The sequence below is a fragment of the Mauremys mutica genome, chromosome 6 (assembly GCF_020497125.1).
Source record: "Mauremys mutica isolate MM-2020 ecotype Southern chromosome 6, ASM2049712v1, whole genome shotgun sequence".
Classification (NCBI taxonomy): domain Eukaryota; kingdom Metazoa; phylum Chordata; order Testudines; family Geoemydidae; genus Mauremys; species Mauremys mutica.
The window spans coordinates 84,525,315-85,678,747 of NC_059077.1; the positions used below are offsets into that span (position 1 = coordinate 84,525,315).

General features: G+C 41.3%; 7 protein-coding genes across 17 annotated transcripts; 4 read left to right on the plus strand and 3 right to left on the minus strand.

The window, feature by feature from the left end:
* Positions 1–25,461: 25,461 nt before the first annotated feature.
* Positions 25,462–160,913, plus strand: FANCC (FA complementation group C). 2 transcript variants are annotated; one of them, XM_045022462.1, is made up of 16 exons: positions 25,462–25,554; positions 37,211–37,392; positions 51,265–51,438; positions 53,087–53,171; positions 60,185–60,279; positions 99,116–99,235; positions 100,095–100,159; positions 102,691–102,855; positions 115,054–115,210; positions 125,403–125,455; positions 141,425–141,524; positions 142,153–142,228; positions 143,136–143,217; positions 145,848–146,022; positions 151,498–151,698; positions 160,274–160,913. In XM_045022462.1, exons 3-16 carry the CDS (start codon positions 51,274–51,276, stop codon positions 160,415–160,417), a joined length of 1,683 nt encoding a protein of 560 aa, XP_044878397.1. In that variant the 5' UTR covers positions 25,462–25,554; positions 37,211–37,392; positions 51,265–51,273; the 3' UTR covers positions 160,418–160,913. The 2 variants fall into 2 exon arrangements, with proteins under 2 accessions (XP_044878397.1, XP_044878398.1); XM_045022463.1 differs by lacking the exons at positions 145,848–146,022; positions 160,274–160,913 and having other exon boundaries at positions 151,498–151,618.
* Positions 160,914–175,635: 14,722 nt separating this feature from the next.
* Positions 175,636–564,289, minus strand: LOC123372719 (aminopeptidase O (putative)). 9 transcript variants are annotated; one of them, XM_045021080.1, is made up of 22 exons: positions 497,057–497,129; positions 495,341–495,405; positions 477,088–477,474; positions 474,942–474,993; positions 463,759–463,927; positions 462,485–462,599; positions 444,035–444,188; positions 442,458–443,412; positions 432,120–432,286; positions 424,324–424,480; positions 419,621–419,869; positions 339,070–339,259; positions 337,528–337,637; positions 319,354–319,456; positions 319,127–319,234; positions 310,587–310,630; positions 296,741–296,801; positions 278,379–278,441; positions 277,605–277,688; positions 207,280–207,396; positions 184,534–184,620; positions 175,636–181,078 (listed from the first exon to the last, which is right to left on the minus strand). In XM_045021080.1, the coding sequence occupies exons 8-22, from the start codon at positions 443,300–443,302 to the stop codon at positions 180,938–180,940; spliced, it is 2,526 nt and encodes an 841-aa protein (XP_044877015.1). In that variant the 5' UTR covers positions 443,303–443,412; positions 444,035–444,188; positions 462,485–462,599; positions 463,759–463,927; positions 474,942–474,993; positions 477,088–477,474; positions 495,341–495,405; positions 497,057–497,129; the 3' UTR covers positions 175,636–180,937. The 9 variants fall into 9 exon arrangements, with proteins under 9 accessions (XP_044877015.1, XP_044877016.1, XP_044877010.1 ...); XM_045021081.1 differs by lacking the exons at positions 444,035–444,188; positions 495,341–495,405; positions 497,057–497,129 and adding exons at positions 458,390–458,471; positions 564,227–564,289; XM_045021075.1 differs by lacking the exons at positions 444,035–444,188; positions 474,942–474,993 and adding an exon at positions 458,390–458,471.
* On the plus strand, positions 496,628–515,686 carry FBP1 (fructose-bisphosphatase 1). The gene is made up of 7 exons (XM_045021086.1): positions 496,628–496,930; positions 503,201–503,363; positions 505,476–505,568; positions 507,639–507,779; positions 509,092–509,229; positions 513,200–513,319; positions 515,303–515,686. Exons 1-7 carry the CDS (start codon positions 496,761–496,763, stop codon positions 515,492–515,494), a joined length of 1,017 nt encoding a protein of 338 aa, XP_044877021.1. The 5' UTR covers positions 496,628–496,760; the 3' UTR covers positions 515,495–515,686.
* LOC123372720 (fructose-1,6-bisphosphatase isozyme 2-like) lies at positions 521,928–553,448 on the plus strand. Its single transcript, XM_045021085.1, has 8 exons — positions 521,928–522,062; positions 523,097–523,269; positions 528,891–529,053; positions 529,985–530,077; positions 538,755–538,895; positions 540,220–540,357; positions 547,199–547,318; positions 552,817–553,448. Exons 1-8 carry the CDS (start codon positions 522,027–522,029, stop codon positions 553,009–553,011), a joined length of 1,059 nt encoding a protein of 352 aa, XP_044877020.1. The 5' UTR covers positions 521,928–522,026; the 3' UTR covers positions 553,012–553,448.
* Positions 564,290–573,404: 9,115 nt separating the features above from the next.
* Positions 573,405–581,463, minus strand: CTSL (cathepsin L). The gene is made up of 8 exons (XM_045021777.1): positions 581,307–581,463; positions 579,330–579,465; positions 577,906–578,028; positions 577,665–577,820; positions 577,224–577,448; positions 575,150–575,318; positions 574,677–574,794; positions 573,405–573,801 (listed from the first exon to the last, which is right to left on the minus strand). Exons 1-8 carry the CDS (start codon positions 581,348–581,350, stop codon positions 573,702–573,704), a joined length of 1,071 nt encoding a protein of 356 aa, XP_044877712.1. The 5' UTR covers positions 581,351–581,463; the 3' UTR covers positions 573,405–573,701.
* A 33,637-nt stretch (positions 581,464–615,100) lies between these two features.
* On the minus strand, positions 615,101–744,844 carry DAPK1 (death associated protein kinase 1). 2 transcript variants are annotated; one of them, XM_045021935.1, is made up of 26 exons: positions 744,772–744,844; positions 743,832–744,002; positions 683,704–683,925; positions 670,268–670,406; positions 668,627–668,756; positions 668,277–668,325; positions 668,147–668,173; positions 667,517–667,669; positions 667,337–667,382; positions 663,645–663,734; positions 662,042–662,134; positions 658,045–658,164; positions 652,980–653,078; positions 651,955–652,053; positions 649,530–649,628; positions 647,716–647,913; positions 646,464–646,661; positions 642,965–643,063; positions 637,645–637,722; positions 633,313–633,535; positions 627,840–628,028; positions 626,354–626,551; positions 623,655–623,793; positions 622,348–622,468; positions 619,296–619,484; positions 615,101–617,507 (listed from the first exon to the last, which is right to left on the minus strand). In XM_045021935.1, exons 2-26 carry the CDS (start codon positions 743,891–743,893, stop codon positions 616,275–616,277), a joined length of 4,293 nt encoding a protein of 1,430 aa, XP_044877870.1. In that variant the 5' UTR covers positions 743,894–744,002; positions 744,772–744,844; the 3' UTR covers positions 615,101–616,274. The 2 variants fall into 2 exon arrangements, with proteins under 2 accessions (XP_044877870.1, XP_044877869.1); XM_045021934.1 differs by lacking the exon at positions 744,772–744,844 and adding an exon at positions 744,582–744,596.
* A 291,386-nt stretch (positions 744,845–1,036,230) lies between these two features.
* On the plus strand, positions 1,036,231–1,039,363 carry GAS1 (growth arrest specific 1). Its single transcript, XM_045021626.1, has one exon. It carries the CDS (start codon positions 1,037,072–1,037,074, stop codon positions 1,037,993–1,037,995), a length of 924 nt encoding a protein of 307 aa, XP_044877561.1. The 5' UTR covers positions 1,036,231–1,037,071; the 3' UTR covers positions 1,037,996–1,039,363.
* The last annotated feature ends 114,070 nt before the right edge of the window (positions 1,039,364–1,153,433 follow it).

Sequence of the window (1,153,433 nt, forward strand, 5' to 3'; positions counted from 1 at the left end):
AAGCTAGCTTTATCACTGCAGTTTTGGACAGTGATTTTATTAATTGTCTTGTTGAGAGACTTGAACCATTTGTTGCTCGGAAAAATTGGAATCATTTCGAGTAAATAGTTTAGTCTTGGCATCCTTTCACTCTAACTGCTGCAACTTGTCCTATTAATGTTCTACGGGTGGATGTTTCACCTTGAAAGATCTTTGAGAAGAATATAATTTGGTCCCGTATACTTGGCCTTTTACACTAAAAGCACTGAATTTCCAAACATTTGTATGAAAGCCATAGCTCAGTGGTTTGAGCATTGGTCTGCTAAACCTAGGGTTGTTCAATCCTTGAGGGGGCCACCTAGGGATCTGGGGCAAAAATCAGTACTTGGTCCTGCTAGTGAAGGCAAGGGGCTGGACTTAATGATCTTTGAGGGTCCCTTCTAGGAGATAGGAATAACTCCCAGGAAGCACTTGGAACCAATGGAGCCTAAAAATAGACAGTACCCTTATTTGTCAAGGGGACTTAAATTTGTTACAGTCCTCAATTTAACCTGGGAGTATGGATTCACTGCTCAGCATTCTCTGGCTCTGCTTCGATGATTAGAGCCTGGCAGAGGGAGTTGGAGTAGGGGATGGACAAAAGGAGAGACGGAAGGGAAAGGAAACACTAAAATGGTGGGGACCTACCACCACTAAGCTCACTGGGAGCCCAAAAGAAATTTAATTTTCACAAACACACACAACTTTGGGTATTGGAACCTACTGTTTGTTGTTAGTTTTATTTTATTTATGGATTTAGCCTTGAAAAAAAGATACAAAAACAAGCAATGCAACTAGGAGTAAAGAGACAAAATGTAGCACATAGATCCTAAACAGATAATTTACAGTTACAAGCTTGAAAGAACTTAATGGGAAAAAAATACATGCACAATAATCAATTATAATCTATTCCTTTTTCAAGATTTAAGCCCTGATCCTGAAAACATTATGCAAGTGCTTAGTTCTCTGAAGTGTACAAATTTAAGCACATGTATAAATGGTTTCAGGATCAGTGCCTTAGGACCTGAATCAATTCCCATTGAGATCAATGGGAGTTGATTTGGAGTCTAAGGAAGCCCATATGGTAAACAGATAGAAGGACTGTTGAAGTATTTTAAAAATAATATTATAGATTTAATCATGGAAATGTAGACCACATTTCCCTAGTTTGCTTATTAGAATGTCATATGGGACTGTATCAAAAGCCTTACTGAAATCAAGATAAATCAATAAATCATGTCTACTGCTTCCCCCTCCCTCCATCAAGCACAGAATCATAGAAGATCAGGGTTGGAAGAGACCTCAGGAGGTCATCTAGTCCAACCCCTTGCTCTAAGCAGGATCAGGCCCAACTAAATCATCCCATCCAAGGCTTTGTCAAGCCGGGCCTTAAAAACCTCTAAGGATGGAGATTCCAACCCATTCCAGTGCTTTACCACCCTCCTAATGAAATAGCAGTGTAGCAGTGCCTGGGATTCTTCCGTGCACTGCTGCAGGCTGGGGACTGACTGGCTAAATGGCAGTTCTGCAGAAAAGGACCTGGGGATTACAGTGGATGAGAAGCTGGATATGAGTCAACAGTGTGCCCTTGTTGCCAAGAAGGCTAACGGCATACTGAGCTGTATTAGTCAGTAACCATGTCAAAAAAAGGAAATTAGGTTGATTTGTTCTTGACATGATTTGTTCTTATCCATGCTGGCTATTACTTATAACCCTATTATCCTGTAGGTGCTTACAAGTTGATTGTTTAATAATTTGATCCAGTATCCTTCCACATATTGAAGTTAGGATGACTATCTATAATTCACTGGGTCCTATCTTTTTTTATAGATAGATATTATATTTGCCTTTCTTCAGTCCTCTGGGATGGAGAAACAAAAATTATACAGGTGCCAATGGAAATAATCTTGAAACAGGATGAAAACTGTCAGAATATACAGAGGTAAGGCAAGCAGAATAGTTATGTGAAAATGTTCTGGAGAAGGATAAGAAGAAAAGTATAAGGATTTTTCCTTCAGCATAGCGAAGATTAGTCAGGATGAGTTCTGAAGATTCTATCATCAGGTGATCACCTGAGCTGTGAAATTCAATAGTGGAAAAAAAGTATTGACTAAATAAAATCTGAATTTTTTTAAGTAGTGTTACTTTGGAAGCTGTGTTCTTACCATTATAGCTGACCATCATCAAAAGTTTCAGGTGAGCAGTCTACATTTTGGTCTGGAAATCAGCTTGGAGTTTTGCAGGATAATTATTATTATTATTTAATACAATACTGCTGCAGTGTTTGGAGACCTTATCCAAGTCAGGGCTCCATTCTGCTAGGCACTATACAAACATATTGTATATGACAGTCAAAGATAAAGCTTTCTTGTGGGTTTTCCAGAACTTCCTTGATTTCAGCAGTGGCAGAAATATGACAAGGACAATCCTTTTTGCAATATGTTGGTGCCATCCTAATTTTGGCTAGAACCAAAATATTGCAAAAATGCCAAGGTATGTGTTGATTGATGTTTTGAAAGTTTTTGTAAACCTCAATTTTATATTTGTTTGGGGTGAACATTTGTATCAGTTTATCTGAACCAGTTCCCATCCCTACTTATGATACTGACTGAGATTATCACGAGAAGAAACTAAAAGTAGCTTAACCTCTTCAGTTCCACCAAAATCCATTCCAAATGGATTTTCTTGAGTTCTGCTTCCACTGCCCAGTTGTAGCCCTAAAAGACATTTTTAAATTTAATTATTTACTGTTTTTATAAGCTTTTCTAACTTGTTATAACCTATATAAATCTTGCCCAAGTTAAATTTCCATTTGGCCAACTGACTAGCTAGTGTACTGTGAAAGATCAGGCATTTCTGTATACATAATAAATAATGAATAGGATTTGAAGTACTTTCTGATGCGCATATATACAGGGCTAAATTCTCAGTTGCATTCTCAATCTGCTGAACAAAGCTCAAAGGAGAGCACAGCTGGTTGCAACTCCTTAATTCTGGGGCCATTTTTAACCTTTGCCATGAAGGGAGCTGGATCTTCATGAGAGAACCTGGTCCATAAACTTTTTTCTTCTTTCAGGGAAATTTCTCTGCAGCATTGTTTTGTTTGGTGGAAGGCAAAAGACATCCCATATCTGTCAAGAAGTCTGAAATTATGATCAGGTATGTTGGTTAGAAAAACATAAGAGTGATTTGCTTCCATTTTTCACAATATATTTAACTAAAACTCTATGAGGAATGGAATGTTGAGAGGTGACTCCAGCAATTGAACTGGCTAATAATAAAAGAGTGTACATTCTCCTGTGCATACCAAATGAAAATACACCCTCAAGAAAAAAAATCCATGTGCCTACATTTGTTATAAGGGTAATAATGACCTTGGCACAAGGCATTTCCTAAGGATTTTTAATGACAAGCTGGAGTTAATGGCCTTTGGCTGGAGTTTGGCCCTTAAACTCCTCCCAGACAGTCATTAATCCCCAGGAAATGCTCTGCTCCTTGATTCTTATTGCTTAACTGAAAGATAAAAGTAGAGTGTAAATAGCCCTTTGCATAGTAAATATGATTATTGTTAATTTTGTAAAGTGCCTTTCCTCCCAAAGAGATTTACACACTATGGGTCCTATTCTGAAAGAGCAAGAAAAACTGTTTTGCTCAGATGAATATAACACAGCAGGCTGGGCTCAAGAAAGGAGTCCTCATGCCCAACATCTATCCCAGGACTGGGACCCCATTAGCTGTCCCACTACCAGCTTCTGGTTGTTGCTGGTTATAAGAAGGAGTAGTACACATAGCCCACCATCCTCTTCTGACACTGGGTTTTACCCATGAGGATCCAAATTTGTGGAGACTGTTTGTGGGAGACCTGTCGAGTCTCTGCAGACAGGCAGCTGAGTGCAACAGCAGAGAATATGTGCAACTTTGTCTCCACTGTATAGCTGAAGTAGATCCATATAAGCAGAAGTATATGTCCATATAAGTGGCCTCAGAATATAGTCCTACATAGATATAACACCACTGCAATTAACTACCTTTGGAATGAGACTTATGCACAGCACACTGCAGAATACTGAGGGAAGGAGCAAGTGTTTGTCACATTATAAGAGAACAGAGCAAAGTCTTACCTTTTAAGGTCTCATCTGAAACATCCCCCAGAACCATTAAACTCAGTTTACCAACACCAGAAGGATGAAGATCTGAACTGACCCTGCCAGTGTTAAACCAGTGTTTTCAGGGAGCCTCTGGCCTTCTCCACTCCCTTTGTCCTGCTCATGTGGCACAAAGGAAGTCCAAACCTGCCATAATTTGCGGCTCAATCCTGCAAGGTGTTGAATAGTCTAGCAACGCACCTAAACGTGCTTATCTTCATGATGTGAATAATCCCATTGAAGTCAATTGGATTACTAAAATGCTTAAAGTGAACCACGTTACATTTGTTGCTGGATCAGGGCTTCACTGTTCAGCACCTTGCAGGATTGAACTCCTTCAGTCTGATTCTGCACCAGTTGATGTCAGTTTTAAAAATCCCAATGATTTAAATTGTGCAGGATCATGCACTTTATGCTCAGACCACTAAACCATCCTTTGAAGCTATACCATGATCTTCAGCATATTTTGGTTAAGGAGTTATTTTTACAGTGACTGAATGAGAAACTACGTGAAAGAGCATAGTAATGATTTATAAAATTTCAGTGTACAGTATACATAATTCCTACAATATGACCATTTTCTAGCTTTAAATATATTTAATAAGTATAGTGATACTAACAATTAAATTTTAGATCACATGTTAAATACACCAGACGGCCTACAAACATTTCCTACAAAAAAGAGATAATAAACATTTTAAAATCTTGCATAGCTGAGGTTGTATCACAGACACACACAAAAATAGCTTGGTCTTTGTAGAAATCACATAAAATTTTCATAGCTGTTTCTTTTTAAGAAATTTCTGTAACTAAAGATAGCAAAGCTTACTAGACAATTGAATTACAAGTTCTCTGAACAAGAAATAATAGGTTTTACTATGATTTTAAATGGTGTGCTGTGAAAGCTAGCTAAATGACATTTTAAAATCTCTTTTCAGTGGTAGCAGATTTTGTTAAAAGAACAGGCCTCTTGTATTTTCCCCCTGCAGTTTCTTAATTAGGTTTTCTTTATTACATCACAAACACTAATCATAACATTACCCGGTTACAGATCAGACTTAACATGTCTTTCAGATCTACATTAATGTACTGGCAGAGCTAAGAGCACCGTTTATTAGAGTTCCATTTATAATTTCTTTCTATGGCACAGAACGTCCATTATCAAACAACATGTCTTGCAAACCATGAATCCTGGAGATGTCAATGTTATTGCAATTCCAGCTCTGACAATGAAGACCCCCAAACCTTTCAGAATATTTACTTTACCCTTACAATAGCATGAGAAAAATTCCAGATGGGGTCAAGTTCTTAGTTCTTCCAGCCATCTGTTCTTAGCCACAGCTTGCTCTTGTTCATGTGCCATGCAATGGATTTTCTGATTAAAAGTAATGTTGCATCCTATACTTGGCCTACATTTGTGTTGAATACTGAGTTATGAATAAACATTAAAGAACTTACTTAATGACATGTATTATATAGTAATTGGCAACATTTTGCACACTACTGTACGTAACACCAAAAATCACATTTAAAGCGTTTCACCACTATATCTTATGTGTTTTCAGTAAATGTACTTAATGTCTGGAAAAATCATTCAAAAGCACTTCTTCCCAAGATGACACTAGGCAAGTGCCTTTCTCATCATAATATTTTGCACCTATCTATAGTGGCTTTAATATGAGGTTCTCAAAGTTAAATACAAAAGTAGGTAAGTATTATGATTATTTCAGTTTTACACATGAGGGAACCAAGGAACAGGAAAGCTAAGTAATTTGCTCAAGGTTAAGTTAATGACAGAATCAGGAATAGAAATTAGGTCTCAACTCCAAGTCCCCTGTTTATTCACTCACTAGGGCCCCAATCCACAAAGATATTTAGGTGCCTATTTTAGGCTCCAGTATGATCCACAAAATTCCCCCTGAATGGTATAAGAACCTGAACTCATTCAGTACCTAAGTTTTCAGGGTAAAAGTTTCCTAGGTGCCTACGTTCCTGCTCTGAGCAGGTGCACTGCTGCCTCTATCTAGGCATCCAGATGCCTCTCTCCTGCCTAAGCCCCAAGGTGATACACAAACCAGGGGAGACAGGTGGATGAACACCTATTTTTTGTGAAGAGCCTAATCCAGTAGGGTTACTTACGCTGCCTATCAGATCAGGTCCCATTCAACACCCATCTGTCAGAGAAGAAAGTGCCCACCATTTAACTTTTAGTCCTGTGGTTAGAGCACTTGCCTGAGATGTAGGAGACAAGGTTCATTTTCCCCTGCTCTGCCTGAAGGGGAGAAAAGGATTTGAGCAGGGCTCCCCCACCTCTTAGGAGACTGCTCTAACCACTGAGTTATGAGATTTTCTGATAAATCTTGGAGTCTCCCAGATGGGTGCCTTAATCACCAGGCTACAGAGTTGTTCTCACTCTCTCTCTGGCCTAATGACTATTTAAGTATTTATCCACAGTGGAACAGTCATTGGACCAGAAAGCACATGAACAAGAATGACTATAGCCTGGTAGTTAGGGTGCTCACCTGTGAGGTGGAAGACCCAGGGTTCAGTTCTTTTGCTCCACTCACTCTTTAATGATTTAATCCAGTGTGGAATAGCTTCAACAGGAGAGATGGATGGAATCCAACATCGGAATATCCTATAGCCCAATGATCAGAGCACCTGCCTGAGAGCAGGAGAGCCCTGTTCAAATCCTTTCTCCCATCTGGCAGAGGGGGGAATTGCACCTGGGTCTCCTACATCCCAGGTGTGTGCTTTAATGACTGGGCTAAAAGTTATAAAGTGGGCACCTACCCTCCAGGCCACTTTGTGTGGAGAAAGCAGGTGCCTAACTTATTTCCCCCAGAGACTACTTATGCACCTAAGCTGCCTGACTCTAGAAGCCAGGTTACTGTTTGTGGATTGCTAAGCAGAGACAAGCACCTATCTTTGTGAGAAGGGCGAGGCTCAGTCTATAACCCTCTCATCAGCATCTCCTATTGGCTATCTTAGGTGGCTTCCCACCTACTGTGCTGGCTTTTGTGGATCACATTCTAAGACATCTATCTCTCCCCATTTATTGTATAGGGAGCCAATTCAGACTATGTGGAATGAAGTGCTCTTCCTTATTTTTCTAGGCACTTACAAGTTAGGCACTATGGCTCAGTGTTGCAGTGCCTAAGCTCCTTTGAGAATCTGGGCCTAGATCACCTTGCCTCTAATACAAGACCCTACCATCTCAAATGTTGTTTAGCTCTGTAGGTGTGGCTGCATATAATGCATTGTGATTAATTTATTTCATTTTCAAGAACAATAAAATCTATATAGGACTAAAACTGCTGCTAAGCCTTAGCAGCATGCTAACTTTTACTTGCTGATTGGATCAGACTGGATGCTTTTCATATTCAGTTACCCACAATTTTGCTCACCCGTTTAACAAATTTGTAACATTTGATCATTTGAGGTGAGAACCTGTTCATAGCAGAGTTTTGATATACAGTCAACCAGAGAATAAACAACCTGTTCATAGCAGAGTTTTGATATACAGTCAACCAGAGAATAAACAATTTTCTAAATGATCCAATTCAGGTTTGAAAATAGTAGCAAAGTTTGTTTATTCTGACTTGCATGAGCTACATTTTAGCAAGAAAAAAAAAGACATGACCATTAGTCCATGATCAAGTCAGTTCATCTGTCTGCGGCAGCCATTAATAACAGACGCTTCAGAGGAAGTTAAGGAGCATAATATAACTATCTTATTGTGCATTCTTGTTCATGGCTGGAGAATCACTTAGCCCACTATCAGTGCTTTCTGTAGGTCCTGGGGCTGCACACTAGCTTTTTGCACTCTTGCCTTGCCTGCACTATGCACTGAGGCAACGCTATCAGAGGAACTGAAACAGGAGCATAGGGAAAGCCCATAAAGTGTAGAAGCATAAGGATGCATGAAGACGGCCTTCCCACACACTTCCTTTTACAGAGCACCAGTCTTCCTAAAATAACCCTTCAAACCAATAAATCAGCTACAAATTAAGGGCCAGATTCACCAGAACATTTCAGCTGTTTTGTGCTGTTCTGGTGATAAAAAAGCAGCTATAGCCCCAGTTTAACTGACTAGTGTGCTTTGGCTGCTTTGCATTGCTGTGGTGTACTGGTGTCAAGGTTCCTTCCCCACTCTGAACTCTAGGGGACAGATGTGGGGACCCGCATGAAAGCCCCCTAAGCTTATTTCTACCAGCTTAGGTTAAAACCTGGTACTCCGCCACCACCAAGTGCTTTAACAAAAAACAAGGAAAGGACCACTTGGAGTTCCTCTTCCCCCGGAATATCTCCCCAAGCCCTTACACCCTTTTTCCTGGGTAGGCTTGAGAAATATCCCCCCCCCCCCAAACTCCTACACCCCTTTCCCTGGGAAGGCTTAGTAATCCCCTCACCAATTAGTTCTGGTGAACACAGATCCAAACCCTTGGACCTAAAAACAATAAAAAATCAATCAGGTTCTTAAAAGAATTTTATTAAAAGAAAAAATAAACTTTATTTTTGTAAAATCAGGATGAAAAATAACTTTACAAGGTAATCAAATTCAAAAAGCCCAGAGCAACCCCCTCTAGCCTTAGGTGCAAAGTTACAGCAAACAAAGGTAAAGTCTTTAGCAAAAGGAGCATTTACAAGTTAAAAAAACAAAGATAAAACTAACACACTGTGCCTGGCTGTTACTTACAAGTTTAAAATATGAAAGACTTGTGCAAAAAGGTTAGGAAAACATAAATTTATGTCCAGTCCCTCTTAGTCCCAAAAGCAAACACACCCAAAAACAATGTGCACACAAACAAAAGCCTCCCCCACCCCAAGATTTAAAAGTATCTTGTCCCTTTATTGGTCCTTTGGGTCAGGTGTCAGCCTGGTTACCTGAGCTTCTTAACCCTTTATAGGTAAAAGGATTTTGGTGCCTCTGGCCAGGAGGAATTTTATAGTATTGTCTACAGGAGGGTTGTTACCCTTCCCTTTCTAGTTATGACAACTGGTGAATCCAGGGGCGGCTCTACCTTTTTGGCCGCCCCAAGCAGTCATGCGCGGGAGGCGCCCCGGAGCCGCGGGAGCAGCGGACCTCCCGCGGGCATGACTGCGGAGGGTCCGCTGGTCGCGCGGCTCGGCTGGACCTCCCGCAGCTGCGGACGGTTCGCAGGTCCGGCGGCTCCGCTTGAGCTGCCGCAGTCATGCCTGCGGGAGGTCCAGCCGAGCCGCGGGACCAGCGAACCCTCCGCAGTCATGCCTGCAGCAGGTCCACTGGAGCCACGGGACAAGCGCCCCCTCCGCAGTCATGCCTGCGGCAAGTCCGGTCATCCCGGGGCTCCGGTGGACCTCACGCAGGCATGACTGCGGCAGGTCCGCCGGCCCAGCCTGCCGCCCTCCCGGGAAAGGGCCACCCCACGCGCGTGCTTGCCGCGCTGGGGTCTGGAGCCGGCCCTGGGTGAATCTGAACTTGAAAGTTGTTTTTTAAAGGTTTTTATGGTTGATAGCTCACATTTCCAAATCGTTATAAGTATCCCAAGGTAGCATTCTCTTTGGTTTCTTGTTTAGTATTCATGTATAAAATTTTAAATTAAAAAAAAAAGAAAATTCCAAGACAAAAAAGCAAACTAAACTACACCACGGTGAAGTTAAGACTGAAGATACCTTTCAGCAACTTAAGGGTAAAAAAAATTACAGTGATGTAATTATCTCCAAACCAAGCATTACAAACCCATGATCTTCAGAGTTAAGACTACATTTAAAAGAAAACCCATGAAATGAAAAGAAAAGGGGAAAAAACATGATAAAGAAAAGAAACGCACAGTTAAGGCACCCGACCAACCTTAAGTCTGCCCTGTGGTGACACTTGGGGCGGGGGGTGAAATAAAGGAGGGGGTGAAATAAACTGTTGTTTTTAAAACTAATTTAAACTAACCTGGAATCACAAACTGTAAAATGACTTCATCAACATTGTATGATTATTGCATGGCATTATTACAGGGCAGAGTTAAGGGTCTTTTGGTGATTTAATTGTACAGTTGCATATATAAATATTTGGATTTATTTTATATATAATCTTAACTCTGAATATCCTGGGTTTATAATTTGTGGATTTGGGATAATTACAACATCCCTGTGATATTTCTTTATCCTTTTATGTTACTTATACGTACTCAACCTTAACGCTATCTTAATATAATTTTTGGTTTTGGAATATATTTGTATATAATATTACATTTATATGTAAATGTAGTAAAACCTTCAATATATAGTGCATCTATGTCTAATAATAGCTTGCACTTAAATCATGCCATTTATCCCAACAGGCTTTATAAACTACGTAAAGTCTAGTTTATAAAGCCCTTTGGAATAAAAGGTACTATATAGCTGTAAGTGGTTATTAGTTGTGAATCAAATACACTATAAATATGGATTTTAAGGTGATCCAATGTAAATATTCAGTAGAGGCGGCAAGAATTTTAGAAAACTAGAGAACACTATTTTAACAAGAGAAAGATAGGAAAACAAATTGATATTTTGTCTGGGATGTCATAAGGAAGGGACTAAATCTGAAGATAGACAAGGTTAAAGAAAGGTTAATACCAATAAAGGAAGAAGGATTGCTAAAACAACTGAGAAGAGATTTATGAAAGAGTGCATTCCAGAAATTTGCAATTATGGATATTGCAGGCAAAAGAGTGTGGATGACAAACTGTTTCTTTAAACAGTGAAGGCACTGGAATATTGGGGTAGTATTTCCTTTTGGAGGTCAAAGAAACACTATATTGCACTGTTCAATAAACTAAGTGAAGGAATGGGAAATAAAAAGGAGACATAAAACAAATGGAGATAGGTTTATGGCTAATGTAGAAAAGTGGTGGTGGTGAGTGGGGAAGTGGTTACTCAATAACGGCACCTCTTGTTCTCTACAAGCATTGCCCCAAAATGCTACATTCCAGGGGCTGCATGCTACGTAATCGCAGAACCTTTTTGAGTAATAGTTGGCAGTTAGATGGCACATGCAAGGAGTGATAAAACTGGGAAATGCTTTTGTTTAGGTTCTTAAATCATGCCCTGCATCATAGTAACTGAGTTCCTTGCCTGGGCACTCCATACTGAATACTACTTTAGATATTTTTGGTAACAGTTTTTCTCCCCACTATCTCTGAACAGAGCAATATATCTGGGGCTAAGAGGGACGGTCTAATCGATCAGTGCTTTTGCGGATCTTGTGGACCAAAGCCCTCCCTCCACTCATGTATGGAGTATGTTAGAGGAATACCCTCTATTTGAGATTGGAATAGTAGCTGGAGGGGGACTGGGGTGCAGTTTACAGCCTGCCCACAGATTGTGGGGTGAATTTTATGTCCTTTCTTCCCTGAAGGATTTACTGTAAAGCCCATTGACTCAGGCTTTGTGCAGGAAGGGGTAAATTCCACCCATAGTAGATTAAGACCCAATTACATGAAGGATGCCCTAAAAAACCCAATTCCTTTTTATGTCTGGACAACAATGTACTTTGTGTGCACGTGTACTCTAATAACAATTATGCATATCATATATGTTAGAACGCTTTAGCTGGAAACCTAGAAAGTATTAGAACTAAATATTTGCCCTCAATAGTATTGAGTGGTTAAATATTTAAAGATTAAGTTAGATTGATCACATAGAACAAACTGCTGTATGTGGATGATGTGATGGTTGGTTCTACACTCTAACACACAGAAGTTGATACCTAAATGATTAGAACTCATCAAAAGGTTTGAACGCTTGTCTGGATATAAGATTAAATGGAAGAAGTCTGACACATTCCAAATAACTTAATACACATTAGTAGGTCTTGCCAAGTCACAAGTGCCATAAAAATCAGTGTGCTGAGAGTATGGTGCTTAGTATATGGGAATCCAAGCATTGTGTAAATATCATGGTCTGTTCTTTTTTCTGATGTACAGTAACTCCTCACTTAAAGTCATCCTGGTTAACGTTGTTTTGTTGTTACATTGCTGATCAATTAGAGAACATGTTCATTTAAAGTTGTGCAATGCTCCCTTATAACGTTGTTTGGCAGCCGCCTGCTTTGTCCACTGCTTGCAGGAAGAGCAGCCTGTTGGAGCTAGCTGGTGGGGGCTTGGAACCAGGGTGGACCGGCAGCCCCCCTATCAGCTCCCCACTCCCCTAAGTTCCCTGTGCGGCAGCTGCACCACAGGCTATCAATTGCTTGGCAGTTCAGCTGTCCCTCCCCCCCACTGCCATGTGCTGCTCCTACCCTCAACCTTGGAGCTGCTCCCGGGGAGCCTCATGCTTGCTGTATAGGGGTCGGGAAGAGGGGTGCCGTTAGTGAGTAACCACTTCCCCACTCACCACCACCACTTTTCTACATTAGCCATAAACCTATCTCCATTTGTTTTATGTCTCCTTTTTATTTCCCATTCCTTCACTTAGTCAAGGTGTCTCTCTCCCCCTGCTCCTGCCCCCCGCTTACCTAGGGTGACCAGACAGCAAGTGTGAAAAATCAGGACGGGGGTGGGGGTAATAGGTGCCTATGTAAGGAAAAGCTCCAATAAACGGGACTGTCCCTATAAAATCGGGACATCTGGTCACCCTACACTTACCCCATCTCCATAGAGCAGGGGGAGGAGGAAAGACAAGACAGGGCTCAGGACAGAGGGAGCTTGCTAGCAGCAGCTGTTGTTTCAACTTGCTGATCTACTTAAAAAGGCAATATACTTGGGTCACTGTACTTAAAGGGGCAGTGCTCATCTCTTTCACACACACACACACTCTCTCTCTCTTGCTGTCTCCCCTCCCTCCATTTGTGCTGCCTTGTAGACGGTGAGGCTACATTAACAACAGTGTGTTAACCCTTGAGGGCTCAGCTGTTCTAGTTCATCATTTAGCAGTAGGGCATCCCTGGGAAATATCCCACCCTCTTCCACCCTCTAACTTCACCACCTCAACCACGTTTCACGATCATCATTGGTGTGTACAGTATTAAATTGTTTGTTTAAAACTTATACTGTGTGTGTATGTATATAAATATAAAATATAGTATTTTGTCTGGTGAAAAAAATTTCCCTGGAACCTAATCCCCCCACTATTTACATTAATTCTTATGGGGAAATTGGATGTACTTAACATCGTTTTGCTTAAAGTCACATTTTTCAGGAACATAATTACAATATAAGCGAGGAGTTACTGTATATAAATGGTTGGAACACACCTCTGCATGTAACAGGGTTTTTGTCAGGAGTTTCTGGACGCACATAAGCAAAGGGGGAAAACACCCAACCCAGAGAGGAATACATGCAGGCATGCTACTTTAGAACATCCCCTCAGTTGTACTGGACTCAGATACTGGTAGGAGGGGGCATTGGCACAATACACCTCTACCCTGATATAACGCTGTCTTCTGGAGCCAAAAAAATCTTACCGCATTATAGATGAAACCATGTTATATCGAACTTGCTTTGATCCACCGGAGTGCTGCTTTACTGCGTTATATCCAAATTCATGTTATATCCGGTCGTGTTATATTGGGGGTAGAAGTGTATAATAAGTTCCCAGGATTGTCCTTCTGTGTGACACTCTGAAGCCTAAATGTCTGTTGAGTCAGTGTGAAGCAATGGAAACTGCTACAAGCATGGCTGAGAGCTCTCTTTATTCAGAATATCACCAGGTTCAATCATCATTGGGATTCACAGCTTCTTACTGTCCAATTTTTAAGTTCTCAGCCATACAGACTCCTCACAGTCATGCAGCAGCAAGGCATGTATTCATGCCATGTCAAGAGTCCTAGACCACTGTGATATCAGAGGTAACTCAACCTGCCCTTCATTCCCCACTCTTACTCTATAGTTAATTGCATGCAACAATTTCATTGGTTATGAACCTGCAACGATTTACTTTTTTCTAAACAAAATTATTACACTTTGGCAATTATGTACACTTTCAATACAATTATTTCAATATGGCAGATTACGTATATAAGAGAAACTCATCTACTTTATATCTCTTATCATTCCACCCGTCCCCACAGTTCTCCATGTTGTCCTCCATTGGACAACCATTATACTTTGCTGAATGTCTAGTGCTCTGGGAAGCAATATGGAAGGATTTTGCTTTCTCATCTGTCTGTTCTGCAGCATCACTCTGGGATATTTGTCAGTTAGCTGATTTAAATCAGTATAAAGAGATAATAAAATTTGATTTTTTTTTATTATTTCATAACATAAAAAGGATAGCTTTGGTAACTTTTTCAAAATGTCTTGGTGTGATGGAGTAAGGGATTACAAGGAAAGGATGTTGCAAATGGTAAAAATTTGTATGCACTATAGGTCACATTTTAGTTCCAAACAATCAGTAATGCCCCAATAAAAAAATAAACTTAGTTATCCTAAGATGTATTGAAGGATCCTAAGAAATGTATTAAAATTTCAATTCAGACCAACAATATTTGCACTTAACAATCAAGATTTCACAGGAAAAATGGGTATTTGCTTTAGGACTTTCAGTGCCAACTGTAGTAGCTAACATAGTAGAATGATGTCATTTGTCTTTAAGCACAATATTATTTTATTTTAATTATGTTAATCATTTCATTTTTGTAATAATAAAGGCATTCTAAGTTATTTTTTTTTCAGTTTTAAATGCACTATCACTTCATATCTGGAGACCAAAGATCAAATCATGATTTAGGTCATGAATGAATAAGAGTTTTGTAATTACATTCTAGTTCCTAGCAGACAGTTGTCTACATCACAAAACCACTGAAAATTGGTTCAGACATGATTTTACCCCTTTTTATATGCAGATTTACTACTTTTATTCCTGCTTCCAACAATTTAAATCAGTTTCCTTTTTTATTGTTTTGAATGATGTTAAGGACTTTCAGGTTCTTAAATGTATAAATATACATTGTATTTTTTATGTGTGCAACAATGAAGAATATATTAATATATATGAAACTGATATTATGATTCAGTGAGAGAGCATGTGAGGCAAAGAGATTAGCTTTCCGTATTTTATGCCCTTTTATACAATTCATAGAATCTTTTCACAGAGAAGCAAAAGGGAATGTCATACAGAGTCAGCTTTCTGCATCTGTGTGCTGCACTCAGTTCCTGTGCATCAGGCTACAAAAATGCTGACATTGATCAAGTATTCTACTGTTACCTGGGATTCTTTCAACCCAAAGCTCTTGGTAACTTTTACTCTGTGCGAGGTAGTGTCAGGACATAAATCTGGGGAGACATGGCCATCTGACCGATAGCTGGCTGGCACAAACAGGACAACACAAGAGTGCTTTCACTTAAAGCTACACTTTACTTAGTCTCAAGCACTTACACACGTCCACAACGGATTAGTAAAAAAAACCCCAACCCTTGATAATTACCAAAGCTGAGTGTGGCTCTTGAGTGAAACAGCGGCAGGCTTCTGGTGGCCAAATCTTCTGTCTGCCGGTAGGGACCGCAAGATGTATCCAGAGGGAGAGTCCAAAAGAGTCCCCAAACGAGTCCAACTATCTCAAGCTTTACCCCCTTATTTATACATTAGTAATAGAATGACATGTCCCTTAAAGAAAATTTGCTAAGCAAGCAGTTTCAATGGGCAAGCAAGAGGTTCCTTCTGATTATTGATTAACCAGGTGTGGGTTTTTCCAGAGTTTGCAGCCTTGAGACCTCAATAGACATTCCCGGGGTACATTGTGCTCTTTTAAAATGCATGTATCAGCAACTTCAACACAATTCTTATCAGGAAGGATGCGGGGTCAAGCTGCCCTTTCTGTGGCACCCCAAAACTTGCCCCCCCTCCCCGCCTTGGTCAAGCTGAGACTGCTGAATGGCCAATTTACAGTTTGCTGACTAGGCTGCCTTTAACAATAAGCCATAGTGGTTTCAGGCACTTTACTGGTTTGCCAAAGTCTACCCGTACACTACCATCCCACAACAGCAGCAGGGAGTTAAGGAACGTTTTTATGTCTTTTTGCTTTCCTCAGTATCTTGGGAGTGATTAACTTCACTCATGTTTTCTCTGTGGCACCTGCTGAGAATGGTGAGAGGTACAGGAACAGGAAGTATTTTCACAGTATGATTACACAAGGGAGTTTGTGACAGTGGAAATATAATCAGTATTTGAACTGAATATTTCAGCTCATCTCACAATCCATATACAGTAAATTGAAAAGATAGGCAAGCAGCCAAATAATGAGGACTGAACACACATTTGGCTAGTTGGTAAGGATGTGATATAAAAGTAAATCACTAGTTTAATAAAGGTAAACATATGTGTTATAAAGGACTGCAAAACATTTGGGACACAGTTTGAATAAAGGACAAGAGAACTATGAAATCTGTTGTAATGAACACCAAATACCCCTGGAATACTGCAGGCCAAATTCTTCAGAATCCCACAGAAGCTCCTCTGTCAGAGACTTGCACTTACTGAGCTCAGTGGGAGGAGGAATGACCACTGTCCCTTGAACCACAAAAAATAACTGCACAAAACTTACCTTACAGAATGTGTCTCCCTCCCCCCTCCAATATACAATTAGCCATACCCCTGAAAGGGGGTGTTCAGTAGTAGAGAGGGGAGGCATTGGCTTCATGTTTTCTTTTGGTCTTCTTTTAGTTCCATAGTAGGGATGGAAGGGTACCAAATCATGCCCTCTCAGTGAGGACCTCAAGGAAACTGAGAGTTAAAACTCACTGAAAGCCAGATCCATATTTGGTGTAAATCAAGCCTGGTCTACACTACGCGTTTAAACCGGTTTTAGGAGCGTAAAACCGATTTAACGCCACACCCGTCCACACTAAGAGGCCCTTTATATCGGTATAAAGGGCTCTTTAAACCGGTTTCTGTACTCCTCCCTAACGAGAGGAGTAGCGCTAATATCGGTATTACCATATCGGATTGGGGTTAGTGTGGCCGCAGATCGACGGTATTGGCCTCCGGGCAGTATCCCACAGTGCACCACTGACCGCTCTGGACAGCAATCTGAACTCGGATGCAGTGGCCAGGTAGACAGGAAAAGCCCCGCGAACTTTTGAATATTTCCTGTTTGCCCAGCGTGGAGCTCCGATCAGCACGGGTGGTGATGCAGTTAAAAATCAAAATAAAGAAAGAGCTCCCACATGGACGATGCGGACGTGATCGCTGTAAGGGCAGGCAAATCTGTTCTATCAGCACTCCGTTACAGAAGACGAAATTCAAAATCATTTTTTAAATATCTCCAGACAGATGCCATAGCAGGGACTCAGCGCACTGCTGTGTGACAAGCGTAACGGAAAGCCAAAGAATCAAATGGACGCTCATGGACTGGAGGACTCAAGCTATCCCACAGTTCCTGCAGTCTCTGAAAAGCATTTGCATTCTTGGCTGAGCTCCAAATGCTTCTAGGGTCAAAAACAGTGTCCGCGGTGGGTCAGGGCATAGCTAGGCAATTTACGCACCCCCTCCCCACCCCAGAAGTGACAGGGAAAACAATCCTCTCTTGATTCTTTTACATGTCACCCTATCTTTACTGAATGCTGCAGATAGACGCGATGGTGCAGCACTCAACACCAACATCCTTGCTCCCCCCACGCAATGGATGGCTGATGGTACAAAATGACTGGTACCCGTCCTCATCATCAGCCTATTGGCACATGGGGCAGTGCAAAAGGACTGGTAACCATGCTGACTAGCATCTGTTAGGTCGATCAAGGGCGCCTGGTCCTAATTTTTCCTGGTAGATGGTACAGTATGGCTGATAACCATCATCATCATAGCAACAGGGGGCTGAGCTCCATCAGCCCCCACCCTTCATGTGTAAAGAAAAGATTCAATTGCCCCTGAACTAGCAGAGGGATGCTGGGCTCCTCTCCTACACACTCCTTACTGTCCTGTCTGGACTATCATAGCAGCTGGAGGCTGCCTTCCACTCATATCTCACTAACAAGTCACTGTGTCTTATTCCTGCATTCTTTATTACTTCATCACACAAGTGGGGGGACAATGCTACGGTAGCCCAGGAAGGCTGAGGGAAGAACGGAATCAACAGGTGGGGTTGTTGCAGGAGCACCCCCTGTGAATAGAATACAGCTCATAATTTCTGCAGGATCTGACACAGAGCAGCTGTGCTCTCTGGTTCTCTGATACAGTGGTTCTCTAGTACACTTGCCCATATTCTAGGCAGGACTGATTCTATTTTTAGATACCAAAAAGGAGGGATTGACTCAGGGAGTCATTCCCAATTTTGGCTTTTGCGCCCCTGGCTAAGAGCAGCCAGGGGCACTTATGACAGCAGCAAATGGAACAGTGCAAAAGGACTGGTAGCCATGATCATCTTATTACCAATTTATGGTATGGTAGATGGTACAATATGGCTGATAACCATCTCTGCTATCATGCAAAAGCAAAAGCATGCTGCTGTGTAGCGCTGCTGAATCGCCTCTGTGAGCGGCATCTAGTACACATACGGTGACAGTCACAAAAGGCGAAACAGGCTCCATGATTGCCATGCTATGGCATCTTCCAGGGCAATCCAGGGAAAAAAGGCATGAAATGCTTGTCTGCCGTTGCTTTCCCAGCGGAAGGAGTGACTGACGACATTTACCCAGAACCACCCGCGACAATGATTTTTGCCGCATCAGGCACTGGGATCTCAACCCGGAAATTCAAAGGGGCGGGGGAGGCTGCGGGAACTATGGGATAGCTACGGAATAGCTACCCACAGTGCAATGCTCCAGAAATCGACGCTAGCCTCGGACCGTGGACGCACACCACCGATTTAATGTGTTTAGTGTGGCCGCGCACACTCGATTTTATACAATCTGTTTTGTTAAACCGGTTTATGTAAATTCGGAATAATCCCGTAGTGTAGACGTACCCACAGTAAATCAGTACTATCAGTATAGTATGCTGATTTCAATGTAGCTAAACCAATTTACATCAGTTGAAAATCTGGCCATGAGTTTCCAGTCCCCTGAGGTTTTCCCACACAGAGGATGACTTTGCCATATATACTTTTACTCCAAAAATAAAATACACAAATATTCATAGACCTAGTAAAAGTGTTCAGGTGAATCTTAAAAACTGATGTCCAAATGTCTGAATAACACAGGAGATGGCCTATAGCTCAAATACTGGAATGTCTACAAGTTGTTTGCAGTAATAGTCACACAGCATAAGATGACTATCAAAATATATACTTCTGTTACAAGAAAAATTTCAAGTGGGTAGACAATAAGAAATAGGGGGAAAAGGGAAGCAGGAAATAGAAATCACTAGAGAAGATATTGGAAAAATATAGTCCTAAACTAATTCCTCAAGATATCTTGTTTAAATTACCATAACACATTATTTTTACAACTTAATAAACAATTGTGCAAAGGGACATTGTCAATTTAAAAATAAGGCCCCTGCTCTGGCCCCTTTGTGCGAGTGGCATAAAGGGGCCCTAAAAGCCTCTTATCCAGCCAGGAGAGGATTCCTCTCATGCAGGCATTGTGGAATACAATTGCAAGTCTGCCCCCACAGAGCCCCTGGCAAAGCCTGGCATAGGAGGCATGCCAAGGGTGGAAGACACACGAGAGCACTACAGAGATTCCAGGCAGTGCTGCAACCCAGAGGGCAGTGTGGGGAAGCTGCCATAACTAATCCCCCCGCCCCCTTGGATGTGAGTTTTCTGCTGCACCGATTAGCCATGAAACAGAAAATGTCTTCCCATATGGTGTAAACAAATTCCTTTTACCTACCTTGCTAACACCAGCTTAGATTATTAAAAGTGAAAGAATGTTAAAAATCTAATTTACTTGTCTCCATGCTTTTTATTTTTGCATATCTCTCGGCATAGGTAATGAAAAGCTATACATTTAATTTCACTTGTGCTCATAGTATTTTTCATTTTCTGGCTCTTACAGCTGAATTGTTTGGGTTCTAAATACTGCAGAGCAATGTTTATTTGTTGAAAAACAACCATTGGTGTGGCTTCATTGAAGTCAATGGAGCTACGCTGATTTACACCAGCTGAGGATCTAGTGTCCAATGTCTAGCTGTATAAAAATGACATTCCAGTCTATGGTATAATGAGAGCAATACCCAACACACCCCCAACAAGTTCAGTCCTGCACAGGCAGTAATAGCTGTGTTATTTTTCTATGTTTGGTTTGAGTCACTGCTATAACTTTGTCAGACAAAGTGCTTTCTCCTACCTGCAGTGATAAAAAATGTGCGTGCACGCGCACACACACACGTACACACACTAATCTTCATAGTCAAGCAGCTCTGTTGTTTAGACAAAAAGTTTAGTTTTTTCCTCTTGGCTATAGAGTACACTGTAGTGTCCCTAGTTTCCCTGGATGATTAGGCAGGACTATCACAGCATGTAGAAAAGCCTGAAACTTGAAAATAAACTAAAACTGCAGAAATATGATTCTCAGAAGCAGCATCAAGATTTTGGGAATCAGATTGCTTGTGAACTTTCCCATTTCAGAGACACTCAGACAAATTAACATAACCTTGTGCAGAGAGAGAAAAATCACCCCTCTCTGCTGAGAGGGATTGTTGGTTTATTTTATAGGAAATACAGAAATAAAGTATAGGTGATTCAGAAATAACACACAAACCACAGAAAAATAGTGAACGCTTCACAAGAGTCAGGGGTTTGGATATTAAACAGCTGTGATGCTTGGAAGGAAAGGAGTTGTAGAATGGACCCCATTTGAAGGTATTAATGCAAGATAGAAGAAATACATTATATAAAGTGGAAGATTTTCAAAGGCATAAATGGCAGTTAGAAATGGCATATTTATGCCATTTTAAATCTTCACCAAATGATGTATAAACGTCAGTCAACTAATGTACTTGTCAATATATATGCATCATTGTCCTCTCTGGATGGAATCAGACCTTCTCACATGATTATATTGCCTTGTAGCAACTGTCCTAACAAACCACAGATCTATATCACATGATCTCTCTTGGAGAGACTCCATTAGTTAATGTGACAGAGGTCTGTTGTGTTTTTTGTTTTGTTTTTTAAGCCCAAGGTCCTGGCTCTTTAACGCTGCATGTTTTATTTAGCTGGTGATTGTAACGTGTATGAATTATACCATATATGCATTGATAAATTGTATTTGCCATGCACCTGTGAGTGCCTCACCTGCACTTTGGCCCATTAATCTAACTCCTGCTGTATTTCTTCTAACATTCCAAACCTCTGAGCAGCTTCAAACAGCTGTGATTTTTTTTTCAAAACCTGCCAAAGAGATGTTTCCTCCCCCCCCCCGGTGAATTTTCCCCGCCAAATTATGCTGGACCAAGGACCAAGATGGGAGCATTTAGTCCTGCACCAAAGAAAATTGTAAGGTCTGGTATAGCTCATAAACTTTCAGGGCTAAACATGGGAGCTTTTAAACCACTGGAAAGGGAAGATATTCCCAGGTTTCCGGTACTTGCATCTAGATCTGGAAAATCCTATTCTGAGATAGCAGACCTTACAGTCATGGCATTCTTATGTATAGGAATGTTATTTTAGATAATTTTTAGAAGATTCTAAGATTTATTGTCAAGCATCAGAGGGGTAGCCCCGTTAGTCTGGATCTGTAAAAGCAGCAAAGAGTCCTGTGGCACCTTATAGACTAACAGACGTATTGGAGCATGAGCTTTTGTGGGTCAATACCCACTTCGTCACATCACATGCAATACGTCTGTTAGTCTATAAGGTGCCACAAGACTCTTTGGTAAGATTTATTGGTTATATTTTCTCTTTGAGACCTGGACAGCTGGACTACATGTGATGTTATAAGCACAGGGATATGAAAAACAATACCAATAATATTTTTAAAACACATTTTTCCCCTGTAAAATAGTGGTATAGAAGTTCTGTTGGCATTCACTTGAGATGGCATACATAATTCATTCATAACATTATCATTTGTAATGTGGCCACCCCAAATGAGTGTTAATAAAACAAAATCATACTATCAGGTAACCTCTCTCTATATTTCTCCATCCAGTAGAATGGCACATTTTATATACACAGACACACTCTAGTGATTCTATTTCACATTTGCCATTATTATTTTTTTCCTGATCATTTTCCCTTCAATACTTTCTTATTTTTTACCTATTTCATATATAATCATTCCCATGACTGTTCTCATATGGGATTTTCTTCTCCCTATACTCTCTTGTGTATTTAACAACTTCTGACATGTTGTAATGATCTTTAGTTACATGGCTGTGTGGGGATTAGAGCCAAAATAAAAAAACTGGCATACATGAAGAAGAATGATTATATTGATAATGTAATTGATAGGTTGATTAATAAAGGCAGCTTTTTGCTACATACTACAGAAACATAGGATATAACTTCAGATCAGACCAATCAAGGTCAAAATGGAAAAATGTTATGGTATCCTACTCAAACTCCCTCCATTGTACCAGAATAGCTGGATGCATCTGCTAAATTGATCATCAGTAAAAGAGTTAATTTTTACTTGGATGTCAAAATTTATTAACACAATTGATAGAAAATAAATATAAATTCTCCTATGTTTTTATTTGACAAGAAAGGGAAAGAGTGAAATAGTTAAAGACACAAGTTATGAATTGAAGTCACAGTGTGAATGTGGGCATTACACCCAAAGCTCAGTTTTGTGTTTTCCAGATGTGCTGGATGTGTGGGAAACATCCCAGACAGTTTGGATTAGTGAGTTAAGAAAGTAATCTTGTTTGAAAAGCAATTTGCCACTACCCAGAAAAGCACCTAAAAATTAAAAAATCCAACACTTTTAAATTCATCTGGCAATAGTTATTTGACAAAAAATATAAAAACAGTGTAAGAAACATTAACAGGTGGAGATATTAGTATTAGCAATAGCTAAACTCTGAGGGGAGAAAGAGGTAAGTAACATTTTTACTATTAATCTACAAGTGGTATTCTTACAATTACAGACTGTAATGTAAAGCCATCTTAAACACCTGACACAAATAAGTGTTAAAAAATTCAGGGCCTAAGACAATGCCCATTGAAGTCATTTGGAGTTTTTCCACTGACTTCAAGGGACTTTTGGATCAGACATATTTAATGCCACTGCTCTGTTAAGGAGGAAAGAGGGAGAGAGTGATATAGTCAGTGATTTTTTCACAACGGGAGATGGGGGAAGGAACATTTTAGAGAGAGAGGGAAATACAGGTGCAAAATTGCTCAAAAATTCTTGACTGAGGTTGGGCTAGGAACAAGGATGTGAGTGGATAGCTAGATGAGTCTGAGCAGGTGTGTGTAAGTGGATGAATGTGCGAAGCGGTTTAGAGCAGATGGGTGAGACAGAATAGGATGTGAATAAGAGATAAAGGGAGATGAGTTAAGAGGAAGGCAGTGGGGAGAAAGATGGGATGAAGAAGAGCTTGAATTGAATGATTGTAAGGGAGACTGAATGAGAGGAAAACGAGGAAGAATTAAGAGGAAACAGTGAATGAGGATAACTAGACTGAAATTAGGAGAGTGAATGAAACAGTGAAAAAAGTGTGAGTATATGAATGGCATAGAAAAGGATGAAGGGGCTGAACTCCTAAGTACTAAACTGGTGTACAGAGGCAGAGATTTCAGTGGGATTACTTGAGGATCAAAATAACACTCAGAGCAACAATAAGAATGGCAGAATCTGGCCCTTTCATAATTTATGTATTCAACAGGAAGTTTCACCTGATACATGTACAAAATTAGCAGGGGCAGCGGACAGTCCTAGTGCATATTTTCTCATTGGTGTACCAATACAACATTCCAGTCTCCAGAGGAAAAATGTACCTCTTATTTTACATAAATAGAAACTCAGAAAATTAAAATAAGAACCCATAATTTTTGCATTTCTAAGTAGCTTAGGTGGGAAGGTAAAAGGTCTATTGGCATTTAAAGTTAGATTGACCCAATCTGCATTGAAAAAGCAAGAAAGGAGGAGGAAAAATTAAGCTGAGGATTTCCTTGATGAATCAGAAACTAGAAAAACTGCGGTGGTATGATAGGGTCACCTGTTTAGGAAGTGGACTAAAACTACCAAGATTTGTCCAGTGGCTAAGGCACTAACCTCGAAGTCTGCTATGCTACAGATTTCCTATGTGACCTTAGGTAAGTTACTTAGCTGCTTTATGCCTCAGTTCCTGATCTGTAAAATGGGGATAACATTTCTCTACCTCACAGCAGTATTGTGAGGAAAAATGGATTAAAGATTGCGAATCTCTTTGAGATCTACTGATGAAAAGTGCAATAGAAGAGCTAGATATTATCTTACACAGGCTACTGAATAACCATCAGCACATCAATCACAACCTTTACTAACAATCTAGGCCAATTAAAGATGAGTTTCCTTATCCCACTGACAGTCATATGAACTAGCCTGTTTCCTCAGGTTTGTATTTAGAGTCAAATCTTGCTTTACCCATCTGTGTAATTCCATTTAAAATAAAGGGAACTATTTCACTGAGTATGATCTGGCTCTTTACGGCAACACTTTCATAAGTGTGTGCATGTACACAGCAGTTCAATGTTTTTTAAATGTATAAATAACATAACCACAGCTTTGACTGCTTGATTTTTATGGAGTAGAAATGATTGAGTGTGACCTGTTCAGGGCCGACTCTAGGCACCAGCTCAGCAAGCAGGTGCTTGGGGTGGCCAAGGGGAAGGCGCAACACATCAGTCTCTTCGGTGGCAAGTCCCTTGGTCCCACTCAGAGGGAAGGACCCGCTGCCAAACTGCTGCCGAACAAGAAAGTGGCGCGGTGGAGCTGCCGCCGATTGCGGGTTTTTTCCTACTGCTTGGGGCAGCAAAAACCCTGGAGCCGGTCCTGGACCTGTTGGAAACCCACCCGGTTCGGGCTGAAGTTGCAGTACCTGTTTCTGGAATGCCTCGTTCCTAGGAGCCCAACTGTTAAGGAGATGGTAAACGAGTGTCACAGCCATGACCCGAAACGTACCGACCTGACGCGCGCTAGGGGGCTGCACACAGACAGACCAGAGAGCTGACAAACTCCGATCAAGTATTGCCTGGAGCTCACCGGGGGGTGGGGGTCAGTCGGGGGATCATTCTCAAATAACGGCGATGTTTTGCCTAACTATGGCACGTTCCGTCCCATCCAGCTGGTCCTGCCCGGCTCCTTCCCGCCCGCGCGCCCCACGCGCCCTATTCCCCTCCAGGCCCCATCTCCGTCCCTCTTCCACGCCGCCCCGCCCTTACAGGGAGTCAGCTCCCAGCGCAGTGCAGCCCCCCCCTTAGCTCCGCCCCCTGCGGCTCGCGCGCACGCGCGTTAGGCGCGGCTGACTGGGGCGGGGGAAAGGCGTCGTGGCGTCACCCCAGCGCAGGCGTCCCAGGACGCGCGAAATTTCCAAACCGGCGGCGCGGCGCGAGCCCAGCGGCCAGGGGGTAAGAGGAAGGGGCGGGGCCGAGGGGGAGCGTGTCCCCCCGTCGCCGCGGGGGGCGAGGTCAGAGGCTGCTCCGCGGCTGCCAGGTGGGCGGCGCGGAGCCCGTGTCCTGCGCTCCGTGCGGGCCCGTTCCGCGGTGGCTCCGGTGCGGGGCGCTGCGAGGCCCTGCTGCTGCCGGCCCCCCAGGCCTGCCGCGAGCGCCGCGCTGGGGACGGGACCCCGCGCTCGTACCCGCACCTGGCTGCGGGCAGCGCCCAGGCCTGAGGCTGTTGTTCAGCTGCTCCGGCTTGGTCCCTGCGCGCTGGGGAGAAGCGTTTGGTGCCGCCCGGTTTCCCCTGCGGGTGTGGCAGCCCCGAGCCGGGGCAGGGTCTCTCACACATCTCGCGCCGAGTGCGGCAAGCCTGGCACCTGGGCCTGCTTCTCCCTAGCTTGAAACGCACTAGGTTAACGAGCGGATGATGCCCGTTTAAATTGTTACACAGCAGCTTGCTGACGACCTAACAGTCAATGCGAATCACATCTCTAAACCCCTTGCAGCGCTTGAAAAACCTGGGGCGGAGGGGAGGGGGCTGACTTTTCCAGGATCCGACAAAGTGGGTCTTCACCCACAAAAGCTCATGCTCCAAAACGTCTGTTAGTCTATAAGGTGCCACAGGACTATTTGCTGCTTTTGCAGATCCAGACTAACACGGCTACCCCTCTGATACTCAGTTCCTATTAAAAATTGCGTTTCTTGGGCTTCTCCCACTTGACCATAGCAAAGCTCTTTATAAACGTCATAGGGAAGACATTATAGACCAAATTCATTCCTGTTACTATTATAGCAATATCAGGGTTGTGTTTGGTTCTGTATTTGTTGCGTTTTGCATAAGTTGTATGGAAAGAGTTTACACTGTGACTCTTGTCATGGTCTTCACCATAAATTCATATTCATTAATGTACATTGCTTGCCATAAGCATTGCTAGCCTCTCCTTGCTACACTGCTGTTGTGTTTTGTCCTTGTTTTGCAGTTGATAGAAGATCGTTAAGTCAGTTTGCCCTGGTTATTTTTGAGCTTTTTTGAGAGAGCCAACAAGATTGTCAATTACTGTCAAACATGGTGGTGACTTGTGATTCTGACATGTATATACTAGGAACTGCATGGAGACAATGTATGTAAATATTCATTTCACATAGGTCACAACCATCAGAAAACAACTGGTCTGTTTCGGTCAGTTACTAACAAAGACTGGATTTGAATTCACAATACAATGGTGAAAGTGTCTGTATCTGTTACCAATGGCCTTAACCATCCAGCCTCAGGTTAGGGTGTCAAGTGGAAATCATAAAGTCACTTTACAATTTATAGCAAATGGCTTTAGGCCTCATGCCAACAGCATACAATTTTAGCATCCAAATACCCATCCAAAAGATTTAATGAGAGGAGAACAAATAACTTGCAACTTTGTTATGCCTTGTCTAGCACAATCGAACCTAACTTTTGCACTGTGTAAGCTGACATTTTGAGACATCTGTGCTCTAGAGCAGAAACTGTCAATATGCATATTTTGCCACAGTGTAGCTAATCTTTTTTCAAATTGAAATTATTTATATTACTGTTGCGCCTAGTCATGGACCACGGTATACCACTGTATTAGGCAGTGTACAACCAGAACATCCACAAATGGTTCCTGCCCCAAGGAGTTTACAATCTGAAGTATAAGACAAAAAACAGACAGACAGGAGTATAAGGTAGTGGTCATAACAAACCAGCAGCCTAACTGTTATCAAATATATTGCAGGCATCATGACAAAGAGTTTTGAGGAGGGATTTGAAAGTGGATAACGAGGTAACTTTGCAGATGTTTTTGCGGAAGGCCTCCCAAGCATGAGGGATAGCGTGGGAGAAAGCACAAATAAAACTAAACAAGTGGGCTAGCATCATGAGCTGAGGGGAGGCGAGTGCTGGAAGCTCGATAGCAAATGAGAGCTGATCAGTAGGGTGGGGCTTGACTGTGAAGGGCATTGAAAGTGAATGCAAGCAGATTATTGCATCAAACATAGAGAAGTGGGAGCTAATGCAGGGATACAAATGGAGGCAAAAGAAGTTTCAGGAGAAGCAGCCAAGTTTGTCTGAGGTTTTTATTCACAATTGTACATGGCATTTCAAAAATCCACCTTCCAGAAAACTTGAAAAATAGGTAGCAAGCAAATATAATGCCATTTCCCCTCTCCTTTACTGATGATGATTCAGACCTTCTCTATTGTTCCAGCCACTTAAAAAATGCCTGAATTATTTTTTTGAAGGTAAAGCTTTCCTACCTGTGACTATTAAGACGTTTTATAGGGGATCAATTTTTTATGTACCTTTTAACTCACATTTTGCTTTTCTTATGTTGGTGTTACCATCTTCTGATCTTTGTGGGATGACACTGTTTGTGCCACAACATTATGGTGACAGGTCATATTTCAGATAAATTTAAAACTTTAAAATTAGTGACAGGCCTATGAAAATCATTGTCTTGTAAATTTTGGGATAGACAAGAAGCTCTCTTCTCTGCTCCTCCCTTTCATCTTATTGGTTATTTTTTCCCTCCTTTTCTATCTCTCCCCATCCATCTTTACGTAATATATGGGCTGATATTTGTTCATAGAATATCAGGGTTGGCAGGGACCTCAAGAGATCATCTAGTCCAACCCCCCTGCTCAAAGCAGGGCCAATCCCTAATTAAATCATCTAACTGATTTTTGCCCCATATTCCCAAATGGCCCCCTCAAGGATTGAACTCACAACCCAGGGTTTAGCAGGCCAATGCTCAAACCACTGAGCTATTCCTCCCCACCATTGTTGTCTTTTGGATAGAAATAGATCTCTTAAATTCTTGCCCTCTAGTGGTTCGTTTGTAAAGTGGATATAAACCCTAATACTGTCTACCCCCAATGGAGATTTTCCTAGTGACAAAATCTTGTGATTTTGGAACAGAAAATCAAGATTTCTATTTCCCATGCTGCACATATGTTTTATGTCTGTATGTACATGGGCACTGATTATTACACACTGTTTTTCTTTGTGTTTCATCTCTGTTCCGTCTGTTCTTTTTCATCATTCTCATGTTGTCTCTGTTTTCTCTTATTCTGTAATATCTTTCCTTTTCCCTGAGTGTGTTTTTAGTATTTCCATACAATTGTAGAGCTGTTATGTTTATGGCTGAGTACTCATCTTAGGGCTAGTCTACACTTACCAGCCGGGTCGACGCGGTGAGTTCGACTTCTCGGAGTTCGAACTATCGCGTCTAATCTGGACGCGATAGTTCGAACTCCGGAAGCGCCGCGGTCGACTCCGGTACTCCACCACTGCAAAAGGCGGTGGCGGAGTCGACCTTGGAGCCGCGGACTTCGATTCCGCGGCATCTGGACGGGTGAGTAGTTCGAACTAGGGTACTTTGAATTCAGCTACGCTATTCACGTAGCTGAACTTGCGTACCCTAGTTCGACCCCCGCCCTTAGTGTAGACCTGCCCTTAGAAGATGGCATGTCTGATTTGTAGCTGTAGCAATAGTTTTTCTTACACTGAATCATCCATTAAATTTGTTTTGTGGTCCCAGTCTCTTGAAGATGATTACACATACATCAAAATCCCCTTTAGATACATTTGTTGTATGATACTAGTCCAAAACCAATGTCTTTAATCTTAGAAAACATGTAGTCGTGTAGATATCAAACAAATTTCTGTTGATCAGTACAACCTGTTTTAAAAGTGTAAAAGAATCCCAGACTGTAAAGACCTTGTTACATTTTATAAACAATAGAACAGCTGTAATAAATTGAGTAAAATCTCAGATTAAACTGTTTACATTTTCCTGAAGAGGGTATTCCCAGACCTGTTTTTCACAATAAAACCTTTCCAGTACCTGTGTTAGCATAAGTGACTCTTGTTAATATTAATGTTGGTACAATAAAGACTGATAATGTGTCATTAAAATGCATATTTTCATTCACTTATAGTTTTGGAATAAAAATGCCTGAAAACTGGCATGTTTGGTCTTAACTTGGTAGAAAATTGTCCCCGTTTACCCCCCTCCCCCTTCTTTCTCCCCCAAAATTGGTTAATCTGCTTTTGATTTATAGGAATGCAAAACATTTTTTGACTGTTTGGTTCTCATTAAAGACAGATTCGTTGCCAAATTTTATTCCTGCAATCACATTTGTGTACATTACAAAATTTTAAAATATTAATAAGATGTTCTTTTATAGGAAATTTTAACTTAATTTTAAGTTATTAATGAAGAGAATGTTGACTTTAGAATATCTATGAGCAACAATCTGTATATGATCTCTACTTTGAGTTGAACAGTCTGTCCCTAATACTGAAATAATTATATAGTGCTTTTCATCTTCAGAGTGTTTTATAAGCAACTCTGCAGAGGACTGTTTAATATAGAAGGTGGGAATATCATTTGCATTTTATATTTGTGATGAGGTAGTACTGCAGGTGAATGGAGAAGAAAGAGAGGTTTTTCATTATTGGGCTTCAATGATCCCCAGGAATACAATAGATATTATATAAATATACTGAGGAATAGCTGTGGAAAAGAGATACCTCTATATTAATTCAACATTGCTTAAGATTTAAACCTTCTGATGTCAGGGATTTCTGAGTTAAGGCTCCTCTGATAAACTTAAAGCATAGTTCTACTTTGAAAAGTGGCACTGTAAAAATGTATATTGCTGAGATTCCAACCCTCCCTAATTTTCCATAATCCTCCAGTTTTAAAAAGGTAATTATGAAATTACTAAATGAGTCATAAATTTTCAAATTTTGCAGTTACTAAAAACTGGGAGGATTAGCTACGTGGGTCTGACCAACACAGCACTGTGGCTGAGGGGTTCTTTTCTGCTGCTGGCCTCTCTGTGCAGAAGCGCCCACAGCCTGTCCACGTTGGACACAGTGTGTACCATTTTATTGGCCTGGCAGGGGGATGTTTGCAGGGGTTGGTTGTGTTGGTGAGATCCCTTGAGGGAGGAGCCTTTCCCAGGCCTACATGGGGTATGAACACGTGACTGGCTGCTGCACCACTGCTACAGGGAGTAGAGGGCTGGGTTGAGAGTACCAGCAGCATGTGGTGAGGATGATGCGCTGGTTCCCTGTGCCTTCTCCCCCAACATAGCTGAGTACTGGGTGCCTCCAGATCTGAGACACATCAAGGCACCACGTCTACCACCACCGACCCCCACTCCAGTGCCACCTGCAACTATTGGTGCCTCATCTTTCTGAACCCTGCCAAGGGCCAGGAGGACTGAGTATGACACTCCTGTCCCACTTCCCCCCAGGGGTGAGGCTAAGAAGAAATAGACATCCCTTCTGAAACCAAGAAGGACCTGGTATGAATTCCCATTCTTCCCCTGGGGCTGTGGCTTGAAGGACCTGGTGTGACCTACTTCCCAGAGGGGCAGGATGATCCACCCCCAACATACCCTAAGAGAAACTTCTGGGGGGGCTTCTGCAGCACATGTGCATAAATTGTGCAGTGGGCGTCACTGATGGGCAAGGTGCAGCAATTTTGAATGTGTTGGGGTGCTGGATCACTGCCCAAGCCACAGGCTGTAAATTTCCCCATGTGGACCTGCTGGTGTGCTCTAGCTGCCTAGAGCGCATTAATGTAGTCTAGCACAGCCCAGAGGCCAGTTAAAATGCAACATGCAGCCTGTGGTTTGGGTGCTTGCCTTCTACCAGATCCTCACTGAGCAGTCTGTGGAGGATGAGAAGCTGGAGGGGCAGGAGGAGGTGGCAGCAGCAGAAGAGGAGAGATGGAATGTGACAGGAGCGAGGAGAGGAGGAGGATTAGCCTGGGAAGGAGGTCCAGGCCCGAGACTGGCCAAGGTAATTTAGGGCCCTTGGCAATATAGGATGGCACCTTTCCCAGGGCCAATCCTCTCCTTCTGCTTGTTTGCCCCCCTGACACTCACCTCCAGTGAGGGAGAGCCCAAGGTTCCTGGCTCCGCCTGCCCTCCTCTATTAGCCATAGATGGGGAGGGGAAGCAGGAGAGGTCCTAGTTTCAGAGGGGAGAAGGGAAGAGAAGTCCTGGTTTCTCTGGGGAGAGTAGATGGGGCAGGAAGCAGAGAGAGGTCGTGGTTATGTGAAGAGGGCAATCCCACATACATGTGCGTGCCTCTGGCTGGTAGTACGGGCTCTGGGATGGGACCAGAAATGAGGAGTTCAGGGTGCAGGAGGGGGCTCCGGGCTGGGGCAGGGGGTTGGGGTGCGAAGGGTGGGGGGAAAGGGGAGGGCTCCGGCTGGAGGTGCGGGCTCTGAGGTGGGCCTGTGGATGAGGGATTTGGGGTGTATGAGGGTGCTCCAGGCTGGGACCAAGGCGTTCGGAGGGCAGGAGGGGGATCAGGGCTGGGTAGGGGATTGGGGCACAGGTGGGGTGGGGTGAGGGCTCTGTTCCCAGCCAATGGGAGCTGAGGGGGTGACGCTTGCGGATGGGGCAGTGCGCAGAGCCGCCTGGCCTCCCCTCCGCATAGGAGCTGGAGGGGGGACATGCTGCTGCTTCTGGTAGCCTTGGCATGCATGTATGGAGTGGATTCTGACCCCGCTCTCTGGCTGGAGCACGGGAGCAGGACAAACCCCGGACCCCACTCCCTAGTGGATGTGGCCCTTGGGCCATAGTTTTCCCACCCCTGCAGTAATCCAAGCAACCTCCCTAATTTCTTCCCTAATTTTTTTCATAAATATCCCTAAAAGTCTCAGAGCAAGGTTTGTATCTCTGATAATGGACTTCCATATTCAGTATGTCTGATTGGTTTTCATATCAAATTTGTTCCATTTTCAAGAAACAAGATATTTTTCCAACTGTCAGCCTCACAAACTCTTCCTGGGCTTTAGCAGTTAAATTGTGTTCTTTCCATCTTGTGAATCAGCACCAGTAATATGTTTTCTGTAGGTAAAATTATGCCCTCAGCTACACCTGTACAACCACATTAGTCCTAAGTAGATTGTACAGTTGCATGGATGTAGCTGAATTTATAGATAGGGTGAAAGTCAGGCACAGGAAGATTACATGATTTGTCCAGCATCACACAGGAGGTCTGTGTCTGTGCTGGGAATCAGACTCAAGTCTTCTGACTCCCTGAACTGTACTTTAACTGCAAAACTATCCTCCTTCCCTACTTCAAGAGCTACTAGACAGGTTTATTTTCCAAATCTAGATTAACTACGTGACTGTATTGAAATATTCAAAACACTGTGATAAATGTATCATATTATACAGCTAAATTGGCATATGAGAGGCTCCAAGAAAACTGGGTAAGAGACATACCACTAGCAAATACTTCACAGACAATATATCCAAAGTTCTCATCTGTCATCAAGTGACCTAAATTCATGAGGAATTCCCTTCCATTAGAATATGAAAGCTACGGTAACTCCTCGCTTAATGTTGAAAATTCTACTTTTAAGCAAATTGATGTTAAGCGAATCCAATTTCCCCATAAGAATTAATGTAAATGGGGGGGGGGGTTAGGTTCCAGGGAATTTTTTTTTGCCAGACAATAGACATTATAAACGTATGCTGTATAAGTTTTAAATAATTTTAAACAAACAATGTAATAGTGTACTCACCAATGATTAAGAAGCTTGGTTGAGGCAGGGGCATAGTGAGTTGGGGGCATGGGGGCTTGCCCCCTCTACCTGCCCGGCGCTCCTGCCGGAGAGCGGGGTCGGGGAGTGAGGGCTTGCCCTGTTCCGCCTGCCCAGCTTTCCAGCCGGGGGTCGGAGCGTGGGGGCATGCTCCATTCCAGCTGCTCGGCGCTCCTGCCAGGGAGTGGGTTCGGGGGCTTGCCCGCTCCCTGGATGGAATGCCGGGTGGGCGGAATGGGGCAAGCCATTTTACCCCGCTCCCTGGAGCACTGGACGGGCAGAGCGGAGCGAACCAAACAACCTTATAAAGGAACATTGCGCGACTTTAAACGAGTATGTTCTCTAATAGATCAGATACCTAATAACAAAATAATGTTAGCCAGGACGACTTTCTGAGGAGTTACTGTACATGGTTTTAGAATGTGGAAAGGTCCAATGAATACAAATTTTCTTTTGTATATGATGATGCCAAAAAGTATAAGCAACTTTTGTGACAGGAAAATTATATTAAATTAAAAGTGATGAAATAATTCGGTATTTGTAATTTTAGGTGGATCTTTCATTAATATGAAAATATTCTTGATGTAGATGGCCAGTAATGTCTATTTCAAACATTATGAACAGGTTTACAGTGGTAGACTTCCTTTTTTTTACTGTCATGGTGTCATCTACATTACAAACAATTAAAAATTGAGGATCCACTTAAGTTTGACTATCTTTGCAAAATGATGGAATCACTATGTCAATGAGCACAGATGTAAAAGTTTAGTACCTAAAGTCCAAACTCTGTGATCACTTAAAATTGTTTTAGCTCTTCAAAAATGTGGTGGAATGAAAGGACATTAACATATGAAATAATTATTATTCACTGGAAACATTTACAGATCTCTGAATACTGTACATTTTAGTAACAATAGTATTCTTGCAATAAATGTTGTTCTTTAGTTTGTCTGTTTTACAAGATGTTCTTTTGTGTAAAATATTTAAATATTAATAGGAAGGAACAAACAATAGGAATGGAAAATGGTATGAAATAGGGAGGACAACTGAGACAAAAATTTTAAATGCTTTAGGGAAGAATATGAGGAAAAGTTAAGTTCTTTTCAGCTTTATTTCCTTAAGTTTTTCACCAGTTCCTTATGATCAGAAGAGGGTCAAAAAATCTTACTAATTACAAACATCACTTATTGTAGTACATTTAAAAATATGGAAATATAAAGAGTATACATGGAAGTAATTAACTAATTTAAAGCTCCTAAAATCACTAACAAATTAATTTGAATGTTACCATGAAGACCCCAGTCTTACTGAGTAAAAAAATCTTATCTAAATTTAATTGTAATAGTCTGCGTAAATTCTAATAGTATAGTAAATTTAATTGTATAATTTGTGTAACTGGCTGGAATCTTTCTCTGTAAAGGTATTCTTTTAAGAAACCCCCAAAAAAAACACATCTTGTCTTAATTCAAAAGAATTAATGGACAGTTACAAATTCCTAGGGAATGGTATTAAATTTTGTAAATAAACACATGGCATTCTAAACTTAAAACAAAAAGTTGCTCTGGGTGCCATATAATGTTCTTTTTATGCTGCAGCAGAAATAACCTTTGCTGCTGGTGGATTTAGTGTTCTAAATGAACCTTTACTAAGAAGATCTTATTCTGTGTATATGTGTAGAATAGGGAGGACTGAGACTTCTTTGCAAGATTCTCTTACAGCAGTGTGCTGCTAGTGGATCATGATTTCATTTGACAATATGCTCACATTGTATGTTGATTACATTAATCCATCCCAGTTTTTCACCATAGTTCGATAGCCAGTAGAGACATTGCTACAAACATATCCCTTTCACCTAGATTGATTGTGACTGACTTTCTGGGCTCCTTCCTAAATTTCTGTAAAAGGTTTTATCTCTTCCCCGGTCTACTGTATTATCAGTTTCTATATTGCGGAAAGTCTAGAATTCAGCATGTAGTCTCAGGTAACTCAGGCTTGATACAGAAGTTAAGTGATATATTCTTCCCTGAGCAAGTCCTTGGGAGGTTTTGTGAATAGACTGGGACTCGGGAGACTGGGGTTCTATTGCCAGCTCTGCCACTGGTCTCCTGGATGACCTTGGGCAAGTCACTTCACCTCTCTATGCCTCAGCTTCCTCAAATGCATGGTGATGATACCTACCTCCTTTGTAAAGCACTTTGAGATGTACTAAAGAAAAGCATGATATAAAAGCCAGGTATTGTTAAAAATATCTGAATTCACCAAAAAAAACCCCCATACATTTTGATTCCATATATTTTTCAGAGTGGAGCTTATCTCCAGAGAGAAGGAAATGACTTAATATAAGCTGGAAGGCCATAGGTGCTGTACTGGGATGAGTATACATTTCATTATCAAAAGACAGCTTCTTATCTCAATTTCATATACTTGTGCTGAAAAGTTTGGGCCATGATTTTCCTCTTTCTTACATTAATTTAAATCAGGATTAATCCATCTGAGGTCAGTGGCGTTACATGGGTATAAAAATAGCACAAATGAGAGGAAAAGGCCAAGTGTTTCTAACTTGTTAGAAGAGAGGGACTATATCCTTTCACTTTTAGATTAAATTCACAGTGTGTAACAGAGCATTGTTTTGACTATGAAACCAATGCTCAAGTTGATGCATGCTGTTGAACTTGCTGGGTGGAGGTCAAAATCATAGCTGGAGAACCTATCCTTATCCAAGTTATGGGAGAGGATGTTCTTTTACTCATTTAAAGTGATCCTTTGCCGCCAATTTTAATGTATACAGGTATAAATGGAACTTGTTGACTTGGTATGAATGCAAAGGAAGGCATGTCCTTTTCATTTTTCTTGCCTGCACTGCAGGTCATGTATTATTGTTCTGATCTCAGGGACAATATTGTCATACTACTGGTTGTGCATATTTTTCACCAGCTTTTCCACCACCAGCCTTTCCTTTTTGGTGGGAGGAGTTGGGGGAAGTTTTAATTCTACAGGACAGAAGAAACAACCTCAGATGGCTTTGGCCCCTTCGTGAGTTGAAGAATATATGTTTTTGTGGAGCTTACCTTCCAGGGTGGATAGAAACAAATGAATTAAAAATATATATATAATTGGATTCTTTTAACTTAAATAGGTTTTTTTTTTATTTTGTTGTTTGTTATAAATATGTTTTAAAAATAAACATGTTTAAAATGACATTTGAATTAATACAAAATATGTTAAGGCCTAATTTTATTATAATCTCTTAAAACATTTAAATAAAAAAAAGCTGAATCCGTGAGCCTCTATCAAAAATCTTGAGTCAAAGGCAGCTTTTCTATATAGAGAGAGATTATTTTTTTCCAGATTCTAACTTCTAAGGTCAAGCTTTATAAATGTGGCAAAATAGGTCCTGTACTGTATTAAGGTCTTGTTTTGTTTAATAAATATAAATTTTATATACTGTTTTGTGTGTTTAATTAAATTCCAGTTACCATCCTAATGTAGCTTGACACAAATCATGCACAAAAAATTAATTATCTAGTAAATAAGTAATGTATTATTCACCATTTTCTAACATACTAAAAATGTACAATTAATACAAGTATTAAAATATTAAGCTATATAATTGCTTACATAAATGTATTTAGTTATAGTGTACTCTAAGATGTACCTATTCTAATGTAAAGGCTCTATTTAGTTGTAAATCAACATGTTTTAATGTTTATATCAACCAGTGAAAATGCACTTTTTTTAAAGAAAATTACTGCGTACAAATGGAAGAGTTAATTTAAGAGTTGATTTTAATCGAGCCTTTCCACATGGGACTTTAAATAACCTTATTTAAATCAGTCCACCCGGATTTAATACCCAAGGTAGAAATTCAGTCAATATATCTTTTAGAGAAAGAAAAATTATTTATCTGTTACTCTGGTTCTCTGCAGAATCTAGTTTCATACTAGCTTTTCAGAATAAGGCTAAGCTTTATTTGTCATTTATATTTCAGTATAATTTATGCTTATAAATTAAGGAGTTTCGTGCTTTCTGTTAATCAGAGACCTGGATGGGAACATTCTGGAAGGCACTGACGAGCCAGTGGTTAATTGGTGCACAAAACACCCCTACTTGTGGTTTAAAGGGTTGAAACTCAGGCAGGATCTCTCTTTTTCCAATCTCGTGGTGGAAACCTGAGGCCTAGTCCAGTCAAATTATACTTCCAGAGAAACCAAATTTACAGGTAAGTAATTTCCCCTTACTGTAATCAATTGGTTTGCTCCCCCCCCCAAAAAAACTCTAAAAAAACACCCCCTTTCTCCAAAATCCCCCTCAAACTCTGACACTTATCTAAGTTCAAATTGTTCCTTCTGAAGAACTGTCTGTCCCATGAGAGGGAATGAGGAGAAAAAAGACTTTATCTGTTTTCTGCTCCTTGGTTTAGGGTAAAAACAAACAAAAACCAGTCTGTACAGTCTTATTATGTCTGGGGTCAAAGTACTCATCAAACTCTTTTATTAGATGTTTTAGTGTTTTGGGCAATATTCCTGGCAACAGAGTCTCACTTACTACTTGTGCTTTTTCCTCAGTGAGATAGTAAGAAAGCTTTACCTTTGTTTTATCATGTGTTATTCCCCATGGTCAGCTCTGTATACAGACTCAATTCTTGCTTCCATTCTTTTGCAAGGCTTTTTGTCTGGAAATCCAGTATTTCCAATAGTCTGAGTCCTCTATGCTGCCTGTTTGCTCTGGTTCTAGGTGTTGCTTTGTTTGCCTGTTAATCACACTCTCTTCCTTGCTGTAGGTCTCACTAGACCAGTGGTTCTCAACCTATTTACTATTGTGGACTGCATTCAATACTACCTGTATGGCCCTGAGGATGTCACAGCTGTGTGCTGATTGGGCCGCAAGCGGTCCACCGGTCGCAGGTTGACAACCACTGCACTAGACTAACTGCTGCCAGTGTATACCAGGTGCTGGATAATAATATAAAAGTACTCCATGCTTGTAAATCTAAACTAGCTCCTTATTAAGTGAACTATTTACAGAGTATCTGCAACTGCATTCCAGTCATGTGCAGACTGACTGACTTTCCTGATGCCTCCTCTAAACTCTTGCCTCCTGCAAATTGTGCTCATTCCTCCAAGTTCCATGCAGGTTGCCACATGGCCTAAGTGATTCTCCCTGGAAAGAAAACAAAGTGGGCTTGATATCTTTCATGCAGGCATATTGGACTATGGTCCTTGGGATCAGACACTCTGACAGTTCATGTCCCATTTATCTTAGTGATACAATGGGAATATTTATGGAAATCTGAGATTATTCAGAATAATCAGAAAAGTTGATTTATAATCCTGACTGCTGCCAGACACTATAGAAATGAATGTAGATTATATGGCAAGTTGAAGAAGACCATGAAGTACGGCAGAAGAAAATACCTCTTTGCTAGTGGTAGCTAATGCGAGTTCTGAGTCAGTAGTTGCCTTTTGTTGCCTCAGAACTAACTGCAGGTCTCTAAACCAGCGGTGTCTAGAGTGAAAACTCTGAACTGGAGCCAAGCTCTCTCAGATTGGGAGCAAAAGGGCTACCAATAACTTTTTGTTCAACTGGGTTACTGGACATTGACCAGAGGGGAGTACCCTGTGGTGATAAGCAAGAATTTCAGGAACAGCTGAACAGATAGCAACCTATTTAATGGCACAACATAAATGAGATCATCCATCATCTACATCAGGTGGAACAGGTAGTGGGGTGCAGTGCAGGAATTTCTAGTCTCAGAATCGGGGACAAATGGAGCAGGGCCCTGCCTGAAACATCTAAATAAGTTCCTAGTGGAGGCTTGTCTTCAAAACATTCCCATTTTACCATCCTCAGACAGTTCTTAGGTTTTGCAGATGGGTGGCAGCCTTTCCCCCCGCCCCCCACAACTTTGATCATTACCATTTGTTCCCAGATTCTTTGTTCCCAGATTCTCTCTAGGATCATGGTAACAATAATATTGGTTTTAGGGCATGTTTCCGTGATTCAGAATTCTTATGATATGAAACCACTAATTCTTGGTATCCCCTTCCCATCTTGTCCTGTCTCATCCATTGGCAGATAGCTGGACCCAATTGTATAATAGCCGAATTCCCATATTGATGAATGAAGAGAAACAGGTTTTTTTAAAGGATTTGCCTGATTCAGTTCAGGGAATGGGTACCAGAAAGAGAACACAGTAGCTACCAGATGGAACACAATGATACAGTGAGGTCTCCGAGTACTGCTCCTTCCATGGTAACAGACCTATTCTGCTGGTGACAATCAGTGTCTGTTTGTGTTTTTTTGTAGTTATTATGAAAACCCTATCAGCACTATCCCAGAGAGAAATTCTCTTGTCCCGGGCCTAACAAAGTTTCTGATCTCTATGTGCACTGCCTGCCAAGGGAGAGATGAACATTAAGCCTTACATCGCAGAAGATGCATTTAGAGGAGTGGCTCCTATACCCAGGAATATCTCACTAAACATAAAGCAATTTGTTGGTCTGGTGAACAACTTCTTTGTATTTGGAAACAGTAAATAAAGTTCCTCTGTATCAGGGCCTGGGATGTGAGGTGGTGAACGACATTGTTCAAAACTGGGCAGGGTCCCTATTATAAGTCTTCCCATCATTTCCACTGCTCCCCAGGGAAATACAAAAGATGGGAATGAAAGAGTTGCAGTAATACTGTTTATGCTGCTATGGCTCTCAAACTTGATTAACTTATCATTGGAAATTTAGATGTCTCTGTCTCATAGAGGAGGTCTGCTATTGCAAAACAAGTCCTCCACTGGGACCAGACAAGTTTAAAACGAATATTTGGAAGAAGTAATTATATTCGTGTACCCCAAAAATAAATCAGCAAATAGAACTTATTCTACTGGGTGATAAAAAGTCCACAGTTTAACTACCATGTTTGATCAGTGAAACATAGCCTTGAATGGCCATAGCACAGGAGAGCTTTATTGTATCCAAGCAAAAAATGTCAATTCTCTGTAGTATGTTCTCAGCACATTCAAGAAAAGGAAGTCTTTGTACAGATCCCAACATTAAATGTTTCCTTGCAACTCCACAAGGTCATAGAGCATATCCGTGGAACTTCAGTGTGCTCCTTACAGCACTACCAAGATTAAATCCTGGCAGGAGATGTCCATATACTTCCTGTCCATTAAAGTAGGCCTCCCAATAGCTACTAACCCTGATTAGATGAGTTTGTTGTAGGGCTTTCTCTCAAAACACCCAGTACTGTGCTTCTAATTCAGACAGGTAGTTCTCACAACTTTCATAGCATTCATTCCCTAAATAAACTTAAGAAATACTCTTCCTTTGGTTAAGCATCAAAGGGTAGGCCTACACTTATGGTGGTGTGTAGAGTACAGACACTGTACTCTTAGCATGATATAAATAACAGTGTAAAGACAGTGAGGCACTGCATAGGTGGGAAGAGTACAGACACACCAGAACCCTAGGGTATATACTGTACACATCTCTCTACACCCCCAAGCAGTGCCTTCCATGCCTACACTGCTATTTTTAGCAGTGTAGTGTCCCACTGCCAGAGCTTTTCCCTGCTGCCGTGGAAGATTCCAGCAGCAGGAAAAGGCTCTGGCAGGAGGGAGACAGTGGTGAAAGGCTCCAGCTGCTGGAACCTTTCCCTGTGGCCTCCCTTCTGCCAGAGCCTTTCACTGCCATGTGTAGCTACACACTGCAGTGTGGACACAGCCTACCTTTTTCTGAAGCATTTAGCTACATGTACCCTAAATGTCACCGCAAGTGTAGACAAGACCAAAGTCCAGTCTTTAGGAGCACTGTCAATCTCATGGCAGAGTAGTCATGTCTCCCATATTCAGATTTGCTAGATAGCCATTAGTTCACCAAGTTCCATATATTGGTCATCCAGTCTCAGCCGATGCCATTTCCTTTATTTAGGCAGAAGTCTTCTAAGCGCCTTAGTGCCCAGGGGAAGATGGAGGAGATATTTATATAAGATCTGCCTCAGTTTGGATGTCCATAATTAAAGAATGATCCTGTTTCTCACCCTAGAGGCACATTGCTATGAACAGTTTATTGTAATGGATCTGTAGAGCTTAGCACAAAGAAGAATAGGAAAATTTACTCATGCTTACCTGAAAATTTCCTTTCTATAAGTAATAATATCCACAGATCTGGCCCACCTGGAGACAAATGGATCCAGAATAGTGATGGAAACTGACATCCAAGGATGTGGGTTTTGTTGTCATTACCATTCTCTGCAGTAGAAGAAATTGTGTTTTTCCTCAAAGTATATTTAAAACAATCTGTACTTTTCAGAAAGTAAATCTGAATTATCCTGGCTTTGGAAGTTATCTCATCTGGAGGGAATTCAGGAATTGGGGCATTCCCTTGCTGCCAGTGACTTAAGGGTCTAATTTTGTCTTTACGCTGCATGCAGGCTGACATTGTAATAGATCTGAGAACTTATTACTTGAAGAAAGGAAATTTTCAGATAAACAGGAATACATTTTCCTATTCTTTTGCTTAAATCCAGACTTCATTTCCCTTGTATATACTTGTGGTCTGTTTCCATATACAGATTTTCTTTCAGAGACTCCTGCTTTTTGTCTCTAATCGCTTTCGTAAGCCCCATCATACCACTTAAACTTAATTCTCATTTTGTGAGGTTTACTAAAATTACTCATTTTCTTTCCCTAAACTAGATTTTTTCTGAAACTATTTCTCAGAAGAACTTTATATACTGTGCTATTGCTTTGTTACTCTTTTCTTTCTTCCATTGACATGATTGTTGACTCTCTCCATCCATCACTCTCTTCCACCCTTCAATCTTTTGCCCCTCTCTCCCATTTCAAAATCCATCCTCCTGATCCCCAGCTCTGGCTTATCCCCAACATCTGCTTCCTTTGTTCCTGCTCTCACACTGTGGAGTGATTTTGGTGGAAATCCTGTGATCAGGCTGACTTCACTACATATTTGTTCTCTATTTCAGTTCTGCCATTTTCCTAGCTAATTGTATCTCACGCCCACAATCCCATATGCTTTTTTGCTACCTTTGACCCTATCCTCAAACCCTCTTCTCCTCTGCCTCCACTTCTCTCTCTCTCTGATTTCTTTTAAGAGAAAATTTACAAAATATGACGTAACCTTCACCGTCCCCTCAACTTGCCTTCTCCTTTCCTCCTACAAATCTTGCATCCATCACAGATGCAGAAATTTCTTGTTTGCTTTCCTCCTCTAACTCCTCCACTTGTCACAATGACCTCATCCCATCTCCTGATCTCCCTTTTGCCCACTCTCAACCCCTCCCTTATTCTTCTTAACTGCTCTATTTCTTCTGGCTCTTTCTCCCTCACAATATAAGCATTCTCTAGTCTTTCCGATCTTGGGGGAAAAACCCACCCAATTACCACCCTATCTTTCTTCTCCCTTTCATCTCTAAACTCATTGAATGCACTGTCTACCCTTTCATCTCTAAACTCATTGAATGCACTGTCTACAAGTGCTATCTGGAGTTCCTCTCCTCCAGTGCCATCCTAAATCCTCTCCAATCCAGCTTCCTTCTCTTGCATTTCAGTGAAACCGTTCTTGCCAAAATGTCTAATTACCTCTTCCTAGCTAAAGCTTAGGACTAGTACTGCATTCTCATCCTTCTTGACCTGTCAGCCGCCTTCAACACATTTAACCATGTTCTTCTTGAAATCTTGTCTTCTGTGACTGTCTTCTCTTGGTTTTCCTCTTACCTCTCTAATCACACATTCAGTGTCCTTTGGAGGATGTTCTTCTTCCACCAACTTTCTGTGGGGGTCCCGCAGGGTTCTGTCCTGGGTTCCCTGTTTTTCCCCCCACTACACCTTATATCTTGGCGACCTCATCTGCAAACAAATTCAACTATCCTCTACATACGATGACTCACAGATCTACTTCTCTATTCCAGCACCTATCCCCTTTTGTTCAACTAAAATCTGGGCCTGTCTCTCTGACATCTCCTTATGGATGTCTAGCTTGCGGCTCAAGATAAACAGGGCTAAAACAGAGGTATTAATCTTTTCCCTCAAACCCTTCCCTCTAATCCTTTCTCCATTATTGTGGACAACACGTCAACTTGCCTGTAACCTGGGTATCATCTCTGACTCAGACCTCTGTCCATGTCCTCACATCCAGGCTATGTCTAAGTCTCTAAAAATGGCCTTTTTTATCCATCCACACAGTTAAAACTCTTCTCTGAGCTACTTGGTATACTAAGCACAAGGTGGGATATTAGTTTACATATATGTTTGATGAGATTACAAGTTTGATAAAGGTAATAGTGTTGATGTAATATACTTAGACTTCTAGAAGGCATTTGACTTGGTACCACATACAGTTTTGATTAAAAAACTAGAATGATATAAAATTAATATGGCATACATTAAATGGGTTAAAAACTGGCTAATGGATCTCAAAATATAGTTGTAAATGGGGAATCATCATTGAATGGGTAGGGGTGTTTCTAGTGGAGCTCTGCAGTGGTCGGTTCTTGGCCCTATGGTATTTAACATTTTTGTCAATGACCTGGAAGGAAACATAAAATCATCACTGATAAAGTTTGCAGATGACACAAAAATTGGGGTAGTGGTAATTAATGAAGAGGACTAGTCACTTATACAGAGCACTCTGAATTGCTTGGTAAATTGGGTGCAAGGAAACAATATGTGTTTTAATATGGGTAAATGTAGGAACAAAGAATGCAGGTCATACTTACGGGTTGGGGGATCCTATCCTAGGAAGTAGTGACTTTGGAAAGGATTTGGGAGTCATGTAATGATGGATAATTAGCTGAACATGTGCTCCCAGAGCAATACAGTGGTCAAAAGGGCTAATGCACTCCTCAGTTACATAAGCAGGGGAATCTCAAGTAAGAATAGAGAGTTTATTTTACCTCTGTATTTGGCACGGATGCAACTGCTGATGGAATACTGACGATATCCAGTTCTGGTGCCCACAATTCAAGAAGAATGTCGATAAATTGGAGAGGGTTCAGAGAAGAGCCATGAAAATGAGTAAAGGATATAGTCAAAAAGCTCAATCTGCTTAGCTAACAAAGAGAAAGCTAAGGGGTAACTTTATTACAGTCTATAAGTGCCTAGATGGGGAGCAATATTTGAAAATATGCTCTTCAATCTGGGAAAGAAAAGTATTACATGATCCAATGGCTGGAAGTTGGAGCTTGACAAATTCAGACTGGATAAAGGCATATATTTTTAACGGTGAGGGTAATTAATCATTGGAACAATTTACAGTGGGTCATGGGGAATTCACAATCACTGCCAATTTTTAAATCAAGATTGCTCTAGGAATTATTTTGCGGAAGTTTTATGACCTGTGTTATACAGAAGTTTAGATGATCACAATGATCCCTTCTGGCCTTGAAATCTATGATTCTAGGTTCTTCCATAATATAAATAGTAAGTATTTTAAGCAGTGGAATTAAGAATGCCTGAAATACTACTCTTAACTCATGATATATTATCCTACCCTAAAAACCTGAGAGAAAAATGGTCATAATGAAAGGAAAAATCTATTTGCAGGAAAAATATAAAGCAATCAAGGAGATATGGGATATTTGGTATAGAGAAACAATATAATGAGTAGACAGTGTATTTTGTGCGAATCATTTTTTTATTTTGGTGTTAGCTAAAAACATTTGTCATCTGTAAGACATTAAATTTGTGGCCTGATCTTCTTATTAAAATTCACTGTCTCTGTGATTTTCAGGGTCATATAGTCTCTTGCTGTTTTAAATTAATGTGATTATTATGGCTGTTAAATCATCCTCAGCTGGACTGTGGTACAAGGGGCCAATAATGTTATATTGTGCAATTATGAAATGTCTTTATAATATGAAACCTCATACTGTGGTGCTTAGCTATCCTTTAATACCCATCAGAGTGGTAACAAAACATAGATAAAAATTACCATTTTCCAGATTTTGAAGATATGCTGTTCTTTGGAACAGGGGCTGTCTTTTTTTATGTTCAGCTAACACAATGAGGACTTGATCCTATTTGAGGTCTCTGGACACTTCTGTAATATAATTGGCTTTCCTTCCCCCAATAAGAGAGTGTTGTTTGAGAAAGACTGGGGTAATGGAAAGTGAATAAAGTGTTCTTTTGGAGTTTAGAGCTAATTGTCACCACTGTAGGAGAAGCAGGAGAGGTTACCTTAAAGTTTTTGTTGGATTTTAGACAATGTAGTTTCACCTAATTTATTTGTAAACCCCTGATGCTACAATATGAAATAATGTTGTACTTAAATAGTATCTGAGATTTTCCTATTTATATATAAAGAAAGCCTCAACTTTTTAAAGGAAACTGCTCTTTAAAAAATAACAATTTGAATTTGCTGCTGTATGGTACCTTGGCTCATTTTCAGTAATGTTTTGGTGAATAGTGACCACTTTATCAGCAGCTGGTGAAAGACAGATCTGAAGATAGTCAGAGCTATAAAAGACCCTTCATAGAACTAACTACGATAGAAATCCTGGTTAGATGCTGCACACCTATTTTAGCTGATAGATCAAGTAAACAGGTTATGTCATCCTTCAGTAGTCTGCATTTCAGTCATTTGGAACTGCTGGGAGGCATTTGTAGGCTCAACAGTCCCTGTTACCCAGATAGTTCCATGTCAATATATATGCTTCCCAAGGATATGGATCTATACCCACTGCAGGTAATAATCTTTATACAGTGTGTTTTAAGGTTTTTTTTGTTTAGGCTTGGGGAAAAGAGATGGTTACAGCAAACAGAATCCATTCCAGTTTTAAGAAAACTAATTTGATATCTTCTTTGAGATTTTGATATTCTTCAGTTCCCAGGACAAGTTAATTTTGTGTTTATGTACTTTTCCAGTCATGGATTCAGACTTTCATATTATAGTCTGTACATGTATGTTTTGGATATGGTATGTGACAGCTGTATTCTAACAGTAAGTCTGTTAGCACTTAAAGTGGAACATTCTGGTATACATGTGGAGCTGTGCCTGAGAATCTGGTAACAAAAGTTACTGACTAAATATGTTACATTTCAGACACTAATCCAGATAACTCACTCAACAGAATAAAGCTAATCCATTCCTTGTTAGAAATGCTGCCTGCAGTCTCTGAAGGATGTAACAAATACCCCATGCCTAAGCTCTGCAGGGCTCCTCACTGCCTCAAAGTGAAGAACAACGGGAGTTCGACTGGGAGGGTCTGAGGCAGGAGGAGCAAGGATTTATTTTCCCTTCCAGAAGGCAGAGGGAGTAACTTGAGGTGAATCATACTAAATGTGAACTACTCGGTTTTCTAAATTCTGGATCTGCGTCAAATGTAATGGAAAGATAGGATCGGGTTTCGAGTGTGGCAGTTAGAGCAGAAGTGGAGTGCTGGCCTATAACAGCAAATCTTTTAATTGAAGAAATACCATTGGCTCTGAAGATAAACTGGGGAACAAACCTGTTTTGGGGGGATAGACCAAATTACCCAAGAGGAGTTTCCTTTCTGTAATTTTGTTAGCAATCTTTTTCATTTCAACAGAGTCATTATATTTGGTTTTGTTTTATTTTATTTTATTTATAATTACAAGACCAGTGGTTACTCAAGTGTATTTTTGTTAATCAGTTTGGGCACCCCATGGAAGACTGAGTTTAAAGTGATATATCAGGTCAGTATTCTATGTGTGTACTTTGTATTTTTGCATTTGTTATTTTTTTCAGTTCTATGGCATATCTCCTCATGTGGCTAAATCAAGGAGAAGCTCAGGATAATTCAGGAAAACTTCCCTTTGCAGGGCTAGATTCCATAGTTTAAAAGGTACACAAAAGTGTTGCTGTTAGACTGGGAAAGTTTTAGGCCTCTGAAGAAAGCAAACATTGAGATATATCCTAGAAGGCAGGATGCACAGGACAGAATAGGTACAAATGAGAATTTGCCGCTCACATGTATTCTTTGGTGACAATCTGGAAGAGTCAAGATCATGATTCAGCAAAACATGCAAGTACATGCTTGAAGGTTAAGCATCTTTTTGGACAGGAATGGATTTAAGCACTTGTTTAGGTGCTTTGCTAAAAACGATATCCAGGTGCCCATGCCTACAATGAGTACAGTAAGTAAACCCCTCTGAAATAGGTCATCTAGACACATTAGAGGATTGGGCCAAAAGAAATATGATGAGGTTCAACAAGGACAAGTGCAGAGTCCTGCACTTAGGACGGAAGAATCCCATGCACTGCTACAGACTAGGGACCGAATGGCTGGGCAGCAGTTCTGCAGAAAAGGACCTAGGGGTTACAGTGGACGAAAAGCTGAATATGAGTCAACAGTGTGCCCTTGTTGCCAAGAAGGCTAATGGCATTTTGGGTTGTATAAGTAGGGGCATTTCCAGCAGATCGAGGGATGTGATCATTCCCCTCTATTCAGCACTGGTGAGGCCTCATTTGGAGTACTGTGTCCAGTTTTGGGCCCCACACTACAAGAAGGATGTGGATAAATTGGAGAGAGTCCAGCGGAGGGCAACAAAAATGATTAGGGGGCTGGAGCACATGACTTACGAGGAGAGGCTGAGGGAACTGGGATTGTTTAGCCTGCAAAAGAGAAGAATGAGGGGGGATTTGATAGCTGCTTTCAACTACCTGAAAGGGGGTTCCAAAGAGGATGGATCTAGACTGTTCTCAGTGGTAGAAGATGACAGAACAAGGAGTAATGGTCTCAAGTTGCAGAGGGGAGGTTTAGGTTGGACATTAGGAAAAACTTTTTCACTAGTAGGGTGGTGAGGAACTGGAATGGGTTACCTAGGGAGGTGGTGGAATCTCCTTCCTTAGAGGTTTTTAAGGTCAGGCTTGACAAAGCCCTGGCTGGGATGATTTAGTTGGGTTTGGTCCTGCTTTGAGCAGGGGGTTGGACTAGATGACCTCCTGAGGTCCCTTCCAACCCTGAGATTCTATGATTCTATGATCTGACTATGATCTGTATAGCAATTTACTGGAGGGGCTTTTCCTAGGCCAACAATACAATTTATTCAGATTTGGTGAAGAGCATATGAGAAGGGAAGAGAAAATTCACTTCCTGTTTTGGGGCTAGGGTAGAAGTTTGCTACACAGCCCCAGCCCCTCTCCTGTGGCTCCCAGTCCAATCTATGTACTGGATTTGAGTCCTGCATTTCTGCCTTCATCATCGCTCTGTGTAAGCCTATATGCTGTTGACACAAAGATCCTTTTTGCAATATTCAGGCAGTGCAGAGGATTCTCCTGAACAGCCACTCTGGTAGCAAGTCTCATTTTAAGCAGTGTGGAGGGCTTTTTGTAGGCCTTCTTCACCAGGATGCATTTCACCCATTGAAATACTATAAAGGCTTAATTTACCCCCTGAAAATCATACATCCAGATGTAACTGTTATAGTGCTTATTCATTATCTATTTTTTTATACTTATTGGCTAATAAGACAGGCCATTGGTGGATTAATAGCTGTTTGATACACAGTTCCATAAGTGTTCAAATGACAGCAACAACAAAAAATGTAAGTGCGGGTTTAGTAACTAATGAAAAAAATGTGGGCTTTGTTTACATTTTCTTTGATCACTTTTTAAAACAAACATGCTCTAAATACTAGCCATCCAACTGGTGTACCTTACTTATTAAAATGTTTTCTTATTGGGTGGGATCCAAAGTCCTGTAATAGTCTGAACAATACGGTGGTTCATTGTTTATTTATCTATTTATTTGTTACTGTTTAAAAGTGGTGGTGAAATTTTTTTAAAAATCTGGCCTAGGTTAGTATTGTGCCAAATTAGTAAGCATCTCATGGGTGTTATTTAGCCTGTGTGAAAAGAGATCATGGTGGTCTGTGTCAGGCAGTTGTGACTTGTAGGAGTACTGCAACTGACTGAACTTTGTCTTGGCCCACATGACATGGCGCATAGGTCAAGGTTACAAAAGGTTGTACCCTGTCACATACTAGGGGTCAGTATCCATTGACTCCAGTTGCTTCTGTTATTGTCTGAGTTCAGCTCCCAGTGAACAAGAGTCCGTATCATGAAATTGCCACCACATTTGGCACTAATTGACAGCTGCCTTAGCAGTCTTGACAGAAAGGACAGTGATTGGATGGACACTGCTGTAGAACTGAATAGCACTGAATAGTCTCAGCCCTAGTCGTCTTCCCTTCAGGGCATCTTTCCACATTGTGGAAAGTCTTCTGTTCCACTGTCCATACTGTTGTATGTATCTTGTGGCTAAATGGAGGAACTCATTCTCCACTGGTCACCCTCTAGGATTTTTTATGAGAATTAGATTCACTGAGATCTTTGTTTAAAGTTTTCATTTTAACTAGAGAATATTATTTTCAAATGAAAAACATGATGAACAAGAATTTATTGAAATCTTTTCCTTCTGGTTTTCTAAGTGCTTTTTTTATTGGGGTGGAAGATTAGGACATTTGGTAGAATTTTAGATAGGAGGGCTTTTTATATTCTTGAAGTGTTTCCAACTCTCACAATATTTTTTTAAAGGTTCTCTTGAATTTCTCATTTCTGCCTCCCAACTTTTGAAGTTTTGCCCTTATCTAGTATGTTCACCACCTCCCATTACTCATGGTCAATGGAACTAAACCATAGACTGCTCTCAGAAAGATGGCCACCATGTCTCCATAACCTTTGTAGATAAAAGTGGGGCTTCCGCTAACAAAGATGGATAATCTCTCCTATCGTTTCCAACGGGGTTGCAGCCAGACTGCTGTATGATGACCAAATGGAGGCAGGAGAATGTGGCGGTGCAGTGAATGGCACTGGTGGTGGTCGGGGAAGAGAACACGAAAAATGAGTGAGTTAGGTAACTGAAGAACTGAAGGAATGTTGGAAGGTCCAGGGACAGACTGAGGGGGAGGCAGCAGAGAGGGAGAATAAGATAGGTAGCAGACTGATGAGAATATGAAGGGGAAAGTAAATGAGGGGAGACAGGCGGCTGGATGGGAGACAGGCGGCTGGAGGAGCAGGTAGGGAGTACATGAGTAAGACAGCTGCCTATCCTGTCTAGACAGGGAGAAGGTTAGAGATGGGTAGGACAGCAACTCCCCACAACTCAAGGGTTAGGAGAGGGTAAGACGAGTGTCATCTGAGTAGTGACTAGAGAGGGTGTGTGTGTGTGGGTGTTCAATTCTGACCCTGTGATGTTCACAGGTGACTTCCTCAAAAGGTGAAGAAAAATCAGAAAGGTAAAAAATGTGATTAAAAATCATGATTTTAAGCCAATTTAATTTTTGAAGTATTTTACTTTGGTTTTAGTTCATGATTTTTGAATGCTTGACGTTCGTCATACTGATCTGGCCCTAGGCATGCTGCTTCTTGGAAATACTGAATTCCAAGTATATAGTGGGTCGTACAGTTTTAATTAAAACAGGTTTATAAATAAGATTGTAATAATATTTTCTTTTTTCTGTATTTAATAAGAAATGAAGGGGAAAAGACCGAAAATAGGGGATTAAATTCATTAGACAACTTTTAAGGAAATAACTTTTCTTGCCCAAAAAGCTAAAGGATACTAACAGATGTAAAATTTTAAAACATTTCCTCACTTTTGATAACAAACTGTTTTAAAACTTTCATACTAATTTGAAAACTGGATATACTTTAGATTTCTCATGGTATGAAATAAATCCTAAATAAGCGTCATTTTGAGAATATATGTTATCTTCTTGTAAAAATAAGATACTACAGGTGATGGGTAGTGAAGTTTCACAAACAATACATTGCACACAGCACAGCTGCATTTGTGTATACATACCCCCACACGTTATTTTACTACTCTTCTAATGAAATATTGGTGATGACAAATTCAGATAGTAAAAATCTGAGCCCCAGCTGGGTGATATATTTTAAAGTACTGATTACTATTCCATCACTGCTATTTTGACATAAAGGGGTCATTATTTTACCCTCTTATAACTATAGAAACCACTTTACTGCTTTATGGAGTATCTACAGACTGAAAAAAGATTCTCTTAATTTCCTCCCACTTCACAGATGAGATATTAGCAAACTTTTTTCCCATTGTATGTTTAGATATGTCTGATTATAGTTCTAATCTTTTTTAGGGGAAGGGGATGGCCCAACATGCTGATGTCCCTAAATTGAGCTTTCAGTATTGGCTGGATAAGGCTGTTGAGTGGGGTCAAACCACCACTTTGGAATCCCAGCAAGATGTCTGCCTTCAGTTGCCTAAGTTACAGGAATTTCTACAGCAGATTTATGAATCCTTGAAACATATGGTAAGTAATTTAGCAGGAAGAATGAACTGTTTTGAAGACTGCCTCAAACAACCTGAACCCCATGTTTTGACAAAACCAAAAAGTGAATGGTAGCAGAAAGGCTTGTGGTATTGACCTAATGTATTGCTGGATAAAAGAGGCAAATTGGGGAAACAGCCACAGGTAATGCAAACAGGAATGTGTTTCCTGTGTCCCTGATTTACTGTGAAAGGAGCTTTTTTTTTTTTGATTGGTTATGTTGTCACATGAGATTTCCTAGCCAATCGAGTAGAGACTTTTAAAAACTCTTTAAAATAAACACAAATTTGATTCTTGTTGTCAGGTCATAAATTGGATTATTTAAAGGCCTTTACATGCAAAATTGTAACTGATCCCTTAAATCCTAAAGAGTCTGTTGACATGCTAAACCCAGTGCTGTGGCACATATAGTGATTTCCAGCACTGTGGTCGGATCACTGGCAAATGTTACTAACTATTCTGGTTAGTAATTTGAGTATTTTCTTTCTTTCTTTCTTTCTTTCTTTCTTTCTTTCTTTCTTTCTTTCTTTCTTTCTTTCAAGTCAGGTAAACTTTAGGTGGTGTTTTTTGTTGTTGTAACTTTTGTGTGCATTGATTCAGCAAAGCAGTTTTCAATAATACAGTATCGAGTTGTGAGGTTAAAATGCTCTTCACCTCATGAAAAGATTAACAAAAGAAAAGTATTATTTTTTTTCTGAAGTTAAAGTGCAGTTTTCAAATTGATTTTTGAGTGTTGAGAATTTTTTGTGTGTATGTATACTTTAAGAATAGAGATTTTTATATGAGAATAAAAATGAAATCTGTTTTTTTTTAATGTTGCTACTTCGGTGAGTACTTTCTGAGATTTGGCCTCAAATGGACCTTCTGTATATGGCCCCAGAAAGTCTAGGACCAGCCCCAATCTGAGACAAATCTGAGGAATTTATTGCAGCAGCAGGAGATGGTTATTGTTTCTGCTACTTGCACATTATCTCAGCACACTACCATTTTTAAAGCCTTCATTTATTAGACAGTAAAGCTGCAAATACTGAAAAATGGGCTGATTGCATAAGGGTCTATGTAAACCCCACTATCTACTACTTTTTATAGTGAAGCTGCTTTCTATTTGGTTAAATGTTCCTTGTTTTTTTGGTAGGTTCAGAGTCTGTTAAATTTTATGTTGTGACTGACTCGTTATGATGTCATTTGCCATGCAGTAAGCAGGAGTAGTAATATGTAGATACTTATCTTTATGCCATAGCTTCTATTAGTTTCTTCACAAACTCCATGGCATAATGTAAGAAAACTGTAGGGATCAACAGACTACTTTAATTGTATTTTACTATCTGGAAATTTGTGTTATTTATAAATATTATAGCCTTTCCTGACTACTCCACATAAGGAAAATGAAGTTAATTTTCCAACATAATTAAACATTACCCTAAGGGAAATGTAGTTGAGGTTTAGCTGACCTGGATGAAGTATTAAGTTACAGCTGTGGCCTGAAAGCTTTGCTTTTATTAAATATCTGAAGGTCTTCTGCTCCCCGATGTGTACCTTTAGCAAAATAATAATGTAATTTACAGTTATCTAGGTAATTAATGATAATCAAGTATTTTTGGTGTTCAGTACATTATGTTTTTGTTTACAGAATTCCACTACTGCAGTTCAGAGGTTCCCTTTAATTGGTCAATTACTAGGAAGACTTTGTTGGAATCCCTTTGTTGTTGGATATGGTAAGAACTTGAAACTAGCTTTCTGCAAGAGTTTCTAGAATTTTCCTTTCAAACTGTATTTTTTAAATTTCTGGGCACATACTTTGATAGTTCATAAAAACATGAGAATGCAGATAGTTTGTTTTGAATTATGTTATTGATCAGAAACTATAGTACTTGTTCCATAATCTCAACTTTGTTCTAAAATCCATCCACTCCCTCTTCCCTTGAATAAGTAAGAGGTTCTTCAAGACATCTGCAAGGTAAGGGGTCTCAGTGATTACCTGCCTCTTTTTTCTCAGAACCTTCCCCAAAGTGCTTGAATGAATCCTTCCTGGCTGTAAAATTTTATCAGGAGGCTCTCACCTCTCCTCGCATCAGTTATTTAAAAATCCTTTGTAGGGTTTCTGGAAGCCTAACTCTCAAACTCCTTCCACTGTTCCCAGAGACTTGTTCAAGGAAAATGCAAAATCTCTTCTTAGTAAAAGAATCTCTATGTTGTTGGCACTGCCCTTCCCCTCTTCAGAAGGATGAAAGCTGACAGTTGTGGAGGAGCTTGTGGTTTGGACAGAGACATCCGTTATGGGAGGATCTATTAATGGAGATTCTCTATATCCTCGTAAGGAGAAGAGGATGGAAGATGACAAAATACGGGTAGGATCAGATGAGAAACAGTCAAATGAAAAAGAGTCCCATTCAATTACATCCGATAATGGCAGACAGCTAAAAGGTGACAATTTTTTAAGTGCTTATATATATAAATGCTAAAGGTCTAAATACTAAGATGGGTGAACTTCAGTACCTCATATTAAATTAGGATATTGATATAATAGGCATCACAGAAACTTGATGGAATGAGGATAATCAATGGGCCACAGTAATATCAGGGTGCAGAATATATCGGAAGGATAGAATAGGTTGTACGTGGGGGAGTGGCACTATATGTGAAAGAAAGCATAGAGTCACATGAAGTAAAAATCTTAGATGAACTAAACTTGTACCATAGAACCTCTATGGATAGTAATTCCATGCTTGAATAACAGGAATATAGCAGTAGGGATGTACTACCGACCACCTGACCAGGATGTTGATAGTGACTGTGAAATGCTTAGGGAGATTAGACAGGTTATAAAAATAAAAAACTCAATAATAACGGGTAGGGCTCCGTGTCTGTCATGCTGGTCGCAGAAGTCACGGAGTCCATGACTTTCCGCAACTTCCGTGACTTCTGCAGCGGCCTGTGTGGCTGATCCAAGGGCTGCTCAAGCCCTGAGCAGCGGTTTCTGGGGTGGCCGGAGCAACCGCTGCTCAGTGGACTGCGGCAGCCTATGCTGCTGGGCCCTCTCCCCCAGCAGCAGCCCCCCCTCACCCCCCAAGATTGAGTCAGGGGTATTTATAGTATAAGTCATAGACAGGTCATGGGCTGTTAATTTTTGTTTATTGCCCATGACCAGTCTGTGACTTTTACTAAAAATACCCATGACTAAATTGTAGTCTTAATAATGGGGGATTTCAACTATCTCCATATTGACTGGGTACATGTCACCTTAGGACAGGATGCAGAGATAAAGTTTCTTGACACCTTAAATGACTGCTTGTTGGAGCAGCTAGTCCTGAAACCCACAAGAGGAAAGGCAGTGCTTATTTTGTCCTTAATGGAGCACAGGATCTGGTCCAAGAGGTGAATATAGTTGAACCACTTGGTAATAGTGACCATAACATAATAAAATTTAACATCTCTGTAGGGGGGAAAACACCAAAGCAGCCCACAATTGTAGCATTTAATTTCAGAAAAGGGAACTACACAAACACGAAGAAGTTAGTTAAACAAAAATGAAAAGGTACAGTTGCCAAAACTGAAATCCCTTCAAGCTGCATGGAAACTTTTTAAAGACACCGTAACAGAGGTGCTCAATTTAAATGGATATCCCAAATTAAAAAACATAGTAGGAGGACCAAAAAAGTGCCACCATGGCTAAACAACAAAGTAAAAGAAGCAGTTAGAGGCAAAAAGGCATCCTTTAAAAAATGGAAGTTAAATTCTATTGAGGAAAATAGAGAGGAGCATAAACTCTGGCAAGTGAAATGTAAAAATATAATTAGGAAGGCCAAAAAAGAATGTGAAGAACAGCTAGCCAAAGACTCAAAAAGTAATAGCAAACAATTTTTTAAGTACATCAGAAGCAGGAAGCCTGCTAAACAACCAGTGGGGCCATTGCAGAGAAACTAAATTAATTCTTTGCATCAGTTTCCATTGTTGAGTATGTGAGGGAGATTCCCAAACCTGAGCCTTTCTTTTTAGGTGACAAATCTCAGGAACTGTCCCAGATTGAGGTGTCATTAGAGGAGGTTTTGGAACAAATTGGTAAATGAAACAGTAATAAGTCACCAGTACCAAGTAGTATTCACCCAAGAGTTCTGAAGGAACTCAAATATGAAATTGCAGAACTACGAACTGGTATGTAACCTATCATTTAAATCAGCTTCTGTTCCAGATGACTTGAGGATAGCTAATGTGACACCAATTTTTTAAAAAGGCTCCAGAGGTGATCCCACCAATTACAGGCTGGTAAGCCTAACTTCAGTACCAGGCAAATTGATTGAAACTATAATAAAGAACAGAATTATCAGAATGGAGAGAGGTTAATCCCTCAGGGGTCTGTACTGGGACCAGTACTGTTCAACATATTCATAAATGATCTGGAAAAAGGGGTAAACAGTGAGGTGACAAAATTTGCAGATAATACAAAACTACTAAAGGTAGTTAAGTCCAAAGCAGGCTGCGAAGAGTTACAAAGGGATCTCACAAAACTGGGTGACTGGGCAACAAAATGGCAGATGACATTTAGTGTTGATAAATGCAAAGTAATGTACATGGGAAAGCATAATCCCAACTATACATATAAAATTATGGAGTATAAATTAGTTGTTACCACTCATGTGACAAATGAAGGTGAGAGTAGTTCCCTTTTATGGACACCATCCAGCCAGCCAGTTAGCTATAAAATTCCTCTTAGTAGCTGTTTTCTACTTGCTTTACCTGTAAAGTTTTAAAAAGTTCATAGGTAAAAGGAAGGGAGTGGGCACCTGACCAAAAGAGCCAATGGGAAGGCTTGATCTTTTAAAAATTGGGAAAAATCTTCCCCTTTGTCGGTCTATGTTGCTCTCCCGGAGAGCAAAGACAGTACTGGCACTATGCTGTAAAAGCTTGGGCCAGGTATGAATCATACCTAGAAACTACCCATTTGGAACCCCAGATATGTAAGTAGATCAGGAAATGTCTATGAAGACATGATTAGGTTTATCTCTTTTATTTCTTTATGGCTTGTGAACTCCTCTGTGCTAACCCCAGGTGCTTTTGTTTTGCTTGTAACCTTTAAGCTGAAACTCTAGAAAGCTATTCTTGCTTAATTTTTGTATTTGCTCTTTTTAAATCTAGCAATAGCCTGAGTTTTTAGATGTATTTTTTTTCTTTTTTTTTTTTTAAATAAAGTTTACCTTTTTCAAGAACAGGATTGGAGTTTTGTGTCTTAAGAGGTTTGTGCACGTTGTGTAATTAGCTAGTGGCAGCAGCTGATTTCCTTTGTTTTCTTTCTCAGCTTTCCCTCCCGGGAGTGTGAGTGTGTGTGAAAGGGTTTGAGGGAACCCCATAGGAAGGAATTCCCACGTGCGCCTTCCTGAGTTCTCAAAGGGGTTTTTGCACTTGGATGCTGGCATTTAACCTTGGTATTTAACCTTGGTAGTTAAATACAAGCCTGGAGTGGCCCGTATTCATTTTTAGAATTCTTGTGAGCCCCCACCTTCTGCACTCGAAGTGCCAGAGTGGGGAATCAGCCTTAACAATTATGACAGGCCCACCGTACATGTCCTTCTAGAGGAACAGGTTGGTGAATGAGACCTTTTCCTAAGTTCATCCCCAAAGTGGTATAAGAATTCCAGCTGAATCATCTGTCACCTTACCACTCTTCTTCCTGAAGCATCTCTCTTTGCTGAGAGAAAAGATGCCTCGTATTTGGATGTTTCCAGGACTTGCTTTACTACCTCAACAGGACTATGCCATTCAAGTTCTCTCCCCCTGCCTCTCTGTAGCCATATCAGCTTGTCAGAAGGTCAAGCCATCTTGTTTGAGAGACTTTCATGGTGGGTCATAAAGTGTATTTCCACCGGCTGTTAGTTGGTTGGTGAGCCTCTCCCACTGAGAGGGTACAGAAAGCATCTTCTGCCTGCTTCAGAAATGTGCCAGTCTTTGAGATCTGCAAGAAAGTCATGAGAAGCAACCCACTCACTTTTGTTAAACATTATGCCTTTGATATGGTAGTCTGGTTGGATGCCAGATTCAGGAGAACAGTATTGCAATCACTGTTTGACTGACGCTGCTGAAAATCCTCATTCCTGCTGATCACAGAGGACGCTACTTGCCAGTCACCTAGAGCGGGATCCACACTGACACATGCTCAAAGAAAGAATAGTTACCTACCCTACAGTAATTGTGGTTCTTTGAGATGATGTAGTCAGTGTGAATTCCACAACCTGTCCTCTGTTCCTGCTTATGGAGTCTTCAGCAACACAGGTTTTGAATTGCAAGGGAACTGAGGGAGGGTTGCAGCCATCCCCCCCTTCATGTCCTCATATTGGAGCACAAGGAGGGCATGGAGCACATGCTTGGCCCCAATGGACACTACTAGTCAAGAAAGTCCAGTCTTGTATGCATGAGACATATGTCCACCTACAATTGATCCACGCTGACTATAACATCTTGAAGAACTACAGTTACTGTAGGGTAAGTAACTGTTCTTTATAGTCTGTGAGTCCCTGATTAAACAGTTATAATACAATGTAATCTTTTGCCCCTATCACGTCTGCTTTTTCTTCTTCCTCTACCTAAATAAAGTTTTGATTGTGTGAATTATGTAATTCCATATTTTTTATTAAGAACTTCTGTATGGCATACTGTAAATGTAAATGTGTGTGCATAAGCAGGGGAAAGACAGACAGGTTTGAAAATTGTTGAACTAGATTCTGTTTTTTGTAGGATGTATGGACTTGTGTTCTTTTGTTTGTATAAAGCATCTTTACTGCTTATTACTTAAATATTTTTGGTTGTGCATTAGCAATGTAGTAATTTTGAGATAATTTTAATCACATGTATCGTAACAGTGGTGTTTTTAATAAAATTTTAAAATTTTGACTCCTAAAAGTATAGGACTGTAATAGGGTTGATTGGAACAAGAAATAGTTATTTGTTTAATTTCTCTCCTAAATAATTTCATACTGGGAATTTTTTAATTGAAATGGTGCTTTTGAAGATGATAAAATTGTTAAAATGCAAAGTGTGCAAACAGCTGAATTCTAATTGTGCGTATTGAGTGAACATTGAAAGCACAAACCAGAACTGGGACATTTAGAATTTCTAGTGAATGATACACAAGATGCCTCTTTTACATTGATCTTAAACAAACTAGGAAATTGTGTAGGCTCATAAAAATGTATATTAAAAAGATCCCAATGCACATAACAACAAAACTGTAGTTATTTAAATATGTGTGTTTGATAACCATTTCTTTGCTGAGATGTTAGTCAGTGGGAGGCCAGTGATGGCCTGCAGGCTTGTTGGACATTTATTGAAGAATACTGGTTTAAATCAATAGTAACATCTTTGATCACCTGATGAAAATACAGAAGTTACTTAATGAAGCTTGTATTTCTTGTCTGCAGGCTTTGCCAACAAAGTACTTCTAAATGATACTGTTTATTACATCCTGGATGACAAGTATATTGAGAACAGCAAAAGTCATTGTAGGGGATCATTTTAATGCTATGATTTCTTCTCCTACCATTCATAAAACCCTTTGAGTAATAGTGTTTTATATTATTATTAAGAATAATAGCACTTAGTAAGCTAATGTTGTATCAGAGCTTCTCTACTATTAAACCCAGTTTTTGTAGGTTTACAGTATAACCATAAAATTTTACTCTGGGCTGGAATTTGAGATATAAACTTAGCCTCTGCTAAAGAGCAATATTTAAAACATTTTAAAAAATATATAATTGTACTCCTATTCAGAACTAAATTTTGGGAAAGAGTCCACAAGCCTGAGTAAACTGGCTATGCAGGCACACAGACTTGCTCAAAAGACATTAGAATCAGAATCCTCAGCTCCAACTTTCTAATTGTCTGTGTTTACATGGACAGGGGCTCTTTTGTAGTGTATGGCGGAGTACCGGACATGGCCTGTTGTTTCTCACATACATGGGTTATGGGCTAGTAGAACTATGTAGTGCATGGACCTACTGGCTATATCCATTCATTTCCTTTGACCCATTCACTAATCTACCCTTCTGTGGTCCTGAAGAGAAAGCCACAATGGAGCTTGGTTGTGCAGTGTTTAGGTGTTCGCGGAGTCTTTTTATGCGCCATGCGGCTTGGCTCCACTATGCAGCAGAACTGTCACATTGCCATAGCATGTGGTGTCTAATACATCCATCTACAGGGCCCCAAGATTTTCACCCATGTTATGAATTACTTTTACAATCCATAATTGAAATTTGCAGGGATAAAGTTCATTTACTTGTGTGTATATATAGGTATGGTTATGATAAAATAGTAATAAATCTTGTCTAACAATGGCTTATAATTATGGCTAATGATGTTAAAGAAAAATACAAAGAGATTTAAACTGCACATTAACTGTAATTACTAATTTAAAAGAGTCACTGCTATGCATGATTTTAAATATGATCTGAATACTGTATAGGCTTCAATATTTTTAATATAATCTGTGCAGTTCATTGTGTTCTATGCTTTTACATGTTTTTTTAAATTACTATTGAAGGAAATGAACATACAAGAACTACATGTGAATAATATTAAGGTTGTGATGTGAATCTGATCGAATAGATGCCTTTAAAGTTAAGATTGACATTTGGGCCTTGGGTTGGATATTTTAACAAGGATAGAAGATTGCTGTATATACGTTTAGTCTATATTTTTACTTTTTTTTTAAATGTATCCTTATTTGCTTTTGTTTCTTCAGATGAGAGCCAGAAAACTCTCATGTGGTGCTTATGTTGTCTGTACAGCAATGAACCACAGAACCCTGTGGAATTGAAGGCTAACAGCTGGATACTGGTAAGCGAATGAATCCTCCCCTTGACTGCTTTGAATTAAATTGATTATTTAAAGGTGCTACATCTATAGCATAGAGACAGTGTGTAATTTCAGAAACCGCTCCAAAGACAACCTACATACATGTTGTGTTGAAATATGTTCCACTCTAATTATAACATAATCTGTGCTAGCCTGTCATTTTGAATGTTAAAAAGATACGGTGCTCAAATTAGGGTAGTTTTAATGGCCTTTATACAGTGGAGCCCTAAATCTAGTAACTGCAAGTCAGGAACAAAGACCAGAAATCAGAAAGGAAGAAAGTGCTATAAAAGAGAACCTTTCAATTAGGGTAGAATAAAATAATCTGGAGACATGCCATTGTTTTGAAAACAATTTATATTTGCTCTGTAATTTAGGTCTTTTCTGTTGCTTTGTTTTTGTTTAATCTCTCTTGCCTATGGAGAAGCTAATTGTATCCAAACTTTCTTTAGAGACAGTTAGTGAAAGAAAATACTTGTGTGCAGATTTATATTTAATGAGCTGTAAGAAATAATGAATACTTAAACCACTTTAATGCCCCATTCAGGGTTAATGTAGGCCCATCTGTTGTTCACATTTTATGCACTTACTCCCTGAGCCAAAAAAGCACAACTTACGAGTGCTTAAAGTTAGGCATGTGCTTAAGTGATTTGCTAAATTGAGGACTTAAAGCACATCTAGTTAGATTAGTGTAATTTCATTGGATTGACTTTCACCTAAAACAAGTTATGTAGGCCTTCAGGATAATAAGTAATTGAGCTGATATAATCTATTACAGAGGCGGCCCCTTAGCTCCTGGCAGGGAGGCTAGCCCCCGGCCCCTGCTCCGCAGCCACACCGCCGTGCGCTCCTGCAGGGCAGCACGGCAGCATGTCTGGCTCCAGCCGGGCAGTGCGACTGCCAGACATGCCGCTCTGAGCAGCATGGTAAATGGGCCGGGCGGATTGGATAAGGGGCAGGGAGTCCCAGGAGGCAGTCAGGGGATGGGGCGGAGGTTCTGGGCGGGGCGACGGTCAGGGGACGGGGAACAAGGGGGGTTTGATAGGTGTGGGAGTCCCGGGGGGCCAGTCAGGGGGCGAGGGTGTGGATAGGGGTTGGGGCAGTCAGGGGACAGGGAGCAGGGGGGGTTGGATAGGGAGTGGGGTTCTGGGGGGATGGTTAGGGTCAGGGGGGTCTTGGGAGGGGGTGGTCAGGGGACAAGGCGGGGAGGTTGGATGGGTTGGGAATTCTGAGGGGGGCAGTCAGGGGGCGGGAAGTGGGAGGGGGTCGGATAGGGGGTAGGGGCCAGGTTGTTTGGGGAGGCACAGCCTTCCCTACCCAGCCCTCCATACAGTTTTGCAACCCCGATGTGGCCCTTGGGCCAAAAAGTTTGCCCACCCCTGATCTATTAGCTGAAATCTTTGCTAATGTTGCAGCATTTTTGAGGTTTATCAAAGCAATTCATTTGTTGATTATATATTTCAATTCATATGTATCCACCTCTAGATTCTATAGTAAAAAATTACTAATCTTAAAAAAATAAGGGCCTGATAGTGCAAATATGTATGCAGGTGAATAACTTCCTACATCAGTAAGGTCACTCACATGCATAAACATTTGCTGGAATGGAGCTGAAATCATGAACTCCTTAGGGTACGTCTACACTACCCGCCGGATCAGCAGGTAGTGATCGATCTATTGGGGATCGATTTATCACGTCTAGTGTAGGCAGAAGTGGAGTCCACGGGGGAGCGGCAGCAGTCGACTCGCTGCCTTCCTCACAGCCAGGTAAATTGACCTACGATACGCCGACTTCAGCTACGCTATTCGCGTAGCTAAAGTTGGGTATCTTAGGTCAACCCCCCTGCTCCAAGTGTAGACCTAGCCTTCATAATTCAGGGTTAACCAAAGTCACCCTTCTTGGTTTCTCTAACACCTTTCTTATCCCACTCCTTTCTTTGGAGTCTGAAAAAACTGATAGGCCTCAGAACTTGTCCTGAAGGTCAATATGCTTGCTATTCACTGTGCTGTTGAGTTACTATGGTTTTAGTTAAAGATGCACTGCAAAGGACTTATTTTTTTAAATGTGCTTGTGTCCTTCTTTGTGTCTTTATGATATGTAAAGAATGTAATTTTTTTAAAATATGTGGAGTGAGGTGAAAAGCTGGCTTTATTCGTACATTTTACCTTAAATATATCAGATTATTAAGTCTCGTCTTTCCTGATTTTGCTGGAGGAACTCTTGGTGAGTGTGTTGAATCTTTAACAAAGAGATCCTTTTTCCCAAATGCTAATTAGATATTCAAGTTCAAGAGCTGTTGACAAAAGACACAAAAAACTGCCCAAAGTATTTGAAAACAGTCTGAGTAAAAATCCTTTCTCTTCTTATTTTACCTTTCACTCTCTTGACTCTTGGGATGTCGTCATTTCACAAGTTCACCAGTCTTTACAGAGTCTTCCTGGTTACATGAGACCTGAGTTTCTAATGTAAAAAACAAGCAGAAATTATTTTTTTCAGGCCTTCTTTGTACACCTTAAAACCCCAAAAGGTCACAAGTCTATTCTGCAGGCCATCTTTAATAAATATTCACTGTTGCCTGAAGTTAATAGACAATCTGCGAAATAGACGGAGGAATAAAACAACTTATTTTGATTTAGCTACCTGTGGGACAGTAGTGTAGACTGATTCCTCAAATGGAAATCAGAAGCAGTTTCCTTACTAAGCAATTGTATTAGTACAGAGCAGCTTCTCTTTTAAAACAATGAAAAGAGGAAAAAATAGTGGCTAAATAAAGAAAGAAAATGTATTTTAACTACACAAACTGAATGTACATAGAAATGATAATGTATCAATGCCAGTGTGCATTTTTTTCTGCTGTTTTGTGCCTGTGCAAAAGATATTAGTTTATTTTTTGTGACAAAAAGAAACAAGTATGTTCTCTGTGTGTAAATGGATTGTGATGGGAAAAAAAATCAGTGTGTATTCATTCTGTATCCTCTTTACTCTCACAGTTTCTAAGGGCTAAATCTTTACCTAGGCACCACAACAAAATGATGCAGAGATTCTGTCTTTGTAGAAGTCCTCCTGTTGGTTTGGGCAAGATTCTCCATAATGAGCTATGGAGGCATGCTGTGGCATGCGCTTAACTGCTGATCTGACCAGGAGCAAAATTCATGCTGCTTCATAACACTTGTTGCAGATTGCAACATACCTATTAGCCTGCTAAGGGAAGGCTAGAGATAGACTTTTATCTACCATATCCACTTGCATATGTTGTTTTTAGATAAGTGTACATACCTGACAGCATCCTAACTATTCTTTGAGTACTTTCTTGAGGCCTGATTCAAAGCCCATTGAAGTTTGGATCAGATCCATAGTGCTATTGTAAGATCCTGTGCTGTTACTTCCACCTGCCGTTAACCTTACTGCAGCACAGAGGAGAATTTGCTTTATGTGTAGCTCAAGTCATTAATTTTATTTTCAACCCTAGCAAGTTGTCAGGAATCAAGTAAAATCAGCCAAAAGGTCACTTTATAGCTAGGAGATAAGTTGTGATCTATTATTTGGTCTTATTTCTTTATTTGCACAGTGCTGTTTGTGTTCATAGTTTTTTAAAGACAATTAAAAATGAACATTCTCTGCTCTGAGAGGTTTGCAGTCTATGCTCCTGATCCGAGGCCCACTGTAACACATGGGACTTTTCCATTGACTTTAACGGGCTTTGGATCAGACCCGAAATTAGATGTAACATCAAGGGTTGATCACAAAAGGGTAATGAAGTGGGTGTGGGAAGATGGAAGGCATGAATTTGACTAGTGGTGAGATATTCTAATTGTTACACGTTCATCTTGTAAGTTAATTAAAATTTATAAAGATTTAAAATTTAGTATCTTAGAATTTGGGGATGGTGAGAAGAAGATAAATGGAAATAAATGATTTTTGGGGATGGGATTAGTGAGTAAGGTTGCATGGTGCACAAACTCAGACAAAAATTTGAGATTAAAAGATACTTTACAAGTCTTACTCTGACCATATCCTTTCAAGCATCAGTAGTATTTCCCCGAATGATTAAATTCTCTTTCTCTCACTGTTTCTTTACTGTGCACCTTACTTTCATCTTAAAATGTTCTAAACTATTTTTCCTAAAGGTACCTAGTTAAGGTAAATTGTTTTATTCCACCATTGTCCTTTGTAGATGGTATCATAATTTCAATCAATGTGATGTAATTAGGACCATATAACTCCCCATTTGGAAACTTGAACCAGAAGTTAGTTAGTTTGCCATTTTCACACTCAATTGCATGTGAAAACCAATTTGTCACTGTAGGTTTGCTTGTGACAGCTGGCATATTTTTATTTTTTAAATTGCTTTTTATTAAAACATTTTTTAAATAAAGAATTCTGAAGCAGTTGGGTTTTTTGGACACATGAACCCACATATAGTACATTAGAAGTTGTTTCCAGCAGCAATGGTAACTTGGCCACATTGAGACTATATACTAATAGGATACAGAACTATATAAACATACATACAGTATGTAAAAAAAGACTGAAATATATTTGCTATGGGAACTGTAATTTTGAACTTTGTCTCATGTGTTTTTGAATTCTATAAAATAATATGGCCTGAATGTTGTTTTTTCTACTTTTTTTTTTTTTTTTTTTTTTTTTTTTTGCGCTGAGTAGCAAAAAGTGTAAATTGTTTCTTGGAAAACATATAATATCAGTAAAATGTCAAAACCAAATTGTATCTACGCTGAAATTCTTAGTGACTCAAATAAGAAGCTGGAAACCACTACCCTTTTAATTTTAGGTTTCAGAGTAGCAGCCGTGTTAGTCTGTATCCGCAAAAAGAACAGGAGTACTTAAATTTGTTAGTCTCTAAGGTGCCACAAGTACTCCTGTTCTTTTAATTTTAGGCACTCACCAGCACAGACTGACTTCTTTGAAAGTGTATCAAAGCACGCTGATAAAGATGAGGGAATGAATAATTTTACCTATATATATCTTGTTCACTGTTTGCTGTATGATACACTATGAGTGGGGGAGCTGAGAGCCTTGGTGACTGCCCAGCTGGGAGAGGGGAGCAAGGAACTGGGGCACAGCCCGTTTGGAGCGGGGAATCTGGTGGGTGCAACCCGGGTGGGTGCTTGGGGGCAGCTGGCTTCTAGCTGGAGCTTCCCATTCACCCAGCTTTCTTGTCAATTTCATGGCTCTAGCATGGAGCTATTAAATTGACAAAAATGACAATCAACAGCCAATGTAAGTAACCCGTAATGTCCAGATGGACACTGCGCCACCCTAATTATACTGACATAAGCCCTACGCCTCTTGTGGAGGTGGAGTTGGAGTTATTATGTCAGTGTTGTAGGGCACTTACATCAGTGGGAGCAAGGCTGTAGTGTGTACGCTGACGTAATTAGGTTGACATAAGCTGCCTTATGTTGACCTAATGCTGTAGTGTAGAGAAAGCCATAGATATAGAATATTAAATTGCTGAATTTTTGTTAAGCTTAATTGCAGGTCACTTTTACATATGATCTGGAGGATGGCGTGGACTGTACCCTCAGCAAGTTTGCAGATGACACTAAACTGGGAGGAGTGGTAGATACGCTGGAGGGTAGGGATAGGATACAGAGAGACCTAGACAAATTAGAGGATTGGGCCAAAAGAAATCTGATGAGGTTCAACAAAGACAAGTGCAGAGTCCTGCATTTAGGACGGAAGAATCCCATGCACTGCTGCAGACTAGGGACCGAGTGGCTAGGCAGTAGTTCTGCAGAAAAGAACCTAGGGGTTACAGTGGACAAGAAGCTGGATATGAGTCAACAGTGTGCCCTTGTTGCCAAGAAGGCTAACAGCATTTTGGGCTGTATAAGTAGGGGCATTGCCAGCAGATTGAGGGATGTGATCATTCCCCTCTATTCGACATTGGTGAGGCCTCATCTGGAGTACTGTGTCTAGTTTTGGACCCCACACTATAAGAAGGATGTGGAAAAATTGGAAAGAGTCCAGCGGAGGGCAACAAAAATGATTAGGGGGCTGGAGCACTTGACTTATGAGGAGAGGCTGAGGGAACTGGAATTGTTTAGTCTGCAGAAGAGAAGAATGAGGAGGGATTTGATAGCTGCTTTCAACTACCTTAATGGAGGTTCCAAAGAGGATGGATCTAGACTGTTCTCAGTGGTAGAAGATGACAGAACAAGGAGTAATGGTCTCAAGTTGCAGTGGGGGAGGTTTAGGTTGGATATTAGGAAAAATGTTTTCACTAGGAGGGTGGTGAAGCACTGGAATGGGTTACCTAAGGAGATGGTGGAATCTCCTTCCTTAGAGGTTTTTAAGGTCAGGCTTGACAAAGCCCTGGCTGGGATGATTTAGTTGGGGATTGGTCCTGTTTTGAGCAGGGGGTTGGACTAGAAGACCTCCTGAGGTCCCTTTCAACCCTGAAATTCTATGACTAATATCTGCTTAGTCATCTAAAATAATAGTTGAGGGTATTCAGTGATCTGCAAACTATTATTGGTGGTCATATGATGTTAATTATCTTCTTTATTTCCAGCTGCTAGATTTCATTAAATAAATCCTAAAAATACATCAAATACTTTCTCAATGTTACCTTTCTATAAACACATTTGCTATAGGGATGTTGTGTTATTCTGACAGGGAGGCGAGGAGATGTGTACATCACAACTAAGAGGGGAGGTGTTTATAGGACAGTCTCTAAAGTAAGCTGCACTATGAATAAGTTTGAGAACCCTGATCTTACAGACTTTTGCTTAATTTTATCTCTTTGTAAGTCATCTTACAAAATGACTTGGTGAAACCCCTCTCTAAGAATGAAAACGATTTAGTTTTCACATTAGCTGACATCTGGCCTGCTCTGGAGAGAGTTTTCTGAGCCAGGCAGTGTGTGGTTATGTTGTAATATGGGCTGCTGCCCAGTATGACTGAAGCAGAATCACCAGGCTTCTTTCAGTCATGCTGCAGGTTAGTTTTGAACTGGTGTTCCAGAAACAAAAGACCAGTTTTGTAATACTCTTACATATTGTTAATCTCTTCACTCCTCCAGGCAGGCTTTTATTTCCCATTGAGGTTCATAAATTAGATTTATAAATGTAAAACCAGATTTTTTATTATATTCATAAGGATTAGTAGTCTGTTATCAATTTTTGTTGTATTATTTAGTAAAGCTGTGCGCACTTATTAAGAATTCATTGTGTTGGAAAAAGCAGTGGGAGAAAAATAGGTAATGTAGCTCCCAAATCATATCAATCTTTCCTGTTTTTTTCTTTGTGCAAGGTACCTTCTCTTGATGCTTTGCTTCCTTATAATGATTAGCATGGATACAGTGGGATACAGTAAACATAAGTATAGGGATGCCTATCAACAGTAAGATTTAATTTTGATGACCTTGTATATGGCTGGGCTTCCTATTATGGAAACGTGCAGTTCTTTTGGATACCTACACACACAGGCCACATTCTGTTAACTGCCTAGTAAGTGTAGTATCTTGCATAACAATATTTATTTAAAGGTGTTACATTGATAAAAGGATTTAAATAATATTTCTGTAGCAATTTACTAATACAGTGATTTTCAACATTTTTTCACTTGCGGACCCCTAAAATATTTCAAATGGAGGTGCAAACCCATTTGGAAATTGTAGGCATAGTCTGTGGACCCCCAGGGGTCCGCAGACCACAGGTTGAAAACCACTGGACTAATACATTCTGACCTGTGTGAGATTCCAATATATTTGTTGTCCCAAAGAGCCCAGAAACATTTTTCTGTTACCTTTGTTAACCCACGTCAGTTTTTATCTGAGGTTATGTGAGTTGCCAATTTTGAGACTCATATTTCAATGTTAAAATTGTGATTCAGGTAATTTTGTTTGTGTCCAAGGAATTTTAGAGTTCCTAAACAGATCTATGGAACATCTAAAATCCCATAAAAAATGAATTTGGGCAGTATATCTGCTATCTAACTCAAACATGTACAATTCTGTCAGTTTTGGGGCTTGATACTGCAATGGGTATCCTTTACCTGTGCATAAGTTTGGCTTCCATGTGTTGAAGTCATTAAGGCTCTTTTTTGAGTGCAAGCATCTGCTGATTGCAAGATTAAGGGTTTAGAATGTACTCTCTGTTGGAAAGGGACTCTCTCTTTCCCTTGTACAGCAGAGAACACCATCAGCTCTCAAAATATGTTTCTGAGTGCCAGTTTGGACTGTAAACATGATAACTTCACACAATGGGAACAGCACCACTATTTTGTCAGATAGTACCATGTTTGCAGGAAAATAGCAGTTTCTGCCTATGGGGACTTCCTTAATTTTTTAAGAAACTAGCAAAAAAAATTGAGGTGATTTTGCAAAATGTTTTGAGAGTTCAATAAACAAAATAAGCATGTTTTACCACTAATTTTGATGGCAGTGAGAATTTTTTTGCACAGCCCTACTTTTCATTAGAAAATGTTTGAGAACCACATTTGTCTAAGCCTTTTTAATCCTAAATGTTTAAAACCTAAGCTTGAAGATTTTCTGCTGTCCTGTATTTCTCTCCTAACCCCAGTAATAGCCCACTTTGACTCACTAGAGTGAGTATAAAGAACATTTTAAATCACCAGAATGAAAGATACCAGGGTTCTATACACCAGCCTGTTTGTAGTAACCTCAAAGTTATGTTTGTTTATTTAGCTTACTTTGATGGAGTTCTGTCTATTGTATCTATGAATTGCATGAGAGTGTTTTGGAGCAGGTTGCCACTATTCAAATAGGCCAAATCAAGAAATTTACTGCCAATTAAGCACAGGATGTTTGAGATTTTTAGTGATGTTCTCCGGATGACCTGGGTTTTTAATGATCATCTTGACTTTTTCATTAAACTACAATTGTAATTGCATTGACTCAGTTAATGAAACACTGACCTTTCACCTTGGATAGCACACCCAAGCCAAAGTCTTATGTTAAATGAGTTTTAAGGCCTTTGCTTTTATGCAGTGGACAAATAGCATTCTATATAATGCTGAAGAACTTGCTTACTGTAATTCAATTTGAATGCTATTCTTATCGCAATAAGGATGTCTTTGGCTAAACCACTCTGAAGATGCATTAACTCACACATTGGAAAAGATAGTTTCTGAATGATGGACAAAAAAAAGAGAGCCTCAGCTATGTATTTCTGCATAGCAACTGCACCTGCACTGAGAGGTTCAATTGCCTCCAACAATTGGAACATTGAATTTTGTGGGGGTCCTTTTTCCTCTTTGGTTCCTACATTGTTTGTGAATTGGCATTTTGAACTGTCCAGCTCTGCCTTACCAGTCTTCCGTATATTTGTCATTCTCAAGATGTATTTGTTCCAGTCAAACCTGTTTTGATTAGACATAGACAGTAGTATTCAGAGATAAGAAGATATACAAAAAATTCTGCAATCCAAGAGGATGTGGTTCCTAAAATTTTCCAGTTTGTTCAGATGAGACTTTACAAATGAGTATGTACCATGCACATTAATATACCGTGAAAATAGTAGAAGAGAAAAATTAGAGGATAAGACAGAGAATGATAATGGTAGGAACCCCAGCAGGTAGATTAGTAGAAAAAAGCAGCTGAGAAAGAAAATAGGAAAGAAGAGGTATAAAGAAAATGATGTAATGGATGAAACAAAATGTTGTGTCCACCTATTTCAGATTATGCTTGGATTATGCACTCTTTGGTGCAAGGATAATTTTTTTTATTGTTTTTGTACAGCGACAGCACAAAGGGGCTGAGACTGTTAGGCTTCTACTGTAATACAAATAAATAATAAAAGAAAGAGTACAGAGCACCACTTGGAAGAAATATAGGGCACTTCCCCTTTGTATGTATTGTCCAAAATAGCTGCTGAGAAATGAAAATAGAAAGAATAAGCTGCTCAGTATTTATTATATTTCCCCATTTGTTTTTCAGTTTCTATGTGGAAAAAGTTTATTTTGAGAGGAGAGGGATTAATATTCTGTTTTTCTCATAACACAATATGTTAAGTACATATGAAAAAGAGAAAATTGTAAAGAGATGGAATCAGGAAGTCACAGCAGCTATATTGCTGACTAGTGAGCAATGATTGATATCTACTAATTTATCAACAATGTTGTATATTCTTATACGTAAGTAGATGGCATTCTTTATATTATCTACATGTATACAGATATACCTCTTTTATATAGCATTCTGGTAACATCTCTCATCCCAATAATGGAAATGGAATAATTTCCATTAATTATATAGTCTGAAATTATGAGACACCTTTACTATTCCTCCTATTTGCGTGCATGGGCGGCAGGTTATATATTTGTGTGGGGCCCGGGCCCCAGCAATATTCAGGGCTGGGCGCCCTGCTCCAGCAATAGTTGGAGCTGGGTCTCTTCCCGCCCCCCCAGCCCCCCGGTCCTGCCTGGATCGGGCCCCGGCCACCGCAGGTCTCCCCCTGCCGCCGCGACCCTGCCTGGAGCAGGTCCCAGCCCCCGCCTACCACCCCCCCTCCGCGTTGTGTTGCGTCCCTGCCTGACAGAACGCAGCGCGCCTCTCCCCTGCCTGCTGCCCGGAGGGCTCCCAGCAGATTTGCTGTCTGCTGCCGCAGGGTCCTAGTGCCTGCCCTCCGCCAGTACTGGCAAGGCAGGCTGCCCTTACCCTGAGCCTCTCCAACCCCAAACCCTCAGCCCCAGCCAGAGCCCTCATTCCCCCCGCACCCTAATCCTCAGCCCCAGCCCTGAGCACCCCCACATCATGAACCCCTCATCCCCCTGCACCCTAATCCTCAGCCCCAGCCAGAGCCCTCATCCCCCTGCACCCTAATCCTCAGCCCCAGCCAGAGCCCTCATCCCCCCGCACCCTAATCCTCTGCCCCAGCCCTGAGCGCCCCCACATCATGAACCCCTCATCCCCCCGCACCCTAATCCTCTGCCCCAGCCCTGAGCGCCCCCACATCATGAACCCCTCATCCCCCTGCACTCTAATCCTCAGCCCCAGCCAGAGCCCTCATCCCCCACACCCTAATCCTCTGCCCCAGCCCTGAGCGCCCCCACATCATGAACCCCTCATCCACAGCCCTCACCCCACACTCCAAACCTCTGCCCTAGCCCTGAGCCCCCTCCTGCATCATGAACCCCTCATCCACAGCCCTCACCCACAGCCCAGCCCTCTTCCCTAGCCCTGAGCCCCCTCGCATCATGAACCCCTCATCCACAGCCCTCACCCCGCAGCCCAACCCTCTTCCCTAGCCCTGAGCCCCCTCGCATCATGAACCCCTCATTCACAGCCCTCACCCCACAGCCCAACCCTCTTCCCTAGCCCTGAGCGCCCTCCTGCATCATGTACCCCTCATCCTCAGCCCCACAGTCCTCACCCTGCGCTCCCTCCTATCCCCAAACTCCCTCCCCCTTCCCACACACCCCTTCCCAACCCCAAACTCCATCCCAAAGCCTGCACCCTTCACCTCCTCCTGCACACCCACCCCCTGCCCCAGCCCAGAGCCTGCACCCAGCACCCTTCCTGCACCCTAATCCCCAGCCCAGGATCTGCACCCCAGTCCTCCCCCGCCGAGCCCCCTCCCAGAGCCTTAGGCAGGAGGGGGCGGAGTTGGGGGGGGCGGAGTTGGGGGCGGGTTCTGGGCCCCACCAAAATTTTTACAAACTTGCCACCCATGTTTGCGTGGTATTATTTTGAGTGCCTACATTCTGTTGATATTTGCTCTCAGGAGTTTCTGTGCTGGCAGATTTTTCTGGCATCATCTGTGGCAATTCAGGAGGGTCACTAGTAGGAGAACTAATTTCACAATTATTGCTAGTTTTCCCTTTGTCTGAATCCATGTGGTGGGACTCATTTGTTTCTTTCCGTGATGATAATTGTTCCTTGGTTGTTCTTAGGAAATTATTGTAGCAGTAAAGCTATAGTTAGGCTTCTACTTGTTATATTGATGATTAATTCTTCTTTTTATTTTCCGGAAGAGCCTAAAGGTTCTACCTAGCTCCTGGTTCCATCATATTAGGCATTGTACATGCACAGAATAGAGGACCATCACTGCTTACCAGAGCTTACAATCACAAGGACAGGTCAAGTAAACAGATCTAGACCACTACCACCAACAACCACAAAAACTTGCCAGAAATACAGATTTTGTAAATTACAGTGCAGTTGCTTCCAGTTTCCCCTGCACATAACAGCCAACTTCCCCCTTCTCCAGTTGTAATACAAATCATAATTGTATGATGTATGACCTTATATGCAATGAACAGCTCCCTACCCTACATCTCTTGTCTCTATCAATACTGCTCCTTGTACTTTTTTACTGGTTGTCCTATCTGTACTTAAGAGAATTTTTGGTGCATATGTCATAGGACTATTTGGCTTGTTGTTCCCACTGCTTAATTTGTTCCGTCACCTTTTCTGCTATTGCTGGGTTCAAAAGTTTATTTGCTGTAGGCAGTTGAATCCATGTGCAGTATCAGACACAACTAAACCATCATGCTTTTAGTTCTGACACCTTGTCAGGTGAGGAAGCCATATGCAGTGCATTACCACAGCAACTTTATCGACCTAACTTATGAATGATGCTATATATTAAGTGCCAGTAGGTGGCTCTCTTTTTTAACTAATTACATGTACATGCGCATGCATGCATGTGCACACACACACTCAGACATAACTTTTATATATCATTCTTGTAGCAAGAATAATTTGGTTACTGCCAGGGATCAGATTGGTGGTAATAAAGTAGCAAGCTGTCACCCAAGTTCCACCCACTGTCCCAGAGTAGTTTGGTGTTTTTGTTAGTAAGATGATTAGCAGAGTGTGTCAGGTTGCCTTTAATCTGTCAAAAGTTCTTGTTTGATATAGAATTCAGAGAGAATAACAAGGAAAAAAATAAGCATTGTCTCTTTTAAAGAAAGACCAAGTTGGATCAGCCTGACTCCTCCAGGCCAGACCATCAACATACAATAGCACGATTAAGCAGAAAAAAAGGCAGACAGCCCCTGGATGCCTAATTAGACAACAAGAATTGAACAAGAATTTAGGGATGCCTAATTAGACAACAAGAAGTGAAAGTGGACTGAAAAACAGCTATTGTGGCTAGACCTTGGAAAGACATGTTTAAGTTATGAAAGATGTGCAGAAAAACTGAAACCTACACATTTTGTACAGTGCAGCAATTACAGTGAGAGCAACTTTTGTACAGTGAGAGCAACTTTGCTGAAAAACAAAGGAACATGTGGGATCAGAACCAGTGGTCCATCTAGTTCAATATCCTGTTTCTGACAGTGGCTAGTACCAGATGCTTCAGAAGAAGATGCAAGAAACCATAGAGTGGAGAATTTCAGAATAACTGGTCCCTGGGGGCAGTTTCTTCCTTATTCCTGTCATTTTGTGGTTTGCTAAAGCCTTGAAGCATGAGGATTTATCACTGCTTAAAATGTTTTTTAGCCATGTAATGTATCTCAATGTTCTCAACATCCATATACATATGTAATCCAATTATGAATTCTGCCTCAGCTCTAGGCTCCAATGATATTTTGCAGAGACATTTGGGGGTGGGGGAAATCTGTTCTTGAGTCATGTCTAATATGATAATAAGCTAGTTACCTTAAAGAAACCTGAAAAGTGTAACTCTGCTGTGACTTAAGAAGAAATAAGGAAGGATGTAATCAGTGTTGAAGGGGAAAAGAGTTAGAGGGGGGAAAAGGACAAGTTGATCAGTGAGGATGTGTTTTTCATAAATGTGGAATATTGTTTCCTTACTGTAGTGACACATTGTATCCACCTAGGTTAACTTTTCCAAGCATAATAATAATAACTAGTGGTGACTTGTGGTTTGCCATTTAAGTTTATGGTTTTGTGGTAAGTATGAGTGAGGGTGGGTGAATGTCTGTGTTGTGCTGTGACATTGAGTTGTAGGGGTTGAATAAGGAGTGTGTGCTGTGGTGAGGAGCTGTGTTAGTTTGGGGTTATTGGGTGGGTGGTTGGTTGTGTTGATTTGTGTGTAGGTTTGTGTTATGCCAGGAGATATGTGTTGAGTTGTATCTGGGAGGGTTGAGCTGGAGGTCAGTATTGATTTGTGCAGGTGGCGAATGAGGGGTGCATGCTGCTGTGAGGAGCTGTGTGTGTTTTGGGGTTGTGTGCATGCAGGTTGTGGAGTTGTGTGGGTGTCTATGTTGATTTGTTTAGATGTAGGTGTTGTGTTGAATTGTACAGGTGGCAAATCAGCCTTTGAAGATCTGTGGCAGTTGGACCAAATCCACCATCTGTAAAGTCTCCCTCACATTACTGACTCATTAGAGCCAATAAGTAGTTGATTGCAAATTAGCTGTAAAGTTGAGTTGCTTCTGTTATCACATTGGTCTAGTACTCTTGGCTTAGATACTAGTCTTATTATTTTGTTATATATCGATAATAATACTCAGCTCTTTACAGCACTTTTCATAAGTAGATCTCAAAGCATTTTTACAAAGTTTAAGATTACGTATATTATGCAGATATTTTGTTTTGTTTTAACCTAAGCTTCTCTCTCTACTTAATAAGGAAATTGACCAAGAGTGGCTGGAATAGGTGTCTGTAGGACAGTGAAAGCGTCAGCGGTGTTGACATGTAATTGACTGACTTGGATTTCAGAGTTAACACCTAGAGCAGAACCTTCAAAAGGCTCAGCCTGAAGAGGACCAGAGAAGGCCTAAGAAAGTGTTGAGAGTTCTCCATCTTCTTTGGCTGTGCCTTCCAGAGGGGGCAAATGGACAGCACTGCATTGAGGAGAGGAGGGCTGTCTACAGAGTCTGGCACTCTGAAGCAGATAAAACTAAGTCTGGAAGGGTAAAATTGATAGAATTATTGTGAAACTCAGCAGCCCAGGGAAGAAACTGTGTGCTCTGGAGGGCTAAAGGATCAGTTTGTTGATGATAATACATCTCTACCCCGATAGAACACGAATTTGGATATAACATGGTAAAGCAGCACTCTGGGAGGCGGGGCTGCGTGCTCTGGTGGATCAGCATGTCAGCATGTCTGGCTCCGACATGCTGCTCTGAGCGGTGTGTTAGGTTGCCGGGCCGGGGCCAAGGGATTGGATAAGGGGCAGAGAGTCTTGGGGGGCAGTCAGGAGACAGGGAGCGGGGGGGTTGGATGGTTTGGAGATGCTGGGGACAGGGCGGTCAGGGGATGGGGAACAGGGGTTTTGGATAGGGCGTGGGAGTCTTGGGGGTGATTAGGGATACGGGGGTCTCTGGAGGGGGCGGTCAGGGGACAAGGAGCAGGGGGGCTTAAATAGGGAGTGGGGTCTTGGGAGGGATCATTCGGGTGGAGGGTCTCTGGAGGAGGTAGTCAGGGGATAGGGTTCTGAGGGATCAGTCGGGGTGGGAAGTAGGTGGGGGTCAGATAGGGGGTGGGCCAGGCTGTTTGGGGAGGCACAGCCTTCCCTACCCAGCCCTTTGTACAATTTTGAACCCCGATGCGGCCCTCAGGCCAAAAAATTTGCCCACCCCTGCATTAGACGTTCTCATCTCTCCCGCCTATTTTAATCTTGTTTCTAAATTGTGTGCAGTATAGACTAAGCTTAAGTTGTCTCACTAGTTGTATTTTGGAAACATTTTCTAAATAATTTAAAAAAATTGTTAGCATTAATACAGTATTAAAATACCATTGACGTGATGGCAAGTAGTTCACAGCCATGGAAACGGAAGGCATGGACAGTCAAAGACAAATTGGAAGCTTTGGACAGTCTGAAATCAGGAATGAGCCAAGCGAAGGTCTCAAAAGAACTAGGAGTGGGGGAATCAACATTAAGAGGGTGGATTAAAGATGAGGAAGAATTACGATCAATGCTAGTTGAACTGGATGAAAGTGAAGGCTTGGAAAGGAACCGCCTAAAAACTGCCCAGGATAACCAACTAGAAAGAGCAGTATTTACGTGGTTTACCCAAGAACGCTCTGATGGCACGCCAATTTCTGGTGACATTATAAAGAAACAAGCGGAGAAATTGAAGAAGGATCTCGATTTTAGACGCTCGGGCGAGGATGCTTCTGCACATCAAGGTAACGAATTTAAAGCTAGCAGTGGATGGCTTAATTGTTCTAAAAAATGTCATGGCATTCGGCAAGTCGCAATTTCAGGAGAGACGCGCTCTACAGATATAAAAGCTTGCGACGAATACCCGCTAAAGTTACAAGAGATCATAATCGAGGGTGGCTATGCTCCGGAGCAAATCTATAATGCTGATTAAACCGGCTTATGTTACCGTATGCTGCTGAATAGAACACTTGCTTCTAGGACTGAAGAACAAAAGGCCGAAGGTTTTAAGGTGATTAAAAGAGAGAGTAACAATACTTTTCCGCATGAATAAAACCAGTTCACATAAACTTAAACCTCTGTGCATAGGCAAATCTAGGTCACCTGGGGTTTTCCACCATAAGAACATGGATTCGCTTTCATTCATTTATCGCTATTCAAAAAATGCCTGGTTTAAGAAATATTTTGTACCAGCTGTCCGGAGCCACCTACGCAGACAAAACCTGGAGCCCAAGGCATTGCTCCTTCTTGACAACTGTCCTGCCCACCCCCCAGTTGAGACCTTAACCAGCAAAGACGGGAAGATAAAGGTAAGCTACCTTCCTTAGAACACAATGTCCAAAATACAGCCCCTCGATCAAGGCATTATAGCCACATTTAAAATGAACTATCATAAAGCCTTAGTAAAGAAAATTGTTGAGGACAACAGTAACATAACGGATGTAATTGAATTTGCTGGATGTACTTAACTTAGGCGAGACAGCCTGGCTAGGAATCACTCTGTCAATGATAGAGGAATGTTGGCATTGTGGTCTCAAAAATGCTTTTGTCACTGAAAGCGATGACAACCAAGATGAGGAAGAAGACGAAGATGAGAACAACTTTGAAGGTTTTACGGAAGAAGAGGCCATGGAGACAGAACGAGTCTACAGGCTCAAAGTGGGATAGCTGATGTTCAAGAGTGGATGGAGGTGGATGCTATGTGTCCAACCCTTTGGACGACTTACAGGTGTAGATATAATTCATAATGTTGCCCCTCAAACATCTGGTGCCTCAGAAGATGTGTCTAACCCTGAGGATAGTGACGAAGAACCTCGGACCCACTGCCCAAAGTTGCTGATGTGGTTGTAGGGTTAGAGATTGGTCTTAAGTGGCTAGAAAGCCAGGATGTGGATAGACTGCAAATACTGCAGTTAAAATCCATAATTGACCTGGCTCACAGTAGCATGAAACAACAAAGTATAACAAGTTTTTTTAAAAAATAAAAAATATTAAGGGGTGCATCTTAAATAAGAAAGCATCTTGTAGCCCCCAAAAAGGCATTTACCATTTTATCAATGTCTCTAAAACTTGATTACTTTACCTTTTTAAGCTTCATTTTAACCTTTTCTATAAGTAAAAACTCCCATCTCCAAAATGTTTTCAAGCTATTTAATAGTTGACAGTTCATATTACTTAACAATCTACGTATAACATACAGTTGTTAGCTAAGTGACAAAGTGGCCCATGCTCCTATTTGCTAAAATACCCAAATTCTTTTTTACAGAAGTTTGTAAGGATGTATAATTAAAAGCGTTTTCTGATATTTTATGTGAATTTTGCATTTTCCTAAGCATTACACGCAGACCAAACAATTGATGTATGATGAAACCTAGCCCACATGGTTGCATTTAACAGTGTTTAGTACCTGTGTTGTTAATACACTGTATCTTTTAAGTAAGCTTATAAAATAATTGTTGTAATTAAAGAAAGGAGATACAATTTAACCATTGTAGAACAGATTTATTTAGTGCATACACCACCTTAGTTCTAACAAAAATGATTTGCTGACTATTAATAACGGAAATGCTTAAGGCCAAAGCAAATTCGATATAACATGGTTTCACCTATAACACGGTAAGATTTTTTGGCTCCCAAGGACTGCATTATATCGGGGTAGAGGTGTACTATTAATAGTAATTTATAAAGCACCCATTCACCCCCACAAAAATGGGAGTGTTGAACAGTAATAAAAACCATTTTCATTAACTAATAAAAGGAACACCTCAGCCTCAACAAAATTACAAACAAGATGAGTAAAGAAAAAACAATAAGAATAGAGCGATAAAACAAGCAACAGTGGTAGTAATTGAAAAACACCTTAAAATAATTTTTTAGGTGTTTTTAAAAATGGGGAGAGATGAAATGAGCCAGATTTCAGGAGGGAGCGAATTTCATGCCATCAGGTCTGCCACAGGAAATGCTTGATTGCCAGGTGGCTTCAGGCATGATGCTGGAACCTTTAAATACGGGTCAGTTTGTGAGTGCATAAACCCGTCAAGTGGAGGCTCAAGGATGAGGCCTGAAATAAAATCAGGGTCAGTCCCAAGCAGAGCTTTATAAACCAGTAGGGCTAATTTAAACTAAATCTGCCACTTCATAGGCAGCTAATGCAAAGAATACACAGCAGACTGATTATGATCAGGATAGCTCAAACCTATTAGCAATCATGGTGCTGCATTCTGTAAATGGTGGATCAGCCTCCCTGATAACCTGTCGGTAGACAGAATTACAATAATCGATCCTGGAGGTCACGAGGGCATGCGTTGCTGTGGTCACAAGATAAATATGGGTACAGCCTATCAAAATTGTCTAGCTAAAAACCCATTTCCAAATCATGTCCAGATATAGCTCTCCTTGAATAAGGCATGGTCAAAAGTGATGCCAAGATTTTTAACCTGGCTCATATTTTCAGAACTAATCCTCTCAGTTAGAGGAGGCATGATGGTTATCTGTTATGTTTTTATAAACAGACCATGAGAAGGGGAATGTTATTTGAAGCAGAAGGAGTGTGTGTATTCATTGGAGAGTCAGAGGGTAAACTGTGGTCTGGATAACCGAAAGCCAGTATGAGGTCACTGATCCTCTTTGCAGACTCCCTTTGCAGTCTTAATTCAATTCCTTAGTCATCTGCAGATGTTGCTGTTGTTTGATTCCACCCATGAGCTGGCTGTTTTGGCCCCACAGCCTTATCAGCCCTGGGGAAGAGAAACCAGGAAGAAGACAAAGCATATTTACATTAGAGAGACAAGTTGAGTGAGGTAATATCTTTTATTGGACCAACTTCTGTTGGTGAAAGAGACACTGTTGTTGCAATAAAAGATATTACCTCACTTAGCTTGTCTCTCTAATATCCTGGGACCAACATGACTACAACTACACTGCAAAAGTTCTGTTTTATAGGTTTTGGAGGACATGTTCTTAGAAGGGATTTATTTTTCTGTTTATCATATATGAAACCTTTGGGTATGTGTATATGTCTGTGTCTATAATTGGTGGTGATGATGATAGTGGGTGGTTGGTGTTAATAGTTGAGAGATGATCTGTCTAGATAATGTGGGTCAATGGGAAGTTTAATAGACAGAGTATTAGAATCACCTTGTCTGACATTTAAAAACCCTATGTTTTAGCATGTTATTAATTCAGGGCCAAATCCTGCATTCCTTATGTAGATATAACTACTGTGGATATCAGCAAGAGTGTTATCTGAATAGTTATTGCAGGAGTAGGCTCTCAGAATTTTATTTTTATGTAATTACTAGAGTATGTAGGTGTTACTGTAGTGATCATCCAAAATGTGTTTTATGTTGGGTTAAGTATTCATATCTTTGGATTAAGTATTCATATCTTTGGCACAAATTTTAGAGTAATGTGAAAGAAGATATTTAGTGCATAAAATACACCGAGTTATAAGGGTTATTCGTCAAGCTGTTTTATTAATCTAGTAACTAAACCATATGGGGACACATGGGGCCCATGGACATAGGGTCCAGAAAAAAAGATTAAAACTGTGTTGAATTTACCGTAAATGATGTATAGATAAGATAACATTAATATATTAATGACATATATGGATAACATGTGTTTGTTAAAAGGCTTATGAATTGCTAGAGGTCATACTAAGAAATTAGTTGTTTTCCCCCTCTTATCTAGACAGTTTTTAAAAGAGGGAGATTACGAGCTAAACTGAAATATTTGAGTCTAAATCATAAACACACTTTACCTGTTATGTTATTTGAGTAGTTAAAAAGAGAAACTGTCACAAAATATAGGATTTGTATTTTAATGCACATAAATAAATTATTTGAAACAATTATTACTTTTGTTTCCTCCTTTTAAGGGGGTAAAATTCATTAAGTAAAATTTTGACTACAAAGTAAACTGATTCATAATAATTGTGGATTTAATTTATACCTAGAATATGCTCTGTATCATATTTTATCTTCGTAGCATTTTGCCGCAGGTAAAATACAACATAATAAGAAGGGGATGTGCATTGGGGGTGTGTGTAGGGGAGATACAGGGGAGAATCATTCCCCCTTTTTTTCCCCCTCAGCAACAGTTGAAGAGGGAGGCATGTGTTCTAGGGGTCATGCTTCCAGGAGAGAAATGGAAAATGTTAAGTCTCCTGGAGGCCAATGTAGTTCAAAGTTTGTTAATCACTTTCTGAGACTCAGTTTTGTGGTTTTAGGGATTTTATGGCTTTTTGGTATGGATGGAAAAGAGGAGTCATCATTTCTCCTCTAACCTATGCAAATAATCTTCAGGCACTATGATCACTGTGAAACAGTGCAGTATATGATGGTATTTCTCTGCCAGATTAAAGACTGGTGGCAATTGAAATATGTGTGTCTGTCTTTGTTGTTTTGTTTATATTTTTGCTATTCATTTTTGTGTAGTTTTTCTTCCACTTCAGTTTCTTTTTGGCGACAGGAGGTTGGAGCAACCATGTATGGGGTTTCTCTGGACTCCAACCCACGTGTATAATAAAGAAAGTCAAAGACATTTCCTCAGGAAGTGGGCTGGTGCGGGTGGAGGTAAGTGGGCTTTCACCGATTTCTTGATTTTTAGCCTGCACTTCATCTCATCTTCTCTTTCTTCAGGCAGTTTCACACACTCCGTGGGGTATACCACATCATCTTTGCAGCTAGCAGAGATAATATGCCTTTTTTAAAAGCATCATCATTTATGCAGCCAGCTTTTGGCAAAATTGCAGAAGAGGCACTGATTGCCTAATTATTGCACAGATTAAGAGTGCCATCTCTTTAGTCACTCTCACATCTGATCTATGTATGTAGTTGTGTGTTGTGCTACTAACTGGCATTGTACTGCCTAGTGGATTGTGTTGAAGCACCAGACTATGTCATTGTATTGACTGGCTTTATTGCTTCAGGCAAAGATCTAGGTCTGAAGTTAAGTTTTTAGTAAAAAAAACTTATATTTTATTTTTGTGCTCAGAGTAAATATATTTATTTTTTTAAAGTTATTATTACTGTTACAATATTTAAAATTCTTAAGGAAAAAGGGAAGACTTATGTTCAGATCTTTGAGATCATCTAATGTTCAGTGTGTGTTATCACTTAACAAAGTGACAGATGTAGTCTTTTAGTGCTCTCTAGGTAAATGTTTAATTCACAATTCATGTAGTTTCAGCAATTTAAAGACCTAAGGTAATGACTGAACTCATTATATAAAAGGGAGGGAGTAAAGAGTGTTAAACTAGGCTGTTACTTATGATAAGAGGGTTAAAGAAAATGTTTGGATGGTAGATCTATTTTCATTTTGGTGTTGGCTATTCTGTATTTCAAAAACATTTTCTTGAGTTTAAAAGAGCAATATTTAAAATATCCACTTTTCTAGCCATTTGTGCACATTAAAAATAACTTGCTATTCATGTTCAGTGGTTTTTCTTGTTGGACGATGTAGGTGAACTTGCCACAACACATGCAACAGATTATAAGAGGACTGCAAATATAATAATTACAGCATGACCAGACTGCACTGGCAGATACTAGAATACAGAAATTTCTTTAATCATAGTGCTTCCCATAATGTGGGTGGTCACAGTCTGCAGACGTTTCAGTCAATGCATTCCCCATGCAACAGTGATTGTAAAACAGAACTGAAGTAAACAGCATTCCACAGGCTTTTCAGGGTTTTATTTTGAGAAAGTAAAGCTTTTCTGCTGGGTTGCTTTTTTCCCCTTTCTTTATTTGGGCTGCTTGCTTTTGTCAATCATAACCACACAAGACATGCTTTTGTGCTCTCTTTTACAAAACTGGTTCTCTGTAGTAAAGAAAGCATATAGTTTTCAGAGCAGCAGCCATGTTAGTCTGTATCCGCAAAAAGAAAAGGAGTACTTGTGGCACCTTAGAGACTAACACATTTATTTGAGCATAAGCTTTCGTGGGCTACAGTCCACTTCATCGGACGCATAATATACTTTACAGATTTTTCAAAATATGTGCTCTTTCCTTTAAAAAGATGCATATGGTTTAAAAACTGTTAATATGTTGTTGGGTTGTTTTTTGTCAGTAGGAACCAGCATCTGGTAGTAAATTGTAGTAAGTGTAATTTAATCTTTAATCTTTTTTTTTTTCAATTCATTATCTTTTTTTCCTTATTTTTTCCCAATTTGTTTTCTTTGATTTGCATATTTCTACTGTTTCTCTAAAAAGTTTTACTACCATTCTTAATCATTAGCAAAGTGTGACCATGGTTGCTGAAGGGACCGCACTGAGAATGTTCAGGGCAAACTGCAAAGAATAGCGCAGACGATAATAGGGCAGATAGAATAATTGGTTTATTCTAATAATTACATTCACTAAGCGAGTAACAAAATAGCTTCTCTAATACCTTACTGGTTATCAAGAAGCTAAAATACAATTCCTCTTAAGCAATCCATCCAGAAGATAATAAGGTGACAAGTAACAGGCAGCATGTATTTGTCAAGAACAAATTATGTCAAACCAACCTGATAGCTTTCTTTGAGTAACAAGCCTTGTGGATGGGGGGAAGCGATAGACATGATATATCTTGACTGTAGTAGAGCTTTTGATACTGTCTCGCATGACCTCGTAAACAAACTAGGGAGATGCAACCTAGATCGAGCTACTATAAGGTGGGTGCAAAACTGGTTGGAAAACCGTTCCCAGAGAGTAGTTATCAGTGGTTCACAGTCATGCTGGAAGGACATAATGAGTGGGTCCGGTTCTATTCAATATCTTCATCAGTGATTTAGATAGTGGCCTAGAGAGTACACTTATAAAGTTTGTGGATGATACCAAGCTGGGAGGGGTTGCAAGTGCTTTGGAGGATAGGATTAAAATTCAAAATGATCTGGACAAACTGGAGAAATGGTCTGAAGTAAATAGGATGAAATTCAATAAGAACAAATGCAAAGTACTCCATTTAGGAAGGAACAATCAGTTGCACACATACAAAATGGGAAATGATGGACTGGGAAGGAGTACTGCGGAAAGGGATCTGGGGTTCATAGTGGACCACAAGCTCAATATGAGTCAACAGTGTAATGCTGTTGCAAAAAAAGCAAACATCATTCTGAGATGTATTAGCAGGAGTGTTGTAAGCAAGACACAAGAAGTAATTCTTTCATTCCACTCTGCGCTGATTAGGCCTCAACTGGAGTATTTTGTCCAGTTCTGGGCACCACATTTCAGGAAAGATGTGGACACATTGGAGAGAGTCCAGAAAAGAGCAACAAAAATGATTAAGTTCTAGAAAACATGATCTATGAGGGAAGATGAAACAAATTGGGTTTGTTTAGTCTGGAAAAGAGAAAACTGAGAGGGGACATGATAACAGTTTTCAAGTACATGAAAGGTTGTTAAAAGGAGGAAGGAGAAAAATTATTTTTCTTAACCTCTGAGGATAGGACAAAAAGCAATGGACTTAAATTGAAGCAATGGAAGTGTAGGTTGGACATTAGGAAAAACTTCCTAACTTGTTGGGTGGTTAAGCATTGGAATAAATTGCCTAATGAGGTTGTGGAATCTCCATCATTGGAGATTTTAAAGAGCGCGTTAGACAAACCCCTGTCAGGAATGGTCTAGATAATACTTAGTCCTGCCATGAGTGGACTAGGTGACATCTCAAGGTCCCTTCCAGTCCTATGATTCTATGATGACAGGAGAAAAGGTAATATAGTATATATATCAGTTGTCTTGAAAAAAATGTCTTTACTTTTTGATTGGATATTTGATGGCTAAAAGTGAGACACTATCTTCAAATCTTGATCAAAACAGAAAACAAAAGACTTAAGAGATATGCACACATATTTAATATCAGACATCACTAATGGTGACTCGATGGCTTAGTCGATTCTTAGTGTGATACAGAGCCCTTCAACTTTCAAATCGCTGGTTAAAATCCAGCCTAAAGGTCAGATTTTTTAAGGTGGTAAAGTAATCCTGAGAGAGTAATGGCTATAAAGCTGTCTCTTACTCCCTTGTGCCATTGGCTCACATCACAGGTAGCAACATAGTAGGGGGAGACTGGCCCTATACAGTTGCTATGTCCCTCCTAGATAGGTGAGTGAGAGGGTGTTGAGCTTTGACTCCATACCCTCCAACTTGCCCAGTGCGGTAGCATCACCAGTACGTTCAGGGTTGTATACTGCAGTAAGTATAGACCTGATGCAGTTTACTCCCTCCCCAGACAAGGGGAGACAGGGAAGGAACCCTCCCTTGCTGCTTCAGAGGCAGTGACATGTACTTTATTCTTTGGAGACTGAGGCTATGTCTACACTAGCTCTTTTGTCAATAAAACTTTGTTTTGATCAGGGATGTGAAAAAACACACCCCTGACTGACATAAGTTTCACCTACAGAAGCACCGGTGTGTACAGCACAGCAACATAGCTAACACAGCTCATTGGGAATAGTTTAATTGTGCTGATCAGAGAGCTCTCTCCTGTTGGCACAGAGCAACTAGAAAGGAGACCTTACAGTGGCACAGCTGCAGCGGTACAGCTGTGCCACTGTATGGTCTCTAGTGTAGATATAACATGATTTAGTACTAAATTGATAGTATGTTTAAGTTATTAACATATGGAGACTCTTTAGTGGTATATGTGAAACAAGTTGGTGGTCTCAGTAACCAATTCCTGGTGGATGAGCATCCACGTCATTAAACATTTGTCACAATTGATACTAATTGGAAACATGGTTGGGAGTCTCTGTAAAGAGGCCAAAAAAAAATTAAATAGGCAGGAGATTGACCTATACTCTAATCCCTAGAGGTGGTCCCTCAGGCTGGAAGCATTTATACAAGGCAGTATAAGGAACATGCTGCTATCTGTGATGTGCCCGTTCCATGCATAAAAGACTTTGTTATCTAGGGCTGTCAATATTGTTCATTTTAGGAGCATTAAATCCATTAAAAAGGAAAACTAAGAAACAAGAGCTGACATTTTTCTGATCATATTTGAACTTTGCAAACATGAAATTTATTAATATAGACATTTTAGCCTGACTGAGGTATGTATTTCAACAGAGACACTGTATATTATACTATGAAGAGTTTTTTCCACTACAATTTAATTTTCTACCTGCCTCATATTGCTACACTTAAATCTTTGGGAAAACTGTTATTAAATAGTATATGGTTTAAGTTTTAGGTTTGTATATGATTTGTATTAATACTGGAATTCACAGTGGGAGCTGGGATTATTTTCCTCTATAATTTTCTTTTGAAATGTAAATATTTGTATATGTAATTGTGATCACAAGACTGTATTTAGCCCATATCTAGCGCACATCAGCAGAAAAATCCATCAGAGCTAGAGTGTGTCACCAAAATGTATTGGTAAAATAGAACAGATAAGAACAAGTAAGAGCATATGAAACGAGGGGTTTTCAAACTGCATTGCACTGCGACCACCTTCCGACAACAAAGATTACTACACAACGCCAGGAGTGGGGACTGAAGCCTGAGCCTGCCCAAGTCCCACCACTGCCCTGGGTGTGTGAGGGCGGCAAAGCTGAACCCCGAGCCCCACTGCCCCAGGCAGGGGGGATAAAGCCGAAGCCTAAGGGCTTCAGCCCTGGGTGAGGGGCTTGTAACCTGAGCCCTGTCACCTAGGGCTGGGGCTGAAGCCGAAGCCTGAGCCCCACTGCCCAGGGTGGTGGGGCTTGGGCTTGGACTTTGGCCCTGGGCCCCAGCCAGTCTAACACCAGCTCTGGTGACCCCATTAAAATGGGGTCATGACCCACAGTTTGAGAACCGCTGTGTGAAACCATCTGTATAATTAGTAGTTATACCAAGGACACTAATACTGTTGAAGGAAAGGTTGAATAAATATAAACCTTAAATTTTTGGAGTTTACTAATTCAACCCTTTAAAATTGCAAGTGGCTGAAATGTGGGCTGCCTGTTTGTGTGCATGGGTGGTAGTTGGTTAAGTAGTAAAATATCTCTTAATTTACTTTTTTGTTATAGAAATGCATAATTTGGTCCTTTTTTGAGATGCTGTTTGCCAAGCTCCGAATCAAAATAATGTAATGTTAAAAAAACAATCAACCCCGCTCTCAGCCCCATACCCTCCAATCCTCTTTGGTATTTTGAACTGTTTTGTGCACTCTTTGGTGTACAGTGTATTACAGTATACTTATAAAGAACTATACAGGATGTTTAATGTGGAATGCTGTGTTAGAGGACTTTCTGTGCTATGGTGCACAGGCAGGCATGGTTGGGCCGTGTTAGGTAATCGAAGACATATGGGGTTTTTTCACCTTTTTTCTGTGTTTGGGTGTCATTTTTAGTTTGTAGATTTGTTGTTGTTAAATAAGAGCTGTATATTAGGATCAAAGTAAAGAAGTTTGAATTAGCTCATAATTGGCTCATATTTTGTATGGTCTACTTTACCTATACTATAAAGTTCTATAGGCGTCAGCATCTTGTAGATTAAAAAGTGGGGTCTATATGTTTTCATAGATATAGTCTCTCTGCTGTTGACTGGGGACAGATTGAAATAATGAAAGAAGAAATACTGGAACAGATTGATAAATTAAAGAGCAACAATGCACCTGGACAGAGATGTTGTCAAGAGTTTTGATGGAATTTAAGAGTGAAGTGGCAGAGCTGCTAACCAAAATATGTAGTCTTTAAAAATGGCTAAGAAAATCATTGAAGGCATTAGGAGGCTTGCATATGAGGCAAGATTGAAAAGATTGTGACTGGTTTAGTTTGGCAAGGAAACTGAACTTATAACAGGGGATATGAGGTTATTTTACAGAACATGTAATTAACTTTTGGAGCTCATTGCCACAAAATATCACTCAGACCATAAGTTTACTAGATTTTTTTTAAAAGGATTACTCTGGGTAAAGCATCCTTATTATGAGATGGGTTCCCCAATTCTAACAGAGGAAGTCTCAGTCCCATCAAGTTGTTGCCTGGCCCTCTCTATTGCTGTTATGAATCAGGTTCTCAGGCTGCTCCCTAGCCCTCTCCATACAGCTGAGAATTAGCATGTTACTAGGAGATCTTATTATTTACAATAGGAATGTGTTCTAAATTTGTATTCTGTAACTTTAAAAATATGTATTGTAAATGGATTTTATTAGATATAATTATGAACTTATTTGAAAAAGACATGGAGCTCTGTGTTCTTTTTCAGACAGGTAACCATGCTAAAATAATACTTAATATAAATGCTTCCTTGTATTATGGATCAAAATAAACAGTGGGTAAGTATCTTCAGGGTCAAATCTAAAACTAAGGATTCTACTTTCCTGGGAGACCACTTGAGCTTGAACAGCAAGTGTCACAATTTGCTAGCAGCTGATATTTCTCAAAGCAGTTTAGTTGTGCCAGGTGGCTCTAACAAAGAATAATGATTTGTTACTGACAAACAGGGAAAAAGCAGTCTGCATGTAAAGAAATACTGTTGGTTTTAGGTATTTTTGTTTAACTGAATACATTTTGTGAGCCTGTAGTCACTGAGCCATTGCTTCATATGAGTTTTGTGCTTTTTACTAAATAGTTCCATGAATATTTTTCCCCTTTTCAACTTTCCTAGCAATTTGATACTCATGCACTCCAAAGACAAATGAATCAGTTCTGTGTTGTATCTTATAACCATCACTTTTAAAACACTGAACTGTAAATCTGAATAAGGCAAATGAAACATAGTTCTGAAGAAAAAATGTTTTGACTAAATGCCTTGTGCAGTGTTATGTCTTGGCTTTGGACACAGTACTCTCTTGCACTGTGTGCATTTAGTATTGATGTAATTAGAATGTTCCTGTTTAAAAGGGAAACAACAGAGAAAGTGCAATTAAAAATACTTCAGCTAAATGCCAAACGGATCATTTGATGCTCTGTAAGGATTGTAACTGTTTAGGAACAGTCTGCCTGTCAGCAGCACAAAGGGATGGTCCTGTGCTAAATGTCATTTGAAAGAGCCATTATTTGTCATTTTCAAGAAATAATTGAATTCATAGCTCTGAAGTTAGAAATCTAGTGATCCCTGATTTGTTTGGTCTGTCTAAATTTGGAAGTTTCCATCCTGGTTTTTCCTATCATTTTTAATGAATTAAAAGATTTCTTCTGTAGGGAGTGGTCAGCTTGTATCTTTGTTTTTAAAACTTGGGGAAAAAAGGATATTCTAAATCTTCAGGTTATTTAAGTGAAAAACTAAAGAGTTTTATTGTTGATTCTGATAAAGCTATTACATTTCCTTTTGTAAGTTAGTGTAAACGTGCATTTTATTTCACTATCAGAAGTCTCACCTTTTTAACACAAAGAGTTACACAAGATTTTCTTGGTGGGTGTTTTTTAAAGATGGAGTGGAAGAAAAGACTTGAAACTGCTTTTCCTGTTTGAGGCCAAGTGTAGACTTCAAGGCTTGCCAGCCCTACAATTCTATAGTTTATTTCTTACCATTTCCAAGGGTTTTGTTAGTGACTTGCAGATGGAACTTCAGGCTTTGGAACTTATCCATTGAAAAGTTGTGTGGTCTTAGCCACAGTAGTAATACAGCATGTTTTTCCTATACTAGTTTCACAGAAGTTAACTGAGCTGGAATTGGTCAAAGAATAACAATGAGCTTTTCCCCTCATTTTTTCCCTTTTTACTGTATATCATTTGAAAGTTGGGATCAGGTTAATTTTGGATTTAAAAAATTATATTAAATATTTTGCTTCCATTTAAGAAAGAGAGGCAAAATGCAAATCTCATCTTTTTTTAATAAGTTGTACATATCAGGAGTATAAATTTAGTTCATAATTGTGCATTAATTTCTAAAGTAACCATTATCACTGTTTTTAAACAATGTATTATGATTGCCTGAAGCAAAACTAAGGTCTGTGGGGTTTAATATGCAGTTTGGGCCCAGTTTAGCAAAGCACTTAAGCACATACTTAATTTTAAGCATGTGAGTACTTCCACAGTAAACATTGGCTAAGGATAAGCCCATTTATATGCTTAAAATTAAGCATGTGATGAAGTGCCAAAGTGTTCAGCACTTTGCAGGACCAAGCTCTTTGTGCTTGGTGGAAATACATAAAAACAACCAATTGAGTCAGTTTTTCAGTTAGTGAGTAGCTGAGGTTTGTATACAACTTTCCACATATTATTAGGAAAACAAATGCCACAGGTTGATATATCTAAATTAATTTAGTGAAAGAATTAATATAGATCCTGGAATTACTCTGATCACAAAATTATCCTAATCCATTTTAGCAAATCTGTATTTATCCATATTCTGTATTTTAGACAATGGACCTTCTTGAAAGCCAAGTGTCTGATTTGTGTAGGACTCTTTAGCAGAATAATTTATTTACAATCAACTTGCCTTACATGCCTATCAATGGAAATTTTGACATGGGCAGGTTTCAGGTTGCCATTCCAAGTAAATGAGAAGAAAAGCAGGAAACTTTAATAAATCTGCAGTGCATATTTGGGGCCAGCAATTTTATTTGATGCACCGGATATAGAATTTTAGATAATACAAGCCATCCTGTTAATGTGAAGAATGTGCATACAGAAAAGGGGATGAAACAAAAACATTTCTTGTGAAACCATTTCTAGGAAGAACACTACCCACTAATGCCAGGGCCCTATTACACTGATCAAGCAAATCACTGAATCATGTGCTGCTGACCTTGCTTTACTAGGACTACTCACATGCTTAAATTTAAGCACATGCATCAATGATTTGTTGGACCAGGATCTATGGTAGGGGTTTTCAAACTGGGGGTCGGGACCCCTTGGGGGGGGGTTGCGAAGTTATTACATGGGGGGTCGTGATTTGTCAGCCTCCACTCCAAACCCCGCTTTGCCTCTAGCATTTATAATGGTGTTAAATGTATTAAAAAGTGTTTTTAATTTATATGGGGGGGGGGGTCGCACTCGGAGGCTTTCTATGTGAAAGAGGTCACCAATACAAAATTTTGAGAACCACTGATGTATGGGTTGACACTGCAAAGGACTTGAGTCAAGGTGAAACTGGAGTTGAGTTTGAAACGTTAAGATTTACATTTATACAGGAGGTCAGACTAGATGCCTTCAGGGCATCGAATCTGTGTATTGAGAACTCAACTCTCAACATGGGTATATACTGATACAATTCTACAAAGGTAATTTAAACACTGGGATCTGATCAAATGCTAGAAAAACAAAATTGTACAGAGCAAAAACGTATTCTGAAAAACTCCATTATGTTTAAATGTGTACATTGTTATCCAGTTCAACCTTATTTTCTTCTCCCTTTCAGTTTTGGTTTGTGGAAAACCAGTTTTATATTTTTTCCTGGAACTTATTAGTGAGCAAGCAAGAGGCCTCGTAAACAAAATTAAAAATTGGAGATTTTGTTATGATTGGATCAGAGTGTGGAAATTCTGTGAATTGTGTTATGTCAGCATCCTACTAACAGAATAGGCTACATAAACTGTGTGTGTTGAGACATTCCATGAATGAGCAGGCTTCTGTCTCATTTACACATTTAACCACTGCAGTTCTTGAGACTTCTGAATGTTTATTTCATGGTTTAAAAAAACCAAAAATTCTAAGAATACCAGACCAGTTTGCATTTTGTTGTTGATCATTTCATTTAGATGGCATGGGACATATAAAACTTTTTTAAACCTGCAAGATTTTTTTTAAAGGAAAAACAGCAGCAAAGTATCTGTAGTAATTTCTTTTGGATTAACATGTTGAAAGGGAAAAAGAATGGGAGTAAATTAATTTAAATACATCAGAAAATTGTGCATTTAATTTCCATTCTAAGTAAATCTGTACAATTAATTAGGAAATGGCCTGGGATCCAGTTCTTCTTCTGACACTGCCTTGCTGAATGTAACATGATGGCATGCCTCTTAAGGGCTAGATACCTGGGGCCAGCCAACCCTGATTACTTAGGAGACACACCTCAACGGGGATCACCTCATTCCTCCATAAAGCGTAGAAGGAAGTTGTGCGGCAGGTTGGTTGGGGGAATGCTCAGGAAAAGAAAGAGAGAAGAAGCTGCAGGAAGGGAGAGTCTCCTGCAGTGGCCCTGAGAATGGGAGACTCCAGCTGAAAAGCCTGGGAGCTGTGGCTGGGGAGAAAGCCTTGAAGTCTTTCTGGGGAGAAGGCCAGGCCTTGTGTCTTCTATTGGTGCTCAGCAAGAAAAGAGACAGCTCTCAGGGAGAAGGGGCTATTCTCAGCTTAAGGCTGATGTGGAAGACTTTTGTGTTTTTTTGGGAACTTCATTTGAATAAAATCAGATCTGAAGGAGGGCTGTTGACATTGGAGTCATGAAAGCTTAATTTATTTAAGAAGCCCCTTGAAAGGAGAAACTGAGGCAAAAAAGGCCACCTGCAGAGCAACCTGAGGCCAGCAGGGACTGTCAGGAAAGCAGCCACTCTTTGCTACTGATAAAATTTGGGCATATCACTTAAACTGAGTCTGTCTCCCTTTTTATAAAATGTGGGGTAGGTAATGTATTGACCTTCACTAAATAATATTTGCAATTATTATATAATTGAAAATTATTATTAAGGTAAGGGTAAGAATAGAATTTTAGATCTCCTATCTTTCAGCCTTACTCTTAAACAACTAGACCACCTGTCCTTTGGGGGGGACTATAATTATTTCCTCTGCCTTTCTCTCTTTTTTCAAAATTCAGAAATGTGAATTTTTGTCTGAAAATGGCAAGATTTTGCGAGATTTTATGGGGGAGTGTGTTTGTTTGTTTTTTAGTTTTCCAGTGCTTCCCTCTGTGTACAGTTCAGCTAACACAAAATTTTGTGGTTGCCAAAATTTCAGGAGCGGGAAATCATGCATAACAAATTAATACATTTTTTTACATAGACATCCATAAAAAATTGTCAGCTATTCCGCCTGGTTTTACTTAATGCAATTGAAGAGGTCTGATTCAATCCAGAGGATGCAAATGGTATATATATACACTACTCAGTACTTCCCCAAATATGATGATGCTGGCCTTTGAGTGTCTGGGGTTACACAAGTGTAAATCCGACAATGATATGCCACTCGTAACACATGTGCTCCTTAATTATCAGCTAACCTCCATGAATGATATTTTTTAAACTTCATCTCCAAAAACAAAGGCACCTACTTAGAGCTGGCCAAAAGTTGGGTTTTCCAGTTTGTGAGTATTTTTTTAAAAATTGGTATTGTTCTAACGTGGAACTGAGTCCATGTGGCAGGATTGTCCCAGAGGCATGGACCCTGGAAACCTGGAGATCCCAGCCCCACAGCAATCTGCCACAGACTCTAAAAGCTTTTTGTGAGAAATGTTGGGTTTGATGAAACATCGTTTTCTGACTAAATTGTTTCATATGAATGTTTCTTCTGACCAGCTCTAAACCTACTGTCACTGTGACATTCATGGTTGCTACAATAAGCAGAATAGTGACAACCATAAAATCCTAGTTGGCTACACATTTGTTAAACTAATCCCAAAGGCTCTCTCCCACCTGCTTTCCAAAATGTGCTATCCCAATTAAGTTTAAAGGTTGCTTTTAGAGACTTTAGGGACCATAAGCATTTTTTAAAGTCATTGTGCTGAGGATTTTACAGAAAGAAATCAGTGTTTATTCTGGTTTCTTAATTTTCCCCCCAAAGTTACCTTTGATGCTATTTTATACGACCCAGTGCAGGTTCTACATAAGTACAGAGTTACTGGTTTCAAATGCTTACTGGAGCTTACTACCTGGCCATATAATGAAAAAATAAGTGTTGTTTTTTTTTATGGTCATATTTGGCTTAGGAGGAATTACACCTTGAATTCAACTCATTTTACTGGACTTAAGCAGGATAATATTTACTGTAACAAAGGGGGGAAAAAAGCAGCGTAAAAACTGGATGGATACATGGGTATTGAAGTATGGTATATTTGCATGTAATGCTAAAAGATTGAATGAACACTTCTCCTTCATTGCTGAAACCTGTAGAAGCTAATAGATGAATTGTTGTCTGCACAATAATGAACAGCCTGTCTGAATTAAGGGCCAAATTGTGCCCTGGCATGTGGGTTCCAGGCTTCCATGGAAGCATGCATCCTAGGGAGGAATTTGGTTTTTAGGAAATATGGTGTAACCCATGAATTCCTGTGTCAAGGCTGATTCCCTACTCTGTCACTCCGAGTGCAGAGAGTGGGGGCCCGCAAAGATTTTAAAAATTAATACTGGCCACTCCAGGCTTGTATTAAACTCCCCAGGTTACAGCTTTTCTCTGACCTTGACTTGGTAAACGCTGCCACCACCCAAATGCAAACCCTTTTTTTGGATCCCAGGAAGGCACACTTGGGAATTCCTTCCTGTGGGGTACTCTCAAGCCCTTTCACACACACCCCACTCCAGGGAAGAGCTGAGAAAGAAAACAAAGGATATTAGCTGTTGCCACCAGCTAATTTAACAACATGCACAAACCTCTTAGGACACCAAAAATCCAACCCTGTTCTTAAAAAAGGTAAATTTTATTAAAAACAAAAAGAAAGAAAATATATCTGGAACTAGGCTTTTGCTAGATTTTAAAAGAGCAATTCCAAAAATTAAACATCCAAAATAGCTTTCTTGGGGGATTCAGATTAAAGGTTACAAGCAAACAAAAGCATCTGGGGTTAGCGCAGAGGAGTCCACAAGCCTTACAGAAAATAAAAGAAATAACCCTAATTGCATCTTTCTAGACCTTTCCTAATCTACTTACATATTTGGGTAGTTCCAGGTATAATCTGATGATTTCCATACCTGATAAAAAGCTTTTTACAGCACACTCATAGCCCTGACTTTGCTCTGTTCCCCTCTCTCCTGAGAACAACACAGAACACAAAGGGAAAGCTCTTTTCCCAGTTTTAAAAAATTCTAGTCTTCCCATTGGTTCTTTCGGTCAGGTGCCCACTCCCTTTTCTTTACCCAGGGGACTTTTTAAACCCTTTACAAGTAAAGCAAGCAGCCACCAAGAGGGACTTTATAGCTAACTGGCTGGCTGTGTGTCCCTAAAAGGCAGCTACCCCTCCCCCCTCTTCATTTATCACAGGCCCCTCTTCTCCCCCCCCCCCGCATCACAGACGTGCTGGCCAGCCTGGTTCAGGTTGGGTCCACACCAGCTGGGATTTCTTCCTGGAGGTTTAGGAAACAGAGTTAATAAGATACATGCACCTCTAATGTTACTAATAATTACATGAAGAACTAAACAGTACTTTTTACATTTCAAGGACTACAATGACTTAGAATGCAGGGACAGTTTTACCTGGCTGATTTTGGGAAACCTTCCCGGGAGAGTGCATCAGCCACTTTGTTAGAGGCTCTTGAAATGTAGTGTATTTCAAAATCAAAGTCCTGAATTGCTAAACTCCACCAAAGAAGTTTTTTGTTAGTTTCTTTGACTGAGTGAAGCCACTTCAGTGCAGTAATGGTCAGTCTGCAGGTGAAAATACCATCCCCAAATGTATGGGCATAGCTTCTCCAGAGCATACACAATGGTGTAACATTCTTTTTCTGAGACTGACCAGTGGCTTTCCCTCTCAGAATGTATTTTTGCTGAGAAACACAACAGGATGGAATTGTTGATCTGGTCCTTCCTGCATTAAAACTGCTCCTACACCATGCTTGGACACATCTGTGGTTACTATGAACGGTTGGTCGAAGTCCGGGGCCCTTAGTACAGGGTCAGACGTAAGGGCCGCCTTAAACTGGTTAAAGGCTTTCTGACACTTCTCAGTCCACTGAACTGCATTTTTTCCTGGTTAGGTCTGTCAGTGGGATGGCAATTTGGCTGTAGTGTGGTACAAATCATCGGTAATAGCCGCCCAAGCCCAAGAAAGATTGGACCTGCTTCTTAGACTTAGGGACAGGCCAATTTTGGATAGCATTTACCTTAGACTGTAGGGAGTTGATAGTTCCTTGACCCATCTGATGTCCAAGGTACGTTACCCTGTTTAGGCCTATTTGACACTTTTTGGCCTTAACGGTTAATCCTGCCTCCTTTATGCGCTAGAAGACAGCTTGGAGGTGTTCCAGGTGTTCTGCCCATGAATCTGAGAATATAGCCACATCGTCAAGATAGGTGACTGCAAATTCCCCAAATCCAGCCAGAAGGTTATCTACCAGTCTCTGGAAGGTGGCAGGTGCATTTCGCAGTCCGAAAGGGAGCACATTAAATTCATACAACCCTACATGGGTGATGAAGGCTGACCTTTCCTTGGCTGGGTCATCTACCAGCACTTGCCAGTACCCCTTAGCTACCCCCCCTTCATTTATCAGAGCCTGTATAGCAGATTGAGACATGTCTTAATGACTTTTCAAAGGAACAACAAAAAATAGATGATTTAATGTAATGCTTCCCCCTCCCCCCAAAGATGGAGTAGAACTGCACTCAATAATCTGGTGATATTTTGGCGTAGTCTTTAAGAAAGGGATGATGATATTGATCTCCTTGGTAAAGCTCTTTGAGATGTACTAATGAAAAGGTCTATACAAGTGTTAAGTCCCTCCAGTGGAAAGAACCAGGGACATCTCTGTTCTGAGCCCAGTAGGAAAAAGCATACTCGCTTAGGATCTTCTTTTTCCAGAGCCAACTACAATGTTCCCCAGACTCCCTGCTTTTTCTCTTCATTGTATGCTTTAACCTGATACTAAGGCCATCATTCATTATTTGAGGAACTTCACAGGGACCTACCAAAGCCAGCCAATTACAGAACAGGGATGGCAAATGCAATGTAATGCATGTTAGATGGAACAATATGAACTAGTAATACATGTTGATCGAACTTAACTATAAACTCTGAGGAAAAAGACCTGAGTGTCACTGTGGACGGTTCATGGTGCGTGACAAGCGCAAAGCAAATAATGTTAGATTATATTAAGAAAGGGGTAAAGAACAATACTCGAATACTTTACTGCTATATAAACCAATTTTATGCTCTCACTTTGAATACTCTGTTCACTTTTGTTCACCCCATCTTGAAAAATGTATAATAGAAATAGTTCTAGAGAGGGAAACAAAAGTTAGAAGAAACGTAGAAAAAATTCTGTCCAAGAAGAGATTTTTGTAGATTCAAGGCCTTATTGTAGTGCTTGACTCTCTGCTAAACAATCCCAGAAAAGTTAAGAAGGCTTCAGCTCATCTACAAGGCCTCCTAGTTTGTATGTAATGATGGCAGAAATTCTGTGACAGTAATGGTACACAGCACCCATCGTGTGTAATGACACATTGGTTCCTCGGCTCCATGCTTGGACAGGGAGTCTTCAGTTTTGCCGTCTCCCTGAATCTTTCAACTTGCATTCAGACCAGCAATCAATCCCTTTGTCTCCTTGCAGCTGATGAATCCTCCCAGTTTCCAGGTGCCGTCCATCTGAAAATCTGATAGTATTCTAAGAGTTAATTTAAACACAAATAGCAATTACCAGAGTAATTAGTAATTTAATTATGGGGAAAATTAGAGGGAAAATGTGAAGGTGAATAGATTAAAGTTTCTATTTTGATTAGATTTGGAAGCTTGCGCACCATTAAAGTTCCCTTTTTAATGCTGACTTTTCCTGCTTTCAAATTTAAAAAAAGTATATTAATTGCTTTTGTCAAACTGCTGTATAAAAACAATTGTGACAATATTTTCCTTTCGTTTTCAGTTTTTAGAACAGTTGCCACTAGATGGCGGTAGAACAGCTTTTTTTTTTTTGCTGAAAGTTATAAATCTTTTTTAAAAATACTAGAATTCAGGCATAACCATAAATCTTCAGCAGTGTAAAATAATCCCATAGAAAAGAATACAAAATTATACAAGAGTTTGGGATGCACATCTCTTGATATTTCATAATTGTCTTTAGACTTTATTGCATTTCTATTACTTGTTTATTATCTCTTGTATACAGTGCATTGAATGGGGCATATTTTAATTCCAGGACCAGTGAACCAGTTAATTAAAGACATCCAACAAAGCATATATAAATATTTGGACTGGAGTTCTGAAAGCAGTAATTAACAATCTGCTTCATTCTTTTTAGCTGAGAATTTTAGATGAGGTTCTCCGTTCAAAAAATAAAGTAGATCAAAGACTCCCAGTACCACTGAGGTTATAGAACTTGGGTCTCAATTTGCCTTCCAAATACATATTTTGAAGAAGTGTCTTCTTCAAGTGCCTTCTTATTCAGTGTCTGCTAATCCTGATTTGCTCAGTCACAATAACCTAGCTTTCATACACATTTTCATATGATTAATCATGTTGAATTTGTATGTTGTTTAGGTAGTTATAACATGTAAGGTCCTGATTCAACATGCACCTGAAATGAACCATTGAGGTGGAATATGGCAGCTGTCTAGTAGTACACCTCTACCTCGATAAAACACGACCCGATATAACACAAATTCGGATATAACGCGGTAAAGCAGTGCTGGGGTGGGAGGGGCTGCGCACTCCAGTGGATCAAAGCAAGTTCAATATAACGCGATTTCACCTATAACGTGGTAAGATTTTTTTGGCTCCCGAGGACAGCGTTACATCGAGGTAGAGGTGTATATTCCATTAGAATATAACAGTTGACAACTGGAAATTCAGAAAACTATATTCAACTGAAATGATGTAATTTTTTGGATAAGCAGAATATTAATGTAGTTGTGATAGGATGAACAGCCCTGCTCTTATGAAAAGTGCTGAGGGATGTTCAAGTGGATGATACCTTGGTTTGTCAAAAAGCCAGCATATCTCGCAGCACAGTACCTTACTAACATGCTGGGGTGTTGGTTTGGTACTAAAGCAGAAGGAAGAGTGCCACCTACAGAATCATCAATGTCACTTCCTGCAGTCATTGTTCTGTGCTTTTGTAAAAATTCATTTGATTTCAACTTACAGCAAATATAATACCAACTATTTGTATTTTTTTATATAATGTTTTCTAATGGTTTTAAAATTTGGTGTAAAGCATTTAGTAGTGAAAGTATTAACAAGAAGTAAATGTCAATATTAAACCATAAATGCTGCCATTAACTCCCTAGTGAGGTAGCTAAAATAAAATAGGGCCAGATCCTCAAGTACATCCAAAATACTTTAAGCATAATTGAGGGAGTGGTGTGAAACTCTAGTGTAAAATTCCCTTTGCCACCATACTGACTCTGATGTTGCTCTGTGCAATTCTTTCCTTGTGCACAGTGTTAGAGCTGTCTGAGGGATACTTGAAGTTACACCAGCCTGGAATGGCATCCAGGGGCCTAAAAGCTAGCTCAGAATCCGTGTAGTATGGGGCCATCCTGGCCAGGCCCTTTTCTTGCTAAACTAGCACTAACAAGAGCATGTGACATCTGAATCCTTGTTTTCACTGTCAGCCACTGCAGCATCACCCCCACTCTAGAATGCTCTTCACCCCAGCAACTCTCACTTGACTTTTGTGACCAAAGTATACTGGTGGTCTGGTTCAAAGTAGCCACAATCAATCTGAGGATCTGGCCCACAATCTGGTATAACATCAATGATATCAGACACTAAAACGTGTTTTATTCTGTTGTTTCTTCCTCGCTATTGATTTCGTCAAGAGTTTGCTGTGCCATCTCCTTTCTTCGTCTGAATGGGGAGCTAACAAAGTTGGTACTGGTACCTTTATTTCTGCTCTTGGCTACACGTCTGCAGATTACTATTCTAAACTGGTTAAAAATGTGAGTAATTTGTGTAACTGAGGTTTTATTAATAATAAATCACCAGTCTGTAGGAATGTATATGAAAATGTCATTGCTATAAGAAACATGAACTGAATGACTGTTATCTTTTTGTACCTTGGTTACTCTTACAGCCTTTTAAGGAAGAAAGATAAAATAGGAGACGACAATAGACAAAAAAGGGAGGTTTATACCAAAGTGTATGGGTTTTTTTTTTTAAATCCTTGTTGTTCATGTATCACTGAAATGAATATTAGCTAAGATATATTTTGTAACATGAAATTTAATAAATAAGGAAAATATTTTATGTGGCATTTGTTTGCCAGAAAGTAACTTTTTGAATTATGTTTTCTTTTGGACTGTGCACACTGTATTTACAATGCTAGTTGAACCTTATATTTTGGGGAAATGAGTGATTTTTCATTTACCCTGTAAAATCATGGGAATGATATTTCATAAAATGAAGATTTACTACTTATTTTGGCATTTTTACCTATTGTAATGCTTTTTTAAAAGTTAGTTTTCTCTTAACTCTTGGGATGCAGATCTCTAATATTTCACTTATTTCTTTGCTAATTGTGTAATGGGAATGATATATCATGGGCATTTAACAATTTTAGTACCAGTAATTGTCTTGAACACTTTGATTTTGCACTGGAAGGGAGGGGGGGAATGGGAGGAGGGGGAGAGTCTACAGAGAAGGCTACTTACCACAATTGAAATGTCTCTCACACAGAAAAATACAACTGATGTCATCCTATTTGCAGTGCATGTGTGTATCTCTCTCTCTCTCTCTCTCTCTCTCTCTATATATATATATAATGTATGTGTTTTTAATGTCATTCATTTTGTTTAACAGATAGTCTTATCATTAGTGACAGAACTCAAAGGAAATCAGTTTAATGGATTTAACGTTCAAGGGAGGTAGGTGTTATCTAAACTTCATTTTAATATGTCTTAGTGTGGATCATTGAAGTTCAGTGAGGTCCTTTTTCAAAAAATTTTAAACAAGTATTTAGACTTCAAAATATATTTAGAATCATGGTAATATTTAGAATTACCGTATAGCTTCGGTAATGAACAAGCCAGTTAAGTTGAATGTCACAGAAAACCTTTTACTTACCAGATAATCACAGCCTTGGGGTATAGGGCAGCATGTCTGCAGTGCTGTTACATGCCCCTCTTAACCAATTATGTATTTCCATTCCTTATTCATCATATCAGTGAACAGTGCAGGTATTATTGTATGCTTATTATGTAATGTCAGAAGGGCAGATGTCACCACTAGTGCACGGTTAGCAAGAGTCCAAATGTGTAGTGCTTACTCATGCTGAGGAGTCCTGACCCTCACAGTACTCCCATTGAGATTATTACCCATGAGAGTAACTACTACTCAACACAAGTAGACCCACTGTTTAAATACATGGGATAGGGTGATAGAGGTGCTTTTTGAGGTGACTAAGCAGCAGTCTTTCTTTGGTAAAAAGAACAATTATATTTGCTTAGTTTTTGCTTTCACCACTTTGAATGTGTCCGTCCCTCCTTAGAATACCTGGTACTGTGGGCTTTTTGAAATGAAGACCATAACCTTTTTATAACATTTAAAAAAACTATTTTCAGAATACACCAACAGAGCCTTTGATTACGTCTGAATCAAAGTATATGTCAGCAAAAATAAAACAGAGGGATACATACCAGGTGTATTCAATTAATGTGTGGTTGGTACTTGAAAAGGCTGTGTGAAAATGGCTCCATGGTGTATATTCTATGATAGGTGCTCACTTCAGTAACAAAATAGATTTTTACTACTTGTGCTAATACTACAGGGCTTATATAGCGGTGGGAGAAAGAGCAGGATTATATTCCTTCTTGTGCATTGTCAGCAGAATAGTTAAGGATCTGATTGTCCAGTCCTAGAGGAACCTGCAATAGGAGACCAGGAGACAGGAGGAGAGTTGGTCATCTACACAGAAACCCTGAGTCTTTGCATTAGTTCTGGGGCAACCTACCCCCAACCCTTGGCTTTCCTGCAAAGAGCTAGACTACCATGGACCCCTTATCTGATTCTGACCCATGTATCTCTCTCACTCTCAAACACACACACTTCTCTCTCACACACACACACCTCTCTCTTACTCACATGCATACACACACACACTAAGGTTTGGGGAGGGATGTCCAAGGATATGTCTACACTGCAGTTAGACTCATGTGGTTGGCCTGTGCCAGCTGATTCAGGCTCGTGGGGCTCTGGTTTAGGTGTTGTTTAATTGAGGTGTAGATGTTCAGGATCAGGCTGCAGCTCTGGGACCCTTCCGCCTCACAGGATCCTAGAGCCCAGGCTTCAGCCTGAGCCTGAATGTCTACACTTATTTCCATATCCATTTTTAAACTGGAGATATTAAATCAGAAATTTCAGAAACTTTGAAAATATATCGCGTAGCATTTCTCCACTGTAATCAGAAGGACTCTTCATGTCAACAAATCACAATACGTTCAGTTCTTATTGCTGAGTAGGAGCACTGTGAATAACTGTAGTTTTCATGAATCTCCTCCTCAGTTAGACTGTTAGAAATTATATTGATTTTTTCCATCAGTACCCCTTTTCCAGGAGTCTTCTGAAGGATGTCTCTCATCAAAAAAAAAGGGCCACATTTGCAAAATATAACTTGTTAAATTTTACCTCTCAAGTTCATATGCATGGGTACCAAAAAGGAATTTTGTACATAAACTGGGAAATACCTACTTTTGCATATGTAATTCCTTATTTTGGCTGCACAGTTAGCACCTTCATGCATATGCGAATAAGTCAATCTTTTTAAAATTTGGCTTTAAATATTAAATTATCCTCCACCTTAGTACTATTTAAATTGCACCATCATTAATCTTTTCCAAAAGTGCAATCTTTTTAGGCCGGGTCAATTGCTATGCTATGCTACGCTACACTATACTATGCATCCCTTCAGTTGTAGATCTTTAAGACAAATACTCATTTTTATGCCTGAGCACTTGAAGGTAGCAGGATTTATACTATGATGTGCACTGGAGTAATTCCTGCTGGAATGAGAAAAGCCAAGGAAACCATAGGGATCAAAGCCAGCTTGGTTGTCTCCTGTGAGAACCTAAAATACCGATGTGGGAGCTATGAAACTGTAATCTTCCTCCGAGGGACTGCTTTGCTCTTTATCAAACCAGAAAAGGCAAACTATTCATTGCTAGCAGGGCATACGTAGTTATTGAACACTGCCAGCACTTTAGAACTGTTTGAGATCCCTACTGCAGTTTGTTTGCCATAGTCCTCAGTGCCAACATACAGAAATTCTGATTGTTTTAAGAATCTCCATTTGAGAATACTTCAGCATTTGCTACAATAAATAAATGTTTTCTTAACTTTAGAAGTAAGACTTTTGAGTGTTTTCTTTCCCTAAAATAAGAAACTTTTTTTATTTCTCCAGAGTTTCAGATGATCATGTAAATGTAGTGTCCCTTTTTTGTGTCCCTCTTATCACTTTGCCTGATGTAACTCCTCTACTGGAAGCGCTCCTTACCTATCATGGAGGTGGATCGCAAGAGGTTCTCAGCTCAGAGTTTTTAGAAGCTGTGAATGAGACATTTTTAAAGTAAGTAACATATTCCTCCTCACCAAAGAGAATATTAACTGTGTTCAGTTGGAATTACTATATGGTGAACTTGCATGCTGGATGCATTGAATGTCTATTGTATTGTAACAAAATGCTTTCTTTTTACCTAAATAGCAGACCTGAAGTTGAAGGAAAACAAGGATTCTAGATTTCTGATGTGCTATTTCAGTTTTACTTTCCCTATGATATATGTTAGACAGCATCACTGTAATTGTTTTTTGGATTTTGCCTTTCATTGAGATTTTGTATGTCTTTGCCATAAATATACTAGATCTTTCCTAACTTCTGCTATTAGAGATCCGGATTTAACATTGTGTCCTTGCATACCAAAATGTGTTGCCTGACAGTTCTCATATTTCTGTTGAGAACTTGGTTCTCCACGTTTTCAAGTCTTGTATCTCCCAGCAGATTATTTTTAACTAGGCACTTGAATACAATTAACGATATGTAGATTTGCTTATACCTCTGCCATCAAGGTGGTCCAGTGTTTGGATGAGATTAGCTCATAGATGAAGAAGAACAGGTGATTGAAGCTGAATCTGAGCAAGACAGAGGTGATGGTGAGCAGAGAAAAAGCACTATGGGAAGTTTGTAGCCACAATGCTTCCTTTGGTTGAAGGTACATGCCCATAATTGGTCAATTCAATCCATAGTCTAGGAATGCTTTTGGATTTAATGAAGAGGCTAAGCTCTCACATAGCAGTGTCCATGAGTAGCTTTCTGTCATCTCTGGTTAGCAAGGAAACTCCATCCCATCTTGGCAGATAATGGCTTGGTTTCAAGTATACAGGCATTTGTCACCCTCCAGCTGGGCTATAGCAATGATGAATACACCTGGGCACGAAGCCATCAGCCCTTATGAAACTCCAACTAATACAGAATGCAGCAGCGAATTTCCTAAGCACTGTGGGCTACTGCAAGCATATCAGACCTGTCCTCTGCTCTTTATGCTAGCTTCACATATAATATCAAGTCAAGTTCAAAGTCTCAAACCTGATCTGCAAGGTACTCAGTGGCCTGGGTTTGGGACATCTAAAAGATCATTTAAAAGTCCAGGTTGACAACTCTGCTCCTCAGGCACAATGGAGCTGTACATCACAAGGGTAAAACTTATCTGTACAGGAAACAGAGTTTTCTTAGAGTCATTCATAGACTGTGGAATGAACTCCTAGAAGAACTAAAGACCAGCACAAACCTCACCACCTTACACTTGCGCCCTTCTTCAATCTCACCTTCTCTAATACAAACATATAGTAATGAGTACGTATTTTAAATAATCTACCAAAGTAAGCAAGCATGCAAAGAAATAAAAAAAAACACCCTAACAAAAGTTTCCCACTTCTCTCCCTGGAAAGAAATGAAGCATATGTGACAGCAGGAGTGACGGATACTTCCTAAAAGTGTGTTGGGGGGGGGCACAAGGCCCAGCCTCTGCCCTCCTCTCCCTCCCCCAAGGCCCTGCATTCTGGCCAAGGCAGAAGCCAGAGCCAGGCCGAGGAACCTGGGCCCCTCCACCTTCCCAGGGTGGGGGGACCCAAGAGCAGCCCCTGGCCCATGTCTCTGCCCTCCGGGCTCCCTGTCCATGTTCAAAAGTGGGAGGGCCCCCCAGGACCCCTGTTGGGCATGCCTGTGTGACCAATATTAGTCACATCACTCAGTGCAGTCCTTGAAGGCACTGAGATACTTTGGTGATGAGGATGATAGAACCTGTATAGAATGTAATAGAATCTCTGAGACATAGTGATTTAACTTTTGAGTTTGGGCTTTCACAGTGACCACATATGGCCTTGAATACTTCACCCACTTCGTTAAACCACATAGTTGGGATGAAATCCCTGGCCCTTATTTCTAAAGATTTTAATGTAACTTGTATTTGATCACCTTTTGCATAGACCACTGAAGAAGAGTATACTCATACCTAAAACACTTGAATCTTCACACCCTGAACATTCCTCTGATTATCACAATGTCTTGCAGGGGAAACTGCTGCTACTCACAATCCTGCCTCATAGCTCTTTCTCCTTTCAGCATCTCAAGAGACCAGATATCTTGGATCATTCCTCTGATAAATTTTTTGAGTGGAGAAAGAGCTCTCTTTGTGACCCCAAATAAGAGTTCTCATAATTTATATGTAGAAACAACATATGTGTGATATATGTTCATATGGTAGGTGGATTCTCTAAGAGCAGGGGTCAGCAACCTTTCAGAAGTGGTGTGCCGAGTCTTCATTTATTCACTCTAATTTAAGGTTTCGCGTGCCAGTAATACATTTTAAGGTTTTTAGAAGGTCTCTTTCTCTAAGGCCTGGTCTACACTACGCGTTTAAACCGAATTTAGCAGCGTTAAACCAATTTAACCTTGCACCCGTCCATACAATGAGGCCCTTTATATCGATATAAAGGGCTCTTTAACCGGTTTCTGTACTCCTCCCCAACGAGAGGAGTAGCGCTGAAATCAGTATTGCCATATCGGATTAGGGTTAGTGTGGCCGCAAATCGACGGTATTAGCCTCCAGGAGCTATCCCACAGTGCACCATTGTGACCGCTCTGGAAAGCCATCTGAACTCGGATGCACTGGCCAGGTAGACAGGAAAAGCCCCGCGAACTTTTGAATTTCATTTCCTGTTTGGCCAGCGTGGAGAGCTCATCAGCACAGGTGACCACACAGAGCTCATCAGCACAGGTAACAATGCAGTCTCCTGAGAATCGAAAAAGAGCTCCAGCATGGACTGCACGGGAGGTACTGGATCTGATCGCTGTATGGGGAGAGGATTCCGTTCTAACAGAACTCCGTTCCAAAAGACGAAATGAAAAAACATTTGAAAAAATTTCCAGGGCCATGATGCAGAGAGGCCACACCAGGGACTCAGTACAGTGCTGTGTGAAAGTTAAAGAGCTCAGACAAGCCTACCAGAAAACCAAAGAAGCAAACGGAAGGTCCAGGGCAGGGCCGAAAACATGCCACTTCTACGCTGAGCTGCATGCAATTCTAGGGGGGGTCCGCCACCACTACCCCACCCCTGTCCGTGGATTCCGAGGTGGTAATCGCAGCCATGGCTGAGGATTCTGCAGACGGAGAAGATGAAGAGGAGGAAGAGGAGGACGAGCTTGCAGAGAGCACACAGCACTCCGTTCTCCCCAACAGCCAGGAGCTTTTTCTCACCCTGACGGAATTACCCGCCCAGCCCTCCCAAGCAACTATCCCAGACAATGAAGCCATGGAAGGGACCTCTGGTGAGTGTACCTTGTAAATATAAGACATGGTTTAAAAGCAAGGGTTTTTTAATGATTAATTTGCCCTGAGGACTTGGGATGCATTTGCGGCCAGTAGAGTTATTGGAAAAGTCTGTTAACATGTCTGGGGATGGAGCGGAAATCCTCCAGGGACATCTCCATGAAGCTCTCCTGGAGGTACTCCAAAAGCCTTTGCAGAAGGTTTCTGGGCAGGGCAGCCTTATTCCGTCTTCCATGGTAGGACACTTGACCACGCTATGCATGTAGCAAGTAATCTGGTATCATTGCATGACAAAGCCTAGCTGCGTATGGTCCCGGTGTTTGCTGGCATTCAAGCAACATCCGCTCTTTATCTCGCTGTGTTATCCTCAGGAGAGTGATATCGTTCATGGTAACCTGGTTGAAATTCAGGAATTTAATTAAGGGGACAGAGATGGGCATTCCTACTGGGCTGTTTGCCTGTTGCTTAAAAGAAATCCTTCCTTGCAGGTAGCCAAGCAGGGGGATGGTGGGGGCGGGGTGATTGGTGCTGAGCTTTTTCGCATTTGGCTAGCAGGGATCTTCCCTGCTACCAGCCACGCGGTGGGAGGGGAGGGGGGTGTTTAGCAGTGATCTTCCATGATACCAGCCACGCAGTGGGGGGAGAGGTAAAGCGATCATCCCAGAGAATTGGATGGGGGGGGTGGTTTCTGCTGCTGCATGTTAACAGGAAAGAAGCTTGTAAAATGCGACCTTGTACTGAAATGCGACCTTGTAGTGAAATCACATGTGCTATGTAAGGTGAATCGTGTTGTTCACCGTGAAAGAGTGTAAGCATTGTTCTGTAAAATGTATCTTTTTAAATACTTCTCTCCCTTTTTTCCCTCCCTCATGCAGCTGCAAATTTTTCAAGCCTTCCTACTCCATTCTGAAGGCTATCTCAGATAAGGCGGCGGAAAAAAAAGACACGAGATGAAATGTTCTCGGAAATCATGGAAGTGACCCGCAATGAAAGAGCTCATCTGAATGAGTGGAAGGACGTGGTATTAAATTACAGGAAAGATGCCAGTGAACGTGAGGACAGGAGGGACGCTCGAGATGAGAGGTGGCGGCAGGAAGATCAGAGGTGTAGGCAGGAAGATCAGCTGTGGCGGGATGCAACTCTGGGGCTGCTGCGTGATCAAACTGACATGCTCCGGCGTCTGGTGGAGCTTCAGGAACGGCAGCAGGATCACAGAGTGCCGCTGCAGCCCCTGTATAATCACCCTCACCCTTCACCATGTTCCACATCCTCCTCACCCAGACGTGTAAGAACGCGTGGGGGGAGGCTCCGTGCACCCGCCCACTCCACCCCCGTGGACAGCCCAACCAAAAGGCTGTCATTATTGTGAAATTTTTTTAGTGGCCTTTTCCTTCCCTCCTATCCTCCTCCCAAACCACACCCGGGCTACCTTGTCAGTTCTCTCCCTCTTTTTATAATGAATTAATAAAGAATACATGATTTTTAAACTATAGTGACTTTATTTCCTTAAGCAAGCTGTAATCGAAGGGGGAGGGTGGGTTGCTTACAGGGAATGAGTCAATCAAGGGGGTGGGGTTCATCAAGGGGAAACAAATACAGCAGTCACACCCTACCCTGGCCAGTGATGAAACTCGTTTTCAAAGCTTCTCTGATGCGCACCGCTTCCTGGTGTGCTCTTCTAATCGCCCTGATGTCTGGCTGCACGTAATCAGCGGCCAGGTGATTTGCCTCAGCCTCCCACCCCGCCATAAAGGTCTCCCCCTTACTCTCACAGAGATTGTGGCGCACACAGCAAGCAGCAATAACAATGGGGACATTGGTTTGGCTGAGGTCTGAGCAAGTCAGTAATGTGCGCCAGCGCGCCTTTAAACGGCCAAATGCACATTCTACCACCATTCTGCACTTGCTCAGCCTGTAGTTGAACAGCTCCTGACTACTGTCCAGGCTGCCTGTGTATGGCTTCATGAGCCATGGCATCAAGGGGGAGGCTGGGTCCCCCAGGATAATGACAGGCATTTCAAAATCCCCAACTGTTATTTTCTGGTCTGGGAAGTAATTCCCTTGCTGCAGCCGTTTAAACAGAGTAGTGTTCCTGAAGACGCGAGCGTCATGAACCCTTCCCGGCCATCCCACGTGGATGTTGGTGAAACGTCCCTTGTGATCCACCAGTGCTTGCAGCACCATTGAAAAGTACCCCTTGCGGTTTACGTACCGGGTGGCCTGGTGCTCCAGTGCCAAGATAGGGATATGGGTTCCATCTATCGCCCCACCACAGTTAGGGAATCCCATTGCAGCAAAGCCATCCACTATGACCTGCACATTTCCCAGAGTCACAACCTTTCGTAGCAGCAGCTTAATGATTGCTTTGGCTACTTGCATCACAGCAGCCCCCACAGTAGATTTGCCCACTCCAAATTGATTCCTGACTGACCGGTAGCTGTCTAGCGTTGCAAGCTTTCAGAGGGCTATTGCCACTCGCTTCTCAGCTGTGAGGGCTGCTCTCATCTTGGTATTCTGGTGTTTCAGGGCAGGGGAAAGCAAGTCACAAAGTTCCATGAAAGTGCCCGTACGAATGCGAAAGTTTCGCAGCCATTGGGAATCGTCCCATACCTGCAAAACTATGCGGTCCCACCAGTCTGTGCTTGTTTCCTGGGCCCAAAATCGGTGTTCAATGGCTAGAACCTGCCCCATTACCATCAGGATCTCCAAAGCGCAGAGGCCCGCGGTTTGAGAGAATTCTGTGTCCATGTCCTCATCACTCTCGTCGCCGTGCTGCCGTAGCCGCCTCCTCCTCGCCTGGTTTTGCAGGTCCTGGTTCAGCATAGACTGCACGAGAATGCGCGAGGTGTTTACAATGTCCATGATTGCTGTCTTGAGCTGAGCAGGGTCCATGCTTGGTGTGCTATGGCGTTTGCACAGTTCACCCAGGAAAAAAGGCGTGAAACGGTTGTCTGCTGCTTTCACGGAGGGAGGGGTGAGGCTGTACCCAGAACCACCCGCGACGATGTTTTTTGCCCCATCAGGCACTGGGATCTCAACCCAGAATTCCAAGGGGCGGGGGAGACTGCGGGAACTATGGGATAGCTATGGGATAGCTACCCACAGTGCAACGCTCCGGAAATCGACACTAGCCTCGGTACATGGACGCACACTGCCGAATTAATGTGCTTAGTGTGGCCGCGTGCACTCGACTTTATACAATCTGTATTACAAAACTGGTTTATGTAAAATCGGAATAATCCTGTAGTGTAGACATACCCTAAGTCTATAATATATAACTAAATTATTGTTGTATGTAAAGTAAATAAGGTTTTTAAAATGTTTAAGAATCTTTATTTAAAATTAAATTAAAATGCAGAGCCCCCAGACCGGTGGCCAGGACCCGGGCAGTCTGAGCGCCACTGAAAATCAGCTCACGTGCCGCTTTTGGCATGCATGCCATAGGTTGCCTACCCCAGCTCTAAGAGTGTGGTCTGTCAACTAAAATATGAAGTTCTAGACATAAGAATGTTTACATTAGCTTTCACCTAGGTTTTCTGGAGTGAAAAGGGTGTTTCCTTCAGAATGCACTGAAGTCTTTGCAGGAGTCCATCTCATAAGCTTTTTGTCACCTGTCCTTATACTGTATGTCTGTATTAAACTGGTAAAAATTCTGTAAGCTTTCCCAGGACAACTGCCCTTGGCTAGGCTGTCCAAACTGAGTCAATATCACTTGAGTCAACAGGCAATAAATCATTACAAATATTTTTGTCACTCCTTAATGTTAGTCTGAACATTTTCTGTGGTGATAGAAGGTTTGTCTATGGTCATAGAGGATTTTTCTGAACCAAATACTCTGACCTGTATTTAACCTTTTCCAGTGCTTGTTTATCACAAGAAGCTAAAGGAATTCAGTTTGTATTGTTGTTGGCCACTTTATTCATTGAGGGTCTCTGAAAGTGCTTGTGAGGGTATTCCTTTGCAGGGGGCGGCCCTAGACTAGCTACCAGCAACTGGCGCCCTAGGCGAACCATGCAGTTGACACTCCCAAGCCCCAAGGGCAGATCTAGGCTGAGGTTTTTGGTAAACTGGGAAACATTTTGCCCCTTTTTTCCTTTTAATATTTTTTAGGTGTGGTGGGTTTTTTTTTTTACAGTGGCTTAATTATTCAGTTTGTCCATCCGTCCATCCAATGTTTCTGAGATCAAATAAAATAGAGACATGAAATTTTCAGAATAGATTTGTACACGACAGCTAGATGATATTTCAGTCCGATCTCAAATAAAAAATACATAAAAAATGTTAATTATAATTTTTATTATTACAAATCCAAAATCATCCATTATGCTATCCTGCTTTAACTGCCATTACCACCACATCCAATATAGAAAGAAATAAGAAAACTCTTCAGTGAACTTTAACCTATATTTACAAAACACTCCAAATAAAAAACACTCTGTGGTCTTAAAACATGACTTTTAACATAAGAAAGGCTGTACCGGGCCAGACCAAAGGTCCATCTAGCCCAGTATCTGTCTACCGACAGTGGCCAATGCCAGGTGCCCTAGAGGGAGTGAACCTAACAGGCAATGATCAAGTGATCTCTCTCCTGCCATCCATCTCCATCCTCTGCCGAACAAAGGCTAGGGACACCATTCTTTACCCATCCTGGCTAATAGCCATTTATGGACTTAGCCATCATGAATTTATCCAGTTCCCTTTTAAACATTGTTATAGTCCTAGCCTTCACAACCTCCTCAGGTAAGGAGTTCCACAACTTGACTGTGCGCTGCGGGAAGAAGAACTTTCTTTTATTTGTTTTAAACCTGCTGCCTATTAATTTCATTTGGTGACCCCTAGTTCTTGTATTATGGGAATAAGTAAATAACTTTTCCTTATCCACTTTCTCAACATCACTCATGACTTTATATACCTCTATCATATCCCCCCATAGTCTTCTCTTTTCCAAGCTGAAGAGTCCTAGCCTCTTTAATCTTTCCTCATATGGGACCCTCTCCAAACCCCTAATCATTTTAGTTGCCCTTTTCTGAACCTTTTCTAGTGCTAGAATATCTTTTTTGAGGTGAGGAGACTACATCTGTGCACAGTATTCGAGATGTGGGTGTACCATGGATTTATATAAGGGCAATAATATATTCTCAGTCTTATTCTCTATCCCCTTTTTAATGATTCCTAACATCCTGTTTGCTTTTTTGACCGCCTCTGCACACTGCGTGGACATCTTCAGAGAACTATCCACGATGACTCCAAGATCTTTTTCCTTACTCGTTGTAGCTAAATTAGCCCCTTTTCTTTTCTTTTCTTTTCTTTTCTTTTCTTTTCTTTTCTTTTCTTTTCTTTTCTTGCTTTAAGTTTTGAAAATTCAGTCACTGGTTCTCATAGGTCCAGTTTTCCAGCTATTTTATGCTCTATTGACATTGTGGCAAGTCCAACAAGTCTCTCTTGCACCATTGTTGATGTCTTTTTATCAGTTTTAACTTTGAGAAGCTATGTTCTCCACTAGCTACGGAAACTGGCAAAGTTAAAAGAATGCGTAGAGCTATACAAATGTTTGGAAACTGTGAGTTTATTTTCACAAACAAACTTCAGTACTTCTTCAGGAGTGGAATGTTTCTTAAGTCATCTTGAAAAAGCCTGACGCTCACTACACGAATCTGTTGCATCAATGTCTTTTGAATTTTCATGAGTCAATGCCAACTCCAGTTTTATACAAAATTCTTTATACAGAATTTTGCTGTTTTCTTTTGCAAGCTGTGGATATCATATAGAAAGCCAAATACTGACTCTAGCTCCTGCATCAATTGAAATCTTTCATCAACCGAGTGAATAGCAGCAAGGACTGGGAAGCAGAAATTCACTTTGAACCTTTGTTTTGGGTTCTGAATGTGTGTGTCTCATCCTTCATACGAAAACTGCTGTTTCTTTTGCCAAATGTGAACTGGCTCTGGTTCAAATTCTGTCGGAAAGTCTATTTCTTCAGCAAGCTCAAAAGAATCTACCAGTGTTCTTTCGAACCCTTCATCGCTTCTGAATTCTTCCAGAATATTTTTAGTTTGCTGCAGTTTTTGAATAGCAGAATGTATGTTCAAGTTCTTTTCCTGAAGCTGCTTACTAGTGAGGTTAATCTAAAAAAGGATATTATACCACAAATTGAGTGAAGTCACAAATTTGAACTTGGAAAGACCATTTGCAAGAGCTTCTGCATCTGAATGTGCCGTATTGCCACATGATCCAGTAAAGGTAGTATCGTCAGAAATTTCAGTTAGGGCATCATAAATATTTCCAAGTTCATAGCGAAGAGGCTTCAAAGCATCAGTGCGACTCTCCCATCTTGTCTGACTAAGTGGTTTCATAGTTAGAGAATTCACATGGCAAGTCAGAATCTGTCAATGGCGTGTTGAGCCTGAGAAAAACATAAACACATTGCACCAGGTCAAAGAAACTGCTTGCCTCCAAACAGCATCTAGTAGCATCATTGACAACCAAATTCAGAGAATGCGCACTGCAAGGAATGAAAAAGGCCCTAGGATTGATTTCCATCATTCTCCTTTGAACACCATGGTCTTTACCCTTCATATTACTCCCATTATCATAGCCTTGGCCATGTAAGTTTTCAACAGGTAATGACATTGTTTTAAGCTCTTGTAGAATAGTTTTAGTCATAAATGCTCCAGTCGTCTCTTTCAGTGGTACGAAACCCAAAATATGTTCCTTTATGAGCACTTCAACATTATCTTCATTTGCAGACTTTTCCATATCCACAAAACGAATGATCATCATCATTTGTTCAACATGATTCACATCTGGTGTACAGTCCAGTATTACTGAAAAGTATTTTGCAGAATGGGCAGCTTCTACAATTTTCTTTTTAATGGCATTTGCTAGGATTTGAATCGATATTTTTTCCTAAGTAATGAACCTGTGTTTCATGGTCCATTATTTTACATAGATGCTCCTTCATGACTGGATCAAACAAAGGTAGATATTCAACAAATTTTAAAAAGTTTCCATTACCTGGAGTGTATAATTTTTCATTTCTACCACGGAATGCTAAATTTTGCTCACTGATAACTCTCATTAAAGCAATCAGACGCTCTAATATTTGTTGCCAATATTCTTCTTTTTCCTTGATCACACATAAATTTTCTTCATCAATAGTGTTTCCTTTTTTCAATTGTAGTTCAAGTTCTTTCCAATTTTGAAAACATTCCAAATGTTCTGTTCTTCTTTCATGTGAGGAGAGAATTGAAGAGATATTTTTCCAGTCCTTTCAACCATTTTCAGTAAGTGATGTACCAATTACTTGATTTCTAAACAACTTGCAGCAAAAGCAAAACACAGAGTCCTTCGACACTGAATATTATAACCAGTTTCAATGAATTTCTTCCCCATTAATGAGTTTCCTCTTGTAATGCTAAGTAGAGCATTTTCTTTTATTTCTATCCTTAAGGAAGGGAAATTCATGAATTTGTTCGGGTCCATGTTCCATGAGAATTTGCCGCACACTGTCATCACATCTGGGCCATGAAGCTGGGTCCCCATACTGTAACTTGTTTGTAACTTCCTCATCCCTTCTTCCTTCTACTTCATTTACTTCAATTTCTGCATGTCTCTGAATGTGAATAAATTTTCTCCACTTCCATATCAGTCTGATGCTGTGAGCTGCCTTCATCTAGAAGTAAGTTTCCATCATCTTGAGTTTCCAAACTGCTTCCATGCGGATGTGAGCTAACCTCCTCTCCAAGTAAAATTCCTTCATCTGGATGCTGTGAACTGCTTCCATCTTTATTTGGATTAAAGAGAAGATATTTCAGGAAGGATCCCTGCTGTTTTGTTTGGTCCTTTTCCTTCTCAGCCTTTCGTTTATGATACTCGGCTCCCGAAGGTTTTCTTTTTCCTCTTTCTGCTATGGGGCATTTGAATATTGTTATGTACTGTGCTCCTGACTGTAAGCATTATAGCGTTAAGGATGGCTGACACACCACATGGTTGGCAATTTAAACCATATTGCAACCATCCCAACATGTCTTTTCACTGCTTAAAGATTCAATGATTAGTAACATACACTCACTTACCTATTAAAACAGTTAGTTACAGCATTTACACGGAAACAAAATGACCTTTTTCGACGTTATAACCCAACACCGGTTGTTTGGAAAGTAATCCCCTTCCTCACAGTTACCCACTTGGAGTGTGATGTCATAACTTTCGTAGTCTAAGTGTTAACGCTGTTACTTTTATGGACCTTATTTATTACATGTGAACCAGTTATAACAAAGAAAAGTTCATAATTATACAGCCCGATAATAATGCTAAGGTTTAGTAATGCTTAAAGATACTCACATTTTGGATTTATAATGCTGAAGACATTATTTTTTATTCTTTAGGACCAAGAAACACAATTTTCCACAATATTTGCTCAATTCTTAACCAGCTACCTGCGATGTGTGTTAAAATGACCGTTTGACATGTATCAACTTGCGATATATCTGCTCTACATGAATTTCCAGCTATGCGACCAATGAGGTTCACTTAACTGAACTTCTATAAATCTGTTGATAGGCAATTACCATTACACAGTATACATTATCAACTTTTCTATTAAGGTTGTAGTCACATTTTAAGAAGCAGCATTTTAAGAAGCAGCATGAATAGAGGATTAAAGAGCCAGTGGCTTCTTAGTTCTAATTCCTGCACTCCCACTTACTTGCTGTTTGGCTTTGGGAGAAATCACTTAATCTCTTAGTGTCTCAATTTTCCCATCTGTAAAAGGTAGGTAATAATTAGGAATGCACTTTCTTCTAAAATTTTATAATCCATAATGTGTATAATCCATATATGTGTATATGGATTGATAATTTTGTATTGATATGCAATTCTTGTAAATATTTATTCACTTCATGGCTCAGTTTGTGGAAAACAATATTTTCCCATTAACTCAGGAAGAAGATTGCCCTCTCTGAATCAGCTATCCTAAGCTTGTGGCTTCGTCATCTGCCTAGCCTTGAAAAAGCAACACTGCATCTTTTTGGAAGGTTGATTTCCACTCAAACAAGTTCACTGGAAGAGGTAGCATGTATCATAAAAGAGTCATTACTGGTATGTACCACAATTAATATATTACATCTTTTATGCTGAAGGATCACCAAATACTTCTCTCATATACAGCATCACTGAAATCCAGCAACCTCTATGGGGGGGAGTAGCTGTCAGCTGGCGTGTAGCTTAATAACAGTAGTGGAAAGAGAAGAAATTTTTGTGTAGAACACCATGGCAAATTCCTACTCTAATAAAATATGTTAAAATTAAAAACCTCACAGAACATGACATCAAAAGCTTCATCCATAGACCATCACAAGATAAACAGAAATGGGGCCTGATTGTCAAAGGTGCTGAGCACTATACAGGTCTGTCTCATTTTACGCTGGGGTTACGTTCCGCAGTCAGCGCGTAAAGCGAAAATCGCGTATAGTCAAAATTACATTGAGTGTAATGGTGGGCGGAATTGCCCGCACTACAGGTACAGTATTTAAATTGTTATTTTTCTCCTTTTTTTGTTTTTGTTCTTGTTTTTGCTGACCACGTAAAGCTGAAATCGCACATGTTAAAAGCGCCTAAGATGCGACAGACCTGTAATCGTTTTAGATTTTTTTTAGAAATATTGTGTTATATAGTGCACCAATTCCATCCAATGTATTTAGAAATTTGTAATGATTTGGGACCTGGTTACTTGACATATTAAAGGCTTCCACTAACAAAGAAATAGTAACAGAACCCCTTTATGAAAGCAATACATTTCAGGATGTATAGGTATGTCATGTGCACATATCTTGCATTGTGAAAGTGAACCTCAAACTGCCCTAGTGTGGGTACTGCTGAGGGGAAAAAGATCTTTGACAACTCTGTATGGGGCGCCCACACACACCTACAGGGAAATGGACATGTGCAACACATCTCAAAGAACAGTTACAGAAAGGTAGGTAACTGTTTCTTATTCATTGCCTCTGCAGATCCTCACTGTAGGTGTTGTGTACTATGCTGACAAGCTACATAACTGCTAACACTGATCCTGCTTATGCATCAATCAGGGAGCTGAACATTTCAGAATTCAAGATTGCAAAAGGTTCTGTGCCTGTATACATTCTCAGCTCTTTCTTTTCTACCTGTAAAGTGGTCACAGGATTATATCTCTCCCATAATCTATATAATACAACTGTTTTATCCATCTGTCCATCCCTCTACATTTGTAAAGCCAGCATTCACCATAATATATAGGTGCTATACATAGCTTACAGAAAACATTGGATCAGTATAGAAAGAAAGTAAAATCTCTGTCTTAATCTTGGGTATATTATTTATTTATTTATTTAATATTTATATTACATTCACACCCACAGCCCCACAGCAGGATTGGGACCATATTATGCTGGGCACATTCCTGTTGCACATACTTGAAAATTCAGCTGCTGCCCCCAGAAATTTGCACTCTAAGAAGACAAATGACACTCAGAGACACAAGAGAAGATGATGAGGGCATTCTGTGTAAAGGGGTAGTGTGGATGAAGGCACAAAGATGAGAATTTGACAAATAGGCAGATAAGCCTTGCTTTGTTGGTAGGAGGCAATGCATTAAGAAACAAGAGTATGGAAGAGGGATATGAGGGTACAGTTGAGAGGGTGATGACCGAAAGCTTGATCTTCTTGCAGTGAAGCATGGTAGCAGGAGCTGATAGTGTGGATGATGTGGTCAGAGCAATGTCAGTCAATCTAATAATTCCCTTATAACATGCTATTTTAAAAGCTATTTAGATTACAGCAAGTAGAAACTTTGGATTTACCAGTGTGATGAATATATCCTGTCTAAAATATATTTAGAACATTTATTTAGAGGTACATGAATATGTGTTTTGTTTGTTTGACTGATTATGACATTTCCAGGATGTGACCTCTATGTGCCTTATGGTTTACGATAATTACAATACAAAATGGTGAGCCAAAAATTACTGATTGATTTAGACTCTTTTTCCTATTTGCAATAAAAACAATACAGTATGAAAATAGCAACAAGAAAAAAATTGGTTATGTGAATAAGCTGCATCATCTGTGTAATTTATCACAATGAATTATCTCAGCACTGTCATAAGTGTAGGTAAATATCTTAGGGCAGGTCTACACTACAGCGCTACATCAGCGCAGCTGCACACTGATGCAGCTGCACTGCTGTAGTGGATATGGTGAAGATGCACTATGCTGATGGGAGAGCACTCTCCCATCGGCATAATTACTCCATCTCGGCGAAAAGCGAAAGCTATGTCAGCAGGAGATCATTTCCTGTTGATGTAGTGCTGGTGTGGACTGTGTGAAACTTGCATTGCTCATGGCGGGTTTTTTTTTTTTCACACCCCTGAGCAATGAAAGTTAAATCATCTTAAGCGGTAGTATAGACCTGCCCTTAGAGAGCTGTAGGTCCTGGATAGAAGACTGCTGTGCTTTAGTATCAAATAAACTTGATATCCAATACTGTTATATTTGGATTCCAACTGTAATTAGAGTGTGATAGTCTAGTAACTTGTATTTTATATGGTGTGTGGTTAATTATGTTTACATCTCTTGGAAGAAACTAGAATTAGTATTGAAAATTCTGTAGTTACTAGGAAGTAATAAAAACAAAAGATCAGCATTATACACATTGCATATAGTGAAATAATCTACATGAATATTCTTTGGCATCTCAGGAATTGGGAGATCTTGCATTTTTGAGGGTTGAAGTGTACATAAGTGTATAATATATATGTGTGTCTGTATATATGTGTTTGTAATATCTATGTGGTGGTGTATTAAACTAAATTCTTAACTTGCAAATTAGAAATTTTTTTTAGATACCTTCCTTTACAGATATAGTTCAGGCTTTTTGTACAGTCCTTACTACATGCACATATAGGCAAATCAGGGCCAATAGTAATGTCTGTGCAGATTTTAGTTAGTACTTTGGAAGCAGATGTAGTTGTGATCCTTTGAAAGGTAGGTCACAAGAAAACCTTAATCCTTGGCTTTAGTTTCTGACCCTTAAAACGTATGTCATTCTTGACACTGTAAGCCATTTTGTAAGTATGCAGTTCTTCTGGCATCATCAACTTTCCTAAGTCTGGCCCAGAATCAAAACTATGTTATGCTTTCCAGCTGAAATTCAGGTTGTGGACCCTCAAATGCTATTGTTTTTGATTCGGCACTGCAGAGTGAAAAGTGCCACTTATTAGGTGAGGTGGTGACACACTGTTATGCTGCAATACAGGATACTAAGGTTTGGGGTTGTACCCTGGTTTCTGTGCCCCTACATTGCCCTCCTGCTTTGACTGATCCACACAGTTATCTTCTAGCTGGATCCAGAGTCATCTTTCAAAGCTGGACATGTCAGTGAAAGAGGCAGAGAACAGGGAGAAAGATGGGGGAGGTGTAAGGGAGAAATTGGGAGAGGCAAGACAATTTTTGTTTTAAATTGAATTTCCTTGCAAGGTATCCTAGCTAAGTAAAGATACTATTCAACAGATACTATTAATTTCCTTAACAGTATATTTTATAAAAGAATCCACCCTCAAAAGGATATATCCTTGAGTTGAAACACTGGGAATTGTGTGGATTAATTTTATTTGTGCTCTTGGTGAATTCCTCATGCTCTTCACTACAATAATTCTATAAAAGAAATTAAATGGTATTCCCTTTTTAATAGCTATTGAAAAGAAAATCACAGTTTGCTGTCTCCTAGTTAGGAGTCCTTTAAGCATGTGAGTAGATCCTACCTTTTTAAACTCACCAAGTACTTGTGACTAAAAGTCAGCTAAACTTAAAGCTCTTAAAATAGGTTTGTATACATAGAATAAAGATGCATTTGGTACTCATTAAAGTTAAACCAAAAATTCAGGAGTGACATGTTTATCACTAATTAAGCAATATTTTTGTATAGTGCTAGTAAAAAAAATAAAACTTGGAAATACAAACAATCTGGTAAAGTACAGAAGTGTAATAGTTTCTTAGAGTTATTTAGCCATAGAGCTGCTGGATCCAGTGAATAGGACATGAGACTGGGAGTCAAGAGGACTCTAGTTCTGTTCCCATTTCTTCCATTCACGTGCTATGTGATTTTGGGCAAGTCACTTAACTTCTGTACTTCAGTTTCTTCATCTGTATATACCTTTTGAGGATAATAGTTGTTTATGTAAAGCACATTAAGCTGTATTGGTTAATAAAACACATAACAGAAGTTTGTTACTTATACATACATTAACACATGTATATGAATAAGCACATATGCATGTTCTCCTTTATTTCTCTATGTATTTGTTTGTGTTTATTGTTAAAATCAGTTTTTTCTTATTCCTATTATCAATCGTGAATCAGAAAAAATCATAATAGAAAAAGTAGCTGAATTTTACATGATTTGTGTGTGTATGCATGTAGCATCTCCACCATAATGTTGCAATGCAATTTTTTGCATTTAATTTCCTTTTAAAAAGGAAACAAAATAAAGGTGCCAATGTCTTTGATTGTATGAGAAATATACATCTGAATATGTAATCATTAGTTCAGACCTGCAATTCCAATATCCTTAGTCTGGCTGTGCATTCTATGTTGAATTATGCTCTACAGATCATGCAGATTTTGAAATTGTTGGGGAGAGGGTCCAATGGATATGATGCCAGTTCTGCAAAGCTTTTTCTGATGCTGTTTCCCATGTATGAGAGATGGTTTGCCAAGGTAAATTCAAGGGCAACTTGGGATGTGAGATCCCATGGTATCTTTTGAAAAGATTAGGTGATAACCTTGGCATCCTGAAAATCCCATCATCTTTGAGTTCTGGTCCCTGTGTGTATTTCACTGTGGGTACACATACTCTCCATGTGCCCAGAGCTGGAGAGTTTTGAAAGCAGTGTCAGTTGGTCTGCATATGTGTCCTGTCTCACCTTGTGTCTCTGACCAAGGAGATAAAGGGCAGGGTGAGCTGACTGCCTCTCTAGTTCCTTCTTACTGCTGTTTGGTCTGTATTGGAAGCCCCAACATCCCGAAGCTTCAACTTTCATATTTTTTGCAAGACTCCATCTCCGTTGCCTGCAAGCACAGTTTCAAGTTGTGTACTTGCCAAACTAGCAGTGCGAGAGCTCTTCTTTCTGGGCGTCTGCGTAAATGCTGAAAAAATCTGTTCCCTCTATTACCACTCCTGCTGCAAGTTTTGTACGAGATTCAGTAGATAGGGCATGAGTTATTCTCATTGCTCCCAAATGGCCCAGACAGTTTTGGTTCCCTAACCACCTACACGTGTCCCAGTCTCCTGGCTCAAGGGAACAGCAATATGAGGCATCCCAACCAATGGTTGCTTCATCTTGGAGCCTGGTTTTTGGATGGGCGTCATCCTTACAGCAATTGTGTAAAGCTGTACAGAACATTCTTTCTAATAGTAGTAAGGATTGCAGTAGGAAATATTACCTAGCTAAGTGGAAGCATTTCTCTGATGGGACACATCAAAGACATATTTCTCCAGAAGACACAGATATTCCTTTCATTCTGGACTATATTCTTTCCTTGAAGACAGCAGGTTTGTCCAACAGTTCCTAACAGGCCTACTTAACAGCAATCAATGCATATTATTTGTCTTCACAGGGCTACTCAATCTTTGCCTACCCTCTGACTAGCAGATCCTGGAAAGGCCTAATCAGAACCTTTCTACCTACTCCTCAATGAGACTTGAACCTTGTTCTCTCAGTACTCACTAAGGCCTGAGGTTCACTGAGGTACACTAAGAAGGGGGTTCGAATTAGGGTATGCAAATTCAGCTACGTGAATAGCGTAGCTGAATTCGAAGTACCCTAATTCGAACAACTCACCCGTCCACACGCGGCGGGGTCGAACTCCGCGGCTCCCCCGTCGACTCCGCCAACTCCTTCTGCCGAGGTGGAGTACCGGAGTCGACCGCGGCGCTTCCGGAGTTTGAACTATCGCGTCTAGATCAGACGCGATAGTTCGAACTCCAAAAAGTCGAACTCTCCGCGTTGAACCGGCAGGTAAGTGTAGACATACCCTAGGACTCCTTTTGAACCATTAGCTTCTTGGTCCATGTCTCTCCTATCCATGAAGGTTGCATTCCTGGTAGCCATCGCCTCAGCCAACAGGATTGGTGAGCTTGGGGCGTTGATGGCAGATTCTCCTTGCACTATATTCCTTAAGAACAAGGTTTCGTTATGTTTACACCCTATATTCACCTCCAGAATAGACTCTGAGTTTCACCAGAACCAGTCTGTCTGCTAAGAAGTACGGTGTTCTTCCCAAAGCCTCACGCATCCTCAGAAGAAAGGAGGCCTGTGGCGGGGCATTGACTCATTGGCACAGCTCCTCCTGCTGGTTGTCTCGGGAATTAGCTCTTCTAGCCCAGAGCACCCTCTGAAGGCTGGTCTCTCACCTGCCACTGGCCCCCGTGTCCCTCCTGGACCCCAGTGCCCCTCTATGTCAGGGTTCTGCCCCCGCAGTAATCCACAGTCTGGGTCTCCCCTCTCAGGGGAACCCCCAACCCGCTATCCCACCTTGCCTCAGTGGCTACTGCCAGTCATCATCTAGCTCCCGCTCACTGGGGCAAACTGCAGTCTGTAAACCACTCATCATTGGCAAGGGTGGGGGGTTAGGACCTGCTGCCTTTGCTTATCTCTGGGCTGCCCCTCTGCAGCCCCAGTACCTTTTTAGGCCCTTTTAGCAAGGCCTGCAGCCTGGGGTTTTACCAGGTTGGAGCTCCCCATCTCCCTCTGCCCTAACTCAGCACTGCTCCACCTCAGGTCCCTTCTCAGCTCCCAGGCAGCCAGATCCTTCTCCCTCAGTAAGCTAGAGAGAGAGTGTCTGTCTTAGTCTCTGGCCCTCAGCCCTCCCATAGGGCCAGCTGTGGCCTGATTGGGGCGTGGCCCCAGCTGTGGCTGCTTTCTGCAATCAGCCTAGCTTTTCCCCTGCCAAAGCCCTCTCCTGGGGCTGTTTTAAGCCCTGCAGGGCAGGAGCGGGGTAACCACCCCACTACAAGGCCCTATTCCCTTGATGTTCGGCGAGCCATAGTCTTTTACCTGCAGAGAATGAAAATATTGAGGAAATCTCCTAAACTAGTGTTTCTCAATGACTGGTCCATGGACTGGTGCCAGTCCCTGAGATTTCTCTGACACACTTTAGGAAGGCACCAAGCTGGTCCCTGGTATCAAAAAGTGAGAAACACTGCCCTAGACTATTTGTCATCATAGCAGAGAGGCTCATGGGTTACGCTATATCCTCCCAAAGAATCTTGAAATGGATCTTGAGCTGTATCTTGCTCTGCTGGCAGCTGTCTAATCTTCCCCCTCCTCTTGGGGTAAGAGCTCAAGCAACACCTATGGCATCACTTCAAGATGTGCCTCTGCTTGATATTTGTAAGGCAGCTATGTGGAGCTCAATCCACATGATCTGTGATCATGCATTGTACTCCCTATATGAGTACTGTTCATCAATCAACCACATATACGTAAGGACCACAACTCAAAGAAGAAGAGAAAGCTACTTATCTTATAGTAAGTGGAGGTTCTTTGAGATGTGTGGTCCCTATCTGTATTCCACTATCTTCTCTCCTTTCCCTCTTCTTCGGGTCTTCTCTGATTCACGATGGAGAAGGAACTGGAGAATGATCAGTTTGTCCCGCCCTTTATCTCCTTAGTTGGAGGGACGAGGTGAGCCAGGGTGCATGTGCGGACCAATGGACACTGCTTTCCAAATTCTCCAGCTCCAGGCAGATGGAGCACATGTGCGTCCACAGTGGAATACAGATAGGTTCTTTGAGATGTGTGGTCCCTCCAGTCAGGGAAGGTAAGTAACTTTCTTTGCCAGTCACCAATATTGGCTCATTGTTTCCTTATACTCCCCCATCTGTCTATATCCATCTACTGTCTCATGTCTTATTCTTAGATTGGAAAGCTCCTTGAGGTAGGGACCATCTTTTTGTTCTGTGTTTGTATAGTGCCTAGCACAATGAGGTCTTGGTCCATTACTACGGTTCCTAGGGACCACGATAATACAAATAATAAATAACAATAAGCCATAGGCTCTGGTAATGACTGTGCTATTTCACTGCACCCTGCCAATGAGTTGGATGGAAACATTTCTGTTCCTTGCACAAAGCACATGTAGTTGAGCTTTGCTCCAAGAATAGGATTTGGTCCTCTTTAAAACAACCTCCAGTATCCAGTGGCAATGTAACCACTGTTGACGCCACAAGCAAGTAAATGGCTTATTTGCTTATACAGTCACTTTATTACTATAGGCAAAGCACTAGCGACAGCTATAGTCAAGGCCCTGTGAGCTCTGTATCAAATCTGACCTAAATTCTGCAGCAAGGGACCCAAGGCCTATGGAACTCAAGTAGAGAAGGCTGGAAATTGTCAATTTCAAATAAATTAAAATATCGATGTTTGTATTGAATTAAATATGAAAACTAATAATACAACCAGTACACTAATCCTTGGGTTACTTAATTAAAAAATTATGTTAAAAAATTGTAATTAACTCTAATTATACCGATGGGATAGAACGTGAAAGTATCATAAAGTGAAAATTTCATAAAAATGTTGTGGTGCTTGTCCTGAAACTTACGTAAAAGTTGGTCTTTTTATAAGCAAGTGTACAAATAATGTTATTTTAAAAGATATACATGCTGTAGCTGAAAAAAAAATAAAACAAAGATGGTTCAATTTGATTGATTCCCCTAAAAAACTAAAAGGTATCAATATATTTTGTAAAGTACCTTAAAATAACAATATTTTCCTGTAAAAAAAATCACATCCACCTAAGTCGTCTACCTAGTTTTCTTCCAAGCACTAGATGTTTGGAGACTTCAGCCTTGCAATAAGCTGCATGCTGTTTTTCACACATGCCTAAAGAGCCGGCTGTGAATACTCTTGAACACTAGGTGGCATACGTTCAATATGACAACATAACTATAGCTGTCTGACAGAAAAAATGAGTGTTAAAACATGAAAATGAGGTGCCACCTAATATTTCCAGTATGGTAAAGACAGCTGTGAGAAACAAGGAGCTGGCCTTTTCAGAGTTTTCCTTGACAGTTTATACTAATGGCTATTTTATTTTATTTTTAAGGTTTATATGTCTGGTAAACGCTCCATATAAACTGTTTAAAAATATATATATATTTTTTTAAGATGCTAGGTGCTTTGCAGCTTGAACTAGATGTACAGAATTTTAATTTAGACCTTTGCTTCAGGCACTTTGGGTAAGGGCCATGACAGTAAATACCCCATGGAAACAGATTATTCCATCCCTGGATCCTGAAGTCTAAAAAATGCATTTTTTTTAGACACTTTTTTTAAAAAATTGAATTATTCTTCAGGACTTGCTTTCTTACCAAATCTTTAGATGTTTTCCTTAGCAAAAAGTTATGCCTGTCACTCTTTTTTGTTTTATAAAAATTAAAATCTGGGTTTATGCAAGTGTTTATCTTGTTGCCACTGTGATGAGTGCTGTAGAAGAGCCTAAATCTTATAGGTGAAAAATATGGGTTTATTTTGGGGCTTACATTTACTAATATACCATCTCATATAGTAACTGCCATAAAATGTGATGGTCTTATGTGTGCTGTTATATCATGGCACAGAGAGGATGAAAAAACTTAACTAATTTAAAAACATATTTTTGGGCTCTAAGATGCAGTAAATGTTTTAGGTCACATTAGAAATGCCAAGATACATAGAAGGGTTTGGGATTATGAAAAAATGTGTCAGACCAAAGTGTGTACCATAGTTGCTGAACCATGGTAGAGAAAAGAAGGCAAATTAATTTCTTGTCATTAGTTTTGTTGATGTAACCAGAACATCAATTTGCATCCAAAAGGGATAGTATACAGAGGAAACTAAAAAAAAGTTTGCTCATCTGCTCCTTTCTCTTGGCTGCAGGAGTTACATGCATAGCAACCCTTTTTCATCTGTCTGCCACCCTTAATATTTTTTAGTTAAACTTGTCATACACAGTTCTAGATCACAGATGTATACATTTATGAACTGTCTAGTCTGCCTAGTGTAATTGTTAGTCTCACACCTTCCTTGTTGTTTTTTAGGAGTCTAATCCTGGGATGCTGAGCCCTTTACAGGATTTGGTCCAAGATCGCTAGTTTAGTAACTGCAGCATAGTAGTGTCCACTGGCAATGCTGTACATTGTACAATGAAAGCTAATTGTGTGAGAGTTGCATCTTAGTTAGTGTCTAATTTTCTTCCATTTCTCTTTTGATAGCCACAAGCAGCATGCCACCCTCCCATCTTCAGAATTGTTGATGAAATTTTCAAGTAAGTTTTGGTAACTTTTACAGTGAGGATTTTAAATTTTCTACTTTTAGACTGAATGTTGATATAAAAAGAGTTTATTGGTTATAAACATAGAGGACTGAGAGTTCGGAATTCTGGGGCCTGTGACACTGTTTAAATATGTGATCTCTGATAAACTCTGAACCTTAGTTTACTGTTTTGTAAAATGAGTATAATACCTGTGTCGTGTAGTATTGTGAAACCTAATGAATGTGGAGCACCTTGAGAGCCTCATATAAAAGGCATTATGGCCTAGATCCACACAGGTGACTCAGGCATTGCAGTTCCTAATGTTTAGGTACCTAGAATATCACTGGAACAACAATGGGATCCACAAGCCAGGGCACTAGGCAGAGAACTGCCTAACTAGCCAATGGGAGATGCTGATGGAGAGGGGTGTATCCTACGCCCTGCCCCTCTCACAGAGTCAGGACCCTAAACCCAGGCTTCTATCTTCACTTGCACTCCACAGCCGGGAACCCCTCTCCTAGAATCAGGTGGCTTAGGTGGCTAATCTGTGTTTTGCAAGAATGAGTTAGGTGCCAGCCTCACTCCACTCAAAATGATGCAGAGAAGAGAAGAAGATGGTGGTGGTGCAGTTCAGTCGGCAGTTATAGCACTCATCCAGGATGTGGGAGACTTGGGTTCGATTTCCCCCTCTGCCTGATTCTGAGAGTGGATTTGAACAGCCATCTCTCATAGAATCATAGAATATCAGGGTTGGAAGGGACCTCAGGATGTCATCTAGTCCAACCCCCGCTCAAAGCAGGACCAATTCCCAACTAAATCATCCCAGCCAGGGCTTTGTCAAGCCTGACCTTAAAAACCTCTGAGGAAGGAGATTCCACCACCTCCCTAGGTAACTCATTCCAGTGCTTCACCACCCTCCTAGTGAAAAAGTTTTTCCTGAGAGTGCCCAAACTACTGGGCTAAGGGATATTCTGACGTGGGTCTCCCTCAGTTGCCTGCTGAAGCTGTTCCACTGTGTATAAACAGAGGCATTTTGTCAAAGAGAGAAAGTGAGAGAATGACTCTCTAGCCTGGTGGTTGGAGCACCCACCTGGGAGGTAGGAGACCCAGGGTCCAGTCTCCCTGCTCCAGTGACTCTTCTCTCCTCAGAGTTGGGAGACTCCTGTTCAGATCCTTCCTCAGAACCAGGCAGAAGGGGGAATTGAACCAGGGTCTCCCACATCCAGGGGTGAAAGTAACTTAAAGGACTTACCGGTACTCTGGAGTCCTGAACAGGAGGAATGGTCTCAACCAGAAGAGGCAGGGCCTTTGTATTCCCCAGGCACTTTAAATCAAGATTTAAAGGCCCCAGGGCTCTGGCTGTGGCTGGGAGCCCCGAGGCCTTTAAATCACTCCTGGAGCTCCCAGCTGCAGAGGCGGCTGGGAGCTCAGGGGCGATTTAAAGGGCCCTGGGCTCCCGTCACTACCACAGGGTTGCCCCGGGCCTTTTAAATCCCTGCCCAAGCCCTGGCGCCACTACCCCGGGGCTCCAGCGGGGCTTGGGTGGTGCTTTAAAGGGCCCGGGGTTTCGCTGCTGCGGGGAGCCCCCGGCCCTTTAAAGCGCTGCCCGAGTCCCTCTGCTGGAGCCCTGGGGAAGCAGTGGCAGGGCTCGGGTAGGGATTTAAAGGGCCCAGGGCTCCCTGCAGCGGCCCGGGCCCTTTAAAGCACCACCGGAGCCTTGCCGCCGCTGCCCCAGGGCTCTGACAGCGGGGCTCAGGAGGTGATTTAAAGGGCCCAGAGCTCCGGCTGCTGCTGGGAGCCCCGGGCCCTTTAAATCACCAGCCAGTCTGGTCTGGTATGGCGTACTGGCTCTTGCCGGTTCGCCGTACCAGCTTACTTTCACCTCTGCCCAGATCCTTGGTGAGTGCTCTAACAACTGGATTAAAAATTATAAGGTGGGCAGTGGCGGCACCCCGACCACTACCTGCTGCCGCCACTTTTTGAATGGGGCACGATCTGGTTAGGCATGCTCTGAGTACAGCTAGAGGAGAGGGTTCTGGAAGTGAGACAGGCATTTTTCCATCTGTCTTTCCCTGATTGGTGGTTCTCACTGGGGCACAGAAGGTAAATAGGTGTCCAGATGTCTAGAATAAGGCAGCAGTGCACTTGTCCAGAAACACAAATTTAGGAGCCTAGGGGATGTTTATAATGGAAATTTAGGTGCTGAGTGAGCTTAGGCTCTGTAGACGTGTGGACTCACCCCTGTGGCGCCTCCTGCTGGTTGTCCTTGGGAATTAGCTCTTTTTCCAGCCAGGAGTGCCCTCTGCAGGCCGGTGATCCGCCTGTTCTCTTGGCCTCCATGTCCCTCCCTGGACCCCAATGCCCTTTTAACTGGGGTGCTGCCCCCTGGCAGTACCCCACCAATCTGGGTCTCCCCTCCATGGGGAACCCCCAACCCACTATCCCCACTTTGCCTCAGTTTTGGCTACTGCCCAGTCCCCATCTAGCCCCTGTTCACTGAGGCAGACTGCAGTATCAGCCACTCATCATAGGCAAAGGGGTTTGGTTTTGGACCTGCTGCCTTTGCCTACCCCTGGGCTGCCCTCTGCAACCCCCAGTACCTGTTGTCTTATGCTAGGCCACAGCCTGGGGCTTTCCAGGCTGGAGCTCCCCAGCTCCTCTGCCCTTCCCCAGCCCTGCTCCACTCAGGTACCCTGCCTTTAGCTCCCTGCAGCCAGGCCCTTCGCCCTCTACAGACAGAGAGAAACTGTGTGCTCCTGGCTTCCTTGGCCTTTTTATACAGGCCAGATGTGGCCTGATTAGGGTGTGGCCCAGCTGCGGCCGCTTCCCCAATCAACCCAGCTTTTAGAGCTGCAGCTTTCAAGCCCTCCCAGGCCGCTTTTTAAACCCCTCAGGGCAGGAGCGGGTAACCACCCCGCTACAGGCTCCTACGTCCGATCCTCTGTCCGTTCACGTATCCGGGCAGAGTTCCTCTGGGCGGCGTCCACTGGCTCCCTTGACGCCTTCAAGGAGCAGTGGGCGCTCTCCGGGGTTCTCTGCTCGGTGTCCCCATCAGGCTCCCTTCTTATGACCCTTTGACCGCACTCCTGTCCCTGTTCTGTTATTAGTTGTCCCCCGAAATTAGTGGGTTTCTAAGGTCCTGTAGATCCTCCCCTTAGGCTGCGGGGGGATCCTTTAGCATTGGGCAGGCTTCCGCCCGCCCAGTTTCCCGGAAACCCAATAGATACAGGCTCCTACGTCTGATCCTCTGTCCGTTCACGTGTCCGGGCAGAGTTCCTCTGGGCGGCGTCCACTGGCTCCCTTGACGCCTTCGAGGAGCAGTGGGCGCTGTCCAGGGTTCTCTGCTCGGTGTCCCCATCAGGCTCCCTTCTTATGACCCTCTGACCGCACTCCTGTCCCTGTTCTTTTATTAGTTGTCCCCCGAAATCAGTTGGGTTTTGAGGTCCTGTAGATCCTCCCCTTAGGCTGGGGGGGATCCTTTAGCAGTGGGCGGGCTTCTGCCCGCCCACTTCCCGGAACCCAATAGGTACAGGCTCCTACAGCCCACTTCCCGGAACCCAATAGGTACAGGCTCCTACAGTGTTGGGTGGCAGCCATGTGGGCTTTTTGTGGATCGCAATGATGCCTTAAATTGGGATTTAGGTGCATAAATCTGTGCTTTAGGCATCTAAGTCCCTTTGTGGATCTGGGCCCAAGAACTATTGTTGAACAACTGACCAGATTATGCTTTGGCCCTCAAAACTGAATTTGTTTTATATTTCAATAAAAACTTGTGGTTGAAATACAGTATATTAAAAACGTAAATACTCAATAATTATTGTACTGTTGGCAGTGTAAAGACTTGAGGATTAACTAAAATATTTGCGCCTGTTGATAAGACATCACACAAGTCTGCTGGCTATCTTCAACTATGACACTGAATCTGATCTTTATATTAGTAAGGTATTGAACAACCAGTAGATAAGGAATGTGAGTTTTTCAGTGCATTAAAAATAACCTGAAGCATTATACACAATTCGCCACATGGGGGCTTCCAATTCTTTGTAGTGGGTTTTCAGTTTTTCCTTTTTTCCTTTACTCGACTATCACTTGCACTCATTTATTTATATCATTCTTTAAAAAAGGCAAATAGCCTGTTTCACACTGATGATGTAGCAGGTTTAATAACATGATGGTATATTTAGTGTAGACCAGACATTTATGAGCCTCCGCTCATCAAATGTTCTCCTTCACAAAGAAAAGCAGCTTTTAGGGATATATCTGTTTCCTGGGAATTGCATTAGATTGGATTTACAGCTCAGATGTGAGGTGTTTGCTGGCATAGGATTTGCTTTTTTCAATTACAGAATCTTAAAGTTGACCTGTCCTCGGGAAGAGTGAAAATTTCTTTCACAATTATTTAAATATTGAGGGATCTCCTTGGTGGTAGTTATAGAACATCTTTGATTGATGAGTTCCCTGATTGAGATGCTATTTCATATACATTTGGGAATCGCTTAGTTTTCAGAGGTTTGATGTCTCAGAATGATAGTAAATTATAATCAGGGACCTGTGGGTTCTGTGGTGTATATATTGGACCTAAATTCTGCAACAAGGGTCCCAGTTTCTGTGGCATAAAACTTTGCAGCAAATTTAAATTCCTTTTTACAGCATGCAATAGATGGGGGTGGGGAATAGGAAACCCTTAAAGAAAGTTTAAATATACATTCCCTTCTGATTTTGATTGTGAAAACCAGTGGGATTGTCTAGAATTTATTTTGAACTGTGGAACTCCTTGCCAGAAGATGTTGTGAAGGCCAAGACTATAACAGAGTTCAAAAAAGAACTAGATAAATTCATGGAGGATAGGTCCATCATTAGCCAGGATGGGCAAGGATGGTGTCCCTAGTCTCTGTTTGCCAGAAGCTAGGAATGCACAACAGGGGATGGATCACTTAATAATTACCTGTTCTGTTCATTCCCTCTGGGGCACATGGCATCAACCACTGTCAGAAGACAGGATACTGGGCTAGATGGACCTTTAGTCTCACCCAGTATGGTCATTCTTCTGTTCTTTTGTTCCTTCTTGTGCTGTTGTATACAATTAGGCAAATCCTGGACCATTTGTCAAGGCCAAGCATACAAGGTTGGTACAGGGACCTTTGTAGGAAATGAGGGAAGGAATTGTCTGTCCTAGACCACACTGGATATGTCTACACTGCAATTAAAAATCTGCGGCTGGCCTGTGCCAGCTGACTCAGGATTGGGCTTGCGGGGCTGCTTAATTGCAGTGTAGATGTTCAGGCTTGGGCTGCGAGGTGGGAGGGTCCCAGAGCCTGGGCTGCAGCCCAAGCCTGAATGTTTACATCGCAATTAAACGGCCCCGTGAGCTCAGTCAGCTGACCCATGCCAGCTAGTTGCTGTGTAGTCATATCTATAGTGGCAATGGAGCTATGCTCCATCTACTAGCACAGCCAGAGAGTTGCAGTAGCCCTTGCTGTTACTGTAGCCCAGTTTGTGGCTGAGGCAGGAAAAACCACTGGATCCCTGAACTTACAGATCTACCAGTCCCTCTCCCCAAATCATTTTGTATACATGAAAAAAGTGCAGATCTGCATAAATTCCATAGTGTACCATATGGGATCCTCTGTGACCATGCTATGGGGAGTCAGAATGTATGACATTTATTGGTTTGCTGTGATGTATAAAGCAGTATTTAAAACAATCGGGTTGTAAGAGTGAAGGAATATCCCTGTCATGCAGATTTTCTTTGGCAGAGTGGAAAGCACAGACATTAGAAATGGAAATTTAGTCACTCTCCCTAACGAAGCAGGACTGTGCCCTACAGTATATTTTCTCAAATGTTGCTCCATCTGATTTTAGAAGTCCACCACTTCACTTGGAATGCTATTAGACAGCCTGATAGGCCCTATTGTAAGGAAGTTTTTCTTGTTGTTTGGCATCAGCGTCCCTTTTTTTTTTTAGTTTCATTTGATTATGTCTAATTAATAATCCCTGTGCATCACACTAAATAGTTCCTATCTGTTTTTGGCATCAGGCCTTCCAGTTCTTCTTAGAGTTCTTGCATATGTTCATCATGCTGTAGGTGTGTGTCCGTCTCATGCACTGGTGCCAGAGTGTTTTCCCTAATGGTACCTGGGGGGTGGCCCTGTCCATTCCTGGCTCCTCATGCTCTTCATGGAGGTATAAAGAGGGAAGCCCTGCCCCTCCTTCAGTTCCTTTTTACCATCAGTTGGAACATTTTGTGTTCACAGTCTTGTTCCTTGGGAATAAAGTTGTGCATACTTAGTTTAGTTATTTGCCTATAGGACTGTTTTTCATCCTTGGGATGTTTTTTCTGTCTTATTTTCATTTTATCTGAGTTTTTTCCCTTTTCTTTGTTTTGGAACTGGCAGGCCGCCAGGCCTTGCCAGTACCATGGGAACCTACGCTAAGGTCTCCAGAGTTTAAGCCTTCCTCAGCGATGACAACAGACCACTTGTAGCTGATTATGACGAGGCAACCAGCTCTTTCGGTTTCAACATAGCTCTAGGCCTATGTGGATGTGAGAGACCTTTTATGCCTGTTGGTACTGCCATTGCTGTTGATTTATGCCTGTTCGTACTGCTATCAGCATTGTTACAGGTACTGTGCTCATCGGCTCCAGTACAGTCTGCTGCGGCCCCGTTGGCTTTAGATCTAGTCCCACACACTTAATTGACCTCTGTGTCTACCTCCAGACATCTGGTACCAGCTCCACCTTGTTGTTAAGTAGTGATAGCTTGAAAGCCTTCTGTGCTGCCTCTGGTACTGCATTCCCAGCATATTTAACAGTCCTGGTCTCCAAGAACCTTTACCATACCGTACTGCCTGGCTACTCTGATTAGTCCTCAGACTCTAAAGTGGGTTCCTGAGTTTCACACTTAAGGGCTTCCTCTAGGTCTCATTCTTGTTCCCACAGAAGGCATTATGAGAAAAGCAGAGCTAAGGATTAGGAGGCCTGGCTGACCAGCCTCCTCAGTGGCCTTATTGGATGCTGTTGTGGCACTGAGGTAATCATCTCCACAATTGCTTTCTATCCTCCCTTTCACTTCCTCCCCTGTCCCTCTTCAGGGACCCTTCTCATGAGTCTGTACTAAGACAAGAAGTGCAGACTCTATGTTCTTTGGGTGTTATAGAAAAAGTTTCTCCACTTCATTAAGGCAGGAGGTTTTATTCCCTATACTTTTTTTCCTCCTCAGAGGAATGCAGGCTTGCCTGAGGGCAGCCTGTTGCCCTCAGATTCACCATCTGGACAAAGTGGTAGGTGTTGTCATCTCTGAGCTGGTGGATGAGCCAAGACAGTGTGTGTCAGGGAGTTCCATTGTCTCCACCTCTCCCTTCCATTACTTTGGTAATTTATGCTTCAATTTATGGTGGAGAGTGCCTTTGGGTGATCTTCAGACTCAAGGATTGTGGTCTACCCATGAGGCCCAGTTACACATAAACATTCTAGAGATGCGTGGCGTATTCCGTGCGTGTTAACAGTTCCTGTTTCACTTTTAAAGCAAGACTGTCCAGGTGACAACACCACAGCATTTTTTTTATCTGAACAAACAATATGGTGCCAGATCATACAGCATGTGCCAAGAGGCAATCAAGCTGTGGAATTTATGTATACAGAGCTTGGTCATCCTTAGGGCGTCTCACCTGTTGGGTGTTCAAAATGGCCTGGTAGATTGCTTGAACAGATCCGTCAATGTGGACGACGAATGGTCTCTCAATGTAACCACCCGAGCTGTGGTATATCGCATGCGGTTTCCAAAGGTGGATCTGTTTCTGACTTGACAAAACAGGAAGTATCTTCATTTCTGTTACAGGGCAAGTCACGGCCCCGGGTCAGTTTTGGGCACTTTTCTGTTCCTGTGGTACCCACAATACCTCTGATTCCCAATGTCATTTTCTCAGGCTGAAATGAGATTGAAGCAGAATAATCCTTATAGCTACAGCCTGGCTGAGGCAGCCACAGTATTCTGATTTATACAGTCTATCTACTTGGGGACCCTTATTCATGCCACTAACCACAAATCTCCTAATTCAGAATCATGGGTGAGTGCTGCACCCGAATCCTCAGGTGCTGCATATGAGAGCATGGTTCATCAGTGATTAAATACACAGGAGGTTCACTGTTCAATAGCAGTCCAGAATGTTCTCCTTAATAGTAGAAAATCTTCCACAAGAGTGACTTACCTTAGTAACTGGAAATGCTTCTTCATATGGGCCTCACATGATGTGTCACTGACACAAACTTTGATTCAAACAATTCTGGACTAGTTCTTACATCTTAAGGAGTCAGGTCAAGCCCTCAGCTCCATTAGAGTACATCTGGCTGCTATCTCAGTGTATCACTCGCGAATCAATGGTAGAACTGTTTTTACTAATCCTGTCATGACTAGATAGTTTGTTCCCACTGATTTGGGGTCCATTGCCAACTTGGGATTTAAATTTAGTGTTGTCTACTCTTATGGGACCTCCATTTCACCCTTTAGCTTCCTGCTCACTTCTGCACCTCTCAATCTAGGTGGCTTTCATAGTGCCTGTCACCTCCTTTAGGAAAGTGGGAGAGTTATGTGCACCATTTTATACAAAGACAGGGTCCAACGTAGTCCTCACTCTAAGTTTCTGTGTGAGACTGATTTTCACCTGAATTATTCAATATACTTACCTGTTTCCTTCCAAACGTCACATGCTCATAAAGATGAATGAAGGCTGCACACTCTGGATGAACATAAGGCTTTAACTTTTTACCTGCTCAAGAAAATGCCTTTCAGAGTTCTTCTCAGCTATTTGTTTCCTATGTGGAACAAATGAGAGGTCAACCTGTTACAGCACAGCAACTGTCAAAATGGATTGCCAGCTGTAACACTATGTGGTGTTCTTCGAGTAGTGTCCCTGTGGGTGCTCCACTTTAGGTGTCTTTGCGCCTTGCACTTCTAATCAGAGATTTATAGTAGCAGTGCCCCTGTTGGCCGCACACGTGCGGCAGCCATCTCGCATTGCTCCAAGTAGTTACCCCACGTGCACAGCCAACCATCCCCCAGTTCCTTCTCTACCGCCTTTGGCTTCGGTCAGAACGACAGCAGCGCCCTCACGGCTTTAGCTATTTTTGTTATTTCAGTTCTTTCCCAGCTAGTATCTCTCTCCCTTAATTTCTCCTTTAATTTTCTTTTACCATATTAAAAAAAACCTTTGTTTTCCTACTCCTCCCCTTTCCCCTGCCTCAGGCAGGTAACTCCCAATGACAGAAGAGGCATAAGAACGGGATTATTCCCACTCTTCCTTTCCACATAGGCTCTCAGAAATGCCTGGTTCTCCAGGCTTCAAACACTGCCTCACTTGCAGACTGTCTGTACTGGTCTCCGATGGCTATGCACAGTGTCCCCATTTCCTGGGGGAGACACATATATTTCAAAAGTGTCCCCACTGCAAAAAACTGACAGCTAGGACACAGAAGGCTAGGGATCTCCAGTTGAAACTCCTGGTGATGGAGAAATCCCTCAGACCAGCCTCCAACCGGAGTCCAGGATACCTCCTGGCCAACGGTCGCCAACAGCAGCCTCAGACATGGGATCCTCCTCTAAAATGACTACTAAGGACTCTGTCTCTAAAAAAGCCACAAAAAAGAGGTCTCTTCACCGTAACGAGATTTGCCTCAGAACAAGAGATCTCTGACCGCAAAATCTGCCCCAGTATCAATGGCACTGAGAGCACTGGGCTGTGAGGAGCTAAAGACCCGATGCGGTCTAGCTCTCATGGAGGTGCACGTAGCTCCTAGCTCGGCACCAGTGGAGCCGAAGAAAACACAGACAATGGTGCCACCTGCTGCACTGATACAATGCAGCAAGCCTGCAGCACCAGCAGCCCTCCCTCTCAGTTCCAGCCAGAGGCCACCTCTGTCCTTGGTACTGTGCCTCCCTATACCACAACAATTTATCAGACAGGCAGACCTCCTGATTACTTCAACTCCGGGGATTCCGCTTTTTGGCACCAACGGCACCCCAGCCAGACTGGGACCAAGCTTGGCTACTACCACTGCAGGCTCAATCCCTCCTTTTTCCAGTGATGAGGAGGAGGAAGTGGAGACAGGGATGTACACCCTCACCATTCCTCACCCAAACCTGGACCCTCATGGCACCAAACATCTCTGGATGGAAGAGGCTGGCAGGCTTCACAATGGGTGCCACCCTCCATGGCTCTCCCATCGAACTGGACATACCTGGACCCATGGGCATTATACATCAGGCCCTCCAACCTACCCTGGTCTAGAACAAAGCAATCACCTTCACCACATGCCCAAGCTCCCTCAGAAACGCTTGAGGAGGAAGTAGAAGAACCTGAGGACTGTACCCTCCCACCTACCCATATCTCTTCTTCGTCACCAGACGAAACAATAATGCCACCATTCCCCACATCTAGAGATGACTTTAAATCCTTTCAAGATCTATTTAAACAGGTAGCTGACTTTCTTGACATATCACTGGCAGAGCTACGAGAGACACAGCATAAACTGACAGATATACTCCAGGCTTCTCCATCAGCCAAGGTTGTACTACCCATTAATGCAGCCATTATGGACTGGAAAAAAATTGTCTGGCAGATACCAGCCACAGCTCCACCTTCTTGTAAGAGATCCGACAAGAAGTACTATGTACTGGCTAAAGGGGCTGAGCTTTTGTTCATCCACCCTACCCCAAACTCATTGGTGGTAGAATCAGTTAATCAAAGGGGGAAGCAACCTCAGTCAAGAACCACGCCTTACGATAAAGACTAGAAAAGGCTAGATCTTTTCGGAAGGAAAGCCTACTCATCAGCTACCCTCCAATTCTGCACAGCCAACTACTCGGCCTTATTAGCCAAATATACGCACAACATGTTTTTCAGATGGAAACCTTTATTGAACATCTTCCAGAAGACAAAAAGGAATAATACAAGGTCAACATTGCAGAAGGTTCCCTCATTGCCAGAACGGCCCTGCAGGCTTCTCTTGATTCTGCTGACATGGTAGCACAATCCATTGCTATGTCCGTAATCATGCATAGGGCTTCCTGCCTCCATCTTTCCGGGTTTCCCAGGGAATTTCAAGCAACCATAAAGGACCTTACCTTTTGAATGCCAAATTTTTTTTCCAGCAAGCACAGACATCTCCCTGCATACCTTGAAGGACTCCTGGGCAACATTAAAGACACTTGGAATCTAAGTCCCTGAAAAGAAAAAGAAACAAGGCAGATCCTATAATCAACGATTTCGGACGGCCCCATACACCCAGCCTCAAAGACACTACAACCAATTCCACAAACAGAGGCAGACGAGACGCTGACAACCACAAGATCAGTCGTCTACGTCTCAACCATCACTTCGAGGCAAATGTTTTGAAGTGTTGGTCGAGGACACGAGAACTCCACATTCTCCAATCCTAGAGTTACATCCAATCTCCAGCCCATTTGGAGACCGCCTGTCACCATTCTATCCAGTATGGAAAACCATCACCAAGGACAAATGGGTTCTGGAAATTATTCAGAAGGGCTACTCCATCCCTTTTATCTCTATTCCACCTACCCAGCTCCCTTCCCCATCCCTCTTTGGGGACCCCTCTCACATGCACATGCTAGAGCAGGAAGTAAATCATCTCCTACAATTAGGTGCCATGGAACCCGTGCCAGTTCAACACAGGGGCAGAGGGTTTTATTCACATTACTTTCACACTCAGAAGAAAACAGGTGGATGGAGGCCCATTCTCGACTTGTGAAAACTAAACAAGTTTGTGAGAAGACAACTTTTCAAGATGGTGACTCTAGCAACTATAATTCCAGCATTGGAGAAAGGAGATTGGCTCTCGACCCTCGACCTACAGGATGCTTACTTTCATGTTACCATTCACCCAGCACACAGCGGTTCCTGTGATTCACTCTAGGGAACCTGCATTACCAGTACAGAGTGCTGTCCACTGCCCCAGGAGTGTTTGCCAAGGTTCTTGCTGTTGCAGCAGCACACCTTCACAGACAAGGTTTGATCATATTTCCCTACCTAGACAACTGCCTTCTAAAAGCACCCATGCACCAGGCAGCAATCGACACCACTCACACCACTATATCCTATTTATGAACCTAAGGTTACAAATCAGCCTCCAAAAATCCACTCTGACAGCCATCCAACAGTTGGACTTTATAGGGACACACCTCAACTGCCTCACAGCAACAGCATGACTACCCCAACAACAATTTCTTACTTTAACAAAGTGAATTACAATGGTAATAGACAGCCCACAAAAGTATGCCAGAACGTGCCTACAACTCCTAGGACACATGCCAGGCTCCACATGAGATGCCTGCAGGCCTGCCTCTACAATGTCTATATTCTACCCAGGCACTCACTCAACAGATGTCTTACAGTGCCCAGCAGGGTAAAAGACTCGCTCACGTGGTGGACACAACTTACGAACGTTTGCTCAGGTGTCCCCTTCCAACAAAAACCTCCAGCTGTAACAATCACCACAGATGCCTCTCTGATGGGATGGGGGGGGCACACTTGGATGAAAATACCATCCAAGGTCGCTGGTCCCCAGCAGAGTCCAATCTTCACATAAATCTATTGGAGGTAAGCCTGCCAGCACTTTCTCCCTCTGATCCGCAACAGGACTGTCCAGATTCTTACGGACAACTTGGCGACAATGTTTTATGTAAATCACCAAGATGGGGCCCGATCTCATTCCCTCTGTGCAGAAGCAGGCTGCTTCTTCCTGTGGTACATTTCCAACAACATACACATCATAGTATCCTACTTGCCCGGACTCCAGAATGCAACAGCAGACCACCTAAGCAGGAACTTTTCACAAACCCATGAATGGGAGATAGATCCTGGAATATAGATAGATCCAGGAATACTAAAAACTATATTCAGACAATGGGGATTCCCCTCGATAGATCTCTTCACAATGGCACACAATGCCAAGTGCCTGCAGTACTGCTCTCAGGCCAGACTGGGGCACGACTCTCTGGGAGACGCCTTCCTTATGAAATGGGAAGCCCCACTACTGTATGCCTTCCCCCCAATCTGTCTATTGAGCCATTCCTCCACAAGATCAAGCAAGACAAATCAAGGGTCGACATCATTGCACCAACATGGCAAACATGGTTTCCATACCTGAAACAGATGGCGGTGACACCATCACGAACCCTTCCCCTTGTGCTTCATCTGCTGACACAGGACGCCTCCGGCACCCCAACATTTCAGTACTCCATCTCGAGGCCTGGCCAATCCATGGATGATGGGACTTGAGACACACTGTTCTAAGAAAGTACAAGATATACTACTGAACCGTCAGCAGCTGACCCCATGAAAGACAGACGCACAAATGGAAATGATTCTGTACTTGGTGCCAGGAGAAGCAGATTATTCCACAGTCAGCCGCACTACTCCTAATCCTTGATGACATATTGTCACTAAAATAATTGGGCCTATCTACTAGGTCACTCAGAGTGCATCTAGCAGCCATCACCTCCTTCCACTCTAAGGTGCTCTTTGCTCACCTGCTCTTTGTCCACCTGCTGACTAAACGCTTCATCAAGGGCATAGAGAATACTTATCCCACACTACAGGACTCCACCCCCATGTGGGAGCTCAGTCTTGAGACACTTACACCCCTACAGTCTAAGGAAAATGTGCAGCACATCTTGCAGAACAATAATTATGAGAAGGTGAGTAACTGTTTTGTTTTTTAATTTGAAAAAGTATGTTCCCTGCTCTCTTAGTCATTACCAAACTAAGCTACACATATTAGCTATCTCTAATCTTTTCTGATAAGTCAGTCCCTACAGCCTCATGTTTGTTTTTGTTGTACTTGTCATGAGTCGCTCCAGTTTATTACTATCCTTTCGGTAAAGTTGTACCCGGAAATGAACACAATAGCTCAGGTTCAGTCACACCAGAGTGCTTAGAGAGATATTGTTAGAGAAGGATTATTATTTCCTTGCTTCATGTTTATACTGTCCAAAATTGCATTAGCTTTTTTGAAGACATTTTCTATTAGAAACTCATGTCTGAGTTGCTGTCCACCCCTTTGTCTCTTTCAGCATTACTGCTTCCCATGTCTCACATCCTCCCCATTGAGTTTGTGTTTTGGATTATTTTATCCCAGACATATTAGCTTTTCTTTTTCCAAGTTGAATCTTACTTGTTTTCGGCCCATGTATCTAACCTCTGGAGGTTCCTTTATGGTGTTTCTCTGTTTTTGCTGGTGATCACATCAACTTCCATTTCTGAATTTTAGCAATATAATATGTACTCCTCTTCAGGATCATTAAGGAAAATGTTAAATAAGACACTAACACTGATTCTCGTGGTATCCCACTAGACCTCTTACCCTGAACTTACTACACTGTTTCCAGGAGAAATGGAGAATCTGCTTTTTCTATCATTACATGCCTTTCAAAGAGGGGAATGGAAGGCAGCTTTCCCTGCCCTTAGCTTTAGCTGCCTTTACACTGCCTGCCCCGCTTGCTCAGGTTTATTGATTATCTCCGGTGGAGCAACAATTAGAGCGTTTCACCTGCCTGACATATGAGACTGCCTGGATTGATTTTGTGATTTCACAACTGAAATCATTACGGAATGCACGAGGCTCTGATTATGGTACTGCTGTACCAACTGCAGCTGTACAATATGATTTTGGTACAACATTCATCTCTCTTCATGTTGCTGTTTACTTTTCTAAATCACTAACCAGTCACATCTCATGACTTAGCTGTAACTGTATTACTAAATGATAAAGTTCCATCTCCTTGTATGGTCTTTTCAAATTTTTAAATCTTTTCATTGCCTAATCTGAATATGAATTGGGTTGAACTTTCTTCTTGGAACCTACAGTAAGAGAGCAACTGTGAACAACAAACAATTTTAGGCAATGTGAATGCTATTCTTGCACCTTGCAACATGGCCAAGTGGATTCTGCTTGTTGAATTTTAGGTCATGTCTACATGGGGACACTCAGGAAAGTTAAGGCAAATTGACTAAAGGTATGAAGTCAATACTAATAAATTAGAGCATGTTAAAGTACCTTTCTCCTCACCCATGTGGATGATCTAATTTAGGAGTAAAGTGCATTTATTTAGCTGTAATTTGAGGGATTAAGTCACAGCAGATGGAAACCGCTTACTCCTGAATGAGAGCATCCATGTGGGGGTTTAATATGCTTTAACTTGGCCCAGGTCTACACCAGCCAGGGGGTCAACCTAAGATACACAACTTCAGCTATGCGAATAGCGTAGCTGAAGTCGGTGTATCTTAGGTCCACTTACCTGGCCATGAGGATGGCGACGAGTCGACACTGCCGCTCCCCTGTCGACTCCGCTTCCGCCTTTCGTGAGCTGGAGTTCTGGAGTCGACGGGGAGCGCAATCAGGGATCGATTTTATCGCATCTACACTAGATGCAATAAATCGACCCCTGATAGATCAATCATTACCCACCGATCCGGCAGGTAGTGAAGACCTGCCCTTAGGCATGTTGACGTCACACCTTTAGTTCGTTCGATTTAACTTTTCTGACTTTCCCCTTATAGGCCAGCCCTGGAACTGCTTATGGGCTCTGATCCAGCTAAGCATTTAAGCAGGTGCTAAATTTTAAGTATGTGAGTAGTTTAATTGAAGCTTAAAGTTAAGTTTGTGCTTAAGTGCTTTGCAGGATTGGAGTCTTAAAAAGCCATTTTTTTTTATGCCAGCCTGCTTTTTAATTTTGCCCTTTTTTTCCTTCCCTACAATTTGGTGTGTGTGTGTTCTTTAAAAAATGTCAAAGTGAAGTTAGTTTCTTCAGTTTTCATGCTGGCACTATAGCCTGATGAGTTCAGACACAGCTCAAGGCTACAATACAGAAGGAATGCTCACTTTCTCTTTACCTTCTTCCAGTTAAAAGATGTGTGATTAACAGACTAATAATCTGACCTGTCATAATTTAACTTTTCAATGCTCAGGAATGCACTAATGGAAACCGGTGGAACGCCAGAAGTAATGACCATAATACAGGTGTTTACACAGTGTTTTGTTCAAGCTCACCAGAAGGATAACAAGCAGGTTAGTCAAGCTCTATTTTTTTAATAACTTTTTAATGAGAGGATATCAGATTTATCATGAAAAGAACAATTTTAAATTTGAGAATGCTGATAGAATAAAATGAGCCAAATAATGGTCTCCCATTGCTGCTATAGATGGATGCCAAGACATAGTTGAGGCACTTTAACTGGCATCAAACATAGAGGTGCAAAACCAATATGCCTTTTGCAAAACAGGAGTAATTTATTTGTTGTTATGCTGTAGGATTTCACCAACATAAGTTATCACCCCATATATTCAGCACTTAATTTATAATGAAAGAGGTGCCAGGACTGAAGGAATTAGGTGCATGGGAACATTTAGATTTAAACTCCCACCATCCTCAAAAGCCTGTTTTCACTGAAGTTAAATAATTCCAGTAACATAAATAACTAAGTTTTGTAAGCCTCCTTCCCTCTCTTTTCTATTCCCTTCTTCTTCATAGAAAATCTTACATGTTAGGTCTAAAACTAATTAAATGTTCCTTTATGCCAGACAGCATTGTTATTGTATGTGGCTATTACATTAGGTGAACCTATAATATCTTTAGGTTTTATGTTCTCGGAAGCTGACCACAAAGTTCTTTTAAAATATTGACTTTTTGTTTTAGCATAAATTTCCTCTGAAGGCCTACTTTCCTCATCATCATCAGCATCTTGTAATAGCCTTACTCAAACATCCTTTTGGTAAGTTCTGCCTTGAATTGTTTGGAGCATTAATGGAATCTGCATTTTCATTTATTTTTCTGCACAATATATAACCTCAAAAATAATGCACAAGGGTTACCTTAATTCTGAGTGCTTGACTTTGCCACTTTTGTAATCTTCTTTTAATGTAGGTTTTTGTGTAACTATTATATACAATGGCATAGATTTAAATAAAATTAAAACCAAAACCAAATAAGAGTAATAGAAGAAAGGCAAATTATTTTCAATATAATAAAGCCGATTCTAGGAATTAAAACACAGTTATCAAGGACTGGAAAGGTATTCAATGTTCATGTTTTGTAAGCCCAATAATGATCATTGTGAAAACTCCCATATTCAAACATAAGACGTGTTAATGCATTGTGTTGCCTTTCTCCTCTCTGAAATCTGGAAATCTGATTTCAGTTAAGTCAAAATGAAAATAAGTTTGATCTCCCTTGTCTCTATTTATGCATATCAGAAAACTAATGTTTCATGTGATGCAGTTCTGCATGATTGGCAATTTCTGCTAAGGATGGGGTACTTAACTGAGATAACAGAGAGATACTAGATTAATATTGATGAGAAACTATATATATATGTGTGTGTGTGTGTGTGTCTGTGTGTGGGTCCATGTGTATGTATGTGCGCGCACACACTTATGCCTAATTTGATGAATAGCCTGAACTTTAGTCCTGTATTTTGCAAATGAATTTTTGTCCTAAGAATATAAAGTAATTTATTATAGATGTGGTTGAAACTATGGGAAAGTTTAAAAATGAGAAGCAATTATTGAAGACTGAATCATGTGTCTAGCAAGTTTTAGTTCTAGCTTGATACCATACCAAATATTGTTCTGTTTTAACCTGTTTCATTAGGTTCAACTTTTCTTCTTATTGTTTTCCAGATTTGCCAGCTACACTCTGGTCTCAGCACCTGAAATACATTACTGACATGCTTAAAGCAATAATAGAAGATAAAAGCATTAGGTAAATAAAAATAGTTAGACTATCCCTCATTATTTCTTCTTCTTCTATTACTTTGTGAAAAGTCATGTGGTTCATAATCTTGGTTGATTAATTTTTAGTTATCTTTAGATGCCATTTTCTTCTTAGTTCCCAAATACAACCTCTGTTTAAGGATAGGAAAATAAGATATTCTAGGATATAAGGAGGCCTTCTAAACTATGAACCTGATTTTCAGAGGTCTCAAGCACCCACAGCTCAAGTCAATGAGCACTTCAGAAATCAGACCTTATAGTTGCAACCTGTGACAGGGTCCACTCACTGCTAAGGGCACCTCCTCCTAGCCACTCTGGCGATTAGCTCCTTCCAGATCTGAGGCCCCCTTCTGCTGCATGCTGCACACTCTGTTGCTGCTCTCTCTCTCCCTCTCTGAAACTCAGGATGCTCCCTCTTCCTGACTTGGCCCTCCATCCAGGTCCCTGTGTGTGTTTCTTTAGGTTAGTGGCAGGTCCCAACTACTACTAATAGGGGTTCTTCCATTAGGCTTATTAGCAGCACCCAGGCTATTTACGAAGAAGTTTGCAATAGTAGCAGCAGAGGCCTATTGCAATGGCTCCATTGCCATCCATATCTAGATGACTGGCTCCTGACATGAAGGTCCTGTCTAGAAGTTTTGACATGGAGCAGCAATGATGTCAATCTCCTAATGGCCCTGGGAATTGGTATAAACAAGTTTACCCTAAATCTGACACAAACCATAGAATTCATAGGAGCGACTCTGGACTCAGTCAGGGCAAGAGCTGTGTGGTGTATGTGCCAAGAAGACAGTATGTACACAATAGTGATTATTCTCCCTTGATGTGGTGGAAAGACCCCAAGTGCCCATACCTGAGAAAAAGCTATTACAGATGCCTCCCAACTGGACTGGAGAGCCCACATGGATGACTCACAGCATAAGGCACCTGGATGCCTCGAGAGACCAGAATGCAAATACATCTCCTGGAGCTGAGAGCTGTCTGGGAAGCCTGCAAGGCGTTCATACCACTCATGATTCTGACGTATCCTAGTAATGTCCAACAACATAACAACCATGCTCTATCAGGGGTTCTCAAACTGGGGATCGTGACCCCTCAGGGGGTCACAAGGTTCTTACATGGGGGGTCGCGAGCTGTCAGCCTCCACCCCAAGCCCCGCTTTGCCTCCAGCATTTATAATGCTGTTAAATATGTAAACAAGTGTTTTTAATTTATAAGGCGGGGTCACACTCAGAGGCTTTCTATGTGAAAGGGGTCACCGGTACAAAAGTTTGAGAACCACTGCTCTATATTAACAAACAGAGAGGGCTAAATCCATCCTTCTATACATGGAAATATTTAACTTATGGAACTCATGCATCCAACACCACTGTGATCCTAAGACACCCTCAGTGCCAACTGGCAAAGGGTTCACTGTTCTGTAACAGCAACTTCTATTAAGCCTGAAAAACCTACTACACCTAATATGCTGTTTTCATGGTTTTATCCATAAATAGTATCTTGTAAGGTATCAAATGGAAACTGGTGACACATAAGAATTGTGAGACGTATGTATGGATGATATTTAAGAATTTGTATAGGAAGTTGTATGTATGTATGTATTGCAAAATATATGTCAGAATCTGTATCCCAGGCAGGGTAGACTATCAAGTTTTTCCTAGAAAAAGGAATGTCTACCTAGGTTCATTTGTAAATGAAACATTGTAAGTCAATACAATGGAAACTGCCTTTACAGAGGAGAGTAATTCTGACTCTGGGAATAAAGACAATGAACTCTGGGAAATATAAGAAAAAGCAAAAGGATATTCTGTTATCCATTTCACTGAGAAACCTGGGCAGGGAGTGTGGGGAGAATGATTCATGAGTGTTGTGGATCCTGGTTTGACTGAAAACCAGCAAGCTTTGCAGAAAAAGCTCAGCTGAGAGACTGTTTTAGGCAAAGGTTTGTAGCCTGTTAAAAGTAAGTCTTGGTCTAGTAGAAGCCTGTTATACTTTTGTTTTATTTATAACCTGTTGTTGTTATTCTTGTTCACTAGCTCTTAAATCTCTACATTTGTTAATAAACTTTTGTTATAAATAGATTACAGTGCTGTGTTATATTGGAGCTGATATTCAATTGACTCAAACAAGTTGGTGTATATGTACTATGCCCTTGGGAGTAGTGAACCTGGTAATTACTATGTGTGTCCAGTGACAGAGGCTGGAGGCTACAGGAGGGATGCTTCTGAGGAGTTCTGAGGTACACCTAGTGTTTTACCTGAAAAGCAAAGTAGCGTCTGAGTGCTGAAGGGTTGGTGGTGTCAGGGAGCTGTCACCCACCTACCACAACAAAGACACTCTCTCACTGAGGCAGGTGGGTAACACAGTGATTTACAGTCCTGGCACCTCACGAAAGTGTCACAGCTACATTACTGTGTCAGCAGTATCGCTCTCAGCTGCTCACAGTTCATGGGTGGACAACCTGAGCAAGCACTTTAGCACTGATCACAAGTGGGAACTGCACAATTCCTTATTAAACAGCATCTTCACCCAATGGGGAACCCCTGCTTGGAACCTTTTTGCATCCCACAAGAACATGAATAGCCAGCAAAACTGAAATGTATTTTGATTCTTTTGCAGATCTTACACTGACCTCTTTGAGAGCTGGTTTTTGTTTGTTCATTTTGGAGAATGGGTTGATATCGCTGTAGAGCAGTTGCTGAAGTCTGAAGATGAATCCTCAGATACTTTTCTGTGGCTGCTGGCATTTTACTACAATCCACACAGTGATAAAGAGCAGAGGACACAAATTCTGGTGGGTTGTGTAGCCATGGCTGAGAGTATTTAGCCAATTGTATACCTGAAAATTAAGGCATTTATGTGGGAAAGCGGCTGGAGTTTGCAGGATCCTCCTGGAATTGTAAAATTCTGCAGTAGAGGGGATCCAAGATAATTTTTGTGGCGCTTTCAACTGTGAACATTTAGAAACTGGGTTTGTCAAGTGTACTGTAGGCCAGAATGCCTTTATTTACTTTTCTTCTGAAAAATATGACTGTATCAAATCAGTTTGATTGGTACACCTATAACTCCTCCTTTTGAATCTGTGTGGCAGGATTTCAGAGCTCCTATGACGTAGAGTCCTGTAGGACAGCCATGCTTTAAAAGTGAGAGCACTAATAATAATAACAGTGCAGCATTCTTCATTCACATTCAGCAGCAGTGAATCTGATCTAACATTATCTATCTAATTTGATTTCTGTTGCACCTGTCATAGAATCTAGGCAGTGATCTGATGATGTAATTCAGTCTTCCTTATATTAACTTGTGTCATGGCTACTTAGTTTTGTTTTAAACACTAAGGGTATGTCTACACTACCCGCCGGATCGGCGGGTAGTGATTGATCTATTGGGGATCGATGTATTGCATCTCGTCTAGACACAATACATCGATCCCCAAACGTGCTCCCCGTTGACTCCGGAACTCCACCAGGGCGAGAAGTGGAAGTGGAGTCGACAGGGGAGCGGCGGCCGTCGATCCCACACCCTGAGGACACGAAGTAAGTCAATCTAAGTCAGTCTAAGATATGTCGACTTCAGCTATGCTATTCTCGTAGCTGAAGTTGCGTATCTTAGATCGATCCCCCCAGTATAGACCAGGCCTAAAGGTCTGATTCTCTAGTCCACTCAGCATAGGAACAGAGGGGAGAAGGACAAAGGTGGGCCTTATGCTAGCTTTGCACTTTCCTATTCTGGAGCCAGCATGGGACCTATTGGATGCCCTGAGTAAGTTAAAGCAGCCTAAGAACTGCACTAATTTACCCTTAGCTACCTATGACTGTAGGGACTATTGCAGCAGGCAGGAATAGTTGGAGTACACAGCTGTTATCCCAGTTCTACCCAACCCAGGGAATCCTCCTTTGTCACAGATATTCCCCAGTGTTTAAATTTTGCATCATATGGGCCCTTTGCCAAACCCATGTGAAGAGGAAGTAGCACAATGCACAATCAGGTCTTGAGCAGATAGTCTTTTCTTGGTGTTAGTTAAAACCTCAAGTTATCACACAGAATTAAAGTTCTTTGTGTTTCTGAAAAGGATCTTGGACATTTTGTTTGGATATCAGAAGACACTATTTAACTAATAACTCTGGTTATTATACTTGTGTTTATTTTACTTTAAATAATATAAGAAGGTGTGCTCAAGTGTCATAGTTAGGATAATTGATACTTCCATTATAAATGTTTGTTTTTAAAGACTTATACTTCAGCATAAAAAAATCCCTTATAAATGGGAGGAAGGTGCTAACTTTTTTAATAATCAAACTTCGCACACTTCTGTAGAAAAAGATAATGGCTTCTCTGTAAATCACAATGAAAGCAATACTGAATTAGGATGCAAGTCCTTTGGATATGGATATTGCATCTGATCTCAATGGAAGACCTTGTCTCTTTGCAAAGTTTTTCATGTATTTCCCTTGAGAATACCAGACTGATGATAGAAAAAAATCACTTTCTGTTTGAGACAAATTGGTTTAACTCATTTGTTGGTTTGGTTTTGTGGCAGGGAGTGGTGAGGAAAGGACAGTACTCCATATGCATGGAGGGATCCCGGTGTCTATTGTTCCCTTCCCCCTTTCTTAGTGCTTCTTACTGTTATTCCTGTTTCATTAAAGTCCTGATTGCTCCCCAAAAGTGCACTTTAGAGTTGTAGTTTCTTCACCACCTTGTTCCTAACTTGTCACTGCTCAGTCAAAATATCTGCCCCCTCACACTCACCCCTCCTCCGCCCCCCTCTTTTCTCTAGTCCTAGCACAGGGGAATGAGAACATAGAGAGAAAAGATTGTGAAGACTGATAGGTATGGGAGCCTGTAGGACTTTGTAGCACCTGGTAGGAGAGACTGAAGCCTGGTCTACACTAGGCGTTTAAACCGGTTTTAGGAGCGTAAAACCGATTTAACGCCACACCCGTCCACACTGAGAGGCCCTTTATATCGATATAAAGGGCTCTTTAAACCGGTTTCTGTACTCCTCCCTAACGAGAGGAGTAGCGCTAGTATCGGTATTACCATATCAGATTAGGTTTAATGTGGCCGCAAATCGACAGTATTGGCCTCCGGGTGGTATCCCACAGTGCACCACTGACCGCTCTGGACAGCAATCTGAACTCGGATGCAGTGGCCAGGTAGACAGGAAAAGCCCCGCGAACTTTTGAATATTTCCTGTTTGCCCAGCGTGGAGCTCCGATCAGCACGGGTGGCGATGCAGTCCGAAATCAAAATAAAAAAAAGAGCTCCAGCATGGACCATGCGGATGTGATCGCAGTAAGGGCAGGCAAATCTGTTCTATCAGCGCTCCGTTACAGAAGACGAAATTCAAAATCATTTTTAAAAAATCTCCAGACAGACGCCATAGCAGGGACTCAGCGCACTGCTGCGTGACAAGCGTAACGGAAAGCCAAAGAATCAAATGGACGCTCATGGACTGGAGGACTCAAGCTATCCCACAGTTCCTGCAGTATCCGAAAAGCATTTGCATTCTTGGCTGAGCTCCAAATGCTTCTAGGGTCAAAAACAGTGTCCGCGGTGGGTCAGGGCATAGCTCGGCAATTTACGCACCCCACCCCACCCCCAGAAGTGAAAGGGAAAACAATCCTCTCTTGACTCTTTTACATGTCACCCTATCTTTACTGAATGCTGCAGATAGATGCGATGCTGCAGCACTCAAGACCAACATCCTTGCTCCCCCCCCCCGCCATGGGTGGCTGATGGTGCAGTAAGACTGATACCCATCGTCATCATCAGCCTATTGGCACATGGGGCAGTGCAAAAAGACTGGTAACCATGCTGACTAGCATCAGTTAGGTTGATCAAGGGTGCCTGCCCCTAATTTTTCCTGGTAGATGGTGCAGTATGGCTGGTAACCGTCCTCATCATAGCAACAGGGGGCTGAGCTCCATCAGCCCCCACCCTTCATGTGTAAAGAAAAGATTCAATTGCCCCTGGACTAGCAGCGGGATGCTGGGCTCCTCTCCTCCACACTTCTTAATGTCCTGTCTGGACTATCATAGCAGCTGGAGGCTGCCTTCCACTCATTTCTCACTAACAAGTCACTGTGTCTTATTCCTGCATTCTTTATTACTTCATCACACAAGTGGGAGGACAATGCTACGGTAGCCCAGGAAGGCTGGGGGAAGAATGGAATCAACAGGTGGGGTTGTTGCAGGAGCAACCCCCTGTGAATAGCATACAGCTCATAATTTCTGCTGGATCTGACACAGAGCAGCTGTGCTCTCTGGTTCTATGATACAGTGGTTCTCTAGTACACTTGCCCAAATTCTAGACAGGACTGATTCTATTTTTAGATACCAAAAAGGAGGGATTGACTCAGGGACTTTTGCGCCCCTGGCTAAGAGCAGCCAGGGGCACTTATGACAGCAACAGATGGTGCAAAAGTCAAAATTTTGACTTTTGCGCCCCTGGCTAAGAGCAGCCAGGGGCACTTATGACAGCAACAGATGGTGCAGTGCAAAAGGACTGGTAACCATGATCATCTTTTTACCAATTTATGGATTGGTAGATGGTACAGTATGGCTGGTAACCATCTCTGCTGTCATGCAAAAGCAAAAGCATGCTGCTGTGTAGCGCTGCTGAATCGCCTCTGTCAGCGGCATCTAGTACACATACGGTGACAGTCACAAAAGGCAAAACAGGCTCCATGATTGCCATGCTATGGCATCTGCCAAGGCAATCCAGGGAAAAAAGCCGCGAAATGCTTGTCTGCCGTTGCTTTCCCAGAGGAAGGAGTGACTGACGACATTTACCCAGAACCACCCGCGACAATGATTTTTGCCCCATCAGGCACTGGGATCTCAACCCGGAAATTCCAAGGGGTGGGGGAGGCTGCGGGAACTATGGGATAGCTACGGAATAGCTACCCACAGTGCAACGCTCCAGAAGTCGATGCTAGCCTTGGACCGTGGACGCACACCACCGATTTAATGTGTTTAGTGTGGCCGCGCGCACTCGATTTTATACAATCTGTTTTACAAAACCGGTTTATGCAAATTCGGAATAGTCCCATAGTGTAGACGTACCCTGAAACACTGCAACCAGACATACATTAACATATGCAGCACTAGACGGAAGCTGAAAGCATAACATCTGCTTTGAATATCATGGAGTAGTGAGGCACGATTTAAAATCCAAAATATTTTTAGCATTAAAGAGGTCTAGATATATTGTAGCCACTCCTCCTTATTGATTCAGCTCAGGAATGGTTGAATGGGGGAATCAGTGCAGGTGTAGTGAAATGGGAAGATTCAGGTGCGCTTGTTTGGAGGCAATCCAATCTCAATGGAACAATAACATTTCATTATGTCTCATAAACTTTTATTGTGATCTCATTAGTGCCATGTAGCATCCCTAGTGCAACCTGGAACAGACTTCAATGAGAAATTACCTTTCCAGTAAAGCAAACTCTTTCAAGCTAGCATATATAGAAATGTTAATGTGAAAAAATCAGTAAGTGCAAGGAAACAAATAGCTAAAACTAAAATGAACTCACGAACACTGGTGGGGCTGGTGTCCTACTCCTCTTAGTCCTAGGTGGTATGTTTTGCTTTTGTCCTTATGTTTCCTGTCTTTTATGTAATGAACACTATAATTACAATGAAATTTGTTTTTTAATAGCTGCTTATGATGAACTAACAACTTTTATTATGCAGACACCAAAATCTTCATTCTCTGTTTTGATGGTACATTTATATTGGCTGCTCCAAGAGGCAGAGGAAATAAACATGTTGCAAGTAATACAGGAAGAAACCAAAATACGTCATTCTTATCAGAATGTTTTATCAGTTGAGGTCAGATTACCTGGGGGTTTAATTGATTTGTAGCTGCAATATTGAAGTGTGCCTTCAAGGAGCCTTCTGTTCTTTTTCCCACAATGTAAAAATCTGACTACATTCTACTGAGGGATTTTCTCCATTTCCTTTCATTACAAAAAAGGTCAAAACTTGGCTCGATGCCTTGGCTGCTTAGTTTGCAAGACCAAAGAAAGGAAAGAATTTTCCATTTTGTCCATTTGTTTGTGTGAACCAGCGTAAGCAAAATGTGCACTGCCCTTCCTTCCCTGTTCTCTGCAGTGCCTCTGAAACTCAAGCTCTTGATGTATTTTTGGGTTTTCTTCCAAGGATTCTGATGTCTATTAGTGAACAAATCTAATTAAAAAAACACCATAAACACAACCTTTACTCTTCTTTGATCCTTTATCTTTTGAAATTGTTCCCTACAGGTAGAAGCTCGAGCAGTGTATGATCGTCTGATGATGCTCTTCAGCTGTACAACCCTCTCCATCACAGATCTGCAGGCTGCAGCTGGCACTAAAACAGATAAAAGGCAACCTTGCACCAAACACCTTGTTAGGCATCTTCTGATTAGTTTTTTGCTCTTTTCTTCTGGTGGACACAAGATTGCCCAAGAGTTTATTTCTCATGTAAGTGTTTCCATGTTTTTCAACAAGGTTTTTTTTGTATTATTCACATGTTGAAAATTTCTCCTTCTTACAAAAAAGCTGATCACAGAGAATTAAAGAAAATTATGCTAACCTAAATAAGAATTACAGCCAAAATATTCTCCTCCTTGATGATGCTTCCACAGGGTCCCATTGGAGAAGCTATGGAGCCACAGAAATGTTTTCAGTAGTAGCTGACAGTACAGGAGTGTATGTAGTTCTCTCGCACCTTACATTCTATAGATTTAGACCATGTCTACACTACCACTTACGTCGGCAAAATTTATGTTGCTCAGGGGTGTGAAAAAACACACCGGGTGACATAATTTTCGCTAGCATAAGTGGTAGGTGTGCATAGCACTATGTTGGCGGGAGAGCTTCTCCCACCAACATAGCTGCCACCACTCGTTGTGGGTGGTTTTATTATGTCAACAGGAGAGCTCTCACCTTTCAGCATAGAGCAGCTACATGAAAGATCTTACAGTGGCGCAGCTGCATCGGCTCAGCTGTGCTGCTGTAACTCTAGTGCAGGCATAGCCTAGGTGTGTATACACTTTGGCCTCCCAGACATCAATCACTTCCAATGATAGATAATGTGGAAAAAGCTAAAGTACTCAATGCTTTTTTTGCCTCGGTCTTCACAGATAAGGTCAGCTCCCAGACTGCTGCACTGGGTAACACAGTATGGGGAGGAGGTGAGCAGCCCTCAGTGGTGAAAGAACAGGTTAAGGACTATTTAGAAAAGCTGGACATGCACAAGTCCATGGGTCCAGATCTACTGCATCCAAGGGTGCTGAGGGAGTTGGCTGATGTGATTGCAGAGCCATTGGCCGTTATCTTTGAAAGATCGTGGCGATCAGGGGAGGTCCTGGACGATTGGAAAAAGGCAAATATAGTGCCCATATTAAAGGGAAGAAAGAACCTGGAGAACTATAGTCCGGTCAGCTCACTTCAGTCCCCAGCAAAATCATGGAGCAGGTCCTCAACGAATCCATTTTGAAGCACTTGGAGGAGAGGCAGGTGATTAGGAACAGTCAATATGGATTCACCAAGGGCAAGTCATGCCTGACCAACCTGATTGCCTTCTATGATGAGATAACTGGCTCTGTGGATATGGGGAAAGCGGTGGTTGTGATATATCTTGACTTTAGCAAAGCTTTTGATACGGTCTCCCACAGTATTCTTGCCAGCAAGTTAAAGTAGTATGGATGAATGGGACTATAAGGTGGATAGAAAGCTGTTCAGATTGTCGGGTTGAACGGGTAGTGATCAATGGCTCAATGTCTACTTGGCAGCAGATATCAAACGGCGTGCCCCAGGGGTTGGTCCTGGGGCCGGTTTTGTTCAACATCTTTATTAATGATCTGGATGATGGGATGAATTGCACCCTCAGCAAGTTCACAGATGACACTAAGATGGGGGGAGAGGTAGATATGCTGGCGGGTAGTGATAGGGTCCAGAGTGACCTAGACAAATTAGAAGATTGGGCCAAAAGAAATCTGATGAGGTTCAACAAGGACAACTGCAAAGTCCTGCACTTAGGAAGGAAGAATCCCATACACTCTGGGGACTGACTGGCTAAGCAGCAGTCCTGCAGAAAAGGACCTGGGGATTACAGTGGATGAGAAACTGGATATGAGTCAGCAGGGTGCCCTTGTTGCCAAGAAGGCCAACGGCATATTGGGCTGTATTAGTGGGAGCATTGCCAGCAGGTCAAGGGAAGTGATTATTCCCCTCTATTCGGTACTGGTTAGGCCACATCTGGAGTATTGTGTCCAGTTTTGGTCCCCCCACTACAGAAGGGATGTGGACAAATTGGAGAGAGTCCAGCGGAGGACAACGAAAATGATCAGGGAACTGGAGCACATGACTTACAAGGTGAGGCTGAGGGAACTGGGGTTATTTAGTCTGCAGAAGAAAAGAGTGAGGGGGGATTTGATAGCAGCCTTCAACTACCTGAAAGGGGGTTCCAAAGAGAATGGAGCTAGACTGTTCTCAGTGGTAGCAGATGACAGAACAAGGAGCAATGGTCTCAAGTTGCAGTGGGGAGGTCTAGGTTGGATATTAGGAAACACTATTTCACTAGGAGGTTGGTGAAGCACTGAAATGGTTTACCTAGGGAGCTGGTGGAATCTCCATCCTTAGAGGTTTTTAAGACCCGGCTTGACAAAGCCCTGGCTGGGATGATTTAGTTGGTGTTGGTCCTGCTTTGAGCAGGGGGTTGGACTAGATGACCTCCTGAGGTCTCTTCCAACCCTAAGATTCTATGATTCTATTTAGCAGCTGGAGTGGTTATGGAACCATCCACTGCCCATTTTCCTTTAAAACAGGTAGCATTAATTAGTGTTAGCACTGAATAGGTGGAGGGAATTGGGGTTTTAGGGAGACTGGAGAGGAGGATGTTTTAGTAGCTGAAATAAGATATAATGAGACCTTGAATGAAAGAGTTAGCTATGGGGATGGAAAGAAAAGAATGTGTGCTGAAAATGTTGAGGAGGGAAAAGTGACAGAATCTGGCTGTGACCTGCATGTGAGGGGCAGAAGACAGGGAGGAATCAAAAATATTCCTTCAATTGCAGGCATAGTGATGGAGTGGGGTAATAGAGGTGTCAATAGCCATAGAGAATGGGGGAAGGAGAGAAGATAATATGGCTAAGACTCAACTCCTTTGGTGAAATCCTGGCTCCACTGAAGTGAATTGGAGCTTTACTCTTTGAGTAATTGCCCATGTGGGTGCCAGTTCTGGTGTACATGTGTCCCAATGCATGTGAGATCAAATTCTTTTGGTCAGCCGTGTCCCTTGAGTCTGTGTCCTGGATGCCCTTCGGCTCCCCAACCCTCTCCCCAGGCATAAAGGGCAGAGTGGGCCCAACTGTCCTTCAGTTTCTCTTAACCACCTGTGGCTGCGAGATGGAACATTTGGCAGTGTATCTTGCCCACTGTGTGATTTAAATCCCTTCATATAAACAGTCAGTATATTAGTCTAGGTAGGATAGGAAGAGGCAATGCAGAGCCATGATACCAAGCTGAGACAACTCCTAAACAAGTGCCAGGAGTGGAATATCAAGCTGAATGCAGGCAAGCTGAAGCTGAGGAGAACGGAGTTCCCCTACATCACACATCTGTTGACTTTTGAGGAAATCTGGCCAGACCCTGGAGAACAGTGAGCCATTGAGGAAATGCCAAGACCAACGGATTTGAAGGGAATCTAGCAATTTATAGGAATGGCCAACTGACTTTACGGATTCTGCACACACCTATCAGAAGTCTATGAGAGCCTTTGAGACAGTTAAAACCCAGTGATGCAGCATGAGGATAGTTAGAGGTTCAAGAGACCTATTTTTAAAAATGTAAAGAAATTATAAGTGATGCATCAGTCCTATACTGTGGAGAATCTAGAGCTACAGTATGATGCCTCAGAAGGAGGTCTAGGAGCAACACTAATGCGATGCCCATAGCTTTTGCTACTTAGAGCCCTGGCAGACACAAAAAGGGGCTATGTTCAGATAAAAAAGGAACTACATGCTGTGCTCTATGGAATGGAATGATTCCTTCAGGTTACTTTTTGGCACAAGGTAGACATGCAGTCTGATTATCAGTTATTAGAAAGCATCATGAAGAAGCCACAGCTGAGTGCACACCCAAGCAGCTACAGTGCATGTTACAGGATCTCCAGCTCTATGACATGAAGTCTGCCCAGGAAAATCACTACTGGTGGCAGGTACACTGAGCAGTGGGCATACCGTCCAGAGTACAACACACAGAGAGTGTATCAACATGCCACAGTACCTTCCCATCTCTGATGGGAGGTTCCAGGCAATCCAACAAAGCACTGACCAGTATGGGGTGCCACAGGCAGTAACACAGTTCATAGTTCAGGGATGGCTAGATTGAAGAGAGCAAGTGCCATAGGAGGTGACCCCCCTGTTGCTATGTGAGGGATGAGTTGTGTATGCAAGATGAGGCCAAGACCAAGACAAGGACTTAGAAAGAGCCCTAGATACCGGATGGCCTAATGTAGAAGAAACAAGGTTTATGAGCAACACAGAGGACCAATAAGACACCACCCAACAGAAAGGAGACAGAAACAGGGTGTGGAACCAAGTCCCCTACCAACAGGCATAGTAGTTAGAAAACCAGCACACTTGAAGGAATATTATGTCTAAAACGCTGCAACAGACTGGTAAAGACCATCTTCCTAAGGTGGGCTATGTGTTAGCAAGTCAGCAAATGCATGCACAAATGATATAACAACAACAAATGTTTAAAAGGAAAAATGTAGCAACCTACCTAGAACTGAGAGGGAGGAGCACAGTTTGCAGGTGGGAAGAATTTGATGACACACCAGAAAACCAATCTGTGTGCCTATGGCTGGAATGCTAGCTGGAGTTGCAGAACCTCTGTAAATAGTTCTGTTGATAAAGACCCAGTTTCATTTTAGAAACTTGGAGTTTTCTTATGAAACAAAGACCTTTCAGGAACACCCTAAGGGCGAGGCTATCACTTTTCAAAGATTATAGTATTTAACTAGATAAGTCCTGCTAACTTGTAGCCAGGTTAGCTCCACCTGTGCGCATTACAGGTCACTCCAGCTGGGCTCAGGCAGCCTCTTCCTTAGGAGGCATCCCTGTTACATCCCTTTTGTAAAAGGAAATCATGCCTCACCAGTATATTAGAATTCTTTGAGGGAGTCAGCAAAAGTGATCCAGTTGATACAGTGTACTTGGACTTTCACAAACCCTTTGACTAGGTCCCACACCAAAGGCTCTTAAGCAAAGTAAACAGTTATGGGATGAGAGGGAAGGGTCCTCTCATGGTTCAGTAAGTTCTTAAAAGATAGGAAACAAAGCCTAGGAATAAATGGGCAGTTTTCACAGCAGAGAGAGATAAATATTAGGGTCCCCCGAAGGCCTATATTGGGACTTGTGTTGTTCATCATATTCATAAATGACCCAGAAAAGGGAGTGAACAGTGAGGTGCCAAAATTTCCGTATGATCAAAATTACTCAATATAGTTAAGTCCAAAACTGACTGTGAAGAGTTACAAAGGGATCTCATAAACCCGGGTAAGTGGGCAACAAAATGGCAGATGAAATTCAATGTGGATAAATACAAAGTAATGCACATTGGAAAACACAATCCCAACTATACATACAAAATGATGCGGGTCTAAATAAGCTGTTGTCACTCAAGAAAGAGATTTTGGAGTCATTGTGGATAGTTCTTTGAAAAATATCTACTCAATTTTCAGTGGCAGTCAAAAAACTTACAGGATGTTAGGAGCCGTTAGGAAAAAGATAGCTAATAAGACAGAAAATATCGTAATGTCACCATATAAATCCACGGTACACCCAGACCTTGAATACTGCATGTAGTTCTGGTTGCCCCATCTCAAAAAAGATATATTAGAGTTGGCAAAAGTACAGAGAAAGGCAACAAAAATGATTAAGGGTCTGGAACAGCTTCCATATGAGGAGAGATTATAAAGACTAAACTGTTCATCTTAGAAAAGAGATGACTTAAGTAGGGATATGATAGAGGTCTATAACATCATGACTGATTTTGGCGAAAGCGAATAAGGAAGTGTTAAGGAGCCATGTGTCACATGACACGAGAACCAGAGGTCACCCAATGAAATTAATAGACAGCAGGTTTAAAACAAACATAAGTACTTCTTCGCACAACACACAGTCAACCCATGGAACTCATTGTGGAACTTATGTTGTGAAGCCCTAAAGTATAACTGTGTTCAAAAAAGAATTAGATAAATTCAAGGAGGATAGGTCTATCAATGGCAATTAGAAAAGATGGTTAGGGACACAACCCCATGTTCTGGGTGTCCCTAACCCTCTGACTGCCAGAAGCTGGGACTAGATGGCAGAAGATGGATTACTTGAAAATTGCCTGTTCTGTTCATTCCCTCTGAAATATCTGGCTCTCTGAGCTAGGTGCACCATTGGTCTGACCTAGTAATGACCCTTCTTATGTTCTTAGAAATGTGCAGGACACTACGTGGTGATCTGTCCACATGTTCTCCCAAAAATATTTCTTAGTTGAGACTTGCATATTGGATGCTTGCTTTGGTAGAGCTCTCCTGCAATCCTCATTAAAATAGGACTCCTACCATCCACCTCCAAGACAGGGGGTACTAGTCACAGTAGTGGGATCCATGTGGACAAATAATTGAAGAAGAAAGAACAGTTACTTATTCCACTTCAAAATGGTGCTACAGTGTCTGTCTTATCTTACAGAGGTAAGGCAGACACTGTAGCATCATTGTGAATTGGAATATTTCACTTTTGGGCATTCATTTTTTGACAAAAATATCAATATGTTCTGCGGAAAACAAGTTACTTATCTTAAATTAACTGTGGTTCATTGAGATGTATTGTCCACATGACTCCCACAACCCACTCTTCTTCCCCGTTTGTATCGAGTCCTATAGCTCTGGAATTCTCTATTGGCAAAGGAACTGAGATACAATTGGACCCACTCTGGCCTTTATGCCCTTGGATGGAGAAGGCATATGAGAATATCCAGGGCATGAGCATGGCCTCAGTGGATACAGTGGTCAAAATAATCTGATAGCTGCGCACATGGGGAACGTGTGCCCCAGCACTAGGATCCATTCTGAGATCTGCGTTTATATAATCCTACACTTGCAGAAGAATGGACAAGATGATCTCATTCAATAAATCCTTCCCATTATTAACTAATCTCTTTCTAAGGGTACGTCTTCACTACCCGCTGGATCGGCCGGTAGCAATCGATTTCTCGGAGTTCGATATATCGCGTCTCATCTAGACGCGATATATCGAACCCCGAACGCGCTCCCGTCGACTCCAGAACTCCACCAGAGTGAGTGGCGGTAGCGGAGTCGACGGGGGAGCCGCGGACGTCGATCCCGCGCCGTGAGGACGGGTAAGTAATTCAAGCTAAGGTACTTCGACTTCAGCTACGCTATTCACGTAGCTGAAGTTGCATACCTTAGATCGACCCCCCCCCCCAGAGTAGACCAGATTTTAGTTAGTTTGGAACACAGCTATAATATTCCATATTTAAATACTCCAACTCTTAAGTCCTGTGATTAAATAATACTCATTTCAGCAAGGAGTGCTGGACACAGTTCTCTATGGAGCCCTGGGGTAGGCTAAAAGTTTTGCTAGATAGTAATATCCGGTTATCTTTGTACTGGGGACTGAATACACCTTAACAGCATCTTGAGTCCATGTTAACCCAGCAACAAGGGACTTATTTTGATTCTCATATTGTACAGCCGATAGACTACCAAGAAAACCCAGTATTCTTTAATTTTTTTATTCTGTTACGTACTGTTGTTTGCTGGGAACTGTTAAATAATTGTCATGTTCCACCCCAGAAGTGACTGCATTTCATTGATGGATGAACCAAGTTGCAGACATATTATATACTGTGAAGTGCTTTGGGATCCCTTTACAATTAATTTGCTACATAAATGTTAGATTATTATTATTATATTGTTATTTAGCTACTACATATGTTACATATATTTATAGGTCATGTTTTACAGTAAGAAGCCAAACCCTCTGATGAAAGCAGGCCGGAACTTCACATAATTGTTTTGCTTTAGCACTTTGTCTGGAAATTCTTCCTCTTGGTGTCCAAGTACTGTACTCCTTTTTATCTTTTATAAGGCCTGTAACACATGAGAAGAATCATTTTGCAGTGAGTGGAACTGGAACATTATTGTTGATTATTCCCTCTAGCTGTTGTTAGTTGGAATAAACAAATATAACATTACTTTCTTTAAGGACTGCTAGGATATGTTAGAAAACTTGGGTGTTTTATAGAAAATGCCTGTTGATTATTAACATACAACATTTTATTTTAAAGTTGTTTGGAAGCATACATAACTTTTCATTTGGGTCTATTTATTTTCCAAGTCCTATGTGCTGTCTGCCCTTTATAGATCAGTGAAACCCTTTAACAGTTAGGCTGCAGCACCTTATTCTGCTATAACAACCCTTTATTGAAAGATGGAAAACAAGATCCTTGGTCCTGTTAAACTTAGGAGCACAATGAGAATTTAAAATTGCTTTAAGGCAACAGCTTGGAATTCCCCTAGTGCAAGGGAGTCCTGAGCTAGTGTAGGGGAGGCTGTGCCAGCCCTTCCTACATTTCCCCGCCTCCTGGCAAAGGGGGCTTTCCAGGGTAGGCTGAGGACATATGAGAGGCAGGAGTTGGAACCAGAGTGGGATGCAGAGTGCGGAGCAGCCCTCAAGGATCAGCAGGCTGGAGAGGTGGAATAAAACTCCTCCCTGGTACACTAAGTGCTCTTCTGTTACACTTTGAGATCTAGTCCTGAGATTTCTTTCTTTCTTTCTTTCTTTCTTTCTTTCTTTCTTTCTTTCTTTCTTTCTGGAATTTAGTTGCTTTTCAGATGACACCTACGACTAAAGGGGTTGGGGGGGGGAGCGGCTAGAAGACAACATGTAGCATATAGTACAGTTATTGCACTTGGAGTAATAGATCTAAATTAGATTATTTCCTCTCTTCCTCCATTCTGTTTTTCCTTCAGGTGATACTGGCAAGCAATACAACCAATGAAGTTTTTGGCCTTCTTATACGTACTGCCTACAGGTTTAACCAACTTGGATTAAAAAACCAAAGGGTTGTGAAGCTGGTGAATGAACTTCTTCAAGAACTAAGATTTATGGATTAATTTTGTATTGTTGTCCAGATCAACCCAGTAACTAGACTGGCTGATCAGATCTTTTCTACGGTAAAGTATTAAAGGGAACTCAGGTTTTTTTAATTTATATTCTCCCTTCCCCATGTATGAAAATGTCATTCTTTTAGAATATAGCAGTTATCTTTTAAATTGGTTGAAAATGTTGTTCGTAATGTTTTATTTTACAAGGGACATGTGTCATCTAAACGCTGTTTATTCACAGCCTCATTGTTGCCGACATTATGTCCTAGTTGTGGTCTAGATTTTCTGTAAATTCTTAGTCCAGGAAGTGCAGCTGTTAGAGGTGGAAACAAAAGCTATAATAATAGGAAGAGGCCTTTCCTTCTGTAAAATAATTACTGATAAATGAAAACTACTGTTTGAATGTTACAAGGGAGAGATAAAGTTCAGAAAAATTGTTATTTACTAGTCGATTATTTCCAGCTTTTGGGGAGTAATTTAACAATTTGATCCTGAAATTCTGCTTCGGTGAGTCTAAGCTTGATCACAGACAAGTGATCCTTAATGGTTCCTTCTGAATATGTGCTTCCATAAAATACAGTTTCATGAAATTGAAAGACCAATCAACTCCTTAAGTTCTTATAAGTGATTTTACAAAATGAAACTCATCTCAGATTTACTATATGGCATTCATCAGAAAGTGTGTTCTTCCAAGGTAATGTTCTCTGTAGTTTGTACCACAGAACTTTTAGCAATGTCAAGAATATCACAGAGAGGATTTGGTGCAGATTGTAAATGGATCTCGCTTTAATGCTGGAGAGTCTATATATCAGAAAGAAATTCTTTACCCCATATTAGTTAAAGGAGGACAAGCACAAGATAGGGTTATGGGAAGTTGTTTCAAATTTAAAGGGAAAATTTTCAGAGGACCACATAATGGGTGCACCAGCAAATTCCCATATTTCTGTATACAGACAGGTACACAATGACAGGTGCACAGGTTCAATCTGGATTATATATATAAACTTTAAAAACAAATCTAAAAGAGGTGTGTTACTTCACTTTCTAGATTCAGAATTACTTGGTCCATACTAAGAGTATTATATTCATCGGTATTCTACGGTTGCTGGAGGTGAACTGCTAGCAGGTGAAACACCAACTTTCACAGTTCTGTCACTGCAATATATAAAAATCTAAAATAATTCCACATTGCTTTTTAAAGGAACCTATAATATCCTGTCAAATAATAGTAGGTTGACTCAGGTAGGTAGGTAATCTGCAGTAAAGGCTCAGGGAAAGAATAGAAAGCAGTGCGAAATCATTCCCATTCTCAAATATTGGTTTCTTAAAAAGGGTTACATGGTTAAATATTACAAAAAAGGTTTACTGTTTTTTAAGATGCTTTTAACCCTCGTATTGGACTGAGTACCACCCAACTATTTCCATATTGGGGTCTTGGAGACTCTTACTACGTCAAAATTGGAAAAAAAACGCATGAATCCTTTAAATCTGGCTTTATTGTAACCAGTGAACTATAAAACAATGAACAAGTTAAAACTTTTCTAGATTCAGAAGTACACTGCCCTGAATTGTGTTGGGGGTCTAACTGACCTCATGTTTAGAAAATGAAAATAGTTAGAGACAGAAACAATATAAAAGGCACAAAAGGTGGGAAATGTCCTACTACTTTGAATGAAGTAGGTGACATAGTTCGGAACATAAAAGTTTTTAGACGTTGCACATTTTTTATGTATTTTTCCAGAACAGATGTAACATCTTCCCCATTTCTCAGGCTTTGGATCAGTACCCAGCACACTAGACACTGCTTCCCTAGCACTGTGAGGCAAGACTGCACCAGTAGTTTCACTATTTCTGTACGCAGGTCCCTGAGAAGCATCCGTCTCTTACGCAAAGATTTATTATACCATTTGTGATTCAACAAAATCCAAACAATATATGCATTCAGACATGCAATGTGCGTGTTCAATACCAGTCTTTGTCCCAGTAACAGCGAGGCTTTGCCACAGCTACAGCATCTGTCAAGTGTGGGCTGCCAGAAAATGTATCTGACAATTGTGGCTTCCCCAGAAACTCTTCCTAAGAAGAGTAAGCGTTCCAGAAAATCAGTTTGACAGTGTTATCTTAAAAAAACCCTGACTTTGCTGGACAATTGTGATGATACATAAGGCAAATGTTATCTGGGGTCTCACAGACCCCCAAGATTATGTTGGTGCATTTTATTCGAAAAGCGAAAACTGCTGAAACTATGATGCTACGAATAAGGCTGCATGTCTGTCATGGAGATCACGGTTTCCATGACTTTCTGTGACCTCTGTGGTGACTTCTGCAGTGGCTGGTGCTGGCTAAGGGGCTGCCCGAGCTGGGCAGTAGCAGCAGTTTGGGTGTGTGGGAGGGGGCTCAGGGCTGGGGCATGGGGTTGGGGTGCCCTTACCGGGGTGGGGGGTGTTTCCCTGCCTCCCCCCCCGCCCCCAGCACCAGTAGTGCCCCCGGCCGGCCTCCCCAGAGCTCTTGCGGTCTCCCGGCCCAGGTTTTAGTTAGGGGTGTATAGTAAAAGTCATGGACAGGTCACGGGCTGTGAATTTTTGTTTACTGTCCATGACCTGTCCATGACTTTTTAAAAAAAAAATACTGTGACTAAACCATAGCCTTAGTTACGAACAATGCTGAAAGAGTCATATAATCATATCATAACTGCTTCCTCCGAATAAAAACAGTCCACCTGCATAATAGATTTGGGGTCTAACTGGCCCCAATAATTTTTGAGTAACCTATTTTGCTATACTAAAACCACAAGAGGTATGCACACAAAATCAGTAATAACAGGTTGTTATCACCATAGATTGAGAATACTTAAAGAAAGAAGAGGCAGTGGTTTGCCTATCATGTTTTGTTTAATTTTTTTGAATGTGTTTGGGGTACAAGAGACCCCCGAAGACCTGGCAAGTGTAGTACTTTCATATTTCCCATTGACTTACATTGAGGGGGTCTAACTGATCCCATTACCTTTTTAGTGACTTCTTTTGCTACATAAAAACCATAACAGGAAGGATGATAAAACCAGTGCAGAAAGATTTACCTCATCCTACTTTGAGAATACTTAATGTATGAAGAAGCACAGGTTTGCACGAAAACTGTTATTTATAGTGTAGTGCACGCTGGGGTCAGATAGACCTGGAAAACATTAAGCGAGGGGAAAAAAAAAACCCTGAGTGCCATCTGTGACTTTAAAAGGAGACCTCTGCACTTGCATTCCTTGTGCTTTAGTCAGCATGGCTGTTACGGTATTTTTTCTGCCCATTCACACTGTTTGCTTATGTAGCTGTTGCAGGGTATGTCTACACTGCAGACTTGCCACGTTTGTTGCCCAATCCACCCACCAATCCCCACACACTTAAAACCCTTAAAAAATAGGTTTAAATGTGCATCGAGCCCATGCTAGTGTACTCAGCTGGAGGTATCAAACAATGCTAGAGTGCATCTCAAAGTGCAACACAATCTGCCCACTTTGCATTGTGGAGTCCTTCTCTGAATCACTGATTTCCAAGACTGTTTCCAATCCAGTAGGTATAGCTTGCATTCTTTGTTCCCAGGTGTATTACCTTGCATTTGGCTCTATTAAAACATATTTTGTTGGATTGTGACCATTTAAACAGATAACTCAGGTCACACTGTAACTTGTTATCCCACCAATCATCTGCAAACTTTAGCAGCAAAAATTTTATATCATGTGTAGATCACTGATAAAAAAATTAATAGCTTTGGACCAAAAACCAATCCCTAAACAATTCCACTAGAAATGGCCCCACTCATGGATGTCTCCCTGTGAACAACTAATTTTGAGACCTATCAGTGAGCTAGTTTTTATTCCATCTAATGTGTGTCCCGTTAGTTCTATACCTAGTTTGTTATATAAGGAATTGTTCTGACCTTATTAGCTGGGCAGACAGTAGAGCATTTGAGTTATAGTTCCCAGAACATATAGAGAAAGCATCTTTTTTCAAGACAAGCCAGGGAACTACCATATAGGAACAAATGTGTGTCCATTAGAGCTTAAAGCTGCATAGTATGAGTGTGCAGTGAATGAACGTTACATCAGGACAGATGTTTTATTTAGCTATAAGCCAAAAGAATTTTGCAGAATTTTACAAGTTTAGGAGCAGCAGAAGTGACCAGGCAACTTTACCACAAAAGCTGTGAAAATCAGCCCAATTTTTACGCTATTTCACAAGCATATTTTCAAACGAGCAGGCAAAATGCTGATGACCTATGGATCACTAAATAATGCTACATAAGGAACCAAGCATTTATTGATTCATGTGGCTCAAATAAAATGCAGCAAGATGAGAAACCCTAATTCTTAGTCCTCTTCTGCTCCCCAGGTTTGTAAAAGGCTGTGAGCACTGCAGTGCTTTGTAGCGACTCTAGAGATAAGGTACAAATACAGTATTCTCACTCCACAGCGCCTAATGCTAGCTGTGTTCTTGAATTTAGAGGCATACTGTACATTTTTACCTCTTCCATGCAGTCTGTAATTGCTAGTTGGGTTACAAAAACAGCATTTTTTCTTTGTGGGGGAAGAAATCATAGCATCTGTAGCTATGCTGCCAGGTGCATGAGGCTTCATCTTGCCCATGATTCATAACAACATTCATATGTGGGCCTGTTTAAGTCCACCTACCTATCTGGCTAGCATTTGTACACTGTGATGTATTTTTTCCTTCAACTGCTGGTCTGAACTTTCAGAAGATAAGCTCATTGTTGTAGTTTCAATTATTGCCATAGCAGGGAGTATCTTATTCTGGGAATTTGCTGTGGGGTGGTCTGTTCAACAGCAAATGCCAGAAAGGAGTTTCCCTTGCTTGCATTGGCCATCTTCCTTTAACCGTCTCTCTGACCATAGGAAAGGAATAAACCTCATGAACCCCTTTTGAAGGGCTTAAGTGTACTCATAGTGACTGGTCCTTTTAATGGCCAAGGTCCCAGAGCCAAGTAGGCATAGGCACTGGATCACTATCAACCTCTGAAACAAAAATTGGAAGTTTCAGTAATATAGTTAGTCCTACCAGGAAAGTTTTTGCCTTGAATAATATATTTACTGGGAGAGAGTAAAAAAAAAAACTTGGTAACTTCATTATTGCCTGAGATTTGGCTGGTTGCCTATATACTGTAATCGCAGCACTGATATCTGACTGGAAAGTAACTTCTTATTGACAATTAACTGCAGCAGCCTCAACGAGTGGGAAAAATCCTATATTATTACGTCCTTGAATAGTCCAGTGCCTTTCTAATTAATCTGGATATCTCTTCCTTGCAAATGCCCACCACAACACTCACATATTAAGTCAGATAGGACAATAAGTTCATGCACCAAAATGCTTGGCAGCTTTTGCAGACACATTTCCAGCTTGATGTAAACTGAGCCCTCCTTGTGCTCTTGAGCCTAATGACTTCCCCCATTTAGTTGTCCTCCTGCTTCTCAAATCACCATGCTTACAGTTTCACTGAACTTCTCATTTGTACCTAATGGGTCAACCTGTGATACATTCAAAACTTGTTCACTGTATGTTGTTTTCCCTTTATCTTCTGAGCCTGTAGGTTCACTATGAACCAAGAAAACAGGTTCATTTACACTTGTCTTTTGCCTCTTCTGTGCAGTTTCTGTAAAAAGTTCTTTAAAATGAATTTTGAGTCATGTATGAGCAATGGGTTTCTCTTTTTTGCAGTGGCTCAGGGCTCTCTAGCTAATGAGTCTGTAACTCTCTACTCTTATAAACTGGCCAAAAATCTGACTGCTGCCTCCTATTCCAATCTAACTTATAACTAAAGAGAAGGATCTGAGCCTCCTGACTGTATTACAAAAAGAATAGGAGTACTTGTGGCACCTTAGAGACTAACACATTTTATTACAGTTTATTACAGGTTTCTGAAGAGATTACTAGTGTTTTGCATTCTTAATCCTGTTATTGTGTATCACTTCTATACTAGCATGAGTTGTCTGATAACAGAGAACGGAAAAGCTACTATCAAATTCCATTAGAGGAAGAGCTGAAAGGGGTACTTGGATACACTCTGGCATTACTGCTGAAGATGAAAACTACTGCTGGACACAGGCAAACCCAAGCATTAATTGCAAGTTTCTGGCTAGTCATAAAATTATCATCTCTTCTGAAGATAGGGAAAAGTATAGGCTCTGTCTTCAGAGAGACAATTAAGTCTCTCGTTCAAATATGATGCAAAGAAAATAACAGTTAGACACCATCAAGCTTCAGCTTTCCTTGCCTGTGATTCCTTTGTCCTTTAAAGTACTATTTCTGTGAGATATCAGTGCTCGCTGATATTTAGTATATCATAGATTTTAAGGCCAAAATGTAGACCTTAGAACCTCACTCAGTAATTTCTGCATGAAGCCCATGGCTTCTGATTGAGTTATATATCTTTTAGAAAGACATCCAGTCTTGTTTTAAAGACTTCAAGTGATGGAGAATCACCACAACCCTGGGTAAATTGTTCTAGCAGTTAATTACGCTCACAGTTAAAAGTCTGTCACAAACATTTCTTGATCAGGGTCTCTCCTCAACATCCTCACCTCCACTCACCATGTTAACACAGGGAGGCCCCAGATATTTACTTAACTACAAGCTCTTTGGGTCAAGGACTGCTTGGTTATGTGTTTGTTCGGTGCCTAGTGCAGTGGGGTCCGGGTCCAGGTTCATGATGGGGGCCCGCTAGGCCCTACTCTGACAAATAACACTCCCAATACAAATATATTGCACCCACAAGCTCGATTCCCCATCCAGGTATTTTTTAGGTCCTTGAGAACCTAGGGCAGGGGTTATTACTACAACTGGTTCTGTCTGCCTCCCTGGCTGATGGGATAGAAACAGGATTTCCTTTGATAACCCTTCTCTGTGGATTGGCCTGTTTGCACCAACAATAAAACCAGTCACATTAAATATGACCATTTATTTTACAGATAAAATACAACCAAGTTATACAAACACTGCAGCAAAAAATCAAAGAGCTTATATGCAAAAATATACATGGGTTGAGACTCAGGCCTAACTTTTTATTACGATCCTTCACATAACAGATTTTCCTCTCATAAAAATCCAACCACACAGCCTGTTCTTAACTCAACTTCACTTCAAGCCTCAGCTAGCAGGATTTTCTCAGATGCCTGAAAAACTGAACTCTCTTGTAAAAATCTCTATGAAATCGCTGACACTGTTTTAGGGAAATAATTTGAGTAGTTATTCCTAAACTGCTTTCCCTCTGTTTAAAGGTTAAATGTTAGGGCAGCCCAGTAATGGTAAATCACTCAGGTATGAGCTATACTTGTGGGAGATTTGCCAGCTCCCCAAAAACTGTTTCAAAATACAGTAATGGACATGGGGTGGGGGAAGAAATGACGAAAGGGGCTTTCTCATGATATCCTTTCTGTAGTGCTATTCTTTTTCACACTTCTCATCAATCAACCATATTTTCTACCACTAGACTTAAGGACAAATCTCTGATATTTCAGAGGTGCTGCACACTAAGCATTAACTCCTGTTGGAGTAATGGGAGTTCTCGGCACCTCTGAAAACTATGCCCAAAGCCTTTCATTGATTAATTATTGTGCTGACAGTGTTTCAGGATAATAAGTGGCAGCAGGGGGTGGGGGGAATGCCTGATTAAGCTGGTGATTTTACCAGCTAGGATACTGTGGTCCTGGTATTGGATGCTATTGCCTTCATAATGTCAGTTGCATTCAAGATTGCAGGACTGAACCCCACTGCTCACTGGAGAGCAATTGCTTTTCAAGGCATCACTTTCTTTGTAGAGCTATTACCGGCACTAGTTGGTGTGGTGCACTCTGGGCAAAAGAGCCAACTAGGTTAATAACATTTGTTCTTATAGTTTTCCAAGAATGGTGGTTTCCTAATATCTTATCCTACTTCCTTCCTACGTTTTATAGCGCTTGAAAATTAGAAAGACCACAAAAAGGGGGCCTCATAATAATCAAGCTGAGGAGGCAAAGGTAGTGATGAGATGATGGTTTTAGCACAGGTGGAGTTGATAGACTCTTACATGGGCAATATTGTAGAAATGCAACTAGGTTGATTTACAAAAATAGGAGCTGTAGAACAAGAAGAGAGTTCAGAGTTAAGGCTAACGCCAAGGTTGTAGCCAGAGACAAATGGAAGGTCTGAGTTGAAAAGAGGAGAGAAAATAAAGAATTGGGTTTTAGGATTACCTTTGTTGCCTCAGATACTTTTTAAGAAGTAGTTGAAAGAAATTGAGATTACAGTTTAATTGGTGAAATCAGGAAGAGAAAAGGTTAAAAGGGCTGGGTATTAAAAATTCCAAAATATACAGAACTGAGTATAGAAAAATGATAGCTAAAGGAAGATGATATAATATAATCAAGCATAAGAAATTGTGTAGAAACCTTTTAAGATGCCTTAGAGGAGAGGGCCTTGTGCAGAGGCAGAGCTACTACCAAGGGGATGGAGGAATTTGATATGTGGAATCAGAAACATCCAAGAAGAGAAAAAAATCATGGCTGCAGAACTAAGGAGTTCATAAATACTCCATTGCAATGATGTCCAAGAGAATGAGTGTGAGGGAGAAAAAGCCATTTTGAGTATGAACAGTATTTGCTCTTTTAGCTATTTAGTGGTGTTGTGACTGATATTTTTATTCTGAAATCTCAACCAATATAAACCTAATGGCATGTTGAAATTGAAATCCTGCTTTCTGGTCAGTTAACTGTTAGGAAAAGAAGTAGCCAAGATTATAGCAGTAGCAACCACCAGCTCAAATTAACACGCAAAGAGTTAATTTTTAAACATTTTTATATTCTCATAATAATAAATAGGGCGCACATTTTCTGGCAGCTGATGAGAGGCTGGGATAATGGCCATTATTTTGCCTAGAAAATATGCAATCAAGCTTTATTCACATTAATTTGACATTCTAATAAATATAGCTAACCTCCAAACTGCTGTGAAAACGTCCCATATCTTTTTGAGAGACAAAATGGGAGAGGTAATATCATTTATTGGACCAACTCGTGTTGGTGAGAGAGACAAGACGACAACAGAAGGTCCAATAAATGATATTACCTCAGCCACCTTGTCTCTAATATCCTGGGACCGATATGGCTCAAACTACGTTGTTTTTCTTAGACATCTTAACCTTTTCCTTTGGCAAAAAATGTGTATTACACAAGCAAGATGGCATTATTATTTATTACTATTATTTTTACAACACTCTCAATGTATTTACTTTACAGAAACAAAAGCCTTGTCTGTATTAAAAACTGCTCCAGTTTTAATAAATCGGCTTAGTTAAATCAGTGCAAACCTGTGCTGGTTTAAATAAATCCATTTAGACGCATCTCTTTAGTTAAACCTATGCAACTTTTAATACAGACAATCTCTAATAAAAAGATACGGTCCTTGATCCAGAAAATTATCATTTAAGACCCCAATCTTGTAAAGTCTTATGCATGTGCATTAGTTCACTCACTCAGGTAGTCCCATAGATTTCAATAGGGACTAGTCACATGAGTAAATTTATGCACATGCTTAAGTCTTTGCTGGGCTGGGGCGTAAATTTCGACAAGACTCAGCTTAGGCATGTCAACATTTTGATGATTCAATAATTATTTTTGGTAGCCTGTTCTGTTTTTATTATATTCAACACCAAGTTTAAAACTCTGGGCCTAATTCTCTTTCTTATACCAGCATTGGTGCTGCTGAGTGGAGGGCAGTAGTTAAAGGTCTCCAGAAACGAACAATTTCTCAATCAATATATAAAATTTTGCCTGTTGGTAGGCAACTCCATCAATGTCCATCATGAATGCTAGAGATTGCAGGACTCATAAAATAATGCTTGAACATTAAAAGTATATTAATTGAATGTGATTTTTAAATGTCAAGGACCGTATTTATAGAGGAAAGTATGTGAGTAAAATAGAGTCCATATCTTCCATGTTAGTGTTTGTTTGGGTAGAATGATAGTCCTAGCCTTTAAAATCTCTGAAACGGTATTTTGTCCAAGGGAGGGATACAGTTAAATTAGAGACCATGTAAAGCTCTTACATGTTGAGGTAATTTTAAAATTTTGTAAATAATACAGAACTTCAGCAGACATATTTTCTGTAGTCTAGCGTCTCTCACAATTCTGAGACATCTGGGCTGCTCCACGCTGCAGCTCACAGAGGTGGGCCAAAGTTGCAGAGCTATGTGCACTGACCACGTCTCCTGCGCCTGCTTGCCACCAGATTCTCTGCCTCCGTGGCAGCAGTCAGTTGGCGGGTTTAGCTGCTATTGTTTCTTTTGTTCCCCGGGCTGTTTTTCTTGCCTGTTTTCAGCAGTGGTGATCACATCTTTTTCTTAACCCTTTCGCCTCCTCCCTGGGTCAAATTTCATTGGCTTAATGGGTAAGCTGTCTGGAGCTGCTGGCCACAGGCCAGTTATACATAGTTGTGTTCCCACTGAAGTTACTAATATCATTCTGTGCAGCATTGGAATGACTCATCTGGCACCAAGCTGGGGGGAGAGGGGTGGCCAGCACATGCAGCACTGCAACTTTGGACCCCCTCTGAGAGCTGCAGTGTGGAGAGGAGCAGCCCAGATGTCTTGTGGGAGATGCTAGCAGAAAGGAGATTATTGGTAAGAATTTTTCCATTTGATATTTATATATTTAATGTACATCAAAATATACATGTTTCAGGTACATGATCGAGTTCATGTACATCTGTTCCTGTCTTTTAAACCATACATACCAAAAACCCCATTGAAAGTATGGAAATTCCTTTTTATTTTAGCACTAGCAGCTTTGGTGGATTCACAGCCAGTAATATTATGCCCCAGGAAAATACATCTCTCGACACAAAAGGATTAGCTTGCTCCCATTGCACAATAGTATTTGAGCACATATGGGATGTACCAACACCCACTGTTCAAATATCCCCCTGCAATAGCCAGGCACACTAGCGCTAGTTAAGGATGGTGTTTCAGACCCCAATCCTGAATTTTCTTACATCTCTGAGAACCTTAATGTTACTTGAAGTTTCTACGTTAATTTCCTTTGTTGCAAGGAAGAACACAAGTGCTGTCCAATGGACCAGTGTATGCATCCGAAAAGTGGCATCCCCTTGGCTCTTTTAGGCAACAGAATGTCCATCTGTATAGAAAGTGGGAAGAATTAGTGGTAATCAGTGCCTAATCTTGATTTTGCAGTCTATTTAATCATGTGCATGTAGTTAGGAATGTAATCCGATTTATATATACAAACATATTGTCAGTGCTCAAATAATCACCTGTTCCTTCTTTCCCACCTTTGAATTTTGGTAAAATAGCTCCTACGCTCAGCTCTAGATTCTCAGCCTGGATCTCTCTCTGAGGATAAAAGACCAAATGTATATTTAATTCCTAAGAAACTATCAAGGAAAGACAGGTCTGACTGGGACGGTCAAGCCAAAATTTGGGGATGGCATTGAGTTGGGGAGGAAATGAACATAGAGCCAACAATGTGTTTATGTGGTGGTGTTGGGTAGTGGTAAGGACAGAGTGGACAATACTAGACTGTTAGTGCCAACCCACTGACAATGGTTGGGCTACAGGCACTGTCTATTAGTTGCGAGGCTTGTGAAGTGGGAAAACTATTGTTGAGGGAGAAAAAAGCAGGGGAGAGCTTGCTCAGGCTAGGGTGAGGAAGAGAGGGGCTGGAGATTATTTTAATCTGCTGAAGTCCCTCCGTAAAGAGAACTAAGGGTGAGAGTGTGTCTCCTAAATGTTAATCTATTTTATTAAGATTTCCAATAGATTGGCACCTTGTTACTGCTCAGTTCAAAGAGATTCCACAATTCTCTTTCCTTTTTATGTACTTATATATTCAGTAAAACATAAAGATCCAGATCCACAAAAGCATTTAGGACTCTAGACCTTGGGTTTATGTACATAAATCCCAGTTTTGGCTCCATTGTGATCCTCAGAATTCCCATCAAATCCCACATACACCTAAACTCACTTGGCACCTATATTTTCAAAGTAGACTATCCACTGGTTATAGAATCATTCTCTCTCTCTCTCTGGCCCAATGTCTGTTCCACACTGTGGATAAATACTTAAATAGTCTTTGGGCAGAGTAAGAGAGAATGATTTTGTGGACCAGTGGTTAGGGTACACAACTGGGAGGGCACAGACCCCAAGTCCAGTCTCCCTGCTCCAATGACACTTTCATTATTTAGCTACAGTGGAACAGTTTCAGCAGGAGAGAGTGAGGGGGCCCCACATCAGAATATCTCCTAGAGCTCTGTGGCTAGAGCAGGAATTGAACTGGGTCTCCCACATTCCAAGTAAGTGCTCTAACCTCTGGGCTAAAAGTTATAAGTGGGGCATTACCACCCTGTTCTCCTCTGGCCATTTTATGTGGAGTAAAGCAGGCACCTAACTCATTCCCTCCAGAAGTGGTTTAGGCACCCAACCTGCCTGACACCAGCTGGGGGAGGGAGGGTCCCATCTGGATCTCTTAAGTAGAGATAAGGTTCTCCCTGCAGCCCAGACTGAGGCGCCTATCTCTGAAAGAGGGGTGGGGCTCTGTCTAGCATGTTGGCTTTTATGGAGCATATTATTAGGCCCCTGTCTCTCCCCATTTGTTGTATAGGAGCCTAGGTGCCTAACAGGCCTTGTAGATCACAGTGGTGTTCCTATGATTTTCTAGTGCCATGCTGCTCAGCGTTGCAACACCGAAGTTCCTTTGTGGATCCTACCCTAACTCTTGAACTTTTCATTATAATTAAGACCTTCCATACTTGTGTTCAAGTACCATAATTCTCTGGCTCTTGATGATTTGCACATCCTGATTGAGGTGCAGGATCTAAAACTGATAAGGTACTCCAGAAGGTGTCTCACCATGATCTTAGTACAAAGGCAGAATGTCTTGTCTTCCTTGTAATCTTTTTGATGGTGCCTAAAAATCTCATCAGTCTTTTTGCTGCAACTGAGCAGTGGGTTTCCGTCTTCAGACCCCCAGGGCCTTGTGTACTGCCTGTGCTGCACATTGGGACTATTTATTGTATCTCCATGGCTTACTCTTCTTTGCCATTTGAATCATGCCACATCTTAACACATGTGCATGCATAACTTTGGCTCATAGCTGAAAACACTTAGTGATGTACAATTCATGAATGATTTTTGATACTTGAATATTTCACTGTGTTCTCCTTGCTTCAGCAGTTGCATTGTTGTCTGGGAAGGCCAGCTCAGAGAAAGTGGGAGCTTGTAGTCAACTTCATTCATTCATTGTCTCAGTTTCCTTGGACTTAACTACGGCTCTGTTGCCTAACCCCCATCTTTGTCCCCACTTGCTCCCTATCTGCGAACTGGACTCTAGCTCCCTCCCCCACTCTTCTTCTTGATTATATAGAACCATGAAAAGAACATACACTGTCATGCAATTAATTCTACCTTGAGGGGAAAGATGTAGAGCAAGAAGGAGCTGCAGGCACATCCCACAAGGGCAGTGAGATAGAAAATAAAATGTCAGGAATCTGGTTGCAGCAAAATAAACTGCAGCAAAAAATTATTAATTTTGTGGTAGCATTGAAACATGCCAAATTCCAGAGCTACACAATTGCAGAGTCCATGGGGCCCCACGTATTGACTAGGGCTGTTCATTCCCCTTTCATTGTTTCATGCTCTTTGCTGATTTGGATGATCACTGGTTACTCTTGGGTTATGTGCAACTAAAAGGGCTTAATGCTTTTTTTTTTTAATAATGCAAGCTGACTCTCTGGAGCACACATCTATAAGAAGGGTAAATTCTGGGACAAATTGTCTGACTCTAGTATACCCATGCCACTGCTAACCTGAATCTAATTTTTTCATTCACTGCATTCTGTTTTTCATCTAGCAACATATGGATCAGTGTATGCTAGTTAGAGTCAAAATGCATTTTACACTTTCTCACATTAAAATCACTAGCCATATCAATCCTCTGTTTAAAAAAAAAAATGAAAAGATGTTAATCAGCTGTTCCACTCAAGTATTAATTGTATTTCCAGTTTGAAGTCAGCAATAAATGCTATCACGCTGTATATGTCACACTCAAGAAAATTAACATACCAGTGGAAAAGCTATGGCGCCTGTACCTGAATCACGCTACAACGTATGTGACCCAAAGCTGTGATCTTTGCTTCCGCTGTAGCCAACATATGTAGCACTGTTCCCTACTATGTTGCCCAGGCTAAGAAGTAAGTGCTTATTTGGTACTTCAACAGAAATCATCATGTGTTTCCATTTTTGGTCTAGGTCTGGCACAGGTGGCAGTAGACCTATCCTCACAAGCTAGTCGACTCAGTCAGGGATGATGAACATCTTGTAGGCCCATGTTAACACTAGGTATGAGTTTGCCATTCTAGATTAGACTGAACCACATTATGATCATGTTGTTGAATTGTGCTGTAGTCCTGTAAATACTCTGTTACACAATTTGGTTAGGTCTACAATCAGATCTATCGAGAGAGAGAGAGAGAGTGTGTGTGTGTGTGTGTTCGGGGAAAATATGTTTTATTTGCAAGGCCATGGTTGTGGGCATTTTTTTGTTACGCTTACTGATAGTGTAACTTGGCCTCAGTCACTCCAGCATTGTTGTGAATATCAGTTTCTTACTAGATGGGCTAAAATGTGACCCTTCCCCCTTGTTCCAAATCTTCTGCTGTTTATCTCATGTCAGTGATAGTTTGCCCATTAACTAGCTTGCCAGCTCCACTCTCGAATCAATCCTCGAACTGTAAAGGAAAAAAATGTTTTGTCCTTGTCCTGTTGTATACTCTAATTTGTTTTCCCAAAACACTATCTATTGAGGATTGCTTTTGAAACAACAGGTTGTCACCTCCTGCTTGGTTCTGGGCGAGATGTTTGGAGGACATGAAGTGTAATGTCAGAGGAAGCTATAAAATGGGCTGCAGTTCTTTCACCCCCAACTAATTCTTATGTTGTCCCCTCTTTTCCTCAGCTGGTGGCAGGGAAAGCTGCAGGTCATATGACATCACAGTCACGTCCTCTTAAGACCTGGGTAAGACCCTCCAGCAAAGAGAGAAGTAAAGTTGCTATTTCCAGTATCAAATGCAAGCAGGAAAAAACAGGTTGTTTGAGAGGGAAAACTTGAGACAACTCTTATATATCAAGAACCAAGCAAGGGTCAAAACACTTTTAGTTTACAATTTACTTTTATTATTATTGGATACAAACTTTCCAGGACGCCGAGTGCCTTATTCAACTCTGCGTTATTTCCCCTTACACAATGAAAGCACTAAGAATGAGTATTTGTACTTGTTCTGAGAAAACCTGTGAAATGGGGCATAGCTCTTTTAAGAACAGGATCCCTTAGTCACTACCTCTGTGGGGGAAACTATATTAGAAGCCATTGCAGTAACTCAGCAGGCTATTAGACAGCTTCCTAATTCTTATTGCATTTAAAAGACAGACTCTGAATTGCTGACTGAATATAACCCAGGTAATTAAAAATGTGTTTCTGAATTTTGGTGTGGTACAGAGAATGTAGGGGAAAGAGGAGCTATGCTCTATTGTGTTTGAGCACACTACTGGATCGGTTACCAGCAGAGCACTGTTTATAGGCTTTGTGCAAGAGGGTTTTTTTTAATCCCCCCACTGTGTTGAATTTATTTCCATCAGTACTCATTAACTAACTCATTTTTAAGTTAGTTTCTATTTCTCCTTTACAGTAAAAAACAGATTATTTTAGCACTATAAATATACTAATGTGCCTAACCGCTAAGCAATGGAAATAATTAAACCACACACAATTTATTTTATTTAATTATTAAAAACAAATTGTGAGTAAATATTTGCCCAACTCCTCCTTCCCCACCACCCCTCATTTTTAAGGGTCCAGTTCCATGAAAAGATCGATTTTTGGGAGCGTCCACTCTAGTAGTCTTTGCATAGAGAGGAGTTACATTTGGTGCCTCTACGATACAAATGAAGCATCACATGGGGAGAAAAAAGTTTTCAGTAAATCTAGTTGTAAAGAAAACCAATCCTGCTTCTAGTGGCCATTGTGTTCAGTCCAGTCCACTCCATGACCAAAATAACTGACTTTCTTCTAGTCTTTTAGATTAGGCTCTTTATACCAAATAATACATTCAAAACAACGCTCACCCTTGATCTAAACCTCCCTTGGGATGGTAGAGTAGACCAGCAAAGAAGTCTCTCCAAGAAATCCACTTAATTGCCCTGGCATGGCAGAGACTTTCATGCAGTTTGCTATTGGTTGCTGTGCTTAGTGTGAAACGCTTAATTTCAGCGATGCCCCTTTGCTGAAGTGTTTCTTCAAATCAACAGGTCTCTTCTCAACACCTTTTTTGTTTGTGGACATAAGTTGTTCTGGTATTTGCAATACAGAATTGTCATAACACCATACAATAAATCTTAACAATAAGGGTCAGCAAGTGGCTTGTGCTAGGTAACTCGTTAGAACCACAATAATGTCTTCTGGTTTTTTTTTTTAAGGAGTGGGGAGCAGTTGGTGCTTTTTTTCTTACATGCTTGGTAGCAAAAAGCTTCTTGAAAAGATAAATACTAAAAGGTAAATGTTTTTCAGCTGATTGTTTTAGCAGGCACATAATCCTTCCTTTGATGTCTACCAGGTTCAATGAAATCCTAGTACTACCAGGATTTAGTAGTAGATATATTAAGATTTTTTTCTGTGCAGTAGTAAAAATTATAATTGTGTCACCATAAAGGAATGTTTGTAAAAGCTCTCTGTATAGTCTTAACCGTCCCATTTTTTTCAAAGGGGGGAGGGTTCCCTCTTTAGGTTACTAACAGTAAGTTTTTAAATATAATTAAGGGCCAGATGCTTAAATGGAGCTGAATTACACCATCTGACCTGGTATTTATTAAGTAATTCCAATTCATAACTGTATTACTATAGTCATGTGACTGTCATGTGTTCTGTCACAGGTTTCCCAATGTAATTTAGAAGTGTTAGGTTAACTAGTCTTCCCACAATGCAAGAGCAAAGTTACTCCTATTATTACCACCATAAGGCAGAGTCACATTGTAGATGCCTACAGTTTCACCCTACTTTGGTGCTATGGCCATTAGAGGATCGGTCTGAGGGGAAAGATAATTTGTTGGGGGGAACTTGTTTTCACTTCAGCTCTTCCCAATTTAAAATGTTAGTATCACTATTTTCAGAAGCCTTGCTAACTACATACCTTTTGTGTGTTCTACTAAAAGAAAAGAAAAAACCCAGGAGTTCTCTCCACAATAGTGAGGAAGCTTTTCTTCCTTAGAACACCTCGTGTGTTCAAAAGCACAGTATCACAATCTGTACTAGATTTGGTTTCAGACAGAAAAAGTTACACTTTTCATAGGCACATCTTTTTGCTTTAGGGCTCGACTCCTGTTCCTGCTGAACTGAGCCAGTATGTAAAATCAGAACTGATATCAGCTCAGTAGGCACCGGAGGACGGGTCCATCAACAATCTGGAACAGCAGCCGTAAAAAAACATTTCCTGCAAACAATACACATTGCTAAGCAAGAAGCATAGAGAAATCACTGGCTAAAACTTTATAAAGCATAGCTTTATAGACTTAAGTTGGTTTAGAACAAACAACATATTTGTCTCCAACTTTTAGAAAAGCATTGAGATTACATTACAATATGTATAAATTTTTCAGACTTATTGACTGCTTCTTTGCTTGTAGCCAAACCTGACCGTTTACAGTGCATTTCTTACATTCTTGACAGGAAAAGTCTGTTCTTTTCCAAGTCTCTACCATCATTTATGCTCTGCAAGATAGATTTCACACACATTATACCCCAACCCACCGTGTACCTCAGCCAGCAAACTACTTCGCCCCTGGGTAGGTTTACTTTTAAGAAGTTTCCCATCTCACCTTCTCTTCAGGTGCAGAACTTAGCCACTGTGAACAAAGAGGAAATCAATCACTGTTCACCAATCAGCTAAGCTCTGCACCTTGTTAGAGAGGTCTTTGTCTCAGCATAACGAAAGATCAGATGAAGGTCTTCAATGGTGCATTTTCTCTCCTTTTGTTTGATCCTTTTTTGTAGAGGATTCCAATGCATATATAAGATAGGATTCTCATAATAGGAGGCACAGTCATGGTTATGTGGTAATCCCTGGCAATGTGATTTTAATCTTAAATCACAAATCAGCATGCCAGGAACCCAAACAGCCACAACATTAAGGGACACTTGTGTAGTCTCTCTCCTATCACACGATGAGGTTTAAAACAACAGTGATTGTAAATCTGATATTTTAAGCACTTTCTGTGACAATATCTTTAAGATCTCATCTCCTTCAGGTAGCTGATTAAAAATTTTTATTTAGATCACCTGTTTCACATGTCAGAACCAAGCTGCTTATAGGACACATGCACTAACTAGCATAGGGAAGTTACACAAAGGCAATCACCAACGGAGTTATAATAATTTTAACCTTTTTAACCTTACTAAAACTCCCCTAGGTATCTAAGAGCCTCTTGGTAGAGAACACCATATAGTGCAGCAGAGCAAACCATTCTAACTCCATATTTCTGGTCCTTGGTGCTGTTAAAAACATTTGAAACCATTACAAATAGGCTCAGATGTTAATAGTGTTTTTTTGTTTGGGGTTCGGTAGGTGGTTCTCAGCCTAGATGATCTGAACATGACACTGCATGCAAACATTCTGTAGTTGGTCTCCTACCTGTTTTAGAAAGCAAGACCCCCACTGTAACTGCTATGCTGGAATAGGCACTCTAAGCCTATTCCAAACCCACCACAGTTTTCCTGGCCGGCATAAGCATGTAGTTACTGTCTATGTACCAGAAGAACGGAGCTATTCATAAATAGCTTGTTTTTATAGCATGTTGAAGGGAACCTCAGCAAGAAAAAGGTTGAGAACCTGTGGACTAGGACATATACAGTGTATATATACCAGGGCCCAGCAGGAGTGGTGGTGGGGGAAACTCAGGGCTCCCCATAGACATAGTTTTACTTCTATTTAGGGGGGCAAAGGCTGGCGGGGCTCAAGCCAGCTCCGCATAGCAGGGTCCAGGGAGGGTGCACCATCTCCACCCCCTGACTCATTCAGGAGACCACCCTGCCTGTCTGGGCTGTGGGGGAACACAAGCAAAAAAATAACTCAAAAGGGGGGGGGAACTCAATTCAAAGTTTGAAAACTGCTCAGGGTGCAGGGACGGGGATAGCTCAGGGCTGTGTGCAGGCAGCGGGGAGCTAGGGGCACCAGCAGGCACATTGGGATGGGAGACACCAGCTTCAGCCCTGCACCACTCCCAGCTTTGGGACGGGGGCTGCTGCCTTCAGCCCCCTGCCAGTCCTGGCTGAGGTGGAGGGGTCGCCGGCTTCAGCGCTGAGGCTCAGGGCACCAGGTTTGAGCCATGGGGCACTGCAGCCCCCCCTGAAAGGGCTCACAGACCCCCAATTGAAAACCACTCTCCTAGTCCATATAAATAAAATAAATGCCACAAACTCAAATGGAGCCTAATTTCAAGCATTGCCTACCTGTATAGGTTTGAAGGGAAGACGAATCAAGGGGTCCTGTTCAATACCAAATACTGAGCAATGTTTTTGCTAACTCGTTGTCTGAATTGTGTTACCACAAATCAACTGTAAAGTTATGTGAACAACCGAGGAAAACAGGCTGTCAGATGGCTTGTATCATTACACAAAAATCTGAGGTATGCTGTACTGGAAAGGATCTTCATACCAAACCTAACTGACTATGGGGTAAACATGCATGTACAACCACCATGAAGTAACCTCAGGGTATTCAAATAGGATGAAAGAAGGGAATATGTCACTATCTATATAGTATTTGGTGTAAAAGGCCAGTTTATATAATGTCTTTACTTGCAATTTTGCTTTTTTTTCACCCAAGTTTAGTGAGATGACTTCTACTTTTGTCCCTTAGCCACTAATTTCAAGTAGAACCAGAAGCAAATCAAAATAAAGCTATAAAATATTTATCTTTATGTGACAGTCATTAGCGTGTCTTTATAAACAGGTACTTCCTAGCATAACCAACACTAATTTTAACTTCCTCACACAAAATACTCAAAAGCATGTAAGCCACACTAATTTGAATCATGCCAGAACCACTGTGGACAACTAGTTTGTAAGTGTATGAGTTCAATGCCTCATGTGGACACAGATTTTGTTAAACAACTCCAGTAATTGCCATCCCCTAGCAAGTTCATATCACGTTTTCTATTTGCAGGTGTGAGTGCAGCCATGTTTAAGAAGTGTTGTAAATGTAGATGTGTCTTAGTACAAAAACCTCTCTCTTCTCCATGCTCCTCAACTAGATTGCTCCAGTAATGGTTTGGGGGGGGGGAAAAAACATGCAAGAAATTTAATGAGTGATTCTTCGAGCTGAATATCAGCAAATTTTACATTGTGCCAGAGTTTATTTACAGCGCTGTGCATATTCTCTCACAGCAGGTTGAGGATTAAATACTTTAATCAAGAAAAATCACCTCTTCAGAATAACATCTCTGCCACCACTTTGGCTGAGGACACATCCATTTGTTTTTGTGTTGCAGCAAAGCATTTATAGGCAAGTTCCTGTTGTTTTGCATCTTCATTCACCATTAATTCTCCATACAGGTAGACACCCATAGCCTGCAAGAAGAAGAAAACACCCATTCATTCCGTAACCAAATACAGCTAGCTGGCTACTTTTTAAAGACAAACTTGTTTCACATAGCTCCCAACACACCGCATACAGTACCCAATCTCATTTCATGTACAAAGCTATTTTTCCTTTAACAGGTACATATTTTTTTCTCCAAAATACAGTTCTCTGTCTGTCCGTCTCTCTTAGAGACTATTGAATCGGAGGAGGATTGTTGGTGTTTAATTAAATATGTTACCAAAAGAACATTTACACTAGAGATTGATAATCAGCTAGAGTCAGCATCTTATGTCGGGAAAATGCTTTTCTGCTGTTTCTTCCCCTGCTTTTCAGGTTGAAGTCCATGTTCTCGCTCTCTCAGCCACCAACTGAGCTGTTTCCAAATGTCTCATGAGAGGGCAATTTGCCTTTCCTCTAAGATGACAGAAATTTGAATGGTCTTTAGTTGATTTTCTTTCTCAGATGGGACCTTTCCACATGCAGGGATGGAGAATGGTCACTGGTATGTATCAATTGAAACAATCCATTCTGAGATGCCTACTTAATTTTGTTAACTGAAATCAATTGAAAATGATGGGTTTCTGTTTCAGGCTGGTCCCTTCAAGTGGATACACATACAGCAGTTACAACTCTGGACTAGTAGGAAAAGGCAAAGCTCTCCCTAATGCTGATTTTGAGAGTCTCAATCAGGAAGGAAAATTATGGGATGCAATCTTGGCCTTACTGAAGTCAATGGAACCAAGATTTCACCCTTGGTTACCATATCCTTTTCTGAAGATGCAAATCACTTGAGCTAGATTGACGCTGGTCCTGATATTGCAACCTAACCTGATCACAATGTGTCTACTGACATAAACATGGGCTGCAAATACAAGTGTGGGTTTGAAAACTCACGCCCCGTATGCTGACCAGAGTTTTTACCAATGTCGAGTTAACTCTTGCGGTCATGCCCAAGCGAACAATCCTGATTAGTAAGTGGTGGGTGTATGTTTTCATGCAACGTAACATACCATCTAGTGCCAGAAAGAAGACTAAAGTTACCACTAAAAAATATACATTTTAATTTAATATTTCTTGAAACTTTTTTTTCCAAACCAGCTCTAGAAATTATCCTCAGGATTTTACCATCAGAACTGGTCAATTTGGCTAAATTAAAAAGTGTTTGTGGACAGTGTAGTTTGCCGTGGAACTGAAGACCCTAGAGCTTCTCTGTGTTCAGCTCCTTAGCAGGCAGAGTATCCTCGGGGCAGAGTTCCATTCCTTTTCACAGAGAATTGCTAAATATTTGGGTTTTGTTCCAAATCAGAATGAAACCAAATTTTGAAATATCTCTTTTTTGCACAGTTGTAATAATTTCACCCAAATCTCAAACATTAAAATGCAGTAAACACTGGTTTTCTGTTATCCCAAATTGGATTAGTCACATTTGCATTTTTTGCAGACTTTTAAAGTAACGACGTTCTTTCGTGATCAGTAAGGCCAAGAAAGTGCTTTGATTTCACATGTAATCATTCCAGAACTTAGTTGTGCCACAAACTGTACACCCTGCTGGATTAAATTAAAAGAAGGTTCTCAAAGATAACAGCTTAAAAACTCTGAAGTTATGATTTCAAAAATTTTTCCTTACAAAGCAGAAAAACATTGATCCTTATCTGGCATAATCACCATTCTAAATATATTGCTGTTCAACTTGGCTTTTAATAGAGAGCTGAAGGATACAGTTGCTTTTTGTTTGCCTACCAGGGGCTGATATGACAGCTTCCATGTATCTGAAATTGCATTTTATATAAGAATTAAAATGTGCATAATACACAAACATATATTTTAAAAAAAATCTATGTAAACAGGTTTATCAGAACACATTGTTTGCTGTGGATTTTTGACTAGTTCTCTGGCTTCTCATGCATATTAAGAGTGTGATCTAGATCTAGAAGATAGTGTTCAGGAGACTAATAAGAGCTGCACTGCTGTAGCAAGACGGAAAGTTGCAATCTATTGTCATGAAAAATACAGCATGTTGTCTGATCAGCCATTAAAAAAAATCTCATATGTTGCAAGTAAAGTTTGAATTGTTATAATTTAGTATATTGAACATAGCAGCACCAATAAGGTCAGAGAGTGAGTGAGTGTGAAGCCTGGTCTACACTAGGGTGGGGGGTCAAACTAAGGTACGCGACTTCAGCTACGCAAATAGCGTAGCTGAAGTCGAACTACCTTAGTTCAAACTTCTTACCTGTCCAGACGCCGCGGGATTGAAGTCCGCGGCTCCCCCATTGACTCCGCCACTGCCGTTCGCGGTGGTGGAGTTCCGGAGTCGACGGGAGCGCGTTCGGAGTTCGAACTATCGCGTCTAGATTAGACGCGATAGTTCAAACTCCGAGAAGTCGAACGCTACCCGTCGACCCGGCCGTAAGTATGGACGTACCCTGAGTGAGAGAGTGTGTGTGTGTGTGTGTGTGTGTGTGTGTGTGTGAGATACATGTACATATTTAAGTTAAAAATTGTGAGTAAAATAAATGTGAGTGATCTTGTCAGAACAGCGTGATTTAGGCCCTACGGCATATATGTAATATATACAAGAGTTAGGATTCTTTGACCTCATCAACAACTGAGCAAGAGTTTCACAACTATGGTTAAGCATGTAGTTGAGGCTTAACCTAGTTATAAAACTATGTTCTAGCCTAAATCGCTACCTGAGCTATAACCTGGACTGTTAACTTGATTATAACAAGGTTTTGCTCCATCCACATTCATTGGTCAACCTGTTAACTTGGTTTGGCTGAAACAGAGTTTAAATTGCTTAGCCAGCATTGTTAAACCAGCATCTTTTGCCTAGAAAGACAGGACCTTGGAAACTACTTTTGAATATTATAAAAGCCTGATAGTGTAGGTCTCAGATGCAGATATCTGACACATCACAGCTAGAGAGAACCATATATACTTGTTCATTAGCCCGTTTGTTTATAAGCCGACCCCCCCAAGATGGTTAGGTAAAAATAGAAAAAACTGTATGACCCTTTCATAAGCTGACCGTATATTTCAGGGGTTGGCAAACTTTGGCTCCTGGCCTGTTAGGGTAAGCTTCTAGCGGGCCTGAATGTTTTGTTTACCTGGAGCATTCACAAGCACGGAGCCCCTCAGCTCCCAGTGGCCGTGGTTTGCCGTTCCCAGCCAATGGGAGCTGAGGGGCTCAATGCCCGTGAATGCTCCAGGTAAACAAAATGACAATGTATTAGATATTCAATTCAATGATTCCATAGAGTTTAAAATCATCAAATTTTGGTGTAGACCCATTTATAAGCCGACCCCCATTCTTTGATGCGTCATCTTTTTACCAAAAATAATCGGCTTATGAACGAGTATATACAGTAAGTTAAAATCAGTTTATACTCTGACACAACACAGGGTGATTATTTCGAAAATGTTAATAAATTAAACTGACCTGATCTTCCTGGAGGAATTTCTCAATGTCAGCATATCTTGTTGTATATTTGTGTTTAACAACAAGCTCACACCACCGATGTCGAACCTTTGGAAAAGGAAAATACATATTAAACATGCATACTGTGTTGGTGTAAATACGCACTTGATACAATGTCACTCAACTTTTTTTAAGTTTTTAAAAGTTTTAAAAAATTTTGAAAGTGTTTTAGAGGAATGGCAGTTTGTGAAACATTTTCAAGTACTTCAGTAGGACTTGCTAATCTTGCTTAAAAATCTATGTGCCCCTAAATATTGACACAAATGAAGTTCCTATTTTTAAGGGCAGATGCTGTTTAGAGCATTGAGTCATGTGCCTCTATAAACCATTAGATCATTAATACTCATCTGACACACTAAAAATAAAATGTGCTTCTATAGTAGGATTTTTGGACTCCACCATATCTGGATAAACAAGCATCTGTAACTGTCAAACCAATCCCAATCATAACTTAAACCTGTTGAATCAGTGAGTCTGTCATTTTCAAAATAACAATTATTCTACAAAACTACTTTTAAAAAGTTACACTTAGCATTAGAATAAATAAATACTTTTTTCCTTTTCTCGTCTAGTTTTACAAAAGAGGAAGTTATTGCTTCAAAGCTCTGGAAGCTGATGTAAGATACAACTGCATTATTTCCTTTAGGCAAGTGTCTAACCTAGGGGGCATGAGGCTAAAACACATTTTTGTACAAATTGTATCTGGGGGACAAGTGCTGCATCTATCCTGGGATGAAAGGGATAAAAGGTAAATGAGAAAACATGAAATAAAGAATTTACATTTCAGCAAACCAAAGTTTTGCCAATACAGCTTGTCAGAATTTGGCTAACATCTATTCATACTCAAGTTGCTGATTTGCTGTACTGAATGTACTTCAGTTATTGGCTTATGCAAACTGTAGAGAATAATATTGCTACTAAAATGGGCAATATGGCCAGTACAGCTTTCGAATGCAGGTTCTTTACAAAGCATTGGCATGCTTTACATTTCCTTGCATTTTGATGTCTTTTTGATTTGTTTTTAACCATTCACTTCTGTGGTTTTAAGTGTCATTTTACACTGCATCACGGCTTCTTCAGTTATACTCAATGAGCAGTCAAACATTTTATATTCTATTATTGGCACAGCATTCGCTCAAAAAGAAAGCAGTTAAGTGCATTAAAAACTACTTGTATTACAGCTTGCTTTTACAGCCTTTCAAGGGAGAGGCACTTTATAACAATCCGTTTTTGCAGTAATAATAAAATGTAAGTAGTTTCAATATTTTTGGCAGGTTGAGTCTAAATTATATAATTATCTACTAATCTAGCACAAATCACGTCTTAAAGATAGATTTACCGATAAAAAACCCAGGGAAAATGAAAGCTGGAAACAGGTCGTTTTTGTGAACAATTTGGATAGAAGAGGATGCTTTAGTCAATTTCAAGTTGATGCAGGCTATTCCTTAAAGCCCTACAATCCCCCCAACTCTTTGTTCACCCTTTACCATTACTACAACAAGGGATACAATTTTGAACTTCTAAGGATTCGGCAGTCAGCCATCATCAGCTTTACATCACAGGGAGGAATTTCAGAGGCTTATATAACTGAATTGACAGTCTCATTAAAATCATTAAGTGCTGAATGGTCACAGGCTTTGGAAAAATTCTCCTGTGTCCTTAATTTCTTCACTGTGTGGCCTCTTCCATAAAATTGCTGGAATGCAACTTCTGACTACAACAAGGGACTTAGGAAACTCAGGGTTGGAGGGTAAGTGTTTGGGCTCATTTATTAAACTAGTAATAATAAATATATAAAACAATAAAAAGACTAATTGTGTGCTGGGGATGTAGTCTGTTTCTTAAAAGTTACTGCTGACAAGCTAAAAGTATTAGAATCCGACATGTAGCACAAACTCTCTGGCTATATGAAAGAAAAGAGGTTCTTATTGTGATAGGTATTTTTTATGTTTGACATACTATATTAACCATGTGGTATATTAGATGCATCTCTTGCTAGTATATACCATATATACTCGTTCATAAGCCGAAGTTTTTTAGTAAAAAAGGGAAGCACCAGAGAAGGGGGTCGGCTTATGAACAGGTATAGAGAGGGAGAGGTGGGACACAGCCCCTCCCCCCAACAGCGGGAGCAAGGAGAGGCAGCACAGCCAGAAGGGAAGAGGTGGGGCCAGAGTGTCTCTGCTTCTGGCCATGCTGCTCTCCCCTCAGCCTCTGAAGCAGCTGCAGCTCCCGGGCTGGCAGGCGGTAGCCGTGCTGCTCGGCCCCGCCCCCCAGGTGCTGGAGCACGCTGCGGCTGTGCTGCCCTGCCCTGCCCTGCCCAGCCCAGCCCGCTGGAACATGCTGCGGCCGCGCCGCCCTGTTTGGCCCACCGGAGTAGGCTGCGGCCACACTGCCCAGCTTGCCGGAGCAGCTCCTGCCAGGCCAGAGACGTCCTCCCCTGGCCCTCCCCAGATAAGGTAGGAAGGGATGGGATGGGGAGAGTGTGGGAGTCCCAGGCTACACTTGGGGTCATGTGGGGTGTGGTTACAGGGGTCACTCCCCTGACCCCCAGCTTCTCCCCCCCCTCCCCCAAAAAAATTTCCCCACCAATTGCTGTCCCGGCCCGTCAGGGTAAGCAGCTGGTGCGCCGGGACACTTTGTTTACTTAGGTTTACCTCTGTGCCTGCAGACGATCGAGGTAAACAAACCATCTCGGCCCACCAGCGGCTGATCCTGATGGCCCGGGAGCCAAAGTTTGCTGACCCCTGAATTATAGGGTCAGCTTATGAATGGGTCATAAACATTTTCCATTTTTATTTATCCATCGGGGGGTCGGTTTATAAATGAATCGGCTTATGATCGAGTATATACGATAGTGATCATCAGCCACATCTGAAAAAAAACCTGGAACAATTAAATTGTGTCTGTTTCCTTAGACTATTGCTTCCTACATAGGGTTCTTGCTCTTGGCACTAAGCCTCAGTTAATATATTTAGTGGGAAAAAAAAGAGATTAGCTGAATGAGAATTGGGACAGCACACATTTTTTTTCTTTCTTTCTCAGGATCTGTAGAAATTATGGCAGTTTTCCAAAACTGAGGTGCAAAGAATCACCAATTGGGGTGGAAGCAGCATGTCTGATATCCTCAGATTGCATGTTCACTTCCTATTTTAACAAAGCTGAAAAAGGCACTTTCAGTGCAACAAACTGCAGGAGAACCAGTCATTATTAGCGCTTTTTCAAATACAATATTTCAATCATTCCCATCTGCTTTCTAATCCATCATATGTAGTGGATGCTGGTAAACAGTGGGTGAAGATGATTTAGCTGCTAGATCAAGTCTTTTTGTGACATGGCACCAAATGTAGTTTGTCCTAAACCACAATTGTAGCTAAACCATATTCATAAACCAGTTCAGATACACATGCTATCAACACAGCAACAGGTAATTTTTCTAGTAGATATCATGCACTAATCTCTCTCACATTATGATTTTTACGGACACATGAAGGAGAGAAAAAAACCTCCTTCAGTTCCTTGCTTTTCATCCAACACTTAAAGCAGGCACCACGGCTTTCCTGTGTAATTAATGTGTCATATTTCTGGGCACTTTAATGAACATATATAAAAGGAAATATTGAAAACTAAGTGGTTTGTGGTGGGACAGAAGTAACCATACTCTATCCTGTGTAGACTCTTCTGTATCCATCCCTCCGTGGTGCAAAGAAAGAGAGAAAGGGGAAGCAAAGACTCATGGGTGAAAATAAGAATTCACTACTCTTTTTCTCACAGTGAGAGCCAAGTCAGACTCTCCCTTCTTGCTCTACACATTTCTCCGTGCTCTTCTGCATAGCTCAGAGAGATGCACCGTAGTTATATCATATTCAGCACAAACTGAACCTGAAAAGTAATTTATAGCAACTCTTCCTGTTGCTGCTGGCAGAGTTGATTGTGCTTTACTTTGTCTGGCTCTTATGTACTCCAGCTCTGAAATAACACCTGTAACTACACACAAACACTGGGTCTGGGTTTGGCAGCTGCAGGACCTACAAGCCAAACTCTGGAATGTAATTTATTTTTTCAGCCTCAGAATCTAAGTTTATGGTTGTCCTTTTGACTGTCTCAACCTCTGCCTTGATGCTCAGGAGGAGGGAGGAAAAGTGATTTGGGGGATGTAGAACTGTCTGCAGGTCTTGTGGGAGGTCAGGTTCCTGATGGATCATCTTGTGCTACTAAAAATGTTCTTCCCTTCCAATTGATATTATGGATTATGCTGAAGTGACTACCAATTTTCCATTCAATAGCTGAAAATTTCCTGTAAATATATATGAACTTTGCAACACATTCCACAATTTTGTCAGCACAATTTGGGTTCATGGACTGTTGCAGATATATAATTTGAAAACATGCCATTTCAATTTAGTAATCAAAGGAAGTTATCAGAGTGGAGGATTATTTTGTTTTGTTTTGCTATCCTTAAGACCAAGAGTCTTAAATGGATGCTGCTTTCAGGTTGCATTTAGCCCCAAATTTAAAGCTTTGTTTAAAAAAAAAGAGAGAGCTAGAGAGAGAGAGAGAGAGCTTACAAAAACAAAGACCAATAAAAATGTTCATTTAAAAAAAAAATTCTAAGATTTAGACAAATGGATAATGCCCTGCAGTGCTGTTCACAACCCAAACACTGTAGCATTTTGCTAGTACAAATGAACTTGAAAATAAAACTGAGTAGAAATCAGTGACACTGATTAGTTTATTTTCAAACCCATAAAAAAGTAAAATTCAAAATAAAAAGTAAAAAATAGCTTATTAATATAAAAATAAATTCTTAAAACTGTTATTACTTATATAAATATAGTAAGAATATTAGTTTTTACAAACATGAGCCAACTTTTAAATGGATGCTTAAAGCTGGGATAGTAAATCCATATTTAAGTGCCCTGATTTTCAAGAATGCTGATTGCCCAGCAGCTTCCCAATGACATCTTTAGTTTGAAGACAACATTTTTAGACCATCTCAAACAGTCCTTTTAGTATTTGAAACCCACCTACCCTCCAAATGATTACAAAAATCAAACAATGGCCAGACAGGCATAGTTAAAATACACATACAGCTTATACAATATATTGTAATGATTGAGGTCACTGAAAGCCTCCATCATACACATGCAAACAAGGAAACATACATGCAGAAAATATTTTACCTCTGAGGCTTGCAAATAAGATTTAGAAAGCAAGTAATTTAGACCATGCATTTTATTAAAAACAACAAAAATCTAAAAAGTTTGTACTAAGCCTTTGGTCTGCAGAATGGAGACTAGCTTCGGGGGAAAAGAGTAAATATTGCTAATAGCTGGATCCAATTAAAAAAGCTCCAGGAGACAACAAATCTAAATCTCAGAACAAAAACATGTTTTGAGACCCTAGAATATAGAGGTTTTTTTAAACCTGAGTACACTTAGTAAGTATTATAGTCCAACTGAAGTTCCAAACAGAACATATCTTTAAGTCTTTTTGGTCCAAGTTATTTACCAACCATGTGTTCAACTACACTATTGAAACTAAATGCATGTAATATGAAAAGTTAATCAAAATTATAAATACTACAGTAACTAACCACAGATAAGTCCATTGTAAATATAATGGACAACAGGAGCTAGAGATTCCTTGCAGACTTCAGTCTTCTTGCAGAAGGAGAAATACAAAGAAACTTTTGCAACTAATCAAACAATGGATTATTTTTAATTAATGAGGAGGAAGCTGAATATCTCTGGAGCCCTGGAATGCTGGCCTGTTGATTAGATCATCACAGATTTCTTCCATCTGAAATTATTTATTTCCTTTCAGCATAATTCTCTCTTCCTAGCTCCTCATAAATTGGATTCAGCTCTACTATCTATAATTAGGGAACACTGCTGAGTGCCGCAGACTAACATTTTGGATTTAAAAGTAGTTTTTACCATTGGTTAGGGCAGAAAACGTCTGGCTTAGAAAACTGCCCACACTTTGCCCCATTATTGTAACAAAATATTTTTAACGATTTAATGATTTTTTCTATATTCTTTGTACTCACTTAAATTTTAAAATATCTGAGATGGCTGCTATTTTAAATTAAAATTAAGTAGTTGCACCCACTCACTAGGTTTCATGCTGTAAGGTTTGGGTTTTTCAAATGAACATTAGTATTTGGTATTCAGACTCAGGGGTTTTAGCATGCAAATCCCATTTCAGTAGAAATGTACTCCTCAGTAAGGTTTTCAGCGATGCTGAATCAGCTCTGAACGAGGTGGTGTTGATAATAATGTACGGATCATGTGTGCGCTAAAATTGCATTGACAGCGTATCAGCTCAGCAATGTGCTAAAATATTCTTACTAGACAAAATCCTATTAAATGCAAACAGAATGTATTCATCATTCTTTTGTCAGTGATTCTGCAGTTGGAGAATACTACATGTGCCAGAGTTTGTCATTAAGAAGTACAAGCAGGAAACTACCTAGCAGTTTCAGTCATTGTGTATTTTGCCTTCCTTATGGTGTCAAAGCTTTCACTGCAAGTAAGTGACGAAGTTAAAACATGTAATTCTGTAATCCCCATATGTCCTTTCAGTCTGCCTATTCTCTCTGCATTTCATTAAATTCTGACATACAACAGGACATGACTGCAATGCTTTTGTTCATCTTTCATTAGACGCAGATAAAGTGATGATAGGCTAGTGATATATAGCAAGCTCAGAGAAGAACGGGGCAAAAAACCCGTACAAACACTGATTAGTGCAGCAGCTTCAACAACTGTGGGAAGAGAGTCCCCCTCTATGCATGAAGGCTTTTCCCATTGTGTTTCCATTTATGGTGCCATAATCTCCCTCACATGGAGCAAGGCTTCTATACCACAATGCCTGTGATATAACACAGCATGCAAACTGAAAAACGTTTTTTAAAAATAAACTTTAGTTAAAAACAAATACTTGAACCAACATGTACTTGAACCAAATGCTTTCCTCCCTCTCTCATTTTCAGTCTTGCTCATTCAGGATGTTTGTGTGTAAGTGGCAACAGGCTGGAGATGGCTGAAAAGATGTAATCAGCTCCACCTTTTACAGCTGTTTTGGAAATATTTGTTTAATCTTGTTTTGCTGCGGTGCCACTGGCTTTTGGAGTCACTTCTACATAGTGGTTACCTTCGTGCACCACTGCAGACCAAAGACTTCCTCTGCTCCCACACATCACATTGCAAAGTAGGGGCAAGAACCATGCCCCACTTAGCCAATGGAGAATGACAAAATCTCCATCTCCCGCTCTGATTTTACTACTATGGCTGAAACTGCCCAGGGCTCAATTTCTCAGCCATAGTAAGTCTGACCATGAACCTATAACTCATCACCTGTAACTCATCAGCTATGATGTGATGTCTCCAACATCTGAATCAAGTATATGCATGCTGTAGTGGGACAGATTATATCTGAAGCAGGTACACACTGTCTAATTCTCTAGCATATGGAGTAATGCCCATAACTCTTAAACTGCCAAAAAAAAAAATTAAAAGTGTTGCTGTAGCCATGGTGGTCCCAGGCTATTACAGAGACAAGGTGGGTGAGGTAATATATTTTATTTGACCAACCCCTGTTGGCAAAAGAGAGAAGCTTTCAAGCTACACAGAGATCTTCTCCAGGTCTAGGAAAGGTACTCAGAGCATTACAGCTAAATACAAAGTGGAATCGGCAACTGACACCACCTACTATAAAGAAATCAAAGACGACCCCACACTGCGGTTCACTCAAGAATTTAAGGATATTATCAAATCTTTGCCCAAACAAATCGAAATACAAGCTCACGCCCCAAGAAGCCACCCCAGCAATCTTCTACACATTTCCCAAGATACATAAACAAGGAGAGCCAGGCAGGCCCATCATATCAGGCCACAACTATCTTACTTAAAGAATATCAGAACTCATAGAAACCATCCTCGAACCACTCACCACACAAAGGGCCATCTTCCTCCAGGCCATAACTGACCTCCTCCAGAAACTCTGCAACATTAACAACCTCCCTCAGAACACCATCCTTGTCTCCCTATACAACAACATCCCTCACAGTGATGAATAGCTGCCTGTCTCAAATACCTACAAGACAATGGACAACATTCAGATATCCCCCGCAAACACATCCATTTCATCCTCACCCATAACAATTTTACATTCAACAACAAACACTTTCTCCAAATTATGGGACCAGCCATGGGTAGTAGGATGGCTCCCTAATACATCAACTTCTTCGTGGGCCACCTTGAGGAAGAATTTCTGAAATCAGTGATATACCTGAGATACAGCGATAATATTTTCATCCTCTCGACAGATTACCTCAAATTCCACTACAACTTTGATGACCATTACCCATCCACCAAACTCTCTCTAGGACAGTCCTGCGCCAGCATCAACTTCCTGGACACCACAATGAGCTTCAACAATGGAACCCTACAGACAACTATATACAAGAAACCCCTGGATCACCACACTTATATTCACAGATCCAGTAACAAGAAGTATGTTATCTACAGCTAGGCCCTTAGATACCACAGAATATGCTCCTGAACACACTCAAAATCGCCTTCACCAAAATAGGACACTCTACCAGAGAAGTAGATCACATCATGGAATGGGTGACCCAAATACCCCGAGAGAATATGCTTCAATGCAGGGGGGAAAACCTTCAACTGCACACCTCTAGTTGTCACCTACCACCCCACACTAGAACCTACAGAGTATAATTAAACAATTACAACCCATACTAGATGGGCACCACATCCTGAAAGAAAAATCTTTCTCCGTTTCTGGCTTCAAACAACTCACCAACCTCATCATCAGAAGCAAGCTCCTCATACACCAAGACCCACCAACTCAAAGCAGCATCAGACCCTACCAATACAACAGGTGCAAAACCTGTTGACATATTTCCACTGCTACAATGATCAGTACCCCCACAACACACTTTTGAAGATCTATGGGTCCTACACATGCCTATCACATTCGGTGTACATTGTTTAGTGCACTAGATACCCCAATGACAACTACATTGGCAAACCCAGACACTCACTATGCTCTCAAATGAACTCACACAGAAAAATGATAAGACAAAAACACCATATCACCAGTGGGCGAACACTTTTCATAAAATGATCACTCCATACCTGACCTCTCAGTCCTCATCCTCAAAGTAAACCTGCACACCACCTTCATAAGATGAGCCTGAGAGCTTAAATTCATAATTTTGCTAGACACTAAAAATAATGGTCTTAATAAAGAGACTGGATTTATGGCTTCTGTAAGCCACTGGCCCCCCTTTTTTGTCCTATGACTACAGGGGTGTTAACTGGCTACTTCACCTTGAATGGTTCCTTAGAATATGTGTTAACTATTTTATGCTAAACATTCTGTTTCACCTTGTATTTAGCTGTGACACAACTACCTTTCCCTGACCTGAAGAACATGTGTAGCTTGAAAGCCTGTCTCTTTCACCAACAGAAGTTGGCCCAATGAAGATATTATATTACCCACCATGTTCTCTCTAATTATTATTCAAGTTTTTAAAAACTGCAAATAGAAGAAGTTTTATGTTCCATTCAATAAAGAGAAAACAACTTTAAGTACCAACTGGCCAGCACGTCATCCCTTTGGTTACACCAATGTATAGGTTTGATGACTAGGTAGTATCAGTATCTAAAAATACCTTCTTTCACCTCCACTTTGCTAGGAAACTTTGTCCCTTCCTCCCAGACAAGCAACTTGGTCCATGTGTCACCTCTGGCTTCATTACTATAATTCACTGAATTGGCAGTGAAACATGAAGAGGATGCACAAGCTGTAGCCAATAAAGAATGTGGCTGCCTATTTCATGTCCCTCCACTGGCTCCTAGTTTAAGACTTGAGTCCTAATTTTCAAAACAGGGAATGCATCAAGCCCCAACTATATTAAAAATCAAATTCTGATCTATGAACCAACGCGACAACTGTGCTCCTCTGGTACAATGTAAATCACAAAGTCCAGGACAAAGCATCAGAGAGACCAAGGTGACCAAGCCTTTTCAATCATGGGGATCTGGCTATGGAACAATCTCTAGAAGAGATCAGGTGAATCCAGAGTCTAACCACCCTTAGGAAATGCTACAAAACTTTCCTCTTCCACAAGAATTTCCACTGCAAGAATGACACTCTCAACATGGTCACCCCCTTCCATCTCATAACCCTACCAAACAAAATCAAATAAAATAATAAAAATCAAATACTCTACTCCACTTCAAAAAAGGAAAGCCAGAAACTAGCCTGGAGCAGCAAACCGCGGCCAGTGGGAGCTGCGATTGGCCGGACCTGTGGACACGGAAGTAAACAAACCGGCCCGGCCGCCACTTCCAGCAGCTCCCATTGGCCTGGAGCAGCGAACTGTGGCCAGTGGGAGCCACGATCAGCCGGACCTGCAGATGCAGCAGGTACACAAACTGGCCTGGCTCACCAGGGGCTTTCCCTATACAAGCGGCATCCCAAGTTTGGGAAACTGTCCTAAAGGATCAAACAGGAAAGTGTTCCAGATGAATAAACTGCTGATCATGGGAGGAAAAGTTTTGTTTCTCACAGTAGTATGAAAATAATGCATTATACAGGGATTTTCTCCTCAGAAAGGTAAGTACCCCTCTACCTCGATATAACGCTGTCCTCAGGAGCCAAAAAATCTTACCGCATTATAGGTGAAACCACGTTATATTGAACTTGATTTGATCCGCAGGAGCGCGCAGCCCCGCCCCCCCGGAGCGCTGCTTTACCGCGTTATATCCGAATTTGTGTTATATCGGGTGGCGTTATAATGGGGTAGAGGTGTACCATATATTCCATCGAAGATAAACATGTTTCAATTCCACTTAAAAGAAAAATCTACACACAACCCACTCTCCTGACTGTAACTGTTCAGACACTCTGCAGGCTGCTTGGTCATGCCCATCAACAAGGGATCCATATGCCTTAGTCATTGCTTTTTCAGAACCCCTTTTGGGAGCAGGAGTGGACTTTACCAGTTTTGGCATCCTGAAGGTTTGCTAGTCTCTAAAATCCAGAAGAAACTGGATCTGAATCGGACCAAGTTGTACTGACATTACCACAGCTGGATAGTGTTTGCCAACAGTGGTGCCTTTTTAATATGCACTTTCCTACTAGGAATTGGACAACCTCAACTGAGCTGAGTGGCCAGAGTGAATGGCCTATGGAGGCTGAACTAAGCTAGGGATGGTTCCTCTGACATAAGGCGGAGGCATATCAGTAGGACTGTACAGAGAAGCTTGCTCTCTCACTGTCCAGGTTTGTGTCTGGTTGACAGAGGACTTCAGTGTCCAAGCATGTCAATGTGACACCTCTGACATACACACACCTTAAGGAAATCAACCTTAAGGGAAATATGACTTATGCTGTAAACTCAGTAGACGCATACACCCTGTACTGAAGTAAGAACAACAGGGTTTTATTCAGAGGTTTCCAGTTTTGCATCGCTCACTCACTCACACTTGATATTTCCAAAGACTCTTACCCCAGGTAGAATACAGCATCACAACCCTACCATTTTATCTCTTGGACAGAGAAAGAAATGTAGCAAACCCGTAGTGGGGACAAAACTGTACCCACATATTAGGAAGCTAGTCAGTTACTAAGCAATAGAGAGTAGGGTTTGATCTGACTCATTCTATCTAGATCTTATGTTCTTTGAGTGTGACAGAGTTTCCTGCTCTGTGGTATTGTCCAGAGATAACCAGGATCTACAGTCAACATTTAAAGAAATGAAAAAGCACAAAGCAAGCCATCGAGCATTAAAAATAGTTACTGTGAATAAAATTTATCTTTAGAAATTGCTCCAAGTAAAGAGTTGTGTCAATTACTGCATTAAGAGGGTGTTCCATTAAAAGCACAAATACAGCTACAGTCTTAAGCTGCAACAATCAGGAAACACAAATCCAGACTGTTGAAGGCACTTGTTTGTTTGTGTTTTTAACCACTATATCCTCCTTAACATCCTGGCAAATGTGTAAGGGCCATCACATATATACAAATAGTATAACCTTTCAGATTTATGACAAGGCCAGGCAGTTTGTATTACAGCACTACTTCTTCCTTGACTGCCCCACAGCATTGTATAAACAGTCAAATATAGCAAAAGCACCTAATTACAAAACAAAACAAAACAAAAAAACAGTCATCTCATATGGCAGGTTTTAGAAAAATGGAACTGAGCACCAACCTTCTCTTTCTTTGCTGCTTTAGATAAAGAACAAATAGAAAACAATTCCATATTTAGATCTCTTTCAATCTGCTCCCCACTTTCCAAATTTCACTGTGCTGTTGGGCTGCCAGAGGAGCAAATTAAGAGTGCAAAACAATTAGAAAAATAGTGGATGATAAGTGGATGACATAGTATAATGCGCCAATAAGGCGCCTGGAACATTTCACTAATGCCACCCAGCAGCAAATGAAATCACTTGGAACAAACATGCACAGCTGTTGGCTCTTTGAGCTGTTAGGGAATGAGGGAGGGCTGCTGATTGGGGAAATGCTATTTTGAGCACCCAATAAATCTTGCACTCTAAAAATGTTCCTAGGACAGGTAATGCTGATTCCAGGATTTTGTGTACTTCTCAACTGGCAGGAAAAGCCCCCATATTTTTCATGCGGCAACAAAACAAGCCCGAATAATAGCTACTGGTGTTGAGTTAGATTATCCTTTGGGCAAGCTTACAAATTCATCCCAGCACATCAATTCCGCTGTGGCAGATACGAGAGCCAGTCAACGCAAGGGACATTCCCATTGTCATTATTGGAAGCCTTTTTCTTCATCCTGTTCCAATTCTCTTGCCTCACACCCAGCTCTGCAATGTCCTGAGCCTCATCTTTGGAAAGTGAAGGGTGTATTATCAGAAACCACCCTTCCAATTTTCTTTTCCCACTCACTGCAGCCTCCAGAAGATCATAAACTCCACTGATTTCAATTGGAATTACATCAGGGATTAATTTGGTCCTGTATGTTTAAATACAGACTAAAACAGAAAACTGCTTTAATCTAACGGATCTAAATTTAAACACCAGATTTTATTTTGCCTTCCGTTTTAAGAAGAGAAAGAAAATGTAGGCAATATGGGCATTAGTACAAACTGCATATTCCCCTCCTCTGCCTCAATTCAATGTGTGGATCTCATCTCTAGAAGACACTGGCTCAGTACAAGTGTTGTATAGATATTTCCCCAGTTATATGCAATGGCTGGTCCGAAGGTAGTGGGTTATCTCAATTGATTGTTCACAGTCAGTTACAGATTGATCTAACAAACTGCATATTCCCCTCCTCTGCCTCAATTCAATGTGTGGATCTCATCTCTAGAAGACACTGGCTCAGTACAAGTGTTGTATAGATATTTCCCCAGTTATATGCAATGATACAATACGAAACATTCCAGTGTTTTGCTCTGCAGTCCAATATGACCTTAGATCAGTTAAGACAGGTAGGAACTGGGACTTCTTGTCCTTAAAGCAGGCTGTGCGGAGGTATTTGCAACCTGATGACAGAAACCTGCAAGTTTTATATATAGTATTAAAAAGTACATATGTATGGTGCAGAGGGTTACTGAACCATTTTCGCCAAAGCCCCAAGCATGCTCAGAGACTGAGAGTTAGTCGGTGAACTATTCTGAAAAGAAAGCATGCTAATTCCCTCTTTCGTTAGTATAGCAACATGGTCTGACCCTTCCTGACCAATTCCCATTCTCCAAGAAGTTTTACAATATACTGTACAGAGCTTTATTCCATAAGAGTGCTTTCTAACAATGCTCAATGACAACCTTCAAGACAGCTGGATAATAGAGCACAAGAATGGGCTTAACTTAATCATCGGGAGGAAGCAGAGAGAGAGATATTGTGTTGTAGTTCATCTGTACTTTTACATCTGCCAGTATTTTATGATTTAGGAAGGATCAATGGGCTGAAATTATTTTGTTCTAAACATAATTCTCACTATTTTTAGGGCACCAAACACCTTGTATGGTTTATATTAGCGTGACTGGATCTCTGTCAGTGAAATAGGATGCCACCAATTTATGGCCGTGGTTTCATAGGCAGACTTCATGTACAATGAAGCAGTTGTATAAAAATGGCAATATGCCACCCACATGACGTATGATATTATGATCTTAACTCATTACACTCACATTTTCTGCAAAAACAATTACAGTCTCGCCCCTCTCTCTTCTCCCCAAAATCTACCACCTTATGATCTCGAAATAAAGGGGAAGAGTTATGAGCTGAATAGCATTTCAACCAATTTGCTGAAGCAAGAAAAACTAACAAAACAATTTCCATCTGCCACGCAGGCAGCATACATTACAAAAAAGTAAGCCAGTTCTGTAGGCAGGAAGGAAAGAAAAACAAACTCTCCAGTGAAGGTAGTGGGGAAATGTAGCATAAAACTGTTAGTTTCATATAAATTCCACTTTTTGTATCACCAAGTCTATCATAATTAACCAGGACATAAAATACAGTTCTAGACGGATCAGTTCAGCATCAAATAGAACTGACAGACTCCCACCTATCCACTCCCCCTGTTCTGTAGCATACCTAAATGGTTTTGTAGACAGATCTCTCTGTCTCATCACCTTTGTTATTGCTCTGTAGACTTGTTTCCACGGCCTCTGGTCTTTTGGTTTTATAGACCATCCCTGTCCCTATCTAGAATAAGGAACCAAGAAAGCTAATTGTGGAAATAGCTTAATAAGAAGACTGCTTATTACTGATTATCAGCGTTTGTGACACACAGCTGTGAGCTTTTTCTACTGTCTCAATTAGGGTTGCCAACTTTCTAATTCCAGAAAACCAAACACTTTTGCTCCGCCGCTTCCCCGAGGACACGCCCCTGCCCATAGGCGCCGACTCTGTGGGTGCTCTGGGGCTGGAGCACCCACAGGGAATATTTGGTGGGTGCTCTGCACCCACCGGCAGCTAAGCTCCACGCCTCGCCCACCTCATCTCCGCCTCCTCCCCGGAGTGCGCCGTGTCCCTGCTTCTCCCCCCAGCACTTGCTGCCACAAAACAGCTGTTTCGCGGCGTAACAAGCTGTGGGAGTGAGGGGGGAGAGAAGCGGGAACGTGGCGCACTCAGGGGAAGAGAAGAGGCAAGGCCATGGCACGGATTTGGGGAAGGAGTCCAACAGAGGCAGGGACTTTGGGGAAGGGGTTGGAATAGGGTGGGGCAGGGGGGGTCGAGCACCCACCGGCGCCAGGAGAAGTTGGTGCCTATGCCCCTGCCCCTTCCCAAGGCCCCACCCCCCCACTCACTCTGTCGCTTGCTCTCCCCCACCCTCTCTCACATGCTCATTTTAACTACAAGGCCCAAACAGGCATATTTATTGTTTTGACAGATATATTATGCTAATTTCAGGTTTTATTCGTTATAGGACACTAGAGCTGGCAGCAAAATAGTCAAAAAAGGGTAATTTTTAAAAAAATGAAATTTCGCAAAGGTTTTCATGATTCTTTCCCTTCCCTCTTCCCATTTTTTGTAACCAGCTCCATGTTGTTTATTCATTAAAGTTATTGTAATTTTATGTGTGGAATTAGGACCATACATTATCACAGCTGATAATTAAAGTCCCACTCCTGAAGCCCAAATACAAATCCATAGAGCACAACCACAGAAATGCACACCTGTCCAGATACCTGTATAAATAAATCTGTAGAAACTGACTCCCATGGAGGTGCGGGGGGCTGTGATTGACGGGGAGGGATGCAGTGAGGGGGATAGGGGTGCAGCCCCATTCCCAGCACTCGGAGACGGGGATAAACATACCTCGAACTCCTGGGTGCCGGCGATGGGGCAACAGACAGACGGCGTTCGCCGCAGGGCATGCACCGCAGCTCGAGCCCAGCCATGCGAGGAGAAGAGGGCCGGGCAGCAGCGGGAGAGGCGTGCTACACAACCCCTCAACAGCTGCCCACTGAGTGCTCATGCACCACACTCACACTAGTTCCTCCCCTGCCCTGACCCAGCCAATGGGAGCTGTGCTTCTGGGTGAGGGATGGGGCAGCACGCAGACCCCGCCTGGCAGCCCCTAAGGCTAGGACCAGACATGCTGACTGCTTCTGACCTGAGAGCTGCGTGGTGTGGTGGCTAGCAGGGAGCCTGCCAGACCCACTGCGTCTCGCAGTGGCGCTGCCAACCGAACAGTCAATGGCCTGGTCGGGTGCTGACTCGAGCTACTAGAATCCCTTTTTGACCAGGTGTTCTGGTCCAAAACTAGACACCTGGTCACCCTAGTGTCAATATGTCTGTAACTAAATTATTCAAATTCTTGTAGTGAAACTTCTAAACTAGGTTTTCTCAGCCTACATAAGCATATCAATAGAGACACTGTCAAGGTTATTAGGATTTAAAAAATGTTAACTGACCTTGGGCAGTGGGTGCACCTGGAAAGTCCCAGCTTCTGCACAACAAAAGTAGGTTTGTTGTTTTTCCCTCTCCTTTCAAGCCAATCTATCCTCTCTTCCCAAATTTTAAACACAATGGCTGATACATAAACATAATACTCTCTAAGGACAAGCAAGCCCATGCATGCATACAGACTAGATGATATTTATTATTAGACTAACAGTCTCAAAGAATTGTGAGACTTCAGCCATTTGTAAAGCAGAAACAGAGCAATAAAGCGATGGCCCATTGTTCTGTGACTACAAATAAAAGGCAATTGTATGCAGGAAACAATTAACCAATGAAGAAAAAAATGCTTTTTCTGTGGTTTGGTTACTACCAACACAGACTAGATTTCTTTATAGCAACTTCCTCAAAAACAGGAGAAGGGAAACCCCACATAACCAAATCTAACAATGCTATGAGAGAAAAGAAAGGGAATACGATTGGGTTAGGGGAGCTAATAAGGAACAAACAGTCCCCAAAATATCCCTTTAGCCTGAAGCACGGTTAGGAGACTGCAGCTTTATGTGCCCTACAACTAAATTTTGCAATGCTCATCTGCAAAGTCACCAATGCTTAGAATATATGTCTAGGGAGCACAGGTAGCTCTCTCTATAATTCTGTCAGCCGAAGCTTCAGCCCAGAAGGAGAATACAACATAAGTAGAACTAAAGGGAATGAAGGATTTTGGCCATACTGGAAGCCTCTTGGATACTGTATTCAATCCACCTACACAGCCCACACTGAGCTGCTTCATTTCCTTGTTTGGGGGCTTATAACAAAACAGCTTCTGACCCCCAGTTCAGGGGTCTGTAAAATCATGTCTATCGTATGTGCCAGGATATCCATTTGTGTATGCAAACTAGAGCATGCAACCACAAGTACTGTAGAATTAAGAAGACCTACTAAAAACTTTGGCCATAAACTTCTAAGGATCTAACCTAAGCCTTTAAAAAACCTAGAAAAATTGTTTTTCTATGTAAAATTGAGCTTTTCATTATGCTAATTTTTTTCAGTGTCTACTTCTGGTAGAAAATGTTGATATTTTTGTCAAAAACTGAATCCCCTGTTGGGTTGCCTCATGGGAGTTATAGTTTCATGCCCTTATGTCCCCATGGTCCTCTATGGGCTGGACTCCCCTGCTGGACTTCATCTCCCCTGATACATCACAGGCAGTCATTAGACATGTACTCTGACCAAGGACTACCTTATCACCTTGCAGGAAGCAACATGGCAAGAAGAGAGGGAAGGAGAGACGGCAGAATAATTCTTCTATGTAATTGGCTCTCACCTAAGTAACTGCAAGGAGGCACTACATTGGGGCAGCTGAATCACTAAAAGATGATGATGAAAAAAAGCTTAGAATGTAGAAGATACTACAAGTCTCTGAAATTGTTTTTAAAGATGTATTTTACATGTTCATTTCATACATTTCATATTACTGCACTTAATACCTGGAAAACAAACGTACAGGTTTGTGATTACTGTATCTTCTCCAAATGTCCCTATGTTTAAACTGTACATGGGAAATATTATTGCAATGAAATCATTATTCACTGTAAATGTGCACTACACAAATAGGAGGGATATACTGTTAGTACAGTTAAGCAAGCATCCTAGACCATGCGAGGTCTTAGACAGGGTAACGTGACATGTGAGTACTGATAGTCCCACTAGACCAGCAGTGTCCCACATCTGGCCCTGGAGACAGTGTCCAACAATGGCAGCTAAGGGCAATTGTGTTATGCATATCTGATTATTAAATGACAACATATTCCCTAACTGGTGTTTAAATCAGCCCATTCCTGTGGAGCAGGTAAGGGGCGCTGCCTCCCACTGTTGTCCCTGCAGCCTCTGGAACAGCTCCTTGTGAGCTGGGAGTACTCTGGGCAGCTGCTTTCTCTTTCCTGTTGCAGCTGCTCAGCACCCTCCTGCTCCAGCAGGGAGGAGTGTAGCTCTGGTAGCTCCCTTGCTTGCTTACCAACTGGGCTGTGGCAGCCCAGTGAGAGCAAGGCAGGAGCTTGGCTGGTCATGCGGGGGGCGAGGGGGGGGAGAGGGAGGTGGGAAGAGAAGCTGAGAACTATCAATTACTTACAGCTTCCTCGATACTCTGCCCCAGCACAGTTTAGTGCAGCTTACGTCTTGCTCTAGCTGTTGCCGAACAGCTACAGTCCCTTAGGGACTATAAACGAGCTGGAGATGACTGAAGTACAGTTCACTCCAGCACAGACATTTCCTACCCCCAATGTGCCCCCTGAGAAGCTGTAAGGAGGGAGACATAGGAGCCAGTTATGTTAGCTCCGTGTCACATGCGGACTTTCCCTGCTGGGGATTCCTGGCGTATGGGACTTGTGGGTGGCACCTGCTCCTTTTGAGTTGCCCAAGTGGCATAAAAGGGAACAGAACAAGGCAGATAATCTGTCCCCAAGTACTGATTCTGGCCCCTTGGTCCTTGTGAAATCATGTTTGACCCTAAGGCTGAAAACCCTGGACACCCAAGTGCTGCACAGTGGGGAGGTGAGAACAATACTGCACAAGGGAATGACCCATTTCATAGCAGTTTGTATCTCACAGGAACATACCTAGACATAATACTGGAGGTTTTTAACAATAGGTTAGAGAAACACCTCTCAGGCGTGGTCAAGTTATTACTTAGTCCCGCCTTGAGTGCAGGGGACTGGACTGCATTGAGGTCCCTTCCAGTCCCACACTTCTCTGATTCCATACAGTGCAGTGTGCAAGTGCAGGTATGTTTAGAAGAGAAACACTGGCTGGAACAGAAAGCATGTTCAACTGGAAGGAGAAAGGTTAATGCTTCACAAATGTGTATAAAGGCTTCAAGAAACAGAAGCTGGAAGGAATGATCTGCACTGTACTCATATATGGTGAAAGGCCGAGCAATAATCAGTTCACCTGCAATGTTTCTGAAATTCAGAAAAGAGATTTACATCTCCAATGAGATATATGACAGGGAAGTTTGTATCATACATGTGAGTGAGCTACAGAGTAGTTCAGGGCCAAAACAGGCTTAATACATGCTCACCCAATCTCCATACATACTAGACTCGAGACCTTATTGTACAATATATTCCCTTTCTGCTTCTGTACTGGTCTCAGTGTTATGTTGATGCTGCTGTGCTGAAGTATCAAAGCAGCAATCTTTCTAAAGAGCACCAAAGTAAGAGAGAGAGACTGAGAAAAATGTGTCTTATCTCAATCTGCCCGGAGTGATGAAAGCTGCCAGAGGCATTTTGTCTTCTCTGTTCTCCGCCTTACCCATCTCTCCACACAGCTGACTGGGGTGAGATTATTTAGACTCCTTGCCTCCCCCAAAATTAGCAATACAAAATCTGAAACGGATACAAACATACACACTAAAAACACACGCCCGAGTGATATAAATTTCGCTGGCATAAGCGCTTTGTGTATACAGTGCTGTGTTGGTGGGAGATGCTCTCCTGCCGAAATAGCTACCAGTGCTCATTGAGCTGGTTTTATTATGTCAGGAGGAGAGCTCTCTCCCATAAGCATAACGTGGCTACATGAGCGCTCTTACAGCGGCTGTGCCGCTGTAAACTTGTAAGTGTAGATATGGCTTTAGTTTACTAGCAGGAGAAATTAATATATGTTTATATTCCTTCTGTTGCTAGAGTGAGGTCACTTTGCTACCTACAGTACTAAGAAAAGTGTACTGGATATTCCATTGACAATTTCTGCTAATAGTAGGATCCATGTGCCATGCCTGTTTTAAAGAATTATACCAGTTTAGCACACTGTTGGTCTGATCATGGCTAATCTCCAGCACAAGAATTAATGTAACTGGAAATAATTACTTCTTAAAAATGAAGAAGTTAGTGTACTTTACTGAACTGTCTGCTGCTAGCCAGGAAATGACAATGTTCTATATACAAAAAAGATCCTTAATAAAAACTGTGACACTAACAGCTTTCATTTTACTTCTATGCCTTCAATTTTGAATGCTTACATTTCTAATACTCACATTTTGAAGTTTTGTTAATAAAAGTAATGGAGATCCTGTAACTATGTAGGTTTATCTATAACAGATTAATGTCCCAGCTAATCAAACTTAGACACTAACAGCTCAGCTAAAAGCTTGGATTGGAATCCTGCAATTCTATGTCCCAGTGTCTTTATAAAGAAACTCTGCTCTGCACTTACTGTAGTTTGAAACATGAAAGGTCCCGTCCTTAGGTATGTGACAGTGTGTTAACTAACATTCCCTTTAAAGGACTGTACGTGTCTCTGATCTGATGACTGGTAAAACTCTAATGGTAATGTTATCTTAGTTGTACTTCTTAAAGGTCTCTTAAGCCCTTGGTTTCACCTTGTATAATAAAACAGAGATTATGCTTCTTTTGTTGAGGTCATAATTTTGTTGCAAAGAGAGAAAAATATGAAAGATCACTGGTGTGCAGTTAAGTAAAGCTACAAAAAATCCTTGAATTTATGTAGTTTAAGGAGGAAAAACAAACAAACAAACAAAACAACCCTAAACCCAAGGTCTAGTAGCTCACAATTCACTGGCATGAAATAGAAACACTAGAGCTCCCGCTTTGATCCTACCTCCCTAGTTATTCCTCTTCCCATTATAGAACTCCTGACATTTCATTGGCATTCATTTGTGATTAAAATATATCCTAATTCCTATAAATAGAAAAGTCTGTTTGAATACTAATTAAAAATAAGTCTGGCACTTGGAAACTCTGATAAACAAAAAATAAAAAGCTGAAATAAACAGCGACAGTTGAAATGTCACCAGGCAAAGTTTTTTTGAAAAAGGCTAGATTGGAGTTTTTAAATTAATGTTTGGATTTATACAGGGTTCTAAAACATACTACAATGTCTGCCTAGCCATTTTATTGTAACAAACATGAGCCAGATTTCACTCTTTCCTTCCATTTTAATTACTAACATAAAATTTCAATTATAAATGATAAAGCATGCACAGTGACTATCTGTGGTATTCACAGTAGTTTTAAATTAAATAGGACTCAAATTTCTTAAGTTTAACAGTGCTCCTTCATTATACTAGTATGAATATATTCTTCTCAATAACTAACCATTTTCTGTTTATGAACATCTAACCAGCATCTATACAATGCATATTTCTTGGGTTGGTTTCATTTCCTCCATCTTCTCCCAAACATCCTTTCTCTGAACACTTGTCTACTTGGGGTCCAGAGCCTGCAAACATTTACTACTGTGAATACTGCTTACTACCATGAGCAGTCCCATTGACTTAAATTCTCTCAGCCTGATTAGTCACTGGGACTATTGCACAGTAGTAGTAAGTGTTATTAAGTTTTAGATCAAAAGGGAAGACATGGTATGGGAATTGTGCTTTAATGGCTGTGGTTCCCAGACAGAGTGTCTGGGCGAGGCACTGTGAACATCTTATTATGCAGAGCCAGTTGAAACTGGACACAGAATAAAGCACAGCTCTTGCAAAAAGCTTAAGCACTAAGTGATCGCTGACCCCACAGTTAACACTATGTCCGGTAGTAAGTGTTTGCAGGATCAGGCCCCTAAGTTTGCAAGCCCTTGAAGCACATCTATATCATCACGTAAATAATAATTTCTCCCATCACTGTTAAACACATACTGCAATTAATGGATGCAGCTGTAAAGATCTAGTTGCTCCTTGGAACTCATATACCATGAACACAGAAATAATTTTACTCTCTCATAAAAGCACAATTTTATATTATATAAGTCAGGCCTGAGTGCTAGCTAAAGGCAAACAATGAGCTGATCAAGTGGAACAAGAAATTTAGACCAAAACAAACATGCATGGTCTCATTCTGAGGTCTGACACTTTATCAAAACCATACAAGTTCCAGTATACAATATGTATATATGAAGTAAGCAGTTTTAACATGTGTGCGCGCATATCTCTTAAAGGCGCGTGTACTGTTCACATATACACACATAATGGAGGCTATGCAAACTGGCTGTACTAATTATTTTAGATAGTCTAACTATAGTATGCAAACATATTAGCATATACACAGTATATGCTAATATCACACACATTCACACAGGGAAATACAGAGTAAGGCAGGCATACTGTACCTGTTGCTTCTTCGGCAGTACATATACACACAATTTTAGAATTCTCTAATGGAAAAAGGAGCTTGAATAGCCCTGGATCCTAATGGAATGTCAATATTCCTAGTCAATAGCACAATGACTCTGTTTAAGATTGCAGTGGGATGGTTAATGAATTACCTCTGCATCCTGCTCATCAAGGTGGTATGTTTTCTCTAAGCACTGCAGAGTTCTGAGACATAACGTCTTCTCCTCCAACAGAGATTCCAGAAGTAAGACCAGCTGGTCCGGGAGAAGCTAAGAGTAAAATACATGTATTGTCAGAATAAAACTTTGCTTACTAAGCAATAAAACTGACATAGACCAAAGACGACAAAAACAACAACGAGTCTGGTGGCACCTTAAAGACTAACAGATTTATTTGGGCATAATCTTTTGTGGGTAGAAGTGGTCTTTTACCCACAAAAGCTTATGCCCAAATAAATCTGTTAGTGTTTAAGGTGCCACCGAACTCCTTGTTGTTTTTGTGGATACAGACTAACACGGCTACCCCCTGATACTTGTGTAATTTTAGCATGTGTTTGAAATGTTGACCTACTTGATGAAGAGCTAGTTGATTTCGGAAAAACCTCAGAGTTCATGTTGTCTGTATTTTGAAAGACTCTGTTCTGGGGCCTAGTTAAGACTCATTTTCCATGGTTTTTCATTTCTATATTTAGATCAGATCAAAATCATGTTTTCTTATTCAAACATTATCTTGGAATAATAGGGTCTGTTCTTTATGGAATACATATGCTAAGTAATTTCATTTTGTTGAATTTGGTGGGGGTAGAAACAAAAGGATAATTTATACTGCATCACTTCAGGAGGCCACCAGACATATGAATGTTTAACTACATCAGGGGTCTGTTGATTTATTATATAAACAATTTCAGTATATTCCTCCATTAAAGCACAAAGAAACATGATATAAATAAGTGGCATGCAGCAAAATTAAGACTGTGACAACACATTTCTAGTGCAAAGAGTCATAAGCTATCCATTCTCATACCAAAAAGAAGGGAAAGATATAATGTCTATGCACCTATTGTGTATATCTATTTAGCAGTTGTTCCTGATTCCAAAACCTAACATTTTTTAGATGAACCACTGGTAGCCTGAAGAGAAAAGCACAAGATGCCTGATGTAGTGAGTGCTTAAGTGCTTCATTTAATAGGTTTATCGGATGAACAAATAAATAATTCACGGAAAGCACAAAGTAAGAATACACACTAGCTGCCAGGAAACACACTGGAAATTCAGGGTTTTGAAAGTCCTATCATAGGTTCCTTATTCACTCAAATGCTTCCCCCCACCCTCCCCACACACACCCATTTTCTCCATTCTGGGACACCAAAAGGAAAAAAAACAAAAAAACCCAACCACATTATCAACTTAAATTCTTGCATACACAATTCAAACCCAGCATTACTCGGTTCTACCATTTTGCAAATTAGTAAAGAACAAAATCATACTGCTTCCACCCTAATTCTACTTTTGTCCCAATTTAAGGTCACATTCTGTGAGGGTCTCCCTTTTGATCTAAGGCCTTCTCCTCCTGCTGCGCTGCCCACCACTCCACCCTGTCTTCTTAAGCTTACCAGGTGCCAGCCAAAGGCAGACATAAAGAACATTACTTTCATCTTCTTCTTCTCATGAAAGACACCGCAGCCAAGGTTGATTGCTTGGACTACACAAGCCCTTACCTTACAATTAGCCTGAGATGAAAAAAGGTTCCCTCTCACTTTGCTTTGGACCCCCTGGAAGGATATCAGAGAGTTCCTAAATGTTTCTTTATTTTAATGACAGCCCCTTGCATACCAAAAAGCAGCACTCTGGCAACAAGACCATGAAGCAATCGAGAATTTTCTGCTCAAAGACCATGAAGCAATCGAGAATTTTCTGCTCAAATCTTAACCTGTAAAGCTTTGGCAGATATCACCAGCTAAACAAGCAATGAGACATTATCTTCACTCTCCGACTGACATCGCTTGGCATTAGCACATAAATCAGATGCTAATAAGAAGGGACATAAATCACTAGCATTTTAACAATTTGTTTTCCTTACAATGCATTCTTTTATTATTAAAGCTGTATTCTTGGGGTTTGAAAAAAGCCACAACCTACTCACTTGTTCTAATTAGAACATTTTCAAAGTAACATTCAAACCTGCCAACTGCAAGGAAAACTGAAAAGTTAAAAATAGTAATAAATGAAAATAAATATTATTAATATTTCAATTTAAAGTCACACACTAAAATGCCAACTCAAATGTTTATTGTTTGGTCCAAGAGCAGCTGCTTCAAGTGGCGGGGGGAGGTCTAAGGGTGGGGGGAACATGATAGACGGGAAAGACGTCTGGGAATTGGCTCTGCTTGGAAACTGAATTTATTGTGAATGCTAATAAAATTTGAAATGCTGCAGAACACCAAGTGCTTATTTAGAAAGCTTTCTCTGCTAAACAGAAGGATAATACAGCTACCCTTAGCTTTTAGAAACTGCAGGTAGTTGTGGTTTTGTTTTATTTTTCAAGGTTCTTCACCATATCCGTAATATTAATTCACACACAAAGTGCTATTATTTAAAATAACGTTGGGGAACCTGATTTAGGCCAACAGAAGCAATGAAATTCAGAGGTAAGGCAATAATCATGTCCTTAATTTTCTTCACTGTATCTGGTGCTGTGCTGCATTTTGAGAATTACAGTTTAAAATGTATATTACATTTGAGCACACAGAAAAAAACCCAACAAACTTGTAACGTCTTCATTTCCCAACGTTCTAAGTCCTTGGGATGGAACCCTGTATGCCAGGTTACAGCTCACAGCATAATTTAAGGCCACATTATGAGCTACTGAACAGAGAGTGTTTGGCGCAGCAGGTAGAAGCATTAACGGAGGAAATGCTGACAGACCCAACTAAAGTGGCACTAAGTGGGCACAGCTATAACATTTTGTCCTTTCTTATTCATTTTAACTAAATGCTGGGAGCACAAAACTATTCCCTCAGGTTTCCCCACTCCCCTTAATAAAAGGACTCTCCCTAACATGACATGTAGCTTGCATCAAGATGAGGAAAGCTCCACAAAGCTTCATTGCAAAGACTATAACAAAAATCCCCATTTGTGTATAGATTCCTTGTTTTTCCCAGATGGAATGGTATGAATTACATTATTTTGTAAACCAAATATTTTCTCTCTTTTTTGTTGTAAAGACTTTTTTATAATTTAAGAAAACCTCAAACTTGGTAAATAAATATATAGATGTGTAATCAACTGCAAACATCCTATTATTATTTGTTACCTGGTCTCCCCAATCTCCAACCCGGACACAAATGTTTGTCTCTTCCACCTGTTGTGTCGTGTGTTTTAGCCTGTGAGCTTTTTGGGACAAAGACTGTCATTTTCCATATGTTTGTACAGCACCTGTAACAATGGGACCCTGGCCTGGCTAGCTTCTTGGTGCTAACACAATATAAATGTTAAATAACAATAGCAACAAATTGCACTTTAAGTACCAGAAAAGCATTTTAACTTTTGAGAAATCGAATTCTCTGACTGCATGTTGAGTACATAATGTTTAGTAGAAATATATGATATAGCAAGAACAAGGTATGGGAAGGCAAATTTTACAGTGCCACTGTCCATTTCTACCTGGAAAAAATAAAAACAGTTTTCTGTATTAAAAAGCAAAAATTCTCTGACAAATAAGGGAATATATGTCACACAAAAATGCTCAGTTTGATGTGATTGTTAAAGGAGAAATCTTACACCAGAAAATGTGGTCAGAATTAAAACACTAATTACAATGTGAATCTAATGCTACCAGTTGGTGTAGTGGTAGTATGGCGATGACAGATACAACGTCATGTACAAATATTTTAAAGCAGATAGTTCTAGTCCCAACCCCCCACCCCCAAACCGCTTAGAAATCAAGTTACTTTCCCAGGGCTTTTTGGCTGATTGTACTTCACTGTACAAATACTACAAAAAGGGAATGAATTAATATGTTGTGATCAAGAACACTGGAGCTTTTTTGTAATGTTCCACACAATTAAACAATATCCCAGCTAGAAGGTCATTTTCCCAATACTGTTAATCTTATTTTGCTTGTCTTGCTTTTGAAGTTGCTGTCTGTACTACCTCTACCAAGATACTGAATACTTTTGCTTTTCTTTTCTTTTCAGATAGAGCGTATTAGAAATTGCTTCTTGTTCGTAGACTGGTGCAGTGGCTTTTAAGTTTGTACAATTAGACCTTTAACTTTGAAACACAATTTTGAAAAGATGTGGTACACCAAAACTGATTTTGTATTTGAAAGAGACCAAAGAGGGAAAAAAGGGACAATATTCGTCCACAAAACAACAACTGTAGGTTGCCACTGAAGTAACTTCCAAATGCACTCCTGCTTTAAATACTGAGATTCAATGTTTACTAAACATCTGGGGACAAGGGAAAACAGCTCTCTTATGTTATCCACAGCACACTATAATTCAGTAATGCTCCAAATAGGGTATGGTGTTACAAGTAAATCTCAGAACTTTTAATAGTTTTTAGAAAGTTTCCACAAAGCATCTTGGAATAAAATATGAATTTTCTGAACACCACCCATAGCCCATAAAAACGACAACGAATCTTACCTCTTCAAAGCTCTCTCAGTGTAGCTCTAAGGTCATGGGCCCCACGTCCCAGAAGACCACCCACACTAAAAAGACTATTTGTCAATTCTCCCATTAGAATAATGCAATAAATGCCAGATTCACCATTTATACTAGAAAAATGTAATTGAAACATTTGACTACTGACCTTTCACAGCCATGAAATGTGACACAGATATATGCATTTGAGCATCCACAGCACCACTGCTTGCGCTGCACCCCTAAGCCAGGATACAAATCACTAAAGTAGTACAGCTGGTATGCTGAATATCCCGTTTGCTTCAGCCTACACTTGAATGAAGTCATTGAAAGCCTCCTTGGAGGGGAAATGCGCCTCGGACTAATGCAGCAACCGATTGACAGTGGCGTGATTTCTATTATTACTCCATTATCACACTGGGATCTGAGCCTAAATGAGCATACTTCCTCCCTGATGCCATTTCCTTTTATCCTGGCTGTAGTCTAAAAGCGGATCAATGGAAGTAATACATATGATGTCAATTCAATTTACAGCTACTGCCTCCCTCTCTCTCATACACAGATAGATCAATTCTTCCCAAAAATGGTTAAGAAATGCATGGGGAGACACTTCTCCCAGAAAAGAGTCCTCTGCTATATTTGTCTATGTTACAACAGCAAGGAACTGTTTATACTGAGTGAAAACAAGAGGGAAAGGAAAAAAGTCACTACTGTACACTGGAGAATGCTGGCTGAAATTCAACACAAACATGGCCAAAACAGAATTAAAGCTATTTGACCTTTGAAAATTATATGGAGAAGGTTTTTCGTTTCAGAAACGCAATAGAATCCAGCAGCATTTCCTTGGTTGAAGGCAGTCCCAGAAAATCTTTAAAAAAAAATTTTTTTTTAAAGATTTCCCAAAGTCAAACAGAATTCCTCCCCATCCTTTGCATAAGAAAAAAAACCAATCCACAGCTTTGTTAGTGAATGGAGTTTCCTCATTAAACGCAGATAAGAAAGCACTGCTACTGGTCCAACAGAAAAGATTTATAGGCCCTCTCTCAGCCTCTACTCTGAACCAGCCAACCAAACCAAAAAAAAAAAAAAAGAGCAAGACTCTTGAGTAGTAAACTCTCTGTATGGACAATTTGCCTTCAGGGTTGTTTTCTGCTGGCTGCAATTAAACAAAAACTTTCTTAAAACAAATCTCTCCCTCCTCACAATGTCCCGAAGAAATAAGACTGAGAATTCAAGATACTACTACTTATTTAACAAACAAATTTAGACAGACTTGGTCACGGTTTACCTTAAACAATATTCTTAAATGCTGTTTGTCTGTGCAGTCACTTCTTTTAAATGAAAACAGGCGATTTTCCTTCAGGGACAAAAATATGCTCAATATCAAATAGCATGCAAATTCAATAAAAACCTCCACACACACAAACAGCTGTTAAACTATATGTTGTGGTACAACGTAACTTAAGAAATTCTAATTCTGAGCGAGCTAGTCTGCAGTTGGATTAATGCACAGAAACATATATGAAATCTACAGCTGACCAAAAAAATGCTTTGAACTGAATCACAAAACAAAAAAAGGCCTATTTCAGAGACTAACAAAACTGAAGCAGCACACAGTTTAGGTCACTGTCTACAAAATGCCTGATGTAGAAAAATCAGTTTGGTTTATAATTCAGAACATCTTAAAATAGAACTGGACAATCCTTCCCACCTCTAAAAAGTAATTTTAATACTCTATATTGTTAATGTTTTAACTACCATTAAGAAATATGACAAATGTTTGTCTCTATAGCACAGCCTCATCTAGCTGTAAACTAGCTCTGACAGAATATGTCCCCCCAACGTGGGTGGCTCTCTCAAGACTCCTCAGACTATCTTGACCTTTGTCTAACAAACAGCTTTTTTGTGTTCCCCCAAATTTTTCTAAATGGGGAATGTACTGAAAATGATCTTCTTGTTCCCATAAAATATTAATATCCAAAATTACTGTCAAACTCCTTGAAGAAAATAATGAAATATACACCATGAAAAGTCAATATATGACACATTTAGAAATATCAATTTTGTTACAACAAAAAGATCTTCTATCACTAGCTACAAGTAAATATGACAAATTTGGCATCGAGGTAATTTATTTGACTAAGAATACATTTGCATGAGTTTTCCAATTACTTTCAGATCTGTAACATCAAAGTTTTCATTTTTTGAAGGAGACAGTCTTACATAATTTATTGTTCTAAAGGTATTATCTGCCAAAATAATTCAATATAATTTATTCTGTCTTCTTTATCCATATGAACATATTTGCTGGGTGAAGGGCTTGCAACCAGAAGAATAGTACAAAATTATGTATGCAACACAAACATAATTATCTTGATCTCAAAGACTTTCAATGTTCCCTTTCAAATGAAGAGGATAAAGTATGCTGGATGTTAAACATAGTGCAATTGTCAATATACAAGCAACCAAAAACCTTACATACAGTTGCATTTTATGGTGGCCACTGGAAAGGTTTTTTCAATTACAATTTTCTCTCAAGTGTGCAACACTATTAGCAATAAGAACAGGAGTACTTGTGGCACCTTAAAGACTAACAAATTTATTTTAGCATGAGCTTTCGTGAGCTGCAGCTCACTTCTTCGGATGCAATGTAACCCCAGAAACCATATTAAAGGAAATTATTTGACATTTTAAAAAGACCAACCTGTAAGGGCCAGATTTTCAAAAGAGATCAGTACTCACCGCTCCTACTAAGTCATTGGGGAGCTGCTGGGTACTGAGCCCTTTTCAAATTGCGCCCATTTCACGGAGGATCCTAAATGGGAACTGTGCTCTTTTGAAAATCTGGCCCTAAATTCTATATTGATTAACCAGTTTGCACTTCCATAACCAATGCTGTACATCTTTTAAATGTCTTAGGCCCCAGTCCAACAAACTACTGGGACTACTCATATGCTTAAAGGTAAGCACAAGCAGATGTGCGCTACAGAATCAGGGTCTTGACATTTTTTTTTGTAATATAATTCACATTAATTCATTGTAAAGATCCATTCCACACCCCCAAAAACAAATTCAACCGATATTCACATCAGAAAAATTAAAGTTATTTTTCTTAAACATTGCAAAAAAGTATTTTTAAGAGTAGCATTAAAGCAACAGAGGGGAAAAAGGAGAACATAGTGGGATGTTGTAGTCTCCAGAAAGATGAGAACACAAGGATTTCATCTTACCAGTACTTTGAACTGATTAGAATTAGCAATGTAAATACATTTCTAGAGTCCCTAGTTTGGTACATCTTGTTGATATCGTCGCTAGGCATGACCCATAATGTTTTTAAAAGGCCAGCAGTTGCTACCAGCTTGCAAGCTGAAATATCTTCTTCTTAAGCCTGGTACAAAATATTTGTCAATAATTTACTTAATGGAGGGAAGATCCATTTAAGAAGAAATTCAACATCTGCAATCTAATCTAAGTGCATTGAAATGTCATAAATGATTAAACCTATATGATCTAACAAAGTGCTGAGCCAGCAAAATGGAAACCAGGTGGCTTCTAATGCAGGTTCAGTCAGGTTATATGGCGTTTTTTCCCCAGCCCTGCTTTTCACAAAGAAACATTTCATCATAACTTTACCCTTGAGCATAGTAATTCCATTTCAAAGACAATAGGCTAAACTTTTAATGTCTATTCTATACATATAAATTTCACACTGATTATTCTGTATATCACATACTGTATGTGTAGGCATATCCATTACTTTTTATTCATGATTAAAAACATATGGGAAATGGAAGAGATTTGATTTAAACCCATTATGGGAGATAAACATATTTGGTACTTACCCATTGTGGTGGCTCAAAGGACATTGGGATAGTTCAGTGGTTTGAGCATTGGCCTGTTAAACCCAGGGTTGTGAGTTCAATCCTTGAGGAGGCCACTTAGGGATCTGGGGCAAAAATTGGTCCTGCTAGTGAAGGCAGGGAGCTGGACTTGATGACCTTTCAAGGTCCCTTCCAGCTCTAGGAGATTGGTATATCTCCAATTATTACCTTATTACATTTAGGCAAGTGTTGTGTAATATTCTTATCGGGCCCAGTGCTATTAAATACAGTGGGAGTGGCTAATGTTAACATTGTTACTGCAAAGGTATATCTGCCAGAATCTCTGCTACACACTCCTATTTTTAAAGTTTAATAATTCAGCCATAAACATTTAATCCAGGCTGAAATTTGCTAGACCAAATTGTGATTTGATCTGGCTATTTTTAAATTACCGTAGTGCAAGGAGAAGTTTAACAGTTTGAGTTGGGTTTTGTACATTGTTAGTCTATGGGGAGGGCGAGAATTTTTTAAATACTAAAGCTAAGACATTTGGAACACGGAGGTTTTAAAAATAGCCGTTACTGGGTATCAAGTAACAGAATATAAATGGGACACTGGGCCCAGTTCTGCTCACCTGACTCAGATGAAAATTTTTCCAATATTAAAGATGGGCAGGAGTTGGCCTTTTATGGGTTAGACTATGGGTTTCCATAGCAGTTTCTCCACAGAGATATGCCTTTAACCATTACTTTTAGCTCCTGATAATGGACACGATTCTTTGCCTGCTAATGCAGTTTTACACTGGTGCTACTCCATTAACATCAATGGAATTACACTACAGAATCAGCTTCTGAATTGTTTTTAGTGAAAAATAGTTTAAAATCAATAATTTTTTGTGACTCTGGAAACATACACTTGACAGGTAGTTTTAGTGATAGTAGCAATGAAAGTGAGGAAACACAGAAAAGGACTTGAGAGCAAGGGGAAGAGAAGGTATAGCAGCAGGAAATGCACTTTAAAGTGTGTTATATTATATTAAAAAATGATCACTTTGATCATGAAGATTCCACACAACATATGCCATTTGAGATGTCAAAATCTACTCTATTTTCACTCTCAGGGTTGGGATATCAACAGAGCTCTGTAGTCTATTAAAGTACAGTCGAACCCATTTATGTCGACCTCGGTTAACTTGCCAATCCTGTTAAGTCGACGGTTTACAAGTGGAACCGCCAGACTCCCTCTTTGGCTTATGAGTTTCTCATCCCTTATGTCGATTTGCCGAACCCTAATATCTCGAGCCCGTCCCCGACCCACCGTGTCCCCAGCCGCCGGCTCCCCGGCTCTCCAGCCGCGCGGTTCCCCAGCCGCCCGCTTCCCGCGTCCCCAGCCGCCGGCTCCCCGGCTCTCCAGCCGCGCGGTTCCCCAGCCGCCCGCTTCCCGCGTCCCCAGCCGCCCGGCTCCCCGCGTCCCCGACCCACCGTGTCCCCAGCCGCCCGCTCCCCGGCTCCCCAGCCCCGCGGTTCCCCGCTTCGCCGTCCGCCCGGCTCCGCTTCCCCGCCCGCCCCCGCATACCCGGTCCCTGCCTGTCCCCGCCCGCCCGCCCGCCTGGCCCCGCATACCTGGTCCCTGCCCGTCCCCGCCCCACATACCTGGTCCCGGCTTCTCCTGCCGCCCGCCCGCCGGCTCCGCTTCCCCGCCCGCCCGGTCCCCGCTTCCCCGCCCCCGCATACCCGGTCCCTGCCTGTCCCCGCCCGCCCGCCCGCCCGGCCCGCATACCTGGTCCCTGCCCGTCCCCGCCCGTCCCCGCCCCACATACCTGGTCCCGGCTTCTCCTGCCGCCCGCCCGCCCGGCTCCGCTTCCCCGCCCGCCGGTCCCTGCTTCCCCGCCCCCGCATACCCGGTCCCTGCCTGTCCCCGCCCGCCCGGCCTGCATACCTGGTCCCCGCCCGTCCCCGCCCGTCCCCGCCCCACATACCTGGTCCCGGCTTCTCCTGCCGCCCGCCCGCCGGCTCCGCTTCCCCGCCCGCCGGTCCCCGCTTCCCCGCCCCGCATACCCGGTCCCTGCCTGTCCCCGCCCGCCCGCCCGCCCGGCCCGCATACCTGGTCCCTGCCCGTCCCCGCCCCACATACCTGGTCCCGGCTTCGCCTGCCGCCCGCCCGCCGGCTCCGCTTCCCCGCCCGCCCGTCCGTCCGTCCGTCCGTCCGCCCGGCTCCACTTTGCCGGATCCAGCCACGTGCAGGCAGCGCGGTAAGGGGGCAGGGAGGGGGTGGGGGGGTGGATAGGGGTTTATCTCGATCATTGGTTATCTCGATGGCTTTTGGCAAACCCCTAGGCCGTCGAGATAACAGGGTTTAACTGTACTTACAAAACAGAGGTCATTATTTATTCCCCATATTTAGTATATGGGCATATGAACATACAAAAACACGAGTTTAATTTTTCATATTTCAAAAATATATCCAATAAATTCCTGCAAGTCTCTCTATTACATATGCGCACACAAACACTTTTGACAAAAGTCAATATGCTTTCATTTTAAAGCACTACCTGATTTATCTATCGGGTGAATCTTTTTCCGGAATTGTTTTTCTTTCCCTTTATTTAGAAATATACCTTACATTCATTTACACCTCTGTCACTTATCCTTGAGTATATTTACATCAAGTACAAACCCTTAAAATTGCATTTCCAGATCTAGGCAAACAACATTTTCCAGCTGAAATGCACTAAGGTTCTAGTTCATTCTGTTTCAAGTACACCCTCTCAATAGTTTTCTCACCAAGCCTTCTAAGTCAAACGCCAGAACATCTGTTACGTCCTTCCTTTGTTAGAGAATTTTTAGTATTTGGGCTGATTGCCCAAAATATCATAAATGACCACAAACTGAATACAGAAGTGCAGGATGGGACTCTGGCTGAGAACAACAACATACAACCCCCCACCTTAATATTAAAGTTTCTTATTCTGCAAAATGCATACAAAAATAATTAAATTCACTGCCTGCCCTTCACGCCCTCACACTATTTTCCATTCAGTAGAATGATGTAATATGTGTAAAGTTTACAGTGTTCTGTATTCCATTCCTACTCTGTGTACCTTTGGATCCCATTCCAGACATTTTATACCCGGCTTAACTCAGAAAAGTTTTATGTGGAACAGGATGAGGCATTAAATTGCTATGGGCCCCCCTCTAAACTCATGGTAAGTAAGCAAGTACTAGCAAATCATATTAAAAAAACACAGGAGATTCTATCAACCTGAATGAAGATTTTATTTATTTTTAAGATCACTTGCTATGACCGAAACTTCTCCAAATAATGTTTTTTTCCTGACCGTAATGAAAGAATGTGTGTGTGTGGGGGGAGAAATTGCTGATTTATAGCCCACATCCATGCGCCTTATACAAAAAAACTCCCATTAACTTCAAAGGGAAACTCTTACTTGTATAAGGAGTAATGTGATCAGGCCCTAAGTGCTCAACTTACACACAAATGTAAAAACAAAACATTCAAAGATGAGCAGACAACACAGAGAACAGCAGGCTGATTGCACAGTAGTTGAGCATTATTTGTGTACTACTGGCTAACTAGCCCCTGAATGAAGTACTGTATTTCACTGGTAATTCAGAAGCTTAACTACTAATGGGAAAAGTTGATTGTACAGTAGGTTTTAGAAGGAATTAAAAACATTGTGCACAGTGACAAAGCATGGAATTCAGTCACACAAAGGTTTAAACAATGTAATCCAATCAATCACTTATTAACGTGTTCATCTTAAACTCGTCCTATCGTTGATAATGCCTAAAGCCAAACATCTGAAATAAAGCCTTATTTTCTGTACAAGCACGTTCTCTATATCCAAAGTCTGAGTGCTCAAAAGCATTCAACAGATTTATGTCTCAAAAAGAAAATAAGAGAGCGCGTCTCTAAACTGGCTCCAGCCCGAGTGGGAATGTCTACATTGCTATTTTTAGCAGCGTAGCCTGAGCCTGAGTCTGTAGACCGTGGCTCTGAGACATGTTGTCGCAGGGTTGTTTTTTATTTATTTGCTTGTTTGTTTTCGTGGTGTTGACATATCTTTAGTGACTAGTGATAGTAGTGAAGGAAGGCCTCTGAAGTTCCTTTTTGGATGCATTTATAGACTTTAGACTTTAAGGTCAGAAGGGACCATTATGATCATCTAGTCTGACCTCCTGCACAACGCAGCTATGGTTAAAACAGAGTTGAAGTTTCCATTACAAACCTCAATTCTCAGGTGTTAATAACTCAACTATGAAAGTTCCATCCAGGAAGAAACTTGCCACAAAAGTTCTCAGCCTCAGAGTGATTATTTTTTAAAACATTATTGAAAAGAAAACATCCATGAAAGCTTACTGGTTTAAGATGGATTTTCTGAGCATGTACAATCAAAAATCTAATTTACAAAGAATCAAATTTAGAAAATTATTACTATGTGATTCGTCTAATTATTTTTAGTATATTGAAAAATAAAGACTTTGAAAATGATCCTGGTAAGACACATGCACTCTACTTCACAAAGCATTGTTTCCCAGTGCATTTTTAATATGCATAGTGATATTGTAAATACATTTAAACAAACATTTTAAAAAATCATAAATATATGTACTTAGCACATACGTTTTTATGTGTTTTTTTAAAAACTGGGAAATACATGGTAAGTTAGGAAGCTAAAATGGATACATTTTCTTGGTAACATTCAATTAATTAGCTGCTTTTACTTTTTTTGTGTAATAAAACCAAGCAAAGAAACAAAAATAATAAAAAGATCCAAACCAAAGACACTGCAAAATATGGGCACAATCCTGAAAATGCTTATACATGGTTAACTTTATGTGCACAAGTAGTTCAACTGAAGGCAATGTAACTATACACGAGTATAAAAGTTTGCAGGATTGGCCACTGCAGTGCCCATTTTGGAAAGGAATTACAGGATTTAATAATGAAATTATTAATTCCTGCTGTAGAATGTAACAGTATGGATATAATTATCTCTACAAACTGGCTTAAAATGTTATAGAAAGGCTATTATTTCCTATTCAATTAGATTTTTAGAGTAATTTCTATAGAGCTGTGCTTAATTTCTGTAGAACCTTACTGGATTTATTAATTTATACAAGTTAACAACAGTGTCTCTTCTGTACATTGATACAAAATATTATAAAATGCCAGTAACTGCAAAGTCTATTATAACTCCCTATTCTTAACTTCCACTTCTATACATATAACAGTATATTAGAGCTTGAAGCCATTTTGTGCACTGCTCTCAACTTCAATATCAAATCCCTGCGAAGCACTGTATTATACACACAGGGCCTGGTTGTCAAATGTGCTGAGCTCTTACAAATCTTGCAGAAGTAAATGGGTACTGCAGATTCTCCATACCTCTGAAAGACAGGTCCACAATAATCACAAACATCTGTACCATAATGGTATGGGGGAAGCACTGTTCTCTGAGTTCTCTAACTTTTCCTCAGTTCACTTGGCAATCTCATTCTTTGACCATAGATTTTTATGCTTTATACGTTTTCAAAACATCTTTGAACATTTCTGGGTTGGTATCAGACCAATTTTCTGCCTTTGGCAGGCATATTAATAGCAAATTAACTTCTCTTTCAGATTGGCTATCTAAATCAATTGTCAAATGCTATTTCTGGTTTTGATCACTGACTGTGAATATTTGTTATAGATTGGAATACCGGTCAAATACACCTCTACATAAGACAAGATATTCACTTTAATGAAGAACAAAATGGAAACTATGTCTTAGATTATGCCAAGAAGACCTAACCAGCCCTTGAAAGAGATCCGTTTAGATATGTAGGGATATTTACATATGTATTTAGCTATCTTATCCATTAAAAAGTTAACCAGAGATGAATTTCTGCAAAGTCTTCTTAAGAAAGTTGCATATAAATGTATCCCCAAAGTAATTTGCAAAATGAATCTTAACTGTGATATGGATACCCAAGATGGTACCAGGAACTTCAATGCTGTTTTGAAGCTGTTTATAAATATCTTTCAAAGGCTTTACAACCAAGCTGCTCATATTAAAAATTATTGGGAATGGGGAAAAAGGGTGAGAGAGAAGAGCATATATCCAAGTTTAAATCTTATTACTTTAATATTACTCAGACTCCACAAAATTGATGGTGTTTTCTTTCACAAAGAAAACGCCATTGAAACAAACAACAGACAGTCAAACTAATTTTTTCTTCTAATAATTGCTTTGGGGAAGTGGGAGAGAAGAAAGAGGATGTGAATGGAAGTTTACTGATATTCAAAACAGGTTCTGTAATAAGGAACAGTAGGTATCGGTAAAGTATGTGATACAGTAGACATGCGGGTTTAAAAAATACCACCACCAAAAGCCTATGGGGGGGGGAAGTCTTACTTACTAATGCTCAGCATTCCAGTCAGCTGGCTGGCTTAGAATCCTTTCACCTGACGACACCTTGTGTGCCTGATAATATTCTACTCATACTAAATGTATGAGCTTTTCTTCTCAATCCAAAACCAATTCCAAAACAGTCCTGTAGTTGCTCCACCCTTGAAATTACAGATTGCTGCTGGTGATCAAATTCCACCTCTCCCTTTCCCTCCTTCCCCTCCACACCCTCCATATTCAGTTCTCTCTTACGACAGTCATCTCTCACCCAGTAATTACGTTAATTAGAAGGTTTAATTTCAGCGTTTAAACAGTGTACAAACTAGTTTCAACACATTCTTCAATTCTAATGGCAATAACAACAAAGGGTAAAGACTTTGTCCACTGCTCAACACACTAAAGGAGGCACAAACACATATGAATCTTTAATTAAAACATTACGATTCACAGGGGAAACAATACCATCATGCCCACTGTGACAAAAAGATATTGTTCATTCATGGAGATTATGAGCTAAATTCATCCCAGGTGCAATTCTACTGCCTTCAAGGAAACACACACAGGATAAATTTAACCCTTCATTTTAAAATTTGACATGTTTTGTAAAGTCTCTGAAGTTTACCAGCGGTGAGCTGGTAGTTGTAGCACATATTCTTTATAATTTTGAATTGTTGTGCCAAGAATTTATGTTCCATTTTGAATTTGAATAAAAACAAAAACATGGCATGCCAGTGAAATGCATTTTGTAATTTAGTGCTGACAGAGTACCAGCAGCGTACCAACTCCCATATGTTTACACTAAAACCAGAAGCATTGGTCTGCATGATTTCTCAACAGACTGATGCACAGTATCAATCTCTGCTCAGAGGGAGTCAGCATGGAAGAGTGAATAAAACAACAGGCTTTAACCAAATCAAGACTGCATCATTAACATAGCACATGTGACTAACCAGCCCTTCCATTTCCAGTGTTACAGTTCTAAATAAATCTTCATAGAGAAAAATAATTGGCCCAAATAAAATAAAAACAAAAATAGAGTGACTGCTCTTCTCGCTGCCCTGGAATTTTCCTATATGAACTAAAATAACAGGGATCCAGAGCTCCTAGATACCTGCCTCTAGAAAAAGAACTGGGGTGGAGTGGGGTGTGTGGGGGGGATATGCAGTGTTACAGAATCATTCATTTTGAGTTTCATAAAGCTCCTTGAGTTCAATGTAGTGGCAGAGATTGGTTCTTTCTGGAAAGATGTATTTTCCCTTTTATCCATTCCACAGTATACCCCTTTCAGTCAATCCCTCACTATTTTCTTAATTCTCCATGAGTGGAGGGGTTGGGAGAGTAAAGAAGCTAATGCAGATGTGTATTTTTAAATAAATAAATCAAAAAGGGCAAGAGTGACCTTTACTGTATTTAAATGGCTTACTTTATATACCAAGGCTACCATAGTCTATAGTTCTGGATCCCTACAGTAACCTGTACGTGCTTAAAAAACAATCTAGTAACTACTATTTTCTACTGTATGCACTAGATAGAATGGGGAATTCAGATTGAGTGTGTTTTAAAGCTTACATTTTCCTCCCTTCTTTTACAAGTCCTGATGTCCAAACTCACCAGCATCTGCTCAGCATGACACTCAGTATGTATCATAATAGTATTGGCATACAGATCACAGAAGCATATGAGAATGAACATGGAGCGGGTCAGTAGGGGACATGCAGTAAGAAGAATTAGCTTTAGCTCCATTACACAGATTTGAAAAACTTTTTTCATGTTCACATAGACCAAGAGCTGGTGAGTCTCGATGATGGGTCCTGAAAATCATGGGGAAATATACTGTTGGCTTTTAGCAAATTATTTCCTGAATGCCCCATCTCCCCTTTTGTCATACTTGCTACTGTTAAGGGCAATCAAAAGTTGATTTTATGAGATTATTTTATGTTTTGAAGTTGACTAGATTTCACATTGACCCTTTTTTAAAAAAAGAGTAAAGAAACAAGCATGAAACATTTATTTTGAAATAAAGTTTTCTTGAAAAAGTGGACTTTGACAAGGGATTGAGTGGAACGAAGAAGTTTTCTTGTGCTGTATGAAATTCAATAAAAGGTAAAAAAAAATGCTACAGGGGGAAAAAAACTCATTGATAAAATGACATTTTCTGCCCACAAAGTCTTTTACACATTCTACCCTTTTACCAGATTTCAAAGCTGTAGTATTTTTTCCCCAACATTTCAGTGTAGCTAAAGCTGAAACTTGCTTCTAGTTTTTTCCTTTTCCTTGCATTTTCTGGATTTGCTATTTCATTAATAAGAATTTTACTGAATACTTCCTTGAGAAAGTTACATTTGGAAGTTAGTTTAAGAGATGGAGAGCTGAACTGAATACTGGCAACTAAATTACAGTAACAAAGTGTATATTTGAGAATGTACATAACTATATATGCAAATTAGACTCACGCACCCATTGTATGAGACATTATCACTTAGCACTTAGATATCAACAAATTAAATTTCTATTTCAATTCTGGAGTCAAATTCTCTGTGCCACTTGCACTGGAATCCATTCTATGCTCTGTGAAGTGAATGAGTACAGGATAAACTGACATAAATAGAAACAGGAGAAAGAAACCCCCCAAAACTGATTTGTGCTATTTGCAGTTGAAACAAACAAGTTTAGTAACTAAGAATTCAAATTACAATCATCATGCATTCTATAAAGATTTTTAATAGCTATATTGAGATTTTGATGCACAAATGAGTCTTTGCTGTTGTTCAGATAATTGTAACACAAGAAGAAAAATACATTTTAAACAGAGTATCAAAGGGGTAGCCATGTTAGTCTGGATCTGTAAAAAGCGACAAAGAGTCCTGGCACCTTATAGACTAACAGATGTATTGGAGCATAAGCTTTTGTGGGTGAATACCCCTGCACCTGACGAAGTGGGTATTCACCCACGAAAGCTCATGCTCCAAAACGTCTGTTAGTCTATAAGGTGCCACAGGACTCTCTGTCACATTTTAAACAGAGCTATCCTGCAGTATTCAAAATCAAGAAAAGACCTTGCTGTCCATTCTGAGTCACTGTCTTAATCACAAGTCAGAGCACCGCATTTTAGAATCTTTAGAAATTAATAAGCTTTCTCAAGTTTCAAATTCACAGCAGATATTAAACTAATTAAATAGCAATAGATACAAATAAAAACAGTAGTACTTCACCCCATCACTATGAAAAATCCATTTGCTCCTACTTTCCTTATGAAACAATATATCAAATATTTTACAATGAGGAACTATTTCACAAACCTTCTCAGATATTACTGGGACAAGTGGCATATAAATACCTAGATACTGTAGAGAGATAAAATTAGACTAGATAGACAGATGTAGAATTACCTTACCACGGATCAAGAAAAAACATTAGCAGGAAGGTCAAGCATGAAAAAAACATATCCAAATCAATGACAGAATACTATTACTCATGGTAACCATGGTTTAATTTTACAACTATATTAATTCATCATGTGTGTTTTTCACAATTCAATTCTTTATATAGCATAACATAATAATATTAGAAAAACTAATGAACAACTTTATTTTAGCATACGAAAGGCTGGCTACATTTATGTTCTTATTTGCACATTCCACAGGGTGCTGCTACTGATGAGCAAGGCAACATTCCTATTGCTAAAGAGAATGAGATTTTACAGCTCTGCAAATCTAGGGGTAAATTAACTGGCAGTCCATTTTTACAGTTATATATTTGAATTATCATAATCGAAATAGTGCAACAAAGGAAATGACTGTTTAGGTCAATCTACTCTGTACAATTTCTGCTTAGTACTTGGCATTTCCCCTTCACAAGTCTCAGAAAGAAGTATTTTGTAAGGAGGAAAATAGTGAAGACCAATGCAAAAAACAGAAATATAGATTTGCATTACTTATGTAACTGGTGTAAACACGATACGCCATTATTGAGAAAAAGAAAACCTTTACATTTAAACCCTAAAAGAACAAGGAAGACAACTTTTTCCAAGTAATCCCTTAAATAGATTATTATGAGACTACAAACACTGTAATCTCCTGAATAGAACTGATTTAAGGCTAAAATCTTTAAGAGAAAACTTCAGAGAACCCGCCTTCTGACAATAATATATAATAGAAACCAATGATACAAAAAAGGAGGACAAACCCAAGTTCTTTGTTACTAAAAGATTTGGAGTAAGTAAGCTAATTAGTAGACATGCTGTTATAATTTTTCATTACATTAAATGGAATATCTAGTAATTTAGTTACTGGCTGGAAAAAATAAAGTCTAAATAATACATACCACTATTTTAAACTAGATTGTAACTACTTTACATCAGATTTATACATTAAATATATAAGATATAATAAACCTGATTCTGCAGTCTGCACTCAGGCAAAATTCCTTAAATGAGATTGTTGTATGCATAAGGACTACAGGGTTGGGCACACAGTACCTGATAATGAATAAATATTTTAACATGTACACTTTATGATCATTTCAATTTGTTTTGACGTTTTATATTCTTCCTTTGGTTTTAAAGTTTCAGAGCAAAGCCCAAGCATGTAAACATTACAGAGCATAAACATAAAACAAAGTGCCATGAACAACTGTCTTGTTCAAATCTATTTAAGTTAACATGGAATATACCCAAACCATCTTTATCATGACTTTTATTACTGCGGACAGCTGAAACCATTTGGTCCGTTCCTGCTTAGGGAATTTGTATTTACCTAGAAAGGCTACAAGTCTCTATTAAATACAGAAAATGATCTTCAATGCACAGCATATGTGAAGATCAGTACAAAATGATGCTGAATCACATTTACAAATACATACATAAAGAAAGACATTTTGTAACGCACACACAGGTTTATTTTCTAAGCCTAAATAGAACTGCCAAGATTTTTTGAAAGTAGCAAGGGGTAACTATATAGTCAACATGAAGAACCAATGTTCTATGGGAATTTATTTTAAAAACATTTTTGATGTAAAATTTGACATGGAAAGAGCTATATTATAAGAATGTTTCTAGTAACTTGAAACCAGGCTATCAGTTCTAGCTATTTTGTAAAAACAATTTGTAGCAGGATTGGCAAATATGTGCTCTATGTTTCAGCTTTTGTGATTTAAAACAGCCAGATGTGAATGGGTGAGCCTTGAAAACAGAGCTTTAGAGCAGGAATGCCAATAGGCCCTTGATTAACAGTACAGAACATTTGCAAGTTACATTTTTTCAAAACGTTAAAACAAAATATGTTTTTACAATAATTTAGTGCCACTGACAAATGAAATGAGTTGTCCAGTTACATATAAATTTTGGACAAAATTCTGAAGTTTCTATTCCATCAAATCTCCATTGACTTCAATATTTCTCCTGTAGCAATGGCAGGATGGGGTCCTTAATTGCCTTGTTTTCCACCATTCTTCACTGGAATTAGCTAAGCGAGATTTAGAAGTGCACAGTATACTTGTACGTTGTGGAAATCTTTGCTTCTGATTTACAGGAAGTGCATCCATTGTGTCAATGTATTTCCAACTTTATAAAAAGCATGAGTATACTTTTGGCATATACTTCTGTATACAAAAAAGATTTACCAAATGGAAAGGAGAGGTTTAAACATTTACAATGGAGCTTAAGAGCCCTTCTCTACATATCCTTCCATGATTCAGGAATGGAACATTAAAAACCCTAGCTATGTGAAATGAGTTGGTTGTCTCAGTCCAGTTCCTAGGAAAAGGTGTCCATATCACAAAAGCTGCCATCACAATTGGAATCTTTGAGGTCATCAGGATTGAATGGGCATGGAAATTGAATTCCACCATCTCTCCCTATAGGTGGTCCTTATAGATCAGTCTAAGGGGGAGTGTGCTGGAAGCTTTCACTGACGCTGTCCTTGATCTATCCATTCTGTGGATAGAGCCCTTCAGACTCCAGCTCTTTGAATACGACACTATTCAAGAGCGCTAAATACATTTTAAAAAAAAATCTCTTTTTGAAAACAGTAATTTAAAATAAATGTCTAGAACATTTGCAATAAGAACTCTCATTGCAGGCTTCTCCTAATCTGATTTAAGCATGATTTTGTTTCCACTCAGGAAGCTTAAATTAACTTAGCTGTTCCTGAACAGTGTACAGAAAGATGAAGTATCTGGTTGCTCACGACTACAGGCCTTAAGGTTCAACAACCAGGTTTGCAACATAGTCTGGTTATGTTGAAAATTTGTTTACTTAAGCTACCATTACACAAGGAATTTATACTATGATATTATCCATTTCATTAAATTTTCAAATTTGTTCATATTGCCTAGAAACTAAAGCACCGAAAGAATTCAGATCCTCATGCACGCTAAATTACCAGCTGCTGGAAAATCCTTGGCATGTTCCCCACACTGCAGTCTGATTAGAGCTTGCTGTTGATGGACCCCAACGTTAAAATTTTAATTGATATCTGGTTTTCAAGTGAGTTTTGTTACTGTCAGCTCTCTTCGTATGACTGGGTGAAAACCAGAAAACTTTTTCAGTTTAGGAGTGCTTGGCTTTGCTTTTTACTTCAGAGTGCTACCTACTCCTCTAAATAGAGGAGGATCTTTTGATCAAGAACATACAGAGATAACAGACGGCAGAGAACAAAAACACACCTAAACATTCACCAAAAAAAAAGAGGTAGCTGAATACTGTTCTCTCTCATTACTAAACATGAACTAAGAATATGAAAATATGTCATGAAACTGCCCCACTATTACACATGGACAAAGGCAACTGTTTCATTTAGAAGGGGACACTGCCAAGTTATCTAGAACTAAAAAACTAAATTATACAGAGCTGAGTCCTTAACTTCAGGATTCTCCCCAATATTGTCCTTTTCAAAACCAAAGATAAATAAATAAAAGAACTAAAACACAGCAGGCCAAATTCATTGCAAGGGGGAATGCCAATAAAGTTAGATCTGTAAGGAATTCCATTCAGTGGCTAAGTTCCGCCCTTGGATGTGTGCTACTCCCTCCGGATACTATATACTATACTATATACTACATATAAACAAACTGCTACCATGACATGGGTACACAGTTGTCTTTATGCAAGAAGGCACAAGGTAGCTAGTAAGGAATGGCATCCATTTTTTAAAAAAGTGTAATTATCTGCACTGCCTTCACTTTAAAACTAATCATCATTACGGGAATCCCAAAATATCCCAAGAACACTGAACTTTCAAGTTTTGTTGCTTTTTACTCAGTGATTTGACAGTGTCATTTCCGTGGTTATTCATACAAACTTGCTGCTGTCCACGGATGATAAAATTACAGAATCTTTTTACAGTTTTCCTATTAAAACAAACGAACACAAGTTCAGGAAATATTCTAAGGTGAAGCTAGATGCACTCCTAGAAACAAAAACAAAACAAAAAAATCTAGTCTCCCTGTAAATTACATATTAAAACACAGGAAAGGGTTCTATTACCTAATGCCTGAAAAGTCATAGAACAAATTAATTCATGGAAAACGCTACAAGTGAGATGAACCAAAACTGCTTTCTATGGTGATAATGTAGTATACAGAATAGCTATGTAATATTTTTCACACATACCTTTCTGATAGTTGCTTTTTTCCCCCCCCAAATAAAGTGAATATTATTTTTCATGTGGGCCATCTAATTAGCAGAAAATATGCTTAACAAGACAGAACTATGCTCCCTGTTTACACAGAAGACATGCTACAGCAACTTCTAGCATGATCCCCTAACATTTTATGATCTCTGATTAAGACAGCTATGCATATTCATTCACTTGAAGTAACATCACGCCCTTCATACTTCCAAGCATATTTTGAAAGAACTACTTTTGTCTGTGAGAGAAGCATTCAGAATTCATAAACTGCTAATCGCAGTGTGTGATTTAATCCCATGACAATCACATCGTTTTGAGGATAATTCGTGTAGCTATGACTGTAAATGCAATGTTTGTGGTGAGTCCAAGAGACAAACAAGATCAAAGGAACTATAAAAAGGCATAGTCCCACCCGGGTGACATTACACACAGTGCCTATGAAACTGGACTATTGCTTTCATGGCTACGGCTTTCCCTCAACATATAAGCTATGCCACCCTTGGTAACACTTGAAGTAAACAACAGTTTTCCTCTCAGGAATGCAAGCCAGGATAATTTAGAATGGTTGTCAGAGTAAAGCAGTGTCAAGCTGCTTCATGTCATAAAAGAACTATTTTAGTTCAAAGAAGAGCTACACAAGCCTTAAGCAATAGTGAAACATATTACTGAGCCTCTTTCTCGAAGTATACGGTTCTTGCAGGATTTAAAGATCATCGCCCTCAGGAACACTTTTCCACAGCAGTAGGAAGCACAAAGCAGCCGTACATACCTGAGCCGCTAGTCAGAGGACCATTCTCAATTCTCAGTCTAATATTTGTGCCAGCAGGTCATGGCAGAGACAGACGCCTCTAACTGCTCCCTCTTCAGTTTCTCTCCCCAGCTTTCCCAATCCATGGAAGGGGGTTACCATTGGCCACAGAGCCACACAAACAGGTAACAGAAGTTTGCTAAACCTGCTGAGGGGCAGGCTGGCATGAAATTGATGGACTCAGGCATAAGTAGTGAGAGGAACTCTCACTTCACATGAGCTATACATGAAAATTATTTGGCACTGAATTTATAACTCAGGTATCCATACTATAAACCATAGAATAAAAGCAAGCAGGCCAACAGGAACAAATAATCCTTTCTGTTTGATTGTTCAAAAGAACTATTGTATTTTTTACATTTCTAAGTGCCCAGATCCTCACAGGTCCTCCTGGAACACAATAAATAAATAAATAAAAGTAAAGGAAATGATTCATGGTCCCCCCCCCCCCCCAAAAAAAAGAAATGGGGCATTTAAGTACTTACCGCTTGCACAGTTGATATTAGAGACATATTATATCTCCTAGAAACCTCATTTATTACTTCCTGCTAGATTGCTTTCATTATTCTATCTTACTATTCAATGGAAATGGAAAACAAAATCTGTGGGTAAAGTCATATTTACCAACAGAAAAGGACTCAAGAATATTTAAGGTAAACATTAAAAGTTATATACCCAATATGAACCAAATTCAGCAGTGACGAAAATGGAGGTATAATTTAGCAACAAAAAAGCAAATAAAGCATAACATAAAGCATCTCTCTCCCTCCTTATCTTACTCCCAGATGTTAGTTGCTTTTCCTGCAACTCCCTCCCCAGGGTGTATAAGTTAAGTTATTTATTGTTATTTTTATCATCGTAGCACCGAGGAGCACCAGTCACCACTTACACCTATTCTTCTGACCAATGTACACCAATGAACCTAAAACCACCATAGATATCACTGCTACATTTTGGCGTACATATTTATCCAAAGACAACTGACAACCATAACAAAAAAATAGCTACAAATATAAAATGTGCTTTGCGATTCCGATTACAAAGTATAGATTCTATTAGACAAATACACAGAACTCAAATGTTTAAACCCTTTACGTAGCGAAAATGTGCAGCCAAAGTCCTTAAATCTAATTATTCACTGAACCCATAGGCCCATACATATGATATCAAAGCATTGTAACAATAACTGTACTTCAACAGTCTATATTCCCCCACCAAATACAGACATGGTATTTTCAATAGGTAAAGCCAGAAATTACTGAATGAGAAGTTAAGTGTCTGGAACCTTTTTAATCTAAAAAGAATGTCAACTTTGTTTGGTTCTCTCCCATTTTTCAACAAATAAAAAATATATTAAATAATATACTGTGGGATGTTACCTGCTTTTTATAAAGTACAAACAATACTGAAACTGATGACACTTGTATCTCACTTCACATTATAGTGAGTTCTGCAGTAGTGTGTGATGGGCGTATATAGCAGACAGCCACTGGAACAAAGTTTCATTGTTTCAGGCCCTTCCACACCTCAAAGCAGCCATTTCTAGTTCTGTGATTTCTGGACTGAAATGGCTTCAACTTTTCATATTTTATTAGCAGTAAACACTCTGGGGTTAAAAATTAACTTCAAGTTTAAAAACAGAACAGAACACAAAACACCAACTAATTAGGAGAAGAATTTGTAAATGTCCAGAATCTCCTTCTACACAACAGCAGACTTTATCCATTTCCAATTTTGCCAACTGCTTTAACACGAAATTCAAAAGAACTGTGAGAAACCCCCAAAAGAGGCCTAGGCATTCTACAATAGCCTAACAGCAACATTCCCCTCCTCCAAATAACCCCCAGTTTCAGACAATTACCATAATTTTATACCTCCTTTAACTAGGTTCTGAAACAGTCTTTCCTTGTGTGTGTTAGGGGCAAGAGGCAGACAGGCAGTCTTATAGAAGATTTTTTTAGCAGACAAATTCTGCCCATAAAACTCTGCAGTGCCACAAGCCTGCTAGCTGTTGCTAAGCTCTATTTTTGTTGTCCCTTCACTAATGACAAATGCTATTTGCTGGAGTGGCTCAACACCCAATAAAAAGCCAGACTTCTGGCTCTTCGCAGCTGAAGCCAGGATAAGATGCAGACAATGTATATTTACTTTTATATGTAATTAGATTGGTCAGCAAGGACAGGCACGTTCAAGAGGCAGATATTAGAGAGCTCAGAGAGCATCACCTGGTTCTCAGCTGAGGTACCACTGGCCAACTGGCCCAATCTGTATCCTCATGAACTCAGATTCCACTCTGCAATACTACCCTGGAATTCAATGTACATGCGTATATTTCGCCTACCTGTCACTATGCAGTAGTGATTTTTCTGAGTCAGCAGCACTCAAAACCATTCTTTTCTTTCCAGTCATCTCTCAGAGGGAGAGCTGACCTTGCAAAGAGTTTGACCCAAGTGCATGCAGAATTTAAATCCTCACTTAGGCCCCAATCCTACACAGAGGACCATGCGGCCAGACCCCTGCAGCCACACAGAGCCCCCTGGAACTCAATGAAGCTCTGTCTTGGCACAGAGTACTCCCACACAGAAACAGCTGCAGTACTAGTGAGCAAACCACTTTTTTTCTATTCTCAAAACAGCAGTAGCAAAAGGAGTCACCTTGTTTTTTTTTACCATAATGTCTCAACCCTCTTTGCAAGAGCTAGATAAAGGGCAGTTCTTACCTAACCTAATGTGGAGGTCAACTCAGATGATTATTTTCTTAATAAGGAAAAAAGAATAGTACTGGTCTACTTATTAATATTAAAATACTGATTTGACTTTTCTTTTAAATGCAACAGTTTAAATGCACATCAGGAATTTCATTTCAATGCATAATTTACTACAGACCTAAATGGAGCATCAGACAAGTAAAATGATGGATTTACTTTAAAACAAATATTTAAATGTATGCAGTTCAGACCTTGCAATAGGAGGAAACAAATATTCCTTAAAGCCAAACAAACAAACAAACAAACAAAAACAAATGACCTCAGTCCTCCTCCTTCAAAAAAACAGGACAATGTTGTGAAATTCAACTATCCAGGAAATACTGAAGGCTACTTCTGACATTTGAAAGTGATTTGATTCCAGCATTACAGCTGGAGAATACTCAATGGTGATTAACAAAACAGTGTTGGGCTGGAGCTTGGACTCTGAAGCTCCCCCCCATCCTGTTTTTAGCACTGTTGTGCAAGTCCACAAGACCGAGTCTGTAGACCTGGGGATCTGAGACTGTCTGTTGTGGGTTTTAACCCACAGTGTAGACCAGGGGTAGGCAACCTAAGGCACGGGTGCCAAAGGCGGCACGCGAGCTGATTTTCAGTGGCACTCACACTGCCTGGGTCCTGGGCACTGGTCTGGGGGGCTCTGCATTTTATTTCATTTTAAATGTAGCTTCTTAAACATTTTAAAAACCTTATTTACTTTACATACGACAATAGTTTAGTTATGTATTATAGACTTATAGAAAGAGACCTTCTAAGAACGTTAAACTGTATTACTGGCACGCGAAACCTTAAATTAGAGTGAATGAATGAAGACTCGGCACACCACTTCTGAAAGGTTGCCGACCCCTGCTGTAGACATATTGTAAGAGGCTTTTGAAAAACCCAGGCTTAATTTAAATAGGTAACTGGCGGGGGCACCCAGCAGCCAATCATCTGGGCCCATCTCCCTTTGCCCAGCAGAGAACAGAAGCGGCAGGGAGAGGCAACACCCTTCCTTGCCATATATACATTTTTGACTTCTCTCCTTCCCTACTGTCCAATCAAAGGCTCCCTCACTAAAAGCAGTAATAGGTTAAACCTGCTGCTGGTGAACGGAGTCACTTGCAAATAGCGATCTCCACCATAAAACCAGAACAGAAAGTTTGTTTTTTTTAAAGCTAGTCTAAAATACTATCAACATCGGCTTATAAATATAGGTGCCAGACTGACAGCCTTGAAGACTGCTTATCCTCAGCAAAAGTGAAGCAGGGGCAACCATAGCGTAAGAAGCCCTCACACCACGTCATCCAACTGCTTTACTTCTTGGCTTCTCCACAGACTGCCACCGAGGGCGCCAGTTATGGTGGCGATTTGTGAGATGTGGATGCCTGTCCACAAAGCTCATTTCACGCAAGACACCAAATAGCAATAAGATGATGATAACTTTTGGTCCATATTCTCTTCCAACTAACAACCTAGAGATGGAAGGCTCCACATTATCCTTTAACCAGTCATCTAGATCCATTCATCTCTTTCATTCAGACGGGATTTTAAAATAAACCCAAAGAATACAGCAGAGCTTCACTTTGCACAAGTTTCATTGTATCATTTTACCTACTTCCAAAATGCAGCCACCTCTGTAAAACAATTCAGAACAGAAAGAGTAGAGAAGTTACAGAATAATTTCAAGTTGTTATTCTAGTGGCTTGCCCCGTTTTCTAGGGGTGCTCAGGTTTAAGCTCCAAAGTTAGCCTCTCTTCCCTAAGGAAGAAGAGTGTAACAAGCCAGGAAATCTTCCAATAAGTAGAAACTCCCATTTGCCCATGTAAAACACCACACTGAAAGGCTCAGAAGACAGATCATGTCGCAAAGGATCATGGAGGCAAGCTAAAGGGAGAAACTGATGGGGATCCTAGCACTGTGTTTGGAGTATGGAGAAGGAATAATCAGGAACTGTTTCTCAAAGCCATCGCTGATACTAGGGCTACTGACATAAAATGTTACTGTACATCAACACTACAAAACAGAACAAAGAAATGATTCAAAGGGAAATTTGAAATAATACACACTAGCCAAACCAAAGCATTTAAATAGGGGGAGGGGAACAGCCCCAGGGGTTTTCAACATACAGGGCAACTGAACTTGATATATCTTCATTTGTTTCAGGATAGGTATTCTCACAAGGACTGCTACAGCGTATTCCTGGAGATTCATACTGTTTAGCCATGACAAAAATCTCACAGAAACACCCTGCAAATTCAATCAGTATTAAGATTACAGATTAGTTCACACCCTGCACTTTTAAAGGGGAAAAATAACTTCTTTACGACAAATGGCCCTCAACCTGAGCTGGTCAGAAAATGCCAATTAATTGAGTCTGAAATGTCCCACAAAGGGTAGTCTGGTCCTATGAACTTTTGCAAAATCAAAGGCAGGGGATCCCATCAGAACCCTGTCTGGTTCCCTTTCAGCTCCACTGGTGGCTGCGAGAGACCCCAGACTTCCAGGGTCCCTGGCTCTGGGGCAGCCCCACCAAGTGGACTGTCCTGGTCTGTGGTTTCTGGGAGCCCTGCCATGCAGCTTGCCCCAAGACTGGGGATCTCAGGCTTTCAGACTCCAGGACAGCTCTACCATGCCATGGATTCCAGGCTCCCTGCCTTGGAGCCTAAAGCCTGGTATCTCTGGCTCGAGCCGGGGCTCTCCGAGTCTGGGCTCCCAGCTCCGCTGCAGGGAATCTGGAAGCCCTGAGAACTCCAACTTGAGTTGGACTCTCCAGTCTTCCAGGCTACCAGCCAGAGAGCCAGGACATTGTGACATGAACTCCCAGGGTCTTAGGCTTTGGGGCAGCTCCACTATGTAGACTCTCCCAGGCTGTGAACTCCAGGGCTTCCAGAGCAGCTGAGCTCTCCACCTCCTGAGCAGGCATCTTGGGAGTCAGGTGGCCACAGAATCTGGGATCCCTGACAGATACCGACTGAAATCAATATTGTCAGTTTCACCATTGTCAATTTCAGTCAGCATCTGCCAGTCCTGGGAAGCATATTTCATCTTGGAAACGCCATGTGTCATTATTTCATTTTATATATATATACACCGGTATATATATATATATATATATATATATATATACACACACACACACACCGGTACATATATATACACAGAGAGAGAGAGAGAGAGAGAGAGAGAGAGAGGGGCTTTGGGGCAGCTATATATATAATGAAATAATGACACACACACACATATATATATATATATATATATTTCCAGTCCATGAGGAATTAAAAAAAATTGGTCCAATCAAAATGAACCCCAAATCCAAAATATCAACATTTCTTGAGAATCAGAAACTCTTGAGTTTTAGCCAGCTGAAACTCTTATTTAATAAATCAAAAGAAAACTATGTTCTCCCTGCTCTCTTGCTTTCTCTAAGAAATCATCACTCCATGACAGGAAATCTTAGGCAACATTAAGTAATTGTTGAGTCCAGTTCAGCATGGTACTGAGAGTTTTTCACTTCTAGTGAAGTCAGTAAGAGTCAAGAACTCTCAGCCTCTTTTGGAAGGTGCTCAGCATCCTGGAGAATAAGATCCTCTGAGAACAAAAGGAAAGGGTTTATGCTTTTGCTGTTGCTACTGGGCTGAATGCTACTCTCTGATGCATGCTTCTGACATGATTGGCTAAATGAGGCTTCTGTCCAAACATGCCATGCCATGATTTGTGGAGCTGGTTGTAAAATGGTCTTTACCGTGAGCAATTCTGAAAGAAAGCCAAACATTTCCTCTCCCCCCGCCCCGTGGAAATTTTATTTTATTTTCTTAAACCAACAACAAAAGCATGAACATTTTTTATTTGAAGGGTTTTCATTGAGAAACTGGACATTTTCAAGCAAAATGGAAATTTTCCATGACATTTTCCATTTTAAAACAAAGCCATTTTTTGTCAAAAATAAGTTTTGATGAAAAAGTTTTGACTAGCTATAGTGAGTAATGATTAGTAACCAAGCAAAATGAAAACGATAGGAGTTGAGGGTGCTCAAACTGAGCAAACCACTCCTGCCTCTTCTGGGTTCTGAAATATATACCCATTTCGCAGAAGCATAAGAACATAAGAACATACCCACTGAGGCCAGGTCAGTACTGCTGTCCAAAAGATTTTACCATTTGTTGGCATCATTACAGCTGTGACAGGGATGATACAAATCTGACTGAAAGTATTCATACTCAATGCCATTTATACAGAAACTTCCAATGTTAATCTAGCCAGATCCCTAGATCTGCTATCTCATCAGTGTTTTATAACCTATTATTAGCTGATATCTCTTGTTCTACTAGTATTTTCACATTGTATGTATTAAAGTCTCAGTTACTCTGAGACAAAATCTCTACTTTTTGATTCAGGCTCTTCTTTGTTTTCCAAGAAGATAATGAGAGGAAATTAAGAAGAAGAAAGACAATTCATATACATCTATTAACAATAAAGCAATAGCTATCATTTTACAATTTTCCTTGAAATTAGGATACTTTTATTGTTTTGTAAGTATTCTACAAATATTTGATTTAGAATTGAAGTTTATAATGCATGTATTTCAGGGTTCTAAAGATAGGTATTTAGTACTAGGAACATAAGAATGGCCATACTGGGTCAGACTAAAGGTCCATCCAGCCCAGTATCTGGTCTTCCAACAGTGACACCAACACTGACACCAATGCCAGGTTCACTCCCTCTGGGACACCTAACAGGTAACGATCAAGTGATCTCTCTCCTGCCATCCATCTCCACCCTCTGACAAACAAGAGGATAGGGACACCATTCTTACCCATCCTGGCTAAGAGCCATTAATGGACTTAACCTCCATGAATTTATCCAGTTCTCTTTTAAACCCTGTTATAGTCCTAGCCTTCACAACCTTCTCAGGCAAGGAGTTCCACAAGTTGACTGTGCGCTGCGTGAAGAACTTCTTCCTTTTATTTGTTTTAAACTTGCTGCCCATTAATTTCATTTGGTGGCTCCTAGTTCTTATATTATGGGAACAAGTAAATAACTTTTCCTTATTTACTTTCTCCAAACCACTCATGATTTTATATACCTCTATCATATCCCCACTTAGTCTCCTCTTTTCCAAGCTGAAAAGTCCTAGCCTCTTTAATCTTTCCTCATATGGGACCCATTCCAAACCCTTAATCATTTTAGTTGCCCTTCTCTGAACATTTTCTAATGCCAGTATCTTTTCTGAGATGAGGAGACCACATCTGTACGCAGTATTCAAGATGTGGGTGTACCATGGATTTATATAAGGGCAATAAGATATTCTCTGTCTTATTTTCTATTCCTCCCTCCCCCTTTTTTTTTTTTGGTAAGTCACTATAATAAAAAGATAAATAAATAAAAGAATAAAAAAAAATCCTTTGAGCCATCGAAGCTTCTAAGCTCTGGTATAATTTCTAAAAAATTGTAAACACTGAAATTCATTGATGGCAGATCCTCAGCTGGTATAAACTGTTATAGCTGCAACACCAGCTGAAGATCTGCCCCCAAAGTATGTGAAATCAAAACAAAAATGTTTGGGTACAGATTTTAATTAATTTGATGAACACATTAGATAGATAACTGGATGGATGGACGGATGGATAGTAGAAAGATTATATTTTCTCTTCTACTATGATGTCAGGGATGGCAGAATATTGGTAGATTAAACAAATCCTAAAATTTAATTTATTAATGTAAGTGAGTTAAGACAATGCAGATTCCTCTGTCCTTGAATGGTGCATGCTGGCTGAGCTAAACTTGTTATCAATGGAGCAGAAGAGACATTGCATATATACGTAGGCCTGAAAATGATCCTCTGGTAGACACAGACATTTAGGTCCTTGCAGTGATGAGCTGCCATCAAAAAATGTCTAGTTTGTTCATAGTCTCTAAAGATATCATACTGTGTCCCTCTCCATATATTAGAGCACACAGTGGAACAGATAACTGCTAAAATACAGTAAAAAAATGTATTAAAAGCCCTGCCTCATAAGCTTTTCCCAAACAGAAAACTAGCTATAGGTTGGCCTGATTTAATTAAGTAAATCATGCTACACTTATCACTGCATTATAACCATAACAGCTGCAGATTAGATGAAGCAAAAATAAATTAAAAATAAAATTTTCTGTTATGTTTACCTAAAGTTAAATGAATAGGTTCCTTTTCATTACTAAGAATAATCAATCTTAACTAATGATGCGCACACAGCACATTTAACTGAGACTGCAAATTACCAGACTATGAGACAAGTATTGTACCCAAACCAACTGGTTGCCATTTCCACCTGTGTTTTAAATAGAAGTACAAGACAGTCTGAAAAGCAATCCTGGCTCTATATTACACCCAAACAAATATCATACTTCTAAATTCTTTCAGAATCCCACTTTGTAGACTATTTTCAGTTTAAAAAACAGACAACATGGGGCAGAGTGAATCTTACTCTTTTCAAAGAGGTCCAGAGTATCTGATTCAATATATCCTAAATTTAAAGAACTGAATCGACTAACCTATTAATTATGGAATACCATGCTTGATAGACAAATCAAGACAGGGCACCGATCTTACTCCTGCTATAACTTTATTCGTAAACAGCAGCTCAATGCTAACTGCTGGGAAGAACTGAGTGTCCTTTCCCTTCTGCACTCTCATGCTATATGTACTGTAACACTGTGTCACAGAGCTCCCCTTCAGCTAAAGCCCTGATCAGAATCTGATCACCATTTGTGAAACTTTCACAAACACATTAGCATCTGCTGCTCTTACTTTCTCGTATTACCTTCTTCTAAGTAAAGGTGTGAAAAAACAAGTCTGTCATCAGGGGATTGTCTTGCTCATCAGTTTTTGAAACATCATACAGTGATGGTAGGAGTACAAAGTTACTAACCCTTCAATAAGCAAAGTTTTCTCCATCTGGGATCAATGGATCGCCTCTCCTCAATTACAGACAAACACTTTGGGTATGTCTGAATTGCACACTAACCTCAGGCTCTGACTCAGGTTTGAGTCCAAGCCCGTCTTCCCTCCACACACAAATCCATCTGACTTAGATCAGCATGCACTGGTCCTAGGTCTCAAGTAGGGGTCAGAGCTGAGATCTGAGTCCAAACCCTGTCACTTTGCAATGTGGATGCAGGTGAAGTGGCAGACCTGAGTCAAAAGGTGCGCATAATGCAGTATGGATGCGTTAGCAAGGCTGAGTGGCCTGGGTTCAGCAACTGTAAACCCCGGTTTAGAGGGAAGTGTGAACACTCAAGTGTGGACTTGGAAACACTGAGTCTACAAGCCCAGGTCCCACAGACTTGGGCTTAGTGTGCAGCACAGACATGCCCTCTATGGCTATGTCTGCACTGCAATAAAAAAAAAAACCCTGCAGCAACGAGTCTCAGGGTATGTCTACACTGCAATGTAAGCCCAGGAAGCAACCTGCACTACAGTGACTTCTCAGATCCATGTAAGAGTGTCACTGATGTAGGCAGGAAAGTTCCATGTGTAGAAGTGTCCTAAGGTAAGGGCATCAAGTCTATAGAAAGAAGGTCAGCATGACACAAAGCTTGAGAGTGGTAAGCCCATTACAAAGATACATCTGCAGTTCACAGGACTCTAGTAGTATACAAAGAACACGCTGCTCTCTGGAAAAAAAATATGGAACCTGGAAAATAAATAGGCAAGGAGTATTCAACAGCTTGTGAGAAGAAAAAAAAAATCACAGAAAACAGGAAAGTCCGTTAACGAACCTGAGGTTTCAAATGACAGCACTATTTAGCTAATGAAAATCTTGGCAATGGCAGGTAAAGGATTAATTAGTTGATGTTTGTACATCCTTTTGAAGCTGAAAAGTGTTTCATAATAGTAATTATAATAGTATGTGCAAAGTATTTCCATTGTAATCATCATTATGCCAATCCATAGCAGAAGTAGGGATACTAACCCCTCATTTATTCCCCAGGTTTAGTATTCTTTTCCCTCAAGGGATGAAAAGGGATGCTGTTGTACACAACAGTAAAAGCCAGAGAAAGAGGCTAATAACTTCAGAGTAAATGAAAGGCAAACACAAGTCTATAAACTAACAAAGACAGAAACAGAATCCAAATGGTTTTAATTCCCTTTGAAAGTAAAAGAATCACCACAGGATATCTACTACCCATAGGCTGATTTTAGACAATTCATACCAGTGGCATAACATTTATGCCATTTAGTTAGTATGGTTTGATTTTTAAGAGCAGTGAAGTTTGGAATGTTAGCACTAATGCACCATTGTCCTGTAAATAAAACAACAAAAATATTTTTCCAACTGTGAATCTTCATAAAATCTTTATTTTTTATCTACGAAACATTCAGTGTCCTGTCCACAGAGAAATTACATCGGAGGCAACAAAAGAAAGAGTGAGAGCGAGCGCGTGAGAGAGAGAGCACGCACACAATTTCACAATGTCATAAATGTTAGAGACAGGTCCTAAGGAAAAAAAAAATCTGCTCCCAACAGGCAACTCATTTCTTCCCAAGCATCTCATGTGTAAGAGGGAAACCTGATCTTTCAGCAGAGATGGCCCAGAGCTCTCAGCTAAGACCCCACCCCTCAACTGAGACACCAAGCAATGTAAAGGAGAATCTAAACTTTCACTGGAAAAGAAAAGTTTCTAGTTCTTTTCTTTGTAAAGAAAACCTTGAGACCATAAAATGATGTGAATCATTAGGGTTGAAAGCTTTCCACTGCTTTTTTCTAAAGATCACAAGTTATTTCCAGCTCCCTAACAGTGATGCAGGCCTGATCTCTGGGGACCAGAAATCCTATAGCCATAGGTCCCTTACTTTCTGTAAAGAAACCAATTTAGTTTATAGCTGTAGAGGGCAGTGCCACCTAAACTACTGCTGATGGCAACATAGTGAACTCCTACCAGCCAACTCCTCTAGTGAGTAGCCAGCATAGCATAAGAGGCAGCAGTACCTAACAGGTTAAGAGTAAGAAACTAATCCTAGCTCTCTCTCAGATTTTTTTCTGTAATCTTACTCAAATTGCACAAGTGAAGACAGTTTTCTAGTCACGTTAATCCAGAGATGCTGAGCACCCACTGTGCCTGTTAGCTTCAATGAAAGGTGTGGAGTGCTGAGCACCTTTGGAAATTTTATATAAGTGGCTAGATATGGATTTTGGTGCCTAATTTTAGACATCCAAATTTAAAAACTTTGTCATTCACCTCTCTGAACTTCAGTTTTCACATCAGTACTGGGAGGATAAAAGAAGAGCTGGTTGGAATTTTCTAACAAAAAACAATTTCATTGGAAAATGCCAATTCATGAAAATTGAAACTGTTCACAGGTTAGTTTCAACAAATCTCCTGATTTGGAAAAAAAAATTGAGCCCCCTTCCCTCCCAACTGGACAATTTTGAAACATCCCACTTTGACATGTTAGAAAGGAAAAGGTTAGGGTTTTTTATTTGAAATAACTTATTTCAGAAATTTTAGTTAACATATACTAAAAAGGGGGGGAAATGTTTAAAAGGTCGAAATTGAAATAAAACATTTCAAAATTGCTGAAACAAAACACTGATGAACCTGATCTGAAAATTTTTCCAGCTTATTGGCTCATTTAAGTTTTGAGATTTTGGCTTTTCATCCCAATTCAGAATGGGAAAACTTTTCAATATCTCAAAAATTCTCACAGGACAGGAAAGCCATTTTCCGCTCAGCTCTAGATAATAGTAGCTCCCGCACAGAGGGAATGACATCATCAAGTAGTGAATGTTTGGTTAAGTCCTCACCATAATGTAGACAAGTCACCAGCAAACTCGCAAACACCTTATTTGGACACTGCCAACTTCTGAACATTAACAATTATTCACAGGCCCCAATGCAAGCACTGGGCTTCACTTCTCCTGCATCTAATCAGGGCCATTCCTAGCTATTCTGGGGCCCTAGGCAGCCCCCCCCGGCGCGGGGGGGGGGGGCGAGGCAGGTCTCCGCGGGGGCCGGGGGCTGGCTTGGGAGGCAGGGGAGAACCGCCCACCAGCAGCCACCAGCGGCACAGCTGGGGCCGGGTCGCTGCACTTCCCGCTGCCGGTGAGTGCAGGCCCAGCCCTGCTGCAGTCCTCAGGGGCGAGAAGAGGTGGGGTGGGGGTGGAGCACGGTGGGGGCTTTGGGGAAGGGGTGGAGTGGGGCTCCGGCGGAGCAGGTGAGGGGGCCCTGGGGAAGAGGCGGAGCAGGGGCTGGAGCAGCACACAGCTGCGCAGGGCACCAGGAAATGTGGTGCCCCAAATTTCCTGGTGCCCTACACAGCTGCGTACTTTGAATATGGGTAAGGACGGCCCTGCATTTAATGATATCAACCCCTCCTCGCACATACACATTTTTATATAAATTATTATTTATGTATTGTTGGAATCATGGAAGCACTCACAATATGCTAGGCACTGTCCATGCACAAAGAAATAAATCCCTGCCCCTAAAAAGATAATCCACAAATTAAGAGTCCTAATTGGGAATGGGGAAGAGGGATTTAACATACAGTCAACTCCCCTCCCCTTTATAAATACACACTATCCCTAACTGGCCCTTGGCCTAGCTATTTTTACTGTAGTTTCACAATAGGCTAATTTCCTGTGGGGCTGATGATAAAAATGAATATTTGAGAAAGAATTTGAAGGAGGCAGTAGTAGGGACTTATGGATGAGTTCAGGACGGCTGCTTGTGAAGACTGATGTAAGAGAAGCAAACAAATGGGGGGCAACTGGTATTATTGGGTGATTGGGAAGGGACATGGGTGGAATAATTAAGTAAAAGGCAAAAACTGGTAAGTAGAGAGAGGTCAGTTACATTTGGGGTGTATACTAAGGAATCATTTTACTAACTAAGGAATTTCAAGGTAAAAACTGTTGACACTTATCCTGAGGCAAGGGGGTTCGTAGGGCATGGTTTTAGTGAAGCTCACTGAGATTTAGAATTCCATGGGGACTGGAGATTCCGAAGAAATTTTAAACTCCATCTCTCTGCCTTCCACAACCTCTCACATACTTGCTCAAGACCCAGGGAGCAGCCATTGCTCATTCAGACACAGGAGAGGAGGGCTGCTAGAGAAAAAGGGCCATGGAGGGAACTGCCTGCTTTGCTGAGGCTCAGGAGTCACCCTGGGGCTTAGCTCTGCAGAGACAGGAACACAGCTTGGAAGCTCCACAGTTGCCCCTGCAGAGCTTATAAACATTGCAGTTTACAGTGAAGACTGTAAACACCAGGGGAGCCTCGGCAAGACTATTGGGAAAGCTATTTAATTGTGAAGATGTGCTGTCTGCCAGGACAGCCCAGTGATCTAATTAAACAAACTCTAGGGCATAGAGTTCAGAACCACACCATAGTGAATAATGAGTAAGGGAAAGCCCCTAGAAGAAAGGAAGTGGAAAAAAGAGCACCGTGAAAAAAGAAAAATATTGAGCCTGAAATTTAATATTGACTCTGCCTCCAATAGATCCCCTACTAAATCTGCCTTAAATAAAGAAAATAGCATCTTGTGCAGACAACTCAGCAGTGGTGCACACAGAATCTTGTATATCTGGCACACAGATGTTTGATCTTGTATTTGTTAGCCAGCCAGATACCAGAATTCATTTTACTTTGGAGTGTGTTTTACGGGGTGACTTGGCCTTTTATCTTTTTCCCTCTTCTACTGGTGGTCTGACCTGCACAGTATTGCCTTTATGAAAGTGAGGAACTGAAAATGCCTGTAAGAACCGCAAAAAGTGCGCATAATCAAACAGCTCTGCCAAAGCACTTCTGGGTCTGCCATGTTAACATCACCCTCATGCTGTTCCAGCCTTTCCTGAACAGATACTGCCAAACTAAGCGATAGTTCTGTGATGTGGATGAACACCCACTATCCTTGAGGCAAAGTTATTTTACTCTTCTCCAAGCCCAATTTGAACCCAGATCGCCCACTATGCTTTGACTGTCAGTATCTCTTTCCATAAAGGCATCCGCAATCAGTTCAGATAAGGTCACGTCACACACACTACTTCCGTTTGCATTAGTAACTGTCCCTTTCCTTTGACTTTTCAGTGTGATGTAATGACATTAAATCCATAATTCATCTATATAATATTCAGCCATTATACTATGCAGGGCACAAATGAACCAGCGGTGACTGACTTTCAGTCACATTCCTGTTCTATGCTATTCACTTGCTGAACGAATTTCCCTAAGAAAAAAAATAGCATATTACTTTTTTTTAAAATGTACACTTAGTTTACTGTTGTGTAGGACAGTTATATGGCCTTGTAATTTAGAAAATTATTTGTCTTGCCTGTGCCAAGATACAACACTATGGGCACCATAAATTGATATAATAAGCAAAATGATCACAAAATGACAAGTGTTCCTTATCAGTACATGTAGACGGCCAAGTTCTACATTCAAACTCTGTGCAACCTCACAGAAGTGTATGAGGTGCATTATTTTAAGTCAGCCTAGAGTTTGTTATGAAGCATGTAGTTAAGTAATATTTTTAAAATTGAAAATGATTATTCTGAAAATTTTTACTTTGAGTTAAATAAATTTAATGCTACCATATTGCCATGATATCCTGACAGCACAGGCAGCTATTTGTTGCATGAAGTAGTATATGCTGGCTTATACAAAGCAGTACCTTTCAATGGTTTATAGAGCACTGAATCATTGCAGCAAAACGTGAATCACAGATGAAACAAAAAGTCCCTGGCTCAGTGCTCAAACAATACAGATGGCACAACATTACTGCATTTTACAGACCTAGCCCACTGAAGTCCTCACATTTAACTCCAAAGCAAGCAAACATAAGCCACAAAAATTTTTTAAAATATGCGAACATAAGTTCTGTGGCTGCATCTCCAGACAAATGAACATGGACCCACTTGCTTGCAAAAACTTGCATTTACATGAGCTAATAGCTATATGTGATATATGTGACACAAATTCTGTTAACCACTGTGCATTTCCCACTAACTTCACTGGGAGCTGATGGCACTCAGCAAACTTGTAGACTGATTACACAGTTAGGACCTGATCTTGCAGTAAGCGCCATGTGAACAGACCCAACTGAAGTCTGTGGGGTTTGCCGTGCGCACAAAGGTGAGTCCATGATGAGCTCATTGCAGGATTGGGATCTTAGTGTCCATAAATCCAACTTTATGGAGACATCTATAGTGCCTATGTTCTAAAATGTGGCCCTTAAAATGTACATGTCTGACAAGAGTAAGGAGCATCAGTTAGGGCTGAAACTCTGTCCTTACCCTAACTGCACTGTTTTTATGGATTGCAACACACAAAGCATGTGACAGCCTCCGCCACATGCACTATATTATATGGAGACTCCTGCAATAACAAACAGTAAAAGCAAAGGACTGAGTTTCCAACCTGAACTCTGAATTTCTTAGCTTTGAAGGTCGTGAGTGAGTCCACTATTATTATTTTAAATCAAGTTTTATGATTTAAATTTCCCTCTCTCTTTTCTCAAGGTAATTTTTTTCCATAAAAAAAAGAAAAAAAATGTATTGACATTTAGTATTAAGGAGTTCAAATCAGATCAACAGACCCATCAAAATGTAACTACATTACTATTAATCCTCAATGTAACAGTGCCTGGTAATGGCCTATTCTCTGAACACTTATTGTTGATCCATAATCCATATAATTGCTAATATGGTATGCATTAGTCATTTTACTCTGAATACAACCATAGAGCGTAGGAAAGGTTCTGTTTTGTAAGGGCATGTCTACACTTACTGGGACGCTGCTGCGATCGATGCACTGGGGGTCGATTTAGCAGGTCTAGTGAAGACCCACTAAAATCGACCGCAGATCGCTCTCCCGTCAACTCCGGTACTCCACCAGAACGAACAGCATAAGGTAAGTCGATGGGAGAGCTCCATCGATGCACCGCAGCATAGACACTGCAGTAAGTCAATCTAAGCTATGTCAACTCCAACTACATTAGTCACGTAGCTGTAGTTGTGTAACTTAGGTCGATGTACCCCCGTAGTGTAGACAAGGCCAAAGTTACAGGAAAGGGAGAGGAGGGAATTGAAACCAGCAATATATTTGGTCCAGATCCTCAGTAAAGGATAAAAATCTGAGTAAAGACTTCAGGATCTGGCCATTTCCTCTGTGCTACACCCTCCTGGCCCCCTGCCCTCTGGTGATCCGGGGTTGTAGGAATGGTCTCTTGGGGACTACCACCACCAGCACAAGGTAGAGAAGCCCTGATCCAGTGGGCCCGACTGGTTTGACACCAAATGACTTCAGGATCAACAGGATGGAAAGATAGCAGAAAGGAACCTATGCCCTGCTCATAGGAGGGCTAAGTGCTGTTCCAGTGTATCTGATGATTCGGCCCTCAAAGCTTGAGTGTGGGGTGATGCTTGTCTCTTCAAAGAACGGCTCATTTTGCTATGGCAATAGCCCCTAGCATTCTTTCTGAGAAACAAAGATCAAGCTCCAAAGAAAGCTCTGTCTACACTATGTCCTCAGTGTCATATGAAGTTCGTGTGTGACCGCCTGTGAGTAGTGTGGCAAGAAGGCTGGAAAGGAAATCATCTCATTATGGGCAAGTCCTCTGATGGAACATGCAAGTAAATTTATTATGGGCAAAATTGTTCCTCTTGGAAGTTTAGGATTGAAGGCATGCTTCGCTGCCCCAAACACAAGATGTGTGTGTTCTTACCCTGGGTTAGTTACTCTGGAGGAAAATGGGCTGGAGAGACAGCAGACAAGGACTCAAGCAGGGTAGACAATACCAGCCAATAATAAAGGAACACAAACCCTATCCATTTCTCTCTTTATGCCACATTTTAGCAGCCATCAAAATATAATCCTCTGAAAACATTTTTAAATGGTAACACTTGACTGAATTTAAAAAAACAGCACCAAAGCTGTTCCTTTTTATTATTATTTTTTTATTTAAACAAGTTAAAAGAATTGTTACAATTTCAATGTTTAGATCACAAATATGCTTTTTCTTAAAATACTGGCCTTAAAATGTAGCATTTTCATTTGGGATTTTTATTGCATAAAAATGCAATCTATATAAATTTTCATTCCATAATTAAGAAGCTCATCAGCAATTTCAAAAATAAGAGAGCTTCTCTTAAGTTTGAGGGCTATACTAGACAGTACAGTCTATGGGTAAGGGACTCCTCTCTATTACTCCTCTGTATAGCACCTGGCACAATGGAGGCATGATTCTTGACTGGGGCTCTTAGGAGCTCCCATAATTCAAATAATTAATAATAATAATAATAATGCTATTTCTTTTAAGAAGCTCATACTTTTCCTTACCTTGCAGGTTTTCCATAGATCCTTTAGGATTCTGTTTTAGAATAAACATTCTGACTTCTCAAACAATAAAGCCTCAGACTTGTATTTATTTCCTCTATAAACTGACTTCAACCCCCAAATCTTCCTCCCCTAAATACTGAAAGGGATGTAGACACAAAAAATATTGTCCTCTTAAATAGATTGGGTGTGGTAGTTTGGATGGTGTACATTCCTTCAGTTAATTGAAAATTACGTCAATGACTTTCAAAGGCTCAACATACAAGTGGCCAGGAAAAAAATAAAAGAAAAAATATGCAAAGGATTTCAAAAACATTTCAAACATGTAATTAATACACTCTGATATATTAGAGAATTTATGATGCTGGCAAGCCAACTGTGGTTTTAACAGGGAAAAAAAAAAAGTAAAAAGCTTGTGGCACTACCAGCAGCTGGAAACCCTGAAGTTTGTATAGTGTTGGCTAAAAAGGTTTGTAGCTGAGTCTAATATGAAGGCCCACTTAAGCAGTCTCTCTGACATCAATGTCACATGAGTACGGATTTTAGGATTGGGCCCCTTCTCAATACAAAGTAACAATTCCATTTAAAAAAATTCGGACCTCTTTATAGGAGCCAGATTAATTCTTCAAAACACATTTACTTTAACGCTGATATACAACTGTTGTTCTACAGTGTTTTTTTCTGAGATTTTGCACCAATATCAACACATTTCCTTCTATTCATTTACCTATATGCATTAATATGGAAAATGAGTTTATAAAATATTGATCCATGTGACTGCATAAGCATTCTGATATACTTACAGCATATTGGGGAGTTTTTAATAATGCATAATGGATTACTCAGAGAAAAGTCAGCTAAACATTAACGGTAAATGTTTATTTACTGAAACACGACAACTTTGTAACAGCTTCTCTTCACCAAAAGAGGATAGTCATTTTTTCAATGGTCAAAATCAATCTTTTTTAAAAGTCCTGGAACTCTAATCTTCTTTACATGCAACCACACTATAACTAGTTTAAATAAGCTTCAAAATTTGAAATATAATATTTATGTCTCAAATATTGTTTAAATTCTGTTTTATTTGTGCCATTAGCAGTCAACTAGCTCACTAAAACCTGAGAAAAATGATACTACATTCATCTGAAGAGGTGGAAATTGTAGAATCAAAAAGCACATAGTAGAGTAGGTTGATTTCAACTAAATCCCTTTGGCACAGCAAGCTGAATTTCACAACAATATGAATACAAAAATGTACTTGCACGTGGCACCAAGAGAGGCTCTGCAATCTCCAGCTTCTTGGAGTCAATCTGACTGTCATTGGCATTCATACAATAGACAAGGATTGTGAACACAAACTGTTCTCTAGGCTGAAATGTCAGTGCTGTCTGGTCCAGACTTAAGGAGGCAGGCATGTCTGCTTCTCTACAGATTCCAAGAAGGAATTTTCTTAATAGTTCTACTTTAAATGGTCAATGAAGAACACAACTCCTATGATTTACTGAACACTTAACAGTTCATTTTGGCCCTGAAGCACCTCTTTAGTTCCCCAATACTATTGGTTTGTTAATTCATTTACGGCATAAGACAAGTTCAGTAACTTGGAACACATTCCACTGTGCTAATTTAGCAGACTACTTCCAAATTTAATGTCTGATGAAAGAAAAGATTTTTAAAACTACTGGTGACAATATAATGGGAGGTCCCAATCATCTCCATATAAAATAAAGTCCTTTTGAAATCTATCACATCAGAAAGGAAGTATCATGTTGCATTATTTCACAGTTACTTCATTTCTTTGCTTCATTCTTAAATGGTAACCAACTCCTTCTAGAAGCTTCCATAGTGCTATGATCACACTAAAAAGCACTGTTGTTTACAGTCATGAGTCTTCTAACTGTTCAGTGATCTCAGAACTGAATGTCAGTTACATAAACGCAGGGCAACTGAAACTGTCTAGTCACAATCAGGCTGTGCAGTTTGTTTTTAATGTCTTTCCCATTTAATTATATTAATAATGAGAATTCCCAGTTTATCAAGTCTGCTTTTTGCTGTATGTTATGTTGTAAGTTAGTTAGTCCTGGAGCAACTCAGGCAAACAATTAAAAAAAAGTTTTTTTAATGGATTTTTTTTTATTTAAATCAGATTTTTTTTGATAAAATGCTTTATATGGGAAAAACCTATCTAAAGATAGTTTTAATTAAGATACATTATAGCTCAAAGATATCTCATCATGGAACAGGAACTATAAATTCTAATGATATAGTATGAGACAATATATTCATGTAATGTTTAAGAAAAGCTTTGTAAATGAGTTCCAATAGTTCATGGATTAGGGACTCAATCTTACGGGGTTCCAGGGGCTTCTATATATAATTTAGGTTAAGCTTTCTATCTACCCAATGGGACTCAGTGCTCAGTCTAGAAGATACCATCAGAGATGCTTAGTTTTGCAGTTCTCAAACTGTGGATTCATGTCTCCAGAGATAGCATGCTTGTTAACAGCAAAAACATTTTAAAATAAATAATATATAGAGGTGAGAAATAACAGACCTCAACCCTATTGTTCCTCTGCACATTTGTGTACACAGAATTAATCCCTTACCTCTCTCTAAAAGTGAAAAGTTTCTAAAAGTTCAATGAATAGAAGACTGTTGGGGGCGGAATAGATCTGGACAAGGAGTAGAAGTCTGGAGATAAATGTGAGAAGGGAGGGACAGGCAGTAGAAACAAAAGTGAAACTGTCTGAGCAGCATATTCCAGAAGTCGAGGTCTTTCTGAGTGTAGCCTTCATTGATTTGAGATCTACCATACCATTCTCTCACTAGAAGGGAAAACCTGTAAAAGAGACCCAGTTTGGGAATATTTTAATGAAGTTCCTCTACCTGTGGGTAAGACAGGCATGCGTGCGAAATGCAAACAGTGCAACAAAGAAATGCAAGGCCTGGTTGCCTGCATGAAACAACATCACGAGAAGTGTTCCTTTTCAGAAGGAAGCTGAATTGAAGATGATGAAAGGAACATGTCTGAACATGCGGGATCTTCAGGTTGGTAAACTTTTTTATTTCATACTTCTTTCTTAAGAACTGCCTGTCTTCCTTATGGACTATTCTTGAATTCTCATGTTTGAGCAAAAAATATAGTTGTTACTCTATGGCAGTGGTTCTGCCACATCCGCAGGTTCGGCTGATCGCGACTCTCACTGGCTGCGGTTTGCCACTCCAGGAAGCGGCGCAGGCCGAGGGATGTGCTCGCTACCCTTCCCACAGCCCCCATTGGCCTGGAGCGGCGAACCACAGCCAGTGGGAGCCGCGATCAGCCGAACCTGCGGACACGGCATATAAACAAACCGGCCCGGCCTGCCAGGGGCTTTCCCTGGACAAGCGGTGGACCGGCTTTGAGAACCACTGCTCTATGGTACTATCCTTCAAATATTAATGATTAACCTGTTGAATTGGAGCTATTTATGAAGTCATTGGGAGGTAAACTATCTGCTTCAATTACCTTTGGTAAATTAAATAACTAAACAATTATTCATTTTCTGATATAGCTGTAAAACTAATCTGAAAAGTTTTCAAAACAAATCACTTTAAAAATGTATAGTGTGTACCTTCTAAAAATGAAATCTACATCTATCTCTGAGTTGTGAAGAATATGTATTGAGGTTATAACAACTAAAAAGAATGTACTTTTATATAGGAATCCATGATTAAATCGAGTCTTCCTGACTAGTGATTTAAATCAATTTGATTTAAATCAAATCCACTGTTAAATGGAGCATGATTTTTGACTTAATTACACTAATTCCTTCAAAATGTGCACTTGTTAATTGGATTTTGACACTGTCATAGCGCTCTTTCCCCAAGGCACCCAAATCCCATACCGGATGCCTTATAATGCAGCCAGAAAACTTTAATGGTGGTGCCACTGGTGAAAAATCCTGGGCTTGCTGCGACTTAAAAGGTTTTGTATTTTCAGTGGCTGCTCAGTTAGAGATTCAAATGCTCTCCTGCTTCTTCTATCTGAGGGGCAAATAGATTGACTATAAGGAACATGGCTGGGTAATGTGTCTACAAAAGGAGCCCTGAGTGAACCACCTTCAAACAGTGCAGTAAAAGAGGATTACAGATACAGTATTTATGAACAAGACCAAACGTGATAGATGGAACATGCAAACAAAAGGGCATTATACAGAAATCTTATTATGGAAAACTAGCTAATAGGTTTTAGTAATGCAAGTAGGAAATGGTGCTCTTCCCTGTAAATGCTGAGTGTTCCTCAAAAGTGCTGAACTCTTCCAACTCCAAGTGAAGTCAGTGGGAGAGGACAGTACTCAGGACTCTGAAGGATTGAGACCTTTGTTACAAAGGATAGGCACTTTACTTCTTAAAACTTACAACTCAATTCTCATCTAAACCCCTGTATCTCCTGGATGCTACGGGGGAGGGAAGAGTGAGAGAGCGAGAGAACAATTTAAACTCTTCTGGCCTGTCCTCCATCTTTTCTGAAGTAATGGTTGGCTGCTCTCACCAGCTCTTAGCTACCTCTCAGGTTGATTGTAAACCTTCATTATCAGTTAGGTTCCCTCTCTTTCTTGTGTACATTTTAATTAGATTAAAAAATCATTATTTCAACACTTGCTCCAAGTGAAACAACCCCTTCTGTCTGTCAGCTGCAATGTTAATGGCTCTTCATTGGATTCACTTTTGAGATAACAACTCTCCTGTTCACCACTCAAACTGAAGTGGTTTCTGTGCTTTGTGCTCAGCCATCATACCTTTTGTCAGTTAAAGTGTATGACACTTTGAAATGCAGAAGGAGAGTTTGAAATTCCAGTTTGAAATGCAGAAGGAGAGTAAAAACTAAATTTAAAAAAGCAGAGAAATTATTATAACTTTTTTCTTTTCAATGGGAGTGAATGTAATGCTCACAAAAAGACCTAGATCTTTTATCTACAGAACAACAATATCTACATACCAGGTACCAACACACAACCTGACCCTGAAACAGGAGGTCACATTTAGGTATCTTCATATCTATCCCATTGTTGGTCTTTGCTGAAACAGCCAACAAGGATTCCAATTAATACCATCTATGATTGTGACTTTTTGTAACACAGTCTCCTGTCTACTAAGAACTGGATGAAGACAAGAGACTTATTTCACACAGAGGAACAGCTATCAGATGCAATTACTTTTGGCCATTACCAGTCTTGGCTGTTTTCAAACCAAGAGATGAAAGGCTTTTGTAATATCATTCCTTTCAGCCATTCAGTCCTGTTATCAGAACTGCTAGCATACTCTGAAAATATTTAGAAAGGAGACAGATTACATTCAGAGAGCGGCTCTTTCTCCAGTGGGGTCCTCTGCACTACACAAGCCATTCTGAAAGATCCATCACAGTTTATGCCTTGCCCCATCTTTTATTTCACTTAGAAGAGGTCCAATTTTAAGGCCACCTATCCTCAGCAAAAGATAATTTGACAGAACCTTTGGCATCTGACGTGACTAACTAGTGACTAGGGTTGCTACTGATGGATGGAAACTTTCTAGATCTGACATTACATGACAATTATGGGTCAAAACCAGACAGGAATAAGGTCAGAGGGTGGGAAAAGAAGGACGACGACACGGGTTACACCAATAACAGCACATAGTTATTCAGCCGAGAAAGACATATCTACACCCTGATAGTCCTATACAACAAATAAACAAACCAACCAACCTCTTTACTCCTCCGTCTCTTCTCAGATACAAGACAGTAGAATTGCATGCTTGGAAGAGAGATGAATCAGGCAAGGGACATAGCTTAACTGTATGTTAATTACATGGCCTTCAGCACTGTAGTCGGAAAGTAACTGAAATACTTCCCTGATGGATTGTATTTTCTAACGGACAACCTATCCTAAATTCTCAATTATTGAGGGACAGTCTTCACTCATTGATATATATGTGCTTTCCACATCCAATTTTCTGCATAACTTTTCGTGAGTGATGTACCTGAATACTTGGATGCTAATATCTAAATAGTATTGTTAAATTTATTCACCTAAATTTGAATTATTGCAAATTATGTAGTATATGTATCTTTTTACTTTTAAACCAAACTTTGTATTTGTGGATAATCTAAGCACTTTACCCAGATGTATAGACACTCTTTCCTTAACCTGTGTATTATATACTTTTAGTATTAGCTTTAATAAAATTTTTAAATCTGAGCACCTCCCAATCAATACTGGATTTTTTCCACCCTCCCATGACCCCTTTCTGAGAGAAGGACACACACAGGGTATTGAGACAGGGCAGAGAAGGTGAGGGAAGGAGGGAGCGAAATATGGAAGGAGACCAAGTCAGAAATGCCGGCAGGGGATGTGTGATGTACAGGCTTGAATGCAAGGACAAGACAACTGAACTTGATGAGCAGTGCTGTGCAATGGATAGGCTTAAAGGTTAGGTCTCATTCCCCAGAATTACCCACTACTGCTAACACTGGTGCAGCACAGTGAGTAGGCTGAGAGTAAATGGGTTGTGTACATATTAGCTTTCAATCCCCAAAGTTACTGACTCTGGCTAACACTGGTGGAGCCCCTCTGGTGGCCGTAGCACTAATGTAAATTCTGTGCTAGTGGCTGCCGGCATTTTTACCACTGTATTTTCTAACAACCTTGTGTTATCTAATGTCGACCACTGTCTCATCTAACCACCTCTAATGGGTAGCATATTTTTGGTGCTAAATAAAATAAACAAAAATAAATAAATGAATGAATAATAAAAAAGAGCAGTAGTAAGATAATGGATCATTTCCAAATTTAATCTAATGTTGTGCCCAATGTACAGCAGAAGTACCATTTCGCCCCAGCGTTTCATTAACACAGTGATGCAGAAAACCCCGTGGAACCTACCATGTTGGAAGGAAAGACTCCACAACACAGTAACACAATTTTCATGATATACAAAGTGAACAGACCAAGACAACAAAAATGCCAACTCCATTTTTGCTCATATAATATGAGAGGGCCACCCGCAATGCCACAAAGGAAGAAATTGGCCATAGCATTTTAAAATTCAGTAGCCAGCGAGTCCACACAAAAAATGACCCAGGTATATAGCACATCAGCGGTAGGTAGGTAGGTGTGTGTCTGTGAGAGTGTGTGTGTGAGAGAGAGCTGCAAATAATTATGAAGAAAATAAGAGGCTGCCTTTAAAAAAAAAAGTGGAACAATATCATCTTGGCAGAGCCCCTTCAACTCATTCCACAAATAAAACTTTCTGTAGCCTGGCTACATTTTGGACCCAACAAAGAAAACATACATGAGAATGTTTTGAATCCCAGCTGCTTGTTCTGTCAGTCACATGCTTCATAAAAACTTCAAATAATTCTTGTCTTGTAACCGTGCCTAATTTAATATGAAAGTCAGAATTTCAGCTCAAACCCTTGGGGGCACTCAGCTGGATGGCTGTTAAATCTTTGCCAATAGTTTGGAAAGAGTCAGGGCTGCAACAAGTCCACTCCCATAGTCTTAACTAAGCCAAGATGGTAATAAATTCAATAATCTGGAAAAAAGCCATTTGCACTGTACTAGTTTATAAGATACCAAGGCTATCCTTGTAAGGGCATCTTCAGCTTTACATATTTTCTCTTTACCCTCTCCCCACACCCAATCGCTTAGCATTAACAACAAACATAACTTAATTAAGCTGCCAAATTCTTCTTACCTGTAACTTAAAGCTAGTTTACTTTTATGCCCTACTTTGGAGCATTCAGCAGGCCAACAGGGCCAGTTGTAATACTCCCAGACGAGAACAGAAGCCTTCCCAGTGGAATAGGCAGGCATCTGACCAAAAACAAACAAAAAAACCCCTTCGACTTTCCTTTTTTTGCAATTCCTTTCCCCCACTCACCTCCTCTTCTCTCTTTCTTAGCCAAGACACTGATTGGATTAGCAAGTGTTGTTAAATAAGTTATTTGTGCTGGTGATGGTTTAATTGTTTACGCCAGTCGTTTTCAACCTTTTTTCATGTGTGGAACCCTAAAAAAATTTCAAATGGAGGTGCAGATTCCTTTGGAAATCTTAGACATAGTCTGTGGGACCCTTCAGGGTCCGTGAACTACAGGTTGAAAACCATTGGGTTAGGCACTCTCCATTTTGTCACTTACTTGTATTTTCCCAACAAACTAGTGTATGTGTAAATATAATAATCAATGCTACAATACCTTTGTCCAATCTCTCTTAGTTTTCCAGTTCTTTCTTTATTCCATGAATGCTGAACTACTTTATTTTTTAACCTGCAGATGAACAACCCAGAGTTCACATTGCTATGTCCATAATCAGGTTTTCATAAACATTTCACAGATGCACTCAAAGTGTTATGGGAAATTAAAACTCAGTACACAAAATACTCTCCAAAAGCAACGCTTTTCATGGCAGACTCTGTGGACTAGTGCTCACTTTTTGTCACTCAATCAAATATGGTATAACCCCAGTTTATTCAAGAATATTAAAAAAATCTTCAGATAAATAGGCTTTCAGATGATTTGGGAGAAGGGGAGTTGACACACTGTAGCGTGCAATGCTGCTAGGAGATGCAATCAAACATTGGTTAATTCATGATTTGGAAATAACTGATTGCACTGCAGAACAATTTGAATGAACTATTAAAATAATGGAGTTTGGGACTACAATCAAGTAATGTTTTCCTGTACCCCCTAACCACTTGTCATCTTTTTGAGCAAAAAGCAACGCTCTGGACTCATACAGCTCTTTCAATCCATCAATTTTGCCATGCATTTAGCTTCACAGGTAGTTAACTATTATTCTCATTTTAAAAAGGCAGAAACTGAAGCATAAAAAGCAAACTCTGCTCCTCCCTCTGAGAGCCTGGTGTGGTTCTGCTACATGGGATAGAGAAGAAAGAAGAACCTAATCCAGTTAGTCTACAGCAGGGGTCGGCAACCTTTCAGAAGTGGTGTGCCGAGTCTTCATTTATTCACTCTAATTTAAGGTTTCGTGTGCTAGTAATACATTTTAATGTTTTTAGAAGGTCTCTTTCTATAAGTCTATAACATATAACTAAACTATTGTTGTATGTAAAATAAATAAGGTTTTAAAATGTTTAAGAAACTTCATTTAAAATTAAATTAAAATGCAGACCCCCCTGGACTGGTGGCCAGGATCCAGGCAGTGTGAGTGCTGCTGAAAATCAGCTCGCCTGCCGCCTTTGGCACATGTGCCATAGGTTGCCTACCTCTGGTCTACACTCTGTGAACATCAGAGTACATGTCTGTGAAGGCTCACAGTGCTACAATGCAAGAGATGGATTTGGGGGAAGAAGGCTACAGAGCACAAAAGATCCATCAAGGGGTTGAAGGGGTGGGACACATCAGCTAAAGCAGCTCCAGCTGTACTGCCTCTGTATAAAATGCAGTTCAGTCCCCACAGTACACCTTCACATGGTTCACTGACTCAGGCGGCTTTCTGGGATCACATTTGCCCAATGTTACAAAGGAAATTAAGTGGCAAAAGCCAAGAATAGAATTTGGAACTCCCCGTCCTGTGCTTCAACCTTCTAGGCCAGAGGTGGGCAAACTACAGCCCACCAGAGGCCACATCCAGCCCGCGGGATCCTCCTGCCTGGCCCCTGAGTTCCTGGCCCAGGAGGCTAGCCCCCGGCCCCTCCCCGGCTGTTCCCCCTGCCCCGTAGCTTCAGCTCACTGAGCCACTGGCGCAACGCTCTGGGCGGATGGGCTGCGAGCTCCTGGGGCAGCACAGCTGCAGAGTCGCGGCCTGACCCGGTGCTCTATGCTGTGTGGTGGCGTGGCTGGCTCCAGCATGGCCACCAGCCACCGGTGCTCCAGGCAGCACCATAAGAGGGCAGGGAGAGGGGGGGTTGGATAGAGGGCTGGGGATTTCGGGGTGGTGGTCAGGGGGCGGTGGTGTGAATAGGGGTCGGGGTGGTCAGAGAGCGGGGAACAGGGGGGTTGAATGGGGGCAGGGCTCCTGGGGGAGCAGTCAGGAAGGAGAGGAGGGGTTGGATGGGGCAATGGGGGGCAGTCAGGGGCAGGGGTTCCGGGGTCAGTCAGGGAACAGGGAGGGGGACAGTGAATGGGGCAGGGGTCCTGGGGGGCCGTCAGTGAACAGGGGGGTTGGATGGGGCAGGAGTCCCCGGGAGGGGCGTCAGGGGGCAAGAAGTGGGGTCGGATAGGAGGTGGGGGCTGGGCCATGCCTGGCTGTTTGTGGAGGCACAGCCTCCCCTAACTGGCCCTCCGAAACCCGATGCGGCCCTCAGGCCAAAAAGTTTGCCCACCCCTGTTCTAGGCCATCCTTTCTCCACAATAAAAGTGAAGTAACAAATACAGAGAAGTATTCTGAATCTGAATCCTTTCTGCACCGTCACACATCAATTAGGGAACAAAGAAGTCTCCCCCATTCCTGGCTATCATGCTGTTTGCAGGAATGGCTACCTTGTAAGGTATCTATACAAATTTTTTTATTATTATTTTTTATGAGAATAGGTAATTTACCTATCGCTCAACCCCAACCTGGAAGACCAGTGGACTGCTTTTTGTCTGATCCCTACCTTTTACCTCTCTGGCCCTAGCAGCAATTAAAACTCAAACTGGCATAACTCTTGTGGTCATTGGAACACACATTTCTTCACACAGTGTCAAGGTGCAGTTTCCAGGGACGATGATATTTGATTACAGGGCAAGCAAATGATGTGGGGCTTTAACAATAATCACTCCACTGGATTACAATAGTCCAAACCATATATTGTGTTTGATTTAGACCCAGGACGAGAAAGATGATTGATACCATACCAGCTGAAATGTGACAGGACAGAAATAAAGTAATACAATAACTACTCAAACGACAAACCGCCTCCTTTCCCCATACAGCTAAAAATATACGCATAGTACACCATACAAAGAGCAATCCAAGTAAATACTATTTCTTTTAGGGCTGACCAAAGGATTACTGTTACCGTGAGGAAATCAAGGCTGACTTTTTAAAAATCTAAAAATAATTCTAAGAATGCTTCCTGTCTCAATACTTTGGACAAGAGAAAACAAACGAAAAGACTTACAGCCTACATGCCATCTAGGTCAGTGATATTATACAACCTCCCTTTTAAAAAACATACTTCAAACAAATTCCTATACAGGATGCTCACAGGCTTTAACTGATTGAAAACAAGTGAAAGATATGAAAAAGACACCCTGGAAGGAAAAAAAAAAAAAAAACGCTTGTTTTCAGCCCTCTCTATGTCCCTAACAAACTGTAGAGGAAACTAAATGAAAGTCTAATAGCCTGACCAACTACTTATGATGATTTTTAACCCTCTGATGATTTAAAAAAGGAATAATATGTGCCTCTAACTTACTGTAGGCTGCAAGATCAACTGAGGAAGGAGTTACATAAAATCACAAGACATTCACATGACCAAAATCCTAACATGTATATTTCTATTTTATGTATTTGTAAGACACAAGCCATTACTTGGGAGAAGTATATGATTTTTATACAGTACAGGATTATTAAAATATATCTATCCTTCCCTCCATCTATCTATCCACTTAGCTTCCCCTTATTTGGTATGTCATGACTCTTCCTCTTAAATCTCCCTTCTATACCCAGCCCCAATCCATTCATATGCACTTAGATATTTCTGGTTCTTTTCAGACTCATTCCCATCCCCAACACCAAACTCCACTACACCTGGCAATTTTAATCTTAAAACTATTTAATACATTTGATCATGTATTATTTATTTCAATTTCTACTACAAGTAATATAAGTGCCCATCCAGTCCTTTAGATACTTTGGACAAAAATAAATTATAATCCCTAAAAATACAACAGCCTATCTTCAACCCTTATAGCCAAAATTACCAAACAATGAATAAAAGGCAAATATGTTTTATTATATTATCACTGTAGCATAAGTACTGACCATTTCCCTCCCCCCAAGACAGGTTTGTCAACTACTATGCTATACCGTGTGCATTTTATTGCATAGTACATTCTACTGAAGGGAAAGGATGATCACAGGACTGGTGGCCAAGGCATCTGGCTTCTATTCCTAGATTTGCAACAGACTCACTGTGTGACTTTGGGCAAATCATTCTATCACTCTGTGCCTCAGTGGCTCCAGCTGTAAAGCTGAATTCATAATCATTACCTACCTCACAGGGGCATTCTGTAGCTTAATTCATTAATGTGTGAAACAAAATAGGAGAGAAAGCATGATCCTGCCGTTAGGTCACTTGCCTCAGACTTGAGAGACCTGGATTCAATTCCTTGCTCTACAACAGGCTTCCTATGTGACTATGGGTAAGTCACGTAGGGTATGTCTACACCAGTATAAGCCCAGGGTTCGAACTCAGGCTCAAACCTAACTCTTCTTCCATCTACACAGGAATTGCATTTACCCAGGGCTTGGACCCAGGGTATCAGAACCCCATGGGGTGAAGGGCTTGAGCCTGAGTCAAGCCGGGACCTAGGATTCAAGACCTTTTGCTTTGCAGTGCAGATGCAGCCTGTGACGAAGTGGGGATTTTCCCTTGTTATGTTTTACGTGAGCCTATGTGAGTCTTACTGTTTTGCATGAATACTCTGTGTGCCTCAGTTTCCCTGTGTGCTGCGCCAATACCTCGGTGGTGGGAATAGGGGTGTGTGACTTTGGCTGAAACCTCTGGGGCAGATGAGGCTGCTCCAGCTGCCTGCACATATGCTATGGATGGTGCCCTTCATAACCTGAGACCCAGGAGGGGGATGCAACCAGGTGACGACCAGGTGACTCTTTGCCCGGGAAGCAAGACAAAGACAACAAGGAGGAGGAGCAACAGGGGTGTCTGTGGTCAGGTCACTGGAAGCTGGGCATCTGCTTGGAGGGACTGGAAGAGGAGGAGTCCAGGGCATGTGGCCCAGGACTCCCAAAGATGCACTTGGCTGAAAGTCACTGATTTCTGTGCTAACAAGTTCTGTGTTCTTGTTGACTAATAAACCTACTGCTTTACTGGCTCACTGAGCGTCACTGCTGACTGCGGAGCTGGGGTGCAGGGTCCTCTGGCTTCCCCACAAGCCCCACCTGGGCGGACTTGCTGTGGGAAGTGCACGGTGTGGAAGGGGATGCTGAATGCTCCAAGGTCAGACCCAAGAAGGTCGAAGCTGTGTAAGCTTCTTGCCCTGGTGACAGTACGCTCAGAGAGAGGAGGCTCCCCCAGAGTCCTTCCTGGCTTTGTATGGAGTAGTTCCAGAGCATCACCCCGGTGACTCCATGACACAGTCACACTGGATTTATGTTCTGGAAGTCTGTCAAAAGTATCCCACAATACCATGGGCTGACTTTCTTTGTCATGTGGACAGGCAAGTTAGGTGGACAGTCAAATGTTACTACACTGTACCACAAACAAAAGGCTAGAGCAGCCACATTTTGGGAGGGTGCTAGGATGTCTGGAATATGGCTGACTGGACTCAGGCTCACATAATGCAGTGTAGGTGCTAGACTCCCAGGCTGGGACTCAGGATTCAACAATTCCTAACCCGAAGTTACAAATGAGTGTAGATGCTGAAGCCAAGGTCTGCTAACCTGAGTTCTACTAACCCTGGGCTGACATTCCAGTGTAGTCTACCCTTAATCTCTCTGTGCCTCAGTTCCCCTTCTGTAAAACTAGGATAATAGTAATTCCCTATTTTCAAGGGTGTTGTGAAGAAAAGTATGTTAAATGATTGTAAGACACTCAGATACTAATGTAGGCCATGTAAGTACCTTATATAGATACATATACACACACACACATACTGAAAAGTCAGGAAGATTCTTGATTTATTTTAAATAATTTGATGATGGTCACTGTTGACATAAAACCAGAAGCAGCACACTTGATATGGAAATGCATTTTGTCATGATCCATTGGTTCTTCCCCATCATTGATCAATGGGTGAGGAATAAATTTTGCTTTAGAAGCAGATTAAACGTTATAATTCCCTGAGCAACTTTATAATAGATACCATCAAGTAAGAGAACATTCTGTATTACAACAAGAGTATGGTATAATAAACACTTGAGTTGAACAATTACAGCAAAATACACTTTCTGTATTTGTTCACATTTAAAGACAAATTCACTTCAGCCAAACTCACTGCTCTTTGCTGTCTGTGAACATTCAAGTTTTATATACATGAATTCTTGCAGAAAATGAATGTTAAGCTCATGAATTTCAGTATTTGTACTGGAAGTGGTATATTTTATATGGAACTCTGTACCTAGAAGCCTAATTTTCCTAGGAATTATGCCCTGTGCAAAATTTCTCTGGTCCAGAAAGGAAGAGAATTCAAACATTCTAAAATTCACATTTGACTCACTGAGAGTCAAAGCCCAAGTGGCTTCCTGATGTCTTCCTTTTAATTATATAAGGCAGTTATACTCATCCAATCAGGAAACAGAAACAATGGCATGTGACTTACGTAACCAAGTACAACTAACCAACAAAGCTTGATTTTTCAATAGCTGAGTATCAAACACTGTTCGTAATCAGTCCGTAAAGTTTAATAAAAATGGAACAACATTGTCAAGTTAGTTAGAATAACTAACATGTTCAAGGAAAATGTGATTTCACAGACATTCCATGAGCAAAAAAGGCTAAATCTGTTAATAATTATTAGCTGCAAATTATTTACAGTAGAACCTCAGAGTTACAAACAGCTTGGGAATGGAGGTTGTTCACAACTCTGAAATGATTGTAACTCTGAACAAAATGTTATGGTTGTTCTTTCAAAAGTTTACAACTGAACATTGACTTAATACAGCTTTGAAACTTTACTATGCAGAAGAAAAATGCTTCTTTCCCTTTATTTTTATTTTTTTATTAGTTTATATTTAACACTCTGCTGTGCTGTATTCCCCCCCCCCCTTTTTTTTTTTTTTTTGGTCTCTGCTACTGCTTTATTTTGTATCTCCAGTTCCAAATGAGGTGTGTGGTTGACTGGTCAGTTCGTAACTCTGAGGTTCTACTGTACACTAAGCTGTACTGAAAATTGTTCATATTAAGCTTTCTGGGAGGTCCAGGAGTGGAAATACATGAGTCCAGCAACTATGATAAGGGAGACATCAACAAGATAGAAGAAAAAGATATGCCCCTCCTCGTCCTACCCAATGGTTTTATCTGTGCTATGGGATAAAAGAACATTTCACATCTCTCAGTAGAGACATCTCCAGGTAATTAGGGGAAGCCAAATCTCATCTTTAATCAGAAAAATGGTGGCTTATAAAGAGGGCCTTGAGGATAGATAATGAAGGTCCTGATTCAGCAAAACACTTAAACCTATACCTAACTTTAAGCAGGTTAGTAGCTCCACTGGCTTCCTCAGAAGTCCAGGCAAAATGTAGAGAAATCTCTTGAATTTTAACAAAAACAAAAAGACATATATTGCAAACGAGTTAGTCACCATTTCTTTGAAAACAAACAGGATCTCAAACATGGAAATGTTTAAAACTCTGTAGCTTGACTTCATTTCCTTTTGCAATATGGATGAGAAAGCATGAGCAACAAGATCAGTGGCCTTCTGGGCTCAGTGCAAAGCCCCTCTCTTTTCCCAGATGTTTGTCTAAGAAGAGTGGGAGGAACTGATTGTAATGAAAGGTTTTTTTATGTCCACAACTGAAAGGCATGGCACTGTATGAGTTTGTGTGTTTACCATATTTTGCATATGTGCTCTGAGCCATATGGAAGGACAATTCATAAATTAAAAAAATATATAATTTAAAACACTTTCTATGAAAATTCCAAGTGTTGTAAACTGGAACACCAAGAGTATATTATGTCATACCCAGAAGTACAGTGAGCACAAGTAAAAACAAATTCTTGTACCTTTTTATCAGGAGGTACAATATTACCATTTCCAGGGGCTTTCTCCATCAAAAGCAGAGAACGAAAATATATTTTAGGTCCTGATCTTGTAAAGGAGTTCTGTAAGGACATCAAGTCTATCTGGGAGGAGCTCTTTGCAGGATCAAGACTTTGCTTAACTTTGCTTAACAGTAAAATGTAAAAGAAAACCCACATAAGGCAGCTGTGTTGTACTCTGGTGACATCACATAATTTTAGTTAAAAAAAAAAATCATTGATATCAAGATAAAACCTCCCCCCGACAGATTTGCAACTTTCTATGCACAATTTTGAGATACCTGGTGTTCAATTTTAAAATGCAGAAACCTTTACTAGGCACACAAAATTTGTGAGCAGCTCATATACATGTAGAGTCTGGATAATTGTGGGTGCAACTAGTGACTATCTGAGCAATCCTACAATCTGCATCAACAAAAGCAAGGTATCTGGAGGAAAGTATATGCACAAATTACAAAATTGGGTACCCACATTTGAGAATTTGACCCAGTGTGTTTAATACACAGCATACACTAACAAAGAGCACTATTTTAAACTGTTTTACAATTAATTCCTCTTCTTCTCCTCTAGTATTTTTTTTTTTTACAGTTTGTATTTGGCCATGATATTTTGTCATGTTGTGTTTGGTATAATGGTCTATTCCTAAGACTATAACCATCAAAAGGCAGATTTAAGAACTTCCAAAATCTTTTGAGTGTCTTTATTAAAAGCTTTGTACTCTGCCTTCTGTGCTCATACATTTAAAATAATATCCATCCTTCCAAACTATTATACATGTATTTTTACAATATGTGAACAGAATATAAACAGATGAGAAACAGAGAATGAGTGCAACAGCTAAAAACAATCATAAAAAGGTTAAGCCTATTTCTGACGTATTAAATATAATACTGAAATAAAGCATATTTTTTGAGCCAGCAGACCACTAAGACTCCTTTGGAGTCATTACAGTCAATCACATGAATAAGAACCCAGGGACATATAAATCATGTGGATTATTCAACTGCCACGCATGAGTCTGCATTCTAAAACTTCTTATGAAGTTTTGGGGGAAGAAAAATTTGGAGTGTGAGAATGCAGCTCACCAAATGCTTCCTAAACGTAATAAGTATGTCATTCTAGTTTCTAAAATGCACCAAAAGTAACAGTTTTCCTTCTAGAGCCCAGGCTCACTAAATTTCTGCTCAGAATTAATTATATAAATACTAGAGGGAAAGGAGACACTTAAAGCAGGGTGGATAAAAATCAATTATTTAAAAAAAACTGATGTTTTTGATAAAATGCTTTTTGAAGGAAAAAACCTATCTAAAGATAGTTTTAATTAAGCTATATTATAGCTCAAAGATATCTCATCATGGAATAGGGACTATATATTCTAATTCTACACTATGAGACAATATATACATGTAATGTTTAAGAAAAGTTTTATAAATGAGTTCCAATAGTTCATGGATTAGGGACCCAATCTTATAGGATTCCAGGGGCTTCTGTATAGATTATTTAGATTCATTTTTCTCTCTACCCAATGAGACTCAGTGCTCAGTCTGGAAGATACCATCAGAGATGCTTAGTTTTGCAGTTCTCAAAGTGTGGAGCTGTCTCCCCAGAGATAACATGCTTGTTAACAGCAAAAATGGTTTTAAATAAATAAATAAATGTGAGAAATAACAGACCTCAACCCTATTGTCCCTCTGCACATTTGTGTACACAGAGTCAATCCCTTACCTCTCTGTAAAAGATAAATGTGAGACGGAGGGACAGGCAGCAAAACAAAAATGAAACTGTTTGAGTAGCATATTCCAGAAGTCTTGAGGTCTTTCTGAGTGTAGCCTTCATTGATTTGAGATATACCTACCATACCATTCTCCGACTAGAAGGGAAAACCTATAATGGTAGCAGGCCATAAAAGAGACCTAGTTTGGGAATATTTTAATGAAATTTCCCTACCTGTTGGTAAGACAAGCATTTGTGCAAAATGCAAATAGTGCAACAAAGAAATGCAAGGCCTGGTTGCCCGAATGAAACAACAACATGAGAAGGGTTCCTTCTCAGGAGGAAGCTGCACTGAAGATGATGAAAGAAACATGTCTGAACATGCAAGATCTTCAGATTGGTAAACTTTTTTATTTCAACTTCTTTCTTAAGGACTGCCTGTCTTCCTTCTGGCCTATTCTTGAATTCTCATGTTTGAGCAAAAAATATAGTTGTTACTCTATGGTACTATCATTTTGGATGCAGTTGTGATAAAAAATAAATAGCTGAAATAGACAGATCTTCCTTTTACAATTTCACCTTTAAAGTAGTACTGAGTGTCAATGAATGCAATGAGTAATACTAAATGACCAGTATGGTAATAATAATTAAATAATTGCATTGACTTATTTTGTTTAGGAGAATCCATCCTCAACATACAGGATTCTGAAGACTATCCACCTTCAAGATCACCATCATTTTCTATAGTTTTGGAGTTATCTGCCAATGATAGTGTTTCAGTCACATCATGTGTGTCACATAGTCACAGTACATGACCTGTAGCAAAAAGAAAAAAAAATCTCCATCATCCAGAAACAACTATAGATAAGTTTGTGATAAGAACCAGCAGATCACAAATAGAGGTAATTGATGAAAAAATTGCCCAGTTTCTTTATGCAACAACTCTCCTTTCCATATGAGTGAGAACCCAAACTTCATTAATATGGTTCCGTCATTAAGACCAGAATACAGTCCACCCAGCAGAGCAATTTGTCGTAGGCAAATTGCTGGATAAAGTGTATGAAAGAGAAATTGAGCAGTGTGCAAAAGGTCTAGAGGGTGAAATTGTTAACCTGAGTCTTGATGGGTGGAGCAATGTCCACAATGATCCTGTTGTATGTGCTTGTGTGACAACAGAAGAAGGGAATGTCTTCGTTACAGAAACAATTCATACATCAGGAAATGCATACACAGCAGAATACTTAAAGAAGTAACAGTAAAAGCTGTAACAAACTGTGAAAAAAAATATAAATGTCTAGTACACAGCTTGGTCACAGACCATGCTGCAAATGTATCCAAGATGAGAACAAATTTGGAAGAGTCTCTAATGCTAATAACATATGGTTGCAGTGCTCTTTTGATCCACCTCCTAGCCAAAGACTTCAGTGTTCCAGAAATAAAGGCTAATGTTGTTGAAATTGCAAAATACTTCCGTAACAACCACTTTGCAGCAGCTGCTCTGAAAAAGGTGGGAGGAACCAAGCATAAGACATGCAATGGAACTCACAAGACATGCGATGGAACTCAGTAATGGACTGTTTTGAGCACTATATCAGGAACTGGCCTAATCTGATGACGGTTTGTGAACAAAGTCATGAAAAAAATAGATGGCACTGTCACAGTCAAAGTTCCCAACATTAGGCATAAGAGAAATGTTGAACACATGCTGAGTACCCTGAAGCCTATTTCTGTAGCCTTGAACAAAATGCAGAGAAATAGTTGTTGAAATTTGGAAGGAACTGAGTGAGATCTTAAAAAGAGAAATATGCAATGACAGAGGTAAATTACAGGCATTCAAAAAATGAACGGGACAAGCACTATCTCCAGCTCATGTTCTTGCAAATATTCTCGATACTCGGTACCAGGGTCAAACCTTAACTGCTGAAGAAGAGGAGTTGGCAATAACATGGACATCCAGCAATTATCCTTCCATAATGCCAGCTATAATAAACTTCAGAGCTAAGGGTGAACCTTTCAAGAAATATAGGTTTGCTGATGATGTTTTAAAGAAAGTCAAACCAGTGAACTGGTGGAAGTCACTTAAGCACTTGGATTCAGAAACTGTTGAAGTGATAATCTCACTTTTAACAGCAATAGCTTCTTCTTCCAGTGCAGAAAGAATATTTTCTTCCTTTGGACTAATTCATTCCAAATTGAGAAACTGTTTGGGACCTGAAAAAGCAGGAAAGCTTGTTTTTCTTTTCCAGATTATGAACAAACAGGAAAATGAAAGTGAAGACAACCAAGTTAGTTGCAGAAGCCAATATTTTAAGTTTCTCATGTTGACCTGGCTGACAGTCGATTTAATTTTTGTTTGTTTTTTAAATATTTTATTCAACTATTTTAGTTAAAAACAATTTTAATAACTTGAATATTAAACTAAATTCAAAAATGCATATGCTTGTTTTGTTAAAATATTATATGTTTGCTGTTGAAGACAAAAAAACAGAATACACATGTTACTGTTTTAGTTAAATAAAACAATTTAAATGTCTGTCTGGTGATGTTCTCCTCCTAATACAGCATGGCAAGAAAATCCTCCAAATATTAATGATTAACCTGCTGAATTGGAGACAGTTCACCTCCCAGTGACTTCATAAATATCTGTTTCAATTACCTTTGGTAAATGAAATAACTAAACAATCATTCATTTTCTGATATAGCTATAAAACTAATCTGAAAAGTTTTCAAAATAAATCACTTTAAAAATGTATAGTGTGTATCTTCTAAAAATGAAACTTACATCTATCTCTGAGTTATGAAGAATATGTATTAAGGTTATAACAACCAACAAGAATGTACTTTTAATGTAGAAATCCATGATTAAATCGAGTCTTCCTGACTAGTGATTTAAATCATGATTTAAATCAATTTGATTTAAATTAAATGCACCCTGCTTGAAAGGCACTGGAAGCAGTCAAATGCTTTTTCTTCTTCTACATTTTGGAAAGAACAAATGTTTTTTCCACATTTTCTCCTTCCACATTTCATAAAAAATAAAGGCTGGGCTAATATGTAGATTGCCAAGTATCAGTCACCTAAAACAAGGATTTATAAACAGAAATAATGACAGATCTCAAGCTACAGTGGCATTAGTGGGTGCTACTAAAATAATCCATCCTATTAGTATCATATGATAATGTACATAAATATTAGCTCATTAAAATGCCTCCAATGAGAATTATTGCCAAATAAAGTGTTCTGCCACAAAAGTGCAACTAATTTCTTCTATAAATGAAAAATAACCTCTAAAACAGCTTTTTTCTTTTCTTTTTTAACTTAATAAACCTTGTGTTTTACATTATAGTGACCTTAATCTTTCACTGCACAGGAAGGATGACTGCTGGCAATGAATCGCTGTAATTACCAGGAATGTAATTATCTGTAAACTATTTCAACACATGGCCATGCTGGCCTGTGTTCTCCTAATTTAGTAATGGTCATCTCAGACTGGGAAGGGGAACTACTGCATCATGCGCACAGTGAAGAGTTGTTTTCCATGCTCCAAAAATGGGGCTAGTGGGAATTATTCACGCTCTGACATCATCAATAATAATTAAGATGTCTATGAAAATTAATGTGACACCTGGTTTATCCTATGTGATCATGCTTAGACATTAACAAGGTCCACTATTAAAAAAGAAACTAATACCTTCTGATATCAACACTATTCCGCGTGAGGGCAACTGAGGTCAGAATCAGGCTCACTTTTTGTTATGGCTTCATCAATAGTTTTATTCAAATTAAAAAATATGTATATAACCACATGGTATCTTCTTGCCCATTTTGATGCTATTAGAGTCACTGTAAAGAAGCAGAAGGCTATTTTGATATTCTCTTTATTATAATTCCAAAAAAGTGTTATTTTTTAAAATTAAATTTTGCAAACAAGTCCATTAAAATTAGTACTTTTTAGCAAGCTGGGAAGTGAAATGCCAAAATATTCAATTTTAATGTGCAGTAATTACATCCATGCATGTGTAGTACAGACAAATATAGAGTTATACATTAGGTTACGACTATGCTGGAAAACTGATACGTAAAAGCATCTTCACAGCATTCACTGTAACACAATTAATGAGTATGAGATATTGCAGAAATCTCACAACTGAGTTATCTCTCTCTGTTTGGCTAGGGAATGAAATATTGTACGTAATCAATGAAAGCCTGCTAGTCTTTGCAGATCCTGTAGGGTTCTATAATAATGGCATAATTTGGTATGATGTCATTTCTTCTGAACTGATACACTGAGAATTCTGTGGAGTCCACTGTGTAAGTTCTTTACAAGCTTTTTCATGGGGATGCGGGAAGGGGGTTAACAGGACAGTATGGGTATCCAAGTTCAGAGCAGAATTTCAGCCTTAATTCTGAACTTAGTTTTGTGGATTCAATTAAGATCCTTAACATTAAACACTTTACGAATATAGATATACACATACACTATTTAATAATGAGGATTTTATATATATTTGTGTGTGTGTTGAGAGAGACTATGAGAGACATATATAAATGTCATCCTTAGTAAATGCTTTAGTGATATGTGCCTCTTTCAACACATTTTTGTTTTATTTGTGAGGTTTTGTAACCCTTTTGCACTTAAAAACTTAAAACCACAACTCATATATTAAAACAGTTAAGGGACTCATTTTTTCTCTTTCAGCCATTAACAATAAATGCAAAATTGAGTAAAGGATGAGAAAGCTACAACAGTTATCACCATCAGCACATATTCAGGTTTTGCTTTTATTAGAAACATAACCAACTGTTTCAACATAGTCAGTTTTGCTCAGATTATTATCAGGGTTTGAAATGTTGCTGATCATTATTAAAGCAAAAAGAGAATGAAAGATCAATAAAATAAAAATAACAAAAAAAATAAAAGATCGTAACGTATTTAGTAACCAGAAGGAATTGCTTTACACAGATGAAAACAAGGATTTATCAGAAAACAGCTGAAATTATTTTGCAAAAGTTGACTTATCCCTCAGACTCAACAGAAGAAAAACTAAAAACACTATGAAAAAACAAGGGAAACTCAACTTAGACAATTGGGATAATTAAGCCTCCTTTATATATTGTAAATGTATATATTTTTATTTCAGTGCCTTTCAAAAATCACTGCTTATTTACTCCATTTTAATGCACTGATTCTACTATTCATAAGCTATTCACTTTCCAAAAGGAGTTTACATACTTCATTTTCAATATTGAACTCCAGCTATCAGTGGCACCACTGATGCTGAAATTTAGGGGCAATGTACATGCAGAATTTAACTAGCCTACTAATAAAGAGGTTTTTTCACCTCCCCTGTAGATGCAGATCACCTGCATATGATGACACTACAAGTCTGACTTCAGTGCTGTTTTCTTCTGTGTAGTACTTGGAATTGGCAAGAGTAGTGGACTTCTTCTCCAAATAGGCACAGCCCAAAATAATAATATTTATCATTTCCATCAGACTTTTCACATTCAAAGTACATTACAATATTAACTAATTATGAACTTTTTTTTTTGAGTCCTGTCTCACCCTCCTTATTTCATCCCACCACTTTCCCATGAAAATATTGCTCTGCTGTGCGCATGCCTGTACTAATCTGCTGGATCTGCTCCACTGCCCATTGATTAAAATAAGAGACAGCAAAATAGTAAGATCTAATGAGAGAATTGGGGAAGAGTGTCAGAACAGGTAGGAGGAGGAAACTGAAGGGGAAGGAGGAGGAGGACATCACAGGACCAAGGGGAAGTGGCAAAGGACTAGCATTGATAGGGGGAAAAAAGGGAGGAAAGGCAAAGAACTCAAGACAAGACATAAAAAGGCAAAAAAGGGGACCAAAAGTAAATGGGAAAATATAAAAAGTGGCACAGGACACTGAAAATGAAGACGAGAAAAGAGATGAGAGGAAAGATATAAAGAGGATAAAAAAAGAACTAGAGGAGGTGAAAATATTGCACAAATGGTAAAACATTAGACAAAAGGGTCTCTGAGCTAAGAGAAGAGCAAGAACAAGAGCGAAACAAAAAGGATGCAAGAAGTGCGTGAGGAAAACCAATGAAATGTACCATTAAGGGCTTGTCTACGCTTACATTTTATAGCGCTCTAACTTGCTGGGTCAGGGGTGTGAAAAATCACCCCCCGAGCGAAGCAAGTCTGAGCGCTTTAAAGTGCTAGTCAGGGCCGGTGCAAGGATGTTTCATGCCTTAGGCGAAACTTCCACCTTGTGCCCCCTCCGCGCCCCCGCCCTGAGGCGCCGCCCCCCCCTTGCGGCAGCTCCCCCGCTCCGCCCTGAGGCGCCCCCCTTGCGGCAGCTCCCCACCCCCCACCCTGAGGCACGCCCCCCGCCCCAGCTCACCCCTGTTCCACGCACGAGCACCCCGAGCACGCCATCGTTGCTTCACTTCTCCCGCCTCCCAGGCTTGCAGCGCCTAAGCTGATTGGCGCCGCAAGCCTGGGAGGCAGAAGAAGTAAAGCAGCTCACCCCTGCCCTGCCTCCTCACCGAGCACGCCGTGGCTGCTTCACTTCTCCCGCCTCCCAGGCTTGCAGCGCCAATCAGCTTAGGCGCCGCAAGCCTGGGAGGCGAGAGAAGTGAAGCGGCCACAGCGTGCTCGGGGAGGAGGCAGGGCAGGGGTGAGCGGGGGTAGGGAGCTCCCCTGCGTGCCGCCCCCGCCTTACTTGCTGCAGGCGGCCCTCCCCGCGCTCCCTTACCCCGGCTCCCTCCACCTAAATGCCAGCAGCGACCGAAGATCTGGCCGCCGCGGTCGCTGCCAAAGAAAATGGCGCCCCCCAAATCCTAGCACCCTAGGTGACCGTCTAGGTCGCCTAAAAGGTTGCACCGGCCCTGGTGCTAGTATAGACAGGCTCTGAGCGCTCTGAGCCATGCTCCCAGCGCTCGGAGCTAATCCCCTCATGGAGGTGGATTACTAGGAGCACAGGTCTCCCAGCGCTTGCGCGCAAACAGACTCGCACTTCAAAGCGCTGCTGTGGGAGCATTCCCACGGCAGCACTTTGAAGTTTCCAGTGTAGACATACCTAAGATAGTACAAGAAGGCGGATGGGAAGGGGGAAAGAGAAAACTTTCAATTATTACTCGGGGAGCTGGCTCTCACCTAGGGTAACTCATTATGTTTCCTTGATCCATTGTGAGCTGCTCCACTGTGGAGAGAAGCACCACAGTTCTAGACGAGCTTCCCCACTGTTTTGCAGTCCACTTAATTGCAGTAGTTTCTACAGCCCATATCCAGCATTTGTTATCTTCAAACATTCATTTAAAAAATATTTATAGCCAGTGCCTGAAAACTTAGCTCTTTAAAATGCAGTTTGGTGCTTAATTACTGCAACTCACTGCCAGTTTTCAACAACTCCATAGCTTTTCTTTTTCCCTTATTCTACAAAGACTGTAAGAACAAGCAGCTGTTTTGATTTTGTGATGTCATATATGAGTTGGTAATGATAAAGCTACTCATCCAGTAGAGGAAATGTGATTATCCTATTACAATTATAAGAAATGAAAGTGACAGGGGACAGTCCGACAGCACAGAATTAAAAGTTTAGAAGTTACATTAAAAAGTTTAGTTGTATGCTCTGACAGATATGCAAGATCAATATGTACTTCATTTTCAAACTCTGGTGAAATACATTCAGTAACTGTTTTAACTACACTTGTGATACATACATAACCAGCCAGTAGTCAGAGCCCTTCTCCTCATTTCCCTCCTCCATTCCAGGCTCATTACACCCCCCTCTCTTTCTTCAAGGCTCCCACCCTCCAGGGCCAGCTCTAGGCACCAGTGCTCCAAGCATGTGCTTGGGGTGGCACTTTCCAAGGGGTGGCACTCCGCCACCCCCAACCCCACCGCTTTTTTTTTTTTTTTGATTGGGGCAGCAAAAAGTCAGGAGCCGGCGCTGGTCAGAGCCCTGCCGCTGGAGAGCCAGAGCATTGTCCGTTGGAGCCGAGCCCAGGCTGCGGCAGCGAGAGGGGCTCCCGGACTGTGTGAGGAGCTGGGGAGGGAGGGAAGCGGGGCCTGGACTGCAGGGAGGGAGGAGTCCTACTGCCACCACCGCTGCTGCTCTGGGTCTCCCCAGGGCAGCGCAGCGTTTCCCTGCCCAAGTGGGCTGTGCAGGGCACCTCCAGGCTGTGCAGGGGGCGCAGATCCAGGCTTGTGCGCTGATGGAGCGAGTGGCTGGGCAGCCTGAGCTGCCAGGGAGTTGCCGCCGCCCCCACCTGCCCCCGGACCCAGCCCACCACTCACCTCCCCCGCCTCAGCCCCATGCTGCTTGCCCCGGGCCCCCACTGTGCCGGAGCAGGGAGAGGCAGAGCCCGGCTCTGAGTGGGGCAGCTGGGGATACTGCCCCGCCAGGGGACCCCCGCGGCTCGGGCACCTGGGGGTCAGTGTCCGTCCTCTCGGCTCTGCCTGCATGGGGCTGGGGAAGCAGCTGGCAGCGCCTGCCCCTCTCAGCCCTTGCACCCGCCCCATCCCACTCTCAGTCTCTTCACTTGTACCTCCCCCGATCGCTCCTTCGCTGCACCCCTTCCCCTTGTACTCTCCCTTCACCCGCACCTCTCCTCTTGTACCCTTCCCCAGCCCTCTCCTCCCGCACCTCCCCTTCACCCGCACCTCTTCTCCCGCAACCCTCCTGATACCCCCTCTCCTCCTCGAGTACATCACAGCCCGCTTCTCTGCCAGTGTAGAGCCCCCAAGCACCCCCACACCCGCTCCTCTGCCTGAACCCTCTTTACTAGATTCCCATCCCTTTCCGGGTACAAGGTTTGAGGGTTAGTCCCTATGCCTTCCATGTGCATTTGGAGCACTGAAGATGGGGTTGCAGGGGATGTTGGGGGGTGAGATTTATACTAAAGTGAAATAAAAATAGGAGAAACGGTTTGATCCCCACTGCAAGTGTAAACGGAGATTGCTGTGGTGAACAAGGAGGTCACGTTTGGCGGCGGGGGGGAGCCCAGGGCTGGGGTGACAGGGGGCATGGGGGGGGGAAAGAGAGCCCAGGGCTGGGGCAGCAGGGGGACAGTCAAACATTTTTTTGCTTGGGGTAGCAAAAAACCTAGACCCGGCCCTGCCACCCTCTACACTGAGCTTTTTCCCATGGTAGGAAATATTACTTAAACTCATTTGAAACTGTTTCTAATATAGTTTGGCCTGCCAGCATGGACACAGCCAAAAGTCTAGAACACGGTTTTAATATAGTTTGGCCAAATTTTGTGGGAAACTATTTTAGCTTGAACTAAGTTTAAACTCAGTTCCTTAACATAGTATAGCTGGGACCAGAGTCTCAAAGAATCCCTTTTTGTCCTCTTTAAGGTCCCAGCCTCATCTCAATGTTCAACCTTGCAGCCACTACCATTCTGGCTGAAAAGTAGATGGGACTCCACCCTCCAGGCCTTGTGGAGGCTGTTCTTGCATCAAACAGAGGGTCACTGAAAAGCACTTCTTTCCTTCTCTTGGGGCTGAGTATGCTAACTCTACAGCACTTTGAATTTCTGCTGGCCATGGGAGGGATGGACCAGGAATCACTAATATTTATGTACATAGGAAGAGAGTAGTACATTTCCAGTTACTTTTGTTTCAAATGTCAATTCTCTTTTACTTACAATGACTATTCAAAAACAAAACAAAACTAGCAATTCTTTGGATTATTTTTACATCTACTATTTTTAGAATGGTGCTTGATTTTTATACAGCACTTCTCGCATTCCTAAGGACTTGTTTACACACAAATGTTGTACTGCTTAACTACATGAGTATTGTTAAAGCAGGACAAGCTCTCTTGTGTTAATGGAACTATAGCGATATAAATGATTTATACTGATAAAGCTTATTCCTGTACAGTTTCAATTATACAGATACATCTGTATCCTGCTAGGATTTGTATCAGTTTTACTATTTTGGTTTAAAAAAAACAACACCCCACATCCCTCATCAAAATTGTTATAGCAGTGTAAAATCTGTGCATAGACCAGGCCTAATTCTACCTGGAAAACATGGTTTTGTTCAAGTTATTACTTTCACATCATGTTATATCTTTTTATAACTTTTTACTCTCATAAAAAGTCACTAGCATAGTGTAAACCTGGATCATACCTGGAACACACAAAACCACTCTAAATATGCACATTTTTTCATCACACACACACACACACACCTCTCATGTAAATGTGCAGTATGATAGGAAATTAAATATTTGGTAGAACAACTTATTGATATTTCCTTTTAGATCAGAAGCTTGTAAATTATAGGTTCACAGACTAATCCATACATTATTCCTTTACTATATAGTGAATCCCCAGTTACAAAATACATTAATTTATTCATTTTTCTCCAATTCATTTTGAAATGACCAAATTGCATCCTTTAGTTCACCATGAAGCTGGTATATCACCCACACACAATAATGTACTTTGCAGACATTTGTCAAATACTGCAATGCCCATACTAAGGCAACACATCCCAGTAGTTGGCAGTCATGCTATCAACAAGAATTTGGCTACAGAATCAGAAATGATTCATCATACATTCTAGAAGCACTGTAGAAGAAGCAAAATAACGTACTGCTATTTTAATCCTTTAAAGCTAACAAGGATTTTAAAATAATATTAAAACAAAAAACCAGACAATAAATCCAAAGTAAGAAAAAAAACATTTTTCTTGGTTCTGGTTACTCATTTCTAAATTAATTTTTATGCATTGTTGCTTTGTGTTCTAGATAGCAATTAAAAAAAACAGCAAAGAAGAGCTATTGAATAGAAAAGTCAGCTTGTTACTTAACTCCACTGTAAATTAAATGTTTAAAATTATAGTAGCCTTACAGCAAAATTCTTTACCCAAAATCACAGGGTTAAGAATCTTTGGAATTAATTTAGACTATACTAAGTTAAGAAAACAAAACAAAACAAAAACACCCTTTTGTAAAGAATTTTTAGGAGCCAAGCCTGTGCAATCATATTTTCAGGAATCCCTCTCCACTACAACTGGAAGACGCTTTCAAACCACACATTAAAAAAAATGTGTCAGCAATGTAGTCATAACATTTATTTCTGTACATCTTGTATTTGTCTAATTGCCACTGACACCCACTACGTTTTCTATTAATCTGCTCTCAAGAGAGAAAAACAATGTTTTTCAGTTAATTGTAGTTTAACGTGTCTTTTCATTGGCAAACAAACGTTATAGTAACTGTCGATAACCTTTCAAGTGTTCTTATCTTTCTTCCTCAAAATGCCTTTCACTCTCTTTATTAAATATGAATGTAGTTTCTCTGCATAGCAAACACACAGACACTCAAACTTTATCAATTCATGGTGTTCTTTTCTGTTTAGTCAGCATAGTAGAAGAATATGGTTCTTTGAATGTTTTAAAGCGTGTCCCTTGAAAATGTTTAGGATGTACTTCCGTTTATTCCATCACATAAATGCACATCAGGAACTCATACCTTTTGGAAAGCCACTTCATCCTGCCTTCGTTTCCTTTTGCTCCTTTTTCTGGCTCTCTGGTTTACTTGAATCCATTTTGTGACCTGCAGTTCAAAACCATAGTGCGTTTTAAAGAGGAAGATGCGACCTGAGTGCAGCTACCCAGAATGAGTAAGAAACTATAAACAGATTGAAGACATATTTTTCCATTGCTTCATTGGAAAGAAATTTAAAAAACAAAACAAAACAAAAACCCACACCACTTTTCCAGTCTAGAATGACATGCTCTTAAGTAATCCAGTTAGACACTTGTGCATATTCAAAATGGGTTTTTTTCCCTTCATCTTATGCAGCATATTTTCCTTTTTGCTCTCTGTTTAAACAAGCTTTGTTCAGTTTAAGTTTTTTAGCATAAAGAAAGCATGGTTGATGCCAAGTGGAAAGTTATCATTGGTGTGCAAAAATCCTAGGGAAAGTCTCTACTCTCTATTTCTTACAACCTGGCTTCAAATAACAGATTTGTTTTCAGCCACCCACTCAACTGTTGTTCCTGAACAGCAATGCATGTTTTAAATGACCAGGTAGTTATTATTTAATAAATAATAATACACCTTAGATATTTATAAACACGTTTATATTCATCTTTTATAAACATTAATTATTTTAAAAGTAACACAGGAAGAGGTGATCAAGTGGGAAACCTGGCAGGAGGCAGCTTTGCAAGGACGGAGGTGAGAAGAGAAAACAATAAACACGAATAATTAAGAGCTGCAAAATGAAAGCGTTCTCCTCACCTCATCATTCACTTGCTGGACTAATCGACACTGGTCCCAAGTCTGACACTCTTCCAGCAAAGGCTAAAAGGGAAACAAAGTGCATGTTTATCCAGGTTTTCGAGATTGCCGCTTGTAAATAGGCTTCACTTTTTCCTGCTCCCTCCCCTCCAAATACAGCCTCCCTGATCTGATGCAAAACTTTAATCTCTCTGATTTCCCCTTGCACAGAAAAACACAGGCTTTTTCCTCCCAGACACTTACAAAAGTCTTAACCCCTTTTCAATTTTTTGGGGGGCGGTGGGGCTAAGAGTGTGGGTTTACCTTGATATGAGATCCGCACTGAGATCCCACTTCTCTTCAGCAGCACCCCCGCTTGCTGCTTCCCACGGCACACGCGGCCGGCATTTGTTATTTTGCTGTGGCTGCTGTCGGTCTGGTGAGTAGCACTGGCCAGTCTGTTTTGCATGGATTTTGTATTGTCCCTCTCTTCTTTGCGATGCTCCCCAGGCTGAGGGTGTGAGCCCTGCCTGCCTCTTTCAACAGAGCAGCACTAGAGACCTCCTTAGGAAATGAAACACCTAAGGGGGTGCCCCTGCCCCTCTTCCCCGTGTTCCAGCCTCCGAGAGCTGAGACGGAGAGGAGGAGCCTGCCTTAAAGGTATAGAGACCGGAGTACGCCGTTAACCCATCACATAAAGGTGTGGAGAGATGCACAGCTCTTAATTTGTCCAGCACTATGGCACCACAATTTGATTGTTCCCTATGGAAACCTTCCCCTCCATAGAATATTTAAATGGTTAAATTCACTGTAGTGTCCTAAGCATCTCCAGGACCTTTTGGATTCAAACTCCAGGATAAAGGATCATATATCTTAGAGATGGATCTGGGTATATGCATATGAGTGCAGATTCAAACTTCCTTAACGTTATATGAGGTGTTGATATTGGGTGATCTGGTTTAGCTCATTATAAAGACAAGCTCTGAGTCACGATTTCTGGATCCAGATCCAAACTATCGCAGCATTCTGCTGGCATTCAGAATGGGAGTTGTAGTTCAACCCATTAGAGAGACAGAACCAATTTTCCCAAACATTTGGAGCCAGATCTGAACTACCTCAACATTTTTTGGGGTGGAAGAATCTCAGATGCAGTGCTTCAGTTTGGACTGCTTCCTATCCTATTCCGGAGGAAGGTTTTCAGGTATTTTCTCCTCTGACCACCGTATGCCACAATTTCAACATTTAGAAATATAATTTCTTTGTCAAACATTAAAGTCCCCAAATATTGTTCTTATAGATAAAGAAACTCTCTAAGGCCTTATCTCGAGGAACAGATTAGGACTCTATTAAATATTTAAGATAATTTTTCAATTGTTTTCTTTGACCGCAAAGGAATCCAAAATTATGTCAGGTGACTCCCTTGGAGACTGAAGTGTATTTTTAAAGCAAGATCTGAGTTCCCTTTTTGCTTACAATCCTTCCAGAGTATTAGTCATATCACAGCACAGCAAACTCCTCATTTAGGTCCCAATTCAGCAAATCATCTCTACCTCAGCAAAGATCTCAAGCAGATAGTTAAATTATGCATGGAATTTAACCACATATTTAGGTGCTTTGCTAAATAGGAATGGACTTAAGCACATGCTTAAATGCTTTGCTGAACTGGTATCTTTAAGTCCAATGTGAATTCTGAGGAAAGGCAAAATCAAGCAACTTGGGCCAGAGAAAATACTGAAAATTCACAAGTTGGGATTTTGTTTATGCTTTCATAATTTTCAGTGTTAAATACAACATGCACAAAAGGGCGAATTGGTAAATTAATCACATCTGGTTCAATCAAAAAGATCTTGGAAAGGTATTTTCAATCTTCTAAAAATAGTTTTTTACTTAGTGATATGTATAACAATTCCTTGAAAGCTTGAAATAGAAATCTGTGCTTTCTGAAAAGAAAAAGGAGCATCAAAGCATTTGTTTTAGCAAACCCTCCCACATATAGAATTAGATGGACTCTGCAAACAGATGTAAGTAAAGTAAGGCAGGTCAAATTAGTGCCTACTAAATCTTGACAGTATCCCTTTAACTTTATCACTTTCCTTTAAAAAAAAAAAAGTCTGTCCTACCCTTTTTGCTTTATTGCCACAACATCCTTCTTTCAAGATCAAAAGCTTCAGATCAAAGCCAAGATCAAACTCCATACTTTAAATAGAAGCAACTTTGCCATGAAGTATTACACAAAGAAGAACTTCTTAGAAGAGATATCACAGTGGAAAATCTTATTTCAGCCCTTTTTTTCACACTCACAACAGGGCTCCTTAAAAAGTGAATTGACGTAGCATTTCTGTTTTGTAAAAATACAACAGATCTGCCACTCTGAAAGCTGCCATAAAGTAACTCTTTAGCTTCCTGTGCATTCAAATGGAGAAAGAATATTACATTGTGATTCAAAAAGAAAATGATCAAAAACATAAACGTAAACAAAGGAAAATATGTTCCTGGCATAAGTGCAACCACTTAAAAATATTCAACAACCTTAGATCAGTTTCTGAGTTAGATCATCCCCTCCCACAGAGAAAGTTCTGGGAAGACAAGTGTCACAGGCATCAAGAAACTGAAGTTGTTCAAACAATCACACCGTCTTCCCCACCATATGAGAGAGATTCTAAAGAAGTGGATTTGCAGAGGAGACAAATCTCCCAAACGTGTAGATCCTGGAGATCCACCAGGAGGAATAACCCTAGACATGCAAAGTCATGCAGGATGGTTCCTCTCTGCCCCCTAATGGCTGCACAGCCATTTAGGGGAATTCAACAGGAATTGTTGTTATTATTTGTATTGCACTAGCACCTGGAGGGCCGAATAAGAAGTTGGGGTCCCATTGTGCTAGGTGCTGTACATAGCATAACTCAAGTAGCCCCTACCCCAACAAGCTTGCAATCTAAGCATAAGATAAGAGACAACACATCAATATAACAAACAGAAAGACAAGCACAAGGTAACTCTAAGAAGATTATGATGAGAGTAATAAGCAATGGTCACAGCACACCAGCTGTCTAGTCAACCATTAACTAGACTTAATGGTGCTTCAGACAGATTTAACTCCTTATCGGACTTGGAAATGTATAGATATAGTGAAAGATAGTGCAGTGGAGAACAGCTTGCCACCTGCTCTACTCCTTCATACCCCCACAATCCCATGTAGCTCCAGTGGAGGAGCTTCCACAAGATCCTAAAGAAAGAGAATTATTATTATTATTGTGGTAGCACATAGGAGCCCCAGTCATGGACCTGGATCCCACTAGGTTCTGTTACATACACAGTACAAAAAGGAAGAGGTACCAGGGCTCCAGCAATTAGATGCCGGGGCTCAAGCAATTTTTTTACTTTCATAACTGATGCTGCAAGCCCCATGGTGCCATGACCATGAACTGCCAAGCTTAGAGGTGCCCTGGCTCAGCCCTGGCAAACCCTGGCACAAATTAAACACTGTCCCTGCTCCAAAGACAGACCGATACTGCAGACTTCCACCTACCCCTTTGCTGTGCCTCACGAACCTGACCTGCAAGTTCTGAACCCCCTCCACCACCAGAAATGAAGGGGATAATCCAGTCCTATGTTTCATTTTTCAATTAGAAGGAAATACTCTCAGATCCCAAGCAGAGCTGTCCTACATAATGACAAGATTTGACACAATTACCCACCCATTTAAAAGCATGCTAGAATCCTTTGCACTTTCAGCAGTATGATGAAAGCATAATTGGATTTTGATATACATGGGTAGAGATGCAGCATTAAACCAACTGGGTGCAAAATGTCCCTAATATTCTGAAGCCTCCTGACAGCTGGTGGCTTAGCTTAAAAACCAGTGCTTAAAACCAGGCCTGAACCTATGCATAAAATGTACATTCAGGATGGTTTAGAACACTATAGGATACATCTGTATTGCAGAGGTTTGCTTAACTTTAAATGGAGATGGAGGAACTTGCTTTGAACTGTTCAAGCTGTGATTGCTACTAATGACATTTTCTGGATCAATAGAAGACTTTCATTGGCATGTACTTCCCTTTACATATTGTAACCACACTGTCTCCAGCTTCCACTTGTCTAGGATCTCTGATGCAGAAACGTTCAATATTGATAAACTACGAAGGTCATCCTATCTAAGGTGAACTCCATTTAAATGCTCTCTGACTTGTCAATACTCTTCAGAGACTAGAAGATGTGGGGAGGAAAAGAACTGAAGAGGGAAGTGTAAAACTGTTTCCTGTAAATGAATTTCAGAAGATCTTCTGCAAAGTGGAAGAAAGGGACAGGTGGACCACTGAGTCCGACCTTCCAGCCTTATCTCTGGAGACATGAGGTCTGATTTTCCTTTCAATTACCCCAATTCTTTACCAGCATTACAAATGCTCACAAGTACATTATACATACAGTTATAAGAAGGTAAATAGATAAAGCTATAGCACATATACAGAAGAGACAGAAAGAGCTGTAAAGGTTTTAGCGTCATAATTCTGCAATGGCATCTATACTTTCAAGAGGATCTTGGTGAGATGCCCTGTAAGCTTGGAAGATATTTGGCTTCATCCTCCTAAAACACAAGATTTTGCATCTCTCGGTAGGATTCACAATATAATATCAAGACATCATTGAACTTCCAGTTTAGCTCAAGTTCTGTGGAAGTAGAACTTTACTGTCCTGACTGCATTTAAAGGGTGAAATCCTGGTTTCAATGAAGTCATAGATGTTTTTTCATTGATGTCAGTGGAGTCAAGATTTCACCCCAAGTCTGTAATTGTTTTTCCAAGGCGTGAATGGATTTGAGACCAAAAAAAAAAGACAAAGACATTTTGACTAATTTAAAGTGGAAGATTAATTTCTCTTAAGAACAAAGGCAAGCTGTGGCCTCAGCACCAGCTGGTGTGGACTTCAGGCTCCTTGATGGAAAAAAGGCCTAACATTCACTAACTCTCTACTCTAACTCTCATGATAGCCAAAACAAAAGCAAACTTTAGATTCAGAAAAAATAAGGGATCCCTTATCCAATGGCTCACAAGGTGATTTAATAATAGTTTCAAATACTAAATTGAGGCTCCAGTGTTCCACTGGGCATTGGATTTAGGGGCTTTGAAACCATGTTGCTTTCAGAATTTGGGAGATGTGACTGAAGCAGCAGGCTAGAACTGGAAAGGACGGGATGAATGATACTCTTGGGCTGAGATTTCCAATGAACTACAGCTCAGACCATTATAAAAATCAAAACGAAGGAAATCCAGAATATTTTATGTGGACTGTCTCGGGGAGTTCAGCTTTGACCTTATGCACCAAACATACCATGTCCTCCAAGTGTCCCTGTAAGCTTTGGTGGTGGAAGGTTTTCTGTATTTGAGATCAAGCAGCTCTTGAGCGTATCCATATTCTGGGCGATATGATTGTCCAGATTCCATGCAGGGAGCTCAGATATTCTAAGTCCCTATGAACACCTGTGCCCTTCAAGAGACTCTTTCTCGTTGCTCTCTCCCACTGCTAGCATGATGTGACCAGTATCCTCCCTTGTGCACATTCCTATGTACATGTACCACTTTCAGGCCAGACTTGCTCTTCCTGAAAATCCTCCTTCCTGTGCACTCATCTGAGAAGAAAGACAGAAGCCTGACAAAGCAGACAATGTTGTGGATGTATTTTCAAAACCCCTTCTAGAACACTCAGATCACCACCTTTGAAAATTCCCCTCCATATCTGTGTTACAAGCCACTTTATTAGTAGCCAGGCCATCTGAGAGAGGGTTCCCAGGTAGGGATGAATCATAGAATATCAGGGTTGGAAGGGACCTCAGGAGGTCATCTAGTCCAACCCCCTGCTCAAAGCAGGACCAATCCCCAGATAGATTTTTGCCCCAAATCCCTAAATGGCCCCCTCAAGGATTAAACTCACAACCCTGCTCAAACCACTGAGCTATCCCTCCCCCATGGATTGACATGTCTGCCTATTGAGCAATTATCCAAGACCAGATTCATAGCCTGATGGGGAAAAAAATTCTTGGCCATCTATGAGACAGATGAGAACTGTACTTGATGTGGCCTGTAACAGTAGTTTATAAAATGCTTGCATACCCTTCTCTCCTGAGCTTCATCAAGTCCCCTTACTACCAGAAGGGTAGGTGTATAGACGTATTGGAGTTTCTCTGGAGTGGATGGGAAAGGCATTCCTTGTTAACGTATCATGAGTGGCAAGAGTATCAGCTTCCTAATCAGGTGCAAGGAAAAGATACCTAACTCTAATTTACCCTCTCAGAAGAAAATATGATCAATTGCTCACTAGTGAAAATATTCTTCATAAAGGTCTGACACAGGTTGTTTTGGTTTGTCTGGGATCGCGCTCCCTCCCAATAGGCAAGTAGAAGCAGGAATATCAAGTCCTGGTTGACTATATGAATCAGTATCTCCCTTTAGGATACCAGGACTCTGAGAATCCTTAGTATATTCAGGACTGTTCAAGGTGCCAGTACACATGATCTGTAACTGGAGAGAATGAGTTATCTGAGTATGAAGTTGTGCTGCAGTGACTTTCGTAAGAGGCATGGGCTCAGTTGTTGGAATCCCTTGCTAACTAGGTGTTAATCTTGGACTGAATCCAGGCCAGATGAGTCTAGGTGCTGTCTATCCACTGGATGTGGTGTGACAGACCTGTACCCTTGCTTTCACTGGGCTTTCAAGAAGCCTTTTGTGAAAGCATACCATCAAAGCTACAATTGCAATTGCAGGTATGAGAACCAACATTAAAAGCATGGTCCAACTGAACACCTGCTGGCTCTCACATATCATTTGTGTCAGCCTCCACATCCAGAGGGAGAGGGCTTGCTGAGGGCTTCTAGAGGGGACAAACTGGGACTTGGAATACTTCATCATGTACCTTAGGGACTGCCAATTCCCTGGTGTCGATGCAGATTGTTCTCTGGATATCCAGAGTGATGTCACAGATATATCAAATGACCAATTTAGGGAACAAATTCCCTTTTTGCTTGTGGTGGTAAACTAGGACAAATGGTTGAGTTTTTCAAAACTCAATGAGATCAGTCAAAACAGCAAGAAACAAAACTGGAAATATGGTTCTTCTGCCATGATTTGGGGTTCTGGTGTTTGGGAAGTCTTCCAATGTGCCAGTAGCCTTCAGCAGAGCCCAGAGAGTAGAGCGCCGAGTAGAGCTCATTGCCTTCCTCTAGAAGAGAAAGATGATTCCCAGGCTGACCATTGTGATTTTTAATGTGACCATCTGTGGAAATTAGGTCCACAATTTCAGGATGGTCATGCAGTCTTCTGAAATCCTACTATCCAGAAGTAACTTGAATCCTGATATTGAGCAGCCCAGAGAACAAAGACTAGGGCTCATGTGTCTGAAGTGACTTGGGTACTAATTAAAAATCTCTGTGGTTCCATCCAACAGTGAGATCCTGGTAGGCAACAGACAGTGGCTGCTTGGCCAACATTTTCTAGGACTTTCAAATCTGTCTGTTTCTTGGAACCTGCTGCAAAAGCTAAGGACCACTCAACTTACACTGAGTAGCACTGAGCACCTGAACAGCAGATACTGGACAGTCCTGAAGCCATCAATGCTTTGAAAGCTCGTCTAGAAAAAGTAACATCTTTCCTCTTCCTCTACAGTGAAGGGATGGGACACAAACGGGAAAAATATGAAGTGGTCTCCATCTCTTTCACTATCTGTAAAGACGCCTACACATGCGACACTAAAGAGATTCTTTTTGGTGTAGGATGGGACTTGAAGCCTTAATGCTCTCTTGAAGGAGTTCAGAAACCTGGCAATGGTCACCATAAAGAAACTTGGTCCAGACAGAAGCCTCCTTCCACAACTCATCTAGCCCTGTGGCCACAAAGACCTGTTAGCCCAGATGTTACCAGGAGCTGGTAAAGCCATGCATTCAAAATGAAATCTAGCAAACAAAGTTCAGGGTAATATAACACAGCACTGTGCAAAACATCTGTTTTCTCTCTAGGCACCACAAAATGAGGGAGATGGGAGAGAACTGCTAGCAGCCTCTTGGGGAGACTATCCCTTCATACAGGGAGTCACTGTCTCCTGTGGAGATGTATTTATCATTAAAATAATCCCATGTTTTCTCTATGAATAGAAGTTGTCATCCCCTGAATCACTAGCCAGACTACAGAGCACTATACAAAGTAGTGCCTAAGGAGAAGCCTGGAAAGATCTTGACACTGACTGCATCAAAACTGTTGGCATCAGGGACACTGAGAAGACTAGTATCAAGGCCAGTGCATTATACACAGAAGGAGTTCACTCTCAAGAAGCAGACACCACCCTCAGCACAACAGCACTCCAACTTCATCATGATTCTGAGGTATCTTGGCACAGAGTGTGAACCGAGCATCAAAACTGACACTGAGAACTCCAAGGCAGCTCCTCCAGTGGCCAGAGCATTAAAAGGGACTCTCTCTGTTAAAAAAGCTAATGTGGTCGTGGGATGCATCAGGCGAGGTATTTCCAGTAAAGATAAGGAGGTGTTAGTACCGTTATACAAGGCACTGGTAAGACCTCATCTGGAATATTGTGTGCAGTTCTGATCTCCCATGTTTAAGAAGGATGAATTCAAACTGGAACAGGTACAGAGAAGGACTACTAGGATGATCCGAGGAATGGAAAACCTGTCTTTTGAAAAGAGACTCAAAGAGCTTGGCTTGTTTAGCCTAACCAAAAGAAGGCTGAGGGGAGATATGATTGCTCTTTATAAATATATCAGAGGGATAAATATCAGGGAGGGAGAGGACTTATTTAAGCTTAGTACCAATGTGGACACAAGAACAAATGGATATAAACTGGACACTAGGAAGTTTAGACTTGAAATTAGATGAAGGTTTCTAACCATTAGAGGAGTGAAGTTCTGGAACAGCCTTCCAAGGGGAGCAGTGGGGGCAAAAGACATATCTGGCTTCAAGCCTAAGCTTGATAACTTTATGGAGGGGATGGTATGATGGGATAGCCTAACTTTGGCAATTAATTCATCTTTGATTATTAGCAAGTTAATATGCCCAGTGGTCTGTGATGGGATGTTAGATGGGGTGGGATCTGAGTTACTGCAGAGAATTCTTTCCTGGGTGCTGGCTGGCGAGTCTTGCCTAAAAGCTCAGGGTTTAACTGATCGCCATATTTGGGGTCGGGAAGGAATTTTCCTCCAGGGTAGATTGGCAGAGGCCCTGAAGGTTTTTCGCCTTCCTCTGCAGCGTGGGGCACGGGTCACTTGCTGGGGGATTCTCTGCACCTTGAGGTCTTTAAACCACGATTTGAGGATTTCAATAACTCAGACATAGGTTAGGGGTTTGTTACAGGAGTGGGTAGTGTAGATTCTGTGGCCTGCATTGTGCAGGAGGTCAGACTAGATGATCATAATGGTCCCTTCTGACCTTAAGTCTATGAATACAGTGGCAGGTTAATTGATCTCAATGCCAGGATTGTCAGTTTCCGTTGGAAACTCTGAATGAGTCAGCAAGAAGAAGATCAATTGCTGGCTCTCCCATTCATATTAAGTACAGGAAGCCCAACTGCAGTAGCAGGTAGAACTCAACAATTGGTCTCTCAGGCCTGATCTACACTGGTGGGGGAGGGAGGGGGAGAACCGATCTAAGTTACGCAACTTCAGCTACGTGAAGTTCACTCCGCCTGCCTCTCGTGGCGGTGGAGTACAGGAGTTGACGGGAGAGTGCTCGGGGATTGATTTATCGCGTCTACACTAGACATGATAAATCTATCCCCGCTGGATCGATCGCTGCCCACCGATCCGGCGGGTAGTGTAGACATACCCTGAGTGGTGCACTCCACTGAGATGGACAAGTCAGTTAGCAGCTGGCATGGACATCACCACAAGAGACATGGTATAAGTATATGTGTGTGTTTGCACTAGGTATCCTTCCCCTATGTCTTAATTTCTTCCACTTACAGGTATTCCTTGTTAAAAACCTGGAATATTGGGACATTTCCCTCAGGGTTAAACCCTGAAAAATAGACACAAACACACACCTTTTAAATATCCTGGATCACTGGGGATGGATGCCCAGAGCTTTGGGAAGGTAGTGGTTTTTTTTCCATACTTACCACTTCTACACCTCTACACTAAAAATAGCTGGCACATTATTTTTTAAAGCAGCTCTTGATTTTTATTATATGCTGAAACAAATGCCAAAAAAGATGGAAACACTTGAGTTATTCTAAACTTGAAAGATTTGGGCTATGTTTGGAGGGCTAGTGCTATAATTATCCTAAAAGAAAAGCTGTTTGTTTTCAAGGTAACTCACACACTATTTAAGTCCTCTGTGAATTGTTTCAGTTGGCCAAGGAAAACAGTGGGCAAAGAAAGAATTAATTGGCTGCTAATCTCTGTGTTTTTCTTAGGATGCTTTTGCAAGCAATGGATTAAAATCAATGTTTAATGTTACACAGTCCCAGCTGCATCCATATTAGGAGAGCCTCAGCTCAAAATCTCTGCAAAAAAGGACCTGTCTTCCCTCTCTTTGCTATGTTTCCACCCCCTGCATATGTAGGTGGGAGAGTGGGAACTTGGGAATGTGAATTTGATCCAGTACTGATCAGCCAGGCAGCAAACTCTTATTGTTCTTTAGATACCAAACATAACTAGGGATAAGCCCAGTCATTCTGCACATAACACAGCTTTTGTGCTCAGCAGTGCAATTAATAGAAAAAGGAACCACAAAATGCTGCTAGAGCTTTATTAAACTTGTCATAAATAACGTATTCTAATGCACGAACCTTAGGAATTCAGTTCACATTTATATTAGGAATGAGAAAAATATTTAATAAACTTCCTCTTCAGGCCTTTTGCAATTGCTGATTCCGGTTTGTGTACCTTTTTGTTCTCTATTCTCTTAGGGCTGGTCCACACTAAGAAGGGGGGTCGAACTAGGGTACGCAAATTCAGCTACATGAATAATGTAGCTGAATTCGAAGTACCCTAGTTCGACCTACTCACCCGTCCAGACGCGGTGGGGTCGAACTCCGCGGCTCCCCCGTCGACTCCACCACCGCCGTTTGCAGTGGTGGAGTACTGGAGTCGACTGCGGCACTTCCGGAGTTCGAACTATCGCGTCTAGATCAGACGCGATAGTTCGAACTCCGTGAAGTCGAACTCACCGCGTCGATGGGGAAGGTAAGTGTAAACCTACCCATAGACTCATAGACTTTAAGGTCAGAAGGGATCATTATGATCATCTAGTCTGACCTCCTGCACAATGCAGGCCACAGAATCTAAACCACCCACTCCTGTAACAAACCCCTAACCTATGTCTGAGTTACTGAAGTCCTCAAATTGTGGTTTAAAGACCTCAAGGTGCCAAGAATCCTCCAGCAAGTGACCCATGCCCCATGCTGCAGAGGAAGGCGAAAAACCTCCAGGGCCTCTCCCAATCTGCCCTGGAGGAAAATTCCTTCCCGACCCCAAATATAGCGATCAGTTAAACCCGGAGTATGTGGGCAAGACTCACCAGCCAGCACCTAGGAAAGAATTCTCTGTAGTAACTCAGATCCCACCCCATCTAACATCCCATTACAGACCACTGGGCATATTTACCTGCTAATAATCAAAGATATATACACCTCTACCCCAATATAACGTGACCTAAATGAGAATATAACAAGAATTCGGATATAACGTGGTAAAGCAACGCTCCAGGGGGGTGGGGCTGCGCACTCTGGTGGATCAAAGCAAGTTCGATATAACACGGTTTCACCTATAACGCGGTAAGATTTTTTGGCTCCGGAGGACAGTGTTATATCGGGGTAGTTATACTGTAAGAAAACCTAAAGGGAGAGACAAGAATCTTGCTGCTTCTGATTTATGTTAGAGGGATTAAATTATACTTAAAGTTTTTAGCTAGTCACTAAACTGAAGCCAGTGATTTATACTAAGGAGTCTCATTTAGTATTCATGGATGTAATTTTTTTGGCATAATAACTAATACTACTTCTTACTTCTCTAGCACTTTATAATCAAGGATATGGAAACTGAGGCACAAAGAAGTTAAGGCCAACATTTTCAAACATGGCGCCTAAGGTTGAACACCTAAATCTATATTAGGCATTTGATTTTTAGAGGTGAGGTGAACTTATTGATTAATCTAAATGAGTTTACGTGCCTAACCTCAGCCACAATATTTGAACATTTTAGCCTAAGTGATTGCTCACGTCACATAGGGAGCCTGTGTTATAACCTTAATTAGATTCTGTGCATTAACCAAAAGACCCTCTTTGATGTTATGCCCCGTATTATTTATAGAAATATGCTTATGATATGAATATGGTATAACTATGATGTATTTGATGCAAGATGGGCCTTGTGAGATATCATTGGAAAGGATATGATTTACTGAATGTGATTATCCAATTTGTATGCATGTATCATTTCTGTATCTGGAGTTAGGGATATTGACTATGTAACAATTACAAGTGTGATTATACCTGGGGAACACCCACCAGAGAGTAAACTATCAGCCTGGATGGGCCATTAGGAAAGACAATGAGTCTTTGAAGATGCTGATTGCCCATCTTCCTGTAGTTCTTTCCTGTGGACATTACAAATAAGTCTTGTCTCATGGTTGCTTTAACACTGCAAGGTCATGTGATGATGTCACTTGGTACAAAACACCACCTTAGACACTGCTGGTACTTTTCCACCGAAGAAGGGGAGTGGGGATCAAACAGGGAAACAAAAGTTTCCTGCCTTATGTAAAGTCTATTTAAGGCTGGAGAGTGAGTTAATCAAGGTCACTGGTTCTTCACTGAATCCCCACCCAGGATGACTGCTGTAAACACCCAAGACTGATCTGGGAAGAAAGGACTAGGACCCAGGGGTCTAGCCTGTGAAGAGAAATTTCTGGAACTCTAAGCTGCAGAAACTTTGCAACCTGCCTAAAACAACAACATTTAGGGTGAGAAATTGCTATATTTGTAACTAGTTTCTTTAGTGAATTAAGCCTAGGGTGTATGTTTGTTTATTTTGCTCTGTAATCTGTTTTGTTCTGTTTGCTATCCCTTATAATCACTTAAAATTTACCTTTTGTAGTTAATAAACTTGTTTCTTGTTTATTCCAAAACCCAGTTTGTGCAATTCATAACAGTGGATGGGGGCAAAAGGCTGTGCATATCTTCCTCCAAGAGATAGGGCAAATTTCATGAATGTATGCTATATAGATCTCTATACAGCGCAAGACAATATAATTTTTGATTTATACTCCAGAGGGGGTATGCACCAGAGCGCTGGGCAATTCCCCGAGCTGAGCCCTCCCACACAGAGCTGATTGCAGACTCTGTGTGATTATACAGCTTGGCGTGTCCCTGCCTGTGTGTGTGCTGGAAAGGGGGGCTTGAGAGCCTGACCCAGCAGCACAGAGTGTGTGTGTGGTGGTGATGGGGGGTGATGAGTGGGGGGAGGACACCCAGGCTGGCGGGACAGGTGGACTCAGTGGGACCCCAGCACATCAGGTGGCACTCCCGAAAGGGGGTCCAACCCATCACACCCTCCTCCATACATAATTTTCTATTATAAAATCATATGCAATAATGATCAGTATACAGCAGAGAATCAAAATGGCATACTATTTTAAATTTCTCCAAAACCACACCAGAGTTTTTTAAACTGTGTGTGATATAACATACATCTTAACACTCTAAAATTCAAGTATGGGGCATTTTTTATATTTAATCATTTATAATTATGTCTAAACCACTCAATAAACAAACTGTGTCAATTTCCGGACCCTAGCCTATTAGTACCTTAAGTAGAATCGGTAGAAACATGTAAGTGAAATTCATAACATTGATGTGTGAGGAACCATCTTTAATTCAGATCAATGTAAGGCTTTCCTACAAAATTAACATTGACCTACAGTACACTTTATAGAATGATAACTTGCCAAATATAAAATAATATTGCCTGCATCAAATTCTTCATACAGTTAATTGATTTGGTTATTGTCTTCATATCCCTTTAAAGGGCATGATCAAAAGTAACAGTGTATAGAAACATTCTGTTTGCACAATCTATCTTGGTCTGTTTCTGTTCATGATTCATCTGGATCTATGCACCTTACAATATGCTACAATTTGTTTCAGAGCACTTCTATACATCACAAAATCTCATCTTCCTGAGTATTATCTAGACTGCTGAAAATGAGATGGAGTGTTGACAGAACTACTAATTTTTGAAATGACAGACCACCAATGAATTTTATTTCTAAAGGTTTGTCTCATCTTTGTTATTATTAGAGATTCAACTAGCTCAATTATTGTATTGACCTATGCTAATTTAAATACATTAAGAGCATTTTAAGGATCATTTTTAATTTTTCCACTCTGCAGATAGGTTAATAACCCAAGGTGACCATTATTCTTGAGGGCAACTATCTATTTTTCAAACGATATCTATCACCAAGCATAAGTATTTTTCACATATAAATTAGCAATTAAGCTTTCTCCAGATAATGTCTCAAATATCAATTATATACTCTGCAGTGATTTCAAAATGCATGGACATGTCTCTGTGTTTGTTAGGCCAAAAAATAGTTTGAGGTGAGTTATGCAGCAAGTTTGAGCATTAAAGCAACAGCATGTTATTCTTGTGACCAGCACTCACCACAAGATTTGAAATTAATCTAACAGAATCACTATTCATCTTCATGGAGTGAAAAAAAAATCTAAAAACCCCATGCCAAATTATGGGGTTGAATAAACTTTGTCTCCTAAGCAGTAGTCCATCTTGCCAATGCCTACTCATGTACCTAACCTGCACAAATGGAGAGGATTTCAGTTGTTTGTTGCTTTCCCCCATCAACTACTTACAAATATCACATTCAGACAGACATCTTAGCGATAAGACATGACAAGAAATACCAAGGATTAAGTTACATAGTTCAGTGGAAACACTGACCCTGAAGGAGTTACTTCTTTGCTGAATGCCTGTCTATATACACTGTAAAACTTAGATAAACAAATGATAACTATCTTCTAGAGGTGTAAGAGGAGCACTCCTTTCTAATGATATTTGGATTTGGTCAGTTTGTTAGTAATTGACTGTTAGCTACTAATTTATGATGCATCATCTATGCAATCTATCCTAAGAGCCCCTTTGTCATCATTCTCTCTTAGTAATAGGAAACAGGAAATCTATAAAGTTTGTAAGTGGGACAACAGCCAGGAACTCTCCTTAGTAATAACCTATCATTCATAGTAAATAAAGGTGTTGCTGTAACATCCCCCAAAAGTTTATAAAACCAATAAAAGACATTTCTTACATTGATTTTTGGAATTTCACAAATTATATTTTTCCTGGATTGTTTAACTGGCTCATGAAGTTTGGCCCTAAGATCTCCAATAACCCTAATCATCCAATTCACTTTCTACATCAAACTGGACAGTCTAAGAGCCAGCCAGATACAAAACCAGACACTTGCTGAAATAATCTAAAACATGTAGAAAATAGCAAGAACAGGTAGAAAATAAACAAGAACCTTAACAACCATGAATAAATGAATATCAACTAGTGGAAGAATTTTCTTGACATTACATCTTTGGAGAGCAGTGTGCACATGGTATATTCATTTACAAATTGCACTAGAAGATGGGGCTTAAATGACAGATTATGCATAGAATCCCATATAATTGTGAATGCTACTGAAAAGCATTTTCAGCCAAGAAACAAAAGCAGCAGAGGAAAAAGGAAATAAAGGTTTAAAAAGACTAAAACAAACATGGCACAACTCTTAATAAACTCCTCCTAGAGACTATGTCCAGTTGTTCATTCAGAATTAGTGGCCCTACTCTGCCACTCATGCTCATGTGGAGTAGTGCATACTGTAATTAAGTAGAGCAAATGTGGAATCAAGTCCTATGCAGGAACAGAAAGAGACAAGCTGGGCAAGAGGGCAGGGGAACAGGAAGAAGGATGCTGTCAACTCATGCAATCTGATTGTGGTATTTGCTGTTTTGGACACTGTTTTGTTAGCAACGAGTGAAGCTGAATGCAGGATAAGCTGAACAAGTAGAATTTTATTAGATTCCGTGCATGCTCTGTCTACAAAGCTGTTTCTTCTAGCCTAACTCCATTAGTTTCTCAGTTCCCCTGCTGTCTTACCCATAACAGTTCCAGGGAACATGGGCCCTCTAGCTCTGGCCCAGGCCTACACTTAAAATTTAGATCAAGCTAACTATGTTGTTCAGGCGTATGTAAACATTCACACTCTCACCGCCGCAGTTAAACTGACCCACCCACTGCTTGGGGAGGTGGATTACCAACAATGACAGAAAAGCTCCTTCTGTCACTGTAGGAAGTGTCTACACTACGGCGCTACAGTGGCATGGCTATAGTGCTGCAGCTGTGCCACTGTAGTGCTTGTAGTGTAGACATAGCCTCTAGTTCTACTGATCATTATTCAGCCACAGGTCACGTAGTCTTGTGATTACATAAAAATTTCAAATTTCATTTAAGGAAAACATATCACCACTTTAATATATCCAGTTCAAGTACTAATGGAAAACGTGTCATGAAAGAGCATATTGGCTACATATTTTGACTGAGAAAGAGATATTTTAATTTAATGTGACACTGAGGACGATCACTTCATCGTGAAAGAGCAATTTAGAAGTGCACTCATAGTATCTTGCCAATAAATAATGGTATTTTTCCTATACTAAGAAAGAATTCAATTTCAACATGGACAGAAGAAAATATAGACAAATTGGAGGGCATTCAGAGTAGTGCACAAAGCAAAGGGGTTTAGGGATCATCTTATATATTAGTTGGCTAAACAACAGCTAAGGAGAGTTGAGGCTGGGTAAAGATAACTGTTTATATATATTTTTAAAAGCATTCCTTATTTAGGGAGGAATAAGAAGTTCTAAGTAGAGGAATCAGATTACAAAGAAAAAAATGTGACAACTATAGGAAAATCTTCATTGACAACAAACTCTATTACAGGGGTCATCAACCTCTGATACGTGGCTCACCAGGGTAAGTACCCTGGTGGGCTGGGCCAGTTTGTTTATCTGCCGCGTCGGCAGGTTCAGCCGATCGTGGCTCCCACTGGCCATGGTTCGCCGCTCCAGGCCAATGGGGGCGGCAGGAAGCTGCGGCCAGCACATCCCTCACCCATGCCGCTTTAAAACTAGACAAGATAAAAACACAAGAAAATATGCTTTAGAGAGCAATCCAGTAGTGTCAGAGGTGGTGGGGGGTGTTGAGTGGACTTATAGGTGCTTTCCAGCTCTAAGAGCTGCTGAGTGCTTCTCATTCCACTACATGTCAGCTTAACTCATTGACCAAAGTTATGGGTGTTAAGTCATTATTAGCCTAGCACAGGATGAAAAGCTGCTACAATCCTGTGGTGAGTCACTTCTGAAACTTCAGTACATCCTGAAGGCTGCTGATTCTTGATCTGATAAGTGGCAAATTCAACAACGCAATACATTGACCTTATTTAACACAGCCATGGTATGTTTCTGGAAAAAAATTATTCAGAAAATGAGTGGGTAGTGCAGAAATATGTACATTCATCACATGTACTCTATTATGTTGTTTTGTAGCCAGAAGATAGTCATGCTGTTCTGTGTAATTCTTCCACATCAGAAAGGATAGGCCAGTCATTACAACACATCCTCAGTTATAAGACTCTTGATTTACACAAGTGCATGTGAGATCAGAAAGTAGTGGTTACAAATTGGAGGATGCACAGAATTACTTTATTATAGGTGAGACAAAGTCATTGAGGTAATATCTTTTATTGGATCAACTTCTGTTAGTGAGAGCGACAAGCTTTTGAGCTTACACAGAGCTCTTCTTCAGGTTTTATTATGGGTGTAATACTAATGGAGATTTACTAGTATTCAAGTTCTGCTAGTTATAGTTCTCTATAACACACAATTCATGTAACAGATTGGGAGATCTGTGATCAATACTCAACATTCATGAAATATCAAAGTACAGCAAATTTAATATGTATTGACGTTACTGCTGTCCGTGTGGCTGTCACAGTAATTCACAAACTGACATCGTCAAACAGTGCTCCTTACATGTAGTGAACCTCATTACAATACCTTACAGCACACTTTCCAATGATCAGAATATTTAATAATAAAATAAAGTTTCAAAGATTTTCCTTTGGCTGCTTATTTGCAACTGATAAAACTGTAACTGATAAGAAGGTGAGTCCCATTCTATACAGTATAAAGGCATGCAGAGCAGATGTCATCAAAAACAGAGATTTATTTTGTGCCATACCTGCGATAATAGAGGCAGGGATTTGAACATAAAGTCATTGTCTGAAATTTATTGAGAAAAGATACTTTGCATTTACCTTTGGTATTCCAGAAGTGTCAAGCCAGGCCTGGATGATATTTTCAACAGATAGCCCGTACCTTTAAAATAAAATTAAACTTGTTTCATGGAACATACCTACACAAATATGTACATTTTCTAGAGAAAAACATGTTGTGTAAAAACAAAACAAAAGCCGTGTAGACTAAGCAGTAGTTTAATATCCAGTTCTTGTTCTTTTTAATTAATAACATTACCAGAGATGACACTTGCATATTAAGACAGATCTGATTTTATGTTTTTCAAACTAAAATGATTAATTCAGTGATTATGAAAGCTGACAGAAAAAGTACAAGAAGCTAAGCTGCACTTATGAAACACATAAGCATGAGCAGGTGCTCTATGGTTCTGTTTGTGTGGCTTTTCTGTTTTTCTTTTCTAAGAAAAAAACAAAGGGAGCAAAATTAACTGGAGATTGTCAAAAATCAGTATTTTATTGAGGGAGCAACCAAAATGAAAGGAAAAAATGCCAGAGTTAAAACTGACATGAAGTCTGAACTGCCTTAGATTTATGGACTTTAAAATGCACTGCTGGACTTAAATCCTCCTTAAAGTTGGTAAGTATCCAATATATTTGGATGTCAACTTTTCTCCCTGATAACATTTATGGTAAAATCACAATGCACTCTGAAACCATAACTGCTAAGAAAGGAAACAATCTGTCACATTTGAACTCAGTAGGACTGAGTTACTCATGTACATAAGTGCTTGCATGAAGAGGACCTAAATTTGCATCCTAAGTTACATGTACACTTGCCTGCTTCTCTGGATACTTGTCCATGTATTGCTAGCAGACGTACCCCGGTACCCATACTGAGCGTCCATATATGCTGTGCAAGGCACAGTTGTACACTGTGCACAGGCATATACTCATGTCCACACTGCCCATTTTCAATATTTGATGGTAGTGCTACCATTTCAGGGACAATATCCCACAGTCCTTTCTGTCACAGGAGCAGCGGCGGCTCCAGGCATCAGCGCTCCAAGCCTGGGGTGGCAAGCCGCGGGGGGCACCCTGCCGGTCCCTGCGAGGGCGGCAGGCAGGCTGCCTTCGGCAGCGTTCCTGTGGGAGGTCCATTGGTCCCACGGATTCAACGGCAATTCGGCAGCGGGTACGCCAAAGGCAGTCTGCCTGCTGTGCTTGGGGTGGCAAAAAAGCTAGAGCTGCCCCTGCACAGGAGACACTCTGGGAACTGCCTTGCTACATGTAGCTGGTACTGTACGCCACCTTCACACATTTGTCAACGGCAACTTCCGGTCATCTCTCCCTTCTGCCAAACTTCATTGAAGACATGGAGTAAATCCCTGATGGTATGATTCTGCTTCAGCTTGTAGGACAAATATTCATGCAACCCAGTACCAGATATTGGACAGAATGGGCCCAGAAAAATTTGAGATGCCTAAGACAGCTGACCAAAAGGGTAAATAGAAATCCACTGGGAACATATGTTGAACATATGTTGAATGCTGGGATGCATGGAACATATGTTGAATGCTGGGATTGCAACAGTATGCGCTTTGGGGAGTGCTGCTTCTATTCCTACAGAACTAGCATGGCGTGGTGGGACCACATAATCTTGGAAACCTGAGATGATGACCATTTGCTACAGAACATCTGAATGAGGAAGCAGACCTTCACAGAATTGTGCGAGCATCTTGCACCAATCCTCCAGCTCCACACCACTCATTTTCAGAAACCCATACCAGTGCAAAAGTGGGTGGCTATTGCCCTTTGGAAACTGGCAACACCTGGCAACCTGGTTGTCAGTTGCAAACCAGTTCTTGGATGGGAAGTCAACTGTTGGGGTGATGGTTGTACAGGTTTGACATACTTTCAATACTGTGATCTACCCACAGGTAGTTGCCATAACCAAAGTCTCTGAAATTATAGTGGGATCTCAGGGGATGGGGTTTCCGAACTGTGTCAGGACCATCAATGAAACACACATCCCAATACTTTGTCCACCAAAAGGGACCAGTGAATATGTGATCCACAAAGGTTAGTATGTACTCGTTCTTCAAGGCTTAGTAGACCACAGGGATAGATTAATGAACACCAACATTGAACATACAGAAAAAGTTCATGATGTCAGGATACTAAGGAGGTCAGGATTGTACCACAGTGGGGAAGAAAGGGCTTTATTCCCCAGAAGAGATGTGGTTACATACAGTTTTGCATACCTGCCACTAACGTGGCTCATGAAGCCATATCCTGACATCACTGTCCCAAGAAAAAGTGAATTCAACTACAGATGAATAGCTGCAGAATGAGAGTGGAGTGCACTTTTGTGCATTTTCAGGCTAAATACAAGGTCAACAGATAGTGTAGGATAAGTAGTTAGCAAATATTCACTTTGAATGGTCCCTTAGAATATGTCCTAACTACTTATACTATCTGTTGACCTTGTATTTAGTTGTGACACTCTTGAGTGCCTTTGCTAAACTTGAGGAAGAGCTCTATGTAGCTCGAAGGCTTTCTCTCACCAACAGAAGTTGGTCCAATAAAATATATTACCTCACCCACCTTGTCTAAGGCTTTGTCTACCCTGTATTTTTGTCAGTCAAACTTTTCTTGTTCAGTGGTGTGAAAAAAAACTACACAAATGAACTACAGAAGTTTTACCGATCAAAACCACCGGTGTGAACCGCACTTTGTCTACTTGAGGAATAAAGTACTGTTCACTGTGACTAAAGGTGGCAGATTCTGTCCCAAAGGGGAAGTCAATGGACTACTCTTATATGTAACTGTTCAACAATATGAATAAGAGGTTCACAAGTTGATCCTGACAAACGTCCTCACCATCACACAGGACGTCTATGGCAGAGCCAGGAATTGAATCCAGATCTCCTAATGCCTTACCCATAAGATAATCCTTCCTCAGATTTTTCACTTTGTGTCTTTCAGTAGCTAGGGCATTCCCAAATACCTGGGATATCACAACATGCTAATCATATGTAGAAATGAATGGGAAGGAAGGAACTAGGGGAAAAGGGAGCAAGAAGGATGGAATTAAAAAGTATAGATGTATTTCTGTTTCATGCCATGCTATTTGAAAGCTTGTCTGCAATGCTCTAGTTATTTGCACAGAATGGTGAACGGGGATGAAGCCTTTTGTGGTGGGAGTCCAGGTCCATCCACTCCTGAGAAAATGTTTTGATAATACATGGTACTGAGAGCAATCTGGTACCTTCCACAGGCAAAAAAACCTTTTCTTCAAAAGTTCAGGGATAAATTCATCCCAAGTCAGAATGGTTTAGCAGTATTAAGGAGAGGGATGAACTCAGGCACAGGCAAAGAAATCCCTCCAAATCAATAAGAGTATTGCTTGCCTGTACTAAAATTTTCTTTTAATTTATAAGACAACAGACTATGCTATGAACAGATATTTTTTCTCAGATCATGTGGTTCAAATAATCGCAGCAGTCAAACAGAAGCATTTCCACTTAGCCGGGATCCTGAACTTTCAGGAAATTACAATTCGGCATGTCTGATCATTATGGAAATTGATTTTTTTTTTTACAGATAACCAACAGTACATTGAACATAGGCATTGCATTTGTACAAGGTAGCATTCTACATTTAGGTTAATTATTTAAAACCAGATTTGACCAGCTTTTAAAGGTCCCTGGCTATTTGTTCACATCTTTTGGGTTTAGAGCATTTAATTGTTAGGTCCCTTAGGCCTGGTCTACATTGGGGGGGGGGAGAGGAGGGCAAGGAAACGATCTAAGTTACACAACTTCAGCTACGTGAAAAACGTAGTTGAAGTTGACATACTTAGACCTACTCACCGTGGTGTCTTCACTGCAGTGAGTCGACTGCTGCCGCTCCCCCGTCGACTCTGCCTGCGCCTCTTGTGGCGGTGGAGTACAGGAGTCGACGGGAGAGCGCTCGGGGATCGATTTATCGCCTCTAGAATAGATGTGATAAATTGACCTCCGCTGGATCGATCACTGCCTGCCAATCCGGCGGGTAGTGTAGACATACCCTTAGACTCAGCATGCCCTTTCTGTCTGTCACTGATGCTAATGTGATTCCAGCATTCAGACCTCACCTTCAACTCCTGTGGTTTGGATAATCCACAATAATCAGAGCTATTGTTTGCAATTATGTACACCCACATGATGCTATATTGTTGCATTATGTAGAAATTTAGGATGCAATATAGTACAAAGGGTTATATTATGAAAAATTAAATAATAAATACTATTCTGAGACAGAGAAATTCAGAACATTGAAGTAAGTGGGAAGAAAAGACGGTTACTCACCGTAGTAACTGTTGTTCTTCGAGATGTGTTGCTCCTATCTATTCCAGTTAGGTGTGCGCGCCGCGCGTGCACGGCTCTTCGGAAGATTTTTACCCTAGCAACTCCGGCGGGCCGGCTGGGCGCCCCCTGGAGTGGCGCCGCTATAGCGCAGGATGTATACCCCAGCCGGCCCGTCCGCTCCTCAGTTCCTTCTTGCCGGCTACTCCGACAGTGGGGAAGGAGGGCGGGTCTGGAATAGATAGGAGCAACACATCTCGAAGAACAACAGTTACTACGGTGAGTAACCGTCTTTTCTTCTTCGAGTGATTGCTCCTATGCATTCCAGTTAGGTGATTCCCAAGCCTTACGTAGGCGGTGGGGTCGGAGTTAGATGTTGCAGAACGCAACCGCTAAGCCAAAGGCTGCATCAGCTCTGGACTCCTGGACCAATGAGGCAAAGGTGTGGACCGAGGACCAGGTAAGTGCACAACACATCCCCCTAAAGGGTATGCGAGCCAGGAAGGCAGCTGAGAAGCGCGAGCCCTGGCGGAATGTGCAGCAAGGTGGCTCTATGGAACATGGGCCAAAACAGAGGAGGTGCGGATGCACAACGTCATTGAAGATGAAATCCTATAGGAGGAGACAGATATGCCCTTCGTCCGGTATGCCAGTACGATGAAGGTTTTGGGGGCGTTACGAGAGGGCTCTGTCCGCTAGATATAGATTGCGGACGCCCTACGGATGTCGAAGGAGGGCAACCGTTGCTCTCCTTGCAAAGAGAGTGGCTTCGGAAAGAAGACCGGAAGGAAGATATCCTGGTAGATATAAAAGGCCGACACCTCCTTAGGGAGGCAGGTCGGACGTGGTAATAACTGCCCTTGTCCTTGAGGAACATAGTGTACCTTGGGCCTATAGTGAGAGTCTGAAGCTCGGAGACTCGTCTGGCCGCAGGAAAGGCTACAGGAAAACTGTCTTGCAGGACAGGTATATCAATCAGCATGTTGACATTGGCTCGAATAGGGCAGTCATAAAACTGGTTAGAACCGGATTGAAGAGCCAGGTTCATGGCGGGGCCCCACTGGGGGGTGGCGGGGTATAAACGCTCCAAGCCCTGAGGAACCAGATGGAATGGAGCGGGACCTCGGCGGGAGAAACATTGCGCGTTTCGGAGCAGCAGGAGAAACGCTTCCACTTGGCCAGATACTTTAACCGAATGGAAGATTTTCTACCACCCCGGAGAATCCTGTAGAACTGAGGCAGAACAACGTAACTCGGATCGGTTTAGCCACGCAGGAGTCCTGCTGTGAGGTGCAGGGATTACAAGACCGGGTGGTGAAGGTTGCCGTGATCCCGCGTCATGGGGTCTGTGCCAAGAGGGTTGCTACCGACAGGTGCAGCAACATGGTGTGCCAGTGCTGCCCAGGTTACGCTGGAGCGATCACGATCAGGGGCGCTCTGTCCCTGCAGAGTTTTAGCAGGACCCTGTGAACCAGCGGGAACAGTGGAAAGCGTACAGCAGATGGCTGATCCACGGCCTCAGGAAAATCCTCCAAGACCGAGCCTGGGGAGAGGCCTTGGAACGAGGAGAATTTCTCTCTCTTTCCGATCTCGCAAGAGCGAGAAGGGCTATGCGGGGAAAGACCCAGTTCTGGAAAACGGAATAGATAAAGACCGGAGGAAACTACCACTTGTGAGACAGGAAGGATCTGCTGAGACGAACCGCCAGCTGAATCGCCTGGTACACAAGGCAGACTGCTCTCAGCTCTCGGACATTGATGTGTAAGGCCAGCTCTTGCGCTGACCGAAGGCCGTGAGTGCGAAACTACGCCAGGTGCGCACCCAGCCGAGAGATGGGCTGTCTGTCATGAGGGACCCCAAGGGGTGAATGAAACAGCATCCCTGGATACACCAGGGAGGACGCTAACTCCTGGTCGAGGGAGCCTAGGCTGCTCGGGGGGAGCGAGACGACCACGAGTATGCCATCTCTGCCCGGGTGGCACACCCAGGTGAGCCACGATTGAAGTGAACGGAGGCGAAGCCTGGCGCGTTTGGTTGCAAACGTGCAGACAGCCATGTGACTCAGGAAACCTAGGCAAGTGCGAGCCCAAGTTGGCGGGAAGGTCCGTAGACCTTGTACAATTGTTACCCTCGCCTGAAACCAAGGCTGAGGTAAGCAGGCTCTGGCGAGTCTGGAGTCCAGGACGGCCCCAATGAATTCCCTTCCCTGTGTGGGAATCAGAGTGGATTTTACTATTAATCATCAGGCCTAGACACAGGAATAGGTTCGTGTCGATGCCCACATGACTGGTAACTTGGGCCCGGTGGTTCTTCGAATGAGCCACTCGTCTAGATACGGAGAACGTGTATCCGACGGTGGCGAAGAAAGGCGGCGACTACAGCCATGCACTTTGAATACCCCTGGGCTGTATAGAGGCCAACCGGGAGGGCCGTATACTGGGAATAACGATGGTAGGCCCCAACCGAGGGTACCTTCTGTGTGGAAGAGAAATGGTGACATGAAAACACGCGCCCTTCATATCGAGGGCGGCGTACCAGTCTCCGGGATCCCAGGATGGGATGACGGTCGCCCTGGGTACCATGCGGAACTCATCTGCATCGTGACTTGTTGAGTTCCCACAGGCCTAGGATAGGTCTGAGACCTCCCTTCGCCTAGGGGATTAGGTTTCGCCCTTAGGTACCTCCTGTATAGCTCCGATGAAGAGGAGCGTCCGCACCTCTTGCCAGAGGAATCGCTCGTGAGAGGGGTCCCTAGGAGGGTCGAGGATGGGTAGGCTTTTGCCCCATTGGTGGTTAGAAGGACCCTAATTTCGGCTCCTTTGGGGTGCAGATTGATGGCCACGACCGTGTAAGCCACGCCCGCTGGCCAAGTCCTGACTTTGTCAAGGCGCAGGGTAGGAGCGGAGGCTGGGGACAGAAACGTCGGCACTGAATCACCGGCGTCTGCATGCCGAGAGAGAGAGAGCAAAGTGACCCTGCTGCCCTTTAGGTTCTGCAGCCTAGGGCCAGTGTTTTCAGAGAACAGGCCTGTGCCATTGAAGGGCAAGTCCTGTATAGCGTGGCGGAGCTGCGAGGGAAGGCTCGACAACTGGAGCCATGAAACACGCCGCGTGGCAACACCCGAGGCCAGAGTCATGGCAGCGGAGTCAGCTGCGTCCAACGAGGCCTGGAGGGAAGCTCTCTCCGGCTCCGTCCTTTGCTGCAGGAGGGCATCGAACTCTTGACGTGAGTTCCGAAGAACCGACTCTGTAAATTTGCCCACTGCTACCCACAGTAGCGGTTAAGCAGGGCTTGCTGGTTCGCTACACGAAGTTGCAGGGCCCCCTCCGGGTACATCTTACGGCCCAGTAAGACCACACGGCCAGCCTCTTTGGATTTAGGGGCTGGTCGTCTTTCGATTAGAGGAGGGCCGGAGGGGTATGTTCCTGCCCCCGCCTCATCTGGGGAGGAGGAAGAAGAAAGGCCAGGGACAAGCGGGCCCTGTGTGGGCTCAAGCTCCTGGACGACCTCCTGATCCGGTGGGATCTGGGAGCCCGGTGCCGAACCGGGGGTTGCACTGTACCGGTCGGACGGGGACGACTAATTGTCACCTCTGGCACCCAGAGCTTCGAGGGAACGGAGCGAGATGGGATCACCGGTATGCCTCTGGCGTGGTAGTACACCCAAAGCGTCCAGAATGACCACTGATAGGTCTCCTGGAAGACTCTGGAGGGCACATCGGAAAACAGAGTGCTACGCATATGAAGTGTCCGCACGGGACGACACTGATGCGTGGCTGGATGGCCCTGGAGGAGCTGAAAAGCTCTTGGTAGAATCTCTGTCTTTAACTGAAGTCGCTCGATGCGGCACCGGGGATCGGTACCGGTAGACAGACCGGTACCGAGAATGGGATCTGCCACCGAAGCTGTGCCAGGCGGTCGACCGAGGGTGCGAGGCTCGATGATCAGGAGTGGCTAAGGGCGTCCCGGTGCCTGGGGCGGTGCCGGGAGCTGGATCGGTGCTGAGTGTCCCGGACCGGCGAACGGGATGCTGACCGGTGCCGCGAGTACTACTGGTACCAACATGGAGAACGGTGCCGAGACTGTGAGCGGCGTCGAGACCTAGATCGGTGGCGGGACCAAGAAAATCTGCGGGACCGCGATCCTGAACGGTGCCGCTCTGCGGTGCCGACGTAGGGTGGTCTGATCAAGGCAGGCTTGCCCATTGACTATGTAACCCGCACCGGCGGTGCCGGGGGTTGAGGTAGTGCAGATGCTGTCGTTGCAATCAGCTCCCTCGCCGTGGACACTGTCTCCGGCGTGGAGGGAATAGTGAGCTCGACCATAGCTCGCACCACGGATGCAGCTTCATAGCGAGCTCGACCACGGTCCGTACCGGGGAGTGTTCCAGCACCGGACTCGACGGCTCTTGCCTGGCCGGAGTTAATGGTGCGGGCATTGTCGGTGCCGCGGCAGACATCGGTGCCGGGCGATCCAACGGAGCATAGCGCTCGGCTGCGGAGCAGGCGGCTCGGACGCAGCTTCAGAGCGAGCTCGACCACGGTCGGTACCGGGGAGCTTTCCGGCACCGGACTCGACGGCTCTTGCCTGGCCGGAGTTAATGGTGCGGTTCTTGTCGGTGCCGCGGCAGACATCGGTGCCGGGCTATCCCACCGAACCTAAAGCTCGGCTGCGGAGCAGGCGTCTCGGACGCAGCTTCCTGGCGAGCTCGACCACGGTCCGTACCGGGGAGCTTTCCAGCACCGGACTCGACGGCTCTTGCCTGGCCGGAGTAAATGGTGCGGGTATTGTCGGTGCCGCGGCAGACACCGGTGCCGGACGATCCGACTGAGCATGGCGCTCAGCTGCAGAGGCGGCGGCTCGCAAGGATATTGTGCCTCTTCATCCTCCAGGAGAGGGATCCATACCGAGGGTACGTCGGAGCCAGCGACGGTCGTGCCAGGAGGCCTTGGCGGTACCGGCGATCCGGTGCCGAGGGAGCGTGCCTTGAAAACTAACTAGCGCTCGGCGCTGAGAGCGGAGGAGCAAGAGCTGCCTCCCTCAGGAGCTGTTTAAAACGAAAGCTCCGCTCCCCTTTGTCCACGGATTAAAGGCCTCACAAATGCGGCACTTATCTGTGAGGTAAGATCCCTCGAAGCACTTAGGAGAAGATCTCTTGTCAGCAGCGGCTTGTGGCCGGCCGAGCATTAGAAAACCCTGTGGACCGGGCATCGGACCCGGCACCGGGTGAGGGGAAGGGGATAAACCCCAACCCCTGTAAAATAAATACACTGTACTATTCTACAAACAAACAGAGTTAACTACAACTATAAACAGAATGAGAGAAAACTACGAGTAGCTAGGGAAGTGGAGGTCAGCTAAGCTGCGCTCCACTGTTCCAACGGCCGTCACGGGCGGAAAGAAGGAACTGAGGAGCGGACGGGCCGGCTGGGGTATATATCCTGTGCTATAGCGGCGCCACTCCAGGGGGCGCCCAGCCGGCCCGCCGGAGTTGCTAGGGTAAAAATCTTCCGAAGAGCCGTGCATGCGCGGCGCGCACACCTAACTGGAATGCATAGGAGCAATCACTCGAAGAAGAAATACAGTTTATTAAAGAAATTACACTGTATAAAAGTATCAGAGGGGTAGCCGTGTTAGTCTGGTTCTGTAGAAGCAGCAAAGAATCCTGTGGACACTGCTTGCATCCGAAGACGTGAGTATTCACCCACGAAAGCTCATGCTGCAAAACGTCTGTTAGTCTATAAGGTGCCACAGGATTCTTTGCTGCCTGTATAAAAGTATTTACTTGAATTTCAGGCTGGTTAATTGGGAAGGTTGAAGATTCCCTATTATGTTATTTCTAATTTTACATATTGATTTGATTTCATTTCATGCCCAACATTTACCTTTTTTCTTTTTCTAAAAAGATGAGCCAAGTACAGTTGTGATCAGAAAAATGACTGTAAAATTGGTATCTTCTAACTCAACAGATTTGCCTTCCATATATATATTATGGGTCAAATCTATTGTCTTTTTTATTTTATTTTTTTTACTTTTTTCTCAATCTTGTTAACACTGCAGAAATAACACAGCATTCAAAGAAAGTGAGCTGGATACTGTTACGTCTCACGCATCATCATCAGAATTACTGACAACATTCCAACTGCAGAATCTTTATTACCGCTGTTGCAAAAGTCAGAAAGAGTACAAATTGACTTTTAGATTCTAAACTGAATTTGTAAATCTAGCAGCTAGCAGAAAAAAACCTCTTACTTGTAAATAGAGTAAATTTGATCTGGTTTTCATTAACAGACAATAAACACAGAACCTCATGATGACAATTTTACAGCAGCTTTTAGAGAACAGTCATACAATAAGGGTAAGATTTTTCTAGTAAAAATCAATGCAAAATAATGACATTTCATTTGCAGCAGCTTTACAATGCCTAAGTCTTAGTTTAGCTTTCTCTGAGTTCAGAGCCAGCAGCAGGACATTTCAAAACACTGTCTTTGAAAGGAGTTTATGACACTATTCAGCCACCATACTAATCTAGGAAAAATATGAAGCTAAGAAGTTGCTCAGATTGTATTGAAACTCTAATGCTCCCTATTTTTAAAGGTTACTACAGTGGCTGATCCTTTTGATTTGGGCTTCACCCACGTTTCAACTAATCCAGCTAGCACATGTTAAAGTAGAACATGCCTTGTCTCCAATAGTTTTAGAACATATTAGCTGGGACATTCCAGCTAACGTTCTTAAAAAACAACATATTTTATCCTAGACTAGACATAACCAAGTTGTCTTCGAGTGTTACCCCCTGTCCAGAGCATGTGGCAAAGATCCATTCTGAGGTTGACAAAGAGTCTAACCAAAAAGCCCTGTGAAGTCAATGGAAAGACTCCTACTGGCTTCACGGGCTTTGAATCAAGCCAGAAAAACAGATTACACATAGATTACTGCAGCAAGATCCATGTCTTAGAGGAAGCTAGGGTGACCAGACGTCCTGATAAAATCGAGACCATCCCGATATTTGGGTGGTTGTCCCGCGTCCCAACTGATCTTTGGTCGGGACGCAATTTGCCCCGATATTTCGCACTCGGCCGGCAGCACTCGGCTTTTTTTTTTTTTTTGCTCCGCCAGCAGACACCTCCCTCCCTGCCCCCCGTGTCCTGATATTTTCTTCATCTCATCTGGTCACCCTACAGGAAGCACATACACCATGATATTTATAGAACCCTCAATTCAGAAAAGCATCCCTATTCAGAGAGGGCACATACGACATGTTTAAAACCCATTGATACCAAGACATTTAAGTTTCGTGCTTAAGTGATTTGCTGAACTGGGACAAAAGAAAAGACGATGGGTGGTCTTGTGGTTAAGGTACTAGACTGGGACTTGGGTTCACTTCTCAGCTCTGTCACAGAATTCCTGTGTGACCTTGGGAAAGTCACAATCTCCATATACTAGGTTCCCCTTCTGTAAAAAGGGGGTAATACTTCCTTTTAACTACCCTTTTTCTATCAATTTAGACTGTAAGAGCCTCAAACTAGGGATGATCTATTAATGTGTACTTGTCCCAACACAATGAGGCCCTGATCTCAGATGAGGCCCCTAGATGCTATTGTAATACAATTATTAATCAGAATTAGTATGATCATATAAAGGCTTTAAGTAGCGGACTTTCATCCCAAAGCACTTTACAAACTTTACATATAGGAAACACTTCATTAACAAGGAAATGCAGCCACCTCTGTGGTGGAATATTGCAGCTGATAAAAAGTGCACATTAAAAATATGTAACAGTTTAGTAAAGGAGGGTAAGAAGACTGCCATATCCAATTGAAAATACTTTTACATGTATGTCTTTATTTCTTCATCTGGATGTACAAATTCTTTGACATGACCATTTTCAAGATAAATTATTCTGGTAACATGGCTAGGCATATATCCAAAAAGGAGTAAATCCAAGATCCAAGTAGTGATTTTTACTACTACCCGTTAAGTTGTCCCAATGGATTATTTTTTGCAACTAGCATACGTACAGTAATTTACAGAAAAATTGGAGGAAATAAGACACCCAAGCACATCCCTCACTCTATTATCTCCAATGATCCTGGGCCATGAAAATATGGTAGGGATGGAACAGACTGGAGAAAGTCAGATGTCTCATCCAGCATGCAAAGTGTACTGGCCCTTTATTTCCAATACACAGCAGAACTGTGATCAGTAAAATGATTCAAACACATTTTATTTTGACCACTTTGCAAAAAACAAAGCAGTTTATTGTCAAACCAGCTCCCAAATATTTTACAGGACCTTATGTAATAATTAACCCTTTTACAAAAATACATCATTCTCTCTCCTCCATATTTATGACTGTGGAAAATAAAATTCAATGACACCAAAAAGGAAAAAAAAGGTGCTTGGTAATATAATTTTTCTTGGTTGAAATGTAAACTTTTTTTTAGAAAACACTTCAAACTTGATAAAACTTGGCAATATTTCTAATATGTGTTCTCAGCAATGGTCGAGAGTTGGCAGTTGGAAAGACACATTAGTTATTAAATTATTACTCCCCCTATCATGAGGTATAAAAGGTATAAAAGTCCTGTGAGACTTTGTAATTTTGATGCTGGATCTAGCATACTGCTCATCATGAAGCAGGATTAATCTGAAGTTTCTCAGATACTTTTAGCAGCTGAATATACAAGAACAAGAGTGCAAGAAATTAGAATGAAGACTTCTAAAACTTCTGATTAAAACAGTGAACCAAGCAGTTATGACAGTTTATAAATGGAAAAATTAATTGACCATATGAACGGACACTGATGTTCAGAAACACGTATGCAACTTACACTGAGAACAGTGGGATTTGTGCAAATATCTCAGAGAGCTACCTTGGCCAATAGGCTTTATCAGCTATAGGCAACAATATTTCTTCCATTTCTGTTTTTCCTTTTGCTGTCTAAAATACCAAGCAACATCTTCTGTTTATTTTTCACAAGATCCATTTTTTGTTTCTTGTAGGCTGAACTGCTGTTATCCATTATATAACAATGAGCCAGATTCTGATCCCCTTACACACACCTTATTCCTCAAGACGTCCCACTGGAGACAATGGGATGATTCATGGAGGAGACAATGGGGATTACTTGTGGAATAAACTGTACTTGTACTTCAATAAGGATAGAAAAATTTGACCCAGTATTTGTACACTGGCAGTTGTATGGTTTTAGAAATGGGTGATTTTGTAGCTAAAGTACAGAACAGGGGTTATTCAAAGCTCTACTACAGACTTCCTTGTGTAACCTTGGGCAAGTCACTTGGGGAAAAATGTTCAGGGGTGCCTAAGACAGTCAGGCACCTAATTATTTAATGTTTAGGTGCTACATAAGTGTGATGTATCCTCAGTATTAACAGTACTATTAAAATATCTTTATGCTTACCTTTCCTGTCAGAGGTAGGAGTGTGTGTGTGTGTAATATTAGAACCCCCCCTACGGACAGCTCTCGTTGGCATAACTCATATTTAGAGCTGATTTCTACTCCCTTCTTTATCTTTTCTAACCTGATTCTCACATACCCTTTTTGTTCTGGGATGTCCTCCAGCAGCATGTAAAGAAAATCCTGGAAAAGGAACAAAAGCACCACAATTAATATCTCTATCAAAAGATTCACTGTGTCTATGTCACTAGCAAAAGAATTTAAACAGCTTCAGATAGGAGACTGATAAGAAAGAAATTTATGTCTCATCTATATTATTACTTTGTTCAATTGTATAGATAACATATATTTTGTCTGTCAGTTTTCCAACCCAGTCAAGCTGAAAGGTGTTACAAGTTAAAAGAAAAAGAACCTGAAAACACTGCTCACTGTTTTAACACAATTCTACATTCTGTCTTTACTGAATCTATTACACACAACAATAAAACTACATTAAAAGAACTTTAAATAAGGTTGCAAATTCTAGCACCCAAAACTTAGGAAAAGTTAAGAAATGCTGAAATTAAGGCTGCCTTTGCAACCTTACTTTGGCCTCCTGATGTGTCTGCATAAGGATACAGGCTTTAATTACACAATCACATACTTTTCCCCCCCAAAAGGCACATTCTCAAAGTGTCAGGCAACCTTAATAATAAGTGGCGCAACCAGCCCAGCCTAGAATAATACAGTTCATTCTCTTTATAAAGTTACCCCTGGCATACCAGAAGTATTCTGGCACTCATCACTTTAAACATAATCTCATTCTTTATAACAATCACTTTGATAGAACACACTAACTACTCAGGCTCCCACAAGCAGTTTTCAGGAGAGAAGCATTATTAAAAATAACTCTCCATTTTTACCATCTATTTTTAACTAGCAGTAAATCAAGTTTGTTAATATTAAAAGTATCTTACTCGGGACAGGTCTTTTAGCCTAGTGATGCTGTGCACTGCAGCACAGATTGCTTAGTATGATTCCTGAAAGTGAGCTCTTGCTCCCTTGGCAAAGAGTGTTGTATTGAAGGCAGCAAGTTTGATTCCTAGGGAATGGGTGTACCCTGTTTTGCTGAATACGTGGTTTGAGCACTGTCCTGCTAAACCCAGGATTCTGAGTTCAGTCCTTGAGGGGGCCACTCAGGGATCTGGGGCAAAATCAGTAATTGGTCCTGTTAGTGAAGGCAGGGGGCTGAACTCAATGACCTTTCAGGGTCCCTTCCAGTTCTATGAGATAGGTATATCTCCATATATTATTCGGGAGGAGCAATAGCTCAGTGGTTTGAGCATTGGCCTGCTAAATCCAGGGGTCTGAGCTCAATCCTTGAGGGAGCCATTTAGGGAACTGGGGTAAAAAACTGTCTGGGGATTGGTCCTGCTTTGAGCAGGGGGTTGGACTAGAGATGACCTCCTGATATTCTATAATACATTGTTAAAGGAGAGGGAGTACCTAGTTCAAAGTGTCAGTAATGGAATAAACCTTTCCACTTTAAATCAGGTCAAATTCAGGCCAGGTCAGTACTGTTGTCCAAAAGATTTTACCATTTGTTGGCATCATTACAGCTGTGACAGGGATGATATAAATCTGACTGAAAGTATTCATACTCAATGCCATTTATACAGAAACGTCAAATGTTAATCTAGCCAGATCCCTTGATCTGCTATCTATTATTAGCAGATATCCCTTGTCCTACTAGTATTTTCACATTGTATGTATTATAGTCTCAGTTACTGTGAGACAAAATCTCTACTTTTTGATTCAGGCTCTTCTTTGTTTTCCAAGAAGATAATTAGAGGAAATTAAGAAGAAAGACAATTCATATACATCTATTAACAATAGCTATCATTTTACAATTTTCCTTGAAATTAGGATGCTCCTATTGTTTATCGAAGTTTATAATGAATGTATTTCAGGGTTCTAAAGATAGGTATTTAGTACTAGGAACATAAGAATGGCCATACTGGGTCAGACCAAAGGTCCATCCAGCCCAGTATTCTGTCTACCGACATTGACCAATGCCAGCTGTCCCAGAGGGAGTGAACCTAACAGGTAATGATCAAGTGATCTCTCTCCTGCCATCCATCTCCACCCTCTGACAAACAGAGGATAGGGACACCATTCCTTACCCATCCTGGCTAATAGCCATTAATAGACTTAACCTCCATGAATTTATCTAGTTCTCTTTTAAACCCTGTTATAGTCCTAGCCTTCACAACCTCCTCAGGCAAGGAGTTCCACAGGTTGACTGTGCGCTGTGTGAAGAACTTCTTCCTTTTATTTGTTTTAAACCTGCTGCCCATTAATTTCATTTGGTGGCCCCTAGTTCTTATATTATGGGAACAAGTAAATAACTTTTCTTTATTCACTTTCTCCAAACCACTCATGATTTTGTATACCTCTGTCATATCCCCCCTTAGTCTCCTCTTTTCCAAGCTGAAAAGTCCTAGCCTCTTTAATCTCTCCTCATATGGGACCCGTTCCAAACCCCTAATCATTTTAGTTGCCCTTCTCTGAACTGTTTCTAATGCCAGTATATCTTTTTTAAGATGAGGCGACCACATCTGTATGCAGTATTCAAGATGTGGGCGTACCATGGATTTATATAAGGGCAATAAAATATTCTCCATCTTAGTCTCTATCCCTTTTTTAATGATTCCTAACATCCTGTTTGCTTTACTGACTGCCGCTGCTCCCTGCGTGGATGTCTTCAGAGAACTATCCACAATGACTCCAAGATCTCTTTCCTGATTAGTTGTGGCTAAATTAGCCCCCAACATATTGTATGTATAGTTGGGGTTATTTTTTCCAATGTGCATTACTTTACATTTATCCACATTAAATTTCATTTGCCATGTTGTTGTTCAATCACTTAGTTTTGTGAGATCTTTTTGAAGTTCTTCACAGTCTGCTTTGGTCTTAACTATCTTGAGCAGTTTAGTATCATCTGCAAATTTTGCCACCTCACTGTTTACCCCTTTCTCCAGATCATTTATGAATAAGTTGAATAGGATTGGTCCTAGGACTGACCCTTGGGGAACACCACTAGTTACCCCTCTCCATTCTGAAAATTTACCATTTAACCCTACCCTTTGTTCCCTGTCTTTTAACCAGTTCTCAATCTATGAAAGGATCTTCCCTCTTATCCCATTACAACTTAATTTATGTAAGAGCCTTCGGTGAAGGACCTTGTCAAAGGCTTTCTGGAAACCTAAAGTACACTATGTCAACCGGATCCCCCTTGACCACATATTTATTGACCCCTTCAAAGAACTCTAATAGATTAGTAAGACATGCCCTTTACAGAAACCATGTTGACTTTTGCCCAACAATTTAGGTTCTTCTATGTGTCTGACAATTTTATTCTTTACTATTGTTTCAACTAATTTGCCCGGTACTGACGTTAGACTTACCTGTCTGTAATTGCCAGGATCACCTCCAGAGCTTTTTTAAAATATTGGCATTACATTACTCCAAAGAAGGGTAACCACAAATTAGCATCTACACCATATTCTACAGTAGGTAGTGATAGAGGCACCACCCATTTCTTAAGGGGTGTGGTAAACTGGTACTAGGAGCCAGAGAGGGAATCAGGTGGAGGGGGGAGTGCGAGCCAGTAAGTGAGGGAAGACTAAGATTGGATGAGGAGCCAAGAGGAAGGATAGAACTGGCTGGGCAAGGAGATTGGGTACCAGTGGAGCTGGGTGAAGGTGGTAGTGTATAAAGAAGACGGATCTGCTGAGGAGCCAGGGTTCTGGTGGATAACTGGGACTGATGTTTAAGGAGTCAGACTGAGATAAGAAGTAAGGACAGGTAAAGAGAATAGGACTGGAATGAGGTGCCAGAGGTGGAGAAGAGACAGGACAGGGAAAGGGACAAGTTGGAAGTAGAGGACAGAAGAGTCTGTAATCACTAGAGCACCTGGAATGGCACCCAAGATTCATGCACCATTCCTCTGCAGTCTGCAAATATCTGTGAAACTCACTAGCAAAGTGTATCTCATCCTCCCCTAGTTCCAGTCCACACAGAGAATTGCAGTCTATTACTGCTATTAGTTACTCTATTAACTCAAGTAGCAGCGATCTGGCTGATGAGTCCAAAGGTTCCTACCATGCTGATTACTCATGTGGATGTCAAGATGATGCCATACAATTGAATTTATGTTTTTTCAGCTTGTTTTTTAAAATGTAGAAAATTAGACACAAAAACATTAAGTTAAAACAACATTATTAGGGTTGCAAAGTCAAGCACTCAATAGTTAGGAAATGATACAGACAAGCTTAATTCTTGCTTTTCCTAACTTTTGAGTGCTTGACTTTGCAATCTTAATAATGTTTTTTAACATAGTTTTTGTGTGTATGCTTATAAATATAGTGAATGTTCACAGAGTTTATAGCAAGCATATATGCAGAGAAAGAAGTCTTTAAAAAGCAATGCACCTGTAGATAATCAAAGAGTCTACAAGCATAGCATAACTTGATTAATTAGATTTAAAATGGCGCTCACATATTTTAAAACTAAAATGTAGGTTTTGCTTTAGAAAGGACTTTGATAAAACTTGATTTTAATAGACTTTTTTCGTTAATTTAATTAAGTTTTAATTTCAATAGATTGTGCTTTAATATAAACATTCCCTTCACAGTATTAGCAATCAAAAATGGCAACAATGTGTTAGTGCAGGGATCAGCAACCTTTGGCACGTGGCCCACCAGGGTAAACACCCTGGCGGGCCGGGCCGGTTTGTTTACCTGCCATGTCCACAGGTTCGGCCGATGGTGGCTCCCACTGGCCACGGTTCATCATTCCAAGCCAATGGGGGCTGCGGGAAGCGGCACGGGCTGAGGGATGTGCTGGCTGCGGCTTCCTGCAGCCCCCATTGGCCTGGAGCGGCAAACCACAGCCAATGGGAGCCACCGTTGGCTGAACCTGTGGACGCGGCAGGTAAACAAACCAGTCCGGCCCACCAGAGTGCTTAACCTGGCGGGCCACAGGCCAAAGGTTGCTGATCCCAGTGTTAGTGAATGAGAGAATCAGAATGTGAAACTAACTGGACTGAAGTGAAACTGAAATCTATTTTTGTGTTCCAACCTCAGTTAAGTGCAAAAGCAAACAAAAGCTCCAATCCTGTAATCTGCTCTGGACAGGGAGTCTTCTGAGCCTACGTTGAGCCCCATTGACATCAATGGGTATTCACTCAAGCTCAGGGTCTTCAAACACGGAAAAGCTTCCAGGACTGGGGCCAAAGGGTATACATATATTTCAGACTCTGGTTTCTTTAAAAAGCAATCCAGAAGTGTCTATGCACAAAAATGCTCAGACACCGGCATGTCTACATTTCCACCTCCAACTGCCATATTTGTATGAGCAAATGAGCAAGACAAACACATAACTATTAATTTGCAGGTGTAGATACCCATTTATCATACAAAATTATGGTAATAGCTTGAGTATACGTAAGTGTGCATGTGTGTGTATATATGTATATACGTACACCTCGGCCTCTATTCACTGAAAGTTTGCCTTTTAAAACTTTGTCATAACAAAATCTGGGATTTAAAAAGTGTTGTTTGTTTGTTTTTAAGCAAGACTGTTTCTGTGCCACACCAGATTAGAACCTAATCAGAATGCAGGAGCAGTTCAGGTCCCGGGTATTATTATAGCAGATGGAAGTCTATGAAAATGAAACTTTGACAACAACTTGATTCCTAGTGTGTTCTTTTTCCACCATCAAATTAAACAGTAGAATTAACTGCAGTAGTGAAATCAGGAACTTGTACTCATTTATTTCTATATCACTACATTCATTATAAAATTTTAATTCAAAGCAGTTGCTAAATGAATTCTCTCATAGAAAGTAAAACAGAAGATTTATTTTTAAATCCTGCTAAAAGATTCCAGACTTGCTTTACTCATCTGTTGCTACTTCAAGTAAAATAAACAAAAACTACGATTAGAAACATACTAAGCACTGGCAATCAAAATGAAGGAAAAAAGCAAACTGATTAATGTTTCACATCTGAAGTCATTTCCTTGCACCTGCAGCTCTCATCTAGGAAAAATACTACAAATATCACTGAAAACAAGACTTGTATTCAGAAAGTAGATAATTATTTGCACTGTGAGTTTTTACTTTCTCTCTTCCTCAGAACTCTTAATGCTGGAAACGCTTACAATTGTTTTGGACAAAGCAAAAGTATAAAACCGTATTTAAATTTACCACTTGTGCCTTTATTTTAAACCTCTTATTGCTTCAGTGGTGACAGAATACTGTACTTTTCAAGAAAGAATCTGAATAAGAAAAGTTGGTAGAAAGTTTTAAATACAGTAATTACTTCTGATATTATGTATGCCTAGCTACAATTAAATGCCAAATACCTAAACAAATGCAACATTAAAGTTGAGATTTTCAATACACAGAGACAAGAAATTCAGAATTAACCATAACTCTGCCTCCTTGCATTTTTATTACATAGTTATAACAAAGATGGACCAATAGAAAATGCTACTTATGTGTGTCTAGAAATGTACACCGATTGCTACCTAACAGTAAGATCAAACTCCTATTCAGTCTTTCCAGTAACTTTGGATTTGGCCTCCAATGAACTGCTGAAAAAGTACCAGAAGTGTTGCAATGGCATTGTGACTCATTCCAGCCACCTCTGATTCCCATAAGTCCATAGACACTTATGACTGTTCAAAGCATCAAACTTTAGTGTGGCTTTCTGGTGTAAGAAAATACACTATGACTGATGCATTTTTAAGAAAACATCCATAACTTTACTATTTCAAAATCAAATATCTTCAAACAAAGGAAAGCACATGTTTCTCAATCTTGACTAATCGCACGGCCAGGTTTGAAGTTTTAAAACAAAGTCTTCTTTGAGTTAATTATATTCAAAAAATGAGTCTTGAGAAATCTTAGATGAAAAATGCCATATATTCACTCTCAACTCAAAAATGGCTCAACAAATTTTTATCAAACTACTACGAATACTTGCTTCTGGGATGAGAACAAGCATGAAATGTTTCAGCTTGTGAAAGAACAGCTGGATACACTACAAATTCACACTTTACAGCAGAGCATTGGAGTGAGAGGGAAGATTACTAGTAGATTAGTAGTACCACTGCAATATGATCTGGCTACGATGACCTAATAGCTTAATGTGTTGGGACCTTCCAACATTTTGCAATATTTATGTAATCCACTAACTTAATTGATTTCCTGTCAGGCCAGTAGATCTAACTGCAACAAGCTGACTTTTTCTACCTCAATCTAATACTTTTCCTGCAGTCAAATTAAGGGCATTTGCCAGTTTCTTGCTTTCTTGCAATAATTTTCAAAAAAGTTTCCAGCTGGTGTTAAACACTAAAGCACTGGTGTTCACAACTTGGGAGCCTTAGTGTAGACAAGTCTTCGACAGTGATTGGGTTTTTTTACTCTGTGACAATTAAAACTCCAAGGAAGTCTAACTGACCTGATATTCAAAACAGCTGCAAGCAGTGGGAACCTTCTCTACCTTAGGGTGCCCAATGTTCCCTCAAGTGGTAGAGCTGCACCTTGTGTACACAAGACTAAACTTTAAGAATGGGTATAAGTACTACTAGCTTCTTTTACTGGAGCAGATAGAGTCATGGAATAGCTTTTCCCAGCTTTCTTCTTTGGTTGCAGCAAGGTACAATATGAGACTAGGTAACTCTGCACAGAAATAGTTAGCAGTTAGGCAGCAAGTCTCTTCCCTGAATGTCTTCAGCCTGGCTTTAAAAAGAATCATCTCCTTTCAGAATGGATCTTAAAGCCACCTTTAGCAGTCACTATTTTTCCTGCACTTGCTGATTACCCAGTTTAATTCGGCACATAACTGCTTCCAATGTTCCAAATACACATACAAGTCCAGAATCTTGAAAGTCCAATGCAACAAATATAAATGCAGGTTCTGTTTCCATGCCACCTTCAATGTATTTAGATGAAATTATCTTTATCCGATCAAAGTCTGATACAGGTACTCGTACCTGAATAAATGGGTGCACATGAGTCAGTCTGACAGCAATGCAACTTCAAGACACTCAGACAACACCACAGTGATGACTGCACAATAGAGTATATACTATTATAAGATCAGATACAGTATCTCATATCAATTACACTAAGAACCGATTTCTGTTTCCATTGATTTCAATGGAATATTTGCCACTGACCTCAAGGGAGTAGGATTGCATCCTTCCACTATATACATATTATTTAGTTTTTACTGCTAACAGCTAATAGGAATTTATATTTAGTTCAAGTGACAGAGGTCTGTACTTCTGGAGCAGGATGATCTCAATTTATACCCCTTGTTGCCATGAAGTGTTGAATAATAATACATACATACATATCACTTGTAGAGCACTTTTTATGCAAGGTTCCAAGTGCTTTATAAAGGACAATAAATATCATCTCCATTTTACAGATAGGGAAAATAAGGCACAGAAGTGAAGTGTGACTTGCTTTAGGAAAAACGGAGTTCATGTTGGAGCTTAAAACAGAATCCAAGTTTCCTGACTCAGTGTCCTATGCCCTATCCACATTTTAAATTTCCAACACCAGTGATTAAAATAAAAGTCACTTATTTTCAACAAACTGGGAAACAAGCACCAGCAGAGTACCTGAGAAAGGATCAGTTGTCCATGAAACTTCTGCACAAACTTTCTTAAAAATTCAAAATATGTAGCCTCTCCAATTCTCTTGGCTAGAGATTGCAGAAGGAAATAGCCCTGGAAGAAATCAGTGCCAAAGACAAAGATGATGCTATTAATTAAAGGATACACAAAAATAAGTGTTTATAAATGTGTTGGTAACATCAGCTTCAGTTACGTCAGTTTCGCATTCTTACCTTCAAGTAATGAACCTGCATGAAGACTTTTTCTGCATTAAGACCGTGTTTGATTATGCATGTTCCAGACTCACTCACTTCTCCTGTGTTCTCTTTGTTTGGCCTAAAATGATTGCAAATCAATTAAATTGTTGACAAGTGAGTAAAGAACTAATGAATTACAAACTTTCATTGCCCAAAATGATTATAATAGGTTGGTATCTTCAGACACTACTCACTAGTACATTAGTCTCTGTTCTACTTTGGATCTGAATTTGTGCTAAATAGCTTAGCAGTTCTCAGCTGGGGGTCCACAGCCCGCTGGGGGACTGCAAGCCATTTCAGGGGGTCCACCAAGCAGGGCCACTTGGAGCCCTGGGCCTGAAGCTTGGAGTTCTGGTGCTCTGCAGGGTGAAAGCCGTGAGCCCACATGCCCCATGGGGTCAAGCCCTGAGCCCAGGCACCCCACAGGACTGAAGCCCTGAGCTCTGGTGCCCTGAGCCTTGACAGAAGCTGCCCCACGGGACTGAAGCCCTAAGCCGTCCCCACAGAGCTAAAGCCCCAAGGTGCTAAAGCTCTGAGACCCCACCCTGTGGGGCAAAACCCTCAAGCCTTCCATCCCACAGGGCTCCTGAGCCCCACTCCCTGCAGGACAGAAGCACCCCCCTGAGGCTGAAGCCTGGAGCCCCCAAGCTCTGGAGTTTTTATTGCATGTTGGGGGAGGGGGGCTTTGAAAGAAAAAGGTTGAGAATCCCTGAAATAGCTTAGCTAATATGAAAAGAAGTAGAAATAACAAGAAATGTATCCTTCTAATGTAATTTTGTGTGTGGCTGCACAAACAGCTGAGGTTAAACTGAAAGCCAACACTAAGCTGGTATATAGTACTTGCTCTTCCCTCCCAGACATGACATCATATTGCATGGCATTTCATTAAGAGATACTACGTAGACAGTAGTGTTACATTATGAACAAAGGCAGACAAAAAAAGGCAGAGATATATGAGATGGAGGTATATGGGAAGGAAGGATATTGAACTCATTACATCCGGCTACATATTTCACTTTTCATACCTGAACAGAGCTTAACAGCTCACAAGACTACACCTGCAAGAATGAATAGCCTCTTTCATCTACATTTAATACACTACAGAAAAGTATAAGCCTTCCATTCTTTTTCTTCTTTGGTTTGTCATTTTGTGTGCATGTCAGCAAAAAACAACCAAAGCTTTGAAAGAGAGAGCCTGCCACACAGAGCCTTGGGGATTCTCAGTCAGACAGACAGTTAAATCCAGAACAAATTCAAACTATGTTAACTCTTTAGTATTGGGTCTTCAGATTGCCAAGCCTCAATAGGCATGATGGAAGCACATACTAGTTATTAGTGCCTAGCAGTCCTATAAGTTTAATCACAGAGAAGAAAAACTAAAGACAAATTATGCAAAATTTCCCCCCTCGTCTGTAAATGGGGTCTTCCATACCACAGCCACAATACTGAAGTACTAATTCTTTCTTGTCTTTAAACTTCTTTCCAAGAGGTCCCACACTGAGGCCACTGGGTGGCCAAGGAGGACTTGACAGCACTTCTTTAGGAGTCTATCAACATGACTGAAAACAATTCTGGAGACTTTAAATATAGTTTTAGTATGAGTGAAAGGTGGCAAACTAGCAGTTCTGGAAACTTAAGCCCTATTTTTCCCCTCCACAAAATAGGGACAGCACAGGTAGCAGCAGTCCAGGCTTCCTTTTAAACACTATTAATATGTCTCTGAGGGACCAACTCTAAGAGTTAAGTCTCGATACCCATTTAAACCTTGGTCTCTGCTTTGATTGCTAACAAAGACTGATACAAGCAGCTAATTTTACTTAATCCAATGAAGAGACAACAAATATTTTTGGTTACTAATAACCAGTCATTATTCACCTAAAGATGAAAGGGACATATCTCGTTACTAGTCCTCTGAGCCATCCCTTCTGTAAAGTGTGTGCATCTGTATTAAAGAACAATTAAACAAACAGAACTTAATCCACATTCCATAATTCACTTAGTACAACCTATCTCAGTGATTCCCAAACTGTGGTACATGAGAATGTTGTAAATGGTATGTCAGACGCTCTTAAAAATAAATTGTTCAGTTTCAAATCAACAGTGGTTGCATGAGCTGCAGCTTGCCAGAAAGTGGTTTTGAAACAAAATGCATGTGCGTGGACGATTTTAGCCATAATGGTGAACACATTCACCAACAATGCCAGCACAATAGTTTTATTAGTGGTGTGCTGTGCACTGTGGCTGTGCAGATGGGCACTGTGCTCTCATCTGATGAGCTGGATTTCTACTGAGCTTAGCCTTCAGCTTGTGCCACATTGCACAACTCAAGCCATGAGGAAAACTTGCAAAGCCCTATGCCACATCACCGGAGCTCCTTTTTTCTGAAAAAGAACATGCATATAGTGCTAGTTCACAGTGTAGGCAAAACTTGCAGCTGCAAGGACACCCAAGACTTAAAGGGCAAACTACAGGACGCTGCTGCAGAGCATGCTGCGTCTGTAACCTGGGCCTAACAGAGGCTGCAGCCTGGCCCCTGCTAGGCTGCAAGGCAGGGGGCACATAGGGAATTCTCTCCTGTCCCTGCAGGGAAGTTGGAGATGGGGGTGATTGGTTGGTCTGGTGAATAAAAGCCTAGATACAGGGCTGGCTCTTCAGCAGCAAAGCAGCTGGTCTGCTGAAGCTGGAGTCTTCACCAAGGAGGATGAAACTCTGTGCAATTTCCCCAACACTGCAAGCATCTAGGCAGGGCCGGCTCCAGATCCCAGCGCGCCAAGCGCGTGCTTGGGGCGGCATGCTGGGGGGGGCGCTCTGCCTGTCGCTGGGAGGGCGGCAGGCGGCTCCGGTGGACCTCCCACAGGCGTGCCTGCGGAGGGTCTGCTGGTCCCGCGTCTCCGGTGGACCTCCCGCAGGCGTGCCTGCGGATGCTCTACCGGAGCCGCGGGACCAGCGGACCCTCCGCAGGCACGTCTGCAGGAGGTCCACCAGAGACGCGGGACCGGCTACCGCCAGAGCGCCCCCCGCAGCATGCCGCCGTGCTTGGGGTGGCGAAATTGCTAGAGCCGCCCCTGCATCTAGGAGGCAGGGCCCTGCTTCATTGGGAGTCCGATGGGCAGAGAAGCAAAAAGGCTTCATGGAGCTGAAAGTGCCTTATACTCTCACAGCCAAGATGCACCCAACTCTCTATCTCAAGGGTCGGCAACCTTTCAGAAGTGCTGTGCCGAGTCTTCATTTATTCACTATCATTTAACGTTTCGCATGCCAGTAATACATTTTAACGTTTTTAGAAGGTCTCATTCTATAAGTCTACAATATATAACTAAACTATTGTTGTGTGTAAAGTAAATAAGGTTTTTAAAATGTTTAAGAAGCTTCATTTAAAATTAAATTAAAATGCAGAGCCCCCCGGACCAGTGGCCAGGACCCGGGCAACGAGAATGCCACTGAAAATCAGCTCGCGTGCCGCCTTCGGTACCGGTGCCATAGGTTGCCTACCCCTGCTCTACCTCTTCCCCTCTCTGAGCTGCCTTCCATTTTACACACACACACCCTTCTCACTAATGGCACTTTTTTTGTTTTCTCCGAGAACTACTCAAAATGCTTTGTATTTTTCTTGATTTAACTTTTGTAAAAAGAGAACCAGACTGAAATTTGGCTCAAATTCAACAGTAATCAAGATAAGAATTAGCAAGAACTTCAAACTTAAATTAGACAAGTAAAAAAAAAAAAAAAAAAAAAAGATCAACCGATTGAACGTACTTCAGTGACATACCAAAAAATTTCAGTGGGAGGCTCAGAGCTTTAGCCTCTTGGGGCGAGGGGTGGCTTGGAGCTTTAGCTCCATGGGGTTGCAGGGCTTGGGGCTTCAGCCGCATGGAGCGGCTTCTGCCAGGACTCAGAGCCCTGAGCCTCAGAGCTTCAGTCCCATGGGGCACCTAGGCTTTGGGCTTCCTGCTTGGCAGGCCCCCTGAAATGGTTTGCAGCAGATCCCTGCTTGAGAATCACTGGGTTAGGACACTCACCTGGGATGTGGGAGTCTGAGGCTGAAGTCCTTGCTCTACCTGATCCTGAGCAGGACTTCAACCTGGGTCTCTTACATCCAAGGTGATCGTGGGCTATTTTGGGGAGGTCTCTATCTTGCTTTCTATTTTATTTTATATTTGGTTTCACTCCACATCAGAAAGAAAACAAATATCAAAGCCTCACAATTTTTCACTGAACTGTATTCTTGTTTTTTGGATAGCCCTAGTTATAATCAAACATTTTAAGCTTCTTTAGGTATATATTTTACTAGGGAGTCCATAAGTACTTAAGGTAAGCCTATTAATGCCTAAAATAAAAATGCACAAAAAGGAGAAATAAACATGTGGTACTTCAAACATCAATTTTTCAAGCAGGTAGTACATGATCCATTTTCAAGCAGGTAGTACATGATCCAGTAAAGTTTGGGAACCAGTGGTCCATCTAATCCAAAATCATTTTTAATATGCAAGTATTCAGAGCATTACATTTCATACAGAACTAGAAAAGACAGTCCCCATTTTCTAACAGAAACATGCCTGTGGTTCAGCAGAAGTTCATCAAACCCAATATGTTTTTGTGACACATTTCAGGTTTGATTAATTGGCATTTTCTAATGAAACCCCATTTCATCCGAAAATTCATGGGTCTCACAAGGATCAATTTTCAGTCTGGTCCTATTCAACATCTACATACAGCCACTAGGTGAACTGGTCAGATGACCTGGACTCAAGGACCAGAAATATGTAGATGACGCACAACTCTACCCATTCTTCCCCACATACAATCATACCACTACCACCGAGATAGCCAAGTGCTTGGATCAGATCAGGTCATGGATGAAGAAGAGCTGGTTGAAGCTAAACCTGGGCAAGACAGAGGTGATAGTGGTGGACAGAGGAAAGCATTCTGAATTGTTTACAGTCATGGTGCGGTCTCCTTTGGTTGAAGGTACACCCACAATTGGTCAATTCAGTCTGTAGCTTAAGGAATGCTCCAGGACTTTTCACTGATGCTAAGCTTTCACATAGCTGTATCTTGAGTAAGGATCCGATTCTTTCACAGAGATCACAGATTCTGTGACTTTCCAAGACTTCTGTGACTTCTTCTGGGGAAGGGCTGGCGCAGTTGGGTCAACACCCCTGGGGCTGGAACAGCTGATAGCTAAGTTCCCTCTAAGCTGCGTGGCTGTGCAGCAGGCTATCAATAGCCATGCAGGCTCGTAGCCACAGGGGCCTGGACTGGATAGGAAGAGATAGGGGGTGTGCAGGACCGCGGCGGGGAGAGGCGCCTCTTCCCCAGCCCCAGAGCTGCTGCAGCTGGGGAGAGGCACCTTTCCCCCCAGCCCAGGAACTGCTGCGGCTGGGGAGAGGCGCTCTCCACCAGCCCTGGGCTACTGTGGCGGGAGAGGGCTGGGGTGAGTCCTCTCTCCCCATCACAGCCCTGGGGCAGCCTGCACCTCAAACCTCTCATCCCTGGCCCCACCCCAGAGCACCCCCAGCTGGAGCCCTCACCCCCCTGCACCCCAACCCTCTGCCCCAGGCCTGAGCCCCCTCCTACACTCCGAACCCCTTGGCCCCATCCCTGCCATTCGTCATCTCCATATTGGTGCACATAAAATTCATTCCGCACATGGAGATAAAAAATTAGAGGGAACATTAGTTGACAGGTAGTCAGCCCCAGACCCGCTGGAACAGCAGACCAGTAGCTGGCCCCAGGCCCAATGGAACAGCGGCCCTGGGCCTGCTGGAGCAGTGACTGGGGTTGGATCAGCCCCCCTGGGGCTGGAGCAGCGGCAGTCAGCCCCTGCCACAGGAGCAGCGAGACTGGAGCAGCTGCAAGTCCCCAGAAGTGCTCTATTTGTCATCCCTCCCCTCCTGCCCTGGGATTATCAGTAACAGTCTGGGACAGGTTGCGGGCTTCCGTGAATGTTTGTTTATTGCCCACGACCTGTGCCTGACTTTTACTAAAAATATCCATGACAGAATCTTTACCATAATCATGAGTAACACTTTATCATCTCCGCTTGGCTAGGACAGTGATTCTCAATCCAGGGCTTGTGTACCCCTGGGGTACACAGAGGTCTTCCAGGGGGTACATCAACTCATCTAGATTTTGCCTAGTTTTACAACAGGCTACATAAAGAGTACAAACTAAACTAAACTAAACTAAAAGTCAGTACAAACTAAAATTTCATACAGACTGACTTATTTATACTGCTCTATATGCTATACACTGAAATACAAATACAATATTTATATTCCTATTGATCTATTTTATAATTATATGGTAAAATGAAAAAGTAAGCATTTTTTCTGTAATAATGTGCTGTGACACGTTTGCATTTTTATGTCTGATTGTGTAAGCAAGTAGTTTTTAAGTGAAGTGAAATTTGGGGATTCATCAGACAGTAATCTGGAAAGGTTGAGAGCCACTGGGCTAGAAGACACCATCCCATCTTGGAAAATGATGACCTAGTGTTAGTTATTCAAGCCTTCATCACTTCTCAGCTTGACTACAGCACTGCTACATACCAGACGCCTTCAACACTTAGGAAAGTCCAGCTGGTCCCAGGGGTGGCTCCAGGCACCAGTGCAGCAAGCCTGGGGCAGCCTGCCGGTCGCTGTGAGGGCGGCAGTCAGGCAGCCTTCGGCAGCATGCCTGCAAGAGGTCCACCGGTTCTGCGGCTTTGGCACGGGACCGGCAGATCACCCGCAGAAATGCCGCCGAAGGCCGTCTGACTGCCGTGCTTGGGGCGGCAAAAAACAGAGCCGCCCCTGAGTGGTAAAGAAGGTTGCAGCACATTGTCTGAGCAATGCAGACTACCATGAACACATCAAAGCAGTCCTGCCCCCTGACTCTGACTTCCCACAGAATATTGAAACAAGGTTTCAGTCCTCAATGGCCTGGGCCAAGGGTATTAAAAGGCCATCTAAAGCTCCAGGATGAAGACTCTAGTTGACAGTTTTGCTCTTCTAGCACAATGGAACTCTCTACAATAAGGATAAAAGTCATCTATTGAAGAGACAGTGTTTTTTCACGGGCCAACCTAAAACTGTGGAATGAATTCCTACAGAAACGAAGACCATCACAAAACCATAACATGTTCCACTCCAAATGCAAGGCACATTTTTGGACCTTGCATTCTCTAACAAACATACAGCTGTGTGTGTGTGTGTGTGTGTGTGTATATATATATAATTTTTAAAAAAATCCAAAACTAAACTCTTCATTGTACACACTTCTTTCCCTAAGGAGAGGATACGAGAACAAGCATATGGCAGATGTTAGCCATGTTTCTTAATGTATTACTGGAATGCATAGGTGCTAACTTCCTCTCTACCTGTGGTTACACGACCCCCCCCACTCCGCCCTAGGCCCATCCCAACTCCACCCCTTCCTCTAAGCCCCCACTCTGCCCCTGGTCCCACCGCACTCCACCCCTTCCCCCAAGCTCACATCCCCATTCCGGTTCTTCCCACCCCCTGCCTGGAGGACGCCTGGTCCCCTCTCTCCCAGAGCCTCCTGCATGCTGCTGAACAGCTGATCGTGGCATGCAGAAAGTGCTGGGAGGGAGGGGGAGGAGTTGATTGGCAGGGGCTGCTGATGGGCGGGAGGCACTGGGGAGAGGGGGGAGCTTGGCTGCCAGTGGGTGCTAAGCACATGCTAATTTTTTTTCCATGAGCACCCGTGGAATCAGCGCCTATGCTGGGGAGGGATAGCTCAGTGGTTTGAGCATTGGCCTGCTAAACCCAGGGTTGTGAGTTCAATCCTTGAGGAGGCCACCTAGGGATCTGGGGCAAAAATCAGTACTTGGTCCTGCTAGTGAAGGCAGCGGGCTGGACTCGATGACCTTTCAAGGTCCCTTCCAGTTCTAGGAGATAGGTATATCTCCAATTATTATTATAAGACACTCATTTACTAGAGTGATACATGTGGTCAAATGACTGTGACTGACGACACCATCGACTCCATCCACAACACCCCATCTAGGAAACTCTTGCCAACCCACAAACACCTGAGGAGGTCCGCAAAGCAATTAAACAAATGAAGAACAATAAAGTACCAGGTCCTAATGGCATACCAGCTGAAGTACTGAAAGTAGGGGGAGAAACACTGACTAACAAGCTTCATTTGCTGCTCCTCAAAATCTGGCACCCCGAAGAAATCCCCGCTGACTTATGTAATGCAAACATCATCACCATTTTCAAAAAGGGACACAGGGCCGACTGTGGCAACTATCGAGGCATTGCCCTCCTCTCCATTGCTGGGAAGATTCTTGCTAGATTCTTACTGAATCACCTGCTCCCTCTTGCAGAGGAAGTACTTCCGGAGTCCCAGTATGGCTTCAGACCATCACGAGGCACCATCGGATCAGTCGGGCAGATCCAGGAAAAATGTCAAGAACAACACCAGGAGCTGTATATGGCCTTTATTAATCTGGCCAAAGCCTTTGACTCTGTCAACCATGAGGCTTTGTGGAAAATCATGTTGAAGTTCGGCTGTCCAAGCAAATTTATCACCACTGTAAGATTCCACCATTATCAGATGACTGCCTCCATTCTGTGCAATGGCTCTACCTCAGAGCCCTTTGTCGTCCAAACTGGGTAAAACTGGTACCCACCCTTTTCTCCATTTTCTTAGCAGATATGAAAATGTTAACCCAAGACTATTTGCCACATGGCATTGGCATCCAATATCACACTAATAGCAACCTCTTCAACCTTTCCCGTCTCCGTGCCAGAACTAAAGTAATATCGACAACAATAACCAAACTCCAATATGCAGATGATTGAGCTGTAGTTGCACACTCAAAAGAGGATCTACAAACAGCCCTTAATTGCTTCTCTGAAGTTTACAAAAGCCTAGGGCTAACTCTGAACATCAGCAAAACAGAAGTTCTCCACCAGCCAGCTCCCAGTTAAGCATCAGCTCCAGCAAGAAAGATCTACATTGACAGAGAAGAAATAGAAAACAGAATACTTTGCCTATCTTGGCAGCCATCTCTCACAGAGGGCAGACATAGATGTCAAGATTCAGCACAGAATCCGCTGCGCCAGCTTTGCCTTTGGCAGACTGTCTCAACGGGTGTTCAACATCACAACATCAAAACACACACTTGATTTTTAGTTTATAAAGCCGTGGTAATCCCAACTCTCTTCTACAGCTGTGAGACTCGGGTGACCTACACAAAACACCTGAAAAACCTCGAACATCAGCACCAGCACTTTCTTTGGAGGAAACTCAACATAAAGTTCGCCGCACTAATGCCAGTGTCCTCACAGAGGCAATTATCTTCAGTGTTGAGGCCCCGATTATCCAGTACCAGCTGAAGTGGAGCAGGCACGGTGTGCACACGCCTGATGTATGCTTACCAAAATAACTGCTGTAAGCCCAATTCACCAAAGGAGAAAGGAAACAGGGAGACTAAAAGAAACGCTTTAAAGACATCCTCAAGATAAACATCAAGAGATGTGGCATTGACACCACACACTGGGAGACAGTAGCCCAGGACAGGGATGACTGGCAAAGACTTGTCAGAGAGGGAACATTCGTTTTTGAGGAAAATCGCCTTGCCCTGGTTGCAGAAAAACGCCAGAAAAGACAGATAACTGTCACGCAGCAATTGCGGCCCAACCCTGACTTCCAACACCACCTGCAATGTCTGACAATGAGTCTGTGGCTCAAGGATCAGACTCCTCAGTCATTGAAGGACCCATAAAAAATAAACACCTGTGAAAGAGATCATCCTTGACCTCGTGGGATCACCGACACAGACATGTGTGTGGTAAAATAACTTAAATAGATTAGACTAGCCAATGGCTACTACTAGATAGGTGGTCAAAATTAACTCAGTTTATTACTGCCCAGGGATCCCTGCAATAACCACCCCATCATGTTGCCATGAGTGGCAAACTTCCGCAACCATCTACTGTGGGTTTAAAGTGTGGGTTTTCATATTATTCATATTCATAGCCTTGAAAAGTGGACATGTATACTAAAAACCACAGACTATAAATGAAATTTTCAGCAGCCTCCTTGCTACATTTGTAGGTACTGTAATCATACTTGAATAAGAGTTCTCTTTCACACACACAACTCGGGATTTCATTCTGATTGATTCTTCAAACACACATAAAACCCCCACATAATGCCATTTTGGTCTGCAGTCATGGAAATGGTTGCAATATCACAATTCTGTAGACTACTGATGAATCAAGTAAGAGGAGATGAAATACAATTGAGAAAGGACTTGTGTGAATATAAAGGTCTCATCACTTTTAGCATTTTGAAAATATTAATAAAAACAGACAAAAGTGACAATTGGATGGAACTTAATTAGATTTTCAAAGCAATTTTCACTAACATCCCCCTCTATGCAGGTGATGCACAGATCTGCCTCTCTGACCCTGAATTCTCCCCCTTTGGTCAGACTTGCATCTTTGACTGCCTTTGAATGACATCTCTTCTTTGATGTCTTACTGCCAACTTAAACTCAACATGATGAAAAACATAACTTCTGATCTCCCTTTCCTCTTCTGCCCATTCAACACTGACAGCTCCACCATAATCTCTGTTATCATGGATAAGTCAATGAAAATGCTTGCCTGGTACACATCTGCAGCCAAAAAGGCAAATAGGGTGCTTAGATTATCTCAGTCTATACCTAATGGGTCTAAGTTTGGTCATCACAATTTAAGAAATATGTAGTGAAGACTGAAAAGATCTGAAGATAAAAAGCTATAGGCATTGTAGGACTTACATATAATGAGCTATAATTGCAAAAGCTAGAATTATTAATACAAAAATAAGTCAGTGGGGACTTCACTAAGGTATCCAATTTATGCTGGTAGGTTGGCAATATGAAATCTGATTAGTTCCTCCTTTTACCCTGTTTTATACATCAAGATTAAGAAGAAACCTGAACCTGAAAAGCAGCACTTATAGAACCAATGAAATTAAATACTTCTCACACACTGTGTAGCTTACCAGGGGAATTTGCTGATGCAGGAGGTTATCCAGACTAATTCTATGTCTGGATATAATAAAGGACAGGATAATTGCATGACTACTAATATTATTTTGTAGCTATACAAGTTAGAGGTAAGCGTACTAAGATCTTATGCTTGAAGGTGCAAGAGAACAGTAATCTATATTTGGCTAATGATTAAATTCCAGTTTTAGGAGTACTGCCAAGGGTGGCATGCCACAATGGCCAAGCTACTGCACATTAAGATTCTGCAACAACCACAAATGGGACCACAGCTGTTTTAAGGGATCTAAAGACCATGTTGCAAAGTTCTCAATCAATTTTTTAATTTTTAATTCCCTTCTCCAAATTAATTGGCAGGTAATCAGACTGAGGATTTTGTTTTGGCCAATTATAGAGATAGTGACAACCTGTAAAATTTAGATCCTGATTCCAGTTTTATCTCTGAAATGTCCACTGATGTTCTATGTTTTAGAAGTTTTTCAGTGTGAAAGTTCCACTTTAACAACGAGAGGAAAAGAAAAGGGAAAGAATGGTTACTTATTTTATAACTGTGGTTCTTCAAAATGTTGCAGTCAGTGTGGATTCATGGTTAATGATTGATTGTCTGTAAGAAATCCACCAGGTTGTTGCTGACTCCTGGAAGGTGAAGAGCCATTGGGTTATTCCATGCTAGTGACACCACATCCATAGCTTGATAGCTTCTTGGCACATGGGGTAATGATCAGGTTTCTCCTTGCTTGTTAATATAGTACATTTTAGATGTATTTTCTGTCAAGATCTGCATTGTGAAATTTCATAGAACAAAGATAAATGTCATGCATGGAAGCCTGAGAGCTCTGAGTTCCAAGATGGTTGTGTCAAATTTCATGTCATTCTGTAACTAAGTCCCTTGCATCTGGAGATGGTGCAGATGGGTTCCCCAACTGGTTACTAATGCATCCATGATTAATGTCATTGTGGGAGGAGGGGCAGAGAATGGTATTCCTCTTCATACATTCTTGGGGTCTAGCTACCAGTTCAGTTCCAAGATGACATATGGTGGGACTATGACTTTATTATTCATCTCATGTCTTGATGTGGAATAGACTGAACTCAGCCAGTGTTACAGAGGCCATGAATGAAGTCTGACAAGTGATGTCACGTTTGTGCATGTTGACATGTGACCTAGGATTCCGAGGCAAGTCCATACTGCCATGGTTGGATCTGGTATTATTTAGTTCAGTATTGATTGCAGGGACAGGGATCTGTCCTCAAGCAGCTATACTTCTACTGACCAGGAGTTGATCATGGCTCTTATTAATTCTATTCTCTCTCATGGAGTGAAAGATGACTTCTTATAGCTCACCAAGAGGGCCAGCTGGGCAAACATGGAGAGGATGTATTTCAGGGGTGTAGTGGTCTCCTGCCTCTGATCAGCCAGTTGCCTAGATACAAAAGTTGTGGATGCCTCTCCTCCTTAGGTATGCCATTTTATCTCACCATTCTGTGGAGAATCTGAATGACAGTACATTGTACTGGTAATGGTTGGGCCCTACTGTGAACCTCTGGTATTTCCTGTGGGTTGAGTGAATGAAAATACACATCCTATTAGGCAAGAGCTATGAATCAGTCCTGAGCCTGAAGGGATGGAATAATGGAGGCAAGGATTACCATCCTGAATCTGAGACAGCATATACATTTGTTCAGTCTTCCTAGGTCTATGATAGGATGAAGACCCTCTTTCTTCTTCAGAATATGGAAATATCAGGACCAGAAGCCTCTTCCCCTCTAATTTTGCAGTACCTCATCTGTGGCTTCTAGTTGAAGCAACAAGGCAAATTCGGTTTGTAGAAAAGTATTCCTGAAAAGGGATGGTTGGGGGGCAAGGATTGGAATTGGACGGGATAGCTATGAACGATGATCTCTAGCATCCATCTGTCAGATGTGATGGAAGACCAAGCCTGGTGGAAGTGGACAAGGTGATTTCCAAAGAATATATTCTGTCCTAGACTGACTTGGGTATGGCTCCCAACAATCCCATCAAATCTGCTGTCTTGCAGCAGGTGGGGAGTGTGATACTGAGAAGGAGGAAGACCAGGATACTTTATAAAGCTGATACTTGTAAGACTTACAATATGGGTCTGGTATGCAAATCCCCAAGGAGCACAGGGTGGCCCTCAAATCTTTAATGGAATGTAGAGTATTTGCTAAATATTCAATTATTTTGAAGGGCAGGTATTGCAGCTTGTATTGCAGCTTGCATCTCCTTGGGGATGCCTGACCCTGCTAGCCATGAGGCTCTTTGCATCGTTATAGCTCTAGCAATGCATCTGACTAGTATCTGAGGTGTCCATGGCCACTTGCAGAGCAGTTTTAGCTACTAAATGGTCCTCACTGATTATGTCCTGCCCCATGTTAAAAAATTGTACTTATACAGAGTTCCAGGGACGTGGAGGAGTAAGCTTTCCTTCCAGAAAGGTCAATTTTATTTTTTTTCTTTCTCCCTTGGGTTGCTCTTGTTGGAGCTAGATTTCTCCTGCACTGCAGAGTCAACTCACAAGCCCAGGCTGGGTTGAACATAAAAATGTTCAAATCCTTTCTGTGGGACTTGGTACCATTTTACAAAACCTTTTCGATGTGGCAGGAATGGTGGTAGGTGTCTGCCAAGAAGGCTTTAGCAGGGTTGAGTATCCCCTTTTTATTGGGAGAGCAATTCCATCAGGATCCAATGCAGTCAGGATATCAAATAATTTATGGGACTTCTCCTGTATCACTGAAGACTGAATGTTCAAATGTCTGCTATCCTCATTAACAGCTCTTGGAAAGCTAATTACTGCTTCATCTGGCAACAGTGAAGTGAAGTTCTTGGGAGGCTAAGGGGTTGGTGTTGCTGTCCCAATACTATGTCTGATGATGCCCACATTCCTCCTTGCCCAATGTCAGTGGTCTGTCTAGGGATGCTGCTGGAGAACGTGAGAATGTGTGGAGTGAGAAGGGGATCAACTTCCTGGAAGCCTGAGATGACAGTTTTCAATATGCCTTCAATAGGGCCATGGTGACAAGCTGTAAAGGTATGGTTGGCTTGCATGGTGGTGGCCAGTCCATTGCCAGTCAAAGTAAAGCTGTGACAGAGCCCTGAAAGAAGAGATTCCAGGTCTTTCCACTGGGTCTCTGATGACCTTGAGGGAGATGGATTTCTGCTTGATGATGGTCAGAAAATGTGACCTGGTGACAGGAAAGAGGAATACACGTTCTCCCAAGTCAGTACCAAGGCACATGGTGTTCTCAGTATTGGGTTCTGTTCCAGTGCTGGCAGTGGTCTCAGTGCCAGGTTCATCATTTGGGTATATGTGGTTCCTCCAATAGGGTGTCTGCCAGTACCATGAATGACTCTAATGGAGTTCAATCAGTTTCTGCATGGTCATCATTGCTCATGGAGTCGGTTCCTGAAGCATGTTTCGCCAAATCCTGCAAGTATAACCAATTCCACTTCACTAGCTCTTATTTTTATATTGCGCATAGTGGGCTTATTCTTGAAGGTTTGCTTTAGCCTCTCTTTGAGGGATGACACCATGCTGTGCCTAGAGTCTCAGCTCCTATCCTCAGAATATCCCCTATCAGCACTGAACTTCATTGCCATGGGTGTCAGTGTTCCCAGTATGTATGCTGCAGTAGCTGCCAAGTCACCTGCACTCTGACTAACTGGAAGATCAGGCATCTCCTCACCACTCACATCCTCACTGGGGCTGGAAGGCTCACTGTGAACATTTGTGTCTATGTATCTCAGGAGAGCTCCTTTCTGCTTAGATAGAAAAGCTTCCTTTGCTTCCTTTCTTTTTCTGAATGCTGCCCCAGAGGGATGTTTTCTTCTTTCACTCATGACTGCTGTTCTGTGCCAGCTATAGTGACTCTCAACACTCAATTGAAGGGGACAAATAAGCAGTTTGGTAGCAGGGCCTGAGTGAGGGAAGATATCAGCATCTTAAGGGCCTAACTGGCTCCTACTACTTCAGTTGACTGCCTGTTCTCCTCAAGTGGGTTCAGGGAAGCAGCAGGAAACAGGAAGCTCCCTGAGAAGCTGGTGTTAATCAGTCCAGGCTCCTGGGGATGCTAGAGAGGTACATAAGAGGCTCCTCCTCCTCTCTCTCCCTGCAGCTCCTGCTGCTTTCTGTTATTCCCTCTCACCTTTTCTCCTGCCTGCCTGGTATGTCTCTTGTGCCCTCCTTCCTCCAGCACAGCACTCCACCATCTCTTTTCATCTAAAGCAGAGAGAATACATATGCACCAGCAGAAGACACAATTTTCTACACTCTAAGTCCTAGTGGCGCCCCGACCATAGTCTGGCACCTGAGGTGGCCGCCTCAGTTCGCCTCATGGTAAGGCCAGCTAACGCAAAAGAGCAGCAGGTTGGATACTGCTGGATTTCATCTCAATATCATGGGCAGCAAGAGAGAACTGGGGGGTTGCGGTGACTCCCTGTTATGTCCTCACACAGGAGCAAGAGGAAGCACAGGGCACATGCAAGTATCAAAAGACTCTGATCTTGCATGCATAAGTCACATGCACACTTACAGTGGGATCTACACAGACATACTTAAAGAAAGGGACAATACGGAATAAACAATAAAAAAAACAATGGAGGCCTTCTGCAGGCTATACAGTAAGCAGCAGCAAACATTTAAATCCTGCTGTGTCCACTAAAATGAAGTGGGTTCTAGCCCACAAAAGCTTATGCCCAAATAAATTTGTGCCACAAGGACTCCTCGTTTTTGTTTTTTTTTAAATGTCCTTGACAGCAGTTAAAATGAGCCACAGAAATCAAAGAGACAGGAATGATCACCAGACAATGAGTTGCCTTTATGGCACCTACTCTGTAACATGTAATAGTGACAGAGTCTGTGAGGAGAAATGATTAATGATTGTTTCACAATTATATGGGAATACCACTGTGCGAAAGGCAAGCAGAATGGAAGATATAGAGAGATCGGGATATCCGGAGGGGGGAAGGGGAGCAGAGGGCAAAATTAGAAGACAAATAAACTCTTCTCAGTGTCAAATGGGAGACAGAATTTTGGCCCTACAAAAAAAAATTGGTTGGTTACACTACACATGTACGCCCACACACACACGTTTTTAAAAAGCAACAATTGTATAATTAATGTCAAACAAGGCAAACATGATTCCTCAACACTGAAACAAAGGAAAGCAAATGTCCAGATAAGCCACCTATCACCAGAAGCCAGGTTCCTAGTCTAAAAATATAAACTGGTAATCAGCAGTTGTGTTGGTAGCAGTTGTATGGTAGCTAGTGATAAGGCTTGCTTTTGTGTTTGTACCTATCATCAAACTGCATACTTGTAACTTGTCTGACCCTGCTTACAAGTCCAATGTACAATTCATCAATAAGCAGCAAAGCAGCTACTAAAAAGAGTAGAGTTATGCAGAGCTGGAGCATAACACTGACTGGGACAACATGAGTTCATAAGGTAGAACTTTATCTGCTTCTTGTGAACTGCAGGAGTCCAAGAGGGAAAACCTTTCAGGCCCTAGTGAAAAGGTGTGTTGTTTACAATATTCTGAATCATATCCTACAAGCTTATATGTGGGGCAGAATAGGGCTAATTGGAGGTGGAACTGGCAAGCCTTATTTTCTTGGGTACAGGATGTGGTGAGAAAAGCTGCGCACTGTGGAAAAGTTAGACACCTCCTCCAGTTCTCCCAAGGGAAAAGAACATCGCAAACCCCCAAGAAACCCATTGCAACAACCCCACCGTTTTTGTGCCATTATTAGTGAGGCAAGAGCCCCTTTCTTTGACATGTCTGTTGTTGGCTTCAATGCCTGGGACAAACCCCCCCCAAAATCTCAGTTATTACTATGCAAAGGATGGATAGATAGATAGATAGATAGATAGATAGATAGATAGATAGATAGATAGATAGATAGATAGCCTTGTCCTTTGTTTTTTAAGACTTTATTCAGCCTGTGAGTTAGATCAGTGGTTTTCAAACCGTGGGTCGCAACCCAGACACTGGGTTGCGACGGCTCTGGTCAGCACCGCCGAACAGGATGTCAAAAGTCCCATCAGTGGTGCTGCCTGGCTAAGACAGGCTAGTCCCAACCTGTTCCGACACCACGCTGTGCCAAGCGACCAGCAGCAGGTCCAGCTCCTAAATGGGGGGGGGGCGCACGGCGCTCCATGCACTGCAAAAGCTCGAGGCACCAGCTCCGCACACACAGTTCCCAGCCAACGGGAGCTGTGGGGGGCGGTGCCTGCAGGCGAGAGCTGCATAGAGCCGCTTGCACGCTTCCACCTAGGAGCCGGACGTGCTGCTTGCCACTTCCAGGGCGCAGCGGAGTCCGCAGGGCCAGGACAGGCAGGAAACCTGCCTCTGCACCCCCGCTGCGCAGCTGACCAGGAGACGCCTGAGGTAAGCCGTGCCCCAATCCCCTGCCCCAGCCCTGAGCCCCTTCCTGCACCCCAAACTCCTCATCCCTGGCCCCAGCCCAGAGCCTGCACCCCCAGTCCAGAGCCCTGACCCCCTCCCGCAGCCAACCCTCTGCCCCAGCCCAGAGCCCCCTCCCACACTCTGAACCCCTCATTCCCAGCTCCACCCTGCAGCCCTCACCCCCACACCCCAACCCTCTGCCTCAGACCTGTGCCCCTCCCACACTCAAACCCCTAATCCCCAGCTCCGTTGGGTCGCAGGCATCAATAATTTTCTTCAACTGGGTCACAAGAAAAAAAGTTTGAAAACCACTGAGTTAGATACCGTACCTCGTCTTTGTGGTTGTCTTCAACCAAAATATAAAGCAACTATTATGGCTTCAAACAAGGAACTTTGTTCAGGAAATGGCCTCTTGCTATTTTCCTGAACAGAAGCACTTATAAAATGTTTAGAAACATTTTATATCAAACACAAACCCACATTTTTGAAGCCTTTAAAAAAAATTCACATAATGCAGAAGATGAGTAACCTAGTTCAATTTAATTAGGGTATCTTTTTTCTTCAGAAGAAAATAAGGAAATGCAGTAGATGTAATCAGATGATTTGGATGTATTTCCTTTGGAGGTAAATGGATGGATTCAGGGGGGAAAATGGGCAGGAGGGAGAGAGAGAACATGCGTGCAAAGGAAAAGAATATGCCATTGTATTTTTACCTTAATACTTGCAGCTCTTCTTCAGAGTTCTGCACCTCGTCTCTGAGCCGTCGCCAGCGCAGCAAAGCTTTCAACTCCTGCTGCTCTCTTGCTTCATCATGTGGCAGCTGCTTAGTATACAAATACGTAGTTCATTGTTTGTTGTTTTCCCCAATGGTCAATAATTTTCTGATGGAAAGACTTGTTTTGTTTCTCTTTAACATGTAGGAGGAGCAGAGGATGGCACAAACATCTGCACCCTTGTTGAAAAATGCAAGCTTTACAAAGAGTTAAGACCAGCACAGGGAAAACAGAAGCCTCGCTGGGAGCATCAAATCAATAGTCAGTTAAATATTTCTGCCTGAGGAGGGAGATAGGCAGGTTGTTTTTCCCTCAGAGATTGGCAATAAGTGAACTGGACATACAGTACAGATACCTGGCATATCAGTTCTGGCTGCATCTTTATTCTTCCCAGCCTTGAAAGTAGAAAGCTGTTTTGCGTCCTGATTTCACTCATCTTTCCTACTATTTCTGCTATGCTGGTGTAAGCTCCCTGTTGTATTTCCCCCCTACCAAAAGCATATTTACAGTGATGGTTGCTAATGAAATATATGCCAATTTGTTGGGTATAAATGAACTAACTTCTGATTTCTCCTTATGGAAATAAAATTTGGCATTCCCTTGAACTACACTACTATTTCAGTCTGAGCTGCAGTTACTATGATATAATACAGAGTATATTTATAACCCGATTAATATATGGCAACAAAATTACCCAATGATTAAAAAATAAATACTTTTTATAGCCTTGTAAATTAATAGGAATAAAATCATCCAGTTGTGATTTTTGTTGGCTATTCCTTTCCAGTTCTGCAAGATTTGCTACAGAGCAAATGCTTTCAGCTGGCTCAAAATAGAGTAGAGGCAATGAATAGAAGCAGCTTGTAACAGAGGTGTGATAGTAAAGATGGGGATCAGAGAAGAGTTTGAGGATGGGAAGGGAAGGCAGTTAGGCAAGGGCTGCATCTTTTTCTCTCTCTCCAGAAATCTGGATGTGGTGGTGGTAATGATTTTATATAGTGCCATATATGTGCCTGGTACTTTACAAAACAAACAAAAATAGAGTCCCAGCCCAGAAGAGTTCTTGGACACAGATGGACTCCTGTGCCCACATGGTGCTGTTGACTTCAGTGGTGCTCAGATATGGGAAAGATGATTAGATGGGTGGAAAGGACAAAAAAGAGCAATGGATTGGGAGAAATGGGGCAATTTTGAGTAGTGGGTCTTTGGGTGGATGATCATTGAGACAATATATTTGAGTTCTTATATGCAATGACCTATACCTTTGAAAAGGTTCATGTTCAGTGTGGATAGGTGTGGAAGTAAGGATTTTAAACCAATTTATAATGCTACTGGAATCTGCATTCTAACAGATGTAGCCTCAGAATGTACTACATTTAAATATAGATTTATAGTAATTTCTTTCAATTTAATATTAAGGCATTCAGTTAGAGAGCATTTTAATTTCTAAATATAAAACAGAATGGTGATCTGTCTTCATACCTGTTGTGCTACTGCCCAAAATACATCTTCCAAGTAAGTAGCAAACCCTTCACTTATCCATTCTTCAGTCCAGTCACGAGCACCAATGGCCAATCCAAACCAAGCATGAGCAATTTCATGGCACAGACGTGTTCCACAGAGATGGCTCCCTCCAGTTAATACGCTCTGTGACAGGAAGATGATGTGTGGGCTGCATAATATGAAGGACAAAACACATTATAGTCCTGTTACAGCATGCATTGCTTGGTTATAGTAATATGTAGACTTTATTAGCCTTGTCAGCCTGTTATTACTATATGCATGTTAGGTCATGACAAGTAGTTTATAGCTTGGGCGTTTTTAGGAATTAGGTTGTACTTTATTGTTGTCTGGCAGAGATTCAAGCTAAAATTCTGTCAAGTAGTTTTTTCATATTCAACCATCAAACATATATTACCTTCAATAAGTAACTTAAACCAAAGTTTTACATTTTTCAAATTACAAGGCTGATTTATTTCAGTGGAACCATTTATATTTAAGCTAGGATAATAAAAGAAGAGCAGGTGTGAATACAGGCAGGAGGTATTTATCAGTAAAATGATCAAAGTAGGAAATAAATACAGCAAAAATGGTTTCAAAAGAAAACAAGTTGCTATCCAAAGGCAACAAAAAAGCACATAGGATAAAGCACACACACACACAAGCCATATTTGATTTGTTACAATCCAGACAAGTTAACAAACATGATACAGTCTAAGAGCCATATGCTTCAATCACTATGAGGTGCACAGGGAAGCAGAAAGCCCTTTACCACATTGATATAGTTGGGAGAAGGCAGAGGGGAAATGTGGATACATGGTGTGTTCTTCCCCACTCTGCATAGTCACCACCACATCTCAGTGAATATAACAGAACCCTGTACTAAGGGAAGGTCTGGTCTGATGGGGGAGGAGTTGGGGAAAATGCTATATGTGGTATAATTCACTAAGGAAAATGCTTAAATTGCATTGCAAATTATGGCTGCCGTGCTCTGCTTTCTGAGACAGCTTTGTCTACACTTAGTAAAGTGGAAATTCAATGCTCCAGTAAAGTTACTTAACTACTCTTGTAATAAGGTGCTTCTTGGTGCGAGTAAGGGTGGCAGAATTTCTAGGTAGTTACTATCCAAGGGATTAAAGGAGCATTACCAGCCCAGTGCTGCCAGTGCCACAAATGGGACTGGAAAAGGGACAGAGCTAGGGTCCTTTCATACATATGTAGGGTTGCCAACAGTAATCACACAAACCCAAACATCCTTGCCCGGCCCCTGCCCTGCCCCTTTTCTGTGGCCCCACCCCCCCTCCATCACTTGCTCTCACCCACCCTCAATCACTTTCACCAGGCTGGGGCAGGGGTTTGGAGGGTGAGAGGGGGCTCCAGGCTGAGCCTGGGGCAGGGAGTTGGGATGCAGGAGGAGGTGTGGGGTGCAAGCTCTGGGAGGGAGTTTGGGTGCTGGAGGGGCTCAGGGCTGGGGGAGGGGGTTGGGGTGCAAGTATAGGCTCAGCAAGGGGGCTCAGGACTGGGACAGGGGATTCGGGTGCGGGAGGGGTGCGGGCTCTGGAAGGCTCACTGGGTGCAGGAGGGGGCTAGGGCAGGGGCGTAGGAGGGGGTGAGGGCTCTGACCTGGTGGCTGTTACCTCAGGTGGCTCCTGGTTGGCGGTGCAGTGGAGCTAAGGTAGGCTCCCTGCCTGCCCTGGCCCCACACCACTCCTGGAAGTGGTCAGCATGTCCCTGCGGCCCCTGGTGGGGGGGCAGGGTTCTCTGCATGCTGCCCATGCCCCGAGCACTGACTCCACAGCAATGGGAACTGCGGCCAATGGAAGCTCTGGGGGCAGTACCTGTGGGCAGGGGCAGCGCACGGAGCTCCTTGACCCTGCCCCCCCAGGGGCCGCAGGGTTGTGCCGGCCGCTTTCGGGAACGGCGTGGGACCAGGTCAGGTAGGGAGCCTGCCTTAGCCCTGCTGCGCAGCCAGACTTTTAGCAGCGTAAAATCTCCCAGTTTGGCTTCAGTGGCCTCCGGGAGATAGAGCCCAATTCCGAGAGACTCCTGGCAAAACCGGGAGGGTTGGCAACCCTATGTATATGGATTAACATCCAGTATTTCCTTTCTAATCTCAGGTATCTTCTGCCTCCACTTAATCCATATCCCAAATGTTTTCCAAGATCCACACAGTCCGAGGTGATGCAGCAGAATGGTAAAGAACAGCAAGTTTTAGAGGCAAGTCTCACCTCCTGAACATGGGCCACATGGCCTTATGATATTTCCAAGACGCAGATTCTATTAATCTGACATCTTAACTTAAAACACCGTGGCTTGTGGTTAAACAAACAACAATAACAAAAAACCTGTACAATAACCATCTTCTTATAAAATAATAATAGTTCAGAAAAGCAGGTTAAATGAACTCAAATCAGCTATATCACAGCACACATCGCAAAAAGCTGAAGCACTAGTAAAGGAATCAAGTTACAGAGAACAAAGAGCAAGAATAAATAGCACTTCTCCAAATCTCTACAAAAATCAACTCAGATTATCAAGAACAACAACAAAAAAGGGAGAGGAAAAAAGCACAGAAGCTGCTGAACATGATGAGACATTCCATTTGATTACCAACCCCCTGTTGAGACGAATAACTGCAACTTGGGGGTATTACTTTGGTCATTTTTAAGTAAATGACCCCTAGCTGTGGCATGTGCAGTCCTACAAAGAAAAAAACACAGAAATATATCAAATAAATAACATTCCAGACATACTGTTGGCAGCGTTTTGACCATTTGGCTAAACAAAACAAGGGTAACTTCATGCCTTATAAACAGGCTCAGATTAGGGTATGCATTTTAAGTATCTACTAAACATATATAGGGAAATAAAGGTAGAGCTTGTATTCCCAGTGTCACAGTTTCTATTCTAAGTTATTTAAATAACAGGAAGGTCACACTTTGGCAATATGCATCTTTTGTGGAAAAAATAATTTATTTATTTTTTTACGTGGAAATATATTCAAGGCACATTCAGTCCAAAATGAAAATGTGAAGCTTTCGAAATGAATGGAAAATAAAGGTGTGTAGGAGCAAAATTTCATTTTAGAGAATTTGTGCTCACGTTGCCCCCCTTGCTCTGAGAATACCTCAAGTGATCCCCTTTATTTTGCTCGCTGTCATCATGCAGGATGTTCCTCCAGTTTAGGGCATCACATAATTCCCCTCTACAATTTATCAACTCCACTCCTGAGACTGCCAGAGGTGCCACCAAAGAGCAATGTAGGGTGCTTGTTTATCCTAACCTCACCTTTTCTAAAGGCTGAACATGTGGCCTCCACAGAACGTCCATTTCCTACTGATCCAGGAAGAAGTTTGAGTCTTCAACTATAGTCCCATGTATTTACTTTACAGAAATTCTAACTTTCCAGCATATATTTGAAGACCATATATTTAGGCCCCCTTATTCTCACAAGACACTACGTTTTGTCAGATTATGTGGGATGTCAGCTATACTCGTCAACATTATCTACATTTTTTACTACCTGTATCATTCCCGAAGGGCTTGATAAATACAACAATGCTCCACGTGAAGCCTAGGATAACAGGGATGATGACATAGTTGTAACATCTAGTAGTCCAACAGAATTTTCCATCAAGGATATGAATGTTGTGCCCTTGTCATCAACATGATTTACTGATACTAAGCTCAAGGTTTAGTACCTGTTGTCAGGAACTCTTGATGTCTACATTTTAGGATACAATCCAGCATTTTAACCCATGAGGTGCAAATGTGTCTGAACACTACATTCCCAAATGAGTGCGATCTTCACATTTGCCACCAATTCCTAAGGTTTGTACTAATATGCTGGACTACTTCACCTGACATCTTCCAGCACCAACATCGTGTCATCTTAACTACTATCATGCTGTAAGTAAGGGCAGTCAGCCTTCAGACAATTAACTATCTCCAACTCAGTTGTTTTTCTTTCAGGAAATGTGTTGAATAAAGGAGATATATATTATTCCTGACCTGTGCTGTTACTTAGAACAATGGACTTTCTCTATCAATGATATTTTCAAAATGAAAATATTTAAACTCTGATTGGCCCAAATTCTGCAGTTTCTTTTCAGGCATTCAGGCAAAGCTCTAAACTAACACAATAGGGACTACCATAGGGTTTGGTGCATACAGCTAAAACATGAAATAGAATAACCAGTAAGATAAAGAGAAAATAAATATTTAAAAAAATGTCTTAGAATAGCCATACTGGGTGAGACCAGTGGTCCATCTAGCCCAGGATCCTGTCTTCCAGCAGTGACCCGTGCCAGAGGGAATGAACAGAACAGGGCAATTTTCAAGTGATCCATGCCCTCTCATCAAGTCCCAGCTTCTGGCAGTCAGACGTTTAGGGACACCCAGAGCATGGGGTTATGTTCCTGACCATTTACAATAATACCCATTGATGGTCCTATCCTCCATGAATTTATCCAATTTTTTTAACACAGTTATATTCTTGGCCTTCACAACATCCCTTGGCAATGAGTTCCAAAGATTGACTGTGCGTTGTATGAAGAAGTAGTAGTACTTCTTTATGTTTCCTTTAAACCTTCTGCCTATTAATTTCATTGAGTGATCCCTGGTTCTTGTGTTATATGAAGGAGTAAATAACATTTCCCTATTCACTTTCTCCACATCATTCATGAGTTTATAGATCTCTATCACATTCCCCCTTAGTCATTTCTTTTCTCAGCTGAACAGTCCCAGTCTTTTTAATCCCTCCTTGTATGGAAGCTGTTCCATATTCCTAATCATTTTGGTTGCCTTTCTTGGTACCTTTTCCAATTCCAGTATGTCTTTTTTGAGATGGGGAAACCAAAACTGCATGCAGTATTCTAGGTGTGGGCGTACCAGGGATTAATACAGTGAAATTATGATATTTTCTGTTTTTTATTTACCCTGTCCCAATGATTCCTAACATTCTGCTGTACAATGAGCAGATGTTTTCAAAGAATTATCTACGATGACTCCAAGATCTCTTTCTTGAGTAATAACAGGTAACTTAGACCTCATCATTTTGTATGTATAGTTGGCATTATGTTTTCCAAGTGCACTACTTTGCATTTATCAACATTGAATTTCATCTGCCATTTTGTTGCCCAGTCATCAAGTTCAGGGAAATCTCTTTGTAACTCTTCACAGTCTGCTTTGAACTAAACTATCTTGAGTAACTTTGTGTCATCTGAAAACTTTGCCATCTCACTGTTCACCCCCTTTTCCAGGTCATTTACTGGTCACACTATAGATCCTTGGGGAATCCTGCTATTAACCTCTCTCCACTGTTAAAACTGACCATTTATTCCTACCCTTTGTTTCCTATCTTTTAAGCAGTTAGTGATCCCTGAGAGGACCTTCCCTCTTATCCCATGACTGCTTACTTGGCATAGGAGTCTTTGGAGTGGGACCTTGTCAAAGGCTCTCTGAAAGTCCAAATACACTATCAACTGGATCACCCTTGTCTACATGCTTGTGGACACCCTCAAAGAATTCTAATCAATTGGTAAGACATGATTTGCCTTTATAAAGCTGTCTTGACTCTTCCCCAACATACTGTGTTCATCTATGTATCTGCTAATTCTGTTCTTTTCATTTCAACCAGTTTCTCTGGGCCTGAAGTTAGGCTTACTGACCTGTCATTGTCCGGATCACCTCTGGAGCATTTAAAAAAAAAAGCGTTACATTAGCTATTCTCCAGTTATCTGGTACAGAGGCTGATTTAAGTGATAGATTACATACTACGGATAGTAGTTCTACAATTTCATATCTGAGCTCCTTCAGATCTCTTGGGTGAATACCATCTAGTCCTGGTGACTAATTACTGTTTAATGTATTGATTTGTTCCAGAACCTCCTCTATTGACAACTCAATCAGGGACAGTTCCTCAGATTTGTCACCTGAAAAGAATGGCTCAGGTATGGAAATCTCCCTCACATCCTCTGCAGTGAAGATCTATGCAAAGAAGTACATTTAGCTTCTCCGCAATGGCCTTTTCTACCTCGAAAGTTCCTTTACCATCTTGATCATCCAGTGGCCCCTCATGACTAATTGGCAGGCTTCCTGCTTCTGATGTATTTACAATTTTTTTTGCTCTTAGTTTTTGTGTCTTTTGCTTCTTGCTCTTCAAAATCTTTTTCGGTCTGCCTAATTATACTTTTACACATGACTTGCCAGAGTTTTTGCTCCTTTCTATTTTCCTCAGTAGAATTTGACTTCCAATTTTTAAAAGGGTGTCTTTTTGCCTCTAACTATCTCTTTTACTCTGTTGTTTATCCGTGGTGGCATTTTTTGATCCTCTGTTTTATTTTGTCTTTTGGAACATACATTTAGTTTGAGACTCTATTATGGTGTTTTAAAAAAATTTCCATGCAGCTTGCAGACATTTTACTATTGTGACTGTTCCTGTTTGGTTCTGTTTAACTAGCTTCCTCATTTTTTGCATAATTCCCCTTTGTGAAGTTAAATGCTACTGTGGTGGGTTTCTTTGGTATTTTCCCCTGTACAAGGAGGTTAAATGTTATTATATTATGGTCACTACTACCGTGCGGTTCAGTTATATTCATGTCTTGGACCAGATCTTGTGCTCAGTTTAGGACTAAATCAAGAATTGCCTCTCCCTATGTGGGTTCCAGGACTAGTTGCTCCAAGAAGCCATCATCAATGGTGTCTAGAAATTTTATCTCTGCATCCTGCCCTAAGGTAACATGTACCCAGTCAATGTGAGGATAGTTGAATTCCCCCATTATCATTGGGTTTTCTGGTTTTGTAGCCTCTCTACAATCTCCCTGAGCATTTCACAATCACTGTCACCATCCTGGTCAGGTTGGTCAGTAGTATATTCTACTGCTATACTCTCATTATTCAAGCATAGAATTTTTATCTGCAGAGATTCTATGGCACAGTTGGATTTATTTAATTTAGATTTTTCCTATATTTGACTATGCTTTCTTTCACATATAGTGCCACTCCCTTACCAGCTCTACATACTCTGTTGTTTCTATATATTTTGTACCCTCGTATTACCATGTCCCCTTGATTATCGTCATTCCACCATGTTTTTGGGATGCCTATGATATCAATATCCCCATTTAATACCAAGCACTCAAGTTCACCCTTATTATACTTTTAGCAATTGTATATAAACACTTACAAAATTTGTCAATATGTAGTTGCCTGCCTTCAGCTGTTGTCATATTTTAAAGATGTTACATTGGTTTAACACAGTGGAACAGCTAACACATGTAAGATTTTTTTTCTCCAAACCAGAGTCCCAAAATCATTCAAATAGGTGGCTGCACTTTCTCAGCCTTCTGATCCCTGTGCTGTCAGCTTTTCTCATTTTCTCTCAAAGGATGGAGGACATGGTTTCATGTTAGAGAGACAAGGAGGGTGAGGTAATATCTTTTATTGGACTGACTTTTGTTGGTGAGAGAGACAAGCTTTTGAGCCACACAGAGCTCCTCACCCTCTTTGTCTCTCTAATATTATGAGATCGACACAGCTAGACCTACACTACATACATATTCTTGTGTTGTCAGTAAGAATGAAAATAAAGCTTCTTATTTATAACCAGACTACAAGACATGTTGAACTGCAGTGTGTCTGGACAATCTCTTTCCTCAAGGTCAATGTAATGGGGTGCTAGCCATTTAAGACCAGAGGAGGCTGCTTAAGAGGAAAGCTATCCTGTTCCAGGTGTCCAGAGAAGGCCCAACGCAGTAATTAAAATTAAAGTAAAATTAAAATGGACACTAAGTGAGAGGAAGATAGTCCCGGGCAATAGTTAGTGTCTGGGGGGTGGGGGTGGGGTGAGGTGAGAGTATGAAAGCCCAGGTTGCTGTTCCTTTAGGGCCTGGGACCAGGATCCTTTCTGAGTGAGTGGGACAAGGCTTCCCTTTCTTCCAGCCAGCCCCGACTAGAGTTTGGGGTAATTAGAGCCACTGGGAACATCAAGGGAGAGGTCAGATGACAGGGTGGGTGACTTAGGAAGAAGGCACCAACCCCAGTCAGAGAGAGTACACAGGTCAGAGTGGTCAGGCCTGAAACCACACAGTCCCAGGAAAGAGGACTTTGGGGTCCTCAGCCTAGGGGTTGGCAAAAAGATTCTCTTTTGGGAGCTGGATTATGTTTAATAAATTAGACTCCAAAAGAGGGGGAACAGCAGTGGCACTCCACGCAGCAAGGGGGCATGCTTAGAAACTGCCCCACTCCTACCACAGGTTCCAACTCCATGGGTGCGCCAAGACTGGAGTACCCACAGGGAAAAAACGGTGGGTCCTGAGCACTCACCGGCAGCCCTTCTATCAGCTCTCCTCTACCCAACCAATGCCTCCTACCGCTGGCAGGCCCTACATGTCAGCGCCTCCCTCTCCCTCCTGCCCACCTCAACTAGCTGTTTTGCGGTGTGCAGGAGGCTGAGGAGAGAAGGGGGAGGAACAGGGATGTGGCGTGCTTGGGGGAGGGGGTGGAACTGGGCAGGAAGAGGCTGGGTGGGGGTGTGGTCTGGGGGGAAGGGGTGGAGTGGGCCTGGGGCAGAGCCGGGTTCGAGCACCCCCTGGCACTTTGGAAAGTCAGCACCTTTGCCTCCTACAATTAGCATTGGGCAGAGAACCACCCGGAGCCTCTGCAGTTCCTTCTGTGCCCTGCTTTGCAGTCACCTTTTCGTCCATCCCTAAGTTGAAGGTCCAAAGCCCTCCTTCATGGGACTGTGAGGTTCCAGTCCTGCCCTCCCTAGCCTCTCCCCTTTAGTCCAAGGTTAAATTTCCACAGCCTTCCTTCTGGGGCTGTCTCCCTTTAAGTCTTGGCCTTCCTGGCCTGTGAACTCTCTCTCTCATTGGGCTTGAAGTCTCCTCTTTGAGTCACCCAGTCATCTGATCATTCTCTTCTTGAAATTTCCCACATGATTCTAACTACCCCAAACACCAGTCTGGCCTGGCTGGGAAAGAGGAGAGCCCCACCCACTGTACAAGGCTCTTGGTCTTGGGCCCCTAAAGGAATATAGGCCAGGCCTTTTCTACTCCTCCCCCTCCTAGACACTAACTATTGCCTAGGCCCATCTTCCTCTTATCCACTATCTGTTTTGGTTATTTCTTCCACTTTCCCCAGACACCTGGTGTAGGATAATGAATCCTCTCAAACTATTACTTTCTCTGGTCTTTAGGGGCCAGAATCCTGATACCATCAGACACAAGCCCTGGTCTAAGAATGGGTTTTCTAACTGGCTCCTGAGCTGGAGTCTGCAACATACATCGTTGTACTGTCATATGTCAATGTAAAATATGTATTTAACAGAGAAGAAAAAGTCATGGCCATTCCTCGCCATCCACAGTTACAGGAATTTAACCTTCTCTTCCCTTATGTGGAAAAGTAGAACGTGATCTGAGTTTGGGATGTGAACAGTTAATTCACTTCTGCAATTACATTAAGGCCTGACCCACTCTGTGCAACCTATATAGAGCCTGAAGGTGCTGTCTTTTCAAGTTTCACTTGAAAACTTGCTGGCCCAATTTGCAAATAACTTCTGCCAGCAGGCCAGAACAGGTTGCAAGGGTGTGGTAAGGAGCACTGGAAGCCACGCCCAGCTAACAAAAAATACAGCAATCCTTCCCAGAAAGTTGGAGTGGTTCCTAATGCCCATTACAGAAAAATGCTTTCAACAAGTACATACTTGGGTACACTTTTCAAACAAAAAGGGCTTTATTCTGACCAAAATCATAACCCTCAGAAGTTTGATTGCCACATAATTTGATTGAATGAGGTCTAAAGTGCCTCTCCCAACTAAGCTACAGTATGTGAAATATGAATACAAAAATATGGTATGAAGAGACGAGTATAACACATAGGAATGGAGAATTGGGCCCCAAAGGGGAAGAATTATTTTTCATTTGGTCTGAGCAGCAGAGATACACTTCTTTCATTAGATTTGATTACTTCAGTACACAACAAGGACAATCAAAATTTGCCCACTTGGATTTCCGTAACGAATAAATAAAAGGTTTCCAAGAGGGGCAGAGATCAGAACAGTAGTCTAACTAGCTGAGAAGCCATCTCTCTGGCAGCAATTCTGTACAACTTTGTCTCCAGACTAATTATATACAGGTGCCCATTAGAACATAGCTGCAGAAATGTGCCATCGCTGACTAGTCTCATGTAATTTTTAGTCAACAGGAAAAGAGCAGACACATAGACTCTAGCTTACTGCACATGTGTACACTTAATTAGTAGCTCTTTAGTTAGTGATCTGACAGTGTGCAAAGCACATTTCTAACAAACTTGTCCAACCTCTTTTGAAGCTTGAATAGATGGGATTAAGAGAAAAATTCTCATGTAATATACAGAGTTATAGATATAACTCCTCACTTATTTATCAAGATAACAGAAGAGATCCTTAAAGGAGACCCTCCAATCCCATCAACTGGAAAATAACATTTCTTACTTGAAAATTTTGCACTTTCTATAGTTAAAATAAACACTCACGATCACTATAACTGAAAGAAGTTAAAGAATAAAAATTTTGTTCAGTACCTCTGGTACAGTCAGTTTAACTCTCTCCTATTTAACGAACTGGTTAGTTTATCCTTTTATGGAAAACCCTTATTAAAAATCAGCAGAGGAATAAAATTAATCCCGTTAAAATATTTTTAAAGGAATGTTTTAAAAAAATCATCAGCATGTGCTTTTTAAAATAGCTCTACCAGAAACTGGAATTTGTAAAAATTAGTCAATTAGAAATTCAAAGTGACAGCATCTCTTTAAATGTAATCTGTAATAAAATCCAACTTCTCATTAGTTTTTGAATATCACTGTATCTAACCTACAATTTCCCAGGTAAGTGATGCAGGGAACAATCTTCTTCCAGTATTATTTTTATTCAAGTCTGTCTTTGACTGTCAGTTTGCTGTTGTGATCCACCTTTCTAGTATCATAGAGTAACATGGAATGTGTGGAAGGACAGGGTCATGTTACTGAAATTATTTTTTGGAAGTGTAAGGGAAATCCCTTGAGTCTTTTTGGAATGACTTCATAAATAAATACACCTGTCTCACTGTAAAATAATCTTTCTACATTTTGCTCATACAAATGACTAAAAAAAGGTACAACTTTTAAGCTTCACAATCAGCATGCGACTAGCCCTCAGCGAGGACTACCCATTTTGCTAAATCTGAAAAGAATTGGTTTTGAATCAATGTCATTAATGTTCCTGTACTGAGTATTCACAGTAGGAAATACCACTAAATTTCACCACGAGCCAAGTACTTCCAAGCAAGGAACTTACAAGTGCCCAATTTTCTTTCTTAAAGAAACAAACAGGGAAATGGAATGCAAAATCTACTGCTTACTGCAATGATAAGGCTGAGAAATAAGCACTAAAATGTCAGAATATTCCCAAAGTTAAGATTTGTCTGCCAATATTATCTCAGATCCACTGCATCTATGTAATATTTTGTTGTCCTATTTTCTTTGTTTACAGGGAAGGTAACTGATGCAGAGTATGACTGAATTTGAAACACCTCTGCTCTGGCTGACACAAGAAGTAGCATTAAGGGTCTTCAGAGGCAGAAGTGTCCCATCTGAGGAGCAGGGGCAAATTCTTCCCTGAGATGAATGTATAATGTTCCCACTTACTTCAGTGTGAGTTGTATGCACACATCTAAGGGCAAAATTAGGTCCAGACTCTTGAGGATAGAGCTTTCTCCCAGATTTTATGTGGAATGATTGCCATACATATTGCTGACATTAAGTTAACATTATTTCCAAACCAAAAAAGGGTGTAGATTGCTACATTATTCCACACATAGCTGGTAAAGAACATTCAAGCTGCAAAATTAACAGTTTGGAAATTCTCAGTTAATATTATCCATTAATATTCCTTCTCATTCATTTACGTAACTTGTAAATTTAGTCGTATCAAAGTAAAGACAAAGATCACTTCTTAAGAGTATGTCTACACTTCAGCTGCAAGCGTACTTCCCAGACTGGATGGACAGACATGCACTAGCTCTGCACAAACTAGAAACCTTATATTTGAAATGCGCACATTGCACTTGTCCCTTCACAGAGTCTTCAAACTATTCTTTGTACTCTTGCTAAAATGATAAATATGATGAACAGTCTCTAGTGATGTTTCTCATTTCCAGTCTGAATGCTGATGTTTGTCATTGATGGATGTTATTTGATCATGGATGGATTTCATTATTTGTAGCTTTCCAGCATGGCTGTTACTGGAATCCCTGGATTTCCTGGTTACATTGTGGAGCTTCTGACAAATATTAACTGAGTTGGGAGCCAAAGTGTGAATAAGTTAGTAAGATAAATAGCCAGACAACAGGGGCAAAATGTATCTGCTTCTCCATTTTCAGTGAAAATTTATTCAAGGAGGCCTGATTTTGAAAGGGATCTCAAAGGTGACCTGCACAAGGGGAAAAAAATGGAACTTGTGCCATTCTTTGCTTCTTTATGACATAGAAGAAAAAGTCTGAAAGCTTCTCCCCCTCCATTCCCCACCAATACACCAACACAAAAAGAGCCAAGAGGAAGGATTCTGCTTGTTTTTTACCCTTAAAGATCGCACGGTTGCCTGGAGAACTTCTAGAATTATTACATCATAAGAAGCAAGGAAGTGAAACTTGGTTGAAGGAGGAAGTAATTTTTATTCCAACCGTTTCAAATTATTTGTTTGTGTTAATACTTATTTAATTAAAAGTTTGGGAGAAAAGCTCTCATTGTCGTATCATCATCATCTCAATTGAGGACTGAAAAAGCTCCAAAAATACTTTGCATCATCCAAGAAGCCATCCAACAATAAAAGGAAAAACATGGCTTTACATTCCTAATATTTTTAAATAAAACAAACACAAATAATTGTGGACCCAAATGGTGGGATGAAGCTGTCTAACTATCACATATGACGTATACATTTTTGTTCATATGTAATAGCACCCACAACTTCAGGCTTTCAAGACTCAATCAGGAATCTGCTTTTTAGTCCTCTTCTTCCACATAAAGGAAATCACAAAGGGCTTGACTTCAATGCTGGACTTAAATCCATTTTGACATTCAATACACCATTCATTATATACTAATTCTGTTAGACTTTTACCCTTTGCATGTAGTTACAGATTTCACAACACACTATATTTCTTATCTTAGATCTCTATTGCCAAAGCCTATTTTTGTAACAAAGCAATCCTAGTAACATGCACTATTTGTTTTTCTTATTTTTATCAACTACTATAAACAATATGTGAACTGCATATGGTGTGAAATGGATGCTTTCAATTTACTAAATAAGCATCCACTGCTACTTATTATTTTGATTAATGAGGTACAACAAAAAAGAGAGAGAACAACATAGAAGAATAAGTAATGGCCCCAAAATTATTTTCTTAGTTTATTTTGTGCAGCAGCTATACAAGCCTTCCTTTTTTGTGTATGTCAGTCAATAAGATATCTGTTGTGCTTTTTGCACAAAGAACAAAGATGTCTTTATCAATTCTCAAAAGTCTGTAGGACAAACCATTCATGGTGTCAAACCTCCTAAAACCCTTTCAGCAAATAATGAAATCCATCAGTGATAAATGTCAACATACTAATTTGTTAAATACAGAACAAAAGCAACATTCAGGAGAGGTGCCTCATTTCATGTTATATCAGCCTTCCAATTTGTAACAACTTTATGGCAGCCCACAGATCATACAATATTAAACAGAACAGTATTATAAAGACTAAAGCTAGAACAATATACTCTCCATAGCAGAAATGCTTAATAGTTCAACAAAATTGTAAACAAAGTGTTTTGGAACATTAAATTCCTTGCAATGTAGTCATTTTTCCTCTTTTTAGGAAGATTTCTTTCAAAATAAAAAAAGAAAATAAATAGAAATGAAGATTCTATTTGGAACAGAGTTTTATTTATTATGTTGGTGGAAAAATAAGATTAAATGACATTATGAGTTATAACCAGTGAAAGCAAAGTGGCTGTGTGCATGTGAATTACTGTATGTATTGTACAAGAGGTCTAGCCACCATTCTCTGATTATACCATTAAGAGCAGTTAAACTGCAGATGTCTAAGGCAGTAGATGTCTAACGAAACTGTTAACCTGTCTTTCTAGTAATAGTGAGTGCCAATTGCTATTAGTTTATTTTGTTTCATTTTTTAATCTAATTTAGTTTTGCAAGCATCTTCAAACCTGTATCAATCACTTAGTGACTGAGCAATTCCTTTACCTGCTTTATAGTATATTAATGCAGACTACATTTACCTGCATTTTTCAGCTGTTTCAAATAGAAGTAAATCTCACTGTACTAAAATACTGTCTGTTGCCTCTGTCAAATCTTTTGTTGGTTTTCAAACAGCATTCTGTTATCTAGTGTTCTGTGAATCTATATAATAAAACTATGACAGTAGAGAAGAATTTTGAAGTTGATAAGTAGTTTTTTTAAATGTCATATTCTATATCTGGCAAATGAGAGATTAGAATAAAGATTGTATTAACACATATTCTACTAATTTCAGGAGAGGAATTGTTACCACTTTCTGTAGTTTGGTTTTATTCAAAGAATTCAAAATAAAACAATAAAAAAAAAATCAACCCAAGCCATCTCCCCACATTTGACCTCTCCCAACGTTCCTTTCTGAGGACTGCTCAGTCCACACCCTAGATCTTCTCTCTCTCTCTCGCCATTCCTAAATCCCTTATAGCTATGTAGGATTAAGAACCACTTGTAAGAGTTCATTAGAAAAACATATTCAACATTTTCCAGAAGCATCGTCAACTGCTAACAGGGGGAGGTAAATACTGGATATCTAACTGGTAAAATCTGTTGCATATTTTCCATCCAGAAAATAAATCATTACATTGGATCTCATTTTGATTAAACCCTGACATTTTGTTTCTCCACTACTCATATTTTGAACATTTATAATATGAAGCTATTTAAACTCTCAGTGACTGCATACACATTTATATCACATTTGGATGAGTGGCCTTGAAGATAGAAGATGTATTTTTGTGGTGATTTCATTGGTGAGTGGTTTGGGTTTTTTTTAAGTAAGCGTTTATGTTTTCAAATCATTGACAGAATACATATGTATTGTGGAGTCATATTCATACCTCAGTTACACTGGTGTAAATCTAATGCTCTTGGCTTTATTAGCACCAGAGAGATATACTACATGCCTCAGGTTGAGACTTATTTGCCTTTCAAAGTAACAAATATCTGCAATCTGGCACCACTGGAAATATTTTGTTATTATGAAGACAGACAACTACAGGACTTGTACCAAATTTAAAACCCATTCTTAGAACACTGTAAGGAAACAGTCAACAGCAAATATAAGTAGTAACAATTGATTCTGTTGTTTGGTCTATGATTTAAAACACTTGAATTAACAATTGTTCCGCATCTAGTATGCTTTTTTTTTCTCCAATGGAATAACTGCTCAGTGCATAAACATAATTTTGTTGAGAATCCTGTCTTCAATGCCTATGGCCCCCCTCATCGGAAAATAATGCAATATGTAACACAACAGACTTACAGTACGGTGTTGACATTGTAACTAAATTAAGCAGCCCTTCCTGCACTATTTTAGGATAACTATAATGTCTTCATCAGTTACAATGGAAACACCGAATTCTGAACTCAGCTCTTGGCTGCTGAATAGAGGAACTGCTTCTCTGTAAATATTTTGTTATAAATGTAAAATGTATGTGCTATTTTTAAGATTACACGTAAATTCTGTTAAATCAAATACATGAACAGCAACACCAGTCAAGAGTACTATGCATTACTGGTTCTACAAGGCAGTGGAGAGCATTAATCTTTCCTAGGCCAGGCCACAGGGTTGCTACAGTAGCCTCTTTGGACTCAACATGTTCCATCCACATGGAGGTGCTGCACTCACGTGCCCTGCCTTTTTTTTCCTCTGTCATGCTAGGCTCTCTGTAGAGTTTAGCTGAGATCCAATCTGCACTGCGAGGTGCATAACTTATCTGCAGATGCACAGAATACTGTGCCTACCTTTGGAAGAGTAACAACACAGTTCTACTGGCTGAGGATCCTAAACAACACAGAGACAAGGGAAGGATTTTTCTCTTGAATGATTCATGATCGAAACTTTTTTTAAAAATACACAAAATCCTGGCAGCTCACTTTTAAAACCACATGAGCACATAGTCAGCTTGGCAAAACTCAAGTCTATAGGTATGACAAAAAATGATTAACATAAAAATCCAACTCACTATAATGGAGATTGCTGATATTTTAATATGTTTTTCTGTTGTATTTTCAGTATTTGTATTTTGGTTAATAGTAGCTGTCCCTCTAAGAACAGGTTGGCAGATATTCCACTAATAGTGTGCATACACCCACTATACTCAATATGGATTATTTGGTCAGCAGTGTCATACTATGCCCTCCATGTGACCTCATGCCCCCAACTAAGCACATAACACGTACAGTCACCCCAACTGCCCCTCAGGTCCTTCACTACTGAATCTTGATGACTCAATAGTAAAAGGGATGAGAAGCAGGTTGTAGAACATAGACAAAACACATCTCAAAGAGCCACAGCTACTATAGGATAAGTAACCATTTCTTCTTCTGTGGCTGCATCTACACTACGAAGTAGGAGTGCAATTCTCAGCTTGTGTACACATACTCATGCTAACTTTCATCTGACCCCGTATGATAAAAATAGTAGTGTAGCCATGGTAGTATGGGCAGCGGAAGCTTATGTTAGCACCCTCAAGTACATACCCATGAGATTCAGGTGAGTTTCTATTCACTACTGCTAGTGTAGGCCGCTGCTGCTGCTGTCGCCCAAACTACCATGGCTACTCTACTATTTTCAGCATGCTACCTCAGATGAGAGCTAGCATGAGTACAGTATGTCTGCACAAGTTGGGAAATATACCCCTAGCTTGTAGAGTAGACATAGCTTTTGAGTGCTTGCCCATATGTATACTCCATTGTTGGTAACTCCCAAGCAATGATCTACTTGCAGGGAGTGGGTACTAGTAGTGTACCTGAATAATGACTGTAGGTCAGCTATGCCTAAGTTTATGACTGATCTGGATGACTTTACAGTAGGATAGTGCTAGGTGCGCGTGTACTGAAGACCATGCAGCTGCCCTACAAGTATCTATGATTGGTACATTTCTCAGAGAAGCAACAGAGGTTACTTGCGCTCTAGTGGAGTGAGTTGTGACCGTTTATGGTGGGATTATATTAGCCAACTTGAAGCAATATTTAATATTGGCCAACATCCAGTTAGAGAGTCTCTGTTTTGTCCCGGTCTGTCTCCATTGGCTATGAATAGTCTGGAGAATGCTCTGAATTCTGTATAGTTTTCTATATACATCTTTGTTCAAATGTGCTTTTGGAAAGAATATTGAAAGGTACATAATCTGATTTAAATGGATATCAGAGACTACCTTCCATTGACTTTTTGGGTGGTGTCTCAATGGACACTCTGTCCTTATGAAAAATTGTATACCAGGGACCTACAATCAAAGCTTTTAACTCCCCCAAACTTCTGGCTCACAGTATTGCTACCAAGAAGGCTATTTTAATGGAAAGGTGAAACTGGGAGCATGTGACCAAAGATTCATATAGTGGTCCTATTATCCCTGCTCAAACAATATTTAGATCAGAGGGATGAATAGGGTTTGTAACTGAAGGGTAAACCCTCAAAATTCCTCTAATAATCTAGCCACTGTGGGATGAGAGCATGTTGAATATCTGTGAACTGGAGAGTGAACCACCAACATAGCTTCTAGATGAACTCTCAGTTCACTGATGGTCCACAGTTCTTTTGTTTCAGAGGATAATCTAAAATGTCTGGAATCTGTGTTTGAGAAGGTGAAAATTGGCACTGTTGAGCCCAGACTGTTCTTCCACTTAGCAGAATAAGTGTGTCTGGTTAAGTCTTTCCTATTATAGAAAGGGATGTTTTGAACCTCTGACAAACATGTTATCTCTGAGTAGGTCCGCCAACTAACATCCACGCCATGAGATGAAGGACTTGGCCACAATTCTGAGATGTCAGGTCTGGTCACAGATGTAAGTGTAACAGAGACTGGATAGAGAGATTTTTGGGTTCTGGGCACCAAAGTTGCCTCACCCAGGCTAGGGCTACCATGATTGCCTTGGTAGACTCCTGCTTGAGATTCCTAAGAATTCTGAGCAGTAATGGAATCAGACGGTATGTATGGAGAAGGCCAGAGAACCATGGAATCAGGACTGAATACAGAATGGATCCTGAGCCTTTTTGGAGCAAAAATGATGACACTTCCTCCCATAAACCTTTTTGCCAATAAAGAAAACAGGAAGACCTCCCTTGAAAAATATCATTTGATTCACATCTTCATTGATGGACTACATGGGGTCATCTACAAATTGCCTGCTGAGGCAATCCACCAACATGTACTATATTCCTAGCAGCTGAACTGCCCTCAGCATGATTTTGTGACAAATGCAGAAGTTCCAAAGACCTTTTTACATAACCAAGTGAGTTGTGCGTCTCCTTGTTTATTCATATAAAACATAGCTATAGTGTTGTCCACCATGACTAGTATTGTTAAGCCTTTGAGGACAAGAAGGAAAACTATGCACCATCACCAAATAGATCTTAGTAAGAGGACATTTTTATGCCTCTTGAGGAGTTCAGGGCTCCTCATCTTAACATGAAGGTATTTGTCACCAGAGTCTTTGATGGAAATGGAGGGAAGAATGGAACCCCCTAGCAGATTTTCATTAGGTCATCCACTGCTTTAATGATGACAGGACCTATGGTAGAATGTATACTAGCATGTCCAGATGATGTTTGCTTGGCTGATACACAGACTTTAACCACCTTTGCTTGCAACACAGGTGAAGTCTGGGACATGAGACACATAGGTTGCTGGAAGCCACGTGGGCTGGCAGCCTCACACAAGTTCTTACTAATTATCCTGGGGTGACCAATCCATTGATGACCAAAAGAAAACTTCTGGTGCATTGCACCTGGCTTCCTTTTTCAGCTCTTTACATCCACTCTTAGCATGTGTGAAAAGTGTCATTGTCCAGCCACAGGCAAATTAACAGCCCTGAATATTTTAAAGCAGAGTATACACAACTAGTAGAAATAGCTACATGCAAGAGTATGCATATTTCTGCCAGGCACTTTCCACTATTTACATTTCTCCTACAGTAAGTATGTATGCGAGAAATATAACTGTTCTATTTATCCTTATGGCTTATGGAAGATTTTGCCCATATGATCACTTATTTCCTGTTCCCAAATTGTACTTTTACAAATAACTTTTCATATTTCTAATAAGCAGCAAAGATGCTGTTATCACTGTATTTAGTCTCCACAAAACGTTATCAAGAGACTTCAACCTGGATTTAAAGTTTTGATCAAATGTAAGGCAGCTATTTTTTCAGTCTGATCTTTGGGTGCCCATTTTTCTTCCATCATCTTCTACCTACTGCTGAGTCACAGCCAAATCCAGACCATAACTAACACCTTTTGCATCAATGGTGTTTATAGCTACTGGATTTATTTGTGTTTTGACCATCCACTGAGATTATGAAAAGTTAAAATAGCTAATAACAGTAAAATATACAGCATAAAATATTACATAATTTTGATGTATGCTACATGCTAATATTTTAAAAACAATAATAATGATAAATTCTAAAAAAATAAGGCCAGAACAATAGACTTTTATAGAGCACTTGAGTTGCTCAAGTGGCTACATAACAACAAAATGAAAATATAAATCAAAACTTTATCTGATGACCAATCTTTCCTGTTTACAAATTGTTATGTCTATATTAAATGGCAATAAAACCAGTTCTTCTTTTTAAGAAAGATGTTAACACAAGGTATATAAATTAGGGGCCCAACTGTCAATTCTACAAGATGTGGTGCTTACTACAATGAGCTTCTAATCACAGTACTACACACTACACCTGGAATAAACATTTGCAGGATCAGGCATTAAGGTTGCTCTGAATGCTCTGTAGTCCCCCTCTGGTCTATCTTCTGTTCTCGTCAAGCCGCTGCATTTTCCTGACACTTTCCCCCCTCCATCTCCATTTTACAGCAATCAAGCTTTTCCATCATAGCTCACAATCTCTCACCATTCTTGATTTTACTCCTCTATACCTAGAAGGACAAATAAGGGGCTTTTAATTTTCTATAACAGATTGTAAGCCCTCCTGCTACATGTAGTAGAGGTAGAAAAATTGAATCACAGTTCTCATACAAAGTGGGGCAGCCAAGCATTTTCTCTTTCAGGATTAATAAAGCGATCTTGTGAGCTGCTTGAGCACTTCTAAGAACCACTCACCTCCAGTGCATGTTACTCTGTTCCACTAAAAAAACTCATGATAGAACTTTCTAATCCCAGAAAGAAAAATTTGGGGAAATTCTTTATGCTTTCACAGAAAATGTCTTTTTTCATGAATGAGTCATTCACCTGAAATTCTCTTATTTTGCTAAGTACAATTTTGTGCTCACCTTTGAGAATTAGGGAGACCTGATAACTAAGGAGGTTAGTTTTCCTGATGGCTGAATAGTTCCACTATATGTTTTCCCTACAAAACCATATAAAAGCACAGTAGGTAACATGGGGCCAGGTTAATAATAGATAGGGTAAATGCAGTGAAGATATAGCTTAAATACATTAAGTAGATAGTTAAATGATTTGTAATACCTTACTATATAATTCAGAGATTAGATATATTTCATGGATCAAGACATCATCTTATCTATACTAGAAACAGCAGAACTATTCAGAATTATGTCACAGATATAATGTCAATGCATCGTACCCACTACTCCCAAGTTGATACTCAGACCAAAGACGTACTCCTGATACTGTAGTATGTATTAAACTAATTAACCATCCCCTTCCCCCAAAAAGTTATGCACGCTGCAAGTAAGAAAGGAAATTGTAGCGAGTTCCCTAAATTTCTCTGCCAAAGTTTCAACATTTCTCTGAATATAGCCTTGGGACTATTCTGAGCCGAAACTGCTAATTACATCCATGCAAGACCAAAGACGCTTGAAACAGTTTCATAACGTGGACTAGGAAACGAACCTATAAAACTAGCAGTGTTTTTTACCAAGTGAAGGAACTGAAATCTGGAAAAAGAAAATACCTAACAGCTAACAAATGAATTTAACATACAGTCAGAGCTAAAAGGTTTCAAGTAAGAACTGTTCAAAGACTTCTTGGGCAAGAATTCAATTTCAGGTTCATCTTCTACATCTTCTTTGAGCTCAATCCACTGAAATTAGTGGAAAGACTCCCGATAAGGCACTTAACATTTTTAGACTATTCTGAAACAGCAGAAACTGTTCTCCGAAACATTATCTTGGCTGCTTCTGGGCTTTTAAAGGATCTGCCACTTTTACACAGGTATAATGCCGATGATTTCATTAGAGTAAAACTCCTGATCTAAAGGGTGTAGATCAGATCCAAATTAGGCCCAATGAGCATATTCTATTAAAAACAACCACCACCATAAATGGAGAGAAAGAGAACATCCATGAGTAAACAACTCAGACAGCAATGTATCTTGCACCAATATTTGCAAAAATGAACAATGTTTTATACCGTATTTAAATATTTTTGAATGTTTTCTACATTTTCAAACACATTGATTTCAATTACAACACAGAATACAAACTATACAATGCTCACTATATTTTTTATTACAAATATTTGCACTGTAAAAGAACAAAGAGCATTTTTCAATTCACCTAATACAAGTACTGTAGTGCAACCTCTTTATCATGAAAGCTGAATTTACAAATGTAGAATTATATACAAAAAAACCTGCATTCACAAATAAAACAATGTAGAACTTTAGAGCCTACAAGTCCAAGCAGTCCTACTTCTTGTTCAGCCAATTGCTCAGACAAACAAGTTTGTTTACGTTTGCAGAAGATAATGCTGCCGGCTTCTTGTTTATAATATCACCTGAAAGTGAGAAGAAGAGTTTTCATGGCACTGTTGTAGTGGGTGTCGCAAGATATTTACATGCCAGATGCGCTAAAGATTCATATGTCCCTTGTTCATTTTCACTATCTGAGTTAGATGCCACCAGCAGAAGGTCGATTTTCTTTTTTGGTGGTTTGGGTTCTGTAGTTCCCGCATCAGAGGCTATGTCTACACTAACACGGTAAGTCAACCTATGCTACGCGAATAACGTAGCTGGAGTCGACGGACCTTAGGTCAAGTAACAGCAGGGTCTACACCACGGGGGGGTTGACAGGATAAACTCTCCCATCAACTTCCCTTACTCTTCTCATCGGAGATAAAGTACAGGGATTGACTGGAGAGTGATCTGCTGTCAATTTGGCGGGTCTTCACTAGACCCACTAAATCAACAGCCGGTAGATCGATCTGAGAGCCTTGATCCCAGCTGTAGGGTAGATGTAGTCAGAGTGTTGCTCTTTTAAGACTTCTGAAAGCATGCTCCACACCTCATCCCTCTCAGATTTTAGAAGGCACTTCAGATTTTTAAATCTTGGGTCAAATGCTATAGCTATTTTTAGAAATTTCACATTGGTATCTTCTTTGCATTTTGTCAAATTTGCAGTGAGTGTTCTTAAAACAAACAACATGTGCTGGGTCATCATCCAGGACTTCTATAATATGAAATGTATGGCAGAATACAGGTAAAACAGAGCAGGAGACAGACTATGCTCCCCCAAGGAGTTCAGTCACAAATTTAATTAACGCATTGATTTTTTTAACAAGTGTCATCAGCATGGAAACATGTCCTCTGGAAAGATGGCCGAAGCATGAAGAAGCATATGAATCTTTAGCACATCTGGCATGTAAATATCTTGTGATGCCAGCTACAACAGTGCCATGCGAACCCCTGTTCTCACTTTCAGGTGACACTGTAATTAAGAAGTGGGCAGCATTATCTCCTGTAAATGTAAACAAACTTGTTTCTCTTAGTGATTGGCTGAACAAGAAGTAGGACTGAGTGGACTTGTAGACTCTATAGTTGTACATTGTTTTGTTTTTTAGTGCAGTTATGTAACAAAAAAACTACATTTGTAAGTTGCACTTTCAGGATAAAGAGATTGCACTACAGTACTTGTATGAGGTGAATAGAAAAATACTTTTGTTTGCCATTTTTATAGTGCAAATATTTGTAATTAAAATAATATTAAGTGAGCACTGTACACTTTGTAGTCTGTGTTGTAACTGAAATTGATATATTTCAAAATGTAGAAAAACATTCAAAAATATTTAATAAATTTCAATTGGTATTCTATTGTTTAACGGTGCAATTAATTGTGATTAATTTTTAATCACGATTCTTTTTTTTTAGTTAATCGCATGAGTTAACTGCAATTAATGGACAGCCCTAATTGCAATAGAATAATATAGGAAAATAATAAGTATAAAAATACAGCAAAATCACACTAAAGTAGAAGAATTCAAACACAATGGGAGTTCAGGTGAAGGAGGGTTCTTTTTAGAGGGTAACTGAGGTATTTTTAATTTTATTGGAAGTTAAGACATCATGAAGGATGTTTTACAAATGTGCAATATATCCGCTCTTCTAAATAAATGTTACCGTATTATGAATATACATGAAGAAAGTTATAAATAACTGTTTATTTCTTTCAGACATTAAAAAACTTTCTTTCCTAAACAAACAAACAAAAACCAAAAAACAATCACTATTGCAAATAGCCCCTTTTATCTCCAAATTGCTCTACAAATATGAATTAATCTGGTTTGGGAGGGAAGTATTACCACCTTTATTTTAAGGTTAAGTAATATCTCTAAAGCCACAGGATTCAGTATTTAATTATTTCCCCATCCCTGATGAATAGACATAAAAGGATAGAAGATGATCTGGAAGTACCTGGTTCACCAGAGGATTGTACTCTGTAGAATAAAAACCTCAACAAAAATTAGCAGTGGAAAAGAAAATAGCCACATGCTATTTTTTTTTTAAATAGGAAAGAAGTTTCTCTAAGGCCTGGTAAAAACCTATGAATCCCTCCCATTTTATCCGCTTTATTACTGCCTCTACAGCAAAAGTGAGTCCAAATGAGGGAATCAAACCAAAAGCTTCACCATGACAGTACTGTAGCTACTAGCCAACAAAGCTTACCCTTGAGCCTTTTAAAGCTTTTTTTTCCCCTCTCTAACACATTCTTTAGTCAAATGTATAATGAATATTCTTCATGTATGCTAACAAGCAGCTAAATGTTGGTCACATCACGGACATGTTAGTGCATTGCAAGTCAGTCAACTCCAAATAGTCTTCTCTCTTTATACTTATTCATCAAAGGGAAAAATAATGAAAATCTGAATAGTTTTCAGTGTAACATGGAAGAGAGATGATCTATTGCCAAGGAGGCCAAAAACTGGTTAAAGCCTGAATAAGCAAACTATGAAGATTAGCTGAAAGGGAATGGCAAAGTTTATCAGAATTCTGGCTTGACATTTGAGCATTAGTGATAACAAAAGACACCAGCTCTACATTCTTAAATCAAGCAATCTCTGCAATGAATAAGAAGGGATCAAAATATCAATAAGTGGATGTCACTGCCTGAGGTATGTGTCAGATTTATTGTCACTGTGAAGATTAAAATCCCTCACCACTAAGAACTATGTGTATGCATCACATTCAGATATCAAGAATCTTGATATAAATCCATAGTACACCCACATCTTGAATAGTGCATGCAGATGTGGTCGGCCCATCTCAAAAAAGATATATTGGAATTTGAAAAGGTTCAGAAAAGGGCGACAAAAATGATTAGGGATATGGAACGGCTGCCATATGAGGAGAGATTAATAAGACTGGGACTTTTCAGCTTAGAAAAGAGACAACTAAGGAGGGATATGATAGAGGTCTATAAAATCATGACTGCTGTGGAGAAAGTAAATAAGGAAGTGTTATTTACTTCTTCTCATAACACAAGAACTAGGGGTCACCAAATGAAATTAATAGGCAGCAGGTTTAAAACAAAGGAAGTATTTTTTCCACACAATGCAGTCAACCTGTGGAACTCCTTGCCAGAGGATGTTATGAAGGCCAAAACTAAAACAGGGTTCAAAAAAGAACTAGATAAGTTCATGGAGGATATCCAATGGCTGTTAGCCAGGATGGGCAGGGATGGTGTCCCTAGCCTCTGTTTGCCAGAAGCTGGAAATGAGCGACAGGGGATAGATCACTTGGTGATTACCTGTTCTGTTCATTCCCTCTGGGGCACCTGGCCATTGGCCACTGTCAAAAGACAGGATGCTGGGCTAGATGGTCCTTTCATCTGAACCAGTATGGCCATTCTTATGTTTCTTATGTTAAGAAGTTTGAAAATTATGTTATCAAGAAAAAATGGTTTCTAGGTGGATGATAAATAAAAGGACAGGTTTAAAACAAAGACTGAAAAACGTCAAAAGAATTACATATTAAGAAACTGATCCTGCTCTCATTGAAGTCAATGCCATCATCCCTATTGAGTTCAATGGGAGTAGGATCAGGCTCAAATTTATTACAATAGCAGTATGACATCTTTGCCCACAGCTTAAGATAGCAAAGCTAAAGATAGCAGGATGAACCAAGGTCGTATGAAACTACCATATTAGCAGAAGTGAGCCAGCTCACTGACATATAGCTAGAATTATGGTGTCAGCACAGGTGTCTTTATGTTCTCAAAGTGCTTTCAAGTTTAATGGGTAAATACGGAGCACAGTCATTTATTTCCCTGAGTAGGGTGGCGAGGTAGAGAAGGAACTCTTTTTTACAGTGAGATTTTCAGGATGTTATCAACATATTCCTGTGCAGCAGGAATAATACTGCATTATTTTAAAGCAACAATAACTACTGCAAGTAAAAGAAAAACCAAATCTGCCAGTTCCTAACAGTTACCACAAAGTGCTGTCAAAGAAGCCTAGCACAGGATTTTGATACCAAACAATGTTTCAGGATTAGAACCTCAACCCAGAGTTGTTGAACAGCTTCAAATTAGACAGCAGAGTAAGTACACTTGATGCCAAGTGGGAGAAACATGTAAGATCTGACATTGAACAATAGTTAATATTTCAGTGGACTGTTGCCCAGTCCCCTGCCTAAGAGCACCCAGATTTGGAAGAGACTTTGGGCTTGTCTACTGCCCTGCAATTCAGGCTATGGGAGTGAATAGCAGTACGTACCAAAGCGCTCTGCTATAACTCCACTGTGTGAGTGCTTCAGGAGTGAACTAAAAGCTTCCCAGTTCACGTCAATGTAATCCTCTTCAAACAGGATAATTTTAATACAAACCAGGAACCTTTTTGTTCACGCTCATGTCTACACAAGGGAGTTACAGTGCAGCATTTTGGTGTGCACTGCTATTCACACTCCCATAGTTCAAACTGCAGGGCAGCACAGACATAGCCTTACTGACCTTCAGTTCTGTGCTTCTTCCATCTTTCACTTATTTTAGCGCTAAATGGGAGCCAATGCAAAAACAGCAGTTACACAAAGGAACTGGCTCTTCATCTGCAACATGATTCTGAACTACCAATTGCCTCCTTCAACTCTCTTCTTTTGTACAGCTTGATCCTGTATCTAAGAACAGGTGCTAGTTGGCTGTATATGAGCAGAGTGCAATACGAGTTCCTGTGTTTGCATTTATTACTATTTTCATACATTTGTTATGTTAAAGGTCAAGATCTGAGAATTGCCTTGGAACTTCCAGTGCACACGCTGGTGTAGATCGGGTCCCCAGTGTGATGCTCCTATAATCAAGCCATAAAAAAAGATGTTAATAGTTTCCTTTTTCATGTAGTTCTGATACTCACAAGGAAGATTATCAAGCAAAACACTCTGGGAAATGTCAGGTGCTAATCTACTGTAAAACAAAACAAAGTATATACAGCACCATGTTTAAGTATGTGTGCGTCCCTGTGCATCTAAAGAGTGAGGTCAAGAACTATCAATATTAAACTTTACTAAGGGTCATAATCTTCTCTCAGATACATCTCCTACTGAAATCAATGAAAGCCATGTGTGCATTTGAAGACAGGATTTGGGCTTAAGATGTCAATAAAAAGGTGAAGTCCTAATCAATTCTGCAAAACTGTTTATTCAGAATGTCATGCAGCATTGCTTTTTCCAGTGGAGGTGATTATTTTTATTAATTTGCTGATCCATGAAGTAGTATTTTTTTAATCTGAGGATTCCCAAGCACATGCAAACACACATATCCTCTATCCAATCTACAGCTGAGTAAACTGATGTGAAAAGAGGTTAAATGAAGCTGCTGTTCAAGGACAAACACCAAATCAGCAGCAAAGCCAGAACTTGAACTCTCCACCATCTGTCCCCCAAAACTGACGAGACTTGTTTATTTGTTTAGCTGGCTTTTCCCTAACAAACACCAAATAAAAAAAATAATCCTTTGGTTGGTGCGCACATCAGCAGCATACCTTGAACGCATTCATTTGACTGGCAAAACGAAAATATGCCAGCAGCTCTAAGACTGAAAAACAGGAAGGGTTTAAATTATAAACATGTTACTGTCCAACTTCTCTTACTTTAAATGTGATGCTGTAGTGGTATTCAGTAATTTGACATAGTTAGAATGAATTTCAAGCTGGCTCTGTTAGCAAAGTAGCAAAAAGGCAAATGTGCGGTTATGCAGGAGACATAGGTTAAGATGCCAATTGATTCCTGCTCATTAGAGCTATGGAGACTAGATGTATCACAGGTGTGATGATTTTGTTTGTAAGCCATAAGGTGTTGATCATACCACTATGCTTGATTAACTATCGTCTCATGACAGTGATGCATTTTGCTGGTTTGGCTGCAAAGGTGGAACGTGAATAAGGAGGAGGAAAGAGAGCTGGAAAACTTACTGGGAAACATCTATATTCCCAGAATACAAGGTGTAGTTTGTCAAACCCCGTGCTGGAAAACAATAGAAAATTAAATTCATACAGTATATTAGCTTGAAAAATTGCTTAGAGGCAAATTCTGCCCTCAGATGCATGCATGTGGCTCTTCTTGTTTCAATGGGACATGTGCATGCATAAGAGACCAGAATTTTTTTTATTATAATATATGCATGCATAAAACAATTATCACATAAACTTCTGGGCAAATTTACAATTAAAAAAAGATTCTAGAGTAACTGACAGGTAATGACAGGTTTCAGAGTAGCAGCCGTGTTAGTCTGTATCCGCAAAAAGAACAGGAGTACTTGTGGCACCTTAGAGACTAACAAATTTATTTGAGCATAAGCTTTCGTGTGTTACAGCCCACTTCATCGGATGCATAGACTGGAACATACAGCAAGAAAATATTTATACATACAGAGATCATGAAAAGGTGGAAGTAGCCATAGCAACTGTAAGAGGCCAATCAGGAGGAGAAAAAAAACTTCTGAAGTGATAATCGAGATGACCCATAGAAGGTGTGAGGATACTTAACATGGGGAAATAGATTAAATTAGTGTAATGGCCCAACCATTCCCAGTCTCTGTTCAAACCTAAGTTAATTGTATCTAATTTGCATATTAATTCAAGTTCAGCAGTCTCTCTCTTTGGAGTCTGTTTTAGGAAGTTTTTTTGTTGTAAAATTGCCACCTTCAAGTCTGTCACTGAGTGGTCAGAGAGGCTGAAGTGTTCTCCCACTGGTTTTTGAATGTTATGATTCCTGATGTCAGATTTGTGTCCATTTATTCTTTTGCATAGAGACTGTCCGGTTTGGCCAATGTGTATGGCAGAGGGGCATTGACAGGTAATGAATGGCACTTCGCATATAATCCCCTGAATAAGGGTTTATCTAACTCCAACTGACATGAATGGGAATCTTTCCATTGACTTAGACTTAAAGAGAGCTAGATCAGGTCCTAGACCATGAATTACCACCATCCCCAACTAGCTATTTAGACACAAGTTAAAAATGGTTACTTGCCTTTCTGTAGCTGTTGTTCTTTCAGATATGTTGCATATGTCCATATACCATATGTGTGTGGATACCTTGTGTATTGGTGCCAGAGAGATTTCCCAGCAGAATCCATGAGGCAGCCCCACCCATCCTGGAACTGCTCATTCTGCGAAGAAAGGATATAAAGGGCAGAGTTGCCACACCCCTCCTTCAGTTTCTTCACATCAGAATCCAATGGTAGAGTCTAATGCATCGGGCAAGGAGGCTGGGTTGTATAATGGACATATGCAACACATCTTGAGGAACAACAATTATAGAAAAGGTAAGTAACTGTTTTTAATTCTTTGAGAGCTTGCATACATTCATTACACAGTAAGTGACTCCCAAGCTGTTACCCCAGGCAGTGGGGCTCAGAGTCGTACCGCAAGAGGGACTGCAAGACTACCATGCCTACATTTCGATCCTCTCTTGATTGTGCAAAGAGTGTGTAATGTCAGGTGAAAGTGGATCAAGGACCACATTGCTGATCTGCAGATGTCCATAATTGGGACATGAATGCTGCTGAGGTCAACTGAGCTCTGGTCAAGTGCAATGTGAGTCTGTCAAGAGGTATTATCCCTTTGGCAGAGTAACACATTGTAATGCAACTCATGATCCATTTTGAGAATCTTAGTGATGTGACTCCTCACACATTCTGCATATGAGACAGAGAGCTGGGATGAAACTCAAAAGGGCTTAGTCCTATCTAGGTAAAATGCTAATGCTCGATGAATGTCTAGGGTGTGGAGCCTTCACCCATCCCTGTGCAAATGAGGTTTCAGGAAGAATGCTGACAGGTAGATAAAGAGAGTCAGGAGGAAGTCAGAAACCACTTTCAAGAGGCACTTGGGGTGTAGTCTCAGCTGCCTGGTGTCCTTGTAGAAAACCATATCCAATGAATCAGTGACCAGTGCATTCAGTTCACCTGGTAGAGGCGATGACCACCAAAAAGGCTATCTTCATTGACTGGCATAAAAACAAGCTTGATGCCAACAGCTCACAGGGAGGGTCCATAAAGGCAGACAACACCAAATTTACAGCCCCAGAAGTCTTGTGTCTCTGGAATCTGGTCATGATGGGGTAAGCAAAAACCATGCTGAGATGGCCACTAGATGCATCATAATGGAGCTAACAGCGAAACCTAACTCCTTGAGTTTCAGAAGACAGTCCAGAGTCATTTGAATTTTTGTCCAAGTCAGACACACATCATGGGAGGCTGACCAGGTGGAAAAATGTTTCCACTTACTCAGGTAAATAGCTCTCATGGAAGGTTTCCTGATATTAAGGAGCACATTCTGGATTGCAGCTGAGCAGTGTGTGTCCTTTGCATTCAGCTATGGACGAACCATGCTGTGAGGTGCAGCTCTTGTGGGTTTGGGTGCAGCACACAGCCATGGTTCTGTGACATTAGGTCTCTGGTTACTGGTAACAACAGTAGGTCTCGAGTGCATAGTTTATGGAGATATGAATACCAACCTGTCTTGGCCAGGCTGGAGCTATAAGGATGATCCTGCCATAATCTTGCTTGAGCTTGAGGAAGACCCCGGGAATCAGGGCTACTGCCAGGTATGCATACAGGAGCTCTTTGTTCCATGAAAACAGGAAAGCATCTGATACTGATCCCGGGCTGTGACCAGTCCTGGAGCAAAAATAGGAACACTCGCTGTTCTGATGAGTCACAAACAGGTCTGGACATAAACCCAAGGACAACTGCTCTGCTGTAGCCGACACCAGTCTCAGTGGTTCCTGTGAGGGCACCAGAGTTGACGACTTGGGCCTGTCTGTATAAACCAGTATCAGGAAGCAGTGATCTGAAGGACACACTCTACCATCAGTACCAGACCTACCTTTTGTGGAGGAGTCCCAAACTCTGGACTTCAAGGAATCGGGTACCAATTTTTTCTTATGTTTCTGAGGCTGGGACTGTTTCGAAGGCCTACACTTCAAAGATGACAGACCAAGTGATGGGGAACTCCTCTAGCTCGGCTTTGCTGATAAGGCTGGGGGAGCACTTTGAGAAGGCATCTCTGAGGAACTTCCCTTCAATGATCAAGGTGGTTCCGATGCCAGTCTCATGGCAGCCCACATGAGGATGTAACAGAGGTGCTCCTTCCTTAATTTCTTTGTCCTGGTCTTGAAACCACAATGAATGGAGTATCTATCCCTAACTTGACCCTCACCCAAGCACCTGAGATATCACAAACGAGGGTCACTAACGGGCACAGGCCTTCTGCAGCCCATGCATGGCTTCAGTCTTGGTCTAGGCCCTCCTGGTAATAGGGGTGGGGGGCCTGGATGCCAGGCTAAGCAAAACTCAAAGCAGAACTAAAATAAAATAAGAGACAATTAAACACAATGAAAATAATAAAACGAGAAAACAAAAATACGTTTTTGATGTCCATGGATGAAAGAGTACCGCTAGGTAAATAGTTCACAAGGAATACTAATGCTCTGATCCTGGGTGGTGAGAAGAAATGGAGGGAGGGTTGGGGCAATTCCGCCCTTTACACTCTGCTTTCCAGCAAGAGGAGATGAGGGATGTGCGGAGCTGCCCCTATGGCTATCACTAAGGAAAACTCTCAGCCATTGGTACACAAGGCACGCACCCACCTACAACGTAATGGATGCATGAAGCACTCAAAGAAGAAACTCTTATCCAAAAACTCTTATGGGCAAAGGCCTGGGCAAACAAATGGACTTTGCACTGTGCTCTGTGCATTTGGACTCTGGCAGACAACCAATGGAGAGAGTTCCAGAGACAAGGCCACTAGGCTAGTAGATGTAATATAAGGATTGTTAATCTGAGTGTTTCTGAAGTGTTGTAAATGGGTACACAGAGGGAGAAGCGGTCTGTAAAATAATCTATAAAGCCCTACACAGTCTAGTACCTGGTTAACACTAACAATGTGAATTACTATGATAATCTTGTCAGTACTGGGTCCAGCACCATTTGCATTGGCTTTCACAGGACATGGGTCCATCTCACAGTTTGTAGGTGGCTGATCTTCAAGGACTTCCAGAATCCCAATAGGCAAGACTTTACAAATTCATCCAGAGAGTTTCTGTCCCTTCTTGGCATGACCCCGATAGCATAGAGGCATTTAAATACCTAGGCTGATGCTTAGAATTTTTCTACAATGCCTATCACAACATGGATAGAAAGGCCCAAGTCCCCAAAGTCTATCCCCCTGCAAATCACTGGCCACTGGCAAAACTGCTCTACGCTCTCAGACAGTTGACAAAGTGGTCAACTTAGCCATTACATATTATTTGTAGCTTTTATTGTACATGCAACATACACTATATACAGTTTGGCAGATATAACACTGATGTTCCCTTCCAAAAAACCCCCAAACACACACCAGTTATGTAGCCAGAAATTTAAGCTCATTCCAGACCAAGCATAAAACTGCATAAAGTTGACTGTTCTAAATTACAAGGCAATGTACTGCAAATATGTGAAAAAACCAAGAGACAAATAAAAGGTTAATATGGATTGAGAATATTCTTGAATACAATTTTTAAAACATCTGACATTTTTAACCAATTCAAATATATAGCTAGGAAAAAATCTGTATGGCAAGACTTTAAAAACAGGAAGGACTTATTCTTTTATCAACTTTGAATGGTAGAAGCAAAATCTAATCAGAATGAAAAGAAACCAACCAGCAGACTGAAAAAACCCTAATGTAATACAGCCATTTTTCTAATGCGATATTATGTCATTACCTTCACAACAAGATTATAGCACAACAGTATTACATTCAGATCTGGATAATTTGTGCTTGATTATGTCTGGGTATGCAAAAGGTATAGAGCACAAGGCAAGCTTTCTAGCACATTCATCCATCTGTTGAGACGTTTTAAATTTAAAGTTTTTGGTTTTTTTAATCCAAATAAAACTGAATTTACAAACTTAATCAGGAACTAACTACGTCTGTCACCTTATTAAGAAACAAAATCAGCATCCTCAAAATTCCTTGCAATTTGAGTCAAATGGTGGTAAAAATTACTGTTACATAAAGCCCCTTATATTTTTAGGAAATTCATCTGTCTCTTTTTTAAGTATTTTTGTGGCTCCTATAATCTTGGTAATCTAAGCATTATTCCATATGTAATGTAGGTAAAAACAAAGGTCTGTGATTTTACAGGAATGAAAGTGTACCTCTCACTGATGTCAATGGGAACCTCTGAAGAAAATCTGAAGCCAGAATACAACCCTAAAGGTTTTAAAAATAACATCACTGGGCTTGTCTAAATTAATGGCTCTCAACCTTTCCACACTACTAGACCCCTTTCAAGAGTTCACCTCACTTAAAAACATACAAAATCAGACATAAAAATACAAAAGTGTCACAGCACATTATTATTGAAAAATTGCTTACTTTCTCATTTTGCCATATAATTATAAAATAAATCAACTGGAATATAAATATTGTACTTACATTTCAGTGTATAGTATACAGAGCAGTATAAACAAATCATTGTCTATGAAATTTTAGTTTGTACTGACCTTGCTAGTGCTTTTTATGCGCCTGTTTTTTATATAGGCAAATATCTAGATGAGTTGATGTACCCCCGGAAGATCTCTGCGTACCCCCAGGAGTACTCCTGATTGAGAACCACTGGTCTAAATCATGGACAACTGAATACTTTTTCTCCTCTGTGAATATGTGATGCCGATTAATGTCAATAGAGTGCAAGAGAGCAGAACAGGCACCTCAATAATCAAAGCTTCCCAAGCTGGTCATGGTTCATCAAATTTCCTAGTTTGCCACAAACTCAAGATAGGTATTTGAGGAGTGCTGAGCACCTCCTGCAAAATTCTGAGCACATTTGACTCCTGCTAAAGCTAATGGAAGCTCAGACTATTAGGCAAAACAATAAGATCAGGCCTTGGCAGAAACAATTAGGTAACAATATTTTTAAAAACTGATTTCTAAATCCTGCTTTCAGACACTTCAACTTCCATGGAATTTATCAACAACAATAATCAAATATCAATCATGTTACATCAAGAATAAAAACTTTTTGTCCTTTATGAGACAGATATATTATTATCCATAACTCTGCATGTGGATTAGAAAAGCAGAGAGGAAAAGAGAGTACGCAATATCAATACACTGAGCTAAAAGGATACCAGTAGTTTTCTTCATTAACAAAGTTTTTTTTCCCCCCCAGGTTTTCATGCCATCTGTATTTTAAGTAATCTCTGCTTCACTCACAAGAAAACTATGCTCGAATTCACAAGAAATAAAAAATCAGAGAATATTAAATATATATTTTCATGGTTTGCAGAGTTTTTAATGCATAAATGTCATGATAATTTGATTCATACAATAACTTAATTTCAAGTACAGGAAACCTGAAATAAAAATGCCAAAAACTTGATAACTTTTTCTGGATCATCTCATAGTACTGGGAGGCCTGTTTCTTCCCCTGCTTTCAAGGTGGTTATTGTTGAGAAAAAATTGCGCTTTGACATGTTTGGCATTCCTGTCTGGCAGTAGGCTAGACTGTTTGGAATGAGTTTTTATATAGGAGTTACCACATCTGTCCATTTTAGGTCAAATTACTGCAAAAGCCTACAAATAAGAGCCTATAAACAAATGCAGCTGCCACAAATTAAAAGAGAACAAACCCTTCCATCACTCTGATAAGAGGAGATCATATTTAAGACACAAAATATAGGACTGAAGAGAAGAAATGGCAATAAAATGCAGCTCTTATCTTTAAAATGCAGAAAAATAATTAAGTTTTTGCTTTGAAACTGTTTAAGCACCATATTCATTAGCAATTTATAATACAAAAAGAGATTAAATACAATGTTTCAGTTCAGTTACACAGAGTACCTTAATTAAAAAGTTCCTCTGTTATGAGATGCCAGATCTTTAGAAGTCTAAAGTACTTAGCTGAATGCTGCATAAAAATCACAACCCACCCTTAATGTCAAACATATGGAAAGGATTAAAAAAAATCAGTCTAGGTTTGTTTAACAAGAAGTTACACTGTAGACACTGAAAAATTGTTTGGTACATTTATTAACCCACATTCTTTGAAATGTTGCCACTTAGCTTCCCCCATTTCAGTTACGTTCAACAAATATTTTTAAAACAAAATCATTTTAAGGTGCACAGAAAGATAACTATAATAGGTTGTGCTTTATTAATAGTACTGCAAATGTTCATTTTTACCAGTTGCCAATTACTAATACAAATTTCCTGATACATAAATGCGTAACAAAAACCACAACCATTGCACCGATGCACTGCTTCTTGACTAACTTTTGCATTTTGAGTTTACATTATGCAATTAACTATGACAAAATAACAAGATTCTCCAAAAAAGTCCCTTTTTTAAATTTTCTATTTGGTTCTGTTACATTAATGGATTTTTTATAAAATGTGAAATCACTTGTGGTTATTTTATGCCCTGTTATACAAGAGATGATAAGCCCTGTATCGAACTGTCAGAACAGATACTGTAGCATTACTCAAGTGAAGGTTAATGAAGCATTGAAAACATAACACTTTCAGCATAATAAGCATCAATTGATCATGAAAGAAAAGCTAATCAAACACACAATAACTGTAAAAAACAGTTAGTAGAATAATGCAAATAGTTAGTAGAACAAAAATGTATTCACATAATTTGAACAGTAAGAATTAAAAACAGATTGGAGAAATAAAAATTCCTAGGTTAAAAAAAAAGTTATAAAACATTAACATTCTCTGTTTTATAAATTATGTTTCTTTAATGAAGACATACTGTTATACTCATCATCCCTGAAAACTTTCCCTTAATGGCCTTTACATGTTTAAATTAATTGCTTCTGAAAATATACATTAACAATGTATAAACAAAAACCCATGATTGAAATCAGCTGCTTTAATTAATATAAATATATAAAAACAAAGCTTTTGGAAAGTAATCTTAAAACCTTCCAATCTAAATAAAACAGCTGTGTGAACAAATCCGCAAAGTAATTTTATGGGACAAATTTTATTCTGTTATACCTGTATAAATCTGATTGAGTTAAGTAGAGTTAATATATATTTATACTACTGTAACTAGCAGTGGAATTTGACCCCAGTAATTTGAGTTCTTTAGCAGAGGAACAAAAATAAAACTAAACATACCCTTTTTTCAGATTAGGGTTTTGTCTATACATAGAAGGCTAAAATCTTCAACTCCGTAAATTGGTGGAGCTCCACTGATTTACATGAACAGTCAGACCTGAGATGAGCTGATTTCAAGGCAGAGGTTCTGTGAGTCTAACTCAGTATCTCTAGCTTTCTGGAGTGATATGAAAGCACAGGACTTGACATGGTATTGGCTCAGCACCTTTACCTTACTATGGAGGGCGCTGGTCATAACTCCATAGTTAAGGTTGAGTCCAAAGTTTTCAGTTTAACAGGACCTCTAAATCTTTTTTCTACAAATCTCATTCAAATGGCAAAAACTAAAGCACAAAATATAAACTTTGAGCACTGTTTGAATTTTTCATGGTGGTTTCATGAAAAATGAATTGATGCACAGAAAGTAATAAGAGTTCTTACAAGAGTTTGGGGCAAATTTTCACTGGATTGTCTCTCTTTTTCTCTGTATGCCTTTTGCAAGAAAACTAAGAACTATCTGTGAGCCCACCAGCCTTTGTGAAGTTACAGGCTCAGCAACTCTAGCATGCTGGTCTCAGATCAAGAGGCAAGTCTCTGGGACATCACTAGCTTGGCACGTCTTTATGAGTCCCTGGCTTAATACATTTAGTTTGCACATGCGATGTCAGTGTACAAGCCTCAGGGATGTAACTTGCTCAACACCTTTATCTAGCTTAGCTGGTGTCGGGGACAAATTCCTGTGAACTCACTAACACAGACATCCATGACATGACTTCTTCAACGCCTGTAACTTACTGGGCTGAAACCCAAACAACAACAGAAAATCTGTACCTATCCAACAATAGCAGCAAAGGAAGGGACCACGTCCTTACAGGCAAAGCAGAAGCCCAGTTTTTTTTTTTTAATTATACAATCTATAAAGGATCAGAAGTTCTATATTCAAGGACACTGAATCAAGTATTTCCTATATTCTTTCCAAAATGTTTTTATTATACTGATGAGCCAGTGTGACCTGGCAGTTTTGTATCTATCAGAGCTTGTCAATAAGAGTGACAAGTGGATATCTACTAGATTTTCTCAGCTATGCCCTGGGAGATAAGAAAGATGATGTAATAATACATTAGGCCTTCTTGATGTCCAGACCAGAAACATGTATAAAAACACACATTTTTTATGCTCATTTCACTAAGAAACTTGAAAAAAAATCCAGAGAATAACAGGGCAATATGATGAAGCAAATTTCAGTGCAGTGAGGCTCAATACAACTCAAAAAGAAACACACACAAAAAACCACTCCTGAGCAACTCTAACAGAAACCTCTGGGAACAACTAACAAAGAATGGAAAACTACCTGTGGAAGGTGCAAAGACACCTCAACACTCCTGCCCAACCCAAGAAGATGAAGGCTATATAACAGTAAAGAAAGGAACATTATATAGTATTATGTAGATTTTCAAAGTAGTTGGAAGTGGTAAATTGTGTAAAAGAATGGGAGGGGGGGAAATGACGTGCCTGGGCAAAATGGGTACAGAGCTGCCAATGTCCAATGACGGCAGTGCTGAGAAATGAATTCTGCATCCTCCGCTAATGAGCAGTGGCAGCTTACTGATGGTTACAGCTTACAGGCAAGCAGCCTGAAGCAATTATTCTGAAAGCCTCAAAGAGCAAAGAACTTGTGGCAAATGAAAGCAATGTTAGCTCATTACCTTTGGACACAAATTGGAGTCTCCCAAAGATTTTAGTCCTAGTCTGAGTTCTAAAGAGGCCAGCTCTTTAGAGAGTTTACAAACTGTTGCTGCTGAGGTCAAGAGATTGAACTTTCTTTCCATAGAGCCAGTTCTCAACATGGCATGTCACCACAGCAGTAATGAGAGCTTCAGAGCTGCACTTGGAGAACTAATAATCAGGGCCAGCTCCAGACCCCAGCGCGCCAAGCGCGCGCTTGGGGCGGCATTTTGCCGGCAGGGCGGCAGCTGGCTCCGGCGGACCTTCCGCAGTCATGCCTGCAGGAGGTCCACCGGAGCCGCGGGACCAGTGGACCTCCCAGGTATGACTGCGGAGGGTCCGCTGGTCCCGCGGCTCGGGTGGACCTCCCGCAGGCGTGCCAGCGGATGCTGCACCGGAGCCACGGGACCAGCGGAACCTCCGCAGGCATGTCTGCAAGAGGTCCCCCGGAGCCGCGGGACCGGTGACCACCAGAGCGCGCCCCGCGGCACGCCGCCCTGCTTGGGGCGGCGGGATTCCTAGAGCCACCCCTGCTAATAATCACACAGAAGAGATGGTTTGGCTGATCACTCTGATCAAGAAACTCTGAGCCAGCCCATCTGAGGAACTAGTGAATGTGGAAATCAAGGGGTGGGGAGGGGGAGTCAAACAAATAAAAGTCAAAGAGGAGAAAAATCCATAGTTCAAATCAAGGAGGGGGAAATTAATGTTAAGGAGAAGAAAAGTAAAGAAGAACATAAAGATGCAGAGAAGAAAGAAGCACAGTCTCATAGAGAGCAGCTGATTATGAGGCAGAAGAAAGCTCAGATAGTTAGGTAATCTATTTTTTTGAGTTTTTTATGTTAATATACAGTAGAACCTCAAAGATATGAACACCAAAGTTACGGACTGACCAGTCAACCAGGTTGCCTCACATTATCTCTTTCATTCGGGCATTGGTAGTTGTGAGCTAACAGGAAGTTGAAAGGACAATGGATCTCTCAGATATAACCTTCAAGTTTTACCCATACTTCAATGCAATCTCTCTAACAAATGAAGGGGTGGGTCAAGAAAAAAAACGGGTATCTACTTGTTCTGTAACTGTTGTTATTCAAGATGTGGGTGCAACATGTATTCCGTTCAGGTATGCATGCGCCCAGTGCACAGAAGCGGGAAAAAACTTTGCTTAGCAGTACCCATCAAAGTACTAGATGCCCTTACCATGGCTGTTTAAGGGAAGCTCCAACCCAACCCCTCTCAGTTCCTTTGCATGCAATCTAAGACTGTAGAGGGGATGGAGGGTGGGTCATGAATATACATCTTCCCCGGCAACATATGTGAAGAAGATGAAGAGGGAAACAGGGCCGAAGGGATCTGCTGAGACCTTATTTGCTCCTGCAAAAAAAAAGGCTCAGTCTGAACCAGCTCAGAAGGAACAACCTCAGTACACATCTCGAGCCTAGTTGGGTCAGGACTCGAGACAGCAGGAGAATTCATAGACCTTGCCCTGGAATGAGCTATGGAATGAAACCCCGAAGATCAAATGATGTCCCAATAGTTCCATGAATGCCACTGAGGAAAGGGACATGGCATTGGTGACCAGTAGGAATCAGACCAAGATCCCCTCTCTCTACTGCAAGAATGGTAGCAATCCTGGAACTAATAGTGAGCCCTCAGAGGTCTCAAAGACTTTCAAGCTCGCTATCTGAATGAAAAAGGAGAAGCAGAAGATGACTCTGAACTTGAACATAAGGAACTGTCCAAACTGTTTGAAGGGAACAGAGGAAGAGACGGTTACTCACCTGTAGTAACTTGTTCTTCAAGATGTGTTGCTCCAATCCATTCCAGTTAGGTGTGCGCGCCGCGCGTGAACGGCTTCTCCGGAACTTTTTTACCCTAGCTACTCCGGCGGGCCGGCTGGCGCCCCCTGGAGTGGCGCCGCTATGGTGCCGGTTATATACCCCAGCCGGCCCGTCCGCTCCTCAGTTCCTTCTTGCCGGCTACTCCGACAGTGGGGAAGGAGGGCGGGTCTGGAATGGATTGGAGCAACACATCTCGAAGAACAACAGTTACTACAGGTGAGTAACCGTCTCTTCTTCTTCGAGTGATTGCTCCAATGCATTCCAGTTAGGTGATTCCCAAGCCTTACCTAGGCGGTGGGGTTGGAGTGAGACGTGGCGGAGTGAAATACCGCAGAGCCGAAGGCTGCGTCGTCTCTAGACTGCTGCACCAACGCGTAGTGGGAAGCGAAGGTGTGGACCGAAGACCAGGTGGCCGCTCTGCAGATGTCCTGGATAGGGACATGGGCCAGGAAGGCGGTAGACGAGGCGTGCGCTCTCGTGGAGTGAGCGGTGAGGCGTCACGGCGTCACGTGAGCCAGCTCGTAGCATGTCCGGATGCATTGCGTTACCCAGGACGAGATGCGCTGGGAAGAGACCGGCTCGTCTTTCATGCGATCGGCGACTGCTACGAAGAGCTGTGTGGAACGCCGGAAGGGCTTCGTCCGCTCGATGTAAAAAGCAAGCGCTCGACGGACGTCGAGGGTGTGGAGCTGTTGTTCCCGAGGCGTGGTATGGGGCTTCGGGAAGAAGACCGGAAGAAAGATGTCTTGATTAAGGTGGAAAGCCGAGACCACCTTTGGCAGGAAGGCCGGGTGAGGACGAAGCTGCACCTTATCTGCGTGGAAGACGGTGTAGGGCGGGCCCACCGTCAACGCTCGGAGCTCCGATACTCGTCTTGCCGATGTTATGGCAACCAGGAAGGCCGTCTTCCAGGAGAGGTAAAGGAGAGAGCATGTGGCCATAGGCTCGAATGGTGGACACATGAGTCTGGCCAGGACGAGGTTCAAGTCCCAGGTCGGGGCAGGATGTCGAACCGGCGGGTATAAGCGGTCGAGGCCTTTCAGGAAGCGGGAGACCATCGGATTGGAAAAGACGGAGCGACTCTCCACCGATGGACGAAAGGCGGACACTGCTGCGAGGTGGACCCTCAAGGAGGAAACCGCCAAACCTTGCTCCTTAAGGTAGCAGAGGTAGTCCAGGATGGTAGGGACCGGTACCACGAATGGGTTGAGCCCCTGTTGGTCACACCAGAGTGCGAACCTCTTCCATTTCGCCAGGTAGGTGGAACGAGTGGAAGGCTTTCTGCTTTCCAACAGGACTTGCTGCACGGCCGCCGAACAATCCCTCTCTGCGTGGGTCAACCACGCAGGTACCAGGCTGTAAGATGGAGGGACTGCAGGTTCGGATGGTGGAGCCTGCCGAAGTCCTGCGTGATGAGGTCCGGCCATAACGGGAGCGGGATGGGATCCCGAACGGAGAGCTCGAGGAGCAGGGTGTACCAATGCTGCCTCGGCCAGGCCGGAGCCACGAGTATGACGGTGGCTCGATCCCTCCGAAGCTTCTGGAGCACTCTGTGTACGAGCGGGAACGGAGGGAAGGCGTAGAGGAGGTGAGTCTCCCAGGGATACAGGAAGGCGTCCGACAGAGAGCCCGGCGAGTGACCCCGGAACGAGCAGAACTGGAGACACTTCCTGTTCGCCTTGGAGGCGAAGAGGTCGACCCGGGGAAACCCCCACCTCTGGAAGATCGTGTGTGCAACGTCGGGACGAAGGGACCACTCGTGGGAGAGAAACGACCTGCTGAGATGGTCGGCCAGCGTGTTCTGCACTCCCGGAAGAAAAGACGCTTCCAGGTGAATGGAGTGGGTCACGCAGAAGTCCCACAGGAGGAACGCTTCCTTGCAGAGGGGGGACGAGCGAGCTCCGCCCTGCTTGTTCACGTAGAACATTGCTGTTGTATTGTCCGTGAACACTGTCACACAGCGGCCGTGCAGGTTGGACCGAAAGGTGTGACATGCGAGGCGGATCGCTCGGAGCTCGCGGACATTGATGTGGAGTGCGAGCTCGTGCGCTGACCAGAGGCCTTGAGTGTGAAGGTCCCCCAGGTGAGCCCCCCATCCGAGCGCAGAGGCGTCCGTGGTCAACGTTGCCGATGGCCGAGGAGGGTGGAACGGGACTCCGGCGCACACGACCTCCGGGTCGAGCCACCAGCGGAGGGAGTCGAGGGTCGTCCTGTTGACCGTGACCACCATGTCGATGGAGTCGCGACGCGGGCGGTACACCGTCGCGAGCCAGGACTGGAACGGACGGAGGTGGAGCCGCGCATACGCGGTGACATACGTACATGATGCCATGTGGCCTAGGAGGCGAAGGCATGCCCGCACCGTCGTAGTCGGGAAATTGACGAGGTCCCGGATGAGGGAGACCATTGTCTGGTGCCGAGCTCGAGGGAGAGAGGCTCTGGCCACCGTGGAGTCGAGGACCGCGCTGATGAATTCGACGCGCTGTGTCGGAATCAAAGTGGACTTGTCGACGTTGATGAGAAGGCCGAGCCGCCGAAAGAGAGCCAGGATCTCTGTCAGCTGATTCCCCACCAGTTGTCGGGACTGACCTCGAATCAGCCAGTCGTCCAGATACGGGTAAACATGTATCTGACTCCGTCGTAGGGCTGCGGCGACGACCGCCATGCATTTGGTGAACACTCTGGGGGCGGTCGATAGGCCGAACGGCAACACGGCGAACTGGTAGTGGGCGTCGTTGACCACAAACCGAAGGTAGCGCCGATGAGGGGGGTAGATCGCGACATGGAAGTAGGCGTCCTTCATGTCGAGGGGAGCAAACCAGTCTCCCGGATCCAGGGAGGGAATGATGGTCCCCAAGGTGACCATGCGGAACTTGGGCTTGAGCAGGTATCTGTTCAGCCCGCGAAGGTCCAGGATAGGACGTAGCCCGCCTTTCGCCTTGGGGATGAGGAAATACCTGGAGTAAAATCCCCTGCCCCGCCTGGAGGGAGGCACCTCCTCGATGGCATCCACGCTCAACAGAGTCTGGACCTCTTGTATGAGGACCTGCTCGTGAGAGGGGTCCCTGAAGAGGGACAGGGAAGGTGGGTGGGAAGGAGGGGGTGAAACAAACTGGAGACGGTATCCTGAGTGGACCGTGCTGAGTACCCAGCTGTCCGACGTCACACGGGACCACGCCGAGAAGAAGCGGGAGAGGCGGTCGTGAAATAAACGGGAAGGATCCGGAGGGGAGAGTGATGTGCAGCCCTCGTGCGTCCCATCAAAAGGGTTGCTTGGCCGCGTGCGGGGCTTTGGAAGCGGCCTGGCCCTGGTTTCGGCGGTTGCCCGATGGGCGACGGCGATTTTGGGCCGGTCGCCGAGCCGGGTAGGGTCGGTACCGCGACTGATACCGGGAAGGCTGTGGGCGGAATGGCCTGCGCTGCGTCACCGGCGTATGCATACCGAGTGTACGTATCGCCACCCGGCCATCCTTTAGAGACTGGATCCGCGAGTCCGTCTTCTCCGAGAATAACCCCTTGGTGTCAAAGGGCAAATCCTGGAGAGTATACTGTACTTCCGGAGGCAGGGTAGAAGATTGGAGCCAGGCGATGCGCCGCATCGTGACCCCCGATGCTAAGGTGCGTGCCCCTGAGTCCGCCACGTCGAGGGCGGCTGTAATGGAGGACCGAGAGGATCGCCTCCCTTCTTCCAACATAGTGGTGAAGTCCTGGCGGGATGTCGACGGCAGGAGGTCAGAGAACTTGTCCAGAGACGTGAGTATGTCAAACACGTATCTGGCCAGGAGGACCAGCTGGTTACCAATCCTCATCTGCAGACCCCCCGCAGAATAGACCTTTCGGCCGAGCAGGTCCATCCGTCGTGCGTCCTTTGACTTTGGAGCAGGGGCCGGCTGGCCGTTTCGCTCTCTATCATTGATGGACTGTACAACTAGGGAGTCCGGAGCCGGATGCACATACAAGTACTCATAGCCCGTGGGAGGGACTGAGTACTTTCTTTCGACGCCACGGGCTGTGGGAGGCACAGATGCGGGCGTTTGCCAAATAGTGGTGGCGTTCCTTTGGACTGTGCGCACAAAAGGTAACGCAACCCGTACTGGCATGTCTGACCCCACCACGTTTGTGATGGGGTCCTCGTCCTCCTTTACCTCCTCCACAGGGAGGGCCATAGCCGTCGCCACACGGCGGAGCAGGTCCTGATGCGCCTTCGCATCAACGGGGGGCGGCTCCTTTGACGCCGCGCCGGCCACCGCCTCATCGGGTGAGGATGCGGAGGATAACTCCTGGACGACCTCGGCCGACGAGGGGTCCACTGCGTGGTGCGCTGGGGGTTCGGAGGGGCCCTCTGACTCCACCGGAATAGCTGGTGGTGGTGATGGCGGTGGTCGAGATATCGACGCCTCTGGGACTCTGCGCTGGGCCCCTGGAGGCCCCGGCAGAAAGGGCACACCGTCCGACTCATATTGGGCCCATGGCACCCAAAATCCCCACTGCTGCGCACCGCGAGGCTGGGCTGGTGGCGTCGGAGGCGGGAGCCCATAGGCTTCTGCGCCGGAGGCGACCGACTCAGGGCGAGAAGGCCAGGGAGGTGCCGAGGAGATTCCAGGGCATACCGCAGCGGGATGCCCTTCCACTCGGTGCCGGGAAGGCGACCTCGCATGACTCTCTCCACGGTGCCGGGAGCTCGACCGGCGCCGGGAGCTCGACCGGTGCCGGGGGCTGGAGCGGTGCCGGGAGCTCAACCGATGCCGGGAGCTCGACCGGGAGTAAGATCTCCGGTGCCGGGAATGACCACGGTCATCGCGGTGCCGGGAGCTCGACCGGTGCCGGGAGCTCGACCGAGAGCGCGAGCTGCAACGTCTGGAGCGTCCGCGGGAGTCGCGGCGCCGGGAACGGTGCCGTGACAGAGACCGTCGGTGCCGATGCGGTGGCGACTTGGATCTGGTGCGACGCCGGGAGTACGACCGGTGCCGCGAAGAGGAGCGGTACCGGGACTGCGACCGACGAGCAGACTGCGATCGGTGCCGCGATGGAGAGCGGTGCCGGGATCGCGATCGGCGGGACGGGGACCTGTCGACGGTGCGGGAACGAGACCGGGACCGTGTACGACGTCCACGCCGTGATTCCAGGGATGGTGGCCAGATCATCGCGGCCGGTTTTCCCTTGGACACGACAGCCCGCACCGGCGGTGCCGGGGGCCGGAGGCCTGGAGCCTCTAGCAGCTGTATCAGCTCTCGTGCGGAGGCGAATGTCTCCGGCGTTGACAGCGGCCGAGGCTCGACCACGGACGGCACCGGGGAGCGTGGCGGCGCCGGACTCGACGGCCCTTGCGGCGCCGGAGTCACCGGTGCAGTGCACGGCTTGTGCAGAGGCACCACGGGGGCTGCAGGCTGCGGAGTCGCTTTGGCAGAGTCCTCTACGCGAGCCTTCGCCAGAGCCTTCGCCAGTCTCTGTTTCCTGGCAGGCGAAAGTGAGCGGTGCCGAGACTTCGTCACCGCCTTCTTCGCCGGCGGTGCCGCAGACGTGGAGCGACTCGGTGCCGGCGGTGTGTCCTGCACGGGAGGAGGCCGCGGGACCGGTGCGGGCGGTGCCACTGGTTGAAGAGACGCCTCCATGAGGATCTGCTTTAGGCGGGTATCTCGATCCTTGCGGGTCCGCGGTTTGAACTTCGAGCAGATCGGGCACTTGTCTGTTCGGTGCCCTTCGCCCAAGCAGCGGAGACAGGCGTCGTGCGGGTCTCCCATGGGCATCGGTCTCTGGCACCCCGTGCAGGGTTTAAAGCCCGGTGCTTTGGGCATGAGCCCGCACCGGCTAAGGCAAAAAAGGGGAAAAACCCCCTTTTTACCTTATCTATCTAACACTAACTATACTAACTAAATAACTACAACTAACTATGGTAACTATATACAACGATGAAGAAGAGAGAAAGCTAGGGACGTGGAGAACTGTTTAGCACTCCACAGTTCCAACTGCCGTCACGGGCGGTAAGAAGGAACTGAGGAGCGGACGGGCCGGCTGGGGTATATAACCGGCACCATAGCGGCGCCACTCCAGGGGGCGCCAGCCGGCCCGCCGGAGTAGCTAGGGTAAAAAAGTTCCGGAGAAGCCGTGCACGCACGGCGCGCACACCTAACTGGAATGCTTTGGAGCAATCACTCGAAGAAGAACCACCTCTGGTGGAGCCACTCACCAGAAACTCAGTACGCAGCAGTGGTACCGAAGAAGGCAGAGCAGTCAGTGCCTTGAGTACTAGCAATATCATTGATGCAGCCCTTGCTACAGGAAAAGATATTGGTAGAGGCCAGTATACATCCATAGCTCCAGCCCATACCAGACCTGCAGAAGTTGATCTTGTCTCCGGGGACGAAGATGGAATTGGCACGGACAGCAGATCCCTTGGTGCTGATAGGGAGAGTGATCTTGTCTCTGCAGCCAGTTTTTTAAGCGGTGCTGGTGACAACTCCTGAAACACCTGTATTCTGAGGCATCAACCCAGATTGTCCAGGGATTGCAGAAAACACCACCACAGGTCAGGACTCTAGTATCACAGGCAACTCTGACACAGAGAGGCACAATAAATCTGTGGCTGCTTAATAAGCTTGTCGGCAGGGGCGGCTCTAGGAATTTGGCCGCCCCAAGCACGGCGGCATGCCGCAGGGGGCGTGCTGCCGGTTGCCGGTCCCGCGGCACCTCTTGCAGACGTGCCTGCGGAGGGTGTGCTGGTCCCGCGGCTCCGGTGGAGCATCTGCTGGCATGCCTGCGGGAGGTCCACCCGAGCCGCGGGACCAGCGGACCCTCCGCAGTCATGCCTGCGGGAGGTCCCCCGGAGCCGCGGGACCAGCGGACCCTCCGCAGTCATGCCTGCGGGAGGTCCGCTGGTCCCGCGGCTCTGGGGGACCTCCCGCAGGCATGACTGCGGAGGGTCCGCCGGAGCCGCCTGCCGCCCTGCCGGCAAAATGCCGTCCCAAGCGCGCGCTTGGCGCGCTGGGGTCTGGAGCCGGCCCTGCTTGTCGGATCGATATGATTGGTGCCTAGACCAGTGTTGTCAGTACCGAACTCAACAGCCGCCCCACTGACAGTATTGGAGTTGACAGTTCACTGCTGGAACTATGTGCCTTGGTACCGAAGAGCAGGTAAACAGCCCTGCTCTATCCTGTGTACTCGAGGAACCCCAGTGCTGACTCGTACTCCTCTTCTAAGAAGATAAAGAATCTCCCCTAGCCTTAGCATGACTACAGTCAGCTTTATGAATCTTCTTTATTGGGGGAGGAGAGAAAAAGGACATCTCTTCGGATAACAGTCAGAATCTTGCAGCTGCACCAAAGCCCTCTGAGGGGCTGGACGATATAACCCTAGCACCAAAGCAGGGCCCATGGCTTGCTTCATAAGGTACTGCTTCAAGGTAAGTCCCTAACCACCTGTGTCTTCTTTTTGAAGGACTTCTGCATGGAGCTCTTCTTCTTAATATGCTCCTCTCCCAGGCACAATAAGCACTGAGTATGTGGATCTCTATTGTGAAGGGCTACCCCGCACAAGAGTGTTCTTCAATCCAGTAAAGACGTTGCACCAGAAAAAAACAAACTATTAAACTACTAACCAATCTAATATTAAGGATACTAACTATAACTAACTATAAACAAATAAAATAGAAAACTATCTGAGATAACAAAAGCATGCTGCAAATACCACACAAAATGCTCTGACTCAAGCCGTAGGTGTTGAGAAGGAACTGAGGGGAGTCAAGGTGGCGCCACCCTTAATAGCAACAGGAAGGGCTATGGGAGACAGAGTGCACTAGCACTGCCCTCATGGGTATTGCTAAGCAAAGTTTTCCAGCTTCAGAGTGCGGGGCGCACACACATCTGAGTGGAGTATACCTCTGTAACCACTCAAAGAAGTTTTCTTTTCCTCATAACCATAACCCACTTATATACAGACCAATTTTAGAAGTAATTAGAGCAGCATTTATTTTTACTTCAATTATTCCTAGTGTGTTTATATTTTAAATCTCCTGCACAGAGAAACTCAGCCAGATTAATCCCTAGTATAACTTCATGACTGGAGTGGAGAAAGTAAATAAGGAAGTGTTATCTACTCCTTCTCATAACACAAGAACCAGGGGTCATCAAATTAAATTAATAGGCAGCAGGTTCAAAGCAAACAAAAGGAAGTATTTTTTCCACACAACGCACAGTCAACCTGTGGAACTCCTTGCCAGAGAATGTTGTGAAAGCCAAGATAACAACAGGGTTCAAAAAACAACTAGGCAAATTCATAGAGGAAAGATCCATCAATGGCTATTAGCCAGGATGGGCAGGGATGATGTCCCTAGCAGCTGTTTGCCAGAAGCTGGGAATGGGCGACAGGGGATGGATCACTTGATAATTACCTGTTCTGTTCATTCCTTCTGAAGCACTTGGCATTGGCCACTGTTGGAAGACAGGATACTGGGCTAGAGAGACCTTTGGTTTGACCCCATATGGCCATTCTTATGAGCCAATGGAGTTTAGTAGGCACTGAACTGGCCCAATGGAGGTAGCATGATTAGTCATTGTGTGTTGATCAAATTCAGTGAGTACTTGCATGCAGCAACCATGTTCAGGAATGCTAATCCCTCTGTTGCTTCCCTTTACCCCCTGGTGAATGTTGTAATGCTTCCAGTTGCAGTAGCACAGGACACATTTTGCTCCTTATTAGGCAGTGTTCAAATTATTACATTTTGTGATATGTGAAATCAGTTTGGAAAAAAAATAAGAACTAGTACAAAGTTTATGGTCAGTGGGAAGAAGAGGACTGGATGACTCATGGGACTGGTAGTAGGATGCTGAGAATAATTTTATTTCTAGGTCTCTGCTTTAAATCCAGCCTAGGTCAATAGTTACCATCTGACAACTATTTATTGACTTTTGTGAAATAAGTTTGGTGGTCTCAGTGAAGTTTTCAAATGATAAAAGTTATCACAACTGACCGTAATTAATACCTTCTTTACCCTCAGAGTAGATCCTCCAGGTCACAGTTTGAGGCATACTGGCAATACAATGTATGAAAGCTTGCACTCTCCGTATCCTAACACTTCTATAAAAACGAGACTTCGTTCTCCAAAGCTCTCAGTACAACACCTCTCAAAGAAAAATTAAAACTAAACTAAAAATACAAATCCCCTCCTATGCCCAAAGTTCTATCCATCCCCAAACCCTTTTCTCAGGATTGTTCACATGTCTCCACCACTGACTCCCAACACAGCCAATGCTCTCACCTCTCCCACAAACTTTCCAACAACTCCCATTTCCTCTATCTTGGAGGCATCCTATTATGGGGTCCTTCAACTGTGGAGAGCCCCAGCACTATTGTGTTAAAATCCTGCAGGAATTTCTGAACTCTGTGAAATATCTGTCATTAGGACTTCAAGAAATCAAATCACCAGTGCCTAGCAGAAAGTTATGATACCAAAAAAAATAACAAAGTCAAGAGTGGAAAATAGATAGAAAATAGAGGGACTGTGTGTTGAGAGAAAAACTGATTCTCAGAGATCAAACCCAACAATGGATTATAGAGTATGTGGAGAAGAGAGACCACAGTCAAGGGATAAGAGGAAAGGGATGATGTAAAAAATTAAGCAGAGGCAGAATTTGAAAGGGGACAGAAAAGTGCTAGAAATACAGGCCTCCTGCTAAAGGTTTTCAAAGAGGATACAGTGATCAACAAGATCAAAAGCTACACTAAGGTCAAGCAGGATGAAGGATCCATGATCAGAGGCAATGAGCAAATCATTAAGCACCTAAGGAAAGTCAGTCTAAATGTTCCAAAAGGGTGAAATTCTATGACTAGAGGTCCTTATACCTACTGAGTTGTGAAAAGCCAAGGCCCTAACAGCAGATTTTGTTTGCATCAAACAAGCACTTCTTCAGCAGAACTGACTAAGAATTTGCTGCAGGATTTTCATATTCTTTGAAATATAAGCTGGTTCTAAAGTGTAAAATTCTATGAGATCCAAATTATCATTGCATGGGAGTTTAATGAGGAAAGTACCAAATAACATATGCCGAACTACTAACCACTCTATATAAAAATGTTATCAAGACATGATGGTGGCATAGGAAGTTGTGGTGGTGGTAGTAGTGGTGATGGAGGAGGGGTTATTCTAATGACCAACAGAAAAATGGTTCCGTTGTACATGGAAGATGGCTGTGATACCATGGTCTTTCTTCTGCCAAAGAATGTGTCAGTATGAATGCTATTATAACTATATTATATACTATATATATCTATATCTATATATAGATATATATAGCAAAAATGGATAGCTATAACAAAAACAATTCATTGCAGTGAATGAACTATTGTTCATCACTTCTCAGTCTGTGTTCTAAATGCTCTATTTGCATAATAGCCAGCCTACATTAATTTCCATTTTCTTTCCTTTTCTATTTGGCTCTGTTCATGTACTTTTGGGCGGGGGCAAGTGTTTCAAATCCTTGCGCCGTGGTCAATGATTCATCTCTATATTTTGCTAGATGTAAAGGCCATGTCTGTTATACACTTAAGTTACCCCTGGCAACTGCACTTAATTGGGGTGGGGGGTCGGGGGGTGGGAGGAGAAGGAACACAATCAGCCGAAGGAGCTCAACCAAATCCAGACAGGAGAGGTATAAACCTTATCTGAGCTCTTTCTTTTGCTTGTAAACATTTCATGCTCCTTGCATCCACTTGACAATCTTCTGCATCATAGACCTGAATTTGCTCACATCAGTTTTTTGTTTTGAATGTTACTTTGTTACAAGGGAGTGAAAGGATGGGGTTGGAAAGGGACCAATATTAGAAATATACAGGTGCTTTTGAAACCAAGCAATAGTCCTATGAATCCATTCAAACAAGCCAGATGCAAGGAAAAATGAAAAGAACTACAAATGAAGTGATGGCGTGATGCGTATTCTCATGAGGATTTCAAGTTTACCTCACAGGTTGAAGTAAAATGTTTATGGTATTAGGGTTTGTTTTTTAAGTTGAAAGACATTTCAGTATTTTCATGCAGACTTCTTTTAAAGATCCACAGGCCTTCTGTACGCTATTCAAATAATCTTAAAGTATAAAGAAACAGCAGGAAATTGGCTGCAATCAACATTTTGCCCTCAACGCAGCATCAGGATCATGACAATAGGCTTGCAAGGTGCTAAGCTTCCTCACATCCCATTCACTTCAGTGGGAAGCTCTCAAAACCACCCAAGACTGCAATGTGCAAACAGTTACTAGTAAAGTCCAAGCAATGCTTTTGATCTACGTGTAGCCAGTTCACCTGCAAGTCAACAGAAACTGCACGCATATCCCATGACAGAATGTAATCCTAAAATTTATAAATGTTAGAAATACAGTAGTTCAGCTGCCTTCATCTTGCAAGTCCAGACTCCAAAATACTGCAATATGATACTCTGTAGGGAAAGGCCACATATTCCTATGGAGTTCTGTAGCATCTCCCACAATGGGGTTCTGATTAGGGCTGCTGATTAATTGCAGTTAACTCACACAATTAACTTAAAAACTTTTATCACGGTTAAAAAAATTAATTGTGATTAATCACAGTTTTAATTGCAATGTTAAAGAATAGCATACCAATTAAAATGTATTAAATATTTTGGATTTTTTATACATTTTCAAATATATTGATTTCAGTTACTAAACACAGAATACAAAGTGTACAGTGCTCACTTCATATTATTATTTTATTACAAATATTTGCACTCTAAAAATGATAAAAGAAATAGTATTTTTCAATTCACCTTATACAAGAACTGTAGTGTGATCTCTTCATCGTAAAAGTGCAACTTAAAAATGTAGATTTTTTTGTTACATAACTGCACTCAAAAACAAAACAATGTAAAACTTTAGAACCTACAAGTCCACTGAGTCCTACTTCTTGTTAAGCCAATCGTTAAGACAAACTTGTTTGTCTTCATTTACAAGAGATAATGCTGCCCTCTTCTTATTTACAATGTCACCAGAAAGTGAGAACAGGCATTTGCATGACACTTTTGAAGCTAGCATTGCAAGGTATTTACGTGCCAGATATGCTAAACATTCATATGCCCCTTCATGCTCAGGCCACCATTCCAGAGGACATGCTTCCATGCTGATGACGCTAGTTAAAAAAAATGCATTCATTAAATTTGTGATCAAACTCCTTGGGGGAGAATTGTATGTCCCCTGTTCTGTTTTACCCGCATTCTGCCATATATTTCATGTTATAGCAGTCTCGGATGATGACTCAGCACATGTTGTTTATTTTAAGAAAACTCTCACTGCAGAGCTGACAAAACACAAAGAAGTTACCAATGTGAGATTTCTAAAGATAGCTACAGCACTCGACCCAAGGTTTACGAATCTGAATTGCCTTCCAAAATCTGAGAGGCATGAGGTGTGACGCATGCTCTCAGAAGTCTTAAAAGAGCAACATTCTGATGGGGAAACTACAGAACCCAAACCACCAAGAAAGAAAGCTGCTTTGGATTTTTATTGAGCAGAATCTGTCATCAGCATGGAAGCACGTGCCCTGGAATGGTGGTTAAAGAATGAAGGAAAATATGAATCTTTAGCACATCTGGCACATAAATATGTTGCGACCAGGGCCGTCCTTACCCATACGCAAAGTACGCAGCTGCGTAGGGCACCAGGAAATTTCCTGGTGCCCTGCACAGCTGTGTGCTGCTCCAGCTCCTGCTCTGGCTCTTCCCCAGGGCCCCCACCCTTGCTCTGCCCCCACTCCCCTGAGGACTCTAGAAGCGGTCGGGCCTGCACTCACCAGTAAGTAGAGCGATCTGGCCCCAGCCTGCTCCACTCCCCTAGCTCCCAGCCACGCCGCCGGCGAGTGATGGGGGGCGGTTCCCCCCTCCCCCCAAGCCTGGGAACCAGGGGAGCAGAGCAGGCTGGGGCTGAGTCACTCCACTTCTCACAGAAAGTGGCAAGCCCCCCTCCTCCCCATCCCCCACAGAGGCCTGGGGCCAGCCCTCTCCTCCCATGGAAGCCTGGGGCGGAGCCCCACACAGCCCCACTGCGGAGGCTTGGGGATAGCCCCCCCCACGGAGGCCTGGGGCCTCACACAGACCCTCCCGGGGTGGGGGCTGCGTAGGGCACAAAAATAGCTAGGGACAGCCCTGGTTGCGATGCCAGCTACAACAGTGCCATGAGAATGCCTGTTCTCACTTTCAGGTGACATTGTAAACAAAAAGGGGGCAGAATGATCTCCTGCAAATGTAAACAAACTTGTTTGAGTGATTGGCTGAACAAGCAGTAGGACTGAGTGGACTTGCAGGCTCTAAAGCTTTACATTGTTTTATTTTTGAATGCAGGTTTTTTTTCCCACAGAATTCTACATTTGTAAGTTCAACTTTCATGATAAAAAGATTGCACTACAGTACTTGCATTAGGTGAATTGAAAAATACTATTTCTTTTGTTTTTTTACCGTGCAAATATTTGTCATAAAAAGTAAATATAAAGTGAGCACTGTACACTTTGTATTCTGTGTTGTAATTGAAATCAATATATTTTAAAATGTAGAAAACATCCAAAAATATTTGAATAAATGGTATTCTATTAACACTGCAATTAATTTTTTTAAATCACACGATTAATCACGATTAATTTTTTTTATTGCTTGACAGCCCTACTTAGAAGTGCAGCACATGTGTTTCTTTTTATAAAGAGTCTGATGTAAAGCTACAAATGCAAAGAAATTCAGAGAAAGGCAAATGTTCTACCTCAGCTTTAATTTGAATGCTTGAAAAACAAGTTTCAGAGTAGCAGCCGTGTTAGTCTGTATCCACAAAAAGAACAGGAGTACTTGTGGCACCTTAGAGACTAACAAATTTATTTCAGCATAAGCTTTCGTGGGCTACAGCTCACTTCTTCGGATGCATAGACTGGAACACACAGACAGAAGATATTTATACATACAGAGAACATGAAAAGGTGGAAGTAGCCATAGCAACTGTAAGAGGCCAATCAGCAGGAGAAAAAAAACTTTTGAAGTGATAATCGAGATGACCCATAGAAGGTGTGAGGATACTTAACATGGGGAAATAGATTCAATTAGTATAACCATTCCCAGTCTCTGTTCAAACCTAAGTTAATTGTATCTAATTTGCATATTAATTCAAGTTCAGCAGTCTCTCTTTGGAGTGTTTTTGAAGTTTTTTTGTTGTAAAATTGCTACCTTCAAGTCTGTCACTGAGTGGTTAGAGAGCTTGCCTCTTAGAGTTGGTATGGGTACTTCCACCTTTTCATGTTCTCTGTATGTATAAATATCTTCTGTCTGTGTGTTCCAGTCTATGCATCCGAAGAAGTGAGCTGTAGCCCACGAAAGCTTATGCTGAAATAAATTTGTTAGTCTCTAAGGTGTCACAAGTACTCCTGTTCTTTTTGTGAAAAACAAGTCTAATCCCACAGATTGCAGGGGAGAGAGAAATATATATATACGTCCACTTAATTTGGGGGAAGCATTTATGTACCAAAGTGATGGGCACCGTTCTGAACCTACATAAACCACTAGAGCTACTCTTGTGAACTGAAAATCAGATGCTTGTAGAACAGCCTGCAATAGCTAAACACAATAGGATGCAGAGCTGGCCATGAACCAAGGTGGTCAAAACCCAAGAGCTCTACAAGAGCTGTAGATTAATATTTATCTCCAAGCAATTATTTTTTGGAGCGTGTCAAATTCTGTCTTGCCAAATGCTAGCACTGCTGCTGTCAGTATGATCTCAGTTTATATTCCAACCTTAACTTTAAAAACAAATACTTAGAAAAGTGGTCATGACAGATACAGTTACAAGCACACAATACTAAAGTGTCCTTCACTTTAATCTCACTGGACTAAATGAGTTCCTAGCTGAGCGGGGAAGTGAAAAACAAACTAAGGAACCCACCTCAGCTGCTTTCATTGAACCAAACCAGACAGCCAGATACATGACTTAACACTGCTAAATAAGAAAGTGCTTCTGGCACCATTGGCTCCAGCCAGAAAAAATATTCTATTGAAATTGGGTGGTAATTAACAATGTCTTCTTGGACTGAACTAAAACTATTTATGTTACAATACGGGCTGAATGGGATAAAATCAGACATTTTTCCATAAACCTAACCACATTTTTAAACAAGTTCCCAAAAAGAGGCAGAAGAATTTCTTACTGCAGAAAATGCCACAGAAATGTGATAACACAGGCAATTACATGCATTTTCCGGGTACACCTGTTATGCCCTCTATAGACCAAGGTTGCCCAAGCATTTTCATTCTGAAAACATTTTCTGTTGTTTATAATTTCCCCAAACTTCCAGCTGTGGGAAAGAAATCTTCCAAGACTAGAGGTAACCTTTTAAAAAACTTGAGTGAAAACAGTTCTGATGTTTTTGAGAATAAGGAGAGTAAAAAATATGTATTTTTGAGAGAGAGAACACACTAGTAGCAGGCCAGAAATTGTGAGTACAAATTCAAAGCTTGGCAGGGCAATAGCCCCTTAGATCAAAGATAAGGAGAGAGCAAAAATGACTGTCCAATAGATAAGGCACTGAAGACCTGCATTCAATTCCTGGCTCAGCCACAGACTGTGTGTGTGACCTTGGACAAGTAACTTGGGAAAGTTAGTATCTCTCCTTTGTGTCTTTGAATATACTGATCTTAATCCATCCTGACCCCCACTTTCTCATCTGTAAAATAGTAATAACATAGAGCCCTACTTAACAAGAGTGTTGTGAGAATAAAATCTATTAATGATTGTAAGGTGCACAGGTGCCATGGTGATGAGGCTTGTAGGTACTGGGAAATTCTGTATTAGATCTCAGCTTGACAGATAATGAGGAATTGATCACAGAACTAAAAGTTAGCATAGTTCAGGTACAAGTGATCATGACTTGATAACATTTGTTATGTGCAAACAGAATAAAGTCCAAATAGGTAATATATACTTGGTGCTTTAAAAAGACCAGTTTCACAAAGCTTAAAACAATTATGGGAGAATGAATCTAAACAGAAAGATGTGAATAATTGGGAACTGTTTGTGAACTTTTTACTAGATATCAAAAAAGGCACAATCCCATAATCAAGGAAGAAGGCCACATTATTTTTTAAAAAAGGGGCTTAGAGGGGAAGTGAAAGCTGCTCTAAAAAATAAAAAAAAGCATAAGAAAGAGGAAGTTGATAATAATGAATATAAATCAGAAGCTATGAATTATAGTCAATTGATAAAGGAAGCAAAAGGACACAAGGACAACTCTATGGCCAGCAGAATTAAGGACAATAAGAATGTTTTTTTAAGTATATTAGGAACAAAAGGAATCCTAACAATAGTATTGGTCCATTACTAGATGGAAATGATAGAACTGTCCATAATAATCCAGAAAAGGCAGATGTGTTAAATAAATATTTCTACTTTGTGCTTGGGAAAAAGCAAAAGAATGTGTTCATATCATAAGATTATGATGGAAATACCTTCCATTCTATTCCAACAGTAACTCAGAAAGACATTAAACAGTAGCTACTAAAGGTAGACATTTTTATATCAGGAGGTCCAGATAACAGACATCCAAGAGTTTTACAAGAGCTTGTTGGAGAGCTCTCTGGAACATTAATGTTGTTTTTTAAGAAGCTGTGAAATGCTGCGGACGTTCCAGACTACTGGAAGAAAGTAAACATTCTCACAATATTGGAAGAGAGTAAATGGGACAATCCAAGCAATTATAAGCCTGTCAACCTGACATCAATCTCAGGAAAAATAATGGAATGGCTGATATGGGACTCGATTAATAAAGAATTGAAGAAAAATAATATAATTAATGTCAATCAAAATGGATTTATAGATCTATGAAAAATAGATTTGATATTTTATTTTGATGAGATCGTAAGTTTGGCTGCTAAAGATAATAGCATTGATGTAATATACTTGGACTTCTGGAAGGCATTTGACTTGGGACCACACAACACAACACTACAAAATCATCATGACTCACATTAAATGGATTAAAAACTGGCTAACTGACAGGTCTCAAAACGTAAATGCAAATAGAGAATCATTTTCGAGCAAGCGTGTTTCAATTGGGGCCCTTTAGGGATCGGTTAATAGCCCTATACTATTTAACCTTTTTATCAGTGACCTAAAAGAAAACATAAAATCATTACTGATAAAGTTTGCATATGACACAAAGACTGGGGGAATGGTAAATAATGAAGAGAAAAGGGCACTGGTACCAAGAGATCTGGATCACTTGATAGGTGGTGAGAAAACAAACAATATGCATTGTAATATGGCCAAATGTAAGGCCATACATCTAGGAACAAAGAATAAAGGCCATAAGCCCCCAGATGCAGAGTTTTATCCTGGGAAGCCAGGACTCTGAAAAAGACTTGGAGGTCATGATGGATAATCAGTTTAACAAATTCCCAGTCAGATACTAATGAGCTAATTCAATCCTTAAATGTATAAACAGTGGAACAGTGAGTAGGAAGGTTATATTACCTTTGTATTTGGCAGTAGTGTGACCACTATTAGAATAATGTGTCCAGTTCTGGTGTCCACAATTCAAGAAGGATGTTGATAAATTGAGAGCATTCAGAGAAGAGTCTCAAAAATGATTAAAGGATTGGATAACATACTGTATAGTGAAAGATTCAAGGAGCTCAATCTGTTTATCTTAACAAATAGAAGGATAAGGGTTGACTTGGTATAACAAGAACTAATGGCTGGAAGTTGAACCTGGACAAATTCAGGCTTGAAATAAGGTATACATTTTTAAGAGTGAAGGTAATTAATCCTTGGAACAACTTACAAAGGGTTGTTTTTAAATCAAGACTGGATGTTTTTCAAAAAGATATGCTCTAGTTTAAACAGGAATTCATTCAAGCAAGTCCTATGGCAGGGGTAGTCAATGGGCAGACCACAGGCCAAATCCAGACCACCAGATGCTTTTGAATGGTCTGTGAAATCTTTTTATTTACTTATTATCATTATTGTTGTTATTTTTGAGTCTGGACCTTCACTATACCTTGACCAAGAAATAATTGATTGCCCCTGTTTTATGGCCTGTGTCATACAAGAAGTCAGATTAGATGATCGTAATGGTTCCTTCTGGTTTTATAATCTATGAATCTGGTTTTATAATCTATGAATCTGTGAATTTGTGAGTACCTATACAAATAAGATGTCCTGGTGAAAAATAGTTTTAATTTGGGCAAGTCATCTGAGTTAAGAAATCATTTTATGAATGTTTTGGATCTTTTTAACAACAAGCTAATTTTAACATTCTAAAGCAAAAGGGAATATAGTGAGTATGCATGTATGTGCAATTTTATGTCCTGTTAAAATATTTGCTGAACCGTATGACAAACCATTTGATCGCATTTTGAAGGAAGCAGGATCCCTGTCTCATTCACAGGAAATCTGTAACACGTACAATTTCAGTCAGTCTGTTTGAGACATAGCCTCTTTAGGTAAATTGCACATGGAGTAAAAGGCACCCCTTACCGCATTATGCATTAAATACACAGAACAAGGGGAAACCAATTAAAGTATTTGAAACTTAAAACTTAGTAAAACTTCACTTTAATAATTGTCTTTATTCCATGCTCCTTTAGTTGTATGAAGTTTTATGGATGGAAATCCTTAGGGCTTGTCTACATGGGGACACTCAGGAAAATTAATCTGAGTTAAGTAAAGATGTGAATTTAAAGTTGATTTGTTAAACTGAATTAAACATCTATGTGGAGACACTCATTCAAAATTAAAGTGGCCTTAATATGAATTACTCTAAACTGAATTAAGGTCACTTTAATTCTGAATGAGAGTGTCCACACAAGAGTTTGATGCAGTTTAACTGATCCACTTTAAATTCACAATTTTTGTTAATTCAGATTAATTTTCCTGAGTGTCATCATGCAGGGAAACCCTTAGATAGTATTAAATATTCTTGTAGGAGAAAATAGAAGGTTAGGTAGATGGTCTTTAGCTATTAGTGGCTATTGAAATCAATCGCGTTTCTTTTTAAGACAAAACAAGACAGACAGACACAGAGAAGAGATGGAAAAAATAGAATCCGTCTGTCTTTTTCATTTGCAACCCAGCTTCTGGGGGAAAAAATCACAGGAACAGCACATGATTTTATCACCCTCTCCAAAACCTGGCAAACTATTACCAGTATGTTAAGACAATGTGTTTACCTTGCCTTTTTCATTAAAGCAGTTCTTCAAAAGTTAGATTTGCCTTGGCCCGCTAAACATGACTCTTATTAGACAGGAGACAAAACAAGGATGATATGAAAGAGAATAAATAAAGTGGGGAAGGAAAATGACACAATAGGGAGAGGACGTTTGCAGGATCTCTAGTTCACATCATTGGTGGTGTTCAGAATTCAGCCAAACCTGATGGAAGTGGTAATGTCATCTGTTCTCTGTCTCTGGCCTTGCCTGGTGAGGGCAACTTTCGGGATCAAGAAAAACGAATGCCCAATAGTCAGATAGTAGTTCCTGATTGTTATATCCTTGGGGGCAACAGTTTTAGGAAGAAATCACTGGAGACACAGAGAGTTGTAAACCTTGAAGCAGCCATTTATTGCCACACACAGAACTAACCAACAGCCAGCCAAAATTGGCTGGGCTATCCCATAATAATCTAACTCAGTTGCTATAGCAACACAAGATTCTATTATCACGACAACCAAATACACAACATATTCCTCCCCCCTTAATAAGAATGTTCCCTAAATAAAACGAACACTAAACTAGAGAAGGAGGGTAGACTGCCTCCATTCCCGGCTAAACCCCGGGGATTATTTTGCCCCGTAACCATGGGTTCGCCCCAGCCGACAAGGAGGCTTTCTGTCTCTAGGTGGATTACGGCAGACTTCTGGTGTTGTTGCACCCGAAAGTGTCTTGGGCGCAGGCCTGACAATGGGCTCAGGGTTTATACGGCGAATGGGTGAGGATAAGGTATCAGCTCGTGCCGGGCAGAGAGGTATCTCTGCCGCTGGCAGTAATGGAGGGGAAAAGTCAGGAACAGGTGGTGAAGTCAGGCAACTCAACTGAAGATGTGTCCTGAGGACTGGTATGGCCTGGCAACAGCTGATCTACATGTCGCCGCCAGGTGAGATCCTCTGCAGTCCCGACTGTGTAGGAAACAGGTCTCTTTTGAATGATGACAGTGGCAGGGACCCATTTAGCTCCAGAAGTATAATTCCGAGCCCGGCTGTCCCGGGCTAAAGGTTCGGTCTTTTGCTCTGGGTGCATGCCTGATGACTTGATCTTGCTGCTGACGTTGCACAATTTATCGGGGTTCAGAAGGTTTCAGCAGATCAAAGCAAGTGCGCAGCTGTCGTCCCATCATTAGAAAGGCCGGGGATGCCTTGGTCATAGCATGAGGTGTGTTTCTGTAGGATAGTAAGAAGGTGTCTGGACGCTTTTGAATGGATAATTGTCCCCTTGCTGATTTCAAAGCTTGTTTCATTGTCTGCACAAAACTTTCAGCTAATCCATTGGTGGATGGATGATATGGTGCTGAAGTGATGTGGTGTATCCCATTTGCCTTCATAAACTTTTGAAACTCCTGAGAGATGAACTGCGGTCCGTTGTCACTCACAAGTTGTTCTGGCAGACCGAAACGACTAAAGAGTCCTCATAGTTTTTGGATAGTACTCTCTGCAGTAGTGGACTGCATTATAGAGACTTCTGGCCATTTAGGCCATCTACCACCACCAAGAACATGCTTCCTTCAAGGGGGCCAGCAAAGTCAACGTGAATATGTTGCCACAGGTTTTCAGGACAGTCTCATGGATGTATGGGGTGCCCACTGAGGTGCATTCCTCACACCCTGACATGATATACAAACTCTTGCCTTCTCTTCAATAGCACTGTCCAATCCAGGCCACCAAAAATAGCTTTGTGCAATTTCCTTCATGTGCACTATTCCACAGTGACCGGAATGGAGCTGTTCTAACATCTGTGATCTCAGTGGTGGGGGGGATGACACATCTCCCCCACAACAAACAACCAGATTGGATTGATAACTCCGTCCTCTTGGACATGTAGGTAACAAGGTCGGGTGAGACCAGAGAGGTTCGTCAAGATGTTCCATGCATCACCAGGTCCATAACTTGGGACAATACTGGGTCAACTCAAGTTGCCTTCTTTACCTGAGTAGTGGTGACGGGTGTATTCTCTACCTGTTCAAAGTAAAAGATTTCCTTCTGGGCAATATCTCAACAGTTGACTGGCAAAGGCAGCCTTGAGAGACCATCCGCATTGCCATGCAGAGTGGATTTCCAATATTTGATTTCATATGAGTGCGCGGAAAGCAACAGTGCCCACCGTTACATATGACTAGCGGTTAACGGAGGAATGCCTGTGTGGATCCAAAAATTGAAGTCAGGGGCCGATGGTCTGTGAGAAGAGTAAACTTCCGTCCAAACAGGTACTGATGAAACTTCTGAATTCTGAAAATGATTCCCAATGCCTCACGTTCAATTTGGGCATAGTTAGTTTCTGCTTTGCTTAGAGTGCGTGAAGTCAAAGCAATAGGTCTCTCTTCTCCCGAAGGCATAATGTGTGACACGACTGCTCCCACTCCATAAGGGGATGCATCACAGGCCAACTGTAGGGGGTAAGGATGGATCAAAGTGCGTCAGAACTTCAGAATTTAGCAATGCATCCTTAGCTTTGTTAAATGCAACATCACAGGCTTCAGTCCACTTCCAGGCCTTGTTCTGCCCAAGGAGATTGTGAAGTGGTTTTAGCAGTGTGGCTAACTGTGAGATGAACTTTCCATAATAGTTCGATAGTCCTAGAAATGAGCAAAGCTGGCTAACATTTCAAGGAGGGGAAGCCTCCACAATAGCCTTAACTTTGGCAGGGGCCTTACAAAGACCTGTAGCATCAATGATGTGTCCCAAATATTCAACAGAGGGCTGGAAGAATTCACACTTGTCTTTGTGGACTTGCAGTCCATACTCTTCCAGTCTTTGTAGGGTAGCCTCTAAATTCTTTAGGTGATCCTCATTCTTTCCGGTGACCAGGATGTCATCCAGATAGCACTGGACTCCTGGCAAGCCACACAAGATCTGGTCCATAGCCCTCTGGAACAGGGCGGGAACATATGTTATTCCGAAGGGTAGGCGACAGTATCGATAAAGCCCCTGATGCGTCAGCATAATAGTCAACAGCTCTTGGGACTTTTCATCAACATGCATCTGTAAATACGCTTGACTCAGATCAATCTTACTGAACTTTTGTCCCCCAGCCAGGCCTGAGTTTTATAGTTTTAAGTTTTATAATTGCTTAAGTAAATGTATATAGTTATAGTGTACCCCCCTAAGTAGCAAAAAAAAATGACTTTCCTGCGAAGAAGTCATCGATGTAGGGAAGCGGGTATTGCTCTGCACACAACACTGGGTTGACAGTGACTTTAAAATCACCGCAAATCCAGAGGGAGCCATCTTTCTTCACTATTGGAACGACAGGAGTGGCCCATGGGCTATGGGCAACTGGTATTAGGACTCCATTTGTGACCAGGCGCTCCAGGTCTGCTTCAACCTCCGGCCTGATGGCATATGGCACAGTTCTGGCTTTCAGATATTTTGGTTGACTGTCAGGTTTAATGTTCAATGTCACAGTGATTCCCTTCATACTTCCCAGATCCTTTCCAAAAACAACAGCATGTTTCCTTAGTATAGTGGTCAGACTGGTTTCTCGGTGCACTTCCGCCCAATTCAGCTGGATATTCTTAAGTCAAGACCTACCCATTAAGGCTGGATAATTACCTCTCACCACAAACAGTGGCAATTTAGCAGCCTGTCCATTGAGCTCCACCTTAACATCAGTAGTGCCCAACATAGGCACAGCTTCTCCCGTATATGTCTTCAGCACTGTTTTTGCTGCTTTAAGTGGAAGATGCTTTTCTTTATACACAGTCTCTGAGACCAGCGAAACAGCTGCACTGGTATCCAGTTCCATGCATATAGGTTTGCCGTCCAACAACGGGGTTACCCAGTATTCATGTGAGCCCACTGCCAAAGACAAAATGTGGACTGGCTCTTCTTCTTGTGAAGAGGTATCTCCTTAGTCTTCCTGGGTCTGCTCTAGGGTATGCAGATTTCCCTTTTTGGCCGGCCAGACCACAGGCCTCTTTTTCTTTTGTTTACAGGCACACGCAATGTGTCCCTTTTTGCCACAGTGTCGACATACCAGGTCCTTACACCAGCATTCTGATGCATGGTGACCCGGATTACTACAGTGGTAACAGTCCTGACTCCCCACAGTTTTGTGGGTAGGTTCTTGTGATACCTTATGCACCCTAGGGGATGCACCGATGGATTGTGCCTCCTTTGTAACCAGTTCCATGGAGACAGCAATATCAATGGCTGTAAGGTAAGCTGAGCCTCTGTCAATAGGCGCTTCCGTATAGCTTCACTGTGCAGGCCACACTAACCTGTCACGTAGGGCATCATTTAACATCTCCTTAAATTCACAGTGTTCTTCAAGCTTTCTCAAAGTTGCTACAAATTGTACAACTGTTTTGTCTACTTTCTGGTCTCTTTTGTGGAACCTATATCTTTCAGCAATTACTAGTGGTTTTGGAGAAAAATGGGACCCCAGGATTTCCACAATGTCACTGTAAGATTTAGTCTCTGGCTTAAGAGGGTGTAGTAAGCTGCGTAGCAGGGAGTAGGTCTTAGCCCCTACAACACTTAAGAATATTGGCACCTTCTTCTCTTCTGTAATGCAATAACAAAAAGCTCAAAACGCTCAGTATATACATGCCATTGCACTATAGTCTCCTCAAAAGGTTCCAGTGGCCCTGTAAATATAGCCATGATTTTAGTTTCAGTTTGCACAGTCAGTGCAAACAAGCCAGTTCTCAGCCCCTTCCAGCAGCAAAAAAGGTGGGGGGGGGGGTAGGACCTTAACTTCTACTTCCTTCTGTTGCTGGGGCAGCACAGAGATCCCATCCTCGTTGCCACATTGTTATATCCTTGGGGGCAAGAGTTTTGGGAAGAAATCACTGGAGACACAGAGAGCTGTAAACCCTGAAGCAGCCATTTTATTGCCACTCACAGAACTAACCAACAGCCAGCCAAAACTGGCTGGGCTATCCCCTAATAATCTAACTCAGTTGCCATAGCAACACAAGATTCTATTACCACGACAACCAAATACACAACACTGATGGTAGTGGAGGTTATGATGGTCTAGCTCTCTCCATCTCCTTCAAGCTATTTAGTCTGCAAGCTCCAAAACAAGTTGTCAAGTAACCTCAAAAAAGCCATGTCCAGAAAGGGGTGGCAACCTCTTCCCATGAAAATTATCCAGTCAGAATACTTATTTGGTTACAGTAATTATGGCATTTCTAGCATCATTCCTTCCATTTCTAGTGTCATCTTGACCTGTTACAGTTGTGTTTTCTTGGGGAGCCCAATCAGTGCTTTTAACTTAAACTCACCCTATTTCTACCAGTCTTTCTGCTCTCAACCTTTGCTTATTTTATAGTTTTATATAACCAGGGCCAGCTCCAGGGGTTTTGCCACCCCAAGCAGCCAAAAAAAAAAAAAAAAGCCGCGATCTCGATCTGCAACAATTCAGCGGGAGGTCCTTCGCTCCGACCAGGAATGAGGGACCCTCCGACGAATTGCTGCCGAATAGCTGGACCTGCTGCCCCTCTCCGGAGTCGCCGCCCCAAGCACCTGCTTGCTAAGCTGGTGCCTGGAGCCGGCCCTGTCTGTAACAGGTCAAGCTAAACTTTGATTATTTTTCACCCACTTTGAACAACTTAAAACAGATCTCTGAATAACAGTCCCCATATCTTCAGAGGAGCACAAGTTGGTTGGACAGTGTGATCTACATACAGTAAATAGGTCCTGTGGTTCCACATGACTCGTATGTCATAGCTACCAAATATTCAGAAAGAAAATAAGAAGGTTATAGTGTCTAATGTGAGTGGAGAGTGGCCAGTGGATATTAGCATCTCCCCAAACAAAAGTTCAAAATATTTTTTAGCTTCGTGGAGTTTCACAGCCCCCTCTTTTTTTTTTCAATTGCACCTTAATTTAAGACAAACCAAACACACACAAACAGCATACACAATAATCCATTGTTCAGAGGCACACACCTCTCTATGGAGACTGGAGAAAGGAGTTCTGGGAGCTGCTGCTTGGTGATCTGATTATTTTGCCTGTGTGAATGGGAGCTGTACACTTGATTGCAGTTCTCCTAGCTCTACCTATGTCTTCAGCAAGCACTCACGTCCCATCTACACAAGCAAAGGAAGGCTAGGGGTTTCAGGATCACGATCCCTATATAACTTCAATCAGTGGATAAATTATATGGAACATCTGTACTGGGACCACAATTTTGATTCTACACTATCTTCCTTTTCTCTGAATCTGTCTCTCTTCTGTTCTACTTCTTTTGTTCTCATATTCTGACCTTTTCCTTTTATTTTAGGAAAATGGATAGCAAAGCAAAACTAACAATAATTAGAGAGTAGCACTGTGCACATGCACAGTTTTTTAACCTGAGAGGATGGCTGCAAAGTGAAAGAGATTGTGATTAGATGACAGCTGACACCACGGTAAAGCACTATGCAGGTGCGTAATGTTACTCTATGTGGCATGCTGTTTCTGCAAGCACCATTTATCATGCAGACTTCACTAAGTGAGTAAAAGCAGTAGTCTGCTATTTAGTTAAGATGCTTCCAGGGTGGGACTGCCAAGTGGGAGGGTATCATAGGACACAACTGCAAGACAGGAACTGCATAAGGCTTCTTTGAGCATTTCTTTTTTCCCTCTCAAACGAAATTTTTATTATGTCCAATCATTTTAATGTTTCATATATTATTCTTATTATCCATTTATGGCATATGCTATAACAACTCATTTTAGTAAAAATAGTCTCGTATTGTGATTCAGAGAGTGAGTTAAACTGTATGCTGGGAATACATATTAACAATAGCATGGGATAGTTTCACCACTGAACCATAACAAAGCATTTTTATCATATTACATATCTATATTGCATGAAAAAAATCACTGTTCAAATTAGTTTCAGTCTCACCAGTCAACCTTGATCCTTCTTTCTCCAGACAATACAAAATGTTAGCTAATCCTCACTGCTGGCAATTGCTGGTTACGTTATTTTTATTTATTCTTTAAAGATATTGTTTTTGCTTTTTAATCCTTCCGTGACACATACAAAGCCAAAGATTTTTTTAAATTATCAATTTCAATTATTTTTGTATCTATATATGTTATATATAAGTTTCTCTGCAGCTATAATGGTTTATGCCAAGTTTAAGCTGGAAACAAATTTTTTATTGCCAAGTTATAAACCACTGAAATACGAGTTTATATTGGAAATGCTGAGCTACCCTTAACTATAATGGCACTAGCGGGCGCCGCCATGATTCCAGTCTCAGAATTTAATAAAATGCAGCCACTATTTAACAGTAGTATCACAAAGAACCCTATTAACTATCCAATTACTAAATGAAGAAATAACATTTTCTATAACTCAAGCCAAGGGAAAAAAGAACACTTCATGTTCCAACTTAAAACTTTACTTTAAACTAGCAGGACATATTTGGAGGTCCATTCCATACAATGCACTGTTTATTTCACTCATTTAAAATAAGTGAATTTCTGTACAAGAGCCAATTAAAGAATGTTTGTTTAATAAATAAAGATGTGTATTTTCTTGAGTGTGGTTCTCATTGCAATGTAGGGTCTTACCTCTTTAGAAATATCAGAAACTAATACCTCCAGCCAAGATTCCTTTCAACAATACAGGTGTCCTACATTAAGAGGGGTGAATGATTCCTTATTCATCTCATAAAATTACAAAGCTTGTGTATTTAGGGTCTATGGCAGCACCAATAAATTCAAATGTTTTTAATGGGCTCCCCCACCACTCACATTTATGTGTCTGAAACACTGTGAATTTTGGTGTTTTCATGATCTTATTCTATCATTCAGGAAAGAAACTACCACTAGGTGATCAAATCTTGCATCATTTTGACCCCATAAATGACTTCCAGAAGCATTAAAAAAAAACAGTGAAAAAACACTCAAAAATGCTATTAAACACAGATATCTGGAACACAAATAAAATTCTACTAGGTACTTATATGGACCCCATTTATTATATCATTTGAGCCCCAGGTGGAGCTTTTCAAGGGCATGTGGATTCCATCATAGAATCATAGAATCGTAGGACTGGAAGGGGGCTCAAGAGGTCATCTAGTCCAGTCCATGGCACTCATGGCAGGACTATGTAATAACTAGACCATCCCTAACAGGTGTTTGTCTAACCTGCTCTTAAAAATCTCCAATGATGGAGATTCCACAACGTCCCTAGGCAATTTATTTGACTGCTTAACCATCCTGACAGATAGGACGTTTTTCCTAATGTCCAACTTAAACTGCCCTTACTGCAATTTAATCCCATTACTTCTTTTACTGTCCTCAGAGGTTAAGGAGAACAATTTTTCTCCCTCCTCCTTGCAGCAACCTTTTATGTACTTGAAAACTGTTATATCCCCTCACAGTCTTCTCTTCTCTGGACTAAACAAACCAAATTTTTTCAATCTTCCCTCACAGGTCATGTTTTCTAGACCTTTAAGCATTTTTGTGGCTCTTCTACAGACTTTCTCCAATTTCTCCACATTTTTCCTGAAATGTGGCACCCAGAACTGGACACAATACTCCAGTTGAGGCATAATCAACATGGAGTAAAGCGGAATACTTACTTCTCATGTCTTGCTTACAACTCTCCTACTAATACATCCCAGAACGATGTTCACTTTTTTTTGCAACAGTGTTAGACTGTTGAATCATATGTAGCTTGTGATCCATTGTGACCCCCAGACCCCTTTCTGCAGTATTCCTTCCTAGGTAGTTATTTCCCATTTTGTAAGTGTGCAACTGATTGTTTCTTGCTAAGTAGAGTACTTTGCATTTGTCCTTATTGAATTTCATCTTATTTACTTCAGACCATTTCTCCAGTTTGTCCAGATCATTTTGAATTTTAATCCTATCCTCCAAAGCAGTTGCAAGCCATCCAGCGTGGTACCATCTGCAAACATTATAAGTGTACTCTCTGTGCCATTATAAGTGTACTCTCTGTGCCATTGTACTCTCTCACTCATTCTAAACCAGTGATGAAGATATTGAACAGAACCAGACACAGAACTGATCCCTGAGGGACCCCACTTGATATGCCCTTCCAGCTTGACTGTGAATCACTGATAATTACTCTCTGGGAACAGTTTTCTAACCAGTTATGTACCCACCTTATCATAGCTCCATCTAGGTTGTATTTCCCTAGTTTATGAGATGGCCATGCAAGACAGTATCAAAAGCCTTACTAAAGCCTCCAAAGTTTTGTTGACCAAAATCAGCTTTTGTCAACAAAACAGTGGTGTACGCATTGAAATGCTCTTCCCACCGATGAAACTCCTTTGCTATGCCAACATAATAAAACCACCTCGATGAGCAGCATGGAACTTTCTGCAGCATACTTAGAGTGACGCAGCATCAGTGCAGACACTGTGCTTGGTTATGTCATCTTATTTGAGAGTAGCACACAGGCGAGCCGCACATCGAGCTGGTCAGAAGGCACACGCATGCAGGAGAAGCACCCTTGCACCCTGGGTTACCCTTAAGAGTGAGATATTAGGTTAGATTACCCTAGTCTGTGGAAAAGGGTACCAATATTCAGAATAGTCTCCCTAGCCACTTGTAGCAACCCTCTTCACAAACCACCTTTGTCTTCTCTTGCCCTTTCCTCCTTGCCATGCTCCCCAACCCCCCCCCCCCCAAACTCACCATATATGGAACTCACCCCAACCTGTGTGGTAGCCCAGGCACAGTGAGAAAGAGGTTTGTGTATCTTTTGTGATTCACGGCTGTGAGTGCACTCATCATACTGTCTCGGTTCATGGGCATTTGCACATCCCCCATTGGAATCTTCTGGTCTGGAAATAATGTCCCAGCATGAAGCTTTCTATACGGTCCAGTGTTCCGAAAGATGCGTGCATCATGTCCCTCCTCTGACCACCCTGCACTGATGTCAGTGAAATGGCCCCACCAGACCCTGCCAGACCATGGAGAAGTAGACCTTTTGATTGAGGTACTCTGTCGCAAGATGATCAGGGGCCAAAATTGGGATACGCATTCCATCTATCGCCCTGCTGCAGTTAGTGAATCCATTGCCTCAAAGCCATCAATTATTTCTTGCACATTACCAAGAGTCACAGTCCTTGGTAGCAGGAGGCAATTAATGGCTCCTCAAATTTGCATCACTATAATCCCCATGGTGGACTTTCCAATCCCAAACTGATTTGTGACTGCCCAGTAGCAGTTACCAGCTTCCATACAGCAATTGCCACTTGCTTTTGCACAGCGAGGGCAGCTCTCATTCTGGTGTCCTTGCACCACAATGCTGGGGCGAGCTCCGCACACAGTTCCATGAAGGTGGATGTGTCTTGTGCATCCAAAAGTTCTGCAGCCACTGCTCATCATCCCATACATGCATCATAATGCGATCTCACTAGTCAGTACTTGTTTCTCTAGCCCAATACCGACAATCCACTGTGGCAAGTTGCTCTCTGAATGCCATATTCACAAGTAGTAATCATAGAAGTAATGGCAATCCACCTCTGACTTTGAACCTTGCCCTTCTAGGATGGTAAAAGAGAGCAGAGAACACCTGAGACCCCTACTAAAAGAGACTATCTGCATCTCCTTTGAAGGGGAAATCCTATTTGCCCTAAGATATATGATCATCTAGGGTGACCAGATGTCCTGATTTGATAGGGACAGTCCTGATTTTGGGGGATTTTTCTTATATAGGCACCTATTGCCCCCCACCCCCTGTCCCAATTTTTTACACTTCCTATCTGGTCACTCTATGATCATCTGACCAGTACTTAAGAAGCCATCTCTGAACAGCTGAGACTTTACAACTACAACCTCTGTATAAATTTACTTTTTCAATCAAGTTATCATGAAGCAGCTAGCTAAAGCCTCTTCAGGGCCACCTCTTGGCTATAAGTATCCTGGATCCCTCTCAGTCAAGCTGCGGACCTTAGGCCTGGTACATGAGAGACAGCGCCTATTGCTCTGGCGGATGACCTCCAGTTATCCATATACAAGGGAAGTATATCCATATTTATTGTGCAAGACCCTTCTGTGGTATTTGATACCAACTGATCACCAAATACTCCTTTCCTGCCTCCAAGAAGCTACAAGGAAGAATGGAAATGCCCTGACATGGTTGAGGTCATTCCGCTCAGACTGAACCCTGTAGGTCAGGGGTCAGCAACCTTTCAGAAGTGGTGTGCTTAGTCTTCATTTATTCACTCTGATTTAAGGTTTCGCGTGCCAGTCATACATTTTAACGTTTTTAGAAGGTCTCTTTCTATAAGTCTATAATATATAATTAAACTATTGTTGTATGTAAAGTAAATAAGGTTTTTAAAATGTTTAAGAAGCTTCATTTAAAATTAAATTAAAATGCAGAGCCCCCCGGACCAGTAGCCAGGTCCCAGGCAGTGTGAGTGCCACTGAAAATCAGCTCACGTGCCACCTTCAGCACGCGTGCCATAGGTTGCCTACCCCTGCTGTAGGTCACTATCAAATTATAGATATGTAGGGAGAAAGGGACCTTGAGAAGTTATCTAGTCCATTCCCCTGTGCTGAGAAAGGACCAAGTATACCAAGACCATCCCTGACAGGGGTTTGTCTAACTTTTTTCTTAAAAATCTCCAGTGATTGGGATTCCAAACCCTCCCTTGGTAACCTATTCCAGTACTTAACTATCCTTACAGTTAGCAAGATTTCCCTAAATCTCCCTTGCTGCAGATTAAGCCAATTACTTCTTGTTCTGCCTTCAGGGACATGAAGAACAATTGATCATTGTCCTCTTTATAAAAGCCCTTACGATATTTGAAGACTGTTATCAGGTCCCCCGGAGTCTTCTTTTCTCAAGACAAAACATTGTCCAGTATTTTAACCTTTCTTCAGAGGTTACACCTATTACCATTTTTGTTGCCCTCCCTCTGGACTCTCTCTAATTTGTCCACATCTTTCTTAACGTGTGGCACCCACAACTGGACACAGAACTCCAGCTGAGGACTCACCAGATCCGAATAGAGCAGAATAATTATGGGCAACTGCACTTCCACCTTCAAAATCCTATAAATATTAGTCTTCTCTCATATTTGGCAAGCTATTTGCAACAGGCTGAAGTACCAGCAAAATGTACACAAAACCCAACCCTACATATCCTTGACATCAAACACTCCAGTATTTTTAAAGTGTAACCAAAATCAACACCTGGATGAAGAGCAGCTGGCCAAAGCTGAACCAAGGAAAAACAAGTAGTGATGGGCTAAAGAAGGAAGCATGTTGAAGAACTATATCTCTGTACCACCCTGCCCCCTTCCTCCCATAATGAAGAACCTCAGCTGCCAGATTGTTAAATTGTTTTACAGCCATGGGATCCTGTTAGAATCCTTACTGATCTTGGATGTCAAAATAGTCACACATTGTTAAAAATATATATATATCCTCTTAAATCTTCCTGGTCAGAATATCACATTCCATCCTATTGGACATAAGTCTGGTCACAGTGATCTAAGCATTTGTCACTTGTCCAAGCTTCATTGTGAAACTCATCATATCTAAGATAGTTTTCCCCAAAAAGATTATCAGCGGTGAAATGTCTAACATAGTGAATGCCGGTGAAAATGAGGTAGAATCAGGGGCTAAATAGGGGGAAAGTTGACAAGATAGATGTCTTCAAGTCACCAGGACCTGATGAAATACATCTTAGAATACTCAAGGAGCTGATGGAGGAGATATCTGAGACATTAGCAATTATCTCTGAAAAGTCATGGAAGATGGGAGAGATTCCAGAGGACTGGAAAAGGGCAAATATAGTGCCAATCTATAAAAAGGGAAATAAGGACAACCTGAGGAATTACAGAACAGTCATCTTAACTTTAGTACCCGGAAAGATACTGGATCAAATAATTAAGAAATCCATTTGCAAATACCTAGAAGATAATAAGGTGACAAGTAACAGTCAACTTAGTGGGGTGCGACTTTTCTCAGTCTATGGCACAGGAGAAGTAAGCTCTCTTTGCCTCCTTCAGGCAGAGACATACATTTGTAGAAATTCTTTGTGTCTGAGTCTGTCTTCATCAGAATACGTTTTCTGATAACAATGCTCAAATTTTCTTCCCACTTTCTCTGCTGCAGGTCATCTGTGTGGATGTTGGGATGGGAGCCAGCACTTTGGTACTAGCATGTCTAGAAGAGTAGTCATGGATTGGTTGAAGTGCTTCACCAATTCTTCTACTCTGAAAACAAGTTTTGGAATTTAGCAGAGTTCAAGAGTTATCAGGACAGAACATGGGGATGGTTCTTTTTCCCTTGCGAGGGAGAGTGTTCTTATTACTGCCTAGAAAAGGAACAGATCTTACCAGGGTACAGTATTGGTTCCATTTCTTATTCCTATCTCCAGTGCAAGGGTTCAGCTATTGTGTGCGGGTCCAGAGATTGTCTGTGGGAAATCTGAGGAGAAGAATTAAGATAGGAAGTTTGGGGTACTTTATCAGAAATATCATCAGCTTCAATATGAAGTCTCCAAGACAATGAGTCTTGACCTTTATCAGCATGTCAGACTGCTTCTGCCAACTCTTGTGATAATCCTTTGTTTTCTGACAGCTAATAGATTAGCAAGGTGCCCAAATTAGTCTTGCCTCTGGATCAGAGGGAAAGTGGATGCACTCAAAATATTTTGTTTGGCGTGAATTCTTCCTGCACTTGAGTCTGGAAGAAAACAGAATGGTTATTCCACATCCAGATAAGTCCTTCCTGGGTGTGGATCTGTGGCAAATGGAATATCCAGGGGAACAAGGTGATCCAGTTTGGGACTGCAGACTTAACCCCGATCATGTGTCTGTGTGATGCAACCCAGGTCAGGCAACTCAACAGCAGTAAAATCATGGATGATGGATTAATTGGCCACAGATCTTGCATTATTCAGGATGAAGCTGAAGTCATGGTGGCTATCTGTTTTGGACCCATGCAAGATAATAGATTGCTGATTGCACTGGACTAGATATAATTACCTAGAGATCTTCTTTCCAAGTACTGTGAAGATATGCTCGGTCTTTGGGAAGTAAAAGGGACATCTGACATGAGTAAAGTTACAAGGTTAAATCTTTGCAGAATCAATCCTTCGTTAGGAACAAAGTATACCACAGTTATATTAATTGCATTTATGGTAAGAAGGATGTATGGGGAAAACAGTCAAACATTTGTAAACTCATCTTATATATAGATAAAATATAGTTAATAAAAAATTGCCTGGGTCTGTCCCAGTCTAAAGGAAAAATATAGCAGCCTACATTTTCAGAAGTGACTAGTGATTTTTGGGTGTTTAACATGAGATAGCTTAAAGTAGCCTGAACTTCAGAGAGAGGTGCTCAGCACATTCAAGAAATTCAGACCTTAAGATGTCTCACATAGGGAACACATGAACTTAAGCACCCAAAAATCACTAGTTCCATCTGAAAATTCAGGCTAATTTTGTGACTGTCAACTTATATGGCCCTGTGAGAAGGCAATGTGCCACACTCATCTCATCCACAAACACACACTGCTCTGAGACCTTCTTGCTTATAAACACCCCAGTGTATTTTATTTACAGTTGTTTAATCCCTCCACCAATACACAGCAGTGTCTCTACACCTTTACACACTGTATCTGAACTTTCTAACCCCTTCTCCAAAAGGGAGGTGGAGAGGGACATGTCTCTACTCAGAAAACTCTATTTGTCATGCTCTCCTAGCCTTCTGTCTTTCTTTTTCTCTCCTTCTCTTCCCTCCTGAGCACTCCTTCCAGTACCCTTCTATACAGCTTCCTTGTTAATGGGTTTATTGGCTCATTGACTCACTAGCCCCAGTCTGGCCTGGTAATCAATATACCAATTAGGCCTTATCCAGGAGAACCTAATTACAATTAATAATGACCAGATTGCTGGCTCACGTCATTGGAGTTTCCAAGTGCCTCCTCTCCTGTCTTTTCTGCACTAGTAAAAATACCATAATTAATGTCACTGAAGATGGTGGAACAAAAACAAAAATTAAAATTTGATTTAGGAAAGTATTTTATATAAAATTTGAAATGTTTCTTAAACAGAAATAGCTATTTTAATTTCAGTGCCATTCAAAACACAGGAAAACATTTTTGCTGAGTGAAAAAAAATGTTTACCATATGGAAATCAGTTGTATTTTCAAGAGCCTAAAAAGAAATTATACAAGAGCTAAAAAAAGGTAAGTAATATGTATATCATTCTTTTTTTAAAATCCTGAAATGCTGTTTGGAATATTTTAATCTTTCTTTTCTTCAGTTTAAAACAAACGCTATACTCCCCTACCATCAAATTCAAATATCACAATTTCACTCCCATACTATCAACAAGCAAACAATGTTTTAGTTGCACCAAAAGGTGATTGCTGCATACTCCAACCTATTTCAGGGTTGTGCTCAAGAGACATCTGTTAAACCTTTATGGACTAACAAACGAGCTCAGCATATTAGTAAGGATATATCTTGTGCCTGATGTACACCAAATCCTGTTTTGATCCCAAACTGACAAGTGGGAGGAGAACAGTGATTGTGTGGTAGCATATTTCACTCCAAGCGCCAGCTCAGAGACAGAAAGTGTTCTTGTTACCCAGGGTTTTCAGAACCAAAAGCAGTGGTAACTTAACAGTTTTACTTCAGGTGGTGTCAGAACAAAGTCTTTCAAGATAGCTTCAGAGAATGGCTTAAAAGTAAACTTTATTATTTACTCTTTTTATAACTAACTTTTACAAAACAAACAGCTCATAGTGACCCCTACTGGGTCATTACTTTAAAAAAAAGTAATAAACTACTTATTAAAAAAACATTTTAAACAATTTTAATTATAAAAAGCTTTTATATTAAAGGGGCCAAAACTCAAGGTCTTTATTTATGTATAGTCTTAATTTGCCGAATTTTTTTTCATTTAGATTAGCAGAGGCTGCAAGCTTGCAGCTAGCATTTGACCTTGCCTCCAGAAGCCCTGCTTGTTCAAATTAACCGTCTTTAGGTGGTGTTCTATTTTATTAATTCATGGTGGCTGAATGCACACAATATGGTTGCAATTAGCTTGATAAAAGTTTGGGTAACACACCATTCCAGGTCAACAGTCTCAGTGTCTAAGTACCACTGAGTTTATACACATATGGGATGTAGACATGGACATCGACTCCGTGGGTGCTCCAGGGCTGGAGCACCCACAGAAAAGAATTAGCCGGTGCTTAGCACCCACCAGCAGCCCAAGCTGCTCTCCCTTCCCGCAATGCCTCTCATCCACCGGCGGCCCCACCGATCATCTCCTCCCCCCTCCCTCCCTCCTAGCACCTCCTGCCCACCACGATCAGCTGTTCTGCGGCATGCAGGAGGCGCTGGGGGATATAGAGAGGAGCAGGGATGGGGTGCACTAGGGGAGAGTGCCAGGCTGGGTGGGAAGAGGCAGGGCAAGGTGGACCAGGGATGGGGACTTGGGAGAAAGGGCGGGGCAAAGGTGAGGTGGGGGTGAGAAGAGGCAGGGCAGGGGTGGGAGTTTGGTGAAAGGGGTCAGGTGGGGGCGGGGCCTGAGACAGAGCAGGGAGGTTGAGCACCCTAGGAGCCCGGAGGAAGCCGGCATGTAGACATACACTTTGAATTATTATCATCATTGCTGTGGCTTCATTGTAGACAGTTGTTGGATCATTTTGTTATCTTGGCATCCCAAGAGTGAAGAGATCATGGAACTGGAGAGCAAAGGTGAATTAATGCATAAGGGTGTTTATAATATGCTTTAACCCCATAAATAGCCAAATATTAGCTTCATTTAAAGTGCAATAAATCATATACACTGAAAACTGGATCCAAATTCCTAGAATGACGACACATTCAGAAATGGGTTCAGATAGAAAAGGTGAGAGAAGGGAAAGATCATGACCAAAGTTTCTTGTGGCTGGGAGACAACCCTATAGAATTAAAAGCTCCCTGCGCAGATAATGGGCAGCTCTGAGTGTCATGAACTCCAGACTGACCAATTCCTCTAGGGAAAAAATGAATGCTTTAAACAGATACCAAACTCCCTCAAATGCCCCAGATCTAGTGATCATCTTTCTGCCTCAGACCATCAAGCAAGTCCAGAGAGCCCTCTCACCAAATCTAGGTCTTTTAGACATATTATTTGGAGCTGGCTCTGCTATATTGCAAAGGAGTGTGCAGGACTTACAGAAACCTCCAAAATACTTAATAGAAGAGTCATTACTCAAATGAAGGGTCATATTTAATCCCTGTCGTATTTAATCCGCTCGCTCTGGTGGAGTTCCGGAGTCAACGGGAGTGCGTTCGGGGATCGATATATCGCATCTAGATGAGACGCGATATATCGATCCCCGATAAATCGATCGCTACCCGCCGATCCAGCGGGTAGTGTAGACATACCCTTAGACAGAATAGTCTTTAAGCAGAATGAATGGTACTTCAACTTCCTATCAGGTATCAGCAATTCTTTCAGAAAAATGCAGCTGAATCTGCAGACGTGGCTGCTAAAGATGCTGATGGACACCTAGTGGGATTTTTAAAAGCGCATAGCTCCCACTGAAATCATTTTTAAGCTTTTAAATACCTATAAATACCTATAAAGATCTGGCCAGTAAATCTTTGTTTGTCATAATTTTTTCCACAGGGATTAACATGATGTTACTAATGAGGGAATCTGGGCCAGATTCACCTCTCATACTGGTATAAAAATCAGGAGAAATGCCACTGAATCACTTATTGTGAATATTATTCTAAGCAATCAAAACCCTGTTTCCACACAAAACTCCATAGTAAATTAAAAATATGGTAAGACATGAACAGAAAATATGAGCAAAATAAATGGTCTTTCAGCTGGAATTTTTCCCATAAGACATCAGCAGGTCTTTATGGAAAATACTTCTGAATTTGCACCATGGCTGCCGGAAGAGAACAACGTAAGGCTCCAAATTAAGCCATTCTATGCAAGAATTGTTATAATTTCATACCATTCTGGAATGTAGGGTAACATCCCCCTCAAGTTAAATAAAGTACTTTGGGTAGAAAACCCCAGTAACTATAAGCTAATGAGGAACAGACAAAGAAAAATGCCAAATGCTGTGAAACCCAGATACTTAAGATAATGACTGAAATTTATGACTGCTTCCTTCCCTGGCAGACAGGAGTACAATTAGGATTCTCAAAACAACAGTTTCTTTGTGCTGGCAAGCTATGTCATGTTTATACTACTACAGATATGCTAGAAGATAAAAAATTAATAGTACAGCACCCTTTCTAACTCAAGATAATGGTCAAACTTGTTATGAGGTTCTGCGTATGGGTTTGCACTTATTTTACTCCTAAACTGAAGTTATTTAGGTAATTATGATTGCAATGGGCAGGAATTAACCATTAAAGCAACTTGCACTGTACAGGGGCCTTGGTTTTCACAATCACACAGAACAAGAACAAGCAATCTATTATGGGCCCCTTTATCATTTCTTTTGCTGTGCAAATATAGCCTGAAATTTAAATAACTGAAAACTATTTCTTTAAAAAAATATTAATGTCCTTTGCTTGACAAACCCTTAAATGAAAAGTGTCAAGAAATGCACATGGCCTTTCTTTCATCATTTACTTGTATCAGGGTTATGGATCACTTGGCGTTGACAACCATTAGATAGAATAAGCATAAGGACTTATTAGCACAAATTTTCTCATCTCCCTCATAAAGAGGGAACGATTACAGCTATATTTTGAATACACCAAACATAACCCAAATAAGCACAGACGGTTTTGCAACAGACTAGCCCAAGGGCATCTTTTCCCTACGGAAGGGATATATGGCATTGGAGGCTCTGACTTCCCCAAGGATATTATCAGGTCCACAAGAGCATCATATAGCTTTCATCTATAGCGTTCCTTCCTTTTGGGCTACCCCTCTCTCTCCTTTCCTTCCTTCATTTTATATAGTGCATCCTTTCCCCTCCAGCAGTGGTTTTCAGACTTTTTTCATTTGCGGACCCCTAAAAAATGTTGAATGGAGGTGTGGACCCCTTAGGAAATTCAACCTGTGGTCCGCAGACCCCTACCATACAAGTCTGAAAACTGACTGAACAGTATTCAACTATAAATGTTCCACACGTTTGGCACGGCATTTGACACAGCATGAGAAAGAGTGCTAACTGTAGGCTTCTATGGTAACAACAACACTTCTGGGTTTTGACCTGTAGGTGGGGGTATTCACATACTTTTGATTGATCAGAAAAACGGAATGCCTTTTCTGGGATCTGAAACTTAATTTTCATAGTCACCTTTCGCAGATCCCTTCGACGTAGTCTGTGGACCCAAGGGGTGGATCCACAGGTTGAAAACTACTGCCCTATAGTACCAATGATCATTGTTCTTGTCATACAGCTAAGCAGGACGGTAGTCTCATCTATGGATATAGTGATGATCCAACATCACCCTATTGCAAGCTGCAAATACCACCTTTTGGAAACCAAGAGCAACACCTACCGACTCTTTTAGATTTATATGGTCTAAGGCAGGGATGGGCAACTGGCAGCCCCGAGGCCACATCTAGCCCCCCAGATCATTTTATTTGATACTGTAGTGAGAGCCAATGGGCTGAAGAGGGGAGCTGGGCCCAGTCCCACGAGACAAGATACGCCGCTGTGGGGTACATGCAGAACAGGCTCACTCTCCAAATCTCTCAAGGCCTCATCCCCTGAGTGTCACACCCCTGGACTGCCAAAGAAGTTACAGTGGACTTTGCAGCCCTCTACTATCTTAAAGTTGCCCATCCTGGTCTAAGTAGTAAATGTAATATCATCACTCCTGAATCTGCGTCAAATATGTGGCGCTATCCACCAGATGTCAAGAATTATTTTCTAGCAGGCACCCCACAACGGGCAACAGGACACACCAGGGCTATCAAAGTAAATAATCAGTAACAAGTTCAATAAAACCACGCCTCCAAAGAGATAACATTTATTTGACAGAACAAATAGAAATAATTTAATTCTTAAACTTTACTTTCCATTTTTTAAAAATATGTTTATAAAACAGAGAGCAAATCTATACCATGAGCTATATAATATTACATGCAAGCTAAATTTCTCTCTCCTCTCTTCCCCCAGACAGTGAGGTCAAAATTAAACAAACATTGTCTTCCTTTTTCACACATGAACTGTAAATATAAATAAGATATTCATTCAGCAAAATACAGAACAAAATGCAAGATTCACTACTTAACTAAGCTTTCCTACGGTAAATTAAAAAATGAAATAAAAATTAAAAACCTATATGGGGTAGGGAGATGAACTTCAGGAGCAGAATCTTCTGAGGCTGTCCGGAGACTGGTTGAGAGCTGTTCTAACTGACACCTGACACCTCGCCAACAATAGCCCCTATGGGTCTCACTGGTTGGTGGGGATTGCTGGAGCACTACAGTAACCTGGATACCTGCTGCTCCAGGCCACGCCTCTTTATATCTATCCTTATGTGCTTTGTCTTTATATTGGTCTAAAAGCATCTAAGATACAGTCGTCACTATAAAAATAGCAGCACCATTTGCTCTTCTGCTGTTTGCAAATATTTCCTCTTTACTGATTTAAGCAGATTTTAGAAAACGTAAAGGTAAAAGACGTACTTGAATTGCTGGGTATTCCCTTGTTTGTTCTACAGCTAAACACTTCATATAGTTACATCATTTGAAATTATATTGTAGATATAATCAAAATAATTAATTTTTAAATATCCATGAACTCCATAAATACTAGCTTATATCTGTCTTCACCGTTTGCCCTTATTCTGTTTTCAGGATTCGTAGTTTTGGCCAGATAAACACAAATCAGATAAAGCTTATGAGTCAGTTTTCTAATATGCCCTTGTTTTGCTGAGAAATAATGGGAAAAACATTACCAGAAGAAAACACCTAAAATGACAAAAGCATCAAAGGATAGAAATGAACTTTAATTTGGATAATGGGGAAAAACTCAGAGGCAAATGCTCAATGACCTTATATTTCCCTTCCCATGCCTTATTAAAGCGGAAGATCATAACAACAGATGCAAATAAACTGTCACCACATGAAGCAAAATTATATCTATAACATCAGTTCAGTGAGAATAGTGCAGCAAGCTAGTACTGATGGGAAGCTGGCATTGTTAGCTACTAGATAAAAGGAGTCCAGCTGCTACTATTTACACTAACTCCACCAGCGCAAGCAAGAACAAATAAAGGCTTGTTATCAATACCCTACAAAATATACAAGGAAGCTTTCAATTTTCAAACCATTACAGACTGACCACACCAGAGGAGTATCCTTCAGTGTCTAAAAGGGGAGCAGCTGGCTCACGACTAAGGGTGAGTTCTTTGCCCATGCCATCTGAGGAACAGCACAGATGACAATGCACATGTGGCCATGAAGGGTATGTCTACACAGCCCACAGAAGCGAATCCCCCTAGCCTGGGCTGACAGACTCTAGAGCTTTAAAAATAGCTGTCTAGACAGTGCTTTGAAGTTGTGGCTTGGGCTGGAGCCTGGGCTGTGAAGGCCAGTGAACCTCAAAGTACTGACTGTTCCAAGGGCTGCACGGATATACCCCACTTACCCTGTCTGATTGGTAGAGAGACCAAGGTGCAGTATACAAAGTGAAATGATGCAGCAAAATAAGAAAGTTATACACAGAAAAAACAAAATAATTATATTAGAGAAGTTTCTATACCTGGCCATTCCCAGACTGGAAAAGTTGGAAGGGACTATCAACACATCAAGCCTGGAAAAGGGGTGGGTTCCAAGTGTAGCATGAGCAGCCGAGAGGCACTGAGGAATCAGCTCAAGAAGGATCTCTGCACAGCGATCCTTAAGGCACCATGGAGCAAAGACTCGATGAGGAATGACTAGCTGAGAACTAGCAGCTGGATTTTGGAAACGGCAAGGATACGCCACATGACCACAGCTCCCTTCGATCAACCTGCGACCACCACAAAATACAATGGTTTAGTTTGACATTACAAATACGTGTAGTTAAATATGTGTGCAGGAGGTGAGGAACTTCTGCAGATATCAAGGAGATAAAGCTTGGGTCACATGCAAAGTTGGCTCCTTTGTATTCTCACACTGTTCATGTCAATGCAGCAGTGAAAAACCGAAGGCTAAATTATTATTGATATGCTAGGGTAGAACTGATTTGGCCACTCCAATCTAAAATAAATGAAAGTGGTAACATCTTGTTTTACTGACAGGCAGACATCAAAAGAACACGCGTTCAAAATGCAGTCATTATTCAAGACAAAACTATGTGTATGTTTGTGTCTGTTTGCATTTTAGAAAAAATAAATACAGAAAAAACTAAATGGACAAGAAAAAACAATACAGCTCAAACTAAAGGAAAGATTCAGAGAGTTCCTAAGTTAAATATTTGTGAAACACTTAAATATTTAACCAAGTTACAAAGACAGGATTTACTTTTGTCAAAGAAAACAGAGATATGATTTATATTAAAATCAAAGTTAAATTTTTTAAATTAAAAATTCTTCAGGACAAACTGTAAAAAATTGTTCCTATTACACAAAATAGCAGATTTCAATTCAGTCATAGCACTGCAAACATTTGAAGGAATCATATCATGACCAAATCTACACCTGCATTACCTCTGAAGGGTGCTTTCCCTCAAAGGTGGGGTTAGGGAGAAAAACTACATTTCCTAAACATCGAGTCACACATTTTTAAGAGGAATTCACATCAAAGAGAAATCAACTTCATATTTTTTTTACCTGATAATTCATATTCTGTACAACACAAACCCTCTCTTTGGTTTCAAGTTGCAACTTTGGGGGCTGATTTATTGTAAGCACTAGAACCAGTAGTATTTGCAGGATCAGGCTCCAAACTAGTACTTTTCTGTAGGCTATGATTACTTTTGCTGAATTGATGGCATGTAGCTAGCTGAGTTAATAACAATGAAATAACACCACCTTACCTTTACATAAGGCCTTTTACCTGAAAGAAATGGACCTTAAACTATTTCAAAGATTATCTACACAAAGAAACCTCACCCACCACTGAAATAGAGACATCTCTAGCGCAGAATGCAATACATATTAATCAGTGCAAGCAAAGTTATATAACATTTTTCAAAGGGGACTACAGAATGACATTCTTTTAAATCTACTTAAATATGGAGATAGACCTATCTCATAGAACTGGAAGGGACCCTGAAAGGTCATTAAGTCCAGCCCTCTGCCTTCACTAGTAGGACCAAGTACTGATTTTGCCCCAGATCCCTAACTGGCCCCTTCAAGGGGGGAACTCACAACCCTGGGTTTAGCAGACCAATGCTCAAACCACTGAGCTATCCCTCCCCCTTGTGTCTTTCTATCATTTGCAAAGTAAATAATAAATACATACATACAACTCCTTCAAGTGCAGGTATCTGAACTGGAACTTACACTTGTATCCAGTTATTTTTTAGATACTCACTTTATGCCACCTACAAACAAAATACCTTAAAATAACATCACTTTAATATTTTTCTATCAAACTTTATAAAGATTTTTGAAATGGTGAAGCAATAAGTGGAAAGAAAAGTTATGAACAGTTTTAATTTTCACATGAAGAAGCAGCAAATTAATTCCTCCAGAGGGGGCTAATGACTTGGATGAGAAGGAAGTAGATTATAAAGTTGCTTGTAAATAACAGGAGCCATATTTATGCCTCTTTTCCCCTTTTTTATTGAGAGCCAGTGTAATCGACTAAATAGCCAGCTGATGTTCCATCACATATAGGGACAGCATTATCATAATTATTATTTGTGTCTGATAGCTCCCGCTTTGTGCTAGGTGCTGTACAAACACAAAAAAGACAAGTGATACAGAAGGTAGGGAAAAGGTATACAACATGCAAGTCAGGAGGTGGTTGGCTACATCCTGATAATATACGTTTTAATAATGTAACTGGATTTATTTTAATAAGATATATAGACTACCCCTAAATGCCCCATAACTAGCCAGTTAGTTTCTTGTTTCACAGTAAAAGTGGGGATTCTAGGAGGAAACCGAGTGCAAAGAGGGATAGTTACACTGTGGGCTAGTTCAAGGAGGACAGAGTGGCAAGAAGATAGCTGTGAGAGAAGCAGACAGCATATCAAGTGGGGTGGGGTGGGGTGGGGTGGGGTGGGGTGGGGGGGCCACTGGTGGAGCAGTGGAGACATAGGATAAACACATCTAATATTATTCTCAGCAATGTCAAATGTACCATGAGAGGAATGAGACACTGTTTGGAGGTACACAGAACATTCATAGAATCACAGAACTGGAAGGGACCTTGAGGGGTCATCTAGTCCAGTCCCCTGCACTTGTGGAAGGACTAAGTATTATCTAGACCAGCGGTAGGCAACCTATGGCACATGTGCCAAAGGCGGCACGTGAGCTGATTTTCAGTGGCACTCACACTGCCCAGGTCCTGGCCACCAGTCTGGAGGGATCTGCATTTTGATTTAATTTTAAATGAAGCTTCTTAAACATTTTAAAAATCTTATTTACTTTACATACAACAATAGTTTAGTTATATATTATAGACTTATAGAAAGAGACCTTCTAAAAACATTAAAATGTATTTCTGGCACGCAAAACCTTAAATTTGAGCGAATAAATGAAGACTCAGCACACCACTTCTGAAAGATTGCCAACCCCTGATCTAGACCATTCCTGACAAGTGTTTGTCTAACCTGCTCTTAAAAATCTCCAATGATGGAAATTCCCTAACCTCCTTAGGCAATTTATTCCAGTGCTTAACCACCCTGACAGTTAGGAAGTTTTTACTAATGTCCAACCTAAATCTCTCTTGCTGCAAATTTATGCCCATTGCTTCTTCTCCGATCCTCAGAGGTTAAGAAAAACAAATCTTCCTCCTCCTCCCAGTAACAAACTTTTACATACTTGAAAACTGTTATCATGTCCCCTCTCAGTCTTCTCTTTTCCAGACTAAACAAATCCAATTTTTTCAGTCTTCCTCATAGGTCATGTTTTCTAGACCTATAATCAGTTTTGTCGCTCTTCTCTGGACTCTCTCCAATTTGTCCACATCCTTCCTGAAATGTGGCGCCCAGAACTGAACATTCTCAGAGAAGCTTACTTTTATAAAGAAGATAAAACATAGGCCCCAGAAAATTTTTCATTAGTGAAGAAACTTCTCTAGCACTCATATACAATTTGCTTGTTTCTAAATTGCTGTGATTCAGCCTCCAACTGACAGAACAAACACTGAACTCCCATGGGGGAAGAGTTAAAAAAAAAATCAAACGACAAATGGAAAAAACTTGCTCTTGCAGATTATTGCACACAAAACTCTTTACTGAGAAGAAAATCTTCATGGAGTCCTTAAAGCATCCAGAGTCCTCTGATCTATTCCTTGCCTTACCACTAACTATGTGACCTTGGGCACATAACTTAAATTCTCTGTGCCTCAGATTACCCATCTGTAAAATGGTGATAGTAATGTTTACCTATCACACTGGGCTGTCTCTAATGCTATGAAATCCCTGGATCAAAAAGGAAAAACAAACAAACAAAAAATCATAATATTTAAGGATACCTGAATAACTAAATGTTTTTCTTTGTCACAACAACTAATAAGGTATTTATTGCCGCAAATCAGCAACAGTTACAGACCCTAAAGCATTATATATTAAAACAGAATATACAATGTAATATAATTACAGCATATGCATTTCTGTAGAGGCAATATACAACATATATTACAAATAGGTAAATATCCAATGATTCCTAAAACTTATCTAAATGCATAAAATTTCAAAGTTTCAAACTGTATCTTTCATATCTCACTTTTCCAAAAAAAGAGAAAGGTTCCATCTCTAAAGTTTCACTAGGAAGTGCTATTAGAATTAACAGAGCACTGACTCAGCAGGAATGCTTAACCTAAAAGCACCCTTTTATCCTCAATATGCAGAGTCTGATTAACTGTATTTAAGCAGTGACATATTCACAATCCATATGGAAACAGAAGTAATTGGAACCAAAACAGCTTAAGTGACCTACAAGGCAATCTAACAGGCAAGAAACTTTTTATTCAGTTCCTAATTGAATAAAAACAGAAAGGATTTAAGGATTTTGCAAAGCAGATGGTTATAGATGAGAAGATAAAGTGCAGAGTTTAAAAATTCTGTTAACTAGGCTGAACACAGATAGAAACTAATTGTCATGTTCCATTAACCTAATTTTTTCTACATAAGCAACACACCCTTGCCAATCCTTTGCCCCTGGACTGACTTCTCTAAGATTTCTTTCTGCTCTGATTAGACATGTTCTGCTGTGGTCCCTCTGCTAAGACGATTCACTTTTATGGTTCACAGAATAAATGGAATGTTCATGCAAATGCTTTTTTTTTTGTAATATCCTAATCACCAACCTGAGATCGGCCCTTGAAAACAGAGAGGAAAACTCATTATTTGTCCGGACGTCAGCTGTGTGGGATTCCTGTTTAACTTCTGTCCAACACCCAATAGCAATAGTAAAGGTGGATGCTGGCATGGGCATGGTCACATAATAGTACCAACTTAAAAGACCTATGAGTAAAAAAAAGCACCATTCAGCAAATTACCTTCTAGGTTAGAGAACAATTTCCCAGAATCAGCACTTTGAATTTCAATGCACTTGAGCTTTTGAGCCAAACCTCTCCTCCCACCTCCACACTGTTTTTTGTTGTTGTTATTGTTGTTCAAGAAGGAAACAACTTGTTTTTATTCAGTCACATTGTTTACTAATGATAGTTATATCTTACTTACCTTGGAGATTGAAAGGGACATTAGCAAATAGTTTAGACCTAAAAACTTACATTCACACTGCTATCCTCAGATTCTAGGCATCTACAAAACATTAAATCCAGCATTGTAACATTATGACTGCAAACCTCATGAAAACATTCTACATCAATGGTCCAAAATACTGAATCTTACCATCATGGGTGGAGTCAAACAGGATCCTTAAGTCCTCTAAGAAAGGACATTTTTTAACTTAAAAAAAATCGATTTCAGTCCTTTAACAATAGCCTTAATAATGCTGGTTTTGTCTTAACAGTATGGTTTGTTTATTTCAAATTGCAAACTCCTTAGGGGAAGGATCATGTTTCAGTATGTTCTGCACAGCACTGAACAAACTGTTGAAGTCTAATAAAAAAAACAATAACACTTATGATCTCTGTCTGGCAATCTGAAATGGCACAATGCATCAGCACGTCAATGAGAAGTCAAGAATCAGATTCAGTTTTGGCGTGACTGCTGAATTTGGCCCTATGGGACCATCTGGGAGCTGAGGGGATGGAAAAGATAAGTGAGTCTACCAGAGGAAGATCTGCTTAGTATAGGGGGACAATTAAGCAGAGTCCATTTAGAGAAGTGGGAGAAAGTTGTTTTGGGGAGCCATGAAGTTTTTATTGATCAAACCTACATACAGGGTCTTTTTTTTTTCCTTTTGCCCAGCTATTTTTCTGTTGCTGTTAAAGGCACCTTAGGCACACATGCAAGAACTCACCTACATTTACAAATACAGTTACCACAGCTGCATACACAAATTGGGCGATTGCATATGCAGCAGTCTAATTAGATACCTATATGTGTATCTGATTTGTGAGTAGAGCAGTCATGGTAATTTTGAATGCAAACATAGGCATGCAACTGCATGCCAACCTCGAGCCTTTTTTTTTTTTAAATTAGTCTTTGGATTCAGGGGTGGCGCTAGCTTTTTTGCTGCCCCAAGCACGGCAGGCAGGCTGCCTTCGGCGGCTTGCCTGCGGGAGGTCTGCCGGTCCCGCGGCTTCGGCATACCCACCGCCGAATTGCCACCGAATCTGCGGGACCAGCGCACCTCCCGCAGGTTGCCACCGAAGGCTACCTGATTGCCGCCCTCACAGAGACCGGCAGGGTGTCCCTCGTGGCTTGCCGCCCCAGGCATGCGCTTGGAGCGCTGGTGCCTGGAGCCGCCGCTGTTTGAGTTACAAGTATGGAATCCTACCATTTTTTTAAAGAAAAGTAAAAAACCCTAACTAAGGGGAAATAATCTGCCATTGCCTGGTCCTAGTAGCCAGGCCAGGTACTAGCAAATACAAGAGGCAATTCTCCTCCTCAAGGCATAGAGACTCCAGCCAATAGAAGCAGAAGCACTAGCAGCCAAATCAGGGGTGGGTGGGTGGGGGGAAGGAATGGGCAACGAGAAGTGGGGAGTAGGGACAGCCAGGGCCACCCCTCTCCACAGCACCCTCCTGGACCCAGAACTGTGCATGGAAACCCATACACACACGCTGGGAGCACTAGGAGTGATGCCCTCTCCCTTGTGGCCTGGGGAAGTGGGAGAGGGTAATTGCAGAGATTCCATTTATAAGAACAGAAGCAGCCAAAGCAGGGACCACTGAATTTCCACTTTCTACTTTTGTCTCGACTTTCTCTGGCCTATGCTGACTGGCTGTTTGTTCTAGCCCTCCCCCTCCCTCAGTCTCTTCACCTCAGCTTCACTCCACACCTACCCCTCTTAGCCTTTTCTCCCCAACCTTTCCTTTTCTTTCCATCCCCTTTCTAAGTAAACCCACCCTAAATAAATGAATAATGTGGAACAAATATGACATTTGCCACCATCACATTTTCATTCTGTTTGTGCATCCTACCCCTTCCTTCACCCTGTGTCTGTCTTGTCTATTTAGATTGAAAGCACTTCAGGACAGGAACCGTTTACTACTCTGTGTCTGTACAGTGCCTAGCACAATGGGGTCCCATTCTCACTTGGCCCAGAGACACTGCCGTAATAAATATGAATATAGTATCTCAACCCCATGTCTGTACAGAGGAGGTGAGGGATGAAATAGTGTGCTATAGTGTATCTCTGGGCCTTGCATGGTGGTGCAAGGCCACCACTGGGCTTCATGTCACAAGGCAGATGAGCACTTCCCTGCATGACCACTGGGAAGTTTGCCCCCACCTGCTTGTGCAGTAGAACACCACCAGTCCCACTGCAAATGGAGCCTCCACAGAGGAAAAGACATGATTTGACCCTAAATGCGTGCACACTCAAAATGCCAGATTGGGGGTCCCCACCACAGAAAAAGCCATGAGCCGCTCTTGTTGGCTCTGAATCACAGGTTAAACATATAACATTCACAGAGCTTTGCTGACCTCACAGATTACATGTGAACAGAGACTGCCATGTTCACTATAACATAATTAGAAACAAAGAGGAAATAAATTATTATTGCCAAAGGAAAAATGTTTTGAAATCCCAGCCTGTGGAAGCTGAAAACCAGCCATGGCAGGCACAAGCCCATGTAAAGGAAGAGGCCATCCAGGGAAGTACCATTTATTTTATTATTTCAAAAGGCTGATGTTGATAGCTCCAGTAATGTAAACTATACCAAAGGTCCAGCCTGCCCACAATGAAACCAATGGGAACTTTTGTCATGGACTTCAACGGGAACAAGAGCAGACCCAGACGCAGCATAACAATACTTCATTGTGAGTAGCATCTGTCACATAAACAATATTCCAAAATGTTCACATGAACATGAGTGCAACTTCCGGGTCAAACAACAGCAAAGGAAGAAAAATTACGAAGGACAGGAATGGGAGAAAGTGATGTGTTTTCAGCTGAGTTTTGAAACAAGACTGAGAGTCAATGAGGCGGGGAGACAGAAAACTGTTCCAGATGGCAGGAGGTGAAGGCTCCTTCTCCTATAAAGGAGAAGGCTCTCACAACAGTGAGATTTCCTAACAGGAAAGAGAGAAGGCCAGTGCTAGACAAAACAGAGGGAGGGAGAGGAGCATAGTGAGAGAGAAATTAGGTGAGGTGGACTGGAGTAAGCAAGACTGTGAAGTGTTTTTAAAAGAAGAAGGCAATTTAAACAGAATACTGAAATGAAAGGGGAGAGAGCTTAGCAATCTAATGTGGTGGTGATATGTTTATGTTGCTTCTTACGTGAGAGGAGATGGGTAGCAGTATTTTGCATATGCTGGAGTCTCAAAAGCTTTAACTTTTGTAGTTTTATTCTACCACCCTCCACATCAAGAGGGGATCGCACAGCGGGTCACACAATCTGAGGGCCAACAAACTTCACAGAGCTAGAAGATTATCAGCGAGTCCTGAAAGAGGGCAGGGGCCTTCAAAACAATCACCAAAATGGGACTGAAGGGCAGAAATAAACTTGTTTCTCTCTTCACATGAGCTTTCAAATACCTATAGATTCATATTTACAAAATTCAACACCTTCTTCTCCCTTATCCCACATGCCCTTTCTTTGTGCAGGTTTTGTAGAGACCATGCATGCACTGGACATCCCCATCACTACACCCTGAGGCTCCTATTGTGCTTATAGATGCTGCTGAACCCCAGTCCACTGCTCACAAGGCTGTCACGGGTCTCATGTCCTTGCAGCCCAGAATACACTGAATTGACAAGAAGTCTCAGAGCATACTGTGAGGTGAATGAGGTTTCACCATTGTGGTTCCTGACGTTTCCTGATGACTGAACTGGCCTTTATGCAGGTAGTGCTTCCTTTCAGTAACCAACATGAGCAGCTGTTACTGGTAGGAGAGATCATTTGTTTCTCATGTTTTCTCTGTCTCCCTCACCCACCCACACTTTCCCATTTTCTTCCTCTTTTTGAATGTCTTGCACCTGTTCTAATTTGTTTTTCTTTTTGTCCCTCCCAATTCCTCTGTCCTCTGTCTCCCCTCTTTTCCCTTCACTTGCTTTCTTCTTATCCCTTATCTTTCCTCGCCTCCCTTATCCTCAGTGTTTCCCCTTCTCCTGATTCCTTTTGTTGCTCTCCTCTCTCTAACTCCAGTACCTTCATGTGACTCTCTTGGAAACAGCACCACCTATAGGGAAAGGGAAAGTAATGCATATGAACTCAGCATAGGGCTCCTCCTTATAGTGCAAGTAACACTCCACATCACTGAAACATTTCTGTGCTATGTGAGGGCTCATTGGCAGGACAAGGGAAATAGCTGGTGTTTCTTGCAGAAAATGGAGGAACAGCACCTATTAAATAAAACTGGATATTTTCTAATTCACGTGTTATCTATTTAGGACTCAGTTAAAAACGGCTGGAAAAGTGCAATCTATTTGTAAGTGTGGGAAAATAAAATTTTAAAAACCAATTTATTTTTTGTATTTCAAACAACAACAATGAGATAATGACTAAGTTTCTTCATGCATATTAATTGTCTTTGAAATGGTTATAAAAACAATTCTGAGTACCAATGCGTACATTATAACGAAAATAAACACGTCAGTATATCTTATCGTCTGACCTAATAAGAAGTTTTATTTTCTTATATTTATATAGTACTTTTCACCTCAAATAATTCGTTAGTGTTTTAAATACAAACTGAGATACATGTTTTACACACGCACACACACACACACGATTACTTCATCCACCGCTGAAATTCAGCCACCTCTGATGGGAAACACTATTATGTTTAGTAATGCATAAAACCATTACACAACACTTTCAGAAAGAAAATGAAAAATAGCATAGATGCAAAGCTACAGCAAAACAAAATGTAATTATCCAAACTATTATTTGTCTGGGAAATTAGGATTAAGAGCCTTGCCCATCAGAAAAGTTCTAAGACATCTTTAGTGACTTCTAGTGGCCAGCACCTTGATTTCACATCTCATTTGGAAGACAGTGTAGCAGAGTGCCCCCAAGCACCAGAGTGCTGGAGTATTAGGTCAATACTCAGATACACTGATGAATCAGCAACAGCACTGGCTGCAGCACTTGTATCAGATGCATGTTGGAGATCTCCAACTCAAATACTGAACTGACCTAACCCTGCTTAGTTTGTGAAATCTGACTTGAATGCAGAACAAGCTGCTGTGGTTGCAGGCTATGAAGGGGAATGTAGGTGTTTCTCCATGGTCATATTTGTTCTCAGTAGTAACACTAATGTTGAATTAAATTCTTTCTGTATGGATTTAAGTTATATTGGGTCGCGTTCTATCGGGGTAGAGGTGTATTACCATTTTCAAAAACACTTTCACACCTTATTCAAATACCTCAATATGTATGTGTGCCTGAATGTGCAACATATTGGGAGATTTATGATTATTGTTGATTGATAAACTGAACTGTCCCATCTGTATTTCTAAATGATAATACTATGGGCCATATTTTTCAAAAAGGAGGCCTGCAAAAAATGTGTGTTCAGCTGTGTGCACGCTTTTGCATAAGCAGTTTCCAAAACTGCTACTCAGGAAACTATCTATTTACAAACACAATCAGCTAGCCTCTGTATGTAACCATGAACATTGCACATATACAAATGTAGGTATGCACCTGAGAGCACAGGTCTTCCTTTAAAAAATGTGGCTATATTATGTCCGTTGCTTTTCTTGTTGTCTGTTATTCATTTAAACTTAACCATTTTTTTAAAAAAGAAAGTATATCCAGCTAAATTCAATGGCTATTAAAAATTTTAGATTTTTATTTGCATATAGACAATGCTTCTTCAGTCCTATAAGTGGTATTTACTAGGGCTGTTGATGAATTTTTTTCAGTTAATCGCATGAGTTAACTGCGATGAATTGCACTGTTAAAGGGCAGTCCAAGGCAGGCCGGCAGGCATGCAGGCAATGGGATAGCTCAGTGATTTGAGCATTGGATCTGGGGCAAAATCAGTACTTGGTCCTGCTAGTGAAGGCAGGGGGCTGGACTTGATGACCTTTCAGGGTCCCTTCCAGTTCTATGAGATAGGTATATCTCCATATATTTAAAAAAAAAACAGAATGCCAGTTGAAATTTATTAACTATTTCTGGATGTTTTTCTACATTTTCAAATATATTGATTTCAATTAAACACAGAATACAAAGTGTACACAGCTCACTTTATATTATTATTTCTGTTACAAAGATTTGCACTGTAAAAATGATAAACAAAAGAAATAGTATTTTTCAATTCACCTCACACACTTGTACTTTAGTGCAATCTCTTTATCGTGAAAGGGTAACTTATGAATGTAATTTTTTGTTACATAACTGCACTCAAAAACAGAACAATGCAAAACTTTAGAGCCTACAAGTCCACTCAGTCCTACTTCTTGTTCAGCCAGTCATTAAGACAAACAAGTTTGTTTACATTTACAACAGATACTGCTGCCTGCTTCTTACTTACAACGTCACCTGAAAGTGAGAAAGGCATTCGCATGGGACTTCTGTAGCTGGCATTGAAAGGTATTTACGTGACAGATATGCTAACCATTTGTATGTCCCTTCAAACTTCAGCCACCATTCCAGACGACATGCTTCCATGCTGATGATGCTCATTAAAAAAATAATGTGTTAATTAAATTTGTGACTGAACTCCTTGGGGGAGAATTGTATGTCTCCAGTTCTGTTTTACTTGCCATATTTTTCATGTTATAGCAGGCTCGGATAATGATACAGTGCATGTTTGTTTTAAGAATACTTTCACAGTTGAATTGACAAAACGCAAAGAAGGTACCAATGTGAGATTTCTAAAAATAGCTACAGCGCTTGACCCAAAGTTTAAGAATCTGAAGTGCTGTCCAAAATCTGAGCGGGATAAGGCGTGGAACATGCTTTCAGAAGTCTTAAAAGAGCAACACTACAGAAACGGAAACTACAGAATCCGAACCACCGAAAAAGAAAAATCAACCTTCTGTTTGTGGCATCTGACACAGATGATGAAAAAGAACAGAAGCAGAAGCAGAACCCATCCTCGGCATGGACACACGTCCTCTGGAATGGTGGTTGAAGCATGAAGGGACATATAAATCTTTAGCGCATCTGGCATGTAAATATCTTGTGATGCCGGCTACAACATGCCATGCAATCTCCTGTTCTCAATTTCAGGTGACATTGTAAACAAGAGGCGGGCAGTATCAGTCTGTGGGCTGATCTGCCAAATATTTAGCTGTAGATTGATTGAAACTAAGCCAGTTAGTGAGCTGTGTGAAGTTTATACCTGAAAAAACCAGATGCCAGTATATTCGAGTGGATGAGGTACCAGATGAGAAGTTAGAACACCTAAGTACTCACACCAGCTGCATGGCAGGTCACTTGGCCTCCCTGTTCCTTAATTTCCCTCTCTGTAAAATGGAGATAATAATGTGCACCCATCTTTGTAAACTACTTTCTGGCACTTTGCTAGCATCATTTTGTACAACACATGATTAAGAATATATATACTGCACCTTCTTGAAGTTGTGCTGGTTCTGCTGAATTTTCACCACTCATTAAGACAACAAAGCAAGAAGCTGTTCGGACTGTGGTTTGCCATGTTGACATGGCAACCGGTGGCTCCTGACATGGAAAAAGGGCCCTGTTGTTTATTGGAGACCCCATTGTATAAACACATGGCCTATAGGGAGGGGAAAAAGATAAAAACAAGAGTGATATCATTGTTACTCTAAAACATGAAATAGTGAAGGTTGAGTAGAACTTACCATTATAAAAAGAAATTCAAACTTACTTACTGGTTACAACATCTCATTATGGGTTTCAACCAGGGCTTTGGAGCTGTGCTCCGGCTCCACTCCAGCTCCAGGCAAAAACCTGCAGCTCTACTGCTCCGGAGCTGCTCCGTGCTCCAGCTCTGGGCTCTGCTCCAAAGCGCTGGTTTCAACCTAACATTATATGAACCAACCAAGAAACCAAACCTTGATGTTTTGCTGTTATAAATTAATCTGTTAGGATGGATAAGTAAGAGACAGCAGAGAAAAAAATGGCATAGATATTCCCATCCTTTCTGCTCCCTTGTTCATGCCATGACCTTTGGACCTCAGGCAATAATTCTCCAGCCACCAGGAATTGTGAACCCAAGTGACCAATATCGGTATTTTAGAATGAATACACTGTTGCCAACTCTCGCTATATCATCATGAGTCTCACAATCCCTGGTGTTTTTCTTTAAGCACCAACTACTAGAATCAAGTAACTATGTGACAATCTCAGTTTTCAACTACCAAAAAAAAGTACATTTACAAACCTCATAATTGCAGAGAAAAGCTTGAAAATGTGATCGAAGTGTGCCCTAAACTAAAGTGTTCTAGAAATAAAAAATCATGTTTTTAAATCTCATGATTTTTAAGCAAATCTCAAAGCTCTGGAGGCTTAACACATAATTTTTGAATGCTTGAGACTGGCAATATCGGAGTCAGCTATTTATGTCATAATTTGAAAAGTGACCAAATCCTGTAGGAAGGTGGTTGTTAGTTTGCAAGGAGGCAGCATCTTTTGCAGTGGCCACTGTAGTACCTCAATACACTGAATTTCATTAATTGAATTCCTTCCCAAAAGCCAAGCCCTTACTGCACAGAGGGAGTGAACAGAAGCTGTCAGCTGTGTGGTAGTATAGATGAAAGATTTTCTGAGGATACCACTAGTCTTTTTGTCAAATATGTCGTGTTTAGTTTTGAAGGACATAAAGCCTACTAGATCCTGAGTTACTAAGGGATCTAATCTTAGGGAACAAACCCCAAAGTGAATTATTCAGGAAGTTTTTACAGCCTACTGGCCTTTTACTCTAATTTTCTTCTAACGTTTGGGGCAGCAGCAGGCCCACTCTTTGTCCTGCATTTCTAGGGGGCACAGTCACTAGCCCTAATCCCCTAATCCACAATCACCCTCCAGAAACATCAGGAGCACATGAGAGTGAAAGGCAAGTAGGCTTTACAAACTTCCTCATAAATTCACATCACTCTGGGGTGAATCGCTGAAGGTTACATCCCTTGGTAACCAGGCATGCATTGGAAAACAATGGGTCTCTGCCACAGAAAAAGGAACAGTGCACAACAATGGGAGCAAAAATGTTTTAGATGAGAAAGAGAGGTGCGGGGGGAAAGTAGGCAGGTCACTTACTCCCTAGAAGATACCCTTTGCACCCCCAAAAATCCAGGAAGGAAACAGAAGACTAGCTATAGCGGGGGGTTGGCAACCTTTCAGAAGTGGTGTGCCGAGTCTTCATTTATTCACGCTAATTTAAGGTTTTGCGTAATACGTTAACATTTTTAGAAGGTCTCTTTCTATAGGTCTATAATATATAACTAAACTATTGTTGTATGTAAAGTAAATAAGGTTTTTAAAATGTTTATGAAGCTTAATTTAAAATTAAATTAAAATGCAGAATCTCCCGGACCGGTGGCCAGGACCCAGGCAGTGTGAGTGCCACTGAAAATCAGCTCGCGTGCCGCCTTTGGCACGCGTGCCATAGGTTGCCTACCCCTGAGCTATAGCATCTGTGGGCAAAGGGGAAAGAGAAGGAGTAGAGGATGGTTCCAGGTACATGGAAACCACACAAAAACCACAGGATTGCAGGAGGAGAGCCCAGGTACTCCAGGAAAGAATTCCTATGAGAAAGGTGATGCTGATATTCAGATTTTTAGCCAGAGCCTTGGCCCTGCTAAGATTGTTTTGCTCTGCTCCAATGGTCTAAACCAGCCTCAAACCTGGCCTAAGAGGCCCTTGGAGGATTTCCCAGCATGAGGAACTCCTTGAGTGGTATAGCACCACTGTAGTGGCTTCCCTGCAAACCCACACTCTCACCCTCTGGCAAAAAGGTCAGGGGTGTCTACCTGCTGGCAAATCCCAGCTGTCAAAACAGCCGCTTAGACCCACAGGTAGTCAGCATAACATATGTGTTCCTATTTGCTGGTGAACCCCAGCTGCTGAAAAACCCCTTGGGCCCACAGGCAGTTGGCATAACATACAGCAGTTGAAAGCTACTATCCTTTATGCTGGGGTACCAGACTGGTACCCAGCAGCTTAAAGCCTGGGATCTTACCCCCACTTTTGTGCCACACCCACACATACACATAGGCTGTACTGAGAACACAAAGCTCAGACCCCAGGATCTGGCCCTTTACTCATATTCCAAATGTCACACAGATATTAGGACATCTGAATTCCAGTATCATCTGAATATCAGCCTATTCTCTACTCGTTAATATACGGAGCTCTGTAATTTGGTACATATACATTATTATTAATTATTATTATTATTATTAACAACTAACTAACTACGTTGGTGCTCAGAGATCTCAACCAAATTTGGGGTCCCATTGTGCTAGGCATGGTAAAAACACATAGTAAGAGTCAGTCTCTGCCCCAAAGAGCTTATAATCTAAATACACAAAACAAACAAAGGATGGGAGAAAAAAATAGAGGTACAGAGAAATAAAGTGGCTTGTACAAGGTCAAACAGAAGGTCAGTGGGAACTGGGAATAGAACCTAATCTCCAGGCTTCCAGTCCTGTGTTACTAATATGGAAAATAAATACAAAATAGCATATTGTGCATGTGCAGTTTCTAATTTTCAAATACCTTTACTTTCAATTTTAAAGTATTTTATATATTAAATTGGCACATAAATATAGTGATAATTACATACAATTAAATCCCACATCCAAAGGAAAGTCGAAAAGTTGGAGAATGGTTATAATACTTGGTAAATCCAGAGTTTCCATTTTTTCAATAGCTGTTTTTATGCCATTTTTGTTCAGATATACTCAGAGCTGTCCCTTGGGTAGGGCGACTTGGGGCTACCACCTCAGGCCCTGCACTTTGGGATGCCCTGCGCTTTGATAAAATTGGGACTATCCCGATATTTAGCCCTTTGTCCCACGTCCCGGCTGATGTATGATCGGGACGTGATTTGTCCCAATATTCAGGTGAGGAGGTGGGTGGCGAGGTGAGGTGGGAGGCAAGCGGGGTGAGGAGGCAAATGGGGAGGCAAGAGGTAGGCAGGTGGGTAGGGAGGCAAGCGGCACGCAGGAGGGGGGTGAGAAGGCAGGCAGGCGGGTGAATGGCGAGGAGGAGAGCAGTGGTCGGGCAGACAGGGGGCGCACGCTGGACGGATGGCGAGGAGACTAGCAGGGAGGCTGATTTGTCCCGGGCCCCACACCACTCTATGGATGGCCCAGGATATACTGATTAACTTAGCATTCCTAAACCAAATTTCTTCAAATATGTCAAAGTCTGCCATGAAAATAGCAATAGATCATACAGAACCCTATTAAAGTTTGAGTGGGAAAGTCAGAACAACAGTTACATCAGCTTCTAGTTAGATATTCATATATTCATGGCATGATTGCCTGGAGATTAGCTGATTGACAGGTTGGCACTAGCTGAGGTGTCAACGAACACTGAACTGTCTCATTCTGTCAGAGAGGGAAGAGTTTAGAAGATCTGCAAAAAGGAAAACTCTGCCATGATTTACTCAAAAATATTTTTTCTTCTTTCAATGAAATTTTTAACCTGTTTTGTCCACATTTTTTGAAAAACAAAAACAAACAATACTGGGTTCCTTCTATTCCTCTGAATCACATTTTACTTTCTTTGCTATTTATTTTTCCATACTTAATATACATTAGAGATATGTTAAAATGTCAGCAGTGTGATGGTGCTACACCATTACAGAGTATCTTGTAGTTGGCAGTATTCCTCACTTTAGGTCAGGGCTGCTCAATTCCAGCAGATGAGTTGACCAGAAATACAGAATTTTGACCTGAAATGATGGTTCTGCACGTCCCTTACAGCATCAGGGAACGTCTATCTACACAGGATATGTCACATGGTGTCTATGTTAAATAACCATCTGACGTTGTTTTAGTTTCAAAGTGTTTAAAAAATGAAAAATGGGTCAGTTTCAAAATATTTTTATGTCCCCAATATTTGCATAGAAAACATTATCAAAAATACTGTGAATTCCTAAAACCCTCAGCATAGCATCAGAGCAAGTAAAATTATATTAGAGAACTTTCTAATCTAATTTGTTCCTTCTTCCTCTCCCCAACTCCATCTTATCTCTTCCTCTTCCCCTTCCCCTCCCCTTCTTTCTTTGGGAACAAACAGCTGAGTGGCTGAACGCTTCTCTCTTTTCAGAAAATCCACAATGGGCAGATCCAGACAATGAACACTTGGCTAGATTAGACAGATTTTAAGACAGCAACCTACCCAATAAGTGACTGCCAGATGTGCTGCACCTCATATTGGATTTTGAGGGCTATCATCAAAAGCCCGGGGCACATTAGACACAAACCAGACTTTGGACCCAGTAGGGAGGGAATATCTTACAGAACCAATCCAAACTTTCAAAATGTTTTGGTTCATGGTTTGGGTTGGCTCTCATTTTATCTAAATCAGTATATCCTTTCTTGGATTTTTTAACTCTACTCAGAGTGTTGTTCCAAGCCTGGCCTATAACCATGACAATGTCTAACTGAATGATGGAAAATAGCTATTTTTTTATTTGGTGCACAACCCACAAAGTGATTCCTGCAGCCATATGGTAGCCTCTCAGTTTCTTCAGAATTTGAGTTTTCTTTTTTAATAATGATTAAATTTCTATCCTCTTTTCTGGCTGTAAATGTAAACCAATAAAATATTGTCTGCTTGATTCTACAGACAGACTGCCCCAAAACACAGCTTATAGTTCTGAGTGCATACTGCCTCCATATAAAGACCTCTCAACAGTCCTGGGTTCTGTGGGACCGACTCGCTTTGACCTACAAAATACCCTGACCCAGTTGAAGCCACTCCTGTCCTGCAGGCCTGACTGGGCTCAGCTCCCCAACACAGGATTTGAAACCTGGGCCCTGACACATACAGTTGCAGCTCTACTCACTCAAATCTGGCTTGGCAACCCACCTCTCCCCCACATCAGGGGGACTGGGCCAAACCTGAGTGGCATTACGACCGCCGCACCAGGGGCCAAGCCCAGTCAGCCCCGTGGGACAGGAGCCACAACGCTGCCTCTGTGGGGTAAGTGCAGGGCAGGCTCGCTTTGAAACCAAAACTCTGGGGCCCCCCTTTTCCCCCAACTGTATTAACTTTAAATGTTAGGAGGTATGCATATATTTCAATAATGTTTTAACTTGGAACCCTGATGATAATGTCACATGTCTAATCAGTCAGAAACTACTTCTTGACTATTTAAGAATAAAAATAATAATTGCTGGAATAGGTTACTTACAAGTATCTAAAATATTAAAATTAGGAGTGGAGCAGAGACCTTTGGCTGCAAATGCCAGGAGAGCAGAAACTAGTCATGGGCCAGAGGTCTTGGCTGCAGTCATGAAAAGAAACAGAAGGTCTTTTCTGTTTTTAGATTTCCTAATAAATGTTCAAGAAACCCAAGTGTTTATCCCTATGCTGAAAAATCCAGACAGACTTTAAAGTTCATTTGATGAAAGGTTCAGACACTTTCAAAGGGACAGAAATATGTTTGCAAACACATCACAAGCTGAACCCAAAAGACGAGATGGACAAGATTTATCTAGAATTGATGGACTCACAATGTTCCAATGAATATTTCTTGAGAGAAGCTTACTGAATTTCTTTATGTGCCAGTATGGTTGACAAACGACAGATATCACAGTTACATAAGAGGGCTGCTATTTGGAAACATTCTCTTTGGAAATACCAGCCAGCAGTTCTTTTCCGTTATGAATCTGAACAACTGCAACAACCAACCTTACAATCTACCTGCATCGCATAATCTTTGTGTCTTTAAAGCCTTCTGTTGCAAAGAAGCAGTTCTACTCTTCCCTTTTAACATTCCTTCCGATGTAACTTAAACACATTTTTCCTCTCTACACATTTTGTAGAGTACTATGTACATTTACTGTGCTCTGTAAAAATAAACGGTATGCATTTATCTCTGCTTAAAGTAACATGCACATCCATTTGTAAATTAGATGCAGCCCTCAGGCTCCTGGCAAGCTGCTCAGTTCTGAAAAGGTTCTGAAGCACTCTTCTACTAATTCTTTGGCTCTTATTACAGTAGAGGCACTGCGGTCTAACAATGTGAGCAGAGAACTGGGAAACAGGACTCTTAGGTATCCCCAGCTCTGCCACTGACATCTTCTGTGACCTCAAGGTACTCGCTTAATCTCCTTCTACATCAGTTTACTTACCTGTAAATTAGGGAAAACACTAATTTATATACATCAAAGTAGGAACTGTGTGAATCAATTAATATTTTTAATGCACTCAAGAGCCTCAGCTGAATTATTTATTAATAATTATTATTAAAATAAGAGATTTATGCTGAAAGTGGCAAGCTTTGCAGCTTGCACAAAGACAAAAAGGGGTAGAATGCTTTTAAAACATTTTGTCAAATACTTTTCATAAAAATTAGCTGTAAGTGATCTCAAAAGATCCAGAAATTTGGTTCAAATAAATCCAGATACTTTGAACTTTTTGAACTCCTTGGTTCTAGAGCAGGGGTTCTCAAACTTCATTGCACCGTGACCCCCCTTCTGACAACAAAAATTATTACAGCCCCAGGAGATGGGAACGAAGCCTGAGCCCACCCAAGCCCCACCGCCCTGGGCAGGGGGGCCCAAAGCCTGAATCCCACTGCCCCTGACGGGATGACAGAGCAAAGGCAAAGCCCAAGGGCTTCAGCCCCAGGCAGGGGGCCTGTAACCTGAGCCTGCCGCTCAGGGCTTGGGCTTCGGTCCCAGGCAGTGGGGCTCGGGCTTTGGTGTTAGCCCCAGCAAGTCTAAGCCAGTGCTGGCGACCCCATTAAAATGGGGTTGCGACCCACAGTTTGAGAACCCCTGTTCTAGAGATTAAGCTGAATATCCTTGTTTTATTTTAAAAGGTCATTATAGTCAGAGAACTGACTAAAATGCTATCATTTGACTCAGCAAATATGTTACTTGTATGTATTCAGAGTCCCGTTTGCTCCTTTATTATGAAAAGTAAGGTTCTGTTATTGCTAGAACAGCTCTGAGAAAGTAAGGTGAATTCTGTTGTAGGTATATGTCAACCAAATTGTAAAATAAATTCCAACTGCAATTTCTTTATTAGAGTGGATGATGAGTAAAGGCAGAAGGAACCTGTGTGGACTTTCACACTCCAAGTTTAATTTGCAAAGCTGGCAGTTGTGAAAATCATAAACTGAGTATATTTAATATGGAATAATTTACTTAAATAATAAGACTGGAATCCTAAAATGACATTTTGATAGGTCCTAAATCTACAAAATACTTGGGCATAACGTTAAGTGCGTGAGTAGTCTCACTGACTTCAGCGGGGCTACTCATCCTCAAAGTTTGGGAGACCTCAATGAATTGGGACCCTTGTCACTTTCCCACACTTCAAGTGATTTTTTGTTCTATACATACTTTTATCTTAATAAGGATACTGTTGCAGACTTCTGGGAAAAGGCAAGAACAAAAAAAGGCAAGCCTGCTTCTCTTTTTTGCCCCATAATTTATTGCTCTTGTAGGAAGCCTCGAAAAGGCATCTGTTTTTAACATATAAACCCAATGTCCTGGGGCTGGATGGAAGCGCCTACTGTGAGCATTAATGCATTTTCTAGTATCAAAGGGTTAAACAGTGAATCACTGAAATTCCATGTGTTCAGGCCTTGCTTTGGAAAAAAGGAATGCAACCCATTATGCCCGTATTTAATTTCCTTACGCATATACTCATCTGAATCCAGCCCACTAATCGTAATCACACTGCTTAAATAGATTTTTGTGAATCATGACAGAAACAGAAGTATCTACAAAAATAAAATAAAAATGTGATATAATATTTATTGAATACTACATCTTCAAAGCATTGTACAAACAAACTAGAAGATAATGCATTTGAAATGACTACAGAATGTCTGTTCCTTCATATTCATTTGAGCAATTTTTTGGAAGATTGGAACCCAAGACTGTAAACACTTTGGAGAAAGGATTGACATTGTGTCTGCCTATACAGCATCATGCACATATGTGGCATTGTAGAAGCAATAAAACACTGTAACATCACTCCCCCACCCCCCATATACTATTAATTGATCTTATTTATTTTTTTCTTTCTGTTTTAATTTAAAAAATGACAAAAATTCTGTATGGTGTGGAAAGGAGTTAACCCCTATATTTATAGATGTATACTCTGTAAATCTCATTTCACAACCTCTGAAAATAAGGATTCTAGTACCTGTCTGTGATCTGAAAACTTGTGATAGGAAATAGTTTCTGGAATACAGCAATTAAAAAATCAACCTACAAGAGACAGAAAACAAAGCTACAACAGACTGTTTCCATCAAACTTTCTGATATAATGATCACCACATAGTCTTGTCTTTTCCACTCTACAGAAGCATAAAAGCCTGCACACTTCTGTGCAACTCCCATGGGCTGCTTCTAATATAAGCAGCAAAAACATCAGTACTATCCCTAGGAATCAAATGGGGAAAAAAAGATTTAAAACTAAGAGCACTTAGTGATTTAATCTATACAAATTTCCCAAATGTTCAAAACATTAACCTGGAATAACCACCAAAAAACACCTTGTAAAAAAGTCTGATGTCAGCTAGTGTCCAGAAAGTTATAAAAACTAAAATGAAGGATAGAGAGCCACTGACATACTCGTATGATTACAGGCAACTCAACCTCCTTGTGCTTCACTCAATGCAATGGTAAAAAATGCATGCCCTCACTGAATAAAAAAATCCCACATCAAATGAATATTCCTTCAGGACCAGAAATATCTACTGATTAGTAATGAACATGAGCAAACAACACTCTCTGCTTAAAGCTTGAGTAGAGGTTCAGTATTAAAATTGTCCAAGTGCTTTATGCACAATTAGAGGGCCAAATTCTGACTTCAGTGAAGTGACTCAATTTCCACTAGTGTGGCTGAGACTGAATGACAGCTCAGTTTCTGTTTTGTGGAAGAGTGACAAGAGTTTACTGGAACCTGGTTCCCTACCACTATCAAACGTGATAGCACAGTAGATTTGTTGTTATTTCTCAACTATCTCCACTGAGGAATCCAATAAGCTATTGAAATCCAATTTAAATATCATGGCCCAATGAAGTTACAGTTCATGTGATTGTAAATCTAACTTTAAGTGCTCTGTACAGCATCATATATATTTACAATGCTATATAATAATCAAACCTCCACTCAAATTGCAACTCACAATTTACTTGCCATCAGCAATGGATTTTATTTTATGCACAAAGGAGATTTTAAAAGTTGGTTAAGAGAGACTAAACAGGAAAGGATTCTAACTATAAACTCAGTACAGAATTAGTAAATGACAAAAGGCTAGTTTGTGAGGTATTCTAGTCAGTATTACAAATACCAATTGTTATATTATATGATCAGTTTCTTATGCTAGGAAGGAAAAACAACCAGAATACTAAAGCGTAAGTATCTTTCATTTATACATTCTCTTCCCCCACAACTACCTCATCCCACCTTCTATCCCTCCCCCCCCCCCCGACACATACACCTTACCCGACATGCAACCCAATCCAGCCCTGAACATGCAAACTAAATAAAGGCAATCATTTGATCTAGGATTAAGGAATGTAATCTTGTTCGGATTTTGTCTGTCCTTCAGTTTACCTGCTTTACTGTAATCCAGTAAAATTCAGACTAAGGATGAAAAGAAAGCAGTGAAAATGAATGTTTATCTTCTTTGCATAGTTATTCCCATTTAATGCATCACTCTGAATTCTTCTCTCTCCGCGTATAAAATGAACATGTGTACAGCTGTAGAGCCAATAGTTACATACCTGCTACTCTGGTCTGTGGTCCATGTAACTGATCTTCCCTCTGGCTTTGTTTTGTACCATATCCTTATTGCATGAGGGAAGTCTCTTGGTGCTTGAACCTCTGCTTTCCTTATCATCAAGCTCCAAGGGCCAGTGGAAAACAGAAGCTCTCCACAACCAGGCGCCTGGCTGCAGCGGGTGTAATAGTATAGCTGTTCCCTCCAATGATCCGCAGGTAAAGTCACAAGTTCATGTACAATCTGATTCCTAAGATTTCTCAGCTCTTCAGCATCAGTTAGCTTGGCAGACCTTGTAAATTTTTCAATACCTGACACAGCAGCAACATCTACCTCCTCGACCTTTAACACAGATAAATCACAGCAGTCCAATACCAGCAAAAAATCTTCACTCCCATGATTCTCTATGTCACAGCAGTTCTTTGAACTAGAAATCCCAGAAGCCTGTTCCCCGTTGCTATGGTTACCATTTTTATCAGAAGTATCTTTTTCACCTTTAGCACAGACTGCAAAATCATTATATCCTGTTTTAGATGAGCGGGCACTTACATTTCTCACAGGACTGTGACAAGGTTCAGATGCCCTAATTTTGCATGTTTCATATGACTGTGAAAGGCAGGCTCCTTCCCCAGCACTGCCTCCTTTTTTGCATCTGCTCCCAGGCTCAAAAAAGAGAACTACGGTGCCTTCAATAACTTGGCTTTTAAAATCCACATCTAAGTCCAATACATAATGCTTTACGAGCATGTGGCGTGTGTTGGCCATTAGGGGTAGGTCATCCTTAGCAGGATCTAGCTTCATCTCCATGTTCCAATTTGCTAGGCAACGGCTTTGCAAATTTTCTGTCATTTCTTACACAACATGTTTCCAGGACTTTCAGCCTCCCAGTGGCATAAATAACAGTTGGTTCACATAAAAGTTAGTGTAGTGAGTTACAGTTCCACCATTTCTCTCTTACTCTGTAGAAGGGAAAACAATCAAAGAACATTTTAAACAAGTGTTCTGAAATGGATGTATCTAGAAGTTAGTACAAATAACTGTGCTGTAGTTATTAGAATTTCTATGGTCAAATAATGAATTCCTTTGTTTATACCGAGGTAGTGAGCATATTCCTTAAGAAAAGATTTCAAGATCTGGCAGCTAGAACAGCAGGCAGTCTAATCTATATGACAATCACAGAAGATGTCCAAGTGAACAGATTTCTCAAAATATTAGTTTGTTAACTAAAAGAAATGAGCTTTAATGATACAGCTTCCTTAACAGCACTTTCTTTTCACTGGCAACCCTTTGAAAAATACAAGTTTTTATGCAAGATCAAACTTACTTTATTACAGCATATCTTGTTTTTAAGATACTAAACATATCATTTATAATTTCTTGCCTCAAATGACAGCGATTGTTTTTCTACTGTGATTTTAAGTAACAAGTATGAAAAAAGGCTAAATGGCCTCGTATGTTTTATACTTTGAGAGTAATAATTTAATATATACAATGTAACTCCAGGGATTAATGTACTTTTTATATTACAACCGCTTGCATATCAGCACTTCTAGTAAATTACAAGAAAATGAGCCAATTTACCAGGAGTGCATTCTAAGTATTCCTTTGAGATTGCTCATGGAGATTTTTCAAATGTATAGTTAGATACTCAAGGTATATCATTACATCTTAATAGCTGGAAATCCATTAACATTCTGGATAATAGCCTTCTTATGGCAAACAAAAGGTCTTCTCACTGGAAAATATGCAAATACCAATACAAGGAAGAAAAACATAAAACGCATCAACATCTGTAGCAACAAAAAACAGAAGTTCTTCATGAAAGTTTACTTTGTTTTTACAATATAGTGATTGAGACAACATTCAAATTGTACAAAATCATTTAGCTCACTGATGTTTTCTTTGTTGTAACTGAATATTTTCTAGCATGTTCTATTTCTGTCCATTTATTGAATATATAGTAATAAACCTTAGAGACAAGAAATTGAAAACCTCAGCTCAAACTCTTAGTGCAGCTTCTCTAGGGTAGGCTTCCTCAGAATGAGCTTTGCATTTGTGAGCATTCTAGTCTTATTTGTCAAAATTTATTTGGTGGTTAGCTTTGTTTTCATATCAAAGATTACTACTTTACATCTCTATTACTCAGTCTTTTAAAAAATTGAACTAAATAAATAAAATATTTTGGGAATTAGAAATTAGAGAAGGTGGAGAATCATTAGGACAACTAGCCCATTCTCTACCAATGTAGGAATGTTCTCAATAACATCTGTCTAGTTTATTTTATATATCTGAAGTCTTGAGGCATCCCTTGGGATATTGTTTCACAGCCGTATATACCTCACAAGAACATCTCAAAGAGATTTGTATGTGGATCTCCCACAGTCTGTGCAAAATAGCGGTCAGGATCAGATTCCTCTATTACTCCTTCCCTCTTTTGTGGGAGCCCATGGAGTACTCTCTCTGTTAGATTGGTATCCCAAGGGGAAGGGGAAGGCCAAGAAGGGACTACATTGCGCCCCACACTACCACCAGGAAGATTACCCAGAAAACAAGGTATCATAGCATTGGGCCTTCTCCCATGGCCAAGGGGCGTTTGGGAGACAGCTAGAGCAAGTGGAAGCCCTGATTGCATGTCTCATGATCCCCTTTAACACAGACCTTTTATCATGCCATGGAACCCAAAGTTAACACACAAGGCCTTTTCCTTCAGAGGATCCAAGTAATTACAAAGAGCTGAGAGGATGGAACAGCAGCTCATTTCAACAACCTGCTGCTGTCAGCCATCAGACAGGTGCAGGGTGATGCTCTCTGTATCTGATATGAAAGTGATACAAAGCTGTATGCCATCAGCATATTGCTGGCATTTCAGTCCATATTGTCTCAACATGCCTTGGGTGCTTCAGAGAGAGAAAGAAAAAGCAGGAGAGAGGGCATGCACACAAGAAAGACAGGGAAGGGAATTTATCCTAGTAGGATTCCACAGGTAACACTTCTGGAGGTGGAGGACAAGGTGTCCATCATAACTCTCTAGGTGAAGTCTGAGAGGAATGAATGAAGCCACATCAGCATAGTTCTGCTAACCACTGGACAACTCTGAAAACGGACCACAGAATTCCATGTTTGATAATATCAAATACAGCAGAGAGGTCCAGCAATATAAATAGGAGTATCTGCTTCTTGTCCATTCATGAAAGGATCATCCAATACCAACAGCACCAATGTACTGGCCTGGAGCTTAAATGGGAGGAGTCCAGAACATTAACTGTATATAGGTGGAGTTAGAGTCAAGCTTCAGCAAGCTTCTCAGTTAAATTGCTCAGAAATGGGAAGTTTGAGACCAGTCAGTATTTGGAGATATTAGCCATGTGGGGTAATGGTTTCTCAGGTATTGGCCACAATATGGCACACATTCATGGTAGATTTTCCTCCTCACCTACGAGGTTCTGATGACCTTAGTTCCTAGAAGATCCCCATTGCTCTGGATACTTTTTCACGTGTTAAGGGGGACCTGGATCACTAACAGGCAGAGGCTAGATTTTCTTACAGCGCCTCTAGAATTTCCAGATACAAGAATGGAAAGACTCAGGCAAGAAATGTATTGTGTTATTGTACCTATATGCATTTTACAGTTCCTGGTATCCTGAGAGACTGTCTGAACACAGATGATTTTGTTCTATAGTACTTAGTTCATAGGTCTTAGATATGTGTAAATAATATTTCAGGTACAGGGCCAAATTTTCTGCTTACGGAAACAGGCACAGCTACAATAACTTCAGTAAAGTTTTGTCCATTGGACACCCACAGAGAATTATGTAGTAAAGTTAAAATTGATGTGGAAACTATATAAAATGTTTGTGAGCAGGATCAATACAAGAGAGCTACATAATACCTGTGGTTACAACAAATCTGAGTGGTATAAAAAGCAAAACATTGTCACTTATGGTTTGGTTCATCATAAACAGTCAAGGAGAAATGGAACTAATGTTTTGCCTCAGCTTTCTTATTTCCTGTAACAGCCCAAATTTTACACAGTGACATACAATAAACTACACTTGTGTAAACAATATGTATATACAGAGAATACATATGTCAAGATGAGATTATAGCATGCTGTATAAAGACATTCTGTGGCCTGGTAATAAGAGCAAAAGCCTGAGAATTTAGATGTATTAATTACAGAGAAGGCACTGATGCATTGTATAACAGAGGACAAATAATTTATAATGCATTATGTTTCTATACCAATCTTCATAAGAGCTGCTCCAGCACTTGCCAGTCATCAATTATCAGAAATCTGAAGTGAAATTCTGGCCCTATAAATTCAGAGGGAGTTTTGGCATTAATTTCAAGTGGGCCAGAATTTCATGCCTGGTTTCTAGCTAAACAGAAAACCCATGATCAACACAACGTAATTTTCCAAGATTTGAATTTAACAGGCAAACACTGGGAAGAGGGAAAACAAGCAAGCAACCAGAAAGTAGTAAAATTTATTTAAAAACCCTACTTAGATTGTAAGTTCCTAGATGCTACACCACCACAAAAAAACAAACAAGCCAGACTTTCAACAGAACCCAGATCCAATTCTCACTATTTGCTATAAATTAGTCTATAATCACTTTCATTTCACATTCTCTGTGGTTCACTTCTTGGGCATGCACAAAGCAAGTTGTAAGTGGTTTTGTTTGGGTACGCAGCATGTGAAATTTTTTTGTAAAAAAATAAGCATGTTTTTATCTTTTGGTTTATTTAATTTCTAAACAACTTTTTTTTGCTTATATCTGCACAAGTACAATTCAAAGATAGCCAAAAGTAAACACTGAAAATTTGTAAAAATAGAAGCCCTAGAATTCCTAATTAAGCCACACAGATGGCTATGAGGTAGGTACTCTAAAGCAATAGATCTGAAATATTTTCTTATTGTAGACAACTCTTAAAAAAAAAGACAAGCTCTTGTGGTCCACCACTTCCTCACTAAAGTCCAATTCAATACCTTTCCCTCTGACCACTATAGCATTCACTTCATGAAAATGGACAGTATTAGGGAGACAAAATGAAAATTAAACTGGCTTTAGCGTGATGGCTATGACTGCTTTGTTATACCCCTTCCCACTCATTTTGTACCCTGGTTGGTCATTTCCTTTCCCTGGATGTAGGAACTTTACATTTATCATTGCCAAATTTCCCCTTATCGCTCTGTCATTCTGCAATTTTAAAGCAGTCTTCTTGCGGGTGCGGAAATGTGGTGATTGTTTTACGTTTGCATTTAAGTTTTGTTGGTCAAAAGCCTTTTGGAAATCCACGGAATCTAGTGCTCAGATACAGCTCCCAGAAACATCACACCCTGAAGTTCTCACAGAAGCAGCCTGTGGACCACTTGGAAGTACTCTTAGTACCATGTTTGAGAACCACTGCTGAAAAGTATTAGACCACTGAAAAAGTGAGGCACAGAGAGATGAAGCAACTTGCTGAAGATCATACAGAAAGTCAACAGCAGAACCAATAACTCTCTAACCCCTAAGCAATGGTCGCTCTTTGTGCCACAGTGCATTTTAACAACATTTAAACATAAAATGAAGACGGTGTTGTAAGTATTTAAACTGTATATGGATGGTCTATGTATGCAGTATGTATTTGTTGTTTCAAATAGTTCCCCATTTTCACTAGATATTCTTTTGATAGGGATATTTTTTTTAGTCGTCATCTTGGCAGGACATTCGTCCAATAAAAGGAAAACAACAAACCTATACAGGTGCTTGTAGAAACATGCCTCAGCCTTCATTAGCTGCTCCTCTTGGACAAACACTAGAGTCCTGGAATACGAAGCCCCATAACAGCAGTAGTTTTGTTAAGTGTTCCTTTAACGCAGTGATCCCCACAGTTGCCCTCCTCCCCCAACTGGAGCCAGGGCCGGGAGTTGTGGCTCCCAGGGGGAGGCACAGACAGAGGAAAAGGGGCCAAGGCTGGGGGGTACATCTAGGGCCGGGAGCCAAGGCTGGGGGTGGGTCCAGGAGCAGAGCCATGGCCAGGGGTGGAGCTGGAGCCAGAGCCAGGAGGAGAGCCATGACTGGGGGTGAGTGCTTAACTACGCTGCCAGTTAAGAAGTTTTTCTAAATGTCCAACCTAAATGGTCCTTGCTGCGATTTAAGCCCATTGCTTCTTGTCCTGTCCTCAGAGGTTAATGAGAACAATTTTTCTCCCTCTGCCTTGTAACGAACTTTAAGGACTTGAAAACTGTTATGGTCCCGCCCACCCCACCAGTCTTTTCTTCTCCTCTCCAGACTAAACAAACCCAATTTTTTCAATTTTTCCTCATAGGTCATGTTTTCTAGACCTTTAATAATTTTTGTTGCTCTCCTCTGAACTTTCTCCAAGTTGTCCACATCTTTCATGAAATGTGGCACCCAGAACTGGACACAGTACTCCAGTTGCAGCCTTATCAGTGCAGAGTAGAGTGAAAGAATTACTTCTTGTGTCTTGCTTACAACATTCCTGCTAATACATCCCAGAATGATGTTTGCCTTTTTTTTTTCGCAACAGTGTTACACTGTTGACTCATATTTAGCCTGTGATTCAATAAGCCCCAAATCCCTTTCCACAGGATTACATGAACTTTAGGGGCTTTGTTGTTGGTTTACAGGTTTTTTTCAGTTTTTTTTTTATTTGGAGGGGGGATACATACACACATACTATATTATATATAGGGGAAAACTCAATTCCATCCCATCTGCCCTCTTTAAAGATAAGTGACTTATCCATTTATTGTTCCAGTTTATAAAGAAAAAACGATGAGGTGTCCTTGTGGCACCTTAGAGACTAACCAATTTATTTGGGCATAAGCTTTCATGGGCTAAAACCCACTTCATCAGATGCCTGGAGTGAAAGATACAGTAAGCAGTATAAATATTACAGCACATGAAAGATGGGAGTTGCCTTACCAAGTGGGGGGTCAGTGCAAATGAGGCCAATTCAATTAAGGTGGAAGTGGCCTATTCTCAACAGTTGACAAGAAGGGGTGAATATCAAAAGATGGAAAATTACTTTTTGTAGTGAATCATCCACTCCCAGTCTTTATTCAGGCCTAATTTGATGGTATCCAGTTTGCAAATTAATTCCAGTTCTGCAGTTTCTTGTTGAAGTCTGTTTTTGAAGTTTTTTACTTTTTGTACTTTTCCCTCTCTTGATATTCACCCCCTCTTGTCAACTGTTGAGAATAGGCCACTTCCACCTTAATTGAATTGGCCTTGTTAGCACTGACTCCCCACTTAGTATGGCAACTCCCATCTTTTCATGTGCTGTAATATTTATACTGCTTACTGTATTTTTCACTCCATGCACCTGATGAAGTGGGTTTTAGCCCATGAAAGTTTATGCCCAAATAAATTGGTTAGTCTCTAAGATGCCACAAGGACTCCTCGTTGTTTTTGCTGATACAGACTAACACGGCTACCACTCTGAAATTTATAAAGAGTAATTCACTTGGGGAAAATGAACCAAGTCTGTAAAATCACAGCCACAAACGTAGTTTTAGAACATATTAAGCAACTGAAAGCATGGGGTTAAGAAGAGAAACACATGTAGCCTTCATAATAGCAGTTGCTATAACCACTCTCTCTCTCACCCTCCCTCACCAAAAAATAGCTCCCTGTTAGACAAGAGGTGTCTGAGGAGGCAGAGCTCCTCTGCCATACAAAAGCCTGGGTTGTAGCCTGGGCTAATAAAACCTTTTTGTTTCCTTTGTTACAAGTGGTTCACTCTTGATTTCAACAAAAAAACCTTTGGGGAGAAAAAAATGCTACTGAAAGACTTTTGTTGCTGGACCAGCTGGCCCACACCATCACCTCAAAGCCTCATGAAAGGGGCAAAAAAATCATTAGCTGCTGTCTTTTATGGCTCTAGTGAAAAGATATATACATGAAGTTACAAGGGTGCATGTTGAGATCATCTTCATACAGTGCAGGAGCAACAGAGGCAAGAGTGTACTGCTGCTTCAAGTGCTATGGTTGGGGGGACGGTCAGGGAAGGCAAACACAAGAAACACTTCCTTCACCTTTACGTCCTTTGATATTTTTGTTTCTAAAAATGTTGAAAAAAATCACTTGTGTACATAATTACAGACACGGCGACCTTGTTTGGGGGGTGGGGAAGGAATGGACCCAATTGTTTTACCAAAATCACAGAATCTTAGTCTTTAAACTCAATTTTGGTCATTACTCTTGCAATTAATGCCACATTTCAAATGCATAGACTTACTAAAGCAATTAAGATTTGATCCATTATAGCAGTGGTCCCCAACCTTTTTGGCTAGCGGGCGCCAGCTGAAGGACCACTGCGGCGGTGGAGCACCCGCCGAAATGCTGCCGAATTTCGGCGGCGACGCCTCTCGATGACGCCGCTTCCTGTCAACAAGCAACATCATTGAGAGGCGTCCCCGCCGAAATTCGGAAGCGACGCCTCTCGATGACGTCACTTGTCGATGGCAAGCGGCGTCATCGAGAGGCGTCCCCGCCGAAATTTGGGGGCGATGCCTCTCGATGACATCACTTGTCGCCGACAAGCGTCGTCATCGAGAGGCGTCCCCACTGAAATGCCACTGAAATTTGGCGGCATTTCAGCGGGTGCATTAAGATGCCTCCACGGGCACCATGGCACCCGCAGGCACCGCGTTGGGGACCACTGCATTATAGTGTATAACAGTGTTTTTCAAACCGTGAGTTGCGACCCACTACTGGGTCGCTGCATGTAAGGCACTGGGTCACCTTGCTCTGGTCAGCACCAGCAACCGGAACGTTAAAAGTCCCGTTGGCAGTGCTGCTCAGCTAAGGCAGGCTAGTGCCTACCTTTTCCAACACTGTGCTGCACCCGGGAAGTGGCCAGCAGCAGGTCTGGCTTCTACGCAGGGGGGCCACAGTACTCCATGCGCTGCCCTCTCCCGAGCACTGGCTCCACACTCCCATTGGCCGGGATCCAGCCAATCAAAACTGGGGGAGGTGAAATGTGGTGCCTGCAGGCGAGAGTCGCGTGAAGCCACTTGCACGCCTCCACCTAAGAGCCGGACCTGCTGCTGGCCACTTCCGGTGCGCAGCACAGTCTGTGATGCCAGGACAGGCAGGAAACCTCCCTCTGCAACCCGGCTCGTCTGTTGAGTGGGAGCCACTGGAGATAAGTCCGCACCCCAATCCCCTGCCCCAGCCCCGAACCCACTCCCCCCGAAAGCCAGAACCCCCTCCTGAACCCCAAACCCCTCACCCCTGGCTCCATCCCAGAGCCTGCACCCCCAGTCCAGAGCCCTGATCCCCTCCCGCACCCCAAACCCCTGCCCCAGCCCTGAGCCCCTCATCCCCAGCTCCGTTGGCTGGCAGGCATCAACAATTTTCTTCAACTGGGTCCCCAGAAAAAAAGTTTGAAAACCACTGGTTTTGTATAATACATACAAATACTTTCTACCTTTACGCCACTACATTTGAGTTACAGAAATTAACTCAGATTCCATAGTGATAATGGCTACATAAGTACCTAGATCAGCAAGATGCTTGAAGTATTCAGATTTAGTTTGAAGTTGTTAATTTTTATACAGTCTTTAGTTTCAATGTATATTTCCTAGCTATGATATTAAATAGTAATATCCCGCCCTCCCCAAAAAAGTGAATAAAAATATTGTGGGAATTTTAGTGAATAAAGCAGCCTTTAATGACATTTTCTACCTGGTAGCTACCTTGACCCATTGAAAATTATAACAGTTCATATCTAAGTAGATCTCTAGATGTTTATTTGCTATCTGTATGATTAGAGGAAAATATTGTCTGTATGGATGTTTTTATGATTCTAAATTAATTCATAAACATGTTTCGTGAACTACATGGTTGAGATTTTCAAAGCCTATCGGGGATTTAGACACACAACTCCCTCTGATGTTAATGGAGTTTGTGTGGCTAACCCTGTGGTTGGCTTATCCATTCTAATTATTGTAAAAAGCTCTAAAATGAGGACTAGTGAAGCCAAAGGAACACACAGGATAACTTAGAAATAGGTCTTTGAACTACAGATGAAGAAACCACCTGTTATGTTTACTAGATACCAACAACCAATCCAAGTGCAAAATCTCCCCAAATCACACTAGGGATCTCTGCTGAATTTCCCAAACTCATATTACACAAAATTCCAGTAATACAGTGGGAGTTCTGTACTCATTTTATACATAGAATTCACAGTAAAGGTCTACAATGTGGACTAGAAAGGGAGAATATTGCCTTAAATTGAGATACGTTTTTTAAAGCTTCTTTATCCCATAAAAATTTACACTTCAGAAACCAGAAATCCAAAAACCTGCCTGAATTTATTTTAGTAAGCATTTTCTTTAGCAAGGCGTTAAAAGAAAGAAGTGACAACTTATACTTTTTAAAAGGATGTGGTCTTTTATTCACTAATCTAGATAAGAAAGACAATTTCCTAGAAATTCACAATTATTTTTATATACAACCAGAACAAAAGGATCTGAGTTAAAATGTATGTAAATTTTAACTACATGGATATGTATACATATTTAAACCTTTATTATTCAACAGCTTTAGTGAATCTCTCCAAAAATATTTGTCAGTATTGTACATTATAAGAATCCCTCATGCTTGGCAATCTTTTATTATTGTTTTCTGGTGCAGATACTGATATATCCTGTGCCAGCAATGGTTTCCCTCAGATGGATCACATTTTTGGGGAACTAATATGTTCTTCTTTGTGTGGGCAAATGCCATAGGAAAACCAAATCCACTTTGGATTATACCAGCTAAAGTCACATGTACAAGCAAGAAGAGAGACTTGTCACTGTTGTTTAAACAAATTATCTCAACCGATATAGAAGGCAAGACAAAGATTATACAAAATCCTTCCAAACCAAAGCATATTTCTTATTTCTCCATAGACTCTCATCAGAGCATAATAATTGATGGTATCAATATATCCTTTCACAGCAATATAAAGGATGTGTTTTCCAAGTACAAAATAGAAAGTAATAAAGCAAGAATTAATAGGATTCAAAAGCACAGACGTTTCCAATGTACTGCTATTTTAATAAAAAATGTAATCCTCCCAAGTGATCTTGCTTTGGAAAGCATATGGCAATTACAATACACAAACCAGTAACACCTTTTTAAAGAATTTAAAGCAACTTAATTAAAAATACTTTGACTTTAGGTGCCTAAAAGTAGCACTGAAGCAACTGCACATTTCATTTGATCCAAAATGTTGTACATGACAATTTAGAAAAAAAAAATCTCATTTCTGCCTCATAAATATTACATGTATAAAAGCCACCATATTAGGAGCAAGTTGACCATTTTATGCACTAGAGCAGTGATCTTCAAGCTGTAGAGGACATGGAGAAACATTTGAGAGGGCACTGGGGGTCCCAGGCCAGCCCCCACAAGGGGCAGGGAGAGAGCACCACCAAGCCCCACTACGGCCCCAGCTCCGTTCCAGCCCCACCCCCAGCTGCAGCCCCAGTCTCAGCTCCTGGCCACAGCTCTGCTCCTGGCTCTGGCCCCAGCCTTGCCCCCACACCCAGCATAACCCTCACCCCTAGCTGCAGCCCCTGGTGATGGCTCCTGGCCCCAGACTCGGCCCCTACCTTAGGTTCCTTACCCCTGTCCGTGACCCTCCCTCCCCCCAGGAGCCACGGCCCCGCTCCTGGCCCTAACTCCCGGGGGGGCGCAGACAGGAGTAAGGGGGAGCACAACTGTGAAAAGTTTGGGGACCACTGAACTAGGGGGTGGAGCAGGCAGGAGCACAAGTCGTAGGTGGGGATGGCCAGGAGAAGCAGGACTGGGGGCAGAGGAGCCCAACATGGAGCCGGGCTGGAATGGCAAGGGCAAGGCGGAGGTGCTGGGGGGAGCCTGGACTGGGCGGGGGACAGAGAGAACGGGCAGAGGAGCTGCTCAGGATGGGGCACAGGAGAGGGGTGGGGCAGGGCTGTGGGACTGGGGGCACTGGGACCAGATGGGGCAAGGGAGTGTGCACTGGGGTGGGACTGGAGGGGGCACCAGGAAGGGGCAGGGAGAAACAAGCCAGGCTGGAGGGTGCACAGAGAAGGGAGACAGGCTGGGGGTGAGCTGGGCGGGGGAGAGACCACACAGGGAAGGGGAAGTGAGCCAGGCTGGGGCACACAGAGGAGCGAGCAGCAGGTGCTGGCTGGGGGCAGAGGGCAGCGGTGTCTTTGCCCAAACCTCCTGCTTTCCACCCTGGGGACTCTCGCTGCAGGCAGGACTGGGACACACTCATCAGAAGCCCCAAAAGCAGAGCCGCTGTGCTTGTTTACCTGATGCTAGCAGCTGCTTCCTACCTGCTCAAGCCAGCCATGCGGGCACCTCTTGATGACCTCATCAACCCGCCGAAGAGTGCTCCACAGAGCCCCACCCACAGGCATGATCACATCCCTCCCCCAAATTCTGTCCTATTCAGGTTTAGCCCCATCCCCACAGCTGTCTGGGCCTGTGCTGTGAGTGGTGGGTGGAGTTTGTTTTGCTAGTATCCCTGCTGGGTGGGGAGGGACCTCAGACCAGATGCAGTGAGCTGGATGTTTGTAGCTCACGCAGGGGTTCTCAAACTTCACTGCACCGTGACCCCCTTCTGACAACAAAAATTGCTACGTGACTCCAGAAGCGAGGACTGAAGCTTGAGCCCACGCGAGCTCTGCCTCCCTGGGGATGCCAAAGTCAATGACCAAGGGCTTCTGCTGCAGACAGGGGACCTATAACCTGAGCCCCACTGCCCAGCACTAAAACCCTGAGGCTTGGGCTTCAGCCGTGGGCAGATGGGTTCGGGCTTTGGTCCTGGATCCCAGCAAGTCTAAGCCAGCCCTGGTGACCCCATTAAAATGGGGTCATGAGCCACTTTGTGGTTCCGATCCTCAGTTTGAAAACCACTGCAGTAGAGCATGATTGTTGCAATGTGGCACATCTTATCCCACCTGCCAAGAGGGCAGCTATGGGGGGGGACAGGCTGAGGGTTCCCAGACCCTGCAACTTTCTTGCCTCAGTTCTTCAGCTTCCTCTGTGTAAATGGAAGACATGTGGAGCTACTTTTACTCAGTGATGAGCTGCCAAAATCTTAACAACCAGTTCCCTATAAAAAGTTCTGATTTAAGGGGAGGAGCGGGGGAGGGGCCGGGGGAGACATACTCGTGGGGCCAGGGGCTCCTGCAGGGCCTGGGGAAAATTGCCCCACCCCCCCCCCCCCCCCCCCCCCCCGCGGCAGCCCTAGAGCTTGCAGCCCCCTCATCTTGCCGGCAGCTCAAAGCAGCAGGACGACTCCGGAGCTCAGCTGAGCTGCCCAGCTGATGCCGGCGGCTGGCCATGCTGCAGCTGGGGGGAAGCGGGGGAAGGGCCGGGGGAGCCTCAGCCTCCCCAGCTAGGAATCCTGGGAGCAACAGGATGGTCCGGCCCGCAGACCGGAGTTCTTTGCCCACTCCCTGGCCCTTTAACAACCGGTTCTCCACAGAGGTCTAATTTTAGCCGGTTCTTGGGAACCTGTGGGAACCGGCTCCAGCTCACCACTGCTCTTACTGCACCAATAACACTCTAACAGGGTACAGCCCCAACTCAGCCAATATTTGGCTCCTGCTCCCCCAAGTTCTGATGCCTAAAAGAGAACAAGTGTATGTACAATGACACAATCTCTGACCCAGGACCTCCCTAGAGCAGGATCCACCTCACACATTGCATTACCTAAATCAAGAACAAGTGAAACAGCTCCAATCGCACCAAAAATGTCTGGATCCCATTATGTGCTGGCATGACAATGCCACAAAAAGACTCCAGCTTTAGCACTTGCGTCTTGCTGGAATCAGCCAAGTTTTAATCCCTAGCACCCGAATTCCACTATTTAAAAAGAAATTGTTTTGCCTCATCTACTACATCTTGAAAATCCAGAAACCAATATATTCCAGTGCAAGAGTACTGAAAATCTTAGGTCTAGTATTTGGTTCTTGTAATCCTACCACAAATCCAGAAAATGTGCATTAAAATAGAAACAAGTGGTACTTCTACTGTTCCATTCGAAAAAAGAATTCTGCAAACCCTGTCCCCTCCAAAAAATACACCCTGGTAGAAGAAAGCTGCAGAAACCCTAATATGCACGAGTCTCTTGCGGGATTTTTATTATTTGTTACAAGATGTGTTAATCAAGATCCCCAAAAATGATACAGTGATCAGGGGTGATTTTAACACAAAGGTGCAAGTAACAATGATAGATTGGATAAAGTTATAGACAAATGCAGAATGATTTGGACATGAACCAAAATAGTGAATGATTAGTAGAAATGTGCAGGAAACAATCTACTGATGGGTGGAATTATTTCCTCAAAGAAATTCATAAAGCAACATGGAACTCTCCCCTTTCCCATGGTACTACAGAGAACCAGACAGATCACTTCTGCATTTCAAGAAAGTTTCCCAGCTCACTGGCAGATGTGTATTTATACAGGGGAGCAGAGGTCAGCAGCAATCAGAACGTTTGTATCACTAAATTGAAGATCAAGAAGGTTAAAACAAAGACCATGCATCAACTGGCACAATTAAATGACCCAAATATAAAAAGCCCTTTTCAGCTTAAACTGAAGAACAGGTTCAGTGTTCTAATGTACGTAACTGAAGAAAACAAAAGATGGGTGGGAAAACTGCTTTCTAACAACAACAAAATCAAAAAAGGAAGAATGGATTAGCAATGTTACTTAGGCATCTGCAGGAAAAAAAGTGTAAAGCAAAAATTCATGAATGCTAAGACACATAACGACAAGCAAATGGCAAAAATAGAGATCTAGTTAGAGAGGAAAAAGAAGTACTAGAAGAGATAAAAGGGCATATAGAAAATGTCAAGATGCTGAAGATGCTAGCTAAAAAGGTGATATTACAACCTTGTATAAGACAAACAGTTAATAGTACTGGAGGCCCTGCTACAGATGCAGATGGAAAGACTTAGAACAGAAGAATAACAGAAAAGATGGGCAGAACATTTTCAGGCTGTTTTAAACTGACCAAGCACATGTGAACTATTAGAAATATGTGACAAAGACCTACTACTAAACCTTAATATTGATTTAGAAGATATTACAATTGTAGAAGTCAAAAAAACATCAGTAAACTGAAATATGGGAATGCCGCTGGAGAGGATAACGTTACTGGAGAGATGCTTAAAGCAAGTGATGAAACAGACTTTCCTTGTGTTTTGGGATACAAATTGGAATGAAGAAAAGAATCCAACTCAATGGAAGACAGAGCATATAGTAAAATTGCCAAAGAAGGGTGACCTCACCAACTGCAATAACTGGGGAGGAATCATATTACTCATGTGCATCATCATCCTGGAAGGTAGGGGTGCTGTAACAAATTTTATAGTGGGAGGTACTGAGAGCCATTGAACCAAGCTGTAAATCTTGTATATGATGGAAACCACTTCAAACCAGAGGGTGCAGCAGCATCCCCAGCACCCCTAGTTCCGGCATTTATGCTGGACTGTATCAAAAAGCAAATAGACCTTCAGCTTAGAGAGAATCAAGCAAGTTTTAAACAGAGATCATGTGCAGACCATACTGTTGTTCCATATCTCTGAAAACAAAGTGTGGAATGGAAAGCATCTCTTGTGATATATTTTACAGCTTTCTAGAAGACTTTTGACAGCATACACAGAAATGGTCTTTGGAAAATTATGGTACACTATGGAATACCAGCAAAAATTATTAAAATAATCAAGGATCTATATAATGCCAAATGTGCATTCAGAGATAGTGATAACATCAGCCAGTGGTTTCCAGTGGCAATTGGAGTAAGGCAAGGGTGTATTATGTCCCCACTATTGTTGCACTGGTCAAAGACTATGTCATGAGGAAAGTAACTGCAGAAGGCAATTGAGGAATTTTACGATCAAAAGATAAAGCACAATAAGGATTACCTTGATTTTGCTGACGATACTGTCCTGCTTAGTTCAACACACGGCTTAATGGAAGAAAAGACCCAGCTTCTGGCAAATACAGCTACAGCAAGGGAAGACAAAAATACATGGCTATCAATGTCCCCAGAGTGGACATCAGAGTGGATGAAAAGCACTAGACGAAGTAAGCAATTTTATCTATCTAGGCAGTGAGATGTGCCATGAAGGCAACACCATGCTAGATGTCAAAGAACCAAACAAGTTTCATAAACTGGAAAAAATTTGAAAAAGTACCGTAATATGATTAGCACTGACAAAAATACAAATTTTTAACAGTGGCATCATGTCTATCCCCATTTATGGAGCAGAGTCAGAAATTTACAACAGAAATTGATAAGAAGAGCCACTCATTCCAAAATAAATGCCTTTAGAAGATCTTAAGACTCCATTGGAAAGTGTTTCTTGCAACATCAGAAATTCTAAGTAGAGCAAACAATCTAAAGCATCAAATATAGTAAGACAATGGACGTATTTAGGACACATTTTAAGGATGCAACCAACTCAACTTCCATGGCAAGTGATAATATGGACACTACTGTGGGGCTGGAGCATGGGCAGTTAGGCAAATCCCTGATAGGAGTTAATGGTATTGGACCAGGAAAAAACAACATGGTGCTTTCCCTTCTAAACGATCTTTGTCCTCTACTTTCCTAGCATCATTGTTAGTAGTTTGAAATCCAGATTACCTTTATTTCCCTGAAATGTAACTGTGGTTGTCACTAAGGATTTTTTTAATAAGTTAAAATATCATTCCTTTTTATATCCTACATTAGAAATTAAGGGAATTGCATTCTTTAGAGAACAAATGCAAATCACAATTTTTTTTCCACCGCTAGCACTGATTAGCCAGTAAAGACCTGGAGAAATAGCAAGCGGGGAAAGGAGTGAGAATATAGGTAAACAACTTTTTTTGTGTGCGCTTCTTAGCAATCAGATTAGCAGCTAGTGGAATGATTTATCACATTTCTGACATTTTGTTTTTCTTCTTACTCTCTATAGTTGTTTATAAGCAGAGGGTGGGATTTGAAAAGAGGCTAAACTGTAAAACGAAAAAGGAACAATGAGATTTACATCTGTTGAGTCAGAGTACAAAAACAGCTAATATAATTATGACTACATTTAATGTGTGGCCATAAATAAGAATCAGGGACCTCTCTTATCTCTCCATTAATCATCTACTAAGCCCCATCTCGGCCCCATACCAATTCTCCTTCAGCTTTTAACTTCAGTCAATCTACAGTCTAACCTGTCATCTACAATCATTAATTTATTTAGCCTTATTACTAACCTCATAGAAGTGTTTTGTTATGTAAAATTATTAAATGGGGAAAATGAGGCAAAGAAAGGTTTAGTGATCTGCCCAAAAATTGATGCTCAAAGCCAGCATCAAAACATTGGCCTTAGAGTTAGGAGTCCTAACTGCAAACAACACTCCATACCTTACATACCAAAGGTTTTGTTCTGAAAATGGTTAGAAAACAAAAATGCATGTACTGAAAAATCCAAGCAGCTATCATGAGATCTCTCAAAAATATCACTGCTTTACATTCTCAGGAACCATTCCAGTTAAATGACAGCTACTGCACTGTGTGCATCTACAGTGTGTGTACTTCAATAGGGCCTCCCACAGCTGCACTTCATGCAGCTTACTGCTCTTTATAGCTCAGCTACTGAAAAAAATTAAGGTGGCCTTCACATCATGCTGAAATCTTTTTTGAAGTTTGTGCTGCCTCGTTGGCATTCACAGAAAGTCCTAAGGCCAAATTTTCTACTGATGTAAACTGGTGAAGCTCTGTCAACTTCAGTGGAGCTGTGCCAATTCACACCAGGTGAAAATATGGTCAACAATGTACACTTAACAGTTCTGCACACTAGTCCTTCCTACAGTGTTTACATTTCACCCTGAGAGGAAGCTGTTCTAACTAAATGACCTCAAGTTCAGTCATTTGGAATTAATTTTTCCCAGATGGTCTCCAGAATCCCTTTCCTTCAAACCCATAGCACTTCAGCAGGTGACATGGATTCCCACAGAGTTCCAAAGGAAATGCTGCAGGACCTATCACATTGGGTGATGGGGCACATCAGGCATCAGAGGACTGATTGTAAATGGCTAATTAAACCCCCTCCAATGGGAGTCTGCAGACAAACAAAATGAACAGGAACAACTCATGGTCATCTGGAGTTTGAGAATAATTAATCTATCACTACCAGGCTCTGTTCTGATGAGCCTTTTCAATCACGTTAAGATAACAGGATGGAGAAACACACCTTCCTTTTTGCCCATCAAGAGAGGGCCCTAATGTTGCTATGTGAGATAGCCAAAACTCACTGAAACAAGGGTAGGATAGAAAAAATAAAAACCTCTCCAAATCATTAATTGAATGTTTCATTCACTCACTCACTTTGACAACCAATGAAAACCCTTGGAGCAAACAATCACTCATTATCTGCTGGCACACATATCCCATCTCTTCATTGCAATGCACTTTCGTTCGTTTCCGGAGTTATCACTTCACTCTCAGCTGCCTAGGGATGCTTCTAATTGGCAAGTTGTTGATTTTCATTAGTTCTGTCAACCCAGCTCCACAAAGGAACTTAGGTATTGTGATGCTGAACGTTGTGATGCCTAATTTTAGGCACCCAGAAAAATCACAGGAACAACACTGCAATCCACAAAGCCTGAGTTAGACACTCCTTATGATGCAATCCACAAAACCACATATGCTAGGTGGTGAGCCACGTAAGCTCGTCAATGAGAGATGCCAAGGACAGGGATGTGTCCTAAACCCTTCTGCAAGGAACAGGCTGTCAACAGGATGGTGTGCTGCCTTCCCAGAGCCAAGACATGAGACTTCACTCTAAGATCAGATAAGCATCCTAAAGTTGACAGGCAAGAATCCACTGGAGATGGTTCATAATGACAATAATGACACTGCATCACTGGATATCTCACAGATAATAGATGACTTCAGCACGCTTCCAGATTCCCTGAGATCCTTCCTATCCCATGAGCAAAGGAAGATAGAAGTCAGAAGGTGCTGCAAGTGAACCCCTAGCTGGATAAGTGGTGTAGGGTGGAGGATTTCGATTTGGTGGAACATTCTATGGAGAGAGGGGGCTGTATAGTATGGATGGCCTCCCTCCACCACAGTAGAATGGGAACCATTCTCCTTGGCGACAGGCTGCCTAGAGAAATCAGGAGGGTGATAAACGAACAACAAAAGGGGTGGGTAAAGAGATTAAAAAGAATAAGAACATCTAAAGTTAGTTAAAAAAAAAAAAGCCTCCAAAATGTAACATTTCTTTCACTAGGTTTAATAGTGTGTAATGTCCTGATTTAGCATATACACCTCTATCCCGATATAACATGATCTGATATAACACAAATTCGGATATAACACAGTAAAGCAGTGCTGGGGTGGGGGGGGGGGGGCACGTGCTCCGGCAGATCAAAGCAAGTTCAATATAACACAGTTTCACCTACAGTGCAGTAAGATTTTTTGGCTCCCGAGGACAGTGTTATATCGAGGTAGATGTGTATCTTGTGGAATCATAGATTTTTAAGCCCAGAAAGGATTATTATGATAATCTAGTCTGATCTCCTTCAAAACACATGGAATATCAAAAATAGAAATTCCATCATTTGGAACCTTAACATCTCAGAAAAGACTTCTCAATGGGGATTCAAATTATTCACTATTTACTGATAAAAGTCACACTACCAAAAATATTACTTTTTTCAAAGGTGTTGACAGGAACGACAAAAAAGGCATATTATATAATATACATAAAATCTGGGGATTCTGAATGAATTAACAGACTGTAATCCCTAAATTATTAGATGCTGAAAATGCTTAAAGATAATTGTTCTTGAATTTACAACAAGGTCTAGGTTTTGTCCTAATACCTTAAACTCTTACGATGTGTTAATTATCACCACAGAGGTAATATACATGCAAACAAGTGTACAAATGTATCATTCTTGTGAAGCTTTCCTAGAATTACATTAAATTTACAAGAATTACATCAATTAAGTGTAACTGTTTGATTTCTAACCTTTATCTATTTATACTGAATATTTCTTTTCTTCAGTCAAAGAGTTCCACCGACAGTATAAAGTAATGCTGTCGTCCATTCCCATACTTCTATCTGTATATTTAATTATATCCATCTGAAAGAAAAGAAACAACATTATTATATTAAGTCTAACCTAGGTAGTTCACTTCTGACTTGGTACGAATGTAATTCATTGTTTCCATGATTTATCAGATTATTTATGAAGTGAACCTTCCCAAATCTTTACCAGTCACTCCATTCATAAATAATTTTAACATTTTTTATTCGTTACACATTTTAAAAGGCCATAGCACTGATGGATTTTTGTATATGAGCTTTAAAGATTTATCCTAAATTATATACTGTGTGACTGTAACAATTTTAAAAGGTGTCAAAGGAAGAAATTTATGTCAACAATAAATCTATTAGCATGAATAGTCATCTGTATGTATTTTACAAATCATGTGTATTCTTGCTAAAGTTTGTGTGGATGAGTTTTAGTTAATGAGAGTTATTTAGAACATGGCATGAGTTGGGTACAGTGCCAGCAGATACTACACAGTTTGTTCGAGCCAACAGCAGCTTTGGCAATGTGGCTCATTTGTAATTCACATCATCTCAGCTGTTCCAGTCCTGGGCTTCTCAGAAGGGATTGTCAGTTATGCAGAAGTGCATGATGGTACTAATTTGTCTATTTAAGAATTTTGACAAGGAACAGGTGCCCATCATGACTCTCTGGAACTTATATAAAAGGAACAAGTACATCCTACACAGTGCTAAGCCATTCTCAGATAAGATCTTGTTTGTTTGTCATCAGTACCATATATGATCCATGGTTTTGAAGGATGCAGAGAGATCTAGCAATATCAACAAAGAATCTGATTTGTTGCTTAAGAGCAGAAGAAGGTAGTCCCTTAGTGCCATGAACAACAGGCAGTGTTCCTCAGGGCCATTTTGGTATCACTGCCAGGTCTGAAACATGACTGTGATATATATCTAGGATTTTGACAGATATTGCTGGAGCTTGGGGTCTCAATAACTTTACCAAAGAAATTGAGATTGGAGAGTGGGTGGCATTCAGTGAGGCTGTTTTAAGGGTTGGCTTCTCCAAAGTCTGAGTACTGCATTCATTAGGATAACTGACAGTTTGCCTTTTTGAGGGAGGCATGGGTTATCTCAGTTATCAAAGGGGGACTAGGTGTTTCTCACTGGACTTCACTTCTCATGAAGGACAGGGGGTCAGTTTTAGAGATGCATGAAACACTTCCGCTCACCTTTAGCAAGCTGGTGCAGTTGTGTTTGAGAGGGACACAAAGGATTCAGTTGTGTCATATGTCCTTTTAGCTTTCTTTATGGCTGCTGAGTATATATTGTGACAAAGTCAGACCTGACAAATCTAAAAGGGTGGCTGAAGGCAGGTATATCAGTCTTAAAGCCTTTTTCCTATAAACAGAAAGAAGTTACCTCAGGTTAATTATGGTCACCAGAGTCGAACACGTGATCTCTAAAAAACTGATCCCAGTTAGGAGAGAGAGGGGAGAGGAGGGATGAGAAGCAAGCTGCAAAAGAGCTGTGTGCAACAAGGGGAAAGGGCTCCTCCCACGTAAAGAGTTGTTTTTCTCTACAAGGGAAATCTTGTATTTATTTCTGTTTGGAGAGGAGACCTGAGTTCCCAACACAGTGTGGGTTAGACAGTGTGGCTGGTGATTGGTAGCAGCATAAGAGGAAGTACTCCAATGGGACTTAGGAAATTTGTCTGTTTGTTTAAATAAACCTCGAGGCCAACCCTAGGGCCTGCTCTGTAAATAAGGCAACATCAAAAATTAAACCTCCTTATAGGACTGATTTTCTCCAGGTCCCAACACCAGAGGGGAGAAATGCTAAGTTTTGCTATGATGAAAGAGTTGTGTTGCCACAATATGAAGTTTAATCTGGAGAATTTCATGGGTTGCCAAGTGGATCTTGCCCCATATGCACTTCACTCAACTGGTTTTTTGCTTCACTAGGTAGAGTTAATCAGAAAAATCACAGTAATTTACAGAGATGGTATGAGGGAAGGGGCTTTGGGGAGCAATCAATGGCTTCAGTCAGTAGTTGGTTATAGTGTTCTGCTAGTTTGTCAACTCCTTCCGGACATTTTCTAGAAGCTTCATTCACTGAAGTGGAAATGATTGATTCATTTAATCTTTATCATGAGAAGGTGATGGTCTCTGCAAGAGGACAGATTGTTGTCCACTCTACCTGACCCAATGTCAAAGATGAGCTCTAGTGTGTGTTCAGTTTTGTGAGTGATGCTGAAGACAACTTGAGAAAAATCTATGGTAAGTAGGAAATAGCGAACTATGTTGTTAGATATATTGTCTATGTGGATGTTCAGATCTCTCAGGACAATGACTCTTGAGAAGTCCATTATGATGTTAAATAGGAGCTCTGTTATTTCTTCCAGGAATCTCACTGGCCTTCATTGGATTTCTCACCATATTATCTGTACATCAAGGATATTATTGTGTTTATTTCATTCCTGGATTCACATATTAGGACTGCACATTCAGATGACTTAATTTTCAAGATGGGACTCTTCTTGCATTTGAGATCAAATGAGAAAGTATGGCCACATTGCTTTCTTGCCTCATGTATGATGCAGACAAAGACCCACCGGAGACAGTGAGGAGACCATCAAGCTAATCTTCACTTATGAGCTAACAAAAACAAAATTTGAGATTATGGGACAAATTCAATCCTGCACTAAACACAATCTTTCATTGGATTTCTACCCAGTTCAGAGCTGTACTTGGTCCTAGATCTACAGAGATGAAAGACCAGTAAATAATCCATTGTGACATCTAGACACCAAAAAGTGACATGTCTTGAGGTGATTTGGTATATATTATACACTAAGTATGCATGTGATAAAACCTGTTGACCCATTGTACTATCTTATTTACAATATAAAGATATATACTATAACTAAGAACAATATTGATAGATATAAATTTACCATATGGGTGTTTATATATACACTCATAATTTATCCTCACTGTACCATATGCCACCACAACATGATTTACTAACATTCAGATAGATCTAGAGAAAAAAAGCACACAGCCAGCCAATTAAAAACTGACACTTACATAACGGTTTGTACAGCTGCACTGCATCAAAATTTACAACACTTTTTCCCTCTGTAGTGCAGTCAACCATAACAAATGCTAACATGACACAATTCCACTCACAAATAAAAGTAAGGACTAACATTTTGAGTTGAACCTAGCACAGTCATCAAACAGCTTTGCAATTTATGATACTGAGCTGTTCCAGTATCAGAAAGAAATCAATAAAAAAGGAAAAAGGAAAGATTTTATGTAATACGAATAAAACAGGCTATAGCGCAGAGTGGTGAAAACTGTTTATTTCATTCATTGAGGATGACTGTACAAGTTGCTTACTGTTCCATTCCCATTTACCAGTTGTAAGTTTTCTGGCCTTCACTCTCTTTCACTATTATACTGTAACTTTTGGTAAATAAGGTTCTCATCTTTCCTATTTCAAAGTTTAGTTCTCCTTCTAACTTTTATATACCAAACTAACATTCGCCTCACCTCAGCAAACATACACACACTTTAAGGCTATTTTAAATATTTAGTTCAGGCAAATGTAAACAGTCAAATAAATGAAATCTACAGAACTACGTATCTAAAAGATTCAAAGCCCCAAATTACTATCTAACATGACTTCAAATTATTAGATGTGGTGCAGTAGGAGTCTAATTTACTATATTTGAATATGAAAATTCTTCAGAAGTATTAGATTTGTCAGTATTTTTCCACTCTATGTTGGATTGTAACTGAATCCTGCTACTTTAATTCCAGTGCTTTGCATGGTGTGGTCCTTTCCTAAATTAGACTTTAAGTTGTCATGTTACCACACATTAGCTGCCACTTGCTAACTAACATGTTTTAAAAGTCTAGTCTAGACAAGGCACCCTACCTTTAACATGTACTAAACTAGTCAAGTACTAACATCATACTTTTATTCCTAGTCTAGATAAATGCATGGCAAATATAGTGTACAAGTGTGATAGTCTTTGCTCATGGGAAGCATTGCCTAGCAGTCAGGGCTTAGGCCCTTCAACCTGCAGAGGGGTTTTTTGGGGCCTCCCATTGCATTGGGCCCCATGAAGGTGACACAAGGATCTGACACCCAGGAGCACATTAAGGCTGCCTTTCCTGGGCCACTTCCTACCACTCAGCTGTTGTCCAAAGTTCATAGTCTACCCAAGGAGGCTGTGAAGGGGGTCAGTTCACCGCTTAGCATCTCTTCGCAGCCAGGCAAGGTACAGTAGCTCTCGCTCTCTCTCGGGGAGGCAGGTGCCTCCTCTTGTGTCTTGGCCCTCTGGCCAGGTCAGTCCCAAGTCTCTCCCCTTCCAGGATAGTCCATAAACAAAACACAGGAGCTGCAAGCTAGAAGTCTTTTCTCTTCCCTGGTCTGTTCATAAGGATGCTCTTCTGCTTCTTTTCAACTCCTCTTCCAGTCTGTGCATCTTTTGAAAGTGTGGTGGGGTCAAGCTAGCTGAGCCCAAAGCAGTTCAACTGCTTGCTGTGGGGTTTGTATACCCCATCACAACAGGGTACACATGTAGTAATCACAGACCCCTTTTAGTATCACTTGAGCTGCTGGAAAAGGGCAATAGCTGTCATAGCATTGCATTAATTTCTACATATTGATACTGCAATAGGACATAAAGGATCTGAGCCCCATTTTGCTAGGTGCTCTACAAACAATACAAAGACAAAGTCTTTGATCCAAAGATCTTGCCATAAAGACAAGTGATATACAACATCATCTGGGGGAGAGAGAGACACAATCATATCACTTGTATATATGTGTAGTGAGGAGGCGTGGCCTCCCACCCTGTCAGAAGGGGAGAGACCCAAAATCACCCCCTGGTGGGCAGAACCAGGCCATGTGTGGCCACCCAGCCGGAAGCAGAGTGGTGGGACAGGAAGTGGGATTATAAAAGACCAGCCTCCTAGCTCAGTAGTGGGAGAACTGTCAGAGGAGCAGGACATCTCAGAATAAGGTTAGGCTAGGGTTCAGGTTTGAATTCTGGTAAAACAGGTTATCATCACATGCTTAAATTAATAATATGGATCAAATTCAGTCCTCGTGTAATCAGATGCAACTCCCACTGACGTCAGTTGAAAGCTCCAAATACCTGCTTACACCCAGTCTGAATCTGGTCTTGTAGCCGTCATAGTATTGAGTTTTCAGCTGAAAATACCCCTGTACGATCCTAAGAACCAGTTTGACACATAGTCATTCAAAGCTCCCAATACCACGTGTATTAACTTTTATGATATACAAAAAATATAAGCCGAAGGGTTGATGGTGTCCACCTGCTGTAATGTGTACTCTCTTATTCATCTGTTTTTTCCTATAAGCAATGAAATTGTGATAAGTTCATTATTTTCCTTTTTCATGTAAATTAAACTTCTCCAAAATAAGCACTGTAGATGGAATGAAACAACTCCTTCATTAATCTATGACATTGCTGATGTGAATGTAAGCAGAGCCTCTGGAGGATAAAGAAGCACAGGGTTAAAAACTGTTACCCCACTATAACTCCATTAACCTGTCACATACTTTCTTCTGTATTTCCTTTCCTGTCATTATTGATGAGTTGCAAGGTGTTTCTGTGTAAACAGAAGATATCTGTCTCCTCTCTAATTGCTCATCATATCTGATTTGGGGAGCATCAAAATCTAGGCTTTGCATGCCCCATCTTTTCCTCATATGGAATGACACTCATGAGAGAGGAAAAGTTACTGAAAAAAGCTGGGGCATTTTTTTTATTTTTTTTTTTGGTCACATTTTCCCATCAGTTTCACAGGGATGGAGATTTCCTGGCAGGGGAAATGGTGAGGCTGCATCAGTTGAGGACAGCCAGGAAGCACAGACCTGTGTCATGTTATGGTTCCTCAACCAGACCTACAAAGCAGTTTTCTTTCCAGATGCTCCCCCCAATACATCTGGTGGCATAGTTAGCTACCGTGCCCCCCAATACTATCCTTTGCATGGAGAATTAATGCTAGTCTGCACCACATTAACTTCTCCAGTTAATTAATGCAGATCATTATGTCATAGTGGACTTTAGATACCTTCGCAGGGAGCATGCGGTATAGACTGGCTGCTTGTACACTAGATACCTGAGGCAGGGGCGGCTCTAGACATTTCGCCGCCCCAAGCACAGCATCATGCCGCGGGGGGCGCCCTGCCGCTCGCCGGTCCCGCGGCTCCGGTGGACCTCCCACAAGCGTGCCTGTGGAGAGTCCGCTGGTCCCGCGGCTCCGGTGGACCTCCCGCAGGTGTGCCTGTAGAGGGCCCGCTGATCCCGCGGCTTCGGTGGAGCCGCGGGATCAGCGGACCCTCTGCAGGCATGCCGCTGAAGGCACCCTGCCTGCCGCCCTCCTGGCGACCGGCAGAGCGCCCCTCGTGGCATGCTGCCCCAAGCACGCGCTTGGCATGCTGGAGCCTGGAGCCGCCCCTGGATACCTGCATTTACTCACTGAACCCCCTAACATACGCATGTGATGCCATATTGTGAACCCCTTATTCCCACTAGTGAGTTGTTTGTATTGATGTCAATGGGATTATTCCTGCAAGTAGCTGCTCACTATTGGGAATAAAGGGTTCACAGCCTGGTCAATAGAGAGGTGCATCTCGCAAAGCTGCCACTCCCTTTGTTTTGCCCCCATTCAGCTCTCTTTTTTATATATTATAGCTATCTTCCACTGATGTGAAGGAAGCATTGTGGCTTATATCGCAGTTATTTATATGCCACTGATTTTGTTTTTACACATTTAATCATATGACCTTATTTTTGTGCCTTTGAACTTCCTTTCTGTTATTGACCCTGTAGTCTATTTTTCATCTGGCTCTATCATTTATTTATTTTGTTTTTGTTCTTTTAATTGCTAATGACAGGGAAAGGAATATAGAAAAAGTACACACTTTGGGAGATTTGGTTAATAAAACTGTCTGGAAAGCTTACCTGAGAGAGTTGCAATGGATTTTGAAAAGGATTTCTGAAAAAAATTTAGTCTTTTGCCCATTCCTGGAGATGTAATTGGCAGACACAGTTTGAATAAGGAATGTCTGAATGCCAATTATAATTCAAAGAGGTAATGATGAATTGGTCTCTCTTAGCTTTCATTTTCTTGTTTCACTGCTTATAGGAAGTACACTTCTTGCTTGGCACATGCTTATTATTTCTGATCAACTGCAGCAACAACGGAATGGGGTCTTGGAGACAGAGCTCTGAACAATGTCAAACTGGCATGTTAAGCAGCTGCACAAGAGGGCTGCAAATAAATGTTTTCACTAGAGAATGATTCAATTACTCATCCTGTGGTGAGCAATGCTGATGTGAAGTAAACTTGAGTTAATGGATATGATCTTAATTTTTAACCCTTCTACTTCACTCTTACATAAAGACCATTGTGGAGGGAATACGAGTATAAAACAAGGTGCACTACTAGGGGTTAAATAGGTTACAGAACAGAGATAAGTGATCATTCTGAATATCACTTAACTGCTTTACTGTAAAAATGAAGGCAATATTTGCACAGAGATTTACCGTAGCTCTTTAAAATTTTATGACTGACTATGCAGTCCTTGTTATGCATTCCCAGGATTAACTGATCAGCTATGGGGATGTTCTTAGCATTTCATATCCTGACCTTTTGACTTTCATAATTGTAGAAGAATAAAGAAAACTGGCATTTGCACAATAACATGTGCAATAATTGTTGCCTCCATTATTCTTCCTTTTTAATTTCACTGAAAGATTAAATGTGAAACTGGCTGCTCAGGGATATGGTCAATCATGCTATGAACTATAGATTTTCTGTTACTAGAGAATGTGAATAGAGCTTTTTGCCACTAATTTACTGTCCTGACTTTCATTTAGGAATGTAAAGTTAAACAAACAAAATCTAAGCCTCCCTCCACCAATTTTTTTTTAAAGTCTATAACTGTTCCATTACTAATCATTCTACTCTGGTATTTGGGTTCTTATACCAATCCCATAACTATGGTACCCATAAACCACTGCACTCTAATACAGAAATTTCAGAAGTAAGTGATTTTGAAACCTTCAGTGTTATATGCTCCTGATTTTTTGGGGGAGAGGGGGAGAGCAGTCTTAACATTTGCACATAAGAAAAAAATTGCAGTGTCTATAGAAGATCTTCAAACATAATATTTTGGATTTGTAAATTACACATTAATCTGTCACAGATAATGCTAGCTGCTATCTCCATGTAGTCTTTGTCCTTTTTATGTAATTAACAAGCATAGAAACATCAGATGTTAACCCTTTCCTAGTTGGTTCTTCAGCACAGGTGCAGGGAAAACCAACTAACATTTCACTTCATTTTGTTTCATTTAAATCAATGGACAATTAAAAGTTCAAGAAAAATGAAGATGTTAAAATAACATCTCTTAATCCTCCAGAGTTCTACTCCCTGTTTCTATGCACAGTCTATTTGCTTACTTTTCTAAGTAAAATGCATTTTCACTGCTTTTTATTCTTAGCACTGCACACAATTCTGCTCTGGGCAAATGAGCTGGCATCTTTTTTGGCATGTACAATTCACAGAATTGTTAACTAAGTTCCAGTTGTGGAATCTTGATCATTGGTGATGATCCAGAATTAAAAAGAACCCAGCCAGACCTTTAGATTCCAGGTTGAAATTTCCAGGGCAGATAGTTTAAAAATATTTTTTGAAACAGAATCAATATTTTTGAAACAGAATCAAGAGAAAACTGGAAACCCAGAATACTTTTTTTTAAAATGCTGTGTTACTTTTCAGAGTACAGCTGTAATTTCAGGCTTATGTTGCCTGGTACATTTAACAGAACAGCTCTTTAATCATCAATCAAAGTCATGGCATGTCAGTAGCAAGGCTGCAATTAATAAACAATTCCACTAATGGATATTTGGGGGGTAGATAGAAGGCGGGTAGGCCACCCAAATAGCATGGAGAAGTTGGATATCATTAGAGGGCATAAATTAGGTATTTTTTCCACAAACCACTTGCCTCTCCAACTTTGTCTAAAAGTGCTCTGCAGTTCTCTGAGTCACAAGAGAGCACCAGCCATGTAGGTTGGCTGAATAGAAAGCGTTCCTACTATTTATGCATTTTCCTTTTGTCTCTGTGCTTTATTTTCCTACTCCTTGAAGACCTCCTCTCAGGCACAATTTTTTCATTCCAGTCTGCAGGGAAACTGGAGACACAGAACCATATTGTGACCCAGCCTATAAAGTAATTCTCCCACCTAACATTACTGTGCAGCCTCCCTGAAAGGAGTAAGCAGGTGCTGCGTGCTCACTACTTCCCATCCAAGCAAGTGGGCAAGGAGTGGTTGGGACGAAGACTCCACCCCTCACCATGCCAGCCTGCACTGCTGAGATGGCACACATCAGGTTACTTATTCCCGACATTGTCTCTCTCTGAGGAATCTTCCTCTTCTGCTCCTGGAGCAGTGAAGCTATGCACCACTCATTACAGAAGGCAGACTGTTAAAGCATAAGCTAGCTCATAAGTAGCAGTTAAGGGCAAATTTTTCCAAGGAGGGAACATTATGCTTGCAAAAACGTGTATAGCCTCTGCTTCTGCAAGAACCTGCATTTACACATAAGAATAGACAACATGTGCAAACTGACATTTATGCACTTAATTTCTCATTTGCATATTTAAAAGGGCCTACTTGTGCACACTAAGGTGCATGCACATGCGAGCTAGTGAACAGGGGACTGCAAACAGGGAAGTCTGAGAGGGGGAGAATGAGATCCCCCTGCTGAACAAACAAGATGCAAGTAATAATCTTGGGGTGAGTGAATTTGTTTGGCTGTTTTTGTTTTTCTTTCTCTTTGAGGTTATTTAAAGTTACAGGGTCAGTTGGGATTGTGTGTTTGTGACTGTTTGAGCCTTTGTTCCCTGGATCATCCTTGATCAGCCTCAATCAGCCTTGTGATCACCCTCCCTCTGTGTGACTGAACGAGAGGATAGGACCGACCTAGGAGAAAAGGCCTTAAAAGCCAGAGGCTAAGCCACCAAGGGGACTGTGCAAACAGGGGACCGCAAACAGGGGAGTTTGTAAGAGACAGTAGTAATATAATTGCTATGGTTATGAAGGGCTACATTGCCAGTATCCACACTGCTCCTGTCTCCTCCACCTGCATCCAGACCATGAACTTGACCATGGATACCCTACCCAGATCCCGTGGTAGATTTGCAGAGACTGTGGCCTGCATTTCCCATTCAGAAAGCCAGACTGAGGGGACTATCCATTGTGAAAGGTGTCTGCTGGTGGAATCTCTCAGGAAGCAGGCAGCAGAGCTACAGGAGGAGGTGGCTAGGCTGAGGAGCATCTGTGCCCATGAGGAATTTATTGACAGTATTTATATAGAGACGTCCAAGGCTGAGGAAACTATCCATCTAGAGAGGACTGCTGTCATGCCACCGAGGGAGGAGGACAATGGCTGCTGGTTACTTCTGGCAGCAGGCAGTGCTCCACCCCTACTGCCGACCCACCCACCATAGTGATGAACAACCGTTGTACTGTCCTGGCAACAAGCGATGAGGAATCGCCTCCCAAGGTGGAGGAGGTGAAGCTACATACCCCCAAGGCTGGGATGATCACAACCACTACTCCCAGGAAGAAACATAGGATACTGTTCCAGGAAGGACTGCTAAGCAGAGATGGGGCCCACCTATCAAGGAAGGGGAAGAGCATATTTGGATACAGACTGGCTAACCTTGTGAGGAGGACAAAATCCCACAGGAAAGTAAAAAACATGGAGACCTGGGAGAAGGGTCGGAATCTGGGGGGAGCATGGGCCATTATAGCAGGGATAAGGGAGAGACAAGAGAGAACATAGAGGGGAAATCAAATCAGTATCTTAGATGTCTGTATACTAATGCAAGAAGTATAGAGAATAAGCAGAACAAACTTGAAATGCTAGTTAATAAACACAACTATGACTTGGAGGGATAATATGCATGACTGGAATATTAGTATAGACTGGTACAGCTTACTCAGGATGGAGAGGCAGGGAAAAAAGGGAGGAGGTGTTGGTGTGCCTTATATATTAAAATTGTATACACTTGGATTGAGGCTGAGATGAAAACAGGAGACCGACTTGTTGAAATTCTCTGAGTAAGAATAAATGGGGTAAAAACAAGAGTGATGTCATAGTAGGGGTCTACTACAGACCCCCTAACCAGGAAGAAGAGGTGGGTGCGGCTTTTTTTAAGCAACAAAATCATCCAAAGCACAGGACTTGGTGGTGATGGGGGACTTCAACTACCCAGACATCTGCTGGGGAAATAATACATCAGAGCACATATTATCCAACAAGTTCCTGGAATGTATTGGAGACATTTTTTTATTTCAGAAGGTGGCAAAAACTACTAGGGGAAAGGCTGTTTTAGATTTGATTTTGACAAACAGGGAGGAACTGGTTGAGAATTTGAAAGTGGAAGGCAGCTGAGGTGAAAGTGATCATGAAATGGTAGAGTTTATGATCCTAAGGAATGGTAGGAGGGAATGCAAAACAATAAAGTCAATGGATTTCAAGAAGGCAGACCCTAGCAAACTTGGGGAGCTGGTAAGTAAGATCCCATGGGAAACAAGTCTAAGGGGAAAAATAGTTCAAGAGAGTTGGCAGTTTTTCAAAGAGACGTTATTAAGGGCACAAGAGCCAACAATCCCACTGTGTAGGAAAGACAGGAAGTATGGCACGAGACCACTCTGGCTTAACCAGGAGATCTTCAATGATCTGAAACTCAAAAAAAGAGTCCTACAAAAAAGTGGAAACTAGGTCAAATTACAAAGGATGAATATAAACAAGTAACACAAGTATATAGGGATAAAATTAGAAAGGCCAAGTCACAAAATGAGATTAAACTATCTAGAGATATAAAGAGTAACAAGAAAACATTCTACAAATACATTAGCATCAAGAGAAAGACCAAGGATAGGGTATGTCCATTACTCAATGAGGCAGGAAAAAAATAACAGAAAATGAGGAAATGGCAGAAGTGCTAAATGATTTTTTTGTTTCGGTTTCCACCAAGGAGTTTGGTTGTGATTGGAAGTCTAACATAGTGAATGCCAGTGAAAATTAGGTAGGATCAGAGGCTAAAATAGGGAAAGGACACATTGAAAATTACTTAGACACGTTAGACATCTTCAAGTCACGAGAACCTGATGAAATACATCCTAGAATATTCAAGGTGCTGACTGAGGAGATATGAGCCATTAGCGATTATCTCTGAAGAATCATGGAAGACAGGAGAGATTCCAGGGGACTGGAAGAGGGCAATTATAGTGCTCATCTGTAAAAAGGGAAATAAGGAAAACCCAGGGAATTACAGACCAGTCAGCTTACCTTCAGTACCTGGGAAGATAACGGAGAAAATAATTCAGCAATTTGCAAACACCTAGAAAATAATAAGGTGATAAATAACAGTCATCATAGATTTGTCAAGAACAAATCTTATCAAACCAACCTAATAGCTTTCTTTGACAGGGTAACAAGCCTTGTGGATGGGTGGGGTGGGGAAGTGGTACATGTGATATATCTTGACTTTAGTAAGGCTTTTAACACTGTCTTACATAACCGCCTCATAAACAAACTAGGGAAATACAACATAGATGGAGCTACTATAAAGTGTGTCCATAACTGGTTGGAAAACTGTTCCCAGAGAGTAATCATCAGTGGTTCACTGTCAAGCTAGAAAGGCATATTGAATGTGGTCCCGAGGTTCTGTTCAATATCTTCACTGATGATTAGATAATGGCATAGAGAGTGTACATATAAAGTTTGCAAATGATACCAAGCTCGGAGGGGTTCCAGGTGTTATGGAGGTTAGGATTAAAATTCAAAATGATCTGAACAAACCCGGGAAATGGTCTGAAGTAAATAGGATGAAATTCAATAAGGACAAATGCAAAGTATTCCACTTAGCAAGGAACAATCAGTTACACATATATGAAGGAGTTCTGCAGAAAGGGATCTGGGGTCATAGTGGATCACAAGCTTAATCTGGCGGGGGGCGACAACAACAAAAAAGGAACATCATTCTGGGATGTATTAGCAAGCGTGTTGTAAGCAAGATACGAGAAGTAATTCCTGTACTCTCCTCTGTGCTGATTAGACCTCAGCTGGAGTATTGTGTCCAGTTCTGGGCGTGGCATTTCAGGAAAGATGTGGACAAATTGGAGAAAGTCCAGAGAAGAAGCAACAAAAATGATTGAAGGTCTAAAAACATGACCTATGAGGGAAGATTGAAAAAACTGGATTTGTTTAGTCTGGAGAAAAGAAGTCCAAGAGAGGACGCGATAACAGTTTTCAAGTACATAAAAGGTTGTTGCAAGCAGGAGGGAGAAAATGTGTTCTCATGAACATCTGAGGATAGGATAAGAAGCAGCAGGCTTAAATTGCAGCAAGGGCGGTTTAGGTTGGACATTAGGAAAAACTTCCTACCTGTCAGGGTGGTTAAGCGCTGGAATAAATTGCCTAGGTAGGTTGTGAAATCTTAATCACTGGAGATTTTTAAGAGCAGGTTAGACAACACCGGTCTATGTTATTACATAGTCTATGTTATTACATAGTCCTGCCATGAGTACCATGAAATGGACTAGATGACCTCTCAAGGTCCCTTCCAGTCCTACGATTTGACTAGTAACACATTGAGTGAGTACTGTCCTACTATTACCATTATAGTTTTGATAGTTACCAAAACTCAGATCCACAAAACAAAGACTTGAGTTTTCAAACTTGAATGCCTACAGTTAAGAACCTAAATCCATATGCAGGGATTTACATATGGGGCCACTACTGAAAATGGAGCCTGAAGTCTGCTGTGGAAGTTCCAATATTCTAATAATTTTAGAAAGGTTATCTATTAGCATACTAATAATATGCAAAATACACTCTTCTCTGCCTTGAGAGAGTGCCTTCCTTGTACCATGTCTGTGGGGCCTTCCTATTCCTTCCCATCTCATATTACCCTAATATCAGACAACCAAAGACCTTGTCCCTTCTTGAACACTGTAGTAGCGTGGAGTGATTCCTCCCTGTCAGCCTTGGAGGGAGGCCACTCCACCTCTCTATGCCACCTATCGGCCAATTGACAAGGAATTAGCGTGGTATGTGCCAATGGGGCAGATCAGATAGATGATCAGTCTTCAACCCAGCTGTGTCTTTGGGGCAGATGGAGTCAGGCTCAAGCTCCCTGGGCAGGGCAGAGCAACTGCAGTCTATGACCCAGCTCCCTGGTGGGGCAAAAAGCAAACAAATGGAGGCCATCCGGCCCAAAGTGGGTAGGCTGCCACCTCAGGAATGGGGCTGGCAGCAGGGGGTAGGAGGACCCAGGCCCAACCTACTCCACCAAGTCCCAGTCCAAAGCCCTAACAATGGCGAGTAATCCTGGTACTGGGTCAGCAATGATCCTCCCGAAACACACTGACTCTGGATTCAGCAACACAATCAGACTAATGTCTGGTTTCTCTCGGCTACTTCCTATTCCTACCTGTTCGAAGGGCTTCGTTGCTCACGGGCCCTCAGGCTCCTCAGGGTATTCGGCAGCTCCTCAGGGGCAGGGGTTGGTACAGCTCGGTCTCTGGCTCAAGGGTCAGCAGTAAGGCAGAGGAATCCAACTCCTTCCCTGGCTCTCCCTCAACTGAGCTGGAGGCCCCACATCTTATACTTCCTGTTCCATGCCTCTGCTTCTGGCGCAAAGGTTGGGCCTGGCTTGGCTCCGTCCACCAGAGGGCAGGGAGTGGTTCCTGTCAGCGTCAGAGGGAGGCCACTCCGCCTATCTACAGACACAGTTCCTGAATTCAAGTACCTGGTTGTTTAGGTTCTGTGGTCGACTCTCTCTACTCCTTGGTTCACAGCATGAAAGAGAAGCTGGGACCTGCAATGGAAAGACACGGTTCATAGTGGGAGTACAGGGTGGGAAAGGAGTAGTAGTATTCCTGGAGGGAAGAGAATTGGAGCTAGGTTAGGATTTGCTCTAGACAAGAGTCCTGAGCTGGCCAATCCTCCAAGCACCAGAAACCCTCCCTGCTCCTGCCATGGCACCATCGAGTGACCACCAAACCAACCCATAAAACGGGCCTTCCATGGAATCAGTGTCACAGACAGCATTAATATTGGAGACTGCCTGGCTCCCAGTCCTATCCTCAGACTCTCTCGCTCTGAATGAAAAGGCTTAAAGTGTCACCCTTTTCCTCATGCCACTTTGCAGTACTTTAGATAGCTAGATTAGTATAAAATCCATTCAAGCAAGAGTAGTACAGTGGAGAGCAATGGCACACATGTTAAATATTTGTATAATGTATGTAAAGTCAGGACACCCAGATTTGCTGATGAGCTGATTTATTTTCCAGCAGTACATATAATCTGTAGTAATGGGATATTACTGCAGCAAAGTTCATTTACTTAAAGTAAAATAACCACAGCCCACACCTATTCAGAAATTCTGTACTAATTCAGACAGGCCTTTATGTGCTGAACTTGTATTCTCTGGCACCACTGTTAATATTTAAAGGGATTTAAATGCATGCCATTAGTAGAAAATGAAGAGATTACTGGTGAAATAAGAACATGAAGCAGCAGAGACCTTTCCTGATGCCAAAACAACTGGCTTTAGATTGTAGACAAGAAAAGACCATATTCGTGGGGGAAAAAAATGAGAAAAATATGAGACAAAAAATTTTGTTTTGCTTTAAATATACCTGTGTAATTAAGTATTCACAGAATGGCAAGTATCCAAAGAAGCACTCAGAGGAGTTTTCCATCCCTTCTGCAGCCGGTGGCTTGTTTGCAGTTTTTGTCCTTAAACTTCTTGATTTCCTACCATTCCCCTTATCAGCCACTTATACTTTTTATTCCTTTCTAGCCTCAAATATGAATTAGGCCCTGTCTATACTAGAACATAAGAATGGCCATCTTGGGTCAGACCAAAGGTCCGTCTAGCCCAGTATCGTGTCTTCTGACAGTAGCCAATGTCAGGCACCCCAGAGGGAATGAACAGAACAGGTAATCATCAAGTCATCCATCTTCTGTCACCCATTCCCAGCTTCTGGCAAACAGCGGCTAGAGACACCATCCCTGCCCATGCTGGCTAATAGCCATTAATGGACCTATCCTCCATGAACTTACCTAGCTCTTTTTTGAACCCTGTTATAGTCTTGGCCTTCACAACATTCTCTGGCAAGGAGTTCCACAGGTTGACTGTGTGTTGTGTGAAAAAAATACTTTTGTTTGTTTTAAACTTGCTGCCTATTAATTTCATTGGGTGACCTCTGGTTCTTGAGTTATGAAAAGGAATAAATAACACTTCCTTATTTACTTTCTCCACACCAGTCATTATTTTATAGACCTCTATTATATCCCCCTAGTTGTCTCTTTTCCAAGCTGAAAAGTCTCACTCTTATTAATAGCTCCTCATATGGAAGCTGTTCCATACCCCTAATCATTTTCTGAACCATTTCGATTTCAATACATCTTTTTTGAGATGGGGTGACCAAATCTGCACGCAGTATTCAACACGTGGGTGTACCATGGATTTATATAGATGCAATATGGTATTTTCTGTCTTATCTGTCTCTTTCTTAATGATTCCCAACATTGTTTGCTTTTTTTGACTGACGCTGCACATTGAATGGATATTTTCAGAGAAATATCCATAATGATTCCTAAATCTCTTTCTTGAGTGGTAACAGCTAATTTAGACCCCATCATTTTATATATATAGTTGGGATTATGTTTTCCAATTTGCATTATTTTGCATTTATCATCACTGAATTTCATCTGCCATTTTGTTACCCAGTCACCCAGTTCTGTGAGATCTTTCTGTAGCTCTTCACAGTCTGCTTGCTACTTAACTATCTTGAGTAGAAAAGTTGCACTAGTTTAACTAGATCAATTTAAAATCAGTCTGGTGCAAAACCATAATGTAAATGCACTGAAGGCTTGTTTACACTTGGATATTTACCAAAATAATTATTCCAGAATAGTTATTTTGGTAAATATCCAAGTGTAGACAGACCCTTAGATTGGTTTAACCCTTGCTTAAATTGTTTTAGCTTGCAGTAGTCAACCTCAGGTTGCCCATGACCAACTAAAACCATTTAATGGGTGTTAAGATGCATCTATAGTAGCTGCTAAGTAGTATTTAAATTTTTATTGACTAATGCAAGTTTTAGACACACTGAGAGCCTCAGAGACATTGTTTTAGGCTGTTTGCAGATTCAGGAAGATGATAGTGCATTAGTTAACATTCAGGTCATGTTTTCAAGGTTCTCTTTGCAACCAAAAAGGCTACACACTTTTTTTTAAGTGAAAACCTAGATTCTCAAGCAAAATACTGCAGCAAGGGCCAGATTCTATAGGCGTGGAACTGCACAAAAGACAGGATCCTGAATATAGGTAAACCGATCACACAGTGTCCAGCACAAGATAACCACATACACTAAAGACCAAGTCTTGCCCTCCTTCTTCATGGAACGTTTAAAAAGATTGATTGCACTATGTGGTTCCACTTTTGTGGGAAGGGAGACAGGCTGCTCAGTAGAGCCCTGCAAATCCTCGCATGTTTGCAGATCGGATGCAGATAAAAATTTTGTATCTGCGCAGGGCACTACTGCTCAGAATCGGCACACTACACTTCTGCAGCCTATGTGCACCTGTCATCACCTAAATGAATACCAGAGGATGGTCCAACTGGGGCAATACGCAAAGGCTTGGCAGCAGGCCTGGCAAAAAGTCAGGGTGTGACAAGGAGATCATAGAAGATTAGGGTTGGGAGGTCATCTAATCTAATCCCCTGCTCAATGCAGGACCAACACCAACTAAATCATCCCAGCCAAGACTTTGTCAAGATGGGCCTTAAAAACCTCTAAGGATGGAGATTCCACCACCTCCCTAGGTAACCCATTCCAGTTCTTCATCACCCTCCTGGTGAAACAGTGTTTCCTAATATCCAACCTAGAACTCCCCGACTGCAACTTGAGACCATTGTTTCTTGTTCTGTCATCTGCCACCACTGAGAACAGCCTCGCTCCATCCTCTCTGGAACCCCCTTCAGGTAGTTGAAGGCTGCTATCAAATCCCCCCTCACTCTTCTCTTCTGAAGACTAAATAACCCCAGTTCCCTCAGCCTCTCCTCGTAAGTCATGTGCCCCAGCCTTCTAATCATTTTTGTTGCCCTCCACTGGACTCTTTCCAATTTGTCCACATCCCCTTCTGTAGTGGGGGGACCAAAACTGGATGCAATACTACATGGATCCATACATCTCTAACTCCCTGTATAGGCGGGTCACAGTGACTATTGAAGCTATTGCCCATAACTGCAGTAAAGGTGCAGATGTGCTGGGTTACCACTGCTTTGGAGACCCTGGCCTGAAAGCCAAAGAAAATCCCTGAGTAAAACCCACTTACTCACAATGTGTGCCGAAGTGGAAGGATTAATGACACTTCATCACCATTTTCTGCAAACACATGTTGACTAACACAAGTTTTAAACACACTGAGAGCCTAAGAGCCATTGTTTTAGGCTGTTTCGGAGAAAGCTAAAGTGGAAAGATTAATGCCACTACATTATCATCTTTTGCAAACTGTGGGAGCATAATAAGAATCCGATAAAGGAAGAAGAGGGAACAGAAGAGTGAGTACAATGAATAGAATGTTCTTATTTGGAAGTACAAATGGTTCCATTTCAACAATAACAGTTTAAAAAACATTTCTCTGTACTGAACAGGCACATGTCATTCACATGTTTTCAGATTAGTACATCTACTAAAGGAAGGAATCTGCCATGTATCAATTTATGTCACTGATATGCTTGAATTGTTACTCCTGTCTCTAAATTAAATGTTCATAAGGGAACGAACATTTTACAGGGCTACAAGGTCCACAAATAGGGATTCCAGGAATTACAGTAATACAAATAAATAATAATAATAATAATAATGTTCACTCTTCCACTTACTTGAACCATCATGTATTAAAGAGGTCTCCAGTGCACAGAGGAAAAAGAAAAATGTGGCTGCTTGGAACATCTGGTCTGTCTGGCATACTGGTCTGCCTGGTATACTGTTATGGGATACTTGGAACAAATGAGCATTGCCACCTAGTGGTAAACTTGTGCAACCAAGCAATTCTATAATTGAATGGAAAATCAGGACTTTAAATTGAAGAGATTTTGTTTAAATGGAAATGCCTATAACTAAACACCTTCACTGAAGTGTGAGAGCACTAGATTGTGGTCACTATATTACTCGGTGTGGTGAATTGTTCCTCATTATGCATGTTTCTCTTTTCACTTGTGAGATGTGCTCCTCACCCGATAAGCTGTCAATGATGCCTCTCTCTTTAGGAGAGCAGAATACAATCTTTCTGTGATTTATCCAAAGGAGCCATGTAACAAATTATGTTAAAGAAAGAAAGGAGGGGATGGGGGAAGAGACTGTGCCACATGTTGGCAGAATAGAGTTTTTAATGGTGTGGCAATATATTTCCATATATCAAAAAAAATGCGTCTCCAGTTTAGTGTGTTGTGCTCTTCCAAATAATTTCTTCTGTCATTAACATGGTACTACATCAGTAGCAGCAGATCATATACTGGACCTTCTGAACAGGCCAAAGGTCATACAGAGGATAGCATATGAAGATGGCTGCTGAACAGGCAGTCAACAAGCTGGATTTACAATCAGTTTTTCCAGCAATTTTATAAAGATATCAGTCACTACATAAAAAAAACTTGCCATTAAGGTTAATGAAATTATAAATCTATTTATTGAGACTAGTATACATTTTTGCTTAATCAAAAATGTATCAGAAACAGCCTAAGAATCTAAATATCTTTAGTCATATACTTTGTATGGGGTATATATTAAATATGCCAAGAATCAGCAGAAGGTTTCCTGCTCTTCAGAAGAAGTGGGCTTGTAGGCGCTCAGTTTCCAAGCTACTTATGAGTAGAACAGATAAGCAAATACCAGTTAGTGGTACTCTGGAGAAAGAAGCTTGAACCAGGACTTGCTGTCAAGAATATACCTAATTATTAGTACAAAAGCCTTCTCCGACAGTGTTTTCAGACTAAGACTTTCCTATACTTCATAGTTCTAACCCTTCCTGTTTCCAGTTGTCAGGGACAGTGTGCAGCAAAGATCTATTGCTTGGGGCCTGGTAAGCAATGATAGAGGACGGAGTAAGAAACAATGGGGAATCAATTTTCTTTAACATAACAAAAAATTTCTCTGAAGTTAACTTTTCTGGAGGAGCACTTCTGATTACAATATAGCTTAGTAATAAAATGTTTGAGGTGATGTTGGGTCTCAGCTATGTGGCCGTATTTCCACCAGCACCACTCCATCACAGGTCTGCTGACCCCCACCAGAGTTCTCTGCTGGTTGTGGGGAATAAGCCCGCCCTCCTCCGAGACAGACCACGCAGCCTGCATGAAAACAGGAAATGATAGTATTCCCAACATGCCCATAGAAAAGCAGAAGCAGTCCACTCAGATACAACTCTTGTATGGGCTTCCCCCGTCACAACAAAGAGGGGAGAAGCAATGGTGTGAGATGTGTCCAGGGCCCCAGAGTACTTTGCTCCAACCTTGGGTACAATATATACTGTGGACAAGTGAGATGAACAGCCACTGAACAGCATAACATAGATAAAGATATAATCTACCACCAAATTCATACTTTAGTATAGGGAAACAGCTAATTTCCACTGTTTAAGGCAGCATCAAGTTTAAACAACTCTTGGATTTTGCTCATTAAAGAATAGCATATGTGGGGAGATGAGCCACTCACAGATCCAAATGGACTAGACTATTTCTAAAGTTAGTTTACTACAATAATGAAAAGCAGTTTAAATTCTCTTTTGTAAGTCACTGTCAGCAGTTCAGCAGCTGTTTTATACCCAAGCCCTGATTTCCCTAGGGGTGAACAGACTAACCAATGCTCCACATAGGATTTTCAGTTTTTCTTAAATTTAAAAAAAAATCATGCTAATTTATTAATAATGAAAGTTGACAGACAGACAGATAGGAGTGAAAACCTCTGTTCACTCACAGAACACAATGGCAGTGCAAGATTCCCCATGAAATTGCTTTAACTCTATATAGGAGGGATTCTCTCCGAACGGTTATGAGGGTAGTTTATTATCCAGGCTATTTATTTCCATCAATCCTCGTGGTTCCATTGCCCCTGACAGCAGCCATTGTCTGGCAGCATCTTATGGTATTTGTACCATTCTGGCCCACATATTTGTTTGAATATCCTGTGTCAGTCACCTTCTCCCTCTCACCAACGTTCAAAAATTAATTTTCCTCAAGAATGAACTGCAGTGTCAAAGTGTCTTAAAGAAAGCAATGCTTACTTTTTAAAAATAAGAGAGAAAGCAAAGCAGATAAAACTATTAATCTATGTCAAGCCTTGAGTCTGGGTTAGGATTGCCAACCCTCCAGAATTGTCCTGGAGTCTCCAGAAATTAAAGATGAATCTTTAATTAAAGATTATGTCATGGGATGAAACCTCCAGGAATATGTCTAACGAAAACCGGTAACCTTATCTAGATAAAAGCCTAGCGAAATAGGTTAGACACTGTAGTTACAACATAATGCCTTACATCACTGAATCACATCCTTACCTTTATGAGTTCAGAAATCTGTCAAACTCTCAGGCTTTTGTATAAGCATTTCTATTTCTTTCCTACAGTGAGAAGAACCCAGCACCTCTATATCTCCCTCTGGTGTTTAGATGTTAACAACCTTTATTACCTACTGATTCTAATCAAAGAGAAGTTTTACAATGAATCTTGAGATAGACATCTCAAGCCCTCTGCCACTGTACATTCAGTTTTATTCAATACTGAATGGAAATTAGCTTCCCTGAATATACTGTTTTTAATCTCCTGTCAGTTAACATATATCACTTCAAAGGCCCCTTTGAGTTAAGATGGGTGATCATCATCATCATCATCATCATGTTTCCATTATGCCTCTGGCATTTAGGATAGCGACAAAGCTCCTCCACTCTTCTCTGTTTCTAGCAAGTCTTTCAATGGTTCCCTAGCTGTGCCCCTTGTTTTTCAGCTCGGCTTCCACAGCTCTTTGCCATGTTGTTTTCAGGCGGCCTCGTTTTCATTTGCCTTCAGGTGTCCATCTTATTGCCACTCTGGTGATGGAATCAGTTTCCATCCAAAGCACATCGCCAATCCATCTCCAATGCCTCCTGGCAATGATGGTGCTCATCTCCTCTTGGCTTTCAAATAACTATTAAAATAGTTATTTGCATATAAATAGGTCTGTCTCTTCAAAACTGGTTGGCTGCCTCAGCCTAAGGAGTCATACACAATGCAGCTCTCATCAAATCAGAACCTTGAAGTTACCACAGTTTGTCAACAATTCTCCAAAATGCCAATCCTATATGATTTAGTGTAGACAATACCCAGTCGAACATAGCTTCTCTAGAAAAATTGCTTGACAGGGTGCCAGTTAGTGCCAATTGTGATTCTGATTTTGCAATGAGATATTAGAACTAGTCAAAATTTTCCAACAGAACATTTTTTTTAATTATTAAACAACCGATTGTAAACACCTAGAGGATAACAGGGTGATAAATAATAGCCAGCATAGCTACATGCCAGTCAACCTAATTTCCTTCTTTGACAAGATTACTGGCCTAATGGATAGCGAGTGGGGAAGCAGCAGCCTTGATGTATCTTGATTTTAGTAAGGCTTTTGACACTGTCCCATATGACATTCTCACAAGCAAACTACCAAAATGTGGTATGGATGAAATTATTGATGGGTAAACTACTGATTGATAATTACTCTTTGAGTATGTTTTTTCAATGATTTGCTGTCAATCTGGGCAGATTTATATACTGGGGTCATATAGGAGTCTGTCCTGGGTCTAGTACTATTCAATATTTTCCTTAGACTTGGATAACAAAGCAGAGAGTATATTTATAAAAGTGGCAGATGACACCAAGCTGTGAGGGGTTGCAAACACTGTGGAGGACAGGATTAGAATTAAAAATGTCCTTGATAAATTGGAGAATTGGTCTGAAATCAACAAAATGAAGTTCAATAATGACAAGTGCAAAGTACTACACTTAGGAAGGAAAAATCCAACGCACAAATACAAAACAGGAATAATTGTCAGAAAGAAGAGCCAGGAGTAGAGCCGGTCTCCGGGCAACCTAATGCATTGAGCTGACTTGAAAGAGGGCTGCCTAATTTGTAACACTGCCTGACTGGTTGGATAAGCCTGCAGACCAGCTCTTAACCCCACCAGCAGCAGTTCAATGGCTACTCAAAAGCATTTGCCCATGATTGCAATAGCTCTTGCTTTGTTCCAAGCCCCGCTCCTGCCTTGTCCCACTCCAGGTAACCCTGCTCCGACCTTTGGCTCTGGCATTTGACTCTGGTTCTGACCCTGGGCTCTGACTCCTGGCTCAAAACTCCGGCTCTGCCTCAAACCCTGGGCTTTGGCCTCTGACTCCTGTTCTGACCACTGCGCATGACCCATGTCTCAGTCACTGACAATAACCGACTAGGCAGTAGTACTGCTGAAAAGGATCTGGGGGTTATAATGAATCATTAATTGAATAGAAGCCAACAATGTGATGCAGTTGCCAAAAAGGCTAGTATCATTGTGAGCTGTATTAACAGGATTGTTGTATGTAACACAAAGGGAGGTAACTCTCCTGCTTCACTCGGCACTGGTGAGGCCTCAGGTAGAGTCCTGTGTCCAAATCTTTACCAGGAGAGATTAAGACTGGGACTGGGACTTTTCAGCTTGGAAAAGAGACAGCTAAGAGAGGATATGATTGAGATCTATAAAATCATGACTGGTGCAGAGAAAGTAAATAAGGAAGTGTTATTTACTCCTTCTCATAACACAAGAACTAGTGGTCACCAAATGAAATTAATAGGCAGCAGGTTAAAAACAAACAAAAGGAAATATTTCTTCACACAACACATAGTCAATCTGTGGAATGCTTTGCCAGAGGATGTTGTGAAGGCCAAGACTATAACAGGGTTCAAAAAAGAACTAGATAAGTTCATGGAGGATAGGTCCATCAATAGCTATTAGCCAGGATGGGCAGGGATGGTGTCCCTAGCCTCTGTTTGCCAGAAGCTGGGAACAGGCGACAGGAAATGGATCACTTGTTCATTCCCTCTGGGGCACCTGGAATTAGCCATTGTTGGAAGACAGGATACTGGGCTAGATGGACCTTTGGTCTGACCCAGTATTGCCATTCTTGTGTTCTTATGACAAATTTGAGAAAATCTACAGGAGGAGAACAACAATTATGAAAGGTTTAGAAAACCTGATCTATGATGAAAGGTTAAAATAACTGTGCTTGTTTAGTCTTGAGAAAAGAAGATTGAGGGGCGAGGACCTGATAAAACTTCAACTATTTTAAGGGTCGTTACGAAGAGGATAGTGATCAATTGTTCTCTGTGTTCACCAACGATAGGACAAGATGTAATCAGCTTAATCTGTAGCAAGGGAGATTTGTTGGCTACTAGGAAAAACTTTCTAAATTCTGGAATAGGCTTCCAAGGAAGGCTGTAGAATCCCCATCATTGGAGATTTTTAAAAATAATAATAATAGGAGATATACCTATCTCCTAGAACTGGAAAGGACCTTGAAAGGTCATCAAGTCCAGCCTTTTGCCTTCACTAGCAGGACCAAGTACTGATTTTTGCCCCAGATCCCTATGTGGCCCCCTCAAGAATTGAACTCACAACCCTGGGTTTAGCAGGTCAATGCGCAAACCACTGGGACAAATGCTTGTCAGGGATGTTATAGGTATATTTGGTCTTGACTCAGCACAGCGGATGGACTGATCTCTTCCACACATACTTTTTATGATTCTATGATTTTTCTGTTTGAAAATGCTGGGTTTTTTGGAAATCTAAAGAGAACCATGTTGATCGTAATGAAATTTTATTTAGGAAAAAAACAAAATGAAGCATTCCATTTTTACAGTATTGGAACAGAACATTTTGAATTTTCATTTCAAACTGACTTTATTTCAAATTTTAAAAACATTTTAAAAGTCAAAGTAGGAATGAAACATTCCAATATTTATCAAAATAGAATGTTCTGCTCAATCAAAAAAATTTTGTAAATTCCATTTTGCTGAAAAAATTGAAGCATTGTGTTCCGATTCGGATCAAAAACAAATTACAAACTATATCTGTGAAAACTATTTTTAGAGGGGATTTTGCATGCTATGCACTTTGTTTAGGCAAATCTTTGCTAAATTTGAGGTGTAACAAAGACCTGTCTCTCTATTGCAGAATGATAAGTAGGCAACTTATGTAAATTTACCAATTTCCTGTTCTTCTCTTTCAAAGGTGTAATGTATAGCTCCAATGTAAAACATTTTATTTCCATTTTAATTTATTTTTTATCCTGTGATTAAAAAATTATTTTGCTGAACCCACTGCAAAAAGAAAAGGGGGAGGGGAATTTTGCAGAAGACATGTTTCTTCAGATAACAGTGTTTGTGGGGACAGTCTTTATCTCTCTCCTTCACACAGTTATAAAAAGTCTTTTTAAACTTTTATTTTCTCATTGTAAAGCCAAATGATGGTGATAATATACTGATCCCAAAAAATTACTTTTCAAATCATATCCTGTAAACTGGTGGTACAGGGTTTGAATTAAGAGGCCTCCTTGCAGCTGAAGTCAATAGGTGCTAATTTCCAATAAATATAAAAAGTTATGAAGAAATACATAACTTTAAGTAAATGGAATAAGGAAAATTGGTATAAAGGGTAGGCATGCCTTTCATAAGGGTCTGCCTACCATTTTTTTAAAAAGACAAATGCTAAAGTTATGTAAAAAGAGGAGTTTGATTCCTAGTACAGAATTTAGCTGTCTGCTAAATTTACATAGGGTTTATCAAAAGCCTAATAAAGAAATGCATGCTCTTTTTGTTTGATATTTTAGCTCTAATTTACATTTTAATATGCTGCAATGAAAAAAGTGCAGTGCTCACTGCGACTCGGGGAAAGTGTGCTGTGTTCAGTGACTCGGGAAAATATGGGAAATTAAATATCAATGGATAAAACCATTCAGAATGACACAGGAAAATGTGATGCCTTTTAATATTCTATGATGTGCGATTCCCCAAGAGATCCTGTGGTTAAATACCTTCTGTTTGGTTCAACTAAGAGGGCACAGTTTGTTGCAAGCTCCCAGAACAGGAGATTCTGTTATTTGGCCAGTATCAGTCTGTGAAGTGAGAGCTTTACTCTTCTCCCTGCCTTTTTTCCCCTTTCTTGCGGTTTTAAAAGGTGACTGTCCCTTGCCATATGAAACTAACTCTATAGTTATAGTTTCTCTCTCTGTCACTAATACTTTCTGACCTTTGTGCAACTGTTTAATCAGCTTTATTAAGGAAAAAAAAGTACTAACTGCAAATAAAATATTTTCCTCTAAAAATTCATATTAACATATGTATTGCCACTTCTTTATTCTGCTGTTACTAAGATTTTGTAAATTATTTAATGCCTTTATTTAGCAAAGTATTAACTCCATAAAAATGTTCCTCTCTAAAAATGCATGTAACACTTTATTCTTCTGTCATTCAAACTTTGTACACCTGTTTACTAGACTTTATTTAGAATAACACTAGATGTGTAAAAAGCACATTTGCCTCTAAAAATCAGGAAAAGCATGAAAACTATATTGCTTCATTTAAGTCTAATGTACGAAATAATTTCCCCCCCCCAAATGGCGCCAAAAATGCACATGTCCAAAAATGAGACGTTGGGGCAGGACATAAAGAAAAGAGAAGGCATTAAAAGCTGTCAAAATGTATATAATAGTAAAGGTATAACTCTTCCTAATGACCACAGTTGGCTGAACCACCATCTGTTCCCAAATGACATTGTGAGGGTTTTTTAATATAGAAGTGCACTCATTCAGTAATGTTTAATCAATCAGAACTGACCTCTCTCGCCCAACAACACAGCTTGTTTTCAATAAATGTTTAACTTACTGATTTCTGAAGAGAATTCTTCATAACACACAGAGCCCAGTTGTGATCTCATTTACACTGGTTTTATAGTGGTGTAACTCCATGTCTTCAATGTAGTTATATGCCTGATTTATAAAGATTAGAATAAAAAGCTTGTCTTGTATTTTGAAAATCTTGTGACACTTTGGTCAGTGCATACACCTCTGCAGTAGACTCCAAATGTTTCCTTTGTCATTCCACTTCACCTATCTCAGTGGTCTCCAACCTTTTTACACACAAGATCACTTTTTGATTTAAGTGCAACCCAGGATCTACCCTACCCCTTCCTCGAGGCCCCGCCCCGCTCACTCCATCCCCCCTCTCTCTGTCTCTCTTTCTCCTCTACCCTCACTCACTTTCACTGGTCTGGGACCAAGGGGTTTGCAGTGTGGGAGGGAGCTCCAGGCTGAGCCTGGGGCAGTGTTGGGGTGCAGGAGGGGGTGCAAGCTCTGGGATGGTTTGGGTGCAGGAGGGAGCTCCGGGTTGTGGCAGAGTGTTGGGATGCAGGAGGGGGTTTGGGGTGCTGGAGGAGGTTCAGGAGGGGGTTTGGGGTGCTGGAGCAGGTTCGGGGTGCAGGAGGGGGTTTGGGGTGCTGGCTCCAGGCGGGGGCTCAGGGCTGGGGTGCGGGCTCCTGCCGAGCAACACATACCATGAGCAGCTCCCAGTTGGCAGTGCAGCAGGGCTAAGGCACACTCCCTTCCTGCTCCAGCCCCACGCCGCTCCTGGAAGGGGCCAATGCGCCCTGGGGGGAGGGGCATGTGGCTCCGTGCGCTGCTCCTCTCTGCAGGCACCGCCCCTGCAGCTCCCACTGGCTGCAGTTCCCCATTCCTAGTCAATGGGAACTGCTGGGGCTGTGCTTGCAGGCAGGAGCAGTGTGCGGAGACCCCTGTCCCTCCCCTTCCCCAGGGCGGCAGGGGCATGCTGGGTGCTTCCGGGAGCGGCATGGGGCCGGGGCAGGCAGAAAGCCTGCCCTAGCGACAGCCCTGCCACAACCAGAGATCACGATTGACCGGGAGAGTCTCCAGGATCGAACAGTCAATCGCTATCGACCAGTTGATGACCACTGACCTATCTGTTTCTCATTCTCTTGATCAGGATATGTATAGATACTGCCGGAGGAACCACTTAATCCCATAACACTTATAAACTTGGGAGTTCTTTTACTTTAGCATATGCATATGTAAGATATTGTTCAATAACAATCTAAGTGAAACATGAAAAGCCAGATGGCTGCACACCCATCATGTCGACAGTTTGGAAGAGAACAGACAAGCATTTTATTCTATGCATCCGAAGAAGTGAGCTGCAGCTCACGAAAGCTCATGCTAAAATAAATTTGTTAGTCTTTAAGGTGCCACAAGTACTCCTGTTCTTTTTGCGGATACAGACTAACACGGCTGCTACTCTGAAACCAAGCATTTTATTTAGTATTACTGCTAATTTTCCTGCCCCTCTTCCTTCCCTCTTTCTATGTTGTCCTAATAAGCTGTGGGAGTTAAAACTGTTGGACATTAGATACATGGAGAGCTACCTGCAGTATGTCCTTATGTACAAGTGATGAAATCTGGGCTCCACTGAAGTAATGGGAGTTTCGCCATTGACTTCAATGGGGCCGCAATTTCACTCAGAGTTTAGGAGGATACACAGAGTGCTATCAATGAGGTCAAAAGAAGTTACCAGTACTTATCCTAAGCCATAGTACTGGTGTCTGAACTTTTCTGGATAATGCACAGTCTGATTAATCCAGACTGCATCACACTGGTGATAGCGCCTTCAGCTGGTTATTGAAGCATGTTATATTCATGGAGGGGTGGAGGGAGAAGGACAGCTCAGGGGTTTGTACACTGGCCTGCTAAACCCAGGGTTGTGAGTTTAATCCTTGAGGGGGCCATTTAGGGATCTGGGGCAAAAATCTGTCTGGGGATTGGTCCTGCTTTGAGCAGGGGGTTGGACTAGATGACCTACTGAGGTCCCTTCCAACCCTGATATTCTATGGTTCACATAAGGTGCATTGGCATTGTGGGGGGGATTCTCTGGACCTTTTTACTGAGACTCACTGTTTCCCAGAATGTTCCTCCTGAGTTGGTTCTAATCAATTTTGAGGAGGATATTCATGCTTGTCTGGGATCCTTGATAGTCATAATTATAAGTCTAACCTTCTTTGTTGTTTAAAGCAAGTAGTGTGGCTGCCATACATTATACAAGGCTTTAATCAACCCCTTAGCAAATGGAGACTACCAATCACTTATAAACACATTGAGATCCACCCTTATTTTCAGGAATCTTCTTTTGATACTAGAATGCTGACTGATTACCAGTGTTTCAAATATCCCATTCTGGAGATTAAGACAATGGCTATAAACTTTGCAAGTGTATGTGCACTCTGACTATGCCCAAATTAGGCATTCAAAGACTCCCACATGCACTTACCAGTGGAAGTTTGTACATGAAGTCTTTGCACGCACAAACGTGTGCCCACTTTTGAAGATTTTTACCCTCAATTCTACATGCACTTGACACCAATGGCATCCTGCAGAGAATCCAGTATGAGATTTGCGCATTTGGACTTGAGCCTGTGCTTGGCCATGTGATGAATGATATTCCGTGAGGGTTTTATATCAAGATCAATAGGTAATTTAGGTCATGCTGGTTCTCACAGCAGCTTTTCATACAACTGACCATAGATTGCTGGTCTGGTGACAAAAGGATGTTGCTGATGTGTCTGGAATTGCCCTTCAGTGTGGTTCACATTAAACCTTAGATACCAGTTAGTTGGTGTTAATGAACAATTGTCATCACTATGAAGTGACCAACTGCAGCATTTCTCAGAGATTTCTCTCTCCCTCTCTCACTTTGTTAATTAAATATATATATGAACAGGGTTCAGACTTGAGGGGGAAAAGTAGTATCCCAAACACCACCCACCTGAGATGCAAAAATAAGATTGTGCAGTTCTGTATTATATGAGCATGTTTCTTGAGCACTTTGATTAGCAGTGAAATAGCTCATGTTGACATTTAAAATGTCATCACCGGGGTTCATAATTAACTCCTTTGAATGATAGGTCTTGCTACTTGGTAGGACAGTTCACACCTCTCTTGCAATTAATGTTTCAGCCTGGCTGCATACTCAGATAGATATTACTATCTTTTGGTTTAAATTTGGGGGGTTTTCTCTGCGATCATAAGGCCTAGAGACTTATTTTTGCTCAACAACAGTTTAGTCGGATACACAATATGCAGTCCCCATGAAAAGTACCAACTTGCTGAGTCACTGTGAACCTTATAGAACCCAGAAATCTTGCTGCTGCGTAAAGACTTGTTATGAAGAGGCTCTCTTTTGCATCATGTTGTTGATTACTGCAGGGATTTGTTTGGAGGTAATGAGTCAGGTTACAAATGTTGGTATTACTTCTCACTACGCCTTTTCAATGGCACAAAAAGCATGTTGGATGTGGTTCAAAAAACTTTTTTTTCTAGTTATGCAACTTGAGTAGGTTCAGCCCTTGTTTATCCGATGACAACCTTACCACAGCAACACTTGCCCTCCTGATGATGAGTTTAGCTTATTATCATTCCATTCCCCTTGGAGTATGGCTTTCAACAGAGCTCCTCTATAATTTGCAGTTTGTTTGGAATGCAGCAGCATATTTTTACTCATGGTCTTGAACTAATGGAATCATATCACTTCAGTACTTTCTAGACCGTCAATATAAATAATAAAGTGCCAGATTCATCTTAAGGTGGCATTATTGATATTTTTTAAAAAACTGTTAATAGTGTCAACCATGACTATATACAAAATTTCTCCTTTGATAGGGCTGATAGGTGTCTATATACACATATCACCCATTATTTAAGGGACCTGTACTGCTGCAGCTGTGCCGCTGTAAGGTCTCCTGTGTAGCTGCTCTATGTCAGTGAAAGACACTCTCCCATGATACAGTGCTGTTCACACCAGCACTTTTGTCCGTGAAACTTTTGTCAGTCAGGGGGAGGAGGGGTTCACACTCCTGACTGACAAAAGTGCTAGTGCAGACATAGCCTTAAACTGTTTAATTTCTTACCTTTTCCTTTTTACTGGGTATCAGCGATTTGTGTAGTAATTTGACATCTGATGGCACAGGAGTACCTTCAATAATGGTATTTCGGTAGGTTAGTTTTGCAGTTTATTTGGGGAATGAAGCTTGTTTCAGGTACTGAACCAACTAGTCTCTTAATCGGGCTGGAAGTATTATTCTCTGAGCTACATCTATAAGAGTTGCAGATGCAGCTCTAGTGCATGTGGTGATTCTCTTAAGTTATACTGTCAACAAGGCAATATTTTTAAGACCCCTCTTTTCAGAACTGTGGCCAATCATTAAGCATTCACCAGATCAACTTATTCTGGCTATGATCAAGAACCATATTCAGCAATCAAATATCAGGCCTTGCAGCTCAAACAAACCAGAGAGGGTATTAAAAGTAAGTTAGACAGGTAGCCAACTCAGGCATTAAATTTCATGGAGTTCTGCAACTCTGAAAGGTGTTATACTACTCAAAGAAGCCATCTGGCATGAAGAACCCATTCTCTAGGTCCCATCCCCAAAGCACAGGTTCCAGGGAACAGTGGCTGGCCAGAAGACAGATTTCACTCCATTCAGGGGGAGAAGAAGGAAACTAGGACAAAGGAAAGAGGAATGGAAAGAGATTCCAGGCCAACAAACATATGGGAGACCTGCTTTGTTGTTTCCAAAGAAGTAAATCAACAAATAATTCATTGAACTATACTGGCACCCCAAAAGTGGCTATCTACAAGCCTCTTTCTTCACCCTCATGATTTTTGTCATACATTCTTCCTGTCTCTTCCACTCCCCATCTACTCTTCATATTTCTTTATGATTTCATTTCCATACAGCTGTCTTTACTCAGCTCTACAACTTTTGAGGCTTTTAGCTCTCAAGCTATACTGAAATCATTTCAGATAACCCTTAAACATGAAAGTTCAAGTCGTCCTTGGAACGGAGCAATGGGGATAAAAGTAACTGAGTGAACCAGCTGTCCAGCTGATGGCAAAGGTTGATCTCTCAGAAAATGTTGCTAGTCCAAAATGCTAGTGACCTGCATGGTTTCCCAGTTTGCCTTAAAGACCAGTCAGGAGGAAAAAACAGCATGTTTTCTATTCAGCTCAAAGTACACCTCTACCTTGATATAACGCTGTCCTTGGGAGCCAAAAAATCTTACCGCGTTATAGGTGAAACCATGTTATATTGAACTTGCTTTGATCCACCGCAGTGCGCAGCCCCGCCCCCCCCGGAGCACTGCTTTACCGCGTTATATCCAAATTCATGTTATATCGGGTGGCGTTATATCAAGGTAGCAGTGTAGTTCATCTTAGCTGCCATCTATGTAGGAAAGGAAGCCAAACCTGACACCTGCCTAATCAGTCTTTGTTCCCCCACTTAATCCCTTTCACTGCTTCCACTGCCATTAGGGAAAAACACCATAAACCCAACCCATCAGTGAATATCATTCCTTTTTTCCATACTATATGATTCTGAATTTCCCTGCCTGTCCTAGTAAATGAATGTCAGCTCCCACATCTTGAAGATGAAAGGTGTGTGTAGCACAGACGATGGCTCCCATTCAGCATTTAAACATATGCTTAATTAGATCCATATTCAGCAAAGCACTTAAATATGTTCTTAATTTTAAGAAAGACAAGGTAGAGGAGGTAATACCTTTTATTGAACCAACTTCTGCTGGTGCAAGTTACAAGCTTTCGTGCTTTCACTCTTCTTCAGGTCTAGGGAAAGAAATCAGCATGTTTCAGATAAATTTTATTTAATGTAGTGTACTTTTCTAGTGAAGTAAGAGTGGCTACATTTGTTTTCTGTTTAGATTGCACAATTTTCAGTTTGGGGCTAAAAACTGCCAAGATCCAGCAGGATCCATGTGCCAGATTTGGGATTTTGCAGTGGTCATGTGCAGTATCTAGATTTTTTTGGTGTAGTAGAAGCATCTCCACTTGTTCTCTATTAATGCCATTAAAGTTAAAGGTGAGAGCCAAAAACAATTATGAATGTGGCTGGATTCAAGTGCCAAAACTGGCTTTCTGTGATCTTACGCAACAGAATTGGGGGGTGGGGTGGCAAAAATTTGGTTGGAACCAGATGCTGAATTGGGGGTCTTGTGACACATGCTCTGGATCTGTTTTTTTTTGTTTTGTTTTGTTTTGTGTTTTTTGGGGGGTGCAGTTAGTTCTCTATGATGATATAATTGGCAGCTCAGGGCCAAGTAATGGAAGGATCCACAAGAGTCCCTTCCCCCTCCCAAAAACGGTGCTTCAAACTATGCTACTAATTGCATTTGAACTGCCTTTCCTACTTTACTGGTGGTTTTCTGTAGGGGGAAGATGAAGTAACAACCTATCACATACCCCGTCGCCCCTATAAAAGGGTTTCAATTTGAATATACTAACCAATTGTTTTCCCACAGATCCAGCCACGCATATGTCTGTGTGCTGGGGAAGGTGAGTGGGTTTTAGTTTATCTCCAATATTTAACCCACTCTCTCTCGGGGCTCCTGGGCCCTGAGCAGGGACTCGGAGCTTTGAGGAGCGCAGAGCAAAGCAAAGGCCCGGGGACAGGAGGGAGGCGGAGATGTTGTGGGGGGAGTGGATGACGCGGGAGGTGACACGGGCCCAGCACACGGGGGAGCTGGGGCACGTGTCGGGGATAAAGAGGGAAGAAGGGAAGCGAGATGGGCGGGGCTGAGAAGAGGGAGGGCCCTGGGGCAGAGGGTGACGGGGAAGCAGCCCGGGTTTGGGGGTGGAGGGTGACGAGGCAGAGGGTGACGGGGAAGCAGCCCGGGTTTGGGGGTGGAGGGGGCGGGGCCAAGGGGTAAAAGGAGCAGGGGGCGGGGCCAAGAGAAGGATGTGGGGAAGAGGTGACGGGGAAGCAGCCCGGGTTTGGGGGCGGATCCCGGGGGGCGGCTGCTCCCCGCCCCGCCTGCCGATAGGTCCGGGCCGGGACACTCCCTCTCCCCGCGGCTGGTGAAGTTCCCGGGCGGCAGCGGAGGGGGCGGCGTGTGGGTCTCGCTGCGGCTCCGTGGCGGTCAGTCGGTCAGTCTCCCAGCCCGACCCCCGCAGCTGCCGCCACCATGACGGACCAGTCCCCCTTCGACACCAACGTCGTCACCCTGACCCGCTTCGTGATGGAGGAGGGGAGGCGGGCCCAGGGCACCGGGGAGCTCACCCAGCTGCTCAACGCGGTCTGCACCGCCGTCAAGGCCATCTCCACCGCCGTGCGCAAGGCGGGCATCGCCCACCTGTGAGTCGCCCGCCGCCGCCAGCCCCTCGCCCCAGCCCAGCCTGGGTTGCACCTCAGAGGCGGGAATCCGCCACCTCGGCAGGGGAAGGGCTTCCGGGGGGGGTCTGTGAGCGAAACTGCCCTTACCCGGGCTGGGCCCCGCGCAGCCTAGAGCGGCGGAAGCTCCCGAAATGTGCGGTGTGGGGGGCCCCACCGGCGCCGCAACCGAGACCCCGCCCCTGCACCGCCTCTTCCCCCCCAAACCCCGCCCCCTGCTCGGTACGTCCCCGCCCCCCCCCCCCACCGTTATGGCCGGTAAGCTGATGGGGCCCTGGCCCCCCGGTTCCGGCGGCCCTGCTGCAGAGCTCCGCTCGGTGGGGCTTTGCAGAACTGGGGCCTCCCCCGTAGGCCCCCTCAGCGCAGGGACGGTAGTTTAGGTAACTAAAGCACGATGCGGCGTTATGAGGCCCCGCACACATTAATTGCAATCCCAGGCTAACAGAGGTTATTGGGAATAAGATTTCTACCCCGCTAAAAACCAAGACTCCCGTCCTCTGAAGCGTGGCCCACAGGTGCCCTTGGAAGACAAATCTCAGTTTCTGCTTATCAAACTAAAGTTGCCTTGTAAGGACTGGACAAGGTGGAGGAAGCTTACATTGGCGTTAAGATGACATTGTTTGACTCTGTGTAAACAACATAGGAAGGAAGATGTGTACTACTTAATAGCCAGCCAGGTATGGCAAACCCAGTGTTGACAGGCTGCAGCATCATAGAATGGCAGGGTTGGAAGGGACCTCAGAAGGTCATCTAGTCCAACCCCCTGCTCAAAGCAGGACCCATCCCCAGACAGATTTTTGCTCCAGATCTCTAAATGCCCCCCTTTAAGGATTAAGCTCACAACCCTGGGTTTAGCAGGCCAGTGTTCAAACCACTGAATGATCCCTCCCCCCATGGATACATTGTAACACTTACATATAATGCTTAATCTTAGTTAATCTGTTAATTAGGCAACACCTTGCCTAGCTGAGTATTCTTGCCCTCTCTTTCTGGCTAATACTCTTAAACTTATTACCTGCCTATATATTGCTCAATATTGATATGTTTGAGACAACACAACTGCACTGCATTAGTACTTAAATACTAGTGTCATGTTTTAAAAAAAAATTAAATGTTTAAATTCAGAATTAAGTTTGAACCTTTGTTCTCTAGCCTACTGTTGTGGCAGTTGCTTCAAATGGTGGGTATTTACAGTTCAGGGAAATCTTATTGCACAAAAAGTGCTTGGCTCAATCTCACCTATGAGTTTTCTTGCTAACTTCAGTCTTTATCATGACTTTAGAAGAGACTTTTCGCATTTCCCTGTTTGCCTACTTTCCTTGTCTGCAAAGCCCATATAACCTTTATAGCTTAATGAACAGAAGCTTCAATTCTGGTTTTTAAATGATTTAAGCAATCTAATCCAAACTAGTGCACTCAGAAGAAAGGGCATGTTTCAATTTGTAGCTTCCAAAGGGATTGGATAGTGAATGAAAAATAGTCCTCTTGCCCTTTAAAGCTGAAATACTAGCCAACTATTAATGCTGCAGTTCTAAACTTTAAGCCACTTTAGTGTGGCTACAATTTTCAATAGCCTTTCATTTGTGTCCAAGCAGGTTCTAGCATTTTTGGGATTTTTTTTTTTTTAAATCTGTCAAACATCTTTGCCGGTAGTTTTTAAATAAGTCAGCTTAAAAAAAGTGGTGTGATCTTAGAAGTCCTGATGCAAGAGACAATCGTGTGCATAGTGGGAAAAGCAGGCTTATACAGGAGACACTTAACCAGACTTGGAAAGATTAGATTTTTAAATTGATAAGTGTTGATAAACCTTGATTTCATTGTACACACAAACCAACAAAACTTCCACTGATGATCCAGATTTACAGATGAACAGCATTTCTTACTTTGCCTAAGAATTTTAAAGTTTGATTTAAGATGTTTACCTTGTATATTTTGACACATGATGACAACTTGCCAATGGTTAAAGCTGTAACTTTTTGAATCTCAGCATTTGCTAGCAAATAACTGTCTGGGCGCCCCCTCCATCCCAATTTCCTGCAGTTATGAACATTTAAATCTGTAAACATAAAAGCTTAGCACAACTGTGAATTTATAGATAAGAAGCATTTTTAATTTGATACTAGTCAAATTATATTAATCATTCTCCCATGCCTATTTATAACTATAGATATCCTGACCTTCTTTCTTTAGGTGAAATTCCCATTGACTGTGGATATTGGTGCATTTAAGAGTTCTGTTAAACAGTAAGCAACTCTTGGCATTAGCAGAGCTGCACACAGATCAAGGACAAGAGATGATCTGCAATTGCACTCACTCTTCTTGTTACTACCTTTATGGGTTCTGACTAACCGCCAATCAGAAGTTTTATAAATGCAAATATTGTTTGGATTAGTACATTCTTTCACATGCTAAAGGGATGTTAAACTCTCTGTCTTGGGCTCTCAGTTCAGCTCATGCTTCTGTGGAAATAATGAGTGCATTTTGTCATGTAGCACAAAAAAGCTACCTTAAAGGAGTGGAAAAACTTTTTTGTACTCAGTGCTCTATCAGTATCACTTGTTACCTTACTTTAAAAAACCCCTCAGATTTAGACTCCTAAATGGTAAAAAACTAAAAAATGACCTTTCAAATTTTATATTAGCTTGGCAGGTAAACCAAATGATTAGAAGTTCCAAAACTCCATCTAAAGACATGTCTACATGGGGTATTAGTGCATCCGAGGTGGGGAGTAAATTCTAATACACACTAGCATGTCACACACTTGCTGTCTACATGTACACCCCCTTCCCACCGCCCACCCCATCCCCGGGCTGGTATGCACTTAAGTTTCTTAATGCTTAAGTCAATATGCGCTAAGGAGCTTTTAGTGCACACCAGCAGGGTCCACACAGACAGCAAGTATCTGCATGCTGGTGTGCACTAGAATTTACACTCCAGCTGGGGCGCGTGCACACACACCCCATGTAGACAAGCTCAGCTTTTTTCTAATTTTGTAAAACCCTCTCTATTGTTCCTCCTCTCTAGTGAGTATTTACTGAAGGTAGATGCAATAGTGTGACTCTTTTAAAGACAAGAACAAGACAATTTCAATACAGGCAGAGTAACTGTGGATTTTAGAGCAGTCAGAGTTGGGCTTTAAAGAGAGCTGGTTTTAACCTTAACCACAGCAGAGCTGGTGCTCTGCTATAACTGATATGGTAGAAACTAAGATATGAAGTGGCCTTCAAAGGAGCCTGCAGTTGATGATAAAATCTTTGTGCAATTAAACTTTTTTCAGCAACTTCCCATTTTTGAATGGGAAGACATCTTGATGACTTATGGCTGAATTATCAACTGCCGTCTGATTTATCCTAGAACCACTTTACTCTAATCAGTTTGATTAAAACCGTTTTTTACAATGCAGTGGGGGGGAGGAAATGAGTTTTACATGAAGTTGTGAAAGAATAAGACTTTGAGTCAGTCCTTGTGGGGAGCTGGGATTTGTCAGTATCTAGGCAATCAGAGCTAGTACTACAGTGAAGTGCTTAATAGTAGCATTGGAAAAAAGCTAGTGCTTATTTTCTTGTAACGATGAATATAAACTGAAGTTAATGCACTGTAACCTACTTCTAATTATTTTGCATATTTATCGCTCACCAGATCTGTACTTAGCAGGTCTCTAGAAATGCCTACAATAATGACCTGTTTTTTTAGTGAGAAACTTAATGGAAACTCTACTAATTTGACAGCTTACAGCAAGTGACAAAACATGTCACCCAAAAGGCCTCCAGCAACACAGAGTAGCCTTTTTATAATTTAGAAATGAATTTGTTAGCACTAGAGAATTGACACAACTTCTTGTGTTGTGAAAAAGTTGCTGTAAAATGGAAGTAAAACTTCTCAATGGACTTACAAATGACTGGACTAGCTATCTTGACTTAAAATATAGGGCTAATCAACACTGGAACCTTACACAGGCATAGCTACATCTCTTGGATAAAAATCCACATTCTGAGAGATGTAGCTCTGTCAGTGTAACAACTGTAGAAAGTGTTGGATTGACAGAAGAATTCTTCCCCTCAGCCTACTTGCTACCTCTCAGGGATCAACTGCAGCACTTCCATGCCAGCTGAAAACTGTGTGTGAGCCAGCATGAAGAATTTCTGTGTATCGAACTTTCCCATGTTCTTGTTTTTGTAATAAAAGTTTATGTACAGATGTGAACTGTACCCATTTGAATTATGGATGGTTCTTGTCTGACACAGATGGCTTTATCTGACCATTTAAAAACTGCTCCACAAGTTTCACTCAATACAGTATCTATGTAATTTGTTTGGAGACTGAGGCAGCAGCACTTTCCTTTTCCTCTTGGCCTTGGTCTGGGCAGGAAATTATCTTCCACTGAGGTTTGTGTTCAAGTCATGTATAGATGGGTAAGAAATACTATCACATGCCTTTTACTTTTGAAGCAGTGGGGGATGGAAGGAAATATTGTGAAATGCTCCGTTAAACCATGCTCGTTAGAAGGAAATTGCAGAATTGAATATCAAGCCATACTGACTTTAAATAATGTGCAGACTGGACAAAACTATGGTAATTTGCCTTCAAGATTTAAGAAATAGCCAGTACTAGTGTGTCCATTCCCAGCTCTTGCTGATGGGAATAAAACACCTGTCATCTCATTGGAGAAAGTTTGGCATAGAAGAGCACAAGTGCTTGTTTCAGTGGTGCGTGGTGCCTGCCGTGTGTGTGTGTCATTGTGGTCTTGGAGCTGCTCTGTGCAGACCAGAAGATGGGTGGAGACAGCTGAGGGGGGAAGATGAGCAGCTTCAGTGGAAGTTTCCTGCAAGCTTCCACTAGCAGAATTGATGCATCCTAAGCTAAAAATAAAGCTGCCCTCCTGTGATGGAGCTGCTGGGAGGCAGCTGTGGACATTCCACAGGATGCAGTGGGGATGTGGATGTAGTTCAAAAGCCCTGAACATCAATAAGAGTTGACTAACCTCTAATGCATGAGCTTTCTAATGAGGTCACAAGAGACAAACCTCATGAATGAGGCTGGCTGAAGCTAAGAGCAAGGATTTTTAGAGATGCTGCAGGAGGAAAGAACAAGCAGTCACACAATCTCAAGTCATAGCTATTATCTTGAAGATCCTGGATTCATGGCTACCAATTTTTAGTCCTTTTAATTACTGTATATACTCGTTCATAAGCCAAATATTTTTGGTAATAAAATGACGCATCAAAGAGCGGGGGTCAGCTTATAAATGGCTCTATACCAAAATTGATTTTAAACTCTATGGAATCATTGAATTGAATATCTAATACATTGTTGTTGTTTTTACCTGGAGCGTCTGCAGGGATGGAGCCTTTCAGCTCCCAGTGGCCGCGGTTCACCATTCCCAGCCAATGGGAGCTGCGGGAAGTGGCGCACCTGATCCGCCAGCAGCTTACCCTGACGGGCCAGGAGCCAAAGTTTACCAACCCCTGAAATATAGGGTCAGCTTATGAAAGGGTCATAGTTTTTGCTATTTTTACCTAACCATCTTGGGGGATCGGCTTATAAACGAACAGGCTAATGAACAAGTATATATGGTAGGTCTTAACCTATTCCAGCAGAGCTTGACTAATTATAATGTTTAAATGCTACTTTTTGTATTTTTCTTAAATTGTGAGTATCTTGTAGACTTGATACAATAGACTTGAGACAACAGTGGCTGTTTGGAAATCTCAGAATGAAGGATCCTCTATCTTCAGGATAGGGGGAGGAAGAGGAATCAGGCAGTTCACTGGCCACTAGATCAAAACAATTGAATGGAATTGCAGTCTCATCCAAAAAAGTTAATAGAAGATGGAGTTCTATAATGGCATAAAGTAAACTCTCCAACGTTGGAAGGGCCAGAAACAGTGCTCCTAATATTACAAAATGTCATACAATAGAGCCTCAGAGTTATGAACACCAGAGTTACGAACAGACCAGTCAACCAAACACCTTGTTTGGATTGGAAGTACATAATCGGACTAAAAAAGCAAATATAGTGTTAAACATAAACTGCTAAAAAATACAGGGAAAGCAGCATTTTACTTCTGCATAGTAAAGTTTCAAAGCTGTATTAAGTCCAATGTTCAGTTGTAAACTTGAAAGAACCGTAACGTTTTGTTCAGAATTACAAACAACCTCCATTCCCAGGGTGTTCGTAACTGAGGTTCTACTGTATTTTTTGTTCCTCATGAGAATCTCTTTCCATTGCTTTAGCTATGGAATAGCTGGTTCCACCAATGTGACAGGAGACCAAGTAAAGAAGTTGGATGTCCTTTCCAATGACCTGGTGATTAACATGCTCAAGTCATCCTTCACTACGTGTGTTATTGTGTCCGAAGAAAACAAAAATGCTATAATAGTAGATGCTGAAAAAAGGGTTAGTAACTTACAAAACTTGTCAATACTTGGATTCAAGTTAACTTTTACAAATCCTTTTCTTCAAATATGTAAAAATTGAACTGGAGTTAAAGATTTCAAAGGCACTTAGCCAAGAGACGTGTTTTTCTGGATACAGGAAAATTGTCAGTTACATTTTCCGTTCACTCCTACCTGGTTTCTTTCCTCCAGTTCTGCTCCCACATCTTTTGAGCTTTTCTTCCCCCTTTGGTCCTAAATTCTGTATTGTTTGTACTTCCTGTGTCGTCTTCCTCCCTCCCCCATGGTTCTCAGGCAGGCTCTTCCTATAGCATTTTTAGTAAATCACCAAATAAATTTTTATGGCTCAATCCATAAAGGTTCTTCCTCAGGCAAACTTCCCACTGAAGTCAATAGGAGTATGACTCAGTAAAATCTGAGTGAGGACTTCAGGACTGACTTAAAGAATTGACAGTGTCATTGAATTGTAGTATAAGTGTGGGGTTTTGTGTTTTTACACTGTTTTGTAGTCTTTCCTAGAAATTTAATATTTCTAGGAAGTATTCTCCTGCCTCTTCAAAAATTAAATCACCAATAAAAACAAGTTTATGAATTTCCTACATGGCCTATGCAGCTGCATTATTTATATGTATTTGCAGGAAGGTATACACTTGTGAGAAGTATTAGTGAATTGCTCCTGACTCATTTTGATGTGACCATGCCACAATCGTGGTGGTGGTTTTCTATTTTTTTCCTAAAGAAATATCAAAGTATAATAGAATGTTTTGTTGGAACACTTTGGTGCCTTTTGTCCCAATTAAACAGAACCTCCAGTTGAAAAGGCTAACAAGACTCAATGCTGGAGCACCTTAACTTTTTTTTTTTAAACTTTGAGACTCCGTGTTAAAACATTTTGCTGCTGAATCTGAGCTAACGTGCTTTAGCTAAAGCAGAAGTACTGCCCCTGTTAAAGAGCCAGCACTGCTGCTAAGGATTGCTGAACTTAAATCAGCTACAGGGATCATGATGATTAAAGGGATACCAATTCACTTAAACACCTCCTTTTTTTTTTTTTTTTTTACTCTTATGAACTACAAGTAACTTATAAGTAAAGGATTAGAGAAATTTCCCTTTGTTGGTATCCCTTGTCTGAGTCTTTCATGCAGCAACAGGAGGAATTTTTTTTGTAAATTAGGAAAACAGCATGGTAAAGCCACAAATTGGCAGTGGGATGTGAGAGCAGGTGTAACAAATCTCAGCTTGGTGTTTCTTTGAAGTACACTGTACATTATTCAGGAGTTAGGTGTTACTCTTGACCAGGTAGGTTGTTTTTGGTTTTTTTTAAATGGCTCAAATTATGAGCCTAAACAAAAACTGATCTCAATTTATATCATACTACTGTGTAAATTAAAGGCACAATTTCTTTTTATAAAAGATGAAAAGGCAAAAAACAGCTAGGGTGCTAGGTGTTGCAGGGCCTCCCTATCAGTTGCTGCTTACTGGAAGTGAAGTAATAACTAAGCATACATTGATGAGCTAAGGATGACCTTTTTAGCTTCAGTATTTTTCTTTGTGGCTGTAGCAAGACTTTACTGCACTGCATGTGCCATTACAAGAACAGTGGCATCATCTGTTCTTTCAGTTAAACATTTCCCAAATTCTGTTCATACAGACGCTCGAGCAATTAGACAGTGGTGAAAACTTAGCCAAAAATAAGCCATCAAAATAGTATTCCACTTCTTGAATATAGCTACATAAACATTCCCTTAGGGCTTGTCTACATTTACATTTTATAGCGCTCTAACTTGCTGGCTCAGGGCAGTGAAAAGTCACCCCCTGAGCTCAGCAAGTTTGAGCGCTTTTAGTGTGGACTGGCTCCCAGCATTCGGCACTATTCCCCTTATGGAAGTGGATTACCAAGCTCTCCCAGCGCTCGCACGTGACCACACTCACACTTCAAAGCACTGCTGTGGGAGTGTTCTCGCTGCAGTGCTTTGAGGTTTCTAGTGTAGACATAGCCTTAATTTAAACTGTTCTTGGCTAGAAATTAGCCTGAGTAGATTAGGTGGGAAAACATTTATTTGGAGTAGATAGGCAAATAACTAAATCCAGTTCCTCTGTTTTTATTTTCCAGGGTAAATATATAGTCTGCATGGATCCTCTTGATGGCTCTTCTAACATTGACTGCCTTGTTTCAATTGGAACTATCTTTGCCATCTACAGAAAGGTAAAGTGGGATGCTGTCGTGGGGGGTGGTGGAGGGGAGGGAAGCAGTAGTTCTTCACACTTAAGCAGCTCATGATGGAATAAAGTTGGATCCGAAGATTTAATGAAATCCAACTAAATCTACAAATGCTTAGTTACACAATATCTTTGAGTGATACACAACACTTGGTTAATAGACCTACATACATGCAATCCTGATTGAATATCAATTAGCCAGTTAGATTCCTCTAACAATGAAAAGGATAACAGGAGTTAAATGCTTCATAATTACTCATACAACTTGAGACCAAACAACTCAGGTAGATGAGATTAGTATTTTATGTGCATTCTTCAATTAAACTGGTTCTCCCATCTTGTACAGATAGTCCTATCAGCCTGAGGACAGGCTTCCAAGAGGAGATTCAGTTTTAAACATTGCTTGTAAATTTAACATGCCTAATTCATTCTGAAAGATGGAAGTCTCGTTTGCAGGCATATGAAATACAGGATTAACATGTCTCAGGCATGGAAACTACTGTGATTTCAGACAAGACACACTGTCCATCTTTAACTACCCTGACCCAGGTTTTGATGCACCTGAAAGTAACTTCTTTGGGCTCACTTCCCCCAGGAGCAAAGGAAAACAAGTTCTTGGCACTAATCAATTGTAAACATTACGACTAAAGTTCCACTTTGTTTTTTAAATTCTGCCTCAGATTTCTGCATCAAATTGAAGGTACTCATTATTAAGGTGATGTTTTAGTTAGTTAGTTTTTTAGTAAGTCAGACATTTTACTAAAAATACCAGTGAATAAAACATGGGGGTGGGAAGGACTGCCTGGGAGAAGGTGGCCTGGCTGTTTGGTGGGTGGGGGTGAGCACTCGGCCTGGGACCCCTGCTGGTGCAGGGAAAAGGAGGGTTGGTGGGGCCAGCAGGCTCCCTACCTGGCTCCACACCTCACCCCCGTCAGAAGCAGGCACTGCGGTTCCTGGCCAATGGGAGAGGCAAAGCCAGCACTCTGGGCAGAGGCACCCCGCAGAGCTGCCTGGCCATGTCTCTGCCAACAGCTGAGCAAGGGGGATGGTACCACTTCCTGGGAGGGGCTCCCTGGTAAGCACCAGCCAGAGCCTGCCTCACCCTGTCCTGTGCCCCAAACCCCTGCTCCCTTCCACACCCAAATTCTGCTGGGGGGCAGGAGGGTTGCGGTGGCCTGAGACTCCAGCTGGTGCAGGGGCTGCCCGAGCTGCCCCAGAGCCAGGTGCAGCAGACACTGCAGAAGTCACTGAGTTCACAGAAAGTCATGGAATCTGTGACAAACTCTCAGCCTTACTCATTATCACTTTCAAGACACTACATCTCTCTACCCCATCTTCTACTTCCTGCATTCCACCCTAGCATTTGACTTCTCACTTTGGCCCTGATCCAGCAAAGCTCTTACAAATGTACTTTAAATGTAAACATGTGAGCAGCCCAGTTGACTTTAAAGTTAATCATATATAGAAGAGCTTTGCCAGATCAGGGCTTGTCTCTAGTGCTTTCATCATGAATTATTTGTATAACCATAGTGCCTAGGAGCCTAGTCATGGACTAGGACCCCAATATAGTAGGCACTGTGCAAACACAGAACAAAAATGGTCACTACCTTAAAGAGCTTAGTCTAGAGTATGACCAGAGAAAAGATGACTTGGGGGTGGGGGGGAATGGAAATTAACCGGGAAACAATGAGATGAATGTCTATCATGTTGACCAATATTGTAATCACCACACTAGCAGCCTAATAGTTATGAAGTTTGTCAGCATTACAGAACAGCAGAGTTTTAAGGAGAGACTTCTGATTTTTTTTCTTTAATTGGTGACCATACTCTAGCAATAAGCTAAAACAAGTATCTATTAAGTTATTGCTGCTTTTCAGCCGTTGAAGGCATGCTGACTTAGGCCTGGTTTTCCAAAGGCATGCACTAGTAGCTTGTTATAGCAGCATATGCTGTTGTGGGTCCATTACTGTAAATAAATGAAGCTTATAAAATAGATGACTCATGGGAATTTAATTTAAAAAAAAATCTTGACACCCTTCCTTCCTTCCTATTTCAGTCTTCTCCTGAGGAACCTTCTGAGAAAGATGCTTTACAGCCTGGACGTAATCTTGTGGCAGCTGGTTATGCCCTCTATGGGAGTGCCACAATGCTGGTGTTAGCCATCGAATCTGGTGTCAACTGTTTTATGCTTGACCCGGTAAGGAAGCATACATCTGGTATGAATAGCTTGCTCTTGTAGAGAGAAAATTCCAGAACAAATGTTTCCTAAGTGGATCAATATACAGAGCTGCTTCCAAACTAAATCTTAACATCTGAAGATGCAGTACTCTTAAGAGAACCAATGGGAGTTGATATGCCTATAAAAATAGAATAGATAAACCTCCAAAGGCTTCTGGCATTCTTCCCCTCTGCTGGAGACAGTGGTCAATCTCACTCAAAATTGATAGTTTAGTCAGAGAATAAAGTATACATCATGTGCCACCTGATGTGATGAATATTTAAGTATTTTTTGCATTTGCAGAATTTCCCTTAAGACTGTCTCTTGTAGTTTAGTATATTCCTTAACTCTAGTACCTTTCATTTTTTAGTAGGCTAGAGATGCAGAAATACATTTAATATTCTCTTACGCTTACAGATCACATCCTGATTGTTTAAAATAGTAAGTATGGCGTGTGTATGCATGTGTTTGACATCCTAGAAGCTATTGGCCATCTGACTTGTTAAACATACTTTATTTCAAATCACCCAGTACTGTTGTCTGCAGTGATTCAGTTTAATTTAAAGCCATTATATTGTAAATCAGGTTTTGCCACTTACTTTTACCAATAGTAAGTCGTGTTTGGAATGTGCCTTGGCAGTAGTTTCAAGGAAGTAGAATTTTATGTTTTCTATATAGTAATGGTTTAAATGTCTGCATGTATTACCAACTTTTTAGTTAGTTTAGAACACTAGGACACTTTACAGTTTTTTTTCCTCTCTCCTACAAATGTGAAAACTTACTGCAGTAGAGACTAGATACCTTAAACATTTGGTAACTATATACTTATCACTACATTACCCTTTTCATTCTGATCAGACTAAGAGTGTCAAACTTGTTACCATCTCATGGCTAGTCAAATTGAGTTAGAAATCTCAGTCCAGCTCCTAACAAATAGGTGTTCGCAATCCCTGGAACTGCCCACAACTGCACCTGGGCCATCAGTTGTAAAAAGAAAAAGAACTGAGTGGACTTGCATCAAACTACTCTCTTGACACAGGATAATTATTTTGGAGATGGAGTGATCATGTGAAGAAATTTGCATGATTCAGGGCTTTTGGGGTATCTTTTATATGGGTAAGCAAGACTTTTGGTCCAAGACTACAGAACTGTACTCCCCCCGTACTGAATTGTAAAAAGAAAATGGAAACTGCAGTAGGTTTTCACTAAATTGTATGTAGCACTAACTTGCTTTTAGTCTTGCAAAGAACACACACGCGCAGTTACTGACCTCCTTTTTCGTTATTATCAGGCAATTGGGGAATTCATTTTGGTTGATAAGAATGTGAAAATCAAAAAGAGAGGAAATATCTACAGTCTCAATGAGGGCTATGCTGCATATTTTGATCCTGCAGTCACTGAGTATCTTCAAAAGAAGAAATTCCCTCAGGTAAATGTTCACTTTCTAGAGAAACTTTTCTAAGATAAGCAAATGTTCAGTGCTTCAAACTTAGCTGTCATGCATACGTGTAGGGTGTCAAACGCCAAAGTTAGGCAAGACTGAACCCTAATAGTGTACAAGTGTACCAACTATTCCTTAGGCTGTTTAAATTGGTAATCTCTGAAGTCATTTTATGGATCAGTAAGCCCCCATAGCTGACTATTTGTTTATACAAAGTTACAGAGCTTGTTTTTCCTCTCTCATATACTTCAAGTCCGCCAACATTTTGTGTTAACTTCATTTTGGTGGGGTAAGGAGCACCATACCACACTCAAAGTGGCTGATTCAAAAGTTTCAGCAGCTAGTCCAGTTAATGGTGATAACCATATAACCCCCTCCCCCTTTTTCGATAAAGCACTTGTATTTTTTTTCATCCTGTTTCCCTTGCTGCTGTAGCCAGTGCTGGGTCTAGAAAGGAGTTGGGGGTTTGAGGCCATGCTCTATGGTGGCTGAGTGGAGAGGAACTCTCATCCAGTGCTGTAGGAGCAGCACTTAGGAGGAAGTGAGGGATCTGCTCCTTCTCTCCCACAACCAGGGCCGGTGCAAGGATGTTTTGCGCCCCCTTCCGCCCTGAGGCGCCCCCCACCCCCACCCCAGCTCACCCCTACTCCACCTCCACATCGTCGCTGCTTCACTTCTCCTGCCTACCAGGCTTGGGGTGCCTAAGCTGATTGGTGCCGCAAACCTGGGAGGCGGGAGAAGTGAAGCAGCTCACCCCTGCTCCGCCTCCTCCCCGAGCACACTGTCGCTGCTTCACTTCTCCCACCTACCAGGCTTGTGGCACCAATCAGCTTAGGCGCCGCAAGCCTGGTAGGCAGGAGAAGTGAAGCAGGGACAGTGTGCTCGGGGAGGAGGCGGAGCAGGGGCAGGGAGTTCCCCTGCTTTTCCTTCCCACACACACATACTTGCTGCAGGCGGCCCTCCCCGCGCCCCCCTGCCCCAGCTCCCTCCGCCTAAATGCTGACGACGACCGGGGTGACCAGAGATCCGGCTGCCGTGGTCACTGCTGAAGAAAATGCTGCCCCCCAAATCCTAGCGCCCTAGGTGACCGCCTAGGTCGCCTAATAGGTTGCACCGGCCCTGCCTACAACACAGGTCCATCTGATGGTAATTCGCTGGAGTACTGAATGGGTGTGGAAACAAGACTTGTGCTTAGTGCTGCTGGAAGTTGACTATGATGACTGACTATCCTCTTGCTTAAAGGATTACTCAAATGGCAGGGTCTGTTTTAAAGCTATGTGAATACCTGCCATGAAGCCAGAAATCGCTGCCCAGCTGGATGTTAACTTCCTCCTTAATTACCTAGAACAGAGTCTGTCCAGGTTCCCAGGGCTACCACCCACTGTTAGCAAACCCACATGGGAACCCTAGTGACAACAGGTGGCTTTACAGCTTATCTATGTCCAGTGCTAATTGCACTGGCTGAGTAATACCTGATGAATACCTTAAGTCAGGGGTGGCTAATGTGAGCCTGAGAAGGAGCCAGAATTTACTAAATGTACATTGCCAAAGAGCCACAGTAATATGCCAGCAGCAGCCCCCATCAGCTCTGCCTCCTTCCACCCCCAGTGCATCCTGCTTGCCAGCAGCCCCATGGATCAGAACCTCCCTGGGCCTCCTCCCATCCCAACTGCAATCAGCTGTTTCACTGTGTTCAGGAGGCTCTGGGGAGCAGCCAGGGTGTGGCAGGGGAGGGGGTAGGAAGGAGTGTGGGCCTCGGGGGAAGTGGTGGAGAGAGGGCAGAGCCAGGGGTTGAGCAGTGAGCACACACACATACACCCAGCACGTTGGAAAGTTGGTGCCTCTAGGTCCAGCTCCAGAGTTGGCGCCTGTGCAAGGAGCCGCATATTTTCTGAAGAGCCACATACAGCTCCAGAGCCATGGGTTGGCCACCCCTGCCTTAAGTTTAAATAAAACCTTAGGGGTTTTTTGTTAACTTGTGTCAGAGCTAGCAGGACCTTGATTTGATAATTTTAATCAAGATTCTCAGTGAGTCAGTTTAAGGAGCTCTTTGGAGTTAGATCTGGGCTAACTTCAAAAATCAGACTGAGGTAAAGTCAGCTATTGCAGACGTGAAAGATGCTTTATCAGTAGCAGTGTTCTATGCAATGATCTTCCTTTGCGTTCAGCACAACTGTAATAGGGCATAATTTACAATACAACATGCCATCTCAAAGACAGGCATATTTTCGTGTGGATTTTTAGAGGGTTCTAAAATAAACGTAGTTCTCACTTGAAAGCTTTGGAGACATACACATTAGAGTATATCTGAAATTCAAGCTTCCCCATACTGCCCACTGTCTGAGCTAGAAAACCATCTCTGAAGGTACATCTACACTGCAGCTGGGACTGTGCTTCCCAGCTAGGGTAGACAAAACACACACTAGCTCTGCTTGAGCTAGCATGCTAAAAATAGCAGTGTGTCTGGGGGTAGCAACCTGATTACAAACCCAGCTGGGCATAGGCAGCAAGTTGTATTCCCACATGGTGCCTGGGCACGAGCAATATTCAGAGCCCAGCTCCACCAATATTTGGGGCCAGGTGTCCCGGCCCCCAGCCCCACCTGCCGCCCTCTGTGGAACCCATAATTAATAATAATAATTGGAGATATACCAATCTCCTAGAACTGGAAGGGACCTCAAAAGGTCATCGAGTCCAGCCCCCTGCCTTCACTAGCAGGACCAATTTTTGCCCCAGATCCCTAAGTGGCCTCTTCAAGGATTGAACTCACAACCCTGGGTTTAGCAGGCCAATGCTCAAACCACTGAGCTATCCCTCCCCCCATAGAGCAATGGTCACCAACCTGTCGATCGTGATCAACACAGAACCTGCTCCCACACTGCAAACCCCTCAGCCCCAGCCTGCACCCCCTCCCAATCTCCTGCCCCAGCCTGGTGAAAGTGAGGGAGGGGTGGGGGTGGAGTGGGCAGGGCCTCGTGGAAGGGGTGGGGTAGATCTTGGGTTGCCCTTTAAATTAAAAAAGTGATGAGTGTAAAGAGGTTGGAGACCACTGCCATAGAGCAATAAAACCTCTATTGACAAAACACTAGCCTTATGAACAAATCAGTTATGAGCCAATTTTCCTGACCAGAGGGAGTGGGGGGGGAGGGAGATGGAAGTACTACTACTACTAAGAATAATAATAGTGACCTCAAATGTCAACAGCCTTTCAGCTTCCAGTGCATTGGAAATTGCTTTGCAGTGTTTGAAGGACAAGAAGAAAGTGATGATGCAATGCACCATACTGCAGCTTATGCACTGATACCTACTGCAGTTTTGAGATGTTGCAAGTTATGAATTTGATTCCCTCACCCCCCATTAATTCATAAAACAGGGGTTCTGCTATAGATCTGATTTAACTTATAGCTCTGAAGTGGTGTGATCTGGTGGACATAGCTAGGGACAGCCCTGGGTTCTCTCCTCCTCCCCCCCCCCCCCCATGGAAGATGGCAACTCTAGTTTCTAACATTGTCTTGTCAGTACACCTCTACCCCAATATAATGTGACCCGATATAACACAAATTCGGATACAACGTGGTAAAGCAGCGCTCCGGCGGATCAAAGCAAGTTCAATATAACGCGGTTTCAGCTAGAACATGGTAAGTTGTTTTTTTTGGCTCCCGAGGACATCGTTATATCGGGGTAGAGGTGTACTAAGAAGGTAGCATGCGTAAGGCTCTAGAATGGGAATCTGGAGTCCTGTGACATTTCTCTGCCACTGACCTTTTGTATGACTTGGATGCAAAATGACTTGCCCAGTACCTCTGTTTTCCAATCTGTAAAATGAGGATGATAATTAAGCTTTCTTTGTAAATTACTTTGAGTTCTGTGGATGAAACACTATGCAAGAGCCAAGTTATTACCACTAAAAAGCTAACAAGATTTAATCAAAGGTTGTTTATCAAATGTCTTTATACAGGATGGCAGCTCTCCATATGGTGCGAGGTATATAGGTTCTATGGTAGCTGATGTACATCGTACTCTAGTGTATGGAGGAATCTTTTTATATCCAGCCAACTCCAAAAGCCCCAAAGGAAAGGTAAAAATGAATTAACCTAATTTTAGAAAGTATGTAGTCTGATACAGTCAGTGTTGTCTAAACTATTCTAAGATTTTTACAAATGAACAGCCAGTTTTGAAATGTTTTATGGTGCACAAATTGCAAGACTATATCTACTGCCATGGCTTGACACTGCAGGGTTTTTAAAGTAGCATTTAAACACATTAAGAACTGGGTGCTCTCCCAATAAGCCAGTCAGTTCTGCCCTCTCACCATATCATGGTAGGATTTCTCTGCTGCTCTCCTGGTTGTGCCAGAGGCCCAGGGGTTCCCACCCCCCCTAATCTCTCCCAATCCCCTGGCTGTTTTCATAGATTCATACTTTTCAAGGTCAGAAGGGACTATTGTGATCATCTCATCTCACCTCCTGTATAACACAGGCCACAGAATTTCCCCAAACTAATTCCTAAAGCAGATCTTTTAGAAAACATCCAATCTTGATTTAAAGATTGCCAGCAATTGGTAAATTTGTTCAACTGGTTAAATTACTCACTGTTAAATGTACACTATTTCCAGTTTGAAATTGGCTAGCTTCAACTTCCAGCTGTTAAAATAAAGATCTCCTGGAGATGCCTTGGTTCTCAACCAGGGGTACACATACCCCTGGAGGGTACGCAGACCTTCCAGTGGGTACATCAACTCATCTAGATATTTGCCTAGTTTTACAATAGGCTACATAAAAAGCACTAGCGAAGTCACTACATACAAAAGTTTCATAGACAATGGTTTATACTGCCCTGTATACTATACACCGAAATGTAAGTACAATATTTATATTCCAATTGATTTTATAATTAAATGGTCAAAATAAGTAAGCAAGTTTTCAGTAATAGTGTGCTGTGACTTTTTTTATGTCTGATTTTGTAAGCAAGTAGTTTAAGTGAGGTGAAACTTGAGGGTACACAAAACAACTCCTGAAAGTAGAGTGATCTCCTGCTATTGCTTGCAGATCACTCTACTTCTTGTTCCTCTACTCTCGACCACCAGAGAGTGGTGGTCTGTGAGAAAGTGGTGTGATTCTAGGCACTTGCATTCGTACTCCACTCTCCCATCCTTACAGAATTGGTAGAGCTCAGTCTGCTTTCCCTTTTCTCCTCCCAAGAATAGGGGAGGACAACTGTTTGTTCAGCAAAACTTTAATCTGTTTTGAAAACTTCTGGGTGAATTATTGCTTCAGCTTCTAGATAAGACAGTTATTCATTACACAAACAATGACAATCAGTTTTTCTCAATGCAAACTTCAGTGACCTGTAGTTTGTTTTTAAACTTAACTATTCATTAATAAGTGTTGTGCACACCATCACTCACTTTACAGCAGTGATTCACCACCTTTCCAGACTACTGTACCCCTTTCAGGAGGCTGTCTTGCATACCCCTAAGTTTCACCTCACTTAAACTATTGCTTACAAAATCAGACATAAAAATACAAGTGTCATAGCACACTATTACTGAAAAATTGCTTACTTTCTCATTTTGGTCTGTATGAAGTTTAGTTTGTACTGACTTTGCATAATTTAACAGGCTACATAAAAAGCACTAGCAAATATTTAGATGAGTTATTGTACTCCCTGAAAGATCTCTGCATACCCCAAGGGTACCCACACCCCCCAATCAGGAACCACTTCTCTACAGTACTCAACATTCACTCAAGTGCTGCACCATGCCTGCAGTCAACAGGAAAGTGAACAATCTCCATAAAGAGAGCACGTGGCAACACAATGTTCACTGTGTGGGAGATGGGGACAAATACGGCCAAAACCTCACTGTCTATACTAGGAAAAAAGACATATACATATAAATAAAGCTTGATCTTTGCTTCAAGAGGTCATTTTAAATTTGAAATATTTACTGCTGATTTCTTAGTATGATTAATACTAGAAAACTTTATTATACATTTTTATACAAAATATCCTGCAATAATGTACTCTACTGATCACTATAATTTTGGCTTCTCTCTTCCAGCTGAGGCTTCTCTATGAATGTAACCCCATGGCCTTTGTAATTGAGAAGGCTGGGGGAATTGCTACTACAGGGAATGAAGCAGTGCTGGATATAGTGCCTGAAGATATCCACCAGAGAGCACCTATTGCTCTGGGATCGCCTGATGATGTGCAGGAATACATTGACATGGTCAAGAAGCATTCAGCCAAGTGAAGTAGTCTTGCTGCAGTACAAAGAAGTGCCTTACAATTGGACCAAAGATACTGTGAAGTACTACCGACTTAAGCTATTGTAGGAAAGCAAGAGAACCATATTTTCATTGTTTACCAAAAAGTAAACTGTTAATATGTGCAACACAAATGCATTTTTTCCCACTGTGGTATTAAAAGCAAAACTTTAAGGGAATAATGTGCCTCCTTCTCTTACCCTCATAACTACACAAAATCCACAATATTTGATAAAGAAGTTGTGTGTTGTAGGTAAAGTGGCCATTTACAGACCCCCCCCCCACATCGCCTTTCCCTCCAATGCTAAGGAATGCCACAGCAGAGGGCCTTTTACAGGGAACACCAGACTTTTCTGAAAGATTTCTCCCTGCAGATGGCTTGCTGCAGTTTCCTTATAGACTGACGTATTGGGCCTTGTAAATACTAGAATCTTCAGTCCTGTTGCAACATTTGTAAATGCTAATCTAGATATTCCACACACACTTGTTCCAGGACACAGATGTTTGTTCCTGATTATGGTCAACCTATGGTCATTCTGATCAGCAACAAATACTTGTGGTGCATCTAGATTAGCATTTACAATGGTTAGCTGACTGGCAATCAACTCTAGTCTAGATGAGGCCTTTGAAGCTAATCTGGATTTGGAGAGTATGTTCAGAGGGTATAGCTCTGCTGTGCTTAGCTCTTTGATCAAAAGCAGGCTGCTGCATTTTGAAGCCTTGCTGTTGCTGACAAGTTCAGCCCCAGTTATTGTTCCTAGAGGTCCATGAAAGCATGGGTCACGCTAACAGGTGTACAGCAATGCATGGTTTGTTAGTGAAGCCACAGAAAGGCACTTTTGTGCCCCCCAAGCAGCCATATGTCCACTAAGACCTTCCAGAACCACATGCTAACCTGCTAATTGGTGAACTCCTATGAGTGCTTCAAAATCCCCACTGTCCGTCCATCAGTCTCTGGATAGAATGTAGAGTGTGTATTATGACCAATAAAACCCTAAACAGCCTGGGACCAGCCTACCTGAGGGAAGCGCCTCTTCCTGCTAACCACAGCAGTGGCACAGGGACACAAGAGGGGCCCTCCTTCCCCACCCCCAATAAGAGGGAGCAATTGGCAGGGCATTCTGAGGACTCAGATTCCTTGAAACTTGCTCTCTCTACCCCCTTGGTCTGAAATAGTCTGAATTTGGTGACCTCCAAGTACATGGCAAGATGTTTGATATGGTTTTTGGAAAAGACTAAGTATGCTTCCCAGCATGATAAAAGTGGATGTGCAAAAGGAATTTCTGTATGTCTTGCTGAGTTCCCGTTGAAATAGCCCCTTAATGCTGCTGAGACTTCACTGCATTATTAATGGTGGGGCTCTAAAGCCTTGGGTAAGCATATTTTTGTTTTTAAATCTAAAAAGAGAGGCTGAGGACATAGCTCCTACCAGCACTCTCTCGAGAGTACCTACAACTTAGTGTCTCCTGGGTTTTTATATTTAAAATTTGCATTAGAGTGGCTAGCCAATCCATGCACATGAAACAACAGGTAGATGGGGTACTGTACCTGTTAGTATTTCCTTAGCTGTGTCTTATGCTGAACTACATCAGGAATTCCTAGCTGGGCATATCTATTTTTGAAGACTACACCCTGGCAGAAGGCAAAGGTTATAGAATGAAGGACAGTACTGCCTAATAGTTCAGTTTTTAGATTAGGTAGTGGAGATTTTTTTTTTTTGAGGGGAGAGGGGGAAAGACTATCATTTGAACAAGTTAGTGTTGAACATTAAGGGGTAGCTGTAAGGTATACAGGGCTAGTATGAAAGCTCCCATGACCTTGACTGCTTTTTAAATTTGTTGCAACCATTTACATAAAAATCTGCAAGAGATACTTATAAATCCATTGGCAGAGTTAGCCATTCATACTGAATGGAAGTGAAAAGATTACTCTCACCAGAGTGTAAATCTTTGGCTGCAGTTGCCATATTGGCATTCTTCTGCTAAGACACTGAAGAACTTTGGCATTTGGTGAAAGGTCATCAGCTCTGATTACAGCCTATATATAACTCAAACTACTAACATTTAAAATTTGGAGGGGGGGGAGGAGAAGGTCCAGGGTGTCATGTTTAAGAAGCAGCTCTAGCCCCACATCCTAATAGAAATGTGAATCATTACTACTACTTTTGTAGTGATTGTCAAGCAAGTCAAGAGAAAAAGCCTTGTCAAGATCCAGTTTGATAGGATTCATGTATATTTTAAAATTACTTTACATTTCCATAGCACCTATCTTAAGGGCCACTCCAGCATTTTTATTAACATAATTGCACACCTGAGAGGTTTTATTCCTCTCCCTCACATTAAACAGTATTGATCATTCACGGTATTAAACTCATTTTGTCCACCAAAACAGCTTGAATACCTTGTTCTATGTGACCTTGTGCATCTTTGGCAGAACCAGGAATTGGACTCAGATTTCCTGATCCCCGGTCTTGTGTCTTAAACACCAGTTGATCCTTCCTCTGTTTCCACTCTGAACCCACCACTTGTCTACAATAAATCTCAAAGTTTGCAAGTAGAATCGTGGAAATTAACGCAGTGTTGTAGGAGTGTACAAGTGCTGGTTTATTGCCTTTCATATTATAAAATACAAAGCATACTGACATTTATTACCTGATTTAAGACTTTTCATTGAGGTGCAAAGATCAAATAATGGTTCTATTAGCTTCAACAATACCCTTTGAACAAACAAACAATTTTTTTATTAGAATTGTTTACTGAACTTTATCCCCATTCCAGTGGACATATACATACATGGGTTCTGAACCTGGGATAAGTGGAATAGGTGAAGTGGATCATAACCATCCTGCCATTCCTGTGTTGCTAAATGGGCTGCGGTTGGATGGGCCCAGCAAGATTCTGGCTAGACAGGAGAGGTTTAGGGTTAGAAGGGTTCCAATATGGAAATGGTTGAGAATCACTGCTTAAGGCTGCATGTACAACTTTAACTCTGTCCCCTTGTGAGTATGCAGTATAGTAGTTTAATCATGCTCTTCCTGAGTAAACAAAAATACTTTAGGTTTTTCTCTTCATATAGAGCCTCTTCAAAAAGAAAAAGTCGTACAACCTGGCAAAAGATGCTCCAAAATATCACAGTCAGCAGCACTGCTATGGGTACCTGCATGGCCCCACAGTATGCCAAACATTTTTATGGCTGACTTAGGGGATGAGAGTTGAGGAAGCATTCTAATGCCCCTACTCTTACGCTATATTGATATCATCATCATCTGGACCCACAGAAAAGAAGCCCTTGAGGAATTCCACTAGGATTTCAACAATTTCCACCCCACCATCAACCTCAGCCTGGACCAGTCCACATGAGATCCACTTCCTAGACACTACAGTGCTAATAAGCGATGGTCACAACCACCACCCTATACTACTGACTAAATCTACTGACCGTTATACTTACTTACATGCCTCCAGCTTTCATCCAGACCAGATCACACAATCTATTGTGTACAGCCAAGCTCTAAGATACAGCTGCATTTGCTCCAATCCCTCAGACAGAGACACACCGCTACAGGATCTTTATCAAGCCTTCTTAAAACTTCAATACCCACCTGGTGAAGTGAAGAAACAGATTGACAGAGCCAGAAGGGTACCCAGAAGTCACCTACTACAAGACAGGCCCAACAAAGAAAATTACAGAATGCCACTAGCCGTCACCTACAGCCCCCAACTAAAACCTCTCCAGCGCACCATCAAGGATCTACAACCTATTCTGAAGGACGATCCCTCACTCTCTCAGACCTTGGGAGACAGGCCCCCAGCCTGAAACAAATACTCACCAGCAACTACACACCACACAACAAAAACACTAACCCAGGAACCAAACCCTGCAACAAACCCCAGTGCCAACTCTGTCCACATATCTAGTCAAGGGACATCATCATAGGACCTAACCATACCATCAGGGGCTCGTTCACCTACACATCTACCAATGTGATATACGCCACCATGTGCCAGCAATGGCCCTCTGCCATGTACATTGGCGAAACCGGACAGTCTCTAAGCAAAAGAATAAATGGACACAAGTCTGACATCAGGAATTAGAACATTCAAAAATCAGTAGGAGAACACGTCAATCTCCCTGGTCATTCAACAACAGATTTAAGAGTGGCAATTCTTCAGCAACAAAAAACAGACTCCAACGTGAATCTGCAGAACTGGAATTAATTTGCAAACTGGACACCAGCAAACTAGGCCTGAATAAAGACAGAGTGGATGGGTCATTAGAAAACCTAGTTTTCCCCTACTGTTACTCACACCTTCTTGTCAACTGTTTGAAATGGGCCACCCTCATTACCACTACAAAAGTGATTTTTCCTCCCTTGGTATTCTACTGTTAATTGAATTGTCTCATTAGACTGACCCCTTACTGGGTAAAGCAACTCCCATCTTTTCATGTACTATGTGTACACACACACACACACACACACACACACACACACACACACACGCTACTGTATTTTCCACTCCATGCATCTGATGAAGTGGATTCTAGCCCACGAAAGCTTATGGCCAAATAAATTTGCTAGTCTCTAAGATGCCACAAGGACTCCTCGTTGTTTTTGCTGATACAGACTAACACAGCTACCACTCTGAAACCTCTCAAAATATCACAGTTACTCATACTTTGATTCATGTGCTTTGAAGTAAATCATGATAGTGCTAGATGAAAGATAGAAGAAAATATTCTGGAAATTATCAGCATCTTGTAGGACAGCGGTAACAGAGTTGATAGCTAGCACTCAAACCTTGTGGAGATCCATCTGAGTAACTCCATTTGCCACTCCATATGCGCCTTCCTTAGAGATATGACAAAGATCCCAAGAGCTGAAGTCTACCACATACAGCATGCATCTATCCGTTGCCCCTTGGTGTCACGTAGCATTGTCAGCTTTTGATTTTTAAAGGATGATATTGAACAATTTAAAGCTGCTTTAAAGATCCCTAATTTACGTACTGATAGTTGATCAAGAACTTAAAATGCTACAAATTGAAAAAAAATTGAAGGGATTACAGTTGCAAGTCATTATCTAGTATTGTAGCTCTTAACAAAAGTAAGGAAATGTAACTATAAAGTTCACAATTGGGGCTAACTTTTTCATACCGTGTGCTTTTTGCATCTACACTCAATGTCCTTACTGTCTTAGCTGTACTGAGAAACTATACTGTACCATGTGTAATTAAAATGTTAATATCAGCTCATGTGTAATTGTCAGGTTACAGAGCATTTGTGCTATCAGTCCTATTTCACTTGCATTTTTCTGTCCACACATAGCAGTATTCTAGCAAATAATAATACTGCTTGGCTCTTATATCGTGTTTTTCATCAGATCTTAAAGCGCTTCACAATCGTAAGGCTGTCCAAGCATGCTGAGAGTGTAATGCAGTTGCAAGTTATATTAGAAAAGTTGCACCAGTGTAATAACATTGATTTAAAAATCAATCTAGCGACATTGCTGCAAACTTGTGGTGTATAGAAATGCTTAAAGTTTAACTTGCTCTTGTAAGTTATTCAATAACTACTTAGCCATATGTCAGGCCTTAATTCTCCAGTGCTTTTCACCTACACCAGCACTGTAATATTACAAGTTAGCATGGACTAAGAAAGAATGATAGTTGAACATGATCCCAGCAGGCTAACAAGGAATAAGACTGTAAATTGCCACGGGCACACAGGGGTGAAAGAAAATGCAGGCCTGTTATTTACCAGGCTGCACGTGGCAATAGACTATATTGGTAAGGGATGCAAGGAGAGAATTGGGTCACGATGCAAACTGCAGACACACACACATACAACTAAAAATCAATCAATTTAAAGTTTTATTGGGGATAATTACAAGGGGTAAGGGAGCAGCGTATGATTAGCTAATAGAGTTGATGAAACTTAAAACACACGACTAAAATATCTACTAACAATATTTATAAACAAAGATGCAGCATTTAGTAATAACCGATACTTACAAATACAAACCAATGCATAACGACCGGCAAACGTAGAAACTCTGTTTGAAACACGTGACCTGAGAGAGAGGCTTCGAGGTGATCAGGCTCGGTTACAGGTATACACAGGATTCGTTTTTCTTTCTCCTCTCTCTGCCTGCACATGGCAGGCAGGCCTAAAGTACCAACTATGACACCATAGAAGTGTCATAGGGGACGGGGCCCAAAACCTGTTTGTGTTCGTTTCTGATTGGCACAAGCAAAGTTTACACTAAGTAGGGGAGCAGGTGCCTTAAAGTCTGGCTTCGCCCCCAAAAGGTGAGGAAATGCATATTGTTTTAGAATGCATTCAACACTGAATGACAAAAGAAGAGGCCAGGGCAATACCGGTATGGGCAAGTTTTAGAAGATGCAGACAGGAACTCATCTCAACAAAGACATCTTTAGAGAAAATTTGTAGCAAATCGACGTGTAGATGCTAAGCATGCTAGTGTCTAGTTATATAATTTAACATGCCAGAACAGTTTCCATGAGACAACGAACTAAGCCGCACACTACCCATGAGGTAGGTACTTTAGGTACTAACCCCTTTTTAACAGTGACACATGTTTAAGATGTGATTTTTTTCAGAGGTGTAGCACTCTGCAGCCCTCCTGCGGCCAGGGAGAGGCCATGCAACTTCCACTGACTTCACTGGGAATTGTGCAAGTGCTGAATGGTAGTGGCGGCGTGTGATATACATGTCAGACTACATGGTTTGGTGGCCTCTTCTGGCCTTTAGCACTATGACTCTAAATGCCTTTGAAAGCTAGGCCCTCTGTTGACCAGGGAGCTGAAGAAGCAGACCAAAGTGGGACAGCCGGCAAATACCAGGTGCCTCATGGCACTAATCTTTGCTGCCCAGCCCCTCAACATTGTGGGCAAAATTTCCAGTTCAAAAACTGATAAACTTGGCTATTCACCCCGCAGCTAAATTGCCTAGTCTGTGTTGTACTGAAAGAGAGATTACTGGTGTACCGAACTCAGAGTGCTCAGTGTGATGTGCAGCAGAATCGATTGCATAAGGAACTAGCAGCGTATCAACAACGCTGTTGCATATTTTCTCAATTTGTAATTTGTCAAGAGGTGTCAAATAAGTGAACTGATTTATCTTTCAGACTGTCAGCTGGAGCAAAATTTAATTCTAGTTTGTCTTTGTTACAGAGAGTTCCCCTACCTATCTGCTGAATGGCACTTAGCTGACTTGCTAGCAAGACATCTATACTAATAACCTTTCACTGCTCTCCACGCAACAGGATTAGTATTAGGTCTGCAAATCACTAGATTAAATATGTGGAGGAGAACGGGGAGGAGGGTAGTTTTTCAATAGTTGTCTCTTTCCCAAGCTGCTTTTATGCATCCTGGGAGAGCTACAGAACAGGCAGACTGCACAGCTATTTCAAGCATTTAAATCACATGGGCTCAAGAACATTTTAATAAACTGTGTCTAGCACACGAGCCAACAGCGTCTCCTTAAAATACAACAGCTACTGAGGAGAAGCAACGTTGCAGGAAAGCAACTGGTTTTAACTAAAAAGATAACTTTATTTGCCAGAAAAGATGTCAGACAGAAGCCCCTTCGAAACAGATATGTTAACTCTTACCCGATACGTTATGGAAAAGGGACGACGCGTTAAAGGCGCTACAGGGGAGCTGACACAGCTGCTCAACTCAATGCTGACTGCGGTGAAGGCCATTTCCTCTGCAGTCAGAAAGGCAGGCCTTGCCCACATGTGAGTCCTATTTAGACATATGGGGGAAGGGGGGAGGAGGAGGAGAGGGAGAGGGATTTGCCTCCACATGAAGACTGGGGAAAGGGCAAGAGTTTTGTGAATTTTTTCAAAAATTCACCCACTTTAAATTCAATATGCCTCTTTTAAACCACATAACTGAAGGTGTGAATTCTGAGCCCCAAATCTAGCAGGGGTTGGAAATGACGCATATGCCAGAAGGGTGAGTGTGTGTTTATGGAGCATTTTAAAATTGTTCCTGAAATGTTCCCTGAGACTAGCTGTGGTTCTGCAAACTTTCAGTTTAAAAACAGTCAAATGAAAGCAAAACAAAAACCTAGTGCCATTATTTCCTGTCCTATTCATCTTATCTTTTTTAAATGGTGAAACTGGTGTATTTTTAAGTCTTAGAAAATTTGCAGACTATCACACTTAGATACCTTCTGCTAACGTCCAAACAGATTGTCACAGCTAGTGTCTGAACAGTGGAAAATCAGGATTTACCTTGGGAATGCTGATGTCCATATCCATCACTACAGTACTAACAATATTATGATTCAGCAGCGCTAAGAGAAGGCCATATATTGTCCTCCTTATGTGTATCCCACTCCCCTGGGTGTCAAGGTCACCCAAAAGTGGTGTCTGGCCCTATGTGAAGGGCAAGCACAACCAGCTTGTCTGGCTTCTGGTCTATTAGAAGATGGGAACTGAGGATTGCCTTGAAACCGTCTGAAATGAACTGACCTTTTTTTCATGCATTGGCTCAAAATAGACACTGATGCTGGTCCTTCAGAAGCAATGTCTCAATAGAGGCTGGGGGCAGGAAGAGAAATCTGATAAAACTGTATAATTTAAATATATTCTTGTATATGTGCAAGGTTTGTATGCTTAATTCCAAGGGTTAGTGATGTGGCTATACGTGTATAATGATGGCAGAATACTCCATTAAGCAGTTTATTCCTCTATACTCTATGGCAGAGGAATCTCTAATACTTAGTACTTTGCATTTCTACAGCATCCTCATTCGTCCTCATCCTTTACAAACTATGAATTAACATCACAGCACCATGTGAGCAAGGTATCATTATCCTCATTTTACAGATGGGAAATATAATTCATAGAGCAGTTAGGTGATTTGCCCACGGTCTCAAAGTGAGTCAGTGGCAGACCCAGAAATAGATCTTGACTCTCAGAGTATCAGAGTTGGAAGGGACCTCAGGAGGTCATCTAGTTCAACCTCCTGCTCAAAGCAGGACCAATCCCCAACTAAATCATCCCAGTCAGGGCTTTGTCAAGCCTGACCTTCAAAATCTCTAAGGAAGGCGATTCCACCACCTCCCTAGGTAACCCATTCCAGATAGTGCTTCACCACCCTCCTAGTGAAAACATTTTTCCTAATATCCAACCTAAACCTCCCCCACTGCAACTTGAGACCATTACTCCTTGTTCTGTCATCTGCTACCACTGAGAACAGACTAGATCCATCCTCTCTGGACCCCCTTTCAGGTAGTTGAAAGCAGCTATCAAATCCCCCCTCATTCTTCTCTTATGCAGACTAAACAATCCCAGTTCCCTCAGCCTCTCCTCATAAGACATGTGCTCCAGCCCCCTAATCATTTTTGTTGCCTTCCACTGGACTCTTTCCAATATTTCCACATCCTTTTTGTAGTGTGGGGCCCAAAACTGGACACAGTACTCCAGATGAGGCCTCACCAATGTAGAATAGAGGGGAATGATCACGTCCCTCGATCTGCTGGCAATGCCCCTACTTATACAGCCCAAAATGCTGTTAGCCTTCTTAGCAACAAGGGCACACTGCCGACTCATATCCAGCTTCTCGTCCAGTGTAACCCCTAGATCCTTCTCTGCAGAACTGCTGCCTAGCCATTCGGTCCCTAGTCTGTAGCAGTGCATGGGATTCTTCCATCCTAAGTGCAGGACTCTCCACTTGTCCTTGTTGAACCTCTCCTGTGCTGTAACCACTAGACCATTTTCCCCTCTCTCTCTTTTGTGGATATTAACTGAAGCCAAACTGTTTTCACTGACATGACAAAAGCATTCCAATTTTTAAAACCCTAAAATACTTAGTGAATATTATATAGATAAGAAACAGAATTTATTCTTAACCTAAAAAGACATGACTAATGTTTCAACATTACAATTCCTCCCTCAGAACAGAAGCATCCATTATATTGAGGAAGAAAGGCCTCTCTTTGAACAACAAAAGTTTCAGGAAATAATCCAGCAATCATACATCCCACTGATATCATCAGTCATGTCATACAAACAACCATGATCTTCAGGAAATTTCAATGACAAATTGTAAATCACTAGGATTGACATCAGTTTATATTTTCAATGCTATCTTCACATGAAAAAGGGCTAGAATTTTTTATTTTTTTAAATGACAGATGAAGTTAAATAGGCTTGCCATTTCTAATTCTCCCAAATAAGAGGGTATGGCGTGGCTTCTTTAATATTTAAAAAGTTAACACTGACTTTTTGAAAGTTTTCTATTCACCAACAAAGGAGAAGATTTTGAAAGACACAGAGGGCAGTTAGGAGGCAAATGCCATTTGTTTCTTTGAAAATAAAATACTTATACATTACATATGTAATATGAGCAGATTATCTTGGAGCAGATACACAGCTGAAGTCATTTGTTGGGCTCTGCAACTAATTGTGAGCCTACTGAGCTGCACTCTTTATATCAACTAAATAAGTCTAATCTGTATGTCATATATAATCATTTAATAAAACCACATACTGTGAATAGCAGCACATTGTAGCATGCCCCAACAATCTTAACAGTGAAATGTCACTATGAAAGACTTAAAAATATCCTATTTAGAAATCATTGTACTTATATTTCATGGGTCATTTCCCTTCCCTCAGCTGGGGAGTCTCCAACATTTCCCCCCTCAACAGACAGAGCTGCTGAGAGTGACAACGTGCTTTAGAGCGACAGCTGTGGTAACATGTACGTAAGCAAAGAGTGAAGCAATCAGATAGGGTACTCTGCTTATTAGCTTTAGTGTCTGGCCATCTGTTGGCAAACACGTGAAAACATGACCTTTGTTTCACAAGAATTTATCTGCTCCAACCCCTTGTTCCCTGACTAATGTCAGTCCTTTGTAAAGTCTGACTATTTCCAGGTGCAGCAGGAAGTCGCACTGTGGATTCTGACGGTGGCAATCTTCCCTCCAACCGAGAGCTGAACTAATTCCACAGAAACAATGCATTGTGATATCATAGCTTCCAATCCTATGCTGTGAGCTCAGGGGGTCTGCTCATTCCCTATCCTGTTATACTTTTATTGTTATAGCTGCAGTTCCATTGCCAGGTGTGGCTGCTGTGCAATGGTAGATGCCCCAGTGTGGCTCTAGTACACTCCTTGAGGGCATCAGTGCAAGGAAAAGAACCCATCAGGGAGAAAGTGATGGACTTTGGGGCAGTGGAGGTGACAGCAGCAGGCCCTCATATTCTTGGGAAATAAGAAAAAGAGGCAAAGGAGACACAAGGAAGGACAGAGTTGATGGAATCACTTCCCATCCCAATACTCTATACATTAAAACAGCTGCTCCATTCCATCTCAGGGGTTGATGCATTTCTGTGATGAGTGAAATAATCCGTGTCCTCCCTCCCTTTATCCCCCTCCCAGCCCCAGATGTAATTTCCACAGCAACCACTGAAGCCATCACAAACATTATTGTGGTAGCAAAATAAGCAGCAGGAACAGAAGGATATTTAACAAACAAAACTCCTGCCTTCAAGCAAAATTTCCCTAACTACAAGGGGAAATAAATTTTGAAAATCGTCAAACTATAAGTTTTCCATGAGGAATCAACAACTCTTTCTGAAGTGCAGTCACTGCAAAATTGAGCCATCTGGTGGTATATATGGGTCATTACATGAAGTAGAAGCACTTGCATGTGGAAAACATTAGTAAGGCATATTACCAAACGGATTAATTTGTGTGCCATTTGGGATGTCTTTAAAATTATGGCTAGGGTCTGATATAAAATTTGACATTAAGCCTATTTCTGTTTTCTATAAAGGAAATCTAAACCAACTGCAACATGCACTCATTCTGATTTTAAAAAGCAAAGTATGCAGCACATTTGGTCAAACCCTACTGACTTCAGCGATGAGAGCAAGATCAAATCACTTGGACAGCAAGTGAAGAATTCTTAATAAATATTCTGGGCTTGATGCTGTATTCTTTCCACATCCTACTTACTTTCATCAGCTTTGCATGCACAAGGAATATAACCATTTATCTTCCCTTGGGAAGCTATAACAGTGTGCCCTGCAATCTTGCTTATGTTTAAGGGCCATGGTCAATAGTGAGGCTCCCAGACAAACATATTTTTAAGCTAAGTGGCCAGAATTTTTGAGAGTGACTAGTGATTTTAGGCATCTTTAAGGGGGAGGGGCCCTACTTGAGGCACCTTCAGGTGGCAAGCTGGGCACCCAAAAACTGAAGAACCCCAAGAACACTACTTAATTTTGAAAATCTTGGTCTGTATTTAAAAAACAGCACTTATCATGCTGTCCTGAGGGAGTTGGAGAGGGAGGGGGAGCACAGTTCCCCCCAACAAGGGCTCCAACGGGGGGGGAACAAAAAACCAAAAAAACCAAAAAAAACCCACCACAGTTTTAAAACTTCTCTTTTCTTAAAAAAAAAACAAAAAAAACCCCAATAGTCCATTTGAGAACTAACCACCTGCTCCTTTATAAAATAAAAATCAAAAAAGTATTTGCTTTATAGGAGAGTAATAAAAATGTTGTCACAGCATCTCTTATTTGCTTCCCTCGGTCTCAACAGTGACTGAATAAGATAAAGTAAATCACAATTTTATTTTCTGAGTTGAGAGTTTTGCCTTAGAATTATTTTTTTTAAACTAAACCTCTGAAAATAGGGGTTTATCATGGAAATGCCATCACTGTCTAATACATAGAGCTTCATTCTGAGGTGCAGTTCAGGGAGGAGAGAGAGAGAGAGGTAGCTCAACGAGGTCTGTAAGGCTCTGAATTTGGGGCCTGGACAGTGATCTGTCTGGCCCCAGATGTAAGTTAAAGACTCCTTACAGGCTGGTTTAATTTATGGAGATGCTGAATGGCTCCCTATGGGCTGCTCTGAGGCAGAGAACAGGCTCTGGCCACACACTCCCCTTCCTCAAACAAGCCTCCATCCTTTGGCCACCTCCCCCAGCACTCGCTCACAGCAGGAGCCTCATGGGGGTGGGGTGGGGAATGGAGGATAGAGGAGGGCCATTCTGGTGCCTGGGGTATTCCTCAGAGGTCAGTTAAGATGACTTTATAGCAGCTGAACTGCCATGAAGAGATCATAGCACAGCCCAGAAATGAAGCCACAATCTTTCCCTCCCTTGGGCAGATTTTCATTTACCACCAGGAATGGATAACTACAGAGGTATTTTAAAGACTTGGGTGTATGTGGGAGGTGCGGAGGGTGAGAGATTGGCAGGGAAAAGCCACGGTCATCACTTTTCTGAAGTCTTAATGTTCATGAACATTATGTTCCTGTCAAAATTCAGGCCTGTCTTGTTGCTTTGAGGTTTCTTAGTGTTTTCGCTGCCATGTACACATCATCTTTTCTTTAGGTATGGAATAGCAGGAACTGTGAACGTGACTGGTGATGAAGTGAAGAAGCTGGATGTGCTATCCAATTCTCTGGTTATTAACATGCTACAGTCTTCCTATGGCACCTGTGTCCTAGTCTCAGAGGAGAATAAAGATGCCATTATCACGCCACAAGATAAGAGGGTCTGTATATATGTCTGTTCTCTCATTTAGCAGCAGATGGTGCTGTTATTCCGAGTATTGAAAAAGAGTATGTTACCTGTAAGAAAGCAAAAAGACAAGTTCCTAAGCAATAGCAGAGACTCTGCATATTATTCTACTGCTTAAATGATTAGTTACAGTGGGTGAGCAGTTTTCAGTAAGTAAGGAAGTCCTTGCAAAGGATTCATAATTAAAACTGGGGGAATAATTATTTGTGAGCTGGATCCCAATTGAAACTGGGATCCTAATTGAATCCTACCATGTTTGGATCCTTTTTTGAACATTAGTGTGACCTGTTTTTGTTTGCATGAATATTTAGCCAGGACTATAAGGATTAAAGTGCTACTCAGATTGAGCAAGGCTGGCAGAACTGGGCTCTAAATTAACTGCCCTAAGAGAACAAATGGCTACTTCTGGGATTTCCAGATGTATGGAAATCATCTTCTATTATGATACCCCCTCCATCAATTTAACATGAAGTCCCAAGAAAGCCTGAACTGTGAATTAGTGTTTTCGATTAGCACTCCACCAAAAGCCAGCCATCCCTGCCTCCCTACCCTCAAGCCTCACTTCATAAATCCATTCATTCAGCTCACAATACAATTTAAACAAAATTTGTTCAATAAACCAAGACACACTGGAACAAAACCACTCAGTTCCTTTGCTTTCACACTATGCCCTTTCCTCACCCCTGATCTTTTGTGTAGTTACATTGTCAGCTGTTTGGGCAAGCCCCCTCTCTCCCTCTGCATTTCGGTGATGTGCTATACAGAATACAACCGTACATTTGGTCTGGATTTGTCAAGGGCATTTGGTTATCTAAATGTTGTAAGAAAAAGATGGTGTTTACCAAACAAAGGAAAAAGATACAGCAGGTCAACATATTTAATACTCCTCTTCTCTCCTCTTTTAGGGTAAATACGCGGTCTGCTTTGATCCACTAGATGGTTCTTCCAATATAGATTGCTTAGCATCAATAGGAACGATATTTGCTATCTACAAGAAGGTACGTTGATGAACAAAACACACAGTATGATTCACTCAGTAAGAACAAAACATTTCCTATATCTATCTATATCTATCTCTCTATCTCAGCTCGCTTCATTTTCTTTTCCACTGTCTTTTAAATAAAAAGAGCTTTAAAGAGACAGTGATATAGTTATACAATGAATATATATTTATATCAAATAATGGGCTCAATTTTTAGGAAGAAGCACACTTGATTGTCCACGTGAAATTCTTGGGCCACAGGACTTCCTTCTGCATCACACAGAGTAATTAAAACAAAAGTGGCTTCTAATTATAAGGCAATTGGTTAGCTACATCCATCCTATTTACTCACTTCAGTGAGTGCTGGGGGTAGGGTGAAGTGGGGTGGGGACAGGACATAGAGATGGGCCAGAGCTCCAGTGTCAAGGTGCAGAACCAAACTTACTTAAAATTGAGGAATGTTCAGGTCTGGAATATTAGTTCCTGTCCATCTCTACAACTTACAATGTTTGTTTGCCCACTAGGGAGCTACATAGAGTGCCAGGTTTCAGAGTGGTAGCAGTGTTAGTCTGTATCAGCAAAAACAACCAGGAATCCTTGTGGCACCTTAAGGAGACTAACAAATTTATTTGGATATAAGCTTTCGTTGGCTAAAACCCACTTCATCAGATGCATGGAGTGAAAAATACAGTAGGCAGGTACACCTCTACCTCGATACAACACTGTCCTCAGGAGCCAAAAAAATAAAAAAAAAATCTTACCATGTTATATCAAACTTGATTTGATCCGCCAGAGCGCACAGCCCTGCCGCCCCCCCCTCCCCCGGAGCACTGCTTTACTGCGTTATATCCAAATTTGTGTTATATTGGGTGGCGTTATATCGAGGTAGAGGTGTATATATATTATAGCACATGAAAAGATGGGAGGTCAGTGCTAACAAGGCCAATTCAATCAGCGTGGATGTCACCCATTCCCAACAGTTGACAAGAAGGTCTGAGTATCAACAGAGTGGTAGTCATTTAACCACCAGCATTTGCCAACAGTTAGAATGATGTCAGTTCTCACAATTTTACTGCAAGTCTCGCAATATTTGTGGCTTTTATGAAAGCCCTAGCTCACAATCTTATGATGACACGAGACACTCAGTTTTCTTTTTTAAGATTACAGCTCTCATGTTTGCAAAGAAATGCTTAAAAATATGAATCCTAAAGGCTTAGCCATCTTGAGGTAAAATCCTAATGAAGACAAGGAAGCCTGTAGTCTTCACAAGTTAACAAGTTGAGTTCAAGAATAAGCTCCCTCTTATATATAACTCCAGCTGCTAATTTGTGTGAAAACTACAAACTGCTTGTCTTCCTTAGGATTTTACCTCAAGATGGCTAACTGGAGTTAAGAACACACCTTTTCCCCCCCACCAGTAATGGCAAGGCCTTTCAAAACCACTTACCAATAAGGTTTTCAATTCGTTTTCTACAATTTTTTCCTCGCTTTCTCAAACAAACGAACCAACAAAAGCAAACCTGAGTGCCTTCTGACATCTCATTTTAGAATTAAAGTCTATGTAGGGGCAAACATTAATACTTAATGAAGACCAACCTACAATGTGCAATACAAAATTACTTCAGTCCCTCAAAAGATTAGATGTAACCAAAGGATAAAGATTCCAGCTACAGGATCAAGTGGACTTATTTTAGTTACATGAACAATTTAACAAATCCCACTTGAAAGTCAAAAAACTATGCTGTACACACAGGTACTAGAAAGGCCATTTATGCACAGACAGCGTTTTTTATTTAGCATCTTCCTTTCCACTAAGGCGCTAGTTTAGCAGGATAAATTAGCTAAATATGCAGCCCTCTCAGATGGGAGGATTTTAATGGTATTTTTTACCAACATGCCCTTCTTCAAAGCCATTAGCTAAATCAAAATAACCAAGTAATAAAACATGTTTGCAATTCTGCAGCAACAGACATTTATGAAAGAAAAAAAGATGAAATGCTCTCCCAAGTGACTGAAAATCTATCTAGGAAAGAAAATAGTTTAAACAACTTTAAATCTGCCCCATGGAAAGGACTTTGAAGTAAATCAGGTCAGCTTAAAAAGACCATTCATAACTGCTACCACACTTATGGGGTCCCTTCTGATTATATGATAGTGCATATGAATGATTTTCTCATCATGTCACTGCCTGAACCTGGATCCCAAAGGCACTCCAGTGTTCAAACATTTCTGTGAAGTGACTTCCTTTTAGGAAAGAAGCTATAAAGCTAGTTAGAACTTTAATAGACAGACAGCATCTTTCGAACAATGAACCATCAAATAGGCTAAGTAATGTGCCAAGGCCACAAAGAAAGCGAGTGTCAGAGCTGGAATTAGAGCTCCTGGCTTCTAGTCCAGTCTTGGACCACATCTTTCCCCCTTATGAATAGTGTTCTGTACAAGCACACAACAAGGATGAACATGCTCCCTACACATTGACAAGAGGGACTTAATCTCCAGAATTCAGATATCATTGGAGTTTAACGATAGTTGTTCAGGTTATGTAAAAATAACTGCAATGTTGATTTGGTATTTGATATTTCTGGATGCAGGGCTATATTTAAAAAGTAGTCTTTTAAAAGGTTCCTCCGTATATTTCAAGAGCTGGAGGCAACTCCATTTGATATAACAATTCACTGCTAAGAGAAGGCCTTAAGGTATGTACGGGGCCTTCTGAATGGTTTGAGCCAGATCGATACACTGATTTTTTCATTTCCTGTCCCTAAAATCTGATATAGTGATGCAAGGAAGAGATAGCCTGAGAAGAAACAAATGGTAGAGTCAGATTCTCCTACCAACACTAGTCATTAGAATCTTGAGCACTCTCTTTAAAGAAGTACTTCTTTCTTGAAGGTAAAAACAGAATGACCACTACCATTTAGGGTTGCCAGGTGTCCGGTTTTTGACCGGAACACCTGGTCAAAAAGGGACCCCCGTTGCTCACTGTGGATCTCTTTTGAATCCAAGGAAACAGAGGAAACTAACAGTGCCTGCCTACTTAGTACTGGAAGATACCACCTTGAGTCTTGTAAATAAGTCTAGGATAGCACACCACTCCTAATTTATAGTCTCACACAGCCCCACTTGGTGGCAGAAATGCAGTACTGCAGTCTCTCGAAGAAACCTTATCATTTGTTTACTCTATTTTTCTTCTTGGTTTTGCTTGCATTCTTTTCTCTTCATGAATGGATAATGTTGCTATCCTCTTGCTTCCCCTTGAATCTCCTTTAACCAACAGGATTATTTCTAAAACTCCACCAAAAGAAACAAAAACAAAAAGCTTTAAGGAAGCAAAGCACGGATAGGTGGATGAACCATCTGGCTTAAGTCAAAAGATCAGGTGCCATTAAAACGGACTTCCAGGGCCTTAACTGTCAGATCCTGTTGAGATGTTGTGTTGGTTAAGCAGTGTGTTTGTAATACGTGAACTCCTGGGAGTGTGGTGGCTTAATCCACTTTTTAACATACCTGAAAATTATTATTTTTGGGAAAACATAGCAGCCTAATTAAGCTCTTCTTTCCCCTCCCCCTCCCCACACACACTGAGCCTGCATGAGTCTACACCCCACAGCTGTCCTGTGACATTCCACTGCCTCTTCTGTAATATTGTCAAGATCTCCAGACAAGTTCTCTCACTATCCATCAGTTTAACAGTGCATCATTTCCCCCCAGTACATGAGAAGTAAGGAGGGGGGTGGGGGAAGGGCAACAGATGCTAATTATTGATCTTTACTAAGGGAGGCATAGTTTAGTGGTCTGAATGCAAGATTGGGAACCAGGATTCTTCAAGATCCAATCCCAGCTCTTATAGTAACCCCCGTCTTGAGGGCTTTGGGCAAGTCACTTTAAAAATTTCAAACTCAGTTTGTATAGTGTATTCTGAAAGATACATTAAACTGGAACTGATTTCATCTACCTTGCAACAATGAAGTGCTGAACTGATTTTTGCAAAGTTTAAACCTTTGATTCTATAAAGTCAGATATTGTGAAGCCTATGCTAAGACATCCCCTATACCATAGCCAAAATATTGTTGAAGGAAAATACTCAAAAGGTTGTTATCAGGCTTCTGCTGTCTGTTTTAATTCACTGGTTCACTTTTTATTATACTTCACTAGGGCAGAACTATTCCACAGAGGGCAGGTCTACACTATGGGGGAAAATCGATATAAGATACACAACTTCAGCTACGTAACGTAGCTGAAGTCGAAGTATCTGATATCGAATTACTTACCATCCTCACGGTGCGAGATCGACGTCCGCGGCTCCCCAGGTCGACTCCGCTACCGCCGTTCGCGTTGGTGGAGTTACGGAGTCGACATGAGCGCGTTCGGGGATCGATATATCGCGTCTAGATGAGATGCGATATATCGATCCCCAAGAAATCGATTGCTACCCGCCGATACGGCGGGTAGTGAAGACGTACCCAGACTTAAAAAGCCAGTAAAATAACCTAATCATTTCCAGTGTTTTATTTTTACCTTTGAACAGATCTGCATTTCTTTGTGGAAGTTTGTTTGACGCTGAACTTTCTTTCCCCCTTTGGTTGTTCAGAGCACAGACATGAACAATAATTGAAAAACAAGCTGAATTCTGGCCAGCGTCCATTTCCTTAGGGAGAAGTTCCTTTGCTTTCTCAGAATAGCCCATCATTGTTCAGTTTCTCATCCAGGAATATTAGGGGATGTGGGGGAGAGGAAGCATTCATTAGTGATGAGTCTGCAACAGTCATCTCAGATAAATATACTGTATTTGAAAACAGCCTTCTATACAAGATCTATTTACATTCGCTTTACATAAACACCAGGGTCTAATAAGGTCTGAATGAGAAGCCTTTTTTGGGGGTCAAACACACACACACCTGGCCATTTTTAGTGAGGGGCAGGGGGAGAGTACAGAAAAGCTAGGCATTCACAATATTGTTTGCAATCTGCACATGTGTATTTTTTAAGATTTAATTTTGCAAGTAAGTAGTCTATAGTGGACAATTATTGCTTTGATGTTGAGATGTGTGCACGCCATAGGCATACAATTTTAGAACAGAAGGTTTTAACGTATGAAAGCATAAAAAACATGCTGTTCATGGCAAGCTAGCTGCTTTTGAAAAAGATTCTTTAGGAGAGAGTTAGCAGCATATAGTCAGTATTAAGGATCTAAAATGTGCACTCTTATTAATTTGCATTCATTATGTACACTGTAACCTTTCTGAATGAGCTGCTCTGCACTGAATCATAATTAGTTATACCATACCAAATGGAATAAATGAATTCTTTATCATGGATCCATAATATGTGACTACATGTAAATGCAGTCATAGGAGATTACAACATACACAATGTCTTAGGTCCTCAGGAGCCATTAAGGGGCTGTGTCTTGGTATTGAGAATAATATGCCACATAGCTAATTCTGTCTGTTCTTATTTAAGAACAATTCACCTCCCCCCAAAAAACCACACAAACACATAGAAATTAAATCCCCTTAATTGTTTCTATAAATAGTTGTCATCTTGCTACATATTGTTAAACAGTTGCTATATTTCACCAGTGTAGAACTGGTTAGAAAATGGGGCAGTGCAGGGAATGGCAAAGACAAAAAAACCCTGAAGACTTTCAGCCAAAATCCAAACGTTTTTGGTCAAAATCTTTTAGCTGAAAACCAAAAATTCTGATTGGAAAATACTGCCCTGGTTCTCGTGAGAGTTGTCGTTTGAGTGCTTCATGCCTCCTTTCTTCGCTATTGGTTGGGCTCCCTGGATAAACTACATTGCTTCTGATGCACAATGGTCTCCCCTCTTGTTCAGCCACCACAGTGCATCATAGGGCACAAGCTTTTCAGGTTTGGGGTGCTTGGTTTTTCAACAAAGTCCAAAATTCCATAGAAAGACTCACTATCCTGGAATGCCCCTTCGGTAAGACCTGGTGTTGAGGCACTTCTGCCTCAGTTTCCCAAAAATGATCTGCCGTCTACTCCTACTGTAGAAGCAGGTCGGCCTTCCAGCCAACCCACTATAAAGTATTTGATTTCTTCCAGGGTAACAGACTCCCTAAGTCCAAAAATATCATCAAAACAAAAAAGAGTCTCCAGCTCCTCTAGGCCTTCACCCTCTTTCCTTACTGGTAGGCTCCCCAGTGACAACTGCCTATCTCACTACCTAACTGCCTGCTCTTGGGCCCCAGTCAACCCAGTTGTCCAAGTGAGATCTATCCTCCTACCAAGACCCTCTGGCAGACTGTAGCCCTAAGCCAGAAGGGACCACTGTGATCATCTAGTCTGACCTCTGGCATAGCATAGGCCATAGAACTTCCCTAAAATGAGTTGTACAGATCTTTTAGAAAAACATCCAATCTTGATTTTAAAATGGTCAGTGATGGAGAATCCACCATGACCCTCAGTAAATTGTCCAAGTGCTTAATTACTCTCACCATTAAAAATGTGCACCTTATTTCCAATCTGAATTTGTCTAAACTTCAACTTCCAGCCATTGGAGCATGCAATTCCTTTCTCTGCGAGACTGAAGAGCCCATTAACAAATATTTGATCACAGTCTATAAGTATCTACATGGAGAACAAGTCACCCCTTACCCTTCTCTTTGTTAAAATAAATAGACTGAGCTCAAGTCCATCACTGCAAGGCATGCTTGCTAATCCTTTAATCATTCTTGTGGCTCTTCCTAGCTTAAGCTCAGCTCCTTTCCCCACACTGAAGCAGCCTGTCTGGCTAGCCACAGGAGACACCCCACCACCACCCACACTTGTCCTCAGCTCATCTAGCCATCCATCCATCCTGCTTCCCCCTCTCCATGGACTTCTGGCAGCCTTCCTCAGGGAACTCACTCCCTACTTCCTCTTCCTCCTTTTAAGTCTGACACCCTGCACAGATAGGGCTGGGCTAACTGGCCCAAGGCTTCCCGGTCCTTAAAGGGACAGGTGGCCCTGTTACAGTCAAAAACCTTATTTTCCACTGAAAAACTATTTTAATAGTAAATTTTTGACCAACCGTAGCAAGGGCGAAATCCTCAAGTTGTTATTCAGCTTCTACTCAAACTAATGAAATCCCATTCCAGTCCATGGGAGTTTGTTTGCCTGAGTCAAATGAGTAAAAACTAAACAGGGACCTCAGGACTGTGACTAAAAGTCTCATTCAAGTTCCTACTAAACAGGTGTCATCACCAAAAAAAGCCACCACAATTGACAAACTTTTTTGGCAAACAGGCCAAAAAATCAAGGGTGAAACCCTGGCCCTAGTGAAGTCAACGGCACTATTTCACCCTGAATGAGCATAGAGAATAACAATTCTCAGAATTTATCACAGAGTCTGAAAAGGTAGATGTCAGAGACTGGGGAAAAATTATTATATCAGCTACTCTGCCTCCCTGCCAGAATACTGGTGTGTCCTACTAAAGTATAGCTTGTAAAGTTTTGTCCAGTGTACTTTTAAATCTCCCAAGCAATGGGGCCTCCATCACTTCCCTAGGAAGACTAATCCAAAGTCTAATACGTCTATCAAGAAGTTTTTCTAGCGTTTAGTACAAATTTTCCCTTTAATAATTTAATACAATTACTGCTTTTGTATCCATTTGAACACCCTTCAGAACATTCATAGACTTATGTCCCTACCTCTGTCATTTCCTAGCCAAGCTGTAAATATTTCTCTCTTTCAGTCTTTTCTCTTAAGTCAGGCCCTCCAGCCCCTGATAACTTTTGTTGCTTTTCTCTGAACTCCCTCTAGCCTGTAAATATATTTCAGTCAATGTGGTACCTAGAGATAAATGCAATTTTACATACAGTCTTACGGAGAAGGACTATGTCAACACCCCCTCTCTTCTCCATATGATGACATTTCTGCAAATACAGCCCAGAATTTTACTGGTCTATCTTGCTGTCACATGGCATAATGAATTCATGCTAATTTGTTGTTCCCTATCACCCTTAGGTCTTTTTCAAGATTATGGCTTCTCAAGTTTCTCCTTTTCATTGAATAAGAACATTTGAATAGTCATTGCTCAGCTTGATATATCTTGCATTTTTTTCAGCTCTCTTTTTAGGTCCTTTTGAATTAGGTCTCTGTCCTCATGGACATTTGCAGTTCCTGCCAGATTATCATCTATGAATTTAACTCACATGTTGCTTACAGATCTCTAAAGATGTTACTCTAAAGGAGAGTAAATAGGGTGCTTAATATTAATGTTTGTAAAAACAGTAAAGCATTTTATATGGCTTGAATAGGAACACTCACATTGTTATTTATATAATGCCGTATATGTGTATGGTGGTTTATAAATAAGTCTTAGAGGAATGGAAGTGGATTTAAAAACCACAGCAAGCCAAACCAATGATAAACAACAAAGCTTGCTGTTGTGGAGAGGTGCGTACTAGGGAAATTGGCAACTGCCACGCAGCTCCTGGAAGAACTAGGGAGCCTGCCTTAGCCCCAGGTCCCTGCTGTGTCACAGACCTGACTTTTAGCGGCCCAATCAGTGGTGCTGACTGGAGCGGCCAGGGTCCCTTTTCAACTGGGCGTTCTGGTCGAAAACCGGACTCCTGGCAACCCTAGAGGACATTATTTTAAACAATTTTTCATTTAAATTTGAGTTCTGCTTTTATTGTTTTCCATTAAGATCTCAACCTTCAATATTGTGATAATTCTTTCCTCAGACAACAGAAGATGAGCCCTCTGAAAAGGATGCCTTGCAGCCAGGACGAAATATTGTTGCAGCAGGCTATGCCTTGTATGGGAGTGCGACGCTGGTGGCTCTTTCTACCGGGCAAGGAGTGGACTGCTTCATGCTAGATCCGGTATATACAAGATGTTAATTACTATATACATTCTTTTTGCTTTTTAGTATTTCATAGGCTAGGCTTTACTTATTTTCTCATTCCAATCTGGTCTACAGAATATTATTTGTGGCATTCTCCCTTTTGACCAGGACCTGTTTTAATCCATCCTTGTCCTACTGGTACTTGGTAATACAAAACCATGTTAGCTGCAGTACCACAATCCCATTCATGGAAGGGAAGAAATTGAGACCTTGCCCTTGTGCATTCATCTTAAGACTACATCACAGCCCTATACTGGGAAATGTTTAAGAAAACTCATCAGTGCCTTTGCCCCCAATTAAGGGCCCCACTTTTTTTTTTAAAGGCCTTAGTTTAGCTTTTAATTCAGCAAATGCAAATATTAATTATGGGCATAATTCACACACACTTATATCCCTAACTGCCTGACTGCATCTGCAGGTTAGGTAGCTTTACTTTAAGTGCTTTGACTTACATACTCAAATATTGCAAATAAAAAGATGTGCCCATAAAACTGCAGACTGCTTCTCAAAATCAGACACCAGAAGCCCAGACAGCATTGTCCAGGGAGCTTGAGAAGGAGAAAGGAGATGGCTCATTTGGAAAGTCAGCACAAGATAGGTAACAATATAAAGGTTTTATTTAATCAGTGGGTGAAAATCTTGTCTCCATGATCTTAGTGAATTGACTTCAGTGAAGGCCAATATACCTAAGCTCTAAAAGTAACTTACTGAAGAGATTACACCAAGCAGACAGACTGGGGACAGAATTGATGTGAGGGCTGAGAGAGAACACTAAATTAATTAGAATTTTCAGGTTTGGGGAGAAGCTGGAAGCCCCAAATCATCAGGCAGCCAGGGAGATCTCATGCAGCAGTGGCCAAGATCCGCTTACTCAATATATTTGGGATGTTAGCAACACTCTAGTTGACACACACGCACACACAGGGCGTGCGCAGGGGCAGTTAAAAAAAATAATCAAAAGACAACCCCACAAATCAATTAAAAAAATCTCATGATTTTGATGCCAGTCTCATGACGTTTTCAGGTCTGACTCATTTTTTTTTAACATTTGGGGTTCACAATACTGGACTGGTATTCATTTTATTACCATTATTTCTGAGATTATTTTTGTTCACATTGAAGATATGGCAAATCTTCCTGTACCTAAAGCAGCTTTCCAGCTTGTGATCTGTGTGAAACAATGACAAGTCGTATAAATGAATGTTGATTAAAGGACCATGTTGTGCTAAAGTCTTTCAAACTTTCCTTTAGCATGGTATTCCGCTGCCTGCTAGTAATTGGTGCACCTCATTCTTCTGTAGGCCCTTGGTGAATTTGTTCTGGTAGATAAAGATGTGAAAATCAAGAAGAAAGGGAAGATCTACAGTATCAATGAGGGTTATGCCAAGTACTTTGATCCTGCGATGACAGAATATTTACAAAGGAAGAAATTTCCTGAGGTGAGAAAATAGCAGCTTTGTAATCAGCTAATGCAGCAAGGGCTCGTGCTGCTTTGAGCAAAGTACAGCTCAAAGAGGAGGATAGGTTTGATTGTTTTGCTGAATTAAACTCCTTGTCAATGCTATCTACAACCTGGTACATTCTGGCTACATGGCTAAAGTAGCTTGGCTTCCACTACTCTGAAAATCCTTTATAACTTCAACTTTTATGGTAGCCAAACTCATCGGCATTCTGTAATAGTTTGGAGGAAGATGTGCTAGATAATAAGAGCCAGAGTTTTAAAGAACTGCTGAAATTATGCATGCAAAATTTGGACATGCACCTATTTTCAAATATATTTGAATATGTACCTCAATTAACAACATGCACAATTATTCATTTTGGGCTAGACTTCTCACTACTGCTCAGTAGGTTGCATTGAAGGGCAGGGCATAAAAATCCTCCCCCCCAGTTGCACCCTTGTGCAGCAGCAGGGTACAGCTGCAAATCCCATGCTTTCCAAAGTGCAATGACTGCTCCCTCCTAACATCTCATGGGGCACAATACAACCCCAAAGGCAAAGAGCTGGATTCATGCCCATGCACCCTTCCCCCATAGGGGGCGTACATTGTACCACCTGAACAGGTATAGCTGAGGGCACACTACCCTCTACATTCTGCTGCCGCCTGGAACGCCGCATCTGCAATGCCTTCAGCATGGATCAGTGCCTAATAAGGCATGACTGAGCCCTTTCTGAGTATGAACAGGTACCTGGACACATTTTGCCTGTGCAGTTTTGAAAAGTTCTTTGAAAATGTGACTGTGTATGCCCAACAAGTCACTTCAAAATGTGGTAGACTATAATTACTCAAGTTTGAATTTCATTAGGATGATAGAATTAACCCTACTCCTGCAACAAAATAAATAAATAATAAAAAAAAATATAAAAAACCCACACATATCTATGTCTCACCTAAAAGACAGTGCATCCAGTAGCAAACTTCCCCAGAGCACTATAATGAGGCACTAGTTCAGTAATGGCACAGTAGCACAAGAGTCTACTTGCTAGTTACTTTCTGTACCACCATGAGTTTTGCTTGGAGAGTGCCTGTACAAGTACTGGCGCAAACTGATGCTGCTTAGTTTGTCAAGTCTGATGGGATCACATCTTTAGATAAGGTTGCAGGTCATATTTCTGTGAGGACTTCTTGGTAGGCTGTAAACATACATCTTGCTACACTGAACAAAATGGGTACAGTTTTGCTCTGCGTCTGCCCAAGAACTCTGCTTTATTACTCTAAGTTGTTACTATGAGATATGTAGTACTAGAAAGCTGTGCATCTGCTTATGAAGTTTTATTTGAAACCAAGAAGTGAGGAGTTTAGTCTAGTTTTGAGGGAACTGGAACGCAGTTTACAGCCTTCTTGCTTCCTGAAACTGCTTCTTTATATATGAATCCTTCAGTCCCCCAGATCAGAACGTAATCTACTTTTTATAAAGCCACCTGGCTGTTGAAAAAAGTGTCAACTGTTCGTTCAAGCAGCAGAGCTAGCCAAGAGGAAAAACAGGAAATGCCATGTATCATTATGTTTCATGCATTTAAATTTCAAAGAGTGAGAAATACATCAAACAGTGCAATCCAATGACATTTCACCAGAACTCTGTCAATACCTTTGTGGAGTATCTGTAACTTGTCACACTGTTCTATCAAACGACTCAATAAATCCTGCGGGAGTTCAAACCTCATTGACAAAAACATTGTTTAGACCTTGCTCTGTGCTATTGTTCTAAACTGGCTGTTGGAAGTGTCTCTGAACTAAAACAGCTAGTTAGTAGCAGGGTTTTTTTTTAAACTTTAAAAAGGTAATACTGTGTTAATGCAGTCACTACTCACATCTTCTGGAGAAGGTCCTATAAAAGATTTCAGCCCAGTCATTATTGAATATTTAGTCCACATCAGAAAATCTAGGGGCAGTTCAGCATGACTAACAGTTCCTCAGGAAAGGACAAGACATTATGGTGCCATCACTTCCACTCGAAGAAAGGGCTTTCTTCATCCCTGCTGCAGGGTTTGGGCTCCAGAGAGCCTCCAAAAAAAACAACAACCCAAAAACCAATACCACAAGGGAAAAAACAAGCAGCTTCTGCCCGTACAATCTTTTTGGGCTGCATTAGTTTGAAGTTGAAACAAACAAGATGTAGGGCCTAATTCAGAAAAAGCAGCCTGCAATTTTGCACCAGCAAATAATTGTAGGTGCAATTTCTCAGGCATAAAGTCAAAGGCTTTTAGACATCTTGCTACTTGAACGAACCTGCAAATCAGGTTATTAGACAGCTAGATGCCAAAAAATGCACCCATGGTTATTTGCAGATACAAAATCAAAGACCAAGATAAAAATGAACTTCCTGTGCAATTCCAAGTTTGGAGGCAGGGGAGGAGGCTGAAGGAAAAATTCCCCACTTTTTCCTCAAAGATTCCTAAATGAAACATAGAACCTTGCTTTAAAAAGCACTTTATATTTGCCTCTGTGCATGTTCTTATTCTTTGCTAGGCCATATTAGTAACTAAGTTAGTTAACTAATTATTTCAATTACCTTTCATTTTCCTGTCCCTTATATTCATTGATCTCTATTACCCGTTTTCTCTTATCAGTTCCACCACAGCATCTCACCTTCGTTTAGAAGGGCATGCTTCTTGCTTCAAAGTCAAATGCAAAGGCCCTAGACCAATCCCTCTCTTCTGGAATGTGACTACTCACCATGGCAATGGTGTGGGGATGGTGGGAGGGAAAAGAGTCCAGAGTAAACCTAAATCTTTTGTTAACCATCACAAAACCTCTGGTCAGCTGCTCAAGCTTGAATAGCAGCTGCCACCTGAAGAGCTTCCTGTAGTGTATGTAAAGGAGTATGCTGATTCCAGCATGCACTCCACTACGGGCAGGGTTATCGAGGAAATGAGTTCTGTAAATAAGAAGATAGCTAGGGAAACCAAATTTTACTTTAAGCCAGAGCTATGTCCCCCTTCACAGGAGATCTCCTTTCTAGCCATGCATCTAACACTAACTCTGTAAAAGAAAACAGGTGCCACACAGATGAGTAGATGTGCATGGGTTGAGGAGAAAGCTGATGTAATACTCTGGGAAAACATTACACGACTTTCATGTTTTGAACCATTTAAATCCATTTGGTTTAAGCATAAGAGACTCGTAAATAGGACCCTGTGAAAAATTGTGATTTCACAGACTGCTTGGAAATAGCAAAGTTAGCTAATACCACAATTTTTCCAGCGGCAGGGAGGCAGAAGTGGGCATCTGTGAGAGTGATTGGGGGAGGGGGAGAGAGAAGAGAGACTTGGCATCCAGTTTTATGTGAGGCACAGTAGCCCGCACACCTGCCCCTTGGAACACACATTGAGCTGCATGGAGCATGATACTGGCATGCACGGATGCCTGCTTCCACCACCCCACGGTTGAAAATATCGCAGCGGTTCTGGGGGTGATGGTACTCAGTGGCCACACATATGCTACAGGGATCTTGGAAATCTCTCTCATTAGGACCCACTGAGCCAATATCAAAGTGCTCTCCAGATGCACATACAAATAAGGCATTTCCGAGAGTCTAATCAGAGGGAAAAAATTATTTCACTGGCATTCATGTGTTATCTTTGTCTGAGAGGGAAATCTGGGCATTGTTCCAGCCATCATGCAGCATACATTAGCTTTCTCATCTGAAAGAGAAACATATGAGATATTCAGTTGCAGCTGTGAGAATGCCAGACTGTATCATAAGGGATCAAACGAGAAGTAAAACTTGAAAACTAAAGGGAATACTGAATGTACACCTGCTAGTGTCTTGTTCCTAAAGGGAAGTAAAAGGTTTGCTTTTGTCTGTTTGCCAGGTCCTTGTGGTGCAGGTGACAACTGCACTAAAATGAAGCAGTTTCTATTTTCTATTATTTGTAGCATGATCATGCATTCAGCTGTGTCTGTATCAGTTATGTTTCTATTATGGTAAGAAACAATGAAATCCTGATAGAGGAAGCAGGATTACCAGCTGTCCTTCCCGTTCCCATATACTGTACTTATGATCATCACATGATGCAGACAACTCAAAACACACTAGTGGAATGTGGTCCTCTATGTCAAAATACACACAAATTTTCTTTTCTTAAAAGGACATTATTAAGGTTGCAAAGTCAAGCACTCAAAAGTTAGAACAGAATCCTGGCATTTCCTATTCTTTTAAGGCTGCCTGTGCAGAATTTGGCTCCCTTGTGCTTATGGATTGTGATATAGTCTTTAAATTACTTGATCACGTACTATTTTTAACAACAGGACCCCTTACCCCATTCAGTGCACAGGTTGGACCTGGCTCTGGGGATGAATAAGGATTGTGCAATGAAGGCGATTTGTCTGTAAAACCCCTGCCTCTTTTGTTGCAGAAGTTGGAAGGTGTATACAGATAGAGGCAGAGGATCAGAGGTGATGCATGCAGGGAGCACGTGTCCCCCAGATTTTAAACGGACACTGTCAAGTTTGATAGGCATACATTTTCTTACTGCTCTCCCAAAAAATGACATTTTCTGTGATAAACTGCCTTCCAAAAAGCTCAAAGCAAACAAACCCATACTCTCAAATAATCTTCAGTCCCTCAACTAATCTCCAAAATAAGTCTTCAATAATCCTAAAATCATAACACCTATTTGGGAGCAAAACAACAAGAATCCTCGGAGAGTAGCACAAGGATAGATCCCCCTTGCTCTGCTCTTCCTGCATCTCCAGCCCTGGAAGCACCTGACTACACCCATTTTTCTGATCACATGAGGAAGCAAGGTTATCAGCAGTCTCAGTCCATGTTGGCTTTCAAGACAGAGCAAGCAGGGAAAGTGGAAAGATGGTATCAGGTTCTCATGTACTCAAAATGCACACCTGATGCCAAAGTTACAATGAGTGGCTCATACTGCCCAGGGAGAGTTTAAAAACTGCTGCCACTACTTTGGGGTTGCATGGACATTACTACATTTTATAAGAGACTCTATCCTTTTGAGAAAGGGTGTGTTGAACTATAGGCCTGCCAACATTTAGAGTGCCCCATCAATGGTCAGGGATTTAAGCAAACTTGGATTTCTGACTTGTAACAAAATGAAGAGGGCAATGATACATTGCAGTTTTGCCAGCTAACCAGCCTGGCAGTGTTACCAGATTTGCTCGTTACTTTGGGGGTATGCTCATTTATTCAGGTTACTCTTCGGGGGGGGAGGGGAGGTTCTGTAATTCTATCAATTTACTGCTTGTGTCATGTGTGTTTTCATATGGAGCTCTACTTCTCCCTTACGCAAGTCCCCTCCCAATGGAGCTATCCTGCAGGACCTAGGTTTCCTAGGGCTGGGTTCCTCCAGCCCCAGAACTGGATGAACATACCCACACATACATTAACAGAGCAAGTCTGAGCGGACAGGGTCAAGCAGCACTTTCAAGCTGCCACCCTTATGTGTCCATGTCCCTATCCCCACTCGCACATCACAATTGTACTGGTAGTAACCTACGTGATGAGCAAACCCCACAGTATTTTGGGCACCGCAGGGATCTTAAGCTTAGGTAAAAGAACTATTGCTGTAGAGTAAATGGGGGAAGCTAAAAACACAAAAGAGTAAAGTTCAGCAAGAGAGAGAGAAGCAACCAACTTAACCATAAAAGTTATTTATTGAATAATAGTGATAACTACACAAGGAGGGCTAAACCAACATAACCTACATTATTAAAGGTTAATACCTAAGGGGGAGAGAGAGAAGGGGATTTCACCCACTCCATGAGGCTTGAACTGGTGATGATGGTAGCTCAGGGTCCTGAGTACTGGAGACAGGCAGAGCCCCCAGCACAGTCAGTCAGGAGAAGATGGAGTCACAGTGGAACTGATGCATAGTTTGGATCTAAGCATCAGAACACTTGAACATAGGTAGAGTTTTTTGTAGAGAAACAACAATGGTTCAAGGGAGAACACTAGTTTTGTTTATTGGTAAACTGAGGACTCAAGGGTTTTCTTTAGGCTAGACAATAGGAACTGAACTTCTCTTGGTTATGGGTGGTGTTTTCTTCCAGGGAGCTCACAATGCCACTAAACTGCTTCTGTATTTTGGATATCAAGGATTCATTACTATAATTGGTCTGATAACTGCTGAGCTGGGTGTGGGCAGGCACAGGTTCATTAACATCTGGAGCAGAGATTCCCATGATGCAGTGCGTCCCTGCTTTTTCTGGTCCCAGAGTTCAGTGGCCTTCTCTGCTCTCCATTCTGTATGCAAATAGAGATGTCTTAATCTTGTCACCCTTGTCAGGAGGGGTCTTGGTGTCTCTCCCAATACCCTTCACTGCTCTCTGCAAGCCTTTTCTCTGATTGGTTTTGGTTCAAGCAGCGTCTGGTGTGTGTGTGTGTGTGTGTGTGGGGAAGTGTCTTTCATGAGTCAGACAGGCTAGATCAGGGGTCAGCAACCTTTTAGAAGTGGTGTGCCAAATCTTCATTTATTGACTCTAATTTAAGGTTTTGCATGCCAGTAATACATTTTAACATTTTTAGCAGGTCTCTATAAATCTATAATATATAACTAAACTATTGTTATAAATACAGTAAATAAGGTTTTTTAAATGTTTAAGAAGCCTCACTTACAATTAAATTAAAATGCAGAGCCCCCCCGGACTGGTGGCCAGAACCCAGGCAGCATAAGTGCTACTGAAAATTGGAATGCGTGCCATAGGTTGCATACCCCTGGGCTAGATACTGCACCCTGGTTCCCCAAGAACACAGAGCTGACTGGTATCCACAGATATAACAGCTTCACCTTCAAGGTCTCCATCTGTTTTACAGGATGGCAGTGCTCCCTATGGCTCTAGATATGTGGGCTCGATGGTAGCTGATGTTCATCGCACCCTGATGTATGGTGGGATATTCATGTACCCAGCTAACCAGAAGAGTCCTAAGGGAAAGGTAAACTGTTTGTCTTCTGAACTTACTGTACCTAATACCACTGCTTTTCCAGTGTGTGATAGAATGGTTATAATTTATGCATAATGGCTTAAATATAGCTTTTCTTGAGCTGATTTGGGGAGTATATTAAAGGACACTAAGGTCAAAGTTTTTACAAATTAGATTTGACCCAACTCAACAGTGGTCCCATCTAACATACTTCTGACCTTTCAGCGTCATCCCATTTATTTTTGTGTTTTTAAACCAATCATTGCATTACAGGCTATGCACACATCCTTCAGTGGAGCCAACTTTTGATTCACAGTCTCCAGTGGGGATTGAACCTGGAATCTCCAGCACAGAACACGCAGGCCTCTACCATTTGACCTAAAAATTATTTGTTTTTACTTGGTACTGAGGATCAAGCAGTTATAGTAACCGGAGCAACCACTAGAGTGAAATATCACAATGGCTCCCTTGGGAAAGTATTCAAAATAGTGTAGGACTTAGGACTTGTCTATGAGGTAGAGTAATGGCAGGGGTATGATTTTTAAAGAACACTAACCTCTTGTACATTAATTGGTCCATATAGATTCTGCTGATTCACTTTCATGTAGTGCTATTTGAAACAGTACTACATTAAAAAGCACTAGGGAATCTTTAGTGTGCACCAATGTCTACACAGACCAGTTAATGTGCAACACATTAGTGCGTTTTAGATATATCACCCTCATAAAGCACATTACACCACCATATAGACAAGGCCCGAGTCTCGCGGTACACAGATTGGGTCTGCTGTACTGACTCTGTGCCTAATCCTCACTGAAGGACACTCTGCTACAAGAAATCATGTTTAAATACAGCTGAGCTAACAAGCACTGTTTCCTTGACCAGCGTGGACAAAGATATTTTGTCCCACAGAACTAGCCAATCTGTCGTCACAATGATTATCTATCCAACTACACAAACCACCTTGGGACAGGGGACTAAAAACTCATCTGAAGAGTATCAGAGGGGTAGCCGTGTTAGTCTGGTTCTGTAGAAGCAGCAAAGAATCCTGTGGCACCTTATAGACTAACAGATGTTTTTGCAGCATGAGCTTTCGTGGGTGAATACCCACTTCTTCGGATGCAAGTGAAAGCTCATGCTGCAAAAACATCTGTTAGTCTATAAGGTGCCACAGGATTCTTTGCTGCTTCATCTGAAGAGGCCAATCAATAAGTCCTTGTTGAAAAAGAGGAATTGATGAAAGTAGGGAAATAGCTGGATTCACACCATGTTGCCACTGCAGGAATCCCCTCATTATGCAATGATTTTCAAGATTGGTTTTTGAACCACGTTACCAGGAATGGCTTCTGGGGCATATTTGCTCAGAATGTTTGAGTGTTAAAGGCCTTCTGGAAGGGACTGACCATTTATTACAGAATTTGTGGGGTAGTTGTGTGTGAGAGAGAACCAGCTTTACAGATTTTCTTTTTCAGGTTGTCTTTATATTTGGAAATTATATAAAGCAGCCGTGAAGTGAATGAGATAAGAGACAGGAAAAAAGGGACAACCTGAAGGTACTGGCAGGCATATACCGAGAGGCAGCATACACCATACATTGTGAAATACATACTGTGCTCTAAACCTCTGGGCAAAGGGTATGTGTACATGGGATCTTCATTTTATGTGAACAGCTGTGCCAGATACTATACAAAAATATGCTAAAACTTTACTTTGTGCTCCCTTTTTGAAGGAAATAGCCGTTTCAAGGTGATTTCATTTCACAGCTTTAGAGAAAGCAAGGAACAAATATGGAATAAAAGGGTTTACACATGTAAATTAGCCTCTAGTAGCTAATGGCAGACTTGGATTGTGTTGCCATGGAGGAGAGGGAGGGTGACAGTTAGCTCAAGACTTTCATTCAGGAAGCCTGGGTGTACTGTGAAGGTGATATTTTTAGGTGCTGGAAGGAGAATTTTGGAGGCACTTTTTTGAAGAATTTGGTTTTTAATATTGGGTACAGGGAAGGTTGCTTTTAATGGCTATTCTACAAACAAAATAAGGGGCTGTCACTTTCAGTTAAGAGTGAAAAGGGCTTGTGATTTGAGGTAAAGTATCACCACCACTTTTTCTAGACCTGTGTTGTCTGCCGCATGTAGTAGGTTTGTCCATAAAGACCAATTCATCCAAAGTCATGGCTGTTCCGGTTTGAAAGACAGTACCATGGCGACTGTTACCAGTCATCCTCCTTTACCCTGCGAACATCCCCAGTGCATAGGCAGAGTGCTGAGAGAGCAAATATATGGAGTTATAGCTGGGATGGATTTGCTCCATGGATTTTGGAGCTGAAGCACATGATGAGCATACTAAATGAACAAGCTAGTATAGCATAAAGGCCACTCCCTACAGGTCAAGATAAAAACAAGAGTCTCAAGTGCTCAATATATACAATGAGAGTTAATCTTTGTCTCTCATATTGAAACAAACCGTATCAGCTTATTTGCAGATGCTGTTTTTAAACTGGAAATGTTAACCAAATCATATTTTTGTGGATCTGATGTTCATGATGCTCTAATGAATTACAAAATGTTAATGCATTTAAAGGAGGGAGGCTTGGATGTGGTCAGCTTTTTGAACAAAGTCAAGAAGTATGCTTTTGACCTGGACATGGTGGTGAATGAGGACAGACACGGGGAGGGATTTTAAGCAGCAGGCCCACAACTTTATTAAACCCATCACAGCAGAGGGGCACCACCTGCCCTGTCACCCAGACTCTTACTTAACTGCCTCTATGTAGTTCCAGGGCGGGGTTAAAGGCCTCTACCATATAACCCAACACTCAGGGTAGACTCAGCTTCCTCTTCTGAATCCTACCACCCACCACCCCCATTCCCTTGTAAGGGTGACAGAGGCTACCAAAATGGGAGGACTTCAGCCTATGTAGGACACAAGGTCCTGGTCTATCCCATGAGCACAAAGCCCATCAGCAAATTCCCAGAGCCATTCCTTTTAATTAGACTGGAAACCAGCCACAAGTTGCAATAAACTAACATCCCTACCAGATACTACCACAAATTATTAAATCCTATTCCTATTTAGCCTAACTGTGCCTCCAGGATGCTGTGAGGAAGGCAAAACATAAACAAAACCCCCAAAACAGGACTATGCCAATCTGGCCACAATTGGAAGAAAAAAAAAAAGATTCTTTTTGACCCCAAAACAGGCAATGGGTCAGACCTGCAGCATCTGTAAGACACAGCTCCTACACTATGGTTCCAGGGGGTGTGGGTGGCAGGGGTTGCTGAAATAGAGCAAAAAGAGGCTCCTCAAGGCCTGGCCTAGGATTTAAAATTAATGAAAGGGGAGAGCAAAGGAACAGTCAGTTCCCTTCCTCCTCTGGTTGGCTAATGAATGGAGACTCTAGAAAGGGGAGGGGCACCCCTGCATCCCCCCCAGCTAGTGCCTGTTCTACTTCCCCTTTCTGCTGGTCCTATCACAATCACTGCTGGTCCCATCTAGTTTTTCAGCTTTTGAAGTACATCAGGGGTAGGCAACCTGTGACACACGAGCTGATTTTCAGTGGCACTCACACTGCCTGGGTCCTGGCCACCGGTCCGGGGGACTCTACATTTTAAATTTAATTTTAAATGAAGCTTCATAAACATTTTAAAACCTCATTTACTTTACATACAACAATAGTTTAGTTCTATATTATAGACTTATAGAAAGAGACCTTCAAAAAAAATGTGAACATGTATTACTGGCACACGAAACCTTAAATTAGCGTGAATAAATGAAGACTCGGCACACCACTTCTGAAAGGTTGCCAACCCCTGAGGTAGATGAATGGTATTCTTAAGGTTTACAGTCACACCAAAGCAGTGACCAACCCCATGTCATTCTGCAGTGACACCACTGCTGTTTTGTGGCAGGTTTTCTTTTTCGAATTTACCATGCCATAAAGACAATACGAAGTCCATTGCCCCATGTTACCTGTTAACTGGACATTGTGTACTTACTTAGAGTGGCATTGAAACAAACTTTAAAGATAAGTAAGAAATAAAGTTAATGCTATGTACATGGCTTAAGTGTATGAAATCCCTGGTTTTATTGCAAATAGTGTGATCACTGAAATTATTACAGGGTTGGTTGCATTCCATTACATACTTTCATTTCCCCAAAGCACATTCTGTTTTTGGGAGGGTGCTTTACATTTGTATAGGCTTTTCCGTGCCACACATTGTATCTCAATACCTCCCAAAACCAAGTCCATTAACTGAACCTTCTTAAACCACCAGCCTTTCATTCCCCTTTACATACTGTAGTATTTTCAGTGGGATTTAGGGTGACCAGACGTCCCGATATTTAGGTATTTGTCCCGCATCCTGACTGATCTTTGGTCAGGACACAATTTGTCCCAATATTTCGCAGTATTCTCTCTCTTTTTTTTTTTTTTTGCTCTGCTGGTGATCCCTCCTCTTCCCCCCCCCCTCCAATGTGTCCCAATATTTTCTTCCTCTTATCTGGTCACCCTAGTGGCATTGGAACAATTTTTATAGTGGGGGTGCTGAGTGCCATTGAACCAAACTGTAAACCCTGTATATGATGGAAACCACTTCAAGCCAAGGGGTACTGCCACATTCCTAGACCCCTAGTTCCAGGACCCTGGAGTTTTTTGATATATGACCCAAATGTACTTGCTTTCAAACTGGAACATTTTTATGACAATGTCTGAAATTTCTGTTAACGTTAATAGGTATTGGGGCACCTAATTTCCTTCACACTAAACTGAAAATACATTTCTAAAATAACCATAGTTACTTAAAAGTTACTATCTGCATGAACTTAGCTCACTGTAACAGGTTTAGCCACAGTTGTGCAGTGCTGCAATCAACTCCTGACACTTGAGAATGTCAGCATCAAGTTTCAGACTCCAAAATATCCTGAGCAAACACAACTGTCCAAGTTTCAAGATAACAAATAAGGCCTGTGGGAAGGTGTCACCTTTGCTAGTTTAACCACTTCACTGCTGCATGCAACCTCAAGAACCTGGTTAGTCAGGCTAAACCTATTGCCAGTGCTGTCCCACCTACTGTGTACCTCAGCTCTGGAATGCTAAAATGCCACTGGAATATTGATACTTCTCTGCAATGTCACTACATACTTCTACAGAAGCTGCAGTGGAAGCCAGAAGAGAAAGTTTTAAAAATCTCACAATGGGAGATAGTAACATGACACAATAGGATGCTTATGGTGGGGATGTTATTGTTAAAGAAACCCTGAAAGATGGTTGAATAAAGAGAGGCTGTAAAAGAGACAGAGTTAAAGAACACAGTAGTTAAAACACTGGCAGATGGTCTATACCAGAGCTCCCATCATTGCTAACACCAGTGGAACTGTGGTCGCTTCTCTAGTGGAGATTTGCAGAAGCTTGCCAAGGTCATAAAGGGAAGGTCAACACTTAAGTTCTGAGAAGTGCTTTGTTGTTATTTCCCCCCGCTCAAAACAGTCCTGTGTTTTGCCTTTTCTTACAGCTCCGTCTCCTTTATGAGTGCAACCCAATGGCTTTCATCATTGAGCAGGCTGGTGGGATGGCTACTACAGGGACTGAGCCAGTGCTGGATGTGAAGCCTGACTCTATTCACCAGAGAGTCCCATTGATTCTTGGTTCCCCCGATGATGTGCAGGAATACCTCGCTTGTGTGCAGAAACACCAGAAAAGCAGCTAATGGCATTCACACACCAGATGTTCCTTCCACACCGGCTACATCACTTTCCAGAAAGAGCAGCAATCAGAAGACTGGTTTCTGAGATATCAGTTCCCCCTTTCACTGACAATAGAAATAGTGAAGACTGTTCCTAAAGGTTTTAATTCCCCTTGAATACAAGTGCAAAAATTCTTTAGTCTCAGTTTCTGCAATACAAGAGTAAAAGCAAAGTCCTAATTTTAATACTAACAGTATCTACTTGCTTAATACTAAAAAAGGAAGTGAATTGTTTGGGTTACACTCTATTTGATCTGAAGCTAGGTGTCTGATAATGCAGTAGCTCACATTCTTTGAGACAAAGCATTTTTATGCCAACATTCAAGACTTCATTTAGAGACTGTATCTGTATTTTCTGTTGGAGGTTTTGTTGTGGGCAATTATTATTTTGTCAGCCCTCCTACTACACTAGTCTTGTGATTGGAGTATGTTCCAAATACTATTTGCCTTGGGTAATAAATATTAAAATTGAATTACCTTTCCATGGGAATGTAAAAATACTTGATACGGTGCTTGAAATCATTCCCACTTCCCTTCTGTCCAGAGTCCCATGTAGTTTCACACAAGCTATTACCACACAGCAACTGCCACATCTCAACTCTCCTTCTTAATGAAAGATTTCTCATGTCAGATTTATATTTACTTATACCCCTCCAGCCATACCTGGTGTGGTCTTTACCTAAGAACATAAGAACGGCCATACTGGGTCAGACCAAAGCTCCATCCAGCCTAGCATCCGGTCTACCGACAGTGGCCAATGCCAGGTGCCCCAGAGGTAGTGACCCTAACAGGCAATGACCAAGTGATCTCTCTCCTGCCATCTCTCTCCACCCTCTGACAAACAGAGGCTAGGGACACCATTCCTTACCCATCCTGGCTAATAGCCATTAATGGACTTAACTAGATAAATTCATGGAGGTTCTCTTTTAAACCCTGTTATAGTCCTAGCCTTCACAACCTCCTCAGGCAAGGAGTTCCACAGGTTGACTGTGCGCTGTGTGAAGAACTTCCTTTTATTTGTTTTAAACCTGCTGCCCATTAATTTCATTTGGTGGCCCCTAGTTCTTATATTATGGGAACAAGTAAATAACTTTTCCTTATACAATTTCTCCACACCACTCATGATTTTATATACACCTCTATCATATCCCCCCTTACTCTCCTCTTTATCTATCCCAGCTAATACTAGTACATCCATCACCTTGATATCCAGGTGCCTGTCTCGTGTATTAACGTAAATTATTGCCTTGCAAACACATCATCATGACACTAACTGTATTACACTTCTACTTTTTTCTTCTCCTTCCTCATTTTGATTTTTGTTCACATTTAGACCATTACAAGTTGAGAGTTATACTCAACAAGTGAATTCACATTTACTGTACTCATGCACTTGTAATACATCCATTTGGAAAGTGGCATGGGCTATTCAAACCACCACACTACTCTTGTATATGGAGCCCTGCATGGATACAAGATTGGTATCTATATCTGATCTGTGATCCGCAAAAACAATCTGTGGATATAAAGCAGATAGCCGCAGATTTGCAGAGCTCTACTTACATACAGTAACGTTTTTCATACGGGATGGAGCTACTTTGTGGACCGAACATGGATTTAGTTCCAGTGGTGCTGGAACACTTTTTGGATTGGGGTTGCTGAGCTGCACCCCCTTACCCCTGTCCATGCCCCTCACTCCAGGAGCGGGGTGGGAGATGTGGCAGCTGAGATCCCGCATGCGGGGCCAATGGCTGGATGGGACCCTGGGGCTGTCAGCGGAGCCCCCAAGCGCCCGGTGGCCAGAACCCCACACACAGGGCTGGTTGCCAGGACTCTGCAGCTGAGTCAGACCCTGGACTGGCAGCGAGGCCCTGGGCACAGTGCCAGCGGCTGAGCAGGGCTGACAGCCAAGCAGGACTCAGGGCCATCAGCGGAGCCCCCAGACAGTAGTGGGGCCGGCAGCTGGGACCCCGAGAAGCAGGATCGAGGGGCCAGTGACTGGGACCCTGGGTGTGAAATCTGGGGGTGCTGCAGCACTCCCCGCACCCCTACTTCTCATGCGTATGTTTGGTTCACAGACTCAACTAATAAACAGCTATCAGCCCTACCTCATCTACTGCTCAATTACTTTAAGGTGCAGGATCACCCTACAACACAAAACTCCAGAGGAGAGCAGCTATAGATGCCTCCCCCCTGCATTCCAGATGAGAACAGTTAGTGAGGCAGGATTCATCCATTTTGCCTCAGTCCTAAACAAGCTATATGTGCAGTGGAGATCTTCTATTCAAAATGAAGGGAGACAGTTATTAAAACTGCCTGTGATTGTTTGATGGAGCTGTTATGCCTCTATGAACTGCAATTTTCAGATCCTCAGATCTCAGCCAAATCAAAAGGGATTTTCATCAGGACATTGAAAGGTCTCTCTCCATCTTATGGACCATTTCAATGCCAAATTTGAATTTTCTATTGCCACACACTTCAGCACTGGACCTGTTCGAAAAAAGTTACAAAAATGTTTTCTAATGGGAAAAATATTATTTTGGCTCTGGCCTTTTTTCTCAGAGGTGGCTTAACCGTTTATCCTGGAACTATGAACAATTTCCCTTTGGCTAGAGTCTAGGGCAGAGGTCGGCAACCTTTCAGAAGTGGTGTGCCGAGTCTTCATTTATTCACTCTAATTTAAGGTTGTGTGCGCCAGGAATACATTTTAACGTTTTTAGATGGTCTCTTTCTATAAGTCTATAATCTATAACTAAATTATTGTTGTATGTAAAGTAAACAACGTTTTTAGAATGTTTAAGAAGCTTCATTTAAAATTAAAATGCAGAGCCCCCCCCACCGGTGGCCAGGACCCAGCAGTGTGAGTGCCACTGAAAATCAGCTCGCGTGCTGCCTTCGGCACGCATGCCATAGGTTGCCTACCCCTGGTCTAGGACTTGAAAAATGAGATTTAGAATTGAAATGTTTAAACCGCTTTAATTACATAAGCCACTGTCACTTCAACTAGAAGTGCAATTGATCCTCTTTAGAAGTGTAACCTTGAGAGCTATCCAGGTCTGTCGCATCTTACGCACATTTAACATGCGCAAATTCAGCTTTACGCGGTCTGCAAAAACAAAAACAAAAAAAGAGAAAAAACGATTTAAATACTGTTCCTGTAGTGCGGGCGATTCTGCCCACCATTACACTCAATGTAATTTTGACTATACATGGTTTTCTCTACACGCTGACCACGGAACGGAACCCCAGCATAAGATGAGCCAGACTTGTACTCTATACATCAAAAGTAGAGGAGAGAAAGGGTCTGTAGCAAACAGACACATGCACATTGCTAGACTTACCACATTTCAGGACTGTTACCTTGTTACTGCTGCAGCTGAAGGCTGCATTTTAAAACAAAACACTCCACTCTGCCCCTCCCCCCCCTTTTTTTTTAAAATGCCATTGAGTCTTCTAGTATTGCAGTGGAAACAGCCTTCACTCAACATCTATATCATGTACGTGGTTGCTCCAGCTTCCCTTCCTTATCTGCCTTTTCCCTCCTCACCACCAACCCTGGAGCAACCGAAGTAGTGTTTAATTCTATGAGATACAAGAGGGGCAAGTAGCCAGAGAGAACTGAGAAATCACCATGACGGCATTAAGGTTATAACCAAGATGGCCTTAAAGTGAAGCATATTAGATTTATAATGCAATTATACACTAATTTAAAACATTGTTATTCACTGGAATACTCTGAAATCTCACCAGACAAATTAGCTTCTATTTCCAGCAGGCACTGATTTATGTAAAAAGCTCTATTCAGTCATTGCATTGGAACATCTAACTGTCTTCTTCGCCAGCTGAATTATTCTCTTGCAGTTTTAAAAAATAAAATTAAACAAAAGACAAACAAAAACAAAGGGCTAATTTACACGCAGTTTTTGTACCGATTTAACAATATTGACTTAGAAACCAATATAATATCACAGTACAGCCTGCTAGTGCAGATTCAATTATACCAGTATACAGGTGCTTGTATTGATATACCCAAATAAACTCTACTGATATAAGCACCTTCATACTAGTATAACTGAATTCATACTTGGGGTTGCACTGATTTACCAATATAGTTAATTTTTTTACAAAAACTGTGTAGATCACATCTTAACTTCTCTAAATTCTTTGCCACATTCCATATTCATGCTACCAGCCTCTTCCACTGGAGGACCCAGTGCTGGACAATGTACCTTATAAGCTCTTAACTTCCAGTCTTGTAGCAATTAGGCGGCAATAAAGTCCACAATTTGTGGATTGTTTAATTGGTAACTGACCAAGATTAAGATCTTGTCTGTATTTGGGATTTGCCCCAATTCAGCAACTGGGTAGCTGCACTAATGCAAATCCCATGTGTAGATAAAAAAACCCTCTGATCTTCACTGGTGTAAATTCTGGCTTTCCTTGTCTACATTTGGGATTTGAACTGCTGCAGCTACTCTCTCTCTCACGTTTTTATATGGCCCTTGTTACTCTAGTACCTTAGCACTTCACAGTCTTTAATAGGTCTATCATCACAACATCCCGATAGATAGGGAAGTGTTATTACCTCTATTGTACAGATGGGGAACTTAGGGCTTGGCTACACTTGCGAGTTACACCACAATAAAGGAGCCCCATGGGCTCTAGCTCACTCCCCGTCCACACTGGCAAGGCACGTGGAGCACTATCTCCGCTATCAGTACAGCATTGCTGGTACTTTGAGAGGAATAACATTTGCTGTGCCTTGGCTACAACGCACGGGTGTCAGTGTGAATGAGGTGTTGGGTTACTGCGCTCTGATCGGCCTCCAGAAACTTCCCATAATCCCCTTAAGTCAAGTAGCCACTCTTGGCATTGTTTTGAACTTCTCTAGGAATGCGGAAATGCCCTTTCAAAGCTCCATTTCTGACAGGAGGCATGCAAGCCATTAGTGTGGAATGCTGTCTGTGAGAGAGAAAGAGGCAGGGGGACGGGAGGTCTGCTGCTGTCTGAACTTACAAGACAGCATGCTGACATGCTCTCAGCCCCCCAAAACCCCACTCTCTCCCCTCCCACATACACACAACGCACTCCATCACACTCCACCCCACCCCCACTTTAAAAGCATGTTGCAGTCACTTGCATGCTGGGATACCTGCCCATAATGCACCGCTCCCAATGCCGCTGCAAGTGCCTCAAATGTGGCCACGCCAATGCGCAAGCAGCTGTCAGTGTGGACAGACTGCAGCACTTTCCCTACTGCACTCTCGGAAGGCGGGTTTAACTCACAGCTTTCTACATCTGCAAGTGTAGCCATGCCCTTAGATTTAAAAAGTTAGAAACTAAGCCTTGGAGGCTAGTTGTTAGCACCCTTATTACTGAACTCTTCTTCCTCTACATTGGTGACTGGCCATCAGTTACTGGAATCAGGGCAGAATCCCAATGCAGACAAAGCTTCAACTGGTGAAATTGTTCTGAGGTAGATTCAAAAAGTCACAAATACTGGCCAATTAGGTTATGCCACATGCCCTAGATCCCAGAGATAGTAAACTAAAGGACTCGTAAATAACAGGCTATTTTTGAAGCAGTGGCACAGAGAGAGAGGAGGCATGTCCATTTCTTCTCTTCAAGAGAGTTATCAGTGACTGAATAGGGGCACCTAGGGATAAGCCAATGGGAATGGCCATACCGTGTCCTCACTGCTGCAGGGGACAGGATGGAAGGAGTGGCCGCCAGATTTGGGATGCAGGAGGTGGAGCAACATGGATCCATTCTTTACTCACAGGAATCTCCTCTAACCCATGGGCTGGGAGACAAGATCCTTCTTAAACCACTGGGTATGTAAATCAACAATGTGTCAAATTTGATTTTGAATTGAAAATATCCTAACAAAATACAAATTCAGACCTCATCCTCAGAGTTATTCTGAGAGAACACAAACCATGCACTCTGGCTGAGGCTATGTCTACAGTGCTGCAGTTGTGCTGCTGTAGAGCCATATTGTAGATGCTTTCTACATTGATAAGTGTTTTTCCATTAATGTAGTAAATACAAATCTCCAAGTGGTGGTATCTAGGTCAACGGAAGAACTCTTTTGTTGACCTCGCAGTGTCTACACCAGAGGTTAGGTCAGCTTAACTACATCACACAGGAGGTGAATTTTTCACATCCCTGAGCAATTTAGGTACATCAGTTTAAATCTTAAGTGTAGATCAGGTCTGAGAACGCAGGTAGTCTGTGTTGCATTTAACTCCACAAGAATCCTAATATCACTGGGCCACAACCTCTTATCCATGGCTGGTTGCCAGGATGTGAGAGTGCAGGCAGACAGCTGAAGAAAATCAGACATGTTCTTTATAAATAAAGCGTCAGAGAGACTACATTTAGCAACTGAAACCCAATCAAATAGGGACATGCAGCATTATTCAAGGCTGCCAGGAGAAGCTGGGAACCCTGGGGGCATGTGTTATATACAGTAAACACTTTTTTCCCTGATCATATTTGTTAGCTCTGTCCATTTGGCACTGTCATGAGATCAAGCTTTTTCATCAAACAGAAGCATTGTATTCCAGCTCAGCCAACTATCAACATGACACAATAGGTAAAGCTTTGACACTTGCAATTACCAGCTACAGGTAACAAACTCTGCAAATGTCTACAGTTAAGACATATACTTGAAGATGCACTTGTACATTTATCCCTATTGCTATATTTCTTTGTCCTTTTAAATTTAACATATTTAGAAAACAGAGTCCAGCTGCTACAAATATTTGCTATGGTTTTGGGAACAACATGCAGAAATCTAGATTGGTTATATTGTAGCTGGGATCTGATGATTTTTTTTTTTAAAGCTGCTTTTTTACTGTTGTATTGAAATTCTCTCTTAGAATTAAGTTTGACATGTTAGAACCTATTTCAGGAGTAAAACAAGGAAACTACTGGAACCCTTCGATATTTGAAAATACCCCTGGTTAAGCAAGAGAGCAAGTTTCTCTGAGCGGATAATACATCTCCAGCAAGGGAAGGATTGTCTTGTGGCTAAATCACAGGACTAGGAATCAGAAGATGTGGGTTCTCTTTGAGAAACATGAGATTCTCAGACATTTTTGTTGCCAGAAACCTTCACAGTCTATTCACACACTGCTGCCCTGTTTATCCCAGCTCTGCAGAAAACTGTCTTCAGTTAGTATTGTTTGTTCTATGCTACTGCTGTTGTCTATCAACCCATTCATTTCAGTGAGCCGTTAAAGCCAAAGCCTAGTTGGAAGCATTTAAATGCTGACACTATTAGTCAAATGTAATAGTGTTAGGATTTGAAGAAAAAAATTGAAGTGGAGGCAGATTTCAGAACACTGGGTTTAGAAATATGCCTTGGTGCAATCCCACTGAAGCCCTGGGCTGTGTTATATTTTCCATTGATTTCCCTGAGGATAGCCATGGCCAGAGAGCCAGCAATGGACTCCCCGGTATGTCTAGATTGCATAATAAACCCACATCTGTGGGACCTAGGCTTGTGGACTCAGTGCTTACAAGCCTGCACTTGTAAACATATACCCTGTATTGTAAACCTGGGTCTATGATTACTGGGGTTTCAAAGCTAACACATCCATACTGCACTATCCTAAGGTCCAGGTCTAGTGTGCTTGCTGATCTGAGTCAGACTAAGGGCTAGTCTACACTGGCTATGTTAAAGCGCTGCCACGGCAGTGCTTTAACATGGCTTGTGTGGTCACTTAAAAAAACAAAAAACAAAAAACCCATCTCCATGAGAGGCATAGCTCCCAGCGCTGGTGCACTGTTTACATTGGCGCTTTAAATCACTGAAACTTGCTGCGCTCAGAAACTGCTGTAAATTGCCAGTATAGACAAGCCCTGATTTGTGTGTGGTTGGAAGTGGGGCGTGGGCTCAAACCTGAGTCAGAACCTTGTTTAGTGTACAGTGTAGACATGCCAGAGGCCATAGCTAAAACAGAACCCACAGGATCTCCATGCATATAATTCTGACCTCCCACAGAGCCCCAAGGATTTGCCAGATTTCAGGGCAAGATCCACAGCATTTTCCACAGGATGGGGACAACTCCTGCCCCCTTACCAGATAATGAAGGGGATCTGCACAAGGCACATCTACTTTGGGAAAATTTTCTAACTGGTTTCAAAACTTATTCAGCTAAACCAATTAGACCCATAATGGTTGCCTGGTTTCAGTAAAAACAGGCTCTCTTAAAACAGATCAGGCTACCTTAAACCATATGTATGTTATAGTCCTGTAGAGAGGCCCAGGGAGGTTTCCTCCCTCCAAGACCCCCTGCTATGGGACTTCTCCCAGAGAAGGGGATGATCTGGGCCAAATTTAGCAAAGTTTTGTTTCACGTTTCTTTTGAGGCAAGAGTGTTTCCTGAAACTCTTGCTGCTAGCTCTGCCCATTCAGTACCATTTGTCAAAATGATTAACAAACATAATGAGTGAGAGAACAGGCTCAAACTAGATGGAGTCCATGAAAAGTCAAGTCTACGCAATATTAAGTGAAGCTAAACCTAAATGTTCTTGTCAGCTCCTTTGCAGCTCACCAGTGGAACCGTTTATCACTTGAACAGAAGGCTCCTCGGTGGAGATAAAATACCCACTCAATTACTCATTCAGCTATGGGCTGGTGTGGGGAAGAATGCACTCAGCAGGCCTAATCCCAGCCCAGGGCAGGATTGTTTGTGTCTCACTGATTCAGAGTTAGACTGAAATGAACTGTCAGCTCATGGCCTGGAAAAAGTGAAGTCAGTTTACCTCATACTAAAACAGAGATCCTGGTTGCTCTGTGTCACATGTTTTTAAAAAAACCTAACTCCAGGATGAACACAAACATGCTCCATTCGCCTTGCGCACCTAGTTTAGAGTCATTCTATCAACATTTTGCCCTTTTGATTCTTTGGTTTTCCTGTTTTGTTCCTGCCTTGACTGTTTCCTTTGCCTTTTAACCTGCCACTATTTGCTACCTCAACATAAGAGAGAGAGTTGCTAAAATGAAAATACAGCAGAAATGTTAAATGAAAGGAAATGGGCCACTTTACAAACTAGACTTTACATAAAATTTAAACTAGCAGAAGAGAGGAAGTTAGATTTTACCTAAAAAATGCCATTAAAGTGATACTTTAAAAAGAACCTAGGACCCTGCTGTGTGACCTTCAGGGTATAGCTTTACATCTGTGTGCCTGTTCCTCCTCCTCCTCCCGTTGTCTGGCTTGTCTGTTTTGATAGCAGACTCCAATGCAGTTACTCTCTTCCGTTTGTACAGTGCCCAGCATAATGGGGACCTGACCTCAGCTGAGACAAATGCTAAATTATAACTCCCACTAAAATGCTTAGGAGTTGCCTGTCTGCACCTCAGGGAACAATCAGGGCTTCTTTTGAAATACAGTGCTACAGCTCATGAGAAGTGTGGTCTATAAACACAACTCAAGAGGCAGGAACCAAAGGTTCCCTCAGGCCTTGGCTACTCTAGAAAATTAGATCAGCTTGACTATGTTGGTCAGCGGTAGGGTGACCAGACAGCAAGTGTGAAAAATTGGGACAGGGGTGGGAGGTAATTGGAGCCTATATAAGAAAAAGGATCATAAAATCAGGACTGTCCCTATAAAATCGGGACATCTGGTCACCCTAGTCAGCGGTGTGAAAAATCTGCACCCCCTAAGCAGTGTAGTTAAGCCTACCTAAATCCCTGTGTAGACAGCACTAGGTAGACAGAAGTATTCTTCAGTCAGTCTACTTAGCTACTGCTCTTGGGAAGGTGGATCACCTATGCCAACAGGAGAATTCCTCCCAACAGCACAGGTAGCACCTCCATTGAAGCACTGCAGCCGCACAACTGTGCCACTGTACCATTTTAAGTGTAGACAAGCCCTGATTTTCTGTAGGATCAAGGGGAAATCACTTGACTTCTCTGATTCAGTTTGCCCTTTTTAGCTATGTTGCCTGTTATGAGCTCTAATTAATGTATACAAATTGTTTTCAAGACGCAAAGAACAATAGAGAGCAAATTATCAATAGATTATCTCCTGCAAAATTAGTAGCACTGTCATATCCATAGCTTGGAAGACTTACCACCTGTTCCGAGAGCACCTCTCAACCAACATTGTGCACTTGAGTTAGTAGAGCAGTTTGTGATGTTACTTTAGCACAGTCTGAAACAATTCAACATAAGAACAGCAGGAATGCATAAAGGGAACTCAAACAGGACCCGTAGTTATAATAACTGCATTTCTGTAATAAATTTTGGTAGAACCATTTACCTGTGCGTCCCAGGAGTTGTTCCAATGCAGTATCATTCTAAAAGCTATCCCCATTGAAAGGCTTTTTTTTTTTTTCCCATTTCAGAAATGCCTTATCACTAAGGCAAAGATTTAAAGAGTTAATCATCTAGCTTTGTCAATTTGCTTTCAATCTTGTGACTAAAACTGACAGAACATGAATTCACACTAGGGAGTGAAGCAGCAGCATTTAGAAATCTGCCTTGTGTAATTTAATAATCATTCATGACTCAGCAGCACCTGACCTGTCATTCTGAGGCCACCTGCATTACATTTAGCTTATGGACTTTAAACAACAAACACAGCCCAGGGAAGTTCTAGGATTAATGACCAGCTGCAAGGAGAAGAGCTAATGCCCCATTTCAGCATTAATTACCCAGAGAAGGCCTCAGGCTGTGGTAATTATCAGTGTTCAGAGCCACTGTGTTTATTCAAAATGTTTTATTTGTTACACTACCCCTCCATTTGAAAACACACAGTATGAATGTTAAAACCACGACATACACAAAAGACTTTCTCTACTGCTCCTTAGACAGTCACTCCAGCCACCATGATACATAAACCAACAACAACAATAATCATAATGGCTCCAAAGCTCACTGAGTGGAACCACTCTTACCACAGCGGGACTTTGTGTAAGAGAACACAGTGAACCAGCCTCCTCACTGGAAATAGCATAGAAATCTAGTGATGGAGATCCCCAAGACATACAGTTCATTTCAGATAAGCTTCTGGAAGCCTAGAAGCTTATCTGAATTAGCCATAAGGAAAAAGAACTACCCACCAACAGAGCTGGGGACCCACCCCTCCCACATAACTCCCCTCCCACAAATAGGCCCCGAGATAGACCTTCCTTCCAACACCATTCCCCCAATCAGTCTTACCTAGAGATATCTTCTAAGAAGGGGGGAGGAGAGGGAGCTCTTCCTCTTCATCTCTCATGGCCAATAGATTAACACTCACCAACATTTGTGACCACTGTTTCCCAGTTCAGAATGGTGTGTGGAGCAGAGGGCAGCTGTAAGTCCTGTGTAGCTAATCCTCACAATACTCAGTGGTGTTCTTAAAGGCCCAGCTTCTGCAGCCATTTAATTAATTAAGAATCTGTTTTCATTTTTTTTTAAAGCAGGTTTCTAGACTTCATAGCTGCCAGGAAAAGCTTGAAAATATGAATCCCAAACGCTCAAAACCAGCAAAGCAAATGAGAAGAACCCAGTGTCTGTTATTTTTTATAATCTACTTTTAAGCCAGGCTCATGATTTTTTAGGGCATGACTTTTGAGGGCTGGCAATACTGTTAAAGCACTCATTCCCCACACACTCTACATAGTTACCAAGGAAACAAAGGTTTATGACCCTTAGAAAAGTTAGAGATCTTTTTTCACCCTATTTGATACAGAAAGAACAAATAAAAGATAGTCACTATTGCTGTGAAAACAAGTTTCAAATGGCTTCTACTGGCATTTCTGAACTCATGTGATGTGGTACACCAATCAGTGAGCCAGAGGAAATACGTGTGATTTCCATCATTTGACCAATCCCAGACTGAAAGTGAAATTTTAATACTCCAGGAAAAGATTGAAAATATTTACCATCACACAGTAACATTTTTGGTCACATTTGACAGAAATAAATGTGCATGAAAACTGGTTCATGGAAACGGCTCAATCTAAAGAAAAGGCAAGTATCAAGCATCTTCTGGTTTAGGAGGCTATTTTGCCTAAACTCGGCTTATCACACACCACAAGCCTCAGTCTGCAGTTTTGAGAACGTTGTGTAGCTAATCCACTTCCCTTGTTAGCTATTTCCTAAATAAATCCCTGCTGAAGAGGAGAGGATAAAACATTTATTTTTGAGTGACCAAAGATTTCCCCACACAGGCTAAGGGGCCACATTCAGACTTTACTGAAGCTTAGTGTAATTGAAGGAAAAACTGGAACAGTGTGGCTCTCTGGTGCACTTCATACACATTTGATAGTCTCCTTTTATAAGTATGAGAGCAAATCTTACTTTAGGCCATGGAAGACTCTCACAGCAGGGAAACCAGTGTAGTTCTGCTGATCCATGAGCTGGGCTTACAGGGACTTTGGCAGTGGGGTTGAGAAGAATGGGCAGGAATAGTAGATCCACTATTTTGCTCATCTACTGGCTATTCACCACCACAAAGCAGTTATTCATACACTGCAGGGTTTACTACAGCCCTGAGTTTGCACAGAGCAGCTCGCTACTGCCAGGCTGCAGATAAGGACTCCTTATCACTAGTGCCCGAAGCGAATTTCCTAGGCTATGCCCTGGTCCAGAATTGGTGCATGGCACACATCTCATGAACCCTACTAGATACACCTGGAGCTTGTTCTCTTCCAAGGAGGCAGGAGGACAGAACAAAAAAATAAGGGCATGTCCCTACATGAGCGATTAATGTATTCACTGAAAAACAAAATTGGCTGTGTAAAAGAAAGCTAGGCCCTAGTTTCCAAAATCTATTCAGATCAGTCTCTCCACCTGCAGCATTACATTAGTCCCGTTTGGAGAGGACTTTTGCAAACTTCATATTCAGGCCTTTAAGCAAATCTTATCTTTCCACTCACATTCATTCATATTACCATTCATTCATTAATTGCAACCAACTAAGAAATATGTGGTGCAGGTCTCTCCTATAACTGCTTGCTTTAATTGTGTGTAATGCTGTCCTTTCATCAAGGTATTTTAGGTACCCCAAGTTGCTTCTTGCAAAAGCAGTAAGTGCCAGTGCCTTAAAACAGCTTGTAGCATGCATTGCTATTCCCCAGAAAGGGAGAGAATGAGTGAGGGACATTAAGTTCCATTTTTATTCAGGGATGAAAAGGTCCACAGTGAGCTTTCAGGCTGTTCAAGGCATCAGTAAAGTGCAGTGGTAACCAGGAAGTAAAATGTAAGCATAGTGACATGATTACTACAGCTGGTTTGATCTGTTAATATCCAGAAATCACCATAAGTATTAATATTTAAAAATATGATCATCAGTGTTATACTTAATATAAATATGCATAATAAGGATGAATAACTATGAATTTATTATGGGGACAGTTACTAAATTATTGGAAACAGCAAACGACGTTACTTATATCCTCAAGCAGGAGTATTGCCACCGTCCTTTTCTAATGAGATTACACAACTACCATCTTCTGATTTGCTGTGTGTTTCTGTCTCAGGCCATGTTTGCTTGAGACTCCCTCGATCCATTTATTCACTAGAAAATAATTAATAAGGAAACATTTTACCTATGCGAACCACTGGTTAATTACTCACTAGAAAACTGTGCAACATCAAAAAGGGCTTTTGTAAGACAACTTGTCCCAAATCAGGGTTTAGAGGTTAAGGTTCATGACAAAACTGGATAGCAAGTATTTTGTCATGATAGCACTTGGGTTTCCTTGGAATGCTTTGAAAGACAAAGTTCAGTGACCACCTAATTTCATCCAGGAGGGGGAAAATAAGCTTGTTTATCAGTTTGTCAATGTCAAGTGATGAACTGGTCAGCATTAGCAAAGAAAGAGCACTAAACTCAGTTCATAAAAGTAAGAATTGGTCATACTGTATTTAGCATGCACAGAAAGGATGAGCAAACATGGACTGCATTTATTTTTAAAGAGAGAGGGAATAGTTAGGATTTTTAGATACATTGGTTATTGGAGTTTTGAAAGGCTGCTTCATGCATGAGAATGGAAGCACTAAATTGTTTTTATGATCTTGCCTATCCACAGAACATATACAATAGGTCATGTGATCACTAGCCACCAAAAAAAAAAAAAAAGTCATTCACACAGTAGATCACAGAAAGTGGTATTCTTGGGAGATCTTTAGAATAAAGGTCCTACCTACACAGTAACTACCAGAATTCTGAGAAGCCAGGTGCAATATAAATTATCCTCCAATTAAAATTAAAACAGTTCATTCTGGCAACATAGATGGAACTGAGCCAAGAATGCATTCCTGAAACATTGCACAACATTGCCCTTCTGCAGGGCTGTGGCATGATTCAGGCCTGTCTACATTTTATGGCCAAACCATATATTTAAGTGGTATAACTGTGTCTCTAGCACTCTGGTTGCAACTGTGGAGACAGGACCTGGACAAGATATTTTGCTTGTGGACTACAGGACTCTCTAGTTGAAGAAACTTTACCATTACTTAAAAATAATACAACACATAACAAATACAACAAATCAACTCTCATTAGCAATATGGAGCTACAAAAAAAATGTTGACTAACACTGAAATATTTCAAAATGTGTCTTGTGACTAAAGCTTTTACACATAAACAAGAAACGCATCAGGAGGGTTTTTTTTGCATAAAATACTTGTTTGCTCAATCCAGCAGGGGACAAGTGATGAGACTGAACAGTTCCCACACAAGAGATCATAGTTAACACTTTAAACGAGTGCTTACGAAGAGTCTTTTCATTGGCTTTATAAATTATAGGGATTGTAAGGGAATCATATTATGGGATTTAACACACTTAGGGCATGCCTACACTTAGGCCATGTCTACACTAGTGAGCTTACAGTAGCACAGCTATACTGATGCAGCTGCGCTGCAGTAAAATTGCTCATGTAGCCACTGTATGCTGACAAGAGAGAGCTCTCCTGTCAACATAATAAAACCACCTACTCAAGCAGCGGTAGCTATGTTGGTGCGAGAAGCTCTCCTGCTAACATAGCGCTGTCCACACCAGCGCTTCTGTCGATGTAACGTTTGTCGCTCAGGGGATGTTTTTTCACACCCCTGAGCGACATAAGTTACGCCAACAGAAGTGGTAACGTACACAAGTCCTTAAAACGCTGCATCAGCGCAGTGGTGTAGCACTGTAATGAAGATGGTCTAAGGTTGAAGCCAGGGGTCGTCAACCTTTCAGAAGTGATGTGCCGAGTCTTCATTTATTCACGCTAATTTAAGGTTTCGCGTGCCAGTAATACATGTTAAAGTTTTTATAAGGTCTCTTTCTATTCTATAATATATAACTAAACTATTGTTGTATGTAAAGTAAATAAGGTTTTTAAAATGTTTAAGAAGCTTCATTTAAAACTAAATTAAAATGCAGAGCCCCCCCGGACCGGTGGCCAGGACCTGGGCAGTGTGAGTGCTACTGAAAATCAGCTTGCGTGCCGCCTGCGGCACGCATGCCATAGGTTGCCTACCCCTGGTCTAAGCCTACAGGTGAGACCTCTGCCGGCAGATTAGTTAATCCACCTCCATGAGAGGTGGTAGCTATGTCAGTGGGAGAAGCTGTCCCGCCGACATAGTGTTGTGTACATGTGGGGGGTTAGGTTGGTATAACTACGTTGCTCAGGGGTATGGATTTTTCTCGCCCCCTGAGCGATGTAGTTACACTGATATAGGTCTGTAATATAGACCAGATCTTACTGATGTTTAGCAGCTGTATAACTGTTATTAAATCTCTATCAGCATGTTTAAATACAAATTACACATACGTGATATAGTTTAAATGCTAAAATTAAGACACACTGCTGAAGTCGTTATTGGACATGTTTATTTCAATGGTTAGAATTATGCACTGGGCTGGCCATATTCCTGACACGGTGGTATTCCATCCATATATAAGGATGTCTCACTGGATTAGAGAGTGCAATTTTAAATGTATAAAAACCTGGATTATCAATTCTGAGCACCTTTTCTTCCTCCTCTCCCCTCCTCCTCCCCCTCCCCACACTCACTCTCTCTTCTGAAGAAATGGTTTCCTTCCTTCTGACCAGAGTAAAATCTTAGTTTTGAAACTTGTCTGTTTATATTAATCCTGGTGTTTCTACTCAACAAACCTCTTCCTCTCCCACATTTTACAGCCATTCAAGTCCCAGTTGCCTTTGTGGTGGGCTCCCAGTGCACTGAATCAAGGCATATCCTCTCCCTTCAGTTGTAAATCCAGATTGTCTCCCAACTTCTATGTTGCATGATCTGGTACACTCTCAGACTGGGAAGACTCTAGACATAATTAAACTCACAGCATTGCCAGCCTCAACTGTACAGAAATTATGTCAGCCCCCATTCCCCAAAAAACTATTAAGACTGTGTTAAAACTTTTGGAATTTTCAAAAAGTTAGGGGGCCTTTTTGTCTTCTGGGTTTTGAGCCTGTAGGGCTCACATTTTCTACAACTGAAAGGGCCAGCCATTCAGGTTTTTTTAAATGAAAGCTGAGATTCTCACATAATCATATGACTCCTGGTGCTAGCACTTAACCAACAAATATCATGAGATGTGATAAAAAAAAATCACAAGAGCTGGCACCACTGTTAAAGAGGCTTACGCAAATAGGTTGGCCTCCCTTTTCTCACAAAGCAACAAACTGCCATCTCCAAAGGGAAATCACCTGGAAGGGAGCTCAGTATTTTCACCAGACTGAGGTGGGGAGGGTCCTTTCTGACTGGCATAAACAGGATGTTCAGTCTCCAGAACCAGCTGATTTTGAGAAATCCACTGGAGAACAGGGACATCTGTACAAAGGTCCTGTGCAATGACTCTGTGAGACTCGGTCCATTCCCAGCTCTGGGCCAGCATGGCCTACTGGTGGTGTTGGCAGTAGGGTTACCCATATTTCAAGTTCCCAAATAGAAGACACTGCTGGGGAGAGGGGTGGTACAGTTTCTTTCTACTACCACCCTTACTTCTGAGCTGCTGGTGGTGGTGGCGCTGCCTTCAGAGCTGGGTGCCCGGCCCGCAACCACCACTCTCCGGCTGCCCAGCTCTGAAGGCAGTGCCATTGCCAGCAGCAGCAAAGAAGGGGGGCAAACCAGTAAATATGCATGCTGCAATTGGGGCATGCCAGGAATTGCAGTTCTATCAGAATCGATGTTGGAAAAAGGATGAGCAAGGAAAAATCACAGACGTTTGTTCATATTTCAAAAATCTTCATGGGTGGAGAGCAGAGGACCAAAAAAAAGAGGTCAAGTCTGGGAAAACTCGTATGTGTGGTATATCTTGCTGGCAGAAGCTCCAACCTCCTCTTCAGCTTCGTAGGTAGTATCTTGATCTTCACTTTAATTTTGACATCTTTCTCCCTCCTGAGTTTGAAAACAGAGACCACCACCATCTCCTAATAGAATGGAATTGTCCTCAAATAAAGGCTTTTGTTTGAGATCTTTACTTGTATCGTAATTTGTTTCCGATGTTTCTTCTCCCCCTCTCCCCAAAAAATAATTATTTCTTACAAAGCAGCTGATTTATTAAATATGACCAAGATCTTCTTTCTAATCTGTTTCAATAGTTTATTTAAAAAAAGGCCTTTGGACTGATATTGTTCCTGGCTTTTCTCCTAGAAAATTATTTTAGTAAATCTGAATTGAAGCAATTCACCTGTTTAAGTGTGGGACAGTCAGAGACGTGTCTAGCAATACTAGAGAAAGAAGTATGTACTATCAAATACACATCTTAAGACCCCCACTCCCAATCCCCCCAGGAAATAAAAATGAACTGTTAATATGTTAAGACTGAATTTCTTGACTCTCTAGACAAAATCAGAGTTGAGGGTTCCCAACAGCAACTTTATCTCTGCTCCATTATGTGTGGGCTTCTTTCATTAGAGATCTGAGCACTGTGACATATTAGTTGGTAAACAAAGGAATTTGTACTTGTTTATGGACTTTATCTAAAGCTTAGTCTTCTCAGCAAGCATATTTAGCTATTAGTAAGGTTAAGATTGTCACAGTTATGTTTAGTAAGTGTTACGGACAGGTCACAGGAACTAAACAAAAATTCACAGGAGCTGTGACCTGTCTGAGACTTTTCCTTAAAAAAACTGGGGGGAGAGGGCTTGGGGGAGCTTACCCTGCCTAGTGCAAAATGCAACTGCACTAAAGGTTTGAACCAGTAGCCAGAGAGCCCCTGTAGACAAGAACTAAATTGAGTCTGACCTTTTCCATTATATACATTTTACAATTATTAACCTCAGCTGCTTTGCAGCAGTCTAGATTTTACTTTTAATTATACGAGATCCAGGCAACACACCTGAAATGTGTCACCAACACTGCAAACCACAGTACATACTAGTGACATCACTTATGTCGGCAATACAGAACTAACTTGAAGAGAAAGGGGAAGCCCTAATCGGAGAAGCATTAAGATTTCACATTTTGTTTCCAATACAATTATTCCATTAAGAACCAAAAGGTTCTTGGTTTTTCCTATTACTAGAAAGCATACTGATCTTTATCTCTCATCCACTGAGAGCCTCAATGCACACCCAGCTCTCAACCAGCTTATATTTTCATGTTGTAAATTTTGAAGCTTGGATATGGAAATGTATCTAAAGTTGTCAAAATGGTATCTTTTATTGAATAATTTTTTAATATATTTGAGTCCTAGAACTCAAAATTAAGTTTAAAAGTTAAAAGGTATATTTTTATTATATACTACATAGTAAGCCATTTCCCTGTTTCATAGAATTGGAAGGGACCTCGAGAGGTCATCTAGTCCAGTCCGCTGCACTCAAGGCAGGACTAAGTATTATCTAGACCATCCCTGGCAGGTGTTTGTCCAACCTGTTCTTAAAAATCCTCAATGATGGAGATTCCACAAAATCCCTAGGCAATTTATTCCAGTGCTTAACCACTCTGACAGTAGGAAGTTTTTCCCCTAATGTCTAACCTAAACTGCTCTTGCTGCAATTTAAGCCCATTGCTTCTTGTCCTATCCTCAGAGGTTAAGAACAATTTTTCTCCTTCCTCCTTGAAACAACCTTTTACGTGCTTGAAAACGGTTATCATATCCCCCCTCAGTCCTCTTCTCCAGCCTAAACTAACCCAGTTTTTTCAATCTTCTCTCATAGGTCACGTTTTCTAGACTCTTAATCATTTTTGTTGCTCTTCTCTGGACTTTCTGCAATTTGTCCACATTTTTCCTGAAATGTGGCACCCAGAACGGAACGCACTACTCTAGTTGAGGCTTAGTCAGTGCAGAGTAGATCGGAATTTTGCCACAAGGAAGCAGCAAACTCACATACATCCTCCACGTGTTAGAATGTATCAGAGATTCCTAACGATTGCATTCTCTGAAAAATGGATTTTAGGACAGCAGAAATCTTGTTGATATTTCACCCCAGAACAAACCTATACCAGGATTTAAATGCAAACTAGTATGACCCATAATGAGAATTCAGTCACCAGAAAGGATGATCTTGTGGTTATCGCAAGTATTGAGGAAATCTACATTCTACTCGCACTCCTGCTATATTTCTTGTGTAAAGCTTGGCAAGTCACTCTCTGTGCTCAAGTTCTCATCTATAAAATGTAAGATACTTCCTTACTTTATATGGGCAGCAAGGATAAAGCCCTGCGTGGTTGGGAAGTGCTACAGTAAGTGCCACTGAAAAGCCTAAAAACTCCAAAGAAAAACATTTTGGAGAAGGATGGTTTATTATTTCAACAGCTGTGTCCTTTCAGTTAAGGTGCAAGAGCACCAAGGGGTTTTCAGCAAACTCAGGGAAGATCAGATTCGACAATCTCGATGTGTGTAAAGAAAGTGAAGTTCGTTTTTAAAGCCTTTCAGGGACTTTAACATACCACAAGAAGCATAACACACAAAAAACAAAGGGCGGGGACAAGGGGAAAGGCATAAGTCCAGATTTTTAAGAGCTCCTTCATGGGTCACTTAAATTACAGCAGCAGAACAGGATGCTGCTTGCATACATAAGTGAATCCAAAACTATTTTGGCACTACAATATCAAAAACATTTAGTGATAGGTACAATAAGCCTAATTATTTGTTCCTCTTGGATCATATGACTGATATGCCATATTAATTGTTCAATACGTCTGAGTGTAATGAAAACTCCTGCATGACTCTCAAACAGAAATTCAGAGTCCCACACGAAATACCAAGTTTTGGTCACTCCCACTACATCAGGTGTACTTCAAACAGATACAGTATTTTTTAAATTATATTCCTGTCCTGTGTACCATACTGTACTCCATTTGAATAATTGCTACTTTTTAGTGGATGATGAAAGTGATGGGTACATGGTTTGGTTAAGATTGTCATCAATTTATATACATAAATGAAACAAAGTCACCTTTACACATTGGAATTGGGTGTGTTTATTTAAAAAGTAAACCTTTGTGCACATTACAGTTAAAAAAGGAAATTCAAAAAAGAATCCAATCAATCAAGCAGTCTGCAAGCCAGCAATATTACAAGCTTGTTTACATACTAACATTTACATTAATTTAAACAAGTGGCTTGTCACCAACATGTAAAACTCGCAAGTCGGATCTTGGAAGATACAACTCCTACCACATGTATTAACATGGGTTTGTCAATCAGTTTAAAAACCACTCTTGCAATGAAACACTTAGTCCCCCCTCAGTAAGTTATACTAGCGGATAGCTAGCTGCTGTAGCTATTCCACAGTGGTTCTTCCTGTCTTTAGCCATGTAGATATATCCTTTGTCACCCCACTTCTCACCCCAGCTGGAAAACAAAACAAAAAACTATGGTTAGCCTTAACAGTAAGGCAAGAGAGTTTAACACTGAGATCTACATTTGTCCCACGGATTAGAATGGCAATTTCCACCTTTGTGAAAAAGCCCAAGTAACAAACGGTCTCCATTGGTAAGATGCATGATATGCTAAGGATACCCAGAGTGCCGACTAGAACCTTGTAATGCAACCCTTTGACTCTCTTTCCAGTAGCAATGTGGCTGAAGTGGATATGGGTGGTCAGCACTGCCCCAGGACAGAACTAGCAAGGCAACACTTCTGATTCTGTGGTGGAGCGCGTAACTGACTTCACCAACTGACCTCCCAGAAAGTAATACACCAAAAGACTGCAGACAACTATGGGGAGGGTACTCTGACGGAGGACGCAGAAGACCAGGCACCAAGATTTTGCGATCTCACTGTCTTTCACCTGTCAGATTTTTGCCTCCTGTCCTAGGACAAGAGGCCAGTCCTCAGTCCTTTTACATCTGCACGAAATATGAAACCTTCTGAGTGTGTCTCCTCCACACTTAAGGGCATCCAACTTTATGCTAGTTTTCAGTCCCAGTTTAGATCATGATCTAAACAGTCCAAAATGCATTAGAATGAATTTGCTGCTTAAAGCCAAGTTTAAGAATCCAAAAGGTATAACTTCTTTCCCCTATGTAAGAACTGAGACACTGTTTTATAAAGGGGGTTATGGAGTTTTGCCAAATTTGCAGGACTTCCCTCACCCTGCATCATAGCACCTTTCACACTGATTCACTTGAATATGTAATCAAACCATTTGTAACCTCAACTTTATAAACCATGGACTGAGGTTGAAGAGTGTTGTATAAAAAGAAAAAAACCCAGAAGTTTTGCACCTGTTCTTAACAATCCAGTACTTCTTCCCATCTTCGTCTGCTCCCTCAAAGCCATAGCCTACAACCAGAACGCCATGATCCAGGTCCTCACTGCTACACTCTGGCTCATAATAGATACCTAGAGAATACAAGTTCAAATAAGGACTCAAGATTTAAAAAAACAACAACAACAAAAACAAAACGCATTTCTAGACCACTTTCTGTCTTTAGATCTTAATGGTGTGTTTTACAATCAGCCAAACATCTCTTCTGCAAGGTATTTCAGTGTTATTCCCCATTTCACAGAAGAGGGGACCAAAGGACAGGTTACATTACTTGCCCAAGATCACAAAGGAAATCTGCATAAGAGATGGAGACTGACCCCAGAGCACCTGAATTCCAGATCAAACTTTTTTGCATCAGTAATTAAGTACAGACTGCAACATTAGATACAGTACATGAAGTCATCTCAAAAACTGAGAGCAAATCACTACCTGATTCATAAAACTGGAATGATGAATGGCCTGCATCAATAGCCACAGAGACTGGACCCACAGACGCCACTGCTTTCATGAGTGCTTTTTCACGTCCTTTTGGGATGTCCACAAAGCCAGTATCATTAGCAGCATTGTACTCTGACTTATACATACAGTCTTCATCATCCTTGACAAAAAAAAGGAAATTTGAGTTACTACATATTTCTCTAGTTTACATTAGCAGAGAGATACAGGTATTGCCAGCTACTCTGTGCTTAGTTTATCTAGCTGGGTATGTTGAAACTGTCTGCCAACCAATCCCGGTACATTTCTTTAACAAAAAACAACTAAGCAATGCAAGTCTTAAGTAGGTAAGAATAAGAGACTGAAAGAGACCCAGTTGTCTCATGCAGATCTTTTGACCAAGATTCATTCAGAGAAACACCATGAAAAACCCACTCAGCTAATTTATAAGTAGCCAGAATTAACTACAGAGTGTGGGCTGTCAAAATTGATTTGAAAATATGAGCATTAGATGTCTCTTATTTTCCTCAAGCAGTTAACATATAATACTTGTAGACTTACACATTTTGCACCTATATTTTGAACCTACTCTTCAACAAGGTATCCATTTTTGTGCCTACAATAACTGTCAGAATAAAGCATGAACTGCCAGGATAAGCATGATGAATTGTGGGCACAAAACTTTACCTTATGAAATGAATGGCCAGTATGAAAGTCAGGTCATAGAATGTCAGGGTTGGAAGGGACCTCAGGAGGTCATCTAGTCCACAACCCCCTGCTCAATGCAGGACTAATCCCCAGATTTTTGCCCCAGCTCCCTACATGTCCCCCTCAAGGATTGAACTCACAACCCTGGGTTTAGCAGGCCAATGCTCAAACCACTGAGCTATACTGAACAGCTGAAGAGTGCTCCTGCATTACTTACATGGCAAGACTCAAGTTAACATTTGGTTTGCAACATCATGATCACCAAATGCACAGTAAGGAACACAGGCCCCTGAACCTTTTTGGGGGGTAAAGTTTTCTTATTTTGTAAAGAATAAAGCAGGTGTGTGAGAAACTTCATAAGACACATTAGCGATAACTCTTTTGAAGGAACAAGTGTTTTAAGAGACACATTTGACAAATTAGGAATTGAGGAGGAGATGTGGAAAAAAAGTTTTAATCTAATTGAAAAAGGGTCATGTAGTTCATTCATTCTCTACTTTGTGTAGATGAGACCAAAAATTGGAGACATGTTTAACAAGCAAAGGAGTTTATGATTCAAGCGAAACTGTAAGCATAAAATCATCTTCCTAAATTAAAAACCCAATATGCGTTCTACATATGATCCAATATTCCAGAATCCCAAGTTGTGGTTGGCAGCAAGAAGTCTCCTTGCTCCCATTTTTCTTTTTATGTAGTGCTCACAAGCTATGCACCTAACATCTACAATTGGCTAGGCAATTTAAAGCTATTTCTGAAGTTTGCCAGACATCTCTGAATGCCTTTGACTTCTAGACTGGATTACTATAGTGCTCTCTACATGGGGATACTGTTGCAGACCACTTGGAATGCAGATATTGCCCCTTTACCAGTATTAACTGTAAGGAAATGTACTGCATCAGATCTTCTGCAAATGAAATGGACCCAGAAGAGTCAGCTCTGATATAAAAGCTACCTTGTTTGGGTCCTGGTTATGTGACAGACTACTTCTGTCATGCATATCGTTGTGGCATCTGAGATTAACTGGAGTTAACATTTCTGGTGATATAAGTGATAGCAGAGCCTCATCAGTGGAAGGCCCTTTGCTTTGCTAGTCACTTCTTAAAACTGTTCTGATGAGCCTTTGGTTTTTGCCTAAATCTTTGAGGTCACTTTTCTTATACTTCTGACTGATTTTGGGACTGGTGGGCAGGTATCTAGTTTGCTTGGGGGATAACTATGAAGGGAAGAACAGATCTGTTCTAAAAGCTGTCAATATATTTTCTTCCCCAAATTTCATCCTGTACATTTACCTTGTGTTTCTATACTTAAGACACACTGTACAGATAAAACAACAGATTAGCCTGGAGCTAGTTACATTTACCTTTGCAATGTATGGGTAGGATTCCTCTGAATCAATTCCTCCATTGTCCTGTACATACTGGAAAGCTTGATCCATGAGACCGCCATTGCATCCTTGATTTCCTTCAGGACGAGAGCAGTCTACAAGGTTTTGTTCACTTAGTGAGACAAGCTTGCCAGTTTTTCTGAAGTGCTGCCCTTCAAGAGCACCAGTTGTGCTAAATGCCCAACAAGATCCACACTGACCCTGAAGTTGAAAAGGAAAAATTGCTCATTAGCACAGGCAATGTACTAGTCCATGTTACCACAGCAGTCTAAATGTTATGAGTATACCATTATCCAAGTCACACTTCATTCATGGTCATTACGGACTTCAATCTTTGTGACAATACCAAAATCCTTCCAGTGCTCATAACATACAGACATGCACATTCTATTTGTTGCTACACACAAGAAAACATACCTGGTCTTTAACTGGAGTTACATATCCCTTTTCCCTCCAGTCTACAGATTTTGGTGCCTCCAGGAAGTTGGGTTCAAGGAACTGCGATCCTCTGTACTTCCTTTCTGATTTTTTATATTGGAACCCATTCATCAGCTGCTTAAACTCTTCATTAGTCTGAAAGAAGAAAAAATAAGTGTGCTTGTCTTCTGTTATATATCACTACAAACAAAACAAGTTTTGTGGCTTTCCTTATACATACCATGTCGCCGAATTGATTCATTCCCATTCTGTAGCTATGTTTTCCCATTGTGTGATCCAGATTATGTAGTTCAATCATTTTCAAGTTTTTCTCCCATACCATTCTCCTCCAGCCTTCTTCCCTCTAAAAGGCAGAGAACAAGTGATATGGATAATGGAATCTGGCCTCTCTCCGTGAGTGAAAGAACAAATGAAAACAGTAATATACCAATTTTTAGGCTTTTTCTTGTCCAAAGTAATCTGGAAGGTGCAGATTGCTCGCAACAGTCTGAATAACTGAAGCTATGTCTACACAAGCGAGCTTACAGCAGCACAGCTGTACCAATGCAGCTGTGCCGCTGTAAGATCACTTGTATAGCTGCTCTATGCCAACAGGAGAGCTCTCCCGTTGACATAATTATACCACCTCCAATGAGTGGCGGTAGCTATGTCAGCGGGAGAGAGTCTCCCACCGACATAGTGCTGGCCACACTGGCCCTTCTGTCAGTGTAACTTAGGTAGCTCAGAGGGCTGTTTTTTTTCCACACCCCTGAGCGATATAAGTTATACTGACAAAAGTGCTAGTACAGACAGTTTACGTGTTCTTCTTTTACTTATTATGCTGTCTTTCATACAAGGATGGCAAAGTTCTTAACATTAACACCTGTTAGGCTATGTCCACATTGAAATAAAAAACCCGTAGCAATGAGTCTCAGAGGCCGGGTCAATTGACTTGGCCTGCAGAGCTAAAAATTGCAGTGTAGACATTATCAGAGGGGTAGCCGTGTTAGTCTGGTTCTGTAGAAGCAGCAAAGAATCCTGTGGCACCTTATAGACTTGCATCCGAAGAAGTGGGTATTCACCCACGAAAGCTCATGCTGCAAAACGTCTGTTAGTCTATAAGGTGCCACAGGATTCTTTGCTGCTTCTACAGTGTAGACATTCACGCTTGGGCTGGAACCCAGATACTGAGACCCACTCTCAGTGCTTAATTTGTGCCAGGGCTTGCCAAGGCTGAGCCCCAGCACCTCTGGACTTGGTGCATCAGTTATGAATGTAAAAAAAAATTGCTTGATCCCCAGCACCTCTCTCTTTCATTACAAATTAAGCACTTTCCACTCTCCTTGCAAGATTTCAGCCCCAGCCTGAATGTCTACACTGCAATCTTTAGCACCACAAGCCTGAGTTAGCTGGCCTGGGCCAACCACAGCCCTGTCGTGGGTCTTTTATTGTAGTGTAGAAGTACCACCCTCAGATAAGTAAACACCTCCATTTTACAGACAGGGAAAACAGAGTAACTTTCCCAAGGTTAGAGAGCTAATGGCAGAGCTGGGAATAGTTGCTCAGTTCCAAATGCTAACTTTTAGGTTACATTTTAGTGTCCCTACTATTTGCTGTACTAAGCAAATGTCTATACTGTGGGGTCTGCCTCTGCAAAATACTCACCTCATGGTAGGTCTTAGTGTGCCATGACTTCCACAGGTTCCAGTGGTTATCCAAAACAGGATCTATTCTTGGAGCAGCAAATGATATTCCCAAGCACAGGGAAAATATGCCCAGATATATATTCATGTTGGAAAGTCTACCAAAAGTTAACAAGACCAGTTAAGCCATTTCTCACATGTAAGATTCTGTTTATCAGAAGTTTCTATGTAGAAAGATTGCTTAGTAACATACAGAGACAAATGGGGGGAGGAGGGGACATCACTCAAAACGACCTATTTGGAGGGTATATCACAAAGCTGAAGCCATTATCAGTTATATAAGAAGAGAGAACCACTTCTTCCTTAACCCATGGCATGTGAAAAAGAACTGACTTCTCTTCTTATAATGGGGCACTAGAGATGTATGAACTCACGGAGAGGTGCCTAGACTTGGTCCACCAATCCTAAATGCTGCAGGACATTTTCACACCATAAAAATTTTCACAGCCCTTTCAATTAGTCCTGCCCTTCCCTCTTTGTCTTTCTCCCCCAAATCCAATCAATAGGGTGTTAACTGACAAACACTGCATTTCAATAGGATGCCCATCCTTTATCTGCAAGAGAAAAGGATTCACACCACATTGTAATTTGGTTTCCCCATTATGTTTTCCACACCAGTTCTTTTAAGTACATGTAACAGTGACTGCACTCTTTATAGGGAGCTTTGTATGGTACTGCAGGATAGTGGGAAGAGAAGAACATTTTCGGTAAGTAAATAGAAAGCTTCTGCCTCTGGGAAGCCGGTCTGCACAGTTGACTCAGAGTCTTTTCCTGGAATCATTTCCGCTCTCCTCACAGAAACTAGTTACGAAATCATAAGACTGTGGAATGTGAGCTGAGGCCAGGGTGAGGGTCCCTTCCTAAGGGCCACCCCCGTGTGCCCATCTCCCCCACCCCATGCCTCTTACTCGCCTAGAGGCTCCGCAGGGGCCAGACTCTCTTGTCCTCAGGGGGGTGGGGTGGGGGGGGGGCGATTTGCAGGAGGCAGCCGCCCTAGCAGCTGGGAAGGGCGGCCCCACTGATCCATCACGTGAGACCACTCACATGAGCGCTGACCCGGGAGACCGGTCCCAAACCCAGCGCAGGGGAGGGAAGGATTCGGCTCGGGAAGGCCACTTCTGTGTAAACAGGTCCGGGGCGGCGCCGCTGGGGCCTGTCGGGGAGAGGGCAATAGGGAGCCCCAGGCCCGCAGCTGCAGAGCTGCATCGTGCTCCGGGCTCAGCCAAACAAGCTCTGCCAGAGCCCACAGCGGCTTCCAGGGACAGCGCGGGGAGCAGAAATCACAGCGCCCGGCTCCCAGGCGGCCTGCGATGCTGGAGGATGAATAAGCCAGGCAGAGCCGAACACTGCAGCTAGCCAGTGCCCAGGCACCTCCAGTGCCCGCCGTCCCACTCGGCACGAAGGGGCCCAGACACCCCTAGATCCGGCCCCCTCCCCGACACCGCCTAGGGGGCCCAGACATCCCTAGATCCCCGCCCCCTCCCAGCCTAGGGGGCCCAGACACCCCTAGATCCTCCGTCCCTCAGCAGAGGGGGGCCCAGACACCCCTAGATCCCCGGCCCCCACGACACCCCCAGCCCGGGGATCTCCCGATCAGCTCGCTCCCTAGCCCCAGGCGGGATGTGGCAGGCAAGTCCCGCTCGCTCTCCCTGGCCCATCAGTCAGGGGCAGGCAGCTCCTCTCCCCTCACAACCGGCCCAAGCGATCCCCCGCCCCGCCAGGCGCGGGCAGCGCCAGGGACCCCGCCGCAGCGCGCAAACAACCCAGAGCCTCTGCCGCCCCCGCCCGCAGGAGGCTGGGATGGTGCTTCGGACTCACCCGCAGCCCCCGGCCCAGGACCATGCACCCCGGCAGGGCTAGCGGGGCGTTAGAGCCTCCCAGCCGGCTGCAAAGCGGCCCCCTGCGGGGCTCCCGCATACCCGGGGCTGGCGGCTCTCACCTGAGCGGGACCCTGCCAAGTTCTCCCCGCCTGGGCATTAGCATCAGCAGCACTGGTCCCCGCGCCCGGGCCCCGGCTATAGTCAGCCCAGCTGCGCCCGCCCCGGCGCTCCCATTGGTTGCGACAGGGTTGGGCCGGGCTACGGCTGGGGAGGCCCCTGCAAGGTTGAGGACTCCCGGTCCCGTGGGGCGCTGTGTCACGCGTGCCCAGTGCGGCCCTCCGCTTGCAGAGCGAGGCGGCGCGACCGCGCAAGTGTTGCGGATTGAGGGCGGGGGGAGACTCTGGGCAAGGACCCAACCCAGCTTTCCTGCTGCTGACTGAGCGGCTCTGCAACGTGGATTGGGGGGAGCGGGCCGCGCACCCGGCATCCCGTGACACTGAGTGACCGCCTGGACCCTCACGAGCGCGGCTCCTGGCAGAAACTTTGTAGCCACGCGCTGGGCGGCGCACACCTGCCAGGAGTTTTGCTTCGTTTGTTTCAGGCTGTCAAACACAAGAGCTCACTGCAAGGGCCTTCGTGATCTTTATTGACCCCACAGTCGTATGACTCCACTGAAAGAGGCAAAGTTTGCTTAGGACGCAGGTATAATTTATTAGACCTGGACTCTGGAGTGGACTGTGAGGAGTACAAAGAGGAAGCCCCGTTAGCAGAAATAGAGACTAATGAAATAAAAAAATAAAGTGGCAGTTAGTACTTGCTGGAAAGACCATAACTCTACACTCATCTAAGTTACAAATTAGGGTAAGCTTTTCAAATACACACACACGTCCCCAACCTTTTTCATCTGGTGGACGTGACGACGGGCCATGGAGGACTGTGGCGGCAGACGAGCATCCACCGAAATGTCGCCGAGAAGCGGCAACATCAATAAGTGTCGCTGCAGAAATGGCGCTGACAAACAGGGTCATCCAGAGGCGCTGCTGCCGAAATGCAAAAATCGGTGGCATTTCAGCTGTGATGCTTCTGGATGATGCTGCTTGTTGGCGGCATTTCAGCAGATGCTCGTCCGCCAGCCAGTACATTGCCACACTTAGATGCCCCAGCAGGCACCATGGCACCCACGAGCACCGCGTTGGGGACCCCTGCACTACATGCAGAAGGACGACAACTCACTTCCAATGCTGAAGCAAATAGGGACCTTCCCCTATACCGTCTGCTTTATGCTTAGGGGAGTATCAAAAGAAATTAAACAGCAAGTTGTAAGGGGGGGGATTGCTTTAGATTCTCCCCCCAACTGACAGAAAAAATTGCTTAGGAATAGGATTATAGCTACTATGGGACAACCCCTCCTCAATGCTCACTTACTGAGGGACAATATTCACTCATTGGTACAGAGGCTTTCCATAACTCTGTACAATTTTTCATCCCGAATACTTGGATGTTAATATCTAAGCTGTATCGTTAAATTTATTCACCTAACTTTGGGTTATTGCTGATTATGTACTATATGTATCTGATGACTTTTAAAGCAAACATTAATTGTGGATAATCTAAACACTACATCCAGCTGTACAGACACTTTCCTTAACCTGTGTAATATATAATTTTTAACAGCTTTCATAAAATGTTTTAAATTTGTGAAAAAGTACATGAAGAATAGCACTTGTTCTTACAGTAACTAGGATAACGTTAGGTCCTCATGCTTTAGTAGATAAACTGATTGTTACAGTAATTAGAATCTGATCTGCCATGCTACAGTATTGGGTACATTGGGGTGGGGGTGGGGGGTTATTGGAAGCCATTTATGCATCACTGGGGTTCTCATTGACAGCTCCTTCTACAGCATCAGTATTGAACTCCCAGAGCATTATTCTGGTACCATGTGCCATTCACACTACATAAATAAACCAACCAGACTTCGTCCTATAAATATTGCAGGGGAATTATACAACAATGAAGTACATTCACACAATGAAAACAATGTCTAGAAGGTTCTTAAAATATAGCATTTAAAAAAATGCTTTGAAACCATAAAAACAAAAGCATACATTAAGCAAACAAGACTGACTCACTTTTAATAATGGATTATAGAGCAACAATTGGACAGTACACATAAAAATGTTATGACATTGACTTGTTTAGGTTATTAGGACCCCAAGAAACTCTGAATCATACAAGATTGAGTAGGTACCAAAATGAAGTGTCACATAGGTGTATACACATTTCCTAAAATAAGAAGAGCTCAAAAGCTTGTCTCTTTCACCAATGAAAGCTGGTCCAATACAAGATACTATCTCACCTACATTGTCTCTCTAAAATAAAATAAATAGGTTTTCTACTGTGAAACATAGAACTGTTTAGAAAAATACAAATATTTAGCAATTATTGGATGCTAGATGTCCCAATAGTTAAAACCCTTGTAATTAAGAATAAAAGAGTGTAAGTTTAGTACTCTCAATCCTGCAGACTCTTATGTATGAGTTTGGTTTATGATTTTTTATAAACTATAGAAAGTTTCCATTAATTGATCTGGGTGGCACTGACAGTCTTTTAAAATGAGAAAACAGACCCATTAATTATCCCTGATCAGATCAACCCAGCTGGTGAGTAGTCCCATTGAATGCAACAGTTCCTATTATGTTTAGCAGTTCACACTACACAAGACAAATAGGGTGGGGAGGGAAGTTCCCCTCACTAGATCTACTAACCCTAACTAGTCATAGGCTGACATTACTGTTTTAGACTTTTTGGCTGCATCAACACTGAAGTTTTTGTCCCTCTATAGTGCAGCTCCTCCCCTAATGATAGCAATAGTGGTACCCTAATAATCTATGATTCTATGATTCTTACTGTAGATGGACACATTTTTACCATATTGTGCTCTAATCCTGCATGTGGTGGTAAAAATTCCAGCCTAATAGAGTTGCCATTAGTACTAACACTGATGGAAAAGCTGCTCCACCTGCACTACAGAAACTGGGGGAAATTCTGGATTTCCAAAAGTACTTGTGTACATGCAACCTTGGGGTGGGAGGATCTCCTTTAGCACTAAAAGAGCAGTAAGAAAAGGTGCAATTTTTTTCCATATAAACATCAGTACAGGCAAAGCCATTGATCTTGAGAATGGATTTTTTTTTAAATGAAAGCCTAGGATTGATATTATGTTGCACAATGCAGCAAAAATTGCAGAGATCATATGTGATCCTCCCTTTTCCCTGATGAGGCAGTACTTAAGGGAGGATTTTAACTATTTGTTTCATTAACACATTCACAATCCTCTTTATACCAATTATCCCAGCCGCAGTCTCTAGAGCAGTTGGGCCTTGAGCCAACAGAAAGCACATTGAGATGTTGGAAGTAGCATCTACACCAGCATTTTTTGGGAGGGAAATCTCCTGTCATTGCTCTACCACAAGACTTCCCCAAAATATTTGTGCAAACAATGCTAAATATTTCTATTAGATGACAAGTGTGAACTAGTCTACTCAGAAACTTGCACTGAATTCACAAAAGGAGTGTATTAAAACCAATTTTAAAAGAACAGGAGTACTTGTGGCACCTTAGAGACTAACACATTCTCTAAGGTGCCACAAGTACTCCTGTTCTTTTTGCGGATACAGACTAACACGGCTGCTACTCTAAAACCAATTTACTTATTTCAGTGCAAGTTTGTAGGTGAACACTTATTTCACAATAGAAAGTGGCTAAATTCAGAACCTTAGGTCTGGATTACAAACAAAGCTGCACTGTTTAAAGGTGTGTTTTTAAACCAAGTTAGTTTGGCAGGTGCAAACCTCTGTTGGACACTTCTGTTTTTTAAACTTGGCTTATATCATTTTTACTTATGACGTACAAACTCTTCTAAATCAATCTTAGCAAATTTTATTCTGATACAAGAGTGTCTACACACAAACATGAATAAAATGACTAATTGGTTTCATTATTTCAATGCAAGTTTATTTGTAGTCTAGACCTCATTAGATGCTACTGAAAAAGCTGAGAAGTGGTTTTTCCAATCACTGGAAACTACTATTCATCCAATTTTTGTTTGAACTAAGAAAAGCATACACTCCTTTTTAAAGGGCACCTTACACATTAAGTTTAAAATGTCAAACAAATTTGTTTAAGTTTTTTGTGTAGGAAAAAAGTGGTAATGTTTTATTTTGATTTTAAGCGGGTAAAGTAATTTTTTGGCGCACAACACAAAAGCGTTTGAAAGGATTTTGCTTAATTTTCCTTTAGAGAGAAAGCTAGCATGGAAAATTTCAGCCCCAAAAGATGAATGTTTGAGAAAGTTACAAGCATATGAGAAGGGAGGGGTTAACAGAATGGAAACATTTGCACCTCAACTTGAAATTTTAAAAAGCCAATTTCAGAAGCTTCACCAAGCATTCTCAAAACTACGATCCCCGCACAAGGAAATAAGGAAACAGATCAACAGAGCCAGACATGTACCCAGAAGCCTCCTGCTGTAAGACAAGCCCAAGAAAGAAACCAACAGAACTTCACTGTCCATCACCTACTGTCCTCAGCTTAAGCCTCTCCAACGCATCAGTGATCTGCAACCCATCCTGGACAATGATCCCTCGCTTTCACAGGCCTTGGGAGGCAGGCCAGTCCTTGCCCAGACAACTCACCAACCTTAAGCATATTCTCACCAGCAACCACACCGCACCATAGTAACTCTAACTCAGGAACCAATCCATGCAACAAACCTCAATGCCAACTCTGCCCACATATCTACACCAGCAACACCATCACAGGGCCTAACCAGATCAGCTACAACATCACCGGTTCATTCACCTGCATGTCCACCAATGTTATATATGCCATCATATGCCAGCAATGCCCCTCTGCTATGTACATCGACCAAACTGGACAGTCCCTACGTAAAAGGATAAATGGACACAAGTCAGATATTAGGAATGGCAATATACAAAAACCGGTAGGAGAACACTTCAACCTTCCTGGCCACACAATAGCAGATTTTAATGTGGCCATCCTACAGCAAAACACACTTCAGGACCAGACTTCAAAGAGAAACTGTTGAGCTTCAGTTCATTTGCAAATTTGACACCATCAGCTCAGGATTAAAAAAAGACTGTGAATGGCTAGCCAACTACAAAAAGAACAGGAGTACTTGTGGCACCTTAGAAACTAACAAATTTATTTGAGCATAAACTTTCGTGGGCTACAGCCCTCTTCATCTGATGCACGTGAAAGTACAAGTAGGAAGATATATATATATACACACAGAGAGAGCATATAGTGTGTATGGTAACACCCATTTTTTCATAAGGAGAGTGATTAGTTAAGGTGAGCTATTATCAGCAGGAGAGAAAAATAATTGTTTGTAGTGGTAATGAAAATGGCCCATTTCCAGCTACTGACAAGAAGATGTGAGGAACTGTGGGGGGGGGGGGGGGAATAAGCATGGGGAAAATACATTAAGCAGTTTCTCCTCCCTTGGCGTTCACACCTCAACTGCTTAGAAGAGGGCCTCATCCTCCCTGATTGAACTAACCTTGTTATCTCCAGACTGATTCTGGCCTGCATATTTATACCTGCCTCTGGAAATTTCCATTACATGCGTCTGATGAAGTGGGTATTCACCCACGAAAGCTTATGCTCCAATACATCTGTTAGTCTATAAGGTGCCACAGGACTCTTTGTTGCTAATTTCAGAAGAGTTAGAAGTAGTTTCAGAGAACATGTTCTTAATTTTTAAACAACAACACCCTTATTTCCATCTGAAAGACCCCCATAAACCAGGAAAACTGTCTCATTAATAGTAAATTGAAAAAAAAAATTAAAGTTGATAGCAATTGCAAAAGTTAAAGGGACACTATCAGCACCCACTAGTAAGTTTCTTTATTTGATTACCTTCCTGGTAACAGAACTAATTAGCTTCTGGAATTGATTTTCAGATGGGGCACCAATAATTAAATTAGCTGCATCCTCATTGGGTTGGAGAATTAAAGCAGCATCTGAATTTGAAAAAAAAATCAGATATGGTTTTAAGCATTGGCTAAAGAGACATCATCATAGCTGATAACAGTGAGAAGTGGATAATATTACTGACTTGTTAGAATAGCCTTGTGATCTCTGAAGACCCATCATTCATCTTTCCCCTCCCCTAAGTGAGAGAGAAAAGGGACCACATTCCAATTTCGCTAATAGGCCAGAGCTTGCTTCTTTTACATCTCAATACCTTTTCTTCTCATGAGATTTGAGACCAGCTGAGGAATGATGTAATGGAATGCTTGCATTGCAGGCACACATAGGAAACCTAGCATTCTGGTGTGGTGTGGTGTTTTAGGGCAGTGATTCTTAATCAGGGGTACATGTACTCCTGGGGGTATGCAGAGGTATTCCAGAGAGTACAACTCATCTAAAATCAGTGTTTCTCAACCTGGCAATTGCAACCCGCCGGGGGGAGAGGCGTGTGTCACAGGAGGGCTGTAGAGGAGATCCCACATGCAGGGCCATTGTTAGGGGGGTGGCAAGCAGGGCCAAGGTGCATGCTTCAGCCCCAGGTGTCAGGGCTTGGTCTGCAGACTTCTGAAAGGGGGACAGTAGTCAGGAAAGATTGAGAACTACTGTTTTAGTGTTTCCTAGGAGAGACCTGTGTTAATGGGGTACTATTGTTTTGGTGGAAGTGATGATACTTTTTTTCCCAGGGTGAACGGGATAGGGATTTTATTTTGTTTTAAATAAAACTGAGGTTTTTTTTTACATAAAAGGCTAAATTTCTGAATCACTCTTGACCAATGTCTTTTTTAGGCGCTGATCCTGGGACTACTCACATACTTGGAGTTACACATATGTGCATCCTGCCCTTTTGATTTACCTCTGATATCTAATCACTTTCAAATACTGCAATATTTATGACCATATAATTATTAGCATAATACACATTGTGGTAACATTAGGAAAGTGGAGAAACTCTGTTGGTGAAAACATCATGGTAAACAGCTGCGCTGCCCCAGAAATTCATGGATTTGGAATAAGAAAATGAACACAATGCTGAAATTTTCAAAATTAAAAATATTAAGTGCAAGTTTCCTTATGCTAAAGAGAATGGTTTTCTTCCAGTAACATTAGCATCCCTTCACTTTGTTGCATTAACATTTATTTTTATGGTCACAGATCTGAGTTATCCATAAACCTGCTCAGATCAAGACCACGTATGGAATTAACTATAGATTATTGTTAAAGCATTTTACAGTGTTCTGACAAAGCTCTCAGAACAGTATGGTACAACAAACAATATTGGTATCCTTGTTTGGATTTAAACAAGGAAAACCAACTCCAACATTTTGCTTATGAAAATTAAAACAGGAGGGCAGAAAAACAAACAATCTCAAATACACAAAACACTCATGAGTCTTGCTCTTAGCTTAAGCAAGCAGTTGTAGGCAGCTGCAGTGGGAGAAAAAATCCTGTTTGTCTGTGTCCTGTTATTCTTGGGGCAGCAGCAGTAATTAAGGGCACTCTGACATGCTGGAAAGCAATTCTGAGAATGAGGCTAGTAATTATGGGTGGTGGTGGAAAGGTATTGTTTTTAAGTTAATAAAAGCCAAGCCACTAACTTAAGTAACAGAGCACATGAGGGAGGGTAAACAAAAGAAGCTGCCTGACAGAGAAGTAACCCAGGTAAAATGGCATCAAGGTGGCGGGTTTTTTTTTTGTTAGTTTTCATGAAAATCAAGTAGAGAAAAAAAATGGGAGGCATTGACTTTGGAGAGCCACTGTATGGTGTCACAGTAGAGCTCTTATCCAAATCCTGTTACTATCCCCATCTGCCAAATGGGGAAACTGTGCCACAAAAGGGTGAAGGGACTTTTCTAAGGTCACATAAGCCTCTTCACTGGAGAGACTTACCCTGGCAAATGATTGCATCACATGAGGGGGAAGCAAATACACCACATGTACATGAAGTGGGTTCAGTAATTGTCCAGGCTTCTGCTCTCCATGCCCCAGGAACCAACTTAGCTGGAAGCCACCCACCAGTACAGAGCTTAATTTTGACCCTCATTCCCAAAGTCCCCTGGCACCATGGAAGTCTCCTATTGAAAATTTTGAAGATGCAATGCAAATGGAGCAGGAACCCTTGGATATGGTCTCAGATGTCACTGTGGGTCAAATGGTGCCGCACAGTACTGATGGATGCAGGGTGAAACTGCAGATGTTAATGATTCAGCATGGCTAGTGTGGAACAGTCAGTGAAAATACTACACTAATGTTTCTTGTATAGAAAAGACCACAGGAAATTAGTGGCAGAATTGAAAGTAGCGCACTGGTCTCCTGACTGCTAGCCTCCTGCTCTATCCACTGATTGATGCTGTTGCCTCAAATAAATTCTGTATCTCTCGTTCCTTTCATTCATATATGGGGTTGCACATTACCAGTAGGCTGGCAGAAGAGCAGAGTCAGAGAATACAGGCACGAAGGTTACAACATAATCACACACTAGAACACTAGAACTTGGCTATTGCACTCAACTGTCTTTTGGTTCTGTGTTTCCAGAACACCCAGCACAGTGGGATGCTGGTCCATGATTGTGGTCCCAGGTGCTAAGGAAAAACAAACAGCAACATGGAACACAGACAACTTAAAACAGCACCTCCAATTACCCCCCTGCACTTAACTTTTTCCCTGCTCTTGGAGAAATGTGTATCTGATTCAAACTGATTAAATATCATTAATTATCCAAAACCTGAGTTGTATTTACTTTAACTGAGCTGCTTCATTGCATCTCTTGGCTGTTTTCAACTTTTTCTGATGCAATACAATGAAAGCATGTGACTTTACTTGTTGTCTTTATGATCCCCTCCTGCTTTAGTTCCTAATCTCCCTGTATAAACAAGAATGAGATTCTGAAGCTAATTATCAATGTGTGGTTGAATTTCTGGTCCCGACTTCATTTGCTGCCACAACTTTAGGCAGTTTAAGTTTTCAGTCACACAAATCTAGTCCTAAAGACCCCCCATGTATCTTAAAATAGTCTCTCAGTCCTAAAATTTAAATCCAGGGCTAGATGTCTTTAAAACTTCATCCTTAAAACAATTAAGTGTATGGGAAGCGTGTGTGGGGGAAGGATGGGACTTGAACAGAAAATAGGTTTTGTGTTCTAAGCACAGAGTCCTACCTTATGAAATGTGTATCCTTCGGTGTGCATGCTTTTCCAATTTAAATTTCAGACAGGAGTGCTTTAACCATTTTTGCATGGGAGATATTTACCCCCTTGAAACAATTCTCACCCCAGCTCAGATATCACAACATTGGTGGTTTCATAGCAGCAGTAATAGAATGAAAATACATATATTTACTCTGCTTAGTACTCTTAATATTTATACATAATAATTTAGAAAGAATAAATAGGCCAAGGAAAAGTTAAAAAAATAATCTTTAATTAGGCATCTTCTGCACATTTATTTATTTTTGTGATGTTTGGTAGAGAATTTAACCTTTTGTTAAAAATGTTCCTAACCCTTTGTATTGTAATGATAGCTTTCCCCACAAGCCAATGAACTCAGACCTGCAGGAAATTGTTTGCCAAGAAATACTAGAATCAAATTACATCATCATTAGTTCAGGAGGGTGACTAGGACAAGTCCAAACTTTATTTAGGCACATTATTTCCCAATCTAAATATGGAATCTTAGACATATCACTGTTCTGCTACCTCTCTGCATTCTCTCTTCTGGTGCTTAGATTTTATTTGGAATGTTTACAATGCAGATAGGATTTTTTCCCCTGGGGTAAACTTGGTTAGTAAAACAGCCCAAATGCAAAAGGCAAAATACAGCCCTGACTAGGTACACACCTTTCTATACTAGCCACTGGGCTACATTTAAGAAGCATTTTTAAACATTCATCTTGCTAAACTGGTATATAAAAACTGTTTGACTGGCCAGTCTGAATGGGGCTAAGCAGTGTTAAATCTATTCTTAAAAATAAAGTTCAAGCCAAAGTTCATCAGGTTTAAAAAATAGTTGATACAGCTTGGGCCCAGCTGAGGGCATACACAGTACCAGTTTTTAAAACAAGAATCTTGTTTAAATGTGTTTAAGAAACACAGCAGACTGGCTAACGTAGGAAGGTTGATAGATAGTAGTTCTGGTTGCATTTTGCCCCTTTTCACTGGGGCTCTTCTGAAGTTTTCTGCACTGTCTAAATGAACTCAGTGTCACCGCATAGTGGGATATTTGTTTACTCACATTGCTACAGACTTAACCAGCTGAAAGTCCATTTTCTGAGCCTCTGTCTTCCTTCCCCAGTGCTCATTTTCTTGACCCTCACAAAGGCTGAAGTTTACAGCCTTTGCATAATTTTCCTATGAACTGATCTGGGACCGAGCTTTGGGGCTGTAAACCCATCATCAGCGTGAAAATAAAGTAATAATAAAAAGAACACCTAACAGTTGCCAGAAGCAACTAGTAACCAGCCACACTTGTGCAACTAGAACTTCTTACCATTTCATTCTGGACACCAAAGCACGGCTTTCCTTCTTTGCTAACCCATTGGATTGTGTTCTCGTCTTCCTCCCCGTCTCTTAAGAAAACTGTTAAATTCTCTAAATCCCTTCTAAAAAGAATACAAGAAAAAAATTATTTTTGTCCCCCTCCCTGTAAAGATCTTACTACTCCCCCCCCCTTAAAATTCTTCAAAGGACTGTAGCCCAGTCTGAGTGTTAACCTATGAAAGAAGTAAAGTAGGACAGGTGAGCTAGAGGCTGTACTAAGAAACATTACGTTTTCAGTTAAATCCTGATTTAAAACTTTCTTGCTGGCGGGAAATAGAGCTAATATAACACCTCCTTGCTGTAATTATATAATTATTAGAATACAAGAATCTGTTACCCTGATAGAGCACCTTTTTTGCAAGGCTCTCACAGTGCTTTATTAATTAGGACCCACATCTGTGTGAATGAGGGAAGATAGGGACTGAGGCATCAATCCTGAAAAAAATTCCACATAGGCAAAGCCACTATCTGCAAAGCCCTGTTGGAGTCGGTGAGGTACCATGTTCAGGAAGCTCAGTCCCCTTTGTTTTATGTAAAATACTTTAATGACCACAAGACAGCTGCTTTGCAGTTCATTTGAAGGTGGCACCACCATCACCAGCGATGCAATGCCTTCTAGCACAGGGGTTCTCGAACTGAGGGTCATGACCTCTCAGGAAGTTGCAAGGTGGTTGCGAGCTATCAGCTCCATGGGACTGACAGCTCTCAGACCTCATTAAATTAAATCCCCCTGTTTTTAATGTATAAGGGAGGTCACACTCAGGCTTGCTGTGTGAAAGGGGTCACCAATACTAAAAGTTTGAAAACCACTGCTCTAGCATCACACTACATCATTAATTCACTACTGACTGAGAGGACAAAGTTGCAGAGACAGATGTGACTGTGCACATTAGCAGAACTATCTCAGCAGTTCCAGGTGGTTTCCAGTCAACCTGGTGCCAAACAGCTATAATTTTTAGGTATTGTGGCAGAGAGAGTTTTAAGGAGGGATTTAAAAGAGGATAAGGACAGTGCAAATAGCATGACTTTATCCTGGTGCATAGAAGATGAGTGTTTTGTAAACTATCTTCAGAAAGGCCTTATTAGAGCAGTATGTTATTAAGCTACATAGAACTGAACGTTGTTTCCCTCTTCACTACTGGATCAGTGATAGTCCATTACCTTGCTTTGATGGCTAAGAAACAGTTTTAAATGTCTGCCCTCCCTGGAGCTGTAGGCTAATATCTTGGCAGGGCTGCCTCTGTTTTAGCCTTCTGAGATGGATAAATGTAGTGGCATGCTGTTTATGGGCACTCGGATACTGTGGTAGAGGATGAACTTATAAAAATCTAGATAGATTGTGTGGGAGTTTTTCTGCTTAGACTTTGGAAAATGAGTCGGCAGTCTTTTCAGCACGGCTATTAAAGGTCTCATGGCACTTTTGATAAGCGCAAGGTGTTGTCCTACGCCAGTATTTTCCTTCACCTGTTATATACTGGGCTCAGCACTGGTGATTTGTCTGACTTTCCTCTGCATTTCAGTTGCGTCCCTCCCACTCATTAGGAGAGCAGCTCCATTACAACTATGCTTTACCTCACTCAGTCACAGCTTTTTTGAAATTGCTTACGTGAGTGTCTTACAGGACATGCTGCTTTTCTTCTTGGTAAATTGCTTTACAGCAGAAAAGACCACAAAGCAGTAATTTCCCGTAAACAGAGTACTAGTGCTTTTTTCCCCACGCAGGAACTCATCACAGCAGATAATTTCTCCCTTTTTGCTATGTTACTGACACAAGAGAAAATTAAACAAGATCTAGAACTGAAGGAAATTTGGATTAAGCACACACAAGGCCTGATCTTCCTGTCTGTACCCAGGAAAAGCTTTAATTGGCTTAAAGAGAGTTTTGCCTAAGTAAGTACCGCAGATTCAAACCACAGAGAGGAGAAGAAAAGTTACTTGAGGATCCACTCTTGCAGGGCTCATGCTAATCAGATAACAAGACATCACTTACTGTATTTTTATTTTTCTATTAGTCCATACATTTATTATATAGGATTATTTCTTACTTCGTGCTCACGATTGTGCCAGGCGTTTTACAGACATGTAGGCAGACAGATTCCTGCCATAATGAGTTTACATTCTAAGGCTCAGCTCTGTTATGACAATTGAACCTATACATTTACCCAAAGTATGAGTTCAACTGTAAAAAGTATATAAAAGTTTATAAGATGTTACAAATAACCTAAAATAACAAATGTTGATGGGAAAAGATAAAGATAGAATAACAGTTAGTCTAAATAGAAAGGCCAGATTGATAAGATTCAAGGATAATGTCGAAATTTGGCTTGTTAAAAATGAGAGATGACGAGCAGGAACTTAATGAGCCAAAATCAGTAGGTTGGGCATTAGGCCTAATTGGTGGGCAAAATAATAAGGGGTTGGGCTAGTCCACCCACAGCTCCTATGGCTGCTATACACTCTTCTTCACAGCAGAGAAGAGGAGCCATTCATGCTGCCTATACAAAGTTACACACACGCCCATGTCAGATGACTGGGGCCAGGAAATAGAGCAGTTTTTCTTTCCAGTACTCCTTTACTGTGCAGATTTCGGAGCTTACTAACTGTTGTTTCATTTGTTTTTGGGCCCTGCTTCATACAGTCTCTGCCCCTCAGTGTCTGCAGATCTTTGGATTACCAGCTGAAAATGGATCTGGTTTGTCAGTCTGGCATAAGTGTCTTGGTTCTATTACTAAATAACACCACCATTTCTACCTCTCCTGTTTTTTTCGGGTTGTTTCCCCTATATAGAGGCTCTGAAACTGAACTCTGTAAATAGTATGGAATGATTAAAATGACATTACAAAGCATAAAATGATGATCTACTGCCAAATTCCTCTATAACTGAAGGTGGGGGGGAGGGAGGGAAGGGTGCTCTGTGGCACCTAGAGGGCTGGACAAAGGAAGGCATCTCATCCCTCTCCTTTGAAAGCCGGGACTATGTTGAGATTCCACTTGTTGTAGCTGGAAACAGCTAAGTCCATTCCTATTCAGCAAAGCACTTTTGCAGGTGCTTTAGTACTTTGCTGAACAGGAGACACAGGCCAAGATCCTCAAAGGTATTTAGCAAAATCAATGGGAGTTGACGCTAAACATGGTTTGTGTCGACACATGACATATTTTATCTTTGGCTAGCAACTACGGCAACTGACCACGTTTTGCCAATGGTTTTAGGCTGACACAGGTCATCTTCCTGTAACTAGATCCTAACTTTTTATTTTGTTGTGTGCTCCTGTCTTCCAGGGATTCTGGGCCTGACTGATTGCTGTCCCAGGACTAGGCTGGTGCAAAGGGACATTAGGACAGATCTAAATCCTTTCATGGAGAATAGTCCCAGCACAACAGTGCCAACTCCACCAGGTCTGCACCACTTCCGCACCAGCCGTAGGGTACAGGGATAGTGTCTGGCTGTGGCAGAGGAGATGGAGTGGTGGGAGAAAGGGGCATGACTAGAAGAGATCTGTGTCCTGGTGGCTTTGCACCCCTGCAATGACTTATAGAGGTAACAGAAGTAGAGGTTCCAGCTGGGGCAGCCTGTGTTGGGGCAGGTCTGCATTTGAATCTGTCCCTTCTGAGTCCCGAAGGATATATCGATACTGCAACTGGGGGTGTGCGTCTCAGCACAGTTTGACAGACATGCACTGTTCTGCTCCAGCTAACGCACTGAAAATAGCAGTATAGCCAGGGGTAGCACAGGCCTGCATTGCAGCATAGAAACTCTTTCTAGCCAGCTGAGCACCCCCCATCCCCTCTAAGTACTGAGGAAGCTGAGCTGCCCCCACGCTGCTATTTTCAACACCCTAGATAAAGCACAGCTAGCATGTGTCTGTCTACCCATATTGGGAAGCATGGTCCTGGCTGTAGTGTAGACATACCCTAAGGGACAACCACCCCAATTTTCCCAGAATACAAACAGAGACCATACGGTAGGTGTGGATGCACAAACATAATTGACAGATGGTTGTGTTATGAAAAAGCATCTGGGTGAATACACCACAACCATGTGTCTTGTAAGCAAGTCAGATGACAGCACACATACTAGTTTTTAGAGCTACAGACGGGTAGTAGGGGACAAAATTGAGCTGTCTCTCTCACCATCCAAATGCAGGTGTGTTGACAGGAGTGTAAAATAGTGATGTCTAAGTCAATGAGAAGTGGTGCAGTGGTCATGTTGAAATAAACCTGGTTGCAACAACTAGCTATGGCTCTGATATTTATACCTTCCATAGCAAATTGCAACACCTGCCCTTTTAATATGGGTGGCTTTTATTTCAGAGTAAAGAAAACAACAAACATAACCTCCCTATGAGTGAGAGAACGCACACCCCTGAGACAGGGTGTACGCTGTAGCAGCCATACTGAACTGGCTTGCAGCACTGCCTCCCAGCAGGTTGGCTGGGAAATTCCTTCCACTTAAAGGTGTAGTACACATAAAACTGAATTGTAGCAAATATGAGTTTACATAGCTGTATACACCACAGTATTGACTTACTCTCTTTTCTCTTTAATGTAGCAATCAGAATTACAATAAACTCATGCAGCACTTCATACCACAGTGCAAACACTAAAGCCACAAAGATGACCTCTGAAAGTCTCATACTCCACCTCAAACTCCTTTTGGAACCTGACAGACAAGTCAGAGCTGTCTTATCTATGTCTATTCTGCAGCGTAACTTCCTTGAGACAGGGACTGTCTTCTTACATGTCCAGTATGGCTACAAGCACAGTATTGGTGCTCAAGAAATAATCCTTACAAGAATGTTGAGTGGTGGGTATGTTGTTTTCTCAATTTTACAGATGGACAAACTGATGCAGACTTGCCCACCCACAGTAAGTCAGCATTAGTGGAACTCAGGTGATCCATGCTCCCAGCCCTGTGCTCAGACTATGAACTATGCTGCTGTCTTCTTTAAACATTTAATTAATGAAAAAGTATATGCTGCTTTCTTTCTTGGCCAGTTCAAAAAGAAAGAAAAAATGTAGCGTGGTAGACTGCTCCTAGCAGATCTTTGCTTCCCAGTGCAGTCCTTAATGTATGGGCTTCTCATTTCAGTCTCTGATCTACTGCCTTAAATCATTTTTCTCATACAAGTGTTCTAAAATAGCTGGGACAGTTTTATAAGTGCAGTGTAAGAAATCTTTACACAGCCTTGTTGGATGACTCATTCACTTAACTAATACACATGTTCTGCCATTGGGTTTGTACTGTATCCAGCCACTGAACTAGCTTTAAGTAGGGTGAACAAATATTGGTCTTCACTATGGATTTTTAAGAGAGAGCGCTACTCAGATGCAGAGATACCTTTCCAGAAGCCTGGGAGAATATACAATATTCCTTATTTAAAAGCTCCATGCTGATATTCTACTCTAGTTTATCTTTAATTTTTTCCTAAGCTGTAGTGATACCTTTCTCTCTTATTTCCCCCCACCCCCTCAGGGTAGAGAGTATGTCTTCTTATGTATTTGAACAGCACCTACCCCAACAGGCTGCAAACAGTCTTTGCAAAGCAAAGGTGAGAGAGATCTGACATAGGTGCACAAACACCTCAATAAGTGGATGCCAGTTGGAGTCTAGGCAACCACATACCTGTGCATGTACTCTAATGTGGGTACATGCAAACTCACCATGTGTGCATGCATTGGGGGCTCTGCATGCCTAAAGTAAACTTGAGTACATGCCTATTTGAAAATATGGGCTGTAAAAAAAAATAGCTTACAATTAAAAATAATGGATTTTTAAAAACCATACTATATTATACACCCATCACCCATTAAAAACTATTTTATTCCCCCTAAATAACATGAAAAAATGCAAGTATTGGCAAACCCATTGGAAATATGCACTCCAAGCCCTGTGCAAAAGTATTGTTTTTTTTTTATTTACAAATAATGCAGGAAATACAAGAAATACATCTCCCTTTATAGACAGAAATTTCTCCTTTCCCATTGCAGAAATCAAAAACATTTATTTCTATGAGGTAGCTGTCATCTCCCATTTGAGAGCATGAGAATTTAAGAACTCTCTGTATTCAGATTGTTGAGTTCTTCACTTTCTTTCAAATACGGGTAGGTTCCATTGTCTTGCTGAGTCCCTAGCAGTTTTTCTTAAACAACATCACAGGTGCTTTAAGTTGTGAATGAATTTCAGTTCGGGGAGGGTGTGTGTGTCCTTCTCTGACCTTTGCTTTACAAAGAATGGGTGGAGACAGATCACTTGATCCCTGTATCTTGGTCATTTAAAATTTACCATCTTTTTTTTTGGCAGTTGGCTGTAATTGCAGGGGTAACTAAATATTTTGTCATTCGCCTTAGCTGGAGCTTGCAATTCATGGTAACTGTAGGCTCTTTCTGGAAACCACATTAACCAGAAATGTACCAGACTTTCACTAAGCATGTGATCCCTGAGGATAATGAGAATTTGAGGTACTCAAGAAATGTAGTCAATACATAAACAGTGAAATTCAAAAGATGCAGCAGGCCTGTGTAGTTCATTGATAGTAGGTAGAGGGAATTAGAGAGGGTTAGAGGGCTTGTTTCCCCTTCTCCCTACTGCAGTGGGAAGCTGATGAGTGAATTAATCCTATAACAGAGCCATATAATCCCTTCCATGTGTAATGCCAGAGAGACCCTGAAGGGTTGTTGTAGAGTCACCTGTACATCACAGCATTCCCGGGGGAGGGGTGGGCCAGTGGATGTGTGAGTAGGGGTGGGAGATTTAGCCTAAGATGCATAGAAAAAACCCTCCCAATTTCACATTGTACTTGGGGTTCCCAGTTGCCTTTGTGCTGTTCTTGGCTTCCCCTCAGCACTGACATCATCATCTGCATAGATCTAGAGCAGCCAATGGAGGGACCCTGCCTGGCACTCACCAATACTCCATTCTGGGAGTGTGGCCAGCCTGGAGGAGTTACTGCTCAGTTCACTGGTGGAAGTTGCACCAGTAGTTCTGATGCTTTTCCTTGGGAACATGCTGTACAGAGAGGCTACACACCAATACAGCATTGTCCTTAGGCCATGTCACGGAGTTTGAGGGAGACAAGGCCCTGCACCCCTGGCTTCCTGCAATTCACCATGACTCTCAGCCAGCCAGTAAAACAGAAGGTTTATTTAGACAACAGGAACACAGTCCAAGACAGGTCTTGCAGGTACAGACCACAGGACCCCCTCAGTCAGGTCCATCTTGGGGGGCCCAGGGGAGGCCAGGCCTGGCCTCCCCTCCATTTTTCCAGCCAGCTCCAATTGGAAAACTCTCCAGCCCCTCCTCTCCCTTTGTCTCTTTCCCAGGCCAGGAGGTCACCTGATCTCTTTGTTCTTCAACACCTTTAGTTGGCAACTTTGCAGGGGAGCGGCTCAGGCCATCAGTTGCCAGAAGACAGGTGTCGGCCATTCTTTGTGCAGACAGGATCACACTGGCCCCCTAGGTCTCTACAACAATCACACACCCCTAGACACTTGAGAAATGCATAGGGGAAACTGAGGCACCCACACACTATTCAGAGAAAACATTAAGAACATTCCCACTTTGTGACAGGCCACACAACCTCTCTCCAGCTCCATAGAACCCAGGTGCTGTATAGAATTAATGGAGGGGCTGAACAGGTTTATGGTAGGTGGAGAACATACCGCATAGCTGCCTTTCCCCACAACACAGCCCCACCAATCCCCACCTCTACATGGGTAGTGCTTTCCTGTTGTATCTGACTAGACAGGCGTTCTAGCGTGCCCAGAGATGCTTTAAAAAGGTAGAACTGAAGTGCAGACTTGTGGTGATGATCTGGGGTGACCATATGTCCCGATTGTATAGGGACAGTCCCAATTTTTGGGGCTTTCTTATATAGGCGCCTATAACCCTCACCCCCGTCCCGATTTTTGCTGTCTGGTCACCCTATGATAATCTAATCCAAACCTGTCCAGGATGTTATACTTTCTAGACCCTGTACAAAGTAGTATAAACTAAATAACCAGATTGCTCCTTTTGAGAAGGATTCTACTTAAGAGACAGTATTTGTATAGGATTAAAAAGCTTCCCAGCAGCTCACTTCCTGGGTGTTCTGACTTCAAATTCTGGTTGGTTCTCTCTACCTCTAATGACATCTAGGGGGTATAAAATAGCAGAAAAGCCCTCTGTTGTTGTTGTTGTTGAGTACCTAGAAGTAAATATTAAATCACTTTCCCTCTTTTTGTATTATTATATTTGCTATATTATGAACATTTAAAGTTGAGATGACTTCATGTGTTGAACAAGTGAGCAAGACACACACACCCACCACCCTTACTTCAGAAGCCTGGCAACAGACAGTGCAATAACAATAGTCATATTAGTAACTAAAGCCACGAGGAGGCTACATCATGGGTGTATAATTATCATTACACAAAAATTCACCCACTCATTTCCTATTGCTGGAAGAAAAGGCGAGGTGCTGTAGTTTCTTCCAATAATCAAGTGTGTCATGTCAAAAAAAGTTCACCATAAACAGAACTCAGTCTGTCTCTCCAGCTCAGATGATACCTGATGTGCCTGTACCTGGTATTTAATTGCTGTACAAGAGCAAAACATTGGTATCTGAACAGCCTGATCCCCAGCCTTTGTTTCAGCTACCAAGTCCTCTTTTGCTCTGGTTCTTTGTGGATGCTTTACTGAGGTCTTGTAGCATAACCCGAAAATGGGGTGGGTAGGACTCTTTCTGATCTCCTTTGGGAGGGTGTTCCAGAGACTTGGGGCTGCTAGTGAAAAGCTCATCCCTCGGCCAGAGGGCTGTTAGATGTAAAAGTACATGACGGCAGTAGCTTCTTGTGGTGAATTACAGAGGGAAAGGCTGTGTCTGAGATAGCATCATTCTGTCCTGCAGATCAGCACCAGAAACTTGAACTGGGGAACCAGTGTAGGTCTCAAAGCACTGGTGTAACACACTTTCTTCTTCATCTCATCCTGCTTAGAAGATAGATCTCTGCACGGACCTGTTCTGGCATGGCACTCCCTGTGTTTGTTGCTTCTGGCATAAAGACACAAATTTAACCTCAATTAAATTCTGTTGGCCTAGGGCTCTGAGGGTGAGGATTGGGACCAGAGAATGTCCTTTCAATTAAGAAGCTTAGTTGTTGTACTGGATAAAGCATTTTCCAGTTCAGTTACAGAATGATCAGCATTAATATAATTTTTAATTCAGTGATTTTCAGAAAATAAATTTATGTAAGCATTCCAGAGAATAGTCATGAAGCCAATTGGCATGTTTGGTGTGCAAGAAATGCAGGATTGGGTCCTTGGTTTGTAAAGGGGGTTGGATTTTTATGGTTTGCTCTTTACATTGGTTAAAAAGCAGCACCTGCACAGCTGCCGGATAATCAGCAAAATTAGACTCTTTTCTTCACTAGCTGGAAACAAAGCAACAAATCCAAATGGTGTTAGCCTAGAAACATCTGGTAGGAAGAATGTCTCAGATCAGAGTAGTTTTAAAGAGATACAACTGTCTAGGTCCTATATGCAAGTCATTCCTAGAAACATTTAATAAGGCAAATAGCACCAATTCTCTTCTTTTCATTCGCTTGTCGCTCTGTAAATTGCCCCATCCAAATCTCATGGTGGCCCCTCTCTCATTGTTACTCTTATTGCAGTAGCTCCTAGAGGCCAGGCCCTTAGTGTTACACACTGTACAGTTTCTGCGCATCTTTTCCACAATGCTGTAGGACTCTAGGTGAAGCTGTACATCCCGTACAGCACTTCGGATTCAACGCAGCGGAAGAAGCAGAATTATGATAGTAAATGATAATGGCACTAATGCGACACCTGCCATTCTAAGAGCTCAATAAGCTTTACAACCATTAATTACATTCAGTCTCACAACATCCCTTAGAGATAACACTTCCCTATCTCATTGTACAGAAAAGGAAGCTGACCTACTCACACTCTTTAGAGCCTGGTGCTTAGGGCCCTGGCATGGGAGGAAAAACTCTACTCTGGTGCAGAGCAGGGACTTGAACTTCGGTCTCCCATGTCCCAAGCCAATGCCCTAAGGACCTGGCTGTAGAAAACAAACACCCACGCAATTCTAATCTACCAAAAACATTCCTAAGGTTCTGTTTTCATTTTAATGTGGAACAAAAACAAATTTTGAAACCTCAGACGTTGCCATGAAACAGATTTTGTCATCATCCAATCAGCACTGCTGAATTGAGTTCTACAAATACACCTCTCTGCAAGAAAGAAATGTCTGAGTAGGTCAAATCTGATGTTCAACTGCCAACCATCTCCAGACGGAAAAACATGGGCTAAGGTAGCTGAAATCCTACCAGGTGGCAGTAACCTGTTCCCTTCTCTCTGCCCATGACCGCCCCAGTTATGGTGGCTGTCAAATGAATTCATCTTGCTTTTGTGTAATCTTGCTTAGCCCACCTTTTTGCCAGTAATCCCTACTGTGCACAGAATTTATGTAAAGCCCAACACCATGCTTACACTTGTTGGAAAGAAATGGCAATAATATTGCAGGCAACTCCTCTTGCCAAGTTATTTGTGTTGGTTGTTTCTCCCCAAGCAGTCTCTCTCACAATTGGAGGTGCTGAGCCACCCTCATCTTCCATTATGGTCAATGGAAATGGAGGTCACTCAGTGCATCGTGGAACAGGGTTCCCTGTTAGAACATCATCTGGGGGTGTAAATCTGATTAATCTTATTTCTCAGCTATATTAGATTCCCTGCTAAACAGTAGTTAACTTGATGAACATTTCAAATTTTTGTCTCCTAAAAAAGGGTGTTGTAACAAGGATAAAGAAATAGACATTCTACCTGGATATGGGCATTTTGAATTGCACAACATTGGGGTTCTCACTTCTCTGGAGCTAATTTGGGTATTTCACTACCCAACTATCCTCTCCTCCACCCCTCCCAACAGCACTTTGATACCATCAGAGTGAAATGGGCTAGTGATGGGTCCCAAACTCATTTGAATGTCAGGGGATAGAGATGGAGAGGTTTAGATTTGACTCCCCTGATCTGTATCTGCTCCTACAGGTTTGGTTCCAGATTGGATTAAGAAACTGGAAGGAAGAGCTATTTTCAGCTCTGGAGTAGAGACAATCAGATACCAGACAGCTCATGGAATCAGTTTTCTAGCAAGACCTCAAACCAGCACCCTGTTTAACCTTTGATTCCTCCTCAGTATCGGTATAGTGCTTCTTTAGCTAGCAGTAATAGTTGTATAAACTGTTCTGCAAAACAGAGAAACACATTTACTGTTTTTTCTCCTTTTTCTTTTGCTGTTTTCACCCCCTTTTCTATTTTTTGATACTTTGTATTCAGTTTTTTTAGGGAGTTTTCCTGGTGTCCCTTAAACTATTTTACATGCCCACCTCCAAGATGCTGTGTTGTGGCCACTATCCCTCCTGCTTCAGCAGGACAGAATAGTCCCTGGGATCCAGATAGCCACCACCACTCCTTTATCAGCCAGAGAGCAAGGTCAGCGTTGTTACTAGCCATTACTGCCAATAGAGTGAGAACATGATGAGAAATTGAACATGGACTGCCACTAGGTAGAGTACAATTACATGGACCATTTTAACAGTAACATGATTTTGAAAACAAACCTCACCAACTACTCATGCAGGTCAATTTGATTCAATATTGATTCAAACATTCACCAGAGGAAGGACATCCTCACAATTAAACATGAGTCAACAGAAGTCTAGGAGGCCAGGACAGTCTGCTGTTAACCTAGTGTCACGCCCAGCAATCAAGTAGGTGTCACAAGGGAGGGAAAGCACCAGGTCCGGATGGCATTCCAGCAGAGAAAAGCACACGGCTATTACACTGCAAGGCACCTCACATGGCTCTTCTGCATTATCTGGGATCTAGAGTTGGTGCCACAGGATTTCAAGGATGCCAATGTTGTACACTCTGTAAATATAAGGGTGAGAGAACAAACTATGATAATCACTGTGGCATTTCCCTATTGTCTGTTGCTGGGAAAATAGAATAGATTTAACACCTGTCTTGTGGAAATCATTCTCCCCAAGTCTCAGTGTGGATTTTGGTCAGGACAGGGTACTATAGACATGAGCTTCACAGTCTATCAGCTTCAGGAAAAGTGCTGCAAGCAAAAACCGTGGTCTTTATGTGGTATTTGTTGACTTACTAAAGCTTTTGACTCTGTAAATTGTCAGGGACTCCGCAAACTTTTGTTCACCTTTGGATGACCTGCAAGGTTTATTTCTGTCATTCAGTCCTTCTCTGATAGGACGATGGCCAGAGTGGTGGAAAATGGTGAGATAGAGGACCTTTTTCTGGTCACCAGTGGCACAAATGATGGTTATGTGCTGGCTCCCACACTCTTTTCCATCCTTTTTTTGGTATTCTTATGGCTATTCATGATAATGACAGAGGAGTATTCATCCAGTTCTGCACTGATGGGAAGTTGTTCAATCTGCAATGCTTCCATAATGACACAAAAGTGGCAGATTTACTCACGATGTAGCTTTTCTTTGCAGATGACCATGCACTGATTGAGGACATTCAATTTATAACTGATCATTTCACTTGTGTAGTTAATCATTCTGATTTTACAACCAGCCTAAAAAAACCTGAAATACTGTATCAACCTGTGCCAGGGATTCGCATGTCTACGCATGAAGATCAACTATGTCTTTTTAAGTCCATAGAGAAGTTTTGCTACCTAGGAGTATGCTGTCACAGAATGCCACAACTGATGATGAGGTTACCTATCACACAGTCAACACCAGCTCTGCACTTGGAATGCTGTTACACTACCTATGGAATGATAGGGGTGTCAAATAAGCACTAAGCAAAATGTCTATCAGACAGTCATACTTACAACACTTCTATATGGTTGTAGACGTGGACAAAATATCACCACCACATTAGGAAATGATCAGTTCCATATGCACTGTCTCCAGTCTATTTGCAGCTCAGATGGTGGGACTTTGACTAAGTACTGCAAGATATTCTGATTAAAAAATGAGCGCTATACAGATATCAGTAGTGCACTTGTTAAATTAAGAACTGGCTAACCAAATAATCTCAAAAAGCAGTTGTCAATAGGGACTCATCACTGAATGGGAGTGTTTCTATGACATTCTTTAGGGATTGATACTAGGCCCAATGTTATTCAGCACTTTCATCAATGATCTGGAAGCATATATAAAAATCACAGCTGATACATATTTGCATTTGACACAATGATTGGTGGAGAGGTAAATAATGAGGACAGGGCAAGTCCTATAGAGTGATCTGGAGCACTTGGTAAGCTGAAACATTCAAACAAAATGTGTTTTTATCGTCAATGCAAAGTTATTTACCTAGGAATAAGGAATGCCGGGCACTCCTACAGAATGAGGTATTGTATTCTGAAAATCAATTGCTCTGAAAAGGATTTAGGGCTCATAGTGGACAAGCAGTTCAACAGGAGCTCCCAGTGTAAAGCTGTGGCAAAAAAGGCTAACGCTATCCTTGGAAGTGTGGAAGGGAATAGTGACTAGGAAGGTGATTTTACCTCTATATGTAGACCAATGCTGGAATACTGTGTACAGTTCTTGTATCCACATCTTAAGAAAATGTCTTGCAGTCAGGGCTTGGCTACACTCGAAACTTCAAAGCGCTGCCGCGGGAGCGCTGCCGCGGCAGCACTTTGAAGTGTGAGTGTGGTCACAGCGCCAGCGCTGGGAGAGAGCTCTCCCAGCGCTGCAGGTACTCCACCTCCCCGTGGGGATTAGTTTGCAGCGCTGGGAGCCGGGCTCCCAGCGCTGCTGCACTGTTTACACTGGCGTTTTACAGCGCTGTAACTTGCAGCGCTCAGGGGGGTGTTTTTTTCATAGAAAACCCACAGCTTTTTCTCTGTGACTTGCTCTGCAAGGGTTTCACACTCCTGAGCAAGAAACTTGCAGCGCTGTAAAGCGCCAGTGTAGCCAAGGCCTCAGAGTCTTAAAGAGCTCAATCTATTTAGTGTATCAAAAAGAAGATTGAGGTGACATGACGGCAGGCACTGTAATTGTACTTTAATCCAGTGGAGAAAGGCAAACAAGAACTAAGGGCTAGAAGCTGAAATCAGACAATTTCAAATTAGAAATTAAGGACACGTTTTTAATAGTGAAGGTGATTAACCATGGGAACAAACTACTGAGGGAAGTGGTGGAATTGCTACCTTTTGATGTTTTCAGATCAAGCCTGGATGCCTTTCTGGAAGATAGGCTTTAGCCAAACAAATTATTGGGCTCAATACAGAGATAACTGGATGAAATGTAATGGCTTGTGATATACAGGAGGTCAGACTAGATGACCTAATACACCCTTCTGGCCTTATACTCCAGGAAGCTGTGAATTTGTTTCTCGACTGTGAAAATTGCCAGTTCCCTGATTATACATCACTATGGACTAATAATTTCAAGAAATGCACTTGTCTTGTTACCTTCTCTTCTCTTCACACCCCTTTAGTGGGTTTATGCCTCATTATACATTTTCTAAGTTTTAGCTTGTGAGCAATCTGGGGTTATTTGTTTGTCCAGTGCTTAGCACAATGGGGTCCTGATCCATTTCTGGGGTCCTCAGGAACTACTGCAACAGAAATAATAATGATGGAAATATTCATTGCTGTGATCAGAGTACAGAGGCTGTTTTGTAATGCTATGCCTAGTAACAAGCAGTCAAAAGTGACAACACACAGTGACTCAGAGGACATCACATACATGTCGCTTTAACAGCATCAGCACAATTACTGGAGATATTCACATTTCTCGGAGAACAGCTTTGCAAAGCAAACATTTAAACTCATTCACTTCAGTCATGTGCCTCTGTCTTGTGGCAGGCCATCGTTTACTCTAATCATTTACTCTACTGCAAATCCTGTGAAGGTAACTTTAGCAGAGTAACTTGACCCACCTAGATCACTGATATGCAGAAAAAATATAGGAAAATATTCTCACTACACATATGGTCTAAACTGCTATTTGGATCAGATTGCACTGGGCGCTGTGTGGTGCATGGGTGGGTAGGGAACACGTTCACCAGGCTGCTCGCCTCCTAATTCCCTTTTACAGTGTGTGTGTGTCGGGGAGCACAGGTCAAAGATTACTCCTGGCTAGGGCCTCGAGCTACCCCAAAAGGACATTATGAGATTTAAGGAAGAGACAGTAACATGGGCCCTGCCAACTCTACTGGTTGTGTTTGGAGAGAAATATACTTTGCACAGAGTGGAACAATGGTAGTGCTCCCCAGGGCTCTTACTCAGGTGGCATAGCTCTGCCCCCCCAGTGCATGGCTGTGGCTCTAAGGCATACGCTAACTGGCTTAATTGTGGTGTCAGATTTTGAAGAATGTGCAGGTTTAAGATTTAGGGCACAGCCCAACACTGCTTTCCAGTGCAGGAGGCATTTGTGGGTGCAAATCAATTAATGCACATGCAAATCTGACTTTTGGTTGCCCCAATGCTTGCAGGTGCAAAATTAGAGGTTGGACTGAGGTCCCTTTGAAAATTTGCCCCTAGTTATCAAAGGAAATTCAGACCCCTTAAAAACACTTTTCACAACTGTGCCCATTAAATATCCTTCCGTATCCTCCCAACTCTTGTCCAACTCATAAGCGTAGTTCTGACAAATCAACAACAGTGAACTGATTAGAGATGGGTTAACTAATGATATAGCACCTTTCCTTGTGAAAGGTCCCAAAGAACTTTACAAACAATAATAACTTCATCCACTATGGAAGTATCGCCACCTCTGGGTTAAAATGTGGTACTAGAGCACTACGCAACCTCTTAGAGAGGTAGGGACTTGGAAAAGATACTTTGCAATTCTACAATACAGGATCTCTGAGGGCTTTACAAACAGCCAGGAATTAAGACTTTTTAAACCTCTGAATTATTGTTAACTGGATTTTCCACTTAAGGACTAATGAGACCCAGAGGGATTGAGACCCAGAAGGATTAAGACCCAAGAGTAAAATCTTGTCCAGTGGCAAAACTCTAATTGACTAATGTGAGGTGAGGATGTCACTCAAGATTTTCAAAAGGCAGCCTCTTTTTTGCAGATACAATGTGAACCCATAAAAAGATACTACGCTTGGGTGGGTAAGTACATGACAGCTCCTGCATATTGGATACATAGCCATCCAAGTGGGAAGATTTTACTAACTGCTCCCATAAGAAGAGGCAGCTGGGCAGGGTCTCTTCTAAAAATCTGACTTTCCAAAAGTCACATTACCAGCCTGTGACAGAGGAAGGAGTCTTCTCCCCAGATAGATCTTCTGGTTCCCACTTCTCGCACTTCTAATGTATAAGTATGGTTCAGCAGGCAATCTCACAATTATCCACAAAGAACACACAAGGCTGGTCTATACAGTGTGTTTCATACATTGTGAAATGTCACTCACCTCTCATGTGTGCTTATATTTAATGCTTCCTAACCAAAGCTAAGTTGTAATGAACTGTTCAATGGATCCTTTTAAAAAACTATCATTACACTTTGCTCAGCAGCAAATGGCAAAGTAGCAGCACATAAAACATTCTGGTGTTTAATCCTGTTAATTATAAATGCAGTGATGTGTTACAGTGGTGGCCCTAAACAGCTTCTGCTGCGTGGCTCAATCAGAGACAGAATGGCCATTTGTATCAAAGTATGTTTTGCCCTGTGTGCCTGATATACAGGATCAGAACACGGTGGGTTCTTTTGGTGTATTTGTCAAAGACATTTATTGAATGTAGAGTCATTTTAAGCATCCAGTGTGTACTTTTACATAGAAAAATATTTAAAAGCTATTGTCATAAGTAATTACCAAGTGTAACCATGGAAGTGTCATGTTCTTTGTAATCACAGTATCATTAGAAATACATGCAGTTTTACTTTGATAGTGTAGACATGTTGCATTTTGAGTATCTCAGTAGATAACAGATTTTAAGAACAAGTTCATTTTACTATTTACAACAGAAAATGTTATCTTTGGAGAAACTAACTAACCTGACTCCCTGAACTAATGGCAGCAGGTGAGTAATTCACCTCTTTCTGCTTGAACTGTGTGAGGGGAACCAATGAGTAGGAGCCATAGAATTCACACTCCCAGCCCGTGGAATTCAGTTTTTCCGTGCCTGCAATAGGGACTGCTGCACTTTCATGTCTGTTCCTCTCAACAAGACCCTCAATTGGGCCTATTTGGAGCCAGAAAAGAGACTCCTTTTGTCATGCACAAAAATGCAGGGCGACTTCCCCTTCATGAGTTTCTCCTTTGCAGCCTCACACAGGGCTCAGAGATAAGTGTGTTAACTGTTTTAACGTTAACGTTTCAAGCGTCTGTTAGTCTATAAGGTGCCACAAGACTCTTTTTGCTGTTTTAAACAGTAAATGCAACTTATTCTTAAAATCTGTATTTACTGAGATGCTCGAAATGCAACATGACAAACGATGTGGAAGGCCTAAATATCTGCATGAATTTCCCTTAACATGAGGCTGTTGGAACTCATTGCCATGCCTACCTACACCACCACACACTTCCAGACTGCTCTATACCAATGTAGGGAAGACATTTCCAACTCCCGGTTGGCTTTGAGGTATGTTCCTGTGTGGAAGCAAATGCTGTCACTGCCCATACTGGGCTGGACCGTAGGGTAAACTGTTTCGGTACCTTTGCTGCTAATCTGATGTATTTTAAATGTGCAAAATACACTTTTAAAAAAGTATTTCACAATTCTCTTTCAATCATCAGAGTTACAAGGAGTCTAAAACATGTGGCTGCTTTCAGTTTGTGGGGTTGTATCAGCTGATTATTTAAAACTGCCCTAGCTCAAGTAGAAAAGTCTTTTCTTACTTCCATCCAAAGTGACCTGCTTTTGGTAACCTTCTGGATGCTCCTGATTTTTCTCCAGTCCTCACAATTACTTGAGGGCATATTTTGCAGGTACTGAAGAGGATTAATAAGACTTCTTTCAAAACTAAGCAAAACTCCCATAGGGAGTAAGATCAGGAACTATAAGAGAGTGGAGACTCTGTACACTTAAGGCAGTGGGTTGGCTTGGTTAGCAAGTGACCAGAAGTACTAACCAGAGCTTCCTGTGTAGCTCCCTGTGCAAAGCAGTGCTGTATGGCCCAAAAGCAATGTCTCCAAAAAGTTGATTACATAGAGAAAATGATTATGCCTGAAATGCTTGCTTTCTTGCATATCTACATGCTCAGTGAGATACTTCAGTATCTAAAGTCTCATTCATTCATTAAACAGGAACATTTATAACAGCAAGAATGTCTGGAACATGTCTTGGCCTGGAATAACTGTCTTGTAAATTCGATTTGTTGCCTGGATTATTTATTTTGAAAGTAAAATGAAAATTGGGCTAGTGGGATGAATAAAGATCTTTGCCAGCCTTACATTAATGTTGTGCTTTACAAACACAACATATCTGTTCCTTGATTACAACGGATTATGAGGTATAAAGAACTCTTTTGAGGTCCTTCAATATCCATCTTCAGGTATTTCATTAGCAGGATTCAACTATATAGAGTTGGGTTATTTACTGTGAATCATACAATACATATCTTAAAACTAAAGCTGCACTTTTAAATATTCTAAATGAGTGATTCAGAGTTGGTGCAATTTTTCCATTGTAAAAACTATGAGCTAAAGTTCTGCCCTCTGTTGCAAAATCACTGAGTTCAATGGAGTACTCTGAATTTATAGTGGTGTAGTGAAAGAGAAGAATTCTGATCCTTCTCCCACTGACTGCACATCCATACAGCATACAGCCCACTTCAGTGCAGTTCAGAAAATCCTTCAAAGCACTTTCCTCATGAAAGATTATAAACTATTCTGAAGCTACTTCTACTGGAATTTAAATCTTTCTTCAGGAGTTCTGACATGGGGCTATAAGCTTTGGAAACCACCTCTCACTATCCAAAATGTGAGCAAGGCACCCTCTGAATCCAATAAAAGCAAATCTTGGAGCGATTTGTAAACTTAAAATACCCATTGTGGTAACTTGGTAAAACCAAAAAAAAAGTGGAAGACAGGACAGCTCTGCTTTCTTCCTATGAATGAAGCAGTGTTTCTATTAATAGAAGCATTTTTTCTTTTGATTAAAAATACTTGTAGAACAGTTAGAGACTGTAAACTACACCATATTTTTGTGTGTAGACATGTGTACTCATGAGATTGTGTCTACACATCTTCACTTTATTCTCATGTCTTAAAACTGAGCAAGACCATCCAGCTTCTCCTCTACATGTGTAAATTAGGCTACATGTGTAAATTAGTGATAAAAATTCCACTTTTTTGCAATTCTACAGATGCATTATATCAGGCTTTAGATTTCAATGATTTGAAATATGAATCTGGTTAATAAAATTAGTTGAAATTATGTGTCATTTACAGAGCAGGAACACTTGCCAGACTTGTATAGAAATGGATTTTGCTTTGGGGAATCGTTTTCCCTAATAAAAATATAAAATGAGGAACTCAGGTATTAAAAAAAAATAATTGTAAGGAACAAGTTGATCAAACGTTTACAAAGAAGATGGTTGCAAGTTATAGTAACTATGGCAACATGACTTAGAACAAAGTAATGGTTTAATGTTTAAATTAAATCCAACACGTATTAATGGTTATGAGCTGCAAATTTAAAGATTATTTTTAGTATTATAAATCAGAGATGACTTGAAAAAGAAAAATCAATGGCAATGAAATAAAATAGTAAGTGAAGAAGTGGAGAAGATACAATCCATTGGCACTGCTTTACTAAGCAAATCTGTCAAAAAATGCAGTTCCAGGACAATGTACTATGAAGCAATACCTTTTTTGAACATTACTAATACGGCACATGATTTACAGAAAGTAACGCAGACCACTGCTATCTGATGACCGTGATTCACTTCTAACTACCAACTTTTGCACTAGGGATGATGCAATAAGCAAACTCCAGAAATTCATCACAATGGCCATGGATGCATGCTCCCAGAGCTATGTTCACAGGAAATGGAAACACATCATTGCCAGAACCTAAGGGCTTGCTGAAATAAAGGAAAATATCCTGTCTGCACAAAGCTGGCTGGTTCAGCAAGATAAAGTATAAGCCCATAAAAACATTTGTTTTTTGGATCTGAAATCTAGTGATGGAAAGAGCCATCCTTTTATGCAAGATTAGCTTTCCTTCAAACTCTACCCAACACTAGCCAATAGATACACAAAAAATCTCCCCCATATTACCAGCAGACCGCTAAAGCCCTGATTCTACAAGATGCAGAATGCGCATCCCCATCTCGCAACAAAGAATTGGGAGATGATGGTGCTCAGTACCTTGTAGGGTTAGGCCTAATAGTATGATTAACTGTTCACCACATCAGCTTGGCACTACCCATGACAAGAAGTCAGACAACTCCCTGCCCCTTCATAGAATCTACACTTAAAAATTATGTTGGCATATGTACGTTGATCAGGATTGTGTAGACTCAGCTATGTCTACTGAAGAATGCTTTTCCATTAATGTAGTTAACCCCATTCGGGGAGGTGGTGTTCCTACATTGACAGAAAAAGCCCATCTGTGTCACAGGCTTTGCCTACACTACAGGGTTATGCCAACATAGCTATGCCAGTATATTTTCCATTGGGTAAAAACAGCCTCAGGCCCCAGTCCTGCAACTGAGTTAGTAGGCAAACCTCTGCTCCCATGTGGACGCCTATTGACTTCCTGGAGTCCCAGGATCAGGGCTTGAACGATAGAGATAAAGAAGTCATACTAGGAAAACTAGAGGATGAAATTAACACAGCATAACAATATGTAAATAATCAACTCTAATAATAGAGTGAGGAGGACATTTCCCCATATGCTACTTCAATCTGCCATAATTCCCATGTGTGACTATACACACACACACGACAAGGAATGATGGTGCTAATAGAAATATAGGTTACATTTTTAAAAAATGTTGTGCCCCAAGTTAGGTTTCTAAATCTATTTTTAGGCACTTCAATAACTGTCAGTATTGAACAGCCAGCAGCAAATACTGAAGTCCTTGTGTGTTCAGTACTTCTGAAAAATAAGAACTTTTCGGAGTCTAAATATTATTATTTATTATTAGTAGTGCCTATATGCTAGACACTTTCAAAACATTTGAGAAAAAGGATTCCTTCCCAAGGAGCAAACAATTTATGGACAAACAAGTAGAGCGTGAGGCCAGGGGAACAACAACAGGCAATTTATATACAAGTCAACTTGATTCCTAACACAGCAGAAGTGGGTCCGATGCAGACAGGACAGGCCTTGCAAACGAGGCCAGGGAGGTTGTGCCATGCAGAGGGATTGCATGGAGGAGGGAATGGAAGCAATTGTATGAGACTCTGATAAATGGATGGATGATAACGGGAGCACTGGCGGCGTGAAGGAGACAAGGGACAACATGAAGCTTGACAAAGGAGGATAACTAGGAAGGTGACATTAAAGTGTAGACTTATGGAATAAGGAGCCTAACTCTGGGGACTGTTTTTTTAAAATCTTGACCATAATTTTTTTTAGTGGAGAGAGGTGGTGTAGTTTCTTCCATGTACAAATTTTCTCTTCTTCTGCAGATGAACGGAAATAGTATTGCTAACGTGGTCACGGGTGCATGAACATTGCTTAATGAATTAACTCAGTTTATTTTTCCTAAGGAGGCAAAGTAGCTAGTACACAACAGATATTAATGGCAATAATGAAATTTGCAACAAGCAAATATGATTTTGAGTCCCAAGAACTCTATTATTTTAGGGGAAATAATTTTAGTTTTGATTTTGTACTTCAACTCTAAAAGGAGCTAAATGTTTTTCTTCACATTCTCCAAATAAATTCCAAAAAGCCTGAGATGCTGAGCCATACTTATAGGTGGTGTGTAAAGACTGTGTAAGTTACACGTATTTACACTGCTGCAAGGAAGTTTAAACATGTATATAACTTAAATATGTTGAAGGACTCCAAGAAATAGCAATACATCAGGAAAAGCAACTAATAGGAAATTGTACAAAGCTGTAAATTAGAGGACCTCTCTCTATATATGCTCAGGCTGGGCTGCTTATGTGTAAGTTACCCCAGGGTAGACTCTCTTACACCACCTCTGAATCTGGCACCATCCAAGTTCATTTTCAGCATACAACAAACTGGTATGGTTGAATATTAAACTTCTAAAATAAGGGGTTTGCAAGGGAAACACCAAGAGATCGTTAGTATGAAGGACTAATATCACAGGCAAATGATCAGGCATAATAATGCAGGCAGCTCTCCTACATGAATGCACCTCTCTCCTTACTTGCAATATTGCTTATGGCTGTGCTGAGGTTAACAGTGGTTTTGAGATATGGAAAAGCCTCTACTAAGGCTTTACACTTAAAACTTTTGCTGGTATATGTCAGTCAGAAGTGTGGAAAAATATCACACCCTTAACTGGCTATGCCAGCAAAACCCTAGTGTAGATGCAATTATACTGGATGATTATACTGCGTATGGTGGAGTTTGCTGATATAGCTCTACTGATATATCTACACTTGCAAACCCTTTTCAGTGACAGCGACAAGGCTGAAGATGAGTTCAACAATAATTTACCTGTGACAATTCGAGAGCTGCACTCATGTCTCCAGAGAGAAGACTAGTGCACTACCCTACTGTATCACCTAGCCCCAGGAGTGTTATATACCCGGGTAGTAAATTAAACACCTGTGTTAAACATCTTTATACACAACATTCAGCTTCCAAACTCTGTCATCGTGGATAATGCAGAACTTCATTAAATAATTCTATATTGCAAAGACAGACAAAATACAAACATTTATGTATTTTTAAAGTCCTGGAGGTCTCTAATTCACCCAATGATGCAAACTGGATTTAGAAAAACTGCTCTCGTTAATAGCAAGGAAAGTTAACCAGTGGTTGTTCCCCCCTACATGCCAAATGGACGATAATAAATAAGACTGGGATTCTTCTTTATGACAACTTGTACTTCCCATTTTAGTCTCCATTGTGCAAACAGAAGGAGACAAAAGGAAAAATTGCTTTGTTTGTTGTTTTTCAAAAGAAAAGTGGACCTAATGTATTGCACAGAAGCGGCATGAAATTTTTTTTTCCCCTCCCAGAGTTCTGGCATTTTAAGACATGATCTTGGAAGATGCTGAAAGCCCCCAGCTCCCATTGAAATCAAGTTGAAGGTGCCCAGAATCTCACAGGAGGGGCACAGCTCCTGCAGGATTAAGCCCTTAAATAATAACTTTTTTTGACAACTTGTGGGTTAAAAAATATGCATGCACCCAGGAAATAAAAAATGAAAAGGATGCAATAGGCAACAGTTTATTTGTAAAAAAAAAAAAAAAAAAAAAATCCTTTAAAATTTTACTACGTCTTAAAGATTAAGGAAAAAATAATACTATAAATATATATACACATACAGTATATATGTATATACACATATATTGTACTATTAAAATTACATGCTTTTCAGAACAGAATGGGTCATGTTCCCTCACATCAATTTTAAATTTCTGATTGCAATAAATCATGCTTCCTTTTTTTAAATCTTCAAGTACAAGAAATAAGCAAACCAGGATCTAAAAGTGGAAAACTATTTGTTATGCACAAATGACAACTGACAGCTATACAATTATTATTCTGCAGTACTGAACATTTTATGCGTGTCTTGGCGAATTCTACAACTCTGAAGTTTTACCTGAGATGTGTGGACATAATGAAGCGTGACGGTAGGCTTAACAGATTTTTTCACATTATGGTTCAATTGAAATCAAAGCTGATTGAGTATTATGCATTTGTACACATAGTATCAACACGAGAACTCTTTGTAAAATAATGAATTTCTCATTTTCCAAATGTCTTAAAGCTGCAGGTGAAACAAAAAAGGCAAGCACCACCTGCAATGATCAGCATGCAGACAGTGAAACAGAGGTAGCATTTTCCTATAACTTCAGCAGAATCACTCAATTCAACCACACTCTCTTCTGCAAAAGGCACTCACTTTTTTCATTTATAAATAATATGGTGTTAATTTCCAGCAAATTGACCATAAATGTTGTTTTCCCCCTACAAATGTAAAAAAGTTAAGCAAAAAATACGATGAAAAGACGCAACAGGGCATAAGAAACACATTTTGGATGAATGTACAACTTTTTTTCCTTTTAGGAAAACCGAATTTCTTTAAAAAAAAGAAAAAAACACATTATAGTACATCACCCAAAAGTCAGACTTCCCAGTTAAAATGGCAATATTAAGCAGCACATTGTATATCAGAATAGAATTGTAAAACACCAGAATTACACCAGCCTTTTAATAGCTAAAATAAAAAGCAACAGTTCACAGTTAAAAGTAGAAAGATTATTCACATAAAAGGTGGTGATAGGGAAGGATAAAGACCCTTCAATATAGAAGCTTATAAATTAGTATGTCTAGAACCTCATATTGTACCTTTTATACTTTCTGCGGTTTGAAAAGATACTGTCCATGCAAAACTTCTGTTCTTACCGTGACACTACTGAGCTAATTGAATTATAAGATGTCCCACTGTTACAACTTGAAGCATAGGCCTCTTGGCCATTAGCATCTAAATTCATTTTGAATACAGATGATGCCTTCAATAAAAAGTCTGCTGCATCTCTGCGGCCTAATTCCCTCAGTTTAGACATTAGGATACCTACAGTGCTCTCAGGGCCATTGCTCCATTCCTGCAAAAGGGCATGGACTGGGCTTGGGAGAAAATCATTTTGAGTTCCATTGTTTGTATTATATTTTGCAACAAGATCAGGAAGGCCCAGGTTCATAGCCAGAAGGCACCAGTCCTTTCCCATAGGATCAGGTGGATCCAAAAGTCGACTAAGTTTCCTCCTTGTAAGAAGATTCAGATCCGAAGCATGAATATCCATTCCTAGACCTCCCTGTGAGTAGATGTCCAGACATCCAAAGCACAATATACTGCTGAAGCTTTCTTTATAACCACCCATGGTATTAGTCAATGATGTCTCCTTTTGGCTTTGTGCCCGGAAGAAGTCTCTAGGCTGGTAGACCATTACTGGTTCATGATGTTCCCTCAGCTGCTGAGGACTAAGATAATGTTTCACAGTCAGCAGGCCTGGTAATGTTGTGGCCATTAAGTTATCAATGGTACTACAAACAGAATCCAGAAGCAAGCAGCACTTGATCTTCTCTGTTTCCAGTCCTCTAACTTGAACCTCAATACCCTGACCATGGTTGACCAGCAACACTAAAAGCTCAGCCCCACGATTCACAATCTTTGATCCATTTACCCAGAGACGTATATCTGCATCTCCCTCTGCATTCTGTTGGTGAATCCACCGACACAGATTCACTTGAACTTTATGGAAAATTCCACAAGGGAATGGGGTAAGGTGTTCCACAGGAACAATTCTAACACCACCATAAATCAGAACCTCATCCTCCTCATCTGTCCAAGACCTGTGAAGATTGTCAGTCTTGATCAGCGCTGGAATATCCACCATTGCTCCACTGCTAAGATCTCTAGCACAGATATCCATGGCATCCAAAATCTGTATCAGTTCTTCCACATCACTGTCTGATACCAAGCGCTGGATGTCCTCTATGGTATACCGACCTCTGTAATGATGTAGGGCTTTGGGATTCTCCACTGACAGGATTTTCCCCAGGACATTAGAACAGAGCCAGCGAGGATCCAGGAGCACAACATCTTGGACAGTTTCACTCTGCATGATGTTTATCTGCTCAGAAAGAGGAAAATTACAAATTATATTTTGTGAAGTACAAGTCGACAGTAGAGCTGCTCTTATGGCTTACTGACTCACCAGTCACACCACTGATTCACGACTGTAGCAAGATAATAGGAATATGAGAGGAAGGAAATGCACTAAAACAAAATCAGGATCCAGCTTTTGACTTGTTTTATTGATAAAGCCATCAAAACACATGGCTCACTGAGATTTTTTCCAAACTATTTTAGCAGAAATCTTCTGCACTTCCAACAATTTTCAATGGATATAGAAAATATTCTGGCCTAAAATGCAGTTTTTCCTCATTTGCCATGATAGCAGCTGAAAAAGGAACAGCATTTTTGGCATGGTTTCAGAGTTTCTCACATTCAACTCTTAAGCCACCAGATATGTAAGAGCCAGGATGTCACATTCAAAGTTCATACCTGCATCTATCTACATTACTCATTTGATTACACAGAATTTAATGTTGGTAGAAAACAAAAATCTAGCCACAGAGAATAGAAATGTAAGATAGGAGATATAGCTGAAACTAATAGGAACTGACATTACAAGCAAGGAAAGCATCACAAGCCTCTTTAACAGGTATGCAAGTATGAGCAACTGAATGCTTTGCCATATCACTACATATAATAATGTAGCTACAGCAAAGTAAGCCTATGAGTAATTGTTTTAGCTATTATCTCATTTGAAGGTCAGCATTTTATTTCATCCCTTTCCTGAATATTTATTTTATTTGCTTTTATCATGAGTATAGTCTAACATAGAACTCTTCCTCTTTTAAAGAAAAACACAGGAGCCATAAGACAAAAGATAACTGAAGTCTGTATGGGTTGATTTGCATTGAGTATGTTGTCTTGGAATGGGAAGTTGAGGAAAGAATAATTAAGGAATTTTGCTGAGAACACAGCAAGATTCTGTCAAAACAGAACATTCTGAACTACCTGGAAATCTCAGGTTTCATATTTTTGTGCGACATTTTTCTGCTGCTTAATTCATTTAAATAAACAACAATGTGAGCTAGAAATAACCTGCTGATTCAGATTTCTAATTTTAAAAACAAAATCTGATACCAGAATGGTGCAGTCAGTGCTTCACTACGCTGCTGTGAAAGCTGGTCCAACACTTATTACAACCTCCTTTTATCCGAGGAGTATCTGTCTGTACACATTTGGCATAGATGGCTTCAGAGAAGGCTTTTCTTTAACCAAATCTGAAAACAATTTATTCAGCCATTTTAACTCACATTTCAGATTGAAGTTGCACTCTGGATGAACAACTAAGGACTGGCCCACATAAGGAAGTTATTCCAGAATTAGATATGGTGTGAATTCAAACTGCAATAGCTATTCTGCAATAGCTCCCTTTGCAGACACTTTTATTCCATAATAAAAGAGTGCCTTTTTCTGATTTTGCTGAATCGCTTTGGCTTTCTAGACTGGGTGTGCTGGTTAAAATTTTTTTCCCCTCCTCCACAAGATTTCCTTTCATGCTCCACCCACCAATTCCTCCAAGAAGCTTGATGCATTTTCCATTCAGCATCCCTGTACTGGAAACCACTCACAGTTCATGCACTCTAGCTAGTTAGGATTTTCTTCATTTTTTCACTGAATTAGAGAAAAAAAGTAATTAAAAAGGTGCAGAGAATACACTTTGCTCCAGATAGGTGAAACTCAGTTGGATACTGTGTAGAATCAACAATCTGAGTTTGTTTATGTTAAAGACAGAATGTAAGTAAAGTCACTACATAGTTATGCAGTTTGAATAAAAATTACTTACTTCTCCTATGCTGTGCAGCTGCTGGGCTATATGCCGTAGATCATCTTCACTTGCTAATGGATTAAGCTGATCCTGTACATCATATACAAACTGCTGCAATGACATCAGCTGGTTGGGTCCATTGATTTTTCTCCAAGAAGGGAGGGTGGAGATCATTTTCTCACAAAGGTGAGTCATAGGTGGACAAATCTAACAAAAGTACAATGGATGTCAATTTGTAGTTCTACCTCTACTATGCTGATAAAAACTGGGTTAAATTGTTTAAAAAGAGCTATCACCAAAGACAGCTGCAGAATTTGCCACAGAATCTACCCTGGATGAAAAATTGGACTCCAGAATCTAAATGTTCATTTAAATACCAATTTCTAGCCACCATGATTACAAAGACCATCTTAATGTGAACCAATTAAATGCTTTCTTGCCTAATCTGCACACAACCTGAAACAATGGTTTTGAGTGGTATCAACTGCCCCACTCATCTGGGGATTAACTGTGAAACCAAAAAATAGTTTAAAATATCAACAGTTAATTATTTCACTGTTGATCCTTTTAGCAGAAACATACCACTAAGGAGTTTATCATGAAATCCCAAACCCCACCTCCCATGTGCTAGAAGTACTAATAGCGCCTCATCCCCCCCAGCTTCTACAATGCAGTTTTGTGATGTAAGTACAAAAAACGGTAGTTAATTGAAAACTAAGAGATTAGGGCAAGCATCAAATAGACTGAATTTAATATCAAAATAAACAACACCCATGCTACAATGCCGACTGTATTTTACAGGTTCATATTTAATTAATAATAAAACTAATTTTTTAAATGCAAATTAAGTGGTTGAGGAATTACAAGCCTGTTGTATCAGAATGCCACCAAAACTAAGACCATGTCTACACTACAGAGATTATCAACAGCACAGATACGGTGCCAGAGCTATGCCATCTTAACCCTGGAGTGTAGATGCAGCCTTCACCAACAGAAGAGGTTTTCCATCGCTGGAGCAACACCATGTCCCCCAGCATTATTTTGTCAACCTATCTGTATCTACCCCAAGAGCTAGGTCGGCACAGCTCAGGGTTGTGGAGTTTTCATATCCCTGAGTGCTGTAGTTATGTGGACCTAAATTTTAAGCGCAGATCAGGCCTAAGGGAACACTGCTGTAGAATTTAGGTCAGTTTACCACTGGGTACGTGATCTCTTGGCTACTGCCCCTTTACCTAGCTAGAAACTGCGAATATATTTTTCAGAGTATGACTCTAGGAAAATTATCAATATATATCTGATTAACATATTTCTGAAGTTACATGTCCATTGGTTCAGATAACAGTTCTGCCCTGGCGTTCTTTAAGTAACACACAATCTACTTGCATAGCAAAATATTGGAAGTGTCCATAACATTATTCTGTAATTTATTTTAAGAGAAATGGAGTCACTGAAGTCATAAAGCTGGGTCAATTATGAACTGAAATCACAGCTTTAAACTGAAAGTCTCAAATATTTTCTTCCATTTTATTCCCCCTCCCCCCCACCAAAAAAAGCATCAATACAGACTCGGAATCACTGATTGACCATTTTAAATGTGGGAGGTGGTTTATGGTAGATCATCCTCTGTCTCTATGACACCTCTCTGGGGTCTTTATTCAGGACACAAGCTTTTCATAAGGAATTGTTGGCCCATTATCATTAAAATTTGTGCAGCTGTCCCAGCTGTGATATCACACACACAATAATGTATCAAAGTCACTAAAAATCATCAGTCATTATCTGAGAAAATGTACAGCTTACTGCTTCATGGTTCACTACTTGGAATTGGTGGGTCAGGGTCTCTTGGAGCCCATGGAACACACATTAGTAACAGCAGGAGCTGAGAATCCATATCTATATCTATCCATATCTATACTGGGGATACTTAGGATTATTTTCCCTTTGGTTAAACTGAACTGGTGCTAACACTACTGGGAATCTGGTAACTGGACCTTTTTTCATCACCATGTCCGTTAAACCTGCTGTACAACGCAAATCTGACACACTGGTAAAATAGGTCCAGCCTCCAGAGACTTGCCTACTCTAGAGCATCTACTAAAGCTAACACTAATTCAACTGAATTGGTGTTAGCAATAATGGGAATTCTTTAGCAAAATCCTCTATGTAGACAAAGACCAACTTATTTCAGGGACAAGGGGCTGCAAATCTGTTCTGTAATTGAATTGCAAGCTTTAAAGACATTATCAAATAAGAAAACATGGCACTGAGCTGTTAGGACTGAGGTAATGTAAAGACTTTGAAGCTTATCAGAAACCTGTGGTTAATAAAGAAAGGTAACCATTAAAAAACTCAGAGGGTTAATGAACTTTAATAATTATAATAAGCCCCTGTGCTACGCAATGCAGGATTGAGTCCAAAGTACCTTTTAAAGCCACACAAATTAAAATATTTTAAAAACAAAATATCCTTCCAACTTACAAACCCCACCTCTGATCATAAAAAACAAAGATATAATTTACTCTCTGCTATTTATATTGTTTGGTGACTTTCTGCATTTCTCTCATACTGGACAATAAGAATAGAATCAATAATTTCTAGCCAATTAGACTGTCTGATTCACATGCACTGATATGACACTGCAATGTTTGGGTTGCAATACAACAGGGGCATGTTTTAAAAAAAAGCAAAAGCAAAAGCTTTTCCACTGGAGTTAAAAAAAAAATAATCATGGACATAGTTTTTATAAAAATTGATTTTTACAAACTCAATTTTCAGCCAAGTTTGACCTAACAGTGTCCCTTTGAAGACAAGAAAAAATGCTTTCTTCCTATTTCCTTCAAACCCGAGTGTTTCTAGGCTCATTATCAACTGAAAGTGTCTCTGAATTAGCCACCAGAGTGTGTTCAAATAAAGAAACTGCACCTATTCTTCCTGAACTCCATGATGTATGTGCCCAGCCTCTGACGCCCAAGAAGCAAGAGGCTTGTAATAACTTCCCCATGCAAGTTTCCTGCAAAACCAGAATTTCACATAGAGTTAGCCCAGCCTAGGCCTTCAGTGAACTACTCACAGAAATGATCTGGCTTCTTAATTCCTGTAGGTGATTTCGAAGAAGCTTCATATCTTTAGAGCCAGATGCTCCGGCATCCAAAACAAATAACTTGTCCAAAATTTGAAGATCATTTCCAAACCTAAGAGAGAAACAGACAGTACTTATTTATTAATTTCTAGTCCCACACCAAATTTTATTTTAATTTACCCAACTGTAAATTTGTTTTAAATTGTGTAACAATTTTTTCTTTTGCTTTAAGGGAATCATGACAAATGGAGTAAACAAGAATAGTAAAAAGTTAAATACTGAATATGACGCACAATACTAAAAGCAAAACATAGTAACTAATATTTTATTCAAGATAAACAGAATTGCTGAAAGTAAAAGTTACTCTTTCATGTAAGCACTGGAAAAAAGGCCTCCACACACATTATATAAAGGGAATTACAGCAGAGTCAAGTAGACATACTGGCTATATGTACTGCTATAAAAGTTACAGCAATTCTTTGTTTTTAACAAGTTCAGCTCACGTGGTGGTTCTTATCTGAAATACTTCCACATTTATATTTGCTTTTACAAGCATAGCAATGAGATGTGTTTATTGACTGAAACTCCAAGGATTATACACAGGTATTTATTGTTCAATTTCAGTAGATCAGGATATTGCCCTAACACAGTAATACTAGAAATCTGGGGAATATAGCCCTAGACTCTTTCCTTGCATCCTCTACTCAGAAGACTTGAATGGTTCCCCATACCATGGTATTGCTGTGAATTGTGTATAGTTGTCTTGGAAGACTAGTCTGTGAAAATAGCTAATTCTGAAAACCAGCGCTATTCTCTCCGCAATTCATAGTGGTTGGCATTAGGACTTTCCAACATCTAGAGACACTTGTTGGTTCATTTTCTTTTTCGTTCATATTGCCATGCAGCTCTTTAGAAAACTGTATATACAATACATCTGTGTGATTTATTTTTGTATACTAGATATCTTAATCATAATTTAAAGGATGAAACTCCATTGTGTCTAGGTATTGGAGCATTGATAAATAAAGTCACCTACAATACTTAAACATAAAGGTGTGAGGCAACCTACTCATTTTAAAACCATCAAGTGTTTTCCATTTTTGCACAAAACTATATTGCAAGACCATTTTCAATATAAAGCAGCAACCAAAGTACTGGATTTTCTTTGCTCCCACACAGATCAATGAATGTTATTTTGTAAGTAATATTGAACACCTCAAATCAACCACCAGCTTTGGCATTTCCACGTTTTAATACCGTATATAAATTTTAGAAAAATGCATTGCTCCTCTTCTCACCTGTTTCTGATTTCTTTCAGCAATGACATATCTTTGTCATATCCAAATTCTCCTCCAACAGGGCGAGGAAGGTTCACAATGTCAGCATGGGTGGCCACCAGGACAACATGCAATGGATTTTTCAGCCTTCCACCAAATGCTTCACGAGAAAGAAAAATACACACCCAGAGTACAACAATTTCAGGAAAAGTGCTTTTACTGTATCATAAGGCAAAGATGAATTTTATGTTCCTGACATTCTGGTTGCTTGTGTGAGTACACTTGCCATCTTAAAAACATAATCTACACACTTGTGTGTGTAATTTAAGGACTGTTTGGTTGATGTGATTTTGTTTATAGCCCATAAATATGGATGGCTTGTCCTTTCAAATAATGTTAAAAATACTAATACTATATGGCTTTATTTCTTTTCTTTTAACATGATAACTATCACTAACAACACTAACAAATCAGCTACAAACTATGAAACCATTTTGGGAATGACATTTAAGTCAGTAATAGCAATTACTTGCAAATTCTTTGGATGGTCTTTAGTACTACAGGATGCGAGTTAGATGACTGTAAGCAGAACACAAATGATCTACAACATTCATACTGTGGTATGAATGCAATTGTACAGTACTTACACAAACAATGAACTCTCATTTAGGTGAGAGTTAAGTAGGAAAGCCTGGGAGATACCATGAAAAGAATGAGAAAAAGAGAAAGATACAAACGGCATATGAATGAGGTGATAGTACGTAACACACATTTATACAGCCTGTTCTCTAATATACTATCCAGAAAAGAATAGACTGTTGGTCAAATTTTTACAAAATGTGTCATATTCTGTGGTCTTTACTTCAAAGCCTCAACTAACTTCAACAGTTTTGCCTGAGTGAAGACTGAATAAAGTCTCCAGAATTTGATCCATTATGCTTAAAGGGGGAGGGATAGCTGAGTGGTTTGAGCATTGGCCTGCTAAACCCAGGGTTGTGAATTCAATCCTTGAGGAGGCTGCTTAGGGATCTGGGAAAAAAATTGGTCCTGCTAGTGAAGGCAGGGGGCTGGACTCGATGACCTTTCAAGGTCCCTTCCAGTTCTAGGAGATTGGTATATCTCCAATTATTACCTTTTTTTATTACCTTTTAAGCCACACAAAAAATACCCTTTTATATGTCTAGTGATTCAAAATTAGTGTTCTGTGGCCTGCGAAGCAGCGTACTACTGTGCAGCCAGCACTCTGTTTTCTGGCTTTTTATGAAGGACCTAGTGGAATTGGCTAGGAAACTATTCCAAAGCTTTAAGATTTCTGTTAATATACTTTGTTAGGATAGTATACTAATCAACTATCCTAACAAAGTGTAAGGATTTCTTATAAACTATTAGCAGCAAGGTCAAGTTGAACAACTTTATTAGTTACTTTACTATAGTTGAACTGACATAACTATTTAAATATTGCTAATCATTTTGCAAGAAGAACTGACAAATTTCAGTTCTATATTTGGCTGAATCAAATTTGGATTCTAGCAACTGCAGAAATATTAAATAAAATAACAAAGCTTCAGTATTAATTTTTGGCAAACTCCTGAGTCATTATTTTCTCTGTTACACAACTACTTGCATACCAGCTGGATCTGGACATGCTTATTTTTAACTAACATAGACCTGTACTGAGTTCATAAATAAGGAATATAGAATATCACCTGGGCTCTGATATGATGCATTTAATATTAGCCAAAATATCAGTAGGACGCAGGGAACATTCAGCTCTAAATAAATATTTTTATATGCCTGTCAGGCGATTACACAGTGATTTTATCACTTCACGGGTTTTCTTTTTCCATACATGTCTAATCGTATCCACTGGCTTGACCAGAGTTTTGGTTGATGAAGCCAAGACAGATCCCTGGGCTTGGTTCTTCCATCAAATTGTCAGGGTGCGTGAATGAATGCTCCACTGCAATAAAAGCTAAATAAATTGGTATAAACCAAGAATAGGTGACCTTAATCTATTTTAAAAATATAGTGATTAAGTCAATTCGCTTGACTTGCAAGCAATTCCAAACAGCATAATCAGCTAGAGTATTAAACCAGATATCTCATTTAAAAACCGAACAAAGCCTTAGCAGATGTCAAGCAAAATTCACTACAAATATTGGACTCCATCCACACCAACACTTAAAAGGAGTTAAACTCATTTAGAGTCTAAATATAGTTCCAGCTAAACAAGTCTGAGCAGCACATGCAGAAAGTCAGCAGAGTTTTAAAACACAATTCTAACATGATTTAGACCCATCCACACTGGCCAACCCAGCTAGTGCTGGAAACCAATTTAGCTGGGGTTGGGTTTAAACAGAATTTAAGCAATGTTTCCAAACTTGCTTTAAAGACCCAGTGTACTTGGAGCCTGTATGTAGACAGACAGTACACAAGAATGTCAAAGTAGTTCTTTGATATGAAAACTTCAGTTTAAGGGGTTAGGGAGAAATTCAGGAACCACGAAAGGCTCTCAACACTATTTAAGCACAACCTAAACAATTTTAGTAGCGTTAAGTACTTATGGCCCTGTTTAGACCCTCTGCTGTGAACCTCTGTACTGAACTTTAAACAAAGTTGATTTCAATAAGATGAACACACAACAGGACTCAAAGTTACAGGGAAAAACAAAGTTTTTTCTTTCCTCCACAGAAGGCATATAGACACACAGCATGGCATACCTATGGGTTCCTCAACTGGGACCAGTGATTTCAGGAAATTAAGCCAAAAGGTCACTTGGTTTAACTGGATTTCATAAGGTTCTTCAAGACTGAAAAGCACGATATGAATTGTGGTGGGATCGTTTGCAGCAAAATAATCGTAACAGCAGAAATATACAGGATTCCCAGAGAATTCCCACACGCTGAAATCACCAATTCCTGTAAAAGGGGACAGAGTGATAAACAGGTCAAACTTCTTTAAAGAGCTCTGTTCTTTTAATATTGGAGGCAAAGTTTTTCCAGGGCTGACATCTGGAAACCAAATGTAAGTGTCCAGGAGTCATAGACACTGTGCATTACAGATTAAATGAGCTCTGGCTTTGTGCAGAAATGATGGATATTAAATCCTTCAGAAAACAAAACAGAGCATTAGACAACATTACAGAAATAACAGCAGCCATTCCTTCTCTTGCCCCTGAAAATGCAACTAAACATTTCTCCAGTTACTTCTTTGTGACGTATGGTTTCTGGTATCAAAAACGTAAGATAAAAGGTTATTCAGAAAACAGTCCAATTTGGTTTGTAAAATTGAAACTACTGCCAAATCAGAGTGGGATTTAAGAATCACCTCTTACTCCTAATTACCACTTAAGAACTCTAGCCATGGTGTGCTGTTTTCTGTCATCTATTTTTGTTGTCGATGAAAGATATGTTAGCATCTCACAGTCTCTCTCTTAATCTGTCTGAAAGCATATGCACTTGTACCATCTTTACTTAGTAATGATTTTATAAATACTCTAGAAAAAATAAAAAATTGGAAGCATCAACTATGCTGTGAATCTTTACAATGGAATAGTTTCTACTGACAGTCTGCAGTACAGCTCTAGTACATTTTAGAAACTAAATCTGTTACATGATTGTGCTGAAAGAAAATAACTGCACTAACAACAAGTGGTGATTATGTGTCAAGTTGCATTTATAAATATATTCCCCGACCCAAGATTAAAAGCTTAAGCCCCATTTGACCCTGGAACAATTGATATGGTAGGTAAAACATTAGCCCTGTTTTGAGTTTCACTTGAGGGAAGATCAGGTCATCTACAATAGGACAAGATGACGAATAAAAACAGAGTTGCACGTGCAAGGTCTTTGTGGCAAGGACCAGGTCTAATGACTATGCACCCACAAAGCACCATGCACACCTATGACGACATACAAGTAATAAAGGGTCACTCCTGGTCCAAGACCCTTTGTGATGAGTGGTTAAAAAAAAAAGTACCTATAAATGATACACAAACTCGTCAATGTATGTGGTGCCTTTATAATGTATTTAAATTCACAGGGCTTTATGTAGGTTTAATCTCTGTTTTAAAAAGATATGCACATTGAACTAGTGGATGTGTTCAGGGTAATGCTTAAAGTAGATTTCAAATTCAAATATTTAAAACAAGTAAAGCCAATGTCAGTCACATAGAATCAACACACATTAATTCAATTAATTCATTACCATTCAAGTAGGCATTTTGAATGTCGATGGCCTTCGTAGACTGGTCATCTGCAGAGCAGTGAGAATGGTGAGATGGTGAAACGAATACTTCTAGCACCCCTTTGGTAAGGCCTGGCTCAAACATCATGCTTCGACTTCTCACGCTAACATTTTCACAGCCAGGGTAAAGATTTGTAATGCTCACTGAAACTGAGTCATGAAAAAGAATATTACAAACCATGAAGAGTTTATAAACAGATTATTTCAAAATAACGTGCTGGGCATAAAATTTGATTTAAAAAGATCTGTTCTTCACCCAGGATATCTGAGGTACCCAGGTAGCTGTGAAAAACGTTTGTGCCCAAGATTCAGAACCAGAAAATATCTCTCATTCAAGCTGATTCGATACCTTAGAATACCCTGTCTTGGCAAAATGGCTCTTTCTGAGAGATTGAATTATGCATAATAGGCTTTAAAAGAAGGGGATGAGAGAGGGAGAGAGATGAGAGAAAAGGATATTGAGAACCATGGAAGTGTAAGAAAGCAAGCACACAAAGAGGTGGGAATAAGGAAGACAAAAAACAAGAGAACAGCGGTAAAGTATAATGTGTCTGATTCACATCGTTCAAGAGACCTTCCCCAGTTTCTCTCTGTGCTGAGATTTTCCCCCCAAGTTAGAGATATGTTCAGGTTTTCAATAACTATTAGACAATTTCTAATGTGCTTGGTCTCAAGAATACCCACAGGTTGGGCAGGTATTTTAGTTTCTATATTACCCAATGATAAAAGTAATGATGTGCTAGAGGTAAGGTTTAATGGTGTGAAAGGGCAAATTCTAGGTTCCCCTTATAGCACTGTTAGCCCCTAAAAGACACACAGGTGGGGTCAAAATAATAGAAGTGACAGAACAGTTTGTGAAAATGAGGGTTCATCTGTTAGAGCTTGTCTATACACAAAAGTTGTATTGCTTTAATTTGACATTATTAAAGCACTACAACTCCCTCATGTGGCCATATTTATAGCTGTATAAAAGGTGCTTTATATTGGTATAGCTATTCCTGTACAGCTATAAGCTATACCTGTATAAGTTTATACTGATATAATGGCATCTACAGTGGGGGTTGTATGGCTTAATTATTTTGATTTTTAAAAAAATCACCCTCCTCCCCTAGTTATAGGGGTACAAAATCTCTGTGTAAAGCAAGTTAGATTCTGAAAGATCAGCCCAGAAAGAGAAAAGCAATCACAGAGTAGTCTTTATTATCAGCCATCCCCCTCTATTAGACATATCAAAAATTCTTCATCCCTTCACCAGATATTGAAGTTACCATTATGATATACAGATTTTAATATGGAAACAAGTTGTGTGTGTGTGTGTGACAACTCAGCCGTATAAGTATCACTATACATTTGCCACTTATATATATATTTTCAGAGTGTTCATGTAAATACTTGATAAACACAAGCTTTTAATGAGTTATAACACAAAACACATAATCAGATGCACATTATAGTGTTAAACTACTTTAAGCATCCATCAGTTCATGAGGCTTTTTTCCTACCTCAAATATTAGCGGTAACAACAATGTACATTTATTTAATACTTTTCAACCAAAAACCCCCAAACCAAACCAAAAAAACCCCAGGACTCTAAAAGTGCTTAAAAGACTGAGCACAGATTAAAATGAAACAATGTTAGCCCAACATTACGGTTGTATATTTTTTGTGTATAAAGTCAGGAAATTCATTTTTTTTTACAGTAATTATAAGCTTACTTCTTTTTGCATACAGTATTATGTATTGCTTTAAGTGGTGCTCATCTGATGCCTCATATAGCATGTGCATGTGTATATATTATACACACACAAAATGTATTAAGCATCTAATGAGCAGCACTTAATGTAATTAATGCTAAAAGTGACCATAATGTAATTAAATTGAACATTCTTGTAGAAGGGAAAATACCAAAGAAACCTGCCACAGTAGCATTTAACTTCAAAAAGTAGAACTACATAAAAAAGAGGAAGCTAATTACATGGAAATTAAAAGGAACAGTCACAATAGTGAAATGCCTGCAAGCTGCATGGAAACTATTTAAAAACACCATAATACAGACAAACTAAATGTATACCTCCAAATGAAAAAAGAAAAAAAAAAAAAAAAAGAGCCACCACGGCTATATAGCAAAGTAAAAGAGGTGATTAGAAGCACAAAGACATCCTTCAAAATCTGGAAGTCAAATCCTACTGAGGAAAATTGAAAGGAGCATAAACGCTGGCAAATCTAGTATAATTATGTAAACCAAAAAAGAATTTGAAGAGCAACTAGCAAAAGACACTACAAAAAACTAAAGCAAACATGTTTTAAAATACATCAGAAGCAGAAAGCCTGCCAAACAATCAGTGAGGCCACTAGATGACTGTGGTGCTAAAGGAGCACACAAGAATGATAAAGCCATTGCAGAAAAGCTAAATTAATTCTTTGCATTGGTCTTCACTGCAGAGGTGGTGAGGGAGATTCCAAAACCTGAGCCATTCTTTTTAGGTGACAAATCTGAGGAACTGTCCCAATAGAGATATCAATAGAGGTGGTTTTGGAATAAATTGATAAATTAAACAGTAATAAGTCACCAGGACCAGATGGTATTCACTCAAGAGTTCTGAGGAACACACACTTGAAATTGCAGAACTACTAACTGTGGTATGTAACCTATCACTTAAAGCAGCCTCAGTACCATATGACTGAAGGGTAACTAATGTAACACCTTATTTAAAAAAAAAACAGCTCCAGAGGCAATCCTGGCAATTACATATCAGTAAGCCTAATTTTAGTACCAGGCAAACGTGTTGAAACTATAGAATTATCAGACACATGGATGAACACTATATGTCTGGGAAGTATCAACATAGCTTTTGTAAAGGGAAATCTACTAGAATTCTTTGAGGGGGTCAACAAGCATGTGGACAAGGGTGATCCATTTGATACAATGTACTTGGACTTTCAGAGACCCTTTGACAAAGTCCCACACCAAGGCTGAAAAGTAAGCAGTCATGGCATAAGAGGGAAGGTATCTCATGGATCAGTAACTGCTTAAAAGGATAGGAAACAAGTGGAATAAATGGTCAGTTTTCACAATGGAGGAAGATAAATAGTGCCCTCCCCCCCAATCTGTACTGTGACCTGTGCTGTTCAACATATTCATAAATGATCTGGAAAAGGTGGTGAACAGTGAGGTGGCAAAGTTTGAAGATAGTTAAGTCCAAAGCTGACTGTAAAGAGTTACAAAGGGATCTCACAAAACTGAGTGAGTGGGCAACAAAATAGTAAATGAAATTCAGTGTTGATAAGTGAAAAGTAATGTACATTGGAAAACATAATCCCAACTATACATACAGAAATGATGGGATCTAAATGAACTGTCATCACTCAAGAAAGATTTTGGACTTACTGTGTATCATTCTCTGAAAACATCCACTCAGGGTGCAGTGGCAGTCAAAAAACCCCCCAAAAACCCCATATTGCTAACAGACCATTAGGAACCATAAGGGAAGGGATAGATAATAAACCCAAAAACATCATAATGCCACTACATAATCCATGGTATGCCCACCCCTTAAGTACTGCATGCAGTTCAGCTTGCCCCATTTCAAAAAGATAGATTAGAATTGGAAAAAGTACAGAGAAGGGCAACAAAAATGATTGGGGTATGGAACAGTTTCCATATGAGGCGAGATTAAAAAGACTGGGACTATTTAGCTCAAAAAAGAGATGACTAAGGGTCTATAAAATCATGAATGGTGTGGGGGAAGTGTTACTCACCCCTTCACATAACAAGAGCACTAGGGGGTCAATATGCTGGTTTAAAACAAACATAAGGAAGTGCTTCTTCATGTAACACACAGTCCACCTGTGGAACTTGTTGTCAGGGGATGCTGTGAAGGCCAAAAGTAGAACTGGGTTCAAAAAAGAATTCGATAAGTTCACGTAAGATAGGACCAGCAATGGCTATTAGCTAAAATGGTCGTGGATGGAACCCCACACGCTGTCTGCCTCTGACTGCCAGAAGCTGGGACTGGACGAGAGGGGATGGATCACTCGATAATAGCCCTATTCTGTTCTTTCCCTTTGAGGCACCTGGCACTGTCCACTGTCAGAAGATAGAATACGAGGCTAGATACTAGGCTAGGTCTGACCCAGTAAGGTCATTCTTAGGTTTTTACTTAAGGCAATACTGAGTACATGGTACTGTATATAAAATGAAGCAATTTCTTCCAGAACTGGGGTAGTTTTAAAAAAAAAAAATTAAAAAGATTTTTCCTTACTTCATATGGTTACATGGGACTGAGTTTTTGTATGCAGTAGCTTGTGGTGATATGTTCAAAAAATCCTAGGTCCGTATTTCTCTTGTTCATATGACCGTGTCTGATCTTGAAAACCTATTCCCACTGGTTTCTAACATTTAAAAAAAAAAAGGAAAAACAAAAACCCAACCCCCTTCTTTCTGTGCTAGCTCCAGTAGATACACGCCTGTATTTCTTGATACATAGTTTAATCTCCTTGTGCAAGGGCCTATAAATTGAGATTAATGGAACAGAGAATTTCTTATCTATTTCCGTTCCACTCTCATTAAGTAATTCCTGTGTAATATGTGAAAGCCTCTTTCAGTGATTCATTGACCATCCATATATTATATCTTTGTGCCAGAAACCTTTTGGTCTGTTCTTTCACCAGAGTTCCTATCCTTGGAATAAATTGACTGAAGGTTGAGCAAAGATGAAAGCTGTTACTATATACCGGTACTTTTACCTAATATGTTCAGGTATTACCTAAAAATTATAATAAGTGATAAACACATAATTATTTATGATTATGCAATTAATTATGAACCAACTTAAAAACAAAGCTTATCTAATAGATAAAATAACACTTCTACAGCATCCTTTCATCCAAGAACCTCAAAAAGCTTTTAACCCCCAACAACCTCCCACACGCAATACCTCTTTGTTAGATGAGAGCTAAACAGGGATGAATTCACTTATTACTTTAGTACAGCCACTTCTAGGGTAGAATGCAGCAGTTGTTGAATATCACACAAACAGTTTAGGACTGGAAGTAGATATTTTCAGTGAAATATGATACTGTTTGTTGGCCAGAGATGACCAATTACATGTTGCCAAAGTATAGAATTTGGTCAGGACACAGATTTAAACACCTTTACATCTGGAATTTTTTTGCAAAATAGTTGTGACAAGTGGTCAGGTCCTCTACTGATGCAATAAAAGTTTCTCTGGCTAATCTTGTATCTTTCACACCCTTCTGCGCAGGCACCAACATTAAAAACCATTTATCTGCTTTGGTTTCCTAAGACCCAGTCTCCTAATCTTTACTTTTAGAGATCAAGCCAACAGTGCTTCACATATGTTATAAGCACTAAGATAGAAATAATTATTCTCTTACTTTAAATGCTATAAAACCAGAAGCCTTAAAGTGATACCTGATGGTTTGGTAGACAAGGGTGAAGGTGGGAATCTAGTTGAGTTTGTGGAAGAAAGCCTTGGTCTTCGTCTTCTAAAAAAGCTCCTTATTAGACCACACTTGAGAGATTCCACTAGAGTAGTTTTTCCAGATCCTGAGTGTCCAAACAGCTTAAGTTTTATTCTCGGCTGTGGGTTTTGAGTAGGTCTAAGCTGTTGGATAAAAAGTCCTCTATGTGTATCCTAAATCAAACAAAATGCAGAAATTAGATCTACTACCATGCAGAAAAATATCCCAGTAAGAAGCCTAAAAGCTGTATTTTCAGTTTAAGCACAGTTTGAAAATACTCTGGGATACATTGTCCTGAACAAAGTGTATTGGAGGGATTTAGCAATGTTCCTCTTTATGTTCTGAATCAATTTATTTGCTATCCTTAAAATGGACATGAATAGAAGAGACCCAACATGCTTGATCAGCACTAACTTCAGCTGTTCTAGAACAAGCAGAATTATTTTTGAGCATTACTGAAAAATACAAACTTGCAACAATTTAATTCAAATAAAACTGGGTGAAAGGCACTTGAAAGTTTTTATTTAAGTCACATAATTCAGATAGCATTGTTAATATGGAACAGCAGTGTAAAGTACTGTGCTACTTTCTGGGGACAGAAGCAAGTTTTAAAGAACCTCATTCTCTTTAAACTTCATTACCCACTTTTTTTTTTTTTGCAAAGGGAGTTATAAAAAAAGATACTCTGTTATTTTGTTATAAAGTTAGGGGGCAGTAGGAGGCAAAGAAAGGCAGGGAGGTGAAACACTGCACTTTGTTCCTGCTGTATCAAAATAAATCCCAGGAACCGATAGTAAAATGTGGCTTAGCTATTACATGAAGAGACGAAACTAAAAAAATGAGCCCTAGAACTGTTCAGAAGAGAATAGATTCCAATAAGCCCTAATTATATCTATAGTTTTTGGTGCAACATCACTGCAGTGGAATCATTTTGCCCCAAATATTGAGAGGAAGGGTAGAGGGGAAACTAAGAACCACAGTCCATATCTACACTACGGGGACGATAGCGGCACAGCTACCGTGCTGTAGCTATGCTGGCATAATCCTGTGGTGCAGACAGCCTATAGCCATTGCTGTAAGCACACCGCCTCCCCAAGCGATGGAGCATTACATAAGAACATAAGAAAGGCCGTACCGGGTCAGACCAAAGGTCCATCTAGCCCAGTATCTGTCTACCGACAGTGGCCAATGCCAGGTGCCCCAGAGGGAGTGAACCTAACAGGCAATGATCAAGTGATCTCTCTCCTGCCATCCATCTCCATCCTCTGACGAACAGAGGCTAGGGACACCATTCTTACCCATCCTGGCTAATAGCCATTTATGGACTTAGCCACCATGAATTTATCCAGTCCCCTTTTAAACATTGTTATAGTCCTAGCCTTCACAACCTCCTCAGGTAAGGAGTTCCACAAGTTGACTGTGAGCTGCGTGAAGAAGAACTTCCTTTTATTTGTTTTAAACCTGCTGCCTATTAATTTCATTTGGTGACCCCTAGTTCTTGCATTATGGGAATAAGTAAATAACTTTTCCTTATCCACTTTCTCAACATCACTCATGATTTTATATACCTCTATCATGTCCCCCCTTAGTCTTCTCGTTTCCAAGCTGAAGAGTCCTAGCCTCTTTAATCTTTCCTCGTATGGGACCCTCTCTAAACCCCTAATCATTTTAGTTGCCCTTTTCTGAACCTTTTCTAGTGCTAGAATATCTTTTTTGAGGTGAGGAGACCACATCTGTACACAGTATTCGAAATGTGGGCGTACCATGGATTTATATAAGGGCAATAATATATTCTCAGTCTTATTCTCTATCCCCTTTTTAATGATTCCTAACATCCTGTTTGCTTTTTTGACCGCCTCTGCACACTGCGTGGACATCTTCAGAGAGCTATCCACGATGACGCCAAGATCTTTTTCCTGACTCGTTGTAGCTAAATTAGCCCCCATCATGTTGTATGTATAGTTGGGGTTATTTTTTCCAACGTGCATTATTTTACATTTATCCACATTAAATTTCATTTGCCATTTTGTTGCCCAATCACTTAGTTTTGTGAGATCTTTTTGAAGTTCTTCACAATCTGCTTTGGTCTTAACTATCTTGAGCAGTTTAGTATCATCTGCAAACTTTGCCACCTCACTGTTTACCCCTTTCTCCAGATCATTTATGAATAAATTGAATAGGATTGGTCCGAGGACTGACCCTTGGGGAACACCACTAGTTACCCCTCTCCATTCTGAGAATTTACCATTAATTCCTACCCTTTGTTCCCTGTCCTTTAACCAGTTCTCAATCCATGAAAGGACCTTCCCTTTTATCCCATGACAGCATTCTTCCGTTGACCTAGCTCCCTCTACACGGGGGCTTAGGCTGGCAGAGCTGTGGCACTCAAGAGTGTGGATTTTTCATATCCGTGATGCCAGAGCTACGTTGACCTGAATTTTATATGAAGATCAAGCCTCAGTGGGTACATCTCTACACAGCAAAAAACCTCCCACAACAGTGAGATTCAGAGCCTGGATCTACAGATCTGGGCTCACACTAGGGCACTAAAACTAGTAGTGTAGATGTTCCCACTTAGGCTGGAGCTCAGACTCTGAAACCTGGAGAGGGGAATGGGCCTTAGAGGGAACATCTACACTGCTATTTTTAGTGCTGTAGCACAAGCCTGAGTCTGCAGGGTTAAGACTTGATGCCACAGGTTTTTTATTATTATTTTTCTTTTTTGCAGCATAGAGACAGTGTCCTTGATTCTTCACCCACAAGGCTTAGTAATAGTATTGTGACCTGCATAGACCCTTTAAGTATATATATTTGCAATACAATACAATTGTGTGTATAAGGATTATTTCCCCAAGACAGTTCTTTTCTCTCTCATTTTGCATTCCTCTTTTCCCTTTTTTCTTTCAGTACCCAAATTTCTTTCCCGTTTTCCTTTCCCCCCCCACTTTCAAAACATCTCAAATCCCATTTATGCTCATTCTTTTCTTCCCCTTCCTCCCTAAAAAGCCTTCATTCTTGCCTCCCTCTCTCCTCTCACCCCTGCACATATTTCAATATCTGCTTCTTCTCCCTGGAAGACATGGGGGTCGTCTTCCTCCCTGGGCAAGCTCTGACCATCGTGCATCCAGTTCCTCCTCCCCAATTGGGAACTCTCACTCTCAACAATCACCACCTACAGTGCTCTCTGTCTCCTCCCACTCACACACCCAACAGCTTCCATAGATCTAGCTACCTTCCATCACTGTACGCAACATCTATACTACGGGGCTATGCTGCTGTAGGCCATGTCTGTGTTACAGGGACTAACTTACCCATTACCTGATATATCTCCATTCCTAGGCTGTTAAAGAGCCATGCTGGTGGGGGAGGAGGGAGAACCACCATAACCCTTTTCCTTCTTCCTCCTGCTAGCTACAGGAGCTGGGGCCAACTAATTTGTCCTCTTCTTCCCAGCTGGCAGCAAGGGGCAACTCAGACAAAGCTGCTATGCAGCTTTTCCTACAGTCTGAGTGCAGCTCTTACCCTTGCACTGCTCCCACTTAACTGCTGAGCACAGGAGAGTGAACAGGGAGCAGCTGAGCCTTCCCCATCCAAAAAAGGCCATTTAGGGGAGTGGAGAGAGAAATGCAGAAAGGTGGAGTGAGAAAGGAACTGTTTTCCTCCCTCTCCTACTCCCACTGGAAGTCAGGGAGACACATCCTCACAGTTACACCCATGCTTCAGTGACTATGTAGGCTGAGCAATTAAAAAGATGTCTGTATCTTTAAGAAAAAGGAAATTAATACTAGAAGCAGTGTCTCAGATGAGAACCTCAACAGAAGTATTACATCTAATTTTGTTCCTCTTAGTCTGGCAGCTATTCATTAAATATGATTGCTAGACTGCAGATTTAGAGTCCTATCTCATGAGATTCTGAGCACCCACCCATGGGAAATCTCTGGGAGATACGACCCTCGGACAATCATGAGATATGATCCCTTTATTTGTGTGTGCAATCTATAAGAAAAACAAACAAAAAACCCTTACATACTCTCTCTATATAACATCATAGCTATATTGCGCGTCAGCCAAATTGATTTTTTTACCTAATTATTTCACTGAGCGGTTTTGTAAAGCTTTCTGACTAATGCTTTTGATGCAGGTTTTATTTTCTCATCATTTGTATTCAAAATGCTATCCCAAACTTTAAAATACCAAGATCATCAGTCAACCTCCCACCCACCTGCCCACAAAAAACCCCCAAAACCCCCATGCATCCAAATAGATATCCATGCATTCTCACCTTTTTGAGCCTTGCAAGAAGACTGGCTACATGTTCATGCTGCTCTGTTCTAGCGAGGTCTTCTGCTGTTTTCCCATCCTGTTAAAGACAAGTTATTAAGTGCAATCACTTCCTTTTGTTTGCAACAGAAAAACATGTGGAGTGTAGCTCAGTTCTGCTCATGGCAGTAGCAGAATAAAATCGCTGTCAGAAGCAAATGGATTAGAAAAAACAGCCAGGATTAACCCCTAAACTGTAATTCCCCTAGTTTGTTTAATCATCCAATAAAAGATAAGAAAATTCAAAACAACCGCCTCTCTTTTGCAAAGTGGTATCTTGACATTACAGTAACAGGATGCTTTGGATTCAGAGGCTTAGAGCAGTGCCTGTACTCCCCTCTGAATGATCATTCTTCATTCTCCCATTTAAATATACATGATGTTAGTGGATAGCAGAAATATCTATATACATATTACATACCACATACAGTTTTCAAAGGCCACCAGAAGGACATGCATCAGCATATTTATTACTATGTAAAGCAGGTAAATTATGTTTATTAACATGTAAGAATTGACAGTGGTGAATTAGCTACTGGATCTAGGTTTTCAAAAAACAAACAGTGTATGTGGCTTGTGATTTAAACAGCTTCAGCAAGTTTTAAAGGAGAAGCAAAGCTGTCAAGAGCAGAATGCTGAAGACATTTAATTACCCATGTTTCATAGGTCAGCAGTTTAATATGAACTGAGTTGTAAGAAAAATTGCTTACTTTCTTTACTCTCAAGACTATATTAGTGGTACTGCTTTTGTGCTGTGTTTGATGGCAAAACAATTTTTTATTTATGATTCGATTTAACTTGTCTTTAACCCCCCCACCCCCAAGACAATAACTTTGCCATGTTTATAAAAAATTGTTGGTAAATTAAATCTTTTGGGGTTTCACTCCTTATTCCCATCACATCCAGTTTTTCATGCCAAATCTGCATTGTCATAGGAAGGATTATTATGAGCAATTGAGGTTTAATTAGCAGAGAATATGCCGTTTGTGGGTTAGGCATTACTGGCTGAAGGAGGCATCTAATCCAATGGAGGGGAAATATAAGGAACAACATTACCCTTCCCTTACGTCAATCATTTTCTGGCTGTGAAGTACAGCATGTATTTGTATACTACATGTATTTGAGAATACACACATGCAGCGGAAATAGAATGTTTTTTGATAAATGGCTGTCCTACTCAAGCTAACTTTACAAATGCTTTACAAAGTAGGGAGCTAGATACTGGAAGAGCAGTGGCTAAGCAAATTGGCATTGAAAAAAGGGCCTAATTTTCCCAAGTGTGAACAAGTATTTAATATGTGCATGCAGAATAGGGCTCTTCTACACTGGCAAGTTTCTGTGCAGTAAAGCAGCTTTCTGCACTCAAAACTGCAGATGCAGGGTCAGCTTTAGGCCGATTCCCCCAATTCCTGTGAATCGGGCTCCGTGCCTAAGAGGGCCCCACAGCGTCTGGAAGAGGGACCCCACAAGGTAAGGCCCCGGAAGACAATTGCTGCCGAGGAAGGACCCTCCGCCGAAGTGCCGCCGGAAACAGCGGCAACCGATTGAGCTGCTGCTGAATTGCCACCACTATCTTCGGCGGCAGCTCAATCGCTGCCGCCGTCTTCGGCAGCAGCTCTTTCGAATCAGGCCCCGCATGTCCTAAAGCCGGCCCTGTGCTGAAGTGTACACACTGCCAGGCCAATTTGTGTGCAGAAACTCCTCAGTTGCAGTGCTGCAAAAAACCCACCTCAACAAGAGTCGTAAAACTATTTGCGCAGAGGCTCCAGCGCTCTATTGCCAGTGTAGACACTTGATTGCTTTCTGTGCTGTAATTGGCCTCCGGAACTGTCCCGTAATGCCTCAAGTGACTGCTCTGCTCATTGTTTTGTTCCCTGGAGACATGCACCCCCTCCTCTTTCAAAACACTGTTTCTGACAGCCCTTGCATGCTGATCTGCTCCAGGACACAAAGCAAACCATTAATGTGGAATGCTCCTGCTGTTGAACAGAGACAGGTGTGCGTGAGCGTATGTGTGCACACTAGGCAGAGAGCCCAGGAAGGGAGGTGGGGCCTGATGTTGGGGTTTCCCCCTCCCCGTGTCTCAGGACTGGTTTCTTCCTGTCTCTCTGAACTTACAAGATAGCATGCTGACACACTCTCTGTCCCCCCCAAACATACTCACTCTCTCCCCTACTTCAGACACACATACACACACACACACACCCTGTCACACACTCGTGAAAAGCACTGGCAATGTAGTAGGATGCCCATGGAACAATGGGATTGGAAAACCTGAATCATCTGATGCTGTGCCAGCCCCATGACGCATTGCAAACTCTTCCCAAAATACCCTGTGGTTAGTTGCACAGTAGGATAGCTACCAGCATCAAAAGGAGCACAGTGTGGACACACAACAGTGGTTTAATTCCAGCGTTTTAGTAAAAGCGGTATAACTTGTGGAGCAGAAACTTGCCAGTATAGACATACCCTTAGGCACGATTACTGAAAACTTTGATGCAAACTTGGTAATTGTACATGCAAACAGCTAGTTACATGTTTGCACATACATTATTCAAATTAAACACTTTGGGCATTTAAAATTCCAGAAGATACCAGATAATGTGAGGAACAATGAGATGCCAAACTCCATGTGTGCATGCAGCACACTTTTTTATTATTATTGTTTTTAAACATCTGAACAGATTGCATTTTCCAGGAGCATGAACAGGCACCAGCCCAGCAAGCAGCTGCTTGGGGCGGCCAACGGTGAGGGGCGGCATGTCCGGGTCTTCAGCAGCGTGTCCCTCACTCCTTCTTGGAGCGCGAAGGACCGGCCACCGAATTGCCGCTGAAGACTGAAGCGGCGGCAGTAGAGCTGCAGATCATGATCGCGGCTTTTTCCTCCCCCCCCTTCCCTTTTTGCTGCTTGGGGTGGTAAAAACCCTGGAGTCAGCCCTGGTTGTGAGTGATTTTCTCAAAACTACTAAAAACATTCATACACTCAAATTTCAAAATTAAATAAAAATTTGCAAAAATTACCAAGGTCCAGCCCTAAGTTAATGTTTTAGGCATTAAGGAATCCTGAAAAATGGTGCTCAGAAAAGAATTTAACTAAAAGCTTCACAGAGAACCACCATTAGGAACTTGCACATAAATTTAATATCAGACTCCAGTAAATTAAAAAAATAAATAAATAGAAACATCACTAAATCATCACATACTCTCTCCACTTCCCTCTTTCCACCAACATGCAACAATTGTGCACAAACAGCAGTTTCTCCTGTTTAATCAGTCAGCTTCTCCTGCCAGTCTTAGGCCAGGTCTACATTAGGATTTTACATCCACACCCGAGAGATTAGCTAGACTGAACTAACCCCCAGTGTACATGGCACAAGGTCGATGGAAGAATTCTTCTGTTGACTTAGCTACTACCTCTTGGGGAGGTGCATTTCCTACCATCAGTTTAGACAGGCTCTACACAGAAGTGTAACAACAGCACTGCTGTAGTGTTTTAAGCATAGACATACCTTAGTGTCATCACAATTCACTTTGTCATCACTTTCAAAGAGATTTAAGCTAACTGGAAAAAGGAACACCTCTTCTGGAAGGAGCACGTCCAGTCCACACAGATACACCTCTACCCCGCTATAACGCGGTCATGGGGAGCCAAAAATCCCTACCCTGTTATAGCTGAAACCCCGTTATATCGGGGTAGGGGTGGCAGGGCTCCAGTGGTGATTTAAAGAGCTCCGGGCTCCAGCTGCTGCGGGGAGCCCTAGGCCCTTTAAATCGCCAGTGGAGCCCTGCTGCCACAGCCCCGGGGTAGGGGCGGCAGGGCTCCAGTGGCGCTTTAAAGGGCCCCGGGCCCCCCGCAGCAGCCGGAGCCCCGGGCCCCCCGCAGCAGCCGGCCCTTTAAAGCGCTGCCAGAGCCCTGCTGCTACTGCGCTATATGCAATCCGTATTATATTGGGTTGCATTATAGCGGGGTAGAGGTGTAGTTATACCAATATAACTATAATGGTATAGTTCCACTGGTAATTTTCTACAGGTAAATAAACATTTGTTACATCACAATCACTTCCACGGTGTTTAATGCTGATGTTAAAAATACTGAATCAAGTACTCCATAAAATAGGAGAACGAGGATAAACTGAAACGAAACAGCTTCAGTTTATGCACTTATTTTGGTAATTAGAAATAACGAATCCAGGAAAAAATAAAGGAAACTGGAAACTTAAAATATAGTTAATATAAAAAAATGTATTTTCAGGTATTAAATATGTCTGAGGCCCTGTAAAACTATAAAAATTGGCACAACTGCATTCACCCTCTCTCTTTTAAATGTTTCTCTCTCCTGTGTCACTACAAACTGGAGATATCAACAAGCTAGCTGAATATAGAGGGAAACAGTTGAAACTGGACTACTATGCCAAGTGCTGTCAAAATAAACAAGTAGATACATTTTTTTCTTTAATCTCATTTATCACAATCTCCGGTGTAATTTCTATAAGAGGGGAGCTTTGAAAAATATTGGGCTCCTGGCTACACAAATTATGACTTGACTTTCACCAATATGGACTTCAGCAGGAGTTTAGCCTGAATAAGATATGCTGAATAGGTCACATGGTATTTTAGGATGATCCAGCTGTATTTCTTTTGCAGACAAATGGTATTTGTTTGTTAAATATATGGGCAATGTTATGTGATAGCTTGTTGTTCTTCATCACTCCCCTGGATATGCTAATCAAGGGAACACTTCTCAACCCTTCTGAGAATGAAAAATACCTTAGGTGGTGCTGATGGAAGCAGTGGTGCAGATCAACATGACAGACAGTAATTGTTTTACAAGTATATCTGAATGTTAGCTCACCCATTCACTCACCCACGCATATATGCCATGAAATATTCTTTTCACTGCAGTAAGATGAAAACCTTTTGAAAAAAAAATCTCTTAAAAAGATTTAAAAATGTGTTTATACAGGTATATGACTTGCAGGGAAAATGGCTAAAATTGTGCTTCAATGAAAATAGAGCAGCACAAATAACTCTCAGCTAAGGTCCTGTGGATAAGTGTATAGGATTCTGTATCTTAATTTGTTTTAAATTTATTATTTATCAGGGTAGGCTGCATCTGTCCATGGGCAACTTAGAATATTTGTCAAGCCAGAGTGATGTACTGTAGTCTAATAAAATTTTTACTGTTCCAAAATACAATTGTAATAGGAAACAATTTAAAACAAAAGTGATGGTCTATTACTGTAAGCAAACCAAGTAAGCAACATAACATTTGTTATACTTACAGAGGTTAAAGCTTCTACGTTGGCACCAGTGAGACAGAGGTACCTGACAACATCAAGGATTCCATTATTTGCTGCCAGATGTAAAGGTGTTCGTCCATACTAAGAGAGGGAGAAAAAACAGGTTAACTTTCTGTTGATGATGTGCAGAGAGCCTGACTTTCAGATATGTTTATTCTATGCTAGAGACATACCACCTGGCTACTGTATACATGTACCTACACAATTAAGGACTGGAAAAAAATAAGGTTCATTTGATTAATTTTATACTCGACGTTTAAAATTTGAGCACAACTAATTTAAAGTCTGATTTAATCAAAAATAAGATTTGAATATGGGACACTTAATTAAATAAGTCAGATCTATAACATTTATGTGAAATGCCCTAAAATTTTCACTGGTGAGTGAGGATTTCTCTCTGACTTCCAGAAACATTAAACAGAAGTTTGAATAGGTAAATATGCCTGTTCCTGCAACATTGGCTTCCTGAGAATGCCAGTGACAGAAATGTCTACAGGCAAGAATATCAAGGAATAGGGTAACAGTATTTGTAAACCTGCAAGAGAGCAGAGTACGCTGAGGAGCACCGTGAACCAAAACTTTTCTGAAAACACTAAAAAGACTAAAGCAGATGGGTGGTGGAAGTGGAAGACAGCAGAGAGTTTGAAAATTAGAAAATGAATGGACGAGGTAAGGACATGGAATCAAGAGAGTCTAGATAGTAATTTAGGATCTAGAATATACAGGGACGATCTTTAAGAATATAGAAATATGGGATTTACCAATAAAAGTGGTACCAGCCTGTTGTCATTCAGAAATCATTGTCCTCCTGACCACAGCAGTCTGCTAGCTTGCCTTCTCTCGTCTTTACTTTTCTACAGTATTAAATTATTATTTTGTAAGAGTCTCACACTCCCATATCTTAGTTGTTCCTGATTCTCTCACTAATGCAATGGTCCTCGTATCATCCACTTCCTACCTCTCTTCTGTTCATATCAATAGACCTGTCTTTGGAACATTTTCTGGTTGTATCTCCTCTCTGCATCAACTTGTGTCTCATCTTCTTTCTCTCTTCTATAATTTCTCTGCTGTGACCCTAAATGCTTCCTTCTCAGAAGTAAACATTTTTTCTCTTATTGTAGTAATAGGATTCCAGGATTATTACTTTTAAAGTCTCTACATAGTAAAAAATATTAACTGGAAAGATCTCCTCCCCCCCACAAATATATCAATATTAAGCTCTGGGGAACACATGTCAAGTCAGCATCTTGCATTTATACTGGTAGATGTCATTTGTGGACACAAGATAAATGCTTCATTAAGTTAACTGGTTCACACAGTAGGGCTTGTTTTTCAAGATAATGGCACTATCTCCGTATGCTATATGAAGAGAGCTCTTCTCTTCTAAAGACCTGGAATCCAAAGTCCATTCCACTCACACAGTCTACTACAGCCTTAAAGAGTAACAAGACAAAAATCCTTAACCATATGTGGAAGGCATCCTGGTCCATTTAATTTTAGGTGTTTATTTTTTTCCACCCTACTTCTTTGAGGCCAGCCAAAGATTCTCAGTCATGAAAAGAGGTGCTAATCCAGCCTTTGGCTGTATTAACCCACCTTCCCAAAAGTGTGTTCTCAACCATGGATCTGCATTTAATTGCCTGATCAGTCACGCTTAAGCTAACACTAGGGGGTGGAGAGCTCATTATAATATGCTTTCCACTTGGCAGCTGCTGATCTTTAGATTTAAAAAAAATATTGATTGCACTGGGCCAGACTTTTAAGCCAAAAATCCACCACCTTCCATAGCTTTGTGTAGCACAGAAGATCACAGAGCTTTTGTAATAAATGGAAACAATTAGTAATATTGCATTACAAGAATACTTTTATGTTTTTCTAAGAACTAACACACCTTTTAAAATAAATGAGTCACAAAGAACAGCACAAAGACCTCTACAATTAATTGTTTTAAGCTTAGTGGGATATAAAAACTGCATGATATTGCAGTATTCTCCCATCTTTGCATAATTAGACATTCAAAGCAAAATATCAAGCACTAGCCACACAGTATGTCAGCAAAGTCTAATGGCTGACATTAAAGCTTTACAAACTAGCAACAGGAAAAATTCCAGAAGCGGGTTACCCTTATTGAATGATTCTAGGCAGAAAGCTAAAATATTAAACCTGTTAAGTATTGTATTTGCTTTTCATACACCCCGTTCAGCTCTATCACAACGAGAGGGGCCAACAAAGCACTAGTAACTTGACTATCTGAGACACAGGCTACTAAATGTCACACCAGAAAGGGGTTTCTACAACTTTATGAAAATTTTTCACCTTCAATTAACAATAATCCTGTAATAAACAGTGGAATAAATGTTGTTTTAGAGGGGTATAATTTACTAACCAGTTCTGTGATTAAGTGTAGTTCTTACGTGAAACAAAAAAGTTGGTGAAAGGGTACAGTACTTGGTCTAGTGTCCTCAACTCTGGAAAACGCTAATATGGTCAACAACATTTTTATTAACTGATTTAAAGTATCATTGATGTTTAACTTCATAAAAATTGGCTTAAAACATGAACGTCACATGAATCCATTAACACAGGGTTCAGCAACCTTAGGCACGCGGCCTGGCAGGGTAATCCACTGGTGGGCTGCGAGACATTTTGTTTATGTTGACTGTCTGCAGGCATGGCCCCCCACAGCTCCCAATGGCCACGGTTTGCCATTCCCAGCCAATCAGAGCTGCAGGAAGTGGTGTCCAGCATGTCCCTGCAGTCTGCCGCTTCCCGCAGCTCTCATTGGCCAGGAACAGTGAACCGCGGCCACTGGGAGCCGCAGGGGGCCATGCCTGCGGACAGTCAACGTAAACAAAATATCTCGCAGCCCACCAGCGGATTACCCTGATGGGCCACGTGCTGAAGGTTGCCTACCCCTGCACTAACACAACACTTGTCTTTAATTGATGGCGGAATCTGAAGTTGATTTAAAATCACTTAATAGCTGTATATGAGAATCTTTCCTCATAATTCAAAAGGAGGGTTTTTTAATATATAGAAGTACTTGTTATCAGTTCTATAAGTAAATCATAATTATTAATAATCATCTTTATTACTTAATTTAATACTCCTTTAGACTACCAACAGAAAATGAAGTATACAGCATTCCATCCACTCCCTGTTGCCTAATCATCTTCTGCAAGAAATAAAGCCATATTACCAAACATGTTGGCACATATATTAACATTAGGACAGAACAGAATAGTTTGTTGATGCAACTAATTTGGTTTGTCTCTTTCTGCATGGATTTTCAATTATCTCAACTGCTCTAAAGTTAACCACAGCTCTACCTTTTTAAGTTCTTGAAAATGTTTTCTATTTGCACTTTGAAAAATAAAAGGATTTTTATACAATAATTGTTATAAATTAAGAGAAGCTCAGCCACCCAAAAAGGTAAGATATTTAACAGAGAAGTTCTGTACCAGCACTGTTTTTTGTTTACCTTATTTGTAACGTCCAAATTACAACTTGCTTCACAGAGTGCTATCACAATAGGGACATTCCCATCTTTGCAGGCCACATGCATAGGTGTGTTACCATGTCTGTCTTGGAAATCTACAAAACATCCCTGACCGATGAGAGTTTTAACTACTTCCATTTGACATCTTCTCACTGCAAGATGCAGGGCTATGTGTCCATCCTGAAATCACAAGACAACTGTTCAGTCACATTAAAAAAAAATCCCACCATTATGAAGTGATTTATACAAATTCAAGTATTTTTCCACAGATGTGTGGTAATGTAATGGTGGTAGTGTGTATCGTCCTGCCTTTTGGATCACAAGCCATAACAATTTTATTTTCCCAGAACAACAAGTCTATTTCAGAACAAATCAACAGTTTTTTTCTGAAAGTGGTACGGTGGCTAAGACATACTAGTGGAAGTGTTTGTTGCCAGAAGGTGGCCAATGCAAAAGTCACGCAATCTGCTTAGAGAATGGTAGCTTCTGAGTGGTGCAGCTCCTTCTGTATCTGAAACAACTTGGGAGTGGGAGGGTAGCAGGACTCAAAAGTGATTACATTTAATTCTCTTATAAGCAAAATGTTTTATCAGTGGCATGCAGCAGACCTTTGAGATCAGCACTGTTTAAATGCAATAGAAACTCCAGAAATAACAGTAATAACTACCATGACCAGTATGTTAATGTAAACAATGAAACTCAAGGTTTCTTCAATACCAGTCATGAGAGGTAAAAATAATTCTGAATTAGTGCAATTGTTAAAAAGCTGTAGTTTAGACCGTTGGAAAACAAATGATTTATTCTCTTTATCTGACACACAGGTATTGAAGGCAAGTGATAAATCCATTGCCTTTTGTCCTTTAAAAATGAATAGCTTATTGCCAGTTACAAGAGTCAATATTTCAGTTATTTTCTGTATAAAGAATGTGTGTCAGCCATAAAGTGTGATGGACAGATAAACAGATTTAGTAAGGTGGTATTACATGAATACAGACATAATAATGGAATGGTTATTTCCAATATGATTGAACAAATCAGTCATCAACTTTTAGAAGCAGCCACTTTTCTCTTTATAATCCATTAGAGAGCTTATATTTTAAAAAAGAATGATGGCTTGAAGCAGTCAAATAAAGTATTTTAAAGAAAGTAATTTAGAGGTATAAATAGTCCTGTATCACTCACATCCTCTGCATATAATTCCTGACTAAATGTGACTCATTCACCCGTAACTAACCTTGTCTGTTGCATCAAGGTCAGCTCCGTGTTCTGCCAAGCATTCCACAATATCATGGTAACCTCTAGCTGATGCTGTCAGGAGTGGAGTTTCCCCTTCTTTGTTTTTAATGTTCACATTACAACCTGCCTCACAAAGTGCTTTGGCAACAGAGTAGTAGCCATGCCAAGCAGCACAGTGCAAAGGAGTTTCTTCTTCCTATCAATATTGACAAATCAAAATAAAAAACAGCTGAAATGATGTGTTAGCAGTGCCCATTCCTCAGCTTGTACTGTAAAACCAGAAGAAGGGGAAAGAAAAGAAATCTGTCTATTAAAGTTAAATCCTATAAAATTATTTAGCATCATTATAATTTATTAAGATAACTTTCTCAATGTGGGCGTACTTCACCCTGACACACAAAATGATTGTGATAACTCAATACTGGCACCGTCTTGCTGTTTCCATGCAACTGAAGCTAATTATTTACCTAGGTTCTCTCATTTGAAAACATGTCCTCATTCATATGGAACTATTTCACTTATGTAGGGATTAGGCAAGTTGTTGAAACAAAAAATTTGGAGTGAGAACTCCAGTATTCAATTTCCAGATCTGAGTGTGATTTGCCTTCCACAAGTTATTTAAGGTTAAAGATTTTAAAGCATACCTAAGTGACTTAAAAGCATAAGCCCCATTTTCAAAAGTGACTAAGGAACCTAAGATGTGTTAACATATTTATCTTTAAGCTCTAACTTAAGGTTTATCAGAGACATCCAAATGTTCTACAAAAGATGCAGTTGTAAGTGCAACGGGTTATAACAACAACAAAGCAGTTAAGATTAAAAGGGAAGAAGGGTCCTTCTGCCAAAATACAAGGGCAACGGGACTGTAGATGTAACCACCTCACCCCTCCATTGAGCTATAAGGGAAGGGACCTGGCAGATACTCAAAGCTCATACTACAGGTGATCTTACTCAGTAGAGAGGACTCAAGCTTTCCATGGTAACTGGAGGAATAACAGTCAGTCATGTGAAGCCTTTAGACATGCGTATATGGGGATGCCTTCAGCTGACAGACTGAGAAAGGGTTGGTTTTGCAATTTTCACCTGATGCCCTGTTTCTGTGACTGCCCGAGTCTGTTCCAGATTCTCCCATTGCAGACAGTATTTTGAAAGACTTGAGCCTGTCTGTAGGGACAAGGAACTCCCAAGGACTGAGAGACACTCAAGCTTGGAAATTGGGTTTTTTGGACGATATATTTCCCTTTTCATCTCCCCCAAATGGGCTCCAATTAATAGCTGAAATATGTTAAACATGTCTTCTTTAAAGAAATGCATGTTTCTTCTCCGAGTTTAATAAGTTATCAAAATTATATCTATATAATTGATAAACTCCTTATTTTATATATATATTTATATATATATATATATATATATATATAAATAAGGAGTTTATCACTTTGGCTCATCATTTTTATCAGTCTCAGAGAATTTTGGAAGGATCTGCTCCATAGCTGAGTCAATGGCCAGTCCAGGTGCTAGCTGAACCCATGAGGGTTGCACACAACTTGCACTTCTGCTGTGTAAACAGAGGTGCAGTTCTCTCCATCCTTAAGCTTCTGTAATTCATTTCAAGATATCTTGGTGTTCTATAAGGATAAAAGTAGCTATCTCATGTACACAGTTTATGAACAGTCTCCATTTATTACGAGGTAAAACACCAAAGTAGTTTTTATTTGAAACATGGTAGGGGACTATAAGGCAAGACCAGAAGTTATGGTTACTTATGCTGAATGAACTCATGTTTCTGTAGGAGGAAGAACTGATAGTACCCACCTTGTCTTGAAAATTGGGATTGGACCCAATGCTGCAGAGATATTGAACCACATCTACATGACCATACCGAGCTGCCACATGGAGCGCTGTCTCTCCAGACTGCAATTATAGAGCAAGCACATTCAAGTGTTATTTCATATGTCACACTCCCATGAATGGAACATCAGTGCTCTGTGAGTTCCACTGGCTGCCTGGGAGTTTCTGGGTGGAATATGAAGTGTAGGTTTTAACATTTAATGCTCTAGATGGTTTTTGGCCCAATTACCTGAGAGACCACCTCTTCCCATGCCATACTGCCACAAATGCAGTCAGTGTAGACATTCAAGCTACAGCTCCCTTGTTATAAATGGGGGGAGCAACTGGCAGTTATCTGTGAAGGCCTTTCTTTTCTGGAATTTATTTCCGCACTGTTTGTCAGAGATCTGATCCGTCAACATACTCTATGATCCATCTTTTCTCCCTGGTACTTGGGGAGGGATGTATGTCTAAGGGGATAGAATTTTTGCCTGGGCTACTGGAGGCGAAGGTGCCGTAATTATTTGAAGCTTGATGAGAAGCTTATTATGTTGTCATACGACACTAAAAAGATAATATACAGTTTTTAAATGTTGTAACGGCTCCTAGAGCATAGAATAGAATTTTTATTCAGGTATTAACATCTTCCATAAAGCAAAATAAATGTTTATTTAGGCCAGGCCTACACTAGAAACAGGCTGCCCAATACAAACCTGATACAGCTTATCCAGCCAAAGTAATGTTTTTGCCAGTACAGCTTGTACCAGAACTCTGAGCAAAATAAGCTAAACTGGCAAAAGCACTTTTATGCTGGTACAACTGTGTCTATATGAGGACTCTTGTTGGCATAAAAATGTTAAAAAAAAATAATAATCAAATCTCTAACTGACCTTACTACAATGGCAAAATTTTCTAGTGTTGACCTATCCGTAGTAACATTAGTGGAGATAAGGTAATTTTTCATTACCTCTGAATTGCACTGAGCTTTGCTACATTCAATTTCAAGACAAAATTATTTTCATTCAGGATAAATGAAAACAGAATCCTGATATTATCCTGGACATCAGTGGGGGATCCTCTTTATGAGAAACGGAAGCATTTTCATTAAGGAGCGTGGGAAGTGCACTTATATACTTATCACACTCATATGCATGGGTTTATTTTCCCAATAAAAAGGACCATCACTACAAGACTACCAAACTAGCTATATTATTATTGTAACTTGACTTACAAAGACAGCCTTTGATACATGGCATAGCTGAGGACTTCTTCCTCAACAACTAGATCTGTCTCACTGATGAAGAATTTATCTATATTGTAATCAAAGGTGCGATTGCAGCTCAGATATCCAGGGCTCTAGGAAGTAGGCCTGCCTGGGCTAGGATTAGGGTTGAAGGAGGTTAGTTTCCTTGCCACAGGGTTAATGTTCTAGGAGCTAGGTCTCCCGAGACTAAGGTCAAGCTTCTAGGAGGTAGGTGTCCACAAGTCAGGGTTTAGGTTCTTGGAGGTAGGCTTCCCCAGGATAGGGTTAGGGTTCTGAAAGGCAAGCCTCTCTCAGCTAAGGGTAGGGTTGTAGAAGGTAGGCCTCCATGAGTTAACAGTAGGGGCTCTAGACGGTAGGACTCCCTGTTGTAGGTGTAGCACTGTAAGATGTGGTTCTTTCACAGACAAAGGTTAGGTTTCTAGGACCTAGGCCTTCCTGGTCTAGGGTTATGATAGAAAGAAAAAGGTTTCCCTGGGCCTGGGCTAGGGTTGCATGAGGTCGGCCGGCCCGGGCTAGGGTTAGGGCTGCAGGAGGTTGGCCGGCCCGGGCTAGGGTTAGGTTTCTAGCACTAAGCACTCTGCAGGGTATGTTTAGGTTTCGAAGAAGTAGACATCGCCAGGCTAGGGATAGGGTTTGAGGCAGTGGGACTCCCCAGGTAAGGGTTAGGTTTCCAGGAGGTATTTCTCCCCGGGTTAGGATTATAGTTCCAGGGGGTAGGCCTCATTTGATTTAGGGTTCGAGTACTAAGGCCTCCCAGGATTAGGGTTGCAGGAGGTAAGCCTGCCCCAGGTGAGGGTTAGGGTTCTAAGAGGCAGGCTGCCCCAGGCTTGGGTTAGGGATCTAGCACTAAGTGCTCATCAAGATGAGTTTATTTTCCAGGAAATAGGTTTATTTTCCAGGTTAGGGCTAAGGGTGCAGAGGGCGTGCCTCCCCAGGCAAGGGTTGCGGGAGGTAGGCTTCCCCGGACTAAGGGAAGTTTCTATGAGTTAGGTCTTCCACAGCTAGGATTAGGGTTGTAGGAGGTAATCTGGCTAGCATGGCTAAAAATAACAGTAAGCTACCGGTAATACCCTAAAATACAGTTAATTATTTATAAAAATATACTCTCAGCATTTAAGTTGACAATGAAAAGAGCTTTTTCCTTACCTTATCCTTAACATCCAAAGGGCATTTACTCTCACAGAGAAATTTCAGAGTTTGTACATGACCATGTCGAGAAGCCCAGTAGACTGCATTAGATCCAGCCTGTTCAAAATATTTGATTATAAAGGTAATGAACAAAAACATTACATTTCAGGATATTCACTAGGCTATAACTTTGTGCGCGCACACACCCACACCGACGTGTGTGCTGAACAACAGTAGGCTCATCCACAGGCAAAATAAGCCAACGAAACAACAAAACCAAGAAAATCTCCACAAGTTTTCCAGAACAGGCAGCATTAGAGATTCATCGAACCTTGACGTTTTGGTATTTCATGTCTGTTGAACAAGAGTTAATATCAAATTATCTTAACATCCCTGTATTCTCTTAAAAGATAGTTTGCCAAGCTGCTGGGGGTGGAAGGAAGAACCACCAAACAATATTTCATGGGAAAAAAAATACTCTCTCAAATATTTTAAGTCAATACATAGTGATTTAACAAGTTAGTGGCTCAGGCAACTTACATTAATTCAGCCAAAGCCACCACATAACATTTTTTTAAAAAGTATAAATGTTTTTCACAAAGAATCTCCATTATAGCCTTTGCGTTTTAATAGGAATGACAGTTCAAGTAATTAAACAGTACATTTATCATTCTGTAGTGGTTTCTTAAAAGCACTCTGGCTAATTTGGTGTAAGAGAAATATGAAACTAATCCAATGAAGACAGTTTCTAAAGTAGAAACAACCTTTTAAGATTAATAACTTGAAATAATTTACTACATTAGCTGAAATAAAACCCACTAATATGACAGAAAACTCACTAGTAGCAACTAAAGTTGTTAACAAAAGGAGAAAATTTATTTTTGTCTTTTTGCTATAGCAGAAACTGGATAACTGTATTTGCTAATAGTTTCTTCTTTCTTTATTTCCATAAAGGATCTGTCATGACCTGCTTGTCTCCTGCTAAAATGTACTGGAACTAAAGAGCACTTAAATAATTAATTACGACAAAATAGAATCCTGACCTTATCCTGAATATCAATACGGGATCCTCGCTTTATGAGTAACTGAAGCATCTGAATGTTTCCACAGCCAGCAGCAATTAGCAGTGGAGGTGTTCCATGCTGAAAACAAAGAATAAAAAATGGAACAATATTGTCTTTTGAGAGATTTGGATGTGGAGGGGAAGAGTGCTGAAATAGCAATTTGGACTTACAAATTTACAAAGGAACTACTGATTTTCCATGTTATTGAGAGAAAGTCACATTTAAATAAATGGTCTACAGGGAACAATCTACAAACATGGGCCAGCGTTTTCAAATTAGGGTGTCTACAATTAGGTTCTACATCTATATTTATGACCTAAATAAACACAACCTCATTTTCAAATGAGTTGGGCACCTGAAGTTCTCCTCTAGTTAAGCTCCTAAATAAGGTTTTAGAAGTCTGAATATAAGCAGTGGGTACATTATTTTAGAGATTCGTGCCATCTTTCTTCCTGCCTTATCTGGCAATTTCATGTGACTGCACCATGAAAACAGACCACAGAGATCTTCAAGATTATTTTGGTAATGACATCATGTAAAAATCATCCCATCTCAGAAAACAGCTGAACAATACATGTCATCTAACACTACCTATTAGGGCTGTCGGTTAATTGCAGTTAGCTCATACCATTAACTAAAAAAAAATAAAAATCAAAATTAATCTCAGTTTTAATCGCATTATTAAACAGTAGAATACCAATTGAAATTTATTAAATATTTTTGGATGTTTTTCTACATTTTCAAATATATTGATTTAAAATTACAACACAGAATACAAAGTGTACACTGCTCACTTTATATTATTTTTATTACAAATATTTGCACTGTAAAAACCATAAACAAAAAAAATAGTATTTTTCAATTCACCTCAAACAAGTACTGTAGTGCAATCTCTATCAGGAAAGTGCAATTTACAAATGTAGATTTTTTTTTTTTGGTTACATAACTGCACTCAAAACCAAAACAATGCAAAACTTTAGAGCCTACAAGTCTATTCAGTCCTACTTCTTGTTCAGCCAATCGCCAAGACAAACAAGTTTGTTTACATTTATAGGAGACAGTGCTGCCCACTTCTTAATTACAATGTCACCAGAAAGCAAGACCAGGCGTTCACATGGCACTGCAAGGTATTTACATGCCAGATATGTTAAACATTTGCATGCCCCTTCAAGCTTTAGCCACCATTCCAGAGGACATGCTCCCATGCTGACGACGCTCGTTAAAAAATAATGCATTAATTAAATTTGTGACTGATCTCCTCAGGGTAGAATTGTATGTCTCCGGCCCTGTTTCACCCGCATTCTGCCATATATTTCATGTTATAGTAGTCTCAGATGATGACTCAGCACATGTTCATTTTAAGAACAATTTTGCTGCAGATCTGACAAAATGCAAAGGTGGTACCAATGTGAGATGTCTAAAGATAGCTACAGAACTTGACCCAAGGTTTAAGAATCTGAAGTGCCTTCCAAAATCTGAGAGGGATGAGGTGTGGACTCACTACTTTGGATTGTTATCCAGCAGAACCCGTCATCAGCATGGACGCATGTCCTTTGGAATGGTGGTTGAAGCATGATGGAACATATGAATCTTTAGTGCATCTGGCATGTAAATACCTTGCCAAAAGTGGACTTGTAGGCTCTAAAGTTTTACATTGTTTTATTTTGAATGTATTTTTAGTACATAATTCTACATTTGTAAGTTCAACTTTCATGATAAATTGATTGCACTACAGTACTTGTATTAGGGGAACTGAAAAATACTATTTCTTTTGTTTTTTACAATGCAAATATTTGTAATCAAAAATATAAAGTGAGCATTGTACACTTTGTATTCTGCATTATAACTGAAATCAATACATTCGAAAATGTAGAAAATAACCAAAATATTTAAATAAATGGTATTCTATTACTGCTTAACATTGCAATTAATCACAATTAATTTTAATCGCTCGACAACCCTACTACCTATATCATATTTTCTGTTTCTTATTTCTGTAGCCTGGGCTATTACCTTTTTTAAAAAAAATAGTCTTACAAATCCAATTTTGGCAAGTGAATTATCCAAATATACTCAATTTGAAAAAGGCTGTTCAAAGAGCCACCTCTGATGCCCTGAATCTGGGATTCAAAGGGAACATTTTAAATGCAGGTATCTTCACCTGCATTAAGAAACAGTTCCTAGCAAAAGCAAAGGTTGATTCCAAGAATAACACGTTTTAGGAGAGCAACTGCTCCAAGCTGTGCATTGGAAACATGAATGTGAGTAAATATATTACATCATCATTATATGGCTGTTAAAAATACAGTTACAAAAAAGTTTTCTTGTGTATTTATTTGGATATGCACTAAACCATCTTTAATCTTGCTCCCAATCCTGCAATCCTTTACCGTAGTCTTAAATAAATAAATAAATAAATAAATAAAGTTACCAGTTTGACAGTTGGATTTCAACCCCCTCACAAATTCGCTTGCACGCTCCTAACTAATATTCACTCCCCTTTCCCTTCAAACACATTCCCTTCACACCAACACATACATTAAAGCCACTGGTATCCAGGCTGTCTCCTTTCCTGCCCACACTACACCAAGGATACATGATACATGTCCCACCCCACCTTCTCTATCAAATCACTGAAATGTAGGACTGGAAGGGACTTCAATAGGTGATCTAGTCCAGTCCCCTGGCTAGGGCCGGCTCCAGGGTTTTTGCCGCCCCAAGCAGCAGCCAAAAAATGATTGCGATCTGTGGCAGTTCAGCGGCAGCCCTACCGCTGCCACTTCATTCCTCGGTGGCAATTTCATGGCAGGTCCTTCGCTCCGAGAGGGAGCGAGGGACCCGCCGCCAAAGACCTGGACGTGCCGCCCCTCTCTGTTGTGGCTGCCCCAAGCACCTGCTTGCTGGGCTGGTGCCTGGAGCTGGCCCTGCCCCTGGCATTGAGGCAAGACTATGTAGTGCCTGACATCCCTGACAGACGTTTGTCTAACCTGTTCTTAAAAACCTCCAATGATGGATACTCCAGAACCTCTCCCTAGGTAATTGGTTCCAGTGCTTAACTACCCTGACAGTTACAAAGTTTTTCCTAATGTCCAACCTAAACCTCCCTTCTGCAATTTCTCATAGGTCATGTTTTCTAGATATTTAATCTTTTTTGTTGCTCTTCTTTGGACTTTTTCCAATTTGTCCACATCTTTCCTGAAGCGTGGTGCCCAAAACTGGACACAGTACACCCCGCTGAAGCCTTATCAGTGCTCAGGAGAGTAGGATAATTACTTCTTGTGTCTTTCTGGCAACACTCCTATAATACATCCCAGAACGATGTTCACTTTTTTGCAATTGTATTACATTGTTGACTCTCATTTAATGTGATCCACTATAGCCTCCAGTTCCTTTTCTGCAGCACTGCTTCTTAGGCATTCATTTTACATTTTGTATTTGTATTCTTTCCTAAGTATAGTAGTTTACATTTGTCTTCATAGAATTTCATCTTATTTAATTCAGACCATTTCACCAGTTTGTCAAGATCATTTTGAATTCTAATCATATCCTCCAAAGCACTTGCAACTCCTTCCAGTTTGCAAACTTTGTAAGTGTACTCTCCATGCCATTATCCAAACCATTTATGAATATATTTACTGTTTCCCCCATATGCACAAGGCTTTCTACCCTGTAAAAGAAGGATATTAGGTTGGTTTGTCATGGCTTGTTCCTGACAAATCCCTGCCATTACTTATCAGCTTATTATCTTCTAGGTGTTTACAAACTGATTACTTGCTTCATTATCTTTCTGGATATTGAAGTTAAGCTGACTGGTCAGTAATTCCCTGGGGGTTGTCCTTATTCCTCTTTTCATAGATGGGCAAATACAGTACCTTTTTTCATTCCTCTGGTATCTCTCCTGTCCTCTACAAATTCTTAAAGATAATCATTAATGGCTCAGATTGCTCTTCAGCCACTTCCTTAAGTATTCTAGGATGTATTTCATCAGGCCCTGCTGACTTTAAGATATCTAACTTGTCTAAGTAATTCTGAACTTGTTCTTTTCCTATTTTAGCTTCAGATCTTATCCTATTTACACTGATGTTTGCTATGTTAGTCATCCGATCATTGCTAACTTTTTTGGTGAAAACATAAAAAAAAGCATTTAACACTTTGGCCTTTGCTATGTTTTCTGTTATTGTCTTTCCCTCCTCATTGAGTAATCAGCCTGTCCTTGGTCTTTGTCTTGCTTCTCATGTATTTGTAAAATGCTTTCTTGTTACCCTTTATGTCCCTAGCTAGTTTAATCTCATTTTTTGCCTTGGCTTTTCTAATTTTGTCCCTACATGCGTGTGGTTTTTTTTATATTCATCCCTTGTAACTTGATCTAGTTCTCACTTTTTGTAGGACACTTTTTTTCAGTTTCAGATCATTGATGATCTCCTGGTTAAGCCAGTGTGAGATAGCATAGCATGCATAGCTACAGCAAGTGCTGCAAACACACACATATCCATTGAAAAAAGTACAGCAGGAGTTTTTCTCCCACCCTGTAGCCCATTGCACTCACAAAGGGCAGGCTCCTGCCAATGTCCTGCACACAGGTTCATGCACACCTGCATGTTCTCCTGTGATGTTGGTATGGAAAGGGGGAAGGTTTTGACTGGAAAATGAAGTAAATAACACTCCTTTCCCTGAATCCACCCCCACCCTACCAATTTCCATCATGATTTAAAATATCTGTGGTTATATTTAATTGCAAGTCTTAGGGATTTTTCTTTTTATTACCAAAACTTAAATTTTGTGCTTATTTTCAAGCAACAGTACTCCTTTACATTTCAGAGGCCTAGAAAAAAAATATTATGGCTTCCATATCCAGACAGTTTGAGAGGAATGAACAACGAACTCCTAACATAACTTTTCCTAGGACAGCTTAAAGCCATTTGACTGTTAGTCTTATTTCAAATATTACATTTCTATTTTATAGCCACATCACTCTATATAAGAACAAACAGATATCTGCCCCCCTCACACACACACTTGTCACAGCACAGACCTACCACCATACCTTGTTGGGTTGATTGACATCGTAATTAGTCAGCGATCCCAGGAGATGCTGTAGTCCAGGAACATTGTCATCATTGATGGCATGAATGATGGCTTTCATCACAAATGAATCCTCCTCATCCTCAAAGTTAACAAGGAAATAGAAAAAAAATCATCATTAGCTTTCAAAATAATAATAGTAAAAAAAAAATAATCCCCCAGCACCTGTCAGGATAAGGAAAGAAAATTACATTTTCAAAGCACTGTACAGCCATTTAGCTGCAAGACTGGAAAACGTATTCACAGGAGTCACGTGGCTAAAATGTAGGAACACTACTTGGAAAATTTACCCTAATAAGATGTGCATTTTTTTCCACATCTGTACACATTATTTACTGCATGAGATTCCAGAGAAGTCTTTCTCAAACAGAGTCAATTGATTAGACTCTGCCTGTTGGTATGCATACTTCCACCTTTTCATGTTCTCTGTATGTATAAATATCTCCTGTCTGTGTGTTCCATTCTATGCATCCGAAGAAGTGAGCTTTAGCTCACGAAAGCTCATGCTACAATAAATTTGTTAGTCTTTAAGGTGCCACAAGTACTCCTGTTTTTTTTCTCAAACATTGTTTCCTTACTGGAATTTTCCATGTATCATCTAAATGGAGAGTTGTATAAAGTAAAGCTGAAGATGCAAGTTATGATAGGAACTTGTTTAAAAAAAATGTATCTAAAACAACAAGATAAGATGCAGGTACAAACCTTATACTTCCCAGGGGTGATCTGTGTTCTCCATGGGTAAGTCAGCAAAAATTCACAGAAAAGAAAATCATGTAGCCTGATTTTTGAATCACTCTAATCTTCCTTATCCTGAGTTAATTAATGTTTTAAACACTAGCACTTGCCTGCTAAAGAGTTGGTGTGACATATCTTCAATGGTGATTCAGTGTTAAAAAGTATAGCAGTGTTAAAAAGAGTAGTATGGGTGATAGAACAAATAGCACGATAAGAAAAGGAAAGTGGAAGTGAGAACATGACTTGCACAGGAGGGATAATGGGAGGATAAAATGGGTAACAAAGTCTCTGCAGAATTTTTGATTTTTAAGACTATTAATGCTCAGAAAAAAAGTATGTTTACTTCATTCTAATGCATTAATGTTTAAGCTTTGCTGATCACAGGATATTTCCTAAAGACTGCATTAAAACCTGAAGAGCAAGCTAAAAAGAGAAAGCTTCCGGATTTACAAGCTTCTAACTATACTCCCAAGGGTTTACACTGAAAAGGCATACATCTGCATAAACTGAAAGGAAGTTTGTTTGGCATAGGGTCTAATATACTCTCTGGGCCCATCCTGCAAGGTCAGTGGGAGAGGAGGGTGCTCAACATCTCTCAAGGTACGTAAACATTGAAACTGGAAGGTGTGATTGCAGCTTGTGCAGAGATACCAGAGCTAGCTTTGATCTAGCTAGCTAGTTCAAGAACCAACAGCACTATAACTGCAGCAACAGGGGTGGTAGCCTGGGCTAGCTAGATCAAGTATGTCTACACGTGCTGCAATCACAACTCCTGATTTCAATGTAGACATATCCAGACTTACACTTGCAGATTGACCTTTAGGTCTTTAAAAATCCCTCTTACATTCAGAAAGAGTATAAAAAAATTAATTAAAAATGCCCTTCTGTCTGCATTTCACTTATTGACATTGCTGTCAACCATAGAACTTGGGTGCAACTAGAAGTTTGCCCTTTCTGAATCATCCTGTTCTTCTTGACTAATTCAGAAGGTCAAGTAGACCAGTCCAGGGGAGAAAGGGAGGAACAGTTGCTATGGTAATAAATCAGGATGTTGCAAACACCGCATTAGAGAATCATAAGCACGTTTTTTGCATTTCTATAGCATCAGTCATCTTGAACTCTCTCCACAAGTTATACAGACACACCGCTGATATGCAGCTGCTAGCTACATCTGAAGTTGGAATGCAGGAATCAGGTAGCACAACTAAACACGACAGTAAGTAGAAAGGGTAATTTTGTGAAAGGACTCTAGGGCAAGCCTATCCTCTCCTCTATGCCATTCCAGAATACTCAGAATTGCCCTCCAGTGGCTTCAGTCAAAGCCAGAAGATAGACATGACACACAGCAAACAAGTTGTGATTAAAAAAAAAGGTATTGACAGAGTAGAACTCAACACATCTACCTTGGATGAATGAAGGGACATATATCTACTGGTTGCTTTTGCTATCTTACTGTGCAGTTACACCCTGCCTAGCCCCATTATGCTAACTCCAATCTTTCTGTGCAGTTACACCCTGCATAGCCCCATTATGCTAACTCTAATTGGAGCCTCTTGGCCCTATCTAATTAATAATGCACAAACAGGTGCACAGAATTTTTTTTCCTAACCCTGCCAATGAACAGCTGTGGTACGATTTGAAGCTCTAGAGCAGGGGTGGGCAAACTACAGCCCACAGGCCACATCCGGCTCTCCAGCCGATTTAATCCGGCCCTTGAGCTCCTGCTCGGGAGCAGGGTCTGGGGCTTGCCCTGTTCCTGCACTCCAGCCGGGAGTGGGGTTGGGGGCCGCTCTGCGCTCTGTTTAGGGGCAGTCAGGAGGGGTCTGTGCACTGCCCCTGCAGCTCCCATTGGCTGGGAACCACGGCCAATGGGAGCTGCGGGGGTGGCGCCTGCAGACGTGGCAATGCGCAGAGCCGCCTGGCCACACCTCCACATAGGGGCCGGAGAGGAGCCATGCGGCTGCTTCCAGGAGCTGCTTGAGGTAACTGCCACCTGGATCCTGTACCCCCGAGCCCCTCCAATGCTCCAATCCCTTGTCCCAGCCCGGAGCCCCCTCCTGCACCCCCCAGTCCCAGCCCAGAGCACCCTCCTGCATCCCCAGCCCCTCATTCCCAGCATCACCCCAGAGCCTGCACCACCAGCCAGAGCCCTTGCCCTCCCACCCCCAAACCCCAACCCCCTGCCCCAGCTCGGAGCCCCCTCCTGCACCGAACTCCTCATTTCTTGCCCCATCCCAGACCCTGCACCCCCACCCTGAGCCCTCACCCCCACTCCATGCCCCAACCCCCTGCCCCAGCCCTGATTCCCCTCCTGCCCTCTGAACCCCTTGGTCCCACCCCAGAGCCCACACCTCCAGCTGGAGCCCTCACCCCCTCCTGCACCCCAACCCCAATTTCATGAGCATTCATGGCCTGCCATACAATTTGCATACCCAGATGTGCCCTTGGGCCAAAAAGTTTGCCCAGCCCTGGCAATGTGTGTGTCATACATTTTCCATTCTATCTGCCATAACACAAAGGGCATTCCATAACTGTGTTAGTACAAGGGACAATTCCTTCTTACACCTTGAAAACTAAGGAACTCTACAGACTTCTATGGTTTCCTGACTGAGACATACAGATCTCCTAAATCTAAGGCATGCTAAGCAATTGTGCCTTTACTGTGGTGAGCCCTCGGGTGCGCGACTCCTTAACACCCATCTCAAGTCAGCTTGCCTCCACTTTTACATCTGACTGCTTTACTTATTCAAATTTGGCTACTGCTTGCTCATAATTATTTCCTTTCCCTCACATGTTTTCCTGAAACATTTACATTGTAGCAGCACCTACATTTTTATTCATTTTAAATATTCTAAGCTTTTTTGCTAAAAAATAATGGTTTATATCATACAGTACCCTGATCAACTAAGATGTATTGATCATTTGCAGGTTATTTTATCATTACTATGGTGTGAAAGTTTCTCATGAATCAACCTACAATAACATGATAAATAAATTTGAACCACAAGTTATTGGACTCAATGCAGAAGTTAGTGAATATAATTCTATAGTCTGTTATGCAGGAGGTCAGAATAAATGATTATAATGGACCCTTTTGGCCTAAAACTTCCTGAATCTATTCTTGCCACATTGGAAATAATATCCATTTTAAAATATTTCAGTATTCATGTTGGTATATGTCAGAAAGTATTTAAAGCATTAAACCAATAAAAACATATGCTTACCAGAGTATCATCGCTCCTAGCAACACTCATGTTACTTCTGGATAAGAAGGATCTTGATAATCTTTGGCACAATGAAATTAAGCGTACTGATTGCTTTTTAAAAATAAGAAAAGAAAAGCTATTTTTACTTAAAATACCAAATACAACATTTGTGATAGGAAGATAGTTCTTTTAAAACAAACTTTATCACCACAGAAAAGGAAATTTGTGGTTTTAAACACATTCAAGTGGAAAGAATTTTTGATAAATCAGGTTTTTCACTGTTTATGCTGTTTACTCATTGGGTTTCATCTGTACTGGTAATAAAAACAGACTTGTCTGTTTCAGTAGAACAACAATGGGTAGCAAGCATTGGATTTAAACATTTTTCTATGTAAACAAAAAAAATTACTTGTGCTAAATTCCCCTTGCTCAGGCCATATATTTAATGAAAATATTTCTATGAACAGGGTTTCTCATTTTAAAATGTGCACACATACACAGTTTAATTTGGACCTAAATTATCTGATAGTGTTCCTTTAAATGTTACATTATACAAAAGGATGAAGATGTCCACACACTGCTTCTTCTTGGACACCAGAGAAGATTGACATTTCTCATGCAACTTAAGCTTTACAAGCACAGTTGATCCCACCTAAACCAGACACTGAATCTTGGCGAACAGATTTCTGAAGGCAGACATGTAGTATTTTTTTTTCTACTGCTTAAGCCAGAGAGAAAAATCCTATTTCTTTACCTCTATTCCAAAGAAGGAACTTCTCTTTTATAATTTATGCATCCCATTGCTGGCTCTTGCTTAACTCTGGTATCATTGTACATAGATTTCTTATGCCACATCCCTTCCTTCCCTTGCTTCAGTGCAGGTCTTGCAGTATGTGTGGTGAAGAAGTGAAGTTCTCTCCTTTGCTGATTCTACTCCTTACACCTACCTATACTCTGTCAATTCCATGCCCAGTTTCAGTTTACGTGAGCCTAGCTTCTGAGTCTTTCAAGGCGCAGAGCCGTAGACTGTAATCTCTGTGGGGCAGGAACCAAATCCCCCCCCACTTTTGACCAACTCCAGTTGTTTCCTTTTCATTGTTTTTAGACTAGCTTCCTTGCATATTTACACTGCCATGAACATCTATAACATTTGACATGACATTAGAGGCATAAAAAATAAATATAATAAAATATAAATGCTTTTCAAATTGTAAATATGCACTCTTGTTCTTTGACTGTCTTGATACTATATAAAAACAGTTTATATAAATTGAATACAGCTCAGTGCCCAACAATAATTTATGTATTCATACTCAGTTCAGTAATGAACAGAATTTCTCTTTAGCTTTTTATGCTACAACCCCACAACCACAGTATCTGAGCACCTACAAATGTACACCAAGTCAACACAAGAAGAGGTTTTTCCTTCCTCTTCCCCCCTACTGCAAAGACTTTGATTTGGTACTAAAATGTATTTTCTATTTTTAATGAAGCTTCAAATAGTAAGCTTCATTTGAGCAAAAAAGCAATAAAATTAACAATATTTCACTTGTGTTTATCCCGAGAAGAGAATGCCATTACATTCATCACCAGTTTTATGAAGACTTGCTAAATAACTTACTTTCCATTTTCTTCGTGCTGCAAACTTTTTGAATTTCTCCATATTTACTGCAGATGCTTTTCTGCTAAGTGCTTGTTGGGTATCCTTAGGCTATGAGGAAAAGAGGCACAAAAGGAGATTTTTAAATATCCCCCAATTATGCCACTGCTTTCACAAAATCATTTTCCTGCTGTACAATCTTAACACCTACTAAACAATGATCTGTGGTTGCAAAGACAGTGAAGTCCACAGCATTGCAGTAAAGCATACAAAAAGGCACCATTCTAATATGCAAGACCTAGCAGAGTGTGCAGTCACCATCCTTGAAGAAAGCAGCAGGCACTCCAGGAAGCCACACCTGTAGAAATGTCACGTGTTCCAAAGAGTTAGGGTCTCTAAGCACATATATCATCCCTCTTTTTTCCTTAAGTTGTAGTTTAAAATACAAAACCCCAAACCCTAAGTTCCATCTCATTGTGTCCTAAAGACAGTTTATGAATATAGTGCTGACTAGAGGCATAGACAAACTATTTTGCTGCTGACTGCCTTAGCAGAAACATCCAGCTAATGAGCTTAGTCAGAGTAGCTGACTGCTCTATTAATTTGAAAGATCTTTCCAGAGTAATAAGGTACCAAGTTTCAAAAGAAAGTTAAATGTTTTGTAAACCTTTTGATTTTTTTTTTTTAATCCTTAACCTAGGACTTCTCTCTGTCAGGCAGAGACCCCTCCCGCATCCTGGTGTACCAGCAAAGATCTGTTTTCTGTAAGGATTTCCTGGTTGATTATAAATGCAGCCCAGGTTTTGTTCTGCTTTCAGTATAATCAATTTGGTATCCAACATCTCCCATGTCATTTCACTAGTTTACAAATCAAGTCCCAGCTACAATTGTGATGGGCTCCAGTGCTGCATGCCACTTCTCAAGGCTTACCTATATGATGATTTAATGTGCGTCAAGCTGGTGTGTGAATCTACAGCCCTCTTGCTGGCAGCGCATGAAGTGGCAGTGTAGACCCTGCTGCCATGAACTAGAAGTTTCAGAGTGTGCTTTAGGTAAACCTGTACTACAGAACTTTTAGTGTGTGGCAGCAGGGTCCACTGGCCAGATTTACACTTGAGTTATGCACTCCATATAGATAAGCTCTCAGAACTAACACTGAGCACCAACCCTCAGATGAGTACATGCGTGTGTTAAGTGACCTGGCACGCTCTGTGATTAGGAAGGCCCCAAATGCCAGTGTACGATCTAGATTAACATATGGAACTGGGGTGCTAGATTGTTATTTTTTTAAACAGGGGGCAAATGGTGGCAGGAAAATGAGATATCTAGAAAATCAGGGTGTTCAGGCTATCAGACTAACTACTTCTCTTGTGCCTGGAGCTGGAAAACTTGAACCAGAGTAACTACATTAATATAAAACTGCTTAAGTACAATTTAAACCAGTTTAAGTGTGTGTATTTTTAGAGTTCATACTAGTGTAACTAAACTGATTTAGTTACTCTACCTAAAACAGGGTGAAAATTTTCAGCAGTTTTTCACCAAAAAAATGCAGATTTGGGTTGACAAAGCCATTTTGCAAATTCATATAGATTTTGGCTGTTTTAGTCAAAACTTTTTCAGAGATCTCAAAATGAAATGTTTCTGTTTTTTGGGTTATAGTCACAAAGAGACTTAACTGCCACTCGCAGAACTGTGGTGGTATTATACCCAACATCCCAGTGGTTGGAGCACTCACCGGCTTTTTGGGAGATTCAGGTTTGAATCCCCACTCTGAAGCAGGGATTTGAACTCAGGACTCCCTGAACTATAGGGTATTCTGGGGTGTCTGTCACACAATCTCTCCTGTTGAAGCTGTTTCACATTAAATAAATAATTACATATTTCTTTGGGGCGTGGGGAGAGAATGTCTCAGTCTGGTAGTTAGGACACTCAGCTGGGAGACACCCACATTCCAGTCCCTGCTCCAATGAATACTTAATTTATACAAAGTAGAATATCTTAATAGGAGACACTGAGACACACCCTTCCCCCCAACAGTTAATACTTTAGTGATTAGGACACTCACCTGGGATGGGTGAGACCTGAATTCAAGTCCCTGCACCAGAGTGGGGATTCAAACCTGCATCTTCCACATCCTACGTATAAAGGAGGCAACACCACTACCATGCGTTTGTGAATGTCCCTTTGTGAATCTAGCCCTTAATTGCCAAAATTCCTTTTCTTTATTAAATTAAAGGGGTCAAATGCCCAAAATGGAAACAAAATGTTTAGTTTCAGGTTGAACAAAACGTTTTGTTCAATCCCAAACTATTTTGTTTTGAAATTGCCAGAGACTTGAAAAAAATGGTTATTTGCACAGATCTAACTCTAGTGCAAAAAATCGGTACTAAACCAACTGTTGAAGTGTAGTTATACTCTGAAGAGACTTTGTAAGAACATCTCAGAGAGGTTTCATGATTCCGGTTCAATGATTTCCAGATGAAATGCATATAGTGAACAAGCAGAGATTTTTTCCCCCTCCCCTAACTACCAGCCTTGCAAACTCAACCAAGTAACTTGAGAGCCAAGCTGCGTCTTGTACATCATCATGACCCATAATAAAAGTTCTGCAAGCCAGAATATGTTCTTAGTGACATTTCCATCACTCCACTGCTTTTACTGACTTTGCATAGGTATAAACTGACTGGAACTTAAAGCATTATTCTATAGATTGTGCATAAGGAGGAACAGAATTCAGCTCACTTCCAATTAGGAGTGCTGGCTCTGCAGGGCTTAGAGCAGTATGCACTTATTTTGTCCCTCTTTATTTAGTTCACAAAAGGAAGCAGACAGGACGGAACTTATGCAGGGAACAGATCTAGTGAACAAAGTGCAATTTTTACTCATCCTTCAGAGCACAACTGCATTTTAATAAGACCTAACAGATTATTATACAGCAGTGTGCTGGATGAGGCTCCCAAGAGCTCCTTGTTGAAATTATGTTACCATTAAATGGAAGTGAATGTTGGGGGATGATTGATGGAGTTAGGTCCTCTCTGGATAGTGCTAAATCAAGTCTTCCAGAGATGACAAGGAAGGAACAATTTTATTTTAATTTTTCAAAACCACACTCTTAGAAATGGGCCATATTGCACCAAGTGACCTGTATTATCAAAAAAGGCCAGAGGCCCTATTCTCCCACTTATGACCTAGCTATCCCTCTCTCCTGTGGAAAAGATGACACCATATCTTAGAAAACCCTACTCAAGCCAAATATTAATTGGGAAAGAAGTGGATCAGTCCCAGCAGTTCCCTTCTCAGCCCAATTAGGGGGCAAGGAAGAGACATAGCCCTCCTTAGCTCAGTCATCATTTAGCCACACTCAAATAGGGATTTGAAAAGAAGGTTAGGAAGAGGGGGAAACTGGATTTGATTCAGAAAATGTATCTTTGTTGGTACACTCTTTCCTGAACATTTGTCTCTCTCTGACCACGCATAAGTGTCGTCTGAATAATGGGCTACAGTACTTGCCCATCACTACCATGTACAGAACATAACTTAATTAAGTCTATAGCCAATATGCAGCAGCCTTCAAATTAGCTTTGCGATATTTATTAAGTGGGAACACCACTTTATGCTTTCTAGTTTTCATGAAGTAGTTGAATAAGCACAAGTATACATACCACAGATTGATAAACAAAAGCGAATATAAAGTGAATTCCTTATACACTAACCTTGATCCAGGGATGCTGCAAGCTATCTAGAATTGTCATTCTCTTCCTTTAAATGGGAGAAAAAAATACTCCTTTTACTTTGTTGACTCTAGCAGATGAGCACAAACACAGAATACAAATTGAACCATGATATGTAATTCAGGATGCCACAGCACAAACACAGGAAGAGAAGTAACTCACTTTGGATCCTTAACTAGAAGTCTTCTTATAAAATCTTTAGCTAGGGCACTGGTATTACTGAAGAATTCTTCCTCAAAGTCATAATTCACAGCAGATACATTTGCTAATGTTTCTTGTTTTGTTTCTCCAAGAAATGGTGATGCACCACTTAGGCTGTTAAAAGTAAGATTGGACACAGTACATATTATATGCTACATGCCATTTCATCCCTGCAAGATCTGACAAGGAAGTGCAAAAAAAGAGGCTTTCTGCTTTTAGAGTTCAGACATATCTTAAAGATGACCTGATCTTACAAAGACGAAAGCTGTGATTTAACTTCAGAGAATTAAGATTAACATCACTTTGGAACACTGCCTAATCATCTAAGCAAGGCTTCCATTCCACTATCTCAGCATTGACTCTTAGCTATTATTTTAACAATTATGCTATAGCTTTGATTATTCAACTCCAATTAGGTGAAAATCATGTATAATCAATGCACTTTAGTTAAGTGGCCATATGCTATGCATACGTCTTATTGACATAAAAAATACACCACACAACTGAAAGCCAAAAGGACAGAATCAGAATATAATGTTAAAAAAAAATAAAAATGTTCCCAAAGAACTATTTATGGATTTTGATACTTACAGAATGTAAGTTATTACACCGATGCTCCTGGAGAGAGAGAAAGAGAGAGAGAGAGAGAGGGAAAGAATCAGAACAGTAATATAATATATAATAATGACAGCTACCACCTCAGAACGGTTCGTTAACTTACCACATATCTGCCTCAAGACCAAGGGGTTCGTAGTTTACTATTTCAGGAGCTAAGAGAGAATGAATAGTATGTGAAGTACATAAGCAAACAAAGAAGCAAAGAGCAGTTTTATTGAATTCTGACACCTTAAAAAACTGATTTATAACCTGCAATGTCATTACAACAGAAAATTGTTTACAATGATACAACCAAGTTACTGAAGAGGAACTTGGTGTACTTTACAAAAATCTCAAAATGTCATTTACAGAATTTGTATGCAGTAAATCATAGCTAAGTTGAGACATGCCATATGCACGGTTTCATAGACTTAAGGAAAAGAAAACGATATATAAGGCATAACCTGTACTCACCAACAAACTCTGGTGTTCCAAAGATATTTTTAAACTCATTTCCAAAGTCAATTTTGTGTGCTAAGCCAAAGTCAATAATCTTAATGCGGGGCTTTGGTACATTTCTATCCAGCAGCATTATGTTTTCAGGCTTTCAAAACAAAAACCAACAAACAAAAAAGATTTCATAATTTGCACAGGCTACAAGGAAAAGGCACTTAAGCATGTGTTTTAGTTTCTTGGCCTTGTCTTAAAAATACACATGTTCCCTAGAGAAGCCACATTAGCTAAAACATGCTAATCCATGTTAAAATTCTAAAGTGAAATCCTGGTTCCATTGAAGTCAATGGCACAAAGCTCATTGATTTCTGTGGTGACAGGATTTTACCTTTAGTGCAGACACTGCAGTTGTAGGTAGCTAGTTGAGGTAAACCCTAGGCTCTCCTCTACCTGGGACAGCTAACATGTTACAACTTCCTTTGATATACTAGGATTTTAACATGTGTTAACTAGCACATGTTAAAAATTCATCTTTGTTTCCATAGTGTAGACATGGCCATTATCTTCAGGAGGACTTCAGCACTTCTTTAAATACCTTCCTTCAATTGAGATGCCTTCCTGATTTGGAGCCTCCACAACCCAAAAATCAAGAAGAAATATCGAAATGCTCAACACATGAAAACATTGATGGCTATGAAAAGAGAAAAATAGTAAAATGATATTAAAAAAGAATTCAAAATATTAATGGAGTTCACATATGCAAAAATACATATACATTTCTCACATAATATTACTTTTCTCTTTTCACTGACAGATTGATCTGAAACTGTCTTTTCACTTTTTGGAAATTGCTACCTGCTTCACAACCATCCTTGACAGTAAACAATTTTGTTGTCTTGTTTCGGTTTAAAGAAATGCAGATCTTTTGAGTGAAAGTATTAGATGCATGGAATGGAAACACAGCCAGAAGAATTTTCCAGTTCAGAATGTTGCATCAAAATCAGAGTAGGGAAAAATCTGTCGGAAACTTTTTTTTATTATTATTATTATTAGCAAAAATGCAAATTTGACATAAAAATGTTTTGCAAATGCGTGTCAGTTTTGCCCAGTTGTTCATGTAGAAAAAAACAATTTTTTGGGAAAAAAAGTCAAAACATTGTGTCAACTTTTTTTTTATTTGAAATGACCTTTTATTTTGAAATTTCCTTACATTTTATTTTAAAATAGTAAAAAAAATTGCTTGAAATTTAAATGAGATATATTCTTCAACCTCAAATGATTTATTGTTCTGATTTTTCAGAATTGTCAGGGAACTGAAAAATTGATTATTTGCACAGCTCTAAAATCAAGGCCACAACCACACTACATACAATTCCTAACCTGACATAGGTTTCAAGATCATTCTTGAAAACTGTTTCCAGCACCATAGTTTTGTTGGTAACTGCCAGTCTATGTAAACGGGGGGAAAGCATTTTTTGCTTTTTAAATAAAAGACGATTGGAAACAATTACTTTCCAGCTGCATTCTCCCTTATCTATACAGGCTGGCAATCACATTTTCAAGATGTGATCTGTGTTACAACTGGAGATTTTTTTTACTAGCATAATCGGGACTTTAAGGGGGTTGCTTACAGTACCCCAAATTTTTATCTGTCCAACATACCTTGAGATCAAAATGGGCAATTTGCAGAGTGTGAAGATAGTAAACACCATTAAGGATTTGTTTGAGAAATTCTGTGGCCTCCTCCTCAGTCAGAGATTCCTTTTCAGCTAAAAAATCAAAGAGCTCCCCACCTGCAACACTGAGAGAAGAGGTTAGGGGGTTATTGGCAAGAACACTTTAACTTATTGATTTTTGTAGCTTAACTGTTCCCACCATCTTATAAAGCATCTGACAGCTCTTAATGACATTCATATCAAAACAGAACATGACAATTTGCATAATTTAATACCTATAAAATCAGTAAGACTTTTTTCCCTCCTCCTGAGAATACAGTGGATAGATTTTAACATGAACTGTGCTGGTTTATATAGCTTAAATTAAAATACCCCATACATGTGTACGCATTTTCACAGAAGTTAAAATTCAATGTTAAGTGACGAAAATATACTCCTCTATCCCATATAACGCGACCCAATATAAACATGAATTCGGATACAACGCAGTAAAGCAGTGCTCCAGGGGGGCCAGGCTGTGCGCGCCAGCGGATCAAAGCAAGTTCGATATAACGCAGTTTCACCTATAACGCGGTAAGATTTTTTGGCTCCCGAGGACAGCGTTATATTGGGGTAGAGGTGTACTTGAACACAGATAACTGCTGGAATAGATAGAAAACTAAAGTATGTTTTAGCATACACTAGCAGCAAAATGCTAGGGAAAATAATAGATGATTTTTAGGATTAGAAGGTATCAAGATCAGGGTTTATTCAATCTGCAGTTAGCAGCAGCCCCAGCATGCTTTATTTGTGCTCAGAGCATTTCAAAACACATTCCAATCCTTGATTTAATCTAGTGCCTTAATCATTCATATTAAAACTGCACTCAAAACATGCCAAGTGCTTTCTACAGAGGAAGAGACAGTTCCTGTCCTCAAGGGCATACCATCTGAAGTGAGTGTTTAGGTATGTGGGCAGAAAGAAGACAAAAGGTCAGAAAGGATGTGTAGGAAACAGCAGCAAGATCTGGACACAGCTTGGAATTGAGGGAAGAGGGAAAGAAAGGGATTATCTTCAACTCCTTAGTCATTTGAGGTAAGAGCCTGATCAACATGGATCAATGGTGATGTGCTCAGTGACTGAGAAGGGGGAGGCAAGATAGGGACTTGAATTCTGTTTACCTACTAACGTATCTGAACACCATTTTAAAAGTTTCCAAATTTCTCTCACTTTGGGGATTAAAACTGAGAACACTGGTTTATTTGGTCACCTCCTGAATCTTAAAAATCATGTCGTTAAGTAGAAGTATACTGGAACCCTCAACAGTTCCTTTATTTTTCACTCCTTCACATAGTGATTTTCAACAGTCTGAAATTCAAAATTACAGCTATTAATTCTGTCCACTAGCGCTATCTTAAAATTTGATCATGATTTGAAGTTTTGATAATTAAAAATAGGATTAATATACAACAGCAGCTTTATAATCAGTGTAAGTTTTTGAAAATACATTTGACTTGTTCTATTAGGTCTATTTTTATGAGACAACTTTCAGCATTGTAATGTAAATTTCATATAAAGTGTATTTTAATGAATTCTTACTGCTTACATCAAGATGGGTGGAAAAAACGTTTTTTAAGTGATATTTTCTTCCCAATAACAATTATAATAATAAAGGTAACTATAATAATTAAATACAAAAATTAGAGACTATGAGGGAAAAGTTTAACTCCTTTTGTTAGTACAGTAGTATAAAAATGAAATACCTACAAATTAAACACGGCTCACTAGCTACCTGAGTACAATCCTACTCCAACCCCCTGGGTAGAGTCAGGTGGCTAGCCTGAGCCGCTGCGTGTGGTACTGCAGCCATACTGCTATTTTTAGTGTGCTAGCTTAAGCACGGCTAGTATATGTCTGTCTACTCACGCTAAGAAGTGCCCTCCCAGCTGTAGTGGAGATGTACCCATAGTCTTCTGTCATAAATATGAGGGAAATATTCAGGAACACTCTAACAGCTTCCACCAATGTTTGCTTGCATTGGAGTACCACTTGGTCTACTCTACAGTCTCATCTTACTCCCACTGACAACACAAGAAAAACAACCCTCCTTTGCAATCACATACTTCCTACTTATTTCTACTGGTATTTTAATGATACCTATAGCTGCACAACTTACTGCTATTCCTATAGATGGCTGTGAAACTTATCAATTTCACAGTTTCATTTGGGGCAACAGGTAACATAAAATGCCATCCAAAAGTGTACTTCTGTTCAAGATTCCAGATATGTATGGGCTTTATAACTAGAGCTGAGTGAAACTGAAAAAACTACAAAATTTCATGGCAAAATGTTTTGCCATTGTGCAATTTCACATCCCCAAACTTTAGACTCTGAAATTTCAGGAGACTGGGTTGTCTTTAGGGGACTGCAGCATGTGAAAAAAGTCATACTTACCAGAAATATTATTGTGAACTGTTAATTGCAGGAGGTAGCCACAGGGTGGCGGGCCTATCCTGGAGAGGTAGCATGGTTTAGTTGATTGAGAAGAGGACTGGAAACCAGGAACTGCTGAGTGCTAGTCTCACCTATCTGCCAATGACTAGCTTCAGCAATATTTTTTATATAATTAATTATTTCAGTAAACCTCTCAACACCAACTTGAGTTAAATACAATTTTCCCCTATTTTTAATACCACTCTGGAAACTGAGGTCTACAGAGGTTAAAGGCCAGATTTTTAAAGGTATTTAGGTGCCTAGAGATGCAGATAGGTGCCTAATGGGAATTCCTAAATTGCCTAGGTTCCTGACCCACACTGAAATAGGTGAGCAAAGCACTTAAGTGCTTTCAAAAATCCCACTAGGTGCCGATCTGCTTCTCTACGTGCCTAATCACCTTTACAAAACTGGCCCTAAATGATTTAGCCAGCCCCACTACAAAGCGGTGTCAGAATGAGGATTAAATCTCAGGCTGCCTGAATCATGGTAACAGGGCTAGCTATACCTTTGACCCCTTTCTGGTCTCTCTGAGTGCACTCTCAGTTGTTAGGCCTTTTGCCTACATCTGTCCTGGGGTGGAATCCTTCAATTCTCCCTCTCCTAGACTTGTTCTTGGTCTACAGACCCCTAGGTATCAACCATGATTTCTCAGCAGATCCAACTGGACTTTGCACCTGCCAGACTTCCCAACAGGATCTGCACCTAGCAGTTAATACAGTAAAACAAACCATCTATATGCTCATCTACCTAACTTAAGACATCCCCATGAAAGCTTAGTAAGGCCCAACTGCTTCATACCCCCTTCTGCAGGACCTCAGTCAGCCTGGTCCTCCCAAACAGTCTCTAACACTCTTAAGAGTGACTTTTTAACTGTTAACATCTTTCTGATCTTTTAGACACTCAACCTTTGCAAAACAGCTGTGTAACTTTGACTCTAGCTGGAAAGTAGCATCTTCACAGCTGAATAGCTCAGCATTGGTTCTTAGCCCCCTTGAAATGTTTACCAGGAACGTACTCATCTAGGGTCACTGTGTTGCCGTTCCTGCTAGCTTCCTAACAGCCTTATTATTATACTAAAGCACAAAAAAGCCTAGAGTGCATGCCAATAACCCAATATAGCTATACAGTAACTATTCCCAACCAGGTCTCACACACATACTCAAATTACAAATCAACCCCACGTCCTTCACAGCTCCACTCCCAGTTCCATACCTAATTCACTAGACCGGGGTGCCCAGCCTACCATACACAGCCCACCAGAGTATTTCATAAGGCCTGCAGCCTGCTTCAACACAATATACAAATGGCCATTTCATTAGCGTTTTGTCATCATGTTTACCTCATTTTAGTTTATACAAGTGTGTAAATATACTACACTGTAAATAGAGACAACCTGTCTAAATACATATGAAACAAGCTGAACTTATAATACAAATCAATACAGGTGACTTGAAATCTTATGAAAATATGTAGAATCTGTTTGGTCCACATGAGGTTGTGTTTACGTTTATGTGGCCCTCCTGTGTAATAAGGTTGGGCACTACTGCACTAGACCACAATGTCTCCCGCATTAGTCAGAATCTGTGTCTCATTCATCCTATTAGTAAAATTCTGACTGCTAGTACTGTGCTTGAACCACACAATAATAGCTCATCAGATATATCTGTATAGGAACTGTAGTGGTATGCTGAATAAATCAAGTACATTCTAGTCTATGCTCAATTTTAAAGGTGAAAATAAAGTGTCAAAATTCCCATTGCAATTCTTCAGCACATGGCCCCAACCCAGTAAAGCACTTAAATATATGCTTAACTTCAAGCATGTGAGTAATCACAATGAAGTCAGGAGGTGGAGGGCAACACAGCACACCATCACCTAAAACTGACCTCCCCACTTCCTCTTCCAGATTCTTTACAAATCAAGCTGGTTGGTTTTAGCTTCATTAGGATGCCCTACCATGCACCATGTTGAGCTGAAGCCAGTTGACGTGATTTAGAAGAACTGAAAGGTAAATAAAAAGGGTTTGCTTTGAAGTTGCCATATGATTAATGTCCCTATTAGCTCACTAAACTGGACCATTTAGCACATTTTGCTCAAGCAGATGGAAATTTGAGATTTTATTTTTAGTGCACCTTTAAGTAAGAAGAATTGCTGTAAGTATCCACAGGAGTTCATGAAACTAGAGCTCAGCAGTATGACAATAACCAGTGACTGGATAAAAATTACTTCCTGAAGGTAGTACAGATAATCTGTTTATCAGGCACTGTATTCTGTCTTTTTTATACAGACTCTCAGAGCTTCTGTACACGGTATTTACACATGCCTGAATATATTCTCTGCTCATTTTCTCTTTTTTTCTAGCTGCTGATTGAAGTTACTGGATAAATTCAGTGTTGATCATTTGTGAGCTAACAACTCTGATTAGCAGAATGAGAGTGATCACTATCCAGCAGACTCTACACAATGACCATTCAGATTAACAGGGTAACTAAATTAAATTCAAGTCACATCTAAATTACATTACTGTTAAAATAAACTACAAAATCTTCTCACCTTTATAGTTGCCCTAACACAATGACTTTCCTTGAAGCACTATACCTTTCCTCATTCCTACGTAAAACCTTTCAGTTTACACATAATACAAGAATACGCAGAGCATATTATGAAAGCAGAACACATTAGGTGCAGTTATGTATTTCTATGCATTCCTGTAATGCAGTGTTTCGTGGTTTGGTATTATATTATATCCAAGCACCATACCATTTTTATATTAACCCTGCATTCTAGAATGTTTTGTGCAACCATTTTCACATGTTCATAGCAAAGTCAACATCTGCTTCTTCCTTTTTTGTTTTCCCATGATTTGCGTGAATAAAATTAGTTAACAGTAACTGGGCTATTATACAAGATATTTCTATAAACATTTATTAGTGCAAGCACCACCTGACCTTCCAACAGAATATTAAAAGTGAACTGTACAGATGTGTTTACATCAGGCATGTTCTCCCTGTGGGAAAGGAATTGTATTACATCTCTGGAGAACCAATAACTATGGAAAATGTTTTTACAAGTTATCAGGCCTCCTTAACTATGACATGGGACTAATCACCAGCTCTCACAGGATATCATTATGGAGCTTAGAACCAATTAACTTTCAAAACTAGTGGTATCAACTCCTAATGTCTAAGCCATGTGCCATGCTGCTCATACTCAAAAATGAATTACATAATTAAAAGGATCATCTAAGGATTTTTGGTATGATGAAAAATAAATGTATTTGAAGAAACTTTAATTTTAAGCCTAGAGCTTTAAAAACAATCAAAGCTGCTTGAATTGGAGATGGGGAGTGAATCAGGAAAGTTAGAAAAAATTCTTAAGTTGGTTGGGGCATTTGTTCAGGAGACTCAATTTGATAATTTTTCTAGAATCGTATCAATCTGGAGATACGTCAGTGTTAGAAAAGGAGTTCTGACCCAACAGATTTCCTTTAGTTTGTTCCGTCAGCCTGTCTGATGGCATGAATGTTTCCTCTATGCTGTCTATAGTTGGAGATGTCTCAGGTAACTCCTTGCTTCATTTTAGAATAGAAATCTTCATCCCAACACTATGACAAAATATCTCTACCTCTGCTTTATTGTACCTTCTAGATTCCTACATTGACTATTTCAGAGCAACTTTCTTGTGTTGTGCTGCTGTCAAGACAAAAAGCCCCTTCCTTTGATGAGACAGAGATTAGTGATGGACCAGAAAGTAAAAAGGTTACAGTTTAAACAGCATTTTGAAGAAACAAAATAGGAATTCATTGTTTTTGTTAAGTAACACAGCAATTCCATTATAAAGTAGCACTGGTCCCTATTGTTCTTGTGTTCAGCTCACAACAGCGATTAAGTGTGCTCGACTAGTTGTGTCCTACAAATATTTATTTACACACATACACACACTCCAGCTAATAAAGTTGCTACTTAACAGCAACTACATACACAACCAAACAGCCCAGGTTCCAAAAAACACTCCTGAACTGCACACTTGTGTTACCAATCGCAGTTGTCACACTCCCTCAGATCAGGTGTACTAACATAAATGCAAGTCAACAATTCCAGATGCTTCCCATAACCTACAAACATTAACTCACAATAGGGATGCAAGAGTTCTCAGGGGAGAGGAGTTAATCACTACCGTTTTAATTCTTTCAAAGTTAGATACAAAGCCACTCAAAAGTGCACTCTGCCTTAATAAAAACCTCATGACTTTTTTTAAAGCTTCATCTAAGGCCAAGACAAGACCAGTACCATGAGGTTGTCTGTCTGATGAACTGGATGAGCTAGGTGAACTTCAGGCTGCTGGCTGTAAGTTAATTCCTTACCTCTCATGATTAGTGAAACAGGAATATAATGGGTCCACTACTAGTTGAGACTGCTAACTCCTCAAGTAAGCAGTTAGTGAAATCATCAGCAATCCTGAACATTGCATTTTTGATTCTGCACTTTTTAGGATAAGTAACCGAAATAATGGTAAGGAGGTGACAACTTTCTCTCAGTTCAAGAGGAAGAGTTTTATATGAAATCAGAAGTGCATGTATATGAAAAAAGTAGCTACGTCACTAAAGTCATCTGATTAGCCAACTTTTCAAATTTCAGTTATCCAAATACAGATGTCCCACAGAAGACCACCATAAGAAATTATTTCTCTCGTCTGTAAAATAAATGTTCATACTTCAGATTTTTCATTTCATCCTATTCAAGTTTGAAATTTGCTATAAAAACATCTTGGGGCTAACTTAATATTTTGAACTTGGAAACCATCTAAGATATGCTCTCTCCAACATCAGAGGGCAAAACATTTCTGCAAGAAAAGAGGCAGGAATGCATTATTTTATCCCTAACTTTGCAGTGAAAGAGTCCTTGCCCCCAAAGAGCTTCCAATCTAAATAGAGAAATCAGATAGAGCGTGGGAAGGAAAACAGAGGCACCGAGAAACAAAGTGATGCATCCAAGGTCAGTGGAGAGGTGTCCAGGTATCCAGTGCCCTGGCAATTGAGGTGTAGCAGCTGGGGAGGAAGAGAACTGGACACAAAACTCTGAGCAGAAACTGGCTTAGCTACCTGAGTGACAGGGAAAGAAGAGCAGGCAGTTAACAGATTAGAGGAGGAGGAGGAGGACAGTTTCAGTTCATACGTCAAACACAGGTATTTCTTGCAAGATTAACGGATGATGGGGGCTAGAGACCAGAAATTTTAGTAGTGTTCCCACTTGAGAAAATGTTTGCAGTCAATCATGAAAATTGATCCAAAAGTTTAAAAAAAATTAAACAGGATGACAGAATGAAACGAAACATCGCAGATTGGAAGATCCTCAAACAGATTTCTGATGGTGGTTAACATAGGTGCTGGAACTAGGAGTGCAGGGGGTGCTGCAGCACCCCCTGGCTTGAAGTGGTTTCCATTATATTCAGGATTTAGAGTTTGGTTCAATGTCTCTCAGCACCCCCACTATACAAATTGTTCCAGCACCCTGTCAGTGAATAAGAACCGAATCTTGTACTGAAAATCATTTGCTTCAGAAGGTTTCTGCAATACTATCTTGGAATTTTTATCCAGGTCAGCTTCATGATATGAAAATCAAGAATAGTCTACCCAAGGCTGACAGAAATGTATGTTCAAAACAATGTTTTGGGAGGACAATGCCCATAAATTTCTCTCTAGAAAATACAGCACTATCATGAACATAAGTATTTTATTTAATCCTTTAGCTGACATACAACTGTAATGAGGGGATGGAATGCTGGAATTAGCCCCTCTACAGTCTATTGCCTATGTTAAAGAAATAGCTGATGTACAGTGCACAAGAATTATTTTAAAAGGGTACATCTTATTTATAAAGGAGCTTGCATGCAATATTGCAATCCATTAGCTGAACCATGAGGTGAAAATCAAAGTTAATAGGCATCAGAAAGGCCTCCTTGAGAATGCATGTTAACAGTTATTGACAGCAACTAAAAAGATGTCTGTACTGACATGCCTCCAGTGTATACCCAAGTTACATAAAGAATACAAATCAGAAATACTGATTTGTTGAAGTGCAGTGACGATACAATATTTGCTTACTAATTTGAATTAGTGTTCCAGCTATTAAGAGATCGCAACTAAACAAAAAATTCTGCAGAAGATATGGGCAGTGTTTTGTGGCTTCTTTTTTGATTAAGAAATTATCTGCGTTAAAAGTAAAAACAGAAGATCACTTAAAAAATGTTGGCAACAAATGTAACTTTACGGTGTCAATACAGACATTAAATAGTTTTTGTGAGATTACACCAGATATACAGTTTTCTGGCTCATCCCACAGCAGTAGCTGAATATCTGTGTAAAAGGAAAAGAATGGTTTCTGGAAGGTGGATTAGATGCAGAGAGAAAACATAGTCAAACTGCCTACTAACGGGTAGAAGTTACCTTAGGATGGACAGAGACAGGACAGAAGGCAAGTTCTTTGATAACAGCCATTTCAGTTTTGTTACTGGACTAGTTTAAGCATAAACAATGTTAAAGGGGTCTGTCCCTAAGAATAGGAATATCAGAACATTAAAGATGTATTTACATATAAGAGTATACTCACATTTATCCAAATCTTTCAGACAACTGGGTGTTCAGATAAACAGACATGCTATTAATATAGGGCTACATGTGGGACTATAACTGCCTTTACTCACAGTTAGAGCGCATCCTGCTTTTAGAGTTGGCACTGCATTGATCTGCACCCCCAGTGCTCCCTTTTGCTGCTTCCATTATGCTGCATTGACTTATCCTTTGTCTTTGTGTTCTGTGACTTAGTCCTCTGGTCAAGACACTTGTCCAGTCTTGTCCCTTTCCAGGGTACCAAGTATCCAATGAAATCACCAACTCTGCCCTCAGTTCTCCCACAGGACTTCTCCCACAAGAGCTTATCACCTTCTCCAGGACTTCTCTCACAAAAGGCTGTCTTGCTCGCTGTGATTTTTCTCTTTGCAGGAGAATCCTGCCTTCTCTGCAGTCTCTCCCCACAATGGAGTTCCCTCAGGAGATTTACAAACCCAGGATATCTAATGGCTCATCATTTACCTCCACCCCTTCTGGCCAGAAAGGAATCAGTCAATCACCCCACAGGTAGAGCATCTCTCTAATTGGGTTTTTCCTCCGCTTCTTCTGCAGGTGATGGGGGTTCGTCCCATCACAGGTAAACAATATGGATTTGGATAACTAGGATTTTCGACTAACTGGAATTATGCGGTATTTAAAAGTCTTCCCAGAATGACATTAAAAACTTCCATCTATTTACTTTATCAATTGCTTTTCATAATATCGTAGTGATATGGCTAATTACTAAATCTTGCTCTCACAGCAATTACTCTATTCAATTATTAAAGGGACTGCTATCACTTCATCTTCTCAATTTTATTCCTGTAATTAAATAATTATATGAACTTTGTGATATCACAATGAATTCAATGTCAGACAGCTTTCTGAACCATCAAGGCGAAATAGTAATTTCTAACGAGGGAAGTGAAAAAACGTCCCTGAATGAAACAATAAGGGGTTTTCTAGGTAAGCAAAATATTAACTAACTACTGGTAACTTAGTTGAGGGCTGGCTAGTTCCCTGAGTTCAACACTATCAATCTTATGACATATTCTTCTGAGTGGTCAGTACACCTCTACCCCAATATAACAGGACCTGATATAACACAAATTCAGATATAACACGGTAAAACAGTGCTCTGGGGAGGCAGGGCTGCGCGCTGCGGTGGATCAAAGCAAGTTCAATATAACACAGTTTCACCTATAACGTGGTAAGATTTTTTGGCTCCAAAGGACAGCGTTATAGTTTTTTTCCTGACTAAGTAGTAAGAGTGCTTCCTGCAAGCTCACCACCCCCATTATCTCCTCTATCACCCAGGTATTGCTCAGAGGCCTGCAATCCAAGTACTAATCTGACCTCACCCTGCTTAGACTACAAGACTGAACGAGATCAAAATATGGAAGAAGGTAATTTTAAGGATAATTAAGGTTATATTACATATATATTATATCGATAGAAAAATTATCCTTCTAGATCTAATGTTAACTTTGTATGTGATTACACAAGTTTCCTGAAATATTACTTAAGTGTATTAATATAAAAATTTAAGAAACTATAAACAAAAGCAATACTGGATTTTGAGCCTTATACGGTCTGTTATAATCCTATTAATAAAAGAAGGATTTGTAATGGCTAGGTACTATATATAAAAACCAAATGACTCCACGTTGAAAATATCTTAGGAATTGGGAGAAGTAAAACCAACTAGATTTTGCATACACAGTTGGGAGCCTTAGGTCTTGCATTAGCAGATTGGACATTTAAACTCCAAGTGTTAACAAATGAATCTGTCAAACTATTTATATTGAGTAGAGCTTAACTAGGGAGAGGAATCAAAGTTGTCATAAATTCCAAAGGGTATAAAGTATAACGATATGGAAGTGAGTGGCCTTAGTTAATGCTAAAGTCCTTTTGTTCAGCATGTTACTCAGACATGTGAGAAGAGGACTTTAGCATCAATTAACACTGCTCAATGGAATACTGGACACATTTATACTCCAGTAGGTCTTTCATCCTTGGCCTATTTAACTGCACAAACCACTAGTTCCCAACCTTTTGTACATATTGATGGCCTGTCATGGCCCAAGAAATAGGCTAGGGAGGGGGTTGAGAGGACCCAGTGAGGGGAAGACCCTGGAGGGGAGATAACAGAGTCCACCCCACACTTACCCTGTAGTGGTGGCTCCTGTTCCACGAGGCTGACTTGGCTCGGGTGTTGCAACATGGTGTATGGCATTACAGTGCTGCTCAGTTTTGGCCTTGGCCCTCTGATGGGGGGTTGGGGGCCAAATTTGTGAGAACAGCGTTGCACCTGATGCATGGGGTTGCAGCATCACTCATTCAAATTTGGCCTGGCTGGCTCCGCACTATCATGGACTGGTGGCTGGGCCAAATCTGACCCCAAGTGCTGTGACCCCATGCACCAGATGGGTCACAATACCCATAGCAGGGAGCCAAGCACAGCCAGCCCCATGGGACCAGAGCTGCAGGAGCCACCCTTTGAAACATCCTTGGGATTGAATTTTGTGTCACAACCCAGGTGTTAAAATAGCTAGAGGAAGTGATAAATGACATTCCTGGAAATAAGTCAGAAAAAATAAGTCACAGTACATTCACTCTGCACTGATGCAGCATTTAAGGGGTTCTGGAAGAAGGGACGGATTGGTAGATCTTCCAATACTAATTATAAATCTTCAAGAAGTTTTATCATGCAAAATATTTGTAGAAACGAAGATCTTAATTTTTTTCACTCTTTTCCTCCTTAATTATCAATGCAGCATAGACAGGCAGCACAAATTAAAGCAGCTAAGACAATAAATACCAGACAGGTAAGTAGAGGCATGGTAAACAATCACATGTAGGATAGCTGTAGATAGGTTTCATCAAGTTTACTAGGATTTATAGTATGTATAAATCATGAGAAATATCCACGGGAATTCTGATCTTCTCTAACTTTGCTTCCTTCCTAAATTCCTGTTGTTAACTTCTGTGTAGGCTAATGGGGGGGAAAAAAGCACTGTACACACACAATATCCTAAAGTATAAAAATATGAAAGAAGGGAAAGGGACAGTTTTAAGTGTACAAACTAGTAAGCAGAGAAAAACCAATCAGCACAAAAGGAAAAGAAAAACCAACAGAGTGACAAAACAGAACCCTGGCGAAGATTCTGGTGTCAGTTTCAAATTGAGAGTGGTTGCTGGAGTTTCCACTACTATTTCTCCAGGGACAACCCAAATTTCAGCCTTTAAGCCTTTGAAACATAAGTGGAAGATTGGTGTACAGGCCCACAATTAAACCTGTCATACTGATCAACTTTAAATAATGCCATAACCTTGTTTTTAATAATAATATTTAGCATGAAATTGAATTTTGGCTAGAACCCCCCATTCTCCAATGCTTCAGTAAAGCAAGATGTGCTCACACAAGTTCTATGCTGTGCTTCATGGGTGTGACCTAGAGCTTCATTTGTCCCAACTAGTTCTGGCTTCTTGTTCTGAGTAAATGGTGATTCTAAACTGAGTCTGACCAATCCTGCAGCAGCACAGGACATCAAAAGCTTACAAAGAATGTGCTTGCCGCTGCCAAAAAGCACTTTTGGAACCTTCCCTTAAAAGCGATCTCTGTGTTTATCCTCTAAAACCTGAAGTTTCTGAAGGAATTTTAAGAACCGAAAGGAACTATCCAAAACCATTTCTTACAAATGTATTTTGCCCCCATTCCACCTATTAATACTAGCCTTGCATGCAAGGTAAGAAGCATAGCAAAGACAAATGCAGGAATATAAAAACTCAGTTTGAGTTTCAACACTGCAGAATAGCAACATACACTGGGTAAATTCTGTTTAGTTATACAGATGTAAAAAGGTGTCCAATAGTGTTATTCTGAATTTACACCAATATAACGCAGAACAAAGACTGGCTCACTATAATAATTATGAATCAAATCTCCATCTAATTTGGTTCTTAAAAATCTATATATCTATGTCCCCCACCTAATTCCCCATTGTACACTCAGAGCAGTTTTAACTGGAAATATGCGGGCTGAATGTTACCTTTGGATACCACCATAATCACAGTGACTAAAGTAGCAAGTGGAAAGACCTACACTGGATCTATTGAATTATGACTCTACCTCTGGGATTCTGGGTGGTCTATTTCACCAGGAATGAACTACTATGAGTTGCAAGTCTAACCTGAAATAAAGAGCTCTCAAAACACCAAGACTCGCCTGCATTTATACAGGAAGTTCATTAAGTCATTACCACTCTCACGGAAAGCCCCTCCTTCCCAAATATAAAGACAATCTCCACCATGCCCCAAGCCCCTCAAGAGCTACTTACAGTTCCAGAATAAGAATAACATCTGTTTTGTTCTCATAAACATCATGCAGTGTGATCACATTAGGGTGCTGAATCTCTTTCAGTATGTTAACTTCTCGCTCAATGTCTTCTCTACTCACTCCCCGTCGGCTGGATTTTGTTCTCCGTTTCTTGATGAATTTTGCAGCATACTGTAGACCAGTGCTCTTCTCACGACATTTTTTCACTACAGCAAACTGCCCACTAAAAGAAGCAGGAAGAGAAGGGGGAAAAATCTGATTCTAGGAATTGTAAAATTAGGGACAGTTTATATTTACTACTGCTGGAGGAAATTATTGTTGCTTTGAACTAATAAAAGTCAGCAAAAATGCATCATTGCTTTTTTCACAATCTAGCACAACACAAACAAAGCTACAGGAAGGAGGTGTTAAAATATTTCTGACATCTCACATACAGACTCATAGACTAAGGTCAGAAGGGAACATAATGATCATCTAGTCCACGGGTCACCAAATGGTAAGATCACAATCAACTGGTTGATTCTGGAGCCTCTGACAGTCGATTGTAAACTCTGGCTGCTAAAAGTCCAGGGGCGCAGTGGGGCTAAGGCAGGCTCCCTAGCCCTGAGCCCCTTCCCGGAGCCAGCACCCCATGCCCCTTCCTGCACCCCAAAGCCCTGTGCCCCCTCCCAGAGCCAGCACTCCCATACCCCCTCATTCACCCCCAAACCCCTCCCACATCCCAACCCCCAGCCCTGAACCCCGTCCCAGAGCCAGCACCCCATACCTCCTCCTGCACCCCCAAACCCTTCCTGCACCCCAACACTCTGCCCCAGCCCAGAGTCCCCTCCTGCACCCAAACTCCCTCCCAGAGTCCGCACCTCTCACCCTCTCCTGCACCCCAACCCCCTGCCTCAGGCTAAGCCCGGAGCTGCTCCTCCCACTCCAAACCCCTCGGCCCCAGCCCAGAGCCTGCACCCCCTCCCGAACCCCAACCTCCTTCTCTAAGTCAGGTGAAACAGTGGGTATGTCTACACTACGGGATTATTCCGATTTTACAGAAACCGGTTTTTAAAAACAGATTGTATAAAGTCGAGTGCATGTGGCCACACTAAGCACATTAATTCGGCGGTGTGCGTCCGTGTACCGAGGCTATCGTCGATTTCCGGAGCGTTGCACTGTGGGTAGCTATCCCGTAGCTATCCCATAGTTCCCGCAGTCTCCCCCGCCCATTGGAATTCTGGGTTGAGATCCCAATGCATAATGGGGCAAAAACAGTGTTGTGGGTGATTCTGGGTAAATGTCGTCACTCAATCCTTCCTCCGTGAAAGCAACGGCAGACAATCATTTTGTGCCTTTTTTCACCTGGATTGCCCTGGCAGACGCCATAGCATGGCAACCATGGAGCCTGTTTTGCCTTTTGTCACTGTCACCGTATGTGTACTGAATGCTGCTGACAGAGGCGGTACTGCAGTGCTACACAGCAGCATTCATTTGCCTTTGCAAGGTAGCAGAGACGATTACCATCCCTATTGCACCGTCTGCCATTGTAAATTGGTGATGAGATGATGGTTATCAGTCATTTTGCACCGTTTGCATTTGGAAATTGGCGATGACGGTTATCAATCCTTTTGTACCGTCTGCTGCTGTCATGGGTGCTCCTGGCTGGCCTCGCTGAGGTCGGCCGGGGGCGCATGGACAAAAATGGGAATGACTCCCTGGGTCATTCTCTTCTTTATGTTTTGTCTAAAAATAGAGTCAGTCCTGCCAAGAATATGGGGCAAGTGTACTCGAGAACCAGAGAGAACAGCCGCTCCGTGTCAGAGCCCCAGAGATCCCGCAGAAATGATGAGCTGCATGCCATTCTAGGGGGTGCCCTGCAACAACCCCACCGGTTGCTTCCCTCCTCCCCCAATCCTCCTGGGCTACGGTGGCAGTGTCCCCCCATTTGTGTGATGAAGTAATAAAGAATGCAGGAATAAAAAACACTGACTTTTAGTGAGATAAAATGAGGGGGAGGCAGCCTCCAGCTGCTATGATAGTCCAGGCAGGACATTAAAGGGTGTGGGGCGGGGAGAGGAGCACAGCCTCCTGCTGCTATGATAGTCCAGGCAGTACAGAATCTTTTTAGACATGAAAGGGGGGAGGGAGGAGCTGATGGAACTCAGCCCCCAGTTGCTATGAGCAGCACGGTTACCAAGCCTTCTGTACCGTCTGCTGGGAATGACCAGGAGTCATTCCCATTTTTACCCAGGCGCCCCTGGCCAACCTCACCGAGGCCAGCCAGGAGCACTCACGAGCTGATAATGACGATGGATAGCAGTCATATTGTACCATCTGCCACTGGGAAGGGGATGCTGGTGTTCAGCGCTGCAGCACCCTATCTACCAGCAGCATGCAGTAGACATAGGGTGACATTGAAAAAAGGCGAGAAACGATTTTTTCCCCTTGTCTTTCCGGGGGGGGGAGGGGGAGGGAAGGTGTAAATTGACGACATACACCCTGAAACACCCGGGAAAATGTTTTTGACCCTTCAGGCATTTGGAGCTCAGCCAAGAATGCAAATGTTTTTCGAAAACTGCGGGGACTGTGGGATAGCTGGGGTCCTCAGTACCCCCTCCCTCCCTCCATGAGCATCCATTTGATTCTTTGGCTTTCCGTTACGCTTCTCACGTAGCACTGTGCTGAGTCCCTGCTGTGGCCTCTGTCTATCATAGCCTGGAGATTTTTTCAAATGCTTTGTCATTTCGTCTTCTGTAATGGAGCTCTCATACAACAGATTTGTCTCCCCATACAGCGATCAGATCCAGTATTTCCCGTGCGGTCCATGCTGGAGCTCTTTTTGGATTTGGGACTGCATCGTCACCCGTGCTGATCAGAGCTCCACGCTGGGCAAACAGGAAATGAAATTCAAAAGTTCGCGGGGCTTTTCCTGTCTACCTGGCCAGTGCATCCGAGTTCAGATTGCTTTCCAGAGTGGTCACAATGAAGCACTGTGGGATACCGCCCGGAGGCCAATACCATCGATTTGCGGCCACACTAACCCTAATCCAACATGGCAATACCGATTTCAGTGCTACTCCTCTAGTCGAGGAGGAGTATAGAAATCGGTTTAAAGAGCCCTTTATATCGATATAAAGGGTCTCATTGTGTGGACAGGTGCAAGGTTAAATTGGTTTAACGGTGCTAAATTCGGTTTAAATGCGTAGTGTAGACCAGGCCTGAGTGAGGGTGGGGGAGAGCGAGTGACGGGGGGGGGGGGGGAGGACTGGGTGGGGCCTCGGGGAAGGGGCGGGGTAGATCCTGGGTTGCACTTAAATTCAAAAAAAGTGATCTTATGCATAAAAAGGTTGGAGACCACTGATCTAGTCTGACCTTCTGTACAGAACCTTACCCACCCACCCACCTCACTTCAGTTTGGTGTACGTTTCTCTACAGGCAATAGATTCATTGTTCACAGTGGCAAAAAATTAGAGCTGTGACAGATTATCCCAGAATTATGCAGTTGTCATTGAAATTTTTTTTTTTTTTACTGCTTTCCAGGCCTCTCCGTTCTCTAAAATAACTATGTTTATTAATTATTTACCCTCAAACAAATAACTTTAAATGTCTTCGAAGTGGAATCCAATACCATCCATACTCACTTATCCCTGCCCTGCATATTTTGTTTTAAATGAAGGATGGTTTGGCTTTATTTCTTTTTTGAACACAGAGAAATGTAAGCATACTTCTTGATATTGTATCAACTCATCCACTAGAAAAGTTTTCAAGAGGGAAAAAAAACTTGGTATTCAGGAAGACAAGACCAATAACACCCTTAAAAATGAAAAAGAACACTGATTTATAGGGTGTGTGAATCAAATAAAGTTGTTGACCCCACTGTCTTGTTGTTGGGTTACAAGGCTTTTGTTGGACCTTAAAACATACACAGTGATTCAGAGCAAAATACCTCGAGAATTTATTTGCTGCTCTAAATGAATAGCATTTGTAACATTTTGGGATTTTCTGATTACATGTTTTTAAAACAGCATACTATCTAGATGAGAATTCTCTAGGACGACTGTTCATGTTACTATATTGAGCATTTACAGAATTACAATGACAGAAATTGGAACCAGGAAAATCCTTTGAAGACAGATAGTTCCTCCCTTTGGCCAAAGCAGGTTTGTTCTTCTATATTTTCTAGTAAAACTAAATTAAAATCAAGGCATACCGTAGATAGCTGTATAAAGCTTTTAAAACACTTATGGCATTTTGCCTCAATTAAAAAATATGTACTTTTCAAATTTAAACTAAGCAACCCATCTTCTGGACATAAAGATACCTGAAAAACAAACTTCAAATGTATATACTGCTTCTGCGTGAAAGTAAGAATCATGTCCGATAAAAACTTTAACAACTGAGTTGCTGAAGATTCCACAGCTATAACTGAGCAGGTTCTTTCAGAAAAAAATTAACATGTGATCCATACCAAAAGTGTTTATTGACAGGTAGTTTAAAAAAATAAAAAAGGTTTAGAAAAGGATTTATATATTTGTCTACTTTATAATCTGCATAAATCACAGATTATAAGTCCCACCAAGTTTAATAATGTTATGCAACATATTTATCCCCTGCTGAGAATATCGTATCATGGTGTATTAAAAAAAATGTAAAAAAGTGTCTGGCCTTAAATAGCCATTTTAAAATGCAGATGACAATGTAATCTTTAGAGTTTATTTTTAAAAAGGGAAACACTTGATAGTTCTGTATTCTCAGTAGGCAATGGAGCAGATCCTCAGCATTCAGGACATCTACAGAACACAAGGACAAAGATTCCCTTTTTGCTTTCCAACATAGGGGGCACTCTGCACTAGCAGGCCGATTACCAGTAAAAACTAGAGCAGTTTGAAGACTGCTTTAAGCTGTGCTAGCTGACATAGATCCAAAGGGGCTGTGTCCTAGCTACATCCTCTTTTCTAAGTCACTTCAACTACACAGGGAGAGGGGTAGCATAGAGCCACTGTAACTCATCTCCTTACATGGGGGGAAATTCTCTAGGGTCAGATTGTCTAGCTTTAGGATCCACTTTGCACTGATGAAGTGATAACTAAGGCTACGTTTTAGTCAGAGGTATTTTTAGTAAAAGTCAGGAACAGGTCACAGGCAGTAAACAAAAATTCACGGCCCGTGACCTGTCCCTGACTTTCACTAAAAATACCCATGACTAAAACTTAGGTGGGGGTCTGCGAGTGCTGGGGGGGGAGGCAGTCCGAGGGCGCCCCCGCTGGTGCTGGGGGGGAGCCAGGCCACGGTGTGTGGCCTGGGACCCCTGTTGGTGCTAGGGGGGAAGGTTGGTGGGGCTTGGCAGGCTGCTCCCACCACAAGCACCAGCTCTGCCGCAACTCCCATTGGCTGGGAACCACAGCCAATGGGAGCTGAGGGGGCAGGGCCTGCGGACACAAGCAGTGTGCGGCACGGCGCTTCCCCCCAGCCCCTTCGCCACCTAGGAGCTGCAGGGCCATGGGAGCTGGGTAGCCCCCCACCCGTAGGTAAGCACCCCCCTCCCAGCCCCCTACCCCCTGCCATACACCCACACTGCTGCTGCTGGCCAGCTTGGGCAGCTCCTGAGCCAGCGCCAGTGGCTGCAGAAGTCACAGAAACTCATGGAATCCATGACTTCCGTGACAGACTCACAGCCCTAGTGATAAGTGACTGGAGCAGGGCCCTGGATTGGCATGACAGTGCTCTGCACTCACATACACCAGAGCTCAAATTCAATTCCTGGCATTTTTCTCCTTCTGTTGGAAGGGACTGGAGAAGCTGTGGGGTTGTCCACACATCTGCACAAGACCATGAAAAACAGAAAACCAAGGTTCAGCTGTACTTGAAAGCAGTCTGCTACTTTGGAAAATGTCACCACCAAATGACAGAGCCAGCTGTCCTCCTTCCTTAGAGGTTTTTAAGGTCAGACTTGACAAAGCCCTGGCTGTGATGATTTAGTTGGTAATTGGTCCTGCTTTGAGCAGGGGGTTGGACTAGATGACCTCCTGAGGTCCCTTCCAACCCTGATATTTTATGGTTCTATGATCAGCATAGCTCAGAAACATCAGTCAGAAAACAGGTATGTCAGCTTAGTAGGGGAACTCCTGAATGAGCTGAAATCATCAAGTGGCAAGATGTCTTCACACTTTCTTAGCTGATTTGCATTCTATGACTTGACTGAGAATGCACAGACTTCTATGTTTCTCTGACAGGCAAGATTACAACCTTTTTCCTCTAGGGTTCCCTCCTGCTTCTCCAGCTTGATTCCTTCAAGTCTGAAACCCTACTGTATTTTCCCAACTAAAGTGGTGAGACAGTATCTTGTGAAGTCTGGCAGGGTGGAAGTCTACACTGTTGAAAGCAAGTTACCTGTTAAATGGTAACAATTTGCCTTTATATGGTTAGGTCTGTAACAGCACTGAGGCTGGGTTCTGAATCATACGCAGCACCCTATGGCACTGTCTGCAATGGTAAACAGAGCATATTAGAACATGTGATCACACAGCATAAAACAAGATTTCCATCAGAATGGACAAAAACTGTTGGTTTAACCACAAGCAGCTGATGCAATGTTAAACACATGGAGGATTTAACAACATTCTACCACAGATTTTACCACTATGTAATTTCCCAGCACTTAAAAAGGCTGGTGAGAAAAACACCCTATGGAGGGAGAACAAGAGACTTGAGGCTGAACTAGAAGAGCAAGGCTGAGAGTGAGAGAAGGAGGGGAATGGAAACCACTGACCTCTTCACAGACTCCTTCCAAAGGAGAAGCCCGGATCTAAGACATAGCAATAAAGAGGAGAGACTGGAACTATAGAAATGTTTCCCTGCACAATGAGGACTAAAATTTAACCTTATGCAGACCTTTTCCTTTATTTAAAGTGAAATGAACAAAAAAGGCAAATATCACATGGACATAATTGTCTCTGTTCTGTCTATTACCAACCTTTTAAGTCATCACATACTGTACTTTCTGCACAAATTTGCAGTTATAGATGCATTCTTAATGTAAAACAGCTGAAAGACTTATTTACAGCACCTCTAGTGCTTTACAGCACCCAAGAACTCACAATCCACTGTGTACATGTAAAAAGCTACCCTGTTATCTCCAACTGTACACGCTTCTGTGGGGATGTGAAAGCCACCCTTACAGCAAAGAACAATTAAGCAACTATTACACAGTATAAAGAACTAAACGCATAGGTCACAATTTTCCACCAAAAATCTACTAAGGGCTAACCACACACACACACACACTCTTGCTTCAGCCACTGTTTGATTTAGATAGCAAAAACAGATCCAATATGAACCTGGGAATTTAATAGAGGCTAGTCTTGAAAAACCAACATCATTTTAGTATGTGGATATACAATGTATTCCAAAATCCAATCAAATCAGGGATTTGAGTACAAAATCCAGTAGCTTTACTAATGACTGTTTTGTCAGTTCAACATATGCAGTTAATCTTCTGAAGAGCCTTGCTCTTTGATTTATGATCTTTATTCCTTGCATTAATTGTAGAGTTCTATGCTGAAGAAAGGAGGCACCCACAGTAACATGGGAACAATTTTTACAGTGAGGATGCTGAAAGCCATTGAACAAAACTGTAACCCTGTACATGACTGAAACCATTTCAAGCCAGGGGATGCAGTCGCATTCCTGCCACCCCTAGGCACTTTACAACTTAAGGCCTGGTCTACGCTACACAGTTAGGTCAATGTAAGTTGCGCCTTGTGTCAATTTAATTGTGCATATCTCTGCACTGAAATTTGTCTCACGCCAATAAAAGCACCCTGTTACAGCGACACAGTAACACCTCCTCCAAAACAATGCTGAACCAGAGTTGATATACTGTGGGCGATGCAGTGCGACTGTAGACTCCACGTGACCTATGATGACCCTAACAGTCCCCTAGCAGCTGTCCCATAATGCCTGACAGCTCTGCTCACAATTGTGAAGTCCACTGCCCAGGGTTCATGGAGACCAGAAGCCTTTCTCCTCATTCCGTTTAAAAATCCAGCATATTTTTGAAGAGCCTTTTCCTGATTGCCTAGCTTAGCAAGTACACTTTGCACCTCTCTCTTGTTGCGTGCACCTGCCCAACCAACCATGCCAGCTACATGCTCCAGACATACTTCCACCTGGAGTAAATAGAAGTTATTGGATCTCCTGGGCCTGTTGGGAGAAGACAGTGTACTGTGCAAGCACAGCTACAGACTAGCTGTAGAAACATGGACATATACAATCAGATTGCATGAGGAAAGCAGGAGAAGGGATACGACAGGGATCAGAAGCAGTGCCATGTGAAAACAAAGGAACTGTGGCAGGCATACCAGGAGGCCAATAGTTGATCTGGTTCCAAGCTGCAGACCTGTCCCCCATCTACAAAGAGCTGCATGCCATACTTGGTGAAGATCCTGCCACTACACCACACACCACTGTGGATACCGCTGAGGAGCCCAAGTCACATGCCTCTGTCATGAAGAGCAAGGGCCAGGAGGGAGGAGGAGGAGAGGGGACATGCGAGCAGGAGGTCCAGCTATACCATGAGCCAGGACCTGTTTGATACTCCACCACAGTCCAGTCAGTTCCAGCAACCGAGCACGGGCGAGCTCAATGCAGGGGAAAGAACCTCGTGTAAATGTGTGATTGCATTTCCCATTACCATGTTTAAGTGTACAGATAATGTCCAACCCCAACATAGGATGACACAGGTACAGACTTTTCATTAATTTACTCATACTAGAAGAGGTAAGGGTACAACGAAGAGGTAGTGTTATTCGCTTTTCATTCCCCTGTAGAACTAGCTGGAAGAGGCCATGCAGAGCAGTTTATATACACAGAGATGTCCACTGACTCCTCTCAAGAGGCCTCAATGAAGCTTTCATGGAGATGCTCTACGATCCTCTCCCAAAAGTTTCTAGGGATGGCAGCCTTATTTCTTCCTCTGCAGCAGGACACTTGCCCACGCCTGCCTGCAACGACTTTGGCAGGCACCATTGCAGTAAGCAGGCTAGCGACATACAGCCCTGGGATGCCAGCCGCAGCTTTGTTACCCTCAGGAGCAAGGTATCAGCTACAATTACCACTGGATGTGCAAAACTCATGTCCATGGAATTGGGGGCTGAAATTTTATTATTTCATGCTACCAAACAATTCCCTCCGCACTCTCCCCGCCACTCGTCCCTACTGTGCCACACTTGCCATGGCTGGGGCTGGAGAGTGGTGCTGTGCGCACCGGCACAAGTGTCAATAAGCACGTTATTTGTTTAAAATTTCAGGGGAGTACAGGAAGGGAGATCTGAAAATTAACTTTTGCTTTCCATTGTAACTACTGTGACAAAGTTCCTCCTCTGCCTTGGTGGGTCCTGCGCTTATTGGCGGATTTGCTCGGCGTAGAGATTCATGGCAGCCCTCAGCTTGGCCACTTTTACTAGTGGCTCAAACCTGCCATTCACTCAGCTAACCTCATCACTGGCCAGCACGGGGAAAGGGAGGAGAACAATCCCCGCAGTCTCTGCTGATCCACCTAGTGGGTCGGGGGACAGGCCAGGCACCTTCCCCTCTGGTGGGACCTACAGTCCAGGTCAATTTCTCCTGTATCCAATAAGGAGTTGGGAGGAGGGAATGATGAGGGGAACCCGGGCCTGCCCTCTGCTCTGGGTTCCAGCCCAGGGCCCTGTGGATCACAGCTGTCTACAGTGTTTCGTGTAACACCTGTGTGACAGGTGCAACTCCCTGGGCTACTTCCCCATGGTCTCCTCCCAACACCTTCTTTATCCTCACCACAGGACCTTCCTCCTGATGCCAGATAGCGTTTGTACTCCTCAGTCCTCCAGCAGCACACCCTCTCACTCTCAGCTCCTTGCGTGCCCCCTCACTGACTGAAGTGAGGTCCTTTTTAAAAACCAGGTGCCCTGATTAGCCTGCCTGCCTTAATGAATTCTAGCAGCTTCTTAACTGGCTCCAGATTAATTGGCTCCAAATTAGCCTGCCTGCCTTAATTGGTTCCAGCAAGTTCCTGATTGTTCTGGAACTACCCCTGTTACCTTACCCAGGGAAAATGAATCTGTTTAATCTGAGGGGAATGTATCTGCCTTCTATCACTCTCCTGTAGCCATCTGTCCCAACCCTGTCACACTACATTGACAATGACGCAGTTTTACTATAGCGGCTGCCATTGCACCTTTGAGGGTCCCCCCCCCCAGCCATGGAACACCCGATTCAGATAAGAAGGAGAAAGAGGAGGAGATGAGGCAATATTTTCAGTGAGATGCAGCATTGGCTTGTAGTATCAGACCATGAAGAGAAGGCTGGGCGGTTGAATACTGCAGACAATATGGAGAGGGAAAGAACAAACAGGAGAAAGGTGCAGGATTCAGAGAGGGAGATGCACCAGGACACAATGGGGCTTCTCTGTCAACAAACGAATGCTGCAGACTCTTACTGACCTATAAGTTCAACAATCACGGGCTCGCCTCCATTTGCAGCCGATGGAGAACTACATTTCAGCAGTTCCATATTCCCCCAATATTCCACATGGCATCAGAACCCACATCCATAGCCTTACACTTCACACTGGGTGACATAAGGAGAACCACAGATTCACTTACACTGACCTAGGAGCGCCATGACTCCTGTATATGTAGCCAAAATGAACTGAAATGGACATGAATGTTCTTTCCCTTTAAGTGCTATTTTGTTAAAGGATTTCAGAAGTTTTTATTGTCATTTTTACAGCACTTTTTTTTGCTAAATAATTCATCTTTACTACCTTGCAACATATGCTGCAGAATATGCACTACTGAAAGCACCCACCACCTGTTACAGTACAGGGCAACAGAACTCATAGGATCAGTGACAGTGTAATAATTATAAATGCACAGCAAGCACCACAAAATTAATAGGTGCATTTACAGACTGTGTTATATTCATAAAAGTATACCAAGCACCGTACAATCCCTTACAGCCCCCAAAACTTCAGGGCCAGGTACAGCACAATCCAACACAATACATTACTGAGGTTGACTGTTAAATTGCTCTTTTAAGACCTCTCTCAGCAGCATAGTTCTGCACTGAGCTCTTCTAATAGCACTTGTGTTTGGATGTTCAAACTCAGCAGGCAGCCGCTCCTCCTCCACTGCTCTCCACCGCGGCAGCAACTTCTCTCTCTTTGCCCCACAGATATTATGCAGGGCACAACAAGCTGCTATAGCCACTGGGATATTTTTCTCACTGAGATCCAGTCTTTGAGTAAACAATGCCATTACCAGCATCTCTGCACATGACCAGAAGCACATTCAACTGTCATTGGGAACCTCCTGAGCCAGTACTTCAATCTTTCCTTGATGCTGTCGAGGTGGCTGGTGTTCAGCTTCATGAGACAGGAGTAGGCTGGATTCCCCAAGATCATGATTGGCATTTAAAACATTGCCAATGGTAATCCACTGTTCAGGAAAGAATGTCCCCTCTTGTAGCTTCCTGAACAGTCCTGTGTTCTCAAAGATGTGGATGAAGTGTCACCAGAGATCCAGCAACACTTTCATAATCACAGAAAAGTAGCCTTTTCTGTTGAAGTGCTCTGTGGGAAAGTGGGCTGGTGCCAAAATAGGAATATGCGTGCTATCACCCCACCTCAGTTTGGGAACCCCATTGCTGCAAATCCATCCACTATATCCTGCACATTACTGAAAGTCACAGTCCTGCATAGCAGAAGACCATTAATGGCTCCGCATATTTTGCATGACAATGGCCTCTAGGGTGGATTTTCCAGCTCACAATGATTTCCCACTGACCAGTAGCAATCCAGAGTTGCAAATTCCACAGAACAAGCACCACTCACTTTTCAACTGACTGCGCAGCTCTCATTCTGCACTAGATGGCTGGGCAAACTTGGCATACAGATCCAGGAACGTGGCCTTGTGCATCTGAAAGTTCTGCAGCTACTTCTTGTTTTCCCCAAACTGCATTAAGATGTGACCTCACCAGTCAGTGCTCATTTCTACGGCCCAGAAGTGGTGCGCCACCGCCTGCCGTTTGCTCCGTGAACACCATTGACAACCTTTAATTGGTTTTCCCACAGCAATCTGACTTGCATGAAACTCTCATGTCCCCTTCTGCTGCAGTTCTTCCTGCCACTCTACAAATACCAGAGGATTGTTTGTCCTTTGTTTGCAATGCTCATGACTATAGATCATGAGCTGCTGTGTGGACTCCATGCTTCTGTCAGAAATGGACAGCGTGAAGTGCCGTATGGGCTTGTGGGATTTTAAAAAGAAGTGTGAAAATTATAGGATAAGGATGGCACTATGGGATGGAGAAAGTTGCATAATGGGAACCTGGCTCCCAGTCACCCCAACACAACTCATTTCTACCCCACCATGCATTGCCACAAAACAGTGCGCCAGACGGTGGTTAGTTGCACACTGGGATACCTAACTATGGTGCACCGCACTGTGCAGTCACACAAGCACTCCTGGTGAGTATGTGCAGTACTGATGCAAGGAGACAAGTATGCACGCTCATGAGCAATATACTAATCGGCAGCTTTACGCTGAGGTAATTTGCATCATCCAAAGTTTGTTGTGTAGACATGGCCTAAGTAGTATTAAAAAACATGCCTTTTCCCACACCTACTCCACACTTTGGCTACCCTCTAGAGTGATTTCCCAGCCAACCTGTTAGAGCATGAAGCTGACCTACTGGGGACACAGGATGGGAGTCCAGGTAAGAAAAGTAGTTTTCTTAAACATATGGCACTGTTTTTGCAAAGATTTTATTTCTCTATACCCTAAAGGTTATATTACCTAAATCTACTGAAAGGTGTTCCAAAACTACCCCACATCATTTAAAAACAAATGCCATTCACTTGACGCTTTATATGGATTGGTTGCAACCATGCTCTAGTGGAGTTCTATGATTGCACAATTCTCTAACATACACCTCTACCCCGTTATAACACGAACTCGGAGATAACGCGGTAAAGCAGTGCTCCGGGGGGTGGGGGCAGGGCTGCGTGCTCCAGCGGATCAAATCAAGTTCGATATAACGCGGTTTCACCTATAACACAGTAAGATTTTTTGGCTCCTGAAGACAGCGTTATATCGAGGTAGAGGTGTAGTTCTTAGAGGTGGAGTGTCTGAAATGAAGACGGTAAAAAAAAAATTCTACTTACATGTTGAATAGCCTTCTTAGTCTTCCTATTTGTGGTATTCAGTACATAACAAACAACTAACTGTTGGGTTAAGTACTGTATCTGCAGATCATCTTTACAATGTATTCAAACGGCTATTTCATGGCTGTGATTTCAAAGCCAAGCCATTTTGTGTCTCCCCCCCGCCCCCCTTCCCTATTTAAAGTGTAGGAAAAACAAACAAACTAATGCCATTTTACTAAATAATAACTATTAGGACTGCTGCATGCAAACTAAAGTCAGCTATATGATGACTGGCTCAGTTCCTTCCAATGATTTTCTCTCATTGCTCACCTTTGTTCTTACTGCAACATACGTTTGCTACCTTCTATAAAGTAGCAAGCCACTCAGATGTTATGTAGTTTTTGTTGTTTACAGCAAGGATCACATGAATTAGTGTCATTTTAGAGACAGCTAAACTGAAATAAGAGGTAAGTCACAGAAACATGCACATACAATATTCTATTGAAAATATAACTAGCTTATAGCAGCTTTTTAAAAATTTATTTAAAACAACAACAACACAGGGCTAGATCAAGTTAGACAGTGAAATACGAAGACTGGTTGGTGTGAGAACAAATACTTTCCTTAATAACAGTAATTTGTTTTGTGATCTTGTAATTCCTATTGAACCAGTAGTTAATTACTACTCTAAATCCGCTCCTTTCAGGGCACTTGGCATCATGCTTCCAATGCTTCTATCTACAGTACAATGATTTAAAAAACCAACACACACAAAACACAGCAGCCTGTTTTTGACCAGTTATCCTATTAACTGAAAACCAATTTTTTTGTTTCAGAATTTTCATCCCTTAAAAAGTCATATGCTGCCTCTTATAATCCAGTGTGCAAAAATGATATGATCAAGTGACAATTGACACTAAAGCACTCTAAATCCCAGTGCTCTTTTTTTGGCTTCAATTCTTCTTTAGCATGCTCACAACACAACTATTAATTAGCAGAAATATGGACAGTTGCAACAGCAGTCAGACATTTTAGAACCATAACCACAAAATCCAATTTCCTTACAAGAAGGTACCACAGCTGAAGTTGGTCCTTTTTCAAAAGCATCAGAGGGATAGCCGTGTTAGTCTGGATCTGTAAAAGCAGCAAAGAGTTCTGTGGCATCTTATAGACTAACAGACGTTTTGGAGCATGAGCTTTCATGGGTGACATGCATCCGACGAAGTGAGTATTCACCCACGAAAGCTCATGCTCCAAAACGTCTGCTAGTCTATAAGGTGCCACAGGACTCTTTGCTGCTTTTTTAAAAGGACTATCAGAATCACAGTGATTAAAGATGGGAGAGACTTATTAGTTATTCTAATCCAATCCCCCGCAGCCAGGGCAGGATTATTCTCTACAATATATTTTCAAATGCTTTGTCCAGACTAGTTTTAAGATGTCTCAAGTTGTAGGGCTTCACTATTTTACTTGAAAGATGGGATCCAATAAGGTTTAATAACGTACACCTACACCTTGAATACTGCATGCAGTTCTGCTCATCCCAAATCAAAAAAGATATATTACAATTAGAAAAGGTACAGAGAAGGGCAACAAAAATTATTAGAGGTATGGATCAGATTTTTCAACTTGGAAAAGAGACAACTAAAGGGAGGATATGACAGAGGTCTACACCAGGGATCGGCAGCCTTTGGCCCGCGGCCCGCCAGGGTAAGCCCCATGGCGGGCCGGGCTGGTGTGTTTACCTGCTGCATCCACAGGTTTGGCCGATCGCGGCTCCCACTGGCTGCGGTTCGCCACGCCAAGCCAATAGGGGCTGCGGGAAGCGCCGCGGCCCAAGAGATGTGTTGGCCGCCGCTTCCCGCAGTCCCCATGGGCCTGGTGTGGTGAACCGCGGCCAGTGGGAGCCGCGATCAGCCGAACCTGCGGATGCGGCAGGTAAACAAACTGGTCCAGCCTGCTAGGGGGCTTACCCTGGTGGGCCGCGTACCAAGGAATGCCAATCCCTGGTCTACACAATCATGAATGGTGTGGAGAAAGTGAATAAGGAAATGTTATTTACTCCTTCACATAACACAAGAACCAGGGATAACCCAATGAAATTAATAGGCAACAGGTTTAAAACAAACATAAGGAAGTACTTCTTCACACAATAGACGGTCAACCTGTGGAACTTGTTCCTGATGGATGTTATGAAGACCAAGAGTAGAACTGGGTTTAAAGAAGAATTAGATAAGTTCATAGAGAATAGGTCCATCAATGGCTGTTAGCCAAGATGGCCAGGAATGTAACTGCTCTGGGTGTCCCTAGCCTTTGACTGGCAGCAGCTGGGCCTGGATGACAGAGATGGATCACTTGATAATTGCCTGTTCTGTTCATTCCCTCTGAAGCATCTAGCACTGACAAGGATACTGGGCTAGACAAACCATTGGTCAGACCTAGGATGGCCATTATGTTCTTATTTTACTGTCAAGAACTTTTACTATTTTGTCTTACATTTCTTTTGCTAGGGAAAATTAAATTCAGGAAAAGGGCTGAGGTGAGGTGATTTTCCATTATTTGTTTTCTGTAAGTGTCTGTCTGCTCATCTTCTAACGATTCCTTTTCTTTAAAAAAAATTCAAACAATACCAAATAATTCATATTGGATTTACTTCTTGAGAGACTGATTTTGTAAGAGGAAGCCCTCAAACTACAGATTATTTTAACTTCAGTGTCTCAACACCACTACTTGGGGCCAGAATCTGTATTTAATTATGCCTTTATAATCTATAGTAAGGTCACAGAAGTTTCCCTGGGTTTTCAATTGGCTATGTATAATCTGAGATCCCTTATGAAATGCAAGCACATAACTTCTCAGGCTTGAGGGATGTAAGTGCTGTGCAATTAGCACCACACACTTATGAATACTTTTGGAGCATACTGTTCCCATACTGTTTTGGAGCATACAGAAAGTTTCCATACTGAGAGGATGTGGGTTTTAAAAACATCAGATAGCAGATCTATGCAAAAAATGGTTTATTGCTTCATAATGTAATTAAATTAAAGCAGTTATCTGCCAATCATCCAGCAGAACAAACATGTTTGCTGCTAAAATAGACCTCTTTATTTCATACTTCCATCTCTGAATGAATCTGTTTGGTCTAAAACAAAGGTTCTCAAAAACGTTACTTACTGTGTACCCACTTCCAGATCAATCAGCTGCCTGCGTAACCCCTACCCTTCTCATCACTGATACTTTGTGTATTCTTCTTAATACTACCAGTCTTTAGCCATCTGTCCATATTTGATTGTTATATACAGATATACACCTCTACTCCATTATAACGCCACCCGATATAACACGAATTCGGATATAACATGGTAAAGCAGCAGTCCGGGGGGGGGGAGGGGGGGCTGCGTGCTCTGGTGGATCAAATCAAATTGGATACAACACGGTAAGATTTTTTGGCTCCCGAGGACAGCGTTATATCGAGGTAGAGGTGTAGTTATAGTGTGACATATACAACCCCTTCAAAAACACCCAAAGTCCTGAGCTCAGTTAGACTGGACAGTTGCTAGCCAACTGAACCCAAACTGTACAGTGATTGGAAGCAAGGGCTCTGTACATCAGCGTCTCTGTGTATCTGTGTTCATTGGTGCATCTTGAAGTAAATTAACTACTGTATTTTATATAACAAATTCCCCACAGACGTTTAAAGCTTTGTCTGAGTAGCCTATTATGAAAATGCAATAAATAAAATAAATAAAATCCACCATTACATAATTTCTCCCGTGTACCCCCTCAGAAATGTCTCATTAATACCCTCAACGGTATGTGTACTACAGTTTGGGAACCCCTGATCTAAAACATACAGAAACCCAAGTCTCTTCCTCTGAATTTAAACATCCTGTCACTCTCTTGAGCACAAGCTCCAAGACACATTTTTTCAAATATAGCTGACATTTGTAATTGTGTCTGCTCTATCAACTTGAAAATTTCCTGGTCTCCTGTAGGAAAGGAGATATATCGGGGAGGTGAAAGAGCAAGAGGATGGAATGAAAAAGTCCTGGGATAAAGTAGTTAGTACTATCTTTCTATGAAAGGTAAAGGAATCAAAGCCACCTCTAGCTCTTATAAAAATCTCACTGTCAGTTAGCTCCATCAATTACCACTATCATCATCCATTCTGGCTTCTTGGCATGAAAGATGTCAGAGTTTCTTCAGACATTTAGAACCATAACGTTCTGGTTTGGGGTCAGCATACAGTCAGAATTCGGGAAAACATGAGTCTTTCCAAAAGACAGACAAGGTTTCTGCAGAAACTGTAAAGGATTGTGGGCTCAGCATGCATTCATCCCTCCCCTCCCCATCCTTCATTTACAGTGCCAGCAATAGTGCCAACGTGGATATAACAATAACGTCCTTCTCCTGCTTTACAGTAAGGCTCGTGCACTGTTCTTTTTAGGGTTGTGCTTTGCACACACTGTTGGGCTATCACATGCATTCACAGGTCTTGCAAAATATACAGTATACCATGTGAGGAAGACAAGAGAAACCCTTTCTTGTGCATATGTTGTGACAGACATAGCAATTTCCTGCAATATCTTTGGGAGATCTTATTGAATTAAATAAAGTATCTTTGGACTCCATCGTACTAAATGCAAAAGTTGTGTATTATTGTGGGCCTGGATAATCAAAGGACTATATTGAACAATGTGGCAGACAAGAATGAACTTTTGGGACAATACAATATTTCTGGGAAATATCTAGGGGGAGGTGAATGCAAATCTGTGCACCTCTTGCCTCTGGTTAGGCAAAAACCCAGCCCTTTGAAGCTATACCCTGAGGAGAAGATGATTGTTTCCTGATTACTGGTTCTTAGGGTCCCTAGATCAAAGGTCCAAACTGTATAAAGGAGGAACTCAAAGATTCACGGGTGTGCTTGTTCCGAGTTTACAACTGTTATAAATTTGTAACCGCAGATAAGCCCCTTGATGGGGCTTGAAAGACTGATCACCTGCCAGAAGCCTAATTGGAGTTGGGGATGATCTTTGGTAAGCTCATTAGCATGTGTGTAGGTTCTTTTATTGTTTTAAATTTTTTTTCTGTAATGCTTTCACCTTAATAAATGTGCTTGCTTAGAAAGGGCTATGTGGTAACTTCTAACTGGGCAATTACACTGTTTGTTAGCCTCTGAGGAGAAAGCGAAGTTTAAGCAGTCTGACTTGCTTGGGAACTCACAGTGCAGGAAGGGAATTGTGCAGCCTGGAAAAAACCCCATTTGGGAGGGAGAAAGACGCGAGTCTCAAGCCAAAAAGTGATGGCTGAGGAGCTGGGAGCCAAGAGTGGGTGCTCTTGCTGGACTGCTAAGGGGAAATACAGGTGGAGTTGCCCTGAAGTGTGACATATGTCACTTGCATTAATGTAGTTGTGCTATTATTTATACGAATTCCCACCCTCACCCCATTTAGTTGGAAACAGGATGAGCCGCTATCAATATGGTTAGGGCTGGTAAACTATAATGAATAGGGTACTATCTTGCCATTCTATCTGAGCATAAACTGGTGGCAATGGAGTATCAGATACTCAGTACCATATTCAAAAGACTAAAAAAAAAAAAAAAAAATCACACCTCTGTCCCAGAATTGTTTAAATTTATTAATTTATTTAAAAGTTAATCCCTTTTAACTGAGAAGCAGCTTTAATACTGCTAGCATTTGCCTGTGAAGGAAAAAAACAAAACCTACGCAAACCCTGATAGAAGGGGAAACAAGTAGAAAGGTATCAGGACTTGCTGTGTTGTCAGAAGACCACTTTATCTATGCTTGCATATGCAAATAAATCCTTTTCCAGAGGACATTTCAGGGGAAAAACAGACAGTAGTAAATGAAAACCCAGCCTGTTTTAAACTCTGTAACCAACTAAAATATACGACTGGACACAGAATTAACACAACACAAGAATGATAATCTCATATTCTATTTGTTCAGTCTCTATGAGGCAATTGCAAGAAGTGCTGGTAACAGTCCTTAACATTTTTGAGCTTGCATGCTCTCTCTCTACTGTTTGATTCAATGGCACAGCCATCAAGAAAATGTCAATAGGCCTTTTTCAATTTCAAGTTCTCAGTGTATCAGAGAATTTTGAAAGGAGAGGGTAAAGAAACTGAAAAGGAATGTTTTTGGGCACCAGGATCTGAAAGATATTGGATTGTATCTTGGGTAGTAAGGACCAATTTTTTAAAATTTGTAATCACTGATGTTTCAGCCAAAACAAAAACAGTCATCAGTGCAAGAACTGGGTTCACACTTCAAGTGCTGAAATAGATGGAGCATATAATGGAAATTCTGTATACATGGTTAGGAGTATATTTTAACAATCTGCAGCCACTCCAAGCAGAGTGATCAGAATGGTTGCAAAACATTGACTTGGCTACTCTCTGAACTACAGCAACAGTGCCTATTCACTAGGAAACGCAAGAGTAGGAAAGGAGCTGCAAGCATCTGAATACAGGGAGAAAAAAAATTAGGGTTGCACGTATACATACATGGCTAACAAAGCCTACCTCCATGGCATGATAGAAATAAGTGAGAGAGAGAGGCCAGGCAGAGGAGTACAAAAAAAAACCTATTAGGGTTACACATGATACTGTATTTTTTTAGGATATGTTGTTTCGTGATAGCAATTATTTCTTGACCATTTTTTTAAATTAATACTCCAATGCTATAGTGAAGAGTGGCATCACGAAATCTAGAGAGAGAGAAATAGAAATTGACTTTGATATTTCATAAGTATTGAAAGCTGTGTGAAGGGTATTCACAAAAAAAAGCAATAAATGTTAATGTATCATTCTGAATGGGGATGTGGGGCAGGTGGTAGGGAAGGTGCCACAGACATGGTTAGGACTGGACTTAGTCAATCTCTTCATTAATAATCTAAAAGAGCAAGTAAATAGAGATTTAATTAAATCTGAACACCATACTAAATTAGAAGGAGTGGCAAGCATCAGTAAAGCCAGAGAAATTATCTTGAGATTTTAGAAATATATACAGGAAATACAATTAGATTTAATCTGAAAAATGCAATCTAATACATTTGGGGGGGGGGGAGGAGGAGGAATAGGCAGAAAAGCAGATATCAGCAGGAAATACTTTCTTGGAAAAGGAGCAAGGCCACAAAAAACCTAAGGGCAGATGGAAAGGAAAATTAGATCGCTTGCAGTGCAAGATGGTAGCAATACAAATCAAAACACAAAGATGCAATTTTGGGTTGCATGCAGAGGCAACAATTTAAGGGCATTTTACACTGGGACTATAAACTTTTCAGGTACTTTATTTTGTGTATGTGCACGATTAGTTACTGAAAAAAGAAAGCCCTGACCCAATAACTTTCATCTTCTTTCTACAGTATGAGGCAAAATAGAATCCTCCCCCACCCCTAGTACTTTTTGTTTTCAGGAATGATTTGAACAAACTCCAATGTTTAACAATGTAAACTATTTAAAATATTTGTTATTTTGTTATAGAAATTTACCCAATATTTCATTTTAAATGACCAGCTAATATCTTAAAAATAGCTAAAGTACAGACAGAAAATTTATGACTCTCAACCTAAAAGGTTTTACCAAATAACAAGCATTTTTGGTTTTGTTCTATTTCCCAGATTCTCTTTAAGAGATATGTTCATCCTCCACTTCCTTTCCATTTTAAACAGAAGTTATCTAGAATTCTCCATCTTGCTCCTACTTGAAGTACTTGAATGTTTTAATATGAAAACAAAATCAATCCTAGTTTCCAAGGCACTCAATTCCAAATGCTAATGTTCCAGCGAAGTTCACAGCCAGTGAACTTGATTTTGTTACACAGCCAGTATATTTGATAGAATACATTAAGAACAAAATACATTCCTAATATAGAGTTACATATAAGAAAGAAGACAATAGAAGACAACAGGCAGAGTGACTGAAAACACTGTAAGAGCATCTATAGGCAAAACTGCCTGCTGGCATAAGCAGATGCAATTCCATTTGAAGTCAAGATTGCAACAGAAATTGCCGAAACTCCAAATTGTGGGGCTGAGCTTTTTCTTAGACTGTGATTTTCTCCTACACCTAGTGAGGTCAGGGTTTCTTTGTTTAAATAGTTATAAAAGCATTATATTGTGTGTTTCAATTAAATATTTATAATCCCTCATGCAAACTTTCCCAGGACCAACCTTAGAGCAGTGCTCCTTGTGCATATCAAGCTGGGAAGAAGGCCTGTGTTCTACTTTCTGTGATTTAATTAGGCTGCTACAGAATCTCAGTAGATGTTTATTGAGCTTGCTCAAAAAGTGATTTTTTCAATCTCTTATTTTCATATTTTCCCAGAAACCCAGAGAAGCCTAGGTTAAGACTTATAGCATATAAAAAACTCTTTGTTAGAGAGAGACAGGGAGAGAATATATAACAATTTTCAGGGGCTTGTCATAAGATAGAGGTGGTGTATATGTAGCTTTCCAAAAAAGTCTTTAAATTGGGTATTACTGCATATGAAAATATTTCAAGAGGAACAGACACATGAAATTCTGAAGGAAAGAGAAACAGAAATGGAATAGATGTTTTCCAGTCACTCTGCCTACCGAATATTTTCCATTCTTATATGTAAATCAATATGTAATGCTTTTTGTTTTTAATGTGACAATCAGGGTCCGAATTCCAAAGAATAAGCAACTGAATCAACTGACTGTATACAATATTATTGTACTTTACATGACACACTTCTATAGTATAGTATAAAAACTGGTGACATGCTGGTCATGAACATTATTGCATGATGTATGTACGAGCTGTGTATAAAGGTATGTATGTGTGCTGGAAATATGTTATTAACGTGTTTTGGAGGCGGTGTATAAACTGAGTCAGCACTAGATAAAGAAATGTGGGTTTCCCTGTATTACAGGTAGACTTGATTACAGGCAGAAGACAATGAAAGTACATTTACCCTCAAGGTAAATAAAGCAATCAAGCTAACAAGCAGCAGCTTAAGGGGACAGAGTTTGCACCCCCAGGAAGACTTCCTGGCTTGAGACAAAGATAATGGGAAATATAGGGGAGTAAAAAGATATTTTAGTTATCCATCACTTTGCGAACCAAGGGCACAGCATTCTCTGATTCTGTGAACGCTGGATCCTCCTATCAGGAAGGGCTGGAGATACTCTAACTGAGAAAGCTGTTTAGACAAAGACCTGGTCTACACTGAGCATAAAACCGATTTAACGCCACACCCGTCCACACTGAGAGGCCCTTTATATCGATATAAAGGGCTCTTTAAACCGGTTTCTGTACTCCTCCCTAACGAGAGGAGTAGCGCTTGTATCGGAATTACCATATCGGATTAGGGTTAGTGTGGCCGCAGATCGACAGTATTGGCCTCCGGATGGTATCCCACAGTGCACCACTGACCGCTCTGGACAGCAATCTGAACTCGGATGCAGTGGCCAGGTAGACAGGAAAAGCCCCGCGAACTTTTGAATATTTCCTGTTTGCCCAGCGTGGAGCTCCGATCAGCACGGGTGGCGATGCAGTCCGAAATCAAAGTTAAAAAAAGAGCTCCAGCATGAACCATGCGGATGTGATCACAGTAAGGGCAGGCAAATCTGTTCTATCAGCGCTCCATTACAGAAGACGAAATTCAAAATCATTTTTAAAAAATCTCCAGACAGACACCATAGCAGGGACTCAGCGCACTGCTGCGTGACAAGCGTAACGGAAAGCCAAAGAATCAAATGGACGCTCATGGAGGGAGGGGGGACTGAGGACGCAAGGTATCCCACAGTTCCTGCTGTCTCCGAAAAGCATTTGCATTCTTGGCTGAGCTCCAAATGCTTCTAGGGTCAAAAACAGTGTCCGCGGTGGGTCAGGGCATAGCTCGGCAATTTATGCACCCACCCACCCCCAGAAGTGAAAGGGAAAACAATCCTCTCTTGACTCTTTTACGTCACCCTATCTTTACTGAATGCTGCAGATAGACGCGATGCTGCAGCACTCAACACCAACATCCTTGCTCCCCCCCCGCCATGGGTGGCTGATGGTGCAGTAAGACTGATATCCATCGTCATCATCAGCCTATTGGCACATGGGGCAGTGCAAAAAGACTGGTAACCATGCCGACTAGCATCCGTTAGGTTGATCAAGGGTGCCTGCCCCTAATTTTTCCTGGTAGATGGTGCAGTATGGCTGGTAACCACCTTCATCATAGCAACAGGGGGCTGAGCTCAGCCCCCACCCTTCATGTGTAAAGAAAAGATTCAATTGCCCCTGGACTAGCAGCGGGATGCTGGGCTCCTCTCCTACACACTGCTTAATGTCCTGTCTGGACTATCATAGCAGCTGGAGGCTGCCTTCCACTCATTTCTCACTAACAAGTCACTGTGTCTTATTCCTGCATTCTTTATTACTTCATCACACAAGTGGGGGGACAATTCTACGGTAGCCCAGGAAGGCTGGGGGAAGAACGGAATCAACAGGTGGGGTTGTTGCAGGAGCAACCCCCCATGAATAGCATACAGCTCATAATTTCTGCAGGATCTGACACAGAGCAGCTGTGGTCTCTGGTTCTATGATACAGTGGTTCTCTAGTACACTTGCCCATATTCTAGGCAGGACTGATTCTATTTTTAGATACCAAAAAGGAGGGATTGACTCAGGGAGCCATTCCCAATTTTGGCTTTTGCGCCCCTGGCTGATCTCAGCCAGGGGCACTTATGACAGCAGCAAATAGTGCAGTGCAAAAGGACTGGTAGCCATGATCATCTTATTACCGATTTATGGTATGGTAGATGGTGCAGTGTGGCTGGTAACCATCTCTGCTGTCATGCAAAAGCAAAAGCATGCTGCTGTGTAGCGCTGCTGAATCGCCTCTGTCAGCGGCATCTAGTACACATACGGTGACAGTCACAAAAGGCAAAACAGGATCCATGATTGCCATGCTATGTCATCTGCCAGGGCAATCCAGGGAAAAAAGGCGCGAAATGCTTGTCTGCCGTTGCTTTCCCAGAGGAAGGAGTGACTGACGACATTTTCCCAGTACCACCCGCGACAATGATTTTTGCCCCATCAGGCACTGGGGTCTCAACCCGGAAATTCCAAGGGGCGGGGGAGGCTGTGGGAACTATGGGATAGCTACGGAATAGCTACCCACAGTGCAACGCTCCAGAAATCGACGCTAGCCTCGGACCGTGGACGCACACCACCGATTTAATGTGTTTAGTGTGGCCGCGTGCACTCGATTTTATACAATCTGTTTTGCTAAACCGGTTTATGTAAATTCGGAATAATCCCGTAGTGTAGACGTACCCAAAGACATAACTTGTTAGAATTAAGTTTTAGGCACTAGAAAGTATGTTTTTATTTTGTTTGTAACCATTTATCTCTCTGTTCTTTGTTAACAAACTTATTCTTAGTTTTACTATAAGCCATCTCAGTGCTGTTACTCTGAATTAAAATGGGAGTCCTCAACTGACTTAACAGTCTGGTGCGTGTTGTCTCTTTGGAGGCATCAAACAATTTCTGAGAGTGTACAGTGAGAGGGACTGGATACTGCAGAGTAATACTTCTGCGGAACTTGCAAACTGGGGTTCACTGTTACCTGCAAGGCTAGGTTCAGACTGTCAGAGTCTCAAGGAGTTTGCAGGGGAGGCAGATAAACTGATGTGGCAGGACGCTGACACACACTTTAAGCCCCAGCAAAGTTCTCCCTTGCTGAGACAGTGGAGTAACAGTGGCTTATGTTTCTGGGTTCCTTGAGGAGAGTATCACAAATGTATTCGATCAAGTATGCTGGCTGCATAACAAAGCCAAGCCGAACTTTCCTGGCATGTTAACGTTTAGAATTGGTACCAAGGAGGTGACTGGTGCTGCCAAATTCCAATGTATCAAAGTGTTATGCATGTATAGATTCAAATCAAGATCATATTTCCTTGAACAACAAAAGAACATTGAACTCAGCCACATGGAATAATACGCACGAGTAGATTCAGTTCAGGGGACTGGCCGGCTCAGGGGATTAGTAATGGGATCCAGAAATAAAGCTAAACCTGCACTTTATGTTTAGTATTCTGTGGCCACATATTAAAAGAAAACCAGAATTATTTCGTCTTTACAATGCAAAGAATAGCGCCTGATCACTTTCATATGGGTTTACTTATTCTACTCACAGGACTACACATGAAGATTCTACAGTACAGCTCCTACAATACAAGTTAAATGTTGTTGGAAGAATGCATGCACGCACACACCTACACATACTTTTGCCAGTCTGAACAACATTCATTAACTAGTGCTGCCCATTATGCAAAAGGAAAAGAACTGATTCTTGGCACCAATAATGCGACTGCAGATTACAATTGCATATATGCGATGACTAAAGAAATGTTCATAATAAAAAACATTAAATTCCTAAGAAACTGAAGTTTTAGGTGAACATGCCTTATTTTACGGAATGTGAGAATGAGTTTAAGAAATTAATAGATCTGAGCAAACCCCTTTCTTACTTCTATTTATAGGCAAAATATGTATACTACACACATGCTCACACCCACAAGCTATATACATATAGAAATCTACATAGATATGCTATATGTATACACATATATGGTATATTCTAGTTTTTATGAACAAGAACCAGATTATCTTTTCTTTTAAAAGGTTATTTATCACGAAGAATGCAGCACATAAATAAAAACTCAAGAAGTGGAAAAACCTGCAGCAGTTGCACCTCTCTGGCCTTCTTTGCCTGAAGGTTAACACGCAGCACTTGCCAACCACGGCTGCTATGTAAGAAAATTAAGAGTGCAGCCCTCTTTGTTTTATGTAAGGCGGAAGCCTGTAATGTTTCCCTTTGAGGAAAGCTTTGTTCCAGATCATAGCTCAACAGTGACCACTGCAGAGTTCAGCATACAAAATGTGTTCAGCATGGATAAGACAAGATCTCTCCTGTAAAGTATGTCTATTTAATGCTGAAAAGTTATTTGGCCTCAGTGTATGGTGCTTTAAGCTGATCTACAGAAGCTTCACTGTACAAAACAAGAAAATTGTCATAAAAACAAATTTGAAACAGGAAAAAGTTGTGTAAAAAAGTCCTTAGCATGATTTTGTTTAAGATGGAGACTATAACTTCCTTATGTTGTCCACCTATTTGCTTTTCTGCTAAATGTGACTAAAAATTAGAGTTGCCAACTTTCTACTCGCACAAAACCAAACACCCTGTCCCTGCCCCTCCTCTGAGGCCCCGACCCTGCCACAATCCTTCTGAGACCCTGCCCCCGCTCACTCCATCTCCCCTCCCTCTGTTGCTCGTTCTCCCCACACTCACTCATTTGCTCATTTTCACTGGGCTGGCTCAGGAAGTACAAGTGGGGGTGAGGGCTCCGTCATGGTGTGCGGTTCTGGGGTGAGGCCAGGGATGAGGGGTTTGGGGTATAGGACAGTACTCCAGGCTGAGGGGTGGAGCCCAGGGGCTTGGGGTGCAGAAGGGGGCTCCAGGATGAGGCAGGGGGTTGCGGTGTGGGAGGGGGTATGGGCTCGGGGCTGCGGGTTCCAGGGTGGGGCCAGAAATGAGAGGTTCAGGGTGCAGGAGGGAGCTCCAGGCTGGGGCAGGGGGTTGGGGTGCAGGGGTGTGGGCTCTGGGGTGGGGCTGGGGATGAGGGGTTTGGGATGCAGGAGGGTGCTCTGGGCTGGGACCAAGGGGTTCAGAGGTTGGAAGGGGGATCAGGGCTGGGCAGGGGGTTGGTGTGTGGGAGGGGATCAGGGTGCAGGCTCCAGGTGGCGCTTACTTCAGGCAACTCCTGGAAACAGCAGCATGTCTCCCTTCCAGCTTCTATGCGGCGGTGTGGCCAAAACAGCTTTTCACTGCCCCATCCGCAGGCGCCACCCCCACAGTTCCCATTGGCCACGGTTCCTGGCCAATGCGAGCTGCAGAACCAGCGCCTGCGGCGGGGACAGCGTGCAGAGCCCCTTGGATGCCCCTACAAGTAGGAGCCAGAAGGGGGACATGCTGCTGCTTCTGGGAGCCACGTGGAGGCACAGCAGGCAGGGAGCACGTCTTAGACCTGTTATGCCACTCACCGGACTTTTAAACAGCCCGGTCAGCACTGCCAGGGCCTGTTTTTGAACGGGCATTCCAGTCGAAAACCAGACACCTGGCAACCCTACTAAAAATGTACTTCATAACTTTGAGTGGATGTCATTTTTGTGCATTTTAGATATTTGAAACAATTGTTTAACAACATTTATTTTCTATATAAGAAAAAGTAATCAAGAAAAATTGTATAATCACTTACATTTTTTCCTTTACTCTGGAAAATACAAGCAAATATTTAATATGCTTTTCATGCTTATGGCTTAATGTAAACAATTTAATGAAAAAGTAAATTGACTGAATAGACAGCACTAAACACAAGTTTATTTTATTCAAATATTTGGTGCGTCAGGGTTTAGTCTGAGCATAACGCAGAAAAAAAAATACTGAATTATAACCCAGTATGGTAATTTGCACACAGAAAGTATAGTAGACACAAAAGTTCTTAGTTCAGCAAGGATTTCGTTGTTTAACGTGAACCATTTCAGATAGTATCTCAGTGAGCCACATATAAGGCTTACAAGGCTTTCCATCATTTCACTATTAAATTAACAAGTTTAGATAATGAAATGCACCTTGATGATTTTAAATGGATGCACCTACACAAATCGAAACTAGTACAAAATAACTCAATACCAGCTGAAAGATTCCAACTCAACCCTACCCCCCTCCCAAAACCACCTCCTTTGGCAAAGGTGTTTTCACTTTGTTTTCTTTAAGCACCTTGCAGGATTGCATGAAGTCAATGCACTCAGTCTTTTGGATCAACAATGGAAGCAAGTTCCAGAGCCCAAAGCCCCTCATCCGAGAACACCTTATAACCAGCACTCAGACATTTGAATCTAGACACTTTGTTAGCTCCAGCACTACAGCTGATCTCAACTTTCAGGATAAGAAATGAGGACAGAATGGTAATTTCTACAGTAGACAAGACCCAAAACATACAAATCAGTCTTTACTGACTGACACCTTGAATTGCATTTTGAAACTTGAAACCCCGTGCGGACTACTGAGCACAAGTGCAAATAGGTAAGCATTTCTCATGAGCTCATCAGCATGGTATCTAGGTACCCCTCACATAACTAAAGGAAAAAAGAGTTTTGTAATGAAATAAACCTGTCCACTCCGCCCTATTCTCTACTAGAGAGGTTTAGTTCCAAGGGATCAAAGCCAATGTAGGCCTTCTACAATAACGAGACCAAGGAAGCACCATGCCTCAGGTGTGAGGCAAAAATTTGCACAAAAAGAAATTAAATTCAGCTCCCAAGATAGCTTGGTTCAGGCTCAACCTAATCTCCAAACAGCAGTAAATCCTGAAACCTAGGCCCCTCGGAGAGTGTGTCTTGTCCACGTTTCAAAACCGGACTACACAAGACAGTGTATCCCTGAAAGGTACTGATGTGGTAGGGTGCAGAGACAGTTACTGAGATTGTAGGTCCCAATTTAATGCTAAGGCCCTAGAAACATACAGTTCTGGAATCAGATTTGTAAACCAGACAGCTGGTGGAGTATGTGTGTGATGTATTCTTGCTGGACTGCTCTACCCAAAACTTGAGTAGCTTTGCTCACCTTTTGTGAATAAGTTTTCCTCAAGCCGAAAATTGGAACCTGTGTGTTTTTATATTTTGTTATCTAGTTCTACAGTTAGTTTTATCTACATTTTACCCAATTTTTTCTTCTATAAGTGAGACAACCACTTCATATGCTTATGTTTAATTTAAGTGACACATTACCTAAACATCAACCTCTCCTGTGACCTGCCAAACTAAATTTGTTTAAGGCACCTATGTATTTCAGACAAACTTTAACTAAAAAAAACAACAAAAACACAGCTGCACAGTAAAATAAAATAAAATAAAATAAATAAATGGATTACCTCACATTCAGAAAGTGGCACAAAACTCTAGAAGCTTATATAATACGTTATATACACGTATAGTATGTAATACGGATCTAATTACTTTAGAAGATGAAGGCATTCAGACTAAACTCCTTCAGCTAATTCTCTGGGGAATATTTTTCTTTTTTAGACACTGATTTAATGTGATTGCTCTATGGCACATTTGAAGTATGCTGGGAATTATAGACACCTGTCACCTGTGGCAAAACACAGCAGTACAAGTGGTCGTATTAACAACAGTACTACATTGTGTAAAATGATTTATTGCTATAGAAGTGATTCAAAAAACAAATAATTCAGCTGCATCAGACTGATGGGTTATCCCACCTCCTTGCTCACGGGGATGGCAGAGGCCAACAAGACCAACAGAAATTTTAAGGCATTATGCCTAGGGTGACTAGATAGCAACTGTGAAAAAACGGGACAGGGGATGAGGGTAATAGCTGCCTATATAAGAAAAAGTCCCCCAAAATGGGACATCTGGTCACCCTAATTATGCCTCAAACTCTTACATTTCCTCCACCTTTTTCTATCCCCCACTATGCAAATGAGGCACGGGAGATACTTTTCCACAGCTGGGGGAAAAAAACCTGTCAGGAACCAGATAAGTAAAAGATAGGAAAGTGAGACCATTCAGCTCTGACACTAATTTGCTGTGTGACCTCAGGTGAGTCACTTCACATCTCCGTCTCTGTTTCCCCTCCCACCAATTGCCTGGTTGGTCTATTTAGAGCGCAAGCTGTTCTGGGCAGGTACCATCTCTTCCTGTGCAGGTAACTGGGACCCCAGTCTTGCTTAGGGCCTGTTGGTGCTACTATAATACCAATGAACTAAGAAAAGAAAAAGGAGAAACTAAAAAAGCCAACTGGAATGAGGCAGATTTTGGACTGATTTTAAGTCAAGACAAGAGTCTTCAGCCCCCTAAAAGTGTCATATTAATAGCTGTTGTCTTGAATGCATGTTTATTTAGATAAGTGTGAAGAACATGGGAAATTTCTGTATTAATTTTATAAATTTATATATAATACATTTTAGGAGATCTCTCTGTGAATTTGATGGATTTTGTCCTTATTAATGGTTAAGTCAGTCTTAGTTATCTTTGGGTTTGAAGAACCAAGTTGATGACTGTACACATCCTTAGCTGCCTGGTGCACAAATAGACAACAGGAATCCATTGCTGGAAGACCAGGTTCAGGGTCCCAGATCAGACAAAGGAACTTTGCTCATAATCTCAGACAGACAAAAGCACTGTCTGCAGAGATGCAGGCTGAACCTCAAACTCTGAAGGGGTTACTGTTCAAATGGATCACACCTAAAACAGACCAGGTACGGATAATGGTTTGGTGAGATACACGTGTTTAGGTTTTTGTTACTTATAACCCTTTTCTCTCTGCCTGTGGCATTCCTATGGATAAACAGATCATTCTGTTTTCAACAAGCTGTTCTCTGTCACTCCATTTACCAGCTGGTCACAGCCCCCAGAGAGGATCCTGAAGCAGGGGCCAAACCCATTTTGACCCGCTGGAGGCAATACAGCTGGGAAACAAATAGCACTCTAACTTGGTGATCCAGTTAAAAGTTGGTGAATGGCAGATTTCCACTTCAGACTTCCAGTGTGGGCCTATCTCTTGAAAGGTTGCCCACAGAGAGACTACAAGCAAGGTCAAGAGTACAACAGTAAGCTCTTTAGGCCAGGGAGCTTGTCTTTTATATTTGTAATCTAAGGCACCTAGCATGTTGTTTTTTAAAAAAACAACAACAGTGTAACAGGTGAATTGGAGCAACAGCAAACTAGTATTCTGAGCAGATTGTTGCTTTTTCATCTTTCTTCAAGAGCTGGTTTTTAAAACTTTTCAGGACAGAGACTATAAAAACTGTACACGCACAGAACCTCAGAGTTATGAACACCAGAGTTTTGAACTAACCAGTCAACCACACAACTCATCTGGAACCGGAAGTACCGTATGCAATCAGGCAGCAGCAAAGAAAAAAAATAGCAAATACTATATAGTACTATGTTAAACGTAAATAACTAAAAAAATAAAGGGAAGTTTAAAAAAAGATTGAACAAAGTAAGGAAACTGTGTCTGTGCTTGTTTCTTTTAAATTAAGTTGGTTAAAAACATTTTTCTTCTGTATAGTAAAGTTTTGAAGCTGTACTAAGTCTATGTTCAGTTGTTAACTTTTAAGAACCACTGTAACGTTTTGTTCACAGTTACGAACATTTCAGAGTTACGAACAACCTCCATTCCCGAGGTGTTTGTAACTCTGAAGTTCTGTTGTATCATGCTCACTCTCTCCATCTGCTGCCCTCTTCTTTCTTCAGTCTTCAATAAATGGAAAAGGCCTTATATTGAATTCTTTTAGTCATTTCCGATATACTGAAATCAATGACTTTTCCCTCTTGGCCACTTCTCTCATGAAGCACCATCCTCTCTGAGAGCTCTGTGGTTTTCAACTTCACCCTTTTATCAAGAATCCTTTGGCTTAGCCCTCACATCTGCTTCTTTGAACCTTGCATCTAGGCCACAGTATCTCCTAGAGAAATTCCAGAGTCCACACCACTGCAAATTCATTCTACCCTCTATCAGCTCTGTTCTGTTCCTTTTTTAGTCCTCCCTGACAGATGAACACATGCTCAACTTTAAGCAATTAAATTATCCCATTAAAGTCTTCAAGTTAGGCATGTTCTTAAGTACATTACTAATACTGGATCTGAATCATGAACCTACATTCTCAATTGGATTTCTTCTGAACCTTTGACGCCTATCTCCAAATCTTCTCTTCCCATTATGTGCAGTGCTGTAGATATTAACGTCTGGACTGGAACTAAATTATTTTTTCACTTGCCAAGACTGTCCCTTCAGGGAAAGGGTCAGGCACATCATCAAGGTGCTGTGTGAGGAAAAAACTTTGGCATTGATGTATCAATTCTGGAATTAAACAACATTTCAACTTCCTGATGCCTGATGTTTTCTTCCCTTAACATGCACCAAATTCACTTAAGGGACAGCATGGTCAAAGTATCACTAGTTACAGAGTGACATATACATTTTGATCCTAAATAATCAGCGCATTGGCATGTATACCTACACTGTATATTGTATTAAACAAGAAAGCCCCAAAAGCGTAGAAAGAAGTTAGGGGACTAGCACAATTAAACAGAAAAATTACCCTTGTGACTATGGGTATTATGAGCAAGTTGGTTCATAGCACGTAAAGGTTAAAAGCACGAACTGAAACAAAGCATTTGTTCTGGAACAGGGTAGTTAAAGTCTAAATTAATATCTAGTTTTTACCATTAAAAAGGACAAAAACTATACTTACTCAAAGAGTGAAATATACACAATTCAACTGTTATAGATGCTGTTGTGTGCCCTGTATATAGATAGCTGAAGAGGACTTGAAATGTATTTTTAAAAACAAACAAACAAAATTAAATTTAACCTAACTGCTGAGTGGCAGATGGGAGACCACATGATACACCAGCAATCTGTGGCACTGGCAAAAGGATTAAATCAACTGGGGTTGCTGCATAGCTAGCATTGATAGAAACTCTCTCTGTTCTCTTTTTCACATCCTCCTCCTGCTTTATGTTCTTTGTGCAGCAGGATTTTGGCAGGCGTTTGTGACTTTTACGTTATTCATCTGCCTCTGTGCCAAGTTCAGCCCCCTTTAAGTGCAATAAGAAATTGCCTCCATTTAAAATAGTGACAAAGTACAACTGTCAAAGTTCATATATTTGCCAAGGAGTTTCCAGGAATTCTGTGTTTAAGAGACTACATATGGATCTCCAGGTTTCTCTAATTAAATTCCATTTAAGTTCTCCAGAAAAATGTTAACACAATTTTGGATTTTATTATTTTAAGAATGCCGGTAAGACCTGGGGCATAACCTATCCTGAAACACAGGTTTTCAACCTTATATGGATCAGTGAAACTCAACACTAGTTTACATCTATATCATTTTGGAAGTGCGTATGTGAAGAGAGACAGAGGTTATATACGTCTTTCCTGCCACACCAAAACCAACAGAGCAGGTTTGACTGTCTGAGAAAGGAAAAAATGACATGGCATTCTTTACAAACTGACTGGACCTGTTCCCTCTTTCATACACATAAGCCCCTTATTCTACACAACTATTTTCACAGAAGCCCACAATAGCACTAGTTCAAGCTTTGAGTCCTACTAAGACAATCTGCAATTTTATGCTTTGAAATAGCTTCTCTCTCCTTCACTAAAGGCAATGAAACCTGCCTATCACCCATAGACACCAAAGTGCTGTTAGAAGGGGCTACAGTTCTACAACCAGAACTCAGTCATCTGATGCGGTTGTCTTTACTCAGGCAAAGATTCTCATTGAAAGCAATGAATAAGGAAGCAGAAAGCTCACTTCTCCTTATTATCAGGCAAGTCAGTTATGGCAACAGTAATATCCGGTTTACCCCGGGGTTTAGTACGTAATACTTTATCAGTAATAAACACTAGTATCTGCAAAAGCCATATATTCCAACCTACACTGCCAGAGCAAGCTATTTTTCCTGATTAAAGAAATAATATTTATTCCTTTGTCAGTATTTTAAAAAGTGTGGTACTGCTGCTTTCACAGAATTTACAGAGATGTCATACTGGGAGTATGGCTGGGATGAATAACCATGTGGGTCAGGGCTAAAGTGAATTATTACGAAGGAGTGGCCTGCACAGAACAAGAATGATGTGACTAGACATACTGCCAAGAGAGGTTATCTTGGGATTAGTGAAGGAAAAATTGGTCTGATTTTTGGAGCTCATTAGCTGAATCCAAAAATAGCGAAAAAAACATTAGTAAATCCTGAAAAAAGTCAAGATTAATTGCTGAAGACAAGAAATACATTAGCTTCTTTTTGCAGAGCTTGATTTTTTTATCCCTGAATTGTGTCGTTAAGAACCCCAATCTCCCTTCCCATTGGTTGTTTAGGCTTTCTGGATCCTGAACCTTTCAACTGAGCTTTCCTATATCTGTTTTCCTTTGCAGAGATCTCATAAAACAATATTAATTTCCTCTTGCCTATCTAACATATTTTCTGCTTGTGGGCACTTACATCATGGGGTCCCTTTCACCCCTAAAAAGCCAACAATGCATATTCAGTTGTCAGAAGTGCAGTCAAAGCTGCAAAATCCTGCCAGAATTTAGGTTGACTATGCAACCTTAATTCATCCCCCTTGTAGGTATGCATTTTGATATTCGTTAATTGTATTGATCACACATGGTCCTCAGGAAATCCTCAAGATTTAGTGTTTAAGGTGGTAGCTTGGGAGACGCAGGTTCAATTCCCTGCTCCATCACAAACTTCCTGTGTGATGCTGGGCAAGTCATTTAGGGCAGGGGTCCCCAACCCCGGTCCGCGGCCCGGTACCGGTCCGCGGCCTCTTACAAACCGGGCCGCGAACCGACCCAGTGGACCTCCCGCAGGCGTGCCTGCGGGAGGTCCACCCGAGCCACGGGACGAGTGCTCCCTCCGTAGTCATGCCTGCGGGAGGTCCGCTGCTCCCGGGGCTCCGGTGGACCCCCCGCTGGAATGACTGCGGACGGTTCGCTGGTCGCGCGGCTCAGCTGGACCGCCCGCAGGCACGCCTGCAGGAGGTCCACCGGCTCCGGTTGAGCTGCCGCAGGCATGCCTGCGGGCGGTCCAGCTGAGCCGCGCGACCAGCGAACTGTCCGCAGTCATGCCTGCGGCAGCTCAACCGGAGCCGGTGGACCTCCCGCAGGCACGCCTGCTGGAGGTCTACCCGAGCCGCGGGACGAGCGCTCCCTCCGCAGGCATGACCGGTCCCTGGTCCTGAAAAGGTTGGGGACCCCTGATTTAGGGAACTGAAGCAGAGAGAGAGAGACTATCTGAAAAATTTCAGAGTAGTAGCTGTGTTAGTCTGTATCAGCAAAAACAACAAGGAGTCCTTATGGCACCTTAGCGACTAACAAATGTATTTGGGCATAAGCTTTCGTGGTCTAGAACGCACTTCATCATCATCAGATGCATGAGGTATAAATACATGAAAAGATGTATTTAAAGGCAACTCCCATCTTTTCATGTATTTATACCTGCTCCTATATTTTCCACTCCATGCATCTGATGAAGTGGGTTTTATCTGAAAAAATGGGGATAATGGTACTTCCCTACCTCTCACAGGGGTATTGAAAGGCAACATATATTTAAGATTTTGAAGTGTTCAGATACTACAATAATGGGGGCTCTAACTACCTAAGAGAAGACAGATGGTATAGGAAACTACAGCAGCTGTTCAATATTTCTTTTTATTCTCACCTGAGTGTGCCTCTGCCATTAGTGTACATCATCAAAACTCTCCACTGACCATGAAATTATTCATTTCCTTATGTCTTATGTAGGGTGCTCATCACCATAACATCAAACATTAATGAGATTAATTCCACTGTGAGAAGAGAGTTCTTATCCCCATTTTACAGATGGGGAAACTGAGACAAAACAACTTGCCTGAGACAACACAGGGAATCAGCAGCAGAGTCAGGATAAGAACTCCACACCTCCCTACTTTCAACCCTTTGCTCCTTCCTCTAGTAGACATTGCTTTAGGGCAGGTCTTCACTGCACAGTCATAACTAAAATGTTTCTCCCAACTTGACTCCCATTCACACACAAACATCTCTAGCTTGAGCGTAGTGGTGCTTTAACCTCAAGCTAGCTGACCCGTCAGGGGATACAGAGTGAAGATCAAGTGCTGCTGATACATGAGTATTGCTGTGTGGATGCAACTACAGGCCATTTGAAAGCTCACAGGTCACTCAATGTCTTCCCAAAATTCCTGTGGCCTTTTTTGTGTCTGTCTACCCATTCCAGACCAGAAATTACCTTCAGAAGATATAAATGGCCTGCTTTGGTGTTTGATGCCAGGAGAAGATAAAATCCCTGAAGAACACGTACTGCTGAGCAAAAGACCACAACTACCAGTCCAGTAACCCAATTAGAATGTTCCCATTTTATTAGCAGCTAGACTGGGTGCTGAGCAGAACTCCAAGCAGAGAGCCCATGTACAGACTATCTTAAAGGCTGCTTAGAGAATTAGGTGCTATGTATATCCCAAAGACAGACAACTGACTGTCTCCAAAGTAGACTTAACAGTCACTATTATTACTTGTATGGCAATGGTACCAGAAGGCCAAGATCAGGATTGGGGACCCCACTGCACTGGAATCTGTAAGACATTAATGACAATCCCTGTCCCAAATCATTTAGAGTCTAAAGCCCCAATTTTGCTATTACTTTGCATTGACTTCAATGGGCTCTGTGCAGAAATACTGATCGAAGTACAGGTTCACAACTCTACTAGATAGCAACTATGGATATTCGGTTGTTACAAGAGCAGCTCTGGAGTTTTCAGTTACCCCTCCATCACAGATACTTTTATAATCTTTTGTCACAATTCAGGATTTGTTGTTCTAAAGCAGCCACTTTTTGAAACTTTTAATATCCCTCCACAGCACATACAACAGAATTGCAAAGTGAGCCTGAGTGACAGCAAATTTTAACTTGGAAGTTGATAATTTAGCTTATAGCTCAGAGTCTGTCTTATGCTATGACTTTTCACCTGTATCAATTCAGGACTTTTCTTACTAACTCACCACAGAACCATAGCTAGAATGCCACAAAAGGGAGAAGTGAGAAAGGGGAAGTAGTAGTTTGTTGATACAGTTCAGTTTTAAGTTTAAAAAAAAAACCACACTGCACAACTCAATCATCTTGTTTATTTCAACACTTCATAGTGGTGCTAAAGAGAAAGGATAGGTGCTTATAGATAAGGACACCTACAGCTGAGATGAAATGGATTCATTGTGACGTGAAATGACAACTATGTAAGACCTCTGCAGTGCAGTACAGTATAGAGATCCAACAGGGTTGAGTCAGTTGAACTTATAGAAGACTGCTTCATGGTGTATTATGCTTAAAGATTAACTCTGTTTTGTTCAACTAAGGTCTTGTCTACACTAAAAAGTCAGGGAGACCCAGATACATTGCTCAAGAGTATGAAAAATCCCATAGGTTAAGCCAGCCTAGCCCCTGGTGTAGACACCGCTAAGTCATGGAAGAATGCTATAGCATTTCAAATGTAGATAAGCTCTTAGTAAAATAGATAACAGAGTTATAATTAACATAATAAAAAGACACAGGCTTCTCTAAAGGCAGTTATAAAAAATAACAACAGATCTTAAGCATCCATGCAGATACTAGAAGACTCTTAAAAAACCCAAACAACATGTCTCTTTTCTCTAAGTGTATTTCCTTTTCAGATCTACCTATCGAGTTTACCACCATAGAATCTAAGCTCCTTTTTTCTCTCCATATGACCTGTGGAAATAAAGTACCAAATTTCAGTAGTTTAGCCATGCTAAATGTCCCAAACTTGAACTCAAAATCAGAATCCCCCTGATCTGAGAAGAGTGGTAAGGGCTCAAAACCTACAGGTAGAACCCAGCACCTGTGGAGCCCACATAGACTGTATATGAATATTAAGTAAGGGCAAAACAGAATCAAGAGAAAGCACACACAGGAAGACTATTAAACATAGTGGTAGCAAAAAGAATGGAACATAATTCTATATACAATGTGTTTTCAATGTGTGGCTTCTCATTGTACAGTCCTTCTCAAGTACTATTTCTTTCATATGCCTCAAGTTAACATTAATATGGAAGTTTGCCTAAAGATGTATAATTTAGGCCTGCAATTACTGAAGAAGAATTGTGTTACAGCAGTAAGTCTGTATCGTAAAGTAAGAAATGCTACCCATCATTCCTAATATCGTCTATGCTCTGACAGGGATCCTGATATACTATACACTTTTGAGCACCTCCAGGCCTCAATTAGCCAGTGTAAATATTCAGTTACATACAACAAAGAACAGGCAAAATGCACAATACTCAAACTGGATGTGGTCAGCATAGCCATCTACAGCTGTATAAGGTGGATGGATTGTGAAGATAGTGATAATAAGCAGGAAGACCTCAATGCAGATATGCTTTCACTACTTGTCAAAGTTTCAGTATGTATTCATCCATTTAAAAGTTAGCAATACTTTCCTACAGATATACAGAGCATGAATAAACAGATGGTTGGTTTTTGAGTATAAGCTACTTGACAAGAAGAAAAAAATAGGACTCAAAATGCTGCTCACGTTTTCTAGCATTCAATCAATGCTAGAAAAAAAATCTCTTATTTTTCTGAGGACCAATCAAGCACATGCTAATCACTAAAGAACTATTTGGGGAAAACAAACAGGAAGCTACTTTAAGGAAATCACTAGTTTTTGCTTGTCAACAGCTAGTACAATTATTCAGTGTAATAATTTTCTGAGTATAAGCCACTCCAGCTGGACATGAAAGAGGAAATAACATTTGTGGTGTATCCAAGAAGAGGTCTTTCACCATAAACACAAGATCTCTTGTCAAAAAATTCTATTATATTTGTGCCACGCCCAGGCACTTCTAAGTATGGAAAAAATCAGATTATTTTTGTGTTTTAAGATACAAGAGTTACATTAATTTAAACTGAATTAGCTCTAGTGGATGCACTTCATCATTTTGGGAACTGTACAGGCAGCCTTAGAATTTGATTTTTATACTTGAGACCATGGCAGTAAATGGATTATCTAAAATGAAAAATAATCCTTCTGTGGTTGAGTTAATGGAGTCATAGAAAGCAAAATAGTTCAGAGACTTTTTCTCCTGTCTCATCCATATCAGGATTACTTCCTTCCTGCATTCTGTGTAAGAAGAAAAACTGAAAAGAATGTAGAGGCAAGCACTCAAAAGATAGGAAATACCAAATATTAAGGTTGCCCATGTAACCCTAATTCAGCTCTGTGCATTTTTATACAGTCGTTAATTACATAACTACCTGTAATTGTTATATTTAGTCTTTCCTTCCCCTGCTCTTAAAAAAGGGTAGTGCGTGGACTGGGTGTGCTACTTTATGACACAAGTATTTCTGCCAGGAAGGTTTATATTATTGCTGGGGTTGCATTAGAGACCAGCCTTCTGAATCTTGTAAAAAAAGATATTAAAATTGCCGCTTTATTAAATCCAGATACTAGATGCCCGGCTGCATTCTCATCTCTATGAAGTTAGACCCCCCCACCCCCAGCTCAGAAATCCCCTTTCAATACCCTCCCCCCCAAAATATGCAAAGATCTTTTCTGCCCTGTAGTCCTAAGAGAAAACCTCTTAACAATGCAATTACTGTGAAACCTCTAAGAGAACAGTGAACTGATCTTTAGAGGCATCCCAGAAGTAAAAAGATATGCATTACTTATACTTATTATGCTTTTCTCCACTAAAGATCTACTGTAATTTTCTTAACAGCATCTCATTTTGCCTGTTAAATGCAACAATGCTCCTTCATAACAGTAAAATAATAATAATAATAAAAAAAAAATCAAATGACTAACCATTATGTAATAAGTGAATTTGCCCATCACTGTTTCATTTACATATCTAAGACAATTAACATTGCTGGAAACAGTAATTTAAATATTGATACAGTCATTCACTGTAATGTGTCCTTTTACCCTAATGGTCCAAAGTTTATAGTCGCAGTATGATCACCTTGTGTAGCGAGATAACAGCAGTCCACCAGCTCTCAGAGAAAACAGCTCTGCATCATCAGCTTCATAAAACTAAAAATATTGAACAGTCTATTACTAACTATTTGTTAAACACCAAAATGAGCTTGGCACTCCACAAAATGCACATTTCATGACAGTTCCTGCCCAAAGAGATCTTATAATCTAGGTGCTGACAAAGACGAGACATATCACGAGACCAAGAGGAAGGAGTCACTTTAGGTTAAAAATATTTGAGACACTCCCCCCCCTCTCCCCATCTCCACCTTTTATAGTTTGTGAGTCTCGTAGACCAAATGGGGCATTACGAAAGTTGTGACTGAGGAGGGTGGTGCACTTTCACACAAGAGGCTACATGGATGAGGAAAGAAGAAAGTAACGGAGAGTAGGAAAAGAATGGTATGTGTAGATAGATATAGATATAGCTGGTAAAGTACAAAAGGAGGGACAAATGTGAAGAGAAAAGAAAGACGTAGGAATTGTGCAGGACTTTTGAAGGCACATACAAGCAGTTTAAACTTGATACATTGGGCAAGGGGAAATCAGTGGAGTAATGTGGTCTGAAACTGTCAAGAAAGATCACTTTGGCTGGATTAGAGAGGAGTGCTATGTATACCAAGGGAGCTTGAGAGGTCACCATAGTTGTCTCAAAATGGAAAATGACAAGAGTCCTCTGTCCACCCATATTAGGAGTCTCCAGGCCATACATCATTTGGTCCCTGGTTCAGTTTTTGGGGTGTACTATGACAGCTTCTTATACTCACCCTGTTATGTCATGCCTTTTCCACAGGAAACTAATCAGGGTCAGTCAATGTCAGGGGAGGATAACAGGAGATCTAATACATTAAAGTGTATCAGCAAAAGATGTCGAATTTGCTTAGAAACTGGGTTTGGCATTTACAATGACTACAAGTGCTCCTTGTGCAAGCATGGAACACAGAGGAGCTGCAGCCCTTACAAATAAGGCAAGTAGCAGCACTTCAGGCAGCACCAGTCACTCACAGCTCCATTCCATTTGCTTCCATCATGATGATTAGAAAATGGCATTCTTCCTCCCCCAGTAAATGGTTGAATTAAATTCTTATTTTAAAAAGTATGAAAATTCAGAAAATCTTAGCAACTCCGAATTACGATTATGATCAAATCTCCTTAAAAAAAAAAAAAAAAAAAAAGCAAGATTTAGTCCTTGCTGCTTGAGACAAAGATGCCACATTTCTGTTATAAGAAATGCTATGTTTGAGGTGGGATTCGGTGCAACACTAACAATGCCTTGTGTTACAGAAAGTTGAAACAAACACTGAAATGTAAATGTACCACCTAGTAGAGACAGAGGGCAGCTGTGTTTGAAAGTGTGCTATATGGTTATAGTTAATCCTTGTTAACTATATAAAAATTGGTAGTTGGCCCAGAGGCAGAAGCTACATTTAACTCATCCTATGAAACTGACTTATTACAGCAGAATCCAAAATGCTATATAAAACATTAACCAACTACAGGTGGGGGAGAAGGATATAAACAAGCAGAGTAATCCAGACAATTAACATGAATCTTATATGGGCCACTTCAGTTCTCTCCCCTTCTCATTACCACTCCCCCACATCTTGTTAGCTGCATTTTTTGCAGCAATTATATAAATGAGTACGCATGCATATATACACTCAATACCCAGCTGCACCTTTACTTGGCCATTAATGGCTGGCTAAGTTACTTGTAAGCATCTCAGTACAGTGGGTCTCAAGGAGGAGTATGAAGGATGAAAAGGTAATGGCCTTACAGACAGGCTTAACTACATTTCACATAGACAGCATCCCTTGTACTCTGCTCTTGGGGTATTTGGGTTTAAGATTAAGCAAGAGGTGGTGGTAGTGCAACCTTTGTTGAACACTACATTTGGGCTCTGCCGGGGGGGGGGGGAGAGAGTGTGTGTGTGTTGAAAAGAGAAAGGAGAGACTAACACTGGTTTAACCCCCAACCCTGCCTCCAATTACCTTTATTCTTCCTTGATGTAAAAAGAAGAAGAAAAAGAAAGACCTTGGTGGCTGAGCTGTACAGCAGCCAATGCCTTTAATCCTATCAGATTCTCCCTTCATACCCATTCTTTTTGCTACAGCTCTTAAAAAATTAATTACAAATTCAGTAAAGAAGAGTTTATGGAGTTGAACTGCCTGAATAACCAATCACTTATTTCAATGATCTGCTGAGGAGTTGCCCCCAAAAGGAAATCAGACAATAAAAAGAGGACTCTGCATTACTTAATCTGACAGGGATGGAAGTCTCAACCTTTTCCCAAAAATTAAACAAGAAACACACTATGTAAATCTGGCATTAATGGCCTGAGTGCTCACAGAGTCCATTGAATCCATTAAAAAAAAAGTCAGAAGGGAGGTGGGCTTTACAATATACACGTAACTTAAGCAACGACATTCCAAGATCAGGATGTGTAGAGTTAGCCTTATCTTTCTTCTGTTGTGCCTGTTAATTCACACTATGAAATGTAGGTACGGGGGGGGGGGGGGGGGAGAAGAGGGGAGAACACACAAAGAAAAATGTACCTGCTGCACAGGCATAGCATGTATTTTGTTTAAATGCAGAAATATTGATAACAAACTCTCCACCCCAAACTGGCAGTATCAAATCCATTTAAAAGAAGTTATAGCTAACTATTAAATAATTGCCACCCAACATAAAAAGGAATATAAATAGTTCATTAATACGAAATTAATAATTTAGTTTAGCAGCTTGCATTCTAATTTTTTCTGGGACAAGATTTGAAATGACAGAACATACCTTTCTTCTCCTTCCTTCCCCCCCAAAAATGGGGAGGACAAACAAGGCCTAACCCCCACAGCTACAGCAGTACTAACAGGTGCCACCACAATACAGCTTTAAACTCAGCAGGGGCTGCGTGGTGGTAAAAATAGTCTGCCACTGTGGATATTCAATCAATACTCTAGGAAAAATCATTGGCTCCCCATTTATTTATTTATGTAATAAGCCTGCCACAAGCTAGCAACAGTTAATGATCTTTCTTGCTACAATTTATTCTCCACAATGTTAATAACTCTTAAATGTGTCACACTTGAAGAATGCCACTTCTAGTAATGAATGGATTTGCATAGTGCCAATCTCTTTTGTAAACCAACTGAAAAATCAACCCTCACTCACTGAGGCTTGTGCCTGGCACAGGTATCCAAACACACAACTTTACACAGCAAATTATTTCAATCTGCCTCCCACAGCAGAAAAGAGAATTCTTGATTTGACTTACATGGATGCTACTAATATACAGCTCAAAATGTAATTAGATCCTCAGCAATTTCCATAGCTTTGCCCCTCATTCATTGCAACAAAGAACACAAGGTGTAATGTATGTGGAATCTGCTCCAAATAAGTCTTTGACTTCACATATATTTTTAAAGATAAGTATGAAAAAACTCCTTATCCATAAATGGAAAGTAGGATCACTGCTGATCCTACACCAGCCAGTGTACCCAAGCCTTTGAAGGGAGCAACGCATTTTCCAGCTTCTCCATTTACAAACGTGTGTATGCGCGCACGCGCGCACACACACACAGAAGGATACCCTGCTTATATATTTATTATTGCCCATTAATTCTTCCCTCCCCCACATACTGAAGGGTTTTCTAAACAACATGGCCAATACTTTTCAGCGATGCTTGCCATCATCTTCCCCTCACTCTGGGCTCACTCTCCTCTTTCTCCTTGTTGATTGTCCTAGGTTTATGTGAGCTGAAATAAAACTAGAAGAATTAACATGTGAGCTGAAAAATCTGTACGCCTTGATCTTCCAGGTCATTAATATGTACAGGGTGTCTATCAGTATTACAGACAAGACCGAATACTCAGACAAGATGCAGGGGTCCATAGTACCAAGAGATGCTGCTTTTCATTTACTTCCTTCCTTTTGAAACCATTTACTATTACTTGAGCCTTGTACTAGGTCCTTGCTTGATTGTTTTTATTTTTTAAGTCCAGTGGAGCATTTCACAGCAGACACCATCTTTCCTCTCCTTATATTAAAGTATTTTAAGGGATATTGTATTGAAACTCCTCCAGGAATTTTTATTGTGACCACAAAGGAAAATGAAGTAGATGCTAATCATTTACTGAGTTGCTGATCCAAGGTTTTTAAAAAGTGTCCTGTGGTGTAAAGACATGCTGTCCAGAGAGGTAAGTGTTGACAATGATATTCCCAGCAAGTGCAAGAGAATGAGAGGGTCTAACAGCTACTGGACCCTTAATAGACAGTAGCTGCACACAGATCTCCTATCAAATGTAGTCTTTCAATAGACAATAGTTTTTTTTTCAAATAGACCACATGACTTGTTAAAGAAATGATGACCAGAGGCTTAGCTAAAAATATATACAAGATCTTTTCGTGATCAGATTCTACTAAACAATTAGGACAAATCATGCTCTTTAAAATTAGCTAAAGACAGATGAAAGCCAAGAAATAAGATGTGTGCACCAGGATAGAGGGAAAGGGGAACAGAGGGATTTATTTTCACTCTCAGACACAAAATCCTTTGCCATCAGGAAAAATTATACTGTTGCTAGACCATTCTGGATAAAAAGAAATGTTTGTGTCACAAGGAAACTGGCATTCATGTAAAATTAACATTAAAGTAAGAATTGTGTATGAATTGAACAAATATTTTACAGAAGCATAAGACACTTTTTCTATAAAAGTGGAGCTTTCAAATTCACTGCCACTGTTTTCATTTTACTGTATATTGCATTGCTTAGTGCACTGGAGATAATAAATAGTTCTGATAAATATACAGTATGTTCTGTTAACCAAAAAAAATATATATATATACTTAATGCAAATGAGAGCTCCTTTTAACGGAGACCTGCCGAGGGGATAGTTCTGATGTAAGATTTTCTACTTGCTTTTTTCCCTGCTTAGAGCAGAAAAACAAAACCAAAGGGATACGGACACCTTGATTTTATGAAACTAATTAAATTAAATAGTCTGATAAGATAGAGCATGCTTTGTGTACCTATTTTTAAAAAATGGGTTTCTGCTCCCCTTCTGAGGCTTATAAATGTATTTCCATCAGGGTAGAGTCGGTGGGCCCCAAGAGAAACACCAAACATGCTGGTGCCCACGCTTTCCTTCCTCCCCACACACCTGCCTTGCCTGCAGTTTCAGATCTGCTGCTGCAACTATGAGTATAAGGCTCTCTTGCAGAGGTTGAGGAACTCTAGGCATGAGTACTGTCACCATACCAGAACATGAGATGGGAAGAGCAAGTGATCATCAACATCATAGTGGAACTAGATACACACAAGGGCTGTCAACTGCACAGAGGAAATAGAGGCAGTTTTCTCTCCCTCTCATCTCTCCACTCTCTAGATACATGATCTTTCAAGTTGGGGCATGTCTCTTTAAAAGCACATAAATATGACATTTTAGAAAAGAGGAAAGTCAAAATATAAGAACTTACAACATATTGTTGCCGGAAGGATTAACCAATTTTGTTAAATTTCCTTATTGCTACTAAAAAAGGGATTTATTTAGTTGTGCAATCATTCTTCTAGCTTCATCTAAGACAGAGGCAATGTGATATTAAATATTTTATCAATTATTGACCAGCAAATCTTTCCCAGGAAAAACTGCAGTTAATGAATCACAAATGAAGGGCCATTGGTTTCCTACTCCTTGTCCTTTCATAGAACCATAGAAGATTAGGGTTGGAAGAGACCTCAGGAGGTCATTTAGTCCAACCCCCTGCTCAAAGCAGGACCAACACCAACTAAATCAACCCAGCCAGGGCTTTGTCAAGCCGGGCCCTAAAAACCTCTAAGAGGATTTGGAGAGGTGGTGGAGATTCCACCACCTCCCTAGATAACCCATTCCAGTGCTTCACCATTCTCCTAGTGAAATAGTGTTAAAAACAAACCTGAATTACTAACTGCTATTATTGCTTCATACATGTGTCAAAAGTCACTGTGCCACAGAACTTAATAAGCATCCAACTAATGCAAAACAAAGCCTTCTGAAATTTTAATAGCGGGGGAAGAGGAAGAGAAAGGAAGAGGAATGTATCAGAACCCTATTGTGTAAGTGAATTTATCAAATACATAGTATGTGGAAGTCAGGGAGAAGAAAGAGGAGACATGATACATCAGTGGAACAAGTCTACACACACACAACACACACATACACTTCTGGGCCACAGTAAACAAACTGAACCAGACCGACTACTTCTATTAGCTGCATAAGCAATTAAAAGGCATTTATGACCCCTTATAAATAAATAACCATTCAACTATATTTCTATTACAAACAACATAGTCAGGTCACTCCTCTTTCTGAAAACACTGAGGTCCAAATGTTCACAAACTCATGTGCCCAATCAAGCCAGTCATACACAACTCCAAATAGGTGTGTCAACCCCCACATAGGAGATGGTACACTTTAACCTCATTTTTCAAACTCAAGTTTTTCATTCTTGAGCTCTGCGCCTAATAAGATTTTTGTTTTGTTTTTAAAACGTTTGAGCAAAACCCAAGTAGTCGCTAGCCACTGGTGTGCTGATACCATTGCCTTACATGCCGGTCAATATTGTTTACTTGTACTTCTCCATCTGTCTGTTGTCTCTTGTTTTATACTTATATTGTGAGCTCCTTGAGGCAAATAGCATTTTTTGTTCTGCTTTTGTACACTGCCTAGCATAATGGGGTCCTGGTCTGTGCCTAGGGCCTCATGGCACTACAGTAATATAAATACTAATAATGCGAGGGTCATGCTTCCCATCCCACTCCAAGAGGGAAGATCATTTAAAAATGGTTAAACTTCCAATCAAAATTAGCCAGTCACTAGTGAGTTGTGAAGGCTATTTGACTTTTTTTGAAATCTTAAAAAAAGACTTTAAATATTTGCCAGTGACCTTGCCCAGTAGAAAAATTTCTTCTTGTTTCAGTTAGCAATGACACCTTCAGTATAAACATGGCATTTTATTACTCCTGATAACTTTATAACTACTAGATTGATTTTTTTCAAACTTAGCTTGATGTTTAGTCCTTGTTAAGATCTATGAAACAATCTGTGAGGATTTTAGTATCATGGGTGTAATAATGCAACTATAGTCTATTCAGCCAACACAAAACATGGTAGCGCCTTTTCCCCCTCCAAAGTAAACAAGGTAGGTTAACATGGATACAATGTTCTAGCAAGGATCTATAGTTTATGCTCTTCACCAGCTAAAGAACTTCTTTGCTTGAGCATGGCACAGTAAGAATCTCCCTCAAGAAGTCACTTTTATAACAATGAGGGAAAAGAGCTTAGTCCAGTGGTTTTCAACCCTTTCTTCATTTGTGGCTTTCATGAGCCGAGTAAGGATATAGTCTTGCATAAGTGTTTCAGCAGTTTACATAACTATCATCAGGTCCAATTCCACTCCTACTATTTTACAATAAGGTTATTATAATGCAATACAATTAAAACTGACCAAAAGCTACATTTGTATGTGTATATTGAAAAAAGCAATTTAAGAGGTTTAACTTGGGAAGTTAAAAATACTGTAAAGTAAATACATCCAATAATTGGCACGAGTAATGTTAAAACTTTATTAATACAGTTTCGGGATAGCTCACATGAAACAGAAATAAGACTTACACATATACAACAAAAAATAACATGAAATATCAGACTACCTACACTATTAACATTCTATAGTTATTTCCTCAAGAAACGTTTCTAACATATTGAAATACCATAAGTTGTCTTTAAGAGATGTACCATCTTGGTGTAAAAAAGAGAAAACATCCTGCTTAGCTGTTCCATCAATTTCAAAGAGCTTTGGATCTGGCCCTTAGTAAATACATGATGAAAAAATTTAAAAAGCAGTACATGCTGTATTATAATCTTGTATGAGAAGTTCTATCTTCTAGATACCATTCTGATAATGAATTTAATGTAAGTATGTAATATGTCATTCTTACAACATTATGGGTGTAGGAAAAAATGTATATTAGGGAAATGGGCCCCAAATCTGCAAACGCTTACACACATGCTCCACTTTACTACCATGCGCAGTCCCAAAATTAAAAGCACTATGTAACAGCTAGGCACTATTATTACTACTACTCAGAGTAGTAAAATGAAGCGTGTGTGTACGTGTTTGCAGGATCAGGGCTATAGTACGTCATCACATAAAGAAAGCAATGCACCATGCAAAGAGAAAGATAAGGTGGTATATTTGAACCTTAATCTTTACACTGTTATTCAATGAGTGCTTTGTTCACATCAATCTACTAAGTGTGTATTCTGTATTATTCAGAATTAAAGAAATAAGCCCTTCACATCCCATAGAAATATTTCCCTTTTTGAATTTTTAAGTGTCATGTTAACAAAAAAGTGTGTGTGTGGGGGGGTGCACATGAAGCATATCTGACTCAAAACAGAAGACCCAGTGGCACAACCAGGAACTTGTGGTGAAGATTTGTTACGCCCTTTTTAAGATGTTTTGTTTTTGGAAAAGGGAAGCAATGGCACAGTAAGAATCTCCCTCAAGAAGTCACTTTTATAACAATGGGTCCAGAAGTGGATCAGTTCTGGAATGGCTGTTTGATCCATGACCTGGGGAGGAGGATTCTATTTAGGGCACCAGGTCACTTATTATATAACTTTCGCACTGCCCACTACTTCAGGACAATGAGCAGCTTTTCTCTTATTCCGCCCCCTCCAAATCACACCCCAGCCAACCTTTATCTTAAAAAAAAAAAAAAAAAAAAGATAGATAGATAGATAGCCTGGGATCTACTGGTTGGTTGGATGGTAATAAATATACTTGTAATGATTATACAGCACTTTTGGGGTTTCCACATTTCATGGGGACAGACACCAAGAATACAAGTGCAGTTTATACCAGGTTTGAATTTTATTTCTGTTGCACATTAATACTGTCAGGAGACTCCATTAAAAGTTACCATAATTTGGTTAAAGATGAGTCTCCTTAAGATTACTCTCTAAGAAATTTTTATGTCAATCTTCAATAACTCTGGAAAATGAATGAATACTTATGACAGAGCTTGAATAATTTACCAGTCACTTACTAGCCAGAGGACTAGACCCGCCAGCCAGAGGTAGATGTGAAAGATGGGTGTGCAGGGGTTTGTGTGCCTACCGCTCATAGCTTTCCCAAACAGTAACAGAGTGAAACTGATGATAGTTTTGCACTACTTGCAGAACGAACAAGATGTATCTGCTATTCACAACCCTGTGGGCAGCACTGAAAACTATGATCCACAGTACGTTTTTTATACTGAGCAGAAAATGATGGCTTAGGCCCATTTTTTCCTCCATGGAAAACTTCTCTCTTGCTAAGTAATCAGTCGGTAAATGTATTTTTTCCGGACACTTAGTAATGATGCTAAATGCAAGAACAAATTGACCAACCAACACAATTTACAATACAATGGCCCATAAAAAATCTACTGTAAGAAACAGAAAATTTTTGCTGTCAGAGATATTTTGTTCTTGGTTTAAAGAAATCACCTATATGGAATATAAAAAAAAATTGTAAACAAGGCATAGTTAATTTGTCACAAATCCCACACAGAATGCCTACTATATTAGCAACTTTCCTGCATAAGTTATGTATTTATGAGCCGTTAATTACAGCCAACTAATTGTCTGGCTCTTCCACTCATTAGGTCTTTATTTACAGAATGCTCATTGACAGATGAATATGACCAGTTTGGGATTTTTTTTTGTTTATCCTTAATTACTCCCCAATCCCCATATGAAGGAATCCTTGTCTAGCTATCCTCCAGCTGCTCTGACCTGGAAAACATACTCAGACTGTTCAGTCATGGCTCTGAGTATCCAGAGCTAACCCCACACTCAGATTTTATCTGCCATTTCAGAGCACTTCTTTTATACGGTCTCTAATTGGCCACAACCACCAAAACATTCACACAATTTACTTAGGACAGCAGGCAGACATGGTAGCTTTGGCCAGGAGTTAACACCAACTTACTCATCATTGGCACGGAAAGTGATGTGAATACTACACTTCTAAAGGGACAGGAACGAGGAGGAAGAAAAACATCTTTATACATGCTGTTTTGGAATGGTTTAGCTACTTTGTTAACACAACAACTAGTGCACTGACTACATGCATAAAGAAATAGTATAATGATCCAGCTCCCTATACCTCCATCTGCTGTGACGCATGGAGAGAAACACAGAAGAACAGCAGAGAAAAGCCCAGAAAGCAGCAACATAGAGTTGCCTTCCCTTGGTATGCTCTCTTGTTCCTGGGAGCCTGCAGGAAGCCCCATTCCATCCCCATAAAAATCTGTACGGATGGCCCAACTCCCAGGGAGGGATGAAATGCAAGACATGTCCAGGGATATACTGCCATACTATGGGAGTTAAGGCTCCAAGAAGCAGTATTAACCGCCATTCCAACATGTCCACTGTGTGTGTGCTTGTGTAAAAAAAGTGAGGAGGGGATATGGTGCAGTGGCGATTTGGCAGCTACACATCCCTGGGCCTCCAGCAGGTGTCACGACGCTCAAATTAAGTGCTTTTAACAAGCATTAAAATAGCTATTTAAAAAAAATGGTTTCACACTTAGGATTTGGTATTAGACTCCATCACCATAGCAATTAGGAAAAAAAAACAAAAAACAAGAACTCATCTCCAATGATGAAGTCAGTATGAAGTCAGAATGAAGTCAGACACAACAACTTCACTAAATTGGGTGAAATAACATGGCTGCAACTGACGTCGAAACAGAATAGGATATTATCCTATTGAGGTAATAGCAAAATTAAGTTCCTTAAAAGAAACTATCCCTGTGTCACAAACCCTATTTGACTAAGCAAGGGAGGTGTACAAACAGACCTTATGCACTGATTAAATGAAACCCAGGACAGTCTTAAATTTAAGAACTGGGTTTTATCCTATCATTTTACAGTATATTTTTTAGTTAAAGGCTAAATTAAAAATTCTTGTTGCTCTTGCAATTGAAGATTATTGCCTGAAGCAAACATTTTCCTTCTAAGGCCTTTCTCCTGCAAACAGTTGTTCTTTGAGTTCAGTGCCTCTACACAAGTCACATTACCCACAGGCCTAAGAATTTCAGGTCCTAGCCTTTAGACTGTAAGCTCTTCAGGGTAAAGACTTCCCCTTCCTACATGTTTTAACCATGTTTAGCACACTTTAGAAAATATTTATTTAGATTTAAACAATAAACATGCACACAAGAGCTCTAGGCACCTTAACAATTAATTAGGCTCCCAACTACATAACGTTGACCAACAAGAGGGGGAGGGAGGGGGAAAAACAAAAAACCACACACAGGTAACAAGTTAATTCAACCAGCCAACAAAACAAAAAACAAAGCCAGTCCATTTGGCTGCTATGGGATTGGAGGCTCTGTCTGTTGAAGAACAGCATCCTCCTCCCTTCCATGGAGTCCCTATTGATGGTGGGGTTCAGGGCCAGGCTGCAGATTCTAGCGTGCAATAAAACCTGCACTGCAAAGACTAAATTCTGCTCGCCTTATTCACATAAACAGCCCCAGGGAAATCAATGGATCTACATGCACAATGAAGATAAGCAAAAGAACACAACTGGCCTTAAGACTGTAATATTTATATTTCTTCTGCCACCCTCTTCTTAGCCCTCCTCCACTTATAAACAGGTGTTAAGTAAAAGCTAACATATTGCACCATATGGCAAACCCATAATCTAATCCTGATTGCAATTTGAGAGAGTTTCCATGTAACTGTTTCCAGTTTCTCCTTCCCTCATAAGAGAAGAACTGCCTGAATTCACATCCCTCACTGGTAGCATACACAGTTTTTGCAAGTTTGCTTGGATGCCTAACCAAGCCAGAAAAAAATCTGTTCAGTATGTGCTGCATAAGCAAAAGAAATTACATCCTTGAGCATCTGCAAGGAGAGATATGGATCCTTAAAAATACAAATTAATGAAAGTGCCAGTGCGTTACTAACACACCAGTTCCTGCACTGATTGTACTTCATGGAGCCAAACCAAGAAAAATAATTCAAAGACACTGTTATCCGCTCCCTGAAAAGTTTATATTTGCAAAGGTTCACATATTTAAAATGAAGTGGTAGAATAAGCCGTATGCTGTGGTTTTAATTACACTGCGTAATAACAGACCAATAAAGCAGATTTTTTTCTTCTGTGAGAAATAAACTAAACAGCACCACCAAGCAATTATTTCTGAAAATGCTCTGCACCTCTTGTGCCTTTCATAGAATCATAGATTATTAGGGTTGGAAGGGACCTCAAGAGATCATCTAGTCCAACCCCCTGCTCAAAGCAGGACCAATCCCCAAATCCCTAAATGGCCCCCTCAAGGACTGAACTCACAATGCTGGGTTTAGCAGGCCAATGCTCAAACCACTGAGCTATCCCTCCCCCATAGCTATACTTCAACACATTTTATAAGGTAACAGATTATCAACCAGTAGTACTGTATGTTGACAGTCTAATTCAGATATCAACAGCTCACATCTACTACACAGTTTATTATTCACTTTTGAAGAAGAATGCATTTCAAGACACAGCTCAGAGGGATGGGGACGGTAACACACAAAGGACTCTTCCATTCCCTTGCCACCATGATCTCAAGATTATACAGAGATTTCCCCCCCACTCCCACAACTACAAGGCCCAATCGATAGCAGGAGGAGCGGGTCTTTCCCTTGCTCAGCCATTTCTTCTGAGTGATGACACCTTCTCAGAAGGTTGATTATGTGAACAATATTTGTATACAAAAGCATCTGAAAGGTTCTATGCTGTAACTTGAGTTTAGAACCTTAAAAGGCATTAAAGAAAAGCTAAAACCTTTTACTATAATTAACACCTATTTCATTGCTAAAGTATTTATAGACTTCTTTCTTAGAATTCCCAGATATCATTCAATTTATGGTAATACAACAGTACTAGCAGACAACAGTTGTATTACTACAAGAATTATCCCACAGAAATAGAGCATTCTACTGATGTTTAAGTTATGTAAGTACTACTAAGATGCTTACTATTACTTGCACATATAGACATATTCTGTGACTTCTGGATTTAACCATTTTGGCCACAGATATTTTTAAGGTTGGTACATACTTATGTATCACTTAATACGTAACCAGAGAGAGGCTACAAAAAGATTACACTGCAGGAGAACTCAGAAGGGTAATTACTCATAGCTAAAAATTTAAGACTTTATATATAATGTTATTTTGTAGCCTTCCTACATCATCTCTCACATTTCTCCTTTTTATGTCTAAATTAACTTAGCGTTTTTTCAAACTACCTTTTAATCTAGATCACAGTTACATTATAACTAAATATTTAAAAAAAATCCCTTTGGCACAAAATTTTTGAGCTAGTACTATTACTATGCAATTAAGATAAGCCTGACAGCTTTGAAGGGAAAAAGCAAATTTCTCAAAGGAATATCAGATGTTACAAATTTCTAGAGGGAAAATAAATGACATTGCCTGCACAGTTTCAGTACATCAACCTGTTAAGAAGAATGTAAGTTTCCAATTCTCAAAACCATCACTGAAGGTCAAACTCTATTTACTAGCAAAGCTTAATCTGTTCAAATATCCATTCACCATGTTCCGAATAAGAGAATGCAATATACACCGCTAACCCGCTATAACGCGACCCGATATAACATGGGTTTGCATATAGCATGGTAGCTGTGGGGCTCCGGCGGCGTTTTAAAGGGTCCAGGGCTCCGGCTGCTGCGGGGAGCCGGGGCCCATTAAATCACCGCTGGAGCCCTGCTGCCTCTACCCCGATATAACGGCGTTGCACTTACAACACGGTAGGGATTTTTGGCTCCCCACGACCGTGTTATATTGGGGGTAGCGGTGTAGTTACAATAAACCGATACTTAGGAGATGGACATTCTTTGCATTTTTAGAGAGGAATATTTTTGAAGATTTGCACAAAATATGTATCACTAAAGGAGATATTTGCCTACTTGTAACAAGCAAACTAACATCACAGCAAACATTTGTTTTCACACTGTCTCCAGAAAGACTATTTGCTCACATTACTGAATACAAAGAGATAAAATAGTGTCTTCTTAGGCTACCTCTACACTAATAGTGCTACAGTGGCACTCTGCACTGATGCAGCTGCACCACTGTAGCGCTTCTAGCTACGATGCTCTAAGCTGTTGGTTTAATTACTCCACGAGAGGCAGTAGCTATGTCGATGGGAGAGTGCTGTCTACACCACTGCTTAGCTCGGTATAATTTATATCACTCAGGGGTGTGGATTATTCACATAGGGATGTGGTTATACTGAAGTAAGTTCTAGTGTAGACAAGGTCCAGATGTGCAAACAAAACACCACGATAAATAGACAATTACTTGTTCTCTCTTTCATCATGTAGCAGACTGAAGATAAGGATATAGATAATTCATCAGTGACTATAGTGAAGTTTATCAGACATCTTGGGTAAATTAAAAATAGCAACTGTCAGTGGCAATTCCTCCTCATTTCACGAACCAATGAGCACATATAGCCTGATTTTCAGACACATCAAGGACAGACAACTCTAACTGACGTCAATGAGACGGGCAGACACTCAGCACATATCTGAATCACACCCATACCTTCTTGGGAGCTTTAAATCTAAACTATTTCTTTTTTCTGACCAGCCAAGAATTCTTGGTTTGTACATTTAATTATTAGAATGATACACTGTTTTTCTCCAGTCTTTTCCCCCCTAAATGTAACAGGCAGTTACTTGATTTAAAAGTATATTTTATTTACCTTACCGGGGAGGAGGGGCATTTCCTAGTAGATGCTTATTAAGCACCTGTCACTTTATAACTTTAATCCTATTACTTTTTAAAAAATTTGTTTTATTTTAAAAATGATTGGGATAAAAAAAACCTTCATGCACAAGGAGTATTCACAAATTCGTGTTTGACAACTATGAAGTCTTATGAATTAAATCTTAGTCAGTTTTTTTTTTAACATATCGCAATACCAATGCAGTTTCTCTCTCTACTCTAGAAAAAGAAGTGACATTGTAACAATCTAAGGGCTTGTCTACACATACAGCACTGCAGAGTGCGTGGTGAAGATGCTCTACAATGACGGGAGAGAGCTCTCCCATTGGCATAATAAAACCACCTCTGAGAGAGGCAGTAAATATGTCAGCGGGAGAAGCTCTCCCGCTGACATAGCGCTGTCCACACTGGCACTTATATCGATGTAACTTATGTCGCTCGGTGGAGGGTGGTCACACCTGAGTGACATAAATTATGCCAACATAAGCTGTAGTGCAGACATAGTGTAGCTTTTTTGGGGATTTCACAAAAATAATAAAAACAAGCTGCAGAAAAAGTCATTATAGGACAATGCACCAAATCACACCCAATTTAGGTAAATAGGGATGTAGCTATAGCTGTATTCTTGTTTTGGTAAATTGTCACTATAATTAATTAAGCAATACCTCTGGTATTGAAACAACTTCCATCAGCAAAGACAAGCCTATTTTTATGGAGGCAAACACATTTTGATAAGTCCATTATTAAAGTTTGATCAGCAGTACTAAAAAAAATAATCTCATAGTAAGCACGCAATAATGTGGCCAACTCATACACCAACAAAAGCATTGCAACTGGATAAAAGTAAAGACACTATAGAAGAGTATTTAAAATGCATGGTCACACAGCTTGCAACTGCAGGCAGAATTTAAACGAACAGAAAAGCTTCAGTAAATTTGTTGCTCTTTCACAATAATCTGCATCCTGACCAGAACTGAATCTGCATCAGCCTTATGAAATGTCATGGTTAGATGATTGATTACTATGTTGCTTATCCCTTATACAGATGTCATAAGCAAGCTTCTTAAATTTGTATTAGAGAAAAAACTTTTGTATAGGTAATGCAATATTTGCAACAACTGAGAGCAGAGATTTTTTAATAGAAGTTTCTGATAAAAATAATATTTGATCTGGACGTCTCCCAAGATTGTTGTACACATGTACACACGCTTAGGATAATACCAGATTAGCCAACACGCACAGGAATAAAACATATACAACTGAGACAATTACAGGGGATCCCATAAGTATCAATACTTCTGGGGTCCTTTATTTGAATGCCTCCCCCGGATAAAAATACACCAGTAGGATGATGAAGCAAGTTTACTATTCTTGGGTAAAGGCACTGTGGTCAGTAGTAAACAAACTAAGAAGTGTTTCTTCCACCAGGGCATATTGCTATTCCTTACATTAGCTTAAAACATCTATGGATTTTATGACAAGCCAAGATGGTTTTAAATTGAAACTAATAAAGGAGGTTTAACCTATGCAATGCATTTAGCAATACATTTTTAATGGATCTTCCTCATTAAAATAGTACCACAATTTTTATTTTGTAATACTTCTGACAATAACTATATGATAAAAAGGAAGAATCAAAGTATTTTACAAGTAAAAATAGAACACTGAAAGAGTCCTTAATTTGAAACTCATTCAATGAACCCGAGGGCGTCGGTACAGTGCCTTCTCAAAAGGAGTTAGAGGTACTTTATGATCCATACAAATAAGCACACCATATTCCACTTGAACTATTAAAATTAGTGCATTCATTCACCTACCTTATTTGTGACTGCCACACACACTACCTCTAAATAAGGGGAGAAACGGGGTGGCTTTGCAAGACTACAGCCTCCAGCACTGCCAACCCCCAGTGTTAAACTATGAGTCAGGCCCCAGTCATATTGGTTTAAAAATAATAAAAATGGGATCATTTGTATTTGCCTTCTGTTTTTTGAGCCTTTAGAATTCACATTTGCAAGTTTTTATTTGCAACCATGAGGGCTGAAATCTTATTTAAAAAAAAAAAAAAAAGCTGAGCTTCTCACATAACTCCAGAAACCAGCATTATAAGCAGAAATACCAACAATCTAGAGACTCATGATTAAAAAGATAGAAGAGTTGGCAACACTGAAAGTAGTATAGGTCTGGGTATTAGACAAAGTATTAGACAATCAATTCTTGTTTTGGCCCATCTAAATAATAAATGTATTTTCTTATTAAACAAAAGTGCTGCAGTGCTTTTATATCCTCTACCACAAAACCTTCTAGTCTAGTTTGACCATAAGTATGTTTTTATGTAAACAAATATAGTTGAAGTTTTTGCACAGAAGTCCTAACATCTGATGATGTTCCTTCAACCAATCCTGTTTTATTGCATTTAGTTTATGTTACTCTCAAATTAATTTTTAAAAATGTAATCCTCTAATTCTTAAAGTATGAATGCAGGTAGACTGAATGCTAATCATTTACATACAGAAAAGTTGGTGGCAGTATGCAATACATAGCTGAAAAGCAGATAAAAATGGACAATGTCCAATTTATTTTGTAAACAAATTAAAGTACCTAATTAGTAGCATCTTAATAACTGCTTTTTTAAAAACTATTTATGCTATTAACATTTTGCATTTCTCTCTGCTTGAACAAAAAAGAAAGAAAATTAGTTTCACTTCTGGATACTCAAGCTGCAATGTTTGGTTTCCAAGTACTGTAAGGAAAGTTTATTTTAAAATACACTGCTACCTCGATATAACGCCACCCGATATAACACGAATTTGGCTATAACATGGTAAAGCAGTGCTCTGGCAGGGCAAGGCTGCGCACTTCGATGAATCAAAGCAAGTTCAATACAACACGGTTTCACTTATAACCCAGTAAGATTTTTTGGCACTCAAGGACAGCGTTATATCGAGGTAGAGGTGTATAATAATTTCCCTGGGAATTAAAAAAAGTCCTAGAAATATTATCTTTGTCTTAAATTTTGTACAAAATAATCTGTATTTGGGACCAGATTTTATGCTCAGAGTTTCCCTTTAAAGTAAATGCAAGGAGAACTGCATATTTACCTGGACCATAAAACTTCCCTTGATTGGCAGTTAGACCTTGCTTTGTCCCTGAAAAACCTTTTCAACAAAAACCTGATAGAAATCTAGGAGTTCTAGGAGGTTTTATTGTGGTGTTTAATATTTACTGTGACTATGTAAATTCCAGTATGTGAAGTTTATAAATTAAACTAGTCCATGCTACACCCATTGAATTAATGTCTTATTTTTACTAGCCCTGATGGTTACAGCTCAATGCCAGAATAGTTCACATGTTCTTGCCAAAAACCACAGGAATCAAGTCAAGTGACTTAATTCAGGCCACACATAATATCTAGACCACACACACTTAACTTATCAAAAGTGCATGGTTTAGCCTCACATAAGAGAACATTTTTATGCCTTTTAACATAAAAGGTATTTCTATTAATGTAATATGGCCAAGCTCTCGTGCATACAATAGAATGAATTAAACAGATTTGTTCTTTTTAAAAATTTATATATAATATATATATATATATATATACACACACACACACACACACATACATACATATACATGAAAAAAAACTTGCTACAAAGAATTTTATGCAAAAATTGAATTAATGTGTCTCTGCTGTCTGTGACAATTCAGCAAGGTTTTAAACTAGATAAGATGATCTAGCTAAAAGTTAACTTAAAAGGAGTTCACTGTATTTTCTACCGCAGTGCCATAAGAAAAAGGCTGATGTTAAGAACACGAGAATTGCCAGCCTGGATCAGACCCAAGGTCTAATCTAGTTCAGTTACCAATCTAGTGGCCAGCATTAGATGCTTCTGAGGAAGGTGTATCCCCCCAGTAAGCAGCTGTGGGATCATTTCTGTCCCAGATTAGGTTTCATCCTGGTCCCTAATAGTTAGCGATTGGTTTAAATCCTGCAGCATGAGGTTCAATATACTTTTCAAAAATTGTTAGCACTACCTAACTGAACATTTTTGTTTGTGCATACAGAGTACATGTGTATTCACATTGACATAACCAGGTTAAGTTATGTCCCTTGCAAAATTTAACATTTAAGTTGTTAATATTTTTATACTAAAATTAGACAATATTTACTCCAGATTCACTGGGCCATTAACAACAAACTGTTTAAAAAAAATAAATCCTGCAGTTCACAAAAGTCAAAAACACAAAAAGAACCCACACACAACTGACTTCATTTAACATTAAGCTGAAGGCTCTTAAAAGCCAAAGAACACTACAAACACTAGCCAATGGTTTGGGCTTGCTATCGAAAAGCTGTGGCAGAAGTCATGCATTTAGTAGCTTTCAACAAATAGGCTTTATATGGATAGTGTTAAACCTACAGCTCTTAACTACTATAAGTCTCCTGATCTGACTTTTTTCCACTTTCATTAAACAGACAACAGTTAAAAAAATTAGATGGATTCTCTCATATCTTTATATGCAGAGTGCCATTTTGATTTTAGTAAAATAATTAAAGATCACATGACAGATATACAGAGCTTCTAAAATGCGAAGTGTATTTCTCTCTATATACAAACAATATATTGCAATTTAAGTTACCTGTTTGACTAACATAAGTCAAAGCACAACACAAAATTATTTGAGATCCCTATTTAAAATCTCACACATATACATACAGACTGTTAGATATATAAATACGAAGTTAGAAGTTATTAAATTAGCAATTATCAAGTTCTAAATTCCTATTCATTTGAATTATTTAAGACAGCAACATATGATTGTTTAAAGTCACATTCCTTATTTGAATTATACCTACTAGAACACACTGTATCTTAAAGGAAATAAGATGGGACAACATGACTATGTATAGGAACAAGAAATTAAATCTGCATGCATTCTCTAGACCTAGGTCAATACATTTTGCTTTAGTCCATAATAATGAATTTCTATATGACATGGAAGTACTACCAGTACCATTTGGAGTCCCTTAACCTGTGTTGTATGATCACCTCATTTTACTGTATTCACACTCAGGGTATGTCTACCCTACAGCCACTACACTGGCACACCTATGGCTCTGCAGCTGTGCCACTGTAGCGCCATAGTGTAGACACTCCCCACATTGATGGAAGGGGTTTTTCTGTCATTGTGGGTAAACTACCTCTCTGAAAGCACAAGCTAGGTAACTGGAAAAATTCTTCCGTTGATCTAGTCAAGTCTATATAGGGGGGTAGGCTGACCTAACTACCCGTACATTGCACAAGGTGCAAATGTTTTCACAGCCTGAGTGATGTAACTAAAAAGCTTGGACCAAGCCTCATACACAAGTCCCCCCTCCCCAATATTATAATACTATTAATAGGGCTATCAATTGGGAGATTCCTTTCACAATTTCTGATTGTTATTGGCCAGCTTGATAGTCATTCACAAACACACTGTACATTCTTTCAGCGCCTACTGTACCTGCCAAGTTCTTCTCCAGTCTCATAATAATCATCCAGGTTCTCCTGCCTGAAGACAGTCATGATAGCTGTCACCCTTCAGAAAAACCCAGCCGACTTCAGCACCTTTTCCTTCCAGCTCATCACCACATCTCTGTAGTAGCCAATGACACTTCGTACACTACTGTGCGCCCTGGAGAGAGGAGAGGTAGGTGAGCGCCTGGGTTTGTAAGAGGGCTGTGTGGGGTGGTGCATATCACACACGCAGACTGACAGTAGCAAATCTCCCAGCTAAGCTTACACACAAATCCCCACGGGGATTTAAGGGATTAATCGCAAAGCGCCTGTGGCCCTGAATCCCTCGCTCTGCTCCGCGCAAACCAGAAGGGGCCAAGCCCCGCGTCCTCTCCCGCACTCCCCCCGGGCGGAGCTGAGGAAGGAAACCTACGAACCGCGCCTCCCAAGCCCCGGCTGTGCGGCAGACACATGGGCAGGAGCCAGAAGGAGAAAAGCCGCCGGCAGCTCCTCGGCTCTGCCCGCTGCTTCTCCCCCTGAGCCGCGGCACCCAGCTGCTCCCGGGCCGGCACTTCCCCGCCGCACGGCCGCCACATTCCTCAGTGACTCCCCCTCCGTTACCCGGCCAACCAGGACGTGCTGCCAGGCGGAGCCGCCGGGGCTCCCGCGCCTCCGTACGCGCCAGGCTAGCAAAGGCGAGGGGCGAACCCGCCCAGGCGGCGGGGACTCCGGGCATCCCCGCGAGCCTCCAACGCACCTGATTCCCGGGCGGGGGACGCCGCCGCTTGCGTCTAGCGGCAGGAGCCTCGGCCTTTGCACAGCGCCCAGCCGGCAGCGCTGCCCGAGGGGGAGCCCCCCTCCCACCCCACTCGTGGTGCGGCAGGGGGAGGGGACGCGGCCGCAGAGCCCGCAGCGCCGGGAGAACCCGCCCGCCCAGCGCCACTCACTGCCGCCGCCGGGGGCTCGCTGGCAGGAACTGGGACGCGGCGCCAACCTGCTCGTGGGAGCAGCGCAGGGCTGGGGAGCGGGGCTCCGCCGCGCGGCCAATGAGAAGCCGCCCGCCACCTCCCTTCCGCCGCCTTCTCCTCCCCTTCTGGCCGCGGCCTGCCCCGGCTGTGGGGCGGGACCGCCGCTCGCTCACAGGTGCACGGCCAAGGTGCGGGAGGCGCCGGCTCGGGGGCCCTGGCTCCGGGAGGCGAGCCGGGCAGCGGGGAGGCGATAGCGCGGCCGAGCAGGTTCCTTGCGGCGGAGCCCGCTGGGATGAGCTACGGTGGGACTGTGGAGCAGAAGGGAGCCCCCGAGGGCACCGTGGAGTCCCGGGGCGATTGAAGCGAGAGTCGGCTCCCCGTGCTCGGGGGTGGCTGTTAACCCTCCTCTCTAACTCAGTGGCGGGGCTGCCCTTCGGGATCAGCTTCTATGGGGCAGGTGCAGAAACCCCATAGAGAAGGTCTCCCTGTCTCCTGCCTTCTCTGGCCCACTGGAAGAGAAAACCTCTGGCAGATCCACCTGCCTTCCTCCCAGCCCCAGAAACCCCCTTCCCCCCCTTAGTCCTCAAAGCAGTTCACCCTATGGCTTAAGCCACAGGGTGTATGGGACTGCCCACTGTGGAGTGACCAGGATGGCAGGGCAAGTTGTTGACCCTCCTACGAGCCAGGTTATGAGCAACCCTTGCATGGGCACAACGAGGGAGCGGGGACCTAAGGAGTCTTCTCCTCCTATCCCCCCCCCTCACCCCTTTGCATGATCCACACAGTGGCTAGTCAAAACAGCAGCCTGTCTACAAGGATTGCTCACCATCTGCTGTCCCTGTAAAAGTTATCACCCCAAAGGAGATGGTGATGAGGCAGAGCCATGCAGGACTCTCCCTGCACCACCCCACAGAATGGGGCTGGTACACCAAACTAATGGTGTTCCTGAGGCACAATCTCTCTTTGTAAATTGTACCTGCAGTAGTGGTGTGACTCTACAGCACCCTTTCTGCAGGGCTGTGTCCAAAATGCTCAGAGCCAATGCATCAGTAGAAAAAATTGTACAGCATTGGCACCAAGTGGAACACACAGTGTCCATCTTCCGATGCCTTTACTGCATCCACCAATTTGAAAGATGGGTAAGTATTATTTTGGCTCAGTGGTGTGGATGTCTGCTGAAAGTATGTGACCATCATGGAGTCGTAACTAGCATTTTTTTCCTGTAATATATTTAAGTGGGTTTGCAGGGCCTCACATACTATATTTGATTTTTCTCAACTGTCCCCATATTTACACACACAATTGCCAAGTTTTCTTTTTTGGAAATTTTGGTGTCTATTTTTCAATAGTAAATTGGCATGGCATCATGCCAGGCAAGAAGTTTACCTACGGCTGAAACTTTTGAGTCAAATTCTTCAGTACAAATTGCTACCATTTCCTGCACAACCCCTGGTGTACAACCCCTAGGGAACATATGATCCTGAGTAACAATACAGCTTGTAACTTCCCTCTGAACTATCAGAACTCTCAGAAAAAGAAGTGCTCATCAAAGGTGAAGAAAAGTTCAGTACAGTCATGTGCCTGTACACATACTTAATTTAGCACCTGAGGCAACCTGGCCTACTTATACTATAAATGGGTGTTGAGAGTAGGAAACCTGGATTTTGACTTTACCAGTGAGTTACTGTGTGACTTTGGGCAAGTATTTAAACTCTCTGTGCCACAACTGACCTCATTGTCCAAATGGAGATAATATAATTGAATGGATCCCTCAGTTTCAAATCATACAGGGCCCCTTGCCAAAGAGTGGAAGGGTGTGGACTTTTCAGACAGAAAAGAGCTCAGAAATGTATGCTGAGGATTCCTAATGTATTTGTAACCAACTGTGAAGGAGCACAGTACTGCACTTAATCTCCAGCACATCATTTATGGCTTTCATCTCTCTGTAATGATTATTCAAACTCTTGACTTCTGTGTTTTGCTGCACCTCCCCTCTCCCTCCTCCCCCCGTGGATCCTATGGTTTAGTACATACAGTCAAACTTTTAAAAAGTTCATTACTGTTTTAGAGATATTCTTGATGCTTAAAATGGGGAATATCATTAGAACCAGCAATATCTCTAGAACTGGAATGTACTTTTAAAGCACACCCAACGCACAACGCTTATAAAAAAATAATTAAACATATGTTTCTGCTCCTTGTGCATTTTCTTCCACAGCAGACAAATATGGTCCTGAGCTAATAGAAAGATACATACAAAAAGTAAAAATGGTATTTTGTATGAATTATTGCAAGTATTAGTCCTGAACCTTTTTTTGTTGTTGTTATAAAACCCCATTTGTACTTGTTTGGGATGTATTTGGTAAAAAGGGACAACATCAACTTGAAATTTAGTCAGTTAAATGACAAACATTTAAAAGTAGTTAGGGGTACTACACTTGTCATATAATACTCCTGTCAATGTGGTTTACAATCTCATTTTCTTTATTTTTTCTCCTTTTTTGCTATGTGAAAAGCATACACCAAAACCAGAAATGGAATAAGGCCCTGATTCAGCAAAACATGAGTAATTCCTTTGATGCTCAGTGTGCTTAAGTACTTTGCTGAATCAGGGCCTTAGGATCAGCGACATTGACTATGCAAAATGTTATCAAATACTCAAAACAAACAAACTGAAAAAAAGAAAACACCCTCCCCTCCCCACCATAATCTCTCAGTTATGGTAACCTTAGGTGTTTATTGTAACAATGCTAGGTAAAAGATTTGGAGAGAGAATTGTGTTTTTTAAGTTGATTGTGTTCTGCTAAGTATTTTTAATGGATTGCCAGATGAGGAATTATTATGGTAATTGGAGGGATCATCTTTGTTTACAGGTGAAAGCTTCAAAATTGCTTTAAAAAACCAGTAGGTCCAGCCAGCAACACTGATTTGACCAAAGAACTCTGCTATTGGCCCAGTCTTGTATGGTAATATGGCAACAAAAGTTTAATTTCTGCTGCTACACAGGCCTAGAAAAGAACAGCATAGAACAATAAATAAATTGATACAAACAATAATACCTTTATAATGGTGCCCTTCATCCCAAAGATCCCAATGCATTTCACAAATATAAACTAGCTGTATTTAAATGAAAGGATGACTGAAACCACCACTGAAATGTAATTACTTCTGGGGTGAAGCATGCAACTTCTTAACAGCATGCAGATAGAAGCACTACTCTAAATGTATAAGGTCCATTTCTTTTGTAACTTATACCAGTTAAACAGCACTATGGGTCCGACTGTCCATTGCTGTGTTCCTGGTGTAGATATTTACACCTGTAAAAAGGGGGTGTGAAATGCTAACATTCTTGTCTAGTAGCGATTTAAGACCAGTTTGCTTTGTTGTAAATGAATGACTCCGCAAGATGTAGGGAATGAGAATCAGGGCCTGTGACTCTTGATTTCAATTGAATTATTCCTGACTTACACCAACATAAGTGGGAAGAGTCAAGACATTGGCATTAGGGTGAGAGAGGAAGGCTGCTTGCTTGAAATACCTGTGCATTAAGGTAAACAATAATTCCTGTGATACATATGTTTTTATGGAAATCCTGTTCTTTGTATATGTTACAGGGACCTCTTGCTGCCAACTGGTAGAGGGCACGAGTGCATAAGGGGACAGGGATCTCCTTAGTCTGGTATCTACATATTGTTCGCTAATGAGTGTCATGTAAAGTCTCTACTGAAAGCCTGTGTCACCCTGGTCCTCATAATCATTGCAAAATGTATTTACAGATAAGATGTAAGGAATTATGTGTATATCCTAAAAACTATATTAAGGTGTGTGATTTAGGATTGGTAACTAGAAGGTGATTAGTGTCTCCGGCCTGCAAGAAACTTGCTTATCTACCTGTCTAGCTATATGCTAATTCAGTATTGTATGATTCACAATGGACAGTCTGAGCCGAATGCTAATGAGAGATTATGGAATCTTCAAGAGAGGACATTTACAAGAAGAAATAAACCAGCAGGAGGGATCCTGTTTGCAAGTGAAGACAATGGATTTTTGAACATAGGTACAGGGACTCACCTTGCATTCTTCACCGAGGGGACAATCTGCCCACTGACTTGTCTTATGAATGGAGAATCACAGCTGTTCTGGCACTTTGATGCTGGCAGAGAAACTTTGGGTGATCTAACCATTATGAGACAGGGGAATGTCTTGTCTCATTTAGGCTCCAGAAGTGTATTCCGATTTTATTTTAAATGTAACTGTTTGTTTTCATTAACTCTACTTACTTCTTCTCAAATCTCTTTTTGTTAAATAAAATTCTTGTTTTTACTGTAAACATATCTAAGGACTGTGTGTGGAAGAGACTCAGCTGACAGGATCTATTCTGGTGGGATCTTTGTACTCAGAATGGCAAATAAGTCCCTGAATAAATATACAACCACAGATCTGCCTCTGATAGAGATGCAGATTCAAAGCAATGTCACTGCTGAAACATAACCAATATAAGTTTGCAATTGACTTGAATAAGAGCAGAGATGCACTGGGAGCTACAGCATTTCTTCAGGTCAATATCTGGAACCACATGAGAAACAGAAGAGTGAAATATCAAAAACTTTCCCCATTTCATAACAAATAATAGTTGCATTTGAGGGGTAAATCGTGCTTCCATTGACAAACTGCTACAGAGAGATAGTCTTCCTAGATAATCATGTGACCCTATCACCATACTACAGAAGCGCCCATTGATTTCAGTGAGACTAGGATTGGACTGCACATTAATTTGTCAGAAATACACATTTAAATTATGGAAGGTTAATCGAGTCAAAAACTGGTTGGTTTTTGCTTCCCAATTGATTTAATATCACATAGGGTGAAATTCTGGTACCAGCAAAGGCAATAGCAAAAACTTCCATGGGGCCAGAATTTCACCTCAATGTATATTTTTTGTTTATTCCATTACACCTGGTGTAGTAACACGTGGGCCTGATTATCCTCTCACTTACATGGGTTAAATCTGAAGTAATTATAGTGAAATCAATGGAATTACACCAGTATAAAACTGGTGTAAGTGAGAGAAGATGCTGGCCCAATGTCTGTAACAAAATATTTTATACTGATTTGTATCTGTTCACCAGGTCAGGTGGTTCAGGAATTTATTTGCTAGAAGGAGGGGTTAGTATTCTTTTGCTTAAATATTACAGAGAATTCAATCTCAGCTAAAGTCTCTATATCTTCTGGCATTGTTTGGTGACATAAAAGTTCCATTATCTCAACCTCTCAAGTGATTTATAGCCATCATCAGTAACATTTATGCACAATTTACACACACAGTTCTGCATAAAATAGGCACATACATTTTACTGTTACTGAATAAATCTCTTCAAGCTTACCCTTCTGACTGTCTGTCATCCAGTTAGAATGTCTTCCTTCCTTAATTATGATTGTAAACAATATTCATTTCTCGTTAATTAATGTAAAGATTATTAGACTAATTTTTTCTCGTTAGTGCATTTTACTATATAAAACATTATTCAACATTTTTCATAGACTAATTTTTTCTCGTGAGTGCATTTTACTATATAAAACATTATTCAACATTTTTCATAGATTGGCGTTTATGGTTAACATAATCTTAAAAATATTTCCCCATTATGTACAGTCCACTTTTATTTTCTCACCGCCTGATCTTGCTCTAATTGAAGTCATCAGAAATCATTAACTTTAATGGGAGTTTAATCAGGCTCTTCTTGCTGATTCAGAGACTTTTCATGACTGTTTATTATTTAAGAAACAAACATAGATAACTTCATTCTAGCATCTTTGAGAAGCACTATCTGTCCATGCAACATGTACAGCATTGGCAACTCTGACCTGAAGGGCCTGCTTCTAACATCCAGAAACTCATTTATCATCCATATCCATTCAAACCATAGCATTTCTGCTGAGACACATGGAATCCAGTTGTGCTGATGGCTTTTGTGATCAGGACACCTCTCCATCAGGAACTATACTGAGTACATCACACAGGCCAGAGAAGGGGAAAATGAAGCTGCTGACAAAGAGGAGAAGATCTGTATCTTCAGAAGACAGATCTTTTATTTAGGGCTGTCGATTAGTCGCAGTTAACTTACGCGTTTAACTCAAAAAAATTAATCGTGATTAATCACACTGTTAATAGAATACCAACTGAAATGTATTGAATATTTTTGGATGTCTTTCTACATTTTCAAATATATTGATTTCTATTACAACCACAGAATACAAAGTGTACAGTGCTCACTATATTATTATTTTTTATTAAAAATGTTTGCACTGTAAAAATGATAAAAGAAATAGTATTTTTCAATTCACCTCATATATGTACTGTAGTGCAATCTATTGTGAAAGTGTAACTTACAAATGTGGATTTTTTTTGTTACATAACTGCACTCAAAAACAAAACAATATAAAACTTTAGAGCCTACAAGTCCACTCAGTTCTGCTTCTTGTTCAGCCAATTGCTAAGACAAGTTTGTTTACATTTACGGGAGATACTGCTGCTTGCTTAATGTCACCTGAAAGTGAGAACAGACATTCACATGGCACTTTTGTAGCTGGCATTGCAAGGTATTTACATGCCAGATATGCTAAACATCTGTATGCCCCTTCATGCTTCAGCCACCATTCCAGAGGATATGCTTCTATGCTGATGATGCTCGTTAAAAAAATAGTGTGTTAATTACATTTGTGACTGAACTCCTTGGGGGAAAATTGTGTGTATCCTGGTCTGTTTTACCTACATTCTACCATATATTTCATGTTATAGCAGTCTCGGATGATGACCCAACACATGTTGTTCATTTTAAGAACACTTTCACAGCAGATTTTACAAAACGCAAAGAAGGTACCAAAGTGAGATTTCTAAAAATAGCTACAGCACTCAACCCAAAGTTTAAGAATCTGAAGTGTCTTCCAAAATCTGATCAGGATGGGGTGTGGACCATGCTTTCAGAAGTCTAAAAGGAGCAACCTTCAGATGCGGAAATTACAGAACCTGAACCACCGGGAAAAAAAAAAAAAGCCTGCTGGTGGCATCTGACTCAGATGGTGAAAATGAACATATGTCAGTCCACTTTGCTTTGGATCGTTATTGAGCAAAACCCATCATCAGCATGGATGCATGTCCTCTGGAATGGTGGTTGAAGCATGAAGGGACATATGAATCTTTAGTGCATCTGGCACGTAAATATCTTGTGATGCTGGCTACAACCGTGCCATGCAAATGCCTGTTCTCACTTTCAGATGACATTGTAAACAAGAAGCGGGCAGCATTATCTCCTGCAAATTGTAACCAGACTTGTTTGTCTGAGCAATTGGCTGAAGTAGGATTGAGTGGACTGGTAGGCTCTAAAGTTTTACATTGTTTTATTTTTGAATAGAGTTATATTTTTATACATAATTCTACATTTGTAAGTTCAGCTTTCATGATAAAGAGATTGCACTACAGTACTTGTATTAGATGAACTGAAAAATACTATTTCTTTTGTTTTTTACTGTGAAAATATTTTTAATAAAAAATAATATAAAGTGAGCACTGGACACTTTGTATTCTGTGATGTAATTGAAATCAATGTATTTGAAAATGTAGAAAACATCCAAAAATATTTAAATAAATGGTATTCTATTATTCTTTAAGAGCATGATTAATCGTGCAATTAATCACTTAATTGCTTGATGCCTTACTTTTATTGTATCTGTGCTAAGTCTTTTCACTGGAGTTGGACTCATGTAAGTGATGCAGAATGAAAGTGGCAGACTGGAGAATCCAGATCCCAGTATTTTATTCAATAATCAACCTAAAATGCTGGTTTTAAAAAAAAGCATTTGGTCGTTATACTGAGATGGCTATAAATAAGGCAAGGCAATAGAAAATGGCTAACTTTAAAGATTTATGCAAAGTTTATAAACATCTAAATGTATCTTTTTATTTATCTCACCTACCACCTGTCAGCCATTTCATAATTATTAAAGTCAGTAGCAAGATGTGACCTCTCAAGATGATGTCAATTCCTCATAAATAGGAATGTGTCTCAGTGCCCTGAAGAAGCCACAGCTAGTTCAGAATGTAGCCACTCATCTACTTACCAGTACAGGTTACTGGGTACACATCATTCTGATTTGCAGGTCTGAACAGTGGCTCCCCATTGAGGCCCATATTCAGCAAGGTAATTAAGCATGTACCTAACTCTAAGCATGTGAATAGTCTCACCGAAGTCAGCGGGACTACTCATGTGTTTAAAATTAGGCATGTGCTCAAGTACATTGCTGAATCAGGACTTGGACACAGAGTCCAATTCCAGGTTGCTGTACTGATTTTCAAAAGCCTGCATGGCATTGGCCCTAGCTACTCAAGGGATCTTGTCTCATATGATGATGACCTCCCAAGACAGCTTTGCTCCACTGGAAAAATGAAGCTCTAAACAAACACGGGGAAGATTTGTATCTTCAGGAGTCAGATCTTTCATTGGAGCTGGACAAAGACTATGAAACTCACTGTCAGGTGAAATGAGACCAACTACAGCAATAATTACATTCAGAACTCAATCCAAAATGCATCTCTTTGGGTAATACACCTCTCAAACACATCAGCACTTTATATATTTATTAAGAAAAATAACCCTAGGTAGAGTGGGTCAAAATTTTTTGAAAGTACATTTTTCTGTCAAAAAATGCAGTTTAATCAGAATCAAGATATTGTGATGAAATTTTCAATGTCAATTTTTTTTTACTTTGATAAGGTAAGCATGTTTCATTTAGATTTTTATATTATATTAAAATATTTTATATTGTATTTATATATATATTTCATACTATGTTTAATGTTTCAACATTATCAAAATGAAACATTTACCTTATTGAAATGAAATGTGATATTGTCAACAAGTGATTCTACATTGTCAAAATTAAATGTTTCAATATTTCAAAATTGAAATTTTTTGGAATTTTCATTCTACAGTAAATTTCACATTAGACTTTTCATTCTGATGAGGAATGGAAACAAGCTTTAAAATGTCAGAATTTCCAGTGGAACCAACCAACAAAATCCCAAACACAATCCCCCCAAACCCAAAAAGCATGGCTGGAAGAGAGAAATATTTGTGTGTTAACTTCTAATGGTGCTCAGATACCTTGCGGATGTATGACCTTATAAAATCCTAGCACAATTGACAGGCAATAATTAAAGACTGAAGCAGATTCTCAGTTGATGCAAATGTGTGTAGCTCTGCTGATTTCATGTGAGCTGACTTATTAGTTGATGATACACAGTTGGATTCCTGAACCACTGTGATGTTTGGACACCAGCAGAATGTTTATTTTTAATGTATTTTGAGAACACCATTTAGAACCAGATCTTCAGCTGGCGTAAGTCAGACTAGTTTTGGAAGCACTGCAATCAGTGGAACTATGCTGATTTATGCAACTGAGGATCTGGTGTAATATGTTAGAAACAAGTTGAGACAAAAAAGTGTACTATAATATACCAAAAAGTCCTCTGATTGCTAGTGGGAATCCGGACTCAAACAGTTTGATTCACTACAAGAAAACACTGGGCAAGATTGCCTGAGTAAGACCAAACAAAATATACTTTAAACCTGCAAAACAAAGAGGAAACCCTGGTAGTTTTTATGGTTTTCTATAAAGATCAAAATTTTGTTTTTTATTCCTGCCTGATTATTGACAAACACACAGGCTCTAGGGGAAAATGGAAGGTCCTATTTGGGTTAGGAATGCCTAATACCAACTGTTTGTACAACACCTAGTAGAATAGGACCCCCCCAACCTAGTTGTCACCTGTCATTATGGTATAAATATTTATTAATAATAATTATTAACAACTATTTACCATCATACAATATATGTTGCACAAATTGTTCATATAACATGCCCTAGAACTCTAGCTCAACTCCACTAATGCACTACTCAGAAAGGCAGGCAGCTCAATATTATCAGTAACATACCATACCATGGAAAAAAGTTTACTCAGATCAGGATGCTTCCATGGGTAATACATGTCAGCATGAACTTGCACTATGCTATCTCTATGCCTCTTCTTTTTACACTTCTAAGAAAGGGGCCTGGGACAAAGAGAAACTCTACAGCTTAATGAAAAAAATGCAGCTATCACCATTTTGCAGTTAAGTTAATAAGAGTGATTTCCATTTATATTGTGCCTATCATTGAAGAATCCCAAAGTAATTTGCAAACATCAGTTAATTTAATTATGCTTCCCCATACCTCTGTGAGGTAGTATGTAAGATTTATTTTGGAGGCAATTATTTTTGCAGATGATGTGCAATAGCAACACTCACTCACTGTGTTTGGCTATAACATAAGCCCTGACCATGCAAAGGGATCCATTCATGCAGACCCTTATATCTGCACAGAGTCCCATTGAAGTTAGCAGGGTTCCATGTGTTCAAGTTGGGGCCAAAGTTAGCCCACACTCTCACATCATCTCCCCTACTTGCATGAGCCTTCCTGTCATTCCAGGAAGGAACCATTGTGGAGTAAGAACACCCCCACCAAACTTGGTGGAACCTGTCTTTGGATTGCTGACAACTTATGGGTGGGTTCAAATCCCATTTGGATAATGTGATAGTAACACAGTGGTCACCATACCATCTTTGAAAACAGATGCTGGCTATTATTTAACGCATCCATTTTACAGAGGTAGAAACTAAATTGCAGACAGGATAAGGGCCTTATTCTGAAAAGATGCACATAAGGAGCTTTCCTCCCATGAGTAATTTCATTAAGCTCAATGGAACTATTCATATGACTAAAATGACTCACATGGAGAAGTGTTTGCAGGATTAGTTTGACTTGGGGAAGGTCACACTGCAAGTCAGTGGCTAGGGCAAGAAAGAAGTTGACTCTAAATTCCTTGCTCTACCCACTAGATGAAACTACCTCCATCAGTTCTGTGAGTCAGGGTGCCTGGCTGATGACCATGTGCCCCTAGAGCTTTCCTGCACAAAAATTTGGCATTAAGATCATTTATATTTCTAACAGTTGTCCCAAATCTTTAGTATCGCCGTAATCCTGGTGGGACTGATAACTGTTTCTGATTTTGATTTTACATTAAATTGGGATTAGTAATATTTTATATATGTGTATTGCCAAGATCACATAGCCTATCCTAACAGAACATTTACCAAGGGAAGCCTGAAATCCATAAACTGTGGTACTGTACTTAGTAACTGTGTCTCCATGGTGGTGCTTGATTGTGCATATCTCAGTTTTTGTGACAGATTAGCTCACCCATAAAACATGATTTGATGAGTGTTAAATAGAAAAGAGATACAGCAAGCTACATTTGAAGAGAAAAATAGTGAGTGGTGATTTTGCCCTATTAGAGTGTGATAGAGGAATGCTGCTGTAGGCATCTAAAATATTGCCCTAGTTTCAAAGTACTGAGGAGCTAAGGATAGCACTTTGAAAATCATGGTAAGTGACCAAGTATTCAGCAACCAAGCATCCTATCCAGCAATTCAGGAAATGTTCAAAGATGTGCACTGTGCAGATGTTAGCTAAATGCTTCTTACATGGAAATAACATTTATAAAATATGGTGATAGTGACTGTGTTTTGCAGTATTTGCTCACTGTACTTTTGGGCACTAATAAAGTAAACACCCCTAAATATAAATGCACAGTCAATGTGTCTGTATAAAGATGTCATCTAGATGTTCAGGAGATACTGTAGTCATGTTTGGTATGTTTCATTCACATATACTCCTCTTGCCTGCATGGACAAAGCAGATAAAATAAAAGGGAGACATGACATTTGCCCTCACTTTTGTTTGCATGTAAATTCTTTACCCAGTCACTGCAATAGCACACCCAAACCAGACAGTGTATTTATACATGCAGAGAGATAGATAGGTGCCCTGCTAACCATTTGCACTTAGCAAGCGCACAGACATTTTTTCATGTGTGTTTGTAAGAGAGCTTCTGTTGGATGATTATGGGATACTGCATGCTGCTCAATATCATAGATATGATGGCTTCATTCTCCACTGCACTCTGGATCCTTTGCAGTGCTCTGGTGGAAGAAAGTAGTCAGGTCTGGCCAGCTGAGAATTGCCCTGGTGTGAGAGAGCTGTCAGCTGGTACAAAGCTGGCATATCAGGCCCACTCAAATTAGAAGTTTGGGTGGGCTGTATTGGGGGCATGGCAGTTGTGTGTTGAGCTCTGGTTATCCCCATCAGGCATACAGTCCTTTTGGCATCATTGCCAGATGGCTTAGGTTACAGTGGCCCAGAGTCTGCCCCAGCTAACCTAGAGTGGACTCAGATTGCCATCAGAATCAGGGAGCCACAAGAGGTTCCCTGATGGCTCCTCCCTGCTCTGCCAAAAGGAAATGGTGCAGCAGAGAATTTGAACCAATATATCCATTTCCAAACACATCTTCACTTGATTTATCATTGGGTGGGGTCATATGTGAGGCTGAGCAGGTACTTTACCTTATAGATTCATCTAAAAGGATTAATAATAATGGATCATCATCTGTATTTCAGAGAGTTAAAGAGTTGTTTTGTTCCTGTGAAATTTCTGAAACAGAATAGCTGTTGTGTACCTATGTGCTGTGCAACATAATAGCTGCTGTGTACATATGCACCCAGCTGACTGTGTAGGATTTTACATCCCGAGCCTTTTAAAGGCTTTCCTTCTCCAGACACCCTAGAAAAAGCTTGTCAGCTGCAGATATAACATGTGAGACAAGTGGCATTCCTCTGTCATTTATTGTCACAAGAAAAACAAGTTCTTAGTCAGTGGTTGTCTAAAGTTGCTCACTGGAATGGAAAATGCCTACACAAAACTTCGGCCAAGATTTTCAAAAATAGATCCCTCTAAGAGTGTGGGTCTGAGGTAAGCACCACTTCCTCATTGCCAGTGGTGCCCCAAGCAGGGTTGCCACCAAGAAGTATGGAGAGGCTAAGCCTTGCAGGAAGTCCTGACCTGAGGGACATAAGTGACAACCCAGAGTCCTTGATTGGCTGACCCTCTCCATATAAACCAGGAGGCCATCTCTGGGCATTGCCTGAGCAACATGGATTGTTGGTGTGCTTTTGCCCTAGACCCTGCCTTGCTGCCCTCACTGTGACTCACCTGGCTCTTATCTTTATCTTGGTTTGTGTCTTTGGACTGTTGCTGATCCTAGTTCAAGACCCTGGCCTGACCTAATCCTGATTGTCACCTCACATTCTCAATTTGGCAGAGGACTCTGACTTATGGTTTTGACTTGGCCTGGCCTTGAAAGTGATCTTTGACTCTTCAGCCCTGATACTGAGCTGCTCACCCCATGCCCACAGGTCACCTATGACCCAGCCCTGACAGATTCCTAAAGTTGGGCTTCTAGGGCTTGATCCTGCAATGGACTGAGCCCTCTGAACCTATCTCAGTAAAGCACTTGCCTCATAATTAAAGCATGTGCTTATGTGCTTTGCAGGAGTGTGACCAGAGTGCTCAGCACCTTGCAGGATTCAGCCCCTAAATTCTTACTGAGATTCTTAAATAAGTGGGATGATTTTCAAAACTGCTGAGCACCCAGTAACTCTTACAGACTTCAGTTCCTGGGGAGTAGGCAGAGTTATGACCACCTATTGACACCAGGGCTGACTAGTTGCATTGAGGGTAGCATGATGCAAGTTGATCTTTTTCTTAGAACATAATTGTATTCTAGCTGAAAGGATAGGCTGGGAGGTTCTGGATACACTATTTCTCAATATTTTTTGTTTCCCTTTAGAGTATTAAAATAGAAAAGGAGTGCCTTTTTGTTATTCTCAGCATAAATGTATAGACATTTTCTGATAATTACATCCATGATACATTATTTACATGAATATTGTTTAGATAGTAACTTTTTATGGTTGTAATGGAATCTAAATGGACATTGGAAAGATCAAAACAGCTTGTTAGCTTTAAATATTGCTAAATTAAGAAAGATATACATTAACATTGATTGTCTTGTACCTGGAACTCTGTTTAATAGCTAATTTAAACTGACAAGCAATGAAAAGCAGGTCTGTGCTATGGTTCTTATATCTCTTGACTTTAGGATTTTGTGTGGTTGCAAAAAGAGCTAATATATAATACTGTATTGCCAGGACAAGCATGCAATGAAATATTATAGTTTATTCAAGTACAGACATTTATTTTTCATTAGATGAGCAATGTGTTACCATTTCTGTTACACAAAACAAAAGCATAATATAAATAAAAGGTTTAGATGCAGTACAAGATTTATTCAAAGTTGGTCAGGGCATGTTAAAAAGCAACAATAATGATCTACCAAAGATTATATATTATATAAACAACTTATTATTAATTAAATAGTACATAATGCTTCAGCCAATTAATGAAAATATAAAGAAACAAACTTTCAATAATACACATTAGAAAAATATTTTGAACCAGATCTTCAGCTCATGTAAATCAGTGTACCCCCATTGAAGTGACTGAGGATCTGACCCTTTATGTTTTGCTTTTATTAGATATATAAGTCAACAGTTTAACTTAAGCACTTGGCTGGATTCTCAGAGGAGAGAAATGTGCTCAGTTTGCTGTGACTCTCACCAGAATTCATATGATCACTCAAGGCCCCATTCTGCTCCCCCTAGTTCACAGTGAGTAGCACCTTACTCCAAGAGTAGTCCCCTTAGAATCAATGGGATCAAGCACAGAGTAATGTACTACTCCATGTGAGAAAAGCTGTCAGAACAGAGTCCTACAGAAATATCACTACAGCTAGCTATAGAGGCTCATAATTCATGCTGAAATGGCAGCTTTATACAACATTTAAAAATAAAATAGAGACATGTAATTTTTTGCTAATGCAATTATTTTGAATTAAACTATATTCTGTTCTAATATGCCATGTGTGGGAGAAGTTCTGCTCAGCCTGTAGAGTTCAAAATTACAACATATATCAAATTGCTGTGATGCAAGGGTGAGGTGGCACACTGTGTTAATGTAATAGCATTTCACCTCAGGAGACTGAGGTTCAACTTTAAATCTGAAATTGCTTTGGCAGTGTCAATCTAATATAGATGTTTGCTCCCTCCCCCATCGCCAAATCACTACACATTCTGGCACAACTGACACTGGCAGTTAGTATGTACTCAGAAGAGAGACAATTATAGGACTCTGGATGGAAGTATGTTCATGGATATTATTTGAGGCCAATTGGATGAGAGATGTTTTGCACCATGTACCAGTCTCTCTCTCTAAACAATTCAAGAAATCACTTTTTCCTTCCCCCTGCTAATCAGCATTCTACATCTTACCTCTCCCAAAACAATTTAAGGATGCTAAGGTATAAGAGGCTAGGGGGAAGGGGGTTGTGGGTTATTGACAGTATGAAGGAGGAGTGGGTGGTGATTGCACATTGCAGAAACCTGAAAGAAAGCCAGTATGATATAATTTCACCCTGGGAATCTATTGCTATGGCAACAAAACAGATTTTTTGAAAAATAAGGTTCAATATAAAAGTATCATAAAAGCAGAAAGATGGTTATATAAAAACAACCTCTCCTCATTTAGCTTATATTTTTTTAAATATTTACTTGAAATGTTTATTGACCCACATTATCAAAAATAAGAAATTGGTGCCAAAGTACATATCTTTAAAAAAATAAAAGCTCTTTCTTTTTATTTGATGTGATGAAACAGCAAGAAAATGCTTCTGATAGCCTCAATTTATGTACTATAAGACAACACAGTCTACTTGGAGTTAAATTACTAGAGAGTTACTCCAGATTTACACTGATGTAATGGAGAGCAGAATTTGGCCAATAGCTATCTATTGTGCCATTTAATAAGAAATAATGAACAAATGCCTAACACTTCTGTTCTTTAAAGAGAACAAAGCAGTATGTAAATACCATTAAGAGAGATGTTGTGCTTGCAACATTTCATTGTTATTACTATAGTTCAGGGGTGGCCAGCCTGTGGCTCCAGAGCCACATGTGACTCTTCAGAAGTTAATATGTGGCTTCTTGGATAGGCACCGACTCCGGGGCTGGAGCTACAGGTGCTAACTTTCCAATGTGCTGGGGGGTGCTCACTGCTCAACCCCTGGCTCTGCCGCAGGCCCTGCCCCCACTCCACCCCTTCCCGCCCCCTCCCCTGAGCCAGCAGTGTCTTCACTCCTCCCCCTCCTCCCCATAGCCTCCTGCACACCACAAAACAGGTGATCGGGAAGTCTGGGGAGGGGCACTGATTGGCAGGGCTACCAGTGGGTGGGAGGCTCTGGGAGTGGTGGTGGGGAGCTGATGGGGGCTGCTGACATATTACTGTGGCTCTTTGGCAATGTACACTGCTAAATTCTGGCTTCTTCTCAGGGTCAGGTTCGCCACCCCTGCTATAGTGGGTAGAGCTGTGGGGATAATGGGGAGGGTGTAGGGGTGATGGAGAGGGAGCAGTCACCTACATTTTCTGCACAAGAAGGAGGAAGGATTTAAGATCTGCAATAAAATCAAACAACAATAATCGACCCCTCCCACAGGAAAATGAGGCCTTTTGACAGAAGGTCAAATAGAAATCCAGACGCCAAATAAATGTGTGACCTATTCTAAACAACTAGCCTTCTGCATCATGAGTCTGATTCTATCAGTGGCCATCTATACATACAATTTAGGACCAGATCTTGCCTTTCTTGTGCACCTTGCTCATCACTGGTTTCAATGGTATTTTAGCTACAGAAGGAATGAAGGCTTATTACATAAAAAATCCTCTATAACCCAAAGTTGTGAGCTGTCCCCTCACTGAGTTACCAGTTGAATGGATTACAGACCAGATTAGTCAGTTCTTAGCTCCAGACCTTTGATTTTTTCAAAATATCACCCTTTGCATACTTCCCCTCTTATTCCAAGACTCTTCTTTATAAAAGCTTTCAGTGTGGTAATATTTTCATTGCTCAAATCATGAAGTTACCATGTCGTGCTGATTTGTGTGATGGGGGATGGTAAAGATTTCAGGATTTAACATGTGGCAAAAAATCAGAAAAATCAATGGTCGCCTCTGGGAGTAGAAAGCAGCCAGAAGGTGGTGAGATTTAAACAAAACATAATAGAGTGGCAAATACTGAAACAATGCCCACATTCCATACATCTTGAGGTCCCTCAAATGGAAAATGGTATAAAACAAGAGAGAAGAAACACACCAGGGCAGATCTTCAGTGAGGACCTGTTCCAGAGAACCACAGAGGGGAAGAGGCAGCCCCAAGAGCCAGTAGGAGAAGAAAATCCCTTTATTCAAGGAGCCAGAAACAAAGGGAGAACCACTTGAAAGTACATAAATACTGTTTATGTGATACACACTTGTTAGTCAATTGTTTTAGGCCATATGTTCTAGTGTTATTTCTTCCACCTTCCTAATAACTAATTATTTTGCTGTTTAACCTTCCCCCCGTGTGGGTAATGAACACAAAGCTAGAATGTGCATCATATTTATTCCCAATAGCACTAACATACTCACATACGCCCAAGCTCATTTAGCCGAAGAAATTCTTCAAGTTATAATTTCTTTAGGGTCACATCAGGGTAATTAAATGACAAATTCCCTTTAGTGGGAGGAGAGAAGAGGCTTGGAGAGAGCAATTTAAAATTAAAATAGGGTCATTGAGGTGGATAAGGGATTGTAAAACATAGCTAGGGGAAAGTGTAGAAGTTTTTAAAAATATAAAAATAATCCAAAACATTTTTATGTGCTTAAAGACATAAATGAGTAAGACTGGCAGTTAATAGGAAAGGTGAAATAGTCTTAATTAACATACTATACTTTAATGAGGGATAGCTCAGTGGTTTGAGCATTGGCCTGCTCAACTTAGAGTTGTAAGTTCAATCCTTGAGGGGACCATTTAGGGAAGTGGGGTAAAAATCTGTCTGGGGGTTGGTCCTGCTTTGAGCAGCAGGTTGGCTTAGATGACCTCCTGAGGTCCCTTCCAACCCTGATATTCTATGTTCAATACAATTATCCAGTCCAGGTACAGAAGGTCCTGATTCTGTAATCTGCCTTCATGAAGGCCCATGAGGACATCAGCAGTGCTCCATGTGTGGGTACTGTTCCACCTGAGTGCTCTTAACTGCAGTACGGGGGCCTAGGTTTGTAAGGGGAGAGATGGTTTATAGTGGCTGGCATGGATTTTTGCCATGTGGCTGATGGAAGGATTGGTGGTAGCATCTTTTGATTTTGTGCAAATGATTGTTTAGGCAGCTAACTAGCCATCAACATGTGCCATAAGGACCATGCTTTTAAAACATTTGGGGTGCAATCATGGTCCCATTGGAGTCTGAGAGTTTTGCTATGACTTTAATAGAGTCAGGATTTTAGCCTAGGTCTTTAAAAATAAATAAATAAATAAAAAATAAGTAAAGTGAGTGGGGTTGATTCCTGTCTAATTAAACTTCATGCATGCAGGAAGCAAAACTTTATCAGCAACTAGCCCACAAATTTGGAACTAACTCCCATAACAACAGCTGAAACTTCAGTACTTTCAGAGCAAAAGGCAAACCTCATCGCTTTGACCAACCTTCCCACACCATCAGTACAGTAACACAAACAAAATAAATGTCAGTCCCTGATTACTGCAGGGAAGAGGTAAAGAGAGAAAGATATGGATAAACTTTATAATGTTGGGATGTTCTTAGATACCACGGTAGTGGGCACCACATGAGAACCTACTATAGGCCGAAAGATAGAAGGAGAAATACTATTGTATTTTACAATCACATATTTGCACTAGCATTAATATTATTTCAACTCCACAAAGGCACAATGAATTGGGCATTTTTTCCTACTTAACTATACTTCAAGCAGGGGCAGCTCCAGGCCCCAGCATGCCAAACGCGTGCTTGGGGCAGCAAGCCACGGGGGGCGCTCTGCTGGCGCCGCGAGGGCAGCAGGCAGGCTGCTCTCCGCAGCTTGCCTGCGGGAGGTCTGCCGAAGCCGCGGGACCAGCGGACCATCCGCAGGCAAGCTGCGGAAGGCAGCCTGCCTGCCCTGCTTGGGGTGGCAAAATTCCTAGAGCTGCCCCTGGCTTCAAGATTTCTTGGGACTAATTTTGTTGTTTTGTTTTGCTTGGGTTATCATTTATCAGAAATGGGTGGTTGCATATTGTCATGATCCAGACACAGATTGTGCTAGAGAAAATCATTGTTCTTGCTGGTGTGAACTTTTGTGCTCCATGCCCAAAGCCTCTGGGAACTTCAATATAATTGATGAGCAACTTATACATTTAGAAGAGAAAGCCAAAATGCCCAGAGCAAGGACCAGAGAATTAAACAAAACACCCTTCCTGCCCTCATATCTACAATTCACATGGCAATAAAAAACAAACAAACAAACCAAACTCAAAATTAAAATAACAAAAACAGTGAAAGCCAGAAGAGACCTGTAGTCTTGCTTAAAGGAATGGTAGGGATGACTATCCAGGAAGAGGGAATTTCAAAAGCATTTCTACTTCAGCCATTGCCACACAACTGTAAGGGGTCAAAGACTCCACTCTGGAAAGAGGGCATCTTGGAAGCCTAATGAGTCATCCTATGGCTGATGAAGAGTTGATAATTACATTTTTTCCCCACTGAGCTGCGATTAATTTGCATGCATGTGGAATTGGAGTGCCAGATTCTCAGCGCCACTCTGTTCTCTTTATGTTATTCTGTGGGTGTAAAAGGGATGAAAAACTGCCATGCTGGTTTCAACAGCTAGCTAAGGCATTCCCTTGCCCAGGGGAAATCTCTGGGTGGCATAAGGTTGGTGCAGACAGCTCTATGCCACCCACTCCATATCCTGGCTGACAAACAAACTTGAGGCCTAACTTTGCATGTCGTGGGTGTTTTGGGGAGGTAAAGGACTGTGTCAGAGAGGGCCATACCTGGAAAACATTGAGCTATGGCAGCCGCAGGTTGGCAGAATGGTCCCTAAGGGGCTGTTGCAGATAGTGGTCTTCTTGACAAAGTCCTTAGATTGTAAATTTACAGAAGGGCCAAATTTTTTCAAAATGAAGGCTAAAAATCTATGTACAATTACTGGGACTGTGTGCAAATTGGGTTATTGCCCATGCAAATGGCACCTGATTAGCGATTTGTGTGGGCAGCTGTCATGAATGCACATGCAAAGGTAGGTGTACAGTTGCAAATGCTTTTTTGCCCTCATTCTTTTGCACTCTTTAGTATATGTCTCTTATTTTTTTGGTTGTCAAAATGTCATTAAAATAAAGCTCTTGTCGAACTCTTCCCTTATGGAAAAGTCCTACAGGATTTAATAAGTATGAAACCAATAGGATTCCATAGGAATTTCATAGGGTTTTGCAGAAATTATCTAAAGAGCATATATCTAATGGGTTTTGTAGGAGCAATACAATTCTCTATTAAGACAACCTCAAGTGTCTTAGATACTTTTTTATGTCTAATCCCCCTCAAGAAACGTTTTCTAATTTCTGTAGGGCAGACACTCAGAATGAAATCCTGGCCCTGCTGAAGTTAGAGCTTTGCCATTGTATTTAGTGGGGCCAGGATGTCACTCTGTTTTCCCTTCACCCTCCTTGCATTGCTAATGGAGCTTGAAAGGAACATGGCTTTCTGTTTGCTTGGCCAATAATTTCACAGTGACTATTTTTTCCTAGTATTTTTTGGAAGCAGTCACTAGGGGCCACATTCCTCCTTGGTGTAACTCTACTGAAAGCAATGATGTTATACTGGTGATTAATGTAGTGCTTGATGGTCTATAAAATCCTGTTCTTAAAGATGGGTATTTACTGAAAATACCCATTCTCTGTGTCTGTGAGAATATTGTGGAGTAGTCCCCAGGTTCGCTGCTAGCCCAGTTGCATTTTCTTAACTTCCAATGCAAATATATATACACACAGGAAAGGATACTTTATGTAAAATATGCTATGTTTACTGTGACTGGATTTTTGCTGTATGACAGAGTATTAACAAATCATATCAAAGGCTATTTAAGGAACAAAACGGTGACCTACAATTCTGTTGTACATAGCAGAAAGGAAAGGTGAAATAGTAATTTTATATCCTCTCATACAGTGCAAATATTTCCTTGAACTGTATCCAGTACAGGGGGCAATGCAACCCATCACCTTCACAGTTTTCTCTTCTGAAAAATCCTTTTAGAATTTAATAGTGAGGAAACCATAACAATAATTTAAAAAAACGATAGGTTGTATAGAAAATTATATCCCCGCTATAACATTCTGTAGGTTGTTTTAAACATTCCAGGGAAAGATAATCATTCTGTATTAAATTCTATAGGAATTTACCATAAGGGTTGCTTTTAAACTACTGTACTAGCACTTGAAGAAGCAGGCTCAAAGGCCTTTTAGGTATTTACAATCCATTTGTTGATCTATTAAAGTTTATCTTCCTTACATACCTGTCATTCCTTTGAGGCACACTGTTCAGGCCAAAATCTGCTCTCAGCTATACCAGTGTAAATAGAATAATGCCAGTTAATTTAATGGAGGTACTCCAGTTTTACACAGGTAAAAATGAGAAGAGAATATGGCCCTGCATTCTTAATATTTTCTGTAAAAAAATCCTCTTTACTCAACTGGAAGAAACAGTCTGCAAACTAATTAACAATGGCATCATAGTGTATGGTATAACATTGCTGCAATATTATGTACAGTTAAGAAGCTGACAGATTAATTTATTGTAGATTGGAATTTGTGCTTGCTACATATTAGATAATTATTGAATTATTTCTGTCTGCAGTATGGAATCTTATCATACATTCATGTCTGGAGTTCCTGTCAAGGACAATGGTTTTACTATTATCATGTAGCATAGAAATACCTGGTTTACTTTAAAAAACAATATTGTTAATTTAGGGTCCTGATTCTTTCACCCTTAGAGTGAGTAGAACCTTACTACTGAAGTAATCCCACTGACTTCAGTGTGAATAATGTGGCAGAACTGGGACATTATAATGTAAGCGTTTCAGAGCAGGGACTGTCCCTCTTTTGTACTGGGTCTCACAAAATTGGGTCCTGATAATATATTTTTTATATTTTAAATGAAAACATTTTTTTTAAACTAGCAAAGAAAATTAGAGGGTTTTGAGTTAAAAAATTAAAGACAAATGAACATCTTCCCAATTTTTTTTAGTTTTTAAAAGTAAAACAATACACTAATGGCTAGATTCTGCCACCATTACTTCCAGTAAACAGTATCCTACTATGTGACTAGCCCCATTGATTGCACTCAGTGGACAAAAGTGAGTGCTTGGGCTAAGCTATGAGAAAGGGGTGGCTCAGGAGAAAGTAACTTACTAGAGTCCTTGACTGGGTGCACTTTACTGTTGCCTTTGTATAGGGCCAGCTACTTTAGCCAGTAAGTAGAGTGATGAAACCAAGGCTCCATCCACTCCCTGCCCATCTCTGCATCCTGCCCACTCCACTGTTTGCAACCGAAGTATCTGGAGGTCAGAATCTGGACTCCATACCAGACCCAAGATCCAGATAGCTGAACAAAGTGATTGTGAAGGGGTTATTACAACCCTACTCAGATGAAGAAAGAAACACAGTGCAGCCCATTGTGAGTGAGGATGACAGTATTTGGCCCTAAATAAAAACTAAAAAAAAAAAAAAAAGTCAACAACAATGTCCAAGAAATTAAGTTGTTATATTTGTAGTTTAGAGTTATTGCACCTGTTTGGCCTCTGGAACTTCTGTATCAGGGAAACTGTTCTCAATAATGGTCTTCCTAAAAGAAAGATAATCCAGTACACTGCTGGGTGCTCAACAGGAGTCATCACTGTGACCAAACTGAACAAGATTAGCTAGTCAAATTTCTGCTAATCTCATTTTCTCTCTTGTCATTGGCATGGACTTCCCCATTTAAGAACATAACATAAGAACATAAGAAAGGCCGTACCGGGTCAGACCAAAGGTCCATCTAGCCCAGTATCTGTCTACTGACAGTGGCCAATGCCAGGTGCCCCAGAGGGAGTGAACCTAACAGGCAATGATCAAGTGATCTCTCTCCTGCCATCCATCTCCATCCTCTGACGAACAGAGGCTAGGGACACCATTCTTACCCATCCTGGCTAGTAGCCATTTATGGACTTAGCCACCATGAATTTATCCAGTCCCCTTTTAAACATTGTTATAGTCCTAGCCTTCACAACCTCCTCAGGTAAGGAGTTCCACAAGTTGACTGTGCGCTGCGTGAAGAAGAACTTCCTTTTATTTGTTTTAAACCTGCTGCCTATTAATTTCATTTGGTGACCCCTAGTTCTTGTATTATGGGAATAAGTAAATAACTTTTCCTTATCCACTTTCTCAACATCACTCATGATTTTATATACCTCTATCATATCCCCCCTTATTCTTCCCTTTTCCAAGCTGAAGAGTCCTAGCCTCTTTAATCTTTCCTCGTATGGGACCCTCTCCAAACCCCTAATCATTTTAGTTGCCCTTTTCTGAACCTTTTCTAGTGCTAGAATATCTTTTTTGAGGTGAGGAGACCATATCTGTACACAGTATTCGAGATGTGGGCGTACCATGGATTTATATAAGGGCAATAATATATTCTCAGTCTTATTTTCTATCCCCTTTTTAATGATTCCTAACATCCTGTTTGCTTTTTTGACCGCCTCTGCACACTGCGTGGACATCTTCAGAGAACTATCCACAATGACTCCAAATATTTTTCCTGACTCGTTGTAGCTAAATTAGCCCCCATCATGTTGTATGTATAGTTGGGGTTATTTTTTCCAACGTGCATTACTTTACATTTATCCACATTAAATTTCATTTGCCATTTTGTTGCCCAATCACTTAGTTTTGTGAGATCTTTTTGAAGTTCTTCACAATCTGCTTTGGTCTTAACTATCTTGAGTAGTTTAGTATCATCTGCAAACTTTGCCACCTTACTGTTTACCCCTTTCTCCAGATCATTTATGAATAAATTGAATAGGATTGGTCCGAGGACTGACCCTTGGGGAACACCACTAGTTACCCCTCTCCATTCTGAGAATTTACCATTAATTCCTACCCTTTGTTCCCTGTCCTTTAACCAGTTCTCAATCCATGAAGGACCTTCCCTTTTATCCCATGATAGCTTAATTTACGTAAGAGCCTTTGGTGAGGGACCTTGTCAAAGGCTTTCTGGAAATCTAAGTACACCATGTCCACCGGATCCCCCTTGTCCACATGTTTGTTTGACCCCTTCAAAGAACTCTAATAGATTAGTAAGACACGATTTCCCTTTACAGGAACCATGTTGACTATTGCTCAAGAGTTTATGTTTTTCTATGTGTCTGAAACAAAACAAAAAAGGAAATAACTAAAAAAGGAAATAACTGTTTTGCTAAAACAAAACAAAAAAGGAAATAACTAGTTTGAAAGTCACTGTAGCTAGATTACACTACCAGCCTGCAAGGAAAGAGCATCCATGAAGCTTATGAATGACTGTCAAACACTTTTTGTTTTTATAAAATAATGTGGATGAATGACTGTCCTGAATTTTATATTTAGCATCTAATATAATTTTATAAGCCAATGGAGCATTTTTTACTTAAGTTATTGAATCTAATATATGACAATGCAGATACTCTTGCTATTCAGAAAAGATACAAAGTTGGTGCTAACTTCACAGTTTATAATCTGACTGGACAAGAGGTACTGTGGCTAGCTGACAAATATCCTCAGCTATTTACAGCCAACCCCCATAGAGGCGTATTTTGGGATAGCTGGTAATTTGAACATTTGCACTCTTGATACATGATGTAGCTTCTTGACAATCATTTAAATTTGGTAAGGCAGAATATAGAGCTAAAGCATGAGTAGTCAGAACTGAATATAGAGATTAAGATCAGACAAACAAAGGTTTTAGGTGAAAAAAAATCAGATAAAACGTACAACATTCTGAAAAGAAATGTAAATAGATCCCGCTGGAGCTGTGAGAATGAATCCCCTCTATATTCTGGTAGCATGGCGTATATACACTCAATGTGTGCGTGAGGGTATAGTAGCCTTACAGGGCTTTAAGGCAGCTTAGTCCCCATTGAGCAGGTAAACATAAGTACTGCACCTGATTTAGAATAAAAACCACCCTCAAAGTTGACACATTCCTGTGTAGTAGTGTCAGAGAGGCAAAGGATTGAATGGCACACAGATCAAACTATTTCCTCTGTCTTAGGAGTGGAACTTCCAACTCTGCTTTATTCTTTTTCTCTCTTTATTCCCTCTCCCTTCTACATTCTTCTCTTTCTCCTCTCCCTCCCCATTCAATGTGTACTGTCTTCGATCCCCTCCTGTTCCCCAGGGCCGGACCACAACATGTTGGCACTTAGGGGGTATGGGAGCTCAAATGACACCCCCATGCCCTCTGGCTTGGGCCAAAACTTTGAAAGGTCTCAATTCTGCCTTCTTCCTGTTCTACTCCTCTCATGGTACTTCTCAGCTACCTACCCAACAAAGGAAAACTAACAACTTAAATTTTTTGAACAAGGCATTTTAAGTAACACTTAACTTTTCTTTGTCTGCATAGTAAACACTGGCATTTTTATCTGTTTGAATAATCAAAGTGGTGCTTTCCGTGCCTTGGTTGCAAAGATGTGAACAGCTTCCTGCTGAAGGCCCATAGTCTGGGCCAGCTCATGCTTTATTGAGATGGTTGCAAGGCTGACCAGCTTCTCCTGTGTCATTGTGGAGTGTAGATGTGTTTTTATTAACTTCAGCTTGGAGAAGCTGCGTTCTCCACTGGCAACTGTTACAGGAAGTGTTAGAAGTATGCGCAGAGCAACAAAAGCATTTGGAAAGTGTGGTCATCTTATTTATGCACATATATTCCAGAACAGCGTTTGGAGTTGATCCTGCTGAAATGTATCTTGAAAGGGGTTTCAGCTCATCACCTAAATCATTTGAATCAATATCGCGCATGTCATCATGTGTCACTGTCTCTAGTGCCTTGCATTGCTGGTGTAGGTCTTCTTCAGATATAGTGAGGAGTTTTGGAATATCATACAACATCCCAAATATACTGCTGTGTTCCCTGAGCTGCATGAAAACATTCAACTGACTGTATTGCACAATCTAGCACCTGGTTAAAGAATTCAACTTTGAATTGTTGTTTGGGGTCTCTTATGGGATTATCCCGTGCCTCGTAATCAAAATGTCTTCTTCCTCAGTGACTCTTGTATTCTTGAATAGGTGGGAAAATAGCTTCAGTGTGAAGTTCCTCTGCCAACTTCTGTGCACTCTTCAGAATGTTTTGAAATCCCTCATCTGACCGGTAAGACTGTAGGTATGACTTTGCTTTGTCCAGTTGTTCCATTGCTCCAGATATATCAAGGTCAACACTTCGGAGTCTCTTGCTTACAACATTTATTTCAAACAGTATGTCATGCCACAACACTAAGCCACACAGAAATTTGAAGTTACATATGTTTCTGGTGATTCCATTTCCCTCTGTCACTGTTCTCCCATGAAAAGTTCCTGTCATAGCATTATCCTCTGTAATGGCAACTATGGCATCATCTATCTTCCCAATTTGATATTTAATTGGCTTTGGGCTTGGCTACACTTGCAAGTTACAGTGATATGCCCTAGCTCACTCCCTGTCCACACTGGCAAGGCACATAGAGCGCTCTGACTCCGTGGCTACAGCGCTGCTGGTACTCCACCTTGACGAGTGGAATAACATTTGCTGTGCCCCCGCTGGAGCACCACGGCACCAGTGTGGACAACCTGTCCTGTTAATGCGCTCTGATCAGCCTACAGAAGTGTCCCACAATGCTTGTTCTAGCCACTCTGGTCATCACTTTGAACTCTACTGCCCTGCCCTCAAGTGACCAAGTCATGAGACCCGCCCTTTACATTCTCTGAGAATTTTGAAAATCCCCTTCCTGTTTGCTCAGCCAGCCGTGGAGTGCTCTCAGCGAATCTTTCCAGATGACCATGCCTCCATGCACCAGGCAATCCTCAGTATGGAGCAATGGCGAGGTGCTGGACCTCAGTGTTTCGGGGGGAGGAAGCTGTCCACCCCCAGCTGCGCTTCAGCTGTAGGAATTATGGTACCTTCGGGCAGATATCAAGGGACATGATGGAAAGGGGCCATGACCGGGATGCTCTGCAGTGCAGGGTTAAAGTGAAGGAGCTACCGGAAAGCCCACGAGGCAAACAACTACTCCGGTGCTGCCCCTGCGACCTGCTGTTTCTACAAAGAGCTGGATGCGATACTTGGGGACAACCCCACCTCCACTCCGAGTACCACCATGGACACTTCAGAGCCCAGTTCAACAAGGCAGGAGGAGGAGGAGGAGGAGAAGTAGGAGCAGCAACAGCAAAGCGGGACCGAGTGTGCTGAGGTGGAGGCAGGGCCGGTTTTAGGACGTGCGGGGGCCAGATTCGAAAGAGCCACCGCCGAAATGCCACCGAACAGAGCGCAGAAGATAGTGACGGCAAGTCGGTGGCAGCTCAATCGGTTGCCACTGTTTCTGGTGGTACTTCAGCGGAGGGTGCAGGGCCCCTCTTCTGGACACTGCGGGGCCCCTCTTAGGTGCGGGGCCCGATTTCCAGGAATTGGTGGAATTGCTTTAAAGCCGGCCCTGGGTGGAGGAAGGCACCCCAGAATCCCTAGATGCCTGCAGCCAGGAGCTGTTCAAGCCAGGAGGAAGGTAGCGAGTCACGGCGGCCTGTGCTTGGGGAAGGACAAACACCAGAGGAGGTTCCCGGTAAGCGGCTTTTATTTTGGGAAGGAAGTTATTTGGTGGGGGCTCTTGGGGCAAGAAGGATTGGGGCTGCATGCATGCGTAGATGGGGCATTGATGTGCTCTCTCACATAGCGGTAATCGGCCTCAGTGATCTCTTCAAAGGTCTCATCCAGAACTTGGGCAATACGCTTGCGCAGGTTTCTCAGGAGAGCCTTGTGGTCCTTGTCCCAGTCAGGCTAACTTGTCCATGCCACTGTACCGTGGTGTGCGGGGCGGGGGGACCATTGCTGCACACAGGCAAGCTGCATATGGGCCAGGGCGGAAGCCGCATTGCAGTAGAAGACCCTCCCTTACTTCCCAGGTCACCCTCAACAGTGAGATATCTTCCAGGATGAACTCCTGTGGAAAAGGTGGGGACACTGTTCAGTACAGGGGACCCCTTCTGCTGTTGGCTCTCCTCATGGCACAGAAACCCAGAGGACAGTACAGCCGTGAAACAATCAGTCACACTTGACCCTGTGCTTACTCACCATTTTGGGGCTCCCATGGGTTTATGTGCACTCTTTGGGACGGGCAAATTATGCTATTGTGTAGACTGTACTTGCCCTTAAGTACGGAAGAATCATTGCTCTGGCTGGTGCGAACATGCCGCCTCTGTTAAGTGTTGCATTTTGCCTTTAGAGATGCAACTTTGAGATCTCAGCCGTCCGTGTTATCACCTGCCGAAAGACTCCAAAGAATCAGAAAGAGGCCACGTAAAAGCAAAGAAGACGTTGCATGAAGTAATGCAGCATTCAAGTAATGAAAATCAAAAAATGCAGGAGTGGCGGGACAGTAAAAGGAGGATCCTCCTGCAGAACAAAGAGCACTGGCACAAAAGTATGGTGCTCCAGTCTCTTTCCCCTCTGCTAGTTCAACCCATGCAGGTGCCTTCCAGGCTTACAGGGCTAGGTTAGCTGTAGTGCCATCTGCAGTGGAGAAGGCAGCACTGCATCTGGATACAATGCCAGTGTTTGCCTCCACTGGGCCAAATCCTCAGTTTGTATCAATCAGCATAACTCTACCGAAATCAGTATGATTAAGGGTATCAGAATCTAGCCCATAATGGCTGCAATGGCTTGGGATTCTGACAGGTCAAATTGACAGAGGGCTAATCATTTTTTCAGCAGACATCGGAGTCACAGTCTGAGACAGAGAGAATGCTCTGCTGCTCAGTCTGATTCCTCTGCATGAGAGAGCGTTAAGTGCACTTTGCTATTTCTCTTCTGCTATTCCAGTCATTATTTCCAGAAAGCATGATGAATTCCTGATCTTCTGTTTCCTCAGCTCACAGTGCTCATTAGAGTGATCTTATTTTCCTTGGCAGCAGCAACCACCTGACTGTCCCTTTTCGCTAGTCATTTAACAATTATTCTGAAGATGTAATCAGTTTACAGTTCTGGCAAACCTATTTACCTTTTGTGAGGCCTGTGTCCTTGAGGGCACATTGTAACAGCTGTTCCATTTTGAACCAAAGATGTCCCTATTACAGACACAAGAACACCATTGTCAACGGATAACTGAAAGTCATAGAATCATAGAAGATTAGGGTTGAAAGAGGCCTCAGGAGGTCATCTAGTCCAATACCCCGCTCAAAGAATGACCAATAACAACTAAATCATCCCAGCCAGGGCTTTAAAAACCTCTAAGGATGGAGATTCCACCACGTCCATAGGTAACCCATTCCAGTGCTTTACCACCCTCCTAGTGAAATAGTATTTCCTAACATCCAACCTAAACCTCCCACACTGCAACTTGAGACCATTGCTTCTTGTTCTGTCATCTGCCACCACCGAGAACTGCTTAGCTCCATCCTCTTTGGAACTCCCCTTCAGGTAGTTGAAGGCTGCTATCAAATCCCGCCCCACACTCTTCTCTTCTGCAGACTAAATAAGCCCAGTTCCCTCAGCCTCTCCTCATAAGTCATGTGCCCTAGCCCCCTAATCATTTTCATTGCCCTCTGCTGGACTTTCTCCAGTTTGTCCACATCCTTTCTGTAGTGGGGGCCCCCCAAAAGTGGACCCAATACTCCACATGTGGCCTCACCAGTGATGAATAGAGGGGAATAATCACTTCCGGCGATTTGCTGGCAATGTTCCTACTAATGCAGCCCAATATGCTGTTAGCCTTCTTGGCAACAAGGGCAGACTGCTGACTCATATCCAGCTTCTTGTCCACTGTAATACCTAGGTCTTTTTCTGCAGAACTGCTGCTTAGCCAGTTGGTCCCCAGCCTGTAGCAGTGCATGGGATTCTTCCATCCTAAGTGCAGGACGTTGCATTTGTCTTTGTTGAACCTCATCAGATTTCTTTTGTCCCAATCCTCCAATTTGTCTAGGTCACTCTGGACCCTATTCCTACCCCCCAGTGTATCTACCTTCCCCCCATCTTAGTGTCATCTGTGAACTTGCTGAGGGTGCAATCCATCCCATCATCCAGATCACTAATGAAGATGTTGAACAAAACCGGCCCCAAGACCGATCTCTGGGGCACTCCACTTGATACCAGCTACCAACTAGACATCAAGCCGTTGATCACGACTGTTTGGGCCTGATGATCTAGCTAACTTTATATCCACCTTATAGTCCATTCATCCAATCCATACTACTTTAATTTGCTGGCAAGAATACTCTGGGAGACCATATAAAAAGCTTTGCTAAAGTCAAGGTATATCACATCCACTGCTTTCCCCATATTCACAGACACAGTTATCTCATCATAGAAGGCAATTAGGTTGGTCAGGCATAACTTGCCCTTGGTGAATCCATGTTGACTGTTATATAAACCAACAACATGAAGATGATGATGTTGAGGATATCAAGTTCTCCATTCATGTTCATCATTTGCTAAGTGGACAGCATTGGAAAGCTGTGAAATATTTCAATATGGAAAAAGTATGTGACATCAGGAAAGATGGTAAGGAAAAAAAAATTACCAAAGGAGGCAAATCTCCTGTGTAGGGCATGGATTTCTGACAATGCCTGTCTCTTGCAAAGAATCTGCTGTCTTCATTATAGTTGTAAAGTATGTTGACAAACTGGATGTGGGTCCAACATCCCTCCATAATCAAAAACACTGCAGTGTGCCCTATATTAGACCCACATATCTATAAACAGGTACCAAGAACAAGGATGTTAGAAGACCTCTTTTGCAACAGAGCTGCAGCATAGCTCTACATAAGGGAAATCCAAAGAGACAATCATCTTAAGGGAATGCTGATATTAACATTCATGACTATGTGGCATATTATAAGCTATTTTCTGATGGGAGTGTGTGTGTGTGTGTCACAGAGTGTCTGTTTCTGAATCCTGGTCTTCATAATTGCATAACATCTCTATGAAAACTACACTGATTATTTACCTGGAAATTTAAATAGAAAAGCTAAAAATATGTTTAATTCTATCTATTAATGCAACTTACTGGTTGGAAACAAGGCGAAAAGCCAGCAACATACAACCAGCCAGTTGTTCACAGATAAGTTTGAGAACCTTTGAGCTAGAGCACTGGTGATGGACAACTTGCTGAATATTGCCTGTCGTGATGTAGAATTTAAGTTCTTATATTGTGACAGCTGTGGGAGCTGAAATGACTGCTTTATTGTTCATCTCTGCCAAATTTATATTAGTGGCATTTTCCAACAGAAGAAAATGGGACTGTTGGTGAAGTAAGGTATTACTCAGTAGGAGGGGTGGGCTGGGCAGAATCTGGACCTAACCAAACAAACATCCTCCCTCAAAACAGAAAAACTCCTCCCTACTGCTAAAATTCTTGCATGTTCTTTTTCTCTTTATATATAAAGATGTTTTTGCTAAAAACAGGAAATGATGAGAGCAAAATAATCTTTGAGTTTATAGACTGTCATACTTTGGGTGTCCCAAAGTTCTTACATAGCAAGGATTATAAATAGCCAAGAGGCTTTGTTCATTGCAAAAGCAGAAGGATTTTTCACACGTGGGTGTTATTTTCTATGCCACCATGTTGTCTTGCTGTTGAAATTCTGCTAACGTGGGTTCTAGAAACTGATGAAAAAAAAGCTTCCTATAAATTCTTGAGTTTTCCATCAACTCTTGTTGACACCATGTGATCAGTCTGTCCGGTATACACTTTGCAGTTGGCCCATGGGGAGGTGTCATTAGATGTGTGGTAGGTTTTTTCCTCTTTAAAGAAAGGGGTACTGTTGACAAGTTATTGTTTCTAGGACCTTGCATAAAAATGTATGACTCCTCATTTTGATGTCAAGAGTGAATTCTTGCATTTCTATTAAATGCATCACTTGCATCCGAAGAAGTGGGTATTCACCCACGAAAGCTCATGCTGCAAAACGTCTGTTAGTCTATAAGGTGCCACAGGATTCTTTGTTGCATTTCTATTAAAGGTATTTATGCTTTACATTGGTGTGTAAAACAACCAGAGGCATATGAGAGACAAAGACAGAGGGCTTTCAGAGAAAAACCTTATGTGGCCAAGTGGACTCACTGCTGACTCCCTGGGCAGGCATAGCAGGCTATCCTTCTATAGCACCCCATGCCAATAGAGCAACACAGTGCCTGAGTGACTTTCTTCTGTGAGTTGTCACTTCAGCCAGGTCACATTTTAGTTTCACCCCCTTCTGGCATAAGAAAGTCCAACAAACAGTAGTCCAATGTCTTTATATCTGGTCCCCAGCCCCTGCTCTGGCCCCACCATCCCTATGCCTCTTCATTCAGAGCTTTCAGTCATCCTTATTTCCTTCTCAGGGGCCTCATACCACCTTCCCTAATAACTGGTAGAGGAACCCAGACCCTCCCACTACCCTGGGTTCCAGTTCAGGGGCTCTAACCAGCAGACAAGGCCAGTGTTCTCAGGCTTCTTGCTGCCAACTTCCTGGACTTTTTCCTACTGGAGCCTTTTAAGGCCTTCTCCCTACAGACTCTTTAAGTTCACCCTTGTTCTGGAGCAAGGAGTCACAGGGCTCTTCCATATAATCCGCCAATAAATCTCCAACCAAAAGCACAAAGGTAAACTTCTGCCCTCCTGAGGCAGGAACTTTCATCCCTATTCAGTTTTCCCTGCCCTGTTCCTGCACTGAACACCCCCAGAAGTTCAGAGCCTGCAGTTATCAGGGTTCACACTCAGTGCCTGTTCCAGCCCAGTGGCTGCTCCATGTCTCTCCAGGCCACTTGCCAGATTTTCAGGAGACAATCTCAAGATCAGCTTTAGAGCTGGGCTTCCTCCTTGCCCCTGCTGCTCTTTCCACTCCCTAATACCAACAGAGATTGCAATATTTTCCCTGTCCCTGCAGCAGCCCCCCTTCTACGCTGGGCTTTCTCTTTTATACTAACCACCCAGCTCCTTCCCCAGCTGGGGCTAATCTTTATTGTGGCTTGTCCCACCTTCCGCTACCTTAATGGAGCTCTCCAGCTCCCGTTAACTCTTTCATTACCATGTGGGTATACACCCCATCACACTTAGTAATTCCTATAATGCAGAGAAAGCTGTAGCTGAGATTTAAGTTTTCCTGTTATTTATTTAGCAATAAAGGAAACTCCAGGGAGGTGGGCAAGATGAACCTTATGTTGATAGAACTTGGTCAAAAGTCTAATTCACATATTTACAGTGAGTTGCACCTTAAGTTGCAAAATGTGTAATTGAAGTCAATGGAGTTGCTTGAATGTGAGGTGCTATTCAACACGAGTATACGAAGCTGTCTTGTTGATAGAAACAGGGTGGGAATGCCATCTGCTAATAATTTAGAAATTGTATCATTATTTTATAGTCCAAATGGTACATTTTTCTTCCCCAAGATTTTCCCATCAAATGCCACTTTCCTGATTACTTCCTCCCAGAGTCCAGCTCCATAGCCTTACGGGGCTTCCTGGTTCTATGTTTTCCATACATTAAGAGCAAAAGTGTGTTTTCAATCCAGATGACTGACATCACATTAAGGAAAACAAGGAATAAAGAAAGGGGGTGGAGAGGGAATCCTAGGCACTAGCAGATGTATTTCTTATGTTCTCTTTTCCATGGCTGTGACTATTTATACAGTGAAAGTGTGAGGTGGTGAGCTGATTAGTTTGCTGCACAGAGAGGCTTCTGCATTGCCAGAACATGTATCCTAATTCTAGGATATTCCATGACTGAAGGCAAAAACTGATGCTCTCAGGAAAATCCCTGACAAGACTGTTTTAGAGGTCCAGATGCAGAAAGATCACGACATGTTTTCAGTAGCTAAGTGTTACCAGGCAGAATTAGAAAGGAAATTCACTGTAATGTCTGTAATCTGAAACACTTTGCAGTATTTTCCATTTGAACAGATTGTTCAGACTTATGTGTTGATTGAAGGATTAAAAAGAAAAGTGCTATGAATATTGATCTTCATGAGGGTAATGGACATGTGTTAGAAGTAGGCAGCAAGTGAACTATTATTTTGTAAGTTCCCATCCATTCCCCTCCTCCCTCTATCCCCACTGTACCTCCTTCTTCCCCTTTAAAAACACCCTTTCTATTCCAAGCTCAGGTCACTTCTAAACATAAGCCATATCTACACTACTGGCTAAATTGGCACTGCTATGATTGATACAGCAGTGTTGATTTAGCGGGTCTGGTGCAGATACACTCAGTCAATGGGGGAGCGCTGTCCTGTTGACATCTGTACTCCACCTCTCTGAGAGACGGAAGCCCATAGACTGCAATTCATGATATTGTGTATGGGAGTTTGATATATTCAAATGAGGACTATGATCTGACCAAACTCATTTTCACTTGTGACGTAAAAGGCAAGATTTGAACTCTGGTTTCCAGTAGGAGAAGGCTCAAGTATTAAAAACACATTTTGTTCCCTAGAAATTTTTTACATTACAATTTGCAGCACATTTCAGGGATGAATTTCCATAATTTTGTTCAGTGAACAGGAGCCCATACCATAAAACCTGATAGTAAATCTGTACTTCCTTTGATAAGAAAACACTACTGTAATTGTAGAAGTCTGAAAAAATGTAAATGCCATGCTAAATGTGTTTATTGCTACCTGTCTACTTGTAAGAAACTGCTCACTTATTTTCTAAGATCCTCTGACATACAACAGCACTTCTATGAAAAAAATTGTTCAGAAAAATTCTCTCTGCATGGGTTCTTTTTTTGGCAGCTTGGTGCCTAGATGAAAGTAGACTATTTGTTCTTTTTGCAAATTCCTACACAGCTGATCACTTAAGGCAGAACTCTGCTAGTAGATCTACACTGTTAAGTAAAAAGTGAGTTAATGAGGTCTACTGTATTAAGTTTGCTCTTTGTGTTTCCACTGTACTTCCAACATGCATTCCCATATTTCAGATGAAGCCCAACCCCGAAGTAGTAGTTAGGTCAAAAAGGAGTCAGAGTAGTCTTGGGAAAATCATGATATGATGCGTTTTTTGCAGGAGGGGATAGACTGGGACGTATTGTCCAGGATTGTAGAATAATTTTCCAGATTGTTATGTCTTTAAAGAAAATGTAAAAATGTTCAGAAAATACTGTTGTAAGTTAGGAAAACGATCAGCCGAATGTTAGGTAATGAAATAAGGGCACCCATTCAATGTTTGGCAGATACAATTCGAAGCAATTTGAACAAAAAAACCACACTTACACATAGCCCAACACAGGTGCTGCATGATCTTGAATTATGATGTATTTGGAAGTTTAGAAATTTAAACTTCTTCCCCAGCTGACTGTGTATGTTTGAGAGAGAGTGGAGTTTGTATTGGCCTGCTAGCACTAGAGAGCCACTGCAAATCAAAGGTTAAATTAAAAAAAAAAATCTCCCTGACAGTAGAATTTGTGTATTTTCTTATTCATGGCTACAGTGTTCTAGTACACGAGGGGTTCTCAAACTGGGGGTCAGGACTCCTCAGGGGGGGTCGCAAGGTTATTACATGGGGGGTCACGAGCTGTCAGCCTCCACTCCAAACCCTGCTTTGCCTTCAGCATTTATAATGGTATTAAATATATTTTAAAAAGTGTTTTTAATTTATAAGGGCGGGGGCAGGGGGCGCACTCAAGAGGCTTGCTATGTGAAAGGGGTCACCCATACAAAAGTTTGAGAACCACTGTAATACACAGTATCTTTGTTAGTTAACTTTGACTGAGAAGCCACAGGCTTCATTTTAACCATTACACCCTTTATCAAGATCATGGATTTGTTTTGTCTATTTCCTGTTTGTTATAATTTCAAAGTGAATATCTGAACAATCCAAAGCAAGTTTAGGGGAATCATATTGAAATTTGGGTTGAAAATAAACTCCAGAAGTTACTTAAAATCAGGGCTTTTGAATTAAAATGGGTACAACACTTCGGTCCAGAGGTGACAGGGGAAGGATTTATAGATGAAGCACTTTGAGATCTGTGGATGATAGGTGCTCTGTATATGCATATTAATATTAGATTGCTATACATTGTTTAGTTCTCCTTTAGACTAACAAATACTTCAGTACTCAGCACTGAGGCACTGATTCAGAAAAGCACTTAAACTCATGCCTAACTTGAAGTCAAAGGGACCTAAGATTGTTAAGCACATGCTGGATTTCTTTACTGAATTGGGGCCATACTAAATTAGATATGGAAGAAATACAGTACTCATTTGTTATAGAGAGGCAATGAAGACATTCATATTTGGACATTCATAGCCTTATCTACACAAGTTTGTTCTTTACTAAGAGTTGGATTTTTGCCATACAGTTGCCATGTTTTGATAAAAGGAGTTTTGTCTTTACTAGACCTCTTACAACATTTGAAAACTTTATCCAAATCCCATTTAGTTTCTCAGGCCTGGTCTACACTAGGATCTTAAATCGAATTTAGCAGCGTTAATTCGAACTAATCGCTCAACCGTCCACACCAGGAAGCCATTTAATTCGAACTAGGGGGCTCCTTAGTTCGAATTTGGTACTCCACCCCGACAGGTGGAGTAACGCTAAATTCGCACTTGCTAGCTCGAATTAGGCTAGGTGTGGATGCAAATCGAACTTAGTAGCTCCGGGAGCTATCCCACACTGCACCACTCTGTTGACGCTCTGGACAGCAGTCCGAGCTTGGATGTTCTGAGCAGCCACACAGGAAATGACCCGGGAAAATTTGAAATCCTTTTCCTGTCTGGACAGTTAGAATCTCATTTCTTGCTTTGACATCGGGGCGAGCTCCGCGGCACCTGCAACGATGCAGAGCTCTCCAGCAGAGGAGTCAGCCCAATGCAAGAATAGAAAGAGATCCCCAGCATGGACAGACCGGGAAGTCCAGGATCTGATCGCTGTGTGGGGCGAGGAGTCTGTGCTGTCGGAGCTGCGCTCCAACAAGCGTAATGCAAAGACCTTCGAGAAGGTCTCCCAAGCCATGACACAGAAAGGATACAGCCGGGATGCGATGCAGTGCCGCGTGAAAGTCAAGGACCTGAGGCAAGGCTATCAAAAAGTCAGAGCGGCAAACGGACGCTCCGGAGCACAGCCCCAGACATGCCGCTTCTACGAGGCACTGCATGCCATTCTCGGTGGGTCTGCCACCACTGTCCCACCAGTGACCGTGGACTCAGTGGATGGCATAGTGAGCCAGGACAGTTCCTACTCGATGTTCGCCGATGGGCAAGACGACGAAGGGTCCGTGGAGGAAGGCGCAGGCGACAGCGAACACAATGCCGCTTTCCCTGACAGCCAGGATCTCTTCATCACCCTCACAGAGATCCCCTACCAACCCTCACCGGCCGTGAACCCGGACTCAGAGTCAGGGAAGGATCAGGCGGTAAGTCGTATAAACAAGAAAATATTTATTTGCTCGAAAACATGTATACCAAAAATATAAATTCTATCTATAAATACTATATCTAAAAGTTTTTAAAGGGAAACTAAACGAACAATAGGTCTACACAGATTGGGATGGAACAATAGTCCTCCATGGACAATTCCACAAATGCTTCAAACAGTTCCTCAAATACCCTCCGCAGGAGGTTTCGAGGAAGAGGTGCCTTATTTGGTCCTCCGGTGAAGCTCACTCTTCCACGCCACGACATCCTCAGATACAGGGGAACCATCGCCTCTACCAGCATGGCCGCGTAGGGTCCCGGTCGGTGAAGTGCTTCCCTTAACATCCTTTCTTTCTGCACTCGAGAGACACGCCTCAGGGTAATCTCGTTACTGAAGTGCTGCATCTAATTAGGGCAATTAGCGAATAGTTACTGTTCTTAATGGTTTACTTATAGTTTGCATAACAAAGCCCCGCGCTTAGCAGCCACGTGCTGTAGGCCACACAGGAAAAGCATACATTGATCTTTCCCCTGCAGTGTCGGGAGTGGCTGCAAAAGGGTCATAGTATCTGATTTCCAGATTGCCTTTAGCACGACGGCACAGCTATCCGTTAACTGATAAGCATAATGTACTGTAAGGCTTACCAGGACTCTCTGCTAGAGGGATTCTGCTATCTCTCCCGACTTCTCCGCTCTCCTGTTCAATGGCGCAGCCAATCAGAGCGTAGGCCAAAATGTTGTGCTTCTCTGGAGACCACGTGACACTTGTTGTCCGGTACGGTCTTCTTCATAGAAATTGACTAGACGGTGTTCACTGTTCGCCAAAATGTATCTGTACAAGGAAATCACTAACTTTCCCCATCACACAGCTTCGGCTCCTTCCCGGACTGCCCCGGCATCCCCCTCGCAGAGACTGGCAATGATTAGATGGCGAAAGAAGAAGACTAGGGACGACATGTTCGCTGAACTGATGGCCTGCTCCCGAGCAGAGGCTGCAGAGCAGAAACACTGGAGGGAGACCCTATGTGAGCAGCATCGCACACTCATGGAACGTGAGGATAGGTGGCGGCAGGAAGACCAGCAGACCACCCAAACGCTGCTTGGTCTCATGAAGGAACAAACGGACACGCTTCGTCGCCTTGTTGATGTCCTGCAGGACCGCAGGCTGGAGGACAGGGCCCCCCTGCAGTGTCTCTGCAATCGCCCTCCCCAGCCAAGAAGTCCTGGCCCCTCCTCACCCAAAAGTACAAGACGGAGGGGTGGTAGAGGCCGTGAGAACTGTCACTGAACCAGAGCAGAGCGGCCGTGTACCCCGCACTTCTCCCGTTAGAAATTTGTAGAAGTGCTTCCCTTATAGGCTCAGCCAGTCCCAAATCCAAGGTTCATCCCCCCACTGTTTATTAGATTAATAAAAGATGTTTGCTGTTAATCACTGTTTCCGTCATGTCTTTCCTGTCAGAGGATTTTTCGGTGTATGGGGTGGACAGGGGTTTCATACTTGCACGGTATAGCCTACAGTACCAGGGTACAGACTTGGGGAAAGGATCAACTGCGGGGCACACACACACTGGAGTCAGTAGGCACCAGGGTCATTCTGTGTTGTGTATGCTGCCCCTGATCATTTCGTAATGTGTATGCTTGTCCAGGGTCCTAGCGCCTGCCACGCCATTACTGTGAAGGCAGGCTGCCCTTACGATGCACTTGCAACGGATCCACGAGCCTATCCGCTGCCCTGAGCCCCAACAAGAGCCCTCATCCACGGACAGATAATCACCCTTCTCCCACACCCATCACCCCTTCCCACGCAGAAACCCGCAGCCCACTGCCGTCATCCAAACCCCTATGCAAAGAAGGCACCACTCGCCCCTTCCTGCAAACCCTCCCCTTCATGCAGAACCACTGTCATCCGTCCCCCACCCCAGGGACCTATGTAGGAGCAGGAGGTTGTCAGTCCTCTATGGAGGAAGCGGTCTGTACGTCAGTGCACACCGTGCCCAGCACAGTATGCGTCCATGTCTCAACACCAGAACAGAAATGCAAAGTAAAAGAAAGATTTATTAATAATGAGTGTAACAATTAATTTGCTTAAAAACGTGCTTTGGAAGTGGGGGAAACTTGGAGAACGCGGCATGTAGCCGCAGATCCAAATCGACACAAACTGACACAGGCCCAGGGTCAGTTTCTCTTGAAAGCAAGTGGAGAGTCATAGGTTACCCTGATCTCCGAGGAAACTTGCTTTCAAAGCCTCCCGGATACAGAGCGCTTCCCGCTGGGATATTCTCTCGGCACGGGTGTCTGGCTGAGCATAAACTGCAGCCAGGCGATTTGCCTCAACCTCCCATCCGGACAAAAAGGCCTCGCCCTTGCTCTCACACAGATTGTGCAGCACACAGCATGCAGCAATAACTACGGGGATATTCTTTTAGCTGATGTCCGAGCGAGTGAGTAAGCTCCGCCATCTCCCCTTGAGACGTCCGAAAGCACACTCCACCACCATTCTGCACTTGCTCAGCCGGTAGTTGAAGAGTTCCTTCTCTCTGTCCAGGGCGCCTGTATAGGGCTTCATTAGCCAGGGCATTAGCGGGTAGGCTGGGTCCCCGAGGATCACTGTAGGCATCTGCACATCCCCAACCGTTATTTTGTGGTCCGGGAAGAAAGTACCTGCCTGGAGGAGTCTAAAGAGACCAGAGCTCCTGAACACACGCGCGTCATGAACCTTGCCCGCCCACCCGACGTTGATGTTGGTAAAACGTCCCCTATGGTCCACCAGTCCTTGCAGCACCATGGAAAAGTAGCCCTTTCGGTTAATGTAATCGCTGGCCTGGTGGGCCGGTGCCAGGATAGGGATGTGAGTCCCATCTATAGCGCCACCGCAGTTTGGGAATCCCATCGCGGCGAAGCCGTCTATGACAACCTGGACGTTTCCCAGGGTCACCACCTTTGAGAGCAGTTGCTCAACGATTGCGTGGGCTACTTGCATCACAGCAACCCCCACGGTAGATTTGCCCACGCCAAAGTGGTTCGCTACTGACTGGTAGCTGTCTGGCATGGCAAGTTTCCAGAGGGCTATGGCCACTCGCTTCTGCACACTCAGGGCTGCTCGCATCCGGGTGTCCTGGCGCTTCAGGGCAGGGGACAGCAAGTCACACAGTTCAAGGAAAGTGCCCTTACGCATCCTGAAGTTTCGCAGCCACTCTGTGTCATCCCAGACCTGCAGCACTATGCGGTCCCACCAGTCCGTGCTTGTTTCCCGGGCCCAGAATCTCCGTTCCACACCATGAACGTGACCCATTGCCACCATGATCTCCACTGCCCGGCGTACCCTGCTTTCTGAGAGGTCTGCGCCACTCTCCTCACCGCGCTGCCGGAGCCTCCTCGCCCGATTTCTCAGCAGCTGACTGTTGCAGAGGTGGACGATAAGGTGCGAGGAGTTGACAACGGCCATAAGTGCAGCGATGATCGCAGCGGGCTCCATGCTCGCAGTGCTGTGGCGTCCGCGCTGTCACTGACCAGAAAAGTGCGCGAACAGATTTCCCGCCGGCGCTTTCAGGGAGGGAGGGCGTTTGTGAGTGACGGTTGAATGATGACAGTTACCCAAAACCACCCTCGACACATTTTTCCCCCAGCAGGCATTGTGAGCTCTACCCAGCATTCCAATGGGCAGCGGGGACTGCGGGAACTGTGGGATAGCTTCCCACAGTGCACCGCTTCCAAAGTCGACGCTGGCCCCGTGAATGTGGACTCAGAAATTCGAATTAGTGTATTTAGTATGGATACACAAATTCGACTTCATAAGGTCGAATCCACAAATTCGAACTAAGTTGATTCGAAATAGTCTTGTAGTGTAGACAAGGCCTCAGATTAAACTCTGTGGTCCAAATCCAGTCTTCACTTCACTAAAGCTCTCATTGAAGTCACTGGGAGTTGTGTTTGAAGAGGGACTTCAGGATTTCATCTTTGGTTTGTTAGTTTATTGGGGGTGGATCACCTTCTATGGCAATCCCTGGTAGAGGGAGATGAAGTCTCAGAGGTGAGCCCGGGCAGAACTTTTGCCTGATCAGTACATAGTGGGGTGGGGCTTGCCCCAGAAGAACAGGAGGCAGGAATCAAACAAAATATGGTTGATACCTAGCTACACAAGGGAGGCATAGGCCATCCATACAGAGGCCCTGTGTTTCTGCAGCAGTTTGGCGGTTAGTGGGCATTTCTATTGGAGCAATGTTACTAGAGCCTACCTGTGGTTAAGGCTGCCCCTGGAAGGCAGGGGGAGGAGCAGATGATGTAGCCTGGTCTGTTCAGTCTCCTGCAGAGGACCAGGACCCATCTAATCTCTGAGGTCTGGAGAGGGGTATTGATTTAATGCAGCTGGCTAAATCCACCACATGAAGGGAGGGTCTCACCTCAGCTGAATCTAATGGGGCTGATCTCATTGACAAGCTGGGAGAGGGGTTTTATCTGGGACCTTCTGTAACTGATGAATATTTGACTCCTTCTCTTTATTGTACTTTTATTGCTGTGGATGGGTACTATGACTCACAATGGTAAAGTGCAACATACACAGTGAAAGGGTTTGTTTTCATAAACAAATGTGATATGTAATACAGCATTTGTTTTTAAAACAGACAGAACATCAATACTTTAAATCCACTCAATGTTACAAAATATTTAGACAAGAAGGAAATGGGTGGAGGTGGTGGAAAGATGGAGGGGGAACTAAAAGAAAAATAAGTGCAAAAGTAGAACAAATGTCACCATTGGATCTCTCTATAGCAAAGACACAAGTTGATATGATTTTGTCTCCCCCTCCCGCAAGTAATCCATAAAAGAAAAGGCACACATTCAGACAAAGCCATATTATGTGACTATAACTCTGTAGATTTGTAGAACGTTGCAAGGTTCCAGGCCTCTTGAACTCATTCCAGTGTGGAAGGAGAGTCAATTTTTCCATTGCCTTTAAGTAATGGACTGGGCAGACAGTAAACCCCTCCCCCAAACTAGCATCCAATTATCTGTGTGCCTTCCTATGAGTTCAAATAGCCCTAGATACAAGATTCTTGAGTATTTTGTACTGAAAACCCAGTGATTTTTCTTAACATGATATAGAACAATTAACCAATATTAAGACAAGATGCCATATTTTTGTGGTAAAAACAGAGAAAAACATCATGAATCCATTTTTTACCTTTGCAGCAAAGATTTTAGCTAGAGCAGGAAGTGTTGCAAACTGCATCTGTTACCATCAGTATCCTAAAACTGATGAAATCTCTTTCCTCATAATACCACAAAGTGTTACTCAAACTCAGTCGGTTAATGCAATGTTTCCACTCCTTTACTATATCTATAATGTAGATGACAGCTTAACTTGGACCATTCTTTCACTGGTAGAAAACCTTGACTTAAAGACTATGTACATGGAGAAGATCTTCCAGCCTCAGATATTCCCCTTGCCGGCACAGGAACAGGAAGGGCCATACCTGGAGTATTGTCTATTCCCCAATTCCAATGCTTTGGATACCCCTCTCCTAGTGCCTCAGAAGGTCTTTTTTGGGGTTGGGGAGTGGCAGTGTAGGGTCTATTCTTCCAATACCCAACCCAGGTACCAGCTACTTTCTGTGGCACTGAAACCAGTTCAGCTCTCATGTTCCCATTAAGAAGAGAGTTACAGTTCAGAGTTATGCTAACTCAGTGGGTCTCAAACTTTTTTTTACTGGAGTCCCCTTTCACATCACAAGCCTCTGAGTGCAACCCCCCTAATAAGTTAAACACACTGTTTAATATATTTAACACCATTATAAATGCTGGAGGCAAGCCAGGCTTGGGGTGGAGGTTGACAGCTCGCGACCCCCCCATATAATGACCTCGTGACCTCCTGAGAGGTCCTGACCCCCAGTTTGAGAACCCCTGTGCTAACTGCTCTAGATCCCTTTCCATAGCTGCTATGGAGCACTATAGAGGAGCAATCTAGCAGATAACATGAAGGGGAAGACAGTTCAAAGGGTGCTGGCTTAGCACCAAGGAAATCTGAGGTTATTTCTACATAATCTTGGCTAGGTCACTCAGGGTGGGATCCACAAAAGGTACTTAGGCACCTAAGATCCAGATTTGGCTCCACAAGATTTCCACCAAACCCTGTAGGAGCCTAAACTCACTCAGTGACTTTTCAGGCAGGCACACTGGTACCCCCACAGGCATCTAGACACTTATCTCCCATGCAAGTCCTAGAGGGATGCATGATCTGGGGGAGGGTAGGTATTTGCCCACCTGTCTTGCATGCAGGGCCCAATAAAGTAGGCAGCCTCTGAGCATGCTTACCAGACTGGGGCCCATTCATTACCCATCTTGAAGAAGAAGTGCCCACCTTATAACTTTTAAGCCCGTGGTTAGAGTATTCAGCGGGGTTGTGGGAGACCCCGATTCAACCCTGTGCTACATAATTTTAAATAAACAAAAGATCCTTTTATATTATGTTTCAAGAAATTTGCTGTAAGGTGCCTGAAGGCTGTTGGCAAGCCAGACTGGAATATTTTGTGTGTGTGTGTGTGTATATTAAATATTTTAAATATATATATCATAGTAACATGAAAAACAGCTTCAGTGCCTTTTGCAAGCTGCAAAAAATGGTTTGAACAAAGCTTTAATGTTTAGCTGGCACAAATGACTGGTAGTACAGGTATGGTTCTCCCTGGCAGCTTCTCTCACATTTGCATTTTTTAAATAAAACAGCTGTTCTACTGTCTACTTGCAAAACAAATTCACTAGAAGAGGGTAGGAGACTACAGAGCTAAAAAGGCTGAGAAATATAAATGCCTACACTGGCTATGCATGAATGACAATTTTTACCATATCGCTGCTGCCTAACATATGAGGTGCAGGAGACAAAATGGTCTGCAGTGGCTTCACCGTGTATCTAATACATACCAGTACTTTTAAAAGAGCCACCATAATCCATAGCAGGTGAACAGACCATCAGCAACTGGGTCAAAGCTTAATAAAATTTAATTTATTTTCAGGTTTGCTCCAAAGTACCAAAACAAGGGTTATTCTATGCAGATCACGGCCACAATGAAGTGAAGCGACCTCATGGATCAAATTGAGTGGTGATGTAATTGTAGACAGTGATATAAACTACAAAAGGGATGTAAGCCCTCCAAGAAATGTATGTGTTTTGGTTAAAGTCAGTCACTCTCTACTTGGGGTCCATGCCCACCAGCAGTCTGTAGAGTCTTTCTTGGTGCTCCAAGCAGAGAAGGATCTGGTAAGATGGCCCTGGAAGGGATTTCTCTCCCAGTGGCCTCAATCAGGATGAGAGCCCCATTGTATAAAGTGACATGACGCCACGGCCCTGCCCTGAAGAGATTACACTGAGAAAGACGTCTACAAAATGCAAAACATAGAGAGCTAAAGATGCAAGTTGCAAAATACACCAATCTGAGATTCATTGGATATGAAAAATGAGTGTTACTTGGATGTTAAAAGTGTGAAAAGGTATGTTCAGCAGATAAAGCAATGCCTTGGGGGTGTCAGACAAGAGCAGGAGACTAAAAATGAAGGTAAATTAGCTTCATGACTAGTGAAGGCAGGGGGCTGGACTCGATGACCTTTCAGGGTCCCTTCCAGTTCTATGAGATAGGTATATCTCCATATATTCTATATTGATAAAACAGTCTCGCATCTTCAGTTACTTTAGTATAATGATGCGTCTCAAACACCTAACATTGTACTATCAAACAGTATAGCCAAATATCAGATAACGGTATTTCTAACCTATTTAAAATATCCCCTACCATTTGTTTTTGAAAAGCTATAACCTTTGCGGCACTCAGTTGAGAATTTAGGGGTCTATAATCTCCTTATGGATTACACATAGGTTCAAGTATGCTTGAATAGTAGTTCAGATTATACTCTGTTACTATTGACATAATCAAAATGCCTAAATCAAAGCACTCAATTCATTTTAATGGAATATTGGCAGCGAGTGTACAGCCCATAATACATGAGTGTAGAAACAACATGGGAGAAGTTCCTGGCTGTAGCATTCATTCTTATTCAAATGTTCCTCTTTAAAAGGATGAATAATTAACTCAGAAGAGGGAAAATCAATTATCTAAATGGGAATAAATTCTGAGAGTCCCAATCTCAAAAAACAGCTTTTACACAGTTCATTTGATATTGATGCTCCAAATTATGGGGCTATGAGGGAATGAATATCACAAACACCATTTCTCAGATAGAAATTGATGCTCCCACAATTCAGAATTGAAGGGTTGTGTATGGAAGTGTAATGGCACATCTAGTACATTATGGTAACAGCCAAGCTAAATTACATGGGGCCAGATAACTTCCACCTGCAAAGAGATCAATGAATGGGGGCCAAAATACCAGGAAAACTTCGTATGATTTTCCTCTGCTATGCATCCACTTAAGGAGACGGGGACTGTGGTGGGTGATGCAAATGCTTTGAAGCCCAAAAGAGGAGTGTGATAGAATGATAGCAGCAGCCCCCTGATCACTGACTGTACTACAGCATAAAGAAGGCTGCAAACTCAGCTCTGAGCCATTAAATACGTTCTGTTGGGGGATTATGAGTACATCATGGGTGGTAATTACTTGGCTAATGAAGTAACTGGGAGGATATAAGTAGAAGGAATAGGAAGCAAATGGGGAAGCTCTAAACATGAGCTGTTCTGAGAGGTTGTATGGAAAGCACTTGCTACAAGAGGCCAGCATTATGTTCCATGTGTAAAAGAGTGAAGGAATACAAGGTATGTGTGGTGGAAGGAAAACAGTGTGGGAGTGTTTATAACCATGAAATGACAAAAACAGGTGAGACAGTGGGGCGTGCTAGGTAGCTGAGGGAGCACCCTGTGACAGGTCCCGTAAGGGTCAGAGTTCCCCCACATCTCTATTCCTTTATGTAAGTGGCCATTGCCTGCCAAATGAGTGGGATGCTAGGACATGAGTAGTTCCTTCAGGTGGTCCTGGGGATAGAAGCAGGGACAGCTGGACCTAGTCATTAGGAGTGGCTATAAAGAGGCAAACTGAGCAGAAAGTTCCTGCAACTCTGGAGGGAGAGAGCTTTCCTCTGTCTGAGGAGAGGTCTAACACACAGGTTTTGTTTTACCTTGAGCTGGGTGAGAGATGGATAGAGAGAGATAGGTTAGGATGGTTTTACCTCCTCACTCTACAGTTCAGTCACTCTTTGAAACGCATTTTCCTGAGTTTTACCCCTAGTTAAAGTTCATTCCAACAGTAAAGAAGGCAACTTGGTGTCTGGTGAAGAAGACTGCATATTGTATCTTCTCACCTCTGTTTGCTGAAATGCACATTTTTCTTGTCTCCTGTCTTCCCCCGTCTGAGGACTCTCTTTACAACATACATGTAAATTGAGGTAAATACATTCCTTTATTTAGGACAAACGTGCTTAACTTTTCCCCAGGCAAGGCTCTATGATTTTTGAATATGTACCAATATCACATAGGGAGATTTCATTACTTTACACCATATTGCTATGCACACTTCACCATGCTATAATGGACCAGCAAGTTATTAGTTGTCAAATGATACTTCACAAGGCATATTTTGTACAAATATTACAATGGTGTGTGGGGTGTGAAGATGGGTGCATTTGGTCACACCCACCTTGTCACTTTTAGGTCACTTGTTAGAGCATTTGCCTGGGATATGGCAAACCCAAGTTTAATTCCCCTGTCTCTGCTAAAGGGAAGAAAGGAGAGTGTGTTACCCCTGAGCTATGGGATATTCTCATGTAGGGCTCCCTCAGTCTCTCCTGTTGAAGCTGTTCCACTGTGGATAAATAATGAAAGATTGGAGTAGGGGGACTGGACTTGGATCTACCACCTCCTAGTAGGATAGTCCACAACGCAACAGTCACTGGGTGCAATAGAGAGACTGTGCAGTCCAGAGGCTAGGGCACTCATGGTGGGGGGGAGGGGACCCTGTCTCTAGCCCCCCTGCTCCAATCACTCATTATTTATATATAGTGCAAAGATTGAGGGAGCCTCCCGCTCCCTCAGAATACCCCATAGCTCAATGGGTAAAGCACTCTCCGAGAGAGTGAAGACCTCTATTCAAATTATGTTGACTTGTCAGACTAGAGCACAGAGAAGGTTCAAAGCATGCTTGTTTACTGCTGCTAGAAATGGAAAGTCAGGAATACATCTGAAAGTAAAGGGTATTTTTAACTATCTCCATCAGAATTCTTTTTTCCTTACAGATATGTTAAACTATTCATCTGTGGCATTTTCTGTATTAGAAAATTATGATATTCCAGGTTGCCATCCAGACCAATGAGGGGCTGCCTCACAACGTTTTACTGCTGTTGCTCCCACCTGGGCCACTGACAAACAGCAGGCCAGTCACACCCTGTCTGTGTATAGCTACAGGGCCAGTGCAAGGATGTTTCGCGCCCTAGGCAAAACTTCCACCTTGCACCCCCGCCCTGAGGCGCCACCCCCCCCCCGTGGTAGCTACCCTCCCTGCCCTGAGGCGCCCCCCCTTGTGGCAGCTCCCAGCCCCCCACCCTCGCCCTGAGGCACGCCCCCCTGCCCCAGCTCACCCCTGCTCCGCGCACGAGCACTCTGAGCTTGCCGTTGCTGCTTCACTTCTCCCGCCTCCCAGGCTTGCGGTGCCAATCAGCTTAGGCGCCGCAAGCCTAGAGGCAGGAGAAGTGAGGCAGCCATGGCGTGCTCGGGGAGGAGGCGGGGCAGGGGTGAGCTGGGGCGGGGAGTTCCCCTGTGTGCCGCCCCCACCTTACTTGCTGCAGGCAGCCCTCCCTGCTCTCCCCTGCCCTAGCTCCCTCTGCCTAAATACCAGCTGCGACCGGGGCAGCCGAAGATCCAGCTGCCGCGGTCGCTGCCGAAGAAAATGGCGCCCCCCCAAATCCCAGCGCCCTAGGCGACTGCCTAGGTCGCCTAAATGGTTGCACTGGCCCTGTATAGCTATAGATCTGTTCCAGCAGCTCTAACTCCAGCAGCCTGTCAGCAAACATCATCCACATGCTTGTCTTCCAGCAGCCTGGTTACTACTTGCAAGGTGACCCCCTCACAATCCCAATCCCAATCCCAGATTTCCCCCTCCCCCAACATGTGTTCTCCATTGTCCAGCCCTCTCCTGGGCAGTCCAGATATGTTAGGTCTGTTGCCCCTCCACAGGGATCAACGTACAAAGTCTGCTCCCTTAAATTGAGTTACCCAAACAATTTACAACACTGGATTAGTTTTAATTAAAGAGATTTTAACTGAGTACAAGAAATGAGGCATTAAAATCAGAAATGTTCACAAGAAAAATAAAGATAAAACACTTTCTAAATGTAACAAACTGGACTTGGTATAAGGTAAAGTTCTTACCAAGGTTTTCGGTAACGTTGCTGACTAAATTTCAGATCAGGATCTGTTCCCAAAGTCCAATGACCATTTCTTTTGTCTTTTTAGGTGGAAAAGAGAGAGATGGATAGGAGGAGAGAACTTGGGGTGTTTTTGCCCCTCACTTTTATAGTTCAAGCAGCAAAGAGTCTTGTGGCACCTTATAGACTAACAGACGTTTGGGAGCATGAGCTTTCGTGGGTGAATACCCACTTCGTCGGATGCATGTAGTGGAAATTTCCAGGGGCAGGTATATATCTAAGCAAGCAAGAAGCAGGCTAGTGATAACGAGGTTAGTTCAATCAGGGAGGATGAGGCCCTCTTCAGTCATAGTTATAGTTCAGTCATCCTTTGAAATTCATTTTCCTGAGAGTATCCCTAGATGGAGTTCTTTCCAACTGAGAGCAAGGAGACATGGAGTCTGGTAGGAGAAAGATTTCATGCTGTTTGCTAAGATGATCTGTTTGTTCCTGTCCCCTTTCCTTGTCAAAGAATGGCCACTTGATAGGTCATGACCCATCAGCTTTGATGACACCTAAGTAGAGGCATCAACTTGTTTTTTTTTTTGAGAACCCATCCACAGAATTATCTGATAAACACACATCAATCATGATTTCAGCTTATTTTCATAACTTTACATATAATTTTGTTACAAACATTTCCCCATAATTGATCAGCAAGTTACTAGTTTTCAGATGATAGCTTACAAGGCATATGTTGTAAAAAGATTATTACAATACTGTGTAGGGTGTGAATACTGTGTAGGGCACATTCTGCCACAAAAATACAGGGGTTTTCTTCAGTTCACAAAATATAGGTCAAAATATATAATATATTAGAAAGGTAGTGGAATGCACAAAGGAATGTAGAGGAACATACATAGCGCTGGGAGTCAGGAATTTCTGAGTTCTAATCCTGACTCTGCCACTGAATCACTGTGACCTACAGAAAGTCACAGAGTGCTGCAGTTTTCAGCACAACAGCCAATTAGGGTGTGCAGTTATTGTGTTTCTACATGCAATCATAGTAATTGCCTGAGCAAACTAGGTGTACAAACGCATATGTGCCATTCTGAAAATCAGACCCTAATCACTCTGCCTCTTAGCAGAGAGTTTTAATCCTAGGCAACTCGTTCTTTAAATGGAAATAATACAACTCAATTACTTACCTCAAAAGAGTGATGTAAGGGTTAATTAACGAATATTTGTACAGCACTCAGAAGATGTGAAATGCTGTGCATGTGCAAGTGGTGTTATCTTTTGGTCCCATATTATACTGAATCCCCATTGTGCGTCCAAAAGGCAGAACCATAATGATAATGGACAACTGATATGTCAAGGAAACATATTGTTATGGTTATTTGTAATCTTTGTTAATGTTATGTTAGTAATTTTTTAACCCATTAGAGTATTGGAGGGGACCAGATCTTATGGGTAGATATTTCTTGGCAGGCCTGCTCTCCTCAGTAAATCAGTCATTTTGAATATCTGCTACATTCTTCAGGGCTGCCCAGAGGATTCAGGGGGCCTGGGGTCTTCGGCGGTGGGGGCCCCCACTGCCGAATTGCCGCAGAAGACCTGGCACTTCAGCGGCGGGTCCCAGGGCGGAAGGATCCCCCACTGCGGGTCTTCGGGGCACTTCGGCGGCGGGTCCCGGAGTGGAAGGACCTCCTGCAGCCGAATTACCACCGAAGACCCGGCACTTTGGTGGCGGGTCCCGGGGCGGAAGGACCCCCTGCTGCGGGTCTTCGGAGCACTTTGGTGGCGGGTCCCGGGGTGGAAGGACCCCCCACTGCCGAAGACCTGCAGTGGAAGAAGCTCTGGTGGCCCGGGCCCCACGAGAGTTTTCCGGGGCTCCCGGAGTGAGTGAAGGACCCCACTCCAGGGGCCCTGAAAAACTCTCGTGGGGGCCTCTGCGGGGCCTGGGGCAAATTGCCCCACTTGTCCCCCCCCTTTGGGCAGCCCTGCCATTCTTACACTCAAGGTATTTCTTAGTTCCTTTTTACCCTTGGTGTGGTACTAAGTGATGTGCCTTTAAGGGCTGAGCTTCCGAGACAGAGTGTGGGTGAGGTGCTGTGCAGCTCTTGATGTTGTGCACAGCCAGTTGGAACCAGACACAGAATAAAGCAGAGCTCTTCCACTGGAAAGCACTGTAAGCATTGAGTGACACTGAACACCAAAGCTGGTACCATGTGGTGTTCAGTGATCACTCCAAGCCAAGAAGTCTGACAGAGGTCTGGTTCATTCACGTGTCTAAGTTCTAACTGATCAGCATTGCTTCAGCCAGAGCCTCTTAAAGGTACAATTCCCCATAGATTCATAGATTCTAGGACTGGAAGGGACCTCGAGAGGTCATCAAGTCCAGTCCCCTGCCCTCATGGCAGGACCGAATATTGTCTAGACCATCCCGGATAGACATTCCCAGCTGATGATATTCAGCTCATTTGATAACTGCTGTCCCTTTTCTACTGTGCAGCAGGATCTTGGGGTTCCCAGCTGTTATAAAAACAAACAGACAAAATCAGCTGTTGGTCTACCACCCTGCTTCCCTTGGGCTTCTTTAGCAAGTCAGCTATGGCTTACTGCATTTGATTTGTCATTCAGAGTGACAGAGAGAGAACACTACTGAGGCAAAGGAATCAAAGAGCGTTTTTTAAACTATTCCTTTAACATTTGATTGATAATTAATTGCTCAGGATGGCCCATGGATTCACCATTGTAGGAATGATCACTGAGCTGAGTCATTTCCTTTTCTAGATCTTGGCATCTGACAAGTTCATATGGTCCAGAGTATACTCTCAGACATGTTAACTTCTTTTGAAAAAATTGTTTATGGTCTCTTATTTCTAGGCTATAATACTTAAAAAAAATTTTTTTTTACTGGCTTCTTTCTGAAACATGATGTTCATTTGCTTTTTGGAGAGAGCCTGCTTCTTTTCAGGAAAAAAAATCTAAATCTCAAGATGAATTTTTGAGAAGCACATCAAGGAGATTGGAAATTCCCACTATAGCCTGATCTAAATGCATAGCACAGATATGTCCAAAGCTCAGATCCTTTCTAAGAACATGTGAATATTTTACCCTCTGATGATACCATCGTAAGTGGATTTCTCTCTGCATTGCTTACTGTCTAGCCAATGTGGTCTAGCAATTACAACAGGGAAAGAAATGTCTCGCCTGACAAACTTCTGGTAACCTTGAAATACAAACCTTGCATAAAAGCCATTTATATGAGGGTTATAGAAATTGCTTAGCAAGGCAGGTATAAAAGCCAGCGGCTGATTTATCTTGACAAATGGAATTTCTGTACCAGCTTCTGCTTGCACCTGGGCAGTGTTGTTTGGGAATGCTTTCCATAGGCATTACTATATTCCATATGCTATAGGAATCACTGCAAGGGTAAAGGTGTCATTTTTTTCATGAAACATTAAGCAGAGTCCCTTTTGCCATTTCTGGTAGCTTTCCACGTAGAAGTTAATGATCCCAAGACACTTTTGGAAAGGAGTAGGGGATAATCAGTGTCCTGGACCTAAGTATTGCAATTAGTATTTATTTACATCTAAGCAGACCATCACATGTGATCTGGCAAATTTCCATATGGATATGATCAGTCATGGTGCTGTGGCAGGGAAGAAAGTTGGGTTTTAGCAACAAGGAAGTGGGGGAATAAGTCTCATGGTATCCTAGCACCCTTCATGCCTAAATCACCCCCTTTCCCTCCTAACAGGACTTGCTTCCCAGTTTAGGTGCCTTATATTTATTTGTAGTATTGCTGGGTGCATTTCCACCAGCACAAGTATCTCAAACCTATTACTCTGTACAGTGCTTCAGGCTGTTATGTGCATTCAAAGAACAATCTCCAGTTAAACCTTCCTGAGTATGATTCTATCAGACTATTTTGTCTGTTATTTAATAAAATGCAGAGGCTTTCCCACACCACATAAATGCATCAGGAAGTAATGTTGAAGGAGGAAAACACTTTCCAGTAAACATTCTTGTGTACAGGAAGGGTCAAAAATCCTACATGACTCATAGAAGTAGCCTCATTCAAATCAGTGGGATTACTTGCATCAGTACAGATAGCTGGATTTAGCTTTTAATGCTTATTGGCATCAGTTTCCTAGGTTCTTTTCAATAGTTAAAGGGTAAAGAACCACATGAGGGCAGGTGCAATGAGAAGATAGTGTGCTGGATATGGGAGCTGTTCAGATCTTCATAAGTTTCCATGGTATTACAACTGTATTGAATAAGGCCTTACTTAAACTGCAGATGTGAATTTGGGATTACTTCTTCCCTGAGGAAAACCTGCTTGTAATTTTTGTTTACATCTGCAATGACCTCCATATCTTGTACACTTCTCCAGGGTGTGACTATTTATTCCAGTTCTCAGGTATTCCCTTTGACTTGTGTACTCTGTCATTCTACATTGTCATCTCTGGTTAGTTTATATACACTTTCTATAAATTGCATCATTTGGGAACGCTATTGCCTTTCTATGTAAATAAAAGCGGTTATATGGAAAAAGATGCAATAGAGGTATCTTTCTATCAAATTAAACATGGTTTTAGCATACAGTGTGTAGATAAGGGGTGGGCAAACGTTTTGGTCTGAGGGCCACATTGGGGAATAGAAATTGCATGGCGGGCCATGAATGCTCACAAAATTAGGGTTGGGGTGCGGGAGAGTGTGAGGGCTCTGGTTGGGGGAGCTCGTGGGCTGGCTTAAAATGGCCCGCGGCCGCGGGCCATAGTTTGCCCACCCCGATGTAGATTAAAAAGAGGAAAGGAATGAGATGGAAATGCTAAAGTTGCATGTGCTCAGCTGACAATAAGATCTAAAGTATTTATAATCTTATCACTGGTCCTAAGTATTAATAACTGTATGATCTCTAGGTTGCTCAGATAAGAATATTGTGGGTACAGTACCAATAAAGAGTCCTTTCTTTCCCTGTGCAGTTGACTCTTTGTCTTTTGAGAAAAAGAAACTGTGCCAGTAGCACCATGCTTATATTTTGTATATAAAATAAATGGATAAATTCATGGCGGCTAAGTCCATAAACAGCTATTAGCCAGGATGGGTAAGAATGGTGTCCCTAGCCTCTGTTTGTCAGAGGATGGAGATGGATGGCAGGAGAGAGATCACTTGATCATTGCCTGTTAGGTTCACTCCCTGTGGGGCACCTGGCATTGGCCACTGTCAGTAGACAGATACTGGGCTAGATGGACCTTTGGTCTGACCCGGTATGGCCGTTCTTATGTTCTTATGTTGTGTGGGCCTCATATTCGATTTACTGCAGAATTCCACAGCTGACACCGTTTGCATGATCTGGAACAACCAGTAGCATGAACTTCCTCTGCCTGTAAAAATTCAAAAATGGCACCAAGCACCATAGCACTTCAGATACTGTTTGAAGGGTCATGAACAAAACTGTCTGAAAACTGAAAATGTGAAGTGCAAAGGGAAAGCAGCAGAGCACAAGACTACAGTATGTTGCTAGGTGATGCCTAGCAGTAGCATACTGTAAAACAGTGACAAGAGACTGATGATAAAAGCCAAGATTTATATCATTTTAGGATATCCATCTCTTAGATAAAATGCAAGATTCCAGGAGGAGCACTCAGACTGGTGGTGGTTGCCTAAGCTACACCTTTGAGGAAAGCTAAATTTTACTTGAGGAACAATTGGAAGTAATACAGTGATCATGTAGCACTGGACACTAGCATCCTTGGTTACAATGACTACTACAGCATCTGTCACCCTTTCTTCATCTTAGTCAGACATACGAGCCAACATTTTCAGAGGTCATGTTTAGACATCTAAATGAGTGGCTTGATCTCTTAGAGGGCTGAGCATCTGTGCTTGGCATTGATATTAAAGGGAGTTATGGACGCTCAGCGCCTCTGAAAATCAGGCCACTTATTTAGGTGCCTAACTACAGATTTAAGTGTCTAACCTTTGGACATTTTTTTCAAAGATAGGTACCTAATCTTTCTGCAGGATTAATATGAGATTTTGGGATGATTTTAGGGAAAATTGCAAGAAAATACAGTAGTTAGGGCCATCATGAGAAGAAATTGGGGTTTGCCTTGCCCTGTGCTCTAATAACTGTTTGGAAAGTACATATAATTATTATTCTTCCTTTAAAAATCCTTTTCAGGAGAAAAGAGAATTGAAAGGAATCCATAGATCTACAAATCTTCAGGCCAGAAGGAAATATTGTGATTATATAGCCTGACCTCCATCTCCTCTTTCCTATATTTAAATTAAAACATATCTTTCAGAGCATCTATCCTTGAAAACAAATTCTATTATGTGTAACTCTAAAAAAGTCCATTGTATACCAGCAGCAGGATTTGAACTTTTACCCTACAGCATAGATCTCTACCACTTGAGCGAACAATCTCTCTAATTTCTGAAAAATGCCTGTGTAAAGAGTTTCTGATCCTTAGATGAAGGCTACTATAAAATAGTGCCAAATAATATTGCCATTATTATTTTATTACCGTGAATCTTGTAAGAAGAGCACCCTTACTGGGCAAGCTGTACTTTTAAAAGACTACCACAAAGTATCTATCCACAAATTTATTCAGTACACTTCTGATTTCATTAGAAGACTGTGATGACCTGTGGTTTGTATCCACTCAGTTGGCTGCACTGTGCAGTTTGGTGCACCTTTTTTTATCAGAGGGTAAAATAATTACAGTTTCCATAGTCACCCAATTGACCCTTATTTTAAGTGGTTTAAATCCTCCAGGGCTAATGGTTGTCTTTGTGGTTCTCTCTTTGAATAATGAATAGCATATTTCTTTTGAAGAGGGTCATATTAGACTCCATCCCATTCATTATATTACTTAGAAGTGTTCACATTCAAGCAATCTCCACAAGGTAAGAGGAAATATAAAAAAGGTCAAAATCCTGTCACAGAATCTACCACTATGAAGGGGCTATTTGCAAGGTTACAAGAATAGGACCTATAAAAACTTTTGGGGCAGGTCCTCAGGTAATGAACATTATGAACATAATGAACACAAATGGAGCCAATGGAGCTATGCTGATTTACACCAGCTCAGGATCTGGCCCTTTTATCTTTTCATCTGTTGCCTTCTACTTTGTGGAAGCTGCTTTTATGTATATAGAGTTGTTCCCTGAGGAAAGCATTTGGGACACCAGCTCTAGAGAGTAGGGTCTGCGATTGTGAGCTGCATGTGGGTCACAAGCTGCAGTTTGACCACCCCCCGTCTAGGTAATACTGAGTCCTGCCATGAGTGCAGGGGCCTGGACTAGATGACCTCTCGAGGTCCCTTCCAGTGCTGTGATTCTATGATTCAATGGGCCACACAAGGGGGAGGAAGATAGGCTGTACACCGTCTGACAATCCTGTGCATATGTATAAGGGCAGGTCACAACCCAGCCCTTAGGGCAGAGGGTCTCAAACTGGGGTCGGGACCCCTCAGGGGTTCCTGAGGCTATTACATGGGGAGTCACGAGCTGTCAGCCTCCACCCAAGCTCCGCTTTGCATCCAGCATTTACAATGGTGTTAAATATATAAAAACATTTTTTAAATTTATACGAGGGGATCACACTCAGAGGCTTGCAGTGTGAAAGGGGTCACCAGTACAAAAGTTTGAGAACTACTGCCTTAGGGAAATGTGGTTAACTTGGTATTTGTGGGATTATCTACTACAGGGTATGTATCGGGAATACTGCATATAATGCCTGCCAAATAATGCCATAGATTATATGGAAAAATTGGTAAGCTTTTATGGATGACAACTGTAATATATCACCTGCTGTGTTCAATTTTGGTAAATATCTGGGAGCTCAAATCCTTAGTATCTCCAGGGATTTTCCTGGAACAAACAAAAAACAATACCCAACTGTGACCTTGTTATAAACTGATAAGTATAGACTTATGGGTTTAGCTTCATTAGTATCGTCTCCCAGACAGCATCCTTATAAGCTCATTTGCATTCAGTAATTATTTTCCCCTTCTTTAGCTGCAGTTGGAAGTTATGTAAATCAGACTGGAGTAGAGACTGAATTTCATCAGATGCTAATTAACTCACCTAGGGCCTATTCTTGCTTCTATTGAAGTCCATGGGAGTTTTTCCACTACTTTCTGAGGGAGCAGGATCAGGCACCTCGTACCAATGGTCTGCATGTAAATGGCTGCGGAGAGAAGACACACCGCACTGGTGTGCAAAATAATTTATTCGCTGATCTTTTTTGATCAATTATTCAACAGAATCATCTCTGCAAACGTCCAGCTGGGTGACATTTTCTAACAGTACAAGAGGGTCCATGCTTCTCTGCTCCTTCAGGAACCCCTGTAACATTACTGTGCATTAAGTGATTTTCCACACTATTTAATTTTTAATTATTGAAAGGAGCTGATATTCCTCAGGTGCAAGAAGTTCTGCACCTGGAGTTGGGAGCAACAATAAATACATACAAAACAACAACAACAAAACACCAAACCAAACCACAACAACAAAAAACAGACTTCCTTCTGCATTCAGGGCTTGATCCTATGCCCAGTGAAATCCTATTGCTTTAATGTTACAGGATCAGGCCTGACCTCCCACTGCTTCAGGAAGATGATCCCCTCAGGTCAGAGAACAACAAGGAAGAAAAAGCTGTTGTTCTAATTCTCCATTGCCTTGCAGCTTGTGTAATCATTTACACCAGTGCAAAGTGAGTGTGAATTGTTACCAGGCTGATTTAGTAGCATTTTACACCCCTAGGAACATAAGACCTGCCAGACTGGATCAGACCTGAGATCTATCTAGTCTACTATCTCGTCTCTGACAGTGGCCGGTACCAGAGACTTCAGAGAAAGGTGTAAGAACCCTACAGTAGGCAGATATGGAATCATCTTCCCTGCACATTAGATCTCATCTTTGTCTCTAATGGAACCTGGCTTAAGACCTGAAGCATACCTTCTTCTCTAGACCTTTCATTATTGTATAGACTTTTATTATGTCTCCTCTTTGTCTCTTTTCGAAGGTTCACAATCCCAACCTTTTCAATCTCTCTTTGCATGAGTTTTTCCAGCCCTTCTTTATTCCTGTTGCTCTTCTCTGAACCCTCTCTAACTCTGCAGTATCTTTTTTGTGATGGGGTGACTAACATTTCAAACAGTGTGCCCGATGAGGCCACACCATTGATAAAGGCAGTATAATATCCTCCCTGTTATTCTTCATCACATTCTTTATGTATTCCAACATTTTATTTGATTTTCTTTTTACCACAGCTGCACAATGAGTATTCTGAATTCATTTTGCAGTGATGTAAATGACTGCACAAGGTGCAGGGAAGTGCAGCATCTAATCCAGTGTCTTCTTACTCAACTGAAAAAGAGCAGAAAAAGATTATAGGGAAGCTTTACAGAAGCAGGAAGCAAGACTCACTGATGTAGAACATTTAGGTGGTTAAGTGCACTTGTAGATCAGTTTTGAAATCCCATCAAGTCACTGAAAGAAAACTGATGTGAACTCAGTAAAAAAATTGATGTATGCTCAGTGGGCCTTTAAAGACACTGATAGGTTTAAGAAATGGTCTAGACTGAAATTGTCCTAGACTGATATAAATGCATTAGTCACTGCAAGGTTACCCCCTGGGGCCCAGAGAAAGCCAGCATCTGTACCCCAGGCTCTGCCCAGGCCTGCCACTTTGCCATGCACAGAACCTGAACTTTGTGGAGCCTATCTGTAGAATTTGTGGAGGAAGGGAGGAACAATGCCATGGAGCTGGATCTCTGCACTTCTATGCCCTTCAAGCTGGGATGCACTGTTTCCCTGTACCCTCTGCACATAGACAGTAATTTTTATATTTACACTTCAAATTGTCAGCTCTTTGTGGAAGGAACTGTCACTTTTATCTGTCTGTAAAGTACCATGTATGCCCACAGCACTGTGTAAATAATAATAGTATTGAATGGCTTTGGGTGGGACTGCAATATTTGATAGAAAAGTGAGAAGACATTCATTAGAGGTATTATGCTGCCCAAGACCACTGCATTTGAATGAAGCTGTTGGGTGCAGTAATTTAGATTAACATTTGTTAAAAATAGGGGTTGAAGTGATATGTCAATCTGTTAACACAATGTTTAATTTATCTTCCTCCCTAGCTAGGTTGCTTGGAAACAGGAGAATAGTTCAAGAAATCGCTCTGTGAAAGTGTGACATGCCTTGGAAGATCATTAGGCCTGCCTCATGGCTGCTATTTCTGTCCTTATCAAAAGATTTAGGTCCTTTGACACAAAACCAACCTACAGCATGCTTAAATCCACCTGGTGTTACTGGAGGCCTTATAAGCAGGCTTTTGTTCAGCACACAGTGCTCTAACACTACCTTAATTAGCGTATACAATGATATCTCTCCTACTGCACATAACAGGTTCGCTGTAAGCAACAACCTCTCTAGCAACATGCATCTTCAATATTAGGCTGAGTCAAGTGCTTGATAGCTTCATGGGGGCCCAGAGAGGAAGGAATCCTCACCCACAGGCCATGGAATGGCGGCAAAACTACTTAACGGTGCCACTTGGCCGTCAGATGCCATTTTTGTATTGGAAAAACATGGCAGGAGTTGTATCTATTATCTGACCCTGGTCTACCTATGCTGTGACCCCCCTCCCCCATGTATACTGGCATAGAGGGAAACTTTATGAACTCCTCCACTGCAGGGGCTCTTGCATCTGCAAAGCAGGGTGCAGGATTTTTCCTCATGTGCAGGACTTTCCAAGGTCTTTGATTTCTTGGTACTGGATTCCTCAAAGTAATAGGCTCCAATTCAGCAAGGTACGTTAGAATATGCATAACTCTGAGCACATGAGTATCCCTTTGAAGTCAGTGGGACAACTCATGTGCTTTAAGTTTGGGATGTGCTTAAATTCTTTGCTGAACTGGTACCGTGAGCAAGCAAGCCAACTGTATCTTGCTTGAGGTTTTACAAAGCTCTGTGTGAAGTAAGATATTCAGGGTCCCATCTGGTTCTCACTTGTCACCAGGACTTCCCCCAGTCTCCATGTTCTCACAACCACTCCCTTTCCCAGCCAACAAGTAAGCACTACAGTTGCAGGGATATGGTCAAGCTGGGTGGCATGTTGAGAGTGCAACAAGCAGAGATAGCGGAAGACGGTCTCTAGTGTCAAATTGTCTGTCAACGGCTCATGATCTTCTCTCATTTATTTCTTGTGGAAATTTATTTTCAGGATCATTTCTGAGAATCACATTGTTCATAATCAGTGTGTTGTGACTATTCAATATGTGGAATACTGGGTGTGTTGGTTACTTTTGATTGGACACACAGGACATGTTTTTGTTTCTTGATTAGATGAGCATGATTCTTTGATTCTTTAAGGGCCTGCTCTTGCTCCCATTGAATCCAATGACAAAATCTCTATTGACTTGAATGGTATAGAATTGTGGACAAAGTCAGGTGTGAATACTTATGTTTCTGGATTTAAAATTCTTCTCTAAAATATTCTCCAATATTCACCTAAAATTCACTGTCTCCATGATCATTTCTGTCTGCAGTTTCTTTCACTAGATTTGAGGAAAGCGAATGCAGGAAAGCAAAGTCAATGCAAATAAACATGAAAATGTGAATGATTAATTATTTTGCATTATACACACAGATCTATTGTTGAGAGTCATTAGTTTCTTGTTTGTTTTTTCATCCCCTTTTGAATTTTATCCAATAGCTCCAGTGAAAATGATAGGAATTCACTATTTAGTGCATGTATGTAAATCAGCTATTAGCCAATTTGGTATTTGTGAAGTTTTCTGCAAATTAAAACAGTTAACTTCATCATTATCCTTAAAACTTTTTAAATTAAAACTTTAAAAATGCAGATGGGATCAAAACAAAACTCAGATCTGAGCATGTGAGAGCTTTGGAGAAGTTAGGATCCAGGTCAGCATTCTGGGCTCATATCTATTTAAAGGTAGAGTAAGAAATAAATGATATTTTTATGTATGTTCAAAAAGTGAACTAGTCTCCATTTATCCCACTGACGATCTTTCTGATTCATCTGGTCTATGAAATCCCTGTATAGCGCAGTTTCTTGCACTCAGCTTGTTTCACCAGCAGTTGTTTGTGTAAAAATCTCTCTCTGATGTGTAAAACAAGGATTAGCTTGTGTTTGAAAGTAAAATAAGTTGTCCATTGCAGTTCCTAAAGGGAGCCCATAGAAATCCATATTCATTTACACTGCATATAAATGAGGTTTCTTCTTTGTATGATCATTTATATGCAGATGAAAACAATGATAAAATGTCTGGGTCAGTTTGTGCTCTGTTACTCCAGTATATCTCGAGAATAACCATTGAAATCAAAGGAGGATTCACAGGGCTGTAATAGGCAGCAGAATTTGGCACAAAAAATCAACAAATAATTAAACGTATCCACTTCTGTCTGAGTTGCAAACCTACAACTACAGCTAAGGAGAGTAAAATAATTATAAAATGCAATTACAGTAAGCCTAAAATGATGCTGTTTGACAGCCAGTACAAATTTTGAAAAAGCCATGTAAACCTGGAGATTTACTGAAAGATAATACTGTTCTGATTGCCTTTGTGAACAATGAGTGGTGCAGTCCTGTATGATTGTTATAAGCAGAGGAATCCCATATTAGGAAATAAGCTGATGTGAACAATGGAGCAAGGCCTATGCAGGATGATGTAAATTCAGGTACAGGAAAATTCTGAGAAATGGCCAGGATATGTGCTCAGCAGAGAAGCTATGGCATCTCCAGGGTAATCTCACGAGATGACCATCTTGTTTTCATGACCACCCAGGGGCATTGCAGGTATACATTGTAGGTGTATACAATTAGACCTGGATGAACTATGGTTTTAAATTGAATTTGGATTGTAACATGAGTGAAAGGTCCAAAGCATGTGACTAAAAAGAATGAGGTCATGAGAAAGAGGAATTGTTTGTGTCAAACTTGTAGTGACCCTGGAAATATCAGTGTTTTCTCATTTAAGGTTTGGGCTGAGGTAATAGAAATAAAGAAAACATCGTTAATTGGGCAACAGGTGCAGTAGATAATTGGTTTGTTTAGTTTATTATAAAGAAATGCATAGTTCAGTCATTAGAAAGAAATACAGCAAAATTAGATAAGAAGAAAACCATGAGAAGGAAGGGGCCCAGCCATGAATCTTGTCTTAACTGAGCCAGGGTCAGGATTCAGCCCTAAAATTCCTCATCCAGCTTTAGATCCTATCATAGAATATCAGGATTGGAAGGGACCTCAGGAGGTCATCTAGTCCAACCCCCTGCTCAAAGCAGGACCAATCCCCAACTAAATCATCCCAGCCAGGGCTTTAAGTCTGACCATAAAAACCTCTAAGGAAGGCAACTTGAGACCATTACTTCTTGTTCTGTCATCTGCTACCACTGAGAACAGTCTAGATCCATCCTCTTTGGAACCTCCTTTCAGGTAGTTGAAAGCAGCTATCAGATCCCCCCTCATTCTTCTCTTCTGCAGACTAAACAATCCCAGTTCCCTCAGCCTCTCCTCGTAAGTCATGTGCTCCAGCCCCCTAATCATTTTTGTTGCCCTCCGCTGGACTCTTTCCAATATTTCCACATCCTTCTTGTAGTGTGGGGCCCAAAACTGGACACAGTACTCCAGATGAGGCCTCACCAATGCCGAATAGAGGGGAATGATCACGTCCCTCGATCTGCTGGCAATGCCCCTACTTATACAGCCCAAAATGCCATTATCCTTCTTGGCAATGAGGGCACAGTGTTGACTCATATCCAGCTTCTTGTCCACTGTTACCCCTAGGTCCTTTTCTGCAGAACTGCTGCCTAGCCACTCGGTCCCTAGTCTGCAGCAGTGCATGGGATTCTTCTGTCCTAAGTGCAGGACTCTGCACTTGTCCTTATTGAACCGCATCAGATTTCTTTTGGCCCAATCCTCCAATTTGTCCAGATCCCTCTGTATCCTATTCCTACCCTTCAGCGTATCTACCACTCCTCCCAGTTTAGTGTCATCTGCAAACTTGCTGAGAGTGCAGTCCATGCCATCCTCCAGATCATTAATAAAGATATTGAACAAAACCAGCCCCAGGACCGACCCTTGGGGCACTCCACTTGATACTGGCTGCCAAGTAGACATGGAGCCATTGATCACTACCCTTTGAGCCCAATGATCTAGCCAGCTTTCTTTCCATTTTACAGTCCGTTCATTTGGGCCATACTTCTTTAACTTGCTGGCAAGAATACTGTGGGAGACCGTATCAAAAGCTTTGCTAAAGTCAAGGAATAACACGTCCACTACTTTCCCCTCGTCCACAGAGCCACTTATCTCATCATAGAAGGCAATTAGGTTAGTCAGGCGTGACTTGTCCTTGGTGAATCCATGCTGACTGTTCCTGATCACTTTCCTCTCCTCTAAGTGCTTCAGAATTGATTCCTTGAGGACCTGCTCCATGATTTTTCCAGGGACTGAGGTGAGGCTGACTGGCCTGTAGTTCCCTGGGTCCTCCTTCTTCCCTTTTTTAAAGATGGGCACTACATTAGCCTTTTTCCAGTCATCTGGGAACTTCCCCGATCGCCATGAGTTTTCAATAACCAGCAGTGGCATCACTTGCTTGTTATAATGTATAAAAAAACAAAGTTTCCTCAGTGTACTTTGTTAGAGCTTTTCCTTAACCCTCTGGAGTCACACTGTGATGGGAAGGTACCTCCCAGACCTGACTCTGTTGTGAGTATTTTGCCCAGTACTTATAACCGTGTTGCTGTTGTGTATAGAATATAGGTGTATATGATTATGCTTGTACATGAGGTGTAATTATCACCAAGTGGCTTTTGCATTCATAAATGATCTGGAAAAGAGGGTAAACAGCGAGGTGGCAAAGTTTGCAGATGATACAAAACTACTCAAGATACTTAAGTGCAAAGCAGACTGCGTAGAGTTACAAAAGGATTCTCGCTAACCTGGATGACTGGGCAAGAAAATGGTAGATGAAATTCAATGTTGATAAATGCAAAGTTATGTATATTGGAAAACATACTCTCAATTATACATACAAAATGATGGGTTTTAAAGTAGCTGTTACCACTCAAGAAAAGATCTTGGAGTCATTGTGGGTAGTTCTCTGAAAACATCTGCTCAATGTGCAGCAGCAGTCAAAAAAGCTAATAGAATGTTAGGGACCATTAGGAAAGTGATAGATAATAAGACAGTAAATATCATAATGCCACTACATAAAGCCATGGTACGCCCACACCTTGAATACTGCATTCAGTTCTGGTCGTCCCATCTCAAAAAAGATAGATTAGAAATGGAAAAGGCACAGAGAAGGGCAACAAAAATGAATAGAGGTATGGAACAGTTTCCATATGAGGAGAGATTAAAAAGACTGGGACTGTTCCGATTGGAAAAGAGATGACTAAAGGGGGAATATGGTTGAGGTCTATAAAATCACGAATGGCGTGGAGAAAGTGAAGAGAGAAGTGTTATTTACCCTTTCACACAATACAAAAACCAGGGGTCAGCCAATGAAATGAATAGATAGAAGGTTTAATACAAACAAGAGGTAATACTTTTTCACACAATTCACAACTAATCTGTGGAGCTTGCTGCCATGGGATGCTGTGATGACCAAAAGTTGGAACTGGGTTCAAAAAAGAACTGGATAAGTTCATGAAAGATAGGTCCATCAATGACTACACACCAAGATGGTCAGGAGTGCAGCCCCATTCGTGGGGAGTGGAAGACAGGGGTGGATCACTCCTTGATTGCCCTGTTCTGAACACTCTCCCAGAAGTTCTGGTATGGGCCACTGTCCAAGACAGGATACTGCGCAAGAAGGACCATAGTTTGATCCAGTATGGCTGTACTTATGTGGTAATTATTTTGGGTCAGACTAAGAGTTTTAACTAGCACTAAGAGGGTGTAATTAAACAAGGGAATATTTTAGCTGATTGTCAGAAAAACATTTCTGATGGCGAGGTCTATCAGGCTGTGAAATAGCATTCCAAGAGCAGTGTTAAAAGCCTCATCACTTGTGACATTTAAAACCAGCCTGGACAAAATACTAAAACTATGTACAGTAGGGCACAATCCTGCATTAGCAGAGGGAGACTAGATGGCCTAATACAAGGTATGTATAGAAAAGACCTATGATTCTATACAATAAATCATAAACTCAATCATATACATATTCGTCAGTATTCCATTTCAATAAGAAGAATTATGCCTTAGCTCCTTATTTTACTATACCTGTACTGGATGCAAGCATTATGATAATACAATCAGGATAAGGCTGTAGAATCTGGACTGAATACCTAACATTACCTCACTCGCCTTCTCCCTCTAATATCCTGGGACCCCATGGCTACAATACTGCATGGAATACTTAATGTCACTTATCTAAGGACCTCCAGATGGCAGTATAATACTTCTCTATCATGCCGATTGAATGTAATCTAGTTGCTGGCAGTAACACTGCAAACCTAGTTGCATAGTATGTATGATCCTACGAACAACTAGTGCACTCTAGCACTTCCTGAAGCTTTTCTGTATCTTACAGTGTTTCAGAGGGCATCACTTAGGTGTCTATAAGCATCTGATTTTTGTAATATCTAGACTCCCTAGAACTGCAGATTTAAACCCTGGGAGAGTCAGTATAAGCCTTCATCCATATAATTTAAATAGATATTTTGAGTACTCCATAGTTTAATGTGTGGACTTTTATTGGATAAAACCTTAATATATGAGGTCCTGTCTGCTTAATATGGACACTAATGATTGTATGACATTTTTTGGAAATGGTCATGCCAATGTCTATTGCCACATTTTTGCACCCCCCTTGCCTGTCAGTGTGCTTTGTACCAGTAGTCCATTTAACTATTGCCTTTCACCCCAGAGGCAGGTGTGGTTCAGTGGTAAAGCAGTGGGTATGGGGGGACAAAATCTATAGCCTTCACTTACTGGGTAGATCTTGAGCTACCATAAAACTAGCCCCATTGCAGTCCTTGAAACCACTTACATGGATAAGGACCACACAAAAGAGTAAGTGTTGCAGAATTAGGCCCATAGTTTGAAAACACTTTGGGATCCTTTGGCATGAAAGGAGTTATATATAATCACAAATGCAAAATGTTTATTAATTATTATTATTTTATTATTAATATTTAACCAACTCAAATGCAGCACCTGATTTTTAGAAAGATCCTGCTTTATATTCAGTTTCACATTTGTTATTGCTTATTTAATTAATATTTTGTACCAAGATGTTCAGCATTGAATAAGACAAATAGATAAAGACAACTCCTGCCAGGGCAACATAAAGTCTAAAACTTTGACTAGTGGCGGCACAAGGACATTCTGATTTACACAAGGTAACACATTGAACCAGTGACACAGCTGGGATTTGAGCCCAGAAATCCTTTGCTCTAAACCATTAGCCCATAGAACCTCCTGTTGTAGCAATCATGGGTTCCACACAATGCCAGAAACACTTTTAGAACTTCAAAGAGATGCGATAGGCATTTTTATTACTAAACTAGATGTGATTGAAAGGCTATTGTCTTGCTGAAATGTAAATCAAATTATACCAGGTGTCACTAATATGTATTTAATTGACCTAGCCCCATCACTGTGATAACTGACTGCACGGCGATCTTTGTTCTATTATGTTCTAACTTCCTCTTCCCCTCAGCCACAACAAAATTATAGATTCTTGTTTCACACGCATCTCAGTCAAGGATATAAAGTTCCTCTGATCAGTAATGCATCCTGTCCAAGCCATCAGAGGTCCAATATAATCTAGTTGGGACATGACACTCTGGGCTTTTCCTTTGGTTCCACAACCCAACAGCATCAGGATAAGCGTTACAATTTAGCTGAATGCAGAACTAAATAAATAGGCAGTGGGGCAAGTGCTAGTCATAAATATGGACCTGGTCCAGAGCTCACTCAAGTCAGTGACATCTGTTGGTTTCACTATGCTTTGGATCGGGCCTTGGGCAGCTAGGAATTGTGAAACTTAAGCAACATTTGTAACCAGTTTGTTTTATTAATAATTTCAGGTACATTATTAGAACTTAAATTGATGAATACATTCATTAAACACCCCAACCTTCCTGATGGAAAAAAGGTGGTATTTTTGAGTTCTTTTGTAATTATATTGTATTTCGTTCCTTTCCAAATAGGTTTATTTTCCATTGCTTTTGTTTTTCTTTTTGGTTGTGTGCAGAAAGAAAGTTGGCAAAATTTGCCCACTCACCCTGAATATATTATTTGTGTAAGAATTAGATCAAATAGGAACCTTGGTGAAAGCTGTCCAAGCTATATATAGTTCTTCCACAAGGAAGAAGCTGATTCACGTCCAAAGCAGGGATTTTTTTGGCTTGCAAACCTTGCATATTGCTTTGCTCAGATGGGCTTATAGGACAGGAAGAGTCATGTAAATTTTGTTATGCTATCAAGGGATGTTGAACTAGTTGGGATAAAATAGGAAACGACCTGAACCTTCATCCAGAATTTGAACGAATCGAGAACCACATTTTTTTTTGGTTACCTCCTCACTTCCCCTGCCATTTTTTCACACCTCTGATCTTCTTGGAAGTGAAAGCTAAAGTGACAAAATATTATTGAATGCTCTCATGGTATTTCCATGGCTTTAGCTTCATTTTTGTCTCAGTGGATGTGTATAAATTTCCTCTCAGATGATGTTTCCAATTAAGGGGCTTCAACAATTGTTAGGGAGAGGTTCTATTATTATTAGTTGTCTCGTACTAGGACCTAAAGGCCCAGTGTGCTAGGCACTGTATGTATACATAGTGTCCACACTAGGAAGCCATTTAATTCGAACTAGAGGGCTCTTTAGTTCGAATTTGGTACTCCACCCCGACAGGTGGAGTAACGCTAAATTCGACATGGCTAGCTCGAATTAGGCTAGTGAACGGGGTATGTAACCGAAGAGGAGAGTCAACAGTAACTGGGTAAAGAAACAGGGGCAGGTTCAGCTTCTCTGTAAAGAAACTGAACAGTCACAGGTCACGCTGCTCGCTGGTATTTGAAGAGTTCCTTGTCGCTGTCCCAGGCGCCTGTATAGGGCTTCATGAGCAAGTGCATTAGCGGGCAGGCTGGGTCCCCGAGGATGACTATAGGCATCTGCACATCCACAACAGTTATTTCGTGGTCCGGGAAGAAACTACCTTCCTGCAAGCGTCTGAGCAGCCCACAGTTCCTGAAAACACACGCATCATGAACCTTGCCCGGCCACCATACGTTGATGTTTGTAAAACGTCCCCTATGGTCCCCCAGTGCTTGCAGCACCATTGAAAAGTAGCCCAATTTCTCAGCAGCTGACTGTGGAAGACGTGGATGATAAAGTGCGAGGAGGAGAAAACGGCGATGATCGCAGCGGGCTCCGTGCTTGCAGTGCTGTGGCGTCCGCGCTGTCACTGACCAGAAAAGTGCACGAACACATTGCCCGCAGGCGCTTTCACGGAGGGAGGGAGGGAGGTTGTGATTGACGGTTCAATGACGACACTTACCCAAAACCACCCTCGACACATTTCTCCCCCCAGCAGGCATTGGGGGCTCTACCCAGCATTCCAATGGGCAGCGGGGAGTGCGGGAACTGTGGGATAGCTTCCCACAGTGCACCGCTTCCAAAGTCGACGCTGGCCCCGTGAATGTGGACTCAGAAATTCGAATTAGTGTATTTAGTATGGATACACAAATTCGACTTCATAAGGTCGAATCCACAAATTCGAACTAAGTTGATTCGAAATAGTCTTGTAGTGTAGACAAGGCCTAAGAGACAAACCCTGCCCAAAAGAACTTGCAATCAAAATAGGCAAGACATACACAGGATGGAAAGGAACTATCCCCACCGAGGCACAGAGAGATAAAGTGACTTGCCCAAGGTCATACAGGAAGTCTGTGGAAAATATGGGAATTGAAAATATGTTTCTTGATTCCCACACTGTGCCTTAACCTTAAGACCATCTGTCATCTCAATAAGTCTGTTTTTCAAACTAAATTGCTATTTGTTTCTATTTTTCTTTTCTCTATCTCTCTCTCCCCTAATCTATCCTCCGGATTTATTTGTCACAGCTCCTTTTGTCTGTTCTCAGCTCTACCTCCCCATTTTGTTCCCTCTCCTTTCTTTCCCCCATGCCCAAGTGCCGTCTCCCTCTTACCTCCCTTTCTTTGTCCAATGAGTTGTGGTCTTTGTGCTCAGCCGGCCTGCTGTCAGTTTTACCTGCGCAGCTGGCCAGTGTGGGTTTACAAAAGAGCCTGCTGCATATTACTAAAAACCAGAACAATGATCTTTGTCTAAAAGACTGGATGCTGGGGAAGTTTTGAAAATGGAAATGTTTCTGGTTTTTAGGAACATCTGGCTATGGCAAGTGCCCCCCAACATCATTGTTGCTTTCCTTGTACATTCCCTATTTCCTCTTTCCAATGTTCCTCTTCTCTCACGTTGTGAGTATTACCGGCCCTCTATTCCCTATTGGTGTCTTCTCCAATGCAGGTGTCAGGATGGCCTTTCTGTGACAACACTGGGGAGGATGTTGGTCCAAGCTGCTCTCTGCCCTCTGATAACCAGCAGCAGAATGATTCTCTCTTTTCCTGCAGGATGAGGTGGTGGGAAGAAAGTGAAGTCATCTCCTTCTTGGAAGGAAGAAGAGAGTGTCACACTCTACATGGTAACTCCCCCTGATTAAGGGCTAGATTCTACCTAGTCCTCGCCTTCCAGTGAGGACTGAGAGGGAATAGCATAGGGCACCTTCCCTACCCTTTCACAACACACATAAGGACCAGGAAGAGCAGGCTATTCAGGGGATTGCACAGACTGCTCTCTGTCAGCTCCAACAAGGGATGCACAGTACCTCTAAAAGGGAGAGTGTATGGGGCCATTGCTCCAACACTCCCCTATGTTGACTGGCCTTGTAGCAGGGACATAACAACACCACACAGAGGTGCAGCAGCAGGCATGCTGCTCCTGTATGTCTGGGACCTCCTGAGGCAAGATATCTCCCAGTGTTCCTCTCTAAAGATGTGTTGCTTTACCCTGCCCCATGTGTAGCTGTGGGCCTAAGAGGCACAACTGAGCCCCAGATTTGGAACTATCCTTTTGTATAAATAAATGACACTCAGCTGCAGGTTTGCATAACACACATTTTATTCATTTTTTTTTCTGCAGGGATACACCTTATACTACTGCCATTCCTTATTGTTAAGTGTGATATAGCATGACCCTCTTCACTCCCCTTTTCTGGGACACTAGTGGGACAGTTGATACTCCAGTTCAGGGGTGAGAAACAGTGCCCTGAACCCCCACAAGAGGAGAAAGCACAGGCCCCTTCATAATAGTGCTGGCAATTTGCCACATAAGATACAAGTCAAGGTGGCCTAGTCTTTTTATAGGTATCAATACAGTATGTCAGTACACAACACCACACTCCTTTCATGTGGAATTGCTGCTTGGACTTACGGTAGTAAGAGAATGGGAAGCAGAACTTGCTGTTCACATCCCCTAGAGTTCCCACAGGATAAGTACTGAAGCCCCCAGTCAAAACTCAGTCCAGCCAGCTGGCTGCCAGGAAGAAGTGTCCTACCTAGGGGACAGTCAATCAGCAGGGAAAAATTTAAAGCTGCTCACTTCCCACAGTTTCATATCCAACTTTAAGACCTGATTTCTGGCCTGACCAGACACAGGAAGTCTCAGTAGAAAGCCTGTTCTTTCTAGTCTTGTTTTGCAGACACAAGAAGTTCAGTAAAGGGTTAAAACAAGCATTTGAAATTCTGTTTTTCTTCAGACCTTCATGTGAATTACGTATGTGAACTGAGTGGAGAATAGCCTACACATGTGAACTGAGTGACCCAAATTGTAGTCTCAATTATAATACTGGTGTAAATCTGGAGTACTCCATTAACTTCAAGTGTCTCTGGATTTACACTAGCAAAACTGAGAATTGGATGCAACCCATTTACTCTAATTTAACAATGTGAAGTATGGCTGCTTATTCACATTTTTCCTGTAACTTCAGCACCATTGATCTAGACTTGGGCAAGCAGCCCTTTCCTGAGTTCTCTGTCCTGCAGAGTGGGCTAATATTGCAAAGCAGTCGTGCTCCATTGATCCACAGAGTGGTGCTACTAGCACATTCTGGATATATCCCAGTAGGATGCAGATGTTTCTTCAGTCTAACTTAGCTGAACTATTGTCCAGGTGGCATTGTGACTAAGGACAGCCCTTTAAAAAACCCAAAAACCAAAACCATTTAACACAAGCTTCTTTTCTACCCACTCAGTGCCTCTGAACAATAAGGGCTCATTTGTGGTTGTGTGTTTATGTATCTGTGCTTGGTTTTCTGTGTATTAAGATAGGTTTGTCAACTGAACTGGTTGTTTTGGTGTTGCTGTTTTTACATACATTTTAGTGTTCCTAAATTGGGACAGAGATCTTCTGGAGATTGATGGCCTCTCTTTGGCCACTGAGCAGAAACAGCATGGGCAACAGCAGGTCAAGCTTCCTCAGCCCCACGCTGTCTTGTCATATACAGTACTTTAAGCCTAACCCTTTAGGGACAAAAATGTAGTTAGTTTCTGTGCCCAGAAATCCTTGACCTTCCTGCTGATACTGCCAAAAAGGGATTGCCAAATGCAATGGTGATGTTTGTGGTGTGGATCAGAGAAGGAAAAAATCTCCCTTTAATAATTACCCTCTGAAAAATAGCTTCTCAATTTTGCCCAGTTTTAAAGCGTAGTCCAGTTTTAAAGGGATGGATTCTCATTTACACTGAGCCATTTTACAAGTTACATTTACTTCCACTTTAAGGGCTCTTTATAGAGCCTAAATAGTTCCTCTTCATTCATAGATTTGTTGACTGTTATCATACCCTTGAGCATTACTTAGCCAGCTATAGGTTGGAAAAGTCAAGCTCTTTTAAACTTTCCTAATAAGTCAGTCCCTTCTGGCTCCAGTTGCTCTTCTCTGAACTCCCTCTGATTAGTCAACTCTGGCTCTTTGACTGACATGCCAGGATGAGGAAAATAACTTTTATTCCCCCAAACATGAGTTACTGGAGCATTCTAAAATAGGGTGATCAAGTCTCAATCATGAACATGTAAGGCAGGATTCCAGACAGGATGGACTAGAGGTTTCAGCTGGTATGATCAATCCTATATGTAATTTCATGAGAATCCTGAATCATTCTTTCCTAGTATTCCAACCATTTCTCTTCTAACACCCCTAGGTTTATAATGGTTAACAAACTGAAATAAAAAAACTATAAAATATAAAATGAAGTGACTGTGCAATGTGGAAATTTATTTCATGTACGAATATTGCCTGTGATAATGAATGTACTTGGATGATAGGTTTGTAATTCTAATTACTTTACTGTCCTCTAATGCTTCTACACACAGTGCAAAAAGAAATCAGTATACTTGTTCCGAAAGAGAATAGATTGTGCCCATTATTGAAATCAAGAATAAATACTTCAGAGATAGCGTTCCCTGCTGTACAGATGATGTAGAAACACCTTCAGTTACCTCTGCACGAGAACAAGTTATAGGTTAAAAATGTCCAAGGCACAACTAAAAATCTGATGAAGAGAATAAAGAACACTGCCAGTGGAATTTCTTGTTAATGTATAAGATGGATTTTGTGATTTCTGACTCTGGGTTTGGCACATCTAGCATGTACCTCTCTAAATACTCTAGCTTTGTCATTTTCTCTTTCTCTATTTTAACTTGTATTTAATATTCACTCTTTTCTCCAATTCATGGCTATTTTATATGTTTTGAAAAGTAGGTTTCACTAAATTATACATATTACAAATTACACCAATTATAAAATGTAATATGTATAAATTAAAAAAACAAGACATTTCAGAGTTGGTATTTTGAACAGCAGTTTTTGTCTGTTTCATAGATTAATAGATTCCAAGGCCAGAAGAGACCATTGTGATCCTCTAGTTTGACCTCCGGCACAACATGGCCATAGAACTTCCCCAATTCCTGTTTGAACTAGAGCATATCTGTTAGAAAAATATCTTGATTTTAAAATGTCCAGTGATGGCGACTCCTCTACAGCCTTTGGTAAGTTGTTCCACTGATTAACTATCCTCACTATTAAAGATTTGTGCCTTATTTGGAATCTGAATTTGTCTAGCATCAGCTTCCAGCCACTAGATTCTGTTATACTTTTGTCTGCTAGACTGAAGAGACCGTGATCAAATAGTTATTCCCCATGTAGGTGCTTATAGACTATAATTAAGTCACCCCTTAACCTTCGCTTTGTTAAGCTAAATAGATTGAGTTCCTTGAGTTTACCCCTATAAGGCATGTTTTCTAATCCTTTAATCATTCTCTTTTCTAAACCCTCCCCACTTTATCAACATATTTCTTGAATTGTGAACACCAGAACTGGACACAATATTTCAGTAGCATTTGTGCCAAAAAGAGGGGCAAAATCTGCATCTATGTGAGATTTACTGATTTATGCATCCAAAGCTCACATCAACCCTTTTAGCCACAATGTTACACTGGGAGCTCATGTTGAGCTGATTACTCACCATGACCCTCAAATCTTTTTCAGAGTCACTGCTTCCTAGGATGGAGTCTCCCATCTTATAAGTAATGCCTACAGTCTTTGTTCCTACATGGACTCTTACATTTATTGTTTGCTTTCACCGAGTTTGACAAGCGATTCTGATCGCTCTGGATAAGTGACCTGTCCTCTTAATTATTTACCATTCCCCCAATTTTTGTGTTATCTGTGACCTTTATCTGTGATGATTTTATGTTTTCTTCCAGGTCATTTATAAAAATGTTAAATAGTGTTGGGCCAAGAACTGATTCCTGTTGGATCCCACTAGAAACAGACCTCTTGATGATGATTCTCCCTTTACAATCACATTTTGAGACCTACCAGTTAGCCGGATTTAAATCCATTTAAGATGTGATGTTAATTTTGTATCATTCTAGTTTTTAATCAAAATGGTACATGATACCAAGTCAAATGCCTTACAGAAGTCTAAATATATTACATCAACATTATTTCCTTCATGAACCAAACTTGTAATCTCATAAAAAAAGATATCAAGTTAGTTTGATGGGATTTATTTTCCATAAACACATGTTGATTAGCACTAAATATATTACCTTTAATTGTTTATTAATGGAGTCTCATATCAGCAGCTCCACTGTCTTGGCAACGATTGATGTCAGGCTGACAAGCCTATAATTACCTGGGTCATCCCGTTTTCCCTTTATAAATATTCACACAACATTAGCTGAATTATAAGTGCACAATATTAGTTTCATTGTAGGTGAAGCTGATTGTGCTGCCTGTAGTTAAGCTTGCCTGACACTTTTCATTATAAGACCCTGTTTTCAGTTTCTTATAACTTTGCCAAAGTTTAACTCTTTGGGTTGAAATTTTCCATGTTGAGCATCTGCCTCAGGTTGATTTTTTTTTCCATTTCAAGTTTAAGCTAATAGTCTAGCCATTTCTGAGAATGAATTTAGGGAAAAATAAGTTTTTTTTTAACCATGTTAAAAACATTCTTTTGTTGAGAAGATAGTATCTGTATGCTTGGGCTCAAGGGTTTATAATCTGGCAAGACAATTGCCTTCGTGTCAGGGATGTGGTTTTCCTGACCCCATGAAAATTTGCCCAAATTTAGCTAAGTTATAAGACTCTGAGACATCTCAATTTGAATATTGACTTGTTATCATTTGGCAGCTAAATTCTTTGAAGAGTCTGTACCTAGCATTGTCTATATCTAACAGCTTTTATGTGTTGACTGGACTACACATGCACCAAGCCCCCACAGCAACTGAGAATGCTCCATCCATGGATGGCAGAGGCTAAGCAGAATTTTCTTTGCAATTGCTCCTGTTGGTTCTTGGGCCACTGTAGTGCAAAGCATCAGAACTGAGAGCTGGGAGACTGTCTCTCAGCAGCTGGTGGTGGTAAGAACCTGGATGCTGGGGAAAGGTGGTTTGAGCTGACATTGGGGCACAAGGCACAAAGGACGGTGGGGGAGTAGCACGGTAGTGCTCTGCTTGCATGGCAACGAGTGACTCTATAGACTCCGCTTGGCGCTCCAGGATGCTTAGCAGCCGCTCCGTGGTTTTCCTCTTGGCCACTGCATTTCTCTTGCGTGTCCTGCTTTCTTTCTCTCGCCAATCCTTCAAGTCCTTACTCTCTCGAGGACTGATTAAGAACAGTTTTCAGCATGTCTTCTTTGCTCTTTCGGGGATTTTTTCTCAAATTTTGAAGCCTCTGTGATGTTGAACATCTGGGCAGTCCAGTAGTCAAGGTCACTGTAGAAACAGAAATGACAACATTTAACACGGGCAGCATTGTATCCACTATCTCCAGACATGAATTGTTACACTGAGGGAGTGAGTTCTTATTTAAGCATTCTTTTACCCACACGCATAACACTACAGAAGCCACGAAATGGTGAGTGAGCAGTGCTTATATGGGGAGAAGTGGGGCTTGGGTGAAAGAGGGGAGCTGGTTGCTTCGGGTAATCTGGAGTGCTAGAGGGGTTGAGTGAAATGAAGATGCAGATGCAGGGGTGATCTTATCTCCCTATCTCTTCACTAAAGAGTCTCCCAACATTTTTCACAGGACTTAATCCTGGAAGATGTTTCCCTACTGCGAGTCACTAGGGAACAGCGGGGGGCTCTTTTAGAGCAATGTGGATTCCGCCCGGGACCCTATGCGGCTTGCCTGTGTTCAGAAATGGTCCCCCCACCACTGGCAGAAGAGTGGCGCGGACGCGTCACCGTCACTGGGACAAGGGACACAGTGGCTCTGCCTATAAACCTGCGCAGGCATATTGCCCACGCTCTGGATGAAGCTTTTGCTGAGATAACTGAGGCAGATTACCGCGACGTGATAGACCACATCAACGGGCTATTCCACATCTAGAGGCTGGCATGCATGCATCCATAACCCCCCCTCCTCTCCAGAAACATTTCACCCAGAAAATAAAAGCCGCTTACCGGTAACACGCTCCTCTGCTTGTCCTTCTGCAACTGCTGGCTGCTGCGATTGGGTACTTTCCTCCTGGCTTGAGAAGAGCTCCTGGCTGCATGCCTCCAGGGAATCTGCGGTTTCTTCCCCCATGCCAGGAGCTTCACTCGCGGTTTCCTCCCCCCCCACGCCTCCGCCTCCGCCGCCTCCTCCGCCTCCTCCTCCTGTCCCCCAGCCTGCTCAGAAGTGTCCATCGTTATCCTGGGATTGGCAGTGGGGTCACCCCCAAGTATCTCATCCATCTCCCTGTAAAAACGGCAGGTCGTGGGAGCAGCTCCGGATCGTCGATTCCCCTCTCGGGCTTTGTAATAGGCACTCCGCAGCTCTTTAATTTTCACCCTGCATTGTACTGCGTCCCGATCATGGCCCCGATCCAGCATGGCCCTTGATATCTGCTCAAAGATATCGTAATTCCTACGGCCGGAGCGCAGCTGTGCCTGAACAGATGCCTCACCCCAAACACTGATGAGGTCCTGCAATTCACCAGTGCTCCATGCTGGGGCTCGTTTGCCGCGTGGAGGCATGGTCACCTGTAACTGATTAAAACTGATTGCACTCCACACCTGGCTGCAGCAAACAGGAAGGAGATTTTTAAATTTCCCGGGGCATTTACAGGGCGGGTCACCTGAGGCAAGAGCAGTAGAGTGCAAACTGATGTGCAGAGTGGCTGAACAGGAATTCTGGGATAACTACTTATTCCCTGGAGGACAGGTAAAGCGCTGGTGAGTGTCCACACCTGCTGAGCAGCGCTGGATCACCAGCGCTGCACTCCTTATACCCCTGCCGGGATGGGTTTTCAGCCAGCGCTGCAACCAGGGAGTTGCAGCGCTGGTTGTGCCCTGCAAGTGTGGACGGGGTGTTGTTGCAGCGCTGGAAAGCCTCCACCAGCGCTGCAACTTGTAAGTGTAGCCAAGCCCTCAGTGCTCCTTCTGCTAGAGGCCAGGCAGCCTGGAGGAGGAGGAGCAGTCTGAATGCAGAAAGGTGAAGGGGATGAAGACCAGAGAGGAGGAGCAAAGGCATGAGCCATGGACGGGGTGGGAGAGTGTATTGCAGGAGCCAGAGAGCACAGAAGAGCAAAGGAGGAGGGGGACAGAAGCAGAGGGCAAAAGGAGGGGACTAGGTAGGGTAGGAGCAGAGGGGAAGAATTCAGAGCTTGGAGGTTGAAGGTAGATATGAGCAAAGGGAGTGGTGTGTAGATAGAACAGAGTGGGGACAAAGACAGGCTGTGGGCACAGGGGCAGAATTATCTATAACCATTATAGTACACTCATCTCTAGAACCTGGAGTTGAACTTAGAAGTCTTGAGTCTCTATATTCCTCAGCTGTCAGGAAATAGCTGTGAATCTTTTTGGCAAAGTGTGTCTCTCACCCCCCTCTGGTGACTGGTCCACATAGAAGTTCACAATCTAGTACTGCTACCACTTATTCATATAGTTCAAGTGGCAGAGGTCTGTGCTGTGGATCTGAAAGTCTGAACCCTGCTGATGAGCCAAGTTGGGGGCTCAATATGGCTCCATATGACTGAATTTCTGTTTTCTCAGTTTGTGGCAAAAAATAGTCTGTGATCATGTAATGAAAGATGGTGTCATAATGCCTTTGCACAAATGGGCTGAACTGAACATGCGCAGGAAGCCTTAATTCTTGCATTTCCTTGCCTTTGAGTGCTGGACTTTGCAATCTTAATGTCCTTTTAACATAGGTGTTTGGCTGGAATAGGTCATAGGCCTCATATGAAGAAAAAACACAAATAGGAGAAAAATCACATGGTCCCAGTGGCATAAATCAAGCAGGCCTCAGAGCTTCCTGCTCAGGGGTTAAAATACAGTTCCTGCCTGTGATTTTTCTTTGATTGCTTGTATATTTTTCTTTCAGTTCTGGTTTACTTGAGGTACTTAAAAGTGAACTGCAAAGGTTTTGCTGTAAGTTAATTACTTATAGGATTCCAAATGCAAAGAAGTATATGGCTGTTGTTTAAGTGCCAAGAGGGAGCTCGGCACTGAACAAGATACAGACACACGGGACCAACTTCTCTGCTGGCACCACTCTATTAACTTCAGAGAATAAGTCAGACAATAAGTCAAATGGCCAAATATATCCAACTTTTTTTCTTTTCCTGCTTGCCTTTTACAAATGGAATTTGGTATTGCTATGAAGCTCTGAAACATACTGGGGTTACCCTGCACTGTGGAGGTGAGGAGCGCTGTGTGTAAATGTGCAAGGTAAAAAGTGATCAACAGGATGGAGAGTTCTATGGAAATGGTAATTATTTATTTATTTTTATTCTGATTATTATTATTAGGGTCACCCCTAGGCCAAATGTCATGGATTACATTATGTGCAGGATTTTAACTAAGGAATACAGCACTGGAAAAAGACCTAATTCTTGCCTTTTAAAAGTGCTCTTACCTTCCAATCCCTAATTCTCAGAGTATCTTTGAATCCATTCAGCAATTAGGTTTTGTGATTAGTGAACCGCTACATTTATATTTGTGCCATTACTGTTATTCATACAATGGCCTAAGTTAGAGAGAGTCTGCATCCCTGGGGTGCATGACTTAGAACTCAGCATCCCCTTTCTGGGGGAAAAGGACCCCAGGGTCTCGCTCTCTCAGGTTTCTCTGAGGCCCGTCACTGTGGCATATGAGTGCAATAGGTACATTTCTTTCGGAAACAGGATCCCAGGGAGTTTTAGACTGTGCCCACCAAGACGACAAACCTTCCTGGGAAGGACGGGAGCAGAAATCAGTCAAGTAAATAGTTTAACGATTTATCACAATTTGTTATTTTCTCTTGGAGTACATTAGCTGGTTAAATATCAACACATTTGTTTTGTAACTGAGTCGACATGTTCAGTGACCTTCTGTCAGGAAACAAGCAATCTAGATTATGGTCAGCACTGATCAGATAAAGAGAACTGGACTTGTTATGTGTCAGGCTAGAATCAGCTTTGATACTGCAGGGCAATGTATACTGCACTTCCCTGTGTCCCCCTGGACCCTCTGTGCTCTGGGCATGGGGGTTGGGGAGTTAACCACATGGAAAGGCAGGTGGTACTGCTATCACCAGCCCTTCCGCAAAGTTTCCTTCTGGGACAGGGAAGCAGGTTTGAGTTTCAAAGGGAGTGCCATAGGAACCTGTTAGTGGAGATTGAGGGATACACTGATTTAAGAGATCTTCTAATCATACTCCTGTCCAGGTCAGTGTCATTTATTCTTGGCATAGGAAGAATTGGATCCTGCCCCAAGGAACTTACAGATATCATTCTGACCCATAATGCATTGGGTAACCTGACTATGGACTCATCCCACATAGATGCAGGATTTATTTTTAGAGGACTATATGGGGAAACACTTCTTGGTTAAAACTGATAGGCTTTGTGGAAGAATTGGGTTTTGAGGATGTATGCCTGGCATTCTGGTAGGGAAGGGAGTTCAATGCATGACGAGTGGCATAGGAAAAGAGACACAGACAAGAGCAGGAGAAGTGCTCTGAAAGGCAGTTAGGGTGAAGGACTTGGTATAGTGAAGGGACAAGAATGAATGCAGAGCGAAGACACAATCAGCAACAGGGTTGTGTAGAGTTTTGTGTAGTGTAAATAAGTTCTTCTGGTCACTGGACTCTCACCACCTCATTGCCAGGATTTGTGTGTGGGCTCTTTCAGTGTTTGTCAGTTGCTATACTTCATTAATGACCCTTAAGGGACTAACATTAACACCTGTTTGTGCTTATTTCCTTGCACCATTTGGTCTCCCAGCTGGTACAATTACAATATACCCAGTGTGTTGTGCGTTTGTCAGTAATGAATTCTCTGCCAATTAAATACCATTCGTATTGCTTAGATTTGGCTAGCATTTCATAGCCCTGCAGAATATATGTTCTAAATCAAAATCAGTCAGATCTTAAATCCTCAAGGTTACCAGTAAAGCATTAAAACCACTGAAAACCTGAATATTTGTCCTTTGGCTTAAAGTTTATTTTGTAATACTAGCAGGTAGAGTGTAAGACAAATTGCATCTTAAACAAAATCTGAAGGAAAGTTTAAGGATGAATCTGGTAGGTCCAGTGCATAGGAGAGAATGTCCTCAAGTGAGACAGAGTTTTATTTTATGATAAAGGGAAAATGAATAATCAAGGCCATAGTTATTGAAGCATAGGTGGCTATTGACTGATGTACTAAAACAGCAACTAAGCTAATACACAAAACAGTGCTTCTAGCTTCCATGTTGAGTAAGGTTGTCTGTTTTAAATATGCATATAGAATAAAGACCCAAATGTTATTCTTAATTAATCTTATTGAAGTTTTTTTTTTGGTCCATCTCAGACCCACTTTGAAAAATAACAATTAATATTCCTGGCCTAAAATATAGCAACATTCAGCCATAGGGAAAGGTGTGGCCTATGGGTCTGAACACAAGCCTGGCATACAAGAACTCTTGATTTCTAATCCGCCTTCAGAAATGAATTCCCTCTGTGGCCTTGGGCAGATATTTTAGAGAGGTGTTAAAAGGATTATTTAGTTTATATTTGTGGAGCACTTTGAAAATGCAGCCATTAATGGCCAGTGTCTTGTTTTGTGTTTGTCTTGTGCAACTTCAACTCTAAGATTTCAAGGGCAGGTAACGTGTCTTATTCTGTGTTTGTGAAGCACCATGTAAATTTATGGTACTATGTAAATGATTTTTGGTGAGACTAAAAAAGCACTGTATTGGTGACAAATATTATGATAAATTTGTCATTGCGGATAGAAGAGTCACCGACATTCATGTTTGGGAATTTCTAGTCCAACAGTCAAAGGCCTAAAAGATGAGCTAAAAGAATATCTCTTGGAATTCATACAGCAGTTGCACTTCACAATCCGTTATTACTTCAGTTGCTATACGCTGGATAGCAAAAGTCAAGAAAGTGTAACCAAGTGGACATGCAATCACATGCTTTCAGTTCAGATGATGTTTGGGATTCAGCCTCTGACTAACAGTGGATTGATGACAGAAATGATGTCTGGTGAAGCATTTATCTCTTTATCCTACACAGGCAAAATCCAAAATTGAAATCTTACTGGACTAAACCAACCTGGAGTCTTGAATATACTGTATGCCTACACCAAGGCTCTTAACTGTGTGTGTGTGTGTGTGCGCGCGCGCGCGCCTTCAGAATGGACTGTTTAAGGGACACATTCTGGGTCCTATTTACTCAGGCATAAGGGGTTCATATCCTCACTTCATGCTGAATAAACTGACTCTTAAATTGTCCCACCAAACCTGTAACCATGCCTTAGTGGGTCATAACTGAGAATGCCAAATTCAGGATGAACTGCTGAGAAATAGGGCAAACACAACCCAAAACTGGTGGTTATTCTTTTATAAGATATATCAAACCAGCCACAAAATTAAACTCCTGTTTCACCACATTGGCTAACAAGAAAATATAAAGGCAGTTTCCTCAGGCATTCCAGTTCTTATATCACCACCAAAAACACTGGATTCGGAGATGAGTGGTTCTTTACAACCAATCTCATCAAATAATAGGTTCTTCTGATCCCAAAGGATCAGCCACACACCCAGATCAATATATAACTTAGATCTTACCCAAAAATCATGCTGGTGCCAATCCTTTAGCATCTAAAATCTAAAGGTTTATTCATAAAAAGAAAGGTGAGTTGAAATTGTTTAAAGGAATCAATTACATACATTAGTGGCAAAGTTCTTGGTTTAGGCTTGTAGCAATGATGGAATAAAGTGCTGACCTAAGTCAAGTCTCTGGAGTACATCCATAGCTTGGATGGGTCATTCAGTCCATTGTTGAGAGCTTCAGTTTGTAGCAAAGTTCCTCCAGAGATAAGAAGCAGGACTGAAGACAAAATGGAGGTGTTTCCAGGGCCTTTTATAGCTTTTGCCATGTGGAGGGCATCCCATTGTTCTTACTGTGGAAAATTAGAGCAACAAGATGGAGTTTGGAGTCACATGGGCAAGTCCCATGTCTATGTATTTCACCTAGTCACAGCAGGACATTCCATTAAGTGTGGATGGATGTCTCCCATGGTCCATTTTCAGTTAAATGTTCTTTCAATGGGCCATTCAATTTGAATAGTCCCTCCAAGATGTGCTGGCTAATTACTTTGTGGGAGGTACCCCAGGAGCAAACATTTGAAATCCAAGTATAGAGCCAATACTCATAACTTCACATACAAAAATGATACACGCATACAGATAGCATAATTATAACCAGGAAATCATAACCTTTTCATAGACACCTCACTTAACAACCTTTGTACAATATTTACTGCAAATATGTAACAGTGGTTGCAACAATGATCTATATGGTCCCATTTTAATCAGATTACATCACAGCTCATATCCTCACTTAATGCTGCATAAACTGACTCGTAAGCTGTCCCACCAAACCTAAGGAAGACTCAGTCTGGTAAGGAAAGGGGTCAGAGAGTAACTGGGGTTAAATGCAAGGCAATCTGTGAGGTTAGAAAAAAAGCATAGTTTAGTGGTTGTGTGTGTGTATGTGTTAGGGTGACCAGACAGCAAGTGTGAAAAATCGGGACGGGGATGGGGGGTAATAGGAGCCTATATAAGAATAAGACCCAAAAATAGTGACTGTCCCTATAAATTCGGGACATCTGGTCACCCTAGTGTGTGTGTGTGTATGGTGGGATAGGAGGAAGATCACTAGAGGGTTGTGTCCTTTTCCTAGTTGTCATGGTGGAGAGGGATCTTTGGTGCAAGGGATCCCAGATTTCTGGGTGATAGATGCACAATGAATGACTCACCAACATTATCCCCCAATATCCAGGTGAGCTGGAGTCAAGTACTACACCCCAGGGAAGGATCAGGTGATATATGTATATATTACATTATCCATACTGGTGGAGGGTTTATAAGTGGGCTATGGTTAGACTTTTGTGGCTGTAGAATTTGGCTGGGCTGCACATCTCCCATGGGCTCCACACCACAAATGCACCTAGGGCTAAGAACTGATCCCTAAGCCTTGTGAGTCTGATCTCAGAATCTGTCCCAGGCTTTTATGAATTTTTAAAAAAGAAACCCCTTCTTTCATCAAGTGTGAAACCAGTTTTCTTTTTTGTAAGGTTACATGTAGGATAAGCTCACAAAGGCTGCCTCCATGCATGTGCTAAGACCTATGCATGCACTTGCAATTGCCTGATGCCTGGCAGTCACTTGTGTGCATCCTGTTGATAAGGTGCGTGCAGGTTTTAGAATGTTTGGAGTGTGCACATAAATTTACACCTACCAAGAGTGGATGCATGAATGTATACATGCAATTTTGTGAATACACAAAGAGGGCTTGGGTCAGGCCCTCTGGAAAATATACACCTTAACATTGAGATTAATCAAGCAAATGTTTTCATCTGCTGCAAAGGAGGCGTTTAGAAGTTTTTATATGAAATATGGAAAACTGTTTTTTAATCATCCCATGCTAAATCTTGTGGGCTACTGTATGCGTAACTGAGCCAGGGACAAGATTTATCACAATGGGGAACTAAGTAGATGAGTTTTTCTTCTGACAGACTTATTGCTACTTTGTTTCTCCTTGACATCTTGGCAGCTATTTTAGTTTGTCTTTCTGCCTGTGAGTCAGACACCACTGTATCCAAGTACTGATGGGCTCAACCCCAGAGCCCTGGATATGAACATGCTCAGTGAACCTGAATCAGAGCTTTGAAGCTCAGGTTTATTTCTGTATTGGTGATATAGAGAAGATTGACTACAACAACAATCAGAGCATTTTTGAAACTGGATGTCTACACAGCAACTAGACATCTGTGGCTGGACTGTGCTAGCCAACTTAGGCTCACAGGGCTCCAGCTGCAGGACAGATTCATTGCTGTGTAGACTTTTGAGCTCAGGCTGGAGCCTGAGATCTGGGACTTTTCCACCTTGCAAAGTTCTGGGGTCTGGGCTCCAGGCCCACCCTGGAAGTCTACAAAGCAATCAAACAGCCCCACAGCCCAACCCCCATGAGCCTGAGTTGGCTGGCATGGGCCAGCCACAGGTGTCTAGATTTACCCTAAGAATTATGTTGGGGGTCAATATTATAATTCTCTAGCAATGATTTGGTACTGAATCGGCTCAATGTATGAGTCAAAAGATATTTTTATGTAACTGGCAGTCCTGCAAACTCCACTCCAGGGCCAGAAATCATGCTGTATTCTTTCTGCCTCTAGCATCATTGCCAGTCATAAAAATTCAGGAATTGGAAATTAGAGGAGAATTCTGCTGCTGCAGAATTGAATCCAACTCACTCTCCCATTGTTGTAATGGGGTTGCAACAGTGACGGAGTAAAAATGTATGTGCGTATGAACAGAACAACAGATATGACAAGGATACACATAGAGTTCAAGCACAAGAAAGTGCTATTGTTAAAGTTGCTTTTCTGTTTATGACAATATTTAGGGATCAGAAGATCTGGCACAAAACATTTTGCACATGACTATTTAGTGTATATTGCTCATCCATTTCTAGCCAAAAGAATCTGGCATCTTCTTGGGGGAAAAGGGTAACAAACCTGCTAAAGGCTCAGAACTGAAGGCATGGGGGCTTGAGCAGTGTCTCCAACTCGTTCTTTTGTGGAGGATAGGTAGCGCTAGGGAACTTTATGGGACTCCATCCCTTCCCCAAATCTTTCTGTAGACAGTTGCCAAAAAATCAACAACTCACATATGTGCCAGATGTGTACAGCTGTATGTGTACCATTGCCAACCTTGTCAAAGAGCATTGCAGAGTTACTTATATTCAGCTGGGCTCGTGAATAGAGATGGGTAATCTTGGCTGGATAGAGAGTCTTGAGGAAGGTGTTGGTAGGAGGTAGACAAGTCAGTCCTATCTGTGAACTCAATGCAAATGGTTTCCCATTTGTCAGCATGGGACTATGATTTGCTATATGTCAAGCCCCATTTACAAAAACAAACCTAAAACCCTTTTTTTTTAAAATTGCTGCTGCCCGTGTTAGCTTCCCTACTGCACACAACACAATTCTGTATCATCTGCAAATTGGACTGCTTTGAATATGCTATTTCTAGTTTTAATGACTACTTTGTAGTCTGATGTGGATAATATTTTCAGCATGGTCCTATGCCACAGACGATCATCAAAACAGATTTTCTTGAAAATCAATATGAATAGTCTCCTAGGCTTGACTATATTACCACATTTCCATTCTCAAACCCATCAGGAAGATTAATTAGGTACTAGGCTGGAGCTTTAGGGAGAAGAAACTCTAGTTGTGTATCCCTGGGTTTCAGGGTTAGGATTCACCGCATCAGTGATGTGAGTGAACATAACTAGCCTTCATGCTGTCTGCAGGAGAATCAGTATTACTCTACCTTAGCCTTGGCTGTACTAATTCACACGCAGGAGTCAGGTCTAGTGGGCAGAGCATACATCCAGGTTGGGGAATGAAGCCAACGATCAGCACCAGAGTCAAGTGCCAATTACCAGAGCCATGGGCAAGCTAGAGTCAGGAATCAAAGCTGAAAGAAGAACTCTACTTTCTTAAGGTGCCTCACTGAACTCTGGGCCAGTCCTGTCTCTTTTCCTGTACTCTTGTTGTTTGGAATTTACATGAGATTACAACCTAGAGAAAGTTTGATTAGATTGCTTATGGCAAAGTGCTGATTAATAAAAGGCTGCTAGATTACTTGCAAGGATATGTTCCATTAATTTAGGAGAATATATTCGAAGTGCTGGCCTGAGACAGAAAGAAAAATCTCTGTGATGAAGTCTTTTTGGGTATGCCTGACATGTTGATTAAAAAAAGTAATTAAAAGTTTATAAAAGCCTCAAGAGGCAACCTAAGAATAAGTGATTGAGGCAATAAACTTCAGTTTAATATTAGGACTCTGGTTCTCCCAGATGGTGACTGAGTGTCTTTTCGGTGGAGATGACTGGGATTGTTGTATTTTCTCTGCTCTTCAGTCTCCGCAACCCCAAACTACTGTCACTCACCCTCTTGTCAATAGGAGTGAGAAATACAGGGCTTTTCATATCCTCACTTGTGATCACTTCCTCAGAATTTTAACAAAGATTATGGTGGTGACCAGTGAGGCTGACGCTATAGCTATGACTTGATCCTCTCCTGCCTTTCCACAGCAGCTCACAAAGTTAAAGAACACAGAGCAGCACAGTGAAATAACGGAGGTGTGCCTCTCACATAGAATCCAATTTCTCCTAAACTTTCTATACACACACAAAGGGTTCTTCTCTGGCACAGTGAGCACACACAAGAAATTTCAGACTTATTGGCTGAGACCAGAATTACATTTGTCAAAAATGGAGCTTATAAAGAATAATTAGAATCACTGCCTTAATTATGGAGAGGCTAATGTCTCTCCATAACAGACTGATCACTAGCTTTTCAGTGCCAAAATTCCATCAAGGGTTGAATAAAAGAGGAACAGATCTGTTTAAGAGATACATTTTCTGTGTTCCAAAACCAAGTAAAACAATGAGGCCCTTTTAAATTAATGTGTGCTCCAGGAACAAATCAGCTAAAAGAATCATTTGTGTGTGTGACAAGGCAATAAAGATTTCCAGTATATTTTGCTTTGGAGGACCATTGGAGGGCAAACTCCTCCCTTGTGCTTTTAACTATCCCTTTGGGTAACATTTGTTACTTTGTAAATACAAGTTTTTCACCTGATGTTGAACAGCTGACATGTCTCTTGCTTTTGTCCTTCTGTAAATGCTAGTCTAAAGAGATAGGGAGAACTGTGGTATGTATAACTCTTCAGCTGTCCACAATTAATGTAGTAAGTTCTACACTGGTATTTGTTTTGCTCTGCCAGTTTCTGACTTGCTCTCTATTAAAAATCTACAGTAAACAGCTGTTTAACATTTATGAGTGATGCTTCTGCTTCGCTGAATTTTGAATCTGTGCAAAATTATTTTTTGGAGCGGGGAGCAATCTTTCACTAAATGCATATGGTCAGACCCTCAGCTGGGTAAATTGTCATAACCCCATTCGAAGCTATGAAAATTCACATTAGTTGATCTACTCCATAATATTCTGCATTGTGGTAAAAGTATTCTTATAAGGTGGTCTACTCCTGCAGCTTGATCTTGAATTTATCTGGGATTCTGGACATAATACCTTTTATGATGAGCACTAATGCTATTTTGCCTTGTAAGTATCTTGAGGTACTCTCTATACAATGCTTTGGATGGTCTGTTTTCTCTGACATTTCACTTCATTCCATCCCAGTATTCTAATTTCCTTCTTTGATTTTTGGTTCTGATAATCATGGACATTTTTTCTATCCTTCAGCTTCCACAAAGTCCTTGTTTGTCATTCTGTTTTAGTCCCATTGTGTATTGCTTTCTGTTTCTTTGCAAACTTTATAGAAAACCATTAATTTGTTAGCCAATTCTGACCATTCTGTGGGGGCTCCATATTACTCTGGATATTATTTTGGAATAATATTCTGCACATTCAGCATCATTTTTTAAACATCTTGGATTTTCCTGTAAGTAGGGCATCTCTCATTGTTACAGAATATGCTAGCTATATATAGTCAGTCATCAGTTACTTTCAGGTAGCCTTCATGAACTTGTACATTTTTGTTTGACATTAAGTAGCTCAGTTTCAAGGTCATGCCAGAAACATTTATATTATGATCACATTATCCTTGCTTATTTATCATCCATTTTATATTATCCTTGCATATTTACCATTTAAAAACTAGGTGTTCCTGTCCTGGGTGGGTATCTGGAATCAGTCTGATCTGCTGGGCACTGATTCTTCCTGCCTTTTGTCAAAATCAGAATGATAGATGCAGGAATTATTGGGTGAGGGTCTTTTTCCTGTATTATGCAGGAGATTGGGTCAGATGATCATAATGGTACCTTCTGGCCTTAACCTCTATGAATGGTACAATTTTACACCCGTTTTGCACAGATGTAGATGGCTACACAGTCTGAAGTGGAGAAATAGGACCACTGTGAGTTTTGTGGGAGGATATTTGGACCTGATTTGACCTGCTCACAGCATTTGTCAGCAGTGATTGTGCCCCCATGGGTGCCAACACCATTCTTTGTGCAGAATATATTCTCTTTCTTTACATTACCTACTAATTTATAAATAGATACATTTTAAAAAATATATAAGGAAGTGGATCTTCAAGGTCTGTAGAATTAGAAGAATGTCTATTGACTTCAATGGGAGCAAAGTTAGATCTGCTTTTGAAACCCCCACCCTTAAAATGATTTTTGCAAGTATTTGCATGATTGGACAGTGCTAGTTTATATGTATGCTGCCAAACCTATTCAGAAGACATTGACCCCGATTTTCTGCTGCCATAATTGTATGCAGCTACATTAATTGCAATGAGGTTTCAACTAGTTACATGAGCAGAGAATTTGGTCAATATTCTCAAAATTCAGGCAGCTCTGTACTGCTTGAGTTTTGCTTCCTTTTACCCTTTAAGTAACTTTGGCAGGGAGCTGGTTATTTTTTGCTATTCATTTTCTACTAGTGAAAATTAGAGCAGAGAATTTTAAAACTGCAGAATGAAAACCTGGCTCTACTGAAATGGTAAAAATCCCATAAACTTCAATGGGCCTAGGAAACCTGACACTATGGGTGAATTAACATATTTTTAGGGCTAGATTTTTGTATGGGCTATACACCTTCACAGAGCGATGAGAACTCCAGCCCTTCTCCTCTCCTTTATGGAGACTACCCCAACCTTGCCTTTATGGGTGAGATCATCACCCCTGCTCTTTCCCCTTTACTGAGAGGGGAGGGATAGATCAGTGGTTTGAGCATTGGCCTGCTTAAACCCAGAGTTCTGAGTTCAATCCTTGAGGGGACCATTTAGGGATCTGGGGCAAAAAAAGTGTCTGAGGATTAGTTCTGCTTTGAGCAGGGGGTTAAACTAGATGACCTCCTCAGGGCCCTTCCAACCCTGATATTCTATGAAAAGGACCCAAAGAACCTTGTATCCAGCCAGAGGAGAATTCTTTTGGTGTTGGCACTGCAAGGCTGCTTCCCAAGGTCCTCCTCACAAGCCCGTGAGTATGGAGTGTGAGAGATATGGAAAAGGTGTGTGGGGGCAGGGCTAAGCATGCAGAGCTATGGAGATTTTGGGCAGTGGTCTACACTTAAAATTTAGCTATCAGAAAAATTCACACCATGAACACTGTAGTTAAGATGACCTAACCTTTGGTCAGAGGCAGATTCAGATTTATTGGGGCCCTGGGCACAAAGAACATTTGGGTCACCCACATTCTGGGGGCCTGGGGTGCTGGAACCCAGGGTGGAGTACTAGGGGGGCAGGCCCTGCTCATGGCACCAGCCTCTTCCTCGGGGGGGGGAAGGGGGCTTATGTGGGCCTTAGCCTTGCTTGCCACTGGGCCCCACCCCTTGCTCCTCTTCTTTCCCTCTGAGGTCCTGCCTCTTAGCCAGGCCAGAAGCCAGAGCCAGGCATTGGTCAGAGCCTCCCAGGGGGCACAGGCTGCTGTGGTGAGTCCCAGACCTTCCACTTGCCCTAGATGGTGTGCCCCAGGGGGCAGGGACACAGGCCAGGGGCTACTCTCAGGCCCCCTGGCCTCCTGCCCAGGGGAGGTGGAGGGTCTGGTGCTCCCCATACCAGATTATCTCCATTCTCTGAGATCTGTAATCATTAATTAAAGCTATCTCTTCTGTTTCTACTGTATCCTGACCTGCAGGTTGCATAATGTCTATCTAGAAGACTGGAGTCAGCAAAACTGATTATCATGTGATGTTTACATACTCTTCTTATCTCCTCACTTATTATTTTACTTCCTTATCTTGGATGGGAATGGCACACATTATGTATTTGACCTCTCTACTGGCTCCTCATGTTCTCTTTAGCTGATAACTGCAGCTTAATTTCTAAAGTTTGCTTAGTATAGGAGGAGGCTTTTCCAGTTCATGTTGTCTTGCTCAGTCCTAGGTTATATTCTGTGCAGAATCCCATTCTCCCCAGGAAAGTACATGTTTGTAATTATAATAAACATATGTGTCCTGTAAAGAAGATGGTCCTATCTTTGTGTTCCTATTCTATTCCCTCTGTACATACAATTCCCATTTACATTCAGGCAAATTATAGGATCATATAAGTTAGAGATAGGAAAGATCTATTTGAGTATCCTGTTTATCTCGTTTCCAGTGTTGTATTGTTCCCTACGATATATTTTCTATTGGTTGAAATCTGAAGTACTTCCACTTGATAGAGTATACCTCAGTCTAACGCATTTCACTGTCTGGAAGTTTTTTCTGATATTTAGCCTAATTTTTCACTTTTGTAAGTTTCATCTCATTAGTCTGCCATCCATCACACAAACTAATTCCTCTGCATTACTGGTGTTTACACTCATCAAATATTTATAGATTGCTATGTCCCTGTCATCTCGTAGGCAAGCAATTCATATTTAATTCTTTTAAACTTCCATTCTAAGTCAACCCTTTCATCCTGACCTTTCGTTTTGGTCTTTTCTGAGCTCCCACCAATTAGTGAATAACATTCTGGCATATGGAAAGACTGCTGCACTGGAAAACAGAGACCAGAACTTCATCTGATGCAAAATGGTACAAAAAACAACTGCACTGATGGAACTATGATGAACAGAAGCTGCAAATGTGGATCTATGTTTTGAATAGTCTTAAAAAAATAGGAACATGAGCCTACATTCTTTATGTACCCAAAACTCCCATTGAATTCAATGGGACTTTAGAGTGTGCAGAGAAAGGAGGACTGGGCACTGCATATGGACATTGCAGATTCATAAATTATTAGGCCAGAAGGGACCATGGTAATGACCTAGTCTGACCTACTGCATAACATAGGCCACAGGATTTCCCTGAATGAATGCCTATCTACAGCATATCTTTTAGAAAACCATCCAGTCTTGATTTAACAATTTCTAGTGATGGAGACTCCCTCCTTGGTAAATGGTTCCAATGGTTAATTACCTCACTGTTAAAAATTTGAGTCTTATTTCAGTTCTGAAGTTGTATAGCTTCAACTTACAGCAACTGGATCTTGTTATATTTTTGTCTGCTAGACTGATAGCCCTCTGTTATCAGCTTTCTGTTCCATATGTAGGTATTATAGACTGTGATCTTAACCTTCTGCTAAGCTAACTAGCTTGAGCTCTTTGAGTCTTTCACTGTAAGGTATGTCTTCTAATGCTTTAAACAGACTTGTGGCTTTTCTCTGAACCTTCTCTAATCTCAGCCTTCTTAAACTGTGGACACCAGTACTGGACATAGTATTGCAATATTGGTTGCACCAGTCCCAAATACTGAGGTAGTATAACCGCTATACTCCTGCTTGATATTCCTCTGTTTATGCATCTAAAGGATAGTACTAAATAGTACTAGTCCTCTTGCCTCAGTGTCACACTGAAAACTCATGTTAAGCTGATTATCCACCACAACTCCCAGATCTTTTTCAGAGCCACTGCTTCCCTCCTGTAAGTATGACCTACCGTCTTTGTTCTTAGATGTATAACTTTACATTTGGTCATTTTGAAGCACATATTGTTTGCTTGCCTCCAGTTTACCAAGCAAGTCAGATGGCTCTGTATCACTGACTTCCCTTTTCATTATTGACCACTCCCCCAGACTTTGTGTCATCAGCAAACTTGATTAGTAATTATTTAATGCTTTGTCCTGGGTCATTGATACAAACGTTAAAGAGCATAGGGCCAAAACCTGATTCCTTCAGGACCCCACTAGAAACGTGAGATCTCAATGACTATTCCCCATTTACATTTTAAGACCTATCCAATAGCCAGTTTTTAATCCATTTAATGTGTTCCATATTGATTTTGTATCATTATAATTTCTTAATTAAAATGTTGTGCTGTGCAAAGTCAAATGCCTTCCATTAGTCTATTTCATCAACCATATTACCTTTATCAACCAAACTTGTAATCTTATAAAAAAAAAGCAAGTTAGTTTGACAAGATCTATTTTTTCATAAACCCATGGCAATTGGCATTAATTATATTTTACCCTCCTTTAATTTTTTATTAATCAAGTCCCATATTAGCCTGTTCCAATATTTTGCCCAGGATTGATGTCAGTCTGACAAGACTATAATTACCCAGGTCATGCCATTTACCCTTTTTAAAATATTGTCACAACATTAGCTTTCTTCCAGTCTTCTGAAACTTCCCCTGTGTTTCAAGACTTATTAAAAATCAACATTAACTGTCTAGGGAGCTTCTCTGCCAGCTCTTTTAAAACTTTCTGATGCAAGTTATCTGGACCTCCTGACTTAATGTTTAGCTTTAGTGGCTGAGTATGCTCCTGAATCCCTGTTGGAAAGGGAAGTATTTCATTATCATCATTTGATATGAATACCTTATCTGCCTTTCCCCCCAAATACAGAATAGAAATATTTATTTAGTTATTTATTATAATAATTTATTTATTTCCATCTAGTAGTGGACCAACCCCATTGTTAGGATTTCTTTTGTTCCAAATATAGTTGAAAACCCCTTCTTCTTCTTGTTCTTAACTCTGTTGGCCATAGAGTGCTCCTTGCATCCTTTTGTTTCCCTTATCAATTTTTTACAGTTCCTCCCTTCTAATTTATATTAATTGTGATCAACTTCTTCTTTCTTCCATTTGTTATATATGGAAGCTATATATATACTAGCTATATATATAACTAGTAGAATTTTATATTTTACTTTGCACAGAAGACACAAGAAATATATCTGGATATAGCTGTTTGGTTGAATTTTCTTGCTCTTCTTAATAGGGTTCCTCTTTCCCTGTGAATTTCATGGAAATCATCCTTTAGGAAAGATTCTTACAAGGTGTAATAAAATAGAATAAACTTTTTAGACTCTTTCTCTGCATCTTCATCCTTTACCTTTTTATTTTTTAAGTTTTCTTCCCCTTCCAGACATATTTTAGACCTCAGATGGCAACCAGACCACTAACTAGGATCAGCTCCTTTTCTTTTCTCTTGAGGTTCATTATTTCCTCCAAATGAAAAAGTTCTGGTCAGCATGACTATCAATAAGGAGACAGAACCAGCAGGGAGCTCCAGTTATGCAGTAGGGATTATACTTTGGGAGACTTCACATGCTGATTTCTGATATGATTAATCAGGTGACATGCACAGAGCTTTGTAGTGTGAAGAAATCTGTTTTGAAAGGAAGTCTGTTCTTGTTACTAATGACAGATAAGAAGGCAGTTTCCCCCCCCCCAGTTGCAGAGGTCTTTGGTTTTAAACAATTAGCTTACAATGGAAAAATACATTTAAGTAATATTAAGGCTTAACTTAGACTGACACAAGCAGTGAAATTCAGAATTAGGACTTTTGCTGATTTCAGCCTTATCTCATGCTGGGCCTGGCTATTAGTAGAGCATGCAGGGCTTGGTCCAGCAAGTGCAGGGCACTAAGGTTGTTGTGTTCCAGAACAAGTGCAGTCTATGGATTTCTGCAAACAAGGTTAAACGCATGTTTCTCCACAGTGTGATAGCAAATCTCAAGGTGCCTGTGTGCTCATCCTAATAATATGAGACACCAGTTGGGATGGCGAGAATACATTCACTGAGAGGAGCTGCTATGTTAGTTGATGTATCTAACACAGCAGCTGCAACTATGTATGGTTATTTCAGTGGTGCACCTTGATGCCTTGTTGCATAGACAGATGGGGTGGGGTGGGGGATAGCTGACACTACAAGTTGCTAGTGCATACTTCATTAACCTGGAATCAGCTCATCCTTGCATGGAAAGCAGCTCTGTGGATTTTGAATAGAAGCAGTTTTTGTGAGTGAACAATAACTGCTTTTCTGAGTGAGGCAACCTAGCTCTTTTGAGGTCATACTTTAGGTGAAGGTACTACAATATTTATAAATAGTTGGTAAAGGGTCAATAGATTGATAGGTAGTTCAATAAACAGTTGATTGTTTTACGTTTGTCACAGAGTGAGTTCAACAGGTCAATAAGTGACTTAAAAGCCATGGTTAAAAGCATATATAATACTTTCTACTGATGTGTTTTATAACTCTAAGCAACACATATTATTCATATCTGTAACATGATTATAACAGCTATTAATCATTTATTAAACCATTGATGATAAACCATTCATAACTGGAACTTTAATATAAAGTGTGACCTATTTGTTTTCTACAAAGTATTATTTCCTTTGATTGGAGATTGTAAATGACAGAGCTGCTGTTCAATGGAGGACAGAAATGTGTTAAATTAAAGCAGTCATAGAGCTGACCACACAATAGCAATAAAAATTCTTCCACTTAAAAAAAAAGGACAACCTCTGGCTATGCAGTGCAGACTGCCAATGCCCAAATGTAGGTTGCAATTTGTGACAAAGATTCTCAAAATAAGGGACACAAAATATTATTCCCACAGGGGAGTTAAGATGCAGTGGGATTCCTCCCTTCAGGGTAATTACACTTTCTATAATCTCAGTTTCATGATTCTTTACTTGTGATGTTAGTTATTTTCAACAGTAAAAGTGAAGGGAAACAAATTTTTTTATGGAAATTCAGGAAGTTTGGGACTAAAATGAGGGACCTGACATGAAAAGATGGATGTTTCAGGGGCATGGCCCCTTTCCACAGACAGCACAGATTTCACTCAATTAGCCAGATACTGTCACATGAAAATCACTGTGTACACAGAAGTTTATGCACTCAAATACTTTTTGAGAGCCACTGAAGTAGAGATGAACCACAAAAAATTCTGTTTGTTTCAACTGAAACTGAATTTTTTGTTTTTTCTTGCCAAAATGAAAAATAATGAAAAAAAGATTTGTTTCAGACCAAAACCCATCCAAAATGGGGGAGAGGTGGGGAGAAAAACATTTTTTGGGGAGGGGGGAGTTACTTTATTCTTGGGTGTTTTCTACCTTTTTTGATTTTTTTAAAAACTAAATATAGCTAAACAGTTCAAAATGGACAGTCAAAACATTTCATTTTGAATTGGTTCCAATGAAGTTAACATTTTTGAAACCAAAAGGCTTTATTTTCAGCCAAAACTGTTTGTGAAATTCAACCTGTATTCACGAATAGTTTCAACCATCCCAAAACTTCACTTTTCAGTGAATTTGCTATTCAACTCCCTCCCGATTTTGCCCAGCTCTACATATAAATACATAGATGAATGGTGAAATCCTGGCCCCATTGAAATTAATGGGAGTTTTGCCATTGGCTTCAGTGGGGCCAAGATTTCATTCATACAGTCTGAGTGTAATATTACCTCAAATTCCATAGGCACACTAAGATCCAATATAGTGTGATTTATCCGTGTTTTACAAAGAAAGATAAAAGTCATTAGCCCAGATCTCAGAGGTATTTGGGCTCTTAACTTGCGCTGAAATTAATGAGTTAGGTACCAAAGTATCTTTGAGGATCAGGCCCATTATCCTTACTCTTCAAAAAGAGGGAGGAAATTGAGGCACGAAGATGTGAAATAACCTACCCAAAGTCACAATAGGTCAGTGAGAGAGCTGGGATGGAAGAATCCATGCCTTCTCATTCCCAGTCTTATGCCCTATCTTCTGGCCCACCCTGGTATCTAGCCACTTTTAATAGGATAGTTTATCAGAGTCCTGGCTAGGAATTTTTGGGCCCCACTTGGAAACACTGATGGGATGGCCCTTCCTTAGACCACCCCAGCGGTAACTCCTGGAACAAATGTAAACATTTAGGGCACAATTCTGCTTTCAGACTTGCACAGCAGACATAGGCACACATCAGTGGGACTCTAAAAAGAGCAAAATATTAATCAAAATGAGCTGTGTGGCTCAGAGGGAAACATTTTGCCCTTGTGATTTTATTCACACTTCTAATTCACAGTGGCATAGGCTAGCCCATTATTAAAGTCCCATATAACCACAGGGCTTGTTATTAAACTCATGTAAATTGTTTCCTTCATTTGCAGTTCTGAAACTTAGGTACTTACAACAATCAACAACTACCCAAAAAGACAGATTAGTGGCCAAGCTTTTTCAGTTTGCTTCTTCTGTGCAACACCTTCACCCCGAAAAACAAACAAACCAACCAAAAACACCACACAAAAACTTGGACTTGACCCAGTTTCATTTTAAGACAGAGAACTTCACATTCCTCCAACCTGGTTATTCAATTATATTATGAAAATAACCCAACATGTTCAGCCATATTTTGTCCTGAACAATTTCACTGTAAAATATGAGATCTGTTTAAAATACTTATTAAAAAAATAAATATGAGATGAAAAGCTTCACCTTTACTTTCTTTTGCTCTCTTGTCATTTTAAAACCATGAAACTGTTTTTATTTTAAATTTGTAAAAACCCTGTATGCCATATCAGAGTCCAGAGCACATCTGCATGGCTTATAACCCTTTGCAAATATTCATGTAATGCTCAACTGAAACAGTGTGAGTTGGTGCAAATGTAATTGCAAGATAATTTATATGAAATTTTCTAATAAAGGAGTAGATGAGAAAGAAGAGAACACCTTTTGTCTTTCCAGCGAGAACTATTTTTTCTGAGATAAGAGGAGCTGAGGAGACTCATTAGAAAATGAAAATGATTCATAGCGCTTTATAAATATTTGTGTATTATTGTTTAAATTCAGGAGAGCTGTACGAGTATAAACCAATTCCTATGCACCTGCTAAAAAGCTGTCTGGTTTTATATTTAATATTGCTGTACTCTTTAGGAAAAGTGTTTCTACTTTTTTGGATATGGATAATTAGAAACCATTTTATTGCTGGATTTATGTGGAAACTCTGTTATTGCACTAAAATATAGAAGAAATATAGGGCAGGTATTTTCATGAGGTCTAATAACTTTTCATATAATATTTTCATAGAGGGGATTGGTCACTCTTGGCTTTTGCTTCTTTTTTAAAATTAAGGTGCATGAGAGAAACAATGGCATTGCCTAGGGTGCATACCCTACCTCCAAAACTTACACCTCTGGCCTGCATTAACACACCTATTATCTATGTATTTGGCTTCTTTGTCATTTGCTTCAAATCGTACTGAGTTGGGCAAGACTGTCACCGCTTTTTTGACATGGAAAGATAACTACAAGGTGGAACTAGACAGATCACTAAACTCATTCTTATTTGTTACCTGGACAAAATTGGGATGCAAGACGCCAGAAATGAAAGGTCATGTCACTTGCCATGTAAGAGCAGATCCTTTCTGTGGGATACCTATCTCTCAAGGGTTTTATTTAAAGTGCAAATACATAATGGTGGTGATGATCTTCAGCAAAATGAGTAGAGGAGAACTAGATCAGGTAGATCTATGCAGGAATGGAAGTGGGAAGCAGTAGTTCTGCTACATACTTTCCCCTGCCTTTGATTCCATGGAGGCCTATCTGCCCCACCTCACAGTTTGTCTGCAATCTGTGGGTCAGGAAATTTTGATTTTAGGGAGGAAGGGAAGGAGCTGAAGAGCAGTCACTCACTCTAGCATGAGCCCTCCAAAGCCCAGGGCTATCCACGTGTGAGTATGAACACACATTTTTTACCTAGACTCCTCCGTACTCAAACAGCCATTCTGCCTTCCATTATGTCTAGGCTAAAGTTAAGGAGCCCCACCTGCTGCAGTGAGTCAATAGGAATCCAGCAGCATTTCTCATCAAGATTTTGCCATTTGTGAACAGGGTGGGTCAACAAAACAACCCTGCCATCCTGTTACAGAGAGTTAGTGCTACTCCAAACAGCACTGAATCTCACAGATCCCCTTTCCTGGCAATGAGGAGAAGCAACATTTTTGTAAGGGATTGCTTAGTGCAACAAAAACATTTTCCTCATAAGACTGCACGCTGAGGAACTTGATGCTTTATTCAACTGCATTACAACAAACTGAGCATAGGGGTAAAGGGGGAGGGGGGAACTCCCACTATTACGCAGGAAGTGGAAAGGGTGGAGCATGACTCCATTCCCATATACGCTGGGTAACCCCGTTAACCCTGGCCATGGTGACACTTTTCAACAGTTCTTCCAGGATCGTGCTGCTGGTTGGAGGAAGGCTTGTAGCTCACCATGAAGGAGTAAGCCTCCCTGTGAAGGCTCCAGAATCCACAGAGTTGGAAGCAGCATTCCTCATGGATACAAGGATTTTATAGGTCCAGGCTTCCTGCATTCCGCACAAAGCTACTTCCTCTCAGGGGAGAATTAGGAGACAAGTCAGTGAGGTTAAAGGCTCAGACTGTCCTCTTTTCCCATCGGTTTTGCTGTGTGAGGATATAATATGACCAAATTTCATAACATTTAAAAATTATCTTCATTGTGGATCCCAAATCAGGCCCTGCCATGGCAGTTGGAAGCTCTTGGGTGGAGTCTGCAGCTGAGGGGAAGCACTGCAGGGAAGCTGAGTAGAAACCATGTAGAAGAGGCTATGTTCTTGTTTTGGGTGCTCAATTTCTTGTTCTCATAGCATTTAAACCCAAACATTTAAAGCCCCATAATATCATCCAGAAGAGCCTTGTTTTCTTCCCATCGATGTTAGCTCAATTCACTCCAGGCCAATAAGCTTGGTGTATTCAGAGAAATATTCTGGACTCTTTTTTTTTTTTTTTGGTTTTGCCTATGTTCTCCCAGCACTAGCAATGCTGCAGTGTGGAAAACTGCAATGTGGAAAGTGATTAGCCATTAAGTTTTAATAATATATGGAGCTGGAGTCTGAGCTTTGCAAATGTATGAGACTGTAACAGTCTGCTGAAATAATCTCTGCCAAACAAAACATCAGGAAAGATTTATTTTCCTCGTACCAGTCTCACCACAGCATTTGATAAGGAACATATTTTAGTTATCCTGTCTTCTCTTCTGCCTGTGCCAGACACATAAAGAGGGCATCACAACCTAGGTAACCATTAATAAATTGCCTTGGTATGGGAGGGTTGCCTGACAAGCTGTGAGCTGCAATCATTTATACAGTTCTCTTGGTATGTTCAGAAAGGCCTTTGCTCTTTAGTTTCAGCACTTTTCATTGGCGCTCTGAGCTGGGGCTTGCATTTTTGTGTGGTAAGCTCACAAAGCTGGATTCCCCCTGGACTCACAAATCTTGCCCACATTCATATTTTACATGAGCTGCTCAGTGCAGCTGATTCTTCTGGTGTTTATTTTTCTTTATTTGAAATAATTTGTACATCCCTCTGAGGGGACCTTGCCTGTAATGGCTGCTGACTGTAGCGTTTAGGCAGATACCCTCAGCTTCTCCCTCATGGTTCAGTCCCACAAATCCATCACCCTTCCATCACTACGCCAGAGGTTGTCACTGATTGGGCAACAAAACACACATTCAGGGAGGTCTAATTGTTTTTTAAAGAGCAAAACCCAGTCCTTGTGGCGACCTATTTTCATGCCTCATCCTCCCAGTTAAAGTGGCCCCCTCTTTGGGGGAAATAAGGATCCAAAACTTCAATGGTCAGTTCAGAAGTTTTAGATTGTATTGAAAATGCTGAGATTGGACTCTGAGTGTGCTGCAGGGATGCTTTGCACAACTGTGCCACAGTGATCTCCCTTACACATGTATACATGCACATGTGTGTAGGTGGGGGGGCGGGTGACTACAAATGACAGAGGTGTCTGTGCAAGTGAGAAAAGAAGCTTGGATCCAGATTTATATTTCATAGCTGCCCCTTTCTGCCTAAAAGACTGAACCAAAGCACTTTATCTGAACACTTCCAAACCTTGGGGAATTTTGAAGCTGGCTCTGGATCAGGATTTTGTAGCTCAGAGTCATCTCTCTTAGGAACAATGTTCAGTCAGATGAGTCCTTTGAATAGCGGGATAGCCCTTAGTGCTTTAGAATTAGGGATGTGTGACCCAGACTTTGCCGAAAACTCAAAGCAGACCCAAAATGAACAGTTTTTGCGGGAACCTCATGAGATTTCCATTCCAGACCCTACAGGTTCAATTAGTTCATATATTCTGAATAAACATGCAGAGATTTGTGTGCTTAGCTGATCTAACCAAATTTCTGATCTTTGGATGTTTGACCATTATTATTATTATTAGCAGCTATTAGAAAGGTAAAAACCTTGAGCAGTCATCAAATTGAGCCTTTTTCAATTGCCATAAGGGTGTCGTGGACTTCCACACTCTGCTGGTCCATGTTACAGGTGGCCAAATGTGTATGAACTGGTGATGTTTATCCTTCCCCCTAATCCAGGACAAAATGAGGGAATAACTCATAGTCTTTCTGGGGGCTGAAACTTGGAAATGAATCTGATGCAATGTAAAAATGCATTTAGTCTTCATACAAACCTAACTCAAAACCAAAACATTGAACAGATTCTACTGACTGTGACCCAGATTACAAACTTCACAGAATCTGCTAACTGCTGGAGATGCAGCCTTTCACATGCCTCACTATCACAGATCCTATGGTTCTGGAACATGAGTGCTTCTGTATGAGCAATCATTTGCAATCACATGTCAGAAGCACTAAGCTTACCCCCCTCTGCCAGCTTAGCTTTGATGTCTGTCCTACCATACCAACTCTCACCTTATATGCAAGAGTTTTACATAGGGTATGTCTACACTATGAAATTAGGTCGATTTTATAGAAGTCAATCTTTGGAAAGCGATTTTATACAGTTGATCGTGTATGTCCCCACTAAGTGCAGTAGGTCGGTGGAGTGCGTCCTCAGTACCGTGGCTAGCATCGACTCACAGAGTAGTGCACTGTGGGTAGCTATCCCACAGTCCCTGCTGCCCATTGGAATTCTGGGTTAAGCTCCCAATGCCTGATGAAAGCAATGGCAAACAATCATTTTGCTCTTTTTTTCCTGGGTTACCTGTGCAGACGCCATAGCATGGCAAGCATGGAGCCCGCTCAGCTCAATGCTGCTGTTGTAAGCACCTCGCACATTATCCTGCAGTATGTGCAGAGCCTGCATAGGCGCTGCCCAGCATGAGGAGGACATGGACACAGATGTTCCTGAAAGCCCGTTATGTGGCAATTGGGACATTATGGTGGCAGAGGGGCAGGCTGATACAGTGGAACGCCGATTCTGGGCCCAGCAAACAAGCACAGACTGGTGGGCCCACATAGAGTTGCAGGTATGGGATGGTTCCCAGTGGCTGCAAAACTTTTGCATGCGTAAGGCACTTTAATGGAACTTTGAGTTACTTTCCCTCACCTTGAAGTGCAGGAATACCAAGATGAGACCTGCCCTGACAGTTGAGAAGCGAGTGGCATACCCACAGCCGAATTGCCACCGAATCTGCGGGACCGGCAGACCTCCCGCAGGCAAGCCGCCGAAGGCAGCCTGACTGCCGCTCTCGCAGGGACCAGCAGGGCACCCCCCTTGGCTTGCTGCCCCAGGCATGCGCTTGGAGTGCTGGTGCCTGGAGCCGCTGCTGCAGTCAGGCCACATTCCTGGGAAAGCTCAGGTGTGGATTGGTATCTCTATGTTCATTGTTAGCTTAAGAGTTTCTTGACTGGGCACTTACTGAGAATAGTCTTTTCTCAGGAAGCTGACCAACTGCTTCACTGAGGCTACTTAAAATTAAACAAGTACATAGCCAATGTTCATAACTTCGAATACAAAAATGATACATGCATACAAATAGGATGAATATGTTCAGTAGACCATAACCTTTACAGAGAGATGTTACATGGCATATGTAGCATAAAACATATTCCACTTATGTCATATTTAGTCATAAGCATATTTCCATAAAACATTATGGGGTGCAATGTCACACAAGACTCTTTATGGTCACATATTATTATAAGTGCTCTGCACCAGCACATAGGTTCTCTTGTGGTATTCCTTCCTCAGCTCTGTCTCCCCCTCTTTCCTTTCTGTGACTCATTATCTTCTTTCTTCTCCTCAGTTTTCCTTCCATAGATGGATAATGTGCTCATTGAATATTGTTAACCTGCTGGTTGCCCCCACTTTCTCTTATTTCTGTTTCAATACTTTCTATTTTTGTCTAAATAATGACAAACATCTTGAACCAATCTAAACCTTGAAATGTTTCCTGTTAACGTTTTCTACCAATTGTTTGCTCATATTGAGTGAAACTTCTTTAGACTGTATCCATGCTGCTTTTTCTGTTAATTTGTTGCCTGACTATGAAAATATAAATACAAATCTTTAGGAGTAAAAAATTCTCATCACTTTACTACTGTCTAGGCACCAAGATGTAAGTACTTGTAAGTAAATGAACCAAGTGTCACCTAGACAAAGGTCTTCAAGTGCTCTACAAACATTAAAGCCAACTCCTGGTTCCACTGAAATGTATGGGAGTATTACCATTGATTTCACTGACGGCAGGGTTTGGCCCAATTTTTTCTTTGAATTATGGGAGGAAATTAAGGCTCTCTTCAGCTCATCTGCAGGAAACAGAAAATACTGAAGGTTGTTTAGGCCTATAGCATCTGTCAGTCGACACAGTTTTCTATCATTAGATCTGTTCGCACTTCTTTGGAACAAACTCTCATTTCTGTCAGAGAGGTCTGTTTTTAAACTAGTGGGTGGACACAGGTGGAGGCACATCAATCCAATATAGGCTGTGCCAGGAAAAAAGCTCCTCTAACAGCAACCTAATTCCCCCAGAACATGAGGTGTAAAACAAAAATTACCCCTGTATTTCAAATCAGGACATTACAGACCATTTGAAAAATACACCGATAGAATTGACAGGATGTTTGTCTGCCGGCTCAGACAGAGATCAGGGATACCTTTAAAAGCACTTAGACACTGACAACACATTCCCTAGCAGATAAGATCAATATAGAGAGTTTTCTTCTGCTTCAGTTAAATTACAGGGCTCTGCTATGGTGGTTGCTCTTGCCACAGTTTGAAATGTAGTAAACTATTTCTAAATACTTTGATCAGCTTTGTTAAACCAGTTAAATTTAAACACAATCTTATTAGACTCATGGATCAAATCCTTTATTTCTCCAGCATCAGTTATTTTTGGTCTAAAACATACCCAGCATTGTCTGGTAAGGAGCACACCTTGAGGAAAGCTCCCAAATGACGTGTTAGTTGGAATCTGGATATGGTAATGAGAATAAATTTTGAATGAAATCCCCATATTTTAATTGAGCTGCATCCTTAATATAGTATTCGTTCTTTTTCAGATCCACTGTGCAATGATGACTTTGCAAAAAATCACCATTTGTTTAATCCCTCTTGGCAAGTATGGACTGTCTGATGGGACAAATGGAAGGAAATGGGAGGGGGAGGGAATGTGGGCTTTGCATGTGCCATGGTATTTGAGTCAAAGCTATATTTGAATAAAAGTCTTGTCTGTAAGTTTACAAACAGGCAATTAAGGCTCTTGCAGTTATCTAAATCCATTTTCTTCCCTTCTAATTTTATAGTCAAAAGCATTACTGTTGTTTTTAGACTTTCATTATAACTGCAGTAGCCACAGAAAGAACCAAATGTTTGTTTGTTTATTTGTGAAACAAATTATGCCCCTCTGCAATCTTTACTGTGTAATTTGTTTTGGGTGTGCAGTTTACAAGAATGTGTCCACTGGTCTAAGCTCCCCCTCACCCCTGGAATTAAAAGATGAAGCAGCAGAATTCACATGCAAGTGGCTATAATTTTAGTGTAATAGTTACAGTTCATTATATTGCCCAAAGTCAGGAATAATTTGACATAACAGAGCCTTCCATTTGAGTCTGTGCTCAGTGCCGCTAATGAAGAAAACATGGATGTCAGAATTAAAAGGTATAGAATTACTGTTATGTACTCTGAGTACTGTTGAGTGCAATTCAATAAAATTATAGGTCTCTCCCCATTTATCACTTGTGGTCCATTTTGTTTAACAAATGCAGTAGGCAGTGTCTGGTTACACTTGACTATGCAGGGAACTGGAGTAGGAAATCTTTGAAATGCACCACTTAACATTTTCATTTGGTTTCTGTGTGTTTGTGTGCTGGTTTATATATATAGGTTAAACAGAATAGATGCCATTCAATAGTGTAGCCACAGTTGCCAGTGGAATATCTTTATAGTGTCTACTTACAGTTGCAGTTGCCCCAACCGGAGCCATCTGAGAAACCTTCTCTTTGCCATCCAAATGTATGGGGTTTGGAAATCTGCCCAGAGCCCTGGGCAGAACATTTTTTTTTAAAAAAAGGTCTTTTTTTGAACAACAAACAATTCTTGAAAAACTATTGCCTCATTTTTTTTTGTTTTCTCATAACATAACATTTTAAATCATAAATGTTAGGGAAATGATTATAGAAATATTCCAGTTACTAAAATTCCTTTTTGGTAAATGACAAGTTCGAGAACCACTTCAACAACAGTTTGATAATATTTTCAATAAAAAAGTTGCTGAAGATTGATGAAAATGGGTCCATTTTAAACTCTGCAAAAAGGAAACAACTTTGTTTTTTAATTTTGTTACAAAATTCAAAATGGTAATGTCAGCTGTAATAGGTATATTGAGAACTCAACAGTAAAAAAGAACTCAGTCATGATGAGTCTGCAAGTATGGCTGGCTTGTACATAGTGTGGCCTGGTATTGTACATAACTCCAATTATCATTGTCCCTCAAGCTTCTCTCTTTCTCTGTCTCACTGTAGATGCTGTACAGTTTCTGTATAGAACCTCCCCTGGTACACCTGCTGTCTGGCTTCCTGCATTATATTTAACAAACTAGCAATGGGGCATATGCATAAGTCCATCTCTATTCAGCAAAGCGGTTAGGCACTTGAAGTCAATGTGAAGTATCAGCTTAAGCACTTTGCTGAACAGGGATCTAAGGCACAGAATCTCTTGCTTTGTGTGGTAATCTATTGAATTCTTCAAATATTTTTGCTAATAAGCCTACAGATCTGAAATGGTAAAAGCAATATTACACTGGAGTACACTTTGCCTACAGAAGCACATTGCTAGGTCCAGAACCTAGGTATTATTTTTATTGTACTCATGACGACTGACCAGCTTTGAAGGGAAGAGTTAACATGCATGAAGACTTTAATCATAAGAACCGCTTGATAAAGATGAGCATTCATCTTTGGCATATTAAACTAGAGAATGATTAATATAACCTGGAGTGAGGACATATACTTAGTGCATACAAGTATACAAAAGAAAACCTAACAAACCTGAGACAAATATATTGCTTAAGGAAGGTCATTTCTCTTTAACCAACCTTCCCAACCCCTGGGCTCCCAAAAGGGACTACTCTGTTACCTTTATAATGAACTACAGCAACCTTTTAAGTGGTTTTATGCAGATAGAGATGACCTGGCCTGCTTTTTGTTTGTTTTTTGAGAGGAGGGCGACAGTCTCGTAACACTAGACACTGGATGGGTGCGGGGCAGAATTTCAAAAGCTACTTTTGCACGAGTAGCCATTTGCAAGTGCAAAATCCACATGCATAGATGGTCATTTGTGTACCCAGTATTTATGTATGCAATCCGCTGATGTGTGTGGGCAAATAGAGATATTGTGATATAAGTGGGGGCACCTGCACAAGAGTCCATTTTTTGGGCCCTTTAAAAAGAGATCTCTTACAATCCCAGTAGTTTCTGCTCTGTGAAATTGTCAAAATTGCACTCTGTTTGTTTTAAAAATAGCATAAAATATAAGAAACAAACCTTACTCTATTATATTCTCAGCATGGCTTGGCTTTCAAGGTATAGTCCCTTCCACAGAGCCAAACATATTAACATAGAGCTAAATCCCGTGGTCCTTATTCAGGACCTAAGTTCCTCTTGTAATGGGAAAACCTCTGGGTGGGTGCCACAGGGGAGGTTTTCCTTCCTGGAGATTTCTGCCTAGTTGTTCCATCAGGGGTGGAGAAATGAATGGAACAGGCTGCAAGGCTGACTCACCACCCCTGTGAATTACAAGGTATCAGTGGGAGGCCATGATCAACTGCATGATGGCACAGGCCTCCACACCAGCTCTGTTTCAATGGTAACTCCGCACCCCCCCAATTCGTGGTAGTGTGGGTGTAATGGAGGTACAGTGCCAGGGCTCCTGCTGCCAGCAGATGCATCAGAGATCTTCTTAAAGAAAGATCCATATGGCAGACAGGTCCAGCAAAAAGATAGCACTGCCACAGGCTGGGTTGTGTTTCTGCTTTTATTCCACAGCATAACACTATGGGGGTGTCACATGTACCCAGTGACCTGACCCTGCTCTGTGTGTGTGTGTGGGTGGGTGAGACAGAGCGTGAGTATTGACATCCCACGCATGTTGTTGTTGTAGTCTAGATCCTCTGCTGGTGTAAAGCCCCATCGTGCCATTGACCTCAATGAAGCTACATTGATTTACACCAGCTGAGGATCCAGCCCATCTTTCAAACCTGTTGCCCAGCTATAGCGACTGAGAAGAAAGTAAATTTTCCACAGACATAGCAATATGAGTGCATGATACAGTGACTACCCAGGCAGTCTGACTTCTAACATGCTGTGGAATGCAATGCTTGGTAACTATGTACAGGTCTTAGGAGGAGGTTGGAATAGATATGCAAAGGCTGTTTACCACAAACACCAAATAGGGATGTCTTTGTGTTTTGCCTCCTGCCCATGTTTAGATTACACTTGCACTCAGTGAAAGTGCTGAAATTACTCCAGGTTTTGTTTTCAAGTCTGCCTTTGCTGAAGAAAGATGGCAGGGCAGGTCAGCTGAGCTTTATCATTCCCTTCAACAGTATTTGGCCTTGGCTACACTTGCAAATTTGCAGCGCTGCAGCAGGGTGTGAAAACACACCCTCTCCAGCGCTGCAAATTGCGGCGCTGCAAAGCGCCAGCGTGGTCAAAGCCCCAGCGCTGGGAGTGCGGCTCCCAGCGCTGTACGTTATTCCCCACAGGGAGGTGGAGTACGGACAGCGCTGGGAGAACTCTCTCCCAGCGCTGGCGCTTTGACTACACTTAGCGCTTCAAAGCGCTGCCGCTTTGAAGTGCAAGTGTAGCCATAGCCATAGCAGGGAGGAATGTGCCATTTATTCCGAGAACATAGTTTTTTATCCACCCTTTTTGACACTTGGTTGGCAGTATTAGAGGAAAATAAACCACCATGTAACCAGAAAGCTTTTTAACAGCTATATTGTACTTCAGTGCTATTCCTACCCACTTATATTAAAGACAAGCAGGAGATGCTGGCTGCATCAGTCAGAAAACTAACAGGAGGAAATCCTGAGTTTAGCATTCATATACTTTTTTATTTGAAGTGAGAGCAAACAGTTGTCAGAATAAACTAGTTGCTGATTGAATTAAAAGACATTGTGCTAATAGTAACCTTTGCAGAGAAGTCTGGAATGTGTAGCAGAGCACAGTACGGGAATCAAACCTTGTACTTTTCTCTCTCTACTCCAATCCCAGCTTATCTAGCACTGCCTACCCCTCTGTCCCTCCTCAGTCTGCCCACTGTTGGTGCAAGGAAACCTTATCCCCTACAGATCCTGCCATCTGGAACAGCCTTTGTCACTAGCTCTCCTCTTATACCTCTCATCTGAAAATGGGGTGTGTTAGGGGTAGCATGGAATACACAACATGCTGCTGATTCTGGGCCAACAGAGCCACTGCAGCCCCTATGCTGCTCTAACTTATACTGGGGGTAGATTCAGCCCCCTGTCATTTTAGGTTTGGGGCAGCAGGAAGGTGGCTTGTCCCATCTCCTCAGCCCTCCTCCGTTTTAAATGAAAATTCATCCCTGTGGTGAATCCAGCCCATAATCTGTAAAGCCTTTTGGAATACAGCGGAAAAAGAAGTCCAATATGAAACACATGGCAGTTGTCCCTTCCCCAGGTAGGTGCCTGTGACTGCCTGCTCCATTACTAACTCTCTCTGCCCTCTTACAGGAACTATTCCCCCAGGCAGAACAGCCCTGGTGTGGCTATTTTGAACTGACTAATGTATGTTTCTCTCCTCCAGCTGGTAGTCAGTGCCCTTAACTCCTGTTTTAGTTTCCCCCTTACTTACTCCTGAGGATACTGTACATTCCAATACAGTTTGGAAAACAAAATTGGATTGGATTTTCTCTTTGGAGTTATTTCCATCCATTTTGCTATTCCTTAGATGTGGGTGGTATTAGTAATTGTATAAGACCTACCTTGCTTCTTTGTGTACATATCTACCTGTCCTCCCTACTTTGTGAATTTATAAAGGGCCACTGGTTGATCAGTAGCAGGGAGTTTTGTGAGAACACAACAGATTACAGAAGACCTCTGTTTCAATGGAGAATCATACAGATTTATGAGATCTAGTTTTGGGTCCTGTGAGTGCCTCTCCTTTATACTTTGCAGTGTTCCGTGTTATGGTTATGTAAAGTGGACACCACAGACAGAAATGTTAAGGAGAAAACTGCATTTACTCCACATTGAGGTTGATTTTCCCCCCTGTTTCACCAGCGTGACTATGAAGAATCAGGCCTGTTGCTTCTTGGAGGGAGGAATCCCAAAGAATTCACAAGGGAAAAATCCTTTCCAGTAGTCATTGCTTTGTGAAATTAGAGCTGTGTACAATAAATGTCTGTCAGAAATGGCTTCTATGGTAACCAGGATTTGACCCATAGGGGAGAATGGAGCCCAGACTATGCCTTAAGATTCAGAGGAACAGCTAAAATAATAGTGTTCTCTATTCAAATTACATATAGAAAATGTCTTGACAAGTCCTGCTGATCAGGTTCATAGCAAATGCACCATTTCCCAACTATCCCAGCCGAAATCAGCAGCACCTAGGTGAAAGGCAGATGGCTAAACCTGGTCAAGAAATTGGTGGAAAGAGGAAACCATCTTGAACACCTAACAACAACTAGCACCTAGCCCTCCTTTTGCCCCCAGATTGTCAGAATGATCTGCAGCCTCCTCACTGCTGCTGGACTCACAGATAACAACAAGCAGGGGAAAACACCTCTCTCTCTCTCTCTCTCCAAACTTTCCTCCATTTATGACTTATCAGAAGACTATGCCCTATCTTACCCAGCACAGACCTGGCCACCACCTGCAGGCTGACCTAGTGCAATGCATTTTCCCTAGAAATGAACAGTACGGCATGAAAAATGCTTCGGTTAGTCAAGGATGCTACTGCTCTTCTCCTCAGCAACACCACTTGCCAAAAGCACATCAATCTGGAGTGCAACTCATACACTAGCGCCCAATGAAATACTAAGTCAAAATGAAGGTCTCAATGTTTATCTTCAACGCCCTCAGTAGACTTGGTCCGATACCACAGAGTGTGTCTCTTATTGTGACAGTGACCTCCCAGTGACGGCTGCTTTCCTCAGGCATGATGAAGTTGTCAACCTCAGAGGTGAAGCTCATACAGGAACAGAGAGAGACAGGGCTTTCTTGACAACAGGGTCAGGATTCTGGGACTCCTTTCAGAGCACAGTAGAATGGCCACACCACTCGCAGCCTTTGGAACAAGGCTTGAAACTCACAACTTCAACCTAGTATTCTCACAGACACAACTCAAAACAGTGAAGATGGAGGGAGGAGGAGGAAGAGGTAGAAGCAGAAAGGGAGAGAGAGAGGTGGAAGGAAGAAAATTTAAAATTAAAGTGCTGATTACCTCAGAGAAGTAGGGAAGAAAGTTGGACAATTATGTCAAGATTTAAAAAAAAAGTACCTAAATTTAGACTCCTAGTTTGTATTTAAGCACCTAAATAAGTGGTCTGTTTTTCAAAAGTGCTGAGCACCTAGCACACCTGAATGATGTTATATACTGAAAACTTAACCTGGAGTACACATTTTTGAAAATCTTGACCTTATACCATTGGCCTATTGCAATTTGGGTTATTAACCTTGGAAGGCAGTCAGACACTATGGTGATAAATGCAACTATAAGAATCTATTTGTTTTCAACGGTGCCAGGCTTTCACCATATAGGGAGCAAACTACTTACATGTTGGACTTGTTGCTATTTGAATAAATAGTCCTTAGAAAGTTGGGCTATTGCACATTACAGTTGAATGTGAATACACTACGGCATTGCTTAAATAAATGAGAATCTGAGTGTATTACTGATGAGTTAAATTGTTGTGTCGTATGCCTTGACCTTAAGAAATATAATTGATGTGAAGGGCTTTTATTAATAATGTGGATTTAATTTGAACATGAGAACACTAAAGGAAAACCTTTTGTCTAAAAATCAAAACACATCTAAAAGGTTTTGAATTGTAATATCTTGAAAGAAAACTGGAAAGTGAAATATTATCACAGGGAAGAGACTTCTGGCAAATCAAGAAGAAATACAAAAAAACTTATACAAACTAACTTCAGACATGCAGGGTTGCTTCATTTCCATAATAAGGAAAAACAAACACCCAAATTCTTCAGGGCAGGGACTGCCTCTTATTCTGTTTGCACATCACTTAGCACAGAAGGGCCCTGATCTCCAGTCCATACATGCTACCATAATGCCAACAGTAAATAATAATACTAATAAATTCAACCCCCCAGGGCTTGATTCTGCATCCCTTATTTATGTGAGTAGTGTCATTAAACTCTGATTGAGGGGGTCTACCTGCTGTATGTTGACAAAAGAGGCACCAGAAAATCAGGTAGCACTTATGGCCAGGCCAGCTGTTTTCCATCTACTTATGGCTAAGGGGTTGCAACTAATCTTTTCTGTTGAAGACCTTGCAACTATCAGCAGCAGATTAGACTACTGCAGTAGATTAGACTTTGTGAGGCTACATCTTGGATTTATCTGGAAACTGATGCTGGTGCAGAATGTTGCAGCCTGCTTTTTTACAGGGCACATCTTGCCAGGAACTGATGAAGTCAGTGCTTTTGGATCTGCACTGGCTACTTATTAATTACCGGGGAGAACCTGAGTGGTTGGTTTTGACCTGTAAAGCCCCAAAGTAGACCTGCGACCTATTTCTCTGAAAAAAGACCACATCTCTGTGTCATGATGACAGAGTGGAGATGAGAGGCTATTCCTGAACTGGAGCCTGACCTGGACAAGAGAGAGGGGGCAGCTAGACAGGAACTCTCTGTAAGGCTCTCCTCAGCTTGGGAACTTGTTCCCACCCTTGGCTTACAAAAACCCTAATTTATTGATATTCAGGGCATGCTGGAAGGCCCATTTGTTTCCTCTAACTGTGAGGAAATGGAAGGCTCTAGAAGGAGATCTTACTACTAATAATTATTACTAATTTTTACTGCTATGTTTTTATTGGTTGAAATTAAAGTGAGGCTACAGGAGTAGTCTATTTCCTGTCAATATAAGATTGATGAGGGAGTGCCTAGGGGAAGGTCTAGGTTCTCCTTTTTCAGTGGATGCGTGAGTGAGTCTAAATAAACAAAGAAGTATCTTTGTTGAAAACATCCTCTCCACTACAGAGCAGCACAGCACCCCCTCTTGTAAACACATCCACTTTCTACCTAGGATCTTCTTAAGTGAGCAGGCACTTTCTAAACTTCTTCCTCAACCTTAGTCCTACTATGGTAAAAAAAATGATACTTTGAGTCTAAAAGGAGTGTGTGCACCAGCTTTTATACTATATTATAGACCTTCCCTAAAACTGGTGATCTGAAGTTGAACTGTGTGAAATGTCCGTCTCTTCTCCCATAGCAAATGGTAATGAGTTCAGTCTACAAGGCCTTACAGGCCTTTTACAAACGTACTGAGTTGCAGCACAGAAGCACGGCAGTCCTGGGTCTTGTTGAGGCCTCCATTTTCAAGGTAAATGGAACCAGTTATTCTTCCAAAAGTCTAAGCTCCCAAATGCAGAGGGAAAGCTGCTTCCCAATATGCTTCCCACTTCTACTCTTTTCAACTCACAGACTTTCTCTTTTTGTTTATTAAATTATTTTTTTGGCAGTAACATAATACTTGGAATCCTTCCATTTACTGTTTTAAAAACTTCTCTTGAAAAGGAAGAGAGAAAAGTAAGGGGAGTATAAAAGCCTCCTGAAGCTGATCCCCAGCATATGTAATGAACACCTTTTTAAAAAGTACCCTAAAGTTTATTTTGTGTTGACTTCACTTTAGGTCAGGGCCCAGGGGAGAAAGGAAAGGAGATCTTTAAGCAGAGATTATTGGACATTTCAAGGTAATGACAGGGCAGCTTGAGAGAACTAAAGTACTTTCCTTAAAGTGTGGCTACCAAGGTAACAAGATCATTTCATGAATTTTTAAAGCAGGAAATGTTGCTTATAGTACAAAAGAAAGACACCCCTCCCCCTAGAAACACGGTTACAGTAAAGCAGAAAAAAATCATTCTTATTGTGGGCACAATAGTACCACAAGCCCTCAGGGCCACACAGAGGATTTGGGGGGCCTGGGACAAACTCTGAAACTGAGTTTCCCCCTACTCATCCAAAAAAATTAAGGATGCAAAGCACAGAGGGAAGGCCCTGCAGAGAGGGGGGGGAGATGTTGGAGAGCAAGCTCGACCCACACTCACCCTATAGCAACAACTACTGGATCTGGCTCCCCTCTCTGGGCATGGAGACCTGGTCCACAAGCTTGTAGTACCACTCAGGCTTGGTCTGGGTTGCAGTGCCACTGAGTTTGGGGGCCCTCTCAAACAGGGGACCTGAGGAAAACTGCCCTGCCCTGAGCAGCCCTGCAAGCCCTGATGAGGGGGCAGAGAATACTTGCCCTGTCCCAGAAGCAGCTGAGGTGCCAGACTGTGACTCAAGGAGTCACCATATGGTCCATATTTTCCCCCTTGCTGGTAAACGTGTCAGCCTGAGCCTGCTACCTAGTGCAGATTCTTTTTCCCTCTGCACTGACTGAGATGGATCATCCCCGTACACTGGGGGAGGACAGAGGGAGCCTTGCAGTGCCCGATTCCATCTCCCCACTCACTTGCTGACCACCTGTGCAAGAGGCAGCCCTGTGGAGTCTGCTCCTTACCCATTTTACTACCCGGGACACAGGCAGCTCATACAAGGAGCAAAGGGGTACCTTACTTTGTCTGTAACTTTGTCAAGGTACAATGTCTCCCTTGTATTTATTTCTTTAATTGCAAAACTACAAAAATACGTAGGAAGCACATAATATGTATGTATACAAACCCTGTCTCCCCCTCTTTCTCTCCCTCGTGGTATGTTGCTTGTCATGTTAGATTGTAAGTTCTCAGAGACAGGTATCTCTGTGCCTGTACAACACCTACTGCAACGGGTGCTATCGTACTAGACATATGAAATAACAACAGTACTAACATTGACTCACTACACCTACTTTATGTGAGAGGCAGGCAGTACTTCCCCGCACTGTATGTCCTCTGCTATCCTGTCCTGCTGCTCTCTCTGCAGGCGTGGGATGAGGATTGGGCCTTGCCAACTGTCTGTGGTGCCTTGTTTCTCTTTGTACAACTCACAACATTTCCTCTTCTGAAAACAAAATTAACAATGATGGACATGGGCTTCCTCGTTATTATTTCCTGTCCTAATTGGTTTGTTTGGCATTTCCCCAGTTGATTTCAGCGGAACTCTGCTGGGCTGGCCAGCTTCCATGTGCTTGGAGAGGAAATACACAGTTTGCCCTCATGTAACACTGAGTAACAAGATATGTGCCCTGTAGCCCATGTTTTGGGAGGCAGGAAAAAACACTAGGATATAAATGATTCTTGTGTAAAGGATATGTATGTTCTTTGTCTCAAGTATAGAGACCCTGCAAAGCAGGATGTCTTAAAGGGACACCATCAACTAGTTTTGCCCAGTACAAAGTTACTCTTTTTGAAAGCACGCCTCTGCAAAAGAAAAGAAAAATATGATAAAACGACCATATGTTTTCATTAACACTTTTAGCTGGCCACGGTTTCTTTAAATTTAAATACTCCCCTGCAGTGCTGGAAAAGCCAATTGACAATATTGTAGTTTTGCATGAAAATGACAAAACAAAACTGATGAAAAACAAAAGTGAAATTGTTCTGTTGCATTGTCTAAAGAGTGTGAAATACAGAACCAAAAGATACAGTATATATTATGAAAAGTAATTGGGCTGACCTACCAATGTGCCAGCTCAGATGTGGCCACATCTAGGTGACAGAAATATTTCATGGCACTTTCAGTCTTTGGCTTCTTCACAGAGTCTGCTAAAAAATGTGCTAATAAGTGCCACTGGTGGTGGAGGGTTTTATGGGATGGACACCTGTCTTTTCTCTAGCCGTTGAGACCATAGATTATTTTTACATAGCGCACTGACTGGCTGACAGCGGGTAACAGCTTTCAGTCACTACCAAACTTGCCTGGAATTGATGGAACTGAGCCAGTAAACTAGAGGTGAAAGGGTCCATATCTCCTTACTAATCCCCCAAGCCACCCATTCCCCTATAAGTTCACAGCATTCATTAAATAACAGTCTATGTCCACAGCTGCTCAGATAGTGTTCCGGCTTTTGCTGGTTGCACACGGTTGTTAAGCATTGTCATTACTTTTTAACTGTTTGTTTTTGTACATATGCAGCCCACACCATATCTCGGAGGACATTTTTTAGATTCCCAACATTGCTGTATGATCTCTTGGGCTCCCAGGCATCTCACATCTCACCTTTTGCCTCTTTGACCACAAAATGTTAATCATCTCTTTACTATATGTCAGAGGGACAATATGGAACATCTTTATTTTCCATTTAAAGTAATTGATGGTTTTAGCAATTGTTCTAAGGAATGTTTCACTCTTGATCTGTAGGACTGCTGAAGAATCTCATTGAACTTTGAGCACATGAAATGTGTTTATTTCTTTTATACATAAATACATGTGTCATTTACATTTCAAAATAATGAAATGAAAAAGTGAGTGTTTTAAAAAGATTAGTAAATAAGCATTGAATTTTATTATCATATTATTACTAGTAAATAAGTTATTGAAATATAGTTTTGGAAATACTATCATCGTAATCAATAATAATTTAGGTTGTGATAGCACTTAAAGGCCCAGTCAGGGCACCATTGTTTTAGGTGTTGTAAATACATTAAATAAAAAGACAATCTATGCCCTAAGGAGCTGATAACTTAAGCAGAATAAAGGAATGGTAAATTAACTGCCAACTTGTTATGGGTATCTCACTTGAATGGTATTTCAGGAAGTAGCATCCATAAATGCAGTACTCTGAGGAGGTCACAGCACTAGCTAATTCAGCATTTTAATAATTTGTAACATTGCTTCATGGCTGGTTTCAGGGGAAGACATCGTATAACTAAAGTAGTTTAATACCTTTGCCTTATCTGGAGGCCTTCGAATATTGCTATACAGGGAAACATCTAAACTTTTCCTTTTGAAACAGCCACATATCGTATTTCACTAGAGAAGAGAATACTTGTGATTAAGGTTCTCAAATGTATATTTAAATTAAATTCAATAAGGCAGCTACAGTATGGTACTCAAATATTTGATTGTTAAAAGCAGTTATTAAAGTACATGTAAATGTGTTGATACTAAAATTATAGTTTTATATAAAATATCTAATCTTAAAGACTTAAATATTTATTATATCTCCAATAATCCTCAGCTGCTGTAAATCAGCATAACTCCTCTGAAGTTAACAGAGCATGTTAAGATACACCAGATGAAGACAGGTCTCTAATTTTTTAACAATTAGTATTGGACAGAGATTTGTCTTATGAAATCTCTAAAATGCTGAATTTAAAAAGACTGTTACTGTAAATAGTTTAAAAACCTTTATTAGAAAAAAATATTTAGTATGTAAAATAAATGTATTTTTTCTGTGCATTTTAACATAATATCATGGTGAATAAACCTTGATAAATACTAAATACTTATAGATTAACAATTATTCCTTATTTGGGAACCTTAATTTAAAACATAACTGAAAAGAGTACGATATATGAATGATATGATAGCATTGCACCTCCTGTGCTTTTAAAAATCTGCAGTATATTTAAAAAATCTGCAGATGAGAGAGCTGAGCAAGAAGTGCTTTGCTCATTTTTATTTACATTATCAGGTTTGGTCCAACAGATGTAGTCAAGATACCACTTGTGTAAGATTACAACTGAAGGGCGTAGAAGTCGAAAACTGGCCTCTTTGTGAACTAGTCACAGTCACACATAGTTAAACTTTAATACTTATTTCTCCCTTGGGTTGAAAAAAGATTTATTTGGGTTTGATTCCTTCCAGAAAATAGCTTTGTTGGGACCAAAATAGACAATGGACCAGAAACTTACGAACATACTTAAAATTAATTCTGTTCAAATACTGCAAAACACAAACCTTTGTTTGATTTCTGAACAGCTACATACTTCAACCATATTTATGCTCTTTGTTTATTCTCTATTTATAAATATTCTCATATTTGGAGATGGCTGGTTTTCGATCAATGCCCATACTCACAGGTGAGCAAAGCTATTCACGTGTCTAAATAATATTCACTATTCTCTTGTTTAAAGATTTTTCACTCATCCAACCAGGGGGCAGAAACAATAAACTTTAAAAACTTCTAACACTGAAAGGAGGTCTCTTTTAAACAGCAGTGATGGGGCAGGTTGGCAGCAGATGGATAGAGGAATGGTTTGGGGAAATCACTAAACATAACTCAGCAACCACATAGCTGCTGACAGGGCCGGCTCCAGACCCCAGCGTGCCAAGCGTGCGCTTGGGGCGGCGTCCCGCGGGAGGGCGGCAGGCGGCTCCGGTGGACCTCCCGCAGGCATGCCTGCGGAGGGTCCGCTGGTCCCGCGGCTCCGGTGGAGCATCCGCAGGCATGCCTGCGGGAGGTCCACTGGAGCCGCGGGACCAGCGGACCCTCCGCAGGCACGTCTGCAGGAGGTCCACCGGAGCCGCGGGACCGGCGACCGCCAGAGCACCCCCAGCGACGTGCCCCCGTGCTTGGGGCAGCGCAAATCCTAGAGCCGCCCCGGCTGCTGAGTAACTACCAAGTTTTTTTTTACCATTTAACAGTTTGATTTTATGTTGTTTGTCCATTATTGTTTGCCTGCCATGTTTCTTTACATTGTAAGCTCTTTGGGACGGGGACTGCCTAAGACTGTGTACAGTGCCTTGTGCAATCAAACACCGAACCTGGTTAGGGATATGATTAAAATAGTCAATTTGAGCTATGCATGAACAGCTTATAGTTATAAATAGCCACAGTTATAAATAATATACATAAACAGTTCTTTGAATAATTATGCAAAAAGACCAATAAAAATTGGGCTGTTAACACAGGATTCACAAATTGAATAAAAGGTTAAGTGTGCAACAAATATTCACAACTATCAATATTCTTATTAGTCATTTATATTAATAATTCATAGAATCATAGAATATCAGGGTTGGAAGGGACCTCAGGAGGTCATCTAGTCCAACCCCCTGCTCAAAGCTGGACCAATTCCCAACTAAATCATCCCAGCCAGGGCTTTGTCAAGCCTGACCTTAAAAACCTCTAAGGAAGGAGATTCCACCACCTCCCTAGGTAATGCATTCCAGTGCTTCACCACCCTCCTAGTGAAAAAGTTTTTCCCAATATCCAACCTAGACCTCCCCCACTGCAACTTGAGACCATTGCTCCTTGTTCTGTCATCTGGTACCACTGAGAACAGTCTAGATCCATCCTCTTTGGAACCCCCCTTCAGGTAGTTGAAGGCTGCTATCAAATCCCCCCACACACACTCTTCTCCTCTGCAGACTAAATAAGTCCAGTTCCCTCAGCCTCTCCTCATAAGTCATGTGCTCCAGCCCCCTAATCATTTTTGTTTCCCTCCGCTGGACTCTCCAATTTTTCCACATCCTTCTTGTAGTATGGGGCCCGAAACTGGACACAGTACTCCAGATGAGGCCTCACCAATGTCGAATAACAATCCCTCGATCTGCTGGCAATGCCCCTACTTATACAGCCCAAAATGATGCTAGCCTTCTTGGCATCAAAGGCACATTGCTGACTCATATCCAGCTTCTCGTCCACTGTAACCCCTAGGTCCTTTTCTGCAGAACTGCTGCCTAGCCACTTGGTCCCTAGTCTGTAGCAGTGCATGGAATTCTTCCGTCCTAAGTGCAGGACTCTGCACTTGTCCTTGTTGAACTTTATCAGATTTCTTTTGGCTCAATCCTCTAATTTGTCTAGGTCCCTCTGTATCCTATCCCTACCCTCCAGTGTATCTACCACTCCTCCCAGTTTAGTGTCATCGGCAAACTTGCTGAGGGTGCAGTCCTGTTCTACTTATACTGAGCCAGTGTAACAGTACTTCTGTTCCAAAATCTATATATTTTGGTAGACGCTTAGGCCACCATACATATGCCAATATTTGTGTTTTGCTATTATGATGGAAGAGCCTATATTAGTCCTTTAAAGCTGCTGGAATCAGATTATGGCCAAAGAAATCTGAAACCAAGGTACTTAATGATTATGCTCCTTTTCCCATTGCCATTTTTACTTATGTGTCAACGAAGCTCAGTATATATTTTTTTCAGTGTTTCTAATCCTATATACTCTGTGCTTTGATCAAAGGTATCTTAGATGTGTTCCAAAGAAGGGTTCTCACTGAAAAGAAGATCACATTAGCTGTTCAACATCTACTAAGCCACGCAACGTCAAGTACTGCTGCTCCCACAGGGTATGGCTAATGCAAAACAAGAAGGAAGGCATTCTGACTTTGTGATCTTAAAATCAGAAGTTAGTCACCTGTTTTTCTGGTGGAATGTAAGTTGGTGCATATTCATTCTCTATTTCCTCCCACAAAGTATTGTTTTATTAAACAAATCTTTCCATTTGCAACAGTGGAGAGAACTTATTTTTTAAAAAAGGAAAGGGTCATGGTGATTTAATTAACATCTACATTGGGGTATGAAACTACATTTCAAATCAATCTCATTGTTAATTTCATTTTTGCCACAGACTGGAAATTTAAGCTGTCCTGACATGTCCAGATGTTTTTAAAATTTTAGTTTTTCCAGACATTACTCAATCCACCTGACATTGGAGAAGGAGGATTTATCATTAGTTCTCAGTCTTCAGTGGATTCATGCAGAATTCAGACTCTCTAAGCCATATTCATGTTAGGTTGTTCAAAATAAAAATACATATTTGTTTTACAATTCAGTCTGACTGGTGGACTTTATTCAAAACAGAACATGAAATCTGATGTAAATGCAAGTGATTTGTCCTTACTTGAATTGGAAGGGAAGCTGTTAGTGGAATCTTAGATCAACCTTATATTTTAATGTATTCATTTTTAACCATTGGTTGAATATAATCATATAGTTTCTGGTGCTTATTGCTACAACATTTGTAAGGAACTATTTTTTATGCTGCTTTATGGGAATTCATTAGAAATTTTTGCAGATTGCTTTCGTGTTTTGTGATCTTTTTCTTTTGCAGTGTCTATGTACCCTTTGGGTCAAATTGGTAGGTGATGTGTAAAACAGGGTAAGTTAGATACCATGATACTAATTTAGGCTTCCTTAAACTCCAACTTTGTCTTCAATGCACTTAAAAGGGTGTTTTTACAATGCACTATCTAACACGTAATAACAAATGCAAAGTAAAATAATAGCAGAGACAAAACAGTTATAATTTTAACATGTTGAGGTAAACCTAGGCTCCCTCCTAATTGCTAAGATGCAGCTTCTGATGGCGTTACCTTTATTTATGGCCTACATACACTCTTTTATCAATGTGAGAGTCTTAGGCTATGAGTCTTCACTGCCCAAAAAGGTGTGTTTTTACAGTGAGATACCTAATGCAAATTAACTAACTCACTGTAATGCTAGGGGAGACAAGACACAGCTAGTTTCTAACCTCAGTATAGTTTTTATCACAGGTAATTTTTACCTCAGTGTAGGTGGTTGAGGTAATCCCCAGGCAAATCTCTGCACCTTGTTTCCATTTGCTATAAAAACACATCTTTTTTTGTGTTGCTCAAGTTGGTGTATTTTGGACAAGGAATTGTACAAGGTTAAAGGTTTGTCCTGCAGTCTTTCAGGGTTTGAATCTTATTCTCCACAAGTTTAGCCCTAGTCATTTAAGAATCAGAAATGGTCAATTTTCTTGATATTGATTTCACTTTTTCTTCCACAGATGACAGGGATTTTTGAAAAACATCAAATTTGACATATAAAGGTGAAATAATTTCATTTCAGGAGTTGCCTTCCTTGTTCTCTGTACTCATATAACAAAATGGTGCTGGTGCTTTCTGAATTGGTCCAGCATTTGTGGTTTGAAGGAATCAGTCCTCCCAGGTTTAGCTGTATTTTTCTTCATTTTTTTGCAATCACTATCTGTGAAGGGAGAGAGATCTTTCTACTCCTTTAGTAAAATAAAAGCTTTGAATGTTTGCAAGAAAATAGGAGAACTCTGCCCCTCACAGTCTAGCTGCCGTGCTACATATGCTCCTGTCATGGCTATCATAAACCATCTGCTGTGCTGTAGATTGAGTAAGAAGCTGTTCACTCTATTTGGTGACGATGGCGGACACCATATAGTTTGGCTAGAGTATAGAGCACCAGATAGGGACTTAGAGACCTGGGTTGTCTTCCAAGCATTGCCTCTGGCCTGTTGGATGGCCTTGGGTAAGTCACTTCATCTCTGTGCCTCAGTTTTCCAGCTTCAAAATGGGGATAAATGATACTTGCTGCACTTTCAGACACATTGAAAATAAAAAGTGCTTTATAAAATCTAGGTATTATTAGAATAACAGCCACTAGAAATCTCAAGAGTACAGCTCCACAGCCTGCCAGCTGGGGCAGGCTCTCTTTCTCCATGGCTTGGAGAATGTTTTTTTGAATCCTAAGATGGCAGCATTCCCCCATCTTCTTTAATTTCAGTTCAGGTTCTGTTTGTCTGCACATCCATTATTGTGGAGCCTACACACCAGCTGAGAATCTGGCCCCAAGCAGTGAGGTTTCATGGACCTATGAGGGACCAGGAGTAGGACCAACAAGATAACCAGGAGTAGGAGGGATGCAGATAGCAGAACTCTCTATATAAACTATAAAATTATTGTGAATGTGAGAGATTTTACTTTGTTTTAGTTTGGCTTTTGTTACTTTAACTCCTTTTCATTCACTGTTTTTTCCCCCCACAGTCAGCACTGCTGCTACCAGCAATCATCCCTGTGAAATGCTGCTGATTACAGTTGGCGTCAGCAAATACACTGTTTGCAGTATCTGTGTAGCGTTTCAAAAATGTGTTAGCATGGATGGAGGACTAATGGGTCAAAAATGCAGGGTCTGAATACTGGTCTGAAAAACAAAAGACTGTTGCAACCTTCTATTTCATTCAGTGCCACAAAGGCTGTTAGCAGCAAGGCATTGAATCCCTTCCTTTCACTGTGTATGCTATATTTCACTTTCAAATATGTCTTTTATTAATAAGGGATAAAAAAGACTGCATGAATCAACTAGACTAAACTACAGTAAGGGTTTCCACTGGTGCATCACTCGATGCTGTAGCCATCAATTCTTTGAATGGTAACAAAAGAGGGTATCAAGTATCAGAGGGATAGCCGTGTTAGTTTGGATCTGTAAAAGCAGCAAAGAATCCTGTGGCACCTTATAGACTAAGGATATGGCTACACTTGCAAATTTGCAGCGCTGCAGCAGGGTGTGAAAAAACACCCTCTGCAGCGCTGCAAATTGCGGCGCTACAAAGCGCCAGTGTAGTCAAAGCCCCAGCGCTGGGAGCGCGGCTCCCAGCGCTGTCCGTTATTCCCCACAGGGAGCTGGAGTACGGACAGCGCTGGGAGAGCTTTCTCCCAGCGCTGGGGCTTTGACTACACTTAGCACTTCAAAGCGCTGCCGCGGCAGTGCTTTGAAGCGCTAATGTAGCCATAGCCTAACAGACGTTTTGCAGCAAGAGGGTATGACATGCTGTAACGGGTTGCCGACTCACCACCAGGGCACCTCCCGCTGGTTGCTCCGGGAATTAGCTCTGTCCTAGCCATGGAACGCTCTCTGTGAGTGGTGTCCCACCTGTTGTCTGCTCTCCTGTTTGTTTGGGACCTGTGTTGCTCCCTGGCTTGCAGCGTCATCTTCTAGACACAGCCCTCTGGTTGTGCCTCACTTGGTTCTCTTCCCTTCTGGGGGGTATTCACAGTCTTCCATCTGCCCCTGCCTTTGTGGCCAACTGCAGCTTCAAATTCTAGCCCTTTGCCTCAGGGGCAAGCCACAGTCTGTATCTGGCCATGCTCCTCCATGGCCAGGTGCAGTGTAAGGGGGGACAGGGGGATCCAGGGCCACCCACTACTCTGGGTTTCAGCCCAGGGACCCTCTGGCGGCAGCCATGTCCTGCCCTCCTTCTCTCCCTTCTACCGCTCAAGCTCTCTGGGCCACTTCCCCTTTGGCCCTTGCACCTTCTCAGCCCTTTCTTTCAGGGGCCTCTCCCTGGCAGGTAACAGGCTGGAGCTTTCTCTCTATTCTCCTGAGCCTGCTCAGTGCTGCTCTATCTAAGGTGCTATCCCTGGGAGCCAGTCCTCCTCCCTTGCTTGTCAGGGAGAGACTCCTGTCTCCTCTGCTTTGTAGCCTTTATATAGATCCCAGCCTGGCCCTGATTGGCTGCCTTTCTGCCATTCTCTGATTAGCTGAGTTCTGCGCAGACGCTCCAAGGGCTGCTATTAACCCCTCCTCTGCCACAGTGGGGCAATTGCCCCACTATACATGCACCACTGTTTATTATTTTTCTTGCCATAGCACTCAAAGACCCAAACACACAGTCCTCGTCTACACATCAGAGTTAGGTCGACATAAGGCAGCTTACCATTGACCTAATTCTGTAGGTGTCTACACTAAAATGCAGCTCCAACCGATGTAACTCGTCCACTACACTGATTTAATAACTCCACCTCTGTGAGAGGAGTAGAGCTTTAGTCATTGTCGTTAGGTCATAGAATCATAGAAGATTAGGGTTGGAAGAGACCTCAGGAGGTCAACTAGTCCAACCCCCTGCTCAAAGCAGGACCAACACCAACTAAATCATCCCAGCCAGGGCTTTGTCAAGCTGGGCCTTAAAAACCTCTACGGATGGAGATTCCAACACCTCGCTAGGTAACCCATTCCAGTGCTTCACCACCCTCCTAGTGAAATAGTTTTTCCTAATATGTAACCTAGACCTCCCCCACTGCAACTTGATACCACTGCTCCTTGTTCTATCATCTGCTACCACTGAGAACAACCTCGCTCCATCCTCTTTGGAACCCCCCTTCAGATAGTTGAAGGCTGCTATCAAATCACCCCTCACTCTTCTGCAGACTAAATAAGCCCAGTTCCCTCAGCCTCTCCTCGTGAGCAGGGCCGGCTCCAGACCCCAGTGTGCCAAGCGCGCACTTGGGGAGGCGTGCCGCGGGAGGGTGGCAGGCGGCTCCAGTGGACCTCCCGCAGGCATGCCTGCGGAGGGTCTGCTGGTCCCGCGGCTCCGGTGGAGCATCCGCAGGCGAGCCTGCGGGAGGTCCACCGGAGCTGCGGGACCGGCGACCGCCAGAGCGCCCCCCGCGGCATGCCGCCCTGCTTGGGGCGGTGCAATTCCTAGAGCCGCCCCTGCTCGTGAGTCATATGCCCCAGCCCCCTAATCATTTCAGTTGCCCTCTGTTGGATTTGATCCAGTTTGTCCACATTCTTTCTGTAGCGGGGGGTCCAAAACTGGATGCAATACTCCAGATGTGGCCTCACCAGTGCTGAATAGAGGGGAGTAATCATTTCCCTCGATCTGCTGGCAATGCTCCTACTAATGCAGCCCAATATGCCATTAGCCTTCTTGGCAACAAGGGCACACTGTTGACTCATATCCAGCTTCTCATCCACTGTAATCCTCAGCTCCTTTTCTGAAGAACTGCCGCTTAGCTAGTCGATCCCCGGCCTGTAGCGGTGCATGGGATTCTTCCATCCTAAGTGTAGGACTCTGCACTTGTCCTTGTTGAACTTCATCAGATTTCTTTTAGCCCAATCCTCCAATTTGTCTAGGTCACTCTGGACCCTATCCCTACCCTTCAGCATATCTACCTCTCCTCCCAGCTTAATGTCAACCTCAAACTTGCTGAGGGTGCAGTCCATCCCATCATCCAGATCCTTAATGAAGTACAAATACTAATACAACTTGGAACAGGACAACAGAACATTAACTGTAATCTATATCCCTTTACTATACTGGACAGAAACTTCAGGTGTGTGGGGGGAACAATGTTACTCTGTACCCATCTGGCTAAAGCAGTCCCTAGACATCATATTTAATATACATTTCAAGCTCTTTTCTCTCACCTCATCACCTTCTTGTGTTTACATTTATCCCAGCTGGAATGATATGACACTGTGCCTGCCAGTAGTGTAACAGCTGCTGGCTGGAATACACAAACAGGAATATGGGATATGAAACAGGATGGGATATGGAAACAGGAAAAGGAGGCATACTCCCATTTCCCACCACTCCTTCCACATGCTAACTCTCCCCTCCCTGAACTCAATAACATCCCTGGAGATTTGAAGGGCCCGATTCTCATCTCCCGTAAGCCAACGTAAGGAATGCAGACCCAGAGAATGGCACCCTAAACATATTATTAAAGGAAAATTTAAGAATCTGCAATCATTTATTATTATTCCATTCCTTTATCCTATACTTTTATGGATCAAAACATACCCCATACACATGGTACTCATTATTATTATTTATATTACACTTCTCCCACAGCCCCAACCAAGACCAAGGTCCCATCATGCTAGGCACTGTATTTACACATAGCATGAGACAGTCCCTGCCCTAAAGGGCTTACAATATAAATAGTCAAGACAGGCACGAAGGGGAGAAAGGAACCATCATTATCCCTCTTTTACAGTTGGAGAACTGAGGCACAGAGGGATTAAGTGACTTGCCTGAGGCTACACAAGAAGGCTGTGGCAGAGAAAGGAATTTAACTCAGCTGTCCTGAGTCCCAGGCAAGTGCCTTCACCACAAGAGCACCCTTTCTCTCACTGTATGATCACCCCTTGTTTCTTTTCCTGTCTCAGGGTTTCTGTCAAATCAGTTAAGTATCAATGTGTGTAGGTCTCAGCAGTTCTGATGCTGTAGCTGAGATAAGATGTTGGGGCTGGAGGAAGTGGGAATGACTCTCCCTGTGAATGGGGGAGTGGAGGGATCGGAAAGAGAGCAAAGAGAACTGAGACTTGAGGGGCAGCTGGCTCTAGGCTGGGAAGGTGTGTTCTGGTAGATCTCCTGCTGTTCCTATGGCAGTTTCTGGGCAGCTGGTGCCCAGTGCCCTCTCTCCCACCCCCGGCGGCTGGTGTCCTGTGTGCTAACGCATCTCTGCCCCCAGGTACTGGTGCTCTGTTCTGTCTCCCATTGCCCTGATGGCCAGCACGCATGCTCTGGCCTCTCCCCTGGACTGAGTGTCTCCATCAGGACCCATGGTGGCTGGAAGGCTGCTGAGCTGATGTCAAGCACCGTGGTGGGTTGCTCTAGCCCCTCCTTCAGATCCTGCTCTTGTCTCTGCCCTATGTCCCCCTCTTCCCCCACCCGTGCATATGGGCAGGAGGAATATAGCTGGGTCCCAGTCTCACCTCCACGAGAGTGGTTGGGGTGGAAAACATTGGAGAGGGAGGCAGAAACATAGATCTGTCCTCCCCAGTATATCCATTGCAAGGGCACTTCCCCGCCCCCCATCCCACTTGCCCTGACACTCCTGATTCCACTGTCCTTGGATAAGATAATAATACCTTAGAGGGATCAGAGCTTGGGGGTCTATAAATGATGAGCCCCAACAGCCTTGATTTTCCACGTGGCTGCCTGTTTCAAGCGCTTCCTGGCCAATAGCTTGTAACTATTTGTTTTTGATTCTTTGTTTCAGAAACTATGAAATATTCTCTATGCCATTCGTCTACATTTTTCCTGCCTTGTTCTTGCCCTTATTTGACGAAAATTAATTTGCCCAGTAGCAGCAACCTGAATGATTATCACTGAGGAAGTATTTAAGACATCAGTTGCTTTTGGTTAGAGTAAACGCTCAGAGGCCAGAGTAAGTAGAAGACAGTTTCATGGCAGATGTTTATATATACACACTCAAATATACACACACTCTCCTTCTCTAATTTCTTGACACTTACAGAGAAGCAACATGTGCAGCACACTTCATGTCATACATCAGTTTCAAACATAGCCCAAATCATCCGTGGAAATGGCAGCAATTATGGTAAGCTGAAACCAAACAACTACAGCAACCTAATAGTTTCAAACCAACACCATCCAGCTGCATGAACTGATAGGAAGACAAGCCTCAAAGCAGCTTATGGTTTACTGGCTGTCATCAGTTAGAAGCTCTGATGCTTAATATAATGAATATCAGTGTTTGTACTGATGGAAGTGACTTAGAACATTTTGGGGGGATATTTTTTCCTGTGCATATTGGGAAATGGGTTTGAAGACATTGACATTGCATGTGTTCTGTCCACAGCATGGAGATAAAGCAGTGTGCAAATAAAGATTGTATCTCATAGATGGGTACAATATGAATGTATGTGAAACAGAAAGAAAAGATGTTCAGATGACCATAGTGCAAGGGCATTATAAATACTCAAGTGATTTCTAAGTCTTCCTCTAGGGCTACCCTTCTGGGCTTGTCTTATTGGTAGTATAAAAATGGCAGTGGGAGAAGAAGTGTATATTTGCTCACTTTGCCCCTTCCTTCCTACAGGAGCTGGGATTTCATATAGATTCATTGGTTATAAGGCCAGAAGAGATCATTGTGATCATCTCATTTGACCTTCCATATAACACGGGCCATAGAACTTCTCTGAATTAATTCCTGTTTCCGCTACAGCATATCCTTTGGAAAAATATTCAATCTTGATTTAAAAGTATCCAGTGATGGAGAATCCACCACAACCCTTGGTAAATTGTTCCAGTGGATAATTAACCTCACTGTTAAAAATCTGCACCTTATTTCTAGTCTGGATTTATCTAGTTTCAACTTTCAGCCATTAGGTTTTGTTATGCCTTTATCTGCCAGCTTAAAGAGGCATTTGTTATCAAATTTCCCTTCCCCATGTAGGCACTTTAAAACTGTAATGAAGTAACCTCTGAACTTTCTCTTTGTTCAAATAAACAGATTGAATCTATAGGCTACCACTGGAAGGTGGTGGCAGGCAGGCGCTAGTGAGCTTGATCTCAACCTGCCTCTCCTGCTCTTGCCCCTGATTGAATCTGTCTTTGGAAGGGGTGCTGAGGCGTTTTATTGACCATTTGCAAGAGCTCTTGTCCCAAATGGTTAGAGACAGGGGAAGACAAGTCCCTAGGAGCCCACTGCTCCCATTGCTCAGGTCTGAAAGAAGCTAGCTGGCTTGCTTTCCTACATTCCATGCTGTGTCTAATTTGTGAGTAATTTTACAGAATCATACTACCTCATGCCAAGCTTCCTCTGAAACCACTCTTCTAGGTTGCTCTAACCTTATATAGTTGCCCCAGCTACCCCTCCCCCAGCCCTGCTTTTGGGGAAAAACTGCTGACTTCTCTTCACCCCACCCACTGCCCACCTGAGGATCCTTCAGAATCCCTATTTGCACAGACAAGGGGCTTGTCTCCACTTACCGGGGTGGTGATCGATCCATTGGGGGTCGATTTAGAGGGTCTACTGAAGACCTGCTAAATTGACTGCCAATTGCTTTCCTGTCGACTCCGGTACTTCACCGGTATGAGAAACGTAATGTAAATCGATGGGAGAGTTTTCCCCATCAACCCAGTGCACTGTAGACACCGCAAGAAGTCGACCGAAGGTACGTTGACTTCAGCTATGTTATTCATGTAGCTGGAGTTGTGTAACTTAGGTTGACTTAGCCCCGTAGTGTAGACCTGCCCAAGAAAAGGGAAAAGAAAGAGACAATTGTTGGTGGCCGGGGGAAAGACTTTCTTAGTGAAGGTGGATTTCTAACTCCCACTTCCCTCAGTAACACTACATTTTAATACACCCCCCCGCCGCCTCTTGGAGAATTTGGAAGGTGAAGAACCTTTTATGAAGAGCCCCCTCCCCTCTTACTCCTCTTCCCTTCTCCCACGTCACTTTAGATGAAATTTAAGGGAAATAAATTGTTGTTTTGGAACAAATAGCTCTGTGAAGGAACTCAGCGGTCAAAGCTGTACTTAGAGACCATAGCACTGGAACTGAAGCAGGTAAAGGAAATGCCTGGGAAAGCAAACCATACCAGTGTATACATACACTGTGGGCCTGACTCTCCACTGCCTTGCTTTTTGTGATATTATTTACACCTGTGCAGAGTGGCTGTATGTTACCAGGCAGGGCATGAAGCATGCCATTTAAAGTGCCCTATGGTGGGGGGCTGCTCCTGCCCCCAGGAGGGGTTGCATAGCAACCCTGCCCTACACTCACGCCACAGCTGCTCCTATCTCATGGGGCTGGCATTGCTCTCTACTCCAGGCCATTGGCTCTTGCCACAGTGTGCAGGCAAGGCCCTCCTCCACGTGGCATCCACTCCCTTCCTGGACCTGGCACCTCTGGAATCACCTGCCCTGAGCTGAGTTGTGGTGGGACAAGTTGTGGTGGGACGAAAAGTGGTTGGGTCATGATGGGGAGGAAGAGCCAATAGAGTGATAGCTTTTAACAGTACAAAGAGATGCTGAGTTTTGCTGACACACATATTAGGAGGATTTTGATTTTTTTTCTTTCTGCTGTAACCGCAAAAGCACTATAGGGCCATTAAAATGTTTCCTACACTTATCTAGTGGTAAAATTAGAGCTGGAGAGAATGAGATCCTGAAGCCCGCTTTTAGTCCACAAGCCACAGCAGGAGCAGCTGCAATGAAAGGAGAGCCATACTCCTCCACTTCTCTACTTCTTGCCTGGCCATTCTTGGTTGGTTTAAAAATATATCCGAGACTCTGTTCTCTTCATCTGTACCTTTTGAGTAAGCAGGGATGTGCATGTGCTGCCAAAGTGGTGGTGCTTTATTTGATGAGGATCACAGTTCCTTGGCAAATGGGCTGAGACAGAACTTGCCAAACCTTCAACTGTTGAGCTAGGATTGAGGTGAGGTTTCCTCACTGTGGTCAGCAAGAATCCAGTTTGCACTGAGTTCCTGAGCTGACAATCTGCTGAGCCGCTTTACCTAGTAATTTAGGATAAAAATATTAAACATGAAACAAGGGCATGAAGAGGTGAAATTCCCCTGAACTTCCAGTTCCTCTAGGGGATTTGCCTATATCTCCACACTGATGTCCTCATCTTTCACTGTAGGTGATTTTGTTATGTCCAGTCACAATGAAACTGTTATGTTCCCCTGGGCAAAATTGTAAATGGCGTGTCTAAAGAATAATCTATGTTTGCTTCATCTTGTGAAACCCATCCGCTCAAATACAGGAATTCCTTCCCAGGAGAGATCCCACTGGGAGATAAAGAAAGAACTGTGGGTAGCCAGGAAGAGTAAATAAAACAGAAGGAATTGAAATCCTTTCCAGGGTTTAAAGAGACCTACTGTCACAAGAGCATCCCACTGCTTCTTTTTCCAGGTGCATTCCACTTGAACTGTCAAAGGGACGAGAGGTTGTGTTGTTTTGCAGTGATACATCATGTTGCAGGAGGCAGGGGAATCTGGACACATGCATTAACCTAATGGCGCATTAAGCTTGAGACCTAGTCTTCTAAAAACCACAGAATAGCCAAATATATATATGCTAATCTTCCCGATTAGGTAGACTGAGACAATGTATTTTAAGCTCTTGTGTACAATCTGTATTCTGTAAAATAAAATGCTATTGTATTGATGAAAACCTCACATGTATGCCAAGCCTTACTGCTTTGGAATTTGTTTGAATGCTGTTTTTGACATCCTCTTGGGAAGAGTCTGTTGCTCTGTATTGCAATGAGTTACTTATAGGCTTACTCAGATTTCACTGAAATCACATATATGTACAATAATTGTCACTGTCTGGCAGGTGTTTTGTGGGTCAAATGTTTGCTTTTCTTGCCACAAAGGATCAGTAGTGGTTAGGCATGGTTTCTACCAGGATGTTTGTGTTTTATTAGCTTGGTCACTTTTTATTATGAAAGTCAACAGACATAAAGATTGTGAGCCAGGTAATAAAGAATAAATAAGTCTTTAGCATTTGGATTCTGCATGTACACACACACACACAGCCACATTTTCAAAGTTGTACTATGGATCAGCATTTACATCCGTAATTAGATCCCCAAATAGGCACATAGAAATATAAATACTCATTTTAGATTCCTAAATACATGTTAAGACACCTAGTCTTAGGCACCCACGTTAGCAAACAGAACTCTTTGACAAGCTCTAGTATAAATGTACAAATAACAAAACAACAGCAAAAACTTGTAAGTACCTTTGTAAATAAAATGAGATTGGTTCACTATAATTTGTAGGGGCTTAGTGTGCATTAATTGATTTGGATAACTGCTGGGTATAGTGAAAGTGTTTGTGAATTCCAGAAGTTTAACAGGAATAATTATTTGTCCTAAAATTCATCCTTTTTTTTGCCTCAGTCTTCACAGACAAGGTCAGCTCCCAGACTGCTGCACTGGGCAGCACAGTATGGGGAGGAGGTAAGCAGACCTCAGTGGTGAAAGACCAGGTTAAGGACTATTTAGAAAAGCTGGACATGCATCCGACAATGCTGAGGAAATTGGCTGATGTGATTGCAGAGCCATTGGCCATTATCTTTGCAAACTCGTGGCAATCGGGGGAGGTCCCGGACGATTGGAAAAAGGCAAATATAGTGCCCGTCTTTAAAAAAGGGAAGGAGAATCCGGAGAACTACAGACCGGTCAGCCTCACCTCAGTCCCTGGAAAAATCATGAAGCAGGTCCTCAAGGAATCCATTTTGAATCACTTGGAGGAGAGGAAGGTGATCAGAAACAGTCAACATGGATTCACTGAGGGCAAGTCATGCCTGACAAACCTGATTGCCTTCTATGATGAGATAACTGGCTCTGTGGATATGGGGAAAGCGGTGGATGTGATATACCTTGATTTTAGCAAAGCACAGTATTCTTGCCAGCAAGTTAAAAAAGTATGGATTGGATGAATGGACTATAAAGTGGATAGAAAGCTGGCTAAATCGTTGGGCTCAATGGGTAGTGCTCAATGGCTCAATGTCTACTTAGCAGCAGATATCAAGCAGAGTGCCCCAGGGGTTGTTCCTGGGGCCAGTTTTGTTCAACATCTTCATTAATGATCTGGATGATGGGATGGATTGCACCCTCAGCAAGTTCGCAGATGACACTAGGATGTGGGGAGAGGTAGATATTCTGGAGGGTAGGGATAGGATCCAGAGTGACCTAGACAAATTGGAGGATTGAGCCAAAGGAAATCTGATAAGGTTCAACAAGGACAAATGCAGAATCCTACACTTAGGATGGAGGAATCCCATGCACCGCTACAGGCTGGGGATTGACTGGCTAAGCAGCAGTTCTTCAGAAAAGGAGCTGGGGATTACCGTGGATGAGAAGCTGGATATGAGTCAACAGTGTGCCCTTGTTGCCAAGAAGGCTAATGGCATATTGGGCTGCATTAGTAGGAGCATTGCCAGCAGATCAAGGGAAGTGATTATTCCCCTCTATTTGGCACTGGTGAGGCCACATCTGGAATATTGTGTCCAGTTTTGGTGCCCCCCACTACAGAAAGGATGTGGACAAATTGGAGCAAGTCCAGTGGAGGGCAATGAAAATTATTAGGGGCTGGGGCATATGACTTATGAGGAGAGGCTGAGGGAACTGGACTTATTTAGTCTGCAGAGGAGAAGAGTGTGTGGGGGGGGATTTGATAGCAGCCTTCAACTACCTGAAGGGGGGTTCCAAAGAGGATAGAGCTAGGCTATTCTCAATGGTGGCAGATGACAGAACAATGAGCAATGGTCTCAAGTTGCAGTGGGGTAGGTCTAGGTTGGATATTAGGAAACACTATTTCACTAGGCGGGTGGCGAAACACTGGAATGGGTTACCTAGGGAGATATTGGAATCTCCATCCATAGAGGTTTTTAAGGCCTGGCTTGACAAAGCCCTGGCTGGGATGATTTAGTTGGGGATTGGTCCTGCTTTGAGCAGGGGATTGGACTAGATGACCTCCTGAGGTCTCTTCCAACTCTAATCTTCTATGATTCTGTGATTCTATTTAACTTGTTATTTGCTGGTTTCTGTTTATGGTTCCCCTGTTTAAAAGGTGTCAGTCATCCAATCAAGAAGCAGAAACAATGCTATGTAACTTAGGTGACTAACCACACTTGTGAACAACAGTGAACAGATGAAACAAACATTTTGCAAATAGCCCACAGCATAAAAATGATTCCTTCTAATTATTTAGTGCATACTAACAAGCAACAAAGTCAGAGAAAAATAGGACTGGTTTGTGAGTGGCTTGCTAACCACAAGAGAGGCTAAAGGCCAGATTTTTAAAGGTATTCCAGTGTTTAAAGATGCAGTCGGCCATCTAGTGGGGAGTTAGGTATTTAGACACTTTTGAAAATCTCACTAGACACCTATCTGTATCTTTAAGCACCTAAATACTTTTTAAAATGTGTGTCTTAATTAATCTAATTTCTAATGAAGAGTTTGACCCCTTTGAGAGTATATATGCACGCACGCACACACACACACACACATCTTCCTTCACATTCATTTGGGCTCTAATTCAGGGAGTCTGGGTCTGATTTTAAGCCTGAGAGTGGTGTCACTGAGATGCATTGAAGGTGGATGTGTGATCAAGCACCTTGCTGAATCACAGCATTGACTTGCAATTTTTTAAAAAAAGCTGCATTCTGAATGTTAATAAGGAAGGATAGCTCAGTGGTTTGAGCATTGGCCTGCTAAACCCAAGGTTGTGAGTTCAATCTTTGAGGAGGCAACTTAGGGATTTGGGGCAAAAATTGGTCCTGCTAGTGAAGGCAGGGGGCTGGACTCGATGACCTTTCGAGATCCCTTCCAGTTCTAGGAGATTGGTATATCTCCAATTATTACCTTTAAAACAGAAGGTTTTGTTCTAGTATATCAATAAAAGTAAAACCAAAACCAAAACAAGTTTCCTAGCTGTTTAAAAATTGCCATGACTACTCTAAAATCTCCATTAGTTAGTTAGTGCAGCAAGAGTTCCATGTTAAGTATGTTTGTTAAAATATTGCAGGGCTGCTGAGTCCTCATTCCATTTTTTCTCCATCTTGTTACAGGGAGTCCATTAAGACCAGAGAGCCAAAGTAGTAATAGATTAAAAAGAACCACTAGATCATCAAATCCATCTCTTGCAAAGGCAGGGTAGAGTTCCCTGTGAGAGCATATATCCAATTTTAAATTGATATTATGAGGGTAACATTTTCAAAAGCATCCAAGTGACTCAGGTGCTTAAGTCCTGCAGAAGGTCAATGGCACTTAAGCATCTAAGTCACATAGGTACTTTTAAAAATGTTACTCTATATCTGATTTTATATTTTGTTGGAAAGGGAGCAGTGCGCTCCATTGTCACCCAATGGTTGTCAGATCTTCTTGAGTCTCCATTGTGTGGATCTGGACAACTGAACAAAATTCACTACAGTCAATACTTTTACAGACTACAATTCTCTCCATCCTTACAGAAATACTTGGAGGCATCTCACTTTCTATTCTGGTACATCTCAGAATCTAAGTTTCTGTTCATTTAAAAAATCCAGGAAATATCTTTTTTTAAAAAAGTTTTTTAATAAAGAAAAAGGAAATTAAACTATTATACAAAAGCTGCTAAAGTAATATTAAGGGTCTGAATAAACCCATAAACCTCAGGAAATTCGGAGTCTAGGCATCTCTGGCTCACACTCCGTTCTTAACACATACCCTTTTGTATAACCTGGGTATTGCAGCATGTGTGATGTATCATAGCCTACACTCATAGCTCTGCAGTTACGGAGACACAATGGGGATGAATTAAGAGTAACCTGTCAGTGGGGATGGGGAGAAAGGAAGTTATATTCTTTTTTTCTTAAGGCTGGGAAGATGTCTTTAGTCTTTTGTTTTAGTTTTTTAGGGAAAAGGATTTTTATTTAAAAATATGGGTAAAAACAAGTCTTGTCTTCCTGTTTTTACTGGAGGACAATTTGAAGAGCAAGGTAACAGGAGTGGAAGCTTTCTGAGGCCTTGCCTATGTGAGAAAATTGCACAAATTTAACGACATTAGTATAGAAATTGATGTAGTTGAATAGATGCAACCTTCATGTATGGAAATTCTTCAGTTAAACTGATATAAGGCAACTCTTAGGCCGGGTCTACACTACAGACCTATATCAGTATAACTATATGTCCACAGATATAACTAGGCATTTTAGCATTTGGGGCAAGCAAGCATATTTATAGTTGCACTCCTACCATATTTTTCATTATTTTTCCACCCCATTTTTCTGCCCCTGTGGCTTTGTCCCCTCAGTGGCTGCCCCACTTGCCTTGTCCTGGTTACGTCCCTGACTATGTCACTTAGGTATGTGAAAATTCCACACCCCTCAGCGATGAAGTTAAACTGACCTAATTCCCCATGTAGACAGTGCTATGTCGGTGGGAGAAGCTTCTGCCTCTCGAGGAGGTGGCTTAACTGGGCTGATGGGAGAAGCTCTCCCATCAGCATAGGAACATCTTCACTGAAGTGCTATGGAGTGCAGCTGCACTGCTGCTGTGCTGTAGGTGAAGACAAGCCCTTAAACTGAAATAAGAGACTACAACATTTGTGTGTGAACAAAGTCTGACCATTCAGTTGAAAGGGTGGAATCTTTCACAAAGAAAACTTTTCTCTCAAGTCTTGTTTGCTAGGAGTTTGTGCTAAACAGGTATTAGCAAAAACAAACAAAATCCAAAAAGTTTTAAATGGGGGTTATCGATACACAGATCTGCACTGGCTTACTGAAATAGGTTTGAAGGCACTGTGGACACTCTTATTTGAGTTTAACAGTGTTTTATTTTGGTTTAGTTTAAACTTGTTCCTAATGGACTTAGGCCTGGTCTACACTGGGGGGGAGAGGGGGAGATCGATCTAAGTTATGCAACTTCAGCTACGTGAATAACATAGCTGAAGTCGACGTACTTAGATCTACTTACTGCGGTGTCTTCACTACAGTGAGTCAACTGCTGCTCCTGCCCCATCGATTTTGCCTGCACCTCTCGCCGAGCTGGAGTACAGGAGTTGACGGGAGAGCACTCGGGTCAGTTTATTGCATCTAGACTAGACACGATAAATCGATTCCTGCTGGATTGATTGCTGCCCGCCGATCCGGCCGGTAGTGAAAACATACCCTTAGGGTATGTCTACACTACAGAGACTATACTCACAAAGCCCCATAGTGTAGCTGCAACCTACCCCAAGAAGAGATTCTTCTGTTAGTGTAGGAATACCACATCCTTGCATGAAGTTAGCTATACTGATTGAAGCTCTCTTCCATTGACATAACTGTGTCTCCACGGGGGGTTATGTTGGCATAGCTATGTCGGTCAGGGGTGTGGTTTATTCACACTCTTAACTGATATAGCTATGTCGATATAACTTTTTATTGTAGACCAGGCCTGAAGCTGACCTGAAATATGCCTGTTTTAAACAAAAAAAACCCCAAACCTTTTGCAGCCTTTTGCCCCTCCCAGATGTTCTTTATAACATTAAGACTAAGTCATATAGAAGCAAGCAACCAAAAAGGGACCTGAACACATTTATTTTCCTTCACAGGTAATCTAACAACAGACTCATTCTAAATGCCACTGATTTACGGTAGATTTCATGTCATGGATTTAAGGATGCTATTTTAAACTCCGTGTGGGATTTTGGTGAGGGTTTCTGGTTATTTATTTTTATTATATGAAATATTTTTTCTCTAACAGAAATAGGGCATTTCCAAAATCAATCATCCCAGGAGAGCCAGGTTCTTTTTCTGCTGAAATCAATGAAAATCACAAGACTGCATTAGTGTAATTTCCCCACCACTTCATGCCAGCATTGTCCAGTGTAATTGCTAGAGGGTCAGGCTACAGGCTGGAGGCATATTTACAGCACTCCAACATCTGGAATGCATTCCCTGCTAGAGTGGACCATCAACATAATAGGCAGACAGGATTCAATAACGTCTCTCCTGTCTCACTGTTAGCTGTCTCAGATGGCCAGATAATGAGAGCACAACTGTGAGTGAAAGTGTTTATGTGTTTATGCGACCACAGGTATGTCCTTCTTTGTGGTGGATTTCAAATTTATGCAGTATGTTCTGGCAGACAGTAAGAGGAGATGTCGTGATGATGAAGCAGGGATGTGACAGAAGACGGGGAGTGTTCTGAGTGGTCTTGGAATGTGATAATAATTTCCTTTCTAGAGTTCAACAGCAGGAAATTGTGATCTCCTTTTCTCCCTGCTCTGTAGCAGCAAAGCGTTATCTGTTTTCATTAGTGCATATCATAACTACCTGATAGGGAGTCAACTTTAACCTAGATCACGTTTACAAGAATAAAATGTGTTGGCTAATACCACTGGCCAAGCTAAAGCTTTTATTATTATTTTTTCCAATTAAGTTTTGAATAAGAGCAGTATCCCCTGAGTTAATGCTCTGAACAGCGTGAATCATTGCACTGATTTAAAATCCACACATCATCGTAACTCACTGTCAAAGTTTAGTCAAATATCTGGGTTTCCCTCTCTTTGCCCCTCCCATTGACTAAAACAATGAACACTGGAGGCACCTTCACAGTGACAGCTGGAGTTCTGCTTCATAACCTACAGAACTGCATAACGAGCAAACTATACACATAATGGCAAAATTCTTTACTCGGGTACAGCCATTGAAGTCGTTGAGAATAGAAGGCAGAATTTGTTTTCTTTACAGTTCTTATTTTGGCATTAAACCTTAGTGGTTCTTTGGAAGGGTTTTTCGCCTTCCTCTGCAGCGTGGGGGCACGGTTCACTTGCTGGAGGATTCTCTGCACCTTGAAGTTTTTAAACCACGATTTAAGGACTTCAATAGCTCAGACATAGGTTAGGGGTTTGATACAGGAGTGGGTGGGTGGCCTGTGTTGTGCAGGTGATAAGACTAGACAATCATAATGGTCCCTTTTGATCTTAAAGTCTATGATTCTATGATTCTATATTTAAAAATTGATATCCCAGTTTCTCTGAAAGAGAATGTTTGTGCTACATTGGCTTTTGAAAACACAATATTTCTGAATACTTGTGGCAATTTGCTGATGTCTTTTGATGATCAATTTCCTGTTTTTTTGCAGGCAATAGTGCAGATTATAACTAGTGATGTGAGGTTGTCTCTGTGATCAGAAATATAAAAGTGTGAGTCTGTTTGTGCATAAAAGGCTAATCTGAGTGTACTCCATGTATCTGCTGTAAATATCTCTCTATCTTTGAGTTTTAGCATCAGTTACTTTCCTTCTGACCCAGGGAAAACTGTAACTGCTGGTCTTAGATGGAAAGATTTCCTAACTCTGCTTTATCAGGCATTAAAAAGACCATAGTCCAGCTTCATTATGTTCTATTTCTTCTCAACTTACATTATACATAAATAATAGAAAAATGGTCTCCTCCAAAAAACATCCTGGCATGAAATGTGCATAACTTTCCAGAGTGTGCAAGATTAATAACAGATAATAATTACTAAAAGAAATACTTTAAATGTCATATAAATTCTGTTAATTGGCAATAGGGATGGGAAAATGATTCTTATCTGCCTAATGTACCTAATACTACAGAATTCTTCATGCATAGGTCAAAACAGTACATCTTGCTATAATGTTATTACAGCCATTCAAGAGACTGAAATATAGGGTCATTTTTATTTAGGGCCCACTCCAACTCCTATTAAACTCAATCAAAGGACTCCAATTGGACGATGAAGCAAGCTCTTTGAATCTTGAATCCTGGAAGATCTGTTTGTAAATAAGCCAAATCTGAACAATCACTGCTATTTAGTGCTTTGGATGTAGTGACTTTAGTTCCCCTAGTGTTTTGAGTTCAAATGCTCTTACTTTCAGGCTTATACAGATGAAGTGGAGAGTGTTTACTGGGAAGACAATGAGAACAGATGGATTTTGTGGGATTTCATATGATTTTGAATCAGCAAGGAGATCAGCATGAAGGACTCAAACAGGGAGAAAGGAAGGGGCACTCGAAAAGAAAATGGAGCATGGATGGTTGCTATTGCCATAATAAAAACTAATAAGGAACCATGTTTCTAATCTAAGGGCTTGTCTACAGAGTGAGGTAATGCGCACTACCGGGGTATGATTTCTAAAGAGCACTGTGCTGTACATTAATTCATCCTGCTGGTGCTCATTAATGATTCCCTAGTGTGTTTTAAGGTAGTACACAGCATTACATTAAAGTGCACTAGGGAGCCTTTAGTGCACACCAGCAGGGTCTATATGAACCAATTAATGTACAACACATTAATGAGCTTTAGAAATCATACCCCTGTAGTGTGCATTACCCCTCTGTGTAGACAAGCCCTAAGAATATGTCTACACTGCAGTTCCCATCCGCAAGCATGGCCACCTTCAGCTCCTATTGGCTGGGAACAGCAAACTGCACCCACTGGGAGCTGTGGGCAGCCGTGCGTGCGGACGAGCAATGTAAACAAACTGTCTTGCAGCCAGCCAGCGGATTACCCTGATGGGCCGCACCTGCCACTGAGCTAGCGCAAGTACCAATAACAGTGAAGATGTGGCAGCATGGACTTCAGCATGGGCTAGTCATTCAAGTAGGTACCGAAGGTCCCAGGTGGGGTTGTACAGCCTGTGTCTAAACCGATGCAGTCGCTGCTGTTGGTACTCCTGCTAACTAGAATCAAGCTAGCTCAAGTACAGCTCCATGAGCTACAGTCACACTGTGAGTTCAGTGTAGACATACTCATAGTATTAGACCAGCATTAAATAAACCAGTAGTGCAACCTCTGTATAAGGAATGATCACTAATGTACTAGAACTAGCTACTGACTATTAAAGAGATCTCTTGTATAGATTTTTTTTAAATGTACATTAAAAAGAACATTACTTAGTTTACAAAGTCAAGCTCTTGAAAGTTAGGAAATGTCCAGTTGTTCATGTGACCCCGGTGCATCCAACTAGTGCACTGAATGAGGCAATGGTCCTGTGGAAAACATGCAGTGGTGAGCTCCAGCCGGTTCGCACCAGTTCGCAGGAACCGGTTGTTAAATTTAGAAGCCTTTTTAGAACCGGTTGTTCCAGGACAACCGGTTCTAAAAAAGTTTTTAAATTTAACAAAGGCTCGGGCAGCTGTCCACCCGGCCCCGACCCCAGCTCACCTCCCCCTCTCCCCTGAACTCTCCGCCCTCCTTCTCCTCCCCCTCCCCTGCTTCCCACGAATCAAATGTTCGCAGGAAGCCTGAAACAAGCAGCAGGCAGGTAAGCCGGGCTGGGGGGGACGGCGCGTGTGGCCCAGTCCGGCTCCACTTGAGCGGCTCCCCCTGGCCCCGGCAGAGCGCCCCAGCCCAGTCCCGGCCAAGCACCCGCGGCGCCAGCGCCGGTGCTGGCCGAGCGCCCTAGCCCAGTCCCGGCCAAGCACCCGTGGCGCCAGTGCTGGTGCTGGCCGAGCGCCCCAGCCCAGTCCCGGCCCGGCCAAGCACCCGCGGCGCCAGTGCCGGTGCTGGCCGAGCGCCCTAGCCCAGTCCCGGCCAAGCACCCGTGGCGCCAGTGCTGGTGCTGGCCGAGCGCCCCAGCCCAGTCCCGGCCAAGCACCCGCGGTGTCGGTGCTGGTGCTGGCTGAGCGCCCCAACCCAGTCCCGGCCAGAGGAGTTGGGCCCCATGGCGCCGATGCCAGCTGAGCGGTTCTGGCCCAGCCCGGCGAGTCGGGCTCTGCGGCGCTGGTCCCGGTGCCGGCCGAGCGGCTCTGGCCCGGCCCGGGGAGTCGGGCCCCGCGGCGCCAGTCCCGGTGCCGGCCGAGCGGACCTGGTCCCGGCCCCAGGAAGTGTGGTAAGGGGGGAGGGAGCAGGGAGGGGGTGTTCGGTGACTTGTGGGGAGGTGGATAGGAATCAGGGCGGTCAGAGGGCAGGGAGCAGGGGGATTGAATGGGGGCAAGGGTACCAGGGGGCAGTCAGGAAGGAGCAGGGGTTGGATGAGGTGGTGGGGGGCAGTAAGGGACAGAGAGAAGGGGGGTTGGATGGGGCAGGGGTCCCAGAGGGCCATCAAGAATGAGAGGAGGGGTTGGATGGGGCAGCAGGGGGCAGTCAGGGGATAGGAAGGGGGGGTCAGGGGTCCCCGGGGGGGTGTCAAGGAACATGTTGGGTTGGATGGGGCACCACCCCCCGGGGGGGTGAGGTGAGGAGGAGGGAACCTGTTGTTAATATTTTGGCAGCTCATCACTGAAAACATGGTATGTGATCATGTAATTAAAGACTGTATCATAATATATAGGTGCAGGGAGGATGAAAGAAGGCTGCATTGGCACCTTTAAATCCAACATTTTCTAATTTTTGAGTGCTTGACTTTGCAATCTAAATTACATTCTTTTAATGTAGGGTCTTTTAAAAATGTAATTGCCTAGAGTAGTGCTTCTCAAAGCTGGTCCGCCGCTTGTTCAGGGAAGGCCCCTGGCAATCCAGGCCGGTTTGTTTACCTGCCGCGTCCGCAGGTTCAGCTGATTGTGGCTCCCACTGGCTGTGGTTCGCTGCTCCAGGCCAATGGGGGCTGCGGGAAGGGCGGCCAGCACATCCCTCGGCCCGTGCTGCTTCCCACAGTCCCCATTGGCCTGGAGCGGTGAACCGCGGCCAGTGGGAGCCATAATCAGCCGAACCTGTGGACACGCCAGGTAAACTAACCGGTTTCCCTGAACAAGCTGCAGACCAGCTTTGAGAACCACTGGCCTACAGGTTGTTGGTTTTGGTTTTTTTTTGGTTAAGGAAAAAGGTAAAAACAAATTCTGTCATGAACAACTGCTCCATCACATAGCATCAGCAGTTCAGGTGAAATCCTGAACCTTCAGCACTGCAGCATAGATATCTACTACCTGAGTGGAGGACTCAACACATTAACAGGCATCAGGAGAAGGCTTTTAGCTCAGAGGGGAGAAAAATAGGCTCGTGGGGCCAGTTCCTTGGTCTGGTGGGTTAGTCAGGCAAGAACCTGACCCACCTCTCTCTCTTCTAGGGTTGCCAATTTTGGTTGGATTCATTCCTGGAGGTGTATTTGCATGATATGATAATCTTTAATTCCTGGAGACTCCAGGCCAATCCTGGAGGGTTGGCAACCATAGTGTCTTCCTCTGCAGTAGATGGAGGGAGTTCCTGCTGCATGTGGTGTGCCCAGATGGTGGGTTGGGCTGCGGGGGCCACGTGTTTGTCTAGGAGGTCACTGGGGGAGACCAGCCTAGCCCTCAACCCCCTATAACTTGTTCCCACTACAGCTGCTCAGGCAGCTCCTAGGCATTCTCAGCACAGTGTTCACTGATGCTGCTTTGGTGGTAGTGGTGTGGGCTGACTGGATAAGCCCCGAGTGGGGTAGAATAGGACTCCAGTCATGAAGGAAAAGTCTCTCCACATGTGAATCTGATATAAAATTAGAAGTATGTGGAAGACTTCAGCGAAGGGTTTAAGTAGAGCTGGCTGGAAAAGGGGAAACAAAATATTGAAATATTTAAGTTGTTTTCATTTCACAGGGCTCCAAATGGACCCATTTTCCATTCATTCATGACATTTTCTGGGAGGTTTTTTACAGGCATGTTGAAGAATATTGTTGACCATAAATTATGTTTGCCCAAAAAAAAAGGGGTTTTTGGTAAGCAAAAAAATGTCCCTAATACTTTCAAAAATGGTTTTCAGACAAATTTTGATAAAAGTGTATTAAAAATTGCAGAAAATGTAGCAAAAATAGAAAATATTGATCTGTTAATATTTTTTCATAAAAAGTTTGATTTTTGATGAAAAAACATTGAACTCTATGTATAAGCACATAATCACCACTCTGCCTAGCTGTGATGATGCAACAAGAGCCAGCAGGCTAAGCACAGAGGGGGGACAGAAGGCTGAAAGCCTTGGACAGATGCCAAAGCATTGTGCAATGGTTGGATTTGTGATATGTGGCTTGAGGCCCTAAGGTGCAGACACGTGACAAGAAGCTGAAATTCTGAGGTGAAGGGCACTGAGAAGGTAGAACGACAGCCTGTTTCCAAGGCACATGGTAGAGTTGTGCAAAAAAGGGAGGGATAGGAGATATGTCTGCCTGATTCAGGGCACTGTGTCAACCAGTGCAGCTGAGATACTTGTTGCTTTCCATCCATACCGTGGAGAAATCGTTGTAGGTTATATGAGTTCAATGGACCTGAGCTGAAGGTTCACCCTACACATTTCGAGCAACTGATAACACTAATATTTGCAAAATAAGTGGGGTGGCTGTGATGTGTATTGTACAAGCATTGCAAATTATCCAAGCATTTACTCCAGCACCTTTTTGCCTAATACAGAGAGGCCCTTAAAATTCAGCAGCTTTCTCAATACATTTTCATACAGCTGTCTTCCATCCTGTTTTCCTATACTGATTTGCTCTGTCTAATGTGTACAGCAGTGGCTGAGGAAAGAATATTTAAAGACAGAAAAAAGGAATAGTTTGTAGTGTGAAACCAAGCATTTAGTAAAGCTATTGTGAATGAAGGTACTGAGCCAAATAAGTTTAAAAGAGAATTAAATGAGGTTTAACTCTGAACCTCTAGGCAGAAAGAGCTAGTTTGACAAACACATTACGTCTAATAGTACTGATGGAGAGGTTTGGTTTACAGAATGACATATTTTTGCTTCTATAATCCTCTCCTTCATGTCTGACAGCAACCACAGAGCTCTATTATGGAATTAAAATTAATTCACAAATTTCAGTTTTAGTATGAAGGCAGCAAATTTCACTGAACTCCCTTTGGGCAGTAATAGATTACCTTCTAAGGAAAATGTTGTAGATTTAAGGAAGCGTTATGCATTCTGATGCATCTTCATCCTCACATTGAAAATTGCCTTTTGTTACCTGAGTTATCTGAATCCTTTTAACTTACTCCATCCTGATGAGAAAACCATCATAAGACAAAGATTTTGGAGTCAGGATTACTGGATATTATCAAGAAGTGGAGGGAGATTGTGGTGTATTGAAAACTGTGTTAAAATGTTAAGCTATCACTTTACATCTGCAGAGGTTTTCCTGGTCCTGCTTGCAGCCTAGGGGGCTTTACAGGGAAGCATGCAATGTGGGTCTTTCAGCAATCAGCCCACAGAGAGCCAGCCTAAAGTGATGTGGTGCCTCTTTGCCTTCTTCCTGTTCCACTCTCTCTGTTTTTAGTTCTTGTGTGTTAAGGTTCTGGATTTTACGAAATAGTGTTAGGCTGCAACCTTCCAGAAAGTAATTTATGTTTTTATCTAATATCTCATTTTGTATGCCATGAACATAACAGAGAGCTGTCCTGGTGATGCTGTGCTCTGAGTTGCTCAGAATGGCACTTTCCACTGATTTTGGTGTATCTTGTAAATACAGCAGCACTATAGCAACTACAGGTTGGCAGGATAAATAACTGCCAGATACCCTGATCCTAGTACAAAGGGTCACTGTATAACCAAATCCTCTAAACAGTTATATATATAACCCTCAAATGTTGCTAAACTTTTTATCTATCCAGGTAAGCAGCGGAAACCTGTGCATCTCCTCACATCTACATATGTGTTCCAGCCACAGCTGCTACCCCTCCATTAGCATTCCTAACTAGCTGGGTAAGTTGGGTATAGACTTCACATGAATACAGGGTGACAGTGTTCTATGGAAGCTTAATACCCATAGTCAAGAGGAAAACCATCCACAAGATAACTCCAAGCTTCACACGATTGCATTATTTTTAAATCCAGGTCTTTATAGAGGTCTTTCTGCATGTATCACCTTTCTTCATCTACAGATTTGTTCACCTTTTGAGGATGCTGTAATACTCACCTCTTTTTTTCAGGAAGGATGAGCTGGAACAGAGGGGTTACTAAATGATTTAGCAGGCTTGTGATAATGACATAACAGGAGGGTCAACCCGAGAGGGTATGTTTGTGTTAACTTATTTTGATGCTATATAAAGTGTCCAGAGTTCAATACTGTTAGGAAATGTAAGTAAATACATTGCAAATGATACAGAAAAAGACTTGGCTGAATCCTCTAAGTTCTGCTCTATAGGCTCAGTCCTGATCCCACTGAAATTAGTGGCAAAATTCTCATTGACTTCAGAGGCAGGAACAGGCTCGAAACTTGTTCACTAAAAAGGCCCCGAAAAGAACTCCCCTGCTACCTATGCCTGCCTAGTCTCTCATTTAAACAACAACAAATACTTTTTGGACTGAATTTCCCACTTTTGCTCATGCCAGGGAAACTGAACCAGTGATAGCAATGATGGGAAATATTTCAAAACATTTCCTACTGTAAGTTGAGCTTTACAAGCCCTGATCAGCTCATAACTCTATCTCCAGTTGCTCCTGGACTGGCTTATAGCTGGCAAAATGGAGGATATTAAAATCCTATAAAGATATTATCAAATTAGAAAATACTGTACAGTGTGGTTTTTTTGTTTTGTTTTGTTTCTTTTAAGGATGAAGAAACCAAATGAGAGAGGGCTTAAGCGCCCTCTGTGCATGCATGCAGAGCGGAAAGAAATTACATTTAATTGATATCTTGATGATAGGAGTTGGTATTTGACAATACTTAATTGCATCTGAAAGAAACACTTTTCAACAGCTGCTTGGATTCTGTGCTTCAAGGGGCTAAGAAACAGATTAGGGCTGTCTGAGAATTGCACCCCAAAATTCAGCATTTTTTATGGATTTAGGAATTCCAGGGGGAAAAGCACTCTCTCTGTTTGGCTGAAAACTTTACTGGGCATTGACAGGACTTACTGCAGTGAAGACAGGAAAGTTATGCAAGACCCAGTATCTTTCAAGGAATGGCAAAGTTTGCTAGGTAAGACTTGAAGATTGTGAAGTTGTGCACACTTATCAGGAATGAGAAGAAAAACAGGAGCAAACATAACTGGAGCTAAAATCATTTACCACCCAGCAAGGAGGGAGGTACAGCCCGCAGAAGTCAAATGCCAAGGTTCCTCTTTGGGCTCATGCCAGTTTTCTGTTCCAGATTTAAAGAGCCAGCCACCACCAGAGCAAAGTAGGTAATGCTCCCATAAAAGGCTGAACCTAAATTGGAAAGATAAGGTACAGAAAGGGAGAAACTTTCTGAGGTCCAGGAAATTGTGTGGAACACAGGCAGTAGAGAGCATGCCAGCATATATTTTCCAGCTTGAGCAATGATATGATGGCTCATTAGTGATCTATGTGAAAGAGGTTTGTGACTCAGTCCACTTCCAAGAACAGAATTGTTCCCACCATGCTTTTACTAATTGGCATTGTTGTTGGTAGTTGCGGTGCAAAAAGACTAGGGACTGAATGGGCAGAAGATTAAACCTCACTCTACCACAGAGGTGGCCCCTTCTGAGCAGTGTTGAGTCACATTGGCAGGATCGCATGATGAAGCCAAGTTATTATTATGATTATTATGCCTGTGCTGAATCTGTTGGATTGGTGAATAAAGAGCTTCACTTTGCAAGATTAGCTGTCTGGTCCCTTTCACCGGAACTGCATTAACTGAAACATGCACAAAAATATAACAGCATGCCACCCATTTAACTTTTATAAACAGACTTACTGAGAGAAATGGGCTAGACCAGTGGTTTCCAAACTTTAACAACCTGCGAACCCCTTTCACTAAAATGTCAAGTCTCGTGAACCCCATCCTAAAAATGAATATTTCTAAGGATTTTCTCCCTTACCTCAGCATAAATTATAAAAGCAGTGATCTTGGAAATATAAAATTTGTATGTATGACATGCTTATTACACACTATTTATTAATTATGTATCATTACAGTATTTTTATTACATTATGAAAATGGCAACACTCTTCCAAGATCTCACTTTTGTAGCTTGTATCACTTTTGATTAAGCCAGTTATAAGACAAGGCTCCTATCAGAGGCACCAATAGAAAAAAGGGCTGTGGGGGAAAAGCCCCTGCGTGCCCTGGGGCCAGGGGGGGCACCACTGGAAAAGTGGGGGGGCCCGCAAGAGCTGCCGGGAAAAAGGGGAGGGACCCGCGGGGGCAGCACGTGACCCTTGTGTCCCCCCCCCCTCAGCATACTGGCACCTCTGGCTCCTATGTTTCATCAAGGGGTATCAGATGTGAAACAGTGTGAAGGTATTTAAGAAGCCAACTGAAAAGAGTTCCTCCTACACAAGCATTCAGGTCTTGAGCAGTCCAGGCAAACAACGCATGTTACAACAAAGCTTAAACTTGTTATTCATAATAATTAAAAACAACACTAGCAGCCTATTTAATTTTAAAAACAGCAAAAAATATCCACCTCCCTTTCTATTTTGTATAAGGAGTCTTAAAGTTTAAATCTCCTCAGTGTGATAGATCTGCTTGCTTTGATCTGCTTAGCTCTTGGAAGTCCCCAAGGCTTTGGGCTGCTGGCCCCATGCTGCCTGGGGTCCTTATGGACAGCTCTGTCCGCCATTAGGGAATTTTTTCCCGAGAACCCCCTGTAACATTTCGTGAACCCCTAGGGGTTCATGAACCCCAGTTTGGGAACCACTGTGCTAGACAAAGTGTTTTTAGAACTGTTCCAACAATTTGCATGTCTGAAAAGATTCATATTAATACCCAATTTGGAAAGTGTTGTATTACATGACCTGATTTTAATGAAATTAGCCCTTTGAAAACAAAGTATTTAAAATATTAGCCATTTAAATATCCAATTGAACAATGTGCATTTTGTATAATGTTTAAACTGCAAATACAGTTAACGGAGTCCTTTACACCCAACAATGCATGGGAGCAACTCACATTAATGTTAATAATGTATGTTTTAAATGTTGGCTTGAAAATGAGAAAAAAAGAAAGGACCAGATTAAACTGCCTTTCTTCAGTAATATTGAAATTGAGCAGCACTGGAAGAAATGTAGTGTCTGATGTGGATAGGGCATAGCACATTCAGGCTCCGATCCTGAATGGGAACTCTGAGATCTATTGAAATGCAAATATTATATAATCACAATAGTTAAAATACCCAGTATAAAGTTCTGTCTACAAAATGTAAAATACAGGCATACACAGCATAATTTTTAAGGTAACAATGGTGTCTCTTGTTAAACAACACAATCACGTTTGCTCAGACAGGCACTCACTAACAAATAAACCAACTCAGGTACTCTAAGTACTCATGGAAGTATGCGTGCATGCACACATGTGCTTGCTTCCACACACTTACATGCCCTCATTTTCACTTTTGCACATATCTTCACAGGTGCACTCATGCACAAATACTTTCCTGCACACTTAGTGCTCATCTGCACACGCTAGCACTCACTGAGCCACATGTAGATGCATTCATTTACTCACCTGTTTATATACCCAATCACTCCCCCCTCATGCATCCCCATGCGCATTCCCTCATGCACATTTCCACTCATACCCTCACATATGTACACATGGACTGCTATTGGTATAAATGACCAGTTTAAAGCACAAGAACAAAGGGACATTCAATGATATTAAAAGGTGCCACAAGAAGATGCTGAGGCCAAGAATTTAGCAAGATTAAAAAAAGGATTGGACATTTATATAGATAATAGTATCCAGAGTTTTCAATGGTTAATGATAATAAAAATATTGGAAGGGGTATTAAAACTTGTGTTTCAGGGCTTCAGTCAATGTCCAACTATTAGTGAACAGGGTGAGCTATGTGGGGTCAGATAATCTCAGATCTGCTTACTGCAGGGCTCCTAAAACTTCCTCTGAAGCATTTGGCCACCGTCAGAGACAGGCTACTGGACCCTGGGTCTGAATCTGATCCACTCTGACCATTCCTATGTTCCTAAGTTATTCTTTGAAATTGTCTATATCCAGGTTTCAGAGTGGTAGCTGTGTTAGTCTGTATCAGCAAAACAATCGAGGAGTATTTATAACATTAAAAAACCAGTCGGAGAACACTTCAATCTCCTTGGTCACTCAATTACAGACCTCAACGTTGCAATACTCCAACAAAAAATCTTCAAAAACAGACTCCAACAAGAAACTGCAGAATTGGAATTAATTTGCAAAATGGACATCATTAAATTAGGCTTGAATAAAGACTGGGAGTGGATGGGTCATTATACAAAATAAAAACTATTTCCCCTTGCTAATTTTTTCCCCTACTGTTACTCACACCTTTTTGTCAACTGTTGGAAATGGGCCATTCTGATTATCACTACAAAAGTTTTTTTTCTCCTACTGATAATAGCCCACCTTAATTGCTTACACTTGTTACAGTTGGTATGGCAACACCCATTTTTTCATGTTCTCTGTGTATATATATCTTCCTACTGTATTTTCCACTGCATGCATCTGATAAGGTGGCTTTTAGCCCATGAAAGCTTATGCTCAAATAAATTTGTTAGTCTCTAAGGTGCCACAAGTACTCCTGTTCTTTTTGTTTGTATCCAGTTCTTCCTTCTTATCAGTCATGTTCCTAAGAACCCATTTATAAAATGCATAGGAAAAAAAATCAAACAGTAAAAGGTGTTGTGTGACTATAGTTCATTTGCAGGGAGAGAAGGAATGTCCTTCATTGTTCCTCAGAGACTCCCACCACTTCTAGGAATGGGTGCCCTAAGGGAACTGGATACATGTCTAAAAAGAATCTGATTTAATAGAAACAATTGATGAAAACTTAAGGAAATATAAACAAAAGCAAACCTTTTAAGCAGTTCCTGCTGCCCGTATACAGCTTGATATACTCTGTTCAAGACACCCCAAAACTTAGAAAAGTGAGTATTTTAAAAAAAATGTATGTTCTTGTCTTTGCTTGTTCTCCTAGGGCCTGATCCAAACCTCACTGAAATTAAAGGAAAGCCTCCCACTGGCTTCACTGGACTTTGAAGCAAACTTGTACGCCCTGATCCTGCAGTCAGCTCCACAAGGGCAAGCTCTTGTGCCCAGACAGAGTTTCACTGACGTCAGTGGGGATGTGCATGAATCCAACTGTAAAATCAGGGATTATGAAGACAAACTTCACATGAACCCCTATGTAGTCAATCACATTTTGACCTTGTTTTCCACATTGTATCCAAAGACGACATAGCTGTTCTTATATGAAAATAGCTGCCCCTGGCCGTTCCCATTGTGATGTTTTTCCTGTTGTTTTTCCTGTCTAAATGGAAGTTCCCATGCTGAGGGAAACAGAATGCCTATGGGGAAATGTAAATAATATTTTATAAGCACAATCTTTTAGTATAATGGTGATCATAAAAGATGCAACCTACTTAGAGTAACCTATTGGAGGCTTAACTAAAGTTTATTTAATAACAAGGGGAATGAAACAGTTAAGAAGTCTAGAAATCATCAGGGGGTAAGCTTCTTCGTTCATTTGGGGAATCTTTAAATGTCTTCAAAATTCTGGGTGAGCCAGATAGATGGAGACAAACTGTGTTTGGAATCAGATATAAATATTTGTTATAGTCCAGGTAGATTCTTGTAGAACTTTCCTTTGGCTGAACAAATACCAGCATATTTGTTAACCTCAACATACCTGTAGTATATTTTGCATACAAATAAAATATATATTTATATTTAATTCAGTATAAAGAAATAAAAGACTATGAAATACTTTTACAGTTCATTCTCTAGGCCTGATTCAGGAGTCCTCCTTAAGGCATAACCCCGAATGACTTCAATGGGAGTTTAGCCTAAGTAAGAAATGCAGGATTTAATCCTGTTTTCCATTTTATAGGGTCAAGATCAATGGTGGCAGATCCTCAACAGGTTTGTAGATTTCCTTCAGATCACCCAAAGTTTGAATGCTTATGTGAACCTTGTGGGGGGGCTGAAATGTGATTTGCTATGTTGAAGGAAGCATTATGAAAACAGATGTACCATAGATGGAGATAAATATACAGCTATTTGGTGAATTAATTATTCAGCAGCATTCCTTGAATAATGTGTTCAATAAGCAATATTCCGCTAGCCCTACAATCTTTAAATATCTTTTCATCCTGATCTGTGCTGTCATATTGAAGATTATGTTACTTTGTTTTATTCTACCCTGTCTATAGTAAGGAATTATTTTTAGAGAATGAAATGGTACAATATACCTTGACTAGAAATGTGCATACATGTACAGATAAAAGTCTGAATTGAGTCTTCATCCACAAGTCAAACTAAATCCAAAACCAATCATTACTGAGGCTCCAAGACTTCAGTTAACTTTCATGTCATTGTGGTTAATTTTTGCTGTCTTCTATTTTCCTGGTTACAGTTACTGGCTGGAAATGAATTCTGCGGGCAGATCCTCAGCAGGTGTAGATTGTCATAGCACCATTGACTTCACTGGAGCTATTGTTATTAACAATTAGTATTGTTGTAGCACTTAGGAGTCCAGTTGTGGACCATAAACCCACTGTGTAGGGGCTATAGGAAATACAGAACAAAAATGTATACCAACTGAGCATCTGTCCCCTGAAATCTCATGGAAAAAAACCTGTCCACTCTAATTAATTGGAAGCAGGGTAAACTCTTCTGTCCACACAACTGAACCAAGAATATAGAGAAGACCAACATTTAAACATAGAGAGATGGGCTTTCCCATTATATTTCAGGATTTACCTTTCTGGTCCTAACTGGAACCTTGTAGTCCTGGTGTCATCCTGCTCACACGAGAACCATCTAGTACCAAAGGAAACATGACTATATTAATAAAGTCCAGCATGTGTGTCATATTCACAAGGTGTGGAATAACTGGCCCACAGAAGGTAGAGATGGAATCCACTTGGCATTTCATGTGTTCTGAAGGCAATCGCCCTTTTTGCTGGTACCTAACAAGGCAAGGGAGAATGGATGTTAACAGAACTTCACCATGTCCAAGTGTGTTGTGGGTTCACAGCAGGTAGGAGTGTGGCCTGGACCTGAACAAATCCAGTAGTGTAGGTATCTTGTCAGTCATCACTATAATATTCGAGCACCTTTTATCTGTTCTCTTCTTCCTTAAATACTACCTCCTCCAATTTGCTGATAAGTGAATCTCTGGCACATTTTGCTGCTGCTTCCTGCATCTGCTCCCCAAGAAATTCCATTGCTCAAAGGAGTCCCCCGGTGCTCTCTGCACCATGGAAAATCTCAGGAAGCAGCAAGATCACAATGGTGCTGTGCTCAGTATATACTGAATATATCGAATCATTATATAAACTGAGCCATGACACTAAAACACAAGGCTGTGAAAGTGTAGTTTATAAGGCTATAATATGCACTTACATATTGGAAGGACAGAGACAATAGCTAACATGTTATGGTGATAATATGCACTTACTGTATTTCTGAGCTGGAGAAAGACCGCAACTCTTTATTTTGACAGGAAATAATACACATTTCTGACAGTGAGTATGAGAGAAAATGTAGTCTGTTTAGAAGTGCAATGTCAAATACTCTAGTGTGGAATAGAAAGCTAGTGGTCTCAGCATTTGTTAAGGTGTCTCGTTGCCTCATATGAAAAATATGAACCAGATTTTGCAGCAAGCTTTGTAAGGCTAGCATCACTCTAGTTCATAATAACACCTTCAGTAGATCATCTTCCGTTTATTTAAAATGAAAATTAGAAACTAACAATGTGTTATTCATGTTCTTTAGTGTATCCAGAGTTTCTTGGGTGTTTCTTTAACTGCTATAAATACAGAATTCTTCTTGCCACACACAGAGCACTTCATCTGAATCTCATCAAATGAATACATAATTTACATTATATCCATCTTAAATTTGGTGTGTGCCTTTTTCTTCTGTAGATTTTTCAGTAATAATATACTACTAGTCCTCCAACCCCCTCCCCCTCATCCTCTGCTTTTTGGTTAAATTTGGGGTAATTCTGTCAACTTCTGAGGAGTCATTCTGATTTTCACCCGTGTAGTGGAGATCAGAATCTGGCTTTATATACGGAGCTGAGAGACTGTATATCTATCATAACCCATTACTCAAGGTTCCTCTACTGTCTGCCTTTGGCTGTGCCTGCATGTCTTCTGCATGGGCAATGAGTGGAAAAGTCATGCATATAATTGTCTCACAGTTATTGCAATAATACATGAATATAGTTAAGTAATCCTTTCTCCTTTTTATCACTGTAATCTCATGTTGTGTCTGCTTATTCTTCCCAGAGTATGGAGCATGGATTTTATTACCATTTTTAGTTACACTTGATGGGTTTTGTTTCCCCCTGCCCAACACACAAATATACATAATGCAAAAGGCTGTTTGTTTCCATCATTTTTTTTAAAATGTAAACTAAACAACTCCTTTTACGTCTCTTTCTGGTTAGCAGCCAATGTAAATGCTTACGCTACGAGAACAAGCCCATTTCCTGCCGTTAAGGCTTTTTTGTTTATCCTAGGGCTACTCACTGCCACTGCCTGCCCCTGACAGACTATTAACCCCTGTTTCTAGCAGGCAAACCAGATGTGGGTTTCTTAAGCAAATTATTGGTTATTTCACCACATGTAGTTTTTGCAGTTAAGTGTTTCCAGCTTCTCAGAACATTCCACAGAAATAACATCACATTTTTCCCCCAACCTGTTAATTAGCATAATTATTTATCAGCCTGAAAACCACAGCTTGAGTTTGTTAAGAGGCAGGCAAACACATAGTGGATAGCAGCCCAAGAGACCTGATAGAGTGAGGAAAAGATGGAAGCTCTGGAAGCTGGCTAAGTGACTGTGAGAAGACATGCTGTATGCACTTCCCCTCCACCTTCCTTTTGATAGTCCTCCAAATAACTGGGTTATTTCCCTTTACTATCTGTGGGGAGAGGGGAGTCACTGGTGAAGGCTGATCCTTTACTAGTTTCACCAGTTAGATCCGGCTGTGGATGATTAAGCTATAAAAAGCTATATCCTCTCTCTCAGTCTTAGCAACTGGGTCAGAATCCCTTGGAGAAGCCCTGTATTTTTGGACCACTCTTTACATACATTCATGTAATTAAAACAAAAAAAGCATCGAGCCTGCAACACTTAAAAAAGAAGCCACGTGTGCACAAGTTTATGTGATGTCAATTTTTTTTCAATTTAAAAGCATCTGATTCTCACCAGGCTTCATCGGAACAATGTCTGCAAGTTGCTAGATCAAGGCAAGGTTGCTCATCCCCTTGTAGGAATGAGCCCCAGGTCCTGTTGGCTCACCAGATATAAATGGAAAACTACCAGTAGACCAATTACAAAGTGAATCAGGTGGAAAATAGATATTAATCACAGGTTTCCATGTATATATGTGGGTGCACCACTGTGCAGAAGACACATGTTAAGTTCTATTCCTCCTAAAATCCCTTAACCTCAAATGATACTGACCTCCCTTATGAAATGATTTGCATCTACTAATGAAACGCACAATATAAGATCCAGGTATTTGCATAGGCCCACTGGGGTGGATTGCCTTCTGTATTTGCTCAGGTAGGCACTTGGAATTTTCTGTCTGAAAGTATCTACATTGTTCTTAGTGCTTGTTTTATTCCCCGAGAGCAGAAAACCCAGCTCCTGCATTCTGTCATCAGCTGAGCTGTGGTTTTTGTGAAGTCAGTAATGAAGAATATATATTCACGTATAAGTTAATGGCAGCAGTGAGGATCAGTGATAAATACATTTCTAAATGTTTGAGCCTGGGATGAAATTCATAGTAGTAGAAACCACACAGTTTTGGAATTGGACTCCAAATGCCATAAATTGGACAAATTAACCAGAATTTCCTGCAAACATACTCCTTCCTCCCAGCTCTACCAAGCAGATTATTTTTGAAAATTACTGAGTGTATCCAAAGGTATCCCCAGACTTTTCAGTTTGTTCTTAAAGCTCATAGCATTATTAGGCCATATGTATGAGCCAGAAGACTGGTGTAACTACCTGCTAAGAAGTCAATTTTGCTTCAGAATTCCTATTCCTAAGAATACACTATACAATGTGACAATATGTATTTGTGTCTCACATATACACCTGACCACATGTAAAATAAATATAGTATATTACAGTTTGGACTAGTTGTCTAGATGTGAAAAATATTTCATTAGTTATCTAATCTTTGTTATAGATATTGTGACATGTATTTGTCATCATATATGTACCATACAAACATGATATACATATACCCAAAACACAGATGTATAACTTTCCACATGGACTATGGCATGTATGTTCGGTAATGTTAGCTTTAATAAGCACATTGCTCAACATTGTTTATTATATCAGACAATCAATACTAATCGGGAAAAAATAATCAAAATGCCAAATTCTCATATCATCAAGGGACTTACACTTGGTAGTAATGAAAATATAGATAGATATGTACTGGTGAAAAGCACACTCTAAGCATTTTACAAGTGAGAAGTATCATTATTCTCATTTTATAGATAGGGAAACTGAGGCACAGAAAGGGTCAGTGACTTGCCCAGGTCACCCAGCAGGCCAATGGAAAAAACAGGAACAGAACCCAGGTCTCAATCTAGCACTCCATCCACTAGGCAACACAATCTGGTAACACATCTAGGACTGGTGACTGCTGTGTGTGTTATTTTTCATTATGCATTGTGGGCCAGATTGTGACAGACCCTGACACAGAGGAGTGGGAATAGCATGCAGAGAGCCAGCAGAAGGTCCTATCAGAAATGAATGCAGGGGTTGCTTCCCCTATGCACTTCTGGAGAAGCTCGGCATTGTAAAGCATAATGCCAAAGTCTTTTTCAGTGAGCAGTTCAGGTTCTTTACTATCATTCAAGTGAATTAATGAACTGAATAATTTTTAGATGATTCTTTGATACCCAAAGAAATTATCCAGAATTACTACTGAGATCTAGACCAAGTATTATCTTGCCAGCACTCATTAGGATTCTCACACTGATAAAAGGGCATCAACTCTCCTCTGTACTTCCTTATACAGATACCCACATCCACATTATGCTCCACAAATGAAAATAATAAAACAGAGGTAGTCTTCATGAAACACAATTCAGTGTCTTACTACAGCCTGGCCAATGTTTCAAAAGGAGGAAGCAAAGCCAAAAGTCTACCATAGTAAGCCTGGATGCCAGGTATGTTCCAACACAAATCACAAAACAGAGGAGGAGGAGGAAGAAGACAGTAGTGAGATGTAAACTCTTCCTCCCTGCCCGAAAAACCTATTCTACAGCCCCAATGCTCTGTACTACCTGCCTTTCTGATATTGCATTTCTCATGTATTTATCTGCATTTACTTTTAAAGAGGTACAATTATTAAATAGAGAATTGTAACCCTGCATTTTCCGATTAACTTTATAAACAAAGATTTCGTAGGAACTTATTTCAAGCAGTTCTATTTCCAAGTCTTCTATTGCTGGGACTCAATGACTGTTCCACCTTCTTGTAGTTAATATTTTGTGAAAAAAGGCAGTGTTTGCAGTTTATTTTAACAAAGGTTGACTTTTTTACATAATTTATTATGTATATGATTTATTACTATATGGTGTATATGATTTAATTTAATTGGTGGATATGACCAAACAATATAATGTCCACTTTGAGTTCCACACTTCTGGCACATATAATTATCAGTCCCCTTCTGTTAGCTATGATGGAGTCATGGCAAATTGTCACTGCAAAACATGTTCACTTGGGCTAAAGTAGTGAAAGTTCACCATTCTGCCATTGTGAAAAGCTGTGTTCTTTTGTGGAAAGGAAGAAATTTGGATTTAGGTCAAGTGTATAAATGGCTGCTGAACTGTACAATTATATCCATTAATACTCAAAAAGTGCCAAATCCTGGTCACAATGAAGTTCATGGCAAAACTCCCATTGACTTCAATGGGCGCAGTATTTGACTCTGAGGTTATATGTACACTTGCAATTGAAAACCTGGCTGTGGCCCATGCAAGCTGACCTGAGCTTCCAGGCCTCTGGCTAAGGGGCTGTTTAGTTGCGATATAGATGTTCAGGCTCAGGCTGCAGCCTGGGCTCTAGGACCCTGAGAGGTGGGAGGGGCCCAGAGCTTGGGCTGCAGCCTAAGCCTGAATGTCTGCACCATAAGTAAACAGTCCCTTAACCTAAGCCCCACAAGTCCAAGTCAGCTCACACAAGTTTTAGCCTATGCTAGATCACCATTCTGAAGCTCCCCAAGTGAAGCTGTAGGTGTTTGCGATGTTCTGCAGTGGCTCACATACAGCAATGAATATATGGCACACATGTTTCACAAAAAGCGTGAAAGTAGCGTCTTTGCTCTGAGTGAATGTATCCCTCTGCACTGCCTCCTTCATCACTCTCATCCTCTGACATATAAATTAGAGAAAGAAATGAACTGGGACGTTTTCAAGATTTCTGTTTACAAATGTAAGGCACTTGGTAATGACTACATTAAGCGGGTCCTTTAATCCTTAATGCCAGTAGCAGCCTAGAAGTGTTCTGTCAGTGTATTGATACATAGCTTCTTAGGTAGGCAATTATAATTTCTGTGGATGCTGCATTAAGCTAACATTTTAGTTCCAATTACATTGCAAATTTTTTCCTCACTATTCGTATAGACCTTTTATCATTTAAATATTCTCTCATGCATTGATTTTGACTGAATATTCCTGCCACATTGTGGGCTGATGAGACAAGGCCCAAATTATAAATGCATGTTCTACAGCACTCAGAGATGGTAAAGGTGCATTGCTTGTCTATAATAGCATCAGCGATATCAGTCCATCCACTCTGAGTTTCTTTTCCACTCTCTGAGCTTAGAAGACATTCAGTTCCCTGACTCATACTTAGCCTGCACATGAAATATGGAGATATTAATTTTGCTGTGATGTTCTGAATGCTGGTCATGGAAATAATCTTTCCAGAAACCTTCAGTATCAGGAGTAAGTCTAGTGTAAATCATAGAAATGAGACATGGATCAAATGAGGTTTCCAACTCTTACTCTTCCCTTTCAAATATCCCATGGTTTCTGGAGTCAGAAGACAGCTGAGTTTTCTAGCAGTGTGACTTCAGTCGTGTCTCCTTTGTTTTGAAATTCAGTTTACATTCTACCCATCTAAATATTAATATACCAGGTAAGTGCCAGTACTAGAAAAATGTCACTAGTAGGGTTATATACAGCTACATTGGCAGCATCAGCACTGACTTCCTGACTGACAATTACAAAATGGATGATTATTATACATTCTGCCTTCCTGAATTTCTCCTAGAACTCATTTCACACTTTGTCTTGAAATAGAATTTCTCAATGGGGAGTTCTGCTACTATGAGCCAGAGAAGACCTTAGAAGGTCTACAGGAAGAGCAGTAGTATGGGTAAGACCCAGCTATGCAGGGGGATGAAGTTAGGGGGGATATAGCAAGATTATTCAATCAGGCTCCAAACAACTACCTCATTTTTTCCCTCTTTCTTAGTTAATAAAACTTCATAACCGAGGTAATTTTTCACTAACTTTCCCCTTTTGGGGACCTGGTACATTAATGTAAAGTTCAAAACTACACAAACTTCCACCCAGCTCAGAACCCTTGGTGCAGAGTTCTTAGTTCCAGGTCTGTTGAGGTTTTCCTCCAATAGGCCTAGTCCCTACACTCCTGCCATCCTAGCTAGCCCTGCTGGCTTGCATCCCTCAGGCCTTCTGTCTGGGCACTAAGAATATCTCTGGATAAACCACAACCCATAAACCCTTTTGAGTCTGTACCTGATCTCAGGTCTCCCAGCAGGCCTGGTTCTAATCACATGCTCCTAGATTCATTCCCTTCAACTGGGAAGGCAGACTAACTCTGGCACAAGCACGGTGTTCTTTTCCATGGAGAAGCCTTCCTAGTTATGGCATTACACTTTGAACTTTATCTCTGGAAGCAAAAGGGTTTAGACTTCATTTATTTATTTAAATGAAAGCCTAGATCTCAGGCACTAACTCAGCAGGGATACTAAGTTCTCTGAAGCTCATGTTCCTTAGCAACAGTAAATATTAATTACCTTCTGTAATTTCACATTAATCAACTAAATGCTGGTCTTCAGCACTAGGTAGGCTAGGGGTCTCCAGTAACATTTGTTTTCTCGCTCTCCTTTCACTTTTCTTACTAGAGTATCAAAAAGAGTTACAAGAATTTAAAGTTGTGTCCAACAGTTTTAGTTTTAGGGTATCATATTTCAGGAGCCCCTGTCTGAGCCATTTCAAAATTGGCAGAAAAATTCTAACGTGGTCTCTGATCTAATCCACCAATTACAAGGCTGATGTGACTTTTTTTGTTGATTTTAGAGGTAGTAGCAAAAATGAACTTAAAATGGAAACTCAATTGCAAATTCTAACTATGAAGCAACTGCCATTGCCCCAAGAAGATATTTCACTGATAGGTTGGAACATTCTAATAGAGTCACTGTGATCTGCTACAGTAAAAATAACTTTTTAAATTATACTCAATAGTTATCTGAGAGAAGAGTATGGCTCCTAATGCACATTTTCCTTCTTTTAAATAAATAAAATATCCAATAAAAACAACAGACAGACAAGCACACTACCCTGTAATGAAGTCAAGGGTTTGACATAAAGCAGCAGTGTCAGACTTCAGAACGGAGGCTAGCACTCCATCTTTAACTTTCACTTCATCCTAATTTTGTATCTGTTCTTTTCCAATAGTATGAGTGAAGAACAGTGTGTATTAGCTTTAACTTCATATTTCCCAGCTTTTGTTGGTTTCACTCTGACCCTTAAAGTTATTTAAATGTTGTTGTTTTTTCTGTTTAATTTAATATAGGTCTGAATCTCCACTGGAATGTTAGAGACCTGCTGAGACCATAATGAAAAACACAAGTTCTGTGTACCAATTTGTGGTCTTTGCAGGCATTCCAACCCAGCTGTCTTGTGGCTGCTAATACTCCAGCATGATCCCATTCCCAGGTCTTTGCTATTCTAGTTAAAGATGTCAGAGGTTGTGGCTCAGATGGTGTATTAAACAGACAAATGCTTACTACAGAATTCTACAACTGAAGTGTAAAGACCAAGGCTTTAAAGAAATCTGGGATACCACATAGTTTAAATCATGGGCATTTTCCAAACTAGGATATACTCAGAGAGTGATGCTTTGTTTTTAAAGCAGTGCCCTTTTACATTCTGTTTTTCAACATAAGAAAGTACTTTCCAGCTGAACCATAGCCAGTTGGCTGAGGCTGATGTGCTCACATGTTCTATCTATCAGCCTTTTGGAATGTTAATGAAAAAAGTTATCATTTATTTGAAAATTCACAGGAGACCTTGTTTTCCCCATTGTATAAAGTCTAATTAAATATATGGGAAAGCAAGGGGTATAGGTGAATATTTCATTTCCCTTTATTTTAAAATTCAGACTTGCTGTGGACTAAAAAAATAGAAACAGTCAAAAACATGATAGAGTTTGTGATCATTCAACCATCTGCATGTCCCACACCACATTACAATCATCAATATCTGCAAGAGAGCAGGAAAATTTCCCTTCTGTGATAAATATACAAAAGTATTTTTTTTAGTCTATAATAGCCTCCTATACCACTTGCTTACATCTGTGTTTATATTACCCAATGGTCAAAGTGTCTTATGAGAGCGTTACCCAGCAAAGCTTCTCCCCAGCTCCAAAGCATGTGCTGTCATGCCCAATCTTTTGAACTGAGGTTTGTTTCATTAATAGAGGCTAGCTAATAAACAGAAAACAGTCTTTTAACTCAGTCCTTTGCCCCAGATTTCAGAGCCACCCCTCCCAGGGCTCTCTGGAGTCCAGCTCCTAGCAGCTTTCCAGTCTCAGTAACTTCTACTCCATTCTTGGGAAAACAGCTTCAGAGCTGCTTCCCAGAACCCCTAAACCCCTTGTTCCAGGGCTCTACTACAGGGACTCGCTCTACTCCATTATAGACTTTCCATTCCCAGGGCACAGCCTATTTCACTCCCTCTCCCAACTGCCCATTAGCAGCCCTTTATAGGCCCAGGTGTAGCCCAGCCCTCTTTAAGTGGCTGGATTGGGCTCACCTGCTCTGGCCCAGGGGCAATGGGCTTAGTCTATCCCCAGGGACTAACTACCCTGGGATAGAGTGCTTCTGAGACAAGCAGTTATGTCTACTTGAGAATATACTCTGTACCGTATTTCTGTTATCACTCATGGTGTCACTTATGGACATCAGATATGAGTAAAACCAAGGCTATGGACCCAGTTAGTTTTATTTTCCCAGAAGAATTGATTAGATGTATTATTGTATTGACTCTTCATATTGAGAAATCCCAAAGTGATCTGATATTTGCATTGCATGGCCCCAGACAATTTGCCAACATAAAGCTACCATATAAGTCAAAGCTTCAAAGTTAGGCCTTCAATGTATTAGGATCTGACTAATTTACACTTTTAGGCCCCTTTACATGACTAGCAGCGTAAAGAGGCCTCTTTACTGTAAATGAAAATCAGACCCATTACACTTTTTGCTAACATTTGAGTCATCAGAAAAAACAGTATCAATGCCAGGTGCTATTATCCTTGCTGATGTTGTGACTCCATGTATATGAGCATTTTTTGTCTTAAAACTTTTTATAACATGCATGTTGGCATAACACATGGTCACAGGAACTAATGGTAAGTCACATTTAAAGAGTGCTAATCGCTATTCCTTTGGTCTCTGATTTATATTATCCAGCAGCATCCACTTGAAGATCTTAGGCCTATGCAAGAATTCTGCTAGGAATCAAGGATGGGTTTTGTGTGCAGATAATCTGCTAAGAATAAATTCATATAAAGTTATCCAAATTTCTTTGGTGTTCCTTGTGGTATTTAGATATATTTCCACTTCTGTCCAAACCCAAGTACTGTAGTACAGAGAAAATGGAAATTTAAAAAAAATCAGTTAATTGAACTGTGTCCAACCTCTTTTTTTTTTTTTAAGGCTCAGTTTGACTTGGGGTTGGATTTGTTCTGGTTCCTATTTTCTTCTGGATCAACTCACTCAGTCCTACCAAGAATTACCATTCAGTATGATACAATTCCACATCAAGACACAAGAACAGGATCAGCTTTATTGGGAAAAAAGGTGTATAATGAAGTTTTGAACCAATATGCTAAGCAAACTGTAGAGAGACATGGGAAGCTTTTTTTAGAAAATTCAAAACTACATTAAACTTGCAGGGTTTTCTGTTAGTTTATGAACCCAAAACTCAGCTGAGAGTCATGAATCCTTCAGTAAACTTGTGGTGAATTTGAGGCAAACCTGGGGTAAGTTTTGTGCGAACCAGAGGAAGTTATGGTTTCAGGAGGAAATCATAGGAAACTCAGCAATTTTCCCTAGTTGCAACCAGAAATCAGGCTGAAACTTGGGCTGGATTCAGATGAGTTTTATATATAGGCCTTATATCCATAAGAAAACTTAATACCTGTATTCTAGAAACTGGTAACAATGGTACAACAGCACCTGTGGTAGCAAGAATATAAGTGTTTTTACAGTCCGCTTAGAGCAGGTTTTCAAGAGAGTGGTTAATAAACATCTGGTCCCTGTTTATACTAGTGGCTTAGGATCAATGCAGCTGTGCTGTTGTTGGTCATTGCTGGAATATGGGTACACATATTTCTAGGTTAGACAAACTCTTATGCCAAGTCTACACTACAGATCTATATTGATATAACTACGTGGCTCCTGGGGTGTGAAAAATCCACACCCTGAGCAACTTAGTTATACCGACCTAACCACTTGCATAGACAGCGCTATGTTGATGGGAGAGCTATCACTTCTCGGGGAGGGGATTAACTACGCTGATGGGAGAAGCTCTCCTGTTGGCGCAGGAGCATCTTCACTAATGTGCTACAGCTGCATTGGTGCAGGTTCAATTCTGTAGCACTGTACAGAAAGACAACAAGCCCTTAGTTTTTTATTTTGTTCAAAGAAAAGCTTTGACCAAATTCTGCTTTCAATTAAGCTGGAGTAAATTCAGAGCAATGCAAATGAAGTTTATAAAGTCACTCTAGGTTTATACTGATGTAATTTAGAGCAGAATTTTAGCCCAATGGGTGCAAATTCATGTAAAATGAGACTAGAAAAAGAACCCAAAGTGAATTTCAGAGAGTATTACCATGGACTTAACAACCCCCTAGGCAAATTTCCCCTTGTTAAAAAAAAAAGCATATTTCTGGAGGCTATTTATTCAGTATGACTACTACGCCTCGTTTTTGTGTGCATACTTTTAAAAAACTTTCATGTATTTTCAGGAAGTGATATCATATGAACATGCTGGTAAGATTACCCCGAGGCTTTCACTCCATTTAAGCACAAAAGAAATCTTTGTCACTAATTACTGACAAACTTGTTATTGGTCCCTTGTAACTGCATAGCCAATGATTACAGCAGAAAAACAATAATTTTATGTAGTTATGACTAAATACCAGCACAACCCTCATATTACCAATAATCACTGTAATAAAGCTGACTTATTGTTCAGCATAGGAAGGCCCTGGCATATATTTGTTGCTTCAATGGTATTTTATTTTAATATCATTTCTGGGAATACTAAGATAATAACAAAATTACTGGTTTCATATGATATACATATGCCAGCTGTTCCTTTTTAGCAGCAACAGTCCCTAGCTTTTTTAGCAATATATTTAGCATTTCTCCAGTTGCTCTCTCCAGAAAGTTCTCCATTTCCAATATATTTCCATACATGTCCCTATTTTCCTCCTCAAACATACCTCTTTATAGCTTTCAAATGGTGGCAGGTATGTGACATATCTCACCGTTTATTTATGGTACTGCACAATAATTTCTTACAATAGAGCAATGTTGCATGCAGTGAGATTAATCTGGAACACACACACACACATCCACCATATACCAGAAACAATAGAAACAGTGATCCTTTGTTGTTAAACATTTTATTCATTGCTAGGTGAAATTCACCCCTGTGCAGAGGGCCAGCATAAAGCATGTGCACCACTAAAGTCCCACTCAGCAGCCCTTTCTCTCCACAGTGGGGAATTTCACTGGTTTAAAAGCAGAGATAGGTAAATCCAATATTGATAAGTCAGTTCCACCCTAAACCTTTGCCCAAATCTCCAGTTCAAATCCAGACTATATTTTGAGGTGAGTAGGACTTGGATAACTTATTTTTTACATGCTTTTGGTTTCTTGGGTTTGGCCAGGACTTGCGGTAGAAATACTGAATTAGAAAGGCTGCTCAGAGGAGGCCAAATCCTGAAAGCTCTTTCATCTATTGAACCTTTGCAACTCCCATTGAAGTCAATGGGAGTTGTAGGTGCTCAGGATGTCTCAGGGTATGTCTACCCTACAATAAAAGATGCGTGGCTGGCTCAGATCAGCTGACTCAGGCTCAGGCTGGGGCTAAAATTGTATTGTAGCTCTTTGGGCTCGGACTGGAGCCCAGGCTCTGAGACCTTGTGAGGGGGAGAGTTGTAGAACCCATGCTCCAGCCTGAATCTGAACATCTATACTGCAACTTTTACCCCCACAGCCTGAGCCAGTTGACCCGGGCTCTGAGACTCAGTGCTGTGGGTTTTGTATTGCAGTATAGACGAAGCCTCAGTGATGGGCCCATTTATTTCTGATTCTGACCTAGGTAAAATGAGAAATTCCTGAAGGCCTCATCTGAAAGCTTGTTCTCTTGAGATTTCCACCAGATGCTTAGAATAGAGTGGTTAGGTTAGGCATCTAGCATGAACAGAACCGAAACGATGTACCTTTAGCAGTTCACCCACTGCTATCTAGTACACACTTCATTTAAGAGACAGTATTGTCCAGTGGTCTGAGCACAGGACTGGGAGCCAAGAATGATTAAATGTTAATTCTGCCTCTGCTACTGGCTTGTTGTGTTACCTTGGCATTTAACCCTCTCTTTGCCTTAATCCTCAACTGTAAAATAGAGATAATAATATTTACCTGCCTCACAGAGGAGCTGTATTAATTAAGGTTTAAGTCAGTGGTTCCCAAACTTGTTCCACCGCTTGCGCAGAGAAAGCCCCTGGTGGGCTGGCCCAGTTTATGTACCTGCTGAGTCCACAGGTTTGGCCAATCGCAGCTCCCAGTGGCCGTGGTTTGCTGCTCCAGGCCAATGAGAGCTGCTGGAAGTGGCGCGGGCCGAGGGACGTACTGGCCACCACTTCCCACAGCCCCCATTGGCCTGGAGCAGCGAACCGCAGCCACTGGGAGCCGCAATTGGCCGAACCTGCGGACGAGACAGATAAACAAACCGGCCCGGCCCACCAGAGGCTTTCCCTGCACAAGCGGCGGAACAAGTTTGGGAACCACTGGTTTAAGTACTTATTTTATGCAAGTATCAGAGAGGTAGCCGTGTTAGTCTGGTTCTGTAAAAGCAGCAAAGAATCCTGTGGCACCTTATAGACTAACAGACGTTTTGCAGCATGAGCTTTCGTGGGTGAATGCCCACTTCGTCGGATGCAAGAGTGGAAATTTCCAGGGGCAGGTATATATAAGCAAGCAAGAAGCAAGCTAGAGATAACGAGGTTAGATCAATCAGGGAGGATGAGGCCCTGTTCTAGCAGTTGAGGTGTGAAAACCAAGGGAGGAGAAACTGGTTCTGTAGTTGGCAAGCCATTCACAGTCTTTGTTTAATCCTAAACTGATGGTGTCAAATTTGCAAATGAACTGAAGCTCAGCAGTTTCTCTTAGAAGTCTGGTCCTAAAGTTTTTTCGCTGGAGGATGGCCACCTTAAGATCTGCTATTGTGTGGCCAGGGAGGTTGAAGTGTTCTCCTACAGGTTTTTGTATATTGCCATTCCTAATATCTGATTTGTGTCCATTTATCCTTTTCCTTAGAGACTGTCCAGTTTGGCCGATGTACATAGCAGAAGGGCATTGCTGGCATATGATGGCATATATTACATTGGTGGATGTGCAGGTGAATGAACCGGTGATGGTGTGGCTGATCTGGTTAGGTCCTGTGATGGTGTTGCTGGTGTAGATATGTGGGCAGAGTTGGCATCGAGGTTTGTTGCATGGATTGGTTCCTGAGCTAGAGTTACTATGGTGCGGTGTGCAGTTGCTGGTGAGAATATGCTTCAGGTTGGCAGGTTGTCTGTGGGCGAGGACTGGCCTGCCACCCAAGGCCTGTGAAAGTGTGGTATCATTGTCCAGGATGATTTGTAGATCCCTGATGATGCGTTGGAGGGGCTTTAGCTGGGGACTGTACGTGATGGCCAGCGGAGTCCTGTTGGTTTCTTTCTTGGGTTTGTCTTGCAGTAGGAGGCTTTGCTATTTTATCCTTTGCTATTTTATCCTTTTATCCTTTGCCACAGGATTCTTTGCTATTTTATGCAAAGCCCCATTGTGATTGAATGCACTCCTGTATTCTCCCCCTACACACCATTGTAATCTTTGTACAAAATATGCCTCATAAACCTAATAATTCACTGGTCAATAATATGATGAAATGTGTGTAGCAATATTATATGTAAAATTATGAATTCCACCGAATGATGTTGGTAGCACATGTTCATAGCCATGATTAGGCAGGAGTGGTCTACAGGTAAAAAAAATATGTTTACCTCAATTTACAAATAAGTAAAGTAACAAGATCCTTGAAATGCAAGAGGGAGACAAGGCAAATTTGCATTTTAGCAAACAATAGCATGAAACCTCTTTCACAATGAGACCCCCTGTCTCCATCCTCACAGCTGGAAGGAACTTTATCTAGGGGTAACCCCCAGGAAAATGCATTTCAAAGGGTGACTGAGCTATAAAAGTGATGGGCAGAACACCTCAAGTTATTGCTCCCTGTCTCTCTCTCTTTTCACCTAAGATGACAAATGAAACAACCATTGGAGAGTGAGAGCAAATCCTGGCCTGAGAGTTTGGTCAGTAATGTTACTGGGAACCTGTGGTAAGAATTTCACCATGAACGAAGTCTAGTTAGTTAAGTTTAGAAATCATTTTATCATTATTTCTCTTGTAAACATTTGTGACTTTAATGTCTCATACTTGTACTCACTTAAAACCTATCTCTTTGTAGTTAAATAAACATGTTTTATTCTTTAATTAAAACTAATCCAGTGTTATCTTTGAACTGTGTGGGTAACTCCATTTATGGTAGCAAAATGTTGTATATTGATCTCCTTAAGAGGGACAACAGACTTAATATATCTGGACTGCTCAGGAGAGGGCTGGACAGAGCAGAACACAGGGTTTTTCAGAAAAATTCAGGACTGAGGATGCTTTGGAGTCACCCCGCTGGTAGTAACAAGGCTGCAGGAAGTCAGAGTGTGGCTGGTGTTTGCTGCCAGGCTGCTGGGGTCAGAGTTGCTGGACCAGGGCTGTGACGATACACAGACCCTCAGGGTGTAACCTGTATGCTGTTTGTCAGGAGCCCAGGTTGGGAGCTACAGCAGCAAAGCACTGTGAAGCACCCCAGGTTCGCAGGGCAGAGGTGACACAGCCCCTCACTGGTCTGGATTGCACCCCGGAATGTGGGTTTGGTCCTGCTTTGAGCAGGGGGTTGGACTAGATGACCTCCTGAGGTCCCTTCCAACCCTGAGATTCTATGATTCTATGAAGGTGTAAATCACTGTGAGTGAAATCCTGACCCTCTGAAGTCCATGGAAGTTTCACCATTGATTTCATTGAGGCCTGCCCCACAATGAGAAAATTAAAAAGACAGGGCCAAGAGGGGGAGAAACCTCCATGAAGTTCCCCAGGTGGCATTCCATTAGGGCATATGGTTCCCCACTGCCAAAGAACCTCTGCAGGAAAAGAAATACTGGGGGGAGGGGAGGAGCTCGCTGTGAATGGTGGGGGCAGAGGGATAGGAGGGGGAGTGAGTGAGATACTGAGACTTGGGGTTGGGGGGCAGCCAGTTCCAGAGTAGGAAGGGCATCCTGGCAGTTCTTACTCCTGTTCCTTGGTGCCTGGTGATGTGTGCTCCTCCTCGCCCTCAGCAACCGGCACCCTGTGGGCCAATGCCCTACACTCCACCTACATGCCAGTGCGCCCTGTCCCCACCCCACTCCTGCAGTTGGTACATGTGCTCATGCCTCTGACCCTGCCCTTACCGTGGCCAGGTGTCTCTGCCGAGACCACTATGGCTGGAAGCAGGGGCAGCTCTAGGAATCTGGCCGCCCCAAGCAGGGCGGCATGCCGCAGGGGGCGCGCTGCCGGTTGCTGGTCCCACGGCTCCGGGGGACCTCTTGCAGATGTGCCTGCGGAGGGTCCGCTGGTCCCGCGGCTCCGGTGGAGCTTCCGCAGGCATGCCTGCGGAAGGTCCGCCGGAGCCACCTGCCGCGCCTGCTGCACTGCCGGCAAAATGCCGCCCCAAGCGCACACTTGGCACGCTGGGGTCTGGAGCCGGCCCTGGCTGGAAGGTGGGGAGAGAAGAGCTGTTCCTATCTACTCCCCAGCAGTCGGCCCAATCTTGTGCATCACGGCTCTCCTCTACCCTCCAGTGCATGCGCATGGGGACAGAAACATAGCTGGGCTGTGCTTTTGTCTCTGCAAGATATTGTGGGGGTGGAAAACATTGTGGAGGGTGGAAATATACATCAGCCATTACAACATTTCCATTGCAGGGGTGCTAAACACCCCATTCACCTGGTTCCACTGCTCCTAGGTAATATAACTTCTGTATCTATTGACTTTTCCTTCCTGATCTATACAGGTCTACTGGGGTGAGGATGATGTATGCATGGAGGGAGCCATCTGCACAGGGATCAGGGAAGGCATCATTGGGATATTAATACTGCATAATTATAAATATGTGGAAAAATAATAATAATCCAGATAATGAGAGAGAGAAACAACTTATTTTTTTCTCAAAGACAAAAAAATCACTCTTTTTAGTACTATATTCCTGTTGAAATAAGAAGACTGTAAATCTTTTGTTCTGTATTAAACAGAAGTCATTTTTCCCATTTAGTAACATGAATCAACATGTACGAAAACAGGCAAAGAACATTCAAAATATGATATTCAGGAAGCCTCCTGCCAATCATAAAGCTTCAAGGTCAGTATCCTGAGGTGATAACAGAATGGGGAAGGGGAAAGCCTGGTAGTTTTAGAGAGAAGGGGTGTAGTCCCTATTCAGTATACTAGTGGTACACAGAGAAAGCATGATCTAGGAAGGGAGATCACCTAGTAGACAGAGCACTGAACTGAGAGTCAAGCATTTACTATTTTGTTAATGGCACTGCTACTTCCTACACTGCAACCTTAATAAACTGAATTCTCTGTTCCTCTGTTTCCTCATTTGGATAATAATACTGTTATGCTGGAGGATGTCTTTGATCTATGCGTAATCACAGACCTTGCTGAAGTTGATGGGCATGCTACCCACCTCTCATACTGGCTAAATCAGGGAGCAATTAAATGCCCCTTTGTTTAGTGATAGCTGAAACAATAGAAGCCATTGTCCAAGGTGCTGGGCTGCATGGGAAGTCCTGACCAAGCTCTAACTCAGGGAGAATAAGAGGTGTTTCCCTGAGACTGATTGCAAACATAGGGGCTGGAGCACTGACTGGTGGAACTGTGTGTGTCAGAGATAGACAGAGCAAAAAAGCCAAAAGGAAGCCAGCAGACAAGACCAGAAAGACAGATCACTGGTGCGTGTGACCCTGGAAAGAAAGCAAGAGACAGAGCTTATTTTGGGCACAGAACTGATTGGAAAGCAGGTTTGGCTTTGGTAGAAAGGAAACTGGCTCCTGCTGTTTGTTCCTACTGTGTTCAGGGAAATGGGGCTTTATGTACATTCTTTGTAAAGAAACATGATTGCACCAAAAGAAATACCTGATTGATAGGATGGAAACAATCTTGAAAGGCCCCAGTATTAACTAACCAGTCAGGCCAAGGGATGAATAATAGAATATCAGGGTTGGAAAGGACCTCATGTAGTCTGACCCCCTGCTCAAAGCAGGACCAATCCCCAGACAGATTTTTGCCCCAGATTCCTAAATGGCCCTACTCCATGATTGAACTCACAACCCTGGGTTTAGCAGGCTATCCCTCCCCCCACTGATATTACTTACCTACTTCAATGAGTGTTTTGAGGCATTAATATTGATTGCAAAGTGCTTTGATATCCCCAGATGATTTGCTGTATAAAATGTAAAGAATTCTTACTGTACAGGACATTTGAGTCTTTATGAATTAAGGATCTGAAAATGAAAACCCACAAGGAGTATTGTCCTTCCTCAAACAGTTCAAGGTGTTCCTTCTTCTTCTTCTTAAATAATACAAGTAAAGGCGAACAAAAATCAAGGGCTCACTTAAAAGGTCACCATTATCTATCCAAGCTGAAATCCTGGCCCTCTGGGGGTTTTGCCATGGGGTGGGGTCATGATTTTATCTCTAGAAAACAAGGCCCCATTGCAAAGAATTGAAATGAAGATTACTTCACTTAAAGGAAGTGTGTATCAGAGAAGATACAACCATGCCAGTTTGGAACTAGTGATGGGCAGAGCACAAAATATTCTGTGGATTGGTTTGGATAAGTATCTAAAAGTTTTGATATTTATCAGAACTACTTGGGTTTACAAAAGTAGGCTTGAAATCTTGTGAAAATAGACTCTTATGATACATCTACACTATAGCTGAAGGAGTAATTTCCAGCTTGGGGAGACGTATATGCTCCAGCTTTGAAAGAGCTAATGCGTTAAAAAGAGAATTATAGCTGCAGCAGCGCAGATGGCACTGTGGGCTCGTAACCCAAATACTTACCTAGGGTCTCGGATGGGATCACATTTGGGTGGCTAGTCCATGCTGCTGCTCACGCCTCTGTGGACACACTGCTATTTTGAGTGTGCTAGCACATCTCCCCATGCAGGAAATTACACCTCTGGCTGTAGTGTAGGCATACCCTTGGAAGATTTCTGGTATTCTCTGCTTCCTGTTGGGTCTAATCGGGAAGTGCCTAGGTAGGCAATATTGAATAATTATTATTATTGTTATTGGAACATTTTCAGGCCTGCAATAATTTTGGGGTTGAACTTTGGATAAGGTGTAATTTTATCTGAACCTGTGTATCTCATACTAGCTAACTGAAACAGAACATACTACTGAGATTTGCAGGTGTCATCAGCATTCAGTTTTTCTATTTATTTGTCATTTTTTCCCTCAGGGAAAAGACATATGAATTACCAGTCAAAACAAACTGGGCAAGATTCAGAACGTCCCATAAAATCCAGTGGGGCTGCATAGCTGTAAGTGAGGGCAGAAGTTGCCTACTATTTACCAAAACAAGTAAGAATGAACACCTTATTAGCATCAAAATTGAGCCCAGAATTGTTTTGGAGGTGCATTTTAATGGATAGGGAGTAGAAATTGCTTATTTATTTATTTATTTATTTATTTATTTATTTATTTATGTGAGACACAGTTAGCAAATACAATAAATTACAGAATTTTTGCCCTTAATTCAATGGGTTTTCACAGGATTCTGATTTCATTGGAAGCCTGACAGGAATCTATGAGAATTTCTGTTTGAGACAGGTTTCAGAGTGGTAGCCGTGTTAGTCTGTATCCGCAAAAAGAACAGGAGTACTTGTGGCACCTTAGAGACTAACAAATTTATTTCAGCATAAGCTTTCGTGGGCTACAGCTCACTTCTTCGGATGCATCTTTGAATGTTTGAGACAATATACTCTTGTCTCGCTTGTACTATCCTGCTTAATGACAATCCTTACTACATTACCGTTTACATTCACCACAGATCTCAGTTCCATTAAAGGAAATATACAGCAGCAAACCAGAAAACCTCATGCTTTTTACATATGGCGAGAAAATGACAAGGAGGGAAAGGACATCGGGGTTTAGTTATATATCTTTTTTATCATTCTGATGGTTTTGGTTGTTCGGGCTGTTAAAATCACCTATCTTAAATCAAATCCTCGCCAGAATCAAACCATGGGAAGAAACACACTGACCAGCGAGGCCATATGTGTCAGCCTCAAGTTAAGAACTCTGGCAGATGTGTAGTACAGAGTAAACACAATACATGTGCCCTGACAAAAGTAAGATCAATGGAAAACAAGAAGGGAGGAAAAGCGCTATGACATCTTCTAATTTAAGCAACTGCAACCTGGTCTTGTTAAATATAGAAAGCGATCACACTGACATCTATTTATTGTGTGTGCGGGAAATAATTTCTATAAACCCCAGTCCCAGAAGTGGTGAACAGTCATGATACAGAACAAAACTAAGCACCTGAGACAGGAAAAAAACAAAGTCCCACACTTCAGGTTTGGCAAGCACTGAGGAATCAGCCTTTCTTGTCTTCTTTTCCACCTCCACCCCCTTTCCTCTGCCTAAAGGAAAAATAAGTTGGTCTCTTCTACACAACTTCATCCTGCAGGAATAAAAACAGAGGATTACAAGGCTAATGCAAATCAAAGAACATTCATTGTATTGATTTACTCTTTTAATGAAAAATGTTCCAAGGACAAACCTCTGTGATTAACAGGATGATGGTGTAGCCTTGGCAGCGAAGGAAGTGACATTCCAGCTTTCTACTAGCTCTAGTCTAGTCTAGTCTACAGAGAATCAGTCTAACTACAAAACCAAACATTTTCAGTCTTAGCTGCTACACACCCAAGGCAATGTATTTGCTAACAAGCAAAACTGAATGCTGTCCCTAGTTTCTTATCCCACTCTTCTATGCTTAGGTCCTTATCTGTAAATATAGCCTTGTATACATTAGGTATCTGCCCTGATTTCACTACTGGTGTAGTGTGCCAGTGCAACCCCCTGGAGTAGACAAGAAAAGCCACAGTTTGCAGTGGGGAGCTTGCCCTTGCTTGAACCTGGTAAACTGCATTGGTTGAAATCACAGCTCCTCTTGTCCATTCTTGGGGTTTGCAGTGGTGCAGTTACACCAGTGGCTTACCATCAAATGCCGGAATCAGGGCAAATCTGTAGTGTACAGAAGTCCTTAGTACTAGTAAATGGTTCCGCTCTATGCTGGAAAAGATCCTACCTCCTTGTCAAGCCTGCAGTCTTTGGCACCACTGCACTGGTCACATGTAAACTTGTGTCTCAGCCTGAAGAGGAGAGACCAAATCCAAACAAAAAAAGAGAGGGGGACGAGGCTGGGAGGGGGAAAGTAAAAATATGAGTATTTAATGTGCTGTTTACATGATGGGTGTGGAACTAGAACTTTCTGCCAATTTTTAATTTAGGGAAGTTTTCCTTCATCTCTAGAATTTATAATCCCTAGTGGATGAAATAGGTCAAATTCTGTCATCACACTCATTCTGCCTTATTAATCAAGAGGGTCAACTAGCTATAGCAGAGGAACATATTGGGTCATTCATATGTCTAGTCTTGGTTTCCAGGGTTTTATCTAGAAGGAAAGCAATGACTTACAACCTCATTTTCAAAGAAGGTATTTGATGTCTTTCCTGGAGTCCTGACTGTTCAAAGTTATGGAGAAAGAAGCTTTTAAGGTGTACTTTGAGCTTTATATTGGGCTGTCTGTTTCATCATCTTTCAATAGGATTTTCAGAAGTATTCTGCTTTTCTGATAGCCACTGCCATTGCATGAAGAAGGTTTTTATGAAACAGGATGATTGTTGAGTTGAAAGAGACAGAGCGAGAATGTTTGTGTCTCTAATCTTCCTTTGTATATGGCTTTCGCAGTGTTTGATTTTCTAATCTTATTTTGTTTCTGGCTTTAAATTATTTTAAAATCATAAACAAAGATTAGAAAGTCAAACATTCTGAGTCTCCCTCTGTCTCCCTTTGTGTTAACATATTGGCCAGTTTCATAATAAAAAGTTTATTTCTAAATAAGGTAAAAACTAGTTCTTACCATGAGTTGGGGCGGGGGGGAAAGGTTGCTGTTGCTGTCACTGATGTGTACTAGGGAACTTCATCACAACCCAGCTGTGTCTCCGAGACAAAGGACAGCTTCTCAGCAATGGAAGGACAGTAGGTCATTGACATCACATCATCACTCATTTATGAGCAGCAGGAAGATAATGTGTATTGTGAGAATTTACCAAAGCTCTTTTCCCCATATCTTCATAACTAGGAATAGGAAATAGACCTTTCCTCCAATCTCTTTAAGACAAACATGTTTACCATGGATGAATGACAAAATGTAATTACTGCTCTTCTCCCAGAGGATAGTATTCTACTCCTGCAAATGGCTAAGCAGCAATCCACCATCTTCATATGAAATAAATCAATTATATGAACTCAGGGTGAAATCCTCATCTAACTGAAGTCAATGGGAGTTTTGTCATTGACTTCAATGGATCCAAGATTTCACCTCTTATCTAAAGCTACTAAGCAAGAGTGTTCTATCACAGACACTCATATATAAGAGCTATGCAGCCTGTAAGCTAAAACAGTGAATATTGGATATGAAGCTAAATATAGGGCCAAATCCATCCTTGAAGCCATTAAACATTGTTATTGATGAAATATATTAATTAAATATTATTTATTTGGGTTTTTCATTATTATGATTGGTTTCTTTTTCTTGCACTAGAAGCTTTTATTAGTATATTGGGTTAACTGACATTTTTGTTGTGCAAGGGGATTGATTTTGTACTGAATTAATGCCTGTACATGGATAAGGGGTGTTGTAAAAGGACATTGTGTGCATAGGCCCACTGAAATCAGCTGGATTTGCCTTTGACTTCATTGGGCTTTGGATCAGTCTCTATATGTATAGATCAATGCAAAGTGAGTCCCTTGCTCCATTCTTGTCTGTTATACCCTGCTATGTTCATGGCATACACACAGAGAAAGCAGATAAAAACCAAAAATACTCTTTTTGGGAGGTTGCAACAAAGCACTGCCTCAGAATGATAACACACAAGAGTCCAAAAACAGAGAGAGAAGGAGATGCCTATTCCCTAAGGCAGAGAGGCATAACTCAACCCGCCTTGTTGCAGGCTGGCTCCTTACAAACTGACTGCTGCAATTTCAGGCGATGACTTACCATTTTAACACAAAAAGAACAGGAGTCCTTGTGGCACCTGAGAGACTAACAAATTTATTTGAGCATAAGCTTTCCTGGGCTACAGCTCACTTCATCAGCTTGCATCTGATGAAGTGGGCTGTAGCTTGCATCTGATGAAGTGGGCTGTAACCCACAAAATCTTATGCTCAAATAAATTTGTTAGTCTCTCAGGTGCCACAAGTACTCCTGTTCTTTTTGCAGATACAGACTAACACGGCTGCTACTCTGAAACCTGTCATTTTAACACCATTTTCAAATACATCGCACATTTTTGCTAGTAAAACTCGGGGGAAACAAATATATCTCAGTAGCTTTTTAAATGAATCTGGTTGCATGGTCTCTGATGTTTCTTTGGATGAATGGGGCAGGTATTTTCTCTCTTGTCAGAGGAGGTCAGACTAGCTACTGCCCCAGTATCAGAAAGAGAATGACTGCAGCTTGATCTCTTCTCTGTTTTGAACTGTTGTGTTCTGTGTATCTCCATTTGATGCATCATGTGCTTTGTGCATGGCACAAGGTGTATATAGAATCATAGAATATCAGGGTTGGAAGGGACCTCAGGAGGTCATCTAGTCCAACCCCCTGCTCAAAGCAGGATCAAGCCCCAGACAGATTTTGCCCCAGATCCCTAAATGGCCCCTCAAGGAATGAATTTACAACCCTGGGTTTAGCAGGCCAATGCTCAAACCATTGAGCTATCCCTCCCCCCCGCCATCAATTTATAATCCAGTTTCCCATTACACTTAATTAAAAACTGATGATGCTGAGGGAGAGGAAGCTATTACTGGCAATTACCATGGGCCTCAGGGTACATCTATATTGGAACTGGGAGGTGTGATTGCATCAACATACTCACATTAGCTTCACTTGATCTAGCACCTAAAATTAGCAGTGGGTCTGTAGTGGCACAGGTGATGGCTCGGGCTAGCTGCCTGAGTATGTACCCAGAGGATCAGGCAGGGTTGTACTCTGGGTGGCTTGCTCAAGCTGCCACCCATGCTGTCATGGACACGCTGCTATTTTTAGGGGCTAGATTGAGCAGCCTTAACTTGGGTACATCTGTGTGAGCTGGGAATTGTTCACAGCCCTGCAACACTGTTGGAACTAATGGGGTTGCACAGGTGTAATAAAATTTGGTCCAACATGTCTGACTTCATGTAAATCTAGATGTACCATAAGTAACAGCCACAAGTAGTTTGGTTCTTTGAATATGACAATAATGTCTAGATAAATAAGGCCCAGTTTTAAGAAAACATTTATCTTAAGCATGTGCTTAACTTTAAGTATGTGAGAAGTTCTGTTGATTTCCTACTACAAAGTATCCATCTATTGAGGTCACTGATGTGCTGGAGGGAAATCTTAGTGGTTCTTGGAAACTCTGTGGTAGGAAGGGTTGAGGTGATTTCCCTGCCTCTTACAGGTTACCCTGTCTCTGTATACTGGGATACCATCTCAGCCAGAAATCACGTATCCCCGAAGCTCCTAAAAATAACCCTGAAGAGCACATATTTTGCCTTTACAGTATTGCACCGAGTATCAGGTATTTTTAAAAAAATCCTTGGGCAGAATACTGCTAATCTGTACTCTAAGGTGTGTGTACACACACACACACACACACACACACACAATGTTTTCCGGGAACAAAGTGTAAACATTTCCAATGACAATCACGTCTATGTTTGTGTGCAAAGCAGTGCTGCCTCTCTTCTTGGGTATGAATACAAGAAAGAGTTTTGGTGCAAACAGAAACAAAAAAAAGGAATTGATTCTCCATTTTCTCACCCCTCTGCTCTGCAAACATATGTACCTCTGGTACAGTGGAGATTGTCACAGCTAAGGGCGGACATTTTTGTGTGAGTCCCTAGTTAAAATGTTGGCAGCACAACACTGAATAGCACCTGCTTCCCATTTTCAAGTGGGCCATTGTAAGTTTATAGATCATTTAAAATATTTCCTCAGGTGCAAGGGCTGAGGTGGTGTGTTTGGGCAGTTATTGTTAAGCTGGGAGTAAATTCATTTCAAATGACTTGAGCCTCTCAGGGGGAACAGGAAATGCAAAGTTCCAATTTACATGAAGTCAGACATGAGGGACCAAATTCTATTACATCCATGCAACCCCATTAGTTCCAGCAGTGTTGCAGGGCTGTGAACAAGGACAGAACTTGGCTCACTGTAATTGTGTGTCAATCTGTTTTCCCTCCCAGCTAAACCTAAAATGTCATTATTTCCCCTCTCCACCCTCAAACTTTTTCCTTTGCAGTGTTAATTCCAACTAACATATTTTTGGCTGGTGTGCAGTGTGAAGCCATCCAGCCTCTTTCCACTGATTTTTTTTCTACATGCCAGCAATCACAGCTGTCATGACTTCATAACTATGAAACAGTAATGCAGGCTGGTATAACTGTAATAATCTGGCTGGAGGCATAAAGTGGTAATGGCTGACCTCATGCTGTATTACTTTTGAAAATTGCTTTTATCGTGAACACAAATCACCTCACCTGCTTTCTTGCTTTTTAGTTTTAATGTTCAGTATCCTCAACAGATTCTAGCTTCTTAGGAACAAACATGTCATCCCACCAAATGACAAAATGAGACTGGAGTAATATTGACACAAAATTGAATACCTAGGGTGAAAGCTACCATTGACTTCAATGGGGATAGAATTTTACCCTTAATGACCATTTTCTGTGTATTATGTATAAACTCAGACACTATGGTGATGAGGGGCATATAGCTACCTATATAGAGGGTACTAAAGAGAAATAATGCAAGTGAAGAGATGATTGTTAAAAATAAACCCAAACCTAAACCCTGGCTCTAAACAACCCCAAAGTTGGAGAAACTTCCAACTCTGAGATCCAGACTGAGATCTGATTTTCACAGCTTGCAATCGTCTTGATAATGCATCACACCAAAACACTAGGTCCAAATACCCCAGAATGAGGGTTGAATTGGGGAAAGAAAAAAGTGTACTCTCAGCAACTGCACCACTTGAGATGCTATCAGGTGACACCACTCACAGGAGATTGTGCAGATCTTCAAGTTATGATTCCCCCTCTCCTTTCTTGTATGCTTTGCTCAACAGGGAAATAATTAACATTGCTTGATGTGTACATTTATCATTAGGCTCCAGAGTTAATATTTCATTGTGATGAAAGAGGCAGTTCTCACCTTTCTTGGAGCTATTACTTCTGTAGACTAAGGCAGATATCAAAGCACTGATTTTTTTCTGGTTCAAATCTGGAAAGTTATCCTCAAACATAAGGGTTAGCTGCTTATGTTTTAAAGGAATGTTTACATTCTCTAGTACAAGAAAGTTTATATTCTACTCCACAAATCTTGGAAAGTTTGGATTTTATTTTTTATCTATTTTATTTTAGCAATTGTCTCTATTTGATCTGTCTGATCTACCTAGCAATGACAGTGGGTTGCTAACAATGCTACTTTTCTTGTATACATTTGTTTTTCATGCAGTTAGTATTAATCAATACATGACGTATTGTATGAGGCTGACTATATCTGCAGCCAGGCAGGAATTTAGCAAAAAGGCTGAATATGATTCTTGAAAAGAAGACAGTTAACTATGACTATAGACACATATCGCTTTATTAGTACCCATCAGGCTGGTACAGAATACGTCTGTGTTTGTAAATCAGGCTTTATTTACACCAGGATTGATGGTTTTGCCATGATGTCTGCTGAGTCCTAGTACTTTGATACCTCTCTCCCCCTTACCCCAGATTTGCAGTCTAGGGCTAAGACAATCTGCTCAACAGAAGTGATACAGAGAACCCAAAAGCTGAGGTGAAAGGCTCTTCCCCCTTTTCCTGTCCGTTTCTCCTGGAGATGAGGGGGAACAGCTCTTCCTGTAAAAGCAAAGAGGTAGATTGGGGACTCCCCATTGAACAATTCTTCCCCCATCAGCAGCCAGCGCTTCTTCATTTACAGGCATGAAGCCTCAGACTCAGGCACCAGCTCCTCTTGGTGCCCCACTTTAGGTTCTCTCACCTGATGAGTCCTTATTACACGAGCCGGGGAAGAGGCAGGAGAGCCAGCTCAGTTTCCCCAAGCTCGTGAGAAAGGGGAGGGGGAACTGTCTATCTGATTTTGGCAGAAGAGGAGGAGCTACATTTACTTTAAAACATATTCTAGCTTGTAGAGCTGATGCCAAGTCATTGTCCTGATTGCAGCATCTCTGGCTTGCTGGACAGAGGCTGAGTACAGACCCGTGGGTTCACTTGCTTAGCATCTCTAGATTGCTATGCTGATGTAAAGCCACAGGCCTCTTGGGGAATGTCTACACTACAATTAGACACCCCCGGCTGGCCCAGGCCAGCTGACTAAGGCTCGTTGGGCTTGGGCTAAGGGGCTGTTTAATTGTGCTGTAGACATCTGGCTTGGGAGCTCTGGGCCCTCCCATCTTGCAGGCTCCTAGAGCCTGGGCTCCAGCCTGAGCCCAAATGCCTGCACTGCAATTAAACCAGCCTCTTAGCCCAAGCCCCTGAGCCCGAGCCAGCTGCTTTGGGCCAGCCACAAGATTTTAACTGCAGGGTAGATATCCCCTTTGAGGACACTGGATGAATATCTCTACCTTGCCATGATACTATCAAGGCACAGGCTTCTTTGAATACCCTGGCTCAGCACCTCTACCTTGCTGGGCTAAGGTGAAGGCACAAGGGTCTCTGGGTGAATAGCTCAGCAGTGCAATTCATCAGCGAGGCCTGTGTCTTGAAATCAGCTCAGCAAATCTGGAGTTGCTAGCTCAGCGCCTCCAGCTGGCTGGTGTGATATCAAGGGACAGGTCTCTGCGAGGAGACAGGGGAATAATCTGCACAGCTGAGAGATCAAAACGGGTTAACTTTGAACCCTAATTTTAACTACTTATTTGCCAATATTACTAACCCTTTCCATTGCTGATGGCTATCTGAGACATCTTAGTGCTTTGTCCTCTGTGGCTGGACATACCATTACATACTAACAATCCATGTAGTTAAGTGTATATTTCATAGGCTGCAAATTTGGAACAATCAAATATTTTCTACTTATTTAGATCATTGAGACCTCTGCTGCTCTCCTTTAAGAATTAGAGCAAATGCGATCGTTTACGATGCCATAAGGTGAGAACTGCTGGACACCCATGGTGGTGTTTTGCTGGATCCTGTATGTTATTGAAGCATCTTGTGTGTGGGTTTTCTATAAAGCTTGGCCCAACAGTAGTAAAGGTAGTTTAGTTTAATAAATTAACAGCTATTTGGTGAATGATCTCTTTGTGTCTCACAAAGACACACTGTACTCAAATATAAGAGCAGTTCCAAGTAGATGGGAAGGTCCCCCTGAGTCAGTGTTGATCACTAGAAGGCAATGTGCAGCTGCAGACACTGGTTTTCAGAGAGATGTAAAACTTTGAGGTCCTGAAGTGACCAAGATGGCCTGTAAAAGGCAGGATAGGGGCTGAGATTGTTTCTAGACTGAAGCTCTACAGTGAAGCAAAGAGACACACAGTGGCTTTAGAGAGAGGTTTTCCCTATTTAAAGAACTGCTAGAACATGTTTGCAGTACAATTATTTAAATATGGTTGCTGCCGGCATGGTTTCACCATGATGTGGACAGAGTAGTCTGTAAATCCAGCTTGCTTACATTACAGAGCGATTGCTTGGTTTCCTGTCTTAGGCCGCCTTCTATGGTACAGACTGAACTATGTTGAGTATACTTGGCTCTGACATGCCCTACAGACACAGTTAAAGTTAACTTAGTGCAATACATCCATACAGCAGTACATTTCCTGGCACATCCTTGTACACACCTACCACAATACCCAGCTGTGTCTGCATCTGGGCATTCTGGGACAATGTGATCATCTGTCCCATTGTGCCTCAGCTGCTGGTGCCATGGACAGAGGATTCTGGATATTTTTCACAAGGTGCAATGCACTTTGGCAAGTCCTCTTGTACAGAGATTTGTGAGGTAGGACTGACTAACCCAGTTACATAGACATACATTAGCTAGGCAGGCTCTTTTATACAGCAGAAGAACCATATTAGAACTCTATGCTGCCTTGCTCACAAGTACGACTGAAACATGGAGCATTCCCATGCTTACTATCCATTTGTGAATCATTGTGAATGGACATGAGCTATGCTTGAAGTCAACCATGTTGAAACTTTTTTACAAATTTCAGGGCCTTATTCTGCCTTCAAACCCACGCAACCCCATTGATTTGAGTAGGGCTTTATAAGTGGGAGCGCAGAATTGGGCCTTCAGAATATAGCAGTAGTGTAAACACTGCAGGCCCAAAGATGACACTGAAATGAGTTTCATTTGATGATCATTTGGATCTGAATCATAAAAGTACCAAATTGTTTTAAATCAGTTAAAGTGAGTGCACCTATTGGAAGCCCAGATTTTCCCTATATTTATATGCAGCACTGTAGGTAGCCAGCCCCAAAGACTCCAATAAAAGACATTTTATTGCTGAAATGACACTGTTGTACATATGTATACAAATGTCCTTCCTAAGATTTGTTCTATACTCATTATAGATTACAGCTCCCTTGACTGAGGAAAACATTCTGTAGCCATAACGTGCTGATTTTACAGTTAGTGAAGAACCCACATAACAGCAGGAGTGAGGTTTTAAAGGCACCATAATAATGACCAGGCTATTAAACATCAAGCAGTAGCATTTTTGGCCTAACCTGAAAGCTCTCCAGGGAAAAGCTATAAAATACAGTCCAGTACAAGATGTCACCCACATGGGCTGGATTTAGTTTCTGGATGAAATTTTAAATGATTAACACTGATGTTTAATATCTGCTAACAGTGCAATTGCATACTTGACCAACATAAGAAAATATGGTCAATTCATTATTGAGTACAGTGACTCAAAGGATCGTTTACCACCAATATGAAAATAACTAGTATTGGTCCCAGTTTCAAAAATGCTTATTTTTAAAAACACAGAGAGTATGGAAGAAAACATGTTTGAAAAAAGAGAGAGTGAGAGAAAGAAACAGAGTTCTTTACAACAGCCACTTGGGACACCTTTGATTCAGGGATTTAGTTGGAGATAGTCTCTAGCACAAAAAAGAAAGAAAGAGTAACGCCAGTGAGTCACTTGGTCTCCAGGTATAAGCTGTTCAAATCAGTGTTTCAAACAAGCTCTCCAGCCAAATCACAAATTTGATGTGCCTTGGAGGCCTCTCCATTTCCCACAGGGGTGAAAGTACAGTAAGGTGCAGTGTGTCACACACTAGACAGAATGCCAGAGAGTTCTGCTGTTCAATATGTGAAAAAGCAACTTCTTTGGCACTTCATTTCTATTATTTACATACAGACATATAGTGCCTGGATTTGAGATGATAGCTAAGGCTCAGTCGATAGAAAAGTTGCTGAGATAGTGATTTTTACTCATCTAGAAGCTTAATTCCACAAATGAGATAACTATATTATTTTAATTTTATATTCTGTAAATTTGCTCTTAGTGAAAGATGCTAGAGCCCTGGTGACTGAAGCCCTCTAGTTCACGATTGAATGTATACGCCAGAGATTACAGCATTGGAAGCTTCTACACATACACAAATGACATCTGTCTGTCTTGGCACTCATCACTGTAGTATCCAACTCATAGAATATACTACTTCTTGGTCAAGGTAGGGTTTCTGAAGATATTGCACAAATACAAAATCATGTTTCTTTTGCCTTCCATGCAAAGGTGGGTGAAGGATATCTCTGACATACTACTTCCAAACCTTAAAGCAGTGGTCCCCAACCTTTTTGTGGCCAGTAGCACATTCACGTTTTCAGAAGAGTGTGGCGGGCGCCAACAATTTTTCAAGGCTTATTTTGTATTTGTACATTAAATAATATGAAAAATATCATATTTAATATAACATAATATATTAATCCAGAGAGAAGAGAGAAGCCGGAGAGAAGCTGCGAGGACAGAGAACACCGGCGCCCACAGCCTGCAGCCCCGGAGTTCTCTGTCCCCATCAGGCACAGGGCAGCGGCTTGTCTCCCCTGCTGGGCACTAGGCGGGCCCCGCACCTGCTGGGAACAGAGAACACCGTGCTCGCAGCCTGAGTTCTCTGTCCCCATCAGGTGCCGGGCCGTGGCTTCTCTCCCCTGCTGGGCACTAGGCGGGTGCACATAAATGCCCCAGCAGGCGCCATGGTGCCTGCGGGCACCATGTTGGGGGCCACTGCCTTAAAGTGATCAACATCACACCTGTATTTGAAGGTAAGATCTGTCCCTTCTGCTGATGAGGTTCAGAAGGGCAAATGTGTTTTCTCAAAGACAGTTTTATTTGTAAGGACCCTGTTATCCCCAGATGCTCTGAACTACTTTCTTTCCTTAATGCCCCTGGCATTAACAGTGACTGTTGGGAGTGGCTCCTGATTGCTGGGCATGTGAGGTGGGTTTGAGTGTGTATTGGGGTTGAAGAGGTGTGTATGCATGGGGTGGAAGAGAAAAAGGCATCTACACCTCCCTCCCCTTCCCTGTGTGTTGGACACTAGGTGTGGACAGGACTGGCTCAAGGGCTTGAGAGGAAGGGGTGGGGCAGAAGAACTCATTAGAATGATGGGGTGTCAGGATGTGATGTGCCTAATGATGTAGGGAGGCATTAGAGGAGTGCGTGCGCACAGCCAGTCAGTGAAGAATTTCATCAGCCCAGCTGACTGGTAGCTCCTTCAGTTGGCAGGAGCCTAGGAGGGCTTATGGAAATGAGGGCTAGCATTAGAATTCTTTGAGGGGGTCGACAAGCATGTGGACAAGGGGGATCCAGTGGCTATAGTGTACTCGGACTTTCAAAAAGCCTTTGACAAGGTCCCTCCCCAAAGACTCTTAAGCAAAGTAAGCAGACATGGGATAAGAGGGAAGGTCCTTTCATGGATCAGTAAATGGCTAAAAGTATGAAACAAAGAGTAGGAATAAATGGTCGGGTTTCACAGTGGAAAGAGGTAAATAGGTGGGGTCTCCCCAAGGATCTGTACTAAAACCAGTGCTGCTCAACATATTAATAAATAATCTGGAAAAGGGAGTAAATAGTGAGGTGGCAACATTTGCAGACAATACAAAATTAATTAAGTCCAAAGCTGACTGTGAAGAGTTACAAAGGGCTCTCACAAAACGGGGCTAGTGGGCAAGAAAATGGTAGATGAAATTCAATGTTGATAAATGCAAAGTAATGCACTCTAGGAAAAATAATCACAACTATACGTACAAAATGATGGGGTCTAAATTAGCTATTACCACTCAAGAAAGAGATCTTGGAGCCATTGTGGCTAGTTCCCTGAAAACATCTGCTCAATGTGCAGTGGCTGTCAAAAAAACAAACAGAATGTTAGGAACCATTAGAAAAGTGATGGATAATAAGACAGAAAATATAATTCCACTATATAAATCCATGGTATGCCCACACCTTGAATACTGTGTGCAGTTCTGGTCACCCCATCTCAAAAAAGATATATGAGAATTGGAAAAGGTACCGATAAAGGTAGCAAAAAAGATTAGGGAGATGGACTAGCTTCCATATGAGGATAGATTAAGAAAACTGGGACTGTTCAGCCTGGAAAAGAGACAACTGAGGGGGAATATGATAGAAGTCTATAAAATTATGAATGGTGTGGAGAAAGGAATAAGGAAGTATTCTTTAGCCCTTCACATAACACAAGAACCAGGGATAACTCAATGAATTAATAGGCCACAGGTTTAAAACAAACATAAGGAGGTAGTTCTTCATACAACACTCAGTTAACCTGTGTAATTTGTTGCCAGGGGATGTTGTGAAGGCCAAAAGTATGATTGGATTAAAAAAAGAATTAGGCAAGTTCATGGAGGATACGTCCATTAATGGCTATTAGTGTCCCTAAACCTCTGACTGCTCTGGGTGTCCCTAAACCTCTGACTGCGAGAATCTGGAACTGGATGAGAGGGAATGGATTGCTTGATAATTCCTCTGTTCTTTGCATTCCCTCTGAAGCAGCTGTTATCAGCCACTGTTGGAAGACAGGATACTGGGTAGATGGATCATTGGTCTGACCCAGTATGGCCATTCTTATATATTTTTAATTGTATGCTTTAAAACACACTGGTATTAGCAAGAGGCATCTCCCAGCAATGAACTTCGGTCCTGCTCTGAAGAAGGAGCTGATGAGGGTTGATAAGAAAATTTGACTTCATGCCCATTCCTTTCATACTTATGTGTTATGATGATTGGTGTCCACATCACATGTGGTAGAAATCTACTAGAAAAGTGACTGAGGCTACCAAGTTGGAGGTACTGTGATTTTTATAGCCCAAGGAAAACACTTTATTGCAATTATTTTTTTTTTAAAAATCAGTATTAGTCTTACTCCAGATTTCTATTTAAAGTGTGTAAATCTTATTCAGGATTCTTTCAGCAGGTATGTGTCAGCCATCATGTTTATGGGAAGCATTGTACATCTGAGTACTGTACAACTGGTATTATAAGAATTGTTTACAAGCCTTGTAAACTTGCCACACAATGTATCAATCCAGGCACACAATGATGAAGAAAAGAAGCAAGCAAACGAGCAAACAGACAAAAAACACCATTCCACCAATAGTATTTTACTTGACAGTGAAAAATATAGTCACAAGGTGAGGTTGAATTATAGACCCCTTTCAGAGACAGGTAAAATGAGGCACAGAACTGTTAAGTGACTTTACCCAAGTTACAAAGTAAGATAGTCACAAAAGTTTGGAATGGAAGCCATGACTTTTTGACTGCTAGTCCCAAGCTCTAATTACTAGATGACTCTGGGATACTTGAATCTTCTTTATGTAGATGTACTGTGGTTGTTAAATGGTTGGATTTATGCATGCTTTTACTTATTGACATATATATTACGATATCTCATTCTTAAATGTGGTATTATTATTCCTCCAGTGATTTGCATGGATGATACACTGTCACTTTATCAATGCTTTCAAGCTGAATCTTGCTTTTTTTAGAAGACTGAATCGCATCCCTCCTCTTTGCTGATCTGTGAGACTCAGCAGCACAGCCCCCACCACTGATCCATCCACACTTATACAGTTACTCTATCTGAATCAGTATTTCTAGTTGTTCTGTCATCCTCTTAGGACCAGGGTAATGATATAGGCAATCTGGCTTCCAATGAATACATCAGTGCTTTAATGGAGTCTTCTGCAAATCTCTCTCTGTTCTGTGCCTTTCTCTTGATAGTGTCTAACAACCAGATCTAGACAGGCAAAGACAACTGAAGAGCAATAGATACTGTAATCTGGCCAAGGTGAAAAGCACACCCTTATTTTTCAGGGGACGGAGGGAGAAGGTGTTTCCAGAACACAGAGTTGCGATGATATTCCAGATACTCTGCCTCTTTTGTTTTGCATTTGTTTTTACATTAGGCAGCTGCTTCATAGTGTGTGTGTATGTATGTATAGCAGGAATTCTAGAAATCAGAGATTGAAAAAGACCTCCCTTATCTTCACATTCCCAGTCAGATTGCTTTCCCCAGTCTCTATTCTCCCTTGTCACTAGGGCAGGAATTGTTCCCTGATTTACACTGCGTTCATATTCTGTACTGAGTTAAAAACCAGCCCTCAACCAAGCGCCAGCCTTATTTCCTCCACTTAATATACTCCAGTCAATGACTAGTAGTTAAAATCTCCCATTACTCTTTTATGTGCTTTTTTTTTATTTGCTCAGTCATTTCACAGAAGATAAATCACAAACTAGCAACACAGCAGCACTGATAGCCCCAAATAGTTGCCTGAATCTTCAGCTTGAGAAATGAGATATCTGCTTGTAGGATCGTCTTGTACTACATGTAAGTGAGCAGAATTGCAGTATTGGTGAACTAAGGAAGCCGTTCAAAATCCTGCCTAAAACCGCTCTTTATTGATACCATAATTGTCTACAATTATTTGGTACAGAGGGGTTCAGAACTGTGGACAATTACGTGTCTTGAAGCTGAAGGTAACATACTAGTTTTCACCAACTTGATCCTAGACTTGCATCATCTCAACAATTCAATTTACAGGGCTATTGCCTAAGGATGTCTTCATTTCTATGGGTTCTTCCCCTCTTACTCATCCCTTTACTGGTGGACCTGATAGATGTATCTATCCCACTGTGACAGTTCATCAGCATTTTTTAATTTTACTCTCAGGAAAAAGCACTTCCAGCCTTGCAATCTGTTCTTTTTGGGCTGATATCTTTCTTCAAAGTGAGCACAAATCTCCTGGTATGATGCCTGGTGACCAGTCTTTCAGGAGATGATACACATTTCCTGACCTTGTAACAGGCCTTATAGATCCTTCATTTCTCAGAGCCTGAGGAAAGTACTATTTGGTCCCCTTCCAAAAAATCCTTCTCCTGTGAGTGAATTTAGACCTCAGAAAGGTCAGAACCTGTATTTCCCCAAAAATAGTAAAAAGCAGACCATGGACATACAGTCAACTAGATGTTAAGAGGGTATATTGACATTACATCTGGTGCATTCAGAAGACTTTAAGAAATTGTTGAAGGTGGAACATGAACATTATGAATTTATTTCTGTGTATAAAGGGCCAGAGTGTGCTCAAGCCCATTGCCACATGGGTTAAGAGCTGTACACCCTTTCCTTTGCCATAGGGTGACCATATTTCCCTATGCTGAATACGGGAGTGGGACACCTGGTAAAATTGCTCATATTCACACAAGTTCAATGGCAATCAATCAGAACTACGCAGGACAAATATTCAAATTAACATCAAGTTGACTGAGCCCCTGTTAAAAAGAAATACTGCATAGTTGGATTCTTTTTATTTACTTTCTTATCTTTAAGGTTCACACAGGGAGGGGTGACACACACTCCTACCCTCCCCCACCCTCAGGGAGAGGTTACATGTACACACTCCCATACCCCTCTCTCACATAGGGGGAGGGGGTCACCGACCAACCCGACCCTCCCTGCCCAGAGCTCTCTGCCTTCCATGCCTGGCTGGGCCCCAAGGAGGGACTCACCTCTCCTGGTACCTGGTGCCATGTCTTCCCGAGGCAATGTGGGGGGTGAGGCACATGGGGTCACATGCTCCCCCCTCCCGATTTCTGCCAGGGTTCACACCAGAACATGGCCAGCAGCAGCCTTTCAGCACTGTGTGGGAGGGAAGGGAAGGGAGCTGCTTCCTGTCACAGGGGAGGAGGGATGACCTGGCCCATGTCTTTGCAGAGCTCATCTCTTCTCCCCCCTCTCCTATGGCTGGAAGCAGCTGATCCCTTCATGTCCGCACAGTGTTGAAAGGCAGCTAAAACCTCCAGGCTGCTGCTGGCCACTGACATAACCCAGCTGCTGCTTGTCCCCCCAGCTACATTGTGGCCAGGAAGGGGTTAAGTCCTAAGGATGCATTGTGCACCAGGACCCAGGGAACCTGACTGCAGGGGCTTCAGTGAACCCAGCCAGAGGAGTGGCTTAGCAGAGGAGGGTGCCTAGAGGATGGAGCAGCCTCCCGTTCCCTGGGGGCAGGACCCAGGGCAGGGGGAACGGGTGAAGAGGGAGCTAAGCCCCTTCCAGGGGGGATGCTGTGGAGCCTGCAGTGTTGGGGCGTGAACAGGCTGGAAATCACTTTCCCCTCCCCGCTACTCCAGAGCTTAGCTGAGTGGCGGAGAGGCTGCCCCGTGCCAGCGCTGTGTGGGGCTCGGCTCCTGGCCAGCACCCCAGCCCGGAGGGTGTTGGGTTTCCAGGGGCACTGGCCCAGCCAGAGGCAGTGGGCGAAGGAACAAGCCAGCCGGCCAGGCTGTTGGCGAGCTGAGCACTCTGACCAGGGGCTGGTTCTTTGCACAGTGCTGGGAGCTGGACGCACCCCACTGGGGGGGATATGGAGGAGCAGCGGGGATGAGGGCACGAAGGGGCAAAGCAGGGAGAGGACAGCGAGAAGGGGAGCACTCAAAGGGCTGATGGGTGTGCAGCAGAGGCAACACACCAGCCTCTGTAGCTCACAGCTTGCAGCCAGCACTGGCCAGAAACAGGATGGGGGGTGGGAACCTGGTGGCCGAGAGCCGGCACACAGGACCCTGGTGGCTGAGGGACCAGCAGGGGGAGCAGCCAGCCCTGCACGCTGCCTTGTTCACCCACTCCCATCATCGGCCAGTGCACCCCCCCTCACCACTGGTGAGCGGGTGGCTGGCAAGCAGGGATCTGGCCAGCAGCAGGACCCGCCAGTTCTGATGTGGGGGAGACAGAAAATATGGGACAATTTGCTCATTTTTAAGAAAAAGTCGGGACACCTGCAGGAGGGCTTAATTACAGGACCATCCCTTTAAAAACGGGACATCTGGTCACCCTACTTTGTCACAAATACTTCATTATAAAGGAGTCACAACTAAAATGATGGGGCACACACACTTTATCCTCATGGAATAGTAGAAGGCAATACCTTATTTTCATGACTGTTCCAGAGTCAGGAAAGACAACACATTACATATGACAATAAACACATGATTCATGTTACACCACAGATTAATTTGACCTAATATATCCAACTAAGCCTACTTATGCCTTTTTTATTACCAAAGATTGTATCTATAGTTTTAAAAATGAAGAAAAATCCAGTGTTCCTTAGTTTAATAAAAAAGGAAAAAAGTGTGTGTGTGTGCGTGGTTTCCGCTGAAACTATGTCCAATTAGAAAATATAGCAGTGGTAGAAGGGTTTGGTGTGTAATACTGTGACCCGAGAACCACTTAATGCGAGAGGGTGCATAGAGGACACAGGTATCTCAAGTCTGGCATGTACATTACAGTTCACCAAAGAGCATCACGTGAGGTCTCTAAAAAAACGCTTATGTCACACTGATCCTCATAATCATTGCAAGATGTATGCAGAGATGAGATGACATTTAAGGAGTTGTGTATACATAGTTAAAATAAGTTTATAAGTCTGTCTCCAAGAAGAAGACAGGTTTCTTCCAGACAGGAGATAAGATGTGTATCTCTCTATTGCAATGTAAGTTAAGCATTGTAACACAATGGAAGCCCCATTTACATATGGAGTCAATGGAATAGGAGAGCACAGGTTAAAAACAAGCCATGGGGGTTAGCCTGGCCTTGTGCAAAGATGAACTTTTTGGGGGGAGGGGGTATATGTAGGAGGCACCCCTTTATCCTGAACATAAGAAATATTCAGGCAGTGTGATTACCTTAATGACAACAAGATCTCAACCAGGCTTGGCTGAAATGATGCAAAGGATATTTGGAGTGAGAAACTTATTTAGACAGAAGGTTAGCCTCTTAAGTTTAGTCTCTAGGAATTGTGTTATGATTTTGTTTTATATGTAACTCTTTTGTTTCTATTATTCTTACACACTATCTCTTATATCTTGATCCTAGATAATAAACTTACAATTGTTTTCACTATAAATATATCTCAGTCTCTGGTGTTATATAAGTAGCTGATCCTAAGTTGAATCAAGGAAGATGCTGTGTACACTGTCCCCTTGTGAATAGCAAACCTGGTATTTCTGAGAGTGTTCAGTGGATATGAGGCTAGACAGTACAGTGAAAAACTTCCAAGGGGCTCAGGGGCTGGAGTGCACCTACTGCTAACCTGCAAGGCAAAGTAAGGGCTGGCATAGTCCAGAAGAGATTGCTTGGGTGGCTAGCTGGCTGGCGGTGACGGGAGCTGGCACCCAATTAAGCACAAGCAAGTCTCCCTCTTGCTGGATGCAGGGGGGTAACAAGTTGACTCACAGTCCTAGGTACCAAGAGAACCGTCACAAATATATAAACTCCTTTCCACTCACCTGCAGCAATCTCTAGAATAGTATGATGGTGGATTTTGCTGTAATCAGCCTGGGCTCTAAGGACCTGATCTAAAGTCCATTGAAATCAGTAGGAGTCTTTCCATTCATTTCAATGGGTTTTGAATCAGGCCGTGAATCTGCTGGTTCAGCTACAGTTAGATTTACATTAATGACATTCTGTTCCATGACAGATATCCAGTGACACTTACAACGGTTCAAAAGGCCAGCATACCAACCATCCTCAGAGGATTACCCAACACTCAGTAACATTAGACATTTAAAATGGGTGGATGTTTGGAAAGAACTCCATCTCCCTGAAAAGAACTGCTTTTAAAAAATGTCTGTCACACAATGAGATATGCAGTCCAGGCTTGTTTTTCTTCTTTTCAGTGTAAGTCAGCCAAGGATAATGTTTGCTAAACTGTAAAGTTGGCAAATTATAGGGCCTGTTTCAGATTGTTCCCCTCTAATTAATCAAACTCACAACTTTAGAGATCCAAAAATGCGTTTCACCAAATTAAAGGAATTTTAATTTTAATAAATTTAATAAAGTCCTAATAAAGTCCTCCTAATAAAGTGTAATCCTGAGAGGTGCTGGGCACTTATATCTCCCAGTGGAAGAATGTTCTCAAGCAAAAAAAAAAAAGGATGTTACACTTTCATCCTGAATTATACATACTATATACGGTAAGAAACTGCTAAAAGCAAGCATGCTAGAGTGTATCTAGGGTGACCAGATGTCCCGATTTTATAGGGACAGTCCTGATTTTTTACACTTGCTATCTGGTCACCCTAAGTGTATCCTTGGTTGTATACAATATTATAGTGGCTTAAAACACTGACAAAATATATTGCAGAAATAGAACACCCACAAAATTAATCGGGAAACATGATGGATTCAAAGAAGTGTATCTAAATCTAAGAAAATGTGTAACAAATGTGAAGTGCTTAGATATCTTATTATGGTAAATGAGCTGTCAGAGCATCAGCGCGAGCCATCACACTTTCATACCTACATAACTATGTGGCAATTAAATATAAAAACTGCCAGTTATGGCATCACCTAAAGTAGTTTTATGGATTTTTAAAGGATTTTATAGCCTGTGATAGTTGATACCTTGCCATGTGATATGAACTGTACAGTGCTGTATGTGCATAGTGAATTAATTGTATAGAGCCAAACTTTAATTGTGCAAAATTTCTATCAATGAATTTTGTCTGAATGGGACAAGCAGTGTTTGGCCATTAAGTCAGTTGTGATATAAGTCTATGAAAAGGGTATTTTTGTGGCAAACTACATTAGGAAAACTTTCTATTTTTAAGGTAACAAAAATAAAATCATGCTCTTGTAGAGAGTTGTGAAACAAAACAACTCTTAAATATCTCTCACAAAGCTCAGCTCATCAATATTCATACTCACCCAAGGATCTGAATATATCTACTTTTCAGAACATACAGTATGCATTATGAAAGTTGTGATGTGAGAAGTTATGTGAAATATATGGACAATTGGCTACACTAGAAAGAGAGCAGAATCACTAATAGACAAGGATCCTGAGATAGTCAAAAAAGCCACTTAGAGGACACAAGGTCCACCTGAAAGTTTTGTATTTTTTTCATATTTTAAATATTTGTAAACAATATGACTCCGTCTTCTGGCAGATTTTGATACATGGCAGGAGATGGGGGTATCACAAAAGGCTAAACTCTAGGCCCAAGCACCTTTGTGGTTGGCAGCTTGTTGAAACTATATACTTTGGCCAGGCTCTGTGGCTGTGGATAATGATAGGGATGAGGGGAGACCGCATATGTTTGCCACTTCTTTAATCTGAAATTATTTTCTTGTGGAAGCACAGGGTGTTACTGATTGCAAGGAAAGCATGGATAGTTATTTCACACCAATAATATACCTAAATTTACCTGCATGGCTATTCAGTAGAGCTACAAATCTTGTCAGCCACCCATCTATAATTATATACTCATAATCTGATTGAGGTAATTCTGAGCAAGCAGGAATAGGGTTCTGAGGGACTGTTTAAAGAAAATTATTGAGACTCAGTAGTGAGGAGCATAATTTATGATGTTTACTGATTATGCCTGTGCTGTGCACCTGATTTGCCAAATCAATGGGAGTATTTGTGGAACAGGACACTACTCAGTGTGAATAAGGGAGGCAGGATCAAGCCGTGCATGAGAATCCATACAGAACTAATTCACCTCAGAAATTTGTTCCAGAAGGCAATGAGCTTAGTGTAAAACCTGTTCATGTGGAATAAAACATGTGTAATACGTGACTAACATATGTTTATGTTTTACCTGTTGGATTTATATGAATAAATAAGTTCTAATCTATATACTGATGGAAAAGTGGTGACTTTCATATAGTCCATACCATACGAGTCTCATACATGAATGTGTCATACAATACACCTATGTGTGAAGGATTCTCTGTGGCCAGTTCTTTTAAAGTTTGGGGCGTGAACGGAGGGCAGGGAGGGTGGCTGGCCCCCAGACGTTATAGGCCTTTTATGAGGCAACTCTCAAATCTTTCTCTTAAAAGCTCACCTCATCAATATTCATAATCACCCCAGGATCTTAATACATCTACTTTTCAGAATGTACAGTATGCATTATGATATTGACTTCAGCAAATATCTTTCTTCTTAATATAACATTCTTGTGAGCAAACGTCAGCCAAGAAAGAAACACCTATTCAAAACTGAAAAGCACACAGCTTCCTAATGTAACATTTTTGGTTTTCATTTACAAAAGTACTAAGTAGGAGAAAGGTTATATGGGTATGTTGGAAAGTGGTGGTGCAGCAGGAAAGCTGGAATGATTTTGATGTGTCCTTTCCCCTCTCTTCCCCTCCACTCCCCCCAGTGTCATTTTGATTCTTTTCCAAAAGCACGCTAAAAAAACGACAATTTTGTGGTTAGGATATAAAATCATGAACACATTCTCAATGGGAATCTGTGGATAGACTCTGTAAAGTAAGTTGGGAAAGAAACATTTATATCCCCGTACAAACAGGTATAATCCCTAGAGGCTCCTTGCCCCTTCTGGCCCTGTTTAGGATTGATCTACATATATACACCTTACTGTACTCAGCATGAACACATTTTATATGTATACAACATGTACATAGCGAGTACTATACAGTGTACAAGCTAACTAAGCACAAACACACAAGCTTGTTTTTACAGTTCTTGGATTGAGTATGTTAGTGAACTAGATACAAAGAATCAAATTCACACAGCAGTCTAAGGGAGCCTAAACTGGTGTAATTTACACCTTCCTCTGGCTTCTCTCAATATATAAATTATATGAATTTAGACTCTGTTAAACTTCTTTAAACTCCATTAGGCTCAGACTCACACCCACTTATCGGCATGTAACTTCTAATTTCTTTACAGGGAATTTCATAAATGGTAGGGCTATTGTTTCACTTTACAATTTTAAAAGGTACAAATGGATCCGAATAGTAGGGCCACTTAACAATGAAACAAAGAAGAAAGAAGTAGAGACTTCCTTCTCTTTCTTCCCTAGTCACTCACTCCTTCTGTGATTTTCAATTCAGCAACCTCTCTGACTTCTCTGCTGCTCTTAGTCCCACTCCCCCCTTTCATATTAGACTCCTCTGTACCCTCTCATCAACCTTTGAGCTCTTTCCTTCCTGACTCCCCTAATCTGTCCATCTCAATAATCTCCACTCTCAGCGCTCACTCCTCACATTAGTTTCTTCTACTCTTGCCCTCATGCTGAGCTCCTCTGGAAGAAGTCCTGGGACCTCACCAACACATTTGGAGGACGGTTGGGTGGATGGAGATCTCAGGGGAGCTGGCGTCTCAATGTGTAGAGACATGAATGAGCATGTGAACCCTGACAGGTCCTGCTCTCCCTACTGTACTGCTACTGCTCTTTTTGCAGTGAACAGGAAAATGAATCCCTCCAAGAGATTTCAAAGACCTAGCCCAGTGAGCTAGTGGGCTCCTCTCCAGGTGTTTAAGGTGGACTAGGAAGGGCAACCCTAGAGGAGATGCTCTGTGTCTGCGGGCCAAGAAGAGGCAAAGTTGGGGTGTGGAATCGAATGGAATGATCCATTCATTTGTTTAATATGGACCCAAAGTCTACCAGAGAGTGTCACAATTCTACATAACATCCCAAAGAGCTACGTTTTGCATGTGAATCTTTGAATCAGCTGAGAGATTCATCAAGTCACAGCAGTATCTAGGGACTGCACAGCTGTGGAAGCTGAAGAGCACAAGTTATTCCCACTAGGCTTAGCATTAACTTACATTCAACTTTTTTCCCTCTCAGTCTACAGTTATCAGACAGTAATTTGATGGCTTAGTATTGTACATACAGATTTTATTTTGGACTTTTTTTGTACATGTTTTATGATTGGCATTTATATATATGTGGCTGGCTGAAAAAGTTTTGAGGTTTCCATGAAAAGTTTTGAGGTTTTGACATTTGTTTCCAATCCAATGCATAACGAAACCCAGACCGTTCAAAACTTCTAATGAAAAAAAAAATGAACTCCACCCCAGAACAGCCAAAAGCCCAGTGGTCAGGGCACTCAGTTGGTATGTGGGAGACCCCCTTTCAAGTCGCTACTGTGCCTGATTCAGAGCAGGAACTGGAACCTGGATCTGGCCATTCTGGAGTGAGTTTCCCTCATTCTGACCAAAAGTTCTAACCTGTGCCTGAGAATCCTTCCCAATGAAAGTTTCATTGAAACAATACATTTCTGCAAAAAGTTTCAGTTTTGACAAGTCTGCATTTTCTGTCAAAAAACTTTTCTGCCCAACTCTCCATATACTATCATCATTGAAAGTTTACCGTTTTTGTGATCCCACACACTTTTTATAGATCATACTCTTTTTTGTGGCATTCTTTCAACATATGTGCACAAAATAAGAATCTGGAGATGCACCTTTATGAAACATATAAGAGAATGCCAGAGGGAGCCAAAATTGATGTTGACACTACTGTCAGGGCCAGACAGAAAATAGTGCTTATGTGGCCTATAAGTGATGCACAGTGCTAGTGCTAGCCTGTTGCACAGGTGTGAATTTCACCCATACACAGCTAAACAAAAGAAACTAATGCACTTGTAGTGGGACTGTGTGACCTCTCAGTCCTGTTAGTAAACTGCTTGGAGTTCTCATTTCATTCATAAATCTGAAACAACTAACCAACCAAAAAAAAAAGTTTTTTAAAACTTTTCAGTGAAGCTACCCTCCCCTCTGAAATATTTGTCTGCTGAATGAAATGCCTTTCATTCCATTGAAGTAAAATAACGACAGCTACTTAATACATACATTTACAGTCTTAATGATTGCTAGTCTTTTATGGCCCACCTTCTAAAACTGAGAATGCATTGTGTGGGCCAAGTTAATATTCTAATGGGGAAAAATAAAATGATCAAAATCCTAAACTGGCTACCTGGTAATTTCTCATGCTTTGCAATGTCTCAGAAATGTGGTTTTCTCAAGATAATCCGTTCTCTAACACATTCATGATGCTGCTGTGTTTTAGTTAATGCATGAAGAGTGCATATTTCTGGGCCAGATAAGATTTTCTTTCTTTCACAGAGAAAACGATACACCTCAGTTTTATACCATGCCCTAGAACTGAAGGTGTCTCTTCCTTCTAAAACACTGCACGTCACTAGCTAAGTGGAAACATTGTGTTCCAATGTCAAAATTCAGAGGCATGTTTTGGCACAGTTTGTTTCGAGTTGTGTACACAAGTCCTGTTAACAAAAATGGGAGTTCCGCACGTAACTGGAGGGACATCACGTTAAAAGCATCACTGTTTTCTCAGATCCCATTTGCCTAAGAGAGAGAAGATCAGTGAATCTCACTGTTTACCTTGTATCTTTAATCATTTGTTAAACAGAATACAAACATGAAAAATATACAGGTTCTATCCCTATAACAGTGTTCTGGCTGCAGATGTTTTCTAAACACAGTCTTCTGTCTGGGGAATTATAAATGTAAAGATCAATAGCTCTCAACAAGAGAAAATACTGGCAGATTCTTTGGAGAAAATTATGGCATGAGCCCTGCTGTGAGAAACCATTTGACTTGTAGAGATAGTCAGATACTGACATTAAGAAGGCTGGTGGATGAGATTAAATGATTTGCCAATTTTTGGAAATAAAAGAGCTCTGTATCCCTCTGATTCACGGTGACAGCTTCGTTTACAGCACAGGGAAGTGCACATTTTAAGGATGGAAATCCTCAACTGAATCCTACCTATCTCCTGCACACCCTTAAGATTGAAAAGAACCATACATATTTGCTCACTTTGGGCCAGATTCTGCTACCCTTACACACGTTGAGTAGCACCCTACTCCTTGAATACCCCCATTGACTGGTACTAAAGCAAATGTCAGAAGTATACTCCAAAGGTGAGAGCCTCACCCTGCCCTGGCCCTTCACACTGGGTAAGAATATCAGAGTGGTATAAAGGGCCCCAAAGCACCTCATTTAGCTGGGGGATGAGTCCCCCGGCACAGTCACTGAGGCGGGTAGCTCTAAGCCTGCCTTCCAAGGACCCCCTTGCAAGCCCTGGTTTAGGGGGCATAGTAGGGGCAGGAGGGGTGTATTAGGGCAGGGTGCTGCTGCGATTCCAGGCAGCGCTGCACCCCATAGAGCAGGTTGGGGAGACTGCTGTAATTTAGGCAAGCCTCCAGGGCTCTCTAAGAGTATGTCTACACAACAACTGGGAGGAGCAGTTGCCAGCTTGGGAACACACAGTCGCTAGTTCTGCTCAAGCTAGCCCCTAAGAATAGTAGTTTGGCCATGGTAGCATGGGTGGTTCAGGCTATCCACCTGAGTACAATCCTTCCTGATTCCTGGCTACATACTCAGGTGGATAGCCTGTGCCACCACGGCCACACTGCAGTATTTTTAGCTGCTAGCTCAAGTGGAGCCAGCACATCTACGTCTAGTGAGCTTGGAGTTACATTGCCCAGCTGTTGTGTAGACATACCCTAAGTTATACCGAGGACCTCTCTAGCCCTGGGAGCAGCCTTGGAAAAGGTGGTTTAAAGCTTCCATAGCTCTTGCCTGGGCTGTAAATTTTGTGCTGTGCCTCAGGGTAAGATTATGTGATTCAGCTCTAATTGAGTAATTGCATTATTGTATATTAAAGAAAAGAAACACACACTGTAAGCTCCTTGGGGGCAGGGACTGTTTTTCTGTTCTGTGGTTGTACAGCACCTAGCCCTGAGATCCTGGTCCATGACTGGGACTTCTAGGTGCTACAGTAATAAGATATATTTACAGATGGGAATTATGAAGCTATAATTCCACTGAAGGACTCTGGTATGTCACAAAGCACTAGTAAAGCCCAAACTATAATTAAAATCTGTGATTTTCACGTTAAATATTGTAGTACATATCTAGGGGACTGGATTGAATGACTTCTTGAGGTTCCTTCCAGTCCTACAATTCTACGATACATCAGCCCAAGTCCATGATCCATGTCTTGCAAGCCTCTAAGGATATGCCTACACAGGGATAAAAAACCCATGGTTGGCCCAGGTCAGCAGACTTGCGCTTGCCACGCTCAGGCTCCATGGCTAAAAAATTGCTGTGTAAACATTTGGGCTCAGGCTGGACCCTGAGCTCTGGGACCCTATGAAGGTGGAGAGTCCCGGAATTCAGGCTGCAGCCAGAATCAGAATGTCTACACAACAACATTTAGTCCCATGCGCCAGAGTCAGCTGACCAGGGCCAGCCATGCTGTGCATCTTTTATCCCTGTGTAGACACACGTTTACATGCATTAGTGCCAAATCTCCTCCTTCATCCATTGCTGCTGGACCGCCTCCTTCTACCAAAACTCACTTCAGCTACTATTCCAGCACAGCTTTTTTAGCTCTCCTACCTCTCTAGTGGTTGGTTTCAATGCTGCTGGAGTAGCTGGTGGTGGTATACAAGGTGGGTCATGACGTTGGTGTTTTGTGGAATCATGTAATCCAGGCATGTAATGTCACACTGCTTACATATTTCTATTGCAGTACAATGATCACTACATTCCATTTATTACAGTCATTCTCAGGGATGATTCCACTAAATTATCCGGCTGGAGGAATACAAGAAACTGCAAATGCTTTTGAAAGCTACTGAAATCACTGCGGGGGAGAAGGGGGGAGATGGGTTTCAGGTTGTTGTATATTAGCAAAGAAAACTCTAAACATTCCTTTGTGTGGAATTTACAGAGTTTTATTGCTCTTTGACTTTGTTGTCCGTGGATACAAAAGAGAAATGGAAATTGAGTCATAAACCAGAACTAATCAGAGCAATCCTCCACTTTTTAAGAGGTTTTCATGTTTTCTGTAATTGGATGTGTTCCGGAATTTAATATGTCGTTGTTTAAACTTGCACAGCACAGTGAGGAATTTGTTTTGTATTCTTTGCATTTTATGCCTGTTTGCGCAACTCTAGGCCCCTCTATTTTTTGTCTTTAAAAACAGGTTTCAAAAATTTGGCTCTAAATGCCAGGAGACTTCCTTTTTCAAAGTGGTTTTAATCAGGCTTCTAAAATTGCACTCCTGAGTTTGCATACCCACATTTGCATACCCATTTTCAACACTTCAGTTGTAATACATGCAAATATTCAGATGTGTACATGTAAGCTACATTTGCACTGACAGTCAGAGAGCAGTTGCTAAACAATCTGATTCTCACAGATGCAGGTTGAATGCACAAGCCTCGGTTTTGGGGCAAAAGCTATATATATATAAAACATTTCCAAGAAAAATTCGTAGGTACAAAATTGAGAGTTTTGGGACACTTGTTTTTGAAAATGGGTCCGTAATGTTTAGTGCATACTGGCCACAATGCCTTTTATGAGAAATGTACGCTACAGAGAGCGGCCCAGAACCAGAGCTATAGTATACACTGATTTCACATATGGGAGAATAAGATGACTCTCTACTGGACTAAACTGATATGTTTGTTAACCTATTTTTTCCCTTGTAGGTGAAATGTGTCCCTTTCCAGAAAGCAGGTTCAGTGTCTACGTATTATTTAAGTCTATTTTAAGATCTAAAGGGGAACATCCGTCATGTATAGGCCTTGTGTTGGTCATCTGCACAAGGGTTAATTTCTCCTTTCGTAGATAAAGACCATATTGAAGAATCTGATGTTCTAGAATAATGAGCGCAGTGAAGAATATCTGCCTGGAACATAAAAGATGCAGCAGAAAGAAAAATGTTTGCTTTAATCAAAATAAGAGGAGAATTAACACCAGATTTTTCCTAGACTTAAGGCATTTCCCCACACTGCTCTAATTTGAGAGGGGAAAGAAATAAAAAGTAATTTTGCACTGGAGAACACAGAGTGCAGAAAGTGTCCTGAAATGAACCATATAAAAGGCTTTCTTTCAATTACCAGTGGACTGAAAACATTGTCCCTCAGAAATGTTTCCTTACATGCATTAATTAAGGCCAAGTTTCTGGTTCTTAAAAACAGCTACATGTCTAAATGTCAGGGCTTTTCCAGAGGCATTTGTTAGGGATTTTTCTTTATTCTGTGGAAAAACCTTCAAAATGTTAAAAATGTCTTGCTGGTTCTTTCTTAGCTTCTTGTGCTGTAAATAAGAGTAGCACTGACGCCTCTGAACTCAATCCTGGAGAAGATCCAAATATATCCATTTGGCCTATTTTCAAGAATTTCTTTTTTGTTTACTGCATGATCTAGGTCCTCCTGAAAAACTCCATGCAGTTCAAGTGTCCAATATCAGACAGGTCTGAAGTTGTAGAATTATATACAATACATCAAGAAAATTTATGGTGGTTGGGAGCAGTAAGGGGAGTATCCATCAAAGCCACATAGACATGTGCATCCTTCCAAATATAATTCCTTTCCAAACTAAGCAAGGATTAACTAAAGATGTTTTAAAACCACAGAATGTTATTTTAAAAAGGTAGCTAGTGATTGGGATAACTTATGACTAAATATGGCTAAGATTGGCCAAAACCACAAAGATCTTAACTTGCTCACATATTTATGATGGCAGTGGGGGCTGTTTTCAAAATTTTGAGAGCCTTCGGAAGTTTGCTTACATATTTAGTGGTAGAAGGAAAGTCTAGCAAAGTGTGAGCATCCCTTTGTCCTTTCACTTAGGGTATGTCTACACTGCGAAGCTGTAGACAAAACTTTTGTCTTTCATGGGTACTTAAAAAAGCCTCCCCGCGAAAGACAAAAGTTTTGCTGACGCAAGTGGCAATATGAACGCGGCTTTGTCGGCAGGAGCATTCTCCTGCCGACAAAGCTAACGCCACTCACGGGGCTGGAAGTATTTTGTCAGCAAAAGTGCCAACAAAGAGCGTTTACACATGCTGACATTTAGAGACAAGGCTATGTTGACACAGTCTTGTCGCTAAAAGCTGCATGGTGTAGACAAGCTCGTACACACAGAGACTAGCAGTCAAGCAAAGTGGAGACCCTGCAAAGTTAGTCCTAATGTTGTCCAACTCTTTTTAAAAAGCAAAGTTATTCAGATAGGGACTGATGCAAAACTGATTGAAGTCAGTTGAAAGAATCCCACTGACTTCATTTGGGATTTGGATCGGCCCTTGATGTACTCTTGTTACAAAACTCAAAGTTCACTGTGTGGCTTTCTATGCCATTCCATTCTGGGGAACTGGGCTTATTTCCCTAGTGAAGACACAGAGGTGTGAATAGAGACTGTATCAGGAACTAGTGTGCACGTGTGAGAGAGATGGGCTTTTTTAAATAGGAGAGGGAACCTTTAATGTACCCAGGCATGGCCACTATTTATTTCAATTGCTTTACACTTGTGCTGATCTTCAGTTCTAGGAGCACTAAAAATACAATCTGAATATTAAAATAAACAAAAGCAGAATTGCCAGATAGCCTGCCCAAACCTGAAATGGCCTCCATTCCATGTACTTCCATCCAGTCCCCAAATCAGCACTCCCATCCAGCTAGGAAGGGTTTCAGAAAACTAGTAATGCTTGCAGCTTAACCTGAAGGTCACCAAATATAGGCTCTGGTTCCTGGTTTGCATTAAACTTAAAACAATTCGGTTTACTGGGCTGTATCTACAATGGGAATTTCAAGGAATTCTCCCACCATTGGTCTTCTTTGACTTAAATGAACTATGTGGATTTACACCAGCTAAGGATTGTACAGGCCACATTTCAATTCAAATGCTTTATATTACCAATCTCTGTCAAGGATAAAGCTTGAATCCTTGTATTCTAATTTCACATGTAATTTTAAAAGTCACATAAAACATTCATCAACATATAAAAATAAAATAACTTGCCACATCTTCCTTTAGCTAATATGGGTCAACTGAAATGTCAGTATTTGGTTACTTAGACTAAGAACTAGATTGTTCCATTTGCAAAAACAACAAAAACAATATTTAGATAACAGCCTGTGACTTCAACAATTTTTTTTAATACTATTGCACTATAAAATAGAAGAGATTTATATACCCTGTAAAACCACAATACTGGAACTAGTTTAAATGTAGCTTTATTCATTCTTTGCTCAGATATGATAATGACATATTATAACTGAGAAATTTTCTTAACAGGGTGGAATATTTCCTGCACTGCTTGTTCTGCTGATGTGGTGAATATCACTTTACCAACAAAAAGAGGGGGAAACATATGCTGCAGTTGCACAAAGACTTCATTAGAGCAACATATTGTTTTATATGACAGGGATACATCATGCATGAAAATCGTGAATCAAAGTCATGAAATGAGCTACAAATGCAATAAAAAATAAGGTATTCAAAAGTTTAGCAAAAGGCGGGGGACGACCGAAGATGGTCCTCGTCTGGGGAACCATTTGGTCTAGGGCCAGCCTACCTAGGGACCAAGTAATTCCAGGAGGAGGAGGAGGAGGAGGAGGAATAATGATACTTAGCACACATCGTGGTTTTCATCCTCAAAGAGGTTCCACAAAATTTAACTCATGAAGCATCTAACACTTCTGTGAGGTAAGTAAGATTATCCTCATTTTACAGATTGGGACTCTGAGGCAGTTAAGTGAAGTGACATTCCCAAGGTCACAAAGGGAGTTAGAGGAGTAAAATAAAGTGAGCAGAAATGCCAGGGCTGTACAAAAACATGGTCCCCAGCACTTGGCTCTCAACCTGCCAGCGCCCAAATGTGGGATGATATGCGTGACAAACTCAAAGTTAGGGTGACACAAAAATATTCTTGCAGGGGAGCTAAAATGAATTTGGTGAATTTGGGACTAAAACAAGTGACACACCTTGGGATAAAGTATAGGTTACAGGCACACCCTGCCACTCAAGAACTTCCAAACCACAGTCCCAATCCTGGAAGCGGCTGTGCAAGGATGTACCTTATGTCCACACATAGCTTAATTGACTTCCATGGAATGCAGTGTGGACACAAGGGTCCATCCACATGGTCAGCTTATTGGAATGGGGTATAACTTACAGCACAACTCAACCAAGGAGTTTAACAAACATTAAGAAGGAATAGGGAGGGGGAAGGGAGTAGCAATAATAGGAAGACATGAATAAAAAACTAGCTATATTTTATGTGCATATGGTGGTTTGATGATGAAGCAGCTGCTTTGAAGTTAACATAATTCATGAAGTTAAGTGAGGGTGGTAATAGTGACTTGTCATGGAAAACCAGTTTGGATAATTTATGAGTCAATGCAAACTCTCTCTCCAAATCTGTGCAAACAAGTCTTTTTTGTAGTTTGATATCAAGTAAGTTTTCATCAAAAGCACCAAAACGTCCCAAGAAGGGTTATGTATTTCTCACCACCACAAGACCCCATTAGTAGGTACTGGAAAACTTGATAGAAAGTCTTTTCTCACAAAAGTCAGCCCAGTTTCCTGATCCCAAAGCAGTATAGCTAAGGTTATTGGGACTTTGGAACCTATGAAAGTTTGGCCATCATTAGTAGTGGTAGGTCATCTACAGTCAAGGAGCAAATCCAGTGAGATCTGGGAAAAAGATGGGAGACTGAAAGGGGGCAATGGAGGCCCTACATCAGATGCTGGAGGAATAGGAAAGACACGACCAAAACTTGGAGCAGAGAGGGAATGAGGCCTGATACTGATTTCATGTACCTTGGTTTTACTGGTGATTTCAGAGGAACTATCCCTATTTTACATCAGTTTTAGGGAGCTTGGACTTGGGGTGGGGGGAAGGAAGATTTGAGGTTTAGTGGAAATAGGTCACTGAGATGTTCTACATAAAGACAATTTGGGAAACAATGGTGTTACCAGGAGGTTAGTTGTAACACATACTATAGTCCGGTGTGTAGAAAGCCCACTGTTCTTTGAGGGGATACATTTTAGTAGGGGAAGCAAACATTTTCAATTTGTGGTTTGTCGTCAAGTATTGCATTGTAGCAGTGTTGACTTAAAGGATGAATTGCAGTAGAAAAGTTTTCAACTAAAACGTAATAGTGCCTTATCTACAAGACTAGTCCTTTTAAATCCACTCACATTACTCCTTTCCCACACAAGCCCTGCCCTCATTGACTTTATAGACCCACTCTCAAACTATCATGAATGAATGATATGAATCCCACCCATTGTCACCCAACTCCAGAAAAGCCATTTGATGCATTAACACTTGCCATTACAATTCTGGAAAGGCTGGTTCAGCTTTTGGTTTTACTAGGAGGCCATGCAGAAAATCTCACCTCTTTTCCCAGGCATTCCCCGGAGGGAGGGATGAATGACAAAGGGATGAGCAGGTGTCTTGATTGAGGGGCTGATGACTCCGGATGCTGCGATGGGATATATGTTGCTGGGAATTGGGATATCAAATATGAACATCTCATTTATTATGCCAAGGTGTGGGGGCAGGGAAGCGTGGTCTTTTGAGCTACAGAACTATACCATTTAGAATCTCCTTGTAGAAAGCCCAGATCACTACACTGGGGCCTCATCAATATGAATAAAATAAAGAGGACTGATTTGTGGCACTTTTTCATAAGGTAGGGACTTGCATTCCTCCCCTCCTCACAACTCTCTATTAAGTCTTGATGGGGAAAATGAAATCTCTGTACTGGTGTCTTCTGGATACATTTGCCTCAGCCAAGAATGTCATGCAGCATTCCCTCTAACCTAACATTTACTCAGAGGTTTCAGTCCCATTCATTTCTCCCCCACAATGAATGTTTTAATAGCCTGGATGGATCTGAATGGATCTTGAGCCCTGTGATTAAAGGTGGAGAGGAAAGTAACATTATTTGTTTATAAACTAGTACTAACATTCCAGTGGCAAACACTATCTAAGGAAACATTTTTAAAACAAACATGTTAAGCACTGGTTCCTCTTTTCCTCTGATTTCCCCCCACACACTTGCAAAATATTTAGAAGATTATAGGTTGAAGTCTTGGGACATCTGTAAACATACCCTATGAATCACTAGGCATGAAACTCTTTCACCTCTCAGTGAAAAGACTAGAATTATCACATTATTTCTTCAGGATCGAAAGTTCACTTGTCAAGGAAAAACACCCACCACCTATGAGGCAAACTACAAAGAATGATTCAGTACATTGTCATGAACCAAAGACATACAAGTTGGAGGGAGATTTCCATGTAAATATTGAAATCAGGAGTGCTTTGCACCCAGTGTCCATGTACCCAAGCCAACAGTCTAGTGCATATTTGGATACAATTGTTGTTACTACTTAGTAGTGACACGATGCTCAGCACTATAAAAAAATAAAGATGAAGATACAATCCCTAAATCAGAGTTTGTAATGTAAGGCCCCCCTGTTCCCATTGAAATTAATGGCAGGACTTCTACAAATTCCCAAGGGAACACAACTTGGTCCTAAAAGAACAGGCAAAACACTACATAAACATACTTCTTCAATGCCCAGGAGGGAAGTTGTGTCACTGGACAAGCCAGGTTTTGGTTTTGCAAAACTAAAGTCACTGGTTCTGTTTCAGAGACTTCTGAATTATGAGTGGACAATAAAGGTGAGATCCATTTTATTTTTAAATGTAAGCTTTTTCACCCAGACCTCAAAAATCAGCTTGCTAGGTTTTCTGAAAACTTTCCAAAATATTTCATTTGAGAACTGCATAAGCATAAAAAATTTCAGGCCAGAATTCTTTCATTGTGAGGTGGTCAGAATGTCAGCCACAGGGCTGCAACAGAATAAGACATACAACCTACAGATTCCACAGATTCATTTCCACACCTATTTGGGCTTCTCCTCCCAGTGGCACAAAGTCCATCAGAAAGGGACATTGCAGCAGCAGAAAGTGGGCACCAATACAGTAACTCCTCACTTAAAGTTGTCCCAGTTAATGTTGTTTCATTGCTGATCAGTTAGGGAACATCCTTGTTTAAAGTTGTGTAATGCTCCCTTCTAACATCTTTGGCAGCCGCCTGCTTTGTCTACTGCTTTCAGGAAGAGCAGCCCCTTTCAGCTAGCTGGTGGGGGCTTGGAACCAGGGTAGACCGGCAGCCCCCCTAAGTTCCCTGTGCAGCTGCCCAGCAGGCTAGCAATTGCAGTTGTCCCTCCCCCACACTGCTATGTGCTACTCCTGCCCTCTGCCTTGGAACTGCTCCCCGAGACTCCTGCTTGCTGTGCAGGGAGAGAAGGAAGAGGGGGGCTAATGTCAGGGTGTCCCCCTTCCCCCTGCTTCTGCACCCCACTTACCCCATGTTCCATAGAGCAAAGGGGACACACCAGGGCTCAAGACGGAGGGAGCTTGCAGCAGCTGCGGTCTCAGCAAGCTAATCTAATTAACAAGGCAGTGTACTTAAAGGGGAAATGCACATATCTCCCTCCATTCCTGCTGCCTTGTAGAGTGAGAGAGTTAACCATTGAGGGCTCAGCCAATTGCTAGTTCATCATTTAGCAGTAAGGGAAATATCCCACCCTTTGACTCCTCCACCTCAACCAAGCTTCACAATCATCACGTACCAGTATTAAATTGTATGTTTAAAACTTATACTCTGTATGTGTGTGTGTGTGTAGTCTTTTGTCTGGTGAAAAAAAATTCCCTGGAACCTAACCCCCCGTATTTACATTCATTCTTATGGGGAAATTGGATTAACTTAACATCGTTTTGCTTAAAGTCGCATTTTTCAGGAACATAACTACGACGTTAAGCGAGGCGTTACTGTATACTTTCTATACCAAGGAGTCTGTAAGCGACCAGTGTGACAGATATGACCATAACCTTGACAAACCTTACGGAATTAAGTATTTTAAGAATCCATTGTATTAAAAATGCAAGTGTCTATGTACTATTGAGGGATTGTATGAATTTAAATGAGGGAAGGGGACCACAGTCCTCCAGGAACTAAGACCAGAATGTGTGTCAGAAAGGATTTTTGGTTAAATAGCCTCAGTTAAAACTGACTCAGGGCCTTCTTTCTGATCCAGGAAGCATACAGAACTCCTGATCTAAGCCTCCCCCACCCCACACCACCCCCCTTTCTTAGGGAAGGGTTGGAAGGTCTTTGGCCCACTGTGGCCCCATGAGACTTGGGAGCTAATTCTGAATGAAAGCTGTTATGAACTGATGTCAACAGAAACCCCCCATATGTGGTGTTTGAAGGACTAATCACTGACTAGAGCCATTGGAGTAGGGGCGAGGGGTGTTCCTGCTAAGTGTGCATGAAGGTTCTTGTATTGTTTTAATACATTTTCTCTGTAATGCTTTCAGAATAAACATGTTGTTTAGAAAGGGCTGTGTGATAATTATGCTATATACCAGCTCAGAGGAGAGAAGTGGAGCAAGCCTGCTTAGGTAGTCTGTCATTCACTGGTAAGATTACAGTATAGGCAGGGAACTGTTCAGCCTGGAACCACTCTACTCAGAAGGGAGACACAGACATCTCAACCCAAGCGAGGCAATGGCAGGGGAGCTGGAAACCTAGAGTGGGTGACCTTGCTGCACTACAGAGGGGGAATACAAGTGCAGTGGCCAGGAACGGTGACCCCCAACCCAGCCTAGGGTATTGTAACAGTTTACTCACCACTAGGATGCCTCCTTGTGGCTACATCTGTGAATTAGCATTCTCCTGGCATCCTTTCCTTGGGTTGCTCACCCCATTATCTCTCTAGGCTCAGCCCTCCCTTTCTAGGATATCCAAGGCCCACTGGACACACTGTATCTGAAGTCTCCTGATCCACTTCCAAGTCTGTGCCATTTTCCTGGTGACCTGTAAGGGAACCCAGGCCCATCCAGGACTCTGGGTTCTAGCATAAAGACCTTATGCCCATCAGCCACAGTCTGCTCAAGATCTGACCTTGTTGATGTTTCCCTAGGCTCTTTCCTACCTCTCTTCTCTATGTTCTGGAGCTTCCTCCACTCCCCATAACACCTTCTCCCCTCTCAGCTTCTTGCTAGCATCTGTAGACTAAGTCAGGATCCCAGGATCTACTTCCCCTCTAGAACACCGCCTCAGATCTAACTAATACCCGTTCTCTGAGGAGTGAGTGAAGCACTTCTACCTTTGGCTCCTTTCTCCTGTTCCACCCCACCCCCTCTTTATAAGCCTATCCCTGCTCCTTCCCCAGCTGGGCTTAATCAGCTTTAGGCTTTATCAGGCCCCGGCTCTACTCCAGGTGCAGCCTATAAGATTAATTCCTATTTCACCGGTTCAGGCCTTGTGTGGGGGTAGATACCCCATCACAGGTAGCCTGGGGTGTACTGATTAAACAGCTCATTGCTGCAGTTTCTGCCACTGGGGCTCCTAAACAGAAAGTGGCACTGTGCTGGCAGAACTTAGAATTTAGTTGGGGATTGGTCCTGCTTTGAGCAGGGGGTTGGACTAGATGACCTCCTGAGGTCCCTTCCAACCCTGAGATTCTATGATTCTAACTCTGACTGCCTTCCAGCTGGGTAGATCTCCCTCAGAGAATCATATTATATTCAGGTTCTTACACCACATAATGACCCCTCTTTGGCACAGGAAAGTTATAATTATACCTCAAACCCACCCCCATCCTCCAGCACTGTGGGTTCACTACTGTAAGACGGATGGTTTTTTTTTCTTCTACAGCTGAATGGCAGCTCTTAGTCTAGCATTCTGCTAGGATATAACAAGTGTGTACTCAGGTCTATGATCTTAGCCCATCAGGCTGCACTCATCAAGAGTGGGTTGATCCAACAGTCCTTGTGAAGACCTAAGTAGTGACAATGTTTTGTAGCTGCTTGGCAGCACCTCCATACACCTTTATTCCTGCTGCATAGGTAGCTGACTAGCATGACTGAAAGTCAAGTCCCACCCAGCTAAGCAGTTGGAGCTGGGACTTATTGTTAGCAAAATGTAACCTTTATTCAGGCCCTGACCAGGAAAGTAAGAGTTTTCATATGCTCTCAGCACTGTGGTGAGGATGAGCAAAACATAACTAGATCTAAGGGAGTAAAGGCTTGGGGCGGGATTTCAAAAGTACCTGAGGGAGAGAAGATCACTAGTCCCATTGACTTTCAAAGGGACTTGTGCTCCTAATACCCCTAAGCACTTCTGAAAATCCCATTCTTGGTCTCAGTAGGAGACAAGTACGCACAGTGGAGAGCAAGGTGACACAAAGTGACTGAGAGGCACAAAAGATATGCAAGGAAGAGCAGGGGAGAGAAAATAGGAAAGCAAAGGAGAAATAAGCAGGCACAAAGACCCATATGGGAGATGGAAGCAGAAAAGAGGGGGAAAGGAGCAAAGAGTGAGGGGGGATTTATAGACTACATAGATTCTAAGGCCAGAGAGATCATTATGATCATCTAGTCTGATCTATTGCATCACCCAGGGATGATGGATGGAAAGAGAAAGAAAGTGGTAATGTATGTAAAGAGAGAAGAGGGAGTAAGAAATGTATATAAAGAGAGAATGGAGATATATGGAGACAACAACACTATTTAGAGAGGGGAGAAAATGAGATTTAAATGAAGGTAAACCCAACATGGAATAAAGACAGAAGGAGACGGAAAAGAAAATCAAAAAATGTGGAGTGAATGAAGAAAGAGAGGAGAAATAAAAAAGAGAGATAGCAATATTTTATTTGTTTATCTTATATAAATGAGTCAAAATAGGATGATATAATAGAAACGTTAATAGACTGTATCTACCATGCGTACAAATATCTACACCCTAGGAAACTACAGACAAATACACTTTAATTAAATTTTATGCATGGCAGGAAATGCTATGAGACAGACTCATCTGGCATGTTACTGACCAGCATCTGTTCATTTTTAAACTTATCTCAAAGGAGGGTGGGGAAGGACTTTCAATGTTTGAGGTTCAGGGAAGGATACTGGGGACAGCTACCCATGTGTATATAATAAAGTGCTTTTATTGTTGGCATTTTCATAAACAGTATAGTGTCCCTGCTATCTATTTAAGCGGGATTTCCTGCTATTTTGAAGCAAGTTATAATTGGTTAGGTCCCAATTCAGCAAAGCACTTATGCATGTGCTTAAGTCCATCTCTGTTCAGCACAGCAATTATGCATGCATCTAACTTTAAAGTCAATGGGTGTAAGCACACACTTAATGGGGCTTAAATGTGCTTAATATGAAGCATGTGTGAACTGCTGTGTTGAACAGGGATGGTTTGCTGAATCAGGGAACGAAACCTTAGGAACCGAACCAGCACTCTTTAACAATATGAATAGTCCATTTTATTCATTTAGATGTGTGCACACATGCCTGATAAAAACTGAAGTCAACAGGATTATGTGCATGAGTGAGGAAGACACATCAACAAAGGTTATTGCAGGAATAGATTTTTCTACCATAAACAGGACAAACTCTCTTCTCATATTACCAGTGCAACAATGTCAAAGTCAATCAGGAGTGTGCACAGGAACAAAAATATGATGCTTTTGGAGGGGCATGTTCTGTGCCCCCCTGTGATGTTGCATTCCATATGTTTTATGGAAATATGCTTATGAGTGTGAATATGATGTAACTGGAATATGCTTTATGCAAAAGGTCTCTTGTAAGGTATCATAACAAAGGTTATAACCTACTGAATATATTCCTCCTATTTGTATGCATGTATCATTCTTGTATCTGAAGCTAAAAATATGAAGTATTACTCTGAGGTCCTATTGTAATTATGCAAAGTGTGGGCCATTAATGGTGGTTTAGAATCTTGATGGCACCCCCTGACTAGGACACTTGATTATAAAAAGCCTTCCTGTGTATGTGTGGGCCATCCCATGTGTAATGAAGAATGAGGTCTCACGGACATGTGACCATGTCACCTGATACTGAAATCCATCTTAAATCTTGTACTTTTCCATTTAGAGGGAGAGGTGAGGGCCAAGCACAGACAAAAGATTCCTGCCTGTGCCAAAGCTATAAAAGGGAATGAAGCAGGACAAAGGGGTCTGCCAGTCATGAGAAAACCCCTGCTTACCACCTAAGATGTCTGCTGGAACTAACCAGGACTGTACCGGGGAAAGGATTGGGCCCAGACTAGGAAGGAGTCTAGTCTGTGAAAGAAGCTTATTGGAACTTCTCTGAGGATAAGATATTACCTGTAATCAGTTTCTTAATGTATTAGGCTTAGACTTGCGTGCTTTTGCTTTATTTTGCTTGGTGACTTACTTTGTTCTGTCTGTTATTACTTGAAACCACTTAAATCCTACTTTTTATACTTAAGAAAATCACTTTTGTTTATTAATAAACCCAGGGTAAGTGGGAGAGCAAACAGCTGTGCATCTCTCCCTATCAGTGTTATAGAGGGTGGACAATTTATGAATTTATCCTGTATAAGCTTTATATAGAGTAAAACAGATTTATTTGGGGTTTGGATCCCATTGGGAACTGGGTGTCTGGGTGCTGGGGAGGTAACCTGCTGAGCTGTTTTTGGTTAAAGTCTGCAGCTTTGGGGGCATGGCCCAGAATCTGAGTCTGTGTTGCAGCAGGCTAGTGTGTCTGGCTAAACAAGGCAGGGTTCTGGAAGTCTCAAGCTGGCAGGGAAAACGGGCTCAGGGGTAATTTCAGCACAACAGATGACAGTCCCAAAGGGGTCTCTGTGACTGAACCCATCACCCCCACCCCCACGGCCCTGCAGCTGGAGGAGGTTGCTCTCCCCCTGGGGCCAAAGGAGTTCACTCTCCCCTCCCCAAGGCCAGAGGAGTTCTGTGCCCCTGCCAATTATTAGGGGGGTGCCTCTGCTTCTCCCCACCCTTGTGCACACCCCTGAGGTCAATGGTGTAACTAAGAGCAGAACTTGACCCTTTGTTTGCATGGTTTAAATGTCTAAGTGCCAAATTGACCTGACCTCTGCCTCAAGCAACCCTCTTACAATCAATAAGGTTGCACAGGGCAGCAGTCAAAGCAGAATTTTGTTCTAAGTATCTAAAATCCTTAAGGTTCTCCCCTCCCTCCCCCCCGTTTTGTAGGATTTTAATCAATAATAATAATAATAATTAAAAAGATTGCCAGGGTGCAAACACCTTCTGACACTTAGTCTCACAATATAATCTTCAGTCACTGCAATACACTCAGAGCATACCATTACATGTCCGTTTTACATATGTGCTTTCTAGTGTCATCAAAACCTATTGCTTCCTGTGACCCTTTTCCTATCTATTAGGGGGTTGCCTCTACTGTATGTGTTGTTCTGAGCCCTGTAAGTGCTAGCTGAAGCTCTGGAATGTAGCCACATTACCTGGAGGAGAGATCTCTATCTGCTTTGTAAGCATTTCTCCTTCTGTCACAATGTTCCAATGAACTACTTTCACAAACAAAGCCTATTCTGTTCCCAGCCCTCTCGGCATCCTGTCTTCCCAAAGCAGGTATTTCCTGAGGGAAAGGCAGCATCACAGCTGACAGAGATCATCTTTCTGTGCTCTGGACATTCTCTAACTCCCCTTCCCCACTCTGATTCATAAACAGGACAAAAAGGAAGAGTTCAAATCTCTGGCTAACAAAGAGTCTAGTCAGAAGGCCTGTTTTGCACATGGATGAAGAGGATTTTGCAGAGAATAAGTAATATTGTGTGAGTGAGGCCAATATTATGGTGTTGTCTATACTATTCATTCCCCCCAGCCTAAATATTTCCAGTATTGCTACCAAAAAAGCAAGGAAAGGAGCACTAGTGTAGATAAGGCACCAGCAGCCAATAGTATGTCAACCATTGTGGTTGACCTTTCCTACGGGCGTAAGCAAATCAGGTCTAAATCAGGTCTGTGCAGGTCTAAAAAACAAGGAAACAGTGGCATGTAGAAGGAAACAGTTAGATGTGAGGTGATTAGATAAAAATGAAAATTAAGCATCCGATTTCTACACTAATGGAGCAGAATAAAATGTTCCATATGCTCACTCACGTCTGGTCAATGTAAAATACACTTGTCTTTGGTATTATGCTTTTATTCATGAACTATCTTGTTAGGGCCAATCTGCCACTAATACTCTTGTTGAGCAGTGCCTAACTCTATGAGTAGCTCTATTGATTTAAATGAATAAAATAATAAATATGGGTGGCAAGAATTGGGCCCTTATTGATTTGAAATCTCCTTAGAAAGGTAGTTGATAGAATTCATTCTAACACCTCCTTTTCCAACAATGTGAAGGTTACACTGAGTTATGGACTAATCTTGGTTGCGTAAAGAGAAGTCAGTTAATTTTAGCTGGTTTTGGGCCACCACCACCTGCCCACTCCTCCTATCTAGTTTTGTCCTTCTGCGGTTACGCTTACTGCATCGCCAGCAAGTGGGAGGCAGCACCTGCTGCTGAAGACTGAAAACAGGGTGCTGTTGCTTCAAACAGAAGAGCCAGGACCAGAGCCAGAGGGGGTGGAATGATAAAAAATATCTGTGCCCAGCCTAGAAACATCTGAGGGCCAGGAAGAAACCCCTGTCTAAAGAAATCAGGAAGCTGGACACACAGCTCCCCATGGCTTTTAGGGTATGTCTACACAGCCCGCAGGAGCGAGAATCCCAGCTGCATGGACAGACTTGGGCTAGTGGAGCTGGTGCTAGCTCACTAAGAATACCTGTATAGATAGCACTTTGAAGTTGCAGCTCAGTATGGAACTTGGGCTCTGAAACCGAGGGAGTGGGCTGGGCTTCAGAGCCTAAGGTCCACTATGAGCCACACTTCAAAGTGCTGTCTACACAGCTATTTTTAGAGCATTAGCCCAAGTTTGCTGATCTGGGCTGGGCAGCTTGCTTCTGTGGGTTGTATAGACATTAGAGATGGTGATGAGAACCATCCATGGTTCCCCAAGGGTGATCTCGGCCTTGGGACATGGAAAAGCACCTGCTGGCCTTCCTTAAGGGAACTTGGGGACAAAAGGCAAGAAGAAGCACTTGCAGTCCGTAAGTGACCAGAAGGTATGGCCGGATGACTGGCTACAGGGACAGAGTGGTCTGTGTAGTGGCCTGTGGCCACTATTGCCTGCCAGCTCCTCCATCTCCAGTCACTGTCCTCAGTCTCAATTGTCCCTGTCCCTTCTTGTTTATATTGTTTTTATCTTTCAAATGCAATAACTTCCTACAGAGATCTGGTTCACTATTAGTGTCGTACCAGTAAAAGACAATGTGTCAGTTCTATATGTATGTATCTCTGTGTCTGTGTGTGTGTGTGTTCGTTCTTCACTTAGTGTGGGCTGAATGCAAATATTTTTGTGTTTGGATACATGTTTGAATGAAGTAAGAATTTATGACTTATCACATCCTTGTATGTTCCCTGCTTGTTACCAGATTGCATGGCCCTGTTTTAGGACAGAATTGCATATGGAAAATATATGCACAAGTAGGAGTGACATTTGAAGATGAAGCTGGGTTCTTAGTTAAGTTTCTTTTTCAACCCAGATCTGTATACACTTGAAAGTTGTACTGATATAACTATATTGGTTGGGGGGATGATTTTTTTTTACTGAAATAGCTATGCTGGTAAAAGCTATTGTTCTGGTATAAAATGATTTATACTAGTGTAAGCAGAGTCAGGATGCGCTCTACCCTGACATCTGGTGGTAGATTATGGGGAGTGCAGAAAGAAGTTTCAAGTATTCGCATTAGCATTTCAGTTATTTGCATTGGCACTCCCACCCCACTTAGCATACCGCAAAGCAGCATGGGATGGTTATTTTCACAGCTATGGGAGCCCCAATTTCGTTGTTATTGGGCAGGAGCAATAAAATGTTGTCATCCCGATTAAGTAAATGAGGAACTACTAAACTGTCTTATGATAGAGGGTTTCATTGTCAACTAAATAGCACTTGCTAGACAAGGGACATGGGTTCCAAAACCCAGTCAAGAGAGAGGCTGGGGACAGATAGCTGTACTGGGTGGTGCAGGCTTCTTGTGTGAGCCAGAAGCACCAGTTCCACCTATGCCTCTCTCCACTGTGGAATGTCAGAGTTAATGTTTGATTCCCTTAAGAATCTAGATACAGGTTACTGAGCTGAACTCACTGGCACTGGGGCTCCCCTACTATGAGCTGAAATCACTGAAGAGCTGAAATCACTGAAGAGCTGGACTTGCTGAGCTGAGAGCACTGAGTACTGTGCTAATGAGTGGGGGAGCCTGAAGCAATACCGTGGAGCAGAGCAGCTGGCAGAGCGGAGTGGAGCAGTTTGTGCAGCCACTGGGTGAGTGGAGCCAAGCAGCTCGCGAGGATGGCTGGAGTGGCTCACAGGACAGCTGGTGGACCAGAGCAGCTGGCAGAGCGGAGCAGCCCACAGAGCAAGCGGAGCTGAGCTGTTTGCAGGGACGACTAGTGGAAGCAGAACCCCACGAAGAGGCAGGGCAGTTGGCCCCAAACCACGTAAGGTGCCCCTTTCTACCCAGGCTGGGGAGGGGGACCTCTGCAGAGAGACTCTTGAACTCTGGGGCTGCACTGACCCAGGACAGAGACTTTTGGGTTGTGGGACTTTTGGGACTGTGGGTGATTTGGGGGGTTGCTGGACTCAAGGGCCCCGAGAAAAGGACACGGCCCAATTTGCTGGGGTGGGTCTTTGCTCACGGTTTGACCTATGAACTCTAGCTGAGGTATTTTCCCAATTTAATGCTTGTTGTTTATCATGTATTAAACCTTTTCTGCTACACCAAGACTCTGTGCTTGCGAGAGGGGAAGTATTGCCTCCTCGAGGCGCCCAGGGGTGTGTGTAAGATTTTCCCAGGTCACTGGGTGGGGGCTCGAGCTGTTTTGCATTATGTTGTGGGGAAGGGACCCCTATGTATTGAACCCGGCCCTTGCTGCTATCGTTTCGGCCCGGCAGAAGGGTTACACTATTAAAGTTATTTCCATTTCAATATCAGAACAGGTATACCAGTCTAAAACACAACTATACTGACATACCTGTGTCCACACTAGGGATACCACTCTAATCAGTATAGTTAAAGTAGTACAACTTTCTAGTGTAGACAAGACCTAAGTAAAGCACAACATGTAAATGGTTAACATACATTTCATTCTGTAGCTGTTCTGTATTATTTTCCCTGATGGCAGGTGTGATTTCTTTAAATGAAACACACATGTCAAGGTTATTTGCTGCCATACGGCTTCTGACACCTTAATTAAAACTCTCATATACACATACTCTGCTTCTCTATGACTCTCCATCCTATTTTCAATCAGCCCATCTCTCTCAGCTGTTTCTTATTCTAACACACTCTTCTCTCTGGGAGTCTCACTTTATACAGTCTTATTCTCTCTTGGCTGGAGGCTTTAGGTTCAGCCCTGAGCACATAAACTGCACCATTTTAGTAGCCCTGGGAAGAGGAATTGAATTCCTCATTCTCACCCAGCAAACACTGACATCAAGTATCTGTCTCATTATATCTCAGAGTCCGTCACAACACTATCCCCCATTCTAATATTTGCCACTGCATCCAACAATCACAAAGAAGTACATTAGCTTGGTATTTCCGCTACAGTGATCACCAGTGAAATAGTTAGCAATGTTGGCACTTAGTATTCGGGTTCAGATTTAATGCCATGCTGAGATGGAAGGGACAATCCACACTTCTCAGAGCTTTTATTGCAAGCTGTCTGTAAATCCACAGAGAAATCAGTTTTACACTTGGTGTACAGTCTGAAGATTTAATTCACTACCATAAGGACTAAAGAGCTAGACTCAGATTTGTCCTCTATACCCACAAAGAGTAGCACCTAACTCCATCATTAGTTTAATTGATTTCAATAGGGCAACTTGCAGGATAAGATGCTACTCAGCATGAGTAAGACTGACTGAGTCTAGCCTTTCCTTTATTAAAATGAAAGCCTAAGTTCTGGAGCACAATTGTATAGAAAATTCCAAAAGGACAGTTATCCTTTTATTATACACAGGGGCCTGCCTATTTACCTACATATCCATTGTACCAGTGCTTGTCACTGATGTTGCTTGTAATGGATGCTATCACTTTTCCCCCTTTATAGCCTCCCTTCCTTCTCCCCCTGCCCCCTATATGTTTTGTGTGTGTTGCTAACTAGGGACTCTGTGTGTGTATGTGATTGTTCAATTTCCTTTGATCTTTCTGTCAATCAAATCTTGTAAGAAGGTGCCTTTTGATATGTCCTTGAGATCCAGGGGTCGCGTTCACTGCTAGTGTAAATGAGCACAACTCCATTTACTTCATTGCACTTGCTTATGCCAAGGGTAAATTTAGTTAGTAGAAAGAATCAAAACAGCTATTCTGTCACTGAGCTTCAAAATGATTGTGCCTCCACTCCAGCAGTAACCCTTGTTAGAGGGTTAGAAAGGAATACTTCTAAGCATTTGACATTTTCAGACCCCTATTAAAACCTGACCCAGTTTGCCATCTTCACACACCCTAAGGAGATTTAGTCTCCTGAAGGATTGTTCTTGGAGCATCTGGCATCAGAAAGAATTCCATCCTCTTTGTCTTTATCCTGAAGCACGGAGTCGGACAAAAGTAGACTTTTATGCATTTATAAATGTTATTTATATTTTTATTTTAAATAACTCCTAGAATCTAATAGCTCTCCATCGTCATTCATTATCCTTCCTCAAGCTCCTTCTCCAACAAATGTTACATTGATTCACTCCAGCTCTATTCAGGTGGAATTACAGATAAAGATCCCCAACCCAAGCCACCTGCCTTGTGGATCTTCTGAACACCATTATTTATATTTTACCGGCATTAGACTTGCTGGGGCCTGGGGCCGAAGCCCAAGTCCTACCACCCATGGCCAAAGCCAAAGTCTGAGGGCTTCAGTCCTGGGTGGCAGGGCTCAGGCTTTGGCTTCAGACCTGTGCAGCAGAGCTCAGGTTATAGGCCCCCCCGTCCGGGGCGATGGGGCTCAGGCTTTGGGTCCCCACTTCCACCCACCTGGGACAGCAGGGCCCGAGCAGGCTCAGTCTTTGGTCCTCCCTCTTGGGGTCATGTAGTAATTTTTGTTGTCAGAAGTGGGTTGCAGTGCAATGAAGTTTGAGAACCATTGCATTCTCCCTCCCTGTTCACTCTTCTGGTATGCTATATCCCTTTCCCTTGTCTGCCATGCCTATTTAGACAGTACACTCTTAGGGGCAGAGACTTTCTTTCATTCTATGTTTCTACAGTGCCTAGTACAACGAGACCCTGTTCTCAGTGGGCCCCTGGGAAATTCCATAATAATCATGATAAATAATGATAGTTTGCATGGTGAACACAGTTTTTCTGCCATAAAAGTAACTGGGAGAGGTACATAACATATCTCTTTCTTGGATTTACAACTCTAGGATCCTGTTCATAATCAGGGAAGTGTTGTTGAGGATATTCCTTTTAAAAGATGTTGCTCTGGCTTTTATTTTGCTTCCATTCTGGATTGTCCATTCTTGGCTACATAACTAAAGTGATCAGGACTGCAGAGCACAATCTCTCTCAAAATAAAGAACTTCCTGTTGCCTGTGTCTACTCACCAGCACTGCATGGTTATTTATTACTATTAAACATCAGTGTGTTTGGCACAGCACATGGTGAAAATAAAGATATACTCAAATTGCACCAAAAATCACGAACAAATGCTGGATGGGCCAAGTTTTCAAAAGCTCCTCCACCCAGGCTCTAAATATGCACTAATATGCTCAGTTTGCGTACACAAATTCAGGTTTTTACGTGGGATAAAATTGCAGATGCAGATTGAGAGGTCATTTTTGAAAAACATGGTCCTATGCATTTAAAAAAATGATTAATTTCTCCTGGGTTACTTGACCCACAAAGAATTTGTCTTAGATGTTCTTGAAATAATTACCTGGCAAGAGTTACTTACTGCAAGCTTGACACTAGGAGGAAAGCAATGACACCCACTGCCCACTTCCACAGCTACCTTTTCCATTCTTCTCAGTAGAGGGCAATGAAAAATTTTACAGGGCAAAGAGGCAGAATCTATCTCATCTGAAACCTCTGTGTTCAGAAAAGCGCTACTGACAGTGTCTGAAGATACTGTCAAAAAGGAAAGAGCTCATGGATTTGGTTCAATGAATGAAAGATGAAGAGCAAGAACAAAAGTAACAGTAGTACAGTCCTAGGTAAAGAATAGAAACCTTGGGGCAAATGCTGATATCAGTTACACTGGTGTAAATCCAGAGTAACTGGAGTAATGGTGTAAATCCATTAACTTCAGTGGAGCTGGTCTGGATTTACACAAAAGTGTTAAGGGAGTTTTAACTAGTATTGCTTTTCCAGCTGGAGACTATCTGAGTACACTGAATCCCCCAGATTAACACACACCTGTTAACTAATGTGGCAGAACTTGTATTTGTGTTTTTAGTCAGAGCTAATCACAGGCAGTGGGGTTGTAGGGAGTGTAAAGGACAAAGGTTACTCCCAAAAAGAACATGTGACCACAGATGAATCTGATGCAAGCTGTAGGAAGACAGTCACTCAGATGCCATATTTCAAAACAGGCCTCATTTTTTAAACAAAGGAGTTTGTGTAGATGCCTGATAATTAATAGTTAAAATGCTGCCTCCTCGCCTCCCCCACTCACTCAAATCGTTCCTTTCATAAAACAAAACAGTTCTTCCTTGACAGGTGCTTGAAACATGAACTCACACAGCTTATATCTTGCCTGTCATTAGGATTTAAATATTTCTGCTCCTGACAGTCCAGCCTGTCCCTCACTGATTATGACTCCATGATCTTAGTTTCCTAACAGTGAAGGGTTTTATTCATGATACTGCAGGTTCTCCATTTCCCATCTTTGGCCCTTTCATCACACTGATTAATAGCTGACTTACTTAGCTGCCATGAAAAGTACTATAAGAACAGTTCCATTGTGCATATCAATGGAACCTTTGGATCACTCCAATCCTGTGTTATTATGGGGAAGTGAAACCTTTCTAGTCCCCATATAGACAATGGGGACATTATCTTTTCTTTTTCTTTGCTTAATAAAAAAAAGATCAAGCTGAATTAAACCCTTATTACATGTTGTATTTTATATATGGAAAACTGCTCAATGGAACTTGGGTCTGTAGAATCTGACAAAGAAAACTAAAGTTAGACAGGGAAAATCTTTACATTCTGCAGAAAAACAAATCTTGCATGCAACTGGAGATATTTTTTTCACTGAACAATTTGCCACTTATAAGGTAAGTGAGTTACTTGGCTATTGCATTAGATAACATTAGATGGAGCACCAGATGAAGGATAAACAGCTCATATTTTTCTCTACGGGGACCGCACTCTTTGTGAAGCAGCACATAAAAAAGGACCCTTTCTACCAGCTCAGAGAAGTAGCTATGTAAGGGGTTCAATGATCTAGCTCCCATTGAAGGGATTCAGATGTTTGCCATGAACTTCAAGGGGAACAGGAGCAGGTCCATACTATGCTGTATTGTAGCCAACCCATCCATTAAAGAAAAATCCTATCAATTTTAATAGAAAATAAAAACTTTTCCACAGGTTATTTGGCCAATTCTACATAGTCTAGTTGAGAAATATATCCCTTCTGCAGAATTCTGTACAAAGGCTTAGAAGTCCTATAGAAAGGATATCATTCTAAGGGTTTGCAGAGTCATGTTTACAGAACACTATGCAATTTTTGTAGAACCTTACTGATGTTTTTCCCCATTCAGTTTTGTAGGACTTTTCCCTGAGGGGCAATAATTCCTTTTCGAAAATAAATCTGGAGGCGTGGGCTCTAGCTGTGTCAAAGCTATCTTTAATCACAGTGGTAACCAATGCTGAAGATGTCAAATGTGAGGACGTCATGATCAAAACAGATGGCTAGGGCCTATCGTCTCCCTGCAAGTAGAGGAGAGGAGAGTATAATTTATGTCGCTCAGGGCCACAACCCTGAGAAACTTAAGTTACACCGACCTAACCACCAATATGGACATCACTATGCTAGCAGGAGAGCTTCTCCCGCCAACATAGCTACCACCTCTCATTGGGAGTGGATTAATTAAGTTGATGGGAGAGCTCTCTCCTGTCAGTTTAGAGTGGCTTCACTAGAGATCTTGTAGCGATGCAGCTGTGCTGCTGTAAGCTCTCTAGTGTAGCCATAGCCTACGTGTATCCACCAGGTTTGCAATGAAAGCTGCAGGACTCAAGGCGAACACACTCATCCAGGAGGCAGTGGCAGCAGCAGCAAGTAAGCAAAGCAGCCTGGTTTTAATCAAAGATGCTGTATTCTGCTGAATACTCTGAAGTGTGGACCTGGGTCTCAAATCAAATAACGCTGAATCTGCATGAGACCCATGCAAAGCTATTATAACACTATACTAAAGGATGCCTGCACCACTCAGAACTAATGTCGTTCTCCTTGCCTTTCCAAAAATGAAAGCTTGCAGAACAAACTAAGTAGAAAACCAAGCTGAGAATCTCATGAGAACAGGCTCTGTTCCATTCCTTTGTGGCTTCAGCAAAGGTGAAATAGCATGAAACTAGCTTTCCTTGCAGCATTACAGCCCAAACCAAGGGGCAAGAACTGTGGCACATTACAGGTCCAGTGCTGGGGCTAGGGAGGGGAAAGGCAGCAACATTTTGAAACTTTTGAAAAAGTTTCTGGTGGGACTTGCTTTCATTTTATCCAGTTCTTCCATCTCTGCTAACCATAATCAGAAAAAACTTCTCAGCAACATAAGAGAAGAGATGAAGGCCTTTGATAAAGGTGCCTTATGATCAAGGCTGAGGCAGAGATTTTTTGAACTTCTAACAAGGCTGGCACATCTGTCCATGATGATCATGAGGCAGATAGACAAGGGACAGCTGCAGGTTTTCCTTAAGACAGAGCCTTTTTGAGCTGTAAAAACACTATGAAGTGTAAATGAATAGCAGCACTAAATGATAATCTATGGATAATCTATGGATAACAAAATACATAATGTAGTACATGATTAGGAATAGTAGGTTTCTTTAAATACATGTCAGTGTTTCAATAAGTGTTCATAGTAAACATTCCCTAGTGTATCTCTGGCAACTAAACATTGATTGATGTGCTACTGGACTACTGTTTGATACTAGCCAGCTATTTAATCTAAGATAAAGTGCTCCAGATCATCTCTGGCATTCCAACTTATCTTATCTCTGTAGGAGTAGCTCTACTGATATATTTCTTCAATCTCTGGGAGAAGAAGCAGGAAGATATTTCCAAGCCTTATTACTCCACAATAGATTCTATTTAACCTGTAAATATTAATTCTAATTTTCAGTGAAAAGAGATGCAAAGATTCAGCTATTTGTATGGCTACCAAGGGTGGCTCCAGGCACCAGTGCAGCAAGCGTGTGCCTGGGGCGGCAAGCCATGGGGGGTGGTGTGCCAGTCGCTGTGAGGGCAGCATGCCTGCAGGAGGTCCACCAGTCCCACGGCTTTGGCAGCAATTCGGCTGAAGGTGCGGGACCGGCAGATCATCCACAGAAACGCCACCGAATCCATGTGACCAGCAGACCACCCACAGGCGTGCTGCCGAAGGCCGCCTGACTGCCAGGCCTGGGGCGGCAAAAAACATAGAGCCACCCCTGATGGCTAACTACAGTCCCTCTCTGATAACACAAGACCAAAAGAGCCCTAATTCTTTTTTTGTAATAATCATTGCAGATTCTGAAGGGAAATCCATAACATTTGCCCAGAAATATTTTTGATTGCATTATTTTAGGAGATTCATATTTCTAAGTGCATCTGATTTTAATGCTCGTCCTCTATGGCCCAATTTTGCAGTCCTATTCAGGTTCAACTTCCACTGGACTCAAGTTGAGTTGAGCTTGAGAAAGAACTATAGGATCCATAGGTGCGGGAAGTAGGCGTAGGAGTGGTGTTGCCGCACCACCTGGCTTGAAGTGGTTTCCTTCATATACAGAATTTAAAGTTTGGTTCAATGGCTCTCAGCACCCCCACTATACAGTTTGTTCCAGCACGACTGATAGGATCGGAAGCCATGTTGCTTACACAGCTACTGCAAGCACTGCATTTACAGCGACTCTTCCCAGCTATGCCTCCAGCCTGCCCACTTCTCCCAGTGTGCAATACACTCTCCACTTCCTTATCCCAGTGCAGAGGCTGGACAACATAGAGATGCCTCCAGTGGGAAAATATACAGGGATGTGGAGCAGCTGAGCTACCTACCATGCAGAATGGAGAAGACCAGTTCACAGAAGGTCCCTTCAGTACATGGGTCTAGAGGAGATGACCTGGACCTCTGAACTCCCTTACTCCAGGTTTCTACTAACTACTGCCTAAAATGGAGTTATGCTTGATTTAAGTGTAAATGAGATTGTAATCTAACCCAGTGTTTTCTTTGGGTTCTTTTTTAGAAGAACTTTTAAACCTTGAAAATAGCATTTAGGCAACAGTACTAAAGGATTAAATACTTTATATATTCCTATGTATTTTTAAAATGCTATACTTTTCTCAAGGCAGTAGACAGCTCCTTCAGAGTCATTTCCTTCTAATGAGTACATGCTGAAAGTAATTAGGCTGTGTCCTATGTGTATTTAAAGTATTTAGGAGGAAATGTTTGCAAAAACTGACTTTCCATAAGTAGTCGACAATATTTTTCTAAAAGCATCTGCATTACTAATTATCTAAGAAGTTTCATATTTTAAAGTGAAGTCCATTTTGAAATCCATGATTCCAGAAAAGCATCTTGATGCAGTAAATATTTTAAAGCTATGCACTATGTCAATGGAGCTGGTAAAAAAATTTCTATTAAAATGACTTAGATCAGTGGTTCTCAAACTTTTTTTTTTTTGTGGCCCACTTGAAAATTGCTGAGGGTCTTGGAGGACCACTTAATGATCTTTCCAAATGTTGTTTGTACTGTTAGCTAACTATTGTAAAGCACTTTGGATAAATTAATAACAATTAACATTATTTTGTTCTACAAATATATGGAGATATATCTATCTCATAGAATTGGAAGGGACCCTGAAAGGTCATTGAGTCCAGCCCTCTGCCTTCACTAGCAGGACCAAGTACTGATTTTTTTCCCAGATCCCTAAGTGGCTCCCTCAAGGATTGAACTCACAATCTTGGGTTTAGGACGCCAATGCTCAAACCCTGAACTATCCCTCCCCCTAATAAAAACACACAACTCCTTTTTAATATCAGTAGTCTTACCTTTCTAATGTGATGGATGTGCCTTCTCTCCCACAGCTGTAGCAGCCCCCAAGGTAGAGCTGGGAAGGAGGGGGGTCTCTCCCCCGCCACAGAGCTGAGGCTGGGAAGGAGGGCCGACTCTCCTCAGCAGTTGCAGCCCTGGAGATGGGGAAAGTCGCCTCTTTCTCTGGCCACTGCAGCCCTACATGTCCCAAATTCCCCCCACCCCCTCTTCTCATCCCACTTCCACCTCCCCCAAGGCCACCATCTCACCTTACATGTGCATCTTCTCCAGGGTCCAGGCCCCTAATTAGTGGAGCCACACCTGCGTGGCTGCACACCTTCATTCTCTCGTGTGTAGCCACCCAGGCGCGCACCTTAGAGGGAACTATCTGCGGACCATCTGAATGGAGCTCGCAGACCACTGGTGTTCCACAGACCACAGTTTGAGAACCTCTGCCTTGGATAGAAAATACACTTTTTGATTCAACAGAAATTTTCATGGAAAAATTTCCATTTTAATAGCCCCCCCCCCCCCCGTTTTTTTTGGCTTTCAGTAACTGCAAACCAAAAACATTTGGTTTATAAACAATAAAACCTGGAAAATTTTGAAGAAAGTTTGTTTGCATTGCAACTTTTCCATGGGGAGTGGGGAGGGGGAAATTAATCATTTCTAGACAAGCTTTAAAGATGAAATCTCTGTGTAAACTATGTGTAATACACTGGTGTGCTTGATCCATTTCCAAGTGGATCCCCTTATTGGTCTTCTCAGCAGAGAAGGCAAGGATGGAACGGACTATGGCAACTGAATTCTTCTCTCACTTGGGTGTACACTCTCCAGGGATGCAGCAGTGTGACAAGGTGGTGAGGAAAAGTGTGAATTCCCACTCTCCACATACCTATTGTCTGGAGGAAAAAGAGATTATCCTCCTGAGGTCCTTCAGCTTGTCACTTTAATGAATACTACATGCAATTTATTAATAAGCAATAATAATGATGATAATAAAAATAACAATTAGCTAGTCTCATAGCCATATATATATATTTTTAAAGAAAAAGGAAAGTTATCCAGAGCACAGCACTGACTTCTAGTTACAATGTATTATACATATTGCAGTATTGTTTCTTAACAGAGAATAAAGAAAGAGATCCAACATTTTTCCCCCTCCAGGGCCTTTGTCAAGCTTTCTAAAATAGCTATATGTAGTTGTATTCAAATCACTCCTAAAGAACCGCTTCTACCATGATACCTACAAGAAACCATCTGGTTGATAATGGCTAGGTGGTGAGTATTTGGAAATAACTAATGAGAATAATCTGATTCTCATTAATACTAAAACCCTTTGCACCCCGCTGGCAAAGTGGGTGTAAATTAAATGCGTGCCCACTTCAAGGCCTCTTCACACTGCTACTGTGCTGTAACGGGGCCTTAGCATAAATTAGAATAAGGCAAGATATAACCATTGTGTTCATAAAAATATTCTATTGCCTCATGAGACCAATTGCGACATTGAACTCTTTATATATGTTATCTTTCTTCTACCTATTGTCTGTTTGTCTATATTTTAGACTCTGCTTCCTCAGGGAAAGGACCGTGCCCTATTTTATCTTTGGAAATTATCTGTCACTTGGTGGATATTACCAGCCACAAATACTAAAAACTAATCAAGATAATCAAATGATAACAAATAGTAGGTCCCTCCTTTTCAAGCTATAGTCCTCCTTTCCTATTTATAAAATACAAGATTATTTGCATTCAATAAAGCTATTTGTTATTCAAAGTTATTTTTAGTAAGAATAAATACATCTACAGAAAGCATCTTCATCTACAAACCAATGCCCCAGTCCTTCATCTGTGTCCATATGGAGACCAGCATGTACTCAATTGTAGGATCAGGGCTGAAGAAGTTAAAAGTGGGATTATCAAAAGTGCTCAGCATTGGATTCACTCTGCTGCTACTGAAATCGTTAGTAAAGCTTTCATTGACATTAGTGAAAGCAGAGTTAAGCCAACATTGAAAATCCCATCCCAATTACTCACATATAATCTTCTTTGCTACTGGAGATATCATTCTATGATATTCCATTCTATGCATCCGAAGAAGTGAGCTGTAGCTCACGAAAGCTCATGCTGAAATAAATTTGTTAGTCTCTAAGGTGCCACAAGTACTCCTGTTCTTTTTTTGAATGAGAATTGTTTTCTAAAAGCACCCACAGCAAAAGGAAATATTACAGCAAGTGGCTTGGTGCCATTGCAACAACCTTCTTCATCTTTAGCTTAGTGAAATTCTACCACAATCTGGATCTTTCCCATCTAAGCTTGGATCTTTCCCATCCCACATACCCTGCTGCTGAAAGAGAAATGGGTGGAGCACGGAATACTGCTGCAGTTATCTTTCCTAAGGAACACCTGCACAATTATCAAAGTAGACATTAAGTGAGACATGCAGGAGGATAATAGCAGGGAAATCAATCTCGTTTTAGCACTTGCATTTTCACTGTGTATAAAAAGAAACAAGCAAACATGAAAATTAGGAACCCTCTCAAATCACAAAGAGCTTTGGCTTACAGCATTGGCTTGTTAATACTTGAGACAGTATTTATGCATCTTTCTGGCTAATGTGAGGGCTGCCAAATGAGCTGAGAAGGGTTTTAGTTACAGGAAGAAGTGATTGTTCTGGGGAAGAGGATGTACGTGTTGTCATTGCATTTAGTTACAAAAGGAAAATAAAGCTGTCTTCTGGAACGCGCATCTCACAGGCTTACTTCTCCAGGTTTCTCTGAGATCACAGGGGTTTTCAGTAGCAAGGGATTTCCACAAAATAAAAATGCATCTTCACTGACATTCATTCAGACACAACTCCTGACCCCTCCACTGTGGCCATGCAATCTCCCCTGCCAGTGGGATTGCCACTGTGCAAATAACCTGGGGGAAGGATTCTTAGTTTGGGGCTCAGCTCCAAAGAAATCTCCTATGCACCAGTGCATGGGGTGGGGGGCAGAGGCAGGTTGGGGGAGGTGGTTGGATGGAGGATTCACAGCTGCATGTATCTTCTGCTACATGCCCCCAGATAGTTGGCATGTTAGAAGTAGGCACCAGAGTCTTTATGTAAACATAAAAGAGCCCTTAATCCAAATACCTCCTTGTTTTATAAAATCCATTAAAGTGAATATTAAAACAAAATATACCTAACATATATGAGCTCAAATAAAAACATGGTCTAATACTTAAGAACATAAGAACGGCCATACTGGATCAAACCAATGGTCCATCTAGCCCAGTATCCTGTCTTCTGACAGTGGCCAATGCCAGGTGCTCCAGAGGGAATGAACAGAACAGGCAATCATCAAGTGATCCATCCCCGGTAGCCCATTCCCAGCTTCTGGCAAACAGAGGCTAGGGACACTTCAGAGCATGGTTTTGCATCCCTGCTCATCCTGGCTAATAGCCATTGTTGGACCTATTGACCATGAATTTATCCAGTTCTTAGTTCAGGAGATTAGCTGAACAGGATCACTGGGCTTAAAGAATATATAGACCAGGGGTCGGCAACCTTTCAGAAGTGGTGTGCCGAACCTTCATTTATACATTCTAATTTAAGGTTTTGCGTGCCAGTAATACATTTTAACGTTTTTAGAAGGTCTCTTTCTACAAGTCTATAATATATAACTAAACTATTGTTGTATATAAAGTAAATAAGGTTTTTTAAATGTTTAAGAAGCATCATTTAAAATTAAATTTAAATGCAAAACCCCCCAGACCGGTAGCCAGGACCTGGGCAGTGTGAGTGCCACTAAAAATCAGCTTGTGTGCTGCCTTTGGCACACGTGCCATAGGTTGCCTATCCCTGATATAGACTATGGGCCAAATTTTTCAGAATAGCATCTGAATTTGAGCTTGAGTTTTGTGCATTCTACTCTGTGCTTACAAAATGGATAGCTAGACCTATAGCAACTGAGTTTGCATTCACAATTGCCATTTGCATGGGCACATTTGAACTGGTGTGCAGTTATTTGTGCATGCAAATGGTGGGCTAGATTTCGAATGCATTTTGAGACGCCTTTGAAAATTTATCCCTAAGGGGTCACATTCTTTCCTTGGATACATGTATGGAGGGGTCTCATTGAATAGTTAATGGAAGCCATGCACACACACCTGAGGGCAAAATGCAGCCCTAAATAAGATACTCAAACCAGATATGTGGCATGACCCTACTTTGATGTTTGAATTTCTCACAGACTTAGAAGGAAGTAGATTTATTCATTCATGAGGGCCTTTCTTTGACTCTAGATCCACTGTGTCACATACTATAACTGTGGAGTGTTATTAACTCAAATTTTTATACCTTTCATCATCTAAGTCAAATGATGATGATACTGTTTGCCTGCTAATCCTAGAATCTTTTTTATATACAACTGGAAACATCTGTACATTTATCCTGCAGTATAATGTTTACATAAATCTTGTCAATGTACTATACACATACTGTACACGTGTATTCTTTATATTTAAAATTGTGCTTGCTAGAATATAAATATCAATGTAAAATGTAATATTTTATGTAAACACGTTTTACTTGTGTATATCTTGTATGTATACATAATTTGTTATAAGACAGATACCAATGTATTTTTACATGGGCAGTAGCAGTCTGAGCAGAGAGGCTAAGCCTTAAAGGTATGGAGATTGAATTACTTTATCACTTCTACGGTTAGCCCCTCCAGGTGCGGTTGAGGCACATAGATAGGACAGTATAAGGTAATCCTGCGCTGCCTGTACCTGTGCTGTAGCATTATTGGGAGTTATCCTGTGGTTCTACTGCAGGTGCTTTTGCTATTTCTGTTTACCTGAATATACAGAAGTTAGATCTTGAAGAAATACTGAATGTCCTCTGCAGCATAGTTCTTTTTAGATGCCATGCATATGACCAATAAAGCCTGTTATGCATGAATCTCTCCATGGAGAATCATTAAGTGTAGCTGCGGCCTATAAGATAGACCCCTGTAAGTAAAAGACCACATTATATTAGTGCTGAGCCTGTTCTGTGGATAAACAGAGACTTATGTCTCGAGGGCTGTCATTATGGTGTCTTTTATGAGCACTAAATTAACTTCATTACGGAAATATGATCTTATCTACATGCATTATCTTCATAATGCTTCTCTTGGTGTTCTTTGTGGATTAAGTTGTCACACTCATCATTCTTATCACACAGAATGACAGATGAAAGGCAACCATATTGCACCCTGAAGCGTGCTAGTGTCAGGGACTGGGGCATCGGTGGTCTGGCCTACCAGTCATGGCTGGGCTGATTTCCACAAATCAAGGATGGCCATGCAATGGCAGTGAGCAAGCAAGGATCAGAATAATTGCTACAGCTGGGATCAATAGACAAGAGCCAAAGTTGGAGTCAGGCACCAGAGATCAGAGGCAGTTACCAGGCTGGAATCAGGAGGCAAGAGTCAGGGGCCAGAGATCAGAAAGCTGGCTTAAGTCACAGAAAGCCAGATATCTGCATGATTCCCCAGAGAACTTCCTGGGTCACCCTCCAGGGTTAAATAGTGAGCATGGGCCAATCAGAAGGCCACAGCACGTCGCTCTAGACTTCTTGGGCAGGACGTACTGCAGTGCCTAATCCCTATAGTGCTCCTTGGATGGGGAGCTAAGTAGCATCCTAGTAGTGATGCAGGTGCTGCAGACCTGCATTCTAGTCCCATTCTAGTCTAAGCACAATAGGAAAAAAACACACACTTCATAAGATCACATGCACTTGGTTAAAAGAACAGAAAATATGACATATAGTCCCATCTTCCATAGCACACATGGTAATTACTGTGTGTGTCCAGTGAGAGGGGGACAATTCAGAGGAACTCAGAAACTGGGCTACACCACCACACCAGTTGTTAACCTAAAAGGCAAAGTAAGGACTGGCAGAGCCCTGAGTAGAGTGTTTGGGAGACCAACAGACTGGCAGTGTCAGGGAGCTGACACTCAGTTTAACACCAGCAAGTCTCTCTCTTGCTGAGGCAGGGGAGGTAACATGGTGACCTCACAGTCCTGGGCACCACAAGAAAGTGTCACAGACTCCAGTGGGAGTTTTGCCTATGTAAGGACTTCATGATTGCCCCTGCTGTTAAGCAGAATGTTTGTCACATGATTGTCAGTTTTCCCAGTTAACTGTTATGAGCAGAATTATTAAACAGGCAAACCATGTGAAGCAATAATGGTTACAGGGATTAATTATTGTTTTAATTAATAAATATTTTCTAGTAAAATATTGTAACCACAATAAATCATGGGCCCAGTTCTGTAGGCTTTACTCATGGGACTATGCCCATTGATGTCAAACAGGAGTAATTCTTACTTACACCTATGCAAACCAGGATAATTCTATTGTTGTTCGTGGTACAGTGGTGTAAAATGACAATCTGGAACCATGGGACTACTTCCATGGATGAGGGCTGCTGGGCTGGACACTATATGTTCCATACTGCATGCACTTTCAGGGCTTATCTACACGTACAGCGCTGGAGCGGCGAAGCTACACCACTTGGGGCATGTCTCTACTTACAGTTAAATTGGCACTGCTGTGATCTGTGATCTGGTGAAGACCTGGTAAGTCAATGGCAGAACACTCTCCCGTCGACTTCTGTACTCCAGCTCTCTGAGAGGCAGAAGGTAAGTTGGCAAAAGAGTGTCTACCATCGACACAGTGCAGTGTAGACACCGCAGTAAGTCGACCTAAGCTATGTCAACTCCAGTTACATAACTTACGTAACTGAAGTAGCGTAACTTAGTTCGACTTACAGCTTTAGCGTAGCCCAGTCCCTGGAGAAAATGCTACCTACACCAATAGGAGAGCTTCTCCTTTCAGCACAGATACTCCACTCCCTGAGAGGTATTAGTATGTCGATGGGAGAAGCCCTCCCAATAATCTGTCTACATCTATCTATCTACTATCTACATTGAGGGTTAGGTCAGTATAACTACATGGCTTAGGAGTGTGGGTTTTGTGGGTAATGAAGACCAAGCCTAAAGCTGCTGTTTCAGTTCTTTAGAATTCAGCTCTCTCTTACTACTTTCCTTCCTGCTCCCATAGTTCTGTGAAATAACATATGTGCGTGGGGGCGGGAGGTTTCCCATTCACTATTTGGGGTTTATCCAATAAAAAGGGCCCATTTGTGTAAAGGAATAAAGTACTTTTATAAATATCAAAACTATATCTTTTTTAAATGAAAACCAGAATTTTCACTCTTTTAAGACTAAAGTATTTGACCATTCTACTTGAACGGGAAGTGATCTGCTACTAAACAATGGCCAGATGTAGCTAGTAAACATTAGAGATGGGCCAAAGCCAAAATGCCAGATCTGAACACTCCCAAACTTTGCAGCTCAGGTCCATCTTTATTTAACAAACAAATGAACAAACAAAGGCTCACATTTTCAAAAATGCATGGCTAAAGTTGGTGACTTCAGAAGGTGTTCCTGAATATCCAATACTTTTAAAAATCAGGTCACCTATTCAAGTGGTTAACTATGGGCAAAGGATCTTTGGACTCCTATTTTTGAAAAAAAAAATACTGGTAGTCAAAACTTTAAAAATATCTTTGAATAAATATCTGCTACCTAGGAATGACTATATTGCTGATCAGAACATTCTGGCACTCTTTTTATTTATGTTACTTACTTTCTTACTCTGGACAAGATTCTATGAACTTACTCCCATTGAGTAGCTCTTACTCATATGAGCAGTTCCATGAAAATCAATGGGATTACTGGTGTGAGCAAATGATACTCAGCATAACAGCTGCAGAATCAGGCTCTCTGATATTAACCTCCATTGCCGGGGGGCTTGAATGTTAAATCTTTAACAAGGGCAACTCCCCATCTCTCCTGTCCTCTCTTCATATATATTCAATTAATGAGTTTATTTAATTAGGGGATCTATGTCTGACCCCCATGCTTCCCCCTCCATTTGAGTCTTACTATTGCCCACCTGCTGCACTGTGAGATTGTATTCAGACATAGTCACTGGCACACACTGCATGCTTATGGTTGATGGCTTGCTTGAAGAAGAACAGACCACTAATAAATTGCACAGTCATTACCCTTTATGCATACTTGTTCTAATAGGTGTCGCAGATTCCTGCCTCCTAATAAGGAAAGGAAGTAGAAAAACACATAAATTCTCCCAAGGGAGTCAGACAGCCTGAAGCCATGTTCGACAGCTGTTACTGTTACCATGAGCACCAAGAGCAAAACAAGGATTAGGAAAAAAAAAAGATATTGTGCCAGGAATTTTGGCAAGATTTTCTTGGACATGGAATGTGTTTTGCTCTGCACCAGTCTATAAAAGAGCAGCACTCCTACAGCATGTGATGGAATTTCATGATTAAACAAACATTGGCATTAATTAGTCTAAAAGGGAGTTATTTCATTTGTCCAAAGTTTGCATTTCTGTATCTCCCAGGTTTTAAAAAAATGTCACTTTAATCTCAGGCGTTAATGTCTTGGCATCAGATGGAAGCTACCTTCCCTACACGATATCTCTAATTCACAACAGATCTCAGAAAATGTTTTAACAGGGTACCCTTTTCTCTTCTACCCTTGAATGTTTTCTCTACTTGGGGCCAGATCATCACCTGGTGTAAATTAGGTAGATCCATAGATTCCATTGGCGCTACACTGATTTACACCAGATGAAAGTCTGGCACACTATATTTCTGAAGAATAGGGAGATTCAGATACTTTTTCTACCAGGTGTATTTAGTCTACCATGCTGAGACATTTATGGCTTTGGGAGGAAAATTGTTGACTGTACATACTGTGTATATAGTTTAGCGTGAACTTGAAGTCCTAAAGCTGTAGTTCTCTTTATGTTTGTTATACTGATTTGCTAAAGCTGGCCAAGAATGTACCTACAGACTAACAAAGTCAATTAAGACTGACTCTTCTTTCTCACACAGTATTATACTAATGCCAGTTGTCAGTGTTATGGGACATACTGTTTCTCTTTTGGATGTCACATAAAACCAAGGTCTTGACCACATGTGGGCATTAAAGAACCCATAGCACTTTTCACAAGACTGTGGGCCCCAGTGTCCTGGCCAAATGCCATCTTGTGTAATTATAGTCTGTCTACTTAAATGTCCCCCTGTAGTTTCAGCTAGACACAGTATTCTTCACTTCCTGTCCTCGACTGTTGTGATGTTGCTGCACGTTATTACACAGTTGGTGCATTTCACTCCTGTGGTGACTGATTTCAGTTGCAGACAAAGTGATTTCTACTTTATAGGCCAAGTCCTAGGGACGTTACTCAGTCCTCAGAAGGGCCAAGTAAGGATAGAGTCAAAATGTAGATAAAAACTGAGGACAAGACCACCCTTCTCATGGGAAAAAAACGTAGAAAGGGAGTAAAGGGAACATTTTTCCACCTGGCTCCCCTAGTGGGGATCAGATACATCCATAAGGAGGTGCTGTGCTTCCATCACAGCATCTCTAGCCTCCAACAAAACCCCTGTCCCTGGCAGTGCATATCCACATGAACCACAACACCAGGAATGCCCCCTGGTCTTCCCTCTGTTTGTGGCTATCCTGCAGATGGGAGGGGCTATGCCAAAAAGATAATACAGCTCTAGACTGTATCATTTTTTTCAGCTAATACCTGTGGAAGCCAGAAGAGGAGTAATATGCATCCCCTGCACCACCCCTAGCCTGTCTACTTCTGCCTTCAGCCCACCCAGTCTCAACACTCTCCCCCTACATGGCCCGTGGACACAGAGACGTGGGGATGGTTTGTGGAGGCAGCCGACTCCCCACATCCATGCAGACCTCCCCCTGTGAGACATGATCCCACCCTACATCAGGATTTGGCCCCATATTGCTTCTACACTCAATTAGCAAATCAAAATGGGTAGAGAGCTTTGGGATCCATCAGGATAAAGGACTCAGTGCAAGACCATCATCATCAAGATGCAAAATTTGTATTTTAAATTGTAAGTTCAAACTCAAGTGAAATTTCATGTGGTTCTAAACTGCAGTATAAACAAACACTTCAAAGTCAGGCTTAAAAGGGAGAACAACCGTTTATATTTAAGTTACAAAACAGGATTTTGTAAAATTTCCTTAGAGGATCGTGGGCTTTCAAAGTGTAATTAAAAGTAAACCTATTGACTAATAAAAATAATCAGTAATATTGCTTAATATTCAGTTTAAGTTATTTTCCAATGCCAACCTTCACATGAGTTAAAAATATGCTACTTATTGGGCTGGAAGGAGGTCTTGATTTACAATTATGCCTTGATGGATTACCTGTAAATGCAACCTTCAGGCAAACTGTGATTAACTTGACCAAAGACATCTGGGAGAGCCATCGATGGCCTAAAATTATGACCTTAGTATTCTGGGCTGAAACTAGACACCATTTAACTTGCATTGCAGAAAACACTAGCACAGGGGCTTTTGTTTAGGATTCCAACAAGTTTTTTAGTTTCATAAGTTCAGCAGAAACACCTCCTGTTAAGTTATAGGGGGGAAAGAGGGTACTTTCTAGTTTTTGCCCCTATTTCTTTAGAAACAAAATAAAAAACACCCCATCGTGCATGAGTAAAGGAGCAAAAACAATTAATATCCTAATGATTAGCAAATGCTGTAGACATAGGTTTGGACTGCAGTTAGCAAGATTTATGGAGTTAAATATAAAAGTATGACTCTTAAAAGCCATGTGCTTGTAATTAGCTCGTGTTTTACCCCTGGATACTGTAAAATCACAACATGCTGTCAAAGCCCATTTTCTGATCCTGTTATCAGCACAGAATAAAGGTTTCCATTAAATGCAAAACATATTTACAGGTGCTAAAACAACTATTTGGATCAGTGGGAAACAGGCTACTTTTTTGTTCTCTGGAATGGAATTTCATGATTTTATGGTGAATTCATCACACAACAAAGGGGAACGCAGCAATTTTGTTCATCTATTGAGACAGACCATAGAATCTGAAAAGCAGTGCAATGGAAGTCAAAACCTCTCTGAATATAGGACTTACAGTATTGAATATTGAAGTCTTTTGTCAACAAAACCTTCCAATAGTGAACTCTTCACATGACGAAGCTCAAGCTACAAAGAGATAGAACAAAAGTCCTGAATTGTTTCAATGAAGAATGTGCAAATTACATTCCTGGACACTGTGAAGATATGCTGTGAAAAAAATATTTCTGCCAGGGTTCCCCTGTATAATTTATTGTCATTAAAGCTTCTTGCAGAAGTTCTGACAAAGCCTACCTTAACATTTTTGAAAGGACCTAGGAAGCAAATTTTCATGGCCAACTTCTTAAGCATAACTGATTTCTTTCCACCTTTGTCACATCATTACGTACAGGTCTGGCCTAAGGATTTTGGATAGGTTTAATAAGATAATTCTTTGAGACCCAGCCCAACTTAACTGACTCATTTTACATGACAAATGGGTGCGTTTAGCAGGGGGAAGGCTCTAATGATCCCCTCCCCCAGCCTCAGGCTGCTGAAATGGAACTGAGCTCTTTATTCATTTCTACTTTGGGGAGGCAAGGGAGGAAGCATCTATATCTGATGGCCTTCCTAAGGTTTGCCGGAGTGGAGCCTGAGCACATCTGTGAGAAACTGGAGAGGTTGCATGGATTAAGGTATATCAGGATGTAGCTGAAGTGAGGGGTTGGCTGAGCCTCTTACTGAGGAGCCAAGGAGGCAGGTTGGGAAGCTAGACTGGGCAGCCTGGTTTGGAAGCAGGGAATTCCTGGAGGCTGGAAATGGGAAGTGGGATTGACGTGGTGTTAAGAGGAGAGAACTAACTGAGGACTGGTGGTGCTGCCTGGGGGATGAAGAGCTGAAGAGATGGCTGGGAAACATTTGTTAAACAAACAAGCACTGAAGCACTTATGCTTCAGCACTTCACTACCTTTGGTGGAACTGGTTGTGTTTATGAAGAAACAATGGTCATTGCCTTCCCCCTGGCATAAATGACCAATTTAGGATGGATAATGCAATCAACTCTATTTTAATGTTTTTTATAGTTGAATGTGTCTAAGTGTTGGTTCAGTGATACAAGGACTTAAACTCTGAAGTGTAAACCTATCCATTTGTTAGTCAGAGGGAGTGGAGAAAACATGAGACTGCAAGATGTAATTTGTAACAGCTTCTAACACCTAAGCTTCTTGGTTGAAATTTTTAAAGTATTCTAAGAAATTTGTACACTTTTCTTCCACTGAAATCCTCCAGATGCCTTTGAAAAATCTCAACCCTTATTTCTACCCAAGTGTCTGAGTAGGAGAAGCACCGGAAAAAAGTGAGCTCATGCAGAAGCTGTGAGGAATACTATATAAATACTCTGTCTTGCCTTATTTTCCTGGTGAAAAGCAGAAGAGGAAGTGGAGGAAAAGCCAACAGGAAGGCGGTCAGTGATCTTTTCCCACTCTTTGAGTTTGCTTTGGGTAAAAAACAGACGCAAGGATGCAAGTTCCTTCTAAAGAGGAACTGCACAAATTCTTCAGAGACTATTTACGCTGATGTTGATGTCTGTGACTGAGGTTGTCTGCAAATGTATTTTCTTTCCCTTTCAGATGAAGGGTAATCTAATTAACATGATACACCACTCCCCCAGAACTATCACTTCCAGACATAGTGGCTGTTTGTTTATTGCTTAAATGACTCCGAAGCTGTGGAATTGCCAGTCAGCACCTATACTATAAAACTTCTCATAGAAGAAAAATTTGAGAGCCCATTGTATTGATCACAGTGCCAACACATTTATGAGTAAATTAATCTGCCAGAAATTCCATCAGCTGTGCTGAGCAAGTGTTGCAGAGGTCTCATTCATAGATGAATGTGTAGGGTGATATAAGCATATGGAGTCTAGACCTGGACTCAACATAACTCACCCGCTACACCATCTTAATAACTGAGGCATAGAATCAATGTAGACGTAGTTAGGTCGATGCAGTGTGTTGCTTACATTGACTGTTGCTGGCTTTCACAAGCCATCACACAATGCCCCACACTGACAGTTCAATTGGTGCAAGCGTCTCTGGTGAGGACACGCACTGCCGACACAAGGATGAAAGTGAAGACATGCACAAGCAATGTAATTATTGCACTGGCTGTATGCTGACGTAAATTAGGTTGACTTAACTTTGTAGTCGAGAAATGCCCCTTGATACCCTGAAGTTTCAGGGGGAAAGAGATAGATCTCTGAAGTTGCTCCCAAACAAAATAGCCCATAATTTTCAAACTTGAGTGCCTCTTTCTCTTCTTGAGGAAAGAAAAAATTGGAGCTAAAGTCCAGAGGAAACTGGACTTGCTTTATTAGGAGGAGTCAGAAATGAGTCAGAATTGCTATTACCATTTTCACAATATTGCATTGATTCTACCACATATACAGAAGGTCTCAGATTCAACAAGATCTTGGCTCTCAGACAGCAATTCCATGCAGGATTACCAAATATCTTTTCGGTTGATCCAGATTCATCTGATCCTAGATCCTTAAATGGCCTCCAATCCATAGAAATTACAGCTGAAGATTTAACTTCACATAATTTGACCCATTTGTCAGAAATTATCACAATCAAAACTATGAAGAAATAAAACAATGATAATCAAAAATCAGAGAGAGAAACCAGCATCTTGCCACAGCAAAGGAACTGAGACCAGATGCTGCTCCCTTTCAGAACCTTCAGCTCTATGAAGGGACCCCCCTGATACATTGCTTTTCTAGATGGTATGAACTCATAGAGCTTGGGCACAAACAGTCCATGCACACAGATCTGCAGAGGCAATTACTGTTTTATGTGAACAAGTAATACAGGGAATGACTCCTAGTAATTTGCCTCATCCTTTCATCATCTCCTGGCAAGTCTTTTGAAGTGAGTCTAACTTGAAAAATTGAACTGTTATGTCAGGTCTTTTAATGACAGTGGCATTACTATTTAAACAAGTGAAAGTGACACAAGAACATCAAATAATTGATAACAAATTGTTTCATATTGGATTTAAGGACTGCCAAATCCAATGACTGTTGGCAAACACTTTTTAGCTTTTTAAATCCCCATGATACTGGATTCCTCTGGTTATTCTGAAGCGCTGGAATGCCAGCTAGTACTATTCAGGTTGGCTCCAACCTGGCTGATCTCAGCTATGAACATTTCCAGGAAATGTCTTTTTCTCTGATTGTACAAAAGCAAGTCCAGTCAGGCCATGAAAACAATAGAAATCTGTATGTTTGTGTTTAGACAGTCTTTTCCATCATTTTATTTTACTCATTCATTTAGATTGCATCAGACTCAGAAAGTACATAGAGTGAGGGGGCAGGATTCTGATATAATTAGGGTTAAGGCCAAAAATTAGAGAGATTTTTAAAATAAATGAACTGGGGGTTCTTTTATTTGCACTCTGGTTTCTGAGCCTCTCAAGTGCACTTGTTTCACATTTCAAGGTTTCTTCTGCAGCCATGAAGGGATAGAAACTTACCATTTTTTCCCAACAGAGTTCTCATGTAATCACTTGACTCCAGCATCTGGGGTTTTAAGAAAAACTCCAAATCTAGCAAATCTTGTGATAAAATTGCTATAGCTGGCACACTCCATGTGGCTTCATGGCCATAAGAGAAGCTCCAGGAGAAATTGTGACTCAGTTCCCCTCCGCTTCTCACTTGCTTCTGGGGGGAGAAATTTGCTCCTGACAAGTTGTAGCACATTCCCTCCTTCACACCAGCTCATCTTCACTGGCCCATGCATCGGGAAGGAGGAAATAGAACCAAGTTTTTTCTTTCAAGGCTGAAGATCCAGAAATCCCGAAGTTTTATGCAGGTAACATAATGGCCTCATTTGATGAATTGGTATCACCTTATTTACATAAATGTTCACATATGTCCTAATCATTAGAAGTTAAGATGGACAAAGCTGCTGCATGGAATGAGGTTTAGGAACATAGGAATTGCTATGCTCTTGCCTGACTCTGATAGCTCCCCTAGCTGTATGCTTAGATCTGACTGCCCCTGGCTCCCAGGAGAAGGGTTGCGGGAGGAGCGGGGGGTGAAGAGATTCTGGCTGCTCACTAGCTGTGGAGGTTAATCTAGCAATAATTGTTATTTCAATATTTTTCAAGAAAAAAATGGGAACATATTTTTCATGAAAATTTTCATGAAAAAGTCCCCATTTTTCAACCAGCTCTATTATAAGCCTTCTAGGTCATCTGCTACTCCCAGATTACTGCTCATAGGTCCCTGGCTGAAAACTAGGCTCTAGGCAACATCTCTATGGTTAGGATTAGCATAGAAATCCTACCTAAAGTGGCCCAAACCAAACGGTGCAATTTAAGCTCTTCAAATCAAGAGATTTAAGCTCCTAAGCAAGAACAGTCCAAAAAGCAGCTAAAACCAGGTGTCTCCTGGTAGAGCATTTAAATGTTTTTGCACAGTTTATTTGCTGAAAAAATTAGTTTTGGAGGCCCAAAACTATTTGCAAATATGGATCAAATTCAGCTAATAGTTTGGGTTGTAAAACATGAAAAAAAAATCAAAAGTCGTGAAACATTTAATTTCAACATTTTCAAGGTGAACATTTTTTTTTGAAGATTTGTTTGGAAATTTAGCTAGATTTAATTTAAAAAAACCCCAAAGATAAAAAAAATGAAATGAAACAAAAGAATGGGGAAGAAAAGGGTTATGAAACATTTTGTTCAACCTGAAAGTTGGTTTGTTTTTCTATTTTGTCAAGAAAAAAAAATTCTGCTTCAGATCAACTTGAACTTAATTTTTTTTCAGGTTTTTTCAGTTCAACCTCCTAACTGAAAAATCAATTGTTCACTCAGCTCAACTCCTTAACAAGTCTCCATAAGTCAAGCAAAACATGTCCTAGAGATCGTCACTGTTGAGAAAAGAACTGCAGTGCCGATGGGAGAGGACATTAAAAAATACTTTAATATAAGATATCACAGAGGAAAGATATATGCATGAAGGGACAGGAGAAGACACTGACTGCAAACCAAAGTAATAAATAGCCTGAAAGTGGCAATAAGTTGTGCCAGTCATGGAAAGAATAGATGGTATGGAAAGGCTGGTGCACAGAACCAATGGAGAGACCAATGTAAATGCCTCAATTGCTTCTAGCAAAGAAAGGTGGAAGATAAATTGAAGAACTTTGGGTCAAGTACAGGAATGCAGTAGTGAGGTTTACAGAAATGTAGAGTAGACTGGAAGCTTCCCAAGAAAGGAGAGGACAGGAAGTTGTCACTCTCATGTCTCATTGTAACAGATGTGAATGTATCTGCTGTTGGTCAGCCGCTTTCTTGGTTTAACTTTAAATGATAAATGAGTGATTCAGTGTTTCTGAGTCTAATGGTATCAGTGTTACTGATTCATATGGTTTTGGACACATTTTCTGAAATGCTCAGCATCTAGCTGCTGAGAGTGTGACACCTGAGTGACACCAGATTTCCTTGGAGCTCAGCACCTAATGTGTACCCAATAGACTGAGCTCTTCTGAAAACCTGACTCCATTGTGGCTGCTGAGCATTTCTGAAAATTCTATCCATTGTGGCTTCAAGTAGCTGAACTTGCAGGGACAGGACCATGTCAGTCAAACCTATATCACTGTCAGACAGGAATGTCCTAGCATTCGGCAGACTTTAAACAGATTCAGTTTTACTGAATGGCTGAATCTTGTATGACACCATACTGTAGTTAGTTTCGACATTGAGGGCTGGATCCTTTAGGCTGTGTGTGTCGGGAGGAGGGAGGAGAGGGGAGAGGAGAGGATATTATTTGCTGGAAAAGAAGTACATTGCTTGCCCTTTGGAACACATAAATACACTAGGAACCAGCATGACATATTATCGGGTAACAATTCATCTCAGAGGCAGGAAGAGAGAAATAAAGACTAGAAACATCTTCTGACTTTAACTTGATCTATCTCCTATCGCTGTCACTCAACACAGAGACACCATGCCATCAGTGGACACATCTAACCCAATACTGATAGCAGTGAATTTTTCCTTTCACTTATTTGTCTCTATTAGAACATTGTAATATTTTCTTTTGTATATATTCTGTGGCTGATATAGTATCACCCATCTAGAACCAAAAAGTTATTTATTTTATTTTTGCTGTTTTCTTATTTTGATTGTAAACCAGTATAACATACCCTTGAAAAAGACAATTCAAATGTATTATATATTACATTATAATCTATATTATATTAATCATCGAGTAAGTTATATACCCAACATGAGCAAAAGAGCGAGACTATAACCCTCAATGTTTACTCAGTCCTTACTCAAGCCAACACATTGCCACTCGTCTTTGGGGTAGGGACTGTCTCTAGCATAAAGGGGCCCTGATCTTGGTTATGCTTTAGGTGCTACCATAACACAAATAATGAACATAATTTCCTTCAGTGGCAGCTTGCCTGAGTGAATAAGAATGTCAGGATGAGCTTCAAGGAGCTTGTCCTTATAGCCAAAACAAAAAACAAACCCCAAAGCCAATATTAACCTTATAATAAACCTTACCCCCATATTAAGTGCAAATGAAAGTTAAACTATCAAAAATATTTTTTCATTTCCCTTCTGAGGCCTCAGTTAGACTGTTTATGAAAAACAATATTTAAAAAGTTGGTTGACCTTCCAGGACTTTTATTGCTATTGCAACATTACCAACGTCTGTCTGTATCTTGCTTGACTGGCCGCAGACAATAACAGATTTCCTAGGGACAGGGAGTATTTGAACAGAAGACCTGTGTGAAATGCACGTAGCTTGTTAAAAATAGACTATTGTATTTGTTTTGGCAATGAAGGATCCAGGTTCAGAGATTCTCTAAGTATTTAGAGCTGAATCTTGCTGTCAATTGCCCCAATATCAATCTAGAGTAACTCCACTAGAGTCAGTGGTGTTACTCTGGATTTACACTAGTGTAACTGACAGCACAATTAGGCCTTTAAGAATAAAGACCATAGATGTTAGGAAAGCTCTGAGACCTTTCTCACCCACACTTCATACTTGCACTGTTCAGGGCTGCAGTAATGAAGAACCCAGAGGATTTTTAAAAAGGGAAAGAAAAAAAATGAGAAAAGTTATTGTAACTGCAACTGAATGAAATTAAGAAAAAGAAAATTTAGGGCCACTTGGAGGAAAAATTTCCCAACACCATGAAATAGACTCCTCAGAGAAGTGTGGGAAAAAACTTTTTATTGAGTTATTTAAAATTAGATTTCATGAAGGACTAGAGAATCTATTGTAAACATAATCTTTCATTGATAGGCGGATGGGAACCATAATCTAATACTCTAGGGGCCTGACTCAGTCACAACAGAGCAGGTGGCATAATTATTTACACCACTCACTAACGGACATATGCACGAACACCCCAGCAGAGAGTATTGTGGCAGGTGGCCTAAGGTAAAATCTATGTAAAAAACTAAGTAATATCCAGAATAAACAAATAGAAATTAACGTAGGTGGTGTATGATGTAAGGGCCAAGTACACCTGCAAAATATGGTATGGGTAGCCAATAAGAGGGCAGACTGGTTCTTATATAGACTATGCTCTTGCACCTGCAGACTGAGTTGTAAGGGTTCTGGGATATGTTATACAGCCTAAAGAAGTCCAACTCTGGGTGTAAGCTTGTGCACAGAAGAGAATAAGAAGTATACGATACTAATGATAATACCAACTAGTATTTACATAGCACATTTCTTCTAAAGTTCCCAAGGCACGCTACAATCTGTACATATAGGGTCTTTACCAGCAACTGAAATGCAACCACCTCTGAGTTGGAAGGCAGCAGCTTTTCAATAGTGCATAATTCATATCAAACTAAAACTACAGGGAATATTTAGACAGAGAAAATGTAGCAGCGGAACTGGACATTTGGACAGAGTTCTAGGGTTGGTCTTATGAAACAAACCATACTATCTTTAATGACCACAAGCATGAAGGCCTCAGTATTATATCCTAGCCAAGAAACAGCACTTTTAGCATCACAGCACTCCCTACCTCTCCACTGGACTACTTGTTCAGTGGTGACTCACAGGGAAAGAGAGATAGCTACAGAGTCACCATCACTAAGTTGCACAATATCTGCGTTTTACTTGGAGATCTCCCATCCAAGTGCTGACCCTACTTAGTTTTTAAGAGATGACCAGAGCAGGTGATTTAGCTGCAGACAAAAACAGGGTAACAGAGAGTTAACATTTTACAGTATTTATTCAGAAAAGTCAGAAGATGAATGGGGAGTGAAGGAATATTCTAAACAAACCCAACAAAGATTTCCAGGAAAATAATATATTCGAAAAAACATACTGTAGTAAAGGAATGCTTTTCTAAAAAGAGCACTCAGCATATTATTCAAGAAATCCATAAGACACAGTGAACAGGGAGTTCATGTATTATCTGATATCAGAAAGGAGAGCTTCAAAATATAAATATATGGCAACCTTTCAAACTCTGCAGTATCATTTCAGACAGCTGTACAGTTTAAGGTCAACATCTGCCAAAAGTCACTGAGTTAAAAATAATCCAAACAAAAAATAAAGAATAATAAAGAAGGCTGGACACCTGGTTGCTGGAAAATGGTGCCAAAGTTTTAATTTAAAAAGTCATGGATAAATGCCAAAACAAGGAAAATTCTTCTCAAATTATGAAGCTAAGCCTTAAACAAAGGAACAAAAAATACTATTAAAATCAGGCTTGGCCTTAGAATTTTTAGAGAGATTCTGGTACCTCAAATGAGAGATGAAAATCCCCTTTATAGTACCTGTATCACCCTTTGGCTTTGTCTGCCAAACGGATGCTTTCACTCAAGTGTCCATTAAGATGACCTTGAAAAATTAGAAGGATAATATCTAACATGTAGGCTGAACTATCCAAGACAGTCATGAGGATTTAGACATATATAATCCATTGAGGAAGTTACAGTGTAATAGTTGTCACCACATTGGCACTCTGGACACCTGCGTTCAATTCCTGGATATGCTATGGGCTTCCTGTGTGACCCTGAACAAGTCATTTAATCTATCCTGTGCCTTCGTTTCTCATCTGGAAAATTGGGATAATATTCTCCTGCCTTACAGGAGTGTGTGAGGCAAAAATGATTGTGAGGCAATCAGGTACTATGGTGATGAGAAACATTTATGGGCCTAGGTGGATATTTTTTAAGGAAGGTCCCCAGTTTAACTGTAACTCCTCCACTACTAGCATTCTGATGGACTAAAGCAAAAACAACAAAAATACCCCCCCCCAGGTGATATAGAATGAAAAAGGGCAAAGGAAGCAAGAAAATAAAAACAATGTGGGATGTAAATGACCCAAAAAAAACTTTGCCAGTCAGTTACTGTATATTGAGAGTCCCCAAATCCTCACAACAATTATGGGCTCTCTCAAGAATAGATAGTTAACTCAATAGAATCATCAAGAAAAGGAGAGGCTTTAACAGTGAATCACCAAGCACAAAGGAACACTATCATCTATAAGACAGAAGAGTAGAAAATGGAAAAAGGTGGGAATCTGCACCCCCCTTGGCAACAAGCAGTTAAGTGTTGGAATAATGGAAACAAAACAGGTTTTTATACTCAAAATCAAAGAAAAACAAACTTAGAAAAACAGGCCTTGGCAAAATTCCAAACGATGGAAATCAAATGTCAGCTGATGTGACTATCCACTTAACACAAAACTTTTCTTGCACAAGTGGCTGACAATACACGTTGTTTCTGTGGAGCTTTGCAAAGCCTTACACTGTGGAGAATAAGTAGGTGAAGGTGTATGAGAATACATAGTTGTGTGATTAACCCATTGCTCTTAGCCCGCTGTATTTATATCTTGGTTTTCACAGGTTCTGAGCATTCACTTTCCCAATGACTTCATTTGAAGTTGTGGGTGCTCAGTACCTCTGACAATTAAGCTCAAACTGAGCTCCAAAAAAATTGAGGCACCCAAAATTAATGGGCACTTTTGAAAAATTTGACCACAATACAGAGGATGAAATAAATGCCTGAATCACTTCCAACACTTTGCCATATGTTACTGCCTTTGTCATTTACTCCTCTAAAACCATATACTTCACAAGGATTTCCACTCATTAAAACAACTGTGTCTTGAGTCAGTTTTGTTCTGGTCACTCTTCTTTCTCATCTAAATGGACCCAAAGTTATCACTGCTGAAGCATCTTTGAAACACAGAACAGATATCGTCCTTTCAGATTAGAATAAGAAATATGTATCATTTATTAGATGTAGTCATTTGGAGAATAATAAAACTGTATTTTTACATAGAGGGAAGGTTATAGTGGGCTTAAATGGAATTGAAAACTTTGCCTTGGGATTTCCAGATATGCAAATGAAAGAACAGGGTGCAAGGAAGCTCTGTGTAGAACTGGGGCAGAATTTTACCTTAGTGCTCAAAAGAATGTTTAGTTGAGAAATTGGATACTGCCTCTGCCATCCATCATGGTCTGCTGAGCAGGTTCTGGAGGGTTGGAATGATAGTACAGGTGTGACACACAGGAGTAGTATCAAGACTGATTGTTATTCCTGGGATCTAGTCACCTGATACAGCTCAGGGTTTCAAAGGGTTACTTCATCTGTCACATGACCCTTGCCACAGAGTACATAGAAGCAATGTGTTTGGCGTGCTCCTAGGTAGTGACTTCTTGAGAACATTAATATAGCACATGGACTATAGTTGATAGTTTGGGGCTTACACTGATCATTTTTTAATGATCATGTAGCCCTGCCATATCACCTATTGTATAGGCCTATGCTCTCATCTCTTAGTACTATCCCACTCTGCATCACAGGATGCCTCTTCTCTCCCTCTCAAGTGAATCCAAACAGTAAAGGAAGGTTTTTGCACTAAGTATACTTTTAAAATGTGGTATAATCCAGATGCCAACTTTTGCCAATATATGGATATCAGTTACACAAGTAGAAGAAGACGTGGATGTCAATGATTTTTGCAGAATAGAGGGATGAATGAATGTAGTGTTTGACAGCAGTCTGGGAAGGCCAGGCATGTTTGACAGCAGTTTGCAGGTAGAGTTAGTGACAAACCTTAATCACACTTGTGCTTACAACTGATTTCACCCAGAGATGACGTCAAACACGATCTGTTTTTTTAAAAAAGCTATCTTTTATATGTGTGTATATATACATATTGCAGAGGAAGACTAGTGTAACACCCTTCACCTGGGCCTAAAACATCTAAAGCTGCTTGCTTTTAAGTTTGGTTGCCAAAAAGTTAGACAAATTCCATATCACTTTAGGATCTGATCCTGCAACCTTTGCACACAAGTGCAACAATACAAGGTATGTCTACACTGCAATAAAACTCATTGCAGCTGGACCCTTCCCTCTCAGGATGTTCCAGATCCCAGGCTCCAGCCCAGGGTGGGCATCTATACTGCAGTTTTATAGCCCTCCAGCCCAAGCCTGAGTCAAGTTACCCTGGCCAACCATGGGTATTTTATTGAAGTGTAGACATGCTCACAGACTACTTGGGTAAGTACAGGTCTCAGGAGTGGTCATTAGAGAAATTTTGAAAAAGATAGTACATTATATAAATGTGCTGCCAACTATCATGGTTTTATTGGTAGCCTTCTGATAATTGATATTTTTCTTAAAGCCCCCAGTGCCCAGATTCATGCAATTATGTGAGAATCTCAAATTTCATTTTAAATAAAAGGAACTCTGTAGTCCTCATGTTTGTGGAGAAAAGCTTGAAAATGTAATCCTAAGGTATTCTAAAAGGTAAAAGCTCAAAATCCAGGAGGCAAATAAAATGAACCATATGTCTATATATATAGAAAATCATATGGTTTTTAAAACAGTCTCATGATTTTGTAGCACCTGATTCCTGATTTTCTGAATGTTTGGGGTTGGCAACACTGAACATGCTATGAAAATTTTTCTAGAGCTTTAAATCATGGGCCAGATCCTCAGCTGGTATAAAGCAATGTGTGTCTTCAATAAAGCTAAGCTGATTACACCAGCTGAAGATCTGGCCCCATGTTTTCATCTTAGCATATGAGAAAATCATTGTACTCAGTTTTGCCAGCAATATATGTGGAAGTAATGTGGATAAATAAGTTCTGATCACTGAAAGTGAGTGTGTTAACAAGGCTTCTGAGGGTCTGGAAGCTGGAAAGGCTGGTATTGTGGCTTGCTTCTAGTTGTTAGTGATTAGCTGATGCATTACCTGAAAAGCAAGACTAGAAATAACTTTTAAAAGTATTGAGTGATGTAGGCCACTTCTGAAGAATCTGAACTAAACTTTCCAGGGACATAGGGTGAAAATGTCATCATTCCAAGGAAAACCTCCACAAAATAAATATTAGGTTTATGGAAGTATTTTTAATCACTTTTTTTGTTTAATAATGTGGAGACCAAAATGCTGTTTTATGAGGTATTTTTTCAATAGTGTCATTTACGGCTCTTTCTTTTTTTTTAAAAAAAGAGTCTTTATACTCTTGCCAAAAAAAATTCAAATCTTTTTTGTGTATGTTAAAGCAGAGAGCTTGGCAAGATGGTACTGAAATAACAAGTAATACCCTTTCAAGATAGGGTCAATCAAATCCAGGGGAGGCTGTTTATTAGATTATGTGCAGTACTTTTAGGAATAAAATCTTTCAAAGTGCTCTTAGTTTGACAAAAAGATTTTTTCCATCAGCTGGTTAGAATTTTTGTGTCCGTTAGCTTGCAGTGCTGCTATTTCCTCTGCATGTGTTCTGCAAACCATGGGAGGATACATTCGTTATTTTGCAGGAGTCAGGAATGAGATGCAATTATGGGGGACTAAGCAGAAGACAGATAACATCTCCTTCCCGCCAGGCAGCACAGAAGGCAGTCTGTCTGGGCCTGGAGGCAGCTGATCAGATCTGAGCCTGAATATTTGGAAAGAGCCTTAGCAGCCTACTTGCCCTGTTTGTTTAGAAAGAAACTATTGTATCATTTGGTTATTCTAACGGGGTCTGCAAAGCAAGTGCTGGTTTCGACATGATGAATTTCAAACACATAGAGACTGTGTTCCGGTGAAGTGACTAAGTACTGTGCCTGCATCTTAGCATGTATCAAATAATACGCAAGCTTGCGAAGGCCTTGCTATATTCAAATGTCATTTTGATATTTCTGTATAATTCATACCTCGACATCAAATAAATGGTATGTTTGAATGAGAGCAATTTTTGGTAATTTGCCTAAATTCTGTATTGGTGCTTTCTTTGGCTTAATCTGGTTAACTGAGATCTGTTCCCTGGCTGGCTGCCAATATTAACATAGCATATGGGCACCAGATTGATTTACCTATAGTTACCTATACTTTTTCGCTTCAAAAGGACTATTTTTCACTCTTTCTCAAAGTTTATCTTACAGGTTGATCTAGAGTCTATTTAGTGAAATATCCTTGGCAACACATATCTACTGTTTATGTGTAGTCCAGTTTATGTGTTAATATCTGTGATACTTCTATGTGTAAATGTGTCAGGTAAGCTGTTTAAAAGAGTTAGTCAATAATGTGACACGCAAAGAGAATATATGATTTTCTACCTGTTACTAGCATCTTAGCTTCTGTTCTTGCAGTAAGAGGAAATACTTCTGTTCTTACATTAAAGAGACAAATAGACCCTGTTTGTTTAAAGCTGTATTATACACTGTAATGTGCAACAGAGACAATGTGTAACTCTTGATAATTGGGGGCACAATTTAAAGGTTCGGGGGGGGGGGCACGTGAACACCCCAGGCATCGCCTCTGGAGGAGCAGCAGCAGAGCCAGGAGAGCCAGCGAGTGCCTCGGGGAATATCTCATGGCAGCTGGGCTCCGCAGGCAGGGGCTGGATCCAGAGGGGCATCGCCAGCTGGTGCCGGGCTCTTTCGGGGGAGAGGCAAGAACACATCAAGGCTGCAGTGCAGAGTGGTGCCACCTGCCCCGCCTGGGGAGTGCCCTTGTGTGCAAAGGCAGCCTGGCTTGGGGAGTAGGGTAGGAGGGTTGCCAGGTAGCCAGACAGCACCCTGACTCCCACAATGTGGAGAGCCTGGGGCCCGAGTGGGCCAGGCAACTCTCACCAGCGTCCAATCCACTGGCTCCTGGCAGCAGGCAATGATTTTCCAGCTGTGGGGTGTGTCCCCTAGGAAGGCATGCCCCACAGTCTGCAAACGCTTGTGCTAAATGACTTGGAATAAAGGGTCAACAAGACTGAGAAACACCGAGAACAGTTACGGAGTTTTTGTTGGTTTCAGTCAATCAGGAGGCTTTCAGCAAAATATGAGAATAACTTGTTGGTGATGTTCTCACGCTGACAGAGATAACATGTTTGATATGTATTTATAGCACCGTATAAAAGGCTTATAATACTTATTTCAATGTTTGATTCATCAGGTAAGTAGCTCAATTTAGTTTTGGGTGAGCCTCAGGAGATTCTGTCTGGATAGGCATTCAAAAGTTTGTCTCTTCATCCAAAGGAACAAATCTTTTAATGCCCCCTTCCCATGACCCACCCTTCCCTGGCCCTCTAACCATTTTTGTGATGAGGCTTCTCTCTACCCTGGTGGCAGCAGCAGCATGCTCCATGGTTGCTTGGGCAGTCTCTCCCACTTGCAGATGTCTTCTTGAGGAAGAATGTTTAGCCCTTCCCTTTTCTCCCCTCCCCCGTAGCAGCACTGTTGCAGGGAAGCTATGTGTTTACCATCACCAAAGCACTATTCTGTGAGAAAACGCCCCTTTACTTTTAGTTTTTTTAGAGTGAGAATTCAGTGACTCTATTCCCTTAGAAGCACTATTTCTGAGGGGAGGGTTCCACACGCTTTCCAGTCCTGCCAGAACTCATAGGGCTGGAATATGCCTGTGCCCTTACTACCCTAGCCCTCTAATATACAATACTCCCCTGTAGAGACACCAGGCAATAACCACACGATTAAGGCATTTTGGAGTTTGTGGTATCGGATTAGATTAAACTGATTTTTGAACACACATTAGATTTTTCTTTGTAGTTCCTCATGATTTCTCTATAGGGCAAGAGTTACAATTGTTTGGATGCCCTAACTGTGCATTTTTATACCTTAATATGTTTGGATTTCTTTAAAGTTTAACCTTAACTCTGAACTTCCTGGGTTTATAATACTTGGGTTTGGGATACAGTATCAACCTTTTTTTATGTTAACATTTATGGCCAGATTCACCAGTACACTCTGGCTGGTTTACTCCACTTTTGTGCAGAACAAACCATACAGAGTATACTGGCCAGTTAAACTAGATTTACAGCTGCTTTGCATCACCAGCACAAAGCAGATGGCAGGTAGACCAGTTTCCTCCTATCTCCTGTTCTCCAGATCCCTCCTGCTTCTTGCACCTACCTGTATTCCCCTGCACACACACTCAACGCTTTTCCTTGCACACACAGATACATGCACCAGTTTCCTCTTTCCTTCTGAACCTCTCTTTTCCTGTAAAGTGCCCCCTCGCCCCAGTTTCTTCTCTCGTACACTGCATATTCACTTTTGCATGCACACTCATATCATACTTTCCATGTCTTTTCTATTTCTCTTCCCACAAACACCCCTCTAATTTTCTCCTTCCACCTCCATTGCTGAGTAGATCTGGTGCAATGGGTAGCTTTTGTAAAGAAATATTTAAGATTAATGGTAACTTTTTGCCATTATTTTTCATCACAAATTTTATCCTTCAGCAGAGACAGATGCATAAAAATCTTCTCCGGAGAAACGCAAAGAATTGTCACTCTTACAAAATGTCTGGCTGCTGTTGCTTGGGGACAGACTATGCAGCATCCACTTGGAAAGGAACAGAGAGGTTTCAGACTTATGGCTAGCAAAGGAATTATAGGTCACCAATGAGGTAGGGCCCAATTCTGCCCTGATTTATGCCCTGTGTAATACCATTGATGTTAGTGGGGTGTATATGAGATGTACTCTCTGTTTTTAAATGAAGACAGACTTTGGATAAATGGACTTTTCTAAAACTATTTGACTTTATTTGTATTGCTCTATTTCTATTGCCCCTGCTCCCCGCTATTATTGAAAATATTCATGTTTGATTAAGGGGTTTCTCCTTCATAGTCTTACTTCCACTTTGCTTTGATCCAGTAATTAAGTAATGATGTTTATGAAATCACAGAAAATGACCATGGAAATAAGTTTGACTTCATAAATTTAGTTAGACTAACTCTTAGGTAATATTTGGTTAGCACTTTTCTGATTCAAAAATATTTAAAAACATTGATCCTCACAATGTGTCTGTGAAGTAGGCGAGGTGTGTTTATAACCCCATTTCAGAGAGGAAGAAACTAAAATATGACTAGAATTGCCAGACACAGAGTCAGTCCAGAGTTGGGACTGGAACCCAAAAGAGCCAATCTCCTAGTCCTTTGCTTCGACCCTAAACAGAATCACTGAAAACATATTTGATAATCAGCAAATGTCACCAAAAAAAATTATGAAAGGTGTGAAAATGAAATCAAAGACTGTATAAACATGCGTTGTAGTATTCTAACATTTTCCCCACCGTGGAAATCCTTTTTCAGCCTGAAATCATTCCTCTGGCACAATGTAAATGATCCAGAATATTTTCTACTAGTATAACCTGGATACCATATGTTTGCCAGAAGTTTTATGTTTCTTTCTTTCCAAGTGTTTAGAGATTTCAACCATCCTTTGGAAAACTACACATTTAATAGGAAAATGTCATAAACTGCAACTTTAATAACTAAATTAGGTCTGGGAGAAAAAGAATACATAGTTCCGAGATTAATCACAGAACCAAACCTTTTGAAGGGCTTTGTGAATGTGGTTCCTTTAAGGGTTTAGTGAAGTCTATTGATCTAATCTCGTTACCTACCACCATAAATCACTGTAGCCTGCTAAGGAGGCCAGCAGTGAAGGAGCAGGAAGATTATGTGGCTAAGTATTGGCATTAGGAAGGAACTCAAAAAGCAGCATCTGGATGGAGAGAGAGCAGTGAGGTTAGGAGTAGCAGTGAGGAGGGGGATGTAAGGGTTGAAGCAGCAAGAGGAGACTAGACCAGAGATCCAGGAGCAAGGAGGTGATGCCAGAAGTAGAAAAAGAAATGAGGGATCATGAAGCCCTGGAAAAAATCGACCAGAAGAAAGAGGGCAAGAAACCCAGGCCAGGGTGTTACAAAGAGTGACCCCAGGAAGAGCCACAACAGTCAAGTATTATTTACTCCTAATGTATTTACTGAGACAGCAATCATCTCCCCTCTCAGCCTTCGTTTTGCTAGACTGAACAATCCAAGCTCTTTTAGTCTCCTCTGATATGATAGGCCTGCCGTTCGCCTGATCATCCTAGCAGCAATTATCTGCAGATGTTCCAGTTTAAATTCATTTTTCTTGAACCTGGGTGATCAGAATTGGACACAATATTCCAAATGAAGTCTTATCACTGCCTTGTACAATGGCATTAATACTCCCCTAGCTCTACTGGAAATGCTTCACCCAATACATCCGAGGATCGCATTTGCCTTTTTCACAGCCGCATCACATTGGGGGCTCATGGTTATCCTGTGATCAGCCCACTTCAAGAGCAGATTGGAAATTTGTCTGCAGATTTTATTTTCGAAGTGCTAGACTTCTTTTGAATATGAATCGTTTTACTTGTTTTGCTACCCGTAGTTTAAATGTCTATTGGCATCATTGAAGGTGTGTTATTTGTCTGCAAGTAACCCCTCAGGCCTGTATAAATATACCTACTTATGTTGTGTGCTGGAGCAAAGCTATGTGTGTTATAACAGCTGGTGTTCCATCGTCTAGTGAGTAAACACTATGTCCAGGGGTTAAAGTGGATTGGAATAGCTCCAGCTTATGTTTGCTGCCTATAAAGCTACTGGCTTAGATATTGCCCATCCCTCCCCCCCAATTTAAAATATGTAATACAAGTCTAACAACTAGGAAAAAATCTTGTCATCATGGGAAAAATCTTGAATTCTACATGTATGAATGAGTTTTTAAAACTTTCAACATTTGTCCACACAATGGAATATTTCTTTGGTTCCAGGGACATTCACCTTAACTTTATAGTCTATGAATGCATGTGCATTGTATACAATATATGCTGCAGTAAATATTAGTAGAACACGTGAAAACTTATGTAGGATTCTGTAATATGATATGCTGATATCACATGGTGATCTGGCCCTCTAAGAGAGGTTTGAGTCTCTGCTATGATCTGTGCCTAGCTTCCTCTCAAGCCATGGGAATTCTGTGGTTTGTACATGAGAGTACATGTGAGCACGTTGTGGCAAGGTCTAGTGGGAAAAGGAACAGTACTATGAAATCAACTGCCTTCTGCTCAGTCAGAGATAAATCTGGAAAGGAGTAGTAGTTGGCTGGGAGGGGGATTTTATGGGGGGAGAGAGTTGGGGAACGCCCTCAGTTTGAGTTCTGGATGATTCTGGTTCTCTGCAGAGGGGGGACTCTAGGAAGGAGCCCGGGAGGGCTGTTCTGGAAAACGCTAGTGAAGAACCCCCCAGGGAAAGTCTAGAAAAGAGAGGGACAACATAGGTAGAGACCACAGGAAACAATAAAACATGGGGGTCTGGGTTGAGAGTAGGCACCCCTTCACAGTGTCGAGTCTAGGGATCCATAGTAGGGGGCAGGTGGGCATGGGCCTCTCACTGGTGCCACCTAGAGAAGTGTGGTAGAGACCCTTGTGTTGGAGGGTAAAAGACTGTTATCCCAGGTAGGCTAAAGACTATTGAGGCTCTGTAGTCGAGGGCTGAAGGGCTTGTTTGTGGAAGGCCTGCTTGTTTTGTATTTGGACTTTTGAGTTGGACATAGGTCCAAATCACTAAACTAAACATAATCAGTGGGAAAGTGAGGCATGAAAGAGATAAAACTGAGGCATGATTGTGCAACTGATGTTGAAGAGGCAAGCCATATCCTCCTCATAATGACCAGTGTACACATTCTCATTTGTTAAGTGCAAAGGACTACAATTATTTGCAGCGTTAAAGTTGTCCTCGGATGTGCATTCTGCTCCCGTTGAAGTCAATACTGTACAAGCTGTTGCTCACCAAAGTTCAGAGTGTGACCCAGAGTTTTTTTGACTTGGTTTAATGGTGGTGGTCAGTAAACTTTAGAGTAACTATTTAGCACAGAACTTTTTTTTTTTATTTCTCCTCTGAGTATACACTAGCTAAAAATTACAAAGTTTACACAACTATTAGCGCATGGTACTGAAAAGGCTCCTCTTATTTTACCTCTCACTCTTCTGCTGCCCCTGCATTTACACTGATATTACTATTGTCTCATTTCACACTCAATCCAATTCCTTGAAGTGAGTGGAAGTTTTTCCATTAATTTACTGGGAGTGAGAGCAAACTTTTTTCTTATCTGTACAATGGAAGTAGCATTACCTACTTACTTACTGAAAAAACACCCCCCAGAGCATAGCAAGTTTCAGCGCTGTAAGGCGCCAGTATAGACAGTGCAACAGTGCTGGGGGCCGTGCTCCCAGCACTGGTAGCTACGCCCCTCATGAAGGTGGTTGTTTTAGAGCGCTGGGAGCACCTCAACTACACAAGCCATGTTAAAGCGCTGCCATGGCAGCGCTTTAATGTTGCCAGTGTAGACTAGCCCTAATTCTCTCATTAGGAGGATTCATTAATCATCATTATCATGCTGATGCCACCACCTCTGCTGAGGCTTTTCAGGGTGTGTTTAGTGTGATTGGGAAACTGTCCAACAAAAGGAGTGCTCCTCAGGAACAATGTGTATATTTCAATAAGTCCAGGAGGCTACTTGAATTCAAAAGGTGATCGACAGAATTTTCAAAGTGCCCACTACCGTTGGTGCCCAAATTTGAGTCACCCAAGATGCTTAAGTCTGGAGGTGGCTTAGAAATATAAAACTAAGCGAACATAAAGAAATATAAAAATAAGATAATTAATTGCTAAATCCAACTACACAGCAAAATGAAGAAAAGTTCTGGTTTATTCCAGGACTCCATCCACAGAACTTCCCAGATGGATACTATGGGCAGATCTACACTACAGCCTAAGTCAATATAGCTTACGTCACTCAGATGTGTGAAAAAGCTCCCGCCTGAGCGATGCAAGTTTCGTGCTGTCCACACCGGTCGGCAAGAGACGCTGTCCCACCTACATAATTTCTGCTTCTTGCCGAGATGGAGTAATTATGCCAATGGGAGAGCACTCTCCTGTCAGCATATTGTGTCTTCACAAGACACACTACAGAGGCACAGCTGCACCGATGCAGCTGCAACAATGTAGTACTGTAATGTAGACTTACCCTGAGTTACTAATCTCTCAATAACTCAAAAAAGAGTAGCATTATATCACCAGAACACTCATTAGTTGAACATATCCTGAGGGGAGGACAGTACTGACTGGCAACTACTGAGAGCTGCTGGATTTGCAAATTTACCTTTTCAAGGGTGATTCATATATCATAATCATCACTTTGTAAAAATATTTGTATTTTCATTGATACCTACTAATGGATCAGAAATGTTTATATTATTATAATTACTAAAATTGTCCATCAAATAATTTAATACAAAAAGAAAATAGTATCTAGAGAAGAATAAAGATGAGATTATCTTGGATATACAATGAATGTATTGCTATAACAGACAGACAAAGTATGTGAAGTAATATTTTTTATTAGACCTTCTGTTGGTGAGACAGACAGACTTTCATGAAACACAGAGCTCTTCTTCAGGTCTAGGAAGGGTACTCGGAGCATCACAGGCACAGCTAAATACAAGGTGGAACAGATTGTTTTAGCATAAGTAGTTATCACATATTCTATGGGACCATTCAGCACCTCTGCAGTCATAGGACAAAAAGGGGGGTTAGTGGGTTACAGATTGTTGTAATAAGTCATAAATCCAGTGTCTCTGTTCAGTCCATGATTTTTAATGTTTAGCAGATTTATGAATTTAAGGTGATAGTCTCATCTTTTGAAAATGTTGTGCAGGTTTCCTTTGAAGATGAGGACTGAAATGTCAGACATAGAGTGATCACTTTGTGAAAAGTAAAAACAATGAGGAGTCCCTGTGGCACCTTAGAGACTAACAAATTTATTTGGGCATAAGCTTTCATGGGATATAACCCACTTCCTTATGCCCAAATAATTTGTTAGTCTCTAAGGTGCCACAAGAACGCCTCGTTGTTTTACTGATACAGACTAACACGGCTACCCCTCTGAAACCTGTCACTTTGTGAAAAGTGTTCACCTATACATGATAGAGTGTTTCTGTCTTTTATCATTTTCCTATGTGAGTTAATTCAAGAGCGTAGTGATTGTCTGGTTGATGTAACAGTTATACATATACAATCAGACACCAGTCAATTCAATATACAACTTTCTCACCTGTTATTTCTGACCTTTAAACTTAACTGTTTACCCTTTTTAACAGTGCTAAAATAACTAAGAGGGATAGTGTCCCCTCAGGGCTTGCATGCAACTGCTATTAACACTAATAGTAGTTAGACACGTGTATAAAAGGGGAATACACCCCAGAAGATTTTACAGATGATCAGATGGTATGCATGATGCTTTTGATCTTACACTTTGCATTTAAATATTATTATCTAGAACAGGTTACAGTATAAAAAAGATTAGGATATATGTGTCTTTAAAATCTATTCTTTAACTCAAGCCACCTGTACAATTTTTAACCAATTGATATATGTTTTCAGCAAGTAACATCTTGGACTTAGAAAAAAGCTCTCTGTCTATAACTTTTAATCTTTTTTTTTCCAAATAACATCTAACAGCCCTGAAGATGAATTCAGAAAACCAGGTGGTTTCAATTCTGAAGATTTACATTTCATGTTATATCAGTTCTTGGTTGTGGTCAATGGCCATAGCTCAGAAACATCTTGTTGTAAAAAGAAAGGCACCTCAAATATATTTGGCTTTGGGTTAAGATCTAGATTTGAACCTACCTCAGAAGTTTGGGAGACTCCAAATCTAACATTCCAGTTCAGCCTATTATAAATCCTAATTACAAAATATAAGATCTAGGTTTGGGTCTGGATTTTAATCTTCCTCAACAAAGCACCAATTTGGATTCAGGCTTCCAGTTTCGTCCCCCTGAGCAATAACGCATTTCTAACTACAGATAGCTGAACACTACAAAATACTATTTCCAAACAGTCTTTTGAATTAAATTCAACCATGTTCGTGACCTATTGCTATAACTATTCACAAACATTCTGATGAGTTGTTTTTCCTCTGAAGAGTTTGGGAAATGGCTATCATACAGGAATTACCAATTGGACCAACTCCATGGGCCAGCTGTTCAGTGTCCTGTCTCCAACAGTGGGCAGCACCAGCTGATTCAGCAGATGTTCAAAAAAACCCACATTTGCCTAATGTGGGATAATCTGCCCCCAGGAAAGTTTCTTCCTAGCCCCTAATGGTTAGATATTGGCTTAAGCTTTGAAGCATGAGGCTTTGCAGTCCAAAACTATTTTATACACATACTGTATTTGTATTTGAACAAAGGTATTTGTTTATGAACAAGAAAACTCATTCATTATTTGCTATTGTCTTGTTTAAAAAGTTTTAATTGTCCAGACACGGAACAGAAACATCACATGACAAGGTATCAATCAAACACCACAAATAATAAACACCAAATATTCAAATTGAACAGTTTAAGAACAACCGTAGGCTGAAAAAAAGCTTGGTAAAACTATTCAGTGAATAGATATTAATATCAAATACGTTCACAGATATGAAGATGAGTTCAAGGATAATTCACAAAAAAAAATTAAATCTGCAGCTAATAATATTCAAAATGCATCATTTGACCACTTCTATTTCCAATAATTTTACTTAAAAAATTTGTATTCTTTCGATGCTAATACTTCCTATGTGCAGCAAATTTCATCCAGAGCTTTCTTTTGAAGTGGAGAAATGTGAAGTCATTTGACTCAGTATTCCGCTTATGTACATACCACTAAACAGGATAAAAAGGTGGTTTGATGGTTAAGACACAGGTGTGGGAGTCAAGAAATCTAGGTTTTATTCCTCTGTCAGCCATAGATTTCCTGTGTGACCTTGAGCAAGTCTCTCAACTTCTCTGTGTCTCATTTTCTCTATCTGTAAAAGAAGATACAAGTGCTTTAAAGTTTATTTTTTTGTTTGTGAGGAACTAAAATACTACAGTAAAGAGCATCATAGAAATGCTTTTAAATAAAAAAAAGTTTGGATTCAGGATTGGGTTTTATTTCTCAAAATAAGATTAAAGGATAAAAAGGCATTTTAGTCAATAGAAGTTAGCCAGAATGGTAGGAGAGCTAAGGTAAGGTGGGAAAGGTGAGGAGAAGACAATGATGAAGGTAGGCTGACTAACTTCTGAGGTAACCCTCCCTTCACCACCAATGAGCTATTCATAGGGCTGCAGAAGAGGGAGAAAAAAAGGTAAAAAGAGGAAGAGAATAGAAGTTGATAGGGGGCAAAATAAAGGGAAGGGAAAAGAGAGAAGGAGGGAAAACAAGAGAAAAGGGTCAACAGCAACAAGAGAAGAGAGTTAACAGCAATATGGGACAAGCTATCAACTATAGTTCTAATACTTTGCTTTGTGAAAATCATAAGCTATCTTAATTCATTAAGCATCTACCAAGATCCTTTTTAGATGCTAAAACACACCTCCTGGCTCCAGAAAACTTCATGAGAGACTGTGCATGGCCTCCTTTGTCCTACATATAGAGTGAAGATCAACTTATTTTTACTTCAGAAAATCTTGTGTGTTACTTCCCCAGACTCTGTGATGTTATCAAGCATTACTGCAGATTCCAGTATCTCAAAGGCACAAAATACTATAAACTTTACCCAGGCTTTGCTGAGCACGGTAATTTTCCGTGCAAACAATGCTTAAGTTTTAGGGCCTGTGAACATAGGGTGCCAAACTTATTAGCGAGAATGGTGAGTGTCCACACTCAACACTGTTCAGAACAGTAGTGTTTAGAACTCAAGAGAAATGAGGACAGTAACACAGTTTTGCTAATAGAATTTGGAGACTCCATCCTGACCTTACACAACTGCGTTGCAATGCGAGCAATCATGTTAACCATATTATGTCCATAACTGGTCCCTTACACGTATTCTAACATGGGTGCTGAACATGGTTATCACAATGCAGCTTATAACCAGGAGTGCCTATGCAAACAAAATTCCAGCCATGTTTGGGCATAATAATGTTTGAAAATGGTTTTAAGAACATTGCAAGTACTAGTGTGGACAGGGCCAAAGATTTTGGTCCCTTCTATACTGTAAAAATGACTGTGTTGCAGGACACAGTTACAACAGGTCATCAGTCTCCCAGTAAAACATGCTTCAGAATGTAGTGTAGATGGGACAGAACTATGTTTTAAGCATGTTCATGGCCTGTATCACAGCCCTGCTAAAGTCTACGGCTGTACAGTTCACATCTAAACCATGGTTCAGTGGTCCCCTCTACTATGCAAGACCAAGCCATATTTTAACTGTGCTGGAGAAGTGTCGTATTGTATATAATTGGGTACCTCAACCTGGTAGTCACAATGTAGCTAGGACCTTACACAAAACCAACAACTTTTCAGGGCTAGTCTATGTTAGAATCGTTGCAGCGGCACAGGTGTACTGATGTACTTGCACCACTGTAGTGCTGCTAGTGCAGATGGTCTGTGCTGATGAGAGAGAGTGTTCCCATCGGCATAATTACTCCACCTCCCCAAGCGGCAGTAGCTGTGTTGGTAGGAGAGCTTCTCCTGCTGACATAGCACTGTCCACTCCAGCGCTTAGGTCGATGTAACTTAAATCGCTCAGGGGTGTGAAAAAGCCACTCCCCCTGAGCAACATAAGTTACACCGAAGTAAGCTCTAGTGTGTACAAGCCCTCAGTCTCCCTCTACCTGGATTTCTGTATATTTCCAGTATTTCTCTGTCCTAATCTAGATAGATTCAGTGGGTTGGAGAAGTATAATAATAACAAAAGGTGTAGGAACTTTCAGGCAATATTCACAGGCTCACTCACAGTGTCTGGGGTTACACTGGTGTTACACTGTCAAATATAATTTCCTATTCCTTTTCAGTTTCAAAATATGTATTTTTCCAAAATGGAAGATAAAGCACCTAACATACAGAACAAACACTCAGCAGGTTTAAAACAAACAAAAGGAAGTATTTCTTTACACAATGCACAGTCAACCTTTGCCAGAGGATGTTGTGAAGGACAAGACTATAACAAGATAAAAAAAGAACTAGATATGGCTATTAGCCAGGATGGGCAGTGAAGGGTATGCTTGTGTTCATTTTAAACAAAATGTGATTTACAAGGTACTTATGCATAAAGAACCATGCTGTGGCTCAACCCTAGGAACATTCTAGAAAAGGCCATGGGGAGGGGGGTAAGCTCAACATGTGGAGCAGAGAAGTATAAGCATGTAATGAACAAATCCATATATGGAAAGGTTAAATATGATTGGTTAGAGGTTTGTGTTATGTAACTTGTTATGTAACTGCCATGTGCTATAAAATAACAATGGGAGGGGTTCCTTGCTGGAGGGACTCTGGCTGATTTTTGTACCAGGGGCTCTCCCTTTGTGCACATTGAATAAAGCCTTGTTGAATTGAATTGAATTGAACTGAAGACTCTTGATTCTGCCCAGCATCTGACTCATTGGGAACCACAAAATCCAGAAGCTGGGAATTGGCGACAGGATGGATCACTTGATGATTACCTGTTCTGTTCATTCCCTCTGGGGCACTTGGCATTGGCCACTGTCAGAAGACAGGATACTGGGCTAGATGGACCTTTGGTCTGATCCAGCATGACTGTTCTTATGTTCAATATTTCCTATAATATGTCCTAATTTTCCTATAAAGTGCTTGATTAGAGAAGATAAAATTATTATATAAAGAGTTTTTTAAATTAATCATAAAGCTCCTGAAAATTAGAAGATAATTCTTTGGATTCCTACTAATCATTTAAATAGAAGGACTTCAATTCAAGGTTACCTGGTTGATCAGACTAATATATGCCTCAGTCTGGAAACCTTTTTAATCAAAAACCTGAAAACTTTTTGATTTTCAAGTTTGTGGTTTTCTGATGAAAAACTGAAAATTTTAAAGGAAAGGAGATATGTTTGGCAAAATTTGTCATTTAGTCAAAACCCAATATTTTTGTTGAAAAAAGGTTTAGATTGAAAATTTTCAACCAGCTCTAGTCACAAGTTCAACTCCAAGTCAGTGAGCGCTTCTGAAATTTTGGGCCATAATGTATTTTCATCTGTCTTTAATGCAAGTTAGCAGCTGAAGATAAGGAGGAGAGCCAGCCCTATGTAACCATTCAGCTTTCTGCAGTTGGCAGTATTGCCAATCCCATGCATTCAAAAATTATGAATCAGTCCCCCAAAAAACATGAGATAAACTTAAAACTCCTGAGATTTTTTAAGTGATCTTTTGCTTTTTCTATTAACATTTCCAAGATTTTCTTTGCAGCCATGTGAAGTAAATATGTAATCTTTTTAATGAAAGCTGAAATTTTCATGTAATAACATGACTCCAGGAGCTGAGGCTTTACAAAAAGACACTAAATATTACAAAACTTGGGCTAAAATCAGGAGAGGTGGCAACACTGCCATCAGCAAATGCTCTGTTGCTCACCAGGGGTTCACAGACCTTGAGAACTTTTTTAGTTTTAAGCAGCCTGATGTCTTGGATCAGAATCAGATGTTACAGTCAAAAAAATCCAATAAACTAACAGTGGCAAAACTGTCATGCAATCCAGAAAATATAAATATTGCTATGACTCCATGGATTCATGGGGAAATGGTGAGTGGTTTTGAAAATTCTATTCACAGAAACTTAGAAGAAGCCTGCCACTTAAATTGGTCTTTCCTCATTCCATAGGTCAAAGAAAAAAACACTATGCTTATCTGCAGTGAGGAGAAAGGGAAAAACAGAATTAAATCATCATTTTTGTAAGGCTTCTGAAAGCATTATTCAGCTTGCAATGTCACAGTCCAGGGGACATCTGCTGTATTACTTTCTGCTCAGACTCACTCCTGGGATAATAGAAAGATATCACAAACACTCAATTCACTTGTTTGCAGCAAAGGGCCTCTAAACAAAACAGCTTTTGACTATCCTTTTTTCCTAACTTGGATTTGAATGTCTAGCTTTCTAATCCAGAAAGCAGATGGTTTTACAATGCCTGGGAAGTGATTTTTAACATGTTTTGTATGAGCTAACCATGATCCAACCAATAGAAACTCTTACTGGAAGTTTAACCTCTTTTGGGGGATTTTTTTTCTCTAGTAGATTTAGTGTTTAACATAGAACAGCTGGATACTGTAACATTTTTGGCACAAGAGGACCAAAATGGAAAGTTCTTTCCCAGTACAAAATTGTTTGCACTCTTTGTCCTCACAGTGCCACCTGACTCCCTCTGGAAGGATTAGATTTCTTCACATCCATCATATCCAAATAGTGCAGTGTCAAGAGACCGGCAATACCCTTTGCTTGCCCATCCATGACTGACATTCAGTACATTGTTTTCTGAGTAGACCAAGAGGTTGACTTAAAGGTAAATTCCCAACCAACATCTTAGGACACAAGCCCTTTTGTATTCTGACTTTCTTCTACCCCTTCTAGCATTTTTGTTACCTCTGTTGGTGCTAGAGCACTTTCAAGTGCAAGCTTGCATGCTATCACTTTTCTAAAAATTCTAGCTCATAACCATTTGCATTCAGCTCTAAGTAAAAAGATATGCCAGCAAAAAAGCCAAACACAACAATTAATGTGTCAGGATCCAAAAGTGCATTTTGCAATACCAGATCATATTACAGCTGATGTCAAAACTAACACATTGTTAATCTAATAAAAGTGCACTGTCATTTATCAACATGCCTGCCCTGCCTATACTAAGATTTTATTCAAGAATTTGAATGAGAAACAAAAAAGTATGATTTTCCGTTAGCTTGTAATCTAAATTAACTAGTGATGAGCAAGCCTTAAGAGGTCTGAGTTTGAATAAGCACCAAGAAGCGTGGAGGTGTAACTGTAGCTTTTTCAAACTGTCTGAATCTCTTAAAAATGCAAAAGAAATTAGGCTGGAAATTCCGAAGAACATGCATTTGCTGTTTTCTGCATCTATGCTATCATGGGCCTCTCACGCTATCTTGTTATCTGTTGAGAGATTCCAACTGATCCTCTGCAAATACATCTGAGACTTGGTTCTTACTACCTGCAGTATGATGGTTTCTTTTTAATGTACAATGAAGTGCATTTAATTGTATATGAATTACAATTCATATGAAATTTCATGAGACTTCAGTGGGAGTTGGGTGCTTAGATGCTTTTGAATATCACATTAGGTGCCTATCTGCAGTTCAGGTGCCTAAATACCTTTACAAATCTGGCCCTAGAAGCCTACTTTCCACTAGTTTTCAGTTAAACTTAAACTCCTACTGGCCTAAGTCACTTCTGAAAATAGAACTGAGGCTCCTAAGTCACTGAGGTGCCTTTGAAAATGTTGCCTTAGGTGTCTAACCTACTTAAGTGCTTTGAAAAATCCTGCTAGGTACCTAAATACCTTTGAAAATCTGGTCCTCCCTGCCTAAGCCACTTTTCAAAAATGGGATTTAGGCTCCGAAATAACCTAGACAATATCCACAAAAGTATTTAGGCACCTGCCTGTCTCTTTAAGCACTTCAGTCCACCCTTAAGGGTCACTGACATTCCCAAAACTGCTGCTTAGCTAGTCCCCTATGTACCTAAAATTCTTCTGGTTGGCATTTGCAAAGCTGCCTAAGTGCTATTGCTCCCCCACAGCTAACAAGCTACTTAGACCCCCACGCTCAAGCAAGGTGTGGCAGCAGGATTGTCAAACTAGGCAGGGGAATGGGAATGTCTATCATGCCAGCAGGGCCAATCCCAAATGTGTGGCCTGAGAACACATAAGACCTCTCACAAAGACAGTTGGTGCAAACAGGGCAGAAATTTGTGTATGTCCCCTGCTAGTTAAGGTACACATCTAGGATGTGGGAAATATGGATCCAAGTGCCTGATCCAATTAATAATTTTTATTTCCAAGTGGAACAGCTCCAACAGGAGAGATTGAGAAACCCACCCCAGTGTATCCAATAGTCAGTGATTAGGCCACTCACCTGAACTGTGGGTTCCAGTGTCTCCTCTGAAACAGGCAGAGCAGGGATTTAAACCCAAGTCTTCCTCCTACTAGGGGAGCATCCTAACCACCAGGCTATTGGGTATTTTGGAGGCACTCTCTTGCTCTAGTTTTTCCACAAAACTTGCAAACAAGATTGTCAAAAGATTAGTTTCTTCCAAATGGATTTCAGCTAGAGCATAGACTATCTAAGGAGCTGGCCTGGCTTAGGTGCCTAACTCGAGAAAAGGGTTCATGGCTACAGATCGCATGTGAAGGGAGGCACCTATCAGGCCTGCTACTTTCCTCTGTGTTTTGTTCCTGGCTAGCTTAGGCAGCTCCCTGTTCATCATGCTGGTTTTTGAGGAGTCCCCTCTTTGATTCCTAACTCTCCCCATGTGTTGTACAGGGAGCTAGGGACATAACACAGGGCTATGAATTCCATTGTGCAGCAGGGCCCCATTGTGTAACTGGCCTAGGTACTTTTGAAAAATTCACCATATTTAGAAATCCCACATGGTATAACGTGTCTTGTTGTGACTGCAGTGGGCATTCTAGGTTTTTTTTAATAAATGTATACAATTATTAATATATATTTTTTATTTTTTTAAAAAAATATTCTTAGGCCACACAAAATGGTTCACAAAGATATAGAACTCAGTTTGGTGACATTTATTTGTCTGTGCTGCCACTGAAGTCAACGGGACTCCTTCCAAATGTAAGGGGAGAAAAAATGGGCCCACGTTCTGCAAATAAACTATAAAAAATGCAAATTTAGTGAAACAGATATGTCTTTTCTTTAATGTTTATTAATATTTTTTCTCCTTATTTTAGGCTTTATAAGTCCTATTCCATTTTAAAAGTTCCTCCTTCCTGTAGCTGCTCTAGCATGGACATAATTGTGGGTCTCCCTAATGCTCCCATCTCTCCTGAAACACCCCATGGCATGATAAGCTTCTTACCCAACCAGTAATGAATAAAACAGACCCAGTTACCAGATTTCCTGGGGGTAGAAAATGGGGAGGAAAGGAGGCAAATGGAACTTAACACAGCACTTTGAAGTTCTGAAATATTTTTTCCATCTAACGCAGTCTGGCAGCAGCAGTTTTCTTACAGATTCCACAAATGAAACCATTTATTTTTATTGTACATTCAGGCAAAATACAGATTCACCCTTCATCCCCTAGAGAACTGTCTGCGGCCTACAGTACTTTGCCTTGATGAAAAGGAAAACAAATTCTGATGATGATTGCACCTGACTTGTTGAAATATTTCATCTCCTACGCTGTGCACAACAAAAGCAAGTGGAATGTTTAAAACAGGGTTTTCTCGGGATTCTCATTGCCTATGATGGCCTTATAGCTGATGGGAAAGAATAATATATGTAGTTAAAAATACCTAATAAAGAAATAGAATCATAAGTGCAAAATTGCTAAAGATGGCTGCCACACAGTATTCAGGTGAGGATTTGAAAGCTCACCATTTCAAATGAGAAGTGAATTTTATGAGCTGACTTGTGAAATTTTGAGGATACAAAGAAAATAACTGAAAGAAATGGCTGAAATATTGGGGAGATGGAAATATCAGGAGCTGCTAGCTCCTCAAATGTAACATGTGATCTGAAAGCCAGGCTGTGCTCTCTCAGCTCTTACCTCATCACCAGTCAGAAGGACTCTGTAACTCAGTGGTTCTCAGACTTTTGTACCGGTGACCCCTTTCACAAAGCAAGCCTCTGAGTGTGACACCCCCCTTACAAATTAAAAACACTTTTTAATATATTTAACACCATTATAAATGCTGGAGGCAAAGTGGGGTTTGGAGTGGAGGCTGACAGCTTGCAACACCCGCCCACCCCCCGTAATAACCTCGTGAGCCCCTGAGGGGTCCCGACCCCCAGTTTGAGAACCCCTGCTGTCACTGTTTCTCAAGACAAGAAGGTGAGGTTTGCATGGGTCTCAAGGACCGATGGGAGGAGGGAGCTGGGATGCCCAGGGGTGTGGTTCTTGAAGGTTTGAGTTCCCAGAGAATCAACAGGGCTTGGCCCACTGATTCCACATAAAAATATTTCATGTTTGAGCTGCAGATAAATCCCAGATTTTCCAGCAGAGCAGGAATTGTAATAGAGGCAGGTCACCTTGTGCAAAGACTCTCAGTTCTGCACTGAGGTGCTAAGCATTCCTTGCTCTGCTAAAAGACATTTATATTCACTTCATAGAGGAACTAGACACAGGAAAGAGCAGAGAAAGTTGTAAAATATAATCAGAAAAGTTGGTGCACATACCAAGACCCTTAAGGACTTTATGATCAAAGTACAGCAATAGTTGCATATGCATTCCCCTGAGGCCCAATGCCTGTAATAATCCCTGCCATTTTTACCAGGCAATAACTCATTGTTAACTGAAGACTAAATCTTTACTGATAATAGTTTGGTCTAGTTCTAGAATTGGGGTTTAGAGGGTATGAACCAAACTTTCTCTTTACAAACTCTTCCACACCACAGGCAGCATAGGGGGTTCAGTTGCCCGGCAGCCATTGGCTTCTAAGTCATGGCTGCATTCTGTGCTGCCTGGGGGATAGGACTTGATCCCATTCCCACTGATGTCAATGGTGAAACTCCCCTTAATGATTCTCTGATCAGAATTAACTAATCCCCCTTTTTCACACACTCTTAAGGCTACTTTGAAGGGTGAACATGCTACACAGTGTGGCTATTTCCTGAATCTTTTCCCTTGCTGCTGACCACTGACTCAGGTTCCACAGACCTGAAGAAGAGCTTTGTGTAAGCTGAAAGCTTGTCTCTCTCTCTCTCACCAACAGAAATTGGCCCAATAAAAGATATTACCTCACCCACCTTGTCTCTTAATTTATAATCTGTTATCTCTAAAAATCCAGAGTAAAACCAGACAAACAATTTACTCAGTGAATTTAACCCTTTCCTGTGTTTGCAAATTGTGTGTGAAGAGAGTTCCATCTTTACTCATTTGTTTCCTGTTTAAAATTAATTGAATATTTTTTATCTTAATACATTTCAGCTTATAGATTGCTGATGATCTGTTTGGTGTAAAAATTCAGTATTTGCAATTCAATATTCCAAGTATGTGACTGCTCATCTGAATCATATAGTATTGTTTCTGTTCCTTAAACAAATAACAAAACCATTATAAAATATTTCCCTTCTTCCCAAAGTGAATTTTCATATGACATGCAACCTATTTTGCTTTGTATTTGAACAAACGGAAAAGGATGAGAATAGTTGTAACAAAATTCTATTTGTTTATTTTTCTAGTACTTATTTTAATGTGTAGGCACACACAAAAGAGAGAAAGAGAGAGAGACACACACACACAGAAAGAAAGAAAGAAAAAAAGAAAGAACGCCTATCCTCAATTCTAGGTGCCTTCAACAATATTTATTCTAGGAGCCTTCAACAATGTTTTATAGTGTAATAGTTATAATGTACAACTCCAATCCTAACTGCTCAGATTAAATAAAACAAACATTGACACATACTTGCTCTCCTCACTACCCCATGGAGAACAGATTAGGCTTTGCAAGTTTGCAACACAACCTAACAGTCAGCAGACCTGGGATATTTGTAACTAGAGAGGGGAAGGGGAAGGAGTGATTTCCAAAGTCAAGGGACCCTCACTTGTTAGCAGCTCCCTGTATTGTATACTGTGGGAATATAGCTTGACTGTCCCAGCTGTTGTAACTGCGAGCACTATGGCAGAGGTGAAAGGTGATTTCTCAGGTAGGCAGAGGTTGCCAAAATTTTGCAAATAATTTTTCTCGCTGTTCACCCAGCTTTAGTCATCCTAAAGGTCCCATGAGTTGGTTGTGTGTCAACACAAAGAATGAGACATAGGAGCCAGATACCATGTCCTTTGAAGACAGTGGCAGATTTCCCTTTATTTCAGGGCATTTTGGATCAAGCCCTAATGGAGAAATAGTGCAATTTGTCCAAAATAAATAAATTATAAATACTCTTTTCTGCCAAAAAGGGTACAAGGGAAGCAAGCTCATAAATTAGACCTGATCTGGCAAAGCAAGATTATGCAATAACTATAACCCCCATTTGATCCTACTTCCTACTGACTGTACTAAATACTAATTCTAGGCCCCAATCCTGCAAAGATTCAGAGCTAGTCTGCACTTGAAACACTACAGTGCTACAGCTGTGCCGCTGAAGCATTTCAGTGTAGACAGGAGAGATTCTTCCATTGACCTAGTACTGTCTACATGGGGACTTAAATCAGCTTAAATACTCCTCTCAGAGGTGTGGATTTTTCACACTCCTGACCGCATAGTTAAACTGACCTAATTTTCTAGTGTAGACCAGGCCTTACCCATGGACTACTCCCTCAACTGGGATGCTGCAGAAAGTTAAGCATGTGTGTAAGGGTATGTCTACACTACAAGACTATTTCGAATCAACTTAATTCGAATTTGTGGAATCGACCTTATGAAGTCGAAGTTGTGTATCCACACTAAATACACTAATTCGACTGTGTGAGTCCACAGTAACGGGGCCAGCATCGACTTTGGAAGCGGTGCACTGTGGGAAGCTATCCCACAGTTCCCGCACTCCCCGCTGCCCATTGGAATTCTGGGATTTCCCCCCAATGCATGCTGGGGGAAAAAATGTGTCGAGGGTGGTTTTGGGTAACTGTCATCATTGAACCGTCAATCACGCCCTCCCTCCCTCCCCGAAAGCGCCTGCGGGCAATCTGTTCGTGCACTTTTCTGCTCAGTGACAGCATGGGTGCTACAGCACTGCGAGCACGGAGCCCACTGCAGTTATGGCCGTTGTCAACTCCTCGCACCTTATCGTCCACCTCTTCCACAGTCAGCTGCTGAGAAATAGGGCTACTTTTCAATGTGAGCTACTGTGAGCACTGGTGGACCATGGGGGACGTTTTACCAACATCAACGTTGGGTGGCCAGGCAAAGTTCATGACGCGCGTGTTTTCAGGAACTCTGCTCTGTTTAGACGCCTGCAGGAAGGTAATTTCTTCCCGGACCACAAAATAACTCTTGGGGATGTGCAGATGCCTACAGTGATCCTCGGGGACCCAGCCTACCCGCTAATGCCCTGGCTCGTGAAGCCCTATGCAGGCGCCTTGCACAGCGACAAGGAACTCTTCAAGTACCAGCGAGCAGCGTGACCTGTGACTGTTGAGTTTCTTTACAGAGAAGCTGAACCTGCCCCTGTTTCTTTACCAAGTGACTGTTGACTAGCATCTGCAGTTACATACCCCGCCCACCCCGCTTCCCCCACTTCCAACACACGTTTAAAAATAAAATACATGTTCCACTGTAACTTTACAAAGGTTTCTTTATTGATGACTTTGCATTAAAGGGTTGAAACTGGGACGCAGACTGTGCTGGGTAGGGTGTGCGGTGATGTAAAGACCGCCTCTAAACTCGAGGAATGACAGGCTCCTGCTCCCAGAGCGGTCTGCAGTGCCGGACTGGTTGTTTCAACGGAGCCTGCCATCCTTCCTTTTTGGGACTCTGTGTGCGGGGGCTATGTGGCCTTGTGGCGGGGGAGGATGGATACAGATTCCTCTGCTGCGTGGCTCTGTGGTCCAGGACAGGGACCGTTGCATGAGATCTGTAACCACCCTCCCCCGCTACAAAGTCACGTACCCCCCCACCCACACAGAACCTGCAAACCACCTCCCATACCGACCAGGGTGCCTACTGACTGCACTGTGTGTGTGACCTGCTGCTGATCCTGCCCCCGTCTCTGTACCCTGCTAAAAGTGACTGTCCTATGCAATACCCTACCCCCTTCCCCACCCACCCCTTCAAATGCAGCATTGTGTAAAAAACCATGACGGAAACAGTAATTAACAGCAAAGTATTTTTAATAATTAACCAGACAGTCAGGGGATGAAACTGGGATTGGGGCTAGGGTGAGTCAGGAAGGGAAGGAATTCTCAAAAATTACGGTATGAGAGCTTTTGGGTACTTGAGCACTCTGCTGGGGTGCAGTGACAGTTTTCACGGCCCCTGGCGCCACTCCTTCTGGTTACTTTGGGTGACGGGAGGTATGGGACTTTGTGGCGGGGGAGGGCGGTTGCAGATACACTGCGGGGGGGCTCTGTCCTCCTGGATGCGGTCCTGCAGAACATCCACAAGGCGCCGGAGCGTGTCCGTTTGCTCCCTCATTAGTCCAAGCAGCGTTTGAGTCACCTGCTTGTCTTCCTCACGCCACCTCTCCTCCCGTTCGCTGTGTGAGCGCTGGTACAGAGAGAGGGTCTCCCTCCACTGGCTCTGCTGGTCCGCCTCGGCTTGGGAGCACCCCATAACTTCAGCGATCATCTTGTCCCGTGTCTTTCTCTTTCGCCGCCTAATCTTTGCCAGCCTCTGTGAGGGGGATGCTGTGGCAGGTCTGGAGACAGTCGAAGCTGTGTGATGGGAAAAAGGTAGTGAATTCCTTGCAAAGATACATTTTTCCGAACAATGAACACAGTCTAGTCTGTGTCTGTGAACAACACCATGCACAGCACCTATCTCGTCCGCACTCCTGCAGCAGGCAATCCTGAAAGCATAAACTCTGCCCCTGTTCCACCCCATCGCAGTGTCCCCTGACCCTTGCACTTCTGGGTTGAGATCCCAGTGCCCGATGGTGCAAATTTCATTGTCGCGGAGATTTTTTAAAAATACTTTGGACCAGGTGTAACATTACGGTAATTTTCCTAATTAGTTGCAGGAGTCGCCGAGCGAGATCGCCCTGAGGAGGGTCACTGAAGGAGATAGAGAGCGCATGCTGCGTGAAAGCCAGCACAAACCAGGGGCCTATGCAGCCGTGCTCAGGGAGGCAATGCTCCCTGAGTACCTCATGAAAGCCTGGCGCGGAAAGGTGTGCTACCACGGAGCACCCAATAAGGCAGCTCTCCCCAGGAACCTCCTGCGGAGGCTTTTCGATTACCTCCAGGAGAGCTTCGTGGAGATCTCCCAGGAGGATTTCTGTTCTATCCCCATATATATAGAGACCTCCTTTACACATAGTTAAGATTCCTGTTCCATTAATAATAAAAGTTTACATGTTTAAAGCACTTACTGACTGCTCCTTCCCCTGATTCAGGGTCCGGGTTAACGGCCGGGGAGGGTTGGTGGGGGATCTCCATGAGGGTGCTGAAGAGATCCTGGCTGTCGGGGAAACCAGCGTTGTAAGCGCTGTCGCCTGCCTCGTCCTCCACAAACCCTTCCTCATCTTCCCCGTCCGCGAACATCGCCGAGGAACTGGCCGTCGACACTGTCCCATCGTCAGAGTCCACGGTCACTGGTGGGGCAGTGGTGGCAGGCTCCGTAGCGTCCGTTTGCCGCTTTGATTTTTTGGTAGCCTTGTCTGGGGTCCTTGATTTTCACACGGCGCTGCGTTACATCCCGCCTGTATCCTCTGTCTCTCATGGCTTTGGAGACATTCCCGTAGGTCTTTGCATTCCGTTTGTTGGAGCGCAGCTCCGAAAGCACAGACTCCTTGCCCCACACACCGATCAGATCCAAGACTTGCCGGTCAGTCTATGCTGGGTCCCTCTTTCTATTCAGAGATTACATGAACTCCTCTGCTGGAGAGCTCTGCATTGCTGCCAGTGCTGCTGAGCTCGCCCCGATGTCCAACCATGAAATGAGATTCTAACTGTCCAGACAGGAAAAGGAATTCAAATTTTCCTGGGACTTTTCCTGTGTGGCTGGTCAGAGCATCCAAGCTCGGACTGCTGTCCAGAGCGTCAACAGAGTGGTGCAGTGTGGGATAGCTCCCGGAGCTACTAAGTTCGATTTGCATCCACACCTAGCCTAATTCGACATAGCCATGTCGAATTTAGCGCTACTCCCCTCGTCGGGGAGGAGTACAGAATTCGAACTAAAGAGCCCTCTATGTCGAATTAAATGGCTTCCTGGTGTGGACGGGTGCGCGGTTAATTCGAATTAACGCTGCTAAATTTGAATTAAAGTCCTAGTGTAGACCAGGCCTAAGTCTTTACAGGATATGGGACTACACATAGATTAATCTGAGGCCAAGTTATTGTATTTGTAATTGACTTATCTTACAGACCTTGTTTGAAATTTTAAATTGTGATTTTTCTCCTTTTGACTTTATTAATGAGATTTCATTTGAAGGAATATTTTTAAGAATACCTTATTTCTGGCTCGTGGCCAGCCCCAAAAGCAGTTGTGTTTTTTCACAGAAATGCAGATCTTCACAAAAAATAAAACTTTTCAGTTTGTAATTCCCAAGCGACAGCCTCTCTAGCCAAATCACCCTTGGAAATATATTTTAAATCATTTGAGCAGGGGAAAATATTTGAATCTTTGCCTGTTTTGCTAAGGCTCTGCATCAAATTACACACACAGAGCTTCTGGTTCTTTTAAAATGTTTTATGTCTATACTATTTTGAAGTACATGGAAAGCGGTATTTTCTTAAATAAAATAAAGCTTACTGGCGCCAGTATTACATCAGTGACTGTAACTATTGTGTATGTTGTATCCTTTTTATGGATTTCTCAGTCTTAATGCAACTGACTCAATACACCAAATTAGATGGATGAGGAGATGGGAATGCATTTGAGTTCTTCTGGAAAACAATAGCACTATTACTACTTGATTTATTATTTTCAGTTGATGTATGCCACATCCTTCATCTCATAATGGAGACTATGACTGAAAACTGGGATCAAAGCCCAGTTTTATGTTAGGAAGTTTTTTTCATTAGCAAAAAAGAGCCAGGAACCTGCTACACTTAATAATGTGAATAATCATGAGTGTAATTTAAAGCTTAGAGTGAGGTGTGTAGACAGAGAAGACAGAGCCAGAACTTTAGCTGGTGTAAAATGGCATAGCTCCATTGACTTCAGTCAACTGCAGTGGAGTTAAACTAGTTTACATCAGTCCTGGCCCAAAGGTGTGTGTTTGTGTGGACCATATATGTAGATGTGATATCCAAGTGATATATTACATTGCAAAGGCATGTGATAAATAAATATCTGAGCAATTTATCAAAAACCTATGATTGTATCACCTGCCCATTAATCTGTCTCCCAGGACTCATTATAACATTCCAAACTCCTGAGCTACTTCAGACAGCACCATTTATTTTTTAAATCCACCTGCCAGAGAATATTTCCTCCCCCCTCCGCCAAAAAAAAGTGGAATTTCCTGACAATTTAGATCTGCCAGAGGTCCATGACAGACAAGATTCAATGTTTTTCCAGACATAAAAATATCGTATCTTTAAAATGCAATGTCTCATGGTGCTGCAGGTCTTCAAAAAGGATCATTATCCTATTGGAAGTGGGAGATTCTTAGCAGCTTCCCAATAGCAGCCAGCCAGCACTCACTTTTAAGGCCTGAAACTTAAAGGGCCTTAGATTGGACTTTAGAACTGTGACATTCTTTTATACGGCAAAAATATTTTAAGGTTATTTTTAGAGGTGTTTTACATTTATTATTTTTAATTTTCCTTTCCCTCATGGTAATTAAAGGACCTGGCTTTACAGGCCAAGGGATACAAGAAATAGTCCTTCTAAGATGCTTTTTTTTTTAAAGCTCTAAAACATTCTTAAAGAGTTTGTATGTAATATATGTGGCATATACAACACAGAACATGTGCTTTGGTGCAAAAGTTTTAATGACACTTGTTTGGGATGATGACGTAAACTCATATGTGGCATAATACAACCACCCCAAACTCACGCTCATAAAACCATTAAGCCATACCATCAGGGATTTTGCCGCCCCAAGCACGGCAGGCAGGCTGCCTCTGGCGGTTTGCCTGCAGAGGGTCCACCAAAGCTGCGAGACCAGCAGACCCTCCGCATGCAAGCCACCGGAGGCAGCCTGCCTGCCGCCATCGCGGCGCCGGCAGAGCGCCCCCCATGGCTTGCCGCGTGCTGGGGCCTGGAGCTGCCCCTGCATAGCATGGTCAGTGTTTCATATATAAACAACCGAAAAAAAAAGAAAACCAGCACAACCCTGTGTTAAAAGAATGTTAAAGTTGCAAAGTCAAGCACTCAAAAGTTAGGACACACCAGACTTAAAGGGTCTTGTGCAACCTTGGTTTGGCCCCCTTGTGAACATACATTATGATACAGTCTTTAATTACATGAAAAAACAACAAGGAGTCCTTGTGGCACTTTAGAGACTAACAAATTTATTTGAGCATAAGCTTTCGTGGGCTAAAACTCACTTCATCAGATGTATGGAGTGGAACATACAGTAGGGAGATATAAATACACAGCATATGAAAAGATGGGAGTTGCCTTACCAATGAGGGGGGGGGGTCAGTGCTAACCAGCCAATTCAATTTAAGTTGGAAGTACTGTAGGCAATTCTCAACAGTTGACAAGACTTTTTAATTGACATTTATTTACATGATCACACTATTTTTCCCCACAGGATCCCTTCCTCATTCAGTGAGTAGAGTTATTCAATGTTTATTTTTTTTCTTCACATTCAATGTGTGGTCCCAGGCCTATTTAACACACATCATCCAAAACCTGCACTGAGTACAAAATTATTAATTTCCTCCTGGGTGTTTTTGTGGTGCTCTCACCACAGTAGCAGTCGGTACAGCTACACTGCAGTTGGAAGCACACCTCTCAGCCTGGGTAGAGAGACTTGCGCTAGCTTGGCTTGAGCTAGTGCACTAAAAAGAGTAGTGTGGTGTTGTGGCATCAGCAGAGACGGGGCTATCCAATCCCCACCCAGATCTCACTACAGCTCCCTCCACTCCTATCCAATCTATCACACAGGGACTGGCTCTTTCCCTCCTCCACTTCTACTCCTATCTCACTACACCCAACACACACCCCAGCTCCTCTCTTCCTCTCCCTTTGCTTCTATCCAACCCACCATCACCTGGCTCCTCTCCACATATATCCTCCCCCACTGTGGCTCCCTCTACACCTCCCAACCCTGCGGCTCCTTCAACACTCCCCTCCAGAGCCATTCGTCACTCCTTTACATTCCACTGCTGCTTCTCCCTCCCTCGCCTCTGCCTGGGCTCAGCAGAGGAAGCGTCAAGAGTACAGGAGAGCCAGTCTTCCTTCCCTCAGTTCCTGGGCTCAGCCCCATAGAGGCACACAGCAGGCAGGAGGAACAATTGTAGGGAAACTACTGCTCAGTCCCTGCTGCCCTGTGCAGAGGGTAACTTTGGGGACTTTATCTCCTAAACTCTAACAAGTCCTTACTAAGAATGTGTGAACCGAGATATTTCAAAAACGTATAACTTGGCCAGATGTGGGTATTCTTTCACATGGACCACAAATGACACATCACTGTCATCAGGGCAACCCCCCTTACAAATGTCAAGTCTTTGCTTCAAAGTATGGGTGCACTAGTACTTCTCAATGAAGTAGCAATACGATTAGTTTTAACATGAGCAAAACAATCTATTTTTTCCTTAATATCATTCTCAGAGGCAGCTGAATCCTTTTAGCTGAAACTTCCCCCCAAAATTCAGCTTTAAGTAGAAACATAGTATAGAAAATTTCAGGCTGAACAGTTAAAATTTGGCAACTAAAGCAGGGGCTTATAGTGGGAACCATACCTAGAGGCATAGCTCTGCCTATATTATATAATGTTGAATGTGAAATGGGTCTAAAATAGAACAGCAGATTCAAACTTTAGCCAAAGTGTGATCCTAATCCAGCCTTTAAAGAAGAGTTCATTATTGCAGTCTATTATTTTTTTATTTATTTATACAGCATCCAAAACTGTGCTAGACACTTTACTACAAAGCATACCCAAGTAATAATAAAAAGACCAAGAGGATAGGTAGGAAGCAGGGGCCAGGATTACAAATGTAAGATTGTGAGTTGGCTTTGGCATGTGTCCTGGAGTTTTTTTGCTTGTTTGTTAACGTGTGCATTGTAGTAACTGATTTTTTTGTTTTTGTTTTTGGTGGGAAGGAAAGAGGTTGTGTGGGCTGGATGTGAATGGGAAGGGAAATCGTAGGGGCTTATGTTGATTATAAGGCAGAGAAAAGGAAGGAGGAAGAGAAGACAAGAGACAATGGGCTGGGGAAGTGTGGATTGGCAAACTAAATTATAGCCAACCTCTGCTTTTCCCAACACCTCTCTCTCTCTCTCATCTCTCTGGCAGAGAATATAAAATTTTATTGCCTTCATTAATTTGTTTTCAGGAGTCACAAATTATGCTGAGATTTTATCTGCCAAGTCTGTACAAGGAGTTGGAATGCTACAGCCAAACCCTACTTGATCAGAGTAAAAGCTGGCAACACCCAAGGTTTTTCAGCTAGTAACAGAACTTGTTAGTTCACATTGGCCCTTTGCTTGAGATGGGCGGTTCCATGTTTCTTCACATTTCAGCTTCCTCACTGCCTTGTGAAGGACACTATGTTGCAGTGAACCTTCCTATTGCCAGGGAATCCTGGGTGTAGCTCCCTACAGAGTCCAGTTATTTCAGGTGTTGGCCAGAGGGAATTTTCTTCCCCCAGAGCCTAGCAGACAGCATTTGTGATGCTCCCATAAATTAAATCCTTCTTTTACCATTTTTTTCCCAAACCAACTTCTCAGTTGAGCTACAGAAGCTCAGAAAAATATGACACAGTGGATAAGAGCTTGACTTTTGATTTTTTAAAAACCTCCAAGTTGAGGAACAGTCCAGTGGCAAGGAACTCACTCACAGTAGCCAACAGAGAGAAATCTCTATGAATTGCTAAAATAAACAACACAAACACAACAGCTGCGCTGCTCTCTCTCTTGCTTCCTACTGCAACAGGACTGTCTGACAAGATGACTGAACCATCCCAGGCTTAAATAAACGTGGTCCAGTGGTCACAGCAGACACTGCGAACAGGATTCATGGGTTATGTTAAGAGTTCTCCTTATAGACTTGCTGTGTGATTTTGGGCTCTGTGCTACAATTTAATCACCTGTAGTATGGTTATAATGATCCTTACCTCTCACAGTGGAGTTCACTAATATATGTGGAAGAAGGAACTAATATTTGCGTAAAGGAGTTTGTGTTATGTGCCCTTTTAAAGCATGGCGGACCTGTCACTTTAATGTGTGGCACTCCAGGATGAATTCTGGCTGAGTTTGCCAAAGATTACTCCAAGGATCCCAAAAAAAGAGAGCCTCTGCACAGCCCTTCCATTGGCCATGGTTTAAAGCCATAATATGACCCACAGTAGTTAGAAATGGAAACAGTTTATAAAATCATACAACCCATATCCTTGCAAATGCAGGATTATTTTCTACACTGTATTCTCTTGTGTTTTGTCCAGTCTGGTGTTAATAGCTAGAAGTGATGGGGCTTTCACCACTTCCCTTTCACTGTCTGATATATCCCAGTCTCAGGAAATTTTCCCTTTCTTAATTTCATCCCATTGCTCTTAATTATACTCCTGTGTACTAACCTAAATATTTATTCTCCCTTCTTGGTGTTTATAAGTATTGGGCCAGATCCTCAGCTGGTGTTAAACCAGGGGTCGGCAACCTTTCAGCAGTGGTGTGCCGAGTCTTCATTCATTCACTCTGATTTAAGGTTTCGCGTGCCAGTAATACATTTGAATGTTTTTAGAAGGTCTCTTTCTATAAGTCTGTAATATATAACTAAACTATTGTTGTATGTAAAGTAAATAAGGTTTTTAAAATGTTTAAGAAGTTTTCATTTAAAATTAAATTAAAATGCAGAGCCCCCCAGACTGGTGGCCAGGACCCAGGCAGTGTGAGTGCCGCTGAAAATCAGCTCACGTGTCGCCTTCAGCAACAGTGCCATAGGTTGCCTACCCCTGTGTTAAACCATTGAAGTAAGTAGTTATGCTGATTTATACCAACTGAGGATTAAGTCAGTGGAGCTACACTGATTTGCACCAACTGGGGATCTGACCTTTCCAATATTTGCAGATAATTATTTTGTCCCGTTCCTCCACCCCCACTTAGTTATCACTGTACCAAGCTAAACATTCTTAGCTCTCTTAGGGTTGCACATGGTATACCAATGTAGTGTATATGAGCTTCTGACCAACAGATCTTGGCAGTTCTACTTCCCAAATCCTAGTGCTTTTACAATGGACTGAAAACACAAAGGACAGAATGTCCTTCTGGAAAAGAACCAAATATTAACTGTTAAAATTCAAACAAGGGAATACGAGTCAGGCAATGAAGACTGCAGATTATGATTTTTTTCCCATCAGAAATGAGAAATGAAATCCAGTTTGGATTTTTATTAAAAGCTGTAGCTGTCTATGCTCTGAAACACCCTGGAGGTCTATAGATGATATCAGTATATAAATATTCAGGGCTTCCTGAGTATTTTTTTCAAAACAGACTCCATCCCCTCCCCTTCAATTTCTTTGACCTTTAGAAAACAGTCATTATTTGTAGCTTGATTTTTTCAAGATGTTCCCCGGTACATAAAGATGGCAGTGAATTCAATTTAAAAGTCAACTCGAAAAATGCAGTATAATCGTCAGAAGATAGCATTGCTTTAGGCATGATTTTATTAAGTGAACAGCCGTTCAAAGTATTTTACCTTGGGGCATATTATATCCTATTCAAAGGAGCTGACTTCCTTCAACACTGCAGCCAAAGTATTTTACAAGCGATATGATATTTGAATTATCTACGGGCATATGTACAGATACAGAATACTGCTGTATCTGAGATGACTCTTCTTTGCTGCTGCTATAAAATACTGTAGAAAGGACTGATATATCCAAAGTTTTTTTTTTCTCCCTTGAAGGGAGTAATGCTTTCATGATTTCCCACAGAACAGCTGCAAAAATACCCTCAATCGGGCATCTGGAATTCTTGAAAGTGACTTGTGGATTTGTGGCTAATGAAACATTGCAAAATAACACTCACCATGTTGTAAAAAAATACCCGTAATGGTTTATTAGCGTCTTGCATGACAAAAATGAAAGGTGCCCCAAGCGAGTTATTCTGTTATCATTATAAAAAGCATAAAATGAGAAAGAAAGAGTGTAAATACCTGAATGTTCTGCAGTAGAACCTGATGTGGAGACATGTCTTTATAACCTCAAAAAAGGATTAAAGACTGTGTGGTATTAAAAATCATAATAAGATGACTGGAGAATCTCAGTGAAAATCAGAGGAGTTATGCCTGAATTGCAACAGAATGAGATCAAAATCTGGCCCCAAATATTTGCACTAATTCTATATTATCCAAGCCAAGAATTTGTTTTTAAGATATGACCAGATTATGGTGGACATAGTAATCTATTACTAGTCAGGGCCAATAGTAGATGGTAGCAAGGAGGGGAGAGGGAAAGAACTGTTTCTTCCAAGGTCTCCTCAGCTCATTAGACAAAACACACATCTATTATGTACCTATATATTCCTTTCAGATATTTCAATTTTTATCATTACAAAACAGGACATAGCAAGATACTGCTCTGCCTGCTCCCCTGAACACGCCGCTGCTCTGCTTCCCCACCCTCCCTCACCTGAGAGGGAGGGGGGAGAAGCAGAGCAGCAGCACACCCGGGGGAGCAGGCAGAGCAGAGGTGAGCTAGGGCGGGAGGTCGCGGGAGGCCCCTAGGAAGCAATGGGGGGGGGGGAATGCAGCACACCTAGGGGAGGAGGCGGGGCTGGGGATTTGGGGAAGGGGTTTGGAAGGGGTGGAGTTGGGGCAGGGGGGCATGAAAAAAGGGGGGGCAGCCAAAAATTTTTTTGGTTGGGGCGGCGAAAATCCTAGAGCCGGCCCTGGGGAAACTGATATGGAGTTTGGCACAGATTGGCACACTCGATGGCAGAACAAGAGGGTATTGGGTAGAGCAGCCCAAGGAAGTTGCAGGGGCATGAGCAATGGCTCTACAACTATGGGGATCCACTGGCCATAACTCACATAACACATAGGTTTCAGCAGCCACAGAACAGCTGTACTGAGGCTTTCACTCTGCTGCCCCAAGCTGAGGAGGAAGAATCTGCTTTCTCAATGTCCCTCTGTAGGTTCCATGCACAGAGCTTTGGTCAGGGACCAAGATCTGCCCCTTGAGTGACTATTCACCCCAGTGCATAGGCCCATCACAAAGGCCATGAATCATGTCAGGTTCACTGAAGCCCAGTTTGGGGTGATTAAATTGGACTTCAGTAGTGCATAGGCCTTGTGGCACTACAGCTGGGAGGTTTGATTCCCAATATGGGTAGATAGACTTGTGCTAGCTCCGCTCCAGCCAGTTCTCTTAAAGTATCAGTGTGGCTGTTGCTTGGGCAGAGGTTCAGGCTAGTCACCCAAGTTCAGATCTAGGGGGATGGATGAGCTCAGACTCGGGTGGCTACTCTGAGCCATCACCCATTCTGCAACATCCATGCTGCTATTTTTAGCCCACTGGTTTGAGTAGAGCTAGCACAAGTCTTTCTACCCACGCTGGGTGTCATAGGTCTCACTCCCACTTGGAGCTGTTGGGTTCCAATATGGGGACCTGCATGGACTTTCCTTAAACTAAAATCCTAGTTTAGATCTGGTAAAAGCTGCCACCACCCAATAAGGTACGTGTATTGGGACACAGTCCTTCCCCAAAATCCTTGGGGATCCCAAGAGCCCCAAATCCATGGAGTTCTTACACCCAGGAGAAATAAACCATTCCCCCCTGCTTCCTCCCCCCTCCCTTTTCCTAGGAGAGATACCGGGATCCAACTACAGAGGGATGACTCCCTCCGCCCCTTTCCCTGAGAATCCACCCAAGGAAAGATCAACCAAGTTCTTAACAGAAAAGATTGATTAAAGAATAAAAAGAAAGTAACTTGTCTCTGTAATCCAAGATGGAACAATACACAGGGTCTAAACTTATTAATCTCTGGAGAGAATCCCCCCTCCTTTCTTTCTCAGTAAAAGCAAAGTAACAGCAAACAGGAATAAAGAATTTCCTTCAGCAAACACGCAATTGCAAATGTAGAAATCAAATTATAAGACTAATCCGCCTTTCTAATTAATACTCACTATTGAATAGTAGGAACTACTCCAGGAGAACTTGGAGACATGTCTGGCCTCTCTTAGATCCAAAAAGAGAACTCTAACAAAGAACACAGACAAAGGCTTCCCTCCACAGAGATTTGAAATTATCTTGTCTCTGATTGGTCCTCTGGTCAGGTGGTCATCAGGTACTGCATGTTAACCCTTTACAGGTAAAAGAGACCTTAACCCTTAACTATCTGTTTATGACACTGGGAATCAAACCTCCCAGCTGCAGTGCACACCTATTCCACAAGGCCTATGCACTACTAAAGACCAATTTAAACACACGCAGGCTGCCTCTCTGCACAGGAGTGAATTGCACTCTTGGTGACCATAAATAACTATTGGCTTCAGAAGGAATAACTTGTGCTTTTCTTGAACCCATTCAGATGTGTAGCAAGTAAGGAGTTGCCTGAATATATAAATATTTTAGAGTTAATACAGAGCTCCAAATGCATTCTCTCACTCTCACAACTATCCTGTGGATTTGAACACTCCTTGGACAATGCTGGATCCAAAAATCATGCTTGTACGAAACCAATAAGTGTTTTCAGCATTTAACATAAATATTAGAAAAAATTATTTTGATCTCTGCAAGACACATCTTATTTTGTTTATCTCCATAATTAGAACATTCAAAAGACAGAAGGTTTTTTTAACCATAAATAAACTATGAAATAGTTTAAATTATCTTTTACTACTAGTTTTACTACTAAACAAGCGAGATAGAAGGAGACGAGATAAAAGAGCAATTACTCCACCCAGCATCCTCAACACTCTTCTTTCTTTGCTTTCCCATCTTCCTCCTGGCTTCTTTTACCGACCAATATCTTGCCATATGTTCCCTACATCAGGGTTTCTCAGCGTTTACTAATTGTAATTTGCTATTTATGTCGCAATTGTTCACATGGTGCTGTTTCTGCTCCCTGTTTGGATGACTCCCAAATTCACAAACAGCTTTCAAGATGGCTGCTTTGAACAGTGCTGGTACAAATACTCATGCAAATATTCACATACTGGTATGAGGATTGTGATGTGTCATTCCATATTCTTTATGAAAATATGCATATGATACAAATATAACATGACTGAGATATACTTTATGCAAGATAGCTCATGTAAGATATCATGATTTACTGCTAACACTTCAGGTACAGCGATGGAAAAGCCATACAGGGCGGATGGCCCATCAGTGAGGACAATAGACTGTGAAAAGCTTGGCCTTCCTGTGGATGCTCCATACTGCCACTGACTCATGGATGCTGTGATCCTACAGAGTCAGGTGGTCTTGTCACCTGATACTAAAACATTACCTGGGACTTCTTGTAACTTTCCACTGTAAGGGGAAGGGGGGGGTGGTCAAGTTTGGGAAACAAAGGATTCCCGCCTTATGTAAATCCCATTTAAGGGTGGGGAGGAAGGCAAACAGGACTCCTTGTTTCCATGGCCTGTCTGCAAAAGGAAAGGCAAGGGGGAAGTCCAGACTGAGATAGGGGTCTAGTCTGAAAAGGAATATAACTGGAACTCTGTACCACAGAAGCTTTGCAAACTGCCTGCAACAATATCTAGGGTGAGAAATACTATTTGTATCCAATTTCTTTAGTGAAACTAGCTTAGTTTGCATGTTTGATTTCATTTGCTTAGTAATCTGCTTTGTTCTGTTTGTTACCCCTTTTACCACTTAAGATCTGCCTTTTATAGTTAATAAAATTTGTTTCGTTTATTATTAAACCCAATTTCTGTCATTTCTAATTGGAGGTGGGAGGGGAGAAGTGTGCACACCTCTCTCCACATTGAGGGGGGGGGTGAATTTCATAATATATCTTTGGGTCTGCACTCTGAAGGAGGTGGACATCTGAGTGCTGGAGCAAGTCCCTTAAGCTGAGTCTTCCCAGAGTGGATTTCTGTCTCTCTGTGAAGCTGGGTGTGGCCCTGCCTGTGTACTTGGCTGGAAAAGGCTGGGGAGCTTAGCCCAGCAAGACCAGGTAAAAGGGGGCCGAGGCTGGCAGAATAGTCTGACTCAGCGGCATCCCAGCCCACCAGATGACATCCCAGGGGGTCTAACCCATCACAGGGATTTGCAATACTTTTCTTTCTGCAAACATCTCTGTGAACAAAATTTCAATCCAATGAACATCTTTGAAAAGCAAATAAAAGGGGTCACAAGAGAATCAAAGCTAATTTATGACATGGAAATAAATACTGCAAAAAAAATAGTCTCTCTCAAGTTTTGGAAGAAACTACCAAAAAAAAAAGGAGAGAGAGCAAGAAGGTGGCAGAGAACATAAATGGGGTGGGGAGTGGAATAGAGAGTAGACAGAGTGATAAATATAGAGACTGGGGTAAAGGGAACAGAGATGGAATAAAGAAGAAATATTAATGAAAAATGACTACAGCATGTGTGTATACACACATACACACAGCCTGTTTCCAGGCCACTCGTTTGTGCTAGTTTAACTTTTTGAGCCTCTGTCTCTTTATATAGAAAAAAAATGCTCCCAAAAAATCAGAAATGCTATTGCAAAAAAGTTTGTTAAGTCTGTAGGGGGAAAAAAACGTTCTCAAAATGAACTAGTTTGCAACCCCAAAAAGAAACAGCTTGAGAGTGTTGCAAAATCTCACATTCCATAAAGTTTTCCTCTCCATATGAAAAAATTTCTTGAGCATAGCTTATAGTAGACCTTTGCTCTAATAAGCAAGGCAGACTTGAGCCTCCTTGGATGTGTAGCCACTAGAGAATTGTCTACCTTTTCTAGCTAAATCGGGGATTCTTGTGCAAAGGGGCATCAGATAACTCAGAAATTTTATTTTCTCATATAATATTAAGCTCTGTTGCATTTCTTGTCTATGTTGTGCCTTGTAGATAAATGGCTAGGAAACTTGTCTTAGACTGAACACCAATGTGCAGTACATGATGGTAGCCAAAAAATGCATAAGGAGCCCCATACATAGGTCTAGAAATATAGGTGGAACGTTGACTATATTTGCCAGAACAGTGGCTAAGGAAACCCTGCCCAGTCACATCTGCACTGGCAGAACTACCAAGACAGAGCCATATTATAGAGTTGTGGTATTGGTAGGGACATTATAAAACAGAGGTGGTAAAAATGTTGCTGCTTTTATAGTGTGTGAAGGCAATACTACTCGGTCCCAGCTAGTCCATCAACTGTGCACACACTACCCTCATTGACTTCAAAGGGAGTTGCACACACACAACTCAAGGGACTATGAGGGCACTTATTCAAACAGAACTGAACACCCTTTTTGCCATTCTGTCGTGGGGTAGGTCCACTCCATCCAGGTGGTGGGGGAATTGAAGTAGAACTGGGGCAGCCCAAGTGGCCTGGTCTCCCCAGCGACCACAGCAGCCCTGGCTCCTAGGCCTAATAGTTGGGCTCATTGCAGCAGTCCTTTGATGACAGTCCAAGTCGCTAGGGCTACCCTTCTGGGAAGAGCCATGCAGCCTAACAGCTGGAGCCAATAGGATTACCCTCTGTGGCAGGGCACAACAGTTTCACAGTTCCAGGTTGTATCCCAGGGACCCCATCACAATCTGCTTGGTCTTGAATACTGTCGTACGATCTAACACTGAAGGATATGTGTGTGTCTAGCAGAATAGCACAAGCATTGGCATTGCTAAGGAATTATTTAAGGTGAAACAATGAAATATATCTGGGGATAATGAGGCAAAATTAATATAGGTAAAATTTGAGCTATCAGGAATGCTTCCTAACAGTGAGAGCCACTGGACTATAGAATGGTCTCCCCAGGTAAGTGGTGGAATGAAATCCCATCTCTTTTCATGTAGGATATTAAAAATAGGCTGGACAAAGCACTAGAAAACATATTGCAAGGAATAATCCTGTACTGGGAATGGAGGAGGTGACCAAATAGGTCTTCTCCATCTCTGATTTCTTGGTTATGCCATTAAAGCACAGCCCTGGATGGAGCTACACCACCCCAATGGCATTGTGTCTGTAGCAAGCACCTATCTTTTGGAGTTCTGGAAAATGCAGAAATGCAGCTGCTACTAATCACCTTGTTCCAGCATGTAGTGTAGCATACGTTCTCCGTTGCATCCAGCTAGCTTAGTTTTGCATATCCTGACACACTCTCTTCCCCATTGGGGGAGATGGAAAGGCGTGTGCCTCAGGAGAACACAAGGCCTGTGATTGGGTTTACATTAATTTAAAAGCCAATTTGAGTTAAACTAGTACAACTTTTCTGTGTTTACTGTTATGTGATGAAGCAAGGATACCAAGCTCAATAGACTTTGGATATGCTTCTGGGTGGTACCTTTCATTATAGCTATCTTAAATTACTATTCTAAAAGTTGATTTTTCAGGGAACAGAGCAATGGGAGACCACATTAGTTAAGAACCCTCCCCAGAATATAGTTGAGGCCATAAATACATTGAAGCAGTTATTGTGGTAGACTTAGTGTTGGCTGAAGCGATAGAAATGAAACTGCAACTCCTATTTTTGTCCTGGAGACAGTGGTTCTACAAAAGGGAATTCTTTGCTTTATCTACAAAGATACTTGCTTCCCAGGACTCATCAGGTTGAGAAACTCAAGACTTTCCCATTTCTTCCAACTTCTGTTATACTGGCTTTAAATAGGCACATACAGAAAATTAAACATAAAATTTAGTAGCCGTTTTAGGGAGTTTGCTCCTGTAAATTTTTAGATAATCTGCTAATCAGAACAGCCTAAAAACCAGCCAGCTGTTTTTGTGTGTGTATATATTGACATGTCTAACAAATAACTCTCCTAATACTGTGATGTTTGAAATTGTTTTTACATATAGACAATGGGTATGGCTTAACTTAATCTTTGTAATATATAGTTTTGTAACATCTTTTTTCTAAGTGGCTTAACAGGTGACCAGAAATGTACTTCAACAGTTATTTTCACCCTTGTCAACACCAAAAAAGGGCTTTAATTCAGACTCTCTTTTTAAACTTTTTTTAACAACATGTGTGGTCTAGTTTGTGGTTTAGATTGGAAGAGAGTTCAATAAAGCAGAGGTCCAAGTAGCATTGTGCAATATTTCCATGTTTACTGTACTGGATGCATTGGGCAAATACCCTCAAAAATACTTACTATTTCATATATAAATAACAATCTCCAATTTTATAAGGATGCCAATTAATTTCTAAGTAAATATTGTAAATTAAGAAGGAAAATCTAAAAGAGAGCCTTAAAATGAAGCAGCTTTTTAAGACATTTTTTGTACACAGTTAACCCTTACATCACCGCATTTTCAGGAATCTTATTCTTAACGTTCTCCAATGAGAAACTTAGTAACAATCACCTCCTGCTTCCAACTCCTCCACACCAAACAGTACCACTCCCCACGCTCCTGATCCTTTCTGCTCCCTCTCAAGATAAGAGCTGCTCAATTTCTCTTCTTGATCACCCCAATACTTCAAGCAACAGAATGTGATCACCTCCTAATGGCTGATTCACTACTTTCCTCTATTTTTGCATGGTGCTCTGCTAGCCCACCTACTTCCCCCCCTGCTGAATGGTGTCCTGCCAGCCCTTTGAGATGCTGATGCAATTGGCCTCACTCCTGATTCCCAGAGGAGTTGGAAATCAATAGCAGGGGAGTTAGGGTGCATTGGGAACACCACTTGGAGGATGGGGAGGGGAACTTTCTGTGAGATGGGAAAGGCACAGCAAAGTCAAACGTCCCAACCCTTAAATCTTTTAGAAACAGACAGTTCCCAGAAATCATATCATTGGGAATCAGCCAGTTTCCTAAGAGTCAACGCATTGCAGTTTGTACGTTTGTTAGTGATTATATACACCCCTTCGCTGTGCCTTAGTATACCAGTTTGACATATATTGACTGATGAATGCATATACTGGAACATTATTTAGCTTAGAAATTGTTAATCAGTTTTAAAAATTGATGGATCTACTTATAAGAGAAAAAATCATTATTTACGATTTGCATGTAATATATTTTAAACTTTATTTAAAAAGCCTTGCAAAAATGTCATAAAAATGGACCGATCTGTGCACCAAAAAAATTTTACCTGCTCACCCTTTGTCATGATGACAGGGATGAAAAAATGAATGGTCTCAACTCCTCAAGTACTGCCAAAGAATTCACAAAACACCTCAGGAAGAAAGGTGGCCTTTTGCTGCCTTGATTATGAGACAGCTGTGTACCGGGTCAGTACTCCAGCATAACTCAAGTCTCAAAGCATCCTGAAGAAGCCCTCTACCTTGTATAGGATTCCCTTAGGAGCAACTGAGGAAACCTGGTAGTACTGCTGACGAGTAACAAGGGGTGGGTGCTGGGGCCCCAGAGCACCCCCCCCACACACACACACACAAACAAATAACTGTGGCCTCCCACAAATCTAATCCTCTGTTTGAAAAGATGCTTCATATTTTTAAAAGTAAGTGTAACTAATACAGTGATGTCTGACTGAGTCTGCAGAGCCTAAAACCATAGCTCTAAGAGGCATGAGCTTTCACTCAGTGGGGTGTTAATTCACAAATATGATTGTTTAAATGTCAGCATTTTTAACTATTTCTCTGCTGACCAAAGGAAAAAAGAGACAGGATTATAGTATGAGGATCTGCACATTCTACTGAGAGTAACAGATCATTTTGTTGCCATGAATAGGTGGCACTTGGGAGAATTTCAACTCCTCTTCCCCGCCCCCAATCCACCAATATATCCTGGGAAGCCAACAAGCCAAAGGCAAGAAGCAGAGTTTGCACAGGTATCTGAGCCCCACTGAAGAGAAGCAAAATCCCAGGAGCCTAGCAGAGCACCTGAGACCCACTAAGGGACAGCCAAGACTGAGAAGTCCAGATAATCTGATCCTCAGTAACTGGAGGCCCAGCAGGGTCAAACTAGGCATCAGAGTCTCATTGAGCTAAGTCTGTGGAGCTCAGCAGACTATCTGAATCCCACTCAGATGAAGAATCCAGAGATTATCCATGCCACACTGAGGGGCAGCCAAATCCAATGAGGCCAGCTGAGTATGCATTGCCATATTTATGAACATCTGCCCAAGCTACTGTAAGTGGCATCTGATTTAGGCATCTCAAGTGGGTGGGCCTCAGTCTCTCGCTGGAGTGTTGAAAACTACCACTAACTTCCCGCTTCTCTCCCACACCCCACCCCCATTCAACCCCTGCCATCACAGCACCAACAACCATAGAGATCTTTTTTTACTGGGTGTTGGGGAAGGCAGAATTCACTGCCACAAGATGTTTGAGCCTCCTTTCAGCACAGGATAGAGAGACAGCTAAGCACTGGAATAAGTTACCTGGGGAGGTTTTGGAATCCCTATCACTGGAAGTTTTAAAGAGGTTAGACAAACATGTCAGGGATGATCGGGAAGGAGGAATGGACTAGATCAGAGTTTCTCAACCTTTTTGATACCAGGGACCAGCTTGCTGCCTTCCTAAACTGTGTCAGGTCTCAGAGACCAGCGCCAGTCCGCTGATTGGTTGTTGAGAAACACTGGACTAGATGACCTCTTGAGGTCCCTTCCAGCCGTACATTTCTGTGATTCTATGATCACGTGCAGCCAAATACAGATTTCATTAATATTATTGGGCTTCAGAACAGTAAACTTAACTAATGTATTTGCAGTGTTCATCCCAGCTATTTTACAATGGCAGTTTTAAATCTGCTGAAATGCAGAAAAGACAATATAATCCACTAATATAATCCAAATTTGCCTAGGAATTACTTGAGAGGCATTAACCAGATATACATGTATTTTTCGATTACATGTGAATGTGAACTGCTGAATTGTAATGTTGTCTCCTTTGTGTGTGTGATTTTTTTATTTATTATCTGAACACACCCAAAGTATAAAATAGCTCTCTGAGAAAAGGTGACGAAAATGTAAGGATGAGAAAAGAGTTAGAAAAGAGATCCACCAGGATAGATAGTAAAAGACAGCAAGACTAAAGAAAATAAAAACCTGTATATGAGTGTTTATTGTCAATACATAGCTATAATATACTGGCCTTCCTCACAGCCAAGATGATCTTGCAGTAATGCCCGTATAGAAAACGCGTGTAAAGAACTGCATAAACTGTCGTTCCAGGAAAGGGCAATACACAGAAAACATACCAGACTTCCAAATTTTTTAAACCATTTGGCCTTTATTTTTCAACTTATACAGCCAGCAAAGGTAATTAAAAGTCTATATAGGGTGCTTGGAAAATGGGAATGCAGAATAAGAGTTGCATTCTTGTTTACTTCTAGAGCTATTTGATTTCCGAAACCTAAAATTGGACATGACAAAAACAGGTCAGCTGTAAGAAAACTTGAACTCATAAGAGGGATTCCAAAGAGTGGTCTCCCTAGACCCTGTACCCCATGAGGAAGATTTCCTTCCTCCATGGGAGAACAATATGTTCCCATTCCTGACCACTCTGGCAGCTGCTATCCTTCGGGAGTGGTTACACTTGGGTACAGAATTCGCCCCTAAAAAAAAAAAAAGTATGCTTCTCAAACATTTGTTTAGATCCTTGTTTTTGTTAATTTCTTTACTAAAATTGAGGGCATAAAAACCTAAGCAAATGCTATTTTGTGCGCACAAACATATCAGCACACGCAGTTACCTATTTTGCATGCTCAAATGCTATTTTTGCATGTATAAATGGATATGGCCACCTATTTTGTGGACATATTTTTGTACGCTGTTACTGTATGATATTATTGTTAATAAACTTTGATAAAAGTCCACATTTACTATAGTTATTATTATGGGACTTGCATTCCTAGGTCAGTTAGGTGCTTTTGCAAATCCCATCCTACACTAAAAATCTAATGTTTCATGCCCTGCAAGAACTTTTTACCCAACACCTAAAATGAAAATGATCGCCAACATAATGGACTTTGCCACATCCTCTGCCCCTAATCTGGCTTCAGGAAGAATCAGAATGATCGGCTCCCACTCAAGAGAGAGTCTGGGGATTGTGGTGGAAGCTCTTCTATTCTCCCTACTAACAGGTCCTAGAGACAATTTCTTTCATTCTTTGCAAGATAAATTTATTTAGCAATTAAACACACCCTTTTTCTGCTTCTTACTCAGAGAGTGAAATACAATTGGAGCAAATGAGTTTTGCAGATCAAAACATGGGTTGCGAGGAGGACACAGTTCAGCCCACAAACCCAAGGCCTGGAGTCAGGAAACTCAACAGTAACGTCTATTATTTCAGTCCCTGGGCTAGAATAGGGCTTTCTGTATCCCCTGCGTGAAAGTTTGCAAATCTGTATAATTGTGGATTCTCAGGCTTCTCTACACTTACAGCGCTGCAGCTGCGCCACTGTAGAACTTAGCAAAGATGCTACCTACGCGCGCCGACAGGAGAGCTTCTCCCTTTGGTGGACATATTCCAGCTCCCCGAAAGGTGGTAGCTATGTCAGTGGGAGAAGACCTCCCACTGACATAGTGCTGTCTACACTAGGAGTTTGGTTGGTATAACTATGTTGCAAAGGAGGGTGGAAAATCCACATCCCTGAGAGATGCAGTTATACCAACATAAGTCTGTAGTGTAGTTCAGGGCTCAGCTCATGGCCGTGGGCCTGAAACTCTCACATTCCCATACCTCCCTCTGCAATAGTATATTTGGGGCAGACGTGAATGTACCTCCTTGGCAGACAAGTGGTAAAGAAACCCCTGGCTCGGCAGCTCAATATGTGATCTGCCCCACTCACCTTTATTCACGAATACCTCTAGGTTTTTGGCATAACGGGCCTTGCAGAGGCTCTCTATGAGTGGATGAAGTTCAATAGTGAAGAAATGCAGACTAGACCTGCCCAGTGTATGGTATGTTCACTGCTGCAGAGGGGCAAACACCAGAGGGAATTAACCAGAACACCACCACCATTAAAGGGATGTTTAAAACAAATACAAAGAACAGCAATTACATTTGATACCTAAGTTTGGTTGACAGCAAATTTTTAGCTTTATATTCTCATTACTTTAAAAAGCAAGCAAGCAACCATGAGTTCTGCTTGTATAGCAGCAATAGAATGAGCACTGCTGCACTGGAGAAACACAAACCAAGCGTAAAACTGATCACAATGGAACAAATGTTGATGAATATTTTGCAACACAATCAATATGATTTCTAATTGTATGACAATTCTATTACGCCTTGCACAGAATTTCAGAAAGACAGCAATCCACGTAGGAAAGAAACCCAAGCTCCCTTTGGTTCTGGAAAGTAGATTTAGTTCTAATTTTTGTGACAGATGGAGCTGATAGTCTCCCGATGAAAAAAGCGCCAGTTTTTGACAGGCAGCAGACACTGATGCCTCTTGCGGTCAAAGCCCATGTTGCTCTGGAATTAAGGTAGCACTAAAATTAAAAGAAACACCTACAAATGCACTATCACCAACTCCGCAATGTACAGCTTATGCTGTTCTGAAAATTTTATATTATATTTGTAATTTTAATCTTATATTTTCTTTTAATCAAAGGAAGAATTAAGAATGTAATGAAAATTTTAATGCATCCACGACCAGTCTTATCTCAGTTAATAAATTTCAGGCAACTTTTAATAGCTAGTAGATCCCAATAAAGAATTCAAATAACCATTTCAGACATTGGGAAACATATTTCAGTGTTCTATTTGCAAAATCTATTGTTATAAATAATGTATATAAGAGGATAGGTTGTTCCGTGCATTGACTCCCCAGAGAAAATCTTCATGCAAATATATAATTTGAATTTGCTTACAGGCAAAAGAAGTGCAAAACGGTGAAATGACAAGTGGTCATGCTTAAGTACTGCAATTAATAGACCAAATTCTGTTCTCAGTATATGGATGCACTCCCATTGAAGTCAGTAGCATTGCACAAATCTCAAAAAGTTTGATTCCGTATGAGACCGAGCTTACATTCCCCACAGGAAGAATTTGCGAGGGGGAGAACGAGATCAGCAAATGATGCAAGAGCCCTTTCTGTTTGCATATTGGTATATAATGGCATATTTGATATATAATAAATTTATAATTGTTTGGACTTCTATCAGTAAAATTTATAATGAAATTTATTGTACAGCATCTTTTAAAAACGTATGCCATGATGTTACATCTCAGGCAACTTCTATAAACCAAACGCTGCTTTGTGACCACTGGAAAACAGAGATGGGTGCAAAGCTTTGCCTGATGCAAACAGCTGCAAAGTTTCCTCTTGAAAAGCTGTGTTGTTGTGTAGTAGTAACTGTGGGAGCCTCCTTAACAGTAGGAGGGGCTCCTTGGGGGCTGCTGTCAATCTCGTTAAGCCTTTCCTTTCAAGCTTTGAATGTGAGCTGCCCACCAGCCCCCCTTTCTCCCGTAGATCGTAAAGAAAAAAAAAAGTTTCAACAACAGGCTGGACCAATAGTAAGTCGAAAAGCAGGGAAAGGGGGCCGAGCAAAGGGAGAAAAGTGGAGAAAAGGAGAAAGAGAGCGACTAGCGAGAGAGAGCGCAGGCTGGGGGCATGTGTAAAAGGGGAAGAAGCGTTGCTAATTGTTTTGTTTGTTTGCTTTTCCATGCATGCATAATGAGGCTTCATCAGAGCACGTTGCTGCTGCTCGGAGGCCACTTTTGTATTTAAAGCCTTGCAAAGAAAAAAAGCTTCACACCGCAGAGCAGAGCAGCTTGCGAGCTTGTTGACAACAGAAGCAGCATCAACCGCAGAGACAGAAAGAAAAGGGAGACCCTGAGCCAGCTATTTTCCCCCCTTTCTCTATTTTCTTGCCAAAAGGGGGATTTCTTTCCCCTTCTTCCCGAAAGTGCAACAGTATAAGCGAAGGAGCGGAGCAGGGACTGTGAATGGGATCGGAGCGGTTTGTGCGGCTGGCATGTGCGGAGATGCTGAGAGCGGAGAGTTGAAAGCTGCCGAGGAAGCAGCAGCAGCAGCTGGGCATTTATTTTGTGCAAAAAGAGGAAAGAAAGGGATCTGCATGAGAAGCAGGCCAGCACCATGAGCTCCCCCGGCGCAGCCTACAAGCCCCCGAGTGCACTCAGGAGCCGCTCTCCTTCCAGCCCCCAGTTGCACTGATTAACTAAGGGAACTCTTGCGGCAACCGCAGCCCGGGACTCGGGGGTGGGGGCTGTACTGCAGCCCGCTGTTCCAGCCTCGGACGGGCCGCGTGGATGGATTGATGAGGGGAAGCCTCATGCACACAGCTGGCAGGAGTTTTGCAAACTTTTCCACGGGCAGCTGCTCCTTCTCCTCCCGTCATCGACCCTCTTGCAGCCGCCGCCGCCCGCAATGGTGGTAGGCTCGCCCGCTCTGCATGGAGGAGGCGGCGGCGGCCGCCGGTGGCTGATGCCGGGCGCCTGGCTGTGGCTGACGGTGGTGCTGGGCGCGGTGTCCCCCCCGCGGGCGCACGGCCGGAGGCTGATCTGCTGGCAGGCGGTGCTGCAGTGTCAGGGCGAGCCCGAGTGCAGCTACGCCTACAGCCAGTACGCCGAGGCGTGCGCCCCGGTGCTCCTGCAGCAGCACCCGGCCGGCGGCGCCGGGGCCGCCTCCTCCCGGCGGCGGTGCCCGAGCCACTGCATCGCGGCCCTGATCCAGCTCAACCACACCCGGCGGGGCCCGGCGCTGGAGGACTGCGACTGCGCGCAGGATGAGACCTGCTGGGCCACCAAGCGCGCCATCGAGCCCTGCCTGCCCCGCACCAGCGGCGGGGCCGGGGCCGGGGGCGCGGCGGGCGGCGGAGGCGGCGGGGTGATGGGCTGCACCGAGGCCCGGCGGCGCTGCGACTGGGACAGCCGCTGCAGCGCGGCGCTGGGCCGCTACATGGTGTCCTGCGGGAAGCTCTTCAACGGGCTGCGCTGCACCGAGGAGTGCCGGGCCGTGATCGAGGACATGCTGGCCGTGCCCAAGGCCGGGCCGCTCAACGACTGCGTCTGCGACGGGCTGGAGCGGCCCATCTGCGAGACAATGAAGGAGAACATGGCCCGCCTCTGCTTCGGCGCCGAGGCGGGCGGCAACGGCGCCGGCAGCAGCGGCGGCTCGGACGGGGGCCCGGAGGATTACTACGATGACGAGTACGAGGACGAGCCCAGCCAGGGCGGGCGGGACGAGCCCGGCCCCCAGCCCGGCTTCCCCGCGCCGGCCGATCGCGCCGGCCGAGCGCCCGCCCCAGCAGCCTGGACCGCGCTGGCCTCCATTTTGCTGCTGCTGCTGTAGCCACCGAGTCCCCATTTGCTTCAGGGCTCACGCGCGCGCGCGGCGCTCGGGACACGTGGGGGGATCCCCGGTCCCAGACGTGCCCCCGGGATCATTTCGGGGGACGCTCCCCTCCTCCATCTCCGCGGTCGTTTATCCAGACAGGGCCCCTCCCTCCCCACCTCCCGCAATACTTCTCTGCACACCCTCTCGCCAGCACCTGCCTGGACATTTCTCTTAGGCACGGTCCTCACACACCCAGAGTTACAATCATTCCGATGGTGACGATTCCAGTTTATTGGCCACTGTTCTGCACGGGAACTAAGGAGATGGAGAGGGATGGACGGAGGGAGGCGTCCAGGACCGCGGTGTGATTTGGCTTGGTTTTAGCGTGCACTATGCAATTTGTTCCACACCCCGGCTTGGTGTTAGCAGCGAGCCGATGAGTTAAGAAGAGGAACTGTTAGCAAAGCTACTGTAGGTTCATTGCCATCCCGCCAAAACAAAACACGAATAGGAAGGTGCTAATAGTTCTTAGCAGTTGACGTGAGGGTGAGAGAGAGGTGGGAAACCCGAACTTGCTGCCAAAACAACTGCCTTACTGGTTATAAGTAGACCAACAACTCGAATTCAAGTACCGTTCTCCGTATCACCATTCAAAATATTCACAATGATGCCTGAAAGAGGATTACGTTTCAATTGCCTTTAATTAACTGGCGGGGTGCGGGGTGGGAGAGAGTTTGGAACAAATTGATGGGAACTCAGCCTCCCTTCACATTCACTGTCCCCGTAACAAATGCTTGCCAGCAAACATCTCTTTTTCTTCAACCTAACGAGAAAAAAATGCAGATTTTTCAGAATTGTTGGCTGCACTGAACAATGCAACTTTTGTCTTAAAAGAGCTCTGCACTGCCATCTTCGAAAGACACTTTTTAAACTCAAGAACTTGTATGTACAAATATTCTGAAAAGTTATATTGTCTCTAGTCATATCAGGGTGCTGACCTCTGGTAAATCTTATATAAAATGTATTTAAAACTGGGATTTGTTACCAGTCACTCTACTTTGTATATAGAATTTTATAAATTGTATGCTTGGGGAATAATTTATTTTAAAAAAAAATAAAGTTTTAAGTCTACATCCTATTTGCCAGATAATTGCATTTGCTGTTCTTTTCTGGAAAGATACAGATTTCATTTTATGTATAAAGGGATACAAGCAACAATAATGAACTATTCTGTAGAACATCAAATGTACAGTGTATTTTATAGTTTTGAAGTTAACTTTCTTATTTTAAGAGACTTTATGAACACTGTAGAATTGTATAAATGCATTTCCGAGCTGCCTTAACGTATTTTTATAGAAGGCATAAAAGATCCTGTTTTAAATATCTACGGCTTCGTGTATTTCTTAAATGTGTAAATTCCTAAAGGAAGAGTTTTAAATATGGATGCATGATGATGTCCAGAGACACTGCTATTGAGTGAATTATCAGTCCTGTTTGGGGGAACAGGGGAGGAAGGATAAATAAATAAATAAAACTCAGTATCGCTCTATGGTACTTTAAATAGATGTCAGTTACTTTTGCCCTTACTTTAATGAATAATTGGACATAAGTAATAAACAGGACTCTGAAAATACTATCTTCAAAGCAAGTGGTTGATTTTTGTATGTGTTGGCATGGTAACGTACCAGTGCAGAGCGGTGTAAAACAATTCTCAGTTTGTTTTCCAAGGACACTGCTCCTATATGTGTATAGAATTATCAAGCCAGCAGCTCCTTCCTTATGAAATGGAGGATGGTATTCCCACTGATGCTGCTAGACTTCTCATATACATGTAAAATATCTTGCCACACATACAGTGTCTCAAGCAACTTTCAGAAATATTTAGATCATATACAGTAGATCATTGGCATTTGCAACAAAATTCACGAACGTTTGCAGGCCAGTTCGCCTTTCTCCACAGTGAAGAGTGCAAAAGTAAACAAACTGGGGTGATCAACAATTACCAGAACTTGTAATACTGTTCTTTGGAGTTGTTTTGCATTGGGCTGAAGTCTGGTTTTCTGCCAGAGCTACTGATCTACACTCAAACGCCCTTAGGGTATGGCTACACTTACGGTTTGCAGCGCTGGTAGTTTGCAGCGCTGGTCATCCAGCTGTGTAGGAGCAGCGCTGGTGTGTGGCCACACTCACAGCTACCAGCGCTGGTGTGTGGCCACATTTGGAGCATTTGCAGCGCTGTTGGGAGTGCTGCATTATGGGCAGCTATCCCAGCATTCAAGTGCACCAACGTGCTTTTCAAAAGAGGGGGGTGGAGGGTGGTGTACTGTGACAGGGAGCGGGGAAGATAGAGAGAGTGGATTTTTGGAGCCAACACTGAGTGTTAGCTTCCTGGATTGGAAAAATCACAAAATGTTCATGAGCCCTTAGTCTTAACTCTAATTGCAAACAGCCTGCCTGTTTGCTGTGATCAGTGTTTGTTTTTTTAGATAAGCAGTTCAACGGAGCGATCGGCTCCGTTCTGTTTCATTCACTCTTCCTGCCTGCCTCTCATTTGATCGTTCACAGCCAGGTATAGATAGCTCCTGTTTGCTGTGATCAGTGTTTGTTTTTTTAGATAAGCAGTTCAAACGGCTCCGTTCTGTTTCATTCACTCTCCCTCCCTGCCTGCCTCTCATTTGATTGTTTACAGCCAGGTACAGAACGGAGCTCCGATCGGAGCTCGTTCACAACAAAACAAAGAAAGGCTGCATAACAAAACAAAGAGAGTAATTTATAAAAGCATTCTGGGATACACCTTATTCCCTGGAGGCCAATCACAGCGCTGGTGTGTGGCCACACTTGATGACCAGCGCTGCAGCACCAGCGCTGGAATCCTTATTCCCCATGCTGAGTGAGGTGTACGGCCAGCGCTGCAGCCAGGGAGTTGCAGCGCTGGAAGTGCCCTGCAGGTGTGGCCACTTACTAATTGCAGCGCTGGTGGAGGCTTTCCAGCGCTGCAAATCGCCAGTGTAGCCATACCCTTAGATAAATAATTACACTCTTAAGCTGTGTCGAGTGCTGATACACTTGACCTTGTAAATAGAAATGTTTGCAGTAGGAATAAACTCCGGCATTGGAAAATCTTTTAAACATTAACACAAAGGAGGGAGCTTGGTCCTCTGGGGATTTGAGTTTGAACGGCGCCAAGCTAGGCACTTGCAAAAAAAAAAAAGTTTGTTTATCTTCTATTCATGCTGTTTATTTAAAGCTTTTAGTTTTAAATGCGGTGATTGGAAGGCAAGACAGAAGTTTAAAAGCCACCACAAATAAACTTTGACTGAGGGGGCGACAGATTAGCAAAATAGTGTCTTTTTCATCTTAACAGATCTTGGGAGAAGATAAACCCACATCTGTCTATTAAGTCAAATAACACAGTTATAAATCTCCGTTTCTAGGATCAGTTATTTTAGATAACTATTTTTTGTCATTTCTTTAGATCAGATGCCTTTTTTTTTGCGTAATTTCATTAAGCAGTGAACTGATATTTACACACAAGCATTAAAAACAACCAAAAAAAAAAACCAAAACCACCCTCCAAAATAGTTGTGATGTCGAGCAAGCCTGAGTATGGTGTGTGGCTATGAGCTAAATTCGGGGTTTTTTTTAAAGTCACCTGAACGGTTGAGTAAACTTATTGTTAAAACAAAGCTGAAAACGTTGTTTCTTTAGGAGGAGAACAAAAAGGAGTTGGGAGAAACTTGTAAATGGAATCAGCTTTCTTTACAAAAATGCTGAGTTTGCAATCCTGTAGGTATGATCTTAAATATTCTCCCCAGTCCTTTAAGGGATATTCTTTAACGTATTTTCAGTTAATCAACTTTCCGTGTCCGTGCAGGCTATTTTGACTCGTTTTAAGTGAAAAAATTAAGTCCCAGAAAAAGGCTCTGTTTTTCCTCAGTAAGGAGTAAAGGCATTAGCACTAGAAAAGGACTGATAATTAACTGCTACAATAAACTCAAGACTTGATTTTACAGGCCCCTGTCAAAAGCATCTGCCTGGAATAAATCAACACTGAGCACCACTGGGGAGGGAGGACACGAGTCTTTATGCTTCCTTCCCTGTAGAAAGTGTACATTCATCGGGGGCTCTTTTTAATTTAAATAGCGGTACACGAAGCATAGCCATACGCGCTGCATCCTGTGGTCTTCGCCTTATGAAAAAATCATAATAAGTTGGGTTATCAGAGCGAATGCTCCTGCCAGAGTGAAATCAGCTACACTGAGTGTATTAGCCTGTATCCCCATGCTACGTGATTACACAGGAGTGGACGTCTGTCATATTCTAAATTCAGAGACAATGAAAGTCGGAAGTTTTCGAATTTCTAAGGGGAGGGCTGTTGGCATCACTAGAAGAAGAAAGGACGTCAGTTTCCCTGACGGAGAGGGAATTTTCCACAGGAAAAGAAGCCCGGATTTTCTAGCTTTTTGAAAATGCTCCTCGTCATGGCCCATTCCTAGCGATCTCTTCCGGGAAGAGAAGGAACTCTTTTCCATGTCATGTAAAATAATCCAGTGGCTTCAGTTCCCTTTTTATTGCCAGTTACCAGGTTTGAATTCTCGGTGACAGTTTATTTGTCTTTGGAGGCACTCCAGTGACAAATGTTTAAGGGAGTGTGGGACAATGGTGGAGAACAAGGAGGCAGTTCATTGAACTGACAGTGACCATACAGTAAATAGAGGGAGATTCAAGCTTCACTGGTCACCCAAGCTCACAGCGAAGCTTTTGTACACCACCACAATAGCCATAACATAAGGTCTCTGTTTATTTTAAACAATATATACCAATGTATGCAGGCAGGCAACATTTCCCTTCGTAAATAATTATGATGAAACTAAGATTTATAATAAAAAATGAAATAATCAATTTTGGCCAGAGTATTTTTACACTCACATTGGAAAGCATACAGGGTTATAGTTACAATGTACCTACCTACGCTTTATGTAACACATATCCGATCTTTGGAGCATCCATTGCCTACACCTACGTATAACAAATATGTACTACGTGGGTGGTAAGAATATGCAAACTATATATGCATAGAACAGGAAACAACCTATCTCGGTGCAATGCAAGATAGTTCGGTATTCAAGCAATATTTGTCTTATATTTTTTTTAGTACCCTAGGTTGAGTGGGGGAGGGGAAATTGTAAAGAAGCCAAGATTTAGAGGAACAAACTTGGAACATATAACCATAGTGTCAGCTTGAATCATGGAAAACATGCTCAACTGACTTGTAGGACCTGCCTCTTCAGTGCTGCTAAAAGAGATTCCGTTCTGTATCATTTTGGCCATGCACACCACACTAATATCACGAAATGCCCTGCTGCCGTACACATGTAAAGTAGGTAGACTCGCGGTACAAAACATTTCCAACTGGGAAGATCAGTGCTCCTACGTGAGATTTCAAGTCTGTTCAAGGGTATAAACATCTAGAAAGCTATATGATTTGTAAGCAGCAAAGTCGAAAGTTACTGTATTTGACTTGAGGCATTGGCCGTGGTAGACAGTTGAAAAGGCTCACATTGACTGTCTGAATGACATAAGTAATGCCCTATTAGCATAAATACTTTCTAAGGCATCCATTTAATCAATTTCTTAAATAACAGAATGATCTACTACAAAATAGTGGACTGTATACACTATATTTTGGCACAAAGATGGTCATTCTCCAAGTAGTAACCAGGGGCTCTAAATAAATGATTTCAACAATGTTTTATTAAAGGAGGACAAGAGCCCTCGAGCTGCATTAATCGGGGAGAAGTCGAGTGGCACTTTTGTTATGGAAATGTTAAGCACATAATAGTTCAGGCAAACAATGTGGAGCCACTTCATTCTTTCAGCCATGCTGACACCTCTTAAAGAGGAACTGCAGGGAAGGATGTGGGAAAGATTTGCTTTCTGAGGAAGCTTTCAACTAATATTTTGGAGGGTTACCTCCAAACCCCTTTTGGTGTGAATGGAACTGAAGGGTATAAACAACCAGTAAAGAGAAATGATTAAGGTACTTAAGGCTAGTGACACCACCTGCCTAAAAGCAAGTTGAGATACTTTTGCCAAAACAGTTTATTAAAGTTCTTTCTGTGACTTTATGATGAGTCAAATGGATGTTATTCTACAGGGCTGGTAGATATCTCAGGTGCATATATTATATACTCATATATTATATAAACACACATCGTGGTGTAGAGCTAACATGATACTCTTACTACACTACAGAGAGAGAGGCACTAGGGACAAATGAGAATAGGAATGTGCATGGGCCAGGATTAAGTAGGGCCTGATAGAAGGTGTAGATAAGGTGCTTAAATGTGATCTGGTAAGAGACAGGAAAGCAAATAATGCTTTGGTGAAGGGGATGTTAGGAGAGGAAGCCAGTTTTAGTAGTGATATTATGAATAGACTAAAGGAAGAGAAAGTGAACTTGGGAGCCAATCTGTGACTAGGTGAGATAGCCTATGAATGGATAAGGCTTGGAGAGAGAGGCAAGGGTAGATTTTGTTGACAAGGAGAAAGAAGCAACACAATTTACCCAGGGTTTGGATGGGAGAGAAGTGGGAGTAAAGAAATGGTAAGAATTTAACAGTAGTTTTACTGGCTTGGAAACAGTCAGGATAGTGAGGTTATCAAGAAGAGACAGAGAAAGGAGAGGGATCCAAAAGAAAAGTGACAAGTTCAGTTTTGGAGAGCTGTGCCATGGAAGCAGCTAGAGATGTGAAACTGGCCAAAGGGTTTAAGAGCAATGAGTTACACTGAAGCAGAGATGGTGATGGTTGAAGACAATCGGAAGAGATACATTCACTGGAAAAGAGTGCAGCGATGAACAGGGGATCAATAACAGAACTTTGAGGGACAGTACCAGATAGGAGAGGACGTTGACTATTAAAGGAGATTTTGAAAGAATGGTTGATAAAGCAGAAGATAAGAGAAAACTGTGCTGCAAAAGCCAACAGAGAGTCTGAGGAGAAGAGAGTGACCAACAGTATTAAGAGCTGTAGACCAATTAAGAATGATGAGGCTAGAGAAGCACTCCTTACATTTAGTTTGAAAGAGGTCATTAGTGTCTAGAGTGGAGGGGAAAGGGCAGAAACCAGATTGGAGGGCATCAGCAAGAGATTAGGAGGAGAGGAAATGAAGGCAGTGAGAACTAACCTTCACTCCAGGATTTGGGAGACAAAGGGGAGAAAGGATATAGAAAGGTAGTTAAAGAGGGAAATTTCTTCAAGATGGGAGGAATGTGTGTTTTGAAGCAGAGGAAAATAAACCAGTGATAGAGCAGTGATAGAGCAGTTAAAATACAGCAGGGGAGAGGAATTAGAGAGGATCTAAGGCTGACAGGAGGTAAAAAGGAGTGGGCTCCAGGGTACAAGCTGAAAGAGGCAGAAAGTAGAAAATAGAGCCAAAAAATGAGTAAAGGAGAGGCAAAAATTAGGTATGGAATGAGAATTCTTATCTGATGATGTCAATTTTGAATTGAAGAAATTAGCTGTACTCTGGACAGAAGGATTAGGTGGAAGAAGGGGACAGCCAGCTGGGAAAAGGGCTTAAAAACATAATTATAATTAGAAAAGAGATTTCACTTCTTCTTCATTATAGGAAATATTGTATTGTTTCGGAGCATTTCTTAGGCACGCACCAACACAGTACCTGAGTATCTCAGAACATTTAAATATACAAAAGACTTCACACTTCCCCCATACATCTTGTATCTTTTTACCACAATGTGTATCCTGAGAAAATATGGTGTTCAATGTCATCCCAAAACGCATATAATGGAAATGCACATATTGTGCTAGGTATAATCAAAAACTACAAAAATCAAGCCACATCTGTTTAAAATGCATTACATTAAAATCCTTCACAAACATCTTTTTCTTTTTGTGTAATCATAGAAATGTAGGGCTGGAAAGGCTGTCAAGAGGTCATGTAGTCCAGTGTCTCTCAATCTTTTTGATATTAGGGACCGGCTTGCTGCTTTCCTAAACTGTGTCAGAGAGATCTCAGAGACTGGAGCCAGTTCACAGGCTAGCCGTTGAGAAACACTGATCTACCGCATTTCATCATGCTAAGGCAAGATTAGCTATATCTAGACTGTCTCTGATAGGTGTTTGGCTAACCAGTTCTTAAAAACCTTCAGAGATGGGCATTCAACAAGGTAATTCCTAGGAATTCCTCTAGATAACCTGTTCCACTGCTTAACTGGAACTGATTACAGTTAATTATAGTTAGAAAGTTTTTCCTAATATCTAATCCCTCTTGCTGCAAACTAAGCAGATTACTGTTTGCCCTATCCTTGGTGGATATGGAGAACAACTGATCACCACTCTCATTATAACAACCTTTTACATATTTGAAGACTGTTACAACCCTCTTTAGCCTTCTCTTCTGTAGGCTAAACATACCCAGTTTTTTCAACCTTTCCTCACAGGTTATGTTTTCCAAACCTCTTATCATTTTTGTTACTCTCCTCTGGACTTTCTACAATTTGTTCACATCTTTTGTAACTTGTGATGTCCCAAACTGGACACAGTACTCCATCTAAGGCCTCACCAGTGCCAACTACAGGTGGACAATTATCTCCTTTGGCTTACATACAACATTCCTGTTAATTCATCTCAGAATGACATTTGCATTTGTTGCCACAACATTGCACTCTGGTCTTATATTCAATATGTGAGCCACTATAAATTCCAAATCCTTTTCTGCAGTAGTGCTGCGTACCCAGTCATTCCCATTTTTTATTTGTGCATTTGATTTTCCTTCCTATCTGTAGAATTTTGCACTTGTGTGTATTGAATTTCATTGTATTGATTTCAGACCAATTCTCCAATTTATCAAGATCATTCTGGATTCTAATCTGGTCCTTGGAAATGTTTACAATACTTCCCAGCATCATGTTATCCACAAATTTTGTAAGCATACTCTCCACTCTATCATCCAAGTCGGTAATGAAAATATTGAATAGTACCAAACTCAAGACAGACCCCTGCAGGACCCCGCTTCATATGTCCTTCCAGTTTGACAGCAAACCATTGATAACTACTCTTTGAGAATGGTCTTTCAACCAGCTATGCACCCACTTTATAGTAATTTCATCTAGACCATATTCCCTTAGTTTGCTTATGAGAAAATCACGAGACAGCGTCAAAGCCTTACTAAAATCAAGAAACATTATGTCTACTGCTTCCCCTCAACCATTAGTCCAGTTATCCCATCAAAGAAGGAAATTAGATTGGATCGGCATGATTTGTTCTTGAATGATACATGTTGGCTATTTATTATTCTATTCTCCAGGTTTGAACAAACTGATTGTTAATAATTTGTTCACGTATTTTTCCAGGTATCAAAGTTAAGCTGACTGGTCTATAATTCTCTATGTCCTCTTTTTTCCCTCTTTTAAAAAACAGGTACTATATTTGTCCTTCTTTGGTCCTCTGGGATCTCACCTGTTCTCGAAGATAATTGCTAATGGTTCAGAGATTGCTTTGGCTGGTTCTTTAAGTACTCTAGGGTGAATTTCATCAGACCCTATTGACTTAACTACATTCAATTTATCTTAATTTTCTCTAATTTGTTCTTTTCCTATTCCGGCCTGAGAGCCTTTCCCCTTGTTATTAATATTAATTATGTTAAGCATCTGGTCACAATTAATCTTTTAAATGAAGACTGAAGTAAATAAGGCACTAAATGCTTCAGCCTATGCATTCCTTCATCATTCTCTTACTTCCAATCTATTTATAAAATGTCTTATTGCCTTTTACGTCTCTTGCTGGATGTAATTCATTTTGTGTCTTAGCCTTTCTGATTTTGTCCCTACATGCTTATGCTAGTCTGTTATACTCATTCGTAGCAATTTTTCCTTGTTTCCACTTTTTGTATGATTCCTTTTTTATTTTTAGATCCTTAAAGAGTTCCTGATGCAGCCACATTGGTGCCATACTCCACAGGTGCTCCAGGGAAAAATTAGTGGGTGCTTAGTACCCACAGGCAGAGAAGAGGATGGACTGAGGTTCACCAATACAGGGGCAGCCCTCCTTGTCCCTTCAATATGCTGGAAGAGGTCATTCTAAACATGTTTAAATATTTTTGGTATCACACTGTAGTCAGTTTCAGTGGGACCTGTGACCCTAATTCACTTAGGCACTTTTTAAAAATCTCACCATAAATTCTTATGCATCTAAATGTATTGTGGGTGTATATTGGTAAACAGGTACCTGATACAAGGAGAAGAAAAAAAACCCCAAAACTGGATCTATCCCTGTGTGTCCTGGTCTTGCCCTTCATTGTGTGGAGGCCTCGAAAGGGTATACACATGAATGGAGGTGAGCAAATAACCATCACAAATAATTTACTCAACAAATTTAGCCTTTATTTATGATATAAAATTCCATTTTCAGTTACCTGGGTCTAGATTTCAGTGGAGTTACTCTGGATTTACAACAGTGTAAACAACAGCAGAAATTGGCCCATGGCATTATTCTGAAAGACTGAAACTTCTATATTAAGAAAAGTTTGAAGAAGACACAGGGGCTTTGAACAAATGAGGTTAACCCTGGGGGGAGACCTATGGTATCTAGCATGATTCGTAGTGTGAGCAAAGCATTTTTTTTGTTGAGGCATTAAGCATGTTAGCGAAAACAATTGTTATTAGACACAAGTTATTTCTCTAGTGAAGACAAAGATTCAGAAACAGGGAGTAGAAAAGAACAATTAGGGAATTTTAGAAATTATTTATCTGTTGGGCCATACAGGCTTTGCCTGTGGTTTCATTCCTGGAGAACTTAGGCTAAACTGTAAGATTTACTGACTGGATGTAGAGTCTAAAGTGTAATTTTTTATTATCACATTCACAAATAACTGTAATGGTGCTTGGGCCTAGGTGGGAAGGGTATGGGCTGGGTTTTCTCTGGTTTGTCTAAATCTTTCTGTGCTAACAAAGGCAAGGGCTTTTAGGAGCCATGCTCCTCCACCTATATCAAGCAGCATGCCATCTTGTATAAAGTATACATGCAAATACACAGCTATGCCAGCTTAAAATTCACTTTCCACAAGCATTCATGGGAACAAAGCTCATTTTCTTGAATGCTTTCAGAAAGTGGACACAAAAGGGACTAATGGAATATTATTTTTAATATTATTGAGCAAATAGTTGCAGAAATGTTTTTCATTATTCACCTAGTCCTACATGTTATCCAAGGGTGACCACTCTGGAGCCCAAAAGCCAAATGTGGCCCACTGCTGTTCAAATGAAAAGGGACAGTTATTCTGGGAGTTGTAGATTTGCCCACTAAGCACTGAGGACAGCTGAGAGGGGAGCAACAAAGGAGCTGTATGCAGGCCCCCAATCTGGACTTAGTTTTACATCACCCCTAACCCCAGAGTAAGGCCTAAGGGCTACTCTAAACTACACCTGTTTTTCATTGGCCTCTGGGGCTGTTACAACACTGGAGATTGCTGGAACAAAATGTGCTCCAGCCATACCCCCTTCCTACCCTTGGAACTTCTCCTATGACAGGGGACTAAGAGGGGGTGGCATAGAATGGGCTCTGCCAGGTCCGCTGCAGCTGAAGATTCTTCCACAATGTGGCAGCTTTAAGTCTCTTTTTGTTGCCAAAAAGGGCTTAGATCTGGCCCATAGTCTGTTTTGGCAGGACCTACATTAAAAATAAGGATGACTATAGTAAATCAGATATGGCTTTTGGACTCCTGAAATGTTACTAATACAACCTAGAAGCAGCAAAGAATCCTGTGGCACCTTATAGACTAACAGACGTTTTGCAGCATGAGCTTTCGTGGGTGAATACCCACTTCTTCGGATGCAAGTAACCCACGAAAGCTCATGCTGCAAAACGTCTGTTAGTCTATAAGGTGCCACAGGATTCATTGCTGCTTCTACAGAACCAGACTAACACGGCTACCCCTCTGATACTTAATACAACCTAATCACAGCCCATTGAAGTTGACAGAAGTCCTTGCATTGACTTCAGTTGTCCTTGAATTGAGCTCATGGTCCTTAATTAGACAAAATTTACAGCATAAACAATTCTGCAATTAAATGGGATGGGTATTTTTCTTTAGTTCAATTGTCACTTCTATATTCTGTTTGAGCATTCATTTAACAATGAGGCAGAAATATAGATTTCTTAAAATCTGGAAATAATTAGTGTACAACTATTTTATTGTCTGTTTTGGTTCTATATGATAATAACATAAGTACACATGATGCCATTATTTCTGAAATGTTAACATAGTAGCTCGTGATAGATTTGAATTTTAACACTTGATTTAATGAGAGTACATAAATACTGCAAAAACAGCAGTGAAAGTGCCAAGACTCAAGGCTAGAATAAAAAGCGATGAAACCAAAAATGCTGTTTTCTGGGAAATGGTGACATTAATTGCTCACCTTGGGAGATAATAGGTAACTAACACTTGGCCAACAAGGCAATCTAATTTATGGAGGAGAAAACTACAATTTCTTATTTGAAGTGTCAAAATACTAAAATCATAAATCCTTAGAAGGGGTCATTATTTCAAAGCTAATTTAACCTTGTACATGCTAGTAGCTCTATTCTATTCATATTATACTAGTCTGAAATTCCTTGTGTAATGCAGAGGATATACACACACACATTTACAAAGGAAATAATTAATGCCATACTAAAGCTGGGACTTTAAATACAAAAACCAAAAAACATAAACCTACCAACCAACTAACTAAACAAAACAAAAAACAAACAAACAAATGGAGGAAACCTTTGACTAACAAGTTTACTTTTTAAAAAAAACTGCTTATAAATAACTGTGGCTGAATGTTTAGTGTGAAGGAAAAGTAATAAATGGTATAATATATCAGCTAGGCTTGCTTTTTTCCTAGGTTTTCTATTCTCCCATTTGTTTCAGATTTGTTAAAAAAAAAAAAGAAAAAGAATGTGAAAGACACGGTTTCAGAAACACACTGCCACTTTAAGAGGATACAACATGCCTATTAATAATTGTATTACTCCTCTATTATTGTTAAGAATAATGAAGGAATGGCAGCATTGGCCCTGAGCTGAATTTATCCTGAAATGTTTTCAATTAACTCTTGGCACCGTCAGGAAAGCTTCAAACCTTTCCCATGCTGAAATATGGAAAATCTGCAGGGAACATCTCAGCAGGAGTGGAATTTCATTAAAACAAGCACATCATAATTCAACGACTTCTGCACCCTCTTTAAGCCTTTCTATTGATAAGGAATCCAAGGCGATTTTTATGGATTTGCAAAGAGAAATGATTTCATAAGATCTTTTCAGAGAGTTTGTTTTGGCCCAGGCCTTTGACTTATTATCTGCTCTCTGATGAAAAAATGGTAAGACATTTGGCATAACTGTGACTACTAGATAAGAGGCAGAACTGACGAGACTTTAGGAGAGACTTTATCCTTCAGACAACTCCTTTCTGTAGTCTCTGTAGGAACTGACTCCGCAACTATTTTTCCCAGATCTTTTAAAACTGAAATGCCATTGTAACTTGCACTTTTGAATGACCCATCTGGAGACCAAAAAAACAAAACAAAACAAAAACCATTTAAATACTTTTAATTATATGTATCTCAATGTAATAAAATTTATATTCTCGTGTCCACGACGAACAAAATTACCATCTATGTGGGATTTATGAAGGAAATCTTTTAAAAGGTGGGGAATGTGCAATATTTATTCAGTGCAAAGTACCTGCTGTGTGTTTTTTTCCTGCCCTCACTGTTCTTTCCCTTCATCGCTTTTACTTCTTCTAGGTGGTGAGTGGTCTCTTCTTCATGATGCATCCAAAGAGTCAGGAAAAAGAGAAACAATTACACATTTAAAAAACTACTGTTATCCATTATGGGTCACTGGAGCCAAAACAAAGACACAAGTGCTCCTGTGGGTAGACACAGGACTGGGTGTAAGGAGATCTGGGATCTGTATTTGGTTCTGCCATTGTGAGACCTTTGACAAGTTATTCAACTGTCCCCTCAGCTTCCCTGTCTTTAAATGGAGATATAATACGTACCTATAGAAGTGGGTCTCAACTTTTTCACCACTTGGGACCCCAAAAACACCCAAGGTTTCTTGATATGTCCCACCCAACCACACCGTCATATACCCAGATATAGATGGCCTACAGAGCTTCCTTTACAGAGAGATACTAGAGATGTGACTTCCATGAGCTACTTCAATGCACTGCCAAGTGTAGCTGAGCTACTCTCAGGTAACGTATGTTACACAAACCACCATGTAACGGCAAATACAGTCTAGCATTCCATTCCATTCCATCCCCCCTTCAAGTTTTACATTCCTATCACTTACAAAATGTCCATTATCACATTGTCTTTAAAGATCAGCATGTATCACTCTGTCAGATATCTCTGAATCATGCTGGCTTTCTAATTATACAACCTGACCGTATAACAGCTTGGTCATCTGGTTGTCCACAGCTGCACTGACTCTCTGTGGTCAGTTTGGAATCTTTGAGTCATCTTCTTCTTGTTCTACATCTACCACCTCTAGAGTTTGCTCTATTGATTGTTCTTTCTGAGGAACAAACCCTAGATGTTGTTGATTGCTGTTGAACTCTCCACTATCAGCCTCAATCACATATGGTCTGGGTGATTAATTCCTTTTCTTTACGCTAGCTGGCATTTCTCATCCTTTTTCTCCATCCAGTTTGATGCAAACACAGACATTAGATTCTAGACTAAGCAGATCTCTAACTAAATGACATCTGTTATAAAAGTGTTCATAGACTCTTTTTGCCTTTTTATTTAATTTGGCTATTCTCTTCATGTCTGGCCACTTTGGAGATTGGAAAAGAACTTGAGTCAGGACAGTAGTTCTGAGTTGTCTTCCCATCAGGATTTGTGCTGGATTATATCCAGTAGCTGCTGGTGGTGTTGAACTGTAGCTCAGCTGAGCAAGGAATGTATCTTCCTGCTATAGGATTTTCTTGGCTGTCTGTACAGCTTTTTCAGTGTCTCCATTTACTTGTGGGCAATGTGGGCTGCTAATAATATGGTCAAAATCATATTTAGTTTGGAATTACTTTAATTCCTCTGGGGTGAATTGTGGTCCATTGTCCATCACTAGTTGTTCTTGAATACCCAAATGAGCAAAAGTGCACTTCAGTTTCTTGATAATACTGTGCCACATTATGTCTTTCAAGTACATTATTTCTAGATACCTACAAAAATAGTCCACTACAACCAGGTAATGATGTCCTTTGAATTCACATAAATCTGCAGTTAGTTTCCTCCAAGATCTATCCGGTAGAGGTATTGTTATTAAAGGTTCCTTGCATTGGTTTGGTCTGTTATTTCTGCAACATTCGGATGCAGATACTTTATGTCCTTGCTGATGCGTGGCCACCACGCTGGCTGGTTGGCCCATGCACCACATTTAGTTAATACCTGATGTCCCTCATGGATGAGGTTTAGGATTTCTTCTCTCATTTCATTTGGAATTACAATGCAATCTCCCTTAACCACGAGTTCATTTAACTTGCTAAATTATCCGCAAAGTAGTTTCTTGCCATTTCCAGGTGAAGTAAGAATTTTGCTTATAATTGAAAAGGATTGTGAGATTGGGACCATGTGGGGGAGAAAATGTCTGTTTTGGGGGGTTGAGTTGTTAATGGGGGGCTGGTGGGCAGGCTGGTACTCTGTGAGCCTATGGGTTCACTGCATGCTAAGCAAGGCATCAAGCAATCCTGAGGTAAGTTAACCTATACTAGTGCGATCACATTTACTGTGCTGTCATGCCCCGTGCACTGCTTCTCCTCTTTGATACCTGAGTGCTTGTGATATGTTTTGCCCTGGTATTTCAGATTAACACAGTGCAGCTATAGAGTCACCAGGGCACACTCATGCCATTGGAATCCTCACCAGTTAGGCAAGGGAAGAAAAACTCCTACAGCCAAATCAGCCCAAGTGAAAATCCACAAAGGCCCCTTTCACTGAGTCTCTCATCCAACCCTTCAAGAAGGGGGTTTTGCATCCACATAAAGATGCACATGCACTCTCAACCATCTCTATTTAACTGAATACCAATGTCTTGAAACAATCAGAGTAACAGTGAGGATCTTTTTATTTATTTTTTTCCAGACAGAATCATATTGCTTGATGGGAAGAAGTGGCCTTTCCTTACTCCGTTTAGAGAGAAGATGGAGGCACTACTTCTTCCCCTTCCTCTAGGAAGTCTACATATAATAAAATGGATGGGGATTAGTCATGACATTTAGAGTCCTTTCAACCTCAGAATACCTGAATTAGTAGCGAACGTCACATAAGAATAAGTGTCCTAAGTGAAACGAGTTAGCTGTCTCATTCCAGTTCCCAGCTGATAAGTTTCTACATCACAATGAGACATTATGATTCAAGCAACTGCCACAAACTGCCATTAGTTGGCACTTTTGTTGGAAGACTCAGTGGGGTGACAAAGAATTGAATGGCCAAGGAGAAAGAATTATCTTTTTCCCCCATATAGAAGGGCTCTCCCGATTAATATTAAGGGTAATATTAGTTGGTCAATGTCTGGAAGCCTGCCTTGATACTGTCTATGGTGCATCAATTCTGTGGATAGAGGACTTCATGATGACGTGGTTAAAGTACAGCAGTGTGGAGTCAGGACGTCTGGATTCTTTGGTTCTGACAAAGGTTTGCAGCATGACTGGGCAAGTCACTTATCCTCTCTGTAATTTGATTTCTCCAAAAAGTTGAAGAAAGTGCCAATCACATGGAGTGTTGTGAGGTTAAATTCACTAATGTTTGTTAAGTACTTGGAGCTCCTCAGGTAGAAATTGCTATAGAAGTACAAAATGTTAAAGGAACACTATCAACTTGAAATCTAGTAAATTAAAAAAAAACAATCTTAAAAGTGATTTCTGGTGCTATACTTGTCTCTGAATCCCTCTACCAATTTTTCTCGTTTTACAAATATATTTCCTATCTTTTAAAATATTTTTCATTCTCCTGTTGCTGTATGGACGACTCACACAAACAACACAGAAAATTACTATAGTATGCACAGGGAACACTGAAACTCACTACACACAGAGTATTGTGAAATGCACAAAATACATAAATCGAAAATCTTTTTTTTTCTCTAATGTCTTACAAATAAGATCTAAGATGATTATAACTAACAATAAAGTTAAAAATAGCCCCTTCAAATATGTTATCTATCTGGCATCTTTCAGAAAGAAAGAAAGAAAGAAAGAAAGAAAGAAAGAAAGAAAGAAAGAAAGAAAGAAAGAAAGAAAGAAAGATGAGGGTGCCCTTAATTTTGCTTTTTAACATGGTATCAGTGCACTTGGGTTCATTGAAATTCTCGAGGACATCCTTCACAAAATTGAAGTTAGTTATAGATTCCATCTATGAAAAAAGTTTCCCTATCAACATTCTGCTCTAATATTTACATCATATAAAATGAATGTTATTGACTCATGTCCTATTAATCAAATCTACAAAACCTCATGAATTCTCTTTCCATTTGTTTGTTTCATCTAGCAGGTATCCTAACACAGCCTGGGCCTTCTGCTGGGACTGTAGTCTTCTTATGGACCGCCAAGAGAACATGATATGGGACAAGAGAGAACAAAACATTGAGCGTTCTGAATTATTAAGGGCAAATTCCACTTCAGTCTCTCACTCCCACAAAGAGATTTCTCACACTCTCATCATTCAGGTTCCCACCACTCACACACCCTTCTGGCTCCTGCCATGGATTCCTCTCCCTATTAGGTTCTTGCCATGAGCTTCCTATTTAAAAAACAAAATTTGCATTTTATCTTCTCTGCTCTTGGCCCCTCTAGCATTTTGGCATCTGGTCTAGTGTTCTGTTTCCTCTCCTTTTGCTTTCCCACTATTTGGAGAGGTTAAAGCAGCACTGTGTGTAAAGGCGGCAATCCCAGAACTCACTCACTCATCATCAATTCAGTATCATAATCATCATTAATGTAGCACTTATGAACACCAGTGGATGATCTGAATTCCATTGTGAGAGGCACTGTGAAGATACAAAGATAGTCCCTGCCAAGCCACAACCCACTTTTGGGCCAGACCCACAAATTAAGGACCATTGATCTAGCCCATTCCCTGGATTATGGCTTTAATTTCAGATTTTTATAGGCTTTTGAGATTAATGGAGCTTGATTTTACATAATACCTTCCATACTTAAAGTATGTCAAAGAGCTTTTCAAAGCAGTGATTTAGATACTGGGAGTGCAGTGACATCATAAACCCAGAAACCAGTCCAGTAACAGCAATTATTAGATCAGCAAAGTGGGGCTAGATTTTCAGAGGAGCTGAGTACCATAGCTCCAACTGGCATCAATGGAAACTGCAGGTGTTCAGCTCCTCTGAAAAATCAGCCTTTTTGTATGTTCAGCTATAGCTCACATACAGCCATGGACATTATAATTCTTTTTTTTTTTTAAGTCTGAGAGAAAATAAGTGACTAGACATGAGGGTTATAACCTACTCCTTTTAAAAGGTTCCATGGGATCTTTAACTTCCCTTTCAACAGCCATCAGAAGCAGAACCCCCCACCTCTATTTAATATCTTATCCAAACATTGTCACCTGTAACTGTACAGCAACATGTAGCAATATAATGGAGTGTTCACACTGGGAATGTTTAAATACAATTGTGAGAAATCAAATTAGCTGACACAATGCTGGCCAGGACCGATGGGTCTACACTGACCAGCTAGTGTTGGTTAAACCCTACTGGGGGACAGTTTTCCCAGTGAAGGTAAACCCTGGTAAGAAATTATGAGACCTTAACATGGAGGGATAATTAAAAGGTGGAAATGGAAAACTCGTACCAAGCGGCATTGGATAGTAAATTGAGATGCATCAGATTAAACAGATGATGGTAGTACAGATGAATACTAAATCCTCATTTTAGCTCTGAAATGCCTTCTAGAGGACAAAGCTACTGTTGTTTAACTTAATGTATTTCATGTTCTCAAATAATTTATTAGTGTTGTGGCTGCTGTGGCATGTTTCCCCATCTCCTCGCTGGATACTATCATGTGTAGTTTCAATAATGCTGGATTTTGCTTATTAATTCATACAATCTGCTACTGCTTTTTGACACTTTAGACAAACTCTGTTTTCTCTCTAAAATGAAATATATTCATTAGTGTATTTTCAAGAACCAGTTTGGATCACAGCCACCTCAGGAAGAATTTGTATTTAAAAATGAAACGATTGACATGGGACATAAATCTTTTTGTCTACTCTGGTCAGATTCTTATATGGCCTTCATCACAGTAGTAGATGAGATCCTTCCAGGAGTGCATTGAGTAATGTAAGTAGAATCTGCCATGTGTGGTTCTTTCTTTTTCTCTTCTTTTTCACAAGGAGATTTTTTTTGGGAGGGGTTAGCTCTGTTTTTTTTAATAATAATGTAATATATTATATATACACTGCACTATATGTTTATATTAGCAAAAACAAGGTCAAAGAAATGCATCATCCCTTGCAGCTGATGTTGTGATGTTCTTTAGTTCCTGTGGCTGTTTGTTCTATAGTCTTGGACTGGCCCCTGAGAAATTTCTGTCTCCTGCACAGAGGAGCTTTATCTCTAGCAATAAATAAGCAGCTCTGTAATGCCTGAGGAGCAGAGCTCCTGACTACCATTCTCATTTTGGTGCTCAAAGCAAATTTCTGGATATCCAGTGCCCAAACTGCACTTCATGAATTTTACTGGCATGTCCTTATTGATTAAATGATGAGAATTGGTTTCTTTCACACCTCTCAGATGATCCATAGAGGGAGCTGTTCAATCCATTCCATTATACTGCTTGATGTTTTGTGCAAGATGATGTAGAAAAATGGCAACAGGGTAGGAGCCTTGTAGCTTTTTCACCTTCCTCTGGACCACTGAGTAGCTATCAATCTGCCTTTAGCTTCAGGGATCTGATCTTTCACCATTAAGTCAGTGGTTGTTTTGTCATTAACTTCAGGAGTGAAGAACTGGGCCCAGGTATTTTGAGACTATCACCTACAATAATTTTCTTGCAGTTGCAGCCAAGCAAGGTTTGATTGATCTTTTCTGTGTTAAATAAGGTAGCATGCAAAAGTATTGTATCCCTTGATACAGGTAAGTATATGAATGTTGTGCACTCCACCTACAAGTGGTTTTACATATATTCTTTTAAATGCATGGTTATTGTTTAATGAATCCAACTCTAAACTTGTATTTCTTAATGTATGTACCATTTCACTTTAAACCATATATTATTCTTTGATTTTGTGAAGCACAACACAAGTTTGGTAATAACAATATCTTATATACTTATTCTTATGTGGTCCCCATTATCACAGTATCTGAGTGCTTCACAATCTTTAATGTATTTATCCTCACAATTCCCCTGGTAGATAGGGAAGTATTATCCCCATTATACAGATGGGGAACTGAGGCACAGAAAGACTAGGTGACTAGCCAAAGATCACACAGGAAATCTGAGGTACGGCAAGAATTGAGCCCTTGTCTCCAGAGTCCCAAGCTCATGCCTGAATCACTGGATAAAAACAACTATTATTGATTATTATTACTATTAATGTAGTGCTATGAGTTTTCCATTGATGCCATTGGGGAGTTCTGCTAAAATCCTGATGGCACAATATGACCCAATCATTTCAAAATGAAAGTTCTTTTAATTTTAACAGTTTTATTGTTGTTATAATCACTATTATTTTAGCAATATAATATCCTTATGTTGTCTCAAGCATAACTCATTCTTTATAAATGCATTGGTGTTTACCACACATTTATATCCATCCCAATCATTCCCTCAGAACTAGACATTAGGGAGTTCAAATCCAAATAGTTTTCAAATCCAAGCTGCCACTTTGATTTCATCACATCAAACCCTCATGGAGATCAAACCTTTGAAATGAGAAAAGATTTTTAATCCAGTTACACCAGATGGGGTCCAACTCTCCAGGTCCTGAGAGCTACAGGATTAGAATTTCTCAAACCTCCCTTCCCCCTACCCACACAGGGTCACAAACATACACACAAATGTACTGTCTAACTCCTTTAAACATTTTTAATAAGATGTATTCTAAATCAGCCACTGTACAAAAAGTGGGCAGCCTTTCTCTCTCTTTTCTGATCTATGAACATTCATACTCACCATATGGTTATTTCTGGCATTATTTTGCATGTCTTACTTTTATTATTCAATCAAATGATTTCAAGGATTGATGAAATTCAAACTATGACTTTACAGTAAATGTGATACAGCATAAATCTCCATATAATCATGATATTATTTTCAATAGGGTTAAGCAAATTTTGTTTCACACTTTTTTCACTTCCTTTTTACCCATAAATAAAAAAGTGATCTCTGATTCAGTCTGTGTTAAACTTTATTTTTTACACTAAATGTTGCATGGAAGTAGAAACTAGCTAGTTCCTTTATCCTATTTGCAGTTATTAGAGACAAGGGATCATAGTTAATGTCTCAGATTCAAATAATTTTTTGGGGACAAATATTACATTATAAAGCTGAATAATCCACTAGTATAATTATAAGAACCCACATACATTAGCCATGTTTAGCAATTCCTGGATTTTGGTAAATTTGATAAAATCATATTCAAACTATATCCACAAAGTATGTATACATGTATTGCTACTAAATGGTTGGTATGTTGCTCTGTGACCCATGAAATGGGATCAAGAAATTAGTCATGAGCAGAAAGGCAGAATATGAGATGGGTAAAAGCATCAGTGAGAAAACATAAAGCTGTGTTTAGTTTGTGGCAATTGCAGTTGGCATTCCTCCAAGGTATGTGTATATTGGGAGGAAGGGTTGTATGTCTGTGTATTTTTCATTTGTTTGTTTAATCATTTTTTTATTGTCTAAATTATCCAGAACTGAGTCGGCAAGAATTGTAGTTGTTTTTCAGCACAATACAACTATAATTTGTATAGTATATTTCATTCAAACTGTATCCCCAAATACTTATATAATGTAATTCCCAAGCTGTATTATAAGCAATGACAGAGGCAGAGACAAACTAACAGAACTAGGTGGGGGAGAAAGTGGTAAACTTTGTGTCACATTGTTACTTTTCCAAGGAACAAAACGACAGGCAACAAGCACCTTAAAAAAAAAAAGCAATATCTCTAAACCCCATGTTTACAAGTCATTTTCTTTCCCTCCCCTTGTGAGTGAGAGTAAAGCAGTTAAACTTTCAGCACAATGAGCAACGGCCCAGATTTATAGGGACCCCCCTTTGCAAGTCCAATTCATGGGCTCCCCAGACCAAGCCCCAGAACTGTCACTCCAAAAGGGGGAAAAGGGGAGGATTGTCTCTCTTTTTTTTTTCTCCAAAACCACCATTTATTATTAGAACACAGGCTTCCAAATGGCTAAGGAAAGGAGGGGTAGGGATGGGGGAATTGATATTTCTCCCTTGTGTGGTCCAGCGTATTTAAAGCGGAGGCCTGTCTAGATTTACTGAGAAGGAGGAATGAGCTGATTTAACATGGATTGCAGCACAACTGAGAGAGAGAGGGGAAGAGAAAAGCTTCCAATCAAACTGTGAACTGTTTTGGTGTGTGTATGTGTAGGCATGTGTGAGTGAGTGAAGTGGCCAGTCTCTAGGCACCTCCTTTCTGAGCACTCAGGGCCAGATAATTACTGTGACAGACAATTCCCCTTAACCCCATGCTCCCCTCACACACCAAGAGCCTCAATCTGGGTCAAGAAGTAAGAAGAAGGGTTCCCTTGTAGTGAATAACAACAACAAAGCAAAACAACAACCCATTCCCTACCTCACACCAACAAGCAGTAATCAACTGAGGAATCCAAGAATATATAAACACGTTATCTTTAAATGTGAGGGAATAAATTATGCCAGTTTAAGCACTTTCATGACTGCAGACTAGAGGGTTGTAGTGCCTTAATGATACTGATATAGTTATCGTACACATAAAAGATGTACTGCAGTTTTGGTTGGATGTGTTCCTGGAGGTTTCATCACATGACATAATCTTTAAATTAAAGATTAATCTGCAATTCCTGGAGACTCCAGGGCTATCCTGGAGGACTGGTAACCCTAACTGATTTAGCTATACTAGTATAGTCGAAAAAGTACATATTTTGTGTGTTGACCAGGCTGTAATGTTTTACACCCACTTTGCACACATGTAAATGACTACACAAGGTGCAGGGCAGTAGCAAATCAGCACTTATTTTTTCCTCCTCTACCATTTACAGAGAAAAATGTCACAGTTTCCGCCCAAAAAATAGATTTACACTAATGTTGCAAAACCAGCATTAATTCTGTATCTATATAAGGGGTGGATACAACACTCCCCCATCCCATGCATAGTCTCTCAACTGATATTATTTGTGCCAAGTAGCAATCTGTGTGGGAGTGTGGAGCACGTGTGATCAGGGGATATATTTGCTAAAAATTCACAAACTATATCCTCAACGTGCATGTCCTCTCTGTGGAAACACGCATGGAGTACCTGTCAAAGACCTGCAGAGCCAATTCTCTGAAGATTTTGAGGGATCAAGCAAAAGAGCAAAACACTCTTTATTTTATTGTTTATTTTATTTTATTTTATTTTATTTTTATTTTATTGTTCTGTCCTATGTCTGACTGCAGATTTTCTGGTACACATGAGAGCCCAAACATCAGGTGGAATTTGGCTCATGATGTACTGGACTGATATGTTCGTGGTCCTATGCACTGTCTGAATTATCTACATGTCCGTCTATCAAGGACAAAAAAACTACATAAAGATGAGTTAATATTAAAGTATTTGTATTAAAATCTTAAAAAGGTTTTAATTCTTGTTTCTTGCACGCTGAGTCACTGGTGTAACTCACTGCAAAAGTGTGACTATTACCTTCAGCTGACTGATGTTTAAAGATATGGAAAAGTTTTCCTATGGAAGAAAATAACCTGTATATATGGGATGCTTTAATAGCCAGCAAACCTTTATTAACTACGGTAAATGAATTATGCAAGCATCAAACCCTCATGCTCTAACCAGTTAACCTGGAATGGATAGAAATAAAGATACAAAGAGCCCACTTGTGGTACCCTGGCATTGGTGAGCACTGACACAAACAGTCCCACTTATGTTAATGACTCATATGAGGAAGTGATCGTTAACATGAATGAGGGCTATTAAGCAATGTGCAAAAGAATTAAGACAGAAACTGTTGACATGCAAATGATTGTATATTGTATGCTGCAAGCATTTTATATTGGTAATATTTTTGTATGTTATGAAATTTGAGAAACTTTAGATTTGGATCTAACTTGGGTCCATCTTTACTTCTTACCTGTTAAACCATAAAATTACTGCAATCGTGTGATATCAAAAGTGAGTGTAAAACCTTTATGCCATTAGAGAATGTGTGCTTTTAACTCAGCTTTTATTACTTGTCTTAATTAACTTACAAAGCTTCAATAACAAAGACATGCCAAATAGCTGTGACTTGATTGGGGAGGGATAAAGAGGGTTATTTCCTGCAATAAGTGGGTCTTCTGAGCTGGGGAAAGTATCACCTAGAGCAGCAAGAAACCTGCCACTTAATTCTCCCCATTCTTCCTCTCACTCCCACACATGCGGACTCCCATTAGAGCTTGTAAAAGGGCTAGGGGGGTGTATTTATAGTACTGTACTGATTTCTTCTCTCTTGGGGTGTGTGTGGGTGTGGGTGTGGGTGGGGGGAGGGATACAGGGGAATCTATGATGGCCCCAAAGGGTTTTTTAAAATGCAAAAGGCCCAATAAAGCAAAGGGGGTTCTCCCTTCTGAGGCCCTGTCCTGGAAGAAACAGGCATCATTGGCAATGAGAGATCGTAAAATCTCCTGTAACAGTTTCTCTGTCTAACTGAGCTGGTCTGGTGTCATGAGCCAAAAAGCTGGGCTGGGGGAGGGGTGGTCAGTAGCAAGCTCACTGCGCTCAGAGAGAGAGAGGTGGCTGGGCATGGTTGTTGTATAGATTTGGAAGGTAAAGGGAAAGCAGAATGGAGGGGTAGGTGTGTTTGTGTGTAGGGAGGGGTGGCTTCTGTGGCTTGGCCTTGCTTAGAAGAGAAGGAACAAAAGCCTCCATTTTGATGGCTCTTCTTCACTAAAGCCCCATCAGCTCCATTTACTAACACTCAATAGCTGAGGCCCAACAGCAGCAGTAGTAGCAGCTCCCGCCGAGCTCCCAGCTCCCCCTCAGATGCGCACTTCCCAGCAGAAAGGAGAATGAAGAAGGAGACAGAGAAAGAGAAAGAAAGAAGGCGAGGGAAGGGGGGAGGGTAGGGAAAGAAAAGGGAAAAAACTCTTGCTGACACGGGGCATAACTTAATTTTCACGGTGCCGGGACAGCTGTATCGTGTAATCTGCCATGGCATGCCATTAAAACTTCAATGCCTTTACTGACCCAGAAGGGAAACTCAGACCGTGGAGAGTCTTTTGAAAAGAAGTGGTGATCTTTCACGATTTATGAGCTTGTCTTAAAGAAACAGACTCCACTCACTTTAAATTAATCACCCTTTTCAGGGTACATTGAAATCTGGGGTCTCAGCTGAAGAGTGTGGAGACCTGGTACCTTGTGAATGCCTGCCCTGTCTTTATTATTATTTTTATTTTATTTTATTTTTCTGCCCACTAAAAAGCTTGGAGTGCAGAGGAACTGTATCTTGCAAATTGAGGTGCAAAATCCAATTACACCAACTCAGTGAAAGTTTGAATGGGGTCGCTGTGGGGCTTACACATTCTTGTCCTTCCATACATTGTGCAAAAAGGAAAAGAACCTGAGAAATATGAGGAGTTAAGATCTTGAACACTAATGAAATGTGAGACATCATCTATCATCAAAATTCAGCAGCTAAAAACAAAATTGCAGCTATTTCCCCAGCGCCCATTCTTTGCACAGTCCAGAGAACAAAGAGTTCTAAACTCACCCTAATAAAATTTAAACAATTTGGAAATCATAAAAAATGTCTGTTGTAAGGAAGTGTAGATAAAACACTTCCTTACAGTGTTCCTAGCAAAACAGGCAGGATTTACAACAAAAATTCCCAGGCCAGATCCTCAGCTGGTGTAAATAGGCCTATCTCCATTGTCTTCTGTTGTGCTATGGTGATTTACCCCAGATGAGTCTCCAGTTCCCTCTCTTCAGCACTTGCCACAGAAGATTTCCAAGTTCACTTGGTTAGGAGCATTTCTTTGTATATTCTTTAAAAAATGCAATGATAATAAATGACCATGCAATACAAAGATGCAGAGTAAGGTACCAGTAATGTACATGTCCTTACAACTTTCAGTGTCTCTGAGCATCAACACTAATTTGCTCTCTGCAGTGAAAGCATTAAGGGGACCCTCTCTCTTGCAACTTAAGCCAAACAAAAAGCTTCATTAAGACAGGATTATTGCTGGAAATAAAAAGTAAGATATGAGAATAAGATATGAGGTCAGAATTAAACTTCTTTGAAGCTAAGATCTGAATTAATTAGGCAATCATCTACCTTAAGAAACAATTCCAATGACTCTCAAAATGTACTATCATTCTACTCTACCTTTGCTAGAAGTCCATCTCTGTTCAGCAGCCAGTTTTGCCAGTCCTTTGAATAGTTGATTACGACAAGTGCCTTAAGTGATCATTCAAGAGACTGACAAAAATTGGCTGCTCAGCAGAGGTGGGCTTCTAACAAAGGCAGAACAGAATGGTATGAAGAACATTTGAGGATTTATTGGAATAATCGCTTATGGTGGGTGGTAAGGTTCCACAAACAAGTTTAACTCTGACCTCATATCCATGCTAATGTTCCACCTACAACCAGAAACCCCCTAGTCCCCATTTACATTTCACCATTTTCCACCCCCATACACTCCATGTTGACATGTGAATCACTATCCAGCCACCACATTCTGTGCACAGATATGCCCATCCTCTATGCTACCAGTTTGCCAGATTTGGATTTTTCCCTTTACAGACAGTCTATAAGCATCTTTTCCCATCACTCATTCCATTATGAGCTAGGTACCAAATCTTCTCTATTCATACTCTATATACAGACTAGAAATCTCATGGTGCCTATCTGATTTCCCCCATTGATTTCCTCCTGGCTAAGTGATCCTATGCCCTTTAGATACAAACCAGATATACATCTTTACCAGGGGTGAAAGTAATAATAAATTCTTACCAGTACGGGGGCCGGGGCCTAGGGCAGAAGGGGCAGGGTTGAGAAGGGTCAGCCTCCCCCAGCCAGCCCATCCATGCTGCCTGGCCTCTGCCGCCCGGGGTTCTGATGGTGATTTAAAAGGGCCCTTGATTCCAAGCCCCGGGCCCTTTTAAATTGCTGGCCCCTGGGCAGCTGCCCTGTTGGCAGCCTGGGGGTGGGGGGAAAAGGGGCAGCGCCATTAAAGCACTGCTGTGGCAGCACTTTAAGGAGGATCCTTTGCCATGGTGGCGCTTTAATATTGCTGCCCCTTCCCGCCGCCTCCCCCATCAGCAGCCCTGCCAGTATGGGCCCTACCGGCAGATCTTTGAACAGGGATCCAGGAGAACTTGGTTATAGCTGTAGCTCTGTCATAGACTTCCTATATAGTGTTGCTGGACAAGTCTCCTATGTGAAAATATTGACAGATATCCACTATTTATGTGTCCTTTATTTTCTGTGTGTACATATTTAGACACCCAAGGTCTGACATTCAGAAGTACTGAGCACTAGCAAGTCCAACAGAAGTCAATGGGAACTATGAATGCTCACCACCTCTGAAAAAAATCAAATCTCAGACTGGGCACCCAATCAGCAAAGCATCCAAAATTAGTGGACACCTACACATTTTGACCTTACCCTATTTACTGCCTAAGTTCCACACACGTAAAATGAGGGTAATACTTTCTTATCTCACAATGGGGTTGTGAAGATAAATTCACTAATGTTTGTGAATTATTCAGATACCAGGGCAATGAGTGTCAAAGAAAAGCCTATGAGGAAATTAATAATTTGATATTCAGTGCAGTCTTAGATGGTATGCAGGAAATAAGACATGGGGCCGTAGACTGACTGATGAGGAAAACAGAAATATTGAATAGCTATTTTCTTCACTGAGTACTATCCACTCTGTGCACTGAATGAAGCAGAGGTCTCATGAGAAAATACTATGTGATCAGGTAACTGAAGACAACATCATAATGCATTTGCACAAGGGAGAACAAATTAAGGGTGCACAGGCAACTGTAATTCTAACACGACTTAACTTTTGAGAGTGTGACTGCAATCTTAGTAATATCCTAAGCAGAATGCCACCCATTTTGCATCCATTGCAACCCATACCACTCTTACCACAGGGTTGTATCCTACAGACATGGGTGAGTTCTAAATTAGATCTGGGTGAATAACAATTTTTTTCAGGTCACTGAAAATTCAAAAATATTTGTTTCAGGTACGAAGCAGCTGTAAACCTAGCTGGCCCCTGTGCACTTTGTGATGCACCAGCATGACAAAAACCATCCAGAGTGTACTGATGAATCTAGCCATAAACATTAAAATAAAAAAGCAACTTAAGGTTGATCCTTCAAACAAATCATTAGAAATATCACATGGTAACATGCTGAGTTTGATTAAAAATCATAAATAAACAGTAAACATTAAACAAACACCAAGGAAATTCCCAGATAAAAATTATGTTAAGAAGGAGTTAAAGCTGAGAGTATTTATCAGTAATTTAGGATAAAATACTGGACAGGGATGTTGTAATTATCCCAAAACCAAGTGTTATAAATTCAGAGTTAAGGTTAAATTTCAAGGAAATCCAAATATACTAAGCTTATGGAAATGCACAGTTACGGTACCCAGACAACCTTATTTCTGTCCTATGTTGATATAATGGGTAATAAAAGAAAAAAATCTAATGTGTCTTTAAAAATGTGTTTAATCTAATCTGGGACCACTAATGCTAAAATTCCTTAATCATAATTATATAGTTATTGCATGGTGTCACTACAAGGAAGAGTTAAGATTTTCTGGGTGTTCCCACTGTGCATTTCATAATCTTAACAATTTTGTATTTCTTTTAAAATGTAACTTTGCATTTCCTGGATTTATAATGTTGGGTTTTGGGATAGTTACAGAAGCAACCGATATGTTTAGGTTGCTTAACCCTTTCCATTAGTAAAGATTCTTGCAACCTTTTTTGAGATGTTCTAACACCTCCATTGTTTGCAGCAGGCCTTTGCCATTTAACAAGGGAAAAGTGCTCATGTTAGAAAGTGCCTTTTTCTTTGTCCCTGGAAATTCCATTCTGGCGTTGCTAAGTTATAAACTGTTAAAAATTGCAATTTCCCTTTTCTCATTTACAGTCCTTTGGAAAAAGTAGGCAGCCCACCAAAATAATAAATAGCAATCAGCATCGGAGGCCAGACTTATATCACTACCAAAGCAAAATCCACAGCAGACAACACTGCAGTTGGAGCTGCTGGAGCAACTTTAGCTGTGGGAAAAGGGAGTGGGGCTGGGCTTGGCTCCCTTTGCTTCAAAGTATACACTATGGCCCCAGTCACCCATTCCTATCTCTGTGGGCACTACATGGACCAGGAACTCTCCATCTCTTGGGGAGAGGGAGAGTCAACTGGGCTGGGCTGCCTCATATTACACCCTGCACATGACACCAGACCAACCTCTGGGATAGCAGCCTTCTCCTAACACAGTCAACTACCACCTAAAGTGGTTAGTTCTGCAGCTCAAGTGACAGAAGTCTGTACTACCATGCTGAAGTCTTGCTAATGAGGGAGAAATGTATATAGTGTCAGTGACTGGAACATGGATGGTTGTGCCCAGTGGTTAGAGCAGTAGTGGTAGTCAGGAATCGGAGCCCAGGGTCACAGCTGGAGTCAAAAGCCAGGCACCAAAGCCAAGGATCAAAGCCAAAGTCGGGAATCAGAGCGGAGGGTCAGGGCCAGGTTACCTGGAGTGAAGCAAGGCAAGAACAGGGTTGGGAACAAGCTGGCACAAGAGCTATTGCAGCCAGGGACAAATGCTTTGAACAGTCACTGCCTTGAGAGTTGGTCTGCTCTTCCCACCAATCAGGTCATGTAGCTAATAAGGCAGTTTACTACAGGCTAGTTGTGCTCCTTAGGCTGATGGGAGACTGGCTTGTTGCAGGCCCTGCTTCCTGACATATAGTATAATTTTTTTTTCATTTAAAAAGTACATCAAAAGAACATTATTTAGGTAACTAAGTCATATATTTGAAAATTAGGAAATACCAGATATATGGTTGTCTGTGCTCCATTGTACATATCCTTTAAGATACAATCTTTAATTACACAATTACACATAGCGTTTTTTACGAGACCTCTGCCTCCTTCACTGTACATATTAGATGCAGAAAGAGACAGAATTCTGATTGCACAGGCAACCAGAAATTTAACATTCCTTAACTTCCAAGCTCATGACTTTTCAATCTAACATTCTTTTAATGTATTTGTATAGGGTGTGTATGTGTGTGTAACATAGAATATGGGGATTTTATTCAGCTTTCCCTCTGGAAGGGGAGTGGAACAAAAAGCAGCAGTAGGTGAGGGGTACAGCACATCTATGGGTACTCTGTAGGGAGGGGCTATCCTGGTGTGGGAGAGGCCTGGCAGCTTTCTTCAGCATTGTTCCTCTTCAATCCCATCAAGATTAATTGTGACTGTGCCTATAGTAATTTATGCCAGTTCCTTCACTGCAATGTGTGGCCATCCATTCTCGGGGGGAAGGGGGGAGAAGGGGGAGCTTGAGGGTGTAGCCTATTGGTATAGGTATTTGCTAGGTAAGGCATAGCCATAAGTTAAGGCAGTAAAGCAATGAGCCTGCTTCAGGTGTGTATCCTATAAAACATTGGCTTAAGCAGTTAGCATAAGGCTTTGAGGCCTGTGAACTTTGGCACAGATAAATGACCCAATAGTTATCCTGAGTTTTGGGGAACTGGGAAAGGGGAAAGTTTATAACAGGTAACCGCAAAAACATGGAACTGACACCAGCTTTGGGATACTTTAGGATAGGAACATCTGTAGGTGTCTGACCACAAAAGCACCATGGTAACGAATTGATGTATATGATCATAAATTGAGATGATTAATACACTATCCTATAAGAGAAAGGCACCCCTACATTAGTAGTGTGAGGAAATACAAATGAGGAAGAGGGAGAAAGCCCTACTAAATATGCATTAGACGTAACAGCATAAGCGTAACACACTACAAAAGTTGTATCCCAGCTGTGTGCTGGGGGAAGGGAGAGATGTAGCCCTTGGGAGGTGCCAGGATGACAATGTTGATGAGGAAGGTGATGGTGCTGAGGAAAGTGATGGTTAACATGTCAGGTTGTTCTGCAAGGGATGTTGTGAGTATATGGATGTTCAGATGCACATTCTGTATTATCTCTATCTACCTTGCTGGCTGAGAGTGTTGGTGACTTTGCCAACTGTATTAATATACTATTACAAATTCAGAAGGATTTTCCTAAGTTTGAGTTTTGCAATCATGCACATCAGGGCTCCCAGCTGAACAGTAATTTTAATAATACTTGGCCTGACCTTGGGACAAGAACCTACCAAACCTCAGAGTGTTAGTGAGAATTCGTAAGTAATCACTATGATTAATACACAACTCATAGATCAGGCAACAAGGGGCAGCAGCATTCAAGGATAACATGGGAGCACAGCTCCTGTGTGCAGATGGAGGTGGTGGTTAAGCACAGGGCTTTGTGCAGATGGCTCTGGTTTCTGGCAGGTCTTGGGAGATCCAGAGGTTTGGGAGGAGGGGAAATCCTTTTACTGTTCTCTTGTATGGGGGAAAATTATCAGTCAGAATGTCAGAGAATTCAAACTTGCTGCTTTTCTGCCTCTCCCTGACTCCCCATGCCCAAGTAGAGGACAATTTGCCCCTTAGTTCTCTAAACTTTTCCTAGTATGTTGGTCTGCACACCTCCAGGTCCTTATAGATTTAGGGAAGCTTAAAAGATAAAGTACATGAGTGAAATCCTAGCCCCATTGAAGTCAATGGCAAAACTACCATTGGGCCAAGATTTCGCCCGTATGTGACTTTAAAAACATGGAACAGAAAATATGGCATTTTCTCACACACAGTTAATCAGAATGGAGGCGTCTGGATGGTACAACATATTTTCATGATAATTGAGGGAGCAGGTTGGTGGGGTTTTTTTATCCTGGCCTGCAGTCTAATTGGTACTGTATGTACACAAAAATCTAGGTACAAAACCCCCCCAAAAAACAAAAAAATGTTTTTCGTCAATGACTGGAAATAGTATAATAAAGTTCAACATTCTCCCAGGGAAAATCAGACCAAAAATAGTACCAGGATACTATCAGAGAGAGAAGTAGCCAAAAATGGATGTGACAGAACAATTTGCGAAACTCAATTACAAAATATCACCAGGACCTACTGCATTCATCTAAGAGTTATAAAGAACAAAATAACTAACCAGGTGGGCTACTATCAAAAATACATAATTTAGACCCCTCCAAAATACAATGACAAAAACTCAACTGCTATACTGAAGGGTAGTTAGAGTTCTACCCTTCTTTAAATAAAATGCTAGGGATTCTAGAAATTATAGACTAGTGAGATGGCACACAAAATTATACAGGTTTGTCAACCTCAGGAGGATTGTGGGGAACTTCAAGAAGAGAACTAGGCAAAAAAAAAAAAGGCTACATGAAATTCATTGCTGACAAGATAAAGGTAGTACACATTGCAAGCAATATTTTAAACTACCCATCCACTCAGACTGGTTCTGTGTTAATTGTAACCTCTCAGGAAAATAATCCAGGCATCATTGTGGAGAGGCAGTAGAGCTGAGTTTTCATCCCAGATTACTCTGATTCAGACAGGGTAGGATTTGAAACTGGATGTCCTGTATCCCAATTCAGTGCTCTAGCAACTCTCTGTCCTCACCTGCCCCGCCAACTCTTCTGTTTTTGCAAATATGTTCAAAAGATTTTGTTTTCATTCTAATGCAAAATTAAAAGAAATTTTGAAACCTCAAAAGTAGCTAAGAAACCAATTTGTCATCCTCTGGTCATCTCTATTGCCTGCCCACGACACCTGGATTATTTTCCTGAGAGGTTACAAGTAAATCAGAGCAGAGTTTTTCATCCCAGATCACTCTAATTCAGGCAGAGCAAGGGCTTGCACCTAGGTTTCCCAGATTCCAAGCCAGTGTCTTATCCAGCAGGTTAGAGAGTCTGTCTCTTGTGCTCTCTCTCTCTGTCTCGAGCCAAAAAGATTTGGGTTTGACAAAATTTGGGTAGAGATAGATTCCAGAATGAGCTAGACAAATTGGAAGATTGGGCCAAAAGAAATCTGATGAGGTTCAACAAGGACAAGTGCAGAGTCCTGTACTTAGGAAGGAAGAATCCCATGCCACTACAGGCTGGGGACCGACTGGCTAAGCAGCAGTTCTGCAGAAAAGGACCTGGGGATTACAGTGGATGAGAAGCTGGATATGAGTCAGCAGTGTGCCCTTGTTGCCAAGAAGGCCAATGGCACATTGGGTTGAATTTGTGGGAGCATTGCCAGCAGATTGAGTGAAGTGATTTTTCCCCTCTATTCGGCATTGGTGAGGCCACATCTGGAGTACTGTGTCCAGTTTTGGTCCCCCCACTACAGAAAGGATGTGGACAAATTGGAGAGAGTCCAGCGGAGGGCAACAAAAATGATTAGGGGACTAGGGCACATGATTTATGAGGAGAGGTTGAGGGAACTGGGATTATTTAGTCTGCAGAAGAGAAGAGTGAGGGGGGATTTGATAGCAGCCTTCAACTACCTGAAGGGGGGTTCCAAAGAGGATGGCAGATGTTCTCAGTTGTGGCAGATGACAGAAAAAGAAGCAATGGCCTCCAGTCACAGTGGGGGAGGTCTAGGTTGGATATTAGGAAACACTATTTCACTAGGAGGGTGGTGAAGCACTGGAATGGGGTACCTAGGGAGGTGGTGGAATCTCCATCCTTCATGGTTTTTAAGGCCCGGCTTGACAAAGCCCTGGTTGGGATGATTTAGTTGGTGTTGGTCCTGCTTTGAGCAGAGGATTGGATTAGATGACCTCCTGAGGTTTCTTCCAACCCTAATCTTCTATGATTCTAAAATTTAAAATGTTCTGACCAGCTCTGCGAGTCAGTGAAGATGCCCAAGCTATGTGAAGTGGCAATCAAAAAAATGAACATGTCAGGCTGCATTAAGAACAGAGAAGAGAAATATGGGAAATATTATATTATATACATCAATAAGGTGCCCTGAGCTTGAATATTATATTTGGATTTGGTCACTTCATCTCAAAGAAAAAGACAAAGTAAATATAGAAAAGTCCATCCCATGGCCCCAAAAATGATTAGAGGCATGACAGGGATTTCAACCAATGAGAGATTAAAACTACTACGTCTATTTAGTTTAGTAGTTTGCAAACTTTTTTTCGATGAAGCTCCCTTGTAGTGGACGTAAGTCTTCATAACACCTCCTGGCATGCTCCACTACAGATGCCAGTGTTTTGCCTTTCTGTCTATTTGTTCTCTTCAGTCCCTGAATATTATATTTATATTTTCCCTGCCACTCCTACCTGGTACCTTTCTCTATGCACAGCTTCTTGCCTTATTTTTCTTTTCTGTGAATTTTTTCACTATATATTTTTGTTACTATTCCGCTGGTGGCTTCACTTCATCATCCTTTCCCCAGCCTCCCACTCACCTGAAAGACTACATGCTGCTGCTTGGGGTGGGGACCTTTAGAGAGCGTTGTGAGGCTGGGGTGCAGGTACTCCTGCTACTGAGCTAAGTGCTTTGGTAGCAGAGAAGACAAAAGAAGTTTGGGTTGCATCTGGCTACATTAGGTCACTACAAGAGCACAGAGGGAAGATGGATGTGCAGTGTGTGTGTGGGGGGCACATTTGCAATGGAGGCAGGGCAAATACACACACACAGAGATAGAAAATGGTATCAAAAATAACAGTCTGCCAAACAAAAATAGCATTTTGATTTGTAGTTGCCAGATGGAGAAGCTGTGCCATGGTTTGAAAGATTTTTTCCTAGCTAAGCTGTGGACCAGTTTGTAGAGGGCTAGACCTGAAAGTGCGGTGCTTCTGAATTGAAATGAGTAATTTAGATGCTTAGTACTTTATCTGTATAGCCCCTTGAAAGCATAAAGTGCTACATAAGTGTAAAGTATTATTATATTCAAATAATCAAAATACACAAAGTAACAAATATTCAACGCCTGCCCCCAAGAGAAACACAAATACCCGTACTGTTCTAATACATGCTTCATTTTACAGATCTGCTGCTGAAGTTTCTGACTAACGGTAAGTTATTTGTTCAGAAAGATTTTATGGAGCTCATAAAAACTCAATTACAGTTTTAAAATAACTTGTAGTTTTTCTGTAACATGATGCTGCCATCTCAGTTCCCAGAGGGTATATTAAATTCAAGTAGCAATAACAAATCATTTAAGCAATAAATAAATAACCTGAGACTGTGAGTTGTTAAGAGTTAATAGTCTCCCATACACTCAATAGAGTCTGAGGCTCCACTCTATTAAAGTGACCCCCAGGGCCATGGGCCAAATTGCACCCAGTTGTTTTGTGGAAGGTATTCATCCCTCACACATTCATTTCCTTCTTTATGTTGTCTCTTTTCATCAGGGAAGGCACTCTGCAGTCCCTGAGTCCAGAGAACAATTACGGTACAGTCTCAGAGAAAAGAAAGAAAACTGGGGTCATAAATATGTTAAATGAGTGCGTGGGTTTAAGTGGCTTTGTAAACTAAACACGAAGGAAACCGCAGACTAATTAATGAATATGAAGCAGCATGATAGCAATGTTTTAAGAGGAAATTCACATTTCTTTCTCCCCTAAAGTTTTTTAAATTGTTTTTTCTCTTCTTTTTAACATTCTTTCCAGCAGGATGATCACGACACGCCAAATACTTACATTTTCCTGAAACAGTTTTCATGTGGGAACTGGTTTCAGAGATAATTGAACTGATAACTCACTAATAACATTTTCTTTGGAACTGAATTCTTCTTTTCACAAAGTCGAATCATTTACCATGATAGTGAAGTTACACAAAATTACAGGAAGATTTAGGACTCCAACCAAGATCATTGTGATTAGTTTTACATTATAGGTCAAATCCTGACCTGATTTATATCCTCCACTAACATCAAAAGTGATTGCACAGGCTGTCAACTAGGACACGATTTGCCCCTACAGTCTTTCCTCAGTCCTATCTGTGTGTTTTCAGGGCCTATTTCTATCTTCCTATAAGAAAACTGTCAGGAGGTAGCAGAGTGGGAGGAAAATCTGTAAGGTTTCCTTTTGAAAGTTTAATCCAAATTCTGGAGACTCCTCTATGTCTGACTTCCAAGACTCACTAGAGATACAAGGCCTCTGCACTGATCCCTGTCCATCTGCAGTTCTGCAGGGCTGGTTGAAAAATACTGGTTGATTTTCATGAGAAATTTCGGGGTGGGAGAAGATTAGTTTAGAAAACCAAAATTTAAACATTTTGACTGAAATCGGTTTGGGTTTTGTTACGTTAATTGAAAAAAATCAGGAAACTAACATTTTCTGTGAATTTTTTCATTCCCTTCAAAAAAGCAATTTTTGGTCAAAAGTTCTGGTGAAAAGTTTTCAGTCAGCTCTACCCAGCTCCCCAAAATGCAGTTCCAATGAAACCACAGTCAGAGATTCCTGTCAGTGGCTGTCCAGAGGACCCTTCTTTAAGGTTCCCGAGTGTGGAAGGGGCACTGCAGAAAAAACTAAGTCTTTGGGTCAATTAACTTTCAGAACAATTTTCTCAAAGGTTGGAATGTATGTGTAGGCAGGTGAGCATATCCCCCCTATAGTCTACTCTTCTCCCTCCATTTCTCCACAAGCTCCCCCAGGCAGAGAAGAAACAGTCTCAACTAATGCCCCATTTTCACAGAGTGGGGAGACACTTGTTGGTAACAGTTATGTCAGTGAAAGTTCACAGAAGGAAGACGACCCAGGCTGACGATCAGCTACTTCTGTAGTAGGGAGAGGAGAAAAAACGTGCTTCCAGTGGAAACTCCAAGTTTCCTGTCTCCTACACAGGAAAAAAGAGGCAATGAATGTCCCCATATCTTTTGTTTTTAAAAAGTAAAAGTAAAAGTAAAAGAGTAAATAATGCATGTACAGAGTAGTAAGCATTTCTACTCATGAAGGGCTTGCAAGATCAGGCCCAATATTAGGAATTTAATGTTTCCAATTAGCTTTGAGGGTTTTAACTCATTAAGATTATTGCCTATATATTTCCATTATAATCCTGTTTTCACTTGATCATAATATTCCAGTTAAGGATGCCTAACAATTTTAGTTATATCCCTGTCTTCAGTTCCTCATAACTTTCCAATGTGGGTAGTATAGCTCACCCTCTTTAGAGTCTTTGCCTCATTAAGTACACACCTGCATTGCTTATAATGTTATGTACCTGGCACATAACATTTTCAATATTGCAGGGTCTTGATCCCAGGGTTTTTAAGTCATTGCTATTGATTTCAAAAGAAGCAGGATTGGACAGGGTGGATGTGGGACAGGGTATTCCAATGTTGTCTCACCACAGAATTCCAGATTATGGAATTTCCTCTTTTTTAATACAGAAAATTCCATTTAAAATTATGTTAAGAGATCATTAAAGCTACATGGTTAAGTGCCGAAAGGGGAGAAATGCCAAAGTTAAAGTTGCACACACAAACTTTGGCCGTTTGTGTACGTATATTAATGATGTGATTATATAATAGATTTATTACTATTTATTATTAACCAACAAACAAAAATACATTCAAAAATATTTGTCGGTCAAAACTCTAATTGAAGTCAATGGGAATATTTTTTGGAAAAGGAATGAGAATTGTTGGTGAGCTATTCATCAAGAATAGTTTTCATTGCAAACATGTGACCAGCCCCTGAGCTGGCGTAAGGCAGCAAAACCCTATTGTCTTCAGTGCAGCTACACCGATCCATACCAACTTTTTGGTTAATGACTTGTTCACAAACCACTTCTGGTTTTCGTCAGCCATATTCATATCTAAGTATTTTCAGGTGTTCACAAACTGTCTTCCTTGACTATTCACTGTTTGTGATTCCAGAGGAGTGGCTGGGTCACCTAACTTTCATGGCGTCATTGCAGCTACCTGACTGAAATGTCCTGAACACAAAAAAGCAGAATAGCTCAGTTCTTGTATGAATTTATGGAAGAATAATACAAAAGTTCAAAAATGTGTGACACTTTCAGGATTGAAGGCAGTTCTCCAAATACTGGTTTGTAATGAATAACACAACCTCATGAATCATAGAGAAACAAACTCTGTGCTTTGATTTGTGGATCTTTTTTTTTCCACTGTTCATTCAGCTCTAGGAGTAAGCAAGGTCTGAGAGAGTCTCCAGGATTTGACTCCTTCACATGAACACAGTTGCAACAAAAACAGAATTATGGCACTGTCCTGCATTCTTTTCACACTCCAAATACCCCTGATGTCAATGGAAGTTTTATGTAGCCAAAGAAAGCAGGATCAGGCCCTTACTGAATAAGATCCACATTGTGCTTGTATGGTGATGATGCAGCTATGGAATGGTAAGGAGGAGTCAAAGAGCTGTCTGATTCCAAGGCACAGTTGCAGTACTTGTGCTCAGGGGGTGCAGGGTCTGATCCCTTCATACTGGCCAGTAGATGGTGGGTGGAGAGCCTTGTCCGAACCCCTTCCTCTCTGGCTTCCAGAGGGGGACTAGCACAGTGCAGGGGGGGATATGCTGTACCCCATAAAGTAGTATAGCAGTGAGTACACACTTACGAAGGGCTGTCTGAGCTCCAGCACTGTGCCGCTGGGTATTCCGCCTGCGCTGGTGTGCCTGGGTACCACCCCACAACCCCAGGCTGTGCCTTAAAAGCACATGAATGCTAAAACATCTCACTTTCCAGAAAAGATATTGCTGAAGATAAAAGAGAAAAATTAATCAATATCCTTGTAAGGTCTAAGGTAATTTAAATGAGGTTCTTTGAACATGGCTCTGCAAGTCAAAATATGACTATAATACAGTAGGTGTTATCTTGGCAGGTTTTAACCTTTGGTAGCATTTAAAGGAAACATGGAAATGAGGAAATTTTAGCAATAAACCTCTGTCTCTCTCCCTATTCAAACTGTCAGAAAAGTAAATCAAGTTTTTAATGGCCAGGGGAAAAAATGCAGTACGTTTAAGAAACCAAGAAAATGTCTCTTGTGGCATCTGTAAAAATATCATCTGGTACTATTTAACTCAGGGATAGGCACATGTGACAAAGTTTAAGAAAATGTCATTGTAGTTCAGTTTGAAATAGAAAATCTTGGAGCACGCTCTGCAAGTTTCCAGCTTGCTTATTTTTTGATTTGATCTTTGGTGAGAACTGCAGCCAGAGCTTTCCATTTAGAACTCAGCACCCATATGTAAAAATTTCCATATCTACTTTACTTTTTGTACCTAAACATATGTATCAAGCTGTCTACACTTAATTAATTATGTAGGATACAAAAATCACTGTTAAGATTTCATAATAAATTAGAGTGGTTGATAAGCAATAATGCAGAAATTATATACAAAACCCCCTCCCCGCCAACGTTACTTTGAAGGTGATTGGCACAAACCTGCAGTCCTTACTTAGCTATCACAGAAGTCACAAGGAGTTTTGCCTAAGTGAGGCTGAGCCCAGAGCAAGTTTATGCCTGGTAGCCTCTCTTGCTTTTTTCTGTGAAAGATTGAGCTGTCAAACTACAAGAAAAATAGACTTCCTGTTCAATACATAGCCAAGTCCTTGAATTATCTTTAGCAGTTGCCTTTTCACTGAACTGTGAGACAACTTAATTTGAAATTACTCTTTCTGGAAATCCTAAACACTTGACACATTTCATTAACCACAAAATGATTATAGGTATCTGTTAATTTGTTTGAAGACTGGGTAAACACTTGATACAGAGAGTTTTAAAGAGATCTAGTAGTTAGCAGAAAAGGGAAGCTGTCTCAAGCCCTTAGTTTATTTACTTAGCACTTATTAAGCACCACTTCTGTATCTACCCAAAAAAGACATATTTTAAGCAAACCGTAAAAGTGGGCTTGACCCTTTCATGTGCACGTCATAGATCAATTGTTAAAGCAAGGGTGAAAACTCTGGAAGAGTTCAGAGGTGGAAGAGAGGTCATCACAGAGAAGGGACAGTGTGAAAAACCACAAAGGGAAGAGCTTGGCAAAAGATAAAGGATGGAAAAAGGAAATTCTAGAAGTAATAAAGCTGTAACACAACTAAAGCACCAATAAAATCATAGCTATGAAAATACAGAGGGCATTCACAGATCAACTCAAACCATAGTTCCATTTGCTAGAAGATGAGTGATGGTAGTTGGTCTATCTAGCAACAAGAGGTATTTTTTAAACAAAGGATTCCCTTTTTGTTGTTTAAAAAATAATATAAAACAACAACAATTCTACAAATTTCTTGAACTCCAGCAGTTCTAGTATTGTTTCCAAAGTAGAAATTATGAGCCTTATCCTGCTGCCATCGAAGACAACGGAAGTTTAGCCCACTGACATTGTCATAATTTCTCTGGAGATACTTAGATACCAGAGTGGTGAGCACAGTATAAAAAAGTATGGCCCAAACCTGGAAACAAGTAAGTAACTTTCTCATGTGAATAGTCCCATTGACTTCAATGAGATGAGCCTGTGAGTAAAGTTACTTATGTGCATATGTGTTTTCAGGATTGGGTCCTTACAGCAAGATAAGTCATGTAGAGATTTTAAGTAAAATCAATGTGTTGAGTATGTCTATAAAAGTACAAAAAAGTTAAAGTGCTATCAAGCATACTAATTTCTATTTTGCCACCTTTTGGTTTCTTCTTCAACTGTTTTTATTTTTATTGTTTAAAAGGAGTATAGGATTTAACATCTTCATAAGAAAAAGGTTATTATGAGATATGAAACTGTAGGATTTCCCTGGATTTATCGTCCTCTGTTTATTTTATGTCTGCTTTTAGATCAGACTCAGAATTTCAATGAAGAGCCCTAGCTAACATTTGTTTCCTTGCAGTGGACTAAAATTTAAACTCCAAACAATCAAAGTTATTCAGATTTAAATGGGAAGATATCCTGATTGTTTTGGACTACCACAATTTATTAGTCATAATGACATTCCTTCACTTTGTCCAGAAAAAAACAAAGGCTGATTTATTTCCTAATAACAAAGGCAAATGGGGAGTCTGTATGAAACTGTTTCCTTATTTTCAATGGGTCAGTGCCAGGCTGTTAGGTATCTTTGAATTCCCCTTCCCATCTCCATCCTTCCCCAGGAGGCGATATTCTATCCTGAGTACTGCCAATCTATCAAACATACCATATCGTAAATCAGTGAATACCAAATGATGAGCCACCTGACATAGCCTGGTACCTGCATGTTCCATCACTATAGATCTATTTGGTATTCATGGTAATAACTTGGGTTACATTGAACTACTGATGCATATGCATTCATTTGGCTAATGCATATACCTTCACTGATGCTGCATTGAGATGTAAACAATACACTTCTCCCTCTTTATCATAATCTATTTGAAAGCCAGGCATTTTGAGTGTTTCAAAGGGCGGTTATAGTGAAATCCATAACAATGGGGATTAATATAACTAGGCTTGGAAGAATTCATTTTTTAAAAATAATTTTAATGGATAATACCTATGTTTAATTTTTAAGCATTTTTTCAGTTTTTATTGATTTAAATTTTCACAGTTTCAGAAAATTATGGGAGAGTCAGACAATGGGAGGTGTCGGACGATTATTTAATGACAGTTGATGCTGAGATTCAAAAAGTTAAAGATTTATAACCACTAAAATGTCAAAACATACAAAGTAAATATGCTTAAATCAAACTCTAATAAGTTCTCAAGCAGCACTTTTCTTATTTTGCCTAGCTATACATTTTGATTATTATTGTTTCTGCATGTCTGGTGAAATCAACATTTACCAGCATTTTCTGATTTAAAAAAAAACCGAATCCTTTCAAGCCTAAATATAACTCGGGGCTTAGAAAAGGTATAATGTCCTTTTAACAGTCTCTGATATAAAACAAAGAACTGTATAGAGGCAAAGAGTTTTCAAACAGGTAGAATAATAGAACCCTTCTTTTGGTGATGTTGTGAGTATAATTTCATATCTGAGCTTATTTTAAAAATAAATATGTCTAATTAAAAATCATTATTGTTTCTTTGGATTTATAAAAATAATAAAAAATACAAATCTGTTACTTTCCTAAAACAAAGATAAAGATTTACTAAACATTTAGGGTGGAGTTTGAAATAAATGCTCAGTGTTGACCTAATTTTGCTTTCACTGGAGTCGATGATAAAACTTCCATTGACTCCAGTGGGCAGCCGAGTTAGGACAACATGGAGCATTTTTGAAAATCGCACCCTTCAGCTGAATAATAAATTCTATATAATATAATTAATAGTAGTTCAGCCCCTAGTCAACTGAACCAAAGAATACCACACATTTAGGCCTATTTCAAAATATCCTCTAATTCTGAATGCCTCAAATTTTGAATGCCCAGATTGAGAAACTGTTCTTCCCCCACCTCCCAATTTGAAATACCCACAGTCAGAAGTAACTTTTGGAGATTTGGCCCTTAGCCTCTAGGTTTAAGGTAAAACTTTTTGGGGTTTGCCCACAATATGTTGGGGATTGTAATTTTCACATTATAAATGCAATATAGTGGTAGGTTAGCTACCTTTTAAGGCCCCAGGAGGTAGTCTGAGAGGCCAGTTACCAGGGCGGCTCCAGGCCCCAGCACGCCAAGCGCGTGCTTGGGACGGCATGTTGCGGGGGGCGCTCTGCCGGTCGCCGGGAGGGCGGCAGGCTGCTCCGGTGGACCTCCCACATGCGTCCCTGCGGAGGGTCCGCTGGTCCCACGGCTCCGGTGGAGCATCCGCAGGCACGCTTGCGGGAGGTCCACCGGAGCCGCAGGACCGGCGACTGGCAGAGCACCCCCCGCGGCATGCCGCCATGCTTGGGAGGCCAGCACTGGAACAACATAGTCCTTATAAAGAAGACCATGGAGCCCTGAACCTACAGGCGGGGAGGATAGTACAGGGGCTCATCTGGGAGCTGGACTATGTTTAACAGCATAGATCCCAGGAGAGGAGGAATATTGTTTTAAAGCGTGAGTTGATTCTTTCTGACACTCAGAGGGAAACTGAGGCAAGGGACTGGCCTGCTGCAAGAGGGCATGCTCAGCACATAAAGACTCTGGCAGCAAAAGTAAAAACCCTGCAACTTCCACTCCACCAGGGGCATAGTGTGCAATTTACACCATCAACAAAGTGGGAGTGAATCAAGCCTGTGCATTATTCTCTCTCTCTCTCTCTCTCTGAGAATGTTCAGACATGTTTGAATGATCTTTTCCAAAACACAAGAACATATGTGTAAATCATTATGTTTTTTCTATACATATTCATATGGTCATAATTAATCTTCAAACTAATTATCTTAATCAGATCTGCAAATGTTAAGGTTTTTTTGAGAGGTGAGGAAGGAATGGTATTATTACATTTTCTTTCTCCCCTCTTTTGTGTATTTGTGAGTTTATATGTGCAAGTAACCCACTTCCCTCAAGCACATTTACTTACCAGGCTTCCTAGGATTCCTGAATCATTATCAAATAGCTTTAAAGGAATGTTTAGCCATCCTGGTGAGAGCTGGACGGTTGGGACGACAGCAGCTGCTGGGTGAAGAATGGAGAAGCTGCTTTCGCACTTCAACCAAGTCCATTAGGAAAGGCTGTCTCCAGATACTGGAATGCAATCTGGGTGGAAGAGTAATTTCCTACCAGTACACTTGCCTGGAATGGACAGATTCATTGGCCTAATTTCAAGTGAACTCAAAATTCAACTCAGATTCAAATATTCTTTGTGCTTTAGAGCATCTCTGAAAACGGAGCAGAGATAGAGACAGAGGGTAAAACATCAAGTGAAAAGATAGGGTCTAAAATGGAGCAGGGTGAAAAAAAGAAATGCAGAGAGACTGAAATAAGAGGTAGAAAGGAAAAGAGAAAAATAAATGCAGGATGTAAGGCACCCAATTGTTGCAGCCTTGCTTTCTGCGGGCAGGGTTGACGAAGTGGGGGGGAAACGGTAGAAACTACCGAGGCCTGGCGGTCCGGAAGGGGTCCCGGGGCCCAGCTTCCCCGACTCCGTAGGCCCTGTTTAGCCGGTCCGCCCTTGCTGGGGGGCCCAAAAAGTTTTTTTCACTAGGGCCCGAACCTGCTCTCGGCAGCCCTGTCTGCGGGGGTTCTTCTAGCATTGTCCATACTTCTCTTTATCTTAAAAGAAAATGAGTTAAAAGAGAAGGAATCTTAGCAAATAAATACATAAAAGTGTTTACTTTTTTGGAAAAAGGAAAATTGCAAACTCTAACAGAAGGGGAGAAAAGACACCAGGAACTTATACATGAAGTAAGCATTCATTGAATGCAATGTCTCTCTCGATGGGGGTCTCTTTTTATGCTTTTGCAGAGAGAAGCAATGGTATGGCTAGCATATTTGTAGCTAGACAGATCCACCTGCCTCCCCTGTACGGAGAAGACTCTTGTGGCTGCTGGGCAGCACAGAGTACTTCTAAGCAAAATTCCTGCACTCCAGCTTGGTGAGGAGACAAGATTTGGTCCTTACAGAATTCTGTTCTTCCCTCCTTGACAGTTAATTGCATGAGAGTCTTGACATGGTGAGGAAGGTTGCAAAAGAAAATGTAAGGCCTTTATGAAGGAACTGATGTGAAGAAGTCCCCGTTCTGCCCAGGTCTTGTAGTTTCTAACTCAAAACCATTTCACCTATGTGGAAGGGTGTTGGGGTAAGGGAAAGTGGTACCACAAGAACAGGGTCAGGTAGTGGCTATGTGGGAATGGAAAACATTAGCAATGGAGAAGTTAACGAAATTGAGAATGGGAGCTGGAAAGCCTAGATGAATGGTAATTGTGGCAGCAGGTTTTGGTTGCCGACATTATGCACCAACATATGTGAGTGCACACACATCTAGTGAGATTATAGCTTTCTAGCAGATGGTTCAGTTTAAAGGGGATAAACTGGAGCACAAAGCTGGTCATACTTGAACCATTACTTTCTTAACATGAAAGTCAACTTTACAGAAAAAATGAGCAGTAGAAGAAACTCACTCTGTTTGAAACAGTTGAGCATGGAACATATATTTTAAAAAGTATCTCATAGAACCAGGAATTCTGCTTCAAATATCTCAACCATTTTCAGAATTCTCCCAAATGGAGTGCCACATGAGTAATACACATATTACAGTTCTAAGCACAATGTTTTTGCAACAGCTGTTGCTTTCACAGAACTTTAACTCTGCTGCATAAATACATCACATGGAAAATAATCTGTTGTCTTGGATACAGCCTTCATGCACAGTCCTTTTCCTAGCGAGCTGGTGTCAGCTTTCAGCCTCAGTCACATTCCAGTCTGGCAGCCAGGATCATGGCCTACACTCAGACTTCATCACACAGGCCCTGATGAAGGACAGCATTGGAATCTGGGGTAATTATCAGGGCTATATATTACCAGCTTCCATCAACACACCTGATGAGAGAATGGCAAAATTAAGTCCAAAGGGGAAAAATATTAATCATGATTTCCTGATATACTACACTTTATTTCTTCCTTGTAGAACCACGTACAGAGCCAGGTGTCTTTCTCCTGCTAAATTTAGACCAATTTATTGTCTTAGCTGAAGAATGTTACATTACAGCTGACATTTGGAAGACCGTTCAAGGTATCATGTGACAAATGCCTGCTGTTAAAGGGCTCATGAAACTTCTCTTGACTTTGGAGGAAAGATAATACTACCTAAGGGCTTGATCCTGCAAACACTACAAAGCATAGTGCATGAGTAGTCTCACTTAAGACTGTCAGAGTGTTCCCAGTAGTAAATGCTGCCATCAGTATATACTTATAGAGATGATGCTTACTTATGTTATATAAAATGTGTTGAAATGTAAGTAGGCCCAAAAATCTATTTCATAAAAATATGTTTGACAATAGTCAGGCAAAGCCTGGTAATATCTGAGTGAAGTGAGACAGCTCAGAGGCAAATTAGAGAGAAGTTAGGACATAATCCCAGGTCATGTTGTAAACATGTTTTGGTCCTAACTGTTTTTTACAAGTGTTTTTGATAAAATGTTAATATTTGGAAAATGCCATCTATATTAATAGCTTTTGGTATGGCATTTACACAGATGTTAATTAAAGATGAGCTTAACATTAAATAAATGAGGGAGTAGAAGGTATTTTAATTATGACTGCAGAAATATAGATATGGTAAAAGACACATAATCCTAATTAATTGTGGAGTGTTATTGTAACTGATTGTAAAAATGCTAATTTTAGATTAGGTGTGCCTAGGCACAATCAAGTACTGTTAGAGAAAGGATTATTCCCATTCATCTCATTCAGGCGCTGATCACCCCTGCATGCATCATTTCATCTTAGAATGTGAGCATAAATGCAGTGTATGGCTATATTGTAATTCCCGTTTGCACTAACTATTTTGTATTAAATAGGCTTTAATTTTATCACTCATTAGGTCATTCACAGCCCTCCACTAAATTAAATTATCTGTAACTACTCTGGAGGCTCAAACCATAAAAAATTCAGTTTGGTTTTATTCCTTATCTTTAAATTACTAATTGGGAACACATAAATCAAAGGTTACAAATGTTTGTTCTGAAGCTCAATTCCTACAGCTATATCTGTAGAAAATTAATTGGGAAATATTATTCAACCTTGGACTATTATTTTTAATCTCCCTTTCCCATGTAACTATCAATCAGATTGAAGTAATTGTGTCTTACACATGAACAAAAGAAGATATTAAATTATACAATTCTCTCGTGTCATAACAGGCATGTTTTAAAATATTGTCCAGTCGAAGCATGATCTTGCAAGGTGCTCAGCATGCTTGATGTCAGTGGGACCTAGGAACACTCAGAACCTTGCAGGAAATACTCAGCACTCTGTAGTATCTTGTCCCAAAACCTAATCACCTATTTTTAATTTAATAATATGCATCAACAGTATTTTTCACAAGATTTAGTTCTCTACCAACCGTATTTTACTTAGGGTGTCCTTGTAAATTCTAAATAGCAGTTTATGCTCATCTAAAATGTCATTATTAAAGACTCAATTCAGGAAAGTGTTCCTATTCAGGACACCACTTAAGTATGTTCATAGGTTTAAGCATGTGCTCAAGTGCTTTCCTGAATCAGGGCCTAAAAGATTAGCTGAGTGGATTTTCAAAAGTTTGTTGAGTAAAAAATTATAGTTGTCTGAGCAAACGCCTAAAGAAGACAAACTGCAACTGCTTTAAAAGAACTGATCTAAAGTAAAAGGAAGAGGGCCCAATCCTACTGCAAAACTTCCATTGACTTAAGTGAGAATTTTACCTGATTGAGCAGGACTACGGGTTGCAAGATTAGACCCAAAATAACTCCAGTGCTCTTGGAGTAGATAGCATTAAAGGGATGCCGAGATAATAAAACCAGATATGTTTGGCTGTATCTATGTATTTCAAGAAACCATACCTTGGAGTAGGTTGAATATGGGCACAATATACACAACAGCCATCTCAAGCATTTTACATGTTACTTGTAATGGTAGACTGCAATACATGGGTATGTGTCTTTGGCACAGGTCCATCTTAAACTGCACAGTCTACCATGATTTCTCCTTACTGTGTGGACAAGAAACCAAAAGCATAGCAGCTATGCCAGTTCACTGGGTGCTAGCTAACCTACCACTATATTGCATTTATAATGTGCCTATCATCATGATATCTTATCTAGGCCCCGTTAAGAGGAGCCCTTAATCTATCATACAGTGCAAGTGCTACACATTCGAAATTATGCAAAAGCCCCTGCTCCCAGCAACAGTGCTGGGAATTATGGCACAGGTGCTACAGGAGTCCCCAAATACACCAGTATGACAGCAGTTGTGAAGTGCTCTGTGCACAACATGCTAGACGGTTGCAAGGCCAAGCAAGGCAACCAACCATTTCAAGCAATTGTGCCTGCAACAGTTTCCTAGCTTAGGGTTAGATTGGAACGTTCCAATCTGCTGTGACTAGATGCAGTTGCCCCAGGGGCAGACCAGAGGATACATTTTGAATCACGATTCCTTCTCAGTTCTTTCCTTGCTCCAAGGAGAGATTACTTCACTCCTTTTAAGGGAGCAGATTACTGCTACTTACCCCTTTTGGTGCAGCCCAACTACTCTACCAGTGAGTAATGGAAAATGGCAGCAGGGCTCCCACACAAAATATCAGGCATGCAGACCCTGCTCTCCATGTTTTATAACAAGTTCATGTATTTATGTATGAACTCATCCTGTTACTTCTAAGCATGAAGTCTGTCAAAACAGGACTCATACTCTTGTAACTTCAAACTGGCCTAGGAACATGATCTCCAGAAATGACTAGCTAGCATTTTATGTGCTTAGGTGCCTGACCTACAGCCATAACAAAAATGCCCTCTTTTATTCTCTACCTTTGTTAGTTCTCTCATTTCCTTGCTTTTGTCATGGATTCTTAATATTCTATAATAAAGACCATCGGGAATATTTACATCTCTTGGCATGGGAACATTTCACTTGACGCTCAATCAATCCTCTCTCTTTTCCCTTTGGTTCTTTCACCCTGAGCTCCAGAATGAAAAATGAGAGTGTTCTGATCTGGCATATTAAACCATAACTAATCATTATTAAATCAATTTTCATTCTTCCTCAGCTAGAATTTCATAGTGAAAAGATTTAAATTTCCAGCTAGACCCATGCTAAGATAAGAAAAAAATCAAACAGATTGTTTAATATGTAGCTCAATCCATAAAATGCTATGTTATTTACTTTTTATTATATTATTTTTAGCATCATATGCAATTACTCTAATTTTTAAAACTCAGTATGATTCTAAAACATCTTCCACTAAATTATTAGGGTTGGGCAAACAGCATGGGCAGAAAAGTGAATCTTTCTGACCCAGTCTACCAGGCTGAACCTGAACATTGGAAATCCAGTGAGACGGAAACTATTGTGATGTTGTGTTATGACACTGTGTTGCATTAAGATGTTTTGTTGTGATGTTGTACCATCACTTAGTGATGCAAATGACATTACATAAAGGGAAGCTGGCTTGTCACTATAGATAATTCCTGCTCTTCAGGAACTAATTACAAGTGCCTGAGTAGGAAACAGCATTCTGATGTGAGTTTGCTGAACTTTGTGCCAACAGCAAAACCTCAGCTCAAACCCATAAGTGTGTAATAGGACAAGCTCCCTCTGAGAGAAACTGTTACATCAGCTGATGATTATTCAGGTAGTCATCAGGAATTTCTATTGGAACACTTTGTCCTTGTGCTTAGGACTATGCACTTATTTCCTGAATTCCTAAAACACCCTCTTGCTTTCTGACACCTTTGAATTCTGCTGGCAGCAGTGAAAATCTTCATCCCCAGCCCCTAGTCCAGAGGAGTTTATTTTCCTCTGTTAGATATAGGAAATTGTCCCCTGTTTAAAAGCACAACAACAGTCTGGTAAGCTCTTCTTTTTATAAACCAAGTAGTACTGCTAACTGCGTAGGTGACATTCTTCCCTTTGTTTCAAAACTAAACCAATTCCTGAGCATAGTTTTAAGAGAGCCCTGTGTATGGTGCTTTGGATGAGATGAAAAATCAAGGGCATGATCAACACATAGCATTTTCCTCCAAACTAGAAGTGTTAATCCCCCTGCTCTGGCTAAATTCCAAATCAAATAATTATATTCTGCCTGCCTGGCTTCCCTCTGCCATATCAATTGACTATGCTACCCTCCACTTCCTGTCCTGAACTGGTATGCAGTGTGGCTGTGCATTATTAAACAGCTGCAACATTTCCCCCTCGAGCATTTATTGGTTGGTGAAGTAATTCATATATATGAGATATGTGCTTTTGGATCCTTTGGGATGAAAAGCACAATATGAATCCACAATATTATTATTCATCTTTATCTAAGATTTCTCCAAAGACTCAACTTTCTCTTAGCACTATGAAGTGGCAAACAAACAAACTTTTTGTAAAGCAATCAGCTACCCAAGGTAAGAGCCACAAGGCCCATCTGGACACTCCCTTGTTTATCAGAGTGCTGACTGAAAGATAAAATGTGTGAACATTTAGCAGATTGAGACAGATCTCTTGGGTGCTTTAGGCTTTTGGGAAATGTGGCTGGTCTCAGAGTCAGCTTGTCCACCCCACAGATTTCTAAATTGCTAAAAGGGAGCAGCTTAACTTGAAAGAACAGCTGAGGACTTCATGGCAGCTCTTTATCTGTGGGTACCGTAGAGATTATATTATTCTTTAAGGGCCCAGTGAGCAGTATTGACTCAAGCAAAATGTCTGTTACAGTCAGTGGGACTTTTGCCAGAGTGAGGGCTGAAGGACCAGGCCTTTAGGGAAGAAAATTATGAGAACAGTATCCTGCTGAACAGTCTTCCTGGAGATCCCCATGAGGAAATTCATGTAATCTGAGAAGAGAAAAATTGAGTATCATTTTCTGAATCAAGGAATGCTGGTCTTGATTGTTGCTGTCTGAATGCTGGAAAAAATTAAACTTTTCTTCCAGCCTCCCTGGATTTGTTAGAGTGTTGGAGAATTTTGAATACTTGTTTGCAAAGGTTATCTTTGGTCCTGAAATGCACTTATGCCTCTGTTGGTTAGTCTAATGATCAGAGGGTTTGGAAAAGAAAAGTTCTTCTCCCACATACTTGGATTCAGCTCCATTGATGCAAATCAGGTAATAGCACACACAGGTGGCCAGTTACTCTAGGGGTCTGCCTGACCATGTGCCTTCTTCTGCCATGACTTACATCCCATGCAACTACTTTGACTTCAGTGTGGTTTCATAGGATATAGATTAGGGCAGAATTTGGTCCCTTGGAACAGATTCAGTTCTTGTGGGTTGCTTACAGGTGCAACTCCGCTGAAGCCAATAGAGTCACATCAGGGAATAATATGGCCCATAACCCTAGATTTTCAAAGAGTAAATGTGCCCAGCTTAGTTCGGCAAATCCTCTGATACATGTGCAAGTTGAGCTGTCATGTACATACATACGTGTGCAAAGGTTAACAACATCGAAGCTGAAGTACTTAAATAGTACAACTAAATTAGCCTTCAACTGCATCTGAGGAACTTCAGTAATGACAACAGAGTGACACCGCTATAAAACCAGCGTAGTGAGGTGAGGTTCAGTACCATAAGATGTGCATATACATTTAGCTTGCTCTTAACATTCCTCACTGTTGCATGACCACTAGTCAGCTCCTCTAATGGAAGCAACGGTGGCAGTGCTAGTCTAGACAAGGAGCTAGTGGTCACTGGGGATTTTAACTTTGCTATCTAGACCTGTTCTGAACAAAGTTAGATGAGACAGTGGCAAAAACACAGATGCTGTATTAACACCATCACTACTCTTACCAGTGGAGCTGCACCCATCATAATGCAACATTGGCTAGTTTTAAATAAGAGCTTAATGTATCCACAGCCTAAAGTGACTTCAATGGAATTCCTCAGATAAGAATCAGGCCTCAAGGCTGTAACATGGATCAGGAACAAAGTTAAAATACACTGCAAACCTACCCGCACAGAAAGAGTGAATCGCGTTTTTATGATATCAGGGAAACCGGTGGTGTTTGTAGCTGTGCCTTCCAGCTCCTTACTTGTTACATTGAAGGCTAGTCCTGCTGGTAAAATTGCAGGGCCTTAACCGCTGAATGTGTGATTTGAAATTTTCACACTTTCCTTGTTCGTTATGATTTCAGAATTGAGACCCCGTCCACACTAGGTGATATCAGATATAACTGTATTTACACGTGTCATGTTATTGCTAGCAAGGTTCTATGTGACTTCGAGGAGTGTTGGGCGTGCTCAGCCCCTCATAGGTTGGGCCATTAGTCTGAGTTACTTTGCTTGCTCTTTTTCCTCTGACTTCACTTATGGTTGATGTCCAATGAAGTCTAGAGCTGGCAATAAAACAACAAAATAAAGCATAGCAGCTGGATCTGCTATAGTACTAATATGAATTAAGAGAACATCATGAAGTGAATTCCTTCACCTCTTTTCCTCAGGCAATCACTTCTCACATACCTTAGAGTTGCTGACAGACTTCTGTCCTGTTTGTTTAGGCACAACCTACCCAACAGTTGATTAACTCCTTTTTTCCTCTTGAGAACCCAAATGTTGCTCTTTTATCATAGATTTTGTTAGGTTACAGCCCCTCTGTCACCACTGGAAAAAGGGAATCAGCAGCCAGTCAGGTGCCCCAAAACAACACCCATAATATAAGGGCCTAGTCTGCTGGCAGTTACAATTGGGCTTCAGATATTATCCTTAATTAGCATTACATTTTTGTTGAGACAAGCTGATTGTGTTAGAAAGTGTTCTTTATAATCTGTTTTTTAAAAACCTGGGACCTTCAGTTTTAAATGAAGAGTTAGTTATAACAGTCCTATTGCAAGCCACGTGTTATGGTATTTTGCATTTTTAGTAAGTCTAACCTCTGACTGTGATACAGTGTGAAGATTAAAAATCAAACCAAATCTTGCCTTGCAAGGTATATTGATATGTAAATTGATCAATGAACTAGCACATTTTTTCAGGAGTTGGTTGTTTCTTCTTACCTATTATGACCAACTTTGCTTATTTATGAATAGGAAGCTGCAGTACGACTTAGTCTCTCATGTTAAAGACTGGTCCTATTTTTTTAGCAAAAGCTTTGATATTCTAAATTTCCAATTCCAAAAGTGTGTTACAATAAGGATCAATATTTTCACCAAAACATTTTTAAAATTGAATGTTTTGATACAAAAGCATTATTTCACAAAACACACACAAACAGCAATATTTTGTGACTATGAAATGGCCTGAAATGAAATTGTAAATGTACAGTGGTCAGGTTGTGAAATTAATTTGTTTCCCTATGTTAGGAAATCATATATATAAATAAAATATTTTCTATTTTTATATTATATTTTTTATATGCACACACCGAGATATACCACTGTATGGGTATAATTTACACCTAGATTTAAGGGATGTGCTCACATGCTACTGTTCTACTTTTTTGTCCAGCTTGCAGACTTGGCAAAGCATCTGCTTCACATGGGGGAAAAGTTGGAATCAAATTGCCCAGGTTTAAATTAGTTCACTATGTGCTAAGTAGTGGTTTTGGAGCTGTGGGTGTAATTATTTTGCAGTGTTTTCTTTCTCTATAGAAAACTAGGAAATTACCTAAAGAAAAGGTGGAAAATATTAACTAAATGGCAGCAACACTTTAAAAGAATGCCTTGAGGTGTTAGATCTTCAATAAATGAATTATGCTGGATTATTAGTTCTGCTGTCTGAGGTGCACCTGTAGCTGCAGGTTTTCATTGAAAAGCTGATTTAAAAAATATGTGAATGGCAAATTAGAATATGAACCGTACCTCATATAACCACCAAATTTAACACCTATTGCTAGCTCCATTGCAAATTGCTGATTTGTGTGACGAGAAAGAGAATCAAGAAAAATGGATATTCCTAAAGGAAATATTTGTCATATGCTTAGACATTTTATTAATGTAAATGTACCTTCCTGTAGAGTACATGGTTTTCTATCACAAACTATTGTTATAATAAAACTAGTATGTCTGAGGTTAAAGCAAGAATGTAGGATTATTTGACGTCATTGGCTTTCATGCTATGCCGGCTGGAGTGCAGTAGACACACGGTGGCTGGGACTCCTCATGAAAAGGCTGAGACCTTTAGCTGTAAATGATCCCCTAGCATGAATATAAAGTCTCTGATCTGTGACCATGAATAGATCATCCATCAGGAAATTGCCAAATAATAACAACTCAGACTCTGTGTATGAGCCAGCTGGCTAGGTATTTGAGAACCAAGCTGCAAAACATTTGTTGTCTTATGGAAAAGAAAAAAAGGCATCAGTTAAGAGGGACCAAAAGGCTGGGTTTTTTAAACTTTTTTAATTGTACCTTAAAACATTCCATTTACAGCCAATAAATGGCACAGTCTGACCAACCACCCTTTGTCCAGGCTGCTACTTCTGCTCAGAAGAGAATGATGAAACATTGTCGTTTGTTAGCTTTTGACCTGGCATGGCAGCTCCCTAAACAGAACCTATTACAGTGATACCAACTTTGGATCATATACAGTATAAGTCAGAAACAAGTCTCTCTAGACACACATTTCTGTCTAGACTGCATCAATTTACCTTGTATAAATGCTAAGAATTATTCATAATTTTGTTATCCTAGACACGTCAGCAAGAATTGTCAACAGCACTGTAAAAACTTGATGCTCTGAACACTTTCTAACTGGTGGGGGTGCAGCTCTGCTCCTTCTGCTTCTTCAGCTGAATAAATCACTGTCAATCTCTGCCAAAGCAAGCACATTTTCTAGCGGACCTCATTACTATCACTAGATCTCCCTCCTTCTAGAGGGGATGGAAAGTGCAGCGCCTGTGGTTCACATTCTGTCATTCACTCTGGATGGGATGACCATCTAAGGATCATAGATCCTGATGTCATACCAATCCTGTAGCTGCTCACATCTTCAATCTGATGGGAATCCTTTCAAGTAGGCCCTCTTCCAGGAAGAGGCATGTTATGCTCAGAGTCACTCTACCCCACGTATCTCATTCTTGGTCAGCAGCCAGAACTCCAGTAGAGTCTTCCAACGCCGAGGAGAGAGTGAGGATCTCTAATATCACGCTTGCAATATTCTGCCTATAACCTGAGCTGCAGCAAGGAAACCCATATCATGAGAATCTAAAGGTTTCTAGGAAATATGCAAGATCAATTCCCTTTGATATCACAACACAACAAGCATTCATGTTAAATTACGTCTCCAGAGAAGGATGCCTGCAGTGCTCTTTGGCATCTTGGCTTTGGTCTAATTGTAGAGTAGCTACATGATACTAGCAAAGTCTCACAGTTCTTATTGCAGCTTTACATGCTCCTTGGTAGTGAAGCATCTTGATTGCAGTTCACTAGTTTCTGTTCTTTAATCTTTTCTTACTGGTTGGGATAACAGTGTGCCTGTCAATTCTGACCTTTGCACACATGGCTGCATAGGAAAACTTGCACTTTTGAAAATGAGTCCCATGATAATAAGTTAGAATTATGATTCTCATGGATTTTAACATTTGTGCGTGTGCCATGAGGTATTATGATTGTTGCACTGTATAAAAATTACTGCTCCCTTCGTCACTTCCCCACTCGTGTGGCTTTGCCTCTCCTGTCATGTTGTCTCCTGCACTTGGGCCCATCTCCCACTGCTCCTTTCCAATCTCTGCTTAAAACACAACGTGTCTCTCTTCCCCTCACCAGTCAGCTTGCATGCTGATCCTTGCTTGAATTATAAGCCTGTGTCTTGTCTTTATTTGGCTCTCTTGTCTCTCTTATATCATGAGTTGTTTAGGGCAGGGAGCATCTCTTACTCTGTGGTCATGATCCTGCAGGTGACACCATTAGCAGGAACCCCTTCACTTATGCAGAACCTCATTGACTTCCCAGGGCAGTGCAGATCGGGGGGGGAGGGGGGCAGATGACCACACTGGTTCACACATCCACACTAATTAATAAGATTGCAAGATTGGGGCCTATGTCTGTCAAGACGTGCACATATATGGTGTTATATTTTAACAAATGATAATGAATACATTAATAATATTGTAAGTATGTCAACAAGGAAACTTTGATAAACAGTTCTGTCCTCTTAATTACTTTTTATACATGTGCTGTACCATTAGTATTGCAGATGAACATTGTATCAAATGCTCCAACCTAACATATATTTCTGTATGCCACTGATGGAGGAGACCCATGGATTCATAAACCCGACATCTGAATCCATGAGGTCATTCATTCCTTCACAGTTCTGGCTTCCCTAGCCCCAGACCACCCACACAGCTTGTCTGCTCTCTCTGTGGTAGTCAGGGAGAGACCTGCTTGTACAATTATTCCAGAGAGAAACAGAGCATGTTGAATTGTTATACAATAGTCACTGTTGTACACAGGGTTAAGCATTTGTAGATGCAGATTGTGGGAGAATTTATTATTGTGGCCCCCCATAGCAATTGCATTTGAAGTACAGTTTAAGGTTTGAAAAACCAGAAGGTGAAGTCTATGTTGGTGCTATTCTGTTTCTAGAAGAGGTTTGAAGGGAGGAATCTGCATTTCTGAAATAATTAACACAGGGTTTTTGCAGGGAGGGAGTTAGTGTGTGAGAGAGTGTATTAGAGCAGATCTTCTGCAGATTTTTTGATATAGCTGAATAGAGGATGTCCATGAATATCTGTGTATTATGGATGTTTATCCACCATTTTATTTACCTAGGAAGAGATTGAGTGCTTTACACAAACAAGAAAATCAAAGATCTGATTCTCTCTCACACCAGTTTTAAACTGTTGTAATTCCAATAATGGCACTGAAATGATTCTTCATTTATAATAGTGTCAATGAGAAGCAAATCAGAGCCCAGATGTTATAGTTAGTTTAAATTGCATCTTATTTAGAAGACATTGATGTAGGGCCCAATTCTGCTCTCATTGAAATCAGTGGGAAGCTTGCCATTATGATAATTGGGATTAGAATCAGACCCACAATAACTGATGCATTATTCTTTTTGTACTGGCTCATTCTTGCCAATTAGCGGGGGACGCTCCAGACCTAGTGGAGCTAATTGGTATTCTTTTTTTTAAAAAGTGGAGAATAAAACCATAGACATTTAAACACACTTTTTGGGGGGATAAATATCACATCAATCCGGTTGCATTTAAAAGTTCATTTTATAAACTGAGAGCAAGATTCTCCTCTCAGATACACTCGTGTAAATGAGAAGTAACTTCAAGGAAATCAATGGAATTAAGCAGGAGAAAAACACCCTGAAAAGAGAATCAGACCCTTACTGACTCCAGCAATGCTGGATGCAGAGCTAGGTACTGAAGGCACGTATTCCCTAAAATAACGGAAGGGTGAGCTTGTGGCTAAGGCACAGGATAGAAAGCAAGGAGATCTGTAATTTGTCCTTTGCTTCTGACACAAACTCCCTGTGGGACCTGGGAAAGTAGCTTAATGTCTCAGTGCTTCAGTTTTCTGTCTACCTCACAGGAGCATTGTAAGGCTAAGTTCATTCATGGTGATGGAGTATGCACATATTTTGAGAGATGAGTATCAAAAATGCCTATAAACAAATCAAAAGTAGCAACAATCATTTTATGCCAATTTTCTCATTTTCCATCAAACACTGACACAATGTGTCTTACAGTAGTACTAGCCATCAATATATACATCACTAGTCAGGAAATACAATACCCGCTTCATATTTTCAAGGTTTTTTCTATGATCATAAGGACTAGAAACATTTTTTTTAAAAAGAACAATAGATTCTGGAGAATTTATTTCATGTGAAAAATATTTGTTGATCAACACTGGCCAAACAAAAATATGCATGCCAAATATTGCCAATAAATAAATAAAAAACCCACAAACATTAAAATTAGCTTTTCCCTTACGTATGGCTAAATATAAAAAACAGTCTTTTTTTCAAATCTCAAAAATCAGTAATTAATTTGCTAAAGGAACCCAAAAAATCATCAGATCCAAAAAAGTAAGCCATCTTGAATTGTCCATTCTTCACTAACCAATTTTTCCTTTTAATTTCCTGCCCCAGAAGTTTTAAATGGATGCTGTATCATGTAAATTACGGGGAGAGATTTAATTGATATTTATTTATTTAAATGCAAAGAGTTTTTTCAAATTGTTTTCCTGGCTTTCTTAAAGTATGTAATTTTTTTTAACATTTCACAAAAATAAACCAATTTATTTTTCAATTTCAAAGTTTTAGGTTTTGAACTATCTTCAAAATTTCAAAATGCTGTATAAATTATCAGATTTACCTGAAAATCCTCAGACTATTCAGTCTTTTCTCGTAGATTGGATGGTATAATTTGGGAGATGATACACTGAAGTCAAACTCAAACAGCTTAATGGGACTAAATCAGGGAGCCTGGATAATCTCCATCCAAGAATATTAAAGGAACTGGCACATGAAATTGCAAGCCCCATAGCAAGATTTTTAATGAATCTGTAAACTTGAGGTTTGTACCCTGTGACTGGAGCATTGCTAATATAGTTCCTATTTTGAAGAATGGGGGGAAAAGTGATCCAGGAAACTACAGGCCTGTTAGTTTGACCTCAATTGTATGCAAGGTTTTGGAATTTTGAAAGAGAAAGTAGTTAAGGACATACAGGTAACAGTAATAGGGATAAAATATAATATGATTTTACAAAAGGTCAATCGTGCCAGATCAACTTGATCTCCTTTTTTGAGAAGATAACTGATTTTTTAGACAAAGGAAATGCAGATGATCTAATTACTGTAAGATATTTGATACAGTTCCACATGAGAAATTATTAGTTAAGTTGTAGAAGATGGGGATTAATATGAGAACTGAAAGGTGGATAAGGAACTGGTTAAAGGGGTGACTACAATGGGTGATACTGAAAGATGAACTGTCAATCTGGAGGGAGGTTACTAGTGGAATTCCTCAGGGATCGATCTTGGGACCAATCTTAACATTTTTATTACGGATCTTGCCACAAAAAGTGAGTGTGTGCTAATAAAATCTGCAAGTGATACAAAGTTGGGAGGTATTGCCAATACGGAGGAGGACCGGAATATCATACAAGAAAATCTGGATGACCTTGTAAACTGGAGTAATAGAAATTAGATGAAATTTAATATTGCAAATGCAAGGTCATGCATTTAGGAACTAACAACAAGAATTTTGCTATAAGATGGGGACATATCAGTTGGAAGTGACAGAGGAGGAGAAAAACCTGGGTGTATTGGTTGATCACAGAATAACTATGAGCCGTGAATGTGATGTGGCCATGAAAAAGGCTAATGCAGTCCTAGGATGCATCAGGTGAGGTATTTCCAGTAGAGACAGGGAAGTGTTAGTACCATTATACCAGGCACTGATGAGACCTCATCTGGAATACTGTGTGCAGTTCTGGTTTCCCATGTTTAAGAAAGATTAATTCAAACTGGAACAGGTGCAGAGAAGGGCTACAGGCTGGTCCGAGGAATGGAAAATCTACTTTATGAGAGGAGACTCAAAGAGCTTGGCTAGTTTAGGTTAACCAAAAGAAGGCTGAGGGGAGATATGATTGCTCTCTATAAATACATCAGAGGAATAAATACCAGTGAGAGAGAGAAGTTATTTAAGTTAAGCACCAATGTGGGCAACTGGCCATCAACAAGTTTAGGTCTGAAGTTAGGTGAAGGTTTCTAACCATCAAAGGAGTGAAGTTCTGGAATAGCCTCCCAAGGGGAGCAGTGGGGGCAAAAATCCTAACTGGCCTCAAGACTGAACTTGATAAGTTTATGGAGGGGACAGTATAATTGGAATGCCTACAATGGCATGTGGCCCACTGGCAACTGCCAATAGCAAAAATCCCCAATGGCTGGAGATGGGCCACTAGATGGGGAGAGCTCTGAGTTAGTACAGAGAATTCTTTCCCAGGTATCTGCATGGTAGGTCTTGCCCACATGCTCAGGGTCTAACTGATCACCATATTTAGGATTGGGAAGGAATTTTCCCCAGGTCAGATTGGTAGAGACCCTGGGGGGTTTTCACCTTCTTCTGCAGCATGGGGCACTTGCACATTTAAATTAATGTAAATGGTGAACTCTCTGTAACTTGAAGTCTTTAAACTATGATTTGAGGACTTCAGTAACTCAGCCAGAGATTAGCGTTCTATTACAGGCATGAGTGGATGAGGTTCTGTGGCCTACAATGTGCAGGAGGTCAGATTAGATGATAACAATGGTCCCTTCTGACCTTAAAGTCTATGAATTCTTTATACAAAACTAAGAGGTTGAATTCCTGCTTAAGTGAAAAAAAACTTAACCATGGAGCTGCAACAAAGCATCCATAATGAATATATACAAAGGATTAGCATAGGTATGTTACTATTAGTTTATGTATGTTAAGAATATGCACACTCACAACATGGTGTTTTTATAAAGGTTTTATCTGTAGAGTCACATCTATATTCAGAATGAAAACACATAACTGAAATTGGGATTACATTAGGTGGGAAAGAGAGAAGATTTTCAGCGACGCATACCTTCTGTTCCAAAGACATGACAATTCTCACAGTGAAGAGCCCAGATTCATCTTTTAAGGAAGATGGTTGTATATTTTTTTGATGTTATACCCTGCAGTGGATGTGAATATAGCTTCATTTCCTGTCCAGTGAAGAAAGAAAGAAAGAAAGAAAGAAAGAAAGAAAGCAAAAGAAAGAAAAAGTTCTCTGGGGGCTGACTTCTGTTGTTCTGTGTATTAACATCTGTCAAATGACTGTTGGAATAAGTACACTTCAGCTTCATGGCTTTTTTCCACACTAACAGCTGGTGAGTCACAGGTGCTGGCAAAGGAAACCACCAGTCCCATTGAAATGTACTGAGGAGCTCTTTGTTATTTTAATACCACATTGGGAGAGTACTTAATTTGCTCTGATTTGAAATGCTCCTTATGGACAAGGTGTTGTGTAAACAGTATTCCAGAAGAGACTCAAGTCAACATAATTTTTATTTGCAAACAGAGAACTTTAAAAAAATGAAACAATTGTGCAGTGTCTCCACACTAGCTGTGCTATTTTGGGTGCAGGAGAGTTGGAGTTTTGCTTCATGTCCACACTAGTGCAGTAGTAATGCCTTTCCAGCTCTGTGAAGTAGTGGCTTTTCAGAGTCTGGAAGACCTTGTAGCTCAGGAAAATTGTGGGAGAAGAAGTCAAGTTTCCATAATTCCTTGGGGAACTCCTATAAACTCTCATGCCAGTGCAGTTTCCTAATTTTTTCCTCAAAATGGAGGCCAGGATGAAAACTCAGCTCTCACTCTTGGCACAGCAGGTAAGATTTCTACTGGAGGTCTGGGAAACCAATCATGAGATATCTGAGGTGGCTGTGGGCAGATGGTCCCAGCAGTACTCTAGAAGCTTGCATCCGACGAAGTGGGCATTCACCCACGAAAGCTCATGCTGCAAAACGTCTGTTAGTCTATAAGGTGCCACAGGATTCTTTGCTGCTTTTACAAAACCCATGTACTAGTTCTGTGTGTCCCACAACAAGCCCAGGCGTATATTAAGAGAAAGGAATACTAGCCAATAGTGATGTAAGTTTTAGTGGACACAGTAGATTTACAGTGATTACTGTAATCCTGTGGCAAAGGAAATTCATTAGAATGAGAACCCATTTCCACATTGCACATTCCCGGTGTTTCCAGATAGCACTAACTGAATATCAGTGTAAATGAGCCATTTTGATTAGCTCGCTGCTCAGTCAGCAATAATTTTTTTTAAAAGATAGAAACTGTGTTAGAAGCAGTTTCAAAAGGGCATATATGTTTGTTCAAAGTAAGTAGATTTTAATCTGAGAGAGACAAAGTAGGTGAGGTAATATTTTTTTCTTGGACCAACTTCTACTGGTGAAAGAGACAAGATTTCAAGCTCCAGAGAGCTCTTCTTCTATGGAGTTTGAAAGCTTGTCTCTTTCACAGACAGAAGTTGGTCCTCCCTCATATTCAGGGAACAAAAACACATTCACAACACCACAAGTTTTAATCTGCTTACCGGGGAAGCAACAAAAATGATTAAAGATCTAGAAAACATGACCTATGAGGGAAGATTGAAAAAACTGGGTTTGTTTAGTCTGGAAAAGAGAAGACTGAGAGGGGACATGATAACACTTTTCAAGTACATAAAAGGTTGTTACAAGGAGGAGAGAGAAAAAATGTTCTTAACCTCCAAGGATAGGACAAGAAGCAATGGACTTAAATTGCAGCAAGGGAGGTTTAGGTTGGACATTAGGAAAAACTTCCTGTCAGGGTGGTTAAGCACTGGAATAAATTGCCTAGGGAGGTTGTGGAATCACCATCATTGGAGATTTTAAAGAGCAGATTAGACAAAGACCTGCAGGGGTGGCTCTAGGTATTTTGCCGCCCCAAGCACGGCAGGCAGGCTGCCTTCGGCGGCTTGTCTGCGGGATGTCCCCAGTCCTGCGGCTTCGGTGGACCTCCTGCAGGCATGCCACTGAAGGCAGCCTACCTGCCGCCCTCGCAGCGACCGGCAGAGTACCCCCCGTGGCTTGCTGCCCCAGACACGCGCTTGGCGTGCTGATGTCTGGAGCCACTCCTGAACACCTGTCAGGGATGGTCTAGATCAGTGGTCGGCAACCTGCAGCCCACGGGCCACATGCGGCCCATCACAGTAATCTGATTGGGGGCCACCAGACATTTTGTTGACATTGACCAACCACAGGCACAGCTCCCCGCAGCTTCCAGTGGCCGCATTTCGCTTTCCTCAGCCAATGGGAGCTGTGGGAAGTGGCGGCCAGCATGTCCCTGCAGCCCGCCGCTTCCTGCAACTCCCATTGACCAGGAACGGAGAACCGTGGCCACTGGGAGCTGCAGGGAGCCATGCCTGCGACGGACAACATCAGCAAAATGTCTCATGGCCTGCCATCAGATTACCCTGATGGGCTGCATGTGGCCCACAGGGCACAGGTTGCCCACCACTGGTCTAGATAATACTTAGTCCTGCCATGGGTGCAGGGGACTGGACTAGATGACCTCTTGAGCTCCCTTCCAGTTCTATGATTCTAGTGGAAATATACTAGCTGTTCGTTGTCCATATTATTCTTAGTTAATAGCCTTGATAGCCCAATTCTGTAAACATAAGGAATTTTATTCACTTGGATAAAGTTATGCTCCTGCTTACTGTTTGCAGGATCAGGACCTATATTTCTTTAATTCTGTAGGCATTTTTCATTTGCCCTGGTAGTATGTGTAAATGAAATTATTTCTGGTATTGCTCACATCTTTCTGAGCTGATTCCCAGCCTTTTCCCACCCCTCCTTTTTCAAATCAGATTAAAAAATAATGGGAGACTTATCTGAGGATGCACTGGAGGACAAGAGCAGTGTAGCCTTAACCAAGGCTTTGTTCCATGTCTCTGAAAAAAGCCACATGCAGTAATATGATATACAAAAATTCCATCTTGAGGTTTGGGTGACAAAACACTTTAATGTGACTTTCCAGGTTTGTGATGATATCAGAAACTTTCAATCAGATTATAGCCCTACATTACTTGGCTGCCTACCTTTTTTTCTTCGTGTGGTTGTGCATAAGACCTGACTCAGATTCCTCTGACATAGAGGCAAAAGATTATTATGAAGATATGGGGTTTTTGGCCCCCAAAATAAACTTGGTGGCCTCTTTTAATTCAGCTTATGGGCTACTACCCATATTATAGAAACCACCAGCTGATATTGTGGCGTGGGTTTTTTCCTCTCCTTTAAGTAAGAACTGGATTGAATTTGAATGGTGTTAAATCCATTTTAACATCCCACTAGAAAGCTTCTTCTCTAGGTCATGATGGTGCGCAGACAGAGCCATGGGGGAAGACTGTGTTCACAAGAGACCTGATCTTCAAAGGTGCTAAGCACTCTTAGCTTGCATTGAATTCAATCAAGGTTGTGGGTGCTCAGCACTTTTGAAAATCAGGCCCCATGTGGCCTGAGGAGAATCCAGTATGTTTAGTGTCTCATTATTCAGGAGCTTAAAAATGATTGAAAGAGAGGGGAAAAAACCAACAAACCCAAACTTCATAAACATTCATTAAAGTCCATCATCAGTGTTTAAGCAGCACGATAGCATAACAATATGTCAATTGTCACTTTGTACCATGCACATTTTATTCCCAAATTACCCCAATAACCTAAATAAGAAAGGAGAAAATGTACAAAGAATTCATATGGCCATCTGGAATGTATAATGTGGAAAGATCTGGAATGCATTACATGGTCTGGAAAGTGGCTGGTCGAATTCCAGAGAGCTAAGATAGACTTCAAAGTCTGGCCACACATCAGTGAAACTGCTGATCAGCTCAGATATTTAAAGTGGCTGTAGATGAATGAATTTATTACATTTTTTATCTGTTGCATTCATATGGGAAAAAACATGACCATAGACAGGTACTCCATTAATTTCATGATAGATTCTTTGTTTAACTATAAACCATATTTTCAAAATCTTATGTTGTCTCATGACTTTAAAAAAAGGTATTTCCTTGTCCTTAATAATATTGCTGTATTACAAGGGCAATACAAATTTGCAGAAAAATATGGCTTGATTAAAATATGTTTTTTATAATTGAACACAGGTAATAAAAACAATCTTTCAAAGGACAGGGCAAGCCAATGTTTTTTATTTGATTTTTTAAAAACAAAATCTAAAACAAATCTATCATCTGAGTTCTTCCAAATGTTAAAACATCATCCTCCAAAATTAACTGCTGGACCTGGACCTGATGTTCCAAATTCTGTGTGTGTGTGTATGAAAAATGGACCTTGCTCCTTTTATTAATTTAGCTTCAGAATCAGGATGGTATGTATTCAAGGAATGTTTTACTCACCACTGAAAAGAGACAACCAATCTGTGGGATCTGATTTTCTATAATGGGGTAAATGAATTCCCCCAACTACCCAACTCTCCTTTTTCCGTCTTTTAAAGTTGAAGTTATTATAGCACTTGATATAAAGAGCCCTTCGTTCAGATTGCAAGGCAGAGCTACTGTATCTGAACTACTGCTCTCATGAACTTCACTATGTACTGCAAGTAGTCAAACATCAACCTCAGTTAAAAGCAGCAAAAGAAGTATTTCCTCTAATGTGACACAAAAATGCTACTCATAACAGAATCTTACCAAAGAGTTACAGTGTGGTTTTTTTCTACTGAATATTCTTCACTAACCAATTTTTCCTTTTAAATTTCTTGCTCCCGTTGATTTAAGTGGTTACAGTATCAGGTAAACTACTGGGAGAGATTTAATTACTATTTATGCTAATGTAATGCATGCCCCTCGCTTCTATGACTAGAGGCAGCCCCAAGAAGGTGACTTGCTATCTACTGCAGATAAGCTCAGGTGACTGTATGTTTGTGTTTTGTTTTTGGCAAAACCCTAATAATCATGTTTTACCTTTCCAAGAACAACACCAATCTCCTACTCTTGGATCATGCACTTAGCCATTACCCAGCAATGGCAGAATACACACAGATATATGCAGCAAGCCATCCCCCAGCATTGCCAATATACACATAGGCCCATGCAGCAAGTCAACCCTTAGTGTTTTAGAAGCATTTGGTAAACAAGTACCCATATTGTCCAAAAAGAGAGAGAAGCATGCGAGAACTCATTCCCTCCTTCAAGATACCAACACCCTCCAGCAGCCTCCCGCCCATCTTTCCACCCAGGCAAGTAACTCCTCCTGCCTGAGCAGCTGAATGACCAATTTAGGTAAGTAATCAACCTATCATTTAGTCCCCTTCCTTTCCCCCCTGCAACATTAAGGGACCTTGTAGGTGTTTTTCAAGGCCTAGCTCCTATTGGGCATTACCTGATCCAGTTCTCTTTAAAGTCAATGGGGGTTTTGCCCTATGACATTAAGAGGTGTGGCACCAGAAGTATCATCATCTGGAACAGCACGGGCTACTTGTAAACACAGGCTCTGGCTGTTGCCCTAAAAGTGGGAAGTTTGTTTAAAAGCAGAAGACATGCAGGACTTGTAGGTGACTCTCTGGGAACTGATGCTTTTCTGATCTCCTTCCCTATACTCTTTAAAATTCTTCACTGGTGAGTGCCCCTCTGAAGGCTCAGAAGTCAAGGTGTTTCATCTCATTATCACCAACAATATTCAAACATGCAATCATCCCATTCCCATGGTAATTTGACACATGAACTTCTGATTCTTTCTAAAGCCTAGATGTGTAGAGACACATAATAATGTACAATAATGAAAAAGGAAAAGTTAACTGAACATTTTCAAACCTCCAAGTAGACTCAGTTGTAGAAACAGGCAAGGATCAGGTGCCATTTCACTTACCCTTAATTCACACCCTTAAAAGAGGAGCAAAGTAATGTACATAAATTTAATCAAAGTCCTAACCACACTTCCTAAGCATCTGTGTTTCACAGATGAGACTATTCTGAAGACATTGCAGATTGACTTTAAATCAGCACTGAGTGAAGAGGAACATCTGTTTCATGTAGTAAAAATTTATATTTTTTATCCTAGCTTTTGGCACAACTACGGTCAACATCACGGTGTCCACAGTAGGGGAAAATACGACAGTGAGACTACTGGAAAGATAGCATCTGGATGGAGGCTGAACTGTGATAAGATGACAGTCTGAAAGATCACCAAGAAACCTCACTACTAGATCCTTCATTTAACTTCTTGTTTGAGAACACTGAGTAAATGAGAACAGTGACTAGGCAAAACATACTTTCACCACAAAGCCCATATGTCTTAACTAAAGACACATTCAAATCAAATCCCTAGGTTTGAACACTTATACGTTTGGGAAAGGGTTAAAATCTAGATCTGAATTTTCTGGACCAGGGCCATCTCCAGTGGTTTAATCAAATGAATAAAGTTGCCTGAAAAAAAAAAGTGTTTCTGGACATTCATTAAAATTCCCAATAACTGCTTGATTTGACCATGTTTATAGACCATATTACTCACTATTTGCAAATATTTGCATGGAGGGATTTTTATTTGAACAGAAGGAACGGCTATTCTTCATACGGATACTTGTATTTGTAAGCAAACTAGGCTATTCATGCTTGAACTACTGTATTAGCTATTAGTTATTCATTATTTTCCATTGTTATTCTCTTATTTTTAAAAAATCATTTATCTAATTAGGGAGCAGAAGCAATACTATGTGTAGGCTTGGAAGGATTAGATTTTTGTTGGTAAACATCAATTTCATTGTACACACACAAACTGATGAAAAATATTTCCATCGATAATAATCAAAATTTACAAATAGGCAAAGAAAGAAAAATGCTGCGTGAGAATGCATTAGAGTTTGATTTAGGGATATTGACTGTGTATATTTTGAAATGTAATGTTGACAATTTGTTTTAATGATTATAAAGTTGTAACTTGTTGAATCTCAACATCTACTTGTGACACTCTTATCTTGGGGGAAAACCCTGCACCCCCATGTTCATCCTTATAATATGATTGTGTGGTAGCCAATGAAAAGTTTGTCATGTCGAATGTCTCTAGAAGGCTCATGATGCACTGAGCATTGTTGTTACAGTAATGTTATAGGTTGTAATTTCAAGTATATAGTTATGAGGCTGAAAATGTGTCCTCATGGCTTAAAACAAGCCCAGGCAAAACTCTCCAGGAACAGAGGGGCAGTTCACACCTCATCAGGGCATGTATGGTACAAACCCAGCCCAGCCTCCAAGGAACAAAGGACACAGGCCTAGGCAGCAACAAAGGATCTGTTGGACCCTTCAGTGAGTCACCCCCCTTCCCTTGGTCAGTTTGGCACTACGATGAGGTAATGCTCATCTGACCCTGAAGGGGGTGGGGGGCAAAACCAAGGGGGAAGAAAGAACATGATAAAAGGGAGAGACATTTGCCATGCTCTTCCTCTCTCTTCCACCTCCATCTACAGACACCACCACCAAGCGACTGAAGCGCTGATCAAAGGGGAGAGCCTGGCTGAAGGGCAACCAGCCAGCCTGTGGTGAGATGCATCTAAGTTTGTAAGGACACTGAAAGTGTTAAGATCAGCTTAGAATGCATTTTGCTTTTATTTAATTTGACCAAATCTGACTTGTGCTTTGACTTATAATCAATGAAAATCTCTCTTTTGTAGTTTAATACATTTGTTTGTTTATTCTACCTCAGGGGGTTGGGACCCCTCAGGGGGTCACGAGGTTATTACATGGGGGGTTGCGAGCTGTCAACCTCTACCCCAAACCCCGCTTTGCCTCCAGCATTTATAATGGTGTTAAATATATAAAAAAGTGTTTTTAATTTATAAGGGGGGGTCACAGTCAGAGGCTTGCTATGTGAAAGAGGTCACCAGTAAAAATGTTTGAGAGCCACTGTTCTACCTGAAGCAGTGCGTTTGGTTTGAAGCGTGTCAAAGATTCCCCTTGGTATAACAAGCCCGGTACAGATCAATTTCTTTGTTAAATTGATGAACTCATATACACTTGCAACATCCAGCAGGCATAACTGGACACTGCAAGACGGAGATTCCTAGAGTTGTGTCTGGGATCGGAGATATTGGCTAGTGTCATTCGGTTGCACAATGCAAGCAGTGGCTGGCCAAAAGTGCTCACTCACATGCTGGGAGAAGCTTACCTGCCAGAGACTGTGCATGAACAGCCTGGGAGTTGGGGTTCTCACAGCAGAGCAGAGTAAGGCTGGCTTCCAGAGTCGAGGATTGGAGTGACCTAGCAGATCACTGGTCCGGATAACACCAGGGGAATGTCACACTACTGTCATCAAATTGTCGTCTGACCCTCTCTTGCATAATTTCCCACTACTGTGAACATTTAAATTGATAAAAATAAAAAAAATGCTTAAAACCCATAATTTTGTGCAACTGTAAAATTTTAAAATGATAAATTTTTAAAAGCTGAAAAAGAAACATTGATGATATTTATCAAAATTATATTTAACCCGCCCCCCCCCGAATTCTTAGAAGTCTAACTATGTGATTTAGGTGACCATGAATAACTAAGAATGAACAGTCAATGTGAACAATTTGCAAATTCCCTATACGCTGAAGTTTGTTCATAGATTTCATAGATTATAAGGCCAGAAGGTACCACTCTGATAATTTAGTCTGACCTTCTGCATAACACAGGCCATAGAACTTTTCCAAAATAGTTCCTGTTTGAACTAGAATATATCTTTTAGAAAAAAATATTTAGATTTTAACATTTCCAGTGATGGCGACTCCACTACAATCCTGGGTAAGTTGTTAATCACCCTCACTTATTTATTTCACTTTATTCTATTTAATTACCCTCACTTAAATTATCCAGTGCACATGTGCAAATAATGAATGAATTGGCAAAAATCAGGATCAGTTTGGGAATGATTCACCAATGAAAAGAAAAAAAGAACTAAATGTGTTGGATATTTGATTCCCAACAAAAAAATTCAACTAGCTGTACAAAGGAATAATAGAATTATCACATGGCCTAAGTGTGAATGATATCACAAATGTAGATTTAATAAACTTCTGAACAATCTTAAAAGCCCTGGACATAGCAGCTTCGGAAAGTGATCTGGAACTCAGATCAGAGGACATGGAGGAAGAGAACCAGGCCCTCTGAGAGGTGAGAATTGCTCCCAGTAATCACAATGGGGTAATCACTCCAAAGCCTAATGAGGGATACTTAAAATGTTGATGTTAACTATTCTATTGCTGATTATTTTGCAGAAATGTCAAGCTAATGTACTTCTCCATCCTTGAAGAAAGTACTGCAGATATTAGAACAAGGTGCAGTGTGGCAACTAGTCCTTGCTGGAGTGGAGAATGAGGATTCAGCCTCCTTAACTAAAATGTGGGATGGGGTTGACTAGGAGGCAGATGTGTTGCTAGAATGTGTTAGCTAGCATGTTCTAACATTCTAGTGTACACAACCCAAAGCTCTACTTTAGCATCTGCTAAACTGATCAGTTTAAAGAGTAGGGGATTGAAGGCTTCAACTTGATGCTCTAGTACATGTTAAAAGTAACACCCTGCCTTGCCTACGTTAGAATACTCTCGTTGGAAAGCTACTATTTTCTAATGACACACCTTTAAATCCTAGTCAAGACAAATCTTACATCACTGTCCAAAAGCGGGCTGGGGGGCGAGGGGATACATCCCCCCTCCCTACTACAATAGCTTCAACTATCTCCTAGCTGCCCCAAACCAAACCTGGTTCCCACATCTTCCTGGGTCCTAAATGACCCTACCTCCCTTAGCCAGGGGTTACAACTTCTTGTTTTCCTCCAACAACTTCTGAAGCACAAAGAAGCACTTCAGTATAAAAATCTGTACCATACTGACTAGAGGAGAGAGGACTTGGGGGCCAGTGTCACGTAATTCAAAGCTAACGGGCTACATAGGGTACGAAGTCTGGTCTGTAACTTAAAATCTTATTTCTCTGTAATGAGAAGGAGATGGAATCATCAGTGAACATTTACTTCAAGTCTGAACGCAGAAGGATACTTATCTGTTAGGTTTGGCTTTACCTTTGTGCCTTTCTCATTTCTCTTCATGGTTTGTTTCATGTTCTTCCCATTCTCATTTAAGTGTTTTATTTTTTAGAATGGTTTATTTATCCTTTTGGAGCATTTAATTTCTTCTTTGCCAATCTAAGCCAAAACACAGCCAGTTTCCTTTCCCTGATGTTTGACCAGGAGCATATATATTTTTTAATCTGTTATGAATTTGAAAACGAGCTTCAGCCCAAATTCTGCATGAGATCATACGTGGACTTTTTAATGGCAAAACTAGGAGTGGTTGTCATGTTCATAATTATCTAATGAGGAAATACATAAGTTGTTTTCAGAGCCACCCATCATCTGGTGTGTGTCCCATTAAAATGCCAAGTTCTTTCTGAGAATCACTGATTATGAAAAGCCATAGATATTTTGCCATACAAACTATGTGATTTAATATGTACTCCCCTAAGGAACTGACATGGAAAAAAAGACCTTAACACAAGTTTTCTGATCTAATGCCCAGGATATAATGTGGTTTTGTTGCTTTCTACATATTTTTATGAGAAAAAATCTTTTCAATTGTGCATATTTAAACATAAAAGAACCCCAAAGAGTAAAATAATTACACTATAAACATTAATTCTACATAAAATGAAGCAGTAAAATATATAGAGAAGGTAGATGGTACATTATAAGGCAAATGCCCTTTTTTCAAAGATGCATTCCAAAATTATTAAGCATATTGAAAAGCAAGTCAGAACATCTTTGAAGTGATCATATTTTACTTTCCCCAGCCTTTAGCTGAGTTGTCATCCCCTTAAGTTAGTCTTTGGGTAAATCTTACATAATATATAACCATACTTTCTTTTTATGGTGTATAACACCTTTCATCTGAGGATCTCAAAGTGTTTTTCCAATCTCTAATCACCCACTCTGTGTGAATGAGCGGGGGCAGGTAGGTAGGTATTACTTCATAAATGTGTAACCTGAAGCATGGAGAAGTTACGACTATCCACGGTCATAGAATGAGTCAGTGGCACAGCTGGGAAAGAAACCCAGGAAGCTAAATCATTGTACAGCTCTACTCACTAATAATGCTCTTTCCTTTTGGCCTAGTGGAGCGAGCACTGGCTAGGGTTTCAGGAGACCTGCGTTCTGTTCCCATTTCTGCAACTGGCATGCTGGGTGACCTTGGGCAAAACACTGCCCCTCACAGTGCCCCAGTTTCCCTTCTGTAAAATTGGGATAATAGTATTGACCTCCTTGGGAAGCACTTTGTGAACTATTGATGAAAAGTGCTATATAATAGCTTGGTATTATTATTATTCCCTTTAAAGTGTATCCAGCATGCCAAAACCATACAGGAAAATCTAAGGGCAGCAGCTTTAAAGACACAGCAAAGCTAATCAGTCCGAACACTTTGTTCTGTGACATTGGAATAGGTTGTTACATTAAGATAGATGCTATTTAGAACAACACATTTTTTTGGACAGATTCAGCTAGTGCAGCCCAGCAGCCAAGCCTTGCACAGAAAGAGCTTTTCTCCCAAAGGTTTGACAGGAACCTGAGGTAACTTCCATGACTTTTATTTCCATCAGTGGTGAGGGCTGCCCCCGCTGGGTGGTCAGGACAGTTGTTACGGCTGCCCCAGACTTTGGAGGAGGTTCTCCAGAATCATTCTGATTGCCTCTGGATGGGCAGAATGTGGCGTGTGTAATACAGATGCTTAATACAGCTAATCCCAGATTCTGGACAGCAATAGGGAGCAAGTCAGAAGCCTTTAGATCTCCCAGTAAAAGGAGAGGAGTAAAGTGAAGAAAGGAAAAGCGGGGGAAAGTTTTAAAAAACAACCCCCCCCCTGTGACCCAGTATAAGACACCCTGTATCTTATCCCCAGGAACCATTAGTCTAGGATTCTGCAGTTTAAGCCCTTAGCTCCACATTAATTCCATTGTGGAGACCTGCCTCATTGCCGCACAATCTGTGTGACTGTGGGCAACCAGAGACATGAGGAAGGAATTAACTCCTTATCTGTTGGATCCAGCACAGAACACCTACACTCTTTCAAAAGCACATTCAAAAACACCTACACTCTTTCAAAAGCACATTTAGGTTTGCTGCAGCTGTATGTTTTGTATCCTTTGAGCCAAAAAAGCAAAAAAAGTTGAATAACCTTAATTTTGATCTGCTTGGAAACAGAACCCTGCTTGGCAAAATATTTATTATTATTGTTTCATATCCAGCTTCATATAAACACAATGTATGGGGGAACCAAGCCTGAGGCTTTTAAATGCCAATAACATGCATCAATCTAGTGGAACACATATTTCCATCTCTCTCTAAATGTTGGGTTGGCTGATGGCTCCTTTGTCCTGGAGCTCATTTCAGAAAGGCCCATGGTTCTGTGACAGAATCATACACAAGTGTGGAACTGACACTTCTTTTCTACTACTTTTCACTTGAATGAATTGGTGTCTGTAAAAAGTATTTGGCCAATCCTGATCTAAAAGGCTCTGGAATCATTTTATCAATTACTCAGGCATTTAAAAAAGGATTACAGGATGATTTCATAAGGATTGTTTGTAAGACTTAACTTTTTTCTTATTTTCCTCTGAAAATAAGAATTCAATGTAAAAATGAGCTATTAATGCAATTTTAAATTTAAGATTTAACACCCCCCAAAAAAACAGAAAAATCAGAGTTCCTGACTGTATAGGCAAATGTAGTAGAACCAGTGCATTTGTGCAGTGTGAGTGGAAGGCACATTACATGTGTTACCTGCAGCCTATAGAGTTCTGCTCTACAGATTCTTGGATTCTGTACACAAGCATGTGGATACACCAGCTATAGAGGAAGGTACTTTTGAGTAGGAGAAAAGAGAAGAAGAGGCTATCAGCAAATCCAAGGCTACTATCATTTTCTACTTGAGTGTTTTTTCATGTAAAGAATGCCTCACATCTTATACAGAAGTAAATATATCTTTAAAAATCATCAAAGACACTATGCCCCAGAGAATGTCCTCTGCTGAGGAAGAGGAACACTCCTCCAAACAAACTACCCCTAAAGGAAAAACACAACTAGAAAATACCTCTAACAAACTTCTACTAAATGAGCTACTTTCTGGGCACTACCTCTCCTAACATAACCCTTACTAATTCTACTTCCCTCCCCGGCCCTTGAGGCTTTTATAATTTCAAGCAGAGCCAGAATAGCCCACAGGTGAACTTCCTCTTAATTTACTCCACCCTAATTGGGGCCAACAGGATCCTTTATCAAACTGGACACAGGTGCCTTAAAAGAAAAAGCTCACAGGTATTTATTCTGCTTTACAGTCTAATTCAGCTGTAGGAGTTCCTGATATTCCCCTTGTAGACCTCCATAGGGAATAGTCTAATTATTTAGATGATACACTGGGGGAAAGGAGTTGCTCATAGGAAAATAAGATTCATGACAGGGTTGTCCATTGCACTGGACCTGCCATTCAGTGGCATGACCTATTAGGATAAAGATCAATTTAACATTCAAGGCCAAAAAGAACAAGCAAAACCTCAGTTGTACAGTGGATTGGGCTCTGTGAAAAGATCTCATGTTAAAGAGGTCCCTGCTTCTTGCACACCATGACATCCTATTGTTCTAAACTCTGGCCCTCTCTTCTCTCAAAGGGCTGCACAATAGTGGAAATTGCTGTAGTTTTAGGGTAATCAGTGCAAACTTTAGGCATGGAGTTTGAAAACAGACAGCTCTTAGGTTCAGCCCTTATATTTAATTTTAATTAACTTCCTTACTTTTGGTTGGAGCTATAGGCTGTAATGGTTTTATGAATTTTTATTATGCTGTGCTTTTGCCTTTATTCTGCTACTGTGCAGCTGCTTGAAGTAACTACACTACAGTGCATGTTCTGAACAAATAAAGATGTTCAAAGGCTCCCAGAGCAACAGATGTATGAGTGGCTTTTGGCTTTCTCCATTCACTTGTTTGCATCCAATATAACACCAGAAATTCTCCCATTGAACACTGTTGTAGAGATTTGGAAAATGTAACAATTTTAAGACAAACTCTTTTAGCTAAAATTGTCTTTGGTGTAGCTCCATTGAACTAAACATGGTTAAGCTTAAAAGAAAAGGAATTACCCATTGTCTAATAAAGTTGAAAGATGACAGTTCCTGTGGCTTTTTAAATTAAAATTAAAAAATACAATGTTTTATATTGTTCTGTAATATTTGAATTCAATTTTAAATACACATACATACATGTGAGACTTGAATGTAAAGCAGCATCAAATCTTATTAAAATAATTGGCCCTGATGTTTCTTAAATGATAAATCAAATGAAAGTTTTAATTAAGATGATATAGATATGAATAACTTTGGGACACTTTGGACCTGGTTTTTAAAATACATGTACACAACTACATTCTAATTGGCATGTAGAGTTGTACAGGAACATTGTGTAAATGGACAGGTAGGCAATTAATCAGTTATGCACATGCATGCATTTTGTACATTAGTTTATAAAAATCAGTTCCTTTATTGCAACTTGTATTTTCTATAGAAAGAGAAATCATTAATATAATTAAAAATACATACACCACAGATTTATTTATTAGGGGAAATAATTTCCCATCACTTTCCACACCACAGATAGTTCTCATGGGTGTGTGAGAGAGTGCTGGACCCATGCAAAATTTCCACTGAGACTAGAAATCTATGGAACAAACATTTGGAAGACTGCTATCATTGGTGTCTTGATGAGCTTGTCTTTATAACTCCTCATAAAGCACAATAGGGCTGTTGTTGTTGTTATTATGGTGAGACTTTGTTTTGTGGGTATTGCCCAATGTGGAGAGGAAAAAAATTGTGCTATAAAAGTACTGCAAGCAAAATGTTTCAAAACCCTAGATGACACAAAATACATCTGGTTTCAGGTTTTGTAACAAACTCAGAAATGAGTTCTGATTACTTAAAGGTTTGCAGACGTGGGGCCAGTTTCTAATAAAGCAGGGCCAATTGATGGTATTGTGTTGAAAACCATGCAAAATTGTTGTTTCACTGGCTTTGAGAAACTCAGTGATTTTGACTCAGTTTCACTTTGATATTGTGGTTTCATTTAATGCAAAACAGAAAGCAAAATTCAGGGTTAGAGAACCCATATGGACTGAAACCATAGAAATTTATCCATGAACTGTCTACATCTTCATCTTCACGTGCATAATTTTTAAAATTTCATTATTATACAATTAATATCAGAGGCACAAGCCACAACATTTAGATCAGGATTTCAAACTATTAAAAGTTATTTGTCATACCATAGCACCTAGGAGCCCAGGTCATGAACCAGCACCCCACTGTGCCAGGCACTGTACAAATACAGAATCAAAAAACTGTCTTTGCCCCAAGTTGGTTACAGTCTAAGTCTGGGGTTCAGATCTGGGGTTTTGATTCAGACCATTTTCCAGACAAGGACTGGAAGTCAGTTTTTGATTCTGATCACCCTCTTGGGCCCGATTCACCACTGTGTTACTCCAGTTTTGCACTGGTGTCATTTCAATGACTTCAATATATGCTGTTTCTTTAAATCTGTCACAGGAAGCCAGGTAAGAGGGAGATAGGAAAGATTCTAGGCATAAACTGTTTAGGGAATCAGAGCGAGAGGCAAAGAGGGTAGCTTTATGGCTAGTACTGATCACCTTACTATGGAATTTCTTGTTCAGTATTAGAAGAAAGCACCTTCCTGACATACAACAGGGGCAGAGGTAAGTTGCAGCTGGAATATCTTTACTCTTAGTTCCCATCTGGCAGTAGGAAGGTGACCTCAAGGGAGAGGAGGTTGCTCCTCTTGTGCAACAGCAGGGGGTCTAAAGGAAAGAAAAGGCAGTGGGCAGGAGAGGAGGGGGTCACTTGGAAACAGGGTACATCACCAGGAAGTACATTTCCCACGATATATGGAGTTAGGTAAATGGAATGAGAAGAGCAGTTCTCATGCTATTAAAGCCCCCATCATAGACTCATAGACTTTAAGGTCAGAAGGGACCACTATGGCCATGGTGTTTCACTTCTGGTTGAAAATAGACCTGGCTGAATAACGGGGAAAAATCATGCAGTGAAAATGTGCTCAAATTGCAATGAATATTATTCACAATGAGTTATACAATTAGCTCTAGATAGAGCACAAAATTGGGATATGCAAACCTTTTATGAGAAACAGCAAAATCGCATGTTGTGTGAGGAGGCATGGGGAAAATGGATCCCAATACAAGATTTTGGGTTTGTCCCTTATCTAATTTTATTTGTATGTGTGAGTACTCTGGAAGAAACTATATGGGTCACGTACATTATGGGATGTTTCACACACATCCCAGGTGTCAGTTACCATTGAAAGGAGAGGGAAATCTGTTTGCTTAAGGAAAAGCAACAGTCATTTGCAATTTATGATCTGACAAAATAATAGTTAATTAATAATACCATATTTTGTGGTTTTACGCTCCTTCACATCTTCAAACCACTTTACTGACATTAATTAAAATGTTTCTTCTCATGATTTCAAAACAATTCTAGAGGAGAAATGAACCAAAGAGAGGTTGAGATATATAAAACACACAATCCCCACCACTAGTTTTCTCAGCTAGGAATTTGCATCTTTAAATTATGAAAATCAAAACTAAACTATGCTGTTGTTTCTGATGTTTGGGCACAACATGAAAAAGTACTTGATTTTAATGAAGGTCAGATTCCTTCAGAATAGGAAAACATCTGTCCCACATGCAGAAGTTTGATTGAACTAAGCAGGCACTTCTCCACCCTCTAAATTGCACTGACAAAAACGGCAAAGGAAGAAAAATATTGAGCTCAGATCTTTGGCCCTGTCTAAACTACAAAAATAACCAGATCAGGGGGCCCGGTTACAATATGTTTGCCCTCACTGCAACATGGCTAAATGTGTAGTGCAGAGGGGACCATTCTGCATGCCTAGGTGTTAGGCGTTATCCTATCTTCACTGCAAATACACTACCCTATAAAATGTTAAGTGCAAAAGGGTCCTTTGATAAATGTTTTAGACTGAACAAACCACAGGCCAAACTTTACTCTCAGTATTAACCAGAGTAATCTCACTGAGTGTGCCAATAGGGTCACTAGCACTTGAAGTAAGCGAGTCTACTTGTGTAAGGGAATCAGGAATAGAAAGTCCTGAAATCTGTTTTCACTTGACAAGCTGTAATTTGTATTGCACTGAAATTAAGTTCAGTGATGTCCCCAGTCGGGATACAAACATACAAGACACAGCCCTGGCCTTACACAGCTTACAGTCTAAGAAGACATGTGACTTAAGAAGGATATGTATGCAATATGCAGACACATATTTGTAAACTTTTTAAAATAATTGTAAATTAAGTGCATGTTCTTCTAGAGCCATTGTTAATTGGATGATTTTTTGTAGGTATCACCACAGATGTGGATATGGAGGAGGAAAGGGAAATGGCCTAATGGATCACTTCAGACAGGGAATTCCATGTGCAAGGGGAAATGTGGAAGAAGAGTTGGATGAAAAGCTGAGGGGGGTGGATGAAGCTGGAGGAGGAGAGGAGGCAGAGCGAACATGGAAAGAGATAGGGTACCTGAAACAATGCTTGCAAAGAGGTCTAAGATGGAGTCAAAATAACAGGCAGGGAAGCTGATCTTAGCGACTGCATTCTGTATGGACCATTTTATATGGGTTGCTGTAGGTGTTAGGAAGGCCAGGGATGTATATGTTACAGTAATCAAGACAGGTTATAATGAGAACCTGGATGATAGTTTTGTCTTTGTGACAAATGTAGAGGTGCTCTGTCATAACTATCCATCTGTATCTCAAAATGGGATTTATGTGCTTATGTGTTAGTCTATCAGAGGAGATCAGACAGTTTTAACATCTTCATCCACAGGTAGATACAGTCACAAGACCAGACTATGCCTACACTTAAAACACAGCAGTGGCACAGCTGCAGCACTTCCATGTAAACGCTCACTATAGCCAGGGGTGGGGTTCTCCTGTCTCTGTCATTAATCCACCTCCCAAAGAGGTGGTAGCTAGGTCAAGGGAAGAATTCTTCCTTCAACCTAGCACTGTCTACACTGGGGGTTAAGTTGGCTTAACTATACTGCTCAGAGGTTTGGATTTTTCACATACCTGGGTGATGTAGCTGGGTTGACCTATTTTTTCAGTGTAGGCCAACCCCCGGTGCTTATAAACCAGTAAAACTAAATGGGTTTATCTACCCAAACAATGGAGTTATCATCATGGGGCATTCTCCTAGATAGCCTGGCTATCTGAGTGAGAAAAACCAGTCCAAGGCAGAAGAAAGACTTCACATCTGGGCTCTGTAACAAAGCCACGATTCAGCAATATGGTAATTGGGCCCAGATTCGCACTAGGGGGCAGAGGCTCTAAAAAAAACCCTAAGAGAGGAGAGATGGTGTCATGAAGTTAAACTGAAACCAGGCTGAGGCCCAAGAATGTAAGTGGATTCTGTTCTTGTAACCAATCTAACTTAGCTTATAGTGAAATGTAGTGTTGGATGCAACTAAATAGATATCTAACCAATTTGTTTGTTTTAAATTCCTGATTTTCTAATATTTTGTTCTACCTGCTAAATAAAATACTTTGTTTTAAGAAGGCGGTTGGCCAGTATCACTGCTCACAGACTCCCAAAAGGAGGAAATGCAGGTGCCCCAACCCGTTTGGGCCTGCAGAGTGATAAGCCATAGATACCCAGCCATTGATGCTGTAGACAGGCTATAGTCTACAAGTGGAAGAATCGTCTGATTCCACTCAGAGACAGGTAATTGCAAGAGGCCTATCACCTGAGGAGGTGCACTCAGAGAGACCAGAAAGGGGACAGAGGTGCAGCTAGCCCTGTAACTGTCTCAGGGTGGAAATTAAAAATATAGAGAAAGAGATCTGGACACAGCCAGTGCATGCAGAGCAAAGCAAAGGAAGGCTTAAAGATGACCTCCTGGTTATGGGACTAGGTGATGGGTGGTAGAGGTTTATCAACAGTGGCAGAATGGGGGAAGTGGAAGTGGAAAGGGCTTCACTGGAAAGCTGAAGAGTTCATTTTTGACTTAAATTTAAGCTGATTACGAGACAAGCTGAGATGTAGGCGGGATGGAGGGAAACCTTTCAGGAGCTAAAGGTAGATGTGTGCTGAGACGTTGTAGAGAAGTCGTTGAAACTTTGAGCCAATGAGATCACTCAGAGAGATGTTAAAAAGAGAAAAGAAGAGGGGGCCAAAGATGAGCCCAGTGGGATCCTCTAAGAAGCAGGAGGAGGGGCCAGAGGAAGAGTCCAATCAGAGAGGGAGGTGGTGACCCAGGAGAAGATGCAGGCACAAAAGGTAAGAAAGGACAAGATTTCAAGATGTGTGAGCTCAGTAGGGACATTGAAGTAGAGACCCTAAAGTTTAGTGGGGAAAAAAAGCTTATTTGAAACCTTAATGGGAGTATCTGTGCATGTTTTCCTTCTATACCTTCCAAGTGCTGTAAATACTGGATAACTGCATGGCCCAGAGCACATCCTTCCATTTAATCTCTGACATGTTGTCATACAGTTGCTAGGTCTGTTTGACTATTGTTTATTTACTTTCCACTTGAACTATTGCATCCATTTCAGATTCCTAGATGTGTATCTGAAGAACTACTGCTACACACTGGCTACACTTTTCATCATTGAATCCTTGTTTAAAAAAAAGTCATGTATTTCTTCTGCACATACTTTCCTATCATGGCTGGTTACCAAGATGGGTTTATACTGGAATAATACATGTTAGCCAAACTGCATCCTCACACCCCCATCAAACTTTGAGAGTCCTTTTAAAACAGGGTTAGGCTCTGAATCACCATTGGTTTTGCAAAATGAAAATCCACCCCTACTCCCCCCCCCACCCCCTGCAATGTTGTCCCTATTTAGTGATTGTCAAATCTCAAAAAGTTTGGAAATATAGTTCAGTGTGGACAAATGTCCAAAAATGTGGTTGATTGTCCAACATTTGAGGCTATTACTGTGTGTTATGACCTTCCCTTAGATTAGTGATTAGATTGAGATAGGAGGGGAGCTGTCCCCACACCAATTAAGGTGGAAGAGGAGCTTTTGGGAACTGCTGATTGTCAAACCAGGGAGAGATCGGTATGCTCCCCTCTGCCTTTAGCAGAAGAGCAGGAGCCGGGATCCATTGTTAACCCTTGCTGTAACACCTGCCCTGACTTTCTCCCGCTTTCTTCTCTGGTTCTCCTTGTTCCCTGATTAATTTCCCATTCCTGCTTTCCTGCTTCTCAGTCACATTGTGGGCTCCTGCAGCTGTTATGTGTTCGTGGGAATTCCATGCATGGAGGGGCTGATTGGATCTACAGAGAAAAGCCATAGAGGCTAGCTGGGCTCTCATTCTGTAAGCAGGAAGGGCAGTCTTGTGGTTAAAGGACAGGAATCAGGAGAGCTGGGGTTCCCTTCTGTCACTGCCACTGTCATATCCTGGGAGCTCAGGCAGATTGCTTAATGTTCCTGGCAAATTCTGTCAAACGGCGATAACTGCAATACTTCCCTACCACTCAGGAGTATCATGAGGCTAAACTATGCTTGCTCCTGTGCAGGTGCACTAGCAGTGGAGAGAACCCAGGGAGCCCTTTACACCCCCCCACCCACAAAGGCCAGGCATAATCTGGTCTTTTAGTATTGGGGAGGGGATCAATTAGCATTGCTGTGCTCCAGAAGAAGCTTTTCTGGGAGGGCATGAGCTGAACCATATCCCTGGACACCAGGAGTCTTCATTTGGTTGAAGGAAAGGAAAGGAAAACTTCAAAAAATCTAGATTATGCTTCTTAGGACAGAGAACTCTCAGTAAAGGGCAATGTAGAGCCACACAATCCCTGTGGGAGCGTGGAGAAGGCTTGTGCTTCTGGAATCGTCACCATGCTCCCCACTGGCACAAGACACATGCCTTTCAAAAGCAAAATGCCATCAGGCACTGACACTTGAGTGTGCATCTCCCCAGCGCAACTCAGTGTCTGGAGAGGCATACGTGAGCCCTTAGTGTTTGTAAAGTGGACTAAGATCCCTGGTGGGAGTCACTATAACTGCAAAATATTATGAAGGTACATTTTACTTAATCATGTGACATTTGCTGGAATGACACGCTGGAATTCTCACTCACTCTGTTCCAGTTGTTTTGCAAAACCTGCAGGATGCTCCATCCACCTTTATTCATATAACCTTTCAGAAGAGTGCCAGCAGAATGGTATTTCAGCTAATCCTCACCGCTTTTCCTTACCTCATTGTAGGCATTCTTCTGTATATACTTCCTTAGGTGCCCCATATGTGCTGCTCACCTGTTTGAAGAGTAAAATTGCTCTAAACAAAAAAAGACCTATATGTCAAACAGCAGTCCTAGTGCACTGTGAGACAAAAATGTTAGAACCATCATCGTGCCCCTCCCAATCACATTTTATTTCTTTCACCTGCTCATGTGGTGCACACGTGGCAATACACTTTTTCCAGTTCCATTCTGCAAGTAGAACAGTCTTTTGATGAAATAAAACATTTCATCTAACCAAATCAACGGTAACCGGTTATACAAGTGGGATCCAGCTGCATGTATTTAGGCATATTGTTTGCATGCCGCCCATCCTGCATTTATCATTTGGTAACAAGTAACTCAATATTGTTCATGAAGCACTTCAAGAGGCCAGGCAGGCCGGCTGGCCTCGTGTGCATTCTTTAATTACAAGCAAAACAACATTTTGATATATGCACTTCAAAAATTATAAATTTCAACTGGAGGCCACTGTTAGTGGAAAGTAATTAGCATCCTTGCCTATTTCATATGTGCAGTGATGCCATTTCACCGACCCAGTGAAAAGTGAAATCAAAAGGGTAAAACATCATGGCCCCATGCAGCCTTTAAACACGTGCTTAAATTCATCCTTATTCAGCAAAGCCCTTAAGCGCATGTTTAACTTTAAACATGTGTTTAGGTCCCATTGAAATCAATGTGAGTTTTGCATATGCCAAAACTTAAACACAAGCTTCAGTGCTTTGCTGAATAGGGACGAACTTCTGAATCACAGCTCTAGTCAGAGCAGGTATTAGTCTAGTAGGTGATTTGGATCATTTTAGTGGTGAGGTTACTAAAAGCGGGCTGCAGTTGTGTAATTGCTCTAGAGCTGCCAGAGACCAAATACAATGGGTTTTATGGGGAATTTGACAATTATAGTTTAGTACATTCCTTACTCTGCAAGATTTTTCTGCAGGTAGCTTCTGAGACATTCTTAGGTTGTCAGGGACTTCTGGGGCCTGTCTGTCACCGTCCAACCAAACTCCTAGGGTACCTTTGTCATCCACACTCCCTTTAACCTTCTGCTCCTGTTTCAAATATTCATGATACTGAGAGGCTGGTTGTTCCCTTTCTAATGGTTGTATATTCACATGAAGAATTTTTCACCCTGAGGGGCAATTGCTTTTGACAAATTTAACATATCTGAACAAGTGTTAACTGGAAAAACTGCTCATCGCTCTCCCTGTGTGTTTAGGGCAGAGAAGTAAGGACACACTTTATACTATGACATGAGTAGAGAACTCACACAATTTCTTTTCAGAAGAAAATTACTTTTAAAATCATTTTCTTTCTATTCAGTGCGCCAGGACCAATTCTTGGAAGTGTTTACTGGCCCTGACAGTATTTGCACTGGTTTGCTACATGTTTTTAGCCCCAGCAGGTCACTAGAAAGTGGACCTTAAAATCATGTCATCCAGATAACCATATTGCTTTTCTTCTCCCTGAGCCCCATTTCATTTCTAACATGAATGACTAGTAGAATTAAAGATGAATATTTTATAGCATTTGAAAGCTGGGATTCAGGTTTTATACCTTGGGTTTGTAGCTCTAGCAGGCAATTCTTGAGATATTGACTGCTAAAGTTGGGTTGCAGTTAAAGTGGGGGGAAAGCAGGATGGCAATTGGAATTAAGGTTCTGTTGGCTGGTGAAAGATGCACCAGATGGGGAAGTCCAAATGATGCCCAAATGCGTGAGTCAGATTGCACATACCTTTTCTCAGGGCAGGAAGATAAAAAGGCTCCAAGTAACACAAAACTCTGCATAAAGAATACCTTTCCACTTTCTGCCATCTGGGATTAGAAAAAGACAGTTCCTTTCCCTACTCCTGTCTTTCCTGACCCTGGGTCTCCTCCTACTAGCTCTCTATTTATAGCAAGTATTGCTTGTGACCTGCAGTCATATGACTCTTGTTGTTCGCTCCCTGGACTCAGTCTGGAGTCTTGATATAAACCATCTCTCATTAGTAGAAGACTTTTCCTTTTGCATATTTTTTTCCGCAAGAGGAGAAGTGTTTTCCAAGAATATTCATCTGTATTTTTTCCTCCAGTGGATACAAAATACAGATCTTTCTCTGAAAGCAAAAATATCCTTGGATCTTCCACCAAAGTTTAAAAAGAGGGTTCTGACAGTATTTTCCACTGACATATAATTGGAGAAAGATCTTCATAGATCTATTTTGTTTAAATATGAAATGACAGTTCCCAGAAGTTCCTACTCAAAAACAGGCTTCAACATTTTTTTTTCAAATCTCACATAGCTGTAATAAAGCAAACATTCAGGCTAACAGATGACGACATGACACCTGTGAAAATATAGGACCATGACTGCCACGATGTCATCTTAAGTCTACTCCAGTTAAAATGAAATTAAGGAAATTACACTGTTTTTCTTCAAATTATTCACACTGCAAATTACGAACAAGACCTGAAAGAGCTGGTATTGAGTAAATAAATGCACAGCTCAGATACTTGATGGGACAGATAGAGTTCATGCCTAAATTGTGAACTATTGTTACACAACAATATGTTGTTAATACTAAAGCTATTGAAGTCAACAGAAAGATTCTTGTTAACTTCTGTGGCTTTGGTTCAGGTCCCAAATACACAGTTGTTAGTGCCATGTTCTGCATATGTCTTATTCAATCTGTTTTAGAGGCTTCTTCAATTGACTTTTCAAGTGGCTATCAGCTCTTCTGCTGAGACAATGCCATAAAGCCTAGCTGGCAGAGTCCTTATGACTCCAAGGGATGTCTGGATCCTCATTCTGCCATTGGAAAAAAACTTTCAAAACCAAACTCTCAGGCTTATCTAATTTAAGGGCTTTCTTACTCGCCAGAAAGCTCACTTTGAAATTTGGGAACTCCACTAACCTTTTTTTTTTTTTTTTAAAGGAGCAGGTGGGGTTTTATTGTTGTTTTCTTCAGTTTCCTTGAGGCCCACCTTTTTTAATTGGAACTTTCTGGTAGTCTAGTAAGAACTGGAGGCATTTAGGACCAAATTTTCAAAAGTTGATAGATACCTGTGCTCAGGCATACAATATTTGGATGTGCACTCATTGCATGCATAATCCCCTTCATTTGCAGGAGCAAACGGGCATATTTTCATGTGTAAAATGATCAATACATGCCTAAATACTCATATTGCTCATGCTTCTCCACACTTCACCCCCGCCCCCCAGTCCCTGCTTTGTAAGCACTTCTGGTTTGCGTGTGTCCATTTTGCTCACAACATGGCTGAGCATGGCAATTTAGTAGGAATAAATTGGGCTCTAACCTTTGACGGTGTAGCCCTCATGCCTTTTTGAGCTATCTGTGCCCTTGTTGTTCTGGCATGACTTCTGTTTTACAGCTTCTCCTGGGGGTTGGTGGCTTCTGCTGTGCCTGATGCATTTGTAGTCAGTAATTTCTTTGTGTCCACCTCTCAGGAGACTGGACCTTAATTAAATCCTTTCTCACTCTCATGCACTCCGGAGACCTCATGACTAGGGGAGCAGAGCAGATGAAAATCCATTCGAAACTGCAACACTGAAGGGTAATATTAACAGTAGGTTCAGATTTGAATACTGGAATCCATGATTCAAGGCAGGCTGATATTCATGCAGATGCTTTCTCCATGAATGGCTAAGGCAGCCCTAATTAAGATTTTCTGCTAAATAAATACACATAGCAACAAAAAAGGGGGGGGGAATAATTAGAATCCTCTTTTCTTGAGATAAGTGGACTGACTTTACACTTTTTGTACAAAGCTTCATGCTTCATTCCCTTAGGAGACATTCACAGGCTCGTTTACAGGTCTTCTGCTCTTTTTTCAGTAAATATAGTATCAGACTCAAGGCCCCTTTTCATCATGATGCCAGAAAGTTGGGAAAAAAGATTAGCAAATTCTTGGAGCGCATATATAGATACAAGGAGATAAAATCACAGGGAGGGAAATTACTTGGGATAAGATCTGTGGGTGGAAGACCTCTATCTCCATGGCAGCACAAAGTTTACAAATATACCAACTGTAACACAATCGACTCTTTTACTGGTAGAAGCAAGTGTACTGGATGTTGAGAACAACTAGTAGGTTGTCAGACTTTAAAAACTACAAGTGTTAAAAAGGCCAAAGGCAGTGTGAGAAAGCTCTTTTTCATGACATTTCTAACAAGCTGAACAAAATCCAGGCCTTGTGTAATGAGCACATATTTTATACAAATAAGCTCTAACGAGCTTACCCATCTCTAATTAAACTAGAAAGGAAGAATTTGTCCTAATTGGTCTGCATAGCTGAAGAATTAATTGTGAGACTGTTTAGAATTGCAATCTTATGGCCTAATGCGCAGAAAATACCTTTGTGATTGGGCATACTATATGCAAGTTCACACAAGCCTTTTTTTCCCCAACATGCAAACCCATATGCAATTTTGATGCTTGATTTTATTTTATTTTTAAAGAAAGTCCATTTACACAAACACATATGGGCCTTGGCAGAGATTAAGGCCAGTGCACAGTTTAGTACAATATTCTAATTTAGCCATGAGAAAATACCCCTCTGATACCATAATTAAGGACGTACTCTGTTTCCACAGAGAAAATTGCATGCTAACTTATTGACAAATATGAAAAGAGTCACTATTGTGTTCAGTTGTCTGGGTCTAAAAAAAAAAAAGAACAGCATGGAAATTCATCTTCCTTCCCAGCAATGCCAGACACTATGTAGGATGCTGCCAAGGGTTTAGAAGTTTGCAGTGGAACATCTTGCACATTTAGACGGCATTCATTAAAAGAGGGTTTCCAAGCAGTGACATGCTAGAGGATGGACATTATTAGATATCTTCTCCCTGTTTGTCGTCCAAGTCCCATCTGCTTAGTTTACTGAGAAAAGCAAGTTTCAACGACTGACCATGCTGCATAGCCAGTAGAGTGAAGTGAAATCTATTCTGCCTCAAGCATCATCAACAAACTTGTCAGCTAAGTTCCGATTCCAGAATCTTTATTGTCGATGGTTTATGTGCAAGACAGAAAGAGCATGAAGTGGCTGTCAGATACAAGCTGGGGCATGTGGCATTTAGAGAAATTTCATTCTGACTTGTAAAACAAGTATACTTTGTGGACCCAGTCCTGAAATCTTTAATTAAACTTTACACTGGATGGCCAAACTCCCATTAAAATCAATTAATTCTATAATGACATAGAGTGGGGGTTTTAAAGGAGCTTAAGGGATTTAGGTGACTGACTGCCATTCATATTTAATGGATGGGGTGTCTAACTCCTCTAGGCTCCTTTGAAAATCCCATCTGTAATGATCAGTAAAGGGAATCTGTGAAAATGACACATATATTTCATAATTATTCTTCAGTGCTGACACTCATATTGGGCCAACGGGAGTTTGGTCTCAGGAACCATCAAATAAAAACTGAGTCAGGACTTCAGGATTTGGCCTTATATGAGTGCCAGTGCTGGAAAATAAACTATGCAACATCAAGGCTTCATTTTTGTATGTTCTCTTTTCTGACCATTGTGATCCATAGGACAGCACTATCATTTTGCAGACCTTACAATCATATGCATTCTATTAATGCTCAGCTTTTGATTCCATTTGACCTTTCAGTGCATAGAACATTTAGGAAGTTTGTTAGGCCATGTTTCTTCTTCCTGTATCAGGTTTTCATTTAGAAGGACTTCATGTCTTTCCTTTTCAGAATGTAACTTTTACTGTTTGTACGAGATCGGTTTCCATTCATTTTTTAAGTTACTGAGGGAGGAAAGGGAGGATAGCATTTTCCAATTTCTCTATTAGGGTGACCAGATGTCCCGATTGTATAGGGACAGTCCCAATATTTGGGCTTTTTTCTTATATAGGCTCCTATTACCCGCCACCTCCTGTCCTGATTTTTCACACTTGCTGTCTGGCCACTCTATTCTCTATAGAAACAGAGGGTTGAACAGGATACCAAAGAAAATATTCTGAACATCTCAACCACTATTTCAAATCTCAAGGGGCCAAATTCAGCCCTTTAGACACAACTCCACAGAGGGTCATGGAATTTTCCCTCTCGTTCCAGGACTAAATTTGCTCCTTTATTTGAAGGTTTATCTAAAACAAAAATCAGTTCATTTGTCCAAAATAATCATACACAACAAATATTCTAAACCATCCCAAACTGGGAATAATGAACAGGGACTATACAGCGAACATATAATATTTACTGTGGACCACTTAGAGGCTGAGAGCACTCAGCGCTGACATCCAGTCTCTCTCTCTCTCTCCCCTCCCCCTCCCCCCCCCCCGACCACATTAAAGAAGCATGTTTGTGATGGAATCTGCTATGGAGGTCTGATAGCATTTTATCCTTAGGTAGAGCCAAAGGTTGAAGTCCTTACTGGTTTTATTCAGCCCTGCCTCAACTAAACTTCCACTGGCTTCGATGTGTTACTGTTGACTTCAGGTCTCATTGACTTCAATGGCAGTCTTGCCTGAGTAAGGACTACAGGATTTGGTCCCATCTGTGTGTGTTTGTTAAAACCGTAAGGCTTCATGTCAAGCTTTTACAGAGCTTCAGAAAAAGACTGAATGCCTGCCACTGCGAAGGGTGAAGTAGGGCAAAGGATTAAACAGACATTTCCATTGTAAAAGGAAGAGACTTTCACCAGCATAAAACAAACTTGGTTACAGTATTATCAGAAGTAAATGTGGATGGTGCAGCCATTCGCCAGGTTAAGATAATTGCTGAGTCATTAACCGGTACACATGCAGGTGGTGTGTGATGCCAATAACAGAGTAAGTTCAAGTGTTAAGTGGCAGTTAATGGCTTTTCATCCACAGTTTAATGGTTCAAATCCAGCCTGTGCCTTAAAAGAAAAGTACAATTCTCTGCTCAGTATTCTGTGGTCATGCTGCCAAAACCTCGATGCATAATTTAGCACAGTTGGTCAGTTTGCTGCGGAGAGAGGAGCAGAAGTGAGCCAGCTTGGAGAGTGAATTGACTGTCAGCGTTAGAGAGGATGGCTGGTCTCTGGAGACAAGAGTCTAGTCTTGGCCTGGCAGAATCTCCTTTCCTTACACAATTAGTCCTGGCACTAGAGGAAAGGACGTTTTACTGATCAGCTATCTGGAGTTCAGTACAGTATCTGTTAATAGATTGTTTTTTCATGTCAGATTTCCCATGCAGGATATTCTTATCAAGTCAGATCTGCTACAGTGAGGTATTGGATAAAGTGATGCATGTCACTTTTCCTTAATACAGCATATTCAAGAGAAAGAATTGTGATAGTTATTATTTTTAATTCTCATATTGTTATGTAATATTATTCATTAACTTCATTTCCAAATATGTATGATTTCTTGATACTCTATCACACTTGTCTCCCATCTGGGAATGTGGAACCTAATTCTGATGTCATTCACATCAGTGACAGGTCTCAGAGGGGTAGCCATGTTAGTCTTTTGCATTCACATCAGTGTAAATCAGAGATGGTAGAAGCCTGCCTTGAATGGGGAGATGGCTGGTTTGGAGCAGGGTGTGTATGTGGAGGAGCCCAGGGTGCAGAGGGAGCTCAGGCAGCACCTGGGGTTCCGGCAGTGGTGCGGTGTGGGACGGCAGTGGGGCAGGCACTCACTTTGGCCTCAGAGATGCACAGCAGCTGAGGAAGTGGCATGGTCAGGGTGACTGCCACGGCATGGTGTCCCATCTTCTCCACCTGCTCGGCTCCCTGCTCCCCAACCTGGCTGTTGCTTTTACACAACTTCAGCAGTTCCTGTCCTGGAGAAGAAACAGCCCTCCATCTCATCCCCAAAATGACACAGCTTTGCCCAGCCACCCCTTCACTGCCTTGAGGTACCCCCTCTCCCTGATACTGAGAGGGTTGGGCCAGAGGAGGAGTTGGGCACCTTCCCAGAGAGAGGAAATATTGCTGGGGCAGAAACAAAGATCAGTCCCCACAATATTTCCATTGCAAGAATGTTAGCCCACACCTCCCTCCCTGATTCTGGTGCCCTGGTGTAAATACCAAGTACCAATGCTTTATTTCAGTGAAGCTACTCTGGATTTATACTGCTGTAACCAAAACCAGAATTATGAATGATCATTTATATAGTTGTTTAATACCAACAAAGTCCTCAGTTCAAACCGCTTTATAACACAAATACCAGTTCTGAATTCTTTGCTAGGGACAAGTTAAAACAATTTACACATTTTAAAACAGCAGGGTATAATCTATTAAAATCCAGTTACAAAAGCAGCACAAGAGAAAAAAAACCAATTAGACTAAAGAGGGAATAAAAATCCACTGATAAGCAGGGGCGGCGAGTTGTATGGGCCTGTTCTGCCTGGGCTCCAGGAATATTCAGGGCCCAGGGGCCCAGCTCCACCAATGTTCGGGCCCGGGTCTCTCCCCCAGCCCCACCTCCTGGCCCCACGTGCCTCCCCTGGAGTGTCTCCCGGCCCCGCCTGCCACCCCTGGGCGATTTAAAAGGGCTGCTCCCAGAAGTGGCCAGCATGTCTCTGTGGCCCCTGGAGAAGAAGAGTGTCTCCCCCCGCTGCCCTCATCCTGAGCCGCTGCCAGAGGGGTGTGCGGGTCACTTTTGGGAGGTAAACGCTGGCCCTCTGACCCCCTCCTGCACCCCAACTCCGTGCCCCATCCCAGAGCCCACACCCCACACCCAAACTCCCTCCCAGAGCCCAACCCCTCACCCTTCCTGCATCAAAACTGTCTCCCAGAGCCCAAACCCCCTCCCACACCCAAACAACCTCCCAGAGCCCGCACCCCAACCTCTTGCCCCATCCCAGAGCCCACACCCCACACCCAAACTCCCTCCCAGAGCCCGAACCCCCTCCCACACCAAAACAACCTTCCAGAGCCTGAACCCACTCCTGCACCCCAACTCCCTGCCCCATCCCAGAGCCCACACCCAAACTACCCCCCAAAGCCTGAACCCCATCCCACAACCAAACACCCTCCCAGAGCCTTAGGCAGGTGTGGGGCAGGGCGGGACTTGCACCCATTCTGGGCACCACCAAAAATTATCCAAACCTTCTGCTAGTGCTGATAAGACATACAAAAAAAAATTTCAAGGTCAGGTACGGTAAAGTCCTATCTCTTCATGAAACCTGTTTTCTTTTTTAGTGGACAAACAATGATAAATCTGTGGTGTGTGAAAGCTGCTGCCCTTCTCAGGCTTCTGGGATATAGGCAGCGTGAGCTGAAATTTAAAATCACTGAGATTGCCTGAAGGGAGAACAGGCCCAGACTACATTGCCTCTCCTATCTTGTCTCTATCTATTTGGAATGGCATATCAACAGTGATTTATGTTTAATATGACAGATACTGAGGAAGAGACAGATTTTTTGTTAAAAGGAATCTCTTATGGAACAACATGTTCCATGTATATCTCTAATGTAGGACAGCTTGGGGGGTACAGTGTAGGTAATCAAGATGCAGCTGCAGGCAACATTGTAATCAGTGTAGACATGTTGATCATTGGCCAATCTATGCAGAGCCTGAGGTGGTATTTTCTGTGCATATCAATGAGGTCTTGCCTCAGACTGCCAGTGATAACTTGTATTTTGAACCCATTTCACTTTCAGAACAATGTATTGCTTCTAGGACTGCACCTTTCCAAGGAGAATAGTCAACAATCTTTGTGACTCTGGGAACAGATAAGGGATCCTTTTTTCACATTGTTCACCATTCTTTCAGGAGAGAGGATGTATCCTTGTAGCGTAGGATTTTCAAGGCGCTAGGACAACTTATCGGAGCTGAGGACCTGACCCCTCTCTTTATTGAAGCCTCTTCACAAAATCAACTCTCCTTAATATGGAATTGTGATTCCTCACCAAATAAATCTGGAAATTTGAAATGGCTTCAAGACATGGTATCTAGCTCTAGGCCAATTGCACCTGAAAATGTGAGTCTGTGAAGACTTGAAACCCATGGGCCTGTGGGTGCCCAGAAATACATAGATTAATCTATCTTCTAATGTGACTTATAATGCTGTTTTCCTTCCTTTGCATCCCCCAGTTTCTTCTTTACCCATGTGAGACTGTACTGTACTTCAACATCAACATATCCTGCAGCTTGAGGCAGAGAGACAAAGTCTCCAATTGTTCAACTTAATGGCACCAGCCCATTGCTCAAGTGACTGTTGCCAACTTGATTCCTTCACTTTTATGAGCCTTTCAGGACTGGTCTTGCAACAACATGACAACACGGTAGCCTCTCCTCTGTGGAATCTAATTTGAAATTCTTCATTTTACTTATTAGTGACTGATGTCCTGCTCAAGGAAGGCCTTTCTAAAATAAAGATATTTGATTAGTATTTTCAGATGTGCATATTGGGGAAAGTTGATTAAAAGAGATGAAGGAAATCAGGCTTCAGTCAGATGGCTGAGAAGAAAGAAAACTTCAGCAGAGCTTAAATGAGCCCTTCCTGGTTGAGATAAAGCTTCAATCTTATGCCAAAATATAGGGCTAAGCTTTGATGATATCTTTCATAAGTTTAACTATAAAACATTGAAAAACAAACTTTCAGAATGTAAAAATAACTTATTCAGGTCAGAGGAAAACTAGATTAATGCAAGTGCTACTCATTTTTTTCTTATACTGCCAGAACGGAAAGTAAAAGAAATTGCTAGAATACTTCAGTTACAGTTGCAACATACTGCTGCTTGAAACAATAGAATATCCAGCTGAAGTATCTTCTCCTTCACACCTGGGTTGCCCTCTAAACTGCATTCCCTTTGTGTAATATGTAAGACATTACATCATATATATAATATTTTTTATCTCGTCATTAAAGGTCTAGTTCCCCTTCATCTGATTTTTGTGATGTTAATTGGTTGCACACTATAAAAAGATCTCCTATGAAGGTGAAGGGAGTGTGAGATCCCTGGGCATATTTTCCATTCTGTGTCCAATGTGGCTCTGGGGAACAATCATTTATCCATGGTTAACACTGGACAACATGTGCCACACAGGTGCTTTAGCAGCAACTATGATAATCATTCATTGTTTCAGTGTTGCCACAGCACCTAGAGGCCCCAGCACAACTGTGCTAGGTACTGTACCAACATATAATAGTAGGATGGTCTCCAATCCCTTCCCCAAAGTCCCCGCCCCAACTCCGCTCCCTGCCTGTTCCTATTCCGACTCCTTCCCCAAATCCCCATCTTCTCCCCTGAGCACGCCACGTTCCTGCTCCTCCCCCCTCCCTCCCGGAGTGTGCTAACGGTGCCAAACAGCTGTTTGGGGGCAGTATGGGCTGGGAGGTAGGTGGAGGAGCAGCAGGGATATGGCGCGCTCAGGAGAGGAGGTGGGGCAGAGGTGAGGTGGAGTGGGGAGGGGAGCTTGTCTGCCGGTGGGTGCAGAGCACCCACTAATTTTTCCCCATGGGTGCTCCAGCCCTGGAGCATCCACAGAGTCAGCACCTAAGGGCCCAAGAGCTTACCATCAAGGATTAAGACAAGAGGCAATAGGTGGAGACAACAAACAGGTAACAATGCAATGATTCTGGTTAGCATGATTAGCAGCACAGCACACCAGATGCCTAACCACAGGATTCAATTACAGGGACTATGGGTTTTTAATTTTCCTCCTTAAGTTGTCTCTATCAATATGGGTACATCTATGGAACACAAGCTCCTCTTCTTGAATGAATGGAGAAAAGGGAATGAAATTATATGGAGTCCCAAAACACTTCCCTCCAACAAGCTTGTCAAAGGGTGGAGCCTCCTTCAGTTCACTCTGCAGTTTGCCAAAGAACTAAAATCGCCAGAATCCTTTGCAAAAAGGACTTTAAGTCTCTGACTCCCTAATAATGAATGCTATATAAAAAGGGCCCATGTCTCCAGACCAGACTTTGGCATATATGTTCAGTGGTGATAATTGCAATACAAATATGTACCACTGACTTCAATGAGAGGTTTACTTGAATAATGACTGAATAAGAGAGTAAGGATCTCAGGATTTGACTTTGTGTCAATAGAGGAATCAGCATTAGAACATTTCCTTCTGCCTTTGGCTCTAAATGTAGTGTTATGTAATCACGGAGAGCTGAGCCAATTAAATAGCAACTCTCCTTAATTATATTCAAATTAACAGAGCAATCAGGTACTAATTCACAAAAGCAGTGGGCTGTTCTCAGATTAGGAGTGCTTTTAGGATTTTAGGGAACTTGCCTGAGAAGAATGAGTTTGAAACCCCTACAGAATTCCTACCCGCTGTTTCCAGGACAGTTTCTGTGCATCCAGCATTGCTGAAGAACATGGATGTGACATCAAAAACAGGACAAAGATTATAAGTTTTATCCCATTTCAGTGTCACTGAGATATTGATGTGATGTTTTTTTCCCTCCAGAGGCTCTTACTATTCGTTCCCCTTTCTTTCATCTTTACAGTCCTCTCTTTATGCTCCTCCCCCATCAATGTCCTCTCTTTTCTCCATGCTTCTTGAAGTAATGACTCCTTTCTCACTGCTGGCCAGAGGTGAAAGTAAGCCAGTCTGGTCCGGTACAGCATACTGGCAAGAGCCGGTACGCCGTGCCAGACCGGATCGGCTTCCCCAGGCCAGCGATTTAAAGGGCCTGGGGCTCCCGGCAGCAGCCCGAGCCCCGGGCCCTGTAAATTGCCATCAAAACCCTGCTGCCAGAGCCCCTGGGTGGCAGATGCAGCTCAGGCAGCAATTTAAAGGGCCCTTTAAATCTCCGCCAGAGCCCCAAGCCTAGGGTAGCGGCGGCAGCCAGGAGCCCCTGGGGCTCCGTTGGCAATTTAAAGGACCCAGGACTCTGCTGTGGTAGCAGCAGCTGGAGCCCTGGACCCTTTAAATCGCCCCCTAGACCTGGGGCTCCCAGCCGCCTCTGCAGCTGGTAGCTCAGGGGGTTATTTAAAGGGCATAGGGATTTAAAGGCCCCACCTGTTCTGGTTGAGGCCCTGCCCCCAGCGCAGGACTCTAAGTTACTTTCACCCCTTCTGCTGGCCCTTCCTGAGGTCCACTTTTAGTCTTTCCCATAAAGTCTTTTTCTGTCTTGCTGTCTCCTAAGAGAGACAGAGACCCCAGAGGAAGGAGGTACCTCTGTTTCTCCTCAACCCATGGTCCCTAGTGACCCTCTTGTCTCCATCACTGAATGTAAACAAGAATGGGGGGCCTGATCCTACTGCTAACTAGAAGAGAGAGAAAATGAGAGTCCCACTGGCTGCCACCTCCTTCTCCTTATTGTTACTTCTGTCTCCCATGGCTGCATTTCACTGCAGCTGAGATAAATACAGAGCTGGCAGGGAAAGTTATGAGTGAGATAGGATGAGAAGCAATGACGAGGTCCTACAGTTCAGGCAGAAAAGCATCCTTTGGCATCCTAAGAACCAAATGATAGGCAGTGCAAGTAGAGCAGCAAAGTAACCCCACATCTAAATAATGCCAAACTTTTTGGTCATAGTGGAGTTAGACCCGAATACAAATTTTGTATCTTGAACCCATTTCAGTCTTTCCTTAATCCATCAGTTTCCTGTAACCCTCTTCAGTCTTGAATAATTACTGATATAGGAAATATACTGAAAAGAACTAATTATAATTCCTGTCCTTGACTGGACATTTGCCCTGGTTTTACACATTGTGGAGTTCTTGGCAAGAAGTGTGGAGGGGACACATCACGAACATCAGTGCATCTTATTCTGGCTCCTGAGGATTTCTTGTGCTTTGGCATAACTCATAAATTATCAGCTTTATAGTCCTAACGCAAAAATCTCATGGAAATGCCATATCTGAGTGGCTACTATACTTGCTTGTGTAAGCAGATCTTCAGCAGTAATAGGTTTCTTTCATTTCAACCACTGCCAACTCTGTGAAATTTGACAGTAAGGGACAAATTCCACTCACCTTATTTAGTCAAATAGCCACATTAAAGTCATTGGGGCTGCTTGTGTGAGTAAGGATGGCACTGGCAGAATACGTTTTTACTTGGTCTTTTTTTCAGCCAAACTCCCACTGATGTCATTCATTAGTGGGAGTTTTACCATGCTAAAGAGTGAGCGAAAATTTAGTAAGGACCTCAAGATTGGGCCCAATGCTCTTTTTAAAATATGATGCAGCATGTTATGTCATGATGCCAGGCATATACACATTAACATCTTAATATTTTGGGCTTAATTCTGTGGGGCTAGTTACAAGAGTGAAGCTACTTGTGTGAGTGTTTGCAGCATTAAACCAGAACGTACCATTGTGGTGACATGAATCCTTGTTTAGAATGGAATGCTAGTGTACTTTTCTCAACAGCTTCCAATATAGATACCGATAGAATAATAAGCATCTGGAAGACCACACGAATATATTTAAATGCAGTGTTGCCAACTTTTATGACTTTAGCACAAGTTTCATTATATTTGATGTTTTTACTAAAGTGTCAGCTCCTGAAGTTGTGTGGTCATGTGAGAGTCTCATCTTTCATAAAAAAATTAGTCAGGCAGTTGATATTCACTCATGTTATGTAGTGATTTTGTTATGGCTTTGCTGATTCCCTTTTTTGTAATTGCTTTTTAGGCAGTCAAGTTTTATTAGCACAAACATTCGTGGAATGTGAATTTCAAAAGTGCAGGCATGAGAGTATATGCTGACGCTATCTTTTAAATTCATAGCAGCAAGGGGTTCCCTCTCCTACCCCCAGATGTGCTTGCAAGTGTCCAGTTAGGAAAAAGAAACAATGCCATTTAACATGTGAGACCAATCACAACTACTTAACACAGTTTTGATAGCAAATAGTGAATTCTTGCAGAGAACTGTTTGTTATCAACCCAAAATGTTAAAAGTATTTACAAAAAATTACTTGAATGCTTAAGAAAAATAAATATTCTAGGAAAAGCAGTCCTCACCACCAGAAACAGAGGCTAAATTCTTTGGCTACATTATGTGTGGCAAATCATTTGCTCAACTCTACTAGAAATTCACCCCTTGCAGGTGCAAGATGATGTCAAATTATACGCTTCCTGTATATACAAGAGCAAATGAACAGGAGGAAAAACACATTTTCAGGGGAGCACAGAATATGGGGTGGAGAGGGTATTCTGCCAGGAGAGAGAAGCTTTTAGCACCATCTTACACAGGAACTCTGCCAACAAATCTGCCTGGGACATGCTGAATCTCCCAGTCAGCCTGGCCAGCCCCACCCATTTTCTGTGCAGTGTGGACCAGCTCTAGGCTATCTTGCAGAGCCGGGGTTGTGGATGGTTTATACTGCTGAGCCCTTGCTCCTGGCAAATGTGGTACTGCCAGCAGCCCTGTGCAACCTAGGCAATGAATCAAACCCACTGTCTCCAGAAACTGGCATGTGGAACAATATAACACAGCTTGGAATTCTCAGATAAAATTAAGTAGACCAAAAAGAAGGCAGGGTACCAGCCCTTTATGGTTTTTAAATAAAAGGGGCCACAATTTGTTCTCCATTATACCTCGGTAATGCTACAGTCCTCAATACGCATGCATGAGTATAAATGAGAACGAAATTGGAACCACTCATTGGACCGGTCTGTAATGTCACACAGACTGATATAATATGCACTGTGCATGTATGCTTGCAATATGTATGTTGGTGGATACCTTTTTACATTGCCAACATTACACTTATTTGGTTATTCTGTTAAAGCGCTGTAAAATATTGATAGTTTAAAAGTTCACATAAAATCTTTACCCATACATGTTGTGTTATAACCCGCCCTTCATCTTTGCTCTGAACTCGTACGGACACTAGGAGGTTGTTTTTTTTAAAAACAGAATGCGGGTAGAATATGGTCCTAGGAATAGCCCAGGTGATGCTATGGAGATATAGTGAAATATGTTTGTGCTCTGTTTGAAATGACACAATTGGCTCTATTACTTAAAATGAAGAAATGCAGACTCTGCAGTCTCAGAATGACTGAGATCCAGGAAGAGTCCAAGATAAACACTCAGCAGAATGACAACTTCCTTTCTATGCAGTGTTCTTGAAGCCATGTTGGTCCTTGCATATTAGAGAGACTAGGTGGGTGAGTTCACATCTTACATTGGACCAACTTCTGTTGGTGAGAGGAACAAGCTTTTGAGCTTACCCAGAGCTCAAGAAGACCTGAAGAAGAGATCGGTGTAAGCTCGAAAGCTTGTCTCTATCATCAACAAAAGTGGTCCAATAAAAGATATTACCCTCACCCACCTTGTCTCTCTAACTTGTTTTCTAGTAGGATTTCAACATTCGTAGGAATAATTGCTTCTCCTTGATAAAGCAGCAGCACCACCACTGGTCTGATAGAACCTAATCAACAAGACTGTTGATTCTGGGCCAGCTTGCAACAATATTTATATTACCAACAATCATCTGATTCATGGCTTCTTCTACAACCAAAAGAAGCTAAAAAGAAAAAAAGTGTTCAGTGAAATGAACATCTGATAGTTCAACTGGTGACACATCACTGATGTTCTGTCAGAGACCAATGGAGATGGCTGGGAGCAATTGCTAGCATTACAGAACTTTAGACAGCCCATAAATAATACAGTCAGTTACCTAGTTCTGACTGGGAAATCTCCCAACAGGAAGCCTTTTCCAAATTTTATAGCAATCACAGAATGGAAGAGTCACAGCAATCAAAATGACTATATCCTGGCTCACAGGAAGCAGAGTGAGCTAATTGATCACATATACTAATGCAAACATGTTTGTAGTGATTTTCTCTCTTTTAAAACATTCTTGAAATACAAAATATTTGTTTTAATCAGTGCAAATGATAATTGCCAGATGTACTTTGTCCAGGTTCCTGGATTTTTCAGAACCAAAGTATTGCATGACAGCCAGCATGATGAGACAGATTCTTGACTCCACTCCAGCAGTGCAACAGGGACTGTAAGATGCTCTAAACAGGCAGATGAAGATTCCTCCAGTGTGGGTGGTGTTACACTGTCAGAATAGGGAATATATCAGAGAGGAAAGGAGTGCGGCATTCCAGTGATTCAAGGCCACATAATTGCTGTCTGGGGGCTGGGACAATTTAGAGTAGTGACCCAGCAGCCACGGGGACGGTGGAGAGTAGATATGTCCTTAAGCCAGCTTTGCCCCTTCGGTCCTGTATTGTGCATACAAGGAACAGGGCCAATATCTTTTCAGTCACAAACAGAATTTTCCAACTCTAAGTGAAACGCATATTGTGGTACCAATGTCAATACTGTATAAAAGCAAGGAAATAGCAACTTTGACATCTTTCATTATTCTCAGATACCCTCAGTGCATAGGGCATCAATTAGTTTCTGCCATTTACTTTCATCTTGTGCTGGTCTGCTCATGCTTCTGAATGTCACGTTGAAAGATTTTACTTCTTTCTCTATTGTTTTGTTCACCCTCTTTTCTCTTCCCAGCTGGGATCCATGTTGTCACTTGACCTGGAAGTCATGTTTGTTGCATCCTTAAAGCATGTCCTAAATATGTCCATCATCATCATCTTACCAAGTTTGAGGCTTTAGGTTAGTTTTGTTCTGCTTAGAATTTCTGATGTTGCAAAAAGTTTTTCCAATGGACTCTGAAGCTATTTCACAGTCATTTGAATGAGTTTATCTTATCAATTGCTGTTGATTTCTGTGACTCTGCTCCATGAAGGAGGACAGACATGATGCCAGTGTGAAATTTAAATACAGAACTCAGAGCCAGTTTGGGGTTTGTGACCTCACCTGGCTCCCAATAGTCTGCCCAGAGGCTGGTACTCACTCTTTGGACTCATTGCAGGCAGTGTTACATCTAGCATTTTTAGAAATTCCAAGTATGTTGGGTTTTTTTTAGTGGCAGCATGAGACCTCCAATATATGTCTTCCAAACTCATACCAGCCCATGCAGTGAGAACCCAAACTGGAAACCAAGGGGTTTACCAATGAATATAGAAAACTTTGGATAGTTTAGGTAATGAAATCTAAAATAAAATATCAGTTATCATAACTATATAGTTATGTGAGTTAATCTATCCAGATTAGAAACAGCCCTGTTGACAAACCACGTTTTACCTCTTAAGAAATGGCTACAGTGGAACTAATTCTCAAAACCTCTATTTAAAAAAAGGCTAAAACCAAAGAAAAACACTGCTTCAGACTTAGTTTGCTCCCCAGGGTAGTGTGGGGGAGTGGTGGGAAGAGAGAAAAAGGTCTTGTTTCTCACTTTTCCCCCCTTTATTACATTCTAACATTTCTAAAAACTACCAGGGGGACTAAATAAAAACCAGGCACTATTATCCGTGGTTTTGTACATTAGATCAACTGAAAACTGTCCTCCTTTGCTAGGAAGTGTCTGCATTTGCCAACAATTCTTTGTGTCTGACTCATTTCCTTATTACCTCTCCTCCTCTCTCTTTTCCCTTATGGGATTGACTTTCCCCCACCTCAAACAAAAAATAATTTCTTTGGATCAGGAAGACCGAGGACAGCATTTCTAATAGAATCTATCCATCTGTCTGAAGTGCTTGTCACCATAATATCTAGACTCCTGGACCTCAGACAACAGACTCACCTCCACCCCATATTCTCTATTCACCTCTTCCCTTTGGAGAAAGATTAATCAAGTTCTGGCATTAGGGATTTCTACAACAAAAGTTGATGCATACTGTAGGAATAATTGCTCTCTGCACACTTAACTCAGATGCTCCAGAGTGAAGTGAAGGAGTTCACATAAAGTGCTCAAGGAAAAAAAAACCCCAAAACTCTTTCAATTATCTAGTTCAACTCCCACAACCAAATCCTAGCAAAACCAGACACCTGGCAGATCTGGCTCCTGGAGGATTCTCCCTGCATGGGGACATCCTTGAGGGTTAAGAGGCACTGTAGTGACTCTTAGGGTATGTCTTCACTGCAATGTAAGCCCAGGGCACAAACTCAGGTTCAAGCCTAAACCCCACTTCCACACAAATCGCACTAACTCAGGGCTCAGACCTAGTGTCTCAGGACCCCAGGGGGGGTGGAGAGTCAGAGCCTGAGTCAAGCTGGGACCAGAGGTTCAAGTCCTATTGTTTTTCAGTGTACACGCAGTCCCACTGTACTCGTACTCTGGAGGTCTGTCAAAAGTATTCCACAATCCTATAGGCAACTTTCTTTGTCCTCCAGACAGACAAGATTGGGCAACAGTCAAGTTTTCCCACACTGCACCAAGAACAAAGAGTTAGAGTGGCCACATTTTGGGAGAGTCCTAGGAAGTCTGGGTTATGGTGGTTGGACTTGAGCCCACATAGTGCAGTGTAAATGCTGGGCCCCAGGTTGGGACCCAGGGTTCAACAATTCCTAACAAAGTTACAAGTGAATGTAGATGCTCAAGCCCTAGGTTAACAAACCCAGGGTCTGCTAACTTAAGTTCTACTAACCCTGGGCTTACATTGCTGTGTAGATATACCCTTACACCACTACTCTCTCCCTGCTCCCAACATAGGGGCATATCCAGGAGAAAGAGGTGATTCCAGGATGCCAGAACAAACTTTGGGAACCATTGGAAGCAGTGCAAAGTAATATTGCTTGGAAGCAGCTTTGCATTCCCTCTTCCCAAGCATCATTAAATACCTGGAGATAGCCCAAAATCTGGAGCCAAATGGACTGCATATACAAATACAGCATCTGGCACAATCAAGTAGAGCACAGTAGAGGACAGTCTATACCAGGTGTGAGATGGACCAGATGACTTAGAAGGACTTTTTCCTAGTACTTCTATGATTTAAACAATATGGGAGTGAGGGATGGAGCACTAATACTGCTTTCTTATTAGCTAAGAAAACAGATGCCAAACCAATTAATTAAAGCAGAACAGAGAAGATCTGAGAACAGATTAGTGATTATTTGAAAAGGGGGAGGAAAAAAGGCAGTTCCAACATTCCAAAATGAACACTACCTGGACTCCAAACATTCAATTGCTTCCCAGTCAGAGAATATATTTTCCCCCTCCTCCACATTTTCTTTGGTTTGCATTATTATTTACTAAATGCATTGAGACATATTATTTATTCACGTTGCAGCTTTCAGACTTTTTTCCAGCTCCTCACCCTCTACCTCCTCATATACAAATGTCATAGATAAATCAATTAATTGGCTCAAGACAGGAAGGAGAGAGAGAGAGAGAGAGAGAGAGAGAGAGAGAGAGAGAGAGAGAGAAAGTAGCATAGCTGCAGAGCAGAAAACAAGTTATGTGATGCATATGTTTTAGTTGGCAAACTGGAGATGCTAAATCCTACTTTGGGCCTTTAGTCCAGGAGTATATTTCATCTGGTCGTGGGTGTCAGAACAGCTGACTCCAAAGTGACTAGTGATTTTGGATGCCCAACCCGAGATGCATTAAAGAGGCCTGATTTTCAGAAAGTGCTGAGCCTCACTCTCTGGAAGTCTAGAGACTAGGCTTTTAGGTGTGTCAGGTCTGGCACCCAACAGCACTAGTCCCTTTTCAACTACAAGCCACAGGGTACATCTGCATTTGAGCTGAGAGGTGTGATTTCCAGCTTCTCTAGATATGTCTGTGCTACCTCTACTCAAGCTAGCACACTAAAAATAGCAGTGTAGCTGGTGTAGCAAGGATGGAAGCTCAGGCTAGCTGTCCATGTATGTACCTGCTTAGGCCCACTGGGTATGTACTTGGAAGGGTAGCCCAAGCCACAGACTGGGCTACCCCAGCTACACTGCTATCTTTAGCATGCTATCTTGAGCAGAGCTAGCAAGGGTACATCTACATGAGCTGGGAATCACACCACTCAGCTCAAGTGCAGACATAGCCTCAATATACAAGTAGATTAGAAGTTAAACTGATTTCACTTCAACTGTATTTGTGCCCCTTTTGAGTTCACTTTCCATGAAGATTCTGGCCTGCAAGTTTACTGGCAGGAATATTCAAGGAAACAGTTAAAATGCTAAGTGAGGTTAGGAAAGTTGGCAGAAAGAGATACTGAAGTCATAGAGTATGACTTTCATACTGGAAAGCTGATTCTAAGATTTATGTTCATTCAATCTGGAAACAGAAAACATGACTTGTGATGTGTGTTCACCCAAAACTAACATCCTTCCAATATTGATCTATACAATATTTTATTTATTCCCAGAGATCTTATTGATCCACATAATTGTAAAATGGCAGATTGTAAATCATTGGATACCTTAGAATGGATTTCCATTGGAACTGTTAGAAATTAGGACAATTTTGTGAAGCAGTGTCATTTTTACCATTCCTTAGCTTGGCTCCCCAGCACCTTCAGCTCCTGGTCATGCATACTCCCTACTTCTGCTACCTTTTCACTTTAGCCTCTACTCCTGTGGTCCTGCAAACATTTTCTTCTCATCTTAGCCCCCTTCTCCTCCAGCATCCTCCCCGACATCTCTATCTCTCTTCACTACTGTAAAGAGAGAGTGGTAAGGCACAGAGCTTTGAATTCTGCACAACCTGCAATGCAACCAAAGACATTCAAAGTACCTGGAACTGTGCAGAGGACTATGGAACAAAGTGAGATCCTAAGGTCAACAGAAGGACAATCTAGGACTGGTTTGGGCCAGCAAAACAGAGGAGCATGAAATGGTCCCTAGAGACCAGACAATATGGCAGCCGTAGTGAGTGTATTGGAGGAGGCAGCATCTGCCATCTAGGTCTGACAGGGATCCAAGACTCCTGACATTATGCACTTCTTAAATCCTTTAAAAAAATCTAATGACAAGAGTTGGTTGGACAATGGGAAAATTCCATGGAAATTTTTGACAAAAATTAAAAAGAAATTGTTTTTGTTAATAGTTTCCACATTAATTTTTTTTATTTTGGCAAGAAAAAAAATCAAAACCTGAAATATTTTGGCTGAAAACTGAAACATTTCAACTGAAAATGAAAATATTTTGATTCAGAAATGCTATTGTAATCAGATCAGGCTTCTATTTGCCTTTCTAGACTGGGGTCCTTGTTCACACTACATCTCCCATGATATGCCACAGTCTCCCTTCATGGTGATTGGAGGCAGTGGTATCATAGGAGTCTCTGATCACAGTGTACTGTGGGAGATGTGGTCTGGCTGGAGAGCCCACCCTATAGAGGAGAATGAAGACATTATGAAATTGAACTACAACTTCCATCAGGCACTGTGGCAGGGTATTCATAAGAACATAAGAATGGCTGTACCGGGTCAGACCAAAGGTCCATTTAGCCCAGTATCTGTCTACCGACAGTGGCCAATGCTAGGTGCCCCAGAGGAAGTGAACCTAACAGGCAATGATCAAGTGATCTCTCTCCTGCCATCCATCTCCATCCTCTGACGAACAGAGGCTAGGGACACCATTCTTTACCCATCCTGGCTAATAGCCATTTATGGACTTAACCACCATGAATTTATCCAGTTCTCTTTTAAACACTGTTATAGTCCTAGCCTTCACAACCTCCTCAGGTAAGGAGTTCCATAAGTTGACTGTGCGCTGTGTGAAGAAGAACTTCCTTTTATTTGTTTTAAACCTGCTGCCTATTAATTTCATTTGGAGACCCCTAGTTCTTGTATTATAGGAATAAGTAAATAACTTTTCCTTATCCACTTTCTCAACATCACTCATGATTTTATATACCTCTATCATATCCCCCCTTAGTCTCCTCTTTTCCAAGCTGAAGAGTCCTAGCCTCTTTAATCTTTCCTCGTATGGGACACTCTCCAAACCCCTAATCATTTTAGTTGCCCTTTTCTGAACCTTTTCTAGTGCTAGAATATCTTTTTTGAGGTGAGGAGACCACATCTGTACACAGTATTCGAGATGTGGGCATACCATGGATTTATATAAGGGCAATAATATATTCTCAGTCTTATTCTCTATCCCCTTTTTAATGATTCCTAACACTCCTGTTTGCTTTTTTGACCGCCTCTACAAACTGCGTGGACATCTTCAGAGAACTATCCACGGTGACTCCAAGATCTTTTTCCTGACTCGTTGTAGCTAAATTAGCCCCCATCATATTGTATGTATAGTTGGGGTTATTTTTTCCAATGTGCATTACTTTACATTTATCCACATTAAATTTCATTTGCCATTTTGTTGCCCAATCACTTAGTTTTGTGAGATCTTTTTGAAGTTCTTCACAATCTGCTTTGGTCTTAACTATCTTGAGTAGTTTAGTATCATCTGCAAACTTTGCCACCTCACTGTTTACCCCTTTCTCCAGATCATTTATGAATAAATTGAATAGGATTGGTCCTAGGACTGACCTTTGGGGAACACCACTAGTTACCCCTCTCCATTCTGAGAATTTACCATTAATTCCTACCCTTTGTTCCCTGTCTTTTAACTAGTTCTCAATCCATGAAAGGACCTTCCCTTTTATCCCATGACAGCTTAATTTACATAAGAGCCTTTGGTGAGGGACCTTGTCAAAGGCTTTCTGGAAATCTAAGTACGCTATGTCCACTGGATCCCCCTTATCCACATGTTTGTTGACCCCTTCAAAGAACTCTAATAGATTAGTAAGACACGATTTCCCTTTACAGAAACCATGTTGACTATTGCTCAAAAGTTTATGTTTTTCTATGTGTCTGACAATTTTATTCTTAACTATTGTTTTGACTAATTTGCCCGGTACCAGTCTGTAATTGCCGGGATCACCTCTAGAGCCCTTTTTAAATATTGGCGTTACATTCAAATCAAACTATTTAAGTTTTGGCCAAAATATTTCAGTTTTTAAACTTTTGGTATTTTTGATGGAAAAAAAACAAAGACGTTTCTGGAGAAAGACACTTTTTGCAAAAAAATGTTGTTTAGTTAAAAACTTAATTTTCTGTCAAAAACAATGTAGATGGAAAATTGTCTACCTGCCCTATTAAGGACATTCACAAGCAAAAAGCTGTGATAAATTGGAGTTAAAGTTGAGTGTACATATCCAAGAACCTCATAAGATTAAAATAAAAAGACCTACATGAATGCTGTAGTCAAACAGACATCCAAATGATTAAAAGCTAAAGGTTAAATTTTAACTCGCTTCTTGGAAAGTATGGAAATGCCATCACTAGATTATCTAGGCCACTGCCCCTTTAAATCTGTTAATTTAGATTCACCATAAAATATCCCTAGGGATGATCACTTTTAAATGCGATATTTGCATTTGCTATGTTTTAAAATAACAATCTGGGTAAATTAGTCCCATTTGGACATCTGCTCTTTTACAGTTCTCTGGACACTGGTGTATCAGAAACAAATGTGAATAAAAGATTTTAAAGCCATTCTGTTCCCAAAAAAAGGAACCACTTTACTTTAAATAAGCTATATGATGATAATGCTTTACAAGTATAATTTTGGGCTATAACTTTTTTTCTTGTGACTACAGCACCATGTGTTCTGGATATAAAACTGGCTTTGGTTACCCATATCATTAAACTGGAAAACAAAGCTATGCATGACTCAACTGTGCATGAAAAAAAAAAAGATTTAATCGATTGTGTCCTGCAATAAAAATACCATTACAGAAATGCACTGATTTTTTCCTGGGTAGAGTTCTTTTTCTTTAAACCGGCAATAAATGAGAAGTGGGGGAAGGTGTTTATGTGCATGCTAGACCAGATTGTGGTGTTAACGCACAGGCTTCAATAGTGTAGGGACTTTAGGAGGCGAACTGAATTCCAGGCACAATGTGTCTAGAGCTCCTGGGGAGCACAGCCACTGCCCCATCCCATAGGCAGGTGCAGCTTGCACTCCCCTCACTGGCCAACCAGCTGTTAGCTAGTGCAAAAGAAGCCCTGGAGAGAACATTGGCTCCGCCTCCTCCTCACCTCTTTTTGGAGAGGCCAGACACCTTTCCTTTTAAAGACAAAGGAATGGCCTTCAGAGTCAATGGGAGCAGGGCTGCAGCTGAGCCACTGTAGAGCTTGCAATGTAGATATTGCCTAGAGGATCAATAGTTCAGCTGTTTGTGAAGCTAGTCTACTGTACTTCCACTATGAAAATGGAGACTCATGAATATGAAGTAAGATCACCTTTTACAGAGAGGAGCATAGAGAGTAGTAAAAGAAATCAGAAAATGTTGCTATAGAAACTTGAGGAAAAGGTTCCAGAAAGAGTGAGGGAGTTGGAGACAGTGTGGGAGTAGAAGATGGAAGAGATTAGCCTATTCATTCCTAGTTCTTGACACTCTGGGGCGGTGCCATAATTAATTCATAATAATTCATACTAGTGTGCAGTTATATAGGTATCTGTTTGCACTGTTGATCAAACAAGAATGCTAGGAGCAAAGGAATAATCAGAAGCTCCTTTAATTGCAAACTGTGAATTTGCCTATTTCTTACCATGTCTGCTTGAGTTTCAGTGGGTATATCTACACTGCAATAAAACACCTGTGGCAGGCCCATGGCAGGAGACTCGGCCTCACAGCCCAAGCCCTGAGAACCTCTAAAATTGAGATGAGGGGGAGGATTAAAGACCCTGGGCCCAGAGCCCAAACATCTACACTGCAATTTTATAGCCCTGCTTCAGGTATTTTATTGCACTGTAGACATACCCAGTATGTATAGTTGACTGAAGACCTGGAAGTGTTAGGGGAACTTTGTGCTTCAAGGTGTTCTGTAGAGGCAAGCTAGCGGGAAGTACTAATCCACTGTTATTGGACCAACACCTCCACTAAGAAGGACAAGATGCCATTGAGGCTTTGAAGGAAGTTTGCATGAGCTGTCTGCTCAATAAAGCACTGCTTGACATTGACAATCTAGCCAATGATTGAAGTTTTCTTTTTTGAATAAGGTGATCAAGAAAGTTTATGGCAAGACAACTCTCAGGGTACAAGCTTCCTCACATGGCAGCCATTTTGAAAGAGGACAGTTCTTCATGGAATTCTCTAAAGTGGAACATTATTCTTCAGTCTCTGCTGAAAAAGAAGCTTTCACTTATGAACAATCATGGACAAAAATAACCATTAGACCTAAAAAAGGCTTCAAATGTAACCAGTGCATGAGATTTCAGTAACTTAACTATGTGTAAACTTAAAGAGTCTGTCTGATTCCATTATTAGGGATAAAAGAATGATCTTACCTAATATTCTTAAATGGCACTTTTAAAAATTAATTTAAATTCATAAACTAATTCATAATTAACAGATTTACTTGTAAAATTTCAGGAAGTTAATTTTGTGCCCAAAGAGTAAGTGCTGCAATTCTGAGGACAATATACTGCAGGGGTAGGCAACCTATGGCACACGTGCCGAAGGTGGCACACGAGCTGATTTCCAGTGGCAATCTCACTGCCCTGGTCCTGGCCACCGGTCTGGGGCCTCTGCATTTTAATTTAATTTTAAATGAAGCTTCTTAAAACATTTTAAAAACCTAATTTACTTTACATACAATAGTTTAGTTATATATTATAGACTTATAGAAAGAGACCTTCTAAAAACATTAAAATGTATTACTGGCACGCAAAACCTTAAATTAGAGTGAATAAATGAAGACTCGGCACAGCCCTTTGAAAGGTTGCTGACCCCTGATATACTGAATTCTTCATAGGTAACAAACTGGTTGAATACTTATTTAAATGCAAAACTCAGCTCAACCTAAACTATGGAACCACAACTGGCATTTCCATAATTAAGTCCTTCACCCTGCAGTCCAGTCATTGCAAATTAGTAGTTAGACTCTTAGGGTCCATCTACACTACAAAAAGAGACCTGTGGCAGGGAGTCTCAAAGCTCAGGTCAACTGACTTGCACTCGCAGGGCTTGCAATACAGGGCTGAAAATAGCAGTGTAGATATTTGGACTTAGGCTGGAGACTGGGTTCTGAAACCCAGCAAGAGGGTGGCTCTCAGAGCCTTGGCTCCAGTCTGAGCCTGAACATCCATACTGCTATTGTGAGCCCTGTAGCATGAGCAGGGGCGGCTCCAGGCCCCAGCACGCCAAGTGTGTGCTTGGGGCAGCATGCCGCGGGGGGTGCTCTGCCGGTCGCCGGGAGGGCGGCAGGCGGCTCCGGTGGACCTCCCGCAGATGTGCCTGCGGAGGGTCCGCTGTTCCCGTGACTTCGGTGGAGCATCCGCAGGTACGTCTGCGGGAGGTCCACCGGAGCCGCGGGACCGGCGACCAGCAGAGCGCCCCCCGCGGCGTGCCGCCATGCTTGGGGCAGCGAAATGGCTAGAGCTGCCCCTGAGCATGAGCCCCAATCAGTTTACCTGAGATTTGCTGGCTTAGATCTATTTTTTCCAGTGTAGACCTACGCTTAGATGTGTTAAGAAGCCAAAGAGAGCAATTTTTTCCCTCCTTGAAAATGTGAGCAGAAATGGACCTGACATAACCCTGCCAATAGCAAAGATTTACAGCTCTATCTGCAGAAGACTTCAGGTTTGGGAAGGACGAGTGACAGCATATTTCTGAGCTTGTCAAGCTCCACTCTGAAGGAATATGTTGAGAAGGGAGGGAAAAAAATAAAAATAGCAGAAGTCAGCTCTTCCACACTTTACGCCAAAACCCTCTTCAAACACTCACTAGAATTCTTTCTTTGGTGGGTTGCAAAAGTATGAACTGTCAGCAGTATGTATATTTGTGCTTGTTTGGATGTGAATCAAATGTTTAGCTGTAGCCTAATTAAAAAGAATAAGGATTGTGCTGGGCTGGCGACTGTGCAGCTGTGTGTTACACCTATCTCCCCAACTCAGAAACCCATCCTTATTTAGAACAGCATTTCAGCGTGTGCTTAAGTCTTTTCCTGAACCGTGGCTCATGGGTAAATGGATAGTAGTTGTGTTTTCCTTCCTCTTCATGTTAGTCTCCAACTCTAGCTAGGGCTCCCTCCTGGTGGCTCCCTACAGACAACTGGGGTGAAGAGTTCCAAGAGATTAATTACTGAGGACTGAATGTACAGGACAAAAATTAGAAGAAGCTGGGAAGCCCACATACTAAAGGAAGTTCTATAATTATAGCACCAATTTTCCCATCCATGCTGGGACCCAAAAATATTTTTTATAAGAAACTAGATATGAAACTGTCATAGGTTTGTTCCCCACTTTGAACTTTAGCGTCCAAAAGGTGGGGACCTGCATGTACCCTTCTAAGCTTAAATCCTAGCTTAGATCTGATAGCACTGCCACCAACCAAAAATATAGTGTTTTGGTACACTTTCCATTCCCCCCAAACCTTCCTTGGGGAACCCAAGACTCAGACCCCTTGGGTCTTAACACAAAGGGAAATAAACCATTCCCCCACCTTCCCCCCTCCCAGACTTTCCCTCCCTTGGTCGTCTGGAGAGACTCCACACTGATTCAAACTTCTTGAATTTTAAATAAAGAGGGATTCACCTTCCCCTGCCTCTTTCCCCCCTCCCCGCCACCTATCCCTGGTGAGTCAGACTAATCCCCTGGGGTCTCAAACAAGGGGGGGGAAATCACTCAGGTTCTTAAAAAGAAAAGCTTTTAATTAAAGAAAGAAAAAGTAAAAACTATCTCTGTAAAATCAGGATGGAAATGCTTACAGGGTATACAGCTTATAAAAACTAAAGGGACTCCCTCCCCCCTAGCATAAGTACAAGTTACAGCAACCAGAGGTAAAATATCCTTCCAGCAAATACACATTTGCAAATACAGAAAACAAACAAAAGACTAATCTGCCTTTTTAATTAATACTCACTATATTGAACAGAAGAGACTATTCCAGGCTCTCCAAGCTTCCTGAATGTACGTCTGGCCCCTCTTAGATCCAAGAGGGAATGGACAACAACCCAAAAAGCACAAACAAAGACTTCCCTCCGCTGAGATTTGAAAGTCTCTTGCCCCCTTATTGGTCCTCTGGTCAGGTGTCAGCCAGGTTCACTGAGCTTGTTAACCCTTTACAGGTAAAAGAGACATTAACCCTTAACTATTTGTTTATGACAGAAACGTTCATCATCAAGCAAATAGATCATGTTCCTTGTCTTTTAACATCCTGAAATAAAAAATAAAATTGATTTAATGCTTCCCCACAACCTTGATTCTCTGTTTTTATTCTGCGGGGTTATACTTGATAGAATTTTAATACAGTGGCTGAAGCTTCAGTCCAGCAAAGCACTCAGGCACTTGCGTTACTTTAAGCACATGAGTAATCCCATTAATTTCAGTGGACTACTGACATGCATAAAATTGCACATGTTCTTAAGTGCTTTGCTGGACTGAGAATTTAGTGCATGTGATTGCATCTATGGGGGCTGCCAGAACAAAGGGACTATAACAGCCTACTGCTTTCTCATAGCTAAAGGAGTTCTCCTCTAACTGAGGCAAAGGCCCATGTTGTTGTTTGAAGGTCCTAGGTCTAAAGAACCCTTCTGCTTTGGAATTTCCTCAGAATTCTTCTTTCAGGATAGGAAGGAGGGGTTGCTCTCCATGGAAGAGCCAAGCAATTCACTCCGAAAATCCAGTGTGGACCTCAAGAGATCTGCTAGAAATATAAGGCTATTTAGGTGAAGACCCTGTGCCACCACACTGTCCTTCGCTATGGCTCTCTCCAGTTCCTTTTTAGCATGGCTATGAGCAGTGGTCCATGAAAACCTCGTTAGAGAGAGATTAAACAGCATAGAATGGCTCCACTCAAGACTCAATAAAGCCTTAATATTAACTCCTAATTAGATTCCCACTATCCGGGGAGAGATACTACATGTTCACCTATCATGGCCCTCCTATCCCTCACCCTCCTTAGGTGTGGCTTCTACATCTTAAAGAGACCTTTGTCCAGGAAAAGGGGGTGGAGGGTGAGAAATGATGCCATGTGGGTGGCTGGCCCTCCCTCCTATGTATGCAGATCTGTTGTGTGAAGGGGGAAAAAATCAGGGCTTTGAGGTAGTTTGGAGCAGAAAAGTACTGAATGTATGGAACTGAACAGTATGATATGTTGGATGAGTATGTACCAAATAAAGCTATGACTACAAAGTCAATAACATTGACAGTTGGATAACTGATAACTTCCCTATTATTGATTATTTTAACTTGAAGATAAATGGCTATTAATCTTTGGTAGATCACATATGAAACAGACAATAAAAAGGGGTGTGTTGCGTGTCAAATTTACTCACAAAATCTAAGTTTTAAATATAAATTGGTTTTAGGCATCAGTGGTGGATTGAAATATATACACTTACATCTTACGTGTGTTATTGTGGGTTTTTTTTTTTGTTTTTTTTTATTACTTGGCAATTTGTAGAAGAGAAGAAAAATACATGGCTCGGAGAAAGTTAGAAATTGCTTGTCTTTGGCTGCTTTGGAAGTTATAGATGTTTGTGTGTTTCATGCTTCCTTTGCAGACACTGGCATTTAGCATTTGAACTATTTCAGCCCTAGGATCAGAAAATATGAGTGTGCTTAGTTGCCAAATGTAAGTGCATCATTGGTTTTTGGAACAGCCTTGTTTTACAGGATTTAAAAAAAAACAAAAAAACCCTGGTACCAGTTAGGAACATATTAGTACAACACTAATTATGAACTGGAATGTGTCAGAATGAAATGAGTTATGATCTGGCGAGGACCTGCAAACTATAGTCAGATACTTAATAAAGTTTAGACATGCAGCTGCGAAGACTCCTGGATCCCTGCCACCTTTTATTAGAGTGGCGCCCAGCAACACCGCTGTAGTTAAGGGTCTGTCAGCGTTTCCATTATAAGCCCCCACCCCCAACCTCTTTTTTTTTTTTTTAAGAGTTTTGTAGCTTGCCCATTTTAAATCACATCAAGCTGAAACTTGACATGAAAATTGTCAGGAATACATTATTTTTAATAAAAAAAGCTGCTTGAGTTAGTTCTACCTTTGTTTTAGACCCAGAGAGATCTGGAGTGTTTTATTATAAACTTCTTTATGTCATTCTTAAAAAGAATACAAAAGATGAAGTTTCACCCTAACTTCTGAACCTACTTTCTTGAATCAGACTTGTAATTTTTTTTTTAAATTAGTAAAGTGGTTTGAATAAAACTCAAAATGGTTTTCATTATTTGGAAATAGACCTTTCTGAAAACTGGAAGTGAACATTGTTGGGTTTTTTGAGTTCCAAAAAGTTCACTATCAGAGTCTCAGCTGATATAAATGTGTGTAGCTGGGAATATGCCAGTTTACACCAGTTGAGGGTCTGGTCCTCAGCTGACATTAAAAAAAAAATATTTTTCATCTACCTTTATCTTTGTGTTCCCTGTTTCTATCTTCATCCAGAAGTGAAAGTGCCAAAATACTGCAAGACAGACCATTCTTGGGTTATTTCTTGCTTGACTGGAAGCAAAAAGTATAGTACATGTAGTCATGAAACACTTAAACTGTTTGATTACACTTCTAAGCAGTCTGTGTGCAGAGTTGAGCCATCATTTTTGTTCGATCAGTCCTGTGCAGATTGTCAGAGGGGACAGATATATACACTGTGCTTTCATAGGGAAACTTTGTTTTTGTTCTTTCTTGTTATATTGTTCTTTTAGGGTAAATAGAGAGAGTCATTCAAACTGAAAGTATTTGTTCTTTGTGTATGGAACAACGTAACAGGAACAAACATAAATCTCATGAGAGCTCATGATTTTCTTCCCGGATATAGCATTTGAACTTTTTAAATTCATTGCTTTATTGATCAGAGTGAGAAAGAACTTCCTTAGATGTTTCAGGGACATCAAAAACATCTGAGTATTTGTGGGAATGATTCACACTATTGTACAGTACATAACTGAGACAGAAGCCTACATATAAGAATTAAATAGGGTTGTGATGTATTGGATCACATCCTTTCTTAGGATATTTAACTGAAATTCAGAAAAAGAGATTCATAAAAATGAAAAGCAGAAACAGTGACCCTAACTGGCCATGTGCAATATGTGATTAGCCTGCAGATATCTGGTATTTGCAGTGTAGGCTGGCGGGGCCATCCCTCTGTGTCTGCATCTGAAGGGGGACACACCTCCTTGCAATTTGGGTCTGCTAAAGCCTTCTCCGAGCAGAACAAGAGTGGGGGAATTAGCGATTCGCACGGGGGCCTGTCCTCCAAGCGGGCAGTACAGAGTCTGGGCTGTGACTGGTGACCAGGATGGGGAGCAGTTGTCTATTCACCCAGCCCTTAGGCAGGGCAGTCACCAGTTAAGGCTCTGGCCTGCAATCAGGCAGAGCTCTTCTACAAGCCCCGTGTAGGGGCTCAGGCAAGGGGTTAAGTGCCACATGCAGTCTCTAGGGCTCAGGCAAGGGGTTGAGCTGAGGAGCACAGGCCTCCTGGCCTACAGAGGGGAGTACAGGGGTGGGGTGGCAGTGGGGACGTGGACCCACCCAACTCCACCGTGTCACAACCCAGGGCCCTATCAGTGGCAGAGCAGTCCACCACTGGGTCAGCGGGGATCCACCTGTAACATGCTGACCTGGTTTCAGGCTCACTCTCCACCAGACTACTGCCTGGTTCCCCTGTGCAGCTTCCTTCTCTTTCCCTGGGTGTACCTGGAAGCAGGGGTCATCCTCAGTCTCCTCTGGGTACATTGCCAAGGGTAGCGTTAGCACTTCTCTGCATCAAGAGCGTCAGGGCTCCCTGGAAGCACATGCTGGCCCCTGGGGCAACAGCGGTTCTCCTTGGTGCTCGCCTCCAGCAGCAGGGGAGACATGTCTATCACCTCCAGCAGCTTCTTCCCAACTGAGCAGGTTGGCTGGCCTTTTATATCTAGGCTTCCTGTCCCGCCCCTCTGCTTCTGGCATGCAGGACATGGCCCTGCTGGCTCCTCCCACCAGGCGGCCTGCAGCGTTCCCTCCATGTCTGCCTCTGAGGGGGCCATGCCTCCTTGCTACATGCAGGTATATCACTATAAAAATGTGTGTGCACAATTGCAGTTGTCTAACTTGAAAATCTGTCCTAAATTAATACAATGCAAAAAAAATAGAAATGAAATGAACTCAGCTTTAAGATCTTTAACGAGCTATAATTTCTGAGCTCAGTAGATTTACCAATGAGCTTTAAAAAAAAGTGTTTATTTGAATAGAACCAAAAGACTGCACCCTTGCATGTCTATAGCTTCCTCCATGTAAAAATCTCAAAGTGCTTTATAAAGATTAATAAATAAAGACCAATGATGAAGTCCTGACCCCACTGAAGTCATTAACAAAACTCCCATTGACTTCAATGGAGCCAGGATTTCACCATTAGTCTCCATTAAGACTTGCCACTGTGCTCCAGGAGGAAATGGGTCTCAAGCAGTAGCAACCTACCAATATGCAAGTGAAGTTGGGGATATCAGTAGAACCTCCACTCTGTATCTTACCTTAAAGATTCAATGCCAAACATCTCTCTTTCTTTGTTTTGTTTTTTAAAAGTGATTTTAAGTGAGGATCCCTTCCTTTTTTTCCTCCTTTGACTTGTATATTGAAACAGATCAGCTACTGGCACTTTCACTGTTACCACTAAGGGCTTAGATCTTTAGAGGTGCTTCAATAGGAGTCATGAATGCTTAGGGCTTCTGAAAATCAGGCCCTCAGTGCTGGCTTCAGATTAGTCTCTGAAGCTGGTTCAGACAGCTTAACAGTGAAGATGAATACTTATGCAGCTGTGGATCACATGCTGACCAGGTTTAGATCAATGCTCTTAATTTGAGCTTGTGCCAATCCAATAAGCCCTGGTTTTAGTTTGGCTGCTCAGTCACAGTTAAAGGAGATATGAATCTTTAATTATGGGGCCAACTGCATCGCCATCGTAATGGTACAACAAGGGTCCCAAGCTTTACCCTAATTTTCAGGCCCTTTAAGCTTGGCAAAAACCTCTTTTAGCTTTCAAATTGGCATGCTTGCTTTCAGGACAGAGAGTAATTGTTTGGCCAAGTTTAAAGGAAATTGATTAAACTATTTTTTGACGTAGAGGCAAATAAACGCTTAGCCTGGTTTTAAATTTTAACAAGTGT

Coding starts and splice junctions, on each gene's coding strand:
- GAS1 (XM_045021626.1), top strand. CDS start 1,037,072: ATGGTGGTAGGCTCGCCCGCTCTGCATGGAGGAGGCGGCGGCGGCCGC.
- CTSL (XM_045021777.1), bottom strand. CDS start 581,350: ATGCTAATGCCCAGGCGGGGAGAACTTGGCAGGGTCCCGCTCAG. Junction 575,319..577,223: donor CCTACCCATACATTGCAAAG/GTAAATGTAACT, acceptor TTTTTTGTCAAG/GATGATGAAGACTGTATGTA. Junction 574,795..575,149: donor ATTCCAGTTTTATGAATCAG/GTAGTGATTTGC, acceptor TGTATTCTCTAG/GTATCTATTATGAGCCAGAG.
- FBP1 (XM_045021086.1), top strand. CDS start 496,761: ATGACGGACCAGTCCCCCTTCGACACCAACGTCGTCACCCTGACCCGC. Junction 505,569..507,638: donor TCTTTGCCATCTACAGAAAG/GTAAAGTGGGAT, acceptor TTCCTATTTCAG/TCTTCTCCTGAGGAACCTTC. Junction 507,780..509,091: donor ACTGTTTTATGCTTGACCCG/GTAAGGAAGCAT, acceptor CGTTATTATCAG/GCAATTGGGGAATTCATTTT.
- LOC123372719 (XM_045021081.1), bottom strand. CDS start 443,302: ATGACAGAAAATTTGCAAAGCCGTTGCCTAGCAAATTGGAACATGGAG. Junction 319,235..319,353: donor TGCAGGTTCATTACTTGAAG/GTAAGAATGCGA, acceptor GATTTCTTCCAG/GGCTATTTCCTTCTGCAATC. Junction 207,397..277,604: donor ATGAAGTGGCTTTCCAAAAG/GTATGAGTTCCT, acceptor TTTTACTCTTAG/CTTCTCCCGGACCAGCTGGT.
- FANCC (XM_045022462.1), top strand. CDS start 51,274: ATGGCCCAACATGCTGATGTCCCTAAATTGAGCTTTCAGTATTGGCTG. Junction 99,236..100,094: donor ATTCTAAACTGGTTAAAAAT/GTGAGTAATTTG, acceptor TTTGTTTAACAG/ATAGTCTTATCATTAGTGAC. Junction 125,456..141,424: donor ATTGTTGATGAAATTTTCAA/GTAAGTTTTGGT, acceptor TTCAATGCTCAG/GAATGCACTAATGGAAACCG.
- DAPK1 (XM_045021935.1), bottom strand. CDS start 743,893: ATGACTGTCTTCAGGCAGGAGAACCTGGATGATTATTATGAGACTGGA. Junction 649,629..651,954: donor CTTTGGATGTTAAGGATAAG/GTAAGGAAAAAG, acceptor CTATAATTGCAG/TCTGGAGAGACAGCGCTCCA. Junction 647,914..649,529: donor ATCCCAATTTTCAAGACAAG/GTGGGTACTATC, acceptor CAATATTGATAG/GAAGAAGAAACTCCTTTGCA.
- LOC123372720 (XM_045021085.1), top strand. CDS start 522,027: ATGAGACAACGAACTAAGCCGCACACTACCCATGAG. Junction 530,078..538,754: donor TATTTGCTATCTACAAGAAG/GTACGTTGATGA, acceptor TTCTTTCCTCAG/ACAACAGAAGATGAGCCCTC. Junction 547,319..552,816: donor AGAAGAGTCCTAAGGGAAAG/GTAAACTGTTTG, acceptor CTTTTCTTACAG/CTCCGTCTCCTTTATGAGTG.